This window comes from Desmodus rotundus, chromosome 8, assembly GCF_022682495.2.
Source record: "Desmodus rotundus isolate HL8 chromosome 8, HLdesRot8A.1, whole genome shotgun sequence".
NCBI classification, from domain to species: Eukaryota; Metazoa; Chordata; class Mammalia; order Chiroptera; family Phyllostomidae; genus Desmodus; species Desmodus rotundus.
In genome coordinates this window covers 27,108,270-28,103,658 of record NC_071394.1, presented here as the reverse complement: position 1 = coordinate 28,103,658, position 995,389 = coordinate 27,108,270, and the positions used below count along the sequence as shown (strand labels likewise).

The window sequence follows — 995,389 nt, the reverse complement described above, 5'->3', positions numbered from 1 at the left end:
ATTTCTATTGCTTACAAAGAACTCTAATAAATATACCTTCTTATTAAAAAATCCCACATATTTCTTTCACAATTGTTTTTGTTTTACATAGTTTTATGATATATTTATAAATTTTATTTTTATATGCTAACTTGGTTTTGTTGTATGTCAGCACTTTTTTTGTGCTACCAATTTTTTTTAAAGATTTTATTTATTTATTTTTAGAGAGGGGAAGGGAGAGAGAAAGAGAAGGAGAGAAACATCAATATGTGGTTGCCACTGGGAACCTGACCTGCAACCCAGGCATATGCCCTTAACTGGGAATTGAACCAGTGACCCTCCGGCTTGCAGGCCGGCATTCAATCCACTGAGCCACACCAGCCAGGGCCCAATTTTTAATTTTTTAGTTTTGACAAATTTCATAATACAACAGATCCCTTCTTTGAGAAAATTTTTAGACAGGACATATAGCTGGTCTGATGCTGAAACCTTTTATATCTGAGAATGCCATTTTTTTGACATTACACATGACAGCATTTCCACCCTCAAGTTGTCTAGATATTGTTACATTACTTTCGGACACTTGGTGTGGCAGAGAGGTCTGAGGCCAGTCTGATATTTTCCACTGAAAAGAGCATTTTTCTGCATTCATATACTTGGAAGGCTTCTCATAGTTCAATTTCTGCTCCTTTGTTGCGCTTATCTTCAGAATTTCTGCAAAGTTAATCTAGATTCTTGCAGTTGCTAGTGACAGAAAATCAACTTACGTTAGTTACAATGGTCAGAGTTCACTTGCAGACAACACAATTCACGTTAGCCAGTTTAAGCAGAGGGATACTTACTAGAGAGTATTAACTTACTACAGAATGGTTGAAAGACTCTTGGTAGCAGACAGGGCTTTCAGAACTGCTCCGGAAGCCACCACTAAAATCTGCCTCAAGCAAAGCTGCTGACCCCTCTGCATCCCAGCTGACTTAAACAAAGACTATGCTGCCTCTGCTGTGGTGACAAAAGCTGCCAGACCTGGATGTTGCTGCCATCATGGCTGGTCACATGGAGCTAGGGGCTGATGAGACACCGGGGCTTCTGGCCTAGCTGCTGCGGAGGTACCAAAATGCCTCTGCCACTGTGTTGCCAGAATAGCCACTCCACAGTGCTCATCACCCTTCCAAGTCTCACTCAGATGCACCTATTTAGTGGGTGCCACACCACATGCAGAAATCCTCACTGCAAAGGGATCTGGGTAATGTGGACTTCAGTTTTCCAGCCTCTGGGTACCCAGTCATGTTAGTATGGGGATGGAGTCTTTCTGAATGAGTCAATTTGTGATACTGCACACTTCGTACTCTAAAGTTCAGGATTTGGGGTCCAGATATGAGTCATCATCTAGCAACATAATGATAAGTGAGAAATATAACTACTCCCAACATATTCGACATTTCAATACATGAGGTAAAGCAGGGAATGACAATAAAATTCTTATTTGAAAATGGGAAACCAGCTTCCAGTGGCCAACACTGGAGAGCACAAAACAATCTACTGGATAAAAAAGAGCAAACACCTTGCTCCAGCCACAGAATAAGTTCCTGTACATTGTCCTCTCCATGGGCTAGTAACCAAAGCCAAAGATCTGGCAGGTCATGATTCCTGAACCTAAAGCCCCAGCCCAGTGGCTTTTGCTCTTTACCTCAGACTTCGGTCTTCTGTCCAAACCCCCAATCCTCAGTTTAACTGTGTTCCTCCCAGTTTCTGTCCCTAAATGTGAGCCAGCACCCCAAGACTCCTAATCTTTCTCTGGACTATAGAGAAATAGAAATAACTATCATCCAAGGGTTGTCTCTTACTAGTAGAATTACTCCTACCTTTGTCAGACAAACATGTAACAACAGGTGTCTAGGCGAGGCTCAGGGGTCAAGCTTCTACCCTTGTCAGTCTTATCTTTCGCTGTACTTCCCATCTCCCTGTGTTGAACTTTAGCTTCAGGTTCAAGTAGACAACACTGTTCTTAGACTTCTCCAAATGTACGTGACCACCTGACTGTTGGGTATCTTAGATGGCACGTGAGAGGCAGAAAGGGCCTCTTAGCAAAGCCATGGGCCATTGCTTTTCTGTTTTCTGTTTCAGCTGGAATCTGCAGTTAGAAAAACAATTTTATTGAGATATAATTTCCCCATATAATTCACCCATATAAAGGGTACAAATCAGCAGCTTTTAGTTTATTCACATAGTTATGCATCTATCACCATAATCAACTTTAGAACATTTTCATTCCCAATCCTCCCATTCCTCCCAACCGCTGGCTACTTACCAACTTTTTGTCTCTACCGATTTGCCAATTCTGGACATTTCATGTAAATGGAATCATATATTACGTGGTCCTTTGTGATTGGCTCCTTTCACTCAGAAATAATGTTTTCAAGGTTTATCCATGTTGTAGCATGTATTAATACCTTCATTTCATTTTATTGCCAAATAATATTTCACTGTGTAAATATATCATATTTTTTTATCTACTTACCAGTTGATGGACATTTGGGTTGTTTTCATCTCTTGGCTATTATGAATAATGTTGTTATAAACATTCATGACCAAGTTTTTATGTGGATATATGTCTTCATTTCTTTTAAAGTATCTAGGAGGCAATTGCTGGAACATATGCTAGCTCTGTTTAACTCTTTGGTAAAACCTGTATTTTTCCTGATATTTTAAAAAGCATCAAAATGTCATTAACTTACTCCAGAATCTTGACATTTTCTACAAGCTGCTAAATCACTAGCCACATGAGACACATAAGCAGATTTCCAAAATAGGACAGGTGACTAATTTGTGCCCTAACCTATAATCCAGATGTCCAGCTCTCAGGGACAGAAGAATCCTTATTACCCCTTATCACAGCTCAGCTTATTCTACATTTTACAGATTGAGACTTGCTATATTCTATTTCCACTTACCATCATTTACCTTATGATTGCAAGTAAAGAAAAATTAGGTCTCACATCAAAGGGAAGTTTAATTGTGAGGTTTGAATACAACTGGATGCAAGTATTCAAAATACGTAAGTCAGATGCCATCTCTCTACTTTTCAACAGGCCTTTTTTCACTTTGGCTTAATTCTCAGGTGGGCTTGCTCCACTGGACAGCAGAAGTACCCCTAGAAGCTCAATATTCGAGATTCTGAAAGGGATCCATATCAATCCCTTCATGAGAATGCCAATTGGCCCTCTGAGGGTGGGGAGCATTCCTATTCTTGGTCCCAGGTCCAAGGGAATAGGGTGGTGAGCCTGTGTTATATGCCCATTCCTGTGGCAGGAATGGTGGGGTCAAATGACTGATATCCACACTAGATGTGGGACCAGAGGTTTCAAACAGAACAAGTATACCTGGAAGACAGAAAAGAAACACCTGACTAACACACTTTTTATGTCTATTATATTCTACCTCATCATTTTCTTTTTTTATTTATTGATTTTAGAGAGAGAAAAAAGCACTTGGACTTACTGTTCTATTTATATATGCATTCATTGGTTGATTCTTGTTTGTGCCCTGACCAGCAGGTCAAACCCATCAACCTTGGCGTATCAGGAGCTACCCAGCCAGGTGTATGACCTTTACATGTCCAGCTGTTCCTTTGATTAAGGCAGAAGCTTATCTGACACCTGCTCAAAGATTGTCTCAGCCTTCCTGGGAAGTAAGTTTCATATGGCTAAATCCTCCTCATCTCTAAAGTAGTGGCTCTGATGTCCCTTCTCAGAGAGTACTTTACTGACCACAAAATCTAAGGAAGCAACACCCCCAATACACATACCTACTTAAATGTAATTTCCATGAGGACAACGACCTCACCTGTCTTATTGATCTCTGTACCCCAGAGCCCACACGTAGTAGGAACTTAAGTACCTGTGTTGAATGAATAAACTAAAGCCATTCTAATGCCCAAGCAATGTGCGGAAACCCCTCAGACCAGTGGGGAGAAAGACTCTTCTTATAGGCTGAGGTCATGATTGACAAGAACAGGAGTTACAGTTAGAGTGGTCTTCAGTGATGGCATTTCTCTGGGCCCTTTATCTTGCCCTCCATGTTACTACAGCTCTACTGGTCTAAAGTGTGTTCATTAGTTCTTTAATAATCAATAAATAATTAGCTCTAAAGAGTATGAAAACCTGTTTTTGTCAAAGGCTACTTTCCCCAACTACATGGAACAATTCATCTACAGAATGAAACTACTTGGGGAAAAATAAAAATAAGAGGTGGTGGAGGAGGTAAAAAGAAGGACAGTGAAGGGAGGAGGAGAACAAGGGAAAGAAGGAAGAAGAAAATGGCAGAGCCAAAAGGTAGAAAGAGCAAGAGAGGATGGATGCCAATTGCATCTCATCCCTTAGACTTTGCTATCATGCCTCAGTTAATAACCGATCTTATCATCACTCTATCTCTATACCTATCTACTAATATACTCTTTACTAATTACTTCAGGGAAATAGTTCACAAATTCACTTGTTCGATTCTTTATTGTTGTCTACTCTTCTAGAAATTCTTATCCTTTCCTTCAGATTTTAAAAGAGCCAGAGGGTGGAAAAAACTTTGTAGGGATGATTCTCACAGTTTATTTTTGTTGTGTTTCTCTCAAATCTCCTTACATGTTTATGTTAGATACTACTGTGGGTCTCATGTTATCCACAGAATCTTAAAAGGGATTATTAGCATAGCTGTGGCTTTCTCCCTTTAAAATAAACCCCATCTTACTTGGAATTTGTATTCCTCAAGGGATCATCTTTTTCCAGATACACAATACTAAATATTTTAATCAAATATGTGATCAAAAATATTTTCCATTTTACTTCTTTTATTTATTTGATGGACTCATATTACCCATGCTTTTTGGATGAGGATTAATTTGGAATAAAGGCTCAGCTTTTCCAAAATATGAGAAAATAATTTCTTATTTCTGGCCCATATAAAATGTTCATCTAATTGTACATTACTTGGTAGTCATGTATAGTTCAAGAATGAATTAAATTATATATACTAAAGTTAAATTAAATTAATTGTTCTTTTTGAGAAACCTCTGCCATGGGTAAGGAGTTGGGTTTAGGGGATGTCTTGAGCATGTTATATAGATCCTTTTACTATTCTCCCCCTGTTTTAATTCTCCTCTTCTCTCATTCCCCAGTGTGGTCAGATAGGCCCACATGTCTGTGTCTTTGAATCCCAGGGAACCAAGCTAAGGATACTGATTTCACCACAAGTTCATGAAAGCTCCTGGGTTGAAACAGTGTTGGTTCAGCACCACTCATTAAGCTCTGTCCTCACTGCTAGTCTCTGATATTTATTTCAGCCTAGGCCTTAGTCGGCCTTTTTTTTTTTTTTTTTTTTGCTGTTTTCCCTTCCCAGATTTGCATACCTCCTGATTCTTATCCTTCCTCTAGGATCCAGTCTACTGGCTCTGTTTCACACTGGTCCTGATTTCCCTTCTGATGCACTTTCTGGCTTTTGCTGATTCACAGATTGCTGACCCCTAACTGATTTTTGTTTCTTCCAAGTCTTGCAGCCAGCCACACTCATGTGTGGTCCACAATCCTGATACAGATTCATCACGTCTGCTGCCAACACCTCAAGACAAGCAAGTGGGGAAGCTCAGACAGAGAATCAGAAACCAAGACAAAAACACAAACTACCAAAACTGCCTCAAGAAGAAATAGAAAATTGGTTTTTGTGCATGGTGTAAGTTGGTGCTTGAGTTTCATTTTTTTGCATGTAGCTGTTCAATAAGTTGTGACACCATTGAAGACCTAGAGGAGACCATAGGCAGAAAAATCTCAGATATTTCACACAGCAGTATTTTCACTGATATGTCCCCTAGAGCAAGGGATGTAAAGGAAAGAATAAACAAATGGAATCTCATCAAAATAAAACGCTTCTGCACGGCTAAAGAAAACAGTATTAAAATAAAAAGAACTAAATGAATTCTTTAGAACCAATTGTATGGGAAAACATATTTGCCAATGATACCTCAGACAAGGGTTTAATCTCCAAAATATATAAAGAACTCACACAATTCCACTCTAAGACAAGCAGCCCAATTAAAAAATGGACAAAGTACTTGAACAGACACTTCTCCAAGGAGGACACACAGAGGGCCCAGAGACATATGAAAAGAAAAGATGCTCAGCATCACTAGCCATCAGAGAGATGCAAATTAAAACCACAATGAGATACCACCTCACACCAGTCAGAATGGCCATCATATACAAAGCAACAAACAACAAGTGTTGGAGAGGATGCGGAGAAAAGGGAACCCTAGTGCACTGTTGGTGGGATTTGCAGACTGGTGAAACCACTATGGAAAACAGTATGGAATTTCCTCAGAAAACTAAAAATGGATCTGCCTTTTGACCCGGCAATTCCACTGCTAGGATTATATCCTAAGAACCCTGAAACACCAATCCAAAAGAACCTATGCACCCCAATGTTCATAGCAGCACAATTTACAACAGCCAAGTGCTGGAAGCAACCTAGGTGCCCATCAGTAAATGAATGGATCAAAAAACTATGGTACATTTACACAATGGAATTCTATGCAGCAGAAAGAAAGAAGGAGCTCCTACCCTTTGTGACAGCATGGATGGAACTGGAAAGCATTATGCAAAGTGAAATAAGCCAGGCAGTGAAAGACAAATACCATATATATGATCTCAACTTTAATAGGAACCTAATCAACAAAACAAACAAACAAGCAAAATATAACCAAAGACACTGAAATTGAGAACAGGCTGACAGTGACCAGAGGGGAGAGGGGAGGGAATTTCAGGGGAAAGGGGTGAAGGGTTTGTAGGAACAATTATAAAGGACACATGGACAATAATGGGGGGCGGGGGTGGAAAAGGGAGGGAGGTGGGGAAGGCTGGGGTTGGGCTGGGGTGGAGGGAAAAGGCAGAAAACTATACTTGAACAATAAAATTTGAAAAAGAAGAAGAAATAGAAAATTGGAATAGAATAACAAGTGAGGAGATTGAATCCATAAAAAAAAAAAAAGCCCACAAAGAAGAACACAGAACCAAATGGCTTCACCACTGAATTCTACCAAACATTCAATGAAGAATGAATACCAATTATTCACAAACTCTTTCAAAAAATCAGAAAAGGAGGGAACACTTACCAAATCATTCTATGATAACAGTTTTACCCTGATACCAAAAGCAGACAAACACATCACAAGAAAACCATAAAACAACATTGCTTATTAATATGGATGAAAGAAGGCAAGAAAAATAAACAAAGTCATCCAGATTGGAAAAGAAGAAATAAAACTATATTCACAGATTACAGAATCTTGTATACAGAAAATCATGAGCAATCCACTACAAACTATTAGAATAACAAGTTAATCAAAGTTGCAGGATACAAGATCATATATAAAAATCAATTGTATGATCAAAACAAAAATAAAATTAAGAAAGCAATCCATTTATGATAGCATCAAGAAGAATAACATACTTAGGAATAATTTAACAAAACAACAGCAAAACTAGTGTTCTAAAAACTAAATATTTCTAAAAGAATCCAAAGAAGATCTAAGTAAGTAGAAAAACATTCCCACATTTATGAATCAGAAAACTTAACTAGTTAGTTAAGATGTCAGTAATTTCCAAACCGATCTAGAAATTCAATGCAATTCTATCAGAATTACAGATGACTCACTTGTGCAAATTGACAAACTGATTCTAAAAATCATATGAAATTGCAAGGGACCCAGAATAGCCAAAACAATTCTGAAAAGAAAAAATAAAGTAGGAGGACTCATATTCTCAATTTCAAAACTTACTACAAAGCAACAATAATCAAGAGATTGTGGTATGGCCATAAGGATAAACATACAGATCAATGGAATATAATTGAGGGTCTAGAAATAAAAGCATCCATCTATGTCAACTGATTTTTGACAAGGGTACCAAGACATTTGGTGGGGAAAGAATAGTCTTTTCAACAAATGATGCTGGGATGACAACTGGTTAGCCACATACAAAAGAAAAAATTTGGAACCTTACTTTATACCATATACAAAAATTAACTCAAGATGGATCAACAATATAAAGATAAGGACAAAAATTTAAAACTCTTAGAAGAAAACATATGGGCATATCTTCATAATCTTAGATTTGACCATGGTTTCTTAGATATGACACCACAAGCAAGAGCAACAAAAGAATAGGTAAGTTGCAAAGTTTAATCAAAATTAAACTTTTGTGCTAAGAGACATATATATATATATAAAGAACTCATACAACTCAATAATTAAAAATACCCAAATAACTCAGACTTGGGCAAAGAATCTGACTAGGCATTTATACAATATTGTCCAATAATAGAGTCCAAATTAGAGTAATCTATAAAAACAAAAGTAGATCAGTGGTTGCTTAAGACAGGAGGTGGGGGAGTGGTGAAACTGGAGTGGTGATGGCGAGTGATGGGGTGAGAGCTAAAGAATTGGGGGTTTCTTCTAGATGTGATGAAAATGTTCTAACATTGACTGCGGTGATGGTTGTACATGTCTGTGAGTGAACTAAACACCATTGAATTGCATGCTTTAAAGATTAAATTGTATGGTATTTAAGTTATATCTCAATAAACTCTTTAAGAAAAACAATAATCCACTCAAGGGTTATATTTGATGACTTTTCAAAACATTAAAAAGCTTTGAACATGTAGTACAAATTCTTGAAGGTTTAGCTTCACAGATCTGTTTATTTTGCAATTAATGAAGGTTAAAGGAGCAGCCTCAAAAATTGTTATTTAGGAGCTTAGAATTTCTAGTTGTAACTTAAGCATAAGCCAGCACCCATCATGTCTTTTAAAGGAAGATTTATTTGCCTTATCAACAAGTCAAGAGTACTGAGTTTCTGTCAAAGAGAACAGAATAATGAAAAAAGACCAAATGTTTTATTTGCTCAAATTATTTACAGAAGTATGTTAGAGAATAATAGATGGGTTTATACTTCTTTAAGAGTTACTAACATTTCAAGTTCTTAAGAAAGAGAATAATGCATTAAAGTCCATTTAAAACTTATAAGAGTGACATCAGTGACCGTAAAGTAGAGGTTGAAGGAGTATTGCAAGTTAAAATTTATTATTACACCAACTACTGGCCATAAGCAATGAAACTAAATATAGTTACTGAGTTAGTTATAAAAGGGCAAAAATATGTAAAGCCTGAAGAAGGAGCTGTAACAATATCTGGATTGGAGAATGACAACAGAATTAATTAACAGGGAAAACTAGAGAAAACAGAAAAGGAAAAGAAAAAGAAAACATGAAATATTTAAATGGGTGCTAGAAAATATGATTATTTCTATCAGATCTTTTTTTACTAATTTTGTACTTGTTTATGAACAGTGGAATGTGCATAGACCACAATTTTATTATATAATAAAACAATTTTTAAAAATAAGGTAGGCCTAGTGTTTTTTTTTTAAATGCCCTCTTATACTTATTTCTTATGTTAGCAAAGAACAGCTAAAACTTAAGGTTCCAGACTTAATCATTATCTGCCTAGTCTGAAGGTAGAGTGGGAGGGGATCAAGCCTTTAAAAGGGGGTATCTACACATTAGTGAAAACATGAATGAAAAATAAAATTACTGTAGAGAAAAGTCAACTCAGTTTCTGTTAGAAGAAATCATGCTTAACTAATCTATGATATTCTTTCAGAAGGAAAAGAGATTTATGGAAAAAGGAGAAATTATAAATGTATTTTATTCTTTAAAAAAAGTCTTTGAAATTTTGACTTCTGGTCAAGACAGAGGTGCAGGTAGACATGCTTCACCTCCTCTCACAACCACAAAAGAATTACAATTAAATCTCAAAACAAATAACACTCAGAACTCTCAGAAAATCGAACTGTGTGGAAGTCAAACAACTGAAGATTTAAAGAAACCACAATCATCCAGATGGGTAGGAGGGGCAGAGATGCAGAGATAGGATGGAGAGGTGAAGAGGTGCAGTGTGGCATGGAGAGGTGGTAGTGGTGGCTGAACAGTTGCTCTTCCTCATGATTATCTAAAGCTCTGCCCCCCACAATTTACAGGTGACTTTTACAGAGAGTCAAAGCAGCTGTATCTGATACACAGAAACAAACACAGGGAGCCTGCCAAATTGAGGAGACAACAAAATATGGCCCAAACGAAAGAAGAGAACAAAATCCCAGGAAATGAAGTAAATGAAACAGAGATAGACAACCTATCAGATGCAGAGTTTAAAACACTGGTGATCAGGATGCTCAGAGATTTCATTGAGTACAACAACAACATAAAGGAAGAAATAAAGTTTACACTAAGTGAAATAAAGAAAAATCTTCAGGGAACCAACAGTAAAGGGAAGGAAGCTGGGATTCAAATCAATGATTTGGCACATAAGGAAGAAATAAACATTCAACCAGAAACAGAAAGAAAAAAGAAGAATTTAAAGAGATGAGGATAGTATAAGAAGACTCTGGGACATCTCCAAATGTGCCAACATCTGAATCATAGGGATGTCAGAAAGAGAAGAGAAAGAACAAAAAATTGAAAACTTATTTGAAAAAATAGTGAAAGAAAACTTCCCTAATTTGGTAAAGGAAATTGACATACAAATCCAGGAAGCACAGAGAGTCCCAAACAAGTTGGACCAAAAGAGGACCACACCAAGACACCCCATAATTAAAATGCCAAAGGTTAAGATAAAGAGAGAATCTTAAAATCATCAAGAGAAAAGCAGAGAGTTACCAAAAAGGAGTTCCCATAAGACTGTTAGCTGATTCCTCAAAAGACACCTTGCAGGCAACAAGGGACTGGCAAGAAGTATTCAAAGTGATGAAAAGCAAGGACCTACAACCTAGATTACTCTAGCCAGCAAAGCTATCATTTAGAATCGAAGGGCAGATAAAGAGCTTCCCAGAGAAAGTAAAGCTAAAGGAGTTCATTGTCACCAAGCTATTATTACATGAAATGTTAAAGGGACTTACTTAAGAAAAAGAAGAATCTCAAAACTATGAACATTAAAAAGGCAACAAATTCACAACTATCAACAACTGAATCTAAAACAAAACAAAACAAAAAAAACCCCAACAAAGTAAGCAAACAACCTGAACAGGAACAGAATCATACATATGGAGATCATTTGGAGGGTTATCCGCGGAGGGGGAAGGCAAAGAATGGGGGAAAACATCCAGGAATTACAAAGCATAAATGGTAGGTACAAAATAGACAGGAGGATATTAAGAATAGTATGGGAAATGGAGAAGCCAAAGAACTTATATGTATGACCCATGGACATGAACTAAGGGGGGAATTGCTGGAGGGAAGTGGGTTACCAGGCAGAGGGGGGACAAAGGGGTAAAGTTGGGGTAACTGTAATACCATAATCAATAAAGTATACTTTCAAAATATTCCAGAAATAAAAGACTTATAACAGCTGATAAAAAAATCTTTGAATTTTTTTTACATTAATCACTCTTTCTTAGCTGAGTTAGCCTAGGATCAGGCATTGAGTTTTATTATGAATAAAGAATTAATATCAAGGTAATAGGGCAGAAACATTATTAAAGGGAGAAATGTAAATTGTGGTATTTTCCATGGCATCAGTTGTAGGCCAATCTGATTTAATGGCTTATTATGGTTTGGAAAAGAGAAGGCACAGTAAAATCTCTAAACCTGAAAACGGTATTAAACTTTTATGGGGAGTGATACGCCAAAACGACAGGGGTAAACGACACAAAGTAAAAACGGCAGATGGACTTTGGCCTATGTGTAAGTTAACAAACACATTAGCAGGAAAATAATCCCCCCTCTTGTTATAGATGGATTGACTGCTACGTCATGAGGGAGCCCAGAGATCTAGGCATCACTGAGGCCGTTCTTTGGAGAGATGCTGATGTGCTCTTGAGGTTCAAAAGGTTATTGTAAACAAGAGTTTTAGGGCGACAGCAGAGAGGGCCTGATGAGCTCACGCTCACAGTCTGAGGACTGGCTTCACTGTGGGACCTGGGGAAAGTGGTGTAGTTGTTGGGAGTTCCAGTTGCCTTATCTGAAAGAATGCCCACCCAAGAGATTTATTGTGGAGACTTAATTGGATAATTAAAGTGAAAGTGCCTGCCAAATTTATAAATGTGTCATGGTCTTTCTTTACCACTAAATCCTGTTGCCCAAGTTCAGGGGCAAGGTTGGGTATTCAGGCAGGACAGTCCGGACGGAGCAAAGGGAGTCCATAGACCCTGAGGAGAAAGGGAGACCAAGGCAGGGTCACAGGGAGAATCTAGTATTTCTAAAACAACTGGGAGAAGATATGTGAAAAATGAAATTTAGCTTCATGCCAAAAATGATTCTGAGTGAAAAACTATGGAACCCCTAGGGTAATGAATTTTCTCCCTTCTTAGTGCAGGAAGCTAACACAGACATTGGTTTCAAGGGTGTTAAAATATAATAGGGCAAAAATAATTTATTGCGAGGATTTTGATTAGAAAATCCAAACATGAGAACCACCATCCCCACTTGCCAGAATTTAAACCAAGTAACCTCAGATCAATCCACAATACATGCAATGAGGGATTTACACAAATGTTTACCCTGCCTGACCTGGGATTCTAGCAAACAAACTTTAGTGATGTAAATTCCTAGGCCTCTTTAATACCACATTAGTCTAGGGTCACATCAATTGTTTCTTGCCAGGAAAATGGGTTGTTAAATGGGTTTCCATTTGCAGATGGCTCAATGCCAGACTCAATAGGGCTTTTTAGAGTCATTGAAACTCTCAAATGTCACTGGTTACAGTCAAAGCAATTTCAGTTCCTGCAATTCTATTTAATGCAATTATTTAAAGAAACAAAAAGGCAGAAATAAAGATACTGGTATCAGAGGGACCGCAAAATCCATTGAAATGGCATCTACTGAAGGAGTCAGGTGACCTATGTTAGGCTCTTAGTTCTATTAATAAACTAAATGCAGGACTTAATTGGATGAAGTGACAGATGTCTAATATTTTTCATTCTTATGTACACGGAACAGGTTCAAACCAGCCTAGCATAGATTCAGGCACTCACCCTGTAGATTGGCCAATTTATTTTGAGGCAAGGAGGCACTCCCAAACATACCAGACTCCTTGGAAATATGTTAAGTGGTATTGATGATGGCCAAGTTGCCAAGGATGTCAAATGCATTTAAAAGTGAGCAGAGCCCAGGCCTGATGCCCCCAGGTGGGGACACAGTTGACTTCAGGAGAGCATGGCCCCCAGCCAAGGATCTCATTCGACATGATGCATATCAAGATAATATGAAGAATACTGGAGTTGCAGGTCTTTGTAAAAATAGTGAGAATGTTGTCGCTGTTAGCAGCATTTGATTTCTCTTTTGATTCTCTTTGTTTAATTTGCTTTTAGAAGGGGCAGTACAAAGTTGAGCTGAAGGGCCGACTCCCTGCTAGATTTCCTGGGTTTGAACATTGGCTCTACCACTTGCTAAATGGGTAGCTCTGGGCAAGTCACTTAACTTCCCCATGCTTTAGCTTCCCCATATACTTGTATAATGGAGGTAACAGGAACGCCTGCCTCAAAGATTTGCCTTGAAGAATAAATAAAATATAGACTGTTTAAAACAGGCCTAGCATGTGGTAGATAATCAATAAAGTCAGCTATTATTATATAATATGTGTATTTCTGTCTGGGTGATTAAAAAAATAACACACTTACTGTAAAACAATTCATACAAAAAAAAATTTTAAGTGAGAACACCCATTACTATCCATATTCCCACTATCCACAGGCAATATAAACATTTTGGGAAGGAAGTATGGGGTAACAGTGATAAAGACTAGCATTTGCCTATATAATGTTTATTCTTCCCTTCTTCCTTACTAACTACACCCTGATTTTGTTGTGAGTGAAAACCTCTTATTTCCTAGTCTTCTTTGCAAATAAGATTCATCATGTGACTAATTTATAGTCAATGAGACGTAAATGCCCATTAACAGTAGGATGGATAAATGCCATGGAATGGAGTGATGAGAATGGACAAACTATAACTAATTCAACAACATGAATGAATCTTACAAATATAATGTTGAACGAAAGAGGACAGACACTAGTGAGTACACCTTATACAATTCAACTTATATACAGAATCAAAAATAAAACGGAAAATAATCTATGCTTTTAGAAGTCATGATAGCAGTTACTTTTAGGGGGGTAGTAGCTAGGAGAGGGAGACATGGGGGAGGCTTCTGGGCCATGTTTCTTTTTAAGTTAAATGTATTGAGGTAACATTTGGTTAATAACACTATATAAATTTCAAGTGCACAGCATTATAATATGACATTGTGTGCTCAGTTTTGTGCTTCTTAATTTGAGCAATGGCTACATGAGTGTGTTCAGTTTGTCAAAATTCATTCACCCACATACTTATATATAGGAGGTCTGTCCAGAAAGTATCCAGCCATACACTATGAAGAGGAGACACTTACTGAAGAAGATACGAGATACAAGAAACATTGTATATAAGGCAATGACATCTCAGTCCCCTTCAAAGTAGGCACCTTGGGACCTCACACCATTCTCCCAGCATCATCATTAGCAACTGCAGCACGATGTTCCTTCTGCTCTGGTAGCAGAAGCCGTGGAATGAATTTTGCCACGATACATTTCATGCCAAGATCCTGCATCAAAATCTCAGACACAGTAGTTTTTGGAATCAATCCCCTGATCATCTTCTAGTTCTCACACTGCCAGCTGCTGATCTTTGTTGATTGCAGCCCGTATACCTTCAACATTCTCAGGTGTTCTGCTCACTGCAGGCCTTCCAGAACGTGGATCACTTTCAACAGATTCTCGACCATCTCTGAAGCATTTGTGCCACACTTTTATTTGTGCTGCACTCATTGCATCATCCCTGAAGCCTTTTGAATCATCTGAATAGTTGCCATGGAGGAATGTTAAGCTTAATGCAAAATCTGATGCAGGTTCATTGCTCTACTTGCTTAGTTATTTTGAATGTGACGGCCACCCAGTACACATGCTCACTCAACGGCATCTACCATCCCCACAGACTAGTACAGTAAAGTCATCATTGTTCATGCATACGTATTCCAGTCCACTCTCCTTAGCTGTCAGGTTACATTGATGTCATACAAACTGTTCTCATTATATTAACAACAGCTGGACTTTTTCCAGACAGACCTTGACGTTTCTGCATATATACTACATTTCAATAAATTAAACAAAATACATGAAGCTCTGATGGTAAAATTCCAAGCATCAGCCATTAGATGGAGCACGGTTGTTGGAATGTCAACTACATAAGTGTTTAGGTGGCTATTGCCTCACCTAGGGATGAGGGTCCTGTACACAGCAAAGCTGAAGCTCTTTTATTCAGCAGTCCCGAGAGAAAGCTTTGCTCAGCAAATCTGTTTCAGAGGGTAACCAGGAATTCAAGATGGCAGTAGTTGTTTTTCCCAAAGTGAGAAACATCTATTTGAAGTCAAGTAGCCATTTGACTTCAGTTGAGAGACGCCAGGCCCAAGGCAGCATCGCTAACATTTTATCAGCTCTGAAGAAGTAATTGTACATATGTTATCTCGTTGACTTTACAAGTGCTTTGCAAAGTAGATATTATTCCCTTCATTTGACAGGTGAGGAAATGAAGATTCCAACACATACTGGACTCCTTGGGAAATGATGGGTATTACTGATACCAGTCCCCGAACTTATCTTTAAGTCCTGTATTATCCAGGACTCTGTTTATGGCAAGTAACAATCACCCAGTTCCTACTAATGGAAAAGAAAGGGGGATTTTTTTTCTGGGGTTGTATTTTTGGGGGGTTCCTATGTCTGGGAAGTGTAGGAGTATAGCTAATTTCTAGCATGGCTGGATCCAGGGTCTCAGGTTCTTTGAAGTTTTGGTCTCACCACCTCTTGGGTAGGCCTGCTCCATGCATCCCCGGCTTTGCATCCAACCAATCCCACAATCTAGCAAAAACCAACAGTCTTTCCCAATAGCTCTGGCAGAAAAATCTGGGGAAGGCTCTGATTGACCTGGTAGGGTCATGTGTTTACCCCTGGACTAACTGATGTGGCCGGGGAGGACAATTATGTTCTCACTGATGTGGCTGGAGATGAGGCAATGCCAGGCAAATTGCACGAAATTAACTTTCCACAGGAAAGAGGGGCTCTATGACTGAAGAGGGGGCAAGGACAACAGACTTCCCCTAGAATGCCTCAGGAAGATTTCCTAGGAGTCAAACATTGTTGAACAGTGAACATTTAAATATCACTATTTCATGCAATATACAATACCTTCCATTGTCATCGTTGCATTTCACAACAAAGAGCTTTGAAATGAATGTTCTCATTTAAGCTTTACAATAAACACTAGGCGGGGGTGGGGTGGAGGTGGGCAATGGAGGGAAAATGAGGACATCTGTAAGTGTTAATAAAAATAAAGAAAAAAAACAATAAACATTGGGAATAAAAGTTATTTTCATTTCACAGATGAGGGAACAGGCTGATGAGGTCAATAACTTATAAGGTTACACAGCTGGTAGGTGGACCCCAATTTTAAATCAGGTCAATTTTGCACCAAAGTTTGTGTTCTTTTCCCCATACCTCTCAGCAATGCCCCACCTTTCTGCAATACTAAGTCGCCTTTCTGTGCGGTATCAGTTTTTCTTCAGTTATGTTTCTTAGTTACTTTTAAAGCCTAGGTCATTGCTCAGGGGATACACCCTCATAAATGTGCACCACAACGCCTTTAAAACAGCAGCAGGCCAGTGCCAGTGCTTTTCTAGAAATCAAAGTCCACCTCCTACAGAGTCGTAGCGAGGCCTGCTGTGGCTCTGCTACCATCCCGCAGCCACCATCACGTGGGGTAGCCCGCTAGCTTCTCTGCAAGGCCCGGGGCCTGCCCACAGGAAATATAAAGGACTGCCTCCAACTATCCCTGCCTCCTGGCCACACGGTGCCCCAGCCTGAGGCATCGCTCCCAGGGTGCAGGTCGGTGTGCCCACTAGCTGTGCATTGCTGATGCACCCTGCTCTATCTATACCCTGTAGCTTTTAGGCTATGAGGCCCAGATATCTCAGGCATGTTGCTGATGGTGCAGAAATTCCAAAAGTAGTGAAGTTCTCAAAGCGCTTACTATTGAAACAGTGTCTGTGTCCAGTTTTTGAACGCCACCTCTTTGGAATTGTGGAAACTGAGTGTCCATTCTTCAGGGTCAGTAGCTGCCTTCCATCATCAACACCAAACTTTCACTGGAAGCCATTTGTGTCTGGGGTTGTAGGAAGCTACCTACATGGGTGTCCTCTAGAATCAGGCTGACCAGGGACAATTTCATGTCCCCACCCCAGGTGTGAAGAGACACTGGCCCATGGCAGCTTCGACAATGTGCAGGATCCTCCACGTTACTGAGACTCGGGATTGCTAAATTTTGAGGAGACAGTCAGAGGCACAGCAAGCTCTTGGGCGGGGAGGCATTGCTGTGGGACATACGTGAAGTGAGTGGGAACCCTGGAAAGAATTTACTGAATGCGAACAGTGTGTCGGGCATTGTACAGGCATTAACTAGTGTAGGTCAGGTTCCCCAGGAAACAAACTCTAGGATGCAAATTCACTGGGAAGGGATCTCTGCACCAACACCTGAGCGGGAGGAAGGATGCAGGATCGAGTGGAGGAAGAAGGGGAGTGATGATGAGGTCGCAACAGAAGCTTCAGCCAGTCCTCCCATGGAGGCCTTTGGAGCTGGGTGGTCCCTCAGAGTTGTCCTAAATTGAGGAAAGGGGGCAGGCCTATGTGCCCTCCCCATACAGCACTGATATGCCATTGCGGGCTGGCAAACCCTGGGGAGTGGGGGATGACCGACTCCTTTCAGCTGAAGGCAGTTTCTGGAAGATGCTCAGCTGTGAATGGTCAAAGGTAATGTCCTGGCAGGAGGTGGGGAGGGGGAAGCACACTTGGTCCTGAAGGGTGATCTGGACAGCGTATCACAGCATCACTACATTATACACAGCCTGGTGCAAATAAAGCCCCTTTTTTATTACAAAATCATAAGCATGTAATTTTGTAACATAACAATATCACACTCAAGCATGCCATAGGTGAAATGTTCGAATTAAAACTATAAATTATCACACCCATATTATTACCCTACCAACCACACTCAAGCAGGCGTTACTTCTGCCGGACCCTGTATTATTTAATCCATCGACAATCCTATGACATAATTATTATAATCATCATTTTCAAATGAGGAAACTGGGGCTCAGAGAGGTCATCTAGCTATCTAGGTTCACATAGCTAGGACTGGAACCCAAGTCAGATTGCCTGACATCCATACGCCTTCTAGCACACCACCTGCCTCAGAAAAGCAGCAAAAGGAAAAGCAGAGAGAGGATGGAGGAAGCCTGGAGATAACCTCACCCAGTTCACAATTTCGTCAGCAATACATTAGGAGATGCAGGTAAAGCGGTTAAGACCACGGAGTCTAGAGGTACCATGCTGGCTTTAAATGTCAGCTGTGCCACTTACAATTTAACTTCTCTGTGCCTCAGTTTCCTCATTTGTAAAATGGAGAAAGTAATAGCAGGTGCCTCAAGGGTTATTCTAAGGTTTAAGTGAAATAATCAGTAGAGTATTACATGCCAAGGGCCTAGCGTTGTGCTGGGCGTATGCGAAACGTTAACTACTCTTGTAACATTCCCATTATGGTCGCTCTTTGAAAGCTCAGGAAATGATCTCTTTAGGGTTCTACTGGCTCTTGCCTGCCATGTGCCAAGAATGATGCCTCTCCCTGGGCACCATATCTTCAGCCTCATCACCAATGACGATTCTCAGTTGCTCTATGGACCTGGATATTGTAAGAATCCAGTTTTTAGATGGTCAGGGTAACTCCAGAGATCTGAAAAGGAACCAAGTGCCAGCCACACCTAACTCTTCAATGCACAATCCTGGAGGCAGAATAAATAAAAGGGAACTGTTAAAATAGCTCTTTCTTGTCTGCCAAACAAAATACCTTTTATGGACGTCGTTTTTTCAGAAATCTTGGACAGTGCATGAGTGGAAGCTGTTCCACTCTCAAAGAAGACTCAGGTGAGTTTTGTAATCCATATCCCACAGCCTGGGGAGAGGAACCATCAACCTTGTTTTACCACTACTTCCTCTGGACAGCAAAGCACAGGGAGTTAAGCCCTTGGAGCCTGTTTCTTAGGTGTGTGGTCAGTATTTTATTACCACATACCCGCCCCCCCCCCCCCGGAGCCACTCAGTGACTCAAAGTGAGTTCTGCCCTCGGCTCAGTTCTGCCCATCATGTAGTCAAATAAAAAAGCACCCAGAAAGTTCAGTCAACCACTCCTTTTAAAATATACATACATATAATTATTTTTAGGGAGAAAATTATTTATTCAAGTGTGGTGGGTTAAATGGCAGCCCCCAAAATATGTCCATCTGGAACCTATAAATGGGACTTTATGGAGAAAAGGAGTCTTTGCGGATGCAATTAAGTTAAGGATCTCAAGATGAGATCAGCCTGAATTGCCTGGGTGGGCCTTAAATCCAACGGCAGGTGTCCTCACAAGAGAATGGCAGGGGGGGATCGAGACACACAGCAAAGGCCAGTGAAGGTGGTGAAGATTGGAGTTATGCATCCACAGCCAAACTCGTAGCCACCGGAAGCTGGAGGCAAGGGAGGATTCTCCTCTAGAGCCTTCCAAGGGTGTGCAGCCCTGCCAATCCCTTACTTTCGGACTTCTGGCCTCCAGAACTATAAAAGAATAAAATTCTATTGTTTTAAGCCAACAGTTTGGTGGTAATTCATTACAGCAACCACAGGAAACTAATACCAATTATTTCCTGTATAACTAGTATCTGTACTAACTAGCAAGATGTTTATAATTCTTTTATATATTCAGCAAATAAAAAAAACACCTGTTTTAAACAATATGGTCCAATTTTTATTTTAAAACTATCCATCGCCCGGTGAGTGTTTGCTCCACACGTTTTTTAACGTAAGAACTCAGAAGGCTTTATGCTCAAATGTGCGTCTACAAATAGGCCCCAGATCCTGCCCTTCTGTCTAGATTTTGAGGAAATCATTTCTGCGACTGGACCAGTCTCCATCAATGATCTGGACAAAACCCCTATTTTTTCCCCTCAATAGACCTAGAGATCAAAAATTCACATGTGCACAGGAGCCAGGTACCTAATTCCTCAATGAAGTGGGTCCACAGAAGATATTCAGGCACATTGGTTACTGTGCAAACTGGGCAGGGCATCCTCGTCTCGAGTTGCAGCTGTAGTTCCGCTCCAACTCCTTGTTGCCATAGAGGAGTCAGGCTGAATGTTACCAAACCCTTGGATTTTCCAAGAGACACTAGAAATTTGGACTTTTTACGTAAAATCTTCTGTTTTTAAGACACGGGCATCTAATTCAAATTCTCTTAAAACTTTTTTTTCAGGCCAAATAAAACATGAAAGCTCAGATCTCTAGATTTTCCACTTGTGATAAGACCTTTATAAATAATAGCCATTCGACTCTTCCCAGAAAGTAAAAGAAATCTAGTTTTCAGAACACCATGCCTGTCTCCTTTGTTGGAAGAGATGTGGAAAAACCCTCTCAGTCTTTGCTGATGAGCCTTAAACACAAGATACAGTTAATTTTGAATTATTCTGCCACATAAAATTTTCATAAATTGTCCCAGAGTTAAGCACTGTGTCAGGCACATGGTAAATTCTCAGTGAATGATAGCTTATCATCTTTAATATGACGGGTATAAATTTTCTCCTCTTCTTTTGGTCAGTCCAAGAATTGGGATGGGGTTGGGTAAGTTGCTCCCAGAAAATGATGGAAGAGCCTCCACTCCCCAGCCACCACTGTGGCAGATATTCATTGCCCAAGCCCCCAGGATATGTTCAAAGGCAAGTGGCCCTATTCCCTTTATTACTTTCAGTGCCAGACAGAGCAATAGGAAACTTCCATTGTGACCCCAGAGGCAACAGTTCTTAGTGTTCACTCTGGTCCCCGGCACTGCTGCTCCCCACTCTCATCAAAAGTCCAGTCCTTCTGGGCACAACATAGAAGCATCTCGTCTACTCTGACCTTTCTGCCCTTGGAGCCCTTCTGCCTCTTGGGCCACCCAGCTCCAACACCTCTAGGAGCCTAGGGTTTGGGGTTGGGTGAGGAAAAGTCCTTCAATTCCCCCAGGGAACAAAGCAGGACAACTACCCTGGCTGCTTGGAGGAGTGGGTTAAGGATCAAGAAAAAGAAATTCCTCCCTCCCTACACTTTTTTTTTTCCCTTACTGCAGGAAACAACAAATTATTCTCAATGAATCAAGTTACCACATTATTATTAGGGAGAAATACTACTTAAATCCAGACTCTGGAGTCTGTGCAGGGATCAGAAATCACTGATCTCTGGCTTGCATTAGGAAAGCTAACAAGCCAAGTAGTGCCCAGGAAGGTCAACAGTAGACCAGAGGCACAGGCAAGAGAGACAGGGAGGCATTTATTTTGGGAAGGACTATGAAAACAGTCTCACAGGGCTCTTCAAAATTTTGGTCTCTTAAGTCTAGGGCAAAATCTCCTGGGGCCAGGACACACAGCTTCCAGACCTGGACAATGACTCGCTCTCAGTAGGGCTCAGTCAAGTTCATTGCTCAAACGTCTCTAAGGAGCTGTGTGAATTAAAGTAAGTCTTGCTTCCTCTCTGTTTCAGTTTCTTCTCTAACGTGACTCACATTAGCACACAGTCTGGGGCAGAGAACCATTGTGCAGATCAAAAGAGAAACATGCAGGTACTTTTAAATGTAGGCAATATGCTTGAAAATTTGTATTTTGAAGGTAGAAAGGCCCTTGAGTAAACTGCCAACTCCTTCAGAGAACAGAAAAAGAAACTTTTATTCTGCCCAGAACAATAATATCCTAGCTATTCCATTAAAACTCTAACGTAGCCTTGAGTATGATCTAAAAATTTGTTACACATTTCATAAACATTGTTAACTAGGATGACTGATTAGATAGGTAACTGTGATTTAGGATTACGACATTTATTCTAAAAAGTTTTTGAAACAGCATGAGTTACCATATAACTCGAGGGTCAAAGTAAGCAGTTCTTTTAAAGCGTAGGTAGGCTCTGCAGTGACAATGGATTCTGATAACGAGGCAGCACTAGGTCAGCACTTCAGTACAATTGTAGTTCTATCAACTGTGAGCCTGGAATTTAAAGCAATACTCCGGCTGATATCCTCCTTACCGACTCTGCTTTAGCTCAGGAAACTGTATGGTCTACTTTTCAAATTTCAAAGCTTAAGATGTTAGAACAGTGTTTTCAAGTGATTTTTTTAGACTTTGGATTCTTGGGCTCCCTTTTTAAAATTACCAATAATACTTTGTTACTAAATTCACTTATTCCATGTTTTATGGAGAAAATAACTTGAAAAGATATTGGAATGATTGCTATCTATTATTTTAAGTGTTTTCCAGATAATTTTAAGACACAATAATAAAACAAAAGAATTATAGAACTTGAGGGGACCTAAGAGAACTAGTCAATTTTCTAATCTTACAGATAAAGAAAGTGGGCCCAAAGGTCTGTCCTTTGTTCTTCTTCTTCTTCTTCTTTTTTTTACTTTTATTAGTATTTATTTTATGCTGAATTTACTGCTGGGTCATAAGCTTTTGTTTCTTCAGTTTCTTCTGAGATATCTTTTTCCTCTGTGCAACTTCCTCTTCTCGTTTAGGAACAAGCTGTGCTTTTTCAGTAGGATCAACTCCACATGGCAGGGAGAGCTCATCTACGGACTGACCTACCCATGAGCTCTGTGAACTCTGTGCCACATCCTGGGAGTCTGTTCACTGGGATGTGCTGAACGACCAGAGGATCTACATCTAAACCCTTAAGTTCAGCATTACTCTCTGCAGTTTTAAGCACATGCAGCAAAAACTCAGCACTCTTTTTGGGGCACCGACCCTGGGACCAGCCCCACTGTTTGCCTAGGCACACCTGCCAACTCTGCCATCGTATGGATGGAATGGGACACATTGCTTCTTTAAAGTGATATCTTTCAGATAGATACTGGGTGGCTTTTCGAATATGCATACCCTTCATGTCCTGGGCAGTTTCATGAGTGTTCCTAAGGTGAACATGAAGATTCGAATCTCTTGATTTGCATGATTTTGTGGGGTTTTCTGGGTCAAGTGAGTAGTGAACTATTTTCAGAGGTCACCTCTGGTCACTTTCCCGAACAATCCCTTCTTTAACATTTGAAATTTTACATCTTTCCTTTCCTCCTAATTCTTCCACAAAATTTTATCCTATTGTCGTCTTTTATTTTCTGTTTAAAAGTCTTTTATTAATCACTCTGTCATAATTCTCTGTAACAAAAATATTAATATAAATTGAATTTATAAATTTTATGTTTGACTATCATTTTAGGTGTTAAAATTTTTGTCCTGATTTGATTTATCATTGATTCCTATTAATATACAATAGTATAAAGTAATATTTGATTAAAAACCACTACACATATATCAATTCTACTGTCATTTAAAAACTACCAAACATAAAAAGGTATTTTTAATAGAAATGTATTTCTCTTAATGAGATTAATGGGACTTTTTTCCAATTAGTTCACGATCCATGGATTAAAATGATTTATTGCTAGAACAAAACAGGGTGTTATATCATTTTTTATTCCTTTAAAAAAATAACTGTAAACACTAAGAAATCTTGTCACATTCTAGTAACAAAGGAATTTTATTATTGCAATGTCAATCAAGTTTTGAATTCCTTCTAGGTTACATTTTGAAGAATTATAAAATATCATCAAAAATTATGTTTAATGATCTACCGACTGAACTAGATTTTCCTTCCAATTGGTGAAAGCACTGAACTGGAAACCTCCTAATTTACAAAAGAGTTTGTTACTCAGTTAGTAGATTCCCTCAGTTCCTCTATTTTTAGAAAATCTGCCTAAAAGATTTTACCAAGGCTCATTCAATAACTATTTATTATACGTGTTCTTCTCTCACTTGGAAGTATCATGTTGAATATTTTAAACTTAAGAGATAGGAAAACCACATCCATGCCAATCTTAATTTCATTACACTTTAGCCAATTTAATTTTTCAGTAAAATGTTCTTAATCAACATGCTTTAAATACATATTTTGTCAAAACTTGAAGCTTTGGCCCTGGTTGGTGTGGCTCAGTGGGTTGAGCGCCAACTCAACCTTGTGAACCAAAGGGGTGGCAGGTTCAACTCCCAGCCAGGGCACACGCCTGAGTTGTGGGGCAGGCCCCCTGTTGGGGGTGTGCAAGGGGCAACCAATCGGTGTTTCTCTCTCACATCGTTTTTCTCTCCCTCTCTTTCTGCCTCCCTTCACCTCTCTCTAGAAAACATAAATAAATAAAGTCTTTAAAAAAAACTTGGAGCTTCAAATACAGCATGTTTAAGTTATGGAAAATATCTACCAAATAACCTAAAGAGCTACTTTTCCTTGTCAAGACACTCAGTCTTTTTTACTTTCACACACACAAAAAAAACTTGACTTCATTTTTCAATTCAAATTAACATGCTAGTTTATATTTTGAGAGCATTATAAAAACCACTGAGATCTTCAGGAAAGTATCATATATGATTACTAAAAAATATTAAATTGACATAATTTAATTAATATATCTATTTTATAATATTATTAAAACATGATAATCAAGATAAATCAATTTGTTGTTTCTCATTACCTAATTCATAAAAATGTAATATAATGGGTTACTAAAGTTTTAAGTTATTTGTGAAATGAGTAATATTATAAGAAGAATTTATTTGTATCAAACTCATGAAAGCAACTATGAACAGTCCCAACGAGTATTGGCCAATTCCCACATGGAGCCAGTCTTTCACAGGGAAGACCTGTTCCTGGCAACACCCAGGACTGACCTACTAGAGCTGATAAAATAGTTGTTAATAAAGTTGAAGGACAAGACACCCCAATAATTTACAGAGTATTCCAAGTTTATGAAAAAGATAATGGAGACATCAAATGTATGACTAAAGGAGATAATAACGAAGATGTCAGAGAGGCTTGTACAAAGAAGGCCAGGACTGGCTCAAAATGAAAGATGTGATGGGAGGAGCCAGAGGGTTTTCACTATGTGTTGATATGGTTTCTATAGTAACGAATGAGTCCAAAATTCAAGTATGCTTTCTTGGCTATGATAAGTGTATATGTGTTACTAAAATGCATATGAATAAAACATATGTCCTACAATGAGAAGCAGTTGCTGGGACAAGATTGAAATGAATTCTGTTGAAAAGAAAAAAACTGATTTGAAATGTTGTATGTTCTGTATAAATGAAAACAATGTGGAGACATTTTTCTCTTGTCCAAATAAATGATTTGCCAGTAAAAAAATGATGATTTTCCATTTTTATCATTCCTTCTACATTTATTAAATATAATTCTGCTGTGTAAAAGAGTTTTCCCTTTTCCCTATTTATTCAATTATTTAGTTATTTCAGTATAGACTCAATTCTTATTCTATGGATTATAATCCATTGTTGTTATTATTTATTTTGATGCTCAAATTGCCCCAGATTTGGCCTTTGAGAGTCCCTTCAGGTTACTTTTGACATGTCCCTATCATTTCTAGGGGCTTCCTTGATTCCCTTCACAATAGATATTTCAAATTCATTTTATACTCTCTCTCTTCCAGTCTTGAATCAGGAACTCTTTTAGTTTGGGAGTCCATGTTCTTCAGTTCTGGCAGATCTTCTTGAATTATTTATTTGACAATCTTTTTTCCTCTGTTTTTTCTGTTCTCACTTTCTTAAATTCTTACTAGTGAGATGTAAGACTTTTGTCTGATCATCTACTTTTTTCTTTTCTCTTTAAAACCTTTTTTATTAGCCTTGGCTGGTGTGGCTCAGTGGATTGAGCACCAGACTGCAAAGCAAAGGGACTCTGGTTTGATTCCCAGTCAGGGCACATGCTTGGTTTTTTAGATAAAAAAAAAAAACATTTTTATTAAAGATATTATAAAACTGCACAAAAGTAGAGAGAACAATAAAGTAAACTCACACATGTCCATCACCCAGTTTCAATGATTAACATTTTACCTTTTTTAAAAAGTATATTCTAAAGCAAATTCCAGATACTATATCACCTCACCCATAAATGTTTCAGTATACATCTTAAATAAATAAGGACCTTTAATTATTTTTTTAAAAGATTTTATTTATTTACTATTAGAGAGAGGGGAAGGGAGGGAGAAAGCGAGGGAGAGAAACACCAATGTATGGTTACCTCCTGCATGCCCCGCACTGGGGACCTGGCCCACAACCCAGGCATGTGTGTTGACTGGGAATTGAACCAGCGACCCTTGGGTTCACGGGTCAGCACTCAATCCACTGAGCCACACCAGACAGGGTGGGCTTTTTAAATATAACTATACACACCATTATAATATTAACAATATTACCAATAATTTCTTGATATCATGTAATACCTAGCTTGCATTCACATTTCACTTTTCACTATTGGCTTGAAGTTTAGGATAGGATTTCATCAACTTTCATATTGCATTTGGTTATTAATTCATAACATTTCTTCCTCCACCATCCCCTTTCTGTTTATATCATTTATATGTTAAAGAAACTGGGTCATGAGTGACCCTTGGTTTTTTTCTCTCTCTCCAATTTCTCTCTCTTTGTCTGTTTCTCCTTGCTGGGAGATTTCCTCAATTGATTTTCCAATCTTTCTAATGAATAACTTTTTTGGTAAAGAAATTTAATTTTTTTTCAATATTTGTTTATCATAACAACCTGTTCTTTTTCCATGATTTTCCACACTCACTTACCTTCTCTTAGCTCTTCAAAGTTATTATTTCTGTTGTTGATGTTTAATTTTTTTCTGCCCTTGTTTTGTGCATTGTCTCCACTTTCTCTGTTTCTTATTTTCTGTTTATTTGCTTTAGTGTTTGTCTCGTTGTTACAGGCTGTCCTCACTTGTCTGGTGAGCCTTGGCTACCTGCCTTCCCTATCTAGGAATGAGGCTCTCAAAGCTAATGATGCACGGCAGGGCTTGTTGACTCATGTGCTCACATCCAGTGAGTGGGCAAGGACCCACGGTATCCTTTTTTGTTGAAGGTCCTTCAAATATCAGTAACTCTAGGACTTTTTGATTGAGCTGCTGGATTTCCCCCAGAGAGGCGCTCTCCAATCTCCAGCTGTCAGTTTGCAGGGAGCTGTCTTACCATCTAATATGTCATCTTTACTCTGGACTCATTTTCAGCATGGCACCTCATGCCACCTCACCTGTGCCTGATGTCACTGGGACTAAAGCTTCTGTGGGTCAACCTCTCCATCGGATGGACCTCCCTTTACCCTGGAAGGTGGGAAGAAGAGAATGTTAGCTGGTTGGCAGGGCTGGGAGGCCATCTGGAGGTCTAAGTCCTCTTCTACATACACATTTTCAACTAATGCTGGATGTTTCTCAGGCCCTTCCAGCCCCCTGCATTTAGAGGTGCCTGGTATCTCCTATTCCTGAAAATTTCAGAGCTTCAGTGCAGTGAATCTGCTTGTTCCTTACTGACTTTCTTCCTTACAGCCACTTAGGGTTCAGCGGTTTTTGTTAATAGCTCTCTCTTGTCCATCTGTTTTCTAGTTTCCAAACTATTATAGTCACGCCGTGAGTCCTGTGGTCTCTTACACTGTGGGGTGGTGTGTATGCCTGTGTACACATTCACGTTTATGCCTTTATGATTCCTTCACTCTCCACTTGGTGGGATTTCAAAGGAATGCTGGCAAACATATATGTTAAATCTGTTGTTTTACTAGAAATCCCTTTTATTGTTTGTTTTTTTTTTAAAAAAAACATTTTCTTTGGAAGTAATTATAGAGTCAGAGGAAGTTGCAAAAATAGCAGAGAGGTTTCATGTACACTTCACCCAGCTTTCCCCAATGGTAAAATCCTACTTAATTGGAATATACTATCGAAATCAGGAAGTTGACATTGGTACCATCCACAGACCTTATTCAAATTTCCTCAGTTTTATAGGTGGTCATACCCATGCCTGTGTGTATTGCTCTGTGCAACTTTAACACGTGTAGATTCATGTAACTACCACCATGGTCAAGATACAGAATTGTTCTGTTACCACCAACCCCTCATGCCACTCCTTGGTAATCGTGCTCGTGCCCCTCGCCTTACGCCCAGCCCCTGGAAATCACTAACGTGTTCTCCGTCTCTATAACTTTAATCTTTGCAGAATGTTATGTAAATGGAATCACACCATATGTAACTTTTTGATATTGGCTTATTTTTACTCAGCTTAATTCCCTTGATATCCATCCAAGTTGCTGTGTATGCCAATAGCTTTTCCTTACTATTGCTAAGTTGTATTCCGTGGCATAGGTGTACAATAGTTTGACCATTCATCCAACTGAAGGACATTTAAATTGTTTCCAATTTCTGGCTATTACAAATAAATACATTGCTCTTCTTTTATTTAATAAATAAAAAATAAACTTAAAACATAAAATTCAAAGAAGCAAGAAGCACCACAAATATTGAAGATGACACCATCTTTACTTTTTTAAAAAAGAGGTGAAGCCCTGGCTGGTGTGGCTTAGTGGACTGAACGCCAGCCTGAGAACAGAACGGTCACTGGTTCGATTCCCAGTCAGGGCACATGCCTGGGTTGCAGGTCGGTCCCCAGTTGGGAACATGCAAGAGGCAACCAATTGATGTATCTCTCGTACGTTGACGTTTCTCTCCCTTTCTTCCTCCCTCCCTTTCCCTCTCTCTGAAAATAAATAAATAAATAAATTTTTAAAAAAGAAAGAGATGGAAATTTGGCTTCACCGTCACTAGTCACTGATAAGTTCTCAATCTAAAGCTCCCTTTACTCGCCATTAAACAAGAGCTGTGCCCTCCTGAAATCGGAGCACATCTGTGCTGGGGCAAGAAGGCAGTCTTGGTGTTGGTTCAGTTAATTTAGCAAGATCAGGCTCTGGTGTTTTTTGAGACCTTTGTTAAAATCCCCAAGGTAGCCCTGGCTGGTGTAGCTCAGTGGATTGAGTGCAGGCTACGAACCAAAGGGTCGCTGGTTCAATTCCCACCCAGTCAGGGCACATGCCTGGGTTGCGGGCCAGGTCCCCAGTACAGGGCACACGAGAAGCAACCACACATTGATATATATATTTCTCTCCCTCTCTTTCAAAAAGGGAAAAAAAAATCCCCAAGACCATTCTCCGTAATTATGTGGTCAATTACAACCGAATTACAGGTCATTTGTCCAACAAATTTCTCATTGTTAACAAGGTAGTTCAATTGTTTGAGACTTATTTACTCTCTTTTACGAAGACATGCCCAAGCACACAGAGAACTTAGTGGGTGGTATTACAGTGTTCATTCTGGTTTTAGGCAAAAATAATTCTTTTAACAACATTTCCTAACATCACAAAACTTTGTGGAAAGACTCATTCATTCATGAGCACGTATTATGTGCTAGATACACTTTTAGGTGCTGAGAAAATAATGGTGACGCCCCCCCCCAAAGGATATGGTGACTGCCCACATGGTGCTGATACTCTAATGGTGGAGACCAATTGATTAAATAATCACAGATAAATGTGAAGTGAGGACTAGAATAAGTTCTACACAGGCAAGGTGGACAGCGCTGTGGAATTGTGTGATGAGTGATTTGATCTGGTTGTTGTTGGTTGTGGGAGGAAAGGGTCAGGAAAGGCTTCCCCAAGAACGTCAAAGTTAAAAGAGGAATGTAAAGGATGAGTGGGTGTGTAGTCAGCAGGGTTCAGATAAGAAAATAAAGCCCATACCAGGAATTAACTTAGGAGGTGAATTATGAGTTAGCAGGGTATGAAGAACAAACAGGATAGTGAGGTGACAGAAGCTGCAGTTACCAAAGGGCTTGGGGCAACATGGTGCAGAGCCCAGGAACCAGGGCTGGCAGTGAGAGTGGTCTGCAGATGCTGGAACCATGAAGGTGGTACAGGAGGTGCTTTGAAAGCTGGGGAGAGGGGCTACCAGGTTTCTCCCTTCCTCCTGCCCATTAATTTTTTGCCAGTGCCTTCCATTGGCCAAATATAGCTAGAAGCCAATTAAAAAGGAAGTCTGGAAAGTGGAATTTGCATGGGTCAGCCCCCTACTATATGGAGCAAAAGAGAGGTGGGAAATAGATCTGAGCTAATGACTGTGGCAAAGCCAGTGGGGGAAAGAGGTGGAGGGAGCAGACAGGGGACAGCACTCTAGGCAGAGGTGTGACATGTGGAGGGGCCCCATGGCTAGAGGGGACACTGCATGGTTGAGGAACATGACAGAAGGAAGAGAGCAAGATGAGCCTGAGTGGAGGGTAGGACTGCCATGCAGCTACCTCAGGCCACATTAAATTATGGCTTTAGTGGAAAAGCAATGAGATACCAGTAAAGTTCTTTAAGCAACAAGTCACTGTAACTGATAACTATACTTGAAATTTAAAAAAATTATTACCAGCTATTCTGCTCAAATGAGGCAATATCCTATCAACAGGAAACCTTTATGAACACTAAAGAGTGGTAAAACAAAACCAAGCTCCAGTGAACCCACTCATCACCATAGTGAAAACCCAAATCAAATTGGCACATAGAGAATGAGGACCACAGAAAGTGATTCTCCAGATCTAACTGATGGTCTCTGCAACAATGGTTGTAGCACTTTTGAGCACCTACTGTGTGCTGCAGAAAGGTTTCAGGGAAGACAGAAATATTTTTTAATGCTTTCATATGATACTAGGACATACACACACACATACACACACACTCTCTCTCTCTCACTTAATTTGTACAGTGATCCTATGAGATATCACCTGCAAGTTACAGGTGAGCAACTGGAGGACTCAGAAAGAGTGTTCTAGGTCACCCAGCTAGGAAGGGATGAAATCAGGATAAGAACTTAAGTCTTCCTGATGTCAAAGCCTAACTTGTTGCTGTGAATGGCAACCCCCGACCCTTCCCAGATTCCAGTTCTTAGGCAGTCCATCAGCAGCACAAAGGAACCATTCCTAATGCCACCCGGGTCGAGGTGAAAAAAGAGGCCTTCCTACATTACAGCGATGCTTCCGCCGCACTGCTTCCCTGGGCCAGGCATGGTGGGCAATGACAAACAAAAGCAGGACCCAACTCAGTTCTGGTAGAAGGTTGACAATTGGCCCCTCTCAAAATGTGGTAGTAGAGATGAATTCAGGGCAAGAAGCTACAGTGGGGGTGACTCCATTCTGGACAAGGGCACTAAGAAGAACATCAAATTAAATAGGCATGGATGAATTATCACAGACCAAAGCAGCTATTGAGAATTTATGGCTCAAGAGGCCTCCTATGGCCACCCTGCCTCTGAGGGATGCAATCTAATTGGATACCAGGCTGTTGGGGACCAGAGTGAGATGGGGCAGGGGAAGCTGTTAACAGGGCAAGAGAATTAAGTATCCACATGCTGGGGCCTAAATGGAGTGGTGGCTGACTCTGGTGCTGCAGGCAGGTTTGAAGTCTTAGCTGGTGGGCAAAAATAAGTAGAGAGCCCAGTGTCTGATGAAAAGAGGTTCCCAGGACCTCCAGTGTTTGGACTGGATCCCTCTAGTCTAAACCAGTGGCGTTCAAACTTTTTAAAGCAGTGAAACATTCTCTCCAGAAGAAGTGTTAAGTGGAAGTGTAAACAAGCAAAACAAATAAAGTAGGGTTGCTCAGGTGCAAACCAGCAGTGGGGATCCAGGTCCTGCAAGGCTGAACCTACCTCCCCCTTCCCAGGCCTCCTGACGGTCCCTCGCCCAGATGTTGAAGCAAAAAGGATTCACAAACATAGTCATCATATTCTCTATTAAGAAGTTAGATTTTAACCTCAATTTTAAGTATGCAAATCATCTAGAATGCCTTAGGTCTCCATGCATGGAATCCAAAAGGGGAAACTTGGAATTAGCACAGCAGTAGTTACTCTCTAGGAAGTCCCCCGTGGCCCCTGTAATTTAGCTGGTTAACCATTCCTCTGGGCCACACAGCCAAACCTGAGCCAGGTAGGCTTAAACACATGAAGCAATTCAGAGTTTACTGTCCCAAGATGAAAGAGAAAAGTCTGCCAGCGTCTTCTACTCATGCACATAAAGTTCCCACGAGCAGAACTCAGCCTTCATCCCCTCTCACTAGAAACACACGGAGGAGAGGCCCACCCAATATAACTTCAAATAGAGCCACCCTGCAGCCCTCTCAGGCAAATTGCACCAAAACAAGCCAAAGCAAATGCAACTGTCTTTACTAGTTTCATAAGGAATTGCCTGGGAACCATTCCTTTTCAGACCTAATTACAGAGTCAGTTTTGAATTACAGAACAAGATGGTATGAAAGTCAGTGTTCAACAGGCAGAACAAACACACGAAGATAAAATGTGTGGGCTGCTGCCAGCGACAGCTGAAACGGTTCTCTTTCACCAACTCTGAGGTGCCCTGGAAAACTTCATACCACCTCAGGGAGACAGTTCCCCAAACTCCCCCTTTACAAAACACTCCTGTCCTAAATAAATAAACTACATTTCCCAGAATTCTCTTTGCTCAGGCCTAGGGCTATATGTAAACCACTCTGTAATTGTAAAAAAAAAAAAAAAAAAGTTTAAATATGACAACCTTTCGAAATACAGAGTTGACTCAGTTCATTTCAAATTTCATGTTATCACCAGTGCCTATGGGCATGTGTTTAAAGATAAAAATACTGAACTGTTAGATGACGCCAGGATCAGCAAGCACAGCAGAGCCACAGTCCGATGCTTTTTACATTCAGTGTATACGTTATGCTTCACTCAAACATTAAGCACACATCAGGATCACCTGAAAGCCTTGTTAAAACACAGAGTGCTGGACCCCACCCCGCTTCCACAGTCTCTGATTTAGCAGGTATGGAGGGGTCCCCAAAATAAGCATGTCTAAGAGGTTCCCAGGTGATGCCCATGTCGCTGGTCCCAAGTCACTTTTTTTTTTAAGGTTTTATTTATTTATTTTTAGAGAGGGGAAGAAAGAGAGGGAGAGAAACATCAATGTATGGTTGCCTCTCACGCATCCCCTACTGGGGACCTGGCCCACAACCTAGGGCATGTGCCCTGACTGGGAATCCAACTGGCAACCCTTCGGTTCGCAGGCCAGCACTCAATCCACTGAGCCACACCAGCCAGGGCCCAGATCACATTTTAAGACCCACTGATGAGCTCCATGGCCTGTTCCTAATCTGTGGGTAAAGCAGGTAGTTAATGACTTCAACAAGCTTTGTTCTAGCAGGATCTGGGTTAATGAAGACCCTACCCTTCCCTAACAGTGCTCAGAAGGGTGAAAGGCAAAGCAACTAGCTCAGGAAGATCCTAAAACTGACGCTGTCTGGTTCAACACTTTCATTTTCCCCGTGAGGAAATGTATGCTTAGAGAGTCAATTGGTGCAAAGTCTCCCAATGAATCTGTGGTTATGCTAGGGCAAGAAACCAGATGTTGTGGCTCTTGCCAACACCGGAGCGAAATGGGACAAGCAGACCTGGCAAGGAATGGGGAAGCCAACATGATCCTGAGTCATATGAATTTCTCCGTTGACTCCTACCTTGGCATTTTCTCTGCACTGGCAGAGGTGTAATTTTTCTGCTCAAATCTCCAACCCAGAAATTCCTTCCTTCCTTTCCTTTTTTATATTTAGCTCCTTTGTAGCCTAAGACAGGCAGTGAAAGTTGGACAGCCAAGTAGCCGCAGCATCCTTTAGTTACAATGTTGGGAGGACGAATTAATGAACATAGAGCCCTCTGTTTACTTTTCTATCTACTTCATCTATGTGACAACGAGCAACAATAGAATATTTGGGAACGCCAACCAGCCCTTAAGCATCAATCTGCTGCTCTTGTTGTCTATAAAGAAATTAGCCCTTAAGAAAAACTGTTTAGGCACACCAATCACTCCCACCAGCCACCAGGGGTCACATAAACAGAAGTTTTCACTAGACCTTGCTAATTCACAAACCAACCCTCTTCCTCCTCTAGGCCTTGGTTACAACACATAATTCAGCAAAAATAATCCCTTGAAGAAGAAAAGAAAACACCTATAAAATTAGTCTTTTTCTAATTTCAGAGACATGAAACCGTTAGGAGTTCAGGTCAGGGTTCACTGCAATCCATTATCTAAAAACATAGATATACAGATAAATCGTTACTTTAGTAAAGATACATCTTCTAAACACCACTCAGCTGGGCACCGTGTTTGTCCTTGAATTGAAGAATGATCACATTTTATTGTCTTAACCTTGAGCATGGTTATCAATGCCAGTAACTGAGAAGCTTAATGTGAAAGATGGCTGTGTTTTCTAACTTAGATGCCTTTCATTCGGTGAGCAGGGGCTGCTGAAAGCACCTGGGCTTCTCTACTCTTACATGCGAAAAATCGACTTCCCAGGAGTTCTTAAAGGTGCCAGCTAAGAGCCTCTGTAGCTCAGTCTCCCAGAGCTAGGGCCGCAACCACAGCTCCGTGCTGAGCTTTTTGCAGCTCAGCACCTCCTGGTGCAGCTGTTATGCTGGCCAAAGAAAGTGCTGGCAGCCCCAGGAGAAACACAGGCTTAATTCACTTACACGAACTTTCCAGAAACAGGGTTTTAAAAAGCATTTAAGGCACACCAGGTGCACTTATTTTCTTTTTAAATCTCATTGCTCTGTCAGGTATTCCCATTTATGGTTTTACTACTCTCTATGTGCATCATTAACCATCCCTGTTTCATTATATATTATATTGTATAAGTATGCTTTAAAACATAATTCATGATAATTAATGATTTCTAGGGAGATTCCTTTAGATGTATAACATCTAAATATCTATGCTACAATCTATGCTACAGCACTCTCTGTATATGTATGTGAATATATATATATATATATATATATACATACACATACACACACACACATATGGCATGGGTTGCCTGGAATTTTATTAAAAGTTTTGTAAGCCATGCATACTTTTGAAAATAAAGCCATTTGTGTGTGAGAGAGAGAAAGAGAGAGCAATTGCTCAGATACAAACAGTAAAAGAAAGCTGACTCGATTCAGTATGTCACGTTGTTAAAAGGCTTCCAGCAGTCGATGCTCCTACTATGAACAGGAGGGGGAGAGAATGGGATCTAGAGCTAAAACAGGTGGCACACAGGTGAAACTTCATAAGCGGAGGGAGGTATTGCACTCAAGTGATCACGTAGGTGAAAACTGCCCATCACCTGAATAATTCTAAGAAATATTCTCTGTGCTCCTTCACTACACTCCAAAAGCCCTCAAGCCACAAGCACTCCAGTCCCAGCAGGAGGAAAGGCTCCCTATGCCAGCCAGTGAAAAGGAGGGCCAGAGCTATCTGTAAAGGTAAATATTTGGGGAAGGCAGCGGTTTGCATAATGTGATTTTAAGTGTGACAAGAACCCCACCCAAAAACAGCTATGCTACAGACCGGGTCACGGATGCCTGCGATTCTGCCATTAAGGAGTGTTTCCATCAAAAACTCAGGAATCATCCTTGACTCCTCTCTCAACTTCCCTGACCCCATTTAATCAATCACGAATTCCTCTTACAAAGCTCTTGATTCTGTCCCTTGATCTTCATTCCTCATGCTAGTTCAAGCCACCAGTTGACTACTGCCAGGGTGACGGCACTGCCTCCTGACCGGTCTCTGCGCCTTCAGTCTGTTCTCCACACTGCAACTAACATGATCTTTTAAAATGCAATATGACTATGACAATCCCCAGCTTAAAACCATTAGCTGGCTCCCCAGCACCCTCAGGATGAAGTCCAGATTCCCTAACAGGGTTTAGAAGGCCCTCGTGGTCTGGCCACTGTGGATTGCTCTAGGCTCTGCCTCCTGCCAGCACACTCACCTCTTCTTGATCCCTCATTCATGCTTCCAAGGCTTTGCGTGCAGCGTTCCCTTTGCTCAGAACTCTCCCTCCCACTCCCTGCTCTTCTCTCCAAAGTCGACATAACCCTAAATTTATCCCCATTTTAGCACTGTCCTGCTGTGTGTTACCCATTTGACTAACTTTTTCCCAATTAGACTGTGTATTTCATGAACACCAGAACTGTCACTAATTCACAACTGTATTTCCAGGACCTAGTACAATGCTTGTCACATAATAGTCATTCAATAAGTATTTGTGGACTAGATGAGCAAATGAATTCTGGTAAAGGTCTTATGTTCTATTAACATGCTAATGTTGAAAATTCACACTTTAGCGTGAATTAGTTCTGAAGAATCAGTGGACAATATAAAGGCAATGACTAGCCCTGGCAGATGTGGCTCTGTGGACTGAATGCCAAAGGTAACTAGTTCAATTCCCAGTCAGGACACATGCCTGGGTTGTGGGCCAGGGTTCTGGTTTGGGGCATATGAGAATTAACTGATCAATATATCTCTTCACACATCAATGTTTCTCTCCCTCTTTTTCTACCTCCCTTCCCATCTCTCTGAAAATAAATAAAATAAAATAAAAGTTTAAAATAAATAAATAAATAAATAAATAAAAATCTTTTTTTTTTTTTTACAAATTTAGTATTCTTTTTTAAAAGATTTTATTTATTTAATTTTTTTAAGAGAGGGGAAGGGAAGGAGAAAGAGAGGGAGAGAAACAATGATGTGTGAAGAGTTACATTGATCAGTTGCTTCTCACATGCCCCCAACCAGAACCCTGGCCCACAACCCAGGCATGTGCCCTGATTGGGAATTGAACTGGTGACCTTTCAGTTCACAGGCTGGCACTCAATCCACTGAGCCACACCTGCCAGGGCAAAATCTTTTTTTTTTTTTAAGGCAATGATTAGCCAAGTGAGCGAGGCACTGGGAAGGAAGGGGAGAGCAGATAATATTGGAGAGGTTAGAATGACCCTTCAGGGGCATAAAGAAAATAGCAACCGAAACTCCACCTTCATCCCTGATCTCATCCCTGAGGTCACCACTAATGAAAGGTCGGTCCCATGACATGGTGTGAATGTCAATGTACCTGCACTTGGACTAGTGGCTTCACCCATGGCTGACCAGACAACTATGCCCTAACCACAGACCTACAGCCTAAAGAGCTACAAGGCAAGACAAAGACAGACAGACTACTTCCCCCCGGCCCGTCTGACTGAGCTTGTCTAAACATAGATGGCTGTGCCTAACTTTTTGCTTATCACAACCTTTCAGAGAAGTATTGAAATTTCACCAACAACATATTTCCCTAACCAGCTATGGTCTTTTGTCTATAATCATTGCAGAAGAAGGATAATATATCAAATTAGTTTTTTGTTTATTTTACTATTGGCCTCAATCAACCACTCAGTGATGTTACTGAATAAGGGGGCAAAATAACTTCTTCCTCACACCCCAGGACTAGCATCATTCCCCCAGATTCAGCCATAAGCTCCTAAATTTTCCCCCCTTGAATTCCTTCCTCATCAGCCAGTTCTATATCACGGCTCTCACTTTTTGGTCGAGGTACCATACTAATGATTCCTAAATCAAAAATATTCGCCCTGATCTTGCAAGCAGATGTCAGACTCACATTTTTCATTATCTATTGGATATTAGCCTTTGAATATCTCACCAAAAGCCCAACTCAACAAATCCAAATCAAGTTATAATCTCTCCCCCTCAAAAAAATACCCTGACCCACAGCTGCACTGACCTTACTTTTGCCAGCGGTACCGCCATTCTCCCAGTCACATGCAGAATCCTCCACTCCTCCCACTGGAACATAAACTGTAACCTCCTCTTCGAGGTCCACCTTGACTCCTCCACTTAAAATCACCACCCCACGGCCCCAGCATTTCTCCCTGCATCTCCTCCATGAGTTTCATAGCTGTCACTTTCTAGCATACTAACAATTTACTTATCTATTTACTATTTACCCAAGCCCCACTAGAGAGGAAGCACCACTGAAAATAGAGATTTGTGTCTGTTTTTATTCACTGATGTCATTCAGTGTTTAGAAGAGAACCTAACACACCGTAGTGCTCAATAACTATTTGTTGAATTAATTAATTCACTCCACAAGTATATATAAAAAGAATATATTTTGAAATACCTCTCTCCTCTAACTAAACCTGAAGCTCCATAAAGTAGGAGACATTGTTTTGTTCATTGTTGTACATCCAGAATCTAGAATAGTGCCAGGTATTGCAGATATTCAATAGAAATTTGGTGAATGAATGAATGAATGGATGGGAACTCATGGAGTTCCTTTTAGTACCAAGTACTAAGCCAGGTGCTTGGGAACTCTAAGATCATTGAAACAACTAAATATAATACACTGGGGGGGGAAGATATATGAAAGAGTCAGGAATAAAACACCATGGGAGCTGAGGAGTGATAGCAGTTCACACCTGGGTCTTGAAGAAGCTCGTCTGCTCTATACGCCAGGCAAAAGCCCTAGAAGGGACTAAAGTGTATGGTACGGGGTAATGCTTCTCAGATGTTACTTGTGTGCAAATCACCTGGGGACTCTGCTAAAATACAGATTCTGATTGTGTGGCCCTCAGATGAGCCCTAAGATCTTACATTTCTAACAAGATCCCAGTGACACTGAGGCCGCTGAGCCTCAGATCTCACACTGAGTAACAAGTGTACTTAGCTCACCACGCCTTCTCCCTTGCTTTTTTTTTTTTTTAGTAGACTCTAATTTTGTTCATGATTCTAACCCTCTCCCCCTAGCACTCAGAGGAAATGATCCTAGCCCCAGCCCCAGGGTTAGCCTGGGATGGGGCTCAAAGCCAATCAGTATAAGGGATTCTTCTGGCTTGTTACTGGAGAGAATGGGGATGGGAACTAAGGCTGTATAGTTTATGTTTAGGAGAAAGGTTTCTCTTTCCCTCTTGCTGTCTCTTAAACAAGGAGTCATGTCAGCCATCCTACAAAGTGAGGCACACAGCTCTCCAGGTAAAGCCAATGCCAAGGGCACTGAGTGGAGAGAGGGGGAGAACCTGGATCCTTAATGACATCACTCCACAGTTGACTACACTGAGCCTGGAACTTACTCTACCTCTGACATGATCTAGTAAATGTACTTATTGTTTAAGTCAGTCTGAGGTCCAGACTTCTCTTATTTGCAGTAGAAATCATCCAAATGGCTACATATGACCTCTTTTATTTTTGAATAGGGAATAAATATTTATCGAACACCTACTATGTTCCAGGCACCATCCTAAGAAAACAAGACAGACACAATCCCTACCCTCAAAAACTTTATAGTCTAGAAGATAAAATAATTTGACAGAGGCTAAATTAACGAGAGTAACACAATTTCACTTTACGTGTTTATGTCCTCAGGTGAAGACTACTCCTTCCCTGGCTCTGCTTCTGAAATGGTTCTTATAAACTGTCACCTGAGGCCCTGGAACGACTGCGCTGATCCTGAATCACAGCTTTGTCTCCTCATGCTCGAGAATTGCAACAGTACCCTAATTCTCCTCTCGGATCCAATATACAAACTAGTACCCCATCAATTTTCCTAAAGTATCCAATTCACCACGTAAAAACTTCCAGAAACTCTCCTGGCTTATAGCAGTGATTTTCAGGTTTGTTTTATTAAAGCAAGAAATGGCTTCTTTGAAGGCAAAACGTTTCATCACACAAAGTCCCAATGTGTAAAACAGATAAACCAATGTTGTGCTATGAAGGTGGGAGGGTGTGAGGGGCAGCCAGAGTATTGCCTGCCCTGCCCCAACCTCTCCCACATCCCCTACCCAGCCTCGGCCTCCCAGCATGCCCCACGCCTGAGGAGTAGTGTTCAGTTGGTGGCTTCATTTCACACAGTCTCACAACCACTGGTCTCGTGGTAGGATACAATCAAACACTTCCACTTATCATTCTATTATCTGCTTCTGTTATCTGCCCCCACTCTTTTTTAAAATTAATATTTATATTTAATAATTTTTAATTTTATTTTTTCGTTACTAGTTAGTCCCCTTATATCCCCCAACCCCCCACAATCACCACACTGTTGTCCATGTCCATGAGTCTTTTTTCCTCTTTAATCAATCCCTCCAACCCCAACCCCTACCCCCGCTAGCTATCACCCTGCTCTCCATCCGTAAGTCTGTCTCTATTTTGCTTGTTAGTTCAGTTTGTTCATTAGATCCACATATGAGTGAGATCATATGGTTTTTGTCTTTCTCTAACTGGCTTATTTCACTTAGCATAATGTTCTCCAGGTCCATCCATACTGTCGCAAAGGGTAAAATCTTCTTCTTTTTATGGCCAAGTAGTATTCCTCTGTGTAAATGTCCCACAGTTGTTTTATCCACCCATCTACTGATGGACACTTGGGCTGCTTCCATATCTTGGAGACTGTAAATAATGCCAAAATGAACATAGGGGTGCTTATGTTCTTTCGCATTAGTATTTTGGGTTCCTTTGGTTATATTCCCAGAAGTGGGATTGCTGGGTCAAAAGGCAGATCCATTTTAATTTTTTGAGGTATCTCCATACTGCTTTCCACAGTGGCTACACCAAATCTGCATTCCCACCAACAGTGCAGAAGGGTTCCCCTTTCTCCACATCCTCACCAGCTCTTGTTGTTTGTTGATTTGTTGATGATGGCCATCCTGACAGGTGTGAGATGGTATCTCACTGTGGTTCTAATTTGCATTTCTCTGATGATTAGTGATGTTGAACATCTTTTCATATGTCTACTGGCCATTTGTATGTCCTCTTTGGAAAAGTGTCTATTCAGATCCTTTGCCCATTTTTTGATTTGGTTGTTTGTTTTTTCCTGTTAAGTTTTGTAAGTTCATTATAAATTTTGGATATTAACCCCTTATCAGATGTACCAGTGAGTATATTCTCCCATTCTGTGGGTTGTCTTTTTGTTTTGTTGAAGTTTTCCTTTGCTGTGTAAAAACTTCTTAGTTTGATGTAGTCCCATTTATTTATTTATTTTTTTCTTTTGTTTCCCTTGCCTGGGGAGTTCTATCTGATAAAATATCACTACAAGCTATGTCCAAGATTTTGCTGCTTATGTTCTCTTCTAGGATTTTTATGGTTTTTATAGGATTTTTATAGGATTTTTGTTTTATATAAATCTTAAATCCATTTTGAATTTATTCTTGTGTGTGGTGTAAGAAGGTGGTTAGTTTCATTAGTCTGCAAATATCTGATTTTCCCAACACCACTTTTTGAATAAATTATCTTAACCCACTGTATGTGCGTAGTTCCTCTGTCAAATATTAATTGACTATAAAGGTGTAGTTTTATTTCTGGGCTGTAATCTTTTCCATTAATCTATGTGTCTGTTTTTATGCCAGTACCATGCTGTTTTGATTACTATGGACTTATAGTTTGATATTAGGTACTGTGATTCCTCCCACTTTGTTCTTCTTTCTCAGGATAACTGTTGCTATGCAGGGCCTTTTGTGGTTCCATATAAATTTTTGAGATATTTGTTCTAGTTCTGTAAAATACATCATTGGAATCTTGACAGGAATGGCATTTAATCTATAGATTGTTTTGGGTAGTATGGACATTTTAATGATGTTAATTCTTCCTGTCCATGCACATGGGATGTGCTTCCACTTATTTGTATCTTCTTCAATTCCTTTCTTCCATGTCTTATAATTTTACATTCCTCATTAGATTTATTTCTTGATGAGGATCCTGGCCAGCAGGATCCTGTGTTGTGGCGGCAATAGACAAATACACACGGACTACAGAAATCCTGTGGAGAAAAAGGGGCTGCATGACCGCTCTTTAAGTCAGAGAGAAGGCCCCGAGACCCCCGCCTGGACAGGCTTTTATGTTTTTCTAGGCACCTTACATCAAGGATGGTCCTCATTTACTATGCATAGGTTTGTTTTGTTTGGGTGGTTATCTTTTACAGACAACAAAGGAGAGGATGTTGCTAAATACATCAAAGAAGGATATTTGCAAATGTAAAGGGAAAAAGTAGTCAAAACTGGTTATGCTCCATACTTGGGAGGTATAGCTCATATTTTAGGAAGTTAAAGATTCTCAGTAAACATTTGCTGCCTCAATTCAGGGTGAGGGAGTTTTAGCAAAAGCAAGTCTCATAGCAGTCTAGGTACAATGCAGGCCTGATTCCCCACAGGAGAACCTATCTGTGCACGTGGGTCCTGCCTGCTGAAACTCGCTCCCAACTTGCTTTTCCGAGTGGGGGCTGGGCCACATTTCCCATGTGTGGAACAGTTGTTCCCCATAATTTCTAGGTACTTTATTCTTTTTGAAGCAATTATGAATGTGATTATTTTTAAATTTCCCTTTCTGATAGTTTATTATTGGCCTATAAAAATGCAACTGACTTCTGGATATTAATTTTGTATCCTGCTACTTTGCTGAATTCATTTATCAGTTCTAGTAATTTCTTGGTGGAATCTTTGGGGTTCTCTATGTACAGTGTCATGACATCTGCAAATAAAGACAATTTTACTTTTTCGTTTCCAATTCGATGCCTTCTATTTCTTCCTGTCTGATTTCTGTGGCTAGGACTTCTAGTACTACGTTGAATAAGAGAAGGGAAAGTGGACATCCCTGTCTTGTTCCAGATCTTAAGGGGAGTGCTTGTAGTTTTTGCCCATTGAGTATGATGCTGGCAGTGGTTTTGTCATATATGGCCTTTATTATGTTTAAGTATGTTCCTTCTATTCCCACATTGCTGAAAGTATTTTTTATCATAAACGGGTGCTGGCTTTTATAAAAAGCTATTTCTGCATGTATTGATATTACCATGTGGTTTTTATCTTTCATTTTGTTTATGTGGTGCATCACATTTATTGATTTGTGAATGTTGTACCAACCCTGCATTCCTGGAGTAACTCGCACTCAATCATGGTATACGATCTTTTGGATGCATTGCTGTATTCAGTTTTCTGATATTTTGTTGTGGATTTTAGCATCTATCTTCATCAACAATATTGACCTATAATTTTCTTTCTTTATAGTGTCTTTATCTGGTTTTGGAATTAAGATAATGCTGGTTTCATAAAATGAGCTTAGGAGCTTCCTTCTCTTGAATTTTTTGAACTAGCTTGAGGAGAGATGTTAGTTCTTCTCGGAATATTTGGTAAAATTCACCTGTGAAGCCATCCAGTCCAGGGCTTTTGTTTATTGGAAGTTTTTTGATTACTGCTTCAATTTGACTAGGTGTAATCTGGCTTTTCAGATTCTCTGATTCTTCCTAATTTAGTTTTGGAAGACTGTACATTTCTAGGACATTATCTATTTCATTCAGGTTGTCCAGTTTGTTAGCATATAATTTTTCATAACATTTTCTTACAACCCTTTGTATTTCTTTGGTGTCAGTTATTATTTCTCCTCTTTTATTTCTGACTTTATTTATTTGGGTCCACTTTCTTTCTTTCTTGTTAACTTTGGTTAAAGATTTGTCCATCTTTTTTATCTTTTCACCAACTCTTATCAAACAACCAACTCTTGGATTCCTTGAGCTTTTTTTTTTTTTTTTTTTAGATTCTATTTCATTTATTTCTGCTCTGATCATTATTTCTTTCTTTCTACTCACTTTGGGCTTTGTTTGTTGTTCTTTTTCAAGTTCATTTAAGTGTAAAGTTAGATTGTTTATTTTAACTTTTTCTTTTTTTTTGAGATAGGCCTGTAATACCATGAATTTCCCTCTTAGGATTGCTTTTGCAGTGTCCCTCAGATTTTCGGTTGTTTTGTTCTCATTTTAATTTGTTTCAAGGTATCTTTTAATTTCTTCCTTGTTGTTGACCCATTCATCATTTAATAACATGTTCTTTGGTTTCCATGTCTTTGCATGTCTTTCAGTGTTTTTCTTGTGATTGATTTCTGTTTCATAGCATTGTGGTCAGAGGAGATATTTGATATGATTTTAATCATCTTAAATTTACTGACACTTGTTTTGTGTCCTAACATGTGGTCTATCCAAGAAAACATTCCATGTGCACTTGAAAAGTACGTATATTCTGCTGCTTTGGAGTGAAATGCTCTGAAGTTATCAATTAAATTCATTTGATCTAGTGTATCCTTTCAGGCTGCTATCTCCTTGTTGATTTTCTTTCTGGAAGATCTTTCCATTGAAGGCAAAGGGGTGTTAAAATCCCTGACTATGACCGTGTACCTGTTGATCTCTCCCTTTATGTCCATCAAGGTTGGCTTTACATATTAAGTGCTCCTATAATGTGTGCATTAATGCTTACTAGGGTTATATCCTCTTGTTGGATTGTTCCCTTTATCATTATGCAGTGTCCTTCTTTGTCTCTTAATATAGCCTTGGTTTTAAAGTCTATTTTGTCAGATATAAGTACTACTACCTCAGCTTTTTTTCCTCTCCATTTGCATGAAATATCTTTTTCCATCCTTTTACTTTTAGTCTGTGTGTATCTTTCGATATGAGGTGGGTCTTTTGGAGGCAGCATGTATATGTGTCTTGTTTTCTTATCCATTCAGCTACCCTGTGTCTTTTGGTTGGAGCATTTAAGCCACTTACATTTAAGGTGATTGTTAATAGATACATATTTATGCCATTTTATTGTTAGACAATTTTCCTCTGTTTTTTTTTTCTTTTTTCTTCTTCTTGTTCTTAAAGCAAGCCCTTTAACATTTGTGTGGTACTGGTTTGGTGTTAACAAATTCCTTTAGCTTTCTCTTGTCTGGGAAGTTCTTTATTTCTCCTTCAATTTTAAATGATAGACTTGCTAGATAAAGTAGCCTTGGTTGTAGGTCCTTGCTTTTCATCACTTTGAATATTTCACACCACTCCCTTCTGGCCTGAAATGTTTCTGTTGAGAAATCAGATGACAGGCTAATTGGTGCTCCCTTGTATGTAACTGCCTGCTTTTCTCTTGTGGCTTTTAGGATTTTCTCCTTGTCTCTAGGCATTGTCATTTTAATTATGATGTGTTTCAGTGTAGGCCTCTTTGGGTCCAAAAGTCTCTTGGAACTCTCTGAGCTTCCTGGACTTGTCTTTATCTTTCACCAGATATGGGAAGTTTTTGGTCATCATTTCTTCAAATAGTTTCTCGATCTTGTGCTTGCTCTCTTCTCCTTCAGGTATTCCTATGATGTGGATGTCGTTACACTTCATGTCGTTACACTCCAAAATGTTTCCTAAGCTCTCCTTGTTTTTTAAAATTCTTTCCTTTTTTTGCTGCTCTGCCTGGGTAATTATTTCAACCTTGTATTCCAAATCACTGATTCAGTCCTCTGCTTCATCTAACCTACTGTTTATTCCTTCCAGTGTATTATTTATTTCAGATATTGCATTATTTCTGACTGTTTCTTTTTTATGGCTTCTATGTCTTTTTTCATGCTGTTGAGTATCCTTACACTCATTACACTCTCTATCTGATAAATTGCTTTCCTACATTTCATCAAGTTCTTCTGGAGAACTCTCTTGTTCTTTCACTTGGGGTCTGTTTCTTTGTCTTCCCATTTTGGCTGCTTCTTTGTATTTGTTTCTATGTATTAGGTAGATCTGCAAGACTATGGTGCACACTTAAGTCAAACCCTGCCTGTGATTGGCCCTGGGAAACCTGCTTAGAGCTATCAGTGATCCACAGCATGTGGTTCCCTCTGCTGGGCCTGGGTGTGGGCACAAAGAACAAAGCTGTGCACCAAAGCTGGCTTTTACCAGCACCAGGCCTGGCGGGGGTCAGCTGAAGCTCAGAGCTCCCAGCAATCCACCTCTGCCTGCAAGCTTTCTGTAGGGTTAATAAATGAATGTCTTCCAGGTGTACTCTTCAGCAGCAGGGCTTAAGCACCACAGGTGGGGCAGAGTAATTCCTGTGGGTGGGGCTATTGCTTCCTCTCACTCTGATGCCACCTGGAAGGGATTGCTCTGCCTGAGAAAATGGCTCCTGCAGTATGGGGAATGACTCAGCACAGGGATTCTGGTGGCAGTTCCTACAGCTCTCTCCCCAGAGCAACCAGTCCCAGACTCTCCTCAAGCATCTCTAGGCCACCCTGCCCTTGCTCTGCCAGAGCCCAGCATAAGTAGCTGCAAACAGAATTTTGTGCACTGGCCATTTAGGAGGCTCTCTGGGTCTCCAGCTGTCTCTCCCAGTCAGACAGAAACTTTGCTGCTTTGCACAGCCGTATGTTATTTGGGTTCCTTTCCTGGTTCTGGTACTGTAGGCTGGGGTGCCCAGCTTGGGATTTAGATCCCACACTTCTCAGGGAGACCTCCTCAGCCACTGAAATATCCTGCCAGGACTTTAGATTCTGCCCACGGAAGCCAAGCCAGCCCTCTTGTGCCTCCTCCGCACTCCCTACCAGTCACATTGTGGTGATGTGGCTTCATCTGTACACGAACATTGTCTGTTCATGTTTATAAAGCTTCATGTACATTGTCTGTTCGTGTTTATAAAGCTTCTCTCCATCTAGTGTTCATTTGGTTATCCAGGATGATGTTTCTACAATTTCCTTGTAATTCCAGTTTGGTCCTGGGAGAGGTTTAGTGTAGCTTCCACTTCCTCCTCTGCCACCTTGGGTCTGCCCTCATTCTTGATTCGCTTAGCTCAGTCTTCCCACAACCCTTCAAACACACACACTGATTCTCTAGTCTTTGCTCAGGGTCTTTCTGTCATCGGGACTGTTTTGTGTCCACCTCTATGTAAGAGTTATCCACCTTCACAAGAAATCGGACACATGTACTCCCTGTACACACAAAGCAGGCACTACCAACCAATCCTAATCCATCGGTCATTGTTTCCTCTAAGTCTGGTAGCCTCACAATCCTTTTTCATGCATCAGATCAGTCAACCACTATCATTTTTGAAAAAGCAAAAAATTAAAATTTTTAAATAAAAGAATTTTTAATTAAAACTATTTTTTAAAAACAAATGTCTTTTAATCCTCTGTAGTAAATATAGTTCTGCCACTCAGTAAATTCTTTTTTTTTCTTCTCTAAAGATTTTATTTATTTATTTTAAGAGAGAGGGGAAGGGAGGGAGAAAGAGAGGGAGAAAAACATTGACATGCAAGAGAATCATCGACCAGTTGCCTCTCACACACCCCCAACTGGACTGGAGGACCTGCCCCACAACACAGGCATGTGTCCTGACCAGGAATCTAACTGGCAGTGACCTTTTAGTTTGTGGGATGATGCTCAACCCACTGAGCCATACCAGTCAGGGCTAGTAAACTCTTATTATCACTTAACTATAAAAGTAGTTTTATGTGTGGTTCCTCATTTAGACTATAAGTAACTGGAGGGTAAGACCAATATTTTCTCTTTCTTTCTCTTGAATTTACTAAATAATCACACATTGGGTGAATGAATATTAAAGTACACATTAATTTGTCTCTTCTAAAGCATGCTTATATGACCACCACAGAGCATCAACACATGAGACAGCACAGCAGCTCGAAGAAGTACATGAGGCATCGAGAACCCCAAGCTCCTCTCCCACGAACACTACTAATTAACTGTGTGGCCATTTTGTCTTCTGGGACTCAGTTTCCCTCCTCTGTAAGAAGGGACTTAATTAAATTATTTCTGAGCCATGATGTTGAGGATGGGCTTCAAGTTTGCTGAGAGAAGAATCACTCAGATTACCAGGTTGCCGTGTGGAAGAGGGCCCCGTTGGAAGGATGCAGGGCATTCTCCATGTCCCTAGCTGTATTCTGGGTCCCTGGACTTCCAAGCCATGGCCACAGGCCAGGCCTCATGGAGAACTGGAGTAACAGCTACTGACAGGGAGCATGACTAACTACCCTTCTTTGTGCGAACTCCTCATCAGTCTATCCTTAACTAGCACTGCTGCGTTTCACAGCAGACGCTGTCAAAGGCAGTTAACCTCTGCCTATCCATCTTACACATGATTGCCTTTGGCTTGGACACCAATCCCTGATCTAACCAGCTGAGGCCAAGGTATTAGGGTTGGTTTCACTCTGGGAATACTCTAGCAATTTTGAATAGGAAAGAACTGGTTTAGGCCACTGTTTCCAGAAAAGGGGGCTTCAGGGATGGCACAAACCTAGTGCTCCATAAACTCCTCTCCCTTTCCAAAATGTTTTATGTTCTTTACCGAAATAATGCCAATCTTCATAAAAAGCGTTAAGAAATGTGCATTAGGAATGATTACCCTATTTACTTAGTGATTTAATCTCTCTGCACAATAGAAAGTATACAGGAAGTAGACTTAGAGAGGAGGGAAACTACACAAATGCAAAAAAACCAACTCTCTTAAAGACTTTGTGGGATCCAAAAACCTTAAACATAATACAGTATTCAAAAAAAGGCATTTTAAAGAGGACACAGAGTATGAAAGTGGTTATAACCTTCTAATGTGTAACTACTTCAAATACAGCCTTCAGTGTGTGCTAACTACAGACAGATGAAACATTTTTCTCTCGGCCTCATTGCTGTGAGGGTATGTAGTATGGTGATGAAAAGTCTGGACTCTGTGTGAGAGCAACCTGGAACAGAATCATCAGTTCCATCATTTTATTTCCTCGTGACTTCAGGAAAATTTCTTAACTCTATAAGCCTCCATTTATTTATTTGAAAAATGGGGTCAACGATTCCCACATCACAGGATTATTGTGAGGATCACGTGAGATAATACATAAATAAAGCCTCTGCTTTTATTATTCACTATAAGCTTTTATTATTCACTATAAGCTTTTACTATCAACCATAGCTTTTCTTAATTCTAAGCTTCCTCTCCTTCCCCATCCTGAGACCATCACTTCACACTCCCAGTTAATCAATGACTTTGCAGAAATATGCTTCGAGATTACATAGGTTTAAGAGAGAAAGAGGAGAAAAGAGAGAGAAAAAGGGAGAGGAGAGAGCATGGCTGCTGGGAGGCCTCGACTGTATGTCATGCCAGCCTCAGCAGGAGCAGCAGGGGTTCCCAGGCTGAAATTCCATTCCCAGGTAGCTCACAGGGCAGATCTGCTCACTGCTGGGATGTGTGGACTGTGCCCACCTGCTCCCTCACTAGGCCTCATTCCACGCTGGCTCCCCCAGGATCCCAGGATGACGGAAGCCCCTGCGGCCTGGGATGGAGGCAGCTGGGGAGGGCAGGGCAGCTTTCTGCGTTCTGTAAGAGCTTCTCAGTTTCCGAAATCCTCAGTTTTTCAAAGTAGGGCTGATCCCTACGTAGAAATATGACACTGCTATGACTCAAATAAATCATTAATAGGCAAGCTGGGAAAGAATGAGCAATAAAGAGGACAGAGGGTCAACCCAAGGCCTTCTCAAAAGGATTGACTTCACATATGCTCTCCACTTCCTTATTCCGTTCACCCTTTAACTCACAGGACTTTTGCTCTTCCAAGGAAACGCCTGGGGCTGAGCCAGGAAGGCTGCAGTAGCATTCCACCCAGTTGAGCTATTGGAGTTTCCCTGGTTCTTGAAATTCTATTCTCTTGGCTTCTGTGACATCATCCTCTCCTGGGCTTTCTCCTCCTTCTCCATCTCACTCTCCTTTGTCAGCCGTTTCTCCTCTACTTGAACTTTAAACATCACAATTCCTTAGGGCATGGCTCTAAACCCTGTCCTCTTTTTGAGCTTTACTTCTCCCTAGGGGACCTCATTCATTTTCATGATTTGAAATATCATCTACGTCCTGGTGACTCCTAAATAACTACCTCCTGCTCAGACCGCTCCTCTGAGCTCTGCACCTGTATACCCAACGCCCTGGACATGCACATCTCCACTTTGATGTCAGAAATGTACATCTTACTAGGGCCAAAGCTTAACTCCCCCGACTGTGCCTTCACCCAGTGTTCCTCTCTCAGTAAGTCTTAGCCACTGACATCTGCTCAGTAGTCCGTGCATAGCTGGGCACGAAGGTCATCCTCGACTCCTGCCTTGTCCCTCACCATCCTCAGCCAGTTTATCACAAATCCTTTTCAGGTCCTCCTCTCCAGTATTTTTTACTCCCTCTCGCTGTCTCCATCCTGACAACCAGCTAGCTGATCTCCTTGAGCCCTCCATGTGGCAACCAGGGACCATTTAAAAACATCATAAATGGGATCATGTCACTATCCAACACAGAACACCTGAACAGCTTCTTATTGTGCTTAATATAATAGCCAATGTATCTAGCATTGTGCAAAGGACCCTACATGAATTACCTCAATTAATCCTCACAATTGTAAGGATTGCCATCTTATTTTACAGATAAGGAAAGTGAAGCTTGGAGAAATTAAGTAATTTGCCCAAAATGATGGGAGTGGAACAAGGTGAAGTTAGGATTTGAACTCAGCCAGCCTGATCCCAAAAAGCCAGGCTCTAAAGTTACTGCTATCCTGCCTTTCTCTCAATTCACATTCCCCAGAACAGCCTCCAAGGCCCTGTGTTACCAGGTCTCTGTCCACCCCTCCAGTCCCATCTCCTTCATCATTTCCACTTCTCTTTGTGTTCCAGCCATACCATCCTGCTTTCAGGGACTCTACTACCCTAAACTCTTTCCCACCTCAGGGCCTTTGCATATATGGTTCCTTCTGTCTGTGACACTTTTCCTTATGTATCACCTAACTCCTCCTTATCCTTCAGAACTGAGCTTTACTGTCCCTTTTCTCACCAAGAGAACTTTCCCTAATTCCTTATCTAAATTATTTTCTTATGTTATGCTTTCTCATTGCATCCTGTACTTTTGCTTCATATAGCACTAACCAAAACTTATTATATGTATAAAATGATTTATTGTTGAACCCTTTCATAACATAAGCTCCATGAGAGCAGAGACCATGATCCCTTTTTCCATCACTGTATCCCATGAGCTTAGCATAGTAGTAGCTGCTTAATTAATATTAGTTAAATAAATAAACTTTTTATCTTTATGAGATAATTCCAATAAGAAAAATATTACATTCTCCAGTATATAAATAGGTAAATGATACCTATTTGATTCCAATGAACAAAATTGGAATAAAACAAATAAATAGGGAGATGTTCTGCCTTATTAAAAGTAACCAGATAAATTGAAACAGAAATCAGATATATGTTTTCACCTATTTCAATAACCAAAATGAAAAATAAATGAAACCTCTTAATGGTGATGATAAAATTGGCCCTTTAGTATTTTGATGATGAAAGTGTTACCTGGTTTAAAAAAAGAAAATATTACCAAGAAACAATTTGCCAAGTTTCAAGGCTCTTAAAATATTTATACTTTTTATTCTATAATTCTACTTCAGGAACTTTATTGTAAGGAGATAATACAGGCATACCTCATTTTATTGCACTTCAGCTGTTACATTTTTTGCAAATTGAAGGCAAGTCCCTCTACTAGCAAAAAGATTACACCTGCCTGTATTGTGATACTTAACTGTGGTGGTCTGCAACAGAACCTGCAATATCTCCTAAGTATGCCTCTGTTAAGAGAGGAATTACTTTAAATAAAAATACTTTATCTCAGCATTATGAATAATAGTGAAAAACAAGGTACAATCGGACAAACTCTAGAATATCCACTGTATGATGCAGTTATTAAAATTATGCTCATCACAGCTTCATGAAATCATAGGGAAATGACAAGACTAAAACATTCATTGCATTGAATGAAAATGTGTGATTGCTTATATTATATGTACCTGAACATAAGGCAACTTTGAATATTACACAATTCCATATTATCCTAATAAAAGTTGTAAAACAATTAAGTTTTTAAGGGCAGGGAACAAAAAACTGGAATTTATAAACTGTTAGCAATGAGGATACAATATTTAAATATCTTCCTATAATATTTAACTCATTAATTTAGCCCTGGCTGGTGTGGCTCAGTGGATTGAGCACCAGTCTGCAAATTACAGGGTCGCTGGTTCGATTCCCAGTCTAGGGCACATGCCTGGGTTGTGGGCCAGGTCTCCAGTTGGGGGCATGTAAGAGGCAACTGATCAATGTATCTCTTGCACATCAATGTTTTTCTCCCTCTCTTTCTCTCTCCCTTCCTTTCCCTAAAAAATGAATAAATAAAACATTTCAAAAAATATTTAATTTGTTAATTTAGTTTAAAACACATGTTCAAGCTCATAGAAAATATACTGATAGAAATTTTTTCCACCCTCAAATTTCATGAAAAAAATTTATTCAAATTCTTCAGGGGCATATTTGACATCGGTGTCTCCATCATCTGTACAAAGATATCTACCAATTTTCCAGGCCACATCATCTTCACTACTATCTGAATTGTTTGCAACATAGTACTTTTTACTTTTGGCAAAAAAAAAAAAAAAAAAAAAAAAAAATATATATATATATATATATATATATATATATATATTCAAACATAAACAGAAATGTGTGGAATTCTCAACAATTGTCAACTTATGGTCAATGTTTTGTTTATACTTCCCTGTACCCTCTTTCCTATATTATTTTTAAGCAAATCCCAATCACATCATTTTATCCAAAAATATTTTAATATGTATCTCTAAAGAAAGAGTCATTTAAAAAATATAATTGCAGCCCTGGTTGGTGTGGCTCAGTTGGTTGGAGCATCCTCCTGAGGACCCAAAGGTCGAGGGTTTGATTCCTGGTCAGGACACATGTCTGGGTTGCTGATTCAGTGCCTGAGGGGTGTGTGCAAGAGGCAACTGATGTTTCTCTCTCTCTCTCTATCCCTTCTTCTCTGTTTAAAATCAACATGTGTGTCCTCCAGTGAGGGTAAAAAATAAAATATATATATATATATATATATAACTGCAACACCATAGTAGCATCTAAAAACTTTTATAATTTCTTCACATTACCAAATATTTAGCTACGTGTTCAAATTTCTTTGTCTCATCAAGTAGTCAGGATCTAGACTAGGTGTAGGCATTTCATTTGGTTGATAGTTTTTTATTTTTATTACTTAAAAATTTTTATTTATTTCTTTTAGAGAGGGGAAGGGAGGGGAAAGAGGAAAGAAATGTTGATGAGAGAGAGAAACATCACTTAGTTGACTCTTGTACACACCCTGACCTGGGACCGAAGCTAGGCATGTGCCTGGGATGGGAATCAAACCGGTGACCCTTCCTTCGCTTCTCCAAACAATGCCCAACCAAGCCACACTGGTCAGGACGGTTGCTAGGTTTTTCAAAATCCTCTGTTAATCTGTCGGTGTCCCCCTTCCTCTCCCTCCTTTTTCCTTTCCATACAATGCATTTATTGATTGATACTCCAGAGTTTCCCACAATGGCTTTTGGTCATTCCATTCCTGCAGGAGCACACTGCATGCTTCTCTGGTTCCCTTAGCCCTGGAAACTGGCAGTTAGCTCCACAGGCTCTACCACATTCACATTCTGTTCATTCAGTGGCAAGAACATTTCATAGATGGCACTGAGTACTTTCACCAGGAGACTTGTAATCCTTCACTGTCTCTGTGATCATCATTGATCATCACTGCCTAGATCTACTATTTCATTAGGGGTTCAAACGGTGACATTCTAATTCTATCATTCCTTCTTTATTTATTAGTTGGAATATTCCCATAAGGAGAAACTTACTCTCATCAATTTTTGGTTACCCTCAGGTGCAATATACAGAAAAGGCAGAATAAATGCTCCTTTTTTCTGTATTAGTTTTCAGAATAATGAGTTGGTTCGCTAGCATTCATTAACAATGACCTGCAAGGTCTGTGTATGTGTTACTTAGTTTGTTTTATCTTTTTTGTGATATGCTACTTTTTTATTCCATATAGGCTCCTGGCCCTGAACATTTTATTACAAGGTAAAACAGACAATAATAAATTATTAGGTCAATTGTCTTTTTTCAGTATATATATTTTATTAATAAGCATTGTTTAATTCTTTTTGTTCACTTTTTCAAGCTAGAATTCTCATACCATGCAACTCACCAATAAAACGTGTGCCATCCAATGGTTTTTAGTACAGTCACTAATTTAGAACATTTTCATCACTTCAGAAAGAAATTCATAACCTTTAGCTAGCACCCGACCACGTCACCACCTCCTCCCCACACCCGAAGCAACCACTAATTTACTTTCTATTCTACAGATTTCTCTGTTCTGGACTTTCACACAAATGGAATCATTTAATATGTGGTTCCTTGTGACTGGCTTCTTTCACTTAGCATAATAGTTTCAAGGTTTATCCATGCTGTAGCAGGTATTGGTACTTTGTTCCTTTCTATGGTCAAATAACATTCCACTGTACAGATATACAACATCTTGTTTATCCATTCACCAGTTGATGGACATTTGGGTTGTTTCCACTTTTTGGCTATTATGAATTATGCTTCTATAAACATGTATAAGTATCTGGGTGGACATATGTTTTCATTTCTCTTGGGTATAGATCTAGGAGAATTGCTGGGTCATATGGAAACTCTATGTTTAATCATTTGAGGAACTGCCAGACTGTTTGCCAAAGCAGCTGTACTATTTTTCATTCCATTAGCAATGTATGAGGGTTCCAATTTCTTTATGTCCTCACCAACATTTGTTTCTGGCTTTCTGATACTATCCATCTTAGTGGCTATGAAGTCTATCTCATTGTGTCTTTGATTTGTATTTCCCTGATGACTAATCATGCTAACCATCTTTTCATGTGCTCATTGGCCATTCACATATACTCCTTGGGGAAATGTCTATTCAGATTCTTTGCAAATTTTTAATTGGATTATCTGTCATTTTATTATTCAGTTGTAGAATAGTTGATTTTTAAAATTTGTCACATAAGTACGCGTTTGTAATATCCATTAATATAATTACTTATGCTTTCTTTAATTAATCTTTAAAAGGCTTACTTATAAATACAACCAGTGCTGCCCTGGCCAGGTAGCTCAGTTGGTTAGAGTGTCATCCCCATGTGCCAGGGTTGCAGGTTCCATCCCTGGTCAGGGCACGTACAAGAATCAACCAATGAATGCATAAATAAGTGGAACAACAAACTGATGTCTCTCTCTTCTTCTCTCTCTCTCTCTCCTTCTCTTTCTCTAAAAAAATCAATAAATAAAAATTTAAAAAGCAGTAAATAAATATAACCAGTACCTACCAGGGTATAGTCATGACCTTAGTGTATGGACCCAGGTTCTGCCGAGAAACAGACCAACAGGATGTAAGAGGCTGTTATTGTAAGGCATTGGCTCACAGGATTATGGAGGCTGAAAAACCCACAATGGGCAGTAGGACTACAAGCTGGAGACCCAGAAAAGCCCATGATGTGATTAAGTCAGAGTATGAAGAACTGAGAACTAGGGAAGCCGGCTATGTAAATCCCAATCTGAAGGCAGGAGACGATGAGAGGGGATGTCTCAACTCAAGGAGAGAGGCAGGAAAAAACTGGCAAATTCTTCCTTCCTCCACAGTTTGCTCTGTTCAGGTGCTCAGTGGATTAGACGGTGCCCACCCACATCAGGGAGGACGATCTGGAACACTTCACTAAGCGTACCACCTCAAACGCCAGCCTCCTCAAAGAACACCCTCACAGACACACCCAGAAACAACACTTAATCTGGGCGCCCTACTCAAGTCAGCATGGAAAATTAGCCATCACAAGCAGGAATGAGTTAATTAACTTCATATTAACTTTTTTACTAACTTTTATGATTTCACAGGCAGCTTCAATAAACGTGGAAAACTAGCACTGACTGAGATTTTTTTAAGCTAACATGTCTTCCCCAAATAATATATTGTTACTCCAAACAAAATATTTCAGAAAGAGCTTCCTATAATATGATAGATTTTGTAAATACCTGACATTCTTCTCTTGTCTGAGGAGTACTTTTCAGGAAACCCTGTCTTTTATTGAATATACATAGCACATAATTAACAACTATGTTTTTAAATAAAGCGTTATCCCCATTATAGGATTATTGATCATTAGTCCCTCTCCATTGCTGTCAGGTTGTAGGAGATTGCAATGTTAAATGCCACTACGCAGAAAGTGTTCCTGAAGTCTGTGTCCTGTCTGCGAGGGCATCCTTCTTCAACTCAGACTCCAGAGGAAATGTGTTTCCACTGAATGGCATTTAAGATGTCCCACACATGGTCACAGTGCTCAAGAGAAATTGCAGCCCCAAGGAGAACATGGGTGCCTAGCATGCCAGAAGGAGCTTAGTGGTCACAGTGCACTCAGCAGGGACAGAGAGAGCAGAAGGAGCAGGCCCCCTGGGGATGCCCACACACAGCGGGGCAGCAGCGGGCTGCGGACGCCTGTGCCTGCTGCCAGAGGGAGCACCTGCTGGAAAAGGTTATCAGTCTTTCTCTGTGAGGAAGAACCAGGGACTGGAGTGGGACGCCACCGTTCTTTTTTTTTTTTTTTTATAGTTTGTTGCACGTACTCTTGTAAGTAAAGTCTAGTTCTCTTTACAAAGAGTGGGATTGGTCATTTTTACCAAATGACTTTGTTGTCTTCCTGAAGTTCTAAGTTAAAAAGGTTCTCTTGGTATAAACAAATCAGGTGGACCACAACTAACTATTAAGTCAATTCTGCCCATGAGTGATCAATAATGGACCAGCAGCCTCTCTTACAAAGTGACTAAGGAAGCTACAAGGGTGTGTTACTCACAGAAAATATTCTTTTTAAATTTTATTTTTCATTTACAGTTTATATTCAATATTATTTTGTATTAGTTTCTGGTGTAGAGCATAGTTGTTAGAAAATCATATACTTTACAAAGTTTTCCCTCCAACATTTCCAGTTTACAGAAAATATTCTTAAAGGAAATATTCCAAAACATTGGCTTCATTATATTTCAAGTGGAGACCTTATAAGACTAGTTAACCTGATTTTTTTCTAGTTTCCAAGTTGTATTTAATGGGTATAAATTTTTTAATGAAAACTAATAAAATAAACAAAAAAGAACAAAGTTTAATCCTAAATGATTCATATTTGTTACAGTTTATATAGGAGTGCTATCTCGCTTTAAAATATTGACAAAAACATTACCTCCAGTCCAAAAAGATGGGAAATATATTAGAAAAATATTAACTAAGAATCTGTCTACATAACACCCTATCTATGGAGAGTTTAGAAAGTTAAACTCTTTTCTCCCCTCCTGAGTTTAAAACCGACTGAGAGTTAGACCACTGAAGATCAAAACTTTCATCTTAATTACTGGTGAGGGGCGATCAGAGGTGTGGTTTTAGACCTGCGACCACAATAGACTTACACACACTTTGTCCCCATGTTAAACTTACCTGTCACAGGAAGAGCTGAAAACCCAAAAGCTTTCCTGACTAGGCCCTGCCGACAATACTACTTGGAGAGCAGACCAGAGAACATGCTCTTTGTGGGTGGCTGAGCCAAGAGACATGAAGTCTGAAACGGCTGAGCCACGCATGCCCAGTTCTTAGGCCCAAAGACAAATGAGGTAGAGGGATAGAGAGACCAGACATATTACTCTAAGGGAAGTCTTCTAAATGGAACTATGAGACCTGGGGAAAAGAAGAATCCCAACTGACCTGTAGCATAAAAGTATGGCAAAAACTTCATTCAGATAACTAAGGCTATGTGATTCTAAGGAATCATTTGGACTATTTTTAAAACTAAATTAATAAAAAATGTTAGTGTCAAATAAATGCTAAAAAACCATCATTAAATAAAAGAATCTCTTGTATTTTGAAAAACAAATAAGCACTTTTTTAAACATGCAATAATATATTTAAGTTATGCTTCGTTCATATTTCATAAAAGTATCTTGCCAATTAAATCTAAAATTAGAAAGACATTGCTGTGCCTAACAGAATTCTCTCTCCCTTCCCTAAACGTTACTTAGCCAGAAACAAAGGAATGAAAAACTTCTTGAAAATAGAGAAATAGTTGTTTTGTTTTTAAAAAGTTAATCCAGTGTAGAAATCCGGTAAGGAAAGCACATCCGCTCAGCTGGAGTTGCATATCCCACAAAGAAGCGTCCCTGGAGAGTCCGAACCAGGTGTGTTGACCCAACACCCACACTTGCTGTGCAAGACTCTGGCCTTTGTACAGGCTCCTTGGGACACGATGCCCACATGCACCTGAGTGCGCCAAGGAGACGGCAGGTGAGGAGATGTTCACAGAGGTGTTTCAGCCTTCCAGCCTCTTGCACCACATTTGCCCACTCAGGCATTAAACTAAATCCCTTTCCACACCGCGGTGTGACTGAACCTGAAGAAAAGAATCTTCCACACCAGGCACAAATGAATCCGCAGCAAACAGAAGTCCAGGAATGGGGACCCAGTCCCCCACAACCGACACTGCTGGCAGCCACGGGCTGTTACCTGGGGCCTCTCTTCACTAAGAGACCTCGAGCCTCTTTTAGCCTGTATTTCCTTATCTCAGTAATACTGAGGCTGCATGTATAAGGCTGCATTGACTTTCTATGATTCTTCAGTTTCTTTCCATCCAAATCTTCTATGGGCAATTCAGTAAATTAAGATAAAAATGATCTCAGCGACTGATGACTCAGTTAATGACGATTTTAAAGAAATCTGTAACATAGGCTTATGTGCACGTATATACCGCCCGCACCCCCCCCACCCCCCCCCCCAGTGTAAGGAGCTTGAATTATTTCAGTTGTTCACACAGGCCCAAATTACTCAACTTTGTACTTCATGGCTGCTACTGACATGTTAATTGTGCCAGGTTGTTTTTAGTCCTTTCCAACTGTCCTCGTCTCTCTTTAAGTGGAATAGATTTCTAAATATGGGTCTTCAGACAGGATGCTTGAGCCAGCACCATATGCTCTGGGGCATGTGGGAGGTGAAAGTACTGATAGGCTGACTATGTCCCTGAAAGATGGGTATGTACGACGCCAGGACAACAACTAGCGGTTGATTGAGGGGAAAGTCCTGAAAAATTGAAGATGAATAAACCTTTCATTAAATGGAAGCACATTTTATGTGTTGACAGACAATTCCCTACTGAGGACTACATTTTAAAAAGAACACTGGATTTAAGTCCAAATGCAGTTCTGCTGCTTACTATGTAACTTTAGGGACGGTCCTTAAACCCTGTCTCTGAGCTTAGTTTCTCCTCCGCACAGTGAAGATAAAACACCCCCTCAAAGTGTGATTGTGAGGGCTGATTAGAAACAGGATGTAAAAGTGCCTGGCGTGGTACCAGAAAAACACCAAAGTTGTTCGGATAGTAAAAGAATAATTTTATCGTTTGAGGAATCCTTTTGAAATACAAATAATAATCAACACTGATTATATGTGTGTGATTTTTAAAACTAGATCTCATAAAAAATGTCCTCTGGTAAGACATATCCATCCTTGGTCACTCGTGCACCCACCACTCTGAGGGAAAACATGTGCCAACACCCCGCTCCCACCCTCCCACACATCCAGGTCACCAAAAAGCAGTTTCCTTCCCCTCCCCCACCCCCGTGGCCAAGGTCAACATGGTATGTCAGACTTCCTTTACTAGTGACGGAAATCAAGGATTAAAGAGTCATTTTACCCCTATTTTTATGGTAGGATAGGTTTCCCAGAGACCACTAAAGGAAAAAGAAAATTCTTCCTGCTTGAAAGACCTACAAAGGAGCAGCAGACAACACCTCTTGCTGGAAGCTCCCAGAGTCTTCATTTACTACTTTAAATGCCCTTTATTTTTCCTGTTGTGGCACAAGCTCCTGAGGTCGAGTCCTCAAGGTAAAGGGAATATTAAACCCCCAGCTTCCAGCCTAGTGCTGGGCATGCAGGGGAGGAGTCAAAACATTTAAAAAGGCCCACAGAGAATAAGCACCATGTCTAGAGCCAGTCTTCATGACTGAGACTCCATTTCTCTCTGTGTAACCTAAGCGTGATCACCCTGCCTCTCTCCCGTGGTTACGGGGAGGACCGCATGACTATGTGTGCCAGCAAAGCATCATCCAAGTGGAATGCATTATTATTAACCATCATGGATGCAACAAATATTAACTGAGATCACTGTTCTAGGGTTAGAGGACACAGCATTAAGTCTGCCCCCTGTGCAGCTTCCTATTAATTGGAAGATACTTTCAGTCTGAGATTGGTACTAGGTGGGAAATAAACAGGACAATGCAATTAGAAGGAAAAAAAACAGTAGAGGAGAGATGGGAGTGTTTCTAGGTTACTAGGCCCCCAGAGAATGGGGATTTTGGAGCTGAGACCTGAGAGATGGGAAGGAGTCGGCTACGAGCCAATCATTCTCGTCTGGGAAGAGTATCTGCATAAGTCTTATCTTAAGATGGACATGAACTTGATGTGTCTGTCAGTGGAGTAGGAAGACGGCGAGTGTGGCTGGGACATGATGAGCAAACGGGAGGGGGACAGAGATGAAGTCAGAAAATAGACGGAAGTCTAGGTCACAGGAAAAATTATTCTAGACAACCTATTTAGGTGCACGTTTCTGATAACCTGTTTAATTGCCTCAACACATAATAGGCACTTAATATTTAGATTAATATTTATTAAAAATAAATATAAAACTACTTAGATTGATTTCCTACACATAATACCTTGGATAAATATGTGATCAATAGCTATCTAATTGACCAGGACTCCCAGCAACTGGCGGATGTACCGGCACAGCCTATTCAACAAGGGCAGCAATGCAGGAGGCTTTCCAGGGCGCAGAACCCAGAGGCAGGCATCTCATCCATCTTGACAGAAACCTCTCCTACCCCAATATAGATTTGGGATCACACCAACCCCTTGCCAATACCAGGAACTCAGCCCAAGTTTAAGGCCATGTCTTCGGGGTCTGAGGACTCAGAAATCAGCACTGGTAGGAGAAAGACCATCAGCTTAAGACCCTTTCTTTGTTCTTTATTAGCTATGCATTTTAAGTTAGTTACCTAATAATAATAATAAAAGTAAATATTTATGTAGTGCTTTCTATGGGCCAGGCACTCTTCTAAGGACCTTACTTGTATGAGCTCATTTAATCCTCAGTTTCACCATCTGTAAAGAGGGGTTTATAATGGTACTTACTTCATAGGCTGGGATCTCAAGTGTAAAACCAATAAACAGCATATGTTTGTTCCCTTCCCTTTTTCCTCAAAGACTAAAATAGCTGCCTTCAAAAACACTAGTAGAGCCCTGGCTGGTGTGGCTCAGTGGATTGAGTGCTGGCCTGCAAACCAAAGGGTCGCCTGTTCGATTCCCAGTCAGGGCACATGCCTGGGTTGCAGCCCAGGTCCCTGGTAGGGGGCACACAAGAGGCAACCACACACTGATATTTCTCTCCCTCTCTTTCTCCCTCCTTTCCCCCCTGTGTAAAAATAAAATAAATAAAATGTTTTTAAAGAGCATTAAAAAAAAACAACATTAGTAGAGACAACATATATAAAGTGCCTGGTCCACAGAGGGTGCACAACCTCTTGTAGCTATAACAACAGCAGGGTTATCGAGTCCTCTCAGTGAAGCTAAGCCCTATTTTATCTGAACAGTCAAGGTCCTGCTGGGTGACACAGAAACCAGCTACTTGGGGCACATTTTGCTGCTAACTTATCCTAAAGCTGGCACATATGAAGAGCCTGGTACATAATAGATGCTCAATAAGTACTCTTTCCTCTCTGCTGATGTACAGTTTTACTATCAGGCCAAGAACTACATTAAAAGGTCTTACCTCAGAAAAGACAACTTAATAGCAACTGAAGAAAAAAAATCTCTTTGTTTCGGGTGGCATTCTCCAATGTTCAGACCCATGCCTCAGCAGTGAGGTGACAATTGGAACCTCAGGAGGGGGACTGGTGCCTCTGGAGGCCATGCCTCTGGCTGCCTGGTGCCTCTTACCAGCTTCAGAGTAAGTTGAAGTAGCGGTGTCACCGCCAGAAGAAATCAGGGTCAGTGAGACTAAACCCTGGTAATGAGGGAAGAGTTTCTCAAGCAAGAAGTGCCTGTGTTTGGGCGTACAAATGCTATATTCTTTCCTGGCTAGCGCCACATATAATAGGCCTTAGGGGGTAAGAGTTGAGGGGCCCCTCAGCTGTCTCCCACCTCTAGCTGGCCCCAGAACTTACCTTGGAAGAGAGACCCTTTGATTCTAAAATCTGTATCTCCAAAGGTCTCTGTGAAATGACAAGATTTGACATGAGAGAGGTGACACGTCCATCTACGAGCGGCCACCGGCAGGTGAGGGTATGTCGTCTCCGCAGATAAGCTGACTCTTGTCTTAGAAAGCTGAGAGAAGAGTTCAGAGATAGGACACAGATCAGAAAAATCTTTGTCAGTTCTAAAACAGGCCAAAAAAAAAAAAATCTGAGGTTAAACAAAAAACAAAACAATGGTTGCCTGAGGGGATTGACTGAGAAGGTAAGTAAGGGAACTCTCTGGAGACAAGGAAATTCTACACTGGGATGGGTGTAAGTTGCAAAGGTGGTGCACCCACTTGTCAAAACTGTACAGCTAAGAGCTGGGAGTTTCAATGCATATAAATCTTACTTTAAAAAGCTGTGAAAAAAAATAAGAATGGAGGGGGGAGTGAGAATAGAGGTATAGGTGGCAGAGAAATGGCAGCATGTGACAGGTACCTGAGGGTTCATTAGATTATTCGATTTTCTTTGTATATGCTTAGAATTTACCATAATAAAAAACTAAATACGTCTTTGTCAGGAGCAGAGGGGAGTACGACTAATGGCCAGGAAGGGGCCACATGGGGTGACGGGCCACGGGGTCAAAGGACAGCATAGGGAATGAACTAAAAGTGCCCAGGCAAGGGGACCCCTTTGTCTCTTGCACATTTCTTGTCAAATTTAATTTTACATGTTACATATTTTGTGTCTTATGACTCTGGTCCTTTCCCATTGAATTTTTCTAACCTATATAAGAGAAAGCTAATACTTTTATGTATTTACACAGGCCCCTGTCTTAATAGTTCCAAGCACTCTAGGGGGAGGGGAGGTAGAAGGTAAATGATGCTGTTTGAACGTGTGCCAAGCCAGCCCTGCTCATACACAGCGAGAGACATCAGAGGAGCGGGACCCACAAACCCCAACCCGAACTGCTTAGGAAACGTCCGCACGAAGATTGCTGTGTTCCCAGAAATGATTCTCGTCAAACAAAAAAAATTGGAGGTGGGGATAGGTTAGTGAATAGCCTTCGTGTGTGGATGGATTACTCCACCAGAGATGGGGTTGTATAGAACGAAGCCTGCAAACTCATGGAAATTAGCAGTAATGAGACATAAACAGTCAAACCTCAAAATAACATCTCTGGCCTTTAGAATCAACACAGCTCTCCTGTCAGCCTGCACCTGGCCTGTCCGGCTGGGTCTGGGAGCCAGTGGGGTTTTAGGCCTCTTTTAACAGCTGCCAAGAGCACATTACTCATGGCCAGGATGTCGGCCTTTTATGTTGCCACAAGTGGCCCAGCCGTTGTTTGGGCCTGGCGAAGTCCATTGATGGTTTCTCCCATGGCTGGGGCTTTGCTCTCTGATTTTTCCAGCAGCTCCAGTTTATCCAAATGTTACCAGTATGCACCAAGCAAGCTCCCCAGGCTCCTGTGCTGGCCTGTATCCCTGCTTACTGCCTGGCCATGTCCTCTGGCCCCTGGAGAGACAGGGCAAGGGGCTGAAGTTAGAACAGCAAAAGGCTGCAACCTGACCAGACAGACTGGTCTGCCTTGCCAGTGGCTGGGTTGCTAACACAATGTAGATCACTGAGAGGTGCCATTTGAAAACAAAACACCCACACAGCACACACCTGTAAAATTGCACACTCACACAAAAAAGCCTAATGGTAATAATTGTGTTTGAAGTACACCATGGAAATGGGTTGGTTGGTCAGTTGAGTTAAAAGAGTCCCACCTATACAAGTTAATAAGGTCCTTCCTGGATCTGCTGGGATTGGATTTGGGGTTAAATTCTAATGGGGTCATTCGTATCTGATGGTGACAAACTCATATTTATTGCAATTGTTTATTTGCTATCTATTTTTTTTTTCTTCAAGGGCAAGGGTTGTGTCTGTCTTATCCATTGCTATATATTCAGGGTTTGGTTAAGAGAAAACCCTCAAATAAGTCTTCATAGAACAAGGGTATATGTTGATTCTTGAATCACGTTGCTAGAGCCTGTGAGGACCTGGAGGGATTTCACACTGCACTGGGTTCCTTGTGGCAGACATTCTTAGCTGGGTGTCCAGAAGCTACTCCCAAGCTCTTCCTGCCTTTTTCTCTCCCACGTTAGCAGTTAGAAAGTCTCCCTTGCACCTCGGGGTTTGGCCACTGGGGCATAATAGGGAGTCAGCTGGGATACTTCTGGGACACATTGCGCTTACAGATTTTTTTAAAAAGTCAGACAAAAGCAGAGAACTTGCTGGTGTTGCCCTTTCTCCTTCCTTTTTGCTCTGCATGAGGACTGTAAAGCCGGACACTGGGCTATCATCTTGCAACCAATAAGCATGGGAAGGAAAATGCAACGTCTGAGGATTGTAGGACAGAAACATCAAAAATGACCTGGGTCCTTGGGCTTCGCTGAGTCCCACTTTCCTGACACCACCCACCTCTAGCCTTCCTGTTCACTGAGATAATGTAAACATTTGTAAAGTTTAAGCCACAATTAGTCTCCTATTTTCTATCACCTACATTCAAATACTTCATACGTGACCCTTTTCTAACTTTCACATTAGATAAATAGGACAGAGACTGTTTTTTATTCAACTTATATTCCCAAGCATGTAGCTCATAACCTGCTACAAAGTAAGAGCTCAGTAATTATTTAATGAATGAGGAAAGCAATAAATCAGGAAATGAATAACACGTGATTCAGAAATTCATTAATTGAACTTCTACTATATACAAGGTATTGCTGGTTGCTGAATGTGGGCTGTTAAAATTATTCAGTTGAGTATTTTAGAGCTACAATATTTATAAGGTATTACGTATAAACTATTGTGATTCTTCTTGTTCTTTGATTTATATAAATGATGGTTTATCAAAGTGTATGCTGTTTGCTTATTTTCCTAATGTACACATACTCATTCATTCCTGAAGCTTGAAGGAAAGTAACTCTTCCTCTACTGTTTATTAGTGGAGCCCTTTCTATGAAATATGGAAACTATTTTTCTTCTTTGAAATTAGCTAAAATTGGTTCCACTGAGGATTGACAAATTCTGGCTGTTTGCTGACATCGTTTCATTCTGAGCACTAGGGTATGTACTATCCATGGGTTTTCAAAATGTTTGATGTTTGGAGCATTTAAATTAAAAAAAAATGTGGAGCCTTGATCAAATGGAAAGATTTTAAATATATCTAATGCAAATTGTAATGAAGCAAAATTTATATAGTTTGCAATCAATGACCCATGTTAGAAGACGGTCTAAAATAACAAAAGAACAGGAAAAAATGCAAATATTATGTTAATAAGTGTAGGGATTAAGTTTGTGGAAATTATAATAAAATTTCTCTTTGATGCTGTTCTCCAGCAGGAACCAAGGGAAACAAGTGTAATAAATTTTCCATCAACAGGTGGCAACACTTGTATTCTTAGCTTTTTAGACTGGGCCTTGATTGCATTTCAGCACAAATGCACCGATAGCTGGTGAAGATGAATATATTTTTTAAAGCAACCTCTTCCAGAAATAACATCCTCATGCAAACACACAATGAGAACTGTGTCAGAAGAAATCACAAAAATGAGGAAACAAACAAGCCTAAAACCTAGCCCTACTTGCAAAAAATGGCCCAAGAAACCCCAGGGACATTTCCTCAAACAAAGACAGATTCTCCCTGGGCCAAAACTACCAAGAATCCCACAGGAGGAAAATGAATGGCCATGCAGCCTGCGGTCTATGGACAAGACGGAATACTCTATAGCCATTCAAATTCTGAGGTCCAGAGTCCTGGCCACATCCTGGAAATGTATACATGGAATAAAATAAAGTTTTAAAAAAGCAGAACATGAAACTGTGTGCATACACAGTACAGCTTTGCAAAACACGTGTGCATGTTGACAATGACGGGAGAGAATTGGAGGCATGTCAAAGGTTTTCTGTTGAGCCAGCCAGTTTTAATTTTTTTTCCTTTGGAAGTTGTTTAGATTCATGATATATATATAAAAAAAAGGGAAACCCTCCCACTAAAACCATCCATGGTCTCCTGAAAGAATTGCCAGGCTTTCTTAAGAGGTTCATTGAATCTCTGAAGAGTTCCTAAGAAGGTCCAGAGAGTTTGTGTCAAGAAAGCAGGGAAGCTTCAAGACAAGGATACTGTTGTTACCCTAAAAACTTCAAGGAGACAGCCCCACCCCCTTGGCAGACCTCCCCACTTTTGTTTCTTCAGACTGCAGTTTGGACAGTAGGGAGAACCCTTGTCTGTTTAGTAAGTTTGTGAACAAAGGCTGATTGCTTCCTTGTCAATAAACAAACATTATCTGCTTCTGTTTCTCTGCTAAATTGAATTTCTGCTTACCCTCACTGGTTATATAAAGACTTTGTGTACACAGGAAAAAGAAATGACAAGGTTGTATAAGCAGGCGGCTCTGGGTAGAGTTGTGAAGTCAGTACAGTTTATTTCTTGGGAATCCTTGCTTCTCTTTTATGGGTACTTCTCCCTCTTTCAAAGGCCCAGATGGCTCAGGAAACCACTATTTTCATCTTGCATCATCCTATTAAGGGACCAATGGATTTTTTTCCCCTAGGATTCTTAAAACAACAACAACAAAAATACATGAGAAAGGGCACAAAGGAATGAATCACTATAGACTGAATTTGGCATAGGGGTGGGATTTATATTTGGGAATGAGAACCTTAAGTCATACTGCGTAGGCAACAGTCCTTGTAAACGCCAGAACTGAGAAACAAAACCTTTACTTCACTGGCTCAAGGTCAAATAACTATAAAAAGAGGGAAAGTCACAATTAGAAGTCAGCTGCAGAAAGCAGTCAGTGAAATGAGAGGCTGTGAGAGTTCAGAGAAATGGGAATGAACTCAGCTGTCTCTTCCCATAGGGGAGTGAAGTCTGGTACAGTTTTCCCCCAAAAGAAGGACCCTGTGCCCATAAAGTGCCTCAGGATTGTTGCTGGTGCGCAACACACAGTATGATGCCAATCAGAAGGAAGAGCACAAAATCCTCTAAATTTGATAAGGCAGGGAGGAGACCAGCACAGAAACTACTCACACCAATTATTTAAAGCTACATTTCCTCCGGAAGGTTGTCCTGCGAGGAGAATGGTGTTGCCAAAGTCCCAGCCTTCTCCATGGTAGCCACGAGAAGGTCAGATTGGCTGGATAGAGTGGGTACCCTCCAAAGTCACCCATCAGATGGCTGGTTGCCATTTTTATGCACCAGGCTGCCTTTGCTCTCCTAACAATCCCTCAGACAACAAAAATATAACAAAAACATATGAGAAAGGGCACAAAGGAATGAATCACTATAGACTGGATTTGGCATAGGGGTGAGATTTATATTTGGGAATGAGAACCTTAAGTCCCTCAGACAAATCCCTCAGACAAATTTTTGACCCATCTTTTGGCTCAATTATCCATTCTGGCAGGCTTAGTGATAGTGGTTACTTTTCAGCTAAAAACTACGAAATAAGGCATCCAGACTTGAAAATACACTTTGTGAAAATTTAAAGAGAGATACAAGAATATTCTGTAAAAAAAAAAAGAAAAGAAAAAAATATATGCATATATGCTCTCTTATAGAGCAAATCAGCAGATTGGCAGCAGAACCAGAGAGAAAATTGTTTTCTGTATCATATGCTCCACCCATTCATTTATCTAAGGGGCCCAGGTTTTGAGGAAATACTGATATAAAATCCTTAGTATTTTATGGTATAGAAGGAAGCCCTATATCCTTCGATGTCAAAATCTAAACTCATTCAAATGCCTTTAATCTTAAAGGTTTTTTGAGCCCCTCTTCCCGTCTGAAATTTGTATTGTTGTCGGCCCCAACGCCACTTTTTGATTGCTCTTGCTTCTGGCTGAGAATGCAATCTCTAAAGCACTCTGTTTAATCTTTGAATCAGCTCAGGAAGATGGAATTACCATCCCTGGAAAACTGCAGTTTAGTTTCAAGGAACTCAGTGCAGCTGCAACAATAAGATGGTTTGGAGGAGACAAGGATTAAAGGTACGGGATTAAGAATGCCTTGCTTGCCCCAGTGAGTAGAATGATCACATAAATCACTGGCTATCCTTGGCTCCACTCCGCTTGTGTTAAAGAATGCAGTATCACAGCCTCCCTGCAATTAGGATTTGTCATCTTGAGCATCAGGATGGAAGACACAGCTGCCAAAGAGGGGCCGGAAGGAGAACAGAGGTTGAGGAGGAAATGAGTAATTTTGGTGACAGTGACTACTATTTTGATAGGAACCAGAGTGTCTGAATATTTCAAGAATCATGTATAAGGGCAAGAGCTGTTGGAAACGTGCCTTCCAACTTCAAATGTGCCTGACCATAAGAACGCCGATAAGCGTTGGGGGAAGAGCAGCTGGAACTCTGCAGGCTGCTTGTGTCTCCTTTCTTGATATTTATTCCGAGATCACATGTGCAGCTGCTTTATCTTCTCCTTAGAAGTTCTTGTATTTGGGGAATCATTAATTGCAAAGTAAATACCTACTTGCTGACATGGAAATGTAATTTATTAAGTCAACTACAGAACTGGTTGTCTGTTAATGCATGTATAGTGAATCTGGAACTTTCCATTCTACCCATGTCATTTATGGGAACTCAAGTTTATTGCACCTCATGTTGCCTGGGCCAAGACATTAAAAATAATGTTCTCTTCAAGAGAAAATTTTAAAATTATGTTACCCAGTAATATGGATGGGGACATGGGAAGCTTCTGGAATAAGAGCCAGAGCTCTGAAACAATGACCAGCAGAGAAGAGACCACATGCAAATACAGTTGTAACAGCAAGGCCATGGAGAAATGAGGCACCGACTGAACTTGCTGAAATGGAGCCAACACATGTTGGGATCTGGGGCAGCACAGGAAGAAGTACAGGACAAGGGTAAAACCACAAGGAAACTGCCCCTGGGCTACCTAAGGCACAATGTCTTTGGGCACAGGAAGCTTAGGTGTGGTCGGTACCAGCTGGTCCAAGCCAGTGGGTAAGGCACGGTGCTGAGAGGTTCCAGGCAGCAGTAGTGCGTAGTAGTGTGGGTGTCCAAACTGTAAGATTCGCGGGACCAGAATGCAGACTAGGTTTGTACGAGCCACAAAATGAAATGCACAATGTGTCCCAGTTACATACAGGGCTAGGGGTGTGAGGCTGGGAACCACACAGCTGTCATGCCGGAATCCTGTCATGATTATCGTCGTGATGTCTAGAGGGGCCCGGTGCTGAGGTGGTAAGTCAGGGGGATGACGCTGCCACTCTAGAGCTACATAAGGCTCAGCTTCTGAATAGGACATCATGCTGGTAACCCAACTTTGTTCCAAATCACACGGGAGGGCTGGGCTGGGCCATTTCTTTCCTGTCCTGGTCAGGACTGGACCAGGTACTGGCCCTGTAGTGAACATGCAAATATGTGGTGTGCCCAACATATGACCTCTCCATGTGACTTAGGCATTGCCCTCCCAGTGCACAAGGGTGAGAATGTGACTCCGGTCTGCAGTCTGGCCAATCAAATTACTTCATCCCCCGCCCCCAACAGCAATTTATCCAGAGGTAGGCCTACGGCACAAGCTGAACCAACTTTTCTAATTAACGTCTTCTCTCCTACTACTAGCATTTACTGAGTGCTTACCATGTGCCAGGAATTGTTCAAAATGCTTTACATGCATTATCTCAACTAATTCTCATATTAACTTAATGAGGTCATGCTATTATTATCTCCCTTTTACAGATAAAGCAATGGAGACAAAGACAAAGTACTTTGTCTAAAATCACACAGCTAGGTAGTCAAGACAGACTGTGTAACTAGGTAGTTTTGTACCAGAGCTTGGGTTCTTGATGTGCAAGGAAAGACACCCTTGCTTCCTCTGGGATGATACAGCTTAAGGATTATATAAACTAGAGATACAAATGACCATCTTCGCAGGGCTCAGGGTGGGAGTTCCCTGCTGGAGAGGAGAATGAGGTGGCCATGTATTATGAAAAGGAGAGAGAGAGAGAAAGAAGAGACTCTCATAATTATGGCTTGAGTTCCTAGATCTAGGTGTTCCTGGACCTGAAGCTATTCAACTATGGAGTTTTCAGTTACAAGAACCAGTCTATTCCCTTTATTGCTTAAGCTAGCTAGAGTTGGAGTTTTGTCATTTGCATAGATGAGTCCTGATTAACACAGGCTTGTCTGTAGGGCACTTTACTATGCACTGGGAGAACTGGAGTGATGAGAGCAAAAGAAATGAGTCAGGATATTAAAAACAGGTTAGCATCCTATAACATGCGTGCCACTGGTGTGGCATTCCGCAGCTCTATTTCTGCTCACACTACGAGTGTGCCCGGCCTCAATAATGGTCTGTGAACACACTGGCTGTCCTCCACAGATACAGTCCACTGGTTCCTGCAGAAAAGTCTAAAGTTAAAGCTATAAAGGGATATTCCCTCAGGAGGAGAAAGTATTTGATCTGCCTTTTCAGTGCCTGGGCTTATAACACACTGCAAATAACCTGTAGAATGCTGGTTGAACACAAAAAGGCCACACCTGTGAAACTGTGAAAAGCAAGATAATTGCAATGCTTATACTTTGAAAGTTACCTCCATGCCCCCTTTAAAAGGTTAGGGGATTGGGTGATTAGTTGGTTGGTCAGTCCCTCAGAAACAGCTTGTTCCACTTTCAACTAATTGAGTGGCTTTTCTAGGTTCCTGGGGTTGCAGAGCAGTGGGCCTTGGTGTTAATACAAGTAAAGCACTTAAAACAGTGAATGGGACGGGACATAGTAAGTGTTGATTAACCAGACACCATTCTTTTCTTCTCATCTTGATTTTCCAAAGGTTCTTCTATAATTGGTGTTACATTTCTAGTGGACAGATTCTGTAGTGGAATGAATGTTGAAAGGTTTACCAACTGGATGAACTATTGTAAGAAGACTCTTTAATCAATAGTCCTATACACAGACAAGTGTTGGAACAGATTTTTAATTCAAAGATCAAAATAGGAAAAACCAAGGCTAAGTGAATGCCCAGGGTCACGCAGCTGAGGAACAACAGCATTGCGATTACAAAACCAAGTTGTTACAGTTAAATTGTACCTGCCTCTTGGTTTGCATTGACAAGGAAAATAATTAAATCCCTATACATTTTTGTGTTGTAATTTAAATTTTAAAATGTGAATTATCATAATTTTCTCTGTCATCGAACGAACTAGCTTGAAAAGCAGAAATCGCCTAGTCAGCAAGAACCTGTGGACCTTTATAGCCAAAAGGAGCTTCAGAAATCAAATAGGGGTGGGGAAGACTGGATTAAACAAATATCTTTGCTGTAGGACTTCTCAGAGCTTTGGTTGTGCTAACGTGAGTTTTGATATTCCAGTAGGGGTTTAGTAGACAGCTTTTCTCAAACTTATTTGACAGTGGAATCTTTTTTCCTCAGCAAAATTATTACAATCTTGAGGTGTCCTGCGCACTGTCTAGGAAATGGTGGAGTAAAGCTCTAAACTCCCAGCGTAAACTCATATTTTATTCTACAAATCCTAATTTTCCTGCTGGCTAAGGCCTAGTGTAACCGATCCTTCCTTTTTCTGCTCAGCGCCCCTCAGCTCCCCTCAGTACCTGGGTTCCTGCTGGGACCTGTAGATTCCGATTCCTGTTCGCTGTCATCCATGACCAGGGTGCCCTGTGCTGGAGAAGAGGCCAGACCTGCAGCTGCAGCCCCAGGCCCCCCCACTCTATTCCTGCAGTGCGGCTTTGACGCTGCCCCCGCCTCCGCCCCCGTCCTGTGTAATTACAAAGTATGGGTTCGGTTATTTACTTTTTCTACTCCATGCAGAGTGTGTTACCGAATCATCCAGCTCACAAGTAAGAGTACCACCCTGTATCATTCCAGTTTAAAAAGAAACCACTACTTACATAGCTTTAAAAAAATGGAAACAATGATTCTCTGTCCTCTCAGAAATGCACGCAGACTTGTAGAATTAAGACACTTACATGGATTTTGCTGTTTCTGATCATTCTAAATTGCTCATTTTGAAAGGTAAAAAAATAAAATGCCTATGTTTCTTGAGTTTCCAGGAACCGAGTCTGGCAGCTGGTTCACTGTTGCCTTTTAGAGTTTGAAGCAAGAAAAATTACAACCAAAGTGGTGTCCATTTTCTCTATTTATCTTGGGAATTAACTTTAAAGCTTAATTGTCAGAAGTAGTGACCTCTGTGCTCGTGAAAATCCCCAGGGAATTCCAAAAGCAGACTACTTGAGTGGAACGTGAATGTCAATGGCGGTGAGTCTGCCTGCGCAAGGCCTGAAGGAAGCCGCTCAACCCGAGAAGCAAGGAGCGGGCCCTGCAAGCTTTTGTACTTCTCAACGCTCAGATCTGGTTCCTAACCCACTGCTTCTGTCTGACCCAGGTTTCTGCCTCTGAGCTGGTCGCAGAATTGCCTACAGATGTGTCTTATCACAGCAACTAGGTGTGTCGAAGTAACTGAGCTGGGGTCCTATCACTGACCTCATTCAGATTCTGAAGTCCCCTGAGAAGACAGTTCAGGTGCTGGGGAATGGGTTGAAACTGTGCTTGCTTAGGAAGGTTCTTGGGCAGGGTTTTGTCTGGAAGCTTCTCCTGACTCTTCCAGAATTTGGAACAAATGTTTGGCTGAAATGGTATACTATCAAATTAATAGAACAATGTAGGATAGAGAAGAATACATTAGAAAAAAATGCAAGCATACAACTCATGAAGTCTATTTTGTGGAAGTAGTACCATGCTGAGAAGGGGTGCATTATACTCAGCGGAATAACCACCACCACCCCCTGCCCCAGCCTGATCCATCTTGCAAATATTTAACTTGGGGGGGAAAAAAAAGAGGAAGAGTAGGGGAAAATCATTTGAGCAATAATGCCCTGGCCTCTCTCTGCTGTGGTTAGTGAGCCCAGATACTCAGCAGAAGACATCACCCTTGCAATGAGGTAACAGTGAAGAGCCAGGAGAGATACTGGGTTTTGGTAACAGCCTTTAAATAAGTACAAAAACTTTGTTGACTGGCCCCCCCCTTAAGTCACTGCTTTGTAAGAGAGGCGCCCATCAGAACAAAAACAATAATACTGAACTAGATTACTTCCTGCTATACACAACAATCCCCTTTCCTGGAATCTGTTAGTGCAAGTTCAGAGCTGGGACCTGTGGTGAAGTGCTTCCTTTTACTCAACAAACAAACAAAACAAAACCAAAAACAACCCCCCCCCCCAACATCATTAACTGATTTAGCCCTGGCTTACTCTGGGATGTTATTTTTGACCAAAGCACAACTTGAGGAGGGACTTTCATTGAATGGTGAAGTAGGTGGAGACTTGCAGTTAGCCAACCAGATTAGGTAAATCAATCCCAGTGATCATTAGCATACCAGATATTGCAGTCAGATCAGCCCAGTGATTGGATCTCAGAGTAGTGTAAATAGGCCTTCAGGACCAATCCTGTTAGTCCTAGTGATTAACAGGGGGATGAGGAAGAGGACATTTGGGAATCAAGCAGAGTTTATCTTCTCAAGTCAGGAGCAAGTGAGAAAGTAGAGAGAAAATGTCATTAGTAAAAAAAAAATAAACAGCCTTTGTGATTTGGTATCTGAGACTAACAAGGTGGCATGGAGAAGTGCTTGCTGGTTTCCATGGTTTACCTAGTTTAATCATTCTCAAACATCCAATTTAAGAACCCATGGAAGGCTACTCACCTGGGGAGAGCTTTGAATATCTAGAGTACCAGATACACCCATCAAGAAAGTCTAGCATACAAACAGAGAAAGCATACTTCCCAGGTTCAGTACAGCAATTTTTAACTGCTGTGCCATAGCCCACTGGTGCGCTGAAAGAGTTTTTAAAACATGAAGTACCTGACTATTTAGTCAGGGGCACTGACCTCTTTTCCCTTAGACTGTCAAATTAAAAATGACAACAGCCAACACAACATTAGTCATCTGGTGTGTATGAATCAAAATCATACCTATTTTTTGGTCAGATTGGCAAAAAATATATTCTTTGGTGTGTGGCAGAATTTTAGTAATTAGTTTATGTGTGCCATGAGATGAAAAAGGTTGAAAACCATTGGTTTAGTAGCTGGATTGAGCCTGGACTTCAAAAACATTTGCATAAGAAAAAAAAAAAACTAAAAACATTCGTATAAGAATGGATAAGCAACAGGTTTTGAATGCCCCAAAGGAAAATGATTAAACAGGTCTTTAAGGACTGATCTTGCAGTAGAGGCAAATCACCTAGGCACCTTGTTAAAATGCAGATTCTCATTCAGCAGGTCTGGCTACATTTCTAACCAGCCCCCAGGTGAGACCAAAGCTGCTAGTCCTCCAACTACTTTTTGAAAAGCTGAATCCTGGAGGATGGCTGAGGCTGGAGTTCTGGTACTGACTGGGAGGCTCTTGGTATGACCTAACAGGCTCTTCGGGGTCAACTCAACATCTTTTCCTGGAGGGAAATTCCAGGTTAATCTAGATGAGATTGTGAGATAGCACAGAGAGAGCCCTGTCTTGGAATCCAGAGTCCCAGCTCTGGGTTGTGGAAAAGTCAGCTAGCTTGAGAAAATTACCTTCCTCCTGAGCTTCTGTGGCCACATGGGGTAAAATGACAGGATGGGATATTACTGTCTCTAGAATACTTTCTCATTCCGTGATCCTAAATTCTCCAAGACCAGCACAGAGAACAGGACCAAACCAACTCAGGTGGCCTTTTCTAGCTCTGCAGGTTATTACTTACTGTATTTTAAAGGACCAACATGAGTACCTTACATCCTTTTGGTATGTTTGCTATAAAACATAGATGTCCTCCCTATACATCAATTGTATACATTATGATTTAGACGTGTAATTACACCCTAAAAGGGGGATACATTTGTATGTGGGGGGTTGATAAAAGAAAATGCTATTGTATACAGACTGAAAAACACTATACTTTATTTTTAAAATATTGTAGGGCTGGTATAAACAAGTCATAGCTTACAGATGTGTGTAAAAGCTGCACAAATTGTGCACATTAGCTATGTGGAGAGAAAAAACTTTGGTTTTAAAAATTGTTTGGACTGTATGTACTTTTCCTTTTTAGCAGGGTGGGGAGCCAAAGGAATTGAATTACAGGGTAGAATATAAAATACCTCCTTTAAGGAAATAAATGTGTAATAGGAACTATCCGCCAGTTCTCTCAGGCAGGGGAATCCCCCGGGGGCTCGTGTAAATGTGTATAAGTATGTCCTCCATGTCACTCCAGATGTTTCTGCAGGGAAACAACCCTCTTCCCCACACATTGGCATTAACACTCGGTGTGTAACTTCCACGCTCAGACTTGCTCCAAGCCAAGCAGCATCCTGGGGAGGAACCCCAAGTGAGACTGGGGATCCACAGGCCTTTCCAGCCCCCAGCTCTCTATACCTGGAAGGTTGTATGTGTTGCTAAGTACCCTCCTAGATTTGGAGGGGAGAACTGACCATGTAGGTATGAACACAGATAAGTCTCAGAAGCAGAGTTTACTGGCAGAGAGGTCAGGCCGGGACAACTGGCTTTAAATGGTAATTAAGTCTCTCCACACTTATCTTTGCAGATTGTCCTTGGGCTCTAGCTGAGCAGGGCCTTTTCTGCTATGTAGGGGATCTGCTTATAGTTTTGACTCTACCCCTCAGGGCCACCTGCTCCACACATTTTTTGCTGCAGCCTCTGGCTGCTGAAGCTGTAAAAAAGCAGATCCTGGTTTCTACAGTTGTCCACCACTCTCCACCCCCAAGACTGCTTTACATGGTAATGGGGCCAGGAAGAACCCAGGGCTTCCACTTTCCTTGACTATGTTCTGTCTCATTTCTCATCCAATTTCCAAGGGAAGAAAATGAAGTTCTGCTGAAGACCCACGCATGTGATGTGCCTGACACCAGAGGACCCATTCCACAAAGGGAATGCTGCCACATGGTACTGGTGGTATTCTCCACAATCCACACCAGGACCTTCCCAGATAGGCTTCCGATACCCTACCTCTCCCAGCTTCTTCGTTCACACCTCCCTACACTAAGAAGAAAGTCACATACCAGCAGCCACAACTAAAAGTAAATAAGTAGTGGCAATATGCTGAGGGGTTCCAAAACAGAATCCTGCCACTGCATAGCAGCTAAAACCACAAGTCAGCAAAGGGGACAGTGAACGTTATCCAGAATCAGTGACAGTGATTATGGCGCCAACACATAAATGGTAACATATATACCGAATGAAGCACCAGGCCTAGACATTCTATGGCAAAGGCTGGTCATCTCTTCTCCTTCTTTAGTAATAGAAGCTTGAATTTTAGCTGAGCATATGGACAGCAGATTAAAGGCTGCCGCTTCCAGCCTCCCTTGCAGCTGGGTATAGCTAGGTGACTAGGTGTTGGTTTCTGTGGAATCTCCTAAAAGGAAGGGGGCTTGCCTGTCTTCATGCCTTCCTCCTCGCTCCTGGCTGGAATGAGTCATCTTGGACTATAAGGTGAAAGTCAGTTTTTGAAGCTGGTGGAACTACAAGATAGAAGTAGTCAAAGTACTTGATTATCAAGGAGCTAGCTACTGTGTTGACTCTGGCTGGCCTATGTTTATGTGAGAGATAAATTAACTTCTCTAGAGTTTAAACCCATGTTATTTTGGATTTTCTAATATCAGAGCTAATTGTATTCTAACCTATACCTTTGCCTTGCCCCTAAGACCTGATATATTAATGACATCCCCAAATTAATTGCAGCATTCTTTTATTGGAGAGTAACATCCCAAATAATACCTTTGAAGCCTAAACAAATCTATTTATAATAGATCTACTCCATGTACCCACTAATTGCAATCAAATAAAACAAGTAGGGTAAAATGTAAGGCACAGTACAGTGCTCCTACTTTTCAGCAAACAGTGAACATACAGACACTTTCTCTGGATAAAAGGCAGATGACTTCTTCTCAAGAAATACTTACTGCAGCGACTCAATTTCTATCCTCTTGACCACTAAATACTAGACACTGGGTCAGATTTCTTCTCCTTGGTCTCCTCTCTTGGAGGGGTGAGAGGGATAATTTTATGCTGGTGAGGTCAGTTCATGTTAATGAGTAAGAAAGAATCATAACTACTAATAGCATTGATATGCATCCATGTCATTTAACTGTCAGAATATCCTTAATTTGCAGATTCAGAAACTGAAGCTCCAACAAGGGGCATGACTTGCCCAATGTGATAAAGTATTAACTAAAGACCTTGGATCCAGGTTTTCTGATTCATACTGTATCATAATTGCCTGTTTACTTGTCTTTCTCCCCATTAGACCTAGCTTCTTATTCATTGTTGCATCCCCGGCACCTACCACAGGGTCTAACATATTAAATGTCCTCAATAAATACATGTTAAATGAATTAAGAAGTCTAAAATCCCACTCTGCCATCGCTCCCTTGGTCTGCAAGGGTTCTACAAGCCAATGCTCTTAATATATTCCAGGTCACTCCCAGACCATATGGTCTGTCAAGAGAATGTGGTCAAGGATGAGACAGAGGGGAGCAGGAGTGGTGAACACACCCATATGACACACTCGTGTTCTCCTCCACACTCTCCTGGGCCTGGGTGGGCCCACCACGTAGGGCATTTGGATGTGTGCCTCACAGCCTGGGAGACAACTTGAACTTTGTGTATTTTTCCAGGGAAAGAAAAAAGGCAACTGTGGTCTAACACATTTTAGAAATGCTGCTGCCCGGTGTCCTGACATCATAGCATCCACCCAGTCTGATTCCTGGAGGCAGGCCCACTTGCCAGGCGTGGCTGGGGAGGGCATAGTGGGAGATGATATGGGAAGAGGTGTTGGGCCCTGTAAAGTGGAGTGTGTGGCTAAGACATGCACTGTCGACCAGGCATTATGACACCATTCATGGGGTAAGAATAGAATGGGGCCTCTTGGTTTCTTGTATCTGTATGTCTCCAGATCCATTGAAGTTGTTTGTGTTTGGGGCTTAGAGGCAAAGATAACAGAGCACCTCACTCCTTGTAAGACCTAGATTCTCTGAAGCCAACTGGATCTGAGCTGGTCCTGCTCCAGGTTCTTTCAAGGAACAATGAGGATGGGGCCATCATAGCCATCTGTCACTTCCTTTACCATACCCTCCAGCAACGGTGCCAGAGGAAGAAGGCTAGTGTTTTGGGTTTGTTTTTTTTTTTCCTTCTGTGGCTCCCTACAGAGTCAAGAGATGAAAAGGGGCTTGAGTGAGTTATGGTCAGCAATCATAAGGAATCTACAGCTAAATTATCACCTGGCTTGCTGGAAATAACATTATTGTAAAATGTTGTCATGATATTAAGGTCTTCCAGTTGGAAAGCCAAAACTTAAGCTTGTGCTGGCATTCATTTTCCAATAAATGAGTTGGCTTAAACACTGACTTTCTCTCCTTGAATTGTAAAAATGACCAAAAATGTAACAGAGAGTTCAATAAATGTTTTAAAGATTGCTATTAAGTACAAATACTTCAACAATTTAACAAAAACAGAGGAAAACAACCTTACAAAGCCTACCTTCCTTGCCCTTGCCCACAAGTCAGGATGAAAGTTCAGGGTCTCAAACAATAACACATTTGCCTAGTACCTGGTACACAGTAGACAGCTCAAAAATGTTTGGTGACAAGGAATTCTATGTGTCTGATGAACTGGCACATTACAGACTTTTTAGAGCGTTTGCTAACTTGGATATGATTCAAGAAGATTGTATTAATACTCTGGGGGATATTCACAGGCAAACAGCTACAGAGATACACATTTTCCTTTGTTAAAACTTGTGTCTGCATTCAAATATTGGCCTTGGCATTTCCTAACTAAGTGCTGGCTGCTTTGAATGTTATGTCAAACCATCTGCACTGGAAAGCAAAATCCTGTTAAGAAATATGATCACAGGTTGTAAAGAGATTATCGTGTTCCTGACATTATACATTTTATATTTTGAAAATCCCCACTAAGAACGAGTCATAGTAAAATAGCAACTCTTTGTTAAAGTGGAGCTGAGTACTTTTATACAATTTACAACTATGGTCAATATGAAAATTCATTTTTGTGTGCATTTTCAGTGGCTTCCCTGCACTGGCTCAGGAAAATGAAACCTTTTCCTATGAATCTGGAAGTAGATGAGAAGCTTCTAGTTAGACTGGATTTTTGAGACTCACCACTGCCTGCAGACAAAGTGCCTCTACCTTCTCACTCCCTACAACCAGAAAATCTCAGAGGGAACCTTACAGTCCAGGGAAGGGGGCTCTTCATATGGCTGAGGACAGAAGTTCAAGTCAAGACTCTGGAGAGAAAGTGCAAAATGAAAGTTTAAGGGAGCTAGATTTGGCATAAGAATATTAGAAAGTTCAAATTTCAACCAGATTTTTAGATACTCTGAGAGGGGTCAAAATGGAGTATTCTTTTAATCCCGAGCAAAAGATAAGGGTATTTGACCCACACTTAAAGTGATAAACACGCACACAGGTTAAGGATCAAGACTTTAACACCCAGGTACACCTGACCTTGGGAAGCTGGGAGGGTCAGGGCAGCAGGACGAAAGACGGAACAGTTGGGAGCCCTGGGCACAGAGTCCAGGACCAGAACAGTCTCGCAGTACCTGCTGTCGTGGGCGTGCCGTGCAGCTTCAGCTTCAAGGAGATCCAGGGCACACAGACTTGGAGCCCCAGTCCAAACACGTTCCTGCCGATTGTGACACTCCCTCACACACTACCACCCGCCAGCCCTGCACTGAGCCAGAGCAGGGAGGGCAGAGAGGGTGTGTGTCTAGGAGTGGGTAGAAGTGTATGCAGCAGACGCACAGACTCCCTAGAATGTAATGAAAACAGGGAGAGATTAACACCAGCCCAGACGAGAAGAAAGTGCAGGGTCCTGAAAGGTCAGAAACTACACGATAAGGTAAAACGCCTCTGTTCAGTAAAACAAGGGCATTTTCTGAAATCAGGCCAAATCTAGTATTAGATTATAGTAGTAAACAAACAAACAAATATACAACTGGCCGTGAAAGGGGAAGGCACCCTTACTGCTTTTTCTCCCTCACTCTTCCCCTTAACATCCCTGACCCGACTCCCTGAAGGGAGGAGTTGCACCTTGTTCACCTGGGAATCCTCAGCATGTCTCCAAGGACTTGGGAGGTGCCTCGGGGAAAGTCAGATGAATGAGGGCGAGCGAATGAATGAATTAGCTGCCCTAGACCACGTGCATTCTTTGGTGGGAAAGGAAAGAAGGGAAGGAAGGAGTCGAACAGATAAATCGGACATGCCTGGGATTGTCCCCCAATGTCATTTGGATCTGGGTTAGTGGCTCTCAAACATTATGGCATCAGAATCACCTAGAGGGTTTGCTCAAACACAGGTCTAGGGGTCCCAGTCCCAGAGTTGCTGACTCAGTAGGTGGGGCCGAAGAATCTGCATTTCTAACAAGTTCCAGACCTCGCGGATGCTATTGGACCACACTTTAAGCACTTTAAAAACTGCTGCTCCGGTCGGTAACTCTGGGCCGTTCCCAGCGTCCCAGAAAAAGGACCTCTGCCTCGAGAACTGGAAAGTCCAAGGCATTTCAAGGCCCAGCATTTTAAAAAACGGACCGCGGAGCTGCTCAGTTCCAGCTCACTCACAGCTGTCAGAGTTCATTGGAAATAGATTTTCGTTTGAATTTTTCCCACTTTTAAACGATGGCAAATTAATTTTTTAGCTGTAAGCCTAATAAAAATAGGCTAGCAGACTCTGCCCTAGTCTTTTCTGAGGATTATCCCTGCGGAGCGCGAGACCTGGGACAGTCACAGGCTGGGCAGATGAAACTGCCCCAGAGGGGCACCATCCGCAGGGCTCTCCCTCCCCGGAGGCGCCTGGGTCTCGGCCTCTGCTGCCGATTTCTTCCGTAAACCCGGCCTCGCAGTCCGGACGCCGACGGGCTCCTTTAGAAAAGCAGCGGGACTGGAAGGCGAAGCCGCACACTGGAGACTCGCTTCGCTAGCCCGCGCGCCCTGTGCTCGCGCCCCCAGGAGCTGCTCGACAGGACGGGCCGCCCTCACGGCCGCACAGGCCCACCGCGCCCAGCACGTGTCGGAACCACCCCGCTGCTGCCGACGGGTCGCCCGCGGGCTCGTGCTGGCTCTGGGCCTTGCTACTGCGGCGGCCAACGACGTCACACGGAAAAGCCAAGCCCGGGCGGGACCCGGAGGGGCTCACAGGAGGGTCTGCCCCTAGGCTTGCCCACCCCAGCTGCGAGCACAGAGCTAACCCTCCGACCCGGTGCCCGGCCGCCACCAGCAGCTCCCCCCTCCCCGCGCCCCAGTGCCCTACAAGCTGGTAGCTGAAAGGGCGCCCGCCTGCCGTCCCCTGCGTAACACAGCTGAACGAGGAGCGCAGGCCCGGGGAGAGAGCCATTGAGCCCAGCACCCCTCCCTGCCCCACGCAAGAGACAAGCAGGCGAGCCGGCTTGACCTGGCCCCACTCAGGAGGAAGCTGGACTCGAGGTTAGACAGCTGGAGGCGGCGGGTGGTCTGTGGGCCTTGCCGCCCGAGGGAGGCTCCCACGGTATCCTTGCGACGCGCCTCTTCCCGCTCTCGTGCTTGCAGCGCGCACAGCCCGCCGAGGGGTCCCTTCCGGACACACAGAGCTTCAGTGCTGGGGTGGGGCGAGGGTAAGGCGCGGGGAGTGGGGCAGCCCTTTCTAATGCGTCCCCTGAGAAACCCTTTGGCCTCTCCTGCAGGGACAATGTCCGACGCCTTGGGATCATCTGGTGTAGGAGCTGCTCAGCACAAGAACGCCGCGAACTCTCTGCTCTGGGGTCAGACTAGTGTCTTTCCCTGCCTGTGGATGTCACCCTGAGCGGCGTCGTGAGTCCAAAAATCCACGGTAGAAAAACCCGCCAGGAGGCCTCACTGCGGGGGCCACCTCGTGGAGTGCTCACCGAGGCCCCAGCGGTGGGGGTGGTGCGGCTTATTGGGCCTGACAGCCGGCCCAGGCCCTCTCCCCAGCACCCCTGCCACGCACACGACTGTTCCTCCGTAGCAAAGGAGCCCGGGTGGAGGTGAAAGGATGCCAGCGGCCCGCAGAGTCGCCGGCGGTCCTGCCCTCGCTGCTCGCGGCGCCCGCACCACGTAGTGCGGCGCCCGTGCCTCCAGGGGGCGCTGCGGCTCTTCTCGCGGGCGGCCGAGCTCCCGCCGCCGCTGCGCTTTCCCAACCCACCCGCGGTGTAGAGCGCCGACTTGAACAAACTTTTTTGAAAGATAAAATTCTTAGTGTTTGGACCCCTCCACCCCCACCCCCACAGTTCTGCGCCCAGAGCCCGAGCCCCTCCTGCAGGTTTTCGCGGGCCTCCTCACGACTCCTGGGCTGAAGTGCACGCGCCCAGAGAACAGCTGGACTCCCAACTCCTCCGCGCTCTGGCGAAAAGCAGCCAACAGTGCGGGAAGTTCAAATGCAAAAGGTCCCCGCCCTGCAGAGGGAAGGATTGGGGAAAGGCGGGCGAGTCCTCAGAGGTAATGGCAGCTGGGATCCCTGGGGAAAGGATGGGGTTTCCATAATTTGTATCTTAAAGCGTAACCGAGTTTAGGACGTCCGCTGCACGCGGTCAGAGTGTGAAGGCTCGGAGTCAACTCCAGGGAAGTCTGTATCTGACACCTGCTCGCTGCCTAACAGGCAGAGACTCCTGGGTGGGCCGGGGGTAGGGGCCTAAGCTCCCAGCCCCCTCCTTCTCCAACTCCCCCGCATTTCCTCTCGTTGGCCTTCATCCGGTCCTCCAGGGGCGTAAACTTTCGGCAGTTCGGGTTTGGGCAGCACACCCGCTCGCGCGTCCCTAGTCTGTCTGTTGGCCGTTTCCCTGGAAGCGTCCTTGGTGTCGAAAGCCCGGAGCCGCAAGGGCAGAAGACCGAGCCGGCAGAAATGTCAGAGTGAACTGGCCGCGCAGCTCCGGGAGGGCGCAGAGATGCAGCCCCCGGGCGCATCTGGGCCGCCGTGTGTTCCGGGACTTCCTTCTCCGCACACCCGGACGCCGCAACTAGCTTGGGCCCGGTGGCCAATCTTCAGTGCCAGGAGTTGTCGCCCGGGGTGTCCCGCAAATGAGGCTGTTCCTGGGAGGGCCCCCACAATGCGTGCGCCCTAGACGCCGGCGTGGGCCAAGGGGCTTGCCTGGGCTGAGCATGGAGAAACTCCTAGGGCATGCTGCGGGTGGGCGCGGAGGTGACTCACGGGAGCCCTGCCTGCAGTGAGGCACAGGGCTCAGCCTCGGGCTTGCCCTCGTCGTGGGGCGCGCACCTGCCGATTGAGTTGGCCGGGCCTGGAGGCTGCAGAGGCGCTGCGGGGCCACGCGGCTTCTGCCAAAGACCGGAACTCATCGACCCCTCCCTACCTTTCCAGCGACCGCAGCTCTCGGCCCGGCGTGGCCCAGACTCCATTGTGGAACGTCGGAGGCTCGGGTGGGCGAGGTAAATGCATTCATGGAAAAACCTCGGCTCAGGAGGTTTGCAGAAAGAGGGCGCAGCTCATGGGTGGTTGTAAATTCCGTCTGCTTCGCGGGAAAAGCAGGCGGTTCCGCACACAACAAGCACCCACGCACACTCACTCACGGTGGGTAGGTGTGAAGCCCGCCGCTGGGGAATTGCCTACACTTTGGTGAAAGGAAATACAAGGCGCAGGAACACTCTTCAGGTCACCGCCCCTGCAGTGTGTGTCCTGGGGGTCTGAAAGAAGAGAAAGTTCCCTCCAAGTCTTCCAAATTGAGAAAAGCTGCTGAAAGAATGAGGCGGTTAGAGAGAGGGGACCGCAGGCATCCCGGTAGCTGGAGCTCAGGACTGAGTACTAAAATGAAAGCACCCCTGTAGAAGCCACCAGGGAAAACGGTTTTTAAAAATCCTGAACTCCTAGGCATTTTACTCCTTCCATGCTGTTGCTCAAATCCACTTTGAAGCAATTAAATACTGAAAGATGTTACACACTCCCGTCTGCCTTCAAGCTCACTTTTTAAGCTTTGTGAATTTGAAATGGGAAAGAGGACAAGATCTGCTATCTCCGAATTATGTTTTACCCCAAAGGAACGAAAAATTCTGCCCACCTCAGCATAAATAAAATAGAAGGAATTTTATCTTAATAAACTAATATCTCGTAGCTTCTGCCTGGCTTCCCACTCACTGGTTCACCTTTTGACAGTTTTCCGTCTTCTGCTCCTATTTATCCGCTTCCCTCACGATTGTGATTATTTTAATTGTCCTTTGAGGCGACACATCCAAAACCAACTTTTGGCGGAACACTTGAATTGTACAGCCTGTTGGCTGGAAGACCTGTGCCCCCAAAACGAGGATTTGCCAGGGGCTAAGGCAAATCCCCTCCAGCGAACTCGTCTGGGACGAAGGGCACTTTGCTCGGTGTTGCTCAGGCGGATCTCATCTGGAAAGAAGCTGTGTAAAATGAGTGTGTGTCACTCCCTTTCTGTCGCTCGGTCCCCCTACTTCCAGAGGAGCTGAAAGGCGTTCTGCAATTACTCGCACACATGACAAAAATCTTTAGAAGAACCTGAAAAATGTATCACTACACTTCCAATTCGATTAAGTTTCCTGGCGACGGAACAATCAACTCTATTTATGGGGTGGGGCTGGTAATGAAGATGTATATGTTTTGAGAAGCTAAAGTAGCATTTTCCTAATTTTAAAAGTGATTGTTTTTCACCCAATTCCAGATGGATTCCTTATTTGCCAGTGGGTTGCTGAAGCCCACTTCTTTAACCAAGTCGGTTAATTGCTTATAAAATGTACATTGGCTAATTAAAGCTTAAATATTGGAAGAAATTTCTCCTGGGACATTCCATATATGTCTTTGCAGTAATTACGAAATCAGCCAATTGTCACCTCTAAAAACAAATTTCGTTTTGAAAACAAATTGCACGAATAGTAAAAATTGACCAAAATTATGTACAATACTGTAGTTTAAATTGGGGAAGGGATATATGATAAAGAATACAATCTAGAACTGATTGATTTTACCCTACGAAGATGGTTATGTTAAATGTGTTAAAATGCGGAAATTAACTCGGTGAGAGCTCGAAGTAAAACTATAAAATGCCCTTCAGTTTCTCTGAGGGGTATTCGGAAGGCAGAAGAGCAGTTGTTCAGTTTAAGGAACAGTGGCACAGAGAGGGAAAGGGGTGGGCGTTGTGTTTGTGTGTGAGTTTTGAACTGAGTCACCTTCGGGTCTAACTGGGAAACCGCGAGCAAACCTGTGCCTTTAAGACTCAGTTGCTATCCAAACACAAGTAAACAGAGTGGACCATTAGCGGGCGCCGGGCGCGGAGGCGGAGCCAGGGAGCAGAGGGCCCGGCGCGGCGGCGGGACGCCCGCCCGAAGGGGAGGCGGGGCCGCTACTAAAGCCCTGGACTCCGGGCCGCGAGCAGCCTAGGGAGGGACGCAGGCAGGGACTGAGCTCGGCGCGCTCGCTGCTGGAGGGTGATGGCCCTGCCAGGCGGCAGGCTTCCACCTTATCCGGAGTCGGCGAGAGGCTCGCGAAGACACGGTGTTCCGGGCGAGCGCTGAGCGCCGGCTCCGAGCACCTCGGGTCTTTACGCAGTCCATGTCCGCAGACTCCAACGAAGGCGAGGATCTGCTCTCGTTTTTGCTGCTCGTGGTGCTCCAGATAATGTCCGCGGTTCCCGGGACTCCGCGCGGAAACAGAAGTTTGCACGGGGTGGACCCAGTGACCTTTCCAAGCTGTGCGCCTCACTGCCTGGACCGGGTCTAAGCGGCGCTGCCCAGGCGGACCTTTACGCGGGAGGTGAGTGTCCGCCCTGGGAAGGGACTGCAGCCTCCCTAAGAAAGGCAGGGTGCAGGGGATGCAGGGGGCGCTGATTCTCGGCTCCGCGCACAAGTTCAGAAACTGTGGAAAGGAATCATGGATGCAATCCCGGGGCATTGTTTCTCACTCTGTCGGATCCCGTGCACGCCTCTCCCAGCTAACACCCAACGACACACACTTTAAGTGCTGTTTTTAGTTTTCTTTTGCGACATTTAATCTAAGCATTCACCAAGGCTTCTAATAAAAGCTGATCGACGTACGCCGAGATAAAACTACGTTGCCCCAGGGTGTTTCTGCCCCTGCCACGGTATACCCGTCCCGGGGCAGCCACGGAGGCACAGCGCGGACCGGCCGGGACACAGTACCTGTCTAGCCCACACATTTCAAAAGGGAAGTAGTAGTTCAATCGTAGGTAATTCTACAACCTTGTGCTGGCCTTTTGATTTTCCTCCCCTCCAGTACCGGAGGAGGGGGCAGAAGGCAAATCCTCCTGGGGCTTAAACGCTTGGATTCTCAATAAATTGTAACAGAAGAGGGAGTTGCGGTTGTAGAAAGTAGGAAGGAGAAAAAGGTGTTTGTGCAGCGAGCGCTGGATCTGTCTTTCTACCTGTTAGCAAAGAACAAAAGAGGGCTGGTGTTTCCCGGAGCGAAACGCCTCAGACAGCTACTTTCCCTGCTAAACAAACTGCAGTACTGAGCAGAACAAGAAATTACTCACGCAGGGGGAGCGAGGGAGCAGAGGGAAACAGAACCCTTATGCGGAAGGCATCTTAATTTAATTAACTCCTTGGGAAGGCAGAGCTGCACAGGGGCAGGAACTTCGCGGCCGATTTTCTCAGTTCACCTGATCCAGTCTAGTCATTTTTATTTTATTTTTATTTTTTTAATGATCTCCTTAGATCCACTTGGACTGTAGCTCTCTGAGTTATGTACAATTCCACTGTGGCTTGGGCTGAAATTCAGCGGGCCAATCCACCTATCAGTCAGTTCTCTCAGACACCATCGCAGGGGTTTTCACAGATGACCCCTGAGTGCGTATTATTTTTAGATAATTCAGTGTAATAACACCATTACCGAAAAGAGAGACTCCTTATCAAATTACCATGTACCTTTCCCCCCTCCAATATTTGAAAGCGTCACTGAACTGAACTTAGTATGTGCACAGCTCACTTGCTGACAGCCAGTGACCTGCATTTTACAAAACTTCTGCACATGCCGAGAAAGTCATGTGAAGAAGACTGGCGGAGGGAGACTAGCCCCAGCCCCCCTGGAATATGTATATATTTTCATTGGTTTAAGTTTCTTTCTTTGCAAATTGTAAGTAACCAATGGTCCCAAATGGCATGGTGGAGAAATGACAGCAGACGATGAGATGGTAACTGCAATTGCCTGAAACGGAGTGTGGGAACTACTTGCTGAACTACAGACAAAACGAAAGTGCTTTAGATTTCTGCACTGACTTACAATATTTTTTTTGACATACATTTCCAGCAACTCAGTGGGAGACTGGAAATCCAAACGCTCTAATTATTTATGGCAAAAAAAAAATGTTTGGTGGATAACTAGAGTTGTTCTGTTTGTAAAAGGTTCCAGACGGCACCAAAGGTCTGCTCTTCTGTGAGGAAACCATTTGCCCCGCAAATTAAGATGAACACATACGATGAAATAGCACCTGTGTACCACCATGAAGCTGAGTTACGATAGAGTCATTAATGTTTGTATTATGAGCCATTGGGAGGAAAGGGAAGGAAGATGGCACTCGACTTGCTGCTGGCAGAATTAACGTGTAACCTTTGGGGCAGAGTTCCCTTCGTGTATTTGGAATCGAAACCACAAGTTGTGGTAGTCTTTCAGTTCACACACACACACACACACACACACACACAGAGTACATGGTGGGAGATGGACTTGCCTCCCGTATTTATTTCTAAGAAATCTGGGAATACACCCAAATAATAATTTTGGTTTCCTCTCTGTGGGGGAGGCTACTTTTTAACACTAGGGAAAAAATAATATTTTTAATCTCTGGAAAATTCTCATTATGCAAAAAGAAGGAAATAAAGGTGTCATTTATTATTTTAACGGAAGAGGAAATAATCAGATAGGTTACCAGAGATGTTAATAGAATCCTTTTTTCCAGTCTCTCTAGGAGAGGGCTTGAGAGGTTGCCACTGAACAAAAATGAATCGTGATTTGTGGTGGGAAAGTTTATTCCGAAAGGAGGTTTACAGTTTCGGTTGAATGGCTGACTGAGACCCTCTGACTGTTACACACCTCTCATTAACTCCAGGCCTGAACTCCCAGACCGCATACCACCAGGCAGAAGCGGTTCATTAATAAATCCCTGTCTCTGAGCCTTTCCAAACAGAGGAGGAGGGAGGGAAGGTGTGGGCTTCAGGGAGGCAGCCTGGTTCTGCCTTGCCAGAGCGCTGTGTCATTAGCGCAGCCCCCTAAGTCTGCGCGTAGAGCCACTGGCAACACAACACACTAGAGAAGAAAATTCAGGCACAGAAAAGCGGGCAGGGTGGCGGGAAGGCTGAACAAACTATCCCACCTTTCTGCTGGTCTCAACAACCAGGCATAAATGGTGAGGGCTCAGACCTGCCGGGCCTGCCCCTCTCCAGGGAGAGCTTGAAGCTATCAGTCTCCCACCTGGAGAGTCGCCCTCAGAGACTGGGCGCAGTTTTGTCGAGCTGGCCGACCTGGGTGCTGTAAAGGGGCTGGCAGTGAGAGAAGTTAGGCTCATCTTGAATGCAGGTGAGGTGTCGCTGGGAACCTGGATCCGAAAGCAGACCTCTGTGTTGGAGGCGCAGGGAGAGCAAAGCTCGTGTGCCTTCCTTAGGCCCAGGCCCGCAGACCCCGGCTCAGCGTCCCGGTGGCAGGAGCGCTGCAGTATGTATCTCCAGGAGGATAAACAAGCTTCCTCCAGGCCGGCAGGACCTCACTGCTGTGGCTCCCCTGCTGCTCCTTCCATTTCCCTCCCCAGGGAGCCCTCTCCCTACTCTTCTTTTCTCCCGGGGTCTCCTTGCTGTTGGAGCAGCTCCCGGTGCCAGGTCCGGAGGACTCTCGAGCCTTCCGAGCCTCCCCAGGGCTTGGCGCTCAATCTGGGAGGAGGGGTTCGGGCCTCACCCGACGTTCTACTTCTCCGCCCACCCCCAACCTCTCCCTGGGAGCTTAACCATCTGGAAGGGATCTCAGTGGGGGGTACAAGGGGACAGCCCCTGGGAAGAAGCAAGCAATTCCTGGTCGAACCGGCCCAGAGGTGTCACTTTTCTTTCCTGCGGCCCGTCACCGCTGATGAATGGGACTGAGGCAGAGGAAGGAAAAAGAAAACCTCCGAGGTCAGCGCGGGGCGAGGCGGGCCCGCCGAGGGCCCGAGGGCCCTAGAGCTAGAGGCACCCTCCCCAGCTGCGCTCCCCCTCCCCCCCCTCCCCCGGCCCACCGGGGTAAGCGCAGGGCGCACGGTGAGGAGCTGCCGGGCCTCTGAACCTCAGACGGGACCCACAGACCATTGTTCCCAAGGGAGCTAGCTCCCAGGTGCCCTGGCGACAGCAGCTCAGCCAGGGGCCTGCGGGTGTTGGCATCGAGGGTTGTGGGGGTTGACTGAGCGCTGATAGGATGGAGTGGGTGGGCTAGACTGGGTGCTGCCTCTGCTGGAGCGCCCCTGCCTCTCTCTCTTATCCCTGAACCTCAGTCTTCCGCTGTATCCGGGAACCTGACCTTCCTGTGGGCACCCAGAAGGGCCGCCAGGCAGCCCAGCTCACTAGGGACTTTTTCCTGCACCGCTTGACCCTCTGGCCTTGGCAGAGATCAGTGTGGACTCGCTGGGCTGGATCTAGGGTTCCCTCGCCACTCCTTTGGGGGCCCGGGAGGAGAGTGGGGAGGAAGTCTTAGAAAGGAGGTATAGTAACCCGCGCAGGCAGAGCAGGCAAAGTTCAGGCGGAGCTGGTCTGGATAACAATCACAACCCTTCCTCTCTCCCTTTTTTAGGCCGTCACTGAGTGCTGTTGTCTCTCTGGGTTTTCACCGGAGCCCCACACCCACCAGCCTCTGAGTTCTGGAAGAAAGGGGCGGCTCCCTCCGCCCCCCAGCACCCCGGGAAATGGGGAGCAAGGCCCTGCCCGCGCCCATCCCGCTCCACCCCTCGCTGCAGCTCACCAATTACTCCTTCCTGCAGGCTGTGAACACCTTCCCCGCCGCAGTAGACCACCTGCAGGGCCTGTACGGTCTCAGCGCGGTGCAGACCATGCACATGAACCACTGGACTCTGGGATACCCCAACGTGCACGAGATCACCCGCTCCACCATCACCGAGATGGCGGCAGCGCAGGGTCTCATGGACGCTCGCTTCCCCTTCCAGGCTCTGCCCTTTACCACTCACCTCTTTCACCCCAAGCAGGGCGCCATTGCCCACGTCCTCCCAGCCCTGCATAAGGACCGGCCCCGTTTCGACTTTGCCAACTTGGCCGTGGCTGCCACGCAAGAGGACCCCCCTAAGATTGGAGAGCTGACCAAGCTGAGCCCCGGGCTGGGTAGCCCCATCTCGGGCCTCAGCAAATTGACTCCGGACAGAAAGCCCTCCCGAGGGAGGTTGCCCTCTAAAACGAAAAAAGAGTTTATCTGCAAGTTTTGCGGCAGACACTTTACCAAATCCTACAACTTGCTCATCCACGAGCGGACCCACACGGATGAGAGGCCGTACACATGTGACATCTGCCACAAGGCCTTCCGGAGGCAAGATCATCTGCGGGATCACAGGTGAGGTGGAGAAGGAGGCTGCCTGGGGGTGGGGAGACAAATTTATCCGGCATACCAAAGTCTCATAGACATTGCAAGTGCCACTAAACCCCCTCTGATCTGGAATGTATCTCCGAAGGCCCTGCAGCGCCAGCCACAGCCACCAGCCAATATTTACCATTTTTTCCTCACTGGGCCTTTGCTGTGCTCTAGTGCGGGAGGGTCTTCTTTTTTCATCCTTAGGGTGGGTTGGCCTTAGTGCTGTGATGGGTTTCTCAGTTTCCTCCTGGTCGCCCTTCGGGCAGGGCAGGTAAAGCTTGAGGACCCCAAATCCCACGATGGCTGCCTTGAGACCAATTCTAGAAATCAACTCCGGGGCACCTCCCCTGGGTTCCCTCCCTTCCCTACCGCCTACCCCCACTCCCAGTTGCGCCCCAGAGCCTGACACCACGACCTTCCTTTTCCATTTATTTGCGGAGGTCTGAAGATCACTGCATTTAGACACAGTTCCCCCATATCCCACTCCCTACCCCCACTCTCGGACCTTAAACCCTGTGTCATTAAACGGCAATTGAAGAAATACGGTAACATAAATGTTTCATCCGGTAAAAACTTCCCAGGAGTGGGGCGTGGGGTATCTCCCTGCGGATTCCACTAGCGGTTCCCCAAGGTGGGACTTGTGTACCGATCCTCCACAGCTGGTGGTTGGTGAAGGCGTCAGTAAAGCCAGTCCCCCTCAACCCGGGCCTTGCCTTACATCTCGATTTGGCCAGTTTAAATCCCAAGGAAAACCGTAGAGGCCAGGAAGGACTCACTCGGCACGATTTCGAGCTCCATAATACGCCAGAGAGGGCGATCAAGTGTAGATAAAACCAACGACCAGTGAATGTTTGGAAGAGCCTGTTAGTTGAGGTTAACCATAAACAGAATTACACAGGGGGGGAAATACAATCTAAGAACGTACATAATGGAACCCTGTTTCTTTTTTCCTTTCATGACTTCGGTAATTGTCAAATGAAACTCCTCACCAAGGTGGTAAAGCCATTTCAATGAAACCTTATATTGATTTTCAGGTATATTCATTCCAAAGAAAAACCCTTCAAATGTCAGGAGTGTGGGAAAGGATTTTGTCAGTCTAGAACTCTAGCAGTTCACAAAACTTTACACATGCAGGTAAGTTTGTTTTCTTGTTTAAAAACAGTGGCTGATTTTATCATGTTTGCTCTACAGAAGGTGCTCAGTTGCAGAGTCTTTCTTAAAAGACTATTTAGCTTAGTTTTCTAGGTGGGGAAAGCAGCACTCGGTTTCTTTATACATAAAATTAATCCTATTCAACGTAAAACATCTTTATGTTTTCTTAGAGGACAGGCCACTCTCTTTATTCTAAATCCTAATTTTAGAATTATTATTTTTTTTCATCCAATGTGCCCTGCATTTAAGGCTTTTGTGTTTGGGAGGAAATAAAGGTAATTTTGATAATGGAGGCATGGTGAAATCCCATATGCTCTCTCTCCCAGGGGCCTCATAATTTGTAGTTTTCAGAACATTGAAGAATAGTTTAATTTTCCAGCAAAGGGGAGACTTATTACCCGGGAGAAGGTTGTTCCTTAAGAGAGGATTAGGGTTTTTCCTCCCCTTTTCCTGCCTATGACATGGGGGTGAAATGTAAAGAGCTGGAAATCATGAAGCCCACCTCGGTGGTCACCACAGTTATCAGCGTAATCAGGCCCCGGTGTGTGCCTGAGCGAGTGTTTTAGTGATTGGAGGATTAGGAGCACAGATCTGTTCCTGCAAGTCCGCTGTTTTGTAGTCGTGTGCTGTGCGTGTTATGTGATACCAAGAAGACAACTATTGAGAAGGGTGCGGTGGTGGTGTGAAGGATTAATCCTTTGCTTGCTTCACATCTGAACAGGAATCTCCACACAAATGCCCCACATGTGGAAGAACCTTTAATCAGAGAAGTAATCTGAAAACTCACCTTCTCACCCATACAGACATCAAGCCCTACAGCTGCGAGCAGTGCGGCAAAGTGTTCAGGCGAAACTGTGATCTGCGGCGGCACAGCCTGACTCACACCCCGCGGCAGGACTTCTAGAGAAGCCCAGGATCTGTCCCCGTGCCGCCCTGCTCCCCTCCCCAGACACCTCTACAGGCCTCCCACCCGGGGGTTCTACCCCCACCCTTCACAGACCCCAGCTCTGCCCTTGCTGCAGTCGCACCTGCAGCTCCAGGGAGTTAACTCCGCTCTGGAGGACTGAGAACTGTAGAAAGCCACACTCGTACATCCCTTCACAAAGAGCATATGCTAGTTTCTTGTAGATATTCACAGCTCATTTTAGAGCTCTGTACATAATGTTGTGGGTCTTTGTTTTGATGTTTTGTTCGTTTTTGTATCTTGTTGGATGCACCTAGATATGGAAAATGGAAGCCAAATTTATCTTTAAAGACTGTATTTTCAAAATAAAACTTTTTCTTGTTTGTTTCAACACTCCCGCAAAGAGTCGTGCTCTTTACCTTCTGTTTTCCCTCTGTATTCTGGAAGAGGGCGCTACCTCTAAAATAGTCAATATTAAAGGGTATATTTTATCCCTAGGTTTTAAAAATAAGACTCACAATTCTCTTACTGGAACTTCAGCTCTTCCCTTTTTGTACTGTGGCATTTTGGAGTTGGACAACTGTGCTGTCTTTTTGTTTTCTGAAGGTATTAAAATCGACACCCCTCAGGTTTTATTTCATTCTGTTTAATTCCTTGTGTATTATTCCTTCAGATAAAAGCAACATAATAATTATTATTAATAACTTGCAACTCCAATGACTGACCTACTTGAAAGCACAAGGTGGGAAGAAGCATTAAAAAGAAGAAGAGAAGGGGAGCTTCTCACCATTTCATTTTTTAGAATTCCTCGACTTGTTGCCACAGTTCCTGATGGGCTACTTCTCCTACCAGTAGACTTTGAACACTGTGATTTAGCACTATACGCAGACTTTGCCCTGCCTCCAGGGGAGAGGTCTAAGGTCTCCCCCAGAACACTGCCCAAGACTACCACCTTCAGAAGATACAGGACAAGAGGAGAAAAGAGAAGCTACTTAGCTGTCTTTGGCACAAAATATTTCTTTACAAGGGTGGAGATCCTTTCTTCCAGAAGGTTCAGATTTCTCTGCAAAGCAAACTGAGTTAGGTCACTAGCAAGGTTCCCATCACTGGTTGGCATTTGGTCCCTGAGGAAGTGCCAGAAGTGCAGGCCACTCTGTGTATAGAACTCATGGCAAATCTGTAATCACCGTCTGAGGCGTTTCAACTTTCCCCAAACGGGTGCTGGGGACTATGACAGTAGCAAAATGACAACCCTGTGTACGATTTGAGCGGAGGACTTGGGATGCAGGTAAACAGCAGTACTGTCAGAGACTGGAAGGAAAATAATTGAACTTAAAGGGGGAATATCAGAGGAGCCTGTAACCCAGTGGCCCAGTAGGTTCCACAAACTTTAATACTGAACAACAGGGTGAATTAGGTATTCTCAGAGTTTTAAAAAAAATTTATATTTGTGTGGAGATGGCATGTCTTATGCTCAGAGTGATCCAAGGCAACATCTACCTTAGATTTCTCAAGAAGGATAGGTAGGGATTTGAGGTCTAGATTAAAATTTCTCACCAGTGCTTGTCCAATATGGCTTACAAGGAATTCTCAAAACTGTTCTAGACTCGCGGCTTACCTTGTTCTCAGGGGAACTGGCTGAAGTCACCTCTGCTTCTCACAAGAGATCAGTTTGCTTCAACAAAGCGTCCACTCGCCAGCCTGTGTGTCTAATGCTCTCACACACGCGTTTCACTGAGGAGAGAGGGCAAGGATGAAGTGTGAGGTGCATATGTGTGTGGCATTTAGAGGAATGAAACTGTTGTTTGTTCTCTTTTGTTTGTACAGAATTAACTCAGTGACCTCCCTATCCCTACTCTCTCAAGATCCTGCCCACCTTGGCACAGAAGACTCGAATACTTTAGGGCAGGGTAACACATTGACTGCCCCTAGAGCTCTCCCAATCCTGCAGGCTTTTTCCATGTAGTCAGTCTCCCTGCCCCACCCACCGCAACTGCCTACAAGCTTCAACAGTTCCACTGCACAGGCTTCAATTTATCAAAGAATGACCCTTGCTCGCTACCCAGCTCAGGCATATTCTTGAAGTCCCCGTCACAGGGATATAGAGATAGACATAACTAGAATACTGTTCCTCTTCACTTATTTTAGTTGAAAAAATGGGAATCGGAAGTGAATGAGGAAAGACAGAGAAAGCAGTTCCCCTTCCCATATGTACAATATTTCAAAATGTAAGCTTAATTTATTTATAATTTATTTGTGAAGTCATTAATTTAACAAATGCTTATTATGTGCTTTTCATTTGCCAAGCCCTGTGCTTGGTTCCAATGACTTTCATGACCAGTTTCTGCCTTTTTATATCTAATGGCACATTTTTGCCTGTACTACTTAAAAAATCTGTAATAGGGCTTAATTTTATAGCTACCCTCAATCTGCACTCTTAAATCCAATGTCCATCTGGACTCAACGGATCTAGCCGCAGAGTAGACTCTTTCTATACTCCTCAGGATCTCAGGTGAACTTTTGAACAGTGGATTCCTCTCCAAATTCTGAGTTTTGTTTTCTTTTTAAAAATACCCAAATGTGCAGGAAGTGAATCTTATATGAGACAAACTTATGAGACATCATAGAGAAAACAATACCTTGTATCTTATGCAATGGATCTGCTGGGGGTTTTGTGGGGGCACATAGAGAAGGGTCATTAGTTGAGTGTTAGATTAGCCTGTATTTCCTTAAAACATCTACCACAGTCAGCTCATGAATCAATACTCCTGGCCACAGACCAGGAGTGGGAAATATCACGAGTCACAACCACAGTGCTGAAGAACTTTATGAGCAATAGTTAATTATTGAACAGTGATTTTAATCTTGTTTTGTCATCCTATGTGTGGGGTTTTAAAAATGATTTCTAAATACAAATCACCCTGAAATTAATTGTTAATATAAAATTATGAATGTGCGTTAAGTACACTTACTGATGCTAATATTTACATGGAGGTCATTGTAGTACTAGTGCTTTATAACTGTAGTATTTAAAATTGTTATTTTGCTCCGGCCCATCCTCTTTTATATGAGGAGGCCTTTCCAAAAGTTGAATCTAGGACAACTAAATACTTAAAAAGTAAGCAAACCTAAAATCTCAAATTATAAGTAGGCCCAAGTATAACCAGTGATGAAATCAGAGGCAGTTAATGGGGGTTTCTTCTACTGTTTGTCAGATGTTAGCATAGACATTGGACTTCTTCACTTAAATCATGTTCAGTCAGGGACCCTTGCTCCAGTTTTGATTCTGGAGGGGTGGTGTACCCTTGAAAGGCACTTAGGAAACATTAGTTCTTTAATATTGTCAACGTGATAGAGTAGATGCATTTGGATTAAACTGTGGCTCTACCGTGAATGTTAATATGAGAAGGGTATTAGCATGGCGTAATGGGTTGCCTTTCTTCTTACTAAAGTAATTTTAATATTATTAAAGAAATAGAAAATTTTGAAACCTTGTAATACATTGCAAATAGGAATAGTTTTGTATTTTGGAGGATTATTTGTGTTCACCTTTATTTGTGTGTTATATTGAGACTGTAGTTCCCAATTTTTCCTTCTGAAATGTAACTTTCCACTGATACCACCTCTCCTGACAGCCACGAGAAATAAAGGGAGTGGAGATTCAGAATGATTCAGCTTTGATGACCTGAGATATTTCATGTTTATTCCTGTTTCTTTTCTTTATTGCTCATTGGTTCTCCACCCCACCACTACCCAACATAAATTACATTATTATCTGAGCTATGTAACATTTTTCTTGAAACTACTCAAGGCAAGAACTGACAGTGAAAAACTGTAAGTAACACAAATATACTACAAGAGGAAATTTTGAAAATAAATTATAATGCTATTATCTCTTAGGATGCTTTCTACTGCAAGAAAGAGAAAACCTGACTAAAAGGGGCTTAAACAGTAGGAGATTTACTTTTACTCCCTAAAAAGAAGTCTCATGGTAGGGTCCATGGATGTGTAATTAACTGGAGTGACAAGATCATCCAAAGCCCAGTTCGTCTTACTTTTCTTTTCTGTATCTTTAGTATGTGAACTTGCTCCCTTCAGATACAAGAGGGCTGCAAAAGCTCCAACCATCAGCTCTAGTACTTTCTTCTCTCACACGTTCCATAGGCAGAAAAGGGGATTGTCTCTTTCTTGTATCACTTTTTAAGAACTGAGAATCCCCTTTGTAAATCCAACCTGTATACTTGCTTTCATATATTATTGCCAGGATTAATTCACTCGGTCCTTCCTCAGCCAATCACTGACAAGGGGAATAGAATTCTATCATGATTGATTTAGACTAAATAAAATTCACCTCTGTGCATGAAAGTGGAACCAGCCTTCCCAGGAGCCCTTGAAGCCAAAAAACGCCCGAGTTCTGTAAGCAAGGAAGAAGGGAGAACTGATTGTTGTGAATATTAAGCCAATGTTAAAAATGAAGTTTCCATTTAATAACCTTATGTTAGAAGATGCATATGTTATCAAAGGAGGATATTTGAGGACAGACATATATAGCATTATCCAAACTAGATAAACAAAATAAAGCCTTTAAAAAAAACTAAACAGAAACAAAGACTAGCAGAACATACACCAAAATATTAATAGCAACTATTCATGAGTAACAAATTAAGGGTACCTTTTTCTTCTCCTTTTCTTATTTTTCAATTCTTTCACAATGAGCACGTGTTACTTTTATAAAGGAAAAAAATAAGAAACATTATATTTAAAATCCAGGATAAAACTTAATTTCCTCAATATTTCTCTTATCTTGCTTTATTGCCTCTGACCAGTGTTATCTCTTTACAAGCACACCATACATGCTTCTAAACCAGGGGTGTCCAACCCTCGGCCTGCAGGCCGCATGCGGCCCAACACAAAACTGTAAATTTACTTGAAACATTATGAGATTTTTTTGTGATCATGTGTCACAGTGTATGTGTGGCCCAAGACAACTCTTCTTCCAGTGTGGCCCAGAGACACCCACAGTTTGGACACTCCTGTACCATCCACTTAATTTAGTTACACCTTCACTTGCTATTTCCTTTTCTTTCTTCCTTGATTTCTGTTAAAACACTCCTTTTCCTATCTTTTCTCTAGGTTTCTGTGTTCTGATTCTTTTCCTCCCTTTTAAGAGCTTCAATAAGTCTAGTGCAGTGTTCCTCCAGGTGTGGTCATTAGAATTAACTAGGGTACTTATTTCTGGGTCCTCCCTAACCCAGGGGGTGAATTGGAATTTCTGGTGATACTCAGGACTCTGTGTTTTAACAAACCCTTCAGGTAGTTCTTATGTGTATTAGAGGCTGAAAACTTCTGCATTAGCCTTTGACACCAACATTCCCTTTATCTTATCCACCAGTCATTTATTACGTGCCTGCCATAATAAACGTAACACAAATCTCAACTCACTTTTCTTTACTTATTTATTCAATGTCCTTGAAGTTGTCAAATTCTCCTCTGCCTTGGTTCTTACTACTTTTCCATGGTCTCCATCTACTTATTTTTTCTATTGTTGTTGTCCCCAAATTCCATTTTTCCTTTTCACATTATTAAACATCGTTGGCTTTGATATTTTTTTCCTTTGGTTTTCTATGTTATCTTAATTCACTCAATAATTTAAAGAGGCAGAAGAAGAAAGAAAATGTAACAATTGATCAAGATGAAAAAATCCCAGAGAGGTAATTTTCTTTCCGATTTATAAATTCATCATCACCAAATGACTTGTTACGTCAACTTCTATATGAAGGATATTAATTTGCTATGAGTAATGCTTTATGTATTGAGGTGTGGATGTGTTTAAGATCAGAGCTAAATGGATTTTAAAAATTATTTATATTATTATTACACTAAAATTTCAAAGCAGGAGACCATTTTGTGATGGAAAGAACCATGGACAAGAAGTCAGAAGATAAATTTGATTGTTTTAAAGCTCTGAATTGTTTAAAGACAAGACACTTAACCTCTCTGGGAGAGGTTATATCTGTAAAATGAGAATTTGCACCACATCATAAGGTCTTCTCTAGCTTATAACATGTACGGTTACTCTCATTGAGGTAAGCATAAACACATTGTTAGATAAGTATTGTTGACTGCATAAATGCTAGAAAATACCAAGAAATCATATCACTTCATTCCCACAAATATTTTAACTCAGTAAAAATAAATGTGGGTTTACAAATTAATCTCTACTTGTATACTGTCATATCATCCGTTTTCCTGAAACTGTTGAAATTTTAGAGTCTCTTTAGAAGACTACTGATTGAAAGTAATGTTTTTAAACTGGAAAGTCAATGAATTTCTTTATTATTTTTCAGATGATAACAAACATGCTGATTGAAAAATATTCAAACTATATAAAATTGTATAAAGTAAAAGTCTCTATTTCTCCCTTGCCCACTAATGATCCTCTTAATTTTATTTCCCAGAGGTAGCCACTATTAATATTTTCGGTGTATCTTTCTAGACATTTTGCTGTGGCTACACAAATGTAAGTGTATACTTAAAAGCACGCACACACAAAGAGGATCGTATTATAATACTATTTACCTCCCATTTAACAATCAAACAATATATAATGGGTTTATTTTTTCATATCATTATACATAGACCTTCCCCTAAGGTAATGGGAAAAAAAGGACTTTTAAACTTGAGGATTAATTATTTTAATGAGAATTAAATATGAAGGAAAAAAATACATACACTGTAATTAATTAATAGTAACACTGCAGTGACCAATAAATGAATTTTAGTGAAATCAAAACATTTGCAAAAGGTAAAATCTGGGCAATTATCAAGTTGTTCTAAACTGTTCTAATGTAACAGTTTAGTTTCTTGATACACTCATTAATTTTATAACAAACAATTAAAAACCTGAAAGAGAAAACAAATTTCAATTTTTAAGATATCAAAAAAGGAAACAAATTAGAAAATCACTCTTATGACATTATGTACAAAATACCATCTTTTTAACTGACGGCCTTTAGTTCCCTTCCTTCATCATGGGAGAGGAGAGAGTGCCCGAGGGTTCTGAAGATTCTTCAAGGTGTGTCACATTATGCTTCACATCGATGCACACTGATATACCTCCCTGGCAAGAACTGAAAGATAGTTCTTAAATCCTCCGGTGACCCATTTTCCATGGATCATTGACGAGATAGAATGTAATAGCTCCTGTCTTTTTACCAAGGGAAACCTCCCAGTGAAAGTGCACTATTCACGCCCTACATCTTTTTACCTCAACAAGAAAATTAATCTAGGAAAAAGAAACTTCACTAAGTAGATCATTCAAGTGCTCTCATATCTTTTATTATATTTTAATAATTATTAAATGAGGAAATATCTGTTGAAGTCTAGTAGCTATTTAATTGCAGAGACTCAGCCTGAGAAACTTTCCACATAGCCTACCTTCCAAGTAGATCATTTGAAATTAAAGGTTATATGAATTGCACAAGATCCAGAATTGGAAAATCAAGTTCAACTAATAGATATTTTGCCTCAGTACTTCCATTGGTATTATTGTCCAGAATTTAACATGTCTCGTTGTTTTGCTTTGGTGTAAAAGGCCAATACTCCTCTATCCTAAGAATTATTTCCCTTGTGAACCGGGTCATAGTCATAAGCTCTCAGAGGGACTTACTCACAGGCCTCTGCAATATTTGCCATGTGGCACTGTGTTTTGCAACATCACAGGGTGACAGCACTGTGTTGTAAATATCATAATGTGATGACAGGACATGGCCATGTTTGTATGTGGTTCTGATCTAGATCCATCTGAAAGCTCTTTATTTTTTGAGAATCTTCTTGATTTCTATAAGGATTCTGCCCCATTTCTATCTAATTAGAGATTTTAAAAAGGTTAGAAATGGACAGATGATGTTCTTGTCAACTTAACACTTCATTTCCTGCCCAGGTCAAAAGCACAAAAGAGAAAAGGAAATAACTTGACCTACTATCTGCATAGAAATATTGGCAAGGGGTCAGATATTGTGGCCTGGACTAGTGAAGTTGAAGGTACATATCACTTCAACCCAGCAATTCCACTAGAGAAAATCAAGCACATCTGTAGGAAGAGACATGGGCAAGAATGCTGTCTGAAATATTGTTCATAATAGAAAAAAACCTCAAAAGGACATAAATATCCACTAACAGAATGGATAAATAAATCATGAATGTTCACATAATGGAATACCATATAGTAGTTAAAATGGGTTAGCAGTATATGTATCAGCATAGATTAATCTCAAGCACATAATGTGTGAAAAAAAGGCAGGTTGCAGAATGATAAGTATATATAACTCATGTAAAGTTTGCAGACATAGTGTATAGTTTGTATAAATACAGTAAAAGTATAAGGTGTTCTTAAGAATAATAAACACCAAATTCCGGATAGTGGTTACCTTTGGTGAGAAGAGGAAAGAAATTAGGAACTGGTACACACTGAGGGGACCTCAACTGTATTTATGGTATTTTACTTAAAAAAAAAAACAACCCTGAAACAAATGCAGAAATTGTTAAGACTTGACAAAACTGAATGACACGTGTAGGGATATTTATTACATGTCTCCATACTTTTTTACGGTTGAAACTTTTTATAATAAACTTTTTTAGAAAAAAGAATTATTTAATGCTGAAAGGGACTTTAGGAACCTTCTAATACTGGGTATATTTAATGGGGAGCTCATCTGTGATGATAGAGAAACAAGGTTTTTACACCCCTGGAGCTTACATTCTACTGGAAAGATGCCAAATCTAAAAAAAAAAGTGTATGTATATGAAAAGATATATTCATAAGGACCACACAGAGGACTCCATTTCATTTGAGTATGAGGAAACTGAGGTGCAGAAAAGTTAAGTGATTTTCTCAAGGTACAATCCACTTGTAGGAACTTACCTTCCCTCCCTGCCTTCCCACAAAGTCTATTTTCCCCTGGTCACTCCCTAGCTTAATGTTATTCTAATTGTTGATGGTGTTAGGCACAAACAATGTGTTTGTAGCCATCTCTAATTTAAGATATAAGGCAAAAGGTACCAATTTTCAAACAATTACCTAAATAAGCTTGAAATTATTGCAATATTTTGAACATGAAATTAGATTTACACAAATTGCTTATTAGGTAGGTCAACATTATCTTCCTTTCCTGGATAATGAGATAAATGGGGGAGTAGTAGTGGGATCAAGTAAACTGCCTAAGACTCCGTAGGAAATAAGAGCATAAGAGCGAAAGGGTCTGGATCAGCATCTTAACTCTGACTAATCTAGTGTGAGATCTTGAGTACCTTTCTGATCTTTCCTTTCAGGCCAATGTGCCTTACTTCCACACACTCCTGTAAAGCAATACTCATACTAGTCTTGTGAAAATTTTAAGAAAAGGGCCTATAACACTAATATTGAGTATTAGAAACAGAAAAATCGACTATTTTTTCACATCCAAAGTTGTAAATTCATCGGTAAAAATGTTTAATATAAGCTTTGTGTCCATCTAACTGTGCAAACCCTTCTCTCCAGATGGTTTCAAAGAATGTTCAAAGAAGTAATTTCCCAGACTGCAACTATTCCCTTCAGAGCTTTGAAGACAGATTTCAGGTGAGCTTTTATCCACTGCTGGCAAGTGCCAGGAGCGAAAGAACAGAATGATTATGGTGACCTGATCAGGGTAGATGGTGTTATGACATCCATTCTGTTTATAAAATTCTGGGATTCATAAAGTTTCTATTCAAGTAATTGTCTTTATTTCTGCTTATAAATTAATTGTTTTGATATCATGATAGCCAAAGGCAATTGTTTCAGCTTCTTTTTCCAGTTTTCAGTAAAAAAAATAGTCACCTGTGGGGAAAAAAAGCCCTCGTGGGGAAAATTATTCTGAGCAGAATTTAAGTATTTGACATCAGAAGGTAGTATGGTCTAATCCTACTGCTTCCCAGGAGTCTATGGGTAAACTTTACCCCTGTGCAGTGTACACTTCCCTACAAAGCTGATTATAGGTTTATGTTGTGAGTTCTCGATATGGACTGGTACAGGAACTCTCCAAAATTACTTATCTTCATTTTCCAATGAATTCTTTCTTCCCTTGGCTGATGTGTGAAGCTAGGCTTCTAAGGACTTCTTTGGTGTACTTATTAAGAACATCTGTAAAGAGCATCAGAATGAAGTGTTGAATTTCACCCATTTGGATTTCATTAAAGTGTCTATAGTTGTCAAGCATTTAGAAAGTCAAGACACTAAGAGTTTGGGTTTGACCCAAAGGAAATTGGTCCTCATTTTAAGGCTAAACAGGAGGGCTAACCGAGCCAAGGTTTTTTAGGGAGATGTTTTAAAAAAAATCATTCCTTTTAGATACATGCCCCTAAAGAATGAAAGCTTAACCAGTCATGCTTTCTAATGGCAAGTTTTCCATCTTGCCAAAGCAAAGTGTGGTCTTATTGCAGAGGTTCTTAACCCAGAGTTCATGGACTCCTAGTGGGTCCAGAGGCAGACCTTAGAGAGTCTATAAACTCTGAGAAATTGTAAGCAAAATTTCATGTGCATATACTCATGTGTATTTTTTTCTGGGAAGAGGAAACTATAGCTTTCATCAAATTTTCAAAAACATCTGTAATTCAAAGAAGATTAAGACATGTTGGTTTATTTCCTTAAGTACTTAGGTATCTTAAAATTTTGAAAGTATCTGAATGAGCAGCGCCTTTCATTTCTTCTTTTACTAAGAGCACATAATGTACATGATGTTTAAAAGGCTAATAAGGCAAATTAATAATTAAATATTAATTAATGACCGGAATTTTGGTAATTCGTGACACCTCAATTATGACTAAGTTCACCTACATGTACCATCTGATTCAACCAGGCGTGACAAAAGTAGCATGAGTGATTATTTAAGATAAGTGACACGAAAAGAGTAATTTGGTTGAAAAGTGAAAATATGTTGTATTGACAGTATAAGCCATAAAAGAAACAAAGCAGCTTGAAAAATTTCCATTACATTTAGTGGTAATAATAATAAAGATATTTGTTTGGCTAGTTAATTCATTATGCTCTAATTATAGTAAAGTGGCATGAATTAATTTATATGTAACTCAAATCTTCTTTGAGTAAAAAGAGCAATTTCATTTTATAAAGAACACTAAGTGAAATAAATTCTGATGTGAAAAATCCAGTGCGTATTTTTAAATTTAAAATGAATACCAAATAATCTGATCATTATTACCCTAATTCTACCTACACTTATATTGGGAACAATTGGTAGAATTTAAGAGATCACATTTTAAGTTCAAATACAGTATGTTATTTCTTCTCTGCATGTGATTTCTAAAAAGTGTTATATTAACTGGATCCTGTAACTATGCTTGGCTTTTAAAAATAGATTATTTAGTATATGTCGAACTAACAACATTTTTTCAACATTGTTCTCCTGGTAAATTATCCACTTTAGATGGGAATCAACACACAGAATGCAGAAACACAGCATGAATCTTTCATGAAGAAGTTATTTGCTACTTGTTTTTGTTTTATATCACATGAATATATACAAGTTATCTGTTTTCGTGAGTCAAACTTCTTTGTTCCTTGTGCAACAAGCTTCTTTAGCCACCTTTTTGAATTACCTATCCCCTCAGACAGTTCTTTACCTATTATATGAGAACCTCTGTATGAGAACCTGGCTTGTTTCCAAATGAACTTGGCTAGTCTCTTAATATTTCCCATCCTCTCTCAAAAGTTCTGATCAGCCCTCCTGATATTGACCAAACCAAATTTAGTTTCCTGTCTTCACACTCCCTTGTCCCTCTGCAACCCCTTGATGTCGAATCTGTATATCATTAACATTTCTTTTCTTATTTTATATAGGGGTGTGTATCTTTTTGCGAACAAATGTTCTTGAGTTTTTAGGGAAGATACCCAGAAGAGGGATGGCTGGGTCATATGGTAACTGTATTCTTAATTTTTTGAGGAACTGCAGTACTGTTTTCCATAGTGGCTACACCCGTTTACATTCCAACCAGCAGTAAATGAGGGTTCCTTTTTCTCCACAACCTCTCCAACACTTGTTATTACTTTTCTTGTTGATAACAGCCATTCTAACAGGTGTGAGGTGGTATCTCATTGTAGCTTTGATTTGTATATTAAATAACATTTGAAAAATGATCTTGTAGAGTAATATGATGATTCCCATTCAATTTTCTTCACATTACGGTGACCTCACAATTCTTGTGACCAAAGAGTATTTTTCCAACATGGTTTTTTCCTTTGGGATACAGAGAGCAACTTTTTTATTTTGTAAAATATGCAACAGTGACTGTGTAGTTCATGATGTTTTTGTTGCTTAGGAGGTGTTTTATTTTATTTTTCTGTACCAACCACACCTCCTTCTCAGGTTCTCAGAACCCAATGAAGGAGGAAACCTTGTGTATCAAAGAAGGTGAGAACCAGAGCAGATACCGGGATACTGGTTTGCTAGGCAGAACAGCTAGGGTATTTTCAAAGTTATGATCTTCATTATGTTTCAAGGACAGTAATAATCTTTGGATTGCAAGGAACTTTAGAAATGTCCTTGTGCATCACTTATATAGCATCACTAACAGGAAGAACACTCACTATTTTGTAGAACCTCAGGTTCTATTATTAGAAAATTCTGAATGTTAGAAAAGTCTTATGTTCAAACAAAAATCCACCTTGTTGCACCTTCCAATGATTGGTCCCAGTCCTGCCCTCTACTTTCTCTAAGCTGTAAACTTGGGGGAGGGGAGAATTCTAGATAAGATGTTTAAGTTGAACTTTGTAAAATGTTTAGAATTGTTAGGGAATGTTGTCACCACACCATCGGATCCTCAGAAAAACACACTGCTTATTCTTTCTTTAGGTTCTGGACTAGCAAGTTTTCATCTCTCACTCAAATATGCCTGCAAATTTAGTAAATTTTTAGTCTTCCTGGAAGATCTGCCAACAATTACCAATGAATCAATGTTAGTATACCTTATGGGAGGAGAGAGAAGGAATTACAAGCTTCATAGTTTTATTTCCTGCTCTGGTGGTATGGTAGGAAGGAGGATTAACTGGTTAGAGCTAAAACCTTACTACGTATGAATCTTTTAAATTCATAGCTCAGATTAACTGAGTGATCCCAGCGTTGAACCCACCGGTTGTCGAAAGTACTTGTACACACTGATTTGCCTAATAACTAATCTGTTTGCTACCTCCTCCACATTTAAAGAGAAGGTTCCATTGTCTTCCTCTTGCAGGTTCTAACATGCTATATTTTTATCTTGATTTGAAAGGGCCTGAATTGCATGATAGTGTCTCAAGCTGCCAAAGGCCGCAGCTTCTTCGTTTTTAAAAAAAAGGAGGGGGGGATTATTACAGATCAGACAGCAGAATTTGTACAGTCTACACCTGGCTGGCCCAGGTTTGGCTTTTCCTCATCTATTTATTCATCCAAATAATAACTTCAAAACATGTAAGAAAAAAAATGAGTCACCCTGGTACCAAGCCTGAGATAATGTGTATCAGCTTTGATCACATGCTCTGAGGTTTGGGAAAATGAATTATTATTAACCGGGTGTCATCCTCAGTTCTTCCCTGGAAACACTTTTCTTAAATGTTGCTTTTGATCATATTTTTTAAGATGTAATTAAGGGTTCCTTTTCCCTAGTCATGTTTTCTCTCTTGAGCTAAAACCTTATGGAAACAATCCAATGGAATTATACAGCTATGGTTCCACTCACAGGAGCTCTTGGTAATGATTAAGGTTGCCTGGACAAAAGAATACGGAATAGGTGTTTGCCTAGTGGGTGTGTCAACGGGGGTTTTCCTTTTTATCTTTCTATAACCTGAGGTCCTAGGAGGAACCCTAAGGTATATCTGCCACCAAGAAATTCCTCTGATTGAATTTATATTTCTTTTAATACTTCTCATTCATTTGATAGCCATTCAGCAAATACTTGCGTATCAGCATATGTTAGGCACTGTATTAATCTAGCATCAGAGATGAACAAAGAGAAAGAAAAACATGAATAAAAAAATAAATACATTGCCCTGCTCGGGTACTCAACTGTTTAAAGTGTTGTCCCCAATACACCAAGGTTGTGGGTTTGATCCCCAGCCTGGGCACATATAGAAATCAACAAATGAATGCATAAATAAATGGAACAACAAATCAATGTTTCTCTCTCTCAAGTAAATAAATTAAAAAATGTAAATATGTTATTATCCATGTATGTGTTGGTTTCTATGACAACACGTAAAAGTTTCCCTTGTCAGTGAGAGAGGAAGACTTACTGTAGGAGATGAATTTCAATGGTAATGATTTCAATGATTTCAATGATGAGAGAGCATTGAAATGACTTTTTCCAGTAGAAGCTAGTCCAGTAATGCTCAGATAGTAATGGCAAATATCAGTTTTCTATGAAGCATAATCCATGACAGAAGTCTTTTTAGACTCTGAGATAAAAAGGATTTTGTAGTCAAGTACATCTGAAACTTCACAATGCATATTAAGAGTTAATATATCTGAGAAGTACAGTAGGAAAGAGACCTGATTAAAATTTAACCCAGCATTTCCCATGCTGCCCTGACCATAACTCTCCTCTTTTTTGGGGACGGGGAGACCCATTGCCTTCCTGACAGATTCCATTACAATTCTTAACCTAAAGAGGATAATTTCCATGAGAAACGGGTGCTGTGGGTCAGTAAGGTACATTTCAGCTTGTCTATGGCTCACAGTTCACTATATCATAAAAATGATTGATGAGGATGGCTTGTAGAATGGACCAACTGAGCTGAAGCTGTGTGCCTAGCCCCGAAAAATTCTGCATAGGATTTTCACCTTAGAGGTGAACAGACTGGAGCCCTAGGGCAGAGTACGTCTCTACATTCCTTGAAACAAGTGTGAAGAAGCAAATAAAAGAACTGCCACTGAGAATTGTACTAAAGCCATGATCAGAAGTCTCTGTACTTTGAAATACCTAACCGTATTACAGGATTAAAACACATGAGTGAACACTAACCGATGATTTATTCATCTCTATATCTACTACATCTTTTAATTTTTAAAACATAAATTTGTGGTTCTTTCTCAACTATACTGACAAAAATCTTCCTCTTATTTTCAGTCTGGTAGGTACCTTTTGCTATGTCTTGTTGTCCTTGGGCTATATTCAACTTCTGGCTTTATCCAAACTCGATTTTCAGAGTGGCTTTTGCACAGAAGAAGACCTAAGGGTCATGAAAAATTGAGAGTTCATACAAGAAGTCTCATCTTTTTTAAGAATAATGAAAAGGATGTAACCCCTATATGAATGTTGGGCTTATTTTGTTGTGTTCTAATAAGGTTCTCCTATTGAGGCCATAGTGTAAGGCCACACTTCTAGAGAAAGACTAGACTGTCTCTGAAGAAAGTGGGTATCCCCTTTATCAATAATCTGGAAGGAGCAGTTCCTCAGAGGGATTAACGGGACCTTGGAAGATGAGTCTTGGATTTGAATGAGAACTCCTGACTCCCTGTGGGGTCACACTTTTGCTGGACTTGAAATTATATAGCCTGAGGATGCTCCCTCATGGTATTAGAAAGATGGCTTCTCCAGGTTCTAGGCAGGAAGGTGATACCCCTATAGGGGATCCTAAAATAAAGTGATACACTTTCAGATTATCTCTCTGTATGTTGCTCTTTGGGTTCATTCCTATATGGCTATGTCCAAGTCTTCAGTAAAGGCTTATTATAAGACTTCAGCCTGGCACAAGTCTTAATTGTGTTGTGCACTAAGAACTTCAGGGGCAAATATACATTTGGGCCAAAGAGCTAAAGAACAGGCAGTAACCACTCAAGTTAACATAGTGGTATGTGGGTATGGTTATTAATAAGGATAATGACTCTCAGGCACGGAGTACTCATTGTACTCAGTGTACATGTGCTACCTCATCTAATCTTTACACCAATCCTCAGAGGTAGGTTCTATTTAGTCCTATTTTGTGGATGTAGGTAGAACTGAGATTCAGAGAGGTAAGATTTCAGTCTAAGTTTCACATGACTCTAGTTAAACATACTCTAGTTAAGTTACTTGCCAGAACTTAAGTTTTTCTACTTGAAAACATGTCTTCTAGGGGTGCTGCATGGATTTAATGAAATAGTGTTATAAAGACCCAGGCCATTGACTAGAAGACAATAGGTATCCCCAAAATGATGCTTAGACTTATGCTTTCCTTCTGCCTTTCTGTCCATTTCTTCTAAATATCCTTCAAGGCTATTCTCTTCCTCCAATAGCGAGTTAAATTGATGTTCCCCATTTTTTTTTCTTTAAATACTCTCCTTGAGTGATTCATCAAAACATGGGATTCAACCACTACTTTTATGCCGGTGATTTCTAAATCTTTTCCTTCAACCCAGATCACTGCTGAACTTCAGACCTAGATACCCCTTCATCTGACATCTCTACTTGGATGTCTCACAGACACACTAAACTCAACATGTCCTGACTCCTCTTTCGGTAAGTGGCATCATCAAATGTCCAGACACTTGAGCTAGAAGCCTGGGAATCTTTCTCTGCTCCTCATTCTCACTCATCCATCACACTCAATTAGTCATCAGGTTCTCTCAAGTCTGCTTTCTTACTATCTCTTGTATCAGTCCCTCCCTTTCTCCCTATCATCCCTCAATATCATCACTACGGCCACTATCATTGCCTAAATTCAGATTCTCATCGCTTCTATCAGTAATTACTGCAATAGTCTCCGAACTGGTTTCCCTACAACCTACTCAACCCTCTTGTGTCCTCAATGTTACTGTCAAATGATCTTTCTAAAAAGCAAATTGTATCATTCATTTCCCACTTAAAAAGTTCCAAGAGCTTCCCATAGCTTTCAGGATAAAGTTCAAATTCAGTATACAAGGCCCTTCAAGATATAGCCTCTTCCTGCTTCTTTAGCTGTATTACTTTATTTTTCGTTTTTATCATTTTTCTGCTTTAAAGCATTACTTGAACTTTTTAAATTGCTTGTTTAAGCAAGTAAGACCCAGAGTATTCCATTTGGCAGTCTAGAGAGATGAGATAGAGTGAGGGGAACCTACCAAGCCCTGTACATACCCTGACCTCTATAAACTTGAACTTCACGGACTTCATTGCTTCTTTGGAAACCCTGAGCCAGAGGCTGGGCTCCAAAGGGCTCTGCTTGGTTTTATTCTCATTGGAGAAATTGGAAACTTAAAAAAATTATATAAATTGATCTTTCCACTTTCTTTCTCCATTTTTTCAGACTTCTCTGAGTGCTTTCTCCTTACTTTGGATTTTAAACTGTTTCCCACCTCTCTGGGTGTCAGAGAGATTAAAAGGGTTAAAAAGAAGAAAAGCAAAGGCAACCAGTTCAAAAGCTAATGGAAAATTTTAAAAAGCTTCTGTGGGGGGAGAGTCTCTGGGTGGGAAAGGGAAGGCTCTAGGAATTATACAGCTTCCCCAACTTCTTTACTTAGTGAATGACAGAGGAACAGGAAGTAGGACTTAGCGACTTGCCTCTAGCCACTCAACCAGCTGGAAGCTGTATTGTGGCCCCAAGATCCCCAAATGGGAGTCTTGGCCATCTCTATTTCCTGAAGACTCTGTACTTGTGCCCACAGCGATATATTTGTTTACACAAGCTCAGGTAATCGGTAAAAATGTATTTATTGTAAATGCTATAGTTACATAACTTCTAAAGAGTATATAAGGTTCACACACCAACAGAGCAGAAAGACGCCACGCAGCCAACGCGCGGCGCTCAGACGTGGCCCTGAATATTCTGCCCCTGGGAGAGGAATGAAGCTTGCCAAGGGGCTTCAGGCTCACGTTCGCCACGAGCCTCCCCTGGACAGAGCCACGGCTCCTCTCCGGCCTTGCTCCAAAGCACAAACTGACGCGTAGAAGGAGAGCGAGGGCAGCGGAACGGGCTGAGTAACCTGGAGGCTCACCTTCCCCGGTTCCCGGTTCGAGACACCTTCCAGGACATGGACAGAATCTGCGGAGAGCGGAGCTGGCCTCAAGGTCCCGCGCCAGCTCTCAGCTTCGGGGCCACAGCTTTGGGGCCACAGCTTTGGGGCTCGGCCAGGGCTCTGGATGCTGGTCCCCCGGGAAGGGACCCGCCCATGCGCCCTGCTCTGGGCTGGGCGTTTCACAAGCCTGGCCCCTTGCCCCCAAGCTCTCACGGCCCCGTGCGCCTCTTAGAAAAGGGAGCCCCAGCCTGGTCTTTGGATCTGGGCAGTACCCGGATCAGAGAGCAAAGAACGGATGGTCTGCTTATACAACCTGCGCACAGCTCTCCTGTTCCACCGATGGCCAACGGGGAACTGCGATTTGGCCGACGGAGGAAAATTCTTGCGTGGGGAGACATATTTCCTTTCCTGCTGAGAATTCTTTTCGAGATTTATGCAGCGCCCTTGTATACCAGAAACTGTTATGGACTGTAGGTAAAAAAGATGGAATTAGTCTCATATCCGGGGACAGTGTATTTCCATATAAACCAAGAAACAATGAGGTCATAAACTGGGGGTGGAGGGGAGGACGAGCTAGAGACCCGACAGGGGGAGAGAGAGGAGAGCGAAGGAGAGGAGAGCATGGAGGTGAGAGAGGACGAGGGTGGGGGCTCGGGGACAGATAACAGGGGGAGGGAGAATCGGGGGAACAGGGCGTGGTGGAGGGAAAGGACCCTGGGAAGAGGTCCTAGGCGGGGTGGGGAGGTAGGCGGGGATAAGAAGGGCCGGGAGAGGCCTACTTTGGGTCGAGCAGACCTCTCCTCTTCGTCCTCTTCCCTTGAGAGACAAAAGTCTCTCAAGCCCCCAGATCCGCTCCCGGGAAGCTTTCCCGCCCAGCCAAGCGGCTCCTGGCACCGCGGCCTCTGAGCACAGCGGCGCGCACACCTCGCGCCCCGCGGCCCGCGCCAAGTCTGGGCCCGACGGCCTCCCGCCGCCGCCAGTGGGCCGCCCTCCTCGACGGCCTTGCTCCCCGTGGGGACGCCGGCGGCCAGGTCGCCTCTGGCACGCGGCCGAGCAGGCCCACGAAGGAAGCCCCCGTGGAGACGCAGGGCGCGGGCTCCAGACCTGGGAGAAGCGCTGGGACCCCGCGGACGTGCGGACGGGGGACCGGGCCCAGCTGCTGGGTTCTCCCGGGGTAACGCGTCTTTGAGCTCCTTCTCTGGTTTATTCATTGAAAAGCGCACTGTGGGGGGGGGGGGGGGGCGGGGGCGGTCAACTTGGAACAAGACCGCAGCGCCCCGGAGGAGGCCGTGGGAAAGGAGAGAAGGTAGGACTCGTACAGGAATGTCGACTGCTCGCGGCGGCTCGGCCTCCAGGCCCATTTGGGGAGCAGGTGTGTGCGAGGGGCCGGGGGGCCGGGGCAGCGCCCCTCAGCGCGGCCGTCCCCGCGAGCCGGGAGCCCTGCGTGCGGGAGGGAAGGCGCCGTGCTCCCGGCACGGTCGCGGAGCTGGTGGGAGCGCTGGCCCCGCCGCGCACTCAGAGAGGCGCGTTGCCGTGCAGCGGGCCTGGGCGACCCGCGGCCGTCGGCGGGCGCCGTCCAGACCGAGGCCACGCCCACGGCCCCGGGCCCCGCAGCCGGGCCCCGCAGCCTCGCCCCGCACCAAGAGCGGGCCTGTCGGGCAGCTGCGGCGGACAGGGCCGCTTAGGGCCGGTGCTCCTGCTCCAGGTGGGAACGTGCCACCCAGCGCGCCGTCGGGCGCTGGCTCCCGGCCTCCGGCGGCCGGCGCCTAGGTCGCTGGTGCTTCCCCGCTTTCCGCGCGGAGCCGGGGCCCGAGCGCACCCTGCTGCCTGCGGGAGGAGGGCAGCGTCGGGGCTGGCGGCGGTCCGCGCTTCCTCGCGCGCATCACGCGCGCTGCGAGCGCCAGCCCTCAGGACCGGCAGGAGGCGCTGTGCGGACGAATTAAAAAATAAGATTTTAGGGGTGGCGTTTTCGCGTCCTGGGGCAGGACTCCCTTAGTTGAGTGACCTGATTCAGATCCTCCCCTTCACCTCTTCCCTCCCCTCCTTGAAATGGATGTGAGTGTGTTGTGGTAGTCAGAGGGTGAAATGTCGGCGAAAGGGGTTGAAAAGTGGAAAGTCTTAAGATTTCAGCCTTGCTGACTTTTTTAAAAAGAACATGTAAGGCAGATATTCTAATTATTGACTATCTCTAAAGAGCTTGCCTATCGCTGCCACTTGTTAAAGATCCTAAAGATCTAAGACATACTCATTTGCAGGGTTTGGTTCTAATTCTTTTATTGAAATAAAGGTTTATACAAGACTTTCTGCCAATTGCTTTCTTCTGGAAGATCACATAGGTGACAAGAATAAGGAAAGTAATTTCAATATAATTGCAAAAGTATTGTTTGCGATGGCCTTTATCAAACTATAAAAATCATATTATTTACAAATATGTGGTGGACTGTGAATCATTAGTGAGTCTGCTGGAACTGAAGCAATAACGCAAAAATGAAATGTATTATTGGATATATTGTCATACGTAAGTGTAGGACCAAGTCATACCAGTGAGTAATATGAAAACTCTGATCAGCACTGAAGAGAAATCCCTACACTATTCAGATACATGGCCACTTTAGATTCTTGAGTTCTGTATAAACTTGGGGCTAGGAAGGCACTGAATGACGGTGCCTCCACCTATGTATTCTCGGCCTCAAAGATACCCGCCTCCTGGTGGAAGCTGGCACTCTCGGGCGTTGGTTTTTGGAAGTGATTGAAGCCATTTTGGAAATTATTTGTGGTGGAGCAAGGATTCGAACCCCAGGTACAGGTAACATTTCATTTTTTACATATTTACTTTTTAAAAAATGATATATTTTAAACATGTGTTTTTAAGCTTTGTAATCAAAGTTTCTTTGAAATGACTGAATCTAGATTATTGTGTGATCTATTTACTTCAGTAAAGACAACAGGGAGGTGTGAGTGGTTGAAATGTAGCAAACATTCAGATTTAAACAGTTGGATTAACCAACATTTAAATACCCTCCACATTAAACAGACACAATTCTGTAATACCCCTTCTATTATTTTCCTGCCTTGTTGGTTTATATGTTAGAGCATTATTTTTGTTTATTTGGAATACCTATTTCGTGAGTGCAGAGAATATGTTTATCCATCTTGTTACCAGATGTACCTTACCTGTGCTTGGAATTTAGTGGGTATAATACATACGTGGTAAATGAATATGCTCATACCCTTCACTTCATCTTTTTGGAAATTCTACCCATTCCTCAAAGCCTGACTCAGAGGCTACGTCCTCTGAAATTCTTCTCCGGTCTCGCCCACCTTTAAATTCTCGTGGTGCTCTCATTTGCTATCCATTATTAATATATATAACTTGATTATAAGTGTCATGGTAAAATTGATAAGGAAATAGAAATTTGTCCTAGCAAAATAAGGAACATGTGCAATATTGGTCATAATAATTTTATTAGGGGCAGGCTATGATTTTTTAATTCAGGATATAAAACCAGTATTTAGCATTAAAATACTGTAAGTTAACATTAACCGTGCCTCTAGAGTAAAAGTTATACATATTTTTCAGTATAAGTTTTTACGACTAATAGATTCACTTACCAAATTACATACTATTTCTTCTCCATACTGTAAATAAAAAGATGTATGCTCTAACCATACCACTGCATGCATTTTTCAGAGATGGAGGACTGACAAACGTTTAGTGCTTTCAGAGTACTTTTTAAAGAAACTCTAGAAATAAATTAGCAGTTTAATAGCAAAATTTAAAAAAAAAAACGGAGTCGTAAGCAACTGGTATTTTTTCTTTTTACCCCTAGGACACAATCCAAGGGAAAAAGAGCTTTGCTTCATTTATTCTACATCCAAAGTTGAAAATGACTTGGTCTCAATGGGAAGATATGGTCCAGTCTCAGTGGAAAATTCTTGCTTTTCACACCAGTGATTTTACATATATACTACTACCAGAAGTATAGCAGGGGTAGATGTACTTACTGACTGAAATGTATTCCATACACCTGGAGAATGAGCACCACAAGCCAGCTCTCCCTGATAGTATTCTAGAGTAGGTTTGTGAGGACATTTGATTCTTACATTTAATTCAGTTAACTCTGCCATGCAACTGGAAAACCAAAAACAGTGATATCTTGATTTTTCAAGTTGCATGGAACACATGGTGTTCCTGAACCAAATGAGTGGATTTTCAGCTAGAGGGTGCAGAAACAAATTTGTGATATAGTTTTGAAGTGGGAGGAGCGTTCTTCACCTGTGGAGAACATAGGTGGTGTTTCTGGTCTAAGATTTAATGTATAAAAGTACAAATTATGAGCCCTGGCCAGGTAGGTCAGTTGGTTAGAGCATTGTCACAATGCACCAAGGTGCGGATTTTATCTCCAGTCAGGGCGCATGCAAGAAAATCAACCAATGAATGCGTAAATCAGTGGAACAACAAATTGATCTCTCTCTCTCTCTGTTTCTGTCTTCCCCACTTCCTCTCTTTCTCTAAAAAAAATCAATACATTAAAAATATTTTTTCAATTTTTATTTTTTAAATTATATTTTACTGATTATGCTATTACAACTGCCCTGATTTTTCCTCCTTTGTCCCTCTATACCCAGCATTCCCACTCCCTCAGGCAATCCTCCCACCATTGTTCATGTCCACGGGTCATGTGTATAAATTCTTTGGCCTCTCCACTTCCTATATTGTACTTTGAATCCCCATGGCTATTCTATAACTACATATGTGTACTTCTTAATCCCTTCACCTCTTCTCCCGTTTCCACACCCTCCTCCCATCTGGCAACCATCAAAATGCTTTCCTTATCCATAATTATGTCTCTGTTCCTGTTTGCTTAGTTTGTTTTTTAAATTGAATTGTTGATAGATACGTATTTATTGCTATTTTATTGTTCATAGTATTGATCTTCTTTTTCTCAAATGAGTCCCTTTATCATTTCATATAATAATGGTTGGAGATGACGAACTCCTTTAGTTTTTTCTTGTCTGGGAAGCTCTTTACCTGCCCTTCGATTCTAAATGATAGCTTTACTGGGAAAAGCAATCTTGACTGTAGGTCCCTGCTTTTCACGACTTTGAATATTTTTTGCCAGTCCCTTCTAGCCTGCAAAGTTTCTTTTCAGAAATCAGCTGACAATCTTCTGGGAACTCCCTTGTAGGTAATTAACTTCTTTTCTCTCACTGTTTTTAAGATTCTCTCTTTATCTTTAACCTTGGCATTTTAATTATGATGCGTCTTGAAATGGACCTCTTTGCATCTCTTTTGCTTGGGGCTCTCTACTTTCTGGACTTGCATGTATATTTCCTTCACCAAATTAGGGAAGTTTTCTTTCATTATTTTTTCAGATAGAGTTCTAATTTTTTACCCTTTCTCTTCTCCTTATGGCACCCCTATGATGCAAATGTTTGACTTCTTGAAGTTGTCCCAGGGGATGCTTATACTATCCTCATTTTTTTTTTATTCTTATTTCTTCTTCTTGTTCTGGTTGGTGTTTTTTTCTTCCTTATGTTCCAAATCATTAATTTGATCCTTAGCTTCATCAACTCCGTTGTTGTAATTTTTTATTTCAATTAGTGTATCCTTCATTTTTACTGGGTCTTTTTTATGCTGCTGAAGATCTCACTGAGTTCTTTGAGCATCCTTATAACCGGTATTTTGAACTCTCCATCTGATAGATTGCTTATTTCCATTTTGTTTAGCTCTTTTTCTGGAGTTTTGATCTGTTCTTTCATTTGGGCCATGTTTCTTTGTCTCCTCATGTTGGCAACCTTCCTGTGTTTGTTTCTATGTACTAGGTAGAGCTGCTGCTATGACTCCCTGTCTTGGTAGCGTGGCCTAATGTAGTGGGTGTCCTACAGGGTGCAGTGGCACAGCCTCCCCTATCACCCAAGCTGGGTACTTGAAGTGTGCCTTTTGCGTTGGCTAAGTATACCCTCCTGCTGTAATTGAGACTCAGTTGCTGTTGGCAGATCAATGGGAGGGATTTACCCAGTCCGGTCAGCTGCAAGGATTGGCTGTGAACACTTACCACCAACCTCTGCCCTCCATGGAGGATCAGCAGTGCAGGGGCAAGGTGGTGGTGCTCCGATGTGGTCTGTAGCTGTCCACTGGCTATGCTGGCCCTGGGGTTTCCTAGGTGGTACAGGCCAAGATCAGCCCCCACCTGTGTTTTGCCTGGGGCCACTGTACCTGAACTATAAAGCAATCTGAGATGGCTGTTACTTGTGCTGAGCTGGGAGATTCCTAGGCGAAGCCAAACTGTGAATCTAGGCTGGGTGCTGCTCATGCTGGGCCTAGGGCTCACTGAAGCCAGATGCTGCTATTTGAGATGTCATAAGAAGTTGTGCAGCATGAACCAAAGCCAGGCATTCATATGGAAAAGCAACTTGTGTGGGCCATAACTTGGGTGGGGTGGAGTCTCTGGGGATCTCTAAGGTGGGTCAAACAGTGTTAGCCAGGTTGATGGACTCTCAGATATGGTACCAGCTTGCTGGCTTTGTGGCCCTGCAGGAGGAGGGCCCAGAAAAGGGACAGTGGCCTCTGTCCACCTTGATACTAGACACCCCAGCCTCTCCCAGTACACCAATGGTGCCCTTTAAGCTGCCACCCCACTGCCGGAGCTCAGAGAGAGTGAGTCTGAGTAGGTGAGTCCATGTGTGGGTTTCTTAAGAGGAACTGCTTGGGGCTGCAGAAGTTTCTTCCACTGACTCAATCCTCATTGGTTTTTGCAGTCAGAAGTGGGAACTTATCTTCCTGGCACTGGAACCCTGGGCTGGGTGGCCTGGTTTGGGGCTGGGACTCTTTGCTCCCAAGATTTCACTCCTGAGCTACCGCTCCCGAATTTTTATCTACCACACATGGGTGTGGTACTAGCCCATTCTGTGTCTGCTGCCCTTCTATGAGTCTGGATGGATGTTGTTTTTTTGATTCCAAAGTTGTCAGACTTCTGTTTAACTCGAACTCTGACAGTTCTGAGTGATGGTTGTTCTATATTTTAGTTGTAATTTTGATGTGGTTGTGCAAAGAGGCGAGCCATGTCTGCCTGTGCTGCCATCTTGACTAAAAGTCTCCAATTTTTTAAAAGTACAAATTGTAAGTCCTTAAAAACAGTAGTGTGTATATTGTCTTTCAAATTAATGTTTCAGGTTTCTGCAGATAAATTCATGGAAGTGCAATTTCTGGGTCATAAGGCAATTCCATTTTTAATTTTTTGAGGTGTCTACATACTGTTTTCCACAGTGGCTACACCCACCTGCATTCTCATAAACAGTTCACAAGGTTCCATTTTCTCCACATCCTTGCCAACGCTTGCTGTTTTTTGATTTATTGATGATAGTTATTTTGACAGGTGTGGGATGACGTCTCATTGTAGTTTTAATTTGAATTTCCCTGATGATTAGTGACATTGAACATCTTTTCATATGTCTTTTGGCAATCTATATATCCTCTTTGGAGAAATGTCTATTCTGTTCCTTTGCCCATTTTTAAATTGAATTGTTTGTTTTCTTGATGTTGAATTTTATGAGTTCTTCATAAATTTTGGATATTAATTCCTTATCAGATATATCATTGGTGAATATGTTCTCCTATTCAGTGGGTTTCTTTTTACTTTGTTGATGTTTTCCTTTGATGTGCAAACGCCTTTTAGTTTGATGTAATCCTATTTGTTTATTTTTTTCTTTTGTTTCCCTTGCCCAAGGAGATACATTAGAAAAAATATTGCTGTCAGAAATGTCCCAAGATTTTACTGCCTATGTTTTCTTCCAGGATTCTTATGGTTTTGAGGCTAAATTAAATGTTAATTTAAGTCTTTAATTCATTTTAAGTTTATTCTTGTGTATGGTGTAAGAAGGTGGTCTCATTTCATATTTTGGATATATCTGTCTAACTCTCCTAATACCATTTATTGAATAGACTGCATTTACCCCATTGTATGTTTTTGCCTTCTTTGACAAATATTAATTGACTCTAAAGGTATAGGTTTATTTCTGGGCTCTCTGTTCTCTTTCATTGATCTATATGTCTGTTTCTATGCCAGTACCAGGCTGTTTTCATTACTATGAACTTGCAGTATAGTTTCATTTCAGGTACCAGGATTCCTCTTACTTTGTTCTTCCTTCTCAAGATTGCTGTGGCTCTTCAGGGTCTTTTGTGGTTTCACATAAATGTTTTGAATATTTGTTCTATTTCTGTGAAATATGCCATTGGTATCTTCATAAGAATTGCATTGCATCTATAGATTGTTTGGAGTTATATGGACATTTTACTGATGTTAATTTTTCTTGTCCATGAACATGGTATATCCTTCCACCTATTTGTATCTCCTTCACTTTCTTCTGTCTCTCATAATTTTCCAAGTACAGGTTTTTTACATTCTTGGTAAAATTTATTCCTAGGTATTTTGTTCTTTTTGAAGCAATTGTGAATTGAATTGTTTTCTTAGTTTCCTTTTCTGATAGTTCATTATTGGTGTCTAAAAATGCAACTGATTTCTGGATATTAATTTTGTATCCTGCTACTTTACTGAATCAATTAATCCATTCTAGTAGTTCTTTTGTGGAATCTTTAGATACTCTACATATAGTATCGTGTCATCTACAAATAACGACAGTTTTACTTCTTTCTTTTCAATTTGGACACCTTTTATGTCTTCTTGTCTGACCACTGTGCCTAGGACTTCTAGCACTGTGTTGAATAAGAGTGGTGGAAATGGACATCCTTGTCATGTTCCTGATCTTAAGGGAAATGCTTGTTCTTTTTGCTTATTAAGCAAGATGTTGGCTGTATGTTTGTAATATATGGCCTCATGTCAAGATATGTTTCTTCTGTTTACACTTTGATAAGAACTTTTGTCATAAATGGGTGTTGGATTTTTTTCAAATGCTTTTTCTGCATTATTTGGTTTTTATCCTCTATTTTGTTTATGTAGTGTGTCACATTTATTGATTTGCAGATATGTACCAACCTTGAATCGCTAGAATAAATTCCCCTTGATCATGGTGTGAGAACTTTTTGATGTATTGCTGGATCCAGTTTGCTAATATTTTAAAAAAGATTTTTGTTTACTCATTTTTAGAGGGGAAGGGAGAGAGAAAGAGAGGGAAACATCAATGTGTGGTTGCCTCTCATGTGCCCCCTTACTGAGGACCTGGCTTACAACCCAGGCATGTGCCCTGACTGGGAATCGAACCAATGACCCCTTGCTCCACAGGCCAGCACTCAATCTACTGAGCCAGGGCCAGTTTGCTAATATTTGGGTAAGGATTTCAACACCAATGTTCATCAGCGATATTGGCCTATGATTTTCTCTCTTGTAGTGTCTATATATGGTTTCAGAATTAGGATAATGCTGGCCTCGCAAAATGAGCTTAGGTGTCTTCCCTCCTTTTGAATTTTTTCGAATAGTTTGAGAATGAGAGGTGTTAGTTCTTCTCAGAATGTTTGGTAAAATTCACCTGTGAAGTCATCAAGTCCAGGACTTTTGTTTGTTAGGAGTTTGTTGGTTACTGCTTCAATTTGACTAGGTGTAATCTGTCTATTCAGATTATCGGATTCTTCTTGATTCAGTCTCAGATGATCAAATCTTTCTAGGAATTTAACAATTTCTCCCAGCTTGTCCAATTTGTTGACATGTAGTTGTTTGTAAAATTTACTTACAATCTTTTTTGTTTCTGTGGTATCAGTTGTTACTTCTACTCTTTCATTCTGATTTTATTTATTTGGATCCTCTCTCTTTTTTTTCTTAATTAGTCTGGTTAAAGGTTTGTCAGTCTTTTCACAAAACCCACTCTTGGTTTCATTGATATTTTGCATTTCTTAAGACTATTTCATTTATTTCTGCTCTGATCTTTATGATTTCCTTCCTTTTACTCACTTTGGGCCTTGTTTGCTTTTCTTTTTTTTAAGTTCCTTTAAATGTAAAGTTAAATTGTTTGAGGTTTTTTTTTCCCCTTGAAATAGGCCTGCAATGCTGTAATTTCCCTCTTAGGACTGCCTTCACTGTGTCCCATAGATTTTGGGTTGTTCTGTTCTTGTTTCCATTTGTTTCAAAGTATCTTTTGATTTCTTCCTTGATGTCATTGTTAACCCATTCCTTGTTAAGTAATATGTTATTTAGCCTTCACGACAGTGTGTGCTTTTTCGTTTTTTTTCTCATGATTGATTTCTGCAGCCCAGGCATGTGCCCTGACTGGGAATCGAACCAGTGACCCTTTGGTTTTCAGGCCAGCACTCAACCCACTGATCCACACCAGCCAGGGCCTTTTAGCTTTTCCTTGTCTGAGAAGCTCTTTATTTCTCTTTCAATTTTAAATTATAGCCTTGCTGGGTAAAGTAGTCTTGGTGGTAGGTTCTTGCTTTTCATCACTTTAAATATTTCATGCCAGTCCCTTCTGGCCTGAAGTGTTTCTGTTGAGAAAGCAGTTGACATTCTTTTGGGAGTTCCCTTGCAGGTAACTAATTGTCCTTCTCTTGTGGCTTTTAAGATTTTCTCTTTTTCTTTAACTTTTGCCATTTTAATTATGATGAGTCTTGGTGGGGGCCTCTTTGGATACATTCTGTTTGGGACTCTATGCTTTCTGGACTTGTATGTCTTTTCTTCACCTGGTTAGGGAAATTTTTGGTCATTTTTTATTTCTTCAAACAGGTTCTCAATTCCTTGCTCTCTCTAATCCTTTTGGTAACTCTATGATATGGATGCTGTTACGTTTCACGTCGTCCCCAAAGTCCCTTAAATTATCCTCATTTTTTTTTCTTTTTGCTGCTCTGATTATGTGATTTCTCCTACCTTGTCTTCCAAATTGCTGATTTGATCATTTGCTTTATCCAAACTACTGTTTATTTCTTCTAGTGTATTTTTCACTTCAGATATTGTATTCTTTATTTTTTTTTAATTTAAAAGATTTTATTTGTTTATTTTTATAGAGAGAAGGGAGGGAGAAAGAGAGGGAGAGAAATATCAATGTGTGGTTGCCTCTCACGTGACCCCCACTGGGGACCTGGCCCGAAACCCAGGTGTGTGCCTTGACTAGGAATCGAACCGGTGACACCTTGGTTCACAGCCCACACTCAACCCACTGAGCTACACCAGGCAGGGCAGTATTCTTTATTTCTGACTGGTCCTTTTTTATGGTTGCTTTAATCTTTATTTCTTTTTTTTTATTGTTGTTCTAGTACTGTTGTCCCAATTTCCCACCCATTGCTCTCCCCTGTGTGGCCCACCTCCTGCTCCCACAGTCAATCCCTACCCTGTTGTCCATGTTCATGGGTCATTTATGCTTGTTCTTTAATTAGGCCCTTCCTGTTTTTCCTCTCTGATTCCCCTCTCCTCTTCCCTCTGGTCCCTGTCAGTGTGTTCCTTGTTTCTATGCCTCTGGTTCTATTTTGCTCATTTGTTTTATTCACTAGGTTCTTGTTATAGATGAGATCATATGGTATTTGTCTTTTACCACCTGGCTTATTCAATGTAGCATAATACTCTCCAGTTTTATCCATGCTGCTGTGAAAGGTAGGAGCTCCTTTTTTCTTTCTGCTTCATAGTATTCCATTGTGTAAATTTATCACAGTTTTTTTATCCACTCATTTACTGATGGGCACTTAGGTTGCTTCCAGCACTTGGCTATTGTAAATAATGCTGCTATGAACATTGGGGTGCATAGGTTCTTTTGAACTGGTGTTTCAGGATTCATAGGGTATAGTTCCAGCAGTAGAATTGCTGGGTCAAAAGGCAGTTCCATTTTTAGTTTTTTGAGGAAATTCCATAGTGTTTTCCACTGTGGCTGCACCAGTCTGCATTCCCACCAACAGTGCACTAGCGTTCCCTTTTCTTGCTAGCACTTGTTTTTTGTTGATTTGTTTATGATGGCCATTCTGACCAGTGTGAAGTATCTCATTGTGGTTTTAATTTGCATCTTTCTCTTTTTAAAATATATTTTATTGATTATGCTATTAGTGGTTGTCCCATTTTCCCCCATTTATTCCCCTCCACCCTGTAATTTGCATCTTTCTGATGGCTAGTGATGTTGAACATCCACTATTAATAAGGGTGTAAATAGATTAAGACTATTATAAGAAAGTAGAAATGAATATGAGATGACTAACTGAAAGAAAAATGATTTTTAGAGGGTAGAGGGAAGAGCAATAATAAGAGTAGGTAATTGGGGCCAGGTGAAGGGAGAAAGAAAGTAAAATTTACATCATAAATAAGGGAATGAAGAAAGTGGAATGGAGCAAGAGAAGTGAAGCATATAGTATTAGGTTTAAACAGAAATTAAAAAAATATATAGTGAGAGGCAGAAATAAAAGGAAAAAATAAGTAAATAAATAAAAAAATTAGGAACCAAATTGGAGAAAAAGATCCACCACAGCACTATTGACAACAAATGAGCTAAGATTAATACAGGTAGGATGGGAATAAGAGGGAAAAAAGAAAGAAAGAAAAGCTTAAGAGATGTCTAGAGGAAAGGGAAGTAATTTTGAGATGATAGAGGGAGAAGGAATATGAAGAGTATGGAATGAAAACCAGGCTAAGACAGGGAAAAATAAAATTTGAGACAAAAAAAGAAAGGGCAAGAGGAAGGCAGAATGGAGTATTAGAGGGGAATGGTATGATTTGAGATTTGAAATACCAAAATAGCGCAGATCTACAGATAAAATGGAAGTAATGCCACAACAACCATGCTATCCACAACCAACGAGCAAAGAATGATAAAGGTGGAGAGAGAACAAGGGTATTTTAAAACCAGAAAAAGAATGTGAGATGACCAATGACAAGAAAAATGGTTTTGAGAGACTGGAGGGGGTGGAAATAGTAAGAATACAGAATGGAAACAAGCCATAGCAAGAAAGAAAACAAAATTTAAAATGAAAATAAAAAGAGGAAATAAGAAGGAAAAATTGGATAAGAGAAAGGAAGAGCAAAATATGAGATTTGAAATAAACTATAATATAAAATCTAGTGACTTAATATACACAAACTTGGAAGACAAGAAATCAATGTTAAAAAGCTATGCAGGAGAGAAAATATGACCAATCATGAAGAAGACTGCAGTGGAATTTTTTTTTGTAGCATCTAGTATTTATCACTGCTTTTTTTTCTGGATCCGCCTCTGATGATATCAGATGGTGTCCCAGTCTGGCTTTATGCAGACTATTGGAGACTACCAGGGATCCACATTCTATGGCTGACTCCTTCAGTTGTTAATCTATCACTCTGCACTCAGCAGTCAGGCTTAAGCACCACAGGGTGGGGCAGAGTAATTCCTGTGGGTAAGGCTTTTGCTTTCACTCAGGCTGATGCCACTGGGAGGGGAGTAGTCAGTCTGTGAAAGATGGCTCCTGCAGTATTGGGTGATGACTCAGCACCAGGATCCTGGCAGCTACCCTCTCAGTTCTCTCCCCAAAGCCACTATCCCCAGTCTTTCCTCAGGTGTCTCTAGTCCACTCTGTGCCCCCTTTGCTGGAGCCCAGGGTAAGTGGCTGCAAATGAAATTTTATGTGTTGGCCCTTTAAAAGGCTCCCTGTGACTCCAGCCACCTATCCCTGATAGAGAGAAACCCTGCTGCTTTTCACAGCTGGATATTACCTGGGTTCTTTTCAGGCTTTGGTGCTGTAGGCTGGGGGGAGCCTAGCTTGGAGTTTAGACTTCACATTTCTCAGGGGGAACCCCCTGGCTGCTGAAATATTCCTTCGGCACTTCAGTGGCTGCCCGTGGGAGCCCAACCAACACTCTCACGTCTCCTGTGCACTCTGTAAAAGTCACGTTGCTGTGAAGCTGTTTCTTCTGTCTGTCCATGGTTATAAGGTTTTTCTCCCATTATTGTTCAGTTGTTTATTCTGGATGATTTCTTTACAATTTAGTTGTAATTCCAGATTGGTCCTGGGAGGAGGTTAGTGTAGCTTCTACTTACTCCTCCACCATTGTGGATCTTCTAAACAAAATCCTTGAAAAGCAGCCATCAGGAAGAAGTTGGGCAGCTGGGAGCAGAGCTGGAATCTCCACTGCTGCATCCTCAGCACCATGTCTTGGGAAGCTCAGGGCCTTTGTTGTGGTTTCTATGTCCTTTTTCATGGTGTTGAGAATTTATAACTATTACTTTGTACTCTCTATCTGATAAATTACCTTCATTTTATTTAGCTGTTTTTCTAGATATTTCACCTGTCCTTTCATTTGGGACCTGTTTCTTTGACTCCCCATTTGGCTGTCTTATTATATTTGATTCTGTGTATAGGTCTGTTATGACTCCAAGTTTTCATGAGGTGGCCTTATGTAGTTGGTGCCCTATGAGGTCCAATGGTGCAGTCTCCTTGATCACCTGAACTGGGTGCTCCAAGAATGTCCCTTGTGTGTTATGTGGGCCCTGTTGTAATTGAGTCTCGATTGCTATCGGCCCATTTATGTGTGGGAGAGAGCCTCATGCTGGCTAAGTATGAGGCTAAACCCTGACCACAGGGTGACAGCTGCTGTGCAGGTGCTGACCACATGAAGTGGAATTTACTTTTAGGGTTTGGTGCCTGCCGAGATCTTCCTTTCGATGTGCTGCTGGTGAAGCTTAGGATCCTGCTCTGATGTTGTTTGAAGCTGACTACTGGGTGTGTGGGTTTCTGGGACTCTTGGGCAGGACTCTGGTGAAGGCCAATCTAAGATGCTGGCTGTGACTTGCTCTTGGCAAACTGGAGCAGTCTCGATTTGGCTTCGTGTATAAATCCTTGGTTACGAGACTTCTCTTAGCTAGTCTTCAGTTGTTTATTAAGAACGAAAGATCTATAATTTAATTGTAATTCCAGTTTGTTCCTGGGATGAGGTGAGTGTAGCTTTCACCTAATCCACAGCCATCTGGGATCTCTGTCAAATTGTTGACCCTGGCAGGTGTAAGAGAAGTAGAAGGAAACATTCCTGGTTCAAAACAATCAAAATAAGTCACTGTCCAAGAAAAGCTACAGCAGGGGAATCCGGCAGTTAGGTATATTGTAAGTAGAGCAGAATGCTAATAGCCCAGTGTCTCCATCATCTTCATTCTTCACATTCTCAGCATGTAACTCTGCTTTCTCCCCTTTTGCCCTCTACTCTTGCACTCTTCTGCAGCTTCCCTCACTCACAGTAGCTCCAGTACTGCTTTCTTAAAAAGGAGAAGAAAGACCTATGCAGCTCAAAAATCAAAGTCATAATCCTAAAATGTATTTTTTGGTTAATTTAACTAAATGAAAGCAACTTTTAAAAGTTATTTCCTTAAACTTTGAAATGTAATATATTTTGGCCAGGTGACTTAAAATGGGAAACAGATAAAGATGACTGACTGGTTAGTGAAACACCAGTATAAAACAGACAGCTTACTTCCCTCCCCCCCTTCATTTCCCCTGGGCCAGCTGTTAGTGTTTAACCTTCATTTACTACTTCAAGAGTCGTATTTACACTTTTCCAGCAACACTTTATCCATATGTTCATTGGCCTTATACATTATATATGGCTCTTTTAGGCCAACTTCCTAATCTTCTCATTAAGAAAATGTCACACTCACTGCAAATAACCCTATAGAAGATGTCAGATGATATCACCACTAAAATAACCCCATAGAAGATGTCATATGATATCACTTACAGGCTTCCTTTCATTTTGCCAGTAATAGTCTTTGCCAGGCTTTTCTTCCCACTTAGACAGCTAGGATGTTTCCTTTTCATTATTCAATTGATAGGAAAAAAATCTTCTAAAAATGCTTCACAATTCACTTGATATCAGATGATAAATTCAACTTCCCTGAGAGGATCATCTAAAACAAGTAATCATTATTTCGTTTATAAATTTCACACTGGAATGTTACTGTTTTAACACCTTGTAGGGAATATGGCAACAAATAACAGAATGGACTTTGCCTTTTGTTTGATAAGTTATTTATCCCTAGTTCTTCTTTATGTTCCGGAGATTTAAAGAATTGACAAGTGAGGCTTAAGAAGTGTTTTTATGAACCTATGGATCTCATTATTTTGACTAGTTAAGGTATACGTATTAGGGGCAAATGTCAATGAATTTTCAAATTGCTCTGGCTAGGTTTGGTTATTGATAGTGGTTAATTCAGTGAAGCTGGAGTTAAGATACTTGTATCAAAAACTTAAAATGTACTGACTATCTAATTGACCTATATCTATTCAGTATCACCAAGTTCAAGGTTTTCATCTGTAAAACAGATGTGAGCATATTTATCTTTTCTAAGGAATATTTAACATTTTGGTCTAAGAGATGCCAGATAAGTTATGTCATAAAATAAATTTAACATATTACCACCAATTATTAGATCACATCTCTCTTTAAAATTGCTTAGTGATTTATAAATAATGTGTGACCTGAGTAAATGTCACACATTATTCTGTCTTATTCCTCTCTGATTTGTTCTTGGCTCAAAGAGATAACAACTTTTACCAGAATCTACTACTCTTTCCAAAGTAGGTCCAATTGACAAAAAGAAAGTTCAGCTCAAACTTCATTTCATCAAAAATGATTTCCTCTGTGCACAGAATTAGGTTGTCTCATGTAGGGCAGTTCTATGTGGTCATGTGGTACTGATTTTCCATTTTACACTCCTTCATTTTTAAGTATATAGAGTCATCCTTATGCATGTCCACTTTTGGAATCAGTGTGAATGAAATTCTGCCTGAAAATCCATATATCTAAAATGAAAGTTATAGTGATTTTCTGTATAACTAGGGAACTACTTCTACTCCAGACTATAAAATCATTATGCCAACTTTGACGGTTGTGAGATATTGACAACTCCTGTTAAACTAAATTACACTTTTCACATTTTGACTTATTACTCTCAATTCTGACATCCTTATTGCCTGCATCACTAACTTTGGTGCTTAATCACTGACTTGCATTTTAACATTTGTCTTATGCTTTTCTCTTGTTGAGAATGTAATGCTCACGATGGCAAGTTCTATGTATTGTAAGATATTTTAATGCCTCACAACTCCTGAGTATAGTTTTAGCATGTGGTATACACTCAGTGAAGCACTCTTTGAATAAACATGAAGTGTTTTTATTAAGTGTTGTGTAAGGTATTTTTCTAGAAATATAATTAAAAATATTATCTCTGCCCCTGTGATATATGCAATCCTAGTAACATTCACATAATTTATTAGAGCCATAATCCTCTATGTGTAATTCTGAAATCCAAAAATCCCAGAAAACATACTTTTTTTTTGGTAGTATATTTGGCAGTAAAATTTAACAAGAGATTAACTCATTTAGCAGAAAAACCTGGCTGGAACTGATATGAAGCTATTTATACTTTTCATTTATTCCACTTAAGAAGAATATTCATTTGTTTCACTTCCAAAATATTAATGCTTTAGATTACGGTGGTGTTATATTTTACATGATATATGTGCTATATTACCTTTTGAAATCTGAAAAATTCTGACTTCCAAAATACATTTGACCTCCAGAGTTTTGGGAATTGTGGATCTGTGTAACATACAAAAAGGTAAATAACATCTAATGTAATAATATCAGAATTTCAAACCAGTTCTTGGAAATCGCTTGAAGGGTCATGGTGTCTCTGTTGGGTGTCCCTGCAAATGGGCAGGTACCCAGTCTTGGATCCCAGCGGCCCACGGCAGATGACTTGGGAGTATTTTCCAGACATGTCCAGGCATAATAAGAGCCAGAACGTCTGTACAAACCAAGTCCTTTAGAGAGCACTGAGGATCAAAAGCAGGGAAACTAAGTTCAATAGTCAGAGGGCAAGAGATGGCCTGAAAAAAGAAGTCAGAGAGACACTAGAATAGAAGGAAGAATTAAGGGTGAGGCGGGAGCCCTAGACAGTCACAACCAAGGGTGACAGATCTGGAACCCTATGCCGCATAAGTAGATGGTTTTGACGTACAGTGTAGAGTTGGAATGGGCTGGTCAGACAACTGTTGCTTGGATATGAAAGGGGGCCCTTAAAGATCATTTACCCCTGCACACTTCCCCTGTTTTACAAATGAGTAATCTGAAGTTAAATAATTATTTTCAAACATCTAGTTAGTGGTTGAGCCACAATACAAATCCAAGTTTTATATTGCCTACCTAGTGCTATTTCTACTACCATAGGGAAACAGTGTTTCAGTCCAGAGTGGTCATGAATGACTTTTCAGAATATATGAGATTTGAATTGGATTATAGCAGTTTGTCAAAAGTCTGTATTTGCTAGGACAAAATAATCACCATTGACACTTACTGGATTTCATTCTTTAAGTATTACAAAGGCATAGGCCATATGGACTTAGATTTTCCAAGGACTCTTTCTCTATGGAGTGAGATCTCTGAATATATCTGGACTATTGATTCAGATATTTTGGTAAAATGAAAGTAAAAAAAATTAATATCAATAATATATTAAAACAATCATTTAACATTAACTGTTTGTATGCAAAGCATTAATAATATGTGTTCTCTGACTTCAAGTTGTTTAGGATTTAGTAGAGTTTACTTTAAATAGTTAAATGAGTAAGTAAACATAATAATCATACCAACATCTGAATCATAACGGTGCTGGAAATAGAAGAGGAAGAGGAAGAAATTGAAAACTTATTTGAAAAAATAATGAAAGAAGACTTCCATAATTTGGTGAAGGAAATACACATGGAAGTCCAGGAAGCACAGAGAGTCCCAAACAAGTTGGACCCAAAGAGGACCACGCCAAGATATCATAATTAAAATGTCAAATATTAAAGATAAGGAGAGAATCTTAAAAGCAGCAAGAGAAAAGTAGAGTTACCTACAAAGGAGTTTCCATAAGACTGTCAGCTGATTTCTCAAAAGAAACTTTGCAGGCAAGAAGCGACTGGCAAGAAGTATTCAAAGTGATGAAAAGCAAGGACCTATAACCTAGATTGCTCTACCCAACAAAGCTATCATTTAGAATCAAAGGGCAGATAAAGAGCTTCCCAGATAAGGTAAAGCTAAAGGAGTTCAACATCACCAAGCCATTATCACACAAAAAGTTACAGAGACTTATTTAAGAAAAAGAAGATCAAATCTATGAACATTAAAAGGGCAACAGATTCACAACTATCAACAACTGAATCTAAAAAAAACAAAGTAAGCAAACAACCAAAACAGGAACAGAATCGTAGATATGGAGATCATTTGGAGGGTTATCAGCTGGGAGGGGAAAGTGGAGAATGGGAGAAAAGGTGCAGGGATTAAGAAGCATAAATGGTAAGTACAAAATAGATTCTTAACAAGGGGATGTTAAGAATAGTATAGGAAATGGAGAAGCTGAAGAACTTATATGCATGACCCATGGACATGAACTAAGGGGGGAGAGATTGCTGGAGCGAGGGGGGGGGTACCAGGTAGGGGGCGGGACATGGGGCAAATGGAGAAGAATGTAATAGCATAATCAATAAAATGTATTTTAGAATATAATAAGCTCTATGGAGCTCAGATATGTTTATCTGCAATGAATCAGCCTCTAAAAGTGTGGTACAACTGGCTATTCAACCTTTTGTTGGGACTGCTTAAAATTACTTAGCATTTCATGATGTAAATATTTTGATACTGTGCACTCCTTGACTAATATGAAAACATTTATCATCTTTGAAGAAAGCTTGTAACCCTCACAAATCAACTTAGAGTATAAAGTTTCTAATTAAATATGGTCAGGGATGTAACACAACTATATCCCCAAACCCCCTCGTCTGAGTCCCAAGCATGTCAGAGAAGTATCCTATTCATTTTACTTTATGTTGTAGTAACTAATGGTAAAAATATTTGGCTGGAACTGCATAGCATTGTGATTGACTGGTGAACATTTCGATGAAGGAGATCTAAACAAAGATAACATTTTTCAAAATAAGGACATTGCTGGTACTTGACTACCTGTTCTGTAAGACATTTATTCAGTTTTGTCAGTTAATTTAGATTAGAACATTTGAAGTTCCAAGCTTTGTGACTATCTTTATAGAATGAACCATTTTGTGTAAATTTCTTGTAGGCATTTTTCTAAATTTTTTTTCCACTTTTGACTGGGATTCACATATTGAAATAAATTTTACATGTGACCCACTATACATATACATATGTAGGTAACTGGAACAATAATTTAATGAAACAATACCTGCTTTATTATGTGTGATGCACGATAAGATTTTTATTGTGTTCTATTTTGTTCTTTTGATACAGAAAGCCACTAACAATTGATTCATAACTCCCTAAAAGATCATAACCTGCAATTTGAAAAGCTTGAGCTAAAAAAATTTAAGGGCAGTTATTATGTTCTATTTAACTTTTATTCCACTGTGCCTAGGTCTACACTCAGCACAGAGATGGTATTTAAATAGTGCTTTGTTCTTGATCTAGTTTCAGAGATGTTACTGTATTTGTGAAGTTTATAAACAGCAGCTGCATGAAACTGTTGAAAGAGATTAGAAGAAAATTATAATTAGAAGATGAAGGTAAAACATATGAGAAGAGACAAAAGTCACTGTGCACTTGAGTAAACCCACAATAACAATGTGTTGATTCTCTAAGAGGTTATAGAATCGAGTACTGACTTACATTTTTTCAGATGCCACTATTTTAAACTCAGTATTCATTCCACTAATAATTTATCTTGAAACTATCACCTCACAACCATGTGTGACTTTCTCCTAACTGCTTTTGTGTGTGTGTATGTGTGTGTGAAGCCTAGCTTTGATTAATGGTCATTTTTCTAAAAAAAAAAAATAAGACCTACACCTTGTAAATTTTGTTTACTTATACTTTATTGCCATTCTTCTAACAATATTCTGAGCCAAATACTATTTGAGTATAAATAACTTTTTTTTCTTCTAATAGTAGAAAGGTTATTTTTTCCTGTAGTGATGTTTGCTTAATTTTAATCCTAAGGATGGTCATTATTAATTTAAACTTTTCTATTCATGATCATTAATAACTTTTGAGGGTTTTTAAAAACAAATATTTTGGTAGCTTATATATTCAACTCAAATAAAATTCTATTATAACAAAAATTATCAGAACAGAAATTTCTGAAAGATTTTTTGGTATTTTTCAGCTGTTACGTTTTTTCTTTGTAGCAATAATTTGTATAATAGGGTTTGTTTAGCAGAAGAGTTAGGTTAGTTTAACACAATTTTCTGGGTTTCAATTAATCCAAATATATAAAAGATACATAATTTATTTCAGATATAACAGGATTAAGTTATATCAACAAATCAGGTAATTTTCACATTGTAATTTAGCACTAAATACTGTATTAGTTTATAATTATTTAAAAAATTAATGTTTTCTTCTCATCCAGATAACTAAATTCTTCAGTGGACTCTTTCTCCTTTTGTTTTTGTTTCCGGTTTTTCCTTTTTCTCTATTTTTTTTGTATCATACAAATATTTCTGTATACGGTGTGATACTTCTCTATATAGTATACAGTATACTTCTGTATACTGTATAGTGGCTTTATACGGTGTAGCCACTTACTGAATGCTTATTAATTTTAAGCTAAGTTATTGCCTAAAACAGATAGGATCATTAAGGCTCTCTGACGTTAACATTAGCTAGTGGATAATGAGTTGGGGTTAGAAGTCAGAAAACTAAGTCCCTAATTCTATTTTTTACCAACTCAGTGACTTTTATCTTTATGTTCCTTTATGTTTTCATCTGTAAGTTACATAGTGTTAATAATTCCTGCCTTTTGTCTGTTTCATAGCATAGTGTGAAGATCATAGGAGATAATTAAAATAATTTTTCTCTAAAAATTTGAAAAGCTCACTACATGTATAAGTGGTTAGTGTGAACTTTCATGCTTGGTTGTGATTAAATGAGATGATATATGTAAAATGACCACCACGGAGCTTAACATAGGGTAAACACTTCATAATCATTGCTGCTGTTAATATTATTTAGCTTGCATGTGTAATTTAAATTTCAGTTATTTTATATTTTACATTTAATAGAGTCTAATAATATTAATGTTTTTGTAAATCTGTTTTTCATGCTTCTCATTTTCTGTGGTTCTCTTAACTGGAATCTGTCCCCTCTCCAAATCTGGTCTTCTTTTTTTTTTACCCATTTGACATTTTTATGTTTTTATATATAAATTAGTTAAAATTTATAAATTGATAATTGAAAATAAAAATTTCAAAGCAAATAATTTGATATTCCATGAGATTGAATATTTTGAATTCCATATTTTGAATTATGCCAACTAGAATTCAATATGTAATTATGTAATAACAGGGTATTTGGTTATTTGACTAATAGTTGCTTTGAATGATATAATTTTGATTTATTCTATTATGTCCTATCTCAGATAAATAATCTTCATATTTAATTATTTTTATAAGCAACAGATATTTTACAAAAAAGGGGGAATTTACCATTTGGTGATAAAATAATACAAAAGGAATTTAAAGTTAACAATTTAGAGCCCATACAGATAATTATATTTTACTTAGTTATAATATTGCTATAGCTTTCTTCATATTTTTATTCAAATTATTATGTGTTTTATTTTTTCCCTATCAAAAAAAGTAATCCCATTGTAGTGACTATAGCCCTTTTTCTTTAAACATTCAGGTTTTTGCAATTCAAAATTATATAAACAGGAGTTATTTAAATATTTTAACTGTTCCTAAAGGGAGGAAAAAGCACGATCATGTGTGTATATATATGTATGTGTGATTTAAAGATTCTTTTTCTTTTCTTTTTAGGAACCTTCCCAAAATGTTAGATGAGGAGTAGAAAAACATTTTCAACTTTTGTTTCACTTGGTGAACTAGTCAGGGACTGTTTTTGCAAAATAATCCAACATCAGCTTAAGTTTTTTTGGCTGTGTTTTCTCAAGAGCAAGAAAAGATTTTACTTCCAATTTCTGCACATTATTTTTTTATTGGTTGGTTGTATTTCCTACTCAGCACCAATTTACTTTCATTTTCTTGGGCATTAATCTGCTCATTTTGGAAGAATAAGTAATTAAAACAGTTTTGAAAGAAGGGTTTTTTTTTTTGGTGCCTGTTTGTGATCTTTTGTTCGAGCATCTACAAAAGCAATAAAGGTACTTGTCCAAACCCTCAAGATGCAGATGGTGTCATGAATGTTTTGAAGACAGGAAATCATACAGTACTATTTTAAGTACTTCTATTTACTTTTAAGTCAAATAAAATTTTTCCCTCCTCTTTAAAGTACCTGACTGGCAAGAGAATTTTTATGGCATCCATTTAAAGAATTTTTATGGCATCCATTTACAGAAAAAAATCTAATTTTCTAGTAGATTGAGGTTTGAATGCCACAGCTCTTGGGGACATAGAGATCTAGGGCTTAGTTTGGAGTTAGTTTATGTTTTCAAATGCTTATTTGCTGACTTCTTAAGAATGTGTTAATTTTTCATCTGTTTCCCTATTTCCTTACATGTAATTACATCATCTCCTTAACAAGGAGAATTGCTGTGTGGTCCTCAGCTCTGTATCATTAATGAAGATCTTTGTGTGTTGGGTTTCCTTGTTAGAGGTTAGTACTTGACTCGTGGTTTCCTCGGATTCATTATCAGGATTTTCCTGACTGTACTATCGACGCTTTTTACATTTTTCATGTGGTGATACCTTTCCTAAAACTTTTGTATTGTGTTTTCCCACCTCTCTGTTCTACATACTTTAATAGTAGAGGTTCTAATAAAAACTGGCCAAAGAAACAAGTGCAGCTAAACAAAGAACACCTTGTCCTGCTTCCGGAAAATCTTGACTGTCCATAGTTTGTTTCCTTTTTTATTTCATGACTCCATTATTACTACTTTTAAAACTTAGTTGGAGTCTCTGATAATCCAACTGGATCATGCTCCCTTTATTCCTAATGTTTCTTAAATCTGCCCCTTTCATATCAGTATCAGTATGGTTTCCAGAGTCTAAGAAACTGATCCATCTAAAATATGAACAGATCACTGCTCCTTGAAAATGATTTAATAACTCCTCATCATCTACAAAAGAAAAGTAATATTAGCATTGAATACAATGATCTCTCCCACCCCTCCCTCCTTCTCTGTTACTTATTTTGGCAATATGAGACTATATGTGGTTCACAGAATTTACTATGCTGTTTTCTCACCTCTGTGCTGTGGTTTATGTATTTCCTTGCCTAAAACTTTTTCTTCTTTTCACCCCTTGCTTGCCTGGCTAGGAAGAAAGACTTTCATGCTTTAAGACTTTGGTTGGGTATTATTATTTCCAGGAAACCTTACCAGTTGGTCATGTGACTGTCTCCTTTGGATTTTTCCATTGCAGTCCTTAACTCTATTATATAAGCACTTACCTATTTATTGCTATCATTCATTAGAGAATGAGCTTCTTGAGGGCAGGGGACAAACTGTAGTTGACTTTGTGACTGAAAGTGTTTTAACAAAATATCTGCTGAACTGAACCTTCTTAACTCTACATAAAAAGTAAGTTGAATGTGGTGTGCAAGGTGCTGATAAAAGAAAAAGCTATGCCAAACACAGAAGAACATATAGGTTTCTGATACCTTCGTTGAAAGAAGTTAACTGATCCAATATCCCAAACTTTTAACTTTTTCCTGTTCTGAATCTATTCACAATGAGAGAGTGAGCCACAGCATTACACCCTGACAATTCTGGATCAAGAGAATTATCCGTTGCTTTGTGAAACTGTCTCTGACTTGGACAGTTTTTGGTATGAGATCATTTTAGACATGCTATACTCTATGTGGCTTGTGTACTTCCCAGTGGTGCTGACAATAGAAAGAAAAATACAGCTAACTTCCTTCTAGGTCCAGAACAACCTCAGGCCGTAGTCATTCTCCAAAAGGATTTGGTAGGAGATATATTGGAACACTATGCCTGTCCACATTTGTAGAAGGATGGCAATAGGAAAAAAGTTGCTTTCATCAAGCCTGTTTTCTACATTTCTATAGTTCATGAACTTTAACCTCTCAAAGAATTTAAAAAAGACAACAGAATTTTAAACACATTCAAGAAAGCATTTTTAATGCTAATCTATACTTTCATCCATTCTCACAGAACTTGACTCATTACCCATATATTTCTGGGAGAAGAATTTCCCCCAAATTCATGGGAAATAAGCAATTTAAAAGAAATGAGGCTCATATTAATTTTGAAGAGTATACACATACACTTGTTGGTTTATTTGTAACAAGAAGAATAATTGTAAGAAATGTTCAGTAGTTTGTGAGTTAAAACAATTCACTGCATTTTTGCTAAATTGTCCAATTAATACTATTTTGAGCTACTTAATTAGCATATGAAGTCATTTTATCACTTTATTATAAAAGATAGAAAATGAGCATTCAAAATGTGGCTAGTGTGACTGAGGAACTGAATTTATAATTGTATTTAATTTAAATTTAAACAGCCACATGTGGCTAGTGGCTTCCATGTTGGACTGTGATGATCTAGGATATACAGTATCATCAATCCATTTTTTTTAAAAAAGCATTTGAATGTAAGGAAAGCATTACCCATAATCAACTGATCCATAATATATAATGCTGATATATTACCCTATTAGGGAGATGCAAATTTTTTTAATAAAAAATATCATCATGGTTTGAAAACTCCATGTATTCGATACAAGAAAACTAGGTATCTTAAAAGGATACAGTTATTGTTCTCAAGGGATCTATAATTTAGGTACCGAAAAGACAATGAATGGTGCTAGCTCTGAATTAAGAATTTTAGTACAGACTAACTGGCACCTTTTGTAAAATTCTTTCATTATATTCGCTGAGACTAAGACCTGGCCAACATTTTTGGAAAACAGAGAGCTAGAAATTTCACATACTTTTCACCATCTAAGAATTTCATTATTATAAGGATAACAAAATCAAAATCTTTTGTTAAATTTAAGTGTGCACATTGGGGCTAAGAGTAGAGGGGGTTAGCAAAAGGAGGAAGTTAAAAGGCAAGAACAAAAGAAGGAGTGAGGTAAACAAACTGATTTGACTTAGTTGAAATGATCTGGAATATGTGTACAGATTTTTAACGAGTCTGTATTATAATCCCCAGTTACTTCAGAGTTCTGGGAAGACAGATATTAGGAAAGTGAGAAGACAAGAAAAAAGTGCCTGGAAGATATTGCTGCTGAGTGGGAAAAGGTGAGATTAATGGATAGCCTAAGCAGTCTAGAGTAAGTCAGAAGTGTGGTCTAACCCCACCTAGTGCTTCTGTCTATAGATCGGAATTAAAATCGTCTTTGTCATCCATTCTTCACTTCAACTGGTTATTATTCCATGTTGTAGATTACTTTTTTCAACTAAGTTATATGATATGTTTGCTATATAACAATTTAATGTTTCTTAGTCGGTGGCTAAAGAAATTTTGCTATGTGAAAAGCCATTATCACACTTCTCTGTAGTATTCTCATCCAAGAGGAGTCAAATAAGGAAACCAATAACAGCGTATTTTCCGCCACCCATGGAGGTGAGCACTCCACCAATCTGAAACTAAGTTAGCCATTAAAAACTATAGGAATGCATTGCAAAGTAAATAAAAACCAATTCATCTTTTTCCCCTTAATTAAAATAAAACTCATTTAAGATTTGATTAACTTTCCTTTTGAGTCATAATAAATTTTTGGTGATGTACTTTTACCTCTGAGCAGGCAGGTTTTATTTAGATTTTCAAGTGGAAAGGCCAAATAAAACGTCTCAAGACATTCTTGGCACAGTTAGAAGGGTGAGGTGCCAAAAAATTTCATGAGAAAAAGAAACCGGTTTTCTCAAGATGTCTAGTCCAACTAGGGAAATTCAAGAAAGAGGAGATTCTTAATTCCTAGTATTATCTTTAGTTTTTGGAAGAGAAACCAAAGGCCAGAAGTTAAGTAACATAAAGCAGAGTGGTAAAGAGTGTTGCCACCTTCTCCTTTGCTTGATAGAGGAGAAACATAAAGTGTGTGCGTGTGTGCGTGCATGCAGCAGCCCAGGTATACAGCGTGTGCCTTCAGGGGCTCAAGGTCAGTCAACACACTGAATGCTGAAGTGGATTTGGTTCCAATTTCCAATTTGTCCCCAATTTTAAAAATGGTTTAACAAAAGAAAGTACTCCAAAACATAATCTCCTTTTAACTCATCAGCATCTTTCTTATTTACTTTTTCTTCAAACCATAGTAAGGATTTTATTAAGTGGCAATACAAAGACAAAAAAAAAATCTGCAAATATTTGGAGTCAATACTTGATTTTTTTAAGATTTGGCATTCTTTGTATTTGTTACATATTAACCCACTTTTCTCTCTTATAAGCAAACTTTCACTTATGTATCACTTTGGTTTCTTTCATTTTTCTATTCCATTACTAATATTACATCAGAACTTTAAACAAAAGTAGTAATTTGTGAAATAAAATTTGATTTTCTTTAAGTTTTGTTTTTCCATAAATTCAATTATTTATTCTTTCATTTCCATTTCCTTTTTTCTTCTTTCTGCCGCTCCCCACCTTTTACTCCACTTCCTCAGAAGGAAACAAATATTTATTATGTGCCTACTATTTGACCAGCTCTTTGCTTTTCTCATTTACAGATAAGAAAATGGGAGCTTAGAGAAGTTATGTAACTTGACTCAGGTCATATAGATAACTAGTGGATGAGATGTTTTATATGTGGATCTGACTCTCAAATCTTCTGTCTTCAGCATGCCTTGTTTTATCCCAATGTAGATATTCTTCAACTCCATTCATGCTTCCCACTCTTCCCTTCTCTTCTCTCTTCGTTGACAGCAATTATTCTCTTTGAGTTTTCCTTCCATATTCTTTCCCATCTTTCTCTCACTGCTTCTCAAACTCTTCCTTTCTTCCTAAATTGTAGTTTTATTTTTCTTCTAGTGAGAAAGCAAAATGGCATCAAAGATGATTGCATGTTTAGATTAAATGCCTTAAAATTGTTTATTTCTCTTAGACAGAAGAGAGATGCAAATTAAAATCACAATGAGATACCACTTCATGCTGGTCAGAGTGGCCATCATAAACAAATCAACAAACCACAAGTACTAGTGAGACTGTGGAGAAAAGGGAACCCTAGTGCACTGTTGGTGGGAATGCAGACTGGTGCAGCCACTGTGGAAAACAGTATGGAATTTCCTCAAAAAACTAAAAATAGAACTGCCTTTTTACCCAGCAATTCCGGTGCTGGGATTATACCCTAAGAACCCTGAAACACAAATTCAAAAGAACCTATGTACCCCAGTGTTCATAGAAGCACTATTTCAATAGCCAAGTGCTGGAAGCAGCCTAGGAGCCCATCAGTAAATGAGTGGATCAACAAACTGTGGTATATTTACACAATGGAATACTAAATGTGTAAATGTGCAGCAGAAAGAAAGAAGGAGCTCCTACCCTTCACAACAGCATGGATGGATCTTGAGAGCATTACGCTAAGTGAAATAAGCCAGGCGGTGAAAGACAAATACCATATAATCTCACCTATAAGTGTGACCTAATCAACAAGACAAACGAGCAAGCAAAATATTAACAGAGACATGGGAATAAAGTGCAAAATGACAGCAGCCAGAGGGGTGGGGAGAGGGGATAACAGGGATAAAGGGGAAGGGTCATCAAGGAACATGTATAAAAGACACATCTACAAAGCTAAAGGGGGGTAGAATTGAAGGTGGGAGGTGGGGATTGGTGGGGAGGGGGGAGTGGTGGTAGGGGAAATGGAGACAACTGTACTTGAAAAATAATTGTAAAATATTCTAAATTTATTCTAAATAAATCACCAAATATGTATGCAAAATGTATATACAAGAAAGAAAATTCAAGCATTATTTGTAATTTTGAAAAAACTGGAATAACTTCAATGCCTAACAGTAGCATGAAACATAGGTTAAATAAATCCTAGGAGATATATAATGGGCTATTATAAAGATAATGAATACTTAATCACATAGAAAAAGTTCATCATATATTACTCTAAAAGTTCATTTATTTTGCAAACTCATTTATTATAAAGTTACCCTTCATATGTATGTTTTAATTCAAAGAAGAAATGAATACCTATGTGTGTGCCACCCACTCATTATTAAAATGAACATTACCAGTTTCTTTAAATCCCCCTACAGGACACCATATGATGGTAAGTAAAAAATAGAAAAGCATCTTAGAAAATAGTATATAAAGATGATAATAGTATGTTCAGATAACTTAATTTAGTGAAAAATTATGCAAATAGTAGAACACTGGAGATATATACACATACTAAAATGTTAGCAGTTACCTCAAGTTGATGGCCTTGTGGGGGAACTTCATTTTTTTTAATTTCTAATAATTTGTTTATTCTTTTTCAGTGAACATTGATCAGGTTTATAATAAAAAACATGTTTCATGTCTACATGTAACTTTATTATTTTTACTGAACATTGTAGATTGAAAAGTCAAAAACAACTCTTTTTCCCCTTTCAGGCTGGGAAGACTATAATCAGACTGGAAAGTAAAAGGACTGTGATTCACCATCGAACATGAAGGTCTTTAAGTATTCTTAGTCAGTATAACAATATTTAATTTCTTTTTGTCACATGCTCTGTACTAGGTGAATGGTGCAAAAGAACCATAAATGTGTAAGTGCCTTAGGTGGTCAAAGTATCCAGGGCAGGAGATCCTCTCTAGTTGTGCAGGTCAAAGAACATGTCAAGGAGGGAGTCTTCCATTTGGATTTTAAAAGATATGGAAGATTTAGATCATCATTGTTGAACCCTTTGGCCTTAGGGGCCTGTTTATAATACTCTTCAAAATAATTGAGGACCTCTGAGAGCCTTTGTTTATGTGGGCTATATCTGTCTGTATTTACCATATTAGAAATAAAAATCAAGAAAATGTATTTATTAATTAATTTAAAAAAATAGCCCTGGCTGGAGTGGCTCAGTAGCTTGAGTGCCAGCCTGCGAACCAAAGGGTGGCCAGATCAATTCCCACTCAGGGCACATGCCTGGGTTGCAGGCCAGGTCCCCAGTAGGGGGCGCATGAGAGGCAACCACACATCAATGTTTCTCTTTCTCCCTCCTTCCCCCCCAAAATAAATAAATAAAACCTTAAAAAAATAAAATAAATTACATGTTAACATCAATCATATAATTTTTATGAAAAATAACTATTTCCAAAACTAAACCATTTAGTGAGGAGAATGATACTGTTTTACATTTTACATTTTAATATATAGTTTAATAGAAGACAGCTGGATTCCCATATCTGCTTCTGTTGTAATATACATCATATAGCCTCTGGAAAACTGCTGTACATGTGGGAGAGAATGAGAGTGAAAAGACAGATAGCATCTTATTATTACTATGAACATAAAGTTGGGGACCTCCTGAGAACCACTCTGAGAATAGGCTGTGCACAAAATAGGGAGATGGCATAACCTCAGAGGTAGGAAAGCATACAACAAATCAGGGAGAGTGAACAGACCAATCCGGTAGTTGTGAAAAATTCAGTTGGGGGAGACAGGAAAGATATGGCTAGAAATGTGGGTTGGGGGAATCATATATCAATACCAGCTTTTTAAATTATGACTATTACTGACCTCTAGTTTTAACTTCAGAAAGCTTCTGGGCAGGACTGGTTAGAAGACAAATGCATACTTGGTTCCAGGCAATACTAAGTTCTGTGCTAGTAGTATCTTTAGAGATTTATTGCCTGCACATAGTCTTCCAATTTAGTTAGTGTGTACCACACTCCAAGGATCAAGGTAAGAACTAGTGCTACGAAGATGATAATGACACAATCTCTATGGGAGATTCAGATATTAAAAGGTAACTAATACATTCTTTATGTTTTATTTTTATTTTTCAATTACTATTGATATACAATATTATATATAAGTTTCAGGTGTACAATGTCGTGATTATACATTTAGAGAATTTATGAAGTGATCACCCTGATAAGCGATACCTCCTTTAAAGTGGAGGAACACAGAGGAAAGGGTAGCTGACTCTGACTGGGAGGTGTGGTGACCAAGTTGTAAGGTAGACAGAAAGTCTTAAAGGTTGAAACCCCAAACACCAACAACCAGTCATATGTAACCATGGTGAGAAATACTAAAAGTATAGGGATGACAAATACAGTACTAGAGTTAATAGAGTAGACCTAAAGAGATAGGCATATAATACCAAAGAATAATCTCCTGAGTATATGTTCTCATTTTGAGAGTACAAGTGTACAAATCTCTCTCCCTGAAATCCATGTAGCATCTCTCCACGGCCAGACCTGGGAGACACCAACAGTTATGTTAGTGTCTGCCTTTTTTCACTTGGCTCACCTTTTCAGGCTTTTGGTTTTTTTGTGACTCAGTAATTCGAGAGAAGGGAGGGGGGAAGAAATTTAGATAATTACAACAGTTTTAAACCAGGTGCTAAGAACACCTTTACCATCTCAGATAATTATGATTAAATAAGTAAATAAAGAACCTGTCTCCCAGCACCACCTGCAGGGGACAAAAAAGTCTGCAACAGGATTTAATTCTTCCTTCTCTGCCAGAGTATCTTCAAGCCAGCATTCCTTTATTGAGCATCTACTAAGTGAAGACTCTGATTTTAGTAGCTGAGAATACAAAGATCAATGAGACCATTCACCAGTCCTCCAACAGACATTATTACACATGAGGGTTTTTTTGTGGTGACTGAAGTAGCTTGCAAGACACTGATTAAATCTAAGACAATCAGGTTTCTTTGGTGCAGATTAAATAATAAAGCAACTACCACATTGTTTTTTTTACATCCTTCATGAAAAGAAACTAAGAATAAAGGTGATTTCACAGCTTTAAGAAATGAAATAATGAAGTCTTTTTTTTTTTGAGACTTCACATCTGTTGAGTTGTAATGTGATGAGAAAGACCTGTGTTGTGTACAATTTTACATGGGCCAGTTAAGGTGGTTTTTTCCCTAATTTAAGGCAGTACCTAGACAACCGTGTTACGGGATAGCTCTCTGCTGGTCAAAGAGGGACCAGATGGAAGAAGATACATGGCATTGTAAAAATTCATGAGCACCTATTTGAAATAAACCATAAGTGTATGCTAGTAAAGCCTTTTACTGTCCTTACCAAACCATGTCCTAGAAGCTGGGAAGAATGAGGTTTCCAAAGTTTTCTAGCCTTTTATAATCTCACAAGTACAGACTATTTTTTCTGAATTCAAGTATTTAAAATAGAAGCAGAATGCACAATATGCACAAGAAGCAAAGTGCATGAAATATGCATTCATTACAACATCCGTAGAGCAGGAAAAGACTTCCGCTGGGTGATCAATAAAGAATGTGAATAAAGTTGACCTGCAGGATGGCTTTCTATATATTCCTTTATCTAGATTTAGACATAGCGGCCAGTAAGCTCTCACCCCTCTCTGTCACCCCACAACCCAAGGAAAATGCTTACATGGCTTTGGGTAGTCATTCTGGTGTTTTCTGGTAGTAGTCTGCTGTTTTCAGTCTTCTCCACTAGATATTGGAAATACCTAGTGCGAGGAGAACCTGAATCAACACTTCCAATCATACCACTTTCCAAAATCACACCACAAGTAATAAAAGCAATGACATGGACTAGTAAATAAATTAATACATGGTCAGAGGTAAGGGGATCTTAGACATCATGTAGCCAATATTTCTCAAAATATGGGTCCTCTTATCAGCAGAAGAATTTTTTGCTTATTAGATTCAGACTCTTGGGCTTCACATCAAATCTAATCATTTTCAACCCCTAATGATGATGTCCAAGAATCTGCTTTTTAAACAAACTCCTTAAATTGATATGTGCATTAAGTTTGTGAACCACTCATCTAGTCAAACTGCTTCATATGACAGATGAGGAAAATAATATTAGAGAAGTCAAATGATTTTCCCAAAATGATATGGCAAGTCAGGCAGAAAGTAGACCTCAGACTCAAATATTTTGGCTTCCAGGTAGAATTTTCATGTCTTAAGTAGTTTATATTATTTTGTAAATTGCCAGTAGACCTCAATGAAAAGGGAATTTTGAGTTCTCTGTCCCTTGAAATTTCTCTCAAATTAAAAATAACAATTTATTATATTAGTGGGTTCCCAGTACTTGCTAAGTAAGCTGCTGCCTTGAAATAGAGAGTATCAACTATAGAAGCATATGGACAAAGATATTTTGTTATCTTGTTACCATCCCATTCCCCTTCCCAATAAAACAAGCAAGATTTTATCAACAGGAACATATATTCATTCTTCTCAAATCACAAGAGACAACAATAAAAAGTAAATGGAAAACCCTGCTACTAGTGTTAAACAAGAATATCCCACCCTTTATAACAACAGACCATATGGTATTTCCCTACCTGGTTCAGTATTTAACCTAACAATTTATTGCTAGGCGTCTTGGCAGCAAGCTGTGCAAGTTGAAGTGGAATCTGATTGAGGTGAGTTAATTAATGTGGTGGCAGCTTGGAATGTTGTCCAGCTGCCAGTGAGAATTATGTTTGTTTGCCTTTGGCCCAAGTGTGAAATGGCTGGCTGTTGATTTCAGAAGTGTGAGTGTACATTTTTATATCTCACACGAATGAATACATTTTTTGTATCCTTCACATTTGGGGGGAAATGCTGAAATTTATTGGGTAATGTTATTTACCACTTGTGTGGCAGAAAGAGAAAGGTGGAATTTTGCCCCAGAGGTTGACTTTGCATCTGTAGAAAAAGCAAAAGCAGGTGGCATATAAATCTAGGAGCAGGTAAATAAGCCATCTGAAATTAGCTCATCTAGGCTAATGTGTTCAGGAATAACTTTAAAAAGGAGGAAAGCAGGATTTGAACCAGAAAAGAATAACTCTTATAATGATGAAAGGATTCAGAAAGTACGAAACATAATGTCAAACTAGCCTTGAAAGGAATGGCTTTGGGTTTACTATTGACTTACATTTAGAATTTTAATTTTCTTTTCATTAAATACAACCCTCCAATGAAGATATCTTCTCTCTGTGCAATCTCTTTCCCATCGATAACTGATGATAGCTATTCGTGTGATATGTTTTTGATGTTAAAGTTACCATATAGTTGGACTGGTTTTTACTGATACGGGTAGGGGTTCTCTAAATTAAGTGGTCAATAACCGACACAAACCTACACCGTTCAAAGTATACCTGAAAGGTGTCAGATAGTATTGTTCGCCTACTTTTTTCTTTTTTTACACAAAATACTATTAAGATAAAATCCCTTGACAAAAGTTTACTTCATTGGATTAAGGAGATGGATACTTAAAAATTTAATGTTTACATGCATTTCTTTTTTTATTCCACCATTTTGAAAGAATTTAAAATACACTAAAACTAAAGGATATGGCAGGCAGGAGATGTAAGAGCAAATAATATGAAGAAAAGTTGGCAAACCCAACAAAACAATTATTTCCAGAATTCCTTTTTGATGATAAAATGATTTCCTTCAATTTTAGTGTAGCATGAAAATATTAACAAAACTTTGAAATGAAAGTCTTTATACTTGAAGATACTAAATGAAATTATTTGTCAGGAAAAGTCTAGCAAAAATTGTATGTAATTGAAATGTAGAAGGGTAGAGGAAAAACACAACATAGTTCTTCATAAAAGCTGTCAATCTAAGAAAATATAATAGCTTTGAAACATTCAGATAGGTGAGAGACACCTCAAGGTTTGGACTCCATATACGTACATATATATTATTTTTACAGTTTTGTTTTTATGTACAGATTTGCTTAATAATCACTGAATTTCTAGGCCAGGTTAGGTAATAAGGGACTTTATAAGTAGTTTATATTTTCTAGAACCAAGGTATACTGCAAACCCAGTCTAGAGCAAAATGGGAAATAACATCTTTCTAAAGACCCACTTAGAAATTCTGATCTAGGAGGTTAAGATGTTTTCTTTTCCTGGTAACAGGGCTGAGGCATACCTGGCTGCTAGGCCACCATTCACAGGGATAGCCAAGAAAACCGGGCTCAGACCCCCCAAAACAAGTTCAACCAATCCACCCCATGTTATGGCACAGGCTTCGCAGTTTAAATTACCAGTATTTGATGGTAAACTTATGAACCCTTGTAAGATACATCTCTTGTCAAAAATGGGATCTCTGCATCGTTACACCAGCAGCTACACGAACCTGTATCTCGTTTAAGACGCGATGAAAAAGGCTATTAGGCCACAGAGAGCTGCGGTAAGTACAATATATGTTAGTCCATGTTCAGGTGGCTTCCTTTCTGTTTCTAAAAGTTGGTCAATTTTTCTGGCTATGATATCAAAAATGTGTTTTTCCTTGGCAGTATCATTTGGCTCATGATTTTTCATCTTGGGTCTTGCGTCCTCCTCCCGGCAGTGGGCGCGTCCGCCAAGGCTCACTGCAACCTGCAGCCGTCGCTCAGCTCACCCTGGCCCAGCCCTGGCTCCTGGACTCCATTTTATTGGAAGTTAGAGAAAAGGTAATTTTTTTTGGTCGCATGCTAAATAAAAGAATATTATGATGTTTGTTTTTACCCCCAAAGGTATTTGCTAAAATTTTTAAAATAATAAACTAAATCATTATAATTGTATGGAAAGCTTATAGTTAGCACTGGCTTCTTGATTATATTCCTTTACTAAATATGGCAATTTCAAATATAATAAAGATATTTTGTGTTTACCTTTCATATAGAAAGTAAAAAAAAAACCTGGTAAATATTACTGTACTCTTCAGGTTATAGGATTATCGTATCCTTGACCTTTCAGACCAGAGTAAGCCTCAAATGTTGTTTTAAATTATATTACTGTGAGGGTGAATTAAAAAATTAAACATTTTAATCTAAAATAAACCCTACGGGACCTCATAAGTTCAGACTTATCACCATATGCCGGCCTCAGAATGAAATTTTATAAATTATTTCTTTGCTACTGAAAAAAAATTTAAATTTAATTTGGCAGAGGTATATTAGATAAATGTTTTCTCATGATTTTCTGATGTTTGTGCTATGTTTACAATGATGTATTGACAATGGAAGATGCTCTCACATGAAATTACCCTAAATTTGATGATTGGATCACACATACACTTGACATTTACAAAGTTAATGTGTTAAACATTTTTGGTGAAATGCTAAGTTTTTAAAAAATCAAGACCATTAATTAATGCTAATGTTAAGGAAAGGTCCTCAAATAATTCTAACATCAGGAAATTAAAATAACATGACATGGTAGGCTTTCAAAATAATATGGAAAAATTGTGCACATTTTATATACAAAAGTGATAAAGCATTGTGGGATGATATAAGTTTAAATAAAATCAATTCTGTGGCTATTTATGTGAGACAAAATAGACTTTAAAACAAAAGCTATAATAAGAGACAAAGAAGGACACTACATAATAATAAAGGGGTCATAACCCTTATAAACATTTATAAATTCAACATAGGAGCACCTAAATATATAAAGCAAATCTTGATGGACATACAGGGAGAGACTGACAGTAATAAAGTCATAGTAGGGAATTTTAACATCCCATGACATCAACGGATAGATCTTTCAGGATAAAATCAGCAAGGAAACAGGGGCCTTAAATGACACACTAGACCAGATTAATTTAATTGGTAACTTCAGAGCATTATACCCCAAAGTAGCAGAATAAACATCCTTTTCAAGTCACATAGAACATTATCCAGGTAGCCCATTACTTTTTCTTCTCCTTATAGTACTTCTCTGAAAAATAACAACTTCTAAGAGATATTCTTAGTCCTGTAAAGCACCATTAACACTTACTCTTTTCCACCACTTTCTTGTCTGCAGTAATTCCTTCATCCTCACTGAGACGTTAACACTCAGCATCAACTCTCCAGTACTGAGTAATGAGCTTATAACCCTACTTTAATTATCCTCGAGAAAGGAAAAGATGAACTAATGACAGTCACCTCCATATCTGTGTGGAAGTAAAAGATTAAGCAGTCAAAGTATGTGTAAGTTTACCTCAGTTCCCTCCTTAACCACCACCAGAAGACTGTTAAGAGAAAATTTTAGGACCCTAAACCAACAAAGAAATGAAGATGAGAAGACAAGAGCTGAATGTGCAGCTCTAGAAGAGGCAGGAGATGTCATCAAAATTTTGGAAGATGGATATTTGATGAACAAGTAGCAAAAATGACTTTGTAGAACAAAGAAAAGTGCCCATGAGAAATTAAACTAAGTACAGCGGTACCTCCAGTACTTGTCAATTCATTCTGGAGCTCTGACCAGTGCTGTAACCGAAGAGTACCAAACAATGAAGCATTTTCTCTTGCAGGGTGGCATTGTGACTCATAAAAGTTCCAGCAAATGCCACAAGTCCTGAGCAAGCATGGAGTGCTGAAACATTTTTTTCTCATCAAAATGTGATGAGTACTGGGTTTGATGAGTTCTGAAGCCAACGAGTACTGAGATATGACCATAATTAGATCTGCAATAAGCCCTGGAAAGGTAAGAATTAAACCAGGCAGTTCAGAGGGCAAGGATGCAGATGAAGCTGAACAGATAAGGAGTGACTGAAAGTCTATCAAATTTCTAAAGAGCATATCCCTTTTCTCAGGAAGCCATGCAGGTGAGTCCCCTATATCCATCCAGGTAAAAGACTAAAGGGTTCGCTCTGGAGAGGTTAAACTAGAAGAATTTTGGATCAAAGGGTTCATGCTAAAAAGGAAAATTGTCTAAAAATCTATATAGAATATATGTACTAAATAACGAGAGCTCCTTTTCTTTTAGTCTCTAAGAACTGTGAGTGCTAAGTTTGTAACTTCCAGAAAGGAAATAGAAGAATTTCTCTCTGGAAAGTGCTAATCCAATAAAAACACAAAACAAAACAGAGGTACTGATAACTGATTATCCCCCAACAAAAAAATAAATTAATGCAAATAATCAAAAATTTATATAGAACCACAAAGACCTCGAATAGCCATGGCTATCTAAAGAAGAACAAAGTGGAAGATTATCATGCTACCTGATATCAAACTATACTACAAGGATATAGTAATTAAGTCAGCACAGTACAGGCATAAAAACGGACACATCGATCAATGGAATAGAATGGAGAGTCCAGAAATAAACCCATGCCTATATGGTCAATTGATATATATGACAAAAGAGGCAAAAATATACAATGAGGTAAAGACAGTCTATTCAATAAATAGTGTTGGCAAATTGAACAGCTACATGCAAAAAAAAAAAGAAACTAAACCACCTTTTTGCATCATATACAAGAATAAATTCAAAATGGATTAAAGCTTAAATGTAAGACCTGAAACCATAAAATTCCTAGAAGAAAACTTAGGCAGCAAACTCTGACATTTTTCTCAGCAATATTTTTTTCTAATGTATCTCCCCGGGTAAGGGAACCAAAAGAAACAAAATGCAACTACCTCAAATGAAAATGTTTCATACAGTAAAAAAGACCGACTGCATTCAACAAAATGAAAAGAAAACCTACTGAATGGGAGAAAATATTAACCAATGAAACATCTTAAGAGGGGTGAATATCCAAAATGTATAAAGAAATCATACAACACCAAAAACAAATAATTTAAAAATGGACAGTTTTCCAAAAGGACATACAGGTGGCCAATAGACATCAGAAGATGCTCAACATCACTAATCATCAGAGAAATGCAAATTAAAACTACAATGACACATCACCTCACACCTGTCAGAATGTCTGCCATCAATTCTGCATTGGTGAGGATGTGGAGCAAAGAGAACCCTTGTGCCCGGTTGGTGGGATTGAAATTGGTACAGCCACTATAGCAAACAGTATGGATTTCCCTCAAGAAATTAAAACTAGAACTACCTTAGGAACCAGCAATTCCACTTCAGGGTATTTATCTGAAGAAATCAAAAACACTGATTTGAAAAGATATATGCTTCCCTATGCTTATTGCAGCATTATTTACGACAGCCAAGATACGGTAGCAACCTAAGTGTCCATCAATAGACAATTGGATATACAAGAAGTGTACATATATACAGTAGAATAATTGTCGACCATAATAAAGAATGAAATCTTACCATTTTCTACTCATTGGATGGATCGAGTATTATGCTAAGTGAAGTGAGTCAGTCAGAAATAGATAAATACCATATGATTTCACTTATATGTGAAATCTAAAAAAAATAAACAAACAAAATAGAAACAGACTTATAGATACAAGGAACAAACTGATGGTGTCCAGATGGGTGGAGTATTGTGTGGCTAGTTGGAAAAGGTGAAGGGATTAAGAAGCACAAATTGGTAGTTACAAAATAGTCATGGGAATGTAAAGTATGGCATACATAATACAGTCAATAATATTGTAATAACTATGTATGGTGCCAGGTGGGTACTAGACTTATTGGTGGGAATCGCTTTGTAAATTATATAAATTTGTAACCATAAAGCTGTACACCTGAAACTAATATAGTTTTCCATGTCAATTGTAATTAAAAAATAAAAAAATTAACAAAAAAAGAATTTTATAATATATTTTACCATTTCTGTAAAATGCCACTGGGATTTTGCCAGGTTTTGAATCTATATATTGCTTTGGGTGGTATTGTTATCTTAACATCAACAATATTAAATATGCATTCATAAACACCTACCTTTGCTATTTTACAGGAATGTAATTATTATAACTTCTTGACCAATTGGCCCTTTTATTTATATATAATGTCCACCCTTGTTTCTTGTAATAATTTCTGACAAAGTCTACAAGTATAGCCACTAATGTCTATTAGTATACCATTTGCATGGAATATCTTTTTCATCTTTTTATTTTCAGCCTTTTGTGTCTGTGGATCTAAGGTGACTGTGTTATAGACAGCATATAGGTGGATCATTTTTTCCCCCCTGTTCTGCTAATCTTTGTCTTTTAATTTGTGAATTTAATCCATTTACACTTACGGTGGTTACTGATAAAGACGGACTTTCTTCCATCATTTTGCTGCTTTTTTAATGTCATATATTTATGTTCCTCAGTTCATCTAATAGTGTCTTTGTGTTCAGTTTATTTTTGTGTTGTATATTTTGATTCCTTTCCATTTCATTTTTATATATTTTTAATTTATTTTCTTGGTAGTTATCCTGGAAATTACAATTAGCATCTTATATTTAGAACAATCTACTGTCAATTTACACAAACTTAGCTTCAATGGCATACAGAAACTGCTATTATACAGCTTTGTCTTTCTGTTTTATATTATTGTAAAAAATATTTTTATATATTGTTGCTCAATAACCTATATTTACAAATATTGTTTTATGCATTCATCTTTGAAATCATTAAAGAAACAAAAGGAGAGTTGTAAGCCAAAACCACTATAATCCTGGCGGTTTCATTTACCTGTGTAGTTATGTCTACTGGCATTCCTTCTTTCTTCATATGGCCTTGAGTTACTGCTTAGTGTCCTTTCATTTCAGTCTGAAGGAGTCCCTTTAACATTTCTTATTGGGCTGATTTCATAGCAACAAACTCCCTAGTTTTTGTTTATCTGGAAATGTCTTTATTCCTCCTTCATTTTTAAATATTAGTTTTGCCAGATATAGTATTATTAGTTAATAGTTTGTTTTCCCATTCAACCTTTTAAATGTTGTCCCACTGCTTTCTGGTTTCCACGGTTTCTGATGACAAATAGGCTGTTAATCTTGTAGAGGAGCCCGTGTACATGCTAAGTCACTTTTCTCTTGTTGCTTGCTCAGTCTTTCTTTGACATTTGACAGTTTGATTACACTGTGTCCTGGTGTGAATATCTTTATCTTGTAGTTTGTTGTTGAGCTTCTTATATGTGTAGATTCATGTCTTTGGTCAAATATGGGATGTTTGCAGCCGTTACTTTTTCAAATATTCTCTCTGCCCTATTCTCTCTCCTCTCTTCTTTTGAGACTCCCACAATGATGTGATACGTGTGTCCCACAAGTTTTTTGACTCTGGGTTGTTTTCTTTAATTAGTTTTCCTTTCTGCTCAACAGATTAGATAATTTCAGTTGTCCTAACTTCAGGTTTGCTGATCATTTTTTTCTGCCTGTTCAAGCACACTCTTGAACCTCTCTAGCAAATTTTTAATTATAGCTACTTACTTTTCTAGCTCCGGAATTCCCATTTGGTTTCTTTTTATAATTTCTCTCTCTGTGCTGATATTCTCTATTTATTCATATATTATTCTCCTCCTTTTCTTTAGTTTTTTTGCCCATGGTTTTGTTTGAGCTCTTTGAGTATATATAAGACAGTTGATTTAAAGTCTTTGCCTACTATGTTTAATGTTTGGATTTCCTCAAGTATGTTTTGTTATACTTTTTCCCTGTGAGTGGGTCACACTTTCCTGTTTATTTGTATACCTTGTGCTTTTTTTGTCCCGGAACTGGACCTTTTGAATATTATAATTATGGGAATCAGAATCACTCCCCTCTCTCCAGAGTTTGCTGTTGTTCCTTGCTGAGGGCTATAATCACCCATTTGTCTAATGAATTTCCAGTACAATTTTTGCAAAGACTGTACTTCTTATTTATAGTGGTCACCTAAGTCTTTGTTGCATTATTTCAGTAGTCAGCCGGTAACCTCACAGAAATTTCATTCAATACCTCAAATCAAAAGGGAAAAAAACAACCTCTCATTTTTGCAGATTGGCTCTGAGCCGATGAGCAGAGGCAGTCCTTCAATGCTTGGAGAGGCCATCTGTAATTCTGCCCTCGCTTTCACTTCCCGCTTCTGTGGGCCCTAGCATAAGCCAGAGGTGCAATCAGGTCTTTTCTGAGTGTGCACCATGTTCTGCACAGGCACATTAGAAAACCCATTTTTGCCTCACTCTAGTATTCCATTGTATGTATATACCATATTTTATTTTCCATCCATTAGTTAATGGACATTTGGATTGTTTCCACTTTTTGGCTGATAGGAATAGTGCTGGTATGACATTGTAGACTGTTTCTACATTAAAAAATGTATATATAATTTCTACTAAAAACAGGCTTATGTAGATATAATTGATATACAATGAACTACATATATTGGAATTTTATAATTTGATGAATTTGGGAATATGTATAATTCTGTGAATTAATCACAATTACGAAAATAAACATTTTTATCACCCTCAAAAATTTCCACATGCCCCTTTGTAATCCCATGCAACTCTGTAACCCTGTCTGCCTGAACCCGCTGATCAGTGTCCTGTCTCTAAGCATTAGTTTGCATTTTGTAGTATTTTATATCAGTGGAATAATACAGTATTGCCCTTTTTGTCTGGTTTCTTTCATTCAACATAATTATTTTGATTTTCTTCAATGTTGTTGCATGTGTCAATAACTCCTCACTGTACTGCAGAGTAGATTCCATTACAAATCTATACCACATAACTTGTGTATCCATTCACCTATTGATGGATATTGGAATTTTCTACCTTTTTAGCTATTACAAATGATTGCATTTGAACATTTTTGTACAAGTCTTTTTTATGGACATTTAAATTTTTCTTTTGTTAATACTTAGGAATAGAATGTCTGCATCGTATGGTAGGTGTGTGTCTAACATTTTAGGAAACTGACAAACTGTTTTCAAAAGTGAAAAACAATAATTGTTGGCCATTCCAACAATAGCTAACTGTTGTGTCATTTTACATTACTATTAGCAGTGTATGAGAATTCTAGTTGTTTTCAAGTAATTTGTACATACATGAAAACAGCAAACAGCTATGCCCACTGCCTAACTCATCAAACATTAATATTTTGCCTTTATTCTTATAAAAGTATGTGTTTGAAATGTAATGTACTTGTCTTCTTTTAAAATAAAACATTATAGATACAATTGAAGTACCTTGTATTCCCTTTCCCTATTTTATTCTCTCATTTCTTCTTTGGAGTAATTACTATCCTAAATTGGGTGTTTATCATGTTAGAATGTATTTAATATCATTTCTAAATACATATGTAGCTATATGCATATATTTATGCTATAAATTAGCATACTAGGGTACATATATATAAATATATGTGTGTGTATACACACACACACACACACACACACCCCCTAGTGCAGGGGTGTCAAACTCATTTTCACCAGGGACCACATCAGCCTCACCATTGCCTTCAAAGGGCCAAATGTAATTTCAACTCCCTCCTTAACAATTAAGGAATAGTTACATTTATACAGTCCTAAAATTATTTTGGCCCTTTGAAGGCAACCACAAGGCTGATGTGGCCCCTGGTGAAAATGAGTTTGACACCCCTGCCCTAGTTAGTGTGTGTATATATATCGTGTGTGTGTGTGTGTGTGTATATATATATATATATATATATATATATATATATATATATATAATCTTTCCATGTATATATATGATCTGACCATATGTGTATGTGAGTGTGTGTATATGTATATAAATATATATAAATAAATAAATGGTCTGTCCAGAATTACTATGAGTATGAAAAATAGAGACATTTATTAAAGAAGATACAAGGTACAAGAAATATTGTATACAGGACAGTGATGCCTCGGTCCTCTTCAAAGTAGGCACCTTGGGACTCCCAGTTTTCATCAGCTGCTCCATTGTATTTTCCTGAATCTCATCAACAGTCTCAAATCTCTTCCCTTTCAAAGGTGATTTTAGTTTTGGGAAAAGCCAGAAGTTGCAGGGTGCCAAATCTGGGCTGTATGGGGGCTGAGTCACCTGGGTGATTTGATGTTTTGTCAAAAATCTCTGCATGAGACGTGATGCATGAGTGGGCACATTGTTGTGTTGAAGCTGCCAATCACCAGTTTCCCATAGCTGTGGCCTTCTGAGTCTTCCAAATAATTTCTGCAGAGGAATGTCCAAGCTTAACACAAAATCTGATGCAGATTCATTGCTCTACTCACTCAGTCATTTTGAATATGATGGCCACACAGTACACATACTCACTCAATACTGCCTACCACCTCCACTGATTAGTACAGTAAAATCGCCATTGTTTATGCATGCACATTCCAGTCCACTGTCCTTGGCTGCCAGGTTACATGTATGTTGCACAAACCATTCTCGTTATATTAACAATGGCTAGACTTTTTCTGGACAGACCTTGTGTAAATACATGAGAGTATACTCATATAAAGTATGTTGTATACATGCTATATATAAATACCATATACTAAATGTATACACTAGAATATATAGTACATTTGTAACATGCTATTCTTACTGTAACTTATTTTTCATTGTTATATATTTTAGATTTATTAATATTGATAAATATGTATCTTTGTTCAGTGTTTTTTAGAATGAGTTGCAAGCCATTAAGTAGCTTACAGTATCAATTAGTATGTCATGAACTACTTTAGGAAAAAATAGAATAACATAGAAAAGAGTGTGGGGGAAGTAAGGCAGCCAAGAGATTAGGAGACTTCTTGCAGACAGAATGAGGACTCAGGCTATGTCAAAGCTGAGGGGCGAGGGTCCATCACCCCCTTTTTCTATAGCCCCCTGAGTCCTTCTCTGAGGGCCTCTTTGTGACCTTGCCTGTCTTAGGTTGTACCTCCCTTGAGGAATCTTACCTGTCATTGGCTAACTGGTCAGGCTCAGGGCCAAGCAGGGTAAAGTAAAGTGGGCAGAGGTAGCGCCCCTGCCAGGGAGATAATCTTTGTCTCCTTAGTGGCTTATGGTCCCAAGGTCCTTATGGTCCTAAGACTCAGCCTTAGCCACGGGGGGCAGGGAGGGTGTGGGTTACAGCTTCTGAAACCAGGCAGGGTGGTTCCCAACAAAAGAGGATGCATCACACGTACTCAATTTAAATATAATTTTGTGAGAGTTCTCAATACATGTATAAGTATGTATTGAGTCATGGTGTAAATTGTATTTCTAACTGTAAGTAAAACACTTGAAAGTCAGAGCTGAACTCTGTCAGTTTAACTACTAAATACTATTTCATTATATGAATATAACAAAGTTTAGGTAACATTTTTTTCTGTTGCTATTTTAATTGTTTCCACTGTTTCACCCTACAAACAATCCTGCAAAATACTGTCAAACATGTTCTTGTGCACATATGCAAGAGTTTCTCTATAGTTACAAGTGGAATTGCCAGAATACATGTATCTTCAAATCTGTTGGATATTGCTCAATTTCTTTCAATTGTGAAATTTTCAAATCATTCCATATCTTTGACATTGGGCATTAAATATGTGGTCAGTCTGATGGGTATAAAATAGCAGGTCATTGTTGTTTTAAATTTAATTCCCCTAAATATTAGTGAAGTTGAATGTACTTTCTTGTGATTATTAGATATCTGGGTTTCCTCTGTTATGAATTGCCTAATTGTCTATTTGACCGTCTTTAACTCATTAATTTGCGGTTTGATACAAATCTAGATTCCAATCCCTTGTTAACTGATACAGATTGCAAACATCTTCACCTTGCCTGTGCCTTGCATTTCACTTTAATATGCTCTTTGATAAGCAAATTTTTTTCACTTTAATGTATAAATTTTATTAAGCTTTTTCTTTATAGTTTGTACTCTATCAATTTTTTCTTATTTAAAAAATAAGAAAAATAAGCTACCCTGGATGGATAGCTTATTACCTCTGTAATAGGAGGAAACATTAAAAAATTATCCACAGTTGACAACCCTCTTAAGCCTTGACTGATTCTCACATAGCTCTAAGTGATGTTTTCACATCCCACAACAGTTTGTACATATTTCACTTTATCATATAATATTTTAATTTTAATTAGTAATTTATATCTGTGATTCCAATGAAACTGAGCTTCTTCCATGTAGGCACGCCTCAGTGCCTTGCATGGTGTATACAGTGGGCATTCAGAAATGTCTTTGAGTTAATAAGTGAATTCAGAATATGAAACTATTATATTTCAATAACTTGGAGCAACCATGATTATTACTGATCCCTACCAAGTGGACTTCTTATGAACTACACACTGGGCCCAGCTCTCACAGTGTAGTAACATCTATATGACTTGCACAGATACGTGCTCACAGTTAACTCAGGCCACATTAAACATCTCTGTGCTGTAACTCTTTAGAAAGCTAGTCAGAAGTGTTTTGTGCAGCTACTTAATGTGTATTACCCTCAACCCAGAAAACTTCCTCTGCTGTTCTATTATGATAGGAATGAACAGGGTTTTATCTTCTGTTTCTCTTTTTCTTCTCAAAAAGGGAGAAATCGAGACTAGATGTTAGAAGAGTTGGGCTGATTGGCTCTGACCATAGGTAGTTCACTTAATTTTTCCATGTCTGATCTTCCGCATTGTGCCATACTTTCATTATAAAAGAAACAAGGTATTAATAACTTGTAATGAAAGTCAAGTGATTGTCTAGGTAAGTATATTTTAAAATTGAATTAAACAATAATAATATCATGAATAAATTCAGTTTTCATGTTCCTGAAAAACGAAGTTGATCAGATCAATTGTAGCTAATGTCTATTATCTATTTACTTATGTTACTTAAAATAACATTTCCTGCTACAACAGCTAAACCCTCAACTCTGAAGATGTAGTAGTTGACTTCTTAATCATGTAAAATTCTAATGAATGCTACCAGTTAGCAGTTTGTGTTCATCTAGGCAATGATTCACAGACTCAAGTCTCACATTTTTTTGTCCTTGGCATCTCTTGGAACTTGGAGTTCTCTTGGAGTTGCATCCTATTTATGTAGTTTGGTGATGGGAGGAAGAATAAAACTGTTAAATGGAGGGCTTTTATGACCCAGCCCTATACCCACATCACTTCTACCCATATTCTGGTGCTCAGAATTCAGTTAGTTGACAATACCTCACTGTAAGAGAGCTCTAATAATAACTCAGTCATATGCATTGAATAATTGTTTTTTAAGTGTATTTTATTGATTATGCTATTACAGTTTTCCTATTTTTTCTCCCCTTTACCCTCCCTCTGCCCTGCACTGCCCCTGCCCCCCAGCACCCTCTACCCCTTTAGTTCATGTCCATGAGCTATACATATAAGTTCTTTGACTTCTCTATTTCCTATACTATTGTGAACCTACCCCTGTCTATTTTATGCCTACCAATTATGCTTCTTATTCCCTGTACCTTACCTCCCCACTCTTCCCCTCCCCAGTGATAACCCTCCATGTGATCTTCATTTCTGTGATTCTGTTCCTGTTCTAGTTGTTGGCTTAGTTTTTGTTTTAGTTTTTTAAGTTCAGTTGTTGATTGTTAAAGAGTTTGTTGTCATTTTATTGTTCATAATTTTTTGATCTTCTTCTATTTCTTAGATAAGTCCCTTTAACATTTCATATAATAAGGGCTTGGTGATGATACACTTCTTTAACTTGACCTTGTCTGAGAAGCACCTTCCATTTTAAATGAAAGCTTTGCTGGGTAGAGTAATCTTGGATGTAGGTCCTTGCTTTTCATGACTTCAAATACTTCTTTCCAGCCCCTTCTTGCCTACAAGGTTTCTTTTGAGAAATCAGCTGATAGTCTCATGGGCACTCCTTTGTAGGTAACTCTTTCCTTTTCTCTTGCTGCTTTTAAGATTCTCTCCTTATCTTTAATCTTGGCTAACTTACTAATGATGTGCCTTGGTGTGTGCCTCCTTGGATCCAAGTTCTTTGGAAATTTCTGGGCTTCGTGGACATCTATTTCCTTTGCCAGATTGGGGAAGTTTTCCTTCATTATTTGTTCAAATAAGTTTTTAATTTCTTGCTCTTCCTTTTCTCCTTTTGGCAGCCCTATGATTTGGATATTGGAGCTCTTAAAGTTGTCCTAGAGGTTCCAAAGCCTCTCCTCATTTTTTTGAATTCTTGTTCCTTCATTCTGTTCTGGTTGAATGTGTATTTCTTTCATCTGGTCCAAACCATTGATTTGAGTCCTGGTTTCCTACCCTTCACTTTTGGTTCCCTGTACATTTTCCTTTATTTCACTTTGTATAGCCTTCACTTCTTCATTTTGTGATGGCTCAATCAATTCTGTGAGCATCCTGATTACCAGTGTTTTGAACTCTGCATCAGGTAGGTTGTTTGTCTCCTAGTGACTTAGCTCTTTTTCTGGAATTTTGATCTGTTCTTTCATTTGGGCCAAATTTCTTTGTCTCGGCACACCTGTTAAATTGTAAGGGGGCAGAGCCTTACGTATTCACCAGGGTGGGACAACCCTCGTGGTTGTGTAGTGGCGCCGTCTGTAGGGGAGGGGTCAGAGAGGGAACAATGCTTCTAGCTCGCTTCACTCTAGCCCCACTTTCCAACAAACCCTCCTGTGAGACTGGGAGTTTCTCCTGCCTTTCCAACCCCCACAGTATTTTACGGCTAGAGGTTTTGAGTCTTTAGTTTCCCGGTGACTGAGGCCCTCCTTTCCTGCCCTATTGCTGCCTTGTGGTGGGTCCTCTCTGCCCACCCAGCTGCCCATCTTGGCCCCTCCTACTGGCCTGGATGAATGTGTCTTTAACTCCTTCGTTGTCGCAGTTCCATGCCATTCACAGAACATCGCTGTTCTGGCTGTTCTGGTTGTTTACTGTTTTAAAATTGGTTGTTACCCTTCTTTTAGTTATGCGAGGAAGTGAAGCATTTCTACCTATGCCTCCATTGTGGCCGGAGCCTGAATAATTGTTAATCACTGCCATGCAACCTATTAAGTATCATATAATCTGCAAGGTGCTAGGGATACAAGTCCCTGTACTTGAAGATCTCATACATACACTAAACATAATAGAAAAATAAATAATAAAGGAGGCCTTCTTTACCTTTTTCAAACTTTTAAACATTTAACTATTTAAAAATTTCACCTGAGACTTTGTATGTGAGTAGCTTAGAAGTTGCCATTCTATCTCAACAACAAGTAAAAAGCTGAACAAAATGCAATATCACCAACTCTTAGATCCACCAGAGAAGTGAAGTCACAGGGCAAACCACTGTTTCCAAAATTGGAGAGACAGGAAATCACAGCTTAGCGGTGCAGCAGAAACCTGTAAGCGGAAGTCTCTTAGGGAAAACCTAGTATGTAAGGCAAAAACTAATAGAGCCACTAGGAGAAATAGATGCACATGAATAGAGCCAACAAATCTTTCCAAAGAAGTAAAGGTGATTCAATGGAGCCAAGAATCTCTTCAACAAATGGTGGAGCAATTGGACATCTACATGCAAAAAAATGAATCTGGATATAGACCTTACACCCTTCACAAAAATGAACTCAAAATTGATTTTACCCTTAAATGTAAAGCACAAGATGATAAAACTCTTAGAATGGAAGAAACCCAAGATTACCTTAGTTATGGCAAAACCTTTTTAGACATAACACAAAAGACATGATCCATGAAAAAAACTGATAATCCAAACTTCATTAAAATTAAAAACTTTTGCTCTGCCAAAGACATTTTCAAGAGAAGAAGAGCCATAGACTAGGAGAAAATATTTGCAAAATACATACTTGACAAAACATTTTATATGAAATATACAAGGAAGTCTTAATATTCAACAAGAAAATGAACAACCTGATTAAAAAGTGGGCAAAACACATGAACAGACATCTTACCAGAGAAGAAATACAGATGGTAAAGTAAGCATGTGAAAAGATTTTCAGCCTTACATGTCATGAGGAAATTGCAAATTAGAACAATGAGGTACCACTACACATCTATTACAATAGCTGAAATCTGGATCATTGACAACACAAAATGCTGGCAAGAAAGTGGAGCAACAGGAACTCTCCATTCATTGCTCGTAGGAATGCAAAATGGTACAGTCATTTTGGAAGATAGTATGGCAGTGTTTTACAAAACTAACCGTACTCTTACCATATAATGCAGCAATTGTGCTTGCTAGCATTTACTCAAAAGAGTTGAAAATGCACATGAGTTTTTATAGCAGAAGCAAGTATGATATCCTTCAATAGCTGAATGGGTCAATAAACTGATACATCCATGCAATGGTATATGTTTCATTGTTAAAAAAGAGCTATCAAAACATGAAAAGACATGGAGGAAACTTAAGTGCATATTACTAAATGGAAGATGTCAATCTCAAAATGCTATACACTTTGATTCCAACTATATAACATCCTGGAAAAATTAAAACTGTGGAGGCAGTGAAATATTCAGTGGTTGCCAGAAGTTTGGGGGAATGTATGAATAGGCATAGAAGATATTTAGGGTAGAGACACTATTCTGTATACGGTAGAAATGTTTCATTATACATTTGTCAAAATCCACAGGATGCATAATACCAAGAATGGACCCTAATGTAAATTATAGACTTTGGGTGATAATGATGTGTCACCGTAGGTTCATTGATTGTAATGAATGTACCATTGTGGTGGGGGATGCCAATAGTAGGGAAGGTTGTGTGCACATGTGGAGCCAGAGAATATATGGGAACTCTCTGTACTTTTAGCTCAATTCTGCTGTGAACCAACAATTGCTCTAATTAAGAAAAAAAATTCACCTAACTCTAGAGAACTATTACCTATATAAATAACCAAACTGCCTCAAAGATTTCTTGAGATTAAAAAAAATGATTTCTGGGGGGCTGGGAATCTTATAAGAAAACAGCATTTATAGTAGGAGCTTTGGGAAAAGTTGCACATTTGATATTAAAAAACCATGAGCAATGAAACATATTGGTTGAAAAGAAATTAAATTTATCTTGATTGCTTACAGAACAGGGTACAGGTTGAAAACCACTTTTGGATTCTTAAAACCAAACAAAAAATCAGTGCCCAAATACTTTTCCCCAGACATGAGTTTGGTACTTTTTCTTTTTTGGTTGGATCCAAAAGAGGAATGGCATACAGGAACAAAAACAATTAAAAAAGTTTAGTATTCTATGATTATAAATCACTGTGGTTATACAGGGTGGGGCAAAAGTATGGTTATAGTTGTTCATATGGAAAGTAATAAATTAATTGATAAATAATAATATAGGAATAAACCATTTTGTGTACTGAAAACTGTAAATCTACTTTTACCTACATCATAGTAAATCAACCACTCCTATTTAAATATCTGACTATTTATTAAATTGCTGCACAAATAAGACTAGCCCCTTTTTCTTTCTCTAGAAACCTAACAAGACTGGAGCTTCTATTGTAGACCACCTAGGTCTTTCATACAATTAGTGGAACCATTTTCTTTATATTAAAACTCTGAGCCATGGGTTCAACCTGTTCCTTGCAGGTGAGGCAGATACCAAGAACTTACTTAGATAATTTATTTGCCTAATTTAGTAAGTTTTAATAAGACACCAATTACCTGGGTAATTAATGAAAACTTTCTGTGAAGGCACAGTTGCTCTGAATTAGCAATTAGCTGCTCTCTTTAATTTTTTAACTTAATCCATTATTTTCACTAACAAAATAAATCTAAAAACCTTGGCATCATCAGTTATGCATTTCTATTGTACTTTTAAAACTCTTTCAAGAAATCATAACTTGAATTCCAGTAAAGAGCTTTATGCATTTACTTAAGTATTTTCAATTAAATGCAGCAACATGGGTGGGTATTTTAATAACTTTATAAGTTGTCTATTTTAAAAATGCAGTGGTAGGTGTTTTCTTCAGAGGTTACTAAAAATAAGAGACACTGGTCAAAAAATTTGGCCCCATGTCCTGGGGTATTATTCCTTTAAGCTCAGTGTAGATTTTTCCAAGTTAGGTGCATGAGTTTCTTAACTTTATTAGCTTGCAAAGTACTGGAAGGAAAGATACTATTTTTTACATTCTTTTCAGCCTCATAAAAACCAACACTGACTCCTAAAACTTCGAATTCATTCCTTATCCGCTATTTTTTTTCACTGTCTCTAGGAGTTCCATTTCCTTCTCCCTTCGGATATTCCCGCCCCTTTTCTGAAGTCCCATATCAGACTGAAATCCAATGGTTCTCTACAATGTTTTCTCTGACTATTCCTTCTCCGCCCCGTAACAGCAAATTTGGTAACACGGAACTACTGTTTCTTCAAAGTAAAGAAAATGCGAGAACGGCCAAAAGGCATTCCCTTAAGTTGCACCCCTTCACCTCTTTCCATATCCTCCAGCAAAAGAGCCTCAGATCTACTTTTAAGTACCTCCTAGCCTGCACTGGTTCTTCTACCTACGGCCTTAGGGCTATTGCCCTGCCTACTGAACCCGTGTTCCTCTTCCCAGGCCTTCCACTTCCCAAAAGAAACAATAAACACTTGTTTCCAGGGTTTTAAGCACCGGGACCCCCTTTCTTCCACCTCGGACCTGCGAACCCCGAGTTTCTCCACCCCGACCTCTGCCACCCGCAGCCACTCTGTCCCAGGAGCGCCACTTCCGGATCTCGGGTGTCTCCACTTTACGGGTCCGCCCACCTCCCCCCCCCCCCGCCCCCCCGGCACTTCCTAAAGCTTTGTCCTGACCACTGGCGGGTCGTAGCTGGGACACAGGCTAGCCAAGTGCAGGAGGTCTCCCTCTTAGAAGGAGCGCCGATTGGCTCCTCCAGTCTGAGGACTCCGGTCTTGTTGCGCAGGCGAGCGGTGGCGGTGGAGGGACAGTTTGTTTTGCGCACCGAGCGAGGCACACCCGGAAGTGGCGCGTCCCGGAGCTGCGCCCACGCCGGCGCGGGTACCGGAGGTACAGGGAGGTGGAGAGGACCCCACGGTACTCGTTGGCGTGTCAGCCGAGAGTGCAGTGGGGCGGGGGGTGGGAGCCGGCTTCCTTCTGGCTGTGGCTCAGTGGTGGTAGATCTGGCTGGGTTGTGGGAGGCCAGGGCCTTGTGGGGACGCCGGGCTGGTGAAGGGGTGGTGCGGTCGAAAGGGAGCCGACTGCACTTCATTTTCTTCCAGGGGACTCGGTGTCGTTAGGTCACCACCCCTCCTTCCGCTCCTCGGTAGGCGAGCTGAGGCTTGTACTAGTGAGGTAGATTCCCCTGGGGCTGAGAGTCCACTGAGTTTTTTCTGCTTTTGGGGGGAGGCGAGCGGCCGCTTTGGTGGGGACTTGCTTTTTAGCCTCTTGTACCCCTCCTGAGAAGTGATTTTTTTTTTCCTTCGCTGCACCATCGACTCAGTTCTAATATTTCTGTCTTTACGCCCTTCAGCTTCTGACTTTGACTCCTCTGCACCTTAAACGATGCTGGAGTCATATGTGACTCCAATTTTAATGAGCTATGTGAATCGCTACATCAAGAACTTAAAGCCGTCAGATCTACAGCTTTCACTATGGGGTGGAGATGTGGTTCTCAGCAAGCTCGAGTTAAAGTTGGATGTGCTGGAACAGGTAAATTGTGTAGCTGTCATTGATTGGACACATTTTCAGCTTGTTTAGAAGTAATCCGTTCTTTCCTACACTTTGACTTTATGTTTTAAAAACTCTTTTGCTACCCTAAAACCAGACACCTTTCTTTACAGAATATTTTTATGCTTTTTTACTAGTGATGGTTTATTAGACTCTGATTCCCAAAAGTTGCCTCATCAACTAAAAAAACAATTTCATTGTTCTTGTCAGGATTGCTCAGCCTATTCTCCCAGTTCTCAAGCCTTAACGAATATGCTAATTTACCGTGCTAAGATGCTGTATGAAGCTAAAAAACAATACATTTCCATTCTCTCTCTGAGGAATGGAAGAGTCTGAAAGACAGCAAGATGATAAGGAAGGTTCTGTCTCTTAGTAGGAAAGATGACATTACCCGTGGCACCCTCAGGGTATTGAGTGGACACAGAATGAGAATGCCAGCAAAATCAAAAACAGCTTTTTTAATAACTTTTTTAGTTTTTCTTTTTTTAACGTGAGAATGCTGTGATACAAAATGAACTGTAACTTCAAAGTTCGTGTAGTTATTACTTCACTTAATACTAACATATGCCAGGCAACACTGTTAGGCTTGAGGATACAAACATTAATCTGTGGAAACTCAGAAGAGTCAGAGACCTTTTAGGAGGTGGGGAAAGATTCAATCTGCTGGTGATAGTTACTAATAATTTTTTGTTATATTCCACTGTTTCCTCTGTTATTGAATAATCTAGAGTTAACACTAAAAAGTAATACTCTGGTTCCTTCCCCTTTCCCTCTCCAAAGTTAATTATCTATCTTATGGGCACAAATGCTGAGTATGCAGCTCAGTTTATACGTATGTATACACCTGTGTAACCATCCAGATCAAGATGCAGGATATTTCCTGCACCCAGCTAGCTCTCCTGTGCCCCTTTGTAATCAGTATCTCCCAGCCCCCCAAATAGATGACTGTTGTCTGACTTCTATCAACATAGCTAAATATTACCTGTTCTTGAATCGTAAATAAATGGGAATTGTGTCTGGCTTCTGTTCTTCCCTATTATGGTTAATATCGACCCATGTTGTTGCATGAGTGGTAGCCTGTTCTTTGTATTGCCTTGTAGTATTCCATTTTATAAAGATATACAATTATTTATTTTACTATTGATATATATTTGGATTGTTTCTGCTTTTGATTATTGTGAAGAAAGCTCTTATGAACTTTTTAAAAATTTGTTGATTTTAAAGAGAGGAAAGGGGAGGCAGGGGGAGAGAGAGAGAAAGAAGGAGGCAGAAACATCGATTCCTTGTTCCACTTTTTTATGCATTTGTTGGTTGATTTCTACATGCGTTGGTTGATTCTTACATGTGTTTTGACTAGGGATGTAACTTACAACCTTGGCCTATCAGGATGAAGCTCTAACCCACTGAGCTACCTGGACAGGGCTTGTGAACATTCTTGTACATGTATTTTGGTGCACATAGGTATTAATTTCCCTCAGGAGGAAAATTAATTTTTCCTCCCTAGGAGGTAGTCATATGTTTTAACTTTCATGGATATTGCCAAATAGTTTCCTGCAGTGGTTGTACCAATTTACAGTCTCACAAACAATGCATGAGGGTTCCCAGTTACTTCTCACTTGTTATTATTTGATGTTTGGTATTTTAATTTTAGCCTGTTTAGTGGGTGTGTAATGGTATCTCATAATTTAAAATTGTATTTCCCTAATGATTAATGATGTTGAGCACTTTCACATATTGTTCATTGGCTATTTGGATATCCTTTTTTGTAAAGTTTCTGGTTCTTTTGCCTTTTTTTTAAAAAAAATTGCATTTTCTGTCTTTTACTTATTGATGTGTATGAGTTCTTTGTATATTTTGGAAATAAGTTGTTTGGCAGATACATGTTTTGCTATGTCTTCTCCCAGTGTGTGGCTTGTCTTTTTGCTCTCTTAAAAGTGTATTTTAATGAACAGTTCATATTATTGAGGTCCAATTTATCAATTTTTTCCTTTAACTTTTCATGTCTTGTTTAAGATATCTTTGATTACTCCAGTGCAAAGATACTTCCCTATATTTCCTTTTTGAAGCTCAGTTTTCTATGGTTCATCTAAAATTACTTTTCTGCACTTGAGAAGTAGAAATCAAGGTTTAGTATTTTTCCATTGATTTTCAATTAATGTACTCCATTTGTTGAACCATTCTTTCCCTATTGAATTACAGCCTTTCTTTGTGCAAATCAGGCTGTCATTTGTGTGGGTTAATTTCTGAAACCTTTATCTGTTCAGTGGTCTGTCTGTTCTCGTGTCACTACCCTATTGGCTTTACGGTGATAGTACAATTTGTACAGTTTTGTTCTTTCTTCCTTAAAGGTCATCATAGCTATTTTAGGTCCTTTGTATTTCAGTATACATTTAAATTTCAGCTTGTGCGTGCTAGAATTTCCTGGAAAAGGGAAACCCATTGACCTTTTTAATTGAGGTTACATTGAATCTATAGATTAATTTGTGAGGAAGTAACATGTTAACATATATTGTGTTGACATAGTATTAAGTTTCTTAAAAAAGATTTTATTTATTTATTTTAGACACAGGGGGAGGAAGGAGAAAGAGAGGGAGAGAAACATCAGTGTGTGGTTGCCTCTTGCATGCCCCTCACCGAGGATCTGACTTGGCCTGGCCTGCAACCCAGGTGGTGCCCTGACCAGGAATCAAACCGGCAACCCTTTGGTTCTCAGGCTGGCGCTCAATCCACTGAGCCACACCAGCCAGGGCAGTATTAAGTTTTTTTAAAAAAAGGATTTGTGGCTCCTCCTGATCCTTTATTTATTTAAAAAAAAATATGTGTATTTATTTTAGAGAGAGAGGAAGGGAGAGAGAGAGAGAAACATCAATTGGTTTCCTACTGTATGTACCCTTACTGGGGATTGAACCTACAACCTAGGCATGTGCCCTCACCGGCAATCAAACCTGCAACCATTTGGTGTATGGGATAGCACTCCAACCAACTGAGCTACTCAGCCTGGGCTCTTCTCAGAAAATTACAGTTTTAACTCTTACATTTAGGGCTTTGATTCATTTTGAGTTAATTTCTATATGTGGTGTAAGGATCCAGCTTCATTTGTTGTTTGCGTGTGGATATTCAGAATTCTGCACTCTTGTGTGTTAAACTGTCCTTTCCCCACTGAATGGTCTTCCTTCTCAAAAAATTTGTTGGCCATAGATGTGACGGTTTATTTCTGGGCTTTCAATCTCCATTGGATTGAATGTCTTTCTTTTTGTCAGTGTCACATTGTTTTGATTATTATAGCTTTGTAGTATGTTTTGAAATCAGGAAATGATAAATCTGCAACTTTATTAGTATTTTAATTTTTTAAAAATTGATTTTAGAGAGACAGAGGGGCAGGGGCACACATACACACACACAGAGTGAGAGAGAGAGAGAGAGAGAGAGAGAGAAATCAATTTGTTGTCCCACTTATTTATATGGTCATTGGTTTCTTGTAGTACGTGTCCTGACTGGGGGTCAAACCCACAAAATTGGCTTATGAGGATGACACTCTAACCAGCAGAGCTACCTGGCCTGGGCTATTAGTTTTTTAAATGTTAGGTAAAATCAATCATGAAGTCATGAGGATTAGGAGGGCTTTTTTTTGTTGTTGGAAAGTTTTAAATTACTGATTTAATTTCTTAACAGATATAGGACTATTTAGACTTTTATTTTTCCATTTGTTAGTGATTAGTTATATTTTTCAAGAAATTTCTTTTTAAAAAAATATGTTTTATTGATTATGCTATTACAGTTGTCCCATTTTTTTCTCAACTTTATTAGCCTCTGCCGTGCACCCCCCTCCCACCAGCATTCCCCTACCTTAGTTATGTCCATGGGCCATACATATAAGTTCTTTGACTTCTCCATTTCCCATACTATTCTTAACCTCCCCCTGTCTACTTTTGTACCTACCATTTATGCTTCTTATTCCCTGTATATTTTCTCCCCTCTATTCCCCTCCCACTCCCCTGTTGATAACCCTCCAAGTGATCTCCATTTCTGTGATTCTGTTTCTGTTCTAGTTGTTTGCTTAGTTTTTGGTTTTGTTTTTAGGTTCAGTTGTTCATAGTTGTGAGTTTGTTGTCATTTTACTGTTCATATTTTTATCATCTTCTTTTCGTTAGATAAGTGCCTTTAACATTTCATATGATAAGGGCTTGGTGATGATGAACTCCTTTAACTTGACCTTATCTGGGAAGCACTGTATCTGCCCTCCCATTCTAAATGATAGCTTTGCAGGATAGAGTAAATTTGGATGTGTAGGTCCTTGCCTTTCATGACTGGAATACTTCTTTCCAGCCCCTTCTTGCCTGCAGGGCACTCCTTTGTAGGTAACTGTCTCCTTTTCTCTTGCAGCTTTTAAGATTCTCTCCTTATCTTTAGTCTTGAATAATGCAATTATGGTGTGCCTTGGTGTGTGCTTCCTTGGATCCAACTTCTTTGGTACTCTCAGCTTCCTGGACCTCCTGGTAGTCTATTTCCTTTGCCAGATTGGGGAAATTCTGCTTCATTATTTTTTCTTTTTTTAAAAAATTTCTTTCCTTTTTTTTAAAAAAAATATATTTATTGATTATGCTATTACAGTTGTTCCATTTCCTCTCCCCACTCCACTCCATCCTGCTCACCCACTCCCTCCCACATTCCCCCCCTTTAGTTCATGTCCATGGGTCATACTTGTAAGTTCTTTGGCTTCTACATTTCCTACACTATTCTTACCCTCCCCCTGTCTATTTTCCACCTATCATCTATGCTATTTATTCTCTGTACCTTTCCCCCCCCTCCCCCTCCCACTCCCCTGTTGACAACCCTCCATGTGATCTCCATCTCTATGGTTCTGTTCCTGTCTTAGTTGTTTGCCTAGTTTGCTCTTGTTTTTGTTTTAGGTGTGGTCGTTAATAACTGTGAGTTTGCTGTCATTTTTACTGTTCCTATTTTTGATCTTCTTTTTCTTAGGTAACTCCCTTTAACATTTCATATAATAAGGGCTTGGTGATGATGAACTTCTTTAACTTGACCTTATCTGAGAAGCACTTTATCTTCCCTTCCATTCTAAATGATAGCTTTGCTGGATACAGTAATCTTGGATGTAGGTCCTTGCGTTTAATCTTGGGTAATGTAATTATGATGTGCCTTGGTGTGTTCCTCCTTGGGTCCAGCTTCTTTGGGACTCTCTGAGCTTCCTGGACTTCCCGGAAGTCTGTTTCCTTTGCCAGACTGGGGAGCTTCTCCTTCATTATTTGTTCAAATAAGTTTTCAATTTTTTGTTCTTCCTCTTCTCCTTCTGGCACCCCTATAATTCGGATGTTGGAACATTTCAAGCTGTCCTGGAGGTTCCTAAGCCTCTCCTCATTTTTCCGAGTTCTTGTTTCTTCATTCTTTTCTGGTTGGATGTTTCTTTCTTCCTTCTGGTCCACACCGTTGATTTGAGTCCCAGTTTCCTTCGCATCACTATTGGTTCCCTGTACATTTTCCTTTGTTTCTCTTAGCATAGCCTTCATTTTTTCATCTGGTTTTCGTACAGATTCAACCAATTCTGTGAGCATCTTGATAACCAGTGTTTTGAACTGTGCATCTGATAGGTCGGCTATCTCTTCGTCGCTTAGTTGTATTTTTTCTGGAGCTTTGAAGTGTTCTGTCATTTGGGCCTTTTTTTTTTTTTTTTTTGTCTTAGCGCGTCTGTTACTTTAAGGGGCGGAGCCTTAGGTGTTCCCTGGGGCGGGGTAACGCTGGTTGCTGCGCTGTGACGCTGTATGTGGGGGGGGGGGGGGGGCGCCGAGAGGGAGCAATGGCGCCCGCTTCAGTCTCCTCCGGATTTCAATCTTTCACTCCGATACCCACAATCAAACTGGGCCCCTCTGGTGCTGGTTCCCGAGTGGGTGGGCTTGTGCACACTCCAGGCCCCTGTGGGTCTCTCCAACAACCTCTCCCGTGAGGCTGGGAGTCTCTCCCGCTGGTGTCCCAACCCCCACGGGCGTTTTCAATCAGAGGTTTGAGGCTTTATTTCCCCGAGCTGGAGCCCTGGGTTGTGCGGTCTGCTTCGCTCCCCGCTGTTGGTCTGGTTTATCTGTGCGCGAATGTGGGACCTCGGGGTGTTACCCGCCGCTCTGCCTGCCCCGCTCTCCGCCACTCTGAGTCCGGCCCTCTCGGTTTATCTGTGCGTGAATGTGGGGCTGCAGGGTGTGCCAGTGGTCAGACTGCCTGCCCCATTCGTCCCACACTCCGCCAGTCTCGGTCCCGCCACGGCCACGCGAGTCCTCTCCGCCCCGGTGCCCTTCTCCGCCCCTCCTACCGGTCTGGATGAATGTTTATTTTTTATTTCCTTGGTGTCGGACCCCCTTGCCGTTTGATTCTCTGTCAGTTCTGGTTGTGCGAGGAGGCGCAGTGTGTCTACCTACGCCGCCATCTTGGTTCTCCCTTCATTATTTTTTCAAAAACATTTTCAATTTCTTGCTCTTCCTTTCCTCCTTCTGGCACCCTTATGATTCAGATGTTGTAACGTTTAACGTTGTCTCAGAGGTTTCTAAGAACTCTTCATTTTGTTGAATTCTTGTTTCTTCATTCTGTTCTGGTTGAATGTGTATTTCTTCCATCTGGTCGAAACCATTGATTTGAGTCCTGGTTTCCTTCCCTTCACTGTTGGTTCCCTATATATTTTCCTTTATTTCATGTTTCATAGCCTTCACTTTTTCCTATATTTTGTGACCATACTCAACCATTTCTGAGAACATCGTGATTACCAGTATTTTGAACTCTGCTTCTGTTAGGTTGGCTATCTCTTTATCACTTAGTTCTGTTTTTGGAGCTTTGATCTGTTCTTTCATTTGGGCCATATTTTTATCTTGGAGTGCTTGTTACGTGGTAAGGGGCGGAGTCTTAGGTATTTGCCAGGGCGGGACAACCTCTTTGCTGTATTGTGGTGCTATATGTGGGGGAGGGGTCTTGAGAGGGAACAGTGCTGCTTGCTCCGAACTCTGTGGGCTTTCAGTTACTTCCTCCACTACTCACAAGCAAGTTGGGCCCTTCTGGTGCCGATTCCCTGGGTGGGTGGTTGTGTGTACGTTATAAGACCCTGTGGGTCTCTCCAACAAACTCTCCTGTGAGGCTGGGTGTTTCTCCTGCTGCTGCAACTGCCCCCCCACCCCCCGCCACGTTTTTGCAGTCAGTATTTTTGAGGTTTTATATCCCCCACACTGAAAACCTGGGTTGCACTGTCTGTCTCACTTCCCAGTCGTTCTTCCCGGTTTATCTGCAGGCAAATGTGTGACTGCCTGGTCCGCTAGCTGTGGCCTTGCCTCCTGTCCTCTCCACCCTGCTTCTGGTCCCCACCCCTCCTACCGGTCTGCATGAATGTTTCTTCTTTAACTCCTTGGCTGTCGGACTTCCACACAGGTAGATTTTCTGGCAGTTCTGGTTATTTTTTGTTTTTAAGTTTGTTGTTAACCTTTTGGTTGTGAGAGGAAGCAAAGTGTATCTACCTACGTCTCCATTTGGCCGGAAGTCCTCAAAGAATTTCTTAATATTTTCAAAATCAAGGAACAAAAAGATTAGCTTGGGGGTACTTTTGTAAATTGAATCTTACTGGAGCACAGTTATTTTAATTTGTTTACATATTGTCTGTTGGTTTTTTTTTGCAAACTAAAATAGAGTTACATCTTTTTGCATTTATCTTGTTTGTGGCTTTCTGTGCTTCTTGGACTTGCATGTCTACTTCCTTTACCACGTTTGGGTAGTTTTCTTTCATTATTTTTTCAAATAGATTTCCAATTTCTTGCTCTTTCTCTTCTCCTTCCTGCACCCCTATGATGCGAATGTTGGAATGGTTGAAGTTGTCCCAGAAGCTGCTGGCACTATCCTGGTTTTTTTGGGGTTTTCTTCTTGTTGTTCTGATTGGTTGTTTTTTTCTTCCTTATGTTCCAAATCATTGATTTGATTCTTGGCTTCCTTCACTCTACTGTTGTTTCCCTGTGAATTGTTCTTTATTTTAATTAGTGTATCCTTCGTTTCTGATTGGATCTTTTTTATGCTTTTGAAGTCCTCACTAAATTCCTTGAGTATCCTTATAACCAGTGTTTTCAACTCCCTTATCTGATAGATTTCTTATCTCCACTTTGTTTAGGTCTTTTTCTGGAGTTTTTATCTGTTCTTTTATTAGCCATGTTTCTTTGTGTCCTCATTTTGGCAGCCTCCCTATGTTTATTTCTGTGTATTAGGTAGAACTGGTATGACTGACTCCCTGTCTTGGTAACAGGACCTAATGTAGTAGGTGTCCTGTAGGGTCGAGTGGAACAATCTTCCCTACCACCCATGCTGTGTATTCAAGATGTGCTCTTTGTGTGGGCTGAGTACACCCTCCTTGTGTAGTTGAGCCTTGGTTGCTGTTGGCAGGTCAATGGGAGGGATTTACCCAGTCCAGTCAGCTGCAATTACTGACTGTGAGCAGTGACCACCAACCTCTGCCCTCCATAGAGGATCAGCTGTTCAGGGGCAGTGTGGTGGTGTTCTGATGTGGTCTGTAGCTGTCCAGTGGGTGCATGCATATGCCCTGGGGTTTTCAGGTGGTGCAGGCCAAGTCAGCTCCCACCTGTATTTTGCCTGGGGCTGCCCTTCCTGAACTATAAATGGCTGTACTTGGGCTGGGCTTGGAGATTCCCAGGTGAAGCCAAGCTGTGAATCTGGCTGTTCTAGCACCAGAGCTGGGGCCACTTGGGGAGAGGTTTGGGGGCTGGGGGTTCACTGAGACCAGCTGTTGCTTGTTTGAAAGGATTTTGGAAGTTGTGAACCAGGAGCCAAGACCTGCCATTCATATAAAAAAGCCACTGATAACAGCTGTAAATTGGGTGAGACTGAGTCTTCCGTAATCTCCGGGGCAGGGCAAACAGTGTTAGCCAGGTTCTGTGGTGTCATTGATATGGCACCCATTTGCTGGCTTTGTGGCTATGTTGTGGGGAAGGCTTATAAAAGGGACAATGGGCTCTGTCTGCCTTTCTGTCTGGGAGAAAGCTGTCTCCTAGCTCTTGACTTGATGCCAGACACTTCAGTTCCTTCCTTTATTCCATTGGTGCCTTCCAAGCTGCTACTCCAGTTCTGGAGCTCAGAGGGAGTGAGTCTCAGTAGTTTGTGTGGGTTCTTTAAGAGGAACTGCTTGGGACTTCAGAAGTTTCTTCCACCAACTCAATACCTGCTGGTTTTTACAGCCAGAAGTTATGGGGATTTATCTTCCTGGCACTGGAACCCTGGGCTGGGGCCCTGGTGTGGGGCTGGGACTCATTGCTCCCAAGATATCTCTCCTGAATTTTTACCCATCACACGTGAATGTAGGACCAGCCTGTTCTGTGTCTCCACCTCTATGTAGATAGATGCGGTTTCTTTAATTCTGTACTTGTCAGACTTCCATTAAACTTGATTTTTGACTGTTCTGAGTGATGGTTGTTCTATAGCTTTGTTGTAAGTTTGATGTGGTTGTGTGAGGAGGCGATCCATCTTGACCAGAAGTTATACCATTTTCTTTTTTTAATTTCCTGTTTTTATAGGGCCTCTTGGTCAACAATGAATGAATTGCTTGTTAGGGCTCTCGGTTGTCTTCTTAGTAAGCACGGCCAGGCAGTTCCCAGCGGTATGTGAAATAATAGCAAGACCATCTTTGGCTCTTTTTTTCTCTGGATCTCTGTTAATTTTCTGCCAGGTCTGTTGTTTTGTTGCTTGTACTAATATTGTGATCCCCTTATTGTTCTTGCGATTTTGGTTGATTGGACAACTTTGTCCAGTTTTGTCAAGCTTTTTGGGGTGAGAATTTGCTAAACTTCTAACTATGAATTGTTGAAGTTATCTTATATTCTTTTATTTTTTTGGTTGTAAAAACCAAATAACAATTACTCTTTTAACCATTTTTAAGTGTATAGCAGTGTTAACTCTGTGTACATTGTTGCTCAGCAGATCTCTGGAACTTTTCATCTTCCCAACCTAAAGTCTACCCACTGGACAACACCCTTACTTTCTCTTCCCCCAGTCCCTGACAACCACCATTCTATTTTTTTGTTTCTCAGAGTTTGGCTACTTTAGTCGTCTATATAAGTGGAATCATACAATATTGGTCTTTTTGTGACTGACCTGTTTCACTTAGCATAATAGGCTCAGTGTTCATGTATGTTGCAGCATGTGACAGAATTTCCCTTTTTTTGAAGCTTGAATAATATTTGATTTTATGTGTATACCACATCTTTCACATCTTCTTTATCCATTTATTTTTTATTTTATTATTATATTATGTATTATATTATTATATATTTTTTATCCTCACCCAAGGGCATTTTTCATGGCTTTTTAGAGAGAAAAGAAGGGAGGGAGGCAGGGGGGGAGAGAGAGAGTGTGCGCACAAGAACGAGAAGAGAGAAGCATCAACGTGAGAGAACCATCAATAAGCTTCCCTCTTGAACTCACCCTGACAGGGGATTGAACCTGAAACCTGGGAATGTACCCTGACTGGGAATTGAACCCATGACATTTTGGTCCATGGGATGATGCTCCAACCAACTGAGGCACATTGGCCAGGACAGAATATTTTTTAATAGCTTATCTAGAATTAGATTTCTGAGAGCTGTTCAACTCGTTTCTTAAATTCTTTCCTACTAATACCCTTGGTACAGTCATAGTTGTTCTGGTTTTAGGGATCCTTTTTTCCCGATGTATTTCTGAGTAGTTACAAATGAATAGAATATTTTTAAGTTGTAGAATGCATTTTGAGAAGAAAAAAAGAATAAAGTCATTTGTGTGTGGTTATCCTAGTGATGATCTATTATAACAATCAGTATTTTTGTTTTGCCTTTTACAAGATGAGTATGTATTTTCATTTTGTTTATAACAATGAGTCTGTGGTGAGGAAATGGGACATTCTTGCTTATAGTCAGAGATAAGTGTTGCACTTCAATTGGATTTCCCATATGGGCAATGTGATTCAAAATTTTATATTCTAGTATACGATGCTGTCTCTTGTGCTGGTAGTTTTGGTTAGTAGTTCAGTTGATTATAGTGATAATACTAAGGTCTTGAATTTGATTCAGGTGTCTTTTAGCTTCTCCCTTCAAAATTCAATTTGGTCTATAGACAGGAACTTTGGTAGCCATTTCACAAATGTATCATATTTACACAAATCAGGGAGTGGTAGAGGTGGAAATATTATTGACTCATTGTTCAGATGTATTTAGAAAGGCATTCAGTGCTCATAATGAAAGTATAGATGCAGTATAATTATGGTTAAGAGCAAGGGTTTGGCATCATATTTCCATATTTGTGTTCTGGCTCTCTTGGATGAACCAGGGAAGTTACTTGGCTTTTCCATGCCTCATATTCTTCATTAGTATTTACCTTTTACCTTTTGGGGTTTTTATAAGGATTAAATAGTTGAATGCAGATAAAGTTCTTCGAATAGTAACTGGTACTCAATAAACATTGTTTTTGTATGGACACAGAGTAAAATGTAATCTGTGTCAGTTGATTAATGCATGAAATTATTATTGCAGCTTTAAAATTAATGTAATCATGAGAAATATTTAAAAATTGTGACAGTCAGGTAGGATAGTAGAAACAGATTTTTAGGATTTTGCTGTTTAAGAAACATACATTAGACCCGCACATTTGCAATAATAATAATAGTTAGCATCTTAATAATGATTGTTCACTTTCTACAAATTAATTATTTTAATCTTCAAAGATAGTATTCTTACTCAAATTGTACGGATAAAAACTGAAGAAACTGAGGCACAGATACATTAACTAAGTTGCCCACTGTCATTGAGCTGAATAGTGGAGTGGGATTTTGAAATCCATGTCTGCTGGCTCCAGAATTATTATTAGTCTTAACTACTTTACCATACTACCTACATATATGTAGCTATATTGCTACTATTTTGTAAACCAAGTAGGTCAGATGTTGGGTGAATGACTAAACATAATATTTATCTTAACTTTCACAAACAGAATTACAAAAACTGTAAAAATGTGGTTGAAATACAATCTAAATACAGTTTATTTTTTCTCCCTTTGTTGATTTTTAACAATTTTATTAGCAAGTGAAATGAATTAGTATAAAGTGATCAAGTAACAGTTGTGTTTTCATTTTTAACCTCTTTCCAGTAATAATAGAAACCAGTCAGAATACGTTTCAAATTTATGACCAAATAGTATCCAGGTACAATCTTTAATTGGGTAAAGCTTAATAAATTTTTTTTAAAAAGTTGGTCAGTTTTTATTTAGTCAGGTCATTCTCCTATCTATCTCAGCCCTGCTTTCCACTCGCCTTATAGTGCTATGCTATTTGTAGTTTAAACCCCATTTGGGGACATATTTTTAGGTGGAGATTTTAAACGATACACCATTGCAGCCATCTCAAGCACTGCTGCTGTCTGCTGCTGTGACCACCACCACCGCTGCCGCGACCATGTGTGAGCCCTTGTCATGTATTAGGTATTGTGTATTGTTTCCATTCAGCAGAGTAAGAAATGCAGGCGGAGACAGGTTAGGCAGCTTGTTGAATGTCATTTACACAATTGATTTTTGTATTTTAACAAGTTATTGATGCTATTACTTTTCGATGAACAATAATTCCTAAACAATTTTTGTGTTGGGAATTTTATTTTTAAGAAAGTAATTTGACTATTAGGAGAAAAATACTAAGCACGTACTAACTTCTGTTTAACATTTTGTGTTTTAAGGAATTGAAATTACCATTCACTTTTTTAAGTGGACATATACATGAATTGAGGATCCATGTACCATGGACAAAACTGGGTTCAGAGCCAGTGGTTATTACCATCAACACAATGGAATGCATTTTGAAACTTAAAGATGGAATGCAGGTATGAAACCTTTGTTTGCTTATATTAACCAATTTTGTAGTTATTAGTGTTTGATATTACTTTAACTTTTGGGATATGTCATCTTTTACATAAATAAATCTTAGCTTATATACTTATTATCTTTATATGCTTGTTAAAGTAACACAGAGCATTGCAAAAGGGTGTTCTTAAATTTAGGTAAAATATCCTAAGGGATATTTTCATACTAATTTCACTTAACCTGATCATAGCCTTAATAGGGATCATGTAGATTGCTTATTACTTGTAAGCACTAGAAGTGGTGCCTGATTATGTCCCGTTTTCAAGTAAAGATTTTTGAACTTTTGCAAAGTAACTGCATAATTTTTTACTTACATGACATTTCTAAATGAGATGAAAATCTCAAGTTATTTTTGGAAGATAAAAATATATTGAATTTGCCTCTATATACCAAATTTCATTGTTGTTGAAGTTTTGGCATCAGAAACTGACTCTTTTCTGACTTATTTCTTCTCTGACCCATCTTACATTTCTTAGTGTTTTTTTTTAAATATAGGTGTAATATTGATTTTAAGGCCTTTCTACCAAAAATTTTCTAATCTAGGCAGTAAATAGGTCTGGAGAGTAGCATAATTGTGATCTATTTACTTTCATCTTGCAGAACAGTACTATCTCTGTCATTTGTTTTCTTTACTTTTTCCTTAACCCACATTTAACTTTCAGTTTTAGGGAAGACTTTCTGGAATGCAATGAATTGAAGAAAATTAGTAAATTGACTATTTTCATAAGCGTCTTAAGGCAATTTTAGTATATCCTAAGTATAACGTAAATCTCTGTAAAATTAGTTAAGGTTACTTATTAATTATTAAAATTATTTCCTCTATTAAGTAGATACTTTGAGTGTGTCATATCAACTGACTGGGCTGAAATCTCTTTTTCCTTTTATGAAATCTTTGATTCAAACCTCTATTATCCAATATAATTTAACTAATGTAATTCCTGGGAGTAAGTAGACCAATGCTATATATTTTCATGAAAATGTATTTTGTGAACTTAAAATACTTGGGAGATTGATTTAGAAATCTGTAGATAGTAATATTGCAACAAAGTTTTATTTTACTTTTATATATGGTAGTACTTAAATGGTTCTTAATCATCATGTGTCCTTGGAATTTAATTTTTTTTAAGAGTCTGGACTTGGTTATGCCACCCATGCAGTGCTTCATAATGATGAGAAAAAAATCCAGACATTAAGTACTTTTTCAACGGGTAGGTGGAAGTTTCAAGGCCAGATGTCCCATAAGAAACACATTTTAGAAAAGGCAAATTACAACTAATTATAGAGGCTGCGGAAAGAGATTTGTAACACATGACTTAGAGCCACCTAGAACTAATATTTGATATTGGACCATGCAGATGGCTACTGCAAGAATGATCAGATTTCCTGCTTGCATGGTATTTGAGACCTGAATTTTGTGGTGTGTATAGCCAAAGGTCAAAGAGTCATGATTGTAAACCACTCTCACAACAAGTATTTTTTACAGATGTTTAAAATTTGAGGTAGAAAGAATTGTGAGAATTGCAGCTGACATTTGGACAAATTATTCAGCAAAGTACACCCCTGCACCCCTGGAGAGCAATACTTGCTAGTTATTGGAATTAATTTTTCAGTGAAAACATAGATGAAACACATTTTTGAACAGTTTATTTTCCTATTTCAAGCTTTGATTAGTAAAGTAGGAAATTAAAAAAATTTTTTTATTGATTTTTAGAGGGAGAGTGAGAGAGACAGACATACATTGTTGTTCCACCTATTTGTACATTCATTGGTTGCTTCTTTTATGTGCTTCGACTGGAGAGTAAACCCTGGCATATTGAGATGATGCTCTAACCACCTGAGCTACCCGGTCATGGCAATGCAGCGATTTCCAACCTGTGTACTGTAACCTGTGTACACTTGTGCGCCGCAGGAATTTTTAAAGCATGCAATACCTGACCATTTAGTTAGGGGCACTGACTTCTTTTCCCTTAGATTGTCAGCAGCCAACACAACAATAGTCATCTGGTGAGAATGGATCAAAATTATACCTATTTTTTGTCAGATCAGCAAAAAATATTGGCCTGTAATTTTATTTTCTTGTGGTATCCTTGTCCGATTTGCTATCAGGTCATGTTGACCTTGTAAAATGTGTTTGGAAGTGTTCCCTCCTTATTTTTTTGAGAGGCGTTTGAGAAGGATTGATAATTAATTCTCTTTGAATGTTTGGTAGAATTCACCAGTGAAGCCATCTGCTCCTGGACTTTTGATTGTTGGGAGGTTTTTAATAACCAATTTAATCTCTTTACTAGTAATTGGTCCATTAAGTTTTGATTTGTATAAAAAAATCTTTATTTCATTCTCAGTCTTCAATGATAATTTATTTGGTCACATGATGTTGGCAGTTATTTTATCTCAGTACTTTGAAAATATGATTTCACTGTTGAAATAGTTCTGTTTTTGCAGTTGAGGTTTTTACCTTTCAGTGGTGTTGTCATTTTGTCATTTTATTGTAAAGTGTATATATATATTTTCTAGTTGTATATGAGATTTGTTTTTCTATTTTTAGTCTGTAGTATTCTTCAGTTTCACAATAGTACCTCTAGAGTGAATTTCTTTTTTGTTATCCTCCTTGGGATTTATTGTGTTTCCTGTATCTAAGGATTTATGTTTCTGATTATTCCTGTAAAATTTCCACTTTATTTCTTTGAATATTAATTTATTCCTATTTCTGCCTTGTGAAACTCCCACTTTCACATTTAGACCCTCTCAGTTTTCACATTTAGACCATCGCATATTAACCTTTCATGTTTTTTATCTCGTTGTTTCTCTGTGCTGCACAGTGGGTCATTTTTTTCAAATCTGTTTTCTATCAAGTTCAGTGAATCTCTCAGATCATGAACTTATATGCATCTTACAAGAGAGTTTGAAATTTGCTGTCATCCAGTGGTTCTCAAAGTGTGATCTGAGGACCCCTAGGAATTCCAGAGTGTTTTCAGGGTATACATAAGTTAAAACTGTTTTTATACTAATACTAAAACATGATTTACTTCTTTTCATCATCATTTGTTTATGAGGATAGAGTTGAATTTTCCGGAGGATACTTGATGTATGATATTACAACAGATTGAAGGCAGAAGCAAATATGAGAATTCAGCTATTGTCTTTTAGGCCAGATTTTTAAAAATGTAAAATAATTTCTTTCATTCTTTTTAGTATATTTTTTTGTTTTGGGAAATATAGCTATTTTTCATGAAGCATGGAACTTTGTAATTTATAATTATAATGTGATGATTCATTTAAAAATAATTATAAAAGAATATATATAATCTATATTTAAACTTTTTCTTCTTTTTTACTTTTCCTATGGATATAATCTACCCATATGGTAAATAATGGGTAGATATACAGAAAAGGTTTCGGGGGCTCTGAGTAATTTTTAATGGGTTAGAGGTCCTGAGATCAAATCATTTGAGGACCACTGGTACAGAGTAGAGAACCCTTGAATTATTTTAAGCCAGTAAACTACTTGATTGAATTTTAGGAAGATGACAAGTTTTTCAGAGTGAAGGGATACATTGGAAGAGGTGATTTCAGATAATTAGTGAGGTTCACTTTGTGATATTTTAGGAGAAAAATTGTGGGGACTAAATAGAATTAAGTCATTGGCTGTGGGCATGGAGAACTGAGCACAGGTTCTGGAGGAAAATGTAGAGAGGAAGTTGAAGTTCAAGGATGACTTCTGGAATTTTGGTTTAGGATGATTGGGATAGTGTCATGATGCTGTTAATTTAGATTATTTTTAGAGATTAAATATTTGTCTGTCAAACTTATCATATACTAAAATAATTAGTAAATTAGGTCTCACCGAAGATTAATATGTATTGGACATTATTCATTGTGGGTAAGCATGCACAAAATATCACTTTAGTATTTAATTTCCTTTAATTGAAGGAAAAGTTGAAAAGTTCAGTCAAGAAATCTTTACTGAGTACTGTACTAAATACTGATGATTTAGTGACAAACAATTTCTCTCTTTTTGAATGTTTTAAGGAAAGATTGCTGTATCTTGAGTGGTTTATGATTTTAATTTTAGCATAGAAAATTTTGAGTCTTAGCACCCTCCGAGGGTAAAATATTTTGTTTTAGATTTAGGTTTGTATTTGAGCTGAAATAACTGATTTAAAACCATTATCGAAAAGGGAATAAAAAAACAAAACCAAACCACAAACAGATAACTTGTGGATAGATGAATATGATGATAAATGTTTCAAACTGTAATATGTGCTTTAAAAGTTTGAGAACATCCCTGGCTGGTGTGGCTCAGTGGATTGAGTGCCGGCCTGCGAACCAAAGGCTTGCCAGTTCGATTCCCAGGCAGGGCACATGACTGGGTTGAGGGCCGGTCCCCCGGTGGGGGGCACATTAGAAGCAGCCACAAACACTGATGTTTCTCTCCCTTTCTTTCTCTCTCCCTTTCCTCTCTAAAAATAAATAACTCAAATCTTAAAAAAAATAAATAAAAGTTTGAGAACAGAAGAAATCATTGTTTCTTGAACTTTACCTGTGTTTGCAAGCATTCCAATTAAAAGTAGTGGAAGGGGAGTCAGCTGGTTGGAAGATAAGTGTTCTAAAGACCTGTTTGTCCAAAAAATACATACATTAATTTAAGTCACAGAATTTTTCATTATGTCATGTATAATAGTGATTTCCCACTGGTGTGCCGCTGCACAAGTGGTGTGCTGCAGGGGTTTTTAGAACGTGCAATACCTGACTATTTAGTCAAGGGCATTGACTTCTTTTCTTAGGTCGTCATAAAAAATGACAACAGCCAGCACAACAACAGCTGTCCAGTGTGAATGAATCAAAATTATACATATTTTTTTTGTCAGATTGGCAAAAATGTATTTTTTGGTGTGCCACAGAATTTTAGTAATTAGTTTATGTGTGCCATGAAATTAATAAAGTTGGAAATTGCTGATGTATAAGTTTGAAATTTAAGCCACACAAAAACCAAACTTAGCATAAAGTGAATTTTTGGTTAAATGAATTTTTAAAAATTTACTTACTGAGGAAATTTTAATTCTTGTTTACCATGTTAGATGTTTTTGAGGAGTTTCTGTTGTATACTTGTTTTTATTCTTGGAAAGATTTTTCTTTTTGGATCTGGAGTATTTAAAAATATTTTATTTATTTTTTAGAGAGAGGGGAAGGGTGGGAGAAAGAGAGGGAGAGAAATATGGATGTGATAGAGAAACATGGATTGGTTGCTTGTCATACGCACCCCTACAGGGGATCGAACCCACAACCCATGCATGTGCTCTGACAGGGAATTGAACTGGCGACCTTTTGCTGTGGGACGTCGGCTACCCGACTGAGCCACACTAGTCAGGGCTGAGTTGGGGTATTTTTATTCTCTCGTAGCTCTTCTATTTTAGGAAGCTGAAAAGTCATGTTTAGATTGAGACAAATAAGGAAGTCTCAGTTTCATTAAGGACTTTCTAAGAATGTTATGAATGAATTAAAAAATGACGTAATAGAAATGCTAGTACAAACTTAATCATAGTGTTCAGTGTTATGGACACTAAATTTATATGTCTAAACACTGTGAACAGAACAGAAAATACTGGTTTGAGACTTTGCAGCTTATTGGTAGTTAACAACTTCCCTTTTCCCCTTTAGCCTTGAAGCATCCTGCATTAAAGATAATAAAGAGTGCAGACTGCAGCCTCTCGTTTTTTCTTTTTAATTTCTTTTTGGTTTGCAAGTTCTGTAGGTTTCCTTTCAGTCCATAAAATGCAATGGTTTTCTGATTTTTTCTTTGATAATTAGATGCTGGTAATTTTATTTTTTCTTGAATTATTCATTTTGCCACGATTTTTTTTTGAAACATGCGTAACTAGTATTTAGAAACTGTACTGAGTCTACATCTGAACTAACTTCTCTATAGTCAGATTATAGTTGGGTTTTACTAGTCTGACAATTTCTGCCTATTTATTGGAGTGTTTTAGATTATTTACATCCATGTAATTTTAAAGATGGTTAGGTTAAAGTCTGATATCTTTTTATTTATTTTTTATTTCGTCTCATTTTTGTTCTTTTTTTTCCCCTTTTCCTGCCTTTTTGGATTAGCTGAGTATATTTTGTCATTCCATTTTATCTTTATTATTGGTTTATTCCTTATTCCTCTTTATCTTTTTGGTGGTTGTTTTGGGCTGACAACATGCATGTATCAGTTATTGTCTAATTTCAAATAATAACATACTACTTCACGGATAATGTATTATCCTTTAGTATGCTTACAACAGTATGCTTGTCTGCCATCATTTGTACTAATGTTGTTATAATTCTTAGTTCTGTACATGTTACAAACACATAATATGTTGTTATTATTTTGCTTTGAAGAGTCAATTTCTAAGAAATTAGCAACCAAAAAATGTCTTTGTAGTTACTCATATAGTTATTTCTGCCACCCTTCATTCTTTATGTAGGCCAAAGTTTCCATTTAGCAGCTTTTTACTTCAGCTTGAAGATCATCCTTTAATATCTTGTAGTTTATTTCATCTTGCTATAATTTTTTTTCAGTTATCATGTGTTTGAAAAAGTCTTTGCTACCTTCTTTGCTATTAACAATAGCTGGACTTTTTCCAGACAGACCTCGTATATCTGTTGACTGTTTGTATATCTTCCTGGGAGAGGAGAGTGTTCAGGTCCTCTACCCATTTTTAAATTGGATTTTTTTATTTGGTGTTGAATTTTATGAGTTTTTTAAAATACATTTTGGATGTTAACCCTTTGTCAGAGCTGTTTGCAAATACCATCTCCCATTCGGTCAGTTGCCTTTTGTTTTGTTGTTGGTTTCTTTAGCTGTGCTGTTAGTGTGATATAGTCCCATTCTTTTCTTTTCTTTTTTTTTTTTTTTTTTACCTTTATTTCCCTTGCCTTTTGGGGAAAAATTCATAAAATGTTCTCTACAACCAAGGTCCACAAGTTTAGTACCTATTTTTTCTTATGTGTAATTTATTGTTTCAGAACTTACATTATTTTGATCAATTTTGAATTAATTTTTGTACATGGGGACAAACAGTAATCTGTTGACAGTTTCATTCTTTTCCAATTTTCCCAGAACCATTTTTTGAAGAGGTTTTCTTTTCTCCATTGTGTATTTTTGGCTCCTTTTTTGAAAATGATCTGCCTTTATACATGTGGTTTTATTTCTGGGCTTTACACTTCTGTTTCATGATCTGTGTGTCTGTTTTTCTGCCAATACCAAACTGTTTTGATTGCTGTAGCTCTCCAGTATAATTTGAAGTCCGGTAGCGTGAGACCTCGGTTTCTCTCTCTTTTTTTTTGTTCTTTGTTTCAGGTAGAAAATAACCCCCTTGAGTATTTCTTGCAGTGGGCATCTTCTGGTGATAAATTCCCTAAGCTTGTGTATGTCTGGAAAAGTCATTATTTTTCATTTATATTTAGAGGATGACTTTGCTGGACATACTGTTCTTGGCTGGTAATTTCTCTCTTTTCAGTAGTTTGAAATTTGGTTCCACTGTTTTCTGGCTTATAGAGTTTCTGCTGAGAAATTTGTTGATAACCCAATTGGCTTTCCTTTATAGGTCATGTCCTTCTTTTCCTTGGCTACTTTGAGAATTCTTTCTTTGTCATTAATTTTTGACAGTTTTAATACGATGAGCCTTGAAGAAGACCTCTTTGGATCAAGGTAATTAGGTGTTCTGTTTGCTTCTTGGATCCGAGGATCTAGTTCTTTGCACAGGTTTAGGAAGTTCTCATCTATTATTTGTTTGAGTAATCTGTCCCTTATTCTTCTCTTCTTCTTCTGTATGCTTATTATTCTTATATTGCTTTTCTTCATGGAGTCAGATAGTTCTTATAGAGGTCTTTCTTTCTTTCTTTTTTTTTTTTTAATGCTAATGTTTTTCTCTTTTTCCCTCTACATCATTTCTAGGTTTCATCTTCTATATCACTGATTCTTAACTCAGTCTGGTCAACTCTATTTCCTATGCTCACTAGTTCATTCTCAATTTCTTTTATTGGATTCTTCATCTCCAGGATTTCTGTTTGATTTGTTTTAAAAGATTTTTTAATTTATTGATTTTTTTTTTTTTTAAGACACAGGGAAAGGGAAGGAGAAAGAGAGGGAGAGAAATATCAATGTGTGGTTGCCTCTTGTATGCTTCCTACTGAGGACCTGGCCTGCAACCCAGGCATGTGCCCTGACTGGGAATTGAACCAGTGACCCTTTGGTTTGCAGGCTGGTGCTCAATCAGCTGAGTCACACCAGCCAGGGCTCTGTTTGATTTTTTTTTTTTTTTTTTTTTTTAAGGTTCCAGTCTCTTTGGTGAACTACACATTTTGGTCATTAATTTGTTTTCTGAACAAATTCTGAACAAGTGTATTAAATTGCCTGTCAGTATTTTCCCATATCTTGTTGAGTGTTTTCAGAAGTGTACTCTTGAATTCTCTGTCATTTATATTGTGTATTTCCATGTGTTCATGTTTGCTTTCTGGAGATTTTTAAATTTTCTTTCGAGTTGCCCTGCTACCTTGATTATTCATGGTATTTGATGGGTTCCTTTTCTGTCTAGGCATCTCTGTATTCATGGCTTGTAGAGGTCTTTCTATTTTCCAGTAGGTGGTGCTGAATTACTAGTTTTTTTTAGTGGGGAAGTCCCAAAACTGACCTCCAGCTTCCTTCAGTATAGCTGTGATGCTTGCGGGTGGGGTTGTCCTGGGAAATTTGGCCATCTTCTTTGTTTCACCTTCTCTGTAGTGGTGATCTCCGACTCTCAGATGGGGGATCCCCAGCCCCCACGGCCTAATTGGGGATCAGTAAGAGAGAGAACCCTTTACTCTGGGAAAACAGTGATTCTGTTGTTATGGTCCTCGGGTTTACAGATAATACGTGCTGCAGCCTGACAGTGAGGGCGATGGGAAGCAAGTTTTGGGAATCTACAGGGCAGCAGGTCTCTGTGGCTTGCTTTCTTTGTCTGGAAAGCCGACCACCTGACAGGTGTGGTAGAATCTTTGTGCTGTGTCTTGCCCAGGTCTCTCAGCTTAGCTGCAGCTTGTTCTGCTGCTCCTGCAGGAGTGGCAGCTGAGTCTCTGCTCCTCCACGCTGACGTAAGTGCCAGTCACAGCCAGCTTCCTTCCCTCTCCAGGGTGAGCCTACCATGAGCTCCTGGATGCAGGACTGTGTCTGTGGCCAGTCTGAGCTGTCCTCCCTTCTCACCTCCCCTGTTAGTTCATGCTGCCCAGCTTTAGGTGCTTCAATGTGCAGATCTCTCAGGTGTGCCTGTATGTTGAGCAGGGGGAATCCTTTGTTGAGTAATAGCTGTTCAACTTGTTGAAATTTCGGGAGGAGAGACCTAGGGGATCTCTTATGCCACCATTCCTCTGATGTCCAGCTCACGTTTCAAATAGTTATCTAGTTATACTTGGTGCTGTCAGCTTTGGCCATCTTCCACTGCCCGTCTCTAGCCATCCTCCTCCTCCTCTTCTTGCAGACCTGAGTGCGGTGCTCTCCCAACACCACTTTCTTCTACATTAAAGCAATTCACAGACTGTGGAGGCATGTCATGGCTAGGGCCTTGTTGAAGTGGGGGGAGTGTAGGATTTCCCAGGAAGGCAAAAGAGCCTTTGGAGTCTGCAAGGTGTGCTTTGTTGTTTTGGGTGTGTGAGGGGGAGTAAGTGCAGTTCCAGATAGAACAGTAGGGAGGGGATGGGATGGAACTTTCTCAGAGCCTCACAGGGGGCTGGAGGACAGTGGAATCAGGCCCACGTCACTGCTGCTGTGATGACTCTTTCCAACTTACTTTAAACTTTAGATAAAAAAACAAATCAGTTGTTTATTTCCTGGGTAGTCTAGAACTTAGAGAACAGTGTCATCCTGTATGGTTGAAGGTCAAGCATCTCTCTACCCTGTCATTTTAAAGCTTGTTAGCATCGTTTTGCAGAGTTAGAGCACGTTTTATTTTCTCAGGAGACTGAGAAGATTGTTGTGTCATTGACTGAATCAGGATGTAAAGGACAGAGGATTTTGGGGGGGAAATGGGGGTAAAGGAAAAGGAACAGAGTCAGCTGCAGAGTTTGTGAGTTTTGTTTTAAACATGTTGAATTTAAGGTGCTAGCATCTAAAATTCTCATAGCTACATTCCTCATCATTTAATTTCTAACCTTTATTAATCTATCAATTGTTGGGATCTCTGCTTTTGCTTTGTGTCACATAACCGAAGATTCTTTTTCCTGAATGAAGCACTTCATCTTCTTAATTTCCCACTGTTAAGTTTTATTTGCTTGCCAGTATGTGGAATAAAGCTTAAATTTCTTGGACTGATATCTGTTGTAGAAACCATTTGCTCTAGCTTCTTTTTACAGCCTAATTTTTCATTAAATTGCACTACGTAGTTCTTTTGTATAAGATACATGCTTTCTTCCTTTCTACCTTTCTTATTGAAATCTCCCACCACCACCCACCCCTCATCCCCTTGCAGACCTTCTGCTCTCTGAGATATTTTCCTCACTTCTCAGACTATATGGTACTTAGTACTTACGTGCCGTTTAGTTGGCCTTTTCTCATAGGCAAGGCAGTAGAGAAAGGTGGTCAGAGTTGTGTCATTTAGTAACAGCTTGATTTTGAACTATTTACTTAATCTCTTCATATGGGGATATTTTTGCACAGGGAATAGTGTCTTAATTCATAGCCTTGTTAAAAGGGTTAAGAGATATGAATGTAATGTGACTGTTAGAAGTAGGTGACATGTTGGAAGTGCCACAAATAAATAATTTTGTTCCTTTTGTCTCTTTTTTCTTACTTCCTACCTTTCTTCTTCTTTCCCTTCTCCCTGCTTTCTGGTCTGTCTTTCAAATTTAGTGGTTACAGGAAGGGCTTTTTGGTCAGACAGATCTGGGTGTTCACCCCAGCTCTCTCACTTCCTGTCCTTTTGGCCTCGGGGTGTCTTAAGCCCTAACTTCCTCATCTTTAAAACACTGTGGCCTGACACAGATGAGTGCTCAGTAAAGGTCGCTGTTGTTTCTTTGTGACATGTATTATTGCCAACTAACTTAAATTGCTCTTAATCTTTTATTCGTGTAAGCCTTATTTCTCAAGTAGCTAAAGCAAAGTACCTAGAAGGATACCATCTGTTTGTGCTACTTATTTTTTCCTGAAATAAATACCTCAGTAGGTATTACATGCTAGGAGAAGTTATATATAAGAAAACAAAGTGTGATTTTATTGTTCTATTCAAGCACCCAATTCCCCTAGTGAATCATATTACATGGTAGAATGGGTCTTAGGCTGAATGCCTCAATATATGCTTTTGTTCTTTTCTATCTTAATTTTGGCCTATTTCACCTTCCAAATCTAGGAGTGGATCTAACCACTTCAAGTGAGTCGTTGAGAAGGAAGGGGGGAGGAGATGTTGGCAATGTGATGTTCACTACAGATATGAAGGAAAGGGATGTCATAAGCAATAATAAGGAACAAATTTTCCCCAGTGTGTTGCTGTTAGTTAGCATAGCTTGATTTTTTTTTTTTTTTTTTGCCTGGGGCAAACCTGGATCGGGTGGCTGTGTGTGTGTGAAAAGAAGCCAGAGGGACAGGTGGGTAAAGGTTGAATCATTGGGGAAAGGGGCTCTGTCCTGTTACTGAATAGCATGGATGTCAGAGGTAGGAGAGTGGTCCCACCACACAGGTGTTTATAGTTAGTACAGCAATCTTTTTCATCTTTATTTATTTAAAAAAATTTTTTTTCCAAAATCAATAAATCTTTAAAATGTAGCCTAACGAACGCTCACCTTTGGCCTGTCAGGTTAGCTAGTCCTCCTTTTGGAAAGATTAAGTAAAAGAATGCATGGGAATGTCAACTGTCTTCTTCCTTAGCCTATCATAGCCCTATCCTCACCCTTGATGGGAGGAAAGGTGGAAGCAGCCTCTATGGGCTCAAGCTGATGTGTGAGGAGATTGGGGGCATACACATTCCTCCTTTACTTAAGCATACTTGGCATTTTTAAAAAAGATTTTATTTATTTTTAGAGAGAGGGGAAGGGAGGGAGAAAGAAAGGGAAATATCTGTGTGAGAGGGAAACATTGATCAGTGGCTTCTTGTGCACACCCCAACTGGGGCCAAACCTACAACCCAGACACCTGCCTTGACCGGAATTGAACTGGTGACCTTTTGCTTTTTGGGATGACACCCAACCAGCTGAGCCAGCCACACCAGTCAGGGCCTTGGCATTTTTTAACGACCAAATTTAAGTTTATTAATATTGCTGTCAGGGTAGAGGTGAATCAGAGATTCTCATTTTTATCATGAAAGCAAGTGATGTGTTTTCCCTGGCTCTCTCTTGTGTTCTCCAAGTGTGTATCTCTGCTGTGGTGACTTAATTGGCTTTGACTTTCCCAAGTAGAGTTACTTTTAGACATTGTTTACTGCATCTGCCCATAGCCATTGTACTTGCCACTGGAGAGGACAGAGGTGAACGTCCACAAGAGCTTTGTAGCAGTCTATTTCCCAGGCCCTCACACTCTTGTTTCAGGAGCTTTTGGTGACCAGAGCTGCCACATGATCCTTAGACCTTTTTTACTTTTCAAGCTCGGTGCTCTAAGGTGAGGAGCATGAATACAGCACATCACTCCATAGGTCTGCCTTTTAATCACTCCTTCTTCAACCCTTTCTTGCATTTTTAACCTCTGTTTTTAAATAAGGACTTGGAATGATTTATTCACCTCTTTTAAGTTTTGTTTCAGTCTTACGCCATTGTGAATCTGGGAGGTGATAGTTTTTAAGTTTAAATTGACTTGCCTATGAAGGCTAAGGTGAAAAGTATGTTACATGATCCTGTGATTTGTCGGTATGAAAGTAATGGATCTATTTACATACATTATTTGCTACATTTTCCCTCTGTTAGGATCTTTTGTAAGAAAATGACATTCTTTCATGAGGAGCAAAGGGCAGTATTTTCAGAAATAGCTATGTGGTCCTCAAGAGAAAACATTCTTTAGCCATGAAATATACTTACCAGACATTTTGGAAAAATTGCAACCTAAATAAGAAATATATAACTGTAATATGTTTGGGATTAAAAATTATCTCAAAACATTTTAGCTAGTGTATTTGAGAACAGAGTGTCTTTTATTAGAACGAGAAACTTTCAGTGAAGTTGAATGTGCGGTAGTTCCTCATGTTGCATACTGGTTAAAAGCCAATGAGCTAAAACTAACGATAGAAGTAATTCCTGTTTTAATATTAAATATTATAATTCTTGTTTTGCTTTACTTTTTAATTTAATTTAGTTGGGTCAGGATTGAATAGAAGCTGACTTCTAATTGATACAATTAAAATGTAATTGAAATAAAAACAAGTTCAAATTATCAAAAGGATTATTTTCTAATTATACTGTATGTGCAACCATAATTTCCTAACTATAGTTGAGAAAGAAGTGTTTACACATTTGGTAAAGTTTGTTTCATAGTATATATTTTTATGAGTACCATAATTAATGCTCATTTTTACAGTACACTGAAATTTCAGGGTTATTATACATTTTGTTTAAACAGATGAAGTTATTTGGTTTGTTTTTCTTTTGAATAATAGGAATATGTAGTTTGTAGGGAAGCTTTATTCACTGTGTGCCTTTTCTAACTACTTGAAAACTTGTATTTAGCCTATGTGCTTTACCCTTTTTTGCTACTAATAATTGTTCTAAAATAAAATAAAAATGACCTGTTCTTCCTTTGCTTTAAAACGTTTGTCATCTTGTGCATGCCAGATTTATTGGGCCGCAGTAGTTTTAGTGCATTTTGGCTGGATGTTTATTATGACATCACTGTAATCTATATACAGTATGTGATTTCATATGGTTTCAGTGTTAAATATTTTCATAATTATGCTAGTTTTGGCAGTTCACTTGGAACTTTTTCACATCTCTTTAATGAACATGTTTTACTTCTGGGCTTTTGAGACAACCATATGTTTCAAAAATTAATAGTGTGCTTTTAATGTTAACGTGCAGAAGTATGTGACTGCAGACATTTTTAAGGATGTAAGTTGAACTAAAAGTAATTACAGTAAAGTTTTATTCACAGTAGTAGTCTTTCAGTATTTAGAGACTGTAACATCCCCCAAAATAACAGAAGATGTCATTATAAAGATTGCAACGTGAAGTTGTTTTGTGAAATGGACCATTGTGAAGTTTGTTTTACATTAACTTAAAAAGAATATAAGTTCATGCAAAAATTTTCTTTGTTGTTTATGATAGTAGATCTCTTACTGTTTGATTGTACTGGAGTTTCAAACATTTTTTTTCTTCTGCTAACATATCACTAGAATTTGAAGCCATGCTATCGTGTAAAAGATTCATCTTTTGTTGTATCATTCTCTTAGTGTGGTATGGAATAAGAATTTTAGTTTTCTAAAGGAAGTCTTATGGTTCTTATTTGTCTCTTTCTTTCTTTAAAATAAATACAGGATGACCATGAAAGTTGTGGTTCTAATTCTACCAACCCTAGTACCACTGAGAACACAAAATCATCAGTAAAACCTCGAAGAATTCAGCAGGCTACTCCCACAGATCCTGATTTACCACCAGGTAACTACATACAGGCTTACAGAGCCAGAAATTCAATTGTTACTAATTGTTGTAACCTTTTGTAGAATATACTCTTTCAGTATTCTTTAGTTGTATAACATGTTTAGACTAAACGTGCGTGCGCATTTGCTGCATGAATTCAGAACAGATTGAGTCCAGAGCCCTGATGAATGTCTTTCATTTAAATTTTGAATCTTTTATGCAGCAGGTTGTTTCTTGAGTTTCTTTTTTATAGCCTCTCCTTGCAAAAACTTGCCTCTGATTTCCCACTCAGTCTTTTTGTTCTCCTTGCTTCTTGATAAGTAGAGGAAAGATGCTAGATTGTTCTGAATTTCTAGAATGTATAAAATTCACTAACAGAAACACAGAATTTTGTAACTGGGATAGACCTTGTCTTCTATTTCCTGAAATTTCTCTTTACCTGGAACAGTAGTGACTTACACATAAAAGTTCCTTGATAAATATTTAATGAAGGAAAAAAACAATGGTCATCATATGTTAGCTCTGTGCTCAAAGTGCATTGATGTCTTTTTACACTTAGGTATTGTTTATCTGTCACTTGTCCTTTGATTTTATTTATCAGTTTTTTTTTCCCCTGAGATGAAGGTGATATTGATATACACTTGTTTTCTGTGTTAAAGGTTTCTGCTGGTTTTAACTTAGTTAATTTTTGACAGTCTTCTGGCACCATTTGCTTTACATCTTAGAGGTTGTAGTAGGTATATACTTTCATAGCCCTCCTCCCTCAAATATATGTTCTAACATTTTTAAAAATCCTTTCCTGAGGATATGTTTGTTGATTTTAGAGAGAGAGGAAGGGAGGGGAGAGAGAAACATTGAAGTGAGAAAGAAACATCCATCAGTTGCCTTCTGTTCACACCTGGACTAACTGGGGATTGAACCCTCAACCTAGGTATGTGTCCTGACCAGGGATCTAACCCATAACCTTTTGGTGTATGGGAGGACACTTAACTATCTGAGCCTCCCAGGCCAGGGCTGAATTGAACATTTTTAACTGGTGTTATAGTGATGTTAATGGTGATGCTTTGTATTCTTCAGAACTCTCTACCTAAAAGGCCTCGGTAATCTCTCTGACTTTAGAATAGATTACTTGCTATTGCTGGAGAAGATGCTAGAAGGTATTTTAATACTGAACATTTCTAATTTTACTTAGAGTAGTGTGGTGGTTCTGGAACTTTCTAAATTTTTTCTTGCTAATTAACTCCTTTGGAAAAATTACTGGTGTATTAAATTAACCTATAAATTAAACTATAGCTTGTTTTTATTAATTGGGCAACGCTTTTACCCCTCCAAATTTCTGATTACCTATACCCCCCAAAACTAGAGAAACATCAATCTGTTGTTCCACCTATTTATGCATATTCATTGGTTGTTTCTTGTTGTGCCCTTACTGGAGATTGAACCTGCAGCCTTGGTGCATCAGGACGAGGCTGTAACAAACTGAGCTACCTGGCTAGGGCCTAAGTCCCAGACTTCTAATGAGTTTTTTTTAGAGCCTGTATTAGAATTTACACTGGCAGTTAGAATTGGGATAATCAGTCTACTTTAGGAACATAAAACATAAAAACATAAATGTAACATAAAACATCCTATTTTTTAGTGGCGTAAAACAGAGCTGTGTTCTACCTGAACTACCTGAGGTAGCTTTTGAATTAACATCTGCTTTTCTGCCTTACCTAATGGGAGGACTCATATCCTCTTTTTTGCTGACAGAAATCACAGTTAAGGAGTTATTTTAGGAAGTAGCTGAACTTGTTGGGCAATTACTGGGAGGCAGAGCCACTAAACTTAATCTTGCCAAAGGAAAAAAGGGGATAATTTGAGAATCCAGTTGGATAATGGTAAATTATTTTACTTCAAGGTTAACTCATACGGTTATTTGAGGACTCATTTCTGATAACTTTACCCTGCCCCGGAACTGTAATAATATTCTTTTATTGTAGAGATGAATTCTTGCCCTCAAAATTTTCTAGAGGTATGTTATTTCTTCCAGTATCTGTGGTTACAATTTTAGAATTCAAACATTTGCATAAATCTAGAGATGCTTATTGAGGAAAGTTTTGGTGTTGCCTGTTATTTTTGTTATAAGTGTTAGAACATATATTTGAGGGAGGAGGGCTATGAAATTATGTACCTAATACAGCCTTTTTGAGGTAAAGCAAGTGGTGCCAGAAGACTTCTCCCTGAAGGCTGGGAGACTTTCTAATACGAAAAGATAGTGAGTCAGTATCTAATATTTCCTTTGCAATCTCTATTCTTGATATCTAGAAAAGTCTTTTTCCCATTATGGATCCTGACCAGTTAGTGCATTAGGAAGGCAATGTAGTGGGTCATGGCAGAATTGAAAAAATATGTGGCATAGAATAGAAAACCTGATAGCACAGGGCATGCAGTAAAGGATAGTAATATTTCAAGAAACTTTTGTATATGTGTGTGTTTGTGCTGGGTGATGAAGTAATATTTTTTACATCATTTAAAAAATACTGTGAGCAGGGTCAAAAGAGTTTCAGTTTGACTGATTTGAAGCGTACACATTTTATTTCAGTTAATAATGTATGGTCCAGGACCTTCAGTTATTGCTAATAATAACAATTTTGAATTGTGGGCTTATCATACCCTATAAGACATGCTGATGGCTTGTATTTAGAGATAAAGTTTAAGGGTGTTTTATTTATTAATTTGTGCATACTTTCCTCATTATTCTCTAAACTTTGTATCTGTATAAAGTGATACCACTTCTAAGCTACATACCTGGGTTATTCAGTTCTGTGCTCTCTTAAGTGTACAGCTTTTGGCTTTTATTGAAGGTCATTATAAGAAGCAGTCCTTTGTGGGCTGTTTCTGCATTTTTCTTAAAATGTCTTTAAAGTAGGTTATGCTTCAAACTATTAGTTTTCAATAACCTTTAAGCTATATAGTGTTTACATTTTGTTTATTGCAGGAAAGGTGATAGTTGGAGAGCCTTTATGGCATTCTAGTTAGATTGAATTTCAAAATATTGCTTAGTGGAGCTAGGTTGTTCATTTCCGTAAATCTATACTGTTGTGTGAATGAGAGTATGCTAGACCAGCTAATCAAATGCGATCTTTGCCCTCAAAGAATTAACTGCTTGGTATAGGAGACTTTCTAAACTATTAACTACAGGGTGAAGTCAAAGCGAAGAGGAAAACCAAGGAAGCACAAGTAATATATTTTGGTTACTAAAAAAAAGGAGTGGTTATGTGCAGGTGTGTGTGGTTTTCAAAACATACAGGTAAAACTGAGAGGCAAGAAAGATTGCAAATGAAAGGATGGGAAATGGCATAATAGACACATACTATACAAAAATAAATAATGTATTTATAGCATAAAAATCAGGCAAAATAAAACCTAAGGTAATAGTATTAAAGAACATACATAACTGATAACTGAGAGTTCTCCAAAAAATATATGATTTTGTATGTACCTAACAACCTAGCTTTGAAGTGTGCTCGATCAAGCAGAAAAAAAATCTCATAACTGCATCTTTGAATATCAAAATTAACTATTGTTTTAGTAGATCCATGTGTAACTCTGTGCTCTGCAGATGAGACAGCGTACCTCCTTTCGATGCACACGTGGGGTATCTGCGGACATTGAAGAAAGACTTGGTATAAAAGGAAGTCTTGACAAATTTCAAAGGATTGCTATCATTTTGACCATCCTCTTGCCACAATGCCATTAAATTAGAGTGCAATTACTGATATGTGTGAATTTACCTCTATTATCTTATTAGTTGTTTTATCCTCGTAAGCTCTTATTTTCATTCTTCTATTCCCCCTCTCATATCTACTTTACCTTTGACTCCTGACATTCATTCAGTCCGGAAATACACTCCTTCCAGGTTTTTTGACTACCTTCAGTGGGAACGATAATGGGGAATGTGATTACTTCATCTTACAGGACTAGAGCCTGTCGACATTTTGCGGGGGGGGGGGGGGTGCACGTATACACACATACTTTTTTTTTTTGTAAGTTGCATTTTTAAATTTAATGTTATGTCGTGAAGGTGTTTCTAGGATATTAATATATTTTAATTGTTATTTTAGTCATTGGGGTGTATTCCATTGTATAACTTCAGTTTATTTAACCAGTACCTTTTTGTTTGATATTGAGGTCATTTTTCATTTTTGGTTTTATAAAATGAGTTGGTCAACATACTAGTAGGTAAATATTTGCACAAACCTCTGTATTTCCTGAGGAGAAATTATTAACTGTTCATAAAATCAAAATTTAGGGGTAATTTTAATGTTTTGGCATGTATGGCCAAATTTTCCTTTGTAAAGTTTGTTAGCAATACTTTTTTCTAAGCACAATTTTGGTCCATTGCTGTTATTTATTATTAAGAAACACTTCTTTGAATTATGGATGGAAAATGCTATTATATACTTCATTGCTAATTAGGATTACCATTTTTTATCATTTTATTTTCCTCACTTTGTTATGTAGAAAAGCTAATTTTTACACTTTGTCTGCTGATCAGTTTTCAGCATTTTTCAGTCTTGCCTTTTGTATTTTCCATATAAAAAATATAATCATCTTCATGTAATGAATAATTTTGTCTTTTCCTCGTTAATACATGTAGTTATTTCTCTTTTTTACCCTCATTTAGTTGTTTAGAACTTTTGTGACTACATTAGGATAAGAAAAGTGGTAGAGACAAGTCTACTTGATGTGTAGGGTGGGGAACATTGGAGAAGGGGATATAGGGGAGGGGACAGTCATACTGGGCTTGAGCAAGAATGGAGAATGGGCAGAGTATTCTAAACATAAGGAAGAACATGAACAAAGTCAATGAAAACTCATAGGGTTTTATCTGATCCCGTGGGCATCAGTGTATGTATTTGGAGGAATGGGGTGTGTGGATGGGAGAGAGTTGGGTAATAGGAGCTTCTGGAAAGATTGACTAGTAACAGGATAGAAGAGCCATCTGATATGATGTCTTGTAGGTTCTCGTCCCCACAGTAGTCTTGCCCTTTCAGATGCTTGTGGAATAGACCTGGATTACTGTTCTGTTATTTGAACAGTTGTACTTGCAGGGGATTTCTAAATACGGAGTAATGAGTGGTAATAGATCTGTTGATTGGTACTCTTTGTAGCTTTCAGGGGTGTCCAACCTGAGGCCCGTGGGCCACATGTGGCCCAGGATGGCTATGAATTCGGCCCAACACAAAATTGTAAATTTACTTAAAACATTATGAGATTTTGTTTTTTTTTTGTTTTCATTAGTGTTTGTGTATGTAATGGGTGGCCCAAGACAACTCTTCTTCTTCCAGTGTGGTCCACAGATGCCAAAAGGTTGGACACCCCTGTAAGAGATGGTGTATCATTTATTCCAATGGATAGTCACTGTTTCTTTGGCATTCCATTTTTAATAAGAAAACATACATAGTCTCCTGTAGATGTAGTTCTTTTTAGAAATTTGGTTCTTTTGGTGAATGGGCTTACTCATCTCAATTTGTATGTCAGTTTTATGATGAGAAACTGAGGAAAAATATTAAAAAATGAAAAATCCATCATTAGTGTTCTGTCATTTAAAATACATCTACAGTATTATGTTGGTATTACTTTACATTATACATTTTCTCTAATTCTTTGAGAATTTGTATTTTTGTTTTGAAGATAATAAACCCTTAAGTGGTTTATATGAATTCCCTATCGATGACAGGCTTCTCAGAAGTAGGAAAACCATATTAGTCATGCTCCACTTCTTAGTGACAGGAATTTTAGTTTTATTTTTAACATCTATGTTGAGTAGAAATAAATAGCAGGGGGGAATGTACAGGGGTGGCCAAAAGTAGGTTTGCAGTTGTGAGTATGCAAGTTTATTCTTGTATTATTATTTATTAATTATTGTGTTATTTGTATTACAATTATAAACCGACTTTTGCCCACCCCTATACATTCTAAGGTTGAAAATTTTGATAAATAAAATTTCTTTTGGAAGCTTAATTTGTTAAGCATTACTTTAGTATGTACTGTCATAAAAATAGTATTTGTTACCTTACTTTACTGATATTCTGTACATTAACTTTATAGCATGTGGTAATTGGCACTCTTAAAGGTTCTAATAGTTTTCATGTATCAGAAAAATTTGAACTTAGTGGTTTTACATTCGCTTCCTTTTTCTGTTCATTGGGAATGAATGAAGGAGTTGGTTTTTGCGAACATGTTGTGGTTGAATAGATTTAAATAAGCTTTCTTGCCATAGGTATTAAAAATGTCAGTTGGAGAAAGAAGTTGATTGTTTTGTCCAATAAAGTTCTGGTATAAAGAATACAAACAGTTATTTCATGAGATAGCTAATATTCCAATTAGTTTTTACATAGTTTTTGTTGTGGAAAATGCATTTGAATAAAATGAAGGTTTTATTTTAACTTTTTTTTAATCCTTATCCAAGGAAATTTTTTCATTGCTTTTAGAGAGAGAAAGGGAGAGGGTATAGAGAGAGGGGAAGGGAAGAAGAAGGAGAGGGAGAGAAACATCGATTGGTTGCTTCTCCTGTGCCCTGACCAGCGACCTAACCTGCAACCTCAGTGGAAATTAGACCTGCGACCCTTCAGTTTGTAGGATGACACCCAAACGACTGACCTGTACTGGCTAGGTGCTGAGTAAAGTGTGGTTTTAGTCTTTTTCTCATTTTTAAATGCTGTTTATATCTAGTTTTATTTGTATTTTCAATTAAATTCCTCAATAGTGTATCTACATTCACATTTATTGTGTGAGAAACTTCTGAGAGAAGTTTCTGAGAATATGGAGTATCCCGCAATAGCATGAAATTAAAAGAAAAATTTTGGGCATTTTAGGCAAACTATGGAGAAAAAGAATGTTGAAAGAAATTAATTTTGTTGTTTTGAGCTTTTTTGTAAAAACAATTATTTCTGATTCACCTTATTTCTCTGTGTTCTGATTATGTTTTTATGTATTTTGTTTTCTTCCATACCTTTCTTTTTTTTCTATCTCCTCTGTTGTATTCTTTTTTTCTTCTTTCTTTAATTCTGCCTACATTTTCGTTCTCATTCATATTCTCTTCCCTACCCTGTTTCAAAATGATGTATTATTAAGTGGCACTAGTTGAATCTCTGATATGATGGTTATGTTTTTCCCATTTTTTCCCTCCACACCTAAATTTTTATTAGTCTTATGGCTATTTAAAGTAGAAATAGCAGATTCAAAAAGAAGCTTAAAGCTATTCTTTTAATATATAGTATAATTAGCATATAGTAACATAGTTTCACATGGGAAAATGTTTAATAAAGTAGACAGAAACCAAAGTACCTGTAGTATAGGATAATCACAGAAAGGGATCTAGTTCTATGTTATGAAAAAGGTTTCTGGTAAATACGGTTTCTTTAGTACATGAACACTTCATTGTACTAAACTACTTTTTTTTTCATTTTTTAAGTATATTTTGTTGATTATGCTATTACAGTTGTCCCATTTTTTTTCTCCCCTTTATCCCCCTCCACCCTGCATCCTGCCCCCATCCAGCATTCCTTCCCACCCTTAGTTCATGTCCATGGGTCGTTCATATAAGTTTTTTGGCTTCTCCATTTCCTATACTATTCTTAACTTCCCATGTCTATTTTGTACCCACCATTTATGCTTCTAATTCCCTGTACCTTTTCCCCCATTCCCCCCTCCCCCACCCCTCTGAAAGCCCTCCATGTGATCTGCATTTCTATGATTCTGTACCTGTTCTAGTTATTTGCTTAGTTTGTTTTTGTGTTTTTAGGTTCAGTTGTTGATAGTTGTGAGTTTGTCGTTTTACTGTTCATATTTTTTATCTTCTCTTTTTCTCAGATAAGTCCCTTTAACATTTCATATAAGGGCTTGGTGATGATGAATTCCTTTAACTTGACCTTATCTGGGAAGCACTTTATCTGCCTTCCCATTCTAAATGATAGCTTTGCTGGATAGAGCCATCTTGGATGTAGGTCCTTGCCTTTCATGACTTGGAATACTTCTTGCCAGCCCCTTCTTGCCTGTAAGGTCTCTTTTGAGAAATCAGCTGACAGTCTTATGACCACTACTTTGTAGGTAATTGTCTCCTTTTCTGTTGCAGCTTTTAAGATTTTCTCCTTATCTTTAATCTTGGGTAATGTAATTATGATGTGCCCTGGTGTGTTCCTCCTTGGGTCCAATTTCTTTGGGACTCTCTGAGCTTCCTGTACTTCCTGGAAGTCTGTTTCCTTTGCCAGATTGGGGAAGTTCTCTTGCATCATGTTTTCAAATAAGTTTTTAATTTCTTTCTCTTCCTTTTCTCCTTCTGGCACCCCTATGATTCAGATGTTGGAATGTTTAAAGTTGTCCTGGAGGTTCCTAAGTCTCTCTTCATTTTTCTGAGTTCTTGTTGCTTCATTCTTTTCTGGTTGAATGTTTATTTCCTCCTTCTGGTCCAAACCATTGATTTGAGTCCTGGTTTCCTTCCTGTCACTGTTGGTTCCCTGTACATTTTCCTTTATTTCACCTTGCATAGCCTTCACTTCTTCCTCTATTTTGCAGCCATACTCAACCATTTCTGTGAGCTTCCTGATTACCAGTGTTTTGAACTCTGCATCTGATAGGTTGTTTATCTCCCTGTAGCTTTGCTCTTTTTCTGGAGTTTTGATCTGTTCTTTACTTTCAGCCCTATTTTTTTGTCTTGGTGCACCTGTTACATTGTAAGGTGTGGAGTCTTCGATATTCACCAGGGTGGGGCAACCCACTTGGTTGTTTTGTGGCACTGTATGTGGTGGAGGGGTCAGAGAGGGAACAATGCTGCTTGCTTGGCTCTCTCCCCACTTTTGGTCTCTTCCCCTGCTACGCACAAGCCCTTCTGTGCTGATTCCTGGGTGGGTGGATTTCTGTACATTCTAGTACCCTGTGGGTGTCTCCAACGAACTCTCCTGTGAGGCTGGGATTCTCTCTCACTGCCACAGCCCCCACAGATTTGTACAACCACAGGTTTTGAGGATTTCGGTTCCGGCACTGGAACCCTGGATACGCTGTCTGTCTTGCTCCCCAATTGTTCCTCCATGATCCGCATGGGAATGTGGGACTGCCTGGTCCTCTAGCTGCTGCCTTGCTGCGTGTCCTCTCCACCCCAGCTGCCTGTCTCTGCCCGTCCTACCAGTCTGGATGAATGTTTTTTCCTTTAACTTTCTTTAACTTGGTTGTTGGACTTCATACAGTTCGATTTTCTGGTAGTTCTGGTTATTTTATGTTTTTAAATTTGTTGTCTTTGTTTTGGTTGTGCGAGGAGACAAAATGTATCTACCTACACCTTCATGTTGGTCAGAAGTCTCAGTCTAGACTTATAATGATGTTTGTTGGGTTGAATCCGCTGCTTATTAGCTGTATTACTTTGGCAAGCCTATTTTCCTATCTGAATGGTGATTTCCTCTTTGTATGATGTACTAAGTATACCCACATTTCATATACATTATACTGAATATTTTTTTAAGAAATATTTATTGACTGATTTGTGGCTAATTGCATTCCTTTTTTCTGTGTTGCAGGTTATGTGCAGAGTCTGATTAGACGAGTTGTAAATAATGTAAATATTGTTATAAATAATCTCATTCTAAAATATGTTGAAGATGATATTGTTCTTTCAGTCAACATAACTTCTGCAGAATGCTATACAGTAGATGAATTATGGGATCGTGCATTCATGGATATTTCTGGTGAGTAAATGGCAAGAATAGTATAGATTTTTTATTATTGAAACTGTCTTCTTGGATTGTAAACCTTTCTTGGGCCAACTGGCATTTAGATGAATCTAGGAAAACTTTATGCCTTCAGACTGGAAAAATGTACATATATAAAATTTAGTATGGAATTAGAAGAGGTTAATGGGCCCTTAGATTCAGAAATTCCAGACACATTTTTTTTAATGTTTTTAATTTTTATTTTTTCTTAGCTATAGCATGTTTATTTCAAATATGTTATATAATATTTTACAATGCTGTGGGTTATAGCAATAAATATTAGATAAGTTAAAATATTTAATATTTTGAAGGAAGAAAGGGAGTATGTTGCTTTTAGTAGCTTTGGTAATAGCAGACAATATAGCTGACTGATTTATATTTTGGGTCACATATTCCAGAGTTCTTTCGGGATTTTTGGATAATCCTGAAGCCTCCTTTGGAGAATACTCCATTCTCCTACTGCTTATCTTAAAAGAACTAAGTAATAATACAATTTTAATCACTACCATTTATTCATTATATTCTCCTATTTATTGTATTCTATGAATAAAATCACTACAATTTTGTTTATTATATTCTGCATGGCAGGGACTGTGCTAAATGCCGTAACTGTAGCTATGAAGAAAGTAGACACTGATTCTTAGTTTCATCAGCAGAGATATTGGTTACATAAGTAATAACGTTTGTTGATATATTTTCTGATAGAGTAAGAAATGGATATTTTTGTAAACTATCTTAAGGAGACTGTTGTGAGCACCTTTTATCTCTGACTTGCCATGGTATGTTTTTGTTAAAAGTGTGTTTGAACCCTGGCTCTCCCACTTAGTACTAGATGTGTCACCTAGGGTGACTTCACTTCTGTGTTTTTCAGTTTCTTCATGTGTCAAGTGAGGACAAAAATGAGCTTCTTTATGAGTTATGTTATTAAATACATTAATGCCCTGATTTTAATCTCATAACAACTCCATAAAGTGGTGATAGATATCTTTTCTCTTTCATTTAGTCACATATTCATTTACTTTCCTTTAAAGTCCTAGTTAATGGAAAGCAGAGTGAAATTGACTCAAGATTACTTAACTAGAAGTCACAAAATTGGAATACAGTTTTATTTTTGTGTGTTCTCCAGACTTCAGTCTTCACATTTTAAAAATCAGTAATAATCCTGATCTCAGCTCTGTTGTGAAGCATAAAGAAGAGTGTATGCAAAGGCCCAACCAGGTCTTTGGTTTCTGAGACATTTTTAATGCTTCTTTCTTATCTTCTGTGGGAAGAAATATTCAATGAAAGTGCTAGAAAAAATGCTATGTAAAATAGAAAACAAACAGAACTGGATTATACAGGATTTAATAAATGAGTTGACATTTTAGAGGAAGAAATTTCATTTATAGTTTTATTATAGAAGTAGTGCAAATACTACTTTGGGAAATTATGATGAATTGGAAAGATTGCTAAATTGAGAGTTAGGGGATCATGGTTTGAATCTTTTCCCCACCACTAACCTAGCACGACCTTGAGTGAGTCATCTGAAAAATGTGAATTATTATTGCCAACCTACCAGTGTATTATGAGCATCCGGTATGATACCACATAAAAGCTCATGGTGCTGGTGGTGATAAAGGCAGGAAAAATGGTATTTTACATTTATTGAGTGCATGCCGTGCTGCTGTTTTTTACATTAATTATTTTATTTTATTTTTAAAGATTTTATTTATTTATTTTTTAGAGAAGGAAAAGGAGGGAGAGAGAGAGGGAGAGAAACATCAATGTGTGGTTGCCTCTTATTTGAACCCCCCTGGGAACCTGGCCCACAACCCAGGCATGTGCCCAACCAGGAATCAAACTGGCGACCTGTTGGTTCCCAGGCCAGTACTCAATCCAATGAGCCACACCAGCCAGGGCTAGTTATGTTATTTTAATCCTTTAACCTTCTGAAGTAGATACTATTATTTTCCTTTTTATTAATTTTAATGCAGTATTTAATATTTAAAAAGGGATTTGTGTAACACTTTTGTTATCAAACAATATAATGAATATATATTTTCTGAGTAATTTGAACACTTGTTTACCCTCCCCCACCCCAGTGTGCTTTTCCCTATCCCGTCCTCTTGCTTCCTCCTAGAATTAACTGCTGTATTAAATTTTATCATTCATTTGCTTAAGAAAAGTTATGCTGTTCAAAGGAATGAAGTCTGATACAAACCACAACATGGATGAACCTTGCAAATATGATACGTGAAAGAAGCCAAAGAAAGAGTATATTGTAGGATTCCATTTCTGTGAACTGACAAAATAGCCAAATCTGTGTATACAGACCAGATTAGTGATTGTTTAGGGATCGGGGAGAGGAAAGGGCAATAAGGGGATTGGAGGAGTGATAGCTAAAGGCTACAGTTTCTTTTTTGAGGTGATGAAAAAGTTCTAAACTTGATTGTGGTGATTGATGGTTGCACAATAGTGTCGTACTGAATGTTTCTAATGTGTACTAAATGTACATTTTACTTCAAAAAAGTTTCATGTGTAAATGTGTACTTAAATGATATATTTAGTTAATATGTATTTTTAAGTTTTATAAAAAGTTTTTTCTATGTTGTCTTTTAAAGTTTTCTGTTTTCAATTTAAATATACATTTACTTTTTTCCATATTGTTGCATGTAGTTGGAAACTACTGATTTTTACTTACGAATAATATTCTACTATTTAAATATGTCCAAACTTAATTGTCTCTTTGCCTGATGATGGGCACTTGGGATGTTTTAGATTTTTGCTGTTACAAACAGTGCTGTTATGGATCTTTTTGTACATATCTTTTGACATGTTACCTGTGTTTCTTTAGGGCATATATTTAGGAGTGGGTTTGTTAAATTGGATGGATATACAGATACTCACATTTTCAATAATGCCAAAGTATTTTCGCAAGTGCTTGTTAGGTAGACACATTTATTATCCCCATTTTACAGACTAAACTGCAGCACATTATCTAAAGTAAGTACCAGAACTGGAATTCATTTTCTAAGTTTTTAAAAGATAGTTGCTGTTTTATTTAGTTTTTAGGAGAAACATTTTCAAGGCTTCATAATTTCCTCTCTTACTGAATTGCAATTCTCTAGATTATCCTCAAACATGACTCCTTTATGCTCTTCCTACATAGTGGGTATGAACATGCACTCTGGGGTAAAGTTGCCAGAGTTTGAATTAACTCTGTTCTTTATGAACTAGTATTAGGCAGATTATACACCCTTACTGTGCCTCAGTTTTCACATCTTCTAACAGAGCCATGTAAATATTATGATATAGTGGACATAAAAGACTTAGAGTAGCATGTCATAGCAAATACTCAGTAAATTATTATTTCTATAAAGAGAAGGAAGGAAGCATTTGGAGGGTTTCTTTCATTTCTAACTTTACTATAACAGTTTCTCTAAAATATGTAACTGATGTAACTAAATAATTTAATAACATACTAAGTAAAAAAATCATATGGTAAGTTTATGTATTTTTTCAATTAGCAAATTAGAACTTTATTTGCTAATAAAACTTTACTGTTTCCACACATGGGCATACTCTTTAGTTTTTCCTTCTTAAAAAGTAAATCCTAAAAAAGATAAAAAATTAAAAGGTGAATTAATTAGAGGTTGCCAGGATATACTTGGAAATAGTGTTATCAAAGAATGGAGTAAAGCGGGTTATATTATTTTGAAGATTTCTGTGGCCATAGCATGGGGTAGCTTCTAGCTTAAAAACACTGACCAAGTAGACTTGGGCCTGCTATTTACCTAAGAATTGCTTATTAGGAATAAAACTACTGATTTGCTAAAGGTTTCATTTTCTAGTTTGATATTTCACCAGTAATTATTTATTTTTATTGCCTTGAAAACAAACTTGATACTGTTATCATTAATTCTTCATTAGTTATTTTTAGAGCAGTGCTAGCCCACTAGAACTTTTTATGATGATGGATATGTTTTATATCTTTAATATCTAGTATTGTGTCCAGTAGCCACATGTGGCTATTGAGCACTTGAAATGTGGCTAGTGCAACCAAGGACCTGAAATTTAATTTTTACCTTATTTTAATTAATTCATATATAAATTTAAATAGCCATGTATCATTGGTGGCTACCATATTAGTGCAGATTTAGAGCATAGCATCAAGTTTTTTAGTGTAAAATAAATATTAAATGACTGACTATCACTCAAAATGTTTCCTCAAGAATTTCATTTTATGATTGTTTTTTAATATCTCATTGCAGGTAGTAAAATGTAATGAAATTTTTCACAAATTTTGTCTTAAATTTGTAGTTAGGTGTCAAGCAAATTGGGGCCAAGCTACTTCATTTCTTTGGCCTCTGATGCTTTATATAGTTGTTGGGAGATTTAAATGATATAATGAACAAGAAGTTCTTTGCTTAGGTTCTGGCATCGTATTAAATACTCTGTTAATTTATTTGCATTACTGTTTGTACTAATAAATAATAATTGCCTTTTTCTCTAATGTTCCCTTTTACTTAATTTTTTTTTTCTTTTTAGCCACTGACCTGGTGCTGAGAAAGGTTATCAACTTTTCTGACTGTACAGTTTGTCTTGACAAACGAAATGCTAGTGGTAAAATAGAATTTTACCAGGACCCTCTATTATACAAGTGTTCCTTCAGAACTCGTCTGCATTTTACATACGATAACCTAAATTCCAAGATGCCGTCTGTTATTAAAGTAGGTGTTTCTTTTGCTAGTGGTTGATTTGCATGTCTCCCTTTTGTTTATTGGCTCTTGTGCTGCTAATTATTATTAAAAAACAAAGAAGAAATTAACCTCAAATATATGTAATTTGTTTTTGTAAAGTTTAATTTATAACTTTTATATAATATTATTTGTTATATGTTATATTTATACTTTTTGCATTATGTGTTCTAGTACAAATATTTAGGGACTTTTTGCTTCTGTGACTGTGGTTTCCTTTGTAGTTTTCCAGCTGTTTATTAGTATTTTTCTCTAAGTAGATCAAGGAGATCACATGAAAAAGTATTTTTATGCCCAAAGTGGACTGGTTATCAATCTACATTTCAGTCCTTATAATTTGCTTAGCATGATTCGGATGTTGTAACCCTTATGATTTGGATGTTGTAACATTTAACGTTGTCTCAGAGGTTTCTAAGAACTCTTCATTTTGTTGAATTCTTGTTTCTTCATTCTGTTCTGGTTGAATGTGTATTTCTTTCATCTGGTCCAAACCATTGATTTGAGTCCTGGTTTCCTACCCTTCACTTTTGGTTCCCTGTATATTTTCCTTTATTTCACTTTGCATAGCCTTCACTTTTTCCTCTATTTTGTGACCATACTCAACCATTTCTGTGAGCTTCCTGATTACCAGTGTTTTGAACTTTGCATCTGATAGGTTGGCTGTCTCTTCATCGCTTAGTTGTATTTTTTCTGGAGCTTTGATCTATTCTTTCATTTGGGCCATATTTTTCTGTCTGAGCGTGCCTGTTACATAGTAAGGGGCGGAGCCTTAGGTGTTCATCAGGGCAGGGCAACCCTGGTCACTGCACTGTGGTACTGTATGCAGGGGAGGGGTCAGAGAGGGAACAATGCCGCTTGCTCAGGTCTCAGCCAGCTTTCAGTCCCTTCCCCCACTATCTACAAACAAATTGGGCCCTTCTGGTGCTGATTCCCAGGTGGGTGGGCTTGTGTACATTTTAGGACCCTATGGGTCTCTCCAGCGAACTCTCCTGTGAGGCTGAGAGCTTCTCCTGCTGCCTCAAGACCCATAGGTTTTTTCAGTCAGAGGTTTTGAGGCTTTATTTCCCCACTGAAACACTGGGTTGCGTGGTCTGTCTTGCTCTCCAGTTGTTCCTTCAGGTTTATCTGCACTGGAATGTGGGACTGCCCGCTCCTCCAGCCACCTCCACCTCGCCTGCCTGGTCCTCCAGCTGCCGCCTTGCCATGCATCTTCTCCACCCAGGCTGCCCGTCTCTGCCCCTCTTACTGGTCTGGATGAATGTTTCTTTAACTCCTTGGTATTTGGATTTCCATACAGTTTGATTTTCTGGCAGTTCTGGTTATTTTTTATTTTCAAATTTGTTGTCCTTCTTTTGGTTGTGCGAGGAGGCAAAGTATGTCTACCTATGCCCTAGATAAAGGGTTGATAAAGATTTGATTTTTTGTTTTCTCTTTTTGTAAATTTCCCCTGAGAACAGGTTTTCATTGCTGTTAGAGAGAGAAGAAGGGGGTGAGAGAGAGAAAGAGAGAGAAATAGTAGTATGAGATAGAAATGTTGATTGGTTGCCTTCTTGTATTGGCCTGACCAGGGATGGAACCTGCAACCTGGGTACGTGCCTTGGTTGGGAATCAAATCTGTGACCTTTCGGTCTATGGAACAATGCTCTAACCAAGTGAGCCTCACTGGCCAGGCCTAAAGGGTATTCTTTGTCATTGATTTTGCAAAGATTGTTTTTATCACTGGTGCCATAATACATTTGAAAGGATGTGGTAAAAATTAAAGATGGAACTGCCGCGTGACACTGCCATGTGACACAATTTGGCTTCTGGATATTTTTCCAAAGAAACCCAGAACACTAATTCAACATGTTATATGTACTCCTGTGTTCATTGCAGCATTACTTACAATAGCCAAGATATGGAAGCAACCCATGTGTCCATCAAGAGATAAGTAGGTAAAAAAAGCAGTGCTACACATATACAGTGGACTATTACTGGGCCATAAAAAAGAATGAAATCTTACCATTTTGACATCTTGGATGTATCTGGAGGGTATTATGCTAAGTGAAATAAGTCAGACAGCAAAAGCCAAACATCATATGATTTTGTTCCTTGTGGAATCTAAAGAACAAAATAAATGAACAAACAAAATAGAAACAGACTCAGAGATGGAGAGAATAGACTGCAGGTTGCCAGAGAGGGGTAAGGGAGGATGGATGAAAAGGTGAAGAGACTAAGAAGTACACATTGGTAGTTATAAAATAGTCACAGGGATGTAAAGTTGAGCTTAAGGGAATATAGTTAGTAATATTGTCATAAGTAGGTATGGTGCCAGGTGGGTACTTAAATTGTTGAGGGGATCTCATTGTAACTTAAGTAATTGTCTTATCATTATGCTGTATACCTGAAACTAATAATATCAGTGTCAACTGTAATTGAAAAATAGAATTAGAAGAAATAATCATCAGAGAGATCCAAATTGAGGGACATTGAACAAAATACCTGACTAGCACTCCTCAAAACTGTCACAGTCATTGACAAACCAGAAAGGTCTGATAACCTGTTACAGATAGTAGGAGATTAAAGAAACATGAGAACAAAATGCAAGGTTGTATCCTGGAACAGAGATAGGACATTAGTGGAAAAACTAATGAAATCAGAACAAAGCATAGAATTTAGTTGATGGTAATTTACCTCTTGTGGTCTCTTAGTTGTGACAGCAGTACCATGTGGTGACAGGATGTTAACAGTAGGAGAACGGGATGTAGAGTCTGTAGGAACTCTTTGTACAACTGTGATTGTTTTATAAGTTTAAAACTATTTTACAGTAAAAATTTTATTTTTAAAACATTTAAACAAAATAAAAGGCTGTGGAAGAGAAATGTAAAAGAAGAGCTTCACAAGTCTGTACTGCACACTCCTCCCCTCCTTTCTCTCCTCCTTCCCACTTTCTGCCCTCTTCATGGTCTGTTTAGGGTACGGTTTTAAGGTCAGTTTTAAGAAACCTGCACTCTTATGTGAATATGACATTTTATACCCTTCCCCCCAATACAGCTTTCTTTGTCTCCAAGTACAATTTTTTTGTGCCTGTAGCCCTAAAAATATGATTACCATTACTTGTTTTTCATGTTTCATAGACACTCAAATACGAATGAGTCAAAATAAACCTCCTAAGAGACTTGACTTTATGGCTTAATTGGTTTTATTCCATGTTTATATAACAGCAGGAAACCATTATACTGAGACTGTGTTTATTTTCCATTGATGTCTCTTTCCATGGAGAACTTTGATTGACTGCTATATATCCTATTTGCTAGGAAGTAATCTTATTTCTTATAATTGATTGTTGTTACAAATTTGTCATGTTTATATCTCTTAAAATTTGAAAAAACTTTCCCAAACATATTTCCCTAGGCTTTTCATATTTGCCTATAAAAATTTTATTATGTTCGTACTTTCATAGTTATAATTTAGTAATTTTCCCTTTTAATATATGTTTTTAGGATATGTATGTATTCTTTTTGCTTAAAAATGCTGGTAAGAGTGATTAAAGTTTTACTAACATGATACCATGAAACTTTCATTCTTGTGTGTGACAGAGATCTTTCTGGTTTTGAGGGGAGTACTATCATATTCTTAAGATTATAGAGTGGGTACAGTACTCCCTCCTTGTCTGTGTTTTTGCCTTCCATGGTTTTGTTTACCCTCAGTTAACCATGACCCCAAAATATTAAATGGAAAATTCCAGAAATAAATGATTCATAAGATTTTTCCTCAGAAATTTTTTGGGGTGACATTGGTTAATAAAATTACATAGGTTTCAAGCAAAATAAACCCTCTCATTGACAGGCAACAGTATGGTGATTACCAGAGGGAAAGGGTGTGGGGAGAGGAAGGAGAGGGTAAAGGTGGGGTAAATGGCGATGGGAAGAGACTTGACTTGGGGTGGTGAACAATTCATAAGTTTAAGTTGTGCACCGTCTGACTAGTGTGATCAGGTCTCACTCTTCACTGCTCTGTCCTGCCCAGGATGTGAATTGTCCCTTTGTCCCGCATATCCTTGTATGGGATTCCTGCCCGTTGGTCACTTAGGAGCCCCATGGCTGTCATACCGATGTTGTGGTAGTATGTGTTCAAGTAATACATATTTTACTTAGCAATGGCCCACAGTGCAAGAGCACTGATGCTGGCAATTTGGATGTGCTAAAGGGAGCCTTCAAGTGCTTCGTTTAAGTGAAACAGTATGTGTGTTTAGGAAAAAAATTATAGTTTATATAGGGTTCATTACTCTGTGAAATTTCAGGCACCCACTGGGGGTCTTGCAAGTAGGCTGTGCAGGTAAAAGGGACTACTGTATTTTGGTTACATAACTATCTTTCTGGAATAGTTATCTGTCCATCTAGTGTGCATCTTTTTATTATTATTTCTATTTGTATTTACATCATTTGGCTTAATATAGGTTCTATCTAAAGTTTATTGATACAGCAGAATTTGTTTAATTCCTATGATTTTAAAATAAGATTTGACATAAATATTGGAAATGCTATTCCAATTAAGACTTTTAACATTTCTGTACTTATGTTAAAAGATACACCCTTTGCACATGATTTTGTTGATGTTTTTATATTTCAAAATACAGATTCACACCTTAGTAGAGAGTTTGAAACTTTCCATCACAGATCAACAACTGCCTATGTTTATTCGTATAATGCAACTTGGGATCGCTCTTTACTATGGAGAAATAGGCAATTTTAAAGATGGAGAGACAGAAGACTCTACATGTCTCAATAAGGATATGTTAGGAAACATTACAGGTAAATACAATATAAACTTATTTTAGAACTATGTTCTTACAAAGTGTTTTATAATTGTGAAACTTTAAAAAATACATTAGATTGAATTTTGCCATGTTCTAAGGTGGTGGGATGACTTTAATTTAGTTGTTTAACATTACTTGATTTTTTATGTATTCTGGATACTATTTGATTTTCTTGTTTCTGCATGCAAAAAATAACTAATATTTCTAATAGGTAGAGGTGTTCAGAATGTCTATTATACAAAAGTTAAGGTAGTGTAACCTCAAGATTTCCTAGTTAATTATAGTATTGGTAATTGTTTTTTCAAAGACTCACCAAGAGTAATTATAACTGACTTGTATATACTTAATAATTATTATATGTAATTAATTATTAATTATATTTAACTATGTGCTTCATTGGAGGACACCTAATTAATTGGAGCACTAATTAACAAAGTATTTGCTTCATTGACGTATACCTAGTGGGTTAACTTCAGAATTCAACTCATTATTTCTTTACTGGAATCTGGGGTATATAAGACATTTTGTTGCTACTGTAGGAAAATATTGAGCTGAAGGGTTTGTTTCCCTCCCTTAAAATCTTAAGATACAATGGAGCAGACAGACATGTGAAGTCTGTTAAGTATGATGTATGGTAGAATGACAGTGTGTTTGGTTATATAGAGGAATGCACATCTGAAGTGGAAATATGATAAAAGGGACGATGGACTTTGACTTGGCATTGGGCTTGAGATAAGGAAGAATTTGGACAAGATCATTAACTCCCATAGACAGAGACTTTAGAAAAGGGCATTTAAAACTTAGGACCAAATAACCCAATTTAAATTTGGGCAAATGACCAGAATAGACATTTATCCAAACAAATGGCCAAAGTCGCTCAACATCATTAGTTTTGAGGGAGAATGCAAGTCAAAACCAAAATTAGATACCAATTCATAGCGGGAACTCTGTACTATCTTTGCACCTTTTCTGTAAACCTAAAATTATGCCACAATAAAAAGCTAATAAAATTAAAAAAAACCCAAGACTCATAATAACAAGTGTTGGCAAGGATATAGAGAAATGGGAACCCATATATGTTGCTGGTGGGAATGTGAAATGGTACAGCTGCTTTGGAACTATCTGGTTTCTGAGAAGGTTGAACATAATGTTTCTATATGATCCAGCAAGTCTACTCCTAGGAGAATTGACAGCATGTGTCCACAGAAAAACTTGTATGTGAATGTTTATGGCATCATGTCTTTGTTTCCAAAAAAGTGGAAACAACCCAAATGTCCATCAGCTATGGATGGACATTAATGGTATATAAACTATTATGGTGTATCCATACATTGGAATATTACTCAGCTATACAAAGGAAAGAAATAGTGATATATGCTCAGTATAGTTAACTTTGAAAACCTCTTTTTTAAAAAAGATTTTATTTATTTATTTTTAGAGAGAGCGGAAGGGAGGGAGACAGAGAGGGAGAGAAACATCAATGTGTGGTTGCCTCTCTCGAGCTTCCTATGGGGACCTGGCCCACAACCCAGGCATGTACGCTCACTGGGAATTGAACTGGCGACCCTTTGGTTCATAGGCTGGCATCAATTCACTGAGCCACACCAGCCAGGGAAAACTTGAAAAACATCTTAAGTGAAAGCAGCCAATTAAAAAGATATGTGTGATTCCATTTATATGAAATTCTACAATCAGCAAAACTAGTTTTTGGTTTCTTATAGAATTGAGAACAGTGTTTTCTGGAGTAGAGGGGTAGCAGAAGTGACTGGAAAGGGCATGAGAAAACTTTCTGAGATGTATTCTTTTGTGAAATAATTCTTTATTAAGAATAATAATGTTTAGTTAAAAATATTTCTTTAATTAAGACTTTTTTAGAGCAGTTTTGGGTTCATGGCAAAATTGAAGGGAAGGTACGTGATTTTCCATTTGCCCCTTCTCCCCCCACACACAGCTTCCACCAGTACCGGCATACCTTCCATGGTGGCATATTTGTTGGGATTGATGAGCCTACACAGACAGATCCTTGCTGCCCAGAGTCCATAGTTTGCCATTTACTTCTAGTGTTGTACATTCTGTGAGTTTGGGCAAATGTATAATGGCATGTGTCCACTATTACGGTATCATACAGAGTATTTCCATGGCCCTAAGGTATAAGATTTTGGGGATTCATCTGTGTTGTTTCATAAATCAGTAGTTCTTTCTTTTTATTACTAGGTACATTGTATGAAAATACCATAGCTTAGTTAGCTACTCCCCTGTTGATGGATGCTTGGGCTATTTCTGATTTTGGCTACTATAAATAAAGCTGTGCTGGGCATTTTTCTTTGCATTTCTTTTAGGCATGTGCTATTCTTTCACTTGGTTAAACACCTAAGAGTGCAATTGAATGTTTAGTTTTATTTTTCAGAAATGACCAGACATTTTTTCCAAAGTGGTTGTACCATTTTAATTCCCATCAACAACATATGAGAGTTCCAGTTGTTCACTTCCTTGCCAACATTTGGTGGTGTCAGGCTTTTGTTACTTTTTACCATTCTTATGAATTGTAGTATCTTGTTTTAATTTGCATCTCTCTGAGCATTTTGAACTTTTCATTTAGTTATTGATATTAATACAACTATCTTTCTGAACTGTATATTAAATACTTGCCTATTTTTAAACCTTTTTGGATTTCATGACTGATTTGTGGGAGTTCTTTATATATTCTGAACTCAAGTCCTTTGTTATATATTATGTTTTGGGATTTTTTTGCCAGTCTTTGACTTGCCTCGTTCATATTTTAAAGGTATCTCTTGAGCAGAAGTTTTAAATATTGATTAAATGTAATTTTTAAATATTTCCTTTATGACTATTGTTTTCTGTGATCTAAAAAGGGGACTAGGTTTTTCTTGTATGTAGAAAAGGAGAAAGCAGCTCTACTTTTTGCTTCCAGAGGAGTCTGAATTAATATTCTCATCTGTCTAAACCAGGGATCCTTAACCTTATCTGGTGTGTGCTGTGGATTCCTTTGACACTCTGGGAAAGCCTATGAACCTCTTCTCAGAAGGTTTTAAGCATCTTCATTTTGATATGCCTTAGTGTCATTTCTTCATTTTACTTGTGCTTGGAATAAGTTAAAGTATTTAGATCTGTGAGTTTGTAGTTTTCATATATATTCAGAAAAAATTTGGGTGTCATTTCTTTAAGTATCTTTTCCAGCTCCCCTCTCATTTAGGTCTCCAGTTACATTCACATTAGGCTGCCTGAGGTCTGACAGAGCTCTCTGATGCTGTTCGTGTTTTTTTTCTTCTCACTTCTATTTTCTGTGTTTCATTTTTGATAGTTTCTATTTCTGTTCAAGTTTACTTTTTCTGTATTTAATCTGCTGTTAATCCCATTTAGTTTATATTTCATCTCAGATACTGTATTTTTCATCTTTAGAAGTTCAGTTTGGATTTTTAAAATCCCTGCCTTTCATATTTCTTCTTGTTTATGCTTTTTTGAATGTTTCACTTTATTTATATAGCTGTTTTAATGTCCTTGTTTACTAGTGCTGTGTCAGCTCTTTTGATACTGACTGACTGATTTTTTCTCATTCTGCATTGTATTTTCCTGCTTCTTTACATGCCTGGTAAAGTTTTTAATTGGATGTCAGATACTGTGAAATTTTCCTGTTGAATGCTGGATAGTTTTGTATTCTAACAAACAGTTTAATCACTTGGAAACAATTGAATTTCTTTAAGACTTGCTTTAAAGGTTTTTCAGATGGGATCAGAGCAGCTGTTAAGCTTAAGCCCAGCTTTGTCCCACTTTTGAGACAATTACACTATTGAACACTTTGCTTGATGCCCTGTGAATTAAGTTTTTTCTTTATTACTGGTGGGAACACAAATTATTCCCAATTCTGTATAATCCTGGGGGATTTTTCCCTTTGCTCTTTTCTGTTGGATCTTTTTATGGCCTTAGTAGTTTTCATATGTGAAACTGGTTAATACTCAGCTAGAGTGGGATCCTCTGCAGCTCTCAGGAGCTCTTTTCTTAGCAGGTCTTTCTTGTTTGGTACTTGTCCCTGCAAACTGTAGCCACTTTAGTCTCCCTGGAATCCCTGTTCTGTCTTATCATCTAAGGAGACAGCTGAGGTCTGCTTGGATTCCCACCTTCCTGCCTGTGACTTTAGAACTCATTCCAAGCAGTAAGCTGGGCCATTCATAGAGCTTATTTCTTGTTTTCCATCTCTCAGGATTCACTTGTCTTCATTGCCTGATATTTAGTGCCTGGAAACCATTGTTTCATATATTTTGTCTTTTTTGTTGTATTTTTATATGTGCTTCTATGTTAACATATTAAATAACAAAATATAATAGGAGATCTAATAACTACCATATGTAAAAAGTAGTCATGTGTATACATGATATTTTGAGATAACTTCACAATGGTATTTAATACAGCTGTGATTTCTGTAGGTTTTAGAGTTGAAGGTACTGCTGATGCAACGGATTTGTTACCTATGTTCACAGTTAAAAGAATGCTACATTTTAGTTACTGAGTATATATGTTTCTATTGAAATTCATGGAGTTCCTGTCAAAGGGCCCCAGTTTAAGATGCACTGTTTTGAAGGAAAAGTGTCAGAATTCTGACCAGAAATCAGGGAGATTTTTTTTTTTCTTTTTTCAGGCCGCCTTTATTGTTTTTGCAGGCAGTGAACAAAGACTTAGAACTTCAAACATATCTTTCATCAAAATCTCTCTTACTTTTGACTAATATTAGGTATAAATTATAGTGACTGGTTTCTCAGACCTCTCGTAGAGACATTTATTTACTTTTATTTCAAAACACCAAGTAGGGGATACTCCTGTTTTAATAGTTTAGACAATAGAGTTCTGCCTTGTGGACCCCACCGGGTCACGGCTTCCTGGGTTGTGGTGATCTGACTTCTTATAACCACAGTGATATTTAGTGGTGATGTCCAATTTGAGACCTCACAAGGGACAGTTAATAACAGGCTTTATTTATTCCCCATAGAAATTTATATAATATTTGTGGTTAAACAGCGGGTTATATATATTATGCAAAACACTTTCTGGATTTGTAACTTTTGTTATTTATTTTGAAGTAAAATGTATAAGGTCTCTTGGTACTATATTTTAGGTATTCTAGTTTCTACTTATTAAGTCTTTTTCTTTTTAGATGAAAGCAGGTAAATGGCCATGTGTTGTAACCCATAAGTGTATAATATTCCAAGAGTCTCCTATCACAAGACTAAAAAAATATATAGTTTTTCTAGCCAGAAAAACCTAGAAGTTAAACTGCATGAGAATGATTTTAATGGAGTGCATGTATTTATAGATTTATCACCAAAGAGTTGATATGTCGCATCTGCTGGAGTCTGCATATGCCATGAATTTCTTAAAGAGTAATTTCCCCCCCAGATTCCATGATGATAAGGCTGTTTTGTTTGTATTGTTAGAATAATGTTAAGAGATTGTGGTGGAATTTGTCACTACAAGCTGCAATAAGTTAAAGTGGTTGGAGTTTAAATCTTTAGTCTGCTAATTTGTAAGCAAATGACAATTTTTGTTATAGTTTTTCATCTTTAGAATAATAAATATACTCATTTATGTCACCTACTAATAAGAGTCACCAACATTTGTCTTAGCTACATATAAGAATAATTTTATTACAATATTTACTTTCACTCTTTGGGATAACTATTTTTTTGAGGGTGTGCATTGTGCATAGGAATAATTGCCATTCTCTTTTTCCATTGGGTACATAACGGAATCCAGAACATTTCTTGTAGTTTTCTGATATATTTTTAAGAAATGTCAGTTTTTTTAGTACTTTAGCCTTATTTTTGGGAAGTAGGTTTTTTTTGTTGCTTAATGAGTGAAATACCAAAAATGAATTTATTCACTGTATTTATCAAGTACATTTAAAAGTCCACGGTGAACTACTTTCCACATAACATTAATTGTGGCCCATGAAAGGAGATTGACACAGCGCAACATATGCAAACTTAGAGGTGGTAATGCTGAATTATTGCTTTAAAATACTAATAAGCAATGTATGATTTGTTCATACTTTATACGTAGAAAGAAGGATGTGGGATATACATTGTTAAAGAATTTACCTTCCTAATTTTCGTTAGTTAAAATCTTTTGATCTATTTAAAATGATTTAATTTTGATTGATAGGTGTTGAAGATGAAACTAGAATAGATATGTCGTATCCTGCTCAGTACAAAGGCCAAGAGTTGTATTCACAGCAAGAGGATGAACAGCCACAGGGATGGGTATCATGGGCCTGGTCTTTTGTGCCTGCAATTGTGAGTTATGATGATGGTGAGGAAGACTACCTTGGAAACGATCCAGCATCAACCATGCATCAGCAGAAATCCCAGACTTTGAAGGATCCTATTGTTTCCATAGGATTTTACTGTACAAAAGCAACTGTGACTTTCAAAGTAGGTTTCCTTTTTCTTGCTATTCATATCTCTCACAGCTTAATGCTTAAATTTTGATTTTTAATAGGGATCTAGCCGAAAGTTTGTTTTACATTCACTAGATATAAGGTGCACTCTAACATCCTTAATGCATGTATGTGGCCCCTCATCTGCAGTCTCTGAATTTTGGTCTCTTCCTATCTTCCTAATGCCTTTCCACATTCTTTTTTTAAATCAACCTCATGGAAAGTTTTTCTCTCCATACTAAGTTTTTTAATTGACTTACAAACATGCCTTAATATTTCCATTAAAAATGCACATAGATGGAATAACAATAAAATTTTTAAAAAAATACTTAAAAAAATGCACATAGATGTACCATAGTTTTTTTGATGCACTCATTTACTGATGGACACTTAGGTTGCTTCCAGCACTTGGCTATTGTAAATTGTGCTGCTATGAACACTGGGCTGCATAGGTTCTTTTGAATTGGTGTTTCAGGGCCTTTAGGGTATAATCTCAGCAGTGGTATTGCTAGGTCAAAGGCATATCCATTTTTAGTTTTCTGAGGAAATTCCATGCTGTTTTCCACAGTGGTTGCATCAGTCTGCATTCCCACCAACAATGTACTAGGGTTCCCTTTTCTCTGCATCCTCTCCAACATTTGTTGTTTGTTGAATTGTTTATGATGGCCCTTCTGACTGGTGTGAAGTGGTATCTCACTGTGGTTTTAATTTGCATCTCTCTGATGTCTAGTGATGCTGAGTATCCTTTCATGTCTCTGGGCCCTCTGTATGTCTTCCTTGGAGAAGTGTCTGTTTAGGTCCTTTGCCCGTTTTTTGCTTGGGTTGTTTGTCTTTCTGGAGTGGAGTTGTATGAGTTCTTTATATATTTTGGAGATCAAACCCTTGTCCAAGGTATCATTTGCAAATATATTTTCCCATATGGTTGGTTCCCTTTTCATTTTGCTGATGTTTTCTTTAGCTGTGCAGAAGCTCTTTATTTTGATGAGATCTCACTTGTTTATTCTTTCCTTTATGTCCCTTGCTCTAGGGGACATAACAGTGAAAACATTGCTGCGTAGAATATCTGAGATAGTGGGTGGGAAGAGGGGAAGGGTTGTCAGGAACATGTATAAAGGACACATGGACAAAGCCCAAGGGAGGTGGGATCAAGGATGGGAGGTGGGGATGGCTGGGATTGGGGGGAGTAGTGGGGGGAAAATGGAGACAACTGTACTTGAACATTAATAAAAAATGCACATTGATAATCTTACTTGAATTCATGTGCCCCTCTAGCTACAGTTTCATCTCGGTGTTCTCCTTTATTACAAAATTTCTTTTAAAATGTTGTTTATATACAGTTTATCTCTTTCCCACCTCGCTTTCATTCTTTAAGACTATCCAGTTTCTTATCTTACTCTATTTTTAGCAGTGTTTAACACTTTGACCACTTTCTCCATTAAGATATACATGTAAAATATATATTCAAAAGAGATTACACAATATGTATTTTCAAGTTAAAAAATAATAAAATGAACACCCTTTTAAGAAATATAAAATTATTTGTACTCTGGCACCCTTATGTATTCTTCTTTGATCGTATTTTTCTTCTCTGCCCCTAAAATATAACCTTAATTTATTTATTCCTTGGCTTTTTATAATTATATTTCCGCACATGTAATATTCTTGGACAGTATCTAATTCATTCAACAAATATATGTTAACACCATGTGTTTGCCAGGCATTGTTTTGACTCTAGATATACCACAACAGATTATGCTTTTTAGAACTTGAATTGTTGTAAATAAATGGAAATATGTAATATGCCCATTGATGATATGGATTATATAGAAAAATTAAGAGGGAAGAGAAATAGTGAATGCTTCCACTACACGTGAGGGGATTTGCAGTTCAAAACTGAGTGATCAGGGAAGGCCTAATAAGAAGGGGGATACTTAAGGAAAGACCTGTGAAAGAGGAAGCTTTGTAGATCCTTGGGAATTCAAGGAATAGCAAATGAAAATAACTCAGAAGTTCAAGGAACAGCAAAGAGGCCAGCACAGAGTGATCTAATGTGAAAGTAGTATGGAATCGGGTCAGAGAGGTGATGGGTGTGGGAGAGGTGCATAAATAATAATACTGTATAAGTCATTTTAGGGATGTGTCATTAACCCTGAGTGTGATAGGAAGTGTTTGGGTAATTTATAGTGGTTATAGAATGATCTGAGTTATAGTTTAAACTGCGTTACTCTGATTATAAGGGAACAAAAGCAGACGGAATTGCTATTTTCAAGCAAGACGTAATGATGGCTTTGGCTAGGGTGGTGGCACGTGAGGATGGTGAAAAGCAGCTGGATTTTGGATGTTTGGAAGGTCAAGAGGACGGGAATCCACGCATGGCTGCTGAGCACCTGGAAGAGTTGAGTTCTGGTTTTCGTAGATGAGGAGAACTGTGAGAGGATGAGGTTTGGGAGAAATACTAGGAGTTTGGTTTTGGACAAGTTTAAAATGCCCACTGTATATTCAAGTAGAGCTGTCTGGTTGATTTACAAATCTGGTGTGCAGGTTAGAAGTTTGGTTTGAGTGTATAAATTTAAGATTTTATAATTAGGATTTCAGTAAAGCTGGAATTAGTGTAGAGAGGAAAATGGAGAGATTCTAGGACTAAGCTCTGAGGCAATGTGATGTTAAATATTTGTAAAGACAAGGAAGAAATAGTGGGGAAAACTAAAAATAAGTAACCAGTGATGTATGCAAAAAGCTACTAGAGTGTCTGTCTGGAAGCGAGGTGCCATAAATGTTTTAAAGTGAAGGGAGTAGGTCATTTGTGAGAATAGATTGTTGGATTTGTCAGTGTGGAAATTGTTGGTGATGTTGACCAGAGCAGTGATTTGACGCTGGTGGAATCTCAGCTGGAGTAAGTTAAAAACAAATGGGAGGAGTTGGTTAAAAACAAATGGGTGGGAGTGTAAAATGATGCAGTTGCTGTGGAAAACAGTTTTTCAGTTCCTCAGTAAGTTAAACATAGAATTATTATATGACCCAGCAATTTCACTCCTAGCTATATCCTCAAAAGAATTAAAACTGTACAGAACAAATAAATGAATGAACATGAATGTTCATAAAAGCACTATTTACAGTGGCCAAAAAGTTGAAACAACCCAAATGTCCTCAAAAGATGAAGGAATAATAGCGTTTTCAGGGAATCATGGATATTCTTTTTTGATGGTACACCAAACTCATTAAGTGGTAATTTTTTAAAAAGTTATTTGTATCTCTAGCTCTTGGAAATTGCCTGGTACATATTCAACAAATAAATGTCTGTTGAATAAATACATTCATCCATCATCTGCCCATCCATTCATCATCCATCCATCCATCCACCCACCCATCTCATCTGCTTTCCATCTTCCAAAATCTTTGGAATCCTCTTTTAGATTTGGTTATTTTTCTCCAATTTTATTTGTCTTTGTGGCTTTTTTTTCCATGGAATCATTTTCCGGAAGGAGATAAACTCATGTGTCTAACCTGTGAGGTAGTATTACCAGTGTTATTCCAGGCAAGTTGTTAGATACTTGAAATATAGCAGCAAAAAGCAAACAAACAAACAAGTGTTTGGTTTCATGGTATTCTTTTAATTTAGCTTGGATTATTTGTTAACTGCTTGCAATAAATTTTTTCAATCAGTAGTATAACTATACAAATTATAACTATAGCACGTGGTTAGGTTAAACTATTTTAAAGTAAATATTATTTAAAGATTTTTATAATTAAAGTCATTTAATTACATTAGTATCCTCTAATATGACAAAAGCTGAAAAATACAGAGAATAAGTTTCTAAAAAGTTTAGTCATGGTTTCATTGGTTTAAATTTTTTTTTTCTTTTTTTGCTAATAAGGTTTGGGTTAAAATGATAAAAATGCATACATTAGCTATACTATTTTAATACCATCATTTATTATTTTTGAATTCTTTTATTACTGAAAATTATTATTTTATTTTATTATATAATTTTTAAAATATTTTATTTATTTATAGACAGAGGGGGAGGGAGGGAGAAAGAGAGGGAGAGACACATTGATGTGTGGTTGCCTCTCATGCTCCCCACACTGGGGAACCTTGCCCGCAACCCAGGCATGTGTCCTGACTGGGAGTTGAACTGGTGACCCCTTGCTTCATTTGCAGCCTGGTGCTCAATCACTGAACCACACCAGTCAGGGCTTATTATGCATTTTTTAATTGAAATTCACTGATTTACCTCTTTTGTTATTGTCTCCATTATAGATATTATTTTGTTATTTTAGTTGATTTCACCCACCTCCCTTTCTTTTTATTCCATTGTCTTTTCATCTCAGTTCAGCTTTCTTTTTGTATTTTTAAGTATATGTACTTTTTCAGTCACAGTTTACTTTCATTACTCTTCTGCACTAGCTTCAGACATACAGCACGATGGCCACACAAGCACGTACTTCAGAGAATGATCCCCCTGAAACTGCAGACAGCCACCTGGCCCTGTACACGGTCACCACACCACCATTGACCATACTCCCCATGCTGCAAGCCACAGCCCTGGAAACCCACTGAGTCACCTTTGTCTACACTAAAGGAATAGGGATCGGTCTGCAATATTAAATGATGAAACAGTAAAATGATTAACTACAATAAACCAGCTCTTGTCAACTATTGTTAGATATATTGCCAGTTTTATGTGATTCAAATTAGGAAGTTATTTATTTATTTTTTTAAATTTATTTTTTATTGTTATGGCAGAGCATTATGCTAAGTGAAATAAGCCAGGCGGTAAGGGACAAATACCACATGATCTCACCTTTAACTGGAACATAATCAACAAAAGAAAAAAGCAAACAAAATACAACCAGAGACATTGAGGGGGGGAACAGTCTAGCTGGAAGTTATTTTTAATAAAAGTTGGTGAGGGATGTTAAGGACTGCTGGTAAAGCAGTGTCTTTTCTGGTGGTTTTTTTTTTTTTTTCCTATATTAAGTTTGAAATTATCCTGGTATATTTCTGATAACTTCATGGATGAGAAGAATTGTATTAGACTGAATCATTTACATACAAAATTTTAATAGACTTTTGGGGCAATGTTTCTCAGTAGTTAATGCATCTTTTTAAAAATTTGCAACATTTATGTCTTTAAGGGAAATATGTTGATATTTAGGAGGAAAACATTAGAATTCATTGTTCAACGTGAATTTGAAAAATGTATGGAATTAATTTGTGGTTCATATTTTGGGCAGAAAATAAGGTCATGTTTCTACATTAGCATTCTGAACAGTTGATATCAATCCAGCAAAAATCATGCCAAATTAAATATAGCATTTGAAAAATAATGTTGAAAATTGTTCTTGTAATGTTTGAGTCCTTTTAATCAATTAATTGCTTTTTTCCTACAATAATTGTAGACAGCTGAAAGGTGATCAAGTTTAAAATATTCAGTTTTACTTATGCACTTTAGATTATATATAGAATTGTATTTGAAAGCAGCAACATGTGTGTACCAGCTCTGAAAGCATCCAAGAAATAACTAAAAAACTTTTTTTATAAAAAATGAGAATAATTAGTTGATTCACAGTATAAACAGATTATCATACTTAAAAATGATAACTTTGTGGCTCAATAAACCTATTTAAGTTTAACATGTTTTTTTCTGTTTAAATATATGATCTTTGTTTGACTTTACATTTAGGTTTAAATAATAAAAACCTATGTAACAAAAATAAGGGGTGCTGAATCATTAGCAGTCATGGGCAGAATACTCCTTAAAAATTAAAATCATTATTTGGAATAGTTTTAGATTTTCAGGAAAGTTGCAAAGATGTGTACAGAAAGTTCACATATACTTCTTACACAGTTCCTCTATTGTTAACCTCTTATGTTTTCACAGAACATTTGTCAAACCTAGGAAACCAACATTAGTACATTACTGTTAAATTCCAGACTTTAATTGAATTTTATAATGTCCTTTTTCTGTTACATGATCCAAACCAGGATACCATGTTGCATTTAGAAAAATACTTTTAAAAATAATTTAAATTATCTAATTTTTGGATACATATAAATAATGTGTTGTAAGCCTCAGAGGAGCCAGAATGTTTTTTTCTTTTGTCAGTATCTAGATTAGTACTTGTTATCTAGCAGACACTCAGTATTTCTTGAATGATTGAATGAGTCTGTGAGACATACTGTGAGACACATATTTTGAAAGTAAACACCAATGAACCTATTTCCCTTATAGAACGGGAGTTTTTTTTGAATCTATTTGTTTCCTTACAGCTTTCTTTTTGATTGCTAATAGAGAGAAATCTTGGAAAATATTGAAGTAAACCTGGTAAAGTAATATTAGTGAATAGAAAATGAATTGAGGTTAAAATATATGTAAAACATTGGCAGAATATATGAACCATTTTATGACTGTCGGACTGTTATAGATGCACAGTTTTCACCCTTTTAAGCAATATTGTTAAGAAAAAGGATTTAAATAAAAATAAGGTAGTATTGGTATTTAAATTATCTATATGAGCTTAGGCCGGCATATTCAACCTTTATACCATGGATAATCTGTTACAGCTGTTTCTGTTGCACCTGTTTTCCTGCTTAATAATTAAATTTCCTGAATCTTAAAATTGGCCTTGTTTTCATCAGTTCATCATAATAATGACAGCTTATTGCTATTTAATACTAATGTGACTTACCTAATATTATATTGTTTCTTAGCTCACTGAAATGCAAGCTGAAAGTAGTTATTATAGTCCTCAAAAAGTAAAATCTAAAGAAGTATTGTGTTGGGAACAAGAAGGAACTACAGTTGAGGTAATCTTTCAACATTTAAAATATATTTTAAAAATCTTTTAATGGTTCTTCAAGTTAATATTTAATAAATATAGGTTTCAATCATATGTGGTACATTCAAAATATATTTATAGTTTTATATTTTAGTGGTTGGTAGTATTGGTTGAAATAATTATTCTTTTAACCAAGATTTTATGCAACATAAATTTATTTTTTCACTTAATGTGTGTGCACTCATATGTATGTGTACATGAATATTCATGAAGTACCAGTCAAGAGATGACAAAGGTTTGAAGATACAAGGATAAGTAAGAAGTTTTTTACTTTGATGGAATTTATGATTTGAGGAGAATAAATTTGGAATGGCCATAATTCTAAAGCTGTTTTGAATGATTAAGAAATACTACAAGTAAAGCCTGTAACATTTTTATGAAATTCAAGTTCTTAGTTCTAATGTTTCCTTTCCTCTTACAGGCCCTTATGATGGGAGAGCCTTTCTTTGATTGCCAGATTGGTTTTGTAGGTTGCAGAGCCGTGTGCCTTAAAGGAATCATGGGTATTAAAGATTTTGAAGAGAATATGAATAGGAGTGAAACTGTAAGTCAAAATCTTCCCTTTCCCTGCTTTTTTTGGATAGAATGCAGGGATAATGAAGTGCTTATTGAAGTGTTTAACCATACCAAAAAATCTGTTAGACTACATATATCTTTGGCTTGAGAGAGGAACTTTACTGTTTTTCCTTGTAAGAAATTATAGAGCTCAGGGGAATTGAGAAAGTTGGTAGCACTTAACACCTGGACAGTATTTCCAAATACTTTCCAATTCATAAATGTTTCTTCTTTCTTGTTTATGGCAGCTACTTGGAGTTCCTTTTTGGTTTGTTAAAATATTCTTTGCCAAAATAGGCAGTGAAAATAGAGACAGCTTTCCCTGTCTTTGTACAGGACTTCAAGTTGTAGTGATTTCTATTGACTAGTAAATGGGTGTCATAAAACCAAGGTTGTATTTTCTGAAATGGTCTAATGATTTTTCCTCCTGTTAAAAATTTTTGCATTTATATTCAGGAAGCCTGTTTCTTCATTTGTGGTGAAAATTTGAGCATGAAAGGTTTGACATACCTTACAAATTCACTGTTTGATTATCGAAGCCCAGAAAATAATGGTACTCGTGCAGAATTTATCTTGGATGCAGCTCATCATAAGGTCAGAGGAAAATTCTAGACTGTGTGTGGGTGGACAGTTTATATGAATACTTGTTATTGCCATATTTCTTCTCAAATAATATGTAATGAATGCTGTTTGTTTATTGAAACATTTAGAATGTGTTCACCCAGCTTTCATAGCTAGAGAAATTTGAGGCATTCACAGAGGTTTCTGTGTTTATATAGTATGGAGCCATAGTTAGTTTATCCATTCCCTACTGTTAAAATAGTCATGGAGGACATATGTAGAAGTATCTCCTTTAATTTCAGATACTTTTGAGTTTTGGGATTAATGGGGAGAGATGAAGCATTTCACATATTATATATATGTCTTAGTCTTGTTTGAGGTTTTCATATATGGTTATATTATAGTAGAATAAGTAATTTACATTTTAACTTTTTTCGCTAAAGATTTACTTTTATTGTTGAAAGTAAAGAATTTAATTTTGACCTGCATAATTAATATACCTTTAAATATTTTAGTATGTCTTTAGTGTTTACACTGTTTCACGCAAGGGTACTGAAATATTGAAGGATTAACTATTTGAGAGTGCACGTTAGATTAGTGATGGCGATAATAGTCAAGAGTGTACTGTCCTCCATTGTAGGCACTCATTACAGACATATTGACAGAGTGGTCCAAGTGTCTGGTACAGTTACGGATGTCTTTGTGTGTGGTCTGTAATTGAGGTAACAGCACCTTTCTTAGAAGTGAATTCTTTGGATAACCTGTTTTTTTGTTTTGGCAATCCTTTGAGTTGATACACTTTCTATGTAAGGATTTGTGTCTGATTATTGATTGACTTAACAGATTTTAAATTCAAAAGTCTCTTCTGTACAACATGTTTTCTGTTTGCCTCATTTGGTCGGCAGGAGACATATACTGAGATAGCTGGAATGCAAAGGTTTGGGGCTTTCTACATGGATTACCTGTATACAATGGAGAACAACAGTGGCAAAGGTACTGGTTTCTTTCTTTTATGGTTGCTTTTCCTCTGGCTTCATCAGAATCAGTTGGTTCTTGACTGGTTTTACTCTGTTACATTAGACTTACCTTGTGTTACTTTGGGGAATGGTTGAATTTTAATGCTATGTTAATTTTCTTAGGTTCATGGCATTTTTATCCTTTCTTTGTGAAGCTCATTGAAAAGATATTTTTTATAATCACCTAGAATTAGTTCTCCTATGTACCAAATATTAAAATTTTGGTAAATTTCATATTATATAAAGTTGTCAAAAAAGGGCATTTCCTTCTCTGTATTAAATATATTTTGAAAGTATGTAGATCTTTTTATTAAAAAAATACTTCGTTATTTGAAGCAGAAAAGTAGAAATAAATTCTTACAGAAACTATGGAAACAGTGTTTTATTATTTTATTATTATTATTTTCTTCTAATTTTATTATGTTAGCAATCAAATTTTTTAGCAATCAAATGTTTTTAAAAATTTGATATTTTATGTGCATATCAGTATATGATGATGTGCTTATTACTCCAGTCTTTTTCATGTTGAAAGTTTAGTAAAAATATGTTCACCAGGGTTTTGGTTAATTTTTCATATTCAGAAAATGATTTCTGTGTATTCAGTGATAAGTTAGATAATGCGAATGCATTTCTTAAGAAACTAATATGTAGTATATTAACTATGCACTTAAATAAATTATTATAATATATCATATTAAGAATAATATTGTAAATTAAGAGAGATCCACCTGAGAAAGTGACTACTTTTGTCTGTGGGGTTGAAGACTTCACAGAGGATTTGATTTTGAAGGATTATTAAGTTTTGTTAGATGAAACCAGAAGGAAAGAACGGTAATTTTCTGCTTCCTCCTTTTGCAGTGGATTTCTAAATGTTAATGTTCTCATTGATCAAACTTTGGATTCATTTCTTTTCCTAAACTCTGTCTGAAATAATCTCATTCTTTTCCATGGATTTAAATATATGCTGTTGATACCATATTGTATTTTTCATCCAGACTTCTTTTTTTTTCCTCTCAATTTTATTTTGCATTTTTTTCAGGGTACAGCTGAGTGGATAGACAAACATATACTTTGCATAGTTTCCCTTTAAGGTTTAGAATTTAATATCCAATGCATACTTGACGTTTTCATTTCTGTGTCTCAATTTTGAGTATGTCCAAAATTGAATTATTAATATCTGTACCACCTGCTGCCTTTGCTTTCCCATATTTTCTGTCTTTTCTCTTTTTTAAAGATTATTTATTTTTAGACAGAGGGAAAGGGAGGGAGAAAGAGAAGGAGAAAGAGAAGGAGAGAAACATCAATGAGTGGTTGCCTCTCACATACCCCCTACTGGGGACCTGGCCCAAAACCCAGGCATGGAATTGAACCATCTACCCTTCGGTTCACAGGCCAGGTGCTCAATCCACTGAGCCAAAGTAGCTGGGGCAGTGTTCTCTTCTTGGAAATTGATTCTGTAATAAAAGAAGAAACGGAGTTTTGGCCGCCTATTGCCAGAAAGCCAAACTTGTGAGGCAGTTGTAGGTGCAAAAGGAGAAAAAGGTTTAATTCAGTTGTAGCGTGACCTGGGAGAATGGCGGACTTCTGTTGCAAAGTCCATTTCCTCTTTCTGCCATGAAAAAAGTCCAGTTGTCCTCAGCAAGGACAAGACAAATGCCAGTGTCCAGAGTTCCTGCTCCATTTTAAAGTAGAATCCTTTGGAGCCCGCAGGCAGCTGCTAAGTGGTTTTAGACCCATCCAGGTAGCTTCCTGGCTGCTGCCTGTTTTGGCCTCCCTCCTGGATCCTGCGTGTGGAGCCCACGTGACCAGGGGACATGCAGCCGCCAGGGCCTCATGGTCATGTGCTCTTGGGTGAGAGAGTGAACTGGCAAGTGCTTCACCAGGTGTGCAAGAGAGACAGAGAGGGTCCCTCGTGGAGGCCATGTCCGTGTGTCTGCTAAACCACATGGTCCATGAAGAAGACAGGTAACCACACTCTGCAAATGCAGGTCATGAGCCAGAGGGAGGGGGGGGAGAGAGAGAGAGAGAGAGAGAGAGAGAGAGAGAGAGAGCGAGAGCGAGAGCTTCCTTGCTCCCCTGGGATTATATTTGGGTGTGGAACTGACCAGGTGCTTTCTCAAAATGACCAATCAACTTCTCAAACTTTTGCATGCTTCAGGGGGTCCACCTTCCAACCAATCTCTTCTTTCCCCAGTCTAGACTGACAGGCTTCTTTGGTCCTGAGCCTCCCCTTGCGCCATTTTGACTTTTGTGGCGCGTATGCTTGTCTTCTCCTGGACCCCCGATCTGGTACTGAAGGTAGGGGTAGGGCTTTTTTTTCTATCCAGTTATCTTGTTAGGTTTTTGTGTGCTCAGTGTAAGACCTTCTCCCTGCCACCATTTTGGCCGATGCGGGAGACTCCCTGGTGTTCTGTTTTACTGTAACAGTTCTACCATATTCTAGTTGTGCAAGCCAGAAACCTGGGAATCATCATTCTTATCATCTAATCCATTAGCATATTTTGTGAAATCTTGTCTCCAGGTTCTTTCTTGAATTCATTCACTTCTCTTAAGCTTCTCTGTTATCACTCTCACCCAATCTACTATTATGTCTAGATTCAAATAGCTTTTTTTTGACTGACTTTCTGCTTCCACTCTTACCATCCTATAATCCGTACTGCAATCATTTTGGTGTAATTCTTGAGCTTAAAATCCTTACTGCCTTCACATGGCTTTATTTCAAAATAAAACATAAACAGTTTATCAGATTTTGATCTTGAATTACTTGGTGGATAGCGATAACCACTAAGGAAGATAGAGACAAGAAAAGAAGATTTTTAGAGGAAAAGATATGTTTTGAGGTACCCATGGACATTGAAGTAGAGATGTTCAATAGCCAATTAGGTATGTGAAAAGTGCAACTTAGAGGTTTTATGTTCTAAGAACTTTGCAAATTGTTACAGTGTTGTAGCTGCCAAGTGTAAACTGGTGGGTTTCTTCTTGCTCATTATGGTGTTGTATGTGCATGTGCTATGGATTCAGTATCTTGTGAGGAGGTGGAGAACGAAGTAGTCATCTCTCAAGTAAAGGAAACCTAATGATGAACATTTTGTTATTTGTACAGATGCTGCTACTGCAGTATTTAAAAAGATAGAGTTATGATTTATATTTGCTAGGGTGCTTATATATTTTCTTTCTGAGAAGCTGGTAATTTGTTTACTTTTACATGTTTTATGTTTTCTATTTCTGTGACTAGAATACAATGTTATAAATATCTGAGTCTTTAACTTTTTTAAAAACCAAAATATTAGGTTATAACATACAAACTGATAAGTTCTATACATTTATGTACAGAATAGCAAAGAAATACAGTGTTAACAACTGTGTCTTGCCCACACAAGCCAAGCAACAGGACAGTGGCAGCGTCTGAGGAGCCTCCTGTGTGTGTTGGGGTGTGTGTGTTCCTTTTCCAGCACACTCTTCTTACTGCCTCACTATAGGAAACTGCTCTTAGGCAGTTTATGGTAATTACTTTCTTGCTTTTGTCTTGCCACTCACACGTGTACTTTCTCGACTGTGCAAGCTAATAATTCCACTGTGAATTTAAGCTGCGAATGCCACAGGTACTTTCAAAACGTTTTCATTCATTCACCCAATAATCTATTTATTCCTTGCCTGCTTTTACATAGTTGTGTTTGTAAGTTTGCTTTTCTTTATGAATCTGTATTTGTTTAGAATATGGTGATGGTGATGATGTGATAATATTAGCTAATATTTATTGAATTATTTTATGGGGTATAAGGTACAATTCTAAGTGTTTTATATATATTAACTTCATTCTTTGTAGTAACCCTATAAGGTGGATAATATTATCCCAATTTTACAGATGAGGAAATAGCTAGTCCTTACAGTTGACTAATTTGGCTAAGATCACACATAACACCTTTATGTGGGATTTGAACTTGGCTAGTCTAATTCTACAACCTGCATTTATGATTGCTGTGTTCAGACTTGCTTCTTTCTTGGATTACTTAAAATAAGAAAATTTTTTAACTTTTAGTATTTATGAACCTAAGAAAATATTTTTAATTTTTACAAGAGGATAATTTTAAATACTTTACAGAGATATTTTATCTAAAATTCTTGCTTTCTTGTGACTTGACATTTATTTTTATAGTGTAAATGATTAAAAAGTGACCTAAATTTTACCTAAATGTTTAAATGCATGTCAGACTATAATTTTACAAAGTTTGTAGTGACTTTTGAAATTCTGAAAACAGATATAATTGGTGTGTTTTAAGTAACACATGATTGTATTCGAATTAATGTAAAAAACTAGTAGATGAAGTAAGAAAAAGAGCATGGATTATTATTTATTTGTTTTGTGGTAAATGATGTAGTATTATTTTACCCACATTCTAAAATGGCATGTAAATCAAAATCCAGTTAGTAAATTTCCTTTGCTACTGCTTGATAGTTATACGCATCTTCTGACAGTTATTTTGTTTTAGTTATGCTGCTACTTGAGAGCACTGAAACATTTTAAAAAATAAATTGAAATATTCCTTAATACTATAACTATTTAAATATTGCTATTGTCATAACTCTTGTCTTTCGGGTGTTTTTTATTTAGGAAGTTATTCCAAAGTCTGTTGACCTAAAGTAGATAGCTGAAAATGTAATACACAACAGGTAGATGTTACAGACATAGAGATAAAATTGAAACAATTCAGTTATTGGATTGAGGAAAAGGATGAGAGAAAGACACTGTTCATTACCCTTTAGAATCTATATGTCTTGAGAGAGTGTTGGTATTAATTTAGGGGAATTCTGAAAGAAGGGTTCTTGATCCCTACGTTATTCTATTTAAGGATTAACTTTTTAGTTTCTGGGGTAGAGCTAAAACAGGCTTTCCTCCTTAAAGGTATGGGTTTTTGTATGTTTGTTTATTTTTTTAATTGTATTTTTCAATTACCATTTAGTCCCCTTAAACCCATCTCCCTGTAGCAGTCACCACACTGTTGTCCATGTCCATGAGTCCTTTTTCCTTTTTGCTCATCCCTCCACCCTCTAACCTCCCCCACCTCTTAGCTGTCATCTTGCACTGTACCTATGAGTCTGTCTGTATTTCGCTTCTTAACTCAGTTTGTCCATTAGATTCCACGTGTCAGTGAAATCCTATAGTGTTTGTCTTTTTCTGCCTGGCTTATTTCACGTAGCATAATATTCTCCAGGTCCATCCATGCTGTCACAAAGGGTAAAACTTTTTCCTTTTTATAGCCGAGTATATTGCATTGTGTCAATGTCCCATAGTTGTTTTGTCCAGTGAACTACTGTTGGACACTTGGGCTGCTTCCATATCTTGGCGATTGTAAATAAAGCTGCAGTGAACATAGATAGGGGTGCTGTTGTTCTTTCGATTTACTGTTTTGGGTTCCTTTAGGTATATTCCCAGAAGTGGGATTGCTGGGTCAAAAGGCAGATCCATTTTTAATTTTTTGAGGTATCTCCATACTACTTTCCACAGTGACTGCACCAAATCTGCATTTCCACCAACAGGGCAGAATGGTTCCCCTTTCTCCACATCCTTGCCAGCACTTGTTGATTTGTTGATGATAGCCTTTCTGACAGCTGTGAGATGGTATCTCATTGTGGTTTTAATTTGCATGTCTCTGATGGCTAGTGATGTTGAGCATCTTTTCATATGTCTGTTGGCCATCTCTATCTCCTCTTTGGAGAAGTGTCTATTCTGGTTCTTTGCCCATTTTTTAATTAGGTTGTTTGTTTGTTTGGTGTTGAGTTGTAAGTTCTCTATAAATTTTGGATATCAACCCCTTATCAGGCATATTGGCAAATGTGTTCTCCCATTCTGTGGGCTGTCTTTTCATGCTGTTGCGTATCCTTATAATCATTATTCTAAACTGTCCAATAAATTGCTTGCCTCCATTTCACCTAGTTCTTCTTTTGGAGAATACTCTTGTTCTTTCATTTGGGGTCTGTTTCTTTGTCCTCCCATTTTGGCTGCTTCTTTGTATTTGTTTCTATCTATTAGATAGATCTGCAAGACTCTGCTGCACATCTAAGTCAAACCCTGGCTGTGACTGGCCCTGGGCAATTGGCTTGGAGCTATCAGTGGTCCACCGCATGTGTCTCCCTCTGCTGGGCCTGGGTTTGTGCAGAAAGAACCAGGCTGCACACCAAGGACTGGTTTTACCACCACCAGGTTCCGGGGTGTGTCAGCTGAAGCCTCAGAACTTCAAGTGATCTGCCTCTGTCTGCAGACTTTCTGTAGGGTTAATAAGTGAATGTCTTCCACCTGTACTCCTCAGTAGCATGGCTTAAGCACCACAGGGTGGGGCAGAGTAATTCCTGTGGGTAGGGCTGTTGCTTCCCTTTAGGCTGATGTCTCTGGGAGGGGAGTGCTGGCCTCTGCAGTATAGGGAATGATTCAGCATAGGCGTCCTGGCAGGTGTTCCTTCAGCTCTTTGCCCCAGAGCCACCAGCTCCTCACTCTCCTCAAGCATCTCTAGTTCACCCTGCCCTTCTTCTGTCAGAGGCCAGGGTAAGTAGCAGTAAATGGAATTTTGTGTGTTGGCCCCTTAGGTGGCTCACTGTCTCTCCTTGGCAGACAGAAACCCTGCTGCTTTTCACATCGACGTGTTATTTGGGTTCTTTGCCCAGTTTTGTTGCTGTAGGCTGGGGAGCCCAGCTTGGGGTTTAGACCCCAGGCTTCTCAGGGGAAGCATCTGGCCTTCTTACAAAAAAGGGTCTTCTTACAAGGTCACATTTGTGTGGAAAGCCTAATAATTCTACAGGACTCAAAGCAAGGCATTTTCCTTGTTTTGAATATTATGATATGCAACCATAGTTCTTTTGGTTGTGTTCAAGTTACCCCATCCCAAGAGGTAACTCTAGAAATGCTTGGTTTCTGTGGAAAGTAATGCTTTTTTTAATGTGAATGATATGTTATTTATACTTAATTTTCAATGTGACTCAGTTTTATTTATGTGTATCTTAAAATATGTGTCAGATTAATTGTATGCCTTGATGTGACATTTAAGCTTGTGAATTAAGAATACATAAATAATGAATTAACTCATTTTGTCCACAGTACTGGAGATGACTGAACTCCTTTGTTTGAAATGAACAAAATGTATTTTTGAAAAAGTTATTAGAAGGTGTAGATATGGGATTTTTGCATTTTATTGTGCCTTCCTATATTCTCAAGGTGTTAAATGCTAGAAAGCCTTATTTTCCTCTTTTTGTTTAAATAAACAAAATGGCTTAAAAATTACCATATATTGTTAGTTATAATAGTCAATTTATATACGAAACCAAATCTGTAATATAAGGAGTATACATATTAGATAAGGAGAAATAGCTGTAGGTAGAGCCAAACGTTTTTTAGAATACAGCTTGTTTCTTTTTTTTTTTTTTTTAAGCTTAATTTATTTTTTTAAAACTTTTTATTCTCCTGAGGACATTTAAAAAAATTATTTATTTATTTTTGGAGAGAGGGGAGGGGAAAGAGGAAGAGAGGGAGAGAAACATCGACGAAACAGTGATCTGTTGTCTGTCACACACCCCCAACCCAGGACCTGGCCTGTGGTCCAGACTTGTGCCCTGACTGGGAACTGAACCAGTGACCTTATGGTTTGTGAGATGATGCCCAACCCACGTCACACCAGTCAGGGCCTTGGTTTCTCTTCAGTGGGTGGGCAGGTAAATTGTTGAGGAGCTTGGTTTCTGCACCAAGGAGCATGGCCATAATAATTTTATTTTGGAAAGAGTTCAAAACAGTTAAAACCTAATGTTCACTTCCATGGTCATTATAAAACTAATTTTAAACCATCTAATTTTTAGTGAAACTCAGATAAAATAGTGGTAAAATGCACTTCTTCCAGTCTCCCTTCCCAGTCAACATAGGATTATTGTACATAAACAATTAGATTTTAGAGAATAATTTTCTTTTAATGACCAATTAAATTTTATAGCACTTCTTATAACATAAATAGATATCAGACATAATTTTTTGACTCGGTTGTTTTTTAATGATAATATCTTCTCAGCTGTATAGAGTAAATTACATATCAGCAAGGTTCTTTATATGCAGCTGATGAAAAATTGGTTTTTAAGGCATTGAGCTATAAGCTAAAAAGATAAGAGAAATATTAAAATATATACTTGGTATATTTGATGCTGAAAATATTAATATACAATTTGACTTCTTTTAGGTTCTATAAATCAACAAGACTTTTCTTTAGGGAAAAGTGAAGATTTGGGAACAGTTCAAGAGAAGTCTACCAAAAGCCTTGTCATAGGACCTCTTGATTTTCGCTTGGATAGCAGTGCAGTACATAGAATTTTGAAAATGATTGTTTGTGCCTTGGAACATGAATATGAGCCATATAACAGGCTGAAACCAGGTGTGTTTTGTCTTAATTTTGATTTCTCTTGCCAGTTGATTTGAATGAGTATATAATTTAATTTGTTGTATTTTGCTAACTTACCCTTTTTAGTAAATTTTGCTTATTTGACTTCCATGTATTTAGTTGTTAATTTAAAGAATAAACTCATATTGAAGTTATGGGAGATGAGAGAGGTCAATATTTGGGCATAAATTCTTATTTACCAGTATTTGTCAGTATTTTATTGTTACACATTTTTGGTACTCTCTCCAGGGAATACTCTTGAAATACGACCATTTTTCTATGTTACTGGATTCTAAAGAGCAGACATGAAGATGTTTTGTAAACGTACTAATTTACCAAGAAAACTTAGGTCTTACTGGTAAAAAAGAATTTGTTCTACAGCGAAATTTTTCTACATGGTATGAAGGTGTGGTTATCACAGTTACATAAAATACAAATTCCTTTTTTATATAATAAAGTACTCTGGCGTAGGGCATAATAGCACCACAAGGGAGTGAAGGATAGTAAGGAAATCAGCCTATGAGGTCAGACTGGTTTGAATTCTGACTCCCACTTATTCTTGACCTTAGGAAATTTAACTAATGCTGCTGATTTTTCATTTCTCTTTTCCTATAATTTCTTTAATTATGTGACAGATGGTTAAATTGTCTTCTCAATATCCATTCTCCTGTTATTTTATAGTAACAGGAATTTATATGATACAGGTTTTTATGATAGAAATAAAATATAGTCATACGACTTGGTTCTGGTTACTGAGATGGGTCCAAAACTTCAAGTGAATTCTAGGCCATGACTGTGAAAGGCAAATAGCATGCTTTCCTCCCCCATCCTTCCCCTTTCTGGCTGGAAATCAATTATAATGGCAGGAATTCTTGCTGTCATCTGAGATCCTGCGATGAAAGTTGCATGCTCAGTATGACAGCAATAAGAGAGATCATCGCAGTGTGGTAGTGCCATGCCAGCTCCTGCCCTTTAGACTCAGATTGCTGTTTGAAAGAGAAGTAGGCTTCTGTTTTTGTTAAAGCTTCTGTTATTTTACTTTTACCACAGCACATTTGCTATTATCCTAAATAATACACCAACAGGACTTACTTCCAAAGATTAGTGCATGTAAAAGCACATACCACAGCATATTACTACTGTTAGCTGACCTTAGTTTTATGTATAGGCAGTTCTCACTTTGCATGGCAGTTAGAGACCATAAAAATGGGCAAGCTGAAATGCACAGGGACAGAGTGGTTGTCCCACACTTAGTTTTGTCAAGAAACTAGAAACGCTCTTACTCTTGGTATAAATGTATATAGAAATGGAAAAATAGTCAAAGGAATAGTAAAAAATTAAGGATTTTATTTCTTTTTGAAAACTTATTAAGAGTAGTTTGAACAGTAGTTGTCTTTTTCCCATCATACAACTTATAATACATTGGGTCTTTCCTTTGTCATGGCAAATTGATATACCCCTGAGTTTGGACCAGAGTCCCACGTCAAAGTAGTGAAAACCTCTAAGAGTTCCTTTAACAGAAAGTATTTTGCTTGCATCACTTCCTCCGGGACACTTTGATTTTTTTAACCACAATCGTTCTTCATCTTTTTTGGTAAGGTTGTCTTCACTAAGCTCCCTTAGCTGCATGTCTTGGGTGCAGTGTCGCTATTTCCCATGGTCAGCTGTTCTGCAATGCCAGTAATGTTCGATTAGAACTTCAGTTCCAGCATGATGGGTTTTTGTTTCTTTGCTGCACTTTCATCTTTGCTTGCCAGTTCTCTGTTTCAATTATCCATTTCTGTAAAATGTCATGTGGGTTTATCACCAGTAATCAAGGAGGCAGTACAATCACATGCTTTGCTATCTATCTCTGCATGAGCTAAATATAAGAAGTACCAGTAACTAGTACCCAAACCTGACAAACTTAGAAAAGAAGTGACATGATTGGTCACTGATCATGATGTTCATCTCTTATTTATGTAATGATATGTGGGCTGAACAACAGGTAGTGAAGTTTGTACTTCATACATTTAGTTACAGTTATTATTATACTGAGGTAACTGACATTTGAATTGCACTTTTGAGAACTGGCATTTTTAAACAAATCATGTATATCAGAACTGTGCAAAGTGAGAGCTTCCTGTACATACATACAGGGGTGGGCAAAAGTAGGTTTACAGTTTTGAATCTGCAAAACAGAGTTCATCTAGCTATTGTAATGATCATAACCTGCATATCTTTTTACATATGAACAACTATAAACTTACTTTTGCCCAACCCTGTATATGCATTTATATGACTGCACATGTATTAATCTCAAGTAGTTCAGTTTTACTCTACTGTTTTTGTAGCTGTTATTGAAGTACAATATACAGTAAATATTGGAAAGCACATAAAACCTAAGGGTATATATAGTTCTGTGAATTTTGCAAACTTAACCACATTTATGTTAATTGTTCAAGACATGGAAGTGTACCAGCACTCCAGAAGTCCCTTTGTGCCCTCTTTTGGTTACTACTCCAACCCCAGGGGTAACTAACCAGTTTCTTGACTTCTAACATCATAGATTTAGCTTTGTTTATTTTAGAATTCATGTAAATGGAACCACGGTATGTACTCTTTTGTCTCTGGCTTTAGCTTACGTTATGTTTATAAGATTTCCATTGTGGGAATGTACCATAACTTACTTATCCATTTTACTGTTAGTATTTGGTTAGTTTCTAGTTTTTGGTTATTATGATACTTATGCCATTCTAGTACATGCCTTTTGTTAAACATATGTGCTAATTTTTGTTGGTTATTTGAGAGTGGAAACACTTAGATGAAAGGATTGCACATCTGCACCGGTAGTAGGTATTTCCGAACTGTTTCCCGAGGTGGTTGAGCTACTTTACACTCCTGCCCACAGTGGAAGAGAGTTTTAGTTGCTCTGGATCAGGTTGTTGGCATACTGTGACTTTATGCTTCTTTTTGTACAGCCTATGAGCTGATAATGGGTTTTGCATTTTAAGTAGTTGGAGAAAAATACAAAGAATCTTATTTTGTAAAACCTGAAAACTATATGAAATTTGATTTTCATTTTTCACAGGTAAAGTTTTATTGGAACATAGTCATGCGTGCTCATTCAGTTACGTATTGTCTGTGGCTACTTTTTATACTACAGTGGCAGGGTTGAGTGTGACAGAGACTCCATGGCCCACAAAGCCTAATATATTTTCTATATGGCTCTTAGAAAAGTTGGTCGTCATGCTTGCTAGCACTTAGTGTTCTTCATTTTTTTTTTTTAAATTTAAAACATTCCAGTGGGTCTGTAGTCCTATTACGTTGTGCCTTTATTTGCAGTTATCTGATGCCTAATGATGTTAACTAGCTTTTGCTAGGATTTTTGGCCATTTGGATATATTGTCTTTTGCTTGTTCAAGGCTTTTCTTGGGCCATTTTTCTGTTGAACTGTTGGTTTCATACTGATTTTTAGGGGGTGTAATTTTTTTCTGCTGTGGGTACAAGTCCTTTGTGGAGATAGTTATATCTATCTATGTACCTTTCTATTTATGGCAAATATTTTCTCCCAGCCTGTGGCTTGCTTTCGCATTATCTCAGTGGTGTGTGTGTGTTTCTTTTTTAAATAAATAGAAGCTGTTACTCTTTTAACAAAAAAGATTGGGAATTTCTTTAAAATACTAAAGTTAAAAAGTGTTAAATTTTAGAGAGCAAAGACATTTATAGACTAATTAGAGTAATTTAATTATGTTTGTTAAAGGTCACACGTTATTTAACAATTTTATTATTGTTGAAAAGAAACTTAGAATTTGACCTTAAAATTTGGGTAACCAATTCATTTTAAGAAAATTAGTTATTTAAAAGCTAATTTTTATTGAATTCTCATCATTTCATTTTAGATACTAAGATATTGTTTCATGAAAATGAAACAATACTGAATTCGGAAGAAGTGGCATCTTTGGAGGAATATATTCCTACTCGCCATACAAGTATCACTCTCCTCAGATGTACTTGCACGATTTTCATGGCCGAATTCAATCTGCTGGATCATTTGCTCCCTGTCATTATGGGAGAAAAGGTATATTTTGTGGTTTACTATTTGTGTTTAATGTATCCTTGTTTGTTGACCCTGTGATATTGTAAGAGGAAGATGATTAAGTCAAAGAATACATAATTATCCATCATGAAGTTAAATATCCTTACATAATTATCCTTACATAATTACCCATGATGAAGTTAAAGCAATATAACTGTGATTTTTTTTTTAGGGAGTGATTTATATATATCTAAATAAAATAACCTCAAGCTGAGGCTGCATAAGGAAATCTTGAAGAGAATGGATCTGGAAGTCAGACCATGTATGTACTAGCTTCATTTTTCAAATGGTCTGACAGATTCATCTAGTAAAGAAGCAACAAGCCCAGGTCTTCCTTCAGATAGTTTGTTGCTTACATGGACAGCAAAAGCAAGTCAATAATGGTGTTAGCTTGCCATGTCCCTTTGAGGACAGCCCTGAAACCAGAGGGTAAAATGATACGCAGCATACACGGTAGGATATCCTGTTGGTAGGATTCAATACTGCTCTGCAGCTAAGCAGTCATATAGCCTGCAGGTATACTCTGAAAAGGGGCAGGTAGGAAGCTCCTTATCTCACCTGAATGAGGGATGATGATGAGAAGATGTCTCATAGTAGCCTCCCTCAAGATGAGGTGAGTGAGAAATGGTTTTCAGTGGTTCCTTACAAGACCGCCTGTCTTCCCCTGTGCGGAGTATATCACAGGACATTCTACCAAGGCTGCTGTGGCTGCACTTTGCCTATGTGGTCTCCACGGGTTTGTGTAAGACTGTTGGGGTCTTACAAAGAGCATTTCCCCTGTAGTTCCTAGTTTCTAGAATTAGTTTGAATGTTCAGTGAGATAATGTATGTAAACCATTTTGCACATTTTAGGAACCCAGTGATTACTACTATTATTGTTAATGAGGACTTACTAGATGTTTAATATTTGTTTAGGTCAATATATAATGTATTGCTTTCTGAGTTTGCCACATACATATAAGGTATATGTTATCTTAAAGTTATGATTTTTTTGCTATATTTCTTTTGATGTCTACATAATGATGATGATTATAGAATTATAAACTATCCTAACTTTAAATAAGAACTTTTGAAAGTATGGCAAGGAATTGACTATAATGCAGGAATTTCATTTTGTATATTTATTCTCTATTGGCTTCTCATAATTAATTCTTGTGTTGCTAGGTAGAGAGATAACCTGAAGAAAATTTCAATGGAGAAAATTAAAATATGTCAGTATTAAACATGAACTTTAAAGTAACTATGATTAATAAGTTCAAGAAAGAGGCGAAAAGGTAGAAGATTTCAAAAGAAACCTCAGTCCTTAAAAAATGAACCACATAAAGTTCTGGAACTGAAAAATTTGAACACAAGTTAGAAGTAAAAGGATGCAAAAAGATACACTACTTAAATGCTAATCAACAGAAAGTTAGTGTGGCTTATTTAATATCAGCAAATGTAGAGCATAAGACAAGAAGAATTATTAGAAATAAAGAGAACCACTTCATAATGAGGAAAGTGTCAATTGAAAAAATCAATAACGTAGATAATTGTCACAGATGTTATGTTGAATAAAAGCAGGCGGACATGAGGATATACTGTATGATTCTATTTAGAATGCAGTTCAGGAACAACAAAACTAATCTGTGATGATTGAAGTGAGGATATTGGCTACCCCTGCTGGGGATTCAGTATAGCCTGAGAAGAGAGCCTTCTCAGGTGCTTGAAATATTGGTGGTTACAGATGTAAAACTTGTTGAGCTCTGCACTTAAGATATGTGTACTCTACTGTATGTTGTATCTCAATAATTCAAAATAATTTCACTTCAAAAGTAAAATAATTGGTTGATAGGTGGTGGTTTAAAGATCATGATTAATAGAGTCAAAAAAGCAGAATTGTAAGTTTAATTTAGTCAACTTGAGGCACAGTGTTTCTCAATAATGGTACTATTGATATTTTGAACTAAAGAAGTATTAAGTAGCATTTACCATCTTTAGCCAGTGGCTACTAAATGCCAGTACTGCTTCCCAGTTACTGTGACGATGAAAGACAGACGAAACAAAAACAGTGAAACTGCTCTTCCCACTTTTTTCACCTACCTCTGTGTAGGTCACTGTTCTGTGAGAACTACAGGTGTGGCATTTTAAGGGAATAAGTTAGTTCTAGGACAGGAAGGAGTTGTTTGCTAATCAGGGTTGATATTTTGGACATCTTGAAACTTATCTGCATTTATTTTGAAGCTTAGAATGGTTCTGTAACACTTAAAACTAAGCCTATCTTGAGATTCTGAGGACTTTATGAGCCTTTAGTATGTGTATTGTTAGTAGATATGATATGGACCAGGGATTTTTCTATTTTGCAAACTTTGCTTATTATTAGTATCTTTGAAACTATCTGAAGTAGTCCACTTAGTCCCTAAGTCATCGAAATGTGAATAAAGGGAAAAAGGGTGAAGGGTGGCTGGTTCTGGGATGTCTAGGCAAGGTTTTTTGAGTGATTAGGCTGGAGCAATATGCTGAGGCACATAGTAGCACTGTACAGTTGACTGGAAAAATGAAAAGCTTCAGCTAAAAGGGGAGTGATAATTTTGCAATAATTACGCATTTTTTGAAATCTAGGACATACTTAAAAATTTGTAGAAGGTTTTGTTTTTGGTTTTAGTAAGAGAGTTCCATAGAAAGGCATCATTTCCAGATCGATTTAATAATTACTGCAAGATGTGTCAGTCTGAAGCTGGTATAGAGAATGTTGCACATCAGTCACTGTTCTACTGAAATATCAAGTGAACGCTATTGTTTTGCAGAACTCAAGTAACTTCATGAATACTACAAACTTCCAGTCTCTTCGGCCTTTGCCTGCTATTCAGATATTGGTGGATAAAATTAATCTGGACCATTCTGTGCCAATGTATGCTGAACGTTTGGTACATGTAGTCAGCAGCCTTACTCAACCTTCTGATAATCTGCTCCATTATTGCTATGCACACTGCTACCTTAAGGTATGAAAAGTGGATTTTCTTCTTTATTAGTATCTGATGGCTTTGGGAAAATTAAATCTCTCTTTTTTTTAAAGTTGTAATTTCACAGAATTAGTACCCCATGTGATGAAGTTTAAATGATATGATAGATATATTATTTAATATAATTAAAATGAGTAAAAAAGTGTATTTGTTTCGAAGATATTTCTTCAGTTATTTGAGATTAATACCTTAATGTTTATAAGATAATAATTATAATTTTTGAAGATTTTATGTATCATTGACAATATTTGTAAGCAGTATGGAAGAGCATTTAGTTTATAATGGTGCTTTAAAAGACTGATGTGAGACTCATTTGTGTGAGACAGTGTTTTATAAGGAAGATTTAGCCCATTTGCTTTTTAGTCACTTTCCTCTTACTCATGTTAATTTCTTGATGTGGAAGGAAAACTTTTTGATTGCTTTAAATCAGTTTATGTAAAGTTAATCATTGGAGGCTTTGTCAGCTCTTACACAGTTTGGTTTTGGGTTTTTTTTTTTGTAAATAGGTAATACATCCAAGTATAAGTAATGCAAAAAGATAAACTCAAATGTTGATCAGTGTTTTTGCTAAGCAAACACAGATGTATAGTCTAAGTAGAGATTGCATAGACCTAATTAAATTCTGTTTCATGGAGTAAAGGAAACTATACAAATTTGAATTCAAGAATAAGTACTAAATTTAGCATAATATCCTCTAGGTCCATCTGTGTTGTTGCGAATGGCACGATTTCATTCATTTTTATGGCAGAGTCATATTCCATTGTGTATACAGGGGTGGCAAAAGTAGGTTTACGGTTGTGAATACATGAAATGATGTTTATTGTGATATTATTTATTAGTTATTGTATTATTTATTTGTATTACAACTATAAACCCACTTTGGCCCATCCCGTATGTACCACATCATCTTGATCCATTTGTCTATTGGTGGGCACTTAGGTTGCTTCTGTATATTGGTTATTGTAAATAATGTTGCATTGAATGTAGGGGTACATACACCTTTTTGAACAAACAAAATCATAGACACAGATAACAAATTGATGGTCGCTATGGGGAGGGTGGTTGGAGGAGTGGGTGAAAAAGGTGAAAGTGATTAACAAGTTCAGATTGCCAGTTATAAAAATAGTCATGGGGATGTAAAGTACAGCATAGAGAATATAGTCAATAATACTGTAATAACTATGCATGGTGTGAGATGGGTACTCACCTATTGAGGTAATCACTTAGTAAAGTATATAAATGTCTAATCAATATGTTGTACACCTGAAAGTAATAGAATATTGTAAAACTAATTGGAAAATAAATTTAAAAAATAAAAAAAAAGCGAAAAAAAAGGACTAAGAATGTGTTACATAAAGTACTAAAAAAATAGAGGACTCCAAAAAATAGACTCCTGACTGTTGTTTCCTATTTATCATTTGATGTTTTAAAGTTCTTAAATATTTGTATATTTGTAAAGTAAAAAGAAACCAATTTAAAGATACCAGTTTTAGATCACCCCTAAGTGTATTTAAGATGTTAAGATTTGACTGTTTTTAAGCCACGTAGAGTAGAAGAACATGTTTTCCTAGCTGTCACAACCCATTTTTAAGAGGATTGAGGAGATCCCACTCCCTTGATGGGGGAGCCACGGTATCAGGTTGCAGTGTGATTCTTTGCAGGCCATTATAATGATTTATCACCATTTTATGTCGTGCAGAGTGTAGCAGAAGGTATTTTTGAAAGTTAGATATATATTATTTTATATTTGTGCTTTTTATTCCCATAATTAATACACTGAGACATAGGAGTATGATATTTTAAGATATTGATACAACTTGAATATCATATTATAATGTTAAGAATATTTGTTTTGTTGAAACAGGTCTAATTTTAGGCAGTTCACTAATCTTTCCAATGTATTCTACTTAATGTAGTATTCATTAACACGGGAAATATTAAGTTCTTCCTATATTGCAGACATTTAGCATTACAAGTGAATAAGACATGCATGCCTCATTCTCAAGGAAAATGGTCATGAAAGTTGCTGCTGACCAATATGGTTGTCATACACACCGATATAAAAGTTATTAGAATCATTGTTTACTACTGTTGTTAATGTTAAAATCCCAATTAAATTTCCAGAGTAATATAGAAATTAGTTATAATATAGTCCAGATAGAGTGATGTTTTGGGAAAAGGTCTTTTGCTACACATTTGGTTAGTTTGACTATCGATATAATGGCTAAGTTAAATGTCCCAGGAAGCTAGGTGGAGGCAGAGTGGGAATAGTGTAATATATGTAGAAGAACTTTTCGTTAGTATTATGAATATTGAATACTTTAAGAAAGCCTTGGATCCTGAATATTTCGTTGCATTTTTGGTGCTGCTTCAGTGGCCTAGTACATTTAAAAAATTCAGAATTTGGTAGAGTTATTTTGTATGGCTAGTTGGAATTGACTCAAAGTGCTGATTTATTATAAAGTTTATTAGCAGTTCATGTTACTTGGTATGATTATTATATATAACCTTTGAGGAAGTTTTTACTATTAGAATGTTAAAATATTACAGAATAGGATTTAAATGTCTATTTTGTGTGTGTGGCATTTTAGACCCTAAGTAATTTTCAATTACATACTCAAATCCTCAAGTTTTAAGTTTGTGTAGCTGATTTTGTCTATATTGACTAAATGACAAAATAGTATGTAGTACCCATTTTATGTGGGGACATTTATTAAGACAGTTGGCAGGGATGTGTGAAGAAAACATGCAGACGAAACTCTCATATGTCTTACCAAGTCCTGTATGTAACTGCTAAACCCATCCTTTGAATGTGTATGGTGTCAAGTAGCCAAGAGTATCTGATGTTTGAACTATAGAGAAAATAAGTTAGTGAAAGTACCCTGTAAATTATATATAGAATAGTGTATAAATTTAAGGCCACATTACTCCAAAGAACAGCTATGGTAGGTACTTGAGACGGGGAGAGAGAGCAAGAAGGATATAGTAGAATCAAACCCTTTGGATTTTTGTAGATTTAGTAATTTTTGATCTCAAGTAAAGAGTTCTTCCTGAGGATTTGTAGGAAAGGTGCTTTCATACACGGCTGGTGGGTATATAAATTGGTATCATTTTGGAGAGTACTTTTGCAGGATCTAGTAACTGAAAAACACACTTACTTTACACCTATCCATTCCAGTTTTCAGTATATATCGTACAGCAGCATCAGCAAGCTTTTCTCTAAAGAGTCACATAGTAAATACTTTAAGCTTTGTGGGAAAAGGCAACATTTAAGATATTACATAGTTAATAAGAGAGAACAAATTTTCATAGATTTTGAGTTGATCTAATGCAAAATATAATAGAACACTTTTTTTTTTTTGGTAATTCAGTTTTGTTACTTGAACAGCAACTAGATTTAGAAGGTTTAAGGTATGAGTAGTCAATGAAAAAAAAAAAGCATTTTCCAGGCTACTCTTTGAATAAATTAGCCAATTAAGGTGAGAAACAGAATTTTACTGCTGGTTGGAGGAGAGGTAGTGGTGAGAAGGATTGTTTTTTTCTTTAAAAATAAGTGAAGACTCAATCTTACTTTTTTGGAGAGGGGAAGGAGGAAATTGAGGGAAGAAGCAAGGCAGAGTGAAATTGTGAGGTTACAGATGAGCTAAATCAAATGAAGCATTATATATCTGTTATAGCAATATGATTTTGGAGAAGTCCTTTATCCTTTTTCATTTTTCCCATAGTAAAATGAGGTGATTTAGTTAAATAATCTCTAAGCAATTCTAGCTCTGAAGTTCTAATTTTTAATCAACTAGATTAGAAATTAGATCTGGTTTTATTCTTTTCTCCTGCAGGGCTTTTCTTTTTAAAATGTTCATTCTTATGTTGTAGGTTTCTACTTATAATTATTATTCTTTATTTACTTTTTATATATTCCAATGTATTACTGTATACAGATTAACTTGAGACATGAAGGTAGTGCTTGCTTTTTTTTTTGTCCCTTTAGAAAAAGGAACACCTTTAGAATGCTGGTTATACTACCATGCCAAATTTATTATAATGGCAACATAAAAATTATTTGTTTTACATCACAATTATTATGTCATTGTCATTTACAGTTAGCGTGTGCTTTTTCATATTTTTTGTCTTTTACCATTGCAAATCCTAACTTAGCAATTAATTTTTATTAAAAACTAGTTATTAGAAGTAAGTTGTTTCTAATTCTACTGCATTTTTTCAATATGTGATGTTCAAGAATGTTTGTTTTAAACTGTTACTATATATTACGTATTTTTATTGTTTTCTTCTTGGATTTTTTTTAAAAAAGGTGGCAGTGTATGTTTAAGTTTTCATTTAATGTGATGTGTAAGTCATCTTCTTCAAGTTGACATTTCCTTCAGCTAAAATTTAGATTAGTATTTACACTTATTGCTTCATACGTCTTGACTGCTTCAATTAGTTTGTAGCGTTCAGTACTTTTATTCCATTTCTGAATATATGAACTGTCTTTGGTGAAAGCAACCTCCATTTATACTGTGCTGGTTTTCCTTTCCTAGATAGTGTATGTATAATCTTGGTCAGGGGTCGTTGACATTAGGTTATGTAGGTATTGTAAATCTAGGTATCTTCTTGCTGTAATTTAAAGGAAAGAGTTGAAAACTGGTTATATTGAAATACTTATTTTTTATATAAGCTGTGTTTTATTATAGTTTATGCTTGTTTGAATGTTCTCTTAGAAGCATCTCTGGACAACAGGTAATTTTAGTAAAAGCTTCAATTATAGAATAGTATGTAGCTTCCCCAAAGTTCTTTGCAGTTCTGAAAATAGCCAGCAGGGGATCTCCTCTACACCCATTTCCATCTAAGTACAGTTCATGATAAGTGTCTTTGATTATACTGTTGAGGCATTTTATAGAATGTGACAAAGTGGCTTGAGAGAGTTCTTAACTGGATATAGATAATCTAATGTGATAAAATATTATCTTCAGGCACACTCTAGAAATATTTGTAGGTTGGGTATTTTTTAATAATTATGTTTTGCATTGTGGTATTAATAAATGTAAATTCCAGAATTTTTTAAATAATGGGCCTTTCAGAGGAAATATGAAATGCTGAAATTGCATAGTGCTCAGAAATTCTTTGTGTACAGTGTTGCTCAGAATAAATCTTCAAAGGGAATGAAGGTGGAATAACTTAATTTTTAAAGTTGATCATTTAAGTATTAGAAACATGTTTATTTTTTTCTTCTCAGTTCTGTATTTTTTGTTACTTGGCTAATAGTGGGACTTATAGGAATTAATGGGTGTATTACTTTCATTTTCCTTGACAGTATATTAGATAGGTAGGTAGGTCTTTTAAAATGCAGTTTTCTCTTCAAGTGTATAATTCTAACTAATGTCTTATTTCTAAAAAATTATTTTGTTCCCTGAGAACTAATTTTAGAGGAAAGAATTTGACAATGTAAGTTTGATGAAGGATAAGGGCATAATAGCTTTTAGAAACCATATTGAAATAGCTTAATACTTTCTAAGAAATTGATCATTGGTTTATGTTCTTAAATGAAAGTTTTATTTTGTAAATTAGATATTGAGATTTTTAAAACCTGTTTTTACTGTAGAACTTAGCATTCATTGTTAATCTTAGAGATAGGAAGGCTTGTGCTTTATTAACCCAAGGAATAAAAAATAATAATGAAAGATAAATGTTGGACTTAAGCTGCTTTTGCATGTTGTTGGAAAAGAGCAACTCTCTGTTTTGCCCCTGTATGCTAGTATTTCCTGTTTGAGATGTTTTTCTTTTACCTGATTGGAAATAATTAGTGCAGAAATATAATATTTAGTTCTCTGCTATATTTCATGTAAAATTGTGATGTTATATTGATTTTTTCTATTAAGGCAAATACAGTGTTCAGAAATTTCAGGGAATGTTTATAAATTTTTGAGTTTGAAATCATTTTAAATATAAACATAAGAGCGATTTATGCCATGTTCGAGATTTCCTGGGTGAAAAATCTCAGCCCTACAATTACTTTCACACAATAAAGGGAAAAGATGTAACATTTTAGGATATATTTGAATTTTTGTGTGTGTAATGTAATCGAAGGCAAATACATTTTTAAAATTGTTCTTGTTGTAGTTAACGTTCTCTTAGGCACAAAATGATATTAATAATAACTTATTAAAGTTAATATCTACAATGTGCACAGTGTAGTTATTTATTTGTAGTAATAGAATATATGTACATTTTAACAGATAATAAAATACTAAATGAGAATTATTTATGGAAATAAAATGTGAAACTTAAAAATTAGTTTAAAAAAAGAGCAGGGATGTGAAAGAAATACTGTATATTTAAATGTCTTAATTCTAACTTAGTTAATGTCAAATTGAATAAAAGAAACTGTTGATGTTTGGGAAGTGGAAAAAGACATTGGAACATATTTAGTGTGCAGCTGTTGTAGAGCAAATTGAAACTGACGTATTTCATCCTGTGCGTATTAAAACTTTGTCTCTGTGAACATTTGGGTCTTTTCTTTTTGTCTCAGATCTTTGGTTTCCAGGCAGGACTGACGTCTTTGGATTGCAGGGGATCTTACTGCTTACCTGTACCGATCATTCCCTCTTTCAGCACTGCTGTTTATGGAAAACTTCTGAAACTCCCTACGTGCTGGTAAGCATTACGTTAAATGTGGCTTACGGTAATTTTTATTTATTATCTTAGGAGTAAAAACCAGTTGTATCTGTTTTATGTCAGTGTGTTAGTTTTATACAAAACCTTAGAAAAATATCTGAATTCATACTGTCTTTTACTGAGACACTAAAAATCTCTTTTAATATCTCAAGTGCATTAGGTCATAATATCTTTTGTGGTAGTGACAACTGTTATTTGGGTTGTAACTGTTAATCCATGTTGGAGCTATAGTAAAATAAATGTTGCTGCCTCATAATGTACTAGGAACTGCAAGGGCAAATACTTTTTTTTTCCTCATTGAGATAATACAGACAAAAATTAAAGAAAACTTGGACATTGATATTAAAGCCAAAGTATCACCTAAAAAACAATTTTATGTGTATTCATACTCACTAAGAAAAGTATACCCATGACATCCATATAAAATACTTGACATATACATGTGTAGTCACTATTATCATTTAGTATTGGGTTATTTTATTTGGAGGTCATATTTCCCTAAACTCAAAGAGACTTACAAAAAGAAAGCCAATAGTTAGTCATAACTTTTTTTAGTTGAAAACAAATACTTTTAATATATTAAAGAAATAATTGCTTAAATATATGAAATAAGGTTTAAATATATGAAATTATATCCTAGTGAAGTATTGGTACATTTTAAAATTGAGATTATTTCAAGTATTTGAAATATATTTTTGCTTTCTTATACTAATTAGTAAGCATATTTTTATAGGATGATTTCTACTAGTTATTTTGAAAAGCAACATAACTTTCAGAAAATAGATATTATTTTTTTCTATCTAAAGTACTTGCTGATAATTTTCTTCAATAATATATAGCTTTTATTTTTTAATATATTTAATTATGCTATTATAGTTGTAGAATGAAATTTGTAAAGTAAATGCTGACATTTTAAAAGAAATTTCCTACTGATTCAGAAATTTAAAAATATAGAAATTACAGTTGTTACAAGTCTTGGAATCAGTTCTATAAAATGAAAGCAGTATTAAATGATTATTCTTATTTTTACTTGGTAAGTTTAATTTTGGCCTTAGTTATTCATATTCCTCATATATCATTTGCTGTGTTGTTTAGAGATTGTTTTAAACTTTAAATGTGTATATACAGCATATTGCATTTGAGTCAAATTTTATATTCAAATCTATTAAGAAATACCATGTGATATGTCACAGTTGATGTTGGTGTCTACTTTAGTAGATATTTGTGAATACTGTTTTCCCAGTTGTGTGCTGATTTGTTATTTATAACTTGAATTTTATTGGAAACACAGGGCAATTCACTATGGAAAAATACTTAAGAATTTTTAAAAACAAAAAGCCAAAATTTCCAAAGTGAATTATAGCCCTTATATGAAAAATACTGAATATTTAAATAGGCAAGGCTTATTTTAAGGATGTATAGGGCTTTCTATAAATATTATCAGATGTGATTTAAAATATGTTTGCTGACATCTAGAAGACAATATTCCAATTTAATACTAAAAGCATAAGATCACAGAATGCAAATATTTGTTTGGATATGGTTTGCTTTTTTTGTGGTGAAGACCACTTCTCTTTATTTTAGTGATATTTTTGCTGTGCTTTACAGAAGTATATTACTTTAAAGTAATTTCTTTAAATTATTTCCCTTAATAAATAGAAAGTAAGTTATAATTAATCTGTTGTTAACAACTCTAAATTTTGAAGTTGTAAATACAAACCTCAATAAACTGAGATATATCTGAGTTAAATGAAGTGAAAAAAAATGCCAGATAAAATACATCAGGTAGTGCTTGAATTAAATCAAAATAATATGAGAACTGAGAATTTTATTTAACTCATGTGGTGAGGATCTTTTAGTAAGGCACCCTGGTTATGTCATTTAATGTTAACTCTGCTGCCGTGCATGGTCTCTCCCTTCCTCAAATTACACAGGCTCTTTTCATTTGGATTTTTAAAATTCACATTCCAGTTTCTTAAAGCACATATATGATGCTGTGTCTCTATTTCATTCAGTAATGAGAAGAGCATATTTACCACGGTCCTCAGGACATTTTATAGCACATTGAATTTTAGTCCATATGTTAGAGTTAACATTGTAAATCAGCAAAATAATTTATGCTTTTTACTTAAAAAATATTTTTAAAGATTTTATTTATTTTTAGAGAGTGAGAGGGAGAATGAGAGAGGTAGAGAAACACCAATGTGTGAGAGAAACATAGAGGGGTTGCCTCTCAGCCAGCAATCCAGGCATGTGCCCTGACTGGGAAACAAACCCGTGACCTTTTGGTTCTCAGGGCAGCACTCAATCCACTGAGGCACAGCAGCCGGGGTCTAAGAATATTTTAAAATTGAGAGTTTAATTGTGCATGAAGGTTCAAACTTATTGCATTTACTTTAAGCATGTTTGCTAATAAATATGTGTTTTAGGTAACATTGAAAATGAGTTATATTTCTCTAATTCAAGTGATCCAATTTTAGCTTCAACGAAGAAGCTATTGGTGGGGGGAGGGAAGGGGAGAAAAGGCATACAAACTGTAATTGAAAAACAATAACAATTAAAAAAAAAGAAGCTATTGGTAAACTTCAGTTTCTTAGAATTTATTTAAAAAATATTTGGAGGTACATACATTTTGTTTTTATTTTTATTTATTTTTACTGAATTTATTGGGGTGACATTGGTTTGCAAAACCATACAGATTTCAAGTGTACAACTCAACAACACATCACCTGCATACTGCATTGTGCACCTATCACACCAAACTAAGTCTCTTTCCATCCCCATTCCCAGCCCTTTGTCCACCTCCACCTAGCCCCCACGTGCCTTTCCCTCTGGTCCTCACCACGGTGTCCTCTGTGTCAGTGTGTGTGTGTGTGTGTGTGTGTTTTGCTAATCCCTTCATCTTCTTTCATCCAGTCTGTCAGTGTGTTCCATGTATCCAAGCCCCTGTTTCTATTTGTTCGTCAGTTTATTTTGTTTATCAGATTCTACATTTAAGTGAGATCATGTGGTATTTACCTTCCTCTGACTGGCTTATTTCACTTAGCATAAGCATCTTCAGGTCCATCCATGCTGTCCTAAAAGGTAAGATTTTTCTTTTCACATCTGTGTAGTATTCCATTGTGTAAATGTACCACAACTTTTTATCCACTCATCATGATTAGTGGTATTTTGCATATTTTCATATGTATATCCTCTCTGGAGAAATGTTTATTCAGGTTCTTTGCCCATTTTTTAATTTGATTGTTTGTGTTTTTGGTATTGACTTGTATAAGTTCTTCATAAATTTTGGATATTAAGCCCTTATCAGATTTGTTGATGAATATGTTCTCCCATTCCGTTGGTTTGTGTTTTTATTGTTGACGGTTTCCTTTGCTGCGGAAAAACTTTTTTAGTTTGATACAGTCCCATTTGTTTATGTTTTCTTTTGTTTCCTTTGTCTAAGGAGGTCGATCAGAAAAAAATACTGCTATTGCTATCAGAAATATCCAAGACTTTACTGCCTATGTTTTTGTCTAAATCTAGAATTTTAATGTCTTTGAGTCTAACATTTAAGTCTGTAATCCACTTTGACTTTATTCTTGTGTAAAGTGTAAGAAGATGGTCATGTTTCATTTTTTTTACATGTATCTGTCCAGTTTTCCCAGCACCATTTATTGAATAGACTATATTTACCCTATTGCATGTTTTTTCTTCCTTTGTCAAATATTAATTGACTGTAAAGACATGGATTATTTCTGGGCTCTCTATTCTGTTCTGTTGATCAATATATCTGTTTTTATGCCAGTACCATGCTGTTTTGATTTCAGTGGCCTTGTAGTAGAGTTTTATAATCAGGTAGTGTGATTTCTCCAACTTTGTTCATCTTTCTCAAGATTATTGTTTTTATTTGGAGTCTTTTGTGGTTTCATATATATTTTTGGAATATTTGTTCTTCTGTGAAATATACCATAGGTATCCTGACATGATGCATTGAATGTGTAGGTTACTTTGGGAGGTATGGACATTTTATTGATGTTATTTCTTCTTATTCATGAACGTGGTAAATGCTTCCACTTATTTATATCTTCTTCACTTTCTTCTGTGTCTTATAATTTTTCAAGTACAGATCTTTCACATCCTTGGTTAAATTAATTCCTAGTTTATTTTATTTTATTTTATTTTACTTTACTTTTTACTTTACTTTACTTTACTTTACTTTTTTGGAGCAATTCTGAATGGGATTTTCTTCTTAGTTTCCCTTTCTGATAGTTTATTATTGATGTATAAAAATGCAACTTATTTCTGGATATTTATTTTATATCCTGCTACTTTACTGATTCATTTATCATTTCTAGTAGTTTCTTCATGGAATCTTTAGGATTTTCTATGGAAAGTATCATGTCATCTGTAAATAATGACATTTTACTTCTTCCTTTCCAATTTGGATGCCTTTTATTTCTTTTTCTTGTCTAGTTGCTGTGGGTAGGACTTCTAGTACTGTGTTGAATAGGAGTGGTGAAAGTTGAATACCTGTCTTGTTCCCCAGCTTAAGGGAAACACTTGTAGTTTTTGTATATTGAGTATGGTATTGACTGTGGGTTTGTCATTTATGGCCTTTATTACATTGGGATATGTTCCCTCTATTCCCATTTTGCTGAGACTTTTTAAATCATAAATGGGTATTGGATTTTATCAAATGCTCTTAGCATCTATTGATATGATTATGTGGTTTTTAGCCTTCATTTTGTTTATGTGGTGTATCACCCTTACTGATTTGTGGCTATTGTACCAACTTTGCATCCCCGTAATAAATCCCACTTGGTCATGGTATATAATCTTTTTAATGTATTGCTGGATCTAGTTTGCTATTATTTTGTTGAGGATTTTAGCATTTACATTCATCATGTATACTGACTTAAAATTTTCTTTCTTTGTAGTGTTATTGTCTGGTTTTACAATTAGGGTAGTGCTGTCCTTGTAAAATGAGCTTGGAAGTCTTCCCTCCTTTTGAGTTTTTTGGAATAGTTTGAGAAGGATAGGTGTTAGTTTGTCCTGATGTTTGATAAAATTCACCTGTGAAGCCACCCAGACAGGACTTTTGTTTGTTGAGAGTTTTTTGATTACTGCTTCACATACAGCTGGTAAAGTTTTCACTGATTTTCATGCTTTTGGTAGGTTGATTTATTTAGATTGTATGCTTTTTGACAAACAAGTCTGTTTCCTTTTTATTTACATAACACATGTAAAATGTGTTCTTGGCCAAAGCAAAAACCAGTAACTTTAATGAGTTACTGAAATTGAACTAAAATTCCAGTGAATTTCTTAATCAGAATTTTCGATGTTCTATTTGAATGTTCTACTAATTATATATATAAAATATATCACATAAACATACTTTCTCTTTTTTATTAAATAGTTAAAAACATTTTTACCTAAGTAGATGAATTATCTGACTTGTCTAGGGGCAAGATGATAAGATTCATGAAGAGACAGCATTTGTGTATTTTGTTTGTTTGCTGCCACCCATACGTCATTGTAAGATTTTTGATTTTATATATTATAATAATCAAGCATTCATTATATTTTTGTTTTAGAGATAGACAAGATTTACTTTCCATTTTTTGTTCATCTGTTATCTAACATTTTAATTCAAATAATGATATTTTTATTTCAGAAATTTTGAAAAATAGTACAGTATTTTTGTATTTAAACATTATATAATTTATATTTTACAGCCACTTGCAAATGCTAAAAATTATCGTAATTAAAAAGTATATATTGGTGGGGTTTTTGAGAAATGCTGATAAATGAGAAACTTGATTCAAACTGTATAATACCAAACTAGCATTAAAAAGACCAGTGTAGAAATATATGTACTATTGTTGAAAGATCTTGATGATTTATAAGATATGTTATTTAGTCATATACACATATATATCCATTAAAATTATATGTATATCTGTTGATGAATAAAATCAATAGACAGAGGTGTGTATGTATGTAGCAAAACTCATAAAAAGTTATTTGTGGGGAGTGGAGTGGCATCAGAAGGAGCAAAGAAGAGCTAACCATTTTTATCTACCAATCGTTCATTTCATTTTGCCTACTATTTAATAAAATTTTTTTCTTTTCATTTAAGTATTGATGTGTAAGTTAAAGGATTATTGTATATAGAACTAAATATAAATTTCTTAGCTTTTAAAACTGCTTTCATTTCTAAGTTGAGTTAGTGAAGTTTTATACTCATTTTATTTTGGAAAAAGTGATCTAATCTTATTTTACTGTACAGGATATGAGTAATAACAAAAATACATTTTTGGAACCACTTTGTAGGTTCAAACTTTGCATTTGGGGATTCTATATAAATCTTTAGATCCAGCTGTTGCTGAAGATACTCTTTCATTTGCTATGAGGTGTGTTGATGTTAAAAGAATGGATGGCTGTTTTTCAAGTTTATGTAGGGCAAAAATTTTATGGTATTACAATGACCATGAATGGATTGTATAAGTTAATTCCTTTGCATTTGGGTAGTAAGAACCACTTCCACATTTTTTTTTTTTAAGTTTTGAAGGAAGAATTTTCTTTATAGAAATGCTGTATTGGTCCAGAATTTTCACCAGCTCTATATTAAAATTTATCAGCAGATGGTACAAGTAAAGTCTTTTTTAAAGTATTTGTTAATTAGGTCATATTAATTTTCAGTCTTTGCTACTACACAATCAAGACCTGCTTGTTTCTATTGCCTTAAATTTATCCTGGAGTTTGTCCAAATTTATTTTTAATGAGTTGTTTATCCCACTAGTTACATTAGGATTTATTTTTCCCTAGAGAGTAATGTTTACATTGATAGTTTTTAAACCTATTTGGTAAAATGAACATATGTTCAGACTAGGACTTAGGGATATGTGAAATAGCCATTTGTTAAATAAATAATTTTATTTTCATTAACTTAACTGTTAAAATGTGGGCTTAGTGATATTCCTCCCCAAAAATAATTAGGTAAATTCAGAAGTTTTTAGATGCCTTTAGTATGAATTTTATTGAGCTGTTTTATTTTAAACAAAGTTTAAACAAATTTGTAGTGACATAAATCACATAGAAAATTATACTTTTATTCTGCCTTTTCATTGACATTTTAATGAGCCCCTCCCCCCTGTAGCTTTTAAAAGTTGTAAAAGCTGTTGATTTGTTTAAAAATCTCTGAAGCAAATATGGCATAATATTATGGTTTAATCAGTTGGGTTTATGAAGTGGATAAATGGGTATTCTTTTCCTATACTTGCTGGCTTGTTAAAAATAGTTCCAAATTGACAAAAACAAAAGAGGAAAAAACCCCTCTTCATTCGTATTGTTATAATAACAGGTACATTGTTTAAGCTACCATCTATTGCCAAATAATTTAAAAATATTCGTTTATTGTAGTTCAGATGCTACTGGAGCACTTAACAGATGTATAATAAACTGTGCTTTTATTTGTAGTTGGTTACAGCTGGAAAATAAAACAAACCACAAAAGCATGTCCTATGTGTATGATATAACTTGTTTATTATTGAATTCTGGCATTTGTACAAAGTGAATTATTTCCTTTGATGTTAAATTAAATTGAATCTGAGGGAGGGAATTGTGCCCACCCTTGGGCATTATTAAAATATAGAATAAATTATTCTTTTAAAATTTGCATATGTTTCAGTTTTTATTTAAGTCTATGTTATCCATTTGGGAACTATTTTATGTGACATACAATGGCTTGAAAGTTAGAGTACCATATACAGTAGCTAAATTTGTTATGAAATAGTAAAAACTCACTTGTAAAAAGAATCCTGATATAATTTGCCTTATAAATAAATATTGCTGTGATTCCAAGAATATAGCTATACCATAAGACTTCTTAAATACTATAGTGTATCTGGCTGAAGATAGAGTAGATTAATTTTACATTTTTATGTTGTAGGTGTGCCAAATACCTATTTTCTTTATTGAGTATGACTACTAACAACCTTTTTTTTTCTTGGTCAGGTATTTTGAAGAGAAATTTGAGAGCATAGTAGAGGGAGAACCACCTCTCAATTTTGAAACTCTTAATTAAAGAAAAGAAAAATGCTTTTAAGAAATGGCTTTAATGTTGGAAAAGCAAAAGAAAGCAATGATGATAATGAAATAGATAAATTTGTGATTTGGGTCCTGTTTGTTTTTCCTAGTGTCTATCGATCTTTACTATTTTACCTGTTTGGTTTAAAGACTCTTTTATTCAGTGCATATTTATTTCCTGGTCTAGTCATTCTAATCTTTTGGTTTTATGGTAAAATGATTTTATGGTAAAATGTGACCATAAGTGTAGATTGAAGGGTAAATCTAGGTACAGCCACATATTGATACTCAGTATTGGGAAGTTGTATGGATAAGGTTGTAGAAATCTTAATGTGTGACTGCATATTTGAATTATAACATGTTAATTAAGAGAGACATATCCCAGGGTTTTGTTTTTGTTATTTTCATATTTTTGAGTGAAAGAAGACAGTAGTTAGTTGTTTGGATAGGCATTCCTAAGAACAGAGTTCTGAATACTTTAGGAAGCTTTTTTTTTAATTGAGATAAAACCCAAATAACATAAAATTCTCCATATTACTGTACAATTCATTGATTTTTAGTATATTCACATTGTAGTGCATTCATCATCATTATCATCATGATTATCTAATTCCAGAACAATTTAAAACTTGAATAAAGAAACTCTAGTTCTGGCTAGGATTCTGGATGTTTTATATAATCAGAAGTTTAAAATGCATGGCATTTTCTGTTTGCTTCTTCCATTTAGTATGTTCTCAGGGTTCATCCATGTTATAGTATGTATTACTACTTCATTTTTTTCATGACTGAAAAATATTCCGCATTTTGTTTATCCATTCATTAGTTGTCTTACATTTGGGTTGTTTCCATGTTTTGTTTAAGAATATTGCTGGTGTGAAATTTTATGCATGAGTTTTTATATGAACATGCTGTAGTTTTCTTGGACATATACCTAGCAATATAATTGTTGGGTCACATAATAAGTCTATATTTACTTTTCTGATGAACTGATTATAGATTTTACATAGTGGCTGTACCATGTACCTTTCCACCTCCAGTGTATGAGGGTTCTAATTCCTCCTCATCTTTGCCAACACTTGTTATTTTGTGTGTGTGTGTGTGTGTGTGTGTGTGTTTTTATTATCGTTGTCTTAGTGGGTATGAAATGGCATCTCATTGTGGTTTTAATTTTCATTTCCCTAAAGATGTTGAGTATATTTTTATATGCTTATTTCTGTATCTTCTTTAAAGAAATGTCTCCATGTTCTAGTTCATTTTTAAATTTGGATGTATGTCTTTGCTGTTGAGTTATGGAGTTCTTTGCATATTGTAAACACCAGACTCCTATTAGATACGTGATTTGCAAATATTTTGTCCCATTCTCTGTGTTGTCTTTTTACTTTCTGGATAATATCCTTAGACATACAAAATTTTGGAATTGTGAAGTAGTCCATTTCATGTGTTTCTCCTTTTGTTTGTTTTGCATTTGGAATCGCATATAAGAAACTGTTCTTTTATCCATGATCATGAAGATTTACACCTGTTTTTTCTTCTAAGAGTTTTATAGTTTTAGCTCTTTGTCAGTATTGAGTTAATTTTGTTATATGGTATTAGGTAGGGGTGCAACTTCGTTCTTTTAAAAAAATTTTTATTGTTATTCAGTTACAGTTGTATGCCTTTCTCCCCATCCCTCAACTTCCTTCTTTTGTATTTGGATATTCAATTGTTCCAAAACCATTTATTCAAAAGACCATTCATTTCCCATTGATTGATCTTGACGCCCTTATCAGAAACCAAGTGACCATCAACATATAGGTTTATTTCTAGACTCTTATTTCTAGTGCACTTATTTTTGTGTGTCTATCCTTACTACAGTAAGACACTGTTTTGATTACTGTACCTTTGTATTATGTTTTGAAGTTAGGAAAGGTGAGTCTTCCAACTTTGATTTTTTTCAAGATTGTTTTGGCTGTTGGGGTCCCTTGCAAGTCCACATTAATTTTAGGATTTGTTTATTCATTTATTCAAAATAGCGAGAATTTTGATAGGGATTGTATTGAATCTGTGTATCAATTTGGCAAGTATTGCCTTCTTAATAATATTAAAATTTCCAGTCCATAAACAATGACTGTCATTAGTCAATGACAATGACTGTCAATGACTAAATTACCATCATTTAGTTTCCTCCTTTAATTTGTTTTAATATGCTTTGTAGTTTTCAATGTAAAGGTCTTGGAATTCTTTGTTAAATTATCCCTATGTATTTTATTCTTTTTGTTGCTGTTTTAAATAGAGTTTCCTTAATTTTTATTTCAGATTATTTATTGTATGTGTATATAGATATAAAACCAATTTTTGTATCATCACCTTGTACCTTGCAATTTGATTGAACTTGTTTATTAGCTTCAATGGTTTGTATGTGTGTTTTCTTTAGAGATTTCAAAGCATAAGATTATATCATCTGTGAGTAATTTTATTTTTTTCCTTTTCTGTTTGAATTCCTTTTACTTATTATTATTTTTTGCCTCGTTTCTTGGCTGGAAACTCTACTACAATGTTGAATAGAATGGGAAGAGCAGACATGCTTGTTTTCCTCCTGATCTTGGAGAGAAAGCTTTCAGACTTTAAGCACTAAGTATGATGTTAGTTGTGTGTTTTTTGTAAATATTCTTTATCATGTTGAAGAAATTTCCTTTATTTTTAGTGTGTTGGATGTTTTTATCAAGAAAGAGTATTGAATTTCTTCTTTTGACAATGCGCTAAAGAGTTTATTCAATAAATGGTGTTGGGAATATTTTATATATATGTGCAAAAAAATGAAACTAGACCATCGTCCTCCACCATACACAAGAATTAACTCAAAATGGATAAATAATTTAAATATTAGACTCATGCTTGATAAAGATTTATTGAACACCTAGTAGTATTTTTGGTTTAAAAATTTTTTTAGTATATTTTATCGATTATGCTATTACAGTTGTTCCATTTTTTTTCTCTCCTTTATTCCCCTCTGCCTGTACCTCCCCTCCCTCCAGCATTCCCACCCTAAGTTCATTTTCATATGTTGTACATACAAGTTCTTTGGCTTCTCCATTTCCTATATACTATTCTTAACCTCCCCCTGTCTATTTTGTGCCTACCAATTATGCTTCTTATTGCTTGTACCTTACCCCCCCCTTCTTCTCCAACCCCCTCCCTGCTCATAATCCTCCATGTGATAAGGGACTTACCTGAGAAAAAGAAGATCAAAACTATTAACAGTAAAATGACAACAAAGTCACAACTATCAACAACTGAACCTAAAACAACAACAACGAAAAACAAAAACAAACTAGAACAGGAACAGAATCACAGGAACGAAGAGTATGGGATTTTGTTAAGTGCTTTTTCTCTGTCAGCTGAGATGAGCATGCTTCCCCCCACTGCCTTTATTCTATAAATATGGTATATTGCACTGTGTTTTTAAAAGTTGGATCACTCTTTTATTTCCAGGACAAATTCCAGCTGTTATGGTGTATAGTACTTTTAATATTCTTCTGAATTTGACTTACTAATATTTTACTGAGGATTTTTGCATCTATATTCACAAGGGATATTGGTCTGTAGTTCTCTTATGTTGTCTTTGTCTTCCTTTGGTGACAGGATAATACTGGCCTTATGAAAGGAATTAGGTAGGTTTCTATTTTTGGCACAAGTATAGAAAGGATTGGTTATTTAAATGTTTGGTAGAATTCACCAGTGAAGCCTTCTGGTCCTGGACTTTTCTTTGTTGGGAGATTTCTACTTCATTTATAATGGATAGCTTTGCCAGAATTGTAATTATTAGCAGTTCTTTCAGCACGTGACTATTTCATCCCTCTGCTGTGTGACCCCCATCATTTCTGATGGAGAATGCCTTCAAAACTCAATCAGGCAATTTACAGCTCTACCTTCTTGTGTGGTAGATCCTGAAGGTCAGCCTGGATTGGGAGCTTAAGATCTTTCTCTAGTTTTTTCTGTGCAACTGCAAAGTCCTCAGCACGTGTGTGGCCTCCTGTATTCCCAGGAAGATGTTGGAGTTTTTCAATCTTATTCCCCAAAGCATCATTCCCCAGACTTTCCTCCCAAGATTTTGGTTTTTTTTTTTTTTTGCCCTTTTCTCTTACCCATTGTCCCAGTCAGCAAAGACTAACGCAATACATTTGCCTAAAATGTTTTCTGTAGATACCCTGGGGAGTTATTTGGGAGAGTTCTTAAGTAAGAGAGATAAAGCAAGTTCTTTTTAAAAAATATATTATGTATTTTAATTATTATGTTAATTAAGACCCACAGTTTACATTAAGATTCACTCTTTGTACTGTACATTCTATGGATTTGACAAATGTATAATGTTGTGTAGTCACCATTACAGTTTCTTTTTTTCCCCCAATTTTTTTATTGCTGTTCAAGTATAGTTGTCTCCATTTTCCCCTCACCACTCCTCTCCACCCCAGCCATCCCCACTTCCCACCCTTGATTCTACCCCCCTTTGGTTTTGTTCATATGTCCTTTATACATGTTCCTGAAACCCTTTCTCCTTTCCCCCCCTTCTCCCCTCCTACCTCTCCTCTGGTTACTGTCAGTTTGCTCTTAATTTCAATGTCTGGTTATATTTTACTGCTTGTTTGTTTTGTTGATTAGGTTCACTTATAGGTGAGATCGTATGTTCTTTGTCTTTCATTGCCTGACTTATTTCATTTAGCATAATACTCTCTGTTCCATCCAGGTTGTCACAAAATGTTGGAGTTCCTTCTTTCTTTCTGCTGCATAGTATTCCATTGTGTAAATGTACCATAGTTTTTTGATCCATTCATTTACTGATGGGCACTTAGGTTGCTTCCAGCACTTGGCTATTGTGAATAACACTGTTATGAACATTGGGGTGCATAGGTTCTTTGGAACTGGTGTTTCAGGATTCTTAGGGTATAATCCTAGCAGTGGAATTGCCGGGTCAAAAGGCAGTTCCATTTTTAGTTTTCTGAGAAAATCCCATACTGTTTTCCACAGTGGCTGTGCCAGTCTGCATTCCCACCAGTAGTGCACTCAGGTACCCTTTTCTCCACAACCTCGCCAACACTTGTATGTTGATTTGTTTATGATGAACATTCTCACCAGTGAAGTGGTATCTCACTGTGGTTTTAATTTGCATCTCTCTGATGGCCAGTAATGCTGAGCATCCTTTCATATGTCTCTGGGCCCTCTGTATATCCTCCTTGGAGAAGTGTCTGTTCAGGCCCTTTGCCCATTTTTTAATTGGATTGTTTGCCTTCCTGGTGTGGAGTTGTGTGAGTTCTTTATATATTTTGGAGATCAGAACCCTGTCTGCTTTAATAGTTTTCTTGTTAACTGTTTATTTTTTATTTTTTTCACAGTTTGATTATAATGTGCTTTTGGTATGGTTTAACTCTCTTTTGCTTGGGGTTTGTTGAAATTCTTAGATCTTTGGGTTCATAATTTTCTTCGAATTTAGAAAAATTTTGGCCATTATTTCCTTAAATATTTTTCTGCTCCTCCTTCTCTCTCTTCTGTGATTCCAGTTACACCTGCCTGAAGTTGCTTGATATTGTTCCAAAGCCCACTAAGGCCTTTTTCCAGTGTTTTCAGTCTTTTTTCCTCTCTGATCCTTGATCTCCTGGGACCTTCCTAAGAGACCTATGAGATGCATCTCAAAATTGTCAGCCAAGGAAACAAAAGTGGATGAGCATTTCTCCCTATACTTCCAGAATCTGCATACATGAAACACAAAATATTTCCCACTGGAGTCTCACATGGCCATTGGCATTAGGCAGTGTCCGTGAAAAAGAACTCTGCGTTAACCTTTACTGTCACCTTCTTTCTCAATAGACATATTTAAATGTTTCCGTACCTAGGAGCGTTGCTATTTGGAACATTTAATTATTTAAGGCACCTTATTAAAAGACAGAATCAGATGAGTAAGGCAACGATGAATTAGATATTCCAGGGCTGATTCTAGAAGTAGTTTTTATTTGCTACTATTAAGGAGGAAGCTGGGTATAATGTAAATACTTTATAAGTATTTATGAGAGAGGGGCTGTGGATCTCATCGCCTTGTCTCAAATTCTTTTTTTTTTACTTACCATATTTTGCCATGTATAACGTGCTTCCATGTATAATGTGCACCCATGTTTTTGGCCCAAGCTTTCAGAATAAAAAATCTTTCTTTTTAATTTTTTAAATTAAATTATTTATTTATTTATTTTAGAAACAAAACCGATTATCTTATTTCAGGGTATTATTTTGCACAGGGATATCATTATTACTTTCTAGAGTTACACTTTTTAAAAAATCTTTTTTATAACATTTTAAAAAATATAACCTTTCTTATATTTTTTGATTATCATTTAGTCCCCTTATACACCTTTAATGCATAAGCATAAATAAAAGAATTAAAAACATTTATATAGATACGGAGTTAGTACTATCCATATATAATGTACATCCTCATTTTTCCCTCAAAAATTTTTGCAAAAACGTCCACATTATACACAGCAAAATATGGTATTTATGTGATGTTTGATAACTTAATTTAATTCTTTGTGTCTTATCTTAAAAGTGAAGATAATGATAATACCTCTCTCCAAGAGTATTTGAGCTGGATTCAATGAGTTACGCGATATAAGACATTTAGAACAATGCATATCTACTAGTAAATTCTCTTGAAGCATTAAGTAGTATTATTTTCATTGCTCTTTCTGATGATTAGCTTGATTGAAAAGTATAATTGCATGAGAAGAATATATGTGTATGAATTATTCTAGTTTGTATTTTCGTTTTTTATTAGTGTAAGATATTCTGAAATAGTGAAACTTAAAAGTAGTAGTGTTGTGTCTCTCTTTGATAAGTCTTATTTTTAAAGGATTTTATTTATTTATTTTTAGAGAGAGGGGAGGGAGGGAGAAAGAGAGGGAGAGAAACATTGATGTGTGTGAGAAACACTGACTGGTTGTCTCTTGCACGCCCCCAACCAGCAACCTGTCCCGGAACCCAGGAATGTGCCCTGACCATGAATGGAATCGGTGACCTTTCAGCTTGCAGGCCAGTGCTTAGTCCACTGAGCTACACCAGCCAGGGCCGATATTCTTTTAAAAGACATTTCTAATATATACCTATTTTTTTCCCGCCAACTTCTTTTTTTTAATGTTGTTTATAAATGCTATTTACTATATGTTATGCTTTTCTTTTTTTGTAATTAAAAAATAAAAGAGTTTATTGATAAGCAATTTACAATGTTTTACACAATGTATATAATTTGAGGTTTGCTAAAAGGTTTGAAATAAATGCAAGCCATAAATTCTAGTGAAAATGTTTAATTAAATAATATTCCATATGTATCAATGAGCATAATTCACGGTGAATAATTTTAAAATATATGAGATTTTTTAGGTTGTTGACATTTCAAATCAACATTAAAAAGCTTAAATTTTTTTTTTTTTCTTTCTACTTTCTTATGCAGGACCAAAAGATCTCAGATTGCTATAACTGAAGGTGTATTTGAACTTCCAAATCTTACAGTTCAAGCTACAAGAGCACAGACACTTCTGCTGCAAGCAATATATCAAAGTTGGTCTCATATTGGATATGTCAGCTCTTCAGTAGTGAATGAAGCTTTGATGAATGAAGTTTTCCAAACTACAGGTAGGAGCACGATCTTTTTGAAAAGTATATGGAAAATTCTTATTAGTGGTGACTAATAGTTAATCATTTAAATCCATATGTATAACATTGCTCAACTTAAGTTGTGTAGTGTATTTAGCTATTTAGTTGTATTACCTGCCACTAATTTCTGCATATATTTTATATTTGCAAGAGATTATTTTTTACCAACTTCTTATATAGTTGATTCTTTGGCCTTACATAGGTAAATTTTAAGGGGGCCAATGTATATGTTTGAAATGATAGCCAAATCATGTATAAATATAATCTATCTGATTATCCTGGTAAAGTAGAATAAAATACCTGATCATAAAGTTTTAAGAGTTGGTAAGCAAATTATCTTTTTTTTGTGCAACATGATGTTCTGATATGCATAGTGAGGTAATTACTACAGTCAAGGTAATTGAGTCTCCTCACATAGTTACCATTTTTTTTCCTGTGGTAAGAGCACCAAAATTTACTCTTAGCGAAGAGGAAATTATATACTACAGTATTACTAACTGTAGTCACCATGCTGTACATTAGCTTTCTAGAACTTACTCATCCTACATAAATGCAACTTTGTACCCTTTGAACAGCATCCATCATTTCACCCCACTGCCTTGGTTCTGGTAACTGCTCTTCTATGTGTTTGACTTTTTTAGATTCCACATGTAAAAGAGATCACATAGCATTGTTCTTAATAGTTACAAGGTGGAAACAACACAAATGTCTATTAACTGATGAATGTACAATAAAGTATTATTCAGACATAAAAAGGAATAAAGTACTGATACTTGCTACAATGTGGAGATTCTCAAAAACAATGTGCAAAAAGTCGTATATTATGATTCCATTTATATGAAATGCTTAGAACAGGCAGATCCATGGAGGCAGAATGTAGATTAATGGTTGCCAGAGTGTGGGGAGAAGGAGGAATGGGAAGGATGGCTAATGAGCATGGGTTTCTTTGGGGGTAATGAAAATGTTCTGAAGTTAGGTAGTGGTGTTGTTTTTATGCTTGTGAATATGCTCAGTTCCACTTAATTGTGCACTTTATAGAGGTAAATGTTATGTTAGCAGAACTTAATATGGTTCAAAAAATCTTTTTGAAGTAATGAATATTTAAGTAGACTAGATTATGTGCTATGGTCTGAATGTTTGTTTCCCTCAGATACATCTGTTGAAATTTTAATGCCCAGTGTAATGGCATTAGAAAGTGGGACCTTTGGGAGGTGATTGGATTATGAGGGTGAAGTCCTTGTGAATGAAATTAATGTCCTTATATAAAGAGGCCAGAGAAAGCTTCTTTGCCCCTTCCACCATGTGAAGACGTGGGTAGCAGTCAGCAGTCTCAGCCTGGAAGAGGGTCTCACCGGGACCTGGCCATGCTGGTACCCTGGTCACGGACTTACAGCCCCCAGAGGTGTGAGGAATACATTACTCTCGGTTATTGGCTACCCATTGTGGCATTTTGTTGTAGCAGTCCAGATGGACTAAGATGTCATGTTATTGCTGTTGATACGGCCATTACTTTATGTGGAGTTATTAATGATATAAAATCTTTTCTTTTAGATCCTTACCCATAAGGCCTACAGTGAGGCCTTATGGCCTTATTGGCAGCAGTATTTATCACTGTGACATTATCTAATTCTTTTTTTTTTGTCAAATTTGTTTCCTGTGATGTTCTCTTCAGAGTAGTTTTTGGTTTATTGTCCCACAATATTAATGTTTTTATTTATACATTTTGTTATTGTATAAATGGTTTACAAAACCATTTATACAAATGGTTTTATATTTGTATAAATGCCCACTGGTCTATTAGCCCAAAAGATTATATTAGAAAGTAAGTGGTAATGTTAATTACTTTTATAATTTTCCTTTTTTCTAACCCAAGTAATTCCCTATTTCCTTTTCTGAATTTATCAGATGGGCTGTGCTATAAAAAAACATTTTATTTAAAATTTCTTAATTTGGAAATATTCTATCCTAACAGAATGTAGTCACCCCTATTAAAAACAGATCTGACAAGTAAGAACAGATTCTGTGATTCATAACCTCATGGTCTGTCATTGAGAAACCTAAAATTAGTGGAACTGATTTTTTGCAGATTAGGGGAATTAAGGAAAATAGAATGATGTTAGAATGTTTTTACCTCTGCCAAGTTTATTTTTATGAAATAAAGCAGCTATAAAATTTATAATAGGTGAGTTAAAAGGATCAGCTATAATAATTTTAAAAAGCCATATTTCCAAGTGCTCAGTTATCTTATATCTTTTTTGGTCTCCCTCAACTACCAGGCTTATTCTGTTCATTTTATTCTTAGTAGAGTACTTGTAGTATTTTGTCTCCAAAATTTCTCTTTTAAGGTTTGGAAAGTATGTATTTAAGGCAGTGATTTTCAACTGGTGTGATGCAGCATACTGATGTGCCACAAGAATTTTTGAAAAATGTACCTTACTATGTAGTCAGGGTCACTGACCTCTTTTCCTTCAGATTGTCAAATAAAATAATTATAACAGCCATCCAGTTTGAACGAATCAAAATTATACCTATTTTCTTGGTTAGATCAGCAAAAAATATTTTTTGGTATGCTGCAGAATTTTAGTAATTAGTTTTTGTGTGCCACGAGATGAAAAAGTTGGAAAATTGGCGATTTAAGGTGTACTTTTAGTATTTTATTATCTTGTATCTGTGGGTGATTAATAGATAATACTCCGCATTGTTAAACTTCGTTTAATATGTTTGGTTTAAGCATGTGATCCTTTGCTTCAGATTACAACTAGTTCTCATTTACTACGTTAATGAAGTGATAATGCAGGCTACGTACATTCTTGGAACTTCCAGACTTATATTCTGGTTATGTGGGGAAGAAGAACTGTTATTCTTCTACTCTGCAGTTGACTATAAGCCAAGTACTTCTCTTCAGTGTTCTTTCCTCACCTTCTATTATAACCTTGTGCCTCTTGCCTGCTTTCTTCCTTCTCACTGTCTTATTGCTCATTATTAATCCACAGCATCCATTTTTCTCCCATTCTTCATCTTAGTCGCTTTTCCCTCTGTCCCTATTGAACATAATTCTGATTTGATAATATTCTCCTACATTTTCCCTTTTCTATTGATAACTAGTTTTTTACAAAACCAGTCTTTTCCTTGAGACTTAACATTATACTTATAGTTCCTTTGGTCTACAAAAAATTTATATATCTTTTCCACATTCATGCCTTTGCCAAGGTCTTCCCTCTCCCTCATGCCATAAATATTTTACCTAGGTTTCTCTCCCCCTTCCCATTCTTTTTGTCCAGTCTTTTTCCCCCTTAAAACAGCTTTATTGAAATGTAATTCACATATTATACATTTACCCTTTTGAGGTACACAATATTAAGCTTGTAGTGTATTCAAAGTTCTATATCCATCACCACAATCAATTGTAGAATATTTTCATTGCTCTCAAGATAAAGTCCACATTCTTTAGCCATCGCTCCCCAAGTCTCTCCTTTCCCCAGCCCTGGGCAACACTAATCTGCTTTTTGTCTGAATGGATTTGCCTGTTCTAGACATTAAAATACAGTCTTTGTGACCAAATTCTTTCACTTTGTGTACTGTTTTTGAAGTTCATTCATTTTGTGGCATGTATTTCATTTCCTTTATTTCCTTTTTTTTGTTGAGTAATATTCCATTGTGTGGCGATACCACATTTTGTTCATCCATTCATCAGTTGATGGATATTTGGGTCATTTGTACTTTTGAGAGTTATGAATAGTGGTCCTACGAACATTCATCTACAAGTTTTTATGTGGACATGTGCTCAAACTTGTATTTCTTTCAGATGTATATCTAGGTGTAGAATTGTGGGGCCATATGGTAACTCTGTATTTAACTTTTTGAGGAATTGCCAGACTGTTTCCCAAAATAATTGTACCACTATGTATTCCCCACCTGCGGTGTATGAGGGTTCCAATTTTCCCATATCCTTGCCGTACTTTTATTACCTGTGTTTTGGTTCTAGCCCTCTGGGTGTGAAGGAAGTAGTATCTCATTGTGGTTTTCATTTGCATTTCCCTTGTGGCTAATGAGGTTGAGCATCTTTTCCTCTACTTCTTGGCTGTTTATATATCTTCTATGGAGAAATACCTACTTAAGTTATTTGTTCATTTTATTTGACTTGTGTATCCTTTTAAGTTGTAAAGTTCTTTATATATTCTAAATACAAGTTCCTTATCTGACATACGGTTTACAGACATTTTCTGCAATTCTGTGGGTTGTCGTTTCACTTTCCTGATGATCACCTTCTGTCTAAATTTTTCCCCAATTATAGGCTCAAGTACATCTTTACATTGGGCCTTGTTATCCTTTAGAAATGGTTTGTTTCTTTTTTGTTGTTGATCCTACTTCTTGGTCTTCATGACTACTTTTAGCCCTTTTATTTTTTCAAAGTTTTTAAAAATAATCTTTTAAAAATATTTATTTATTCATTTACTTACTTACTCACTTATTTATTATTAGAGGCGGGGAAGGAAAGGAGGAAGAGAGGGAGAGAATCATCAGTGTATGGTTGCCTCTCATTTGTCCTCCACTGGTGACCTGGCCTACAACTCAGGAATGTGCCCTGACTGGGAATCAAACTGGAGACACAAACTGGAGACATGGGCTAGCACTCAATCCACTGAGCTACACCAGCCAGGGCTCAAAGTTTTTTATATCACAGAAAGCTACCTACATTTATTACTCAACTTGATTCCCAAGGCCAACGATTTCAGTGATGCTAACCTTCTAGATTAATTTCTTTTCATCTATAAGTTTTTTTTTCTTTGCTTTCTCCATGCCTGTTCTATAAAATGTCTGCTTGTAATAAATTTTTATATATGCTACCTCTACTACTATCAAAGCAACACTGTATTATCTGACTTGAACTTACACTTGTTTTGACATTTTCAGAAAAATTTGTTTATAATTGAATTTCTATTTTCCATTTCATTAATTGCAGACAGCAGACTGGGGTTTGAAATCAACCTCATTGGTTAATACTAAGAGTTTGAAAAGAATAAAATAGGATAAAATAGAATACATGTAATGTAGTAAGAGAAACTTGTATTGTGTTTATTATACTTACAAACATGAAAGGTGTACTTTATTAGTAAATGCAATTATTGCTCAACTTTTTTCCTTGGTGAGAACAGGTATTAAAATTCTGTGTCATTGCCTTCTTAAAATCTGAGTTTCAGAAACTGAGAGGATGTGAGAAATCCTGAATAACAAAAAGGAGAAAACCTTGTATTTTCCCAAAGAAAGAATTAAAATAGTTTGATAATAATCAGTGATATGCTTTTCAAATTTTAAGACTTTTTAGCAAGAAAATGCAGTAGAGACATGCCTCATTTTATTGCACTTCGCTTTATTGTGATCCACAGATACTGCTTTTTACTTACTAAAGGCTGGTGGCAACCCTGTGTCCAGCAAATCTGTTGGTGCCATTTTTCCAACAGAGTTTGCTCACTTTGTGTCTCTGTGTTACAGTTCTGTAATTGCAGTATTTCAAACCTTTTCACTATTATTGTATCTGTTATGGTGATCTTTGATGTTACTATTTTAATTCTTTTGGTTAATCCCTGAGCCGCACCTGTATAAGGGGGCGGAGTTAGTTGATGTGTTGTGTGTGTTCTGACTCTTGGACTGACCCTGTCCCTCTCCCTCTCCCCCATTCCCTAAGATACGACAATATGGAAATTAGGTAAATTACTAACCCCTACAATAGCCCGTAAGTGCTCAAGTGAAAGGAAGAGCCACACGTCTCTTACTCTAAATCAAAAACTAGATACGACTAGGCTTGGTGAGGATGGCATGTAGAAAGCCAAGGCAGGCCAAAAGTTAGGCCTCTTGCTCCAGATAGCCAAGTTGTGAATTCAAAGAGAAAGTTCTTGAACGAAATTGAAATTCGACACATTAATGGTAAGAAAGGAAAGCAGCCTTATTGCTGATACGGAGAAAGTTTTAGTGATCTGCACAAGATAAAACCAGCTGCAACACTCCCTTCAGGTAAAGCTGAATCCAGAGCAAGACCCTAACTCTCTTCAATTCTGTGAAAGCTGAGAGAGGTAAGGAAGCTTCAGAAGAAAAATTTGAAACTATCAGAAGTTGGTTCATTAGGTTTAAGGAAAGAGGCTGTCTCCATAAAACAGAGAAGTGCAAGGTAAAGCAACTAGCTAAGATAAGTAATGAAGGTGGCTACACTAAACAGATTTTAAATGTAGATGAAACAGCCTCCTATTGTAAGAAGACGCCATCCAGGACTTTCATAGCTAGAGAGAAGTCAGTATCTCGCTTCAAAGAAAAGGTAGACTTTCTTTTTAAGGACTAATGCTGCTAATGACTTTATGTTAAAGCCAGTGCTCATTTAGCTATCTAAAAATTCGAGGCCCTTAAGAATTATGCTAAATGTACTCTGCCTGTGCTCTATAAATGAACAACAAAGCCTGGATGACAGCACATCTGTTTACAACATGGTTTGCTGAATATCTTAAGCCTGCTGTTGAGACCTGCTGCTCAGAAAAGATTTCTTTTAAAATGTTACTGCTTATTGACAGTGCACCTGCTCACCCAAGAGTGCTGAGGAGGTGTACAATGAGATTAATGTTGTTTTCATGCCTAGTAACAGAGCATCTATTTTTCAATTTATGGGTTAAGGAGTAATTTCAACCTTCAGTTCTTATTATTTAACAAGTACATTTTGTAAGGCTATAGCTGCCATTGATAGTGAGTCCTCAGATGGATCTGGGCAAAGTAAGTAGAAAACTTTTTGGAGAGAATTCTAGATGGCATTAAGAACATTCATGGTTCATGAAACGGTGTTGAAATACCAAGTGTAACAGGAGTGCGGATGAAGTTGATTCCAACCTTCATGGATGACTTTGAGGGGATGAAGACTTCAGTGGAGGGAGTAACTGCAGACATGGTGCAAAGAGCAGGAGCACTAGAGTGAGAAGTGGAGCCTGAAGATGGGACTGAGTTGCTGCAGTCTCACGATCGAACTCTCACAGCTGAGGAGTTGCTTCTTAATAATGAGCAGAGAAAGTGGTTTCTTGAGATGGAATTTACTTCCAGTAAAGTTTCTGTGAAGATTCTTGAAAGGACAAAGGGGATTTTGAATATTATATAAACTTAGTTGATAAAGGGCAGTGGCTGATTTTGAGTGGATTACTCCAATTTTGAAAGAAATTCTGCTGTGGATAAGATGCTGTCAAACAGCATCACATGCTGCGGAGAAATTGTTCATGGAAGGAAGAGTCAACCGATCGGGCAAACCTCATTGTCGTCTATTTTAAGAAATCACCACAGCCACCTCAACCCTTCAGCAACCACCATCCCGCACAGGCAGCTGCCATCAACATGGAGGTAAGACCCTCCACCAGCAGAAAGAGTTTGGTTCTCAGAAAGCTCAGGTGATGGTTAGTTAGCATATCTAGCAATAAAGTATTTTTAAATTAAGGTCTGTTTACTTTTTTAAGACATAATGCTACTGCACAATTAAAATACTATGGCTTTTATATGCCTTGGAAACCAAAAATTCGTGTGACTTGCTTTATTGCAATATTTGCTTTCTTGTGGTGGTCTGGAACCTAAGCCTGTGATATCTCCAAGGTAAGCCTGAATTGATTTTTGTGCCCTTTTAGAAGAAATAGCAGGGGGAATGGCACAGGATCACTGGCAAAATACATGTCCATGTAAGGCGTTACATATTTCTGACAAATTTTACATGTGAAAAGTGTTTATTCTGAAATCTTGATATATAAGACAACACAAGTACTCTTAGAGAAGGGAAACCAATATCAGGCTGTGAAATAATACTAATAATTTTATCACCCAAAGAAGATAAATTAGTTTGTTAATTATTTTATGTGTCCTATTTATGCTGCATTCTTATACAAAAAACCAATCACAGACACATCTTTTATTCCTTGATTACAGGCACTAAATATTTTCACTATTTTATTAACTTGATTTACCCTTTGTGACAGCATGGATGGACCCAGAGAACATTATGCTAAGGCAAATTAGCCAGTCAGAGAAAGACAAATACCATATGATCTCACTCATATATGGGATCCAATGAACAAACTAAACTAACAAGCAAAATAGAGTCAGACTCATAGATAGGATGACAGCTCTTTGGGGGGGTGGTGAGGGGGTGGAGGGATTGAGCAAAAAGGAAAAAGGACTCATGGATACAGACAACAGTGTGGAGATTGTGTGGGGGAGATATAAGGGGGACAAATAGTAATGGAAAAAATACAATAAAAATAAAAAACAAAAACCAAAAATACTTAACATTATTTTTTTTCTTTTAATAACTGAGCTGGTCTGTGTGTATAAAATCAAGTAACAGTAGGTTGTTGGATTTTGTTGGATCATAAAATACAATATGCAAAAATCTGTGCCTCATTCTTCTCATCCTAAATGTTAGATTAGTAATGGTGCTCCAAATATGTGATATCAAATTTAATGTCAAATGTAAAACTAAAAAATGCCTTTAGGAAGAAAATATGTTTTCTTTAACAAGCTCTATGTTAAAATATGTCCAAAATGAGATAATTTTTGTTTATTGAATCAATTTTTAGCTTCTGTTTTGTAAATATGTTTATGTAAGAGGCTTCAAGAAAATATTTTATGAATATTGAATTACATGTTCTTTAAAGCTACAATGATTTTCTTCCTCAGCTCTTGCAAAAATCAGAATAAAATGTGAAGCTATTAAAATAAACCTGTGCTAATCATCTTAGAAATTGAATTTTGTGCATTGAATTTTATTAATCTATATGTTAAATGTAGATGTTTGTGTAGTAAGTACCTTCCTATGTGTCAGGTAAGAAGAATATTTTTACTTTTCAATTACTGAAATTTAGGACAAACTGACTTGTAGTATGGAAATCTTTTCAGTAACTAGTTATGTTTTTAAAGGAAACTCTTTTTTGAGTTTTAACTTTTTTTAATCTGTAAAATGGTGCTAATATCTTTATATCTACTCATAGATTTCTTGTGAGTGTAAAATATAGTATTGTTTGTGGAGTTGATTTGTTGTTCTTATCCTGGATATAGAATTCCACTGGAATCATGTCAGTTATTACCTATTGAAATGGTTTTAGTGTGTGAGGTTCTTGGAGATTGAGAACCTGTCTCCTTGATTCAGTGTTTTAGCTGAAAAGATATAGTGCAGAGGTAAATGGAAAAAGTAAGGCAAAAACGTAAAGAGAATAATGAGTGATGAACTTGAGAGAAGAATGAAATTCATGACATTGTTAGACCTAGTTTAAACTTGTAGAAGAAACTGTGCGTTGTGTCCCTGTAATTAACCGTTTACAAGAGGCAGCACCAAGCTCAGAGAAGCCCACAATGAACTCTCCATTCTCTGTCCTGCGGAGATTCCAGAGGGGATTGTGGCAACAGATCTATAAATGGATGTTGCAGTGCAGTGCGGCAATAGATGTGTGGAACCCTGTCCTTTTATCTTCTTTGCACGTGCTTCACAGCTGTTTACTAAACATTTTGACTCTAGTAAGCTGCATGATGTTGAACCTGGGTACCATAAAACTCACTTGCATGGTCTGATTTGACTCACCTATTTTAGGTTGATGTTTCTCATGTATTAATTTCACTGACTTCTTAACAGTAATATTGATGTTGGCAAGTTATCCTGTGTTAACATATGAAAATTTATGCTCAGAACAATTTAGTGTTTTTCTTAAATATCGTCCCACAGATATTCACTGATTAAGCTGGGTTTTGAAGCCAGCCCTTTGGACCTTTCTGTTACTATTATTTCTGTTATATCAAATTACCTCTCTGATAAAAGAGACCAGAAATACAGTAAGAAGGTTTGCTACTCTGTTAGAAATTATGTAATAAAGGAATTGCAAATATAATACACTTAAGTAAATTATAAAGAATAAAATAGAGACATGAAAGTTTGAACTAAATGTGTATTATTAATTGGAATTATTGGATTACATATTTTTGCTGTTCATGTCTCTGATGGCATTCAAGTTGTAGAAATTCTAACCCTTCTTTATTTTGCCAGAAGATAAAATACAAACTCACTGATAATTTTTCTCCCCTCAGGAAAATAAGGATTTTCTACCACTTTTTCCTTCTTTAGGTAGTTCATTGTTTTGTGGATAGCCTTGTTCCATTAATCTGATATTTGCAGGGAAATTACTTACAGAGTTTAAAATCTGTGCCGAAGGTGATCAAATGGACATTTGAATCTCTCATTTAAGTGATGTCTTAATGTTTAAATAAAAATCTACTTTCCAGAAAGTAACTGTAAAAGTATTTTTATGCAAGATTTCATGTGGGATACCTTAATGGTTGAATAATAAATTTTACCTCATAAAAATGAAATTCAATAATACAGTAGCTTTCTCAGCTCAGTAGCATCTGGTCTATTCTCATGAGAGCCAATATTTTCCAACTCATTAGGATCATGTCGTTCTGTATGTCGTCAACATTGACTTAGCCAAGCTACCTTTACTTACATAACCGCCAAACTATTAAATAGGTCTCTTGTGGAGTGAAGTCAAATATTCCTCTTACTTTACTTCTGCCTTAGAAGAGGGGAAGAAAATGTACATACTGTAACATTTAAACATCTGGTCTAAAACCACATCAGTGTAACTCTGAGCAAAGTTACGGATTCGGTATTCTTCCCAGGTGTGCCTATAAAAAGGGTTTTGGAGTTGTTGACTAGTTCTTTAACCATTTAGGAAAAAGACTGAGGTATAGTGATATGCTTTCTCTGTTCTCCTGTTTTCAAATGAATCTTCTGTTTTACTGACTCTGAAAAATACCTCCAGTAAATTCTAAAATATGTATTTTTGAGGTGTTATAACTTTTTTCCAGACAGAGGCATTGACTATGAATGTATGCTTGTCTAAAAATAAAGAGTTGATTTACATTTGCATTAAGAACTACCAGCAAAACTATATTCTTGTTATTTAAATTGTAATAAAAAAGACATTACTTTCATGAATCTTGGACTTTTAAAGTGCCCCTATATAAATTGTGCATAATATGAATGTTTAATGAATTTAAAAATTAATTTTTACTTGAATTCATGTAGGGTTATTGAGAGCTCATTTATAGTATATGTGATAATCATTAAGACGGGAATAACCGCATACATAATCATTCACTTTTCTGTGAATATAGTTTAAAGAAGTAAGAATGTGCTTAATGTTTCCAAATATAAGCACAGTCCTGAGTAATAAATCAAATGGGCTTGTTTTATGTTTAATTAAATAAAAAGAAGAGGGCAGATGAATGTTCCATCCGAATCCTATTTCCTTTATTTAGCCTCACTTCTACACATGTGTTTTGGGAGTCAGCATTCTCTATCCAATGAGTAATTTTCCAAACCAGGGTAACTCATTTTATACTACAAAATTTTCTGCTTCTCACTTCTAATCCTTCTGTCACAGAATTTTTCTATTGTCTCCAGTGTGCTGAAACTTACACCCTATTGAGCTGTGTTCTTTTGGTGTATACTTCTGTGGCCCTGTACGCTATTATTAATGTATTTCTATCTTGGCCACCATTGGATTTCACTGGGTCAGATCTCAAGTTGTGTTTTCACTGTTTGTGTGTACACACATTATGCACCCACATTTAGTGCTGTCATGTTAGACATAGAGCATTTCTGAAACTGTGTTTAATATCTGGTAGTTGAAAAATAAATTTGCATGGTATAAGGAATCATAAAACAAAATTTAATGCTCAACTGTTTTTCCTATAGGGATGGATTTTTGGGGGCTAGGAAATTAAAGGTTATGTGAAGACTGTCTTGGGTGACCAAGTGATTAAGAGACAGGAGGTGGTGCTTGGTTATAGGAGCTTATCAGCCAGGCATCATCACTTCCCACAAGGTCACTGATTCTTACACTTACTTTCATTCTGTTGCCTTGATTGTAAGGTGGGGAAGCCATTACTACAGAGGGAATTCCATGACCATGTTTAGTCAGCAGATGCAATAAGGACTAACTTTGCCATATACAAGGTAATTTTAGAGATACCATATAATGTGTAAAAGTTCAGATTGTATTAAGGTATAGGACTTCTCTGTTAATATGCTAGTGTAGTGAATTTTCCATTTGTTTAAGTTTTTTTGAGATAGAACTGACTGTATAAGTTTAAGGTATACACATAGTGACTTACATATATTGCAGAATGATTACCACAGTAAATTCAGTTACTATCTGTTACCTTCTGTCGATATATAAAAAAAGGAGATCTACCCTTATGATGAGAACTTTAAGCATTTACTCTCTTAGACAACTCAAATATATAATACAGCAGTGTTAACTTTAGACATCATGTTGTACATTATATCCCCAATACTGTTTATCTTGCAATTGGGATTTCATAACTTTTGACCACCTTCATCCAGTTCCCCCAACTCCCATAACCCACCTCTGGTAACCACAAATCTGATCTTTTTTTCTATAAGTTGTTTTCCCAGATTCCATATGTAAGTGAGATCTAACAGTATTAGTCTTTCTCCATCTGACTTATTTCACTTAGCATATTGCGCTCAAAGTTCATTCATGTTGTCACACATGGCAGGATTTTCCTGGTTCTTTTGTTATGGCTGAATAGTGTTCTGGTGTGTGTGTGTGTACACACATATATGTGATGAGATATGCGATATATCTAAAGTGTTTTTATCCGTCTGTTGATGGACACTTGGTTTGCTCCCATGTCTGGGCTGTTGTGAGTACCGCTGCTGTGAACATGGGGGTGCAGACGTCGCTTGGGCATAGTGATTTTGTTTTCTTTGCATACTTACCCAGAAGTGGGATTGTTGAATCATATGGTAGTCCCATTTTTACTTTCTTGGGAAGTAGAATTTACCGATAAAATAGCTAATAATTTCTTCCCTGTCTGACTTGACCTGCTTTTGTAGATGTTTCCTTAGAAGCAGTAGTTACTTTTTAGAAATTCATCATTTCTCTCAGAGCCTGCCTGATACTCCACACCCACCCTGCTCTTCCCTACAGGTAGAACCACTTGATCTCTGCTGAATTTTTTCAGCCCTGCCTTAGGGTCTGGGTCCAATCCCATCATTAATCTGGGGATGATTCAAGGAATACATGTCCAGGTGACTCGGGAGTATTTACTCAACTTCTCATTTTATCCTGCTTTTGACCATGTGCCTTAGTTCTACTGATTGAACTTATTTTTGAGTTGACCAGGCTGCTGTGTTGAACTTCCATTTCAGTTGCTGAATGTCTGTTTGTTGGGCCACATTCCCTGTGTCATCAAAGTCTAAGGAGATGAATTTCCATTTCCAGATTGCCGTAGATTCTGGAGGCTTTTCCTTAATGTCAGCCTGTGGGTGTGGTATTTTCCACTAAATGTTTCCAGCCCCTATTTGAGGGCATCTACCTGCTGACTGCCCATTTTACTATTCTCTTTTTTAAGGCTAATTATTGATTATATTACATTTGCCTGCTAGGATACCTATTGCATTGTTTCTTATTGGACAGGTATCAGCTTTTACATATTTTCTCATTCTGTAGATATGACTCATTGCTTGTTTTTAAACAAAATATATTGGAACATAACATGCTTGTTCCTTTAAATATTGTCTGTGGCTTCTTTTGTCCTACATTGGCAGGGCTTAGTAGTTGTAACAGAGACTAACTACATGGTTCACAAATCCAAAAACATACACACTGTCTGGTCCTTTACGAGAAGAACTTTGCCAGCCCCTGGTATACAGTAGTTCTTTCTTATTCATAGTTTTGCTTTCTGTAATTTCAGTTACTCATGGTCAGCAGTGTCTTGAAAATACTGAATGGAAATTTTGAGAAATTAGCAATTCATAAGCTTTAAATTGCATACTGTCCTGAGTAGCATGGTGATATCTTGTGCCATTCCACTCAGTCTTGCCTCGGACATGAATCATCCCTTTGTCCAGCATATTCATGCTGGATACGCTCGCTGCCTTCCTTGTAGTCATTTAGTAGCCGTCTGGGTTATCAGATTGACTATTGAGGTATTGTAGTACTTGTGTTCCAGTAATCCTTATTTTACTTATTAATGACCCCAAAATGCAAGAGTATTGACGCTGGCAATTCAGATATTCCAAAGATAAGCTGTAAGTGCTGTCTTAAATGACAGGTTGAATACTGTACAATAAGATATTTTGAGAGAAAGGTCACATTCACACAACTAATATTGTTATAGTTGCTTAATTTGTTATTAGTTTTGTTAATCTCTTACTGTGCCTAATTTATAAATTAAACCTTATCATAGGTATGTATGTGTGTGTGTATGTGTGTGTGTATGTATAAACACAGTAATAAAAGGTTCAGTAATCTTCATGGTTTCAGGCATAACTGAGGATATTGGAACATATATTGTATTTTTCATTTGTAGTCTATTTAAAACATGTCAGTTTTTACTTTTTATAGATTTTATGGAAAATTAGCATATTTATTCATGTGATTTTCACTTAATCAGATCTTAAGGAATAGAAGTTCTGAACTTTACATAATCTTCATTTTAACTTTCATTTTTAAACCACCATTTTGTTAAAGAAAACTGCCTCATCGAAAATAGACAGAATTAGTTGATTATGGTAATTGTTACTTTTTACCTATGTTTAATCAGGTACCCATAGTAAAGCAATCACCAAGTATTGTTGAATTTGTTTTCTAAGTACTTTAACCGTACATTCATTTCACACCATCTTTACTTCTGTTATTCCAGAGCAACTTGATTTATTTCCTTTTCCAATCCATTGTCTACCACGTAGCAGAGGGAGCTTTGAAAAATTCAAATGTGATCACAGTGCTCACCCCTCATTGAGTTCTTATTAGTTGTAACATAAAGACCCAATCCTGGCCCCGTACTTTATTAACCTTGCAGCTTCTTAAAAGAATTTTGCTTTTGTCTTAGGGCTTTACTGAAGCTATTCCATCTTTCTGCAATGCTCTTCTTCCTCTCTTGCACCTATGTGTATCAATTTAATTTTTAAACCTAAGCTCGAATATCAGAGTATCCTATTTCAAGTAGAAAATAGGTTCCATGAGGGAAGTCCCCCGTTCTATCCCATCAACTAGTATGTATTTTGGAGAATGTCTAAAGATGGTAAGTGATTATATGCCTGCTTTTTATGTTGACCACTCAGAATGTAAATAGTTTACTAATTCTACAGATTCTTCAGATTGCCCCTTTATTTTCATCCTCTGACACCATATAGTGGTTGGGAGCTAGGAGATCTGTCTTTGCTAGTGAATGAGCGAAGTCAGCCATTTGAAGGATATAGTTAAATTATGGGAGATAATCATTAATAAGAAAATACTGTGATTTAAGTTTCTGGTGAAAAATTGTTAAATAGAGTTGCTGTGTGGGTTCTTGTATTTGGGGTCCCCAAAACCTCTGTATTTGGAGATACTCTAGAAGAACTCAGTGGACTCAGCATATAGCTCTACTCCTAGCTAAGATTTATTATATAACAAGGTAGTAAGGCTACATGTCAGACAATAAGGGAAAAATAAGCAAGTAGCTTGGAGAAATCCATAGGTGAGCTTCCTTATGACCTCTGGTTCCTATTAGGGGATAAACTTGAGCATGTTCTTTTTCTGTAGCAATGAAAAACACAGTAATGTGCACTGTTTCTGCCCAGGGAAACCCAGGAGTGATTCAGTGCCCTGTTTTTTATTGGGGCCTGCTAATGTAAACAACCTCTGTCTAGCACATACCTAAATTCTGAACTCCCAGAAGCAAATCAGGTGTTTAGTATAAACCTTATTTTTTTTGTACAAAAGTCTAGGCACAGTAAACCACTCTTATCATTTGGAGAATGGAGGCAAGCCAAGTTCCCAGACATTGCTAGTCAAGGGTCAGCCTTCCAAGTAAGCCTTTAGCAGCTTTAGGCTTGATGTTAAATCTTTCCTTCAGGGTTCTTAAAAGAATATTCATATTACCTAACAATATCTGCTTTTAATTTTAGTTAGGGAGGTGCAGATGTTTAAGTAGATACATTTGTACCTTGAACAAAGTTGGAATGCTGTTAGAACTGAGAAAGGGGAGTGGGCTTTAGGTAGACAGCAACCAATCCCTTTATTGTAAGATTTTTTTTTTTCACATCTCCAAGAAAATTTGAATGCCTAATGGGGCAAATCATGTGCGACACTTGTTCACTATGTTTAAGTCACATTGGTCTTCATTCTGTTTTTCAAACACTCCAAACTCTTCTGGTTCAAGGCTTATACCTTTTTTATATTGTACTGAAATTAATTTGGGGGACAAAATTGACAAAATTTGCTATTTACTCTTTTTGTCTTTTAAGTAAATGATCAAAACAATTATAAGGGATCACTTGGCAGATTATTAAAATGTACTAGTTCATGTATACTACTATTACAGCCACTACTATTATAATTGCTAACATATTAAGTAATTACTGTGTACCTCACAGTTTTTATTTACTTATTTTATTTTTCATGTAATAACTGTTTTTGCTTTATTCTGTAGTTCACATACGCCAGCCCCAAACCTAACACTTCGATTCTCTCTGAATTTGTTGTTCCTTTCAGATCTATGTCAGCAGAGACTGTTTCTCCCAGTAGCATATGCAGTCTGATCCTCTTGGGACGGGCACAAGCAGGTGCCCAAAGACCTTGGCTCTTAAGCACTAGGACCTTGGACTGCACCCATGTTTGTCTGTGCTAAGGCTCTGCCCTGGTGCCTTCACCCTAAAGTGTCCTGAGGCCAGGAATGCCAAACGGGTTCCATGTATATGCCAACTCTGAATAAACATGGGAGCCCAGGGGTGAGGATAGTGAGGCAGGTGGTTTCTGGTTCTAATACAGAGAACGTGGTGCTTGACTGGCAGTGTTTGCCATGGCAACAGCCACCGGACATGCCTGGAATGGGGGTTGGGGAACAGGCTGCACACCGCTCTGCAGCTCAGTTCAGAAAGGGGCAAGGCGTCCATCCCAGCCTTGCTTTGAGCGATTATTCTCCCTGGCCAGGTGGCCGAGGAGGCAGTCTGCAGTCCACAAGCTGCAAGTGGCTTCCCCAGACCTTGGATGGAACTGCATAAGCCTCAAGCAAGAGGGAGCTTGGAAGGGCAGCCCATGCAAGACCCCATGGGGGTCTGTATGTTGCAGCTTCTTCTCTAGAGTCAGTTCCATTCAGGTAAAGGTAGCTGTCTGCCTGTCAGAATGAGTTGAACACAATTTGGGTAAAAAAGCACTTACATGGCACTTACACAGAAATGACTTTACTCTCTGGATAAATTCTCAGTCATTTCCATACCAAACTAAAAAAGGTTCATACTCAGTGTGCTACTGAGAAACCAAAATTCAGTAAAAGTATAGTCTTCAGTCAAGTTCCAGAGCAGGGGCACAGTGCTTTGAACATCATTGTCTCAGCAGAACACAAGGATGTATGTAAAAGAATGTTTTTAGAAAATACCAAAGCCACCAAACATAACCCCAACTTGGCCTTCCTTTTCCCTTCAGTGCCACTCCATTCCCGGGGCTACTTCGTCCAGCTGACTTTGGAAATGTCAGTGCTCTGGAAGTGTATCCAGGTGTCTATAGAAGTCTCGCATTCTTTGCTTGTGAGTTTCAGAGACTTTCTTCAGGATCCTTTCCATTTGCCACCTCTGCATCTTCTCGAAGGCCTCCTGGGCCAGGGTCCACTTGTCCAGGCTACACACTTCTTCTCTTTGGGTTTCTTTTTAATTCTCACCTGAGAAGATATCTATTTATGAGAAAGGTAGATAGATGGATAGATATGGATGGATGTGAGAGAGAAACATTGATCAGCTGCCTTGAGTGCCCACCCCAACCCAGCACTGAACCCACAACCTAGGTGTGTGCCATGACTGGCGATGGAACTTGCATCCTTCTGGTGCACAGATGATGCTCCAGCCAACTGAGCCAACTGAGCCACCTGACCTGGGCTTTTTCTTATTCTTTTTGTTTGTTCCCATGATTTCTAGGAATTTTGCCTTGTCGTTCTTCTTTTTCTTCTTCCCCTTGGTCACACTGAGGTCTATGGTACCTTTCAGCTTCCAGGGCCCCTTTTGAACCTTCTCGTAGGTCGCCAGGCATCTGTACGTTGTTCAGTGGGTAAACTCTGCCTCATACTTTTTAAAGTGTTTTTTATGTATTAACCCCTTCAATTCTTATAAAGTCTCCTTTTCTTAGGTATGCAATTACTATTCCCTTATTTTAGATGAAGAAACCAGAGCACAACATGTTTGAATGTTAATTTCCATGTTTAGTAATGATAGTAACACAGAAGGTAATCTGGTGGATTAAATGAGGAAAAATACCTTCGTGGTAATGAGATACCTTCCTAAAAAATACTTTCTCAGGCCATGAGACTTACCACGTACTAGGCGATCAGTAAGTCTTTTTGATTTGAATCAAATTGAGAACATAACAATTTTTAGTTTAACTTTTCAGCTATAGAATATGTGGGTGTCTTTATGTCTTTTATTGTTAGTTATATAGTATTGAATCTCAGAATACAAAAGAACACAAATATGGAGCTTATGAACCTTACTATTATAAAATATGTGAGTTGACACCTTTTCTATGCAAATCCTTCCAGGATAGAAATAGAGCTACTACTCTTACTCAAACAAACAAAACAGAAAAAAGTTACTAGTCTTGCTAGCAGCTAGGCTTGCTTTGGACCAAAATTTTTTGGTGGTACTCTTTTGTTTACTTATTGTCTGTGGCTGCTACCGCACTGTAGTGCTGGATTTGAGTAGTTGCAATAGAGATATTCTATGTGTCTTCAAAAAGCTCAAAACTCTATCTGGCCCTTATCATAAAATATTTGTCTGATTCAGGACCTTATCAGTTCAATAGTAGTATCCAGGTGTCTGGACCACAATTTGGTTGGAAGCCTAGGTTTCCTGTGACTGGGCTGCTGCCTGGACGGTACAGCATTTAGACTTCCTTGGGACTGCTGTTAGGAGAAAGTGAGGTGCATCCTGACAGGGATGGTTGCTGCTGTATACCAGGATTGGGCAAACTGAGCTCCCAGGCTAAATCTGGCCTGTGGCCTGTTTTTGTAAGCCCACAAGCTAACAGTGTTTTTCACAGTTTTAAAGGGTTAAAAAAAGAGAAGAAAAAGAAGAAGAATGTGGTTGAAATATATATGTAGCCCACAAAGCCTAAAATACAGGGTGGGGCAAAGTTAGGTTTATAGTTGTTTGTATGGAAAATAACATAGTAATTAATAATAATATAAGAATATAATGTGTTTTGTGTACTCACAATTATATATTTACTTTTGCCTCTCCCTCTATTTACCTTTGTCCCTCTACAGGAAATGTTGCCCTTGGTCTTTCTAATTCCCAGTGCTTTCTTTCCTGATCGTTACCCTGCAGATGGACAAGAGGAGGTGAACCCTTTGTTGGAACAGTGCATTTAGCGACCACACTTCCTTACTGAGTTACTGTATTTTGCCGGGTATAATGTGCAGCCACGTTTTGGGCCCAGAATTTCAGGGAAAATAATCATTCATTATAATTTTTTAATTCAATTTTTAATTTACATATAAAACCAATTATCGTCTAGCAGGGTATTATTTTGCATGCGGATATTGCAATTACTTTCTAGAGTTACACTTTTAATGCATAAATAAAAGAATTAAAAACATTTATATAGATAGGGAATTAGTACTACCCATGTATAATGCACACCCTTATTTTCCCCTCAAAAATTTGGGCAAAAAGTGTGCATTATACATGCCAAAATACGGGTATGTGAACCAAAAGAAGGTGAGGGAGGTCCAGTTAGAATCTTTCTGAGTTGATTTATCAGGAAGTCATTCTAGTGCTTGACCATATTAGATGCCTGTGGATTAGTAGGTGCATGGAATGTCCATCAACTATTCTGTGACCTCTTGTATGGCCTTTGTAACAGAAGGCATACCATTGTTAACTGGTAAATGGCCTCGAAACAAAAAAACATGTAACATCTTGATTTTGATGGCCACATTGGTGTGGCTAGAGTTAGCTGATTAAGCAAGGGAGATAGGGGTTATAGGTCTGATGTAGTGAGTTTGCATGAGTAAGCTGGACAGGGATGGGTTGGCAGTGCCTAACACAATGTGGCTTTCGTCAACACATTATTCACTGGTTGACTTTTGGTAGTCATGAGCTGGTGACAGTATGGAAGCCTCTGCCTCAGAAACACGGAATGTTATTTTATGCCCAGTCTGTGATAGTGGATCCTTTGCCTTGTCTGATGCGTTGGTGGATGCAGGCGGCAGTGATGGCAGTCTGGGTGGTGCAGGTTGATTCCAGCTGGTCTCGTGAGAGAAATGGCCTCAGCTGTGGGCATCAGCATGAGTAGCCCAGATGATTTGTTCAGTTGTGAGTTTGTCCTATAATTTTTGTTTAGTTTCTTTTTTCTATAGTTTGTAACGCTCCCCCTACCCCCAAATCTATAGTCTTTAATTTGCCAGTCTGTAGTTTTCCACGTGACAGACCAAACAGCTAGGCCTCAGCAACCACCCAAAGGTCAGTAAATTAAAACAAGATTTGTCAGTGGGAATGCAGGCAGAATTATGAGACTAGCCTTGAATCCTGCCCACTGAGCTGGTTCACACATTGCTGAGCAGCGTGTTTTAGTTTTGTTGAACTGTCAATGAATCAGATCCAGGCATCTTGGGGAACCCTAGGTATCAAATGCCACATTAAGGCTACAACTTTGCTAAGTAAGGTGGAGATTAAGGTTCTCCCCTAGAGATAGTTGCTATATTTTTCATGCAAATCCAAAATGCATCAAGGACCAACCTGGGTATGCTCTTTAATTTGCTATTTCCGTTTTACTAAGGGCGGATACCTTACCCAGACTGAGTCAGTTGTGGTGCCTGCCTATAAGTTAAAAGTCCACAGTCCCAAATTGGGCCAGTCAGAATCCTTTCCTGGGACTTTTGAACTTGGTACCAGAGAAAATAAGGTTAGTTTTTTTCTAGTGGAAGAAAGTAATGTAGGGATGGGAAGGTATTTTTCCTGCCATGGTGAGAATCAGGTCTGCAGAGAGTTGGGGTGATATAAAGAGACAAGGAAACAGTTCTGGAGTTGCTTGTGACTCTGGTACCAGTTGCTTCTCAGGTCTTATTTTTGCATCCTCTCACTGTTTTCAACCCTGCTTTGTATTCCCTAAGCAAATTAATCTCAGCTTCTTTTGTGTGAGCTAGCTTAAGTTGGATTTGTTTCTGACCATTGTGAGCACTGACAAATACATATTACTCATTGCCCTATGCAGAGTGTAAGTATAGTCACTGATGATTTGATGTCTTCATCAGAGATGTATTAATTGGTTTTTCACCTTGATCCATTTCTGTTTATGTAATTGATGTCATGGAGGAAGGAATGGAAAATGTATGCACACTGCATTGGGTATTATTTGTAAATTTGCTGTATTATTCATATAAAGTGAATCTGTAAGACCAGGAAGAGGTATAAAATGTTAAAATGTGCTTTAGATTAAAAGTAATAAAATTAGAAAGCAAAAATTTGATTAGAAAAAACAAAAGTTATGGGTTATGCTGGACACCTAGGGAATATGAATTTGAAGCTTGAACATGCGTCAGTAAGCACATTGTTGAAAAAAGCTAACGTGATTTTGGGTAGGTTCCAAAAAAGATTCACCAGGAAGAACTAAGAAACTTCTTAATTTTATTTGTTACTTGTCAAAATTCTAGCAGTATTGATGATCACACATTAGAAAATATTTTTAAAAATACTGAACAGGTTTCAATAAACTATTTGAAGAGAAAGGAAAATGAAGAAAACTCAAAAACGAGATGGATGTTATTTTTTTAAAAAACCAGAAACAGGCTTTAATGACTATTCTCTAGAGAATAGTCATTGAAGCTTATTCTGTTACACTGAAAACAAAACTTATACAGTTGACCCTGAACAACAGAGGTTTGAACTGTGTGGGTCCATTTATACGTGGAATTTTTTCCAATAAATATACAGTCAGCCTTCCATATCTCCGGTATGGGGAGAAAAGAAACAGTATTTCTAATCTGTGGTTTGAAATTCATGGATTTTGGTGTCTATGGGGGTTCCTGTAATCAATCCCCCACGGATGCTGAGGGACTACGGTAGTTAAGGTTTTGGGGGTTAAAAGTTCTATGGGGATTTTTGACTGCATGAAGGGCTGGTAACCCTAATCTCCCACATTGTCCAGGGGTCAGCTGTATATCCACGTGGCTGTTGCTCTTCTAAGTAATTCTTTTGGCCAGTACTATCCAATCCGTAGACACTGCCGTAGTCACAGATTTTAAAAACTTCTTTAAAATTGTTTTTGTAGCCAATTTAGCAGCCACATGAGGAAATTGGTACCTTACCTTTAAATCTAACTTCCTTTTCTTTTAAAGACTGTCAGGGAAAGAAACAAAATGTGATTTTGAATATGTGTCCAGAACATCCCTTCTGTTACAATACGAAGATTTGTAGAGTTCCTGTGTCACTCACCTTATCCACTCTTCTTCACTCTGAATGTAATTATTTCTTTCAAACATTCAGATTTATGCTTCAGATGATCAAAATTTATCATCATTGTGTCAATTCAGAAGAATGACTTACAGACCATAAATGTAGTTGAAAATGAGGAGTAGCAAAAATGTTGTGATGAATTAAATGTTGAAATAGCTTACAACAACGCTGAAGGACAATTCTTGGCTGTTTCCTAACTCACTATAGCACAGTCAAGACCTTATGGTTTAAATTCTCCTGTGCAACGCCCTTCTTCTCATCACCATTTCTTAGGTATGTCGCTTAGATTCTTAAAGTTTAAGTTTCTTCATTATAAAATATGGATAATAATACATTTTTTGTGGGTTTGTTGTGATAAATTGCACTCATCACAGTGCCTGACTTGATAATCAGTGGCTGTGGCTACTGTTATTAATTTTATCGACAGCAGTAACAACATATGTCTTGGATTATTTCATCATTTTATGAAAGGTAACAGGGTTTTCTAATTCTATAAAGGAAAGAAATGAACTAAAATTGAAGGAATTTAGTTCGATGGGAAGAAGTATCAGTAAGATTATTAACTCTCTGTAAGCAGAGAATGGCACAGGATGACAGTTATTCATTGAATGGCATTGCATTGTTTGTTTTCTAATACCATGTATGTACCGAGAGCACTGTGTGTTTTTCTTGTGATACCTAGCAATGTGCCTAGGTACATTGCATGTTTATTATTTAAACATCTCCATTTCTTTTGAATGGGTTTTCAATTTTTTTCTGAGGCACAGAGTTTTTTTTTTAAATTAAAAAATACTTTATTTATTCTTAGAGAGAGGGGAAGGGAGGGAGAAAGAGAGGGAAACATTGACGTGTGAGAGAAACATTGATAGGTTGCCTCTCACCTGCACCCCGACCAGGACGAGGTCGCAACCCAGTCATGTGCCCTGACTGGGAATCTACCTGGTGACCTTTCGCTTTGTCGAATGATGTTCAGCCAACTGAGCCGTGACGGTCAGGGCCTGAGGCACAAAGTGTTTAATGTCTACCACAAAAGATGGCCCTTACATAATTATTGAGTGTTCATTATTGATGCAGTACCACTGTTGGGAGTGGAGATGAACTTTAAGTAGTTTGTTGGAGACTTTTATTTTTAATTATAAAAGTTATTTATTTTACTGTGTGTTAGGAAAAATACATCCCATGTGTTATACCCATGATTTCAGATAGTATTGCTTGAGATAATAGGGGAATAAAAGTTTGCTTAGGAAATACATTTATGACAAAGTAAAAAATTGTGGGTAAATTTAAAGAAAAAACATTAACAACTGAATAAGCTATTTACTTAGTACTATGTACCAGATACTCTTAGAAGTTCTTGTTGTCTGTTGAGTCATGTAATCCTCACAAGAGTGTTGAGAGAACGGTACTATTATTATTCCCATTGCACACATGAGAAGCTGAAGCACAGAGAGTAACAACCTTGCACTAGGTTATAGATCTAGTCAGTGGCAGAGCTGCAGCATCCGTCCCTGTGCTCTGACGTTATCCAAGCTCTTAGCCACGGTGAGATACTGCTGCTTTTTTATTGAGTAAATAATAACAAATATTACGAGGATGGGGTAGCAATAATAATGGTATACAAATACATGAAGTTTGTGGAAACTGCTCTAGGTAATAAAATATTTCTAATCTATAATGATTAGAAATTCCATATATGTACATTATGGAATTAAATAGAGATGCATTAAAAATACCTATTAAGGTTATTTTAAGCATAAATGAAGCATTATCATTTTATCATGTCTTTAATATAATGAAATAATGAGTTATTTAAAAATCACCATTTGGTGAGGTATAGTAACAGGGTTTTTTTTTTTTTTTCCCACTTCTGCACCTGTTTCTGTGAAAAGGAAATGTTCATAGTTTATAACTACAGAAAGTTGGTTTTTTAGGTCATTCACAACTGTACTCCAAACTGTTTGATATTTTAGTCTCAGGATTTAACTTTCTAACAAAAGTTATGTGACATCAGCAGCTAGGTGCAATGAAAGCTCTCTGTGGAATACTCTTAATAGAAAGGAAGACTTTGGGTCTGTGAGGTTGTGTGGGCTTGAATGTGATTTTTATTTGATATATGAGCTGTGACATAACTATTGCATGACTGAGATGTACTTGTAAGTGCCGTACTATGCAGATGGGTTTTTTTTTTTTTTCTGAAACAAAGCCAGAAACAAAATCTTGAATGTGTTCATTTAGTGGGGAAAAAATACTTCATAGAAACATATGGAAACATTTCTAAGTTTTTTTCATTAAATGAGCCTTTTACTTTCTAAGCATTTTTATGATTGTTCAAGTTAATATGTCATTTGCCTCATATTTTCCAAGTTTAGTGAGACATGGAAGTCTTATAGAACTTAGATGTTTTGAAACAACCAGATCACATTGAGGAATGCACATTTTAGAATTAGATTAGATGATTATTAAAAAGCTAAGATTGAATCATGGATATATTTTTCATTAAATTATTAATCATAAGGCTATCCGTCTCTACTTAACATTTTGATGTGATGTGGTGAGGACATGCATAGAGCAGTTATTCTCTTTACTCATTTTCAAATGGAAAAAGCATAGGACAACATTAAAAGAAATCATAAAAGAATAAAATATGAATATAAATGACTGCTTTTAATTTTCTGTATTCCCTTCTAACTCATGTCCTTATACATAGTTTTACATGATTTGATTTATTATGTATGTACCATCTTATGTTATGCTTTTCTTTTATAACATTACATTAAATTTTTTTCCTTTTGCTGTCACATACTTTTGTCTTTCCCTTTGTAAAACGCATACGATGCGCATTTCCTTAGATTCTAAGTCCCTCTCAACCTCTCATTTTATATTTCTCCTTTCCTTCATTGAGAAGTGACAGAATGATAGACATGTTGCCTTTCCACTTGGCATTGATGCCGAATCCAGTGTATATTTTGTAGTTTATGTCTTCTTTGACTACATATTTGACACTCACAGAACTGTTCTTTTTTAAAAAATTATTTTATTGTTGTTCAATTACACTTCTCTTCATTTTCTCCCCACCCCTCTACCCCACCCTAGCCAAACCCACCTCCCTCCCCTGCTTCCACCTTCCCCCTTGGTTTTGTCCATGTGTCCTTTATAGAAGTTCCTGAAAACCCTTCTTCCCACTGTCCCTTCCCCCCTCCCCTCTGGCTATTGTTAGATTATTCTTAATTTCATTGTCTCTGGTTATATTTTGTTTGCTTTTTTCTTCTATTGATTATGTTCCAGTTAAAGGTGAGCTCATATGGTATTTGTCCCTCACCACCTGGCTTATTTCACTTAGCATAATGCTGTCCAGTTCCATCTATGCTGTCGCAAAGGGTAGGAGCTCCTTCTTTCTCTCTGCTGTGTAGTATTCTATTGCGTAAATGTACCATAGTTTTTTGATCCACTCATTTGCTGATGGGCACTTACATTGCTTCCAGTACTTGGCTATTGTAAATTGTGCTGCTATGAACATTGGGGTTCATAGGTTCTTTTGGGTTGGTATTTCAGGGCTCTTAGGGTATAATCCCAGCAGTAGAATCGCTGGGTCAAAAGGCAGTTCCATTCAGAACTCTGTTCTTGATTTGTGGACTCTTCTTTGTCATTTATCCTTTGCGTTGAAGGAGTACTTGGAGTTATTTCTTTCTCCCATGTGGCTTTAGCTACCACCCATACACTGGCAACTGCTTCATTTAATTGTGTAGCTTAGAAGTTTTTCCTGAAACTGATAAATTCATTTGGATGTGCCAAAATGTCTAAAATTCACTGCATTCAAAATGAAACTTGAGCCCTGGCTGGTGTGGTTCAGTGGATTGAGTACCTGCCTGTGAACCAAAGGGTTGCCAGTTCGATTCCCAGTCAGGGCACACGCCTGGGTTGCAGGCCAGGTCCCCAGTAGGGGGTGTGCAAGAGGCAACCATAGATTGATGTTTCTCTTCTTCTCCTCCTTTCCCTCTCTTTAAAAATAAATAAATAAAATCTTAAAAAAAAATGAAACTTGACTCTTTGTCTCAAATAATAGCTAACAGTATCACCATTCACCCATTGTCTTATGCAAAACATCTAGGAATCATCATATTCTGTCATTTCTTTCTCTTAAATCTTCCTGACCTCTGGCCTGTGCTTTGTTCCAGCTGGGATTGTGTCAGTCCTTTCTTATTCTCCAATTCTTTTTCTCCATTGCAGTCTCAGTGATCTTTATAAAATGGAATTCTGTTATGTCCTTTAGTGGTTTCCCACTTGCCTACAAAATAAAATTGGAACTTCTTTCCGTGTCATAATAAGGTTATTTCATGATCTGTCAGACTTATCTCTGGAAATTTTTTTTTAATTTTATTTATTTTTTCTCCTTAAATATTTTATTGTTATTCTATTACAGTTCCCATTTTTCCCCCTTTTCCCTCCTCCACCCAGCCCACCTCCCACTCCCACAGTCATTCCCCACCCTATTGTCCATGTCCCTGGGTTGTTACCCATGTCCACCATTATTCCCCTCCCCTCTCCCCTCTGGTCACTGTCGGTCTGTGGAAACTTTCTTCAGGCTGCTGCTTTTATCTTTGTTGAACTACTGAGTGCCCAGACACACACATTCTGTCATAGCTCCTTGCTGTTACACATTAATACTGCATCTGCTCGGTATACACCTTTTCTACCCTCATAACCATTTCTTCCTCTTGTTCGCTTTATGACTTCTTTTCCTTTAAGACTTAACTGAGGCTTCATATCCTTCAGTTTGAGTTGGGTGTATCTGTTTTATATTCCCAGAGTACTCTTTCAGACATACAGTATATGCCTTAAAAATGTTTTAAACTTTAATTATTAAATATTATTTCACTGAGTTAATTTTGGGAATTAACATTTGGAATTTAGACGATTGATAGTTGTTTATTAGATAAAGCATTTTGCATCTTCATGCATGTTAATATTTCAAAAAATTACTTTCCTGCCAAAATATCTCGAGAAATATTGACTGAAAGGTAGAGACATTTTTTTATGAGCCTTGGAATCATTCTTTGTTAATGATTCTTAATAGCATTTGTGCTCAAAATATATGTCACAGGATAAGTATAGTGATTTTCAGAAATCAAGACTGATGGTACTGGTAACATTTTCTCTATTTAAAGAATTTTTTTTATCCTTAACAAAAAATTGACTTTGGTGTATACATTAACTTCTGCATTTAATAAATGTATGTTGGTGCCATCGTATGCCACTCTTTGTGTCAGGCACTGAGAACACAAATGGAGTCAGACTCTTTTCTTGATTAATTGCAAAATATGTTTTCTCAGAGCTTTGAGCAGTAATATGCATAATATAATTCGTATACATTTATTCTACTAATTGGAGCTGCCTGTTAAATATGAAGACAAATCCGTATTTAATTTAACCTGTTCAAGCCATAAGTTTAATACATTTTGTTATTTATATTTGAGAGTGGCTTCATTACTTGAAAAACTGCCCTTTTCCCTAGTAGCATTGAATTTTTGCTTTTATCTGTTATATTAAAGTTGTTTCAATTAGGATCAGATTTTAAGAAGTAATAAAACTGTAGTGTTTTTTTGTTGGAAAATATAATTAAGGGATTGCTGAATGAAATTTTTTTTAACAAGTTGAACATTAGTATTTACAATATGGTTTATCTTTGTTTATTTTTTACTTAAACAATTATTCAAGTATGTTTAAAATTTTCATAATAAAATATAAGCAGATGGTTATAATATATTTCTTTGTATATACTATCCACACAAGAACTCTTTGTACTGTTGGCGGTACTGTTACACAGTTTCTTACTATAGTAAGTAAATATATTACCTCAACCCTTAATCAGCCTACCATTGCCACTGATGACCCAATGCTTAAGTTGTAACACTATGCTGCTGACCCAGACTCTGGGGGCTTATTTTATTTTATTTTTTGATGCATTGCTGTAGGCAATTTTAAGGGTGTGGAACCAAGCCATTTTCTCCCTTGGACTCATTTCCACTTTTATTTCCTTTGGGAATCTTAGCCTTCCTTTAAAATATTAAGATTTTAAAATTGTTCACCTATTATTTGATTACTGAGTGGAGAAGAAATGCTGATTGCCCATTTTAACTCACTGAAATAAAAATTAGTATGGCTTAACCATTGGTGTTAAGCACTTCTCAAAATCAAAATTTTCTAATTCATAAAATACCTGTCTGGTAGATACTTTATTCTTGTGTGTATGTGTTTCATGGTTTAGTTTTATTTTATTGTTATATGCTAAGAATGTTTGGCCTGATTTTTGTCTCGGGAGGGTTTAATTGAGAACTGACAGGTTATATGAAGTTGAAAAGAAATTTTATGAGTTGTAAAAACCAGTGCTTCATTTTTACTTGGTAACTAATATGTTATTTGTAAGGAAGAATCCGAAAAGTTCAAAATGAATAAGCCTCTGAATTGCCTAGCAGCTTTCAATTTAACATTAATAACTGCCTCTTGAAAACAAAATTAAGTTTATTTACTAAGAAGAATGAAGTTATTTGTAGAACATAAGAATGTTTGGGGTTTTTTATATGCTGACCATTTTAACTCAACCTTACAGATAAAACTATGAAAAAAACATACTTTAAAAGGTTTTTTTTTAAAAAAAAATTACTGTTATTTTAGCTCATTTTCTTTTTTTTGTTCAAGAAGGCTGCAGAACATCTTAAACCAGTGCATTGTAAGGTGCTGGGGTTATCCCTATGAGGCAGGCACAGGGTGAAGGGAAACAGACTTGTAATCACGTGGTTGTGGGATGGTAGATACTGGGAGATGTTCCACAGCAGCCACAAAAACAAAAGGAGCAGTTGACTTCATAGAGGAGGTAACATTTGATTAAATGTAAAAAAAGCAAGAATCTACTGAGTGCCATGTGGTTAGGAGATTGGAGGAGTGAGTATGGGTGTGTCGGTGTTTCTGTGTATGAATGTTAGTGGGGAATGGGGAATGCTGGTTGCCATTTCATCAGATGCTTAATATATGATTGCTTGATGCACTGTTAAAAATGGCCATTTTAACTTGTAGGCATACGGAGTGATTTTGAAGTGGAAACAGGGCTGGTTGGGTTCTCCCAGAAGCAGACGCTGAGGTGGAGTTAGGATTGCCAGCAGTTTAGTGGGGCATAACACCTATAAAAAGGAGGAGTGGGCAGGATTGGTTAGGAGCAGTCATCACGTTGTGAAGCTGACTTGACAAAGTCCCTGCCACCCCAACAGGGACCTTTGGAACAAAAGTTGTTCGGGGAGTCCTGCATTGGGTGAAAATGACTAGGCCCCTTTACCACTGTTAGGCAGGTTTCGGTTGTGGGCTTCCCTGAGGGAAGTAGTTCCCTGATTGGAAAGCCGAGCAAATTCTAAAGAAGCTAACAGCTTGAGGCTCTCAGCTAATTACCTTTCTTGTAGCTGGGCAGTGTGTCCTTTGTTGAAGGGTAATGTAGGGGATATATCTGTCTGTTTGCTGTAAGAAATCAGGGTGGGGTAGACCTTAGGGTGATACTGATCATTTAGTCAGTCATTAAATATCACTGGACACTTATTATCTGTTAGTGATAGTGCTGGGCATTGATGTTGTGAGCAGGCAGATCAAAGATCTGGAGAAAGAATATTCCCAGCCAAAGAAACACCGTTATGGGCAATGGCTTGGCAAAAAGAAAAAGAAAAAAGGCCACTTTGGCTGCAGAGTTCTGAAAAAGAGAGAGGGGGAGAGAGAGGAGGAAGGGAAATGAGGTCAGAGAGTTTGGCTGCAGCCACTAGAGCCTTGCAAGGCACAAGAAGGACTTTGGATTTTATTCGAATTGCAGTGGGGGGTCATTGGAGGGTTTTAACCAGAGGAGTGACACAATTTGACTTACGGTTGGAAAGTTTACTCCTGCTTACCATTTTCCACATTTAATAGTCATAATGCAAATATGTCTTGACTTCTGCCTTGATATATACCATGTAGACACTTGGAGAACTCTTTTATATTGTTGGTACTGTCATAACATCTGCAGAAAAGGTACACATCAGTTCCATTATCAGTTTATTTTTTACCCATTTCCCATATTTCTATAGTAACTCATTAATCAGTTATTTTGTTTAAAAGTAACTATTTTTACTACTCAATTAACCATATTAATTTTAATTTTTAATCGACTATACAGAATTCTTTTTTGTTTATTTGCCTATTCTTAGCTCTGAAAAAGCAGGTAAACACTTGGTAGGAATTTTATTTAGGCATTTGAAACTCTCCATGAGAAAGCATTGCGAGCCTTTAAAGTTTAACTAGTCCCTTACTGGAGCCGTACTGCTCTCTGGTGTACTGCAGGATGAAATTTAAAGATCCCAGGTTTCTTGCATATTGCAGAGACCTGTACATTGCTGGCTTCCAAAGCTGCTGTTATTTTTCTTGGGATCAGAAGTTTGCCCTCCTTCCATAGGCATTTTTAGGGCTCTATCTTCATCTAAACATTGATTTTTCTAGTTGAGAATGATTTTAGTTACCTACGACTCTTAAGACTTGTAGTATTTATTGAAAATTAAGTACCAGTTCTGAAAAGTATCTTCTGATTGCTAAAGGTTGAACCTTGGTCCCACCTTTTATTAACCATGTAACTTAATGACTTTTTTGACTCAGTTTCTTTCTCTGTAGAATGGGGAAGACCAGTAGTACTTGTTTTATAGGCCTATAGTGAGAAGAAAGTGAAATAATATAAAATGTCTGGCACACCATGACATTTTTTACTGTTCCTTTAAATGCGGTATTACTTTATTAGGGATGTGTGGTAGTACTGATTCAATTTGGATATTCATCTAAAATCTGCAATTTGGCTTCAGCTCAGCCTTTGAAAGATTGAATAGCAGAATGGTGACCTGTAGTGTCATTTCTGGTGTCCTTGAATTTGTTTGTAAAAATACTTACCATCATATAAAATAGTCTAAGAGCATCAGTTTAATAACTGAGGCACATCACTAGATTTATTATTAAGGTCTCAGTTTTCACTTTTAGTTACAGGTAGGTATTCTCAATGAAACTGTGAACGAGCATATCCTTATTGGTTTTATGTGTTGAAATTCTGTCAGTGAGTTGAAGTATAAATGTTTATTATTAAAAGAGTAAAATACTACATGTGCCAATGGTTATAAAAGCTGTTAATTTTATGTACAACAGTAATTACTTCAAAAGTTCAATGACTTGGTAAAGAGATTGATAGTTAACATAAATATTAACAGAAGGTCTTCATAATTTTCCCATGTTTAAACATTTCAATAAATATAAAAGGCAGTAGAGGTTGAATTGTATCTTCATTTTTTGGTAAAATCTGTAGAATTGTTTAATTTATGAGCATCAGTAAAACTTTAAAAATTGTATTTATTTTCTAGTTAATTGTTTTCGCAACAAGTCTCAAGATAAGGTTGTATTGGGGAATTTTTTACATTTCATAAGGTTGGACTAAAGGTAGAAATCAGAGTATTTGAAAAGGGATAACTCAAGAGGATGTCCAGTAATATCTAAGAAAATAATTCTTGGTTCAGATATAAAAATGAAAAAAATATAGAGCATGCAAAGGAGAATATATTAAAGAAAAATGATATATCTAGAACACATCCTATTTACCCAGTCAAAATTACATACTTTTGCAAGAATACTTTACAACCATTCCTATGGAGGTTTTAAATTATTATTACAGAAGACGGAAAGCTTAGTAACTTCGTGGAAACATCATCAGTGTTCGCCAGAATATGTTTTTCTTCTTCCGCATCCAGTTCAGTTGGAACGGGGGCATTGAGCATTGCGCATGCGTGGACTGTGTACTACAGAAGTAATGTGCAGGTGACAGCAGGAGAGGAATTGTGCTCTCTACTGGCAAGTTAAAAGTCAGCTCTTAAGATCCTGCATACAAATTTATAATGACGATTTTTATTAGAGGCTCTATTTACTAGTATATTCCAGAAATTTATTCTATTATAGTGATAGTTGGCTACTGCTGAGTGGTGGTCTGTGTTTTAATAATATAGGAAAGTAGTAAAATCTTTATTTTTTTCTTAGATATGCCTGACATATCTCTCAGTTCACCCAAAGTATACAGAATATTGCGTAATTTTAGAAGAAAGGATTTTTAACATCAAAATCTTGTATTTCATTCCAGAGATTTTCAGAGGCTAGTTTCTATTTTAATTAATAATTCAGTAGATTGCATGTTGTTATAAAATTTGAGTGATTTGTTAAAAGTTTCAACATGTAGAGTCAGAACCATTGTCAATTTTTTTCTTAACTAAGTAATGTAGTGCATTAAATTCATATTAAAAAACCCTGAAGTCCTCCCAACATGATTTATACACAAAAATGCTACCATGAAAACATTTTCTATGCATTATGTCATTTTTCCCCTTAGGTCAATTCATACACTATTTATTCTCAGTTCTTTTGTGAGCTACAGTTATTAAAACCACTTAACTGTGAAATAGAGGGTGATACATTAATAAAACCAAATTTTGCTCTTTTGTGTTTGTTATAGTAGAACGCTATGGTAACCACTTACTGATTCCATTACCAATAGATGAAACAGCATAGTTTTACTATAGGTGTGGGATGGAGATCTTCAAGTTTAAAAGCAGTTGTGTAGTATCCAAATAAATAATACTTGACACATTTTAACAATACAAGAACTGGTTTAATTAACCATGGCCTAATACCGTGCGTATCCCACTCCTGGTAAACGACAATAGCATTAACTGGCCGATGCTTCAAAGCACTGTTTTTCATCTGCTTTCATTGGCTAACTGTGTCCTACAGGCATTATCTGAGGTCTGGGTAACAGTGCTCATGGGTTTTGCTTTAATCATTAGTAGTACATAGTTCATTTGTTGATAACAATTCAGTGGAATTTCTAATATTTATTTTTAGTGACATTCAAGGGTGAAACTATAATGATTTGCCATGTTTACTGAAGCAGAGAGCAGATGAATGGGAAGGGTTTGTATCCAGCTACAGTCAGCATCGATCACCACGACCTATCATTGCATTCACCCTTTAAGTAGCCTGTCTTGTTGAAAGAAGGCAAGTGGAGAATAGAAAAAAAGGATGGCATTTCTTACGTGATGTGTAGAATATCCTGGAAATTTCGTAACACTATGCCAACTGTCTTAGACACAGAGCAGTAATAAAAACACCTCCAGGTCTATAGCCACACTTCACTTTTGGAGTAAATGAAATACCTGATGGTGTTTCCTGCCCGCCCCTCCACCCCCAGCCCCAGACCCCTCGAATATGTTTAGTGCTTTTACAGATACTTTTTGGATTACTTGATAAGAAAATAGAGGATTGTAACTCTAACATTCTATCACCATTATCTTCCAGTGTGCTACCAATGCAAGGGTGGTAACTTTAACAATTGGGGCCTTTTGTGAAAATGCTCAGGGCAAGTGACCAGGATCATGGGTTTATGTAGAAAATAGAAAACAGGTCATGAAAATGTATAGCCAGTGAGAAATGAGAAGGAAGTTAAGAAATACATACTTAATACAAGTCATGATTAAAACAGAAAAAATGTCAAGTATATGTCTTTGGACAATAGGCTTTGGACAATATAGGGACATGGAATTAACTTAAGAAGTATTTCTGTTAGCTGACGACAATATGCAGTTTTGAGTGACCATTGTTTTTACTTACGAATGGCCAAACCCCTTACAAAACTGTTAATGGCCCCCATTTCTCCAGCGTCATTTCATCTTATCCCCACCACCAACCGCAACAGGTTTCACTCCCACTGAGCTTCTACAGTGGCTCCTGTGGACGGTTCCAGCTCTTTCCTCAGGTTCCTGGTTCATGCTTTTCCCTTGTCTGGAGCACTTCAGTTCATTCTACCCTCATTTTTCTGATTTACTTCTCCTTGTTATCTTTTGGTCTCATTTCTCTAGATCAGGCTAGAGGCCTCTTTCCTGTAATTTAAAAGCACCTTGTACTTTTCCTGTCATAGTACTTACCGCATTTCATGGTAATTCCTTATTTAATTATCTCTCTATATGTGTTTAAGATAGTTTTCATGGGAAAAGACAATGTCTGTGGTGAGTAAGCACAAAATAAATGTTTTGAATGAATGCATTCTGGTTCCAGTATTTACCTGTTTTTGAATTTAGGAAACATTTATTAAATATTACCTCTTAGTGTCCAGTCTGGTGGGGATGGGGGAGAACAGGTAACCCTGAGGCAAGGTTAAGTCAGAAGATGGCACTTGTGTGGAATTTTGAAGGATGTGTGAATCTGGACCTGGTAGTTGGTAAAAAGTACTTAAATTTTGGTAGGATTTTTTTCCTCCTGTGTATTCTGGCACTATTTTAGTAGAATAAAAAAGAAGGTGAAGGACATTAAACTATAATAAAATTTATGTTGGAAAAAAATTTCATAAATAATTTTATATGAAAAAATCTAAGTATGAAATATATAGATGATTCATATTAATACTGACATTTATTGGCCCGTTTATCTTATTTCACATCCTAGGAAAATGAAAAAGATTAAAATAATTTTAAGTACTAAGAAATTAACTGGGTATTGAAGACTAAATAGCATTATATACAAAATATATAGTATGCCTTATGGTGGAATTTTGCTGTTCTGTAATGATTTATTTAGTGAATGGTAACAGCATGTTTTAGATGTAATTGTCCTATGGTAAAACTTATCTTTAGTATTAAAAAAAAATCATTTGTAGGTGCCGCTAAAATTCCTGTTCTCAGACCCATTCTATTTTGTAGGTAAGGCCCTTGCATTTGCTTTACTAGCATCTAGGTGATCTTGATACTAGTAATTGACCTGTTACTCTCCAGACTATTTAGCAGCAGGACTGACACATTCTGTGTAAGTCTGAAGTTCTTTTGAACAGTTATATTCATTTTGCCATGAGTTCTGAATACCCTTAAGTATATTGAATGGGATATTACTTATGTGAATTCATCAGGTTTCATATATGGGTTGATAAAATAGGCAAATTACTTTATACTTATCTGGTGGGTACCCAACTTTGTGAATAAATTGTGTTATAAGTGGTTTTGTTTCTTAGGGTCTGGAAAAAATGGATAATATTACTGTAAATATCTGAAATTTTTGGTAGTCTGAGTAATAATAATAATGATAATAATTTAACTTGATAGTGCACAGCTTACTTTGGTATAGCTGGCTTTTGGCCAATGCCATATCCTGATAGTAAGTATATCTTAATAATCTCTGTAGTAAACTGTCAATTTGAGTTTTAAAGACTAGTAATTAAAATATGTTGTAATATAGTAATATATTTCCCTGACTTTGTAAGAGAATAACTTTCTTTTCAGTCTTGTTTTTATTATATATTCTGTATGAAATATATGAAACTTAAGCATTTAATTGGCTTTTTACTTTTAAATTTTTTTAATTAAAAAGTAATACTTTTATATAATAAACATTAAATGATAATGTTTAACATATAAAGCAATTTATGGCTATATAAAGAAATATTTTTGTAAAAGTTAATTTACTTTCCATTGTTCCTTTTCCATCTTCACTTTCTCTATGCTTATTACAAGCAGACGTATTTGTAGGTTTGCACTGAGGATGTGTGTGTATTTCAGTGATAGAGTATGCATATTTTGGGACCTACCCTTTTCACCTGATAACCATGCATGGTTATTGTTCCAGCATAATGGTACAAATACACTTTTTTAAAATAGTTACATACTTTATAATATAGGAGCACTATTATTTATTTAGTCATTTCCCTCTTGATGAACATTTATGCTGTTTCTCCCTCTTTGCCACTGCTGTTAGTAGCGAAGCAGGTAACTTTGCATATAAATCTCTGCATGTTTTTGTTTTTTTCTGTAAGGTGGGTCTGAGATGTGGGATTATAGGTCAAGGAGAATGTGTGTTTCAGCTTAATGAGTGTCCTTTATAAGATATATAACATTTTATATATCTTTTTATTACAAAATAGATTGTCAATTCTTCAATTAAGTAGAAAATTCATAAAATAAAGTGAAAATCATCCATAAATCTACCACCAAAACATAATCAATGTGATCAATCAAAGCATAACTTTCCAATTGGTGTTTTCTTATTATCTACTTTTTTCCAAGTCACTGCATTGATTGTGTTGTAAGTAGCTAAAGTTTATTTTTACCCCAGGAGGAAGGTTTTGTAAAATAATTTCAAGTTCTTACTTTGTAGGTATCCTTTCCTTTAAGGCCTTTAAGTAAGATTTTGTTGTAAAGGAAGGACTTTTTTAAAGAAAGATTTTATTTATTTACTTTTAGAGAAATGGGAAGAGGGGGAAAATATCAATGTGCAAGAGACACATCAATCAAGTTGCCTCTTGCAGGCCCCCAACAGGGGACTTGGTTCACAACCCATGTGTGTGCCCTGACTGGGAATAGAACTGGCAACCTTTCAGTGCACAGGCTGGTACTCAATCCACTGAGCCACACCAGCCAGGACTAAGTACTGGGTTTTAAGTATGGATTTGCCTTTGTTTTTCCTACTTATCTGCTTAGAGAGAAAAGCCAAAAACTTCCAATAGAATTTGTAGTACAGTCTAGAATGTACAATATTAAAAGAGAAAGGGAAAATAGCTCTGAATCAGAACTGAGAAAGCTTGAGTTCTGGATGTGGCTTCTACCTGATTAGTCATGAATTTTGGTTAAGTTAGTTGACCTCTAAGAACCTCAGTTTCCTTTACTGGTTCCAAATGTGGAAAATAATGATTTAGTATTTTGAGAGAGCTATTTATTTGCAATTGAAGAAAAAGGGGCAAACATATTAAATGGTCTGTTAATACATGGTTTTATTCTATGTCTTAGAACCAGTGAAAATTTCAAACGTTTTCAGACTCAAATCAAGGAGTTTCTTCATGCCCTCCTTGCAAGTCAATTCTGATCACCCCTATAGCCAGTTCTTGTTTTTATTTCTGTCACAATAGCTTAGTTTTGCCTGTTATTGAAGTTCATGTAAATGGAATCATATATACTCTTGTATGTGGTTTCTTTCTCTCAGCAGTGTTTATGTGATTCGTTGTTGGTGGTATGTGAATATAATTATTATTGTTATACAGTGTTATTAAATAGTGCTATCTATTTAATATTAGTACTCTGTTAATATAGGTAGGATAGATTGATAGATTCGAAGGAAAAAAGAAAATTGCAGACCAGCATGTATAGCATAGCACCATACCACCTTTATATTTATAAGAAGGATGTGTACCTTCATGTTATGTATATGCATGCATATGTGTATATTATTGATTATGGACAGGTAGGTAGGAGGTGGACTAACAGTTTTGTGTGGAAAAGCTTTATACATACAAAAGAAGTACCAGTTGTTACCTTCTGGAAAAGTATAGGGCATGGATGAGATAGAGACTGGAGTATGTTAGGCCAGCTTCTTTATAAACTTAAGAAAAGCCATGTAATTATGGGGAGTTTTGCCTTTTATATCTTTTTTTTTCCTTTAGAATTTTTTCAATGGGGTAAGGGTTGAATATCCCCCTTCCAAGTAAATAAATCTTTAAATATTTTCCTTTCCCCCTCTGTTCCTCCATATTTTATTTTACTGTCTTCTGAAAATACTTCCTAATTGTTTGGGGAAATGAATCATTGCATTTAACTGTCAGCATTTTAAGAATTGCTCTTAATCTCCCATAAACAAGACTATGATGCCTGTTACTACTTTTCATGTGTGTTGTCTGGGCATGTGTATAGGCAGTGAGCTGTTTCTGACTTCTGATTCCTATCCTTTAGTAAGTCTCTTTAAAGTCTCAGTTATTATTTACTAAGTCTAGTACTTTTAAGTAAATGAGATATGATTTATTTCATAAATGACAAACTTTTTAATATTTAAGTAGTGAATATTTTAAACTTTTACAGATTGATTATATTTGGTGACTGAGGCAAACTTCCAGTTAGTTTTGGGTATAGATTTAACTCCTACGGTGTCAGTGAAATCAACTTGAAAAAATTGAAATGTGTGTCTTATCTTGCTATACCTTAGTTACTATAGTTTATGATCAAAACCATGCATATTAATATCATTAGTATTAGTAAATAACAAAATAATTACAAAAATAAAATCTTAAATCATTAACAGATTACTACAAAAACATAAAATGTTTTTTAATGATATTATTACTATCCTGAGGTAGCCACTCTCCAAAGGTGGCCAAGAACCATGTTTTCTAGCATTTATATTCCTCTCTAAGCCCATGCACTTGAGTTTAGGCTACCCCTGTGATGACTCACTTTTGACCAGTAGATTGTGGTGAAGGTGGTACTGCATGACTTCCGAAGCTAGGTTCTAAGAAATTTTATAGTTTCTGCCCGAGTCGTTTAGAGTATTTCCTCTTGGCAAAGCCAGCCACCATGTAACAAGTCCAGTGTCTCTGAGACTGTCATGTTGTGAGGAAGCCCAGCCTAGCCACACAGAGAAGGAAGGAGGGAAGGAAAGATGGAAGAAAGGAACTGAAGGAAGGAAGGAGGGGGAAGGAAGGAAGGAAGGAAGAAAGGACAAAAGAAGAGGTGGGGAGGGAGAGAGAGATAGATATGTCTATCTGAACCCGCTTCTTCCCCCACTGTTCCAGTCACCTAGACTGAGGTATCTCACAGGTGAATGATGAAACCATCTTAGACCTTTAGCTCAGTTAAGACATCAGGTAATTCCAGCCCCAGTCACCTTTGAAATGCAGCTGCATGAGAGAGACCCAGGAAGAATTACCCAGATGAGTTTAGAAAATCCACAGAGCTGTAAGAGATAAAAATAGATTGTTGTTTTAAGCCACTAAGTTTTGGAGTAGTTCCATAGCAATAAATAACTGGAATAGATACTGTTAACTCAAATTTATTTTAAATGTATTTTATTATGACCGTTAAGGGCCAAGATATTTTACTCATCCTTACCCTTTGACACTTTTCTCAATGACAGTATTTTGAGACAAAAGATACTGATGTAAATTTTTTAGCTAGAATTGCTGGAAAAGAGTAAGTCTGAGGTTTAGAACCAAAACTCAATCATATCCAACCTGGAGCATTTAAGTCTACTAGGAAGCTATAAAGAGCAAGGAATCACACCTCAGGGACCCATCAGTAATATGGGGATCCAGGTTGAATTCCAACTATTTTCTATTTAGAGTTACCTAAAAAAATAAAATAAGACATAAGACAATTTACTTTAAAGGAATCTAATTAAATAATTATAAACTTTCACTCCTTTATCTTTCCCTAATTTAGATCATGTTTTTGTTGCTCAATTAGAGTAATACTTTATAAAGTTAGGCTTCGTGCAGAAGGGTGGATTTGTATTAGACTAACATAATTTTTAAGGACCTTTATACCTTCCAGACACAAGAACACGAATCCCCTGGTGTCGGAGACTGCTAGTGTTTCTTGATTGCTAACTCTTTGACCTCAAGTTCACCGAAGATTAGTATATTAGGCATAATGCATTCAAGCTCATTTTCTAAGTTATCGTTCATGCTTTGTCAACTGCCAGCTGGACTTGGAGCACTTTTGGGGAAATGTGGTTAAAGTAGTCATAATTATCAACTGCCTGAAGTGCTTACCTGTTATTTTAAAGAATATTAATAAGGTCACATTTAATTCGTTTGGGAGCTTTCATACAATTGCAAAACAATCATGTCTTATATTTTCATTTATTTATTTCCCAAGCCATTTGTAGGTGAATGCACTTTCATATCATATTTGAGAAGTAAATAATTGTTGACAGTCTAATATTAATATATCATGTAACTTTTGTTAGTTAAATGTTATGATACATGATTTTGGACACATATTTTTGCTTTTTGGCAAGTTTATCTTAAATGTGTATGAATTGAAAAGTAGAATTATAAATATAATAAAATATAATGTAGAACTAGTAAATGTTTTAAGGTATACTAATTATGATTTGTAAATATTATAGCCAAGGTATACTTGTAACAACTTTTGAAAACCTTTTCACATTTTGCACTTAATTAACTAATTCATAGATTATTGCTTTTATGTAAAACTAAAAAAAAAATTCTAATTTTCTCCAGCCATTCTAAAAAAATAAGTAGGCACTGCTTAAAAAATGACACAATCTACCAGTTATTTGGTAAGACTAGCATAATCATAAATTTCCCATCCATGCTTTTTCCAAAAATACTAACCCATATTGTTCTCCCTGGACCTGTTGTAGGGATGACTAATCCAACTGCTGAGGTCTCCCTTTATGTGTTTGATGGAACACTTGGCTTGCTGGACTACAGCTGTGTGTTTATGTGCAGTGCACACCTGCAGGAGCCTGACAAATAGCTGTAGTATGCAGAGGATACAAAATTACCCTGGCAGTGCTGCAAATAAGGAAGTTTCTGTTTTGAAGTCCATATGTGTGTGTGCCTGAGATGCCAGCTGGTGTATTTATGTTGCATGCACAGATGTAAAACTGCCAACTGATTTTATACCAAATAAAGTCTAATCTTTTTATACGTACTTTGGGTCAAAGTTATGAAGTGGTACATAAGAATGTTCTCACGACTTAAGTCTTTAAAAATAAAAGGTGCTATTAAAAATATGAACTCATGATACAAGTAGGAAAGAGGATAGTGACATAGATGGTATTTCTTAACTATCATCTTTGTGTGGAAGAATGTTATTATTGCTCTGTCATTGTGTAGCTAAATAAAGGCTTGATATATTACAATCATTAGTGATATATATTCTCTTTTGTGGCCAGAATCAGTCAGGTTTGTGTTTAATCTAACTCATGAATACTGAAATGTGAAAGCCAAATTTATATAGTTACTTAACTTGAAGGCTTTGCCTTTCTATTTTTTTTTTAGTATACTTAATTTTAATAAGTTGAAGTGATATTTTTACCAATGTATTTAAATTTTTCTGAAAGAAATACCAGTATTTACAGGGATAGTATTTTCCAAGACTGTGGAAATTTAAACACCAACAAAACATAGTAGAAAAGCCATTTATTCAAAAGAACTTTTGTAAAAGGCAGTTTTTTGTGTCATTGCCTTTCTAACCAAATGAAGAAACCCATTTTACTTAATGTGCCCATCCTGAACAAGAATAGTGATTTGATACTTGGAAAATTGATCTTCAAATCAATATTTGCAAATTAAAGTTTTTATATCTGTTACTTAACTGCAGACTTACTTTACAGTTTGAATTCTTCATTTTGATAGTGTTTAAAATATTGGGTTGGCCAAAAAGTTTATTTTTTTCTGTAATGTGGCTCTGGTAGTGAGCCATTTTACAAGATGGCTCTTTGACTTCATTTGAAACAGTTTTGTTAAATTGTATTGTGACAGCTGTCACAACAGCGTGCATTTAAAAAGAGACTTATAAAAACTGGTGAATTTTTGTGCATCCATTTTAATATTGCAGATGGAAGAAAATAAGTGGCATTTTCAGCATATTATGCTTTATTATTGTAAGAAAGGTAAAAATGCAACTGAAAATGTAAATAAATAAATAGAACCCCCAAACTGTGCAGTGTATGGAGAAGGTGCTATGACTGACTGAATGTGTCAAAAGTGGTTTGTGAAGTTTCGTGCCGGAAATTTCTCGCTGGATGATGATGCTCCATGGTCGGGTCGACCAGTACAAGTTGATAGCGATCACATTGAGACATCAACTGAGAACAATCAATGTTCTACCAGGCGGGAGATAGCCACATAATCAAAATATCCAAATCAATAAAGTTATTGGTGAAAATGAAAAATGTGTCTTTCGTTTTAAGGAAAAAACCACATGAATTTTTTGGCCAATCTAATAATAGTAATTTTTTTTCTAAGAACTATCATAGCTTACCAGCTAATGAAATTTTTAATACATATTTTGTAGTACTAATGGGCATGTTTCAGTTGAACTGTTTTCAACAGTATTGACTTTTATACTATGTTTGAAATATGTGTACGTATTAAAAATTCTTAGATACTGCACAAGAACTCGTTATCTGAATGGTTATATTTGTTTCGGCTTTACATATGATTTTTAAATGGTTTTTATCTTACTAAATTTAATCTGCACTGGTTTCTAAATATTTGCAAGTGGAGAGGAGTTCAGGGGCTTACCCCAAATCATATTAATTTTGATTAAAAATTTAATGATGCTATAAAATAAAGCTATCCAGTTTTGCATTTCAAACACAGTAAATATGTGTTTCACATATGTACGTACCTCTAAATATATTGCTTGATTATTTTTCTGGCATTGATGTAAGTTATAGTTTGTTCTGACTTCATATTTGTAGATATCATAGTTTATTATTTGATTATACTTATGCTAATATTCTATTTCCCTTACTAATTATTCATTTTTCATTGTTATTGAAAACTTTGAAGTTGTAAATATTTTTAAATAATGCCTTTAGTTTAGTTAAGTAACACCTTAGCAGGTATGCTTTCTTTTTAACAGCAGGCATTATTTTCTCATAAAAGGATGTGCATTTGCTTTTATTTCTGGCTTAATTTTACTTGAAATTTTACTCTCATCTGCTTTCAACATTGTTGAAGGGCTTGAACTTTTAGCATTGTCCCTAGCCTTAAAAGATGAATTTGATTGAGTCAGGCTTCTCAATTCCTGAAGACAGCTGACTTGGGGTAAGTTTTATAAAATGAGATAGAAAGGTAGGATAGAAACCCCATCTCTTAATTGCTAACTTGAAGGATACAATGGTTCTGGCAAAATATACAATTAATCACACATCTGAAGTACGTCAGGATACCAGAAAATTTCCAAAAAGTCAGAGCAGAAAGGCTGCACAGTTAAGTTGAATGAGCTCTTCATCAGGAGATAGACTCACAGTTGTGTGACATTAGGCTGATTTCCTGGAGCTTTAGTTTAGTTTTGCACCAGGGAACTGGAAGAGTAACTCTGGTTAATAAAGGTGATGTGAGTATTAATCTCATAATAGACACAAAGCTCTTTCCAGGGTTAGGGTGTGGGCCATGCAGTAAGTATTCAGTAAGTACTATTTTTTATAGCAGTGGTAGTAGTGGCAGTTTGAAATAAATTAATGACATAGGAAATAAGAGGTAATGTATAAGTAAAGTTATTAGAAGAGAGTAGAAACAGAAATTGTTGCCTTCCCTCCTCCTTTTTTTTAAATCAAAGAATATTTTAAAGAAAAGACCAAACTCCAAATTTTTACAGCTACAAGACAGAACCTTTTATTACTCATTTGAGAGATTATGTTCCATACATTGCCTGGTTATTTAGTGCCAGGGCCAACTCCTTTTTAGTAGGGTATCACTTCAAACACTGCTGCCGCCACTGCAGGTTGCAAGCACATGATTGAAGGCTTCTAGTTCTCAGCTCATGCCCAGATGTCTTTCAATAACGATAGCCAGTAATTTCTTCAAATTGCTCACTTTATCAGCAGCACATGTCATCAATCCTGAAGTGGTTGCTCAAGTCAAACTGCAGAATCTTTAGCTTACAGATGCAGCTGCAAACAGGTGAACAGGCAGAAAGTAATTTGTGCAGCTTGGTGGCTGTCAGACGAAAGACAGACAATCTGTGTTTAAAACAGATTGCAGGCCCTGTATGGGCCAGACAAAAGGGATTTCTCCAACTGCAAATAATTCCAAGGTTAACATATTTTCCTTTCTGCCATTAGGTGATTTGTTAAAATTGGAAACAATGAACATTATAAATCTACACAGAAACTGGAGACAAGATGAAAGAGAAAATCAGATCACTAAATAGGTTTACATTTGTCTTTCCAAAGAAGCACAACTGGCATTCATAAAAGCTATTTTCTCACAAATTAAGCCAACTTATAAAATAATTCTTTGAAACTTACAATATTATAAATGTTTCAAGTTGCATTAAGAATTACTGATATTAAAAACCAATGAAACCTGAACCAGTACAGTTTTTATAATAAATACTTTAGTTTTTAGAGTTAGTTGTTAATTTGTGACTACTATAATTTGCTTTTTTCAAATATTATTTAATACTTCCCTTGAAGTTTTATTAATTCAAATTTTAAAAGTAGCATATGCCAGATATATTACACTTTTCCATACTTAAGGGTCTAGTATGACTATAGTGCAAAAATTCTTATGGAGAAAAAAATTTTTGAGAACATATACATTTATTTATAAAAGTTATCCTTACATTTTATTTTCCCGGGTGTTACTGGAACCTGGAATTTATATGTAGGATAGTCACATTTTAGAAGATTGTTCCACAATAGCATTAAGAATGTTCTTTACTTTGTCCATTTGTCTTAAAATTGATAGGTTAAGTTATGAGATCCTAAATTAGCAATGCATTACTTGTCACTATCAGTCTATATGAGTGCTTATTCACTAAAATAAATACACAGGAAGAAGGACTGTATTAGCTTTATGGATGCCTCATCATGGAAGAGTGCTGGAGAAGATAGGCACAGACATGCTTGTGTACTTAAAGTGTACGCTCGTGTGTGTAGCATATGAGAAGTGAAGGATTAGTCCTTCATTATACTTATCTGCTACAGCTCGTGCTTGTCATACAGAGAACAACCGTAAATGAATGTGACTGATTTGTTGTCTCTTGTTCTGTGGGTGTCTTGTGCTTTCTCTTGTGTTTCACAATCACTTTAATGTTGTAATTGTTTTTAATGAGTAATGAATCTTTGGAACATAGTGTTTAAGAACATAGTCTTCAGTGTCGGACTGAGATTCAGTAAGTCCCAGTTCAGTCCTATTGTGTGACCTTGCCTTGGACAAGTTAACCTCTCAAATCCTTTTTTTCAGTGATGATTGTACTATTTATCTAACTCATGTTATTTTTGTGATATTTCAGGAAAAAAATATATAAAGCATTGTGCATGGTGACTTGCACTTATTTAAAAACATCAATAACTTTAGCTATTTCCTGCTAGAATTTAAACATCCTGAGGAGAAGGCACGTGTTTTTCTTGCTTCCAGCTACTTCCTAAGCTTTTGTTACCAAGCCATGACACCATCAGAACTGATCAGAATGAATTTATAAATGGTTCCATAATTTTCAGGTTTTCTTTAGAGATAATCTTTCATGCCAGATACTTTGAGTTTAGAAATTAGAACAAGTTTGATTTATATTTTGAGGCAAAATATAAATAGACAAAATGAAAGGATATAAATATTTTAATTTTTCTTATTTCAGTTTATCTAACACTAAGAAATTATTCTTGATTATAGTTATTTTTTAAATACCATTGATTTTTTTATCTTTATTGAGGTGTAATTGACAAAATTGTAAGATTTGACATACTGTATATTTGAAAATCGTGATTTGCTATATGCCTACATTGTGAAAGAGTTAACACGTTCATCACACATTTTTATATATATTAGGTGAGAACATTTAAAGTCTACTCTTAGCAAATTTCAATTATACAATACAATGTTGTCAACTATAGTTACAATGTTACACATTAGATCCTCAGACCTTATTTATAATATGGCTGACAATTTGTACTTTTTTTTTTTTTTTAACCAGCTTCTATTTGTACTACCCACCAACCCTGGGAATCACTTTTTTCCCTCTCTTTCTGTGTTTGACTTTCTTTCTTTCTTTTTTTTTTTTTAGATTTAAAATAGAAGTGATACCACACAGTATTTCTCTTTTCTCTCTGTGACTTCATTCACTTAGCATAATGCTCTCAGGGTCCATCCATGTTGTCACAGCAGGATTTCCTTCTTTCTCATGGCTGAATGATGTTCCATATTGTGTGTGTGTGTGTGTGTGTGTGTGTGTGTGTGTGTGTGTGTGTAACAGCTCTGAATACCTCAACACTCAATGAAGTTAATTTTGGGTAGTTGGGTCTAAGTAAATGTTCATTAATTGATGCTAGCTACTGCATGAGGGTACCAGCAAGGGGCAGCATGATGCTTTTGCCTCACACACTGTCATTTATTTTCTACTTATTCACCTATAATGTTACAGTATGTTAAAATAGATATTATTGCATTTTACAGTAATACCAAGCTGTGATTTTATAATTATGGCAAATCTAATTTTTTATTTCTTGAATTTTCTTCAGTCTTCACTACTCTTTTTTTTTTATTATTGTTCAATTACAGTTGTCTGCATTTTCTCCCCACCCTTCTACCCCACTCCAGCCATTACTCTTATTATCAGTTGCACTTAAATGTTAGATCTGTCTCAGCTATAAAATATCATGCCACACTTTTATCATTACTCTTTTTAAATTTTATCTTCATTCCTGTTTCATGAAGTTTTGGCAATGACTGGAATACTTATGCCTTGAAAACATTTCAGGGTCTCACAGATATGAGGTTGATCCAATATTAATAATAGTTTGGACCTACTTTCAGTCCTTTAATGGGTGAAAATCAGCTTAGCTTTTTTGCTAGTGTGGTTGCGATAATTTTTTTAATTGTAGGTTGCTCAGGAGAGAAAACGGACATGAAGGCATTCCATATAGGCTCCTGTTTTATTCCCTTAGAATGATGTGGTCAACTTGTTTTCAACTATTAATGTACAAGTTTTGTTCAAGGACTGTGTGTTTGCATTTGTATTCCAAATATAGTTAGTACACATATGTGTGTTACATGTTTATTAAGAAAGTAAGATCACCATCTTAAAAAGATTTTTTCATTTAAGTTGTTGCATAAAATGAGTATGTTATTTAGGGCAGGGGAAAAAAAATAAGGCACTCAGGCAGGTTGCTGACTGCAGTCCAAATGGCTGATCAGAGAGTCTTTATATGCATTGGTAATGTGTTGTGCAATATAAGCTGAAATATATTCCACAAGGGAGGAAAACGGAATAGGTTACATACGCTGTTCCTAAGTGCAATGAATATAAAACTCCATTACTCACTTTAGGCAGGTGCTTTTTATATGAGGCTTTAAAGAAATATAAAACTGCTGGTGAAATGATTGGTTTGTACAGATACTACTTAGCTTCTAGTGCTTTGACCAGATAAAGAGGCCAAAAGTATTCCTGCAAACATTTCTTGATGCTTCAGGGATTGAAGGTTAATATGCTTTTGGTGTAATAACCCGTCAGGATAAGCATTGTATAGTGTATGAAATTTGCCTCTGACTTAGTTTGAAAAATTACTTTCAGGGACACAGGACTAATTTTTAGTTTTCGTTCAGTAATGATAAATGCCACTTTTGGAAGGTAAAATAACTCTTTTTAGGATGGCTTTGTGATTAGATGAACATCATGAAGAATTAAAAAGTGTATCAGTCCATGAAGATTTACAGCGGTGCCACCTACATATACAAGTGCCTACATTTCTCTTCCCTTCGACTCTTAGAACAGCACCCGCTACAGTTTAAACACTGAACATTCTTCCAAAAATGAATTTTCATAAACATGAAATAAAAGGGTAATTGAAAGGATAATAAATAGGTATTGTTCAAATTTGTTTTAGGTTTTAAATATGTGAACCAGTGGGTTTTCTTTTTAAACCTGCCCTAGATTGATTGATTTCTCTCTCTCTCTTTTTTTTATTATTGAGGTGGAATTCACATAACATACAATTAACAATTTTAAAGTGTACAATTCAGTGGTATTTAGTGTATTTACAATGTGGTGTAACTGCCAGCTCTTTCTGGTTTAAAAACCTTTTTATCACTCCATAAAAACACCCCATACCCTTTAAGTAATCACTCCCCAATCCCTCCTCTGCCCCATCCCCTAGTAATTGCTAATCTGCTTTCTGTTTCTAAGGATTTGCCTCTTCTGGGCATGCTATATAAAAATAATCATATAATAGATGATGTTTTGGGATTGGCTTTTTTTTCTCACCACAGTTGTCTGGAAATCTCTTTAGGTTGTTGTGTGTATTAATAGCTCATTTTTATTCCTTTTGTTGTTAAGTCAAGGAACTCTGCCTCACCCTGGATTCTGAAGATTTTTGTCTTGTTTTTTTTACCCCCTGAAATTTTGTAGTTTTACATTTACATTTAGTCAGTGATTCCTTTTGAATTTTTCCAAATAAGATGTTAGACCTAGGTTGATGTTATTTATTTATTTATTTTTGCCTGCGGATGTCCACCTGTTGTAGCATTGTTTGTTGGAAAAGGCTATCTTTCTTTCATTAAATTGAATTTGTAGTTTTGTCAAAAATTATTTGGTATATTTGAGTATTTTTCTGGATTCTTATTCTGTCCCCCCAATCTCTGTGTCTGTTCTTCCACCAAGACCATGTAGTCTTAATTACTGTAGCTGTATAGTAAGTCGTAAAGTTAGTTGAACTTATTTCTCTGACTTTTGTCTTTTTTGGAATTATTTTTAGTTATTCTAATTCCTTTGTCTTTTCATAAATATTTTAGAAAAATTGTTTGTAGCTACAACAAAATCTTTACTGTGTTGAGTCTTCCAATCTATGTCTCTTCATTTATGTAGGTCTTAGTTGGTTTCTTTCAGAAGTATTTTTAAGTTATCAGCATGTAAGTCCTCTGCATGTTCTGTTAATTTTGTTCCTGTTAATTTTTTTCAGTGATTATAAATGATACCCTATTTTTATTTTTTGTTTACACACATATTCATTGCTAGTATATAGAAATACACTGATTTTTCTATTTTTATTTTATGTCCTGCAATCTTACTAAAGTCACTTATTATTTCTAGAAGGTTTTAAAAAGATTTCCTAAACTTCATACATGGCTATGTCAACTGTACAGAGGGATAGGTTTTTGTTTTTGTTATTTATTTATTTATTTATTTATTTATTTATTACTTTTCTATCTGTGTATCTCTTATTTTCTTTCTTGCCTTATTACACTGGCCAGAACTTCCTGCATTATGTTGAATAATAGCAGCAAGAGCTGACACCCTTGGCTTTGTTCCAATCTTAGTGTGAAAGCATTCAGTCTTTCACCATTAAGTAGTTTTAGGTATTATTGTAGACATTCTTTCTCATGTTAAGTGTTACTCTCTGTTTTTATTTCCCTGAAAGTTTTTGTCATGAACAGGTGTTGAATTTTGTCAAATACATTTTCTGCCTCGAGAGAGATCATGATTTTTCTTCTTTAGTATGTTATTATGTTGCATTACGTTGATTTTCCAATATTGAACTAAACATTCATACCTGGAATAAATTCCACTTGGTTACATTGTATTTATATTTATATAGACAAACTCATTGCTGAATTTCACTTTTTATGTTTTTTCTTAAGTACTTTGACAAGTATATTGATGAGGAAAATTTGTATGTAGCCTTCCTTTTTTGTAATGCCTTTGTTTTGGATTGAGGGTAGCCTTATAAAATGAAATGAGAACTGTTTTCTCTTTTTCTGTTTCCTGGATATGATTATGTATAAGGGCTGTTAATTCCTTTTTAAAGATTTGGTATAATTTTCCATCTGTCCTTGGATATGTACTTTTTGGGAGTCTGTCTTTTTATCTATCTACCTATCTATTTACTTATCTTTCTACCTACCTACCCACCTGTGAGGTCTGTTCAGAGGAATCCAGCCGTGTACTACCTTCAATAGAGACAGTTATTGAAGAAGATACAAGATACAAGAAATTCTGTATATAGGACAATGACACCTCAGTTCCCTTCAAAGTAGGCACCTTGGGACCTCACATAGTTCTCCCAATCACCATCAGCTGCCCTGTTGTATTTTCCTGAATCTCACTGATGGCCTGAAATCTCTTCCCTTTCAAAGGTAATTTTAGTTTTAGGAAAAGCCAGAAGTTGCAGGGCACCAAATCTAGGCTGTAGCGGGGCTGAGTCACCTTGGTGATTTGATGTTTCACCAGAAAACTCTGCACGAGATGTGATGCATGAGTGGGTGCATCATCGTGATGAAACCGACAACCTCCAGTTGCCCATAGCTGCGGCCTTCTGAATCATCTGGATACACTCCATGGAGGAATGTTCAAGCTTAATGCAAAATTTCATGCATATCCGTTGCTCTACTTGCTCAGTCATTTTGAATGCAGTGACCGCACAGCACACATGCTCACTCAGCGGCGTCTCCTGCCTCCACTGACTGGTATGGTGAAGTCATCATTGTTCATGCATGTGCATTCCAGTCCACTCTCCTTGGCTGCCAGCTTACATGGATGTTGCACAAACTGTTCTCGTTATATTAACAACTGCTGGACTTTTCCCAGACAGACCTCATTATCCATTTATCTCTCCGTCTGTCCATCCATCCATCCATCCATCCATATCATCAAAGTTGTCAAATTCTGTGTGCAGAATTATTTTAGGTATTTTCTTATTAATCTTTGATATTGTCTAGTCTCTTATAATGTAACATTTTATTTCCGGTATAGGCAAGTTATGTCTTCTCTCTTTTTCCCTTGTTCGTCTTACTGGAAGCTTGTCAATTTTACTGATTAAAAAATAATTTAAATGTATTTCATTGATTTCTACTAGCTTTATTATATCCTTCCTCTGATTGCTTGGGTTTGCTTTGCTCTTTTTTTTCCAACATTTTTGAGGGGAGAACCTAGATATTGACTGGAAACTTTTACTTTTCTAATGTGTACATTTAGTACTACAAAATTCCCTCTCTGCATAGCTTTAGTTGTGTTCTACAAATTTGCTATGTTGTGTTTGCACTCAGTTCACTGTATGTTTTTATTTCCCTTGAGTATTTCTCTTTGACTTGTGGAATATTTAGATCTGTTTGATTTCCAAGTATTTGGATATTTTCCTATTATTATTTTTTTTTTACTGATTTCTAATTTGAATCTATTGTAGACAGAGAACAAACTCTGTTGATTTCAATTCCTTTAAATTTGTTGAGCTTTATTTATGGCTCAGAATAATGTGGCCCATCTTGTTATATGTTTGGCAGGCACTTGAAAAGAATGTGTATTCTGTTGCTGTTATATCGAGAAGAGCTTATTAGTTAATAGGTTTTTTTGCATCTTCTGTATCTTTGTTGATATTTAGTCTAATTGTTCTGTAAATTGTTGAGAGAGCTGTTGTAGTCTCCACCTAGAATTATGGATTGTTTATTTACTTTTTTATCAGCTATGAGCTGTGGTTTTTGTAGCCATGCATTGGTTTCATACACATTGAGAATTGCTATGATTGTTAGAGTACCTACTCTGGGAATTTTTTTTCTTTATTTTGATCTGTCTTAAGTTTATTTTATCTGATGTTATATAGCCATTTCTCCTTTTTAAAAAATTGAGGTTAAATTAATATAACAATATTAACATTTAACCATTTTAAAGTTTGCAATTCAGACATTTTTATTGTATTCATTTTGCATCCATCACCACTGTATAGTTTTAGAACATTTCTTATTACCCAAAAAGAAACTCTTTATCCATTTAGTAGTCACTTCTTGTTTCTACTTAACCTTTGGCCCCTCAGAACACTGATCTATATACTTTGGGTCTCTCTGGATTTACCTATTGTCAATATTTTCCATAAGTGGAGTCATGCAGTATGGGACCTTTCTGACATTTCAGTTAGCATGATGTTTTCAAGGGTAATGTGTGTTGTAGGATGTATGGTATTTGATTTCTATTAATGGCCAAATAAGATTCTATAATGGTATATTTACTATCCTTTTGTTTATCCATTCAGCAGTTGGTGGACATTTGAATTTCAGTTTTTGACTATTAAGAACAATACTGTTATGAATACTCTGGAATAAGCTTTTGTGTGGACATATATTTTCAGTTCTCCTGTGTGTTTACCTAGGAGTGGAATTGCTGGATCATGTGATATCTCTGTGTTTAACTTTTTGAGAAACTGCTAATGTACTTTCTTTTTTTTTTTTTTTTTTAAATTTTTTTTATTGTTATGCAATTACAGTTGTATGCCTTTTCTCCCCATCCCTCTACCCCACCCCAGGTGAACCCACCTCCCTCCCCCCTCTCCACCCTCCCCCTTGGTTTTGTCCATGTGTCCTTTATAGTAGTTCCTGTAATACCCTCTTCCCACTATCCCCGCCCCCACCCCCCACCCCCGCCCTGGCTATTGTTAGATTGTTCTTAACTTCAATGTCTCTGGTTATATTTTGTTTGCTTTTTTCTTCTATTGCTTATGTTCCAGTTAAAGGTGAGATCATATGGTACTTGTCCCTCACTTCCTGGCTTATTTCACTTAGCATAATGCTCTCCAGTTTCATCCATGCTGTTGCAAAGGGTATAAGCTCCTTCTTTCTCTCTGCTGCGTAGAATTCCATTGTGTAAATATACCATAGTTTTTGGATCCACTCGTTTGCTGATGGGCACTTCGGTTGCTTCCAGTACTTGGCTATTGTAAATTGTGCTGCTATGAACATTGGGGTGCACAGATTCTTTTGGATTGGTGTTTCAGTGTTCTTAGGGTATAATCCCAGCAGCGGAATTACTGGGTCAAAGGGCAGTTCCATTTTTAGTTTTCTGAGGAAATTCCATATTGTTTTCCACAGTGGCCTCACCAGTCTGCATTCCCACCAACAGTGCACAAGGGTTCCCTTTTCTCCACATCCTCTCCAACATTTGTTTGTGGATTTGTTTATGTTGGCCATTCTGACTGGTGTGAGATGATACCTCATTGTGGTTTTAATTTGCATCTCTCTGATGGCTAGTGATGCTGAGCATCTTTTCATATGTCTCTGGGCCTTCTGTATGTCTTCCTTGGAGAAGTGTCTGTTCAAGTCCTTTGCCCATTTTTTAATTGGGTTGTTTGTCTTCCTGGAGTGGAGTCGAGTGAGTTCTTTATATATTTTGGAGATCAGGCCCTTGTCTGAGGTATCGTTGGCAAATATGTTTTCCCATACTGTTGGTACTCTTTGTAATTTGGTGCTGTTTTCTTTAGCCATGCAGAAGCTTTTTATTTTGATGAGGTCCCATTTGTTTATTCTTTCCTTTATGTCCCTTGCTTTAGGGGATGTGTCTGTGAGGATGTTGCTGCGTGGAATGTCTGAGATTTTCCTGCCAATGTTTTCCTCAAGGACTTTTATGGTGTTACGGCTTATATTTAAGTCTTTTATCCATCTTGAGTTTATTTTCGTGTATGGCGTAAGTTGGTGATCGAGTTTCATTTTTTTGCACGTAGCTGTCCAGATCTCCCAACACCATCTGTTGAAGAGGCTGTTTTTGCTCCATTTTATGCTCCTGCCTCCTTTGTCAAATATTAATTGATCATATAGACTTGAGTTTATTTCTGGGCTCTCTATTCTGTTCCATTGGTCTATGTGCCTGTTTTTATGCCAGTACCAGGCTGTTTTGATTACAGTGGCCTTGTAATACAGTTTGATATCAGGTATTGTGATCCCTCCTGCTTTGTTTTTCTTTCTCAAAATTGCTGCAGCTATTCGAGGTCGTTTATGGTTCCATATGAATTTCTGCAATGTTTGTTCTATATCTGTGAAATATGTCATGGGTACTCTAATAGGGATTGCATTGAATCTATAAATTGCTTTGGGTAGTATGGCCATTTTGATAATGTTGATTCTTCCAATCCATGAACATGGTACATGCTTCCATTTGTTTGTATCTTCCTTAATTTCTTTCTTCAGTGTTGTGTAGTTTTCTGAGTACAGGTCTTTTACCTCCTTGGTTAGGTTTATTCCTAGGTACTTTATTTTTCTTGTTGCTATATCGAATGGGATTTTTTTCCTGATTTCTGTTTCTGCAGTTTCGTTGTTGGTGTACAGGAATGCCTTTGATTTCTGGGTATTGACTCTGTATCCAGCTGTTTTGCCAAATTCATTTATTAGGTCGAGTAGTTTTTGAGTGGAGTCTATAGGGTTTTCCATGTACACTATCATGTCGTCTGCAAACAGTGACAGTTTCATTTCCTCCTTTCCAATTTGGATGCCTTTTATTGCTTTTTCTTGTCTGATTGCTGTGGCTAGGACTTCCAATACTATGTTGAATAGGAGTGGTGAGAGAGGGCATCCTTGTCTAGTTCCTGATCTTAGTGGGAAAGCTCTAAGTTTTTGTCCATTGAGTGTGATGTTGGCTGTAGGTCTCTCATATATGGCCTTAATTATGTTGAGGACTGCTCCCTTTATTCCCACTTTGCTGAGTGTTTTTATCAGAAATGGGTGCTGTATCTTATCAAATGCTTTTTCCGCATCTATTGATATGATCATGTGATTTTTGTCTTTGCTGTTGTTGATGTGATGTATTATGTTTATTGATTTGCGAATATTGTACCATCCTTGCATCCCTGGGATGAATCCCACTTGGTCATGGTGGATGATCTTTTTAATATATTGCTGGATGCGGTTTGCTAATATTTTGTTGAGAATTTTAGCGTCTATGTTCATCAGCGATATTGGCCTGAAGTTTTCTTTCTTCGTTGTGTCTTTATCTGGTTTTGGGATTAGGATGATGTTGGCTTCATAAAAAGAGTTTGGGAGTCTTCCATCAGTTTGGATTTTTTCGAATAGTCTGTGAAGGATAGGGGTTAGTTCTTCCTTAAATGCTTTGTAGAAATCTCCTGTGAAACCATCTGGTCCAGGGCTTTTGTGTGATGGGAGTTTCTTGATGACTGCTTCAATTTCCTTTGCTGATATTGGTCTGTTCAGGTTTTCTGTTTCTTCTTCAGTCAGTTTTGGAAGATTATATTTTTCTAGAAATGTGTCCATTTCATCTAGGTTTTCAAATTTCTTAGCATACAGGTCTTCATAGTAATTTCTTACGATCCTTTGTATTTCTGTGGTATCAGTTGTAATCTCTCCACTTTCATTTCTAATTCTGTTTATTTGGATCCTCTCTCTTTTCTTTTTGATGAGCCTACTTAAAGGCTTGTCAATTTTGTTTATCTTTTCAAAGAACCAGCTCCTGGATTCATTGATCCTTACAATTGTGCTTTTAGTCTCTATGTCATTTAGTTCTGCTCTGATCTTGGTTATTTCCTTCCTTCTGCTTGCTCTGGGCTGTTTTTGTTGTTGTTCCTCCAGTTCTTGTAGGCGTAGGGTTAGGTTGTTTGTGTGAACTGTTTCTAACTTCTTAAGGTAGGCCTGTATTGCTATGAACTTCCCTCTCAGGACTGCCTTTGCTGTGTCCCATAGGTTTTGGGTTGTTGTGAGTTCGTTTTCATTTGTTTCCAGGAAGTTTTTGATTTCTTCCCTAATCTCGTTCTTGACCCATTCATTGTTTAATAGCATGCTATTCAGTCTCCATGCTTTTGAGTGTTTTGGGTTTTTACCCTTGGCGTTGGTTTCTAGTTTCAGACCCTTGTGGTCAGAGAAGATGCTTGATATGATTTCAATTTTCTTGAATTTGTTGAGGCTTGCTTTGTGTCCTATCATGTGGTCTATCTTTGAAAAAGTTCCATGGACACTTGAAAAGAACGTGTATTTTGCTTCTTTGGGATGAAAAGCTCTGTATATATCAGTTAAGTCCATTTCCTCTAAGGTATTGTTAAGTGACACAATATCTTTGTTGATCTTTTGTTTGGAAGACCTGTCCATTTTTGATAGTGGGGTGTTAAAATCCCCTACTATAATTGTGTTGCTGTCAATATCTTTCTTGAAATCCTCCAATATTTTCTTTATGTATTTGGGTGCTCCTATGTTGGGTGCATATATATTTACAATGTTTATGTCTTCTTGGTGGATTCTTCCTTTGAGTATTATGAAGTGACCTTCTGGGTCTCTCTTTATGGCCCTTCTTTGGAAGTCTATTTTGTCTGATATGAGTATTGCTACCCCTGCTTTTTTTTCCTGTCCGTTTGCTTGGAAAATTTGTTTCCAGCCCTTCACTTTCAGTCTGTGTAAGTCTTTTGTCCTGAGATGGGTTTCTTGTAGGCAGCATATGTGTGGGTCATGTTTTCTTATCCATTCAGCTGTTCTATGTCTTTTGATTGGAGCATTTAATCCATTTACATTTAAGGTTATTATCGATAGGTAGTTATTCATTGCCATTATTTCCTACCTGTGTTCCTGTGTCTTTCTCTTTTCCTTCCTTTCCTTAAAGCAGTCCCTTTAGCATCTCTTGCAGAGCTGGTTTGGTGGAGCTGTATTCTTTTAGACTTCTTTTGTCTGGGAAGCTCTTTATTTGGTCTTCTATCTTGATTGAGAGCCTTGCTGGGTAAAGTAGTCTTGGTTGGAGGCCTCTGGTTCTCATTACTTGGAATATTTTTTGCCATTCTCTTCTGGCTTGGAGCGTTTCCATTGAGAAGTCAGTTGCTAACCTTATTGGGGCTCCCTTGTATGTTACTTCCTTTTTCTCCCTTGCTGCCTTTAAGATCCTCTCTTTGTCTTGGAAATTTGCCATTTTAATTATGATGTGTCTTGCAGTGGGTCTCTTTGGGTTCCTCTTGTTTGGGACTCTCTGTGATTCCTGGATTTGGGTGACTTTTTCTCTCCTCAGATTAGGGAAATTTTCCATCATTACTTTTTCAAACAGGTTTTCTATCCCTTGCTCTTCTTCTTCTCCTTCTGGTATTCCTATTATACGGATATTGTTACGTTTCATGTTGTCCTGCATTTCCCTTATTGCCTCTTCATTCTTTCTGAGCCTCTTTTCCTTTTCTTGCTCCTTCTGGGTGTTTTTTTCTACTTTATCCTCCAGCTCGCTGATCCGATCCTCTGCTTCATCAAGTCTGCTTTTAATTCCTTCTACTGTGTTCTTCAATTCAGAAATTGTATTCTTCATTTCCGCTTGGCTCTTGTTGATATTTTCTATTTCCTTTTTCATGTTGATATAGTTTGCAGTGAGTTCATTGTAGTTTCCTTGTAGTTTCTGGTAGTTCTCTTTGAGCTCAGAGAGCTCAGTGAGTTTCCTGATGACCATTGCTTTGAACTCAGTATCTGATAGTTGACTTGCCTCTTTTTCGGTTAGTATTCTTTCTGAGACTTCCTCCTTTCCTTTCATTTGGGAATTGTTTCTTTGTCTTCCCATTGTTTGTGAGGTTCTTCTTGTTGGCCTCTGCGTCTTAAATTGCTTTGTTCTGACTCCCTGGATTTATGATATGAACTTCTATGGTAGAATGCCAATGGGATTCGGTGGTGCTGTCTCCTTACTCTCCTGTGCTCACTGGTCTTGAGCTGACGTTTATGTGTTTAACACGGTCTATCTCTAGTCTTTTCAGCACTCCAGGTTTTGTTGTCTCACCGTCAGATCTTTCAGTGTCCTCTATCTTTGGTCTCTGATCTTCGTATATGCTGGAATACTGTTGGCTGTTCGCTCTGCTCCTCAGATCAGCTAGGTATTTCCCTGGCGTTGAGGGGAAGTGGACTCCGCTCCCACCTATGTTGCCGCCATCTTCCCCAAAAAGCCTAAAATTCTAATGTACTTTCTGTAGCAGCTACACCATTTCACATTCCCAGCTGCAGTGTATGAGAGTTTCACTTTTTCCACATCCTTGACAATACGTGCTTGTTATCGTCTCTCCCTTTTAGTAGCCACCCTAGTTAAGTTTCCTATGTTCTCTTTTCTTTTGCTTAGTATCTGTATGATCTACCTTTTTTATACTTTTACTTTCATCTTGCCCTCGTTATATTTGAGGTGAGTTTTTTGTAGACAGCATATAGTTGGGTTATATTTTTAATTCACTCTGCCAATCTTGTCTTTCATTTGCTAGACTTAAGATTAGACCTGAAGTCTGCCATTTTAGGTTTTGCTTTCCATTTGATGTCTCTGTTTTTAGTTTGTTTTCTTTTTCTGACTTCTTGTTAGTTACTTGGACATTATTTTGAATTCCATTTTGATTTATGTGTAGTTATTTTAAGTGTAGCTTAATCATACCTAAGCTACCTGTTGTGGTATCTGACTCTGAATTTGGCAGGAGTAAAACTTTTGTTCTATAGGGGTGTGGTGTGCCCTGATTTGTGCATAGTTTAGGGCTTGGTTTATGTATAGAATGCATTGTCATTTTTATTCTTACTGTCTTTGCACATGTCTTTTAAGTACATTTCTTATAGTCCTAGATCATCCTCCATTTTATTTTTTATTTGGGTTATTTATTGGAAAGCTTAGTACTATATGTGAATTTATATATTATACTCTGTTTATCCTTTTCATTTATGTAACTTTGGAGATATATATATATGTACGTGTGTGTGTGTGTGTGTGTATATATATATATATATACACCAAAATTTGTAGGGGTTTTTTTTTGCCTCTTGATTCTACCTACAGTGGTTACAGAGCATTATTAATCTTTTGTTTTTAATGTGAAACATTGTTATGTGATATTTAAGTCTCCAAATTTAGTAACTCAATTTTTTGAGAATATGAAGTTTTGCAAAATTTTATTTCTCTACATTAATGAAAATATCTATATACTGTAATTTCTAATATTTATCCATGTGTAGTTTTCACATAATTACAACCATATTGTACTTTATGTTCTATTTTTTATTTAGCATTTTTAATAAATACATTTTGTATACTTTTATATAAATATCAAGTAACATAGACTTTTAATAATAATGAGATATCCCGTAATTGCACCTAACTACGCTCCTCTTCTGTGCCATTTAAAGTGTTTTCTGACTATTGCTGATGTAATTTATATCGCTATAAGAATTTTTTCTTTCTTTTTTGGTTATTTTTTAGTTAAATCTAGGGCTGAATAACTTAGTGATGGATAATAAACTTCTAAAAATAACATAATATATGTTGATTTCCCAAATTATGCCATGAATATGTAATACAACTAGTAATGAAGGGTAATGACTGTTGTAATAAAGCTTCAACAACATTAAATATTGGTGATTGTATATACAAATAATGGTTCGCTTTTCCTTTAATTCACTTTTCAGTTACATCAAATTTGAACTTTTGTCATGTTTCTTTTATTATCTGTATTTCCTCTTAGGTGAGTTTGCTTTTGTATTCTTTATCATTTGCTGATTTATGGACTCATTTATTTGGCATTTATTCAACAAATAATCTAAATGCTTTATTAAGTGATTCATTAAGATTTTAGTGTATTTATCAACACAATTTTGTAAGTTGCTGTAAATTAAAGTCTTTTGATTCTCTCTGTGAATAGTTATTTGTTCCAGAGTAAATAGGAATGTGTTAAACTGTCACAGAAAGCCACATTTGACTTGTACCTGTAACAGGAACTTCCCCCAGCAGTTTTTGTGCATTAAGTGGTCAGTGATCTTACGTATTATTATTACCTTTAGGAAAATGAAACTTGGTGGTGTGTGGCCCTTTGAGTGAACGGTATCTACACCAGCCATCTGTTTGCCTCCTGCTTGTGACATTGTGTCTAGGCTGTGACAGTATTCCATGAGTGTGAAATATTCTTCCCAATTCCTTCTTTTAGCTAATTCCTTTGTCATAGCTTAAGTGGTATTTTCTTCAGACTCCCTAGACTAGTTCTGTCCCTTTCTTCTTTATGTTTTCTTTCTTTCTTTTTTTTTTTTTTTTATTTTTAGAGTGAGGGGAAGGGAGGGAGGGAGAGAGGGAGAGAAACATGAATGTGTGTTTGCCTCTCGAGCACCCCCCTCTGGGGACCCAGCCTGCAACCCAGGCTCGTGCCCTAAGAATTGAACCAGAAACCCTTTGCTTCGCAGTCCGATGCTCAATCCAGAGCCACACCAGCCAGGGCCTCTTCTTCATGTTTTCATAGTACTTTGTACTTCCCACTTTTGGCATTTTTCTCATTATCAATTAGTTACATATTTGTATAGTTATTGGTTTAATGATCAATGGTACTTCTCTCACTAGATTGTGATTTCAGAGGGAAGAGCCTGAATTGGTCTTGTTAATCCCATAACCCCAGACTGAGCTTGGTATGTAGTAGCATACAGTAAACATGTAATAAATGAGTGAGTGAATGAATGAGACATGAGAGTCAAAGTCTGTGTGTGCATGAGGGATCAACGGTAGATGATCATGCTTAGTTATGCACAGGCAAAAACTTACCCCAGGACGGTTGCCCTCCACAGTGAGAAACAGCCCAGAGTTACATGTAGTGATTGAAGTAGAAGATTGAATCTTGGTTGCATGAAGCTAGAGTTCTTACAGTTGAAGAATTGCTTGTCAGAGTCAAGATTTCATAGTGGTCAGATAATTAGCTTGGCACTTTTACCTTGTGGTAGGATTCGATTTGCCCTATGGCAGAACGTGAATTAAACTGGAAAGAAGAATGATTTTGTCTTGCACAGAGTGAGTGAATGTGGCATTTATTTTTATTTTGGTGTGCCCTTCATCAACTCCCTCTAAATATACACTCACGATTTCTTAATTTAAAAGACAGTGTCTTGCCCTTTACTATGACTTCCTTTACATTGCCAGCTAGTCATTTAGCATCCTTATCCATGTTAAAAATTAAAAAAATGAAATCTTGCCACAAGGTGTTTTAGAATAGACTCTAGGCTTCCTGTGTGACATTTATTTTTATCTTTATTTGTTGATTGGAGAGAGAGAGGGATTGATTGATTTATTGATTCATTGTTCCACTTATGCACTGATTGGTTGATGCTCGTTTGTGCCCTGACTGGGATTGAACCTGCAACCTTGGCCTATTGGGACAGTGCTCTAACCAACTGAGCTACCTGGCCAGGGCCCTTTGTGGTATTTTTAAATTGTCTCATTTCATTTTGCCCTAATGCCTACATATTTGTTCCTCACATGTTTCTTAATTCAGTGACCAAGAAGGATGGCGTCCTCTCATTATTTCCCAATTTGGCTCTCAGAATATGTAGTTTAATATAAAAAGACTTTTGTATATTAGCCCTTCGTTGGATATTTCCACCAGTGGTTATTACTGAGAATTTAGTTTCATACATTTCCTTCCCATATGGGTTATGACGTTACCTAATCCAAGGAGCAGGCACTTGTTTCCTAAGCATCTTATTTTCAAGTCTTATCCTAAGGTGGTTTTTGTAAAGTTCATGTATGGGGATAATACTAAATGAGAGACACTAGTAATTGGGTGTTATTTTTTATTTCAAATAAAAACTTTTTTTAATAGAAGAAGCTCTGATATTGCCTCACATTGTTATTTGTATCACAAAGAAAATTACTGTTCTTCGCCCGGTGTTACACCTATAGAATCTAGGGAGCGTTATAAAAGGTTTCAAAAGTTATTCTTACACTATCTGTTTTTAAACAGATTGTAGTTAGTTATTAATTATTTTTCATTTTTTACTGATGTCACTCACTGACTTTTCCCTAATCATATTTTTTCTACCATATATACAAAAACATAACTGCTTCATTTAGTTGGTGCTAGTTTTTTTGCCTTTAAAATATACTGATGGTATATGAAATTACTCCCTTCAAAGACACTTTTTTATATCCCATCATGTAGTGTTTAATCGCCTTCCACTGCAGCTACTCATTGGTTTTTAAAGCTAAAAATCTTAGTCATTATCAAATCCAACCACTCCTTTTTTTCACATGAAGAAAATAAACCACAGAGGTTTTAAATCCAAGATGACACAGCTATTTTGTGGAGAGTTTATACTGACTAAAGGTATAGTGATTAGTGTATCTTTGAGGAAATTTCCTCATTACTCCTTAATGTTTGTAAGCTGAACTTCCGCAGTCCAAACTTGTATTGTTTGTAATAATAGTCGCAATAATGGGCATGTACTAGCTAACATTTATCGAACCCTTACATGCCAAATGTTCTTCTAACCACTCTTCATTTATCATTTCAGTGCTAGTGATTACTCTGTAAGTAGCTAATGATGTGTATTTACTTTCAAGGAAACTGACAGTATAGCTAAGTACATTTTGGGGTTCATATATGTGTTTAATATCTCTGAATATTCTGCAGTGTTTAACCTAAAAAGATACTTGCTGTTTCCTCCTGTTTCATGGGTGAAATTATAGGGAACAGAAAATTATTTGTAAGCTACATATTTGCTTAAGAAACAGAGCATAGTGTGATATGACTTCTGTGCTTGGCAGTGCGGCGTACCAGTTAACCTAAAATCCTCTCCAAAAACCTGTGCTAAATAATGTATAACATATTTAATTCTGATTGAATTGCTGAACTTGCAAGAAAGCGGGGAAAATGTCTTAAACAAGGAGGAAACTGTCCTGATGTGGCTCAGTTGGTTGGAGCATCATCCCATAGACCGAAAGGTTGCAGGTTCGATTCCTGGGCAGAGCAGGTGCCTAGGTTGCAGATTTGTCTCCCTGTTGGGGTGCCTACGAGAGGCAATTGATCAATGTTCCTCTCACATTGGTGCTTCTCTTCCTCTCTCTTTCCCTCTTTTTCCCTCTCTTCCCCACTCTCTAAATCATTGAGCATGCCCTCTGGTGAGGATTAAAAAAATAAAGTAAAAATAAAACAGGGAGGAAACTAAAATCTGAAGTGGAAAGCAGGCACTTAGATTTTGATTATCCTGATGGGCTGTCACAACCTCAGTTATCAGTGGGCTTGGTGGTTAATCACCAACAATGCGGTGGGGACAGGGAGTGAGGAATTGGGAACTGGTGTTCAGATTCCCCAACCTGGTATCTTTTAAGGACTAGTGAAAGTATGCACAAAATTTGAAAAATTTGCCCCAATCTATATTTAATAAAGAAGTCTCTTTGTTTTGGCCATGATAGGGAAGAGGGAGGGGCTTTCCACGAGAATTTATAACCGCAGTCTTGTCATGAATCAGATTTAAATTTCTCGTATGGTCTAGGAGCCATCAAACCAGTAAGTCAACTTAAAAAGTGATCCTGGGTGGACTGGTTACGTCTCTGGGTATCTAGTAGTGAACACAGATGCTTGCTGTGATGATATATTTGAAACAGAAGGCCGTGTGAAATGTAAACTCAGAATCCAGTATCACCAAGAACTTGAAAATAATCCACCAAGAGCAAGAGTTACTAGAGACCTCCAATGGCTGATTTAGACTTCTAGAATTTCAGATAATATAGTAATCAGAAACAGAATATAAAATGACCATGTTTAATATTATTAAGGAAGCAAAAGATAGAGTTGTAAATATGAGAGAGGCACAGATATTGTCAATAAAGACTAGAGAATTTAAAAAAGAAAAGTATAGTCTTTGGAGGTCAGAAGTCCTTGAATGGATTAAAATGGCAGATTAGATACAGCCAAAGATACTATTAGTGAACTTGAAGATGGATATAAAGAAATTAGCCAGAATGCAGCACTGAAAATAGAGATGAAAATGTGAAATATGGGTCAATAGAGTTGGATAGTAGAATGAGACAATTCTTACTTATTTTTAAATCCTCATCCGAGGACATGGGTATTGATTTTAGAGAGAGGGAAAGGGAGGAAAGGAGGGGGAGAGAGAGAGAAACATGGATACGAGAGAGAAACATTGATTGACTGTCTCTCTCACATGTCCCAACCCAGGATCAAATCCACAACCTAGGTGTGTACCCTGGCCAGGAATCAAACCTGTGACCTTTCAGTGTACAGGACTACACTCCAACCAACTGAGCCGCACCAGCAGGGCACGAGATAATTCTGTATATGTAGAAGACGACTCTCAGAAGGAGACACTGGGAGAGAGGCAATGTTTAGAAACTTTTTTTTTTATAAACCACAAAATTGCTGCAAAATGTGAATCTTCAGATTTAAAAGTCATGAATCCTAAACAGGAAAAATAAACCTAAATCTCTTAAGTGGATACATTGTGATGAAACCCCAGTGTGCTGAAGATGAACATTAACCTTTAAAAGTGGTCTATGGGGAGAGAAGTTAATGACAGGACCTGCTAACATTAATGTTAGTTTTTTAGTTTCCCAGACTTGGTAATGAAGATGTCAAGGATAAAGAAAATTATTTGCTCTTGAACATCTATTACGCTTAAGGCACTGTGCCAAGTTCTCTGGACTTTGCTTCTTTTAAGCCCATAGAGTATGCAGATCCTCCCCTTTCCAAAGAAAATGGGTTGTTGAAACTTGTCTGAGTTGTGTTTCAGGATTTCAACCAGGCTTAGCCCCTTCTAGATGAAAAGGTTTTTCTAATGCCTTATACACAGAAATGCCCAAATTCCCACACCTAGCAGAGTAATCATAACTAGTAATCAAAGTTAAGCACGTAAGCTTGAAGAGGTTAATTCCTAATGTGAATTAGTTTTCCCATAATGTGTGTAGTTAGTATGACAAAAGAATGCAGGCGTGAGATTCTGACTCATAGAATTTTGGTGTTAGAAGCAAATTTTATTTGTTAATCTTTATATAAAGAGTTACCGTATGTTATAATCTAGGTGGCAGAATGTATGGATTTAAATCGAGGCGTTTCTTTTTTATCATTCTGCCAGTATGAAGCTGAATCTAGTTGTCAAATGTTTATTTGCTATTGTTGATATTTAAAAAAGTTAAGAGTCAGAGAAGTAGATCTGTAGATACATGTTTGTCGGTAAATGCCTGCTGACTCTTTATGCTACTAGTTACAGCAGTATGCACAGGGACTGCTGAGGTGCAAGTGAGGGTGGAACAGTGGAAAGGGAGGCTTTGATTTGTTCCTGTGAGTATTTAAAGTGCAGTTCTGTCACCTAAATGTCACTCAGAGCTGCATTTTTGAGATTACTTTTTATTTCTTGCTATTTAACGGACTGTAGTTCAATGGTTATATTTTATATTTTTTTGAAAAGATTAAGTATGTTTTATCCAGATATTCTGGCTTAACTAAATCCTAAAATGTCACTTCATTTGCTATTCCATGTTAAAAACAATGAAATCATTATTATAAACAACCATAACAAGACAACCGCTACCATTTTGAAGTTTGCTGTGTCCCCTATTTGCTTGTTATCAGAGGGAACCATTGGTAATCTGTCACCTGCTGAGTCTCAGAACTCACCAGGTTTCTTGTTACACCTCACATTTGTTCTTGCCCACCCAGCCACCTTTGTTCAGCCCTCCACTTCCTTGTGCGATGAGTCTTCCTTAGTTCACTTACTCCAAGTATCTTTCCCCTGAAAGAATAATGCTTACCTTTTCAGTCATTTGCAAGTGCTTTTCTATTATTTCGTGTAATGTTCCTTAACAACTGTAAGGTGTCTATCACCTCGGTGTATTTCAAGAAAAGAATTTACCTCTTCTTTTGGAAACCTTCATGATTTGTTCACTATCTTGTGATTTTATTTCATTTTTGTGTATCTAATGTGAGTTCTGCTTGCTTGAGTGTCCTGAATTACCTTTTGTTTTATTTTATTAAATTGTAGTTTGCAAGTCTTGCAACGAAAAGGGCAGCCCCCTGGGCCCCTATCATCTTTGTGGATTTTTTAGAGGCAGGCCTTTTTAGTTTATTTTTAGATATTTACACTAAGTAAAATGCTTATGTTTCAATTTTCTTATCTTCCGTATTTTGATATTATCTACATACTTTCTACTACTACAGATTTAGTGCCTTACAATAACAAATTTATTTTCTTACAGCTCTGTAGTTCAGAAGCCTGAAGGAGTCTCACTAAAATCCAAGTGTCAGTGTGGCTGTGCTCCTTTCTGAAGCCTCTCAAAGAGAGTAACCTGCAGCCCCTGCATTCCTCGGCCTGTCTGTGGCCCTCGTCCCCAGTCATCATAGCCTTTCAGTGACAGTGCTTCTTTCTTCACATGTCTTTCTTTGACTCTTCTCCTGCTGCCTTTTTTCATTTCCTTTTATCCAACTGGATAATACAGGATAAACCCTCTATTTCAAATCAACTGATTAGCAACCTTAATTCTATCTGCAACCTTAATTCTTCTTTGTCATGTAATGTTCACAGGTTCTGGGATTAAGATGCAAACACTTTTGGGGGTGAAGGACATTATTTTGCCTATCAAATAGGATTTAGCTTTTAGGCCAACACTCATTATCTCTATTCTTCCTTCTTCCTGAATTATATAATTATAACACAATTTTTGCTCATTTTATATTTATTAATGTATTATGGCCATGTATGTATGAATTATACTTCCATTAAATATTTTATCTTACAAACTTTTATTCCTAGAGTTAATAACTGCCTTTGTTGTTTGATTAGTGCTGAATGTACTTAACTATTAATTCCCCAAAACTATTACAGAAGCATATGTCTTCTGAACGTTTCAAATGCAAGAGATAGTTTTAATTTTTGTAATCATTATTTTGGTGTACTTTCCTCTTTTTTCATTCTTATTTGCTACTTATCCTACTATATAGATGTCTTAAAGTTTTCTTTTAGTGTTGTCCTGGGAATTCCCTTTTCTCTTATATTAGATCCCCTGTTTCTTGGGTCATGTATGTTATTTTTTTCCCGATTTACTTCCTCTTTTTGGTGGAGCACAATTCCCTAGTTATCTTTCCAGCAGAGGAAATAAATTTTTTTTCTTTTTCAAATCTGGCATGTCTGAATGAATCTTTATTCTGCCTTCATATGTGATTAATAGTTTGGCTGTATATAGATTTGTAGGCTGGGAATAATTTTCTCACAAAATTTAATAAAAAGCCTTGCTATATTGTCTGTTATCTAGTATTGCTATGGGGAAGTTGGATGCCATTCTAGTTGTATATAATTGTGTTACCTGTTTCTGCTTTTATGCATTTTTTTTTAATCACAGAAATTTTTAGGAGCCTTTATTTATCCCTGTTCAGGTGGTGGGCTTTTATGTGCATATTTTTTTTTGTTTTCTTTTTCATTTTTTGTGCTGGATATGTGGTATAACCTTTTAATTTGACTCATATCCTTCAGTCTGGGGAAATCTTCTTGAATTATTTCTTTGATTATTTTCTCCATTTTGTTTTAATAGTTCCTTCTAGAACTTTTGGCTTTAAGATACTTGATTGGTTATGTTGATCCTTTCATTGTGTTGTCATTTCTCCCTATTTTCAACCTCTTGGGATTTTTTGTTTTAATTTATAACAGATTTCCTCAACTTTAGTGTCCCATCATTTTATTAATTTAAGGAGAATTAACATCATGTATTTAATTTCTAAGAGCTAACTTTTGCTCTTTGGAAAATTTAACAAAACATTCTGTACTTTTTTTAGTATCTTTTGTACTTTCTTTTGGGATAGTTGTTATTATTATTATTATTATTAAGATTTCTGTTTTTGGAGTTGTCTATTTACTCCATTTCTTTTCTGTGTGTGTTTAATTTCTCCCTTTCATGTAAGTGATTTAGAACTTGTATCTGATGATTCTTCATATCATAGAATAAAATACTAAATGACTAAGTAGAACCTGTGTATGAGGTTGGAGCTTGTTGAATTGAATAGCTAATGTCACTGTAGGGGAATTGGACTCGTAACTCTTTTTTTTCTGTTTAAAAATAACATTTTATTTAACATTGTTTTGTAGACTACATTTTTGTTTTTTATATAAATTTTTTTAATTAACTGTTGACATTCAATATTATTTTACATTATTTTTAGGCGTGCAGCATAGTGGTTAGACAATCACATTATTTGTGAAGTGATCCCCTTCATAATTCAAGTACCCACCTGGCACATTATATAGATATTACAATATTATTGACTATATTCCCTGTGCTGTACTTTTCACATCAGTGATTATTTTGTAACTATGAATTTGTACTTCTTAATACCTTCACATTTTTTCCCCATCCTATTCCCCCCTCTGCCCCCCTGTAGTCATCAGTTTGTTCTCTGCATCTGTGGGTCTGTTCTTGTTTAGTTAGTTTATTTTGTTCTTTAGATTACACATATAAATTAAATTATATGGCATTCATCTTTCTCTGACTTATTTCACTTAGCATAATACCTTTTAGCTGCATTCATGTTGTTGCAAATGGTAAGATTTCATTATTTTTATGTCTGAGTAATATTCCATTGTGTATATGTACCACAACTATTATTTTTATCCTCACCTGAGGACATTTTTTCTTTGCTTTGAGAGAGAGAGACACACACAGACAGACAGAGACACTGATGTGAGAAACATTGATTGATTGCCTCCCATACATGCCTGTACAGGGGATCAAACCCACAACCTAGGTATATGCCCTGACTGAGAATTGAACCAGCACCAGCAGCCTTTTGGTGTATGGGATGATGCTCCAATCAACTGAGCCACACTGGCCAGGGCTGTACCACAACTTAACTTTATCCACTCATCTATTGATGGGTACTTGGGTTGCTTTTATATCTTGGTTATTGTAAATAACACTGCAATAAACATAAGGGTGCATATATCTTTCTGAATTAGTGTTTTGTATTTCTTTGGATATATATGCAGAAGTGGAATGGCTGGGTCATAAGGTAGTTTTGTTTCTAACTTTTGAGGAACTTCCATACTGTTTTCCATAGTGGCTGCACCAGTTTGCATTCCTACCAAAAGTACACAGGAGTTCCCCTTTTTCCACATCCTGGCCAGCACTTGTTTGTTGATTTACTGATGACAGCCATTCTGACAGGCATGAGGTGATATCTCACTGTGGCTTTAATACACATTTCTCTATGACCAGTGACATTAAGCATCTTTTCATATGCCTGTTGGCCATTGGAATGTCCTCTTTGGAGAAGTATCTCTTTAGGTCTTTGTCCATTTTTCTTGGATTGTTTATTTTTTGTTTTAAGTTATATAAGTTCTTTATACATTTTGGACATTAACCCCTTTTGAATGTATCATTTACAACTATCTTCTCCCATTCAGTAGGTTGTCTTTTCATTTAGTTGATGGTTACCTTTGCTATGCAAAAACTTTGTCATTTGATGTAGTCTCATTGTTTTAATTTTTTTTTTTTTTTTTGCCTAAGGAGATATAATCAGAAAAAAAATTGCTGAGGAAAATGTCAGAGAATTTGCTGCCTATGTTTTCTTCTAGGAGTTTTATGGTTTCAGGTGTGACATTTAAGTCTTTAATCCATTTTAAGTTTATTCTTATATATGATGTAAAAAGGTGGTCTAGTTTCATTTTTTTCATGTAGTTAGTTGTTCAATTTTCCCAACAACATTTACTGAATAGACTATCTTTACCTCATTGTATGTTCTTGCCTCTTTTGTTCTTGACCATATAGGCGTAGATTTATTTCTGGACTCTCCCATTATATTCCACTGATGGATGTGGCTGTTCTTATGCCTGAGTTGATTTAGGTTTGTAGTATAGTTTGATATCAGACAGCGTGACACCTTCCGCTTTGTCTTCTTTCTCAAGATTGCTGTGACTATTTGGGGTCTTTGTGGTTCTATATAAATTTTTTGATTATTTGTATTAATTCATATGTTTTGTTGGGGTAATCATTTGTCAATATCTCTGTTTTGTTTTGTGGTTTTCTTGGATTAGCCACTTTCCACAGAGGAATTCTTCTGTTTCCTGCCTGGAGGTTATAAGTATGGCACTCAGAGTTCTTAGACTAAAAGAAAAGTTGTTCTCGTTATTTAGTACATATACTCTATGTAGATTTTTAGACAATTTCCCTTTTTAGCGTGGACCCTTTAGTCCAAAATTCTTGGGTTTAACCTCTCCAGAGTGAACCCTTTAGTCTTTTACCAGGATGAATGTAGGGTACTCATGTGCATGGCTGCTCTGCATGGGATGAGAGAAGGGAAATGCTCTTTAAGTGATCCGACAGACTTTTAGTCATTCCTCATCTTTTTATCTTCATCTGCATTCTTGCCCTCTGAACTGCCTGGTTTTTTACATCGTCATTTCTTTGTTGGTGTAGGGCCCTAAAATTTTCTCTTAACAGTCTTTTGGTGGTGGTTAAGGAGGGAACTGAGGTAAACTTACATGTTGTTTGACTCCTTAATCTTTTACGTCTACACAGATACACAGGTGATGGTCATTAGTTCATCTCTTCATTTGTAGAGGATAATGATGGGAGGGTAATAAACTCATTACTCAACACTGATGGCGAAGGTCTCAGTGAGGATGGAGGAATTACCGTGGGTAAGAAAATTGGTGGAACAGAATAAGGATTCAGTCCTGTGGTGCTTCACAGGACTGAAGAAGAGTATGTGTTAGAAGCTGATATTTTTCAGAGAAGTACAAGAAGGAGAAGAAAAAGTGCATTATTTTATATTAAATTGTATTTTAGAATCATTTCCTTGATAATGTGTACAATGTAAAATTTTATGTCAATTACAGTACTTTAGGAATTCCCTCTTACCTTCCTCTGGTGGGCTGTGGCAGCAGCATTTGAGCAAATGTATGTGAGGGTGCTTTATAATGGCATTATTTCAAATGTCACTCTCTTAGTGATTGTCCTGTTGACAAATGTCCGCTGACTATACATCTTACCAAATACCTCTCCTTTAAACTAAGTTTTGTATAAAGTTCAGCTGCTTTCTAAGAGTAAATACCTTGAACAGTAACTATGGTGTTTGAGCCTCCACATGTAACAATAATAGTGACTTCCCTTACGCTACTCCTTTCCTGGATGAGCAGTGCTGCTTAAAGCCAAAGCCATGCTTTTCAGTTGTAGAGCTTTCAGTCTCTCTTGTTGCACCAGTTGCATCCCTAACAGGCTTTCTCGCCCAGTTTCAGGTAGCAGCACTCATGTAGAAAGAACAGTGTGCATGGTGCTCTGGGTTGTGTGGTGCCAAGGCTCTTGCTCCCTTTTGCTCTTCAGTGCTTACATTTGGAGCACTTTACAAATCCTAGTTTGAAGGTGGAGTGGAAAGAAACCAAGGTTATTTTCATTAAGGCTTTTTTTTTTTTAGAGCAGGTCACTGCAAAAGTGAGGGAAAGGTACAGAGATTTCCCATAACCTTCTGCCTCCAACCTGCATAGTGTCCCCTAATGCCAGTGTCCCCCCTCGGAGTGGTACATTTGTTACACATGATGACTCTGTATTGACACATCATAATCACCTGAAGTCTGTAATTTATATTCCCCAGGTTAATTTTTACTAGAAATTTTCTTCACTGTTGAAGTCTACTAAGAGATAATTATAATTAAAAAAATAAATTTCAGCTTGTAGCATTAACAACAAAGTATAGAAAAGCTTTTCTTAAGGAGATATTATGTATAATACTGTTTTAGTTATTAAAATAAGTTTTAAAATATCTGAGAAATGTAGTGGTCACAAAAATGTGAACTAAGATCTTGATAGTTTTAGTCTAAACCAAGATGGTTTTTTATATAGGTATATGAGATTTTTAGGCATCTTCTTCTGATTAGAGTCTTATATATAAGACCTGTCCAGAAAGTATCCTGCCGTGCAATATGAAAAGTAGATACATTATTGAAGAGGATACAAGAAACATTGTATATAGGACAAACACACCTCAGTCCCCTTCAAAGTAGGCACCTTGGGACCTCACACAGTTCTCCCAATTGCCATTAGCTGCCCTGTTATATTTTCCTGAATCTCATTGATGGTCTGAAATCTCTTCCTTTTCAGAGGTGATTTCAGTTTTGGGAAAAGCCAGAAGTCTCAGGGCACCAAATCTGGGCTGTAGGGGGGCTAAGTCTCCTGGGTGATTTAATGTTTCGCCAAAAAACTCTGCACGAGACGTGATGCACGACTGGGCGCATTGTCGTGATGAAGGTGCCAATCATTGGTTGCCCATAGCTGCGGCTTCTGAATTGTTTCCACGGAAGAGTGTCCAGACTTAATGCAAAATTTGATGCAGATTCATTGCTCTACTCACTCAGTCATTTTGAATGTGATGGCCACACAGAACAAATGCTTACTCAATGGTGTCTACCACCCCTACTGACTAGTAGAGTGAAGTCCTCTCTCCTTGGCTGCCAGGTTACATGGTATTGCATAAACCATACTCGTTAGATTAACAACGGCTGGACTTTTTTCCTGACATACCTCGTATAACATGTATTAGATATTAAAAAGACCTACCATGTGTGATTTAAAGGAGAATGTGATAAATATGATGAAATCAGAAGCCTGTATAAATACAGAACATTTTAGACATTTGCTCTGAGGACGATAAATATCATTCATGTGGGAACAACACAGGTGGTGAATACTGGGAAATAACAACCAAGCAATACCCGTTTATATAACAATCCACATACAAATTAGTAATTTAATAGGTTCTGTTGAAGTAAGGGTTAGTATGTGAGAAGGTATTTCTTAAGATGATGTCCTTTAATCATTTTTAAATCCTATAGTGTGTTAATGAAACTGCAGATTCCTGGGCTACCTCTTGGGAAGATTCTTAAAATATGGGAACACACTAACGTTTATGATGAACGATTTCAAAATAATGTTTGATATATTTATCATAGAAAGTTTATGATTTTCTTGATTATTCATAAATAGTTCTGTTTAAATGAGTTTCTGTTTAAATGAGTTATAGTATCCTATGAAGGATATTATATGTTTGATCTAAATGTGAAATAGGGAAAAGAAAGTAAATTATGTTGGTAGATATTCATAATATAGGCAAAATGAGTGCTAACGTCTTCTGTGATGGGATCAAATTGTATGAAACATTGTCATTAACTATAGGACTTTGAGTAAAAATTACTTAACCCCTCTAATCCATTGAATATTAACCTGAAAATGAGAATAGTAAACATTTTTATAATGGGCCTATTGTGAGGATAGAATGTGACAACATATATAACACACGCTTCCTCAGCAACTGGGAGCTGATGAGAGTTCGTCATCGTCATCATTCCCACTGCGTTAGCCTGCAGTATTTTCAGTCTGATGTTCTTAAAGTGTCTCTTCCTGTTTCATCTCACCTCCCCTTCAGGGCCAAAATGAGTTTTCCCCCTTTGAATTAAGTTTTCTTTACCATTTATTTCATGGTAATTGTTCCCTCCTGCGCTTTTTTGCCCTTTAGCCAGTAGCAGATAGTGGAAATGTCAGTATCCACTTTTTTGGTTAATTGATATAGAACCCTTTTTCTTTCTTTTACGTACACTGGGCATGTGAATTTTGCTTATAAGCTATTTCATTTTAACTTAGGAGCTGTTTCGAGCTATCTTGTTTCTCTCTTCTCATACCACCTGATAAAGATATTTTGAAGAAATCTGTTTTCTCTGGAAGTTTCCTGTTTAAATTAAATGTATCTGCCTAAATGAAACTAAATTTATAAATTTCTTTCAAAAGATAAATGTTACTCTGTGTTTGAAACCAAATATAATTTTTTAACATATTTGCTTAAAATATGTTGAAATATTTCTTGCACTTGACTAATCAAGAACTATATAAATATAGTTATGAAAGTTCAGCCCATTTATTTTAAAATTGCATCCTTTCACCTCCTAAACACTAAACTATGAAACCTAATGCAAATACTGTAAGAATATCTGAGGTAGATAATTAAAGTATAATTAAGTTTAAATACCTTGGTGAAGGAGTATAAAAATTATTTAAATTCAATCGGCTAGTACATTTGCAGTTTTCTTTTATTAGGTGTGAAATCTAAGAATCCCCTGCCAACTCTTGAGGGCTCAATCCAGAATGTTGAATTGAAGTACTGCAGCACATCATTGGTCAAATGTGCCTCTGGGACCATGGGATCAATAAAAATTTGTGCCAAAGCCCCAGGTATGTGCAGCTGGACCGTGTAAAACTTTATTGCCTGTATAGGAGAATTGGCCTTGCATTTTACAAGGAGCGTTGCTGAAACAAGAATTTACTCATTGTTCCTATGAATCAGAGGTTTTAAATTTTTTTATTTTACTTAAAAATTTTTATTAATTGTTCCAGGATGATAACTTCTTGACTTTAATAAATTAATTTTTATTTAAGGAAAAAACTTTGTATAGTTTTAAGAATGATTATGAGGAAGAAAAATTGAAGGAAAGTTTATTCTTGTACTTTTGGTAGGAGTAGGAGGTACAGACATATATGACACTTCAAAATTAAATTAGAATGTTGTTAGTATAATAAAATTACACAGAAAACCCAGCTGTTTTTAAATTTATGGTGGTAATTGACTTCATCTTCCTACCAATACATTTTTTCATAATATTTCCCTTAAACTACAGGGTCCGGCACAAATAACGCTCCCCCCTGCCTTTTTATTACAAAATCATAAGCATGTAATTCTGTAGCATAACAATATCACATTCAAGCACGAATTATGACTTTCTCGGTGAAATGTACAAATTGCTGTCTGTCCCATGTGAGACATTCACATACCCTACCAACCACACTCATGCAAGCCTCACTTCTGCCGGACCCTGTATTTGTAACTTAATTACAAACTAAATTTCTGAGGAAGTTTAAAGATAAGGTACAGATTCCCTGGAATATTTAAAGCATAGTGTGTTCAAGTTGTTTCCTTTTATAAGCTTTTCTGAAAATGTTCTGGATTGATTAGGTAAATATTAAAACTTATTTTTTAAGGGTTAAAAGTGCTTTTAATTTTATCAGTCATTTTTAAGAGTATAAATGTACAGCTAAAATCAAAATCACCAAACATACTTGAAATGTTACAGGTTAGTATATTTTAAGATCAAGCATCCTTAAGCTACTCCTTTATTTTACTTCATAAAAATTTTTTCATTAATGTTTCTATTCAGGGGACAGTGGGAAAGAGAAATTGATTCCATTGCTTCAAGGTCCTTCTGACACTAAAGACCTGCACAGCAGCAAGTGGCTCAATGAGAGCAGAAAGCCAGAGTCTCTCTTAGCTCCAGATTTGATAGCCTTCACAGTTCAAGTTCCCCAGTATATGGACTCCTGCCACAGTTCTGGTGCGTACAAACTTCACGTCTTTCTCTTGGCTTGCACTTTTTTTTAGTAAAGCTTTTAAAATTGTGCTTTTTTTCTTTTTAACATTTGTGTCCATTATACTCTACAGTTGCGTTCTTTGAAAATACAAATGCAGCATTTTTGCATCAGTTTTGGTAAAAGACATGTTTATAAGCAATAATGATTTTATTTTACATGAGAGATAATTTAGTTGTATGTATGTATAGCAATCTTAGATTCATACCTATCAAATTCAACTGAGTTTTGAAATATACCATATCATATAATATGTCGAATGGAGTAAAGTAAATTTACAGCACTAGAAAGGCAAAGTATTTTTCATGGGACAGTACTACTTTGTCACCCGCAGTTTGCCGTATTAAAATTAGGTGTTTGGGCTGTCTGTAGCTTTAAAAAAGGCAAAAGATTTTGATGGTGGGACCAAGAAAAAACTCAGAGGTCAAGATCTTATTTCTTGATTTATATTCTTCTCTAGTAGCACTTTGCCTATAATCTATTTCATTTTATTCAACACCATAATAATAGCAGATCCACACTTCTTATGTTGAGTGGAGATACTAGAAAGATCAGTGAGAACTGGGACGGGGAAGAGGTATGGTTAGTGGAGGCTAGCATTGGCCCTGTGTGGTTAGTAAAGCCGAGGTGGTCACTCAGTGAGACTAGAAGTAAGATAGCTATATACAGATTTCTTAAAAGGATAGGGGTTCTGGAACTTTTCTTGGGAACTACTTGGCCAGTGATGGAGTGCTTTCAAATAGTTCCCTAAGAGGAAAGCTCTATTACCATTAACAGGTATTGCAGCTTATGGGAAGTAACGTTAAACATTATTGCACTAAGTTGAAAGTAGGAACCATGAAGAGACTTGTTATCGCCTGACTAGGCAGAGACTCCGTGGAGGTGAATATTGAAAGCACTGCACAAGTGCACATACGCAGGGACACAAAAACTTCAAAGATGAATGTCGTTGCCGCAGCTTTTACGGTGGAGTGGCGTCCACACTAGAAACCCGACAGCAGTATCTGCAGTTCCTCAGAAACAACTCATCAGCCTGGTGAGCATGGGTGCACATGCTAAGGAAAAAATGAGAGGATGAGGCAGAGACCCAAACTGAGAATGCCCGTATGGGTAAGATTTTACCAGTCTTTTAAGACGGGGTTTGATAAGCATTTTAATCAAGGGCCAGATAACAAATATTTTAGACTTTGTGGATGAGGTGGTCTCTATCAGCTATTCAGATCCGCTGTTTACATCATAAAAATAGCCATAGACAATATGTAAATGAGTGGATATGCCCCTGCTCCAATAAAACTTTAATTGGTAAAAACTGGAGGGGGGCCATATTTAGCCTATGTGGTTTAGCCTACCACCCCCCAACCTTGTTTTAGAGAGAGGGGATTGGTGGTTAAACAAACCTTATGGTTTTGTTAATGCCTATTTAATCATGTTCCTTAAATATGCTCTTTGGTAGGCTTTCGTAGTCTCCCATATAATAAGTTTTGATAGGTGTTGTTTTCATATCATCAAATTATTGAAATATTACTGAAATGACCAGACCACCTGGTTATGAATTTTGATACATAAGAAGGAAGTAAGCTTGTTTATGTCTATGTATTCTTGATTGGAGAGGGACTCTATGTTTTTCCTTTTGCCATTTACACAATTAGAATGAATTAAAGTGTCAAGTTTATTTAAATAATAATCAGATCATTCTCATAATGATATTCATATACTTTGTAATTTAAATGGACTTTTAGGGTCACAAAAATGTATTTGCCTTTCTAATCTATTATATGGGCCTAAAAATTAACTATTATAAAAAATTATACCTATGATATTTCAAGGGTAAAGTTTTACATTTTTTCTTGATGTTAAGGAAATTTACCTAGTCTTCAACATTAATGTTTAGTGATATGTTTATGGATTTATGTGTAAAATTTTAATGTGATCATGCATTTGGTGTTTTGAAAATATTCCTTTGGGTATATTTTAATCCTGAGACGTAATATGTTTTTATTTAAACTACATTCATGTGATTTACTTAGGGCGTTTTCAAATTTAAATTTTACATTCAACCTTGGTACTGCCATCCCCATTCATGGCTTTATGATACGGTTCTGAGAGAGCTCCTAAGTATTAATTTTTAAGGCCAGTTTTAAAGTAATATCGACTAAACTTATGTTCCTGCAACAAGATTTAAATTGGAGGATTGTGTTATATTAACTGATAGTATAGACAAATCATAAAGTGTACATTTTAAATGAAGAAATAATTTAACAATTTGTTAAGACTTTATTGAAATATCACTGTTTCAGTAGGTACTTTCCTGGCCACTGCATAAATTTTTTCTTTATGTCTTACACACATGAACATGTGTGTACGTGCACACATGCCTAGAGACACTACTTCTTATTTCTCTACTTTTCTGTAGTTTTTCTCAGTGCTTTTCACAGTCTGCCATTCTATATGTGCTTCCGATTTATCTTGTTGATTTTTTTTGCTGTTAGAATTTAGGCTACATTTGGTCAGATTTGTCTTTTTTAGTCACTGCTGTATTCCTAGGGTATAGAACAATATCCCACATATAGTATACTCTCAACAAATATTTAATGAGTGGATCAGCAAGTAAGTGATGATTATATTTATATTGACTGATTGATAGTTTTTGAGGCTGGAGCATCTAAGGAAAATGACACAGAAGTCTTCCCTAGTATTGTGTTTTTAAATTTTTTAGAAAGATTCTGGGTAGTAAACTCTTTTTGGTGAACAATTAAAGGGATGTGCAAGTAATCCCTGATGTCTCTTTCACAGACAAGCAGGTGCCCAGGTGAGATTGTTAATGAACTTTCCCCTTGAATTTATAGAATTTCAATGAGAGGCATTTGATTGTAGAGTAGTAAGTAATCAGCTAAATGACTTGTTGTAAATTGTGTATTTTAGAGGAGTTTGGTGACCGCTCTGATTGGCTTCTGCCTATCATGCTATGATGTGTGGAAGACAATCATCTTTGTGCATGTACTCCCAAATTGAAGGCAGCGGATTAAAACTGGGAGCTGGCAAATGTTGTGGATATTATATAAAAGTCAATTAGGAAGGGAATTTTGAAATCAGCTTAGTTAGGATAAACAGGCAGAATTTTTTGCCTCTGACTTAAGAATGTGATGGAAGGGACAGCTTTACAAATGTGAATTAGGTTTTTATATGACTGAAAAAATATTTATGGTGTCAGTGAATGTCTTTATAAAAATAGTACTTTTATAATTTAAGAATTACTGTCATCTAAATTTTTTTATTTGTTTGCAAAATGAAACTGTATTTAGCACAGCAAGTGTTATTCATGTCTTACACAGGGAGAAATAGAGGCCGATTTGACCAAGTAGCTAGCAACTCAAGACTCTCAACTTGAACCTGGGGCTTCTAACTATGTAACGTTTTCCCACTGTCCTAGGCTATTTATATTTATCATGTAACCTTGCATCCCCCAGCTTTAAAAGTCCTTAACTTTAGGGAGCTCTTTTCTTCATATTAAGCACTGTCAAAAGAGCCACACTTTCATGGTGTCACAACATTCCTTTCTTTCTGATGTCTCAGCAGTGCCCTTTGCACTTTCCTTCTTCCACCCTTGATTGCATTCTCTACTCCACTGACCGCGATTGCAGTTGAGTGTCTGAAGCTTCTCGTGGGAGTCTAGTGTGCCAGCTCACATTCTGTGTTCACTGTTACTGTTCACAGAAACCAGGTAGTGATGCTTCTGTTTCTTACATTTGTGTAGATATTAGGGCTCAAATGGAGAAACTAGATGCATCTTTCGCTCCTTCAGAGGGATACACACTTGGTGACTATGATTGATGTATGTAAAGTATTTTAAAATGGGGTTCTAAACATTTTTCTTCATTTGTCTTTTAAATATAGACTTTGGTTCTTCTTTATATGCTGTATTTTGCCTATGAGTTATAACAGGTTCTGCTTGTTAAAAAGTTCCAAGTCTTTGTTAATCCTGGCATTAATGTATAAATAAATTTTGGGGTATCTGCTTTAGGGATGTAAAATGGTCACAGAGTACTTACTATACACCTAGAGTAAAGGAAGTCAGAAGTCATTCATTTGAATTTCCAAGTCAGTGTTTGGAGTCCTTTTTATATCTCTCCCTCTTTCTGCGTACTTCAGATATCTTGGCCACCTTTCTTTCAGGTTTTCACTGGTGATGATGCTTCTGCATATTGTTTTTTCTGTCTGGGATTCTTTCTTAAATCCAGCTCAGGCTTAAGATCCTTGCTCCACAACTACCTCTTCATAGAAACCTTACTGACTCTGCCTTTACTCTACCCGCAATGACAAGTCTGATTAAGTACCTTTGTTACATCCATTTTCATATTTCGCTATATTTTCACAACTCAACTGACAGTGTATACTTGTATAGTTGTGCGGTTTGAGTGCTGTTTTCACTATTTGACAGTGAGTTCTGTGAGGGCAGAGTTAGTCACTGGTTGCTTGTCATTATCTATCTCCAGGGCCTGACATTATCTGACACATAGGGAATGCTTGAGAAATCATTTTTTGAATGAATGAATGTATTTGACAGATAAATAGTATGTTTTAAATATAGCGATCCTCATCCTTCCATATGGATGATATACTCAAACACTCTTGTTTTCAGCATGCAATTTATTTTCTTTTGAGATCCAGACTTCAAATTTCAGCCACAGGCCATATCCCTGTGTATATTTTAATGGTGCCTAACACATTTAGAACTAAATATAATTCCTTCACTCCATTTCGTAGTCCGTTATTCACTATTTCAATTAATGGCACCATGAAAAACTTACCTCTTAATGCTGTCAATTTCAGCACTAGCTCAATTCTCTTTCTTTCTCCTTTGCACATGGTAGATGTTCTACAAAAGCTTTTTTTGTAAAAACTGAATAATCCAGGCTAAACATATTAAATTAATTTTAGTCATTTCCCATATGATTTGTGTTCAGATTCATTGCCATACTGATTACTTCCCCTGTGTTTGAAAATGTCTTCTTAAAATTTAACACAATTTTCCTCATAGCACAAAGTACAGTGTATTTCTCAGCACATAGCACAAAGTACAGTGTATTTCTCAGATTTGTATTGTTTTCCATATTTTATATATGTACATTATAGTTATACTTATTCCTATGAAATTTCATCTAACTGATTTTTGTCTACTATTAATAAAGAAGATAGCTTATAAAGTATCTGTTTGGTACAAATCACTTGCGTAAGTAGAATGAGATGAATATGCTATTTTGCTTTTAATATATAAAAGTCAAAATACTTCTAAGATTAGAACAATAGAATTATGCAGTTATGATGTTGTTATTAAAATAATGGTAAACAAGTGTTCCTCTTAAAATGTAACTTAAATATAATACAGTTTAAGCCAATCTATTTCCCAGTGTAATCAATTTTAGAAAAAAAGTTTTTAACTTTAGTAGACTGTCCTATTAAAAGTTATTATATTTTTTACCCATCAAATATAGGCAGCTTTTGATGAACATGAAAAGGAATGTCACTACTACAGTTCTTGTCTCTGGAAGTATATAGTTAAACAGGAGGGCGGTTCTCTCTCTCGATTAAACCATACCAGCAAACACATACACTCTTATTTCTCCCTTCAGAATTGGTTGGTTCGAATATGAATTATTTAAGAGATTTTAAAATGGAGACAGTATTTTAGATTGTAAATTTTAATTTATGGAGAACTTATTTTTTGTCCAAAAAATGCTCCTTACAATGTAGAACTAAGTGAATTGCCTTGAAGTTATGTTTTTAGTATTTTTGACAGGACACATAAGTAAGAATGCTTATATATTGTAGCAATTAAAGACAATTCACATTTGTGGTTTGGGCATAAATGTGTAAAAATTATACCCATCTATCTTATTACATTTCCTCTTTCCTCCCCAAGGACTCTACTATGTACTTTATCTGTAATTGTTGCCAGTTTTCTATCATGTTCCCACTGGGCTTCTGGTGAAAAAAAACCTTATCCTCTTGATGACAGAGCTTGCCTGAATGATTTCATGCTCCTAGCATTTTGTTCACGGGAATTAGGGGCAAAATGTAACTACAGCTGAACAGAGCGTCTATTTTTGTAATTTTGGAGTTTAGACTCTGTTATTGAAACTAAATGAAGAGATGCAGGTGTTCTCCAGTCCAAGCCCTTTGGGAATTTTGATGGTAGATGCTTGAAAAGAAAATGCATGTGTTTCCAGAGTCAAACAGCAGCTGTGAGACAAGGATTTATGTTTTTCTCAGAACTTTGGAATTTCAAAATGTTACATTTAATCACAAGCACAGAAAGGGGAGCAAATGTTAAAGATGTTACACATAAAAGTAAGTTTACTGATCTCTTTACCATACGAACTAGTTGTGGGAATATAGAAGCAAAGTGATTTTTAATCATAATGTGAACAATTTCTAAAGGATTATGATAGTTAACTAGGTCATAGCCTTTTGACAATGTTGCATTTCTAGCACAGAGAATTTTTTAACTTACCAATTAAAATTATTTTTTATTTACACACACACACACATATACAGACACCCTGAAAGGGGTGTAAAATATTTACCAAATGCATTGTTATTATAATTGTTTTTGGAAAAAAGTATAATAAACATCTTGTAATAACACAGTACAATGTTTTTAAGTATAAGAAATGTAAATTTTTGCTTAGAATAGTAATTAAGGGAATATACAGATATAGTGAAAACATGTTTTGTATGTTAAAACAGCTACATATTTAAAACTTTTTATTCAAATAATGACATTATGTGTTGTTGATTCTCAAATTCATCTTTATTGAAGTAAAGGAATACATTTTAGTATTTCTTTGCCATTCTCTTTTTTTTTTTGCTTTTTTTTACTATAATCATTCATTTGTTTGTTTACACAACAAATATTCATTGGCAAGTTTTCTCTGTGTTAGAAATATAATGACACATTGATGTCCCTGCTGTAGAGAAACTTCTAATATATTGAGGAATTAGGCATATAAACACTAGGGCTGCATGAATTAAATGAGTGAATTATAAAATGGCTTGTATTTTAAGTTTGTGTGCATCCGTGGTAAACTATATTACTTTGAGAAAGTCAACCTCACTGAGTGTTGGTTTCTCATCGGTAAAATAAGAAACCTTCTTATCTGATTGCTAGGATTGTTGTGTAGATTAAATTAAATACTGTATCCTCAAGTACATTGTAGACTGTGAAACATAAGGCAAGCATAAAGCATTAATTACTCTGTCCAATATAGTACTTTATATTAATTATTTTTCCTTCACAATTTAAGGTTATTTTTCTTGAGTCTTGTCCTTTCCTGCCTTGTTCTCTACATCCAACTGATTCCTACCTACTTTAAATTTTTCTTCAGTTAACTCTGTAAGCCTGTGGGTATGTAGTTCTGAATCTAGGAGCAGCAAATCCTTTACTTAGTTCAAGAATCTTACCTCCTTCCAGATTGAAATGTCTCCTTGATGCCATGATGCTAGGAGTCCGGAAGAGATTCAAAAGCAACAGGAAATTACTTTTCTTGCTCCTTTGAAAGGTCTCAGATTCTGGAAGGAAGCCAATGTGAGAAATCCCTTGTGCCTTGTGGGTGACCTGTTGTTTCCCTCATTTATAGCACAAGGTCAAAATTTTTGCATTTTTTACTGCTTGTATAGTAAAAGGAAACTGGTATTCAAAGTAAATAAGTAGTACCTTCATTTGTTAAGTAGTAAATTATGCTATAAGAACTATTTCAGGTTGTAATGGACTTCAAGTGAACTCACTGCAAATGTATAATGTTGTCTCTATTTTTATATGGATCGAAAAGCTTATTATTGTTTTTTACATTTATTTTATACTTTAGAAAATTACATGTCTTTTGACAAAATTGGGTGTGTTCAGGGTGGTATGGCCGTAGACAAAATGACACGTCTTTAAAGTGAGTTTGTAATTTTGCATGTCCTGTCAAGATTTTGAAGTTGGCTGTAATTAGCTGTCATATTGACCAAAATAAGAGTAAGAAGCCTTACAGTAGGAGTTGATTTACAAAGCACTTAGGAATGAAATTCATATCAGTATTTGCTACCTGACTATCCCCTTAACTGTTCCATGTCTGTAAAAGGAACTTGATTCCACAGATAGCGTTTGCATCCCTTTGATCAGTACAGTGTGTGCAGGAATCGTCCTCATGTCAGTGCATTATTTTGTAAATGTGTGATGCTGGGCAGCTGTCCATTAATGTTTGAGAGTTTGAGCACTTTTCTGAGTGGTTTTGTTTTGTTTTGTTTATTTTTACCTTCCTCAAACTTTCACCCTTACTCCTCTTTCTCCCCATCAGTTACTCCCTTCTAAGCAGCACCACAGGACTTTGGCAAACATAGCACATGGCGAACAGTCATAACTGTTGATAGGAGTCCTTCTCCATTAGGCGTTGCTAAGGGTAGCCATCATGACAAGTGCATGATAGGTATTCAGTAAGTAGGGGATGGACCAAAGGAAATGATTTTTGCCATTCGGGCGTAGCCCTATTATCTATAGCCCCACATCAATTTATTTCTAAATAGCTTTGTGGGAGAAAAATTTTAGTTCGGATTTAGCCTGTTAAAGAATGATTTTTATGGGGATGGCTGGGGTGGGGGTAAATACAGACAACTGTACTTGCACAACAATAAAAATTAAAAAAGAATAATTTTTAATAAAAGTAACATTATGACTTTCAAACAATCATGTTTCAGACAGTCATGACTGTCCAAAATAAAATGGACAAATGTTAAAGATTTTAAAAATAATTATCAATGAGAGAACCAGGTAGATATTACAACTAGACCAAAGGAAAATTGAAAAAGAAAGAGACGTTTATAGATTAGTGATACTGTAAAAAAATTTGAAAATGGATGCAAAACTACTTCCACAGTGGGGAAAGGAAGTCAGTTTAACTTGTACTTCACAGAACCTATTTGCATTTATAGTCAAGAATAATCTTGAATAGCTGTCAGTTACTTACAATTTACAGATGTAAGAAAGCTCAAAGGCAATGAAAGGTGGAGAGTCGCCACAGAATCAGACTCAAATACCTGGAAGGGTGTATACCAAACAATGCAGAGTGTTTCATTCAAGCACAAATTTTTTTCCCTACAAGCCTTACTAAATTCCAGATGTCTAGGGTATTCTTAGCTGTGGGTGGTTTAAATACAGAGGCAGGTCAGAAGTAATTGTGAGGCAAAGATTCAGTGGAGGGAAAATTAAAGGGAAATAATACCACCGGCAGAGGGCAGTGATGAAGTAACAGTTTCTTTATGCCCAAAGGAGGTATTGATTGCTGAATAATTATGGGTTTGAGTTTAACTTTAGAAATCTTATCATACTAAGTTCGCTGCAGCTATGTGCTTTTGTCAATATGTACAACTTTCCAAAAAGAGCCTTTTAGTTTAGTTTTGTTCTTGTTCATTAAGTGAACAAAGGATGTTCTAACCTGTTTTTTGGGTAAGTAATGTGTCCTAATTTATTAAATAGCTTTCCTGGGAAAATAATCTATAGAACAGATACTTGAATACCTACCCTGCTTTAGGTATTGAGAGAGAATGTCTGCATGTACATACACACACGAAAGAGGAGTTCCAAAAGTTCTATAGAACTAACATTCTCTTTATCATGACATTTTTATTTCATTGTATTTGTTCTTATGAGAATTAAACGTTATGTGCTATTATCTAAATACTACAAAGCCTTTTTTCAAATGTAAAAATTACATCTTGTCTGATTTTTTCCACTTAAAAAATAGCATTCTGCAACACTGTGAAAGTGTTTGCAAGAACATAGTAGACAAAACTGTGCAGGACTCAGTTACAGGTCAATAACAAAAACAGAAATGGAAATACACCACAGGAACATGGGCAAAGGAGGCGAAAATAAGATATAAGTGATCAAAAACACATGAAAAAAATTTAAATTAAGTCAAAGAAATAAATATTAAAATAATAAGGAAACTTTTTTACCCGTGAAATTAATATTTAATAAATTATTAAATTGAAAGCTGATAAATTTATGAGAAGAACACTGTCGTAGAAGTCTGTGATAGGACTAGGAATTGGTATAGTCTCTTTAGAAATCAGTTTAACAAAATTTGTTAGAGACCTTAAGAGGGATCATACTTTTAATTATAACACTTCCAAGATCATATCCTAAGGGAGTAATCCAAGATTCAGTTGAAGACTGGAAATTTAAAATGTCAGGGTTTTCACATCAGCTGATTTATAATAATCACAAATCACCTTTGTTGTCCAGTTACTATAAATTATAAAATCAATTAAAGTATGTTCATAGAAGAATTTATTTGAAATTAGCTGATAGAAAATATATATCATAAGAAAATGGTTCTATTAAAATGTACATAAAATAATAAAAATGTAAACCTAATTCTTTCAACATATGCACAAAAATATGTTTATATCTATATTCATATACACAGAAAAATTAATGTTAGTGATTATCAATGGTTAATGGGATTATGAGTCATTTTTTATTTATATTCTCTTCTATGGTATTTGGTATTTTCTGCAAATATAAACACTATTTTTAACTATTTTCTAAAATACTTAGTTTTAACTAAGTTATTTATGGATTATAATTATTATTTGGCTCACAAGTAGGTACTCTGGCACAGTAATTCTTATATTTCTTTAATATTTAAATAAAACATTACTTTCAAAGCACTTTTCCCCCCTGAAAGCTACAGATGTCTTAAATGTGCTTGGCGGGGAGTCTTTGTGTCTATCTGAATAAAATTCTCAATATCAATATAGCATAATTTGCATTTCTCTTTAGATTGTTTTAGTCTAGGTTAAAATGTTTAAAATGACTAAGAAGAAGAAGTGAAAGGCATCCAAACTGGAAAGAAGTAAAACTGTCTTCATTTACAGATGACATGATACTGTACATAGAGAACCTCAAAGACTCCACCATGAAACTACTAAAACTGATAAATGAATTCAGTAAAATTAGAAGGATACAAAATTAACATCCAGAAATCAGCTGCATTTTTATATGCCAATAGCGAACTAACAGGGAAATTAAGAAAACATCTCTTTTACAATTGCTTCAAAAAGAATGAAATACCTAGTGTTAGAAATGCATGAGAAATAGAAGAGGGAGGGACTGGAAGGTCTGATCTAAGCGCCTTGTTTGTGCTTATGGTGGGCTTAGTCGAGTTCAACTGCAGTCCCGAGGGGAGGCAGGAATAGGGTTTTTAAAAGAAAAAGTGCAGGGTTTGTGGGGAATAGGGGAGGGGTTGGCCTCTTGTTCTTCCAGGCGGGTGCCTCAGGGTTCCAGGATGTGAGGCGGGACAATGCATTGTAAAGGGCCAAAGGGTTATTAGGTAAAGGGCCTGGCTGTTCCCAGGTACAGGAGGGTCAGTCTGACCACCGGCCATTATGGCTGGCGCCAGGTGTCTACTGTGCACGGTGGGAGGGAGTTTCGATTAAGCTGCAGGCTATCAATTGACCTGGGATAACTGAGTCATGAGTAGCCCAGCGGGTTGGAAAACTGGCCTGACTGGGTCATGAGCAGTCTCGTGGGCTGGGAGCTGGCTTGACCCTTTCACCTAGTAATAAACCTAGGCAAGGATGTAAAAGACCTGAACTCGGAAAATTATAAGACATTGAAGAAAGAAATTGAAGAACTTGCAAATAAGTGGAAGCACATACCATGTTCATGGATAGGAAGAATTAACATCATTAAAATGTCCATGCTACCCAAAGCAATGTGTAGGCTCAGCGCAATTTCTATCAAGATTCCAGTGATGTATATCACAGAACTCGAACAGAATTTCAGAAATTTATGTGGGACCACAGAAGGTCCCGCATTGCAACAGTGATCCTGAGAAAGAAGAACAAAGGAGGAGGAATCAAGCTACCTAATATCAAACTATACAGTAAGGTCATAGTAATCAAAACACCCTGGTACTGATATAAAAACAGACATATAGATCAATGGAGCAGAATGGAGAGCTTAGAAATAACCCACACCTTTATAGTCTATTAATATTCTACAGAGGAAGCAAGCACATACAATGGGCTAAAGACAGTTTATTCAATAAATAGTGTTGGGAAAATAGGACAGATACATGCAGAAAATGAAACTAGACCACCTTCTTACACCACACACAAGAATAAATTCAAAATGGATCAAAGTCTTAAATGTTAGACCTGAAACCATTAAAATTGTAGAAGAAAACATAGGCAGCAAAATCTCAGACATTGCTCATAGCAATATTTTATCAAATATATCTCCCCAGGCAAGGAAAACAAAAGAAAAAAAAAACAAAACAAATGGGATTGCGTCAAACTAAAAAGTATTTTGCACAGCAAAGGAAAACAACAAATAGAAAGACAACCCAAAGAATGAGAGAACATTTTTGCTGATACATCTTTGATAAGGAGTTAATATCCAAAATTTATAGAGAACTTATAAAACTCAATACCACAAAAACAACCCAATATTAAAAAATGGTCAAAGGACCTGAATAGACACTTCTCCAAACAGGATATACGGATGGCCAATAGACATAAGAAAAGATGCTCAACGTCATTAATCATCAGAAAAGTGCAAATTTAAATCACAAAGAGATATCACCTCACACCTGTCAGAATGGCTGTCATCAATAAATCAAGAAACAGCAAGTGCTGGCATGGTGTGGAGGAAAGGGACCCCCTTTGCACTGTTTGTGGGAATGCAGATTGGTGCTGCCACTGTGGAAAGCAGTGTGGAGATACCTCAAAAAATTAAAAATAGATCTTCCTTTTGACCCAGCTGTTCCACTTCTGAGAGTACTTGTATATCCAAAGGAACTGAAAACGCTAATTTGAAAAACATAACCACACCTGTGTCCATTGCAGTGTTATTCACAGTTGCCATGATATGGAAGCAGCCCAGGTGTCCGTCAGTAGATGCATGAATAAAACAACTTTGGGACATTTACACAATGGAATGCTACTCAGCTGTAAAAAAGAAGAAAGTTTCACCCTTTGCAACAGCATGGATGGACCTAGAGAACATTATGCTAAGTGAAATAAGCCAGTCAGAGAAAGACAAATACCATATGATTTCACTTATATGTGGAATCTAATGAACAAACGGAACTAACAAGCAAAATAGAGACAGACTCATAGATGGAGAGCAGGATGAAAGCTAAGGGGGAGGTGAGTGGGGGGTGGAGGGATTAAGCAAAAAGAAAAAGGACTCATGGACATGGACAACAGTGTGGTGATTGTGGGGGCTAGGGAGATACATGGAACTAAATGGTAATGGGAAAAATACAATATAATAAAAAAAGACTTTTTCCTATAATTTATTTTCTATTGATAATTAAGATGTTTTCAAGAGTATATGGAAATCTTTTTTCATTAGTCAGCTCTCTGGGATAGTACAGAACTGAAACCATCTGATGTCTTTTGATTTGTGTCACTTGGAAGCTGGCTCTTTGAATATTTGAATGCGTTTTTACATAGGAACAAAGAATTGTCCTAGTAGAAATCCAAGGCCAACTCATAAAATCTATTGTTTTTTGTTAAACTCACAATGAAATACCCTGTAATGAAAACTAGTAGGAGTTAGTATTCTAGAAAGTACTTTAATGAGAAAATAAATAATATCAATAAATGTATCTAAAATTGTTCTACTTCAAGTAAAAGTAGACTTAATTAGGAGACTGGGATAGTGAAAAGATACTTTTAGAGAGTCACATAAAGATATTTATTGGCATTTCCAGGACAATAGAGGTTAATAACAATTTTTTTATTGTTTCCACCCTCTTTTCCAAATGATTTCTTTTTTCTTTATTCAAGCAACATTTATGATTATAGCCATGATTAAGGTTATTTCTGGAATTAAGTAGAGAAGTAGAAGATTTTCTTGGGGTGACTGTACAGGAGTTGACAGAGGGACAGGAAGAAGTGAAGTCAAGAATTTAAAGAACATTCATTTCTGTATGTGAGTATGAAATTTTCTGAAATGATGAGTTATCGTTGATGAAAGGCAGGCAGAGCTTAGCAGGTTGTCTTTGTGGTAAGAAAGGAGGTGACGGGACGGAAACCCTCTGTCTGGCAGCCCCTGGACAGTGGAAAGAGGGAAGAGAGAATAGGCAACATTAAACTAGCAGTTAATGGGTAAGAGTTTTTTAAAAAAATTAATTAGAGATTGTTAAATCATTAATTGCAAGTTATTCTTAAAGTAAAATTTTGTTGGATTACTGATCTTGTGTAGAAGAATATATATGTTTTATGGAGAAGAAACTTTCAAGATCTTATCTAGTCTAGAAGAAAGAATAAAGTAAATGTATCACAGATGGTCAAATGTCATCAGAGTTAAACAGCAAGTGAGTGCAAGAGGTAGGACCGACTTGTCTTGCCTGGTGGCCTTTTTATTATGTACATTCGTTTAAATGGCCGCTTTCAGGTAACATGGTAGTTAACTTCATTTATTCAATACATACTTACTTCATGCCAGAACCTTTAGTAAAGGTGAGCAAGACCCCTTTACTTTTCCATGAGCTTATAGCTCATTGCAGGAGACATACAAATAAGCAGATAAAGGGCAGTTAAACTATTGCTGTAAAACAAGAGTGTGAGTTTGTGTTGAAGGAAGCCCTTTAACCAGACTTGGGATTTGGGGAAGGATTACCAGAATCAGTTATGTCCAAAATGAGACCTTAATTATGAGCTAGAGGAGAAGCAGTGGGTCAGGTTTGTGGGAACTGTAAATAAGTTTTGTGCAACGGTAGTTTATGATGGAAAGAAACATGAGGAGTTAATTCTTGATGAAATTAGCAAAGTCACCTCAGATTTTGCAAGTCATTTTAAAGATTTTGTACTGAGTATCAAAGGGAGACGTTGAAGGTTTTTATGATATTTATGCTTTAGAAACCAATTTAGGCAGCAGCGTGGGTGAGGTTAAAAGCAGGAGGCAGGGAGATTAGGTAGGAAAATGTTGCAGTGAAAAAGTGGTAATGTCAGTGGAGAGAATTACAGAACTTTGCAGTATTGTAATGTGTTAGAATCAACATGAATTGATGGTTACTTGAATATCACGGTTAAGGGAAATGGAACAGTAGGCAGGTACCCAGTATTCTGGTTTGGAGAGCTGGGTACACAGTTGGGTGCTTTCCTTGGCACGAGGAACAAAAGAACGAGAAGCAAGTTTAAGTCTGGGCGTTAGAAGTGGTTGGTGTAGCACTAATATCTTTCTAGTTCTTCCTTTGTGTCAGGTTATCATTCTAAGTATTTTAAATAAGACCCAAGCACCTTCACTGTAGAATTTACACTCTTAACCATTATACCACTGAGCAAAGACTATGGGGAAGTTCAGACCTTAAGTCATGGATTATTTAGTTCATTGAATTCTGTTTAATTTTTTTTAATGGACTGCTAGCTGCATGCATGACACTAGTAGGGGCTGGTCTAAAAAGGAATTCAGTACAAGGCCCCACTGAGTATTATACACATACAGCTAATTCTAAAAACCAGCTTAATTTCTGAGAGTGCTATAATTGGGAGAAAATACTTCTATCTGTAAATAGAGGGGCAAGTATTGAATAATACTAGTAAAGATTTCTCAAAGAAGGATTGATATTTAAACCTGGAGTAATACAGGACTGCATATGAGTTGAAAATTTGTATTGTTCAAGCATTGCAAATACTTTCAGTTGGCGTATATTGTTTGGCCGTTAGTATTAGTTCAAGTCCATATTTTTGTAAAAGTATAAAATGTATAATTTGTTAAAATGTGTTAAGTACATATTTGTGGTAAGGTAGTTTTCCTTCTAAAGTATATCAGTATCTTCAGATATCTATAATCAGAAAAACATATTTACAATTTTTAAACTTTACAATGTGATTGGAACTCTTCTTAGTACTGCTTATGTTTTTTCTAAGACTCTTTACACTTAAAATAAATATTGGGATCACTATATTGTGTTTGATTTATGTGGTTTAGCTTGGAGTTAATTATTAAATAGAATTTAAGTTTTAGCCTTAAAAGGCAAATGCAGAAGTTAATAAACCCTTTTAAAAAATTATTGGATTCAGTGCTAACAAAGCATAGCATAAGTAATCCTCAGCCTGTGAAGGAGATGACTTGACACAACTGTTGATGTGTTTGGAATGAAACATCTTTATCAAGTTAATACAAGAAGTAGTCATGCCCTACTTGAATTACTCATTTATAATAGCTGAACAGCAGCCTGCATGTGGACTTTGAAATCCTGGGAAAATAAGATGCCTGCATACATCCAAATGTTGAAAGCCCCTACTTCTCAGCAGCTGGAATATGTTGAGTCCTGTTGTCATCGACTAGGATTTTGGCCTTCTGGGAGATGTGATCAATTTAATTATCGGCCAGCTTTATTCATTACTTTTAATGATTATAGCCTCTCAAGTAAGCCTCTGAAGTTTTTAGCTGAAAAGATTGTTTGGATATTGCATACTTAAAATTTATAAAATTAAACACATAGGCCAAGATGATTTTATTTTGCTCGTTTATCACCTATACCCAGATCACTAAAAATATAAAACTATTTAAATGTAATAATAAAACTTAGTTTCTTTAAATGAATTCTAAAATGTGTTTGTGTCTAAGGGTCACAAAACATGCTCCACATATTGCTGTTCTGGGGTACATTTTATATATTAGATCCATTTGTATGAAATTTTAAAATTTTTTCTAAAATACAGGCTGTGGCTTATTTTGAGTCACAACTACTTATAAACAAAGAAAATTATTTGTGATTTTTTTTACTACTATTTTGATATCTAGTTCAGAGAGGACTTTTAGAAAATAAGGAGATAGAGTGTAGCTAAGAAAAAATTCAAGTTATATGCAGGAAGAGATGTGTCTATAACTTCTAGGCTGTTACTCTTGAATTCTGACTCTAACTCTGGAATCCAGTCTTTGTATGCATCACTTGATCTCACTTTTATTGTTTCTAAATCTGTTAAATGATCGCAGTACCAGGCACTGAATACCTTTGCGTTGCTTGTCCATTGTATGAAGACATCCCTTTAAAGAGGTCATCATGCATGTCATAAACTAAGTGAACTTGTTTATTAATATTATTGGTGTTTATTACATTGATTTTCAGGCAGATGACAGTAAAATTATTATTGTGACAATTTATGTATTATAACAGTATGGAACAGGTGGAAGTAAAATTGAGGAAGAAGACACTATTGCTTGTTGATGGCTATATGCAATGTTAAACATAATCATGTTTTACTAGTTTCTTTTTTTTAAGTTGATGTGTTAAAAATACTTGTCACTATAAAGAAGTGTAAGATACCATCCTCATTGACCGTTGATTGTATATTTTGACACATTTGACATACTTAGAAGATTTTACAGATATTTATAATAACTAAGCAGCAGAAAAGAATTACAGAAATATATAATAAATTATATTTTGTTAAATACATATGGTCATTTCCTAACTTATGTAGTAACTTTATGCAAGGATTAGTGATATGCCTTTGAACAGTGTAACTGGAAAAGAGGAAAGAGCTATTAAGAGAAGTATATTTTGAAATGTGGTTTATAAAGGTTTAATAATAGACTTTTTGTTGTTTTTATGTCCTTTAAAAATTTTTTTTATTGTATTTTTCTTTTACTGTTTATCCCCCTTAAACCCACTTCCCTGTGCAGTCACCACACTGTTGTCCATGTCCATGAGTCCTTTTTCTGTTTTGCTCGATCCCTCCACCCCCTAACCTCTCCCCTACAATAGCTGTCATCCTGCTATCTATGAGTTTCTGTATTTTGCTTGTTAGTTCAGTTTGCGCATTAGATTCCACATATAAGTGAAATCATATGGTACTTGTCTTTTCCTGACTTAGCATAATTCACTTAGCATAATGTTCTCCAGGTCCATCCACGCTGTCACAAAAGGTAAAACTTTCTCTTTTTTACAGCTGAGTAGGAGTCCATTGTGTAAATGTCCCAAAGTTGTTTCATCCACTCATCTACCGATGGACACTTGGGCTGCTTCTGTATCTTGGAGATTGTAAATAATGCCAAAATGAACATAGGGATGCTTATGTTCTTTTAAATTAGTGTTTTGGGTTCCTTAGGATATATTCCCAGAAGTGGGATCGCTGGGTCAAAAGGCAGATCCATTTTTAATTTTTTGAGGTGTCTCCATACTGCTTTTCGTAGTGGCTGCACCAGTCTGCATTCCCATCAACAGTGCAGAAGTGAGCCTGATGAATAAGAACAAAGTTGGAAGAATCACGCTACCTAATATCAAACTATACTATAAGGTCATAGTAAGCAAAACAGCATGATGGCTGGGGTGGGGGGAATGGAGACAGCTGTACTTGAACAATAAAAAAAGTTAAAAAATAAATAAAAAATATGCCTATTGGAAAAAAACCCAGCATGCTACTGGCAAAAAAAAAAAAATACAGTTTTATGATCAGAAGGGATCTGTTCTGAATTTGAAAGAAAGGAAGAATCAGAGTGGTCATTGATAATGCTAGAACAAAAACAACAAAACATATATACACGGTGGGGCAAAAGTTATTTCCCACCCTGTGTATGGACATGTTTTGTTGTTTTCCATACAGCTGTTTGATAGAAAATAATACAATAATTATTAAGTAATCATACAAGAGTGAACTTTTGCATACTCAAAACTGTAAACCTACTTTTGCCCCACCTGTTACGTGTAAGTATTTATTAGTATTTAAAATGAGTTTAAAGTTGGTTCCCTTGCTTTTTTATGACTCTCTTAATTATGTATCCAGGTATTACATTGGTACATAACATTTTTGTGCCAGATCAGGTTAGGCATATGAAAAGCATATGTTGTTCTAATAGCCATAAATTTTTAATAAACTTTCCTTCATGTATATAACTTTTTTGGGTAACACTTGGAAACTTGTCCAGCCATTTTTGAAACTCGAGGGCTTTTAAAAAAATTATTGTATGTATTGACTAGGTTTCTATGAGTTTACCTAACAGACAGATTACTCACTACGTTCATATTGAATAATATGTAAAATCACGCGCCGATTCATTCTTCTCTTTTCCAAAATTAAAATATCCTTTTATTCTTACTGTGTTAAATGCTAGGACCAGTTGCTAGTAATCTTCAGATTAGTACTTCAGTATTTTGATGCTGAATACCAGAAAAAATTATGCCAAGCAACATGATGAAAAGTTCTTACGCTGTTTAAAACCAATGGAGAAAGGGAAGATAAAGAAATCATCATTATTCTGCTCAGGTGGTGCACGGGACAGTGGGCTCATGGATCTCATATGGTACAGACTTCCCTGGAACTCAAAGTGTGTTGTAACTATTACTAGCTCTAATTTCTTTATAGAGACACCACTGTTAAAGGAATTGAGGTGGCATTAACAATGAAGGATATTTCAAATATTTTAAAGGCTGGTGCACTACAGGGTCAGTGAATCCAAAGTGAAATCCCAGTAGTGATAAGATTTTGAAGCACCTGGAGCAATTGTATATCTCTCAGTGCTTTAGAGTCCATGTTTCTTGTGCGTGACCACTAAGCGCTGAGTGTGACTCACTGGCTGAAACAAATTTACACTATAGGTGTCTAAGGAGATCTACTTTTCCATTTACACTCTTGTCAATTTACTTGTTTCTATCTGTAGTTTTCCATAGCCTCTGAACAAATCTTGATGTTTGCATCACCCTCATTTATTAGAGTAATATTATGTGTAAGAGATGGCAGTCTTTATCTTCTGGTTGATCAGAAATCACTTCCTATTAGAAGATCCTCAGGATTAAGGAAATGTTAATAAAGTTCATATTTTATATTGATAAATACAATTGCTTTAAAAGAAAACCATTCCTCCCTCACCCCCATGAATAAAAGCATTACATCCATTGGCTAAGAGGAATTGATATTATGCATCCAGCATTGGATAATTCCAGTTAGTTCTGTAAAGATAAAATGTTAAATTGTCGTTATCCCCTAACGTTTTTAGTGCCAACACTTTCCACGAGCAGCAGATGAAATTTTGGTTATCTAAACCAAACATTTTCTCTTGGATAATTCACTGGCACATTAGACTCAGCATTTTCAAATTAATTTCATTATTTTTCTTCACACCTGCACTTTGACTTGTATTCTCTGTATCCATGAATGGTGGTATTATCAGTCCAGTCACAAACCTGGGAATTGTTTAAACTTTTCTTTCTCTCTTTTTCCATCTTTCCTATTTGGACAGTTGCCAAATTCTACGCCTTTTCTGTAAGACAAATCTGATTTTTTTACTTCCTTTAAACGTGTTCTTTAATGTCTCCCTCATTGCTTTCTGGATAAAGATCAGACTTCTTAGCAATATATAAAACTATCCTAATATCGTTTACTATTTTCATGTAAACACTGTTCTCTCACTATGTGGAACTATTTTCAGTTCCATGAACATATCTTTCTTTTTTACTAATTTCTTTGTGTATACATTTTTTTTGTTGCAGAGGAAGCTCTCTGTTTTTCTCTTTATTCTATTGAAATATTATCACTTTTTTCAACTGATATGTTACTTCTATTGTAAATTTATTTGTGAATTTCCTTCCCAAGGCAAATTAGGGACCCCTCATATTTGCTTCTCCTCTCCATTCTGTAACCTCTTAAGAATGTTTTATTAAAGCACTTATCAAGAATTATGATGATTGATTTTTGTTAGTGTCTTCCACTAAATTAGGAGCAGCTCAAATACAGAGACTATTTTTAAATTTATCTCTGAATGTTTAATATTTAGTTTTAGGTATATGGTTGATATGCAGTAAAATTTTATTGAATTAATAAATGGTTTGGAATGAGAATCAAATCTTTGGTAACAGTCACATGATAAACCTTTCATTAATGGGTGATAATAAGAATTAACTGCTTATAATTATTCCCAACAGGCAAAAATAAGGGAATGGACTGAAGTCCACGCTTCTGCCTATTTGATATTAGTAATTCTGCTAGTTACTTCCTTTTATTTGTTTACCAGTTTGGCAGTAATACTGGTCTTTTCTGCTTTCTTGTTAGTACTAGTCAGTCAAAAAGTGCCCATCTCTCACTTTACTTATTATTCACAGCCTCACTCTTTTTAATTGTTAACTTTTTATTGTATTAATGCTTTTTCTGTTTTATCAGATACTAAAAATGTATGTTCCCCCCATATTTTGCATATTCATTTTAATAAGTGAAAGTGGCTTCATAGAGCTGATTTAAGGGCATCTGGCAAGTTGGTTAAGAGGATTAGTCCTTGGAGGGCATGAAGATAAAGATCTCTTGTTCACAGCATAAGAGGCCAGAGAACTGTGGATAGTATAAATATGTCAGTTAGGGAGTTTTCCTTGGGAGTTGGTAAGAGGCTAAGAGACTGAGTAGACAGAGGTCAGGACTCTGTGGGTGGGAGGCAAACGTGATAGGTAGAGTGCCAGAAAGGCCAGTGTGGGAGGGGTTATATGTCTTCTTTTGGGGGGGCACTCAATTCCCTCTACCCCACAAATATCTTCATTATTGTTTTGGGGGTTTCTGACTTCTAAGTGAGAAGAGAGGGCTGCCTGGGGGAGACTGGGCTTGGGTAGCCATGAATTCCCACTAGAAGTTGGTAGAGCAAATACATAGTTGAGCACCTTGGCTCTTGCAGTGGGATACTAGGTATGTTTATTGTACCGAAACTACTATGTTCAGGACTGTGTGTTTGTTTTTGCCTATGAATGACCTAGTTCAACCTAGGCCTTAACGAAAGCAGGAAGCTAATGTCCAGATCTACTTAGTGAATACATTGGAGCAGTTTTCTGTGCCATTGGCGGAACAAATTAAACTTTCACTGGTTGAGTGCTTGTACCTACAAGATACAGTGTGGGAGGATTATCAGCTAGGTTGTCTTATTGGTTTACTGGCAGCAGAAAACCTTAAACTGAGTTTTCCCATGGAAGAGGCATCTTATTTGAAATCCCAGAACTTTTACTGAAAAAATTTATGAAGTGGGATGACAATAAATTACTGAAGAATCATCAAAGCAAGTATGTTATTAAATAACAATTTATTGACTTCATCCCCCAAGCCAGTTTAAAGAAAAGGGAGGGAGGTTTAGATTTCAAGTTACACTTTGAATGCTGTGTGAGGTCTGTTTGAGATATTTTGGTTAAGCTGTGATTAATTAACTCAATTAAATGAGTATTAGTTCATGAGTAAAAGTACACTCTTACGGATCTGCCAAAGAGGCAATAACGAGTTCAGTACTGATAAGATTTTGAATCTGAATCTGGTTAACATTAAAGGGCACCCAAAGATTCACCTGTCATCTCTAATCTTTTGATGAAGAGTGGAAATATTTTAGTATTCCATATATGTATTCTGTGTCTTTTAATATATGTATATCATAATATATGTATATACTTATATATGTTTGTGCATATATATACATATATATATTTGATTTCAGAGATAATGGGATTAAGATTTAAATTTCCTTTTTTAATTGTATTTAAAAATTTTGACTTCTCATTGATTTGATTCTTTTAAAAACTGTTGGAAATGATCATACTTGGGTTTTACAGCTTGTGCAGTTATATAATTTTATTGACACATGGAAAAGTAAAGAGAGGTTTTGAAACTTTCCATCTTACTTCAACTACTCCTTAATAGCGAGGTGCTTCTGTTTTATGAACAAAAAGTATAATTCCTTAGCTAGTGCTTTTTTTTCTGTTAATAAGCCCTGAATATTGAGATACTTAATGCCTTTTGGTCTGTTCCATAAGCATAATTTTCATTTGTTTTTGTTACTTCTGAAAGCCTCTATATGCTAATTTATTGATTATTAGTTTTGCAATTTTCCATATTTTACTCTCTCTGAATTGGGAGGCCTTATATAATCAGCGATATCTTATAATTGCCGATGGCTTGAGTTGAGGTCAACTTCTGCCAGGGAAGATAATCTGTTTGCTTCTGCTGCTCATTCTGTGGCACTGCAACTCGAGACTTACCCTACGTTAAATTGTCCGCTGGAGAATTTTTTGGACTTCATTGTTACTGCAAATCGAAAAGAATATCAGCATGTGGTTCAAATTCTCAAAAACTTGTTTTTGTCTTGCTACTCAATGTAAAGGCAAAGTCAAACCACTACTTTTCTGCTTGGTGGGTTTGTTTCTTAATTTCCCATTACACTGTCAGCTTTGATGTGTTAAATTTATACCCGACTTTGTTATTAGACTGACTTCTTGGAATTTTTTTTTCTTTAGTGATACATTAAGTAATACTCAGTCTTATAATTAATAAAGTCTTACATATAATGAAATGTAGGGGCAGTGATGTAACTAAAAAGTAACTGCATGTCGACAACAGGAAATGATACATAGCCTTGGAGCTACTTCAGTGGTGGTATAGAATAGACGCTGTAGGATCATTTTTTGTGGCCAAAAGTGGTAATGACTTCCTCTGCTGTATTGCTTGCCATATTTATAAGCAAGACCTTTTTGACTGTTACCCCAGATCTGGCAATCCAACATAGTATTGTATTTTGTATAATCATTTAGTAAGCAGCCCTTGGCTGAAATTTTAGTAAGAGATCTAGAGAAGATGAACCATTTAATTATATAACCAATGACATCTTTGTCTTATCTTTGAGGTGAGAGTTATCAGAGGGCTTATTCACTATTAATGAGGATTTGCAAAGGGGCAAGAATTATACAACTCATTTTTTTAAAAAAAGTCTCATCATAAACCTAGGTTTACGTACTAAGGTACTATAAAATCCATAAGCTAATAGAGGATACCTGTTTCCTATAGGTAAATATTATTTTCCAAACAACTATTCTAATTTGCGTTAGGAAAATTAGGGGATCCTTGGAAAATGCAATTCACAATTAACATTTTAACCCTTGACTTTAGTTTTCAAATTCAGCTATTCAGCTAATGCTATTTTATGCCTGCTCTAATTTACTGCCTCTGCAAATTAAATGTTATTTTTGTGAATTTTCTTATTGAGTGAGAGTTTAATTGGGTTTGTATAGTCAATCAAAAATTACTGAGTAGAAAGCACTTGTATAATAGTTGATGTATTGGATTATTCAGTTCATGAGCATATTGATATTGAATATGAATGCTCCAGAACCAATTATTCTGTGAACAGACATTTACTAAACACTTACTAGTTAAGTGGTTAAGTGATAGATAAATTCAACAGAGAGACAGTAGTAAAATATAGCCTCTGTGCGGTCCTTCTAAGTTTAGCTATTCCTGTCCTGCACAGCAGATCTCATTTTTAAGACAGAAAAAAGAATAAACAAATTCAAATTATTGAATAAAGAATTTTACTTCAATATAAACAAATTCAAATTATTGAATAAAGAATTTTACTTCAATATAAAGAAATTTCCTGACATTGAAAATAATCTATATAAAAGGCTTTATGAGTACAGTTGAATCTTATAATTTGGATGGTTGCTATTACATTATTTTAAGGCCAAGGATATATAGCCTTGTTAGCTTCACAGTTAGGGGGAAATGATATAGCTTCACACTTAGGGGTTCTCAACACAGTCAAATCTAATAGCCCTTTACTCTCTTGATAGGAAATTAATAGTCAATATATATATTTTTAAGCTGATAACTTGTAGGCAAATCAATATAGCGCCACAATCACATTAAGGGAGAAATAAGAGGAAAGTAATTTATAATAGAAACTTGTATTTCAGTAGTTGGAGTGTAACTAGACTAGAAGACATGATGACATCAGGTGAGACATTTAGCTTGCCACCTGTATTACATGGGGATGATTAAAATCTTGCCCCCCTGCATGTTTGATAGATTTGCAATGCACATACTCAAATGGAAAGCCATGAGTGATGTGACTTTCTGGAATTCTAAACACCTCTTGGTCAAATTCTCTATGATTCATAGTTTTCTCTTATATTCCTAATACATTTCTGGAACTTCGGGGTTAATTAAAAGTGGATGAAAACCACTGTGTATTTAGGTATAAAATGGAGTTAGATTGTAGATTCAGGAAATTATAAAAGGACTTTCACTCACATGTATGGCAAGATACGTGGAAATTGTATAGGATTCTTTGTTGTAGAGGACTTACTGAGCATCGAACAACTTTAATGTTATCGGTTGGTGCCTAATGTCAGTAATGTCTTCGAATCATTGCAATAACCAGAAACACTAATTTCCAGAAATGCCCCCTAGAGGGTGATACAGCCTTCATAGAATCTACTGGTTGTGGAACAAAAATCACAGGCTACAGGTAAGAATCACAGTCTTGGATTTGCTTCTAAATTCTTTTACTTACTACTTGTTAACTTTGTGATGTTGGTCAAGTTAGCAAACCTCTAATAACCTCGGTTTCCTTTCTGTAAAACTGGGAAGATAATGTGTTATAGAGTTGTTATATGGATAAACAATTATATTTTAAGTTCCTGACATGTGCTTCATGTGGGATGAAGCTGTCTCTCTTTTATCCACTTTATTTTCCAGTAGTAGTAGGCACTTAATAAATACTTAGTTACTCTTATTATTATTTAACTTGTACAGGTCACACAATGCTAAAGGCCTGTGAGGGAGGATTGCTCATAATAGGCACCAGTGCTGTCATCTGTGTCCCTGCTTGTGTTTGGGGACTTGTGTATCATAGTTGAGAATGTTGGCTCTTTGGGATTATGACCTCTAGTTTCCAAGAGAGTGTTAAATTAGAAATATGACAGTTTGCTTTCTGTTCGAAAGAGACCTTTGGGATAAAGATCTACCTCCATAAACATTAATTTCCCAGAATCCTGGTTTTGAAGAATTCATTTATGTTGTTTTGCTAATGCCAGGATGATAGTGGAGCTAGGTATGGTAAAAGTCCAGGGACCTTTCTTCCCTTGTTGATCCCGGTCTTTGTTACACAGGTTTTTAAAACATAGCATCAGTAATGTCCTTCCTCTTTTTCAGCTCTCTCTATCCTCCTCCTGTGATTCTGGCCAACTGAAGTTTACATATTGTGTTTTCCCAGTAAATACTTGCTATCTTTACCCTGTTATTTGACTCGTTTAACTTTCATCTTAGTTTAAACCACTACTAATAAGCTAAGATGAAATAGTTACTTCTGGCAATTTTAATGAGATTAATTACCTTGAAAATGTTGGAAGGGACTTTTACTTTTTGTTTTTAAATTGCTATCCAGTTTATTTAGAAGAGGAATAATTTAATTGTTAAATGCTGCTAAGCATTTTATAAAATGGTGGACCTTACAAGTTTTGAGGTTTTTATCAAATAAATGTTTATTAAAATTCAGTTCATATAAATTTGTGATAATTATAAACATATGTTTTTAAAGCAGTCACCTTTATGTTTACAGTGTGAAAAAGCTAAAATAAAAGCTCAAATTTTGTTTTCTCTTTCTTATATTCCCTCAGGTCATCTTTGGGTCAGGCACTGCTGCTTTTACAAATCTGCTTGTTTTTGACCTTTGGTTACTCAGAGTTTAAGTATGGTTTTGAACCAGTGAGTGCTGAAAATTTTTAAACAAAACAAATATTTAGCATTCATCTGACATAACCAATTGTCTTATTTAAATAAATATCAGTCACTTCTACAGGAAAAGTAGCTATTGTTAGTTATAGGCTCTATTAACTACTAAAGTCTAATTTTGGAGAAATCTATAAAAATACTGAAAAATCTATCTGATGCTTCACAATGATTCAGATTGTTTTAGGTTGTTTTAAAAACTGAAGATTCTTTCATGTACGGTGTTATTAATCAACCTAAATAATTATAATTGATGACTGTATTAGATGATGACACATATTTATTTTGTACTCCTGTACAGTTTTAAAAAATACAGATCTTCACTGGCTGGGTAGCTTAGTTGGTTAGAACATTGTCCCGATAACACCAAGGTTATGGGTTCTATTCCTGGCCAGGACACGTACAAGAATCAACAGATGAATGCATAGATAAGTAGAACAACAAATTGTTTCTCCTCCTTCCTCTCTTGCTCTCTAAATATCAATAAATACAAAAATATATAAATCTACCCTCTGTTATTGCAGGTGAACTTTGTATTCATATGAGGTAAATTTTTGCTGAGACACTGAAGTATAATTTGCATTTGAATAGCATATATAATTTCACTTTACTTGCAAATAACATTTTTTTCTTTAGTTTATGCAGTGTTTATTTGAAAGAGATGCGATATAGTATATAAAATTGAATTATTTGATTTAGGTTTCTACGAGGTAACTACTGTTTTCACTTAATTACAGATAGCAGTATATTCTAGTTTAGAGAGGCTGTTTTCTGAGGTTTTTGAGGACCCAAGACTGCTGTTACTCTTTATGAAGCTCTGGATGGTAATTTTGCGTATGAAAGTCTCCGAAACTTTACTTAAGAGAACAGAAGAGGAAAATAAAAGTAAATTTTTAATTTGAGGTTTGGTCATGTTTTTTGGTCATATTAGTCTAATATGAACAATGATTATAGTACTAGAATTTTTAATATTAATCAATTTTATTTTAAATCTGTTTTGCCAATTAGATTGAGAACATGAATATTCATTTAATTGTTGAGTTGGGTATTGAATATAAATGCAATCCATATGTCCGTGTCAAATATTTGTGTATTTTTTACTGGAGATAGAAAGCATAAATATGCAAAGGCTTAGCTATTGCAAGAGTCCCATGTTGGTTCCTTTCCTATTCTATTTGTTATATTAATTTACAAAGGAATTTGGGGAAATTGGAACAGATTCAAAGGAAAGGAATGGTAATTATTAGATAGGAAACAAGTATACGTGGAAAACATGCAGTAGTGGTTCTTAAACATTTTTGTCTTAATTCCTTGTTAATTCACTCTGGTGCGTCTTATCCTCAGCAAGGGTGCTGTATACTAAGTTACAGAAGCCATTAGCATGAACTATGCAAATAATTTTTTTATCAGAAAACTGCACAAGAGAATCGAGTGTGAATTACTTTCCTTTGGGAAAGTAGTGTTGGACGGTGTGTCTTTGACCTGCTCTCTTGTCGGTTTCCTAGATGATATACAGAGTTTGGTTGGGGGCCCTCACATTTCCTACCCAGTTTCCTGATGTAAGCAGTTTTCGGCCTGAAAAGCATCATCCTCTCCTGGTCCTGATGACAATTCCGAGAAAGCTGTAATGCCTGGTACTTAATAGTTGCCCAATAAAATATTTAATGAGGGGGGTCTTGGCCAACTGGTTCCAGCCTAGAGTAGAATGTAGGTTTCAGGTTGCTGAGATTTTTTGTTTATTTTGTCAGTCTGTGATTAGTTACAGTCCAGTGTGAAGCTTCTTCAGATGGTCTATAATATGGTCAACAGGAAAGTATAAAGCTATATTCGAGCATGGGATTTTTGACTTAGTATTTGCTTAGAAGACAGTTATTTAACATGTTTATACAATACTAGCAATGATAGTGATCATTAACTTAGAGGGGTGGGACACAAGCTTGGCCCATTTATATTCTTTTTTTCATACTGAGCAAAGCAAAAGGGAGCGCAGGTGAATATATTTAGTAGGTGTATCTTCACTTACATGTATACCACAAACTGTCCCTCTCTCTCTCTCTCTTTCATACTTCCCCTGACGTTCTTAACTCCATGACTGTACATGCAGAGATTTTCTTACTTATGATCTCTTTAGAAGGTACAGAGTTTGAACAGCATCTCTTACTAAAATTGGCATTTTTAAAATCTCCACAAAGGAGAGGGAAGGAAACTAACAGTTACTGAACATGTGCTATTATTACTATTATTGAACATTTATTATTATTATTAGTATTTCAGGCACCATGCTTGGTGCTTTTGTCTTACATCTTTTGAAAACCAGAAAGACCCAATATAGAATTATTTGCTTCATTTTCACACTGAGAAAACAGGTTTAAGGAGGTTATTAACCGTCTCAAAGACACACAGTTAATAAGTGGCAGAACCAGGATTTGAACCAGGATGTTCCTGTCTGCAGAGCTCTCTAGTATACACTGTCTCAGGTCAGGTATCTGAGTGACTGAAAATGGTTGTAATAGAGAGTTGAATATAACTGTATATGACTGTAAGCACAATTAAAAACTGAGATAGGGTACCAGGTCTACTTGAAATCATACTACTCTCTTCCATAAGGTTGTAGTTCTAAATAATCAGCTTGTGTTCTGATTAATCTTAACTGTGTTTTGATGCAAATTTTTGCATTTATTCGACTTGCAACCTGCTTTATGTAGTTAGTGATTTATTGAATATCTTGGAAGCAAGTCCTTGACAGGCAGTATTTTAAAGTGAAATTGCTGTGTGAGGATTTTGTTAACCTGACATTTTGTGGTTTCGCCTCATAAAACTGGCAAAGGACTCCCAGTGTGGAATGTTAATGGGGTGAAGTAATGAATGCAGTCTGGGATACAAGCAACCAGACACGGGCAATCCTATAGTTCGAACTCCATTATTCTTCTGGGAGGTCTTTGTACACAGTAGCTTTACTAAAAGATAAAAGCAGTAGGAGATCTTTTTAACTCAGCAGTTGATCAAACTCTTGATCCGAAATTCAGTCATAGCAGCCAAGCAGTGGGATGAACATGGGAAGGTAATTAAAGCTAAGCAAGTACAATCCCTTATGATAATTTTCACATTCTCAAGCTCTTGAAATAAAAATTTATTGAGTACCTATTTTCTCTAAATAAATATTAGCCTTTCACTTTCATTCATCTTTCAAGTACTGCCTATTTCATTTGTATATCTCAAAAATCTCAATTTGTCAATAAGATAACTAATTTAGTGCTAACTGAGCAAATTTTATTCCACTGGACCAAAGTGATAGATGATGTTCTTTTTAAGTTTAGTTTTATTTTTAAACTGTGCTCTGCAGAATCCAACATTTTCCTGAGTTGCCATGGGGGTGGGGCTCTGAACCCTTATTTCTAGATTCCATAAAAGCAACTCTGCTTTTCTTCTCTGGTTGATGGTTGGACTACCCTGTACGATTATGTTTGAAAAAAGGGTTCCGTTCCTGAGGAAGTTTTAAGCCACATGATCAGCTACTATTTATTTTAAAAGGGTGTTAGTTTAAAAATATATTTTCAAAGCTTTTGTGATTATGTATTTCCAGTGATAGTGCACATGGGTATGGATTACCTTAAATCTTATATTCTTAAGAAGAGAAATTATTGTTTATAGTTTGAAGGGAAATTTGAGACTTGTTACCGTAACATAATCAGTTTTCTAGGATTATCTGTATTTGCAGATTTTAGGAAAGGTTTTCAAATTGTTACATTTTGATATTTTACTTTTATTAAAAGGCTTTTCCCCTCTACTGGAAAAGCTATTAAGATATCTTTTAGATAAAACCTGAAACACTTTTATTAACCATTCTCATTTGCATTTAGGTCCTGAACATGGAGACTAGTATTTTTATTCTCAAAAGATTAATGACATATTTTAACCTATGATTCCCTTTCCTACATACTTAAGTGTACAACAGGACTTATATATTTGAAAGTAATAGTTTAAAATTTTTCCCTTTACTTTTTCTTTCTACTTCCATATTTTAGATTGTTAGCATCAGTCACAGAATGGTTTGGGTAGTTTGAATGTTCTTTGTTAATTTTGCCAACTTCCTTCATTCTTTCTATATTAATTGCCCCTGTGGAGCCTGAAACCCCACAGCGAATTCCTGTTGTCTATCAAATGAAATCCAAAATATACTATCTACTGTAGTGAAACAAACCAGTTTATTTTTATGCTTCATTTGTTCTTCAAAATATTTCCTTCTAGGCTCAAAGATATTGATACTTCAACCTACTTTTTAAAGGCTGAAAGGTTTTACAAAATTTATTACTAAGAGTAACTTTAACAGAGTAATTCTGGTATGTGTGTGTGTGATTCAGGTAAAAAATCAAAAGAAATATGATATCTTGGGGACAGTTATGATTAGCAAGGACCTAATAGAAAAGATCACTTTTATACATGTTCTTTGACTAGTCCCTTCCCATCTTTGCACTATTTCCCCCACCCCTTTCCTCTGATGCTGCCAGTCTGTTCCCTGTTTCCATGTCTCTGGTTCTGTTTTGCTCATTAGTTTATTTTGTTCATTAGATTCCTCTTACAAGTGAGATCCTATGATATTTGCCTTTCACCAACTGCCTTATTTCACTTAGCATGATAGTTCCATGCTCCAGTTCCATCCATGCTGTTGCAAAAGGTAGGAGCTCCTTTTTTTGTTTCGCCGTGTAGTATTCCATTATGTAGATGAACCACAGGTTTTTAATCCATTCATCTACTAAAGGGCACTTAGTGCTGAAACAGCCTAAGTGCCCATCAGTTGGCTATTCTAAATAGTGTTGTTATGAACATTGGGGTGCATAGGTTCTTTTGAATTGGTGTTGCAGGATTTTAGGGTATTTTCCCATCACTGGGATTGCTGGATGAAAAGGCAGTTCCATTTTTAATTTTTTGAGGAAATTCCATACTGTTTTCCACAGTGGCTGCACCAGTCTGCATTCCCACCAACAGTGCACTAGGGTTCCCTTTCCTCACATCCTCTCCAGCTCTTGTTGTTTGTTGATTTATTAATGATGGCCATTCTTACAGGTATGAGGTGATATCTTATTATGACTTTAATTTACATCTCTCTAATGGCTAGTGGTGCTGAGCATCCTTTCATATGTGTCTGGGCCCTCTGTATGTCCTCCTTGGAGAAGTGTCTGTTCAGGTCTTCTGCCCATTTTTTAAGTGGATTGTTTGTCTTCCTGGTGTTGAGTCCTCTGAGTTCTTGATATATTTTGGAGATTAAACCCTTATCCAGTGTATCGTTAGCAAATATGTTCTCCCATACAGTCGATTCCCTTTTCATTTTGATGATGGTTTCTTTAGCCGTGCAAAAGCTTTTTAATTTGATGTAGTCCCATTTGTTTATTTTTTTCCTTTATTTCCCTTGCTCTAAGAGATATATTGTTAAAAATATTGCTTTGTGGGATATCTGAAATTTAACTGCCTGTGTTTTCCTCTAGGACTTTTATGGAATTACAGCTGATATTTAAGTATTTCTTCCATTTTGTGTTTATTCTGGTGTATGGTGTACTAGGTGGTCTAATTTCTTTTTTTTTTTTTTGCATGTAGTAGTCTAGTTCTCACAACACTATTTCTTGAAGAGGCTATTTTTACTCCTTTGTTTGTGCGTGTAAACATACTCTTTAGTTTTCCTCTTTCATTTTTGATTTTACTTATTTGGGTTTTCTCTCTTTTTTTTTTTCTTGATAAGTCTGGTTAACAGTTTGTCAATTTTGTTGATCTTTTCAAAGAACCAGCTGCTGGATTCATTGATCCTTGGAATTATTCTTTAGCGTTTAATCTCTGAGCTTGGGTTTTTTCCTTCCTTCTACTTTCCCTGGGCTTTGTTTGTTGTTCCTCCAATTCTTGTAGATGTAGGGTTAGGATGTTTATTTGAAATGTTTCTATCTTTTCTAGGTAGGACTGTATTGCTGTGAACTTCCCTCTCAGTACCGCCTTTGCTGTGTCCCATAGGTTTGGGATTGTTGTGTATTCATTTGCATTTGTTTCCAGGTACTTTTTGATTTCTTCCTTCATCTCATTGTTAACCCATTCATTATTCAATAACCTGTTATACAGCCTCCATGTATTTGAATGTTTTTGAGGTTTTTTCTTGAGTGTGGTTTCTAGTTTCAAGCTGTTGTGATCCAAGAAGGTGCTTGATATGATTTCAGTTTTCTTGAATTTGTTAAGGCTTGTTTTGTGTCCTACCTTGTGGTCTATCTTTGAGAATTGTCCATGTGCGTTTGAGAAGAATGCATACTTTGTTTCTTTGGGGTGAAATGTTCTATAAATACCAATTAAGCCCATTTGATCTAGAGGGTCATTCGATTCTGCAATACGTTTTTTGACTTTTTCTTTGGAAGATATATCGGTTGTTGACTGTGGGGTGTGAAATCCCCTGCAATGACTGTGTTGCTGTCTATCTCTTTCCTATAGTCCTCTAACATTTTCTTTATATATTTAGGTATGTCTATGTTGGGTGAATATATGTTTACAATAGTTATATCCTCTTATTGGTCTACTCCCTTAAGTATTATGAAGTAACCTTCTTTGCCTCTTGTTTGGCCTTTGTTTTGAAGTCTGCTTTGTCTGTTGTAAGTATTGCTACCCCAGCTTTTTTTTTCCATGTCCATTTGTGGGGAATATTTTTTCCATCCCTTCACTTTGAGTGTGTGTTTATCTTTTGTTCTGAGGTGGGTCTCTTGTAGACAGCATATATTGGGTTGTGTTTTCTTATCCACCCAGCTGCCCTATGTCATTTGATTGGAGCATTTAATCCATTTACATCTAAAGTTATTATTGATGGATACTTATTCATTGCCATTTTTTCCCTTTGTACCTGTATTCCTTCCCCCTTTATTTCTTCTTTTTAAAGCAGCCCCTTTTATATCTCTTGTGGTGGGGCTTGATGGAGCTGTACTCTTTCAGCCTTACTTTTGACTGGGAAGCTCTTTATTTCACCTTCCACTTTAAGTGAGAGCCTTGCTGGATGCAGTAGTCTTGGTTGCAGGTCCTTGTTCTTCACCACTTGGAATTTTTCTTGCCAGTCGCTTTTGGCTTGTGTTGCTTTGAGAAATCAGCCCTATAACCTTATCAGAGCTCCCTTGTATGTTACAAGTTGTTTCTCCCTTGCTGCCTTTTACAATTCTTTGTCTTTACATTTTGCCATTTTGATTGTAATGTCTTGGAGTGGGCCTCTTTGGGTTTATCTTGCTTGGAACCCTCTGTACTTCTTAGACTTGCATGAATTTCTACCTCACCAAATTAGGAGTGTTTTCCGTCATTATTTTTTCCAACAGGTTTTCTATCCCTTGCTCCTTTTCTTCTCCTTCTGGTATCCCTATGCTGTGAATATTATTATGTTTCATGTTGTTCCAAGGCTCCCAGAGACTATCCTTCTTCTTTTTTAGTCTTCTTTTCATTTTGTTGCTCTGACTGTGCTTTTTTCCACCTTGTCTTTCCCGGTCACTGATTCGATCCTCTGTTTCATCTAGCCTGCTCTTAATTTCTTCTGTTGTGTTCTTCATTTCAGATACTGCATTCCTCATTTCCACCTGGTTCTTGTTCAAGGTTTCTACGTCCTTTTTCATGCTGATGTAGGTCCTACTAAATGCCTTGTAGTTCTCAGTAAGTTCCTTGAGCATCCTTATAACCATTACTTTGAATTCTATGTCTGATAAGTTGCTTGCCTCAATTTTGCTTAGCTCTTTTTCTGGATATTCCTACTTTTCGTTTGTTTGGGGGTTCTTTGTCTCCCTATTTTAATTGTCTCTCTGTGTTTGTTTCTATGTATTAGATTGATTTGCTTTGACTCTCTGTCTTGTGGAGTGGCCTTGTGTGTTAGGAGTCCTGTGGGACCTAGTGGTGCAGACTCCTTGATCTCTTGATCTTGATGCTGCAGGAATGAGCTATGTGTGGGTTATGCAGACTCCACTGTTGCATCTGGGTCCTGATTATTACTGGCCCATTTGTTGGTCAGAGTTCCTTTCTGTCTGGCTGACTACGGGGCTCAGCCCCCACCACATGTTGTATGCTGTTATATACATGCTGACAGAACAAGGCAAAACAACACCAAAACAAGCAAACAACCCTGCCCACCACAGGAATATCAACACCCTGAGAGCAAAGAATAACAAAAGCAAGGAGAGAAATGAAATGGTTGCTACCATCAGGATTCCAGACAAGTGTTTAAGCTCTTTCCTGCGAAGTCTTTTCAAGCTGCAGTGAGCCCAAGGGGACATGCAAGGATGGTGTCTTCCTGCTTTCATTTTTGGCAGTGCCTCTTTAGCCTCTAGGTATGTGGGAATTCTGAAGCCTGTTTCTCTGGCAGAATCTCCAATTCAAATTAAATACGCCTTTTCTTCACAGGAAGACTTGGGTTGTGTTTCAGTCTGCTCTTTGTGCATTGTCCTGTGGGTAGTGGCCTGCAAAGAACTTTTTCAGAACTTTAGTCCTGTGGAACTCAGGCCAGTCCTCTTGAACACCAGGGTCAGTCAGTCAAGAAGTGTCCCCAGTGTGGGTTGCATGCTCCTATGGCTTTAGCAAGCAAGCTACAGATTGTAGGGATTGGGGTTCACTCACTGTGCCAGTAAGAGTAGGAAGATATCTTGATTGTGTATGCCCTTGTGCTTCAGCAGTGCAGCTAAAAGAGTGCCTTGTCTGTGCACTCCCTCCAGCTTTAAGCTTGGTGTGGGAGGATGCTGTGACTGCTTGTAATAGCCAGTCCCAGCAGGAATCGGCTGGGAGAGGTGGCTTGTAACTGCTTGTGGTCATAGACATTAGCTGGGGAGTGGGAGAATGACCAGATGGTTTGTGCTTGCTCGCCCCATCTAAGAAGCAGGGGAGTATTGCAGCCACCCATGCTGTTCAGTTTCAGCAAGGCAGTGGGATAGTGTTGCAGCCTCTCCTCCCCACCTCTCATAACTGGGCAGTCAGAGGGTGCCATGTTCAAGCTCACCTACATGTTCGTGCCATGTAGGGAATATAATAATGACATCTGCCAGCTTATTTGTCTCTGTGAAGCATTTCAGCTGTCCCCTGCCTCTCCAAGTTAATCTCCTTTCTCTACTGTCTGGATGCTTTTCAGACTTTTTATTTTCTACTGGGTCCTGGCTGAGTGCAACTGCATGTGAGCCCTTTGTGGGTCCCTTTGATGTCAGCCCTGTTGGTTTTCTGAGCCATATGTTTTGGGGGCTTGTCTGTCCTGTGAGCCCAGGAGTTTGGGTGCCAGGTGTCTGGAGAAGGGCCTCTCTGATGAGATCCTTCACTATTGTGTGTTGCAGCTCCACTGTGTTTTTTTTTTGTTTTTTTGTTTTTTTTAAATGAAAGCATGTCTCTGCTTTTCCTACCATCTTCACGTAGTGTTTTTATCCTTTGTTATTGAGAGAAATAGTTTCTCTAGTGTTCAGATCATTTTCAGAGGGGAGTGGTCCACCAACTTGGATCTCCCCTGTGTAGTTTTCCATTCTCATACTATCCTTGATTTGGTATCAAAGGTCTGCTAGCTTTGCAAAGTGAATTGGTAAAATTTTTTAAAAGTTCTCTGGAAGTGTTTATGGAAATTGAAATGATTTTTAAAAGTTTTGTGGAATATTTCTTACAACTATTTCATGCTACCCTTCCTTTCCTCATTTCTTCCTTCAAAAACATTTTTTGTGCTTCTTTCTACCACTGTAGTTTTCTCATCCTCCCATGTTTCTCTTCCTCATTTTATTTTTAATTTCAATGACTCTGATGGATTAAGGATATTTATATTTCATACTGATGTTTGAGTTACTTTTGATGAGTTTATTTTTTTTAGGAAACTGTCTAGAAATTTTGTCTTATTTGACATTATTTCATATTTGAATGCCAGTTGACCTGGGTATAAAATCCAGTTATTTCCTTTGTTTCATTTGAGAAGTCTGCTGCTAGTCTAATTGTCATTCCTTTTTAGGTAATACATTTATTCTCTTTACTTGCCTTTATATCCTTTTGTTTACAATTATTTTATGAACTGTAATCCCAAATCATCCAGCTTTCATTTTCATTTTATTTTTCTTATTTGGGGATCATTGCACTGTCTGAACCCAAGAATTAGTGTCTTCAATCCACTGTGGAAAATTTTCACTTGTTATTTTTTCAAATATTGTTCTTCTCCTCTTGTCTCCTTTAAACCTTTGATAAAACATGTTGTATACTATCATTTCATCATTCTTGTCTCTGTACTTCTCTTGCATATGTTTAATCTTTTTTGTGTTATAGTCTGAGTGACTTCTTCTTGTATTTTTGGAGGTTTACTAATTCTTTCTTAACTTGTATTTTTTGCTATTTTACTTATCCACTGTGCTTATAATTTCATTGAATATGCTCTTTTAAAAGAAATCCACTTTGAACCCATATCAGCTCTCTAGTCTTTTTTTTTTTTTTTTTTTGGTTCTTGCTTAAGTTTTCTATTTCATCTTTTAGTTTTTTAGTTAATCCTAATACATTATGCTGTAACGTACATTTATTAATGCTGTCATTTGAAGTGTTGGAAGGTCTGTTTCCATATATTGTTTTTATCATAGGTCTGATGGCTTATTCCCTTATTTTTTTGTAATTTTGAATTATTATTCCATGTTTAGCAGTGCATTATGTAAGTGAGTGTTTTTGTAACCCATGTTGAGCATGTGTATCTTTTAACAGTTCTTGTTTTCTTCCGACCAGGTACCACATTTTACCCATCGATTTTCCTTTTATTTTAATGCTTTTGTGCTTTTTCTGGTTATGCATAAAACATAAAAATTCATCTTGCAATACACTGGACTTTTAAAAAATATGCTAGATTATATTTTGCAGGTTATGTTTACTTTTAATCCCTTTAATTGTTTATTTTTTGGTGAGTATTTTCAGGCTGAAGCTTTCAAAATCCATTTTACAAGAATCCCCTAAACTCCCTTCTTTCAGCTGATGGAGTAAAAAACGACAAGTATAGTTATAGCTCCCCCTATGTTTTTCCGTTTTTTCATTTTTGTCTTCAAACCAAGAGTGGTTAGTATCCTGAATCTGACATGTGTTATTACTATGCTTATTTTTATACTTTTGTTATATTTATATGTATGTATGATTCATTCAACAATACATAGAATTTTTTTGCATGGTTTTAGCATTATATGTTATTGTAATAGATTATAAAAATTGATATGAGTTTATCTGCTTATGACTGTTGCAGTGGTATATTGTATATCTTTTCATAAAGTGTAGATTGTTTCTCCATTTCTTTAATTTGGGTTGGGCATGTGACTTGCTATGGCTAAAAGGACATCAGCAAACATGACAAAGCAGAGGTTTGAAAAACACTTGTATTTTGGAGTTTGTTTTTCTGCGGCACTTGGAGACCATCGTGCGAACAGGTTAGAGGTAGAATATGAGAAAGCATGTTGGGGAGAGTTAAAGTGCCCTAGCCCACAAGCAGTCAGCTTCCTTTGACCTGGCAGCTGTCTGCAGATCTCAGAATCAGCCCAGTCGAGATCAGCTGAGGCTACCAGCAGGATCTTCTAGCTGGGGCCACTCCACATGGGTTACCTGCATAATAATAAGCTTAATATAGGATGGCTGTTTTAAACCTCTGGGTTTTAGGGTGGTATGTTAGCAAAGGTAGCTGTTACAGGTGTTATGCCATTTACATTTTTTCTCCAATTTCATTTTCTTATTCAAATTATGATAGATGCATATCTCATAACTGTATAACTATAATTCATTCATTTTCTCTGCATATATTATTCCATTATATGAATGTACCACAGTGTTTTCATTTTGCTTTTAGTAATCATTTGTTTCCATTAAAAAGAAATATTGCAAATAATGCTGTCATGAGCATTATTGTACCTGTTTTCTTATACATGTATTCAGAAATTGCAATACTCTTTTAAGTTTTAGGTCTAATATTTAAAAAATTCAGTACATAAGTTAGGAAAATGTTGTTCAGATCATGATAAAACTTGCTGATGTTCATTTCTGCAAGTTTGGATTGGCTGAACGGTGCCATTGACTATACCAGACAATTGTCACTTTATTGTTATACTCTGTTGGCCTTGCTATGGTTACCTCTGAGGGGCATGTCATAAGACTTTACTGTTCATTACTAAAATTAATTTTATGGTGTTATGGGTGTTTTTTCATTTTTATTGAGGCATAATAAATAAATAAATGGCCTTATGTTTTTAAGTTGCTCAAAATAAATTGTATGTCTAGCCCATGTTTAGCACATCCCATTTCTGATTATGGATGAAATCAAATTGCTAAATAAAGCAATCATAAAAATAAACTTCTTTAGATGACATGCAGAAGTTATTTGTTTTACCTCTGCAATGCTAAACACCACAGACATAATGTAGATGATGCTATTTCCCGGTGGAAACAACTCTGCATTCTAAAAGTCAAGGGAATTTTGATCAGAAAACTAGGCTTGGCCTTAGCATTTTAAAATTTTCTTTAAATGATGCAGAATGGCTGTATAATTTTATTTGCATGAAATAATAAAGTACAGTCATCATGAGTCATTACTTGTAGTAAAGAAGCTCCTAAAAATTCCTTTATTTTCAGTTATCCATAGAATGTTTTGTGTTTGAGTATAAATTATTTGTGTTTATCTCATGATTTTAATCATAATATGTTAATATATAGTTGAAATATTTTGAAATGCACACGAAGTTGGAGTTTTTTCCTAGCAGAAAAAAATCTTTGAATGTTATTTTGAGAAAATTTACAACTCTCAGAAGATTGACAGTTTTTCATACGTAAATTATTTTCTGCCTCATAAAAAGAAGAATAAAAGTTTATTTTTAAGGAATATGGACACTTTTCATATTTGAAAATGGCATGATTTATTATTTTTTCTCATTACTTAGACTAATATTTCTTTATTGGAGACACAACTCAGTATTTTGTGAAGACATCTAACACAAAATTCTGGAGTCCACAATGGAGAAAATAAAATCCAGAAAAATATGTATTATGTGATTAGAGTTGCCAGATAAAGTACAAAATGCCTAGTTAAATTTGAGTTTCAGATAAACAACAAATAATGTTGGTACATACTTATTTTGAAAAAAAAATCTCATTATTCATCTGGAGTTTGAATTTAGCTGGGTATTCTGTATTTTTACTTGCTAAATCCGTCAGCTGAAAATAAAACTCATTTTTTTTGGTAAAAAATATAGCTGTAAGTATGTATTTTCCTATAATTCTAGAAAAAAATTTCAAGAGTGCACAACAGAATATTAATAGTTATTATTTCTGAGAGAGAAGGAGAGAAAATTTTGAGTTCTTTTTTTATACTTTGTTTTTGTTTCAATATATTACAGCATGCATGTATTTTTTTTACTTTATACATTTGTTTAACCAATTTTGAACGAAGTGGTAGCAAGGGGGAGAATAGTACAAGATGGAGCTGGAGAGAAAGGTAGGGGCCGTACTTCACTGAGACTTGTACTTCTGATAAGGAGGCATATTTTTATCCTTAAAACATTGTGAAGCCACTGAAGGATGAAATACTGATGGTGTTGACAGGATCAGATTATGTTTTGAAAAGATCAAATTGGCTGCAGTGTGCAGACTGGTGTGATTGCTAGGTATTGGCATGAGAGTGGATGCTGGTGGACCAGCAGAGAGGATATGGTAGTAGTTCCTGCGAGAGGTAACTGTGAGGAGTTGGTTCTTGGTGAGGAGTCTGGAGATTGAGAGGAGTAGAAAATTTGAGGGGTATTTAAGAGGTAAAAATCTTAGTATTTAGTGATGGTATGTGGGAGTCACAAAGAGAGAAGCTTTAAGGATAACACTTGGGCCCATTTCTGAGTTGAACAATAGATGCAATTAAAAATAATAGCAAAGCTAATAAAAGTTTAAAATAGTTATCTAGAGAGGTAGGTTAGCAACTGAGGTAAAATCAGTTGGAGAGTTTTTTCAAAGTGAATTATATATAGTGGTAAGATGTGGGTGAATCAGCAAATTATACTATGAACTTCTTTTTAAGAATCACTTGTAAATGAGTGGATCAAAAAACTGGTACATTTACACACTGAAATACTGCACAGCAGAAAGAAAGAAGGACCGCCTACCCTTCATGACAGCCTGCGTGGATCTGGAGAGCATCATGCTAAGTGAAGTAATCCAGGTGGTGAGGGACAAATACCATATGATCTCACCTGTAAGTGGAACCTAATCAACAAAACAAACAAATAAGCAAAATAGAACCAGAGACTTGGAAATGAAGAACAAACTGACAGTGACCAGAGGGGAGGGGGATGGGGGATAATGGTAATGGGGGAAAGGAAGGAAAAGGGGCAGGCCAAGAACATGAATAGAGGACTCATGGGCATGGGTAATGTGGGGGGCGGGGACTGACTGTGGGAGTGGGGGTGGACGGGGCAGGGGAGAGCAATGGGGAACAAGGCAGGACAACTGTAACTGAACAACAATTAAAATAAAATAAAAAAAATAAATAACTTACCTTGAAATTAAGTTTGGTTATTTAGTAGTTTTCTTCATGTTCAAATAGATTCAATTTTAAATAAGGTTTTTAAATTATGAAATATTCTAGTATTTTTGAAGAAAACTATGATAAATGCTAAACATAAAATAAAAAGCAGAAGTTCACTACTCAGCTTTTCCCAGGGAGACATTCACTACTTCTAACAATTTATTCTACTGGAAAAATAGATTCTTAATTAGAAAATACTATTATAAAATAAGGCCCTTTGCCAACTAATCAGCCCTTAAATATATTCTTGCTCCTGTTTAGTCTAATGTTTATCCTACAGTTTTTGTAGCCTTTTGTTAGATTTCTCTGTCTTCAGTTAATCAATCTCACTCACTTGTCCGTCTTCTAACACATATCCTGATTATGTCACTTCTTTGCCTCAGAACCTTCTATGGATGCCTGTCGTCTACAAGACTTAAGTTTAATCACCTGGCGAGTGCTCTCACCTAGTTACTTTTACCTTCTTGACCAGTTTACATTAATTTCTTTTCTTGTTCCTGAGCCGTATGTGTGTGTGTTTTAATGCCTTGTTATCTTTGAGTGTGCTCACTTTTCTTTCTGGAATCTCATTTTAGTCGGAAAAGAACTGAACTTTTTAGACCCAGATCAAACATTTTCTCTCTAAAAATGCAACCACTCCCTGGGAGACTTAGCAATGCCCTCTTTCATACTTCTCTACTTCTGCGTAGCATTTTATTTATACCTATAGTACATAATGTCATATGTGCATTAATTACTTACTTAAATGTTTATTCCCATTAAACGCGTTTTCAGGAAAACTGGCATGCGATAGTTGTGCAGTAAACCTTCGTTACGTGTCCTGCTGTAATGTCCTGCTCTGGAGGGAAAAGAGACTTATACAGGGTGGGGCAAAAGTAGGTTTACAGTGCTCTGTATGGAAAATAATACAATATAAATAAAAAGAGAAGAATAAACTTTCATGTACTCACAATTGTAAATCTACTTTTGCCCCACCCTTTATGTATCTTATTACAAATCAGCATGGTGGTATTATAAGGAATGAAAATGGTTTTGGGAATCTGGAAGAGGGAATGTACTGTTCTGGGGAGTCAGTTCATCTTCATACAGAGCTCAGCTAATATTAACCCATTTTAATATGATGTTATAATCCATCTTGCTTGTGTTACATCAGACGGATTACCCTCTTCCTATGGAATCTTCCAATGGAATCTTCCCAAATACTGAGAAAGGAAACAAAGTAGGAAGCTATTAAAATGCACTCACCTCTGTAGTTTAAAACTTCTGACTACAAGGTTTTAGCAGTCATTACAGGCAGTCTTCCCCTGCAGTAATTTGGTTTCCAGTCATTTCAAACGTGTGGATGCTAACAGGTTCACAGTGCTGTCATTACTTCTGTTACTGGAGGAGGTAGGCTTTATTCAAACAAAATGACCTCAGTGTATTCTGGACAGTCCCATCACCTTATTTTCAGCCTCACTTTGTTTCTGCAGCCTTCCTACTCAGGACAAGGGGCTGTTGGGGTTCATCGATAGTTCCGTAGAGTTTATTCCAAGAAAGGGGGAGTGATAAGAACTAGACTAAATTTAAAAAGATGAAAGAAAAAATTGTACATGGCCAAGAAACTTAAGCTTTGGCTGACAAGTAAAAGACAGTAACTTTTTTTGTGTGATTGAAGAATAGATTTTTCTTTCAAGAAATTAAAAAATACAAATTCTAAAAATTTTATGCAATAAGACATAATTTGATTAAATTCTTTTTCTTCCAAATTCTAATTCTAATGAATTTATTTAAGAGCAAAAAAAAAAAATATAGACAAAAACTTCTGTCCTTGAAAGCCACACATGTGAGAACCAAGATGGCGGCGTAGGTAGACACACTGCGCCTCCTCGCACAACCAGAACTGACAGAGAATCGAACAGCAAGGGGGACCAACACCAAGGAAACAGAAAATAATCATTCATCCAGACTGATAAACCGGACGAACGGCGGGCAGAGAAGCAGACCGCTGCGCAACCCAGGGCTCCAGCTCGGGGAAATAAAGCCTCAAACCTCTGATTGAAAGCGCCCCTGGGGGTTGGGGCGGCAGCAGGAGAGACTCCCAGCCTCACAGGAGAGGTGGTTGGAGAGACCCACAGGGGCCTAGAGTGTGCACAGGCCCACTTACTCGGGAACCAGCACCAGAGTGGCCCAGTTTGATTGTGGGTAGCGGAGTGAAAGACTGAAATCCGGAGGAGATTGAAGCGGGCGCCATTGCTCCCTCTCGGCCCCGCCCCCACGTACAGCATCACAGCGCAGCGACCAGCGTTACCCCGCCCCGGTGAACACCTAAGGCTCCTCCCCTTAAAGTAACAGACGCGCCAAGACAAACAAACAAAAAAAATGGCCCAAATGACAGAACACTTCAAAGCTCCAGAAAAAATACAACTAAGCGACGAAGAGATAGCCAACCTATCGGATGCACAGTTCAAAGCACTGGTTATCAATATGCTCACAGACTTGGTTGAATCTATTCGAAAAACAGATGAAAAATGAAGCCTATGCTAAGAGAAACAAAGGAAAATGTTCAGGGAACCAATAGTGATGAGAAGGAAACTGGGACTCAAATCAATGGTATGGACCAGAAGGAAGAAACAAACATTCAACCAGAAAAGAATGAAGAAACAAGAACTTGGAAAAATGAGGAGAGGCTTAGGAACCTCCAGGACACCTTGAAACGTTCCAACATCCGAATTATAGGGGTGCCAGAAGGAGAAGAGGAAGAACAAAAAATTGAAAACTTATTTGAACAAATAATGGAGAACTTCCCCGATCTGGCAAAGGAAATAGACTTCCGGGAAGTCCAGGAAGCTCAGAGAGTCCCAAAGAAGCTGGACCCAAGGAGGAACACAACAAGACACATCATAATTACATTACCCAAGATTAGACGCAAGGACCTACGTCCAAGATTACTGTATCCAGCAAAGCTATCATTTAGAATGGAAGGGAGGATAAAGTGCTTCTCAGATAAGGTCAAGTTGAAGAGGCTCATCATCACCAAGCCCTTATTATATGAAATGTTAAAGGGAGTTACCTAAGAAAAAGATCAAAAATAGGAACAGTAAAAATGACAGCAAACTCACAGTTATTAACGACCACACATAAAACAAAAACGAGAGCAAACTAGGCAAACAACTAGAACATGAGGGTTGTCAATAAGGGAGTGGGAGGGGGAGAGGGGGGTAAAGGTACAGAGAATAAGTAGCATAGATGATAGGTGGAAAATAGACAGGGGGAGGGTAAAAATAGTGTAGGAAATGTAGAAGCCAAAGAACTTATAAGTATGACCCATGGACATGAACTATGGGGGGGGAATGTGGGAGGGAGGGGGGTGGGCAGGATGGAGTGGAGTGGGGGGGGAAATGGGACAACTGTAATAGCATAATCAATAAATATATTAAAAAAAAAAAAGAATGTTTGATGCAGGCAATGTTAATAGTCTTTTGAGGCAGAAATCCAACTCTGATTGAGCAGCATCCCTAGCAGACTTTTAGTCTAGCAGAGGAACAGGAAAAAACAGAGCAAAGAAAGGCAAAGATAGCTGCTGTTCAGTCATGGGAGGAGGGAAGGTGGGGAGCAAGCAGTGGAAGAATGCTACCTACTAGAAAAGTCCTTTTAGAATAGAGCCTCTGATAGAGGGCAAGGAGTTTTATCAGAACTGCCTCTCCATTTCTGTGATTTGTTGGAGAGTATAATTTCCCTCAGGTACTTGGGGTGGGAAAAACATGTACTGCTAGATCACTTTAGCTGTAATTGGGGTCTCTGGTTCCAAGCTTGTTCTGCTATAATCTTTGCATCACACTTGGAGAGTTTTTTCCCCCCTTCGATATAAATAAGCTTGTTATTCCCTACCCTCTCTTTTCACATTGAGAACAGAAAACTCTGACTGTTTTTCCTAACTTAAAAATTTCCTTCCTACCTCTCTGACCTAATCTAGGACTCTGCCCCTTTCCCATTATGTTTTGACTACACTGTCTTTATGTTTCTGTGTGGGGCTGTTGTTTTAGCTGTGCCTTTGCATGGTTGTCTTTACTTCTTTGCACTTGGCTGGCTGGCTCTGTGTCAGCTTACATGTCAATTTCACAGATAGGTCTTCATGACCACCCAATGCTAAGGACTCACCCAATCATTTTCTTTCCTACCACTGTATTATAATTCTTTGAATTATACTGATGTTTTCTTGTGTGCTTGCTTTTTTATTTCTCTATTAATTAGTTCACCTTTAGTGCCTAGAATAGTGCTGGTATATAGTTGGTGCCTAATAAATATTTGTTACGTGAAGGAATGTACGAATCACTGTTCTGGGACTAGGTGTTCTACCCATATAATATCAATGTATCTGGTCCAAGTAATACTGTACATAATTTTCAGAAACCTTGCTTGCACTATAAGGTTTATTATGATGGAAATAGAGTCCTAAAAATAACAGTGAAGAATTTTCAGATTGAAATCTGGAAAACTTGGTTTGAATTTCAGCACTTTTAGGTATGATACAAATTAAGCATAGTCACTATACTTCTTTGATTATTCTTTTTTTCCTGTAAAGTAACTTCTTATAGGACTGTTCTGAAGTTAAATGAAATAGTATATTTACTTTTTCATGCAGCACTGCACAGATTAAGTTCTCCCTTTCCCCCTCAAAGAAATCAAATACCTTTACCTGCTTTTAATGATGAAATAATTTTAAAAGATGAGTTCTAGTTTATCTTACAATTTTACTACATGTACTATACAAGATGTTACTTAACATCTCTAGTATTGCTGCTGAACATTTTATGAATTGCAAACTGGTTGACTTAATTTCTTCAACTTTTTCTTCATTAGTTTTCATTCTTGTATCTCTTCCTACTCTTTCTTTTCTTAAAAAATTATTAATTGAACAACTGTTCAATTACATTTGTCTGCATTTACCCCCCATCACTCCCCCCCAACCCAGCCACCCCCACCTCCCTCCCTTGCTTCCACCCCACCTTGGTTTTGTCCCTGTGTCCTTTGTAGTTGTTACCGAAAACCCTTCTTCCTTCTCTTTCTGTCACAATCAGCCAATCTCCTTTTGATTCATTATTCATGTAAATTGAAATCCAGGATTTTTTTTCTTTCTGAAATATTTATGATAGAAAATGTAATAAACTAGGTGGAAACCTGGATATATTTATTCATCTCTAGGCTTTATGGAAAAATAAAGTACATTCAGCTTTTCTACTTTAATTTTTTCTGTGTGCAAACATTACACTTAATCACACTGGTCAACTCCCGCGCACAGTTCCCCTTCTCTGCATCTGCACGTTCACTGACACAGTGACTTTCAGCTGCTCTGAGTGCCTTCCTTCCTCCTGCTCGCCTGTTCCAGTCTGCTGTGCCATAAATATGCAAGTAAAATCTACCTATTCTCTGGTGGCTTTTCCAACCTGCTGTGTTAGAGGGGACTGCTTTAAAAAAATCTTATATCAGCTGTTGTTTGTAATGAATCATATTTTACTCTTTCTAATATCTTATTTTGTTCATTAGTCATTTTACTCTTCTACTGCCTGATTTTATGGTTATTAACTGTCATCACATTTTTCAAGTTAATAACTGTATGTTTCTATCTATATTTCCATTTCGTTGAGGTCTCTTTCCATAGCATCTGCTGTAGTGTTTTTATTCATTTTATGTGCTTAATAAAATGTTTTTTGTTTTTGTTTTTTTTTTAACTCCTCATTAAACAGCCATTCATTTTACTCCCAAAGGAAATAGTTGTGTATTTAATGAGTGGCAATATTGTGAAGTGGTTTAAGTGGCAGACTTAATTGTAGCCACATTGCTTAGATTCGAATCCCAGCTTTACCACTTAATAGTTGTGGGACCCTTGGGAAAGTCACTCAACCTCTCTGTGCCTCAGTTTTCTCATCTGTAAAGAAATAATACCCTTTTAGGATTGTTGTTTGGATTAAGTGAGAAAATAGATGTAAAATGCTTAACACATTGTTAGGCACCTAGTTTCCAATCAGTATATACTAGCTATCTTATATGAATGTTAGTATGGTTATTTTATAGAATAGTGGAAAGAGGCTTTAAAGTCAGATAGTCCTTGCTGATTGTGTGAACTTGGGAAACCCTTTTTACCTCTATAAACCCAGTCTGGGCATTGGTAGAGATTATTTTTTGAGGATTAAATGTTAATATTTATATAAACATGTGTGTGTGTTTGTATAGCAAGTTACTATATGCAGTGAGCATATATATCAACTCTCTCTAGCAACTCTCACTTTTTCTTTATTCTGAATTGCTGTTGTATTTTGGGAGCCAGAAATGCAACACCAATTTCCTCCCTGTCATCCTTCTTCCTTTCTCCTTCCTCCCTCCCTCTGTCCCTTCCTTCTTTCTATCCATCCATTTCTCCCCCTATCCTTCCAACCTTCTGTTCTTCCATCTGGGTGTGTCTGACAGGAACTAAAAGCAGCTTAAGGGAGGATGACTCTAGCAGTTGGTTTAGTGCCTTTAGAACCTGAACTGTGGGAAACTATAACATATTTTTCCAATATCCATTACATTCAGAAGATGAGTACATAACAGAAAGTAGTAAAAATGTTCATCTGGGAAACATATTTGGCCTTACAAATACGGCTTTTGTAATACCGGAGTCTTATTATCACTTGTATTGGTGTTCCACGTAAGAACACTATTGATAAGTCTTGATTTGTGTATGATGGTAGTGTATTTATTGAGTGTAAATTAGTAATTTCAGCTGATAATATGTAAAGACAGTTGCTTATAGTTACCCCCTTTCATGGAAAATAATGTAATTATATGACAAGAATATAGATGCAAACCAAGTATTAATTCTAGAGAATTATAAATTCTTTTTTTGTGTGCAATGAACAATAAAAATCTTACAAAATTGTTAATGTTTTTCATTTTTTCTTAAACCAACCAGAGAATGTTATAGTTGAGTATCTACCCTGTGGGTTGGAGAGTCTCACCTTAGGTCACATCTGAAGACTAACCTGCAGGAGTGATCCATCCCTCCAGTTATGAGAGGATATTAGCACCACCTTGTGGTGGCTGCTGTTCTCTGCCATTTACTCTTTTGTGCCTTGTCATTACTACACAGACCTTGATAATCAGGAATGGAAAAGTAACAATGATCTTAATTCGGCCATTAACTTTCCAAAGCATTTACACATTCTATTCATTGGACACTTTTTTTTAATTGAACCCTTAATATTTCCACAAGATTTTAAATTTCAGGTCTTGCCTGTTGTGGTAATAATTGGTTTAAGTACTTCAAATTCTTAGGCATGTATACTAGGCTTTACCAAAGGGAAAGGGGGATAGAAGAAGTTAAAAGAGGGTTTAGGGGGGGATAAATGCAGATGGAAGGGGACTTGACTTGGGGTGGTGAACACTCAATACATTATACAGGTGACATGTTACAGAGTTGTAAAAAATAAAAAGTATAGGAATAATATTGAGACTATTCTGATATATATGACTTTGTTTTTCTCTGAATTATATAAGATTATTGTAAAATAAGTTATCTTAAAATTATTTTAGAGACAAGTATGATGTGTTTGTTCAATTTTGTAATTTATATTGTAACATATTATATAAACTGGCTTTAAAATACATATTTTTTGCAAATAACCTTACAATACAATATTGAACAAAATTTTATGCTCATAAAATAACATGGACATTAAAAAGCAATATTTTCATAAATGTCAGAATATTAATTTTCTTCCTAGGGTTTATTTATATTTTTATATTTTGAACAATTGGTTCAGGAATGTTATTTTCCATTAGAATTTTTTTAGTGTTTTAATATTTGGCTTAAAAGCAAAATACATGTTGAAAGAAAAATTCATTGTTGATGATGGAGAAAATATAAAGAATAGGAAGCACAGTAATGTGGGTGTATCATAATGAAGACATTTTGATTTTTAGAAAAAGAAGGCAAGTATACTACATATCCTGAGTCTTCCATGTAGTTTAAAAATATACACTCATTTTTAATGTTAATTTCCAAAGTTGACTATTGCTCAACCGTGAATATTTGTAATAAAATTAAAGAACAATCTAAGTGTAGATTTAAACAGAATTTGTCTAATTCAATACATGTATTAACCATGTAAGAGTAGGCAGTTTGTTCCTTCTAACAGAAAAGTATGGCCTGTAGGTTATGATTCAGTGTACAGACAAAGCCTGCTGTAGTCACCCTCGATTACAAAGGAACCCTCCCTTTTTCTTCCAAAACGTTATGTTGTAAACTTGAAAAAATTATAACTAAGACAATGCTAATAGCTTCTTAATTAATATAACTTTGTATTGTTTCCCGTCTTTGGAATTCCAGCTTCTTTTGTCAAGGACATTTTACAAACCTTATCATCTTCATGAAACAAAGGACTTGTTAACATTTTAAAAGTAGAAATGACATAATTGGAGAATAAAACATACTGTTTTCTAATTGTACTCTTCCCGTGGATTTATTTCTATCGTACTTTGGTATGATCTACTGGCAAGAGCAAAAGGTGGTATAGGTAGTCTGTTACATAAGTTGGAAAATCAAGAAACTTGTTGTATCAGTGACAGGAGCAAGGGAACTAACAGTGGGAACCAATTTTGATATGTAAGTTTAGTTCTTATACAGGTTATCTCTTCCTTCAGAGACATTGGTTTTGCTTTCTGTAGAGGATTTATTATTGTATCATTGATTGTCCACATCACTGTGAAAAATTATTTGTTTTGAGGGAGATCATCACTTCCGATTCTAGTATTCTTTGTATTCCTGTTTCAGCAATAGTGTTTATGCCCAGAGGCTTTGGAAGAGATAATACTGGGATTGACTTAACTAGCTACCTGTACTGAACTTGAACAAGTTACCACCTCCCACTGATCCTCGGTTTCCTTACCTGTTAAATGAAGATGATAATACCTGGCATATAGTAATAAATACTTAGCAAACAATGGCTATTACCTGATATTATCATCCGAAGAAGACTTTAGAGTGACCTTACCAAGGAGAGACTTCTTGGACAGTCCATTAGACACTTAGTAAATTATTCAGGAAGATAGACATTTAGTGCTTCTCATTGAGGCTAGGGAACTGTATCTCTCATACATTGTCTCAGATCAGGGGTTGGGCAACTTTTTATGAAAGGCTACATAATAGTATTTAGCCTCTGGTTCATTTACTCAACTGTGCTGTTGTAGCAGGATAGCACCTGTAGATGATATGTAAATGAATGAATATGGCTGTGTTAAAATAAGACTTTATAGACACTAAAATTTGACTTTCATATAATCTTCACATCATGTAATATTCTTTTGATGTTTTCAACTATTTAAAATATAACAATCTTTCTTAGTTTGTACAAAAACAGTAGGCTGATTTTTGGCTTGCATTTGCATTTACTGTCATTTGCTGAGCCCTTTCTTAGTAGAAATGCGTGAGAACAGGACAGGAGACAGTCTCCATAGCAGAATGTTGAGACTGCGTCTTCCATAAGTGAGGGACATCAGAATTGCACTTGTGGTGCAACTCTAAAGCACTCTGCTTCTAACTAATACAGCTTTTGGAGAGCACTACCACTCAGGATTGTCAGTCTTTCCTCCTTAGCTTCGTAGTTAAATGGGTGTTTTCCCGCTGGGTGCCTAGTGTGCAGGATTAGTATATTACTCGGATATTTGCTCTTAGGGAGATATCAGTTCTCTGTCAACTCTCATGAAAGAATACACAAAGGGAGGAAAATGTATATTATTTGATATAATTCATTAGGGCTCCCTTTGGATGGAGAAAATAAATAAATAGATATATATCTGTATCTATATATGTATATATAGTCTGTCCAGAAGGTATCCAGCCATGTAATATGAAAAATAGGCATTTATTGAAGAAGATACAAGAAATATTGTACATGGGACAATGACACCTCAGTCCCCTTCAAAGTAGGAGCCTTGGGACCTCACACAGTTCTCCCCATCGCCATCAGCTGCTCGGTCATATTTTCCTGAATCTCATCATCAATGGTCTGAAATTTCTTCCCTTTCAAGGGTGATTTTAGTTTTGGGAAAAGCCAGGAGTTGCAGGGTGCCAACTCTGGGCTGTAGGGGGGCTATGTCACCTGGGTGATTTGATGTTTCACCAAAAAAGTTTGCATGAGAATGTGATTCATGAGTGGTCATTTTGTCGTGATGAAGCTGCCAATCACCAGTTGCCCATAGCTGTAGCCTTCTGAATCATTCCAATACTTTCCGCAGAGGAATGTTCAAGCTTAATGCAAAATTTGATGCAGGTTCGTTGCTCTGCTTACTCAGTCATTTTGAAATGTGACGGCTACACAGTACACATGCTCACTCAATGGTGTCTACCACCCCCACTGATTAGTATGGTGAAGTCATCATTGTTCATGCACGTGCATCCCAGTCCACTCCCCTTGGCTGCCAGGTGACATGATGTTGCACAAACTGCTCTCGTTATATTAACAACGCTTGGAGTTTTTCTGGACATACCCTAATGTATACATATCTAGAAGCCAATGTTCTCAAGGACCTTGTACAAATAATATGTGATCACTATTGGTATCATTTTGATCCTACTAGATTTTCATTTCTTGAATGTGCCTGTTAGAGCACTACATCCCCTTTACCATAGGATACTGAGTCTTTCCTTACATCTATCTCTTGGGAGACAATTTTGTGATCAGTTACAGTAGCCAGATAATTCAACACACCTTCTGTGCTGTAAGTGACATTTTTGGTTTTAAGAAATCTGAAGACATAACTATTCTTAGTTCTTCATCTAATTTCATCCCTAGAATATGATAATGATGATGGTGATGGTGATGAGGATGATTGCAAAAGCTATTACTTTTTCAGTTTCTGCTATATATAACAGATACTTTATAAATATTATTTCACTCAATCCTCATAAAAATCCCTCTAAATTATGAGGTGTGAGTCTCACTTTACATGTAAGAAACATGCAGTGAAGTGACGCAGTGAAGAACATGTACAGTCGGTGTCAGTGCCAGATTCAGACCGTCCAAAGCCTCCCCACCTCAGTGTTTCTGTTTAGCTCTGTCCATGTCTCGGGGTTTAAGCATGGAGTAACAACCTGTTTTTTCATCTAAACACATGAAATATTTTGATGTTTACATATGTTGTTTTAAGTTTTTATTATAAAAGTAATTATATTTTCACTTAGCTTAATTTGGAAAGTTAAAAAGTCAATAAAGCACATAAAAGACTAACCCATCACCCAGAACAAACCACTAATTTTTTTACGTATATCCTTCTTGTTTTTCCCATTTATTTTACCTTTTATTAAATTGTATTTAAAATTTTTGTTTATATCATAAGAATTTTCCCATTATCACAGTCTTCATAACCACAATTTTAAAGATTTTTATATTACTTAAAGGTTAAAATATTTTGTTACTTGTATACATCACAGTTTGCTTAAGTATTCCTCATTTTTTGGAGATCTGTATTATTTCAAATATTTCCTATTAAAATTAACAATATGTTAAATTGTTAATGTAAACAATACCGTTATATCTTTAGCATAGATTTCAGGAAGTGGAATTAACTAGTTAAAAATTATAGCTTTTTATTACCAAAATCATATGCAAAACTGTTATGTTAATTTAAACTGCTACCAGCAATATGTTACCAGGGGTCAACAAATAGTACTTACTTTAGGCTTGTGGCTGATACAGTCTCTCTAACAGCTACTCAGTTCTTCTGTTTTACTGCAAAAGCAGCCAAAGACTATATGTAAAAAAGTGGTGTAGCTGTGTTCGAAAATATTTACTAAAAATTTTTACAAACTTGTCTCATAGTCTGTGGACTCAATGAAGTCTGTGTTTTACTATCAGTTATACCATATCCTTGCTAGTGTTTGGATTTAAACTTTTAAAAATTTTTTTATTATTTTGAATATTTTTGTATTTTTTCCATTACCATATAACCCCTTATTCCCCCTTCCCCCTGCTGTCATCACACTGCTGTCCACATCCACGAGTCCTTTTTCCTTTTCCCTCGATCCCTCTACCCCCTGCCCTCCCCACCAGTAGCTGTCAGCCTGCTATTATCCATGAGTCTGTCTCTATTTTGCTTGTAAGTTCAGCGTGCTCATTAGATTCCACAAATGAGTGAAATCATGTGGTATTTGTCTCTGACTGGCTTATTTCACTTAGCATAATGTTCTCTAGGTCCACCCATCATGTTGGAAAGGGTAATTTTTTCTTCATTTTTATGGCCAAGTATTATAACACTATGTAAATGTCCCATAGTTGTTTTATTCACTCATCTATTGATGGGCACCCGGGCTGCTTGCATATCTGGGCGATTGCAAATAATGCTGCAGTGAATTTAACCTTTTAAATTGTATATGTAGAGGTTTCAGAATTAAATAATTTGACAAACTTTAAAATAGTTTTAAATCACGTGGTACTCAAAGCTCCATTATTCTTAAAGTAATAAGGTAGTATAAAATTAATATGCTTCATAAGTGTGATTAGTCTTAATAAACATGGCAATGATTCATTAATTTTTCTTTTGTTTTATATACTTGTTCCATATTAACCTTTTATGTTCCAGAAGACTCTAATCCAGTTTGAATTACAGGAATGGGTAATAACTTAGTCTTTTAATGGTTACGACCATGAATTTGATTTAACACTGGAATGCTGTTCAGAAGTCATAACCCTTTGAATTTTAGAACCTCTGCTTTATCAACTAATTTTCACACACACATAAGCTTTGTAACCTTAGGAGCTCTGTTTAAGCTCTTCAAAGTTACGTGTATCTTCTAGTGTTCTATACCTGTGTTACAGAGCAAAGATGTAAAAACCAGAGCTATAGTCAGGCGGAATAAAGCATTTACATGTTTCAGAGACCTCTTGTTCTTTGTGGTGTTCTATATGGTGTAAATACAGTAAGATTCTAGATAACCATCAAGTGCTCTAGTAAGTATTTTTGGAAAGTAATAGGCAGGCTAAATTAAACATACAAATTTATTTTTTGCCTTAGCCATGAGTTTTTTTTCCCCTCCTCCAAAAGGCAATCCAAATTAGGGGAAGAAAATCATTTTAGTTTCAGGTTACTTAGTGAAAACATACATATTGGGAATTTTGTTTGGTTGGTTTGATACTTGTATGAGAGGAATTTTCTAAATATCTTTGTTTATGTCTCAATATACTGATCCAAGGGTTATTATATTAAAATAGCTGCCTTAATATCTGAAACATTGAAAGAAGTTACTTGGCTGGAGAAGGATGACTTATGGAAGGCCATATCCTGACTTGGGAATGCTAGAAATCTGTCTGATTTATGCCACGAGATCCTAGATGAAATGAGAATTAATGATGCTAACTATCAGAAAATACATGCTTGTCTGGTCTTGATCAAAACAGCATTGCTTTTAATTTCCAAGTTAAGATTTATTATTATTAATAAAAATTTTAGTATTCAAGGATTTCATAATTAAATCAAAATGTATACTCTGTCTCCTAGTTAGTCTGTTGGGTATTACCGTGATTTTGAAAGACTCTTCTCCAACCTTCACAGGAACATGGAATTTAAAGACTGGAGACATCATTTACTGTGGGTGACTCCGAAGTTTAAATTGAATAGTTGGCTTTAAAAATTAGGTTTTAGTTATAGGATCCTAGATTTATTCATACTTCAGCATGGGATGGGGATCCTGGAAAATGAAAGTCCTGAATAAAGGACAGTGACAAATTGAAGGTAAACATAAGAGAGACTTTTATGAGATCTAGTAGTTTTCTAAATGGTTTTATTTGTGGTGAATCAAGGTTTTGCTTTTGTTTCTTCCATGAACCAAAATTTCCTTTGAAATTCAAAATTGATCATAAAAATGCTGATGTAGTTTCCAGGTTTTAGGATATAAATAATGTCGTGTACTACTTTCAAATTGCAGTGGTATGTTTGACCTGCCTTGGTTTGTGTACAGCATGGTCTGTACACTTGCAGTTCTTCTTTTCCCTGGCATGTCACTCGTGTATTCACCTCACATACTCTGACATACCACTGTTTTGTCTTTCAATATGTATGTGCATTACATGTACGCATGTCTTGGGTTTAAATACACATACATTTATATGTAATACTGACATTTTTGTGAAATTCTCTTGTCAGCACTTTCTGACTTTAAACGCACTATTCTGCACTTATTTTTGTGTCATTACGTACATCTGTACTTCATTTTTTAAAAGCTGAGTGATGTTCCATTAAATAAAACATCATGATTCAACTCCAGGTATTGATGTTGTTTACATATTTTTGTTACTCTGAAACTACAGATGAACATCTTTCTGTATATGGCTTTAAGAAAGCATCTGTAAGTGTTATTGTAGGAGCCTAAGGACTAAAATAGCTGGAGCAGTGAGTATGTGCATTTAAAATTTTAATAGGCAATTCTAAAAGCACCTCATAAGACTGCACCAATTGCCATTTCTTTCGGGGGAGCATGAGTGTGCTTCATCCTTGATAGTTTTATCAGTAATAGGATTTCATTTATTTAGACTTTGGTTGATCTGTCATTGAAAAATTACCGTACTGTTTAACCTTGAATTTCTTTGGCTGTTAGCGAAGGCCAGCTCTGTTTCTTTGTGATTTGTTTATTTATATTCTTTGCCCATTTTTCTGTTTGGTTGTATATCTTTTATCTTAGTAATTTTTAGGAGGTCTCCCAATGTCATGAGTATTATCTTTGTTATGTGTTTTCTAATATTTTCTCCTAGTTTGACTTTTGCCTTTAATTTTGTTTATGATATCATTTATTATTTAGAAGTTCTAAGCTTTTTATTGTCAAAGCTGTTTATTATTACCTTTATGGCTTTAACATTTTATGTCATGAAAATAAAGTTGGAGGACAAGATTTGAAACATTACAAAGTATTAATTACTGACACAGCCATTAAATCTCATTTGTGCATTCTGTGCCAATTGAGAATTAAGATTCGTGAGTCAGATAGAAGGAGACCAGTTGTTAACTTAAATTTGTACTGGGGAGTAAAGAGGAGAACAACAGTAGAAAAAAATTAAAGAAGCACATACACAGTCATGATCGAATCCAATTTTCCTGTCTTCTCTGTGCCTGAGCTGGACTGCAGATAAACATACAACTCAGGACCAAGGAACACAGATGGGTGCTGAACGTTGTAAAGCAGTGGAATGTGTTACTGTTTTACACATTTTGTAGTTTCCTAAAGCACTCATACCCTCCTCTGCCATCCTGGTCTCCACTGAGAAATTTGAATTGAGTCAGTGCTAAAATGAGCTCTGTAATACTTGGTATTGCAGTTAGCCAGAGAATGGGAAGGTCAATGGTGGTAGGAAGTTTTACTGGCTAATTTGAATCAAAGGATGTGCAGAGACTGGCTAGATGGAAAGAAAAAAGGACACGTGTACATAAAGAGATATTAATTTTTTTATTTGATCTAAATTGGGCTTGACAGAAATATTAGCAGATCAGCGGAGAGTGAAGGAATCTATGATAAGCTGAAAAGTAAATGCCTTGTTATACAATTTTACTTCCAGTTTCCACCATTCTGTTCCTTGTGCTCAATGGGTATATATTTTGCTTCTGTGTGCAATATTAACCCCACATTGCGTTGTGATTGTTACTTTCAAGAGTCGAGAGTGTTTTTGAAGAGACCTAAAGAGGTCAATGTGTATATAATTGTGTGTGTAATTTTTAAAGAGGTTCTCTTTAGTTACCCACAACATATTTACTCTTTCTGGTATCCTCATTCCTTTTCTAGAGTTGAGTTTCTATAAGGTATAGCTTCCTTTCAGCCTAAAGCACTTTGCTGGTAATTTCTAGTAGTGCAAGTCTTTGGAGGCATAATTGTTTTTGTTGTTTTATTCTTATTTTTTCTTAATTATTAAAGGATGTTTTCAATGGATATAGAAATTTAGGTTGTCTTTTCTTCTTTCGGCATTTAAAAATTCCATTACCTTCTGGCCCTTATTTCTCATGAGAAGTTATCCTGCTCACGGTAACCTTAGATACATCGTGTCTATGTTCCGTGTCCCCAGCTGACCCGTGATTTCAAAATTTTTTTCTCTTTGTGTTTCTGCAGTTTGATCCTGAAGTGTCTAGATCTGGTTTTTCTTTTATTTATCCTTGGGGTTTGCTAAGCTTTTTTCAAAGTGTCAGTTGATGCCATTCACCAGTTTTGAAAAGAATTTTTGAAAGAATTCTTCACCTCTATTACTGTATATTTTAAATTCTAATATTCCCATTTAGCTCTTTTTAATAGTTTTTGCTATTAAATTTCTGGTGCAGTTACCCTTCAGTTCATGAATGTTTTCACTGTGTTCTTCACGGTATTTTAATTGTTTTGAAGTCCCTGTTTGGTAATTCTGGTATCTGCATGCCTCCTACCTTGGGGACTGGTACAATTGACTGTTTTCACTTGAGATAACGAGTCATTTCTGTGTGTTGTACTGTGTGTTTCATAATTTTTAAAAATCAATGCCAAACATCGGTATAAAAGGAATAATAGAACCTAGTTAAATAACGTTTATGCCCACAAAAAAGCCAGCCTCTTTTTATCATCTTATTGATGTAGTCGTGTTGGGTATGGTTTTGTTTTCTATATTGTAGTTGAACTGGGTCTGGTTCTTGCTTTACTTATACTATGCTTACCGCAGGCTTCAACTTTTTTTGAGAGCAGAGTCAGAATCTTTCTTTTAGTATGGTTTGTGATTTCCTTGCAGTTCTCCTGACCTGACCTCAGACTTGGGCATGCCTTATTCCCCTGTTCTTCCATAAGGATCTCTTTCTAAGTGCCTCTTTTCTCCTAGTCAGAGACTCCCCTTCTTAATGCTCACTGAAAAGTTCAGGGTGCCTGTCAGATTTCGTTTAATCCTTGGCCCTCAGACTTCATTAGGTTCCACAGACCTGCATCTTGGTGGGTCTTTCTCATCTCTCGTCTTGTCAGTCTCAGGAGCGTTTGCTGGAGGCTTGTTGAAAAGTGATGGCAGGTGGGTGGATTCCCCTTGTGTCCAGGGTTCTCAGCAATTCTAAACTGTCCTGCCAGCCCCCAGCATTTAAAAATTTGTTAAAAGTTCAGTTATTTTATCTTATCAGCTTTCTTCTCCTCCTGCTGTGCCAAGAATGAAAGCTGCTATTTATTCCTTTTCTCTTGTAAGGGGCCTTTCACTTTTACGATTTTTCTTCATTAAGTTTCTTTGTGCACTCTGCTGTCTGATGGATGTTGAAAAGCTTTGGTAGGTTGCATGGGTTATTCTTATTGTTAGGATGGGATGCAGTTCTCTGTGATTCTCTGTATCCCAAGGGAAGGAGAATTGTTCATTAACTAATGAGAGCCAGCACACACACACACCTAAAAATCTTATGATTCATTTATGCTAAATTTGACAGCTACTTTGGAGAAAGTTACCAGCAGTTGGCAGCTCATGCCTGCTATCATTTCTTAGAATTATCACCCACCCTTGTTTTAAAAATTCTGATTCTTCCTTTTTTGTTTACTTAACCATTTAGCCAGAATTCTTGAGAATTGTTGTTAAGAGTAGCAAATAATTTCTTAGGAGCTATACAAATCTAAAAAGTTCTTATTTTGCTATAGCTGCAAAATAGAAAAATAGTGAGTTTTAAACTTAGATAAAGATGAACATATCTGTGTTTTTTGTTTCATTCATTGGTTGAAGATAATATCCCAGGTACTTTTTACTGGTTTATAACTTGATATTTTACAAGATGATATCATTGTTGATAAGGTTTCTATAGCTGAGAAGAAGAATGTATGTGTGATCTTAATGGTCTGCAACTTTTGTTTCTGTCCCTTATTTCAGTTCTCATTTTCAGCTCTAGGATGTAACTGAAAATGACCGTGATCCCTTGATTTAACTAATCGGTGAAGCCGGAGTGGAATGTGGATAAGTGAACCATTTTGGCAGTGAGCAGAGAGGCAAAGCACACTTTTCTCATTAGTTGTCTCCCAGGCTAAAATTAAACAGAATAATATATTGCCAAATTTTAGTGATTTATGGGGGATCTGTTCTGAGTCAACTCAGTATCAGACTAATTATCTGCACACTTATATGTCAGAGCTTTTGTGTTATTTTTAAAGACTGTGTCTTGCGAATTGAGTATAAGAAAATACCCCATTAGATTTAAAATAACATTATCTCTAACTTATAATTTCAACTAAATTGATGTTAAATTAATAGGTTATTCTATTTATCACCTATTTAACATTCATGAAGTCCAAGTCTGGCTATGAGTCATTTAGTCCCTTTTTGTTGTATAATTATATACTTATATGAACATTTACTAAAGTACTTTTTTGTTAATTATAATAAAATAAATGAGACTTACAAGGTTAGTTTTCCTTGTGAAAATATTCTCACATTTGTTTTTCTTTTTTCTAAAATCCCAAATAAAAAAGATGTACTAATAACTTATTAAGGAAAGTTTTAAAAAGTTTACTCAACACATTTAGTTTTTGACGTGTCTGAAAAGCCTTTTAAGATAGTTAGCCTAATATGGAGAATATCTGTAATTTCTTAATTTACTTTTTTTATTTTTAATGGAACTTTATTTTTATTTATTTATTTATTTATTTATTTATTTATTTATTTATTATTGTATTTTTTCCATTACAACTTTATCCCCCTTCTAGCCTCTTTCACTTTCAACCACCCTCCTCCCCTGCCCCCTGCAATCACCACACAGTCGTCCCTGCCCTCGAGTTCTCAATTTACTTTTGCAGTTTGTATACTTTAGCAGTTTAGCGGTTTGTGTACTTTTAAATATATATGTGTGTGTGTGTGTGTGTGTGTACAGCATATATATATTGTTTTGTTCATATAGGATTTTTGTATATTTTTATCATAAATAAAGTTTATATGTGGCTTATAGTTGACATGGATAATATTATAGAAAATATATCCAGATATATTTATTTTTAAAAACCCATTTAGTTTTTCCATTATCATCTTTTAATTGTAACACTAATAGATTCACAAGAATATATATAGCATATATGTAAGTTTTGAAGTAAAATCATATATGAATATCATGGACTATTTGCTAAGAAGTTGATTATCAGTTTGCTTTTTTAATTCCCTATAGGATCTTTTTAAAAAAAATATTTGGGGGATTTTCTGATCTTTTTCTCTTCAGTGTTTTGTAGCTTTTTTGTTTGTCTAATATAGGTTTATTTGTAATTTTCCATTTTGGATTCATTGGGCTTCTTGGGTTTGAGGCTTCTTGGGTTTCAACAGTTTTATAAAATTCTCAGTTATCTTTTTAACAATATTGCCTTTTACCCATTTCCTAGTATCTCCCTCTGAATTCTATTTAGACTTATGTTTGGTCTTCTCACTGAGTCCTCGTACCTCTTGACCTCATTTTACTAATTTTCTTTTATTTTTATTCTATCTCAGATGCATTTTAAATTATCTCATGTGTTTCTTAGTTTTTCACTAATTTTTTCTTTAATTATATTTACTCTGCTGTTTAACCTGTCCAGTGAGTTTTTTACTTCAACAATTAAATTAGTCATTTCTGTAACTTCCATTTTTCATTAAAATAATGTTGTTTGATACTTTCTCATTGTTTGATCCTCTTCATGATCCCATACTTTTGTATTTTGAACATTTTATACATAGCTATTTTATGGTCTGTGTTCAGATATTTTGATATTTCCAGTACTTAAAGGTCTAAATTTGTTGTTTGTTGAATTTTTTGCTTCTCACTTACACTGGCTTGCCTTTTGCATTGCTTGCTGATTTTTTGTTATGAGAACTATTCACAGATATTAATTTGTAGCTGTTATGTGACAGTGAATGAGAGAGTTTTTTAAAAGAAAATTTTGTTTTGCTTTTTGGTAGTGGCTAGAGGGATGTTCCTCAGCAAGAAAATCTAAGGCTCATCTACCTAAGAAAATCTAAGTTTCAGTTCTTCCCAGTCCTTTCTCATGGCAAGTGCACCTGTTTTGTAATGTTCTTTTTTCAAAAGGTAGCTAGTTTCAACTCTCAGTAATTATTTTGGTGTTTACGTACATATTTTAAATAACTAACATGGCTCTTGTTGCTCTTTCTTCATTGTTCATTTTAAAGCATTATTTCTTTGAAGTCCTTCTCTGGGAAACAATCATTGGTCAACTTCCATGCTCTTTAGCACCCATCGTGAATTCTTCTCATATACCCATGTTTCCATTATTGTCACACCATGTTTGGTTAACCAAGTAATTCATTTCTTTGAATTTACATAGTTCTGTCTATAAGTGTCATTCACGTCAGTCACGTTGTATCCTGTGATTAGTTACCCTTGTCTTTTAAACATTTGTTTTTTATGTATTTAATAATTGTGTTGGTTGTTACTAAATTCCCCATATACCTCTCATCAATTCACTGGTGTCATCCTGGGGCTTCCCATTACTTTCCTCCCATGTTGGATCCTTTGTCTTCTGGATCCCACTGCCTTCTATCTTTTCGTAGTTCCTTCTTTTAGTGGACCATACTCCTATTGTTAATCATATGTTATTTGTGGTGTCTTTTATATTTGTGCAGTATTAATTATAAAATATTGTTATGGTAGTCTTGTGTGATAGGAAGCAATTCATAGTAATTTAAATCCAATTGTAATTTCATTTCTCTATGGATTTTAGAGAAGTGTTTTAACCTTTAAGATTGATTATATATTCTTGAATTTAAATAAATTTCTTAGGGGAGTGGGGAGGGGATAGTGGGGAGAGGGGTCTATAGGAGCTACTATAAAGGACACAAGGACAAAATCAAGGGGGAGGGTAGAGGTGGGGGAGGGAGGTGGGACTGGCTGGTGTATGGTGGAGGGAAGGGGAGAAAATGCAGACAATTGTAACTGAATAAAAATAAATAAATAGATTTAAAAAAAGAAAAAGAAAATAAATGAGAATTTCATTAAAATAAATAAATAAATAAATTTCTTAAACTCTCCACTTAAATACCAACTAATTTTTTTAAATTAAAAGTTTTTAATAGTTTTTCATATTTGTGTTTTAATCTTTGAAAGGTTTTATTTTTTGAATTTTTAATCTTTATTGTACTTTTTTTACATTACGTTTTAGTCCCCTAATACCCCCCTTTCCCCAGCAGTCATCACACTCTTGTCCATGTCCATGAGTCCCTTTTTCTATTTTGCTCAATCCCTCCACCCCCTAACTGTGCCCCCCCCCCCATTAGCTGTCATCCTGCTCTCCATCTATGAGTCTGTCCCCATTTTCCTTTTTAGGTCAGTTTGTTCATTAGATTCCACATATGGGTGACATCAGAGGCAGATTCTGTTTCTTACCTAATAACATTTTTGGGAGAAAATGAGTTGTTATAGAACAAAAACACTATTCAAATTAACTTGCTGCATACCTTAATACTATATTTTTGTTAGTTTGTGGGGATGATAATCTCGGGGGTAGTCAGATTGCTAGAATTGTTTGAAAACTGGATATAATTTTGGGAAAGTCCTATTTTATTTCCCTTGATATAATAGAGTATTTTTAAGCCTTATTCTATATACTACTGATATTTGGGAAATAGACAAATTTAAGTTCCTATGAGGAATTTGAATTCTATTACAGAAAAAAATATATGACATGGTATTTTCCAGTTGACTTCCATCGTGACTCCCCTTTTGCAATCATGTTGTATTTCGCTTCTCCCGTCATTCCTTCCTGATGTGTGTTTGAGGGAACCATTGCTCATCGGCACTTGCACTGGTACATGCACGGGGTGGGGCTGGGATTGCTCGTGTTGTCTGAGCAGGCTGCCTAGGAGTCTGTGCTGATTCTGGGTCCCTGGGAGAAGTGGCACTGTGAGGTGGGACAGGAGTACACGTGGCAAATTTTGCTTGTTTGACAATTCTGTGCAAAGCTTTGAAAAACAGGGAAATTTCTCCTTCTCTTGCTTCCTGTCCTCTATACTAATTCCATCTCTGTGTGCTTCACTTCTAGTAGGACTTGTTATTGATACTAATTTTATCAATACTAGTTGTTTAAATAATCTGCAGTGTTAGCTGGCTTTTCCCAGCTAACCTGAGCAACTATCTGGTTTTCTTGTTGGTGGTGGTGGGTTTTTTTTTTTTTTTTTTTTTTTAAGACCTTAACTTGTGGCAGCTACTTTTCTAGATGCTGAAAATACAGTTGAGAGCAATACTGACACATACTTTTTCCTCCATATTCCATACATCCTTGTTGAGCTAGTATTTTTATAAAAAATAGATGTAGAAATGTAAAAACTTATTTATGAATATATGTAATCTATACATAAAATGGGATATTCTGCTTTAGTTACATTCTGTATGAGTTGCTTTTTATTAGACAGGGTCAGAAATATTTGTTAGGATTGAATTACAACTTGTTATGCTTCAGCTTAGTGTTTTATGTCAGAATGTTAGCATGCATTTCATCTCAGCAGCTCCCTTTCTTTGCTTCTGAAGATTTAAAGGTGTAATTTACAATGATTTATTGAGTGGTTGTAATAATGCTTCTTTCATATCCTGAATTAGCTTTGTAAGATAAAGAAAAAAGGGAGATAATATTCCACTGTCATGGCTAATACAGAAATTGCTCTTTGCCTGAAAATATTAAGCTTATTCCATAAAAATCCTTAAAGTACATAACTTAGATGTTTTTAACATATAGGGTGTGACAAAAATAGGTTTATAGTTTTGAGTATGTGAAGCACAGAGTTTATTCTTGTATTATTATTTATTAATTATTGTCTTATTTTCTATATGAACAACTGAAAACTTACTTTTGCCCACCATATATTTGCAAGGTTTGCAACAATCACCATTTTCTAATTCCAGAACATTTTCATTACTCCCAGAACAACTGTGTATCTATTAGCAGTTATTTCTTCTTCTTCCTTCCCCCTGATTCTGGTGTCTGCTGACCTTTTTCTCTTCTTACGGTTTTGCCTGTTCTGGCCATTTCATATAAGTGGGATCGTACAATATGTAGTTTTTCTATGACTGGCTTCTCCTACTATTTTCAAGTTTTATTTATTTGTAGCATGTATCGGGACTTCATTCCTTTTTTATGGATAATTTTCCACTGTATGGCAGTTCCACCTTTTGTTTATCCATTCAACTATTTATGGACATTTGTGTTTTTCCCACTTTAATTATTCTTTAAAACTATATGAGTAATGCTGCTATGAAAATTTATGTGCAATTTTTTACATGAACATATGATTTCAGTTCTCTTGGTATATATCTAGAATAGAATTGTTGGGTCATATTATAGCTGTGAAAAATATTTTGGCATTCCCTGAAAGAGCAAAACACAAAGTATTGTACCATATTTACGTTCCTACCAGCTATGTATGAGGTTTGAATTATTTAATAACCTTGTCACCACTCACTGTTGGTCTTTTGAATCATAGCTGTCTTCATTGGTATGAATTGATGTTTTTTATGAGGAATTATAATAACAATTTTTAAATCTTGCTTTTTAGGTGCTGTACTTCTTTGTAGTGTAGAAGGACTAGCAGTGAATGTTGATCCAGTCTTATACACCTGGCTCATTTATCAGCCTCAGAAACGTACCAGTAGGCATATGCAGCAGGTGAGAAATTTTTATAATTCTCTACATGAATACATCTTTTTCTCTGTCATTGATTAGAGTTATGTTTCTTCTGTTGATATATTTGTGGATGTACCAGAATTGTGCTGTTTCCCCATTCTTCCCCTTTCAGGTGTTTCTATTTATTAGTTTCTGTACAAGAAATTACAGCTCAAAATGGAATTTCATTGACAATTAAAGGTGTTTTCTGCACAATTGCTTGAAAAGCATAGACATTATAGAAGCTAGTTTAGGTAGTGCAATTTTTCCTCGTAGTGCCTACATGTTTGTTCTCAAAGTGTCAGGTACATAAGAAATTTTCAGTAACTGTTAGCTTTCACTTTTGCTATCTCTACATTTCTTCGTCTTTAGGTTTATTCAACAAACATGCATTGAGTACCTAACCCTGATACTAGGATGGTTGGTGCATGAGAGTTGGGATGTGTGTTTGTTTAAAAGGTTTAAGTTAAAAAGTAAATAGCAGCTAATACAGTTTCTAGAATACTTGAATGTGATTTTCTGTGTCATGTTACTTAAATGTAATTCTGACCGATGGGTTTTATTATTCCCATTTTAAAGACAAAGAAATTGATGTTTATTTAGATTTTTTTCATTTATTGTCACAAATCTAGTAGATGGCAGAACTCAGGATTTAAAGCCAAATTTATGCTATATTGAATTGGATTCTCCTATTGTTTTAATTGTAATTTTGTAATATTCTACTTGAAATAGCTTGTATCTGTTTTCTAAAGTAACTTATTGCTAGTTGATAGAAGAAAATGAACAATTTTATAATTGTGCATTTTCTTAATTGCCTAAGATTATAAAAAATTAACTTAAAAAGTAAACTCATGACTCAAGGAACATCTTTTAAATATTTTTCTTCACTTTGTTTCAGTTTCACTTGAAATTTCTGTCATGTCTCTCCCATGCCATTCTTCTTTTTATCGAATAGTTACACAATATAAGGCAGTGTGCTGGGTACTGCAGCTACAGAAATAAAAGTCATGTTTGAGGATATCGGTCCCTCTAGATCTATTTAGTTTATTTGAAAATAATAAGGAATATAGTTACGCCATTCTCCGTAAGTGCTGCATCAGATGTATATACAGGACTATGTGAAAACAAAAAAGAGGAAGAGTTCTCACAAGCAGCTGAGGGTTTTAAAAGGAGAATGGAGTGGTGAAAGTGGACACACTAGTATTGTTCCTGATCTTAAGGGAAATGTTATTCATTTTTGCCCATTGAGTATGATGTTGGCAGTGGATTTGTCATATATGGCCTTTCTTATGTTGAGATATGCTCACTCTATTCCTACTTTGCTGAGTGTTTTTATCATAAATGGATGCTGGGTTTTTATCAAATGCTTTTTCTACATCTGTTGATCTGATCATGTGATTTTTGTCTTTCATTTTGTTTATGTGATATATTACATATGTTGATTTGTGAATATTGGGCCATACTTGCATCCCTGGAATAAATCCTGCTTGATCATGGTGTATGATCTGTTCATTGTATTGCTGGATCTGCTTTGCTAATATTTCGTTGAGGATTTTAGCATCTATGTTCATCAGAGATATTGGGCTGTAACTGTCTTCTTTGTTGTATCTTTACCTGCTTATGGGGCTAGGATAACACTGGCCCCCTAAAAAGAGTAAGGGAGTTTTTCCTCTTTTTGAATTTTTTGGAATAGTTTGAGAAGGATAGGTGTTAGTTCTTCTTTGTATGTTTGGTAAAATTTGCCTGTGAACCATTTGATCCAGGGCTTTTGTGTGCCAGGAGTTTTTTGATTACTGCTTCAATTTTGCTAGTTGTTATTGGTCTTTTCAGGTTTTCTTCTTCTTCCTGATTCACTTTTAAAACATTGTATGTTTCTAGAAATTTATCCATTCTAACATAGTACTGGAAGTCCTAGCCACAGTGATCAGACAAGAAGAAATAAGAGGCATCCAAATTGGAAAGGAGGAAGTAAAACTGTCATTCGCAGGCAACATGATAGTATACATAGGAAAGCCTTTTAGGCTCCACCAAAAAACTACTCGACCTAATAAGTGAATTTGTCAAAGTAGTGGGATACAAAGTCAGTATTCAGAAATTGATGGCATTTTTGTACAAGAACAATGAACTATTAGGAAGAGAAATTAAGAAAAAAGTCCCATTTACTATAGCAACAACAACAACAACAACAACAAAGTACCTAGGAATAAATTTAACCAAGGAGGTAAAAGACCAGTACTCAGGAAACTATAGAACACTAAATAGAGAAATTGAGGAAGATACAAATAAATGGGAGCATATACCATGTTCATGGATTAGAAGAATTAACATCATTAAAATGTCCATACTACCAAAAGCAATCTTTAGATTCACACGCAATTCCTATTAAAATACCTGTGGCATATTTCACAGATCTAAAACAAATATTCTAAAAATTTATGTGGAACCAAAAAAGACTCCAAACAGCCTCAGCAATCCTGAGAAAAAAGAACAAAGTTGGTGGGAATCATAGTACCTCACTGTATTACACTATACCACAAGGCCACCATAACCAAAACAGTCTGGTACTGCCATAAGAACAGACACATAGGTCAATGGAACAGAATAAACCCATTCTTTATGGTCAATTACCATTTGACAAAGGGGGCACGAGCTTACAATGGGGTAAAGACAGTCTCTTCAATAAATGGTGTTGGGAGAACTGGACTGGTACATACAAAAAAATGAAACTAGACCACCAACTTACACCACACACCAGAATAAACTCAAAATGGATGAAAGACTTAAATATAAGTTATGATACCATAAAAGTGCTAGCAGAAAACATAGGCAGTAAAATTTCAGATATCGCACACAGCAATATTTTTGCCAATATATCTCTTTCAGCAAGGGGAATAAAGGAAAAAATAAACAAGTGGGGCTACATCAAGTTAAAAACCTTCTGCATAGCTAAAGAAACCATCATCAAAATGAAAAGGGAACTGATTGTATGGGAGAACATATTTGCCATTGAAACCTGGGACAAAGGCTTAATTCCAAAATATATAAAGAACTCATACAACTCAACACCAGGAAGACAAAACAACCCAGTTAAAAAATGAGCAAAGGACCTGAATAGACACATCTCCAAGGAGGACATACATATGGTCCATAGACATATGAAAAGATGTTCAACATCACTAGCCATCAGAGAGATGCAAATTAAAGTCACAGTGAGATATACCACCTCACATCTGCCTATCATTAAAAAATCAACAAACAAGTACTGGCGAGGATGTGGAGAAAGGGGAACCCTAGTGCACTGTGGGTGGGAGTGCAGACTCTTGCAGCTACTACTGTGGAAAGTAGTATGGAGTTTCCTCAAAAAAATTAAAAATGGAACTGCCTTTTGACCCAGTGATTCCACTACTGGGAATATACCCTAACCTAAGAACCCCAAAACACCAGTTCAAAAGAATTTATGCACCCCTAGGTTCATAGCAGCATTGTTTACAACAGCCAAGATTTGGAAACAGCCTAAGTGCCCATCAGTAGATGACTGGATCAAAAATGGTGGTACATTTACACAATGGAATCCTATGCAGTAGGAAAAGAGAAGGAATTCCTGCCTTTTTTGACAACATGAATGGAACCGGAAACTATTATGCTAAGTGAAATAAGTCAGTCGATGAAAGACATACATCATATGATCTCACTTATGATAGGAACCTAATGAACAAAATAAACTAATAAGCATAATAGAACCAGAGACATGGAATCATGGAATAGACTGACAGCTATAAGAGGGGACATGGGAGGTGGGGACTGACTGAAGGAAGGTGAAGGGATTAGTCAAAGAACATGTACAATAGACCCATGGACATGGATAATGGTGTGGGGATTGACTCTGGAAGTGAGGGGTGCACTGGGTGGAGGGGGTGAAGGGGGAAAATGGGACAACTGTAATAGCATAAACAATAAAACATTAAACAGGAAAAAAATAAAAATAAAAGGAGGAGAATTAACAGTTCAGCTAAAGATCGTAGGGGTGAGCCAGAAAGGAAAGGTTTTAGGCTGAACTGTGTGAGCAGAGGCAAAGAAGATACTGTTTCCAGACTACAGCGAGGTGTTCTTATAGAGACTGGTAGAAACTGGAAACCAACTAATAAAATATTTTATTTGTATTGCTAAAGTTTTAAAACTGTCCTGAAGGGTTAAAAGGAAGTATAGGAAACTGATGTAAATAGATTTGGATTTTAGAAAGTTTACTATAGTGGAATGGGTGATAGAGAAATAAGAGTAATGGCAGGAACCATTTGAAAAAAAATTTAGTTGTAAATTATTTTTATTCTTATAGAGATATAATTGACCTATAACATACCAGTTTCAGCTGTATAATATAATGATTTGATATTTGTGTGTATTGTGAAATGATCATCACAATAATTCAGTTAATATCTATCACCAATATAGTTACACATCTTTTTCCTTTTCATAAGAACTGTTAACATTTACTCTGTTAGTGGCTTTCAAATATACAGCACAGTACTATTAACTGTAGTCTTCATTGTACATCACATCTTATGACTTATTCATTTTATAGCTAGAAGTTTATACCTTTTGATTCTATCTACCTATTTTGCTCTCACTAGTCTCCCCCCACCCACCAAACTCTGATAACCCCAAAACAAACTCTGGTTTTTTGGGGGTGTATGTGTCTTGTTTTATTTAAATTCCACATTCTCCCTGTCTGACTTATTTTATTTAGGATAAAGCCTCAAGGTCCATCCATGTTGTTGCAGATGGCAGGATTTCCTTCTTTTATGGCTGAATAATATTCCATTGTATTATAAATTCTTCACTGGTTATTTTATAAATGATACAGTTATTACCAGTATACCATAGCTGTTCCTGAAGGTCAAGTAGTGCTCTAGCAGCTTAAGTAAATTAGATTTTTATTTGAGTGATATACCAAGCACCTTCAAAGATTTTTTAATTTTATTTTATAACTTTTTAAATGAAATATAAATACATATTTTTTTCTAAGTTCAAAAATAAAAGTTTTATTCCTGTTCTGTTTGTTTGCTTAGTTTGTTTTTCAGATTCAGTTGATGATAGTTGTACATTTGTTTTGCATTTTAATGCCCATAGTTTTAATCTTCTTTTTTTTTACATAGTTCCCTTTTATATAATGGAGATACCAGGTGGAGGGGGAGAAATTGGGACAAGTGTAATAGCAAAATCAATAAAATATATTTTAAAAATTAACAGTTTTATTTTTGCTCTGGCCGGTACAGATCAGTGGATTGAGTGCCAGCCTGCGAACCAAAGGATTACTGGTTCAATTCCTGGTCAGGACACATGCCGGGGTTGTGGACGAGGTCCCTGGTAGAGGGCGTGTGAGAGGCAACCATACACTGCTGTTTCTCTCCTTTTCTTTCTCCTTCCCTTCCCCTCTCTCTAAAAATAAGTAAAATCTTTTAAAAAATAGTAGTTTTATTTAAAAGATAAACTAACAAATACCCATAATCTTATTCATCCAGAGTTAGAAATATTGGGGTAAATAACTTCATAGCTAAATCTTTGCATTTTTCTTTAATTATCCACTTCTATATTTTTAGAAGTATAATTAGTAGCTCCAGGCATGCATTTTAATATATTTAAGGCCCTTGTTATACTGACAGTTTGTTTCTAGAAGTTTATATAGTTTATATACATTTTTATCAGCATTTGATATTATTACTAATTTACTACAGTTCAGCATATCTCAAAAATATACTTTTAAAAATGCCTTTAATCTACTATTTTAGTTTTAGATTTTCTTTAAAATGGATAATCCAGAGAATAGTACAGTTGAATCCTATGGCCTTATCACCCAGCTTCAATATTTATTAACTCATGAATAATCACCTTTACTTAAAAATCTATAAGATGAAAAATGACAATATTCAGTGGTGTTGAAAAGATAGAAAATGGAGGAACTTGTATACCCCTGGTATGAGTGAAAATTGATAAATTTGGTAATATCTAATAAAATTGAAAATGAATATACCCTATGATGCCAAAATCCCACTTTTTGATACAGCTGTGCTCTTACAGTCTCATTCATGTGAGCTGAAGCAGTCATGTATAGCTCTGTTGCTGCAGGAATATAAAATTGAAGCCCACCTAAATGACAGTGTCTAATGAAGTGCATAATTAAAGCATGGCATATTCATATGATGTAATACTTCATATTTAAAATCATGCAATAGGTTAATATGGATGTCTCAAAATTTTGTTTAATTCAGAAAATCAGTTTCCCAAGGATATATGTAGTTTCTGAAGGATATATGCAGTATCTATGTATGTTTTTCCAAAACCACCCTTTAAATAAGTAAATGGTGTATAAGCAATTAATTTGAAGGATTGTATCAATATCATGATATTGATTGAGTCTGGGAGAAATGGGTAATTGTTTTGTAATTGGGATTTTAGCTTTATGTGTAATAGTGGGTCTCTTTTTTTTAAAAAAAGCAAATACAACAAAATATTAATAACTGGTAATTATTGATTATATCAGGGGTATGGATAATTGTTTTATTCTTTATAATTTCTGGTGTTTTTACAGTAATTAAATTAATAATAAAGAAGGGAAATTTTATAAAAAGAGTGACTAAAGCTTTAGTTAGTTTGGGATCATGGGATATTGATGGGGCAAGAATAGGACAAGTGTGGAGCTAGGGTACAGCTGAAATTTGGAGGAATATTTAGTACCAGAAGGTAGAAGAATGTAAGCAGGACAAGGTAGGTTACTAGAAATAATTACTCCCTATTTTGATATTTTTGATGGGGAGCCATACTTCCAGGAAAGTGGAGGGAATCGCCCATCTTACTTTGTTCTTTACCCAGTATCTCTTCAGCCTGACATGTAGCACCTATGTTAGCCATCATTCAGCAAGTGTTTATGGAAGGTCTGCTGAACACCATGTCAGCTGTGTGGAGTGTAGCTGTGCAGAAGTCATAGAGGAGCCTTGCACTCTTGGTAGAAAGGGTTTTTGTTTGGCCTTTTCCTATATTTTTACCAATGTGAACCCAGAGTTTCAGCCAGTGAAAGATTGTTTGTTTGTTTGTTGTTGGATATTGCCAGTACCATGGCTTTCATTAATCTCATCTTTCACCTTTTATGCTTGAATTCAGTATCACGCTATGCAGCACATAATTTTTCTCTAATTATTATATATTGATTTTGATCTCAAATTTGGTTGTAACAGTGCTTGGTTGTACTCCAGGTTTATAAATAATGGCCAAGAAAGTCAAGGGATTATGGAATTAATAAATGTTAGAGCATAAAGGGGTTTTCCAGTAGGCTTCTCCACCCCCCTACTTTATAGATGAAGTCTAAATGAATCAAACTTATATTATACTGAGCGTTTCTCATCTGGGTCTTACATACTATTTCCTACTTAGATTTGTATAAACATCACCATGTTGACTAAATGCTTAATATGAAAGCAGGTACTCTACATTGTGATGTTTTCTACAATGTATTTGATATTTTCATATTCTCATTATTAGCTTTATTGTGCTTTTACTCAGACTAAGTAACAACTTGTAAAATAGTTTGCCTTTTCCCCTCTAGCCCATAACTTTGTAGATTATATTACATCATTATATAACGTACCTATGTTGTCATTGAAATACTTAATTCACAATCTACATCATACTCAGTACTATGGTTGGGTCTGCAGAAGTATGGTTGTTGTGGTGTTGGGGGTAACCTCAGACCCCACTGCAGCCTGACTGACCCCTTCAGATTCACCCTTGATGCAGCTGTCCCGCAGCTATCATCTCTTATTTCCCGCGCTGCAGTTTCCTTCTCAGTTTGTGGCTAAAACCCAGCATTTGGGGATTGTTTTCCACCCCATTCAACATTGATCTTTGATCCTGCAACAAACTTAAAAATACCTTTGCATTTTGGGTTTTTTTTGGCCAAAAATCTGACAGGATTGTATTGGGCGTCATCAGTGGTAACATCAGACTTTATTTCAGTGAATAAAGATGAAACAGCTGCTTTATTGTTCAGCTCAGCACTCATGCATTCAATATAGGATCATAATGTTTTCCAGCTTTCTCTAACTGTAGATATTTTTCTGTGCTTTCTAAATATGCCGTAGATATCACTTTGTCAGACAAAATAGACTTTCAGCAATTCTCAAAAAATATCGGACCTCCCATATTAACATATGCATAATCACTTTATGGAAGTGTGACTCTTAAAATATCATTTTATAAGAGTAACTTTTAATTTTCTACTAACATTAATTTTCTTTTTTTCTTTTTTTGTTTTTATTTATATTTACTGAATTTATTGAGTTGACCTAACAATTTTAAAGTTAATTTTAGTTTTGATTTGCTCTTACTATGTTAGCTTTATACTTCTTTCTAAAATTTATGATTATTTTTAAGTTCTCTTCATTTTCACACAGAATTGTAGTTTACAATTTAAAGTGTCTTTCTGTTCTAGTGTGTACGTGTGTGTGTTTGAGTGAGAGAGAGAGAGAGAGAGAGAGAAACAAGAGGGAGGGTGAGAGATGGATTGTTGGATTGACTAAATGATATAATAAACTGATGAATAAAATAGAAAGAGGCATACATACATGGAACAGGCTGATAGCTGACAGAGGGGAGGATGGAGGGAGGGTTCTGGGTGAAAGAAGGTGAAGGAATTAGCTAAATAACATATATGCATTACCCATGGACATGGACACCAGTGTGGTGGTGGCCAGAGTGAAGGGGGAGCAATGGCTGGGGACAGGGGCTGGTGGGCAAAAAGGGGGAAATGGAGGCATCTATAGTAGTGTAAACAATAAAAATAAACTTAAAATAATAATAATAAAACCTAAACTTGTAAAGGACTTTCCTCAGTGATACTGTGTTAGAACTTCACTCATTATGAATTAGTAAATAATGCAGTTTTTATTTGACTTTCTCCAGCAGCCTGTGATAGCTGTCCCTCTTGTTATGCCAATTAGCAGAAGGAAAGAAGACGAGACATCTGTTGGAAGTGCGCCCTTGGCAAAGCAACAGTCTTATCAGGCCTCTGAATATGCCAGCAGTCCTATAAAAACAAAAACAATAACAGGTATGTGTCAAGAACTCTAAAGGTTCTGTGCTTTTACCCAACCTCCAAACTAACAAATTATCAAATTATCTGGGCCACAGTTTCATGAATGCTGACCAAAGACATGAGATTCCTGAAATGGAGACAAAGGACTTTATCATTAACAGCATGAGCAGTAACCAAAGTGTTGGCATTTTCTCAAGTCTCTGCCCTAAGCCTAATTTCCACAGTGTATTACGAAGTGGGGCCAAGTAATACCTATAAGTGGTTTACATTACGGGAGAGGAACCCTCAATTGAGGGAACCTAATGGATAGAAAGCCCTCCTCCTCTCTAGAAGGAGGCATTATATGTACCTTGGAAGACTATAAGTAAACTTGCTCATTGCTCAGAAGGAGGATAATATTTCTGTCTTCTGAGGTCTGGGTATGTTGTACAGATATCTTGGAAAACACAAGGGGGAACAAAGGCACTCACTGCCCTACTTTTAAGACATGCAAAAACATAAGACATCCCTGTAGAATTGACTTCCAGTAGTATGATATTTCTTAAAGTGAATTCTTGCAAATGTCAGTACATTTCACTCTTCTTTCCTCCCCCTTCTCTCACTTGCTCTGCTAGAATGTCCGTGCAAATAGTCTTCCATAAAGCATTTAAAATTTTGTCTATTGTGTACTGAAAAAGAGTACTATGTGATTTCATTTTAGTTGATGTTTTTCTTCTTAATTTTTAATGTTGTGATGATGGGCCACCTACTTTAAAGTGATTTTGCATTTTTCCTTAGATATTCAGCTTTATTTTATATAACTCATATTGCCAATCATATTGAAAAAAGTTTTATATTTTCAGTAAATCAAAACCCACTTACTGACCATCTATAACAGGCAAGGCTCTGTTGTAAGTGATACTGAGGATAGAAATATTAATAAGACATGATGCTTGCCCTTAATGAAATTAAAATATGATTGTATACATAAGGATGTTCAAACTAACATTTGTGGTTTAGAGGAAAACTTAGTATTATTTTCTTCACATTTAACAACAACAACTATGCTAATATACATTTTTGTGGAGTTTTATACGTAGCTATTGTTCTGTGCTCTATTGCTTTCCTAAAATAGGATGCTGTGTTTATTTTATAGAATTATTAGATATTTTGCCTGTCAGTACCCACAGGCTTTTACTCTGTTGAGATTTCCATTATCAGTTGGTAAAAATGCCTGTGCTTAGTTTTTGTAGTATAGGAAGATTATCTGTAACTTGTATTGAGTTTTTAGCATAAAATTAGATATTTTTTTCCTTTAGTTACCATGCTACATTTTAGACTTTAAATCTCCTTAACTGGTGATTTACATAAAGGCTTATAAATATCACCTCTAAATAAAATCATAAATATTACCTCTAAATAAAATAAATGTCCACTAAGTATCCATTGATAAAAATAAGTTTAATCTTACATGCATATTAACCATATATTCTGGCCTCCTGCTTTTATTACTTAGTCCTGTTCTTTAAATCACACTTCACTGACTTAAAGTAATTGTTAAGGATGGGTGAAGATGACAGAAAATGCCACTTACATAAAATCACATGACATAGAACTATATAGAAAATATCACAGATTTAAGAAAAATATGGATTTGTTATGCATGGAGAGGTTTTATATCTAAATTCACATCCCATATCAGTTACATACCAATTCACAAATGATATCAGTTAGTATCTGAGATTTATTTTGCTTTCTTATACTTTATTTTTATAAGAAATTAATACTAATATTGAGAAAAGTAATAAAAGCCCAACACATAGCTATCTATCATTAATTAGTACTTTATAGAATGTGCAGATATATGTAAACACATTGTTCTTTATTTGAAATTACAACGTGAACTGTGGTACCTTGCTTTTGAGTTGTGGTGTTTGCTTTTCCTGTCTTTAGCGTCTCTTGAACATAGGTTAGATACCCAATAGGTATTCTCCTTATAGGTGAGGATATCAGTATTTCACCAAATAGAGCTTCTTACAGGCTAGCATGACAATGAGCAGTTATCAAATTGACGCCTGTGCTTGCCGTGTGTTGGCACTGGGGGCATTTACAGGAGGTAAAAGCCTGGGTGTAATGTTCTTCACGGCTTCCGTGTCTTCCCCCTTGCATGCCCACCAATTTTACTTTTCTGGTAACCTTGGCTGTGGTGCTCTCTCTTTTCTTGAGAATGCTCTATAGCAACCATTTCTTTAATTAGGATTAAGTTTCAAAAATTTTTGGGTTTTTTTTATATCAGAGTATACAGTTCCTGTTTGGTTTTAGATTAAATATGTTTTGTAAGTCCTTTGAATTCTTACCTACTTCTAAATGTAGTTATCATTTTTTAAATTATTATTTACATTGCATCATGGACTGTAATGTTTTCATAGGTAAGGTATCCATAGCCTTTTATACACCTTTTTCATTGTTTTTGTTTTACTTTTTGCATATTGGCCTTTTTAAGCATACAGTTCCGTAGTGTTAAGTATATCCACATTGTTGTCGCATATACATTTTAATTTTTTAACTGAAATTTAGAGTGGAGAAATGTTAGTATCAATTTTTGCCTGAATTCTCATTAAACCTAAGCTCCCATGTTGGTCTTAAGTTCGTCCCCAACAATTTCATAATATTTTCGGCACATGATGACCAAGGCCAGCTGATAACGCACTGGGCTTGATTTTGGCATGTTAATTATTCAACATGAAGCAGCCATCTTCCTCTTCCAGTGTCAGTTAGCCGGTGTGAAGTAGCTGGCTGCAGCGGGAACGCGTGATTAATGGCTGTAAATGTGCTGACAGCAGAACAGCACTATTGTAGTGATACAGGCATGTAGGGCAGGCTACGCCAGAATGGAGTCGTGTTTCACATGAAGATAATATATTATTACAAAATTCTAAATAATCTTCTAGAGAATCTGTATACCCTTCAAAACATGGAAACCCTCAAAGATACGACATCTGTTTACCCTCTGTTTTGGAAACCTTATGAACATTAATTTGGGGCTCTTGACAAAGATGTCTGTAGTGGAGATGAAAAAGCAGGATACTCCATACATGATAGCTTTAAAAAATGTTATCCATCACCATCAAGTCGAAAGCTGTTAAGTACACAGTTAAAATAATAGAAGTCCTTTTCATTTGACTCCTCAAATATTACTAAAATAATGACAATGTGATAATTAATTATGTAAATTTTAAGAGCTAATACCTCAAATTCAAAGTATGGAACTTTAGTTTCTGACCATGATGGAGTAAGAAGGACTAGATTTCTATTCCTGCTGTAAGTAACATACTGGTCAGAATCTACAGGAGAGAAAAGTTTGTAGCCATTGGACAACTGGCAATACAGGGCCGTGATCCCTCATAGGAGGGAAACAAATGAAGTAAGGCCTAGGGTGGCCTGGCTTTCTGGCTGAAGGCACATTCCAGACGATAGAGTGGGGTGGAATATATCAAACTGAGCTCAGCTGCCTTGCTGAAATGAAGTTTTGGGAAGCAGAGGGAAAGAATTATAAGGAGGCAGAGATAACTGGAAATTAGGGGACAAAATACCAGAGAGAGAGAGAGAGAGCTCTTAAGCAAAAGAGTTCCAGAAAGCAACAATGGAGTTCTTCTTGAGTATTTACTAAAGGGTAAGACATGTTGGGCATAGGATAACCAAGGAGCTGGGATCTGAATGATTCTCAGACTTTACACAGGGTTGGAAGTCATTCAGGTTCCTACTGTCCACAGTATACACTTCTTATTAATCATTCAAATCTTCGTAGAGAACCCAGAGAGGCATGCCTCAGTAGTTAGTGTAGCTAAACTTTCCATAGTGTAAAGGCTACCCTAGACCCACCTTTAACAAGCTTAAAAAGGGAACTAAAACTGTGAGTATGTTAACTACTGGCAAAATGAAGCCCAGTGCTGTTAAGAGGAATACAACAAGATACAGACGTGTAACAACTTAAAAATCAGTTTCATCCACTCAGTACAATATGCAGATGATATATTATAGAGTTGCACACCTGAAACCTATAAAATTTCATTAACCAATGTCATTGCAATAAATTCAATTTAAAAAAACTGATTAACAACAACAACAAACCAAAACCCAAAACAAAAAACTACTGATGCAAAGAAGCGAGAAACTTTGACCAGGAGAAAAAATAACCAACAGAAATAAATTGAGAAATGACATAGATGATGGAATCAGCAAGTGTATTAAATGCTTGTACATTCATGCAGGTATTAAAATTGTATTCAGGTATTTAAGAAAAGATGAATACATTCTAGAGAGAAATGGAAGATATAAAAAAGAACCAAGCCCAACTCTAGAGATGAAAAATCTGAAATGAGAAACTCCCTGGATAGGATTAGGAGTAGGGTAGACATTGAAGAAGAAGAAATCAATAAATTTGAAGACCTAGCAATGAAATAAAGAAAGAAAAATCTACAGAGTTTTAGTGAACTGTAGGACAGTGATTAATTAGGATAGTCAGGGAAGGTCTCACTGAAAGTTCATAGTACCAGCCACTTGAAGCAAGTAAGGGAACAAGCCATGTGGATATCTGTGGAAAGTCACATGGGGATGAATTTATCTATCCATCCATCCATCCATCTGTATCGGAAGTTATCTGATATAACACTTTCACTTTATAATTAAGGCGATTGAGTCATAAAGAGGTCAAGAAAATTATGCGTGGTTAAATAATACTTTGTGAGACTTTCAGTGAAAGTTCCAGATTATAGTAGTCATTCTGTAATTATCAGTTACCTTTTCTCATTCCTTAATAGCATAACCAGCCCTAAAGATAGGGTCCATGCAAATTCAGTCATCTACTATTTTCCTTCTAATACTTAATATATGAGCAGCCAACTTCAGTGTGTCTTCTCCTCCTCCTCCTCTACCCCATCCTTTTTTTTTTTTTGTCAAGGAATTGTTTTAAATTTTAAGCCCGGTTCCATAGAACTAATGTAGTGAAGAATTTTGCATTAGAGCTACATACCAATATGAGTATGCTGGGAAATTGCTAACCATGTGATGAGCAGGAGAGGCTCCGCCTCTCTTTGCTTCCATATCACTTTGATGCTGCAGCTAAGTTTTTCAATAAGACTCAAAAGTGAAACACTACTATTGGCATTTTTTTGTTTCTTGTTATATCCTTAAATATATCTCAGAGTCATTGATGTTTCTGATAAAAAATTTATGTTTCAGATGCTTAAATTTTTGGTCAGTCATGTGGAAATTCTATCTAATTTAGCTCTCAAAGAGAAGTATGAAAAATCCCGAAATTTTAAAAACCACTTTGTTTACATTGCAGATAGTGAAGGTTTCAGACTACGTTTTTCTTTCTTTCTTTTTTTTTTTTTTTTTTAAGAATCTTTCTTTTGATAATGAACTTAAGTGATCAGGTAGAATATTTCTAATTGCATTTTTCTGGACCTCATTTTGAAATGTAGTATTTTAAAACTAAGCAAGAGTTCATAATGTAGCTATAATATTTAAGATTGAGTTAAATTTGGCTGAATATATCAGAATACCCTCAGTAACAGTGGTTTAAACAAGATTGAATTTTATTTGCCTCTCATTTGAAAGCTTGGGTAGGTGCTCCAAGGTGTTAGAGGTCTCCAGTATCAGGTACTTTCATATTCCACTGGGGTGGCCTCAATCCCCAGACCTGCCTTGTTATTTACAATGGATGCTTCAGTGGTTTATCATATATGCATTTCAGTGAACAAAAGAGTGAAGAAGGGGATCTTGAACTCCCTGTCTCTCTAAAAACTGTACAGAAGGGGCATACTCCACTTTTACATAGTCTTAGCCAGGTGTTAGTGACACAGTTATATTTAGCTGCATAGAGGTCTCAGGAATGTCGTTTGTGTTTTTTAAGGCTCTATGCTTGGCGGAAATATGTGGATTCTTAAAAAGAAAGGGAGAGTGGATATTAGAGGTGATTTGGCAGTCTCTGCACAGTAACTTAAAATGGAATGTCACAAGTAGAGTTTTAGAAGAAAGTTTGAAAATAAATATTTTCCTGTTAGTGGTTATATCAGAAGACAAAGCTGGTAAAAGTGTTTTCATGTCTGAGTTGTGACTTAGACTGTAAACAATGAGAGGTATAGGTCTGGGAGTAATCAGCATACGGATCATAGTAAAAGCCACAGACCCTATGTGACCTTGTAGGGAAACCAAACACAGCAAGATGGAATGAAAACCTCTTTCTGAGCAACTTGCTCATTAAAGGGTAAGGAGAAGAGCCAACGGAAGAAATTGAGAAGCATCATTCTGAGAAGTAGACAACAAAGGTATGAGTGTGTGTGTGTGTGTGTGTGTGTGTGTGAGACATAATTGAAAAGAGTGTCAAGGCGATGATGGTAGGTAACTTTAAGAGTTGTAAGAACAGTGAGGCCTAAAAAATTCAACTACATGGTATATTATAAGAGTTGTAAGAACAGTGAGGCTTAAAAAATTCAAGTGACCAAAGTCATTTGGCCAGAGGAGCTTTAGTTGTCAGGGAGTGAATTAGAATTGAGCTGAAAGAGACAGCCTATGTAATACCACTCTTTCAGGAAATCTGGCTATACAGACTCTTGGGTATGCCTATAGCTAGAGAAAGGTGAAGAGGAGAGAAGGAAAAATTGGAGATGCAGTAAAGTTGGTGGTAACTTACAGAATAAGATTACAGGTGAAGAGGAACATAAATAGATGTAGGTTTTAACCTATAGGACAATTGCCTTTTCCTCTCAGAGATAAGAAGATAAGAATATGGATCATTATATGTCAGTTTAGTTAATTTTCTCATTGCAAACAAATATATGTGCAGGATAAGTATTGTTTTCCTTGCATTGTTTCAGAGAATGTGAGAAATTAGAAAATGTGTAATTTTTGATCCTTGTTGCTCAGAGATAGGGAATATATTCCTTCTAAAAAAATAAGACATGACATTATACTATGCCTTTAATTTTTTTTAAAAAAAATTTTATTGTTATTCTATTACAGTTGTCCCAATTTTCCCCCTTTGCCCTCCTCTGTGGTTTTTTTGAAAATCAGTTTAATATGTTAACTTTAATATGTTAACATATGTTTCACTTAATGCGAAATTTCTTCAAGTCTTTAAAAAAATCATCCTATCCACAGGAAGTAGCATACTTGTAGCGTGGTTTCAATTTTTACTAGTAATAGTTGCTCCTGAATGCACTGACATATCAATATTTTGGATATCTAATTTTTAAGAATTATAAGTAAAATTGGGTCACAGCAACATAGTCATTCATCTAAAAGAGTTAAGCCATTCTTAATTTGATTATGCATCCATGTTGAGTAAGTATATTCTTAATGTGAAATTAGTATTAATATACAAGAAATTTATTTTTGTGAATTTTTGTATATTAGAAGTTGTTCACTTTAATCATATAGTTTAGCATAAAGTTTCATTCCTGTGTGATTAGATATTTAATTTCATTGGAAAATATTAAACCATGAGTGCAGACACCAGTGTATAATATGCAGTTGATTTTATTCTTCCAGGAATAAAAAATGGTTTAAATAATATATTCTTCTTTGAATAGAAAAGTTTTAAAATGAAAAGAAGTATATCCAATGAAATACATCTAAAATAAACAACTTGCAAATATCATTCAGAAAGTAATCAGAGTAGTTAATGAAGATACAGATTTATTAAATTGGCTTTTTCTCTTTTGCCCTGGCCGGGTGGTTCAAGTGGTTGGAACGTTGACCCGTACACCAAAAGGTTGCAGGTTGGATTCCTGGTCAGGGCACATCCTTAGGTTTCAGGTTTGATCCTGGTCAGGGTATGTACAAGTGGCGATCGATTGATGTTTCTCTCTTTCTCCCTCTCTCCATTCCTCTCTTTCTCAAACCAATGAACATATCCTAGGGTGAGGATTTTTTTAAAAAACTGTTTTTTTCCCCTTTTGTAGTTTTTAAGAAAAATTATTTTTATTCCTAACCCTAAAATTTATTGAAAAGTACAAGCACCCTCTAGAGCTTAAAATGATACTTAATAGTCGAATTATAAGTTGTTTTTATACTATTCTGGGCAATCAGCATAATTTATATTCAGACAACAATTCTAAGCTTAGTTTCCTAAAGGATTTCAACAGATGCCAGATGATTGTGTGATATATTGGCCTTATTCTAGGTGATTGTAGCCATAGACTAAAGTTTCTTAATACTTAGATTTCTGTTCATGTTCCATGAAACATTCCTTGATTATGAATGATAAGTTTTATACACATATCAGATAATCGTGCTACTCACTCGGCACTACCACATACCTGCACTTCTTTCTTACTAGCGTTCCATATGAGGGCACCTCAAGTAAATCCTCAGCTCACAAAAAAATATAATTTGTACTGTTTTAGGGTCTCCCAGTGTGTTCCGCAGAATGTCTTACATTTAGTGTGTGTTCATTAATTTTAAGAATGTGTTCAGTTTGTTAAACAAACCAGGTTCATCGACTTTTAATATTATTTATTTATTTTTATTGTTGTTCAAGTACAGTTGTCTGCATTTCCCCCCACCGCTCCCCCGACTTTTAATTTTAAGTGTACTACAATTTGTATAATATGAACATGATGTCTTTCCTTCATGGAACCTTAAATCTCGAGTAATTATTTCATACTTAATATTGGATAATGGGGGGAAGAAGAGGGAGGGTTTTCAGGAACATCTATAAAGGACACATGGACATAACCAAAGGAGGGTAGGATCAAGGGTGGGAAGTGGGATGGCTGGGTTGAGGGGAGTGGTAGGGGGGAAAATGTAGACAACTGTACTTGAAAACAATAAAAAAAAGTTAAAAATATTTAAAAATTATTTTCTATTTTCTTGGCTCATTTTTTATTTGTCTAGGACTGTAAAGCAGATTTATTTACGTGTGGTTTATTTTACTCCGTTCAAGTTTTACTCTAATTTTTTACTTTGAAAGTAGAATATAGACCCCTGAATTTTGTCAAAGGAGATGGCTTTAGAAGATAAATTACTTAATGTTGAGAAATTTTAAATTCTGTGTGCTCTTGGAGTTATTTTACTTTGATTATTGTTACCACTACCTCACTCCTTCCCCTTTTACATGTCCTAGCCCAAGCTTGGATCAAAATAAAACAAAGGAGATGAAACAAACAAAACCCCTGTTTTGGTTTCCTGGAACACAGCGGAGGCAGGTTTACATTATGTTAAAAGCATTACTACATAGTTAGAATGAATTAAAACAATTACAGAGAACACAAATTATTTGAAAATAGTTCATTATTAGAGTAGTAATTTCAGACTTTTTTCTTAGTGAATTCCTACCAGTAAAAATTTTTCAACAATATATTATAAAGCATACCAGATAATTTTAATTGAATTTAAATTTTATGATTCTGATACAGTAATATTATGTTAAATACCTAAAATTAAGTATAATACTTTGTTGTGGTAACTTTTAAAGGTTTAGTTTTCATTCAGTTTATTTTAGTTGTTGCTTTTTAGTGCCTAACATGATTGAATAGGCACTTGGACGATTTACATTGACGCCAGAGGGAAACGGGCATCAGTGATGCGGTCAGGGCCTTTCTTTTTCAGTCCCGTCCATTTTGCAAGGTGTTTGTTGACATTAGGCTGGTAAATTTCCATTTTTCTTGTATAAATAAAATATTCTTCCAAATTAATTGGAAGGTGTTGCCTTTTTCTTTTAAATACTTTTGTGGCATCTTTAATGCATATGTGCTTCTTACAGTAACGTTTTTTTTTTTTTAAATTATTTATTTATTTGAAGGGGAAGGCAGGGGAGAGAGAGAGGAAGAAAGAGAAAAGGAAGAAAGGAAAAAAAAAAGAGAAACATCAATTCGTTGTTCCACTTATTGATGTATTCATTGGTTGATTCTTGTACGTGCCCTGACTGGGGATCGAATTTGCAACCCTGACATATTGAAACAACATTCTAACCAACTGAGCTATCGATCCAGAGCTGCAGGAATCTTTTAAGACTATTTATCCAAATTGTGAAGATTAGTTTAATTAAAAATGGATAATAAAATTTGTAAATCTCATTAAATATGTATATTTGAATAATTTGTAATAAGCCACTATTAAGTGGTGACAAAGGAAAGAATGAAGAGCCCTCACCGTTTTCTTGTTACTGAATGTCTACTTTCCCTTCGGTATACTGAGCATAGTGTTATCTGTGGCCTTATGACGTGGGGACTCAGTGTCATTCTACTTTACTAAAGTTTAAGTGTCTTTCCCATTTTTAGATAAAATTAAATATGAATAGATATTTTCATATTTTCTCCCAACAGCTCAATCTGTGTACCGTGCCACATGTCTGGAGGACACTCCCGTAATGAGTGTTATTATTTGGAAGTTTTAGGGTTACCTAGAGAAAGTCTCTCATGTAGGCCCCAGGTTGGAGGGTCCCAAGATGCTAAGTTAAACTGAGAAAAGTATTGGCTAATGTAGGTCAAGACATGTTCTGGGGCCAGAGAAAGGATTAGAGGAGTGAAAAAATCAATAGCATCTCCACATATGCAGACCTAGGCAGGATTCATCTGGATAACGATCACTGACTATGGTAATGAAAGGAGTGAGAGCCTGGTAAGCTAAGTGGTCATGAGGTGCAGTGGTTCTGGAGGAGGTGATAAGTCTGGGAAACAGGGAGGCAAGCCCGATGGTCTGCTTGAGCATTTTAAAGCCTCTGCAGGCTGTGTATTGAACAGGGTGTGTGGGTACAACTACTAACATATTGCCCAGTTTTCCCCCTGAATTAATAGGTGATTCTTTTACTAGGGAAGACAAATTTATTTTTTAATTATTTATTTTTTCACTGAATTTATTGGAATGGCATTGGTTAGGTTTTAGGTATACAATTCTATAACACATCATCTGTATATTGTATTGTTGTTCACCACCCAGCATCAAGTCTTCTTCCATCACCATTTAGTCCCCACTTACCTTCTAAATTAGAAAGGACTCTCTTAGTACAAGAGACAGGAACTATATTCAAATGATTTAAAGTAAAAAAAAAAAAAAGTCAGGAATATGTATTGATTCCCATAGCGGAAGTGGTAAAAAAAGGCAAACATAGATCTTTTGTTTGGAATGACCTAGAACCGGACTCCACATCATCAGGGTTCCATCTTTTCATGATGGCTTAATTTTCTCATACTGAACATAGGTTTCTTGACTCGGCAATGTATATAGCTATGGCAGTTCAGGACTCACATGTGTAACTCTCTGTGATCAGTGAGAAACAGACCGGATCCAGTACCTGTGGAAAACACACACACCTGAGGAGTATTTTGTCTGACCTACCTTGGTTCATGTGCATACCTCTTGGACAATCACCAGGGCCAGGGAAGTTAGGTACTACCATCGGCCCAGTGGCAGCCCAGGTTGGGGCCTGCATCCGCCTCTGTGTTCAGGGGTATGAGCTGTCACACCAGAAAACGTAGGGATAGCAGAAACACGGCTCCTGGGGTAATTTCTGAGAGTCAGTCATCTCTGCCAGTGTATGCCTACTAATTATTCATTGAAAAATTAATCACAGGTTTAAAATACATTTTGATTGTATAATATTGCAACACTTAGACTAAGTCACATTCACACATTTTGGTTTTGGTAGGAAGAAGGTGAATGGGTTATGAAGGTGTTGTAAAAAGAACTGGGGGAAGGGAGGGACTCTGGAGTTGAGACTTGGTATTTGTAAGATGGGTTGCAGACTTTATCACAGGTGTTTGTTTCTTTATTAACCTATAGTTTGTTCAGGTGGGGGAAAGGAATCGGGAGATGTTTTTGTTGTGTACAATTTTGAACAATACAGTTTTGCTTAATACAGTTTATGAATTTTGTAACTTATTGTGAATATTGTTTCCTAGAGATTCATTAATTTGAGTTAACATAGGACTTAAACTGTCAGTTAATTTGAAAATTGTTTGAGAGCACATTGTGATGATAATACATACATTGAAAGATTTTTGAATATACAGTTCTTCTAGTTCTTTTAGTTTTTACACGAACTGGCAAGAATTCAGCAAAAATTCAACCAAATTATTTTGTATGCAGTCTCCCCCGCCTCCCCTTTGTAGCAGTCAGAACAAGATTATAGTTTCCAGATGAAATTCTGAATGTCACATAGTGATGACATATATTTTCCTGGTTGGCTCAGCATGAGATGCAATTTCGCATGCCATGTCACGCTGACTTGCAGAATCCAAAAGCCATTATTTCCCAAGGGGCTTTCAGGAGTGATACTATCGACTGTAGTTTGTGTTTTGATGAAAAGCCTCAAGCACTATTGCAGTTTCTATGGCAAGTTGCTTAAAGCTTTATATATTATCAAAACTCCAGAAGTTTAAAAATAGTATTACTATAAAAACGTCACTTTTTCTTCAGGTTACTTAAATTTATATTGCCGAGTAAAGTTACAAATAAAATGATGATTAGTGTAAAATATAGATCAAGCATGAGGAAGATATGGTAGAAAGACCAGTAGACAGGGGACTAAAAAACCTAGGTTTTGACCTTAGTCCTGTGTCTCAAACTAACCTCAGACAATCACATTTCCTTTATTTATAAAGTGAGAATAAGTATATTCAATAATAGCTCACAGATTTAAGTCTTTTTATAAGGCTTAAGTATACGACTTAAAGTAAGATATGTGAAAGTTCTATAAGATGATAAAACACAATTCAGATACAAAGTAAAGATCACATTTTTTTTATGTTTGCATTTTAAAAGGAAAAGTATAGGCTTCAAACACAGTGAAGCTTATTTCATCTATTGGCTTCTGACCCTGAAGTGTAATTTTATTTTTTCTTTTCTCTGATCTTGATGGTTTTAAGACCTAGTATTTCCATTCATGCCTGCCTAACATTTATTCCACACTGATGATCTTCCTATTTTACATTTGTCTTAACTGACTTGCTTTATTATGCAATCTTTTTTTTACAGGTTGTCTCATATCCTATTGCCGGGACATCTCTGTTTAGATGTCTTACAGGCCACACAAAGCCTAACATGTATGAAATCTGTACAACTGTGTATCTCTCCCCACCACCATTCACCGTGTTACTTAAGGCTGAAACTGAGGATTTATTCTAAGTGTCTCCTTTCCTGTCCCTTCTGCCTCTGTTACATCTTGAATCTTTTCGTTCCAGTCTGCTTGTGTGCACCAACCCTAGTCAGAGCCACACGATTTCTTGTACAGGACAATGTAAGGCTGTTCTAACTAGCCTCACTGGTGTGGATTCAAATTATCTCATCATCTGATCTCAGTTACTCTAATTCACTTTCCAGATGACAGCAAGTCATCTTATTAAAAATCTGAATTGGGTCATTTTATTCCCTGCTTAAAACACTTCAGTGGACTTTTTATTGCACTCAAAATCCAAACTCCCTAACATGGCGTAGGTTGTTTGACCTGATCAAGTTTTTGTCAGGTTCTTCCATTCCATCCCTTGTCATTTTCCCTTACTCACCCTCTTTTATTTCTTCAAACACTCTGTGCTTTTTCTTGCTTGGGTTCTTTTTACCTCTGCTGTTTCTACTGTCTCCTTTGCTTTTTTCATAGCTATGTATTTTTTACATTCTACGTCTTAGTTTAAATGTTGTCCTTTCAGTAAAGAAACCTTCCCTATTCAGCCTTTTTAAAATAGGTCTGTGCCACTCCCCCAAGATTTCCCTACCTTAACACTACTATTTTCTTCACTGTAACACTTACCATAGTTTTCCATTCTTTTTATGTCTCTTTATCTGGAGTGCATATCAGGGACCGTATCTGACTTGTTTAATTTTGTATTCCTGGACTCTCAAAAGCTACTTCTGGCATTGAGCAAATATGTAGTAAATAGTTATTATATGAATGAATGAAACCCTTTTTTCCTTATTTTTATTTAAGGGCTTAACAGTCATATTTCTTAACCTGTGTTGCTCCCTGTCCTTTAATTGATTTAAATTGATGTCCTATAACTTTTTATCTGGTATCAGATTTCCCAGGGATACTTTTCAAATATTTATGAGAAGTTTGAAGCTTTTGGTACATTTTACATTTGTGCACATAATTTTTTACAGTATTCCCGCCACATCAGAAATTTTGGTATGTTTATAAATGCTGAATTATGATGGTAGTCCAGATACAGCCATGATATTGAGGGAAAATTTTAGCTGTAGTCAAATATAACCATGATTTCTTGCAGTGTTCTTAACTCTGCTAAATGCTTTGGGAAATTGAAAATAGAATATGACATGGCTTATGTTCTGATGAGCTTTAGGCCCTAGCTGGAGAGGAAAAACGCGGTGTGCGGTGTGGTAGCTTTACATAACTGAGGGAGATTTAGGGAAAGGAGCCATATCTATAGTCTTGAGGAATTAGAAAAATTTTCATTGAAGAGGTACAACTTGAGGTAGATCTTAAATAGATAGGAATTGCAATAGTCAAAAAGGAGCACTTCACTGGTACGCGAACAGCTGGGGCAAGATAATGAATTGGAGTGAAGATTCTTCAGTGGAAATAGTGAAAAATAAAGCTGAACAGATTCAGAGAGAGCTTTGCAAACCTACCTTAGATGCTATTCTTTAATAGTATTCAGTGGTTAAGAGGAGTCTGTAGGATGAATCTAAAGGAGAAAGAATCTTTGCAGAAATGTTGCGTACCCTAATGTATAGTGAAGAAGATTTCCAACATGTTTGTAGTCTTAGAGTTGGAGACAAAGTATTTATTTAGGTAATTTTTGAAAATGAAAATTGATCTTTTGCTTACATTTTGCAAGAGGTATATTTATATTTCCAGTGATATTAAAAATCATTATTAAGATTATGAAGAACATCTTCTTTTCCATAGTTAAATGTGTGGGTTAGAAAAGATTAGAAGCTCATTATAAGGCAATGCTTCTACAGTTAATTATATTTACTACATTATGATAAAATTTTCTAAAATAGGTCTTTGCTGCCTATCCATTTAGTGAGTCTGTTGCCCATCCATTTCCTTCATTTGAATGCAAGCCCCTCAAAGCATGGTCCCAGTCTCATACATCCTTTTTCCCCCTAGCTGCCAGCATAAGTAGGCACTTAGTGAGGCTTTTGAATTGAACTAAGCAACTTTGCCGTAGCTCAGAAGTCTTGGAAGAGGTCAGCATTTTCCTTTATCTCATTTTTCAAGTGTTTTTCAGGCCACAGCAACCAAATGGAAGAGGGCAATATAATGAAATTCACAAATCAGCATCTGTCTACCTTTATTCTTGCTGTGCTGAAATGCCCTAAATCCTTGTGAGATCTCTTATAGACTTGAGGATATTGGGAATTGAGAGAAAGGTGGCATCTACATGATTCTTCTACTATGTTCTTTAACCCAGCATTTTTGCCAGTATTCTTATCTCCAGGGAACAGCTAGGAGGACAGGAGGCTGGGACAGAGAGAGCACCAGGAAGAGGAATGGGAAGGGAAGTCAAAAAGGCAATGGGGAAACCAGGTTGTCTAGGAAGGGATAAGCCATTGTGAGGACTTTACTAGTAAAAATGGGGGAGATGGGATGCCACACAAGGGTTTTGATTACAGGAATTATATGCTCCCCTTTTGGCTATTTTAACATTATGCATTACTCTGGGTGCTGTGCTGACAGTGGACTAGAGGGAGGAAAGTATAGAAACAGGTAGTGTGGTTGCCATGTGGCTATTGCTATAGTGTGTTCCTGTAATCATGGTGAGTTGGACCAGGATAGTACCGCTAGAGAACATAAGGTCAAATTCATGATATATTTTGAGATAAAGCCAGTAAAATTATGCCGATTATCTGTATGTTAGTATGTGAGAGAGGGGGTGGGTCAGTGTTTTTTTTCCCCCATGGGGAAGTTGGACTGTGGATTTGCTGTTTCCTGAGACTTGAAGGAATATAAAAAGAAAGGTGTGGGGACAGGGAGAGATTCAAGAGTTTTGCTTTTAGCTGTGGTAAGTTTAGACAGATAAAAAGTCTGGAGTTTAGAGGACAGATCCAGCCTCTTCCATGGGAGCTGTCACCATGTAGAGGATACTTAAAGCCATGCCACTGAGTGAGGTCACCTAAGAAGAGGGTGTTTGTAGAGGAGAGAAATGGCCCGATGACTGAGTCCTGGGTCCTTCTAATGTCTAGAGGTCTGAAAAATGAAGAACTAGCACAAAAACCAACCAGGAGCTGCCAGCGATGTTAGCGGGCAACACAGGGACAGTGGTGTGTGCACAGGTAGTGAAGAAAACGATCAACCTCCAATAGGTCCTGTTAGTCATTGTTGTCCAGGGGCTCTAAAAAACAACCACAAAATCTCAGTGCCTTGACAAAATAGAATGCATTTCTTGTTCGAGGAAAATCCGTTGTTGTTTCTTACTTCGGTAGTTCTCCTCCAAGCAGTGACTCAGGCATCTCTTACCATTAGTCACACTGCTGGTCCTTTGGATGTTCTGCATTTAGCCAGTAGCTAAACAAAGAGAAAGGTAAGCGAAGAAAGCACACCAGCTTCTACCTGCCTCCAAAGCTTTAGATGCATCACCTCACTTTAGGTTACATTTTATTATTGAACTCACCATAATGGCTTGTCTAGCTGCAGACTGTACTGTTTAATGAGCGTCTTTTCTCTGACACAGAGAGTGACAGTGATCCAAGAGCGGAAATCTCTAGAGAAGGAAGGAGCGAGGGCGCTGACCTCAGGATCAGATAGATTACTCCAGTAATAGGGGGTGGTGGGTATGTGGTTGGATAACATGAAATTCAAAGTGAGGCTTTTTGAAGTATAAAACCAGACTCTAACTGGTAATGGGGACCAGGGAAGCCATTTACCCCACTTTTAGTCCCAGTCTAATGCAGGGGATGGAAGGGAAAACATCAGCTGCTGAAGAGGACTCCACTGAGAGCAGTTGAAGAGTAAGTTTAGAGAAGAGTTTTGGGGAGGTCTAGGAGATGGTGCTGGAGACGTATCATGAGTTCTAGAGGGTAGAACAGGGGAGGTTTCAGTGTTGTGGAGTGAGAGATGGGGTCTGGTGGGGGTTGGTCAGATCTCTCTGATGATGAGGGTCTGGGTGATGAGAGTTTTGGACTTCTCCTGGGAGCTGATGTAAATAGAGATAAAGGGCATGAAGGTACACTGGTAACCCTGGGGTTTGTAAGACTGGATTAGGTATCAAGGTTGTGAGTGTTGGAACCTGAAGGGAGGTGGTCTTCCCATGATCCTCAGTTTGTGTAGTATTTAGCCTATTTTGTGATACATGTGTGCAAATTGTAACCTTATTTTTCTGTAGAACTTAATTTATTTTGATCCTTTATTCTTATGGGTTAAGAAGTAAAGTAATACAAAGTCAGTTCAGGGTTCCCCAGAGTTGTGTTTCATTTTCGAGGTGACAGTATTGAGAAAAGAGTTTGACTCTGTTCTGGTTCTGTGGTATCACTTCTCTTCAGGAATGGGAGGAATATCTTTAGAAGTGGGAAGCTTAGTTAGGCTCTCTTTCTCTCTGAGTACTTGAAACAAATTTAAAGGAATAAAAAATGATACATTCAATAAATACTTAAAATTACAGACTTAATGGATACCAAAATGACTGCAATTATGTATTCCAATTTAAATCACTAGACACAAGAATAATGAAGTTTGTTATTTGGACGGGCCCACCCTGCACAGGATGCCCTTTCCTCGCAGGGTCTCTCAGAGTGGGACACTGTGGGCATGCCAGTTTGCCCAGTGTGCACACCTTTGGGGTGTGGAAGGAACCCACAATACCTGGCAAAAATCCGTGCGGACGTGGGGAGAACATGGAAATGACACGCAGACAGTGGCCCTAGCTGGGAATTGATTTTTTTAACTCATCAACCTTATAAGGCAGCAACAAATCAACATGATTTGAAGACCTGCTGTATTACGCTTATATCCCCCCTCTAGATTGTAAGCTCTTAGAGGACAGGAGCTTACAATCCTGTCTTGGAGGACAGGGGTCACATTTTCCAGCCCTTACTGCGGTACCCAGGTATATAGCAGGTGAACATTGCATAGCCCTGGCAGGGTAGCTTAGTTCCTTAGAGTGTTGTCCCAATGTACCAAGGTTGTGGGTTTGATCCCTTGTCAGGGCACACACGAGAGTCAACCAATGAATGCATTTGTAAGTGGAACAACAAATCAGTGTTTCTCCCCCCTGCCCTTCCTTTCTCTCTCTAAATCCATCAGTAACTTTTTTTCTTTATTTTATGAACAACAAGATTCCTTTCTCCTCATCTCTTCCCTTTTTCGCTTATGCTTTCCAAAACATGAGAGTGTTCAAATTCTAGCAGCAATCTGATCATCCAAGGTTTTCTCATTCATTTTTGTAGAGTTACAAAAAAGAGTTCTAATGATAAAGACTAAAGTTCAAGTAGGGACTGATCTGCAGAAGTGGCAACAGTGGGAAGTGCTTGTGAAGGGTGAACATAAAATATTAACACCAATTTCGTACTACTACATGAAAGTCGGCTCCATTATTTCAGAGTTGCACTTGACTAATTTGATTTTTTATTGAACCTTAGCCTGAGTGTAAAATATGTGGAAAACAATGCCTGCCTGGTCAACAGTGGCAGCTATAAGAGAAAGGACTGCCTCTTCCAACCTAAAAATTCTTAATACTCCTCCAAGATCTTACCACATTATCTGGAAGGGCTTAGCTTGTATTCTGCCCTGTGCTGTTATTTCTGGTGGTGGCAGTGTTGACTGTGGGTGTACACACACTAGAAAGTATGGAGTTCAAACCTTTCGTTTGTGTTCTTTTTTATTTTGGAAATAAGTTCAGGGTAGAAGAACGTTAATAGTCTCGTGGATCATTGTGGGATAACTTGAAGGAGAGATGCTAGAGTCATTATCTTTGCTTTACAACGAGAGGGTGTTGTGCAGTGGTCTCTCAATCCTTCCTGCCTCATCTTCCCCCTTTCTTTCCCTCCTCTTTCTGTATTTCTCCTTTTTACTTTCTTTAACAGACAGCTGAATCCCTGTCCCGCTCCATGGTTTCCCAGTGAGATTTAGGCAGCCTTTAATGTTTATCTCCTGAAAGTACTGAATAAGAAAACTGACACCTAAATAGTTGAAGTGATTCTGAGATCACACAATTTGACTTTGGTAGAATAATAAGTGGTAGCTAGGTTTCCTCATTGCAAGTGTATGCTTTGAGAAAACTTTATGTAAATATATTTATCCCACTGGTGCCTGAAATTTCACCACTAAAGACTTAAAAAAAAATCTAATGCCATATATATATCAGTGATACTGTGTCTGTTTTTTTTCACCATGGTATTCCCAGTTTCTAACATGAATCCCAAGACATATTAGGTGTTCCTTAAGGAGTTTTGAATGTTTTTTTTGCATATTAAAATTATGGGATATTTTAATTTCCTTCCTCCCTGCCTGCCTGCCTTTCATTATTTTTTCGTGAGCTGCATTTTCTGGTTATTTACCCATTAACATATATTAATTCTGTAACAAAAATATTTCCAGAAATGCACCATACATCAGTAAGAGAACATGTTAAGCCCATGAACAACTAACACTTTATCCTAGTCTCTTATGACGTCTTTGTGGACAACTTAAGGAAATGTGACACTGTAACTCACTGCTGTGTCAAGGTCTGGTTTCTCTTCTGAGGATTTACCCTTCTTCCTTCAGATTCCTGCACAGAGACCTGGGAGGTGTGCCCTCCTAGGTCGCTGGCATTCACCACTCAGTGTTTAGCTTTCTGAACTTGTACTAAAACATCTCTAGAACCCCGTGTCAAGTCCCACTTAAGCATTTCTCTCCCAAGCTTGCAGTACTCCTGTCTTTATCCCTTAGGAAGCCTCTGTTTTCCTTATGGGCTCTCTTTGACAGTCGTCTGCTCTGTTTATGACTGTTTAAAGGGTGCTGCCTCTCTGGGATGATCTACAGCCTGCATTTGCAAGGTTACTCTCAGGAGACTTTCTATTTCAGTTTTTTCTTTTTGAAGCAATTCAACTCTGTCTAAGACAACTACCCCCAGCACAGTATTGTCTTGGCTGTGAGTATGTGGCTGAATAGCTTGATTTTCTGTGAACATAAAGGAAAAATAAATGTTGGCACATGTTTCTTCTTGGTGATTATTTAAAATTTCAAAAATGAAATTATAAATCATAAAAATTACATTTTTGACAAAAATGTCAAGTGATATGCTACTAGGGAAAGGTTTCAAGGAGGTACACATGTGATATTTTTCTTTTTAAAAATATATCGATTGAATGATTCAACAATATTTAGTGAGCAAGGCACTATGCTGTTTCAAGGTACTACATTGTATAAATAAAGGATACATGAATTATTATTTTATTGAAATGAATACTGTCTTAGTATCAGCACTATACTGAATAAAGTAGATAAACATATAAAGGGATGGGTAGGTATCTTATGGTTAAAGGAAAAATTGCTACAGTAATTTTTTACTGTTGCTCTTCTGTTGGAAGCTGTCCTCCCATGTTGACCTTTAACCACGGCCACTTATTGCTGTAGCAGGTAACCGTGCTCTGCTGCTGCTTTCGGAAAGACAGATGTTCAAGTGTTTAATATTATACCGTGCAAAATTAAATGTTATCCAGAATTATGTCAGAGCTCTGTCAGATTGTAGAGGAAGGACCAAATCGAATTGGGGGAAATCACTGACCGTGCCTCAGAGGGAATGGCAGGCAAGGCCCAACTGGAACAGTAGGTGGATTGTGCTGGAGAAGGAGGGCGATCATTTCAGCTCTGGTAAACTTCAAGTTCTTTTCTGTGCATCATAGTCAGCTTTTAGTCATTATTCCTCATATTTGTAGTACTTCCATGAGTTGTTGTTGTATACATTGTTGTTTTAAAAGTGAATAATAGTATTCCAGACATCATATATAATTATTATTAAATTTTCACACTTAGATTAAATTGCTTTCTCCATGTGAAACTCTAAGGCAAGTTGACTCCAAGTGAAATACTTTCTCCAGAAATGATGATTGCCTCCTTCAATTATTATTTATTAGATCATCATATTAGAGACGACAGCGTTTACAGTAAACGTGGTTTTTTTGGTTAGGAGTGACTTTCAGCACTACTTCATGGTCATGTAACATGTCAAAACTGATTGGTGATGTTAGCACTTATTAGATGGATTTATTTTTAAGTTGTAATAATAGTTTTATATAATATTGATACTCTGTCAGTAGATTTAGAAAATTTGATTATGAGCAACTTCTGTGTACACCTTTGATACTCATTGTTTCAAATAATTTTAAAGTTTGGTCTATATTTTAAACATTTTTATAGTATTTATTTTTAGAGTGATTTTAGATTTACAGCAAAATTAAGGGGAAGGTGCAGAGATTTCCCTTATGTGCCCTGCCCCACAAGTGCATAGCCTCTCCAGTTAACATCTGCCACTGGAGTAGTATGTTGTTATAAACTTACTGTGTATCGACACATAAGAGTCACCCAAAGTCCGTAGTTCACACTAGGGCTCACTGGTGGTGTACATTCCACGGGTTTGGACAGATTTATAACGACAGATTCCACCATCGTAGAGTCATGCAGAGCAGTTCCACTGCCCTGAAGATAGTCGGTGCTTCCTAACTGCTGGCAGCCGTGGATCTTTTTACTGTCCCCATAGTTTTGCCTTTTCCACAGTGTCGTATACTTGGAATTCTACCGTGTGTAGCCCTTTCAGACTGGCTTCTTTCACATGGTGTAATGTGCCTCTAAGTATCCTCCTTGTGTTTTCATCGCTTGATCGCTCACTTCTTTTAAGCGAGGAATAATATCCCATTTTCTGGATGTAACAAACTTTATCAGTTCAACTACTGAAGAGCATCTTGGTTGCTACAACTTTTGGCAATTATTAATAAAGCTGCTGTACACATTTGTGTGCCAGTTTTTGTGTGGGTGGTTTGTCTTTAAGTCCGTTATTTTAATTGGCAGAGTTCTGCAGTAAGTTTGGGTGACCATTTCCTTCTCATGACTATGTACAAAAGAAAAGCGATGAAGTCCAAGTGACTAGAAAGTAAATTAATGTGTGTTTTGTTTTTAAAATTATAATAGGTAATTTATTATTGTAAAACATTTAATTCTGAAGTATAGGGAGTAAAGAGTTAAATATACCCTTATCCATACCACTCATAAGTTCCATTTTACTCTCCTTAGAGGTAACCACTGTGAAAGGCTTACATTATAAAATCTCTCATTTCTTTATTTTAGATGAACAAAGATTTTAACAACATAGAGAATAGAATATCACATTTCATTTTCTTAATATATAAATATGCCTTTTATGTAATCACATGCTTCTTTTGGTTACCATCAAAGTCAGTTTTTAGAATTGAGGGATTCTGTAGGATTCTGTAAGCTTTTGTTACCAGGAAGACACATTTCCCATTAATTTTGGATAAATTGGATACTTTGTAGTTGAATTTCCTTTTTCTTAAAGTGAAGTTTTTATTGATATACAGTTTCCTGAGAGATGGGTTACAGCTTAATTCACAAAGTTGAAGACATCCAAGCATTCAATAAACAAAATTACCTTTGCTACAAAAGTCCACCTTCCGACCACCAGCGCCTGACAGACTCTCCAGCTCCCTCCTGACTTTAGCAGTCGTTTCGTTGATTTTGAATAGTTGCAAGTATCAGTAATTCCATTGGTTAAAATGACCTGATACGACATTTTATAATCTCATATAGTTTTAATTTTAAGCAAGAATATTTAGAATTACCTTGAAAATATTTTCTGTATATTTTTGTAAAACTATGAGGTTCGTTTCCGTTAAATAACTAGCATCCTTATATTTAGAATCCAGACCACTGTCAGTCCCTGTGAAAGCCGTGCTGACTGTAACTGAAGGCTGCAGAAGTCCCGAAGAAAGAATGAAGGAGTTCATTGGAGCGGTGTGGAATGCCGTAAAGAGTCTCACACTGCAGGTGAAGTAAAACTAAGAAATAGCCTGGTTTTAGCTGCTGTGACTCTTTTTAATTTTCAGTGAAAGTTTTCTCACTGGTAACACTTATGTAAACTATCTTATATCCATCATTTAGATGAAAACTATTAGTGCACTTTGCATATTACTAACAAATTTATATAAAACACATATTACATGCTCTTTCTAATATAGCTATAAAAATGCACAAACTTTAAGATGTTCCTTGAATTAAAAAAATAATTTATTCTACTTTTATTCCTTTTAAGCATTATTTGAAAGATTTTAAATGGTCATTGTACAGATTACATACTTAGCTCAGTATTGAGATAAAAATTTAGTTAGAATTAAATTAAAATAGAGAGATTGACTTAGGGAGGGGACAGGGTGGGGCTGGGATGAAGTTGGGAAAGGGAGAAAAAGCAGGAACAACTGTTACAGCATGAACAATAAAAAAAATAAATATTAGAAAAATAAAAAGTTTTTCTAAATATTTCCCTACCTAATCACAAATTAAATATGAAAATGGTAATTTTAACTACTTATTTTATTATTAAAATATCTTCCCACTTATTTTTACTTTTAAATACTCATAATTTAATCTTATCAAATTAACCTCCTTTTAGATCATGATTTACCTGATGAAAATACACAATTAAATGCTTATTAACTCTCACAGAAATTTGGTAAAAGTAGCCCAACAGTTACAAAGTTTAAGCTTTTGTATAGAATTTTTCTCTTTGAATAAGATATGAAAGATTGATATCAAAGGCATCTTTATAGAATTTTATGTGTACCAGACAGTAATGTCTCTTGAGTACTGGGGCCTTCCAGTTATGTTTAAGATGTGGAAAATTGCAAAAAAAGTTGCTCACATTAAGCACAAGAGCAAGATCAATGATCTACAAAGTATACCATGATGCTCTACCCACAGAAACTTGAAGATAAACTTAAAGATACTGGGTTGGCCAAAAAGCTTGTTGGTTTTCACCATACAATACCTCACCTCCAGTAGTGTGTAGCTGTCTTTAACTTCATTGTAAACAATTTTGTTAGATTATATTGTGACAGCTGTCTTATAGCATGCAATTATTTATTTTTTTAATTATATTTTATTAGACTATACACAGTTGTCCTAATTTTCCTACTTGTGCCCCCTCCACCCAGCAACCACCACTCCCTCAGGCAATCCCCACACCATTGTTCATGTCCTTGGGTCATTTCCTATACTGTACTTTATATCCCCATGGCTATTCTGTAACTACCAATTTGTACTTCTTAATGCCCTCACCTCTTCACCCATTCCCCCAAAACTCCCTCCCATCAGGCAACCATCAAAACGCTCTCTGTATCCATGATTCTGTCTCTGTTCTTCTTATTTCTTAGTTTGTCTTTTAGATTCAATTGTTGATAGATACGGTGTATTGTCATTTTAAGGTTCATAGTTTTGAACAAGTTCTTTTTCTTAAATAAGTACCTTTATGTGTCATATAATAATGGCCCATGGACATGAACTATAGGGGGGGAATGTGGGAGGGAGGGAGTGGGCAGGATGGAGTGGAGTGAGGGGGGGGAATGGGACAACTGTAATAGCATAATCAATAAATAAATTTTAAAAAATAATATTGGTTTGGTGCTGATGAACTCCTTTAGTTTTTTTTCTTGTCTGGGAAACATTTTATCTGACCTTTGATTCCAAATGATGTCTTTGCTGGGTAGAACAATCTTGGCTGTAGGTCCCTGCTTTTTATGACTTTGAGTATTTCTTGCCAGCCCCTTCTAGCCTGCAAAGTTTCTTTTGAGAAATCAGCGGGCAGTCTTCTGGGAACTCCCCTATAGTTAACTAACTACTTTTCTCTTGCTGCTTTTAAGATTCTCTCTTTATCTTTAACATTTGGCATTTAAATTATGATGTGTCTTGGAGTGGGCCTCTTTGCATCTATCTTGTTTGGGACTCTCTGTGCTTCCTGGACTTGCATGTCTATTTCCTTTACCAAATTAGGAAAGTTTTCTTTCATTATTTTTTCAAATATATTTCCAGTTTCTTTCTATTCTCCTTCTGGAACCCCTATTATGCAGATGTTGGGAAGCTTGAAGTTGTCCCAGAGACTGCTTAACACTATCCTTGTTTTTTTGGATCCTTTTTCTTCTTCTTGTTCTGATTGACTGTTTTTTGCTTCCTTATGTTCCAAATCATTGATTTGATTTTCAGGTTCATCAAATCCATTGCTATTGCCCTGTAAATTGTTCTTTATTTCATTTAGTGTATCCTTTGTTTCTGACACAATCTTTTTTATACTGTTGAGGTCCTCAGTAAGTTCCTTGAGCATCTGTGTAACTCCGCATCTGATAGATTGCTTATCTTCATTTTGTTTAGTTCTTTTTCTGGGGTTTTGATCTGTTATTTCATTTGGGCCACCTTGTCCCCTCATTTTGGCAGCCTCCCTGTGTTTGTTTCTATATATAAGGTAGAGCTGCTATGACTTCTGTCTTGTTAGCATGGCCTAATGTAGTAGGTGTCCTATAGGGTCCAGTGGCACAGTCTCACCCATCACCCAAGCTGGGTACTCAAGGTGTGCCCTTTGTGTGGGTTGAGTACACCCTTCTCTTATAGTTGAGCCTTGATTGCTGTTGTTAGTTCAATGGGAGGGATTTACCCAGGCCAGTCACCTGCAAGGACTGCCTGTGACCACTGACCACCAACCTCAGCCCTCCGTGGAGGATCAGCTGTGCAGGGGCAGGGTGGTGGTGTTCCACTGTGGTGTGTAGCTGTCCACTGAGTGTGCAGGCTCTGGGGTTTCCTGGGTGGTGCAGGCCATGGTCAGCCCCTACCTGTGTTCTACCCATGTCACTCTGCATTAGCTATAATGCAATCTGAGGTGGCTGCTACTTGTGCTGGGCTTGGAGGTTCCTAGGCAAAGCCACACAGTAACTCTAGGATGGCTGCTGCTAGTGCCCAGTCTAGGGCCACTTAGCAAGGGGTATGGGGGCTGGGGGCTCACTGAGACCAGCTGTTGCTGGTCTGAGAGGATTTGGGAAGTTGTGAAGCATTTGCCAAGATCAGCCATTCATATGGAAAAGTCACTGTTAACCCTGTCGGTGGGCCCATAAGTTGGTGGGATGGAATCTCAGGGGATCTCCAGTGTGGGGCAAACAGTGTTAGCCAGGTTGATAGATTCTCAAATATGGCACCTGCCCGCTGGCTCTGTTAGGGGAGGGTTCAGAAAAGGGACAGTGGCCTCTGTTCACCTTTCTGTCTGGGAAGAAAGCTGTCCCCCAGCTCTCACCATGATACCAGACCCTCTGTTCTTCCTGCATGACACTGGTGTCTTTCAAACTGCTGCCCCGGTGCTGGAGCTCAGAAGGAGTGAGTTGGACTAAGTCTGTGTGTGGTGTTCTTTAGGAGGAGCTGCTTAGGACTCCACAAAAGTTTCTTCCACCGATTTAATCCCTGCTGTTTCTTGCAGGCAAATGTTATGGGGACTTAATCATCTTGACATTGGAACCTTGTGCTGGGGGGCCTGATGTGGGACTGGGACTCCTCACTCCTGAGATATCCCTCCTAAATTTTTATCCACCACACGTGGATATGGGACCAGCCCATTCCACGTCTGCATCCCTTCTACCAGACTGGATGGATGTGGTTTCTTTAATTCCGTAGTTGTCAGACTGCTGTTCAACTCGATTCTGACAGTTCTGAGTGGTGGTTGTTCTCTAGTTCAGTTGTAATTTTGATGTGGTTGTGCGAGGAGGCACACTGTATTCACCTGTGCCTCCATCTTGACCAGCTGATCATCAGTGTGCATTAAAAAAAAACCTTGTTGAACATGGTGAATTTTTGTGTAGTCATTTTAATAATGAAGATGGAAGAAAATAAGCAACATTTTTGGCACATTATGCTTCATTATTTTGAGAAAGGCAAAAATGCAACTGAAACCCAGAAAAAGATTTGTGGAGTGTATGGAGAAGGTGCTGTGACTGATTGAATGTGTCAAAAGTGGTTTGTGAAGTCTCATGCTGAAGATTTCTCGCTGGATGATGCTCCACAGTCCAGTAGACCAGTTTAAGTTGATAGAGTTCAAATTGAGACATTAATTGAGAACAATTATACCATGAGGGAGATAGCCAACATACTCAAAATTTCCAAATCAATAAAGATATTGGTGAAAATGAAAAATGAGTCTTGATTCGGACTTTTTGGCCAACCCAATACAAACGTACTGCTTTTAGCTGTTACATTTCTGGTAATTTGTTGTGCAGCATTAAAAGAATAAAGACAGACACATTATGCTTTAATATATTCTGATTACCATAATGAAAATTTACCTATCCAAACAGTGTTAGAACTATATCTATAAACATCTCCAGTTGCCTAATATCAGTTCGTGAAATGTGATTATTTGAAATACTGTTAATACAAGAGCCAATAAACTGGACATTGGCAGTCATTTTCAGCCTCTTTCCTGGGCATGTTGCTTATGAAAAAATTAGGAGAAGAGTGAGAAGGAGAAAGAGTGTTCTCTCTCTCTCTCTCTCTCTCTCTCTCTCTCTCTCTCGCTCGCTCGCTCTCACTCTCTCTCTCTCTTTTGTTATAACTCCATCTCGCTGGAAATGTGACCTTTTCACTGAGGTGAGCTTTGTCTTACCAATCTCAGCCAGCATGAAGCCTTTTACAGTTAGTATGTTCCTAATAGCTAGTTGTGTTGACTCCCCTGTTCTTTTCTAGAGTTTCCTTTGATGCATTGGTAGCATTAGATAGGACAGTTGAGACCGCATGGAAACAGAAAACATTTAGTGCTTTTGCGTTGTCTGTGATTGTAGAAGCAGAGAATACACAGTACTCTTACGATGTTGCTGAACATTTGCAGTCAATGTTAATTTCTTTAATCTATAATAAAACACTTATCTCCCTCTAATCTCCTTCATTGTATATCACTCACTTATCCATGCCCTCCTTTGTAGTAAAGCTTAACTGGACCATTTGTGTTTTGCTCCTGATTACTTTTCATATTTATTCACTTAAATACATGTAGTTTTTATTTTGATAAAACCCTTCCTCTCAGGGAAGACCCATTATTGATGGGAATGAGAATGGCACATGGGAATTCTATTTCAGTTATATTCTCTCACTTTGGTCAAACTCAGTCTGTATTCTTAGCTTACTCTAGTCTGCAGTCACAAAAAATTATTTGAGAAGGGTTCATTCTTATTTTTTGTGTTTCTAGATAATGCCTTTAGGTGTTCTCCTAATTTCACTGATTTAATACATTGTTTCTATTTAAATCACCTATAAAATAAGTGTTTTTTACTGATGAATGCTACCTGTCATCTTGTTGCATGTTATTTTACTGATCTTCTAGAAAGTAATCTGTGGTGCATTTAGCAGTCAGTAAAGGTAAATACCAAAATGACTAATAAGCAGTTGAGAAGATGAGTAAGTACCAAGAGCGAGTACATTCTCTACTATAACGATTACGTAAACAGTAGTGAACTTATCTGATTATAGTTCGATATGAAGCTCTAAATTATGGTTTGACACAAATAACATTACATGGGAAAAAGGAATAATCTAAATATGAGATCTCTCTAGCACTTGCCCTTGTATATCAGACTTTTCTGTAGCACTTTAAGCCAGCCGTCTTGAGGGGTTGGTGGTATTCTGGTTTCACTGAATTGTCACTCAGAACTGTGGAAGGAAAAGTATATTATTCTTTAATGCGACTTATTCAGTATGTAATGTACCTTCACAAACAACACCCCTCTTGAATTTTGGTGTCTAGCCTGCTATACAAAATTTGCCAGTTTTCGACTTTTTTATCTACAGCTTTCTTTCTAAGTAACACAATTCCTTTCTTCTTTTGTTCAGTTTTCCTTCTCTATTCTAATGAAAAGTGCTTTGATACCAAAATAAGCTTATATAGCACCACTCATTTTACATATATATTCTAATACCATGAGGCTATAGCAGATCTCTTGGAGTTATGTGTCTTTTCAAAATTAATTGCCTTCTGCTTTCCTCAGAGATAGTCCTGGAGTTTGTGAAGAAGGTAGAATATAATTTCAGGAATTGCTCCAAGGTCCTACTGCTCCTTAAATATCCTCCTTGGCTTTCTGAAATCCCATATGTCCTTTCTTTTTTTCAATTGTTTTTCTTTTTGTTAAATTTATTGAGGCAACATTGGTTAATCAAATTATATAGGTTTCAAGTGTACAATTTTATGATACACCATCTGAATATTGCATTGTGTCTTTACTACCCAAAGTCAAATCTTCTTTTGTTACCATGTATTTGACCTCTTTTAACCTATATATATATCTTTTCTGATAAATCTTGTATTTTCAAAAAATCCCATTAAAATATATTTAACTAATAATCATAAGCATGCTAACTTTTTAATGCCCTAGTATAATCTTGTTTATTTTTAAAACAGTTAGCTAATAATACATTATGGAATGCATTTATTATTCTTTCATTTATTCTCACATTCAGCACTTAATTTTTATTATATGTCAAGCTATGTGCCAAGTAGACAGAAAAAACATAGTTTTCATGATCTAGCATAGGCAGAAAAAGCAGCGAGCCATTCTATGGGGAGCATCTTGTGGGGAGTCTTTCTTCAGGGGATCTGTAGAAAACTCTAGGGTCCCAAGCAGAAATGGGAACGTCAAGGTAAATGTCATTTCCTGAAAGGATGCTTAGGGCATGTACTCCTGCTTCATGATGGATTTAGATACTGTCCCAGAGGAGTGAGTATTTACTGATTTGTAAAAGAAATAGATGACACTATTGCAATATCTACAATATAATAATTATCAAGAATATTTAGCTGTTTGAAGCTTACTTTGGTCCTAAAAGTTATTTCATAATGATATAAGTAGTTTTATTAAAAGTAAACTCATTTCCTATTATCTATTCCACAAAACTATCCTTTATTAATATCATTTTGAGTAGTTGTATAACAGGATAAAAAAAGATGGTATTAGGTTACATATTATTTGACAGCTCTAGGAGAAATCTTCCAATTTAAGATTCCAAATGATACAAGAAATCCTTAGCCCTGGCCAGAGGGTTCAGTTGGTCATGGGTTCGATTCCCAGTCAGAGAACATACGTGGGTTGAGATCCCCTGTTGGGGCGTGCACGAGAGGCATCCAATCAGTGTTTCTGACATTAGTATTCCTCTCCCCAACTTCCTCTCTCTCTAAAAGCAATGAAGAAAATGTCCTTGGGTAAGGATTAAAAAAAAAAAGAAATCTTCATGATATTTGTAAAATCACATGGTATACCACAATATAACATATACTGGAGAACATCCTCCTCTCCCCAGGATGAAGTAACAAGGACCAGATTTATCTTGCTATCTGAAACAACCAAAAATGGGCAAAGCATGTTAAATGATGAATTCAAAACAATAGATAATAGACCAAGTTGGATAGTGATCCCTGAGAGGCTTCACTCAGCAGGATCTGGTGACTAATGAACTTGGGAATGAGAGAAAGGAGGCTAAGTGGTGTTCCAACTTCTGGTTTTGATGTTTGGGTGGATAGTGATGCCATTAATGATAGAAGCAGCAGCTTTTTGAGCAGTGTTAAGGGCAAATAGGGAGAGTGAATTTACACATGTATTTTTAATACCTGTAAGATACCCAGCTATTAGAGTGTAGGATATTCCTATCTAGAGGTTAAGGAAGAGATTCCCAGAAAAGCTAATAATTTTGGGACTTATATACAGATGGTTAAAACCAAGAAAGTGGGTCATTCAAAAAAAAGTATGTAAAGGTTAAAGAGCCATGGGCCCAGGAAATACCAGTTCTGAACTGTAAGGGAGTGGTCAGAAGGTAGTAGGAAAGGATGGAGAGTTAATGGAAGCCAAGGATGTGTCGAATTTCTAGGAGCCAGTGGTCAGCAGTATCAAATTCTGCATGTTAACTATGGGCTTGACTTTATGTCTGCAATATGAAATGGTTAGATTGTATAATTTTTGATTATTTCCAATTCTAACATTCTTATAAGATTATTTTGGTTCTTTTGCTTATTTTATAATGTACATATACCTTTATTAGATTTAACACCGACAGTGAAGTTAATCTTACATGTCATTATGGATTAGTTATAAATAGAGATACTGATATTCCTCACTTTTTCTTCCTTTTAAAAAAATATTAATTGTGGTAAGGTACACATAACAAAATTTACCATCTTAACCATTTCTAAGTTTACAGTTTAGTTTGATGTTCCTCCTTTCACTGAGCTTATTGGGCATAAATTAACATACAAAATTAAAAGAGTCCTAAACAATGTATCTTTGTATAAGCTATCTTGAATGTGATCTAGGTACCTTGCTTGCCTCACCCTAGTCCTGCCCTGTATTATATGTATTATATCATTAGACATTTCCAGATATTAATGTATTTTTGAAAAGTTATAAGATGAAACTGGATTCTGATTAAGTGATTAAAATATGGGCCCTAAAGTTCTGAGGTTTTTAGAGTAGTGTCCATTTTCCAAAAAATGTTTTATGAATCAAAATAAAAAACAGAAAACCCTGAAGCTGTCATCAGGAAGAACAGAACATTATAACTTAAAGCCATCAAAGGATTATGCCTTTAGTGGACTTTTGAGCAAGTAAATGTGTTTGGAATCAGAGTTTCTGGAAAGTTGATTTTTAAGCCAAAGTTCATATTTTCTAAGTCCATGTTCTTTTGTATTAATGATAGAAGACTTAAATTGCATAAAGACATAAATAGTATTTGTTTTTCAGTGGGAAAAGGACCTGTCACACTTCATTGTAGTGGATTATTTTATAGTGCTACATGTATTCTTGAACAGTTTTTTTAAAATATGAACTTGGTTTGCAGGCCTTTTCACAGTAGATTAACATAAACTGAATTGTTCTTTGCAGTTTTTCTCTATCTGCTGATTAGCAGAGATCCTGTGTTTTACACTTCAAAAGCTACCTTTTTATCCAGAAAAGCACATAATTGGCAGTGGCGTGCAGTTGACAAAATAAAGTGCTCTGGCCTGGAATTCACTAATGAAGGAGAACGCTGTCCTGGTGTTTGCCAAGCTCAGTTTTCTCATCTTTTACACTGAGGATAATGCTGATGTCCTATGTTATTTCTTGCGTGTGTTTGTACTTTTTGAAGTCTTCTGAGTGTGTAGCATAGTGTAATGGACTCTTTGTTTTCCACACTAAACATCCTTGTCTCCTTCTTTTGCGAATAATGCTCTATTATTTCTCTAGGGAACCAATTCCCACATTTTGTGTGGTTTTGGTGAGAGTACCAAAGTTTCTCAAGTACCATATAAGCCAGTTAAGGTAGACCAATTGAATTTTTCTCCCCGGAATTACATACAGAATATGACCAGTGATGGTGTAATCATACTGCATGAAACAGTTGATGTCCTCGTGTCCACTGGACTTCCTGGCTTGTCTCCAGGATTAAATAAGAGTAGACATTCCAGGCTAGAAAGACCAAAGGTTAATCACCTAAATGTAAAAGTGATTTTTTTTTACAAGTAATGCCAAAAATGTTCCACACAGGACCACATTTTTATTTACACACACTGAGAAAGTAACAGTAATTGAGTGGTAGTTTGGTAGAAGGGAGGAGTCTGAAATGCAGACCTAGGAGTCTCTGTGTCTTCCCCACAGGAAGAGTATGGAGACTTTTAACATCACTCTGAAAACGAAGACATCCAACGTTCACTTTTGAGGTTTTTAACCTAACGCACTAAATAGGTATATTTAGATTTCTGCTATGTGTATAACATACCCAAAGCATTTTCTTTTTTTTTTTTTTAATTTAGCATTTTCATAAAGTATTAAGAATTTATAAAATAGGAAAACGGTGGTTTCGGTAATTGTATATTTGTTGTAGTACAAATGAAATATTTTCGTTAACTCTATGCACATAGATAGTTCAACCATAAGCAGCAGCATTTTAAAACAAACTGTGAACATCTGTAAATCCCTCAGGGTTAATATATGGATCTGGCAGGTAGTAGATATTTAGTATGTTTATTGACTTTGTTTACTTAGCAAACATTGAGGTGGCAGTTATTATGTTACATCTTTCTATCAATGCTGACTTCACTGCATTTGCAGATGAGAAGTGTGAAGTCATAGGCAGTTGAAATAACTTGTCAGAGGTCCCAGGCTGGAGTTGGACTCTTGACAAGTCAGTTATTTAAATGACCCTACCAGGTTGTCTCTGTGGTAAACAATTATTTTAATTAACATCGTATCTGATGCTAATAAAAATAATTGTGTCCACTTGTTTCACAATTATTCACTTAGGACTGAGTACGTGCCAGGCACTGTACTGTGTACTGAGAATGTAGAGTGAACGAACAGGGGGTGTCTGACATTATGCAGCTTGTGTTCTCCTGAACATTCTCTAGGGCTGTAGGTATTTTCAACCCTGTTGTTTCAAGTTTTTTAAGCACTTGGACTATGTCTTTTGTCTCTGTGTTCCTTACTTCCAGATCAGTTCATGGTAAATATTAAAGAATTAATGAGTAAAAAAAGAAAACATGAATGAAATTATATCCTGAGATGTTTGCTTATTTTTGTTTTTTGTTTGAAACTTTCCTGAAAAATAAAATATGTTCACACAGAAAATACATCATTCTTTAGCAATTTTGCAAAATATAATTATCACCTAAGTTTCAAGTTTTAAAGAAAAAGAAACATGTTATTTGGTAATAAGAAATAGGAACATTATTTAAAAGGACACAGAATATAGTATAACATTTAGAGCATTTAATGTAAAGTGTTCTATACGATAGACAGTGGCCTAAGTAAAATATTCAGATTAATATGTAAATGAAACCTATCTTAGCCTCTTCTTTTTAACTGAGTTGTATCACAGTACAGGGCACACAAATTAGAAAAATCTAAGTTTACCGTACCTTACATATGGGCGTACACAAAGGCATATATCTTTTTAACTGTCACATAAGCTTAGAAATTTCAGAAAAAACTGCATGACAGTCATTTCATTTATTAAAATAAGAATACTGAGTAATTTCCGCTTTATTGGTTTATCCTCAGTATATAATACTTAGATATGTAGCCCTTGACCTACTAGGAATCAAAATAGAGGTGGTTCTCCTTCAAGAATTTGCAATAATCCCTTCACTTTAACACATGAATGTGTTCAATATTGGGGAAAGAACACGTTGCTACCAAAACTGAAATAAGATCCTTGAAACAGAAAGGATGTTGCCATGGAAAAATGAAGTAACACTCAGTGCAGCTGTGATGCATTAATGAATAGGATATTTTTTTAAAAGATCATTTGTGTTTGGTGTGGCTCAGAGGGTCCCAACCAGATGGTTTCCATGAACATGATCTGACCCCCAGTTTGAGGACTTCTTACTGGCAGATGACTTCATTTTCTTGCCCTTGGATTGTCAGATCCTTACATTAATGCAAAATTTACTGCTGCAGATTTCTGTTCACTTCCATAAATCATTCAACATTTTACATTAAAACCACAATTTTAGACATACAGTTTAACAGTTATTTTAAAAGTGTAAAAAGATTTATGTGATAGCTTTAGTATATATAATAGATGTAACATTATAAGTTTGAGCAATTTGGATTATGTATATGTTTTGGTTCTTATCATTAAGAAATCCTCACAACATATATCATGTTTTAGAAAGTTGCTGTGTATTTCATGCTAATCTCATTGATTCTGTATGCATTGCTAAAGGCTGTTAAATTTGATGAAATAATTTACTTCTGAATTAGTGGAATTTTGGAGCAAATCAATGTTGGAAATTTTGGCACAATTTAAGTTTGTTTCTCAGGGCTAACATGTATATGATTCTATATGGTGGCATATTAAACTAATTACCTCACATCATTGAAAGGATTTTTTTAACATACCATTAATACCTATATAAAGTGTAAAATACTGATTCTTTATAGTTTGACCCTGCAGCCATAATTGGTGTAGGGTCAAACTCGGTGTGCTCGGTCTAGCTCGGTGTGCCATTTTAACTTGCGTGATTGAACATCAGTAATGATGTGTGCTAAAAACTTAAGAACTTAAATGTAACACATCTGAGACAATAGTCTTCTATTTCAGGAAGATATGTTGATATTAAGTCAATTAACTACTTAACGTGTACATATTTAAATTATCTAAGCTGCAAGATAAAATTCTAGAACTAAAAAATGAGCTCATACTCCATGAACCCAATGTATTTATTTTTGCAAAATTTTACTTATATCTTTCTTCACTAAATTCATCAGTTTGTCCATGCACAGAACTGTTGAAGCAAAGATGAGTTAAGTTTGCTTATTTATAAGGCTAGGAAGTTATTTATTGTAACAAGGAATTCCAGACTTGTTACGTATCATTTTGCTCTCACTAAGGAATATATTAGCCCCAAGAGAAGTAATGTTAACTGTGTTCTTAGTTATCATTTATAAAAATATAGTATCTTTGTTAATATAATTTGCTAGGCTATTGAAGTATTTATCAACCAAACAAATTTTATTTTTTATTATACATTCAGGTAATACTTCTATATGCCAAGTATTTTATAGAAAGTTAACAGGTCATACTTTTAAGTTTAAAAATAATTCAAGTATGCTAGTCTGTTTGGGCAATTTACTAGCCAGGTCCAGAATGTTACTTTGTAAGAACCAACTAAGACTACTGGACTTTAGCCTACTTTGCTTTTGAATTAAGAACTCAGGATGAGATGAAGTCAAGTTTTGATTTAGGTTTAGTCTTCTTTTAACTCTCTAAGGGCCTAGCAACCTAAATAACTATATCAGGGCCAGGGAAGCCTGAAACCACAGTTTAGGTAAGTTTGAAGTATGATAATAGAAAGAAATACACTCTGATTTTTAAGTCATTTGAATGCTCTTCATTACCATGTATATATACACACACAAATGTGATACACACACACACACACACACACACACACTTGAGCCTTGGTGTACATGTATATAAAAAGAGAAAGTATGCGCTAGAAACACATTCTGTTTTAATTCTTTGCCTAGAGATACAATCTGAACATTTTAAACATTTCGTTCTTATATTTTAGTTTGTAAAGTAAAACAGGAAGAGCCAAATTCACATAGAAATATAAATTTGTGGTCTTTTTTAATTTAATTTTATTTTTTTAGGTAAGAATAATAAAATGCTAGTCAGTTCTAAGGGCTTAGATGGTGTTAACAAAATCTAATGAACTGCAAAAGGAGGAGGGTTTTCTCACCTTTTATGCCAGCACATTTTGTAACTCAATTATGTTTCTTGGAAAGAACCGTGGAAAGGCAGATATGTTTTCATCTCATGTCACTGTGCCCTTTTGATCAAATTTATAGCAAAAAACAAAACCTTCAAGTATGCAATATTTTCTTTTATTTGCTTCCCTGTTTATTCTGGTAAAGATGTTAGTGTTTGAGGGTCTGTTTACTCCCAGATTTAGTCTGATCCAGATATTCTAATTCGACTTTTCTTTTCTAGCTTGAAGCACAGTCTTGTTGCGTGTTCATTCCAAATGATAGCCTGCCTTCCCCAAGTACGATTGTGTCTGGTGACATTCCTGGAACAGTCAGAAGTTGGTACCATGGACAAACCAGCATGCCAGGAACGCTTGTCGTCTGCTTGCCTCAAATAAAGATTATCAGCTCTGGCCACAAGTATATGGAACCTCTGCAGGAGATTCCATTTGTCATCCCAAGACCCATCCTTGAAGAAGGTACATTTAAAGATATTATTTTACGGTTATTCTGTTTTATATTGATAATTTTAATTTTGCTTTTTAAAATATGTTAGTGCATGTATGAGTCAGTCTTCTCACTGAAAGACCTACAGGAAGGTAAACTAAATGATCTAAAGACAGATTCACAAAGTCAGTGAACATAAACTAAGCGATGCTGTTTATTGACATCCGCCTTTCAGTCATAATCATGTATTTTTATATGTATGTAAGTGGCGGCTATGTACAAAAGATTATATACAATATAGTATAATCATTAAAATGCTAGAAAGGTAAAATTAGCTTGCAAAAGAAGTTGGTTTCCGATGTATGTGTTAGGCTGAACTAACTGTTGATTAGGTTTATCTTAATTTAAGCCACTTGGCTTATGAATGGCTATGTTATAACATATATAAATATACAAATGAATATATTATTTATTTATATCAAGCATAATGTACATTTAGATTTCTCATTTATTTAAATACAGTAGATAATTGTGTGATGATTAGAGCCAGGACTCTTTAGTAAATACTTGATTTCTGTTATTGCAGTCTTTTCAGTTGCAAATTCATACCCTTTTGAACTTTGACATATTTGGCTCAAACAGTGTGTGAACCTGGAAAAGTTCTAAGTCTCAAAGTAAATAATGTGAATTTATATTTTAATAACAAGGTATAAATTTTCGACAGTGCCAAACAGGTCAACACCTTGTTCATATTATTAGAATGTAAGTGTATGAATCCTGATATCATAGAGATTACTATTCATACTGTTACTGAAAAGCAGGTACAGTCTGTGCAGTTTTGACTATGACTTGATGTTGATTTCTCTCTCTTTCTCTATATTGAAATTTTAATTGAAATCTAGTTACCTCAGATTAGTCAGAATTAAGCATGATTTTACTGTCAGAAATTGATGCTTATGTTTAATATTATTAAATATGAATGTCCATTATCATAAAATTATAGGATTCTGGGGCTAGAATGAAGTTCTTTAGAATTTTTCTTACTCAACCTTTTCTTGATGCAAGAATCGTTTTTCTAACGTATTGGACATACCCATTCTTTGCTACTTGCTTTTGGTTATAGGGAATTCTTTATTATCACAACAGATGCAATATATTGTATAAGGATACGCTAGCCTCCTAAAGTGAGTGGGAGAGTGGCCCCTCTTTTTGTTTTAACTCTTGAATAATTTTTGTAAGCTAAAATGATTTGTCCCTTGATTTTTTTGTTGAAACTCCTGATATATATAAAACAACTTTTAAAGAGTCTGACATTAAGCCTTTTGAGTTCATTTTTGTGTATAGTGTAAGAAGGTGGTCTAGTTTCATTTTATTGTATGTATCTGATCAATTTTCCCAAGATCATTTATTGAATAGTCTTTCTTTTCTCCATTGTATATTCTTGCCTCCTATGTCATATATTAATTGAACATGTATGTGTAGTTTTATTTCAGGGCTGTTCTGTTGATCTATGTCTTTGTTTGTATGCCAGTACCATGCTTTTTTGATTACTATAACCTTGTAGCATAGTTTGATATTACATAGCATGATACCTTCCACTTTGTTGTTCTTTCTCATGATTGCTGTAGCTATTCAGAGTCTTTTGTGATCCATAGAAATTATAGGAGTATTTGTTCTAGTTCTTTTAAAAACACCATTGTTATTTTGATAGGGATTGCATTGAATCTATAGATTGTTTGGGCTAGTCTCGACATTTTAACGATGTTCATTCTTCCTGTCGTCAGCATGGCCTATGCTTCCACTTATTTGTATCTTCTTCATTTCCTTTCTTTAATGTGTTATAATTTTCCAAGTATAGGTCTTTTACCTCCTTGGTTAAATTTAGTCTTGATACTGGGTTGGCCAAAAAGTTTGTTTAGTTTTTTCTGTAAAATAAACGATGTACTTTTCATTTCCACCAATAACTTTATTGATTTGGATATTTTGAGTATGTCAGCTATCTTCTGTGTGGTATAATGTTGATAGTTCTCAGTTAATGTCTCAATTTGATCGCTATCAACTTCAACTGGTCTACCTGACCACAGAGCATCGTCCAGTGAGAAATACCAGCACGAAACTTTGCGGTCCACTTTCGACATGTTTAATCAGTCACAGCACCTTCTCCATACACTGTACAAATCTTTTTTTGCATTTCAGTTGCATTTTTACATTTCTTGAAATGATGTGCCAAACTGTTATTTTTTTCCATCTTCAATATTAAAATGACTACACAAAAATTCACCAATTTTGATAACCTATTTTAAAATGCACGCTGATATGATAGCTGTTATGATAGAATCTAACAAAATAGTTTCAAATGAACTTACAGATAACTAAGCACTAACTAGAGCCATCTTACAGAAAAAACCAAATGAACTTTTTGGACAACCCAATGTATTTTTTTGATGCAATAGTAAATGGAATTGTTTTCTTGTACTTTCTCTTTCTGATATTTTGTTATTGGTGTATAAAATACAACTGGTTTCTGAATGTTGATATAATGTTGTGCTACATTACCAAATTTATCAAATGTGGCAACTTTTTGGTGGAATCTTTAGGGTACGCTAATAGAATATCATGTCATCTGCAAATAATGACAGTTTTACTTTCCCATTTGGATGCTTTTTATTTCTTGTCTGATGATGCACTAGGGCTTCCAATACTATGTTGAAAAACACTGGTGAAAGTTGACATCCTTATCTTGTTCTTGGTCTTAAGGAAAATGCTTTTTGTTTTTTCTCTCAGTATGAAATTATCTGTGTGTTTGTCATGTATGGCTTTCATTATGTTGAGATATGTACCCTGTATTTGCACTTTGCTTAGAGTTTTTGTCATAAACGGATGTTGGGTTCATCAGATGTTTTTTCTGCATTTATTGATATAATTGTCTGATTTTTAGCCTTTATTTTGTTTATGTGGTATATCACATTAATTGTTTTGTGGATATTGTATGAACCTTGCATCCCAGGAATAAATTCCACTTGATCATGCTGAATGATGTTTTTAATGTATTGCTGGATCTGGTTTGCTAATATTTTGTTGAGGATTTTCGCATCATTATGTATACTGGCATAATTTTGTCTTTTTGCAATGTCTTTGTTTGGTTTTGGAATTAGGATAATGGTGGCCTCATAAAATCAGCTTGAGGGCCTTTCCTCCTGTTGAATTTTGGAATAGTTTAAGGAGGACAGATGTTAATTCTTCTTTGAATGTTGGGTAAAATTCACCTATGAAGGCATTTAGTCCATGATTTTTGGTTTTGGGGGAGATTTTTTATTACTAATTTGATTTTATTCATAGTAATTGGTCTGTTCACATTTTCTGTTTCTTCTTGATTCAGTTTTGGAGGATTGTGTGTTTCCCCATGTACCCATTTCTTCCAGGTTTTCTAATTATTTGGCAGGGCTTTATCTTTAATCACCCTCAGTTGTGAACAAGGTTGTTCAAATCACCAGTTTTGAAAATACTCAAGCTATTTGTTTTGCCTACCCCTGATTTTCCTGACTTCCTTCAGCCCCTGGCTTTAATAATTTTTACCTTTTGGGAAATACATTAATTAATTTTAAAAGATTTTGTGTGTGTGTGTGTGTGTGTGTAAATCAAGTTATTAATTCCATTCATTGTATGTGCTATATATAAGCAAATCATAAATATGTTATTTGCATTTCTTTTTGGCATTAAGGTCATTGGGGGTACTAGACCTACTATGTTGCTGGGAATAGAATCCCTCAGTAATTCAAAGGTGTTGTGACATTTTACACCCTTTTATCTAATTAAAGGACTGACTGCCCCGCTATTTTTATCTGTTCAATGCTCCTTTAAAATCCCTCTTATTCCTACACCACTCCTGCCAACTTCTGTTTGTTCTTTTTGTATGACAGAATATTTTATTCTCATCTTGTTTTTCAAGTACATTATGAATGACTTAAGAATTGCAGAAATCTCCGTCTTTAAAGCATAAGATATTATTATATTCTGATTTTTTCTTAGAACTTATTTGGATAATATGTTAGTTCATTTTGAACTTCAAAAATACCAGATAGAGAGGGCTAGAATCAGATAGAAAATTGAAGTCTGTTTGTCATACTCCTTTGGAGAAATAGAGTAGTTATATAACCAACATTGAATCCTAAAGGAAAAAACAGTTTTTTAACCATGTAGTTATTTTCATTGTCCAACCACACCCTGAGGAAAGTAGATTAGTTCAAGATATTTACATCTTTTTTAGGTATTAAAAAACTGCAGATGTTAACTTTTTATTAAGAACCACAAATTTAACTTTTTTCTTCATTGTAAAGGGTGTTTATTTAAAAATGTATTTGTGTAACACTTTGATGCATGCGTATAAATAATAGTGTACTCTTTATCCTTATATCTGTGCATAGATGGAGAAAGAATCTGAAGGTCTGTTTACTCACTTTTTGAATTTTCATCTAGTCCTCCGGGCTTCAGTGCCACTGTGCATTCTCCTTCTCACACATCCTGGAGCATTAGAGCCGCCAAGGATAGAGGTCATGCATCCCTTTGATCCTGTATCTAACCCCTCTGGGGCTCACTCACTTATCCTTTATCTGTTGTATTTCTGGGTTTCAAATTTTTGTGATAATTCTTATCTCCCGTCACGTCCTCTCCTTATAGTCCTTTTGGATTTATATATTTCTTCTCACTGTTTTTTGGCTGGTTTCAGAATTTACGTAAGTATTTTAGTCATTCATGTTCAACTAGATATAGAATGTGCCTAAATCTATATCACTTTCCCATTTTACTCCTTTCTAGACTCTTTCCTGATATTGTTGTTTTCTGTTCAGCTCAGTTTTACTCAGTGAGTGTTTTTTTGGTAAGTATAGAGCAGGGGTGTCAAACGCATTTTCACCAGGGGCCATATCAGCTTCATGGTTGCCCTCAAATGGCTGAACGTAGAGCTCCTTGCCCCTAGTTAAGGAGTAGTTACATTTATACAGTCCTAAATTACATTTGGCCCTTTGAAGGCAACTGCGAGGCTGATGTGGCGCCCAGTGAAAAATGAGTTTGACACCCCTGGTATAGAGGATAGACTTTTGGAAGGTAGGAGGGGTGCCAAGGAAGGTAGGAAACTGAAGGGAAGGAGGTTAGTTAGATATTGCAGTCAGTTGTTGTGGTTGTTTAGAAATGTGATTGTCAGAGCCAGGATGATGGTGATGGGGATGCAGAGAATGGGAAGAATAGAGAAATATCAACCAAAAACTGTCAGAACTTTGTGATTGGCTTAGTTATGGATAGTGAAGTAGTAAATGTGTAGAATGGCACTATGGTTCCTAACTAGGATGTCTGTGTAGATGTTTGTGTAGTTAGTAATTTGATTAAAATAAAGAAAACTTTATGTTTAGATGTGGAAGGCAAAATGTATGAATTTAGGTTGGAACAGGCTGTGAATTGCTTGTGAGACATTCAGATAAATACATCTAATGAGCTGTTGCGTATATGAGACCAGAGCTCAAAAGAGAGGTCTTTTCTAGAGATGTACAATGATAGCTGGGAAAACCATGAAAAACGCTGTGACCACTCAAAGTCATTTATTTAGTGACAAGTAAGTAGAATCTAGGTAGAAAAGGGGAATACTCTGTGTTGGAAACTGTAAATAACAGGTAAGGTAAATAAAGGAAAATCATGAAGAAATAGTATCATGGAAGAACTATTGTAGCAGATCTGGTAAGATAAGGACTAAAAGATGTGAAAGGTAGTTGATTTCCCTCATTATGATACTTTCAGAGGAACAGTGTTCACAACTCAGATAAACAAATACACAGTGTTGTATTGAAAACTGTTTGAGAAGTATGGGAGGGAGAAGATGGATATATATACACCTTCATAATCTTTCGTTGCAAACAACAAAGTCAGGATAATTTAAGTAAAAATGGAACTCAGTGACTCATTGTCTATTTTCTACTATGGAAAACGACTTTGACTTTTAAGTTTCAGTATTAATCCCACCATTTTACTCTTGTGGTTATTGAAGACCATGTTTCCAATTAAAACTTTCTTTTTTTCCCTCTTTTCCTTGTCATCACAATCTCTGTGAAGTACTTTTCCCTTACTCTTTGTCTTCTATTAAAACCATAATTTATTCAAACCAATTACATAGACTGAAGAAGGAATGGACTGAAAAGAATAAAGTTTCATATATAACTAAGGTTTTATGTTTCAAACCTTTTATTTTGATGGAAATACTCTAGTGTATTGTATGTATATAATACATAATATGTATTTTATGCACTTTTTGCTTTGTTAAATAGGAATTGTGGCATAACATGTAATCTTTTTATTATTCAGCATTATTTATTTTTCCAGGTTTATTGAGATACAGTTGGCATATAACTGTATAAATTTTAGGTGTACAACATGATTGTTGGATATAGATACATTGCAAAGTGATTACTACAGTAAGTTTAGTTAACATCTGTTACCACACATAGTTATAAACTTCTTTTCTTGTGATATGAACTTTCGAGATCTACCATCTTAGCAGTTTTTAAATATCTGTTACATTGTGGTTAATTTTAGTCATCATGCCATACATTGCATCTCCACAATTTCTCTTATATCTGGAAGTTTGTATTCTTTGATCACCTTCAGCCATTTTGCTCATGCGCCTGCCTCCTACCTCTGGCAGACACCAACCAATCCACTCTCTGTATCTGTCGAGGGGTGTTGTTTTTTTTTTTTTAATTCCACATAGAAATCAGACCACATAATATTTGTCTTTCTCTGTTTGACTGATTTCACTTATCATAATACCCTCAGGGTCCAACCATGTTCTCACAAATGGCACGATTTACTCCTTTTTTCTGCTTAAATAATATCTTGTATGTGTGTGTTTGTTTATGTGTGACATTTTCTTTATCCATTCACCCATTGATGGACACTTAGTTTATGTGTTTTGGCTATTATAAATAATGCTGTAATGAACATGGAAGTGCAGATAGCACTTCGAGATGGTGATTTCATTTCCTTCAGATACATACCCAGAAGTGCAATTGCTGGATCCTGTTGTAGTACTATTTTTCAATTTTTGAGGAAAAACCTCCATAATGTTTTTTCATAATGGCTGTACCAATTTATATTCCCAACAATAGTGCACAAAGGTTCCCTTTTTTCTATATCCTTGCCAACACTTTTCTCTTTTTTTATAATAACCATCTAAACAGGTGTGAGAGGATGTTGTGGTTTGACTTGCGTTTCCCTGATAATTGGTGAGGTTGAGCACCTTTTCATGCACCATTTGGCCATTGTATGTCTGCTCTGGAAAAATTTCTATTCGGTTCCTCTGCCCGTTTTTTACTTATTTTTGATGATTTCAAAAAAAATTGTTTTTGTTCTATTAAAAACAGAGACATTTAGAATTAACTACTGATAATACAACAATAATAAACCTAAAAATGACTGAAACAAATTGTGTCTGTGCCCCCACCAGCAAAACTCATTCTAAGAAAAATCTCGAAACTCATTACAAAAGAAGACAGAAACTTCCGAAAGGTATTTAGACAGTTCTGTTTAAACATGCCAGTCTTACTGCTGACACAATGACTTCTTCCTTAATGATTAAGAACATTGTTTTCTTCTTAAAAAATATATCTTCTAGTGGTACATTTTAAAGAAGTTATGATATTCACAGATTTAAGAATTACTACTGCCAAAGTAAATTTATAAGACAATTGCATGTCACAGGCATATGGATTTTTTAATTGTTATTCTCTTCTTTGTCACAATTTTTCCTTCTTTGCCCTCCTGTGCCCATGCCACCCCCACTCCCACAGTCAGTCCCCACACTACTGTCCATGTCTGTGGGTCATTCATACATGTTCTTTGACTAGACTCCTCTTCTTTCCACCATTATCTCCCTTCCCCCTCCCCTCTGTCTGCTGTCAGTGTGTTCCATGTTGCCATGTGTCTAGTTCATTTTTTTTCATTAGTTTATTTTGTTCATTAGATTTCTCTTACAGTATTTTTCTCATACCGACTGCCTGCTTGTTTTTAATCGGAGTGTGTGTGTGTGTGTTTGCTACAGAGCTGTATGAGTGTATGAATTCTTTGCATTTTTTGAATATTAAAGACATTATCAGATGGTTGATTTGCAAATACCTTCTTCTATTTCATAAGTTGTCTTTTCGTTTTGTTGATGGTATCCTTCACTTCACTGAAGTTTTTTAGTTTCATGTAGTCTGACCTCTTTTGGTGCTTTTTGTTTTAGTGTCAAACCCAAAAAAAAGATTGGAAAGATCAGGTCAAGAAGCTTACTCCCTATGTTTTCTTGTAGAAGCCTATACGATCAAGTCTTTGACCTACTTTGAGTTCATTTTTGTGTATGGAGATAAGGACCCATTGTCATTCCTTTGCATGTGATTGTTGTGTTTTCCCATTACCACTTATTGAAAAGACTATCCTTTCCCCATTGCATGTTCTTGGCTCTTTTGTCATTAATTAATTAGCCATATATACATGGGTTTATTTCTTTACTCTTATTATGTTCCATTGATCTATGTGTTTTTATGCCAGTACCATATACTGTTTTGACTACTATAGTTTTGTGATATAGTTTAAAATCAGGAAGTGTGATGCATCTAGGCTTGTTCTTGTTTCTCAATTTTGCTTTGACTATTGGGGTCTTTTGTGGTTCCATGTACATTTTATGATTCCTTATTATTATCATTTTGTGAAAAATACCATTAGATTTTTGATAAGGATTGCATTGAATATGTAGATTGCTCTGGGTAATATGGATTTTTTCCATATTATTTGGGTAATATCCTTCTAGTCCATGAGCATAGATTATCTTTCCATTTATTTGTGTCTTTTTCAATTTAAGATAATCATTAAAATGCAACAAAAACAAAAACAAAATGGGAGCATTTTATTCATGTCTTAAAGCTTTCTCTGTATTCTGAAACATCCAAAGGAAACATAAACTTGACTTCAGTAAGCCTTGACACATAATATTCATCTTTATTGACAAGGGAGCTACTTGGCCCAGAATTTTTGAGGAAATTTATTTATTTTTTATATATTTCTAAAACCTAGGCTGACGTTTTCATCAGCCATCTCTCCTCACTATATTGCTCATTCCTGTAGCCTATTTCTGATTCTTCATCTTCCCATCTGCCTGCATATCTGACCCATTTATTCATCAGTTATTTATTGAGCACCTACCATATGACAGATACAGAATGCAGATTTGAACCAGATGAAGATGGTGTCTGCTCCCTCATATTTTATAGGCCACGGACAGGAGTCATGCAATAAACAAATTTAGTATCTTTTTGAAAAGGTTGTGAGGATTAAATCAGATAATGTATGAGCACTTTAAGTATCTGTCACATGACAACTGATCAGTAAAAGCCATTATAGTTTTTAATATCTAAGAAAGATTTCCAAATTTCATGGCCTGGTTTCCAATCTGCTGTTTCCCATTTACAATATTCCTTCCTGGTTTCTTACACTGCTGTGTTTCTGGAACCAGGTATGGAACCCAGTCTCTCAAATAAAAATAAAACTCTTCACTTACTTCAGTTCCTTTATAATATCCACTTTACATTAAGCTTTAAAGAGTAGAGTTCACTGAAGATTTCCTACTAAAGGCAGAAATAGTACTGGTGCACCCCTATCAGACAATTTTAAATCTCTGTTAGTCTCTCTTGGACACTTCTATACTTTAGAATTCTTAGTAACTTTGCCACAAGAGATTCCTCTTCCTGATTCTTCTCTCTTCCTCCTTCTCTGCTGACAAAAGGAAATTCAAATCCCTCTGCCTTTGTCATATAGTTTAGTTATTTTTGTCTGAAATCCCTTCCATGGCTTCCTATCAATCTTTGGGTAAATTTAAAATCCTTAACATCACCAACAGAATACTGTATGAGTTGGCTCTGCCCACACCCATTTTTTCTGCTACTCTCCCACTGCTAACAATTGCCCACCCACTGTCTTTTTTTAAAGTATATTTTATTGATTATGCTATTACAGTTGTCCCATTTTTTTCTCCCCTTTATTCCCCTCTGCTCTTCATTACCCGCCACCCCCCAGCATCTCCCCCTCCTTGGTTCATGTCCATGGGTTGTGCATATAAGTTCTTTGGCTTCTCCATTTCCTATTCTATTCTTAACCTCCCCCTGTATATTTTTTACCTACTAATTATGCTTCTTATTCCCTGTACCTTTTTCCCCATTCTCCCCCTCCCCTCCCCACTGATAACCCTCCATGTGATCTCCATTTCTGTGATTCTGTTCCTATTCTAGTTGTTTGCTTAGTTTTTGTTTTTGTATTTTAGGTTCCATTGTTGATAGTTGTGAGTTTATCGTCATTTTAATGTTCATAGTTTTTGATCTTCTATTTCTTAGATAAGTGCCTTTAACATTTCATATAACAATGGCTCAGTGATGATGAACTCCTTTAACTTGACCTTATCTGGGAAGCACTTTATCTACCCTCCCATTGTAAATGATAGCTTTGCTGGATAGAGTAATCTTGGATATAGGTCCTTGCCTTTCATGACTTCAAATACTTCTTTCCAGTCCCTTCTTACCTGTAAGGTTTCTTTTGAGAAATCAACTGATAACATTATGGGAACTCCTTTGTAGATAACTGTCTTCATTTCTCTTTCTGCTTTTAAGTTTATCTCCTTATCTTTACTCTTGGGTAATGTAATTTTGATGTGTCTTGATGTATTTCTTCTTTGGATCCAGCTTCTTTGGAACTCTCTGAGTGTCCTTGCATGTCTAGTTCCTTCACCAGATCCGGGAAGTTTTTCTTCACTATGTTCTCAAAGTAGTTTTCAGTTTCTTGCTCTTCCTCTTCTGCTTCTGGCACCCCTATGATATGGATGTTGGAACATTTAAAGTTGTCCCAGAGATTCCTTAGCCTCATTTTTTTGAATTTTGTTTCTTCATTCTGTTCTGGTTGGATATTTAATTTATTTCTTCCTTTGTTCCAAATCGTTGATTTGAATCCTGGTTTCCTTCCCATAACAGTTGGTTCCCTGTATATTTTCTTTTATTTCATTTTGCACAGCCTTCATTTCTTCCTTTATTTTGCAACCGTACTCAATCATTTCTGTGAGCATCCTGGTTACCAGTGTTTTGAACTCTGCATCTGATAGGTTGGCTATCTCCTCATTGCTTAGTTCTTTCTCTGAAGTTTTGATCTGTTCTTTCATTTGGGCCATATTTCTTTGTCTCGGCAAGCCTGTTACGTTGTAAGGGGCACAGCTCTCAATATTCACCAGGGCAGGGCAAGCCTCTTTGCTGCTTTGTGGCATGTATGTGGGGGAGGGGTCAGAGAAGGAACAATGCCTCTTGCTCTGCTCTCGCCACATCTTCCGTCACTTCCCTCTCTTCACACAAGCAGATTGTGCCCTTTCAGGTGCTGATTCCTAGGTAGGTGGGATTATGTATGTTCTAGGATCTTGTGAGTCTCTCCAATGAACTCTCTTACAAGACTGGGAGTTTCTCCTGCCATGCAACCCCCACAGTTTTTTACAGCCAGAGGTTTTGAGGCTTTAGCTTCCCTCATGTGGTTTGTTCCCCAGTTCTTCTGCTCTGCTTACCCACACATGAAAGTGGGATCGCCTGGTCCGCCAGCCGCTGCCTTCCCTTGTGCTCTCTCGCCCCAGCTGCCTGTCTCCACCCCTCCTACTGGTCTGGATGAAAGTTTCTTTAACTCCTTGGTTGTTGGACTTCCATACAGTTTGATTTTGGGGGGAAGTTCTAGTTGTTTTTTGTGTTTAAATTGGTTGTTATCCTTCTCTGGCTTGTGCAAGGAAGCAAAGCATATCTACCTTCACCTCCATCTTGGCCAGAACTCCTTACTTTCTGTTTCTGCTGATATTCCTTCAGACCCTAGTGCTCCTTGGTTCCCGCATTCCTGTGTGTTGCCCACCCAGTGTCTCTGTAGCTGCTTCTGTGTTTTTGGAACAATCACAGCTCTGTCCTATATCAGGGCCTTAGCAAGTGCTACAAATGTGCCTTCCTCCTTGATCCTTTCTCCAGGCTTCCTTCATATTCTCATCTTTCATATATTAGGGTATTTCACTTTTCAAGTCCCCCTATTCTCTGCTCTTATTGTACCTGACTCATCACTTTTACTATCCTCATCTGAATAATTTTTGCTCACCATTTGCATCCCCTAGTAGTGTGAGAAGGTCAGGAAATACATGTATCTTGTTCACTGTTCCATTCTTGTCATCTGTCACAATACATGGCACAAAATTGGAGCTCACTAAATAAGTGTAGAGTATGCTATTTAGTAAATGGCATATTTAGCAAACTCTTTTGGTTGCTATAGGAGAAAAAAGTTTCCTATAAGAGGAAGTCAGCTTCTAATTTGTCTTCAGGTTCATAAATAATGGAAGAAGAATTCCTAGTCATTATGATTTGAAAAAACCTAACCCACCATTGCAGAGGTGGTCCATAGGATAAAGAAGATGAGTTTTCATAGATTCGAAGCTCATTCTATACTGAACTTAGACCTCTAAAGTTTAAAGTGAGGAACTGTGTGTTGAAATGTGTCATCTGATTTCAATTGCCGGGGGAAGGGAGAGATTATCTCTAATATACTCTAATATAGCCAGATTCGATCTGCGTAGGGTGTTTGGGTCAAAACCCAACATCTTGAGTTTCACTAGGGAGCACTTGCAGTGAGGCCTGCAGATGTAATTTGCTGCGTCCAGCTCACACCTCTGAGCAGATGGGTTTCTACACTGTGCCCAGCAGAGGTTTGTTTTTTCTTCTTTGAAAGATTTGCCTGTGACTCTAGTAAAATATTTTGACAGAAACGGAATATTGAGATCATTTATAAATTAAAACTTTGCTGTTGTTGGATTTAGTGAATTTTAATAGAAACTGATGTGAAAATCGTTGAGCACCTATGAAAAATAAATGAAAACTTTGCTGCTATTGGATTTAGTGAGTTTTAATAAAACCTGATGTGAAGACCATTGAGCTCCTATGAAAAACATGAGGGCTGTTTTTTGTGTAATTCTGGTTTACTTTAGTGGTTTACATTTATTGTTCCATTTTATATTTTTTAAAATGTCATAGTTTGACCATTATACTTTCCACTTGTTGTGAAAGATGGTGATGTACTACTGTAATAGTGTCTTCTCCAGTTTTACTAAGTGTCTTTGACTTTAGTCCTATATCACATGTAAATGGGATTCCTTGGGGAAAAGAGGGAGCTCAGAAAAGAGCTTCAGATTTGTCCTTGATATTGTTGTTTTTAAAATAAATCTGTTGAAAACCATCATATATGTATTAGAAATTAAATTAAGCTGTTGAATTGCCTAAATGTAGTTAATATATTGCATTGCTATAGACATTATTCTCTTCTAAGTAGCTCACATCCAGCCTCCTCCTTCATTTGTTTCGCTGTGGGTTATCTGACTTTTAAAGGCTGGAAAAGGGATCTTCCTTTATTTCTTTCTTTCCTGTTAATCAATTTTGCATTTTCTACCCTCCACACATTTATTTTAAAGACAAAACCAATACGGCAGGTCAGCATGTGGTCATATTTTCACTTATCACCTTTTTCAAATAAACTATGTAATTTATATTAAGATCTTAAAAAGTGTATTTTTAAAATGATACCAAGCTAATATGTTCTCATTAAAGAAAATTTGTTTTTTATTGAGTTATAATTGACATACCTGTAAGTTTAGGCTATAAAAGATTGATTTGATACATTTGTATATTGCAATATGATTACCACTGTAGTACTAGCTAACAGTACTGGGAAGTCACTGTCCAGTCACATGATTACTATTATTATTATTATTATTTTTTTGGTGATGAGAACTTGAGATCTTGTCTCTCCAACTTTGAAGTCTAGAAAACGTGCTGTTCACTGTAATCACCACACTGTGCATTAGGTCTCCAGAACATATTCATTCACCTTCTGGTTGCAACTGTGTACCCCTGAACAGCATCTCCCCAGTAGTAATAGTGCCAGCGTAAAGGTGCTCGTTCATCTAAGCTGTCTAATTTACTGGGACGTGTAGAGTTGTTCGTAATAATGCTTCTATACTCCTTTTAATTTTGGGGGGTAGAAGTAATAATTCTTTAATTTCTGATTTTGGTAATATGGGGGTTCTCTCCCTTTTGAAAATTTTAACCTTTGTGGTTAGCCTACCTAAAAGGTTGTGAGGTCGCTCATCTATTCATAGAAAAAACTTTTGGTTTGGTTGATTTTTTCTGTTTTCTATGTCATTGATTTCTGTTCTTATTTTTATCATTTCTTTTTTCTTTTTGCTTGGTTTTGTTTTCTTTTCACCTCATTTTTTTTTTCTCATTTCCTAAGGAGGAAAACTGAGGTTATTTTATTTATTTTTTATTAAATTTATTGGGGTGACATTGGTTCACAAAACCATACAGGTTTCAACTGTACAACTTAACAAAAGATCATCTGTACACTGCACCATGCACCCATCGCCTAAAGCGAAGTCTCTTTCCGTCCTCATTTATCCCTCCTTTGCCCTCTTCTCCCTTCCCCTGCCCCTGCTTTTTCTCTGGCTATCACTGTACTGCTGTCTGTTTCTATGAGATAGATATTTGCTTAATCCCTTCACCTTCTTTCATCCAGTCCCCTAACCCCCCTTCCCTTTGCCAGCTCTCAGTCTGTTCCACGCCTCTGTTTCTATTTTGTTTGTCAGTTAATTTTGTTTAATAGATTCCACATATAAGTGAGATCATATGGTATTTGTCTTCCTCTGATTGGCTTATTTCACTTAGCATAATGTTCTCCAGGTCCATCCATGCTGTTGCAAAGGGTAAAATTTCATTCTTTTTAGTGGCCAAATTTTAGTATTCCACTGTATAAATGTACCACTCCTTTTTTTTTAATGTAACTATATTTAAACTTACAACTATAGGGTTTGTTTTTATACTTATAACAAGAGAAAAATCCACATGACATCTTAACTCTCCCATTATTACTAGAAGTCGTCCTGCAACTTGTTTTTTGTCTTTTGTTTTTAAACTTTAACAACGTGATTTTTTTTTTAGTTACTATGCATAGAAGTTCTTCATTCTTCTTTTTTTAATGAATTTTTATTGTATTTTTTCCCAAGTAGTATTCCACTGTGTAAATGTACCACTGCTTTTTTTACCCACTCACCTCCTGATGGGCACTCGACTGTTTCCTGATCTTGGCTATTGCAATAAGCTGCAATGAACCTAGCAGGGCAGGCATTCTTTTGAAGTAGTGTTTCTGGTTTCTTTGGATATATTACCAGAAGTGGGATTGCTGGGTCAAAAGGCAGTTCTATTTTAGTATTTTGAGTTAACTACATACTGTTTTCCACAATGGCTGCACCAGTCTGCTTTCCCACCAACAGTGCACGAGGGTTCCCTTTTCTCCACATCCTCTCTAACACTTGTTTGTTGATTTATTGATGATAGCCATTCTGACAAGCTGAGGTGATACCTCATTGTGGTTTTAATATACACTTCACTGATGATTAGTGACCTTCTGCATTTTTTCATATGTCTGTTGGCCATGTGTATGTCCTCTTTGTTGAAGTATTTATTCAGGTCCTTTTACCATTATTATTATTTTTTTTATTTGTTAGAGAGTGGGAAAGGGAGGGAGTGAGAGAGAGGAAGAGCAACATAGATGTGTGAGAGAAACATCAATCGGTTGCCTCTTGGGCACACCCAAATGGAGATCTGGCCCACAACCCAGCCATGTGCCTCTGCCCCTACCGAGAACTGAACCAGGGACGCTTCGGTTTGCAGGATGACACCCAACCCTCTGAGCTACACCAGTCAGGGCCCTTTTCTCATTTTTAATTGGGTTGTGTATCTTCTTCATGTTGAGTTGTATAAGTTCTTTATATATTTTAGAAATTAACCCCTTACCAGATATATCATTATCATACATGTTCTCCTGTTCAGTGGGTTCCATTTTCATATTGTTGATGCTCTCTTTTGCTGTGCAAAAGCTTTTTGGTTTAATGTAGTCCATTTGTTTATCTTTTTTAAAGTTTCCCTTGCCCTAGGAAATATATTGGCAAAAATATTGCTATGAGAAATGTCCAAGATTTTACTGCCTATGTTTTCTTCTAGGAATTTTATGGTTTGCAACATACATTTAAATCTTTAATCCATTTGATTTGTTCTTGTGTATGGGGTAAGTTGGTGCTCTAGTTTCTTTTTTTTTTTTTTTGCATATATCTCTCCAATTTTTTCAACACCATTTATTGAAGAGACTTGTCTTTACTCCATTGAATTCTCTTGCTCCTTTGTCAAATATTAATTAACTATTAAGGTGTGGGTTTATTTCTGGTCTCTCTTTTGTTCCATTAATTTGTATGCCTGTTCTTTTGCCAATACCATGCTGTTTTGTTTACTTTGGCCTTATAGTATAGTTTGATATCAGGTAGTGTGATACCTCCAAGTGTGTTCTTCTTTCACAAGATTGCTGAGGCTATTTGGGGGTCTTTAATGGTTCTGTATAAATTATTGGAATATTTGTTCTATATCTGTGGTATATACCAATGGTATCTTAATAAAAATTGTGTGTAATCTCTAGATTGCTTTGGATAGTATGGATATTTTAATGGTGCTAACTTTTCCTATCAATGAACATTGTATGTCCTTCCACTTATTTGTATCTTCCTCAATTTCTTTCTTCAATGTCTTATAATTTTCCAAGTGCTTCTCTTTTACTTCCTTGGTTGAATTTATTCCTATGTACCTTTGTTGTTGTTGTTGTTGTTGTTGCAATAGTTGTTGCAATCCAATAGTAAATTGGATTGATTTCTTAATTTCTTATTCTGATAGTTCATCATTTGTATATAAAAATCAATTATAAAAATTATAATTACAAAAATCAATTATATAAAACTCATTTGGATTTTTTCAATTTAACAAATTTAATTAATATTTCTGGATATTAATTTTGTATCCTCCTTTGCCAAATTCATTTATTATATGTAGTAATTTGGAGATGGAGTCTTTGGGGTTTTCTATGCACAATGTCGTGTCATTTACTAATAATGACAGTTTTAATTCCTCCTCTTTATATTGGATGCCTTTTATTTCATCATCTTGTCTTATTGCTGTGGCTAGGACTTCAGGTATTATGTTGAGTAAGAGAGGTGAAAGCAGACATCCCTATCTTGTTCCTGATCTTAAAGGGAACACCAGTATTTTTGCCAATTGAGTATGATGTTGGGTTGGGTTTGTCATATATGGCCTTTATTATGTTGAGGTATGTTCTCTTTATTCCTTCTTTGCTGACAGTTCTTTTAATCATAAATGGGCGCTGGATTTTATTGAATTCTTTTGCTGCATCTATTGATGTGATCATATGATTTTATTCCTTCATCTTGTTCATGTGATGTACATGCTTTGCGTATATTGTACCAACCTTGCATCCCCAGAATAAATCCCACTTTGTCATTCTGTATGATCTTTTTAATGTGTTGCTGGATCTGATTAGTTAATATTCTCTTGAATATTCACATTATTTGATACAAAACAGTATTTTGTTTGAAATATAGAATCTTGGTTACAGAGCAAATAAAACTATGGGTTGCTCATTTTTATTGTTCTCTCCTCCAGGCATTTCAGCTGTTCTCTGCTAGGAAAATTGATTACACTTTTTATCATTTCTAATGCCTTTATTCCATGAAAGTACCCATTACTTAATTAAGATTACTTAGAATTAAAGAATGCTTCACTTAACTGTCTTTAAATTAATTAAGTGCTAAGTGGTTTGGCAAACAATGTCAGCAATTTGGGCTCATTTATAAGTATTTGTGGAGTATAGTGTATCTATCTTGAAAGTGTTAACCCTCACAGTAGGTAGTAAAATATTCTTGATTACCCTCTTTTATATTTGAAATAAAAACCAGCCTGAGTCATACTGGATTGTGGAGCATAAGGGAAAAATTAGAAGAGGAAGGTTTTATTTGTGCATGTATATGTATGTGCGTGTAAAATGAATATTTGTGCAGATAATGGCTTGTGTTTGGTAATATTTTTTCATAATGTTTAATTGTGGGAATTTGTCATTATATGTTAAGTCTTCATCTTTAAGGTAGATTGCGCTTTTTTAAAAAGACAAGTAGCATGCTAAATAAATGGACATAAAATATTAACTCAAAAGGTTCTTTTAAAGACTTAGAATATGATGTACCCAATCTATTTATTGGTCTGATTCCAAAGTAGAAGCAGAAACACATATCTGAGACAGTACCAACATCATTTGGGATTTTTGTTTTTTCAATTTAACAAATTTAAACATGGTGCCCTTCATTTCAAGATAACCACCATTTAGCATTTCTTAGATAACATAAAATTTGAAAACTATATATAGCTCACTACCAGCTTTAAAATATGTAACCTCAAGTTATTCCAAAATATTTTAAGACAAATTTGGCAAAGCCTTTATTTTGTAAATAGCATGGAGCTTTGTATAGGTTTTAAAATAAATTTAAAATTAGTTACAGATGGTTTAAAGTTTGTCATTTTTTTCTTGGAGGCAAAATATTTTAAGTCTTAAAACAGGAAGTTTACCACAGTGCTGACCACATATTATTATGCATTTCTCATTGTTTCCATTGAAGTTATTGTAGACTACTATGTGAGTTTATTTCCAAGTCTCAAGTTCAAACTTTCTGATTCTAATTTTATAAACTACATTTGGTCAAGACATTTTGAATATTCAAATTTATGAGAATTTACCTTGCAGCATTTATTATCACCTTTCATGACACAAATGCATATTTAAAGTTCTTTAATATACACATTTCTTGTATGATAAACTTAATTCACTTTGGGTTTTTAATTTTTCTTGGCACTGAAAAATAATGTGAAACTAAACTAGAATGTGATCTTGGATCTAATTCTCTGTGGGCATGTTCAACACTATAGGGAGAAAAAGACTTCAAGGAAATTTAACAATGTCAATAGGGTTTATGATTGAGAGTCATAGGGCAGAAGATAGATTCTGACTGGTTTTGGTTTTTATCATATATGTTTTCTAAATTATCTTTAGTGAGGTACTAGTACCTTTCTAATTAGAATGTATATAAATATTTTCATTTTTTAAAAATAATTGAGCTACTTAAATAGAAGTTTATACTATGCAGTTTATATTGACAGGTAGTAGTAGAATTACAAGTTCAAAATACAAGTTATAAGGAACATATTTTCTGTCAAATTGGCATCACAGTAACAAATGCTTATAGATATTCTAAATTGAGTATACTTATAAAATTATTTCACAAAGTAGTTTTCCTATAGCCACAATAAAAAAGATGGTTTTAACTCACAAATTTATATTAATGAATTAATCTGTAGTAAGAAAACAGTATAAAAGAAAGAAAGGAATTTTGCTCTTAATCCTGAACTTTATCAATGCTTATATTTTTACTAAGAATATTTTATTTAAGAATAACATTCTACTTGAAAGTCCCCACAGGCAGGTTGCGAACTGTATCTCGGGTCTCACCACCAGCGATTCTGATTAAGTAGATCGAAGTAAAAAACCAGAGTCTGCATTTTAAATACGCACTTGCATGATGCCGGTGCATGTCATCCAGGAGACCATGGCAGATTGTTTGTTCTTTTCCTCTTTCATTCCACGGCCAGATCTGGGATCACAATGAATCCATGCAAAGGTTATTGCATTTTCCTAATTTGACACGTTCTCTTGACATCTCAGGTAGTGCACACTCCTTCAGTAGCTGCGCAATGCAATGCACTAGGGTGAAGGAAAAGGAGGTTAGAACTTCTGTTCATATTTCTATCCCATTTCCTTCATGTCCATTTCTGTGTGTTTACAATGTGTATAATTATTGATATAGTAGTATATTATAATAAATACAAATATAAACAATTTTAGAAGGTAATATAGCATGCAGATTGTTTAACACAGTAGTCTTGGGATACTGTATTATTTGCTTTTAATGATGCTGTAATAAATGTTGTATAATTCAGATTTAGACAACAGACAGCTTACTATCAAGTGACAATTAACTACAATTTTGTATGTGTGCTTCCCTACCCTCTTTTGTCTCCTTTATCAGGCGATGCTTTTCCTTGGACTATCAGCTTGCATCATTTCAGCATATATACCCTTTTTGGAAAACAAGTGACACTTTGCCTTGTGGATCCTATGGGTTGTACTTCTACTCTAGCAGTTACATCTCAAAAACCACTCGCCACAGCACCTGATACAAGACATTCATTTGTTGTCTGTCTTCACGTTGACCTAGAGTCACTTGAGATAAAATGCTCGAACCTCCAGGTTGGTACATTTGACTTATGAAAGGAAATGTAAAATAATGTGATTTAGGAACAATTGTTTTCCATTTTGTTTCAGGCTTTCTTTTCTATTAAATGTCCTAAATTATTTTTAACAAGGCCATCAAGATCAGAATGGCTAGATTAAGAATTGCTTTGAAGCTCTCTCAAGTACTGTAATTTAAACTCTTCTGAAAATGTAATGGTGGCAGCGTAAATGCATCTTTTGGCTGGTGGAATGAAATCAGTTGCAGATGTAAATACTTAAACACTGCAGAACTGCTTTACCATCAGACTGTAAGAGTCTGTTGAAGTGGTCAAGTGTAATTTTCAGTCAGATTGTCACTCAGGACTTCTTTTGCTCAACATGTACTATTTTTTTAAAAGCACTGTTTACTATTTTAAAAAGGCATTTTGTTAATCTTATAACATTTAGGTTGGTGTAGGCCAAACATGTTATATTTTACAGTTTTGCAATTTAATATGAATTTGAATCACCTAGGTTTGTTCCAATTATTAATTGTACAGAACGTAATACTTGTTTATTTGACCTCAAGCAGACTGTAGTATATAGTTTATCAATGTTGTATTCTCATTGAAAACTTTTTTTAATTTTTGTTTATTGATTTTAGTGAAAGAGAGGAAGCAAGGGGTGGGGGGCGAGAGAGAGAGAGAGAGAGAGAGAGAGAGAGAGAGAGAGAGAGAGAGACAGACTGATTTCTTGTTCTGCCCATTCATGCATTCGTTAGTTGGTTCTTGCATGCGCCCCGACTAGGGATCACTCGACCTTGCTGCATCAGGACGACTCTCTAACCAACGGAGCTACGCAGCCAGGGCCGAAATCATGTTTTTAAAAGAATACTTTTTAGAGTATTATTGGATCTGACAGGTCAATAATAATAAATCTATGTTTATCCCAGAATTAGTGGTTATAAGCCATTATTTTAAAGTATGTTTTTTAAAGTGAGTTCAGCTATATCTTATAGAGCCCCTTACTGATACCATCTTTCTTCTCTCTCTCTTCTTCCTCTCTCTCTCCCTGTACTGTGTACTCTACAGTTTGTTTAATTTTTATATTTATTTGTGCATGTTTAAAACATTAAACCTGCTATATATTAAAAATTGCCTTATTATAAAATGCATATAATTATTATTCTATTACGATCCACAGTGGTATTGGAAAGAATAATTATGAAATAATTAATACTTTCATAGATTATTTCCTGAATGCTCTTGCCAACATTTGCTTAAAAACATTTCCAAAAGGAAGGGAAATTGTTATGGGCTGAATTGTCCCCTCCCAAAAGATTCATTGAACTCCTAACCCCCAGTATTTAACTATGTGGCCTTATCTGGCAATATGGTCATTACAGAGGTAAGTAATGAAGTTTAAAAAGATGTCATTAGGGTAAGACATAAGCCATAATCTAATGTGACTGGTTTTCTTATAAAAATGGGACTGTGGATGTACACACACACACAGAGTCAATGTGAAGATACAATGGGGGAAGAGTGCCTTGTGAAAATGCAGGCAGAAATTGGACTAATTCATCCACAAGCCAGAGATTACAAGGATGTCTGGCTACCACCAGAAGCAAAGAAGAACGAAATGGATTCTACTCAGAGGGAACATTGTCTGCTGATAAATTGATTAGGGACTCTGACCCCCCGGGACCCTGTGAATACTATAGCTTACTAGTTTAATCAGACATACTGTCTTATTCAGCTCCCTAGTTAATCAGGCTTAGTGTCAGATTCCATTTGCGCCCTTCATTTATTAATAACTAGCTATCTACACTAACAAAATCATTAAAGTTAGGGGGAGATGGGCCAAAAGGACCTATATGATTGCCCAATTTATAAATACCACTCTACGTGGACAGTATAAACTTAAGTGGACTGTGAAAGTTTACATATGCATATATATACACACACACGTGTATATCCATACATATATTTATCTCCTAGAATAACTACTGAAAATATGCAAAAATACAAGCAGATGGACCCAAACCCAATAGATTAATTAAAATGAAATACTAAAAAATATTCGAATCTAAAGAGGTCAAGAAATGGGCCCTGGCTGATGTGGCTCAGTGGAGTGAGTGCCAGCCTGCAAACCAAAAGGTTGCTGGTTTGATTCCCAGTCAGGGCACATGCCTGGGTTGCAGGCCAGGTCCCCAGTAGGTGGCAGGCAAGTGGCAACCACACATTGATGTTTCTCTCCCTCTCTTTCTCCCTCCCCCCTAAAAATAAATAAATAAAATCTGTTAAAAAATGAAAAGAAGTCAAGAAATCGTAACAGAGTGATAAAAAAATAGAGAATAGATACAGAAAAAAATCAAATAAAATCATGGGAGCTGGACCAACTTCATCAATAAACACATTAAATGTTAATGATCTTTACTAGGAATGTTTACACCAGGAGTTTGAAACTAAGGTCTGCAGGCCAGATTTGGGGCCATCCATTTTTTACATATTGTCTACAGTTGCTCTCATGCTACAACTGCAGAATTCAGCAGCAGCAGCAGAGAATAATTTGGCTGACAAGGCCTATAATATTTACTCTCTGACCCTTTACAGAAAAACTTTGTTGACCCCAGGTGCAGCTACCCCTATTAAAAAGCAAAGATTTATAGAGTGCGAAAAGGCAAGACTACTGAAGAGAATCATTTGAAATATAAAGAAACAGTATATAAATAAATGCATTGGAAAAATGTATACCATACAAACTGTGAGAAGTCTTGGTTTGCTTATTTTATATCAAATGAAATAAACATAAGTAAAAAGAATATTACCAGAGGCAAAGAGGGACATGAGACAAAAAGGGACAGAATTAATGAAAAAATTATGATAACATGCAATCATAGTAGGTAATTTTTATAATATTTCTCAGTTGTTATAAAACAACTAGATGAAAAATAATTGGAGATAAGAAGATATGAAAAGATAGATACTACCCCAGTCATAATAGGAGTTTTTTATAACATCTTTCTCAAGAATTCATAAAACCATTAGATAAAAATATGAATAATTGGAGATATAGAAAATATGAAAAATACTAAGAACTCACCTTAATCTAATTGACAGTTACAGAACACTATATCCAACAACTGTGGAATGCACATTTTTGTCAGGTGTACAGTATGGTTTCATTATGTTTAAGAAGATCAAGATTAATATATTATCTAACCTCTGTCATATTAGAAATCAATAATATATTATCTGGACATTAAATAGTATATTTTTAAGTAACCTATGAATCAAAGACAAAATTACTTAGAAATTAGACAATATTTTGGTTGGATGACAATTAAAAAGTGGATACAGCTAAAGCAGTGTTTTCAGGGAAACATAATATTAAATACTTACTTTAGAAGAGAATAAAGAGCTTAAATTATCTACTTAAGGTTCCAGTTTAGGAAGCCAAGAAATGAAGAAGGTAAACCCAAAGTAAGTAAAAGGAAGAAAATAATAAAGAGCAGAGATGACTAGAACAGTAAAAAGAAAGAGAGAGAAAGAGAATACAAACCCCCAGTATGGAGGAATGAAGGGGGCAGTTATCACCACAGATCCTACAGACGGTAAAAACATAATAAGAAACTAATGATCCACTATGGCAACAAATGCAACAATTTAGATGAAATAAAAGTTTTTATTGAAAAAGAACTGTAGAAAAATGATACAATAAGAAATAGAAAATCAGAATACTTATATATATCTTTTAAAAGATGTTGAATGTGGTATCAAAAATTTTCCCATATAGAAATCTTCAGGCCCAAGTGGGTGAATTGTTTCAGTAAGAAAGGAAAAATGATAATGTTTTTTACTGATATTTTTCCCAGATGTAAGAATGGAGGATTCCTGCCCAAAATGTTTTATGAAGCCAGCATAAACCTGTTACCAAATCCTGAACAAGACTTTGCAAATGGAATTAAACATCAGTTTCCCTCATGTAAATAGATATAAAAATTCCCAGCCAGATATTAGCAAATTAATATAGTAATATATTAAAAAGATAATACATAAAGATCAAGTAGGATTTATCTTAGAAATACAAGTTCAGTATTCATCATTCAGTCAACCCATCGTATTAAGAAAACAATGGAGAAAAATTATATGATAATCTCAATATAATGTATGTAAAACATTTGGCAAAATTTAACACTCATTTGTGATAAAAACTCAGTAAATTACAAGTATTAGAGAACTTTTTCAAACTCATGAAGGAAATATATGAGAAAGCGTATATCATACTTAATGGTAAGATACCGAATCGTTTCCCACAGATCAGGAAAGTGTCCAGGATGACTGCTTTCACCAGCTGTTCTATATCATACCAGAGTTCATAGCCATTGCAATGAACCAGGCAAGAGAAATTAAAGGCATAAAGATAAGAAAATAAGGAAAATGTTTACTATTTGCATATAATAAAATACAGGGTGGAGGAAAATAGGTTTATGGTTGTGAGTATGCGAAACAGAGTTTATTCTTGTAGTATTATTTACTAATTACTGTTTTATCTCCCATACAAACAACTATAAGCCTAATTTTGCCCAACCCTCTATAGAAAATCCTAGAGGACTCTTAAGAGACTACCACTAAGACTAATAAACAAATTTATCAATGTGGAAGGAGATAAGGCTAATGTATAAAAATCAATTGTATTTTTATGTACTACTAGCAAACAATTATAAAATGGAATGAGATCAGTTGCATTTACATTGGTGCCAAGAAACATGAACAAATGATTCTAACATATGTCAAAGATCTCTACCTTGAAACCACAAACTACTGCTGGAGAGATATACAAATTTATAGATTGGAAGATTAAAAAATACTGGGCATAATCAAGTTTAAAAACATTTTCTCTTGGAAAGGCGTGTTAAGGTAGCAGAAAGCACACTTGGAGAAAGTAATTGCAACACATTTATCAAACTGTTGTCTAGAATATTTAAAGAATCTTTTCTAATCAATAAGTTGAGACAAAGAACAATAAAGTAATATAAAGACAAGTCACGGGGAAGAGATTTGAATGGATATTCACCACGTAAAGTAGAGGACTGGTCAATAAGGACATGAAAAGACGCACAATGTAATTATTCATCAGGGAAACACAAAACTTGTCTGCATCTATTAGATTGGCTAAAAGGAAAAAAAAAAAAAAAGACTTGAGTATCATGGACCATCTTGAACTCTTTTACAATCCTGCAGCTGGTAGGAATGTAAAAATTATAACAACTTTAGAAACAACTTAGAAATTCCTGGAGTGGGGGGCATGCACTTGTCCAAGGACACAGCCATTTCTCCTTAAGTATTTCCTCAGAGGAACAAAAATTTATGTCCCCACAGATGGACTTAGCAGCTTCGTTTGTGCAGCCCAAAACTGAACACAACCCCAATGTTCATCAGCAGGTGAATAATTAAATATGGCCTATGCATACAGTGTAAAACTACTCATCCGTAAACAGACTGAATTGCTGGTAAAATGCAACATTTTAGATGAACAACACACTCATGCGGAGTGAAGGAAGCCAGATCGAAGGGAGTACTTCCTGAATAATTCCATTTGTATAAATGTTAGAATATGCAAACTGCTGCATTGTGACCGAGGGCCAGTTCCTTGTTGTCTGGAGGCAGGGTGGGGGGAAGGGAAGAAGGAGGAAGTAATAGGACAAATTATGAAGTTATATGAAGGATATTTCGGAGATAATAGAAAAAAGTATTCATAGTTTATATGTAGTGGTAGCTTAATTGCAGTATGATCAACTTGAAGTTGTCTCCCAGAGATTTTATAATTTAGGGATATATGAAATATCATTATAGCCTTGGGAGGATTATCCTACTCTGCGTGCTTATCTCTAGCCATCCCAGCTGCAACTAAGTTCTGTTACCATTGTTGTTATAGCCTGGAACTCCACTATTATCAATCTTAATTTTTTTTTTCTTCCTTTGGAGATTCTTAATATTGTGATTTGTCTGGAATCACAGTAAATGTAATACTTGGCTCAAAACTAGAGCTCTGGGATATCTTCCTTAGATGTTTACCTTGTTTGGAACTAAGCTCAGATTTTGTTGTTGTTTAAATATAAATCATTTTTGAGCAAAGTCATCACATAGATAGATCTTATGTTAGGCCTGGTATTTTTCTGAGTCTCCTCCCTCCTTTTGTCCATTCTTCCCATCACCTGCCTCCCTGGCTGCTGCTCCGCAGATTCTAAGGCTTATCCCTGAGAATCACTTTGACTCAAAAACTAATAATTCCTGTCTATTCACTTAATTTCACTTTATCTTCTTGATAATTCCTCATAAACCAATTACTGTTAAATTGTTACCAGCTGCTATAACCAAAACTGATCACAAGATTTGGGGAAGTTTGAGATATTTATGGAAAAACTTTGGAAATTCTGATATCCTATATGAGTGCCATTTTGTTAGTTTAGATTGATTCTGATATAAAATTTGAGAGCCTCTTCATAAATTGGTCTGAATATCCCTGGTGGGATGTAGTGTATCCCTGAAAGAAGAGGAAGCCACAAAACAGTATAGCACTTTGAAGAACAATGTGTACTCAAAGATTTAGTAACGAGTTAATGCTTTTTTCTATCTTGGTGCAACAGATTAACCTAAATTTTAATGATAAAACATGAGACTCCAAATAAACCTCTTCCTTGTGAGGGGTTGCAGTGGCATATGCTTCCAGACTCCCCTCTGGATTCTGTCAAAATTGCAATGGCTTGCCCCCCCCCACCCGTGAATTCAATGAATATTTATTACTACGTGTAAGCCAGAAATGAAGGAAACAAAGAGGAATAAGGTAAACACATGAAGAAGGCAGTGCCTACACACATCATAATCCAACTGTTCAAAGTCCTGATAAAGGGCAAACCTTGACAGTACCATGAGAAAAATGATGCATTCCATACAGGAGAACCAAGATTTAACTTTTCGCTTACTTCTAAGAAACTAGAGGTCAAAAGAGCAACATTTTTAAATTATGAAAAAAGCTGTAAAAGCCTTTTAATCCAGAATTTTTAATAAAATATAATACTTATGAATGAAGACTAAATAAAGACATTTTCAATTTTCACATAAATGAATCTATCACCAATAGAACTGAACTGAGAGAAATCCTAAGGGAGTTCTTCATGCTGAAAGGAAATGAAACCAGATGTTTGAGCATCTTTCAAATGTTTATTAGCCGTTGAGTTTGCTTCTTTGTGAGTTGACAATTCATACTTACATTAATTTGTATTTTCCTTATTACTGATATGATTGAGCAGTTTGTAAATGTTTATTGGCCAGTGAATTTGCTGTTTTATGAATTGATAATTCTTATCATTTACCCAGTTTTTCTGTTAAATTTCTGAGCAGTTTGAAGAGCTTCCCTTATACTCTATAAATATAAACCCTATATCTATAAGCCAGTAATTTGCCTTTAAACTTTATAGAATCTTGTGCCAAAAATGTTTAATCTATCTTTGTGACATATAGCTGTCTCTTTACTTTCTATGTGTCCTATGTTACAAAATGAGTATTGTGAGCCCATAAAATAGAAACATCCCATGTATATAGGATCCTAAAATTTCTTTCACTGTTTCTATTTTTTCTTTTAAGGTTAATGACTCAAAGTAAACTTCTCTTTCATGAATGGTTGCTTATTAATCCATCTGCTTATGTTTTATGTGTTTTTGTGAAGGACAGTACTTCTGGTGTTTTTTTGTGCCCTGGACTTTTTGAGGATCTGATAAAACCTATGAGCCTTTTCCCCAAAAGTGTAAATACCCAACAGTAGTAGCCTTTGAGTATTTTATCAGAGCTTTGGGAGCTTTAGATTGTAGTCATTGTAAAAGCTTGTTGATTCCATTTCAGAGAAACAATTCCCACTTAAATATTACATACCATTCTTTTGTTTATCCATTAGAGTGATATCATAAATGTTGATATCTGTACATTAATTAATTTGGTTCATTATTGCTCTGACACAGAGGCTTCAAGTAATTTCTATACTTTAAAATACAGTGCTGGCTCTATACGTAGGCAGGCATGGAGAAAATTCATTATGTTGGACACAGCTGTAGTTCTTTATATCAACTACAGAGACCTAAACTACTATGTCAGTTCCTAGAACTCAATGCCATTTAAGGGCCTTGGACACAATAAATATTTAACCTGGTTGAATATTCAGTTTTCTCCCCTAAGAATGGTTTTCATCAACTCTTCCCACCATTTTCACTGTTTTATCAAAGTTATCTAATGCTCTTTAATGTCTTTAGACACTAATCTCTCAGACTTTAAAAATTGTGTTCATTCTAAAATTAAATGAGCCTATAAAGTCCTCTCTTTAATATAATACAATTTCAATTTTCTCTTAGCCAATAAATGGATATATATTCTCTTCTAGTAACAAAATTATCTTTACATTTTTGGGGTATAAGTATGTGGAACTAGAGAAAGAATGGGTTTCATTCATCTTTCCTATTCATTTATCCATAGTTGCATTGCTGTAAGCTATGCTCCATTTTTACCAAGGCAGTGGAATTTGGCATTGCTGTCTAAAAACAGTCATTGAGTACAGAAAAAACTGGATTTGTATTCTTGAACCACTTACCGTATTTGGCCATGTATAATGCATACATTTTTGCCCCAATTTTTGAGGGAAATATAAGAATGCACACTAAACATGGGTATAATGATCACATACCATGGGTATAATAATCCAGTGTATGATGTGCACAAAAACGTGGGTGGACATTATACACAGGAGCACATTATACATGGCAAAATACGGTACTTGTTAGTGATTTCTCTGAGCCCCTGATTTTCATAGTTAGATTTTACACAAAGTTAGATATGGGTAAGTACAGTGCATAAATGTAATGCTCTAATGAAAAGGTATCTTTTTGGCAAAATATTTTTCTTTTGAAACTGAGTTTTAATGATTAGTAACAACCTGCATGCAAAATGAAATAGCCTTTTACAATTTGTAATCATGTAGAGCTCTTTGCCTTGTTCGAAACAGATCAGTAATTGCTTGTTGAAATTCCATTTCTCTTTGGTTTACATTGACATTGTGTATCCATGGTTTTTCTTTTTCCTCTTTACCTGTATGACAGCTCTTTCTGCTAATGCTCTGTACAACAAGTTCTTCATTACTGAATAGAACTTTCCATTGCCCCTACATCCTATGTTGATCTTTATCTGCACGTGGCTTTTGCTCTTACTGTTCTTTTGTCAGCAATGGTTTTCTCTACCCACCTAGGAATGTATCTCTTTGAGGTTTATCTCCGCCTCTCCAGTCCAATTAAGTCTCCTTTCTGAATGGTCAGAAATGAAGTGGGAAACTGTATGTGAAATTAATTTTTAAACAATAAAATGTTACATTTTTGATATTCAGTTTTTGACACTCAAAATATTATTGATAGTCAATTATTTGCACACATAATTCATATAAAACTGTCTCTATGATGCTCATTTTTAAGAGACTTTTTAAAAAGTTTTATTGGGGTGTTATTAATGAGACATTTTACATTCTGTTTTCATACTAAGTTTTCTAAGTCGACTTTGTATTTTGTGCTTTTGTCTGTTATCAATCAGGGCTGGTCACATATCAAGTGCTCCGTAGCCACCCGGTCCTGGTGATTACTGTACCGGACGGCACAGCTGTATGTGGTTGAATTGTGTACACTGTGGAGTCCCATGGCATTATCAGTGTTAGCCAATAAATCATCGCTGCAATTGCAAAACAAAAAAAAGTTTTATTGGGGTATACTTAAATATAATAAAAATATACATCTTTTTTGATTAGGTTTGACATAAGTACACCCATGAAACTAGCCCCATAATCAAGATAACGAATACTTCCGTCATCCTCAAAAGTTTCTTTGTGCCCATTCGTAGGCCTGCTTTCCCACTTTCCCGTTGCATGCAACCACTGATTCTGTCGTATATTTGTCACTTGCATGGATTCTATGTAAATGGGATCACAGTTATAGTCTCTCATTCTCTCTCTTTTTTGTCTATCTTCTTTTATTCAGCATAATTATTTTGGGTTCATGCAAAAACATGGACCCATAGTTTATTTCTTTTCATTGCTAAGTATTATTCTGTTGTGTGGATATACCACACGATGTTTATTGATGAATATTTGATATTTTTTCCTAGTTTTGGACTATTATAAATAAATACGAATATTTGTATACAAATCTTTATGTAGACACAGACTTTTATTTTTCTTGGAGAAACACTTGGAAGTGAGATGGCTGGATCATATGGAGGGTGTTCGTCGTTTTCAGAAACTGCCAAACCGTGTTCCATATTTTGCATTTCTGTCAACAGTAAATGAGAGTTTCAGTTGCTCGTATTCTCACGGGTACTTGGTATGGTTAAGCTTTTTAATTTAGACATTTTAATAGATGGGTAGTGGTAGCTCATTGTGGCTTTAAGTGGCATAGTTTTTAATACAGTTTTATGGATATGAGTTAAACATTTATCTTCAAGTTTTTCATAAACCTTTGATTTTTGGAAGTCTCCATTCTGTGATAGCAACTCTCTTCTTTGGTCTCCATTCTGTGATAGCAACTCTCTTCTTCGAAAATAAAAGTACATTTAAAATTTATGTCAGAGTTTGGCATGTTAAGTACACAATATACTTGGTGACATTCATATATGATTATTTAATTGTAATAGTTAAAATCAGAAGTAGTGACAATAAAGCTGCATCAGTCCCTTAAGTAAATAAACCTTATGTCCTTAGAAATATTTAGAACCTGTTTCTTTGGTTTATGCTTTCCTTATTCGTCAGTTCTAATTATTTAAGAAAAAGTAGAATAATAATTTTTTAAAATTTGGTTTTAACAACATTGTTTCTTTTTAGGGAGAACTTATTCATGATTATGAATTACAAAAGAGTTTAAACTAAAAGTTTTCTAACGTTTTTTGTAAGATCTCTAGCTATTAGATTTTTTTTTTTTTTGACAAAAAGAGCTATAACCAGAGATTTGAGACTTCATCACACAAAAAGCAGGAGAAAACTTTAGCCCGGTACTGTTTTATATCAAATAAGGATTGACAACATTGTTTTTATGCATCTGTTCTGCCCCTGTAGGAAGCCAGCTTTATCATCTGGATGTGTCCTGCGGCTGAAACTTTTTATAAATATAAGAATTTTCCTTTTTTTTTTTTAAATGGCAAGCAGAATATGGTATACAGCTGTGGATTTGCTTATATATCATGTTTGCATTTTTTCCCTGGGCTTGTTTTATACAGTATATGGCAATATGTTGTCATACAAATTCCATGATTAATGCTTATTTATGAAATCTTGTGTAAATATCTTAGAACTTGGTCAAACAATGTGCAAGTTAAACATTTTTTTTCTCTGAATATTGGAATGACAAATCCAAGAGGAATAGTAGGTTGGATGGTTTATGTTCTTCATCTGCAGAAAAGCTTCATATGTAACATTTTCCTTTTATTATTCTATGTTATAACATTCTTTTTCACTTTATTTTGCTAGGCAAGAAAACCAGTTTCAGATATATTCCCTAGAGAAATAGAGTGAGTTTAAATGTGGGAATCATTAAGAAATAAGGATGTTAATTATTTAATAAAACACTAAATAATCATATTTACTAAGGTACATTTGATTTCTAATTTTGATTCTGACCTCTGTTAAGAGGCATTTCTTTGTGTTTGCTTTATTCCTATATTAAAAGAAAACTACTGTCCCAGAATTACTTGTTATATTAGCATTATTATCATAGTAACATTATTTGCTAAAAAATGCTGAATTGCTTCTAAAACATCATATTGTGAATGAGGCAAATTTCAAGTGTAAATATATGCATTATATCTGTTTCAAATTCAAATGATGATGAAATGCTTAAAGTTATAAATTTTATGTGAATTTTTTTCTCTGTAGCTCTCATCAAAATCAGTGTGATAAAATATTCATGATAATATATAACATATATCATAGATTATAGTTTGTGACATAATATCATGATCAGTGATCCATTGGTTGAAAAAGATTTTTTTCATATATTCTTGTTTCCCTAGACTTGTTTTATTTTCTCACATGTAGTCAATTGTGGCTAGAAGTTGAAAGACTTGTTTTCCCTTTTTTTTCCCCTCTTGTCAGGTGCAGCTCCTGTATGAGCTAACTGACATCATGAACAAAGTGTGGAATAAGATTCAGAAGAGGGGCAGCCTCAGTCCTTCCTCGCCCTACCCAGAGACCATGGTGGGGCCCGGCCCTAGCTCTCCCGTCAGGAGCAGTGTAGGCACAGCTCCTCCAGACACCAGCACGTGCAGCCCGTCTGCAGACGTCGGAACCACAACAGAGGTGAGTGTCTCCGGAAAATCCTGGTACCAAATGAAGGGTGATACATAGCACAGAATTTTGTGTCAGGATAGAGAGTGAAGAGGACCTCAGCTCTGTGGAAGCTGGCAGGTTCAGAAGGCCCATGAGGAGATGTGGTAGCAGTGGCTGTGGATTTACCGTTCCTTCTAGGTCCAAGTGTGTAATAAAGTTCAGTAGGTAGTGGGAAGTTCAGGGCAGTGGGGGTGCCGTGAAATGGTAAAAATGGAGACACAGGGAACGTGTCTTTAGAAGTATGGAAACTTGGAGCTGAGGGAAGACGGGCCTCCTGCTTCCCCACCCCCTCCCCTCTCTGCCTCTGCCCCTCTTTTCAACCTGCGTTACTGGTATCTTTAGCTCAGTGCTTTTCAGTTGTTAGGCACAAAGTCCTCTTTCTTCTGATCACGAAAGCTTTTCTTTTCATTTTAACATCCTAAACTCACCCAACATGCCAGTGTTCCTTTTTGGTAACAAACATTTTATAAGGCTTTCTTTACTATCCTGAAATGAAAATATAAAATAAACTACATATACATATAATTTCAAATATATGTAATATTTATATAAAGTATACAGAAAGTAATTTAAGGCACAATAATATATATTTCAATATATAAATACTCTGGCATAACTCCATTAAAAGACATAATGACGTAGTCAAGTACATATAATTACTGTGAGTGTAACTGTTCCAAATATACAACTCTATATTAAATACCACAAGTGTTATTGTTGTTGGTGGTGTGATTTTTCTGAAATAGTGGCAAACTCTTGGTAAAGTTTCAAACAAAACAAAATTTAGTTTTCCCTTCATTTCAGTAGTTGCATTTCTGGAACTCTTAGTGTATAATAAAATTGAGCAGAATGCCAAAAAATGTGGTTAGGTTTAAAACAGAATTCAATTCAATGCCCAAATTTTATAAACAGGATTTTTAGTTATGTGAATGTCTGTGAGATAGTCTTTAGTTCTCAGGACTTTCCCATTTATCACAGGATCTCTTGATTCCCTAATTTCTAACCCTGAAATGCCAATAGTGACACCCAATCACTGAGTCAACAAAAACACCCTAATACATTTTTAAAACACCCACCTAGAGGCGTGAACTTTTATCTCTGAGAAATACTATAAATAGATGGAGATAGAAGTTATGTTTTTGTTTTGTATAAAGGTATAATTTCCTCTGGAAACAAAGCTATTGACAAAATACAGAATGTGAAAAAGGGTCAAGTAAAGGGGTGTTAATTTCTTTTTTCTTGTAAATTATTAAACATGTTCAGTAAAAAGGACTTTTTTTAAACTTGTTTTGAGCCTTTAACACATTTTGTAATAGAGCTGGTTGACCTCTGCACAAACAACTTAAAGATCCCTGCTCATTCCAAATCTTAAACACAGTGATCTAAACAGTGGGATTCCTCCCCCCACTTATACCTGCCAAATGAAGCATAGGTGTAGAATCTAGCAATGTGCCTTTATGAAGTCAAGGGGGTACATCCCTTCTAGGGTAAAAGCAGTGAATTCTTTCTTGGAGATGCCTAGTGTTGATAGAATACAAAAGCTCCCGTAGTAAAGAAAACTATTTAACTTCATCGAGTGCTGTAGTTTCCAACTTGTTTAACCGCAGACCCTTTTGTCAGAGCCGGCTCATGAGCATTGCATAGAATACATTTGGTGAAATACTTCGGTAGAGCAATCAAAGCTTGCGATGATAAATCGCTGGACAAGGGTAGTAGAAGTGAAATTGACAAGTGAAGTTAAATCTCAGAGACATTTCAGCAGAGGAAGGAGAGTGTTCCATTATTCAATTTTTTTGCTAAGTACTGTATTTTCTGGGATGTCAATATGAGCATGACTACCTATTTTGGCAGTGTCTTTTGGAAAGAACCATTTAAAAAACACTGCAAGTCCAGAAAAGACAGGATTTATATGGAATGGCCACTCCTTTTGGTCATATATCTAGGGACTGCCATTCTCTCAAAAAGCGGTATGAATGGCCCTGTCTAGAACTGCGCAGTGACCACCTCCTCAAAAGGACGTGATGGCCCTGCTCTGAGATGTAATAGAGGCAAATGTGCCCTGTAGATATAGAGGAATGATTAACACATTCATTCTCTGGAGCGATGGGTATTTTGCAGAGGAAGTAACATTTGAGATGGATCTTCAAAAATGTTTAAGACATTAGTAACAGTTGTGGCTTAGTAGGCATATAATAAATATAATAGACTTGAAGAAGGGTGTCTTCCTTAGCCGAAGTGAGGAAATTAAGAAAGGGAGAGATTAACAAAGAGAGTTATTTTCTCAGTCACTTAAAAAATTAATTCTGATTTTATCGATAAGTTCCTTACACCATTGTAATTAATTTAAAATGAGAATGTTGAAGACTTCTTAAAAATCAGGTTATAAAGATATATAATGAAAGTGCTCCTAGTGGATTTGTTAGTTTCCTGTTAGCCGTGGATTTGATTTGATCTGTATGAAAAGATCTGAAAGTGAAAGAATCTTAACACAGAAAATTCATTTGTTAATTTCAGGAAAGACTATGTAAAATAGTTTCCAGAAGGTAACAGAGTTAGGGGGGGAAGTAGCAAATATTTTCAAAATGCACCCTCTTCTCTAGTTTACATAGTATGGTCAAGAAAAGAGGTGATTGCTAGTAGTCCAATATGGATTTGAAACCCACAATCATATGAGAAGCTTATTTCCTGAGAAATATCTTAAAATTAGTTAGCTGGTTTGTTTTCCACAAAGGGGAGGAAGACTTTTGTGAAGACAGTTGGAAAATGATGATCAATGTTAAGGCTTTGATCTAACCTTACTCCTGTAAGAGGTATCCATGTATTGAATACTTCATGTTTCTCTTGTTCTCAAGAAAATATTTATGTGGAGATCCAGTTTAACTATGTATGCATCCGTGTTTAAATTTAACCTCTTTGAGAATTAGCCAGGCAATGATGACATCAGAAAATATAGTCATTGTTTTCTCCTGTAACTGTTTTATCTGTGACTCAATCTGTGATTTTTTAATTCATCCTGAATTCAAGAGTTGTGCCCAAGCTTACATTTCTCATTTCCCTGTGTTTATAGTGTTGTTAGAACAGTGTGTGATGACCTTTGTAATTTTCATTCTTGTTGAGTTCCAACATGGTAGGTATGTTACTGTGATCCTTCGAATTTACACTTAAAAATATTTTTGTAATTTTGATGAATTTGCTTGAATATTTAAATGTGTTACTTGCTGAATGGAAATAAAACTTGTTCTCTCCCTGGAGAAAATAATGAATGGGGCTGGGGAGGGTAATAGGGAGAGTATATGCATAGGTTTTGTTTTAATCCATTCAAAAGCCTTTTGCCCATTTGGTCATGGTGTTCCTGGAAAGTTCTAGCATCCCTTTGCTTCTCTTGATAATTATGTCTTAATAGTCTTTTGATTATGAGAAGACATTCTATGAGCAACACTATTATGTAAGTAACAGAACTATACAGTATATATTTTGTGGTTAGTTATAGCTGTGCTTTCCTATGGTTTTCATGTTATTTGCTTACATAGAAAGTGGTATCTGTATCTGGAGTAGTCAGGAAAAGCTCTAAGTCATTAAAAGCATCATTCACGCCAGGCCTCTCCCAAGGGCCAAGAGAAATCATGTCTCGGTGTAGTTGTGACACATCCAATGATATCTCAGCATGCTAATTAGGGAGTTCAGAGTTGTACTTCTTTGATTAATATGTTCTTAGTATTTTTATTATTACCCCAATAACAGAGTATTGATGAATTTAGGTAAAATTGTTACATTTAAATTATTTTATAATTATATCCCCTCTCCACTATAACAAAATAGTGTCATGGCAGCATAGGGGTACTGTGGGAAATCATTTATTTAGTGTGTCAGAGTCTCTTTATGCAGCCAGGGTTAAGACGAAAATGAAGTTAACCTGAAATTACGTAACTGTTTGACCCCAGTAGGTTTTTGAGAACATATAAGTCACATGGGGCAATGATTACTCAACCACTTGGTGTTGTCCATCTCATTTTCTTCGTCTTTGAACCACTGTTTTTCTGTTTCCTCTCCCCCCACCCACCACTCTCACTAGCTCTCAGTATTTTCTTCCTAGTTATTTCCTCAATTCCCTTCTTTCTTCCAGTTTACTAAGTCCTTTTTAGCTATTTCTAATCCCCTCAGTGAGTGTTGCCAGCAGATCAGAGTGAGAATTGTTGGGGTTTTCTTTCTTGTTCCCTCACCCCTTTGGGACCCTGTATAGAAAGCATCTAGGCTTCAGTCTGGGGAAGCCTCAAGTAGATCGTCCCTTTTGCTGTAGAAGCATCTCTTTTGGGCTCCAAGCCTTATGCAAAGGACACTTGATAACTCAGGCTCTAAGCCTGGTCTCCAGTATCTGAATGCCATCGCTCAGCCCCTAACCCTGACCTGAGCTGGACACTCCCATTTGCCACCATGAACTCAGTTTCCACACACTGCCCTGACTGTTTCCTCTTCATTTCTGACTCTTCGAGATTTGCTCTCATTTCAAGTTTGGCGATTGTGTTAATCAGAAAAAGATACTCCGTCTTAAATCCTGCAGTTTTAAGAGACTTTAATAAAAGGACAAAGGTGCTGACTGGGAAGGGAAACCACAGGAGATGGTGCGATAATCTGGATCTAGCAGTTCTGGGATGTCCTTGCTACTAATAATCTCACAGCCAGGGAGGGAGAGATTATCAGAACAGGGAATAAAAATGCCTTGACTTCATTCTTCTCCCTCATTCCTTTGTCCTGCCACTGTTCCTCATTAGCTGAAACCACCCAGAAACCAGAGCCAAGAGTATTAATATATATGGTTCATATAGGTTACCCTGTCAGGCACAAAGGGTGGAAAACAGTGGAGAAAAGAAAAGACATACAGCACTTTTATGTGTTAAAACAAATGCTTATTGTATTTTATCCAGAATTTCTTTGCTTTTGTAGTGGAACAGGGAAATGTTCATTTCAGCTTAGTCTGCTGTGTTGCTTGGTTTAAAATTTCTTTTAACATCATTAAGTACTAAGAACTGATTTTTTGAATCTTAATTTTTTTCTTACTCTGCCTTGTACAAATTATATTGGGTTCACAATACCATTGATTAACTTTTTCAGTGATTTCTTTTTGTGGTAAGATATAAGTACATAAAATGTACTGTTTTAACCATTTTTAAATGCACAATTTAGCGGCAGTGAAGTATATTCACAGAGTTGTCTGGCCATAAGCAGTGTTCATCTCTAGAACTTTTTCATCATTTCAAACTAAAACTCTGCACTCATTGTAATGATGACTCCCCATCCTCCCACTTTCCCAACCCTGTTCCTGATAACCTCTTGTACTTTCTGTCTCTATGCATATGCCTATACTGGGTACCTCATATAAGAGGAATCGTACAGTATTTGTCCTCTTGTGTATGGCCTGTTTCACTTAGTGTGATGTTTCTAAGGTTCACCCATGTAGTAGCATGTCGAAATTTCATTCCTGTCTATGGATGAGCAATATTTCAATGGTTGTGTATAACATGTTTTGTTTATCCATTGATCTGTTGATGGACATCTGGATTGTTTCTGCCATCTGGCTATAATGAATAATACTGTTGTGAACATTGATGTACAAGCGTTGATTAACTTTTAATGAAATAATTTTACCCTGAAGAAATTATATGCATCTTATCTGACTTGGATCTGAAAAATCATTTCAAAACTAACGTAATACCAGATGTGCTATTTTAATTTTTCTTTACCTGTTGAAATATGTTGGTAACTGAGGCATTCGGTATAAAAACTAGGGGGTTGGAGGAAAGAAAGCGAATTCAGAATCTTTAAAGATACTTAATTCAGTACTGATTTTCTAACTCAGAAGAACACATTTCTGACATTTCAATGTTATTTGCTTTGTGCTAGTGACAGTCTAGAATTATAGTGACACTTAATATTATCCCCCAATTTGTTCAAGCACATTTCTAAGATTTGGCAGAGAATGTGGGTACAAAGGGGAAAAAAGGAAACAAGAGTAGTGTGTTTAGTGTCTATAGTAACCTTTCAGACAGAAAAATAGAATTAGTAATTTTCTCTAAGGTGTATTTTGTTTTTCTCCTGGGAAAACTAGCTAAATTGTGTCTGCTATATCCCCGCTCCTCACCATAGACTCTGTCCTAAGAATTGCCTTCCTCTGACTTTGATGTAATAATTTTGCAGAGTCTGACAAATGAACAAAGATGCTTCTCTTAATTCTAGCAACTTACTGCTATATATAATAGAAAGGAATTTTTGGAGAGCTCATTTAGCCCGGGATCCTTTTTTTATGTACTAGAAAATTGAAACACAATGAATTGAAGGGTCACACAAAGTAGGGACTGGGCTGGCTTATCTTAGCCTGATTCTAAGTTAATGGAATCTGTGGAGGAGACTTTGGAATCAGGCAACTTGAGTTTTTATCTCTGCAATTCATCACATTATTTAACCTCTGCGCTGTAGCTTCATCATTTGTAAAAACGGGGATAATGTTAATGTCCATCTCAATGTGTCAGTACGAGTATTAACAGACTATGTACGATTTGTCCATAAACCCTATGAACATGATATTCCTGTATTTATTTATGTGTTCTTTAATATCAATAAAGTTTTAGTTTTCTTTTTAGGGGTCTTACCCCTTTTATAATAGACATAGTCTTTGATATTTGATGTTTTTTTATTCAATTGAGATAATTATATACTTGTTTGTTTCTGTTACTTTTTAATGTGACTAACTATATTAATTGATTTTCAAATATTAAGCTGATAATGCATTTCTGGAATAAATCCAACTTGATTAGGATATATTTTTCTTTTTATATCTTGCTGTACTGTGTTTGCTTGTATTTTATTTAGGATTTTGGTATCTATCATCATGAGCGATACTGGTATACTGGTATTAACTCTTGTATAATATTTTGCTCATATTTTGGTATCAAGATTATGCTATCTTCATAAAATAGAATGTGATATATTCCCTCTTGTTTTATACTCTGGAAAATTATGAATTTCATGTGACAATTTTCACAGTTCCTATATATTCCCATCATCATCAGTAAGGTAATATTAACTGAAAAGGCAATTTGTATAACATATATCTCATCCCAACCGGAAGGTCCTAGTTTATGTGTTATTTGAATTTATATGAAGTTTTAACTTAGGAGATTGTTAGAAAAGAGAATGAATAGTAAGGAGACCTAATGGACAGAGGACACTATTGTAATTAATATAAAGGGAATATAGGCAAGGGTTTCGATCCTGTTCCCACCTTGGACACTGATATTTCTGTATTCTTAGAAAATGAATTTTATACTACTCATTGATAAAATAAAACTTAATGATAAAACAAAAATTTGAATCCAACTCCAGTATCATAATCTTTATCAAATAAAACTAATTAAACATTTATTATAGATGCTGAATAAATGCAATCTATTTTTGTTACTATAAAGGTATGATTTTATGTCCCAGTTAACTTTTTATGGCATTTTTTTATTGTGATAAAATATACATAACACAAAATTACCATTTAATCACTTTTAAGTGTACCATTTTATAGCATTAAATACATTACATTGTTGTATAACCATCACTCACCCATCAATCTCCAAAACGTTTTCATTTTTCTCAACTGAAATTCTGTGCCCATTACACAGAACTCCTCATCTTCTTTTTACTTTTTTCCTTTTTATTGAATTTATTGGGGTGACACTGGTTAAAAAAATATACAGGTTTCAGGTGCACAATTCTACAATACATTATCTATATACTGTATTTTGTGTTCACCACCCCAAGTCAAGTCTCTTTCCACCATCATCTATCCCCGGTATACCCTCTTCTTCCTCCCTCTACTTCCCCTTCTCCCTGGCTATCACCACACTGTTGTCCATGACCATGAGTTTTTTCTCCTTTTTTTTTCTTTCTTTCTCAACCCCTCCAACCCCTCATGTAATAACCCCCACCCCAGCAGCTGTCAGAGACTGCCTCTATTTTGCTTGTTAGTTCATTTTGTTCATTAGATTCCACACATGATCCCTATCTTAATATCAAGTCTTCCCACCCATGAACATGGGACATTTTCCCATGTGTTTACATGCTCAGTAATTTTTTTAGCAATACTTTGTAGTTTTTAGCATAAAAGTTTTTCACCTCCTTGGCAAAGTTCATTGCTAAGTATTTCATTCTTCTCAATGCCATCATAAATGGAATCATTTTATTGTTTTTTCTGATTGTTCTCTGTTAGTATATAGAAACACAACTGAGTTATGCAAGTGGGTTTTGTATAATGAAATTTTGCTGAATTTGTTTATTCTAACAATTTTTGGTTGTGTGTGTGCATAATCTTTGGGATTTTTTATATACAAGGTCATGACCTCTGTGAACAGAGATAATTTTACTTCTTTTCCAATTTGGGTACCATTTATTTATTTTTCTTGCCTAATTGCTGTGGCTAGGGCTTCTAGAACTATGTTTAATAAATATTCCACTTAAGTTTTTAATTAGTAGACAATGTTTTTAAGTTGAAAACAATTTTCTCTTTTGACAGTAATTTTGTGTGAATGAAAACTAGCATTGTTTCAGCTCTAATAAATTTTCTAAAAGTAGCAAAATATAAAAAAAATGATCCTGTTACCTTTTCTTTTTCCATATTAGTTGTACTTTTTATGTTGTTTGTTTTCCATATTTTAAAAAGTGTTAAGTCAAACATTATAGGTTAGAAACAATAATTTAGACTGAGAGACTTCCATTGGCTCAGAAGTGAAGGTGTCAGATAATTATTTTGTTCCAGTGACAGGCTGGGTGTGGAATGTAACTTTCCATCACCATCTGTCACTTATTATCTTTATTTTCAGAGGCTATCACTAGTTTAAGCAACTGGTACAGAGCTCAGTAGAGAATACATTTCACACACATTGGTTTTGAATATATGGATATTAAATAATTTGGGAATATCAACTTATAATTAAATTAAAACTGATTTATTATGGTACAGGACATGGATGTATATATTCATTAAGTCACTACAAATATAATTTGATGTAAATACATTAAACTTAATATGAGCTTATTTTTGTTTGTTTTTATGTCTTTAATTGTTTTAAACATAATTATTTTATATTCCTATTAGATCTGTTATATGAATTTCTTGAGAGTCTACTCCTAGTGTTTATTGTGTTCTTAATTCTTTGTTATAGTAGATTGTTTCCTTATGTGTTGTGTAATTTTATTTTGGGAGTTCTTCTTTAGTGGGTCTTTATTTATGAGGCTCTTACATAGTGTTGATGGCCTGTTTCCCCAATAGGGCTTTTATGTGTTTGCTTCTCCAAGGGACTCTAAGGCCTATGGTCACTAGCCTGGGACCTTTTTACTGTTAATTTCATAGCTAGAAGTTTTTTATTTTTGCTTTCTTGTATGTATGAATAATGTCTTTTACATGCCTTCTTCATTCACAGTGAGAGTAAAAAAAATAATTTTGAAGCTTAAAAAAATGTAAAATGCTGATTGGTTGCTAGAATGTTGATTTGCAATACACACTGACGTGAGAATTGACAGACTAACCTCCAGTGTATGGTAGCTGAGGTTCATGACAAAATTTGACTTGCATTCTTTATTGATTCAGGAATTAAAATTGCTTTTAGCACACCTGTTCTCAAAACACCCAGCATAAAGTGGTTCATTTCTTAGTGTCCAGTAGTTGTTTAAAATGCATTTATTTCTAGTTAAATTAAAAGTGGAAATTGGGGAGGGGAAGCAAAATGAGTAAAGGTGATTAGATAGTCTACTGCACAGGTGGCAAACACAAGGCCCACGGGTCGAATCCGGCCCTCCACCTTGTTTTATCCAGCCTGGCACCTTGTTTCCACCCAGCAGCAGTGCCGAGCTCCTTGCCCCTAGCTAAGTAGTAGTTACATTTATACAGACCTAAAATAACATCTGGTCCTTTGAAGGCAACTGTGAGGCTGATGCGGCCCCTGGTGAAAACGAGTTTGACACCCCTGCTCTATTGTATTTGAAAGTTGCTAAGAGTCGATCTATAAAGTTCTCATCACAAGAAAAAATAATTTGTAACTGTGGTGATGAGTGTTACTGGACTTACTGTGGTCATCGTATCACAATATATACAAATACTGAATCACTATGTTGTACTTTTGAAACTAATATAATGTTATGTCAATTATATGTCAGTTTCAAAAACAGTGTGAATAATAGACTGATACCTAGTTTGACATCATCTACTACAGCAACACTGTTGTCAGTTCAGTTATTCAAGTACAGTTAACCTCAATAGTGACATATTTCAAATTGTTATTCCAAACAACCCTTTAGAAAAGAAACATTTTAAACATTTAAGAATGTCTCATTAATTTTAAATCTTCTCCTGAATATACTTATTTCGTTTAATATTTATCTTTAACATTTAGTGCAAAACTTTTATTCAAAATGTAGAAATCTTAGCATTTAGATTACCATCTAATCAATTAGGTAGCGGTTGAAAGAACAAAGATAATATATCAAAGCAGATGAGGTAAGTGAAGGTTACTATTTAGCCTTCACATACCAATCAACAGAATATTTTGTTTGTGATGTTTTTCCCTATTTCTAAATAATTATACTAGAAAATCTCTATAGTTTTTCAATTATTGGCTTACTTATTTTCTGTTTTTAAATTTCAAGGAGTTTTATTGTTAAATATAATCTATTAATCTGAGGCCACCTCACATTCGTTGTGCTTATTTATATCAGGAACCACTTTGAAATTGCAACTTTGAATTTAATCCCTAAATAATACTTGCATTAAAAAAGTTCATAAAAATGTTAAAACATTTACTGTTTATTTTTTCTTGTTGAGTTAGGTCAAAACTATTATTTTTAAATTGTTTTAACTGTAAAGAATTTACTATAAATGAATCTAGTTTTAAAAAGCACACTCTTAACAATTGTTTGTATTAAGTAGAAGTATTTGTTTATATGATCCTTGGATGATTTATACTTTAAACTATGAGTAATTCTTTTCATGTTGACATGTTGATAGGGAGCACCATACTTTTCAGTGAATATAGCTCTAGCTTCCTTGAATATCCATCTGGGTGGTGTCGAGGGGGAAATATGAGTGAAAGGCTTAAGCACTGAGCTTAAAAAACAGTTAATCATTTTTCCCACCCTTGCATTGAAATAATGGGAGCAAAGGTAGTGGAAACCACAGCAGGCCACTTGTTACTGTTGACTTAAGTACAAACAGTGGTGGAAGTGTTTAGCCCTTTGGGAAGTTCCGTGATTGAACAAGAACTCTGGAGTTATTTTGATAAGGGAGAATAGCAATGTGGCCAAAACTATGATCATCCCTGAGCTCTGAACCAGGCCAAGGATGAAGGGCTGAAGTGTTTGCTCTTCCAGATGAACAAAGATAAATTCAGCTAGGAAAATAAACTCAGTATTTTAGTCAATTTGCAACAAAATGGTGAAAGAATTAAACTGTATATTTTAGAACTTGGCATAAAGAGGTGTGGGAAAATAGTCCAGCATCTCCAATTCTGGCTCGATTTTTGCTATAGAATTGGAAATAGAGCAGAAAATTAATGCATAAACATATTTAACAACACCACACCAAATGTTGTAAATCCAAAATGAAAATTGAAACTCTGTGAGGAAGTAGAGCAGAACTTTTTCTCAAGACAGCTTTCTTATTAAATTTGAAGCCACAGTTTTCTTAGCATTCATACTGAATATACCTAACAGTGTTAAAAAAAAATCAAGGTTTTGTTGGCTGTTTTCACTGCAGTTTCTATTCTTGTGACTGTTATATTCTTCTGTTTGAGGGAGAATTAATTTATGAACGCTTCTCATCTAAGAACCTATTCTTAAAGAAAGGCATACTGACTATGATGTTATCTTTTATTTAATTTGACTTAAAAATGCATTCTTTTCTGGGATTAGCTTGTGCTTTTCATTAGATGTTGTGTTACATCAGACAGCTAACCAAAACCCCAAATCTTTCTATAGCTTCTTAAATTCTAGGAATTTCAATTATAGTAGATATAGAACCACTTAATATTGGGGAGCTATTTATATGAAAACATGGCCAACAGCAGGCTGTTGGCTTTGCTTCATGTAATGGGATCCAGGAATGCCTATCCTATCTTCAGGTTTAAGTCTGTAATTTTTCTGTCACTGTCCATCACAGGACAGTGTTGCTTTACTGTGCTTGGTGCTGACGTATTCCAACACTAAACACTTGCCTATTTTGTAAAAATCTTCCCCATTTGGTCTCCTTCCGGTGGTTCAGTGAAATTGAAGTTTATTCTGATTAAAAGATGCTGTAAAACTGATGGTAAAAACTTCATATAGTAGCTGTATATACCTATTTAAATATAAAGATGGTATGTGTGTGGTAATCAGCGTAGGGTCTTTGGTTTTGTTTTGTTTTAGGTTTTACTTATCTTTCCTACTTTAAAATGCCAAGCAAGTGGCTTGACTAAAAGATTAGTCTGAGAAACTCTCCACAGAAAACAGTACACTGATCCTGTTACATTAACTTCTCTCAAATTTTAGAGGCTGTTTTGTTCTGTCTGTTGAACACTGCTAAGTTACTCCTGAGCACAGAAGGAGTTAGAAGTTAAAAGTTAAGAATATATGGCACAGGAAAATGTGCTGAAGTTAGAAAGATAATAAAATGAGAAAGGCAAGAGGCTTTGGGATACAAATTCTTAGGAATATGAGTGTTTAATTTCTAAGTATTATTTGAGCTTGATGGTGATAATTATACCTACTATTGATGAATTGTTTAGTATATGTTATCACTTCATATTCATGTTCTTACTTAATCTTAACAACTCTAAGAGATAAATATCATTATAATAACCATTTTTTAGGAGAGGACACAAAGATTAGATCACATGCTAGTGTCTAAAGTCCTTAGCCTAATACATCATGCTACCAACTAGAATAACTTACACACTTCACTAATGTTTAAATATGTATACACGTATTTTAAACATAAACATGATACAGTATATTGATTAGTATGTGGTGATTTTATTAGTTTATGGTATTAGCATTATGTATTAGCATAAACATTTACAAGATTAGTATTAGCATATGTGATATGGAAAAGTTATAGGTAATAATTAAAGATTTCTTTTAAGTTACAAAGTGTTTTTTTCCCTCAACCCAGGGAGATTCTGTGCAAGCAGGTGATGAATCACCATTCTCAGATTCTGTCACCTTGGAACAGACTACAAGTAACATTGGTGGATCCAGTGGACGTGTTAGCCTGTGGATGCAGTGGGTGCTTCCCAAAATTACTATAAAGCTCTTCGCTCCCGATCCTGAAAATAAAGGCACAGGTACAGGGTTACTTTTCTTCTGTACTGAAAAGATAAAATATTAAAGACTATTTTTAGAAGAAATACTAGACTTAGTTTTATTTGTCATTGTCATTTAAATTAAATAGACATCATTAAGTCTAATTCAAGTGATTTCTGTTAGCAATACTAACATATTGAGTGTTATAGGTGAATTTTGTCTTATTTGTATTAAAATTCATCTCAAAAATCATGAGGTAATTTCTTCTTGGTTATATTGATGTATTATGTTATTGTCAGGAAAACTATTCAAAAATCAATGACTGATACCAGATACTGCATTTAAAACACTATGAACTCCTTTTAAAAACAATAGTTTTTATCTTCACCTGAGGACATGCTTATTGATTTTAGAAAGGGGGGAATGGAGGGGGAGACAGAGGGAGAGAAACATCAATGGGAGACAGAAACATCGATCGTTCACCTGTCACATGTGCCCAGACCAGGGACCGAACCTGCACTTCAGGCCTGTGACTGACTGGGAATCAACCCACTTACTCCCGCTTACTCTTATTATTGTAGAGTAGCAGAGAGACTTGGTCCCTTTGTAGAGGTAAAGAACATACATGCCATTGATTGTAGGGCCAATATTGTAATTAATGTTTACTTCTTATTGCAGAGCTTTGTATGGTCAGTGAACTGGAAGATCTCAGTGCTTCCATCGATGTCCAGGATGTGTATACCAAAGTGAAATGTAAAATAGAAAGTTTCAATGTTGATCACTACAGAAGCAGGTAAATAGTGAATAATGGTTATGGGAAAGGCTACATTTTCTTTGAACAAGGTATAATAAGCATTTTTTTATATTCATATTGATTAGTTATTTTTTAGAAATACTATTGTTTATTCCTGAAGAGGGTTCTTAGCAGAAAAAAAATGTGTTAACTTTACTTGGTATTCATTCATATGTAGAATATAATAAAGTTTTGTTTCATAGAATGGTAAGTCTGTTCATAAATGTCCTCATTGCCATATTACATGACATAAGCTGCTTTCACTAATCATCTCACACATTTGTTACATATCTTGCATACTTGCTGAGATGCCTGGGACACGGGTGATGGCTTTGGCTTCTGCTGCAGCCTTGCCGTCCACTCCCGGTAGCAGTATCATTAATGTGGGCTAAATGAAGCAACATCTGCTCTTTGCACCCTGGCGACTTTTCATACCTCACAGATTAAAATTCATATGATGGATGATTCTAGAACCATTTTTCCATCCCTAATAAATTTCTATCAAGAATATGATTACAAGCAATTACAGTTTTTTTACAGTGATAAATAATGGTAGTAAAAAAGTGAAGTTTTAGATATTTTCACAAAGCTATATAACATTTTTGTCATTTTTTTTTCCAAATAAAAATCCAAATGCTTTTTGGGTTGTTGTTGTTGTTACAGTTTTAATAATACTACCCTGGAGATTTTTTAAAATTGAAATGTAATTCACAGACTATAAAACACACACATAACTTTTTGAATATTTTTTCATAGCATCATATTTTCAGTTTCATAGTATTTTGGCATAGCAAAAGGCAACAGCAAAAGGCTGTTTGGCAACAGCCTTTTTTATTTTTACCTCAATTCATAATATTCACTCAAAAATTCCTTATTGAGTGCCTGCAGAAGCACACATGTTTCTCTACCTTTATTAATGCATTATGTACCCTAAACAGTCTTTTTATTTAACAGGTTTCTGTTTCTACATTAAGACATTTGAATTTTGATCTTTGTAGCATACAGCATATTGCTCATGTGAATAATTATCCACTGTCACAGCTGAAAAATTGTGTCATAATTGTGAAATTCCAAATATTTTGCTATATGTACAAATATATATATACTTATTATAATTGTATTATCTTACCAAGCATATGATAATTGTTTTCATTGAATTAACAGTATATCATTAGTTGATTTGTGGTAATGGAGTGTTTAGCTCTTTATTTCCCTTTAAATGGGATAGCTCTATATCAAAATGATCCTTGCAAGTGATACATGAATATTGTAGCTGAAATAATTTCTTGATGGTATAAATATTACAGTCTGTGTTCTAGATCATCAGTAGCTTTACTGTGAAATTTATGTGAGTTTTAAGTATTTAGATCATTTATTCATGTCACTTAAAATATTTATCGAGTGTGTATTATGTGTATTAAGTACTACTAGACAATGAGTGTACAGTGATTAACTAAAATAGACATAAGTCATGGCCTTATGGACCTCATATTCTCATGGGTGAGATAGAGATAAATAACCATCCAAATAAATACGTAATTTATCATTAAAACAAATGCTTCTGTGAAGAACTACTAAGGTGTGGTGCTACTGTTAATGTTTCTGTTGATTGTATTATCTGATCGGTGTTTTAGTTCAGTGCAGTGTTGTTTACATCCTAACTATTTGAAATAGTTATATATGCTCAATTTTTTGACTCAGAATAATTGAAGAGAACAGATAAGGTGAACTTATGTTTTCCAGGCCAGGGGAAGGTTGGCAGTCAGGACATTTTGAAGGAGTATTTCTACAGTGCAAAGAAAAACCTGTGGTGAGACTCATTTAGTAATTATGATTTTTTAAAAATGTAAACTGTCTTTGTTCTTTCATGCACTAGGACTAATGGTTACAATAATTACAGCTCATAGTAATTTTTTGACCTATTCTTCCAAAATTACGTTATTAAACCATTTCTTTAAACTGCTTGTGTTATGTAACCATTTTTCCTCTACAGCAATTAAATAAATTTTTCAAATGGTCAAAGGTAGGATTGTTTTTATTAATATACTTTATCATTAATGTATTATTATATTGACTTTTTTAGGAGTTTTCCTCATTCATAAGTGAGTCACGTGGATTGTCGTTTATCATAAACTAAAAGTAGTCATTGTACACTTACAATAATTAATTTTTGTTTACTTCCATTAACAATGCTTTTGCAGAAGATGGTCCAGACAGAGCCCATACCTAGCAATGGCTCAAATCTAAACCTATGCAAACTTGAGCAGAATTAAAACTATCTAGATTTTTTTTTTGCTTATGGCTTTTATTGCTTTTTGTCTTTTCACCTTCTTTGCTCCTGTCCATCACCTCAAGCCTTGGGGAAGAGTGTTGGTCTCTGGGGCAATGTGGAGGTGTCTTCCTTTCCTGTACTGACAAGCTGAACAGACGCACCTTGCTGGTTCGACCCGTCAGCAAGCAGGACCCTTTCAGTAATTGCTCTGGCTTCTTTCCTTCTGTAAGAAATCATTTTTAAATTATGCTACAGAACTCCCTTTAACAGGAACCTAGAGAAGGAATTGAACTGTACATAGGGTGAACTCTTGATTTTCCTCTTCCTCTATACCATCTACTTTGTAAATGAACTATAATGAATATTTAAATCATGGACTGGTTTCCCACTATATTCTGATTTGTTTCTGGGCTACTTGTGTATGCTGCTTACCACTCTGGTTTTGTGAATACAAACTAATTTTGCAATCACCATTAAAAATCAAAGTTGGATGTTAAATATGTTTTTTAAATTATGCATGTACTGAATGATCAAGAGTTGACCAAACTGCTGTTGTCATGCCTTTTATGATTCTTACTTGGTTTGCTTTTTTTCCTCCTTTTATTAAGCCATTTCCTCTTCACAACTAATTTAAAGTATCTTATGTTGTGCCCTCTTGAATCTGGTAATGGCTGTGTGTCCATTATTTACTGGATAGAAAATGACCAACAGACCGCACACCACTGGCTTTTAAAAGTTTAGCTCCTTCTTTTTCTGATGGTATAATTTATCTGAATATATTATTAAGCTAATTATTTTAAGTGATGTTTTCAAGGCAGTAAAAATACATGCATTTTATAATATTAGGAGCAGATTATCACAATGGTAATAGTAATTCTCTTAAAAATTTATTAAATTATTGCAAACACTATTAGAAATTTTCTTAGCGTGTATAAACTACTTATCTATTTCTATCTCCTTTTTTGTGGCTCAAAAGGAATTTAAGGCATATATCTTCAGCATTATAAAACTCAGCCAAGTATTTTAAATAATTGTGTTCTTAGAATTAATGTTTTATATATGCACACACACATGTGCATATATGTACACATATGTGTACACACATATTTTACATACACACACAACATACATGGCAAATACTAGTTTCTGATTTGAGTTTTGAGTTTTTCTAGCCTAGTCTGGAAAAATATGTCCCTTTATTTTGTTGTTGTTGTTCAATTACAGTTGTCCCCATTTTCCCCCCATTATTCTCCCCTGCCCTACCCACCTCCCACATTCTATCCCCGCCTCTGTTGTCTGCCAGTTTGTTCTTTATTTCCATTTCTCTGGTTCTGTTAGGCTCGCTTGTTTGTTTTGTTGATTAGGTATTGGAGGAAGTTCTGTTTAGATTTATCGTCTTCTCTTTGGATATTCATTAGCATCCATGAGAAACATTCTTAATAATTTTGACATGTATTCATGAAAAATTATTATTAATATCCTCTAAAATTTTTTCTATCAATTTACTCTTTAAATTTTATTGACATTTCCTTAATTATTAGTATTTTCTTATTTTAATTTTAAATCATATAAAATACTGATTATTACTCTATATAAAGTAACTATATTATCCCAACTCTAGCTAGTATTCATTCATTTTTTTCATTTTTTTTCTTCTTAAGGGAGTTATGGATTCAGTAGTTTAACAAAATGTCCCTGTGGGAGTTTGCCTTTTAAGAGCACCTACATTCAATGTTTAAAAATATTTTTTCCAGATCAAAACTTTTATACATTGAAATACCTTTTATACTAACTCCAGAATTCAAATGTTGCCATTAATGAAGATTTGAGTTGGGTTATTTAGATTAGTGTTTGATTCTACCACCCCCCAGGTGTGGACAAAGTGGACACCTGGAGAGGGACAGTGTTGCTGTGGCCTCTTCTGCTGGGGCCACAGCACAGCCACCCTTCTCTATCCACTGTTGCCTGCTGTCCCGCCAGGTGGTGAGAAGAGTGTGAGGCGATGAGAAAGCTGGGGACAGTAAAAAAATGTCCTGAGGGCAGGGCAGTCATATGAAAAATTATTATATTTCACATCCATGTACTGTTTGCTTTCCAAGCTTTTTAATGTTCATAAAATTAACTTTAAAAAAGTAACATATACAAAGGTAAATTTTATCTCACCTTTCTTCATTGTAAAGTCCATATTTAAAACAAAATCAACAATGATAGCTGAATTCCATATTTTTTTCCTCTGATCACATTATTGGGTGATAACAACGCAAGAGGCAAGAAATGGAAATGAAAGAGGTTTGCTAGTGATGGGATAACATAGGTTCAGACCCATCGCTGCTTTGCTACATACTTGTCTCACATGTTTTCTGTTTGAAGGAGTATCCTTCTCCTCCTCATCCCTCTCACCCCCTCCTTCCCCTCCTCCTCCTCCTTTCTCCTTCTCTTTAGTTTGCCTCCTCTTTTAACATTACTCTTTGGACTCTAATAACTAAAAAATTTTAAGCCTTGGGAAGAGGGGTTAGGAATGTGAAGCATAGTAACTCCAATTTTATATTGAGTAATTTGCAAAATAGGAATAATGTACATTAATTTGTTTAGGGAAACTTTTGAAGAGATTTTTTTTCATACAAAAAGAGATACAAAGAGAAATACAAAGTATGCATTTTACTTTACTCTGAAAAGTAGGTTGCTTTACTATAACTTATTTATACTGTGCAATTTGAATATGAGAATTAGAAAATTATGTCAGAAATATTGAAGTTACAGTGACATAATTTTCACTCTCAACCAAATGTTGTATCTATAGTAATACAGTATAGAACCCAAAGAATATGATTTGTAGGATACTTGATATATTTTGCAAACATTATGACAGCCACTGAAAACAGGCAAGTTTAAAGGACAAGTGTGTTATTTCTGTGTCACATGGTCCTTTCCAGTGGACATGTGTTAAATGGTTAGTGTACTCATCAAAGCACGGTGGCAGCGAGGCTCTTTTTATGGGCTCAGTCTTCATATACGTTAGCCAGTTTACTAAAGGAAAAACTGCTCTTAGAAACGGTAAGTCAAGTGAAGTAGGGTTGTTGATCACCCTGAGTGGAAATGAGTAACATGATTATTTCAACTTCACCTGCATAAACAACCCCTCTGTGGCCCATATTGTGACAGCATATTTGTTCTCTTATCACGAATTAAAAGATAAAATCCAGAGATGATCTGTTCCAAATTCTGAATGTTACAAAAATTATAGAAATCACAGAAAGGGGCACACAAAGGTTAATTACCTCTCTCTAGATCTAAACTAGACTTTAGGATTCCTCACTTTCGGTTCAGTCGTACCAACAGTATTAGAAGCTTTTGTTACATCTGCAGAATTGTTTGGTAATGTGTTCATTAAGAGGTATAGACATAATAAAAGGTTAAAATACCAACTGAGATCATTTTCTGCTTTTAAACTGTTGTTTTTTTTTTTTTAATGAAATGTGTATTGTGATCTCCTTTTTTGGAACAGACTACTGCCAAACTTCTGGATGGCTCTCATCAGCAGCATGGATTTCTTTCTTTGACATATACAAAAGCTGTAACAAAAAATGTCCGCCACAAGTTAATATCAAGGAATGAACGAAGAAGTTTTCATAAATTATCTGAAGGTTTAACGGATGGTTCCCCTCATTTTCTTCATGAAATTCTTCTTTCAGCACAAGCTTTTGATATTGTCCTCTGTTTTCCTTTACTTAATGCCATTGCAAGTATATTTCAAGCAAAATTACCAAAGACCCAAAAAGAGAAAAGAAAATCTCCTGGTCAGCCCATGAGGACCCATACGCTGACTTCTCGCAATTTACCTTTGATTTACATCAATACAAGTGTAATCAGAATTTTTGTTCCCAAAACAGAAGAAATGCAGCCAAGTATTGAAGGTATTTTCTTTAGAAATTATTTTGATCTGATTTTAAATAACTTTCTTCTAAAGACCTTAGCTTTCTTCTTACTTTCTTTCTTTCTTTTTTTCATATGGTAGCTAGTTATAGTTTGCAGTTTGGTGTGTTCTAGAAAGAGTGAGTGTGCATATGTTATAGTCATTCTGCACCTCTGTCGTTAGGAAATATGTCAGAACACTGGGTATGTTTTTGACTCAGTTACTAGAGTCAGAAATGCGAGATTTTTTTCTTCTGGGCTTTTGCAAGTTAGGCTTATACTTTCTGTCATTTGTTTTGTTAAACTCAAATGTTGAGTTCTATATATCTCAGAAAACTAAAAATTAATTAAAATTAGTCAATATACCAAGATTCTTGTGGCTTCTTCCAGGCTTCTCAGTGCCCTCTGCAATTGTTCTAGGTTTTACAATGAAATGAATTGATAGTCCCACTCCATCCATAAGAATGCTTTTAAAATTTAATTTTCCCCATGATATGAAAGAATGAAGAACTTTAAGAATTTTCAGTGAAATTGTAATACAGTGGTTAGCGGTATGAACTTTGGAGTTACACAGACCTGAGTTCCAGTCTCAGCATTACCAGTTATGAACTGTGAATTCTTGCATGAGTTAACTGAATCCCTGTGTTGAAAATGGCAGTAGTAGCACCTAACTTGATAGTAGGCCTTATTGATAGCTTCCTTTCAAATGATGACTACATGAGACTGTGCATGGTGCCAGTTCCATAGTGAGTTCTCAATAAAAGAAAGTCTAATCAGCGGAACTTATGCCGTTTCTTTAAAGTAGAGTTTCTGGAAGTCCCACATTTCACTAGTGCTTATTCCTCATTGGCCAAAACTTAGTCATGTGACTCTATTCTCTGTATGAGAGGGTGAGGGGCAGTCTTTCCTAGGTGGTAGGGCCCAGCTAATAAATTAGGGCTCTGTGAATTTGAGAAAGAAGAGAGAATGGCTATTGGAGGGGTAGTTTCTTTCACATGAAAACAGCAGAACTCTTTTTCTTTTTTTCTCTCTCATCTGTCTCTTGTTCTGTCACCCATAGATAGATGATTTTAATTAGGGAAGGTATTTTGCCTAGTATTGTCAATAAGTAAGGTGTATTCAAAGTAATGACTTATTTAACATTTCTGTAAATAAAAGAAAATACTTGTAGAGTTCTTAATTACCCATATGTCTATCTGGAGATAAATTCAGTGTATCATACTTATGGATTCTTAATGCAGACCAGTTCCTACTTTATAATTCTAATTTTTACTAATGACTGCCCTAACATTGATCACTTGAGAGATGTGAAATTACTGCTCTCTGCGCATGCTGTATTCTGACAGCTCTATGCAATTATTTTCATCTTGTCAGAGAGTTTATAGAAACACCTGAGTGGTAAAGAATAGTTCGTCTTTATTGAGCCATTACAAGTGATGTAAGAGACAAACCACCATAGGCAGAGAAGAGGCTGTGCATTTATTGCAGAGGCAGTGACCTTCATGCTGTTTCCTTACTGTTATTCTTTGTTAAATTACTATCTAATGAGCATTTAGATAATACAATTTATGTTAAAGTTACATAGGTAAAAAACACCCTACATTTTTACACAATAAACTTTTCTGGTAACCAGTTTGAGACTCATAATAACATTTTCTCATAACCATACAAGAAGAGGAACAGATGTAAAAGGTTACTGAGATTTTCAAACCATGTTTGATTTTTCAACTGAGAATAGGGGACAATGCTGTGGAAACAGAAGTAGTTTGGCTTTGTGATCACAGAAAATTTATCATTATTTTGGGAAAAGATTCTGGAGTAGTACATAATATTTTAGAAATAGCATAGTGCACTACCTATGCCTTTTCCCATTAAAATAAAATCACAGACATTTTGTACCTTCATAAAAAATAAGAATAAATGAAGTCTCATATCTCTACTGTAAAAAATTCTAAATGTTTTTTTTTTAACAACTAAGGGTATTATTTTCTATAAATATCTCTCTGGTTGGTAAACAAGATTCAATTTTCTAACTACAATTCCTGTAATTTTCAATAAAAATAAGATATATTATTAGTAAGCTTTTGCATATACTTTATGTTCTCCAATCTATAATTTTCCAATTATTTTCCTTTGAATGTAAACCATTGGTAAGGCCAAAATTTCATTGAAACATCATACAAAAAGTGATATTGGAGGTGAGAGGTTAAGATGAGGTGGAGAAAAATGTGGGAAGAAGGCTCTCTGAAAAAATAGGGGACAGTCATGCAGGCAGATCCGTAAGTAACGCAACACATCTGACTGTGATGCTTTTATCAGTCACATAGAAGTGTTCAGGAATCACAGATAGTCCTCAAATTATACGCCTTCACCGGTCTCTAAGTAGTGCTCACCTGTTAACTAATCCTAAGATGAGTCCTTTTTCCTGTAATATCCACTATACTGGTTTAAGATTTCATACCTTAAATTCCACACCATAAATATCAATACTGGTCACAAATACCAATAAAAAGAAGATGAACCAAATGTATGTGCTTCATCTCCCATTTATTAAGTTTTGAAATTGGGGTGACACTATAATAAAATTAATAAAATTATATAGGTTTCAGGTGTACAATTCTATGACACATGGTCTGTGTATTGTACTGTGTGTTCACCACCCCAAGTTAGGTCTCCTTGACTTGGGTAAGACTTTTAAATAGGAGCTCAGTAGTGTTTATACCAGTAAGTCTTCCTGAATCAGACATAGCTGTTTCCAGTGTGGGCATTTGATCTGCACCTAAATAAAGTTTGTTCATTTGGCTTAAAATATTTTATCTATTTGATATACTTAATGCTTCTGAGCCTCTTTGGTATTTGTTAGTATAGGGGATGTTTTCACAGGGAATTGTTCATTCCTTTTTACGGCGGAATGATATTCCGTTATATGGATGTACCACATTTTGTTTATCCATTCATCTGTCAGACACTTGGGCTGCTTCTACCTTTGTGTTAGCTGTTGTGAGTAGCGCTCCTGTGATGAAAACTGGCATACAAGGGTACATTTAAGCCCATTTTCCGCTCTTTGGGATATATACTTATGTTTAGAATTCTATGCTTTTGAAGAACCACCAATCTGCTTGGAAGCCCTTTTGACTAGGCAGGATTTGTGGTATTTTCTGAACGATGCTTGTGTTCATGTACAGTTCAGTCAACAAGAAGAGCAGTGGGAGCTTACTCTCAGAAAGGGTGACAGCACCTGTGTGCTGAGCACTTGACAACCTCTGCCAGGAGACAGAGGCCAGCAGTTCATTCGTTTCCTCTGGCTTAATTTTTCTATCACAGTCAGCAGTGGTTTATTGAAGTAAGTTCTGTGCTTTATTGATTTGTGTACATGCCAGAAGGAATAAGAATCTGACTCTTTGAGAGTTGAGAGGAAAAAATAACAGCTTTATTTCCTTTGTATGTGTATGCATTTTGTTTCGTTTGCTTGTTGTTTTTGGCCTGTTGTGTTATAGGCATTAACTAGTACTACATATAATACAGTTTTGTTGTTATTTTAAATTTCCCTTTCGGCTGTTACAAGTAGGAAAGTCCCCAATTGATTGTAATTGCAAAAATATTTTCAGACTTCTGCAATCATATTTTTAAAGCCCCCTCCCACCCTTTTTAGTGGTGGTTGTGGTGGGATTTTTAATGTCTAATTCCAAAATTCAGATGCATAAGTAACTCCTAAGCAGGTACCTTTAAAATCAGCATATTTTTAAAAATCAGCATATTAGATGTGAAGATATCATTATAGCCATTTTCAGAAAATACAGTCTGCCACATTTTCTATGGACTTTGATTAATTTTAATCTTTGACTTATGTGGACACTTTGCAATAAGCACCTTTTTAGTGGTATTTTTATGACTTGCCTGAGTATATATGTAGAATAATTTCCTAGCAAAATGATTGCTACATCAAAGGACATATACCTTTAAAATACAAAGGGATGGAAAATTGCCCTCTTAAAAGGATGTACCAGTTTATACTGGTTTCCCAATCTCATCCTAACAAAAGTTTATCAAACTTTTTGGTGTTTTGTCAGTCAGAAAGTGTAGTGCTTTTCTAGGAGTTGCTTACCTTTTTTTTTTTTCATCAGTTACAAGATTTTTTTATTGTATATTAAATCTTTTTGTCTGGCCTTCATTGTATTACATACATCTTTTCATTTTTGCATTTATTTTGCCTTCTGCCTCTGTGTGTGTCTGTTTATATGTCCATGTGTATGTCTATATTTATATCTACATGTATATATCTTTACTTATATATATACTTATATCTAAAAATCTATGTGAGATGTTATGAAATGCCAGAATATGTGTCTATCTGTAAAACACAGATATTAAAATGCATGCCAAAAATTCAAAGGTTTTTTTTGTTTTGTTTTTTTTGACACTTTATTTTTTATCATTGTTACTCTTAGTTTAAAAGACCATAATTCATTTACCCACAAAAATTTTTTTATTGCAGTAAAATGCATATAACATAAAATTTACCATTTAAACCATTTTAAAGTGTAGACAAAGTTTTACTTATCGATTTCATGTGGAATATTGAATGTAAAAGATACAATGTGACTAAATAAGGAAAACATTATTGAAGCAGCATTTCCATTAGAAAGAAATGTGATTACTTACATGACTCCAGTAATACCTAGTAAGAGTCAAAAGCATAGTATTTATTTTACTCCAGAAAGGCTTGAAAATTTTTTCTTGAATAAATTTTTATCACATTAATTAAACTGAAAGTATATGTATAAATTGTCTTAATAAGTGGATAGCATAGTTATATGGTATCATGATACTTCTCAGCAGAAACTACAGGGTCTGGCAGAAGTAACGCCTGCTTTAATGTGGTTGGCAGGGTAATAAAATGGGTGTCATAATTTATAATTTTAATTTGAACATTTCACCTAAAATGTCATATAGTGTCTTGAGTGTGATATTGTTGTGTTATGGAACTCCATGCTTATGATTTTGTAATAAAAAAAGGGTATTATTTGTGCTGGACCCTATACATTAAGAAATATCTCCAAGCAACTATATTTCACATTATTATACCTAACAGTCATTAGGGTTACACATTTATGAAACCTTCTTTCTGTCTTCCACTGCAAATACGGCAAACACAGTTTAAAGCCTTTGTCTGTAGCTTTGTGTGGGAATGACACTGCAATTACGGCCTCATAAAAGTGTAACATTGCACAGTGGCAAGTTCCAGTACTTTTGGGACTTTAGATGTTTTACTATATTGAGTTTTGTTGAGAATCTTAAAGGAAAGTTGGTTTCCAAAATACTTTTATTTCATGTTGGATTTAAGAAAACTTAGTTATAAGCAACAGTCTTACTGTTAGTTGACAATTGCCTGAAAATTCTCTTTATTTAAGCTTTTGGTTATTTATATACAAGCTCATAATTTCAGAGTTGTTCACAGCCTTTTCATTTTAAATACACTTTTTTTGTCCTAAGAACAGATAAGATCTTTCAGACTTACATTTCATAGTCCATTGAACATAAAAGTTTTTAAAGTTCATGTGTAAAATTCAGTTCAGAATCATAAGAAATATATTTAACATTCTCATATTTTACTTAAAGTAGTAAGATTGTAAGTCTGATTTTCAACTTGAATATTATCTGCAGTATGTGCAGTTATTATCGAGATTCTGAATCTACAGGTGTTTGACTTCCGGCTTTAAGCTATTTATTTCAGAATGGAGGACTGTTTTTTGGATCTTGGGTGAGTCTTCTAGAGTGAGTAGTTCCTCATGAGGCTCAACTTTTTTTGAAATACAGTTAAAGCAATAAAGGAAGGCATTCATTTTCATGTTGAAAATGCTTCTAGAGGGAACATTTCCTCATATGGTCCAACTATTAAATGCAGGTGAAGTAAACCAAAAAAGGGAAGTTTTTTTTTTTTCCAACTATAAAGTAACTGAAGAAATGAGTCAAGGCACTTTCTTGTATAAATACATATTTTTGGGTTTTTTCTTACATATCAAAGATACATTTTGATTAGCTGATAACTTTCTATAATAAAATTGATTATTTTAGTTTGTGAATAATCTATATTAAGTGCTTTTTTATTATAACTTCATAGTCAGTATAATCTAGTGAGAACACTTTTGGCTCTAACAGAAACAGAATTCTGTTCTTGGATCTGGCTTTGTATGTAACACCAAGTACGTCATTTTTCTTCCATATGTACCTCATTTACTGCAGTGTTTCTATTACATTTCAGACTTTCATATGGTGGGTAGTATCTGTAGCCTGGAAGAACAGTTAGCAAGTACACTAATTGCTCTTTTGTGGTATGGACTATTCTCCAGGCTTACTATTTATTGGTTTAATTGATGCCTGCTGCTTAATCAGAGGTTTTTACCCACATGGAACTATTTGATAAGTTTGGCGTAAAATGCAAGCTCTGTGAAATGTAAACAATGCTCATAATATAAGGACCTATAATCAAGACAGACCTCTAGTCATTTGAAAATAGTGCAGCTGCATGAAAAGTAGTTTTCTATTTGATCTCTCAGCCGTGGACATTTAAAAGTACTGTCTTTATTGCGGCATCCATACACTAATATTTACTGGGATGGCTCATCTTTTTCGCCTGGTGCTGTTCTCTCTTCCCCCACCCTCCCGTTGGCTCCTCCCTTTATGAACGTCTTACTCTGTTTCCTCCTTTTCCTCACTGAATGTCTTCCTATTTTTTCTGATTTTCTTAATTCTGATTGTCTTTTTTTTTTTTTTTTAGACTAATCTAATTCAGACTATACTGAGTGTACTGCTGAGCAGCTGGAAATAATCTCTTCGCTTTTGCATTCTTTGGGCACCACAGTTTGGGAAATATGGATTGTATGCCTTTGTTGGCACGTTCTGTTCAGGATATTCCTGAGGTCTTGCAGCCAGTCCTTTTCTGTTCCATTGGAGGCAGATGATAGCTCCTTGAGAGAAATTAATGAGTTTTCGTATATGTTTTCTTCAAAACCAAGAAAGTCGTATATTAGTAACCATTCTAAAACACTTTAAACAGTTTTAAAAAGCTACTATAGTAAAATAATCAAGTGAGAAGAGGGAGTAAAATTTAGTATAAATTAATGGGGTCATCAAAAACTGCTATCCATTCTGCATAGTCCTTAAAAAAGATGTTGAACTAGCTGATGATTTATTGAAAAGTTGTTGAACTTTATAAGATGAGAAATATGGTAAAATATTATTTTATTCAGCATAAAGAGAGAATCAGAATTGGTGTATCTTTTCGCCTTTTATAGTTTTCTGAAGATTACTTACCTTCATTTTAGATTCCATTAGGAGGTAGAACTTTTATACAGGTGTGAAATTGCTATGTGTCAAGCAATTTTCCAGTAGAAATCTTAAAATTAAAATGTGCCTAGAAAAACAGGTTGAAATATCCTCATACACTAGATAATCACTTGGGTTTTTTTCTTTCTTCAGCATTGTACCCATTATATTTCTTTCAGATTTTCTGAAATTTTACAGCTAATACAGTGGTATACCTTGTGTGTGTTTCTGTAGTTGTTATTGAGAATATAAATTTAAGTGGTTTCAAGAATTTGTTACTGACTTTGTGATATCCCTTAATATGTTTGTCGGTGACAGTGCAGTGTTAAAAAGCCAATGGCTGAGAATTCCTTGGGAGTAAGATGCAGTACTGTAAGATCATGAAATTAGATAAACAGACTGCTTCATTACTGCTTATATATTTTCATGTTAGGTTGGAGCTATTTTTTCCATCATCAGTTTAATTGTATATGACAGAAAACTACTTAATGGGATGTAAAATAAATAGTTAAGAAACATCAACTATTTCTCTTTTAAACATATTTTTCTTGTCCTCATTTGTTGTTCTTATTTTAATGTTTCTACACCTTTACTCAGAGATTCCTCCTTATGCACAGATCCATTGTGTACCTCATAAATCTGTTTCCTTTGTTGCAGTTAATCAGGCTGCAAAAGAGGACACCTTGGTTTTGAAGATCGGTTCTGTTGCTATGGCTCCCCAGGCTGACAATCCCCTTGGCAGATCTGTCCTCAGGAAAGATATTTACCAGTAAGTTTATGTTCTTACGTTCAATCTTGCAACAATTTCATCCTGCAAAGAAGTACACTGATCAATAAAACTTGCTTCGTGTGGCCTGTAGAAATATTTTTCATTTGGGATCTTTTGATATTTAAAACCAGGTTTTTCTGATTTTCTTTAGTATGTGGGTTTTTAAATTCATTCAGACAAATCAAGTATTTCTGTGAAGTGTTGATGAATAACAGAATGTAAGTACTAAGTCACCATAAAACTGAAGAAGCGCAGTTTGGAAAATTTTAGCAGAGTCTAAATTTGACCAAATCTCTATAATCACATGTGAAAATGAAGTCTTCTCTAGAACTACCACATCCTACTGTAGTCATGTTGTATCAAATTGAAGCATTTTTAATTTAACTATAAGCCATTATTTGGAATGTGGGACTGTGGATGTCATATGGATCAAAGCTGTAAAGAAATGCAAACTTCTAAGGAGAAATTTCACAGTAAACACTTTCTGTGAAAATGCCATGCTCTGGATTTTGTCACCGAGTATTTGCAAACCACACCAAGCATATATGGACGACTAAACTGGTGAACATATGTAATCAACATGATAAAAATAATATATCGTTCATACTGAAGTTGGCACTGCTGCCAGACATAAAAGTACAGTTGCAAATAAACCAAGTGAGACAAGTCCCAGAAAAACAGATGAACAAGTGTCTTAGTCTTCCTGCTGGTCTGTGTTTCAGATGTCGAAGTCTCACTCTTTTAAAAAAGAAATCTCTACTCTTCTCCAATAAGTGTTACTGCTAGGAAAAGATTCTTATTTTTATAATGCATTTACTACCTAGAGGGTAACAGTCATTTTAAGTGGGGATTTTATTTTCTCAAATTTTTTCTGATATTTGAGTTGATATTTTTTTCCTTTGAATTATATATTATACTCTCTTTCTTGTATTAATTTTTTGGTAGCTTATAGTATTTATCCCTATTTGAAATAAGCTTTTATTTTGCTAGCTTATGTAAAATTGCATGATGTCAGGACTGAAGGGGGCTTTAGGAATTATCTAATTCAAATTTCTCATTTTATAGATTAGGAAACTGAAGATCCAAAAGAATAGTCGCTGCTAGTCAAATAATGATAGAGTCAAGATCACAACTCGTATTTTTTGTGTACCTCAGTATCTCGTCAGTGGATTAGAGTAGAATCCTTTCTGGATGAAAATAATTTAATTTTTTAACATTTGGGAATTCTTTCAGGTGTATTCATCTTTTCTTTCACTTTAGAAGTAAGTGGTTCTCAAAAAAAGTTCTACTTTTGGTGAAATATGTTTCATATTAAAATACCCTATCACCATCAATAAAGTGAACTCCAGAGATACTTCCTTTCCCCCTCTACACTTCCTGGCTCTGCAGTGTTCATTTGTGCACATTCAGTTTTCATAACTCTGCATCGTTGCTTCACTTCCCTTTGTCCTTCTTGCACTTTTTTCTCGGTCTCTTTCCTTACTTACTTTCCCCACTTTCTTCATACCTAACTTTTCCTTACCATTCTGTATCTTTCTTCATTCTTGACCTTTTCCCTTTCTATATTTTTCATTCTTTTCTTTACTTTTCCCCTTCTTCCCCTATCTCATTTCCTATCTCATTTCACTGATTTATTTTATAAAATATAGAAACACAATGCCAAAAATAAATTGTAAAAATTTACAAAAAAGTATATTATCTCTTCAGAACTTTAGTATCTATACAAAAATACTTAAAAATATGTACACAAAAAGTATATAATAGATATTTCATGTTTATAAAATTAATGCCTATACTTTTTTTTTATAATGACAAGACAAGACACACTCAACTTTTATATTTTGCCAAAGTCATATACTTTCAAATAGGGATAAATACTATAAGCTACCAAAGTCAAATGGCAGAACATTTCAGGGTCTATTTCTTATGAATTCCTTTCAGAGTTCTTTTTAAATTCATTTTTCTATCATTTAGTTCGCCTCCACTCCCACCCCCACTTATAAAATTCAGTTGTTTCACTGTCTTGCTCCCTTTCCATATGTTACTTACTCTTTCTTTTAATCTGCCCTTGGTGTTTCTTCTTTCTGTCTTGGTGTTTCTAACTTTCTCAACCTGATAAATGGCATCTATCATAACCCACAGCTAACATAGTTGATGATGAAAGACTGGGTGCTTTCCCCTTAAGATCAGGAACAAGATAAGGAGATCTACTCATAACGCTTCTGTTTAGCATTATACTGGAGGTTCTAGGCAGGGCAGTTAGGCAAGACATGAAGTAAAAGGCACTCAGATTATAAGGAAGAAATAAAACCATGTGGTTTTCTAGATGATGTGATCTTGTATATAGATAATTTTACGGGATTCACTGAAAAATTGTTGGGCAAATAAACAAGGTCAGCAAGGGGTTGCAGGACAACAAATCAAATGTAAAAATCAGTTCATAGTAACAATGAGCTATGAACAATCTAGAAGTTAAATTAAAGAAACAATTTTATGTATGATAGCATCAAAAATAGTTAAATACCTCCAAAAAGTTTACCAAAAGTAGTGTGAAACTTACAGTCTGAAAACTACAAAACTTCGTTGAAAGAAACCAAACAATATTATATACATATATATACACATGTATACATATGTGTGTGTGTGTATCCCATGTACATAGTTCTGAAGACTTAGTGTTGGGATACCAGTACTTCTCAAAATCATATGCAGAGTCAACACAATCCCAATCAACAGTCCAGCCTAGCTTCTTTGCAGAAATTGACAAGTTGATCCTAAAATTCATATGGAAATTCAAGGGACCCGGAAAGCCAAAGCAATCTTGGAAAAAGAGAAAGCTGGAGGACTCATACTTTCTGATTTCCGAACTTAAGGTATAACAGTAGTAATCAACGTAGTGGCATACTGGCATGAGGGTAGACACACAGGCCAATGAACAGAATTGAAAATCCACAAACAAACCGTCACATCTACAATCAATTGGTTTTTCATAAAGGAGCCAAGACATTTCAATGGTAAAGAATAATAGTCTTTTCAACAAATGGTGCTTAGACTACTGCACATCCACATGAAACTGGACCCGCGGGTGCTACTATACGTGAAAGTTGACTCGGAATGGGTGTGAGACCTAATGTGAGGGTTACAATTCTGCACTTACGGAAGAAAACATAGGAGTCAATCTTTGTGACTTTGGTTTGGATAATGGTTTCTTAAAAATGACACCAAAAGCACAGGGGCAAAGAAAAATAGATAATTTGGACTTTACCAAAATTACAAACTTTTGTGCTGCAAATGACTCCACAGTACATGAGAAAATATTTACAACTCATGTCTCTAGTAAGAGACATGTAATCAGAATATAAGAACTTTTACAACTCAATAGTAAAAGAACAACCTAATTTTTAAAACGGGCAAAGAATTTGAATAGATGTGTATTCAAAGAAGATAGGAACATGGTCGATAAGCATGTGTGAAGATGTTCGACCCAATTAGTTAGTAGGGAAACGCAAGTTAAAACTACACCCACTAGAATGACTACAATAAAAAAGATAAAAGACATGGAGAAATTGGAGCCCTCAGACAGTTCTAGTGAGGATGTAAAACGGTGCAGCTGCTGTGGAAAACTGCTTGGCAATTCCTCATACGTTTAAACATAGAATTACCATATGATGCAGCAATTCTACTCCTAGGTATGTACCCAAGAGAATTGAAAACATATGTCAACGTAAAAGCATGCACAGCAGTGGTCATAGCGGCACTATTCACAGTAGCCGGCAAGTGGAAACTACCCGAGGGTTCATCAGCTGAGGAAGGGCTAAACAAAATGTGGCGTACTCATTCATACATTGGAGTAATATTCTGCCATGGAGAGGAATGGAGTATATGTTATAACATGGGCCAACCTTGGAAACACGCAAACTGAAAAAAGCCAGACACAAAATACCACATATTATGTGATTCTATTTACATGAAATGTCCACAATAGGCACATCTGTCGAGGCAGAAAGTAGTACAGTGGTTGCTAGGAGGGGAGAGAGGAATGACGGTTAATACTATAGGATTTCTTTTGGGTTGATGAAATTGTTCTGGAATTAGGTAGTGGTGTACAGTGGCATGCACACTGTTTGTATACTGAGTGGTGTGCACTGAGTACAGTATAATCTACAGAAAACACTGAATGTTTCACCTCAAAAGGTAAATTTTATGGGATATCAATTGTATTTCAGTAAAGCTTATTTAAATATATCCCTGAGTGTACCAAAAATTGATGTGACAGAAAGGCCCAGAGAAATTTAACTCCAGAGAGGGAAAGAGAGAGATACCTTTTATTACTATTTTTTTTATTGTGGAGACTGGGTACTCTTTTCAGCTCTGGAATTGTCTGTCTTATCTGGCTGTAAGCGGAAAGATTTTGCCGTGGGAAGGAGAAGGAAGGGATGTTAATCAGTCATGTGGGCTAGAGTGACGTATTGGAATCTGGAGAAGAACCAGACACATAGTGAGTCCTTCACAGTGCTTTATGTGAATGCTGGGTGGGGAGAAGCAGCTGGCAAGAAGAATTTTGAGCTTCTCAAAGTTTCCCTTTTCTTACAAGACAAAGCCAAGGTTTGGCTTTGTATGCATTGTTCTGTACAGTAGCTGCTAACCACACATGGCTCTTTGCTTTCGAAATGTGGCTAGTCCAAATTGAGATGTTTTGTAAGTATAAAGTATATATGAGTCTGATGGATTAAGAAGAAAACGAAGTATCTAATTTAAACAAAATCCTTATATCTGTTAATCTGTTGTGATGACAATATTTTACATATATTGAGTAAAATATATTATTACAACTATTTTCCACTGATTTTTAAAACCTCTTTTTCATTGTGACTACTAGTAAAGTTCTGTTATATTGGTGGCTTACATTTGTAGTTTGCATGATAGTTCTATCACACAGTGCAGCAGTGCTAGGGGAAGCCTGCAAGAAACACAGGGTATGCTTCACCCTTGGGATGTTGGAAACCAAAGGTTAACTGAGTTCAAAGTTGCAAATGCAACCAGTACAAAAGAGACGTATTACCTGTGATGCAACAACAGTAAGACTGAGTAACTGAAGACGTAACATGGAACCGTTCTTCAAAAACCTGGACTGTCGTGTCATGTAGAGTAGCTTCATTCCTTCTGAGGCTAAGAATAGACCTAGGATTGTTAAATTAGTGGATATTACAATAACTCTGGTTAGAGCTCAAAAGAATGAAAGCCTTTCAAATTATAAAAGTCCAGTAAATGAGGCTCTTCATTCATTAGTCATTATTTAACAAATGATTATTGGGAGCCTACTGTGCATCAGACACTATTTTTGGTATTGGGTGTACATCAGTAAACAAGACAAAAGAAACATCCCAGCTCTCATGGAATGTGCTTTTAATGATGAGGAGACACCATTACAAATTAATAAACAGCTGTTCTGGTATATTAGAATATCGTAAGTGTTGGGGTGGCAACACAGCAGGGAGAAGATAGGAAATGGGAGTTAGAGGTGGACAGCATGGCCCAAACAGAGAGGCCGTCTCACTAAGAAAGCATGAGGATCCGGAGCAGGAGTGTGCAAAAGAAGGCAGCAGTAGCTGAAGCAACTGTGTGCCCGGGGAATGTAGTGGGCTGTGAGGTAAGACATGGAAGAGCCTTAGAGGCTATTGTGAGCGGTTGGCTGTTATTTTAAGTGAGATGTGGTTGTGCGGGCAAATAATCCTCACTGCTGAATTTTGAACTAATGTTGTTGTTTACCCTGTTGGCCGAATATCTACCTGCAGAAAGAAATGACGGGGTGGCCAGCAGGAACTAAAGATATACATTAGAAAAAGAGGTGAAATGTGCATGATAACACATGCACATTTAAAAACAACAGGTGTGACAAAGTGAAACAAATGGAAGTGTGATATTGCACTGTAAGGGAGTCATGTTAAGAATTATTTCTATCCTTTCAGTAACTGAATATGTGATGTGAAGTGCTTTTGATTATTGAGGGGTTGATTTTTTTATTTGTCTTAATCAGATGAGAAGCCCTCAGAGGGTTTGAACAGAGCAGTGACTTCATTTATATTTAAGCAGATAATTCAGGCCAATATGTGAAAATAGACCGCAGGCAGGGAAGTTTTGTTACTTGCAATAATCTTGGCAAGAGATGATGTTGGCTTGGCCCAGGGTAGTGGTTGTGGAGGTGGTGAGAAGTGGTCAGATTCCGTAGATGTTTTAGAGGTAAAAGCTTTAAGAGGAATTGCAGATGGATTGCACATGGGATTTGAAACAAAGAAGATAAGGATAATTCCATTGCATGGCCTAAGCAACTAGAAGGATGAGATTGATTTAAGGAAGAAAAACTGTGGGAGGGTTTGGTTTGGGGGCTGGGCAGGTGCAGCTCAGGAGTTTATTTTTGAAAATGTTGACTATTTCTTAAGGTAGTGAGCTCCCCATTGCTGATGTTGTAGAGGCTGATCCAGGAGGCCGCATAGAAGGTTTTGATTCCTGTTGAATTAGACCACTGCTTCTTACCCCTGTGGATCTTACATGGCCAACAGTGTGGTGATTGCCGTGGGGGGGTGGTATAAGGGCACTAATTGGTAATGGAAAAAATATGATAAAGATTAAATTTAAAATAAAATAAAATGCAGGATTTGACTGGGAGTCTGGGATGAGGCTTGAAATTCCACGTTCATACCAAGGTACTGAGTGGTTGGGTGTGACCCTACTCCTGGGCGATGGTGACGTGCTGCTTCAAGGACCACACATTTTTGAGCAGGTTAGATCAGTGGTTTCCAAACCTTTTGTAAACAGAGAATTCTTTAAAAATACACTCTTAGTAAATGCTAGTGATTTTGAATGCTGCACATCCAAACACTGTGAAAGGCTCAGAAGTGAGTGTCCTCCGTTCACAGGCTTTCCCACTGCCTAACGAGATTGCCCTCGGTACAGTCTTGAACTTCAGAACTTTCACAGACTTTCAGTTGATAGCATTTGTTAACTTTTGGAATCCATAATTCAGAAAATATAAAATAACAAGATTTCTATTAAGTTACACCTTATATGAATTTGTACTTTATTACTCCCCAAAGCATCTGATCCACCAGAAAACAACAGAACATAAATAACATTATTTATTCAGTGTTCATGCTCAGCTCTATATCCTCATGAGCCCCTGCTTAGCCTTCTACCCTCTTTCCCTGCCTCGAGGACTGATCTACCTAGTTTACTTCTGCTAACCCTGGACAAGCTCACCTCCCAGTTTCCTTTCAGCTCGTTCTCCGATCGTCCTATTCTGTGATGTGTTCTATCACATCCCTGACTTTACACCATCGTTTGAACCACAGTCTGGCCTGATGACCCTTCTTTTACCTTAGACAACCCTTTTGCCTGAGAGATGATTCAGATTCTTGTCTCAAATGAGAAACAGAGAAACAGTTGAGGGTAAACAGTTATAAAGGCAGATTATAACCCAAATGACCTGTGCTGAAAATGTTCCTTCATGGGCTGATGTAAGGAAATTAAAATAAAATTGGAATTATGATGAGGTAAAATTAAAATTTGGTTACACTTAGACAAGTGAGTTATATATATATTTTAGAAACTTTATATTTACTAATACTAGTTAATCATCCATAGTTCATTAACTATAGTGTTTGTGGTTGTTTCTATTAAAAATGGAAATAATTCTCAGTCCAGACCTTAAGCCATTTTATAGTATAATTGCTATAGGAAAATTACATTGGATTTATATTTTTTCTACTTCTGAAGAGTTTTTGAAATGTTTCATTGACTGTGATCCAGAATACTATATGTATAAGTAGTTTAACTTCATTTTGTTTTAAATTGTTTTCTAAAAATAGCTTTTAATGTGAGAAATAGAATAAATAGCCCTGTATTAGCCATTAGAACAGTAGAAATCTTGACACAGTTATCCCATTCTATTGTATATATGCATACATACAATAATTCATTTATTACTTTAATTCCTTCAGTTATTAAATATACATTGATTAATTATTTTAGTTATTTAATAGATACAGGGTCTGGCACAAATAATGCCCCTTTTTTATTACAAGCTCTTTCATTACAAAATCATAAGCATGTAATTCTGTAACATCACAATATCACACTCAAGCACACTATATGACATTTTAGGTGAAATGTTCAAATTAAAACTATAAATTATTACACCCATATTATTACCCTACCAACCACACTCAAGCAGGCGTTACTTGTGCCGGACCCTGCATTTATCGAGTGCCTGCAATGTACTAGACACCAATGGTAGATACATATTTTTGACTAGTACTTACAGTACCTCCCTTCGTGGGACTCAAGACCTCAACCATACAATTCGAGCCAGTGAGATTATATTGTCAGCTCTGGTAGGTTTGACACCCTAATAATCCACGCTTTGTCTAAAATACTTGCCACAATGCCTAGATGATGAATAAGCAAAATCAGACGTCACAATCTTGCATCCTAAACTTTTTTCTGTGGTCTTTTTTTACTGTAAGTGTCCTTACAACATTCTCTCCTGTATCTTCTGAAAATCATTACAAGAGGAAAGATTGATTCCACAAATTCCATCTAGATTTGCAGTTTTCACAGGAAGAAATAGAGAAAAGTGTTTTTTCATTCCATTGACTTTTTTTTGTTTTAATAGTAGCAGAAGGAATAGAAACATTAATATTAATTATTCATGAGTCTAAGTAAATGCATCATATTTTCAGTACATTTTAATGGTCTGTTTTTAAAAAAGTCTTCTTGTATTCCAAGTGTTTTACAGTTTAGTTTATCATTATTCAGTCAGGTTGTTACCAAATTATAATAAGAAAAGTTAAAATAAGATTTCTATTTAAAAAAGAAAATATTTTATTTATTTATTTTTAGAGAGAGGGGAAGGGAGGGGGAGAAACATCAGTGTGTGGTTGCCTCTCACGCACCCTCTACTGGGGACCTGGCCCACAACCTAGGCATGTGCCCTGACTGGGAATCAAACCAGTGACCCTTTGGTTTGCAGGCCAGTGCTCAATCCACTGAGCCACACCAGCCAGGACTAAAATAAGATTTCTTAAAAATATTATAAATAATTGGTAGAATATCTTTTTATAGCAAATCTACTTTTAATTTATTAATAAACCTGTATTACTAATATTTTTAAATAGATGTGTAGTAGTGTTCCTTTTTTAAAAATTAAATGACATTGAAGCATGCCTATAGAAAATGAAACTCTTTTTCTTACTAGGATCTACTCTGAGTGCTAATTGCTGCCTTACTCTGTGGCCATTGTTAATACTTAGGCTGACACTTTTTTTAGACAGTGGGGGTGTGTATGTGTGTGTGTGTGTGTGTGTGTGTGTGAGAGAGAGAGAGAGAGAGAGAGAGAGAGAGAGACAGTCAGAGACAGACTGAGACTCTGTCTTAAATAATGCGATTGTACTCTACATAGTGTTCTGCAACTTGTTTTTTTTTTAAACTCAGTAATATATTGTTGGCATCCTTCGATGTCATCATTCAGAAATACTGGTCTATTTTTGAATAGCTGTTTTAGACAGCATAGATCGAAATACTATTTAAAGACTTTTTTCCTAACCAACAAAATATTCTCCATTATTAAAAAGCTTCATTAAAACCTAAAAACTTGAACATTTTGTGACCCAGACTTCCCAGACTTCAAAACATTATACCTGAGAAATGTAAAAGGAAAAACTGAGTTGTTTCTCTCAGTGAAAGTAGCTACAAGGGTGCTCCTTAAAGAACAGAGTTATCAGCACAAATGGGAAACTGAAATTATTGTTGCTAAAATATTCTTTGTTACCATGTGAATTGCAAAGGCTAGTGATTCTCAATTCAACACTACTGTGTGTGAATTAAAATATTGTAGGTGTTTTGGTTTTAATGTACAACTTTGAAACATTATTTGATGATAGCAACTCTTTGTTCAGTATCTGTCGTAGTGCCCAATTTTTAACAGGACAAAATCCCTATCTTTTAACCAAATATGTATCTCTCCTCCATGATCTGATCTCAGCCTATACTGAAAATCTTATTACTGATTGCTTTCTTCCACAAGACACTTGTTCAAATTGAATATTTTGTGTACCCGATAATGCTTATTGTGTTCTTTTCTATGGCCCTTGGTTATGTATGCAATTTCAACTTTCTTGATATATAACTTTCTTCTAGCTCAGCCTTTCAAAGAATTTTTTGTTATAAAAACTTTATATCAGGTTAAGTTTTGGATCCTTTTAAAACCTTTTTCTGTGGTGTTCAACATTATTAATTTAAAAAATTCTTAAGAATCACACATGTATACTTTTAATGTTTCATTTAAATCCTCTGTTTTTGAAACCTCTCATAATCATTTTACTTAGAAGTAATTTCCCCTTTCTTTGGCCTTCTCTACTGGTATCTGACCTACCTTTCTGCAATTGTGATATAAAAATAATAGTACAGTAGTAGCAGCAGTGGTATCTAAGACCTCAAGAGCTCCCTTGTACCAGGTGTTCTACTTGATGCTTTCAATGCAGTGCTTAACTCACAGTACCCATGAGTCACATAGTATGATTATCTGTGTTTTGGAGACAAAAAACAGAACTTAGACATTAAATAATCTCTCCTGGGTCACATAAAATAAGTGACAGAACCGGCTCCCATTGCCCATGCTATTTACCACTACTTCTTGCTGCCTGTAACTCAGTTTCTTGTGAGACAGACTGGTTTTAGTTTAACAAACTTATAATTAACTAGTGTATAACATTAAGTTTGAAACTTTTTTTGAAGTTTCACATTTATATTCCATTGAATTTTATTACTGTTGTGATGCTAGGTTTGTTTTTTGTTTTTTTCCTGACAACATTTTCTTACCAGTGAGTAAATTGAAAAAACTATTAGGTACCAATTTTGCATTTTCCTTAGGTTCCCTAAAACATTACAAGCTGGATGGACTTAATATTATAGATATTAGAGATATAATTTATAGTACAAACTCTAATAACCCTATTACTTGAGTCCTCTGACCCTTAAGGGTATTGAACATACAATCTATTTTAAAAGAATTTTCAATTAGGTTATACTTAGTACTGCATTTGATCTACAGAAAATTGCTCCTTAGCTAATGATTTTGATTGTAATCAAAATTTTTCTCTCATCTGCTATGAACTTTGAAGTGATTCATGACCAGATCTAAATATTTACATAGATGGCCTTAATAATAACCTCAGTATATTTTTGTGGTTTTTCTTTCATAAGATATTTTAAATCATTATAAAACATTTATAAATCTTTCTGTTTTTTACATATCATTTTTCTCTAAATTGTGTTGAAGAAAATATTGATTTTATTATTTTTAAAACAACTATGTTCTATTTTGTTCACATGTATTTTTCATACACAAGATTATGTCAAAGTTGAGTAAGTTTGTTGTGAACGTTTCTTGTAACTTTGGCTTTTTTCCCTAATCATATGCAATTGGAAAATATTATGTTTAAGCTACGTATCTGAAAATAGGGCTTACAGAATTAGACACATAAATTTGGAGGCTATTTAAGATTTTATGTGGACTCCCTGTATCATCGCTCTGTCGTATTGTGTAAAAATTCACAAAATCTTTTAAAAAAACAAACTGGTAACTAACAATAAAATTCACTTTATACTCTTTCCAGATTATTTATTAAAAGAATTTTAAAATATTTAAAACAGAACTTTTTTCTTTTGTAGTATTTTTAATTACAAAGTTTCTTAACTTTCATCTTTTACTTGAGAGAATGATATGCTTCTTGTATATAATTGGACATTTGTGAACTTGTGCATAAAGCTTTTGGTTCATGCCATAAATATTTGTGGGTCTTCAGATGTCCCTTCTGCGATTCTCTCTGTGACTAATGTATCCCACAGCTCCTTACAAACTTCGTCAGTTGTGGAGTTTTGCAGCCATGTCTTTCTTGCAGACATTAGCTAATCCTTTTTAGTGCATTCAGTACTTAATAAATTTGAATCGACTATTGGGTTTCAGTTTCTTTCCATAGAGCATTTCATTCTCTTAAATATTGTTTACAAGCATTATGTGAAAAATTCATAGTAATTTTGCCCAAGATCTAAGGACATTTTTAAAAATGTAGTTTCTGACAGGTATGTGTCTGTCACAGTTTAATTCATGGAATTTTACCTTCAAAGAATTATAAAAGTTAAGGGAGCTGATTTATTTTTACTCTTAGAAGACTTGCATTCACAGAATTAACTTTATTTTGTTTTACATGGATGCTTAAACAATATACATAGGCTCAAACAATCATTATTGAAGCATATGGTCAATAGAAATTCACAGATGAGATTAATGTCCTTTCATAGATAAGTTTAACATTAACTCCCAGATACATTGTAAAAATTAAATTCTAAATATCTCCAAAATACTATACCTCCCTCTACCAACCTTTAATTTCTTCCTAATTTTCTTCCTATATAGATGTTCTCAAAATAACTATTGTGTTGGGTTTTGGCAAGGTATTTTTCATATCTAGTGACATTATGCTCCTAATCCTTTAATGCTTAGTCTTGGTTTTAAATAACTCCCTTTTAGCAATTCAGAGACATTAGAATGGTAGGTATTTAGAGTAACTCGCCTAAAAGCTTTGTTTGAAAATACTATTGGCAGACTTTTAGTCCCTGTCGTGTTCTTCAGCTGATCTAATATGAAGGCTTTGGATTTATATTTGGCCTTACCAAAGTAACTGCGTCTTTTGTGGCTTCCTGTAGCAGGATGTAGGTTTCCATCCATGCATTTCTATTTGCTGCCAAAGGCCACCTCAATAACAGTGTTGAAAATGACTATAACTTTTACCGTCATTTTTGGAATGTTATATTAAATCTATTTAACCCTTTTTATCTATATTTTCAATACATTTCTCTAGAAATTCATGTTGGAAAGAAACTAAAGAAAATAGAGTGTGTTTGGATTTGTATCATAACAGTTTTTTATGATGAACTTGGAAAATCTCTTACATTTTTTTCAAATACAGTTTGGTTATATAAAATACAATGGATATGTACTATCTTATGTATTCTTGATTCTGTAGTCACTGAGGCACTAACATTATCATGTGAAATTATTACCTAATCACCTCTGGGCTTAAAGACAAGTGAGAGAAGGCATATTATACCTTTAAGATGCATCCATAGTTTCTGGAATATAATGACTGTTCACCAGAACTAGTGACATAGAAGACAGCTCTTCAAAACCAGCAAAACATTGTGCTACTCTCTAAGTATCTGATGTAAAGGAAGAATAATATTTTCTGTCACTAAAAAGAAGCATAATTGGTAGGTACGAAATAGACAGGGGGAGGTTAAGAATAGTGTAGGAAATGGAGAATCCAAAGAACTTGTATGAATGACCCATGGACATGAACTAAGGAGGGGGAATGCTGATGGGAGAGGGGTGAAAGGCAGAGGGGAATAAAGGGGAAAACTGTAATAGCACAATCAAAAATATATACTTAAAAAAAAAAGATGGAGTATTGTAACTGGAGAGTACCCTGCATACTTATTCCTGTAGTTTTTCATATAATGTAACCTACTCATCATTTCAAAGGGATGATAGAAAATGGATGGATGGATGGATGGATGGATAGATAGGTGGATGGGTGGATGAATGGATGGATCTATCTTTGACCAGCTTCGAGTTTAAGAAACTTGTATATGTAAGCTTCAGTGTTGGCTTTGTAACTGCAATTTAAGGAAGACCCATTTTACCCTGTGTCTGTTTCCAGCCTGGTTCTTCATATCCCTTCCACAAATATGGAAGCTAATTTAAAAAGCAAGTTAGGAAGCAAGCATCTATGCATTCATTTAATATGAATTATTAATTAATTGTGAATGCCTCTGCTAACTTAGTAATAAATTAATTATACACATTGTATAAGAGTACTTGCTAACCACTAATAGAATGCTACTATTCAGAAAATTCTTACCATTTTTTACATGAGATCAAGTAAATTATTATTTTCCTAAAGTACCAATTTAAACAATAACTATTAAATACACATGCTTATCTTTATTTCGTATTCTACCCCATGTTCACTGAGGTCACTGTCCTAAAATAAATAATGCAGTTTTACCTGTTTTATGTATTAGAGATACTCAGCCTCTGTTTGGAGACCATACATTTTCTATGGTGAAGACAGGTATTTCCTCAGTCTGAAATACCTCTTTGCTCAGCATTTCTAACGTTAAGCTTTGTGCACACACTAGACACCTGAAAACCATTCCACACTAACAAAGAGTATGGAAAATACAAATGTGATTACAAAAATAGATAAAAATCAAATAAACACATATCAGATTGTTTTCTTATTTGTACTTTTTCATACCTTCTTATTTTCTAGTCAGTGTACGGTGACCTATGTACAAGGAAAGTGTGTAAAAGCTCATGTGGACGTTGCCATGTTACCACCAGCAGGGTCCCAGAAGTCTTCCTCATTCCCGTCCCACCCAGTGCCCCGCACTCCAGAGTTAGCCACTGTTCTGAGCTCTATAAACCGTAATTTAGTTTTGACATAATTAAATATAAAAATGAAGTTTTAGGTTGTGAAAACTTTTTTCTCAACATAATTTACTATTTATAAATTTATTTGACATGGTTTCTGAGCCAATGTCAGGTCTTATAATTCAAAATACAAATATTTTGAGCAGTGTTTAAAGTGTAGTTTTTAAGTTCAGTTGGTTCTATCTTAATGTCAAATAGTATATTCATTTACTATGATATTTTCCATGTAAATAACTAGTGAATATAAGGAAAAATAAAAACTGTATATATAGAGTTAAAAATTTTTATTAATAAACATCTGTATTCATTGGACAAATTCCTAGGATACACCTTAATAACTTTGATTACAATGTGAGCTTCTTAACCAATTTCTGTGAATTTTATTTACTGTTATTTAGTGCACATTGTCATATACTTATGTAGGTGACATTTGTACATCATAGAATACATAGGTTCTCAAAAGGGAAATAATGCTTTGTATTCGAGGCTTCCAATGTCCTCTCACTGAATGACGGTCATCCAGGTATGGGTTTGATAAACTGACACAACAGTGGAAAGAATTCCTGTCCCATCTCAGCTTATCAAACACACTGTGGACAGCATGTCTTTAGCATCTGAATACATTCCCAGTCATTTAATTTCGGAATAGAAATCACGAAGCTCACGTTCAGTGAAACACAACCTCAGTATTTCCAGGTGATTTTAAAGAACACCTGTTAAAACTGAGGTATAGTACCACTAAACTTTAAGAATTATCCACAAACTAGGAAAAAATAATATATAGAGAGTTATAGAACTGCAATGTCATTTGTTCAGTTTGGTGTTGGGAATATATGTTAATGAAATATATAGTAATGACTTAATATCCTATTATTCTGGTAAACAGTTACAAATTATGCTGTAAACACATTTACACATTACAGAGAGGAAAACACTAAAATCAAGTATGTTTTGATTTTTTCTATCCTAGTTTATATCACAACAGATAACCGCCTGGGAAAGTTATCTTTCAATCTGAATCTGTCAGGTTTTTTTTTCCAACTTGATTTAATTATTTTACTTGAAAATGTTCATCCTCAGAACTTTAGCCGCCTTCATTATGAATAGTGTGCCAGAATCATTTGTACATTTTTGAGGTTAAGTATGGGCATACTTAAAAAGATTATTTTAAAATTTGTTCTTGGTACCATAAATATATTCTGGTGAAAAGCCAACCTAAAAGGTGATATAAGTCAAAACATATATACTCTCATACCTGTGTATATGAGTATTTGTATATATTTATAATAAAATAGTTCAGTCTGTAACATCAATGAGTGGATTCACCTGACACTATATCATACGCAATGTGAGACCATTTTCCAAGTTTATTTTCTATCCCTTCCAAACCCTCCGAAGAAGCAATTACATCATGCAGTCCCAGTACCTCATCAGGGGAGCTCCGTCTCTGTGCCGCAAGGAGAAAGGTGGTGCAGCAGTGCCGAGCCCAAGTTGCTCTCCTCTTCGGAGAAAATTGCAGTATCCAAGAGCTTTTTTTAACAAGGGACTATTTTTAAATGTGTCTGGTCACCTCAAAGGATATGTAGGGCATTTCCTGCCAGTAGGATTAGAGGAAGGAAGTACCAGGCCAAATGTTTGATGTGTGATGTACTGTAATTCCTTTCATGTGTTCGGTGGCTTTTATATGTTGATCAATGTTCTGCTACCAATTGTGACCATGGTGTGGTCCAGGGCATTAAAGTGAGACCATCCTTAATGTATAGGGTCATTAACTGTACCTAGGAGCATTATTATAATTAAGGATACTTTTTTTTTTAATAACCACCTCTCATTTTCATTAAAGTATTTTTTCATAATTGGATAATCCTCCTAGAGACAGTGTTTCTCATGAAAGAAATGATTCAGTGTTAGAGACTGCCAATACTTACAACACTGTAGGTAGATGCTCTTTTAGTTCCTGGTTTCACCTTGTGTAACTGGTTACAGCATTTTCTTCCCATAGTCTCCTGTGGGGATGCAAAGTTCAAGATGGAAGCTAGCTTTAAAGTGTAGTTTTCCTGGGTGTGTCTGTCTTACAGGCAGTAAGTATTGACAAAATCGCTATCAGCAATATTATATACCTGTATAGAAACAGAGTCGATGATTACACATGTTCTTCACTATTCTAAGATCACATATGGAAAACCAGTAAAGTTCCAAACTGCTGTAGGTTTAGGCTGTTTTATAAACAAAACTGAACAACCGCTTCTGATTACATATAATGGCAAAAATTTGGTAACAATCTGATTGCTTAGCTGTAGACAAATGGTTAATATAATAGTGTATTCATTTGATGAAATTCTAAGCAACCATTGCAAGGATAGTATGTGTGCCTATTAACATGAAATATAATTGAGCTATTTGTTAGGTGAGCCAAAGGTTTTTTAAAATGTATGTACAGTATGATCTTATTTATGTACATGTTTAAATGTGAATGGCAGATAGTCTAGATGGTTACCAGCCAAGTTTCCTGTGATTATTGGTCTGTGAGAAGTTGTTTTTCTTGCTTTGATTTATGGCTATTTGCTAGTTTTTTTGGACTAATTCAAATGTTGTGATTGCACTTCAGAAAGTTTTTTAGAATGGCCATTCTGTATCCATTATATGTTTAAGTCTTCATATATTATTTTAAATTTTTAGTTTTTTATTTACTCAGTGTTAAACATATGAAAATAGACCCTTTATTCCTTCATATTCATCTTTTCTGTTACCTTTATATTTGCTTTTTGGTTCTTTATAAACTTTATTTTTAGCCTGTCATTAGATCACCCATTAGTCACTCAGCACTCAACAGTGGTGATTCTAAAGAAATGTGTTCTGTCCTCTGGGGTGTGTGTGTGCGCATTGGTGTTTGAGTTGGTGTGTATTTGCTCACTTGAGGAACCAGTGTAATCGTTTCCCCTCATGTGAGTATGTGGATAACTTCAGTATTTGTCTTTGTCTCTCTTTCAGTGCTGGTGTCAGACAGAGTATTTCACATTAATTTCACTAAGACAACAGGCATGTACTAGCTGCCGAACGGGCTCTTCCTATCATATTGAAATAATAACTTGTCTTTCTTCCTTATATAATAAGTCAGTTGTATTATGCCATTTATTTCCTCAAAAATATTTGTGAATGTTTATCACTTAACAGCTATTTGCAAGGTATAGGTCTGCACTGATGATAAAAATATTCACAGTTGTTACCTTCGTGGCATATAGTTTAATCATCTTTGTAATTATACTTAAAGTATATTAATTGATTGATTTTTTTAAGCATCATTTTCTCAAGGTAATGAAATATATGACACATTTAAAATACAAAGGAAGGACCCACTGAATTTTTACATACCCTTAGTACGTTAATGTAGCATCTGCACTTGTTTCATCTTGTAGAGAGTACCTCATGGTTTTAAAAGTTAGAGTCATTTTCAGGTCATGGCTTATGATCTTAATGCTTAACATCAAAATAATCATGATAATATTGTAAGCATAATAGGGTACAAAGTAAAACAAAATTTAATGACTATGACCTTTCACCAATAATTTGTAAAAAAATTATTCAGTTGGCCTTTTTAAAAAAGTGCACTAATTTTTTTCACATTCTTTTGCATATTTTGTAACATGTTAAGGTATAGATATACAACATGTATAATTCAAAAATATGTTAATGTTGAAGGAGAATTCTGTATTTAATATAAAACTGACTTTATTAATGTATACAAAATACTAATACCAATAGTGTGATTGGGGAAGAAAGTACTTTTATACCTAATAAAAACTGATATGCTGAATAAATGTAGTAATAATTGTTAGAGAAATGGTGACAGGATGCTTAGAAATAAATATAGTGATGCCTCCTCTTATTGGAAGCAGCCATTCTTAGTGAGGTGTGTTCTGTTTCTTCTTTTTGGTGCCTTATATTAGAAAACACACTTTATTATAAATAGTTTTATTTTTAAGGAATACTTTAGAATGTTCACAAAAAGAAGAGAAATTTAAAATTTACCACAAGCTAAGTTGGGAATCATTTTTTTGTGTGGTATCTCTTTAACACCTGTTTTACCTATTCTCAGTTCATAAATTTAATTTTGAATGCTTTGCCTCAGCACACATGCAAAGGTGTTAAAAATATCCTTTTATTCCACACTTCCATGTTTCAATTTTATTGGTAAATATTTCCTATCTCTTCCCCCACCCCTTTTGGCCATGTCTTTTTCAAAACTAAATTTTTGAATTTGAAGAATTCACAAGTAAAATGAAATTTCATTTTATGTACATTGGTTTCTTTTGTATTCCCTTTGATAGATACAAAAACTTTTTTGTTTTATGTTCTCTGAATTTTTACTGTGGTCTTGAGGCCATATTTTGAATAACTGTACATTGATGTTTTATGTTTGTCTTTGATATCATTCAACATTTTCTTTTCTCTTACAACGCTATTTTCTTAAAATGTCATGGCATAGAGCACCACTAATGGTTAAATATTTATGTAGCCATTATTCTGTTTGTAACAACTACCAAAATACAGAGAGAAGCACGTTTGGGGCCCTAAATGTACCTGCCTCTATTCACTGACCCCTTCTTTTCCACTCCAGTTCAGCGTTATCACCTAGTTCTAACTCTTCTGTGGAGGCCCCCTCTGGTTACCATAGACCCAAAAGACCTTTGTACGAGAAGCCCTGTTAATTAACATCTGTAATCAGGATGTGATTACTAATTACATGGATATGAGTTATTTATGTACATCTAACAGATGTACATTGTTGGATTTTTTTTTTTGGATGTTGGTTTAATTGTCCCTTTGCCTTTTCTGTTTTAATTGTAGCTGAGAAAATATCCAGGGGTAATGTGTTCAGAAATTAAGCTGTCTATTAATATTATTTACCTGATTTTAAGATTATAAAAGAATTTGTTCTCTGGTATCAATTAAAGCTTACATAAAGTTTATTAGTGGAATAAGAAATAACTTAAATATTTTGGTCAAATAGTTTATATTTTGCTGATTAAATGCAATGGTATTTAATCAACTCTTCATATACTATTACCAATAAGCGTATCACATTTATTATCTCCATGTTTTTATATTTCTCACTATGTTAAGGCATTGATATCCCAAGTAAATAAAAATATCTCTATTTTTGGAGAAGATAGGGGGAAATTTTTTATATTCTTAGTTTTCTAAACAAGGAAAAATATCTTTATATTGTGAATGACATAGTAGTGTTTCACTTCTTAGTGATATAGGTAGTGATTTATTTTAAGCTTCATTGATTCCTGAATGCGTGAATCAAGTACTATGTTTGGAATTTTTATCTATAGTAATATATAATATTCTAAACCTAATTATTTCTGTAAATCTGGATAGTGTTCAATCCTAGATTTAATGGAGACCTTTTTAGAACCTCACCTTACGAGATTTAAGTGTCTATAGGAAAAAGTTTTCAAAAGAAGAAAATTCTACTGCCAAACCTTGGAAATTAGCACATGCCTTGACAATATATACACTTATTATTGACAGGAAAATCCTCAGAATTTCCCTGTTGCAGCATTGCTATTTAGAATCATAGTGCCCTAATTCATGTACACATAATTAATCTCACATCTTGATTATAGGTGGTAGGTGCCAGAGGTTTTCTTACAGTAAAGTCTTTTGGAATAACCAGAGGGAATCTCCACAGAAGAGTTAGAATTAGGTGATATGCTGAATTATGTCAAACATGCCATGTAGAGGGAAAGAAAGGTCCAATGAAGAGAGGCAAGAATTAGTACATGTAGGGACCAAACAGACTTCTCTCTGTATCAGAGGATTGGTTAAAAGGGATAAAGAGAAAGAGAGGTGAAGAAAGGGATTGAGATTAGATTGTGGAAGCTTTAAATTCTGGTTACAAAACTTTTGCTTTATTGTGTGGGTGAATGAAGAGGCCCTACCTATTTTTTTAAAATCAGGTTTGTACTGTTTTTGGAGTATTAAACACAGTAAGGAGCACATACACTGTAACAGGTGGTTAAAGAGTACAGATTCTGGGTTGAGACTACCTGGATTCAAGTTCCAGGCTTTCCACTTAGTAGCCACTTAGACCTTGGCCAACATAGGGTACTCAACTACCCAAACCCGCTTATCTGTAATATGCACTACCTAGCTCGTGTGACATGAGGATTACATAAACTGATGCATGTAAAGTATTTAGAACTTGACTGATACATAGTAACTATTCAGAAGTATTTCTGAATATTGATTTGTATTAGCTGTCATATTTATAATTATAATGTGTTGATTAAATAAGGGATTGGATTTTACCTCCAGTTCTGTAATAAGTAAACTATCACTGACAAAGTAAGAAATTATAATATTTTACATACAAGAAAATGGCCAAGTTTATCCCATATACCCAAGAGGCTTATGTCAGTTTAAAATTTCCAGGTAATATTTGCTTTGGAGTATTGAGACCTGTTTGATACTAGTTAACATTTGCATAGTGCTTTATAGTTTACAGAGTACTTTCACATATTTTACCTCCTTTAATTTTCACTGCAGCTCTAGGCACTTCTTAGTATGATTTATTCACATTTAAAAGCCCAAGGTCACACAGCTAGCTTGGGCTTTTAACCACTGAATTATAGTTCTGATCAGCCTTTTTATTGAAACAACTATATCTGAACAATATAGAGGATAAGAAAATGCATCCTATACCCATTACCTATCTCTATTCTGCCTCTTGCTTTTTTAACTCTACCTTGTGTATGTCAGGCTCATCAATTGGTTATTCATAATCTCATTCATAGGTTTTTACTGCACTTTAATAGTCTATTGCATGAATATGCCCGGATGTCTATCTTTGCTTCTATGAATGCAGGTATTAAGTGTTTAATTTTTTCTCTATAACGTGTAGTGTTAAAATGACTATTAAATATTATTCTTGTTGACATATATAAGTTTCTCTACATCAGTGCTATATAAAAGAACTCCCTGTAATAATGGAAATGTTCTATGTCTGCACTGTTCAGCGCAGTAGCCAGTAGCCAGATGTGTCTGTTGAGCACTTAAACTGTGACGGCGGTAAGCAGCGGAATTTTTAATTGTATGACTACTCTTATTTTCAGTAGACATATACTGCAACGAGTAGCTATTGTATTGGACAGCCTGGCTCTAGGGTATTTATCAGGACTGGAATTCCTAAATCCTAAGTTTAGCATGGCTTCAGCTCTGTTAGATGTCACCAGATAGTCTTCCAAAGTGACTATCAGCTTTACGTTTCCAGTAGCTGGGTGTCAGAGTTGCCATGGTTCAACTCTGGCAAACACCATCACTACTGTCGTGTTAGACACTACAAACAGGATCGTCTTAGCCCTGGTTGTAAGCAGAGCGCCCTTGGGAAGAAAACGTGTTCTCTGCAACTTGAGGGAACATCTTAATGTGATTAGATGTGTAGCTATGTGACCTGTAATGTATGGTGATAGAAGGGCACTATGCTGCTCTACCATAAGGGCAAATATGCTGGAACTTTGTTAGACTGTGCACTTACTGCTGATTAGAAATATTCTGGAGCGGTACCTTTCCTTAAGAAACCATCTTTTTCTGATAGTTTTGTAGGTTGAGATATTTGTATTTTTAACATAATGTATTAGTAAATTTCCCGAATGATTGCTGCCCTTTTTAAAACTACTATTTTCCTTTAAAATTAAAGAGACTTGCTTAATGATTATTGTGTATGAATTTAAGAATCTTCACCTATGGTCTCTGTTCTTCTTGACCAATTTTGTGAAATGTATGGGTCTGAAGCAACTCTACATTATAAACTATGTAAAATAATGTGGCAGCATTTTAAAAAAGGCATTGACTTGCTATATACCAAATCTAAAGGTCCCCCTCTCAAACACCTTCTTGTTTTATATCCACTCTAGTTCACCCTTGGGAATATTGTCTATATAAATCTTAGTTTGAAATCTCTCAGTTTTTCACCCAACTATATATCACACATACACATTTTAATAAAGTATAATCTTGTGTTTTACTTTTAAAACCAGTTCTCGTATTGTTAAGCGTAGAAAAGAGGCCAGAGAGAGAACTGAATCTGTAGTCAGAAGATGTGGTTTGCAGCCACAACTCCGCTATTCCCAGCCTCCTTGCTTAAAGCATCAGGTAGGCTCCACTTTAAGTGCGCCCAGTGGGTGGTGATTTACCTGAGATGACATGGAATGCCTTTTGCAAACCATTAAATTGTATACACATTTAAATTGGTATTATTTATATTAATATTATTGTATATGTTTGTATGTATTGCATTATACAGTAAAAAACACTGTAGTTTGGTAGGAGAATCAAAGTCTTGAGGAATAAAAGAATGTAATTAAAGAGAAAACTGTTGGAATGATAAAAGTTACAGGCATGCTATAACAATGAGTTCAGTAAGAGATAAAGGGGAGATTTCTTTGGTAAATTTTATTAAAGATTTCCCAAGCTATTTAGATTTAGAAGTAGTATACAGGTAGTGCAACTATTCAGCTGCGATTTGCTTTTTATAAATATTTTTATAGTGTTACAGTGTTTTTTTATTATAGAAGGTACTTAAAATATTACAAAGAACCTACTTTTGTGTAATTATATGTGTACAATGAACATTTGTAATCTATTAAAACTTCATTTTTAATTACTCATTAATGCGTTTAATATACCACTAGTTTTGTTGACACTCTTCAGCTGAGTAAAACGGAGTCAATTCTGACTTCTGATTTAAATGACAACTTTTAAATGTTTTTTTACTTTTATTGAATGTATTGATGTGACATTGGTTAATAAAATTATATAGGTTTCATACATACAAGTCTATAACACATCATCTGTATATTGTACAGTGTGCTCACCACCCCAAGTCAAGTCTCCTTCCATCACCACATACCCCCTTTACCCTCTTCAGCTGCCCCACACCACCTTGCCTGCTGGTGATCACCACACTGTTGTCTGTGTCTATGAGACTTATTTTTTTAATCTTTATTGTACTTTTTTCCATTACCATTTCTTAATCATTTCACCTTTTTTGCTCATCCTACAACCCCCTTTCTGCTAACAGCTGTCAGTCTGTTTCCTCTTGGAGTCTATTTCAATTTTATTTGTTAATCTTGTTCATTCGATTCCACATATAAATGAAATCATATGGTATTTGTCTTTCTCTGACTAGCTTATTTCACTTAGCGTAATATTCTCCACGTCCATCCAGACTGTCACAAAGGGTAAGGCTGACTTCTTTTTTATGGCCAAGTAGTATTCCATTGTGTAAATGTCCCATAGTTGTTTTATCCACTCATCTGCTGATGGGCACTTGGGCTGCTTCCATATCATGACTATTTTAAATAATGCTTCTGTGAACATGGGGGAGCATATATTCTTTCAAATTAGTATTTGGAGTTTCTTTGGATATATTCCCAGAAGTAGAGTCTCTGGGTCATAAGGCAGTTCTGTTTTTAATTTTTGGAGATAACTCCATACTGCTTTCTACAGTGGCTGTGCCAGTCCGTATTCCCAGCATCAGTGCACGAGGGTTCCCTTTTCTTCCCATTCTGGCCAACACTTGTTTGCTGACTTATTGATGATAGCCATTCTGATAGGTGTGAGGTGATATCCCATTGTGACTTTAATGTGCATCTCTCTGATGATTAGTGATGTTAAACATCTTTATATATGTGTCTATTGGTCATCAGTATAGCCTCTTTAGAGAAGTGTCTTATCAGGTCCTTTGCCTATTTTTAAATTGGATTGTTTGTGTTTTTGGTGTTGAGTTTTATAAGTTCTTTATAAATTTTGAATATTAGCTTCTTATCAGATGTATCATTGGTGAATATATCCTCCCATTCAGTGGGTTGTCTTTTCATTTTCTTGATGGTTTCCTTTGCTGTGCAAAAACTTTTTAGTTTGATATATTCCCTTTTGTTTATTTTTTCTTATATTTCCCTTGCCTAAGGTGTTATGTCAGAAAAAAATACCCTATGATAAAGGTCTGAAGTTTTACTGTCTTTTTAATTCTAGGATTTTTATGGTTTCGAGTCTAACACTTTAGTGTTTAATCTCTTTTTAGTTCATTTTTATGTGTGGTGTGAGAAGGTGGTCTACTTTCATTTTTGCATGTATCTGTACAATTTTCCCAACACCATTTATTGAATAGACTATCTTTACCCAATTGTGTATTCTTGCCTCCTTTGTCTAATATTAATTGACCATAAATGCATGGGTTTATTTCAGGTGTCTCTATTCTGTTCCATTGACCTATATATTGGTTTTTATGCCAGTATCATGCTATTTTGATTACTGTGGCCTTTTATCAATTGTACACCATTTTAATCTTGATGGGAATTAGGTTGAAACTATAGGTTGCCTTGAGTAGTATGGACATTTTAATGATGTTAATTCTTCCTATCCATGAACACAGTATGAGGTCTGTCTAGAAGGTATCCAGCCATGTACTATGAAAAATAGAGACATTTATTGAAGAATATACGAGATGCCTGAAACATTGTACATATGACAATGACACCTCAGTCCACTTCAAAGTAGGCACCTTGGGACCTCACACAGTTCTCCCAGTTGCCATCCACGTGCCGTGTTTTCCTGAATCTCATCAATGGTGAAAGCTCTTCCCTTTCAAAGGTGATTTTAGTTTCAGGAAAAGCCAGAAGTCACAAGACACTAACTCTTGGCTGTAGGGAGACTGAGTCACCTGGGTGATTTGATGTTTCATCAAAAAAACTGCATGAAATGTGATGCATGAGCAGGTGTGTTGTCCTGATAAAGCTGCCAATCACAAGTTGCCCATAGCTGTGGCCTTCTGAGTCATCCAAATAGTTTTTGTGAAGGAATGTTCAAGCTTAACACAAAATTGGATGCAGATTTGTTACTGTACTTGCTCATTTTGAATGTGATGGCCACACAGTCACATACTCAGTCAATGGCATCTACCACTCCCACTGATTAGTACAGTGAAGTCGTCATTGTTCACACGTGCACATTCCAGTCCACTCTCCTTGGCTGCCAGGTTACATGGATATTGGGCAAACCATCCTCATTATATACCAATGGCTGGACTTTCCAGACATGCCTTGATATATGCTTCCACTTAGTATCTTCTTCAGTTTCTTTCTTTAGTGTCTTGTAATTTTACAAGTACAGGTTCTTTACATCCTTTGTTTAATTTATTCCTAGGTATTTTATTTTTTGATGTAATTGTAAATAGAATTGTTTTCTTAGTTTCCCTCTCTGAGAGTTTAGTATGGTGTATAGAAATGAACTGTATCTGGATATTTATTTTGTATCCTGCTATTTTACTGAATTCATTTATCAGTTCTTGTAGTTTTTTGTTGGAATTTTTAGTATATACAATATCATGACACCAGCAAATAACGGCAGTTTTACTTCTTCCTTTCCAATTTGGATGTCTTTTATTTCTTGTTCTTGTCTGATTGCTGTGGCTAGTACCTCTAGTAATATGTTGAATAAGAATGGTGAAGGCAGTCATCCCTGTCTTGTTCCTAATCTTAAGTGGGAAATGCTTGTAGTTTTGCCCATTAAGTATGCTGTAGGTTGTGGTTTTGTCATATGTGCTTTTATTATGTTGAGGTTTGTTCCTTCTATTCCCACTTTGCTGAGAGTTTTTATCATAAATGGGTGCTAGATTTTATCAAATGCTTTTTCTGCATCCATTGATATAATTGTAATTTTCATCCTTCATTTTGTTCATGTGGTATATCACATTTTATTGTACTAACCTTGCATCCTTGGGATAAATCCCACTTGTTCATAATGTATGATCTTTTTAATGTATTGTTGGATCCAATTTACTAATATTTTGTTGAGAACTTTAGCATCTGTTCATCAGGGATATTGGCCTATAATTTTCTTTCTTTGTAGTGTCTTTATCTGGTTTTGGAATTAGGATAATGCTGGCCTTGTAAAATGAGCTTGGGAGTCCTCCCTCCTCTTGGTTTATTTTGGAATAGTTTGAGAAGGATAAATTGTAGTTCTTCTTTGAATGTTTGGTAAAATTTACCTGTGAAGCCATCCCATCCAGGGCTTTTGTTTGTTGGGAGTTATTTATTTATTTTTTATATTAGTGCTTCAATTTCATTCATTGTAATTGGTCCATTCAGATTTTCTGATTCTGATTCTTCCTGATTCAGTTTTGGCAGACTGTATGTTTGCAGGAATTTATCCATTTCATTAAGATTGTTCATTTTTTTGGCAGCTGACTCAACAGTTTGAAAACTCCACCAGGGTGGCAAGCAAAAGGGAGTCCAGAGGGAGGGGCTACCTCTTCCCCCGCAGGCTGATACCGTAAAGAGGGGAGTACTCCACCAAGGAAAGATGGATTCTGCAGTATGGGGAATGACTTAGCACAGGGATCCTGGTGGCTGTCCCCCTTCAGCACTCTCTCTGAGCCACCAACCGCAGTCTCTCCTCATGATACTCTAGTTTGCTCTACCCTCTGTCTGCCAGAGTCCAGGGCGAGTGGTTGCAAACTAGATTTTGTGCATTGGCCCTTTAAGAGTTTGTCTGTGTCTGTAGCAGACTCTCTCTTCCTGGTGAACAGAACCCTTGCTGATTTTCACAGCCAGATGTTATAACGGCATTAGTTTCTGGATCATTTGCTCTGGGCTGGGGTACCCTGCTTGAGTTTGAAATACCACACTTCTCAGGGGGAACCTTTTTGGCAAATAATCTCCAGAATCTCAGCTGCCACCTGTAGGAGTGGGACCAGCCCTTTTTACATCTCCTTTCCTATCAGTCTTGATGTAGCTTCTTCTGTAAATCCTTGGTTATAAGACCAAGTCTTCAGGTGGTTATTCAGGATGCTTGCTCTGTATTTTATTTGTAATTATAGTTTGGTCCTGGAAAGTGGTAAGTGTAGCATCCACCTTCTGTGCCACCATCTTGTATCCTCTTGAATGATTTTTGAAAGGAAGTCTTTGTAAATATACTTTAGGAGTAGGAAAGGATGGGTAATGATTGGTTATTTAGAGAAAGAAGGAATATTACAACAGTCAGAGAATTTCATTGACATATTCAAATGAGACACTCAAAATGGATTTGAAAAAAGACTGCTGACTACCAAAACCAATTGTTTTGAGTAAATGAAATAAAAAAATGAATGAAGATGTGAAGAAAATATCTGAGTGGGAAAGGTGGTAACACTGTTGGATTAAAATCTGGGTGGTTCATGATGTTTCTCATAAAGTTCGTTATTAATTAAAATTAATTTTAGTTTTTAGAAAGTATAAATTTTTAGAAAGTGATTTAATAATTGGATAACTTTGTTTTTGCTCCATTTAAAAAACCCTTTTTGAGACTATTAAATACGTGATAAGTGTTTTATTAACTTATCACTTAGACTAGAAATTATGAGAAATTTTTTTCTTTTTAAAGATTTTATTTATTATTTTTGGACAGAGGGGAAGGGAGGAAGAGAGGGAGAGAAACATCAATGTGTGGTTGCCTCTTGCATGCCCCCTACTGGGGACCTGGCCCGCAACCCAGGCATTTGCCCTGACTGGGAACCGAACTGATGACCCTTTGGTTCACATGCTGGCATTCAATCCACTGAACCACACCAGCCAGGGTGAGAAATTAATTTTCTTTAACTCAAAAAATTATTGTAGGACCCATTTGATTAAGTTGAAGTTTCTGTATCCTTGGTGTACTTTTGGATTTTATAGTACATAGTAAGCAAAACCACTGGATTTGGTCTGAAAGCAGGCCAGTCAGTTTCTTTCTTGCCCACTATAGTAATAACAATAAGCAGGTGTTATTTATAGATACTAAGCATGCTCATTAAAGTTACCTAATTTACACCAAAGGAAAACCTATATAGCTAAGGAGCATTATTCCCTATGGAGGAAACTAATATCCATTGAGTTATTTGCCTTCTCCAAGGATACAAAGTTTGTAAGTGGTAGACCAGATGTGAACATAATCACAACATTAAAGTTATGCTCTTAATACAGTATTTTATACTGTACTTTCCTTGACCATGGGACCCTAAGGGTAGCCAGCGCTCTTGCAGATATGTGCCATTCATCATACTGTAGAATGGACTGGGCAAAGAAATATAAGGGAATCCTAGGAAATCTATCTCCTTCACTAGAGATATAATTGGGAAGTACACATACTGCCATCTGTAAGTCAGTTTTGCTACTGAATGTATATAAAGCATAAAGTAACTAAAGATGGTACCCTGGATATTACACATATTGGTGAGGCAAACAGAAGAAAATAATACAGTAAGGGGGACTAAAGGGCAGTTGAGGGAGTGTAGAGCCAGACAAGCTCATGGAATAACATTTCAAGAATGGGCAAGATTGTGATAATAATAGCTTCTAACATATAGTAATTATTTACTCTGCATCGATGCTGCTTTACATGAATTAACTCATATGACTCCCCTCAATGACTTCGCTTTTCAAACGAGTCAAATGAAGCACTGAATCTTTAATTTGCCCAGCGGCACCCAGTGGAAGGTGGCAGGGTCTGACTCGGGCATCCCAGCAGGCGAAATCTGTAGTCTGTGCTCTGCACCAGCGTGCGCCACTGCCATCCTGATTGTCACACGACCGAGAACGTCAGGTGAACTAATGACTGAAAACCGACCCTTTGATCTGGTAATTACAAAGTTAATGGGGGTTCTTTTGCAGGAAAATTTTAGAGAACAGGGAAGGATGACACCTGATTGTTCTTGGTTCAAGGAGAAAATAAATTGTGAGGAAATAGAAATACTGAGAAAAACATGAGTCTGGATAAAAGGGACCGAGAGAGAAAGAGTGGTAGCTGAGTGGGATGCTGGGTCTCAGGGAGCGAGTGTCTCTCTCTTTTTGTAAGGAGGATGACTGGAACCTGTTTTTAGCCTGAAACGTAAAGAGGCACAAGAGAAAAGGGAAAGGTGATTGAGTCAAGTTCCCAAGGGAAGTGAAAGGAATAAAAGATATTTGTCACTTACTCAGCTTTGTTGAATTAAAATCCTGTCATGTGCCAAGCCCTGTGGCTAAGTGCATGGAGGTGAAAAAACAGAAATTGAACCTGCCTTTAATGGTGAAGTGAATTAACAGAGATCTTGGCCTCGAAGAGAAGAGATGCTTCCTCTAAACAACTTGGTGAAGGAGGCAGGACAAGTATTAATTTCTATGTTTTATAAATGAAATAGCCTTAGATTTATTGGTCCTTTTTTCCTGCTCCTCTCAGTTCAGATAGCAAAGATAAGATGTTCAACTCAAAGAGATGTGACTAATGCTCTGTCACAGGTGGTTTTTATAATCAATAAAGATGCTAGTTTAGATTAAAAAAAGAAAAACAGCAAAGAAGGGAGATGGCATATTCCTGAATCAGAATCTCTGCAAATGGGAACTTCACATTTTTAACAAGCCTTCTGCTCTCCGAAGATGCGAATCCCTGCTCTGTGTCATTGATTCTGGAAATCAGCGTTTGGTCGCAACCCGGTGATCAGCCATTTATATCCCCTACCCTACCTATTTTATTCTCAAAGTTACTGTTACTTTGGGGCAATTGGTGATAAAAGTGTAGACACTTAATTTAATCAAGACATACAAATTTTACTTCTTTTTACATTCCTATTTTCTGGCTTGTTTAACATTTTTGTAGATCTCAATTGAGTTGTAAGTAATGAACTTTACTTCTGTACAGTGAGCTCCCGAGATCTGCCTATTCAGCACCGCGCCGTAAATGGTTCAACATGAGCTGTTCCTTATGTAAACATACAAACGGCCTGACCCAGACTAAATCAATTTAAAAAGGAAAACATTAAAGCTATGTTTCCTGTTATATACTTAAAGTCTTCTTTGGTTCCTTATGATTATGTTATTGACCAACTATTGCAGACTTTATTTTATCCTCCTACACCACCTGCTGAACGATTCATATGGTATGGTAGATGAATTTCGGAAGGGCAAAGCAATTACAATTATAACTCCTACATTTTAGCCAATAAAGCAGCTTTTTGTGTTAAGGGTAAGGAAGTTATGGGCATCTTGACTCACCCCCTTTCCTGATCTGAATTGCTAAAAGGCTTTACAGACTGCAATAAGGAGGGGGAGCAAAGTTCATAGAGCTCTTAGAAGTATGTGAATTTGAGACAAAATTTGATTCCTACTTATGATATCAAACATTTCTAGGAAAAATTTAATTAGGAAATGAAACAACACAAAACTTTTCTAAGATATTTTCACTGTATTTTTTAAGGAGGACATTGTTAATATTAGGCATTTTGGTCCTCACTGAAATCATACAGCTCTTTTCCTAAGGTTAATTCCCTGGTAAAGTTTCATTCTATTAGAATTCTTTGCTCTAATAATTTTGCAGTTGTTTCTTGTGCTTGGAAAACATGGTGCAAAATCAAAACTCTCTTCAATAAAGCATACTTTCATTTTTGGCATTGTAGTCAGATTGTTTTTTACTTTTAACAAACTATTTTTATGTTATAACGTTCTTTGCTTAGAGAAAATAGCATTTTAAAAGTTGGGAAATGATTTCCAGCTTTTGAAAAAATATAAATAAATTATTTTCATATCTGTGTCTGTAACCATGTATTTATATTTTTAAAAAACTTCTAGTGTACCATGAGATGTGAAATATATTTTTTAAAAGACATCTTGCTCTAATAGTGCTTAATAAAAGTTAATGTATGGTATTTGAATGAAAACATTCTGAATATGTTTTCTTAATTTAGTATTGAAAAACAAATAAAAGTGCTTAGAATACTCTATCTTATAACAACTGGCACTGGTTTTAAGTATGCATAAAACAAAATGGACATAGCTTTAAAGAATAAAGATCAGTTAATATTTCAGGTTGGGAAAAATTTAGGTACATTTTGGATAATGAAATAAATCGATGCAACACTGTACATTTTCTGACTTTAACAAACTGAAAATAAGTCCTAAGAATTGTGTAATAACAAAGAATAGATTTTATTATCAAGTCTGAAAAAAGTTATGTATGTATTTTTATCAGAGAGAAATCAAACCAAACATAATTTTTGCAGTATTAGCTAATTCTTTATAGTTAATCTTTATATTAACCTAAGCTAATAAGTCAAATGGTCTGCCTTTACTATTTGTAATAGTAATTTGTATTTAATACTTGGGAAACTGCCTGCTCAGGATGCTAAAAAGATTGTTGAGGAAAGTGTTTTGTTAAGTTGCAAGTGTATTTTTAATTGATAATTAAAAGAATTTTCTGTGATAAGCTATTTCTTAGAAAATAATGTGTTTATTGCATACTAACCAGCGTGATATTAAAGCCTTTTTAGATTGATAAAAATCGATCAAATTAGAAGATGTGGGTAAAATTAATTGAGTTTGATTAAGTTGTAGGTCACTGGTGCTCCGCTTGCTCAGGCTTTTGTTTTTTTCAGAATGCTAATGTTTTGGGAGGATGTAGCTCAGGGGCAGAGCATTTAACTGCAGAACGCTAACGTGTGCCCTATCAAGGTGGAGTCTCTCTTCCTCTCACTTTTAAGTCATTTCACTTTATACAGAGATTGAGAAGAGAAGCAAAGTAGGAGGACTCTTTTGAACACTTACTGAGGTTTTTAAGATGCGGCAAGTTCTCTCCTAGGTTCTTTATATGTTACTGCACTTAATTTTCATAGTTAAGAAAGAAATTCAGGTTTTCCTTTGCTCTTCACCACTGTGCTACTACCTAATTTCTGTACCCTTTTTGGCAGAGGAGAAAATGCTAATTCACTAGGCAAGTCAGGGCCAGACCCTTTGTTTCACCCGCAAAGGCTGAGCCTGGTGTAGACCTCTGACACAGTGAAAGAGACCAGTCTGGCTTGAAGCTGCACTAGCCTGACGGCTTTACTTCCTTCCGCTCCTGTCTCCAGGCCAACCGTTCAGAGCCTCCTGCAGGTTTTTGGATGTGCTGCTTTTTCACACCTTTGGCCTTTGAACCAGTTGTTTCCTCAGCCTGAATACTTTTTTCATTGTATGAAATGAGATCGAACTCCTTTAATTATTGCTTCCTCTTTGCTGGGCTCCCCAGATCTGGGTCAGATGTGTCTCTAATATGCTTTTATTTGAATTCTATACCTAACACATTTTATAGCTTTAGTAATTGGCTATAAGCTGTTTTGTAATGGGCTCTAAGCTGTAATTGACCCAGTATTCCCAGGGCCTGTCACACTGCCCAGCATGCAGCGCCCATTAAATATCTCTGAATGAATGAGTGCAGTTAGGTTATTGGAGGGAGGGCTATTTAGATAGGATATAGTTTTTTTTAATTTTTATTTTTCAGTTACAGTTGACATTCAATATTATTTAGTATATGTTCATATATACAGCATAGTGGTTAGACAATCACATAACTTACAAAGTGATTCGCCAATATTTCAAGCACCCACTTAACACTATACTTAATTATTACATTGTATATTGTTGACTATATTCCCTCTGCTGTACTTTACATCCCCATGAGTATTTTGTAACCACTAATTTGTACTTTCTTAATCCCTTCACCTTTTTTACCCAGCCCCCAAATCCCCTCGCTTCTGGCAACTATCAGTTTGCTCTCTGGATCTATGAGTCTGTTTTTCTTTGTTTGTTTGTTTTGTTCTTTAGATTATGCGTGTAAGTGAAATCATATGACCCTTGTCTGACTGTTTCACTTAGCGTAATAATACTCTAGGTTCATCTACTTTGTCATAAATTCTTTTTTTAGCCGAGTAATACTTGTTTTCTATGGCCAAGTAATATTCCATTGCATATGGGTACCACTGCCTTTTCATCCACTTGTTTATTGATGGACATTGGGATTGTTTTTGTATCTTAGGTATTGTAAATAACAATGCAGTGAACCTAGGGATGCATGTATTCCACCAAACTAAAAAGGTTTTGGACAGCAAAGGAAACCATCAACAAAATAAAAAAGACAACCCAATCAATAGGAGAACATTTTCACCAATACATCTGATAAGGAGTTAATATCCAAAATTTATAAAGAACTTATAAAACTCAACACCAAAAAAACCAAACAGTCCAATTAAAAAATTGGCAAAGGACCTCAATAGACACTTCTCCAAAGAGGACCTACAGATGGCTAGTAGGCGTATGAAAATATGCTGTGTCAATTTTGAATTAGTGTTTTGGGTTTCTTTGCCTATATACCCAGAAGCAGAATTGCTGGGTGATAGGCAGTCCCATTTTTAATTTTGTCAGGAAACTCCATACTGCTTTTCACAGTGACAGCACCAGTCTGCATTCCCACCAACACGGTCCATCCCTGCCAGCGCTTGTTTGTTGATTTATTGATAGTCTTTCTGACAGGTGTGAGGTGATATCTCACTGTGGTTTGAATGTGTTACTCTTGATTAGTGACATTGAGCATCTTTTCATATGTCTATCAGCCATCTGTATGTCCTCTTTGGAGAAATATCTATTCAAATTCTCTGCCCATTGTTTAAATGGTTTGTGTTTATTTTGGCGTTGAGTTGGATGAGCTCTTTATAAATTTTGAATATTAACCTTTTACCAGATGTATCATTGGAGAATATCTTCTCCCATTTCGTAGGTTGCCTTTTCATTATACCGATGCTTGCTTTTGCTGTGACAAAAACTTTTTAGTTTAATGTAGTTCCATTTATTTGAATACCTTTCTTTGTTTCCCTTGTTTGAGGAGATATAGGGAGGATATAGTTTTGACCTTCTTGACTAATGTGGAGAATAAGGAAGAATGTGGTTGCTTTTCACCAGTTACTACATTACCAGCAGTTTTATACTGTCAGGATATAGTTTTAAAATAGTAATTTCTTAAGAAGTAACTTTATATTTGGTGTAAGACATGAGAGGACAACATTTTTATTAATCCCATGATGAAAAGGGCAAGAATTGTCTTCTAGGGCGGTGATAAGGAGGAGGGATCGCCCCCCAACAATACTGTAAAACCTTTGTTACTATAAATCTTTCTAATATCTTCTTACTATCTGTTTGATCACCACATCACAGTTATGTTTCTTTTTTTATTGCAAATATAGTTTATTTGGCCTTCTATCTTTATCTCTTTATTTTCCTTGAATGCTGAAGGTTTGTCTATTTTTGGCTTTGTTGATCTACTCTGCCTTTTAAAAAAATTTTGTTAATATTTTCCCTTATTTTATTCCTTGTAATTTGTAGTTTATTTTGCCTTTTTATGTTTACCTCGTTAATTTTGAGCCTTTCTTTTTTTTGCTAAAACAAACATTTTAGACAATAAAGTTCCAAGTGCCACTCTACAACCTTTGATATACAGTTTTTGTTTTGATGTGTTTCTTAATTTTTATATGGTTTTTTGACCAGTGAGTGACTAAAAAATTGTGTTTTTAAATTTCCAAGCATGGGCAGTTTTGTAGGTTCTGCTTTAAATAAAATATCTATCTAATTGGATTATGATCGGAGGATGTAGTCCATACGATGTTAATTCACTGAAATGTGTTGAGGCTAACCAACTTCATTGCCCATCAGGCGGTTTATTGGTTTGTCTGTGTGCTTGAGAAAAATGTATATCCACAAGTTGTTAAATACTGTGTCCTCTATGTGTCCATTTCATCAAAATTACTTTTTAAATTTTAATGTATTAGGGTTTTTTATTGTGCTTAGTTAATATATTTCTGAATGAGGTGGGCTGAAATTTCCCACCATGGTTGCTATGTCAATTTTTTGTTTTACATGATTTTTAAAAATTTTTCAACCACAGTTTACATTCACTACCCTTCTGCACTAGTTTCAGATACAGCATAGAGGCCTCTTTTATGTTTGATTTGATGTTGTTACCAATAGTTTAGAATTGTCTCAATTTCCAGACACATTAGATCTTTTGTATTTCATTAGTAACTGTATTTTAATAATTTTTTTCCCTTAAAGTCTGTTTTGTCAAATGTCAATGTAACTACTCCAGCTTTCTTTTGGCTACTGTTTTTCTTCATTATGATTCTTAGTCTCCTTGTGCACGTAAGTTTTAGGTATATTTCATTTAAAAAAACCATTAAAACTGTGGTTTGTTAAATCCAATCTGACAGTTTTAGTTTTTAACTGGGCACTTTAAATCACTTGTGTTTACTGTGATTATAGTTACATTTAGATTTATTCCTTTTATGAGCTATTTGTCCAAATTTTTGGGTTTTTCTTACTTTACATTATAACTTTTGCTCCATTTATTTGAAAGTTACATGTTCCATGTCTATTATTTTGTGGTTACTCTAGCTATTTTAACACGTGTACTTAACAAAATCGGAAGTTGATACCGTTGTCTTCCTCCTCCCAAATACAGTGACACCTCGGTTCTCAAACATTTCGGTTCGTGACCTAGTTGTTCACAGAAAAAATGTCACGGTCGTCTAACAAAACTTCAGGTCTTGACTCTTCTACCCATCGAACCTTTTGTGCTGATACCTGTGTGATCAGTCACGCGTCTCTGGGGCAACAAAGGAGATTGGGTTTTCGAACAAATAGCTTCTCTAGCAGTTTTTTGGAACAAATTAAGTTGGAGATCTGAGATTCCACTGTACAAACACTTTAGAACACTTTGCCTCAAATTACCTGATCCCTTAGTTTCCATACTGTGATTGTCCAGTCTTATTTTAACCTGTATTCTCCTCACAATTTTGGCATCATTTAATATTTTAAAGATAATATTTGTTTATGTTTACCCATCATTTACCAATTCCTTCCTTATCATTACGTCTTGAGATTCTTAGGCTACTTGGACCTAAGGCTTGCCATTTTTCAACATTTGTAGAATGTCACCTCTTCAGCTGGTACGTCCTCCCCATTCACTGTATTATCTCACTGAAATTCCACTTAGATGTATTTTAGACTTTCTCCCTCTGTTTCCCGTTTATCTTAACTCTCTTTCGTGTACAGTATTTCTCTGGTACTTTGTATTACATTCTGGATTTCTTTGGATCTTTCTTCCAGTTCACTAATTATCTCTTCCATTGAGTTTAATCTGCTTGAGTTTAAGTAATTGTATTCTTATTTGTACTTCTATGTAGTTTTTATTATAAAAATCTTCTTCCCTGCTCATACTTTCTTTACCAATTATAGGTTTAGTTGACTTGGTTTAACAAAAGCGAGGGGAAGTACAGAGATTTCCTTTACACCCCTGCACTCCACACTGCACAGAGTCCCCTATTGCCGGCACCCCCCACTGGAGTGCTGCAATTTGTAAACCGATGGACCTGCATCATCACGTAACCACCCAAACCACAGGTTACTATAGGTTTTACCATAGATTCACTCCTGGTTTTGTACAGTGTGTGGATTTGGAAAAGTAACGACATGTCACATATCCATCAGTATAAGATCATACAAATAATATTTTCAATGTCCTGAAAATTCTCTGAGCTTAGCCTGTTCGTCCCCTCCCAACCAGCCTCTTGCAACCACTGTTCTTTTTACTGTTTCCATAGTTTTACCTTTTCAAAAATAATATGTAGTTGATATTATACATTATGTAGCCTTTTTAGATTGGCTTCTTTCACTTAGTAAGATGTCTTTAGTTCCTCAACATTTTTTTCTTGGCTTGAGAGCTCGTTTCTTTTTTGGGCTGATAATAGTTCATTGTTTGGATGCACCACAGTTTATGGAAGGACATGTTGGTTGCTTCCAAGTTTTGGCACTTAGGAATAAAGCTGCTGTAAACGTCCGTGTGCAGGGTTTTGTGTGGACCCAAGTTTTCGCCTTCTCTGGGCGATTGCTGGATCAGATGCTCATTTTTGTAAGAAAGCACTGAGCTGCCTTCCAGAGTGACTACCATTTTGCATTTCCATCAGAACAAGTGAGAATTGCTGTTGTTCCACACCTTGCTGGCATTTGGTGTTTTGTTTTCTGGACTTTGGTCATTCTAATAGGTGTGTTTAGTGGTATATCTTTGTTTTTAATTTGCATTTCCTGGTGACACAGGGTGTGGAGCACCTTTTCATGTATTTATTTACCATCTGTTTATCTTCTTTGGTCTTGCTCATATTTTAAAGATGCATTTTTTAAAAAAAATAATTTTTAAACAACTAATTTATATTTCATGTGTGCTATTCCAGTTTGTGAAATCTTTGAGGGGCTTTTTCTTCTGCCCGTTTTCTTTCTTCTGTGTTTCACTCGGCTGCCTTATTATCTTGTGCAAATTGTGAATTTTGTCTATCAGCCTTTCACTTTCACTTGCAACAGACCCTGTGGCTATTCTTAGGGTGGAAACTGGGTTCGTTTCAGGAAAATTCACTTTTACCTTTGCTTTTGCCTGTCAGCTGGTGGCACTGTCTACCTGGAGCAAGCCTCTCCAGGTTTATACTGAGTTTGGTTTCATCCCAAATTTAAAGCTGAAACCTCCAAGCACTGTCTTGTGATTGCAGAATCTTACAGGGACTTTTTTTCACCTCTCTACCTATTGGTAAGGCTAAGGTCAAGATAGTTAGGTTGGTAAGTTACCTTGGCTCTTTCTGCATGGGCATTTGGAGGGTTTTGAAAAAAATTAATTTGAAATACTTAATAGATGCATAGGAAGTTGCAAATATATAAATATATTGATGAAGTCCTATGTGCCCTTCCAGTTTTCCTCCATGTAACTTTTTTCCGGCTTTATTGAGGTGTAATTGACAAAATTGTAAGATAGTTAAAGTGTTCAACATGTTGACTTTATATGCATGTACATTGTTAAAGGAATGGCCACCATTGAGTTAACGAACACATCTAACACCTCACATATTAACTTGGTTTTGGGTGTGCTTTTTTTCTTTTCCAATGGGAACATTTAAGTTCTACTCTTTAGCAGATTTTAATCATATAATACAGTGCTGTCAACTGTACTCACCATGTTATACATTACGTCCTCAGGCCGCATTTATCTTGTAACTGAAAGTTCATGCCCTTTCCACATCTTTCTCTACTTCCCATCCTAGCCTCTGGCAACCATTTTTTTGTTCTTTGCTTCTATGGGTTTGGCTTAAAAAAAAAAATCTACATGTAAGTGATACCATGCCGTAATTGTCTTTCTTTGGCTTGTATCTCTTAGTGCAGTGCCCTCCAGGTTCATCCATGTTGCAAATAAAAAGATTTCCTTATTTTTTAAGGCTGAATAATATTCATCTATATTTTATGTCACATACAGAATATGTCACATTTCTTGATCTATTCATCTGCTAATGACTCTTATGCTGTTTCCGTACCTTGGCTGTTGTGAGCACTGCTGCTGTGAACATGGGGGTGCAGGCGTCTCTTTGGGGTCTTGATTTCATTTCCTTTGCATCTATACCGGGAGTGGGACAGGTGCTTCAGATGGTAGTTCTATTTTTTTAAAATTTCTTGAGGGACCTCCGTACTGTTTTCTACAGTGGCTGTACCAGTCGATGTTCCCACCAACAGTGCGCAAGGGTTTTCTTTTCTCCACATCCCACCAGCATTTGTTATCTCTTGTCTTTTTGCTCATGGATATAAGGTGATGTCTCATTGTGGTTTTAGTTTGCATTTTCCTGATGATTGGAGATATTGAGCACCTTTTTATGTACCTATTGAACATTTGTATATCTTTAGAAAAATGTGTGTTCAAATCTCTTGCCCATTTTAAAGTGAGTTATTAACGTTTTTATATTGAACTGTGTGAGTTTCTTATATATTTTGGTGACATGGTTTGCAAATATTTACTCCCATTCCAGAGGTTGCCTTTTCATTTGTTGCTGGTTTCCTTTGCTTTGTAGAAATTTCTTAGTTTGATATAGTTCCATTTGTTTATTTTTGCTTTTTTTTCACCTTTGCTTTTAGTGTCACATCCAGAAAATCATTACCAAACGATGTCAAGGAGCATACCCTTACGTTTTTTTCTAGGAGTTTTATTGTTTCAGCTCTTGCATAACTTCTTGCGTAACTGTAGCACAATATCAAAACCGGGAAATTGACATCATTATGGTCCACAGCCATACTCACATTTTGCCAGTTTTACATGCACTCATTTGTGTTTGTGAGTATATATGTGTGCATAGTTCTGTGCATTTTGTCACGTATATATTCATGAAACCATCATCACAGTTAAGGTACAGAACAGTTCTATCACCGAATGGTTTCTTAGCAGGGCTATTTTTAATTTATTTTTTCACTGCTGTTAGAGTCTTTTGTGACCCCAACTCTATATGCAAGGTCTCCTATTAAATAGATTTATCACCTTGGGTGGGCCTTCAGCTTTATCTCTTCCTGTACAGTTATCAGCCAAAAGCTGGCTTTGGGTGCTTATTTATTGGTGTTCCTGGTTTCACTTTTTTTAGAGGGATTTTCCAGCTTCTGTTCCTTGTTGCCAGCTCTGAGATGTGTTTAAAAAAGATACTTTAAATCATTTTCAAGCATTTTCATTGATAGGAGTTTCATTCAAGGTTTCTAATATTCTATATTTTGGAAACAGTTGACCCTATAAACATTAAAGTACATTTATTTTTATAGGTTTCATTATAGTTTTTTTTACATAATTGGAAAGTAGACATTTTACCCTGGTGCCTTTGTATCTATGATTACTTGATGTTTAGATACAGTACTCATTAAGTATTTGGTATATCAGATAATGTATTTCTCAGAATGTTCATAAAATTCATAATGGACCTCTTTATGAATAGTTTAATTTTTAGTCATATTTTATTTATCTCTATATTAGTCTTAATATTGAAATAACTACAGCACAGAGAAATTAGTTTCTCTGAGCTTATGGCCATCAGAAAGACTGAGAGCAAAGTTCACCTGAATCTTTTGCTTCCCCATTTCCTATAATTCAGATTTAAATTGTTTTGCAATTAACTTTTAAGTTGGATTTATATGCCCAAATACTATAACTTTCTCTAAACTTTCAATCAGGTTAAGAGGACAAATAAATAATTTAATTTCAAAAGCAAACAGAGGTAAACTCTCCAATCTTGATTCTTGCACAGTTTGAAAATTTTCAGTTAGCATGGTTAGAAATATCTGGCTCTTATTGCTCAATGTATAAACCCTTTTTTTATTAGGAAGAAGAACTCATGGAAAGTCATGTTTTCCACAGATGGATGATGGGAGGAATATAGCCAAGACAAAATATGGGGGATTTCAAGCCTAAATGAAAAACGCTGATGAAACTCAGAGTTTTTGTGGTTATAATCTTGCGATTATGTAGTTTCTCCATGTGCCAAGGGCAACAGAAAGCCTGATGTTCATGCTGGGCAAGGTTGCTCTGTTTAGCTACTAATATAGCACTAATTGTATTTCCAAAAATACTTTTTCTTTTTTCAATTCTTAAAGTATTTTAGTTCACCTTAAAATATGTTTAAGGAATTTATTTAAAATACAGAAGGCACTGACTAGATTAAGTAAATGCAACTTTTGTACAGGGAAAAAAAATCTAGGGAAGGAGGCGAGGCCACCAACTGCCCAAGATACTGACTGTACATCTGAGTTTATGAAGGCCTGAATCCAAAGGCTCCTGTGTGTTCTTATTGCCGTGGACAGATTAGATTCTTCGTTTGAGATTTTGAAGATTCATGTCAGTTCACATCAGTGAATTGAAACAGCACTTACTGATAACGATATGTCAGGAAAGATTGACAAGTCATTGTGATGCTATTGTGCTGATGTGTACATGAGAGACCTTAGGAGCACAGATATGAATGAAAGGGAGGGAGTTTGGGGAAAGTGTGATCGGGAGAACTTTTGTAGAAAGTGAAGTCAGAGCTGGGAGTCGCATAACTCATTATAAGGTTACTCTAAGTGATAAGTTTGGGATGCATTTTTAAGTCATAATATGTGGTAACTTTCTAATACCTGCTTCATAGGTTTGATTAACCCAGCACATTTGTCAGCAATCCAAAAGGGGAAAATTATGATAATATGTTAGTGAACAGAATGAACATAGAAGATTGATATTATCTGTTTTCCTTTTTTCACTGCCTTTCCAGGAGAGCCTTGAACTTAGGAATCCTTCGAGACCCTGGATCGGAAATCGAAGACAGGCAATACCAAATAGACCTGCAGTCTATCAATATTGGTACTGCGCAGTGGGATCAACTAAAACCAGAGAAGGAAAGTGTCACGGGAGGGGCGCTCCCAGAGAGTGAAAGGAATTCTCAGAATCCAGCCCTGGAGTGGAACATGGCCAGCAGGTGGGAAATGACTGAGAAACTTTCTGTACTTTCTAGTATTTCATTGCCAGGAGAGCTGTGGCTGATAGAATCTTCAGTATGCCCAAAGTAAATGCTTTGGTATTGCTTCTGCATTTCATGACAAAAGTAAAATATATTTTTAATTGAATCTCATTATTTTACTGGGAAACCTATTAATCCTGTTATTATACCATAATTATTACAAATTTGAGATCGTGTCAGCCTTTTTTTAAGCTTGCTACTTGATGAAAAGTTCTACTTTAGGCTAAGAATACATTCACATTTTCCCTTGAAATCCATTTTATTCAAGGTCAGACTTTTTTTTTCAGTCTCTCCACTTATAATAATAAGAGGAGAAAACAACAAAGGGTCTAGTTGGTTGTTTTAAGTCCACTTTAACTAAAAACAGCTATGTTCACAGACATATTTGAAAAAAGAATTACTCCTGAATGTAAGCTGTAAGATCTGTAGAGGGCCAGGCCATCTTACCCAGGCTGTTCGTGGTTCTCATCAGAAGGATAGGGTTGTTTGCTAGAAGGAAGGGGCTAGTCATTAAACACTCTTACATTGCAAAAAATATATGTGGTATGTTGTAAATAATTTTTATGATTTAAGAAAATTATTTTTCACCATTTTTAAAAATGTGTAAGATTCAACAACATGAGTTGCAGATAGCATACCATGTGGTTTGTTGATTGGATTTGTTTAAAACATCGTGTGCAGACTTTGTTGTGTGCCTTTTGCAATGCTGATTTCATTGGGTTTTTGCCCCTTTAACACCGAAACTATATTTGTCCATGTCTTGGCATTAATAATAATGATAACATTAATAATGGACTTCACAATGTTTATCACTTTATCTAATTTCACAACAATGATAGAGGTAGGAACCCTTTTCCTTAATTATATGTGAAATAACTAAGCCCTAGACATGATAAATAATTTGCCTAAAATCAAATACTATATGGTAGTCTGTACTGCTTTTTATGAAGTTCTTCTTTTTCAGGTGCCCACATTCTTTTCTAACATCAGTGTGCTCTGTTCATAATGAGATTCTTTCAGCTTCCCGAAAATGCCACTTGTTCCTAGGCTTCTGTGTGGGATCTTCTCTGCCTGGAACTCTCTTAACCAGCCCTTTTCATTTGCCTCCTCAAGTCTTAGAGCAGACTTCCTGTTTTCCAGGAAGTCTTCCCTGAGCCCCCACAAAAGAAGGTTAGGTTCCCCTTGTGTGTGCTCTTAGATCATTCAGCATATTTAATTCTAATTGTCTATGTACTTTGTCTAGGTCCTAAGGACAGAGTTCATCACCATCCTAACACTACGTGCTTTCATGATAGAAAATGAATAATTATAGCCCTTCATAGACAAGTGACTGAATGTGCCCCTAAGGAAGGGTATAAATTTGTGTGAAAAATCTCCCACAAATGAGCAACGTGTACACTTCAGGAGAGGGATGCGGTTACTGAACCATCAGCAGGCAGCAGTCCCAGAAGCTGCGGGTGATAAGTGTTTTGGACCTGGAGGGAGGATCTTGGTGTGTACCACCATCAGTGCACCATCCTGATATCTAAGTGCCACACGGTATCAGCCAGGATCACGTTCCCTCATTCCTCTACTCACTCAGGTTCCACATTTAGATAGTACCAGCTTAAAAAACTTACGTGTCATCACTTCTTAAAAACCACGAATTCTATCATCAACAAACATGGGCCTGATTTTCCCTAGAAATTTTATGACCATCTAGCCTTAACGTAGTCATATCTCAACTAGTCATTCCTCAATTTATTTGATAAAGAGTTTGCATGTGTGTGTGTATGTTTTAATAATTGATTGAGCTGAAATTCACTTGCATAAAATTAGCCATTTGAAGTGAACAATTCAGTGTCATTTTATACATTTACAATGTTTTGTAACCACCACCTCTGCCTATAACCACCAACCAACTCTTTGTGGTTGCAAATATTTTCTTCACCCCAAACTAAAACCTTTTACCCATCAACTAGTTCCTCTGCATCTCTTTCCCTCCTCATGGCCCCTGGCAGCACCAGTCTGCTTTCTATCTCCATGGATTTATCTATTCTGGATATTCATATAAAGGGGCTCACATAACATATGACCTTTCGTGTCTGGCTCATTCACTTAACATGATGTTTTGGAGGTTTATCCACGTTGTAGCATGTCTTAATTCTTCACTGTTTTTTATTGCTGGATATAAATGCCATAGTTTGTTTATCTATTCATCTGTTAGACATTTGGGCTATTTTCACCTTTTGGCTCTTGTGAGTAACTTTGCTGTGGACATTTGTGACAAGTACCTGTTTGTGTACCCATTTTCAGGTATTTGGGATATACCTAAGAGTAGAAGTAGTCATATGGTCATTTTGTGTTTAACTTTTTAAAGAACTACCAAACTGTTTTCCAAAAAATGGCTGAATCATTTTGCATTCCCACCAGCAATGTTCAAGGGTTCCATTTTCTCCACATTCCCATCAACACTTACTTTTTTTTCTTTTGTCTATAGCCATCCTACTGGGCATGGTTTTGATTTGCATTTCCATACAATTAATAATATTGAGCAACTCTTCACATGCTTATTGGCCATTTGTGTATCTTCTTTGGAAAAATGTTTTTTTCAAGTCTTTCGCCTATTTTTTACTTTGATGATTAATTCATCTTTTTCTATCACTGACCATCTATTTGGTGCTATATCTGAGAATCCATTCCAATTTCAAGATCATGAAGATTTATGCCTGTTTTTTTCCACATTCCTTATTGTTGTTCAGGTACAGTTGTCTCCATTTTCCTCCCATCCCAGCCATCCCCACTTCCCACCCTTGATCTTAACCCTTTGGTTTCGTCCATGTGTCCTTTATGCATGTTCTGAAAACCCTTCCCCCTTATGCCTATGTTTTTATTCTAAGGGTTTTAATGGTTTAGCTCTGGTATTTAGGTTGTTGGTGTATGTTGAGGTTGGTTTTGGAGTTCGTTTGTTTGTTTGTATCTATAGTGTGAGGTAAAAGTCCAGCTTCACTCTTTGGTGTGTGGATATCCAGTTGTGCCAGTACTTCTTTTTTGTACAAACTGTTCTCCCCCCATTGAATGTTCTTGGTACTCTTGTCAAAAATTAGCAGACATTTGAATGTTCAACATGTGCAATGAAATGTCTTTTACACTGGAGAAACAAGATAAAATAATTTCTAATATGTGCCTTTCTCTTCAAGAGCTCGGCATCCAATCGGAAAGACAGACTAGTTAATTAACTCCTAGAGTGCAGTGCGGCAAGTGCTGTGATGGACATAATTACAGGGCACTCGGGGGCTCAGAAGAGCCACAGCAAAATCAGGGTAGATGCATTCTATGCACATGGGACATCGCAGGCTAATAAATGTGACAAACACATAAACAAAACAAATTAATCGAAAATCTGCTTAGGTGCAAAATAGAGAATTGAAAGAAAAAAATGAATAATTAACTCTATGGGTGCTCTGTCAGGAAGTTTTCACAGAGTACACGGCTTCTGAATTTGTTCCCACAGAGTGTAAGTAGCAGGAGTGGGGACCGGCCATTTTGAACTGAGAAAGCAGTAGATCAAAAAGCTAGGAGTGTGAAAATGTGACATGCTTTATTTACTTCTGAATACTCAGACATAATATCATGCTTGGCACATAGATGCTTAATAAGGATTTCCGTGAATTAATCAAACATTGAATGAATAGATGATTAAGTAGAGCTGACAAATCACGTGACTGAATGAGTGTTTCTGATGAGGTAATTCTGATGAACGTGTCTTCAAATGACAAAAAATTTTATATCTGATATAGCTTAGTTCTGCTAAATAATCTTGACAGAAGTATAAACAGAACCTTAATATAATTATTTTTGTTGTTCAGTAGTGTTAGAGGTAAAATTCAAAAGGTAAAATCGTTACCCAGTGAAGAACAGTTTGTTTCCACCCCAGACAAGTATCCCGGTTTTATTCATTCCTCCTGAGTATGTTACTCCGATTTTGTCTGTAATCCTCATGTGTTTAGACGCGTACGCTGGGGAAAGGGGAGCAGGGAGGTTAAGCATAAGGAACCACCAGATTCTAAAATGGATAAGTCTTCTGCTTCTAAAATCTTAATTTTTCAGCTGAGGGAATACATCAGGGTTTAATCAGGTCAGCAAAAGCACTGTAAGTATTTTAGCATAAAAATTTCTTTTAGAAACAAGACCTTATCCAATTCCAAGAAGCTGGGAAGGAAGGGTCTAAAAGAGAGGGATGTCGGATCAGAGAAAGGTCACTACCCAATCCTCTTGATCATGTGCCCTGGGTAAAAAATGTGTAGCTCCAGGGGCAGTCCAGGAGCCTGGCGTGACTAGCGGCGGGAGGGACCTCAGGAGGCTGGTGGAGTAGAAGTCCATAGGAGGCTGTCACCTCTGTGTCTGGGCGTGAGCCTGCAGGTGCTGTTGGTCAGCAGGGCCAGTGGTCAGGAAGAAGGGCTGGTCACAGAGTGGGGAAGAGTGAGGACAAGCTGGACTCTGTTGGCACCTCTGCACTGGAATTTCACTACATTTAAAACAGCACGACTTTAAGAGTATATTGGCTACCGTTTCCTTTACACCTTCCAAATCTCATACAAGTCTCTCTCTGAGCTCTGAACCAGTCTTATTAGCAAGTTATTACAGAGTAAAACCACTACAAGAAGCTAAGTGAGGAAATTTCTTGGCTTGTACAATGGTACTTAAAATAGAGAGCTAAGGGTAGAACCCTGGTTTGCATCCACTTACTTTACTTCTACTCAATGCCCTGACCCCTTACACTTATGCTGAAGTTCATTGTTAATCACTTTTTTCTTTTTCTCCTAGCAACCGTTTTTACTACATCTGGGCTTACTTTGTAATCTGTGGAAATGAAGTGCTGAGCACTAAAACAACTGGTACTGATGTCTGCCATATGCAGGTTACACATTCAAATTACTGTTGCTCTTTCATCAGTGCTTTGGGTATATGGCAGGGGGGTTGGAAAGTTTATTTTCTAATTATATGAAAATGCTAGTAAGCCTTCTCCAAGTTAATATAATTTTCTTATTTATAATGTTTAAAGGCAATTTGAATGAACTTAAAACTCTACTTGAAAAATAAGTCATTTAGTTTTTATCATAATAATTTTATTTGTCCCTACCACTACGTATGTTTGAATTCCTTGGGTAATTTTTCCTTCAAACTTCATTGTTAGAGAAATGGTTGCAGCATATTCATTTGTTTAAATATTTTGATACACATGTATCAAATTATATATACTACTCTCTAGGCCTCCTCCTCCCCCATCCAACATAGGATATTTTTAGATCATTGTTACTATATTTGCATAGAAAGCTTAATTTGAATCTGACATATTCCTAAAATCAATCAGCCCTGTCTTTCTCACAGGATTAGTAACATTGATTTTGTGTTGATACTAAAGTCCCTGAAGCATATATTATTGGCCTTAACTCTGAGAGACTGTGACTGTTCCATCTGTCTTTTGATCTCTTATTTTTACTTTTGAAGTAAGGTTACTACCCACATGTTCACAGGAGCCCTTGGACATTGTGGTTTGTGGTTTACAAAACGTTAGCTCTTTCCAGAATTGTACCTGAAAATGTTAACATGGAAATGAAGCATGTTAATGTGGAATAAAAGCATCTTCTTTGTTCTTACTCTTCAACCTTAAAACCATCACTTTTGTCTTCTTAATGTGTGAGGATGTCAAACTAATGCCTAAGCAGAATTATACAAGTTGGTCCAATTCCCATACCTCATAGATTAGTGCCCAAAGTGACCTACACCTACTTGAATTGTATGGTATTTTTAACGAGATAATTTTAAAATTTTATTTATTTTTGGTTTCCAGGATGCTATTTTAATTTATTTTTTAAGGTATATTTGACATATAATGAGCTTCAAGTATACAACATGTAACTCTATACATTTATATATATTATTTTTTATGACGCAATCACCACACTAAGTCGATAATAGTGTGATAACTTTGCAGAGTGACAGATATTTTCTTGAATTGTATAATTTTATGATAAATCCCTTAAACAATCATGGCTTCACATGAGAGAATATGATTTCTCTCCTGCTTAAAGTACCTGGGAACTGGATGTGAAAAGAAAAGGGACCTTAGCAGCAGGAAGAAACAGTCAGCAGCAAGCCAATGTTTTCTTCGTTGTGTCATTGTCTGAGGGCGTTCTTGGCAGCCTGAAGAGGTGATGTAGAGATAAGAAGACAAAGATCTGTCTTGCCCTGTCTTCTTTGTGTCATAGTATAGTTATGACAGAGAGTAAGTACCCCCCAAATCAGAAAATGTTTAAGTACAATCATAATAGTGTATCCTAAAATTTTAAAACCGCCTATATCTTCACTTATTCTAACTTTCATACAGCTTCTAACATGATAATTGTATGTGTCAGTGTGCACATGCACACATGTGTATGCCCTGACTGACTCAAACCCAACTGACCAAAGCCCTAAATAGCCAGGTTTCCCTTCTTCAACATTTTATCTTTTAGAGAAGGAACTAAACAAGATGACACCAAAATTTACTTAAAGTATATGTACGACACATAACTTTTACACATTATTTTATATAATTTTGTGAGCGTTCTACACAGTGCAGCAATGCATGGTAAACAGCTTTAAAAATGGAGTAAGTCTTGTGACCATGTGCCCCTTGGTAAATTTCTGTTTATGATGGGGTCTGTCCAGAAAGTATCCACCCATGTACTCTGAAAAATAGAAACACTTATTGAGCAAGATACAAGATACAAGAAACATTGTACATAGGACAGTGATGCCTCGGTCCCCTTCAGAGTAGGCACCTTGGGACCTCATGCAGTTCTCCCAATTGCAATCAGCTGCCTCATTGTATTTTCCTGAATCTCATCGATGGTCTGAAATCTCTTCCCTTTCAAAGGTGATTTTAGTTTGGGGAAAAGCCAGAAGTCACAGGGTGCCAAATCTGGGCTGTAGGGGACTGAGTCACCTGGGTGATTTGATGTTTCACCAAAAACCTCTGCATGAGACATGATGCATGAGTGGGCACATTGTTATGATGAAGCTGCCAATCACCAGTTGTTCATAGCTGTGGCCTTCTGAATCATCTGGATAGTTTTAGTGGAGGAATGGTTAAGCGTAATGCAAAATTTGATGCAGATTCATTGCTGTACTTCCTCAGTCATTTGAATGTGACATCCACATGGTACACATACTCACTTAACAGCCCCTACCACTCCCACTGACTTGTACAATGAAGTCGTCATTGTTCACGCATGTGCATTCCAGTCCACTGTCCTTGGCTGCCAGGTTACATCAATATCATGCAAACTGTTCTCATTACATTAAAAATGGCTGGATTTTTTGCTGGACAGACCTTGTATATCCTCAATGCATGATTTCTAATGTCCTTTTCTCTGAGAAACATTCAGTGGTCCCTTGGTTTCTCCATTGTTTTGAAGCTTTTCCTTGGAAAAAAAGAGCTAGGAAGTAGAATTAGGTGCAGGAGTTCCAGACTATAGTTATAAACAACTAGACACTATAACCAGAGCATCTCAGTAAAATTGAATTAAATGGATATTTCAATATAGACATGTGCATAAGACTTTCTTTAGAGGGTATAGTAAATGTAGCACTTGTGATCTCTGTCACAAATACATCAACCATAGTTTCGGTTTATTATTTTTTTTTGTTTTGGGGAGAGGAATTTTTTGTTTGGACTTTTTCTTAAAGAATGGGACTGCAACAGTCTTCATATTGCATAAGAGCTGTTCTGTGCACGCAAAGACTATGGCATATTTTGTTGTCTTTTGGGGGAATATTTGGGAAAGCTCAGTACCATGTTTCCTAGCCTTTTGTGTTATGTGATTTTTGAAGTATGGTTCTTAAACTGCTTTAATATTACCTACCAAGTCATACCAAAAATGTATGGAAGGTGGGCAGAAGAACCTTAGCTGAATTATGCTGAGCCCTAGAAAAATGACCACAGCTTTTCCTAAACCTAAATTTTCATGAGTGTGTGTGGCATGTAATTATGCCTTCTTGCTTAGTAACAATTTCAGAGAAACATACTGTTCCTTATTTGCTATCTACTCCTCCCAGAGCTTAACAGAGTAGCTTTTGTCAACACATACAATTACTTTCCTGTTATTTGATTAGCACCTTATGATAGTCAATGTTTTTTAATCCTCAAAAAGGGTTTTCTAACTTACTGTCATCGTTGTTTCTATGTATAATGTAGAGATATATTAAATCATTGTCATATTAGAGTATATCAGAAAAATATTTCTTTTGCAACTCTTCTAAACCCTATGCCTTTGCATGCTATATTCAGTTTTCTCTAGCTTATTTTAATATATTTTATTTTATTATTTATTTATTTATCATAGATGATTAGCTGTTTTAACAAGATGTGTCTAATTGTGGATTTTACTATATTTACCTGATCCAAGAATCATTGTGTCTCTTGAATCTGTGTATTCCTATATTTCATCAGTTTTGAAGAATTTTCAACCATTATCTCTTTAATATTGTCCCCTTTTTCTTTTTTTCTCTCCTTTTGGGATGGCAATAAAATATGTCAGACTTGCCTCTTTAACTTTTATTTTAAGTATTAAATTCCTGGAGTTTTCTCAAATCTAAATTTAAGTTTACTAAATTTTCTTAGTAAAATCTAAATTACTATTTATCCATCTATTATATATTTAATCATAGTAACTATGTTTTTTTTCATTTCTGGAAGTTCTATTTAGTTGTTTTCCGAATCTTTTTTTTTTAATAGTACTTTGGGGTTTTATTCATGTTTTTATTACAGCCTATATGTCTTAAATAGTTTTAAATAAATTTATTTTATTGTCCATATGTAGTAATTTTATTATCAGAAGTTCTCAATAATGAATCTGATAATGGGGTTGAATCTCCTCTTGCTAATAAAGCACAATTTGTGTGGGGCATATGGAGCAATCTGTGATTAGGTGCTCCTCTTCACCGGTCTTCATCCCTGAGAGCCCTTCTTGTCATTTTGAGGGAGTGTTGTCCAGAGAGGTTGTGTGTCCAGTTCTGATAGCTGCCTCAGGGTTATCAAAGGTCTGTTGCCACTTTTATATAAATAACTCAGAATGGGTATTTTTGGACTGACACAGTAATACAAATTAGAGCTATGAAACAAACACGAAGGATTATTCTTTTTTTAAAAAGTCCAGGGATATCTCTGTTTTTTCAACAAGTTCTCTTGCCAGAGAGACAGACTTCCTCATTCTTTCCTGTTTCTGAGAGCAGATATTTTTCTAGCCCTGATATAGATGGGCAGCTCACTTCAAAACCCTTCCCTACCAGGGATGTAAAGGTTAGCCTGTCATCTCCATATGGCCATTAAAAGTCTATTCCCTTGGTTTAGTGAGAGTGGTGGAGTCCTTGAAATCATTGTCAATGCCAGTTAATACTATGAGTTTTGCTTCTCTCTTTTGTTATTTTAAACCCTAAACTGTTGTTTAGTAAATGTTGGAAGAATTTAATTCTTGAAGTTATTTTTCAGTGTTACTTTTTTCTTTATAATTCATCCTTGAAAATATTTCAATCTAAAAAAAGTTAGTGATTTTTAAAATGTATATTATAACATCAAATAATATTGTATTATTTCATAAAATGAAAACTAAGAATATGAATAGTACAACTGAAGATCTATACGAGCACAAGCTTTGGTTTCTCAATAATATTTTCCAATTTTATCTTCTACCATGTATGCAATACTTCCTTTGAAATTATTGGCAACTTTTAATGTGGAATAGAAATATCATGCCAAATAACTGCTCAAAAGTGAGAATGTATAAAGAAGAATTAAAATAGAGGCCAAATGCTACTCTGAGGTCAACATGCCTACCATGCCCAATTGTGGAATATTTGTTCCCACTGTGCATAATCCCTGAACCTCCTTTTCTTATAGATAATATGGGACTAATGATGCTCCTTACTTTTCATACAGGGTTATTGTGAAGCAGCATTTAGTATGAAAGTCAGAAAAGGCATTTCACAAATTGTAAAGGCAGTAATAATCACTATACTCAGTAGTTCTTTAAGCTTTTTAAAAAAAGAGGTCAAAGATCAAGAGGATATGCTTATGAACCTACTGAGATTGGTAAGGTGCCAGTTGTCAACTAGAAAGTCAGAAATATTAAAAATAGGAAATTAAATTTATTGCAACACAGTGAGATTCTTATTGGTAACAAAAAATACTAAGCTCTTTGTAAAAACAAAAGGAATTAAAAACAGAAAAGTAATTTTTGAAAGGTGCTCAGATGCAACTAATATGAAATGATTGGTTACATCTGAATTTCTCAGTGAATGTTTTGAAATTTTTATAAATCTGAACTACTAAAGTTACAGAACTATAACTATAAAATATGTAAATAGGAACTCCCAAAATAATGTGATTTTTGTCATACATGCTGTAGTACAAAGACTTGTAAAAATGTAATGAAACTTTTTCTTGAAAAAAATGAAATGGCTAACAATAATGTACTTTATTTTTTAGCATACGGCGGCATCAAGAAAGAAGAGCAATTATGACTCCCATTTTAACAGATTTTTCTGTCCGAATAACTGGAGCACCTGCCATCATTTTCACCAAAATAATTTCTCCAGAAAATATGCATACTGAGGTTAGAACTTAATTTAGGTCTCATTTAGTCTAAATAAGGGAGCAGCCCTTCTTTGCATGTTAGGGGTCCTCATAGTTTCAGTGCACAGATTATCAGATTAGCTTGTTGTCAATTGGTTACCGTTCCAGCCATTATTGAGTACTTTCTAGTACCGTTCAGTTGCCACTTTTTCTGTAGTAACTCATAATCCTTGTGATAATCCTATTAGCTTGTCTTACTGTCCTCATTTTATATGCAGAAAAACTAAAGTATGAAGAGCTTAACCCAAATAACTTATCCAAATTTTCACAAGTCGTAAGTGGCCAAGCAAGGTATGAACCCAACTGGTCTGGCTTCAGACTGCACACAACCTGTACAACCTCTTTCTAATGAAAGCAGCACTAACACTGACAGTAACCTGGAGTTCTCACATGGATTACCTCATCCATGAGAGTTCTGCTTGCGTTACCTTGTTTACCCTTCACAATACCCTCATAAGATAGATATTATTAGTATCCTTATCTTATGGATGAATAAACTGAGACCGAGATATGTGACCCACGTTATTAGCCAATGACTGGTGGGTCCATGTTTCAAGGCTGATCACTATGTATCAGTGCCTCCATGCCTAGAATAGAAATGTAATAATAATGTGATTCATCATAACTTTAAAAAGCTCTTCATAAGAAAGGAATTGAAGAAGATACAAATAAACGGAAACATATACCATTCTCTTGGATAGGAAGAATTAACATCGTTAAAATGTGTATGCTACCCAAAGCATCTATAGAGCCAGTGCAATTCTTGTCAACATACCAGTGGCATATTTCACAAAACAAGAACAAATAATCCAAAAATTATTTGGATCCACGAAAGACCCTGAATAGCCACAGCCATCTTGAGAAAGAAAAAAAAAAAAAAAAGGAAGAATCACGCTAGCTGATATCACACTATACTATAAGACTATAGAAATCAGATACACCATGATACTAGCATAAAAACAGACCTATAGATCAGTAGAACAGAATAGAGAGCCCAGAAATAAGCTCTTGCCTATATAAGCAATTAATAGATAACAAAGGAGGCAAGAACGTACAGTCAGGTAAAACCAGTCTATTCAATAAATGGTTTTGGGAAAATTGGACAGATACATGCCAAAATAATAAAACAGACCACCTCCTTACACTATATATAAGAATAAACTCAAAATGGATTAAAAAATTAAATGTAAGACCTGAAACCATAAACCTGTTAGAAGAAAAATAGGTAGTAAACTCTCTGACATTTCTGTTAGGACTATTTTTTCTAATATATCTTATTGGGCAAGGGAAGCAAAAGAAAGAACAAAGGGGACTTCATCAAAGTAAAAATTCTTTGTACAGCAAAGGAAACCATCAACACCAACAAAAGACAACCTATTTAATGGAAGAATATATTCATCAATGAAACATTGATGGGGGTTAATATCCAAAATATATAAAGAAATACAACTCAACACCAAAAGGAAACAAATTTAATTAGAAAATGGGGAGAAGACTTCGAGACACTTCCCAAGAAGACACAGATGGCCAATAGATGTGTGAAAAGATGCTCAGCACCACTAGTTAATCAGCGAAATGCAAATTAAAACTGCAGTGAGATGTCACCTGTAAGAATGGCTATCATCAATAAACCAACAAACAAGTGCTGGCGGGGTTGTGAACTATTGATGGGAATGCAGATTTGTGCAGCCAGTGTGGAAAGCAGTATGAAGTTTCCTCAAAAAAATTGAAAATGGAGTTGCCTTATGACCCAGTGAACCACTTCTGGGTATATATCCAAAGAAATCCAAAACAGTAATTCAAAAGAATGTATGCACCCCTGTGTTCATTTCAGCACTATTTAGAATAGTGAAGATACGGAAGCAACCCAAGTGCCCATCAGTAGATGAGTGGATGACAAAGCTGTGGTACATATATACAATGGAATGTTACTCAGCCATAAAAAAATGAAATCTTACCATTTGTGACAACGTGGATGGACCTACAGGATACTATCCTAAGTGAAATAAGTCAATTAGGGAAATAAAAATGCCATATGGTTTCATTATATGTGGAATTTAAAGAACAAAATGAACGAACAAACAAAATTGAAACAGACTTGTATACTTGTATGCAGAGAACAGACTGATGGTTGCCAGAGGGGAGGGGCATTAAGGGACTGGGTGAAAAAGGTAAAGGGATTAAGAAGTGCAAATTGGTAGTTCCAAAACAATCATGGGGATGTAAAGCACAGCATAGGGAATATAGGCAATAATATCGTAATAACTATTGTTGCCCAGTAAGTACTGGAAATATTGGGGAGAGCACTTTGTGAAGTGTAAAATTATCTGTGCTGTACACGTGAAAGTAATACAAAATAATATTCAATGGAAACCATAATTTAAAAAATGAAAACAAAGTTCTTAATACAAATTTGTTATACTAAAAATTTTATAAACTTTTTGATCTGTTACAGGCAGTTGTTATGAAAAATTCAGAAAAATTAAGTACAAATTAAATATAATCCAAGCTACTATAAACTTTACATTCCTTCCCTTAGCTTTTTTAAAACAATGTATTTGTATGTTATCTTACTTGATGTTTATATCAGCCCTATAGGGAGAGTTAGGTTATCCACAGTTAGATAAAAATTAAGTCTACCAATATCTTACAGTTACTTAGTAACACAATTAGTTTAAAATACATGAATATATTTCTTTTCATCATTACTTGGAGGAGTAAAATAATAATTCTAACCATAATGAGTAAACACAGGGAACTTGTAGGGGAAAAGTTTTTTAACCAAAAAAAAAAAAAAAAGATAATCATTTTTGACATGCTGTTGTTTATGACCTTATTAAAAGCTGCTCTAAGCTGTTTAGTTTGTGTCTGGACCAGTCATAAGTCTCCTTAAATCTATCCCCTTGGATGACACTAACATGGAGAAGGTTTGTTGGATGTTTCCAGACATTTGAACGTTGTCCACATGCACTTCATGACAAGAGGCAGGACTTCTGCTTGTTAAGTGAAGCTTCTGGATTGTTTTTCATTTCTGTCCGTCCCTCTTCTCTGAATGGTTTTCCAGCAATGAATGTTCAAGTAACTCAGTTGTGCAGAACAGTACCAGTTAAGTAGTGGACATCTACCTAATGCTGCCAAGATTTTAGCAGTTTAAAGAAGTTAAATTAATTAGTCTAGCATTTTTGGCTTCAGCACTCTATTTTGTTATAAATCATTTGGAACTGATCCTTTGGAGAGTACTCAGTCCATACCGCTTGTGATTGTAATTGCCTGCTGACAATTACCCATTTGTATCTGTCTGCTCAACCGGATTGTAACCTCCTCAAGAGCAGGTTGCCCTTCAAGGACAATCTTTTTCTTTGTGCTATTTCTGGCACTCCAGTATAGAGCATGGTGATTAGGACATGCTCAGTAAATATCTGTTGGTTTGAATAAATGAACAAGGCTATGCTTAAGAATTATATCACTTACTGAAACAATGATAGTAGTTTGAGATATGAAAATGCCAAATATATATGAAATGGTGAAAAATTCTTATTGTTAGTTTTGTTGCCCTATAACTAGCACACAGCAGGGCGCACAGCAGGCCTTCATCAATGTTTATTAAGTTAATCCATTAAATTGTGTCAAGTGGCTGTGCTCACCATTTCTGCTGTTCTCATTAACAAATGAACTCGAGTCCCAGAAGAATTCATCAATGTAATAAAGGTCAAATAAGTAAGAATGATAAATTATCATCTAATGGCTATCATGTTTCTTTATCTGGATTCAACCTTTTCTTCCCCCCTTCAGGAGATTTTAGTGTGTGGCCATTCTTTGGAAGTGAATATAACCACAAACCTGGATTTCTTCCTAAGTGTGGCTCAAGTTCAACTCTTACATCAGTTAATAGTAGCAAATATGGCTGGACTGGAACCATCAAGCAAGGCTACAGAGGTAACTATTACCTGATTTTGATTAAACATACTGCATTTATGCCAACTTCACATTCATAATAGGAAAACTAAGTGAAATGCTTTCTGCTAATTATTCTATACTTAATTTTATTCAAAATGTGGTCATAAATCATTTTGGATTAGTATTTTTTACTTTTGAAATTTGTTTGGTCTTCTTTCCTATAATTTGTCATGCATCTTTGCAAAATTGCTGTGGCCTAGCCTCAGAAAAGCCTCTGTTAAAAACATGATTTTATTAACCCTGTTGCAGTTTTTAAAGTACAATGCAAGAACCCTGGTATAGTTTTTACTTACTCAGATACATTAAAGGGATAGGCCTATTTTGGGAGTGAACTTTGCAGGAGTATTATGGGAATATCTTCAAATAAATAGCTTCTAAAGCATTTGTTTCACATGCTTAGTGAAAAATGGACACAATCATAAAAGTTGAATGTCTGCCTAGAATTTTAATTCTGATCTGGTGTTCACTGGAAGCCTGCGTTATAACCACAAAGCATGTCACTGTGAAACAAAGCTGCTTGTTAGATGCTTCTCAAGATACGTTTTCTTTGTTTTTGTTTCCGTACTTCTCCGATCGTATCTGTGCTTAGAGTAAATCTTCTATAAAACCTCAAGTGAAGAAACCATTTCTCTGTGAAAAAGACATTATTTTTGCCTTAAGTTATGCAGAAGGCTCTAAGCTGTATTTATCAGAAGGAAGGGAGAGAAGAGGTGTTCACTGACAGTCACTTGATGCTGGGCGGCATGCCAGGCATCTCCGTGTAAGGTGGCTGGTCTGTCTTGAAGCGCGCTGTCACAGCCACCCTGTGTGCTAGAGATGGGCACTTTCCCCGTTGTTCAGATCCGGGTCTTGGGGCTCAGAGACAGTGAGTAGTAACCTGCCTGGTATCACACACGCGGCAGTCAAGGGTGGATCTGAGCGTTGAGAAACTTCAGAAAATGGAACCATGGGTAAAGGAGGACTACTGTGTCTCCTGTTTCTTCCATGGGAAATTCATTTGTCTTTCCTGAAGAAAAATACAAGTATTTGTTCTTCCCAGAGAGGCCATTTCTCTCTGCTTCCTTTTCCCTGCTAAGCATGCTATATGAGCCTTTAACTTTAATTCGTTACCAGTCAAATGTTTCTTTGGTTGGTTCTTATGAGCATACAAATAAACCTTTTATCTACCAAAAAAATAAATGTGTATCATGGCATTATGAACAACTACTATTTCATAAGAATGATGGATTAATAATGGAAATCCCATTAATCAGGATTCTAGAAAAAACCCTGTGAATTACAGATGGGTGAATGTCATATCTGTTCTCAGCCCACCAACTCATGAATGGTGTTAATACTTTTAGACAGTCTTTGACAAGGTTTCATATGGAAGATTAATTTTAAAGTTATTCAAGAATGTGGTAGAGGTGTTGTTGTTAGTAGAGGAAACATATCCAAACTTTAAACATAGGGGAAGAAAGATGAACAAACTTTTGGGAATATAAGTAAAAACAATGGAACAATCTGAGGATTATTGCTAGAACCAATTTAATATTAATTTTAATTCTATGAACAGCTAACTCATTATGAAACTTTCAAGTTCATAGCTAAAAGAAGGAAATACTTTAGTAATAAATGACCAGGTAATGGTTTAGGCAAATTGCCACCAAAATCGATCCAAAGTTTTTCCAATGTTTTTGCTTTGAAAAATGCACTCTAGGTGGGCTGAGGCTGTGGTGATTGGCGCAGCTGGCTTATTACCCTTTCTAAAAAGGCAAAAGATTTATAGAATCTGAAGAGAAACCAGAGTATTATTATTACCCTTTCTAAGAAGCTTTCCTCTCTTACAAGATGGTCTTAGTCCTATAAAGGCCCAATTATATAAAAGTTGTCATTAATCATATAATCACAAATTTATGCAATAAGAATAAACAAGAGTGAAAATTTAGTTATCCAGACCAATAAATGTCCGGAAACATTGGAAAAAGAATGTGAATTAACAAAGAGTTAAATGATTTTAATTTGTGCAAGTCTATTTATGGAGTAATAATACAGACCATTTTTATGATTAAAAAACTAAAAATTATTGTAAGATTTCTATCAGTATGCAGAATATTATAAGGAACTGTTTTAAAACAAAACAAGAAATCCTACCTTTATATTATCTTATTTCAGTTGTAGTCACTAAATAATACACCATAAAGAAAGATAACTTGTATAGAATTTTTAAGTATTGGGTGATTTAAACTGAGGATGAAAGCTGAGCAATCTGTCTGAAGTCTGTAAAATTAGCCTATTAAAATGGTTAGTTTATTTTTATTAAATAATGTTATTTTTATCAAAGTAATACATGAATTCTAAGCAAAAGCTGCTAAACTAAATATATCAGAATGGTGTAAGTCCCCTGACACCTCATCCTACATAACCACTTTTAACCCATAAACTGTTTATCTCTGTGTTTCTGAATAAAATGAAAAGACTACCATTTCTTGATTTACTGATTTTAACATTACCCATTCACTTGCTATTTATTGTAAATGAGGATTCCATCTTTTTTACACCTCCCCTCAAGGCTTTCATCTCCCCAATATTCTTGTCATATTTTTTGAATCAATATGAATTGTGTTGAATTTTATTCTTTTTTCTTTTCTTTTTTTTTAGTTTTATGAATAGTTGTATATTTATTTTTTGCCTCTTCTGTACTTTCTACATTTTCCCCATATATATTATAATGTTACATATTTTCTTTTTTAATTTTTAAATTATTTTATTGTTGTTCAATTACAGTTGTTTGCATTTTCTCCCCACCCCTCTTCCCCACCCCAGCCAAACCCACCTCCCTCCCCTGCTTCCACCCTCCCCCTTGGTTTTGTCCATGTGTCCTTTATAGTAGTTCCTGTAAACCCCTCTCCCTACTATCCCCTCCCCCGTCCCCTCTGGCTATTGTTAGATGGTTCTTAACTTCAATGTCTCTGGTTATATTTTGTTTGCTCTTTTCTTCTGTTGATTATGTTCCAGTTAAAGGTGAGATCATATGGTATTTGTCCCTCACTGCCTGGCTTATTTCACTTAGCATAATGGTCTCCAGTTCCATCCATGCTGTCGCAAAGGGTATAAGCTCCTTTCTCTCTGCTGCGTAGAATTCCATTGTGTAAATGTACCATAGTTTTTTGATCCACTCATTTGCTGATGGGCCCTTAGGTGGCTTCCAGTACTTGGCTATTATGAATTGTGCTGCTATGAACATTGGGGTGCATAGGTTCTTTTGGATTGCTGTTTCAGGGTTCTTAGGGTATAATCCCAGCAGCGGAATTGCTGAGTCAAAAGGCAGTTCCATTTTTAGTTTTCTGAGGAAATTCCATACTGTTTTCCAGTGTCTGCACCAGTCTGCATTCCCACCAACAATGTACAAAACAATGAAAATATTGTTTGCTGCTTAATAACGTAATATGTGATTATATTTCTTCTCTTTATACTCTTGTTTTTCCTGATGTTAACAATTGCCATATTTGTTTATTTGCTCAGTTTTTTTTTTAATTTCTACTTCTCTTTCTTTCTACCCTACCCCCAACTTGCACTGGTGAGTCTATATAACGCTGAGAAATTGAACTTTTCACACTTTGAAACTTGTAATGTCATGCCTGTTTTTCCCCTGGAAATCATTTTCCTGAAGTTTTCTTTCTGCCAACTCTACTCTGCCCTGGCAGCTCCCCAGCCCTGCTGCACACTCAACCCAAAGAACCAGATGACAGGAGACTGATTATTTTAAGTTAAGGCAAATATAGAAATTACAGGGTAACAAGTAAGTAAGGGGTTTTCTTTTCCTATGAATATAACTTAGTAAAATTGCCAATATCTTATTCTACTATTTAAAAATATTAACTCTTTGAGTCTCTATATATAAACAGTATATTAATATAAAAATATTGTAATAGGGTTTATTGTATGTACCTGATATAGTTTACTTGGGTGTCTTTCTAGTTTAAAACAGAATATAGTATGTAGGACTTTTTTTGCTATGAACTGTGATTGAGTATATGCCTTATGGAGCGGTGGTGGACATTGTTTATTTGGTGTTATTATTATTATTATTTTAGATAGGAAATAACCTGCTTTGGAGTCATGCTTTATTCGAGGAATGGAAATTTCTTTTTTTTTTTTTTCAGTTAGTTAATGGTAAAAAATTATCTCATGGTACACTTAACCAATCTAAGGATTGGTAGGAATAATTAGAACTATTAACCTCAGAATGAAGAAGAAAAGGGACTATGAATGGTGGTGTAGTAGCAGATGTTGTTTTGAAGGAGAACTTCAGGCAAGATGAGGGGAGTAGAGGTAAGCTGTATACTGTGAACTCGTGTGAGTGTAGGTAGGGTTTGAAAGTGGGAACTGACACTGGTATGGGAGAGGATGCTGATGTTCTAGTCTGTCTCGATGCTTTCTGTCTTAAGGCAGACGCGAATGGGAATGGCCACATCACTAGTTACCCATTTCTATATATAGAAAAGAAACTGGGGAATTTGAGTGATGGCGACCTGGTGAGTTAGCGTCAGTGTTGCCATACTGAGTATTTCTTTCCCTCAGGAGGCATCTGGATTGACTGCTTATGACCAGGCAATAAACACAGGCTCCAATAAAATGTAGATTCAGGCGGAGTCTTAAATGGACAAGAGATCCTGTGACTAAATACCTTAATATCTTAAAATCTAGACCCGGAAAACATATTAAGTATTTTACTGCTTATCCTCTCCTGATAAACAAGCTGGTCGAGAGAAACATGTCATAGTTGCCTCAAGGTAGATGCTGAATATCAAGAACATAATTAAAATTTTAACTTTCAGGTCATGCTAATGTTTATCCCATATAGATTTCTTGAACAGAAATCCAGTAAATGCATTAAGTTTTCTTAATGCACAATTAAACTGTCTGTCCTAGTCTTGGTCACTTTCACTGAGGGCCAGATATACTGACTATTGACTGAGAGAGGTATGAAAAATAAGTATACTGTGGTCCTTTCCCTCTAGCATTTTATAATCTGGTTGAAAATTAAAACATATACAAATGAATTCATTACTAAGAACTCAGAGCAGTAAATGAAGAGTGATAAATATGCTCTGTGGATCTTAGTGTTATGTGAACTATTCGGAATTGGAAGAGAAGACTTTAGGCTGAAGTGGTCAGAGATCTAGCTTCATGGAGAAGTTGGAATTGAATAGGCAGAACAGAGTGACCTATTTATTTACTCAATAAATATTGAACCCTTTCTGTGAGCCAAACACAACTGTGGATACTAGGGGAATAGCATTAAAGCAAAGAGATAAAGTTTCTGCTTTCATATGCTAGTGTTCAAATATTTAGTAAAGAAGATAGATAACACTAAATAAATAATTGGAGAATACATATCTATAGATATATACATGTACATCTGTACAACTAGTTTTATGCACACGCACATACACACACACGCAACTAGTTGCATATATCATTTACATTCACTTTCCATGTGGCCACACCTAGCTGCAAGGGAGGCTGAGAAAGGCAGTCTTTCCAATACATGGTTATACACCCTGGTAAAAATTATTTTACTGTGAAGGAAGGGGGTAAAGGATATTGGAGCACAGCTAACAGCCTTGGCCACAGAAATTTCAGGGTTGCCTCTAGCCAAAGTTAGAATATTCTTCAGAAAGCAGCTTTGGCTCTCTTCAGTACTTGGAACCTATTCTCAATTAGAGCCTAAAGTTCTATACAACGTAATACAACGGAAATAACATTGGCTTGCAAACTGTTCAGTGCTGCTATTGGGACAGAGATTGTGTTTACCCATTATTTCTAACCCTCTTCTTCTGATAATAGAACTCTCCTTCCTTTGGCTAAACAACATTCTATTCTAGTGGTTTTGATGGGAATTCCCATGATAGGGTAGACATGGGACAGAGGCCTGGCCAATCACAGTACTCATCCTTTTGACCCAGTTATTGGTTCAGATATGGGCATGCTACTCAAGACAGGGCAGTGTTTCATATGAAGGCACTGAAAAGAATAAACTCCTGTGGATCAGTTAAGTTCAGATGTTGTCATACTGGACTTTTCTCTGACCATGTCACACTCTTCACCCTGTCACATGAAGAAGACCTGTGTTAAGAAGAGGAGTTGAGCTCATAGAAATAAGCAAAACTGAAAGGTGGAGAGAGAAATGTGACATCATCTGACTCTGTTGACACAGTTTTAGTGAGATATACAAATAAGTGTTCTGCAGATTTCTGGGAAAGTCTTTCCTTTCTTCCTTTTCTCCCTTGGAACAATGACAATGGAAGTGACCGGCCACTTGTTACCATGTGATTACAAACACGAGAATAAAAGCCACACACTAAAAATAGACACATGGGTAGATAAAATGATCCTAACCTGTGAGCGACATCATGGAACCTCTGCTGCTAGCCCTGGACTTTAGGGTATAAGAAGAAAATAAACATAAATGGTTAAGCTTCTGTTACATTAAAGCCAAACTCAGTCTTCACTGATACAGACACTTTTACAGTATTTTAAGGTGGAGATGATAAAACCCAGGAAAAGTGCTGAGCACAGTGTCAAATGAGACGCCGAATAAATGCTTGCCCTATGAATTAATAAAGGGATTCCTTAATTCATAGGTATTCCTATTTCTGTTCATTGAAATATAAAAGATAAGATGTATATAACATACACTTGAAGAGATTTGGAAGAAATCTGATGCTTTAATATATATTTCATGGAGACAGGTTCAGTAAATATTGTGGAAGGCTTTAAAAGCTAGGCTGAAATGTTTTAAGTAGGTGGTAGAGAGACATTGAAGTTAATTGAACTAGAGAATGACTTCAACAGGTGTACTTCGAAGCTCAGGTTTATTTTAGGCTGAACCTCTCAGATGAACTCACACATTGATAGTACATATATCTTGAAACAAATATAGTTACATTTTCCTCTATTCTAATAGAGTATGTTAATATTCAAAACAGTATCAGATTATTTCAGTTAGGATTTGAAGTATCTGTAGCATGTAATACCACTCTTTGTTTCCTGCAATTTTTTTTAAATGCAGTTTTAAAATTGACTAAAAAGATGGGTGAGGGGACTAAGATCGCCCTGAGTTATGTTCATTTGACTGTAGTAATTACCTGAATACCAAGTAATCATCTTATTAAGCCTACTTAACAGAGGCAATGTATGTAAGGAGTAACACATGCTCATTTTTGAATCAATGTTTTAGAGTAAATAACACTTTTGTAGCAAAATAGAAACCATATTTTAGGGACAAAGAACAGAACCACATCATTGAGGATCTGAAGGTGGGGGTTCTTTGATGTACACACTACATATCCTGGAGAAGAATGAGAACAATTTATAACACTAATTGAGCATTTCTTCCTTTGCCTTTTCTCCTTCCTCCTGCTCTGCCCCCTCCTCCGTGTAACCACTTGGTTTCAGGCATTTCCTTAGCCCTCCTTTCCTTTAGGTCACTCACAGTGACTCTCTTGGTAACCTATCCCATGCATGCTAGGTACCTATTCCTGTACTCTCTGTTTGATAGCTAAAAATTAAGTTTTTCAGGAAAATTTCTTGTATAAGAATTTTATTTTAGCCATCATAAAATGCATAGCACTTAGTTCATGTTTCTTCAAATTTCTGGAGTAATGGATATTTCCACCAGAGTAAGGTTTTTATTTCCCCAGACTTTCTGCTGTTATGTATTGTATGTGGCTTCTCTACAACTATCTAAAGAATTACACACTACATAAAGCACTATATCCTAATGCTGATGAAGCATGATAAAGTTACATTTTGAAGAATCTTGCAATCAAGCTGGTCAGTGTTCTCCAGTCAGCTCCTGTCCTTTCAAGACTCCTCTCCCCTCTCATCTCCTTTTCGCCCCAGGCCTCCTTCATCTGTCCTGCTATGTTTATTTCTTTTTTAAATTTTTTATTATTATAATCTTTATTAACTCAAACGACTATCACAATGACACAGTGCACTTATGTACAATCTTGTAAGTGCTCAAATTGTTGGCCTTCATTATTTACCCATTCTTAGAGTCTACTTGCAAGCACACCTTGGCACAGAGTTCTTTATTGTCATCAATTTCTTGACATGCTTTTCTTATGCAGCGAATCCTGTCATCCACCATGTGTGGTTTTTATGAAAAGGCTTTATCTTTGACAACACCCCCAAAGAAGCCCACTGGGGTGAAGTCCGGTTATTGTGGTAGCTATTGCGCTGGCCCACTTTGATCCATCCACCCACTGGGTAGTTGTTCATCAAGGAACTCACACACTGTTATAGCGTAGTGTGGAGAAGCTCCGTTTTGTTGAAAGAGGAAGTCGTCATTTCATGCTGCCTCTGTGATTGTGGTAAAATAGTGTCCCACGACATGTTAAGATGCAGATTGTGTGTAACAGTTGTATGAAAAAAAATAGGTCCGAGTACCCCTTTACATGAAAGATCTGCCCAAACCGTAATGCCCAGCTGACTCTACTGTCCCTCTGTCATTACATGGGGATATTCTCTTAAATTATAGACACAGTTGTGCTGACTTATAGCACCTGTAATTTTATCAGTGATGGCATTGCCTTGTGTTCATTCAGAACCACTTTGCAAAATTGTAAATGGCAAACTGGACCACCCTCTAATAACCCATGAAGCAATCTTGGCCGGTACATTTTCAAACCTAAGTGTTGCATTAGATGACTCAAAGATCTATGTGGAATGCTTAACTCAATAGAAGCTCTTTCTTGTGTTTTGGGGGGGTACTGTGTAAATGCCTGAGTTACTAACACTTCATTTTCCTGGGTGGTAATACTGACTGATCAACTACTTTTTGGAGCATTACAAATGGACCCAGTTTCATCAAATTTATCACTAATTTTGTAAAATTTCTACTTAGTGAAGACAATATACTTAGTGAAGGTATATCAAAATCTTCATCCCATTTCTGCCTAATCTTTTCAGCATTCTCTGCCTTCCAGTGTTGTGTAAGTATCCACTTTCATTGGTTATTAGTTAAATTATCAGCTATCCTTACCTTTTGGCCTTCACCTTTCAGAAGTAATTGAGCAAGGGAAATCAAAGTATCCTAGCACCAGATGAAATAGAGAATCCTGCAAGGAATGCAGGAAGGAATGAAGTATGGGAGCCAGCCCATACTTCACCAAGCATAGGCCCATATCTGCAACCCATCCCAAATCACCGTGAACTTACTGTTCTTCTGTGTTTATAGTTCATACTGTTCCTGCTAAGTTATAAGTCTTCTCTCTGACCTTGAACTGTCTCTTAGTAACTGCTCTTTGCTCACATATTTTTCTCAAATTTCCAATGCTGTGTATTAATACCATATTCCTTATGACCTACAAAAATTGTGTGTAAGGAGGGAAGCACTAGGAAAATAGGTTATAACAAATTTCTTATTATCTTTTCTGAATAAAAATATGGTAAATAATCTAGCTGTCCAAAGTAACTGAGAGTCCAGGGTTTGCTTGGTTTCCTATCTGATAAGCAAACTTCTGGACTTTCAGTTACTATTATTAAAAGAGTCAACTTTTTAAAAAGGTGATCAGAACCATGGGAACGTATATAATTCTCATCTAAGATTTCACATATTTTTAAATTGCTTATTTCTATGACTTTGGCCCCTCCTCAAAAGTTTTCTGCAGCAAGTGACTAAAAACCCTCTCACAGAGTACAGAGGTATGTAAAATAAACACCAACACCTAAACCAAATAGTCTTCCTCCTAGAATATTTAGGATTTCTGGTATTTGGCAAATGTGCCATAGGTTCTTTCCACCTTTCTTTATAAAAATTGGCCCATTGAGTAATGCACTTTTAGAAGATTCAAAAGTTCACTGACTATAGTGATTTCTATTAATGTCAGAATGTCTGTTACTGAGGTAGCTACCCTATAACTCAAGCTCACACTTACTGGGTACTCACTGTGTGCCAAATGGTCTAAATGTTTTATGGAGCTAGACTTCTTTAGTCCTCACAATAGCCCTTTGAGTTGGGGGCTTTTTTATAGGTATATACACATAGGGAAACTGAGTCTCAAAAAAGTCCCATAGCTTTCCCAAGGTTACATAGCTAAATAAATATCAAAGCCAGGCCCCACTCCCCACCGAGAATGTACTGGTTAAAAGAGCTGTTGGAGGTAGTATTTCAGTGACCTAACCTGTATAGTTGTGGGCATGCTTAGGGAGAATTAAGCAAAAATTAATGTAATTACTAATATAAATATGATCATTCCCGTATAAAATTTACCTCTTACTGTATTGAGTGGTAAGCTGTCGAGGGACCTAAAACAAGAACATGACGTGGTCAGATTCACGTTTGGTGTAATGACAGGTGGACTAGGTAGGAAAACCCCTGGAAGCTCTGGCAGTAATATCCTGGAAATGAGAGCCTGGCTGAAGCACTGATTTAGGAAACACAACGAGGAAAACCAATAAAGGGCTTAGTCTGCATTGGCTTGAGAGGATTTACATAAGGAGGAAAGTCCTAGGAAAACGGATTATAAATAATTCATTATTATCCTCTCTGAATAAACATATAATAAATGAGCTGGTTTGTCTCTGCACTTCATTATTATCCTCTCTGAATAAGTGTATAATAAACGAGCTGGTTCGTCTCTGCACGTGCTGAAGAGAAGATAGCGCTCCAGATCATTCTTTCGCCAGCTGTTCTGAATTGGATGGCGGGGCAGTGACTGCCCTGACACAGTGTGTTTGGTTATAGGCTTCAGCTGTTACTGAATTTGAGCTCCCACAGAATGGGATCTCCCTGCACTTTGCACTCTTGACCAGCTCAGTAGTTCATTTATGCCCCAAATAAAAAAAAGTGTTACTACACTGTGGTCTTTTTAAAGGCTCAAGAGAGGGTTATTACTTATTTGTGTATTGGTTTTATTTTTAAGTATAGAAAAGACAGGATGTGTAAATGCCAATGAGAAGGATATAGTTGTAAGAGAGGTAGAGGTACTTTGGGTGGGAAGGAAAAATCAAGAGTGTAGCATTCTTGAAATAGTGAAAAAACAATAGCCAATGAATAAAAGGCAGAGGGGTCAATGTTAGGACAAAGGGCTGCTCTTCTAATATATCAGTCAGGAAAAAGGAGAGGATGGCTACAGGTGTAAGTGGATTTGACTGTTTTAGTAATAGGGGGTTGAAGAGATGCCTATTTGATGATATTTTACTCCATGAAATAGTATGTAAGAACACCTATTAACAAATAATGCAGGGCTCAAAAATTTGAGATGAGGACGCTGCTTATTCTTCTTTAATTTTTAACCTAGAAAATACAGATTTGAATCTACAAAGATGTGTACAAATAATGGTAAAATATGAAAGTTTCTAAAAATTAAGAGCAGAAGAACAAAAACAATATAAATTCAGGCTAGAAGTCCTGAACTTCAGATTTGGCTCTTAACTTCCTGGCTGCCAAAACAAAAGGGAGATCCACTTACTAAGGAATTGCTTACAGGTTTTATTGATTTTAGAACATGTAGATCTTTTTAAATAATTTTTTTATTTTGGAATCACTTTAGATTTACAGAAAGGTTGCCAGAGTCATATAGAAACATCCCTTATACCCTGCACTCATTTTTCTCAGTTATCAACATTTTACATTAAATGTATGACACATTTGCTACAACTAATGAACCACTATTGATACATAATATTAACTACAGCCCTGGACCGGAGGCTTCACACGTGAATTTTACCAAACATTCAAAGAAGAATTAACACCTCTTCTTCTCAAACTATTCAAAAAACACTCAAGAGGAGGGAAGACTCCCAAGCTCATTTTATGAGGCCAGCATTATCCTAATTCCAAAACCAGATAAAGACACTACAAAGAAAGAAAATTATAGACCAATGTCCCAGATGAACATAGATGCTAAAGTTCTCAACAAAATATTAGTAAACCAGATCCAGCAATACATTAAAAAGATTATACACCATGATCAAGTGGAATTTATTCCAGGCATGCAAGATTAGTATAATATTTGCAAATCAATAAACGTGATACACTACATAAACAAAATGAAGGATAAAAATAATGTGATCTTATCAATAGAAACAAAAAGTGTTTGATAAAATTCAGCATCCATTTAAGATAAAAACTCTCAGCAGGGTGGGAATGGAGGGAACATGCTTAAAGATCGTAAAGGCCAACGATGGCAAACCCACTGCCAACGTCATACTCAGTGAGCAGAAGTGACAAGTGTTTCCCTTAGGGTCAGGAACAAGAAAGGAACGTGTGCTTTCACCCCTCTTATTCAGCATAGTAGGGGAGGGCCTAGCCTCAGCGATCAGACGGAAGAAGAAATAAGATCATCTCATATGGAAAGGAAAAAATAAAAGTCATTGTTTGCAGATGACATGATACGGTATATAGAGAACCCTAAAGATTCTGCCAAAAAACTACTAGAACTGATTAGTGAATTCAGCAGTAAATATCTGGATACAAAATAAATATCCAGAATACAGTTGCATTTCTATACACCAATATTGAACTCTCAGAGAAGGAAACTAAGAAAACAATCCCATTCACAATTGCTTCAAAAAGAATAAAATGCCTAGGAATAAATTTAACCAAGGATGTAAAAGTCCTGTACTTAGAAAATTACAAGACGCTGAAGAAGGATCTCGAGGAAGCTACAGATAAGTGACAGCGTATATCGTATTCATGACTATGAAGAATTAACATCATTAAAATCTCCGTGCTACCCAAAGCAATCTGTAGATTCATTGCAATTCCTTTCAAAACTCCAATGTCATATTTCACAGAACTAGAACAAATATTTCAAAAATTTATGTGGAACCATTAAAGACCCAGAAGAGCCATAGCAATCTTGAGGAGAAAGAACAAAGTGGGAGGAATCATGCTACCTGGTATCAAACTATATTATATGACCATAGTAATCAAAACAACATGGTATAAAAACAGAGATATAAATCAATGGAATAGAATAGAGAGCCCAGAAGTAAGCCCTTGCCTTTCTAGTCAATATTTGACAGAGGAAGCAAGAACATACAATGGGGTAAGGATAGCCTATTCAAGAAATGGTTTGGGGGATATTGGACAGATAAGGGTAAAAACCTTAACACTCATGTGTAAGAATAAACTCAAGGTGGATTAAAGACGTAATAAACTTAGACTAAAAATCCTAGAAAAAAAAGACATAGTAAATCTTTGGCATTTCTCAGAGCAATATTTTTTCTGACCTTGGGTAAGGGAAACAAAAAATAAACTAAAAAGCATTTGTATAGCAAAAGAAACCATCAACAAAATGAAAAGACAGCCCACTGAATGGTAAGACATATTTGCCAATGTTACATCTGATAACGATCACCGGTACTATTCAAAATTTGTAAAGAGCTTATATATAAAACTCAACACCAAAAAGCAATCCAATTTAAAAAGTGATAGTGTACTCAGTAAATGGCGTTGGGAAAATTGGACAGATAGATGCAAAAAAATGAAACTAAACCACCTTCTTACACCACACACAAGAATAAATTCAAAATGGGTTAAAGACTTTAAATGTTAGACCTGAAACCATAAAAATCATAGAAGAAGCTATAGTTATCAAAAACTTGGACATTGCTCATAGCAGTATTTTATCAGACATATGCCTCCAGGCAAGGAAAACAAAAGAAAAAATTAAAAATGGAACTACTTCAAACTAAAAAGATTTTGCACAGCAAAGGAAATCAACAAAATAAGACAACCCACTGAATTGGAGAACATCTGCCAATACATCTGATAAGGGGTTAATATCCAAAATTTGTAAAGAACTTAGAAAACTCAATACCAAAAAATATATATATCAACCCAATTAAAAAATGATCGAAGGACCTGAACAGAGACTTCTCCAGAGAGGATGCAGGGATGGCTGATAGACATATGAAAAGATGCTCAACATCACTAGCCATCAGAGAAATGCAAATTAAAACCACAATGTGATACCATCTCACACCTGTCAGAATGATTATCATCAATAAATGAACAACGTGTTGGTGAGGATGTGGGGGAAAGGGGAACTCTGGCGGGGGTGCAGAATGGTGCAGCCACTATGGAAAGCCGTAAGGGAGTTACCTCAAAAAATTAAAATGTAAATGCCTTGGGACTTACTGATTTCACTTCTGGGAATATATCTGAAGAAATCTGAAGCAGTAATTTGAAAGGATGTATGTTAATTACAGTGTTATTTACAATCACCAAGATTTGGAAGGAACGCAAGTACCCATCAGTAGATGAGTCAAAGACAAAGGTGTAATACATTTACATAGTAGAATACTACTCAGCTGTAAAAAAGGAGGAAACCTTACCTTTTACAATAGCATGGATGGATATGGAGAGTATTGTGCTAAGTGAAATAAGCCAGTCAGAGAAACACAAGTACCATATGATTTCACTCATGTGGAATCTAATAAACAAAATGAACTAACAAGCAAAATAGGGACAGGCTCATAGATGGAGAGGAAGCTGACAGCTATCAGAGGAAGCATTGAGCAAAAAAGTAAAAGAGAAAAAACTCATGGACACGGACAACTGTGGTGAATGCTGGTGGGAGGGGTTTGGTGACAGATGAATGTGGGTATAGAAGGATATAAATGGTGAAGGACGAAGGCTTGACTTGGGGTGGTGAACACACAATACTGTGTACAGATGATGTGCCACAGAATTATGCCCCTGAAACCTGTAGAATTTTGTTAACCAATGTCACCCCAAAAAGTTCAATAAAAAAGAAAAAAAATTAAAAATTAATTAATAGTGTAAATTGCAACTGTAGTTAATCTCTTCTTAGCCATGTATTTCTTTAGTCCCTTAAAACTTTCATATCTCCATCTGCAACGTGAGAGATTTGGACCATGCTAGTTGGCCTTCCCATCCCTTTCTAGCCTTTCATTGGGGTTTCTGATGACCTGAAGGAAAGCCCAAGACTGACCTCCAGTGGTAATCCATGCTGATCTCCAAGAAATAAATGCCTATTTGTTGACTTGAGATGAGGCAGAGCAATCAGATACTTAAGAAAAAGTAACACAGAAAGGCAGTTTCTAATTTATACATTACTTATTGGCAATAACAAGTCTCAACTGCTCTATGATATGACTATGATGTTTCTTTCAAGTAGTTACATGAAACTGTCTTTTATTTTGTTATTCTGGAATTTGAGCCACTTGGAGAGAAGAGAAACTCTCTTCATAAATGTATGTAGGTAAGTCTAATTCTGGATATAATCATTTCATAAATGTCTTTTCTGCTTAGGTGATTTCCTTTTAATAATTCAGTAGAATTTTTTGAAGTCATTAATTTAGTTATCCTGAAACATTTTCTGAGATTAACTTCCTGTCTTTCTTATTTTTTTTCCCCAAGGCTCTCTCCTCATGGACCAAAATCACATCAATTCTAAGAGACCCCCCTCCACCAATTAATCTTAGAATATGTTTGTGAATCTATGGAATTTGGTTGTATACCTGCATTGCAAATTCCTCTAATATTATTTTTAACATTCTCCAAGGGATGGATCTAGGTTTTCTCGAATCTGAAGTTGGTCCCTTTTGAAAAGAATTCAAATTTCAAATATAAAGTTAGGTTTAAAGTCTTGAAAAAAATGTCCCATTTTGGGGGGACAAGCAAGCAAGCAAGAGGCTTTGAAGCTGAAATTTTTTGTTAACAGTTACATCTGCCTCAACCAGTTTTGGATGAAAACTGACATTACCACTGTATTAGTTTTCTATTGTGGCTGTATCCCACTACCGCAAATTTAATAGCTTAGAACAACGTAATTTTATCTTTCAATTCTTTAGGTCAGAAGTCTGACACAAGTATCTCACTTGACTAATAACAAGGTGTGAGCAGGGCTCTGTTCCTGAAGATCTTAGGGAAGAATCTATTTCCTTGCCTTTTCTGGCTTCTAGAAACCTCTTGCATTCCATGGCTCCTGTTCTCCTCCTCCCATCTTCAATGCCACAACCATGAACCAAGTCCTCCTTGCATCACATCTCTATGACCTTTCTTCTGTCACCATAGCAAGGAACAGTTTTTCGCTTTTAAAAACTCATTTGATTGGATCAGGCTCACTCAGATGACCCAGTATAGTTTTCCTATTTCATAATCTGAACCTTGTTCACTTCTGTAAAGTCCTTTCTGCCATGTAAGATAACATATTCTCAGGTCCTGGGGATTAGAATGTGGACGTGATTGGGGGGCGATTGCTCTGCCTACGCAGTGACATGGGAGCGTGGTCTTTGTCTTCATTCCACTTGGTAGTAATGGCCACTGGCATAGTCTTACTGACTGGAAAGCCAGCATGAGGCTACCTAACTCAGATAAATCTAGGCATCTTGTCCAGAATCACAAACGACACAACAAAAAGCCAAAGTGTATTTGTCGGTAAAGGACATGGTACAGAGAGAAGTATTAGAGAGTGCTTATTGTATATTCAATTTCAATTTGGAGTTTAGTGTTACACTTTTATAACAATTTGTCCATGACTTAAAATACTAGTTTTATGAAAATTGTGTTTTCTAAAACAAAAGTGACTGCTGACATTGTCCTATTTTTTGGTACATCTCTTTCATGTATGGCTTAATGGAAGACAGCTAGATTCTCATATCTGCTACTGCATGCAGTCTGTTCCAGTGCATTGCTTTCGTTGAAGTACAGGAGGAGAAGTCCAGCCTCACACAGATACGTAGTCAGAGAAGGGAGTATTTTCATAGCCTTTAAGAAAGTTGTGGGTGTTCTTCCTTGATATACAATAAAACTTGAGATATGGTAGTTCCTTTTTTTATCTACTCAAGAAATGGTATTTCCCAGAAATGGTAAGATTGATGAAAAGTCATGCCATTTTGAGTAGAAGTGAATATATTTTTGTTACTTTGGAACATTTCTTTAATCTTATTTCTCCTACTTGAACTACTTCCAGTAGTTTCATAATCTAAAGAAATTGGAAAGTAAATAATCTCCAACCTCACTTTAAAATGAGAAAACTTTGGAAATCAATTTTTATTTATTTGTTTAAGGTTGACTAATTAATCCTATTTATTTTAAGTTGAAACCAAGCCTTCTGATTCTTAACTCCAGTAACTTTTATATGCTACTTTAATAGAACATCTGTGGGAAATAGCATGATACCTTAGTAAAGTTCAAAGTGTAAGCTTAATTTGTCACATTAAGTAAGCTTCAGATAATCCTCTTTCAGGTCTCAAAAAGTGATTATACAAATATTCTTAGAAAGAGGTTGGCGGAGATGCGTGGTGGTAGTTAGAGCACAAACCCCCAGTGATAACGTGAAGCTCTGGTGACCCATGTACGGCAGGCACAGTGTCCACAGGTAAAGCTGTAGTGTGTGCTTGGACGCTGCTGAGAGCGCAGATTGTAAATGTTCTCACCACACCCACAAACCTTTATGGTTATGGGAGGTGATGGATGTGGTAACTAACCTTACTGTAATCATTTCATAATATATACATATATCAAATCAGCACAGTGTGTGCCTTAAACTTACACAGTGTTTTGTCAATTATACTTTCACAAAGCTGAAAAAATACTCTTAGGTTAGCAATTGAATATGAATTATACTTACATTCTAACATTCTCAATCTAAATTCCTGTAAGTAGTGTTCTATGGAAAATGATTTCATTTAAACAGATTAAAGGAATATTTTAAGAAGATGTACCTTTAGTTGTAAAACCTCTTGTCGCTGCAAAAATATGTGACTTTTGCAGTAAGCTTTATGAATGTTATGTAAAAATCTACAAGTTAACTTTCCATATAAAATACAATAAACATCAAATAAATTATATAGGGCTATTTTATTAGCTGATTGAAATCTGCCTTTATCAGTGCTTTATTTGTGATGTAGTTTTGGCAGAAATAATACTATCGGAAAGAATTTTATAGTGCATATTTATATGTGTCAAAATTCTCAAGAATCAAGTGTTATCAATAGTAATGATGGTAATGATAGCAACAGAAAATGTTCATTAATTGCTTACCGTGTGCCAGGAACTATACTGTGTTATCACATGCATTAGCTTATTTAAATCTCAAATAGCTGTGTTAGAAAGACACTGTTGTTACTAAGAACAAACAAACAAACAAACAAACAAAGGCTTTGGGTTTAGTAATCACTGCCACATACTTACGTGTCATGGTAGCAATTTTACTGCCTCGAACAGCTTTTTCCCTCTCTACACAGTCTTCTAAGCAATTTTCTGTTTGAGAGCAGGAATCTTGTGGTAAATGTTTTGTGTGTTTTTTTATTCTCTAAATTAGTTTCTTAGCAGAATCTGACTTTAGTTTCTATTTTAACACTAGTAAAATGGACTGGAAAGCCTGCATTTTTTTTTTCTTTCTAGAAATAATGTTCTCATAGAATGGGTGTGATTAAATTTTTCCATAAAAATATAGATGGAGGAAGGATAATATGTGATGTGTAAGAATTTTCAAAGTCCATGTGTGAGGACTCAAAGTGGTAAAGATGGTGATGGTATTATTAGCTACGTATGGGAAGTACTCCCTGAGCATTGTCTCAGTTCTCTCTGTAACCTCCTGCACATGGTACTGTTCTCATTCCCACTTTTCACGAAGAGACACTGAAGTACTGATTGTTTTCCACACCATCGTGTAATTGGTACGTGGCAAAGCTAAGATTCCAGCACAGACTGTACGTCTAAAGTGCTTGCTCCTTTGTCACTAGGCTAACACTCTGTATTCTCACTCCTGGTTGTACCGCGTACCAGTCTGCGCTTGGGCATGGTTCTTAACCTCTTTAAACTTATATTTTTATCATCTGTAAAATACAAATAATAGTACCTGCTCTTAGCTTTTCATAACCTTTTTAGGGTCACAAAAATTTTGGCTGCTTTTTCGGGCTGGTTGTGAGAATAAGTGAGAAAGTGAAGGGCTCATCACAATTCTTGGTACACAGAGTGCTCGGTAAATGATAGCGTCTGTGGCAGTGGTAACGAAATAAAAGTCTCTCTTACTGAGTGCCTTATTTCCAGCTGCATACCCTTACTACTGTGCAGCAATACTACGTAACCTCCTGACGCTGCATTCTACCTCATTTTAAGCCATGCCTTTATACAAAGCAGCCAGGAGCAATTATTCTAAAGTTTAGGGTCATATCACTCCTTTATTCAACATCTTCAATGCTTTCCCGTTGCCTACTGAATTAAATAAGAGCTCAGCCTGTTACTGAAGGCTCCAGTTTATTCCTCCTGTTTATCATCTTTCCTACACAGAAACGTGTATAGTTCTCATCTGGGGTGGGGATAGAGTCGTTTGGAAATACTTCAGGTTGTCAGAATTACTGAGGACCCACAACCTACATCTAGCTAGGAGTGTTGGAACCAAGGATGTTCCAAATCCTTCTGTGAGTGTAACAGCCTCAAATACCCAAATGTGGGCGGTCAATTTGTTCTACCTCCCTATTTTCTTATTATCATTTCTTTATTCTGCTATATTTGAACTTTTCTTCCTCTCCTTCTAAATCTATGGCTGTTGCCATCTTATTTAGCTTTTAAGACCAAGCTCAAATATCACTCGCATTCCCAGATCCCTCCAGTTTCTACGTGAACCACCCTTGTGCTTTTTGAATGTTTACTTCTTACATCGCTTTACTCTTTGCATCTGTCTGTAATTGCTTTCTGGGGAGATTATTATTTACTGCCTTGCAAACTTTTTAGAAGATTGGCTCAGTGTGATTCTTCTTTGTCTAAAAATGTATAGCAGTGTGTATTAACACCTTTCAGGTGTCTCTGAAGGGTAGAGACCATATTTTAAATTATTTGGGAAAGATAAATTCTTTTCACTACCTTACTTATCTCGACATTGCTAGTGCCTTGCATAGTTCCAGGCCAATAATCTGTGGTAAATTTATGTTTTCTAAATCAGTATTTTCCTCTTAACAGACTGGAAGTATTAGGAGGCAATTAAAGCAATGCTTTTTATTTGTTTGCTTCCACACTTACATTCCTGTTTGTCTACCTGTTCATTCACCCTTCCCATGCTTCATTCCACAAGACTGAAGATGCTGGCAGGAGCAGCATCTTTACTTGACTCTGTGTGTCAGGCAATAGACAGCATAAACCCTTTTATGTAACTAGGTACTTAATATGTTTGGTTGCATGGACTGGTTAGTAGCCTGGAGCATAAGTTCAGGGTGAAAATGTTTTAATGCCTTCATGCCGTTTGGTGGTGAAGTATCATAGAGGTCAAAGTACCTGAGGACCTGGATGATAGGTTATGTAAATGTAAAGCTAGGTAGATACAATTTATTTTAATATGTTGGCATCCATCAAAAAAGTATATACTTGGAACAAACCATTTTATCCTAGAAAAAAAGACCCATGAAATTATTGGCCTTTGACTTTGTGTATATAGGAGTCTCTTAGTACTTACTTACTTTCCACTCCTCCTCAATTAAATAAACAAGAATAAATTAAGTGACAAAGTCAAGGGAGTACATAGATTTACACTTAGAGATTATTGGTAGTCTGTGTAGGCTAATGTGATTTCACTAGAGAAAAATAACTCCATGAAAAATCTTTTATCTTAAACTATTATTCTTTTAAAAGTGTTTTAGTATGAGAAAGAAGTCTCATGAGCTGGGGTGACTTTAACCTGAGTTTATATGGGGATTTGGACTTGATCCAGATTATTTAAAAATAGCTCTGCCTTAACTTGATTATTTAAAACAGAAGTTAATGCTTTTGTTATTTGAATTAAATATAAATGTATTTTATTCTGTCTCATACTAACATGATAATCTGGGGGAGGAGGGAAGGTAAATGCATTTACCAAGTTTCATTGTCAATTTTTTGCTTGCCAAAAATATCAGGAGGTTTTTCTCAGATCCGTTGAAATTTGCCTTTGTTTCAATGCAATATTTAGTCATTTATATTAGTAATATATGATTATTATTCTAAATGAAGTAATGTAAGTACAGACAGCATCGAATGATCAGAAAAGCTGGGTTCAAATCCTGGTACAACCACCTCGTGGCTTAGAAAGTTAGGTAAATTGTTGCATTATTTGAGCCTGTTTCCTCCTCTGTAAATTTGAGATAATACTCCTTAATTCTTAATTTTATTGTGAGGCCTAGAAGAAATTACATGATTAAAAAAATACTTAGGCTTGGCTTGTAGTAGATACCCCTTAAATATTATAGTAGGTATCACTGCTGGAATTTGCTGCCATAGATTAATTTAAAATTTTTTAAGTTTATTTTTTGATGAGGAAAATTGTATACTTAAATATGTTTTGACAGTTTATATTTGATAATTTTCTAAATTTCCCTTGGATTTTTCCTTTGGAACTTCCATCCTATGAAATTATGAAAATAAATCTGAACCAGACACCAGAGCAATCTCGGCCAAGTCACTTTACCACTGTAGGCTCTCGTTTCCTCCTGTGTCAAATGGGAGAGGTAGGGCAAGGAGTTGTGGTAAGTTTACCTAAAGCCTCTTTCAGTTCCATTCTGACTCACTCCAGAGGTACAACTTATCTTCATTACTCTATTGTTGTCACTTTTCAGTTGATGCTAATGTACATGTATATTACATATAATATATACATATGTGTGTAAATGGTGTTTTCTAAATGTGATGGTGATGAGCACCAGGGTGCTCATGAGAACTGGTTGGAAATCTTTAGCGCCTCTGAGTTAGGAGGCCTTGGGAGAAGGCCCCAGGCATCAGTACTTTAGTAAGTGTCATGTCATCAGCCAAGTCTAAACTGCTATGTTCTCTCACTCTGTTGTATCTAAGAGCTAATTTGGACTTTTCTGCTTTTGGGGGTGAGGTGCAGTGAAAGAGTCGATTGAGATGCTGAGATTTATTTTGCGAACATTTACTTCATTCAACCAGTATTTATTGTACATTTACAGTGCCAGATGATAAAAGGAGGACAGGCTAGTTAGAGAATTTCTTGAAATAACAGGATAGTGAGGAGTAGTTGTATGAAAAAGGGGATGAGGAGCAGAGAGAAATTAGTTCTGCCTAGAGGGGTGAAGCAGATATCAGGCAGAACTTCTAAGAAGAGGTAACATTTGGGGTGGTCACTGAATGATAAATAGGTGTTTCCCAGCAGAAGGTGTGGGGCGGGGAGGGTTTTACAAAAAGAGGGACCAATGTGAACAAGAACGTGTACACATCAGATGTAGCTGGACAACTGTGAGTAAGATGGTAGATGGGACAGGACAGATAGGCTGGAGGAAGAGTGGTCTTCTAATACAGTGTTTACAGTGGTTGTACTCCATTCTGAGGATAGTGCATGGGAAGGAATGGAGAAGCACATAGGAATGTATGTTTTCAAAAGTTCACACTACCCATGTATGACAGGTGCATGTGAGGAGTGACTATAAGCAAAAAGACCCAGTGAGAAGGCTGCTATAGTCTCTATTATTAGTGAGTACTTGGGACTGTGAAGGGCCTGACCACTGCAGTCAGGTGGCCTGGCCTTGAATTCTGGTTCTTCCACTTACTAACAGGTTCTTACATTTTTCTCATTATGTATTGATATGTCTAAATTTTTTTCATCTATAAACTGGGACATAACCCTACCTCTGTGCTATAGAGTTGTGATAAGGATGAAAGAAGATAATATATTTAGAGCACTTGAAATATTACCCATAGCAAGCCCTGGACATTGTTGGCTCCTGCCGTTATTATTGTTGCTGTTATTTGTTCAGGATTGTGAGGGTTGTGATTAGTCTAGAGGTGGCAATAAGAGAGAAGTAAAAATAATGTAAAAAGACTTTCAAGGACTTGGTAATATTTAAAATGTATGACGGTTGATGGACAGAGATGAATCAAAAAAGATAACGAAGGTTTTTAGTTTTTATGATTGGATATTGCATGTTTCAGTCATTCAAAAATGATACGTCAGCCCTGGCCTAGGGGGTCAGTTGGATGAGCATTGTCCTGCAGGGCGAAAGGTTGACAGTTAGATGCCTGGGTTCCAGTCCTGGTCCCCAGTTGGGGCACATGCCAGAGGCAACCAATAGATGTTCCTCTCCCTCTCTCTAAAAATAAATGAATAAATAACATTTTTAAATGATATTTCATAAACCAGACACATTAGCTTGTGTGTTCAGTGCTACTTAGAATCATTGCATCATCAGTCACAATGTGTTTCAAGGAATATTTCATTAGACTAATTTAATTATGAAAACACCCTGGGAGTTATCCTTGTTCTTAAATTCTTAGAATCTTAAAGTGGGAGAGCCCTTAGACCCTTAGGTATTATTTAATTTAATGCTCTGTTTACAGATCAAGACATTGACAGGCAGATCACAAATTACAGTTATTACAGCTACTGAGTGAAAGACGCAAAGCCAGAGTCTAGGCATTCTGTCCAAGCAGCAGTCTTCTCTAGCCAACAAACCTAACACTTGAGGAAAACCAAAATCCTGTATGTGAATAAATAGACAGACTGACAATTAATGTGAGTTAATGATATTTTTATAGAGTCCATATACATATAAACATCAAGCTTTATCCCAATAGATAAAGGGTTAAAGATAGGCAAAGCAATAGGGAATATAATAGGTATAAATATGTGAAAAAGCTATTCAATCTAACTAGTAAATCATACCTTACTAGTGATAATATCAATTGGCACAAATTTTTAGAATGTATTTTGGTAGGACTATTAAGAGCAGTAAAATTATCAGAGTTGTGTCTAGTAATTTTTCTTCCAAGAAACTATTGTAAGCAATAATTAGAAATACTATAGGATAAGTGTTTATGTATAAAGTTACTTTTTATGAAATATATTATTTTTAATATAAGTATATATTAAATGGTCAGGTGCATTTATAAAGTAGATTAAATAAGTAATTTGTATGTGTGTATATATATGTAATTTATACAGACAAATAATATAGTTAAAATTTAAATTTATTCAACAAATACTTCTTGAGAATAAGAGATAAAGCCTATACACTGAAATAGTCCATTAAAATAAAATTTTAAAATTGGAGTTTTAAAAGATAATTCACTCTTTATTAAACAACAACAGTAAATTTCAATGTTAGAAATTCAGGTATACTTGTTATACTTGGGTTCTATAATTTCAATGAAGATACAAACAGAGATCAGATTTGACAAATTAGTCATGGGATTTGACAATGTAGATTGGCAAGTAAATTTCAAGTTAACTGCATCTCTTAAAATAATTCATCATGTATTTGATCTGTTTGAAGACTAAAAATGAAGGTTGATGGTATGAGATATCAATAAGTAATATTGCTTGAAATAGTAAAACTGAGATTTTTTAAAAGATTTTTATTTATTTATTTTTAGAGAGAGGAGAAGGGAGGGAAAAAGAGAGAAAAGAAACATCAATGTGTGGTTGCCTCTCACATGGCTCCCACTGGGGACCTGGCCTGCAACCCAGGCATGTGCCCTGACTAGGAATCGAATCAGTGACCCTTTGGTTAGCAGCCCATGCTCAGTCCACTGAGCTACACCAGCCTGGTAAAACCTAGATTGTTTTAATACATGACTTGCTTAGGTCAGACTTGGGTGTAACTCCTATAAGAAGCAAGAGGACAATGTGAGACATCACACTGATTTATAAACAACTTGTCTGCCTTTATATCCGTTACGCTTTGTTGCTTTAAGATGGAAAAGTGAATAAATGGTCCCAACTCAGGCAAAATTGTTAAGCAGAAAAAAATGTGTTTTCCATTCCTTTTTCTCTCCTACTTTTGTTGGTTACCAGCTTCATACTCGGCCCTGGCACAGCGGATCCATGATCTCTCAGCTGTTGCATTGTATTATTTCATTATACTCTCTTCCCCCTGCAAAACATACCCATCTTGGTAAGTTGCATTTTGCTTTCCAAGGTAATAAATAGTAACTATAACTTTAATAACACAGTCCCTTTGAGAACTGCACTTTGCTCACCACCACCTGTGCCAACCAGCTGGGAAGAAGAAGAGGGAAAAAACAAATCTGCTTCCTCTGAGTAATATTTTGACAATTTTCTTGGCATTGTTTTTTTATTTAATAGTAACCAATTAAAAAAAAAAAAACTTCTATCAATGAGCAGTAGTTAACATACTGTATTCCCTTAGTAATAATTCCTCATGTTTGTATTTCACAAATAATCTCTCAGATGCTCCTCATGAATAATTATCAGGGATTTTCACGTTTGGAAACTGAATCCTGGAAAGGTGAATGGCAAGAATAATCCAACAGAGCCTAAACTAGAACCCAAATCTGCCGACCTCTAGTTATTTGCAATCTCAAATGCAAAAGGAAGGAGTTGTAATTGGGTGTAAAACTGGTTGTCTACTTGTGGGGGGATACTGGCAAGAGTTCCCTACACTTTTTAAAGTCTGACTAGAATTCATTTCTTTATAATCTTGGATAGAAATAGAAGGACTGTTCTTCAAGGAAGGCCTGAGTTGTGTACGAACCACCTCAAGAAACTGCTGCCGCTGCTCTTGCTAAGCCCAACGCTGGGAATAAAGTTCAGCAGAATAGCTGCCGTTCGCTGCAGCCTCCTCAGTTCAGTGGGCCCTTCGTGCAGCTCTGTGCCTGCAGTCCTTTAACTGGTCTCTTTTAGCTATCACGTGTTTCCTTTAAAGTATTCTTCTGTTTCCCCTACCAGCTGTGTCTATGGCTACAAAAAAACAGAAAACGCTAAGAACATGTATACAATAAGGAAATTTATGGGCTCTCATAACTTGAAATCCAGAGGTACCAAGAGATTTGAAGGTTATCTCAGTGTAACACAGCTTCTTTTCTCTTGACCTCCTCTGATGCGCTCTTCTTGATACATCGGCTTGATCCTTAGCCTGCTTTCCTCATGGTGGCACCATGGCCATCATAGTTCTCAGCTACACGTCTGCACCTCACTCATCCAGCTGTTTCCCAAAGCAATCCTCCAGGGGTGGGGACGCTTTGCCACAGAAGTGCTGAGAAAAACCTCTTCCTAAAAATATTTAGACCAAACTGGGTAATGGTGCCCCTTCCTGGACAAAGTATGGCAAGGAGTTCTTTTCTAACTGGCTTAGGCCTGAATTTCTGAAACAATTACAGCCCTTGGTCCTGGGGGTGGGGTTAACCTTCTCTGAGACACACAGGCTAAGGTAGGGAGTTTCGTGAAAAATTAGTTTTTGTTAGGATGAGGGAAATCAGAATGGATGATGGGAGGTAACCGATAATGTCTGCTTCAGTTTTGTTTTGTTTTGTTTTTTTCTCTTTTGTCTTTTCAGAGAAGCATGGAATGTTAAAGAGTGTGAATTTGGTGTAAGTTTAGCTTTCAAAGACCTGCTCTGGCACTTGGTCAGTTTCTGTAACTCTCTGTGCCTCGGTTTCTCTGTAGGAATTTTGTCAGGATTAAAAATAATGAAGGCAAAGGATTTAGCACATAAGGACTCAATAAATAAGAATGGTTGATATTTACATTTTTGCTGATTTTTTTTAAATTGCAAACAATAAGTGAAGTAAATTGCCGATTTCCTGAAACCCATTTAGTCCCTAGATAGTTACTAAAACAAGTGAACAAGAAAACATTCATTAGAGAATCTAGATGGTACATTTACTATAAAACAGTACACACAGTGGCTTACTATAAAATTCTTTCATCTTTTGATGTGTTTGAATATTTTCATGATGACATGTTGAAAAAAAAGTAAATTTACAAGATTGACATTGTTACAATAAAAACCAGTAAGAAGAACTAGAAGCCAAAATTTCTCTTCTGAAGACAGCAATAGTGTAACTTAAATGATGATTCAAGTGACTTGCTGGAATGATAATGTGTTGAGCATTCCATTTCTTTATGAAGAAATTCATGGTCTGAAATTCTGTGCTTTCTGTCTCGAAATTGCTTGGCATTAACCATTTTGTGTGAGCATGCTATGGCAGAAAAAGAGAATGAAGTTCTAGGACTTTCTGGAAAAAGTCTAACCATTGTTAATAGAATGAGAACAGTTTGCACAACATCAGTGTAATCTGACAGTGTAATCTGACAGTGAACTGGAATGCACATATGTGAACATTAACGACTTCACTGTACTAGTCAGTGGGGGCGGTAGATGCCATTGAGTGAGCATGTGTACTGTGTGGCCATCGCATTCAAAATGACTGAGTGAGTATGGCAACGAGTCTGCATCAAATTATGCAATAAGCTTGAACATTCCTCCATGGAAACTATTCGGATAATTAAGAAGGCCACAGCTATGGGCAACTGGTGATTGGCAGCTTCATCATGACAGTGTGCCTGCTCACGCATCACATCTCATGCAAAGTTTTTTGGCAAAACATCAAATCACTCAGGTGACTCAGCCTACCCTACAGCCCAGATTTGGTACCCTGCAACTTCCGGCTTTCCCAAAACTAAAATCACCTTTGAAAGGGAAGAGATTTCACACTGTTGATGAGATTCAGGAAAATACAACAAGGCAGCTGATGGCAATTGGGAGAACTGTGTAAAGTCCCAAGGTGCCTACTTTGAAGGGGACTGAGGAGTCATTGTCCTATGTACAATGTTTCTTGTATCTTGTATCTTCTTCAATAAATGTCTCGATCATATTGTATCCAAGATGGTGAAGGAGTAAGTAGAAGCAACACTAACTTTCTCCTAGGACCAATCTGGAATTACAACTGAGTTGTAGAGAAACCATGGTGAATAACCAATTGAACACTAGCTGGAGAGAAGCCTTATAACCACGGACAGAGAGAAGAAACAACTTTACTATAAGACTAGTAGAGAGTACAGAAGAGGCACAAGAGGGCTGGCTGGACTCCCATGGGCAGTAGCTGAAGTTCTGGAGGAATATTTCAACATTGGTGGGCACCCCAGCCTACAGCACCAGAACCGGAAAAGGAACCCAAATAACCTACAGCTGTGAAAAGCAGCAGCGTTTCTGTCCACCAGGGAGAGACAGCTGGAGACACAGAAAGCCTTTTAAAGGGCCAACGCAAAAAGTTCTGTTTGTAGCCACTTACCTTGACTCCAGCAGAGGGAGGGCAGAGTGGACTAGAGACACTTGAGGAGAGTCTGTGGTTTGTGGCTCCGGGGAGAAAACTGAAGGAACAGCTGCTAGGACCCCTGTGCTGAGTCATTCCCTGTACTACCAAAGCCATCTTCCTTATGCACAGCACTCCTCTCCAAATGGTGTCAGCCTAAGGGAAAGCAACATACCCACTCACAGGAATTTTGCTGCCCTACCCTGGGGAGCTTAACCTGGCTGCCGATTATAGCTGGAGGCCATACCAAAGTAGTTTAACAACTAAGGCGGATCTCTGGGAGCTCTGTGAGACTTCAGTTGACCCTGTCCCAAGCCCAGTAGTGATAAAAGCTGATCTTGGTGCACAGCCTGGTTATTTCTGCACACAAACAAGCCCAGCAGAGGAAGCCACATGCTGTGGACCACTGATAGCTCCAAACAGGTTGACCATGGCCAGTTGCAAGCAGCATCTGACAAAGTCTGCACCGGAGTATTTGCAGATCTGCCTAATACATAGAAACAAACACAAAGAAGCAGCCAAAATGGGAAGACAAAGAAACATACCCCAAATGAAAGAACAAGAGAATTCTCCAGAAGAAGAGCTGATAAGCTGGAGGCAAGCAGTTTATCAGATAAGAGGGTGCAGAGTAATAATCATAAGGATACTCAACAGCATGAAAAAAAGACATAGAAACATGAAAAAGGACCAGTCAGAAATAAAGAATGCAATATCTGAAATAAATAATATACTGGAAGGAATAAACATGAAGTTAGATGAAGCAGAGGATTGAATCAGTGATTTAGGAGACAAGGTAGAAAAAAATACTCAGGCAAAGCAGCAAAGAGGGAAAAAATTTTTTAAATGAGGAGAGCTTAAGAAACATTTTGTACAACATGAAACCTAACAACATCTGAATCATGGGAATACCAGAAGGAGAAGAGAGCAAGCAAGGGGTCGACAACCTATTTCAAGAAATAATGACTGAAAACTTCCTTAATCTGGTGATGGAAAAATAAGCACAAGCCCAGGAAGCTCAGAGAGTCCCAAACAAGTTGGACCCAAACAGACCTATACCCAGACACATCATAATGAAAATGATAAGGCTTAAAGACAAGGAGAGAATCCTGAAAGCCACAGAAAAAAAGCAGGTAGTTACCTACACGGGAGCACCAATTAGACTGTCATCTGATTTCTCAACAGAAACATTTCAGGCCAGAAGGGAGTGGCATGAAATATTCAAGGTGATGAAAAGCAAGGACCTACAACCAAGGCTACTTTACCCAGCAAGGCTAATATTTAAAATCAAAGGAGAAATAAGGAGCTTCCCAGAAAAGAAAAAGCTAAAGGAGTTGGTTAACACCAAACCAGTAATGCAACGAATGTTAAAGGGCTAGCTTTAAGAACAAGAAGAGGAAAAAGAGAAAGAAAAAACAGAGGAAAATAGTCTAACAATAATGGCACTAAATACTTATCTACAAACCATCACCTTAAATGTGAATGGCTTAAATGCTCCAACAAAAAAAACAGAGGGTAGCTGAATGGATAAGGAAACAAGACCCATGTATATGCTGCCTCCAAGACACACATCTCATATTGAAAGATACACACAGGCTAAAAGTAAAGAGATGGAGAAAGATATTTCATGCAAATGGAAAGGGGAAAAAAGCTGGGGTAGCCTATTTGTATCCAACAAAATAGACTTTAAAACGAAGGCTATAGGAAGAGACAGAGAAGGACACTACATAATGATAAAAGGGACAGTCCAACAAGAGTATAGTAAACATTTATGCACCCAACATAGCAGCACCTAAATATGTGATGCAACTCTTAATGGACATAAAGGAAGAGATCAACAGAATTACAGTCATAGTCAGGGATTTTAACATCCCATTGACTTCAATGGATAATCATCCTCCAGACAGAAAATCAGCAAGGAGACAGTGGCCTTAAATGACACACTAGATCAAATGGATTTAATTGATATCTTGATAGCATTTCACTGGCATTATATACAGATGACATTATACTGTACATAAAAAACCCCAATGATTCCACCAAGAAACTACTAGAACTGATAAATGAATTCAGCAAAGTAGCAGGAGACAAAATTAATATCCAGAAATCTGTTGCATTTTTATACACCAATGATGAATTAAGAGAAAGGGAAATTAAGAAAACAGTCCCATTCACAACTGTTACAAAAAGAATAAAATACCTTGGAATAACCTAACCAAGGATGTAAAAGTCGTGTCCTCAGAAAATTATAAGACACTGAAGAAAGAAATTGAAGAAGATACAAATAAGTGGAAGCACATACCATGTTCAGGGATAGGAAAAAATAATATCATTAAAATGTCCATACTACTCAAAGCAATCTACAGATTCACTGCAATTCCTATCAAGATTCCAGTGTCGTATATCACAGAACTAGAAAAAGTATTTCAAAAATGTGTATGGAACCACAAAGGCCCCATGTAGCAACAGCAATACGGAGAAAGAAAAAGCTGGAGGAATTAACACTACCTAATATGAAACTATACTATAAGGCCATTGTAATCAAAACAGCATGGTACTGGCATAAAAACAGACACATAAATCAATGGAACAGAATAGAGAGCCCAGAAATAAGCCCACACCTTTATAGTCAATTATATTCTACATGGGAATCAAGCACATACAATGGGCTAAAGACAGTTTATTCAGTAATTGGTGTTGGGAACATTGGACAGATACATACAGAAAAATGAAACTAGACCACCTTCTTATACCACACACAAAAATAAATTCAAAATGGATGAATGATTTGCATGTTAGACCCAAAATCATGAAAATCCTAGAATAAAACATAACAAAATCTCAGACATTGCTTGTAGCAATATTTTATCACATACATCTCCCCAGGCGAGGGTAAAAAATAAAACATAAACAAATAGGGCTGCATCAAACTAAAAAGGTTTTGCACAGCACAGGAAAACATCAACAAAATAAAAAGACAACCCACTGAACAGAACATATTCGCTGATACATCTGATAAGGAGTTAATACCCCAAATTTATAAAGTACTTACAAAACTCAACACCAAAAAGAACAAACAACCCAATTAAAAAATGGACAACGGGCAAAAATAGACACTTCTCCAAAAAGGACATACAGATAGCTAATAGACATATGAAAAGATGGTCAACATCACTAATCATCAGAGAAATGCAAATTAAAACCACAATGAGATACCATCTCACACCTGTCAGAATGGCTATCATCAATAAATCAACAAACAACAAGTGCTGGCAAGGATGTGGAGAAAGGGGAACACTTTTGCACTGTTGGTGGGAATGCAGTCTGATGCAGCCATTGTGGAAAACAGTATGGAGATACCTCAAAAAATTAAAAATGGATCTGCCTTTTGACCCAGCAATCCCACTTCTGGGAATATACCCCCAGAAACCCAGAATGCTAATTTGGAAGAACATAGGCATCCCTGTGTACACTGCAGCATTATTTACAGTCTCCAAGATATAGAAGGAACCCAAGTGTCCATCAGTCTATGAGTGGATAAAACAACAGTGGGGCATTTATGCAATGGAATACTACTGAGCTGTAACAAACAAAATTTAACCCTTGTGACAGCATGGATGGACCTGGAGAACATTATGCTAAGTGAAATAAGCCACTCAGAGAAAGACAAATGAGATATGATTTTACTCATATGTGGAATCTAATGAACAAACCGAACTAACAAGAAAAATGGGGATGGACTCATAGGAGAGCAGGACGACAGCTATTGGGGAGAGGCTGGGGGGTGGAGGGATTGGGCAAAAAGGAAAAAGGAGTCATGGGCATGGACAGCAGTGTGGTGATTGCTGAGGGGAGGGGGTATAAGGGGACTAAATGGTAATGATAAAATACAATAAAGATGAAATCAAAAATAACAAATAAATGTGTCTATTATTCATAGTACATGGCTGGATACTTTCGGACAGGATCCCCCACCTACCCCCATATATATGAGCTCTCACTAAAAGAGCTCTGGATTTAGCCATTCAGAAATAAAGGTTTTGAGGGACAATGTACGTAGAAGGGGAATCAGGAAAGAGACTTTTTTTTGACTATTAAGTATGTGCCAGAAGCTCTGTGTTTACAAGGATGAATAAAATACCTTCCCAACCTTGAGAAGCTCATACCCTGTGTCAGAAGACACCCCCACCAGTGAGTAATTGTGGCACACAGTAAGAATTTCCATAATAAAATTGTGTCTGTGAGCATAGTGGAGAAACAGTTACTAAAGGATCCTCATAGTTCTCCCAGACTTCATCAGTTAAGAAAAAATTATTAAGTCTTGAGATTATTTCCCCAGCATTTTGGTATTTGTTTGTTTGAGATACAATGGAACATGTTCTATTGTTAACTCACCAAGCCTCGTAAGAAATGGAGATTCTACCTCTGAACATGGGGCACCTATCTTCCTTTTCAGCAAAATTTGCCGTCTCTCTAATGTGTAGTGATGTGGTTGAGAAAGATTACTAGCGTGCCCTCTCTTTTCCATAAATAAGAATGCAGGGCAGGCCAAAGGTCTTACAAAATAAATGGACAGTAGTCAGCACCAAGACCTTGACTTTAGTCCCCTGCACTCGCTTTTCCCTCTTCTGCCATATGTCATCATTCTCATCTCCCACAACTTAGATCCTCAGAGTCCGCTCTGTCCTCACCCCAGCTCTTTGGACCGAGTCCCTTTGACTCTTCAGTGACGTGCACCATAGCTCACTTCGCATTGCCGCCTCCGCCTCACCCTGCTGCCGCCTGTCTCCTTGCCAGGGCTGTTTTGTCCTTTTATTTTAATGACTGTTTTGTTGCAGAATTCATTACAATGGAATCAGACCTGTGTGAGAAAAGTCATTTTTGTAACCACTGTCTAGACAGTTCTTAGAAGGGCATGGGCTTAAGAGTGACAGGACTTCCAGAAAGTTGTGTTTTTTTGCAGAATTCATTATAATGGAATCAGACATTTTTGTAACCATTGTCTGCGCAGAGCTTAGAAGGGCATGGGGTTAAAGAATGAAGAAACCTCCAGAAAGCTTCTCAGAAGTCTTTCCCTGCTTTGTTAAGAGATTATTCAAAGAACTTTTATCTCCATTCATTCCTTTTTGTAAGATGGTGGAATGCATGAATGATTAAATGAATGAACATAAACAATACAGCAGTCATGTGTAAATTTGTTGTCAAGCAATAGATAATAACAACTCTATCATTGGTAGGATCCTTACCATCCATGAAACTTTTTCATTTACATCTTTTAATCTAACCTCACACCATTCCTATAGGGTAGGTATTTTGTCCCTTCTGTGTGTCATCAGTGACATCCAAGTGCGATAACTTTCCATCACACGTGAGTGAAGAACAAACACTTGACCTACAGGTCTTCCGATTCTCATTCCAGAGCCATTTCATCCTGCTTAAATTACTCTTGCAGCGAGGGACAAGAAGCTACAAACACATTTGTTTTTGGTAAAAGAAATGCGAGCAGGATCTTTTCTTAATGCTTGATTGGCAGACTAGAATTTCCAGCTACTGCAGTGAGAGAAATGTTAGCTCTAACAAATAAAACTGTGTTATGTAAGGTCTCCACTACAGTTCTAGCTAGAACGCCTAGGAAGTAAAAGGCAGTAGATTTACTTTTAATCTTTAAATAAGTACACACGGGGAATGAACAGGGATCGTGATGTGAGGGTTATGGCATTTTGCTGGGGGAGGTTAGTGTGCTCAAAGTGGAGCTGCTGACGTTCTCTTCCTCCAGACCTGCTCCACCCGTCGTCTGTTTTCCTATCAGTCACTGGCGACTCCCATTTTTTATAGTTGCTAAAGCCAAAATTTATGAAGTCATACTCACCTCCTCTTTTTCTATTATACATCACATCTGATCTGTCAGAAAACCCTGTTGGCTCTACCTTCAAAATATATCCAGAATTAGACTTTCTCACCACCCTCACTGCTGGCCCTGGTCCAAGTCACGTCACCTCTCACCCTGTTTGCTAAGTAGGAGCCTCCTGTCACATCTCCGCGTTGCACCCTATTCTGCCTGCCTTATATTCTCATTACAGCAGCCAGTGGGATCCTTTTAAAACCTGAACTAACTGATTCTGTTGTCCCCTCAAAAGCTTTCTTCACTGGCTCCAATTTCTCTGAGAGAAGAGCTAGTTTTTAGAAGGACAACTTTCCAGGCCCTATAACATCTTGCCCCCCACTCCTCTCACACCACACTCCCCATTGCTTACTCCACTCCCGCCACCCTCACCTCCTTGCTCCTCCCTGATTGCTGCTGGTGGTCCTGCTTCCAGGCCTTTACAGAAGCTCTTTCCTAGGAGCAACGAGGCCTGTCAGGACCACCCCATTTAAAACTGCAGCCTTCCTTAGAACTCCTGGTCTCTTTCACCCTGCTCTTGTTTTTCACATACCATGTGGGAGCTTAGTACCAATTTGCTAAATGAATAAACGTTGGTTATATTTAATGAATGCCTCTAGGCAAAGAATTGACAGTGATAGAGGGGCTGATGCTGTGCTGGTTTGCACACCAATTGACCAGTAGGAAGCCCTATGTGATAAAACTGCCAGTAGAGGTGATAGAAGTGTGAGAGAGCAGTAGGGCTGTTGAACGTTGGTCTAGTTACAGAACTCCTCAAGTAAAGAGTAATGGTTTTTGTTTTTAAAGGGAAAGGAAAATGTATAATGAAATTGCTTGTGGCTTCCTAAGTATTACTTTTGTAGCACTTGATGTAATATGGCTTTCCCAGACCTGCAAGGAAACCAGGTATGCTTGCATTCATTCATTCAATGCACATTTTTCAATATACCTATTATATGCTAGTCACTGTGTACCTAATTTCAAGTTAACACTTGCCACAACTACAGAGAGTATGCTTTAGTGTGTCTGTATTCAGTGTATAAAAAGGAAGGCCTCACTGATTTGTTAGGTTGGCTTCCCAGGATTGCTTATATGCATTCCCTCAGCTTTTTGAAAATCATATACTCTGCACATGCAGAGATAATGCTATTCACTTGTCATTAGTAGAACGTGCACTTCACTTGAATGGTTCTTTTGCAATAATAATGTGAACAGTAGCTCAGATTTGCTAAAGTATTAGCCAGAATAAGGGGTGTAAGCCATGTCTATGAAACTGATTTTTTCTTCTGTTTCTAACTTAACTTACCTGATACTAAATGAACTAACTAACCTAGATAATACATTATGTGGGCTCGTGACATACAGAGGTCACTAGTGGGTTATGTCTGTCTGCTGGTGGCCAGTGCAGGTTTGATCCTTACAGTGTTTTTTCTAACGCTCTGGCCAGGCCAGTTCCTCTGGGTTAAAACTCCATTTCCCTTTTAATGTTGTGAGTGCTTTTCCCCTATAAAATAGCCCAGTCCTTGGAACGGAAACAGCATTAGGTCTTTGTAACTTGGGTAGTTTTTAGCACTGGATTGTTTAGTTTGTAAAAATATTTGATTTAGACTGAGCTTGTGGCCTGATGATGTTTAGAAGCGTGCCAAAGTGTAACTCATAGAAGATGCCAGTAAAAACCATAGTTGGGAGAGGTGAATAATGGTTGCATCATTTTCCTGGTAGGTGTAACCAGGCCTGAAAATCCATCACTGCCATTTTAAAATGTGTTCTGAAGAATAAAGTCAACTGGTGTTCTGCGAACTACATTAAACATCAAAGTAAAATATCTGCCATTGCCTTGAGTCACTGTGCCACTGTCTTTACATTGTTAAGGGAGCTTTGTTTGTCATTGTGTTTTGTTGCCAAAAAAATAACAATAATGTTTTTCCAAAACTTTAAATGAGCATTTTTTATTCCAGTGAAAACCTTGAAAATATATTGTGCATTGTGATTTGACTTGGATATCAGGCATCTTCTTATTAACAAAGCTTTTGTAAAGTGTCTTAAAACTTTATCTCCTAAAATTATCTCTCTTAAATAAAGTCTAAAGACTTACATAGTTGGAGGGGGAGCACATTTGGTTAAAATAAAACAAAGCTTTGTGTAACAATGAAATAATCGGACCAACAACAACAGATTCAGATTTCTAGGTTAATAAAGTAAAAACAAAAGGTTTTAGGATTCAAATGAAGTACATTAAGATGTGTTTAATTCTCCTTGATTAGTGCAGGATACTTCTACAAATACCGAATGCACAATTCCCTGACTTCTCTTGTGAATGAAATACACCTCAATAATTGATCGAATGCATTTGTTTGCATGTACACCTTCAGCTATATTAGGAGAAGAAGAGATGCTCAGTGAATAGAATCAGAGAACCAGTATGAGTCTGGGGCAGAGTGGGAAATAGACAGAATGGGAAATGAATTATTGGCATCTGATAGATTTGAGTATACTGATTAGAGCATAGAAGATGGGTAGCAAAAGGAAATAGTGTGACTGCTGTTTTTTATTAAGCCCTTAGACCTAGAAGCTCTCTTTCAAGGAAAAGAATTTTCCTCCCCTTTCAAAAGGGTGGCATTGTGTTAGGCCTGCCCTCTTCGTTGAGCAAGAATGGGAGCACAGGTACAGCTGGAGAATGGAATACAGGACCCTGCCCCATGGGAAAGTCAGTAACCCATGAACACAGGCTACTTTATCCACAGCAGTTCTGGGGAATATTTCTGTACAATTTCAAGCACAGTTTATACTTATTTATAAAAGAATGAAGAAACTGAGAGAGACAAATCAATATTAACTCCTACTTTTTCCCTTAGTTGTCAAACATTCCAACCAATCTGACTGCAGGTGTATGTCTTTGATCTAATGTTTGTGTTGTCCTTATTTCACTTTCTAACTTTATTTTATACCTGAGGCCAGGACCACAAGGAGCAGAAGGGGCTGGGAGGAAGCTGGATACAACTTAATAGGCATTCCAGTTTCAGACCAGGGCTGTTGGTAGAGTGACCCTATAATTCATCATCCTAACAGAAAAATTTTAAGAATAACAGTAGACACTATAAATAAATAAGACAATAGGTATGAAATACAACTGGCTTGGGCCATCTTTAACATGCAGTCATTTGAATGGAAGTGTAACTGCTCCCAAAACCTTATTTTTTCTAAGGCAAAATATCAAGGGGAGATAGAAAAACAATAAATGACATCGACAGAACAAAAACTTGGTTCTTTGACAAAATCAGCAAAATTGTCAAACCCTTAGTTAGACTGACCAAGACAAAAAAGATTCAAATTACTAAAATCTGAGATAAAAGGAATATTAATACTGACCTTATAGAAATAAAGTGTTAACAGAAAATACTATTACACACCATACACAAAAATTAACACAAAATTTATCAAGACCTGGATGTAAGAGCTAAAACTCTGAAAGTCTTAGAAGAAAACACAGGAGTAAACTTTTGTGACCTTTAATTAGGCAATGATTTCTTAGATATGACACAAGTGCTTAAGCAACCTAATTAATTAATAAGACTTTGTCAAAATTAAGAAAGTAAAAAGACAGCCCACAGAATGGGTGAAAATATTTTCAAATCACATATCTGGTAAGGAACTTTTATCTAGAATACATAAAGAATCCTTACATATCAATAATAAAAGAACAAATAACCCACTTCAAAACTGGGCAAAGGATCTGAATGCACGTTTTTCCGAAGAAGATGTACAAGTGACCAAGGGGTACATGAAACGACCATCAGTATAATTAGCCATCAGGGAAACGCAAATCACCAGCACTGCGAGACCCCGCTTTCCACACACGGGATGGCTGTGCTCATAAGACCGATAATAACAAGTTTTGGTGAAGCTGTGGGAATTGGAACTTTCGTACATTTGCTGGCAATGCAAAATGTTGAAGCTGTTTTGGAAGGTAATCTGACAGTTCCTCAAAAGATTGAAGATAAGTTATATATAACCCAACAATCTCACTCCTAGATATATAACCAAGAGAAATGGAAACATGTTCACACAAACACGTGTACCTGAATATTTATAGTAGCATTTCAAAAGTAACTAAAAAGTGGAAGCAACCCAAGTGTCCATTAACTAATGACTGAATAAAATATGTCGTACCCATACAGTGGAATATTACTCAGCTATGAAAAGAAATGCAGTGCTGATCCATGCTACCACGTGGATAAACCTTGCAAGCGTTGTGCAGCGCGAAAGAAACCAGTCGTAAAAGACCATGTATTATGTGATTCCACTTATGTGAAATGTCTAGAATAGGTAAATCTATAGAGACAGAAAGTAGATTAGTGATTGGTCGGGGCTGGTCGGGAGGGAGGAAAGTGAGGTAGTGAAGGAAAGAGACTGCTAACGGGGTCTCTTTGTATGGGGTTTCTTTTTGGAGTGATTAAAAAAATGTTCTAAAATTTATTGTGGTGGCATTTTTATACCAAAAAACATTGATTGATATACTTTAAATAGATTAAGCATATGACACATGAATTATCTCTGTAAAGCATTTATTTAAAAATTATATCAAGGATTGCTTCTTGACCTTTTGGCTAAGATCAAGTGTAGTATCTGTTCTTATCAGTTTAATAAAAATTTTATCAAGGGGTGGTTGATCTGTGGTAGAGTTGAGGCCCTCAAATCACATGTGTGTACATCCATGACACAGCCACCCTGGGGCAACTTTGCTTTTATGTGGTTTGACATATCATGCATCCTCTGTCTCCCACTAACCCCATCACTTCATACGATTTTCTTTAAGGAAAGGATACTGTAGCTGAAATGTAGTTTGAAAAAGCTCTGGAAACAATGAACTCCAAAACCTCTTCCAGCTCTAATAAGCCATGATTCTGATGCATTGAAATGAGAATTTGAATTTGGCCTAGATTACTCTTATTTTAACTGCATGTCGACAAGAGGAAAGCTGTGAACAGACAGCTTTTTCCCACATAGCTGCACACAGGTGTGACTTAGTGGAAACTGTGGAACTCAGCCAGGTCTTCAGTTCCCTAGCACAGTGCTCTATCTCCAAGCTCTGCTTCCTGTTCTTGAATACGGTGATTTGCTAAAATAGAGACACCTGGTCCCAGCACCTTGCAAATGGATTTTTCCTTTCAGCATTTCAAAATACATTCATATATTGATGAAGGCTTTTTCTGGGAAGCCATCTGTCTGAAATATGCACTAATAAAAAATCTCCCTAGTCCCTTAGATATTCATTATGGTATCTACAGCTTTACTCCTTTCTCCTGCTCCTTTTTCCTTATTGTTTAATTAATTCATTTATTTACAAAGCATACATTTATGGAGCATCTAGTATGGGCCCAGCACCAGGCATACAGCAGTGAACAAAATTAACTAGTCCCAACAATGATGTATCTTTCCATCTAGTAAGTAGACATATATTAACAACAACAACAAAGATTTAGAGATTTCAAGTTGTGGTAAATGCTATGAAAGAAACAAGTAAGGTTCTGAGATTGAGATTCAGTAGGTTGTGATTTTAAAAAAGCACTGGAATCCCCTGGCTCAGTTGGTTAGAGCCGATACACCAAGTTTGCGGGTTCAGTCCTGGGTCAGGGCACATACAAGAATCAACCAATGAATGCATAAATAAGTGGAACAACAAACCGATGTTTTTCTCTCCCCGCCCACTTCCTCCCTCTTTTTAAACATCAATATTACAAAAAATTTTTTAGATAGTGCTGGAATTGTATTGCCAATGTCCACATCCCAAGTTCACCATTTACCAGCTGAGTGATTTTGAGCAAGTTAACTTCTCTGGGCCTCAGTTTCTTTATCTTTAAATGGGAATAATAATAGTACCTACTTTACAGAATTGCTGTAAGGATTAAATGAATCGATAGAGAGAAGTGCCTAACATATACTAAGTGTACATAGAAAAGTGCTTGACACTTTCTGAACGTCCAATAAGTATTATCCACGCATTGGTCTTGTTGGCTTAGAGAGTATCTGGGACTCAACTAGTTTTTTGTTGCCATCTTCCTCACCATCATCACTGTCATCCCCATATGCTTATCTCACTTCATACGCGTGCCTTGTGCACAGGATCTGCAGGAATCGGCGCTGTGTGTTTCTGGACTTAATCCTACAATCTAGTTAAAAGATAGAGTGTAAGGACTGCAAGAAAATAACAATAGAAGGTAACATATGCTCAGTACAACCTAGGGCATAAAGATAGTATCCTACAGGATTGTAGAAGACAGAGCAGTTATTGGGGGCTTAAAAGGGAAGGCTTCATAGAGGAAATGGATTCTTAAAAAGGCAGGCGTCCCAGGCTGGGAGAACAGTGTGAGTGACAATGTAGAGGCCGCAAGGTGACTGTGAAATTCCAAAGCAGAGACTGTGAATACTCTTACTTAGGGGTGGGTCAGAGTGGTTGTCCCAGAATACTGGTTACATTCAGTAGGCAGGTGTCTGCCATGACCAGATTCGGAGCTGAGGTGACCAAATATTTTTCTCATTCGACCCCTAAAGCCCGCTACTTCATACACTGCTGTATTTCACAGCCCCGTCATTGTCACCTGAGATTGAGACTTCTGATTGAGAACCTGGCCAGTTGCTTTCTAACTGGTGGTGCTACCTGCAGTCTCTGCTGTCCAGCCCCCTACTTCTACCGCACATTCTTATCATATTAATTTTTCTCAAGCACCACATTGTCATTTTTTTCTAGAAAATTCGTATAGTTTTCCATTGTCTATAGCAGTATATCTTAAACATTAGGGTGAATAAAAATTACCAGGAGTTTGTTATAAGTGTAAGTTGCCAGGTCTTACCTCCAGGTAAGATACCCCTGGCACGGGCCTGAAAATCCATTTTAACAAGTGCCTTAGGTGATTCTGATTTAGGTGGTCAGAGAGCGTTACATTAATTTCAGCTGTCCTAAGGCCAGAATACTCCCAAGAAATATTTTACATTTCATTCATCTGATTTTCTGGGACTGTGGCGTAACTCCGTGTCTTGGCTCCATTTCTCTGTTCTCCAAGTGTTTGTCTAGAATGAGGTCTAAGAACAACCCCAGAAAACCATGTCTAATTACAGCCCTCCCTTGAATAGTTCTTGGCTGATTGAAGGTTTGGCTTGCTGGAGGAACAGGGAGGAGAACATCATAATTGCCCTAGAGAATCCTTTAAAATTTGGTATGGTGGTAGCTGTCATCATCTCCCTATGTGAAGATCACTGTGGTCATTTATGTTTCTTAGGAAAACAGATAAAGTTTGGAAAGACAGAATGTGAAAGAATTAGCTGACACATAGGCAGGTTGAGAAGCTGCTTGCATAGTCTGGAAAATCGTCTTTCTCCATTTTTGTAGTTGCTCAGGCCTAAAACTCAAATTGTTTTCTACTCTTGTTTAGCTCTCATAATACCCAACACCCATCATCAAATGCGGTGTATGTGTGTGCGTGCATAAAATCATATTGTCTGACTTCTCCGCGAGAGTGCAGATTCCCTGAAGGCAAGGCCTTTGTTTCTGCTCTACCCCTGACCGGTGCTGAAAACATAGTAGAGGCATACCTGGTTTTATTGAAATTTACCCATATTGCATTTTTTCCTAATTGAAGGTTATGGCAGCTCTGCAAGGAGCAAGTCTGTCAGCACCATTTCACAACAGCACGTGCCCACTCCGTGTCTCTGTGTCGCAATTTGTTACTCCTTGCAATGTTTCAGACGTTCCCGTTACTCTTTGGTGTGGTGGTCTGTGATCAGTGGTCTTTGCTGTCACTATTGTAATTGTTTTGGCAAACTAAATCGACAAACGTATGTGTTCCGACTGTTCCATCAACCTGCCGATTCCCTGTCTCTCTTGCTGTCCTTGGGTGTCCCTCTTCCCTGAGACACAATATTGAAACTAGGTCAGTTAACAACCCTACAACGGCCTCTAAATGTTCAAGTGAAAGGAAGAGTCACAAATGTCTCATTTTAAACCAAAACCTAGAAATGATAAAGTTAGTGAGGAAGGCATGTAGGAAGCCAAGATAGGCCCAAAGCTAGTTCCCTTATACCATATGGCCAAGTTATGAATGCAAAGTTCTTCAAGGAAATTAAAAGTGCTACTCCACTGAGTACACAAATGATAAGAAAGAAAAACAGCCTTATTGCTGATATGGAGAAAGTTTTAATTGTCTGGATAGAAGATCAGATCAGTCACAACATTCCCTTAAGCCAAAGCTGAATTTAGAGCAAGGCCCTAACTCTCCTAAATTCTTTGTAGGCCTGTGAGAGATGAAGAAACTGCAGAAGCAGAGGATGCTTCATGAGGTTTAAGGAAAGAAACTATCTCCCTAACATAAAAGTACAAGGTGAAGCAGCAAATGCTGATGTAGGAACTGCAACAAGTTATCCAGATCAAGCTAAGATAATTAATGAAGATGGCTACACTAAACAATAGATTTTCAATGTAGGTGAAACAGCCCCCTATCAGAAGAAGATGCTATCTGGGAGATAAATAGTGATGGAGGGAGACTTGACTTAGGGTGTTGAACACACAATACAGTATACAGATGATGTGTTGTAGAATTGTACCCCTGAAAACTATATAATTTTATTTACCAATATCACCCCAATAAATTCAAGAAAGAGAAAATAATATTGTTTAAAATAAAAACTTTATTATTTAACTAGTTTAGAGAGACGTAACTTTTAAAGACTAAGAACTCTTTAATGATGCTGATTTGGTAACATTGTTGTGAATGGGATCTTTGCAAAGTTAGCGTTAATGAGAGACACTGTGATAACATAATCTAATAAGCATATCCCAGCTATGATTAAATATTCTTTTCTAATTCATAACATTTTTAGAAAGACTTCTGAGGAGTTTCCATACTTGGTTACTGCTTTAATGTTTATAGAGATGATGCTTGATATTTGGGAAAAGGTAATCTACATTTTCTAACTTTTAACTTTTATTCAAGCAATCCCACATGCCAAGAATAGTCTTAAAGTGTAGGTTGGATCACCTGCATTAATACATAGAAAGTTGCTTTCTTGGATCAGCAGGAGCTACTTGAGACTTACCAGTGTATGAAAATATACTGATGTTGTGGGGCTAGTCAGCCAGAGCTATTGTTAGGAACCTGACTTATAGAATACTGCAAATTACTTTTTTACTATTATTTTTTATTGATTGATTTTAGAGAGAGAAAGGAAGGCAGGGAGCAAGGGAGAAAGAGACAGACAGACAGAGAGACAGACAGAATCATTGATTTGTTGTTCCACTCAGTGATGCATTCATCGGTTGATTCTTGTGTGTGCCCTGACCAGGGATCGAACCCACAACCTTGGTGTATCCAGATGACACTCTAACCATCCAAGCTACCTGTCCAGGGCCACTGAAAATTCTAAGAATTGAAGTGAGAGATTGATGTGATCACAGTATTTTGTGTGGAAGGTCACTGTGACCTCATGACGATTGTTGTGCTGTGGCAGAGAAGAGCCAAGTCCTCATGGAGCAGAATTGTCTGCAGGGTGCAAATCAGACTTTCTCTCTAACATCTTGACCATTTTGCATTCCAAATCCTTGGCATTGTTAGGGTATTGATAACGTAACAGAGAATCATCATGTATCTTTGACTCAGTTTAGATTTAATCTGGCATCATGGAGTCAAAGGGTAGGCAGTAAAAGTTTGTAAATGACTCTATTCTATAATGTCCTGATGAACTTCAATTAAAAAATCGGGAACATAGTAGATAATACTGAGATTCAGATTTACTTGGTAGAGAATCTACAGTTAACTGAACCAGGTTTGTTTAGACTTAGTAAATAGAGTATAAAATAATGAATGTTGGTACAGTATTTGTGTTAAATAACCATAATACAATGAAAACCAGCTATCGGATGAAGTTAATTATGGATATACTTAAACCATTTTTATTATTTTTCAACTGTTCTAAATATTAGAGGAAAATTGGTTTTAAAAGCATGCTCTTGCTTTATGTCCATAAACCCTACATAGTTTCTTTAAAGGGATATATGTGATTTGAAGGATAAAATAATCAAATAAAGATTTATATGTATTCTTATTGATAGAAATTTCTCCAAGTTCAACTATAGTTTTCTTATCAGAAAATCAGTTACATAGTTTCAAGGCAAAGGCCCACCGGAATAGTTAATAAGCATATTCTTCTGCATTGCTGCAGAAACTAAAATGCTCTTTCTGTGATTCTTACAGAGAATGCATAGGCCCGGTAAACTTTCATCTCTTCGGGGTCATGGGCTGATTCAATCTCACGGCAAGTTTATGAGAGTGGCTGATGTGATACAGTTGTTTCTAGTAAAATCAGACTAGCCCTAAGGAGCCAATCTAAGTCAGTCTCTGAGTAAAATTCTATGAGAAACAGACTCCAACTCAGACACAATTGTAAACGCTGATATAATGAGGACTCCCAGCTGATTTAATCCTATTGAAAATCTTTAAGCAGCCATGGGACAAAATGGTTTCCACATTGACATCAGTGGAATGAACTTTGGATTTCATCAGTATGAAGAGTAGTTACCTTGTACACACAGTAGCCGCTTTTTAAAAATTAACATCATGGCCATTTCAAAGCAGGCTGTTGTTTCTCATGTAGAGGCATCTATTTGTTTGGGTTTGGTTTTTTTAAATGATTGATTTTGAGGTGGGGCGGAGCAGACAGGAACATCGATTTGTTGTTCCACTTATTTATGCAGCCACTGCTTGTTTCTTGCATGTGCCCTGACCCGGGATCAAACCCTCAACCTTGGCGTATCAGGAGGACGCTCTAACCAACTGAAATACCTGGCCAGGGCCTAAAAGGCCTCTGTTTTGATTAAGATACCAAGGTCCCAGAATGTGTGAAGTTTCATTTGAAAAAAAACAAACAAACCTGAAATTCATTACCAAAAGCAAATAAGTCAAACAAACTTGGAAGTTTAGTATGAATCAATTAGATCTAGTCCCCTTGAACAAAAACGACTAATCTATTCCAATTTTATATGGAGAGAGAGAGAGAATATGAATGAGACCGGTTCCTGGGTTAAGACCTCATATGTGAAGTTTTGCCTGGAACTATTATTTTTTTCCTCCTAAATTTAGAAGCCCCTGAAAATAAACTTCTGCTGTGAAATCATACACGTATAAAAGAACAAAACAGACAGAAAACTCTACAGGTCAACACTGCAGATAAAAATCTCAGTGAGTAGGATTTGAACTTCCTTGTGTGGGTAGGTTGGTGTATATGCGTTGTTGTTTCGTTTATCATACTGCAATGGACACTGATAATGATCTAGATATTATCCGAGCTGGAACTGGCGCCTTTTCATAAATTTCCATAGAACAATAGACCAAACACAGCCTACGACAAAACACAGCTTTGGCCCCTAAACTATCTCCATGCTTCTTTTATTGCAGTTAGCACTGGTCTTGAAATGTGAATATTAGAATTGATACTTAGCAGGCAGTAGTGGCCTCATATTGCTACTTCAAAGAGCCGGAAAAGTAACTTCATAAAAGGGAAAACTTGAAACTGTAGTACTCTTTACCATTCTATCTGTTAAGCAGTAATGGGTATCATTAGTTCTGCTCTTTTGCATAATTACTGCAGTATTGTGAAAACTTTTTTTTGCCTTCCAACTGGGAACAATTATATTATGTGGGATCTTGTATAACATTTGGCTTAGAAAAATAAAATATAAAAAGCCCTTGTGTTCCAGCACTCCACAACTGTAGAACCCAAGTGCATAGAGTGCCTAAGTTTGTTTTTACATAAAAAATAAGGTGGACTGTTGACAGTGAAGGAGACATTTCGTTACAAAGTCAATTTATTCTCTATAATTTTTTATTTAATTTGACATGCTTAGATGAATTTTACCTAGCACCTCACGGAGTTGTGATGGCATAAAGTATGTAAAATGATCAAAGTTTATGAAGAGTAGTGCTGACAGCACTGAAAAGTTGCGCAAAAATGTTCTTTTGTCTCCTCGATTAAATTAATTCATCAAGTTGAAATTAAGTATTTCTGATTGTTACAGTTTGCTATTTACCTGAAGCTTCCAGTGTATACTGTATCTATATTAAAAGCATATCACAACCTCTTTCAGTAATACCACCCATTCTACCCCCAAAACCAAATTTATAAAAGATACAGCTAGAAGAGTATGTTTGCAAATGTTTAAACAGCAAGGCACATACTTTTTTTCAAATTTGTAAAAATTTTTCTTTGTAATCTTAGTGTGTAAAACCATTAAAATACTGTAACCAACTTTGTTGCATTTGATTTTGTAAGATAGACAAAATGTTTACTTCTTTGAAAACACTCCTAAACGTTTTAGCAAGGGCAGTAAAGTTAGAATAAATGTCACATTGATGTATAGCTGGGATTGTCACTTTGATCTTGTGGTTTCACACTTGATTTTTTCATAATTTATAAGATGTGTAAATGATCTTGTGATTGGTAAAAGATATTTTGATCAACATTAAAGTATAATTTTTTGCATGTTGGAAATATTCACTGTCACTGTTTTATAACCATAATTATGATAAGGTAAAAAATATGTTGATATGTCTATGTTTGGTGTATAGTTAAGGTTTCCTTAAAAAGACAAAGAATTTTTTTAAATAATGTAAATCAATATATTGGAATAGAATCTAAATTACCCTTCTGTCAGCCATAACAAAAATTATATTTGTTTCAGTCCTTGTTAATTCTCAAGAGGCGGGTTTCCACACATTTGTCTTTAAAAATTTAAATTACCTATTTATTTGCATCATTTTTATTAGTGAAGCTGACTTTTGAATGTGCTCACAAAAGGGTCAGTATAGCCACACAAGAAGTTCATTTGAGATTATTTTAATGTATCCTTTGGTATTGTCACATATTCATGTGTGGTTTTGCCACCACTCCTGAGATCCTGTAGTTCTTCCTAGACTCCAAGGTCGGCTAATAAACTTACCTGTCTCAGCACGTTAACAGGGGGAACCAGCTACAGTGCCCTACTGACTAGTACAGCTTTCAGCACCTGTTCCAAGGTGAGCAGGATCTGCACCCTCTAGAGCTGTGAAAGGAGGGAAAATGCGCCAAAATGATCTACAAAGTAAACTATCAACTTGACGTGTTTTCTTAGGTATTGAAAACCTGCTCATATTGAAACTCATTGAGAGTGAAACTAGCATTCCTCTGATTTAAGTACCATCTGGTAGTGCTCAAGGCTTTAAAGCTGTTATCTCTGCATAAAATTTTGGAGTCCTGTACTTTTTTTCTTCACCAAACTATCCATTTTTAAGCCACAAATATTTTTCCAGCTCTTTCAGATTTTATCTAAAAGTATATTTTAACAGTATTTAAATAGTTCTTGAACAATAACAATTTATCTTGAGAGATGACATGCTCTGTTTTTTCATTTTATTTTAATTAGCCATTGTGGAACCAAATTCCCTTTTGTTTTAGTCTTTTGAATATTGTTTAATTATAGTTATCATGCCAGATATCTTAAAGGTTATTTTACCAATACAGTTTCATTTAACATAACGCATATGGAATCAATAGCCCAGTTTCCTAAAGTGAATGCTTGGAAAATCTTACATTCATATGTTAAGAGTACACATCCTTTCCTCATTAGTTGGAAAGTACAGGGATTTTGGCACAGGTTCTGTGTGGAAGCATTGTGCAGCTTTTATATGGATTTTGTTTTTAGCCTTTGATGACACTGTTTAGAATAGGAAGTATCTAATAAGTAAAGCATTTTGTCTCAAGTGCTGCCAGTGTGTTTAATATATGCCTGGAGGTCTGAAACATTATCTTCTTCACTACAGTAATATGCATTTAATTCTCTGAAAGCAGAAGGTCGAACTTTTAAAAGGGACGCAAAGTACATTTTCAAACAGGATAATTCAAAACATATGGAAGAGGGGACCAGAGTAATATACAGTTGGTTTTTATGGTTTAATCATGATCATGTTAATGCACACCAGTAGCTAATTAAAGAAAACTTTTATTGTTCATTTTAAATGAGTTAGGTAAAGAGTGGGAGAGCTGATGTAACAGCACTGCCCAGAAATCCGTGTTTCTGCTGCATCCACTGCCTGCAAGTCGGCATCGCTATTTTCGACAAATTATTAGTCCCATCGGACAATAATAAAGCAGAAGTTATTTTCAGAGTTATTGCATTGTGAATTTTCCCTTTCCCACAGAGGGATAGTAAATTGATGCTCAGGTTTAGGGCTTAGCACACAAAATTAATTATAAAACTTCCTCACTAGCAGGCCAGATACTCTTCAATATAACAGATAAATCTGCAGTAGACTGGTGATAAACCATTGGATTTTTTAAATGTCTCAGAAGTCATCCGCTTATTCATTTCAGTTATGGGACCTTAGAAAAATGGAGGAAATCTTGGCTTTTAACCTAGTTTAAAAATTTTAGTTCTCTAGTACTGGGAAATCTGTACCTTCCCCCCCCCTCCCCCGATATGTGTCCGAGTCTTTCATCTCAGGTCACTGGTTCAAATTCCATTCTGCTCAGTAGTGACTAGAATTAGTTACCATCTGACTTCTGTTCAGTAACCGGTGTGACCCGGGCTGATAGCCGCCATCCCGCCCCTGCTGGTTATTTATATCTCAAGATTGGGCCACTTGACATTCGCTAGAGCCTAGTGTGGCCATCTCAATACGGAACAGGGCTGAACACTGCATTTTTATCTTTGCCTGCAGGTGGTTTGTTTTGTCATGTTACCACTGATGGGGAACTCTTAATTCACTTTAAAGAAGGAGAGAATAGATTTTAAATAAAATCTGTAAATAAGAAGAAAATATACTCTACTCATAGAAAGTACTACATAGTCTCATGCAGCAAATTATGGTTGGCTTTTCTGATTGAAAGAATAAAAATAGTTGAGTTCTTATTCTGAGTTTGCCATACAGCCCAGTTGTGCTGTATACAGATGTTTGGTTTGTAACGTTTTAAAACATGGGAAATAAATCCTAAACTACTTATGGACTTGATTTTATTATTTTTTCACACATTATTTGAGAATTCTTCACTGGCAAGTGATTTGGAAGTATATTTCAAATTTTTATAATAGGGATAACTAAAAGCTTTAAAATTAAGCTGTCATTTTGCTAATTGCCTCAATTTTTACTTTACCAAATTTTTAAATTAAATACGTTTATTCATGTATTCCGTCAGCACACAGTTACTAAGCGCTACTGTGTGACAAGCAGTGTGGTGTGTGCTAGGAGTACCAATGCACCCTCTTGCCCCAGGCCCACTTGTATCTGCCCGTGGGTTTCTTGATAATTTCTTAAGCCTCGGTTTCCTCAGCTGTAAAATGGGGATAACAGTACCCCATTTAAAGGGTTATAACACTTAGGGAAGAAAATGTATGTAATGTGCTAACTATGTTTAGCAAATAATAAATATACTCTGGTATTTTATTTTTATCTTTAATTGCTCACGCTCCCTAAGACAAAACACTGTATAAAAAGTGCTATGATAATATTAGCTTATATTATAATATGTAAAAGCACAGAAGCTGGAGAGACTGGCATCATCTGGAAGGATTAAGGAAGTCTTCACAAAGAAAGTGACTCACTTTTTTAACAGACCCTTTACTGAGTGCCTACTGTGTGGGTTCGATACATTGACTCGTTTAAGGCTGCAGCAGCTCTGCGGCTGGGTGTTCATATCCACAGTGTGAGCGGACACACCCAGCAGAGGCTGAGAGGGTTGCTTGAAGAGTGATCATTCCACAAGGTGGAGGATGCAGGTCAGGAAAGAGCCTGTGAATGTGTCTGGAAAGACCTTACAGACAGAGCCCAGCATACAGGGAAATCTGTGCCGATATATATTTACATATTAACGATCGCTGATTTCTCGTCTGCAGGGCAGTTTTTTTCATTTAATATTTTATCAGAAACTCGCATTTCATCAGACATTTATGGATCCTTTCCGCAGTGTGCCAGGCACTGCACTAGGTCCTTAGTGATACCCAGAAGTGAAATTATATGGCCCAGTCCATTGAGCATCCTTCACCTGGTAAAAGAGACAGCAACATAGCAGCTGCCCATGTGAGGGTATTTACTATATGCTGGGCACTGTGTTGACCTTTTCAGGTAGATTAGGGCACTGAAGCCTTATACTAACCCTTTGAGATGAGATTTAGTACCTCTGTTTTACAAATGAGGTTACGTTACCTTAGAGAGGTTTGTATTTGTTGGAACTCATACAATGGGAAAGTGTTGGACTTGACCATGTAACTCAAAGCCTATAGGGGTTTTAACATGGTCTGATACTGCCACCAAAAACACTGTAAGAGAAAATACATCCTAAAGTAGAAGTATTAGTAAAGTAACATCACCAAGAAGGAAAAGAGGGAGAGAACTATTCTCAGACACTTGTCATTTGTTCTGAGTATCCACGGATAGCTAAACGTTAGCCAGCGCCAGGAAGCTCAGAAGGGGTACTCCAGAGGCCAAGCTGCCCTGTATGGACAGAATAGTTTAACAGAATGTGGTGTCTCTGAAGAACAGGGGAGGGAGTTGTTTTTGTTTCAAATAGCTTATGCTAGATTTTTCTAACAGCAATCTGTATCTTTAAAGATTTCATTTATTTATTTTTAAAGAGAGGGGAAGGGAGGGAGAAAGACAGAGGTGAGAAACATGTGAGAGAGAAACATCCATCCATTGCCTCTTGTACACACCCAACTGGGGACCAAATCCACAACCTGGGCATGTGTGACCTTTCACTTTAAGGGACGACACCCAACCAATTGAGCCACAGTGGTCAGAGCATGTTGTCTTGATTTATTTAACAGACCTTCAGCATTTCACAAGCAACGTATAATAATGTGTGGCATGTGAAAATGATATTATATTTACCAATACAATAAAGGAAGAGCCTTAAAAAAGATAAGTAACAGTGCTTTGGGGGTTATTTTTCCATTATTGGTTGTAATATTATTTAGTGCAGACTTGTTTGAAAGGTGTTGGCAATATTCGGTAACCTTGAACTTTTTCATACTATTTACCTAGTAATTCCACTTTTAGGAGCCTATCTCAAGACAATATTGATGGATGTTTGTTGTCAAAAATTGAAAACTTGAATGTCCAATTATATGAGAATGGTCGAACAACTTGTTTCTAACACTAAATGAAATATTGTGCAGCTTTTCTAAATGGCATTAATGAAGAGTATATTCGCATGGAAAAACTCTGGTTTACAAATTTGTCTCTACAATGTGATTATAACCATCAAAGGGTGGTGTGGGAGGAACCTTTGCCCAGGTAGGGCAGAGAACTGAAAGCAAAGGCACTAAATGTCACCATTGGTTATGTTTGGTGATAAGATGGAGGTTGGGAGGATTTGGGTTTTTCCTCAGATTTTCCATGGTTACTTCAGAGAAAAAGCGAGGGAAATACTTAGGTCCCGAATAGCCTACCACAGATCGATGGGTGGGAGACCTGAGAAAGTGGAACAAAGAATCAAACCGAAGGACTCGGAGCTGTGCTCCCGCGGTGATGTAGCTTTGCCGTCACCAAGTTTTCGCTCTCTACCTAGGGTGTCGCTGGTGGGAAACTTTGAGAATTAGTGTCCTTTCACGCACAAAGGAAAGGTCTTCCTTCAAGGGCTTTAATGTCTTACGTTTTACGTGATCACTTATGTTTGTCACAGTTTCAAGTCATACCGTAGAGGAAAAGAAACATTTTGAATGGCATACGTGTAGTATAGTTTACTTTTCTTTGTCTTTCATAATGTTTTCCTCTCTTTCTTACTCTCCAAAAACTATAAATTAGTGTTATAATAACAAGGGTTAACAATATAAACTACTCTGACCTACAATATAATTTCAACCCATAGTAATCACAATTTGGAAACAGTTTATTGTACTACTTGGAAAGAATACTAATTCCTTAAAGAGGCATTTTTGTGTGTACTACTTTTTATTAGTCCAAAGAAAGAAAGTCTGATACTCAAGAGTATAATTTAGTGTTAGAAATGTACATTTGATGCTTTTTCTCAAGTATCCCTTGGCGCTTTAATATGAATAATTTTTATGAATGGGTATCTTGTTTGTTTTAATGATTACTCTGTTACAAGCTATACTAGACTACCATTTTTTAACATGTTGATATGACATCCTTTATATAATAACACTTGGACTATAACTAGTTTAGAATATTTTCTTGTTTTTCCTTTCAGATCTCTAAGCAAGAACAGAAAAAAATGGACACATTTGATGGAAGCGTGGCTGACACCTCATCTCGGTACAGTGGAGCTCAAGACAGTGGGATTGGCAGCGACAGTGTGAAAATCAGAATCGTGCAAATAGAGCAGCACAGCGGTGCCAGCCAGCATCGCATCGCCCGCCCCTCACGCCAGTCATCCATTGTGAAAAACCTAAATTTCATTCCCTTCGACATATTTATTACTGCAAGTAGAATCTCACTAATGACTTATTCCTGCACGGCCTTACCAAAATCAAAATCACAAGAACAGAACGATAATGAAAAGACAGGCAAGAGTTCATTAAATCCCCCAGAAGATGATTCAGGTGTTGCTAAATCCAACGAGGCATGTATTTCCACGGTAACGGCAGCAGATCTATTAAGCAGCAGCCTGTCTTTTCCTTCGGGGAAGAAAATAGGGGCCATCTCTCTTGAAAGTCTTCATGCAACCACAAGGTCATCTGCTAGACAGGCACTTGGCATAACTATCGTTCGGCAGCCTGGACGAAGAGGAACTGGTGATTTGCAGCTAGAACCGTTTTTATACCTTATCGTCTCCCAGCCTTCTTTGCTTCTGAGTTGTCACCACCGAAAGCAGCGAGTAGAAATGACCATTTTCGATGCTGTGCTTAAAGGGGTAGCCTCTGATTACAAATGTACAGGTAAAGGCCCTCAACTTCACTAGAGTGCTAATTACTGCTCTTACCTGTTAAGTTTTATTCCCAGTTTCAAGATTTGAGCAAACAGAAAACAGCTGGCAGACCAGATGAGACTTCTTTTCTCTACAGAATATGTAAATTTATAAAGTTCATGTCCCGCAGCTGAATCATGTTTAAGTCAGTGTTTGAAATGTACCAAGGGTTAGTCTTCATGTTCTTACCTTGCCTCTGAATGTTCATTTTTTTTCAGGAGCTAAGTGAAACATGTCTCTTTCTGGGCTGTAGAAATGCTTAACAGTTTTCAATGATTGGGAAGCAAAGCTTTATTTCATATTAATGGCCTATAGGTATTTTTGATCTTATCATCTCATTATAATAGCTTCATAGTAAATGTGTTTGAGGTTTATTAGTAAAATAAGATGATTTAAAGATTTGTATACATCTACAACAAACACATTTATTAGTAGTGTTGGCCAAGTAGCTCTTTTAACCAGAAAGCATCCTAATATATTATAATAATTATATTGAACTATGAAGCTTGTTGCTTGTTGACACGTGGAAAGTGATCGTGGTTCAGATTTAAGACATAGTGGCTGTTGACTAACAAGGGCTAATGTACAGTTAGGTATTTGGCCAGAAAGACTAGAGAGGGTAGCTGAGCCACCTAAAACTTGGTGTTGGAAGAGGGCGCTAGCAAGCTCAGGTCTAATTCAGCATTTCACTACTATCAGGTGGTCCCATGTAGCAGATGGAAGGCAGCAGTGAGGCATTTGGAGAATTTGTCCCATCTGAAAATTGGCTTATTCGTTCTTGGCATTAAGGAGAACCATTTTACAGAGCTGGCTTTGGAGAGTGGACAGCAGGTGTGAGGATCAGGGTTCAGCCCAGGGAGTGAGGCCAAAGAGCCTTTGCTCCTGCGGGTATGCATGGCGGGTGTGCTGCTTTAGAAAGGGTAGCTGGCCAGTGCCTGGGATGGAGTAACCTAGGGTTACCTCCTGGACTGCCTATTGGCCCTCTTGTCACTCGTGCACGAACTGACTCACACTGGCTTGCAAGAGCCAGTTTTTTTAATTTTTAGGAACTTTCAAAGACAGTTGTTAAGCCACTGTTAGTTTAAATTAGTCATAGTGAGAGTATGTATGCCACAGATATTGGCAAATGCTATCAAGCAGCTTTCCTACTCTGAGAGCCAGGTGGTATACATTTACCAGCAACCACTGCCTCCCTTCCTCAAACATGTTCTCCTTTACTGAGTGCCTACAGTATACTGAGTGCCTACAATATAATAGGTATTTCAGGGGCACTGGAGGCAGGAGTGCTGCTGAGGTCGTTGATGTTATTAGAATCAGTTCCTAGGTCAAAATAATGATGTACTTTTGGGGGTTTTCTTTAATCCTTGTGTGTAGACCAACATGGAACCCAGTTTCAGCAGATGAATCTTGGAGAGGTTATGGGCCAGACTCAGCATAGGGAATTACATGTGGGAGGAGAAAGGCTTACAGGGTATCTAAGGAGCATCCTTTGCACAGTGTTCTTGAGGGCAACTTTCCTTACACAAAAAGCATCTGCTTGGGCATTTACACTGTACAAATAAAGAGTTACCCATATAAATTAGCATGTTTCTTAAAAATGCAATTAGCAATTTGGAGAAATTCATCAGAAAGCAAGTAGTTAGAATATCCTAGAAAAATACAACTAGCGTTTATTGAGTATGCAGTCTGCGCCAGGCACTGTACCAACTGCTTTAAATGCATTCTCTCTGTTAATCTCTACCACAACTGTATGGGAAATGTTCCATTCCCATCTTGCAGGTGAGGGAACTAAAGTCAGAAAAGTTAAGTAACTTGTCCAGATCACAGGCGTAGCAATGAACAGAGCTAAAATTCAAAGCCAAGATTTGTTGGACTCTTGAGTCTGGTCTCACAGCCTGTCTGGAGTGGAGAGAAGAATGTGAACCCACAGTTCTCTCAGTCGGCCTCCGTTTCCCCATTCCAGAGCGTGCAGATGTTTAGCTGGTGAATTTGCGTGTGGCTGCACAGCACAGCTTCTCTTGGTAGTAAGACAAACCTGGGCTCCAGTCCCAACTCTGTCACTTATAAGGTGTCCACCTCTCTCACAGGGTGACTGTGGAATTGAAAAGAGATAATTCATGAAAGTACTTATCATTGGGTCCAGCAAATAGTAGGCCCTCATAGATGTCTGCCACTCTTGCTTTAGTGTTACTATGCAGTAGAAAGGTTACTAAACTAGGGAGCAGAAGCCTTTGGTAATATTTTAATATTGGCCCTGCCATTAATTAGGAGTGTGATCTTAGCCAGTTCACTTCTTTGGGTTTCTGTTTCCTTGTCTGTAGAATGTGGTGACTATTATAAATATTAAATCTATTACAATTTAAAGTTTTATCATTCAGCAATTTGGAATTCATCTCACGTTTACCTTACTAAAGAAGTTTGAACTATACTGCTCTGGCCTCAGAGAGTTGACCTGTGTAAGCCACTACCTTATCAGATTAGAAGTTTCTTTGACTTGTTTTAGAGATGCAAATTTTCTTTTGATATTCTTGTGGAATACTGAGTTTACTCAGTATTTTAAATACATAAATTTTATTAAATGTTAATGAAGTTTTTTTCAAAAATAACTGATCCTGGGGGATTTCTGTGTTAAATTGCTTATTTGAATGAGTTATTCAAGTCCCACTACCAATTTAGTTATCTAGAAACACTTCATGTAGCACTTTTTCATTCTGAAGAGAAAGCACTGTTCCGTGTCCAGGATTCCTTTGAACCCTGGAATGGTAACCCTGTGGGTAAGAACAAATGTGAACGGCTGTAATGTTACCATTCATGGGGGGGAGGAGCAGTAAGGTGGGAGTGGCCGGCTTCATTCTGGACTCTAGAGTGAAGGAGTCATTGCAGTGTCTTCATTGGAAGGACAAAGAGGGGTACCACCATGAAGCTGACTTTCTGAGAAAACACAAGGAAAACTTAAGGTCGTGAGTTAAGAATGAAAGTAACATATTACGTCTTTCTGCAGTGTTCACACATCAGGTCCTCAAGTAACATCATTGCGTTCAATGTCGTATTTTATATCGTTGATGAGATGCTGCAGGAACTTCAGTCTTGTTCGTATCATTCAGGCTGTGGTAGAATTGGTTTCATTATATGTCATGTTGTGTAAAGTCACCAAAGCTATGGGTGACACCGAAGACTTACTGTACTTTCTCTCTAGATACTAGAATCAATCCTCTTCCACAAGGTAACGCAAGCGGCTGCCAGCCAGTGGCAGTTTTAACATGTATGTGCGTCCCGGTGAGTGCCCCATTCTAGTGTGTCAGACACGCCTGAGGTCTTTGTGGAGATAATGAGTTTTCTTTTTTGAGAGGACAAGAATATTTAATTGTAAAAAAATTCTATCACAATGTGGCTTGAAATTGTTTACTGTTTTCTCTGCAAGTTATCAACCATTATTACATGTGCTCATGTTCCTTTGTATGGAAATCATATGGAACAAAAAGTAGACATGATTTTTGTTACCCCTTAAAAAGATGTGTTTACAGGATAATTTTCCCCCCCAAAATCATAATTTGTGCAAATATTATAAAAGATTATATTAAAATTTTTACTTAACTCATTAATTAATAAGGGAACCAAAAAGAATGTTACAAAAGAATTCGTAGACAGGAGACCACTAAGGCCCTGGTCATCTCTGAGGTTTTGATTCTCTCATTCACTTGGGCCCTAAAAGTGGCCAGAGCCACCTGATCACAGACTTGATTCATTGTTAAAGCATGGCTCGCAGCAATTCTAGAAGAGAGAAATATTGTTCACATTAAGTTATGAAGATGTGGTTTCATTTGACATTTTCAGCAGACCGCAACAAAGACCCTGAAAGCAAACCCTAAAAATCCTTTGATCGCTGTTGTGATACAGTGTGAACGCCCAAGGGGACTACTTGAAATTAATCAACGTGGTTGTTAACACCACACTTACCCTCTTGTCTTGTACCATCAGTGTGACTTTATCTTAGGATGAGCTTGCTATCGCTGTCAGGCTTTCATTTCTGCAGTTACACAGTCTTTGGGAATATTCGTTCATTCATTCATTCCATTTGAACCCTGGTAGTTTATCAGACACGTTCCAGATGCTAAGGACCCAGTAAGAAGACTCAGTTCCTCTGCCTTCAGGAACCTCTCTTCACTTAATAATTATACTTATTATGATTAATGATGAAAATTTAACAGAATATGTGTCTTTGTGACATGGAAGGCTGAGCCAGAGAAGCAGTTTAGGAAAACTTAGTATCATTTGTATGCAACGGTGTAACGCAAAACTGCTTGGATACAGAGGAATGAAATAGGACTACTCTTCAAATTATTTTTCTAAATTATTTATAGAGTTCTAGCCACAATTCAGAATCATTTTTAGTATTCTATTTAATTCATCTATTTGTTTTTGGCTTTTTTCTTTATAATATATTTTAGTGGTGGTTTTTGGCTTTCCAGTGTATAGGCCTAATCTTTCAGAGTATTTAGCAGTAACATTTTATCACTTCATCGAAAATGTAGAAACCTTACAATCATATATACTGCTTTAGCCTTCCCCACCTACATTATAATTATCATATATACTAATCTGCATGTATTAAAAACCCTACCAGATGAGATTTTGATCTTTGTTTCAATAATGTTACATATTTGAAAGAACTAAAGAGGAAAAAACTAGTATATTTTATATTTTCTGGGTTTTTACCATGTCCAGAGCTTTTCCTTCATTCCTCAAGTCCCAGGTCTTCCTCTGGTATATTTTCCTTCAGCATTAGGAACTTTGTTTAGCATTTCTTTTAGAGCAGGCCTGCTGGCAACAAACTATTTTAGTTTTCCATGACCTGAGAGTATTGTTTTGTCTGTCTCATTCCTGACATATTTTTGCTGGATATAGAATTCTGGGTTGACTTGTCTTCCAGCACTTCAGAGATGCTGTTCCACTGTCTTCTATCTGTGGTTTCTGAAATCTATGTTAATTCCTATTATTGTTTCCATATATATAATGTCTTGTTTTCTCTGTTTTCAAGATTTTTTTCCTTTATTTTTGGTTTTCTGTAGCTGGATTATGATGTGGCTGGGCTTGAGATTTCTTTGAATTTATCCTGTTTGAAGTTCTCTGAGCTTCTTGACTCTGTAAATGTATGTTCTTTAATTAAGTTCAGGAACTTTTGGGCTGTTATTTCTTTAAATATTTTTTCTGTGCTAATCTTTCTTCTCTCCTTTTGGGACTCCAGTGTTAAACAATTTTATATTGTCCTGCAGATTGCTGAGGCTCCATTTTTTTCCTTTTTTGGTCTCTGTTCTTTATATTCGATAATTCTGTTGAATTTCTCAGGTCTAAATTTCCATTTAGTTCTTTTTTGTAGTTTGTTTCTTTCCTGAAAACTGTATTTCCATTCATTTCAAGTGTGTTTACCTTTACCTCATGAAACATAGTTATAGCACCTGCTAATGTCTTAAACACTTGTTACTGCCACCACATCACAGCCACTGCCATAGCTGTTGTACACACACACACACACACACACGGCCACCTTTGGGGCAAAACCAGGAGATAAAAAAGAAAACTAAAAAGCAGCTGGTCTCCCCTACATTCTCGAAACCACAGAGGCATCAGTTCCCACACAGGGATCCTGTTGGACTTTGGCTGTTCCTGCCATCACTGTGCACCACAACTTAGGACTCGCTCTCAAGTCAAAGTAAGAGGAAAAAAGAGGGGGAAAAGGACAAAAGAAAAGGGGAAACTCACTGTTGTATGGGTCATATCTGCGAAATGAGGCCCTCCCCAAATCTGCATTGTTCTTGTTTACTTTTCAGTGCTCGGGTATTGTTTTGGGTTGTGTTTTTTTTTCAAGTTTTTAATTGTAAGCAGCATGAGAGTTAGGCTGCAGTGAGCTTATTCCAGTTTTGGCTGGCACCACAGATCCTGCAATTTAAAGTAACAAAAATATTTTCTAGTCCATTAGCCGACCCATGGCTTTCTGAGAAACTGAATACAGGATTTCCCCCAGAACTGATACTTTAATATCTTTACATCTATAAGCACTGCTCAGTTAAATGTTTTGTAATGAATAATTACTGCTCTCAGGGAGTTGTCAGCATGAACTTGATTCTGCCCGTGTCACCATTAAACAAAGAATATGCCCACGTACTCAGAGGGTGGTAGTAGTGTTTTCTCTATGTGCCCCTTAGGGATGTGCTTTCATGTATTATAAAATCAATTTAGAAGAAGAAATGCTGTGAGACTCATTGTCCTTCAGGTCATTTTGCCTTCTCAGCACATGTGACTGACATATATGCATATATATTGAGAAACCTGAATTAATTACGAGATGCTACTTAGAATAGATGATAAATGGAATCTGTATTTATGCCTGTAGCTTTATTTATTTTAGAAACCTGAAGTGAAATAAAAATGATAATTGCTTACAGTTGTGGGTGATAAAGCCTCATCCCCAGTCTGCACAATTCAGTGGCCTTAAAGTGTGCCGGCTCTACCCGTAAGTGCACGTGTAGTGCTTCGCCTTACCTCCACAATTTAAAAATTGGCAGATTATGTAAAGACTTATCACCTTGAACTTCTCTCATGGCTATTAATATTAATAACCTGAAGTGATTTTATATCTATTCAAGTAGATAATACATCTGTGAGTTAACAGGTTTCTTTTTAAAATATTAAAATAATGTGCCAGCAGGCTTTTCCTTGCCCTTCTCACCTGCAGCAACCTCCTACAGAATGAGCTCTTCTGCCAGCACCCTTATATGTAGCAGCTGTATTATTGGCACTTCTCTCTTAAATAAAGATGTATGTAGTTGTTTTTAACATAATCGTATTAGTTGTGTTTATAAATATTTTAAAATTGGTATTTGTTTTGTTTAAGGTAATAGAGTCCAGATTTGAAATTGCCTCATATCTTGACTATGCAGCCCAAGGCAGCCTCAGAAAGTCATTTTTCTTCTTGTTTGTTTGGAGCTTTTTGTTTGTTTTTGAAGAAATGACTATGCCATCTGGTCAATTGTGAAGGAGTTGAACCATTCTGGCGGAATTTAACTAACCCCCATGCTTCCTTAGTACACAGTCAGTCAGTCCAGTATCTTATTACTCATTAATGTGTTCTAGGAACTAACAAACTGATTCGAAAACAATTGCTTCTGCCGTCTTGCAGCTTCTTTACCTTATTAAAATTTTCAAGCATCAACAAGGCTAAAATACAGAAATCAAAGTTGATTAGAATTTCTCATACTAAAAAATCAGGTAATAGCATACTATTATTACCAGTTAGGGGAGAAATATAAGTATTATAAATGTTAGAGATGTGACTTTGGGTCCAATTAAGAGGCAAACATGGAACAGAGCTCAGTAAGAGCTCAAGAAATGGAGTCAGTCAGTCCTGGTTCTAATCCCAGCTCTACTCCCTACAGCTGTGTGATTGTGGGCGTGTTATTTAACCTCACTAAACCTCAGTTCCTGATCTATAATGTGATGATAATACTGATAGTAACCTCTTAAGGTGGCTATGAGAATTAAACAATGTATATGAAGGTCTAAGTGTGTAGCACAGAGCTCAATGAATGTTAATATAATGTTGTTGCTTTTGTCATCGTTGCTAATATCTTCAAGGGGATTTTAAAATAGTGGTTGTAATTGGCCACAAAAAAATTCACGTCATTTTGGTGCAATTATTGCTATTGTGTAGTTTGAAAAATTTCAGTTACAGTAATTGACTTCTTTACCCTTTCATGAATAGGTCTGCAGAAAATGTGCCAAAGACATTTGAGTAAACCAACAGTTGGAAAATCATAAACTGGCTTCTTACACCTCATAAATCATATCTTGATTTCATTTAGTTATTGTGACTTTAAGAGATGGATTGAATTACATGTCTCTTTAGAATTAAAGGTTTTGCTAATGTCCCTGGAAAGGCTTAGCATTAACCTGTGACTTGAATGTCATAATGATCACAACTTGAACATTTATCTGAAAATTTAGCTGCTGGGAACATTCTTGCTGACCCATAATGTGAAATGAAATTATTACTTTGACAGGAGTCAGCAAGTAAGTAGGTCCAGTAAATGAGGGGCACTCTAGTGTATCACTCAGCGAGAGCTGTGCTGCGAAAGTTAAATAAGAAATGGACCAGCCAGTGTGGGAACCTGCTGTGTGCAGAAGGGTATTGAAATGAAATCAGTGATTTGTACTTTTAGTCTTGGCTCTATTGCTCTTGGCTCTTTGATGCAAGTTGTTTCCTTATCTCTAAAGTGGGTATAATAATATCTTTTTAATAGTTGAATGGTTTATTCTGAGCTCCAAGTGAGACAATATTTATGAAATACGTTGGAACTACGAAATGTTATTAAACTGTGAGTTGGGACTTCTGTAATTATTAGTAATAGAAGGAAGAGCCTAATAGACCTTCCTTTTGGACATAAGGAAAAGATTAGTGTCCCAGTCCTTTTGACACCCATTTTAACTAATATTTACTTAAAATGAATTAAAAAATGGGAGGAATCACTTAAAGCCACTGGTTTAGCTTTAATATTACAGAACCCAGACCTTGATCAGAGAAGAGAAGAGGCTTACATTTGGGATTTAGTTGATTTTCCTTGAGTATATATGACTCCATTTTTTAGTGGACACCACCCTGTGTTTACTTGCACCGAATTTTAATATGTTGTCCTGCAAAACATCTAAAACCTACATTAGAATTTAACCTGAAAACAGCCAAATAGGGAAGAGACCAGGAACACCATGGAGCAGCATAGAAAATAAAGTAAAAGGAACTTATTGAAATGATATTTCATATATTATCTGCTGGCTAGCATCATTAAGTAGAAAGAATGCACTTCCTTACATGGAAGATTTGATTCTACAAGTAAGAGCTGATGGACACTGATGGTTACACATTCCAGTGGCCACTTTAAGCTTTTCCTCTTCCTCTCGGCTCCAGGCTTGGGATTTAAAACCAGGAAATCTCTACCCCTTCCCATCACATCTTCAGAGGTGTGGGGTACAGAGCATGGGGGAAAAGTGCTTGTGGAGTTAGCCAAAAGCCTGCACATCAACAAGGAGATGATGATGGCTCTTAACTTGCATCCAGAGCAATTTAGAATTGGTTCTTGGTTGATTTTGCTGTCCTGACATTGAATTGTTACTGTGTTTTATGGATCTAGGGTCTTTTACAATTTAATTTTCATACATTATAGGGGCTGTGTGGACTACCATTGCTTCTGGGCCTACATTTAAAAAAAGAAAAAGAAAAATATGTCCATTAAAACTAAGTCTCATAAAAGAAATCCAGAAAAATAGAAGACATGTTCAGTGGTAAGAAGGTGACTGTTCTAATAACAAATTACACCTCCAGCCATCAAGCATAGCTGGAAACAAGCACAGCCATGGCCGCTTGGGAGATTTAACATCAGCTTCATAGATAGAGGCAGATAGGTCTAGTAAAATACATTCTCCCTCGATGCTTTCCTTTAAATTTTATTCACATTCTATAAAGAAACACCTCTGTGTACTCTGGCTGGTCATAAAAGGATTAAGCTAAAGGACCATCTAGGAACATCTTGTCAATGAAGTGAGACCTAAGGGAGAGGAGGAGGGAATCTCCAAGCCTTCACTCACTGCCCTGATTCCTCTTTAGATAGTTTCTTCCACCCTGCTGTGATGAGCTGTTAACTCTTCTTGATCTTCCTGGAAAGAGAGAGAGAGAGAGAGAGAGATTGAGAGAGAGAGGGAGAAAGAAAGAGAGAGAGAGAAAGGGGGGAGGAAAGTGGGGGGAGAGCACACGCTCTGTGAAATTGCAGTCCTGATGCACTCACCATGTTATTTTATAAATTATTTTAAAGTGTCATTTCAATCTCTAAAGCTCGATATACCCAGATACTTTTGGAAAGGAGTCTCTTAACTTCTAGTTTAAAAATGGAAAGGAGTCTACTTTGGCTGGCAGATTACTTACTTCCTTGCAGGATATTTCCTTTCCGTGTGTGGGCCAAATATTTCTAAGGGATGGGAAAGAAGGTAAGAATATAATTTGATAATTATCAAAACCAAAGTGCAAGGAAGTTGTCAAGTCTATAATTTCTCCTAACCAGTAGTATTAAATAGGGAAATAAGTTTATTGACTAGTTTTTCATACCTCAATAATTGTTAACAATTAAGTATAAATAAACTTACTAGTTTTTAGGATCAAAATTGGGTATAATTTTCACTAATAAAAAAAGCTTTTTAGCCCTAGCTGGTGTAGGTCAGTGGATAGAGCGCAGGCTGCAAACCAAAGGGTTGCCGGTTTGATTCCCAGTCAGGGCACATGCCTGGGTTGCAGGCCAGGTCCCCAGTAGGGGGCGCACGAGAGGCAACCACACATTGATATTTCTTATCCTCTCTTTCTCCTTCCCTTCCCCTCTTTCTAAAAAATAAATAAATGCAATCTTTTTTTAAAAAAGCTTTTTATTTTCTACTTTTTTATTCCTCTTATTTTAGATCAACAATAAAAAATATTTTTCAAAATCAAAAGACAAAAACAAGAAACTAGGGAGAGTAGACATTTGAAAGACCATGCATACACTCCCATTTTGTTGAGTGTGAGTTTAAGACACACAATAGTGAGTGTTTACTGCACTCCCACCATGACACACCCCATGCAAGTCACATCACACATTATCTAATAAAGATCCCAACAACCCTACAATTTAGTTTATTATCCCCATTTTAGGAACAAAGAAACTGGAACTCAGTGATGTTAAGATTAAATTTACCCACTTCAAGGAGTCAGGACTTATACCCAGGTCTATGTGCCTTCAAAGTTCATGTTTTTTTCATTACTCTGTATTTAATCCCGTTATAAACTAATACAAACTCTCCTATAGAACAAAATGTGAGAAAGCTTCATGAAACTAAGTCTGTGTTCAGTAAGTCCTGGGTCAGTGATGGGCTATTTCACAAACCTCTTCCACGTGACAGTATCATATCACCTGCCAGTTGTCCCTCAGGAGTCCATCAGAAGTCACTTAAATGCTGTTGCATAAACATTACAGCCCCGTGGACCTCAGGCCAAAGAGAACCAGTCTTTCTGAGTAGCCATAGGGGCCACTTTGGTTCTGTGGCCGCCTGAGATAGGCCTGGGCTCATTAGCTATGGCAGATTTCAGGATGTTTGTAACCCATAATCACAGGTTATTGAAGACTTTGCAGGAAAGTGAAATACATAGTCTGTCATTTAAAAAAAGAAAGAAAGAAAGAAAGAAAGCCAAACAGTAGGTCCTTCTGGACTTTCTGGAACCGATAAAATGGAGACAAGTAAATCTTGAGGCTATTTGCAGTGCTACATCATACATACATTAATTTTATGCTTTGAGGAATTTGCGATGTTTTTACCCTATACTATTGGAAAGAAAACTCAATGCAATATGACATCAAAGCAGAAAGCTACTGAAATTGAAATCTGCAATCATAGTTTAGGAAACAATTTTAATTACATATCATCAGTAGTGGTACCATTAGCATCAGTAGAATTGGAAATTAAAGCATGATGTAGCTTCAAAAGTTGTTGAATACTATTGAGCAGAGTTTTGTTATCCAGGATTGCAAGCAGCAACAGCATCACTTTAATACAGCAAGAAGCTGATTAATACCAGGAGTAAGATGACAAACCATTCACTTATTGAAGAAAACATGGTTCTAATGAGGTACAACAAAACCCGATTAATCAGAAGTTTATTTTTCATGGCTCATCCCTCAAATATCATTTAATAAGATTTCTTCCAGTAACACAAGTGTACAAGAACTCTCCGCCATGGGAAAATTCTGTTTCCTTGACATCACTCCATATTTAAGTTAGCACTCGTTTTCCACAGAAATGTAAAAGATAAGAGTATCATGAAAAAAATGAATCTAAGAGTCAAAACCATTATTTTGGCTAGAGATATTTGCATTTTCCACAACAGAAACTTTGACTAAAACTGCCATGGAAAATAACTATTGGGCTAACCTCTCTTCCTGCCCTTCCTTAACCAGCCCACTTGCAGAGGTGTTCGTGAGCACAAGAGCAACCGGGAGCAGGCAGACAGAGGCATGGATGGCCAGCGTGGTCTTGGTTGGTAAAAGTAACTGTTAGGGACCTGTGAGGAAGAAAATGATGTTGGCGTAGAGTCTCACTCTAGTCCTTGTAATGGATATTTCGCTTTCAAACGAACCAGATTCTCATGCCACTAGGCTTTTAAAATTCAAAGTGCTTTATTCATATGGCAAAAGAAATTTAAAACCTTTTCTCTCTATGGTTGGTAACACTTAGAAGTATCTGGTGTAAAAGTAACTGGACTTCATTATAGATTCAGTGTTATATCAGTCTTAAAATGGCAAAATTACCACTGAAATCTGTGGGACAATGTCTTCTCATTGGGACCTTCGTAAAAATTCAAAGTTATGAAAAAAGGATTATCCTGCCACATAGTAGAACAAAGCAGAGTAATAATAAAGCCTACAAAATCTGTGGCATTCAGCTGTTTTGTGTCAGCTTGGAAAACAGTTTTAAGTCGAAGGTTGCAAAGAAAATAAACTAGTTTATTTTCAAAGTTTCATTTTGAGTTGGGCACAGTGAGTCACATTGTATTTTATGTAATTCAAATGTTAAGCAAAGACATACTTAACTCTGAATATTTGCTAAGGGTTAATAATAATAATAAACAGCAATAGAGGTTTAGATTCAGAGGAAGACCTTGCAAGCAGTTAAGTGAAGTGAAGGGTTTGTGAGTAGCAAAGTGACCTGCAAGTGCGAAGAATACAGTCTGAACCTGGTTTCTGCGAAAGCCATCTGGCAATGGACTTGAGTCTTTCTGAATCTTCTCTTTGGTTATTTCTTATTGGCATCATATGATGAAGTTGTTTTGTTTTGTTTTGTTTTTCTTTTTTGGAGGCCAGGTCAACCTAGAAGAAAAACAAATATTATAACTTGCTCAAGTTATAAAGTTATAATATTTGTTTTTCTTATTGATTTGTTTTTCTTATTGAACAAGATTTATGGCTATGAGCAGTTTGTCATTTTTCTGACCCATTTCCCACATTTTGTTACTCTGAATAAGATATGGCTTTCTCCTGTTTCTTAGGCTTAGACATAAAGGTGCTCATCAACATCGGGAGGAGTTTATTATTTTTAAGAGCTTCCTGTATTCAAATAAATAGGTGTTCGCCAAGTGTGGGGAGTAAAACTAATGAAGTCTGAAGGAGCTTCCAGAATGAAATGGTCATCCCTATTAGTCACTCCATTTATATTACATTCACAGGCTCCTTTAATCTTAGTTTCTCTGGTGCTTTCCCAGCTATATTGACCCTGAGGAATGTGTAATATGAATCTTATTTTCCAGACCTGATAATGGAATTCAGGAGAAGTTAAATTGAAGACAGTACAGGAAGTTGGGAAGTCACGCCCCTCATCATCTAGACATTAGAGTGTAGGGACTAACTATGGCTTGCAGACCTGAGCTATTTCTCTGGGACTCTGACATATCTTTCTGCTACTGTGCTGCTTCCTATAACCACAGTGACTGCAGAAGTATCCAAAGTAGAGATTTTAGCCAAAGCCGGGAGAGTAGCCACCAGCCCTGTCATACATTCAATATTCATCAACCATGCAATCTCTGTTTTTCTGGATGTTCCTAATTTCAGTTGTTCTGTTCTATCAGCCCTGTAAGTACAGCTCTACTTTTAAAATAGTTGTGTAGTAATTAAACCAATAATATCATTAACCACTAATATTTTGTTGGGTAATAGTCATTGAAATTTTGGCTTCCTTGGATACATTTCTTACACTTTTATGTTTTCTTTATTCCTACTCTGCTTCCTAACTATTGCCAGTTTGTTTGTTTATGTCTAAGTCATATCTCCCTGTAATTGCCCTAATGCAGACTCCTAGGATGGGTGCCAGATGGGCAGGTCGCTAACTTCTAATAAAAGAGAGGCAACCTGCATAAGACCCATCTTGCGTACTTGTAAAATCCTCATTCACATAATCAGAATTTGCTGCTTCCAGTGTCTATATAACTTGATGAAGGTAGAACATCACATAACCTTTGAAGTGCTTCTTTCTCTCCCCTTTATTTTAATTTTTATAAATGCTGTGTAGTCCTATTTTTTTTTTTTACCTCTGGATAATTTATAGGTCCATATATGTGCTTAGGATCATCCTACAGATGATCATCCTTCAGAACTTAAAAAAAAGTATGTATATGTGTGTGTGTGTCCGTATGTATGCAGACAGGATTTTCACCTTTGAATTTACTAAACTCAGTGTCCTGTTTGTGTTGTTTACTTCACAGGACATTTTGAAGCTCTTCTGTATCAGCACATCAGATGCACTTCCTTCTTTTTATTAACAGCATAGTATTCTTTTTTAAAAAGTTATTGGGATGACATTGGTTAATAAGATTATGTAAGTTTCAAGTATACAGCTATGTAATACATCATCCGTGTATTTCACTGTGTGCTCATCACCCAAAGTTTAGTCTCCTTCATCACCATCTAGTTGACCCCATTAACCTCTTCAACCTCACCCTACACCCCATTCCCTCTAGTAACCACTATACTGTTGTCTGTATCTGAGGTTTTCTTTGTTTTGTTTGTTCATTTGTGGCTTTCTGTTTTATGTCCCACATATGAGTGAAATCATATGGTTCTTGTTCTCTTGAGTGTGACTTATTTTGCTGAGCATGATCTATCCGTGTTGTTGCAAAGGCCAATATTCCATCTTTTCTTACGACTGAGTAGTGTTCCATTCTGTGTATGCACCACATCTTCTTCTCCAATCACCCACAGAAGGACACTGTGAGTGTTCCATTCTGTGTATGCACCACGTCGTCTTCTCCAATCACCCACAGAAGGACACTGTGAGTGTTCCATTCTGTGTATGCACCACGTCGTCTTCTCCAATCACCCACAGAAGGACACTGTGAGTGTTCCATTCTGTGTATGCACCACATCTTCTTCTTCTCCAGTCACCCACAGAAGGACACTGTGAGTGATGCCAGCATAGTAGTCTATGCAGTATTCACAGTATAGTCATAATTTATTTTAACATTTCTCCGCTTAGTTTTATTTTTACCACGTTAAAATTCAAGTGATGCCACAGTCAACTTCTTTGGAGATTTACCTATGTATTTCTAAGGATTTCTTTAAAATAGCATCCTACAGTTCATCTTTTCTGAATAATTACAAGGGCACGGGTATTCAGAATTCTGATAGACATTGATTCAGCAATCTCCCCACCCATGCAAAAATATTGTAATTACACTCTTGTCCACCAAACATGGGAGGATCCATTTCTCCTCCATCCCCACAAAAGGTATTGTCCATGTTTTAAATTTAAGCTACTCTTCTGAATGAATATTGTTGTCGTTTTAATTTGTGTGTGTGCTTGATTAATAGTGAGGCTGAGAAGATTTTTTTCTATAACAGTGCTCTCCAGAACGATTGAACGACTAAAAGTAAAAACAAAATCGTATAAATTCTTCAAGAAACTACAGGAAAATACATAAGCACCTAAGAATAAATTCATAAACTAAAAGTTAATAGACTTTTGAGCACATCTATAAAAAAGTATGCATGTAGCAAGCATCGGAAGGTAGTTAAAAGACAACAGACATGTAGTCAAAACCATCCAAGAGGAAACATTTGCTACGCATGGCAAACAAAATTTTAATACCCATAATATGTAATGAGTGCATACAAATTAGTAAGAAAAAGGAATAATAGAAATATGAATAAATACATATTTTGTAGAAGAGAAGTCCTAAATGGTCAATAAATGCCAAGGTGCTTAACCTGCTTTTTTTTTTCCACTACTAACAGTATAAAATGGCTGTCTTATTATGGCAGTAAATATAGATCTTATTCTTTAAATAATTACATGTATTACCATTGTTTATTTAGCATTAATCTGTTGCTGGGCATCTAGGTTGTTTTCTATTTTTGCTATGATTAACAATTCTACAATGAGTGTGTGTGGATACGTGTGTATATATCACACAGACTTCAGCTTCTTTTAGTCTTGGCCTATCTGATAGGTGAAATGTTCTTTATTTTAAAAATTAATTAATCAATTATAAATGAAATAAAACAAATAATTTAAAAATGACTTTTGATTATTGCTAAGATTGAATATTCTTAATGTTTATATTTTAAATGTTTATATGCTATTTGTTTTTCTTCATTGTTTATTAATTTTGTTCATTTAATAATTGCTTATCTATCCTCTTCCCATTTTTCTATTAATATCAATATTGTTTATGTGAACATCTATTAACAATATCCCTTTTCTGTCATACAAGTTTGGATATCTGATTCCTATAACTTGCTTTACTTATCCTTCTAAGTTTTACCTGACAATTTCTTAACACATCATGTTAATATTTCCACATCAATTAAATTCATCTCTTTTCATTATTTACTTTACCTACATCTGTTTTGTCTGTTAGATTATTGTTCTCTCTCTAGATTTTATTTTATTTCAAAGTGAAGAATTCTATCTCTTCATACAGGCCTGGGACAGTACCACTTACTTTATAATAACAGCTTCTTTGTGATGGCTGTGTGGGCGTGGCCCTAGGAATAGACACTCTGGTCCTGGCAGGTTATGTGGCTCCTACAAACTGATTGTGGATCCTCCCAGCAGCAGACACTTGCCATCCTTTCACCAGGGAGAACAGTGTAGTGTTACTATGTAATGGATCCACTATGCATATTCTCACTGCTTTAAATTTACTGATCATATAAAAAGAGAAGAACGCACTAGTTTAGTGTTTGATCTTTACCACATAGATCTAACGTCACGATCAATTGCTTTCAGTATTTTCTTTGAAATCACATAAAGGTTCATATGTGCCAAATTTCATAAGGATCACATGGTAAGGTCAGGAAATACAAATTCCAAGGCAGAATTTATATGCCCAGTTCACATATGACAGTAATACTATATAACCATATGTTGAATATAATATACTGTATGTAAATGCTATTCTTGAAAGCAATCCAATCAATAAAACCTAAAATAAATAACACTTTAATAACACATTTCAAATCGACTGAAAATGGAATAGATGGACTCCATGGCAAGAACATCCCTATAAAATTGACATTCAGAGGCCATTAAAACACAGAGAGTAAAACAATCTTGAAACTAAAGAAAAACTGTGAATATTTAGAAGTTTTTAAAAAGCCTACTAGATTGTATGCCAAGATACAGCAGTCGTTTTTATTTAAAGAGCTATTGCAATAAAAACTGGCTTGCTAAACATTACAAAGTAAATTCCGTTTGCCATCTGTTTGCTAAAAAATGCTTTTTAAAAATATATACAATATTAACCAGAAAAAAGATTTTAAAAATATACAGTATTTAATAGAAAAAGTTAAAGCAGAAAAAGTCAAGTTTTAGTTATAATTGGGACTATTAAAAGATTGACCGATTTTTATCATTAAAGAAGGTTATGGGAAAGCTACTGAAGTTAAACTTCAAAAGCCTAGCAGTAAAAAGTGATTGTAATGTCAGTAAAACTCCAAAACAGATCAAATAACCCTTAAGTAGTACTAATCCACTGCTTCTTTGAACATGTGTATGCTTTTTTTTAAGCTGAAAAGGTTACACACTTTTTTCTTTGTTTCCAACATCCCATTTAAAAAAGAAAAAGAAATCCAACTATTCAACTGTTAATGGTCAGCAGCTCAGAGTACAGAAACTTACCTTCACTCAAAGATGAAATGAGTTATGATTTGAAATGTCTCTTCCTTTTGGGCCTGGTTCTGGAAAACATGGTTTTATCCTTCCACCTTGTGCAAAGACAGCTTCTCTTTCTCCATAGAAGCACTTGTGTGTACAAATGAATATACTGCATGTATATACAAATGAATCAATGAAGGTTACATACAATAATTAACTAGACTTTTTTTCCCCTTATTTATCAGCTGAAATTCTTACAACAAAATGATACGTTTGTGATGTAATTGACATTTTTAACTTCAATTTTGTCACTTCAGATCCTGGGAAGACTCTTCCTGAAGCCCTTGATTACTGCACAGTTTGGCTGCAGACAGTGGCGGGAGAAATAGACAGCAAAAGTGGCATTCCACCTTCCCTCATGATACTACAAATTAAAGACTTTCTTAATGGACCAGGTAAGAAAGTCATAGTTCAAATGTATGTACCTTTTTTTTCATGAGAGTATATGAATGTGTACATACGGTCTGTTAGGAATCTTGCTATTCATTGCCAAAAATGAATAGATCATTTGTTCTCCAGAAATGTACTCTTTTTCAGGCTACCCATTATAGAGATCAAAGGGCAAATGTTAATATGCATGAAAACTTACCTTTAGTCTGACGAAATGTGGTTAACAAATAAAAAGTAACTGACTGGAAGCCAAAGACAAGATTTTATCTCTACCTTTTCTACTAATTAACTGTGGGACCTTAAGCAGTTAATCTAATCTCCTGTGCACCTTACCTGTAAATGAAGAGAATAAAATAGATCAGTGGGTGGGTGGATGGATGGATGAGCTACACACATAAGATAGTGCATACGGATAGGTTTGATTAAATGTACAAATACACTTATTTCAAATGATTAGCAAAGTGCTCAAAATGTATTAATACTAAGTTCTAGATAGATACACACAGATAACAAAATATATTGAATGCTTATTATGTTCCAAGCACTAGTGTTTTACACACTCATATAACCTAAGGAGTAGGCGTTATAATTACCCCTATTTTATGAATAAAGAAAAGTGATGTAAATTGCCCAAGGTCGTAGCAGCAGACAATCCAATAAAACCCATGTCTTTATTACTCCAAAGACCTCAATCACTTCTGTACTATACTAATTGTCGTGTAACTAAAGATTTTTCCTCTCTTTCCCTTACCTTTGTCCTCCTCTTTCTTTTTCTTGCTCCGTTTCTTCTTCCTTCATCTCGTGTTCTGTCTCCTCTTCTTTTTATTATTACTTCCTCACCTTAGTGAAATTTCAACTATTTATCGGGTTGGCCAAAAAGTTCGTTTGTTTTTTTCGGTAAGAGTACTCTAGTAGCACTTAGTTGTCCTTACCTTCATTCGAAACACTTTTGTTAGATTGTATTGTGACAGGTGTCATATCAGCGTGCATTAAAAAAAAAAGTATAAAAATTGGTGAATTTTTGTGTTGCCACTTTAATATTGAAGATGAAAGAAAATACATGACATTTTTGGCATATTATGCTTTATTTAATTTCAAGAAAGGTAAAAACACAACTGACATGCATAAAAAGAGTTGTACAGGATATGGAGAAGGTGCTGTGATGCATGGAACATGTCAAAAGTGGTTTGCGAAGTTTCGTGCTGGAGATTTTTTGCTGGACAGTGCTCCATGGTCGGGTAGGGCAGTTGAAGTTGATAGCGATCCAATCGAGACATTAATTGAGAACAGTAAACATTATACCACACAAGTGATAACTGACATACTCAAAATGTCCACATCAAGTAAAGTTATTGGTGAAAATGAGAAATGTGTCTTTTACCATATTTTGCTGTATATAATGCATATTTTTTTGCTGAAATTTTTTAGAGAAAAATAAGGATGCACATTATACATGGGTAGTACCTGAAATACCTTGTACCTGTTCTTGTGTTTTGTAATTATTTGTTACATAAAATTTCTTATACTATAATATGTTCAAAAATAAATGCTAAAATTCCTTTTTAATACAAAAAACAAGTATCTAAATATAAATAAATAAATAATTGCATTAAAAATTAAAATGAATGGTTTTTTAACTAAACTTTTTTGCCAAAAATGTGGGTGCACATTATACATGGCAAAACACATTATTTTTACGGAAAAATTTAAACAGACTTTTTGGCATACCCAATATTTAACAGAAAATATTGTATTTCCGTTTTTATTTTATTTTATACTTAAAGTGCTTCAGAACATATTAGTCACCCAAAGAATATTAGTTTATTCATCAAGAATCTAAAACAGTGATGCTATGCTGTCTTCAGATCCCCGGCAGTACCCTGAAAGGCATGCATCTTGAGGCATGGACCTGGTTGAGTCCGTGTGCCCTGGCCTGCCAAGGCATTACGATCCAGGACTGAAGTTGGAGAAGGTGGCCTACTTTCACGTCACAGTACACAACCCGAAACCCTCAGCACCGGCCCCTTCCCTGGGCCCAGTTCTTGTTAGGCATGTTTATCTATTGATGGGATTTAAAAGTGTGGACTTATGAAGAACTATTTCTAATCATTGTAAGTATCTAGACAGGGTTTTAAACACTCAGAAGAAAGCTAGAAGCTCGTGATGAAGGCTAAGGGAGTGATTAAAGTGGAAGAAGCCTCTGGGGTAAGGTAATGGATGGATTGGCAGGAATGTGAGTCCTAGTACTTGGTTAGTGAGTGTGAAGTACCATATTTCATTGAACCTAAGCCACCACCAATTTAGGCAAAAAGATTTTATACACCACTAAGAAAAAGAAAAAAATATCTGCTGTTTAAACTATGGTACAGTTTCGTCTTATTACATCAGTTGCAAGACACTTCCTGACTTCAGTTGTTCACATGTAAAAAACTGAACATGTCAGAATGGAGGAAATAGGGTAAGATCGTATTGTCAGCTTAATGGAGAAGTCACTAGGAGACTTGGATTTACCTCTTATTTATCTTTCTTAGTGTCAGATTTCTTTTGTTTTTAGGCACAGTCTTTCACTCACTTCGTCTAGAAAGTTCTGTTCTAGTTTACATGTTATTGATTTGTTTGTAAAAGGAATAGGATCGGCAAATCAATGGTAAATTGTTTACTGTATTTTCATGGCAGTCAAATAAGTTGAATTTTAAGAGAAATGTCAATGAATGAATCAAAAATTATATGTTTATAATTTTAAACATATTTTAAACAATTTTAAAATTATATGTTTATAATTATGCATTAAGTTCTAGAACTTAATGCAACTGTGTAGTTGAAATGCGATTTTTAAAAATAGTTTCTTAGACTTTTTTAAATTGGCAATTACATATATGCTATTTCTAATCTTATGTTCATTCAATAATAATGAGAATCTGTCTGAAGATTCAAACTTTTAAATAAATTAGCTGAAATAATTATTTTAGAGCAGTGCTTCTCAAACTTGTGTGCTTTTGAACCATCCCCAGGGAGCTAGTTAAAATAAAAATGTGATTTGATAGCCCTAGAAGTTGAGGATAAAATTCTACATTCCTAACAAGCTCCCAAATGAAGTGGTTGCTATCTGTCTAGAGACTACACTTTTTGTACCACGGTTTTATATGACTCAACTTATGAAAAAATTGTGTGTGTATATATATATGAGTGTGTATACACAGACATACATATATATGTGATTTTCCTAATACCATCAGTTACAGATATTGAAGGCCAAACTGCAGATATTGGGGGCACAGGACAGGAGAATGATACATAGAATATGAGTGTTTTTTTTAAATGGTACTTTTTAATGAAAAATTAAAAACAATGTTCAGTAAATGGTTTAAGTTCTTCGGAGTCTGAGTCCAGTTCTTCTAAGTCTCTTCTAACCAAGAGTACTTTTCTTTCATAAATTTTTTGAGGGAAGATTAGTTTAAATGATATATCCCCTGTGCTGGATTCCACTAAAGCACTAAACTAACAAACTTGAACTGCTCCAGAATTTACTCCTAGACAAACACATCCTTACTGTAAACTATTTGTCACTTAAAGTATATATAGGTAGGTGTTATTCCATAGAATAATTATATTCTCTCACTGTACAGCCAGATTGCCACTGTGTACTAATTTACAGATCAATAGGAATAATAGGATACGTTAAAGCCTGTCTTGCCTTAGGAATGTATTATTTTATAGATTTTTGTCAACTCAAGAAAATTATGTTTTTCTAGATTTTAGGTAATAATATATTGAGAGTAATATTATTTATACTGAGACAGGGGTAACAACTTCAGCTTTATAGTATTCCCTAATACTATTTCCTTTTCTTGAAAAATAAAAAAGTCTTTTTTTTTAGTATTGCAAATATTGCTTCTAATTTTTATGCAGTATTATCATTAAGAATTTTTTGTTACCATTAGTTTTTACCTATATGCACGTCATTAAGTATCATTCCCAAAGAATGCTCTATGCTACATCTTTAAAATTGTATATTTTCATTAATTCTGTTCTTGCTATTGGATTAAGGCTGCAGTAGCAATCAAAGTTATGACCCTGAAGAGTACAGCACATACTGATTATAGCTACCTAACCTTAAATTTTCTTCATGAAGTTGCAAACTTAACAGCTTTTGAAATCAGCCATTCAGATTTTTTCAGGAATTATTTTATCTATACAAGGTGGTAAAAATGCTGCTCTTTAGCATTTGCGTTTGGGGAAGTAATTCAAGTTCTTGAGTATTCGCTTACTTCCACAGTTCACTTGATAGTACTTTAGAGCAATGGCAGGTCCCAACTTCAACATCAAACACCCCTTGGGAGCTCTCTCAGCCCCCACCTCCATCCTTCAGAGGCAACAATTGTACCCATTAGCAAGGTCAGTGGCTTGGAGAAACCTGGAAAACAACAGCTACCAGAAACCCACTAGAATAATATCTCCAGCAGGTGATAGATTAGTTGGAACAAATTGGAACCATTGCAGTTCAGCAATCCTGGTTTCTTTCAAGCTGTTTTTAAAATGTCGTCATTTTAATACACAATCTCAGCCCTGCAGAACAGTCCACAGCAGGTTAATTTGAATCATATGATGTGTCACTGCCCTCAGCTGACATGAGCTCTATTCCATGTGTGAAGCCATAATAAATCCATTCCCAACCGAGGAAAATTCCCCATGAGAAGGTGAACTAATCCAGGCCTCACACTGGCATGCTAGCCCTCCATAATTGAAAGCAGGGCCACCTGTTCCCTGCACAGTTAGCCTATAGAGAAGAAATTAGCATTAGATCAGATATTCCTTATATTGAAAAATCATTCATACTTCTCCCAAATTCAAATTCAGCTGTGAACTGCTTGGTATGACATCATACAGAAACATAGCAATGTGCCCACTTGATCCCAGTTTAAAAGTTGTGTTAACCATAGGATTTCTTAACTTTGAAATGAGATTTTTTTTTTTTTTAATTTAATGAGAGCTGACACGTGAGAAGAACTGGGAAGGGTGCAGATTTTTCTAATTAACCAGGGTCATTTGCAAAAACATTTGAGCTCCCTGGTATTTTTTTCGTTGTTCCTTTGCAGGCATATTTTTGAACACTGTTACTATAGCCATAAAATGACATTTAAATGACAACAAAGAAGAAATATGGGAGAATTTATTTTTTATTATAATTAGCATATCACAATCCTCATATAAGTTAAGTAACATGATTGTAGCAAACACAAAGTTATGGGTGTAATTTCACATTTATTTTATTTTTAGTATACCTAATGTCTCTAGTTGACATACATAGACACTAATATTTTTCTCTTAATAAAATTATTTCTTTAGCCTCTCCTTGTTTAACCCATTCATTAATTTACTTATGTATTTTTCAGTATTTCTGATTTCATTCTAACATTGGATTGGTTTCATCTCTGGTTTTATTTGACTTTTGTTTTAAAATTTTATTTGAGTTTTAATCGGTTGAACCCTGTCTTGAATACTCTTTTTTTATTTTCATGGATTAACTTAATGTGTTGCAAGTTGAAATAATTTTAATTTTTACTTTTAAAAAGTTCCAAAATATCCTAAATATCCCATTTCCACAAATATCTTTGATTTGAATTAAAATGTATATTTTAAATAATGTGAAATATTACTTAAAAAACTCAGATACATAACACACTATTCAAACAGGATTATTTATATGAATATAAAGTAGAAATTTTACACTGTTTACCCCCAAATATGTGTATTTTTAAAATGTTTTTCCTTTGTTAGTGAACTCTGTATATATTCTCTTATTCCTAAATCCACTACTCAATAGAGATTAATTCAGACATATCTTGAAGGCGACTGGTTCAGGTGAAGTAAGACACCTGAAAAAGATGACCCAAATAGCCTCTGGACATTTTCCAGAGTGGAAAATGAGGAATAAGCAATAGGATTTTTAAATGCAAGGAGATTCGAAGTGAAAGAATGAATCTTAACAAGCTCTTTTAAATTTATTTATCTTAATATAGCCCGATAGTTAACCCTTTGCCTCTTTTCTCTTTCTGGAAATAGGGTCAAGGACCATAACCTAATAATTGGAGTCCTGTCTTTATGTAAATTCAATTTTACAGCCATACTTATGGGCTATCTCTTCTACATTTCAGAAATGTAAACTAGTTAATGAAACTGTGAGAACCTTGACTTTTACATTTCCTGAGTTTTATGGGTTCCAGTTTGCAGCGTCAGCGTTACATTATTGTAGCTCGCATTCCCCATGATGTATCAACATGAAACAGCAAACTTGGTGTCAGAATGTGAAGTAGGAAATGGACCAAAAATTTTTAAATACAGGTGTCCTCTCATTATTTCAACCTTATAGTTCAACTGTAACTTGGATTTTGCAAAGAAATTGGGAAAATGGATGATTTTTAACTAACTGATTTTTAATAAACATTTTTCTTTTATTCAGAGAATAACCTGATTTTAATACCAAGTTTTCCACCATAGAATCAGTAAGCTATACGTATCATTTACTTTCCAGCACTGTAGAATAAAGGGACTGTAAATCTTCTTTGAAGGTCTGGCTGACAGTGGCCCCTCCAGGGGACTGCATTGGCTAAGTCACAGGACCCAGAGAGTCACAGAAGCTGTCTGTGGGGGTGGCGAGATGGTCAGAAGCCAGCACACGGTCTCCTACAGGAAAGTCAGTGTTGTGGCAATTACTGAGATTTTTCATTTCTCCATGTGCTCTAATTCTGTCAGTATTCTCTCCTCTACCAAAGCAAATGAGGGTAGTCGGCGTACACTAAGAGAAAAAAGCACATTATCTGGCTTCTACATAACTTAGGAAGTTTGCAAACGTTGTGTTTGCACACAGCTCTGCTTCCCCCAGCTCTCAAGCCCTCTGCCTTCCCAAGGACACAGTCTTGAGCCTTCTGTTCTTACCTCGCTCCAAAGACATGATAACCTCACCTGTCTTTTATGCTAGCAACTCCCAAATGCCTAGTTCTGGTTTTGACTTATTACTCCACTCCAGGACTGTTTCTCCATCTGCCTATTAGGTATGCTTAGTTATTTAAAATACAACCATACAGTTAAACCACTTTCCTCCCCTCTTCTTATTCACTTCTTCCTTTTAGTATAGTCTTCAGATTTCTGTACAGAGCAGCACTGTTCCCCTCATGACCCCTGACAACATTACTATCACCTTCAATTCATCCTTCTTTTTATTCCAAGTCCTCCATGTTTTCCTTTTGAAATGATTCTCCGTTGTGCCCGCTACCTTCCTGGGGTAGCTTTATGGCCTGATTGCTTCCTCAGTCTGTTTCCTGGCAGCCCTCACTTCAGATTCTCCTTTTATTCAATAATCCTGGCCCCCGGGTCCTTGCCAGATTAGCCTCTGCCACCAAACTCATGAGTCTTGACCGCCCACCTCCCTCAGTTCATCAAGTCACACCCCCTCGGCCTTCAGGACTCTCTGCAATCCGGTGTCACCTGGATAGTCCAAGCTTACAGTCACCATGCAAATGATCCTAAATAAAATCATTTTAATTCTTCAAACCTCAGTATCTCCTTTGTAACCTAAGAGACTTGTCCTAAGATCCCTTCAAGTTCTAAGATGATGGGTGTAATCCCTGATGGAACTCTTTCTCTACTTTCACAAGTATTTATGAGCAACTACAGTGTTCCAAGTGTCATTCCAAGCCCTGGGAATATAGTGGTGGGCAAAAGACAGTTCGTTCCTTCTGTCAATAAATGTACACAGTGTAGTAGAAAAGACAATTTGATTACCAAATAATTGCACAAAGTAATGTGCAATTATAAACTAACATAAGTGTCATGAAGTTCTGTGGATTCATAAAAAGTAGAGATTTAGGGAAACTTCTCTGAGTCACTACACTTGAGCTGAGTTCCACAGGATTGAAAGGAGTAAAGTAACCAAGGACATGGAGGCATGGGTGGAAGGATTTCAGGGAGAAGGTGCAGAAGACCCTGGGGGAGAGAAATCATGGGTCACTGAAGGAAATGACTGCAGGGCAGAGTGAGGGAACAGTGGTGAGAGTTGAGGGTGAAGGGAGAGGCTGAGGCGCGGCCTTGCTGGCTGTAATAAGGGATTTTAGATCTTTTTTATTAAGGGCATTGGGAAACCACTGAAGAGCTTTAAGCAGGACATGTATCTGGTGGGACGGGGTGTGTGTATGTTGATAGGGTTATATTTGCATTTTGAAAGATGACTCTAGTTGCAGGATGTAGAAGAGATAAGAGGGGCTAGAGTAGATGCACCGGACCAATTAGGAGAACACTGCAGTCATACTGGTGTGAGATAATGGCACGTTGAATCAGGGAAGGGTGATATAAACGGGGAAATTGAAAATGTAGACATTTGGGAGGGAGACTCCACAGACAGTGGTAATAGAGTGGGGGGGGGGTAAGAGTGAGGAGTGACTTCTGAGTTTCCGACTGTTCTGATTGGATAAACGCCACTATGGACTGAATTGTGTTGCCACAAAATTCCTGTGTTGAAGCCCGGGTCCCCAGTGTGATGGTTTTTGGAGATGGGGCCTGTGGAAGGTAAATCAGTTTTAGATGCAGTCCTGAGGGTGGGGCCCTCAAGATGGAATTAGTGTTCTTACAAGAAGAGACACCAGAGAGCTTGCTTATCTCTCTCTCTCTCTCTGGCATGTGAAGACCTAGCGAGAAGGCAGCCATCTGCAAGCCAGGAAGGCTGCCTTCACCAGAACCCAGCTGTGCTGGTGCCCTGATCTCGGAATTCTAGCCCCAAGAATTGAGAAAATACATTTCTGTTGTGTGAGCTAGTCCATGGTATTTTGTTATGGCAACCCCTGTGGATTTAATAGGTGATAATCCTATTAAATGGCATGGGAAATACTTGAAGAGAGCCACATTTGGCTTGTTGTTTTGTTTTGTTTTGTCTTGTTTTACTTGTGTCTGTACACACATCAGGGAAAGACCTGAGACTGAGAGCCTACCTCGCTGAGCAGAAGGCAGGAAAACTGGAGGAAGAGGCTCTCCGGTCTTGTAATTAATAGAATTTATTAAGGGAAACTTACATACAAGGCATGTCTTTGGAGGCTACAAGACAGAATGGATTCCCATGCCACTTGTCAGTCACCAAAGAATTATATAGGGTACAGCTGGGGGTGGGGCAGATACTCATGGGTAATATATGAATGAATGCTAATAGGTCCAGGAAATTACTTTCCATGCTTAACCAGGTCAGGAAAACAACCTGTTCAGAAGCCAGCACATAGCAGGAGGCAAGGGAGGGCAGCTGATTTATATCAGAATAAACATGAATTACAATCAGATAGTCTACGGGTGGGGGATGGTTGTAGAAGGCAGCCTCCATTTTGGTCCAGGTCCAGCTCACGGGACAGATAGTGGTCACATCGTGGAGCAGTCTCTCCCCCACAATTTGTGGGAGTAGGAAAAGATCACAAAGAGTTTGGCTTGGGTGTATGGGGTTTGTGGCAATTGTGCATACATATCTGGAACTCACAGGAGACGCTAAAACTAGTGATAAAGGATTAGAGGTTTTGGAGTCTTTGGGATATAGATGCTCATTCAAGCCATGGTCACATATGAGACTATTCAAGGAAAGCGTACAGAGGGAGTAGAGAAAAGAGCCTAAGACTTCGTCTTGAAGATGTTTAATCAGTGTTTACTAGCCAGGAGGAGGAGAATCCTAGAAAGTAAACTGAAGGCTAAGAGCAAACCTTGGAGAGTGTTACAAGGTCAAAAGAAACCAAGGAAAAAGACTGTTCCAAAAGGAAGAAGTCCTCAACAGTGTCAAGTAGTGACACAGAAAAATGAGAATTTGAAAATACCTAATAGATTTACAGACATTGTGACGAGAGTTTTTCCCTTGGGTTAACCTGGATGGACACTAGTCTAGAATGCACTGAGTAAGCAGGAGGGGGAAAGTGGAAGCAGAGAAGCTTGGCTGTGAGGAATGAGGGTAGTGTGTGAAGGGCCATTTTGGAAATCAGGGTTTGGAGGTTTTATTTTTATAATGAAGAGACTTGGGCTTTCTCATGTTTAAATATCAGCAAGAGGAATCCAGTTGAGAGAAGAGTTGGATAAACTAAAGAAAAAAAAAGACAAAGGTGAGTTCCTTAGAATTTGAGAAGAATCCAATGTGCATGTGAAAAAACAGGTTTTAGGTTAGAGAAGCGTAAGAAACTAAGAAAGTAAGGAAAATGGCATATGCAGTAGTTTTTCAGTTTGATAGCAAGTCATTGAAAGAAATTTCATGGTTTTAACTTCATGAAACTAGAAGGAAGGTCAACTTTTGAAGTTGAAGAGGGAAAAGAGGGCTTTAATGGTTGGAAATCATCTTCCCATATCACTTCCTCATATACCAAATTCATATATCATTTTTTTTTATTGGATTTATTGGGGTGACATTGGTTAATAAAATTGTACAGGTTTCGGGTGTACAATTGTACAGCACATCATCTGTACACTGTATTGTGTGTTCACCACCCAAAGTCAAGTCTCCTCCCATCACTATTCATCCCCCTTCACCCTCTGCTCCCTCCCCTCCCCTTCACTCTAGTAGTCACCATACTGTTGTCTGTGTCCATGAGTCTTTCCTTCTTTCCTTTGCCTAATCCCTTCACCCTACTTACCCAGCCCCCACCTCATAGATTCAGTGATCATTAACCTTTCTAAAACTTTATATTATGGAAATTTTCAAACATATACAAAAGTAGACTGAATAGTATATAGGACCTGCTGCTTAAACAGTTGTCGTTTGGCCAGTTTTGTTTCTTAGATATCCCTTTCCACTTCCTTACCTTCTGTGTTATTTTGAAGCAAATTCCACGCATCATATAATCTGTAATATTTTATACACGCAAACATGCACAAGCAAGATCTGTATGGAAAAATCCAGCCATTGTTAATATAATGAGAATGATTTGCATGGCATCAGTGTAACCTGGCAGCCAAAGAGAGTGGACTGGAATGTGCATGTGTGAACAATGATGACTTCACTGTGCTAGTCAGTGAGGGTGGTAGAAGCCGTTGAGTGAGCATGTGTACTGTGTGGCTGTCACATTCAAAATGACTGAGAGAGTAGAGCAACGAATCTGCTTCAAATTTTGTGTTAAGCTTGAACATACCTCTAAGTAAAAACTATTCAGATGAGTCAGAAAGCTGCAGCTATGGGCATCTGGTAGTTGGCAGCATCATCTCGACAACTCACCCACTCATGCATTATGTCCCGCGCAGAGTTTTTTGATTCAGCCCCCCTACAGCCCAGATTTGGTGTCCTGCAACTTCTGGCTTTTCCAAAAACTAAAATCACCTTTGAAAGGGAGGAGATTTCAGACCATCAATGAGAGTCAGCAAAATATGATGGAGCAGCTAATGGCAATTCCAGCAAAGGATTTTGCAGGGTGTTTTGAACAGTGGAAGAGACGCCAGGAGAACTGTGTGAGGTCCTGAGGTGCCTACTGTAAAAGGGACTGAGGCATCATTGTCCTATGTACAATGTTTCTTGTATCTTCTTCAGTAAGTGTCTATTTTTCATGTTATGGGGCTGGATAATTTCTGGGCAGATGTATATCTCAAAAAGATAAGCACTTTTAAAAACATGACCATAACACTACTATCAAACCTAAAGATAAGAATTATTCAATATCATCAAACATCCAGTTAGTGTTCAAATTTGCAATTATTTCATAAATATCACAATGTGTGTGGATGTGTGTGTGTAGCCAGGAGCCAGATAAGGTCTATGCATTACTGTTGGTTAATGTGTCTTTCAGCTTTCTCTTATCAATAGGTTTCCTCTTCCTTTTTTTTTCCATCTCTTGTATGTATTTAAGAAACCACATCATTTGTTCTGTAGAGTTTATCATAGTTTGGATTTTGTCTGTGCCCCTGTCTTATTTATTTCCTACATATAAGTTGGTAGTTGGATTAATCTGATTCAGATGTCTTTTCTTTTTTAAACAAGATGGTTTGTAAAAAGGTTTTATATTGTTTCATCAGGAGGCACATAATGTTTGAAGGTCTCTTGTGATGTTAACAGCCATCAATGCTCTAAGACTAAATTCACTGGAGGTTGCTAACAGCAGGATCTTCAATCTCGCATTCCTTTTTCGTGTGTTAACTGGAATACTTCTATAAAGAGAAACATTCAGTCATCTACTCAGTAATATTGTTCATCTAAGAAAAGCAGGATAAATGCTTACTTCTTTCCTTTGATTTACCCATTTTTGAAAATGAGTTGGTTTTCTAGATGGGATGGATGTTTTCACAATATATATCAGTTATCACAACATACCTTTTCAGTATCATATAATTGTATTTGTCAACTATACCTCAAAAAGCAGAAAAATTAGTTGGTTTTTTAGCATATTTCAGAGGTGGCCAGTTGTTTGATATTATTCTGAACTCATTACTTTTAATGACGTTCAGATTGTCTCATCATTGGCAGTGGAAACCTCTATAAATTGGCTCGCCTATGTTTTTAATCCTCCCTCAGTCTGGAATCCTTTCTCCCTTATCTCAAGCAATGTTAGGCTGTTCCCAAATATCAAATTGGCTGTCTCCAAGCATGAGTATATGCTGTCATTGAGAATGGGGGGAAAGGACATAGGCACCCCAGAAGCTGCCAGAATTATTGGAGCAACAGAATGGACTTGGCCTTTTATGATGACTACATAGAGAGAGAGAAGCTCATTTAGATGAGTTCAGTTCAATATATTCATTTTAGAAAACCAGTACAACTACACTAACATCAGAACTTTTATGCTGTCATTTTCGGGTATGAGGGCAATACAGTCACAAAAAGTCAATGCTGGATCATAGGAATACGCGCCGGAGTAGTTGTGCTGGCAGTGACGAAGCCCACATTCCAGCGATAAGCACCAGGAACTGCTGTGCACTCGCGCAGTCACGGGCATGTGTCAGTCCAGGTCTCTGAGCCTCCTCACCACCATGTGGGACAGCGTGTATGCCCAGATCCCCTTGGTGGACCGTTATTAATGGAAGCACTCATTTCTGCCACCACTGAGGACTTTACATTTCACACTGTCATGAAAACAGGTTGATCTCATTTTCTTGGGCAGCTGTCACACCTGTGAATACTAATTCTCTATCTTCCCTTATCACAATGAACACCTTTACTTGGACACTGTAACAAAAATCTGAATTTGAATAGCTGAATAAGAGGAAAAAAATGTACTGTGCCCTAATAATTAAAAATATCTTTATTAGAGTTACTATTGTGCATGAAGTCAGCCTTGATCATAGACTTGCTCTGTTTTGCGTTTACCTCTCTAAACTAGGGGGTAGGAGTGGATACCATCATTCCTGTGTCGGTCCATAGCCACGCATGTATGCAGTGACTTTTCCTAGCAAGCCGTGCTTGTCTGAAAGTTTTTTTGTCTCTTACAAATAAAATTCCAAAGGAAGAACCACTTAACAAAGAAGTTTTCTTTCATAAATGTTATGATTTGGGTATCACAAGCCATATTGAATCCATTGGGTTTTTGGTAATAGATTTCAAAATACATCATAAATGTAAGTAATATGATGACTAATGGGTCAAGTAAAGTTGGAACATTTTAAATGAGAAAATAGCTGGAACAGTTTTCAGGAAACTTTTCCAGTTGATGTTTGGTTCCCCACAAGGTGTACATTAACGTAAACTTAGGGGACTCACCACTGGGACTTGAATTCCCGCTCTGATTTCATTATTACAGTATGATTCCTTTCCTTTCACTGTTAAGTCATCTCCTAGGGTGATGGGAGTGTAGAACAAGTGTAATTTATTTGTATTTGTCTAATCTCCTTTTGACTCAATAGTCATTCATTCCATCATTCTATTTCCTGGTAGCCGTTCAGAAAGTTTTGAAAGGTAATTAGAATCTAATAATTGACAGGCATGGGTTTACTGGGGAAGTTCAAGACACAGAGTGTGCTGTAGGGACAGTGAGAAATTAGATCTGGCAGAGCAATTGATGACTCAGCTGGGAGATCCTCTATAACCGCATATTCTTGAAATTTAAACTTCGATAATACTCCATTTATTAAAGTTCAATGAGGATTATGGAAAAATTTGAAATCCTTTAAAACAAGAATCTGAGAGAAATTGGAATAAAGTCCACATTAACAATCTATGCCTGGTTCTTTATCCAGTTGTATTTCCAGTTCTTATAAAACAGCTTCCACTGTTGAATAAAACTTTCCTAGTTCATTTCTTTAATGTTTTTATCTTAATAAATGAGATTAGTGTTTTTAATCAATTTTTTATAAAATTAAATATATTGTGGTAACATTGGTTAATAACATTATGTAAGATTCAGGTATGTAATTTTATATCTGTACATTGCATTTTGTGCTCACCACCCAGAATCTAGTCTCCTTCATCACCACATAGTCGGCCTTCTTCGCCCTCTGCCCCTCTCCCCTCCTCCCCCCCGCCGCCGTAACCACCATACTGTTGGCTGTGTCTATGAGTTTGTTTTGTTTGTCCCTCTGTTGTTTTCTGCTTTATATCACACACATGAATGAAATCATACTGTTCTTGTCCTTTTCGTCCTGACTTATTTCACCTGGCATGATATTCTCGTGTTCCATCTATGTTGTTGCAAATGGCAACATTTAACCCTGTTTTATGACTGAGTAGTATTCCATTGTATGTATGTGCCACATCTTCTTTATTCAATCATCAGTCAAAGAACACCGAGGTTGTTTCCTTGTCTTGGCTATTGTGAATAATGCTACAGTGAATATAGGGATATATGCATCTATGCAAATCAGTTATGCATATATCTTTACAAATAAATGTTTTCAAAATTTTCAGATAGATACACACACAGAAGAGGGATTGCTGAGTCATATGGTGGCTCTATTCTTAAATTTTTGAGGAACCTCCATACTGTTTTCCATAGAGGCTGCACCAGTTTGTATTCCCAGGAGCAGTATATGAGGGCTCCCTTTTTTCCACATCCTCTCTAACACTTATTTTTTTCTTATGGACAGTAGCCATTTTAACAGGTGTGAGGCGATAACCTTGTTGTGGTTTTGATTTGCATTTCCCTCATAGCTGGTAAAGTTGAGCATCTTTTCATGTATCTGTTGGCTATTTGTATGTCTCCTTGGGAAAAGTGTTCAGGCTCTCTGCCCATTTTTAATTGGATTGTTTCATTCTTGTTGTTGTTAAGTTGTATGAGTTCTTTATATTTTAAATGTTAGCCCCTTATCAGAGGTATCATTAGCAAATATGGGAAATTCCTTCGATTCGGTTGGTTGCCTTTTTGTTTTACTGATGGTATCTTTTTCTGTGCAGAATCTTTTTAGCTTTTATCATGTTTTAAAATATAAACAAAGACCAGAAACTACATTGCTCAATTTTTACTTTTATGTTTCTATGCTTAAAAGTGCTAAACTTTTATTGCATAATATTTTTCACTTATAAATATAATCTTCCTACAATTATAAGACTGAAAATACTTACAGTAAAGGCACTAGTATTCTACCAAAAACATGCCTGGCTAGTTCAAGGATTTGAAAGTCTAGCGACCCTGTGTAGTAAAAATAACAGTACAGATTTGCTGACTTATCAGGTATGACCATGACTTTATGATTTTGGTTCAAGGAGTCACACGTTGATAGACTTTATGCTGCAGTAAAGGGAGCTATTTGGTTTGTGGTGCTTCTCATTCTGGTCTATACTTCCATCTCCTGGAGCTGGTACCGCTGAAAAGAATACCCAGTATTACAATATAGCCTCATTTCAGCTCTACTTTGTCAACTCTTGGCCTATAGTACTAGCTGACTTGCCCAAGTGGGACTGCCTCAGACTCACCATTTACCCATGGAACAGGGTTGGTTTGCAAGGAATGTGGCTCAGCACTGTCGCTGTAGTGGGGTAGGGGTGAGGGATGCTGTGGCCCGCTGGAGGTCACCACGCACAAAGACTGCACTGTATACAAACACACAAAAACAATTAAAAGGTAAATTATTTAAATAGCCTAAATACCTTTTTCTTTTTTATAAAAAGTTAACCTAACACCTGTCTTGTGCCATGTACACAGCTCTATTAGATTTTTGAACTTTAAAAACTTTTATCCGTTGCTGCATTTGTAACCCTAGATTTCACATTATCCAAGGAATGAAGTTCTGACGCATGGATAGCAGTTTTGCCTGCACCCCACAGGAGAGGGAGATGGAGTGACTCTCGTTCCTGGTGAGCAGTCCTCCTCTACCCATGCACTGGCCTGAGAACGGCTCATCCAGAAACCGCAGCCCACAAAGTTAAAATCCACATTTCAAAGTAATGAATCAGAAGAAATCTATAAGAAATTTAGATAATGAAGTTTTCAAATGATTTTTTTAAATAATTCTGTAGCAACTATGCTTCTGAAGTTATTAAAATTTTAAATCATACAGAGAGTTTGGGACAAATTTTATGATAGAGATCCAGATACTGCTTCAGATTTTCTTATTTCTAAAATTTGTGGAGCCCTGGTTAAGTGTTATATGTCAACTTGCGACCTAATAGAGATCCATGACTCATACAGAAGAGCAAGACGAGGCAGCTCTATGTATGATTGATAATTCATTCTGCATCTGCCATCTCCATTTTGAGTTGCTAGGCTTGTACTGACTAAATACTGTGGGCTGTCCTTGACATTGCTTTGGAACATGGATCTCTATGTTTTCAGACTATTCACAGAAGTTATATTTGGTAGAATTAGGTCAATAATGTAACTCAAATAGAGTCATAATTGAAATTCCCCAATCTAGATCAGTGATTTTCAACCTTTTTCATCTCATGGCACACATAAACTAATTACTAAAATTCTGGGGCACACCAAAAAATGTATTTTTTGTCAATCTGACAAAAAAATAAGTATAATTTTGATTCACACCAGACGACTATTGTTATGTTTTATTTGACAATCTAAGGGAAAAGAGGTCAGTGCCCCTGACTAAATAGTGAAGTATTGCATGTTTTAAAAATTCTTGTGGCGCACTGGTTGAAAATCACTGATCTAGATGATGGCTGAATAGGCTAGAATTTAGTACATTTTTCTTTTTGTAATACAAACCAAGTTATATGAATGAATATATCCTCTCGTAATTAAACTACTTTGGATGACACCGAAGTGACCTGTGCGTCTGAGTTTTACTGGCTTAATTGACTCTAATCTAGGTGTTAAATTAAAGCCCCTGATTTTTATGTGCCTCAGCATTTGGTGTTAGTAAGATTGGGAATTGTCCTCTGGTTTCTCTAATGTTTAGTAGTAGCATTCCATTTTTCCCCCTTCCATAGAAGGCTGCACTGACCTCACCATTAATTAGGGTACGTGTTTTACTACCTTACTGGAGGGGCCCTAGAGAGGGGAAAGTAAACCTGAAAAACTGACCTATTACAGAGTTTAACACTTAGGCCTGAAGTGGGCCTCCCCTGCTTATAAGGGCCATGGACACATTCAAGCCCTTAAGCCTTTGAGAAACGCCTATGAGGGTAAAAAAATAATGAAATTGAGTGGGGAAAACTATCCCGACTCACTGAAATAATTTTGTCTTATTTTTTTAAGTTAATGTACAGTAAAATTATCCTTTTTTGGTGTATAGTTTTATGAATTTTAACTTTTATGTTAAAGCTTTTTATGTTATGTAAAACTTTTATACTAAGATTTGGGTAATCACTACCACGATCAAGATATAGAAGTTTCATTATCCAAAAAAACTCTCCTGGGATTCCCTTCTAGTCACACCTCCCCCTGAAGCCTGATCTCGGACGGCTACTCCTCTCACTTCAGGGCTGTTGTTTGTTGTTTGTTTTGCCTTTTTGAGAATGTTATCCAAATAGAATCATACTGCATATAACATTCTCCAGCTGGCATCTTTCACTCACATACTGCTGTTCAGCCAAGATGTCACATATATCAGTAGTATGTTTTATTGCTAAGTAGTACTCCGTTCTGTGGGTATGTCACAGTTTAACAATTTATCGTTGAAGGACACTTAAGTTGTTTCCAATTTTGGTGATTATGAATAGAGCTACTATAAACATTTGTGAATAAGTTGTAGGAACATAGTTTTCATTCCCCTATGATAAGTAGCGAGGTCTGGTATTGCTGGGTCATATAAGTCGTATAAGAAACTGCTGAAGTATTTTCCGGAGTGGCTGTATCATTTGGCATTCCTACCAGCAGTGTGTGAGAGTCCCACTAGCTCCATAGCCTCTCCAGCACTTTGTATTGTCAGTACTTTTTTTTATCTATGTTTTCTTCTATGTTTTCATCTAAAAAACTTTCATAGTTTACATTTTATATTTAGACTTATAATCGATGATTTATTTCAAGTTAATTTTGTATAAGGAATGAAGTAGAGTTCAAGGTACTTTTGTGTGTGTGTGCTTGTGGATGTCCATCTGAATTGACTTTGCACCTTTTTCAAAAGTCATTTCTCGGCTTTGTCTGGCCTCTCTGTCCTCTTCACCTGGGAGACGTGTGTCCATCTCCAGGACCGGGCTGTCTTGATCACGGTAGCTTCACAGTAAGTCTTAAAATCAAGTAGTGTAAGGCCTCCAGTGTTATTCTCTTCCAAAAGAGTTTTGGCTGGTCTGGTTCCTTGGCTTTCCAATGTAAATTTTAAAGTCAGCTTGTCTGTATCTATAACAAATACTGCTGGGATTTTTATTGGAACTATGTTAAATCTATAGATCAATTTGGGGAGAACTGACATCTTTACTATGTGGAGTTTTCCATGAATCCATGAGTTATATGTATGGTATCTCTCTCCACTTATTTAGGTCTTTTTTTTAATTTTTAATTAGGATTTTGTAGTATTCATTCTATACAAATCCTTTGAGGGGTGTCCAACCTGTGGCCCACGCCCTACATGCGGCCCAGGATGGCTGTTGAATGCGGCCCAACACAAAATTTTAAATTTACTTAAAACTGTTTTTTTGCTCACAGTTTTTGTTAATCTTTGTGTATTTAATGTGTAGCCCAAGACAACTCTTCTTCCAGGGTGGCCCAGGACACCAAAAGGTTAGACACCCCTGCATATGTTTTATTAGATTTATACCTTAGTATTTACCTTATTTGAAGCTACTTTAAGTGTTATTTTTGTTTTCAATTCTTTATTTCAGTTGCACATGATCAATATAGAGAAATTCAATTTTTTTAATTATTGTTCAGGTACAGTTGTCTCCATTTTCCCCCCACCACTCTCTCCTGCCCCACCCTCAATCCTACCCACCTTTGACTTTGTCCATGGATCCTTTACACATGTTCCTTGACGACCCTTCCCTCTTCTTTCCCCCATAATCCCCCTCTCCCACCCGCTCTTGTTACTGTTAGTTTGTTCTTTATTTCAATGTCTCTGGTTCTATTTTGCATTCTTGTTTGTTTTGTTGATTAGGTTCCACTTATAGGTGAGATCATATGGTATTTGTCTTTCACCTCCTGCCTTATTTCACTTAGCATAATGCTCTCCAGTTTCCATCCGTGCTGTCACAAAGGGTAGGAGCTCCTTTCTTCCTGCTGCATGGTATTCCATTGTATAAATGTACCACAGTTTTTTGATCCACTCACTTACTGATGGGCACTTAGGCTGTTTCCATCACTTGGCTATTGTAAATTGTGCTGCTCTGAATATTGGGGTGCACAGGTTCTTTGGGATTGGTGTTTCAGGATTCTTAGGGTATAATCCCAGCAGTGGAATTGCTGGGTCAAAAGGCAGTTCTATTTTTAACTTTTTGAGGAAATTCCATACTGTTTTCTACAGTGGCTGCACCATTCTGCATTCCCACCAAGAGTGCACTAGGGTTCCTTTTTCTCCACATGCTTACCATCACTTGTTGTTTGTTGATTTGTTTATGATGGCCATTCTCACCAATGTGAAGTGGTATCTCCTAGTGCTTTTAATTTGCATCTCTCTGGTGGCCAGTGATGTTGAGCATCCTTTCATATGTCTCTGGGCCCTCTGTATTTCCTCCTTGGAGAAATGTCTGTTCAGGTCCTTTGCCCATTTTTTAATTGGATTGTTTGTCTCCCTGGAGTGGAGTTGTGTGACTCCTTTATATATTTTGGAGATCAAATCCTTGTCCAAGGTATCGTTTTCAAATATATTCTCCCATACAGTTGGTTCCCTTTTCATTTTGCTGATATTTTCTTTGGCCATGCAGAAGCTTTTTATTTTGATGAGATCCCATTTGTTTATTCTTTCCTTTATGTCCCCCTTGTTCTAGGGGACACAGCAGTGAAAATACTGCTGTGAGGAATATTTGAGAGTTTCCTGCCTGTGTTCTCCTCTAGGACTTTTATGGTGTCATGACTTATATTTAAGTCTTTTATCCATCTTGAGTTTATTTTTGTGTGTGATGTAAGTTGGTGCTTCGGTTTCATTTTTTTGCATGTAGCTGTCCAGTTCTCCCAACACAATTTGTGGAAGATGCTATTTTTACTCCATTTTATGCTTCTGCCCCCTTTGTCAAATATTAATTGACCAGAGCGATGTGGATTCATTTCTGGGCTCTCTATTCTGTTCCATTGACCTATGTGTCTGTTGTTATGGCAGTACCAGACTGTTTTGGTTACAGTGGCCTTGTAGTATAGTTGATATCAGGTATTGTGATCCTTCCTACTTCATTCTTTCTCAAAATTGCTGCAGCTATTCTGGGTCATTTATGGTTCCATATAAATTTTTTAAATATTTGCTCTATATCTGTGAAATATGTCATAGGTACTTCAATAGTAATTGCATTGAATCTATAAATTGCTTTGGGTAGTATGGACATTTTCATGATGTTAATCCTTCCAATCCATGAACATGATATATGCTTCCATTTATTTGTGTCTTCCTTAATTTCTTTCTTCAGTATTGTGTAGTTTTCTGAGTACAGATCTTTTACCTCCTTGGTTAAGTACTTTATTTTTCTTTTTGCTATAGCAAATGGGAATTTTTTTCCTGATTTCTGTTTCTAATATTTCATTGTTGGTGTACAAAAATCCCTTCGATTCCTCAATATTGACTTTGTATGCCACTGTTTTGCCAAATGCACTTATTAGATCAAGTAGTTTTTAGTGGGGTCTGTAGTGTTTTCTATGTACACTATCATGTCATCTGTAAACAATGACAGTTTTACTTCCTCCCTTCCAATGTGGCTGCCTTTCATTTCTCTTTCTTGTCTGATATCTGTGGCTAGGACTTCCAATACTATGTTGAATAGAAGTGGTGAAAGCAGACATCCCTGTCTTGTTCCTGATCTTAGTGGGCAAGCTTTCAGTTTTTGCCCATTGAGTATGATATTGGCTGTAGGTTTCTCGTATATGGCCTTTATTATTTTGAGGTATGCTACCTCTACTACCACTTTGCTGAGTGTTTTTATCATAAATGGGTGCTGTGCCTTATCAAATGCTTTTTCTGCATCTATTGATATGATCATGTGATTTTTGTCTTTCCTTTTGTTTATGTGATGTATTACATTTATTGATTTGTGAATATTGTACCATCTTTGCATCCCTGGGATGAATCCCACTATATCATGGTGTATGATCTTTTTAATGTATTGCTGGATGCAGTTTTCCAATATTTTGTTGAGGATTTTAGCATCTGTGTTCATCAGCAATATTGGCCTTTAGTTTTCTTTCTTTGTTGTGTCTTTGTCTGGTTTTGGGATTAGGATGATGCTGCCTCATAAAAGGAATTTGGGAGTCTTCCTTCTTCTTGGATTTTTTGTAATAGTCTGTGAAGGATAGAGGTTAGCTCTTCCTTAAATATTTTGCAAAATTCTCCTGTGAAACTGTCCAATGCAAGGCTTTTGTATGTTGGGAGTTTTTTGATTACTGCTTCAATTTCACCAGCTGGAACCTGTCTGTTCAGGCTTTCTGCCTCTTCTTCATTCAGTTTTGGGAGATTGTATTTTTCTAGAAATGTGTCCATTTCACACAGGTTTTCAAATTTCTTGGCATATAGTTGTTCTTAGTAATTTCTTACAATCCTTTGTATTTCCGTGGTGTCAAGTTGTAATCTCACCTCTTTCATTCTGATTTTACATATTTGGGTCCTCTCTCTTTTTTTCTTAATGAGTTTGGTTAAGGGCTTGTTGATTTTATCTTTTCAAAGAACCAGCTCCTGGATGTGTTGATCCTTTGAATTGTTCTTTTAGTCTCTATGTCATTTAATTCTGCCTGATCTTGGTTATTTCCTTCCTTCTACTTACTCTGGGCTTTGTTTGTTGTTCCACCAGTTCTTGTGGATGTAGGGTTAGGTTGTTTATTTGAAATGTTTCTGCCTTTTTCAGGTAGGCCTGTATCACTATGAACTTCCCTCTCAGGACTGCCTTCACTCAATTGATTTTTGTCTGGTGGTCTTCTGTTCTAAAATCTTGTCAAATTCACTTATTAATTCTTAGAGTTTTTCTGTAGACTCTGGAGTTTTCTACATGGACAATCATGTCTTCTATCAGTAGACATCATTTTATTTTTTCCTTTTCAATTTCATGCTATTTCTTTATTTGCTTGTTTGTTTATTGCCTTATTATATTGGCTAGGACTCCTAGTGTTATGTTGAGCATTAGTGTGTATGTCCTGGCCTTGTTTTCGATCTCAGGGGAAGAGCATTCAGTCCTTCACGAGGTTGATGTTAGCTATACTTCTCTGTTCATGGTTTACTAAGAATTATCATAAATAGATATTGAATATTGAACTTCTCAAAAGCTTTTTCTGCCTCAATTGATATGATCATGTTTTTTGGTTTATTTCGTAAGCTGTTTATTTAATTGTTGTTCAATTACAGCTGTCCCACATTTTTCCCCGTTGCTCTCTGTTAATGTCATTACGGTGATTGACATTCTGGTATTGAAGCAACTGTGTAGTCCCAGGGTAAACCCCTCTTGGTTGTGGTATATTATTAGTTGTATATGTTGCTGGATTTGATTTCTAATTTTTTGAGGATTTCCATATCTCTACTCTTGAGAGATAGTGGTCTGTAGTTTTCTTTTATTGTCTTTGTCTGGTTTTGGTATCAGTAATAATGATTTCTTAAAATGAACTGAGGAATAGTTTCTGCTCTTCTGTTTTCTGCAGCACAAGGAAATGAAGAAAAGAAAGAAGGAAGCAATGAAGGACTCTTATAGTCCCTCTGAGCATTAGGAATTGCCTTTCCACTTCTGGAAGCCGGAAATAGTTTCTCCTAGTACTTTCTATTTCTGCACGCAGTGCCCACTTCTAGGTGTTGGTGTTCCAGACTGTGGGAACAGGGGAGGAAAATGAGAGACTCACCACCATTTTGGTGGTATTTTGAAATCTAGTCACCTCCAATCTACCCGTTACCACTTACTTTTCAGAGTCCTCAACTAGCTTCTCTGTGTAGATGTTATACCTGTATTCTCTCCAGATTTTATAGCTGCAGAGAGTGGCAGAGACAGGGTTTATTCTTTTCTGGAACCTTGAAATAATTTCTAAAGAGAGGGAATTGGCAGCTAACAAAGAGGAAATGTTTTTGCTTGGGGGGTAAAAAATAAAAGAAACAGGCAAATAATTTTTAGTTTTTGAAAGTTCATTTGTGCTCACATTAGAAATGGAGGGTAAATATGCATATGGAATTAGTATTAGTTGTCTATTAATGTGTAATGAATTACCACAAATGTTACTGGCTTACAGCTGCACAAGTGTATATGTGTTGCAGGGAGAGAAGGCCTGGTAGGTTCAGCTGGACTCACTGCTCAGAATCTCACAAGGCCAAAATCACGGTGTCAGTTGGGTTGGGCTCTAATCTGGAAGCTCCAGGGAAGAATCTACTTTCAAACTCATTCCAGTTATTTCTGTAATCCAGTTTCTTGTGGTTGTAAGACTGAGATCCCAAATTCCTTGTCAGCTGATGGCCAGGGCTTCCCTCAGTTCTAGGGCCACCCCTTCCATCCCATGTGACCTCCACCATCCCCACAGCAGCAATGACACATACTAGCACCCTTCTCCTGCTTCAGGTCTCTCCGACTCCCCTTCAGCCTTCTTCACATGCCTTTTAAAGGGCTCATATAATTAGATCAGGCCTCCTAGATAACTTTTGTGTTTTAAATTCAACTGACCTAAGATATTTATCACAACTATAAAATCTCTTTATAGCACAGCACTACCTGGATCAGTGCTGGATTCAAAAACCAGGGGACGGGAATCTTGGGGAGGAAAGCCAGCTTTGGAGTTCTGTCCAGCACAGAACCATAGCAGAGTGATTTGGAGCGCTAGGGTGTGAAGCGACCAAATGCACCTCATGTTGCATTGGAGGCTGAGAACTAAGTATCAAAGATGAAAAGTGTGTACTCACATAACTTGGTTGGTGGGAGATATAATCTCATTTGAAAATAATTATGCAAGGCAAGTTTTGCAGATCAACTTCTTGGAGGAGATGCTGACCTGTATCTTGTAGATTGTTGGGCCAAAAAGGGGTGCACTAGACAACAGAGCGACATGAACAAAGGCCTAGTGGTAACAACATGGGTTGGGAAGTGGGTGCTATAAACTCTGTGATATTTTTTGAACTTTGAAGTGTGAGTTGGGCATGGCTGTAGCTAAGGCAAAATAGGGCTTTCTAAGGAGCTTGGTCTTTTATTCCATGGGTAAAGAAGAGCCATTAAATAGTTTTATGCAGGAGTGAGCCAGTAGGATCATATTGGAAACAAACCACTTGGAAATTACATGGGAGACTCGATTGACTGGAATCAATCTAGGTAGAGGAACCATTTAGGAGGCTTTATAATAGCTGAACAGTATCAAAGGTGTGGAGGGAAGAGATTGGAAGTAACCTGAATACTGAGAGAAGGGACTTGGATTCAAGCAGTATTTTAGAAGTAAAATTTACAGAACTTAATCACCGAATGAATTTGGACCAGGAAAAGAGGTGATGAAAGGAGGCAAAAGTCAGATTTCTGATTTGAGCTGTTTGGTAGATGGTGGAGCCATGAATTAAGACAGGCTTATAGCATGACTGAGAGGAGTTAGTGGATGAAGTTGATGAGCCTGTGGGAATTCAGTAGGAAAGAAAAATCCGTATAATTTTTCCTTCATAAATCATCATTAAATACTCAATACTTACAATAGACCAGAATATGAAGGTGTAGGACATTCTTTACTGTCCAGGAGCTCACAGTTCACGAGACTGTGACCAATACCTAGGGAAGTAACTGTGAAGATAATATAAACAGGTGCCTAGTGCACGGGATATTCTGGGATCAGTGGATGAGAGGCTCCTCATTCAGCTGCAGGGACCAAAAAGGATTTCCTGGAGGCAGTGACTGAAGGACTAAGTCTCAAAGGGCATGTTGGGCAAGGAACCCGAGAGATAGGAAAAGTTTTTTTTCCTGCGTCACTGGGCCCACGGTGGTGCCTGAGGTGGGAGTCCATATTGACGCGGCAGTCAGCAGCGCTCACGCATACCATTTGTTCATGGATGCTTTGCTGGCCTGCAGTCAGCGGTGGTTCAGAGGGTGGATATTTGAGCTGCTTCCTGGGGAGGTCATAATGGTTTCTTTGGCTACAGGATGAGCACTTCTCACCCTTATTTTAAGACTTCATGTCCTGAATCCGAGCAAAATCAGATAGCTCAGGCCCCAACATCCAAGTCTTCTTTCTACTTTATCTTTGTTTTGTTTTTCTGTTGTTGCTGTCATTTAAGATTGTTTTCTATTTTTTATTTTTCCTTTTCGTTAAAGGTGATCTTTTCTGTGAGACCACAGAATTTGCAGGCCCACATAAAAGGATGTATGCTTTTGAAAAATCCAATCACCCTACAATATTTTGCCAGCCAGCCTCTTTCAGTGCCTAAAATTCTACAAGTCAAAGATAATGCCTCTGAATACATGGTGCTGGTGTATCTGGATATCCCCATGCAAAAGAACAAAGTCAGACCCCTGACTCCCACAATACACAAAGTTAATTCAAGAGGGATTATAGACCTCAGTGTGAGAGGTAGAACTGCAAAACTCTTAAAAGAAAACATAAGTATAAATATTTGTGATCTTGGGCTAAGCAATAGTTTCTTCATACAACACCAAAATCACGCACAAAATAAGCGTTATATTGGACTCACAAAAATTAAAATTGTTGGTGCTGCAAATGATGATATAAAAAAACTGAAAAGACAATCCACAGAACTAGAGAAAATATTTGCAAATTCAATGTCTGATAGGGACTTGTATCCAGAATATATAGAGCTCATACAATTCAATAATAAAAAGGCAAATGGCCTGATTTAAGAATGAGCAAAGGATGTGAATAGACACTTTTCCAAGGATATATGCAAATGGTCAATAAGCACATGAGAAAATGTTTAACATCATTGGTCATTAGGGAAAACAAAAAAAAAAATCACAACAGAATACCACGTCACACCAGCTACAATGGCTGCAATCAAATACGACCTAGCAGTCCCGCTCCTCGGAAGATGTCTAGTGGAATTGAAAACACATCCACAAAAAATTTTGCACAGGAATGGTCGTAGCAGCCAAAAATTAGAACCCAAATGCGTACCGACTGATAGTGGGCAAACACAGAGTATCCCCATATGATGAAGTATTAGCCACAAAAAGGAAAGAAGTATTAATGATACATGTTTCAGTATTAATGGGCCTTGGAAGCATTATGCTGACTGAAAAACCAGAAATGAAAGGCCAGATATTGTATGATTCCATTTATGTGAAATATCCAGAGCAGGCAAATCTATAGAGACGGAAATTAAAGCAGTAGTTGCTGGGGCTGGAGGTGGGAGTGCATAGGGAGTGAAGGCTAAGGGTGTGGGGTTTTGTATGTATGTGGTGGTGATAAGGTTCTGGGATGGTATAGTGGTGATGTTCATGCAGTCTCATGAGTATACCAAAAACCATTGAATTATATACTTTAAGAAGGTAAATTGTATGGCATGTGAGTTATATGTCAATAAGATGTTTCAAAAAGTAATTTTTTAAGTTAGGTTATTTTTTCCTGTTTTAAAAATATGGGGAGCAGGGAACTTTTTAATACTGCAGGTGGGGGGCTCAGATGTCAGCCTCTTTCCGATGAACAACCAGTTAGAAGGTGGACTCTCAGAGTTTTGCTAGCCCTGACTAAAGAGACACAACAGAAGGCACACTTAAAGGGGGCGGTGCCCTGAGAGACCCCGGGTAGCCAGGAGGGAACCCAAAGGTGCCGATACTGAGAAAGGTGAGACGAGGTCCTCCTCATGAAGAGAGATGTAGATAATGAAATTATTGATGAGGACTGTTAACTTTAGCTGCTTAATAACTTTGCTATTCCTAGCTGCACCCGGGATTATTATGTCTTGTATTTTCCTCCAGCTCCCATGAAAAGAACGCCTGTGAGGTTCAGGGAAGCTCCAACACTGATTGACACATGCATATACGAGACGCACTGTGCTCGTCCTTGGGCTATGAAGATGCACGGCACACTCTGCCTTCACAGTGCTTATATTATAGTCTAATGTCTTAGTGGTAATGAGGCCGTAAGAAAGACAATGGAATAAGGCAAACACTGAAATAATAAGGCCACTAGTTTCTTTAAAGATTTTAGTTACTTTTTAGAGAGAGGGTAAACGAGGGAGAAAGAAAGAAAGGGAGAGGAACACCGATCAGTTGTCTCTCTCATGCCCCCAAATGGGCACCTGGCCCACAACCCAGGCACGTGCCCTGACCAGGAATTGAACTGGTGACCCTTTGATTTGCAGGCTGGAGCTCCACCCACTGAGTCTATTAGGTTGAATGTCTAGTGGCTATGTGGCAGATAAGGACAACTTCTGGTATATGATAAATATAAAATGGATTATAGGTTTTAAGAAATCTCAGTCTACCCATGATGAGGTATTTGAAATTTTATTACTGCAAAATGAATATAGGGCAAGATGTAGAGACTTCAGGTTTGCAGCAGGTCACAAGGAGAAACAAACGCTTTCTGCATATATTTGATCGGAGAATGGTAGGAAAGGCTACTTCTGTTAGTGAGATACACTTATTAATACCGGTATCTGTGTCAAATTTTGTGCTGGATACTTGGGGAAGTCCTTTTGCCTTAGAAGAAGAGATGCCAGCTGCAATAATGAACTGGAAAAGCTGCTTCATTTTGCCATGGTTGGGAGGGCAGAAAGATATGTTATGTGTGGCCTTTATTCCATCAGGAACGGAGTCACATGGATTAAGACAGGAATGTGGACTTAAGTAGTTCAGGGAACGTGTTCCTTCAAGTCACTATATGTGAACAATAGTCAGGTGATTAGTAAAAGAATCACACCTGGCATTCTGATGAGTCCACACTACAAGTGTTAGGGAACTTAAACAGGAACTTGACAGGGAAGTAAAGGCTTATATTCAATAAAAGAGCTTCAGTAATTTTCTTACCTTTTTCAATTCTATAGCAGACATCAATTTGGATATATCAAAACCTTTGAAAGCAAACCTGAGTTTTACCAAGCTGGATCAGATAAACCATTTTTTAAAGAAGATAAAAAGCACACACAGCAAAGAGACTTCAGCCCCGTCAGACACCGTGCTGCATAAGGATGAGCTTCCAGCCTCCAAGTGTTACCGTGGAAAGTTGTCTAAACCCAGAGTTCATGGTGATGGAGCACAGAAGGTTCCATTTCAAGAAAACATGTGGAGAACTGTTTCCTGCTTTCAGAAAATTTCTGTGCATACTACTCAGATTGTGGTCTCCATGGAAACTGTCCCCCATCCTAACAAACCATGCCTGTTAGCATCTTTATCAACCCTCAGTGGATGCCTTAATGTTAAAGCAGCACAAAAAGTGCCTGGTAAGTCACAGAAAAGGAGAGGGCGAGAGGGCAGCATGACCTGTTAACATCTGAAAATGCGTGATTTTGAGGATTTGCATCATTTGGAGGTTAAAAGTTTTAAGGGCCATTAGAGATGGGGACATTTCTGGTTTGTGACCTTATTTTAGTGAAAATTTTATAACAAATCCTTTAAGGTTACATATTTTAATGCCCTAAACTAAATTGTTCCTATCCACTTTTTCAGGTATGTTCCTACAAATGTCTTTAAAACTGTTCGTTCCTAAATTTCTCTTTCCTAAAACAGCTGTAGTGGAACAACAAGAAATGGTTTTATGAACCATTCAAGTAGTAGTTTTCAGGGTGTGGTTTCAGAACCAACAGCATCAGCATCACCTGAGAACCTGTTAGAAATGCAAATCTTCAGACCATACCCCTGACCTGCCGAATTGGAAACTCTGGGCGCAGAGCCCAGAAATCCGCGTTGCAAAGGCCGTAGGGGTGATTCCAGTGCACTGCGTTAAGGCACTGGCAACAATTTATTTAAACAAGAGAAATTGCTCTAGTGGCAGGTGTGCTACACAAGGTGTAACAGAAGTCAGGGTCCAACTCTGCAAGGACAGTACCATTGAGGATTCTCAGGCAGCAGCGCCTGGTAAGGAAAGGCCATGCTCCTGTACTCAGCCTCGCTAGGAGAGGCCGGACTCTGCAGACAGACTATGCCTGGTGGGTGCAGAGGGGAGAAATTAACAGGCAGCGACATCTACATTTTCTTCTTTTGTTACCATGACTAAGTTGTTACGTGCTTTTTCACACTGAATCAAAAAGGGAGGGTAGGCAGAAGGAATGTGAGGGGGGGACAAAAAGACAAGGCACAGGTGGGAAATAACAATTTTCAGTCACTGGAACTGCTACTGTAAAAGTTCAGGGCACAATGCCAGAAATTGTACTTTGAAAGTAAAAGTAGCAAAAGGGAAACTTTTTTTTTCCACTTTAATTTGCAGGAAAGATTTGGGGGTAGAGAGGGATAAAGTACATCCTGAAACTATATGCAACTTAGTAGCTTACTAAAAAGTAATTAAGTGGCAGCTGGAGACTAACTAAAACTTTGTTCCATATAGCCAGTTTGGACACAGTAGTTTAAGAGATAAAGAAAAAAATTTTATAGTTGAGAAGTATGGACGTTAGGCCAAAAAATAGATGATTTCTTTCTTTCTCACCAGAAATATTTGTGACCAAGCCAGCTAAAATCACTAGTTTTTAAATTGTCTTAAAAGTTAGAAATGAAAAATGTCGGGTCCATGGGACATGAAAGATTGTGAAACGTGGAGGCCACAGTGTCTGATTTATCCGCAAGCAAACTGCAGACCGGACAACACGGCCCGTTCCCATGCCTTTCCAGTTCCGCCTTAGCTGTATAGCAGGGGAAGCTGGGGACTCAGAGTGGAGGAGTCTAAATGTATTGTGCTAAGTTCCTGGTCCTTTTCTTTTTTCAGCCTCACTTAGTGTTTTATTCATTAGCTATGCATATTTTATCCATATTTAATGGTGTCTATCCTTGTAAACACCTCTAAAATACTATTAAAATCCTCTTGTTCAGCAATACAAGGTAGTAGACTCATTCTGTTTTGCAACTTGCTTTTTCCCCTTCATACTAGAAAAACTATGTACCCGTATTTCTTTTGCAATTATGCTCTTTAAGTAAACACAGAAGTAGAAACTATAGTTTTGACTAAGACATAAGTTATGCAGCTCTAATTGTGGTATCCAGCAAATGTTCTGAAATAGTTACTGGTGTCAACAAAACCAAAATAGATTGAAGTTGGCCATTTAAAAGGAACACTTTTATTATGATAGCATAACAAACACCAAATCTGTTTTCTCTACATTTCTGCTTAGTGTAACAGCATGCACAAACATTTTAAGAAGATATCCAAGTCAGCAAAATAATGATAAATTATAATTAAGTGAAATAATATTGTGTTAAGTTCTAGTTATTGCCAAAGGCTGATTTCTAGGAAATTGTAATTGAGAGATTACTACCTATTTTCAAAAATTGATTTTTAACTAAGCAAACCTTTTTTAAAGTAAAATATAATTTAAACATTGAATGTTAGTTTCATTATATATTTAAATATCTTAAAAATCCTTCCTTTGCAACTTGGATGAAATATAGGTAATTAAATACTTGAGGTATATTTTTTTGATAAGTGGTAAAAAAAAAAAGTATCCAACACCAAACTAAAACCCCTCCTACCAGTAGTCATATTTCATATTTTTCAAATGACATCGTTCTGCATGCAACCAAAGTTTTTATAGTATATCTTTGAGCTCAACAGTTAATGTCAGATTTTTATAGTTTGAATCTAATACAGAAATACTTAACTGCGTCTTTGATTTTATAGTTTATATAACTATTGTGACCATCTGCAGCAGCTGCACTTTTCAAATTATTTGCTGAACCAAATTGAGCACAGTGACAAAAGTAGTCATCTCAGATGTACTATTAAACAGAGAGAGAAAAAGGAGCATTGCCTCGGTGCAGTATAGCCATCTGCTCTGCAGATGTGATTGTATAGGATGACTGAAGATAAAATAATTGTAGAAAATTTTCATTAAAACCTCAACAATTTGCACTTGTTTATGCGAATCTGCATAACTCCCCAATGAGACAACACACTTGGGGTTTCTTTGGTTCTCACTCACTTTCTCTTTGATCCTTTTTGATGTGCTGACTTTAATAAACACAGTCAAAAACACTGTGCAAAAACATCATGGAAAAAACTACAAAGGAATAATTATAGCAGCAGAAACGACTCTAATCCCTAACTTACGCAAGCTATTTTTAGTGAAATATTTTTTTTAACACTCTTTATGTGACAATGTTATATAAACAGGGTAGAATGGTCCTTTCCAGATGAGTTTTAATTTCGGAGCTGAAATACGTTTGTAATGCTAGAGGAATCTTATGTTCTAAGTAATATTTAGAGAAACACAATTGAGAATGTGTTGTAGGCATGTTTCCTCACTTCTGAAAGGTACAAAAATATTTCGGTTCACCTAATTATATTTTTTATCATTTAACTGTCATAAGCTTATGGGAAGTGCTTGGGAAAAGGGAGTAATAAGAGAGTGAAGGGGGAAAGTTGGTTTTCCTCCCAAGACATTGTCAATATGTTTAAATCTGAAATGCTTTCATATTCATTTACTGGTTTTTACAGTGGAAGATGTACAGATCACTCACTGAAATGTGTTCTTTGTTTGAAACAAAATGAAATGGTTAAGTATTTTCCACTGAAAAAAAAAAGTCTATGGGTTTTTCCTAGTCTGCTGTACTATTCTACAGTCTTCAACTGTAAGAGTTTCAAGGGACTTGATTTTTTTCTCAATTCCACTCCGCAGATGCTAGTATAACAGTGAGTTACAATAACCTAACTTGTATTTCTGCTAGAATACTTACATTCTCCCATATGTCTTTGGGAAAAGAGCCCTAAAGTTGACTTTAGCAAACGTAATGCTTGTATTTTAAGGTTGATGTATAATATTGCAAAAAAAACCCAACCCTATGATTGTACTATTATCAGTAAGAAAATGAATCTCATTTGGAAATTATATCTTATTTTCTGAATCACTTTAAGGCAGGTAGTATTCTTCTGCTCTCCATTAAATCCACCCCATTCTGTAGTATGTTCTTTTTAAAAATAGCCCATTTCCCCCACATGGGCGTTTGAAGTATGCCTCTTTGGAGAAGCCATAAGTACGTAGCCATAAATTCTGAACTAGCAGTGTAGCACTTCCCACGGGCAGCGTGGGGAGTGAGCTGCAGACTTCAGCTCCCCTTGTCAGAGTAAATTATGGCTCTATCAGGGCAGCACTCCTTAGATTTCGGCAAACGAGGGCGCACAACTCAGGCTGTGAAATGCCTGTGCTTTAGGCTTCCTTGCTCTTTCCCAGGAGCGCTTGGGTTATCCATCTCCATGTAGATTAGGGAAATAGGATGTGAACAAGTTAGGTGGCTCAAAGGATCGTAGCCCAAGTGAGGCCATCTTGTCTGGCATTTGGGTCAGAATTGGGAAAAGTTGCAGGGGCCCCCTTTCCAAAGGGACTTTCCATCCATGCGGAAAGCAGTGAGTTGAACTCCTTCTAGTCAAAGAGCTGTGGTTTAAATAACTTTCACTACCCCAGCCTCTGTCATCCAGATGTACTTATCTTTGTGTATAAACAAAAATAGAGGGAAAAGCATAACCATATTATTTTTCATGTATACAAATGCATCTTCTCATGTTCACTGAATTCAGGACCAGTAAGATATAAAGAACCTAAAGTTCCTTTTCAGGCTGAAAAGTGAAACCGGGCCACTAATTGATAAAAGTGGGGCTCCAGTTTTTCATTCCATAGTTAACGGGATCTCCGGAGGAAAATCTCCTAAGGCATTGTCACAGCCATTAGATGCTCCAGAGATGCAATTAAGCCCGAGTGGAAATAAAACATTAAATTAGATATGACTGCCTAAAATAATATGTTCCAATGAGAAGCCATTTACAACACCCCGAAGACTTTTGTTACTTTTAGAAAGATAGAGTACTTCTTTCTAATGCCTGAACAATAGGAAATGAATTCTTTGACAGTTAAAGCCAGAGGACAGACTTAATTTTCAGCAGCCACTGAGGACTGAAGTGGAAGTACAGCTGGTAGACAGCTAGACAAATCACTAACGGACCTTGATGAGTATTGGGTGTGGGCATCGGGGTCTTGTCATTTTTGACACTGTGTCCCAAGTAGCTTAAACCCAGCACTGGAGGAAAGGTAGAGACCTCATTGAGTGTAACATCTGGGATTTTATTTGTCATTTTGGCATACTTTGCAAGCGCAAAAGAAAGAGTAAAAGGGGATTATCTTGACAATGAAATGAGTTACTGAATCTTGTGCTAATGAAAAGCAGAGGAATTCTAATGCCTTTCTATAGTCCCTGAGGTAGAGGTGCGTTTATAGTTCTGCAGAAGTAAAACGTAGGCAGGCCGAACAACAGATGGCCTAGAGTCCGTGAAACCTGACACCCCGCATCCCAGAACGGAGTAGCACTATTAATCCTGGTCAGATTCCCTCCTATTACTTTATAACAAGGCTCAGAGTTGCTACTGACGAACTGGCATGTCCCCCATTTTTGACTCTTAAATTATCTATAGATTACTGACTTGTTTCAACAGTGATATTTCTCTGTGCGTCGTGGTGGAAGGAGACATTTAAAAAATTAGAATAGGAAGTTCTGAACATTGAATGGGAAACAAGTAGAAAAAGTGAAATTCTCATAACTTTTTTCCAAAATAATGTTCCCTATTGTTTTTCTAATGTAATGGGAAATAAAAAACATAAATGTATAAGATACTCCCTTGGGGAGTAATTCGTTTGTTCTCTTCTTAGAAATCATATGCAATGGCGAAGAAATCCCAACATACAAGCTTTATTCTTCTTGCTGTAATTTTTATCAGAATATCTTATTAGGTAGAGTTTTGGACAATAATGAGCAATAGTAACACTATCGTCTTAAAATGACAGCAGACATATGCCTTCCAGGCATGTTTACACAGTAACTTTTTCTTTTGTTTGACCAAATTACGTTAATGCAGTCCTCCACACCTTTTATTTGGGATATTTAAATGTTTCTGTGGTAAGGGTTTGTGCATTTTTAAGTGTTATGTACATTTTTTGTTTTCGTGCTGGGTGGTTACTATAGCTCTTGCATAGATAGGAGAGTAACTGCAGATATTTAGAAGATAACCTCTGGGTCAGGTTTCCGACGTGTTAACTTCCAGGTGGCATGAAAAGTAAAAATCACGTAACCAGCACCCAGCTCAGGCTGTGGAGTGCAGTCACGTGCCGTGCCGTGGTGGACACCGTGTACCTGCCCAGCCTTTCCGGGGGTGAGCTCATCACACAGAGATAACCATCTCTGACTTTTCCTTCTGATTCATCACCGACCTGAACTCCGTTTGAACCTTGTTAGACAAAAACCAAGCAGGATTCCTGGCCCAGGCTATAAAATATAATTAAGCCCTTTTGAAATGATGTGTAAAAGAACATTGCTGTACCCCCACTTATAACCACTACCACCACCACAACCAATAAAGTTAAATCAAGCACTGCCTGTAATGGATTAAAATAATAAATGTTCCTGGATTTCAGTGTTTGAAGTACTTGAAGAAAACAGGCTCCCAGCAGCCCGGGTAGCTGAATGCAGGGGAGACATTTATTAGTGACGAGTTCAAGGATTTGGCCTGTTTAAGATCATTACTTTCTGTTTACCGTGTGTTACACATCTCTTGTATTTTTACACAGCCCACATGTGTCCACATGCAATAATGAGATGCTTTTTTCAACAAAAGAATTGTTAATTGTGTAAATACGGTTCTCTTGGGGAACATGAAGTCTTCATAAGACTCTGCTCTCTCCTAATGAGAAATCCAGTACAGTTGTTACACTCTTCCAAGTACATCCACCTTCAAATCTTGTCTCTAGCTACATTAGTGTTTTTCTTCCTATTGTTTTTAGTTACCAAATTCCAAACTTAATCTAGATGGCTAGAAAAATGTTGGCCTCAGTTTGTATGTGTTAGAATTGTGTCGCCTTGCACTGGATTTTGTGTGTCTTAATGTACTATACAAAAAAAAATTGCTTTTTATTTCTTCTCCTAGTTTTAACAAAGGTATGGTAAAGAATTATTTCTCTAGATTTAGATACATTTAGGGGGAGAAAAGGGCAACTGATAAAAATTTCCCATGTACACATATTAAATCACAATGTTCCTTGGACAGGAGGGGAAAAGGGACCTTTCAGACAACAAAAATGCTATCAGTTAACATGAAGCTGTCTCACTGTGCAAAATCCTATTGGAGAAGAAAGTTTCCAGTCCTAGTAATTAAATACTAGAAATCTTTTACTTAACAGCCTCTCCTCTGCATCCTTAATAGCACCTTACAGGTCAGTATTAGGTGAAATGGGCAAAAATTGTTAGAGCCCCAGCGCTGGGACTTGGAAAAAGGAAAGGTTAGAAGCACATCTCTGTCCCCCACTCAGCCTTCAGTTTCGCCTGTGGCCACAGCGCATCACCCTCTCATCCACATAAGCCAGCAGGCTCTTTGCTAGGAAAGTTTCTGGCAAAGCCACCCTGTCAGTGACGAGAGACTGAAGACACATCTTAGATGTTCCTTTGCTCTCTGGCTGGGCCCCTGGACCTGTAGGCTATGTTGGCATAACATACCGAGGCTGTGCAAGACAGCTGGGGACAGGAAAGTGCATTTATTCACAACCCTGTTACCAGCTGGAAAAATGAAATCAGTAATAGCTCACTAATAGCAGTAGTTTTTATAAAGCAGCATGGTGCTGGAAGGAGGTGGACAGAGTCTGAATCCCAGCCCTGCTACTTACTGGCAGTTGATTATGGTAAAAGTTACAACTTAGCTCATTTCTCAAATCAAGGCAAAAACACTTCATTCATAGGGCTGTTGAGAACACTAGGTGAGATAATGTATGTAGAGTACTCTACAGCTTCCTTGGCACAAATTTACTATATTCCTCAATAAATATTGGTGGGGTTTTTTTGTATCTTCCTCCCCCCAACTCGGTCATACCAGATGAGTGCTGAGATCATAGATCATTACATTTTAGAGCTGAAAATTGTCTTAAAGATCTTTCTTCTCTTTATCAAGAACACTTTTTCTTCTTTCCCTCACGGACCTCATGATCCAAACCAACTACATTTAAGATTACATAGCTAGCATGACTGTACCTACCTGATATGACTCTAACCAAAAATCAAATCTTTAGTACACCTCCACAGTCCTGTCTCAGACAAATTCATTATTTATTTCAGGCTCCTAAAAATACTAGAACTGCTTCATGGACTGCCATTACTGTGTGGAACTTTCGAAGCGTCAAAGAACTCTGGGCTGAGGCCCCCTGAGCTGCTCCTCCTCACTCCCTCCTTGAGTTAAGAGTGGGGAGGTGTGTTCTGAGGCACTGTCGGGATTGTACCACATGTCTCCAGCTTCTGCTCTTTCTATCACACCAGTTGTTAAACACCTGGATTATGTAAATCAGGACCAGTCTCTAAACCATTGCAGTAAATGACTTACCAAGTCATTTTGCTTTCAACATTGTTAGGATAAATTTATACCAATTTTAACCTCCATGAGACTTACTTTTTTAAAGCATAGAATCACCAGCAGTTTCCTAACGTGGTTAAATTAAGCAGCTACTGTATTCTTCTAAGAATGTATGGAGTGTGTATTTGCTGCTGCCCTTTCCTCTCTGGGAAGGTTGTCACACACTTCCCAATATGCACAGTCAGACCTGCCAGCCGGGTTTTTTTTAAACATACACATATGATCCAATCAAGTTTTATTTTTCTAATAAACTGACACAACTGTAAAAACAGTGAGCATGGTGGCAGACTGGAGGGGAGGAAAGAGGCAAAGCATATCCTCCATCACCCTTTGGTATTTTTAGTTCGGTTTTTTTAGGATCTAAGAGTTTTAAAACATTTCTCAAAAAATAACGTTCCAGACAAGGGCCACATGTAAGTAGCCAACTCAGCAGACGTTTTCATCTTTCACGAGTAGTCCTCCCTTTCTCTATGTGAAAGGGAGAAACATCCTGCTTCTGCTACGTACCATTTCCGTATGGTTAAAGGAAGAGGTGTGGATTAATGTAGGGCTCCCAGCTTTTACTCACCTTTAAGGACTGGGTGGTGGTCTCTGGAGACTGGAAATCCCACCCATGAGAAATCATTAGAGGTTTGGAGAGGGGATCCTGTTAGCAGGTAGACCACCCAGTGGGACTGTCAGCTCACACGGCTGTACTTCCTAGTGAGGCTGGGAGCACCAGCATCCCTTCCAGCTTAAAACTCAGTATCCATGGAGTTCTGACCGTGCTGTTCCAAGTATTACTCTTTCCATGTATTTTAATTTGTTTTATTACTAGGTACAACTACATAGGCTTATTACAAACTAGAATGTAATTAAATGGGATCTGATTAGCTTTAACATATTCTGATCAAGGAAGGGGAAACAAGTTTTTCATTTTCATGGTTAAAATACCCAAAGTGCCATTTTTATGTGCTTCAACATAATTAGTTGAAAGAACAGAAATGGAGTGATTTCTAATCATCTCTTTAAGGACTGTATTTACGAAAGTTTTTTTCTGGTCCTCTCGTTACTTTTGGTCATGTTTTCATGGATCATACTGACAGTTTTTCCTCCCTCACCTTTTGAGGCATCCTGAAGCTTCACTGTTATGCAGATCGACTTGTGGATGTATCTAACACATGTTTGCTGATTTTCTGGTAGCCTTAGATTACTTCCAGCTGGATAAAAAAGTACCTGGCTATGCTTTGCTAGCACATGTCATCATTGAGCACTCTCTCTAATGACATACAGAAGCTTGATTTAGATTGCATTTTGCCCAGTCAGCATGCAGAGCGTAGGAGGCTTACTGAGGGTCTAGTAGAGACTAATGATGTAGGGCTGGCAGCATTTTGTAAACAATCTCCAAAACAAGTGGTTTGCATTTATTAGTCTTCTGAAGGAGTATTTTAAAGGTCATGAAACTACTTGTTCCTTGAACTAAATTTTTACCCTCATTGTAAAGTATGTCAGTATGCAAACAAAGCAAGATTATCTGTTTATCACACCACTTGTTTCTGAAATTACTTCTCAATGTTGCTACACCTCATTTAGTTTAATTAAATATCTGCCATTATTTTGGTAGAGCTGAAATTAAAAATATAAACACAGATTTTTGAAAGAAGCCAACAGAAAAATCAGACAGGAAAGCATTCTATAGAATGGAAGGAGGTAGAGGGAAGAGGTTGCATACTCGGTCAAAACGACCTGAACACACAATCACTAAATGCAGTGTTGGAGCCTGGATAGGAAAGTGAGAGGAAAAACTGGTGAAATTCAAATAAGGTATCTAAATTAGTTAGCAGTATTGTATTGATGTTAACGTACTGTCGTTCAAGAATCATGCTACAGGAAGTTGTTAACATTAAGGGAAGCTGGGTGAAGGATATCAAAGTTGAAGGCTATCACCTTTGCTGAAAGCCTAAAATTATTGCAAAATTAAGAGTTTTTTAAAATGACCTAATCAGAGATTGATTAAGTAACTTTAATGATATTCATACTTTTAAACTTTAAGTGACCATTTTAAATCTTGTACTTTCACAGAATATTTCTTTGGTTTCTTCTTCTTGTCTCCTTATTTTTGGGAATTTTAGGGGGGGGATTAGAAGTACAGAAAATGTAAACCATAACACATCAAATGCCTGTATACTTACCAGCTAGAAAAAATATAAACATTTTGTCATATTTGCAATATGTACATATAGACAGAGGTAAAACTTCACAAAATTATTCAGCCTTTTTCAATGTTCCAGTGCTAAGAAGATAGCTCTTCATAGTTTTTACTTGAAGTCATTTTGTCCACTGGTGCATTGATTCCTTAAGAAGAACACATGCCTTAACTGTTGTCTCTTATACCAGATTTTGAATGTTTAAATGTCCAGTTTCTGTGAGCTCAGTATTCTCTGTGGCCCTTAGTTTATATGTGTGTTAACTATATAAAATAAGATTCATTTTATCCCAGGGAAGATACATAGTATGTTTCCTGATTAAAAAAAAAAAACAAAAAGAAAAAACCCCAACCTGACCAGTAGGTCTTGGTTGGCTGGGCAGCGTCTCACAAAGCAAAAGGTCGCCGGTTCCATTCCTGGTCAGGACACATGCCTGGGTCGTGGGTTCGATCCCTGGTTGGGGGACATACAAGAGACAGCAGATCAATTTTTCTTTCTCACATGTGTGTTTCTCTCCCTCTCTTGTTCCTTCCCTTCCCCTTTCTCTAAAAATAAGTAAATAATACCTTCAAAAAAACCCAAACAAAAAGGAAGAGATGACATCCCATTGGCCAGCTTCTCACAAAATGAAAGAAAGGGAAAAGGAGAATTGATAGCCCTGTCGTGAGTCCCAGGGATTATTTTCATATTTTGTGGTAAAACTGTGAAATTTGGTTTACCATTTATAAATGCCCCCTGTGAAATTCATCACTACTCCTTATTATTAAGTGATCACCATAATCTCTTACTACTGGTCACTTAGACTAAGGTTAAAACCACTGGAATAAGATGTTTTCTTATTATTTTATTGTTGGTGTTTAATAATTCAGCAGGAAATGTTCAAAAGGAAATGGAGACTCTATTTTGAACTTGAAAGCTGGTACTTGTGCATGAACCTTTCTGAAGTCCACAGACAATTGGATTCCCTCACGAGGAGCAAAGCCACAGCAGGCTGGTATGTGTAGGAAGTATAATGGGCAGGTAGGCACATGGGATGAGATTAGTCCCAAAAGTGAACCACACCTAATTTCCTTATAGAATATGACACAAAAGGAAAGGAAGGAGGTGAATGAGACCAGGCAGGGCACATGGGTGTTTGTAGGTCATGTGTTTTCTCAGTGAGTTAGGCAGGGCCTGTTCGCGTGCTCATGTCAGTGTTAGTGTCTTGAATTCTCAGTGCCACCCGTGTGTTTAAACAAGACTATGATCAATGCTGATAGACCTGAAATACAGGCAAGTACAAACTGTACAAGTATTAGAAAAAAGAAATATAAAGTGCGGGGTAGGCTATTGGGGAAAAGAATGAAAGGGGAAAGAAAATAATGGACAGCAACTTACACATACTTCCTCAATTAAATACTTGATCAGGAAGAAAGAATTGACAGCACATAAAGTAAATTAAGGGGGAAGTAGAAGAAGGGTATAAATAGTGATGGAAGGAGACTTGGGGTGGTGAACAATAATACAATATACACATGAAGTATTACAGGATTGTATACCTGAAACCTATATAATTTTATTAATATCGCCCCAATAAATTCAATTTAAAAAGAAAAAATAATAAGATTAGTATGATAACAAGGAAGGGTTTGTGGTTTTCAAGAGTTCACTTAAAAGGCAATATTATAAAAGTTGTAGTTGTCTTTTTTTCCTTAAGTACTTACTGAGATCTCAAAACTTGAGGCTAACAAATTGCCAAGGAAAAATCTGATGTGAAAGAAAATTGCAAATTATTCACTTTATCTTTGTATATCCAGTACATAGTAGATAATCAGTAAATACTGGTTGAATATTGAATGCATGCATAGATAAATATCAAGTTGAAGGTGATCCAGGGTATCCAATTCTTTTTTAATTGGGAGAAGCTCTTGTTTAAGAACTAGGCACGGTCACGTATACTGTCATAAGAAATTATCCTTGAAACCATGATAGAGAATTCCACTGAAATAAGAGATTGGGGGCAGGACGGGGGTGGTGTGGGAGAGGAAAAGGCTGAGGACTACCCTTGGGAATCCCTTTAGTTAGAGAACGTACATCAGTTGGGATGCTTTGGGTTATAAATGGCAGGAAATGCAAACTAAACTGGTTTAAGCAAGCTCATGTAGGTGAAAAGCTTGGGACCAGTGCTTCCCTCCATGTCACACAGCTGCAGCCTCAGCTCCATGCGCTGGCCGCAAGCAGCTTCAGTGCCCTCATTTTCTTAACTTCAAAGCCAGGGAGCAAGAGGCAAGGTCACTTTCCCAAAAGTATTGTGCCTCTTTGGTTTTCACTGAATCTCATGCTCTTCCCTACACCAACTCCAACTCCAGAGAGTACCAAACTTGAAAATCTAGAAAGTATGGCAAGTCCCCAGCTCTGGTTGTCTACGTTCTAGAAAAGTAGTCATTAGATCCCACCACTGCTGGGACACAGCCCCAGCTGGGGCAGTGCCGGCCTCAAGGGCAAAGTCTCTCTGTGTCTGAGGCACGGTGAGCTCCTGCTGCCCTCCTCAGTGCTCACTGAGTCTGCCCCACTTTCTTTCTTCTTCTTCCAGCTCCCAAATGTTTGCCTGACCATTGGCTTCCTAATTCTAGGCCATATTCCTGAGTGTTCAGTCATCTCCTTTATCTTGACTCTCCTGAGAATTCTAGGTATCCCATTTTTCCTACCCAAATAAAAAAGAGTAGAATTTGTATAATGGTTGGGAAGTTTCTGTGTGTTTGAACAGTGTATGTACAGTGACACAGGGGCTGTCAACATTTCATATTTGTGTTTGTCATAATTCAAGCCTAGAGTTTTTTTGTTATATTCCTTCTCATCCCAGTCAATAAATACTTCTGATTGCGTATCTCTGGGAAGATAAGAGGAGATCTCCATTGACCCTAATTAAGTTCTTTGAGACGAGATAATATTCTTAGCAGTATATATGTAAGGTATGTGTAATGAAAAATAATAGACTTCAAAATAATGAAAATTTTGACATTCTAATACTAGCTTTTTTAGGCAAAAGAGACACCAGTTTAACAGTATGATATCAGTATTTTGAAGTAGTTCCTGCATAGTAGAAATACCAATTAAGACCTAATTCTGTGTGTGTTAAATTACTTTGACAACATTTTATCGTATCCTTTACAAATATCTTTGTATAAATGAAAACTTATAGAATAAGAAAGATTATCTCATTCATCCATAAGCTCCAGGCAAATAGTTGTCTGGAGCTTATATAACCACTTTGTTCAGAGGTTTCTTTTTTTAATTTTTATTAAGTCATAAATGGATGTTGAATTCTGTTGAATGTTGTTTCCTTTTCTGCATCTGCTGAGATGATCACATGACTTTTATATGTCATATTGCTAATGGGCTGTGCCACAGTGATTGATTTGCGGGTGTTGAACCATCCTTGCATCTCTGAAATAAATCCCTCTTGGTTATTATGGTATAAGATCCTTTTAATGTATTGTTAAATTTAGTTTGCTAGTACTTTGTTGGGGATTTTTGCATCTGGTTCATCAGGGATATTGGCCTGTGATTTGTGGGTGTGTAGATGTCTTCATCTGATTTTGGGATCAGGATAGTGGAGGCCTCATAAAATGAGTGTGGGAGCATTTTTTCCGCTTCAATTTTTTAAAATAATTTGTGAAGGATCAGTATTAATTCTTTAAATATTTGGTAGAATTCTCTTGTAAAGCCATCTTGTCCTGGACTTCTGTTTGAGAGTTTTTAAATTACTGATTGAATGTCAGTACTCGTAATCAGTCTCTTCAGGTTTCTCTTTCTTCATGATGAAGTAAAAGTGGCTCTTACCAACACGTCCAGTCCCAGAGAGAGTGCCAGCATGTCTCACCTGTTCGGCAGATGCTGCAGGGTCGGTAAATGGATTTCCTTCACACACAGTCCGTGTGTGCTGTGTGCCCTTTACTGCACTGCGTTTTCACTGCGCACAGGGTGGGCCAGTCTGCGCAGGGTCCCTCAGCGGTGTCCCACCTACTGCCGTTTGCTGCGGCGGGGGTGGGGTTGCTCTTGTTATCGTGTCTCCATCTTCACCCTTCTCTCTGTGGTCCCCCTGTCACTTGTACAGAAGCTGTTCAGTCAGTCCTCATTTATTTTTCAGGAGCATTTCTCTATGTGCAGGTATATATGCAGTGTGTCTGCAGGAGGAGGTGAGTTCAGGGTCTTCCTAACTAGCATCTTGGGCCTTGTTAGAGCCTGAAACATCTTGTGTCCAGAAAGTAAAGACGTTCCCCAAAATCATGGAAGTATATCAAAAGGCCACAGGGACTGACGTAAAGGGGTTTCCATTGTCCCAAGCTGGTTCAATTTAAGCAACAAAGCAAATAATGATAGTATTAGATTATAACCCATAAAATAAAATAAAGTCCATACTGATGTAAATGAATAATTGAACTAATAACTGGGGTAGAAGGGACAGCTCTTTTCAATCATAGAATACTAATTGATAAATGTAGAAGAATAAGGAAATTGGAAATCAACATTATTGATTTGTACCCCAGTAATAATTATTCCATTCAAGAACCAGAGACGGATGCCTACAGTAGTGGGTAAAAGTTTGATGTAAAAAAGGATAACACATAATCTCCAAATATCTTCCCACAGATGTTTGTCATTTATGAAGGGAAAAATAACAACTTTATAGTGGCAAAACCTGTAAGACAGCCCGTTAGCCATTTTATCAGAGTTAATATGCCAGTAATAAAGCATCAATAACACATAACCAAAGACGATGCATTGAGAAAGGCATCGCTTCTCTGGTATTCTTCCCAAAAATGCATACCTCATTTTAATGAGAAATCATTAGATAAAAACAAATTAAGAGACATTCTACAAAATAAATGGCCTAGACTGTTCAAGAGTATCAAAGCTGTTAAAAAAAAAAAAAAAAAAAAAAAACCCTTAGGGGATCTATCACAGAATAAAAAAGACTAAGGAAGTTACAGCCAAATTCAGTGGGGACCCTACGTTGGATACTTGACCAGAAAAAAGATGTTAGTGGGCAGAAATGGCAAAATTTAAGTAAGATCTGTTGATTACTTAATAGTAGTATATCATTGTGAATTTTCTGATTTCAGTATTTGTACTGTGGTTACATAGCTGGGTAAAGAATATATGGGAACTGTATATTTTTCAACTTTTAGGCAAGTCTAATGTTATTTCAAAATTGGCGTAATTCTTTTAGAGGAAGGAGACTTGGAATAAATGAAGAGATGGCTTCTAAGGCCTTCCATCTAGCCATATTGTTCTATGGTACAGTGATGCAAACCAAGAATGGCAGATTTAAGTTCTTCACTCTCCTGTCTGTCAATTAAGAAATACATTGAGAAAGCTGAAAACAGGAGCAGATTCTAAACTGTCAATTCAGTTCGGTGGGACACATGCTAAGAGCCACTGCTGTCCCTAGTACTGTCCTGAGTGAGAGGGCCCTTGCCTCCAGGACCGTCACAGCTGACTGAAGCTTGAAAATGACGGTGTCTCCTTTCAGTCACTCAGATTCCTAAGGTCTCTCTTCGTTGGTATTTTTAAATAACAGAGTTGGAAAGTCTTGGAAATCTTTAAGAGAGTAAGAGCCCCCAAAATGGGCCCAACATTTTTCAATCTGGGTGTCTGATGAGATAGTGATAAACATTAAATCAGATAAGCGACCTAGGGAGCCTTTGATATTAAACACCGTGTCTCTGAGGGACCAATAGGACACTCACATGAAGACTACTGCCAGATAATTGAGTATTTCGTCGTAGGCTAGCACGAAGGTGCGTGTGTTAGAGAATGACGGGCGATGTAATTCAGACATTCCCTCAATGCTCATTTGCTGGGTCGTTGTAATGAATTAAACCTACCGTGTTTTTCAGACTATAAGATGCACTCCCCCCCAAATTTGGGAGGAAATGGGGGTGCATCTTACAGTCCAAATGTAGCTCACATTTACATTGGTGAAATATTATGTTATTTATGTTATTAAATATTTTACCACATTTTTTTGCTTCACAAATTTTTTTCCTATTTTCCTCCTCTAAAACTTAGGTGTGTCTCATGGTCCGAAAAATATGGTATATTTTCTCAATCCCATTAAGACAAATTGTTGAATAATTGGTGTATCTGTTTAGCAGATCTTTACTGTTGAGAAGTCTTAACTAGTTCAGGAAATGTAATGCAGTCAAGTTAGGAAGTTATGACTTAAGTGCAAATTCCATTGATAAAGATGAACTTTGATTCTTGGTTATTTGGAGCCCTGTTTCTATCTTCTTGTTTTGTATATTTTTTCTTTAGTCTAAGTGAAGTATTTAAAAGAAGAAAAATGTGTAAATAAAATGGAAGTCTAATGCTGTAATATATTTGATGAAAAAAATTAAGAAATTGATTTTCACCATCATAATTGCGACAACAGTCTTAGCCCCAACACTTTTGTAGATGTGATGTCTTGTGTGTATCTTATTTCTGCAGTGAGAACATACCGTACATATGAGGTTTTCAAGTCTCCACATACTTGAAAAGTCAATGTGGGTTCTGTACGTTGAGAAGCGTACACTGTCAGCCTAAGGTGTTTTTTAATCTTTCAACTCTTTTAAGGATCAAATCTTATTAGAAAAATAAGCCATGGGCATTACAAATGTGGTCTGGTGAAATTCAATATTCACAATGACAATTCAGAATAGGAGCTCCTTGGGGGAAAGTTAGCCCACCACTCTAACTTTGCATTCAAGTATCTTAAAGTATGCCGTTGGTTTTATGAAAAGGTTTTGATCTACACTTCTAGTTTAAGTTCAAAAGAAACCTACAGTTTAAAGTGTATTCCTTTTCTGGGTATATTTACTTTGAACTATAGCATATAGTTTTTCTCATAAATCTAACCTGCCACTATCTGTTTTTAAGACTTTGTAAACTTCAAGTGGTTATGATGTGTGAAGTTTGGATTAAGCTAAATTTTTTAGAAAACACATGTTATATATTTTGATTGTTTTGATTTTAGCATGAGCCAGTCAAAAACTTGAGTGTCTAGCAAAGTAATATACTTTGCTCTTACTGTAAGAAATCACAGAAAATTGCCCTTTCTCATCATGTTAACAATAGACAAATGAAGCAGCTGTTCTTATTCTTAATGTAGTTGTTTGAAAACGTGCACAATTTAATGAAAACGTCTCTACTCATAAAACTTAAAATGCTCACACATGGAAAAAGTCATAATGTTTTGGCAAATACTGCCTTGTTAGGAATGCGAATGAGGTCTACCTGCTCCGTAACTAAAATGCTGTATGAGTGTAATACTACGAGGGAAAGCCAACTGAAAAAGAAGACGCTGACAAAGGATGAATTCATGCTCTTTAAACATACAGTGGTTTTTGCCCAAACGTATTATTTGACAAGGGAGAATTAATATGTATGTCCCTCTCCATTTTTTTTATTTTTCAGGTGTAATTCTTGGGTCATCATTTCTACTCAGCATAAATGATTTGCTCCTCAAAACAAGTCTCAAAGAAAGAAGTCGGATTCTGATCGGCCCGTGCTGCGCCGCTGCCGATCTGGAAGCTAAGTGGTGCAAACACAGCGGCAACCCGGGCCCAGAGCAGTGCGTCCCCAAACTGTCCATTGCTCTGAGTGCAGGTCTGCTTCAGGTGTGTGCGGATTGGTTCCACTTCTCCTGCAACTTTTAACTAGCCCGTGCTCATTGTTTTAACTCTTTCACTGAATTTTAAATCTTGATGTGGTGAGAAAGGGTATTATCAGATTGCTGTCTCATTAAGTAGTTTTAATAGCTTTCTGGAGATGTAATTCACATACCACACAATTCACCTGATTATCGTATACAATTCACTGGATTTTTGGTACTGTATAGTCACAAAGTTGAGTAAACATCACTACAATTCACTTTATAGCACTTGCACACACACCCCTCCAACACCTTGTACTCATTAGCACTTGCTCCCCATTTTCCTGCTGTCCCCTTTCCAGGTTTACGCCACCACTGTTCTGTTTTTATTTCCTGTTTTATTCAACTCTTATGGCTATTTCATGTAAATGAGTGTTCTTTCGTGAGTGGCTTCTTTCACTTAACATCGTGTTTTCAAGCTTCTCTGATATTTTAGCAGATGCCAGCACTTCATTTCTCTTTCTGGCCCAATAACACCCCATGGTGTGGACATGCCACATATTTATTGTTTATCCACTTATCAGTTGATGGATATTTGGGTTCTTTCCACTTTGGCTATTATGATAAACACTACTATTAACATTTGTGTACAAGTTTTTATATGGACATGTTTTCCTTTCTCTTGGATACATGACTAGGAGTGGAATTGCTAGGTCATTAAACTTCTTTCTAATGTGCAGACTTTTCTCATAACAAAGTAGTCCAACTATCACAAGCACAGATTCATCAGCAGTATATAAGAAACATTTTCTAAAAGAAGATTCCTTAAATTAAATTTGAATGTCTGATGACTAACACTTGACATGTAAGTGAAATTGCAACCTTTTTATTCTTTGTTTAGAGCCAAGTATCCACATTTTCTATTTGGATAGATTTTAATGTATTCTTTATATGACTTGATAACCTCCAAATTTGACACAAATTCAAAAGCTTGAGAAATTCACAATTATAGAAAATGAAAATGACTGATTTGTTAATAATAGAGTTATGTTATATCAATATTGGAATATCTTGTTTTCATCTAAAAATTGTATTACCTCAACTGTTTCATCACTTTTTTTAAGTATATTTTATTGATAATGCTATTACAGCTGTCCTAATTTTCCCCCCTTTTTCCCCTTCCACCCTGAACCCTCTACCCTCCAGCATTCTCCCTCCCCCGACCCAGTTCATGTCCGTGGGTGGTACATGTAAGTTCTTTGGCTTCTCCATTTCCCATACTATTCTTAACTCCCCCATGTCTATTTTGTACCTACCAATTATGCTTCTTATTCCCTGTACCTTTTCCTCCCATTCTCCCCTTCCCTGTCCCCTCTGAGTTAACCCTCATGTGATCTCTATTTTTGTGATTCTGTTCCTGTTCTAGTTGTTTGCTTAGTTTGTGTTTTTGTTTTTTAGGTTCAGTTGTTGATAGTTATGAGGTTATTGTCATTTTACTGTTCATAGTTTTTTATCTTCTATTTCTTAGATAAGTCCCTTTAACATCTCATGTAATATGGGCTTGGTGATGATGAACTCCTTTAACTTGACCTTATCTGGGAAGCACTTTATCTGCCCTCACATTCAAATGATAGCTTTGCTGGATAGAATAATCTTGGATGTATGTCCTTGCCTTTCATGACTTTGGATACTTCTTTCCAGCCCCTTCTGGCCTGCAAGGTTTCTTTGAGAAATCAGCTGACAGTCTTATGGGAACTCCTTTGTAGGTAACTGTCCCCTTTTTTCTTGCTGCTTTTAAAATTCTCTCCTTATCTTTCATCTTGGGTAACGTAATTATGATGTGTCTTAATATGTTCCTCCTTGGGTCCAGCTTCTTTGGGACTCTCTGAGCTTCCTGGACTTCCTTTGCCAGATTGGGGAAGTTTTCTTTCATAATTTTTTCAAATAAGTTTTCAATTTGTTGCTCTTCTTCTTCTCCTTCAGGAACCCCTATGATTCAGATGTTGGAGCGTTTAAAGTTGTCTAAGAGGTTCCTCAACCTCTCCTTATTTTTTTGAATTCTTTTTTCTTCATTCTGTTCTAGTTGGATGTTTATTTCTTCCTTCTGCTTCAAACCATTGATTTGAGTCCCAGTTTCCTTCCCTTCACTATTGGTTCCCTCTATATTTTTCTTTATTTCACTTCATATAGCCTTCATTTCTTCATTTTGTAACCAGACTCAATCATTTCTGTGAGCATCCTGATCACCAGTGTTTTGAACTCTGCATCTGATAGGTTGGCTGTCTCCTCATTGCTTAGTTCTTTTTCTGGAGTTTTGATGTGTTTTCTTTCATTTGGGCCATATTTCTTTATCTGGGCCTACAGACTAGGTTGTCTTACAACCTAGTATGTTGTAAGAAGGTAGGGCCTTGGGTATTCACCAGGGCGGAGCAGCCCTCTTTGTTGTGTTGTGGTGTTGTATGTGGGAGAGGGGTCAGAGAGGGAACAATGCTGCTTGCTGGGCTCTCGCCCCACTTTCTGTCACTTCCCTCACTTCCCACAAGCAAATAGGGATTTTCAGGTGCTGATTACCAGGTGGGTAGGTTTGTGTACTTTCTAGGACCCCATGAGTCTCTCCAATGAACTCTCCAGTGAAGCTGGGAGTTTTTCCCACTACCACAACCCCCACAGGTGTTTACAGCCAGAGGTTTGGAGTCTTTAGTTTCCCTCACTGAAACCCTGGGTTTCGCAGTCTGTCTTGCTCCTGACTTGTTCCTTCCTGGCTTACCCGCACATGAATATGGGACCACCTGGTCAGCCAACCTCTGCCTCACTGACCACCTTGCTGCTGCATTCCCTCTGCCCTGGCTGCTCTTCTCGGCCCCTCCTACCAGTCTGGATGAATGTTTCTTCTTTATAACTCCTTGGTTATTGGGCATCCATGCAGTTTGATTTTCTTGCAGTTCTGGTTGTTTTTTGTTTTCAAATTGGTTGTTATCCTTCTTTTGGTCATGCAAGGAAACAAAGCATTTCTACCTATGCCTCCATCCTGGCCAGAACTCCTTTCATTGGTTTTCTTACTGACCTAGAGCTTGAAGTGGCAGGGTGGTATCCTAATAACTTACGGCTTTGTTCTGCTTTGGAGATTTTCTACACATATCAGAAATCTTCACATATTTAACAATAAGCATTTAGTTTTACATTTTGTCACCCAGATCATTAATCGTATTACCACTTTTTAAAGCCAGGAGAGTAATTCCATATTAAAAACAGTAACAGCAAAGCCAAAGTATATCATCTCTACATTATAAAGTCTCTGACTGTCTCTTAACAATTTAAAGGCTGGAGTAGAGTATTCGCCTTAACTTTTCACCCACCTCTATTTTTTCAGATCCAATAAAAATAATACTGATGAGACCATAAGGAGACTTAGTATCATATCTCTTACCTTCATGTGTGAGATGCCTTAATTCTGGAGAACAGGACCTATGTCTAGAATGTCTAGGAGCTTAACCACAGCTAGACAGCTAGTTTTTCTACCTCTCTATATTCTTTGTGTGTGTGTTTTATGGATTTTTTAGAAGGTTCTATTGCCTTTTATTCAGTATATTCAGAGAAATTTAATAGTATTAAAATTTAGAATCCATGATTATTATTACCCACTGGTCAGACTTCTGTTTTAGAGTGGTACTCCTCACGTGCAGAAAAAGGGAACTTGCTCCTCTGGTTAGAGACCATGACCTGCGCTCTGAAACCCTCTGGTAGCCCCTGTACAGTGATTCCCGGGCTGTGTGGGGCTGTGTGCGGGCACATTCTCACTGGGCACAGAAGTTGGGAGTCTTCTGAGTTTAGGTTCATTTAGCCTCTACATCACTTTTTCTCTCCAAAGTAAAAGTGCAGAGAAAAGAACCCTACATTCAGTGTGCATCTGTTTAATCTCATGACAAAGTTTAGGAAGCTATTCTGAGTTTATTATTAGTTCGTTAACATTTTGGCCTAGAAGACCCACATTTTCTTTTCTCAGACTGTGATAGGTGTTCTTTGCCCTCTTAGCTAAGTTAATTAATAAGTGTTACCTCACATTAATATAATTTCATCATCAATTTAGCATTTAAAATTGTTATTCACATAACATATGATGTAATTGATTTTGTTGTCTTTATATATTTACTAAAGCAATAGAATTATACTCTACAGGTCCAGTTACTTAGATACTGCAGTTTAGTTATTGTCAATAATTAAATTAAACATAATTGCTGTCTTGCATTAATTCAAGTGTGATTGTACCTAATTGTCTTCATGAAATGTTTGTATTTTAAAGCCACTAAAATTTTTCCTATGGTTTTAAAGGTTTTCTGGGGTCAAGAACATTTGAATTGTTTAGTTCTTCTACATGAATTACTCAGTGGATATCTTAATGAGGAGAGAAACGGTGAAGCTTCTGAAGCAACGCCGCATGTGCCACCTCCCGTGGAGAAGAACCAGACGTTTAAAAGCGAGCAAAGTTCAGATGACCTGCGGACGGGCCTATTTCAGTATGTAAGAGATGCTGGTAAGTAGTAACAGCTTCAGCATAAGATCACTTGAAAAGTACATGAATACCTGCAGTACAAGAGTAGTAAATTACCTTTCAGTATCTCTAAGGGAAAACTCTTGATTTGTTCCCATCTCAAACCATAGAAAAATGACCACCCAGTTTCTTTATAAATTTTTCTTTTATCCTCATAATATTTTTCTTGCTGTCATAAACCAACCTGTTTCCCTGCAAAAGCATACGATTAATTATACTTTCATTGAACAGAACCTTTGAGAATGCCTGGTGTCTATGAGGTCTTGTTCTACAATGAAACCGAAGATAGCCCAGGGATGATGTTATGGCGATACCCAGAACCTAGAGTGCTCACCCTTGTACGAATAACTCCCGTGCCCTTCAACACCACGGAGGACCCGGACATCAGCACAGCAGACCTCGGGGATATGCTGCAGGTATGTCGTTAAAATTAAAATATTGTGTGGGGGAGTGCTGATTCGATACTAGGAAGAGTGTTTGTGGAGTGTACCTGTTTTTTCCATTCACAGTATCGGAGAGAAATATACACATATGTATACACTCAAATATTTTAAAATATATGATGGAATAATATAATGCAGATTCGTAGTAGCACATGGCAGTTTGGGGAGTTCTCAGTTCTGTTCTTAGTCCTGTTGGTAGGTGGGTCCTGTGGTCTCTCAGACGAATAGCTGTCGTTCAGTCCACCACACACTTTGTGACCACCGACCGCATGCTCACGACTCCAGCGTTTCTGGAGCTGCCCTGTGAAATGGAGTATGTCCACATAAAGCCAGACGGATAACTAAGTTTTCATGTCATGTCCACAGCTGAAAATGAAAATGGCTTGGGGCTTGAGGTAGGCTAATAGGAAAACCATCTGACCAGTGATCATATTCTGTATGGTTTGGGAAAACTTTGTTTCTTTCCAGGTCCCTGAGTTTATTGTAAATGCCATTGTGGATATCACTCTGTTATCATTCTACTTACTAATATCCTAGGAATCTGAATTTCTCCTAAAATGTGTTTTTCTCTTAGCCTTGTACCTACTAATAGATGATACAACCAACCACTCAAAGCCTAGGAATCATTCCTGATTGCTCTCTTTCCCCAACCCCTGCATCTAAGTCACCAACAAGTCCTATCGCCTCCAGAATAGGTCCCTATTCTGTCTCTCTCCCTCTGTTTCTACCAGTACAACTTAAGTCCAAGCCCATCTTCTGTTCCCTATTACAGTAGCTTCCTAATTGATCTCTAGGATTTCATTCTTGACCTCCTGTAATGTATTTTCCAAACAGCAGCTAGAGTGAACTTTTAAAAACGTAGACCAGGTCACATCAGTCCCCTACATTACAATGTTATGCTGACTTCCTCTGCCTAAATTCACATTCACAAAATTCACATTCTTGTGTGGCCTACAAGGAACTGTGATCTGTGCCCTTCACACCTCTCTGACTACATCTCATGCCAGCCTCCCCCTCCCCCTTGTCCTGGAGCACCCCACTTCAGAGTTGTTTCCCTTGTCCTGTTCCCTGTCTTTGTTAGTCAGGTGCCAGCTCAAATGTCATACCCTGGCAAGCTCACTTTTTCCTGTACTACATTACCTTGTTTGACGTTCTTCATAGCTCTTTTTGCTATTCAGAATTGTCCTGTGCACTTATTTATTTCATTACTTATAGTCTTTCTATCTCTGCTGTTAGAACATAAGCTGCTTTTATGCCTTGGTCACTTATCCCCAGCCTCTGGTGCATAGCAATATTCACCCCTTTTTTTTTTAAATGACTGCTCTATACTTAATAAATCAGAGTAATAATACAAATCAGAGGAGAAGTTCATGATACCTACTAGCACAGGTAGTGTTGTATTCTTACTTAATCCTTTTTAATATTCTCGATCACGATGCACTAGTCGGATGTCCACCTTCTGAGTCGGTAGCAACGGTACAAGCTGGCATTTTGTCGGTGAGACAGAGCATGCAGGGTGCCTGCTGGCCAACCTGCTGGCCGTCTGCACTCCGAGTCTTTTTTTTCCTTATCGCAAGAACTTTTAAGTAACTTTACTTTGATTCTTAAATCCTCAGATTTGTTTTCCCTCCTAGCAATGGCATGTTCGTGATCACCTTCTCTACCAGTGTTCCTGGAAAAGTTTTGCTAATAAAACAGCAATATCTTTGAATCCTACTGTCTTATTAGACTTCTCTAAATGCAGAACACCTATGGTGTTTTCACTCAAAATGAAAATGCTCCTATGTCAAAGTTTCAGCCTTCTATAAGGGCTCCTTTCTGATTCAGGAGATCGGATTTACAGCTAGTGTTAATAAATGTATTAACATCAATCTGATGACTTCTAGTAATAGTATTGTATTACGCCAGATACAGAAAATAGGGCACTTTAGGTAGAAAGTATATTCACTTACGACATGCACTTCACCTTCTCACTGTCGTTGGAGAGGTTGGACAGCACCGTGGTGAAGAGAATGGACTACGGCCCAAATGCTGGGGGTCAAACTCTGGTTCTGCCACTGGCAAACCATGTCACCTTAGATAAGTCAATCTCTCAGCCTTGGGTTCTTTGCCTTGCCTTTTTTTAATCAATAAAATGAAGCTATCAATAGTGTGGTTGTTGTAGGCATTAATATTAATAGAACAATGCCTGGCACACGGCAAGTGCTATGTAAGGGTGAGGACTACCACTACTACTGTGATGACTATTACCAAAACTCTTCACACGAAGCAGAAGGAGCTGGGGCTGATGACTCCACAGGCCAGCTGGAGAAGGCCAGGGGATTGGGACAGCCCCAGGAGCCTGGACAGTGGACCCGGCAGGTTTCAGCAAGCAAGGAGTTGGTAGCAGAGAGGCCCTGCCACATTTCCTATCTTGTTGGAGAGATAGGACCTGAGATGTGAGCAGAGTTCAAAGACAGGGATGCTGGCCTGGTACCAAGACGTGGTTGCACTTACTGTAAATTGAAAGGGAGAGCTTGTTCCAGTGGTGAGCAGGAAAACCTGGGATCAACTGAGATGATTCTCAGCTGAGATGTCTGACAGAGCAGGACAGGCAGAATTTGCCATGCTGCTGAGCTCCTGGTCCAGTCCTCAGATGGCATGTTCTCGAACAACGATGTTGCGTTGGAACGTTGATGAGATGCTGTAGGACCTTAACTCCTGTTTATGTCAGTTAGCATGTGATGAGATTGGTTTCATTATCCATGGTTTTGCTGCAGTTCCAAGAACCTATTGATGTTGACTGAGAACTTACTACATACCCCTGACTAGGAACAGAATTTGTCCCAGGGATTGGGGAGCACCTCATCTGTCGAAATAACTCTGGGTTGCAATCTTAGAACCATGCAAACTGTTTTCTGTACCTGGAACTTCTGTTTAGAATAAAAAATGTGTTGTATGAATCACAAGTTTGATTTATTATGACAGTTTTTCCTTGAATACTTCCCTTGGCTTGCTCCTGGGGACTCAGAGACAGGCAAGAACAATGTCCACTCATACGAGGCTCTCAGTCTAGCAGGGACGTTTCTCTGGCCATCTGGGATAGAAGTCTCCCTAATTTCAGCTTTCAAGGAGAATGTCTCTGTTGTCAGAATCATTCTCGTGCTGTATGTGATTATCTCTGGGTCCAGAGGCACACCTAAGACATTGGACCACCGATCCTGAATTGCAGGGAGCTTTTGAAAAGAAGGCCCTTGATCATAATGGTGTCGTGCAGATGTCTTAGACAATAAAATCCCAACAGCTGACTGGCCTTGAGGCCTCTCCACAGTCTCCCGACCCCTCGGCCAGCTCACCTTTCACCCCCCTATGTATGGTCTATGCTGGGGTCCAATGGGTCTGCTCAGCATTCCCTGAACCAGCCGGTGACATCCCACTTCCACCCCACTCGCCCTTCTTTAGGGCAAGAGAAAAATCTCTCCTTTTCTGCTGAAATCCTGGCCACACTTCCAAACACCTCACCACATGCCATCAATTTCACAAAGTCGTTCCTGGACACCAGCTAACCACCTTCCTCTAAAGTCCTCTAACACTTCACGGCACCACTGTTATGCTATTTCTCATCCCTTCCCTTGCATTTTAACTATGTGTCCATATCTGCTCTCCCTCCTAGATTGTTGGTTTCTGTAGGAATGGTCATTACCTGCTTTACAGCATCCGCTGCTGTACAGATGCTCTGTAAATACGTGGAATGGATGAATGACTGCATGAATGGAATGCTCCTATTTCATATTATTCAAAAGTAGTACATTGTTTGTCATTATTTTATGCGAGCTATTGAGTGAGTTTTGGTTTTAGAAACTGAATTATGTCAGAATGCATTGTTATGCTTCAGTGGTATTATCTACCATAAACACACAATCTAATGTGATTACATTACGCAGGCTCTTGGTGAGGTCATTGAATAGTCTGCCAAGCCCACTGCCCCCTAGACAGAGGCTAGTTCTTAAAGACAAAGATAAGTTAATCTCCTTGGTTTTAGTCCTAAAAACAATTGAGTTTGGATAACTTTTCCTTCAGGACCATTTAGTTCATAAAAAACTGACCTTATAGAGTTCACTTATACAGAACCCTCGTATTTGTCTGTTTATGTATCTTTCTGTGATTGATAATGGGATTTATAAACAGGTTCCCGTATGACTTTATGGAATTTATTTTGGAATTGTAATGAAAACTATGGAAAACATGTCTATGATATTAAATCAAACTAAGCACTGGTTCTGACTAAAGACCCTGAAATTAATGTTCACAGAAAGCAAAAGGAGGTTATTTTGTGATCGGTTTGTTACATTTTAGGTGTTTATAGTATACTTAGGATCTGTAAGGTAGAGTAATGCCTTCGACCTAGAAGGAATGTTTTGTGGTTTAAATGAGCTTAAAAATAAGAAATTTCTGGCACTGCACCCAGTACGTACTAAGACGCGCTCCCTTCTCATCCTGCCGTGTGCACTGCCGACCGAGGAGTTCCTTTTGGAAGTACGCGCGTGCCTGGATTGTACGGTCTTAATCCATCCTCTGTAGTAGGACTGGTAACGGCTATTTTAATTCTCCATTGTTATGGGGCTTATTCTTTCTCTCTGAATACTGTATGATTATTATTTTCATATTTATTTTCACCTATGTGTTACACTGAATTTTTCGATATCTTCATTTGGTATGTGACAATAGGCCAAACTAAGTATCCTCTTCCCCCCAAGGTTCATACAAGTACAAAGCCTGAGCATTAAATTCAGTGGAAGCACTAAGGATGGGGATCACTGATGCAATTTAAACAGACGAGAACGGGGTTAAAGAAGTAAAATGGAGGATGAGTTTGGCACTGATAGCATATATGGATTAAAAGGAAAGACGTAAACACTAAAGCCAGGAATTTCTCTAATGCAAGAAATTTCAGAGAAAAAAGAAACGTTTAAGTAATTTAGGAAAAAATTAACATAGGTTCACAAAACTTTAGGAAAATTAAATAGACACTTAGATTCAGATCTATACTTTCAGAAAATGTGACTTTAACCAATGAGACAAATATATCTATCTGTTGTTTTTATTTCTGCTTCACAGCATTTCTTTTAACAAATAATGATTGAATATCTTCTCAATATCCGTGTAGGGACAATGTATAGACAGTGAGGATATAAAGAGGTAGATCTGTCCCAGCTCTTATGAGGTCTACAATATAATCGGAAAGAGAGGACATAATTGTATATGCAAGCTCGTAAGATAGAACAGCTGAATATACATTGAGATAGACCATCTGTTTATGTAGGATGGTGATGTCATTTGGGGGATTCTGACATCAGAAGAGTAAATTGAATTCATTGGGGGAAAAAAAGAATAAATTTGTTACTAAAGCTGTATGATTTCATAGCCCTTTCTCAGTTAAAAAGGCATTTTTAAGCTTCAGAATTTGGTGCAGAATTCTTATTTGAAAAAAGCATGACCAGCGTCCTTAAAGGATATCTTCACAAGGACAGCAGGAAGAAAAGAGGACAAAAGCAAGCTGTGTCATTTGTTTGTTCCTGGTGGAGAAGGAGAGCAGGAAGCCAAAGAAATCAGTGTGCTTGGGCCCAGTTTGCTTTTGTTTATCCAGTTCAAAAGTTAGGGAAATTAGTTTTTTAAAGTTACGCTAATATGATTATGAAAATCACATCAGAAGGATAATGAACAAAAAAACTGTGTCCTTGGAAACCAAGGCGAGTCTAAATGGTGGGGATCTGTGTTACTTTTCTCTGATGTGTTGTGATCCTGTTGTGAATTCAGCCCGGCACTCTGCTGGGTGCTTTGCACATGTAGCCTCATTAAGTCTTATTTGATTCTGTGAGGTGGGCGTTATCTCCACTTTATGAGTGGGGAAACTGAGGCTGAGAGAAATTAACTGGTCTTGAATCATGAAACTTAAAGTGAAAGAGGCAGAATTTCATCCCAGGTATCTCTGGCTCCAAAACCTATGCTCTTCACCCTATTTGTGAAACATTGGGATATTAGTTTTGTAGATGATATATTTGGGTGATAGTGAGCTACTATGTTGAGAAATGTGAAAAGAAGGGAAATAAAATTACCCTTTTACCTCAAACCATTAAATAATGAAACAATGAACCAGACCAAATATACTCAAAATGACTTTAAGTAAAAGGACTCCCAGACACACAAAATGGATTGGGGATATCTCAAGGAAGAATGTTTCCTTCAGAAGGAGAGGTGGTCAGTTCTAGAAGCCTAGGAGGTTCAAGGAAGCACTTTTTGGCAAAAGCCCTACTGGCAGCATCCAAAGAAATGGTACCCAAGTGTCTGATTTACCTGGTAGCTAAATCCCCTTGATGGAGATGAATATAGCAGCTGTCAAATGTCTATGTCCAACATTCAAGTCATCTAACCACACAAACAACTTTCTAATAGCTTGGGCCCCAGTGCCCCCGTGCCCTCTGTCTCTGACGGAAGCATCATGCACCGCTCAGACCAGTGTCCATCTCCAGGCTCCTTGGCAGTTGCACATCTCATGGTAAACTAATAACTTGGCATCTGATTTGTGTATCAGTCTCTGGTGAACTTTGTGGCATGACTCATTCCTAAATCTAGCCAGTGCTGGGACACCAATGCAAATATTCTGAGACTATGAGGTCAATTGCCAGATCTTGAATCATGGAGAATCCATCATGCTAAGTACCTGCCTTCCCAGCAGGCTGGCCTTTCCCAAATGATATCTTTATTGAGGCTGTGTCACAGGCCTTTTCAAACAAAAGTCTGCTCTCACTACCGTAAAGAGTTGTGAGTAGAAGAGATAAAACATGTAAAATAAAGCACCCAGCACAGTGCCTTACGTAGTTAAAGGCTCAGTAAATTATTATTAAGGCACTCGATACAGTGGTAGCTGCCATCATTATTACCGTCGTCATTAGCCTATCAGTGGATTCAAGGACCTGGATGCTACCATGTTAGACCAAGGAAGACCTGTGTCTGAGAAAGTTGTTTTTTGTGTTTATGGGCTAGATGTCAAGGTCATAATAATTCTTAAGAATGCTGATGTGATTGCATGTGATGAATGGGCTGCTTTCACTGACTGGGAACAGCTACTATAAGAGACACCACTTTCCCACAGCTACACAGTCAAGTGCCCTCCAGGCACTGTGTCAGCTACAGTCCTATAGCTTGCAGGTTGCAGAAACCCCACTGAAGCTGGAGCTGGCTCAGCAAAGAATAGAGGGATCTAGTATCAGGGTACAATCTAGTCCCGAATGCCAGGGGCCTCTAGAAAGACAGGGCTAGGAATACTTGCTTTACCCTTCCTTTTTAACAGGGTAGCTGTCCTCCTCCCCTCCTCTTCAGGCCACCTAATAGTCTCCCTGCAGCTCCCAGAGCTACCCAAGTCACATTTACAAGTCCAACCCCCGGTCCAGTTCCACCTTCCTGATTGAACTAGTTTGGTGTCTGGAGCTCATGGCCCATTCAACTATGGTCCTGGGGGTGGAGTCACATTCACTGACACAGCTGAGTATTAGGGCTCATTGTGCGCTTTACAGACACCCCACAGGGATCCATTCTATTTCATCTCTCTCTTAACTGCTCTTGTTTTTCACCCTGGCTGGCTTGGCCAAACTCATGGTCAGCACCGGCCTCCCACTCTCAGCTCGGTCCCTCCAGTCTGACGACTCTGAAGGCCTGCATAGTGTACTCTGCCCTTCAAGAGGGAAGCCTTTTCTGTACGGTCCGTGCTTTCAGAGACGAGTTGCCACTAGCAGAGGGTCTCTAGAAAGACTGCCTTGCTAAAAAGTCAACTCTTTTTTGCTCTAGTTTTTCCAGCTTTTCCCTTTGCAGATATCTGGCAGAGCTGTTTCTCTGCACATCAAAGGCCGTCTCCATCTGGAGAAAAGTCTCACATCACTTTTTAAATCTTCCCATTGTCCTCCCCAGCATCCTCCCAAAATACAGTTTAGGCAAGCTTCATATGTGTTTTCCTGACACACACGAGATATTTTCTTGTCCCCAAGATGCTTAAAACCAATACCTTTTTTTGATCAGTGCTTCCTTTTTTAATGCAAAGACGGTGTAGCATGCAAGCAACTTCACAGATTCTAGGAATACTCTCCCAGTTCTAATGCTGTATGAGAACTTTATAGATAAAATAATTTCTATTTTTGAAACAGTTTACAATATGTGATGCTTAATGTCTGAAGTGCACTGGTGATTTAATTGTGTTGAGTTTTCTGATAACATTTTATCTCATGCACTTATCCACAGACTGGCCTAAAGCTTCATTCAACCTTACAGATGTGTGGTTTTTATTCTGTTTCATAATTACATGGATAAATGTTCCAAGTCAGCCAGTCATACTTGGTATTACCCAATAAATTAAAAACTAAACTTTTGCTGCTTTAAACTTGACTTTACAAGCTTCCTATACTTCTAAAACACATGGACCTGATAGGCAAGGGTACGAGATCAGCACACAGTGACACTACAGAAGGAGAAGCTTCCGGGAGATGACTGCAGTCTATATGATTTGCCTCTTCCATACACGCTTAGAAAGAATAAAAGGAAGTGTTCTTGGGTGTTTCTTTTCAGCTGTGCTGGGCGGTTCACTTATAGCTACACATATGTTCACAGAATCCTGAGCCTTTCTGTTTTATAAGCACCTCCTGCCCACTGGCAGCTGTACTGATGTGTGCTAGAAGGCTTAGCTCCTATCCATCATCTTTATGAGGGGTACTCAAAGCCAGATACGAGATTCATTCTTGTTGAAATGCAGGAAAGACAAAGCAGTCTTGAGGGCTTTGGGGAAGTAAGAGGCAGAGCCAGACTCTTAGGAAATGAAGGAAAGGAAACAGTTGTGTGTACCCAGTGGACACAGTAATGAATGGCTTTGAATTATGGGTAGCAGTGCTGGATCGACTACTAAGTGTTTTGCATCCAGAAGTCATTGCCTCCTTTTTTGGACGGTAAGGGGAACGTAAAATAGAGTATTCTCTGAACACACTTTTAATCACTCTGTCTCCATGGTGTTGTGAAGTTATGGAAGGAGGATCTGGGAATACATTGAACGGAGCTCCACCTGGGAATTTTGAGGTGAACTCAGTGAATGCAGATAAAAGGACCTGGGCGAGGACCATGAGAGACGTGGGAGTGGACTGGGCTCTAGTTGTGCCCTCAAGGCCCCTAGAGTCTTTTAGGAGGGATGCCAAGTACACAGAATAAGGCATACAGACTGCAAAGTGCCGTAGACAATACACCCAAGAATGTGCCTCTTGAAATAAGAGTTTCTATCTGACCAATTTAGGGCATCCTTGAAGGCTAAGTAGAATTTCATCAGATGAAATGGTGAGGGTGGGGGTGTACTGAAGAAATAATCAGTATGAACAAAATTTCAGAATTGACTAGAAGACAGAATGTTCATCCAAGAGGTGGCAGATAACCTGGTTTGATTAACACGTGTTAACAGTTAAGAGGTAAATGGAGGAATGATAACCTACAGCCATGCTTTTTAAGTTTTTGTCCATTTCATAGCGGGGAAGAAGCAGGCACCAAATTTACTGAGCACCTAGTATGTACCAGGCACCAAACTTGTCCTTTTATGTGTCATGTCCTTTCTGTTGTCACCGTAAACCTGTAGAGTACGTACTGTTGTCTCTCCTTCATGCTAAGGTAACTTGGGTTCTGAGAAGTTAAAAAGTTTTCCCAAGATCAGAAAGCAAGTAAGGAGGTCAAACCAGTACTCAAACCTCATTTGTGTGAATGCATAGTTTCCCTCCTGTGTTGTGCCACCGTGACTACTTTTAAAGTATTGAGTTTACAATTTCAGCTGATAGGCATCGGAGACCCATTGGCAGTCCAGGACTTAAGTAAATTAATCTCTTAGTCTGTAGAATGTGGAATACCGTAGGAAGGACCAAAAATGAGGTCTGTTGGCCTCTCGGGGTCTCAGAGAAGAGATGACAAAGGCTGAAACGCTGGAGATTGTAGGTGTGGTGACAAATAAATAAATGCAGGGGACAATTGTGGGGAAAAAATCTGTGCTCTTGACCACTAAAACGGTAATTTAGTGAGCAGGAGTAAGAGAAAGCATAGACAGCTAATATGTTTAAGTTCAATGAGAAGTGCAAGACTATTTGCAAAATTTTGGAAGTAAGGAGAGCCTCTTATGCTAGGCACTATTCACCATGCAAACTGCACGTGCACTGTCTGCAAATCCTATCTACTTTTGAAACCAACTCTGCAGAAGTGAGTGCTGTTCTCCCCTGCTTACAGACACACGAGAAAGCTGAGGATCTGAAAAGTTAGATGAATTGCCGTGGGCCATTTCTCCTCGAAAAGCACGTGAACACACACAGATTTAACACACAGTTTCAGGAAGTTTATAGATTCCTGTAAACCCTGCATGAGCCTTTGACGAAGAATTGCGGCAACAGAGGAAACACAGCCAGAGCTTCTGAGCCCTCTGTCAAATAGGATGAGGTTCAGATATGCGAGACAGAAAATACAAAATAACAGCAGCTTGAAGAAAATGGACGTTTCTTTTCTTATCACACCAGAGAACAGTTGAAGACAGACAGTCTGGGACCGTGAGAGTCTCTAGGAAGTCTGAGGGCCCAGCAAACCCCCCTCCTGCTGCTCGGCCGACCCAGCACTTGCTCTTCCTTCATGGATGCGCAAGCTTCAAGTGTCTTGTCCTCTTTCCTGCCACGGAAAGAGGAAGGGACCAAAATGAACATACCTCCTTCTTTTAAGGGTGTGTCTGGGAACCCACACCCGGTAACTGTACCACCAACATCCCAGAATCCAGAATTGTGTCACATGACTGCTCCTCCTTAAAGGGAAAGTTGGGACTTCCTTGCCGAGGAGGAAAGGAAAGAGAGTGATTTTTTAGGAGACTGCTAACAGTCCCTGCTCGTGTCACAGCCATGACTCCCAGGGATCCGTGTCCACAGTCTCCTCTGTGCTCACCAGCCCTGGGATCTGCCTCTGATTCTTGCTCACTTGTGAGATTCATCATTCAGTCTCTGATGCAGCAAGAGAAATCCTTCTCTCGCTTACTGGCGAATGATCTGCTGAAGCAGAATTTGTAGTGAAAACTTAAAAAGCAAATGAGGCTTCTAAAATATAAATACATACATACATGCATGCATACATACTTTGACATGCTAGCATTCCTTGCCCTCCAAAAAGTGCTTTTAAAGTAAATGGAAAACATTTGCAAACTGGAAGGATACTGAAGTCATTTTAGTGCTGTCACTTTATTTAGTGGGAGAAATTTTATTAGCCTATTTTTCTTTTCCAGCTAAATACTCTTGCATTAATAAGGGTGGGGAGCACTTCTTTCTGGAAATGAAGAACTATGGTTGGCCATCAGTGTTTGATGTTTGCTGCTCAGCATTAAAAATGTTTGGGCATAAAAGAAAGGATAAGTAAATATGAATTAATGGTCTGCAATCATCTATGTATAAGTTATTCCCCCTCAAATAGAACAGATATCCCCCTAGGAATAGAAGTATTTTCCCCCATTAGTGTCGCAGTAAATACCGTTATTCATAAAGTAGAACTTATTTCTTAACAGCAACATTGTTAAAGAGAGTAACAAACAGAAGGACCAAAATGAAGAACAGAGAGGCAATATAGCCCCGTTGTTAAAAAGCACAGATTCTGGACCCAGTTATCTATAAATTAGGCCTAAAGTAGTTCGGACCTCTTTGAGTTATTGGGTGAAATAATTGATGGCTACGTGTAAAAAAGCAGAACAGTGTATAGCACATAGTTAGTGCTTTATAAATATGATAGTTAATACTTTCCTCTAAGGGCTTACCATATCCAGGTGCCAGTTTGCCTCTTGTTCTGCACTAGATTTTGGATGTTGGAGAAAAACTGAGCTTTGATTACAAACTACAAAGACTTTATCTTTTTTATAAAAGCATTGGTCTGAAAAATTCATTTATATCATATATTTTCAACCATGCATGACTTCCAATCTTTTAATTCAGCTCCTAATTTGAAAAAATGTGAAACTTGGGAAACTTACATGTTTTATAGCAACGTCTTCATATGCTACATCAAAATCAAAATTAAGAATCTTGGTTCTCTCTTGCTATTAGCATTTTTAGCAGCTTTACTGAAATAAAATTCACATATTGCACAGTTTACTCATTCAAAGGGTGAAATTTAATGGGCCTTTGTATATTCACAGAGTTTTGCAATCATCACTACAATGAATTTCAGAAGAAACCTAGTGTGTACCCTGACCAGTGTGGCTCAGTTGGTTGGGCATCATCCCACAAACTGAAAGGTCATCGGTTCAATTCCCAGTCAGGGCTCATGCCTGGTTTGCAGGTTCAGTCCCCAGACTGGGCACATTCAGAAGGTATCCAATTGATGTTTTCTCTCACACTGATGTTTCTCTCTCTCTCCTACCTCCTCCTTTCCCCTCTCTCTAAAAGAAAGAAAGACAGGACGAAAGGAGGGTGGGAGAGAGGGAGGAAGGGAAGGAAGGAAGGAGGGAAAGAAAAGAGACCTAATGTGCTTTAGCTACCACCCTCCAGCAGCCCATCTCCCACTCCTATGCAATCACTGATTTTCTTGTGTCTGTGCATATATTTACCTATCCTGGATATTTCATATGAATGGAGTCATATAATTTGTGTTCTTGTGGCTGGTTTCTTTCATTAAGCTTAGTGTGTTCACGGTTCACCCGCATTGTATCATGGATCAGCATTTTGTCCCTTTTTGTTGCCAAATACTATTTCATTGCATGGATTTACCACATTTTACTTACTTACCAATCATCAGTTATTGGACATTTAGGTGTTAGCACTTTTTGAATCTTTATCCATGTTGCCTAGTCTCTGTTCTGCCCTACAGACTTGAAGGGAAGAACCAAAGGGTGATGAGGATGATTAATAATATTTACAAGGTGTTCTTATAAGCATTATCTCAAAGAGCTTACAATCCAAACTTAGTGCAACAAATACATAGGCAACTGTCATGCCATATTATACAGTAAGTGTTAATGAAAGTGCACAGTAGGAAGTTAATATAGTAGGAGATAAGCTTGAAAAGGAGGCTTAAAGGCAGATAGTAGAAGATTTGGTCTTTATTTCACAAGCACTTCATTCCGTGAGGGTCGTCATTAATGCCATCGAGTTGAGCAACAAGCAGCACTGGTTGCAGAGGGGAGGATGAATTAGAGGCTCCTATTGGTATGCTGCCTCAAGACTTGTTCAAGAGCACAATTGCTCAGCAATAATGAGACTGACACTTAGAACGGGAAGGAGGAAATGGATGTAAGAAACATCTGGAGAGAATAAACAGATTTCAGTGCCTGGGTGTGGATAATAATAGGATGTGGATTAAATGACTCCGTCTCGCCTAGGTGACTGAATGGATGGAATGCCATTAATGGGGACTGGAAATGTCAGAGAAGAAAATGGGTAGTCGGGGTTGTGGAACAGATACTAAGTTCTGCATTGAACACTTGCAGTCAAGGCCTTAGGGGAATAATCATGATGAAATGCCTACTGCAAGTTTGGAAATGTAGGCTAAATTCAGGAAAGGGTCAGTTATTAAGAAGTGGTTTTGGAGAGTCATTCTTATAGAAGTAAAAATTGAATCCATGTAAGTAAATTAGAAATCACATTCAGAGAAAGTGAAGTGTTCAAAGATAAAACTGAGAACAAAACCATGAGAAGTCTCATTATGTCCAGTATATAAATAGAAGTTTGGAATTGTGGTGGGTTTAATAGTGTCCCCCAAAATTCATTTCCACCCAGGGCCTCAGAATGTGACTTTCTTTAGAAATAGGACCTTTTTAGCTGTAATTAAGTCACAATGAGGTAACACTAGATTAGGGTTGGCCATAACCCAGTGACTGGTGTCCTTATCAGAAGAGAGAAATTTGGGCAGAGACCAAGATGCACAGAGAAAAGGCCATGTGCAGACAGAGGCAGATATTGAAATCATACAGCTACACACCAAGGAAAGCCAAAGATTGCCGGGAGCAACCAGGAGCTGGAAGAAGCAAGGAAGGATCCAGCCCTAGAGGCTTGAGAGGAGCATGGCCTTGCTGACACCTTGACTTTGGACTTCTGGTCTCTAGAACTGTGATAGAATAAATTTCTGTTGTTTTCAGCCACCCAGTTTGTGGTAGTTTGGCATGGAAGCCCTAGGAAACCGATGCAGAAATCAACAAAGGAGTGGTCCAACAGAAAGCTTGGGAGACCAGTGTCAGCAAACTCAGGCACAGGGAAAACTTTAGGAGGCTTGGGACACGTGACAGTGTCATGACTGCATACCAGCTGTGTGTGTTTGACAACTCTGAGGTTACTGTTGAATCAGGGAGAAGTTCTACTTGCCAGGGCACCATGGCAGAGCCGCTCCTCTGCAAGAGCCCGTCTCCTTGGAATCTGTGCTTGGATCACATTGGGCTTAGTTATTTGACAGCCTCACTGGGTTGTAAATTCCAGGAGAATAGGGGCATGGCCTTTATTCATCGATGTTTCCCTGTCATCTAGAGACTAAAGCACAGTAGTTGCTCACTAACATTTGTGGAATGAATTGAAGAATGGAGAGAAGTTAGAAAAGAAGTTATGAATTTATTGGATTAGCCAAAAAATTGTTTTTTTGTTTTTGTCATTTGGTGTTTTTTTTTTTTTTTCTGTAAGATGCCTCTAGTAGCACTTAGTTGTCTTTAACTTCATTCAAAACAATTTTGTTAGATTGTATTGTGACAGCATGGAATTTTTTTAAACACATCAAAATTGGTGAATTTTTGTGTAACCATTTTAAAACTGAAGATGGAAGAAAATTACAACATTTTCAGCATATTATGCTTTATTATTTCAAGAAAGATAAAAATGCAACTGAAATGCAAAAAAAGACTTGTGCAGTGTATGGAGAAGGCGCTGTGACTGATGAAACGTGTCAAAAGTGGTTTGTGAAGTTTCAGGCTGGAGATTTCTCACTGGACAATGCTCCTTGGTTGGGTAGACCAGTTGAAGTTGATAGTGATCAAATTGAGACATTAATTGAGAACAATCAACATTATACCACACAGAATATAGCCGACATACTCAAAATACCAAATCAATAAAGGTATTGGTGAAAATTTAAAAATGTGTCTTTTATTTTACAGAAAAAAACTAAATGGACTTTTTGGCCAACCCAGTAGTATATACTTGATTCTATGGAGGAAGTTATTGGTAGGACAGCTTCTAAGTAGAGAATGAATGGTAAGATTTATTCCTTAGAAATAGAAGAAACTAGAGGCAAGATGTCAATTATTTTTTTAAGGGTCACGAAATGACAAAGACAAGGCCTACCCGAAGTTTGGGTCTGTATCCATTTGCTCTTTCATATCAGCCAGCAAACCTTGATAAATGGTGTATGCCAAGGACAAAACAAACAAAGAAACTTGGAAAAAGACCTATGGTTTCAAGATTGAAAGAGGTAATTTTTTAACTTCTGTTTTTATTTTTTTCTTATTTAGTGCAGCCATTGTGCAAGGAGCATTATATGATTATCACCATAATCATTATAATGTTACCACAACACGACAAAAAATGTTCTTATTCACATTTTGCAGATGAGGAAACCGAGGCTCAGAGAGGTTAAATAGGTTTCCCAAAGGCACACCACTTACAAATAACAAAAAGACAGGATTCTTTCTCAGGCATTCTGATTCCAGGCCTGCATGTTTAACTGCAAGGATGGATATTTGCTTGTGGATTGATGAAAAAAAATATTTCATATTGAATTTGTGGTACTGCAGGACATCCTATGGAAGATGAAACACTCTCACGTGTGATCAGTGTTTCTTGAATTGTGTTTCACCATGAGTCTGGTCCAAAGCAGCCCTCCTCCAAGCCTAAACATTTTTTGAAATCATCTCTTATTTTCCTTCCAAATTCTATATTGTAATCTATAATGCATTTTTTATTAGTTTTACTATTACAAACAGTGTTCTTTCTATGTCATTACCTACTATACTATTAGTTAATGGGAGAGAGTCTCTTGCATTTTATAAAACTGACCTAAACCAAAGCATGTGCCAGCAGTTTTCCCCGTCTTAGGGTCACAATGATTTGAAAGCCTAGCCTTTACATAAATAGCTGCAGATGGCAACCATTTTTCACTCCTTTATCAGCCACCTAGTGATGAATCACTGGTTAGAGATGCTCCAAATCCTGTCAAAGCAGCTAAATAGTACATTGGTTTTAGGCTCCTAGTAGAAGGAATTTTAATAAGGGTTTTCTTGTTAACAGATCTCTTGTATCATGTATTGGATGCAACTGGTGCTTATCCAGTGTGCAAAACAGGAGACAGTCTCTTTTAAACTATCTCAAGGAAACAATATTCATCAAAGGGCATTCTCAGTGAAGAGTGACTGATGTGGTTGTTCTTTACTTCGTCCGTCTTGCTATGTGTGAGCCGAACCAAGAGTCTCGAAGGACTCATTTTCACCACAACCAGCTTTCTCAACTCAGCTCTCCAACTTCACTTTACTGCAGTGATCTTGAAGTATGGATCAAGTGCATTTACAGCTGTATCTTACATTTGTTGATTGAAGAATATTTAGCATTAGAAAAATATTTGCTACTTAAGCCAACTTTGAACCATATATTAAAAATAAACAGTGATTTCATTAATCTTACCCATATTCTTACTTTTTATTGTAACATCTTTATTTTTCTACCACGAGGAACAAGTGAATTCCAGACATTGACCAGTATCTTTTTCTGTTTAGCTAAATAATGGTACATCTGTATAAAATAGTGAGCTTTCAGAGTTGCCTCCTATTTCATTACAAATTTATCTGAATGGATGAATATTCAAATTATTGAATTTCTTATCTTTGTAAAAGTATTCTATTAAATTCATTAAGCTACATTTTTATATAAGGTACTCTGAGTGATTGTTGTAGTGCATTTTAATATAGTCAGAATTTAAAGATGGTTTTGAAGAATCACCTTTGCGACATTTATCCACTTGTAGATTGGGCTCCATTGAGACACAGAAGCTACACTTGTTCCCAAGCAATACCTTGATCTCTTAAAATGGATAAACTGTGTAGAAAATCTTCACTAGTTATTTACTCTCAAGTATAAAAGAGACCTTCATAAATACTACTATATTAATATTATCAACATAAACCAATAAAATAACCAAATCATTAATGTGGGTGCTATCTCCCGGTGGTAAGCTGAAGAACCTGAGTCTCTCAAGCAATTATTCAAGTATGCAATGTGGATATATATTATCCACATTTAGTATTATATATGCAATATATATAACTGAAATATATCATTTGATAGTATGTATCCATGATGGCACTTCTTTCTTTATCAAGGTATAAATGATATGTAACATTTGTTTCAGGTATACAACATAATGATTCAATATTTCTATATATTCCAAAATGATCACAATTTAAATCTGGTTAACATCTGTCACCATATATAGTTACAAAAAATTTTTTTTCTTGTGATGAAAAATGCTAAGATCTCCTCTCTTAGCAGCTTTCACGTATGTAGTACAGCATCATTCAACCATAGTCGCCATGCTGTCCATTATATCCCCATGACTTACTTACTTTATATCTGGAAGTTTGTACCTTTAGACCCCCTTCACCCATTTTGCCAACGCCCAACCCCCACCTCTGGCAACCACCCATCTGTTCTGTCTATGGACTTGGATTTTGTTTTTGTTTTGTTTTTTAGATTTCACATGTAATTGAGATCAAGGGTGTTTGTCTTTCTCTATCTGACATATTTCACTTATCAGAATGCTCTCATAGTCCGTCGATGGTGTCGCAAGTGGAAAGATTTTATTGTTCTTTTATGGCTAAATAATATTCTATTGTGTATGTGTGTGTGTGTGTGTGTGTGGCTTTTTTTTATCCATTCATCTATCAGTAGACCCTTAGGTTGCTTCCATATCTCGGTGTTGTAAATAACGCTGCAGGGAACATGGGGGTGCATGTATCTTTTCAAGTTAGTGTTTTTACTTTCTTTGGATAATGTCCAGAAGTGGAATTGTGGGATCATATGGTAGTTCTGTTTTTAATTTTTTGAGGAACCTCTATACTGTTTTCCGCAGTGGCTGTACCACTTTACATTCCCACTGATGCAGAAGAGTCCCCTTTTCTCCACATCCTTGCCGACACTTGTCACTTCTTGTCTTTTGGATAACAGCCATTCTAACAGATATGAGGTGATAGCGCGCTGTGGTTTGGGTTTGCATTTCCCTGATGATTAGTGATGTTGAGCGCTTTTTGTGTACCCGTTGGCCATTTGTATGTCCTCTTTGGAAAAATGTCTCTCTAGATCTTCTGATCATTTGTTTGGGTTTTTTTCAATGATAAGTTGTATGAATTCTTTATATATTTTGGATATTGGCTCCTTATCAGATGTATGATTTGCCATTATTTTCTCCCATGATGGCACATTTTTTAGTTCTCTTTTTTTCCTTTTTTATTTTGATGCAGTTTAAATTTGGCCTTTTCTAAGCTCTGTGGATGGTTTCATCAGAATTATTTGTTATGTGAGCTCTACCTTCTGAAATGCTTCTTAAACTGATTTTGAAGAAAGCTTCAAGCAAATTTTAAAAATTTCCTTCATTATATGCTTACTATATTATTCTTAACAAAAACTTCTATCATTTTATCAGTTTTAGTTGGAGAGAAAAAACCTGATGATTCCCCCTTGAGAAACAAATTGTTGCTGTCATAAAAAATCTGAAATATGCCAAAGTAGAGAGATGAGTATAATAAACCCTATGTGTCTGTTACAATCTTTAATAATTATCCTGTTGTCCTTGTTACATCTGTTCCCCTAATCACTTTTTGTTGGCACTATTATTTTTAAATTTCATTTATTGATTTTAGTTTTAGAGGGAGGGAGAGGAAGAGAGAAAGAGAAAAACATTGATTTGTTGTCCTACTGGTTTATGCATTCCTTGGTTAATTCTTGTACGTGCCCTGACCGGGGACGGGACCCGCAGCCTTGGCATGTGCTCTTCCCAACTGAGCCACCCAGCCAGAGCCTGTTGGTGCTATTACTGTTTTCCTAGAATATTTGAAAAGAAGTCCCAGATATTATATCATTTCACCATAAATACTAAAGTAAGCTTTGCTAAGAGGTAAATACTTTTAAACATAACTTCAATATCTATTATAGCCAATGAAATTAACAGTAATTCCTTAATAACATATAATAGTCTATATTTACTTCTCCCTACTGTCTCAGAAATGTTTTTGAGAGTTGGTTTGTTTGAATCAGGAAGCCACTGAAATGCACACATTACCTTTAACTGATGGTTCTATATCTCTTTTAATCTATACAGTTTCACCTTTCTTTTCCTTCCCATGTCATCTATTTGTTGGAGAGATTGGACCACTTGATCTGTAGAATTTTCCTACATTCTGCATTTTGGCTCATTTGTCCTTATAATGTTATTTCACATTTTCTCTGTTCTCTGTATTTTCTGCAATCTAGTAGTTATTATAGATCACAGTTGCTTTTGTGGGGGCTGGGGAATACATTTCCCAAGTGTCTCAACAATCTTTCTGTTTCATCACACCAGGAGGCACACACATCTGCTGACTTCATTTTTAGCAACGTTAAAATTGATCAGGTGGTAGCAGTCTCATCCGTCATTTTATAGTCCCCCAGCCCTCAGAAATGAAATTCAGTGATTCCTTTAACACTAAGAGAGAGGAGGCCGCTTGCAATTTATTGAGCAGTTTCTATGTGCAAGAACTTTTGCTTGGCAGCTTACCTACATTTTTTCATTTGCCCTTCCACAAATCCGTGCATTCCATATCATCATTATAATTTAATAGATAAACTGCTCAGATAGAACTTACTCAGGGTCATATAGCTAGTAAGTAACTCAGCTGTGCTGGTTTTAGGAGCTTTTCATGGAAAAATAGCCTAGACAATATTCCCATTCATATGTGTTGTAGAAGTAGATAAGGTGGGTTGAACTGAAGACCAAACTGAATGAGAATGACGTTCAGTAAAGCGATGTGAGTGTCATATAACCAAAGTACGCCCCTTGCCTCAGTCCTGGACCACTGCAGCCCAGCTAATAATAATTTATTTTAGTCTTAACTCTCCTTTTAATGGACTAAAAATATAAGCTATATGGTAGTTCATTTTATAGAAAGCCGTGATGTCTGCCAAATAATGTTTTTATAAAATGAAAACTATATCACAGAGCATTTTCTAACAGTGAGGCATGCTAAGCACTCCCATGTTGATGAGAGAACTCTTAAAATCTTCTCTACAAGTCTTTAAACACCATTTGTCTTCACGGTTTGGAGTTAAGTCTTGTCCAGAGCAGCAAGTTGATGTCTGTGTGACCTCCCAAAGTTCTTTCCAGTCCTGTGATTCTCACGCTAATGAATTCAAACAGAAAAGGATTGTTGGGCCAGAACTCAGTGTCTTCAGAGCCAGGACGCAGGAAGAGTTACAAAGTACAGATGTCTGTCAGGGACGGGGTCCAAAGGGAGAGGCAGGCCAAGAGTTAGAAATAGATGTTATTGTACAAAAAAAGTTCTGAATTTGGCTTTTAGCCAGAAATTTTTTTTTAATACTTAGATGAAACTATTAAACCATAATATTCAGTTGAGGTACAATAAAGTTTTGTAGCTGAAGATACATAGTTGCAAACAAAATCATAGTTCATTAGATTCAAGGAAATGCATGCCAGCGCTCAGTTCCTCAGACCTGTGCCAGATTGTACCTTTTAGAGAATCTATAATCCTATATTTTTCAATCAGGAGTAAAATGATTCCGATGTTCTTTGGAATAGTCAGTTTTTACATTATAAATGAAAATCAAAATCTGTGAAATATTGTATAATTCTGTAACATGGCAGAAATGTTGATACATTTTAACCCTAAAAGTAAGGTATTTTTGTAATGGCAGAGTCTCAAAAATGAATGTCATTCATTTTAATTGCTCATTCAAGTTTTAAGAACCGGTTACATTTGAGGAATATAAAAGAATTTGTTCTTGGTGGTTTTTTACTTTTTTCAGAGGGACATGTTCTAAGGATCCTTTTTCCCCTTGGGCAACAGCGCCATGGGACGAGGCTCCGTGTGGGGACACCCACGAAGGTGCCTGGTCCTCCGTGCGAATGTAAAAACTGATCTATGGGCACAACGGGTTGTTGAGTATTTTTTCTGCCTTTGTCCATATACTTTTTATTAGTTTTCTATTTTCTATTTTGTTTCTTTCCATGCATCTCAAGACAAAAATTTGCCACATAAAATGATGTGCCCCTGAACAGCAAATTAGGTGTCTGTGGCTTTTATTATAGGCCATGACGTGTTTGAATTTAACTAACTTGTCTAAAAAGCATTCCCCAAATTCATCGTTTCCACATTACATTCTTTCTGCATGATGATTTACTTAACAGGACGTAGGTCACCACCAAATAATGGTGGTCAGTACAGCCAGAAACTCTATCTGCAGATTCATGAAGAAAGAGCCAGTCATTTCAGACCAGGAAATTCTCCTCTCTGTAGATTTTACAAGAGATGATTTTGCAAGACTTAGGAAATTATAGATATCTGTGAGAGCCTTCTTTGTTCCCTTAGCCACCTGAAACCTGAAAACCTGAAAAAAAAATCAAGTGAACAGAGCTGTGGTTTGATATATTCAATTGGTATATAAATGGACATATTTTCTAACACCCTGTGGCTGTTCTTAATGGTAAATCAGGGAAGTATAAGGTTAAGAGTGACTGGCGCTGAACTACTGTAAGTCATTATTTCAGGCAAATTTGACATGACAGATAATAGGAAAAGAATCATAATCAGTGTCAAAGACATTCAGGTTCCCTTGTAAGGGCATATAACGTAGATTTGCCGAACTACGTTTCTTGTGCGCTCCGCTCTGGTGCTACAGTGTCGAGATGGTCATTTGAGAATATGACTGTCAGGCAGCTAGCTGTACAGTTTACTCATGTTAGCTTTTTCAGATTTGAACATATATTTTGAAATTCCAAATGGTTTTATGTGGTGTGAGCAAAATGTAATCATACAATTATAAAAATATTAATGCTTCCTGATTTTCAAGTTTATATCCAAATACATCTCGTCCATTTTTTAAAATGGATACTCCACAGTGGTTTGTGCTGTAATCATTGCCATTTTTGTGTTTGTTGTGTTTATATGTATTTGAAACATGACAATTCGCATTTAGTTTAATGGTTTGCATTTTGTATTCATTCATAATGCCATATTTCCAAGATGTAGGGAAGGCTTTCCATTGAACCCTGAAAAGATAAAACACATCTTATACGTGTACAAAATTGTTATTTTTATACGTTCATTTTTTGACCCCTCCTCCAGGAAGGCTTCCGTGATATTCCCACTCAGGATGGGAATGTTGCCCCTCTTTAGGATACCCATAGTACCCTGGGCCTATTTATATTACTGATTCCCTCCTTCACTTTGGGCTTCTGAAGGGCAGAGTTTGTGTGATATTTATCTGTGATCTCCAGTTTGTATAATTGCATTGATTACTAATCTTTGACTAGTGCTATGCCTAATGTGGCACTTGAGAATGTTGACTGTGATGAAATGAAAACTAATAATAAAATATAACAAGATTAGTTTAATGCATTGAGACTGTTCCTGAAGTAGCTGCCAAAGTAAGGCCTTGCCTGCACATCCATCATACGCTGGGCTTTACGCATGGCTGTCACAATCTGGTGGGTGGATCTGTGAAGCCTACGGAATGAGCAGGCTAAGGACAAGGAGAGCCTTGCAATATTTCTGGTAAGAGAGTTGAACAAAGAGAGTAGCAGCTGAGTTAGTGTTATTACATACAGGGTTTCACTAAGGAGAGGCAGGAAGTTACAAAGGTACACAGGCCAGGCTTCTGTGTGCATAGACATGCACACATAGCTACCACATGAGACAGTATTACCAAGAGCCATAAGAAGACTTTAAGCTATGAGTGTTTTAGGAGTTCAAAAGGAAATCACTTCAAATATGAATGATTAGATACTCTTAGATTAGGGGGGTTTGTTTTGTTTTATTTGTTTTTCTGGGAGGAAGTGGAGAAAATAGTTTTGAAAGAGGACTAGGATTTCAAGGAGCTCTGATGGAGACAAACCAATGGCAGCAGCTAAAAGCGTGTGTAGTATAAATGTGGGAGGTCAGTTTGGGGAGATAGGGAGGGGCCGGAATCGGAGCATAATTCCTTAGGAATGTGAATGGAATTTGCACACAATTTCATTTTACCACACTGAGCTTTATGCCCCCAGGAAACTTATCCAGAATACCAGAGGTTAACCGAGGTTACTGGTTTTTAATACTACACTGTTCAGTCTGCCCCTTGCTCGGGAGCTGATTAGGCATACTTTTTCTTACTTTTCCTTCCTGTCACCTGCCCACACATTCGATGTTCTCCTCATCATACCTCAGTCAGAGTCAGGACCACGGGTCACTCTTGCCTGCTTATTACCAGCTCTACAGAAGATGTGGTAAAAGACACTATGAAACTATATACGTAATGCTTTGAGAAGATGAACTCTTCCACTGATAAATAGTTAAACCACATTAATTTGGGCTATAAAGATGAATCCAGATTTACCAGAAAAGTATGGAGTAATTGGTGTAAAAAATACTTTTTTAAAAGACACTTTAAATTGTTTCTGACAATGCCAGGTACTTAATACTTATGTAACACTTGCTTGTAAGTTCCAGGAACCATGTCTGTTTACCTTGATGAGCATCATATCCCTCACTTGCCCTTACCATAAAAACAACAAATATTTGGTGAATAAATTAAGTGTAATTGATAGGCTAATGAATCTCATTCTTATACATATATTTATATATGTGTGTAATTATGTAGTATGTATAAAAATATCTGTTAAATAAATAGATGTTGTCAAAAATTATGAAGCATCTCACTTTGACTCCATTTGCAAGTTAACGACTTAGCCTGCCACAGGCTCATGGGTGCTGATAGAAAATATGGGAGTGCTTGATCAGAGCTGAAGGACAGTTTATTACCTGCAACAGAGCATCTGCGTATACGTCCGTTCCCCAAGCCTCTGTTCCCTGCAGGAAACAGGAAAAGAGCCAGGTGATACTCAGACACACGGAGAGTTACATTACAGCAGAGGAAGGAACCCTGAACTTGGGTGATCCTGTATCTTCCTATAGAAGGTAATGAGCATGCCTGCCCTTTTCTCTGTAGGGAGACACTTTGTCTTCCCCAGCTGTCTGCTATCAGATATCCTTAGACAAATAGCCTGGAACAAAGACAAGGCCTTTACCTCCAAGATGTGTGGAGGTGATGGACCTGTGGTGAATTACCTCCCAACAGACATGTACTTGAAAGGGCATCTATCAGGGCAACACTTTGTAAAGGATCAGCAAACTACAGCCTGCAGGCCAGATCTAGTGCCGCCTGTTGTTGTCCATAAACTGCTATTGGAACACAGGTACACTCATTCAGGTATGAGCTATCAGGGGTGTGCCACCCTGTGGCCCACAGGCTGCATGCCGCTCAGCATGGCTGGGAATGGGGCCCAACACAAAATCGTAAATTTCGGACTTCCAGCCAAGATGAAGGTGTAGGTAGATGCACTTTGCCTCCTTGCACAACCAAAAGAAGGACAGCAACAAATTTAAAAACAAAATATAACCAGAACTGCCAGAAAATCAAACTGTATGGAAGTCTAATAACCAAGGAGTTAAAGAAGAAACATTCACCCACACCGGTAAGAGGGACAGAGATGGGCAGCTGGTGGGGAAAGGACTTGCAGCAAGGCGGTGGCTGGCAGACCAGGCAGTCCCACATTTGCTTTTGGATAAATTGATAGGAACAAATAGGGAGCTAGACAGACCGCGAAACCCAGGGTTCTGGCGCAGGGAAAAGAAAGCCTCGGAACCTCCGGCTATAAAAACATGTGGGGATTGTAGCATGAGAGAAACTTCCAGCCTCACAGGAGAGTTCGTTGGAGAGACCCACAGGGTCCTAGACTGTACACAAACCCACCCACCTGGGAATCAGCCCCTGAAGGGCCCCACATGCTTGTGGGTAGCAGGGAATGTGACTGAAAGCCATCCAAGACCTGAGCAAATGGCATTCTTCCCTCTTAGACCCCTCCCCCACATACAGCACTGCCCTGGCAATGACATGCGTTGCCCTGCCCTGGCAAATACCTAAAGCTCCACCCCTTAGAACATAACAGCTGTGCTTCGGCAAAGAAATATGGCCCAAATGAAAGAACAGATCGAAGCTCCAGAAAAACTACAACTAAGCGACAAAGAGATAGCTACCCTATCAGATGCGCATTTCAAAACACTGGTGATCAGAATGCTCACAGAAATGGTTGAGCCTCCTGTAGAGTATGGTCACAAAATGGAGGAAAAAGTGAAGGCTATGCATAGTGAAATAAAGAAAAATAAATAGGGAACCAACAGTGACGGGAAGGAAACTGGGACTCAATGATTTGGAGCACAAGAAAGAAATAAATATTAAACCAGAACAGAATGAAGAAATAAGAAAATTCAAAAAATTGAGGAGAGGCTTAGGAACCTCCAGGACAACTTTAAATTTTACAACATCTGACTCACAGGGATGCCAGAAGGAGAAGAGGAAGAGCAAGAAATTGAAAACTTATTTGAAAAATAATGAAGGAGAACTTCCCCAGTCTGGCAAAAGAAATAGACTTCCAGAAAGTCCAAGAAGCTCAGAGAGTCCCAAAGAAGTTAGACCCAAGGAAGCACACACCAAGGCACATCATAATTACATTACCCAAGATTAAAGATAAGGAGAGAATCTTAAAAGCAGTAAGAGAAAAGGAGACAGTTACTTACAAAGGAGTTCCCATAAGACTATCAGCTGATGTCTCAAAAGAAACCTTGCAGGCCAAAAAGGGCTGGAAAGAAGTATTCAAAGTCATGAAAGACAAGGACCTACATCCAAGATTACTCTATCCAGCAAAGCTGTCATTTGAATGGGAGGGCAGATAAAGTGCTTCCCAGATAAGGTCAAGTTAAAGGAGTTCATCATCACCAAGCCCATATTACATGACATGTTAAAGGGATTTATCTAAAAAATAGAAGAAGATTAAAAAAAAAAAACTATGAACAGTAAAATGACAACAAACTCACAACTATCAACAACTGAACCTAAAAAACAAAAACTAAGCAAACAACTAGAACAGGAACAGAATCACAGAAATGGAGACCACATGGAGAGTTATCAGTGGGAAGGGGAGGAGAGAGAATGGGGGAAAAGATATAGGGAATAAGAAGCATAAATGGTACGTACAAAATAGGGTAGGTTAAAAATAGTATAGGAAATAGAGAAGCCAAAGAACTTATATGTACAACCCATGAACATGAACTAAGGGGAGGGGAGAGTGCTGGTGGGAGGGGGTGGTGCAGGGTGGAGGGGAATAAAGGGGAGAAAAAAATGGGACAACTGTAATAGCATAATCAATAAAATATACTTTAAAAAAAGAAAAAAATCGTAAATTTACTTAAAACCCTTTACTTTAGTTTTCATTAGTAGCTTGTCAGTTTTCGTTAGTGTTTGTGTATCCAATATGTGGCCCAAGGCAACTCTTCTTCCAGTGTGGCCCAGACATGCCAAAAGGCTGGACACCCTTGATTCCAACAGAACACGTACACGCAAAGCCCCAAATGTTTCTTGTCTGGCCCTTTACAAAAAAGGTCTAGATCTAGTCTAAAGATTTAACTTTATGACAAGCCTTTATAGAATGTGGTAAGCCTGCTTTTTGTTCTAAAATATTTTTGGGCTTTGAAAAGTTGTTCTGTAATTTCCATTGATACCATTCCAATTATTAAGGGTTACCCAGTCTCTACTGCCCTCTTTCTTATTATGAAGGGCTAAGAGCTGTTATCAATGATTACTGTCTTTTAACTATTTAATTTTAAAAATTATCACAGTATAAGTACTTGGTTTATGAGCATTGCTTATTTATCAGATTTCGTATGTTGAAACCCTGCCACAATCAGGCAGCTGAACTGCTGGAGTCAGTGCAATGAGATGAATGAGCTCCCTGGGTTCTCGAGTCCAACCGTCCAGGCTCCATAGCTTATTATCATTGCAGATCCTTGGTGAGTTGTTTAGCCCTTCTGAGATTTATTGTCTTCATCTACAAAATAGAAAAAATTCTTACTAACTTATAGAATTACCATTAAGATTGAATAAAATAATGTAAATCTTGGCATATAGCATACATATTACAGTGTAAACTCTCTGCCTAAAATGTAGACTTAAAAAAGCAAATTCTGTGTGTATATATTACTTTAGAGTTGAAAAGAGCTAATCTTATCCCATCCTGCTAATTTTTTTATGAGTAAGAAAATTTGGCTTATATTTGTTGTGACTTCAACTCAAGGTGACAAAACTAGTTAGCAACTAAGTTTAGATTAGAATTAAGCTTTTCCAGATTCCCAAATAATGTTCTTAATAATATACCATATATATCTGACTCTTTCTTACAAATGACTAAAGTTCCTCAATGATTAGAAATGAGACTAGAACACAATATTGAGTTTAGGGTTTGTAGTCTCATTAAATGAAACCATACAGTAGTAAAGTTGTCCCTACTGTACGTTTGTTTTAACTTAGAAGTTTTTAATATATTTTTTATCATTTCTCTTTAAGGAAAAATATCATCTTGAAAGATGTCATATGACACACCTGCAGTTGCTTGAAACTTGGTAGCTTGATGAATTGATAAGATAACTGGGTCATATGTTAAGTTTTTTGAAAACCAACCCAAACATAGATCTCAATAAAAAAAATGTTACATATTTCCTTTTAAAGGCTAAAAGTATTTCTCAGGGCTCTTAAATTACCATATTCTGATACCAAGGGAAAATAAAATCTGGACTTAGAGTCTTGTTTGTACTTGGAGGGTTTTCCGGACAGGAAAGCAGGCGATGCGATGCAGTAAGCCACAATACCAGCGGGGCATCGCAGGTGAAAGATCTGCAGCTGTGCCCCCGCACCACAGTGTATTACAACTGTACGCTGGAATAGTTCCTGCGCAGAAATAGGGTTTGGTTAGCTGTGTTTCCCAAGAGTAGATCACATTAAAATGTTTTAAAATCATGATTTCCTGCATTTGAATACTTGTGGTTTCTCAACTGGTTCCAATATTTTAAGGTTTTTTTACATGACTTCTATTAGTTGAAGATCTATACAAGCTTTCTTTTCCTTCTTCAGAATCAACTAAAAAGCAGATATATATAAAAAGAAATAATATTATATGCTAAAACATTTGAGATTGCAAACATATTTGTATTTTATGTCATTGTAAATGGTAGATTTATACTTCGGAATAGACACACAAAAAATCAACAAATGATATCAGAATACATTTTGTTTTGTGTGATGAATATGTTTCTCCTGTTATAAGTATAAATAACTGATTATAAGAAATGTTCTTTATGTTTTAAAGGACAGTTAAGTCCAATTGCAATCATAAATACAAACATCTTCTGTATTACATGGAAGCAAAGCTATTTTTTACCTTATTAGGTTTTAATGTTTATATTGCTATTTATTTATGCTAACTTCTTCATATCCATTGTCTCTCAGTTACCCATCAATGCATTAATTCATTCTCAGACCTCACTTTCTATGTCATAACTGTCCACTTACCTCCTCTCTTCCACTCATCAATCAAAAACTTTTTAACCTATCTACCTGTAATCTTGCCAGTACTTTCTCCACTTGGGACTACATTTGGTCTTATCACCACCTTGACATTGTTTTAAATGCAGTATATACTTTGACTTAGTTAATGAGGTAAAATAACTTTCTATTAACAAATAAGAGCTTCACAATGATTACACTTTCAAAAGTTATCCATTAGGAATGTACCAATATGAAAGCCTTCCCTCTACCACCTTTGGGGGTGGATGTCAGAAAGAATTCAAGCAAAGTAGTTTAGCTGCTTGAGGCAGAATATACCAGATACACTGTTAAGATAACCAAGAAGCTTACAAGGAAAAGCTGAGGAGTGAGATGTCCACAGAAGCTTTGAAAAGCTCCAACAAACTCCTGGGAAACTAGAAGAACACGCACACGCATGTGACTGTGCACTTGCCCCAGGCTGTATGCGTGCTTAGGACTGACCTGAGAAGGGGTCCTGCACTGTCACCTCTGGCTGATCTGAGGACACTGCACAAGTAGGAAGGGGAGGCTAAAGCAGGTGAGAAACATGCCTTAATAGGCACATAGAGCCTCCCAGCAAAGGCTGAGGAGCCTTACTGGTTCCAAACCTCTAAGGAAATCTCTGTCGAATCATTAACTGACCACTAAGTTCACTGAGTAGATATTTCAGTGACCTTATGACAAAGAATACATGATGTTTAGAATTAGTTCATAAATGACACTAAAAAAAAACAACTATAACAAATAGCAATGACAAGAAGCCCTGAGGTAGGGGAGAGAATCAGATTTCCACACTTGGCATTATTTATTAATAGTATAATAATAGTAATATAGTTAATGATATTCACTAATATAATAAAATTTTATATCATTTTAAATGCTTAGTTTTCCACCAAGGAGGTATATGACATGCAAAGAAATATGAAATTATGGCATATATAAAATATAGAGAGAATTCAATAGAATCCTATCTATATTATTATTATAATTATATGTAATTATATTTATATAATATATATAAAGCATTCACTAGAAACTGAACTTGAGAGACCCACATGTTGACCTTACTAGACAAAGACTTTAATTACCTATTTTAAAGATGTTTAAAGAATCTAAAGAAAGCCATGTCTAAAGAACTAAAGGAAAATAATGACAGTGGTGTCCAACCAATAAGAAGATAGAAATTATAAGGAAGAAAGAACCAAATAGAAACCCCAGAGTTGAAAAGTATAACTGATACAAAAGATTCACCAGAGGAGCTCAAGAACACATTTGAGCAAGCAGGAGAAAGGATCTGTGAGCTTAAAGATATATTAATTGAGATTACTGAGTCTGGAGAACAGAAAGAAAAAAGAATGAAGACAAATGAACAGAGCCTCAAGGACCCGTGGAACACAGCATCATGGGTATCAATATGTATCTGATGGGAGTCCTAGAAGGAGAGAAGGGAGAACAAAGGGAAGACATCTGAAGAAGTAATGGCTGACCACTTCCCAAATTTAATGAAAAACATTCATCTACACATCTAGAAGCTCAATGAACTTCAAAGATTTCCACACCAAACACAATCTGTCAAAAGACAACCTTGAAAGCAACTAGAGAGAAGTGACTCATCCTATGTGAGGGATACTCAGTAAGACTAACAACTGATTTCTCCAGCGGACATCGAAGGCAGAGGTAGAGAGAGAACTTCAAAGTGCTGAAAGAAAGAGGCTGCTCAAAGAGAAAAAAATGGCCCAGTTAAGTAGCTATAAATGCCTGGGTTAAATGGTAAAGGTCAAAATGTACTCTGCCTTTAGATTTCTCCCTAAAAATCCACTTTAAAGAAACTATGACATGAAATTGTAAAGGATACATATGGGGTCCATTTTTCTTCTTTAATCCAAAGGTAACCAGTTTAAGAAGCTTGGATTGATAGCCAAAAGGTGTGCCACTAACGAAACAGGTAATCTTGAACCTACTACCTAACTTCTCTAAGCCACAGTTAACCTCTCTGTAAACTGGGAATCCTATTTTCCTCATGATGACAATGTATAAGAAAAATCTTTGTAAATCGTAAATGGCTGTTCACCAGGTAGTTTCACCTACCACAGCTGCCATCAGTGTTATTATTTCTGCTACTAATAAAAATACGAGTGATGGTGGCAAAGCAGTTACTCTTCCCTCTACTATAATCACCTGTAGACTTGGTATCTGGAATTGTGGAGGGAGGAGTGATGAAGATGGAATCCTCTGCTGTAACCAGACTTTAATAACTTAGTCCTGAAGGGAAGCTCCAGCTTCGTACTTCCTGACCAGCCCTACATAGTCAGCTCCCTCTATTTTGTCATAATATAAAGGAAAGGACAAGTTGAGGCAGATTGATAGAATACATCACTGACTAGGTCTTGTCTGTCTTTATCTACTTGCTTTTATTATGCACCTAAGGGCAGGGAAGACACTTCCTCTGTATCCTTTGCCTAGACTGCTTAGTGGGACTGCCTGAGCAAAGGGGCAATGGCCCAGCTTCAGCAGCCCCTACACAAAGAAATCAGAGCTATTTATCTATGAGGACAGATGGGCAGTCACAACCCTGCTAATAGCCTTGGCAGTACTATTAAGTAATAAAAACAAATTAAGTGCCAAAATATCCTTTGTACCAAAAGTATTTTTAAATCACCAACACACATGCAAATCTTCCCAAATTAGCCATCAAATGGAAACAAATTGTGGAATAACATTTTAAATGCAAAAATACATGTGCTCTTACCAACTGGCAGATATACAACCTAAAATATATTCATATGCAGAGACCACATATGCTTAGAGTACAGTTTATTATGTATGGCTGGCTAATTTTTTAGGTCCTGTCAAATAATGCATAGGAAAACAAAATGTAATAAAAATATATATAATCTTGACAGTCATTTGAAATGTACCATGTGTTACATGTGGAATGTTTTCCAGTGAAACCAATTTACTCGCTCCCACTTCCCATGACTCAGTACTAGATACTCAGGCTTTCTAAACTATTTTTTGGCAACCAAACTTTCTTGGAATAGTCCTCTTTCCTTCAAGTTATTCCATGCAGGCACTAATAATAAATCCTCAGTTATAGATATGTAACTAAAGATCATTCACATCATCTCTTTCAAACCTAAAAGCACATAATGAAGTTATTTTAAATAGATCACACCAAATAGAGCCCAGAATTATTCCCTGAGAATAATTAATTGCTACCATATGAAGCACAACATGACTACATTTGATTTTTAGTTTAATTATGTTACTATGAGCCTAGAGATTAGCTGGGCAATGTCAAGCTCTAACTGGAAGATTAGTGAGCTAATGGAAAGTTTGTTAAAAAGTGGGTGTGATTGCAAAATAATTTGAAGGGAGGTCTCAGTATGTAAAACAAAACCTTTTTAGAAGACTGGTAAAGAAGCTCAGATTGTTACCACTACAGCCCCTCTCTGCGTTGATTAATTTAAAAGCTATTTATTAAGCATATACCATGAGTCAGACTCTGTGCTAGGAGATTATGGGAGAAATAGCTGGAGTTCTTTAAGAATACTTGTCAGAAGACACACAGAATGCAAGCCGGGCTTCAGGAAGTAGCAGTGAGCTACTTTAAAATCGTACCATTGCCCTTGCCCCTCCTAAACAGGACCTCAGTTCCAACAGTGCCTCACTTCCCTCTTTCCTAGTCACCACCCAAACTGTAAGATTTATCCTCTCTTGTCTAGATACTGATTTGTATCCCTTTGTCCTCCTCTTACCAGTCCACTTCCTCTTTACCTCCCGAACTCTTCCACAGAGCCCTCTGGAACACCTGCTCTGTGATTGCTGAACTCCCCTAAACCTCAGCCTCTTCTTCAAGCATTTCTCCTGTCTTCAGCCGAAATGAAACTTTGCTGTCCTGTGGGACTCTGCACCTTGTAACTATCTGAGGTAGAGGCCCTTTATTCTCTTGGATTCCCACGGTCAGGAGATGGGATGCTCACCAATGAGCATCCCTTGCTCACCAATGCCACTTGGCTTTATTCTTCTACCCTCCTGTAAAACCCTTCTGCTGCTTCTAGACTCACTGCATCTAATTATATCATCCTCCCCCCTTTTGATCTGCCAAGTCTTGGGTCACTTTCTGTCATTCTCAGAGGTCTTTGCCCTGTGGCGTCCAGTCGTTTTCTTCACTGCTGTCGACATTCATGCCAAGGACCCAGCCAAACCCCAGGTTGACCTCCTCGCTCTTGTGCTTTTCCCTCCACTCCATCTGGCTGCCCACGCCCACACACAAGCCCTGGCCCTCGACAGCATCCAGAAGTGCTCTGCCTCCTGAGTCGTTCATTCCAGCCTCCTGATCTCAGTCTCTCAGTCGCTCCAACCTGCTTACTCAGCAGGTCCCACTGTAGTCATTTATTAAACTGTGTGTAAACCTGTAGTAATCTGCTTTCTTCCTATCCATCACCTTACTCTGTTTTTTCATCCCCTTTAACTGGTTTATAGCTTTAATTCATCATTTAAAGCACCCTCTTGCAAATAACTACCCTAAACTTGGTTGCTGTCTGTCTTTCCATTATACTTTCCTGACAAAAGGTTAAGGCTGGATGAACCTATAGTTATGTGTCAGCACAGGTAATTCCCCTCCCACTCTCCAGAATAACCAACCCTGTACTCTGGATGTCCGCTTGGATGGCTCACTGGTGCCTCCAATTCAGTTTGTCTAGAAATGAACTCACGATCTCCCCTCCTCTACCCGACATACATCACAAAGCTACTCCTCAGCAAGGCAAGTCAGCCTTACCCATCCCAGTGAATGACATCAGCATCCACACCACGGTTTGAGCCAGAAACCTGGGAGTCATTCTTGATACCTCCCTCTTCTTACATATAACCAGTCAAAAAAATTTGTGTCCTAAGAATCTCCTACGCACCACCCCACGGCCACCAACCATAAGCTAAACTGTACATTCCTAGCGTAGACCACTGCACACGCCTCCTAACTGGTCTTTTCACATCCATGCTTGCCCCTTTTTGATCCTAATGGTAGTCTCTACACAGTAGCCAAAGGTTTTAACAACATAGATTTGACTTCATTAACTTCTTTGCTGCAAACCCTTGAAGAGAGCCCTTTGACTTTATTAAGATAAGGTCCAAAATCCTAAAACCAATGTGCTTTTTATTACATACATTTCACAAACAAGGGAGCTGAGGCTCAGAGTCATTGAACAAGTTGCTCAGGGTCTTAGACCAGTGATGCAGCTAGCAGGGCCAAGGTTTATACCAACGAGATTTATTTTTTGGTAGAGGAATGTTGACTGACACTTTCATTGCTTTGGTGGGGCAGGATGCTTAGCAGCTCTTGGTGGGTGGGCCCACAACAGGATTTTTTATGATGGACAAATAAGAAAATACAAAGATTATATTTATAATATTTATAAATTTATGGCTCAATCTATATTTGAATGAACAATTAACTAAAGTTGCCTCTAAAATACTAATTGTACTCAGTCACATTAGCTTTTTTTTTTTGAAGTTAAATATATTCTTATAATGGGAAAAGAATTAATATGTGAGTTTTGCAAATGCACTTATAGGCATACAATTTAAAATTTTTCAACAGAAGTTTCATTTGGAGTGAATTTATTAATAACCATTTATTAACCAAGGAAAATAGTATGTATAAAAGAAAATCCTGACAAACACATAACTGGTATATTTTGGAATGCATTTCTTTAGTAGTTTTCTATTGTTTTCTACATTTTCAGAGTAGCCTGGAATGTTCCAGTTGAAGTATGTAACCACAGAGCCAGCCTCACACAAAGTTGTGAACCAAAGCTTTTTATTTGGTTTTCTTCCAAATCTCTCTTTTTGATTTCTTTCAGTTCCTTTTCTCTAAGCCCCAGTGTTGGTACAGTCCACTTTAATTGCCAGTAAACTGCCAATGGCTTCCCACAACAGTTCCCAGCTTCGATTGCCTTATGTGTGGACCTGTTCCAACCCTCGCCTTGTACATCAAAACTTACTAGGACTTTTTCCTGTAGGCCCCACTCTGCTTCCCAATGTGACCGCTAATTTTCATAAGCTATTATATATTACTTTTAATGGAGAACGTCTGGAGACAATACCAGAAACAAGTATTTTTTTCACCCTTTTCTGTGTATCCTCTCTACCAAGAAGATGATTTTGAAATTTACATCCTATGAATTGTATTTTAAAAATAAGTATTTTGATTATGCTTTTTCTAAACTCATGGGTGCTCTTCCACTGAAATTTTTATATTCTCATACACATGCCTCACCCACTCCCCACAGCCTACCGACCTCTGGCTGTGAGTGCCCTAGGCCAAAGGACCGGCTCACTGGCAGTCACTGGCAGTGCAGAGGAGCTCAGCAGTAGGATGTTCCTTTCTCTCTCAACTCATAGCCGACATGAAGGGACACATTTTTTTTTTATTGTTGTTCAAGTACAGTTGTCTCCATTTTCCCCCCACCACTACCCCCCACCCCTACCTCCCACCCTCAGTCCTACCCCCCTTTGGCTTTGTCCAGGGGTCCTTTACACATGTTCCTTGATGACCCCCTTCTTTCCCCTGTTACCCCCCTTCCCCCTCCTCTCTGGCTTACTTAATTTAGCATAATTCTGTCCAGTTCCAACCATGCTGTCATGAAGGGTAGGGGTTCCTTCTTTCTTTATACTGTATAGTATTCCATTGTGTAAATGTACCATAGTTTTTTGATCCACTCATTTGCTGATGGGCACTTAGGTTGCTTCCAACACTTGGCTGTTGGAAATTGTGTTGCTATGACCATTGGGGTGCATAGGTTCTTTTGAATTGGTGTTTCAGGATTCCTAGGGTATAATCCCAGCAGTGGAAGGGACACATTTTTTTTTTTATTACCATTTCTACAGAGGGGAAGGGAGGGAGAAAGGGAGGGAGAGAAGGATTGCTCGGTGGCCTCTCATATGTGCCCCAACCGGCAACAAAACCCACAACCCAGGCATGTGCCCTGACCAGGAATTGACCCAATGACTTTTCACTTTGCAGAATGATGCCCAACCAACTGAGCCACAACGGTCAGGGCATGAGGGGACACATTTTAATAGATGTTCACCAGAAAACTGTTGAACCATGATTATTACTGTTTCTGAGCATCCAGGTTCAAGGTTTATTATTTTCTTCCAAGTCCAATCCATTGTTAAGGACTCTTAATTACAACCTCCCTAATTCTTATAACACCACCCATGCTTCGGAAGTGTTTTTTGAGCATGAAAAGGATGAATAATTTGTAACTAACATTTCTTAAGTTTTTACTATGTGGTATTGAATGAAATGCTTTGTCTCTTTTAACCCTCACAGTAATTCATGAGAGTATTTCTGTTATTTTCCCCTTTTTATTTTATTTTTTTCTTTTTTTACGGAATTTTATTTTTTTTTATTTTTTATTGTTATTCAATTACAGTTGTGTGCCTCTTCTCCCCATCCCTCCACCCCACCCCAGCCAAACCCCCGTCCCTCCCCCACCTCCACCCTCCCCCTTGATTTTGTCCATGTGTCCTTTATAGTAGTTCCTGTTATTTTCCCCTTTTTAGAGGTATAGGAACTAATGTTAAAAAATTAATTTGCCCAAGAATGCATAGCTAATGGAGGTAGGATTTGAATCCTATTAGGTCTGACTCCAAACTTCATGCTTTTGTCTTCTATAATTCCTTATGGAGATTTTTTAATGTGTCAGTTGGGCTGAATCACCTAGTATGTGATTCACCCATTCATCCACTCATGAATTATTTATTCACTTATTTAGCAACTGTTTTTGAACATTCACTGTATACACTTTGCCAGGTGCTGTGAAAACCCAAAGCTTAGCCAAATAGAAATCATTCCCTCAAGGACTGCGTCCACCAGGAAGATGTCATATGTAGAAATAACTGTAACATGAGGTATACAGCGATAAGAGCTGTGAAGCAGATTCCCACTTAAAAAAACTATTGGCGTTCAGAAAAGGGAGAGAATTTAGGAGGTGTTATTTCCTTTGAACTTGATAGATGGGAAGGAATTAAACATGAGACAACAAGAAACTGGAGAGTCTTATGAGTATTTCAGGCAGAGAGAGTATGTAGGAACAAAGACCCAGAAGGGAAAGTTAGAAAAAGGATGCCATGGAAGGCAAGAAAAGAATTTTAAGAAATGTTAGCTGTAAGTGGAACACTATGGACGTGTTGTTTGTCCTCGTCACCCGCCAGAACACGGGCCTCCGTTTCATCACGCTGTCAGCCTCTGCTGCATGTCCACATGTTCTCCTCCTCCCATCGCGCACCTCTTCACATGTGGGTGCTCACGTTCCTGTTTAAAGGAAGAGAGGTTAGGAAGAAATCTGTCGCTTCAGGAAGCTTTTATTAAGATCTTATTATGCCCCCAAACTGTTAGATGGTAAGAATATTTTTTAAAATATGCCATTTTTTGAAACTGCTTTATGACCCAGCAATTCCTCTTCTGGGAATATATCTGAAGATACCCAAAACAGTAATTTGAAAGAATATATGCACCCCTATGTTCATTGTAGCATTATTTATAATAGCCAAGCTTTGGAAGCAGCCCAAGTGTCCATCAGTAGAGAAGTGGGTAAAACAGCTGTGGTATCTTTACACAGTGGAATACTACTTGGCTGTAAAAAAGAAGAAAACTTTACCCTTTGCAACAGCATGGATGGACCTAGAGAATATTATACTAAGTAAAATAAGCCAGTCAGAGAAAGACAAATACCATATGATTTTACTGATTGGAATCTAATGAACAAAATGAACTAACAGGCAAAATAGAGACAGACTCATAGGTAGAGAGCAGGCTGACAGCTGTGGTGGGGTTGGGAGGCTGGGGGTGGAAGGATTGAGCAAAAAAAAGAAAAAATAGAGAAAGAACTCACAGACACAGACAACAGTGTGGTGATTGGCGGTGGGGAGCTGGGGTTACTGGGCTGAGGTGGCAGAGGGTATGGGGGCATAAGTGGTGATGGGGGCAGACTTGACTTGGGGTGGTGAACACGCAATACGGTTGCAAAGTGTAATGCCTTCTATGACTGACCAGTGATTAGACGTAGAAGCGGCATAGCAGCAGCGGTGGTCAGTTCTGAGGGTGGAAGTGAGGGAGTACTTCAGGAGAGGAGACACAGAGGAGCCCAGTCCTTGTTCTTTTTCTAAGACAAATGGGATCAACCCACATGTTCTATTTTTAAACTTAATTTTTAATGTAATAATATATCTTGTATATCTTTTGTGTTAGTATATATAGATATTATTTATTCATTTTAGGGGCTGTAATCCATTAATTGCATTTATGTAGAATAACTTAAAACTACTATAACATATTTAATAGGTCTGCATGTTATATTTAGTCCTCTATTGATGGATATTGTGTTGTTCTGTACTTACTAATACATACGATACTGTTAAATATAACACATGCACACTTGCATTGGAACCTCTGTGAAATAAATTCTTAGATGTATATTTCCAAGCTTTAAATAGATATTGTCAAATTACCCTCCGAAAATATTGTGTAGAAATGCTTTTTGTATCTCTCCAGAAATGGGACCTGTCAATCTTTGGAAACTGCCAAATTAATTAATAAGTATATTACATTATTGCTTTTGTTTTTAATTTCTTCAAGTATTAGTGAAGTTGAGATCTTTTTGTGGCGTGTGTGTTTTATGTGTGTGCACGTGCACACAAACTCACTGCTGTCAGTGTCTGGGATTTTACCTATGCAGGCTAATCATTTTGCCCGTCAGTGTTTCACGGATGCTGGCAGAAGACGTAAGACTCTTAGGTGAGAAACAACAAACATTGTTGCTCGCAGGCTGCATGAGCATCGTGTTTGTACTGGTTTCTCTTGTCCCCAAGTCAACTGCAGAGGGCCACCCACGGGGGTGTTATGCATGGAGTAGAGATGTGACACAGTGAGGAACATGAGCTTCTCGAATCCACCTCTTAGAGCACACCTGCTCTTTGTCCTGGGGACAGACTTCTTCACCCCTCACGGTTGCTCGCTGCAAACCGCTCAGCTCCCAGGGCCTGGCATCCTTTGCACACCTAGTAAGAATATGCAGGGGCGCTCAAGGCCCGTGCCTTTGCTTATTTTTCTATACACGTACTTTTCATTTTCTTACTGATTTATAAGAGCTCTCTGCTATCACAGTTATTCCTACATATATCATTGACTGTTGTGTCGTATTCTACTTTGTTTTATTTAATTTGATTTTATCAGTTATGGTTTTGTTTTGTTACATCCATGAGTTTCATGACATACATGGGAAAGGATGCCCTATTATAAAAACATCAACTATGTTTTTTCTCTTAATCTGTCAGTTTTCAGCCTTCAATATTTTGATCCTTTTGCAATTTACTTCCTCTTTTTTTATTGTATCTTTTTCCATTACCATTTAACCCCCCTTATAAGCTCCTCCCCCCATACAAACACTATATTGTTGTCCATGTCCATTATTCCTTTTTCCTTTTTGCTCCATCCCTCCACTCCCTCCCCACCCCGCCCCGCCCCTCCCCACCCCCAGTTGTCAGCCTGCTCTCTATCTATGAGTCTGTCTCTATTTTGCATCCTAGTTCAGTTTGTTCATACAGGAATGATAATAGGGACCCACTCTGGTTTTACCAAATGACTGGCCAGTTCTTGCAACCTCGTTTCTCGTCTTTTCCCTACTTGTTTGAGATGGCATCTTTATTACACACTAAAATTTATCTGTACTTTCATCATATACTATTTTTTATTCTATTCTTTTAATCTATTTGGATGTTACTATTCCAACTTTATCTTGAATTACTATGGTTTTATAATACATTTAACACTTGCTTGGATTTGTTCCCCATTGTTTCTAATTTAAAAACTTTCTTGGCCGTTTTCACATCTTATTCTTGAATGAGTCTTTTAAAGTAAAATAGGTAACCAACATGAATGTAAGTATTTATTCCAGAGAAATTGTAAACTATTGTCTTTTACAACCTTATTCCTTTTTAAAAGTCTTATTAATGTTGTAACTTTTATGAAGATTTAATTTGCATTTTAACAAACATAGAAGCTAGTTTCTATTTGCACCCTGTAAAATCTTTTTTTATTTATTATAGATTCCTTGCAGTCTGGAATACTGGGATGAACTCCAGAAGGTTTTTGTTGCATTTCAAGAATTTAGTCTGTCTGAAAGCAAAGTTTGTGAGCTGCAGTTGCCCGATATCAATCTTGTGAATGACCAGAAGAAACTGGTATCCTCGGATCTGTGGAGAATTGTCTTAAACAGCAGTCAAAACGGAGCTGATGACCAAAGGTAACTCCATGAAAAACGGGGTAGTGGCATTATGCTAGAAAGCAATCTTCAGGTCATCTTATTTAGTGCCCCCTCACTTAGCCGTATCTCAGCTGGCTGGCAGCCACCTCTGTCGCAACTGCAGATGAGAACCAGGAAGCAAGACAGAAGCTGATGTTGCAAAGTCTATGTACTAAAAATCCTGTGTTTTCTCATAATAAACCCTCACTAAGAACCTCAAAGACAAACCTCCAGACATTAGAAAAACTTGGCTAACTAAAATAACATACCTGAAGGATTTCAATTAGCTAAACTTCTATTTAGCTCTAGAGTCTGTTTGACCATAATGAATCTCTAGGCTATAGACTTCAGGGATTCTAAATCATGTCCCCAGAACTTCCTGTTCCTCACCTCCTATAGGATATCTGGTTAGTGGCAACAAAAAGCCAGATTGTCCCTATTTCCAGTGTTTGCTTAAGATTGGTACATCCATGAACTGAGAGTGGAGAAAAAATGGCTTCAACAACCTGTTTGTCAGCATTTTCTGTTCATGCTCCCATGAAAGAAACAGGTGACTACATTGCACTTAGTGGCACGGTTTTCTCGGCTCCTCTGCTCTTATGCACGCCCTGGGCCTGTGCCCATTCCACTGTCCATCGTGTTCGGGGTCTAACCTTCCAATTCTCCCGACAAGTCAGCTTTAGCATTATCTTAGTCCTTTTATGTAATCCCTCCTTTTTTTCCCCAAACAACATCTGACACTAAGAGAGAGAAAAAGCATCCACCACCCTGAAAATCAACTTTTTTCTATTTTGCCTTTATTTTTGCCCGGTATTATATGCCGTTACAAGGTTATAATCATAGCTCATCATTTGGTATTCTGACTCCTACCTTATATTATATATACACGAGTGGTTGTGAATGCTTTCTCTCTTTTTTATTAACAATAATGTATGTGTATTGAACAACATTTGAGAAGACAATATACCATACATAATTATATCACAGCGAAAGAACCTGTTAACGTTTTAGTCTGTAGCCTCACAGTCTTTTTAATTGATTACTTTGTATGCTTAAAAATAATATATGTCATATTTCATATATTCTGTTGCTAGATCATTTGGGCTCTTCAAAAATAATTACCTTCCAGGCATAGTTGTAGTAATATACAGTTAGTGAAAATGTATTAGAGGAGTGGGATCTTGATTTTATCTGTCTGTAATGCAGCAATGAAAAGAACACCCATCCTGTGGAAATTAGCAGATGGATATAGAAAGTGTGCCTAATGTAAGTATAGGTTACCTAGCTAGGAAATCTCAGAAAATATGGGTAATGAAATTCAGCGTCAAGTTAGAAAACAGTTCTTGATTCTGACTAAAGAGTGCATTTTCATCATTGAAAGAAGCATTTTAGGCAAGGTTAATTCCTCTGAATCTGAAACATTCCTAAAAATTACTTTTGCGGTAAACTTAACCCTACAAAAATGTAGCACCTTTCGGGAATGGTAACTTATGCAGACAATCAAGTCAGGCAGTTTTTCACCAAGCCTTTGACATCCTGTGAGCGTAGGCCTTGTGTCCTCACCTGGGCTTTTCAACCTACCTCATGTTTCACACCCGATCTTGCTTTCAGTCATTTGAGATTATTTTTCACGTAGAAATTGATATTAATGAAATTAAGTTTAAAGATTTGGTTTAAAAGTCAACGTAATAAAACACTGCTAAGATATTTTTCAGAATGGACAATAAATTTCATACAGTTTCTAGAAAGAAAACATCAGTGCTTTGATAAATGCCCACATTCTATTCTGAAAGAAGCTGGTGCAGTTAGCTCCAGTGTATTGTGTCACAAGAAATCTAGAACTGGACAAAAGCTTGACACATTTATGATCAGAGGTGGTCACATAGGTGATATTTGCAATGGTTTGAAAAGGATGTGAATCACACTGTACATTATTGGAAGAAAGTTCATAAAAAATAACTCCCATGAAGATTTTTTTAAAGGCCTTTTGTCCGCAATTGTCATAAAGTTCAGTAGCATAGGGCAGCTGAGTGGTAATGGCATCACTGTGTGTATGTAAATAGAAGCACTGCTTACAGGAGATTTCAATTAGAGACCTAGGTTTAAGTCCTGGCTCTAGCTAGCCAGCTCTTTGACTTTGAGAAACTGAGTTCTAAGATGAGGCCTTACAGAAGGAATGGGAGCTAACTAGTTCCAAGGCTTATATCAACACAGGACTAGAATCTTTTGTCTTAACACAGGACTAGAGACAAAAGATTCAGTCCCTTAAAACCCTGGTATGTTTATCCCATTCAGGTATATTATCTTAAACTCAATCACTGTCTCTGTAATAATTATATGCCACTATCTTTAACTAATGGTTTGCTTGACCATGTGAAAATGAATGATAGGTAATGATTATTGGATTTTTATGAAGTTAGTATTTGGAGTAACTTCAAGCTTAGTTTCCACACTAGTATTGACCTTTAAGAGACTTCTCCTATTTGCTTGTGCACTGGACTGAAGGCAAGAGATACAACCTTTAAGCCCTGATCAGATACCCATTTCAGCTGTATTTTTAATCTCATCGTATATGTATTTGTCCACACCATTACTGAAGGCTAAATAAACCCTTAATCAGTTAGGACCTGACAAGAAACAGAAGGCACACTAAAACAGGGTAATTGAAGAGCGTTTAATGAAAAGACTATTTATTTACAAAAGTGTGCACAGGTGTAAGGGATAGAGCTAGGAATCCTGGGGAAGCATCCTGCTCTTAGGCCTAAAGGAGCCAGGTGATAGAGCCATTACCAACACTAACTCCGAGCAGGTGGTTGTAGCTGCTTTGGATGGTGGGGCACAGCAATGTATAGAAAGATGGCCAAGAAGGAGTCAGGGGAATACATCCCTCACCCTTCTCTCCTGCTTTCTACTCTCTTGTCTACTCTCTTGTGGGCACCTCCCACTGGCTGAGCCAAAGAACAAGCCAGAGGACAAAGCAGCTTGTTGATATAGCCCAGGGGCAAAGAAGAGGATGGGAAGGGGTGGAAAATGGATCTGGAGGGCAAACAGAACATAGCCAGCAAGCACACACTCTGTGTGGAGTTTCTCACCCGGTGATACCCCCTAGGAGGGCAACAATGGAAATGGAGTGGTGGGCCCAGCTCTGATCAGGCTTGGAGCCACCCTGTTAGGTTACTGAGATTTGGTATAAATCGGACGTCTTCTGATGGACTACAACAACTTTCAGCTTTGTTTCCCCCCTCTTATCCTCACTTCAAGTGGCTAACTCCAGAAGTATGTGATATGCATATTCACACCAATTGCAGGCAATATCATGCAACACAATAATAACTGTGCAGACTTGATATGTGTGTGCAGCCAGCCTTTTACAAGTTATGTGCTGATAAGGGGAAGCTCTGTTCACCTGTGCCACCTCTCTGGTGGGTGTTGTCCTTATTGCCGCCATTTTCCCACAACATTAAAACATGGGGGCACATTGTTTGCAAGGACTTTTTATCCCCACCCCCCAAAATGCTGCTTCAGGAAGAAGGTGTTCTGGAAAGAGAAGTAGCTTAGGGTATGTGATTGTTTCTTCGGGCAATAAAAATTGAAACTCCAGTGAGTTTTTTGGAATACTTTCATCTTTGAATGTGCCAAAAAAATATATATATATACATATATATATATATATATATAGGCTTCAGTCCCTAAAGATCCCATAAAAGAAGTCACTGTCCGCTCATAGTTGGTAATCTTTGAGACCATGGTCCACAGTCCACAGCTTTTTTTGTGAGGAAGAAATGCATTTTAATACCCCAAAGCCTTGATTCTTGCCTAGATGGACTGTGGAGGGATCAGAGAAAGAGCTTTGTGATGGTCAAATCCCTGGATCATTTCTTTCCTCTCCCTGGGTTGAACTTTCTCCTTCCAGCAAGTGCCGGCGGCCTCCACGTGTGGTCCCCTCCACTGGGCTACCAGCAGCGGCACTTTTAGGTGAACCTAAATTTGTTGGGTACCATTGTAAAAAATCCTTTCTTTCATAAACTATTCAGATGTAAATATCGACATTTGGAATTGCTTTGTCACCTGTGTTTCTAGTCACACAGTGATAGAATCCAAGATTTATCAAGAAAATTCTTTCCTAGAGCTAAATTTGTTTTTGCCTCCTTTCCCTTGGGCAGAAGGAATGCTCGTACATTACCCAAGTGTCTTTTCGAAGGCTTTTACTATTTCCTTTTAGTGGGTGATTTGACCCTGTGTAACAGCCCCCCCCAGGGAGTTGGTCTTTTGCCAGGTAGTCCTTCTCCCCACACATTCCTCAAAGTACCCAGCGTTCCTCAGGCTCACCTTAAGTTCTAGGCCGATGGTATTGACTGCGTCTCTGTGTCATAGTGCTCATTCGGTGAACCCTGGGAGATATATTCTGTCTCTCTATATATATTTTTAATAATATATTTTATAATATATATATTTCTAAAGTGTATACACACACACACAAACATTTTTAAAGACTTATATAAAGGCGTCCTTTACCTGAGGGCTCATGTAAGCCTGTTTTTAAGCCACAGATTGCAGCCCATTAGTGGGTCATGAAATCAATTTATCCTGTTGCAGCAGGAATTTTTTAATAAAATAGAAAATATCACTGTGAAAAGGACAAATGTCATATAATTACACGTATGTGAGATACCAAGAACAGTCAAATTTATAGAGACAAATAGGATGGGGGTTGCTGGGGAATGAAGAAGGTAGTGCTTAATGCTGCAGAGTTAGTTCCCGTTTGGGAAGAGGGAAGATCTCTGGAGCTGGACGGTGGGACAGCTGCCCAACGGCGCGAAGGCACGGCTGCCGCGTAGCTTACCTCAGTTTTAAAGTATCAGACTTTGTCGTATTTTCAGTAAATCTCCTCTCCCCTCCCTCATTGTAAGGTGTACTAGGCTACAATAATTTTACTGATTCAAAACATAGTTAAAGTAAATTGGGATTATATATACCATATTATTTTGTGTTTAAGAAACTTTCATTTTGATATGACTCAAATTTTTAAAGGAAAGTCTAAATTTTTAAATATAGATTTACTTCATGACCATTTTAGTCATAATTTCAAGATTTTTCAAGATTAAGTAAGATAGTGCTGACCACTACAATATGCTAGGAGTCACTATACTCTTAAATACCTAAAAATATCTCTTTCTAACCATTGATGTGCATTAACTTAGGAAAAGTGAAGGATTAATCGATTTGTTTTAAGGAAAGACTGGCATATACTCACGATGTTTTAGCAGCCATTTTCAGTATGTTTTAGTATCTGCTACTCTTCAGAGATAGAATAAAATCATGGAAAATATCAAGAGTATCAAAAATTGTAGTTGACAAAAAAAAATGCCTCAGATAAACCTCAAATTGTGTACACACTGTTTCTCAAAGAACTCTCACCTGGATTTTTAATAAAATTTTTACTAACATTGTACCCTACTTTTAACAGCTTCTTAACACAGCACTCAGAAATGAGCCCATATGTGTACAACACATACAAATAATACATTTTGCTCTCTCTGAGTAGATACGGTTTAATTTTACCTTGCCAATAAAATATTTTATTTGTAACTCTACAGATAAATTTCGAGGAAGCCATTTGGATTAGTATGCCTGTTTATAGGAAGTTTTCAGAATGTACTTAACTGCATTTTTGCACATAGCATGTAGTCGATTACATAGATTCCCCCAGAGTGTGTTTTCTTTATATGCAGTGGAGACTTATAACATTGCACTAAATACCAACACATAACTGTTACCTGCCTGGAGCTAAACTCTCAGTACAACTGATGGAGTGCTCCTTTCTTTTCTCTTCTTTTAATTTGGGGGAGGATATATTCAGTTTGGAAGCTCAGTCATGACACTTCCAGGGAGTTCTGCAGTTCTCCCCTCCCACCCCACCCCCCATTTGATAGGACAGGATGTAAGGGCCCGTTTGGCCTGGCTGGACTCTCCCTCTCCTCTGCTGCACAATCAGCACATGACATGCAGGCAACTGCGGTATCAAGCCCGTAACACTCCTGAGACGCCTGAGCATTTATCCACTCAGTAGGTCAAAAGTCTGCAGACGCTGGGTGGAGCAGCAGTAAGCCACCAAACTGCCAGGTGTCCTCCCTGGTGCAGCCACACCCTCAGCATCTCTCTCAAGGGAAAGAGCTTGGGATAGTCAGTGCTACTCGTGGGCTCACGACACCTGTGACAGCGCCCAGGGGACAGTGCAGCAGCTCCAGGAGGCTTCTGGGTAATGAGATAAGAGACAGAGAGTTCAGATCTTTCAGACAGCTGTGGTGGGTGTGACCCCTACTCCTCAGGGCCAGCTCTGGCGGAGGCAGGATGTGGTCATTCTCTGTCCCTATGGCCTTCACCTCGGAGGAAAATGGTTAGTTGCCCTGATGAAAAGGAAAGCAGCTTTACCTTGAAACTTGGATGAGAGCACTGCAGCCACTGCCCCCAAGGACTTTGTTGTACAGATAGGGTGCTAAGCCCTACTGGTGAATGCTGTCGTCCACCTACACATATTCTAGTTCTCAAGATGGACCCAAAGCAATTGGCAAAAATGCAGATGGTCTCCAGCCAAGGAGAGCTCGTTGAGGTTGGTGCAGCACACACCTCAGTCAACCTCGGTCCACGGCCAGGTTCTGCAGAGAAAGGCACCAGTGAAGCCTCTTGCGTCAGGTTAGCAAACCATGGTAGACGTGTCTAGTGTCTGCAGCTCCCTTGACTGCCAAGCTGTGGAGATGGGTATCGCAGTTGCCCGTTAGCTAACGGAGGGTGACGTGCAGCTCTCAGATGACCAATTTCTGGGCAAACAATTTCTAAGGCATCGCCACTAAGATCCAAACACTGGGGTTTTACACGGGACCCAATGGCTTCCAGAACCACAACTGTGTTATTTGAATGAAGGTACAGTTCCACCAGGTTTGGAAGCATCTGAGCAAGGTTGTGAGTGAGTTCCTCTGCATATAGAGTCTCTCCAAGTACTACAGTCCCTCATTTTTCAGAAGCTCCAATGGGAAATGGTGCAGATTCCTGTACGTGAAGAACACATCCTTGGCCTCTTCCAGCCTTGCCACAAAGATCATCTTTCAGAGTGCAGATGCCATGGCTGAAAAGATCCCCACAAGCACGGTGCAGCACTACATCTTGTCAAAACTGGCCCACTTCTCGGTGCCAGCAGAGCCAGCGCTCCGGGACGCAGGCTGCGCTGGCCCGCAAGCCGAGCTCCTCGCTTTCATTTTCACAGGCTTTTCACAACCTCTCTCAGAACTCGGCTGAAGATTCACACTCTGAGAATCCCACATGACTCACCCCACACCATTCTGAGTTCCTCTTATGTTTCCACTCTGGCAGCACTTCTGACTTTCCTATTCCTGGGTGGTGGTTCTGTTTTGTAATGTTTCTACATGTCTACATATTTTACATCACCAGTTAGACTGTGAGTTCTTTGAAAACCAAAGATTTATTTCTTCAGTTTTTCTTGTCATAGTTCTCCCGAAGATACTGTAAATCACAGTGTTGCTTCTCTAGGCTCTTTGTGGATTTGGAGCCAGGCTACCATAACTGGAGAGCGAATTTTAGATTTGGAAAGAAAGGGGTGGGAGATGGGGAAGGGGAACAGGGCAGCATCACCTCCGTGTCCATAAGGACCAGGATGCACCGTGCTCCCTCCCAATCCCGGCTCCCATGCTTCTGCGGGCACTGGGAGCGAGGCAACTCGGCAGCCACCGCATGCACACATCTCCCTCCTACCAGTGCCCTCACTGTTCCTTTTCACTGGAGTTTACTTGTATAAAATGGTGTTAAGAAGATGGGCAAGTGAAGAGAAGACCCATGCAGTGTAATTGTCGATGGACCTTGGTTCTTCTTCACATGGTCGTGACTTTGGTGGCACTTACTGCAGTGTTCAGTGGGTGTCCAATAAAGAGTACTGACTAATTCATATGGGAATATGGCTGTGGCAGTCTGGAGAAGTCAAACAAGAGTGAAACTATTATGGTGACACTGGAAGTATCGGGTTTTCTGAACAGCAGAGTCATACTCTGAATCATGTTGGTCTTAAACTAATGGGAGAACAAATGGTCCCGATGTTTTGTGAGATGGGGATGGAACGAAATTGGATCACAGGTAGGTCAACGCATCCTGGACTTTGAGGAATCCTTTGAAATTTTTCAGCTAATAGCTCAGGGTATAATCAACAAGAACTTAATGTTTAAAAACAACTAGTTTATGTTAAGTAAATAGAAAAGATTTGATAACATATTGACTATAGGGTAATGAGTGCTAGCTTTAAAAACCCTTACAGAAAGACATTTCACTTATGTGATATTGGAAAATTTAGGGTATTGAACTTCTTTTATTTCTTATTTCCTATAGCTGTGCAAGTGAATCTGGCTCTCAAAGCACTTGTGACCAACTTGTAACACCCACAGCCCTGGCTGCCTGCACTAGAGTGGACTCCTGCTTTACCCCATGGTTTGTCCCATCCCTCTGCATTTCCTTCCAGTTTGCTCACCTGGAGCTCCATCTCTGTCATCACCTGGACCAACTAGGCACAGGTACTCTTTACTTTAAATCAGAATAGCACCCACATAACTTACTATTGTGTCTTGTGTGTTCTCAAGACACAACTCACCTGTTTTTATCCAGATCGTTTATTTTCAGGAAGTAGAAAGTCTCGGAGGGGGTTCCATTCTGTGTACTGCAGTGTGAGTGACGTTCCAAAGTGCTGTGACTGCTAATCCCTCCCCCACCCAAAGCTCCCTCTGTACTGACCACCAGCCACATGCGGGTGGGGACTTTTAGAAGCGGCATTCATTTCCCCTAACCGTGGGCACTGGAAGAGTTATTCTGAAGTTAATTTCCTATAACAGGTGTGCCCCTTACTTTTGAACCATCTTATGGAACTAGTATATAGGTTACTAAATTGTATTGAACTGACATGATTTTGCATGCTTCCAATAGGGATTTTCAGGGAAGTTACAAAAATTGCAGGTTTTACTGTTAGGCCAATTAGGATCTTTTTGAAAGAAATATATCTGTTTTTGTTCTATATCCTGAGCCATTACATTAATGGTAAATAGAGTCTAAAAGTACTGGATATCACCTGATTTTAAAAGCATGAACCTTCTACAAAAGATGGGCAAATTCTCTAAAAATTTTTACAAGCTTTTACAGTCAGAGATTACATTTTCCCTCACCCCGAAAGTGGCCTTTTATAGATTTGTTAATGTTACATGAATAATTATTCCTAGAAGTCTTTACTAAACCTTTCCTAGTCAATATATTTTGACTCAGGCATTAGGTTTTTGACCTACATGTAATGGAAAAAATGAAAAAAAATCAGATTAAACACAGCAGCTGTTAAATATCTTGCCTTTTCAACATAAATGGAATTTAACCTGATTTTCTAACTCCCTTTGAGTCATGGTTTTGTTTTTGAAATTGAGTTGGTAGATACAGAGCACATCGAAAAATCTCTCCTTAGAATTTACCTCCTGCTCGTGTTGTTCGTTGTCTCTGTGGTCAAGTGTTTGTGAGACTGAATGTAACCTTTGGACGGTATGTATTTAAGAGACCTGCTGATTGAAAAACCAGTTGTGCTTGCAGATATCAAATAATAACTCAAATACTGTAATGTTTTCAGAAGAATGTTTAAATTTAGTAAGCATCAAATATTGAATTCAATGGCCAAAAAGGGAATAATTTACATGTCATCTCTGTATTTCCATAAAGCACTGACTCATCTCCATCGCTCTTCTTCTTGTCTGTTTTCCCAATAGCTCCGCCGCCAAGCCTACAGCCGTTTGTTTCTGATAAGAATGTGCCATCCGAACTAGAATACATGATTATCTCCTTCAGAGAACCACGCTTGTATCTTCGACAGTGGAACAATAGTTCTGTCTGCCGGGAGATTCAGTTCTCAGCTCAGGCGGACTGTCAACTTCTGGAGTGCAGAAACGTGACGATGCAAAGCCTGGTGAAACCCTTCAGCATCCTCGGACAGATTGCGGTTTCCAGCGATGCAGCAGCAAAGCTGCTTGACTGCACCATCGTGGTTGATTCCATATTTGTAAACTTCGGGCAGCACGCGATTCATTCTCTGAACACTGCCGTGCAAGCTTGGCAACAGGTATGCACATCCTAGAACAGTTTCTAGTTTGTCCACATGGGAACTTTTCCTAGATGGTCTGTGTTATCGCTTCCAATAATACGCACAAACCCAAATGTGAGAGAATGAAGAATTTGATGGGCACCATAATATTTGGGCCCTTCTCTGTTTTGACAAAGTGATACGTGTTATTTTTAAAAACTTTGGAGAATAGGGATTCTCTACACATGCATAGGAGATAATGCCCACATTTTTGTGACTAATATGCCACATCTGTGTGGAAAGTAACATATTCCCAGAAATTTTTCCCGAGTTTTGTGGTTTTAGTTGGCCAAAGCTTCAGCTTAGCTATGTATCACATTGTCTACACACCCAGTTCAGACATGAAGAGCCTGTGTGAGTCCTTCTGATGGTAAGCATTCCGTCTTTTCAAAGAGAAAAAGCAGTGAGAGGGAATGTGTGAGCACAAGATGGTCTTAGTCTTTCCCCTGCTATCATTCTGCCATTTTGAATCGGTAAAAAGCACTTCATAATGGATTTTAATTCCACAGAAAGTTTGGATAATAATATGCTCAGTGATTCAAGAACAAATCACTTACACTTCTCTTACTGATATTCAGTATAATAGTGTATTTCCATAAAGTGTGTGTTGCTATTTAAGCTCAGGCACTTCCCCACATATGTATAGTAACAAGCATTCATGCGGAGCTGGCTCCCCAAGAAAAATGGCCCCTCATCCCTCACTGACCTCATGTGGGAACAGGAGCGGTGCGGGGGAGGGAGGGGGAGCTTGAGTTCTCTAATGTAAGAATTTTTATGGGAATAAACTTTTCTTTATATGCATGAAGACCTATACAAGACTAAGGAATTAATTACCCAACATGGCACTCCAACAGCAAAGGGAAAGAAGATAACACATCTGTTTTATATTTTAAAATTCCTTTTTAAGGGCATTCCATGGTTTTCTTGTTGCAAAGGACATGCGTAAAATAAGAGCTAGTGTGATCTAAATCTTTGCAGCTGGTTCGAATAGCAATGTGAAAAAAACCTTCGTGGCTCCAATTTCTGTTTTTTGTCATATTTTGAACAATGCATTTAATAAAAAACAAACCTAGAAAATATAAAAGAGTCATTGATAGAAGATTTAAACCCAGGATATTTTTGTCATGGTATCAGGGCCATTATAAGAGGACTCGTGTGTAGCAACTACTGCAAAATGGCCTTTAGAAATACCAGTTTCCTCCCAGGGTAAAAATATTCTCTTAGACACAGCTATACATATAAATAAAATGCAGTGCATAAATATTTAAATGTTTTAAACCACATCAGAGTGTGAATGACTGGCTAACACAGTGCCTTGAAGGAATATTCTGAGTTGTTTTTTTTTCAAATGGAATTGTATATTTGATTAAGTAGAGCCATATGTCACGTAGCATATTGCTGACAGGTACATTCTATGAATAGTTGGTTCTGATTTATACAGGGATTTGGCAATGTTAACATGAGCCACAAGAGGATATACCTCTGTAATTGTTGCTGTAATTTTCTTGTTTCCTCCCATGTCAAGAGTACTTGCCACCAAGTTTTAATGTGGTAGGCATCTAACCCTGTGTATTCTAAAGTAAATACAAAAATGCACAACTTGGAAATTATAGGACATTTGACATTGAAATGGGCTTATAAAGGGTTATTAAGTTCATTGTTTCTAAAATACTCTGAATGTGGTTATCCCCTTTAGAGGGGAAGCTTGCTTTCCCAACTTTGATTTTATTGTGTGTATAGTGATAATATACAAGGTAATTGTTGCCAATGAGAAATATAAATTTAATGAGCAAGATAAGTTATTGGAGTTCTCCACATCCTTTTTATCAGATTCATATCTGAGACAAGTCATTTGTATCCAGTGTAGATGGACCAGACAGATGAAGCATGAAACAGTTTGGCCTTTCACCTTTAGGTCACAAGTTCAAGATTAACAGAAGTCTTCATTAGTGTCTGATTTCTCTGGCTGTAGATTTTTTTTATTTTTGTAAATGATTAATGTTTTGTGAAACCAGCTTAAAGACTCAGAATGCCACTTGAAGTTTGCTCTTTATTTTTATGTCATATTCCCACACTTGGACAAAATAGCATTTAAAGGGGATTTTTATTGTAAAATCAAGGTTATGCTAATGTGTCTTACACCAAAATGATATCTCTTTAATTTGCAAATGCCTATACAACACTCCACGCAGATCTTAAATGTAAGTAAGACACCTTTTAATTACACATCTGAGTGAGCATTCTGAGGTTTAGCCTATATGATGTCATATAAAATGGGTACAATCTTTTTATACCAGAATTTAAAACAGTCCAAGAAGTACTTAAACTTGTTACAGTTACAATGAACTCCACAGATGAAGGAGCAGTAGAGAAAATGCTCCCTAAGGACCTGGAGTATTCTTTAGAAAAATGTAAACAACCCCCTTGTGTTCTTTCATTTACATTTTTCCCTAAAACCCTCATCATTTATTAAAGGTCAGTTCTTAGAGATGAGGAAAGTAATAGGATCTTTTTCTCTGCTCAAGCCCGTCTGGTAACCTAACCTCTGTGTTACCAGCACAGTGATCCCAGTTCATTATGAAAACTGAATTTCTATCTCGGGGGTCTGTCTAAGTGGGAGTTTGAAATCATATCCCTTTCTTCATGTTTGTACTCTTGGACCTGACGGAGAGAAAAATGTTTACAAAGAGAGCATTTTGTGTTGATTATATAATGCTAAGTGGAAAACTCATCAAAACTAATTACACACTGTGACTCCCATTTAATTACAAACCTTTGTGTGCGATATGTAAGGTAGGATTGGATAGGGTAGATGAGAACAGGAACTGGCAGGACAGACACTCAGAGGAGAGAAATTGCTGGAAGAAGATTCACCAAAATGTTAATAGCAGTTAGCTCTGAATGTAAAATTAGAGACTTTTCAAAACAAAAACCACAATCCATATTTCATGTATTTTCTAATTTTTCTATTGTGAACATTTATTACATTTATAACTTTAAAAGTGTATCTGTTTCATAAGTTTTTATTATGTAGGTGTCAGGCATTATGCTGAGTATTGAAGGTAAATTTATAAATAACGCAGACCTGGCTCCTGCCCGTTATGGGGCATGGAGTCTGTGATGGAGACAATGTGGAGCCCAAAGACACACACATCATAACTTAGTCCCAATAGGGATAGATTCTGCGAAGGTGAACTATAGAGCATTATGTGAGCATAAAAGAAGGGGACCTAATCTCATCTGGAGAGGATCTCAGAAGGCTATTCCAAGGACGTAGCCTGAAAGCAGAAACCTGAAGGCTGAGTAGAAAGTTTGTCAAGCAAGGTTGAAAAGATATGTAGGCAGAGAAAGGGTGCTGAGGTCAGGAGTTTGCCGGGTTGGTGGATCGACAGGGAGGGACTGAAGGGGCTGGTGGAGCTGGGGTGCAGTGAGCCAGAGGAGAGCAGCTCAAGATGTGGCAGGGACCGGGATGGCTCAAGCCTGCTGGCAGTCAGGTTTTAAAATCACAGCTCATGATTAAAAGCCACAGCAGAGGATATTACAGTAGACAACAGGTAATTGTTGGCTTTGAATAGTCTGGTCTTACTTAGCCAGGGACTCTTCGTGGTTAGTATGGCTATCCGCCAGGGTTCTCCTCTGTGGGAATAGAGGTTTGGTGGGAATAGACGGCTGATAGAGCAAGGGGCTTAGAGGTCCACAGAGACATCTGGAAGAAAGATATTTCAGGGCCTCTATACCCACTGCAGCCATAGAGCACTGTCCACCCACTTTGGGGGGCTTCTGGACGTTTAGGAATGGATTCTACCTCCCAAGATAAGGCGCTAAGTCCAGTCTGGGTCCAGGCTGGACTCAGGGACCTTTACCCATAGACTGCTTGGCATCAGGCCTCATAATCACTTAGATAACTGTGCTCGTGAGTGGTATATCCCCTTTTACTCTCCCTCTTGTCAGTAAAATGGCAAATGATGGAGAGTGGCATTGTGACATTATTTACAACCACAGCCAAGAAATAGAGGCTAACTGGAGAAGCACAGTACCTCCCATTGTCTGCGAATTAATTGGCTAATTTAGACTTTTTTCTTTTCATTCTCAAGGTAATCGTGTATTTAGCTATTCTTTTAATTTACCGAAAGTATATTTATTGTTTATGAAGCCATAACCTCACCAGATTGATAAAAGAGTAAGAATGGAAATTCTCTCACTTTGCCAATGTTCTGATATAACAGCAACCAGTGGAGACACCATCAAGTTGGAAAGGAGGTATCAGCACTGGACCATATTACTGATTTGTTGAGCCTTAGTAGGTTCGTGGAAGATCTTAGCCGATTGAAGAATATTAGCTGAAACAAACCAACACCTGCTTTTCAGCTAACATTGTTTCTCTTGAAAACTGCAACTTGGCTTACCCTGACTCTGGAGTAAGTCTGTTTTGTGTGTTCAGCCTCTTAACAATAGAGGGAAAGTCGTGGTTTTATTTACATCTCTCCCTGAGCCACATTTACACACACACACATACTCCCTCCCCCTTAAGGGATCTGGGGATGTATTACCTAAAAGATCCTTACTTTCTGTTAGGGTACAAACTGTGGCTTTGTAATTGGTCTTGATTGTCGAGTTTGGAAGGCCAGGAACATGGTAATTCTAGCCTCCAGTACTCTGCTCGAAAACGTGCACTACCCAGTACAGCATTCTTGGTAGGATGTTAATTCAGTTTAAAATGTTAAAAGTTTCACGGGTCTCATTGTTCTTTTACTCTTCTGCGTCTATGATTTATTTTGCAGAAGTATAAATCAAAACATATTTTTGGAACATTTAAGATCTCTTTAAGGTATTTTTTTTGTGCTTACCCTGGAAGTATAGAATACTTTGTATACAAGAGCTAATGACAGCAGATCTTTTAGTGTTTCTGTGTTGTAACAATCGCCACTGGGCAGACAGCTGCCAAACATCTTGCAATTAATCTGATGCACGTTGGCTTTCGTATTCTTTTCCTTTCAGAACGAGTGCCCGGAGGTAGAGGAGTTGGTCTTCAGCCATTTCGTGATCTGTAATGACACACAGGAGACACTGCGGTTTGGCCAGGTGGACACTGATGAGAATGTTCTGCTGGCGAGTCTCCACCGTCACCAGTACAGCTGGCGCTCTCACAGATCCCCACAGGTACTTGAGAAACAGCCTTACAAACACGTCAGTGGCCAGGATTGGGGATTCATTTATTCTGCATTTGTGTGTCTGTGTCCAGTTACTCCCCTCTTTAAGTCCCCCCAGGAAGCACACAGTGTAGCTACATCTGATGGAGACACAGAGATGTTGACAGAGGGGCCCAGTGCCCATGCCGCTCGTGCAGAGGAGCAGCCTCCTGTTCGTAGGGCTGCTGCAGAGGCCTCACGGAGTGGTCGCGAGGTTGAACTCTAGAGCCCCGCACATGGGTTTGCATCCTGAGTCTGCGTCGCCTCGCTTTACTTTCCACCCTTCAGCTTCCTCATATGTAAAACAGGGATAGTAACAGTACCTATCTCATAGGGTTGTGAGGACTGAATAAATACGTATAAGGCACTGGAACAGTGCTTGCCAAGCTGTAAGCATTATGTGTTGGGTATTTTTATTCATTTGTTTATTCAGATTTTTACCATGTGCCAAGCAACTGCTAGGCGCTGGGAATTCAAAGACAGTCCTTGCCCTCCGAGGGACAGCTCACGATCTGTGACGGAGTGAGCACGATGACAAAGTGCGTCCAAGGGAGCACTGAGAGAAGACATACCAAAGGGTGTCTCTTTCCAAGTAGTATAATCCCATTTTTCCTGTCACATTGGGGGGAATAATCAGAGGATATGCCCCACAGGGGTAATATGGGGATGGATTAAATACAAAGATGTGGTCTTAAATGAACAAAAGAAATCCTAGGAAGAACTCTCAAGAATAATGTATTTCTAAAACTCTGTGTAATAAGGAAACTACTGTCTGCTTGTGATTAAAGAAAGTCATTAAATTATAGAACAAGTTTTCCCATCTGGGGGAAGCTTCTAGAGACCGGCTTCAGAATATACTGCACCCTCAGGCTCCCAATTGTTTTTGTTGTTGTTTTCCTGGTAGCTAGATTCTGATTTCTTCCTTGTTTTTCATTATATAGCCCCACACTATTGGTATAAAATGTGGAAAAGTAGATACAGCACAATTCTTACTTAAGGTATTATTTATCTAATTCTAGTTAATTAGACAGGGCGTTAAAACTACAGAAATTCTTTTTAGTACAAGTTCTTACAAATATTTTTCATATGTTATAATATCGCACTCACAATCTTAGAAGTGACATGCTCTTATTTTCCATTTTTCTCTTGAGAAATTTCCATGTTAGTTTATTTTTATTTTTATTTATTTATTTATTTTATAGAGACAAACAGACAGACATCAATTTGTTGTTCCACTTATTTAGGCATTTATTGATTGATTCTTGCATCTGTCCTGACCAGAGATTGAACCTACAACCTTGGAATATTGGGACAATCCTCTAACCAACTGAGCTACCCAGACAGAGCCAAGAGTTTTTAAGTCATTTGGTTGTTTGCCTCTTGTAACATTCTTAAAGAGTGTTTGTTTGTTTCAGAATTAAGTGTTTTTGTTACTTTGTTTATTAATTGCAAAAGTGAGAATATACAGGTATAGAGACCAAATTAAAAAATGACCACCTATAATTCCAACCACCCAGTGACAACCCAGACTAATAACTTGTTGTATAACCTCTTAGATTTTTGAAAGGTTTCTATGGTAACTGCATTCCCAGCAGTGAACTGGCAGTGGCAGGAAAGAGCCCTCTGAGAAGCCTCAGTGTGGGTTATCATACACTGACTGTACCTGTAGCCTCTGCCGCCGTTCACACACAAGCTGCAGACTTCAGCCAACAGAAGGGCCAGCAGAGGACACTCCCTTGCCCTCACGGCCATTTAAGTTGTGACTACCATAGCCCTGAATGACCCTCAAGATCCCCTGGACACTGGCGCCAGCACGGGAAGGGTGATCATAAGAACAGCTGGTTTGAGGGTTGGGGGAAAGTAGGCTTCACGTTATGCACAAACAGTTTCTGGGTGGGAAAGGGCTCGGCAGGAATAAAATGGACAACCTGCCACGATTGCGCCTTTCACATTAACACTCTTGCACTTTTTCAAGGTCTTTTTATATCTATTACTAGTTTTGTTTCCACAATATCCCTGTGTGGTTTGTATTATTTGTTAGGCGTATTTTTTAAACAAGGAGACAAGTAGAAATATTAAGCTAAGATAGTGGTAGAGTTGGCATCCCCTATGTTTAGATTCTCAGTATAGTGTTATTTTCAAAACATCATCAAACTCCCAGGTTTTGGCAGTGTGATTTGCCTCTTAGTCTATCCAAGCTGTGAGGCTTTAAGAGACAGGGCTTTGAAATCACCAGTATAATACTCCATATTTGAAGCTAGATAATTGGATTGTTAGTTCAAGTATGAACCCTTACAAAGCTTTAACCAAAGTACCAAAAACAGTAAGAACTGTTAATAACAAACTGGAGACAAAAGACAGGTGTCTATAAAACTTTTTTTCTTTTTAATTTGTAACTGCATCCTCTGGTTACAGATTTTCAGATGAGCTGTGTTCATTATAATCTCAGGGTAAACTTAGATCAAATTTGTTTAAAAAAAAAAAAAAAAAAAAAGGTGTCTCTTTACTACAGCTACATATGCTGAAGGAATTAGGACCGTCCGAAGCCAGAGGTCTTAATGGGCTCAAGGGGCCTTCATGGAATTCCTTATATCCATAATCACAAATTCTGCTGTGTTCTAATGAGAGGTTACATCTGAAGATCAGAAAAACTAACCACATAGCTTCAAACTGCACCTGGAGGTAGTCATAGATCCACAAGTGAGCAAACCTTACCCTTTGCCAGACTCCAAGTCACATCCTGCATTGCCCAGCAGGCTTGGTTTTTGGAACATTTGTGTCTGCGTGTTTATGCTACCTTGGGTGTTAGTCAATTCATAGTCTCAGGGAGGATTTCTAAAGTTCACAGGACGTAACTCCACTAAACAATGCAGCTTAGATTGCAGAGATCAAGAAAGTGGCAATGACACCTGGAAAGGTTTCAAAGAGGTCAGCATATCTTAGAACCACACAAGAGGTTGCTAACAACAGTAAGTCCCAACGGGTTGAGAAGAAACATGGACACAACCAATTCCAGAAATCCAGTGCTGAAAAACCTTTCAGAAATGAAAAGTTACAAACTCCCCTTATAGTTTCTAACACATGCTCTGAGGCAGAATCACTTAAAATGCTGGAGAGCCTGCAACAGTTGCTTGCCTAAATAAACAAAGGAAGAACAAACTATTTCCTAGGGAGTAATTGAACATGCTCAGCTGCACAGTCATATGTGCCACCACAGAGGCCCGTAAATACCCCATTCAGTAGGCTTCAGATCAGCTCGTACGAGAACAATAACCAGCAAGGGATTGCTCCTCAGAAAAGCGCTTCACATTATATACAGTTGAATCTAAGGACTGGAAGTGTGAGTTTATGGAAACTTTCCCCAGAATGTGGGCAGTATGCGCAGCTCAGAGTCAAGGGAAGCTTTGTTTAATTTAGCCAAACTGAATGTAGTGATACTTCCATCGATTAGTAGGATTTGTGTCTAGTCTGTTCAAGTTAGTGTCCTTTTCTAAGAGCAGACTGCTTAGAATAGGTGTGCCTTTACCTTGTGTATAAAGAACTATATTTGCTTTTACCCCTCTGACACGTGCAATGCCCTTTTTTAGAATTGCAGAGTTCCAGTTCTCAGTGACTTAATCTTAGTAATAGAAACATCAAGCTCTAGATAGAGGTAAAGAAAATAATAAAATATTGGGAGAGGGTATGGGGGCAATAAATGGTGATGGAAAAAAATAAAAATTAATTTAAAAAAAAGAAGAAAATATTAAAATATTGCTCCAGAATGGATACAATGGAAAGTTTCATAAGGCCATGAAAAATGGCAGATAAATACTAAAAAAGCAAAATATAACAAGGTAAGAATTAGTTTTGAAGCGCAGCAGAGCATTTGGGAAGCATACGTTAAAGTAATCGGATTTAGTGAAGAAAATACAAATCATACGTGACTTGAAGGCGGAAGTGGGCAGATGTTTTCCGTGTAGCTTTCAGGGCCTTACAGTCTGTGTTGCCGCTACTCGGCTCTGCACACAGCAGCCATAACGACTGAGCATGGTAGGTTCCGATAAAACTTTATTTACAGACAATAAAATTTGAACTTCAGTAATTTTTACCCATCACGAAATATTCTTTTGATTTTTTTTCAAGCACTTAAAAATGTGAAAGCCATGTTTGGCACACAGGCTGTACACAAATAAGCGGAGCCCCGAATTTGGCCCACACGCCGCAGTTTGCCTACCCCTGCTCTACCCCTGTCAGCTGACAAAATTCAATAGACTAGAGGTTTGGTATTAAATTGTTTTCACTCTGATCTAAGTGGTATTCCTGCCACTTGAAAACTTGGTCAGATGTTTCAGAAACTAAGAAATGCCCAGTAATAGTTTATATCTAACACGTATAATCAACTTCTACTCACCACAGAACAATAAAATATTTTTATTGTACTCAGGGCCTGTATAGACAAAAAGTTCAAACAAAAAAGTTCTTTTTTTTTATGTAAAAATATTTACAAGTGAGATCTGATCATTCTTCTCTTATCTGAAGGGAAAGTAACTGAGTTTGAGTATTATCGACCTATCCTATGGTAATTAAAGCCAGCAATTTCATTAACTAGATTATAACTCTTCTTCAGTTACCCCACTCTTTCTCTATTCACTTCTGTACGCATGTGTACTCATATATCTGGAGAAAGACATTCCTTATTGCCACAGTCACAATTTAGAAAATTTAAAAGTAGATTAGGAAGGGAAGGAAATATTCTGTGTTGGCAAACCTGTTCAGGCCAATAAGTTTTTTCAAGTGTTTACCTCTTCAATTATACTGCACATAGCATGCATGTTAAAGTTTAGAAAAATCAAATGAGAAGACATTCTCACACACTGCAGGTGAAATGGAATTAATACTTCCTCTCTAGAAAGCAGTGTGATAAGAAGCGTCAGAGCTATTAAAATGATCATAGCCTACTCTCAAGAAATAATTCAAAGATTTATACATAAAAATTTCAGGGCGGGGGTGGGGGGTGGGGGCGGGGACAGTGGATAGAGGGGATTACAGGAACTACTATAAAGGACACATGGACAAAACCAAGGGGGAGGGTGGAGAGGGGGGAGGGAGGTGGGTTCAGCTGGGGTGGGGTGGAGAGATGGGGAGAAAAGGCATACAACTGTAATTGAATAACAATAAAAAAAAAATTATCACAATTTAATTTATAGTATCAAAAAATTAAAAACAAAAATTTCACTTTTAAGGAAAGTTAAATAAAATCTGGTATATCTATAATTAGTATGGAACCACTAAAATTTTACATAGAAAGAGAAAGCATACCATATTTATATCAGTCAGAAAAGCAGAATAAAAGTTGTATGTTTACAGTATGATCTTAACAATATAAGAACAAAGGCATAGAAAAATACTGGAAGGAGATAAGTGAAAATGTTACCAGTGGTTGCCTCTGAGTGGTGCATTAAGGTGATATTTTTCCACTTTATTACATTTTTATATACTTGTCAACTTTTTAAAATAAAGGGTATAAATTACCAACTCAGAGGTTAAACTAATCATCCTGAAAAAAATTATATGCAGACTAAAAGCCAGTGGCAAGTCTGATGACATATTAAGAGTGGTTCTCTTTATCTCTTCTCATGTGAACTATTACAATAGTTTTCCTCAGTTACTCTCTCGGTTAGAGCTTTGCCCCAGTCCAGTGTATCTTTTCTCTGTATTTTTAAAAGGAAGTTTTAATCCTCACCCGAGAATATGTTTATTGGTTTTAGAGAGAGAGGAAGGGAGAGAGAAATGTCAGTGTGAGCTCAAAGGAATAGTACAGCCTAGAGGTAGAAACTGGCCAATGACCAGTGCCTGTGCAGCTGTGGGTAGACACCAGCAAGCCCAGGGAAGAGGGCTGAGAGGGCTTTGTTAGTGTTCTCGTACTGTGGAACACTGCACCGTGGTGGTGCGGGCACAGGATAACTGCTGTGGACACTCCCATTCATAAAAGGAGAAGCGGGGACACATGGAGGAGCAGAAATTCTGAAATCCAGCCAGACTGAGGTTGGAAGTTTCTTGGTTAGTAATCGTTCATATTTCTGCTTGGAAGTAATTGTCCATGGCTCATGGCTTCAGACTCTTGGTTCAAGCCTCTGACTCATCCATCCTTTTCCATAAAAAGTATCCTTTGTTCACATGTCATTGTTTTCTCAGCCTTGTTTCTGTCCCTAGGATTTTAAGATCCAAAAGCCTCTTTAGATTTTGTACTGTCATTGTCTCTTTCAGTCTAAATAGGCAGAGGTTGATAATACACAGATTGAGGAAGAATGATTAGTGGCATGAGGTGTTAAAATGGAAGCAGAGGAAGAAATACAGGGCACAGAAGGACTGACCCCGGATGGGAAGAGCTTTATACCATATATTTGTTGCTGCTTAACAAACCACCCCAAAACTTAGTGGCTTAAAACAAATATTAGTTCGCGAGTCTGTTGGTCAGAAATCTAGGGCACTCAGGAAGTTTGTCTGCTGGTCCCAGCTGGGCTCAGTCATGAGGCTGTGGTCAGCTGGGGCTGGGTGGGTGGTCCAAGACAGCTTCACCTAGGTACTTGGTAGTTGACAGCCCGTTGGCCCAGGTACTCTTGGTTCTCTTGCATTTGACCACTTCAGCAGGCTAGCCCGGCCAGGAGAGCCAGGGCAGAGACTTCAAGCCCATGGAGCCTAAGCTCGGAACCACACAGCCTCACTTCTGCCCCATTCTAGGCAGCAGAGCGGGCCTGGAGGTTAAGCCAGAGCCAAAGGATAAGGAACTAATTGTACCTTTTCACAAGGGTTGCAAGAGAATTGGTCGCCGTTTACAACCTACCACAAAGGCCTCCTGCTTTGAGACAGGAGAGAGAGAATGAGGATTAGTGTGAATGTCGGTGAGGTTGTAGTGGGTTTTGCTGAAAGATAAAAGACAAAGAGTAGGAGGCTTTAAAAAGTGACTTTCCACAATATCTAATCCTGTATCTTGCTTATAATTAAGCATTCAATAAAACTTCACTGAATATGTAAATATTGAGATTTCTCATAACATTTCTGGCATTTCTCACAAACATAGACTAAAAAGCTTAATTACATGACCAGTATGAAAATTATAAACGGTATTTTTTTTTTGCATCATGTTGGATGTTTTTGTGTATACTATACAGGCATACAAAAAGAGGTCCTCTGATCTCAAAGTGTGTGCTTCAGGATGCTGTTGGTGCCGCTGGACTCTTAGCTAAGAGTGGCTCCTGGTCACCCCGCACCATCCCTCCGGCCTCCCGATGACCTGCAACGTGAACTGTGATAACACGGGACAGGGCTGCAGGAGGGGTTAGCAGTATACTTCAAATGAGACCAACTTTCAGGTCCACATGCGTGTCCAACTCTTCCCTCTTGTGTTTAACTGTGAAAAACTCTTTTTTAAAAAAAGGTTATTTAATTTATCGATTTTTAGGGAGAAAGAGGAAAAAAACATAGATTTATGCATCTATTGGTTGATTCTTGTATGTGCCCTGACCAGGCATTGAACCCACACCCTTGGTGACCCTCAGGATGACCCTCTAATCACCTGAACTACCAGGCTAGGGCAAAAAATTCTTATTTATTATAAATTGGAAGTGAATCATACAGTTACCAAATACTGAAATTTTTAAGAAAACGTCATTTCAAGTTAAATTTGCCATATATTGTCTCTTTCTCTTGTCATGGAAATAGATTTCCAGAACCCTGCCACCTCGCCCCTGCGGTGGTCGGGGCGCAGCGGTCAGCAGCCAGCGGCTCTGTTCAGGGAGGGGCGCTGTATGCCTTCGCTCCCCAGTGGCAGTAACAAGCTCCTCATTGTTACTGACATTCATGTAGCTAAAATCAACAGTGAGCTAAACACTTCTTGGGACCTTCTGGCAAGAATTTTAACCCAAAATGTTCTGTAAATACTGACTCCATTTGATTACCCAAGACCTACTGTCCGTTGACCATCAACTGCCTTTTTATTTCCGTTTTAGGCAGTAACGAAACAGCAACATAGTACGCTGTAGACTCAGTTCCTTCACCTTTCCCTCTCAAAATATTTTTAGTTTCATAAGCGAGTCCAGGAAACTTACATTCTCTGAGGAAGCTTGCAATGCCTTATGAAGTCACCAGTAAAAGTAAATGGACCCTAATAGTTTGGGTCATTAAGTATCTAGTGGATAGAGCATATTTGGAATTGCATCATTATCTGTTGGGAAATACATTTATTTAAATGAGAAACCGAGGTATGGGACTGAGGTAGTTTTTCCTGTATGTTTCAAAGTTTCTTTGTAAAAATGTGTCTGCAATATGACCTCATTAAGACTTGTAAATCTGTCACAAGAAATGGCAAAGATAGGATTGTGACAGGGCACTTTATCCAGCCCCAGGCCTGACTTCTAGAGTGTTCTACAAGCTTGCATGAAAGGGAATGACTGGGGGTTGTTTCAGCTGTGAAGCACCCGGAGGAGTGACTGCCGGTGCTGCTAATGGTCTCGCTGTCCCCCACTGGCAATAAATTTTAGATATTGAAGTAGAGCTTTGGGGAAAAGTGTACTGAAGATTCCTTAAGCTTTTTACAAGACACTCAAAGGCTTTTCACAAGCCAGTGCTCTGCTAATGTGAATTCTTGATGTCTAAACATAAAGGTCCTTCATGAAACTGATTTTAAATGTGAATTTTAATACACAGTGCTTGGAGAAAGGGAGTGCAGCTGGACCATTAAAGCATGGTATTTTGCCATTTTTAAGTAATGGGAAACACTGATCAAGAATGTTAGAAAGATTTCAGCATACATAATGTGATTGTCTTTAATCATAACCTATTACCACCACAAGTCTGTGTAATAAAGCATTAACCCTGTTAAAGACAATGGCATACCTATTATACTGTGGCACGTTTTGATTATTTCCATGCTGAACAGGATGTGGAAGAGCTTATTATCTAAAGGTCAGAATAATGCCCAAGACATGGCCAAGCCCAGCGAGTGTCAGATGCGTGGAATGTTGGATGACTTCATAGTTATGAAATTATTTCATTTCTCATGATAATTCCTGACTTGCCAAAGTTAGTGAATTTTAAGAACTCTGAGAACAGATTTTAAGATAAATGTGAAATAATCCATACTTTTGGAGTCCGGGACTTCCCTTCAGGCGTTAGTTCCCATTTGACTTGCTTGACTTACACTTGGGGATAAAATGAGTTAGGACAAGGTCTTCGACACCACATTCCCTTACTGGGAAAGAAAACCAGCTTGCACAACTCTGGCTGGCTCGCGTTTCTTGTTGTACAGACACTAAGAAGCAGCGGTTGCCATGAAATACTTTATTTAACCTTTATAAAAATGTTTTTTTAGTATGGCAAGGCAGTTTAGTTAAGTGAAAATAAATAACTAAAAATTTTGGATTTCTTTTATATCCATCTGTTGATTTCTTTTTGTGCTAAATAAAATTTAGGGATAACAATGAACATTGTCTAAATTGCCATGATAACTAAAAATAAAGATTGCACGGCACTACTTGATCTTTTCTTAGGACACGTGTTGGCATGTCTTCTAATTTACATTAAATTAAATTTTGCTGAATGATCAATGTTACATTTGAGAGATATTTAAAAGAAAGTTTTTGTTTCAGCTTTGGCCGGGTGCTGTCTCTATTGTTTCTATTTGTATTTAGTCAAAATTGATTTTCAGATAAAACCTGACAGCTGGGCTCACAAATTCATAATACGCACCCAAATCTGAATGACTAGCAAGCGACATCTCCGGCTCATTATCTTACTGGCTTCCGTTTCTCAGCTCACCTAAATTATCCTTTATTATTTCCGTCTAACATCCTCTCATCCCTGCCACTGAAGAGCTGGTCCAACCGAGAGCATAACACCCATTGGCTGTCATTCTGTCGAGAAAGTGGGTCTGTCAGTGCATCTCAATTAAGCAATCAAAGTTTTTATTCATCTTTTTATTTAAAAGGAAAATGTGAATTATGTCATTTTATAGATGCACACACCATCCCTTTCTGTCCACACACATACACAAATCTGATTTCCCTGAATTTTCACTTCTCAGCCCTTTGTAGTGGTCCCAAGGGTGGACACTCTCAAAGACTGCCGCACAGTTCTGGACAGAAGGGAGCTCTGAGTGTCACAGTTCACATTTTTCCACTCGCATGTCACTTGAATATAGGGAAGCCCACAGCCTCTTGAGACATGAAAACAATAGATGTGTAAGGTGAAATGATTTCTTTGAAATAGCCTGTCTATCATTTCACACTTTTTTACTGTATATATTTATATCTAATTTCATGATTGATAAGTTCCAAAAAACTTACACATAAAATTCTATATTTTAATACATAAATTGGCTCATTAAAACTTTTTGCAAAAAATCCTTTTCATGTAAAATATTATTTCCTAATTTGAATAGTTTAGATTTAGATTTTTAGCAAAGAATATCCATTAAGCATCCCATTGTTTTATAGATAACATATAAATCAAAAGTATAGTTGCTGTTCACCCTACTCTTGCTTCTTTTTAAATTTATTTTTCTCTAAGTATGTAAATTCCAGCCAGAGAGAACAGACTAATGCCTGAACAGTGAAAAATGGATTTCTATTTATAATCATTTATGGAAAACAAATACTTATTTTGAAAAAGGTTCTCTGACTTGGTTATAGATATATTAAACATCAGTTGAGCTTTAATGTTTGCTAGAAGTGTGTGACATTTGACATTCTCTTCACCCACAGAAATTCAGATGATTTACGTAAACTGTACAATGAGATGGCACGTGCACTGTGTTAAAGCTAGGAAGACGTGAACAGCATTATTTCTTCTTTATATTAATCATGTATATGTTGTCTTTCTTTCATACCTCTCACGCTTTCCCTTACATTTCATCTGTTTGTCTTTTTGCCCTGAATAACTGTAAAGGTTTTCAACTTTTTTTTCTTAGTAGTCGTCCACGCTTGCTCCACTTCCATCAGTGTGCAGTCGATCGTTACTCTGCAGATGCGGTTTTAGTTTCCTTGCATCATTCCTCATCTAATTCTTCTCTATATCCTAACATGGTTTGGTTTTTTTTTTTTTAAACCCAGGCTATTTTCCATTTATACCAGACTGTTCTCTCCTCTCAGTAGTTTTCTACATGTTTATAGAAATCATATAATTTTGTATACTTTGGAGAAACCCAGAAACTTTCCTGGTGTTTTTTTCCCTGAATTCTGCAACAGGGTACTTACATTAACTAGTCTCTTCTTTACTTTTTTTTTGGGGGGGGGATATTCTCTTTTCTTTGCTTTGCAGTATTTTTTCATAGGTCTCCGGCTTCTTTACATTTCCCTTTTGCTGTTTATTAATGATTCCATTACATGAATAACCCTTGGTTATACTGTACCAGTTGAGGAATGGTGAGATTTTATTCTCATGCCTCCAGCTGCAGGGCAGGATGATAAAGTCAATTCCCATGACACTTCCCATTTTCTAGCTGGCATTTCCCAATATTTGTCAACTCTGTAGAGGCGAAAGCTTCTCCCACATTCTTTCATGCTTCTCTGATACCCTGAATTGTCAAAATTCCTGAAAAACTAGTTTCCTTCATTCACAGCTGCTGTTTTCGTTGTGTGTTTTTCCTGACTCTTCATCTTGTGACCACCACTTAAATACAAAATGGAATGGGGCACTGATGGGTGCTGCTAGAGTCCGTTGTTTCCTGGGAGTTGCTGTCTTTCAATAGACATAGGCCAGGGAAGGAGTGAAGAGCCCCCAGCTGACAGTTACTTTGTTTCGGTGTCTTTCAGGCTTCAATCAAGGAGTTTGTAGGGAAAGAGCCACTCCAAGTGAGGCTGTTGCCTGCTTTTGTTTATCAGAAGTAACCGCCTGGTATATCTTTTGCTCTATTCCAATGTGCCTTTTTTCCTGTTATTTATCGGGATAACTAAAATGTGCCTCTGGGCAATCTTTTGACTTCCCCAAGCAGAATAACCTGTGGAGTCCTACAACACTTTTTGCCTTCCCCTCATAAAATTTCACAGTATAATTTTTCTTGTTAAATATCTGTTTCTCCCAGTACATTGTGAGAATTTCCAGTGCAAGTGATGTGCCTCATTCATCTCCACATTCACCATGTGTAGTTAATACTGTTAGTTGGCTTATGGCAAACATGTAATAGATATAGATCCTAAAAGATTTTTGCTAAACTGGAAAACAAACTATTGCCCTAGGGTAGAAACTCAAACAATCCCATTAAACTTCTCCAAGAACCATGTAAATAAGTAATATAGCAAGGCGGGCCCCGTGTGAGCGGCTTTGGAGGCTCCAGAGATGCACTGAGGAGCAGTGTCACCCTCTTGGCAAAGTGCCAGCGGGACAGGAAAGCGGTGACACCCACTGGCCATATGGGCAGGCTGCACACAGGGGCTGAGTTTTTAAAATAGAAATACATCTTTTTACTGGAAGTACAGGCTCTGTGTGCTTCCTATTAGATAGTTTTCAGTTTAATAACATTATTTTTATCTGATTGCAAAATAATACATATTTATACTATGAAATTTGGAAATTACATAAAAGCACACACAAAAGAAAGGAAATTTAAAACACGTAACCCCAACACAAGATAACGCTGTTAACATTCTGGCGTAATTCTAGCCCTCTTCTGTCCCAAGAGTGGGCACATATACTCGGTGTTCATTTTACAGAAGTGGGATGCGTGCAGCGCGTGCCTCTTGTCATGTGCTCTTTTCAGTTAACCTGTTGGTGACTAATATTAACATTTTTTATGCTCTGATTTTTTTTTTCAGCGGCTTGAGAGGAGTCTGCAGTAGAAGCACGGTTAGGAATAGAGGCTCAGAGCAGGCTCATGCCTCACCCTCCCCAACACTGAGGCCTGGGCAGGTCACTCAACCTTTCTGTCTCACCGTTTGTTTTTTCATTTGTAAGGTTAAACAAAAGCATCTACCATATAAGACTGACTTAAGAAATAAACAAGAAAATATATTAAAAGCATCTAGTACTTGGCACATAGTGTGTGTCTAATAAATGATAGCTAATATTGATTTTACTGTATTTGATTGTTTGCTATTAATGCCAGATTCTCATTATTAAAAGAGTGCTGGAGTAAACACACATCTAGTTGAATCTTTGCACCTATCCACAGTTACTATGTTAGGACAAATTCCCACATGGAATTGTTGAGTCAGTGAGAACCAGAAGCTAAGATTTGTGATGCAAAGATTGCTCTCTAGCTAGTTTTCATTCTAACCACCATTTGGTGAGTGTGCTGGGTTTCCCTCTTTTGTACGAGGCTGTTTTATGCTGATCGCACTGCGTTTGTGGCCTTTGTTGAATTCAGTCTTGAGGGAAAACGTGTGAGCACTCATTGTGTGAGAGAGCAGACCGCCTGACACACAACGGCAGCGAAGCCTCCATTGTATCTTCCCCTGAAAGACTGACCTGGAGAGCCCACTTTCTCCTTCTGCTTTCCCTTCCAAACTGCAGTGGATCAGAACAGCCCAAGTTGTCTGCTAGAAAGTAATCCAGTTTGATTTATTTTCACTGTACCATTCTTTTAGGTGTGAGGTTCTGTTCTGTAAATGTAAAACAATATAAGGGTCCTCAGAGTGCCAGTGTTGAATCAGGGTGACACCCAACATTAGCCATTATCTCGAAATTTTTCTACCTAGTTCTTAGCATTATTTCCAGTACTCTAAATATCCTAAAAATCAGCTGCCTTGAAAAAGCAATAATGAGCAACATAATTCACTTCATTTTTACGTTAATTTGTTGGTGTGGCATACACCATCAGTTTCACTTACGCATTTCAAACAAGCAGTCTAACTTTTAACCTGGTGAACTTGATACGTAGCTTTCCAGATATTATTTTAGACAAAGAAATTTTAATATTTTAACTTAGTTTTCACTCGTGATGGCCATTAGTATATCATTTGGGGTCTACTTTATGCTTTAATCTAAATATTGCAGCTTCTGAGCAATGGATCAGAGGGGTTACCTTGATTTTTAGTTTAACCTAGGATGATTATCCATGTAAAGCATATCTCCTTTTAAAGGTCATTCCAAGTAGGAGTCTTTTCTGAATACTTTTATGTGATACTCACATTGTGACATTATTTTATACACAAATATCACCACTAAAATGTTTGAACATCTATTTTGGGTTATTATTTCCTAATTCATTTATTCAATACAGTATACTAAGCTTTTGGTACATAGCAATAAGTTTCAAAGTTTAAAAAATAAATATGGTAATAATAATAAATTTTAATATATATTAAAATTAAGTACATATTTATATAATAAATATATTGAAATATACACATATTCAGTAGTTCATTTTTCCTGTATTACATGTTAATTTTTTTAGAACTTCTAAAATTTCTACAACTAATACAGTGGATGGGGAGGATTTTTGAAGTTCTTTAGATTTTCAGTTTCTTTTTAGAATATTACATATTGCTATATAATAATTATTATAGAATGTAAAAAAGTGCAAATGATTCTGAAGACAAATTTTTAACTTGTAATTATTAAAAATAAATAATGAGATAAAGGTCACAGAAAATATGTAGTTCATTCATTTATAGTTAAGATACAATTTTTAAGTTCTTTTTAATTACCCTCTTTCTCTTTCTTTTCCTTGGTACACCCTGTTTTCCTAGACCCTGTAGATTTTGTCTCGTTTTGCTTCCCTCTGTATCTGCCAGTACAGGAGCTCTCCCTGTGGGCATGGCTGTGGGTGGCCCTGCGAGCTGGCCCCCAGTCCCCTGGTCAGTAATTCAGTTTTAAGTTTTATTTTGTATTGAAAAAAAATGACTGGAAAGCTGTATATACACCCATTTGAGGTCTTCAGTGGAAAAACTACAAATCTAGCCTCTTTGCCAGCACAGCATTGGGGGCAGGGTGGAGAGAGGGGGCAAGGGGCCTGCTGGAAAAAATGAAAACGGAGAACCTCGGGACCTTCCAATGAGTGTGGTCACTATACAACCTGCCTTATTGCTTAGTTTCAGTTTCCAGTGAATAGTTCAAACAGGAGTAGTTCCTATTCGATTTTTTCTCCCAATGGAAAATACTAGAGACTAGCTAAATAGGCCAAAGAGAATGAAATGCCTGAATAGAAAAGATGGTAGGGGGAAGTGAGTCAGTAAGAGAAATTTAATAAAAAAGAGGGGAAAGGAAATTTCCAAATTGATAAGAAAACATAAGAATACCTTGGGCTCCAGGCAAAAAAGAGAGTGATTTTTTGCTAAGACCCCCACTTTCTCTCTTCCCTGTTTCTGGCCCCCATTGCCTCTTATCCCGACTATCACAGTTGCCCTCCTGCCTCCACCCTCCACTCGTGTGACTGGTTCAGTGCGTTGCTCACCTCCACCGAAGGCTTCAGTGGCTACCCACTCAACTCCTGAAAAAAGCACCAATTCCTTAACATGGTAAATTAGTGCTGGCCACAGTCTGGGTCTGTCTGACCTGACTCCCACTCCTTTTTTCACGCTCCCTTTCCTCCAGCCACTCGAAGCTACCAACTTTCCCCCACGTACGCCTTCTGACCGTTCCCCCCACACATGCCAGATGGTCCCTTTGGCCCAGAAGGGGATGCTCATCTGTGCTAGTTGAAATCTTCTAATCACACCAGCCTAGAAGCCCTCCCTTCTCTAGACTCCTGTATCATTTTGTGCCTCTCTAATGTCTCTTACTACTTACTAGTTATTTGCACATGCCTTACTTTCCCTATAAGGTCTGAAACTTCTTGAGCACTGCCCTCTTATTTCCTCCATAGTGCCTAGCATATTGCTTTCTTTATAGTACCTGGGTAACAGAAATGTATTGGATAAATGATAGCAGGAATTCCCATTAGGATCAAATAGTGTAACACACATTTCAAATTTTTATGCCTGATTCTATAGTTTCTTCTCACTTGATGTATGTGGCTATGTGCCTAGTGCCCAAAATCAGTTACACCGTAGGAAGGAAGACCAAAGAAAGCAGGCCCCCTGAATTCCTTTTTCTAGATTTCCTCTCTCAGGAATACAATTGCTGTCCTAGTAAGTTATGTACATCTAATTGCCAATGATATTTAGATGCTTTTTAACAGCAGACCAAACATTACAAATACTCTGCTGGTGAGGCATGTGGGGAGAAGTGTTGTGTTTTTCTCCTACTTAACTTTTCTGTGTGAACTAAATCCAAATGTATCTGAATTTTTGTAATTCAAAGAAAATATCCGTGCCAACGTTTTGGGAACAAATAGCTGCCAAGTGAAACCTGACAGCCTATTCCTCAGTGACATCCAGTCGTTAAGAGCTGTGTACGCAGAGTGAGCAGCTACCTAAAACTGAGCTCATGTGCAAATGTGAGCGCCGCTCAATTAAAACTATGTGGAGTTCATTAAAATTTCTTTAGAAGCTATGAAATTTTCAAAAAAAAATATATGGCTGAGCTTGACCTTATGTACCTCGCCTTATTTTTTTGTCATTTCCAGCTACTAGTCTCTCCAAAGAAAATACCTTTCTTGTTTCTTTAGCGCTCTGTGTGCTGGAGCTTCATTCCCCATTGCTGCTATAAAAACTGAAATGGGTCCAAACACCACTGTTTGTTTTTTTTTCTGTAGCTAATATTTAAACATCAAAGATACTTTGGTACTTTTATGTTAGAGTGTATATAAGGCCAAATTTTCCCTAAAGGTATTTGCTCTCCAGAATGCTTTTTGGTTTTTGTTTGGTTTGGTTTGGTTTTGGTTTTCGCCATTAGCCTTCTTTTTCTAGAAGTCATCTGAATGATAGGTAGCCTTTTGATGACTGACAGTTGTGTGGAGGAAGAACTGGAGTGGGGCCTTATTAGAAGGTTTTTTAAAAATATTTTATTAAGATACATAAAAACAACCAAAAAAAGCTCTCCCTCAATTCTCCACCAAAAATCATCCTGTGCCCTGGCCAGGTGGCTCGGTTAGTTGGAGCGTCATCCTATACCCGGAAGGTTGTGGGTCTGACCCCTGGTCGGGGTGCTTACCAGAGGCAACCAGTGGATGTTTCTCCCTTCCTCTCTCTCTTCCCCTCTTTCTCAAGTCAATATACATAATCCTGAGGTAAGGATTGTTTTTAAATTGTATTGTGATAACCAATAACCTTGGAAAACTTTTTAAGTACTTTATGAGGGCTCCTCCTAAAGCAAAAACTGAGAAATAATGATTTTATCAGGAGACTTTTATTGTTCAGCAATTCCTATGCAAATCCTTCATGTACTTATTTTAAGGACCAAGTATGATAGCTCTTACAGAATGTTTTCAAAGTTTTATTTATTCTGTTAATTGGGAAAATGTTTCATGCAATTAGCCTTTGGGTTAGATCTTTAAAAAATTTATATGTGATAGGAAAGAAAATACTAAGTTTATGTATCATGTAAATGTTTTTCCTAGAACATCAGTTTTATTTTCTTATACTTAATAATCATATAGAACATTATTTGTTCTCATATAAACATGTATCCTAAAGAAACAGTAATTATTATGTTTTGGAATACTTGCTCAGTTAACTGATTTTCTTAGTTGCATTTTGTGGGTAGGAGTGGAAATGGAAAATATTTGATGACCATGAAAAAAATCTAAATATTACCAAAAGTGGCAATGCTATATGAATAAATTTGAATCTGAATCAGGAGACTTAACTGGTACAAGTTACAATAAATACATATCAGGAAAAATAGAACAAAGACATTTTCTGTAAATTCAGAATGTTGAAGGTGTTTCTGATTTGATATATATGATCTCACAAGGAGAGCGTAGTAAACGGACCGTATCATCAAACTGCTAATTTGTTCTTTATCAAAATAAGAAAATAAAGAATGGCCATTTGGGTCAAAAATAATGTGACAAACCAAAAGTAGCTTTAATTACTGTCTAGCCATGAGAAGGAACAAACTATTGGCCAAGACCAAGGTTCTTTGTTCTCACATTTCAACCTTTTTTGTCCCCCAGATGAATGAAATGGTCTTTTCTCAAATGTTCAGTAGGCCTTTTGCCATTTGATAGGACAATGATTTTTAAGAAGGTTGAAAATGTGATCTGGAAAACCACATTGACTCTCTGTGGCGTATTTGCTATTCTTAGCCTGGTTGAATAAGCTGGAAGTGGATGAATAATGCAGGTTAGAAAGAAAACAGATGCTAAATATTACAAATCGGAAGGTTTTCCAGCACGGAGACGTTCATTTTAGGACGAGATTTTTGTTGGCACTTTTGGCATTATGACGGTTATTGTTTTTCCCTCCAGCTGCTACACATCTGCATAGAAGGCTGGGGCAATTGGCGTTGGTCAGAGCCCTTCAGTGTGGACCATGCCGGGACTTTCATTAGAACTATTCAGTACAAGGGTCGAACGGCTTCACTCATCATCAAGGTCCAGCAGCTCAGTGAAGTGCAAAAGCAGGTGAGCTCCTTTGTGTTCACAACCCAGACAGCCCGTAAGTGTTTGGTGTACTTAATGGAAGGGAAACTTAGAGAAAGAAAAGAACAACAAGAAGAATCACAGTGGTATGCCTGGTTATACCTACTACAGCCATGTACCTGAGCACTTAATAAGTGCTTGTTGATGATCCCAATGATGATGCGGTGGCTTCAGACCCCTTGTCCCAGTCTTTTACAAGAGCTGCTAACGAGCAGTAAAATTTACTGATTTTAGTTTCACCTCTTCTCCCTGTCACCACCTACCTTCTGGTGGAGGTGCTAATGAGCTGTGAAATGGCCAAAAGGCCTTTGTTGAGAAGGAAGAGAAGCAAAGGGTGCGGGGGACTCTGGGTGACCCAACAGCGGGTCACCAGGAGCTGGGTCTCATGCATGGAGGGATCCTCTGCAGGGAAGTGTTGTGATGCTCTCCCTCGGCAGAGTGGGCCTGGGTCTCCAGCAGGCCTTCCCTCCCTAGGAGTCAGTATTAACTGCAGTAAAAATTCACTGCAGTCTAACTCTTGGCATATAAAACCTCAGCTCTCAGCACATATTTTTACGTATTTTATAAAACTTCCTTTTGGCTGTTTTTGAAGTTCTAAGACTGCAAAGGGGAAAAAAGTATCTGACACTTTTTTTGTGTTCTTAAGATGTGAAAATGTGGTTTTTAAAAGATGTTTTTCAAGCACGGAGCATATGACAAGAGTAGAAAGAAAAAAAGGAAGTATTAAAATCTGAAAACTGGCTTCGCCGCACACATAATAACTGGATTTGTCATAAGAGTTTTAACATACACATCTGCATCTGGATTGTAAGAGCCCATCCAGAGCTTACGTGAACTGAGGACATGATAGAACAGCACTCAGTCCCTGGAAAAGGAAAAGGGGAGCCTTCCGTAGTGAGCAGCAGGGACTCTACTCCACTGCTCCATGCCAGGGCATAAGTAGGAAGCCACTGGTCAGGTGAGCAGGAGGGCCCACACCATGTATGTTCTTGGTCCGCACCTAATCAGGGAGCTGGACGGCATGTTCTCATTGTTGTGGGCAACGAAAGTGACCTGAGAACTATAACCAAGGAGTCTCAGAGAAGAAGCATGAAACAGTTTTCCCAATCAACTAATTGGCTACAATGGAATTGGGTAAGATGAAAGACACTGTGTATGTGACAAAATCTTTGCTCTTAAATTACAAAGTCTTATTAACCTAACAATGTGTGCAACTACTAGTGTGAAGTGAGTTCAGAGGTTTCACTAAGAGAGTATGACTTGAGCCAGGCTTTGGAAACCATGTAGGATTTGGATTAAGGGAAGGCATTTCAAGTAAACAGCGAGGGGACCAGCCTAACTAGTGTGAGCTTTGTGTTGGAAAGTCCTAAGAACAAGAAGTGTCACGGACTCCCATCTGCCCTCAGAACTCTCAGCAAATATCTACCTAATTAATTCAGACTGGTTTTCTGATTCTGCTACTTATGGTCTTCCAAGAATGCCTCATTAACCTTCTCATTCATCAGTGTGCCTGGGAAATGGTCGTTCACCATCTATTTGAATGCTCCAGATAATGAGAGGCTCATTCCCTCACACAGTAGCCCTTCCATTGCTGGTTACTTCCAGATATTATTGAAGGACTTTTCCTAATTTTGAGTCAAAATCAGCACCATTTAGCCAGTTTTTACCATTCCTCAGAACGTGAGGTGGGCAGAACAATCACACGAGAACTCATGGTAAGGACTCCCCTCTATAGGATATAGCCAACATACTGAAAATATCCAAATCAATGACATTATTGGTGAATATGAAAAATGTGTCTTTTACTTCACAGAAAAAAACTAAACAAACTTTTTAGCCAAACCATATGTCTGTTTTACAACAATTAAGAAATCACCTCACACTAAATTAACCATTTAATTGCATTATCAGTCTTGTATTCATTTTGCCCTGGTGATGTGGCTCAGTGGATTCACCAATTTGAGTCCCAGTCAGGGCACGTGCCTGGGTTGCAGGCCAGGTCCCCAGTTGGGGGTGCATGCGAGGCAACCACACATTGATGTTTCTCTCCCTGTCTTTCTCCCTCCCTTCTCCTCTCTCTAAAAAAACGAAATCTTTAAAATATATACATACACACACATACACATACACACATGAGGGAAGCTAGAATGTTTTCCCTTAGTTTCCTTCTGTCTAGTCTGGTGCCTCTCACAGTTGGGAGTGTATCACAGTCCTCTGGACAGCTTGTTAAAGCATAGGTTTCTGGTCCGTACTCCCACCGTTCCAGATTCAGTAGCTCTTGGGTGTGACGTGATCATTTTTGCATTTCTAACAAGTTCTCAGGTGATGCATCTGTCCCAGGGCCACACTTTGACTCCCACAGCTCTGGTCTAAACTTTCCCAGTTCGTTCAGTTCTTTTGCATGTGGTTGCTAGACCATTTACCAGTTAGTGGAATGGCAGGGTTCTTCCGTGAAGAAATGGTTTTCACGGTGTGTGCTGGTGGGTTAAGGTTACAGGCACTTGGCTGTCTGCCCTTGCCAGCTGTGTGATTCAGTAAGTTTTCTAACCTTTGTGAATCACTTCCCTCACCCGTAAGATAGGGATAGTCAGTGTGCCTTCCTCAAGAAGTTAGTGCGAGGATTGAGTGAGTCTGTACAGCGTGCACTCTCGTAACCCGATGAGCTTTCACGACAATTACAATAGTGAAGTGTGCCCAGGCAGGAGGAGCGCCGGTTGGACTTGCTTTATCACATCAGTGCCTCATTCTTTCAGGAATATTGCATACTTTCAAGAAATACTAAATTTCAGGGGTAAATTAATATATATAATGTTCCTGAGCAGAAAAGACACATTACAGTAGTATACCATAAGTCAAAAAAGTTGCTCATGAAAAATACATTTAAAAAATTCTCACAAATATTGCCTATCTTTTTTTTTTAATTATAAAAGATTTCCCAGAACTAGTACTTATTACCTATAAGATCTTAGGCAAATTTCTTTTGTTTTTAATTTCTTTTTTTTATTCTCACCCAAGGACATTTTTTTCATTGCTTTTTAGAGAGAGAGGAAGGGAGAGAGAAAAATATCCACGTGACAGAGAAACACTGATTGGTTGCCTTCCGTATGGGCCTGGCCAGGGGATCAAGCACACGGCCTTTCGGTTATAAGGCAACGCTCCAAACAATGGAGCCACACCAGCCAGGGTGGCAAATTTCTTAATCTTTTCATGGTTTTATTCTTTTTGTGAAAGAAAATACCCAATAAATGTTAGTTCACTCATTATTTTTATGTTAACTATTATAAAATATTTCCGGAAAAACAGAAAACTCTAATGAAGAAAATAAAAATTAACCATAATTCTACCACCCAAAGATAAATACTATTATTACTTTGGTAAAAATGTATTCTTTTTCTTTTTTTCTATGTAGTTTTTTTTAATGTTTATACATATTTTTAAATATATTTTATTGATTATGCCATTTTCCCCCCTTCGCTCCCCTCTGCCCTGCACACCCCTCCCACCCACATTCCCCCACTATAGTTCATGTCCATGGGTCATACATATAAGTTCTTTGGCTTCTACATTTCCTATACTATTCTTAACTTCCCCGTCTATTTTCTACCTACCATTTATGCTACTTATTCTCTGTACCTTTCCCCCCTCTCTCCCCCTCCCACTACCCTATTGATAACCCTCCATGTGATCTCCATTTCTGTGGTTCTGTTCCTGTTCTAGTTGTTTGCTTAGTTTGCTTTTGTTTTTGTTTTAGACGTGGTTGTTAATAACTGTGAGTTTGCTGTCGTTTTTACTGTTCATATTTTTTATCTTCTTTTTCTTAGATAAATCCCTTTAACATTTCATATAATAAGGGCTTGGCGATGATGAACTCATTTAACTTGACCTTATTTGAGAAGCACTTTATCTGCCCTTCCATCCTAAATGAAAGCTTTGTTGGATAGAGCAATCTTGGATGTAGGTGCCTGCCTTTCATAACTTGGAATACTTCTTTCCAGCCCCTTCTTGCCTGTAAGGTCTCTTTTAAGAAATCAGCTGACGATCTTATGGGAACTCCTTTGTAAGTAATTGTCTACTTTTCTCAAGCTGCTTGTAAGATTCTCTCCTTATTTTTAATCTTGGATAATATAATTTTGATGTGCCTTGGTGTGTTTCTCCATGGGCAGCTTCTTTGGGAGACTCTGAGCTTCCTGGACTTCCTGGAAGTCTATTTCCTTTGCCAGATTGGGGAAGTTCTCCTTCATTATTTGTTCAGATAAGTTTTTGATTTTTTGCTCTTCCTCTTCTCCTTCTGGTACCCCTATGATTCGGATGTTGGAATATTTAAAGTTGTCCTGGAGGTTCCTAAGCCTCTCCTCATTTTTTTGAATTCTTGTTTCTTCATTTTTTTTTTCCTGATTGGATGTTTCTTTCTTCCTTCTGGTCCACACCGTTGATTTGAGTTCCAGTTTCCTTCCTGTCACTGTTGGTTCCCTGTACATTTATTTTCCTTTGTTTCTCTTAGCATAGCCTTCATTTTTTAATCTAATTTGAAACCAAATTCAACCAATTCTGTGAGCTTCCTGATTACCAGTGTTTTGAACTGTGCATCTGATAGGTTGGCTATCTCTTCGTTGCTTAGTTGTATTTTTTCTGGAGCTTTAATCTGTTCTTTCATTTGGGCCATTTTTTTTTTTGTCGTGGCACGCCTGTTATGTGAGAGGGCGGAGCCTTAGGTATTCACCAGGGCAGGGTAATGCTGGTTGCTGTGCTGTGACGCTGTACATGGGGGAGGGGCTGAGAGGGAGCAATGGCGCCCGCTCCACTCTCTGCCAGTTTTCAGTCACTCCCTCCACTACCCACAATCAAATTGGGCCCCTCTGGTGCTGATTCCCGAGTGCGTGGGCTTGTGCACGCTCTAGGCCCCTGTGGGTCTCTCCAGCGACCTCTCCTGTGAGCCTGGGAGTGTCTCCCACTGCCGCCCCAACCCCCACAGGTGTTTTCACTCAGAGGTTTGAGGCTTTATTTTCCCGCACTGGAACTCTGGGTTGTGCGGTCTGTCACCCCGTCCACCAGCTGCTGCCTCACTGGCCAGCTGCAGCTTTGCCCACCCCGCTCCACAATCCGCCACCTCGCTGGGTCCACCAGCCGCCGCCTTGTCGTGAGTCCTCTCCGCCCCCGCTGCCCATCTCTGCCCCTCCTACCAGTCTGGATGAATGTTTCTTCTTTAACTCCTTGGTTATCAGACTTCCATACAGTTCAATTTTCTGTCAGTTCTGGTTGGTTTTTGTTTTTAAATTGTCGTTGTCCTTCTTTTTGTTGTGCAAGGAGGCACAGTGTGTCTACGTATGCCTCCATCTTGGCTGGAAGTCCTCTATGTAGATATTTTTAAACAACTTAAGATCTGACTACAATAATTTTTCAGCTTGGTTTTTTTTTCACTTAACATTATATATGCTTATGTTCTCATGTTACCCCAAATTCCTGAAAGTTTCTTTTGAATGGTCGCATAATAATTTACCAGTTTATACCTTGAAACACACTTAGACATTCTCTTGTTGTTGGGTTTTTAGATAATTTTCAATTTGTCACTACAGTAAATCCTTAAGTAAACATCTTTGTGTCTAAACATGTTCAAGTTTCTGAGTCTCTCCCTAACACAGGGTCCAGCAGAAGTAATGCCTGCTTGAGAGTGGTTGGTAGGGTAATAATACGGGTGTAATAATTTACAGTTTTAATTTGACCATTTCTCCTAAAACATCATATGGTGTGCTTGAGCATGATATTGTTATGTTACAGAATTACATGCTTATGATTTTGTAATAAAAGATTTTATAATAAGGGGCATTATTTGTGCCAGATCCTATAAATTTGCTATAAAATTTAATTACCTTAGCAAGAGGTATGAATGTTTTTGTTGTAGTTGATGCATATTCCCAAACTAAAAAGATATATTTTATTCTTTAACCAAAATTCATTGTTTTGTCTCACCAGATTCTTGTTAGGGCTACAGTATTATTTTTTTAATTTTTTTTATTGTTGTTCAATTACAGTCATTCCCATTTACTCCCCATTACTGTCCCCTGCTCAACTCACCCCCCATCTCCCACACTCACTCCTCCCCCCATTATCTTTGTCCCTGGGTCTTTTACATATGTTCCTTGATTTGACCCTTCCCCTTCTGTCCCCTGTTATACCTCTCCCCACTCCTCTCTGGTTACTGTCAGTTTGTTCCTTATTTCCTTGTCTCTGGTTCTAGTTTGCTCGCTTGTTTGTTTTGTTGATTAGGTTCCACTTAAAGGTGAGATCATATGGTATTTGTCTTTTACCACCTGTCATTTCACTTGGCATAATGCTGTCCAGTTCCATCCAGGCTGTCGCAAAGGGTAGGAGCTCCTTCTTTCTTTCTGCTGTATAGTATTCCATTGCATAAGTGTACCACAGTTTTTGATCCACTCATTTAATGATGGGCACTTAGGCTGTTTCCAGGACTTGACTATTGTGAATAACACTGCTATGACCATTGGGGTGCATAGGTTCTTTTGGATTGGTGTTTTAGGATTCTTAGGGAATAATCCCAGCAATGGAATTGCCAGGTCAAAAGGCAGTTCCATTTTTAGTTTTTTGAGGAAATTCCATAGTGTTTTCCACAGTGGCTACACCAGCCTGCATTCCCACCAACAGTGTAGTAGGGTTTCCTTTTCTCCACAACCTCGCCAACACTTGTTTGTTGATTTGTTTGTGATGGCCATTCTCACCCGTGTAAAGTGGTATCTCATTGTGGTTTTAATTTGCATCTCTCTGATGGCTAGTGATGCTGAGCATGTCTCTGGGCCCTCTGTATGTCCTCCTTGGAGAAGTGTCTATTCAGGTCCTTTGCCCATTTTTAATTGGATTATTTGTCTTCCTGGTGTGGAGTTGTGTGAGTTTTACTTTATATATTTTGCAGATCAAACCCTTGTCTGAGGTGTCATTGGCAAATATATTCTCCCATATAGTTGATTCCCTTTTCATTTTGCTGGTGCTTTCTTTAGCCACACAGAAGCCAGGACTACACTAACTTTTTAAATAAAACTAAATATATATTTGTCCCTAAACTTCTGCTGATTTTCTTAGTTTTTCAAACCATTAGCATTTTTTAAAATCTTAATATAAAGAGGAGTTCAAATCAAGACTAACAAAAATAATTTTCATACATTCCAAGTTTAAGGGATTATTTTAATCATTTTTTCTGTTAATGTCAAGTATACATATTTTAAGATATCTTGTGCCAAATCACAATTCAGAATTTTTCCAAATGTTATTTGTACCATTGAATGTTGATAATGATTTTCTGTGGGGACTGCCTCTCACACTTTTGTCTGCTTCTGCCCTATTTATCATAAATGAACCTAAAATTAAAAAAGTAGAATCTAGCCAAACAAGAAGGACAACTGAGAGAGCAATAATGGCAGCATAGCAGCCCTCCCGTTGCATCTGCCTTTTTAAAAGGAAGTGTCGCCGTCCCCCTAAGGAACTGGGGAAGTCCATTTTACAGTCCCACTGTCACGAAGGGCACATACACACTTAATCCATACTTTGAATGTTAGCATTTCTTGTAGTTTAATGAGATTGCGGTCTGTGTTAGGGCGTTTTTAAAATCTTAGCAGAGTAGTGAAAAGCGGAACACAGGAACAGCACTATATTTAACCTAGCATGAAGCAAATGAGTGTGGTTTGTGCTGAACCTGGGTAATATGGAAAGGTTCAGGAGACCACCATGCCAACTTCAGACAGATTGCTGCGTGTAATGACATTGTGAAATACCTTTCTAGTCAATGTTTCGTAGCCTCTCATCCTCTCTCTCTTCCCCCCTTTGTCATTCCCTCCCTCCTTCCCTCTCTTCCTTTACCCCTCTTTCTCTTGCCCCACACACACGCAAGCAAAAATTTATAATATCTTTTTCAACTGGAGTTAATATTTTATTGTCAGGGTAGATTAACATTCAGATTAGTTCTAGTTATAGTATTATATATTAGAGATACAGGATATCTTCAATTAGCCAGGTTAGGAAGATAAGAACCAAGCTTCCAGAAGAGCCTCATGGATTCCTGCTACCCTCCTCCTATCTTGGCTTCTTTCCTTCTACCCAACCTGGGCCTAGGAATTCGCAATAAACCACAGCTGCCTAATTACCAAGCCCCGTTTGGGGAGATGAGTGTATGTAGCTCCCTGATGCACCTTCACCACATTCCTATGCCCCGATGAATGGGAAATTGACTAAAGCTCGCTGGAACAGTGACTGGTTATCTGTGCTCTGCTTTCCTGTACTCCTCTCAGTTCCCCAAGTGAGGGAAAACTTGGGAACTTGGTACGGTATACAACTGCTCAAGCACACGTATTTGCTTCCATTCTTCCCCTCCCTTGATTGAGGAAAGCTTTACCATTCTAAAAGCTTAAATGTACATATGTATGTATGTGTACATATTTGTATCTTTATACATACACTTTTAATCATGGTTAAGATATCATTTTCCAGTGCATCTGGTGCTCTGGAGTTATTCTTTAATATCACTATTCTTCTTGGCACTGATCTAATAAGAGTTCTGAAACCTGCTAAGTAAAATCAGATGTGGAAATCTTCAGTACACATCTTTGTGGCTTTGGGGAAAGAGGGGAATTAGTGTGAAACCTGGAAATGTGTATTAAAGAGAAACCCTGCATTTAAAAAAAATTAAGTAGCTGCCTTCAACTGATAAATTAATCTTGAAATTCTAACCGTAATTTTCCAAATAAAGGCATTGTAAGTGTTGCCACTTTGAGGAAAAGCAGACGCGGCTCTCCCGGAACTCTGCGTGGGAGCGTCACCAAGGAGTGGCCATTTTGGATTTCCCTTCATCTAAGTAGTGTTCCCTCCTGGCCACTTTTAAAGGCTTTCTTTTTATCAAATTTGAAAGCCTATTTAACAGGCTTTATAGTTGAAAATGAAACTATAAAACCCCACCAAGAATGATCTCTATCTTTAAACAAAGTGAGTCCCACATGGTTGCAGAGATTCTGTGGTTTCTGTGACAGAGAGCAAAATTCTCTCCTCAATCTCCTGGGGCCCAAAGGTTCTGAAGCAAGAGCAGCGTGCAGACATGGCCAGGCCTGGGCACGTCCAGAGTGAGAGCAGAGCTCAGTGCTGCCTCGGAGCTTTCAGATGTTTCCTTCAAGTGAGGCGATGCTGTGGCATCATGAGAGTTATCACGAGTGTCCCGGAATCCCTGGCGTATGCTAAAAAAAAATCTTGCTCTCTAATTAAGGACTCATAGTTTAGATGAGTGTTATGTTTGCTATATTGAAAACATTGTTTTTTAAAAATTGTAATGACCAGAGTATCTGGTTTTTACTGATGTATTCCTTCTAAAGAAAACTCAAAGGAATAAATAGTTGAAAAAGTAGATGTTTAAGGAAATGCTATACCTCACTGTTCAAAATATAGTTTAGATAGTGATTCATGTTTGTGTAAATAGTTCATTAAAAATGATGGTTACAAAATATTCTTAATGACAGGAAAATAATCAGGGTGTTTTCAGCTTAAATTTACGAAATAGGCTTTTTCATCTTCATAGCAAGTTAATGAGGTGGACACTTTTATTGTTCCTATTTGACTTTTATTGTCTCACATAACAAGAAGGAAAACACAGGTTCGGGGCTGGTCAGGTAAGCAGCTCAGGGCTGCATCTGCTTCTCTGCCATCCGACTGGGTCCGCCTTCCTGGTTTCAGGATGGCTGCAAAGGGGTATTTGTATCCTCTCATGACATCTTCCACGGCGGAAAAGAGGACGGGCTTTCTCTTCTCAAAGTGTTTCCCTTGTTATCAAGGAGTAAAATCTTTCCCAGAACCTTTTAGCAGCCTTTCCTTTTTACATTATTAGCCAAAACAGAGTCCCATGTTTACCCCTTAAACTAATCACTGGCAAAATGAATTCCAGGCTTAGTTTATAGCAGTGATGATACAGGCTCTGGGGCCATGGGAGGCGTTCACCTTCCCTGAGTATGTGCTGTTTTTGAGACCTAAACCACACCAGGGTTTTTAATAGTGGGGGGGTGGGGGGTGGCACCAGCTATTTGGAACAAAACCAGTGGTGTCTGCCACTTTTATGTCACAATTGGCAGCCTTTATCCTCTTTTTATAGTTTCTGAGTTTTCTTAATTAGTAGGTATTAATTTTATGAGAAGATAGACTGTCAGGGTGATTATCAGCTCAGTCTGTGGGCCAGTCTGGGTGATCCTGGGCAAGGCATTCAACATTTCTGTGCCTCTGTTTTCTCCTTCTTACGATGAGGAGTCAGCAGCACCCATTTTGTAAGGTTGCTGTGAGATGAAAAGAACGACTTTGTGAAAATGCTTTTTATTAGTCAGCGTTCTTCAAAACCAGTAAGGTTCTGATATGTGTGTACAGATACTTGTACACATGTATTACGTGTGCACGTAGAGAAAGAGAGGGAAAGGTACATGCTGAGTGTTCTTCCCCATCTTGGTGAGTATTCATATTACAGCAGGATTTGCTTTCTAAAAGTACTCACTTTATAAAAATAAGTTTTGCGTTGTCTTTTTAGTTTCAACCAATTTAAGAGATATTTCTTAATGCCTACTATGAACTATACTCTTAGCTGGATGAAAAGTTAGATAATCTATGGGTTTAACGGATAAGTACCTGTGTTTTATAAAGATACATGCTTCTACACTATAGGAAAAAGCTGAATAAAATAAAATATAATTAGGCATCTGTGTTAACAGTTGTTTGTATTATCAGTTTGTACAGAGATCTCTTATCGCCTAAGAATACAATAAGCCCTTGGAAATCAGCTCCAGGGAATAGATTGATTACAGTCATCCTCTCAGCGACCAGAGCTGAGGTCTTTTTCTCAATCCCCATCCTTTTTTCCTGCAACACCATCTGGTACCATTGACCACCACCTCTTGGTCAGTCTCTTCCCTTGTGACTTCCACAGCATTAGTCTCCTGGTTCATGACCACACTCCTTCACCCCTTTTTCTTCAGCCCCTTCTCTGGCCTCTCCCCCTGATAGCTGTCCCCTAAGTGTTGGTCAGTTGCTGGGTTTGAGCCGCTACCCTCTTTTCCAAGCTACCTCCTTTCTGTGTCCATTTGCAGGGCTATTGTTTCGTAAGTCTCTTATCTCCAACCTCAGCTTCACTCTCAAGCACAGGGCCAGTATTTCCAGCTGGGCCTGGACCCCGCCTGTGTGTCTGTCCTTCGAATGCTGCAAACTCAACAGAGCCAAATCCCTCTCTCCTTTCAAGCATCTTTTTCTTCTCATACTCTTTAAATAAGCTAACGACTTCATTTTCTTTTCGTTAAAAGGAACACAAGTTACTCTGTCTGAACAATTACCTATTTCCAGTTCATGAAATCTGAATTGATGAGGCCTTATTATTTATTGTCTTTTAGATTATCATCTGTGGGAGACAGATCATCTGTAGTTACTTGTCTCAAAGCATAGAACTGAAAGTCGTTCAGCACTACGTTGGTCAAGATGGACAAGCTGTGGTTCGGGAGCATTTTGACTGCCTCACCGCCAAGCGGAAATTGCCTTCGTACATACTAGAAAACAGTGAACTGACGGAACTGTGTGTGAAGGCCAAAGGAGATGAAGACTGGTCAAGAGACGTGAGCCTGGAATCCAAGGCCCCTGAGTACAGCATTGTCATTCAGGTATGCGAAGTAGCGCAGTCGAGACTAGAGTAGCTTTAAAATTAAACATTTCTCAATATGCTCTTTATTTAATACACTTTCTATTAAAAGGGGATATATTTAAAAGGAGGGAGATCTGAAATAATACAGAGAGGCTCTGAATATTACATCCCAACTGCTTCCTTCCCATCCCATGACAGCACATTTGTATCTGGTCCAATAGGCCTTGTAGCCAAGATGCTGCCTCTCCATATTGAGGCGAGTTATATCTTGGAAAAGACTGATACACAGAGCTTGGGAGGGGGGGGGCACAGGGTGTCCTCCCCCCTTAATAATCTTCATGTCGATCTGTTACTTTTTTACCTCTTCCTCTCCCTCCACCGTCATCACTTTCATTCCCATAAAGGACAAATCATCTCTTTCATTCTCCCACTCAGTCTCATATCAGTCTCTCCTCATAGATAGAAGTCCCTTCGTCTTTATGGAAAGAGTTGGCCCCATTAACTCACTGCACGTTCACTTTATGCCATAATGAAGTCTGTTTTTGCTTAGTTTTCTTTTTTTGTGGCTTTTTTTCTATAACTTCAGACTTTTTAATCCTCCAAACCAACATTATATCTGCGCCTTATGTTGATTAATTAGTAAACTCCAGTTTAATGGAACCCTTTCCTATCTCATGCGCAGGTGCCATCTTCAAATAGTTCCATTATTTATGTCTGGTGCACAGTTTTGACTTTGGAACCCAACTCTCAAGTGCAACAACGAATGGTGAGTGCTTTCCCATCCTAAAATATGGTATATGACTCTGACCTTTCCTGTGCTGAAATAAATTAAGGTCAGAGTGACCCAGGGAAGAGATTTATTGCAAGTTTGTTTCAGCATCAAACAGCTGGAATACTGCAGCAGAGCAAATATGAAAGTTCTTCTGCCCTTTTATTTTTACAGATTGTATTCAGCCCTCTTTTTATCATGAGGAGTCATCTTCCAGACCCCATTATCATACATTTGGAGAAAAGGAGTCTGGGATTGAGCGAAGCACAAGTTATTCCAGGAAAAGGGCAGGAAAAACCACTGCAAAACATAGAACCTGACCTTGTACATCACCTAACATTTCAAGCAAGGTACTGGAAAAGTCCTTATATTTTCCTAAGAGAAATTACGTAGAAAATTAACCTGGTACTATTGATGGGGGAGAGGGAGGATACAGTTTTTTGTATGATTTCTTATCTTACGAGAATGTTATTTTTTAATTATCCTACCTAGTATTCTCTTATTCTCTTCTATTATTTTAAATAAAATTCAGCTTCTTTCACTAAGCTTAGAAATAAATGAGGGATCATCAGAAAATTTAATTGGCACATAATTTCTCTCTTGGAAGAAGAGATGAATAGAAGTCTCACTCAAGCACAGTTGGGGTAGGGGGACAGAAGAGGAGAAGCCAGTGCCCAGATCATCCAAACACTGTGTCATCAGTCCCTAAACCACCAGAAATTGACTCCGTCTCACAATGAAGTATTGGACTACCATACGTTTGTGGTTAGAGTTGTTTTTGTTTGTTTTTTCAGTAAATTGTAGACCACCTTAGAAATCCGATATTTTCATTTTTTCTTTCCATTTCTTAGAGAAGAAGATGACCCTTCACATTGCGCTGTGCCCATCTCAACATCCCTCATTAAGCAAATAGCCACTAAAATATACCCTGGAGGTTCAGTTAGCCAGATCCTTGATGAATTCTACGGGCCAGGAAAGTCCCTTCAACCCATGTGGCCCTATAATAAAAAGGATTCTGACAGGTAATGTTCCCCAGCTATCTTTTTCAATAACATTTTCCAATATTAGTAAATAACCATTCACAAAAATGTTAGATACCAAAAAAGACTGTTGTTTTTTTTAAAAAGAGAGAGAGATTTGCATGTATCTGTCAGATTCTGCCCTTTTATCATCCAGTAGATGTATTTTGTAGATTGCTTTGCTCATCATCTGGAATGTAATTGCATGAAAAGTTTCTTCTCCTGGATGCAAATTCAACATTGGATGATTGTGGTGTGAAGAGGTGTCATACAGGAGCGCTGTGTGTCTGGAATCCTTAAATATACTTCATGAATACTGAAGTCATTGTATTTCACTGAGTCTCTTGGATGTGGTATTTGGAACAGGAATGAACAGCTGAGTCAGTGGGATAGCCCAATGCGAGTGAAGCTGTCAGTCTGGAAGCCATATGTTAGAACCTTGTTGATAGAACTTCTACCCTGGGCCCTGCTTATCAATCAGTCCAAGTGGGACCTTTGGCTATTTGAAGGAGAGAAGATTGTTCTACAGGTTCCTGCTGGCAAAATTATTATCCCTCCTAATTTCCAGGTACTATAACTTCTTTTAACTAATATGAATTCTTTTGTTTCAACAGCCAGCTTTTATTCTGAGGTTGCATTTATATTCATAACAGAATGAATCAGTTGTGGGAAACTGTCCTTGAAGTTGCATATGTAAGGGGTATGGAATGTCTTTGATATTCAAAGACATTTCAGATGATTGAAGTTGTCTTTTTGCCCATCGGCAGTATTCATGTTTGAGTTATCATTAAATTTGATAACTTGTACTAGTTACATTCTCATTTCCATTGTATACAGCATCTTTGACAAGCATTAGAATTGGCCTACTCCAGATATATTAAGGACATAGAGCCATATTCTGTGCTAACCTACCCCCTAGATATTTTTGTGGTTCTTACGGAGCTCTGCAAGATGGGTAAGAACTGAGGATTTCTGAGCCATTTTTGTCAGGTCTCTTTTTTTTTTAATAAGTGGATTTGAATGTCCGTAGTCACGATGCCCGCGCAGTGTTGACAGTGACAACGTGGCATTGTGACTGACATGGGGGAAGCCCTAGTCACGGAACAAAGTCTCACAGGACGAGTTTATTTTCCATCACAAGAGAATTTTCTTGATAAGGCTAGCTCATTTTAAAAAGGCACATAAATCTATTTTTTAAAAAAGAGTACAAGGAACTCCTAAGTGAAATCTTTTTCCTGATAGAGAACTTGAGAGTTCTTTTCTTTTGGGGGGGTGGGACTTCAGTTCATAAACATCTTTATTCAATTGCATTTTAAAAATAATCAAATCATGTTATTTTATGGAATTGGAATGTTGACCTACATGGACCTAAAGTTGCATATTATTCTTTTGTCATATGCAATGAAACCTTTGGTTTTTTAAGCCTTTGGTATTTATAGGGTAGTTACAATTTGGGTTTGGTTTTTTCCCCTTCTTCCATAAATATGAATTCCATCATGAATCAAAGAAAGCAGAGCTAAAATAAAATGTATGTTGCCATGAAAGAAAGAAAGAAAGAAAGAAAGAAAGAAAGAAAGAAAGAAAGAAAGAAAGAAAGAAAGAAAGAAAGAAAGGAAGAAAGAAAGAAGTTTTTAAAAATCCAGAAGAAAACCTTACAGGATTTGTTTGCTGAAATAGATCTATTATGTAATATTTAAAAATTCCTGTGAATTGAGGTAAAAATATCAAAGTTAAGAAAAATACTTGATAATTGAGGCATTGTTTTTCCAGGAAGCCTTTCAAATTGGAATATACTGGGCAAATACCAACACTGTGCACAAGTCAGCAGCAGTTAAACTGGTTCATAACCTGACGTCTCCGAAGTGGAAGGACGGAGGCAATGGCGAGGTCGTGTCGCTGGATGAAGAAGGGTTTGTTGACACTGAAATAAGACTTGGTGCTTTCCCAGGACATCAGAAGGTGAGATCAAAGTCTGCGTGGCTCGGGGGAAGTGACGTGCCACCCCCTCAACCTGTTTAAAACAAACTCACCCTTTTCTTTTCAAATCCCTTTTTGGCATTACTTGTCCTAGACAATTTATAATAGTGAAACCCATGATTTCTTAGACCTCTCTGTTTTTTACCCTGTACCAGTGATAAAAGCTGTGTCACATAATTTATCCAGTAACTGCTCTCGTTCAGAACACTCAGCAGCCACTTGATTTATCGTATATGGGGGGTTGGGGGGAAAATGAACTTATTCACAAATATCCACAAAGTGTACTTGGCCTCATTCTTTCAGAGGAGGAAGTGGAGTCGCTAGCATTCCGAGCTCCAAGTGAAAGGACACGGCCCCTGCTGCACAGGCTGTATTCCTGAGCAGAACGACAGGGATCCAGTCTGGTTTTCCCACGGCACCAGTGTTACAAGAGGGCGTTGCATCCTTGGACAGGGGACTGGCACCCGTGTTTTTAAAGATATGAACACAAAAAACAGACTTAATTGGTCATTAATTAAATACGAATGTGTGCTTTTCAGCATAAATCTTCCCTAAGTCTATGAAAACCAATTAAGCTGAATGATACGGTAACAACACCATCATATTGTACCATTTAGAGGTCTCATGCTGTCCTTAATAATATCTTCATTATTTTAACGGACCCAAATCAGAAAAAGAAGGGATACTTCATCAGAGTAGTATAAGTCAGAATGACCTTTCTGTGGGGAAAAGTTAGATTTTGGCAGGCTGCTTTGAAGAGCCTCTTGGGAAAAGTTAGGGTCACTTGGTGACTTTTTAAAAAATAAATTTCTCTGATACAAAGAGGTTGGTTTCTTTTCAATAGTCAAGGCTGGTATCTATTTCCTCAGAGTTGTCTGGGCAACACATGTTTATGCTCTGCCGGCCAAAACACTGTAACATGGGTACGAATGGCAAAGAGCTGTAAGCGTGAATCACCCAAAGTTGAATAGTTGTAAGTTGAGAACTACCATCAAAACCTGGAAAAAATGTTATGATACACAATCAAACACCCAGTATCTCCAGCACCTCACAACATAGCTATAGTAAGTGCTGAATACATGTTTGTGAGTAAATGAATGGACTATTGGAAAATATATTATTTTACATATAAACAGTTTTGACCTTTGCACCCAGTGAAGTGATCTCAAAGACAACACCCCAGTCACAGGTCCTGGACCACACTTTGGGAACTGCTGTTCTGATAATACCACTTAAAGATACCCACTAGATGGGTATGCAAATAATATCTTCCCTGAGCATCATCCCTCATAAACATGGTAAGGTAATACGATGACATATGTAGTGATGAGAGCAGCACCATGGAACCAGACTGCATGGTTTCCAAACCCAACTAGACCTTCTTTATATTTGTGAACTTGGGCAAGCTACTTAACCTCTTTGTGCCCCATTTCCTTCTTCTGGAAAATGGAGATAAAAGTAGCTGCCCCACGTGGGTGTTGTGAAGACTCTGTGAGTTATAAGCATAAAGTACATAAAACAGGTGGACCACAAGAAGGCCATAGGTGAGGGTCAATCATGATTTCTTCATCATCATCAGCAGCAGCAGCAGCAGCATTATTAAAGTTCTCGGAATTCCCTGTAGTCCATACGAGGCAGTCAGGGAGACCATCGTGTGCATGAGGAAGAGGAGGAGAAATGTTTATTTGAATTCTTCATGTCGAAAAAGATGAGTGGCATCTTTTTCTATATAAGTGCTTTATAAATAAATATTTTGTGAGGGAATTGGTTAAATAACTTGAAAACAAGTCTCTAGGTCACTACACGGTTGCGAAAGTAACTAAGTGGTTTGCTGAGGTACCCAGTTGCAGAGTAAACAGGGGCCAGGGCATTTTTGAAACTGAAAGGGGGCTGCATTAAATACTCTGGGACCAAAGGTAAAATCGGCACTGTGCTGGGAAAGCAACAGATAGAATGGCCTTTTACAAGTAATCAAGAGGTTTTTATACACCTTATGTGATTTCCAAATTTGCTCTTTCCGCAATTGTCTTGCAGTTGTGTGAGTTCTGCATTTCCTCCACGGTGCAGCAGGGGATACAGATCATTCAGATTGAAGACAAGACTGCAATAGTCAATAATACACCGTATCAGATATTTTATAAACCGCAGTTATCGGCCTCCAAGCCCCATTCTGGAAAGGAGGTGAGTAATTCATAACGAGATTAGTTTGTCTTAAGTTTCAATAAATTATAATAAATAGATTCAACCTTTTTTAACCTAGAATATATAAAAAGCTAATGATGAAGATGGGTAAAGAGAAATGCATGTATTTTTTACTTTAATTAAAACCAAGGATGTCATGGTCAGTGCTTCCAAGGTAGCTCACAAGCAAAAACATCCCGACACACAGCCAGATTAGCGCTGCCTGCACCCCATCTGCCCAAGGCCACAGCGCACTCTTCTTGCACGTGCACTAAGCCAGAGCCCCAGCGGCAGGGAAGAGCTCCTGGCGAAGGGCTCCCAAGTCTCAAATGAAAGAACATCTGCCTTGCAGGCCGCTGTGCCTGGAGGAGCCGTGTGAGCAAAAGGCTGGGCCCCAACTGAGCCACGGATCTGGGAGCACTGAGCTCTGTGTCCACTAGGAGAGTAAATGTGAAAATGTACCAGCTCATTTATGTTAACTTCTCCATGGCAGAATATGCCAAAAATAAATCCAAGAAGGATTTTTTGATTCGGTTCTTTATACAATTAAAATGAAGTTACATTTAGGGAGAAGGGGGATATTTTAAAAGCACTTAAAAACAGTATTCTAAGTGTTATGCTATTGAAACTAGCATACCACTTTATCTTTGTCTACATTTACCATTATCCCTTACTTTCAGCTCCTAAAATTACGTCGGAACGATAAAATAGGATCAAAGTGTCATTCTTCTAAGTTTACAGTGCATTGCAGTATTTACAAAAATGTGAGAAGAATACATTTTAATCGTGGTTCATTCAAATGTTCAAATGCAGATGTGACCAGAAGTATCCAGGTGGGACACAGAGGTCAACAATGTTTGCATTGTAGGAAGGGCTTTGACCAGAGAATCAGCCTGTGTTCTGATAATTTCTGCCTCTCCCAACGGGTGCTTCCTGAAACCCTAGGTCAGGGCTTTCCACACTGATATTTCCTCATCTGAAAATGGCCATAATTTAGTGCTCCTTGTGGGGCTTTGTGAAGATTAAATGAGATAATATTCATAAAAAGGCTAGGCATTCAGGAAATGAGAGCACAGCAGGCTGCAGCAGCCATACCAGCATCACAGTGAACTCCTCCATTGCCTGGGCCTCCTGGAGAGACAGGGGCAGGCCCACCCTCTTCCCTGCAGCTAAGGAGTGTCCCTTTTTCAATTCCTGACCCAGCTTCAGGGACATAAAGAAATTTTTCAAGACATAATAATCCCTAGCCTCTCAGGGAGATTGTGTGGCAGAGTGGGGAAAACACCAACAGGAAGCAGGAAGCCTGGCCTCTGGCGGGGCTTTGCCTCTCACTGGTTTTGTTATCAGTGGAAAACGAGTTCTTGCAGTATCACGAGGAAAAGAATTTCCTGAGACCTGCACGGGAAGATGGGGCTCCATGGTAAACTTTACCGATGATGTAAAATGAAGGGGCTCCCCCTCCTAACTTCCCAAAGTCCCATCTCCATCTGTCCTGCCATGGGAAAGGTCCAATCTTGTCTTCAGCAAGGCCAAAGCAAAAACCATTGTCCAGAGTTTCTGCTCCATACTAGACTCTAGTCCAGTCCAGCATCCGGCCAGCTTAGCGTGTGTTTCCAGCTGCAGCCCATTGCTGTGCTGTGGGATTCAGGCTCCCTCCTGGAGTCTGCATCTGGGATCCACACAGCTATGCACCGTGCAGGGCCACATGGCTATGGGAGTGCGGTTCACGTGTGTGTGTGTGTGTGTGTGTGTGTGTGTGTGTGAGAGAGAGAGAGACAGAGAGAGACAGAGAGAGAAGGAGACTGCTTCCTTGTTCCCCTGGGATTATGTTAATTTGGGTTTAGGTTGGACCAGGTGTTTTTTCAAAATGACCAATTTCCCAGGCTTTCTCTGGCTTCGGATGGGTCCACACTCCCTAGTTAGATTAACAGGCCTCTGTGGTCCAGCACCTCGCCCCACACCTCCCAACAGTCCAGAGGTGGGAAGCGAGGAGTGTCAATTCTTCTGGCGGAGCTCAGTGCTGTGATCCCCTAGAGTGTGAAAAGCTATAACTCCTGGTGAAGCCAACAGGTTTATGCTCCTCAGTTTGTTAAGCTCAATGTCTAGTTCCCTTTGCTCCCCTTTTCTTATTATAATCAGCTAAATTCCAATGGTAACAGTTTTGTTCTGTTATTTTGGACAAGTCATCGGCTCTCCAGAAAGCTGCTGTCTTCACTGTGAAAAAGGAGGATCAAATAAATTCTCTCAAAATCCTTTTTTTTTTAAATTTTTACTCTGGAATGTAAAGCTCTTTAATTACAGTTGACATGCAATATTGTATTAGTTTCAGGTGTATAACATGGAGTTGACATTTATATACCTTACAAAGTGATCACCATGAGAAGTCTAGTAACCATCCGTCACATACAAAGTTGTTGCGATGCTATTGGCTATATTCCCTATGCTGTACCTCACATCCCCATGACTTATTTACGTGATAAATTTGTGCCTCTTAATACTCTTCACCTTTTTGCCCATTCCCCCATCACCCAGCACTCTAGCAACTATCAGTTTGTACTTCACACCTAGGAGTCCGATGCTTTGGTTTTCTTTGTTCACTTCTTTAGTTTTTTTACCCTGATGCACTGTTGGTGGGATTGTAAATTGGTGCAGCCACTATGGAATACAGTATGGGGGTTTCTCAAAAAATTAAAAATAGAACTCTCAATGTCCTTTTTAAGTTTAAAATTCTGAAACTCTCAAATGAGCCAGAAACCATGTGAAATTCCAACTGAGGGTTGAGATCAGAGTTCCCTCCTCCCTCAGGGTGAGCCTTCCCCAAAATTTGTGTTCTGAGCTCCCAGTTCACTGTTCTGTATCTTATTCACATCCCTTTGTTCCATGTCGCCCAGCCCCCAGGGTGCCACGCTCTTCCAGTTCACCCATACCTGTCCAAGAAAACTCCCTCCCAACACGTGGCAGTTCTCCCCCTATGGCATCTGGATTTTTGCAACATTTGGGACACGCTGAGAACTTTGCATCACCTTTTAAATCACCCCAGCTCCATCATGTTTCTGCCTAGAAAAGCGGCTCCTACTCCCACGGCTTGTAATTGTCTCACTAGGGCTTTGTCGTGGGAACAGGATTTTCAATATTCCTGTGTCCCCCACCTGGCCCCCTCCTGAGAATACATGGTTATGGTTTCTTAGAAGCTGTGCTTGGAAAAGCTTCACTTTTCTGTATTATTGCAGTAAATGTGCTCTGTCTGCATTGTCTTTCCTTTTTTCAGTATTTTCATGTTCCAGACAGTGCTACTTTCAGCATTTGCCCAGGTGGCGAGCAGCCTGCCGTGAACTCCAGCTCCCTTCCTTGCTGGGACTTAATGCCTGACGTCAGTCCGTTGGCGCTGGATGCACCTCTGCTTCAGAAGCAGATCTCGCTGGCCTTTTCTCCTGCCACGGGTGCCGACCACTCACAGAGCTGGAGCCTGCCAGCTGTCGTTCGACAGGAGTTTCCCAGACAGAGTGTGGCGGTGCCCCTGGGCAGCCATAGGGAAAATGGATTCTGCACCAGGTACTGTGCATATGTGTGAACGCCTTGCTTTGCTTGTCACTATAGCTGTTCTCTGTGGCGCCAAGAGACAGGAGAATAATTGCAGTGCCCACCGTATGTAAACTAAGTTTTCCTTTTATTCATAATGGCGTCTAGACATTGTGTACAACTGGGCAAATGTTATGGTCACGTGGATTTTTCCCCGATGCAGCTTCTTCTGGGGGAAGAAGATGGTGTAACAGCAATACATTGTCATGAAAAGATCACCTTCTTTTATGACTTCTTGGCCTCTGTCAAATGATAAGAAATAAGGTTAAAATATGAGAGAGTGAAGTTGGAAAACCTTTTTATTTTCCCATATTTTATTTCAAAATGGAACTTTTCTCAAAAAGTCATTAAGAGAGATAACTTAGATAAGCACAAGTTACAGAAGACTCTGTTCTGTGGTTGTTCCTGCACGCAAGTTACCCATTACGCAAGTAACAACCACAGAATCGAGCCAGGGGCGTGTAATGGTCTGTTCATACTGGACTTTTATTTTGTGGTGGTTTTGCCTGCAATATGTCCTTCTGTAGCTGTCAGGAATAACTTATTTATGCTATATGTAAAAAGTACAAAAGAAAACATTTTGTGACCTTATGAGAGGTACCTTATTCTTGGGATTATGAATTTATAGACTTTATTTGAGATTTTAGCCATCCTAACTTTGTGAGGTGTACAGATTTCTAGTAGTAATATTTTAAAAGATAACTTTCCAGTGCACATTAGTAAGGCCCTTTCCCTACACACATCCCTTCTCCTTTCCCAACATTCACAAACATCCCTGGTATTATGAGCACTTGCATCCCTTACTGGAGAGGAGTGGTTACCCTTATATTCCGATTGGAGAAGTTAAGAAGTGGTGAGTTTAAGGAAGCATTTTTCATGGTGATGTGAACCTATGTCTAGAAAACAAATCTTATTTTTAAATGTGAAGACAAAATTATAAGTTTTTATCTGAAGCTGTTTAAAATTCTAAGAATCATAAGACATAATTTTATTAAAATAACTTAATTTCATTCTTAAATATTAAGTAAGATGTTAGATTAAAAATCCCATATGTTAGTTCCGGCCTCCCACTTTCTTGGCGACCAAAAAGAAAATTCCCGAGATTGGCTTTCCCAGCCCTTTCAAAATTAGTCTGGGAAAAGAACTCTGGTGTTAGTCCAAGGTCTGTACTCTGAAAGTGAATTTACTTCCTGCTGCCCCAACTCCTCCTCTCTCTCCCCTCCTCCGTCCAACAGGCCACATTTGAATGTTTTGTTCCTGGGATTTCCCCAAATGCTAATGGGTATTGTCTTTGGTGTTTCAGGCAAACAGTCTTTGGGAAGGGGCCTGACGCTGGTGAACAAGACAGTAGCAAATGGGAAATCACACATTTGGCAAATATCTGATTTCTCTGATTGATTCTAGCAATCAGTCCATGTAATTTAAACATCAGAGAGAATTTTTCCTGCTTTGATATGAAATGTTGTTTGGTAGTTTATGGGTCTGAATTCGAAAACTTCTGTCACTCCATTGTGGAGGGCAGCCCGTGCCCGCAGAGCAGTTCTTTTAATGCCAAATAACTCAGCTCCATTCTTGGTAGACAAATGGTGCTCCTGTAAAGTATGATGACTGCGAAAACTAACAACAAACATTACAAGCCTACCTACCTTTAGGGGGAAAAAAAGAGCAAGTACCCAAATTCTCTCGGAGTCCCGCTGAAAGCACAACAGCTCCTCCGTGGCCAAATTTCCCAGGCGCGTTTGAGCGAAGGTTGCCCTGTCCCACAAGCTTAAGGCACAAATGGGCCGGGGGTGCAGCACAAGGTTACCAGGTTGCTCTCCGAGTGGTAGAGCTTACAGAGCTTCTTTTATTAATTTTTCGCATTAAAAAAAAGTCCCTAAAAAAAAGTTTTGTGATAACTGTATGTTACTGTTTTCAGGGAAAAACAGTACATCTGTAGTATGTGGCAATTAATATAGAAGAAGATGGCCTTCTTTTTCTAGAAACTATTTCCTCTGGTTTATAAAAGGGAAGGTATTACAGAGCTCTGAATGTTGCAAGTCTAAATAAACGTGCATCAGTAGAGAAAGCGTTTCTTTCTAAACCATTTCTGTCATTTGGGTTGCTTCTGTTCCAGGGCTGTGGCACTGACGTACCAGGAGCACCTGGGAGTGACTTATTTAACCCTCTCCGAAGACCCTAGTCCTCGAATAATTTTCCACAACAGATGTACAGTACCAGTACTTATTAAGGAAAATATTAAAGGTATATTTTATAACATTGAATCTAAATAATAACAAAGCCTGCATTTTTTCTGGATATTTTTACTTAGTAGTTTGTTACCTGTGATCCTGTGAGGAATGTTTAAATAAAAGTGTTATTAATTTCTCGAAAAGTTTTCCTTGCCCCACTATGTTTAACATCCCTAAGTCTGTCTTCAAGGCCTTAAGACTACATATGCCTTATTCTTTTTTTTAGATATTCCCAAGTTTGAGGTTTATTGCCGAAAAGTTCCTGCTGAGTGTTCAATCCACCATGAGCTTTATCACCAGATTTCCAGTTACCCAGACTGCAAGCCCAAAGACCTGCTTCCCAGCCTCCTCCTGAGAGCAGAGTTCCTGGATGAAGCGACGACCGAATGGAGTGACGCCGTGGACATCAACAGTCCCGGGACCCAGGTCAGTGAGCCACACGTGTTACCCCAGTGCCCAAAGGTTTCATTGGTTGTCTATTTTTAAGCATAGTTTTCTAAATCCTGGACTTCCCATCTCTGTGTGAGGGTCTGTGTGTATTCATTTTTGATTCTCAAATACAAGTATATATCTCTAAAGTATACTCTATACCCGTTTACCAGAGAGGAGCACTTGGTAACAGCAAACCCACCTTGGATCTACTACAAGGTCAAAACGAAATAAAATTGTTGGACTTTTCTACATAGAAGGTAGTCCAGCTGGCCAGATTTTAAGACAATTATAATGCCAACCCTAGTTTAATTCCCTCTTTTGAAACTTTACTAATTTTAAAGTATACATTTTGTCCTAGTAATACATAAAACTTTGCAAGTATAAGTGCAGTTTTAAAATCCTGCACAGATAAAATGTCTTGATTTGTCTCTGCATTACTCTGGATATTGGTGCTGTTATTTTTGTTGTAAGTGGAACATGAACCAAGCATATCATTTCTACTGTGCTTAAAATTTGCCATATTTTAGGCCATCATCCATACACACCAAGATTGTGGGTTCGAACCCTGGTCAGGGCACTTAAAAAACAACCAATGAATGCATGAGTAAGTGGAGCAGCAAATCAGTGTTTCTCTCTCTCCCTCTCTCAATCAATCAGTCAATCAGTGAGAAGTTTTTTAATTGTTATTTTTAATATATAGTGGCATTAAATACATTCACCATGTTGTGCAACCATTACCACTATTTTAGCATCCCAAACCGAAGCTCTGTGCCCGTTAAGCAACTCCCTGTTTCCCTCCACTCAACCCCTTGTAGCCTCTAGTGCACTTTCTGTCTCTGAATTTAGCTGTTCTAGGCACCTCATAAAAGTGGAGTCAAACAATACTTGTCCTTTTGTGTCTGGCTTATTTCACTTGGCATAATATTTTCAAGGTTTATCCATAACATGTGTCAGAACTTTATTCCATTTTGTGGCCAAATAATATTGTGCTGTACTTTTTTAATGTTCTTTACATCTATTAGTTTATTTGATCTTCACAATAAGCTTTTGAAGTAGGTCCCATTGTAATGGTTACAAAACACATATTAAAGTTATAAATATATGTATAGTAATAATGATGATTACCATTTAATAATCACTAACTGTATGCCAGGCATTGGGCTAAGCGCTTTACAGTCATTCTTCTTTTTTAATCGGGGTGACATTGGTTAATAAAATTATATAGCTTTCAAGTGTACAATTGTATAGCACATCATCTGTATCTTGTATTGTGTGTTCACCACCCCAAGTCAAGTCTCCCTCCATCATTTTCCTCCTTCTATCCTCTTCTCCGTCTCGCAGCTGCCTTTCCCTCTGGTAATCACCATGCTGTTATCTGTGTCTATGAGTTTTATTTGTTTGGGGTTTTTTTGCTTAATCCCTTCACATTTTTGACCCAGCCCCCCAACCTTCCTCCCCTGTGACAGCTGTCAGTCTATCTATGTATCTATGAATCTGTTTCTATCTTGTTTGTTAGTTTTTTTGTTCATTAGATTACACATATAAGTGAAGTCATATGATACTGTCACTTAGGATAATAGTCTCCAGGTCTATCAAAGCTGTTGCAAAAGTAAGATTTCCTTCTTTTTTATAGTCAGGTAGTATTCCATTCTGTAAATGTACCACTGCTTTCTCTTTTCTTTTTTGTGATTGTTGGCACTACTGCTGCTGTCCCCCATACCCCCCCCCACCCCTTTCCTTCAACAAGCCCCTACCTTCTCCCTCCCCCCGGCCTTCACCACATTGTTGTCTGTGTCCATGGGCTCTGCATATGTGCATATATGTTCTCTGGCTAATGTCTTCCAGTCCCCATACCCCCTCCCCTCTGAGATGTGTCAGTCTGTTCCATGATTCCATGCCTCTGGTTTTATTTCGTTCATCAATTTATCTTGTTCATTAGATTCCACATATGAGTGAGATCATGTTATCTGTCTTTCTCTGACTGTTTATTTCACTTAACATAATGTCCATGCTGCCACAAAAGCTAACTAAGATTTCCTTCTTTTTTAAGGCTGCAGAGAATTCCATTATGTAAATGTACCACAGTTTTTGTATCTACTCATCTACTGATGGACACTTGGGCTGCATCCAAATCTTGGCTATTGTAAATAACGCTGCATTGAACATAGGGGTGCATATATTCTTTCAAATCAGAGTTTTGGCTTTCTTCGGATATATTCCAAGAATTAGGATCGCTGGGTCATAAGGCAGTTCCATTTTTAATTTTTTGAAGTAACTCCATACAGTTTCCATAGTGGCTGCACCAATCTGCATTCTCACCAACAGTACATAAGGGTTTCCTTTTCACCACATCCTCTCAAACACTTGTTTGTTGTTTTATTGATGACGGCCATTCTGACAGGTATAAGGTGTTCTCTCATTATGGTTTTAATTTGCATTTCTATGACGATTAGTGACATTGAGCACTTTTTCATGTATCTATTGACCATCTGTATGTATTCTTTAGAGAAGTGTGTTTTCAGGTGCTTTGTCTATTTTTTAATTGAATTGTTTGTCTTCCTGGTATTGAATTGTATGATTTCTTTACAAATTTTGGATATTAACCTGTGACCAGATGTATCATTGGCAAACATTTAGTGGGTTGTCTTTTCATTTTGTTGATGGTTTCCTCTGCGGCGCAAAAACTTCATAGTTGGATGTGGTCCCATTTGTTTATTTTTCTTTTATTTCTCTTGCCTGGGAAGATAAATCAGAAAAAGTGTTGCTACAAGAAACATCCGAGATTTTACTGCCTATGTTTTCTTCTAGGATTTTTTTGGTTTCGAGTCTAATATTTAAGACTTTAATCCATTTTGAGTTTATTCTTATGTGTAGTGTAAGTAGGTGGCTTAGTTTCTTTTTCTTTTTTCTTTTTTCTTTCTTTCTTTCCTTTCCTTTTTTTTTTTTAATATCTGTCCAATTTTCCCCAACACCATTTATTGAATAGGCTCTCTTTACCCCATTGTATGTTCTAGCCTCCTTTGTCAAACATTAATTGACTAAAAGGCGTGGGTTTACTTCTGGTCTCTATACTGTTCCATTGAGGTATAGGTGCCACATAGGTGCCTGTTTTTATGCCTGTACCATGCATGCTGTTTTGCTTACTATGACCTTGTAGTAGAGTTTGGTATCAAGTGGTGTGATTCTTCCAACTTTGTTCTTCTTCCTTAAGAGTGCTGTAGCTATTCAGGTTCATTTCTGGTTCCATATAAATTTTTGAAATATTTATCCTAGTTCTGTGAAATACACCATTGGTATCTTGACAGGAATTGTGTTGAATCTATAGATTGCTTTGGGAAGTATGGACATTTTAATGATATTGATTATTCCTATCCATGAACGTGGTATATGCTTCCCCTCTTTTGTATCTTCTTCAATTTCTTTTTTTAGTGTCTTTTCTGAGTACAGGTCTTTTACATCCTTGGTTAAGTTTATTCCTAGTTATTTTATTTATTTTCATGCAATTGTAAATGGGATTGGTTTCTTACTTTTCCTTTCTGATAGTTCACTATTGATCTATGAAAATGCAAATGATTTCTGGATATTGTTTTTATGTGTCCTGTGACTTTACTGAATTCATTTATCAGTTCTAATAGTTTTTTGGTGGAGTCTTTAGGGTTCTCTATATACAGTATCATGTCATCTGCAAATAATGACAGTTTTACTTCTTCCTGTCTAATTTGAATGCCTTTTATTGTTTCTTCTTGTCTGATTGCTTTAGCTAGCACTTCCAGTACTATGTTCAATAAGAGTAGTGAAAGCAGACATCCCTGTGTTGTTCCAGATCTTAAGGGAAATGCTTGTAGTTTTTGCCCATTGTGTATGATGTTGGCAGTGGCTTTGTCATTATGACCTTTATTATGATGAGACATGTTCTCTTTGTACTTTGCTAGGAGTTTTTATTATACATGGGTGCTGAATTCTATCAAATGCTTTTTTGCATCTATTGATATGATTATATGATTATTATCTTTCATCTTGTTTATGTAGTGTATCATGTTCATTGATTTGCAGATATTATATCAACCTTGAATCCCAGGATTAATCCCACTTGAATATGGCGTATGATCTTTTTAATCTATTGCTAGATCTGGTTTGCTAATATTTTGTTGAGGATTTTAGCATCTATGTTCACCAGGGATATTGGCCTATAATTTTCTTTCTTTGTAGTGTCTTCATCTGGTTTTGAAATTAGGATAATGCTGGTCTCATAAAATGAGCTTGGGAGTCTTCCCACCTCTTTAATAATTTGGAATAGTTTGAGAAGGAGAGGAGTTAATTCTTCTTTCAGTTTTTGCTAAAACTCACCTGTGAAGCAATCGCATCCAGAGCTTTTGTTTGTTAGTTTTTTTTATAACTGCTCAATTTCATTAGTTGTAATCTGAGTATTCAGGTTTTCTGATTCTTCCTGATTCAGTTTTGGTAGATTGTATATTTCTAGGAATTTATCCATTTCATCCAGATTATCTAATTTGTTGACATATAGTTGTTTGTAATATTTTCTTACAATCCTTTGTATTTCTTGGTGCTGGTTGTTACTTCTCCTCTTTCTGATTATATTTATTTGGGTCCTCTCTCTGTTTTTATTGATGAGTCTCATTAAAGGTTTGTCAGTCTTGTTTATCTTTTCAAAGAACTAAGTGTGGATTTCAGTGATATTTTGCATTGTTTTTATACTGTATTTTGTTTATTTCTGCTCTGATCTTTATTATTTCCTTCCGTCTACTCATTTTCGGTTCTGTTAGTTGTTCTTTGTCAAGTTCCTTTAAGTGTAAAGTTAGACAGTCTATTTGAGATTTTTCCTTTTTTGCGATAGGCCTATAATTGTATGAATTTCCCTCTTAGAACTGCTTTTGCTGTGTCACGTAGATTTGGGTGTTTTGTGTTCTCATTTTTATTTGTTTCAAGACATCTCTTGAGTTTTTTCTTGATGTCATTGTTACTAACCCATTCATTGTTTAGTAACATGTTATTTGGTCTCCACATCTTTGTGTGTTTTTCAGTCCTTGTGATTGACTTCTGGTTTCATATCATTATGGTCAGAGAAAATGCTTGATAGGATTTCAGATCTTCTTACATTTATTTAGAATTGTTTTGTGTCCTAACATGTGGTCTGTCATAGAAAATGTTCTGTGTACACTTGAAAAGAATGTATATTCTGCTGTTCTGGCATGAAATGCTCTGAAGATATCAATTAAATCCCTCTGATCTAGTGTGTCAGTTACCGCCACCATTTCCTTGTTGATTTTCTGTCTGGAAGATCTAACCATTGATATCAATGGGGTGGTAAAATCCCCTACTTTACTATTGCATTATTGTCAATCTCTCCCTTTATGTTCAAGATTTGCTTTATGTATTTAGGTGCTGGCCACTGGGTGTGTTGGTTCTGGCTCACTTGGGGGTGGAGGGACTCTGGTGCAGGCCAGTGTCAGCCACTGTCTCTGGTCCTGGGTAATCTGTTTAGAACTACATGCAATCCACAGTTTTTTGCTGCTTTTGCTGGGCCTGGGTGTGGCAGGGAGGGCCTAGCTGTGTACCAAGGCCAGCTTTTACCAGCACCAGGCTCTAAGGCAGGTCAGCAAAAGTCCCAAGGCATCCTGAAATCCACTTCCACCTCTGCTTGCCAACTGTCTGTTAGGTTCAGTCACTGAAAGAGCCTCTGACAGTACTCGAATCGCATGAGGTAGGTAGGTTCTCAGTAAGTCACCAGGTAAGGGCGAGTGGTGTTCACCAGACTGATACAGGTTTAAATTTGGTGCCAGTGCTGGATCTGTGACCACTCAGCAAATGTCCCAGGGTATATCAAGGCTAGCTTCCATCTGCTAGGTGCTTTCACACCTTTGTGGTGGGGCAGGGCTTCGGGGAGTCATCAGGGTGAGGCCAGCAGGGTTTATCAGGCTCAGAGAGACCAAGAGTTGGCTGTATGAAAGGAGGGCTCTGCAGTAGTTGGGCATGCAGGGGAAAAATGGCCCATCCTGGAGCCACACAACTCAGTCTATATCCAGAATTTGCCCAGAGCCCAATCTCACCAGGGTGGGACCACTGGGAGTCAGGAGGATGGGGCTATGGATCTCCCATTATGGAGAGGTGTTGGTCAGGTTTCACTAAAGGCAGGCAGAGTGGTCCCAGCTGCAGAGCCACACAACTCAGGCTATCTTGGTTTCTGCCCAGACCTCAGCATGGCAGAGCCACCAGGAGTGGAGAGGGTAGTGTTAGCAGATCTCCCTTGCTTGGGAGGCACTACCGATCAGGTTCATGGGAAAGCAGAGGGAATGGACCTTGCCCCAAAGCCACACAACTGACACCTGAGTCTGCTTGGACCTCTATACTCCAGCCTAGTGCATGAGTTTTGCAGGATGGGACAACAGGGAGTCCAGACAATGGGACTATTGCATTCCCCCAGGCTGGTGACTTTTGGACGGGTAGTACACCACCCAAGAAGATGGCATCTGCAGTATCGGAGAATAATTCAGCATAGAGATCCTGGTGGCTGTCCCTTCAGCTTGTTCCCTGGAGCCAGAGACCCCAGTCACTCATGTGACTCTTGTCTGCTCCACCTTCCCTCCACTGGAGCCCAGGGTGAGTGGCTGCAGATGAGATTTTGTGCATTGGCCCCTTAGGAGGGTGCCTGTGTCTCTAGCAGACTCCTGGCTCTCCCTGGTGGACAGAATCCCTACTGATTTTCCCAGCCAGATGTTATGTGGGCACCTCTTCCTGGCTCTGGTGTTTTGGACTGGGGAGCTCAGCTTGGGGTTGAGACCCCATGCTTCTCAGGGGAAAAACCTCCCCTGATGGCTGAGATATCCCTCTGGAACCTCAGCTGTTTGCCCGGGGGGTGGGGCCAGCCCTTTTAGTGTCTCCACCCTTCCTACCAGTCTTGATGTGTCTTCTGTAAATCCTTGGTTATAAGACTGCTCTTCAGCTAGTCTTCAGTTGGTTATTCAGACTGATTGCTCTAGATTTTAGTTGTAATTCCAGTTTGATCCTGGGAGGAGGTGAGTGTAATATCCCCCTTCTGTGCTACCATCTTGGATTGTCCAAATACCTACATTTGTTCTTATCTAACCTTTACAGTAGCAATACAAGATAGGATTATCATCTCCATGTTACAGAAGTAAATATTGAGACCTCCAGAGTCACATGGCTGGATTCCCAGGGTACTACGAGAGAGGGGCCTGGGATTTTATGCAGAGCTGCCTGGCTCCAGAGTGGCTCTGAAGCCCTGTGCTGCATCATCACCTGGGATTCCTCCCTTCTTCCCCTGCTGGCACATTCTTATCTCTCCAGAGTTTCTTCTTTATACCTGTGACACCTCCCAACCCCAGGACCTTGTGTGTGCTCATAGAATGTTTGCGACATTTAATTTCACTTATTGCTTAAAATGATTTCCTACCAAGTCAAGATTCCTGGCCGTCAGGTACCTGCCTTATTTGTCCTCAGCCGATAGCATAGTACCTGTCAGCACAATGCTAATAAATATCAAATCAATGAATACGTAGGAAGATGAGGTTACCAAGAGAAAAGAAAAAGAAGGGCCCAGGCCTACCCTTGGGGAACTCCAGGATATAATATACTGCAGCAAAAAGAGACTGAGAAGGAAGAAGCGGAGTGGGAGGAGGAAAACCCAGGCAGGGTGGGAATGTGAAGGCCCCTGAGCCAGGAGATGTACAGAGTGTAAGATGGTGGAAACAGGGAAGCAAGCAAACAATTAAATTACAAGCTCAGAGTAAATGGAAGTGAGGAACTGGAGGAACAAGTGAAAAGTGTTCTTTCAAGGAGTGTGGCCATGAAGCAACTGAGACCAGGGGGGCGGAAGTTCTCCATTTGCTGTAGGAGAAGAATCAGTCGAGGAGAAGTAGGAAATATGAGCAAGGAGTTGCCCAGAGAGACAAGTTCAAGGCCCAGGGCCTGTAATCCCACTTGAACAGAAGAGCCTTGTCCTCTAATCTGACAGTGGAAAAGAGGTCAAGAGGGGCACAGGTATAGGTAGAGATATTTGGAGGGATGAGCCGGAAAATTGGGTGAATTACTACTCCATGGGCTTAATAAAGTTTATTGCAAAGTGTAGAATGAACCTTATGTAAAAGAGAGGGGAAAGGGGGTGGGGGCCCAGGGAGTGCTGTAGCTGTGGAAACAGCTGAAGGGCATAGCCAGGGACTGGCACAAGAAGAGCCAGCTAGCCTAGGGGCCACACTCTCCTTGGAGACCTGCATTTACAGGGGTGTGATTTCCATCCACAGTGCTCATTGGATGAACAGTGAAAATCTGCTGAATCTATGAAGCCTCAGGAGACATTTCTGGTCTCATTAATGTACAAAATAAATACTGCATTGCTACTCAAGGGTCCCTGAACTCCCCTGCATGAGTTTGAAGATTTTCAAAACCTTGTTTGTATATGTCTAGGGGCTTCTTTACAATAGGCCTTCTGCCTGCCAAACCTTATTTTGGGGATTCCCATTCACTCTAAATTTCCTCAAACCTTTGTAGTCAGAAATACTTCAAAGCTAAGAGGAGGTACTCTTTCCAACACCCTTATCATCCCTGGTCTGAGGACCCAGCAAAGTGTCATGTTCCCATTAATCTTTGAGGGGCTGTGTGCCATATGTCCTGCAGACCATGGGTTACTTCCTCTTCTGCAGGAAGATTTGTTCCAAACCCTCACCAACATCTCCTCAGTAACGCACCCGGGCATATAAATCACCGGGGAGTGAAGGGAGCTGTGTCCTCTGATGAAAGGAAGCAGCCCTTCTGTAGGAGTCAGTTTGTCTTCCAGGAGCCTTTCCTCAGCCCTGGTTCTGAGGCACATGAAGTGAATTTCAAAACGCAGAAGTAAAACGCCAGAAAATCCCCCTTGTGCCACGTGGAAGCAGAGTCCTCTGGCTCTTGTCAGTCATAGATAGGCCCCTCGCCTCGGTTTTGTAAATGGGACAGGGTTATGTTGTATAAGTTTGAAATGGAATAAGGAAGGGAATATGAAGAAAGTAACTTTATAATGACACAAAGAAGTATCCTTGGCATACGAGTTGTCAGGAAGACCAGATAGCACAGAGGGTGCACGTTCTGATTGTGAAGTTGGGGTGGGGTGTCTGAGGGCGTGACCGCAGCTCCCCCACACCTGGTTAGAATACTAACCACTGAGTATCAGTCCCCTCAACCTTCCAGCCCTGTTTAGAGGCCCTGCAGCGGCCACTGGTGCTCTTATCTAGAATGTGACTGTGATCTTCAGATTCTCGATAAAAAAGCAAAGGCATGAAAAATAAGCTTGCATTGACATTTTGTCATAATTTTGATCCTATCAGGGAAATAGTTTAGAATCCTGTCATAGTGTATGGGATTTTGATTTCTGATAGTCAGAAACCTTTGGAAACATTTTGAAAAATTGAAAAATTCAAAACAAAAGACGTGCAAAGGAAACCCAATAGTTGTCGTTTACCTAACACAGGCGTTGTGAAGCATGCTTCAGCCATTCAGTCAACAAGTACCTACTGATCTCTAGTATGCGCCACACACTATAACTCGGTGCTAGGACTAAACAAAATGCACAGCACAGCCCTTGCCCTCCAGAAGGCTACTTGTGGAGGAGATGGAAAATAAGCCAGTGATCACACAGGTTGCGGGATTACCGGGAACTATGGTAAGAGCTCTGAAGGAAAAGTCCAGTCGTGCTGCAGAGTGGACAGCAGACTAGTTTGCTGAGAGGCCAGGAGTGTGGGTCCGGGTAAGAGACCTTGCCTCTCTGTACCGTCAAAGAGGGGCAGGCAGTAAGTAGACGTGAGAGTGGGGGATGATTCCTGGCAGAAAGAGCAGCGTGTCTGAGGCTTTGGTGCTCAGAGAGGGACTGTGGTCCTTTCAGGAGTGGAAAGGCAGCGGGGCCGTGGTGCAAGTGTACAGAAAAGGCGGAGGGAGAGGAGGCCAGTGAGACACACAGGGCCAGACCCAGCAAGATCCTGTTTCTGCAGTCCGGGATTTTGGTTTTTAGCTTAAGAGCCATGGGGAGTCATTGAATTGTTCACGAAAAGCAATTACTGACCAGTTTGAATGGAAAACAATGAGCAGTTTGAACCCCAAAAAGAGCAAATTAAAATGCTCCCTTTGCAGGTGGCTTCTCTTCTGAAAAGATCCTGTAAATTCTTACGATCTTGGACTCTTAGCAGGAGTATGTAAGAGGGTCCTTGTTTTTCCTGTTTTCTTCTCAAATAGTGTGTGCCTGTTGGGGGAAGGGGGGACGGGTGACAGTCCATCTTGTTTGTGTAGCTCTGTACCATTTACAAAGCACTTTCACATCCACAGCCCACATTCTTTCATTCATTTATTCCATCAGCTTATACTGAGGACCTATCAAGGGCCAAGCCCTTTGACCTGAGTAAGGCATAATTCCTGCCTTCAAGGACCTCAGTAGCTAAGTTAATGTCCTAAGATAGAGCCTTTGATCAGCACAGAAATTCTAAAATAGACCAATAATTTTTATCGCGTTTTTTTAACTGATAAGGGGGTTGAGGCTTAAAAAGTTAGCAGCTAGGTGGTTTGTAACTGACTAAGCAGGAACACGCTAGAACCTGGATCTGCTCCTATGTGACCCACCCTCGTTTTTCCTACACCAAGCCGGGGTCACTGTCTGTCCTTGGAGTTTTGCCCAGGCTACAGAGATACCACCAGAAAGTTCATGGAAGCACAGGTTAGGGGAGGTTTTCTAGTCTCCCCTTTTACTTAGTGCAAGAGTTCCTTGCATGACATTGCACCTCAGAAAACGCCCAGTGGCACAGTCGTGGCTTCTTCCAGCAGTGACTGCGAGGCAGTTTTGGCTCACTTGCTTGGAGCATCATCCAGTAACCAAAAGGTTGCAGACTTGCTTCCTGGTTAGGGCACTTACCCTGGTTGTAGGTTTCATCCCTGGTCCACGCACATACTGGAGGCAACTGATTGATGCTCCTCTCTTGCATTGATGTTTCTCTCTCTCCCTTAATCTCTCCCTTCCTCTCTCCCTAAAATGCCATAGAAAATGTCCTTAGATGAGGAAAAAAAAAATTTTAATATTTGTGATGCTGTCATCCAACATACCAAGTTTCCACAGTAGCCTTTTTTCATCTATAGATGTGGTAAACATGTATTCTGCATGTTCATTTTAGTCATTAAGTATGTTGAACAGGACAAGTGCAAGGTCAACATTCTGTAGTGCCTCTCTAGACACTTCCCTAACGTGTGAGTTCAGTCAGCCACTAATAAACCAAACTCACTGTCCACTAACCCACATTTCTTAATTAAGAAAATACATGTAAAAGCACTTTTTAAACTGGACTATACAAGATATTTCTTATCTTGCTTACAAGAATACCATGAGACACTAGAATCCTCAGAATCACAAGAAGTTAATCACTGTTGCTTCAAGCCTCTGCTATTTTCTTTTCATCCTCATCCAGCCTTTTCTACCTTGATCACCTAGAAATTCATCTCCCTTCTTTTTGTCCCTGGAAGATCTAATTCATCTCATAGCTTTAGCTACCATCACCCAGTCACTCCCAGATAACTCTCTCTGGCCCCCACATCCCTCTGAAGCTCCACCTCCATGTTTCCAACTACCCACCAGACATCTGTGCCAGAAAGACCTTGTTTAACCCAGATTCAGTGCCAGGATGCTTAATAACTACCACAGATTATCGCTGGATTGTCACATAAGGAGAGAAAATGAGGAGGAGGGAGAGAAAGGAAGAGAGAGAGACTTTCAAGAATTATTTGCAATTATTTCCTATGCATCACCTTATAACTTATTTACTCAGTAAAATTAAACTGGAGTAATTTTTTGAAATATTTGTTGGATATAAATATAATAAATAATCATTTTAATAAAGATGACAATATATAGAACAGCCCAATTTTATTAAAGTGTTTCTTATTTGTAATTGCAATAAAAGAGAAAGTAGTAAGTGGAAAGCAGGATTCAGGCCTGAAATAGCAAACCCACATACGTAAGGGAAAGTCTCACCGAGCAGGGTGCTCTAGCACAGATACAAATGACAAAACAGAGTTCCCCAAATGTCTTGTGCTAAAATCAGCACCTCTTTTCCTGTATGTTGCCTATAGCCTTCCACACACGTACCCCAATGCCCCCCGTGTGACGTGGAGGAAGTAAAAAATAACTAATTGACAGCATCGATCAGGACTGGCCAGCTTCTTCGGCAATAATAAATGACTAAAAAAATTCCCCTTGGCCATCAAAGATTGAGTAAATCATCCTTTTTCCCACACACAGAACAAACAAATCTCCCCAGGGTTCTAACCAGTCACCACACCCCGCTGGGAATCCAGTACTTCTGAGTGGTGCTCCCCGAGTTGACTCCTTTCTCTCTAGAGACCTATGCACTCATCTGCTCCCCTCCCCCACCACTTAACAGGACAACCTAACACGATATTAGTCCGTCCAAATCAGAAAGAGGAAGAGTGAGAGACATACAGCGGCATCTCATCCCTAACTCTGAGATTTGGGAGCACGTGTTGTGGGATCTATACCTTGGGTGCCAGGAATAGTCTCTGAGCTCTGCTTCTGTTCTTGGACTTGCTCCCTCCCCATTATTCCTCCAGTCCTTGCATCTACCCTCAGAGCTCTGCTTTGGCCAGAATTAAAGCTTCTTTTGAGTTTCAAATAATCACATTCTCTCTCAGGCTATGCTCATGATTTACTGGGCAGTAGTAATTTCTCAAGAACTCAGTAGGCTTCTTATCTGTTTGGTTTCAGAGAATTCCATGTGCCAGTAACCACAACATGGCACTTTTTTAAAGACACACTTCTATGCTATGGTGCTTCCCTACCTCCCCCTGGATTTCAGAGAACTTCTGTGGGAAATTTATACTCTTAATCTAAATGTTTGTCTGAGTCAGTTTAACAATCAAACAATTTTCACAGTGAGTATACACCTAAATATAGCCCTAAAGCTGAGTATTCATCTGCCTGTGTGTGCAAAGACAAAATTTCATGCTGTTTCTGGTTTAAAAGCATTTCTAACTTTGCAAGGCCTTGAATTTCTGGAATATCTCTATTTTCTCTCATTTTTGTTGCAAACTGGCCACATTCTTTCCTGAGCTTCTCTCTTTTTCATAACACATGGCCAGACACAGCCAACAGCAACCAACACCCACTACTAGTGTTTTATTTCCAAACTTCATCTTCTAGAGCTACAAATTTGTTAGATTTATGATCAACCTCCCAAGTGATCTCAGGCAACAGTTTTACTAAACGTCTTGCCACTTCATAATATAAATCCCCATTTTGTAGCCTTCATTATCAGTTTGTTTTTTTAATATATATTTTGATTGTGCTATTACAGTTGTCCCATTTCCCCCCTTTATTCCCCTCCACCCTGCCCACCCCCTCCCTCCCACATTCCCCCGCCTTAGTTCATGTCCATGGGTCATACCTATAAGTTCCTTGGTTTCTCCATTTCCTATACTATTCTGAACATCCCCGTCTATTTTATACCTACCATTTATGCTTCTTACTCCCTATAATTTTCCCCCTCCTTCCCTGCTGATAACCCTCCATGTAATCTCCATTTCTGTGATTCTGTTCCTGTTCTAGTCATTTGCTTAGTGTGTTTTTGTTTTTGTTTTTGTTTTTTGGTTCAGTCGTTAATAGTTGTGAGTTTGTTGTCATTTTACTGTTCGTATTTTTTATCATCTTCTTTTTCTTAGATAAATCCCTTTAATATTTCATGTAATAAGGGCTTGGTGATGATGAACTCTTTTAAGTTTACCTTATCTGAGAAGCACTTTATCTGCCCTTCCATTCTAAATGATAGCTTTGCTGGATAAAGCAATCTTGGATGTGGATAGGTCCTTGCCTTTCATGACTTGGAATACTTCTTTCCAGCCCATTCTTGCCTGTAAGGTCTCTTTTGAGAAGTCAGCTGACAGTCTTATGGGAACTCCTTTGTAGGTAACTGTCTCCTTTTCTCTTGCTGCTTCTAAGATTCTCTCCTTATCTTTAATCTTGGATAATGTAATTACATTGTGCCTTCGTGTGTGCTTCCTTGGGTCCAGCTTCTTTGGGACTCTCTGAGCTTCCTGGAAGTCTATTTCCTTTGCCAGATTGGGGAAGTTCTCCTTCATTATTTGTTCAAGTAAGTATTCAGTTTCTTGTTCTCCCTGTTCTCCCTCTGGCACCCCTATGATTCAGATGTTGGAATATTTAAAGTTGTCCTGGAGGTTCCTAAGCCTTTCCTTGTTTTTTTGAATTTTTGTTTCTTCATTCTGTTCTGGTTGAATGTTTCTTTCTTCCTTCTGCTCCACATAGTTAATTTGAGTCCCAGTTTCCTTCCCGTCACTGTTTGTTCCCTGTACATTTTCCTTTATTTCACTTTTCATGGCCTTCACTTCTTCCTCTATTTTGTGACCATACTCAACTAATTCTGGGAACAGAATCCTGATTACCAGTGTTCTGAACTATGCCTCTGATAGGGTGACTGTCTCTTTGTCACTTAGTTGCATTTTTTCTGGAGCTTTGATCTGTTCTTCCATTTGAGCCATTTTTTTGGTTTCGGCATGCCCATTACGTAGTAAGGGGTGGAGCCTTAGGTATGCACCAGGGCAGGGCAACCCATGTTGCTGCATTGTGATGCTGTGCAGGGTGGGGGGTGGGGGTGTCCGAGAGGGAACAAGGACACTTGTTCAGCTCTCTGACAGCTTTCGGTCACTTCTCCCATTACTCACAACCAAACTGGGCCCTTCTGGTGCTGATTCCCAGTATCCTGTGGGTCTCTCCAACGAACTTTCCTGTGAGGCTGGGAGTTTCTTCTGCTGCCACCTCAACCCCCACAGGTGTTTTCAGTCAGAGGTTTGAGGCTTTATTTCCCCACGCTGGAACCTAGGGTTGCACAGTCTGTCTCGCTCCCCATTTGTTCCTCCCAGTTTATCTGCACGCAAGTGTGGGACCGCCTGGTCCGCCAGCCACCACCTCACCTGGTCCACCAGCTGCTGCTTTGCCCTGAGTCCTTTTCACCCGGCTGCCCACCTCCCCCACTTCTACCAGACTGGATGAATGTTTCTTCTTTAACTCCTTGGTTGTCAGACTTCCATGCAGTTCGATTTTCTGTTAGTTCTGGTTGTTTTTTGTTTTTAAATTTGTTGTCCTTCTTTTGGTTGTGCAGGAGGTCCAAATGTATCTACCTATGCCTCCATCTTGGCTGGAAGAGATCATCAATTTCTACTTCAGTGAAGCCAAACACACATATTTTTTATTTTTTTCAGAACCCTACTTCTATTACCAATATCTATGTTAGTTAAGATGGGCTCAGTTATGCTGCCTATTGTAATCCTAGAATTTTCTTCTTGCTCGTGCCGTGTGCCTAGTGTTTTATCATGGAAGGGAGAGGGCTTGTGTTTCACAAGTTCACTCAGGGGCCCAGGTTGATGGGTCCATTATCTTCCATTTCCCCAAGCAGAAACAATAGCGATAAACTTCTCATGATTCTGAGGATTTGATTGGGTGACTTCTGCAGGATAAGCCTGAAATCACTGATGTAGCTGCATTCAGCTGGAGGGTTGGCTGAGGGACAAGCTCAGCTGGTAAGTCTGGGCGTCTCTCTCACTACTCGGCCCTTCCTCCTGAGTAAGGCTACACCTGGCTTCCTCACATGGCGGTAAGAGGGCAAACCCCAGAAAGCAAGCTTTATCAAGCAGCCTTTTGCTTCATGTTTACTGATCTCCCATTCGCTGAAAAAAACCAGGTGGCCAAGCTCTGTTGCAATATGGGAAGGGACCAAACGAAGGCATAGGTCCTGGGATGTGCAGATCCTTGATTTTGTAACAATCTACCACAACTGTGCAGAGCAGAAGTCAGCAAACTTTTCTTTTTTAACGTCTAGATAGTAAATATTTTAGGCTTTGCAAGCCATACAGCCTTTGTCGTGATTTCTCAACTCTGCTCTTAGAGACAGTGTGTAAATAAATGAACAGAGCTGTGTTGCAATAAAACTTTATTTACAGTAACAGGCAGCAGATCGGATTTGGTCCACCATGGATCTGGAACATTTGGTCTTTGCAGGGGAAGAAAGCTGCCTCTTTCATGCTTTGACTCAGAAGCAACACATGTCAGTCCATTGAGCAGAAGTAGTCATGGCCATACCCTGCAAGGGGCAAAGGATTAAAATTCCACCATAGGAGCCGCAATGAGATAACACCCATTCAGATCTTTACTGAGTACCAGACACAAAACCACCGCCTTGTAAGTTTATACAGCAACCAGGATGGTTCACAGTCTGAGAGGGAGAAGCATTTTATACATCTCTGCCCTGAAACTGTTAGTTATTTATTATCTCATTATCTGTGCGCTTGGCTTTTTCACAGCTTGAGCTAGAAGGAGCTTGAGGGTGTGATTGTATCTTCTCGATCCCTAATATAGTGACTGAGTCATTGTGAGTCCTCTTTAGGTGTCAAAAATTGATTGACTGACTGAATGAGCAAACCATCAGACCAAAACAAGGATTTTAAACTTCTGGGGGACCTGATTGATGGGAGCCTAAATTCTCTGGCACTTAGTTACCTCTCTCCCTAATCCCTAGAGCTGCCACTGTACAAAAGACCTGGCACTGTGACTTGTTTGTCTGCAGGTAAAAAGAGGCAAGGGCGGGCTCCAAGAACTCAGGTCTGGATTTCTTCCATTCTAACGATAAATGAAAGGAACATCAAGCGAAACTTTCTTTTCAGAAGAAAAAGAAAGACATTAAAGGTTTAGGTTGCACTTGCTTCCTGAGCGTCCCATGGGCAGCTGACAGAAACCATCAACTTGCCTTATTTTTATTATCTTAGAAAGGAGAAGTATCCTCCTGTTGCAGCTCCTGAAGATGACTTCCGCAGTGAGCAGAACAATAAGTATTTCCCTCTTCTGATCCCCTCCTGCCCTCTTGGAGGGGTGGTAGTTCTGGATTTTCACATTTGCTGCTAAAATCCCGGGGCATGCGCCGAAGCTGTGGACAGCCACTGAGGGAAGGGAGTATTGACTGGAGCGCAGGGGCTGGAAAAGGTTTGTGCCGAAGGAATAATCCCATTCCTGTAAGCCTACGAAGGCACTTAACTTACTTCATATGTTATATAAAATAATGGCTTTTATGAATGTGTTCCTCAAAGAACACCTGTTTTAGAGTCATGAGCTGAGCCATTTTTGAGGTTGGCTACATTCCACATTTTATCATATTTGAGTTCAGTTCTTACCTTGAAACAAACAAGGCAATTTCAGGATACAGAGTCTTTGGAAATAGATATTTTTGCAAAGCAATCCATTTGGGAAACATGTCCATAGAGAATACAGATTGAGTCAGGCATGGTGACTGTGATACAAACAATGCTGTTGGTGACTGAATAGAAATATGGTCAAAGCATTATGGGAATTCAGGTGTAGGGATGGTGTCAAGCTGAGTACAGGAATAGAAAAATAGGAGAATGGAATGAAGTGTCCCTTACACTGTATATGCAAAGATACATAGGATTTTGAAAGGAATTTATGGGAAAAAGTATATTCTAGGCTCAGGGAGGGCTGAGTGTCAGACAAGGGCCTAAGCTGGAACAGTGGCTGAAGAATGAAAAAGAAGGCACTAGTTTAGGAGGCAGCAGAGCTGGGGGCTCTGATGAGCGGCAGGCTGCATGGGATGAGAGGGAGGGAGGAGGCAGAGACGGCACCAGGCCGTCTGAAGGCAGTCAGGGTTTCTGAAGGAAGAGCCATTGCACAAGAAAAAAGCCCAGGACCTGGAAGTTGCTTCAGACTTGAGTCTGTGACTCTCTCCTCTGGTTCTGTGTTTACTCCTGGTAACTCTTCGTTTGGAGAATTAGAATACACTCATTACATGTCAAGCAAGCACCTAGCTTGGTTCCTTCATCCAGAAATTTTCAATCTTTTATTTGCTGTCCTAACAATAAGGGCCCCGCTTGGACTGAACTGATACCGCAAATCATCAGAATCAACCTTCCCAGACATAAGGAGGTTCTTGCCCCAACCCTCAGGTAATGCTGGCTGCAAACATGATGTTCTTGGAGTTGTGTTTCAAATAGTTCTGTTTTCAAATATTTATCCATTTAACCAAATTCAGTATTTATGGCTGCAAGGACATCTGTGCTCGTGGCCTGGCACCTGGCTGCTGAGATTGAATGTTTTTTAATTCTCAGTCACTGCAGAAGAATTAATTTAGACTCCAGTCAAATGAAATTATCTGACGGTCTTGTGACAAGTTTTGTAAAGGACCTTGGAAGGATGATGGTCGGCCTTGTTGGTAGGTTTGTGGTTAGGTTTTTGTGTCCCCCGTGTAGAAGAGCATTCTCGTAGTAGTAAATCAACACTCAAGGACCTGGAAGTTTTTTGCACATTGCATTTCAAGTCCAGAGCTTTCAAGGGCTTTCTTTCCCACAGAAATTCATACGCACACGTCAAGCTGGCCCATGGCTGGGCTCTAGCCCCCACGGTGTTATTTGCCAATGCCAAAGACGTGGAGAATGAAGACACTTATGCCCCGTTGTCCCCCATTTTTTTTCTACTGGATATTAAAAAATCTGGGTTTGACTTTTCTCTTTTTCATTTCAAGTCAGCTGAATAGCCTGTACACATGGATATAAAGAAATATAACCAGGAAGTGTTTATGGTGTGGAATCAGAGTTGGTCATTTCAGTGGCATTTCTTATTTCTTTTTAATCAGAGACTGAATATCTCTTTTGCAGATTGTGTTCCTGACTGGCTTTGGTTATGTATATGTGGACGTGGTCCATCAGTGTGGCACCGTCTTCGTCACTGTGGCCCCAGAAGGAAAAGCAGGACCTATTTTAACCAATAGGTGGGTTTAACTTTTATCCCAGTAGCAGTGTAGTAAGCTTTCCCATTATGAAATCAGAAACCTATTATTTACCATTTTTTGTCACACCTATTTATACATTAAAGCTTTTGGTTGATTATTGTGCAGTCCATCAGGGTGTGGTTATCAGCATTAAATCATATCTATCTATAATGGCATCTGTTGTCTTATTTCAGTACCCCTTCCAGTTCTTCCATGATATTAACAAACTGATTTCCAAACAAAGGCATACATCTTAAAATTAAACATTATCATTAGCGTGAAATGCAAATTAATACTTCCGTATCCACACAACATCCTAGCAGTTAGTAACCGAACTTAGCAATTAGAGCTGCATGAAAAATCAGCTCACCTCTCAGAGCCACATTTTCCCCTTTAGCCTGAATGTTGCCATCAGGTCTCACAAACATGAATCAAAGAGCTAGTACCCTTAATTTAAAAGAACTCATATCATTCGGTCGGAATAATAGGAAGGTAGCCTCTTCTTCCACAAAGACAAAACACATGAGCAGAAAATTCTAGAAAGAGGAAATACAAATAATCGAATAAAGGCATATTTAAATAAGATATTACCTGTCATATTAACAAAAATTATTACCATTTTCTAGAAAGCACTTTAGAAATATATATTAAAAGCTTTAAAGTCCCTTTGGCTTAGAAATTCCAATTTTAAGAGTTTAAGAGATAAAGCAATAATTAGAGAAGTAGGCAAAGATATATGCAGAGAGATATATGAGCATATTACATTGCCAAATATAATGGCCAAAACATCCAGAGTAGAAATGCCCATCAGTAGGGGAATGGAAAATACATAAGTGTCCCATAAGTAGTATATCCACAGAAAATAGGCTTAGAGGATTTCAGTGGGCTAGAAAGATGCATGTGATAGCCCTGAAATAGAGAAAACAATGTAAAGTTGAGTACATAAATATGACCCTAGTTACGTGTCATGTGTACCTGTGGGTGTGCGTGCATATTTATGCACACACATTCCTCCTCTCTCTCTCGCCCTCTCTCTCTCTCACTTGCTCACACACACAGAAAACATTCCTAAAAAGAAGCCTGAAAAGAATCAAAATTGTTTGTAGATATGGGGTTATAAGTGATTATTATTTAGTAATTTTTGTATTTTCATTTTGTACAGTAAAACTTTATTTTGTAACCAGAAAAATTAATGTATTCTAACAGTATAAAATGATACCAACTTTGATATATTTGTTTAGGCCCTTTTTAAAAATGTTTCTAGCTTTTCACAGACGGTTAGGAACTCATTAATTTGGACCCTGCCAAATTATTATTAATTTGATTTTATATTTCAAACAAGGTTGGGTAGAATGTTTTCTTTGCTTAGCCATGTTTGTAAAATGTCAATTACATAACAGAATTAGAGACTAAATTTTAAATTGCATAGTACAAAATTTCAAGTCTGCCGAAGACTTCCGGAAACATTTTTAGGGCATTAGTAGGACATTGCTGATGGCAGTAGTGACAACCCATACATTCAGGGATGGGAATAGGCAAGGCACAACTATTTACTTGCACTTCCTTAATTCATTCAGCCAATGTTTTCAAGAGTTTAGTGGATGCCCAGTGCTGTTCTAAGGGTAGTGATACATCAGTAAGTAGAGAGACCAAAATCCCTGCTCTTGAGGAAATCATATTCTCATAGGCACAAAATGGGAAGACAAAGAATAAGCTTAATAAAGGAAATTTTATAGAAGTCATAAATCTAAATTTATTTCATTATACTCAAATGTAAGGTCAGGTAGCATTCTGCAGCTATAAAAACAGAGCCAAGTAAGAAGGACATAGGGAGAGAAAGAGCATAGTTTTTAAAAACTGGTGCAAATCTCACCAAGGAGCTGGCATTTGAGCAAAGCCTTGAAAGCAGCAGGAGAGTTGGCAGTGTGCTTGTCTGGGGGAAGAGCTTTTCAGAGAGCAGGCACAGTCAATGCAAAGGTCCGAACCAGTTGGCCAGCATCTTAGAGAAGCAGGGGAGGGGCCGGTGTGGGCCAGATGGAATGGAGGAAAGTGAGAGTGTAGTACCTGAGGTCAGAGAGGGGAGGGCTGGAAGGAGGGGACACATTATGTAGGGCTTAGTCTTAATTCTGAGTGAAATGGGGAAGTCCTTGGAGCTTTTTGAGTAGAGAAGTTTCATGATCTGACCTAAATTTTTGGAAAATCGTTGGCTGCTTTGTTGAACTAGATTGTAGAGAAGCAAGGGTGGAAGTGGGGAGACTAGTTAGGAGATTGATTATTGCAGTTACACTAGAGAGAGATTCTGAAATGGTCACTTTCTGGATATCCTTTTAAGGACAAGCAATGGGATTTCCCTGGTGCATTGGATAAGGGTTGAAAATAAAGGCATCAAGGAGGAGTCCAGAATTGTTGGTCTAACAACTGGTAAAATGTGGCTGCCATTAGCTGAAATGGGAAAGACTCTGTGTGGATTTGGGGTAGGACCAAGAGTCTGGTTACAGACCTGACAAATTGAGCTTCATTTAGACATGTGAGTGACTCTGTGGATAGGCAGTTAATGTGCAAGACTGGAGTGCAGGGCAAGTTCTAGGCTGACTGTGGGCTTTAGAAGTCGTCAACATATAGATGAGGTGTCAAGCCGTGAGACTGGACGGGATTTCCAAGGGGAGGAGGGAGTGGAGATGGAGAAGAGGACCAAGGGCTGAGCTTTGGGTGCCTTAACTTGAAGAGATCTGGGTGAAAAGGAGAGAGCCACATAGGTGACTGAGAATGGATTACCAGAGGTAGAAGGTATGAGGGAAGACACGTAAAGATACTGTTTCCAGCAGGAGGGAGTCAGCAACATCCAATGCCACAGACTGAAAGCCCGCCATTTGATTTGGCCACACGGAAGTCGCTGGTGACCTTGAGGAGAGTTGCCTTGGTAGACTGGCAGGGTCAAAAGCCTGTGTGGAGCAAAGAGAAAGGTTAATTAAGAGAAAATGGAAGGAGAGAAATAGAAGACAATGTGTATAGAAAATGCTTTCAAGTTTTTTTGTAAGAAGAATGAGGAAGATGAGTGGTAGCTAGGAGAGTTATAAGAGGGGTTTTTTAAGATAGGAGAAATAGCAGCATGCTCATAAGCTGCTGGTATTGAAGAAAATGAGCAATTGCCTAGAGGAGGTGAGCGGAGAGATCCGGGCCCATGGGCTCTAGAGATGGCGGGGCAGCAGCGCACAGGCCCTGACGCCGGCAGATGGGCTGCTGTGGCAGGAGCCGGTGCAAAATTTTCTTTGGCGTGCTTCACTCTTCCAATTTAAGGAGTCTTGGTTGTTTTTTATGTCCTTCTGCCCCGTGATGATTATGATAGAGGATTAGTGCACGGCGACTAGAGGGATTTTGGAGTAAAAATCTGGTGTTGATAAGGGAAACACATAGAGGAACGTGACAAGAACTTGTAGTAGTCCCATCGGGAACACTTCCCAATATTGTTGGAGTGTGACCGGCTCCGTCCAGACACGATGTACTGACAGTTGAGTTCTTACATGTCCCTTAGGAGAAGCTGATGGGACATCAGGAGGTGTTTAATAAGGACTATCATTTTTTTAAAAAAAAGAAAGGAAGAAAGAAGCACGAGGAGACTAATGTTCTTTTCCTTTTCTCCTCTAGAACTCTAGAGAAGATGGTGACATTTAAAATGTTCATCACTCAGGTGAGCCTGGCAGTGTTTGATGACCTCACCCACCACAAAGCATCATCTGAACTTCTGAGACTCACGCTGGACACTGTGTTTCTGCAAGTGGCCCCAGCGGCCTCTCACCTCCCCGGGGAGGAGCCCGGCACGGCGCTCTTCCGGCTCCACTGCGTGGAGCTCTGCTGCGGGGACCTGCAGCTGGACAACCAGCTGTACAACAAGTCCAATTTCCACTTCGCTGTCTTGGTCTGCCAGGAAGAAAAACCAGACCCCACCCAGTATGCCAAAATGCAGAGTCTTCTTGCATCCAGCAGAGATTTGGAAGAATACAAGAAAAAATGTTTTATCAAACTTTGCCTCACCTTAACGGAGGGCGAGAGCTTCCTGTTTGATATTAATGAGTTCAGTTTTGAATTGAAACCTGCCCGACTGTATGTGGAAGATACATTTGTACACTACATCAAAACTTTGTTTGAGACCTACCTTCCTAGTGGCAGCCTGGACGGTCAGCCCGCGGTGCTCTCGGGTGGTCAGCGGGCACTGCCCGTGCAGGTCAGACAGCACGCCAGGGCCCTGGTGAACCCAGTGAAGTTGCGGAAACTGGTGATACAGCCGGTGAATCTCCTCGTCAGCATCCACGCGTCCCTGAAGCTGTACATAGCCTCCGACCACACTCCACTCTCCTTCTCAGTGTTTGAAAGAGGCCCCATCTTCACCACGGCCAGGCAGCTCGTCCACGCCCTGGCGATGCACTACGCCGCCGGGGCTCTTTTCCGAGCAGGTGAGGACGTGACTGAGGGTGTGGGGAGCCAGAGCCTGGGCAAAGAGGAAACGCTGCGGGGTAGTGCCTTATGGACATCGAGACGTGGGGAGGCAATACGGCGAGGAGTGCAGCGTGTGGGCTGTGCAGTTGGACAGCAGTGGGTTTCAGTCTAGACTCTGTAAGGCCTCGGGCACATTGTTGAACCGCCCCGAGTCTCAGTTTCCTCAGCCATAAGATGGGTGGTTAAGATTTTTGAGAGGATACAATGAAAGTATACAAGGTGCCCTGAATTTTGCTTGGCACTTAATAAACATTAAAGCAATAGTAGCTGTTTATTTGCTGTTATTAACTTAGAATTGTAATTCCATTTAGCAAGCAGCCTTTTGGCTCCTTGCACGTACAAAGCTCTATATTTGCACGGTAGTGCAGCCGGGGAAAGTGGCCCAGGCCGTCCAGCCCGGGTGGAAAAGAAATGCCGTTCTAGGTTGTTAGCTCTCTTCATGGCAGTCCTTCAGGAATAGCTGCAAGGAGAGAAATTCAAAGGATTTGTTTGCTCACAAGATGCACAAAGAGCCTTCGACCTCCCAGTGCGGCCCTGCCCGTCTAGACAGCTGGAGGAGAAGGCCATGAATGCCTCGCCCTCTCTCCACAGACCCGAGCTGCGGAAGTCTGCGGGGCTGGCTTGAACATGTGTACAAATGTTGTCGGGGGTGGGGGGACAGTGTGCTACAAGTTGAGTGTTGGGGACCAGGCTGTCTCAGAATACTCTATGGCAGCAGTTTTCAACCTTTTTCCTCTGACGACACACATAAGCTAATTACTAAAATTCTGTGGCACACCAAAATATAGATTATATTTTTTGCCAAGTCTCACACACAAAAAAAGGTATAATTTAGATTCATTCACACCAGACTGCTATTGTGTTGGCTGTTGTCATTTTTTTATTTGACAGTCTAAGGGAAAGGAGGTCAGTGCCCCTGACTAAATAGTCAGGTATTGACTACTTAAAAATTATATTTTAAAAATTCTTGTGGCGCACAAGTTGAAAATCACTGTTCTATGATAACCAGAGTCAAAGCACACGTCCCTGACCCAAATGCACCCGAAAGGGGTTTGGGTTTGGCAGTCTGGCTCCTCATGTTCCCATGAACTCAAGCAACACACCGCAGCCAGAGTTGGTCTCGTGGTCTCTCTCTGGTAAAGAACATGGAAGTCTTACTTTCTGAAAGTAACAGAGGAGAGAACCTTTGTAACATTGTACTTGGTGAATGTTTTCCCGTAGAGGATTAACATGGTAGCAGCAAATGACCATGTTGCTGTATTGGTAAGATTCCATTTTCTCCCTGATGAAATTCATAGAGTTAGTAGGGCTACCCAGAACTCCTAAGTGAGAATGACAAGCTCTGGGGAGGGCCCTGCCCCAACTGTTGTTTTGATAGCTTGCACAACAATGAAGAAGTATTTCCCTCTTGCTAAGAAATCATTTAAAAATAAGCAGTTAAGATTTCAAATTTAATAGATGGGTATAGTTATAAACAATTCCAGAAACTTACCCTTTCAGGCAGTTTTTGCTTTTAACATGAGAAGCGGGCATGTAGGTTACTGAGCTCTGCTCTGGGGCCTGGTGAGGAGGCCCCTGCCCGGTCACCACAGCATACTGAAACGTGGCGAGCACCATCCACGCAGTGACCTGGTGGAGGGACCCCATCCGTGGCACCAGGGAGCCCTGTCCCTGCACCCCATGTGCTAAAAGTGATCGCTTTGTTTTGTTTTGTGTTTTTAATGAGCTTTCCCAAGAACATTCTGTTTGGATTTTTTTGTAATCCACTTAAAAATCCTCTAAACTGTTATCCCAACCTCATTATATGCTGAGACAAGAAATTCTAACATAAAGGGCCAAGATTTTAGGGCCTGTTGGGAATTCTGTCACTAAAAACCTACAAACAATCTGAAGAGTATCTGGAAGAAAGTGGTGATTGAACGAGTTGGAAATGGGAAGGTGTAGGAGGGGACTAACCCCCAGGTTCACAGCATTAAAGGGGATGTACTTCCATTCTTGTAGGAAGGGACAGAACTTGCCTGGGAGGGAACAAGCTGCATAAAGAAACAGTAAAGTAATGACACACGAGTTACTAACCCCCTTTAAAGGAAACAACGTGGGCTTTATAATTTCCTGGGGCCTCTCTCCACCCCCAGTCTCTGTTTGATGGGACACCAGACAGACATCCTTTTTCAACAAAATTCCCAAACAAGTCAGAGAAAGATATATTTGCTTTTGGAAGGAAATAGTTTTAAAAAGAGTGTCCTGGGATTCCTTCTGCCCTTTTCTGGCCAGCCCAGATGCCCCTGAGAAGTTGCTCTGGTCCACCTGTAGCCCTCCCATCAGGCCATGGGCCTAATCCCAGAGACCCGGCCCCACCTGCGCCTGGGGAAAGGCTGTGTTTCTGCCTACTCTGCGCCCTTGCGCTGGGAGCTTTGCTTGGCAGGAACTACTTTCTTCTTCTTTTCTATGTGGGATCATTGGAAGAAAGAGGAATTAAAATGTTTCTAGGCCAACCTGTCGTCTCCAGGTGGAATCTTACAACTATTCTGGGCTAAAGGGCACCTGCTCTTCCTTTATGTCCAGAGAGGCTCTGCCAAGGCAGAGTAGTCCACAGCCTTCCACAGGACCCTGTCTACTCCCTGTACCCTCGGCTCCCCATGTGGCAGAGGTGGGGGGCTGTTTGGAATTAGGCAAACCTGGGGTGGAAACCCAGCTCACAAGTCTAGCCACTGGGGAGGTTGTGAGCAATGGTCTTAGTCTCTGAGCTAGTTTCCTCCTCCTCCTGCCTTACCTGTGAGAACTAAAAATGTTGAATGCCTGGCACCTATACACCCTCCCATTCACAATCATCTTGTAGAAATTATGTCCTGTTTTAACATAAACCCTAATGTTATCTTCCTACTATTCCAGAGAAGAGAGATGGACTCAAAGTTTAAGAATGTGCCTCTCTGCAATAGCTGGGCCTGGGTCCTGTTAGGGCTCTGGCTGAGCTTTGCACCCACACCTTCCCAGGCCTTTGGGATTGGTGACATGACTGGGGGTCTCTGTCACAGGCCTGTCCTCTTAAGAGTCCACTGGTGAGGCAGGATTGGCTCCCACATGGGTCCTATCCTCAGGGCCTCCCTATTAGAGCGTTCAGTCCTGGCCTGGGGAGGTCAGTGGGTTACCAGAGAACAGTCGCCTGTTCGGAATGCCCCGCACCTTTGCCCTTGGCCCTTGCTTGCACTTCTAGTCTGCTGGGTGAGAGCCCTAGTGCCCCAGCCCTGGGGGGAAGATGGAGGGAACCACTGCCGGAGTCCACACCAGAGCCACATTCCCACGGGGCAATGCACACAGCAATCAGGCCACTGAGCAGGCCAGCTCCTGGCAGGCCCCTGCGCACATAGGAAACCAGATCCAAAGCACGCCTCCTGGGACTCTCGCAGGGAACACTCCCCTCTCGCTAACCTAATCAGTATGTCCGTGTCACTGAAGTTTACACAACTGCAGCTGGGGTTGAACGGGAGACATTTATCTGGCTCCAGCTCCGCTCTAAAGGGAAGCACTCAGCTTGGTAGGATTGGGAAAGATTAAAAATAACTCCTCCATCTTTGTCCAAACTTTGCATCCCCCTTGTAACACCCCATTTAGCATCAGGCCTCCCCTCCCAACCAGGCATCTTCTCATCCCAGTGCCGCCGCCACCCCAAAGAGGTTTCGAAGATAACGCTTCAGCCTGCACACACCTGCAGCCGGAGGGACCACCTTTCCCCAGGCAGCCCGGAGCGGAGCCTGGGTCGCCCTGCACATGGGTCCCTTTTAGCAGGAACATAGGATTCCGGCAGGGAAGTCGTATTAAAGCCATTTGTGAGGCTGCCAGAAGGATCACTTTGATTTATAAAGTATGAAAGTTTGCCACATCTGAATTCACAGTGAATGAGTTATTTCCCATATTTTGCTCCAAAGGAGCTTATTACATTCTCAATTCTAGTGTGAAAAATGAATTGCAGGGAAAATGTGTCATTTTTCCCAAATGTTGAAAGTGCTGTATTTAAGGTTTCACTAACCCCTTCCCTTTGGTCCCTTCCAGGCTGGGTGGTTGGATCTCTAGAAATTCTCGGCAGCCCGGCAAGCCTGGTGCGAAGTATCGGCAACGGCATCGCCGACTTCTTTAGGCTTCCGTACGAGGGGCTGACCCGAGGCCCCGGAGCCTTTGTGAGTGGAGTTTCCAGGGGGACAACGTCATTTGTAAAGCACATTTCCAAAGGTAGCTATTTTGGTTCCTTGTAACAATGCCTTGTTTCATTCCTTCCTGTCTTATTTTTTATTTTTAAAGAACATGTTCAAGTTCTAAATGCATTAAGTTTGCCTCTAGCTTTGTTTGGCTTGTTAGCTAGCAGTGAAATGTTAGGGTTGTAACAAAGCTCGTATACAATGTCTTATGTTTTAAACAGATCAGCACTTGCCTGTGTAGTGTGTGAAAATGTTTCAGAAACTTCAGAATTTTAAACCTCCCGTTGGGAAAACACGGACCAGCTCAACTGTTATTCCACGTGATAAATACAGAAATATTAAAGGTGTTCAGGACTTCTGCTGAGCATCAGAAATCCTACGCTGTGTTGCCTCATCATGTTTTTTACATGTAGATTCAGTTGTCATAACTTTTGTGAGGATATGGATGCTGATTTGATGTGGAAGCCGATCTGGGTGAGACAGCCAACTTCCCTCCCGCAGGCCACGTACACAGTGCCATCTTGTGGCCCAGACCAGCCCCCAGGCACAGAAGCCCAACCCCTGCCCCATACCTGAAGGGGGCTGTTTTCTTTTTCTCTGTGTGTTTGCTTGACGATGTTTTGGTCATGTTGGCAGTGACTCGGGAACTAACAAGGGCCATTCGAGTCCCCTTTTCTTCTCAGCAGGAGGCAGGGAAAACAGGGCAAAGGGCTTCTCCCCCATCAGAGGCTTTTAGGAGCAGGCAGGTTATAGAAGTCTCTTGAAGGTCTCAAAAGACAACTTGGGCTTGAAATACGAGAACCCACGGTCCATGGAGGGGGACTGGCCGGAGACCAGCAAGACTAATAAACCACGTTCCCTGGACAAAGGCAGGACCACTCCCCCGAGCCCATGTCCGAGGCCTGGGAGCAGAGCTGCAGGAGCTCGCAGATGAGTCACTGGTGGATTTCTCACTCTCAACACTTACACCTCGGTCGTTCTGTTGTTTTTATTTTAAAATAAGACAACCAGCACCTGCCACATTGAACCCGTCAGTAATTTCAGCGTGCTGACTCACTGCAGGTCTTTTACATTAGTTCCCTCAGCGAAATCCGTGTGGTTTCTTGGGATCTGTGTGTGTGTGCGTGTATTTTCTTTTCAGATGACTGGTAAAGACGCAGCTGCAAAAACGATATCCATAACAAATGAGCTAATTTCCATTAGCTTCAGAAAGGTGTCCATTGGCGTCTTTCAGTTTTGCTCGTTGAGATCTATGCAGACTTGCTGGAGGGGATTCTGAATATTTTGAGCAAGAGGCTGACATAGCTTTTCTTAGGGAGAAAACAGGCAGAATCATGGCTTTCACCTGATTTGCTCCCTGTATTGTCCTCACACTTTTCAGTTAACATCCTGAATATCAAAATTGCACATATTCTCTGTGGCACAAAAATCGTTTCCTCAAAATGTCAAATGGTAAACTTCAGTGTCTCCTTTTACCATGGCTGAAATAATGAGGGAATAATTTGTAGTCCTAAAATAGAAACCTTTCTTTGCAATCTGTCTAAAATTCAGCAACTAACCTTAACCCTTCAACTCAGAGCAGGCAGATTTTAACCTTCAAAACTGGGCCTTAGTGAGGACTCCAAAACTAACTGTTTTAGCCACGCCTTGACAATCAAAAGGTAGTGTGTGGCAGTGTCATATGAAACTCTGGGCATTTTGCTGGTGACAGAGGTCATCCTACCCCCTTGGAGGACTGCCAACACTGGTGTAAGCAAGTGTTAATTTTCCCGTCATTTTCGTAAGGCTCGTGCTTCCAGCTGCCCACGAGGAAGCTACCATCACTCACCATCTGGGCACGCCCAGCGGCACAGATGTGCTCCCAGGGGCCCTGGGGACTGCTCTCCCGGGGTTCTCCACATACGTGACCAGAAGCCCAATCCACATGCTCTTGTGTCCACAGGTACCCTCACCTCCATCACCAACCTGGCCACGAGCCTGGCCCGGAACATGGACCGACTGTCGCTGGATGAGGAGCACTACAACCGGCAGGAGGAGTGGCGGCGACAGCTCCCGGAGAGTCTGGGCGAGGGGCTCCGGCAGGGCCTGTCCCGGCTGGGCATCAGCCTGCTCGGTAAGGGGTTGCTGGAACGTGTGCTCAGGGTGCCCTCTGGCTCCGGCGAGGGATACAGACTCCCAGGACACGGGGGGTTGGGAAGTTCACATCCTTTCTGAGAGCCAGAGAGGACATGGCTCTCAGCCCGGTGCCTGCCGTGAGTCGGTGAGGTGCAGGAACAGGACCCCCTGTGGAACACCCTGTGCAGCCACAACAGGGCCACCCTGTCTGACGAAGGCCACCTGTGCAAGCGCCCTGCTCCGCCATCCTTTGCCTCTGGTGTGAAGTTCTCTCTGGCCTCCTCCAGGGTCTGCTCCCCAAAACAGAGTCATGCCATGGAAGGCCCCTGCGCGTGGGGGTGTCAGCTCAAGGACGGCAACACACAGCCCTGCGCGTGTTAAGGGGGGTTCCAGGCACACTGAAGCCTGGCTCCCTCACACCACAGGTACTGCAGGTGCCTGCGTTTGTTCGAGAAGCACTTGAGCAACTTGCAATGGTCGTGTAAACCTCAGTGGGGAGCACACGGTTTGCTTTTTTTTTTTTTTTTTTTTTTTTTTTGAGAATACCAGATCAGCCTGACTCCGGGTAATTATCATTTGTTGAGCTGCCAGGTGGTATAGTTAGAGGTGAAGATTGCTGTGGATATTTCCAAATATTACAAATGTTTGAAAAATAAGTTGCTTTGGAAAAATCTATAAAAAGGAGGCTTCAGAGCTGAAGTTTTGCAGAGCAGGATTTTCAAGGGTATTTTTTGTTTATTTGTTTGCAGAGGAATTTAAAACTGTATTGCTTGGCAGCATGCCTGCCCGGCATCTGAAGGAGTGTGCGTCTCACAGAGATCAAAGTGCCCAGTGCAAAGAGAACAGGGGTCAGAAAAGCAGAGCTTGAAAGGATTTGTCCTCTCTCCAGTCTGCCGTTCCAAACACAACCCCTCCACTCGCAATGCAGCCAGCTGAGGCTCTGAGTGGACCCAGTAGGATGTTACAAGAGCAGGTTAAGTTACTAGAAATTGTTTAAGTCAACATTCAGTGATGTACGGCACTGTCATTTAATAATGCATGGAAACCAGGAGGCTAACGGCCTGGGGAAGGAACTGGGGTAGAGGAGCAACCCAAAGGCAGTGTCGCTATTACGGGGAAGGGCAGTGGGTGGGGATGGGCCACCTGCTCAGGAGCCACAGCCCCCTGGCTAGGGTGTTCAGATCCCTTCTTTCTGACCTCCAACAAGTTCTTCTCTGAACCTGGGTCTCTCCGAACCTCGGGGCTGGGAATACCACTGTTAGAAGTCACGATGGTCAGTCGTGTGCCAGTCACAGGGCCTGCATTTGGTAATCAGAACCCATCATTATAATATCATGGCAGCAAAGGAACAGTAAGAGTTGCTTGATGTCAGAGGGTCACATGAGCCACAGCAGGAGCCTTTTTACTTTAGTTTTAGTCCAGTGGGTTAAGTTGCTCTAACCACAAAAGTGATAACCTTGGGTGCTCAGGTCATTGTTTGGAGTCTATGCGACCTCTTTATGCTCAGAATTCTGGGCTCTGTGCCCTCTGCTCAGGCAGAAGGCTTCCTTCCCTCCATCCAAGCCCTTCCTGGAGCTCCAGGTGCTCACAGAGGAGACCTGAGCTGGCTGGCACGTGGCTCTTTCCATCCTGACTAATCTGTTCTCCTCCCACCCAGAGAAGCCAGTCTCCACTACGCAGTTGCCACTGTATACAATTGTGCCTGAGGGTGGGACTCAGTTATGGGGGGAGCCATGGTTCTGCCTTTTCAATGTCAGCTTTTGGGGCATGGCTTCTGTTATGAATGGTAGGCTTCAGTCTTTGCCATGGTCATTGGGTCCTGCACACCCTCATCCACACGAGGGAATCATTTAGTCTGGAAACTGCAGTGGGCTCACAGTTTTTCCGCATATCTGCTCATTTGCAAAAACCTAGGGCTTCTAGGGGGTAACATAAATCCCCCCCCAAGCTTGTGCTGATGGCATCTATGGACAGACGCTGGCCTGGCCCTGGGCCCCCAGGAGCTCCGCTCCCAGCAGCACGCCCTGAGCTCCATACCCACAAGTGCTCCCAGACATTTGAGTTCATAGTGGGCATCCCAAGGTCGGCCCACTCTGGCTTCCTTTCCTCTAAGAATTTAAGAGCTCTCTGTGTGCCATATAATCATGGCATTATTTGAGAACCTCTGGTCCTAGAATTCCCTGACATGAGGCAAGAAGAGATGGAGAGGGGGACCAACGAAGTCCCCTCACCTGGGAAAGTATAGATTTGTCACCATTTAATCCACACCCAGAAGTGCAATTTAGTGCCTAACTGAAGCGAGATCTGTTACTAGATAATAGTTTGCAGCCTTTGAAATCAAAGTGCTAGTTCCTCAGTGCCTTCCTTTACAAGACACAGACGTCGAGGACCCCGCCAGTAGGAATTTATTCACAGAGCACTTCAGGGTGGATGGAGTGCTTTCCCATGTGCCTTCTTACTGGGTCCTCCGACCCCAGGCAGGGATGAGGTTCACGGACTTGCCTGGGTCCAGCCTCCAGGCAGGACGAGAGCCTGGCCTTTCCACATTTCACCCACCATGCAGGCTCCAAGCCTGGAAGCAATCAGGATGTGGGGAGACTGAACAATTCAAAGTTCCAGGGTGGGGAAAACACATTTCCCCCAAATGTCGATGGGGCGGTGGGCCTTCCTGATGCTGCTTTGCCCCCATGGAGACGCTGTGGAGTGTTATGAGACACTTCAAAAATCAAAGGGAGTCTTTGGCTGCTGTGCCCAGACACATTGCCTCAGGTCAGCATGGAAGTGTCAGCTGGCGGAGAGATGCCGCTGAAAGATGCCGCCGAGGCTCTTGGAGGAGCTCCACCAGTGTTTGAACAGCAGAGGCTTTGGAACCGCTCTGTTTCGCCTGCAGAATTGGCACCAGGTTTGCCTACATGCACCAGATCCATCCCCCACCCACCCCGCTTTCTACTGCTCCCTGGAGTCCTTGCTGAGAGAGGATGTGAGCCCGTGTCACTGCTCCACTCCACATCCCCTCCCAGACGTGCCTGCTTGCTCATTAATACCACTGGCAGGACATCAGAACTTGCTTGCTTGACCCATGCTTCTTGGGCTGCTGCCCGACTTCTGAAGCATCGATAGATTTCCCAGCAGCCGCACCCTCCGTCCTCACGGCCGCTCCTGGGATGCCATGTGGAATCCACCAGATGAACTAGGACACTCTCCCTCAAGGGAGCTAGCAAAGGGCTGCGCACCCAAGAGAGGACCTCCTGGGCAGTCCCTCTGGTGCCACTGCCAGCCACTGGCAGGCTGGTCTGCCGTCAGGAGGGAATTCAGGAAGACTGCTCCTTCCTTCTCAACTGGCCAAACTGTGCTGGTCCAAAAAAGCTAACCTCAAGCCGGAACACATGGTACACTCCACAGGTCTCGTTTGTCTCTGGAATGAGGGGCTGTTTAGTGGGGGCACAGGAGAGGCCTGTGCCTCTGCTGTTGTGATTTATTTTTTAAAGTGCCCAAAATATAATTTCAGTGTGTGGTCAGGGCAGCACCAAAATAACCATGCAGGCAGGACTTTCATAGTCCAGGGACACACGGTGTTTTTGCCGGAGACTAGGAGTGAGTCCCAGAAGAGGTGAGGGAGGGCCTTTGTAGTCCCCTGGCTTCAAAGAAAGCCCTCTTCCAACTGGAGGTCTGGAAAGGAGATGCCTCCCGGTTCCTGCCTGGGCAGCACGCGGGAGCCGTGGGCACGCCCCTCCAAGGTGCACTCTTCCTTCCCTGCCTCACCGCATCACCTCACAGCCGCCTCCATGTGGCCGCCCACCCCGCGGGCCTGATGCCAACAGACAAGTTTGGGGATCAGTTTCCACTGCCTAAAGCCTTCGGGCAGGTTTCAGTATATGACAGTAAATAACTTACTGGTTGTGGGATTTAGCTGGATTATACTAATCAGAGAGCTTTCTGAAGCCCTGGGAGAAGCAGCCTCTCTGTTCTCCAGCTCACACCTGGTAACCAGGGAGGTGTTGGCGTGAGTGACGGGCCAGCTTTCCTGCCCCCAGGGTCGGGTGCTGGGCGACAGCATGTGATCTGGCAGCTTCTCCTCTACCTCTGAGAATCTAACACCTTGTCATGGGGTGCAGGCTTTCCACTTTTGGGGGCTTCCCAAATAGTTTATCTATCAAAGCCAGAGTAACTGAGCCTTTACTTTGGCCAGTGGCTGGAGAAAGTGGAAGATCAAAGGGGAGTTTCACTGGGCTACCTGTTTGCACTCACGCAGGTGGAAGTTAGAGTCCTGTGTGGATGGACAGCCATGGGCATCAAGGCCCATGGACAGGTGAGGCCTGGCACACCGAAGGGAAATGGGAGAGTGTCATCAAACGAACTACCTGCCCCCCAACTCAGTGTGAATAGACTTACTGGAAATCTGCACTCGGAAAAAGACATTTCCACCAGAAATGCAAGCAGTAAATTAATTTATTGATGAGTTTGTAATTATTTACCCCAGTTTTCCTACTCTTAAGCATAGAGACCTGTCAAAGAAATTAGATAATGAAATCACGGGAAGCTGTGGTCATTGATTTCATGGTAGTCACTCTGAACCCTCTGCTTTGAAATGATTTGAAGACCAGTCTTACCAGGACTCTCGCTCTCCCAGGCACTAAAGGCGCCTCCACGGTGGCTGGTTCCATTAATGCCTCCCAGCCGCTGACTCCTGACCTCGTAGATGGAGAGCAGAGCATCAGATTCCTCAGATGGAAAATGGGAGGCGAGCTCCCAGCTCCAGTGCCAGGGTGGGGTGACTTGGGAGCACAGAAACAGTGACCCCCTCCGCCCTCCCTCGCCAGGGCGCCATGGTAGGTGGGGGCAGCTGTGAGCAGCTTCCTGCATCATTTCATTAGGATTGAGAAGCATTGGATGAGGCTGGGAAACAGACCTGTTGCCTCAGGTCATTCCTAATCTGTCCTTGCATAAACGTAAGTGGCTCTGTCAAAATTGAGAGGACTGGAATCCTTGAAGAGCGTTCCCTCTACAATTGACCTGAAGGAACTGGCCTTTGGTTTTACTGGATTTTGTTCAATGGAATATTGCTTGAAATGAACAGGGCATTAACCAAGACCTGGAAATCTCCATTTACCCAAGAGACTTTGAATTAGTGGCAGTTGAAATAATGGGGTTTGACGTGTACTCAAATTTCTACCAGGGGACTGTGCGGTTTCATTAGTCCTAGCAGGTCTATGTTGAAAATGGAATTCTGTCAGGAATTGTAGTGAAATGTTTATCTCCGACGAGTTAGGGGACCTTCCTCTCCATCATGGGGAAAAAATGCAGACCAGTGAGGCCGTCACTAGGTCCCATCACCGGCCCCTGAAAGTGAGAGCGGGGGACAGACCATCTCATGGGAGAGCCATCAGGGCAGAAGCAGTGAGAGCAGGGCTTCGTCGCCATTCTGAAGTTCAGAGTGAGTGGCCAAACCTCAGGTAACGGGAGAGAGAGGGAAGAGCCCGTTTCATAAACGGCATCAGGGAACAAGTTGGTGGGAGAGTGAGGCTGTGAATCTGACTCCTGGACCCAAATCCTGCCTCAAGCATGGGACAGCTGTGTGACCTCGGGAGGAAAAGTCCCTTCACCTCTGTGCCTCAGTGCCTCAGGGAGTGAGGATAAAGAGTCCTGCCTGACTCCTGGGATTATTTAGATTAATGATCTCACACAAGCACAGCCGTCAGGCTCCAGCACAGAGTGAGCACTCAGATCAGATTGGCTGGCCTTCCTGCACAGCCTGGCGACGGGAATGTGTTCTGAGAGTTGTGTCACTAGGCGATTTCGTCGTCATGCAAACATCGTAGACTGCACTTACACCTGGGTGGTGCGACCTATTACACACCTTGGCTGCAAGGAGTCGCCTGTTGCTCCTAGGCCACAGAGCTGTGCAGCACGTAACCGTACAAAACCCAAGATGGAGTCGGTCACAAGGAGAAACGATGCCGTCAAGAGCAGTGGTGACCCCGAGATGCACAAGGCTGCTGCTGGCACACCACGGGATGCTGTTTTACAGCAGGCTTTTTTTTATACAAATAGAGAGTACACCCTAAAATAATGATAAAAGGTATAATACAGCAGGTCCTCAAGTAGTCATTTCATTCTGATGTTGACGAGATGCCATGGAAACTTAACTCTTGTTTATATCATTAGCCTGTGGTAAAACTTGCAGAACCCGGTGATCTCACTTTGACCTTAAGGAAGGGCCTTGTGTAACATGGACCAGTTACATAGCCATTTACTATTATCAAATACTATGTACTGTACATAATTGGACACACTATACTCCTACATGACTGGCAGGCAGGAGGCTCGTTTACACCAGCATCACCATTAACACATGAGGAATGCGTTCCACTACACTACAATGGCTACGATGTTACTAGACGATAGACTTTTCATAATGGAATTATAATCATATGGGACTACTATCACATAGGAACTCTGTCATTGACTGAAATGTCGTTACGCAGCACTATGTAACAGAAATTATTACTGCCCTGACTGGTGTGTTCAGTGGATTCAGTGCCATCATGGAAACTGAAGGGTCGCTGGTTCGATTCCCATTCAGGGCACATGCCTGGGTTGTGGTCCAGGTCCCCAGTTGGGTGTGTGCAAGAGGCAACCAGTTGCTGTAGCTCTCACATATTGATGTTTTTCTCCCTGTCTTTCTCCCTCCCTTTCCCTCTTTCTAAAAATAAATAAAGCCCTGACTGGTGTAGCTCAGTTGGTTTTGACCTTGATCCACAAAGTGAGTTGGCTGGTTTGTTTCCCAATCAGGACACATGCCTGGGTTGTGGGTTCAGTCCCCAATCAGACTGTATTTCCCTCTCAAATCGATGTTTCGATCCCTCTCTTTGTGTCTTCTTTCCCCTAAGAATAAATAAACTTAAAAATAAAAATAAAATATTTAAAAAAGAAATTACTATATCAACAATTACTTATTAAATAATTATTATTAACTAACTGATGAATAATTGCTCTAATTAAAAGGCACAACACAGAAAGGGGCTGGCCCTTCCACTGTTTTTCCTCCTCCTAACCCACTGAAAATGTCTCAGGCTGTGCAGGCTCTCTTTCTTTCTAAGGGATTGGGAACTGTCTTCTCCAAGCTGCATTGCCTGGTTTCTGGAGAAAGGCACGGGAGTGTCGTGTGGAATAGTCTGACGTTTAATAAATCCTGAACTGAACTTCCTAGGTCCTGAGTGGACCAAACCCAGCTGAACATTGTGTTTGGATGAGACCATAAATGTTTAACTTAAATTGCTCTCAATGTACTTAGATAGCTGGTAAATAAATGTAAAGAGCTTTATGAGTGTGGGCTTTCGTTTTCAATCCAAATGAAACTGTGGTCCAGATGGAAGTTTCTCCCCTTCTCAGGATTTTAAGCCTCAGCCCTTACTGGGGACTTCTGTTGTTTTGCAGGTGCAATCGCTGGCATAGTGGACCAGCCAATGCAGAACTTCCAGAAAACGTCCGATGCTCACGCTTCAGCAGGACACAAGGCCAAGGGTGTCATCTCCGGCGTGGGGAAGGGAATCATGGGGGTATTCACAAAACCCATCGGAGGAGCTGCTGAGCTCGTGTCACAGACTGGTTACGGTGAGTCGGGGGCCGGTCGTCAGGCCAACTCAGATGCCACCAGTTGGTTTGTGTGATCACACACCAAGGGTTCCTGAGATGGCCTAGCCGCCCCCCCCCCCCCCGCCCCGGCAGGGCAGTGAAAAATAAAAGGGATAAGTCGTTTATTTCCCTACAGAACCAGGAAATCAGTAATTTCAGTATATGTTTATATGTCACAGAATCTTTTAACAATCCATTCAATAAAATAAACTTTAGTGAAAAGTAACTGGTTAGTGGTTGAGGGTAGTATGTACAATGTATTGAAGCAGAGAATGGAATTACTGTGTTTCAGGTGAGCAGTCTGAAAGGGAAACTAGACTAGCAGGAACAAAGATATCTTTAAGTTACAATGTATATTTGGAGAATGAAAGAGGAGCACCCATGTGTGCATGTGCATGTGTGGGTGTGTGCACACACTTGCACGTGCTTTGCACTTGGAGTGGCTTTCTCTCCTGCAGACGCTGTGCTGCTACTGCAGCCAGGTTGAGTCTCCTAGCACCAGCAGCCAAGGCGTGTGGCCTACAGGTGAACACCCTGGCCCCGAGCAGATAGTGGTGGAGAACTTGGGCTCGTGGCACCACTTGCACTTGGCCTCTTCCTGTGCATGTGTGTGCACAGAGGAATAAGGAGAAAGTAAGCACGTCATCCGGTGCTTATTTTCTGTATTCTTAACACAGCACATGCAAGTGACTTCCAATAAATGAGTGACCGGAATTGCTACCTTTTCACCCATAATCCATGTCGTCATTTTGGTGGTGAAGTAGGCTGGCCAGCCAGTATCACACACTACAGGAGGGCTCTCTCCTTTGTCAGACACAGGAGCACTCTGCACTCCGCATCTGCCATAAAGCCCGAGGGGGACTTTCCACTACAGACATCCTGCACCTCAGGAGCTCTGACAAGAGCAGCCAGACCAGAGCATAAAAACAGTGTCTGAGAGGAAGAGAGCGGCAGACGCATGCCCACACTCAGGCAGCCCTCCGGAGAGGCTCCTTTAAGAGACCACACAGACACAAACATGTGTTCCTCTTCGCTTATCCCCTGCCTCCTCCCTCTCTATTCTCACTCACAGGGAAACTGGCAAAAAGATCTGCTGCAACTCATAGGTGGGCAAATACTCCCTTACCCGGCGCTTACCCAGGAATAAAAGCAGTGTCCCGTTTGCTGTAGCCCTCAGTGAGGGGCAGTCAACGTGTACTTCATAAAGTCCTTTGGTTTTGAAAATGCTGTTGTCCCTCGCTGTGCGCTTCCCAGGGCTGAGCTCCCTTGTGTAAGAGCATCTCAGAACAGAGCCTCACATGGCCTTGTTGGTTTCCATCATTCTTGTAAAACTTTTACTACCGCACTGAAGGTTTTACAAACCACTAACTCTTAGTCTAATGACTGCGCCTCATTTATAAACATTTACAAGCCCTCAGAAAGCACACATGCTGTACCATCCTTGGTTCTGGAGAGTCCCTTTGGAGGCCCGCGTGGCTGCTCCTAGGTGCCCTCGTTTTGTGCTGGCACCAGGGGGAGCATGCAGTAAACGGAGGGCTCAAGAGCACTCAGAAATGTGTATGGACTCATGTTGAACAGCTGGATTGAGTCACCTAAGTGCTGTATGTAAGCGAGCCATGTGCATGCATGTGCACCTCCCTGTGCATTGTTTTTTGTTACTTAACCAGCCACAGCACCGGTACGGAATTGCAGTGTTAAGCAAGAAAGTTAGCTGACAATCTTGGTTTTTCACCACGTAAATTGTAAATGATGTGTAAGCCATTGCCCAGGCCCGATCCCTCCCAGGAGCTTTAGGCTTCCTCTAATTGCCGTCAACGCTCAGAATATAGCTCACTCCGATTTCAGTCTGGAGCTAAGTAAGATCACCAGGGTCAAGAGCACTGCAGTGTTTAATGATTATCTGTGTGCTTGCTTCCAAAGATGTGACATCATTTTGGATCTGTAGCATTTTATGGATGGCTCTAAGCAGATGACATCACTGCAGCATGGAACTGTTTTCCAGAAAACAACTAGTAAAACCTCTTACTTCTCTTACCACAGGTATTTTACACGGAGCTGGACTTTCTCAGCTTCCCAAACAGCGCTACCAGCCAAGTGATCTACATGCTGCCCGGGCTCCAAATAGCCACGTCAAATACATCTGGTAAAATAGTCTAGATGCTTCCTCAACTGAACATGCGCACTGTGTTAACAGGGCCTGGCCTGATCTGAGGCTCACAGGCCCCACTGCTAGGGGAGCCGTCATTTTTAGCATCTCAGGCAAAGCAAGGGCATTCTAGGGCCAGAGAAAGTGCCGTCCCCAGATCTGGGAATACCCCTCAGGAGGATGCACACTGGCAGAGAAACCAGGGCTCGTGAGGAGGCCTGAGATTCTCTGTGGAACCAGTCTTCTAATTGGGGGGACATCTCTCAGGGGAAGAAAAGGAAGTAATCACAGCTGAGGGAAATCCTTGTCCCCACAAGGAGCTGGGCTCTGTTGACCAGAAACCGTTTGAGAATTAAAGTGACGATGACATTTCAAGACAAATAATCCCTTGAGGAGCATCATGTGGAATCGCCCCAACCCCGGTACAGATAGTGAGAGTGGATGTTGACCATTTTTGAAAGCTGGCTCCTGGCCTTACTTTCCTCCTTTGAAACAGGAAAATGCTTCAGTCTCTGGGCAGACCGGAGGTGCACATGGCCTTGGATGTGGTTCTGGTGAGGGGCTCAGGCCAGGAGCACGAAGGATGCTTGCTGCTGACCTCAGAAGTGCTCTTCGTGGTGAGTGTCAGCGAGGACACACAACAGCAGGCCTTCCCCATCACAGAGATCGACTGCGCACAGGACAGCAAGCAAAATGGCCTGCTCATCGTGCAGCTCAAGCAGCCAAGAGTGACCTGCGATGTGGAGGTACAGTTCAGAAAACAGGGCGACCAGGGCTAGCTCCCAGCAAAATCAAGATGTGGGCTGACCACTGGTACCAGGTATTCAAGAGCCCCAGCCTCTAGAGTGGCTGCTGGAGGCCAGGAAGGCTGCCAGAGGGAGTGTGAGAAGCAACCGGGCCACTGCGGAAGGGGTTGGGAAAGCCCAGCTAGGTGTACATGTGAGCCTCTCACAGGAGAGCCCAGCAGTAGCCAGGTGGACTCACAGCCTGGGGGTGAGCCACCACATAAGTTCAGCATGGCTTGGCTGTCACGGTGCTGCAGTGGACAGGACAGGACGACAGAACTCCGTAACAGGCCCGTGTCTGTACGTGGCCTGGGAGTGGCTGCAGCAGACCCACAGTACCGGAGAACCGCCGTAGAACCGAAGGGTGTCCCGAGTCAAACAAGGCTTGCGCAGCAGGCCAGATCTTAGCAAGTTCCCGAACCAGGAGATCTGACTCCCTCCCTTCCCATCCCCAAGATTTGAGCGGCCAAAATTTGTAAACAGATCTCTCTCCCATCTGCTTCTTTTATTCTGTGTGGCCGTGTTCCCCTCCCCATAAGACAGTTTCCCATCCCCTAAGTTCCACGGGGTACCTCCTGGGGATGCCGCTTAGGTTCTTAGGGCAGCTCCTTGGCCACACAACTCCTGAGATGTGCAGGTTGCTCATTCCTGGCCACACAGAAGTTGATATGGAATGGATGTTCAGGCTGGGCATACTGGAGGCCAGGGGTCAGAGGTGAACCCTGACGCGTGACACCAGCTTCCTGCAGTCCAGCCTGGGAAGCAGGTGCACCCACCAGAAAGCCGCTCTCTGCTCCTACCAGCCCACTGCCTGCCTGCTCCACAGGGCCCTCAGGGCTGATCTCAGAAACAGACATCTTCTCCCACACGGCAAGATGGGGGTGGACAGGGGGGCGGGGGGGATGTGCAGCCTGTGGGTCCTAACCTGGGGACTGAGTGGCCTCAGGAAAGGACAGCAAGCTTGCCTCTAGGAGATCCTGCCCGATCCATTCTGTCCTTGTTTTCTTCCTGGTATGGGAGCCTGTGTCTCCCTCACACCACTGTTTGGGTAGAATTATCTGAGAAGATGGAAGGCAGCCAAACATAACAACTGAGATTTCTCTAGTTTCTTGGATCATAATCAGTCGAGCTTTAAGCTGGGGTTTGGCACTAGGACTACATTGCTGCTTCAAGTTGATGACTTTCTGGGAATAAACAGAGGTCAGATGTCCAGGCTGACTTTATTAGATCTGCCAAAATCTTCTGATCTAGTCGACAATAAAGCACCAGTGATGTGGCTACAGGATTTGGCAGGGGATAGTATCATTATCTTCAAGTCCTTGGTCCTTAACGAGAAACTTCCAAGGCCCTGAGGAGTATCTGTGACCATCATTACTCCTTAGCTGCTTGGGAAATACTTCAGACCCTAAACAGTTGAGACCAGAGATTTATCTTTTGCTGTTGAATTGTCTCTGCTGTCAATTGTGATCCTGCTCTCTTTGGCTCTTCTGCTTGTGGAGGGTCCCGCAGGGAACTAACATAGCTGGAGGGATGGGTCCTGTTTCTCTATGGGTTAATGAGATATCTGGAGTCACCACCCCAGACGCTGCCCAGGCTAATTGAGACCATGCCGTCGGGGGCAGAGGCAGCAGCACTGACTCCACACACCGTGCCCCTCTCAGGGTTAAGGGACAGCTAAAACAGAGGCAGGAAAAGACTGAGTGGGATCTGCCGGGCAGCTACAAGAGACATGTGAGCTTGCACAGCAGCACCTGGCACTGGACAGAAAAGGTGGCTACCCAGCATGCCTTCAGCCTCCAAATTTGCTTTCTCATTATCTGTTCCACTTCCCTCTCCCCTCAACTCCCCATAAAAAACAGCTGACCCCTTCCTTAATCCTCTGTCCAAAGCCTAACTTCCCCCACTTACCCCAAAGGAGATCCAAGCTGCAAAACAAAATATTCCTTTTCTCCCCCAAGACAGAAGCCTCTCCCGAGGAGTGCTGCAGTCCACAGATTTTCCAGATGCGGGAGCCTGACACAGTCCGTTTTCCTCAGCTGGTGTGCCCATCCGCATACCAGCCGAGTCCCCAGGGAACACAGGGCGAAGAAGCCCACCCGCTGGCTTCAGGGAAAACCACCAACACCATTTTTAAGATCTTTATGTAAAATGCCTTTTCTGGTTTTTGCTTGAGACACTAGGAAGCACAACTCCTTTGAATTTTAAGAGGAATTAATTTGTAGATGACATCATTCAGTATATTCAAATATGGCAGGATTCAGATTTTTTTTTTATAAAATCAGCTTTTGCTTTTCTTGGTTATGTGCAGCCATTTTTAGGGTAATAACTGCTTAATATGCCTGGCACGTTATTGAAATCCCTTATGAGAGGCTCAAAATGAGTCAGAAGGTCAATTTATTCCTTGGCCAGATTCCTCTCACAACACGGGTTTTCCTGTGCTGCTGCTCAGGAGGAGCCGTTAAGACTTCTGCGTATTCAAAGCTTTCCAGCTGAATTCTGAGCCCAGCAAATGCTATCAGAGCGCTGGCTTCTGCCTGGTGGTACAGCTTTCATGTGTCAGGGAATCTTTGGGGGCCTTCATTTCCCTTCCCCAGCTAAGAATATGAGACGAGACCCAAACCCTAGCAGACTCCCTACTCACTATTCTGGCAGGCCCCTTTCGCCCTGTGCCACCCACTGGCTTTCTGGTTAGGACAGCCCTTGGCCACACTTGTTTGTGCCCCACACAGAAATACACAAATTCTTTATACTACTACTTTGGAACTAAAGAGCCCTCCTTGAAACGTTCTTAGTTATTCCAGAGTGGTCTTGCCAGCATTTAACAGGTAAAGGCTCCCTGACTGCCACAGACAAGCAGTTACACTGGAAACTCACCACACCACCTGATGTACGTACACACTAGCTAACTAGCTTCAGGGTGGGAAAAACTTACAGCTCCCACTGCCTTTGATGGATGCTTTCTCAGAAAGTCTCACTGAAGAACTTAGGTGGTGTATCTCAGCTCTTTTGAGTTCCACTGAAGATGAGCCAGACTTTTATGAACCATAAATGTACTTTGCATCCTCCTCCTTCCCATAAAAATTTCCTCTTCCTCTGCCCAGTTTTATTTTCTCTGGCTTTAAATCCTAGTATTTATAAAAACAGTAAATGTTACAGTTCAAAAGGTATTTTCTTAATGCTCTGTCCAAAGCCACTGGTTTGAGAGAGGTGCTCCCCACTTTTTCTAACTATAAAGGTTCTGCCTGAGGGGACAGGCAGACAGCTTTTATTTTGCAGAGCTTTTAATGGTGATTAGATTTAAGCAGAGGAAGGGCACCTCTTTGTTCCTGGGCTGGTTAGTAAAGAAAAGTGACAGATGTTTTAACAGTTGATGGATAAAATGTTCTCGTCATCTTGAAACGTGGGAACTGTACATAATACCAAGTGCTTATTCAGAGGAGGCTGTCTCTATGTACTCATGCAGCGCTCTTGTTACACTGCTGAAATTGCAGTGTTATCACTGCCAGTCAGGAAAAATAAAAGCACTGTTTTGGATGAAGTGGCTTTATTAGGTAACCTAAAAATGTATCAAATGTATCAAGCAAAAGGAGTAATTTTGTTATGGAAGTCTCCTTATGAATGGAGTTTGGCAACTAAACAGTCTTTTATCGTTGAACCCCAGGCGGATGGAGTCCGAGAGAGGCTGTCGGAGCAACAGTACAACCGGCTCGTGGACTACATCACAAAGACGTCCTGCCACCTGGCCCCCAGCTGCTCTTCCACACAGACACCGTGCCCCGTGGTGCCTGTGGAACCTCTCCCCTCCACGGTAAAAACATACCATTACATGGCAGACCCACCTTTTGCTCAAGTCTTCATTAGTAAATTTACCATGGTGAAAAATAGAGCCCTGAGGAAAGGGTTCCCTTGAGTCCCCTCCTCTGAGGTGTTGATTCCTGCTGGTGCAATTTACTTTTGAGTAAGCAAGCTCTGACATCTAACATGGACACCGGGCCAACACTTCGCTGCAGGTACAGTAACTTTCTAGCCTTTTCTAAAATTGATTCAGATTCCTCCTTCTCCCTAAAACTAAGATACTTTAATAAAGTGGAGTGATAAAAAACTTCTTTTCCTATTTGGGGACAATGACTAACAGAATCCTGTAGGTTAGTCTTACCACAAGTAGAAAATACAGTCTCTCTTGCTCTATATTTGCTAAAATTTCGACTGTAGTTAGGATCTTTTAACACTCGGCTCTAATGTAAAATGTGGTCAAGCCTTAGAATGGAGAGACTTTAACATTTCATTTCTAGGGGCATCTGATTTTAAGCTTAGATATTGTCTTCGCCTGATATCCTCACCTGCAAAAGTTTGGAGTCTTTAGGTAAAATTAAGTGTTTAGGATTTTATTAACTTGCCCAGTTTGTTACTCATGTGACGCTGTTCTCTAAGTGAAAGCTGCAGTGTGAAGCCTGCATCTTACTGACGCCTGTACAAGGAATGTTCACTGGCTGCAAACATTCTGATGCCTGTCCAGGTACATTCTGGACCAATGTTCTTCCAGTTTGTTTTACTGGTAAAGCTTAGAGTAAATCTTTGTGTCTACCAGTGAAAACAGACCCAAAGTATTCAAGTGAGTCTCTCTAGTTTCATAAACAAAACACACTACTAGGAACTACTTTGACACTCCCTTGTGGAAAGGGTTCAGCAGAAGGATTCACACTGGCCTGGTCTACTGGAGGGGAGTCCAGAACCCCAACATTAACCTTAACAATGAACCAGACCAAATAGTTTATTTTGCTGAATTGACTTATTTTGCATATAACAATGGGTTTTGCTCAAGATCCTGGGTCACGAAGTATTAATATTCAGTAAAGATCTCAAAGACTGCAATGAAACACATTTTTACTGACTGATTCTGAACTTGGGCCTACCACCTGTTACCTACAATTGTGAGACACTAAGAAAATTCAATTTCAAAGGTCCACTGATCTTTAAAGTATCACCTGTTGTCATGGGTGTAAGAAATCACTGCACACACGGTCGTGACCGGGAGGCAAGGCTGTTAATGGTGAACCCAGGCTGACGATGAAACAGTGGTTCCTCCATCCATTTGCTGCGTCGTACTCATTTAGGAAACTCAGTTTTATCAATTAACCCCAAGAATAACTATTTTTAAGAATGTAAATATGTATTAATTCTTATCTTTTATGATAATTTTGCATACACTTCTAAGAACTGTTACATAAAATTGTTTAAAATAAAAGGAATTCTTGAATTAATTATCACACCTAAATGTGTATTGTCACTGGATTTTTTTTAATGCAGGTTTTCACTTATACGTAGGTTTAATTCAGCTCACATTATTAAAAATGAAGCATTTTGAGTTAAAAAAAATAAAGTTTGACAACCAATGAAATTAGCTGTGGATAAAATAAACTTGATTTTTAAAGCTGTGATAGTATTTTGATCATAACAAAGATGGTAAAGGGAGAAAATCCTGAGACCTCCTTCGAAAACTCAGCACACTGTTAGTCACTGGCTGGCGCCACTCAGTTCCGGTTAAGTAACTAACGGGAATACATATGTACTCCAAGTTGCATGCACGTGACGTTAGCTCTAATGAAGCAACACTGAGTAAAGAACCTCAAATTTCAATTACCTGTTGCATCTGTCTGGTAGTTGATCCAGTAGGGCTATCAAACAGTGACGATAAAGCCCAAGAACATTTTACTGCAAAGACAGTCCTTGTCTTGTCTAAGGCCCCACAGAATAACAGGTGGACTCATGGAGACCCCTTAAGTCAATGACCCAGGACCAAAACTGTACTTAGCAGTGTATCTCAATGAAGTGGACAAAACATTAGGGTAATAAAAAATGTCCTAAAATAATGAAATTTTTAATAATGAAGTAAAGTTTATCTTCATAAGGTCCACAAACAGTTACAATCCCTAACCAATTCTGATGCAAGCGCCCAGAATTAGATCATTAATAAATAAGCAAAGACTTACTGTCCACAGTATTTCTTAATTGTTTATTTATCAAGAGAAACTTTTCCTTGGCTCAAATACTCATGTTTCATAGTTCAGGAACACAGGTCAGTGACAGCCTTCCACGGAACTCACCCCAGAGAAATTCTGTGGAGAAAAACACAGTGGCTAAGTTCATGACAAGCACTCTCTCAACACAAAGCCATCCATCCTTGAGATCACCTGAGAGTGGCCCACACTTTGCTTACTCACCTTTAGCCAAGGAGAAGCCCCGTTCAGACTACCTGGGCTCCAGGTCCATTCTCTACCAAGCTCCCTGACCAGCCTCTCTTCGATTTTGGGCATTACCTTACCTTACTCTGGCTGTTTGCTCTCACTTTCCGAAAACTATTTTGTTCTCTCTCAAGTCCCACAATCCAATTCTCATCTCATACCCACATGCTCTTAAAAGCAGCAACCTGGACGTTCTACCAGAGGTATCCAAGCTTTTGGAGTCTCTGCTCCACACTGGAAGAGGAGTTGTCCTGGGCCACACATTAAATACACGTAATCACAAAAAACATCTCACGTTTTAAGTAAATTTATGATTTTGTGTTGGGCTGCATTCAGAGCCATCCTGGACTACATGTGGCCAAGGGAACACAGGTTGGACACCCCTGTAACAATTTCTACTTCTCTCTACAAATCTGTTTATCTTTTTCTAACTGGTTTTTAAACACAATCAACTTCTTACATAAAAAGGTAAAAATCTAACATTTAAAATTATCCTTTTAACATCTGATCATGAAATGCACACCCACTGTGAAAATTTTGAAAATTTCAGTTATAAGAAAATAGCAATGTTAAAGATTCCACACAGAACCATTAATACTTTCTTGACCTTTTTTTACCTTCAGCCTTTTTTTTTCTGTGCAATGTATTTAACATAGATCATCCTTAACATTCTTAATTCCTACCTTAAAAATAATCTCTTCATGTTACTTTGTGAATTATCAAATGCACATAATAGTCATAGTATGAAAAAGGCATAATTCCTCATCAATTTTCCAATAATTGGAAATAAAGTTCTTTGCACTTTTTCAAAGTGATCCTATGGCTAATTAGTGCATGCATCTATCTGTATTTCAGACATTCAAGATGTACAACCATAGAAAAGGATTACAGAACCAAATCTTACATTAGGCAAAGGTTACTTTTTCAAAATTACCCTTGAGTCTTTTAGAAAACCGGTCTAAGTCCTATGCAGGAGGTCCCTCAACCCCCAGTCCTTGGAAAAGATACACACTATTCATACGGCATCTGGAATGCTCATTCAGGTACAGTCCGCCTGAAAAGATGGCAGAATCCCATTCCCCTTGTCACACCAAACTCACACTGGAGGAGCAGAATCTTTAACTCTACTTAAATTGCTCTATCTTGATTTTGTTGAGCATGAATAAAAAATACATGAATAAGATTCCTGAGTTTAAAGAGTTTTCAGGTATGGATGACCTTTCATCAGCACACAATCCCTTCAGTCCCTTTCCAGATATAAAACCTTAATGCACACTGTCAGGGGCGTGTAAGCACTTTGTGGGTATGACAGACCGAACCAAAATCTATGGGAAGCCGCCAAGTCACTCATGGACACCCAACTAACAAAAGATGTCAAAAACTTTTTTTAAAGCACTTCTAAAAGTATAATTTTCCTAATGCCAATCTAGCAATTAATAGCAGCATAACATGTGAAATAACTTCAACTCTAAGTCAGCAAAACAGTGGGCTATGAAGTCCAAACTCCCACTCCCACACACAAAAAGCATCAACATATGGACCAATGCATCTTTGTGAGAACTCTAGAAACCAGTTACGAAGCTGCTGCAATCACGCAAACCCTTAAAAACAAGAAGCCACTCAAAACAGCTGGCAATTTCATGAACTTTTTCTCACCCTTCCACGATCCCCTCTCTTCAGTGCAGCAGTGTGGTCAGGAGGAAGCTAATCAATCAATTCCTGGCTTCTCCCTCAGGACAAGGAGGAGTAGAACTCGCCTGCAACCTTTTGCTTGTTTGGGGACTGTTTTCTATCTGCTTAGCTCAGAGCAGCGATGGGAATGGTGACCTACTGTAGACACCAGACTGCGAGCTGCAGAAAGCAGTGATGGTCTCACAGCACAGGAGAGCTGCAGTGGGGCTACAGACTCGTGGGCACCAATGAGCAAGGGCTGAAGAATACGAAAGAACAGCTAAGGCTACTTAAAGGAAGGGGTGAGAATCAACAAAGTATATACCACCAGGGAACTAGAACAAAAGCACCAGCAAAGGCTCAGAGAAGACATATCCCCAGAAAAAGTCTGAGGCAACCCTAGCCTTTGTGCTGGGCTGTTAAGATCTTCTCCCACATGAAGCAAGACCGCAAACAATGAGAATGGTGGCTTTTTAATCACATGCCTAAATTTCAACAAAAAATCATGAGACATAAAAAGAGAAGCATGGCCCATTCAAAGGAATAAAAATCTCCAGAACCCATCACTGAAAAACACATGCCTCTGACTTTTGTGACAAAGTCTTTAAAACTGTCTTAAATATGCTCAGTAAGCTAAGGGAAACTCAGACAGACAACTAAATAAAATCAGGAAAATAATACATGAAAAAAATGAGAGGATCAACAAAGGAAAAGGAAATTATTTTAAAAAATCAAAATTCTAAAGAAAAATACAGTAACAAAATTGAGAAATTTATAAGAGGGATTTACCAACAGACTCAAAACACACCTGAAAACAGTTCATTTGAATTACTGAGTCTAAGAAGCAAAAAGAAAATAGTAAGAAAGCTTAAAGGACTTACGGAACACCCCCAAAGATCAATATATGCATTACAGAAGCCCAGAAGAAAAGGGGCAGAGAAGTAGGATGAACCCAAAGGGATCCACACCAAGACACACATACATCATAATCGAACTCAAAAACCAAAGTGAAAAGTCGGTTCGCAACCTACAAAAGGGAGCCGATCAATGCATTATCAGTGGATTTCTCAGCATGAACCTAGCAGGTCAGAAGGCTTTCAAACACCCTGTCAAAGGAGACTACTATGTCCAGGAAAACTGTCCTTCAAAAATAAAGAAGTAATTCAAGACATTCCCGATAAACAAAAGCTAAAGGATAAGGAGTTCACCACTACTAGGTCTGCAATGGAATTTGCAAATTGAAGTAAAAACAAGCACACAAGCTTCCAGCAAAGACAGAGGCACAGGCACACACACTTAGCTTCCTCACACAACCAAAGGGACAGCAACCAATTTAAAAACAAAAAACAACCAAAACTGCCAGAAAATCAAACAGTATGGAAGTCCAACAACCAAGGAGTTAAAGAAGAAACATTCATCCAGACTGCTAGGAGGGGCAGAGAGGAGGTGCAACAGGGCCCGGACTGGCAGAGTTGGTGGTCCCACATTCCAGTGCAGATAAACTAGGAGGAACAACTGGGGGGCGAGACAGACCATGCAACCCAGGGTCCCAGCGTGGGAAACTAAAGCCTCAAAACGTCTGGTTGTAAAAACCTGTGGAGGCTGAGGTGGCGGGAGAAACTCCCAGTCTCACACGAGTCCGCTGGAGAGACCCAGGGGATCCAAAAAGTACACAAGGCCACCCACCTGGAAATTAGCACCTGAAAGGCACAATCCGCTTGTGGGAAGCAAGAGAAGTGACGGAAAGTAGGGCCAGAGCCAAGCAAGTGGCACTGTTCCCTCTCTGACCCCTCTCCCACATACAGCACCACAATGCAGCAACCTGTGTTGCCCAGCCCTGGCCAATATCTAAGGCTCCGCCCCTTAAAACATAACAGGCACACCAAGACAAAGAAATATGGCCCAAATGAAAGAACAAATCAAACCTCCAGAAAAAGAACTAAGCAACAAGGAGATAGCCAACCTATCTGATGCAGAGTTCGAAACACTACTAATCAAGATGCTCACAGAAATGGTTGAGTATGGTCACAAAAGAGAGGAAGAACCAACAGTGAAGGGAAGGAAACTGGGACTCAAATCAACGATTTGAAACAAAAGAAAGAAACATTCAACCGGAACAGAATAAAGAAACAAGAATTCAAAAAACGAGGGGAGGCTTAGGAACCTCTGAGACAACTTTAAATGCTCCAACATCAGAATCACAGGGGTGCCAGAAGGAGAAAAGGAAGAGCAAGAAATTGAAAACTTATTTGAACAAATAATGAAGGAAAACTTCCAGAATATGGTGAAGGAACCAGACATACAAGTCCAGGAAGTTCAGAGTCCCAAAGAGGTTGCATCCAAGGAGAAACACAACAAGACATATCATAATTACATTACCCAGGATTAAAAATAAGGAGAGAATCTTAAAAACAACAAGAGAAAAGGAGACAGTTACCTACAAAGGAGTGCCCATAAGACTATCGGCTGATTTCTCAAAAGAAACCTTACAGGGAAGAAGGAAGTATTCCAAGTCCTGAAAGGCAAGGACCTATATCCAAGATTGCTCTATCCAGCAAAGCTATCATTTAGAATGGGAGGGCAGATAAAGTGCTTCCCAGATAAGGTCAAGTTAAAGGAGTTCATCATCACCAAGCCGTTATTACATAAAATGTTAAAGGGATTTAACTAAGAAACAGAAGACCAAAAACTGTGAACAGTAAAATTACAACAAACTCACAACTATCAACAACTGAACCTAAAAAACAAAAACTAAGCGAACAACTAGTACAGGAACAGAATCACAGAAATGGAGATCACATGTGGGGTTACCAGCAGGACGGGGGGGGGGGGGGGGGGGTGGATAGGGAAAAAGGTACAGGGAATAAGGAACATAATTAATAGGCACAAAATACACAGGAGGAGGTTAAGAACAGTATAGAAATGTAGAAGCCAAAGAACTTATATGCACAACCCATGAACATGAACTAATAGGGGGGAATTCTGGAGGGGGTGGTACAGGGCAGAGGGAAATAAAGGGGAAAAAATAATGGGACAAGTGTAATAGCGCAATCAATAAAATATACTTTAAAAAGAAAAAAGAAATGGAGTAGGAAGGGAGGTAGCTGGGAAGCCCAGATTAAGCAGAGGTCAGAATAGTGAAAGTACAGAATAACAATAGCAAACATTTCTAGAAAGCAGAGATGGAACAAGGATACTTAGGCATGTCTGGGTCTTTTTTGCTTTTTATTGAATTTATTCAGGTGGCATTTTTAATAAAATTATGTAGGCTTCAGGTGTATGATTCTATAATACATCATCTGTATACCGTAAAAAAAAAAAAAAAAAAAAGCCCACACATAAGGGACAACTCAAAGCCAAGTGAAAACAAATCTCCGATATAAGTAAACACATAAACAAATATAAAAGCCAGTATTATTATAATTGTTTTATAACTCCGCTTTTAATTTTGTAGGATTTAAAAGACAAAAGCACAAAAAATCTGTTAATGAGCACACAATATATAAATCTGTGAATAAAGTGGGAAAGGAAGTTGTAAAGAGTAGAATTTTTCTATGTGATTGAAATTGATATCAGTTTAATTTTAGCATGTTTTATGTAATGCCAATGGTAGCCACAAAAAAAAATATTCTTAGAATATACACAAAAGGAAATAAATGAGAAAGAAATCAAAATGTCGTTTAAAAAATCAAACACAAAGGAAGGTATTAAGGAACTGAAAGATAAAAGAGATGATAAAGAGAAACAATCCACAAAAGACAATAAACTGTCTTTCCCTGTAATCCCCTTAAATGTACATGATTTAAACTCCCCAATCAAAAGATGGATACAAAACAGAATCCAAATATATGCTAATGTACAAGAGACTTTAGATCTATGGGCACATAGTTTGAAAGTGAAAGGATGGAAAAATATAGTCTATACAAACAGTAAAAGAGCAATGTTGGCTATACTATTATCAGACAAAATAGACTAAATCAAAAAAATACTACAAGAGACAAAGGTGGTACTGTACAAAGACAAAAGGGTCAATTCACCAAGATAGGGCAATTAAAAATACGTAGGCACTAAACATCGGAGCTTCCAGTATATGAAACAAACACTAACAGGACTGGAAGAAGAAAAGTACAGCTCTACTACCGTAACAGAAGGCAATCTCAATATCCCACTTTTTCAATAATGGCTGGAGGAACCAGGCAGAAGATCATTAACAAAATAGAGGATCTAAATACTACTACCAGCTGGACCTGAGAGACACAGAACATTCTACCCCAAAAGAGAAAACAGTATTTTCAACTGCATATGTAACACTGTCCAGGATAGACCATGTTAAGCCATAAAAAAGGACTTACTATGTTTTAAAAGACTGAAATCATACAAAGTATCTTTTCTTATCACAATGGAAGACAAATAACTGAAAACAAAAATGAAAGGGCATTACAATTGACTTTACATAAATAAAAAGGATTATAAAATACTATAAACAACTGTACTGTCAACAGATAACCCACAAGAAAGTGATGCCTACAAACACAAAAACTACCAAGAAATGAAATGGGCACAGATAATACAGACTGGTGAGGGGACTGAATCAGTAATCAAAACCTCCTGAAGAAAAGCCCGGGATCAGATGGCTTCACAAGTGGTCTACCAAATATCTGAAGAATTATCACCAATCCTCAAGCTCTTCCAAAAAACTGAAGTGGAAGGAACATTTCCAGATTCACTCTATGTATTGTTTATTTTCATTTTCTGTGTATTAAAATATTGACATCTTAAAAAACATTTCTGGGTGGAGAGAGACTGCCCATACCATGTTTCCCTGAAGCTTTCCTATTCTCCGGTTGTGGCCACACTCTACAGGGCCAGCATTATCCTGATGCCAAAGCCAGACTACAACAGAGAAGACACACTACCCCCGATGAATATGGACGTGAAAATCCTCACCAAACACTTCAAACAGAAATCAACAGTCGTTAAAAGGATTCTATACCACAACCAAGTGGGATTTACTCCTTGTCAACATGCAAAATGTTGATTCAGGATGATTCAACAAACAAAATTCAGTCAACGCAATACACTGCAGAAGGAAGAACAAAACTGACGTGATCTTAATTGGTACAGAAAAAAACATTAGAAAAATTCATTACCTTTTCATTACAAAAACACTCAACAAATCAGTAACAGAAGAAAACTGTATCAACATAAAAGCTCTATTAGAAAAGATAAGGATGCCCACTCTTACAACTTCTATTAAGCACAGCACTGGAAGTCCTAGCCAGAGCAATAATGCAAGAAAAGGAAATAAAGATGACCTAATATATAGAAAACCCTAAAGATTCCACACAAAACAGGAACTCAGCAAAGTTGTCAAATACAAAAATCAACCAAAATTTGTTGTTGCTGTACACTAACAATGAATAATCAGAAAAGAAAATTACAATAGCCATCAATTAGAACTCAATACTTAGGAATAAACTTAACCACAGAGACCAGGTGTGTACACTACAGAATACTGACAGAAATTAGAGACCGAAAAATGGAGATGTGCTCATGAACTGGAATACTTATAATCAAGATGTCCATTCTACCCAAAGTGATCTGCATCTATAACGCAATTCCTACTAAGTTCCAACAGAATTTTTGCAGCAATAGAAAAATCCACCCTAAAATTCGTAAGGACTTTCAAGGTACCCTGAACAGCCAAAACAATCATAAAAAAGAAGATAAAGTTGGAGACTACTTGATTTCAAAACTTAATATAAAGCAACAGGAATCAAAATAGCATGGCACTGGCATAAAGAAATATAAACCGATGCAAAAGAATAGAGCCCCAAAATACCCCCTCACAAATATAGTCAAAAATTACCCACAAAAATGGGTAGTTAAAGAATTTCTACAACTCAACAACAAAAAAAGTCAATGAAATTACAAATAGGCACAGGACTTGAACAGACATTTCTCCAAACAACATATACAAATGGCCAGTAAGCACGGTAAAAAATGATACACATCTGGGCGTCAGACTCGTTGTCACCGGGGGCCACAGCAGCCTCACCAGTGCCTTCAAAGGGCCGAAATAATTTTAGGACTGTATACATGTAACTACTCCTTAACTGTTAAGGAGTTGAAATTACATTCGGCCCTTTGAAAAATATTGAAAGCAGGGTCTCAGAGAGGTATTTACTAACATCATACCAGCACTGTTCACAACAGTCAAAAAAAAGGAAGCAATCCAAGTGTCTGTTGGATAAATGAACAAAATGTGGTATATACATAAAATATAACAGCCCGAAAAAGGAATTCTGATACAGGCTGTGACGGATAAACCTTGAGGACATTACATTAAGTGAAATAAGCCAGTCGCAAAAATACAATCACTGTATGATGCAGAACAGTGGCTGCCGGAGGAGGAGGGGATGGAGAACTGTTTGCGTGGGTGCAGAGTTTCAGTTCTGCAGGACGAAGAGTTCCGGAGACTGGTTGTACAACAATGTGAATGTGCTTCACAATACCGACCACCACATGTAAAAGAGTAGTTAAGGTGATAAATTTTATGTGTATTGTACCACAATTTTAAAAAGTTTTTAAATAGTAACTTAAAATAATCATATTACCTTTACATTCCAAGATCACTTTGCACTCTGAAAGATACCAGCCTTCCTCATCTCCTCAAAATCTTTCATGGAGTCATAATTTCTGTAGAAATCTGCATATGCCTTCTTTCTTTTGTCAGCCACACCAAACTAAAAAATAGCATATTCCATTACAGCTTATTTTTTAGATTATTAGAAAGTTATTATCTGAAAACAATATAAATCACAGTGTGTTTATCTTGAAATTGAACCCTCTATTTTTTAAGACAAAGGAGGGAGACACTGACACAGAGACAAGGAAGAGAAAGAAGCCCCGAGGAAACTACCCAGCAAGAAGCACCCTCCTTCCCAAGGGAGGCATTACTCCTTATTGTCTGTGTTGGGGCACATGGGAGGTAGACTAGAGAGCCCAAGAAAGATATTCAGAAATCTAAAAGGCTGTACAACATTACGAATGTATTTAATACCACTGAACCATACACTAAAAAATGGTTAAATTTTGTTATGTGTATTTTGCCACAATAAAAAAATTATTTTTTTTTAGTATAGGATATGGAGAAGCCAAAGAACTTACATGTACACCCTGTGGACATGAACTAAGGGGGTTGGGGAATGATGGAAGGTGGAGTGAGGAATGATGGAGGGTGGAGGAGTGCAGGGAGTAGGGTGATAAAGGGGAGGAAAAATTGGGACAATTGTAATAGCATTATCAATAAAGTATAAATAAATAATTTAAAAATATATATTTTTTAAAAAGGCGAAACATTACAATCTACACAAGGCAAAGCATTCAGATGACACTCTGTGGCAACAACTCTTGAAGGTTCTGTCGAAACGAAAGTCACAGGCCCAAAACGGCACTTGTGCCCAAGCCCAGGACACCAAACCTACACTTAAGACCTGACAAAATTGCTGTTTCAACTCTTCCAGAAACAATTTTAAATCAACCAGCTGCAATTTCCTGGTCAAGCAGGACAGGCTCTTTCCATCCCCCTCACAGAAAAAGTCCTGGTCTAAAAATAACCCTTTTGTTGTTGTTGTTAGCACCCACAATTATGGCCCGAGTTATGGGCTGAGTTGTGTCTCCCAAAATTCAAGTGTTTGGTGATAAGGTCTTTAAAAAGGCAATTAAATGCAGGGTTTTTGTTAGGGTGGGGACTAATCCAGTATGATTAGTGTTCTTACAAGGGAAAATTCGGAGACAGCCTCGCACACAGGACCACGTGAAGATGAAGACAGCCATATACAAGCTGAGGAGAGAGGCCTCAGAAGAAATCAATCCTGGGCCACCCTGGTGTTCTAGCTTCCAGAACAAAATTTCGGTTGTTTAAACGCCCCCGTTGGTGGTACTCTGTTATGGAAGCCCTAGCAAACTACTGGGTTGGCAAAAAGTTCGTTTGGTTTTTTCCGTAAAATGGCTCCGGTAGCACTTAGTTGTCTTTAACATCATTCAACACCATCTTGTTAGATCATGTTGTGACAGCCGTCATGTCAGTGTGCATTAAAAAAAAAAACTTATCAAAACTGGTGAATTTTTGTGTAGCCAATATTGAAGATGGAAGAAAATAGGCAACATTTTCAGCATATCATGCTTTATTATTTCAAGAAAGGTAAAAAACACAATTGAAACACAAAATGAGATTTGTGCAGTGTATGGAGAAGGTGCTGTGTGACTGATGGAACATTTTGAACGTGGTTTGTGAAGTTTCGTGCTGGAGACTTCTCACTGGACGATGCTCTATGGTTGGGTCGACCAGTTGATAGCGATCGAATCGAGACCTTGAGAACAATCAACATTCTACCAGGTGGGAGAGAGCCACATACTCAAAATATCCAAATCAATAGAATTATTCATGCAAATGAAAAATGTGTCTTTTATTTTATGGAGAAAAACTAAACAGACGTTTTGGCCAACCCAATAACACAGCTTCATTTAAAATGGAGGTCAAGTTATCTCGGGAATGAGGTACTTTCCTATCACATGAGGTGAATGGGGGAAAAGGCAGAGGAAGGAAGCACATCAAAGTCTTTAAAAGACTCTAAATTGCTTATGAAAATAAAATACACTTTTTAATTTAAAACACATTTGGGACAATAGTACAAAGTGAAAATCAAGCATACACACCTTATAGGAAGCTGCAACCCCCAGGGATACAAGGATGGCTCCCACAAGGTGAAATCGCAGACGCTTGGCCAGGAGGCCGCGCATCTGCGGTTTTGTCAAAGCTCCAGAAGACATGGTGGTTGTCGTCTCCTTGGTAAATAAAATTTTTTTTAATTATTAGAACAAAATAAATTATCTAAAAGAATTCTTATGCGTAATACATTTTAATACCTAATGAGGCTGGAAGAGTGGCCAAGAATGGCTTCCAAGAACAGGAAGAATGGCTGGTGGACTGATTCCTCCCGCAAAGCCTAAGGTGTTTAATGGCTTAGGCTTGTGGGGGAGGAACAAACTTTCCTGGACCCCCCAGGATCTTCTGAATGGTCTAGTAAGTTAATAGACGTTTGACAGATTAGCAGAAGATAACTGGATTCAATACATACAAGTGTATGGGAGCCCCATATGCAGAAGAGGTTCAGAGATAGAAAGGGGGATATGGAGTAAGACCTCCTGAGCTAGGGATGAGGTAATACACCTTGGGGGCTTCAAAGGGTCACAACAGGGTAAGAACAGATGTTTAGTAAATAAAAGTTTGCCTGGCCATATAGGTGGGTCAAAAAGAGATTATGGACGATAATCTCTTGTTATGGGCAAGGCCTCCAATTCAAGTTGTTCTAGGTAGTTAAAGGGAGAAGCTGAAGTCTCTTCTGCCTGAAGCTAAAACTACCCTCAGCTCAAAATAATCCGTACACCAGAGGCACACCTTTGGGTGACCTGTTCTGAACTCCCACCCCGGCTTCATCTCCCCACCCCTCACGTGCTGAACGACCACCCTAAATAAGATCATTGCAGCACAACAGTGTATGAGAAACGAATACTACAAACAAAAATCCCTCCCAAACTCAGGAAAGGTAAGCAGTGGCTCTAGACTGACAAGCGCAAACACATTTATAGCACCGACTCTTCTACAAACTTACTATCAACTCCTTCAAACGCCAGGACAACCCTATGAAACAAGCTATTACTCCCACCTTATAGATGAGAACACTGGGGCTCACGAAAAAACTAAAACTCGAACAGGATACCGAACCGTTGGCTCGAGGGCCCCCCTGGAGCCCGCGTCACTGCACGACCTGATCCCAGGGCTCCAGGGCTCCAGGGCTCCAAGGACTCGGCGCGCACCCCGCACCCCCCACGCCCCGCCCGCAAACCTTCGTTCCCCTAACACAGCGGGGAGGCTGGTGGAACGGCAGTGGCGCGGAAGCGATGCCGCAGGAAGCCCGGCCCTTCCCTCCTGCCACAGGCACGGTGACCCTTCACAAACGCTACACGACAGCGAACGCCGACCGAGTGAAGGCCGCCTGGCTGCTTCCCTTACCCGAGTGACGGCTGAGTCAAGTAAAGCCAAACCACTCGAGACACACAGGTCAAACGACCTAACCAAGGTCACAATGACTGGGGAGAAAGTACAGTGTCTCCGGGTGCGGTCCCGCCGCCCCCAAAGCCCGGCTGCTTCCTCGAGGTCCCAGCGCGAACCCCGCGGGACCCCCGCCGCCCTCCTGGGGCCGGGGCGGGGGCGGGGGGGGGGGTCTTGCAGGGGTGGACGCGGGCGAGAAGTCCGCGGCTCCCCGGCCGCCCAGAGGCGGGTTACGGCTCACATCCCAGCCTCTGGTGCTCCTGCCGCTCACTGCTGAAGTTCAAGCAGCGGAAGCGGCAGTGACGGGGACCCGAACGAGGGGCGCGAAACCAACACAACTTGCCTCGACACCGACGTCCTTCCAGCTGGGGAAATGGACGACGCTCCGGCAGCGCGCAGGCGCTCAGCTGTGCGCAGCGGCGGCAGGGACCGAGGACGGTGGCGGAGAGAGCCCAAAAGGCCCCGGGGCTCCTCCTGGCGCTCATCGCTGAAGTTCCTGTGATTACGTCATGTGTGACCTTCCATTTCGGAGTTGACCTTAGGAGTTGATTTCCTTAATAAACTGGAGACACTCCGCGTCCTAATACAGAGTTGATATGACCCTATTAGAGAATTCAGAGATATTTAATATGTAAATTATTTAAAATATACAAATACACTTTTCTGGGCCCGTGGATTGCCCAAACCACGTGCACAAGCCGACACTTGCATTATTATAACTACCTTCACCCGAATAACACTTTGGTTTAGGTAAAGGGTGAATAAGAGAGCCGAGTTCTCGGAGCTCAGAGCCTAGCAGATGAGACAAGTGTAAACGCTCGATACCAATTCCAGGCGACTGCGGAGGCGACTACCTGACAGGCAGAACTGAGCACGTTTTGATGGAAGAATTTGTGTGGCGGTTTTAAGTAAAGCACAAGAGTTTTAAAGGAAGGCAACTAGAAGTTTATTAAAAGCGGTGTGTAAGGGTAAGGCTCTTGTGCTCTAGCGGTGTGAAGCTTGGTTATTATTGAAATAACCCGGATTTGTACGGCATTATTGAAGCAGGGTGCAGCCAAGAGGAGGGCCCCAAGAAGGATTTGTAATGGGGTCCAGGACTCGGGGTGCCCAGGAAACATTAGAAAAATGTATATAGGATGTCCTCACCCCTACAGGCCTGAGCCAGGGGGGATGGGACACATGGAACAGGGCCATTCAGAGCTGTTTTGGGTAGCAACAGCTTTGTAGCTAACCCCTGGCAGTCATTTAACATATCTATAACCTTTAACTGGTTTCATGGATATGTTAAATAGCTGTGGCCCTGCTTTGAGCCAGGGAGATGGGAGTGGTTTCCACCCAAGATGGGACTGGGAAGCAACTCCCCCTGGTTACAGGGCCTGCGTGAGAGCTTGGAGATGATTGGCTCCATGCCATGGGGCCACACCTGCCCAGACTTGCTATGGCAGCCCAGTAAAGCTGGAAGAATACGGGGATGCTGGCAGGTGTAGCTGACTGTAGGAGGAGTCGGAAATGGGCTGCAAAGGAAGATGGGAACTAGGATTTAAACCTAGGCCCGGCAGCCATAGGTAAGAAGAGACCATGCGGCTCTGAAGGGAAAAAAGAAGAGACCATGCGGCTCTGAAGTAAAGGAGAGACCACGCGGCTCCATAGTAGTAGAGGAGGGCCACAAGGTTTTGGGGGAGAAGGAGGAGACCACGCGGCTCCAAAGTAAATGGGGAAAAGGACCACTCGGTTCTGAAGGAGAGTAGAGAGGACCACGAGGTTTTGGAGTGCTTCTTCTTGCCACGCGGCTTAGGCAGCAGGAGAGACTTTGCAGCCATAGAGAAAGGGGAGAGAGGACTCTTGCTGGTGGGCCATGAGAAGGTGCCACACGGCTTTGGATTAACTGGAGGTTGCAGCGGCCACACAGCTGATGGTGCTGGGAGCCTGAATCACGGACTTCTACTTCCTTTCCTGAGACACGGTACCCCGGACTGGGCACAGGGAGAGGGAAGGACTGTGCATCTGTGGGTATTCTAGAGGACTTTAGTATCTTATTGAAGACATTAGGTCATTATTCTAAGCTTGTGTAACTTTTAAATAAACAATTCCTTTCCTTTTCACTAGTCTCTGGCATTGAGAGACGTCTTTCCTCTGGCGGCGGGCATTGCGAACCTAGCAGGTGGGCGTGGGGGGAAGGAACCTCCAGAGACAGAAAGGCGGAATCCTTTCTGTAATAATTTATCGTGAACCACCCCCCCTTTTGCTCTGTAACATTATTTAAATCATTTCAGTAAATGCCCTGACGGGTGCGGCTCACATGGTCGGGCATCCTCCTGCAGAGCGGAGGTCTGCGCTCCTGGTTAGGGCACAGGCCTGGTTTGGGGGTCCGTTCTCCAGGCAGGACTCCTGCTAGACGCAACCGATGGATGTTTTCCTCTCACATCGATATTTTTCTCCCCCTCTTCCTCCCTTCCCCTCTGCCTAAAAATAAATAAATAAAATCTTTTTAAAAAATCCATTCAGCCAGCACTGTGGAAGGTACACTGGGGCACAAAAGACACATGGTATCGATTTAACATACGGTGAATGCGCGCTTACTGTGTCCCAGACTCTGCTACACAGTAGGACAGACATTCAGTGAGATGCATTCTTTCTCAGGAAGTTTTTGTCCTCAATTTAACAGACCCTCTGGGGAGTGAAACCTTTCAGCCACATCGAAAAGGGCTCGTTGAGGGTCAGAAGTTGGTTTATACCCCAGCAACATTTATTAAGGGTTTACCTGGCCAAAAATCTTTATATGGGATTTGTCCAGGTGGTAGTTTATTGCCATTTCTTTTCCATTCCCACTCCCACCATTGGTCCAGAGACCAGGAATACATTGCAGAGTTCACAAGGATGACAGTAAATTTCAGGGAAAGCTTCAGAGAAGTCACGAAAGAGATGGAAAGGGAGCTGCCTCCATCTAATGGGGAGGTGCGCAGAGGGGAGAATCTATTAATAAGGGAGAATGGTTGGGAGAATGTGGCAAAGATAGGCACCCCGAGGGAACAGAGCCTGGCCGAGATCAAGGGCTGAGTGGTTATCTAGGAACACTGCATGGGTAGGAAAGCGTGGAGCCGACCACAAAAATTCGTGGTGACTAACTGAAGGTGATACATGAAAACAACTTGAATGAAAGGGGTGCATAGAGGGGATGGCATATATGGGTTCTGTTCTGGAGCCTAACAGACCCGGATTTGAATCCCAGGTCACTCCCTTCTAGCTGGCAAATTTCTTAACCGTCCTAAGTCTGCTTTCACCTCTGAAATGGTAGCTGAAAGGATAAAGCCAGAGCCATTTGCGATTGTGCCGCCATTTGCTGGGCAGGCCTGTAACCTCGTTAGACATGACGGCCATTTCACTCTTCTGAGCTTGTCCACAAGGCTGGAAATTACTGGAAGCAGGAGCAGAACTAACTACTCCCTACAGCCACAGGTGGAAGATAACATTGGAACAACCTGCAGCCTCAGGTTACAACACCCTCAACAGCCCAGGGGCCTGGCAACAGCACATCCCCACCCTTTTTAAATCCATTTATAACCCCCAAAAAGCTCAAAGCCCCCACCCTTCAACCACAAGGTGTGTCTCTCCATACCACGCCCCTCTCTTTTCTTGGAGAGTGAATAAAACTTTATTCTCTAGGTTCTCTTCTCTTTGTGAATTCTTTCACAGCCCGTGCCATGGACCACCCTAACGGTACCCACTTTTATTTTGTTGGGATTGTGCTGCAAATTAAGTGAGATAATACATGTACAATGCCTGACGGATAGACTTATGAACATTCATTCCTCCCTCTGTCCTTTTTGCCTGCCCTGTGTTCCTTCCTTCCTACTTCTAATAGCAATATTTGATTGCCTTCCAGAAGCCACCCTTCCCCCACTCCCAGCCCTGTGGTTCTAGCAGAGTCAAACCCTGTTCCAGTTGGGCATACACCTCAAGAGGGGCCAAACAATGTAGCCTATCCCCTTGGCCACAGCCATTTGTTGGGGACAGGCAAAGGGTCCTGACCAGACCAATGAAACTCAATTCTACGACTTTTGTTAAAACGATTGGGGGGAAAGCTTTTTCTTTCAGGGAAATGATGGGATGGAGTAAGGGTCTTGCTGATCTTTAAAAGTATGAAACCAGAGAGTACCGTATGCCTATAATATGCCAAGTCCTGTTCGAATAATAGGAAACACCTGCCCTCCTAGAGGCCAGAACAGACAATAAACAAAAATGTGTCCTATGGCAGTAAGTGCAATGGAAAAGGTAGAGAATATGGGTAACATGAAGAAATATTCATTTTATCCTGGAAGTCTGGGGAAGACTTAAGCAGTCTCACTCAAGCCCATGCTCTACACTAGAGCAAAAAATGGCTCAATGAAAAGAGTGGGATTTTCTGCACGGCCCCAAGAAAAAACCCTGGATGGCAGGGTGGAAGATACCAGAAATTAGATTTGAGTTAAGTATTCACAATGGCTAGAATCAGTCCCTTTCAAAGTGATCCTCAACCAAAGACAAATCCAGGTGAGGGTGGCGAAGGTTCCTTGATTGGTAGAGAAGCAAAGCAATAGTCTTACGTCCCCTATATCTTTTTATCCTGACCTTGGCCATCACCAAGTCAATGTGTTACCTTAAAATTAGTTGAAAATATGTCACTCGTGGAATAAGATCTGAAGGGAACTTCTGCCATGCCTCCTCCATTACTGCTCTGCGCTCCTGTGCTCCTGGAAGGGCCTGCCCCTCCCACCTGTGCTGGGTCCCCCACAGTGGGGAGCATGTGTTCACTGCCTCAGAAGGGGAATTACAGCACCAGGAGGTAAAAGGAATGAATGGACTCCGAAACAAAATCAGCACTTTTTCCTAAAAAGTAGAAAACCATTTCAATCCTTTCAACCACAAAATGAATCACTGATATAGTGTCAGTGGAAAGGGCCATGAATAATTTTGTGAATTAAGAACATGTGAAGGACAGAGCAGTTAAACAGCAACACCAAAAACAACCTCTCAGTGACCTAAAATAGCAGTAGTGACAGTATTTGACCCAGTATTTGACAACCCTTGGGGGCAGATCTGTTTATTCTTTTACATATAACTTATTTCTACTTTCAAATTTAACAAAAAATAAAAGATTGCTGAGTCGCAGTTAGAAATGGACCATCCCAAAAGTATGGGTCTGGGGTACTCTTTTCAACCTGTCCGCATTCAAGATGCAGATAAGACTCCAGGGAAACGTTCAGAGACTGGTATCGTAAAATGATGCTGTGGTTTCTTTTCAGTGACGTTGTTATTGACCAAGCGAATGCTGCGAGTGATCATCTGAACATGAGACTTCCTGTTCTGAGAAATTAGCAACGTTCAACATAGTTCCGGATGACTTGGCTCCGCACACGCCCAGAAAGGCAGCCTCTGCCGGAGAGATCCTTTGCTGTCGCTGGTGCTCTGGCACAGAGCTTGGGAAGGACCAAAGGCCACAGTGCGGTTTACGGAGGGACCAGCTGAGGGCTGTAAACCCGTCCGCCGCAGCACCGTCCCATACCCAGAGAGAGCTCACCGCAGCTAGTCTCAGACAACAGGTACAGTGCAGAGGAAATTCAGCTCTTTTCTCAAACGTGGACCCGCACCTCATCCTAAGGAAGAAAGACGCGGTAAAATAAGTCTTCAATCAGCTCTGTGCTAGGAACAAGCATTTGCAAGTAAAATCTTATTTGTTACAACAGTGCTGTCCAATACAAATATAAACCTAGCCATAAGGATAATTTTAATTTTTCTAGTAGCCACATTAAAATAGTCAAAAGAAATAAGTGAAATTAATTGTAATAATATGTTTAACCCAATATAGCTAAAATTTGTTTCCAACATATAACCAATATAAAAATTACGGGTGAGGTATTTGACATTTTTTTCATCCTAAGTCTTTGAAGTCCGGTGGGTATTTGTCACATACGGTACATCTCACTTCAGACTAGCCACATCTCATTTCTCAGTAGCCACATGTGAGTGTATTGGATAGCATGGTTAGCCCCTGTCAGTCACAGAAAAATGTTCGAGACCTATTGCATAATGAGAAGGCAGGCTGAAAAACTATGCTGTGTGATCTACTGTTATAACATGCATAAAAATATGCATATGTATGTACACGCAGAAAATAACATTGAAAAGGCACACACCAAAAGCTTGTATAGTGGATAATTTTTACATTTTATTTTTCTCCTTGTCCTGTTCCCAGTTTGATTATGTCTTTCTTTAAGAGTTAGAAAGAATAACAAATGTGACTTTTAAAGGAGAGGTATGTTAGTGTCCTAGTGTTGCAGTAATGAATTAGTACAAATATTTAGTAGCTTAGTACAGCACAAATTTATTACCTTACAGTCCTGTAGTTCAGAAGTCCGACTCGCGTCTCACTGGATTAAAATCCATGAGTCAGCAAGCCTGCGTTCCTTTTGGAGGCTCTGAAGAAGAATGTTTCCCTGCGTCTTGCAGCTTCAGAGGCTGCCTGCACTCCATGGTTTATGGTCCCCTCCTCCGTATTCAAAGCCAGCTACCTCGCGCCGCTCTGATCATGCTTCTGACATCACATCTCTCTCTTTCTTCTTTTCTACACTGCCCACCACAAGAGTTGCGGTTGTGCTTAATATCATTTAACAACTGTTCCTATTCCCCTCTCAGGAGTATGGTAGGGTTCTGCCCCCCTGGTCCCCTTGAAGTTAGGACTTGACTTGGCCAACACAACAAGCATGGAAGTGACACGGGTTTGCCTTGTTCCCTTCGCCCTGCCTTTCTTATTGTAATGGAAGTACTGATTGAGATGACGCCTATGTCACCTGGGTCTGTGAGAGACTAAGAGAAGCAGAGCCCTCCTACCCACCTGCACCAGCCAGGTTTGGCGAGTGAGAAATAAACAGCGTGGTAGTGTGCTATTCCCCTGAGATTCAGGGATTGTTTGGTCCTACAGACAAATTTAGCTCATCCTGACGGCTACGGGAGGTTAAACCAATGTGTCTGTTGTGGTTACGGGTGCATGTGTGTGAATGCTGGGACAAAGTAAGTGACAGACGGTGAGAGTGTGAAAAGGAAATGGGGGCACTAAGAGGGCCCTAGGAATAAGCGGTGCTCATCACCACGATTTCTCCTAAGTGAAAACAAAATGGAAGTGTGGAGACTAGCCCTTCCAGGTTCGGGGCACCCCTGGGCCCAGCCCGCACGCCCCAGGGAAGCTGTGATGTTCTCAGGGGAGCCCTAAATTTTATAATAGCACCTGTCTGCAGCTTAAGAGTCCTCTAGCCACTGGCTGATGGGAACTCTGGATGTCTGGGTCCATCAGGAGTTGAGTACTGAGGCCTCAGTTCCCCAAGACTTCTTAAGCAGATAGGGTACTGTATTCTAGGGGACTGTGGGCTCCCCAAAGTTTGCCTGTGGGTCAGGGATCATGTTCTGTGGCCACTAAAGGCTGAGTTGCTGCCTCACTGTATTATGTTGCACTAGCAGTTTGCAAGGCATGTTCACATCTACGTTCTCGTTTTGTTCTCTCAGAAATCCCATGAGATGAACAGAGATTTATGTATTTATTTATTTATTTATTTATTTTTACACACCGAGGGTCATAGCAGTGGAAAATGGCTGAACTAGGAGTAGAATCTACAGTGGGATTCTCCCACACCAGGGCTGTGCAGAGCACCCCACAGAAATGAATCTACCCCAGTGAATACAACTCATTAGCCTACGATAATTTGTTGAGTACCTACTGTGTGCTCTGTGGTGCTCTCCCTAATGGCTGAGAGGACAGTCCCAAGAAGCCACTGAGGACATTCATCCAATCTGAAGATTATTTCACAACTTCCAGTTTTTCTTTAATATTAAAAATTATAATATGTAATTTTAGTTGAATAAACACATCCTTCTAGGCCCCACTTAGAAAATGTAAGAGGTAAATCACGCAGACTCATAGGGGTAAGGTCTGTGCAATCACTACATATCAGATGTTGGTGTTCCTCTGCCCGTTTGAGAGCCAGCAGCAATTAAAAACAATTGTCCCAGAATTGAGCTGACATTAATCACAGAAGCTGTACAGAGAGATGTCCTGGCCTGATAAAAAGCTTTTATGAAATGAAGCTATTAAATGAGTCATGTTAAACCAGCTGCACTAATATAGAGAATAGAGAGAGCAAAAAACCCCCAAAATTTACTACATAGGGAAATATCGAGAGAAAAGGGAAATACTGTATGTTAAGCTCTAAGCGGACACAACAAAGTCAACAGATATAAATTATCATTCTCAGCTAGAACACTTGATACTGACCTTTCAATTGGCTTATAAAAGAAGATCTCTTAGTGGTCACTCATGATGAGCATGATGCCTTTAGTGTCCAGATACTCTGCGAGTAGACAGTCGCTGTGTGCTGGCAGGCATCAAAAGACGACACAGGCACCCTGACACTGGGCCACATTTAAAATCAGGGGCCCCCAAAAAATTTCACAAAGGACCACCTCATCCATTACTACCTTAAAAACGGGTAGACCTGGCCCCTTGTGTATACCCTTGCATCCAGAAATTTGTTAAAACCTCTGATCAACTGATGCCTTCTATTTATTTTAAGAGGTTTATAACTTTATCCTTTACAATCATTTGGGGGTGGGGGTAGAAGGAGAGGAGCTAAACACATGTGCTTAACCACCATATTGAATAACAAGATCGAGAGGTACCAGCAGTTTAGAAATCTTACTATTTCCGATGCTCTTCCTCCTTGCAGAGTAGGCTTCCATCTGGAGCACTTCTCCTCTGCCCTGGGAACTTCCTAAGTACTTCCTGTAGAGAAGTCTACTGCCAACAAATTCCCTTTCATTTTTCTGAAAATGACTAATTTTGGCCATAATTTTTCTATATAAAAAATTCCTTTGAATTAGTTTTAAGCTTACAGAAAATTGCAAGAATATTACAAAGAACTCCCAAGAAGTAGTAGAATTTAATTGTTAACATTTTGCCACATTTGCTTAATCACTCTGTCTTTCTCTCTCTTTCTCTCTGTCTGTATTGTACATACAGTATACACATTATAATTTTCAATATTATATGTACTATAATCCTGTACAATATACTTAATGTTATACATAATATAATCTTAACTGTTTGAAAGTAAGTTTTAGATATAATGACCCAGATTCAGGGAATTACCATTGAAACAATACTACCATCTATCGGATCCACAGATCCTACCCAAACTTCGCTGATTGTCCTGATACTGTTCTTGTAAGTCTACATTCCATTCTTGGATACATATTGTACTTTGTTATCACGTCTGTTTAATTTCCTGCAATCTGGGAGATTACCTCTGCTCTTGTCTTCCATGACTTTGGCATTTTTGCAGAGCACGGGCCAGTTATTTATTGCAGAATATGGCTCATTGGGTTGTCTGATACATCCTCATTTTTCAAGAGAATTTTGTTTGTTTGGCAGAAACAACACATTAGTGGTGCTGTGTCCTTCTCAGTGCATCCTATCAAGAGGCACACAGGGTCAGTTCTCCTCAGTCCTGCCCGGGTTAACTTTCGCTGCTTGGTTAAGACGGTGTATGTCCCTACACAGACAAAACAATGTGGAAGAGGGACAATGTTGGAGGACTCACACTTCCCAATTATAAAGCTACGCAATCAAAACAGTGTGATCCTGGCATGAAGACAGACATATAGACCAACACAGCAGAATAGAGAGTCTCCAAATAAACCCTCACATACACAGTCAAATGATTTTCCACAAGCGTGCCAAGATGATTCAATGGGGAATGAATAGTCTTTCAGTACAAGGCGTTGGGAAACCTGGGTATCATACACAGAAGAATGAAAGTGGACCCTCCCTTTATATCATATGCAAAAATTAACTCAAGTTGAATCAAAGACCTAAAGGTAAGAGCTAAAATTATAAACCCTTACAAGAAAACACAAGAGAAGCTTCATAACATTAGATTTGGCAGTGATTTCTTGGATATAATATCAAAAGCACAGGAACAAAAAATTAGATAAATTAGACTACATCAAAATGTAAAACGTACATACCCATTAGAATGGCTATTATTAAAATCAAAAATGAAACAAAACAAAACAGAAAATAACTGTTGGAGAGGATGTGGAAAAGTTGAAACACGTGTGCCCTGCTAGTGAGAATATAAACTGGTCCAGCCACTTTGAAAAATAGCGTGGTAGTTTCTCAAAATATTAAACATAGAATTACCATATGGCATAGTAGTTGCCCTTGAGTACCACTTCTGGGTACATACCCGAAAGAATTGAAATGCAGGGTCTCGAAGATACACTTGTACTTGTGCACCACGTTCTTAACAGTATTACTCACAACAGCTAAAACCGGGAGGCAATCGAGTTGCTTCTCAAGTCCGTCGATGGATGAGTGGATAAACAACATGTGGTACATACATACAACTATTATTCAGCCTTAAAAACAAAGGAAATTCTGACACATGCTGTTACATTCATGAATCTTAATGATGTTATGCTGAGTAAAATAAGCTAGTCACAAAAAGACAAATACCGTATGATTCCATTCATGTGAGGCTTCATCAAATTGATACAAAGTAGAATGGTGGTTGCCCGTGGCTGTGGGAGGGACAAACGAGGTGTTACTCTTTGATGGGAAGTTTTACTGAGGGAAGATGAAAAGTTCCTGGAAACGGAGGTGATACTTGCACGACAATGTGAATGTACTTAATGCCACTGAACTGTACATTTAAAAATGGTTAAAATGGTAAATTTTACATTATGTAGATTGTACCACAATACGGAAGATGGCATATGCCATGTCTCTCCACTGTAAAATCAACAAATCTCTTGTACTTACCATATTTGTAACTTCCTTCTCCAACCCTGGAAACCTGGCTCCCTTTATCCTCAGTATATTATTTGTCAATCCTCATGTATGTAATTAATCTCCTAACTATAGGGCACATCTTCTCAACCTTGTCTCCAGCACCACGCCAGCTAAAGCCTTGAACTTGGCCTCACTGATTGTGTCAGCTGAGTCTTCGGCTCTGACAAAGGTGAAAAAAAGACCTTCAATTTTGAAGGACATTTTCACTAGATACAAAGGCTCAGGTTGACACATTCTTTTTTCTTTAGTCACTTTAAAAGATGTCGTTTCATTGTGGCTTCCCTTATTTTAGATTAAAGGTCAACCATCACTCTTATTGTTGTATCTTTAAATGTATTATGTTCTTCTCTTCTGAATGTTTTTAAGGTTTCATCTTTGGTTTCTAGCGGACTATGATATGCCCAGGTATATTCTTCAGAGAATTTATTCTGCCTGAGGTTCTCTGAATTTCTTGTACCTGTAGGTTCTTATTGTTAGTTAAATTTGGAAAATTTTAAGTTATTATATAATCAATATAATATCTCTTCTACCCCATTCTTTCTCCATTATTTACTTTAGATCATTTGCTACATTCCGCTTACACTCTGTCCTATTTTTTCACACTTTACTTCCCCTCTGTGCTTTAACTGGACTAATTTCCAGTAGCTGGTCTTTCTGCAGCTGTGCGCATCCATGGTTGAGTCCACTCGATGGATTCATTTCAGATACTGACTGCACTTTTCAGTTTTTGAATTTTCATTTGGTCCCTTTCTCTGAGGTAATTAGCGCATCTCTTCAGCCACCTTTTCAGTCTCTGCTGTAAGTATTTCAGTGGCTCACCACGACCCTTGTTACCTGGCAGTACCTGCGGGTCAGAAGCCCGAGTCCCGTGCAGCTGTTCCCACTGGCTGTCTCAGGGTCAAGCTCTCTCGTGGGGTCTTAGTCAGACTGCCATCGGGGACTGTGGTCTCATAGGGAGGCTCAACAAGGACAAAGGTCGTCTTCACTTCTAGTACAGTCCTTCTTCACTAATGCCAATATCTGGGTCATCTGTGAGTTTCTTCAACTGGCCATTTTTTTCTCTTGACTATGGGTGACTTTTTGCCTTCTTCCTCATATCTAATAATTTTCTAAATTTATGCTAGACATAGAAAGACTCTCAATTTTGTTGTTTTTGTCTAAAGAGTGTTGAATTTTGGTCAGACAGAACATTAACGCATTGGTGGATCACCTTGATTCTATTGAGGCTCATTTTAGGCTTTTACTGCAGGTCGATTCTGTTTCAGGTTTTCTTTCGTTCTAGGGTTTGCCCTTCCTTGTATGGCACTGTCCTGACTCCTGTTTGCAGCCTGAACAAGGCCTCTCCGCTCTGACAGGTCAGAGCGCCTGTATCTTCACAGCCTTGTGCAACTTCTGAAATCTGGGTTTGCTTCCAGCTTCTCCAGCTGTCACTTCCTGATGCTCCCAGCAGAGCCTTGACCAGCACACACACAGCTTAGAATTGGGACAAGGGCCCAAAGGAGACCTTGATGCAGATTCCTGGGGCTACTTCTTTGGGGCTCCCTCCTTTCTATGTACCCCTGTTTTGCAATGTCAGCCACCTTAGCAATACCAATCTTCGATTTAACTGCTCCAATTTCCTGCGCACCATTCAGAAAATGCCCCCAGGTTGAATATAGAGCTCTCATTTTGTGCTTTTCTCTGCAGGATTGCAGCCAGGTACTACATACTGTCCAACGCCTAAAAACCGTTGTTGTGTATATTTTGTTCAGTTTAATAGTCGTTCATTAAGAATAGGGCACCTGATACTAATTATTCTATCTTATCTAGTACCAGATCACAAATATTTGAATTCTTATCAATCAATTTAATTTTTATATAGCGAGAAATTAAAGGTAGGCAAACCTATATTACGTGATTTCCAGTTTAGTTTTCTACATGACAGAAAACACGTGTGACTTTATCTGTTTGCTTCCTGTAACATAGGTAATCTCAGCTTGCACTGAGGATGATCTATATATTCATACAAATAGGATCAAGACTCTACCTGGGGTGAAACCTATATAATTTTATTAACCAATAGCACTGCCATACATTTAATTTAAAATTTAAGACTCTAAAAAATAAAGTCTAAAAACAGTACCTCTCTCAGTACCAAAGGATCACCCAGTTTTTGGAGTACGGGGGCAATTTAGTAACTCCCTTCTCCTTTGACCACTGGCTCTAAGACTAACTCCAGTGCAAACTTGCAGCTGCTAAGCCCCAATGAACTTGAAAGTAGAAGAGGTAATACATACACTGAATTAAGTACATTTCACATTTTGTACAAAACAGTTGTACCTACTATTTTTTCACTCTGCTTTCTAAGAAGTTGATTCACAGTTGTGGAAAAGACAATGCTATGTGCTCACCAAACTCCATTTCTTTTTCCTTTGTGTCGGCACACTAGATCTCTGAGGCAAATTTAAGTTGGTCTTGGAGGGGCTCAAAATGGAATTAATGCTGGAAAACTTCATGGTTTAATGATACAAGCTTAGCAGCGTAACCATGGACAAGTCAACCTCCTTGCGCCCAGCTGCCGCAGCTGATGATTCTGGTTCTTGTGAGAACAACATGGTACATAATAACCATTTAATAAACAGTAGCATTCACCATCAAGATCAGCGCCATCATCACTACGGTAAGAAAATCCAGATGTTATAGTACTGACCACGACTCTGTCATCCGTACTGTGTAAGATGGAGAAAAAGAACGTGAGCGATCCCGTATGGAGTTTGTCTCTGTGCCTCTTTAGCAGAGTATGGGCGTTGCTATAAATGACGTGCGTGTTAAAGCACCTGAGAATGGCGACAGGTGGTTTAAAAGTAGAAGTCAAGGAATGCATTTCTGAACTAGATTTCTCTATTTTTCAAAAGAAACTTCCAACAGAGTGAACTTTCACTCTGAAAAACAGAGTATGCCACCTTGGAAAAGATATTTTTAAATTACGAAGAAAACAGCCTTAAGCAAGCCACATCCAGGTTTTTTCCTCATACTTTTTGAAACCAACTTGTCATTCCTCTGTGTTTGCACACTCACACAAGACAAAACACGGGGGGGGGGGGGGGGGAGTGTTGACACCGCTACTGCCAATCAGAGCTCCAGGCAAACGTACTACTTTTTCACCCATTAATGCTGGATCCCCAGGTTTTTGGAAATACGGTAGAATCACATTCATCAGAAGATCCCAAGGGACACATTATGTTTTCAAATGCATGAGGATTTGGATAATAAGGTAACCTGGTAAATGGACCTTGAACTTGGCAGTGTAGTTCGCTGCATCTCCGGCACAGGTTCACAAAGTGTCTTCCATCTCCCTTGCTTTATGGACAGCCAACTACTGTGGCCAAGGCATCCCACTGAACAAGGGTGTTATGTTCCAGGCTCACTGAATTTGGAGTTTCAAGAGAAGTTGTTTTCCTTTTCATCAGTTACCTAGGGTTAGACAAATCCAAGAGTCGAAACCTTAACTATAACCTCAGGAGCTACAAAGTACAGTGCTTACAAAACCACCCAACTACTTTTTTTTTTCAAAGTTTTTATACCTACTAAAAGGTTGGCTCCTACATGTTGCTCAAAAAACACTGAATTGACAGGTACCATCACCATCACAAAACAACACGCAGATAATGTGACTTTAGACTCAACCAAAAATACATGCTACCTTCTGGATCTGCTAAAAGCTAGTAGGCATATTAACACAAGTAATTTTAAGATTATTCAAGTTCCATTAAAATATGATGGATGTACAAAGTACTAACCAAAATCTTTTGGGATGCTGGTCATAGACAAAGGTTCTTCAAGCATAAAGCTGTAAAACTGAACTTGGTTGTCTGTACGGGATTCCCAGGCAGGCCAAAGACCTATGGAATTGTTGTTTGTCCCTTAAAATAGTATTGTTTAATACATTCATAAGGGTTTACAAAGCCCTTGGAATTGCCCATTTTATAAAGTAGTAATGCTTTTGGCTTAAGCATTACTTGGAACTTCTTTTTTTAAAGAAAATTCAAAAATGACCTGTGTTTACTGTTTTTAAAAAAATCTAATAAGAAAAAATAAATCTTATATTTCTGTTGCATTGAAAGGTTTGAGCTTCATGATTACAAGTATTGGCAGCAGATAGTGTAAACAGTCCTCAAATGCATTTTGCTTTAATGCATTTAGAGTTCCACTTAAGATTCATTTTTCTATGTTCAGTGTGGTACTAGACACGGGTGGAAAAACAGCAGGTATTTTTCCAAGCAGGAGGCACGAGATTGCTGAAATCCTCAGCCTTCATCACAACATTAATTAGTATGTTTCACCAACCAAGTCTGTACGATTTGTAAATGAAATTCTAGAAGGGGCATCAAGCTAGAACAGGATATGGAAGCCAAATGGAAAACATGAACCAATAAAAGAAAAAAGCTAAACTAACTAGAAGTCTAAGTTTAGTTTTGAAGTCAGTTCAAGTCTCGCATGCTTTCACTCTGATGTAATCAGATGGTGGGGACAAACAAGAGCTCAGAAACAGCTTTTGTAACTTTGGGACCAACTGCACGTGAATCAGTTTGTTGATGGCTCTAACGAGTACACCGTGGGCTTTGCTGCATTACCTCTGAATTCAAATTGTCATTCTTTAGGCTGAAGCATAATAACGAATACTTATCAACAAGGATAGCCATCCTCCAAACAGAAACACCCCCCCCACCCCCCACCCCCCGCCAAAACACTTAGGAAACTTTTTCAACATTCTGTTACATCTTGTTGATTGATAGATCGCATCCTTCGTCCTAACATCAGCAAGACCTAAGTTCTGCACGCTAGCACATTCTTCCTGTATGACGACGTGTTTGTTCCCCGCGCATCCTGTTGTCTGTCTCACTTCCCATTCTAGTTAGTGACATGATTGCTTTTCTGTGTGCAAGCATGCTTTTCTGAGAAGAGATCATTCTCTGGGTTTGAAAAATGTTCTATTTCTTGCAGGATGAGAAATTCCAACACATATGGCATAAAAGGACCAAGCCCATAACAGTTTTTATGGATAAAAAAAATTATTCAATTAGAATCACAATCTATTAAGAGTGTTCTTCTTGTCCGCTGACAAGCCTTAAAAATAAATAGTATACAAAATGAACAAAGTGTACACTGATTTTTTTGTAACTAAAAAACTCCTCTATCTTAACTCCTCAGATGGAATAAGTGTTATTACTATGTATAAATGTTTTTCGTATGAGCCAAATTATTCTTTGAAAGAAGTTAAGCTATTTTGTTCTTTTGATGATAAGTGGAAAAGCTTAGTACATAAATGTTACTTTAACTTAAAAAAGGAGGTACATAAGCCCCGAATGGTGTGGCTCAGTGGACTGGGCGTCCCTTCTGGAAACCAAAAGGTTGCCTGTGAGGTTCCTGGTCAGGGCACACGCCTGAGTTGTGAGCCAGACCCCCATTTGGGGAGAGGGGCATGTGAGAGGCAACTGATTGATGATTGATGTATCTCTCACACATGGATGTTTCTCTCCCTCTCTTTCTCCCTCCCTTCCCCTCCCTCTAAAAGCAAATAAAATCTTTAAAGGAGAGAATGTTTGAACCGGGCCACTGAAATTGGGTGGAAGAGGGAAGGAATTTCCAGGAGAGGGAACAGACATGAAACGGTATGACTCACCTGTGAGCTGTAAGGAATTTGTTCAGAGGTATACTGCTCTTTCGGGGGCGCACGCAGTCAGCACTATTTTCAGAATAACACTAAGAGGTTAGTGCCTTTCCCCCGTGCTGGTGCTTACACCCATGGTACTAATGCAACGGTGGGAAAACCGCTCCCTCGTTTATGGGTATCAAGGCAGGGGTACCAAGACAACGGCATTCTTCCCTCTTAAAGAAAAAATGGAGCCAGTTTCACCTAAGAATGTCCAAAAGCATTAATTTGGTTAAATGGTGACCCTTGAGTGCACACTTTAGAAATATTGCAATGATGACATGGGCAGTGAACAGAGAGCAGGCCCGCCCACTGCATACCAACGCTGACGGTCCTCTCCAGAAGCAGCGCTTGTGCAATTGCTTGGGCTGCCGGCTGACTGAGGCCCTGTCTTCCTGGGACGCAGCTTTCCCTTGAAAGGACTGACATAAAAGTTGTACTTATTTAGACTTGGGTGTTTGGCAGATGTTTTCTCAAACATGTATAAAGTGAAACTGTTACTTCAAGGAAAACAACAGACAGTATTTTTTCCAATGATAAAGCACAAGCTTACACGGGAAAAGAATAATTGTAGAAAACCTGTATCTACCACTTCAGATTTGACAGCTTCCCAGGACACTTATGCATATGTGCTTGATAGGGCCCCACGGTTCCCTGAAGCTTTATTTCTTTTCATGTTTTCTTTCTGTTCTCCAGATTGGCCGATCTTCACTGATCTCTCTTCAAGTTCACTGAGTCTTTCTTCTGGCAGCTCAAGTCTTCTGTTGAACTCCCATAGTGCATGTTTTCATTTCTGTTATTGTATTTTTCAACCCCAGAATTTCCATTTTTTAAAAATTTTTAATTGATATTCTTTAATTATTGTCAGCATTTTTTCTTTAATATTTAAAGTTTCCTTTAGTTACTTAGGGACATGTATAATAGTTGGTTTGAGCCCTCACTGGTGTGGCTCAGTTGGTTGGGCATCATCTTGCAAAGCGAAAGGTCGCCAGTTTAATTCCTGGTCAGGGCACATGTCTGGGTTGCAGGTTCAGTCCCTGGTTGGGGTGTGTGTGCAAGGTCGATGTTTCTCGTTCATGTAGATGTTTTTCTCCCTCTCTTTCTCCCTCCTTTCCCTTCTCTCTAAATAAATAAATAAAATTTAAAAGAACAGCTGATTTGAAATCTCTGTCGTCAAGGGCTGGCACGTGGGCCACTTGTTTCCATCCACTACTTTTCCTCTTGTGTATGAGTTATACTTCCCTATTTCTTTGCACATCTTGTAATTTCTTTCTGAAAACAACATTTTGGATAGTATGTTGTAGCATCTCTGTACTCTGATTCACCCCTCATACCAAGGGGTTGTTATAGTTTTGTTTCTGTTATTTGTTTAGTGACTTGCCTGCACAAATTCTTTAGATAATCCTTTACAGTGTGCAGCAGCTTATGTCCTTGCCAAATTTTTTAAAATATTTTTTCTTTTATACTTAATCTTTGCTTTCTGGGGGTCACTTCTGGATCAACACAACTTAGTGGTCAGCTAGTGATTGGTCAGAAGGTGCCCTTACATATTTTGAGCTACTAAGGTTTTCATCTTTGCTGATGTATACTGTGTGGTTTAGGAACTGCATTCAAAAGGTAGACAATCTACCAATTAGCCCCATCTTTTACTCTCTAACAGCCCGTGTTCAACAGGTGATACTGATGAGTAGACAGGGTTCTGACTTCTCCTGAGCGTGCGTGAAGCCTTGCACAAGCCCACCAGTACATCAGTCACCACTGCGGCTCTCTTATCCCGGATTTCTGCTATATGTTTAGCTGGTTTACTGACATGCTGCTTTCCCTAACCAGTGGCAGGCCCTCAGTCTAGCTGTGAGGTTGGCCTTCCTGGGTGTTTGCTGGTATTCCTGGATTGTCCCGCTATTTTGACAAAACTACTGGGCGTGAGTTTTTCCACCTTCCAATCTGAATCACATCAGCCCCCTCTAGCGGCAAGGCTGCTTGCCTTTAGGGTTTGCCCCACTCTGGCAGAACCCCTGCATCACGGAACAGAATGGGGGGGATGGAAGCAGCCCTGGACAAATACGCCACAGACTCCCAACCGCTCCTATTGAGGGTCAGTAGTTTTTCTTAAATAAATGCTTCTTGATCTGTTGTATATCTTTTTTTCTGTTCTCAAGTGGCCGTTTTGACAATTTTGTTCAGTTTATTGTTTCTTTGTGGTAAGATAATTTGCTGAACTCTCGCTCAGCCATTTTTTCCTCTTGTTTGATTGTTCCGGTTAGGACTTCCAGTGCTACAAGGGTGGGGAAAAGTAGGTTAATAATAATAAATAATACAATAATTAACAAGTAAATAATAATCCAAGCACATTGTTTTTTGTGTACTCACAACTATTAACCTGCTTTTCCCACCCCTGTATGTAGAATAAGAGCGGTAAGAGTGGACGTCCTTGTCCCATTCCTGATCTTGGAGCAAAACCTTCCAGGTTTCCACTATTGACCAAAGTGTCCTTCAGCAGAGGGCTCGATGTGGTGCATATATACAATGAAACAGTACTCAGCCATAAGAAAAGATGAAATGCTGCCATTTGTGACCAAATGGATGGACCTTGAGAATATCATGCTAAGTGAAATGTCAGTTAAGAATAGTTAACAATCATAAAATTTCACACAGGTGTAGGATATAAGACTGAAAGCAACAAATGAAACAACAAGAAAAGCAAACGAACAAAAGCTCACAGACACAAACAGTATGGTGGATGACCAGAGGGAAGGGCAGTGGAGGGCAGTAAAGGGTAGAGGGGCCAAATACATGGTGACGATGATTTATCTGACTCTGGGTGGCGGGCACACAATGCCATGTACAGATCGGGTATCAGAGAAATGTTCCCTTGAAACCTGCATAATTTTATTAACCAATGTCACCCCAAACCAACATTATAAGAAATGTTAAAGGGACTTCTTTAAGAAAAAAAAAGATAAAAAATACGAATAATAAAATGATAATAACTACATACCTATCAATAATTACTTTAAATGTAAATGGATTAAATGCTTCGATTAAAAGACACAGCGTGGCTGAACGGAGAAGAAAACAAGACCCACACATATGCTGCCTGTAAGGGATTCGTCAGATCTAAAGACACAAACAGTGACAGTAAAGTGATGCACAGACATACTTCATGCAAATGAAAACAAAGACAAGCTGGGGTAGCAGTACTTATATCAGACAAGTTAGATTTTAAAACAAAGGCTATAACAAGAGACAAAGAAGGACATTGCAAATATAATAACCAAGATATGGAAGTAACCGAAGTGTCCATTGGTAGGTAATTGGATAAGGATGTGGTACATATATATTTGCAGAGGGACCCCCCAAAAAACAGAATTATCCTCTGGAGAGAAGGCCCCTTGTAGTACAGGCTTCCCCCACTAGGTGAGTGTTCTAGGAACCCATCTGCATCAGTGTACCAGCTGGTGTTATTGTGAGAGGCTGAGTTCAGCTTCAGTGAATTTTTTTTGGAAGACTCTTTCAACACATTTGCCCATTTCATGGTGGGTGATTTATAGGTGCACCTGCCCACACTGTGCTGAGTGTTCAGCAGTGGATCAAAAACAGCATGACACCCATACTCCACCCTCTCTATTCACCTGATCTTGCCCCGAGCAAGTATTTTTTGTTTCCCCAAATGAAAAAAGCCCTCAAAAGGAAACATTTTGCTGATGTGGAAGAGGTGATACAAAAAATGGCATAAGCACTGAAAGGCATCAAAACCAACGAGTTCAAAAACTGTTTTGAGCAGTAAATAAAATGTCTCAGTAGGTGTCATCAAATGGAGAGTAGTTTGAAGGTGATTGAAGTTTAAACATGTAAGAATAAATATGCAATTTTTATAAATAAATTCCAGGTGTTTTGGGCCCCCCTCATATAATAGAATACAACTCAGCCACAAAAGAGAATGAAATCTTACCATTTGCAGCAACATGGATGGACCTAGAGGACATTATGCTGAGTGAAATAAGTCAGACAGCGAAAGACTAGTATCATATGATTTCACTTATATGTGGAATTGAAAAAACAAAATAAATGAACAATAAAAACAGAAACAAACTCATAGGTATAGAGAACAAATTAATGGTTGCCAGATCAGAGAGAGATTACGGGGCTGGGTGAAAAAGGTGAAGGGATTAAGGAAGTACAAATTGGCAATTACAAAATAGTCACAGGGATGCCAGTACAGCATAGTATAGTCTCCAATACTGTAATAACTATGTGTGGTGCCAGGTGGGAACTAGACTTACTGTGAGTTCTGTAACTGTGTAACCACTAAGCTGTACCCCTGAAACTAATGCAACATCGCTCACATCCCCTTGGCCTGACACGGGTCACATGGCATACTATCCGTGAAGCGGTCTGCGAAATGATGATTAACTCCAGTTAGGAGGTCGTGGGCACGGCTCGAACTCGGGGATCCACTCCTGAGAGGAACAGGGGTTGGGTGTATGCTGGGAGGCAGCGGTCTATGTCATGATGAAGGTACAGGGGAGATCGCCCACCAATGTTGTCATGTATCACTGAATTATTTTACTAAGTACGTCTGTTAGTTTTATAATGATTACAATAAAGATGTTTCTAAAAAGGTAACTATTTCAGGCCAGGTCTATACCATCTACTTGATTATAGAAAAGGAAATAGTATAGAACTTTTCTTTTTATCTTTTGATGTAAAGTTCTAATTTGAAATATAGAAACACTTGGTCAAAGAGGAACACACCAAAACTCTACAGTCATACACTTAAAAGCTCCAATATTACAAACTCATAGAATTACATAATATTAGAGCTAAGTAAAAAGGGACCTCTGTTCTTTACACGTAAATAAACTGAGACTCAGAGGTAAAAATAAATGGCTCAAATCAGAAAGGAAGTAACAGATTCAAGATTAGAGGTCAATTTTACTGACATTGAATACACACCAACTGAGATATTTTTTGAAGCAGAAAGGTCAATGTAATTTTAGAGAGTATGCTATTTAGGGAAAAAACCCCAATTATTCACAAATCATGTTCTATAAAGTAATCTTCAATTATATGACAAATGATAAAGATACATATTTAAAACACATAGAATGAATTAGGTTTTACCTTTAATACTAAATTTGTTTATTAAAAATAATATACACAAGCTGAATCTGACCCAACTGGCCAAATTACTTTTGGATTACTTCACTGTTGTACTTATTTCAAAATACATTTATTCACCCCGAACAATAGTACAGAGTATGAGCTCAGTTTTCCCATGTTTTAAGGGTATAAGCTGACATGGTATGCCTAGTAATTTGTGTGTTTTTAAAACCTAGAACTCTTCCAAAAGTAAGTTGTCTTTTCTTTATGAGAACTCATAAAATCAAGAAGCACATCAGAGGCAAACATATAGCACAGTCAGTATTTCTTTATTTGTACAAACCTGTCAGATTTGAGTACTTTAACACATTTTTTAAAAGATTTTATTTATTTTAAGGGAGAGGAGGGAGAGAGGGTGAGATATCTTAATGTGTGGTTGCCTCTCCCGCGCCCCCTACTGGGGACCTGACCTGGCCTGCAACCCACGATGTGCCCTGATTGGGAATCGAACCCGTGACATTTTGGTTGGCAGGCCGGTGCTCAATCCACTGAGCCACACCAGCCAGGGCAGATTTAAGAGCACTTTAAAGGTTACCTAAAATATAGTATAATGTTACTTAAATGTAAGTAAGGAATTTAAGTTTTATTAATTGAATAAACATTGCCTGAGCATCTCCATTAGGCATTATATTCCCGATGATGTAAGAGAAATTATTCAAGTGGATATAATATAGACACTAGAACAAACATGTCATCATCAGTTAAAAGACACTGTTGGTGAAGTTATGGAGCTGGGAGGTGTGATTTTTTTTAAATAATAATTTGCTAGGAAGCTAGAACTTTAAGGTTCCATTGTAATTAGAGGTTTCAAAAAACATAATGTAAAAATGTTCAAAAGTCCAAAGTCCAACCCTAGTTTTCAACTAGGGTGATTTGGCAACGTCTGGAGGTATTTTGGGTCATCACAACTGGGGAGGTGCGACCAGCAGACAGTCGGTAGGGGCCAGAGACACTGTGTAACATCCTTCACTGCACAGAACAGCTCTTCCACAGCAAAGAACTAACCTGCCCAAAATGTCAATAGTGCCAGGGTTGAGAAACCCAGGCCTAAAGCGATTTAATGTGGCTTAATAAGAATTAATTCTCTGAAAGGCATGACATGTAGTTGTAGTCACAGATACAAAAAAAATGATGTAGCTAGAACAGAGAACCTATACTTCACATAAAATTGCTACATTACTACTTATTTATAATTATAAAACTACTAATGGCAAATTTTGTGAGTAGCATTATGTTGAACTTTCTTAGATAAGCAGTGATTTTTACCTTCCTGTGATTTTACAGTGCAGATATTTTCATTTTTTAAAACAAATATTTCATGAACAATTACTTTCTAGTTGTCCTATAATACATAAGGCACTGAAGTGAAAACTCAAACACCAGCTTTATTGGGGAAAGAGGCATGTGCACAAAATTACGATCAATGTGACTGGCGTTCTCGGAGGGTAGTGAAGACACTGTGGTCATTTTAAGCTTCCAGTCAAGATGGCGCAGTAGGTAAACATGGTGCTCACATCCTCCCTCAACCACATCCAAATTACACAATGAAACTGCAGAACCATCATTCAGAACTGCCTGAAATCCAGCCTAATGTAAGTACTACAACCAAGGATGTAAAGAAGCCGCCACATCCAGGCTGGCAGGAGGGGCAGAGAGGTGGAACCAGCTGGTCCCACACCCACATGTGGCGGATAAAAATCAGGAGGGGTATCTTGGCTGCTGAGATCTCCCCTGAGGAGCAAGGGGTCCCAGCCCCACACAAGGCCCCCAGCCCAGGGTTCCAGTGCTGGGAAGGGAAGTCACCATAACTTCTGGCTGTAAAAACCAGCAGGGATTGTGGGTGAATGAGACAAGGGGCTTCTGGAGTCCCAGGTGTTGCTCTTAAGGGGCCCGTGCATGGACTACTGCAGACACACTCCTTCTGAGCTCCAGTGCTGGGGAAGCAGCTCCAAAGGCTCCAGGGACCTAGGGGAGGACCTAGACAGAAGCGCTGGCAAAGGACATTGTTCCTTTGCTGAGCCCTCCCCCTGTAGGCTCAGGCAGACACCACATCCTCCAAGTCTCCATCAACCTGCCTATTACTCTTCACCCTGCTCTCGTGATTACCTGAGACCCCGCCCCACCCAACTTGCAGCCCCACCCAAACTGTTTCCAGTGGCTTTTCCATAGGAATGGCCCATCTTGGCTCATGCTTCAGACTTTCCTAAAATCTCTCAAACAAGCAGCATTTGACCTCAGCATGAAAGTGCCCTGTACCTCTTGCTAAGTGGCCCCAGGCCTGGAACTAATGACAGCTGGCCTTGCTTCGCAGTTAGCCTTTCCTGGGCACTTCCACGCCCAGCACAGGTAGCAGCCATCTACAGATTGCTTTGTAGCTCATTCCAAGTGGCCCCAGGCAGAACACAGGCAGTGGCTGACTTTGACCTGTACTTCATGGGAAGCCCCAGAGCCAGGGTCCCTGGTGGACAGCTTCAGACCATGTCGAAGCATCACACAACCACCTCCACAAGTAACACACTCAAGGAGGGGGGTTGCTCAGCAGGCACCAGAGCCCTGCTGAAGTACCATATTTTTTGGACCATAAGATGCACCTAGGTTTTAGAGGAGTAAAATATGAAAAAAAAATTGAAGCAAAAAAATAGGTAAAATATTTAATAACATAAATAATATTTCACCAATGTAAATATAAGCTACATTCGGACTATAGGACGCATCCCCATTTTCCTCCCAAATTTTGGGGAAAAGTGCATCTTTTTAAAAAATATATTTATTGATTATGCTATTACAGTTGTCCCATTTACCCCCCTTCACTCCACTCCATCCTGCCCACCCCCTCCCTCCCACATTCCCCCCCTATAGTTCATGTCCATGGGTCATACTTATAAGTTCTTTGGCTTCTACATTTCCTATACTATTCTTACCCTCCCCCTGTCTATTTTCTACCTATCATCTATGCTACTTATTCTCTATACCTTTCCCCCCCTCTCCCCCTCCCAAACCCCTGTTGATAACCCTCCATGTGATCTCCATTTCTGTGGTTCTGTTCCTGTTCTAGTTGTTTGCTTAGTTTGCTTTTGTTCTTGTTTTAGGTGTGGTTGTTAATAACTGTAAGTTTGCTGTCATTTTTACTGTTCATATTTTTTATCTTCTTTTTCTTAGATAAATCCCTTTAACATTTCATATAATAAGGGCTTGGCGATGATGAACTCCTTTAATTTGACCTTATCTGAGAAGCACTTTATCTGCCCTTCCATTCTAAATGAAAGCTTTGCTGGATAGAGCAATCTTGGATGTAGGTCCTTGCCTTTCACGACTTGGAATACTTCTTGCCAGCCCCTTCTTGCCTGCAAGGATTCTTTTGAGAAATCAGCTGACAGTCTTATGGGAACTCCTTTGTAGGTAACTGTGTCCTTTTCTCTTGCTGCTTCTAAGATTCTCTCCTTCTGTTTAATCTTGGGTAATGTAATTATGATGTGCCTTGGTGTGTTCCTCCTTGGATCCAGCTTCTTTGGGACTCTGAGCTTCCTGGACTTCCTGGAAGTCTATTTCCTTTGCCAGATTGGGGAAGTTCTCCTTCATTATTTGTTCAAATAAAATTTCCATTTTTTGCTCTTCCTCTTCTCCTGGTACCCCTATGATTCAGATGTTGGAACATTTAAAGTTGTCCTGGAGGTTCCTAAGCCTCTCCTCATTTTTCCGAATTCTTGTTTCCTCATTGTTTTCTGGTTGGATGTTTCTTTCTTTCTTCTGGTCCACACCATTGACTTGAGTCCCAGCTTCCTTCCCATCACTATTGGTTCCCTGTACATTTTCCTTTCTTTCTCTTAGCATAGCCTTCATTTTTTCATCTAATTTGTAACCAAATTCAACCAGTTCTGTGAGCTTCCTAATTACCAGTGTTTTGAACTGTGCATCTGATAGGTTGGCTATCTCTTCATTGCTTAATTGTATTATTTCTGGAGCTTTGATCTGTTCTTTCATTTGGGCCATTTTTTTTTTTTGTCTTGGTGCACCTGCTAGGTAAAGGGGCGGAGCCTTAGGTGTTCACCAGGGCAACGCTGGTTGCTGCACTGTGACGATGTACGTGGGGGAGGGGCTGAGAGGGAGCGATGGCGCTTGCTCCACTCTCTGCCGGATTTTAGTCATTTCCTCCACTACCCACAATCAAATTGGGCTCCTCTGGTGCTGATTCCCGAGTGGGTGGGCTTGTGCACACTCTAGGCCCCTGTGGGTCTCTCCAATGAACTCTCCTGTGAGGCTGGGAGTTTCTCCTGCTGCTGCCTCAACCCCCACAGGTGTTTTCTATCAGAGGTTTGACGCTTTATTTCCCTGCGCTGGAGCCCTGGGTTGCGTGGTCTGTTTCAGTCCCGTTGTTCCTCCTGGTTTATCTATGCGTGAATGTGGGACCTCGGGGTCTGCTAGCTGCCGCACTGCCTGCCCCATTCGTTCCACAATCCGCCGCCTCCCTGGATCCACCAGCCGCCGCCTTGCTGAGAGTCCTCTCTGCCCCGGCTGCCCGTTTCCGCCCCTCCTACCCGTCTGGATGAATGTTTCTTTATCTCCTTGGCTGTTGGACTTCCATGCAATTCAATTTTCTGTCAGTTCTGGTTGTCTTTTGTTTTTAAATTGTTGTTGTCCTTCTTTTGGTTGTGCAAGGAGGTGCAGTGCATCTACCTATGCCTCCATCTTGACTGGAAATCCTCAAAAGTGCATCTTATAGTCCGAAAAATACAGTAAGTCCTGCTCTGTGGGATGGGCCCTTGCACAGCTGATCCTTTACAGTGGTTGCAGTAAGTTCCTATAGGCAATCGGACTGGGGGTAAATCCCTCCCATTGATGTGCCAACAGCAATCAAGGCTCCACTGCAAGAGGAGGGTGTACACAGTCCACAGTGGGCAGGGAGCTCACCTGGAGAGCCCAGCTCCCATGAACAAGGAGCCTGTGCCACTGGGCCCTACAGGACACCTGCTAGATTAGGCCAGTCTACCAAGCCCCGAAAAGGTAGCAGCTCTATCTAACACATGCAAACAAACACAGGGAGGCTGCCAGGATGAGGAGAGGAAGAACATGTCACCAACAAAAGAACAGAACTCCAGAAGGACAAAACAAACTGCAGGCAAGCAACCTCCTTGATGCAGACTTGCAAACTCAGGGCAACCAACAAGAGAATTTTAAAAAGCAGTATATTTGATATGCTGAGAGAAGAGAGAAAATGAAATCACATAAAATGCACAATTAAAAAAAATGCAGAGAGAGAGAGAGTGGAATCCAAAGAAATGAAACAAAGACCAAAGAACAACTGGAAAATAGACAAAAACTTCACAGTCACAATGGATTGTGGGCAGGTGGGAACAGTGGGAACTACAAAATCCTGATGCTTTTCTAAAAGTGTCCGAAAACCACTGCTTTAGGGAAAAAGAGATCTCTGGAGTGGGCCTGCTGATGCTTTCCTCCTTTAAACTGTCCGTGTCTACCTTGAAAATACTCTCTCAGACTGTGTTAGAGCAGAAGCCTGATGCTTGCAACCCTGGGATCCAGGCCAGTGTCCTTGGCACTTCTGAGTCCTGACGGCCAGCAATGCTGAAGGTCACTTCCTACACATTCCCCTTTCCCTCCAGGAGAGGTACGAGTGTATGACTGGCCCTGGCCAGTGTGGCACAGTTCGTTGGAACATTGTCCCACGGGCTGAAAGGTCACAGGTTTGACTTGGCTCAGGGTACGTACTGGGTTGGTCCCAGTCAGGGCATGTATAAGGGGCAACTGATCGATGTTTCTCTCCCCCTCTCTCCCCCTTCTTTCCCCTGTCTCTAAAGTCAATAAGCATGTCCTTGGGTGAGGATTAAAAACAAAGTGTACGACTGAATTCTCTCTGCTACAAGTGTAACTTCAGTTAAGAGGGCTTTAACCTTTTCTTTTAACTTTATTTTTATTGTTGACACTATTACAGACATCCCCATTTCCCCCGCTTTGCCCACCTCCACCCAGCCCCCACCACCCTTCTCTCTGGACATCACCGCACTGGTGTCTGTGTCCATGGGTTATGCACCTATGTTCTTTGGCTGATCCCTTCACCTTCTTTCATCCAGAGGGCATTTACCTTTTAAGACTCTTCTCTTGCTACCCTGTTAATCACAGAGTGATTGCGGATCGCCTGAATCAGAATCACCTAGGATATCTTAAAGAGGGAGATTCCTGGGTCCTGCTGAAGGACCGTTGAATCAGACTCTCAAGGAGTGAGCCCAAGAATCTGCACGGCTAGCAGAGGTCACCAGGGAGCCTTATGCACATTAAAGTCTGAGAACCACTGTTTCACTATATGGGATGGGGTGGGGAAGGCTCTTCCCTTTAGGGTTAGGGACAGTTTATTGCTAGGAATATCAGTTCCCTAACAACCTGCTAAATATATCTGCTGACCAAATACAGTGATGCCCAATGAATATTTGCTGAAAAAATTACTTGAGAAGCATACTTCCTTAAGCTCTATGATAAGCAAAACATTTTGATTTTTTTCTAACCTAGATAGTAGTTTTATTCTAAATAAGTTTTGAAACTTTTATAGTCTGTATGTACTGTGTGCAGAATAGCTATAATTTTAAGACTGTGGGAATAAAACAAGTCAAACTTTATTTAGATGGCAGGCTTGCTCTAATGCAGACCATTGAAACATCACTCGCGTGCCCATGCCAGTCACATCTGATTTAAGGAATTCCTGCAAAAAGAAAAACAGTGGTTGAAAACATAAGTAGCCACAGAAAATACAAACCCAAAGCAAACCAAAACACCTCATGGAGGGTGGTAATAAGGATAACAACGTTAACAGGTGTGGCGGCGTACTCCGAATGTTGGGGGCACTGTGAGGTTGGTCTGAGGGGTGGGGGGACTGAGACAGAGCTGCAGGGGCTAGGTAAACCAAAAGACAGAACTGATGAGTAGGCTCAGATGATAAAGATATGCTCACCAAACCATCCGGAGAATCAGAAAACTAAGGGTTTTGAGAAATAAGAAGGTAAGCTGCGATATAGAAGATCAGAGAAAGGGGACTTTTATTCGGTTCTTCAAGTCTCGGGTAACACGTTACACGTATACTACGTTGTGCTACCATGCTACTGTGCAGGGGTATTGTTAAAGTCCAGCATTAGCACCCAGTCACAACCGAATAATCCCATCAACATCCGGATGGGAGAAGGACTCTGGCTGCATTTTCAGTTCCCTTCTTATCTTGGGAGATAAGATTCCTATCTTGGGAGAATGGAGCTTGGGGAAACTTGGGAAACTGAACTAGAGGCTATGCTTCCTACATGTTCCTTGTGGAAGAAGACAGGCATAGGGGGAGTAAACAGAAGCAACAAATGGCCTTTCCCCCAAAGGCTTTGCTTTTCAGACTGGGCCATTCAGAAGAGAGGCAAAGTGCTCCTCTCCATCCATTCGTTAGTGGGGGTGTGTCTGTGCTTGGGGTGTGTGTGTGTGTGTGTGTGCATATTTGCTGTGTGTCGGGTGTGTATATGTGTTTGAGGTGCATGTGTGGAGGTGCACGGGTGTGTGCGCTGAAGGGGCATGGCTGGGACGGGTCAACTTTCGGTCTGCGAGTTACATTACACCTATCGGCACCGGTACACACTCACATGAATGCTGTCACTGTGGAGACGGATGAAGTGTTAGGTGTGTGTTGTTCCTCCTCAGCAGAGAAAAGAGAGAGAGACCAGACACACACACCCACGCACTCTCTCTCTCACACACACACACTCACACACACGGAAATTCTCATAAGCTCGAGGGGTCAGATCAGTTGGGAGGGAGTCAGCCCTCATCTCTTCCTGCCCTCTATGTTCAGAATGGCCAGGGCAAAGGCAGAACTGTAACAAAAAGGAAGAAAGAGCTGAGACTAATAGATTATCCCTGGAGACTCACTATGGATGTTGTAGGAAGGTAAATTCTTTTTCAAAGACAGAGTTGAACCAGCAAACTTATTAACATTTGTAAAAGATGATAGGCCTGCACAAAAATAAGAGAAATAAGGAAAAGAGTGAAGCAATCTTCAGCAAAACCCTCTAAAATTAACATGTGATGGAAGATAACAACCTGTAAGCAAAAAGCAAAAATTACCTGCAAACAACTTCTTTTCTAGTTCTTCTTGAACTTTAAGAAGAATCCTTTCCTGTTCTAAGGCTTCTATATACTTTGAGTAGCACCAGGTTGGCTAGAAAGACAATTTTCAAAATGAATTTTAGAACTATTTGCCCTTGAAAATAAACTGAAGGTTTATGTTTGAACATCTTATTGCAGTATAACACATATGACAAAATGTGTACTTATCATAAATTTATAATTACTGGTATACAAAATTTCTCAAGTGGAATATACCAATTTAACCTTTCTTTAATTGATTTTAGAGACAGAGAAACATTGATTTTTTTGTTCCACTTATCTACACATTCATTGGATAAGTCTTGTACATTCCCTGACTGGGGATCAAACCCACAACTTTGGTGTATCAGGGCGATGCTCTTACCAATTGAGCTACTTGGCCAGGACCCATTTAACCTTTTAACTGGGCATCACACATTGTTATCAATCTAACTTAAACCATTTTAATAACCACATTTATGATAAACTAAAGGTACTTTTTTTCTGTAGCTTTGTCCTAAAATTTTAAATTTCCTTGTCCTAGGTTGGGAGGGGGGTAAGGGGTGTGAGAATGATGTTTTACTATTTCTCAGTGAAATAATTTCTCAAAAGCCTTATAGATTTCTGGACAGCTATTTGGACAGCTTTATATATTCAACATGATTGCAGATTTAAGTGCTTAGGAAGATCCAAGCACTTTGTGGGGGCTGGTTTCGCATTTGGGTTAATTACACATCTTCCACGTGTAAAATAAAGTCGATCTGAAACAAATTATGCACAATGCATTCCGCACTTACTAAACGGCAGTGTGTTATTATTTCACCAATTGCTAGGCTAATTCAACACGTTAAATAGCAATAATGAGAACAACAACAATTTATATTTATAAAATGCATTTGGTTTCCAAAAACATTTACTTTCTTCATCTTTGACAGATGACAGTATCATCATCATCATCAACATCTTTTTCTTTCTCCTTTCTTTTTTTAATGGTTATAAAAACAGTCTCAAAGAATATTAAATCGTTTCCTTCATGCTTCAAGGTAATACTGACTGTGTGAAAGTGAAAATTAGAAGCTCGGTATCTCTAATTCCACATTCCTCCCTTTTTTTTTTTTTACACTGTGTTTCTGAACTTTCATACTGGTCATTTGTTAATGAATGTACTTCCTAACGTCATTATTAGGTGTCATGCACTTTTAGGCCCCCATTTTTTCAATTTATGGTTCCAAAAATTTGAATATTTCTCTTTTCTCAATAAAAGCTTCATAGTCTATCAGTAATCTTACTAATACTAATTACTGATTACTAATCTTGACATGATAGACTATGTCAAGAAATGAACATTCTTGACATTCCTAAATATCAAAAAGATTGATTCCTGAACTGGTATTATTTAAGATGCGATCACTTTCAATAGAATCATTAGAAAGGGACAGACATTAAACTTAAGAAATTTCAGGGAAGTGATGTTAATGTTCAAGTTATAAATGTAAATATAAACACAAAAACTGTCATGTACCGGCCAATTTTATGACCATTCAAAGAATTTAAAAACTGAGACTAAGCATTTGCCATTCTTCTTTCCTCTCTTAACCTCAAAATATATCAAACTACGTATATTCTATTTTGTTCTATATCGGCCTTATTCTTTCTCTTTCAATGAGATAGTCACTTCAACTCCTGCATCTTAAATCTTCATATGTATCAAGAAATTATTTTCCTCAATTTTATTGTCCAGTATCAGCTGAAATTTTAATGTTCTCTGAAGGCTCAAGGAAATTCCCTTCCCATGTCTTCTTTACTGTAATTTTAGCATCATTTTCAAACAAACACACCTCTACTACAGTGAAATGACTGCATTCCACTACCCAGTGCTCTATAGAAGTGATACCTGCGCATCCCCCTTGCTTACCTGTCGGCCATATGCTTGCAAGCCTAAAACTGAGTTGCTGACTAAAGCACCTGTTTTGACAGTAGCTCCTGAAGCACTTGCGTATTGTTTGACTCCATCCTGTAATTATATGAAATTATTCCAAAAAAGAGTAATGCTATACTAATATAAACTTACAGTTAAGGAGTCATAATAGCTTATGAAACAATATGTTGTGGTGAGCACCACACCCAAGATTTCATCAAGTCAATAGCACTAATGTGACATAATCTACTGTTTTGGGCATTAGTTTTTTTTCATAGTAATATATAAATATTAAAAATAAATGAGAGAAATCATGAAGTAGAATGTAGAAATCATCCCCCTAATTTTAGTATCCAAGAAAAACCACCACCAATATTTTTATGAATATCCATCCAAATTTCTCACTATGGAAATGCATAGATTTAATCTATAATTTTAATGTTGATATTTTGTTACATAAATGTCATATATAATGGAATTACACTGTATGTGACTCTTTTTAAATGTTTCATGTAAAATGTTGTAAAATATTTTTCTATGTGAATAAATACAGAACAGAAATGTAAAGAGCAGAGTCTTCAAATCATTCAACAGGTACGCCTACTGTAGAACACAAAGTATATCTTTGAATATTTGCTGGAAGATGAAATGAATAAATTGCATCATTATTTTCAATGGGTGAATGGTCTTATGCATCCAAGTATTTACTGAACAATAAAAGAATAAACTATATCATCATTTCGGCAGGTGAATAATGTTCTAGTAAAAGAATATAACCACAGGTAATTTAATCAATGTCTACTATCAGAAATTTAGGTAATTTGAAATTTTTTACTATTATAAATGATGCTGTGCATTCCCCCCATCTAGAGTAAATTCCTAGGATTGAATTTGCTGGATTAAAGAGAATGAACATTCTAAACAATTTATGTTGTCAAACTGGCCTTCAGAAACAAAATACCATTTTACACTTTACCCAGTAACACATGAGCTTACAGTCTTCGTTCACAAACCCTCAACCAACTCGGCATTTTCTTCTTTACCAGTCTGTATGTCTTTGACTCCCATTGAGACGGAATGGTATTTCACACTTTTAATCATTTGTACTTCTTTTGTGAACTTCCTGTTACTACCCTTTGCCCATTTTCTGTTACGAGTGTTTATCTTTTATATTATTTATTTTTACAACTATCATCACACATTTTGTTTTCCTAATTTGTGTTTCACCTTGTTTATGTTTGCCATTTAACAGTTTAAAGTATTTATTTAGTTAAATTGCTGTGACCCTTTCCTAATGAATTTGCCACTGTTCATTTTAACTACTTAATAATTCAAATAGATGATATTAAACTAGATAAAAGCTTTAATCAGACTCTCTTCCATAATAGCTTTTTTTAGATCACCCAGTTCCATTTGATTCCTTCATAAGAGTAAGACATGAAGGGTATATTCGCTATTACTACTTTTGTTCTAAAGGACAATTACTGCTACAATATTACTTTATGACATGCATTGTGCTTCACATATATTACTTAATACAACACTGTGATGTAAATTCTGTTACTCTCTCCATTTTACGGAAGAATAAAATGAAGTTTTAGGAAGGGAAGTAGTTTGACTAAGACACTGGAAGAGACTGACGGTGAGGTCAGGATTCAAAACCAGGCCGTGTAACCCAGAGACTGCGCCCTGCTCCCTGTGCTCGGAGGCTGCCCATCAAACAACCCCCTGCAACCGCACAGTGGAATAGTTTGCACGGCCTTCCACACATGTTTCAATCAGCCTCTCCAAATCATGTGAGGTTAATATTATTACCACTAGTCAAGAGATGAAATTTGGGTTAAGAGAGTTAAAGTCATGCCCAAGGTTAATGAGGGAAATCCAATGCTTTTTACAGTAACTGAGTTTTTTCAGAGTATACAATTTATGTTATAGAAGAATCACGGATTTCTTATATTTATTTTTTCCAACATTTGCTCATGTCTTCAATAAAATAAAAACACCAGAATAGACATTTTCTGCTCTATTGGTCTTCCTTGCCTTATAAATAAATACATGGCAGCCGTGGCTGATGTGGCTCAGTGGGTTGAGTGTCAGCCTGCAAACTGAAAGGTCATTGGTTCGATTCCTAGTCATCGCATATGCCTAGGTTGAGGGCCAGGTTCCCCAGCTGGGAATAAGAACATTAAAAAGTAGAATTCTTTTGTTTTCTTTAGGGTTATTCACCCTACAAAAAGGCTACTTTTACACTGTCAATATTTGTACCTTACCCAGTTAGCGGTTAACCACTGACAGATATGGAGAGATAAGAAGATCACTTGGCATTTCCATAAACAAAGTATGATAAGGATGATATAAATATACATCCTAGATTTCCTGGAGAAGTAGTAATTTAAGATTTTCTCTACTTTCATCACATCCTCTGTTCCAACTTTTGTTTCAGGCCAAATATTTACCATATATCTAAGCAAACTGAAAGTACCTGGGAATACACGTAGCTGTGAAGTTCTTCCCTAGAGCTGGGGGTACAGTAAGAGACGCTCTTTATATCCCCTCACTACTATATTCACTTATTTAATAAATACATGTTTAGAACCATTTGATTAAGTCATGCTTTTAAAGATTCATTTGCTTTTTATTAGAGGTTGTTCCTCTTTCCCTTCCCATCTAAAAATAATTGCTCATTTTCTGTAATCTCAGGGTTTCTTTTTTGTTGTTTCTATCATTTGCAATTATGTGTGTGTATGTGTGTCTACCCACCCTTACCCTATATTTAAGTTACATCCATATCCTAAGCATATGCAGGAGGGATCAATATGTAGTGGACAGTTAACAAAACTCTATGTAGTAAATGATCAATAAAAGTCTAAAGAAAAGGATTAGGGTGAAAGCTCTGTTGAGAGACAGTTTAGGTCATGTTAATAGAAAATGCAGCAGGCTCACGTAGACACTGGATTGGTGAAGTTACCCGCGTGCCCTGGGTGGATTCAGAAAAGAACTCCTAGCGTACATACGTTAGACACATTCCTTTTCCTTCCCTTAAATCAGTGACTTTCAACCAGTGTGCCACAAGAATTTTTAAAACCTTTTAGTCAGGGCACTCTTTTCCCTTAGATTGTCAGATAAAAAAAATGACAACAGCCAGTGTAACAATAGCCATCTGGTGTGAATGAATCAAAGTTATACTTACTTTTGGTCAGAGCAGCAAAAATATAATATATATACTTTCTTTCTGAGCCATATGTATATATAATAATGTATAATATGTATATAAATCACATATATGGATCAGAAAGAAAGTGGATAATACATATATAATATGTATATAAATCCACTCCTAAGGTTGGCAAAAGACATAAACCCATAAGCTCAAGAACCTGACCAATCCTTAAATAAAATAAACCCAAAGAAATCTACACAAGACACATCATACTCAAAATGCTGAAAACTAAAGACAAAGAAAAAAACCTTGAAAGCAGTGAGGAATAATACCTTACCTACATAAAAATCCTGGAATATCATGAAAAAAAATGAAAAGAACAAAGTATGGGTAAGTAGAATATACTTTTCTTCCCCCACCCTTGAGTTTACTAATTTATATTTGATGGTTGAAGCAAAAATTGTTAAATTTTCTGATGTGGTTCTCAATATATTTTGAGGAATTATTTAAGATAATTATAAACAGGTGTGGGGAAAGGGACTTAAAGGGAGGTAGTTTCTAGACTCTACTTGAACTGGTAAAATATCAACACTAATTGACTGTAATGTTATGTATGTATAAGACAATATGTAAAGTAACCTCTAAAATATATAAATAAATATAAACCAAAATGAAATTCTAAGAAATGGGCAAGTAATCCACAGGAATGCAAGACAAAGGAAACAGGAAAAAATGAAAAACAAAAGAAACAAAGAATATAACAGCAGACTTCAGAACTATCCTATCACTAATTATATTAAAGATAAATAGACTAAATATAGCAATTAAAAGACAGAGAATCTGCAGAGTAGATTCGAAAAGAAAATGACCCAACTGTGCGCTGCTTAGTGGAAACTTAATTCAAGAACAATGACATAGGTGGTAAAGGAAGGAAAGAAGATGTCAGGCAAACATCAGAGGAGAGCGGGCTGGCTCCGCAGCTTTGGAGAAGTTTGGCACTTCCTCAAAAGGTTTAACATATAGTTACCATATGAGCCAACAATTCAACTTGTATGTCCCAAGAAAAATGAAAACATATGTCCAAACACAAAACTGTACAAGAACGTGCACAGCAGCATTATCTATGGTAACGAAAAGGAGAAAACAACCCACATGTGCATCAACTGGTAAATGAATAAACACGATGTAGCACAGCCGTACACTGGAATATTACTTGGCCGTGAAAAGAATGAAGTACTGATACACGCTCCAATACTGACGGACATTGACAATATGCTCAGTGAAAGGAGTCGGTCACAAAGGCCACCTATTGTATGACTTCATTTATGTGAAATAGCCGGATAGAGAAAGTAGATCAGTGGCTTCCAGGGGACGGAGGGAGGGAGGAATGGGGAGTGACTGCTGACATGTATAGAGTTATTTTGGGGGTGATGAAAATATCCTAAATTGTAGTAGGGGGGATGGCTGCACAACTCTGTGAATCTATGAAAACCACAGAATGGTACATTTTAAAGGTGTGAATTTTATGTTACATAAACTAAATTTCAATAAAGCTATCACTAAATAAAAGTACACAAACAAAACAAAGAAGAAAGAAGAAGTCATTGTATTAATATTTTAAACTGTGGTACAGATGCACCATGGAACACTACTCAGCAGCAAAGAGGATGAGCTATGGGCGCACCCGACAACTTGGGTGCATTTATGTCAAGTGAAAAAAAGCCAGTCTCCACATCACATCCTGTATGGTTCCATTTATACAACATTCTCAAAATGACAAAATTATAGAAGTAGGGAACAGATTTGTAGCTGCCAGATATTAGGGAAACTTGAGTGGCTATGACTTAGGGTCACAAGGGAGATCTTTGCAGTGGATCCTGAATGCAGCGCCAGTTACTTGAATCTACGCGTGTGACGAAATGGCACAGAACTACACAAACGTCTTTCACCAGGGTCGGCTTCCTGGTTTTACTCTAGTAAGACACAGCCGTAAGTGGCAACTGGGTGAAGGGTACGTGGGACTTGTCTACTATCTTTGCAACTAACTTACTGTGATATTAATTATTTCACATTAATTTTTTCTAAGAAATCATTTGGAATTTGAAATTAAAAATGTTATAGCAATAGCATTATTTTATTTATTTTCTTTTTAAATTGAATTTATTGGGGCAACATTGGTTACTTAAATTATATAGGTCTCTGGGGTACAATACATCATCTGTGGATTGTACTGTATGTTCACCATCCCAAGTCCAGTCTCCTTCTATCAGTATTTATCCTCCAAGTACCCTCTGCTACCTCCCCCCAACTTTCTTTCCCTCTGGTAGTCACCATACTGTTCTTTGCTGTGGCCGTGAGGGGTTTTTTGTTTGTTTGTTTGTTTGTTTGCTTAATCCCTTCACCTTTTCCACTCACCCCTCAGCATCCCCACTGACAGCTGTCAATCTGTTCTCTGTGTCCATGAGTCTGTCTCTATGTTGTTGGTCTATTTTGTTTGTTAGTTTATTTTGTTCATTAGATTCCACAAATGAGTGAACTATATGGTACTTGTCTTTCTCGGACTGGTTTATTTCACTTAACATAATGCTCTCCAGATCTATCCAGCAACCCCATTATTTTAAATATGAAAGATTTTGAAATAAATTTTACAAAATACATTCAAGACCTGTCAATGAAAACTATAAATCATTGCTGAGTGAAGTCAAAGACCGAAGTAGAGACATACTGTGTTCATGGAATGTAAGACACACTACTGTTACGATATCAATTATCCCCGAAGTGATCCATAGGTTCATTACAATAACTGATCAAAATATCTGAATAGTCAGGTAACATGTGAAAAGTTGCCCCACCTTACTGATAAGTAGGAAAATATAAATAAATGCATTCTCAATAATGAATACTATTTTTTTCACCAGATGAGCAAACATTTTAAAGTCCGAATGCTAAATGAGGACGACCGAATCGGGAAAGGCCGTGCGTACTCGCATCGGCTGCCAGTGGGAATAGACACTGACACATTCACAAGGAAAGCGAAATGGCAGCGCCTACTCTGCTAAAAACACCCACACTCCACTACTCAGCAATCCCCCCAAAATTATACACATGACAATGGAAACATTTACAAGAATGTTGTCTGAAGGGCTATTTGTAAAGGTGAAAACTGGAAACACATGTCCAACAATAGAGAAATAATTACATGAACATAGTATACAAATTCACATAATGGAAGAGTATGTAACAATTAAACTGAATAAACTAGACCCACGTATAGCTGTATGCGCAGACTTAACAGACACAACTGAGTTTAAAAGGCAAGCTGGAGAAACACATGCTGCACAACACCTGCTCTGGACGAACCGTGTCCCCCAAATTCATATATTGAAGCCCTAACTTCCAGCGTGACTACCTGGAGATAGCGTCTGTAAGAAGTCACTAAAGTATAGTCATAAAGGTGGAGTCCTAATACAGAGGGATTGTGGCTTTATAAGAAGAGGGAAGGACAGAGGGAAGGAGGGAGGTAGAGAGAGAGAGTGAGAGCAAGAGCGAGAACAAGAGAGAGAGAGAGACCACTTTCTCTCCCCACTTTTTGAGGACACAGGAAAAAGGTGGCCATGTATAAAGTAGGGAGACAGCTCTCATCAAAAATTGAATCAGCTGGCATCTTGATGGGGGACTTTTAGCATCCAAAACTGGGAGAGAGTGAATTTCTGATGTTGAAGCCACGCAGTGTACGGAATTTTCTTATGGTAGCCCTAGCAGACTAACACAATATGGTACCGTTTATGTAAGTTAAAATACGTACAAAACAGTCCTCTGCGTTGTTTATGATTTCATATACATGTGTGAAACACTACCTTTAAAAGGAGATGGAAGAATATATCCCAAACTTAATGGTTGCTCCCGGGGATGGGGAGGCTAACAGAGCTCAGGGCAGCGATAAACGGAGTTTACCCTTTTGGCAATATGTTATTTCTTAAGGGAAAAAAAGCAAATGAGGCAGAATGCTAACAGTGTTTCTTTTGACCTGTACAGATATAAGTGTTCAATATGTTACTTTTATATCTTTTCAATATTCTTTGTGGAGGAAAAATGGGCACTGTAATAAATTTAACTTGAAAGTAACCTCACAGGGTGATCTGACCGAAAATTCCTAACTGGGCAGGTCTGGTAAGTGGTCCCGGCCCAGCCCTATAACTTCTGTGGTAAAAGGTGTATCTTTACCTTAAACAAGCCCTGTCTATTGTTCTTGTGCATCGAGGCTAACACACCTTTGAAATGCCTCTTTTCAGACTCTTTGGAAGGGTAATCACCCTCAAAAGAGCAAATAATCTTAACTACCCTGTCCTCCAATCTCTGCCGTGCTTTATCCCTCTTTCCTGTAATCGTCCTTGCTTCCTTACATTCCACTCTAATTCCAAATACATTTTTAAAAACTTGCAAACTCTCATACTCTGAAGCACTTTTCTGTCTGTTGAGATCTTGCTTCTAGGAATATCTTAATTTGGCTCAAATCAACTCTAATAAGCTCTTATAAAAATTTTGTACAGGTTTGGATGCTCTTATGTCAACATGTTTTAAATTTATTTTTAAAAATAGGATAGGCATAAACTTATAAATGAGATAAAATACATTATTTGGGAGCAGTTACCCCTCCTCAATTCGAATAAATTAGAGAGTATACCGAAAGATGGGTAGATGGATGGATGAATGAGCGGATAGACTAGCAGACAAGTAGGCGGGCTGAGCAATTTATGACCCATATTTGTAAATTTCACAGCCAGTGTGTCCGTCTATAATTGCGATACTGAGAGTGCTGTCCTCATTCACTCAGTGAACAATTACGAATAATTGAGCATGCGCTGGACACCAGTGTAAGTGCCCATAAAACACAGGAGGATAAGCCAGCTACGATCCTCCAGGGTCTCGGTCCAGTGAGGACAAAAACTCAAAAACGTATTCATGAGACAATAGGAAGTGTTCTCCAGGAGAGGTTCCAACATGTGACCACAGTGGCTGTGAGTTCCTTAAGTTGCCTAGGGGACTGTCAAGGAAGCCTTCAAAGAGAAAAGGTGATGTTTGAGATGAATTTTAAGGAATTCAAAACAAAGTCTGAAACCTGCAACTGAACCCTTAAAAGCCACTAAAGTTTGTATTCTGTGACATTTTTGTATTTTTCTCTGGCGCAAATTCCTCTATAAATTTACACATACCACGTACTTTTTAAAAGTCTGATTAAACCCAAAATGAGTCTTGTCTCACCTTTGCAAATTTTTCATCTTCTGTGGCTGCCAATTTCTTTTTCTTATATTCTTTTCTTCTCTCTAAAACACTCATAATTTTTTCATCAGTTAAGTTCTTCCTAAACTCACAAAACTGAGGCCAAAATTTAAACAGAACCCCAAAAATTGTCATCTGTATAAAAAACAAAGTATGTCTCCGATTACAATTTTATACAAATGCACCACTTTAAACTCTAATTCACCATAATAATGGATTAACTATTCTATCTTTAATATACAGCGTGTTTCCTCCAAGTTACTGTCTCCAGACATCTTGGTACAGTTTAGCTCAGCACAAGCTTATCATCAATGGTTTTTACTGCCAATGAGAAGTCTTTCTTTAAAAAAAAAAATTCTTAAATACACTTAAAAGTCACTTTATTCTTTATGTTTCCCTAACCAATTGATTGTATTAATAAAGAATCCATTAGGTCTTTTTAAATAAGAAATTTATGTTTTCTTTCAAAACATATACTAGTTGATCTGCCACACACTGCTGTTTTATGCAAGTATTCCAAATATTCAGTCCATCAAGGGGAGCTCCTCTCCCCCTTCCCCTTTTCTTTCTTTTAGAGAAAGGAAATACCATTTACCTCTGGAAAAGCTCTTAAACAAAGCTTAAGATCTAAGAATAAATCTTGAGTAACTTTGAAATGATACAATCTCTCTTTTATGTGAGAGCAAGAAAAGTAACATTTAAAAAGCAGAGTGGTATCCTGGACAAATGCTTTCTATGAGGACACTCTACAGTAAGTGATTAATTGTGATATTTGTAGAGATAAGAATTGTTGCTCGATTTCCCGTGCCAAGTTTTTCCATTAGTTCCAGAGGCAAACATTGCTTCCAAGAAGGTAGGACTTGCCACATCAGATCAAGCCCAACGTTTTGTTGCTAGGAATGGCCTTTCCCTAATGCCCTGGAGAAAAATGAACCATCCCATTAGGCTCCAAGCCAGCTCTTCAGAGGAAAAGAAAAGTTCTTAAAAAGTGCATGCCGCGGTGATCTGCAGGGTCCTGAATTAGTCTGTTTCATTACTCCTCTGTTCTGTACATGGGTGTTATTAGTAATTCTCAAATTATCGACTCCTTTTAAAATACAACTTTGTCACTGAACTCTGTAGCCTCTTGGGATTGTGAACACAAAAGCCAGAGCTACTTTATTTGATAAAATGCAGGCCTTTAAATCTGTCTCGTTTACCTGCCATGCATTTAATTCCCTTGCTCCAATGTTCAGGGATCATGATAATTTTCATAGGAACTACTTAAACTTAAATATCCCTCTTTCTCTATTCATCAACTATCGACAAATTTTCATTTATCGCTTCACAATGTGAGTCATTCCCACTCTCAAATATATTTATTTCCATCCAGAAGACCTTCCAGTAAAAGTCACCTAATTAACAGAATTTTTCAAAGGCAGGCATAAAATTGCTCTATTTCTAAGAGTTGCAGTTAAGATTTTCAGTTAATAACTTATGGGTTATTTATCAACATTACCCGGTACCTCCAGAACCTTAAAAAGATAGCCAAATTGTTGGTAAGGAAATGTTCTAATAAGCACAGAGCTACTTTGCTGACGGCCGGCAGGTGGACAATGGTGGAAAGGTCCCATGATGAGAACTTCGACTGAGTGGTGAGGGATGCAGGCGGGGACAGGCAGAGGCTACGCTGATAACAATACCAAAACAGGCAACAGTTTTTAATTCACTATTAAGCCCTTGCACTCAGCTTTGCTCTCATTTCCAATTTGATCTTACTGCTTTCTGTTGTGATAGATCTCTTCTCACATCATTCATTCACGTGTTCAAAAATGTTATTGACGCCCTGGCCAGTGCAGCTCAGCTGGTTGGAGCACTGTCCTGTAAACTGAAAGGATGCAAGTTCGATTCCTGGTCAGGGCGCACACCTGGGTTGCAGGTTAGGTCCCTGGTCCGGGGTGCATGTGAGAGGCAACTGATTTATGTTTCTCTGGCACATCAGTGTTTTTCTCCCTCTCTCCCTTCCCCTCTCTATAGCTTGTCCTTGGGTAAGGATTTAAAAATATGTTATTGAGTGTCTCTTCTGCACCAGGCATTCAAGGTGCAAAGGAAAATGTGAGACAGGCCCTGCCTTCAAAGACCTTACCATCTAATGGGGAAGTCCAGCATGAGAATAGTCATTTCCAATTTTGTGCTATAAGTGTTCTGACCGGGACAAAGACAGGATGTCCTAGAAGCACAGGGAAGAGAAGAAGACATTGCAGGAAGTGCAGCCGGGAAGAGGGTAAGGCCACTTGAAGGGACCGTAGTGTTTCAGTAGGACTGGGAGAAAAACGGTAAGAGATGTGTCCGCGACTTGTGGGAAGGAGTACGGTCTCCGTTCTGAGGACAGTGGGGAGTCACTGAAATGGAAAGCGAGCTAAATGGGCTTTGAGAGCCCACAGGCGGGGGACTTTTGTGATCGATGTGAGACTGCAGATGCGAGGACTGAGGCAGCGGCGTGAAGCGGAGAAAAGCGGACAGAATGACAGACACCAAGGATTCAAGGGAGAAATCTTAGGGTAAGAGGATGAAGGAGAGGGAAGACCTGAACATGGCAAGCGGACCTCTGGCTTGTGGGGGTGCTGCCTTTCCCTGAGCTTCCTTAGGAAACGCAGGAGGAATAACAGATCTGGTGGGGTAAGGCCTCTAAATAAATATTCCTTTATTTTCTGATGCTCCAAAGTCCGTATTTTAGATATGGGCCTGGGCCTCCATTTTAGGAACTCAGGTAGAAGGCAGAAACTAGAGGACTCCCATAAAGTTCACGGCCGCCATCCCTGACAGTGTGGCGACCCAACCAGTGGAAGCAGCTCCAGACAGTCACCGTGGGACGCAGGGTCTTTGGTCCAGTGGGCAAGGCACGGGCCTGGGGATCAGCAGGCCCAGCAGACGAGGCTAGGCGAGCTCTCAGATCTTTTCGTTAACAGATGCTACGGTTCTGGCACCGTGTTTTCTCTATTTCTCTCTAGCACATCCTCAATCATCGCTCTATATTTTCCCCTGTTTTAATGCGCGACTTGGATTGTGAGTCCACTTCCCGTTCCTCAGAGGACTTAGAACGCAGCTGGCTCACAAATGAACGTTAGGAGTAACGGCCTTTTTCCACGCTCAAGGGCAATCACGCCCTAAATCTCTGTTTCCCATCACTGGCGTCCTGACTCGGCCTTCCCTCGTCCCGCTATTATAATTTATTTTTCTTAATCATTTTTCAGGAACAACATCAGTAAAAGGCTTTTCAAGATGCAAATAAATTATGTTCACCAAATCGCTGTTTTCTATTATTTATCTTAAAAAGAGGTAACGTGAGCAGGTTAACAGGCATGATTTTCCCTTCATGAGCTTGTGTGCTTTATGTTGGTCGGGTACTTAAATCTCCTCTCACTTATTTTATGAGCTATGTGAATACTCCAATCTTTAAAAATACACAAATCTTGGGGCACATATATTCCACACATTTTTGTGGTAGCAGATATTTTAAAAGGAAAAATGAATGGTGGGAAAGAAAGGAGAAATTCGCTTGTGTTATGCATTAGAAACAAGAAAGGATAACATGTAAAGCCACAGTGTAGTATTTAATAATTGTGTTTGTTGTATGTTATCAACAACAGAAGAGTCAATTACTAGTTTCTTACGTTCTGTTGCTTAGGCAAAGATTTTTTTAATTAAATAGGATAAATCCCAGTATGAGGAGGATCGGAGTCTTGCCAAATACTAATAATGAAGAAGCTTTAAAAGAGTATCTAGATTGTCAGTCTAGTTTAAGACATGCCGAGCCACGCGCCGTGACCTCTTACCTGTGCCTCTCTAAATACATATGGTCCTAACTCCTTCCTGTGTTCAATAATCTTCTGGGCTTGCTCCAATGGAATGTCAATCTGTAAAGCTGGGGGAATGCTGGAATTAATGAAGCAGTTGATAATAGTCATGATCTTCTTGTGGATGATGGACTCTTCACAGTGAGAGTGGCACAAGTCCTGGGCGAAGAGAAAAGGTAGAACAATATAGTTAATATACTATGAGAGCGCTTTACAGAATGGTGCCAATGTGTCTTTCAGCTAATATATACATTGTAACTTTAGGCAAGAGGGCACTGGGACATACCAAGGCCATCCTTAAAAAGCATGCCTTTTATTTCTCTGGGGTTTGAGGAACCTAAGTCTTTAGTGAATGTGCCTGACATAAATACAAGTTTCATTTTATCCTGATCACTTCTCCTACGCAAAGGAAGAGATCTAGTGTCTACTTTGACTAATTTACTCAATTTATATTGAGTGCCTGCTATATGCCAGACACGAGTTGAGCTCTAAGACATAGTTCCTGTCCATGAAAAGGCTCAATGTCTACTAGAGGAGAAGCATGAACATATGTTACTACAATTTGAGATAGTGAGTGAGTGCTATGATAAAGGCACACACAGCATTCCAGGAGAGTACTGAGAACAGGCACCTGACTCAACTTACAGGTGACTGCGAAAGCTTCTCAACCAGAACTGCTTCTACACCAAGGGGACTCAGGGCCAGAAGGGTGAGCTACATAGCTACGTGCTGGTGGTGACTGGTGCGTCAGTACGCCTCTGTGGTTTTTCAATTAACCTATTATATTACCCTCTTTATTGCTAAAGAACTTAAAAATAGTGATGGTACATTAAAAAGACTCAGTTTTATGTCACAGGTATAGAAGTATCATTTTTAAAAATTTTTAAATTCATATTAGAGAGAAACATCAATTTGTTGTTCCACTTATTTAAGTATGCACGGTTGATTCTTTTTTTTAAAGATTTTATTTATTTATTTTTAAAGAGAGGGGATAGAAAGGAGAAAGAGGGGGAGAGAAGCATCTACGTGAGAGAGAACTATCAATCAGTTGCTCCTGGTATGTGCCCTGACTGGGAACCAGGACCAAACCTGCAACCCAGACGTGTGCCCTGACCAGGAATCGAACCAGTGACCGTTCGTTTTGCAGCAGGATGCCCAACCAACTGAGCCACACTGAGCAGTGCTTTTGGTTGATTCTTGTACATGCCCTAACCAGGGATAGAACCCGCAACCTTGGTGCATCAGGACAATGCTCTAATCGACCGAGCTACCTGGCCAGGGTCAAGGCTATCATTTTTTTTTTAAAAATGAAGATGTAGCTCAGCTTGAATTATGGCACTTGTCTGTTAAAGATATTGTTGTCTGAATCACTGGAAAGCACACAAATTTGGAAACATAATTCTTGGGCAGAAACGAGCCAACATGTATTAGGCACTCACTGTATGATAGGCATTGTAATAATTTATGTCTTATGGACACTATTAAAAGAAAATTCTAGTGGTTGTCGTATAAAACTTCACATACAGTTTGGCATAAGTCACACACAAAAAAACCTTGATATGTTACATCGAGACAACAGTTAGCATTTTTTACTCAATTTAGTATCCCCTCAGAAAAGGTCTATTTATACCACATGTTTGGCACGTTACCAAAAATGTACTTTTTTTTTTTTTTGCCATTACTGGTGAGATTATCAAAATAATTATTTAGTGAGCCTGGTTTATAACTATGGAATATAAGGCTTATGAAATAAAAAGGAATTTGTGAAGTTATATGGTTTTAATTTTGAGAGTGAAGGGATAGAATTTAGACAGAATCAAAAGTGATTTTTTTCCCTCATTGTTCTGCCCTACTATGCCATTAGCCTGGCTCACTTTTCACCTGTCCTAAAAGTCTCAGCATCAGCCTACTTTCCCTGGGAGGCTTTCTGTGACCCCCTCAGTGCAGCAGAGATGCCCACCCCGGTCCTTTCCTGGCAGCCTACGCCCCCCTCACCACTGCACTGAGCAGCCGCGCCTGCCTTGTCCCTCACTCGTCTGTCCCTCCCGCGGCCTTGTAGGCTGCTGTGGCCACAGCTGGATTCTCAGGATTTAGCCTGGCCCTAGGTAGGTGCTCAATAAGTATTTATTGAATACTTATTAATAAACATACGTTTCCAGTCTTTTCTCTGTGGAGACACATACACCACTTTACATTAAATCGTACTGTTTTCTAGTAGCTGGGTTTAAAAAAAGTCAGTTAAGATGAATACCTCTCCCATCATTGATCATTCTCTTGTGGCATAATTTGTAATGGCCGCAGGGTGTTCTCTTGCACAGATGTATCATAATTAAGTAGCCAGTGTCTTGTTGTTGAATATCTGGCTTCTTTGCAATGTTTTACAATTCAGTTTGATTAAATCCCTGTGGCCATCTCTTTGCTTATTACTATAACCATTACTGGTTAAAGACATGAGTTTTAGCAACAGAAAGGCCTGGTTCAAATTCCAGCTCTACCACTTAGCTGTATGATGTCAGGAATTTAACTTTTCAGTGCCTTAGTTTCTTCATCTATAAAATAGTGAGAATAACAGTTTTGGTCTCATAGGATTTTTTAAAATATATATTTTATTGATTATGCTGTTATAGTTGTCCCATTTTTTCTCCTCTTTATCCCCCTCTACCCTGTACCATCCTTCCCTCCAGCATTCCCTCCCACCTTAGTTCATGTCCGGGGGTTGTACATATAAGTTCTTTGGCTTCTCCATTTCCCATACTATTCTTACTTCCCCCTGTCTAGTTTATACCTACCATTTATGCTTCTCATTCCCTATACCTTGTCCCTCATTCTCCCTCCTCCCCCTCCCTGCTGATAATCCTCCATGTGATCTCCATTTCTATGATTCTGTTTCTGTTCTAGTTGTTTGCTTGGCTTGTTTTTGTTTTTTGCTTTAGTGGTTGATAGTTGCGAGTTTGTTGTTGTTTGACTGTTCATATTTTTGATCATCTTCTTTTCCTTAGATAAGTGCCTTTAACATACCATATAATAATGGCTTGGTGATGATGAACTCCTTTAACTTGACCTTATCTGGGCAGCACTTTATCTGTCCTTCGATTCCAAATGATGGCTTTGCTGGGTCGAGTAATCTTGGATGTAGGTACTTGCTTTTCATGACTTTGAATACTTCTTTCCAGTCCCTTCCTGCCTGCAAGGTCTCTTTTGAGAAATCAGCTGATGTCTTATGGGCACTCCTTTGTAGATAACTCAGTCCTTTTTTCTTGCTGTTTTTAAGATTCTCTCCTTAACTTTCATCTTGGGTAATGTAATTATGATATGCCTTGGTGTGTGCTTCCTTGGGTCCAAATTCTTTGGGACTCTCTGAGCTTCCTGGACTTCCTTCCTGGAGGTCTATTTCCTTTGCCAGATTATGGAAGTTCTCCTTCATTATTTTTTCAAATAAGTGTTCAATTTCTTGCTCATCCTCTTCTCCTTCTGGCAACCATATAATTCAGATGTTGGAACGTTTAAAGTTGTCCTAGAGGTTCCTAAGCCTCTCCTCATTGTTTGAATTTTTGTTTCTTCATTCTGTTCTGGTTGTAAGTTTATTTTTTCTTCTGGTCCAAACTGTTGATTTGAGTCCTGGTTTCCTTCCCATCACTGTTGGTTCCCTATACATTTTCCTTTATTTCACATTTCATAGCCTTCACTTCTTCCTCTATTTTGTGACCATACTCAACCATTTCTGTGAGCATCCTGATTACCAGTGTTCTGAACTCTGCATCTGATAGGTTGGCTATCTCTCCATCAATTAGTTGTATTTTTTCTGGAGCTTTTTTCTGTGGCACTATATGTACAGGAGGGGTCCAAGAAGGAACAATGCCGCTTGTTTGGCTGTCATCCGGCTTTCAGTCACTTCCCCCAGCTACCCACAAGCAAATTGGGCCCATCTGGTGCTGATTCCCAAGTGGGTGTGCTCGTGTACATTCTGGGACCCTGTGGGTCTCTCCAACAAACTCTCCTGTGAGGCTGGGAGTTTCTCCTGCTGCTGTAACCCCCAAAGATTTTTACAGCCAGAGGTTTTGAGGCTTTATTTCCCCATGCTGGAACCCTGGGTTGCATGGTCTGTCCCACTCCCCAGTTGTTCCTCCTAGTTTATCCACATGCAAATGTGGGACTGCTGGGTCTGCCAGACGCTGCCTTGCCACGCATCCTCTGTGCCCTGGCTGCCCATCTCCGCCCCTCCTACTGGTCTGGATGAATGTTTCTTCTTTAACTCTTTTGGTTGTCAGACTTCCATACAGTTTGATTTCCTGGCAGTTCTGATTATTTTTTGTTTTTACATTTGATGTTATCCTTTTGGTTGTGCAAGGGGGCAAAATGTATCTACCTATGCTTCCATCTTGGCCAGATTCACAGGATTCTTATGAAGAATACATTAGTTATTACATGAAAAGCATTAAGACAATATCTGGCAGATAGCAAACACTTAAGAAGAGTAAAACATATCAAAGTGAGCTCACTAAGACTTTGTTAGGTGGAATGCTCAAGACCCAATCCAAGTACCATTCCTTCTGTGGACACTTCCCTCACCTGCCACCTTCCCTGCATCACTCCGTCCTCTGTGGGGACGCCAAGTTAGAACATAAGCTATAATCAATGCTACTTATTTTTATGGATCTCCCCCTCCCTTAGGGAGGGCCATGCACTGTATTCACCTTTTTATTCCTACAATCTAGCATCATGGCTGGCATATTAGATACTTAATAAATGCTTATTGAATGTACAAATTCACTTTCATAGCATGATTTTTAATAGGCACCTAGTATTATATTTCCTCCATTCTATGATGCAGAAAAGATATCTAAATGAAGACCAAGGCAGCCTTGAAGAAGGAACAGTTACAAAACTAAGGGTTGACTGAGTATGTGTCTTTGTTTACTAAATACTTATCTTGGAAGGTTTATCGCATCACCTCTTGTCTTAGCAGGGTGGGGCTTACTCATATTCATATAAGCTTGAAGATACTTCTACCCACTCACAACAACTGCCTATTCTGGAAAACAGACACTACCTCTTTTCTAATTCTCAAAAAAATACTTTAATATTACTTACCTTGTGACGAATTTTGAAAAACTTATCTCAAAATTTTTTTTTCTGAGAAAATTTCTAAATTGTGAATAGCACATAAACTGTTGATAATAGAAAAGGGTAGAAAACTGTTTCATGGTATGTTGGAGAAAGTTTAGAACTAGATTTTTTTGAGCAATTGCTACCTATACAGAATATACATGTTGCAGAGTATTCATGCTGCATAATACAGGCTTATATTATTAGCCAATTGAAAGCATTACCCCCTGAAATTCCAGCTTTATTTTTATTCCCTACTTTTATAATGGGATGAAATAGGCTCCTTGCAAGGAAATGAGCCCGCTACCCCGGGAACATTTAAGCGGAGGCTGGATGCCTACTCTTAGGAATTTCTAGACAACATTCCCATGTTCAAGTTTAGATTGTATAACCTAGAAAGTCCTTTTCTCCTTTTCAATGCAAAGATTCTATATGATTTCATTAAGCATTTAAACCTGAAAACAAACTGCTTTTGAATCTAACCCCTTGTTTTTTCACTTATTTATTTTGTTATAAATTTGGCCATTTTTCTCTAATAGAAAAGCCTCTCTCAGTTCTGTTGGCTTCTTTATCTATAATCCACTACCTTTGATCACTATTGTGGTAAATACGATTGGGAATTCTTGGAAACAGATCCTGGTTGAAGTACTGAATATGGATACCTTCAGGGGGAAATGTGTATAGTATGTTCACAGATAAGTGATATGCCAAAACATAGTGAAAACTCTTCAGGAAGGTTCTCATTAGATCACAATATATGGGACTACCCTGAAAAACCTATACAATGATTTAGGGCTCACTCTTACTCTTCATTATATAATAATGATGTAAAATAGAAAAATAGACACTCAATATTTTCATATTGGTATGAAGGTGGCAAAGTTGGGATATTTTCTACATAAAGTTACAGTTAAGAACCTAATATATAAACGTATCTCTTCCTCCCAAAGAGGTGACTTTCTCCTGCTCTCAATAAAATACCTTATATTTTTGTACTTCTTGCCAAAAGAGCACCCCATTTTCCAACAAATCTCCTTTCAGAGCCACGAACCGTTGAAACTGTCTTGCAGTGACTGGATTCAATAATGCTTTACGAAAAGCAATGATTTCACAAGACGAAGATATCCACTTGCTCTCCACGGGCTGTCCAAAGCAGAGAGTACAGGAAGTTAGCTGTGTTCTAAGAAGTAAACAAAGTTCTTTACTAGATTAAAAAATCACAACCTTCTATCCCCTTTGCTTTTGGCTGCTGAAATGTATGGCCTGGATACAACAGAATTTGGGAACTTTTCCCCTCTCTTCCTCCCCGCTTTGTCTCCTTTCCTTTTTTGTGGTATCATTTTGTCATGAGGTAGAAAGAAATATAAATGATTGGATGATTTAGAACATCTAACTACACTGTTTGAGAATGCTAACAATCATTACAGTTTGAGACTATGGTGAAAAACCACCATAGTATGCGTGCATAGTATGAGTTCGCTTAAACAGAAAAGAGTAATCATAATCTTATGATTATATACTGTTATGTTATTGTTTATTTTGTGGTTTCATATATTATATACCATAGATGAATATATAATTCTCCTGCCTTTTAAAAACTAAAAGCAGTTAAACATTTAAGATATTTTTCAAATTTTTAGAAAAAAATTACCCAATGATTATAATAATTTAAATAGGAAATTTACTGTGGAACTTCACTATAATTCTATGCTGGACAAATCATGTTTTTCAATGACATATCTTTATATTATTATTATTATTTTATTTTGGGGGGGAGGATGCTGATAATGAAGGAGGCGATGCATGTGTGAGGCCAGTGGGTAGATGGGAAATCTCTGCACCTTCCGAACCTCAATTTTGCTGTGAACCTAAAACGACTTTATACAATGGAATTTTTATATTATTTTAATAGCAAGTTATTATTAAGAATTACTAATAAGAAGAAATAATTACTAATATATGATTTTTAATAATACACGTCCTCTGGCTGAGGATTCACCTTACCTAACAAAGAAGCCTGAAGGAGCCATGGCGTTTTAGTTCATGCTTAAAGGTATTACTTATTTTATATCTTCATAATTTTAAGATGTCTACTTCTTTCAGATCACATATTCATTCTCTTTTAGCTTCTCAGACAGCCAAAACAGATTTTACTGAATTTACTGAGTAGATTATTTTTACTGGATAAATTTCATTGAAGTTCCCCAAATCTGAGTTTAGCCTACAACTATGCATCGCTCCGAAGCAATGTTTTAGGTGAACTTAGGGATGACAGTAACAGTCAAACAAAGCACACGATAAATACCCATTACCGATAATGCATAAAGTACGTTTCTTGAAACAAATCATATGTGATCATCAAAATGAGTATTATGGAAAAGGTGCCATGGGAACACACGGGAAGGCACAACCAATTCTGCCTGGAGAAGTAAAAGCTCCGCAGAGAAGGGCCTTCAGGGTGACATCCGAGCAGGACACTGAAAATGGAAGGCAACCCCAGGCGGGGCAGAGGAACAGTGGGACCTTCACCAGACGAGGCACTAGCTGCCTGTCCCTGTGCTGGGGAGGCCCGTGCTGTGGTGTCTGGACGAGGAGTTAGGACCCTCACCACGTGGTCTGTATTAGAGTTACAGCCCTATAAATAGGAACGACTGTGTGTTAGACTGAGGTGTTTGTTTAAAACCCACTCAGCAAATAATGTTTTAAGACCTGCTTCTTAAGGTACTAAAACTTAGTAATTTCACTAAAACCTGTATTTTACTAAACAAAAAAATAACATAATACATAATGCACAATAATATGAAATAGAAGCCCATTGTACTTAGTATTTCAATAAAAACACAGCAAAAGACAAATATAAGAACAGTTTTTTTGCCTTTCAAGAGGAAAATACAGAAAAAGAGGACCCTAACATATGTGTGTGTGTGTATACATATATACATATACCTTTAACAGACAAATAAAATTTTATCTTTGTTTGCAGTAGGTCAGCTGGGTCTAGTTTGACATTTTATCAAGACCTGGGGAAGGATAAATACCCATAAATTTGTGGACCCAATAAGAAGACTGTGTTTATCATGCTCGTTAAGAAGCAAAATAGGCAATTTCTAGTAAGATATTATATTATAGTGGTTTAAATAATCACCAAAATGATAGTTATCTTAATTCTGTTAAAGCTAAAACGCAATTCTAAATAAAGGGGAAGGAGGCAGCTGATTCAACCTGCTGACTCTACCGCAGGTTTCTCATTCACTTTGCATGACCCACTCTCAATAATAAACAAACTACCGTATCCTGGAATGAAGAGCTTATCTCAATAAACCCACCACACGTAAAATAAATAAAATACATATTTAAAGTCCAATCAGAGACTTCTGGAGCTGAGCAGGGGAGGAACTGTTTAAGAAGGATCTGGCCAAATCACATTTTCCACGAGATTCCACCAGCTAATTAGGAGAGCGGTGCTGGTGCTCAGTTGGTGGCTTAGGACACAGTGTCTGCGATGAGAGTTTTTGGACAAGAGGGAGAAAAATAGTTTGACAGAGTAGAACTTGAAGGAGGAAGAATATAACAAATTACTTGCCTTCCAAATCCCAATTTTCCTTTCATGCTTCTGTAGTAAGAGCTCTTCAGCTATGTCCCTCAGTTGTACCTAAAAGAAAAACCAATTATTGTATGTCAGTTATTAGAATGACTAAAGTTTTGAAATCCTTTACTAATTTAGAAGCTTTAAAAATATGAAGTAAAGGTCAGTCTGGACAAGAGACAGTACAGTTCAGAAGAAAAAGGACCAGACTTAGAAATGGAATTTCTACCCAGATCCCCGGGCGAGTTGCTCAAGTTCTCTGTTCTCAACAGTTTCCTCCTCTGCAGAGATAACACTGGCCGACTGTATTGCCCTAAAAGCAGATGACAGTTCCACTTTGGGCCACATGGAACCGCAGAGATCATTAGGACTTCCCAGAGTTTTGTGCTATATTCTAGCCACAAGTGAGTTTGGAGAGTACAAAAGTTCTCCAATTGAGGCAGAAAACACAGTAGACATTTCTTGGGGTTATTGCCGATTAACACCATTTTCCCTTTCTTGGGAACCACTCCTGCCAAACCTGTACTATGTGAGTCAACCTCTCTTCCATAGACAGACCCACAGGTGATGTAGAGAGACAGGGACCACAGGTGATGTAGAGACAGGGCCCAGAGGCACTTCTGCCGAGTCTTTCCGACAGCCACGGTCTGGAGAAAAGATCGGTGAGTTCTTCTTGCTGGTTTCCCACAGCTGGCCTGGCCCCTGATTCTTCTAAAGCTTGAGTACCAACTCTTCACCTAAGTGTGTGAGATGCTCCAGCACCATCATATAATAAATTCTCTCCCTTCTCTTTTGTCTTTGGCTTAAGGTTGTCAAAATCAGTTTATGTTGTCGGCCACCCAAAGAATGCTAAGTCAGGAAATGGCTGTAAGTTATAATAAAATTACTGTGCTAAACATAGTGAAAAAAGGTGGTAAATAATATTGGTAAGCTAAGTATTTTTACACTTGGCTTTGGTTAGAGAATAGGGGTTAGCCTGATAAAGGCATGAGGAGCCCTGACCAGTGTGGCTCAGTGGGTTGGGTGTCACTCCACAAAGTAAAAAGGTCACCGGTTTGATTCCTGGTCAGGGCACATGCCTGGGTTGTGGGTTTGGTCCCCAGTAGGGGGCACATGCCAGAGGCAACCGATTGATGTTTCTCTCCCTCTCTCCTTCCTTTCCCCTCTCTCTAAAAATAAATAAAATCTTTTTTTAGAAAAAGAAAAGCATGAGGAGATTTGAATTGTTCCAACGCTTATTTCCAGGAACTTTTTGCCTAAAACAAGTCAGCTCTTATCCATACTATAAATTCTATGTTCCCAAATATCTTGTATGTTCCATAATTTAAGATGATCAGAAGACTAAGGATATTTCCAGATAACTAAGTCTCAAAGTGTTTGATAAACTTTTGTTTTAGATTCTTCCTGATCATTACTAACTGCATGTGCTTTGCATACTAAAGTCCAAAATTACAAAGCATGCTCTCTGTCCCTTGGAAAGATCAGGTTTTCCTGTTTTTAGGTATGATATGACATTTTAAATTATAAAAGTAATACATGCTTCTTATTTTTTAAAAAAGCAATAAACCACCCCACTTTACAAAGTAAAGTAAAAATCCTCTTTACTGCCCAAACCCATTCCCAGGAGGCAGATCCCCTTAGAGCTTTTTTCACAAACATAAAGATAGAGGGATGGATGGGTGGACAGAGATAGAAACATAAATAGACACACACATAGATGTAAATACATAACGGGATGTCTTCCATATATTGTTCTGCATCCTGCTTGTTTCACTCAACAAATAAAATCTTTCATGTCAACCCATGTGGAAATCTCAATTTATATTTTAATCTCATTTTATATGGAAATCTGCATAGTTTTCCATCGTATTAAATTATCCTAATTCATTTAATTATTGTCCCTTGAATATCCTTGCCCATTTATGTGAGACTTAATAATAATGATAACAATAATATAAAAACAACTACATTAATAGATAATATTTGCATGTTTGCTGTGTGCCAGGTACCATGCTAAGAAACTAAACATGTATCATTTCCTTTCACCTTCACAACAATGTTGTGAAGCAATTACTCTTATTAACCCCATTTTTAAAATGAATAAACGAAGGTTATAAGACTTAAAGTTGTACAATTAACGTATGGCAGTGTTGAGGTTAAGACTTGGGAAGTCTGACTCCATGCTCTTAACCACGGTGCCGTGGAAGTGCGACGGCTGGTGGGGCCAACAGTGGGCACGGCCGAAGTTCCCAGACGGGTCAGTTACCGGGCAAAGACGGCAGTGCTGACATATACCTTTATCTTTTGACGCACTGCAAACTGCTCACTTGCAAGAAACAATGGCAACCACATGTTTTCCAGCCTATTCAGGACACGCTTCTGAACTTCAAGTAGGACAGACGCATCAAGCTGCTCATGGAGAATCCTTCCCCAGCCTCCACTTGAATTCATTATCTAAGAAAATAAAATAAACAAAAACTACAAACTTCTGTTTTGGTGAAGAAACACTAATAGTCATTAATTTATTCATTCTCCCCCAGACCATTTGCTGAGCACCTGATAGGTGCCACAGTTTTCACTTTCTGTGAGATTATGTCCTGGCTCTGTCATGTACAGTAAAGACAGATAACTTCCCTACCACCAAAGAGAGAACTGCGGGCTATGTGAGGGTTGTTTCAAAAAACACAGGAATGGGGTTTTTACCCTGTGAGACTGACTGTAAGCAATGCCATTTTTTCCCCATGGCCTCAGTATCTTCAGCTAAAAGGAAGACATCAGTATATTAGTTTCCTAAATTCTCTTCTAGGTCTAATAATCTATGAATCTGTGATTCTGGTCAAAGTGACAGGTTTGAGGAATAATTTTGTTTTGCTAATGAGGAAAATGAAGCTTAGTATAGAGACAAGCTTGACTCAGGTATTATAAATGTTGGGTGGGAGATGGCGGGAAGCTGCTGCTGGCAGCAACGTGGGGCTGTTCCAACTTCCGCTAAGAAGGAAGCAGAGGCGGCAAGAAGTAGGGGAAGGCCGGGTTACACAGGCAGTGGTCCCTGGCTCGCACAGGTAGCATCTTTTATAAGACACAACTTCTTTGTGGCCCAAATCTCCCTTTTGCATAAGTATTGGCTTCGACAAGCTACTAATGGCTATTTCCTTCTAGAGCTCATTCTGTTTTCTCCCTGTTCCTGTGTACACTCGAAACTTATGGATTGCTTATTGGAAAAAATCACCTTCTTCTTAGCTCTCCTTTGATTAATCGAATCCTACTAATAAATTGTTTTAATGAAAACAAAAGAGGAACCCTCTTAGCCATCCTTTAATATGAATCAAATAATAGTAACAATGATACTGTTTTTGTATTAAAAAAGGAAATAGAAAAAGAGAAGAAAAAGAAAAACAGACTACTTTGTTAATCTAAGAGCAAATTGGCCACACAACTGAGATCAGAACTAGCATGATCTATATAAAACGTAATGTGATTTGAATATCCTTAAGTATAAAATACAAGTAAATAAAATAAAAGGAAAGACAAAGATGAGGAAGAAGAATTATTGGGAGAACTCCTCTATAGTAAGCACTACCATTTGTTATGAAAGCGCCAGGTGACTCCTCCCACTGAATTGTAGGAGCTCGGCATGTTACAGTATGGGGGGTTCACACAGGAACATCCGGTATCACTAAACCTCACGCAATGCAGAGCAGGCCAAACAGAAAACAAATGCTCTCCATGTGTTCATCTCATGCCTGTGCTCAGTGAGACACCCAACCTCTTTTGCTGACACATCCCAGGTTGTGTCTCAGCAAACTAATGGCAAAGTATTTTTGTCAAGGTTGCTTAATCCTACTTCTGGTCCCTCTTACTCCTAAGGACTTCCGCTGACTTCTCCCTGCAAAGATCAAGCTTTTTAATTTGGTAGGCTCACTTGTGAATATCTGAATTTTTCTTGAATTTAATGAATTTCATGTTAATCTGAGATTTCTATGTTATAAATGTATGCCATCAGAATATGCATACATTAAATTAGCAATATAAAAAAATCAAATGTTATCATTTGATCTCTGGGTGGTGTACTAGGAAACTTCGAACTAAATAAATAATTGCAATTTTTTAATCATAAAAAGTGAGCCATATTTTATGTGATCAAACCCACTGCTGAAGCCCAATATAAATTTTTTCTATAAATAATAATACCATGGTTATTAATAAGTTGTGATTCAGACCATGTGACTTTGGTCCAACAAAATGGCCAAACCTATGTTCCGGGTCAATAGAAATAGTTTATGGGGACAATACAATGGCAAGCAGGATTTTTCAAAGATTAATTATGTTTGAAGTAATATCAGTTCATAGAAGAACCAAAAAGAGGTCAAGCTGGAGCTTAACAGCTAAAAGTGGCCGTTTCCCTGCTTGTTGAAAGGACGGGGTCCGCCTCGTTCACAGCGCACCCTGAGCGCCCGGGAGAGTGGCCAGCACATCAGCATATCACAGGCACTAGTATTGGTCACATGAGTGGGTGAGTGACTGCATAAAGGTTACTTTTATGCTTAAATTACTTTTTTAACTAACACATTTTATAATATATAATACTTGAGTGAATTTTAAAAACATTTATTTTGTGGATATATGTAAATATCTTTAAAAAATGAGATATCAAAGGTGCCTAATATCTAAGTCATAAAAGCAAATGAAAAAAATGACTTTCAGGTTGTTGGCAAAGAAAATAATAAACAATAATACATTACTTCAGTATAGAAAATATTGTTTCATGTTATACCTTGTCTTGCTGACGCGGAGAAGCGGGACTGTTAGGCCCAAAGAAATATTTTTTATTAAGATATTTGTTTTTAATATATATAGATTTTGCCTCCCTTTGCTTTTGATCTTTGTAACTTATTCTTCGGAACTGCTCAATGTCTGTCCAGCACAGAAGGTCCACGCTAGAACGAAAACAGAGACAAAGTACAGCCTTTCTTGTTTGTTCCTCTCAGTTCTACTAAACACCAAACGAAGCTGTTGTTTTGATGGAACTTGACCAGTTAGCAGAAGTGATTAGACCGTGAAACTAATGAGTGCAGTTCTGTGCCTCATCCTGGCTAAACACGTGAATGAACGGCAGGAGTCCTGGGATCGGAAACAAGTCTGTCACCACTGTCGGCAGCGTCTCGGAGTTCTTCCCTTAGTAATGGACTAGTACTGCCAGTCTCAGCTATGGGAACATACCCGCCTAGTATGTCTATATGGCAACAGGCTAAAGTTAGAATAACCCTCAGCACAAAGAAGGGAAACTCCATGTGTGAAATGTGGCTCCCAAGTCTAACCAATCTTTGCTAACTTGTGAGAAAAATTACTGGAAAAAAATATGATCAATGCTTCAGTTTATATTAGATAAATACGTTACAGGTCCCAAGGTTCTGTGCAGAACTACATTTCATTTATATATTAACTAAGAAAAATTATAAAATATTGCATGAATCTCAATGGCTTAGTGAAATATAAAAGAGACACTTCTCGGAAACAGAAATAGCACCTGTCTAGACAAATGCAAAACAAACAGCAGAAAATGGAAAGGATAAAACATACTGGTGTTTTAGGTTAGCCAATGCTAAAAGTATCAACAAATATTATTTAACCACTTAAAACAACACTTTGGAGGTTGCTATTTTTAATGCACTCCCTAACGGAAAGTTATCTATACAGCTTTAAAAAAATTAAGTAGCTTAGAAAAAAATGATGTTTCAAGAGGGAAATACATTTTACAATGGTTATGTTCCTTACCTTGACGAATGAGCCTCAAGAAACTGACGGAAATGTTCAAACTCCAGTTTGTTTTTAAGCAGATCATTAAAATTAAAATGCCTATATTCTGCGGGAACATTATTCCAGTATTGTGTTTCCTTAGAGATATCAGGATGTTGTGAAATACCAGTTCCAACTCCACCAGTAGTGTCCTAGTGAAATAATACTTTTCATAAAAATCTCTTAAACACAACAAATCATTTTTCAACTTAAAATAAGCTGAAATAAAAATTAACTGTTAGGCCAATGCCATTGCACAGGTCAGTGGTAGAACCAGGTGAAGAATCTAGAATCTAACCCTGGCAGGTGTGGCCCAGCTCGTTGGGTGTCATTCCATGAAATGAAAGGTCACCAGTTTGATTCCCATTCAGGGCACATGCCAGGGTTGCAAGTTTGGTCCCTGGTCAAGATGAGAGGCAACCAATCATTGTTTCTCTCTTGCATCAATGTTTCTTTCCCTCTCTCCCTCCCTTACCTTCTACCTGAAAATAAATAAATCTTTTAAAAAAAGAATCTACAATCTGGTTCTAACTCATAACAAATTTTCTTCTGTTCCTTTACATTCCATTCCCTTATTTTGAGGAACAGTTAGTAAACATTTATTATATACTTGCTTGTAAATATTAATTTTATTATTTTTGTTAGTACAGAAGTAATGTCCTTTGTAATAAAAAGAAAACAAAAAGCACCCCTAATACCACCATTCAGAGATAACCACCGTTAGCATTTATATACACATATATCCATCTAGTCTTTTTCGTCTACACGTATGCAGCTCATTAAAAATGAAGGTACGAAGGCCCTGGTAGGGCAGCTCAGTTGATTGGAGTGTCATCTTGTGCACCAGAAAAGGTTGCAGGTTCAATTCCCAGTCAGAGAACACACCTAGGTTGTGGGTTTGATCCCAGGTCAGGGCACAAAAGGGAGGCACCAATCGGTGTTTCTCTTCCATGTCAATGTTTCTCTTTCTCTCTCTCCCCTTCCTTCCTTCCTCCCTCCCTCCCTTCCTTCCTTCCTTCCTCCCTTCCCTCTTTGCCCCTCTCCCTGAAATCAGTGGATATACCCATGGGTGAGAATTACATAGAACAAGAAGAAGACAGGACTATACAACTATGTATGGTTTTATAATTTGGTTCTTTTTCTTAACAATGTATCATGAACATAAAATATTCTTTTATCTATAACTTAATTTCAAAAGTTACAGAGTAAAGAAAGATGCTTTCTAATAAGGATTACATATTTTTTAATTTTAAATATATTTTATTGATTATAATATTACAATTGTCCTAATTGTTCTCCCTTTGCCCCTCTCCACCCAGTACGCCCATTCCCTCCATCAATGCCTTGTCCCCTTAGTTCATGTCCATGGGCCGTACATATAAATTCTTTGGCTTCTCCATTTCCCATACTATTCCTAACTTCCCCCTGTCTATTTTGTACCTACCAATTTAGGCTTCTTATTCCCTGCATCTTTTCCCCCATTCTCACCGCCTCCACTCCCCGCTGATAACCCTCCATGTGATCTCCATTTCTGTGATTCTGTTCCTGTTCTAGTTGTTTGCTTAGCTTGATTTTTAGATTGGTTTGTTGATAGATGTGAGTTTGTTGTCATTTTACTATTTGTATTTTTGATCTTCTTTTTCTTAATAAGTCCCTTTAACATTTCATATAATAATGGCTTGGTGGTGATGAACTCCTTTAGCTTTATCTTCTCTGGGAAGCACTTTATCTGCCCTTCATTCTAAATGATAGCTTTGCTGGATAGAGTAATCTTGGATGTAGGTACTTACCTTTCATGACTTGGAATACTTCTTTCCAGCCCCTTCTTGCCTGCAAGGTTTCTTTTGAGAAATCAGCTGATAGTCTCATGGGAACTCCTTTGTAGGTAACTGTCTCCTTTTCTCTTGTTGTTTTTAAAATTCTCTCCTTATTTTTAATTGTGGGTAGTGTAATTATGATGTGCCTTGGTGTGTGCTTCCTTGGGCCCAACTTCTTTGGGACTCTCTGGGCTTCCTGGAATTCCTGGAAGTCTATTTCCTTTGCCAGATTAGGGAAGTTCTCTTTCATTATGTTTCCAAATAAGTTTTCAATTTCTTGCTCTTGTTGTTCTTCTGGCAACCCAATGATTCTGATGTCAGAACATTTAAAGATGTCCTGGAGGTTCCTAAGCCTCTCCTCATTTTTTTGAATTCTTGTTTCTTCATTCTCTTCTGGTTGAATGTTTACTTCTTCGTTCTGCTCCATACTGTTGATTTGCATCCCAATTTCCTTCCCTTCACTGTTGGTTCCCTGGACATTTTCCTTTATTTCACTTTTTATAGCCTTCACTTCTTCCTCTATTTTGCAACCATATTCAACCATTTCTGTGAGCATCCTGATTACCAGTGTTTTGAACTCTTCATCTGGTAGACTGGCAATCTCTCCATCAATTAATTCTACTTTTTCGGGAGCTTTGATCTGTTCTTTCACTTGGCCCATATTTTTTTGTCTCCAAGAGCCTGTTATGTAGTAAGGGGTGGAGCCTTAGGTATTTGTCAGGGCGGAGCAGCCTATGTCACTGTGTTGTGGCGCTATATGTGGAGGAGGGGTCCAAGAGGGAACAATGCCGCTTACTTGGCTCTCAGCCAGCTTTCAGTCACTTCCTCCACTACCCACAAGCAATTTGGGCCCTTCTGGTACTAATTCCTGGGTGGGTGGGTTTGTGCACATTCTAGGACCCTGGGGGTCTCTCCAAGGAACTCTCCTTACTACTCTTACCCCCACTCCCACCAATATATGCAGTACCTCTCCAGGATATAAATTCATTTTTCTATGTAGAGAGGTGTCTTACCTCAGTTTCCTTGGAAAGTGTCACTTTATGCAAAGCCTGTAGTTTTCTAAAGTATGTGGAATCTAGCTGTCGAGTTTCTTCCACCAAGTTCACCTAATAAAATAGTAAAAAATACTTGTAACATCAATAGAATGTGCATTATGAGAAAGTGGGGAAAGAATGCACAATTTGCCAGTATCAGTGGGCTAAGAAACCCATACACTTGCTACTAAAGTAAGTTAGCTTGGAGGCTAAAGCAGGAAGACCAACATAGTAAAAAATATCAGCTATACCAAAGTCAGACTTTGAATGTATACAATAAAAAAATACCTACATTTCTAGGTATGTATTTTAACAAGTGTGCCACAAGAATTTTTAAAATGTGCAATATCCAACTACTTAGGGGCACAGACCTCTTTTCCTTTAAATTGTCAAATAAAAAATTGACAACAGCCAACACAGCAATGGCTGTCCATTGTGAATGCCCTGTCTTGAATCACAAATATGTACGCTGTGTAATAGAGTTGTATCTTCTAGGTCACGATGTATGATAAGGTTGTGTCTGATTGATTAATTCTTGGTACCAGCAATCTTTATGCACAAGTACAACTTGACTTTTTTTAAAGTCACTTTGTGGCCTTGGCTCTCAGCCAGCCAAGCTGAGAGCCAAGAGCAGAGTAGTTCAGTTGGTTAGAGCATTGTCCCAACATGCCAAAGTTGCAGGTTCGATCACGGTTAGGGCACATACAAGAATCAACCAATGAATGTCTAAATAAGTGGAACAACAAATTGATGTTTTGCTCTCTCTCTCTAAAATCAATAAAATAAATAAATAAATAAAATAAAACATCACTTGGAGCAAAAAGTATAGGTAATTACTATTATTATTTTTTTTGTAAATTAATCAAAATTATACCTATTTTTGTAAATTGGCTAAAAATATATTTTTTGATGTGCTGCAGAGCTTTAGTAGTTTGTGTGTGCCATGAGATGAAAAAGTTTGAAAATGGATGATACAGCGCCACCAAAACTCCTCCTTCTTTCTGGAAAACCCTTGGGCACTGACAAACACTGGAAACATGTTGGGTCACACTTCTAGTTTCTGTTTGTTATAACAGGGTAACAGTCACGAAGGCAGGCACTACTGATTCAGGGGCCACGCAATTCCCAGAAGAACATGAAGTGACCAGACTCCATTGGGATTAGTCAGTGAGCAGAGGTTTTATTGGTGTAGCAAGAGAGAAGAGAATTAATCATCTGATTAAACTGCATGGTCAGTTGCAGCCTTCAGAGTGTGTGTTGTACTACTTCACACAGTCAGGAGAACAAGGTCATTCTCCATTTCTCTGTTGCGGGGAAAAAAGCAGTTTGGATAGTTTGAGCAGCCTCCTTGGTTATCCCTTTTGGGAAAGAGTCTATGTAATCCAGTCGGCTGGACTTTTACAGAAGTCTCTGGGCTGAATTTATGGATGTTTCTAGAAATTAAGAGAGGGTTATTCTTCCTCTTATTAAAAAAGAATGTATGATTTTTCCCATGCATTTTTATAAGAATAATTACTAAGGCCAAAACCTTTTGGTTTAGGGACTTTGGTTATAATTCTAAATCTTTATCATCCCAGGACCATATCTCAGATCCATTTTCCTCTGGACTATACATTACATTCAAATAAGAAGTAGAGACTTGTGGTCAAGATGGAGGCATAAGTAAACATGGCTTGCCCCCTCACACAGCCACAGCAAAAATTAAACTAAGCTACAAAACAACAATCACCCAGAATCATCTGAAAATTGAGCTGTATGAGCTCTAAGTCTGACAACCAAGGAATTAAAGAAGTCACATTCATCCAGACAGATAGGAAGTGCGGAGATGTGGAGATGTGGAGACGCATAGGGAGGCACAGAGATGTGGAACAAGTGGTCCCACAGCCAGGTGTGGTGGATAAAAGTTCAGGAAGGATATCTCAGAACTGAGGCATCCCAGCCTCATACCAGACCACCCAGATCAGGGTTCCAGTGCTGGGAAGATAAGTCCCTATAACTCCGGCTGTAAAAAACAGCGTAGGTTGGGGCAGCAGAGGAAACTGTGGGATTCTCAGGAATCTCCTCTTAAAGGGCTCACAATGGACTTAGGGCTTATGTAGACTCACTCCCTCTGAGCTCCAGCACCAGGGCAGTAGCTGGAAGGGCACCAGCTGCATACAGGGAGAAACTGAAGTGTCTGGCATCAGGGCGAGTACCAGGGAACAACTTCCTCCCAGACAAGACTCCAGAGGCCAGGTAGCAGCTCTGTCCCTTTCTGAGCACCCCCACACATACAGCCACAGAGCAGCAACACCATGTCAGAGACTTCATCAACTTAGTTCACATGGTTTGCCCTGCCCTGGTGATTACCTAAGGCTCTGCCCCATCCAACCTACCTGCACTTTTCTACATTAGGCCACACTACTAAGACAGGGAGTCAAAGCAGCTCTACTAAACATAGAAACAAACATAGGGAGGCTGCCACAATAAGGAGACAAAGAAATACGACCCAAATGAAAGAATAGAACAAAATTCCAAGAAAAGAACTAAACAAAACGGAGACAAACAGTCTATCAGATGCAGAGTTCAAAACACTAGTTATGCTCAACACGATGCTCAGGGAACTCACTGGCTACTTCAACAGAATAAAAAGAGACCCAGGGAGAAATGAAGGTTACCCTAAGTGAAATAAAGAAAAATTTACAGGGAACCGACAGTGGAGTGAAAGAAGCTGAATCAAATCAATGATTTGGAACATAAGGAAGAAAGAACATTCAGGCAGAACAGCAAGAAGAAAAAAGAATTAAAAAAAAAATAGGTGAGGCTAAGAAGCCTCTGGGACAACTTCAAGCATACCAACATTCAAATCACAGGTGTGCCAGAAGGAGAAGAGAAAAGCAAGAAATTGAGAATTATTTGAAAAAATAATGAAAGAAACTCCCTTAATTTGGTGAAGGAAATAGACAAACAAGTCCAGGAAGTACAGAGTCCCAAAACAAGATGGAACCAAAGAATACAACACCAAGACATATCATTAAAATGCCAAAGGTTAAAGAAAAAGAGAGAATCTTAAAAGCAGCAAGAGAAAAGTAGACAGTTACCTGCAAAAGAGTTCCCATATGAATGTCAGCTGATTTCTAAAATGAAGCTTTGCAGGCTAAAAGGAACTGGCAAGAAGTATTCAAAGTGATGAAAAGCAAGGACCTACAACCTAGATTACTTTATCCAGCAAAGCTATCATTTAGAATTGAAGGGCAGATAAGGTACTTCTCAGACAAGGTAAAGTTAAATGAGTTCATCATCACCAAGCCATTATTATATGAAATGTTAAAGGGACTTATTTAAGAAAAAGAAGATCAAAACTATGAACATTAAAATGGCAATAAATTCACAACTATCAACAACTGCATCTAAAAAAAACAAATTAAACAAACAAGCAGAAACAGAATCATACATGCAGAGATCATTTGGAGGGTTATCAGTCGGAAGAGGGAAGGGGGAGGGCGGGGGAAGAGGTACAGGGATTAAGAAGTACAAATTGGTAGGTAGAGAATAGATGGGGAGGTTAAGAACAGTATAGGAAATGGAGTAGCCAAAGAACTTATATGCACGACCAATGGACATGAACTAAGGGGGAGATTGCTGGAGGGAATGGGGGGCTACTGGGTGGAGGGGGCACAAGGGGAAAAATTAGGACAGCTGTAATAGCATAATCAATAAAACATTAAAAATCAGGTAGAGAGATTTTAAAAACTTTCATATGATAGCCTAACTTTCCTAGTGTAATTATATATTTTTGTCATATAAAAGTTACAATGCTAATTTTTCAGAACAAAAAGAAATCAGAAAGAAAAATTAATTTTTTGGTCATTGAATTGAGTAAGCCATGAGGATTGTTTTAGTCACAATCCAATCAGGTAACTCTATCCAAGGTGTTTTGGTATTGATTTTATCTTAACTACCTAACCTATCCTTCCTGGCAGAGGACGTGGCTAAGGAGTTGCTGGGGAGACGTGAGCAAAACGAGCAACACAAAGATAGCAGAGTCCCACCTGAAATGACCTCATGAACAGGGCACGTGCATTAACTTAATATAAAAAATACCCACGGATGGTTTTAATTTGTGATTCAAAATAAATATTTAAAGAAATTTCCTCCACCCGTCCATAAGAAGAGTGAAAATATTCAAGCACTGAGGCTTACTATGACCTCTTCTGGAATGAAAAAAGACCTGCCGAACCTTTCATCCAATCAAGCGATCTGGGGGCGCTTTCACACGGCTGCACTGCAGGCAGGGAACATGCTTTCCACAATGCATGGGAAACGTTTATATTTTCCACGGGTATAATATTTACTGTAACTCATCCAGCCTAAAATCAAACGGGCTTTGTCCATTAATCAAAATTAAGGCCGCTGCTGAAAAACGGCAAGCAGGGACAAAGCCAGTATATAATCACGGCCTATTTTGTTGGTTCACAGGAAACCAAAAGTCAGATTCATCTCTGTTAAGATATTTGTACAAAGAACTGAAAGTGACACCAATTTAAGTCTTTGGTTAGGAGGCAGTAGAGAAACTGAATTCCTGGCCCATAAGAGACCTTTTTCAGTTTTTTTTTCTTGTATGTTAACAATGGTGCTTATCATCAGTTTTACAGAAAACTCAGTGGCTCATGCACAGTCCTCGGAGCCACAGTACCTGTCTGTAAGTGACTTGGTCTGATTTCACCATCATTGTCCAGGGCTCGAGTAGGAGGAGGAGAATATATTCTTCTGCCGTGTCAAAAAGGTCTTCAAATGGTGGCTGTATCTTCATATAAATTTCTCTTTTCTTTTCCTGTTGGAGTCCAATGTCAAGAGTGGCCGAAGGAGCAACATATGTGGCAAAAAGATACTGAGGGAGAAGGGAAGAAAGGGAGAGGGTGTTGGGAGAAACCGTAATGCTTAGCAGATTCTTTGGCAAAGGCATTTTTTAAAAGGTAAGAAAAGGCAAACAAGCTCAAGTGACTTTTTTAAAAGATATGTAAAACTACTTAAGACAAAGCAGTGTGCTTATTCAAAAGACTTTCCTTTTCATTTTCTTTTCCTATTTCTTCATCTGTCATTAGTCAACTAGCCAGTGGGTCTTGCCCAAGTGATTTTAGATATTGCGATTTTTTTTCAGGTTACTGCTATGGATTATTATGGTTGGTTTCAAGTTATACGTTTCCTGTTTTCCTTATGTTCATGGCAGCTCTAACTGTATGTGCTACTTTCCCTAGGGATTCAAAATGCTCTTTTGAAAGCAAGAGGCAAGAATACAGTGGGGCTGAAAAGCTGGCTATCAGTCTTCTAGTCTAGAGACTCAGAAGACTGCCTGTCCCACCCAACTGAGGTGCGAGTTCTTAAGACTTTCTGCTGTAAAAATGTCTCCATCTGGTGTCAATTGCTGCGGAAGAGAGACAAGAAAGAACTCAGAGTGAATGTAAAGATATATACAGAGCACCCGGCTTCGTAGGCAAAGCTGTAAAAATGTCTGTTTAATCTTGTTTCTCAATAGCAGCTATTTAAATCTTAGAAGAATTTTAATAACATTTTACTTTTTAAAAGTTAGACAGTGGATATGTCATGCCCTGTAGTTTTGCTAAGAATCCCTAGTTGTATTTTACTTCAATTTTATTTTTATACTTAGACTTTGGAGCTGATACTGTCCAGACTCAACCCAGGTGAGATAGATAGATAGATAGACAGACAGACAGGTATCAAATACCAAATAATAGTCTTGTGTAAAATAATCTTGTAAGAGTTTTAAAGGGTCCCATTAATAACATAAGCTTTCATGAGTACCCACTACATCCTAGACACTTGGGTAGGTGCTATGTATGCAAAGACTAATGAGTAAGATGTACCGCCTGCCCTGAAGGAGCGAGCCCTTTGGTGGAGACACGGGGACGAAAACCAGCAGTTACAACACAGTAGGAAAAGTGCCACAATGGAGTGCATCGCAAATAAGATCTTTGGTGATTGTCTGTCGAAGCTTTTCAAGCTCACCTCCCAGTAGTCACCTTCTAAATTTTAACTCAAATATCAATTTTTCGTAATTTCCTAAACTTACTCTTTTGCCGTTCCATGCCATTGCACGTTGTTCCTTCAGCCTGGGACATTCACCCTACTCCATCCCAGCACCTTGTCTGCCTGCTGCACTCGAACTTATTCTTTAAAATCAACATGGATTCTTCCCCTCTAAGAACCCTTCATTCACACCCTCCTCTCAAGGTAATACTTCTCAACTGTTATGTCCATCACACTATAATGCAATTATGTCTCTATGTGCCTTCCCTTCTGGAACAAAAGTCTTTGAGGGCAAATACTTCAGCTTATTCATCTGTGATTCTCCAACTCCTAACACTGTTCTCAGTAGAGAATAGATGCCATTAGTGTTTACTGAGTTGTACTGAATCCACAGAAAAGACTCATTTATGTCCGGAAATGGGGAAGGAAAAGGTTCAGAAACCCAAGAGAAGATAAGCTTCTCTTAGTCTTAATCCTAAAGCTGAGTCTTTAAAGATGAGTTGGAGTCAATCAGACAAGAGACAGGAGCTGTTGAGAAAGATGGTTCGAGAAGGAGGAAAACAGGCCACGGCATGAGGACCTATCGGAGTTTTGTAACCTGTGGGGAGATTTGAGGCCTCAAGTAGGTAACACTGGCTAAAGGAGGGAGTTTGAATAAAAGAGGATGCTCCAAGGGGAGGCAGGTACCAGAGCATGGATATGATCTTTTATTCTTTGCTAAGGAATTTGAATTTCTATCTAAAGATATATAACTCTGAGGAGTGACATCATGGGATATGAATTTTAGGAATAAATCACTGTGATCCTGGCTGGGTGGCTCAGTTAGTTGGAGTGCTGTCTCATACACTGAAGGGTTGCGGGTCCAATTCCTGGCCAAAGCACATACGTAGGCTGTGGTTCGAGCTCTCACTGGGGCGCATATGGGAGGCGGCCCATCAGTGTTTCCCACATTGATGTTTCTCCTCTCTCTCGCCCCCAGTCTCTCTCTCACTCTCACTCTCTTTCTCTCTTCCTCCTTCACTCCCTCCTTCCCTCCCTTCCTCTCTGAAATATATCCTCAGATGAGGACTAAAAAAAGAAAAAATCACTATGACATCAGCAGGGTGAAATGGTTTGAGTAGATCAAGATTTGAGGCTGCTAGAAAATCGTTTCAATAGTCAAATGAGAAATTATATGCCAACTTCATCTCTTACCTGCTTTTTTGCAGTAGCCTCTTAACTGGTCTTGCCAGGTTCCTCTTTGCTTTCTCATAGTCTTACCGCAGCAAACAGAGACACCGCTGTGCATATCACCCCTCTGCTCAAACTCTCCAGTGACTCCCATCTCACACTTAGTAACAGCCAAAGTTCTTATAATTACCTACAAGTGGAGGTTTTGGAAGTTTCTCACTGCTGAGGGGATAAAGATTATTATAGTTCAGGACCTGCCAGTGGGGAAGCCCCTATAAACACTGTAGGCTCTCAAAATACCCTAAGAACAGGGGTAGACCAGGTATAGACTCTAGCCTTACATTTTTAAAGTGCCATGAGAAAATAACTGTTAACTTGTAATTATATAACTAACAAAAAATATTCGAAGTTATGAAAGGCAAGGACCTACATCCAAGATTACTCCGTCCAGCAAAGCTATCATTTAGAATTAAAGGGCAGATAAAGTGCTTCCCAGATAAGGTCAAGTTAAAGGAGTTCATCACCACCAAGCCCTTATTATATGAAATGTTAAAGGGACTTAGAAAAAGAAGATCATCAAAACTATGAATAGTAAAATGACAACAAACTCACAACTATCCACAACTGAACCTAAAAAACAAAAACAACCTAAGCAAACAGAATCACAGAAATGGAGACCATTTGGAGGGCTACCAGTGGGGAGGGGAAAGGGAAGAATGGGGGAAAAGGTGCAGGGATTAAGAAGCATAAGTGGTAGGTACAAAATAGACAGGGGGAGGTTAAGAATAGTATAGGAAATGGAGAAGCCAAAGAACTTAGATGCACAACCCATGGACATGAGCTAAGGCAGGGGTGGGGGGGTAATACTGGAGGGAAGGAGGGTACAGGACAGAGGGAAATAAAGGGGAGAAAAAGAATGGGACAATTGTAGTAGCATAATCAATGAAACATACTAGAAATACCCTTCCAAAAGAAAAATTAAATGAAGATGTCAGAAATCAACAACGACAACAACAAAAACCCCAGAGAATTCATCACCAGCAGACCTGCACTAACTAAATTAATTAATTAAAGCAAAGCCCTAAACAAAAGAAGGTGGAAAATAGAATAAAAGAAAGCACAAATATGTAGATAAATAATAAATATTGATTGTAAAATATAATAATAATGAATAAAGTCAGAGGCAATAGTAAAAGAGCCTAAGAAAGAAGTCAGAATTGAAGGTGCAGGTTAAAGTGACCCTTTCTAGGTAGGAAAGCAAATGAGGTCAGAATCAGGGCAGTAACACAATCACGTGTAGGGGAAGCACCAAAAGCTCAAGGGAAGGATAAAGGAAGAGGACATTTACGGTAACTTAGAAAAAGTAGGATCAACTTTTTTATATAGTACTCCCTTATGGGAGTACCATAAACTTCAGTATATGTAGGCGCTCAATAAGGATTTACTAAATTGGGAGATGAGTGGCCTAATTATGATCTGAAAGAGGAATATCAAAGTTTAGAATTCAAAGCTGAAGTGGCTCCAGTGTATGATGGATTCCAACATGTGGCCATCCCATAGCTAACTCAGGATAAATGAAGATTTAAAACAACAACAACATTGGAATTGAGTAAGTTAAGAAACACTCGGCCCTGGCTGGGTAGCTCTTACTTGGTTAGAGCATCGTCCCAATACACCAAGGTTGTGGGTCAGGGCACATACTAGAATCAACCAATGAATGCATAAATAAGTGGAGCAACACAACAAATCAAAGATTTCTCTCTCCCCTTTCTTCTCTCTCTAAAATCAATCAAACAACAAAAGGAATACTGTAACATATATGTTATAAGGGCTATTAGCGTGGATGCTGAAACAGCGTCAAGATGATAAAATAGGAAATGTAGGGAAAAATTGCATGGGTTGTGTAATAAAAATTTCTAGGAAAGTAAAACAGAACTTAAAAGACCTTTAGATAACATTAATGAACTTTAAGAGAGGAGAAATTAAAAGATGTAGCAAACTGCAGATTTCTGAAGTGATGAAAAGATGTCTTGAGTAGCAGCAGAGAACATTTCTTTCTTCCTAAGTGTTGCAAAGTACGAGAGAAGGATGTATTCAAGAGCCATTCGAGGTGTCCTCTTTAACTTGGCAATCTGCAGCCTAGAAACTTAGCCTCCTAAAACACAGGTACGTGTTCTGCTGGGCTGAATACTCCAAAGTGAACCATACATAGTCTTACCAAATGATTACAAAATATTTAAAATGAAATTTGCTACACACACACACACACACACACACATTTTCTAACCTTGGGAGTTATTTAAAAGAATGACTTATAAATCTAACTCGTCTAACAAGCTAGGATTGTGTCAGACCCAAATCTATTCTTAAACATTTTCTAAGTTGGAAGTTTTTAACGTGAAGTAATTAAAATAATGCCATTCTAAGGTAAATTAAGAAACTGAAGACTGCAATGATCAAATTACACAATGTCCCCAAAATTCATCTCAATAATTTCAAATTTACCTCAAAGGAAAGTAGATTTGACTCCCTAAGTCTCTTAGGTTAAAAATCAGTAGTTGGCTATGTTAGGGTAGGAAAAGCCTCTAATGACAAAAATAGGCAATTGCTTTGTCATTGGGTCAGCTGCATTTAAAGCTGCAGTTTAAAACGGCTTGACGTGCCACACATCAAACTCTTTCGGCAGAAATCAGGATGAGAGTGGGATGTACGAAGGAAGCTGGGGTGGTGACTAGAATAACAGTGGTAGGTCAGCGGCTGCTGGGCACCCACATCTATTCCCTCCCCTTCCGCTCCCAGTCCTGCCTTCACGCACGTCTTACCTTTAAAATCTACTGCTACCACAGTCCTGTGCAAAAGGCTCCAGGTGCTATGTACATAGTCGGCCACTATACCATGGTGGGTATTTCATGATGCCGTGTTAAAGCCAGATCTCTTTACATCATTGTATTCGATTGGCTTGGGCTTTTACCTTCTGAACTTCGCGGTATGACTTTCATCAGAATGAGCTTCACTGACTTCACCACTTACTGTATTAGGAGCCCAACTTCCTCTCTCTGACCCTTACTATTCATCCTTATATATAACTCACCAAGCTTTTTCTACCTTCTGCGCAATCTGTGGCTTCTACCTGTGCTCTAAATAAATCAGGCACCACTCTGTCTGGCTTATTTCCTTACATGCCTGGGGCTTAAGACTGTCCGTCACTTCAACCAGCTCCTGCAAATATCCCTAATTTCTCCCACCTTGATCTTCTGCCTCGTCAAGGTCCGATTCTGGGCCAGCCTAATCATTCATTCATGTTTCCAACTCCATCCTCAAGCTCCCTGTGAAAAGTATAACTGGCTCATTATAAACAGACTTTAAAACACACCTCAGCTGTGATGGCAAAGCTTGGTAAGTTTTTGCTTGTTTCTTATCAACTCCATTTCCCCATTTGTAAACTTTGCCACCCTCCTTAAAGCCCACAGATGTACCCATATATTTCTTCATTTTCAGTAGACTTTGCATTCCACTTAATGGGGAAAAGCCACTGGTATAAATGCCCTCAACTTTCCTCTCTAGAGCTTTCTTCTAAATATTTGTCTTTCTCTGATGTTCCCAAGGAAAACTCCTTGCCAAGGCTAAATCAGTCACGTGTGCTCTTGCCTCCAGTCCTCCAGAACCTTGCAACATCAATTATTTCCTTAGTGCTCGTTGCCTTAATCTACCTGCCCATTGATTCCATCCCCTTCCTTGTGTTATTAAGACATTCAAGTGAAGTGTCTCTCCCATCCTAAAATGTTTTCCCTGACCATTTGGTCTGCAAACTACCACCCCTACTTCTCGCTTTCCCTTCTCTACAAATCTTTATACTCACTCCTCAATCTATTGCAATCTGGTTTTCATCAATGAAACTGATCTCTAAGATCATGAAAAACCACATAATCACCAATTCAAAAGCTCCTGTCCTTAATCTCCACCCTATTTGATTCCTTACACAGCTTCAACAGTGCTGGGTAAACCCTTCTTCTTTGCTTTCTCTCCTCTGCCTTCCACACTTTCTCCTGACTCTCTGCCTATTTCCATTCTTAGGCTCCTTTGCTGACTCTTTTCTCTTTATTTCTCCCTTAAGGTATTCATTAAAGTTCTCTGTTCAACCATATTTTCCCTCAGTTCACATTCTTCCAGTTTCTCACACGTGCCGGGCAGTCTCTTACAGGACTTCCACACTCTGCATTCTATGTACTCCGCCCTTAACCTCGCTTCCACTTTTTGTTAAGCTGCTACTCATCCTAAAGAACTCAGTCTTTCTTGACCCCTGAAATCTGACTTACGTATCGTTCTCAGACAGTCCAGGGGGTCCCACTGGACCACAGCTCCATGGAAACAGATTGGATCTACTTTGTTTAGTCCTATAATTAGTTTACTAATGATCCCCTAGCACGTAGCATAATGCCAAATTTAGAATGAATGAAAGACTTCATCCATTCTCAGAGACTTAACAGTCAACCATGTGTGGAAGAAATCCAAATATATGTATGTAGCTTTAGACTCGATTTCTTTCCTGAACTCAAGACCTAGCTGCCTACCTGTTACTCCTCATAGATATAGCCCATGGGCCCTCAAACTCAGTGACTCAGTAATATAATGATTGGTATCTCCTAGTTTTCCAAGCCTTTTCCTTCTTCCTGTGTTTCCAGTGTTCATTAATAACATACCATTCGTAGTACATTCTTTTACTTCCCTATTTTCTTCTCCTTCTTCCTCCAATGCAAATCCTATGAATTTAATCTCTACAATGAAACTAAGGAAAATTGACAAGAACAAGCATAAAAACACGAGGAGGAAATAAGCAGCAGCAGTTCCCCCCAATGAGAAACATCATAAAACTCAGTCTTCTGACAAGGCACTGTCTACTCCCTTCCTTCCTGACCTCACTCTCTGTTCATGAAGCCATTGTGGTCCAAGCATACTATTTAGCTGCATGTCCCATAGTCTCAAGGAGCTATAATTAGGGAAGCCATATGTCCCCAGTCCAGTTTAAGACTACTGTTCTGGCATAATTATTCATCGTTACCTTGTCACTCAAAAGAGTTCCGGTTTCGATTACAAATTACATGTTCTCCCTATATTTAACTGCTACCAGTTAGATAAAATTATGAAGTTTCTCTAAAACACAACTCCCTGAAAAGCTGGACATATATTTAAAGCTGAAAACAAAGGAGAGAAAAGCAGAGGATATTCCTTGCTAAGATGCTTACTTCAATACATTTGTCTAATTGCAATCATATGAACTGAGTAGATGTTAAAAGCCAACATCCCCAACCAGAAATATTTCTTTAGAACTTGGATTGAAGCTTCACAGACTTCCTTGTTAAGAATACTTGCACTGAATGAAAATCTTAATACAAAATTTAAAATATTTTGATATTCCCCTTTCGGATTGCACATAAATGTAGGTAGGTATTCCTGAGCCCTGCTCGCTGCATGTGTCTCTTCCTCATAGCCAGCTTATTAGAACATTGTTCATTATCACCCAAGTAATTTCTCTTTGCTCACTATCAACCCCTACGATGACAACCACTACAACCCTTAAGAACAATATACTCCTTCGCTTCCCCGACTCCTTACCAGCTCTAGGATGGGATCACAGAACAGGGAGCATCCTAGACGGGCTGCAAAGGTTTCCCTCCTCCTGGCCTCCCACACCCACACTATGCACATTTGCTGTTGCTCTTCCTCCCCTCCCAGGGGTCTTTAAGGGGTCAGGGGGAGAACATTGAATTTGACTGTCGATCTTTTATTAGGCCACACACTAATGAACTGTGCCATTAAAATCTGTAAATGTCTTCTCATGTGCATTTCTAATAATCCAGGGACAGTCTGTTAATGACTAAGCGGCAACTCGTAAATAACAAACACAAGGAATATAATCATATATACAAACAAAATTAAAAGCTAAACAATATTTTTACATTTTTTATAAAACTGATAAAAATTACAGGGGTCAGAGGGGGAAGGGTCGTCAAGGAACATGTACAAAGGACCCACGGACAAAGCCAAAAGTGGGGAAGGACTGAGGGCGGGAGGTGGGGGTGGGTCAGGCGAGGGAGAGTGGTGGCGAGAAATGGGAGGCGACTGTACTTGAACAACAATAAAAATTTTTTTAAAAGATGAAAATTATTTTTCAATTGATATAAACTGACTTAGATGAACTATAAAGATTATGCTACATAAGTAAATAAAACCATCTAACTAGGGGTTAGGAGCAATATTTCAGTATTCTGGGTCATTTGCTTTTTTTATTGGCCACCCAGTTCTTCCTTTCTAGCCACTGAGCACATAACAATGTAGCTAATGTTGGAAAAGAAAATGCTCCCTTCATATTCCAGTCAGCTACTCTGATTCACATTAAAGCAGAGATTCACTCACGCACAGCTGTGGTGGACATGATTCCAATTTCAACATTAACCTATGATGCTTTAACAACCCGGCAGGAAAGTTTCTGAGAAGGGATACAAGCAATGCCTGTCTGCGATCAGCCTGCCTGGCACTGCACACAGCGCAGCTCGAAACCCCATCTCTCCTGGAGACACTCAAAGGTTATGTAATCAGGAAATGCACCGCGGGCAGCTCGCCCAGCCCGCTCTACACCTGTGCCTGTGACTCACTCTCTTGGCGACTGTATCAGATCGGGACGGAAAAAAAGCAATGTCTCTCCATAAAAAAAATAAAATAAAATAAAAAATAAATCTCTCACAGTCATAAAATCCTGAGAGCTGAATTTTTTGTTTAGCTAAGCTCTCAAAAACCATATGATAGTTAACAAGACCATCAAGAGAAAAAGATGTAGGATGGATACCATGGACACCAGAAGAATTGAATCGGAAACTAAAATGGAGAAATAAAGCACCCCCACCCAAATAATAAGAAAAACACAAAAATGTTTTGATGTTTGCCTCTTCAAGGAAATCTCAGATGCTCTACTTTTAATTTTTTTTTATTTTATTTTTATTTTGAAGATCTAATCGGCTTTAGGAAGCAATTCGTGAATCGGCAGCATCCCATCTCGCCACTGGAAGGCTGCTCTTCAGATGCTTCATTAAGCAGAGCCAGTGCACTGCATTGCACCAAACAGGAGACGGCTCAAATTAAAACGAGACATCTCCACTGCACTTTATATGTTTTCCAACCCTAAAATACTTGTCAGGCAGGATTCAGCATTTCCACTTAATAGTGTTCCAAGTCATTTTGAAAGTGTATGTTAATGAGCATATTCTTTGATGGAAGTGAGTCCTAGTCTCCTCTCAAATGTATCATAATTCATTCCAGGCTTAGTTTTCCCACATTGTATTCATCCTCATAGACCCTGGAGGGTGTTACTGTTTCCTTATTGAATCATAAAGCCTAGATAGACCTACCTGAGACAGGAGAACTGTGGGTTTATTGAATGCATTCTTGTTTTTAACAATGTCAAAAGCAAAAAACACCAATAAAATATTTTCCACAACTGTCTGTCCTATTTGGATTTCTCTCTGAACCAAAGATTAAACAGGGACAGCTACGGGGTTCAACCCCAGTGATAGTGCTGTAGAGGCCCTGGGCAGCGTTCTCGCTGGGCCAAAGGCGAGCACCGTCTCTGGGAAAGCATCCTTTCCGCAAGTAGGGGCCATCTGATGAGCTGCAGCTTGACACTCCTCTGTGGTCCAACGAAAACAAGAACGATTTCTGTGTGGACTTAAAAGGCAGAGTCAAGAATAACACCAAATGTTGTAGCGCATGTGTTGATCTGTTATGTTACATTTCAGCTGTTCGTTATGCTAATGGAACAGTTTCACATACTTCGTTTTGATGTAGTTGTTTTAAAAATCATGTGGATGCATCTTTCTGTGACTGCCTGGTAACACTGATTGCGTGATGTTCTGCTGTCACCACCAGGCCAGAACTGGAAGTCAGAGAGAGATGTGAAGCTTCAACTCCCAACCGTATGACTTCAAATGAGTCCCTCAGCACAGGAGGGACAAGATGTGTCAAAATCTATATGCTGTGAGATCCGAATACTAGTTTATGAGACACTGAACAGAGTATATCACCATGTCAATTAAAATTGGGGACATTTAAAAAGCGGGTTTACAATATAACTTATTAAAGCATTCCAGAGATGAGAAACTATTCACACGTCAGCATTTGGTGTCACTACCAAGTTCATTTTTCTTCAAATCCACTGCAATGGTGAAAGAAGGAATTCAAATCATGTAACTAGTAAGGCCACACAAAAATAGGTATCTTTCACATTCTCCTAGCAAACTGCCAAGACGCCCATCAAGAGTATAGGGGATATAAAGTTGTCCGCTGTTGCTATGTACTTTACTTATTGGGAGATGGCATTAGGGTCCTGCTAGATGGACTGACAGGGTGGTATCAACAAAGATCTAGCTGGCCCACTTGGAAAAAGACACATCCCATGAAACCCACGGCACTATTTCATACACTCAAAAGACAGAAGAAGAAAGACACCTGTGGCTACTGAAATAGACAAAGCCTTCTTCATAAGCTCCTTCTTATAGTTCACGGGAAACAAACTGTGCGGGACCTGGACGTTCTGCAGCAGAGGCGATGCGCCTGCTTCAGCAGGGGCAAGCAAGGGTCCACAAGCAGTCTCCCAAGGGTGGGAAGATGGAGGGTCAGTTGTCTCCAGCTAGAACATTGAAGAAACTTAAAATGGAGAGGATCAGAGAGAGAGAGTCCTCTCGTCATTATCTTTCCTCCCCCACCATAAGCACAGGTGTGCTGGAACCAGCGCGCACAGCCCACAGGAGCCGATTCATCATGGACAACGGAGCGGGGACTGCTGGAGGGCAGGCAGGAGGGTATAAGGGGAAGAGGGGAGAGGGGGGTAAATGGTGATGGGAAAGGTACAATAAAAATAAATAAATAAATTTAAAGAGCCAATTTATGAATTTCCAGGAAGTGTGTGAAGAGGTTGTGAACCTCAGTCATTATCAAACATTAAATCACCTAGATTTACTATTAAATAAATATTAAAAACAGAGATAATGAATACTCAAATGTATTACTTGTTAGTGACTGTACTGTTTTACTATTGTCCATGCGTTTGAGATTACTAACTCTGCTGTGTCTGTACGGTGGGAACACTACGTGAGGCTGGGCCACGGCGCACCTCTTCCCGGCTCTGTTCAGTGGCCCAGCGCGGGCAGCCGGGCGCCATCCTTGGTGAGGCTATTCCACCCAGAGATCAGCAAATGCTACAGATCAGGGCTGCTACGTTTTCCCCAGGAGGGCTGGTTATCGTCACACCACTAATTATGAAGCAAAGGTACTCCTCCTTTCCTATCGTGATTGGTAAAGACAGACAAATAAAGTAGGAAAAAAGCAAGTGACACCAACCGATTCACGAATTCACTGCCGGCAAAGCCACATAACAGAATGAACCAATTCACACTAGAATATGCCAATTTTATAACACAGTATACTTTAATGTTGTTTAAGTGACATCCATTTTCTAAAAAAATATGGATACAGTAAAGTTCCTTTAATATAGCTAAGAATAAACCTGAACTCTAAGGAGAGAGCAAACAAGCTTTTCTTTGAAATTGTTTACAGTTTGGATAGTCTTTATTTAGAAAAGAGAAAAGCTAAGATTCAGATGTTAAACCTAACTTCAGTTGGATTAGTAAATCAGAAGAGGGAAGTGTTTCGTGGGGAGAGGCTTGTTAACTTGTCCTCATGAGAAAGTACCAGGAGCAACTATGAAGAAGCATCATGGAAAGCATCATGAGAAACAAAATTGGTACTGCTGGATCTCAAGGCAGCGTCTGGACCCCAAAGAGACCAAAACCACTTTGCAGATAATCGTCAACACGAAAGAGCAGGTGCCCACGTCATTGTGACAACAGTAGCAAAAGAACATCTTGCTGCATGTTAGGGCACATAGCAAGTACTGTAGCGTCCTTTCAATGTCCTTGGAATTTACAGGAAATGAAGAGAAGAAACTGCACCAAAAAGCTAAGGGTCCCTAAAGGAGTTTATAAAAGAAATATAAATGCCCTGATACAAAACCACTTCCAGAAATCATAAGATATTTACTTCGGCAAAAAAGAGCAGCCTATTCTCATAACCATTCACAGCTCTAGCAGGCATAGAACACTATTGTCTGAGTTCATGTGAGGCAGAAAAAGAAAATAACAAGCGAGTTCAAGTAATCCAATATTTTTTTTTCTGGAAGAGGAGGAAAAAATGATGATTTTTAATGACCTCTCATATCCCAGTAGGAGCTCAAAAACATTACTGAGGAGCTTTGCGGAGAGGGAATAAATTACAGATGGAGCTTTCCACAAGTGGGTTTTCATATGAGGGACCTTGGCGCTTTTCAATTAGGAATGTGAAAGGCGGGATCTAGAGATTGCAACACGGGCACTGAGACACGGACTACTAGAGACGACACAAGGAGTGGCACAAAGAAGATAATGTGATGGCAATCCCAGGGAGAGTCTCTGGCAATTACTCAGACTCCCCCAAGGAGAGCTTAGTGCAAAATAGAACCAAAGAGGATGCCAATAGGATAAAAGAATGAAACAAACTTGAATCACTTTGGACAGAATGAAAAATCAGAAGGGAAAACAGAACGTGTTAAGCCAAAACCAAACCACAAATGCAAGGACAAAATTGACCAAGCTGAAGACTAACTTGTGCCATTTCTTAAAATATTTTAAGCAAAATTGATTAGTATATGATGAAATAAAATAAATAATTTCACAAAAAAAGATTTATTACTAAGCAGTTTAAGTCCCCCTAAGGAACAAATACACATTTTGTTTTGATATTTTTATTCATAAAAAAAAGAACTTTAACTCATTAAAGCAAAATATGTATTTAAATTTGTGGTATTATTTAAACTTTAATAAAAGTAAATTCTTGAAAATTAGTGAACAAAGGATAATTCAGTGAGAAATCATAACTATATTAAAATTTTTGGCTTAAAAAAAATGTCAAAAAGAGAAGCTAATCCACTCTAACAAAGCACGAGAGACTGATACAGGAAACCAGGGCAGTGAGGTACCACTTTGTGATGAGAAAATCAACCGTCGGGTCAGATGCATCTGTTCAGCAGCACACCGCCTTGGAAAGCAAGCTTAAACGGAGCAGGCTGCCCGGGGTCAGAATAGGGAAGTTAGCTTTGATCTCTGTGAATGGTGTCGCCGTCAGGTTCCATCAGGCTGACCAGGTGCTCACAGAGTAGGCAGCTGGGTCAGGATGGTGCTTCACGAGCACTGCAAAGGTCTGTCTCCTGAGACACTTCCCTCTCTGGAATGTCGCTGCTGACCAGTGCCCCTCTTGACTAGAACACTGTTTCGCTAGATGTACCAGTAACTTCATTACAATCCTTTCGGGCCTGTGAAGCCATGCTGTCTCTTGATAACTGCTTAGATCTGCTCTGAATTACTATACATTGATTTCATTGTGTAAGATCCTTGGCTGGGGTGGGAGTGGACTGGGAGATTTCACTGTTGCTCCAGTGAAATTTGTTAAGAGCTCTGTATGAAGGGCAAACTTGGACTATAAACACAGTGAGTGTGGAAAGACCGAATGTTGATCATTGTTGAAGCTGGGTGATGTATATGGGGGTTTGATAAACTATTTTATTTTTTAAATGTTTAAATAAAAACACCTGGCTGGCAGTCATATATAAATAATCAACTATTATCTATAAGTAGCCTTATAAGACATTGCTAAGAATACAAACATACAACGTAAACCAAGCAGACTATCTTCATGGAACTTGTAGTCCAGGGGGAGAAAATCCTAAGGGTGAAATTTGATATTTAATTTTCATAAAGATATTTTAAGATATTAAATGAAAGATTCAACAAGGTGATAAATAGATACTCCTTTTTCTAGAGACAATTAAGAAGAAAGCAATGACTTAGAAGGTAAGCATACAGAGGCTGGAGTCAGAATACTGGGTTCTGACTCCAAGCTCACTAATTGCTAAATGGATGGCCTTTTCCATTTGGGATGGGAAAGTATTCAACTTCTCCAAGTCTCAATTTCCTAAACTACAATATGGAGACAATACCAACATCTACCTCTTTGGACTGTCAAGAATTAAAAAATTTCTTGTTAAGTGGTTACCACAGAACCTAACATATAGTAAACATTAAATAAATGGCAGGTATAATAATAATTATGGTGTGGAGGAGTTCAGCACTTGGCTTTTCTGGAAGCAAGAGGATTTTGGTCTATAATCCTACAGTATTCAAAATCTTAAGACTGACTGTGGGTAGCTGGTATAAACACCAGGAAAAGGGGGAATGAATGAATACAGAAAGCTGGCTGCTATGTGTGTTCTTCCTGAATCCACTTCACTAGCAAGCACAGCAAAATGGGATTGCAAGACGAGAACTCTGTTGATTCTGTGCTCGGTGATTCATAGTGCTGGGGATTCCAAGCCTGACGGCTACTTGTGACACCATCTCTCTGGTAACAAAAACAAATAATTTAACAAAGCCTGAATAATAATTGCCCAGCACTCAAGAAACACCCCAATTATAAAGACACTGACATTTACCATACAGCTATAAAGCGGTACGTGATTTTCCATCTTTAATCACCACCACCCTAACCTCGCCCCTCGCCCAGGCCCATTTATCTTTTAGAAAACACAGCTAGTTTCTTAATGCTGCTGTGGTAAAAAGGAATAATGACCTCTGACAGAGCACCTGAAAACACACCACCAGCCTCGAGAAGGAGCACTTAGCTCATAGCACTTCAGTGAAAATGTCAGGACCACCCTGCAGTATTTAAGTCCTGTGAGTGCCAAGTAAAGAGAGGAGCTGAACAATTAAGGTAATGGGTGACAGACAGCAAGCCAAGAAAAAACTAAGCTGAGTATCAGAAAAATCTTCTACACTGCCAAATGTTTTTTCAAAGAAATTTGTGGTACCATCCAAGGTTTTGGTCACCTAAAATTAACTCAGACTTCATTGGAAAACATTGTCAGCACAATGCAAATTTTATGGGGAAAGAACTAAATGGCTTCTTCTTTCTCAATATTTCTAGGTTTCCCTGGAAAAGTAGGCACAAAAAGAACACATTCTTTTTTTTTTAAAGATTTTATTTATTTACTTTTTGAGAGAGAGAAAGGGAGGGAGAAAGAAAGGGAGACAAACATCAACGTGCTGTTGCCTCTTGCATGCCCCGTACTGAGGACCTGGCCTGCAACCCAGGCATGTGCCCTGGCTGGGAATCGAACCAGCGACCCTTTGGTTCTCAGGCCAGCACTCAGCCCACTGAGTCACACCAACCAGGGCTGAAGAGCACATTTTTGAAACTTGATAGCACTTGGGTGGCAGCCCCTATATGTGCTCTGTTCACCAAAGTGTTCCCAGCAGGGATCAGAGCCTCGTATATACTGGATGTTTGGTAAATGTTTGTGGCGCTGTCAGTAAAATTCTTCAGGCTAGGGAAAATGTGCTTGTAATTGCTGGTCTAACTGCTATCGAGTTTATCTTGATTTCCTCACTCTATAGGAACAGAAACAGGAGCAGGAACAAAGGGGCCAAATCCATGGGCATACTTGTAGACCCCTCCGGGAGGGCTGCAAACTGGTATGAACTTCATCTGGGCCCACACTGTGTCTAAGATCACCTAATGGGAAACTGAAGTGATCTGAGGCAAGAGAGTATATGAAGGAGAGCAATAAATAATTGCTGCGTGAACGCATGAATGAATTCTGCATTACTTTTACATCACGATGTATGGCTTCCTAAAAACACCAGTGCACAGGGTAGGCCTGATGACATGTACTGACTTAACTTTGCTGTTTCCTTTCTCTCTTAGGAAATTTTTCAAACACAAATGTAAACTAGTGACAGCATTACGGACCCTGTGTAGATGGAGATAGACATTTAAACTGACGTACCTGCCGTGGGACCCATCAAGCAATTTCTTTGTAGGGCTGCACCTATGAGTAGATAGAAGCCGGAAGTCTCTCATGAGAGCATCAGGCCGGAATACCCCCAAGATGTCAAATTACTGGGTGGGGACATCAGGAGTGGCACATCCAGATGTCCCAATTTCATCTAGTTGTGATTAAATAAACTGAAAAGATCTGAGATTTAGTCTACAGTTGTTGGTGTGAATAACACAGGATAGTATAATTTCTGGTTTGAAGAGTTGTCACTCAAAAGAGACAGAATTGTTGTACATTATTTCATAGGGCAGGATTAGATGACAAGATAAAAGCTTTGGGCCCTGACCGGGTAGGTCAGTTGGCTGGAGTGTCGTCTGATATGCCAAGGTCATGGGTTCGATCCTCAGTCGGGACAAATACAAGAATCAACCAATGAGTGCATAAAAAATAAGTGGAACAACAAACCAATGTTTCTTTCTCAGTCTCTCTCTCAAATCAATAATAATACAAAAAATAAAAGCTTTTGGCTCAGAATTGAGAAAAAAATTGTTCTCTCCTTCTATTAGGTATTTGAAAAGAAGCTGATGATTATTTAAAAAAAAACAATAACCACTTTTTATGTGCTGGTAAATAAGGAACTTATTTAGAATATAGAATTCCATATTCAGCTATATGATTAATGAGAGCATAAAATGGATATTTTCAAACCAACAAAACCTGAGACATTTTACCACTAGTAAATTCTAGTAAAAAACCCACTAAAAGATGTTCTTTGTAAATTAAACCCCACCAAAAGGGAATGTGATGCAAAAAGCAATGGTAAGCAAGAAATTTGGGTGTGAATAAATCTACACATTCTAAAAAGTAATGATGACTACATGATGGGTAAAAGAAAAATTTTAATGCCATACAAAAATAATGTGTAAAATGTGCAAGGGGTGGTAGAATTAAAGTGTTCTAAGATCCTTGTTTGAGAGACGATCAACATAAGGATTAATTGTGTACTTTGTTTATTTCAGTACGCATGTTAAAACAGAAATAGAAGGAAATAAAATGTAAAACATTATTACTACCCACACCTTACAAAACGTGAATCCGAGGCCTATTAAAGTGACTGACCTGACCAAGTTTACCCAGCCAACAACTAGCATAATGTGACAATGTGTCTCAATTGCAAGTTCTGTGATTTTTTTCCTTCTACGTCATGTAGCCTCTGATTTAGGTGATACACAAAAATAATGTGTTAACCTAATGTTCAAGTCAATAAGGCCAAAACCTCATGCTGCTGCAAGAATATCTTTATATTAACAGAACCTTGTGGTAAAAGTGCTGTGACTTTACCTAGCAATTCTATGAGCAATGGATATGAGAAATAAGATTCTCATGTTTCTTATTTCTCATATCCATTTCATTCTCACCTACCCCCCAACTCATTAATTCCTACATCTCCACATGATGTTTCTCCTAGGCTTTAATTTTTTTTAATTTTATTTTTATTTTTGATTTTAGAAAGAGGGGAAGAGCGGGAGAGAAACATCAATGGGAGAGAGAAACATCAACTGGCTGCCTTCCCTACGTGCCTTCAATGGGGACTGACCCTGAAACCCAGGCATGTGCCCTGCCCAGCAATCAAACCAGTGACCTTTCAGTTTGCAGGACGACGCCCAAACAGCTGAGCCACACTGGCAGGGGAGTTTTTGTTTTGTTTTTTAAAAGAGGGGAAGGTAAAGAGTAAGAGAGGGAACCAGGCTCTACATTTTTACTGTTTTTTTTTCTCTCTTTCTCCTTCCCATTAAAAACAAACTTTATACACGTTTGTATGTGTATGTATACATATGTGTAAAGATATCTAATATTTGTGAATCATACATCTTTTCTGATCTTTAAAAATCCCAACATATACGCTGTGGAGAGTGGTAAATTCTAAATACATAGTTTTTATTGGGATACAGTTTGTTTGAAAGATTTCTACAGAGACAGAAGTGCTTCATTCTACTGCAGTGCTCTACCACGGAAGGGCGTATGTAATGTCAAAACGCAGCAGGGCCATCTGGGATGCAATCGAGGCACCAAATCTTAGCAGTGATGGATGGTCCCCTGGCAAGTTGTTGCTAGATCAAAGGCTCTGTCTCTGCTTTGTAGTAGTTATTCTCCTCTTGCCAAAACCATTTCAATTGGTTTCTACCTACATTATTCTATTAAAGCCATGCAGGAAACCCTTCAGGCTGTGCCCAAGACTGTAGTTCAAACTCCTAGACCACAATGCGTGGTGCTGAATCACTGCCACTGACCTCCCCTCGCCCAGTCTAGTTGGCCCAGAGATATTTCTGTAATACTTCTTGAGCTAATAAAACTCCAAGGTATGCAATCTGCCTACTAGCATACGTAAAAGCATGTAAGCCTTTGGGATGAACTCTGGGCCTCCTACCATACAACTTGTCAGATGTATGAAAACAATATAAAATCAAGTTCATAGCAACTTTAACACAGGGCCGGCTGATTATATTCTGCCATTGGCATTAGCAATCCAAAGATTTATATTCTAAATGTACTGTTGAAGAAAACCATACAACATTTTTATTATAAAGAAATGAATGGAATTTCACACTGTGAAATAAATCTGCAGGATTGTGGCATTAGGCAATTCTTATATCTGGAGGCAAAGAAATCTTGAATAATTAAAACCTAAATCAATTTAAATAATTGCTCCACTAACCAAAAATAACGTAACCAAGTAAGAAAGCAAACAAGAAAATATCATATGATTTTTTCCTTTTATTTCCCCCTGTTCATTAAATGCAAATTGCTCCATTGCTAACTCCACCCACCTGCTTTGACTCCCCAAACGATAACCGAGGAAAGAAGAAAAGGTTTATGGGCCTCGGTAATCCCAAAACAGAACAATCCATTTCAGAATGACTAAAACTTGACTGTATTCTGTTTCACAATTATGCATAGCTCATTGGTAATATCATTACTAAGAATGAATAGGTCTACCAAGCTCCAACACAATTTCCTCTTTTGCAAGTGCATGGAAATAGGCTGATTACAACAACCAAAAGCCCACTTAATTGAGGCACTGAAGACTTTTGGAGGAGTAAGCTTTGTAGCAGTGAAAACATAATAAAAATAACGGATGGTACTTTAGCAGACAGGGCCAATAGGTTAAGGAGAGAAGGATAAATAGAAAATTACAGGTAAAGGATTAACAAGCAAAAGAGCTTACTGTGTGGTCTCAGAAAATGGTCCCGGCAAATCAGAGATTTAACTTGATTATTTCATGGAGCCAGATCTAGGCCCTGTTGAGCCGAAGCCCTTATTCTCACCGTGAGGAGTACAGTCTGTCAGCGGGTTTAGAAGGCATAGCGATTAACACCAGAGTCGGGGTGGTGGAAGTAACAGCACATCCAGCAGCACCCTGGGGTGTCCTACATAAGATTATAGCAAGGTAATAAATAGTATGACAAAGCTAACCTCCTCAGCATTGTTCCAAGAGAGTTCCTATGGGAATGGGGTTATTTCAGATTTTATCTTAAGTATTTAACAGATACAGATATAGACATGACTAGCAGTTTTCTAGGCTTGGCGACCTCTCTCCATAAAAGATCAGAAGAGCCTAAGAATAAAAGATAAGTCAGCTCGAGTCATAATTCTATTCCCTTTTCTTCATCCAAAAAAAAAATCTCATAACTCGCTCTGTCTTCCTTCTCTATTTTGCTTTGGGGAAGTCTAGAGATAGTCTTTTCTCCCCCCGTGAGTGTCTGTCTCACATGGTGTGTAGCACAGAAGCCTCAGCAGCAACACAGGACCTGCACCACACCGACCAGTCAACACTCTTCCCTGCCCTTTGGACAGGTCAACAGCGTACGTGCAGCCGACAGCTGGTTTCTTCAGGAAGCTTGGAGAACAGCTTTGGCCAATGCCCCTGCTCCCAATCACTTCAGTGATTCAGCACAAATCTTCTCTCAGGGTTCCCTTTTAAGTCACTCATGTCCAAACCAAAACGTCATAAATTTACAAAAAAATGTATGTCCTTTATTGGAGCAAGTAATTGGCAGCAAAGAGAAAATAACGCAAACCAAATAAAACAGATAAAACCGAGAACCAGCAAATCAGATGAGAAAACAATGTGCTGCTGGCATTTAAATAAAGGAAACAATGGGCTGTGTTTAAATACAGCGATCCCACGGCAACAACATGTTGCCTTTTTGCCGCACTCCCAAATTTCTCCTGTTTGGGGCCGGACACAACTTTTCACCTCTGTGTACTTAGAGATTCACAGGGGCTAACACTGTTTACGGCTTACTTGGGCTTGCTTGCACACTCTCAAAGGGTGAAGTGTTTCTTGGTAGAAAAGCTGATGATAAGCCTGTAGGTCAAACCAGAAGTACACGCTGTTCTGCCACAACTGCACATGGAAAGATGGAAAACATACATGAATTATTACCGCCCAATTATTAAAACTCTATAGAGCTCTAATTTCAAATAAAAATAACTTTAACTCCTTGGGGTTATCATAAATCAGGTTCAATTTAAGATGGTTTTATCTTTTTTCACAAATTGGCAACATAGAAAATAAGTATTGGTATTGTCACTAGAACATTATATTTTTGCGTGTGTGCCTCTCACCTAATTGGTCGTTAAAACAGTAAGTGTTCTACTTAACAGTTAAAGAGTAATCACATATTTCTGGCAGGAACCCAAAATCTAAAGGTATTTTGGTATATATGGGCGAATGTATACCGTAGCAGAACCAAACACTACTCTTCATTTGAACCAATGAAATACTTTTCATTTGAGGCAAAGTGAAGACTTTGTGTATTAAAAAAATAAAAATAAAAATAACTTTGCCACTACCCACTGTAATATGTAATTGTTATAATTATTGAAATCAAATTAAAGGATTGATAGAAATATGCTCTGAATATAATATTTATTACATTGAAACAGTTATGTGAAAATAAACTATTGTTAACAGTGCAAGTTAATTTTTGTCTATCTGTATTTTACTTTTCTTTTTAATTTTAGAAGGATAGTGAAACAAAGAAAATTATCACTGAGATGTTTAAAATGTAACTGAATATTTAGTATGAAATTTGTTACCAGAGATTGGAATTTTAACATCAAATACAATTATTTGAGCACTGAATTATTTGAACCTCTCTTATTTTAAAATGAAGTAAAGTTTTCTACCTTGTTCCCTGAATGCTCACAGAATTTAGTGAAGAAGAATCCAGCTCTATTTTCTACATACAAAGATTGCAACAAATTTTCCATGTCAAATCCTCCCAAGGCACCATCTGCCATGGTTTTAACCTAGACAACAAAACAGAAGGATATTATCCACCGAACACACTGTAGTTTTTTTGTGGCACTGTACAACAGGGTTCCGTCGGTTCTGCCCGGCTGTCATGTCCCCCCGGATCATTTTATTTTTGTACCACGCACGTAATCAATGCAGTGTGTCTGCCTCTGACTGTCATACAAGGTTCGTGTCTGGAGCCAAGGACGGCAGCAGAGTTGGTTCTATTTTAAACCAATCTGATCTCAAACATAATGTCAAAACGAATTCCCAACCTCAACTATTTTCTTGTTTCAGGCACAGTGATACCACTTTAGGAGAGTCTTCCAAATCGCTGTTGGTGGTCTCTTTCTTACATGTTTACTGTTATTTTAGCCTTGAGGTGCTGCTAAAATAGCTACAAGAGAGTTGTAAAAAGAACTATCTTCAAGGCCTTTCAATGCTGCTCTTAACAGTCTTGTGGGGGGTGGAAGGGTGTCCCTCTTTGGACATCTCACCCCGTACAGGTCATAGCCTTCAGAGTGTAAATGACAGTACACGTTCTCATAAAGCTTTGCTATTTATGGGCTTCTCTATCGGTGGTGCTGGCAACCCTAGCACCATGCTCGAAACACAGACAGCTGGCTATCTGTCTGAGCACAGAGTTACTCTAGAATGTAAATTTCTGTATTTGTATTAACTCTTTGCTATTTGTTGTGTGGAACTCAGACTTCTTAATCTTAAGATAACTGGCATAAATAATTTAGGATTTAAGTAAATTTCCTGCTCTCTCTTTGTTGCAGTGTCTCTCTGTCTCTCTCTTTATGGCCCTACTAGATAAATTCTGAGGTGAGAATGTAATGGTTTTATGATGTCTAACCATTGACATTCCAACACTAAAATATCATTATTTTGGTAGGAAAAAATCCTAATTAGAAGAAAAGGGGAACTGTTTGCTTAGAATAAAATATTACACAAAATTATATCTAAGTGTTCAGACTATATCTGGACTAGAAAGGTTAATACCTGAAGTATAACCCTTAGAGAATGTAAAATTGTTACATAGAATTGGTGTGCAAAATCCACATTTTCAAGGTAGCCACACTACGAAAATTCTTCATAAAATGCTTCATAAAAATTCTAAGCTTCTAAAATATAACACCAAATATTATTTTTATCAAGTATTACAAGTGTAATAAAAACCCTACAGTGTGTTATTTTGTTTTCGACGTGTCCTCATACTAAAACCAGAGCACAGCTGTTTTTCAAAACAGTAATCAGTGGAATACACAGCAACATGGTTCTACAGAAGGAAACATAGAGGAATTTTTGTGTAAAAATCCTTTTGCAAGGAAAAATTAAAGTATGTTGTTTAGTAAAGAAAAAATATTGTGGTAAATCAATAAAAATTCTTTAAAATCAAGGCACACGGATCAGTGAAATAAGGAATGAGATTAATCAGTCCTCAAAGTACTTACCAAAGGTTCTTCTGTATAAGTGTATTTTCTATCTAGCTGGGGCTTCAGACATTCAGAAATGTCAGTAAAAGATGTTAAACGAACAACTTCGCTGCTGTCTCTCATGTGTGCTGACCTAAATTATAGGGATGAGAACTAATCAGTCAACAAACATTTTGAACACCTTTGGTATACATGGCGCCACATTAATAAAATGAAATATAAAATCATATGATCATCTCAACAGGTACAGAAAAAGCATGTGACAAAATTTAACCCCCATTCATGAGTAAAACTCTCTACAAAGTGGGTTTAAAAGGAATGTATTTTATCATAATAGAGGCCATAAGTAACAAGCCCACAGCTAATATCGCACCCATCAGTGAAAAGATGAAAGCTTTTCCTCTAAGGTCAGGAACAAGACAAGGATGTCCACTCTCATCATTCTTACTCAATACTAGTACTGGATATCTTAGCTAGAGCAATTAAGCAAGACAAAAAAATAAAAGGCATCCAAATCAAAAAGGAAGAGGCAAAACTGTCACTATTTGCAGATGACATAATGTTCTCTACAGAAAACCCTAGCGATTCCATCAAAAATCTTTTAGAACTAATCATCAAGTTCAGTAAAGTTCAGGATATAAAGTCAATATACAAAAATCAGTTGCATTTCTATACACTAATAATGAACTATGAGAAAGAGCAAGTAAGAAAAACAATTTTATTTACAGTTATACCAAAAAGAATAAGATACCTAGAAATAAACTTAACCAAGGAGGTGAAAAACTTATACAACATAAATTGTAAAATATTGCTAAAATAAATGACAGAAGACATAACTAGATGAAAACACATCTCACGTTCAAACATTGGACAACTTAATTTTGTTAAGATGTCAACACCACGTAAGGCAATTGACAGATTCGAAGCAACTCCAATCAAAATCCCAATGACATTTTTGCAGAAATAGAAAAACCTCTCCTAAAATTCATATAGAATTTCAATGGGTCTCAAACAGTCAAAACAATCTTAAAATAGTAAAGCAAAGCTGGATGGCTAACACTTCTTGATTTCAAAACTTACCTCAATACTACCGTAAACAAAACGTTGTGGTGCTTACATAAAGACACACATGTAGACAATGGAATAACACAGGGAGCCCAGAAATAAACCCTTGCCTGTAAGGTCAAATGACTTTTGACAAGGATGTCAAGACCATTCAATGGGGAAATGACAGTCTTTTCAACAAATGATTCTGGGAAATACGGATATCCAGATACAAAAGAATGAAGCTAAGCCCTTATCTAACACAATATACAAAAATTAACTCAAAATGGATTAAATACTTACATTTAAAAGCCCACGCTATGAAACTCTAGGAAGAAAACAGGACAAACACTTCGTAACACTTAATTTGGCCATGGTTTCTTAGATATGATATCAAAGACACAGGCAAAAAAAATAGACAAATTGGACTTTATAAAAGTTTAAAAATTTTGTACACCAAAAGACATTAAGAGTACAAAATGTGGCCTGTGTAATGGGAGAGAACCCACAGAGAACTCCTACAACTCAAAAACAAGAAAACAAATATTCTGATCCAAAAATGAGCAAGACTTGAATAGACATTTCTCCAAGAACATACACAAATGACCAATAAGTACGTGAAAAGAGGCTCAACATTACTAATCATTAAAGAGAAACAAATCACAACTACAGTGAGATACCACCTCACATAATTAGGATGACTAATATTTTTTAAAAATCAGAAAATAACAACTGTTAGGAAGGGTATGGAGGAATTGGAATTTTTGTACACTGTTGGTAGCAATATTAAGTGGTAGAGCCACTGTGGAAACAGTATAGCAGGTCCTCAAAAAATTAAAAATGGAATCACCATTTGATCCAGCAATTCCACTTGTGGATATGTACACAAAAGAACTGGAAGTAGGGTCTTGAAGAGATTTGTACATACGCGTTCATAGCAGCATTATTCCCTGTAGCCAAAATGGGACAGCAACCCAAGTGTCCACTGATGGATGAATGATTAAGCAATATGTGATATACTTATATATATTCTATGTATATTAATTACAGGGGTGATCAAAAGAAGGTTTACAGTTTTGTGTGGAAAAAAGACATGCAGGTATGAAAATAACAGCACAAGAATAACTCTGTGTCTCACACACTCACGACTGTAAACCTACTTTTGCCTACCCCCGAATACATACGATGAACAATTATTTAACCCTAAAAAGGAACGACATTCTGAAATATGGTACAACATGGAAGAACCCAGAGCACATTATACTAAGTAAAATAAGCAGTCACAAAAAGGCAAACAATTTCCTTCGTGCAAAGTACTGAGAGTAGCCAAAATCATGGAGACAAAGTAAAATGGTGGCTGTCACAGCTGGGAGAGAGGGGGTGGGTTGTTCTTGTTTAGTGGTGCAAAGCTTCAGGTCTACAAGCTGAAAACAGTTCTGGAGATGGATGGTGGTGACGGCTGCACAATAGCATTAATGTATTTAGGACCACTAACCCGTACAGTTAGAAAGGGTTAAAGCCCGAACTAACAAGCAAAAGAGAGACAGACTCATAGACACAGAGCAGGCTGGCAGCTCTGGGGAGACTGAGCAAATAGGTAAAAGGACTCGTGGATGTGGACAACAGTGCAGTGACTGCGGGGATGAAGGGGGCATAAGAAGGATAAAAGGTAATGGAAGAAATACAATAAAATATATAATGTAAAAAATAAATAAAAAGGCTTAAGACGGTAAATTTCTTGTTTCATGTATTTTAGCACAATAAAATAAAAATGAAAAATCAGAGATGTACCTTCAGCAGTTGAGGCGGCTTTTCCCTGAAGTTTCGCTCCTAATGAGCAGCACCTGAAAAACTAAGCATCGTGTTTCATGGCTGGCAGACCCGAGGGCTGAAGCCTAGCAGTGAGGGTACGATGGAAGTAAGCCAATCCTTGCACACGCTGTAGCACTACTTTAGTCTTTTTGTTTGCTCAGAAAAACTCCCGTAATTTGATTAAGATTACCCTAGACTACCAGTGCTTAAGTAAAAGAAGAAAAAATTCATTCCAGAAAAATATGGCAACCAAAATCTCAAATAAGTTCTACAAATGATATTTCAAATGGAAGATAGAGCTTAAAATTAACCAACATAATACATAAGAGCAGATAAGACAACAAGAACAAAATTCAGCTTAAAATAGAACAACAGAGACTCACAGGAGCTTTAGATATTGAAACTATCAGACACAGACTTCAAACAACTGTGATCTAGGGGATTAAACAAAAGACTGAGAATTTCGGCAAAGAACTGGAAACTAGGAAACATCATAACAGATCTAAACAGATTCAAAGATAAATTATAGAAAATACAATAACTGAAGTTAGGAACATTGAATGTGACTAATAACAGATTAGACACAGTTGAATGGAGAAACAATGAACTAGAAAATAAGTCAAAAGAAAATGCCCAGAATAGGATGGAATACAGAAGACAGGGTATAAGAGAACAAATTAAGAAGGTCTTACATACATTTAATTGGAATCCCAGAGTAAGTGGAAATAAAGAGTAACATTATAAGAGATAATAGCTGACCATTTTCCAAAACTAATGAAAAACATCAAAGCCACAGATTCTTTTTTTTAATGTTGACATTATTACAGATGTCTCCCATTTTCCCTCCTTCCCCCTCCACCAAGCTTCTGACTCACCCCGCCCCCACCCGGCCTTGCGTACGTGCATATATGTACTTTCGCTAATCTTTTCCGGTCCCCGTGTCCCCTCCCCTCTGCGATCTACCAGTCTGTTCCAGGTGTCTGGGCCTCTGGCTTTATTTTGTTTGTCAGTTTGTTTTGCTCACTAGATTCCACATATGAGTGACATCATATGATATTTGTCAAAGCAGATTTAATAACCCTGAGTTGGATGCAAAAAAGTAAACCCACACCTAAACATATTAAAATTATTTAAAAAAACAAAACAAAATTCAAAGGTAATACAAAAACAGCTGGAGAAAAGACATATCTTGAAAAGAAAAACAATTAGCCTAATAGCTAATACAGTAGTCACCCTCATCCATGGTTTCTCTTTTCTCAGTTTCAGCTACTCACGGTCAGCTGCGGTCTGAAAATATTACATGGGAAATTCCAGAAGTGAACAATTCGTAAGTTTTAAATCGTTTGCTCTTCTGAGTAGCATGACAGTGTCTCACATTGTCCTGGTCTGTCTGATCTGGGACACCAATCACCCCTTTGTCAAGCGTATCCACGCTGTATATGCTACCCACCCATTAGTGCCTTAGCAGCCATCTCGGTTTGCAGATTGACTGTCACGGTGCATAACACTTGTGTCCAAGTCACCCCTACTTCACTTAGCAATGGCCCCAAAGCATAACAATAGTGATGCTGGCTATCGGGATATACCAAAGAGAAGCCATAAAGTGCTTGCTATAAATGAAAAGGTGAGTAGAGAAAAATAAGATACTTTGAGAGAGAGAGAGACCCCATTCACATAACTTTTGTTACAATATACTGTTACAATGGTTCTGTTTTATTAGTTTTGTTGTTAATCTCCTATCATGCCTAATTTGTAAATTGAGCTTTCTCATGGTGTGCATATATGGAAAACAGTATCGATAGGGTTCTGCACCTATCCAAGTTTTCAGGCATCCACTGGGAGTCTTGAAATGTATTTTCTGTGGATAAGGGGGGGCTACTATATTTAGACAGAAACACTGGGAGCAAGAAGATAACAAAATAATATCTCAAGGTGCTGGAAGAAAATAAGTACCAATCTATAATTCTGTACTCAGCAGAAACATTTCATAGCCATTTTCAACAGGTGTGCTGTGGCATGCTGGCATGCAGCAAGGATCTTTAAAACATGCACTACCTGACCGTTTAGTCGGGGCACTGACCTTTCCCTCAGATTGTCAAATGAAAAAAATGACATCAGCCAACACAACAATTGCTGTCTGGTGTGAACGAATCAAAATTATACTTACTCTTTTTGTCAAATCAGCAAAAAATATATTTTTTGGTGTGCTGCAGAATTTTAGTAATTAGTTTACGTGTGCCATGAGAAAGGTTGAAAATCACTGATATTTAAAAAAGAAAGTGACCACAACATAAACGAATCTTGAAAACATTATGCCAAGTGAAAGATGCCAGAAACAAAAGGCCACCTATCACATGATTTCATTTCTATGAAATGTCCAGAATACACAAGTCCTTGGAGACAGAAAGCAGGTGAGTGGTTACCAGGTGCTGGGGGAGGGAGACATGGGGAGAGATTACTAATGAGGCAGTGCTTCTCCTAGGGGTGACAAAATGTCCTGGAATTATACAGTGGGGATGGTTTCATAACATTGTAAACACACTAAAAATTGCTGAATGGCACACTTGAACATGATTAAAATGGTGAATTTTATGTTATGTGAACTTTATCTCAGTAAAAGAAAAACAATGAAAGTAAAAAAAAAAAAAAAAGAAACAAATGAAGGTGATCAATTAGTAAACACAGAATTATTCACCAGCAGATCCCACACCAAAGTTAATACCAAAGGGTATTTTTTTCAGGCTGAAGAATAATCATCCCATTTTTTCAAAAATAAGAAAAAGGGTAGATATGTGGGCCAATCTAAATGAATAATACACTATATTAAATAATGACAGTAGTTTTGAGAGACTTATGAGTTCTCCAGTTTGAGCAATATTGAATTACTAAACGGGGACAAGAAAGAAAGGAGGGCAAGCTTCTCAGAGAAGTCTGATTGTACGGCTAACGAGCAACTGGAAATCAGAAGCACCACCTCTTTAAAATACTAATCTCACGAGTTCTACTCCTTATTTAAAGTATGCATGGGAAGTATTAGCCCCCTAATACCTACCACTGAAATATAGGGACCTATATTTAAAAATCAGTGTATTGGTTTTGCATTTCTATTCAATTTTTCAATTAAAAAAAAAAACCTTACCATTGCAGAAAAGCACCTGGCACATAAAAGGCTGCACCTACCCTTTCTCAGCCACGTCATCCTTAGAAGAAACTGAATACCAAGTCTCGCTCTTCCAAGGTTTTTGAATTGCTGTAGGTGGTTTCTGGGGAGATTTAGCATGATGCACTAAACTGGGTTCTTCTTTCTAACAAGTGGTAAAATAATGAACGAAGTAAAAATGAGCAAACTGAAAAACAAAAAGGTAGGTAGAGAACAAAAGCATAGCTCTTCCCATACACCTAAAATCTGTTTTGATTACTAGAGGATTTATTCCCTCACTCCACCACCCACTATTCTTCCCACTATAACAAAATTGTTCTTCTTCCCAAATGCCCACTTTTATGAAACCAGCAAGCTGAAACCCCTATTGCTATTTAGCCTTCAAGAAAGGAAAGGCTAAAGGCTTCTATTTCCTTACTCCCATCATTGTGAAAGAGGACTCTTTCCTGGAGGAAGAACTTTGTAAAAACTTTTCTTTATTTTGTAGCTTAATAGGGTTTAGTGCTCACATGGGCGTGCATGCCTGCGTGTGGCAGCATGGAAAATGGGGATGGCGAGGTGTGGAAGGGACGTGAGAACACCACTAGTCCATTATAGAGACCTGTATCTTAGCAGAACTATCCCCTTTCATTTAAAAAATTTATATCTATGGTTATTGTTCCCATTCTTAAAAGTTCTTTATGGTAAAAAGTTTTTAAATCCAGAATATGAGATGCTACATGTGTGATCAAAAAAGTATGAACAGCTAAACATCAAAATCAGAGGAAAAAGAATCAATCACCTACATATGGGGGACATACAAATGTAACCACAAATGTAACTCACTTCCACCACAGTTAAAAGTGAGGACTATGAAAATTATGACACATGTGGAAAAACGCTGATAATAATAAAAAGATGTAATCAGAACACAAAAGCATAAGGTGTTAATACTAAAGTTTCACAAGCCTAAGAGAAAATAAATTAATATTGGATTAGCCAAAAAGTTCGTTTAGTTTTTTCCGTAAAATAAAAAACACATTTTTTCAGTTTCTCCAATAACTATTGATTTCAATATTTTGAGTATGTCGGCTCTCTCCCGTGTGGTACAGTGTTAATTGTTCTCAGTTAAGGTCTCAACTGGATCGCTATCAACTTCAGCTGGTCTACCCGACCGTGGAGCATCGTCCAGCAAGAAATCTCCAGCAGGAAATTTGCAAACCACGTTTGACCCCTTTGATCAGACATGGTACCTTCTCTGTACACTGCAGAAATCTTTTTTTGCATTTTAGTTGCATTATCACCTTTCTTGAATAAAGCATAATATGCTGAAACTGTTGTATATTTTCTTCCATCATCAACAGTAAAAGGGTTGCACAGAAATTCACCAATTTGATGCTTTTTTAATGCACGCTGATATGACAGCTGTCTCAATACAATCTACCAGAATTGTTTTCAGTGAAGCTAAAGACAACTAAGCACTAGTAGCACCATCATACAGAAAAAAACAAATGAACTTTTTGGCCAACCCAACAGTTGTCTAGAAGTAGGTGAGATCAGAATAATTTGTTTCTTCAGTTTCCAAATTCACAGTTTTATTATTTTTATAATTGAAAAAGAAAGGTAAAGTTTTATTATTTGCCAACTTCCATTAAAATTCGAATGTAATATATGTCTCTGGAGAGAATGAAATATATTTTTGAGGTTTTTACTATCTAGAACAAATAATAAAATTATATATATGTGTGTGTATATGTATATATATACTGTGTGTGTATAGAGTATATAATACTCTAGTTTCCTAACAACTATGGTTTTTAAAGAATTCCATAAACAAAATTAATTACCTAGGTATGTTTTATATATAACTTCCTAGGTATCAGGGATCGCATCTGTTGTAGTAACTCAGAACACAGCAGGACATTAAGCAGCACTCGGTGAAGAAGTGGTACCACAGGGGGCTGAGCTGATTAAATGTGTACCCTACAGTGGAAACAGCCTGGTGTCCCTCCACGGATGAATGGGCAAAGATGTGGAACATACATACAATATGCTACTACTCAGCCCATGGACAAAAACAGTGGGGAGGGGTGGAGGATTGAATGTGGGAGGTGGGGGTGGCTAGGGCAGGGGAGATTAATGGGGGGGAGAATGGGGACAACTGTAATTGCACAATAAAAATAAAAAATAAAAAGATCATAGACTAAACAAAAATAAATAAATAAATAGAAACACAAGTAAAAATGTTTGCTTTTTAAAAACCTGGAAATAAGTGTTTGTGTCAAAAGAATTAAAAGAAATAGTTTCAAATTAGATGTGACTATAGATAATTCAAACACATTTTAACAATTAAGGCATGTCCAAATAAATTGCCAGCTTCTAAAACCGACTTAACTTTTTTGGAGGGAGAGGTGACAGGAGGACAAATATCAATGTATAAACAAAATTAAAAAGTTGATCCACAAGAAAAAAAAAAGAATGAAATCTTGCCATTTGCAACAACATGGATGGACCTAGAGGTGTTACGCTAAGTGAAATAAGAGGAGGACAAATACTGAATCATTTCACTTATGTGTGGGATCTAAAAAACGAAACGAATCAAACAGACTCACAGATAGAGTATAAACTGGCAGCTGCAGAGGGTTGGGGGGTGGGGGATGGGCAAAAGGTGAGGCGGATCAGGAGGCACAAACTTACAACATAAATAAGTCACGGGGAAGAAATGCACAGCGCAGGAAACGCAGTCCATACCACAGCAACCATGTGTGGTGACAGATGGTTATGAGACTTCTCGTGGTGACCATGTCATAAGGTACATAAATGTCAAATCACTATGTCATACACCTGGAACTAATATTATATTGCATGTCAACTATACTTTAATTAAAACGAGCTTCACATTCCAGAATAAAATTTTTCAAAAGTGTATCATACAAAAGTGGTCAAATTCATAGAAACAGAAAGGAAATGGTGGTTACCAGAGGCTTAGGAAGTAGAAAAGGGAGTTGTTTCAATGGGTGCTTAGCTTCATATTTGCAAGATAAAAACAGTTCTGGAGAGCTATTTCACAACAATGCAAATATATTTACTTTTGAAGTATACAAGTAAGACAGCAAATTTTTTGTTATGTTCTTTTCCACAATTAAAAAAAGTTTTCTTAAAAAGTTTTTTAAGTGTATTATGCAGTATGAGAAAAGCCTAAATTGGAATTTTTGAGCTTCTGACTCAGAGGAAAATGAGAGAGGGAAAATGAGATGGGAAAACACCTGATAAATGGGTGCAGTAAAATAGGGGGAGGTGGGTGAAGAAAACGTTCTCTGCTGTGATTGTGATGGTGGTACATTTCTGTGAATTGTGAATCTTTGTCACAATTCACAGAAATGTACACTAAAAAGGGCAGGGTTTATAGAATATAAATTATACCTCAACTTTTAAAATGGGGAAAATTAAAAATTAAAGTGTTTTCTGCCAGGGGAAGACAGAGTAAGATCAGAATGAGTCACCAACCAGAAAATATCAGTGACAACACATGGTAATGATACCCAAGAAGCCAAGGAACAGAGCAGAGGAGAGGTCAAAGTCATGTTTGTACCACTTCTTACATGGGCCAGTCCCTCCTCGCTCCTTCTACGTTGCTTTCTTATTCAAGTTCCTTTCATTAACCACACCACTTACCCTTTCTTCCGCTTCACCTCTCAAATGTTGTACAGATACTATTTGTACAAAAGTTTACATGTTATGAGATGACATACTCCCTGCACTGTGCCTCTATGATGTGTACCAACTTGGTGACTGGGTCACTAACTTACATGGGTTATCAGGGAAGATTAGATTTCCCAGTGGAGTGGCATACAAAAGAGGCTGAAAGGTCAAAGGTCAGGAAAATGTCAAGACAATGGATAAGGAACCGTTAGTGCACTAAAGTGACATGAACTCAAGTGTGGTCCCCAGACCAGCAGCAACAGCATCATACGGGAAGGAATTTGTTAGAAATGCGAATTCTTGGCCCAACCCCAGACCTATGGAATCTTGATCTATAAGTGAAGCCCAGGCTAAACAGAGAATCTTAAAAGCATAAACAGAAAAGCAGTTAGTTACCGAAAGGGGAGTTCCCTTAAGACTATCAGCTGATTTCTCAAAAGAAACTTTGCAGACTAGAAGGAACTAGAAAGAAATATTCAAAGTCATGAAAAGCAGAGACCTACAGCCAAGATTGCTCTATCCAGCAAAGATATGATTTAGAATCAAAGGGCAGATAAAGAGCTTCCCAGACAAGAAAAAACTATAGGAGTTCATCAACAAACCATTATTATATGAAATATTAAAGGGGCTTATTTGGGGGGGAAAAAGATCAAAACTATGAACAATAAAATGGCAATAAATACAAATCTATCAACAATTGAATCTAAAACACAAACTAAGCAAACAAGAGGAAGAGAGACAGAATCGTGGATACAGAGAGCATTTTGATGGTTGCCAAATGGGAGGAGGGTGTTGGGGAATGGGTGAAGAGGTGAGGGGATTAAGAAGAACAAATTGGTAGTTACAGAATAGCCATGGGGATATAAAGTACGGTATAGGAAATGGAGTAGCCAAAGAACTTATACACAAGATCCATGGAAGTGAACAAAAATGTGGAGACTGCTTGAGGGAGTGGGGGCTGCTGGGTGGAGGGGGGAAAAAGGGGGAAAATTAGGACAACTGTAATAGCATAATCATTAAAATATAATTTCAAAAAATAAAAGCTCTTCAGATGACTGTTCCGTATGCTGAAGAATCACCAGCCCATAGCAGTGCTTTAAACACAATCACTTAGGTATCGTATTAAAAGGTGGAGGGCTGGGGAGAAAAGGCACACGACTGTAATTGAATAACAATAAAAAATTTTTAAAAAAAGGTAGCTTCTAAAAGGTGATTCTAATGTTCAGACAGGTTGAGAACCTCTGTTCTAAGCCAACCCCCTAATTTTACAAAGTGACTCTGACCCTTTCCGGGTCAATTAAATCAGAATCTCCGAGGACGGAATCTGTGCATCAGCACATTTTAAATGCCCTCTACGCGATTCTAAGGCATGTGTACCTCGGCAAAGTTGTCAAGGCTCTCCAGCTCTAAAACACTACTTGTCGAAGTAGACCTTTAGAAGCTATATCACACATCTGCCTTCTTCTAAAATAAGATGTCCTGAATACAAAGTAATCCTTTTTAAAGGGGTTGTTTGTGACTATGACCAATAACATAACATTCTGTCACATGTTTAAAGGCTACTAAGATTAATAAGGCTATTTCTGAAAAGTAGAACTAAGCTACAGTTACTGCATCTCTGTGCCAAAATATGTAGCAGTATTTACTTCTGTAAAAGTTGGCTAAGTTTTCTTCTCTTTTTGGACTTTTTTCCCCTTATGTTTTCATACTACTTTAATCTTTTCCAGGGTGAAAGAATGCTCACTACTTCTAATTCTGCTGTTGCTCCTTCTCACTCATTTATTCAATTTGTATTTATTAAGCAACTATTATGTGCCAGGCACTATTCTAGGCACTGGGGATGAGTAGTTAAAGAAAAATCTCTTATATTCTGGTAGAAGGTGGAAGGCAATAAACAAATTATGTGGTCCTTAGTACAATAAAGCAAAATAAAGCAGAGCAGAGGACGTAGTGACGGAGGGTATCATGCGGTCCTACACAAGTGTGCATCCACAGAAGGGTCAGGGAGAGCCTCTCTGAACAAGTGACAACCAAGCAGACACCTAGAGTGAGGGGGCGGCAAGCCATGTGGATATCTGGGGAAGGGTGCTCCCCACGAAAGGAACAGCAAGAGCAGAGCTCCTGCGGTTTTGGTGGTTGTGTTCAGAGAAAGCAAAGAGGCCATTGTGGTAGGAGTGGAGTAAGGTAGAGAAGCGTGGTAGGCAACGAGGTCAGGGGGTTGGCAGAGGCATGCACAGCTGTGTAGAGACCTTGGATTTTTATTGAGTGAGAGTGGAAGCCACTAGAGAATTTTGAGCAAGTGAGACACATAATCCCGTATCTTTAAAGGATCACTTTGGCTGCTTGAGAACAGATTATAGGTTTTCTTACTTCCTAATTCTTGCAGCACATATATTAACAACAACAAAAAAAAAAAAAAAAAGAGGGAGGAGGAGGAGAGAGAGAGAGAGCAGCTTATGATGAAACTTAGTGTACAAAACCCAAGCACGGACATTTTACTATAAACTTAATAAAGAGATCTAAGTATCAGTGTACCCCTACCTGTATATCAGATATCTGTGGAATGCAAGACTTAGGTCTTAAAGGCAAGAGGGTTGGTATTTGTGGAAAAGGGTCCACATCCTTCCTGGGTTTGTCTTGACGGAGGTGCCACAGTTTCAGTTCCGCGCTGGCATGTTTTATCGCGCACGAGTGCGTCACACAGAATCTTGGTGCCCTGGTGAGAGGAAAAGAAATGCACAATCAAACTACACGATTAGCCTTGAAAACTGAGAGCTTACGCAGTGCGGGATACTTAGGCTTGACTTGTCAGTCTTGCCGCACCCCTCTTCTAATAATTTCTACTTCTTTTCCTGCTTCCTAGCTTTAAAAAAAAGTATTCTTCTTTGATACATCAACTGCCTGAAATCACACTCACTCATATGAAGATGCAATATACACTCATACAAAGAAGAAAAAATAATTTAAAGATTACATTCCAATTATCATTTACATAAGGAAAATAACCTATACACCTATTTGATGAAGGAAAATCTAAAACAAACTTAGAGTTTCTAATAAAATGAACATAAAATGCACCTGTGATCATTTTAAGACAGGTTAGTATTCACTTATGGTGCCAAATAAAAATTGGTGGATAAAATTAACACTTTAAATATGTAAACACTTTATAATGCTTAAGTATACTCCTAAAGTGAATTATGATTCATATGATTTATTTTCAAGCCTTAAATTTGAAGGCAAGAATTAACTTTACAACAATTTATATAAATGAAAGAGCAACACCACTGCCAGAAGCTTAGGGAAAAGAATGTCTGGCACACTGTCAAGGCCACACTTCACTGGATGGATGGCCTGGTGTGTTCAGTCTGAGGGTTAACTCTTTATGGGCCTTAGGGTTAACTCCAGCTGCCAGGGACCATTGCTAATTGTTGGTTTTCCCCCCAGCGCCATAACACAAAGACTAATTCCCATTCCATATTTCAGATCCTGGTAGAAAATTACCTCCCATTAAAATAGGAAGAAGGTAAATACTCCCCTGAAGTGAACACAGTTTGGGAGTGGAAGAGAATCCAAAATTAATAATTAGTTTAGGATCAGAACGCATCCTGTAGAGGTTGGGGTGGTCACTCTACACTGTATTTCAGAACCTACACTTGCAGACTTGGAAATACTCAAAATTACGTCTTGTTTGGATGTCAACCAGTAAGTGGGCATATATACAAGATCCTCATCAAATAAATCATACATGTGCTGGCCAGAAAACCCAAGTGTCTCAATTTTCTGATTCCCATCTTTACGGTACATTCATATGACCCCACGAGTCTCTGCTACCTCTACCATTTAAATCTTGCACTCTTATTTCATTCATCGCATTCATTTTTATTCGCTACTATGTGAATTTGTCAAACACTTCAGAATAATTTTCAGTCAATCCTAAACTGTTGTATTATTTTTCATGCTTCTATCATAAAAGTTTTCATTACACCACTTATTGTACACATCTTAATTCTCAAGCTCTAGAGAGTGGGAGAAGATATTATATTTGCCACATAATACCATTAAAGAAACTGTATGTATATATGTGGGTGTGTATATATATGCATATATAAGTGTATACGTATGTATATATGTATGTACATATACATACGTGTGTGTATGTGTGTATAAAAATATTGGGGGTGGTATCTCCCAATACAAAAATGGGCAAAGAAGACAACATAGGCAATTCATGAGTTCATGAACATTGAAATCCAAATGACCAATAATCATTGAAAAGGTTATCAACCTCACTAGTACTCAGAGAAATGCAAGTTAAAACCAGAAGACATCAATGACACACCAGACACAGTTAAAAATTTTAAATATGACAACATTAAATTCTACCATATGTTTATAGCAATGGGTACTCTCATATTCTGTTTGTGGGAGCATGAGTTGGTAAAACTACTTCAGAAAAATGGATATGTATACAAGAATATGCATTACAGCATTGCTTGTAATTGTGAAAAGTAAAGAACAATCCAAATGTTTAAAAAATGGCAAATAAAATAAGGTATATGCGGTCCGTCTGGAAAAAGTCCAGCCATTGTTAAATAATGAGAATGGTTTGCATGACATTGATATAACCTGGTAGCCAAAGAGAGTGGACTGGAATGTACATGCGTGAACAATGACGAATTCACTGTACTAATCAGTGGGGGTGGTAGAGTCCATTGACTGAGCATGTGTACTGTGTGGCTGTTGCATTCAAAATGAGAAAGTAGAGCAACAAATCTCCAACAGATCTTATGTGAAGCTTCAACATTCCTCCACAGAAAATATTCGGATGATTCAGAAGGCTGCAGCTATAGACAACTGGTGATTGGCAGCCTCATCAACAACGGGTCCATTCATGAATCACATCTTGTGCAGAGTTTTTTGGTGAAACATCAAATCACCCAGGTGATTCAGCCCACCTACAGCCCAGATTTGGCACCCCGAGACTTCTAGCTTTTCCCAAAACTAAAATCACTTTGAAAGTGAAGAGATTTCAGACCATCAATTAGATGAGATTCAGAAAAATACGACGGGGCAGCTGATGGTAATTGGGAGAACTGTATGAGGTCCCAAGGTGCTTATTTTGAAGGGGACTGAGGCATCATTGTCCTGTGTACGTTTCTTGTATCTTGTATCTTCTTCAATAAATGTCTCTATTTTTCATAGTACATGGCTGGATACTTTCTGGACAGACCTCACATTTATGCAGTGGAACACTATATACAGTAATGAAAATTAATAAAATTCTTAAATGCAATTACTAGACACAAAGGATGCAACAACAGGGTCCTTTATACAAAGTTGTTAAGCAGGCAGATGAAAATATATGTGTAGAGATTTCTTTGCCTATATGGTTGGTAAAACTATAAAGAAAAACAAGAAGATAATAATCACAAAGGTCAGGATAGTGAGGGGGAATGAGGATGTGATCAGGAAGGGCCCCTTCAGGGGTCTTGGTAACGTTTTATTTCTGTCTACATGGTGGTGACAGAAGTGTTTGCTACATAATATTCACTGAATGGTTTAAGCCTCAGTGTGAAATTTAAAGACCACACAAGATCTTGCAAGATCAAGAAAAAAAGGCCCAACAAACAAATGCCTTGGACTGGAGGGCTTCACAGGAGAATTTTACCAAACATTCGAAGAAGAACTAACTCCTCTCCTTCTCAAACTATTGCATAAAGTTCAAGAGGAAGGAAGGCTCCCAAACTCATTTTACTAGGCCAGCATTATCCTAATTCCAAAACCAGAAAAAGACACTACAAAGAAAGAAAATTATAGGCCAGTATCCCTGATGAATGTAGATGCTAAAATACTCAACAGAATTTTGACAAATTGAATACAACAAGGCATCAAAACGATAATACATCATGATCAAGTGGTATTTATTCTGTGAAAACAAAGTTGGTACAATATTCACAAATCAATAAATGTGATTCACCACATAAACAAAATGAAGGATAAAAACCACATAATCATATCAATAGATAGAGAAAAAGCATTTTATAAAAATCAGCATCCACTTATGATTAAAAACTCCCAGCAAAGTGGGATTAGAGGGAACATACCTAAACATAATAAAGGTCAAATGTGACAAACCCGCTGCCAGCATCATACTCAGTGGGCAAAAACTACAAGCATTCCCCTCAAGATCTGGAACAAGACAGAGATGTCTGCTTTCACTTCTCTCATTCAACATAGTACTGGAGGTACTAGCCACAGCAATCAGACAAGAAGAAGATATAAAAGGCATCCAAATTGGAAAAGAAGTAAAACTGTCATTTGCAGATGGCATGATACTGTACATAGAGAACCTCAAAGATTCCATCGACAAACTACTAGAACTGATAAATGAATTCAGCAAAGTAGCAGGACAAAAAATTAATATCCAGAAATCAGCTGCATTTTTATATACCAATAATGAACTAACAGAAAGGGAAATTAATAAAACAATCCCATTCACAATTGCAACAAAAAATAAAATACCTAGGAATAAACCTAACCAAGGATGTAAAAGACTTTTACTCAGAAACGTATTACACTGAAGAAAGAAATTGAAGAAGATACAAATAAGTGGAAGCACATACCATGTTCAGGGATAGGAATTAACATCACTAAAATGTCCATATTACCCAAAGCTATCTATAGATTCAACACCATTCCTATCAATATTGCAATGACATATTTCACAGAACTAGAACAAATATTTCAAAAATTTATATGGAGCCACAAAAGGCCCTGCGTAGCAACAGCTATCCTGAAAAAGAAGAACAAAGTTGGAGGAATCACACTACCTAATATCAAACTATACCACAAGGCCATAGTAATAAAAATAGTATGGTACTGGCATAACAACAGACACTCAGATCCATGGAAAAAAATAGCCCAGAAATAAGCCCGCACCTTTATAGTCAATTAATATTCAACAGAGGAAACAAGCACATACAATGGGCTAAAGATAGTTTATTCAATAAATGGTGTTGGGAAAATTGGACAGTAACGTGCAGAAAAATGAAACTAGACCACCTTCTTATACCACACACAAGAATAAATTCAAAATGGATCAAAGACTTAAATGTTAGACCTGAAACCATAAAAACTGTAGCAGAAAACATAGGCAGCAAAATCTCAGACATTGCTCATAGCAATATTTTATTGGATATAAATCCCCAGGCAAGGGGAACAAAAGAAAAAAATAAACAAATGGAACTACATCAAACAAAAAAAATTTGCACAGCAAAGGAAATCATCAACAAAATAAAAACACAACCCACAGAATGGGAGAACATATTCACCAATACATCTGATAAAGAGTTAACATCCAAATTTTATAAAGAACTTCCAAAACTCAACACCAAAAAAATCAAACAATCTGATTAAAAAAATGGGCAAAGGACCTAAATAGACACTTCTCCAAAGAGGACATACAGATGACCAATACACACATGTAAAGATGCTCACCCAGGCTGGCTTTCCTGGGCTGGCTGACCAGGAAACTAACGATCAAAAACCTCTAGCTGTAAAATTCTGTGGGGGTTGTGAAGGCAGGAGAAACTGCCAGTCTCACAGGAGAGGTCATTGGAAAGTGCAGCTAGAGTGGAGCGAGCAAGCAAGCAGCATTGTCCCCTCTCTGACCCCTCCCCCACATACAGGCCACAACCCAGCAGAGGGTTGCCCTGCCCTGGTGAATACCTGAGGCGGAGGCAAAGAAATATGACCCAAATGAAAGAACAGATCAAAAGCCCAGAAAGAGAGGTAAGTGACAAGGAGATAGACAACTTATCTGATGTGGAGTTCAAAACACTGGTAATCAGTGAGTACGCACAAAATTCATAGTTCTATTTACCAACAGTGAACAAATGGAAAGCTAACCTTTAAAAGAGAGAACTGTGAATGATACAACAATTTGAATGTGTTATGCTTCAGTGGCATTATGCTGACCAACAGAGGTCAGTCTTAAAAGGTCACAGGCTGTGTAATTCCATTTATATGACATTCTCAAAAAGCCAAAAGTACGGTGACAAACAGCAGGTCAGTGGCCGCCAGGGGTCAGGAGTGGAGAAAGGGCATCATGACAAGAGGGCAGTGTGAGAGGTTGGGGGTGGGGAATTGTTGGCATCTTCACTGTCCTAGTGCCTAGTATGAATCTATGCAGTTTGACTGTGTTGTAAAACATAGAAAAGAGGGAAAGACATGATAGTCTCTTCAGTAAATGAAGAGAAGCATCTGGATATCCATAAGCAAAAAAAACAGACAAACAAAAAACCCCAAAACACCTAAAACTCACAGCTTATACGAGAATTAACTTTAAATGGACCTCTGACTTACATGTAAAACATGGAATAAGGGTTTTAGACAAAACACAGGATAAAATCTTCAGGATCTAACTAGGCAAGCGTGCTCAGGTTTGATACCTAGGGCATAACCCATCAAAAAAGGAATTGAAAAAATGGACCTCATTAAAATTTTAAAATTTTGCTCTAGGAAAGATCCTCCACCTTTTTTTAATCTTTCAGAAGCAGTTACTATTCCTAATAGTAGGTGCTGACAGTTAACAGCTGACGTAGGAAAGTTTGCATTAGTTGGATGAACTTGGCCTGAGAGCCGTTTCCCCTAGGCTAATGAAGTGCTTGGAGCAGAACTTACCTGGACCTTCACTTAGAGACAGTCCCCCAGTCCCCGCCCTCCCAGAGCAAATGCCACCTGGGACTAACTTCAGAACTTCCCTTGCAAGTTCTTTTCCTTCCCATGTTCATGGTCTTCTGTTGCTCGGTTTGCCCTGTTTTGCGGTGAATTCGTCTTAATAATTGAGTGTGGTGCCTCGAGCGTGTGAAAGTTGCATTTTCCATTTGCACCTCCAGTCCCGCCCATCACCACGGGGCCTGCTCTGTCCTCTTCTGTTTGTCACTCTCTCCCACGTTAAGGAGAACTCTGCTTCCCAGTGCCTACAATATTTGTCCTCATTTGCTTAGTTTGACTACTGGTTTATTATAGAAGGATATAACTGAGGATGAGCCAGACGGAAGAGATGCAGAGGGAAAGGCACGGGGAAAGTGTGCCTGGGTTCCATGCCCTCTGAGTGCACTGCTCTCCCAAATCTCCACGAGTTCACCCACCAGAGGATCTGACAGTCCCTTTAAGAAGTCTTTGGAAAGTTTGTCATTGAAAATACACGCTAAAGACTAGGAGAAAATATTTGCAAACTACACATCTGACTAGGGACTAGTATCTAGACTATACAAACAAGTCTAAAACTCAACAATTCCAAGTGGACAGAAGACATGAACAGACGTTTCACTGAAGAGGACGTGCAAATGTCAAGTAAGCACAGAAAAAGATGTCCAGCATCACTGACCACTGCAGGACAGCAAAGTGAAACCAAAACGGCATCTCACCACACACTTCTTAGCGTGACTACAACAGGAAGTCGTGACGACACTGAACGACAGGAGAGAAACTGCCAGTGGAAAGGTTAAATGGCACATCGACTCTGAAAAATAGTTTGGCAGTTTCTTTTAAAATTAAAATGAACTTACTATAGGACCCACCAATCTCACTGTTAGACACTTATCCCAGGGAAATGAAGACTTATGTTCATGGAGAAATGTGTACCTGAACATTCATAGTAGCTTTATTAGTGATAGCAAAAAAACCAACCAAACAAAAAAACCCAAACAACAAGCCTAATATCCTCCAATGGGTGAATAGATATGTAATATCCATCCAATAGAATACTACTCAGCAATGAAAAAGAACCATTGATACACACAACTTGGGTGGATCTCAGGGGAATGATGCTGAATGAAAAAAAAGGAGAATGCCCCCAATATTTAATAACATATCACATTATTTCATTTATGTAATTAATTAGCAGTTTCTAGCAATTGCAGATGAAGGAGGAGCGGAGGAAGGGAGATGGCCTGGCTATAAGAGGGCAGTACAAGGGATGCTTGTGGTAATGTGACCGTCCTGTATTTGGACTGTAGTGGCAAATTCACAAATCTCCAATGTGATAAAACTACATAGAACTAACTATACACACACAAAAATCAGTGCATGTAAAAGAGGTAAAATGTGAAAAAAATTGGTGAATTGTATCAGTCAATTTCCACATTGTAACATTGTACTACAGTTATGAAAGATGTTACCATTGAGGGAAACTGAATGAAAGGTACACAGAATATCTGTATTATTTCTTATAAGTAAATATGAATCTACAATCACCTTAAAATAAAAAGTGAAATGTAAAAAGGAAAGTTTCTATTATATTAGCAAAGTTTTCTTAAGCTGGGTAGTGTGTACACAAATGCCCACTATAGGATTAGTTTATACCTTTCTTTACTTTAAACATGTTTTTTAAAGAAACGAAGAGTAGAACAACATTCTATCTATGAACCAATACAAAGCATATAAGTAATACAGAATACCTAGATGGGACATGATGTCAGAGAAGTGGGCAAGGGACCAATCCCAGGGAATTTACTTTCTAACTTAAGGAATCTGAACTTCATACTGAAAGGTCTGAGGTTCCCACTGAAAGATTTAAGCTAAGTGACATAATCAGATCCATCACAGCCACAACAGACAGCTCGCCGGATCCTCACGGGGCACACCTTCTCTGTCCTCTCTCTTTTTCTTGTTCAGAGCCCGTCAAGTCCCAGCTACCTCTTCTCTACATCCTGTACACTTATCACACTTTTTAAAATTATACTTATTTCACATGTGTGTTTCTCCCACTAGAACATAACCACTGGCCTTGACCTTGTATCAGCTCCAGCAGCACTTGGGTTACAGTGTTGAAATGACGTTTATTGAAATGATAAGTCTGTAACTCTAGCTACATGTACACAGACACACATGTCAATTTGATGGCACACAAACCATAAAAAGGTCAAGTGTAGAAGGATGGACCCACAAAGTTAAAAGGGAACTCACGCACTGCCCAGCCTTATTATTGTCATTTTAAATTTATGTAAGTTCTATATCAAAAAGACTGTAACTTGTAACTAACCTAAGAAAAGTGAAAGCAAGTAACTTTGAGTCACATTATTTTTCTTACCAATACAGAAGTAAGGGTTTTACAACCTCAGTCTGAATATTTCTTAAGTGTTCTTTATTCCACTGAGATCCATCTAGCAGTTTAAATTTCGTTAAGACTTCTGCAGAAAGGTAGCAATCGCCACTGCTTGCTAGATAGCGCTTTTTCATCTTCTCAAGATGTCTGCAAGAAAACACATACACACACGGACACAATATTTAACTAGCCAAATATTTTCACTTCTAAAATGTTTGAGGCAAGTAATGAATGGCCTCAAAACCAACAGTAACTTACAGGGGTGCCAGCGTGGAGGCGAAAGTGACTCTCACAGTTAGGGGAACGGGAAGGGTATTTTTGGCAGGTTGCACCATTGACCTTGCCAAGATGTCCTTGCTGTCACCCCCAGAACCTGTGAATGTTACTGTGCCTGAGCAGAGATTCTGCGGATGTGATTAGGATTTGAGGAGATTGTCCTGGATTAGCTAGGCAGCCCTAGGGTAATCGAAAGGTCCTTCTAAGAGGGAGGAAGGAGGGCCAGAGTCGTAGAGAGACAAATGGTATGGCCAGAAGGAGAGGACAGAGAGAAGAGACGGTTGTGTGCTGGTGGCTTTGAAGACAGAGGAAGGGGCCAGGCCCCAAGGAAGGCGGGTGCTCTTCAGAAGCTGGAGAAGGCAAGGAAATGAATTCTCCCCTAGAGCCCGCAGAAGGAATGCTCCCCCGCATGCCAATTTTAGACTTCCACCCTCCTAACTGTAGGGGAATAAATTTGTGTTGCTTCGAGCCAATAAATTTGGGGTAATGTGCCACATAAACAACAGGAACTAATACAGTCTTGATCCTGAAGACCCTATGTAGGTGGCTTGCATACAGCTTCCCTAATATGTCTTGGAAAGTGCCAGTGGCCTTGCACCCCAGGGCCAGCCAGGTCACACTTCATAACCAGCCATTTGGTAAGCCCTGCTCTTGTGACTGTGCACAGCGACGACCTGAATGCCAGTGTAGTAATGGGCGTGACCCCGTCACAAGTACACACTGCATCAAACCCTAATGGGAACTGCAACCTACTACCGCTGGTCTGCTTCACAGCAGATCCGGGAAACCCAGACGAGATAAGGACTTTTCTACAGCAGGCCCCCCTCAGGGTTCTCGGGACTCCCAGTAAACTAACACATTTGGAGCAGCCAAACAAAGGCCTGCACCCTATCAGACCTCCCAGGGGCTCTCTAGAGGATATCCAGTATGATAACCAGCAGATACCTCACTCAGATATAAATTTCTAAGTGGCATCCAATTAAAGATCGTGGAACTTGGTAACCAAGCAGGCTGCTAGGAACAGCCGACCTTTACAGCGTCACACAGTGTGTCTTACATAAGTACCACCTTATGCCAGTGTGGTATATAACTGATAACTTTTTCCATAAAAATATATCACTGCACTGTAACAAAAATAAGACAGAGCGATTAATTTGAAAGCAGGTTTAGAATCTATGGGAAGAAACTTAGGCAAAGCCAAGTAATTGCTATTTGAAAGCTTTGAAATCATATTAGTAGTGAAATTAATATTATTATAATGAAATAAATGATAGTATTCATTCCTCCAAAAGTACAAATTACATTTTAATATTTATTTCAGGCTTTCTGCCTGTACTTAAGTGACCCCAACTAATATTCCACTATTTGTTTCTAAAACAACTAAAATATAAAAAATAGAAATACCTTTGATGTCTTCCAGCATCCTTAAGAACTTTCAACCTCTCAATATCCATCCATAGCCACAAATATCTCTCCCCTAATGTACCCTTGATAAATTTCTTAAATCTTTCGAACTCCCTTCTGTTGCCAATGTCATAAGTTTTGTGAGAAATACACCAATCAGCTCTGCTTTCTGACCCAACGCTCTCACTCGTCGAACTTGTTTCTTCTAACTCCTCTTCTGCCTTTCCCTTTGGGGGTTGCATGGTTTCACCGAACAAAGCATCCTTGTCAGAAAGAAGCTCCGGACACTCATCGACCACCACTTCTGTGACATTTTCGAAACTTATAAAATCCGGGCTTTCCATAAATGGCTTTCCGAGAATTTGATGAAGTGCTGTTTTCAAATTAAAGGCTACATAAGATCTTAAAAAGTCTTCACATGTTGAGAAGTGCAATGCCAGGCTTTCACCAACACCCACTTTCTTTTCAAGGTATATTCTCAGAAGAGCTTGAGAAGGAGTGTCTTGTAGAGCTACAGACCCGTCCTCTTCTTCTCCGACCTCCGGAATTAATCTAGGGGTTCTAGATGGGTGCTTTTTCGTCCTGGGGTGAACTCCATCATCAAAGATAAAACTCTCTGTATTAAAGTATAAAAGGCTATTAGATCACATATGAATACAGAAGACTTTTTTACTATTAATTAGATGGTATAGAGCCAGGATGGCAAACGAGTTTATTATCACAGGTAGTGATTGCACGGACCAGGGTCTTAAAGAAGAGTGTAAAGCCACATTTGGGGCCAGTAGAGGACAGACTTCCAACAGGGATTAGCCATGTCTTCCCTGGACATGGAAGGGGATGGATAACAGGGGCAGATGAACTAAATATCTGACACCCCTAATACAGAGGACCTTTAAAGGACATATACTTTAAAAATGTAACATTTCAAGCTGATATAGAATGTCAATATGTAAAGGCCAACTCTATTAAAGAATTAGAATTCGTACATTAAATAATTGTATAAGCATAGCTTGTTTCACTGTTTTTCACAAATTGAAGGTTTATGGCAACTGTGCGTGAAACAAGCCTATTGGCATCATTTTTCCAACAGCTTTTGCCTGATTTGTGTCTCTGTGTCACATTTTGGTAATTCTTGCAATATTTCAAACGTTTTTATTATTATTGTGCCTTTTATGGTTGGCCTGTGATCAGTGACCTTTGGATGTTACTAGGGCAACAGCCTCCACCAGCAAAAACTTTAAGACTCATGGAAGGCTCTGAGGATGGTTAGCATTAATAAGGTATTATTAATTAAGTTACATCATTGTTATTTTAACAGAATGCTATTACACACTTGACAGACTACAGTATAGTCCTATTACATAACTTTTATATGCACTGGGAAATTTTAAAAACCATGTGACTCATTGTGATACTTCATTGTGCTTGTAACCCAATGCAGTAATTAGGTTGGAACCCAACCTCCGATACACCTGTATTCGCTTCAGTGTCAAGCTGTATGGTAAATTAAAATTAGTCACCATAAATGGTGAAACCATAGATTAACAGATCAAAACTGGAGTCATGTTAGCAACTGTTAAATAGTCACTATTTCCTCAGAAAGATTCAATTACTGTCATACTTACAACCTAAGATTATAATTACAAAATGGCATAAGCTATTCATAAACGCTAACAAATACAAATGGATTGTTTTTATACTTTTTCTGAAGATAGAGGCTTTGGCTCCTATGTTCCCTTTCTTTCAGAAATCAGTGACATGTCCAAAGCCAGGGCTTTCACCTGGCAACACCATGGACTGGGAGACCTGCTGCTGTCCGTGTACCACCCTCAGGGACCGCTGCTCAATGATGGGTGTCAAGCCTCGATCAACTGGAAGTGTTTCATTGAACTGGAAACTGTCGTTGAACGTAATACCAAATTTCCCCCACTGTGGAGAGATTAGACTTTTGCAGACCTATGGGAAGATGCTGGGTATACACCCACTCCCACAGAACGAGGCAGAGCACAGGTTGGCATTCTCCTTCCCCTCTCCTGCTCCTCCTCCTCTTCCTGTTTGCTCTCCTCACTGCCTTTACTCTCCAATTTTCTACTTCACTAGTTCGGGGAAACTTAAGAAACCTATAAATTTAGCTATTTTCTTCTAGGGAGATTATTTTCCTCTTCACCTATACTTAGGTTCAAGTCTAGAGAATCTAGATTTAACACCCCTAGAAGTTGCTTATCCTTTCCAAAGGATTAGGTAAGAACTGTTAGTAAATTGCTGAGTTCCTGTCCTGGATCACATTGCTAGATTTTTTTCTTCAGCAATATCATAACATGTCAATGACTCCCATTTCTGGAAGTTTCCTTCTATTTTTATCAAAAGTTTACATCAGCCACAAAAGTTCCCCACAGTAGAACTGCATCTGCTTTTCAAGGTGAAAAACTGTCTGAATTGAAAAACAGAAGGAAAACTCAATTTCCACAAAGGACTATTTACTTTAAGAGAAGATAAATGTGGCTCCCACTTTACTGCAAAAGCTTAACAAGAATTTGTAAATTGTGATGAGAGATCAAGACTAGACAAACATTTATTGACAGCCCATTAGGTTACCAAGCACGAGGCCAGGCATTTTCTATACATTTAGAATGTATCATTATTTTAAACTTACAGGGGAAAAAAGCAAAAGCTCCCAGAAGTGGAATAACTTACAAAAGTCAACAGCCAATAAGTATCAGAGCTGAGTTCTAAACTCAGCCACTTTTCACTATACCAAGCTGCCGCCTGAGAAACACTAGAAAGTGCAGTTGAGGGAAGAGGGGGAGATCATCTTTTTCTTCCCAGCCACTAAGTGTTGTACTGTAAGATCAGAACAACAGAAGACTTAAAGAGGCGTTCTGAAGGCCTTCTTGTCCTTCTCTGCTTACCGGTATCAGATGAAATAACTGGTGATTCAATTTTGTTGCGGTGTACAGCGGATGGTAATGAAAAGGTTGATACTGTGTGCTGACTTTGTTTTGCTAATGTAAACCAATCTTTTGTCTGACTATAGGAGGCCTAAGGAGAAAGAAGCACATGTGTTTAACATAAGATTAGCAGTATTCTTCCGATCACAAACCTGGACAAATCATTATGATGTGATTCAATTTGCACTATACGATTTGTAAAGGAAAAATTATGCCATGAAGGAAAGAAAGTTGTACACAGAAAAATTCATTAGCTAAGAGAATAATGGGAAGGACATTTCAAATCAGATAATTTTCACCTTAGATGACCAAAGGGAAAAAATGAGCCTGGTTCCCTCATCGTATTCTCCATTCTTCCACCAAATACATGCAACCTTATATGCTGGATTCACTACAGATTCGTGCCGTCTAACTTGAACTTGGCAGTCACCATGACTCATCAGCCCTTGGATGCATCTTACACCAACCGCTCCCATTTACAACCTTCCCAATCATTTCATGCCCCTAATTCTGTCTGACCTGGCTCAGGGTTTTTAACAACTCCTCCCTACTACTACACAGACTTACTCTCAGTAGCACAGGAAACTTCTCAGCTCAACTGCCACTCTGCCTCAGATTCAGCTTTCACAACTTTGCTTGGAATGGATACTTCCTGAAGAACGATTCCTGACTCCACCTGCTCCAGGCTGTAGCCTTCAGTTTTTCCTTTGCTTGGTGACCCTTACATAAATTGACCCAAAACCCAAGCTGACCCTCAGCTTCTAGAATCTGAGTCCTAAGAAGTCCTTTAATCTTAGCCTTCCAGGGAAAATTCCTCTGCCTGACTTTCTCAGTAACATCCTCACCTGTTTTTCTAAGAGAATCCAAGTTTCTTCAATACAGTTGGGAAGGGAGTTCCAGCATTACTCTCATTTCTCATTTTTCCACCTGAATCAGCTGGTTAGCCCGTAGCCTAAAGAACGTAGTCTCACTCACAGGAAAGGCAGGGCTCAAGTGGAAGAGGTACTGTTCCCTGACTCGTGGGCAGAGTCAGCAGTGCAAGCAAGGCCGCCCAATGAGACCAAAAGCAGGAGAGAGAAATGAGAGGTAATGTGTTCTGGGTGGAGAAAAGCTTTTCAGAGGACCTAACCTTTGCCACCCTAAAATATACCTTTTGGGATATTGATTGTAAGCTGGTTATTAAAAAACAAAAAAACTCTGAAAGAACCTTTGACCTACCCCCTAACTTGCCTAAAGGAATTCTGATAGAAAAACCTGCTTAAAGGAAAGGAGCATCACCTTAGCATCATAATATTGTTACTGTCAGCATTTAGCTAATTATTAATTTTAAAAGAGGGTGCAAAGGGAATTAGACGTTGAGCTTAATAAACTGGGGAGCATTAGCCTGCTTGCTCAGCCAGGAAGCTGCAGCTTCACACCCCAGGGGATCCCAGCATTGCTCCACCCAGGGGGTTAACACTCCTCCCTTCCTCCCTCGAGCACTGATTCTTGGGGGCATATGGGGAGAGGCTTGACCAAAGAGAACTGCCAGTCTAAATTTGGGTGTATACCCATCCAAACCCTGCAAAAACTTGGGAAGTTGACTGGTTATTTTGAAAAAGCTTCTGGTCTTTTCCAAGCCCAAGATACATATTTGCAGGGGAACAAAGAAACTACGTCTCTCTCTCTCTCTCACCTGCTACCATGCTCGGTCCATGCACTGACACATTCTCTTTCTTTAGCCCTGTGGCCTTAGCAGCCGCAGGGCCCATGACCATGGAAACTCCAGACATTGCAACACAGCAATGGACTGGAGCTGCAAACACAGGCTAAGCTAGCTGGATGCTGGACTGGACAGGACTGGACGTTAACATGGCCTAGCACTTCTAGGCAGTGGCTTTTATTCTGGCCTTACTGAAGTCAAGATTGGACTTTTTCCATGGCAAAACAGACAGATATGGGACATTACATCATCAGTAAAATTTACCATGGAGCCCCGTCCTCCCATGCAGGTCTCAGGAAATTCCTTTTTCTGCAACACCGCAAGAACTCCACTCCCACCGATAATAATATGAACTAAATGTGGCAGACAGGAAGAAATCTAGCAAAACCTGTTTGTTGAACTTCCTTCTGTGTCCCATTATTTCTGGGTGGCCCAGCAAAGAATTTGTTTATCATGTTTGCTCTTTCTATCGGGAATTACCTACTTTCCCTTGGAAACCCCAGACCACTGCCCTCCTTCTCCTTAGTCCAGAATGGCACACAAACCCCACAGGCCAGTGCCCTGCAGGTCTTTTCTCATGGCACCCCCACATGTGCTTTGTGATAAACCTGGATGTTTTCTCCTGTTAATCTGCCTCATGTTAATGTGATTATTAGCCCAGCCAGAAGAACTTAAAAAAGTGAAAGAAAAATTATTTTTTACACCCTTACAGTTTGAGAGACTCTAATTTCTTTTTATTCCCACTTTTCCTTGTTTAAAACCAAGTCATTTATTATTACTTCTATGTCTTACTCCAAGCAGTATCTTAGCCACTGAGAGGAGACCAAAATAATTAGGGAATTTTCAAGGAATTGAGAGAAACCATTATACAAGAGTGCTTGTTATTTCAGCTGCACAAAAAAGAGGGAGGAAGAAATAGTCAGACATATAAGCAATTAATTATCCCACTGTATAGTCAAGAGATGGGTCACTTGTTTGTGTTTAGATGGTATAAATGAAGGTTCAAAGAAATGTTACCAGCCATCATAAAGATGAATCCCTATCTATAGTCATGGTTTAAATGATTTAAGGACCCAAAGAACACTGAATCCTTAAATGCTATACCCATATACAAGAATAAACTCAGAATCAATTAAAGACTTATAATAAATCTTAGGCTCAATCATAAAAATCCTAGAAGAAAACACAGGCAGTAAAACCTTGGACATTTCTAGTAGCAATATTTTTTCTGACCTCAGGTAAGGGAAACAAAAAATAAACAAATGAGACTACATCAAACTCAACAGCATTTGTACAGCAAGGAAACCATCAACAAAATGAAAAAGATAACACTGAATGGGAAAACATATTCACCAATAATACATCTGATAATGATTAATATCAAAATTTACAAAAAGCTTATATATAAAGCTCAACACCAAAAACAATTCAATTTAAAAAATGATAGTTTAGCCCTGGCTGGTGTGGCTCAATGGGTTGAGTGCCAGCTTCTGAACCAAAGGGTCACTGGTTCAATTCCCAGTCAGGGCACATGCCTGGGTTTCAGGCCAGATACCCAGTTGGGGGCATGTGAGAAGCAACCACACATCAATGTTTCTTTCCATCTCTCTTTCTCCCCCTTCCCCTCTCTCTCAAAATAAAAAATATATATTTTTTAAAAATAAAAATAAAAAACGATGTTTATTCAATAAACAGTGTTGGGAAAAATGGATAGATACATGCAGAAAAAATGAGACTATACCACCTTCTTACACCACAAAGAAGAATAAATACAAAATGGACCAAAGACTTAAATGTTAGACCTGAAACCATAAAAACTGTAGCAGAAAACATAGGCAGCAAAATCTCGGACATTGCTCATAGCAATATTTTATCAGATATATCTCCCCAGGCAAGGGAAACAAAAGGAAAAAATAAACAAATGGGACTACATCAAACAAAAAAGTTTTTGCACAGCAAAGGAAATCATCAACAAAATAAAAACACAACCCACAGAATGGGAGAACATATTCACCAATACATCTGATAAAGGGTTAATATCCAAAATTCATAAAGAACTTCCAAAACTCAACACCAAAAAAGCAAACAACCCAATTAAGAAATGGGCAAAGACCTGAACAGACACTTCTCCAAAGAGGACATACAGATAGCCAATAGACATACGAAAAGAGGCTGAATGTCACTAATTATCAGAGAGATGCAGATTAAAACTACAATGAGATGTCATCTCACACCTATCAGAATGGCTGTCTATCATCAATAAATCAACAAACAACAAGTGCTGGCAAGGATGTGGAGAAAGGGGGACCCTTTTGCACTGCTGGTGGGAACTACAAATTGGTAGTTACAGAGTAGTCATGGGGATGTAAAGTACAGCATAGGGAATATAGCCAGTGATACTGTAATAACTATCTATGGTATCAGATGGACACTAGATTTATCAGGGTGATCACTTCATAAGTTACATAAATGTCCACTCGCTATGTTATACACCTGAAACTAGTACAATATTCTATGTCAACTGTAACGGAAAAATAAGAATTATTAAACAAAAAAGCATGCGAGCACAGAAACAAATATTTTTTACAAGTTATTAAACTGGGGTGCTTATGACTTTGATTAAATTTAATTTAGCTTTAAACCCTAGCTCTAGAAATCCTATCGCTCTCTTTCTCTACAACTACCACAGACCCATCCTCCATCCTGGGTAATCAGCCATCCTGGAGGCGGCGGAAAACAACAGCCCCAGACCGAACAGTCACAAGGTCTGGATGTCTGGCAGACTAAAGATAACATCGTGACCTAAGTTATGTTTCAGCTCCCGAGCCCTAAGGTGGGAAGACCCCTCCTCCCCACCCCCTCCCCCGATACTTTTCCCTGACACCAGACAGAATGATGCCAGAGGAGACCTCAGAGCTGTTGTCAAGACCGGAAGAAATCATTTATCACCCTTACCTCAGCTTGGACCAATCAGCTCCCAGCACAGCCCCTGACCCCCAAACCCACAGTGTGTGATCTCGCCCTGTATTATGCATAACTTGCACGCCATCGCAGAGTCAGGTCTTTCCGGACATGAGCTTGCCCGGACTCCAGACTGACCAATATTCTAATAAACCCTATTTCTATGCTGCAGATTCCTGCTCGTATATTTCTTTTGGGCCCGTGTGAGCAGGCAGACGGACTCAAATATTGGAGCCCAGCAACAATTATAGAATCCAAATAACAAAAATTTGCATAGAACAATAAAACCATGGACATAATTCAAGTTACGCAGGCTTCCCAGGTGACACTGAGCATGTTCTTCAATCTCGCATCTGTTCCTTCATACACATGAGGATGCTAATTCTAATTACACTTCGGGTGAAAGAGTGCAGGGCAAGCGAGTCAGTGTAAATCCACAAGGGTTTTCGCTAAATCTGCTTTCTGAAGTATTTGCAATAATTTTCCCTGTGCAAGTGGGACAAATGAAATTCATGTTCCTAAAATAAGTTGTTTTATTGGAGTGCCAAGTCACAAAGAAACATTCATGCGTTTACCTCGCCAAGAGAAACGTAGAACCTTTTCATTAGGGCAATGTTGTCGTCTTCAACGGGAGAAGGTGGTGGAGTGGGTGGCTTCCGCAAAACCCAGGGGGAAATGTCTGTATCTAGTGTGATATTCACGCCTGATCTACTCCATCTCACTTGTGAAACCAGTTTGGCTAACCTGCATTTTAGAAAGCATATAAATTTGAAAAGAGTTTCAAGTTTAGTAGAATTCAAAAAAAAAAAAAACCCACTAAAATTTTATTTTACATATTCAAGCCAATCTCCCTAACTCTGTGAGATGATTCTCTTAGGATCTGCTAAAATTAATGGCTTATTCATAGAACTGCTAATTAATTAATTAATAAGTATTCTGATTTGTTTTATTTTTATTTAAAAATGATTTTATAAGAAAAGGTCAGATTTCAGTGAAACTTCAGAATGTTTGGACCTATGCTTTGAGTCAGGGCACACGGAAGAGAAACTTGACTCTGTACTATGACATTCTGTCTTTTTCGCGATACACTTATTTTCATTTTTTAATACCCTGCACATAAATGCCATTATCATGTAATAAGCAGGTAATTTTCAAAGGAGAATGATTAAAGAAGCACAACTGTCATACATTCACTAGGTACTGTTCTGTGAAATCTCTTAGTAAAAGCTACGAAATTCTTTTTAACCAATGCTGTATCATTCTTACACTATAGCAAGTAGGATCCACACTCCAATGGATTTAAATAAACTTTACTAAGACAGAACAAAAAAAATAATTTGGGGTAAAAAAATAGGCATTTAAAAAACATGTATATTGATGGAACTACAGTACCTGTATTCAAAATAGCAATCGCTTTCCAGAAATGCTGGAAGTCTCTCTTTCTTGATCCACTGAATACCTTGCTCACGACTGAGACACTAATTGAGGACAAGTGAGAGAAACAGAGCGTCAAGGAAAAATCACCTTTTAGCACATTTAGGGCCTAATCGTTAGAGCAATAATGACCTCCAGCTCTTACTAGGAGTCCTGCCTCTACCTTCTGTTTGCAGAAGAGCAAGAACCTGGAGTCACAGATTTGAAGCCACTTTTGCCTTCTAGGGCCTCTTTACTTCTCTCAACAACCCTGCATCAACCATCCTCTCCATTGTACAGATTAGCAAACTGAATCCAGCGAAGTTAAGTAACTACTGAAGGAGGAGGAATGAGATAAAATTCGGTTAATCTCGGTATTTTCTTCATTATAAAATGGGTTAAATTAATCGCAATCAGAAAAAGTTAACCAGAAAACTTGGTAAAGACGGCTATGGTCAATGAAGGCCCTTTGTCCTTCCAATGTTAGAAAATTTTGTTAAATATTTACCTCCCCAAGCACTTTCCTGCAGATGCAAAGGCAAATAAGAAAGATAAGGCCCTGTCCTTGAGGAGTTTACAGTGAATTCAATAGGTAATAACAGTTCCAATGCTGTAAGGGCCAGTTCAGGCTTCTGTAGGAGGTCACAGGGGCACTAAAACAGCATGGTTTCCCCCAGAACATGTCACTCACTCTTTGACCTGAAACATGATTCCCTAGGTTGAAGAGGAGGGGAGAAGGAGAGGAAACAGAGATAAATTTATTATGACTAGTTCACAGGTGGAAATTTGAGAGATGGCAGGAGGAAGGTTGAACAGGTAGGCAGGGGCCTGATTATAAACAGTCTTATTTTTTGGTCAAGTTCCTTACTTTTTTTAAAACTTTTTTTTTTTATTGCTTACACTGTTACACATGTTCCCATTTGGCCCCCACTTTGCCGTCCACTCCCCGCCCCGGCCCTGGCCGCCCTCCCCTCAGGCCATCACCACTGCTGTCTGTGCCCAAGGGTTATGCACGTGTGTTCTTTGGCGAATCCCTTCACCTTCTTTCATCCAGTCTCCTCACCCCCCTCCTCGCAGACAGCTGCCGGTCTGCTCCATGTGTCCATGACTCTGTTTCTATTTTATTCGTCAGTTTATTTTGTTCTTCAGATTCCACATATAAGTGAGATCATATGGTATTTGTCTTTTACTGACTGGCTTATTTCACTTAGCATTTGTGGTGACAGTTGGTGAAAATACTAGTTATTGATGTGGTTTACTTTATTTTTATTTTTATTGAATTTATTGGGGTGACATTGGTTAGTAAAATTATATAGGTTTCAGGTGTGCAATTGTATAGCACATCCTCTGTATATTGTATTGAGTATTCACCACCCCAAGTCGTCTCCTTCTGATGTGGTTTGATTAAAATCTACCATCATATTTTCTATTTGTTCCATATATTCTTTGTTCCTTTTCCTTTCATTTTCTGTTTTTTGGTTGGAGGATTTCTTTTATAAATCTGCTATTATTATATTATTTGTTCGCCTTTCAGAAATGTTTAAATTATTACCCTAATGTTTACAATATGTTTAGTAAATATCTTCAAAACACCTTCAAATATATCAAATAAGGTCACCTAGTAGATGTTTTAGAAATTTGTATCAAAACACATAAATCAAGTAGCTCCTTGTATACAAATATCTAATCCAGGGGTGTCAATCTCATTTTCACTGCGGGCCACATCAGTCTCAAGGTCGCCTTCAAAGGGCTGAATGTAATTTCAACTCAACAGTTAAGGAGTAGTTACATGTATACAGTCCTAAAATTATTTCAGCCCTTCAAAGGCAACCTTGAGGCTGATGTAGCCCCCGGTGAAAATGAGTTTGACACCCCTTATCTAATCATTATATTGTACACCTGAAACTAATATAATGTTATGTCAATTATACCTCAATAAAAAAGAAGCTCCTTAAATGGCTTTTGTTTAACAATAAAAAAAATAGCTGATAAAGACCTACATGAACGAAAGAAATTTCTGTTCACTGATGACAGTGACTAAATCAATAAACCTTATTGTCACACCTAGTAAAAAAGTGTTTGAATTAACAATTTATATATTGTTATATAGTTCAGAATCAATTTCCTTGTTCTAACTTCAAAACAATGCTGTAATATAGTTATTATTATTACTACTTTTATTTTTGGTATCTAAAAGACATATATCTTTTAAATAAGTGCTATTATTATTGCATTTAATTGCATGGAAGTAAGCAAGAAAGAAAAATATGTAATAGAAGAAGGGAACTTTAGGGCTGGAGAAGAGCTATGTCTCCAGTGTTAGACATAGGCTACCCTACTTCTATCAGACATTTTAAATCAACAAAAACAGTACCGTTAAATATTCATTATCATTTTAATTCGATCCACAAAACAATCCTAAGTAGCAGGTAGTACAGCCATCACTTAACGTCATTTGATGATGAAAATGAGGTTCATCGAAACGACGTGTTCAAGAACACACAGCTAGTTAAGTTGAGAGCCAATATGAAAACACAGGTTTTTGGGTTTTGGTTTTGCTTTTTTCCCATCTTGCTAAGATGACAAAATCCAGAGCTAAGAGTAAAATTTAAAGCCAGGCATGCCAGAGCCACACAACATAACTTGAAGGTCAGAAATCTCAGTTATTCCCAACTGCTTAATCAGATAGAACCCAAATGAAATAAGGTCACAGTCTACCCACATTTTCCAGAATGCGTGTAAATATAAAGGACACACACTACCCTAAGATTCTAAATGTTCAAGGTAAAGTACATGAAGCTCCTCATACTGATAATCAAATATCAACAAAACTAGTAGACTAAATTGGCCATTTAATATGAATAAGATGGTGTAACAGCTAATACTATGTGTAAGTATAATAAAATTTAATAAATACAGCTAAATCTCAGAAAGAGGAGCTTCTTTCAGAAAGGAGCTTCTTACAGAAAGATGTAAACTCCAATGTGCTTTCTTACCATAATATTGTAGTTGACATTAATGGTCTCGTCTTCACAGGGGACATTCACTTGAACGGGTTGAACATCATTCTTCCCTTTCCTTACAACATCATAGATGGGATTTCGAGGTTGCTGGTTTTGCAGAATTTTTTTCAGTTGCTTTTCCAGAAGTTGTGGGGCATTGTTAACTACTTCAAAAACTCCATAATCCACATTAAATCTAATTGCCTCTGAAAAGGTCTGCAAAATAAGTTGTGGAATTATGTCTTTAAATTTTTAAAAACTAGAAACTCACTGTCTCCAAGACTAAACACACACACACACACATACACACACAGAGTTTTGTTTTTAATCATTACCTCTTCCCTTTAGGAGCTTGGAAATCTACTCACTACAGGTAAAGGAACCTACTGAATCCTTCCTTCCCAATGTACTTGTGTCAGGGTATATTCAGGTATATTACAACAGAAATTCCCTTTGCATAAACATCTTACCTCTCTTGCTTCTCAGCCTTTTAGCTCAGATCAAGTATAGTATCTGTTCTTATCAGTTTAAACATCTTACCTCTGTGCTTCTTTGGAACTGGAAAGAAATACACACCTAGTCTCTGTGAAGCAATGTTATGCTCTTAGAAAGGGGGAGAATTACTAGGGAAGAATGAGTAAAAGAAGAAGAAAGAACACTCCTGTTATCTTTTTCATCCCAGGAGCTATGACAGCTAAAGTCTCCCTTGTCCAAAAGGAGAAAATGAAGTACAATATGTTCTTCATTTAACACTATTTCAACACCATTCCTTTCACTCTGACCAAAAAAAAAAAAAAAGTGAAAGATAACATTTCTGAGCTTTGCTCAGGAATCACTAAATGCTGCCAACTTTTTATTTATTTTTTATTGAATTTACTGGGGTGACAATTGTTAATAAAATCACACAGGTTTTAGGCACACAATTCTACAACACATCTGTATATTGTACTACGTGTTTATCACCCCAAGTCAAATCTCCTTCCATCACCATATTTGTTCCCCCTCTTTACCTTCTTCTACCTTCTGGTAATCACCATACTGTTGTCTGCATCCAAGAGTCTTTCTCTTTTTTCTCTCTGCTGACTGCCAACTTTTCTTTAATGTCAGTCGGTTAATATACAACAGTCAGGAGTCTTGAGGTTGCCAGCTTGCTAGTAAGTCACACTGTGACTCTCGGTAAGCCATTGAATATGTCTGGGGCCTCCACTTCCACAACAAACACGGGGCAAATTGGCTGTGTCTTTTCCCATTTTGCCCTCCAAACCTAGAATCAGGTCCCTTTTTCAGAATATTAATTTATTTTAGGATACCTTCAGTGAATTGCCTACTCATGTATATTGATGTACATATTTTTAGTCAGGTAGTAAAAGATCTGAAACCCTTCCCCTTGGATTGATCACCATCCTAGGGAAAGTAGCACTTCTTCCAGGTTTTACTAAGAGATCGCTAGATATACTATACACAGTTAAAATCTAATAAATGGCAGGATGTTGTAAAATTGGAGTTAGAAATACGTGTATATATGTGTAAATACCCATATATTGTGTGTGTATATTGTGTGTACATGTATATATTTTTTACTTAGTCATTTTAATGTTAGATGATATTGCATCCCTGAAGTCTCATTGTCCCTGCTTCTACAGAATTTAGACTACGCAGACAATAGAGTTCAATACGAATGTCAGGCCACAGTTCAAAGGGCCTCAAGGCTAAGATTTCCCCTCAAATGACAAGTGTAGCTCAATGGATAAGTAACAATATTTAGCAGTAAACTGTGAATAAGGTTTCTTGAATAAAATATATTTCATTGGCTGCCCACTGCATCTGTCTTTCAAACATGAGATTCAAACAGGCACCACTTACCTAAAAGTCAAATATTCTTTATCTCTGAATTATACTATCCCTAGACTAAAGCAGATAAATGAGTCTGTTGATATCAGAGGCTAGGTTCATCTGGTTGAAGAAAGGAACCGAATTAAACTTCGTAGAGAGTGGACATCAAATATTAACCCGAAGGGGGGTTGTGGATGGAGCAGTATAATGTAAAGAGCATCTGGAAAAGATTCCTTCTAATTCTAAGTATCCATGGAACAAAAGGACAAGCTTGATCTTTATTTATTGTTTTCCTTTCTTTTTTCTGCCTCCACCCTCACACCTGGTAGCCAGAGGAACACTAAGCTGTGATAACCCACAGCAACGAATGCCAAGTAGTCCTATGGACAAATAAAATATTTCCTGTTAATCAAGTAAAAAATGCTCCAGTTAAAAAAGAAAACAGAGGGACTGTGATACTCTGAGACCCTCGGTGGCCAATTTTAGGATCAAGGCTATAGAAACAAGTCTGTCTGGCAAAGAAAGCACGTTTCCCCTTCTTCGCAGTATCGCCTCACATATGATAAAACTAGCAACTAGCCTCTACCGACCACCTTCTCTGTGCCAGGACTGTGCTACGCATAACCCCATGAAGCTAGTGGAGCTGGGACTCAAAAACCGAGGTGTTTTGATCCCAAAGCCTGTCTTCTGGTTTTACCTGTAAAGGCACAGAGGCATGGAGCAGCATGGTGTGTGTGGGTAATTTCAAGCAGTTCAGTGCCATCGGAATAGAACTAGAATAGTTTATAGGTGGCAGAGTTTAAGAAACAGAGAGGAAAGACTGGACATAGATGAGGAAAACAGGACCAGATCATGGAAGGCTTTGCATGTCATTTACGGAGTCGTCACTCAGACCGATTTGTGTTTTAGGAAGGTCCTCCTAGTAGCAGTCTGGAGTTTTCCTTGCCAGCTCCAGAGCTGGAGAGAGAGACTGCTCCCACGCCCCAGGCAGAGCCGTCACCCTGCTCTGGGGAAGCTGGCTGAGCCCTCAGAGCTCCTGCTACTGTGACCAGGTTTCGTGTGGTAGTTATTAACTCTCTGGATAGGTCACTGTCCTCTTCACATATAGGGGCCAAGGCAGGTTTTAAGTCAGGTAGTTAGCAATTATTTTTATTTTCAACTTACAAGCAAAACTGCAACTTCCAGTCACGATGGCAGCATAGGTAAACATAGCTTGCCTCGGGAGCGAGGAGTCCCAGCCCCACACCAGGACCCCCAGACCACGGTTCCAGTGCCCAAAAGATAAGTCCCCATAACTTCTGGCTGCAAAAACCAGTGGGTATTGAGTCGGTGGAAGAAAATTCTAAAGTCCCAAGCAGTTCCTCTTAAAGAATCCGTACACAGACTTATTCTGACTCACTCCCTCTGAGCTCCAGCACTGGGGTAGCAACTCAAAAGGCACCAGTGGCATATGGGGAGGAACCGAAGTGTCTGGCATCAAGGCAAGAGCTGGGGGACAGCTTTCTCCCAGACAGGAAGGTGGGCAGAAGCTGTTATCCCTTTTCTGAACCTTCCCCTTACACAGCCACAGAGCTGGCAGGCGGGTGCCATATCTGAGACTCCATCAACCTGGCTAACACTGTTTGCCCCACACTGGTGATTCCCTGAGGCTCCACACCACCCAATTTGCAGCTGTTAACAGTGGTTTTTCCGTATGAATGGCTGGTCTTGGCTCATGCTTCACAACTTCCTAAATCCTTTCAAACAAGCAACAGCCTGGCCTCAGGGAGCCTCCAGCCCCCTTACCTCTAGCTAAGTGACCCGAGGCACAGCACTAGCAGGAAACAGCCTAGATTCACAGCTTGGCTTCACCTGGGAATCTCCAAGCCCAGCACAAGTAGCAGCCATCTCAGCCTGCTTTATATCTCAGGAAGGGTGGCTCCAGGCCAAACACAGGTGGGGGCGGACCTTGGCCTGGGGGTGGGGGAATCTTTCCACAAAGATCACAATAATCCTAGAATATTATATCTAGTTTAGTTATTGTACTTTAAAAGGGATTTGGCTAAGGTAGAATCTATCTAGAAAAGGATTTGCAGAATGATTAAATGGTAGAGAGTGGGCATTCTGAGATTCACTTTTCTGAGATTTCTCATATAAAGGAGTTTTAACAAAATAACCCCAAGGTGCCTTTTATGTTTGACACCCAATCAGCCCGTGATTGTCTTCCCAGGAAAATAAAAAGTCTCTTCTGGTCTCTAATAAGATCGCCCAATTCCACTGTTCCTTTGTAGTTCATGAATTTATTCAGTAAGTATGTACTGAATGCTTATTCAATGAGAAATTGTGATAGATGATGTATTGCTACATTTAGTGAGCCAATCCAGATCCTCCTCCATAAAGCCCCAACTCAAATGTATGGGCCATGGATCCAGCCTCAAAGTATGCTAATCCAACAGAAGAAAGACATGTGCTACGCAGAGACAATAACCACTCACCCACGAGGGGAATGGGCCCTGCAGCCAGCACATAAAGTGTGCGATCATATTCAGCAAAAAGTATCCCTTGAAAATAGCCCTAAAGTACAACATTGTCCTGTCTTTCAAGAAGTTGATCACAGTTTTTCTACTGGTATTGTAATGGGTCACTGATTCGTCAGTTAGGGACCAGATAAAGTGTTGGGCTCATGCTTAAAGCTCACAGTATACTCATGTTATACAAAAATAAGTATTTTTTAACACTAGAGTCACCCTCCACATAAGATGACTACACTGCGAGAGGCATGAAGGATGAGACCCACTGAGGGAATGGCAGATTCTGGTCTTCCATCTCATACCTTCCCCAGGAATGCATGGATTGGTGTATTGGTGTTTATGGGTTACTACAACAGACAAAATCGTCCTCACTCTTTATACCACCCCTGCTCTCTCTGCAGAGCACAGATAATTCATTTTGAGGGATAATGCATGTATATTGCCACTCCACCTTAACACATAAGAGCCCCGGTAGAAGTGTGTGCAAAGTGGAGTGACAACACAAACGGATTCATTAACTACCTTCCGGAAACAAGGAGGTTGTAAGAGGAAGTTGGGTGTTGAAGAATGAACAGGCACTCTCGTGTGGTAGATAAGGGAGTGAGGGGAATTCAGCCAAAGAAGTGGCAAATGCATCAAGACAGGGAGGCACAAAAGTATGGAGCACCTTTGATGAACTGCAAGCACTCTGATGTTGCTGAAGCTTCATATCCAAGGGGAGAATGACAGAACACAAGCCTGGAGAGAAAGGCAGAGGACGCGTTCATCAAGGGCTTTTTGTTACGCGCTGTCATTCTCTGCTTACTCCTTCAAATCAGTGGTTCTTGGAGTGCAGCACCTGGACCAGCAGCATCAGCATTATCTGGAAACCTGGAGAAATGTGAATTCTCGGGTGTCTCCCTATGGGAGAAACCCTGGGGGTGGGGCCCAATGTTCTGTGTTTAACAAGCCCTCGGGAATTCCGATGCACGCTCAAGTTGGAGAATCATTGCTTCAGAATGATGGGGCGCCACTGAAGAGCTTTCAGCTGGGGAGAGATGGAATCCAGGCTAAGGCAAACGTCAAAGCCGCCACTGCATCTGTCACTTCACGCCGCCCTCATATGCATTCATATATGGGGGGGGGGTAGCCATCTAAATCTTACAGGAGGAGAAAGGCCCTGGTCTTTCATTATTATGCAAAATCTTGTCGGCTGCTTAAAAAGAATCTCTCTCACACATTTAGTTCTTTGTTTTCACCATTTATAAGTTTATCTGCAAAACTCCCCAAATTAGTTTAGTATGTGACAATAAATGGCACGTAATGCGGGGGAAGTAGAAATGAATGAGGTAAGAAGTTTGTGTAGGCTAATTTAGAGAACGCTCAGCTTTTAATCACGTAACAGGAAAAATCTTCAGCTTGAGCCGCAAAGCCAATGCTCCATAAGCTTTTACAGACGGCTCTTTCCCTTACTTACTTTTCTTATTTCAAGGGTATCATTTTCTAAATGTTCCAAAACGAATTGACCTGAAGGTGCTGAAAGCTAACTTTGTAGTACCAGTCATCCGTGTGCGAAAAATATTTTCACAGAAAAAGCAAGTGCAAGAAAACATTTTTTACCACAATAAATTGCTGGTTCCACATTTCTTTGAAAAGAGGAGGGGGGGGAAAAGCCCTGTGAATAATTAGTGATGTGCTTCAAGCGCCAGCCCAGCACCACTGAAACTTACAGGGTGCCAAATTATTTAGCTGAACAGTATTTAAATTAAAAACTAATGACTAGGTTAATTTAATGCATGTTCATCTCTGGTCCAACTCTGTTCTCTACTAATTGAGCTCCAAAATCTATGTTTTAAACATGCATCCTAGTCAGTGAATAAGAAACATCTGAACACTTGAATATAATAAGTCAGTTACTAATAACAACTTCTTTTAATCTAAATTTTATTGTTATTTTAGATGTCTAACCATAAACTATTTACTGGACCATTCACCAATGGGATGAAAGGAATAATTTGCCACATAAAATGCACAGAAAATACCCTTAGTTAATAAAATGAGCTACATAAGCTAATTTGAGTGTTTCATGTTTGAGCTATAAGGCTTATCACCCATAGGCATATACCTAGAGCTCCACCAACACCTTTAAAAGCCAGTCTCTGAGTATTCGCATTGTGGTGGGCAATGACCCAAGCCCTTCATCCCCCTTCACCCCACTCGTTCTCCAAATCCATATCCCTTCTCTCTTTCTCTCTCTCTCTCACCCCTTACCGAACAATCCATCTAACATAAAACTCCTTCATAAAGCTGCAAGAAATTATAATAGTTTACAGATTTTTTAAAAAGTGTGGAGAATCCATCCAAAAAAAGAAGTTATGGTAAAATTCCAAAGGCACATAGCTAAGCACGGTCTGGCAAACACATGACATACCTATCCTTGCGAGGAGGGCACAGAACAGGCCACCCTTCAGCTTCTGCAAACCATAAATGTCACAAACATTCTAAACCACCCACAGAGGACCAACCGAAATCTGTATGTGGGCTCATCTACTCAAGCCCACAACAGTCACTGAGCATAAAACACACAAAATAAAACCAAAGGGAAAAAAATGTTTTCACACTATAGCACAGAAGAAAACTTAATAAGCAAACACTTGTCCATAAAGAGTTGACAGCAAGAAACCTCCCAGACGCCACATGAAAACAATAGCTGAATGTGAACCTGGCACCAGAACAAACGGACTGAAGTTATGAAAGCTGGGATTTGGAAAGTGTCATAATTATTTATAATAGCAGCAACTGTCCTGGATTCCCCTCATCAAAAAATAACACGGAGGCAGGCTACCAGCCATCAATTTCTGGGTCTTACAGTATGTCCCAAGGGTGTAATGTTGTAATGGAAAGAAATAGCGTAGGAGCCAGGAAGCCTGATTTCTAGGCCCACTTATGCCACAAAGCAGTGATGGGACCTTGGGCACGTCACTACATAAGTATCAGAAATCTAGACGACCCAAGGCCCTTTCGGATTGAGTTTGTTAGCGTATCTATCTACATTCTCAGACTTAGACGGTTGAGGGTTTTGGAGGGAGGGTGTTGGAGGCGGGAAGGCAGAAGAACGGAACAGTAGAAGGCTTATGTATTTATTTCAAGGATCTTCCAAGGAAGATGTAGAAATGAAAACATAGTCATCCTTAAGAAGCTCTGGGAGATTTGGAAAAAAGGGACGTACCCTTGGTCCCAGGGTATTTACCACATACTTCCTGAGATAAAATAAAGAGAAGGAATTAGTCACATTTTCTTTTGTTGGAGAAGTCTGACTTGCCACCCAATACCAATATGCCCATGAAATATTCCCCAAATGGTTTCCTAACCTACGCCCGACTATCTCCAATCACAGGGAGTTCGCTGCTTCACAAGCCAACCCACTCTACTTTCATGAAACGAACGTTAAACACCTTTCTTCTAATGAGTAAAAATCAATGTCCTCATAAACGCTGGTGGCCCTGGTTCTGCCCTCCAGCTTCACAGAATATGTTAACTCCTCTTCCTCCATCTCATCTTCATATATTTGGAAAGAGCTGCTCCATTCCAATCCCTCTACCCGCTCTTCGTCCAGGTTCAGTGCCCACCCTTCGCTCAACCCTTCCTCACCTAACGTGGTTTCCAGAGCGTTCATTAGCTGAGTCTCCCCGAGTCTGGCTTGGCAGAGCGCTCTTAATATATGGCACCAAGAATGGAACATGATATTCCAAATGTGGTCTGACAGTTATATCCAATTCAAAAAAACATTCGCTGAGTGCCGTCTGTGCTCCAGACTAATATTTTTCTTGATCTTAACTATACTTTTATTAACGCACCCTAAAAACACATTAGCTTTGTTTTATCCCATTTCAGATGACTGTGATAAAAACGAGACCAGATTCTGTTACCCAAACTGTCCATTTATTCCTCTGCTGCCGGTTCTGTAGTCATTACAGTGTAGTAGCACAAGGTTTTGAGCCACGCCGACCTGGGTGGACACTGACATTTACTAACTCAGTGACCTAAAACTGGAAAAACACTGGTTCACATGCCATATTTCTTTCAAGTCTCTGATAAAAACAATTTTTTAAACTCAAAGCCAATGACAGATTTGGGTGGCACAGAAAATTATCCTCTAGATTAATAATCATCTACCAATCTAATTAAAGAGTGACTGTCCCTTATGTTTCAGGAATAGAAGATGAGATGGTCTAGAATAAGGTGTCCAACCCGTGGCCCAAGGGCCACATGCAGCCCAGGATGGCTATGAATGCGGCCCAACACAAAATCGTAAATTTACTTACACATTTTTCATTTGCTCATCAGTTTTGGCTAGTGTTTGTGTGTTGAATGTGTGGCCCAAGACAACTCTTCTTCCAGTGTGGCCCAGAGACACCACAAGTTTGGACGCCTCTGTCAGATACTGAAGGAAGACGAAGGAGAAGCAGTAACTCTGGGCCAGGCACTTCATCAGTGTTACCTCATTTCATAACAAAATGTAAGACAGTTATATTGTTTCCATAGAGAAAAAAAATAAAAAAACTAAGTAATTAAGGAATGTGACTAAGATCACAAATGAGTAGAAGAGCTGGGCTCACAGAATGTGAATCTTGAGAAGCTGAAATCAGTTCTAATATAGAAATTTTTCTTTTTAACATTTCACAAAAAGATTTTTGTGGAAGAAGAAAGAGAATGCAAGAGTCTAGAGGAAAGACTACATAATCTGGGGGAGCAAACTTATGACAGCGTTGGGACGCTGCTGGGCTTTTTATAGCACACGGTTGGACAGTGAGAGTCAGAGTCAGACCAAACAGGAGCCCCCGAGGTGTCCTGTGACGTCTTCCAGGCCAGTGGCTGGGAAGGGAGAGGGCGGCCTGGTGTCTCAGCCTGACCCTCACAATGGTCTCAGAGACCTAACTACGCCAAAAGGAGGTGGAAGAACAAATTCTTCTGGGAAAAAAAAATTTACCCAACAAACCAACCTGCATGCAGAGATACGTATGTACATCTAGCAAGAACTGATCCAGGTAAGAAAGTACACGTGGTGCTTTCCCTTCAAAAGGCATTTTCAGTGGTTAGGTTTTAAGAGATTTCACATGTTATGGTCCACTACTTTTAAAATTACTTGTGACTTTTTATATTCCAAATTTTGCCTGGTAAATATTTTAATGATAAAAGGATTTTGTGTTTTCATAACAAAATGAAAGCTTTTCCTTTCTTTTACCTGATATTTCTGATTAGCTTTACACACAATACATGAGTTTTTATACACCCACCCCCATTTCACTTTCCCCAAACCCTTCAGTGCTTACTCTAGCAATCACTGCTAAGTCTGAAAATCAATTATTCGGCATCTTCTATGTCTTATTTACTACTGATATAAAACTCTAGTTGCCCTAAACACAAATTATACTTTAATATCTGCCCAAGGGGATGACAATAATTGCCCAGGAGCAAGGAAGTAGTTTCTTACAGCGTTTTGGGATTCTCTGCTTATCACCTCTGTTCAAACCCTAAGATGGCGCCAAATATAACTATCAGATTTTGTACAGAACACTTTTGATGGTTGGAAAAACTCCACCTTTCTTCAATAAAAATAATTCCTAAATATGATTCAAACCCAAATTATTAACTATAAAAAATATACACCTTACCTAAATGCTTTAATATTTTTAAAAATATTATTCCTGATACATGTCTTACAAGATAACCCAGTGATTATAATACTTTGCTTTGATAAAATATTCAAGAGAATATAATAACACACTCACTGGAAGGCTTAGAAATTCATTAAAGTAGTCCACAAGGAAATTATCTGTTGCCAAAGAATCTTCCTGCAAAAAACATAAAAACACCATATTATGCTTATGCTGTTTTTAAACATGCCAATACTATTCTCTAATTCTGTTATCAATAGATTCTGTGTAGATCTTCAAATCCTTTTCAGTCAGTCCACACTGAATCCTCACTGTAAGGGGAACACCGTGCTACAATCTATGGAGGGAAGAAACTGGAAAATCGAGTGGAGCACGCCCTTGAAAGACTGGCCCCTGTACTTAGCTGGAAAACGTGAAAAACACAGCACACTTAAAAATGAAACATCAACCAATACAAAATGGTAAACTTCCCACAGACTTATTAAAATATATATTATATAAAATAAAAATAAAGGCAGGGCAATAAAGACAGAACCAGTGATTGGGGTTAAAATGAAATTCGGAATGTAAATTTCCTAATTGCCTAGTGAAAATGATAAACTAAATGAAGAAAATATTCTATTGCTTCCCCCTCAGAAACAGACACAGATTTAATAATCTGGGTCCTGCTTAACTTTTGCACGAAGAAACTTTGACAATGCATGCGTTCAAAGAATAAAGATTGTGTACATTTTTTCCGCAACTATTTCATCCCCCAACACGGTCATGTTTAAAGTGGGCAAAATTGGAGAGCTCCTGCCAAGAACAAATGCTCTCTTCCAAATAAAACACCTTATTTTATTAGTAATTGTTTCCATTGTGTCAAAAGCACAACATGGCATACTGTGTTGCATAGTACATGTGTTTATTTTGTTATTCATAATTATATTTCAATTTCACAAATCTAACATGAAAGTTGACAATATGACACAATGCTATTATTTCCATATGGCTGATTATTTTCTTTTTGTACTGGCCAAGTTTTTAAAAATGTGTTGAAGTACAGTGTAAAAGTATAAGGAAGACACTATAGTAATATTAACACCTACTTTGAAAAGTCGATTTCCAGGGTAATTTCTTTAAATAATCATAGTATCGAGATACAGTAACAATCACGTACAGCATTTACACCAAGGAACTTACTAAAAATCAGAACTGATTAAAGTAACAACAACAAACTTAGGATCTCATAAATCTCCCACCTTCGGATGGCACCTTACCAATACATTCTCAAACTTGTGACTGGCAGAGATCTAACAGAGCAGAACAAGGCAGATGACATTTGGTGGCAGCTACAAGGCTAATAACCTTTCAAATTTCACCTTTCCAAGTTACTTTAATTTTCTGGACTTTACTTAGTGAACGACGTAGTCTCTGCTAACTCAGGAGAAATCAATTGGATTCAATAAATATTTTCGGATCTCTTAGGTAGCACGGTGCTACAATAAGAGTGGCCAAGTTTTGCACTGCTGGGCTCACGACCAAAAATCCGCAGATGGGAAGGGTGAACATTTTTCATTTATAATGGTAGTGGATTATTTAGCTATAAAAGAGAACGTGTATTTCATAGAGTCAGGTAGAGCTAATTCTTGCCTAGAATTTGGCCAGCCACATTGCCAAAAATTTCCAGATAATCTTCAGATTCATATATCCATTTCCAGATGGCTCACACTTCTAAGAGATGTTAACTCAACACTTTCCCAACTGTCTGTGATGAAGTACCCGTTTTGTTTTGTCCCTCATCTATTTCAGGTAACTTTCGTAAAGCACAGTAAGAATGAATGACTAGAAAATGAAATAAAATACACACATAATACAAGGCCACTTTAAAAATTAAATGCAAAAAATAAATTAAAATTAAAATTAAATTCAATCATTATAAACATAGTCTGTCAAATTACTGTAAAGTTTTTAAATGTCCCCTCTCAACTTCTGAACTCGTCTTGACATGGACCGAGAAGAGTCTCAGGCGGCAACCCGTCTGCAGACCCTCAAAGCGACGCTGCCCTAATGAGCCCCTTGGTGAGCAGTGTGCTTCCAGTTCCCTCGGGGGGCCCCTGAAACTGAACCCCGCTGCTGAAGTGCGTCCCTGGCATTCAGTCACATCCTCAGGTTTGCACTTTCAACCGTGGACACTTACAGTATTATTCAAATACATCAAAATCTGTGTTTCTTTTCTGTCATTGCCTCTTGATTTCTACCAATATTCAACATCATCTCTGAGGTAGCAGGTCAGGTTGCAAAGGAAGTAAGTGCAGTCTGCTAGTGCCGTCTCCTCCGTTCCCTTGTTACACTTTAATCTGAAGGCCTGCGCCTCCCTAAATAAAGAGCCTATTTTCCCACTGCAGTTTCCGCTAGTTCAGTGTGCCCAGGCACTGTGTCACAGTAACAACACACGGTCTCGTGAAGCAATGAGGATCTGACAAAGACTTTATTCTTAAAGCCTTCAATTAAAAAAAAAAAGGGGGGAGGTTAATGCCTTCATCTGAAGAAGCAGCTCAGTGACTCTCTAAGTTTCCACAGTCCAGTCACACAGTCACATTAAAATGAAAGAAGTCTCCATATTCGGGTTTAATATCCTTCAAATAACCAATAAACTGGTGATGGTTAATGGTACAATCAGGAAGAAAACTGAGTTACAGTCAATTCCTCCATTACATCATTCCATGAACCTGACTGCAAAATTTGCAACCCAGATTCTCTGCTGAATGATGCAATGGAAGGTAGGCACATTTCTTCAGAACTGAATACACTCTTGAAACCTGCTTTCTCACGGATTACAGGCGTGCCACCTGTGAAAGTGAAGTCAGCTTTTCCGTTTTTAGTCCAAACTTCTCAAAATTCTTCCTGAAAGAGGGTCAAGCAAAATAGTTTATAGATGTTTGTTAATTATGATAGGTAAATTTTCTTTTGCTTAAAAAAATTATTTGGCTGCACCTTAAAACCAGATAAACTACAATTACTTCACAGCTGTAAAAAATATATATACAAAAAAAAGACCTTTACAAACAAAAAGAGTAAGTAAGATACAGGCAAAAACCATAGTTCAAGAAAGAACATAATAAATGCCATAAGAAAAGTGTAATATAAACCATTTTCTCTCAAAGGAGGGAAAGACATTATCTGGTAGGAGGGATCAGCAAATGAGGAAAATGGCATTTGAAATGCATTTCAAATAACTTTAAATTCTATAAAAGCAAAACAAGTAAAGGTGATCACAGTCAGCTAAAGGCAAAAGCAGGAAAACAATCCAAATTTTCAGTTCCTTTCATGCTATTCACATATTAAACCAAAGCCATTCATCTAATGCCCAATGTAGAACCCTAAATTGTCACATTTTAGGTTGGGAATACTATTTTCAATCAGTAGATGGGATAAACCGTATTTCCACAATTATACCTATTTTTGCTTCTTCCTGATACATTAAAAATTCTTTTGTTTCTCCCTCCAAACAAACCAGTCACTAGACCAGAGGTCCCACCAGGCATACAGTGACACTCAGTCGTGTGCAGACCGTGGAATTCGATGGGTCATGTCAAAGTGGACCCCTACGGCCCCCAAGGCAACCAGGCCCAGTACAGAGGGCCACAGTTCCCGGGATGGCGATCTCGGTTGTGAGCAACCTTGCCTGGGACTCTCAGATCCAACCCCCTCTCCTAGAGACGATGATTGATGAGCCACATCCCACACCCACCGCTCCTCTGTCAGAGACCCAGCACAGCCAGGGAGTTGCTCAAGGCCCTGGACGTGGATGTGTCGACTAGCTGCAGAACATACCAATGCCCCATGAAACCGCTGGAGGAGTTTCCATCCGAGGTGTCCAAGAAGACAGGACACAGCCGAAGGTGCTGACAGCTGGGAGGAAAGGGGGAAAAGGGGATCCTGGAAGGCTACAGACAGACAGTGGCCCCAAATCATTGCATTCACATACATCACATATTTCTGTCTGCTGGCAACTGATGGATCCCTGTAGCAGTTTCCAAGCTAGTTGTAAGGTCATTGCTTGATGATATATCTCTCTCTCTCAGTAAGAGTTTCATCATCATTTTGAAATATTTGATATGAAACATCTTACTGATTTTTAATTCTACTTGTTTATCCTAAGAAATGTTAGCATATTTGTCATGAAAAAAGGAAGAACTGTTAAATTTTAATTTTAGCTCTGAGAAGTCTGAATGGTTGTAAAAATAGTCTAAAAAATTTTAATACCTATTGAATGACACTGTTTCTCATCAACAGAGGCTATTCAAGGATTTTAAAAGACCACCATTTAAAAATCCTGATTAGGAATTGCATAAAGTCCCCTCATGTGTTAAATCTGATATTAAATATTATGTATTTGGGTATAGTTCTTAGAAAGTAGCTGCAGAAAGCCACAGTAGCAAACCTATATACATTTAAAATAGCAGCAGCAGTAACAAAAGTCCTTGTCTCATGCATGGTTTTGTTTCCTTCAACTGCAGCAGCACCGGAAAGCAAACAGCAGTGCCCCTGCAGGGGGCCCCCAGTATCCCCAGCCTTCTTCGGCTGGGACTTTACAGTGTCCGTAGAGACAGAAGACCCATGCACACAAGTAACTACAAGACAAGGAGAGATTTACATTTCGTTTACAACTGTGTTCCTGGAATGAAAAAGAATAATAAAGCATCAATAATAATAAGCACCAGTTTTTAACTTACTAAAAAAACTGATGTACATCCAAAAAGGAAATTAAGAAGATAATTCCATTTATGATAGAATCAAAAAGAATTACTTAACCAAGGATGCAAAGACTTGTACACTGAAAACTATACAACATTGCTGAAAGAGATGAGAAGATAATAAAGAAAGACATATCATGTTCATAGATTAGAAGACAATATTGTTAAAATGACAATACCACCCCAAACAATCAATCTATAGATATAATACAATCTCTATCAAAATTCCAATGATATTTTATTTTTTGCAGAAATAGAAAAAAATACCCTAAATTTCATATGGAATTTCAAAGGACCTTGAATAGCCAAAACAATCTTGAAAAAGAACAGAGTTGAAGGACTCATGTACCCTAATTCTAAAACTTACTGCAAACCTACAGTAATCAAAGCAGTGTGGTACTGGCATAAAAACAGACATCTAGACCATTGGAAGAGAACAGAGAGTCCAAAAATAAATCTACTCATGTTCAATCAAATGGTTTTCAACAGGAGTGCCAAGCCCATTCAGTGGGGAAAGAACATTCAACAAGTGGTGCTAGGAAAACTGGATATCCACAGGCAAAAGAATGACGTTGGACCCTTATCTTACACCATCTATAAAAACTAATTCAAAATGAATCAAAGATCTATGTAAGAACTAAACCTATAAAATACTTAGAAGAAAACAGAAGGATAAATCTACATGATCTTGGATTTGGCGATGGATTCTTAGATACGACATCGAAAGCATGAGCAACAACAGAAAAAATAGATTAGACTTCATGAAAATTAAAAACCTTTGTGCATCAAAACAACCCTATAAAAGAAGTAAAAAGACAACCTACAGAATGTGAGAAAAAAATTGCAAATCACATATGTGATAAGGGTTAATATCCAGAATGTATAACAAACTATAAACTCAGCAAGAAAAACATAAACAACCCCAAATTTTAAGTGAGCAAAAGACTTAAATAGACATTTCTTCAAAGAAGATATACAAATAAGCATATGAAAAGTTGTTCGACATCACTAGCAACAAGAGAAACGCAAATCAAAACCACAATGAGATATCACCTCACATGCACTAGGATGGCAAATAACAAGTACTGGTGAGGACGTGGAGAAATTGCACCCTTGTACATTGCTGGTGGAAATGTGAAATGGTACAGCCTCTTTGGAATACAGTGTGGCTGGTCCTAAAAAAATTAAATATATAATGTATCACTAAGCAGTCGGAATTCCACTATTCCTGCTCTGATAGAGTTATATTTCAGTTTTTATGGAATATGAAAACCAAAAGGCTGGGATTTAGGAATGTAATGAAGAGAAGCGTTCATTTTATCACTTGTTATTTGAATTATTTACAAGAATGATTTATACTCATATATTGCTTATATAATTAAAAATATAACCCCAAAGAAACTAATAAGAGAACTGAATGTACCAAGTTTTTTGTATATATTTTCCTTAGGAGAATTATAAAAAATCAAGCATATATAAAGTTAATAAAGACACTAAAGTAGAAAATACCAGGAGAGAGATACTTAAGAAATACAGAATATGGCCCTGGCTGGTGTGGCACAGTCAGTTGAGTGCCAGCCTGTGAACCAAAGGGTCACCAGTTCGATTCCCAGTCAGGGCACATGCCTGGGTTGCAGGCCAGGTCCCTAGTAGGGGATGCATGAGAGGCAACCACACATTGATGTTTCTCTCCCTCTCTTTCTCCCTCCTTTCCCCACTCTCTAAAAATAAATAAAATCTTCTGAAAGAAAGAATATGCAATGAAGCTTTGCGAACATATAAGTGAAACAAACACTAATTATTATATAATAAAATATCCATCAGCCAAAATGTATCAGTCATCTAATAACATCTTCACAGCAGGCATTGTGCTACACACTATAGAGAATATTCAGGTATACTGAGACACAGTACCAGCCCTGTATGAGTTCATAATTTTGTTAAGAAATTGCAAAATTTAGACATAACAAGTTAACATATATACAAGGCAATGTGTTCCTCACAACAAATTATTTACTCTGAAGGACTTATGCTCTCCTTTGGGGATAAAGACCCCGTGTAAAGGTTCAGCTAGTTTGCACTTGTCCACAATAGCCTTGCACTTTTTAGATCCATTGATTAGAAGACACAATATGAAAAAAAGTTCCTATGAACATAGGAGCAACTTATGTAAGTGTATAACCACTACCAATCATGGAAAACCAAAATAACACCATTTAAATAAAATGGAAGTGTATTTCTCTCATGAAACTATAAGCAGTTCAGGACTGGCATTGTGGCTTCCCAAATTTCAGGAGGCCAGGCTCCTCTGACCTGGTAAGTCCACCACTCTCAGGATGCACTCCTGCCTCGTGATCCACAAGGACTGCTTCAGCTCCAGGAGCACATCCTTATTCCAGTCAGCACGAAGAACAAAAAGGGCACACTCTCTCCCTTCCCACTCTCATGTGTGTTAGAGTCGGAATGACCCAGCTTCTGATTGCAGCTCAACCGGTCACTAGCTGTACAACCTAGGAGTCAGTTATTTAACCTTTGTAAACATCGGCTTTCCAGAAGTAGGACACAATGCTTATGCTTACATCCCCTTGTCAAAATGTATTTCCTTGACCACATTTAGCTGCAAGGGAAGCTAGAACATGCAGTCCTTATTCTGGGGAGCAATATGTCTAGTCTGTATCATGGAAAACGGGAGAATGGATTTGGGGGAACAAAAGATCTCTGCCACACACTTTTTTTTCCTAAGAACATTAATGAGAAAAAATATACTTTTAAATTCTTGAAAAACAGAGGGAAATATATGTGTAAGACATATGAGTTATTTAATCTTCAGATAATGTTTGGTGGCATTATGAATCTGAGGATCTGGTCACAAACTGGTCTCAACTGCAAGCTGCACAGAGCTCAAAGGCGGTCTGGATGAGTTTAGGTTGGAGAAGTTTCCTGGAGGAGATGAGCTGGGCGGTGAAGAATGTGCACGATTGTGAAATACATGGAGGGGGGCAACTGAGAGAGACTTGACAGCAAAGGCAAGGAGGCAAGCAGGGTAGTTTGGCTGGAGCAGAAGCATGTGGAAGTACTTTATAAACCAAAAACAGTATGAACATTGTCTTTATCACACAGAAAGTATTGGGAGGTAAGGTTAAAGAAGGCTGAAAAGTTATAGAAAAGCTTGAATACTAAAGGGAGGCTTTTGACATTCTGGCTCTGCCAGTTACTAGATACGTGGCCTCAGGCCAAGTTAAGCTCTGTGACTTGGACTTCCACATCTGTGAAATGTGGGTGATAATAACCACCTAATAGAGTTGTTTTGATGTTAAATACTAGCATCTAGTCAGCATTCAAATAAATAGTAGGATTAATAAAAGATGTGAGCAATCGAGTAACACGGTAATTTTTAAAAGACTTTATAGCAATCTGATAGCCAGGGTAGGAGTGATTCGAGAAGGAAAGTCTAAAGTTAGACAGAGTAAAGCAGTCTCATCCGGCACAGCTGATGCACAGGGGTTTGCACTTTATACTTTAGGCAAAGAAAAATTGGAGTTGGCAGAAGGAATTTTGGAGGCAGTGATATCAGTTAGTGGTACTGCCAAAGTCCAGACCCAGGGATGATGGCCTGAAATAAGACAGTAGCTGTGAGGATGGAGAAAAAGATCTGGCCTTGAAAGGAACTTTTGCCAGAGAAGGTGAGGAAAAGGGAAGAGGGGTTCTGGCTTGGTGCTTAAATGGCCAGCAGCGCTATTAACCCAAACAAGAAAAAAAGAAAGAAAACAAGAATTGGGGAGATAAGTTCAGTTTAGACTGTTGAAGTGATGCAGGGACGTCCAAATGATGAAGATTCACCATTACCCACTGGTGCAGAGTTCTGACATAGAAAAGGTGTCTGGGCCAGGGCTGTATAGATTTGGAAGCCCTGTGAAACAAGGGTAGCTGAAACTATAGCAGAAGAGGAGCCCCCGCAGAGAAAGCCTGTGGAACAGAATCCTAAAGGACAACACTTTCGTGGGCAAAGAAAAAGAGAAGCCAGAAAGGACAGCATAAAAATCAGAGATGGGAGAACTGAGAGACAATGGGATCAAAGCAACCAAGAGAAAGAGGAGGACTGAATAGAGGCTTCAAGCTGTTTGTGAGATCCCAGACAGTTATAAGGAGGTGAAGAGATTAGCAGACTGCTCAAATGTTAAAGTGTAATGTTGCTGAGGGCTCTTCCGAGTGGCTATGGGAGAGTTGCATGGGAAAGATTAGCTGGCTCCAGAAATGCTGACCTGCTGCTGGAATGAAGAAGAGTTCGGGAAGCGGCGAAAAGAAATTTGCCACTACACAGTTATACCAAGGCAACGAGAAGGTGGAGGAGTTGTTGGCATCCCCCTTGTGCCTCTCTCTTGGTCTGTCTCTCCCAGTGGTGGACTAAAGGTCTGGAAGGGTAAACGTGGAAGGTGCTAGCAGACACAGCTTAGCCCTCTCCTCTCAGAGGCCACTACACTGTGAACTCTTCGAGACGTATCCTCAGCATCGATCACTGCACTGTGAATATAGAAGGCCCTCACGCTTGTTGAATAAAAAGCCAAAAGCAAATATGATAATTGGCCAACAAGAGAAATAAATGTTGGAGGACATGAGCAAATAATTCAGAGACGTAGCTGGAGGTCTTGAAATCCAATTCAGAAACTAGGCTGTGCTACCTCCTATCTACCTGTTCAACCTTGGGCAAGTTCCTTAAATACACAGTAAGAATTACAGTAAGACCCACCCTAAATACAGTGCTCACCTCAGTGACAATGTATGTAATACACCGGGCAAAGTACTTGCTTCCACTCAGCTCTCCAGAAGTCTGATGTGAAAACATTTAGTACATTTTTAAAGGAATTATAACTATAAATTGACCACTTATTATCAATCGATACCACCAATTAATGTTTACTGCAACCAGGAACTGAACAGCCACATCGCAACAAAACCATGGAGATAAAGCCTATCTTTCTTCATGGGTTTCAGTAAAGGGTTTAGAGAAATTAATTGAGGTCATTTATATAAAAGAACTTTTAACAGTGAGTAGCAACCACCGCAAAAATCAATTAGCTCGTTCTTGAAAATGTACCTGTTAAAAGACTATTAAAAGGTCTTGAACTCAGAACTATTGTTACTAAGCCAAAGCTTCTATTACACTCATTTGGCAGAAAGCAGAAAAGAAAATATACAGCTTTTTTCTACATCTATGATTTGCTATTTGAACAACAACAACAACAAAACCCAGGGTGGGCAGAGGTGGAAGACGGTGTAAGGGGGATACATAGTAATGGGAAAAAAAATACAATAAAAAATAAACTACTTTTAAAACGCCAGAGGAAAAAAAATAGTAGCTCTCTAAATTGTACTTACAAATTCTGCTTCTGTAATAGTTGGTGGCTCTGAAACAAGATAAAATATTACATTATCTCACTCAAATCTGATTTCCTTTTAAAGTAAATGAAATAATTTGAGACAGCACCTAGCCCTGCTTTATACCGGGCAAGCTCAGTAAAACCTTGGCCCTCTGTCCATTTTCTGCACATGGATTGAATTTTAAGTTGGAATTCAAGGTGGAAGTGGGAGGAAAGGCCTCTGGAATCCAGCCTGGTCACTAATTCACTGTGACCCTGGAGTTAACCTTAACAGATAGAGGCCTCCATTATTCCAGCTGCAAAACAGAGAATTAAGCAAATTAAAATAACGCAGGGCCAAGGACGCACTATCAATGCGGGACGCGGTGAGGGGTGGAAATCCTACTAAAATGCTGCGGGAGAGCGGGAGGGGGGTGAGGGGCGTTTTTCCGAATGTTTGTTAGACGGGACGCCCGGGCGGGTACGGTAACACCCGAAGCGGGAGCACGATCCGGACGGGACGCCGCGTCCTTCGTCCTTCGACCCCCGGCCGCGGGCCCGCCCGCCCCACCTACCGGCGGTGAGCCGCTTCTCGGGCATTCCGCCGCCGTTGCGCTCGCCCGGCGTCCGCGCGGCCGCCAGGGCCTCATCGGCGTGGGCCCAGCGGCGCCCGGAGCCGTGTCTCCCCGGAGCGGGCGCGGGCGCGGACGCTGGGAAGCGCGGGGGCCGGGGCTGCGCGGGCTGCTGCGCCCCCGCCTCGCCCGGGTTGCTATGGCGCTTAGACAATGCGGGCGCGGACAGCGGGCTGCCCCCGGCTGGGCGCGGCGCCCGAAGGCGGGACGGTCACGAGCCTTTCGGGGCCCCTGGGCCGAGCGAGGGACGCGCGGGCCGCCGCAGCCCGCGCCCCTGGCAGCCAAAGGCCACGCCACGGCCGAGGGACGCGGGGCCACGCGCGCCCGACCCTCCTGGCGCGGCCACCGCGGAGGGCCGTGGAGACGCGCGCGGGCCCTGGAGTTACCGAGGCTCAGGCCTGCGCTTCCGCAACGTGCCGGCCGCACCGTCCAGTAAATCTGACGTCGGGTAGTAAGACAGGACCCGCTGGCAAGAGGGTGCGTGACTGGGAGCCAGACCGACTGACTGGTCCTGAGAAGAGCGGAGGAAGGAAGAGAGCAGTTGGGCTCGCGAATTTTCTTCATAGTGATGGAGGACGCTCGACACACATCGACTGAGCTCATCCCCAGTTGTGTGAATGCCTGTATAAAAAGCTAAGTATTCATGTGCCCTGGGGGCACGTGTGGAGCCGGATCTTTCCCATATTTTTGTTCCAATCGGTTAGGACAGCGGCATTTTCAGGATGTCTGAGCTTTAAAAATTATCCGAGGAGGCCATTGGCGAAGGGACAATAAATTGAGGGGCTCATAGTGTATGTCCCGGGAAAACTTATGATGAAAATGTTTAAGTGAAAAGTGAAATTTGAAAAGAAAAAAAGAAGAGAGAAAAAATACTTGTAATTAGAAAAAAATGAACATTTTTAGAAAAGTCATGGTCAACTCAAATTCCCAGCCAGGCCCTCTCCCCCTGAGCCTGAGACCCTGTGTCCCACAGCTTGCTGTACACAGTGGGGGCTTTTCCTTGTATGCTTCCAGATCAGAATTCCAAAAGGAAATCTGCACTTCCCCTATTCCTTATCTTCGAATTACACCTTCCTACAAAGACCCCGTGTTCAGTAAGTGGTACCAAGTGACTCAAAGCAAAAAGCGCATAGTCAGTCAAGCACTAGGTCCTCCTATTCAGTCAAGCACTAGGTCCTCCTCATTCCACCTTAACGTTTTTAGAGAGGAGAAAGAGAGGGAGATGGAGAGAGAGATAATGATTTCTTGTCCCACTGATTTATGCACTCATTGGTTGATTCTTGCGTGTGCCCTGACTGAGATCAAACCTGCAAGCGTAATGCGTGGGGCCATGCTCTAATCAACTGAGCTACCTGGCCGGGGCCAGGCTTCCATTCAAACTGTTGTAAAATCTTCCCAGGTTGTCCCTCTTCCAGCCTTTGCTCCCAAATGAAGTTCCCTTAAAACCGTCCTCCATGCTGAAGGCAAAATATCTTAAATGCAAATCTGACCTCCATAAAAGCTTCAGTAGCTCCACATTTGCCTCCTGCAGTGCGGGAGCTCTCTAAGGCCAGCCAGGAGCCTGCACCATGTGAATGCTTAGGCGAGGAGTAAGACAATGGATTCTCGCACTGCAAGGAATCATGACACCTGCCTTTTCAGTATTACATAGGCAAAGACAAATAAACCACTACCTTGGCCAAACAAAATCAGAAGGCCAAATGGAGTGAAAGGAGAGTAGAACAAGAGAACAGAAAGGTAAGGGGGGATGGAGGAAACAAATCATGAAGGGCTCTGTGGGCCCCTCGTGAAATGCAAACCATAGGAGGTTTGAATGGAAAAGAACCCTGATTTTCTGTTTATTTGAAAAGGATCACTCTGGGTGCTGGTAGAGAATGTAGATGAGCACAAGCAGAAGCAGGCAAGAGCTGATGGTGACCCATACCAAGGGTGCTAAGCAGTGTCAAGTTTGAGAAAGACTCAGATTCTGCATATATTTTAAAGGCAGAACCAAGAGGATATCCTGACAAGTTGGATATGGGAATGTAACAAAGAAAGGAGAGAATAACTCCAAGGATTCTGGCATGAGCAGAGAGAGTGACAGAGTTGTCATCATCAGAGATGGGGAAAGCTAAGCAGACTACCTCATCAGAGAGATTTTAATGAAGTCAGTTGGCCATCCAAGTGACGATTTTGAGTTTGTAGTTGATAGAAGAGCCTGGAATTTGGGAGATATAAATTTGAGAGTCGACGTATAAATGGGTGTTTCAGTTGTCTGCTTGTGCTGGTTCTGCTGCCAGGGGAGCCCTTCTGGCCTTCATCAGGCTACCTTTTCTCATCCTTCGATACTCAGCTTGGGTGTCATCTTCTCCGGCACACCTTCCCATGAGTTATGTTCACTCACTTCTCTTGATCCTGTATACTCCTGTGCAAACATATATCTTAAAACCATATTACTATTAAAATAATCTGTAGAGGGGGGTGCACCCTCTAAACTCAGTGCCACCCACCAGACATAAACTCCTGGAGATCGAAGAAGGTATATCTTATGCCCCACCTCACCCCTAGCACTACTGAGTGCCTACCACTCAGCAAGTATTTGTTGAAATGTCTTCTCTCCATTGCAATCGTGCTGCACCATGCCCTGCTCACAGAGATTTATCCGTTTTAGCTAACCATACCAATGAGAAGTCAATAGTTGGCTTGTTAACATTAAGTGTGGCTAACACTTACTGCACACTGACTATGGGCCTCTAACAAACCCCCTAAGAGATTGCTACTACTGTTCTCAACAATTTAGGAAACTGAGACTCAGAAAGGTGGGATACTTTGCTCAAAGACAAACAGCTTGAAAGTGTTGAAGCCACAAGTCAACCCAGATCTGTGTGATCCAAAACCTTCGCTCTTTAATAAGCATGCTATTCAGCCTTTCTCTCTAAAAATAATCTCACGTGATCTAAAAAATGACACAAGAATTACAAAGTCTGTAATTCCAACCCAGATGTGTAAGCTAAGTTGCAAGCTATTTTAATGTTTTGGTAATTTTATTTTTTGTAACAGCTTTAGGATTATTGTATAATGTAATTCATACCTCATATAATTCACCAAAATTCATGCACAATTCAATGGTTTTTAGTATACTGAGATGTGCCACTATCACCAGAATCACTTTTAGACTATTTTTGTCACCTCAAAAAAACCTCTTTAGCTATCATCTCCTATTCTCGCCTCCCCAGCAACCACTAATCTACCTTCTGTCCTATATATTTGCCTATTCTGAACATTTCTTATAAATGGAAGCATACCATATGTTGGTTTCTTTCACTTAACATAATGTGTTTAAGATTTGGCATGAATCAGTACTTCTTTCCTTTTCATTGCTGGATAATATTCCGTTGTGTGATATGTCCTAACATGTCCATCCATGAGTTGATAAACATTTGGGTGGCTTGTATTTTTTGGCCATCACAAATCACGCTGCTATGAACGTTCACGTACAACTTTTTGTATGGACGCATGCTTTCATTTCTCTCAGAGATACACCTAGGAGTGGAATCGCTGGGTCAAAAGGTAGTTTAAATTGTTTAGCAAATCTGTGTCTGACTCTTTAAGGAACTGCCAGACTGTTTTCCAAATTGGCCAAACCATTTTGTGTCACTACCAGCAATGAGGAGGGTTCTGATTTCCCCACATCCTCCCTAACACTTATCACCTGACTTTTTAATAATAGCCATCCTTCTGGGTGTGGTGATTATCTCTTTGTGGTTTTGATTTGCATTTCCCTGATGACTAGATTTTACTTTTAAAAGTAATTTCATTCTGTCTCTGCCCCCCAAACTAGCTAGTTTATCCAAACAGGCCTTTTTCTGCGACCAATCTGTATCATTGTTGAAAACCAATGCAGTTCAAAAGCAAAAGTTTACAATGGGAAACATATCTACACAAATGGAATGCTTGTTTGTTCTTTTTTGATTCTGGGCATATCGTTAGTAAATTTGAAGGGTGTGTTTGAGGTGGCCTAACTTAAATATTGACTTTGCAGTATACCTGCAATTCAATTTGGGGGACTTTAGAGAGCATCTCAGAGAGTCTCCCTGTAAAACAGCTAAAACTGTGATATAATGAGAAGCCAACATAACCATGGAACAAGACAGAAGTTAAGCTCCTGTGGACAAAGAAAAATGATCAGGTTTCACATATGAGCCCCCAAGCCAACGTCACAAAGGCTGACCTGAATTGCAAGGATTAGTTTGCATTAGGGCTCCTCTACGCAGCCTGCTTAGGGCAAGAAGCTACAGGAACTCATTTAGCTGTTCTCCCAAATACTGCTGGAGAGACTGGTGTGTGTGTGTGTGTGTATGTGTGTGTGTGTATCTCCCTGACAATCAAGAGCAAAATTTCAGGTATGCTACCTGTTTAATCATTTTTTTCTTTTACTACTTTATTTAAAATCTCAAACACTTGTGCTTGCAATAACTCTAAAAGCAATAGTGTTCCCTTGTATTTATTACCTTAATAAAGCATTTGCCCCTTTGATAAAAATGATTTTTACTGTGCTCACAGCCGATCCAATGGTGCAAAATGGAGGTGGTAGTTACTGCAGCAAAGTCCCCGTAAATCAAAATCTGAGCTTTACATAGAAGTTTTCTTTATTTAAAAAACACACACACACAATCTCTTTAATAATTTAAAAGTGCCAGTCCTTCCTTGGGCTTGGTATGGTAGGTATAACTTAAGCCTAGTTCTAAATCTTTCTGCATAGAAACAGAAACAGCACCAAAAGTTGAAGTTCCTCCATCATTGTGATTTTAATTTTTTATGGTAATGGGATATTTTATATGGCTTAGTCTGAATACAAATGGACAATGGCCTGACCCTATATTACAATAGAACTCTGACTCATAACCTCTGTAGCAATCAGCCTTGGAAACCAAACTACAGCCTCCACTTCCAACTCCGGACCAACCAGAGAAAGCCATGTATGTTTTCCAAACCAATCACATAGGATGCCCACTCGATTCTACTTAGTCTGCTTCCAGCGTCCCCAGGACAACACCCTCCAGGCAGAGCACACCTGAAGCCTTCCTCTGTTCTCCCCGTGCAGCTTTCCTGATCTTCTGCCTGCCTTTGAGTTCCTGCCAAATGCAAGTGATGGTGGCTGACTCCCTTGCTCTAGCAAACTCTGAAGAGCCTTCGCTTATTCTTATCTGGGTTGTTTTCATTTATTTCCACATACAGCTAAGTTATATTTTTGATTTTTATACATGAATTAGAGGGACAAGGCAAGCAATAGAATGTTTTTCCTAGAAGCTGGATGGCAACTCGACATCTAGTAATGTATGATACCGTCCCCCACTCCAATCCGTAAAATAACTGCAATTGCGGCAAGAAGGTCAGAAACACAGGCCATAAAGTTTACGTAGTTTGTTTCCATTCTCTTTTCGATAACTATTGATTATCTTTCCTTTTTGTGAAATGACATATCTGTATTGTATAACAACTATACATCCATATCACATTTAACTAGAAACCAGCATTTTTTCTATTTCCTAACTTAACAGTTCATAATTTTTTGAAGAAGAAACAAAATTAGTTTAATACATCCACTAGGCAATTTCCCAGCTTATCCAAGATAACTACCATCTGGACCTGCTGGTTTAGATTTATTCTAATTGTCAATATATTACAATATATTACTTTGCTTCTTGCACAAACTGATAATTCAGTGTTTAACCCTTCCCTAGCTAAAGTTTTAAGACTCTAGGATGTTGTAATTTTTACAAGTAGAGGATACATTCTTTTTTCTTTTTCTCATCATTTTTTC

General features: G+C 38.0%; 4 protein-coding genes, 1 long non-coding RNA gene and 4 pseudogenes across 20 annotated transcripts; 5 read left to right on the top strand and 4 right to left on the bottom strand.

The window, feature by feature from the left end:
- Positions 1-85,270: 85,270 nt before the first annotated feature.
- OSR2 (odd-skipped related transciption factor 2) lies at positions 85,271-96,101 on the top strand. Of its 3 annotated transcripts, none has more exons than XM_024572496.4 (4): positions 85,271-85,670; positions 89,682-90,449; positions 91,502-91,601; positions 92,341-96,100. In XM_024572496.4, the coding sequence occupies exons 2-4, from the start codon at positions 89,794-89,796 to the stop codon at positions 92,521-92,523; spliced, it is 939 nt and encodes a 312-aa protein (XP_024428264.1). In that variant the 5' UTR covers positions 85,271-85,670; positions 89,682-89,793; the 3' UTR covers positions 92,524-96,100. The 3 variants fall into 3 exon arrangements, with proteins under 3 accessions (XP_024428264.1, XP_024428263.1, XP_071078327.1); XM_024572495.4 differs by having other exon boundaries at positions 85,272-85,670; positions 92,423-95,859; XM_071222226.1 differs by lacking the exon at positions 85,271-85,670 and having other exon boundaries at positions 89,755-90,449; positions 92,341-96,101.
- A 33,574-nt stretch (positions 96,102-129,675) lies between these two features.
- Positions 129,676-133,695, top strand: LOC128781515 (uncharacterized). The gene is made up of 3 exons (XR_008427502.1): positions 129,676-129,730; positions 130,874-130,968; positions 133,222-133,695. It is a non-coding gene; the product is annotated as an uncharacterized lncRNA (long non-coding RNA).
- Positions 133,696-145,203: 11,508 nt separating this feature from the next.
- On the bottom strand, positions 145,204-145,785 carry LOC112315416 (transmembrane protein 126A pseudogene; annotated as a pseudogene).
- Positions 145,786-162,777: 16,992 nt separating this feature from the next.
- On the top strand, positions 162,778-832,343 carry VPS13B (vacuolar protein sorting 13 homolog B). Of its 8 annotated transcripts, XM_024572260.3 has the most exons (62): positions 162,779-162,995; positions 163,459-163,637; positions 176,390-176,533; positions 191,036-191,156; positions 200,696-200,863; positions 205,415-205,596; positions 210,242-210,416; positions 216,596-216,864; positions 223,585-223,680; positions 224,134-224,256; positions 224,724-224,861; positions 225,734-225,821; positions 234,058-234,249; positions 238,137-238,315; positions 241,117-241,311; positions 247,859-247,983; positions 263,546-263,727; positions 337,378-337,512; positions 338,493-338,666; positions 403,246-403,355; positions 412,305-412,452; positions 435,234-435,361; positions 448,853-449,087; positions 469,151-469,371; positions 481,510-481,713; positions 494,924-495,095; positions 495,733-495,847; positions 498,203-498,344; positions 501,625-502,033; positions 510,015-510,126; positions 551,622-551,825; positions 562,378-562,504; positions 566,317-566,460; positions 618,597-619,284; positions 637,346-637,483; positions 665,868-666,263; positions 684,031-684,233; positions 688,538-688,739; positions 688,989-689,173; positions 729,016-729,212; positions 737,604-737,785; positions 739,010-739,359; positions 744,379-744,540; positions 762,838-762,993; positions 774,423-774,686; positions 775,350-775,433; positions 775,611-775,786; positions 776,288-776,458; positions 776,822-777,023; positions 778,226-778,414; positions 780,467-780,613; positions 783,882-784,165; positions 786,309-786,436; positions 786,650-786,849; positions 805,588-805,700; positions 809,346-810,151; positions 814,245-814,421; positions 816,330-816,500; positions 823,940-824,116; positions 826,178-826,280; positions 826,780-827,029; positions 830,730-832,343. In XM_024572260.3, exons 2-62 carry the CDS (start codon positions 163,491-163,493, stop codon positions 830,976-830,978), a joined length of 12,054 nt encoding a protein of 4,017 aa, XP_024428028.2. In that variant the 5' UTR covers positions 162,779-162,995; positions 163,459-163,490; the 3' UTR covers positions 830,979-832,343. The 8 variants fall into 8 exon arrangements, with proteins under 8 accessions (XP_053786220.1, XP_053786217.1, XP_024428028.2 ...); XM_024572257.3 differs by lacking the exons at positions 162,779-162,995; positions 163,459-163,637; positions 176,390-176,533; ... (8 more) ...; positions 225,734-225,821; positions 234,058-234,249 and having other exon boundaries at positions 238,161-238,315; positions 412,308-412,452; XM_045181664.2 differs by lacking the exons at positions 162,779-162,995; positions 163,459-163,637; positions 176,390-176,533; ... (8 more) ...; positions 225,734-225,821; positions 234,058-234,249 and having other exon boundaries at positions 238,161-238,315; positions 665,871-666,263.
- On the top strand, positions 604,956-605,136 carry LOC112315782 (U2 spliceosomal RNA; annotated as a pseudogene).
- LOC112315523 (leucine-rich repeat-containing protein 28 pseudogene) lies at positions 735,239-736,333 on the bottom strand (annotated as a pseudogene).
- A 724-nt stretch (positions 832,344-833,067) lies between the features above and the next one.
- COX6C (cytochrome c oxidase subunit 6C) lies at positions 833,068-845,577 on the bottom strand. The gene is made up of 4 exons (XM_024572261.3): positions 845,442-845,577; positions 843,703-843,831; positions 841,599-841,727; positions 833,068-833,184 (listed from the first exon to the last, which is right to left on the bottom strand). The coding sequence occupies exons 2-3, from the start codon at positions 843,814-843,816 to the stop codon at positions 841,614-841,616; spliced, it is 228 nt and encodes a 75-aa protein (XP_024428029.1). The 5' UTR covers positions 843,817-843,831; positions 845,442-845,577; the 3' UTR covers positions 833,068-833,184; positions 841,599-841,613.
- A 27,249-nt stretch (positions 845,578-872,826) lies between these two features.
- Positions 872,827-989,713, bottom strand: RGS22 (regulator of G protein signaling 22). 7 transcript variants are annotated; one of them, XM_053930380.1, is made up of 27 exons: positions 989,530-989,713; positions 988,974-989,002; positions 978,973-979,035; positions 968,853-969,074; positions 965,836-965,921; positions 965,019-965,187; positions 959,742-959,871; positions 956,833-957,448; positions 955,138-955,299; positions 946,581-946,755; positions 940,379-940,503; positions 934,361-934,475; positions 932,795-932,917; positions 931,908-932,009; positions 911,165-911,359; positions 906,469-906,561; positions 903,618-903,790; positions 902,617-902,779; positions 900,138-900,296; positions 897,840-897,908; positions 895,238-895,399; positions 889,130-889,309; positions 885,297-885,449; positions 876,872-876,970; positions 874,936-875,029; positions 874,741-874,824; positions 872,827-873,541 (listed from the first exon to the last, which is right to left on the bottom strand). In XM_053930380.1, the coding sequence occupies exons 1-27, from the start codon at positions 989,552-989,554 to the stop codon at positions 873,531-873,533; spliced, it is 3,777 nt and encodes a 1,258-aa protein (XP_053786355.1). In that variant the 5' UTR covers positions 989,555-989,713; the 3' UTR covers positions 872,827-873,530. The 7 variants fall into 7 exon arrangements, with proteins under 7 accessions (XP_053786355.1, XP_053786356.1, XP_053786357.1 ...); XM_053930381.1 differs by lacking the exon at positions 874,741-874,824; XM_053930382.1 differs by lacking the exon at positions 885,297-885,449.
- Positions 969,333-969,443, top strand: LOC112315784 (U2 spliceosomal RNA; annotated as a pseudogene).
- Positions 989,714-995,389: the final 5,676 nt, after the last annotated feature.

Excerpts from the sequence above, each read along its gene's own strand:
- OSR2 (XM_071222226.1), top strand. The coding sequence starts at position 89,794 with ATGGGGAGCAAGGCCCTGCCCGCGCCCATCCCGCTCCACCCCTCGCTG. Across the intron at positions 90,450-91,501 it reads GATCATCTGCGGGATCACAG|GTATATTCATTCCAAAGAAA; the intron begins GTGAGGTGGAGA and ends ATTGATTTTCAG. Across the intron at positions 91,602-92,340 it reads ACAAAACTTTACACATGCAG|GAATCTCCACACAAATGCCC; the intron begins GTAAGTTTGTTT and ends ACATCTGAACAG.
- VPS13B (XM_024572260.3), top strand. The coding sequence starts at position 163,491 with ATGCTGGAGTCATATGTGACTCCAATTTTAATGAGCTATGTGAATCGC. Across the intron at positions 775,787-776,287 it reads CACCTAACATTTCAAGCAAG|AGAAGAAGATGACCCTTCAC; the intron begins GTACTGGAAAAG and ends TCCATTTCTTAG. Across the intron at positions 784,166-786,308 it reads GAAAATGGATTCTGCACCAG|GGCTGTGGCACTGACGTACC; the intron begins GTACTGTGCATA and ends CTTCTGTTCCAG.
- COX6C (XM_024572261.3), bottom strand. The coding sequence starts at position 843,816 with ATGTCTTCTGGAGCTTTGACAAAACCGCAGATGCGCGGCCTCCTGGCC. Across the intron at positions 841,728-843,702 it reads GGGTTGCAGCTTCCTATAAG|TTTGGTGTGGCTGACAAAAG; the intron begins GTGTGTATGCTT and ends GCTATTTTTTAG.
- RGS22 (XM_053930380.1), bottom strand. The coding sequence starts at position 989,554 with ATGCCCGAGAAGCGGCTCACCGCCG. Across the intron at positions 969,075-978,972 it reads ATGAATTTCTAAGCCTTCCA|ACCTTTTCAGAGGCAATTAG; the intron begins GTGAGTGTGTTA and ends CTTATTTTGCAG. Across the intron at positions 955,300-956,832 it reads GATGCTGGAAGACATCAAAG|ACATCTTGAGAAGATGAAAA; the intron begins GTATTTCTATTT and ends GTTTTCTTGCAG.